We start from the raw sequence: 1,052,116 nt of genomic DNA on the forward strand, positions 1-1,052,116 counted from the left end.
TGCCTGTTTCAGGTGACAGGTGCCTTTTAATAGGGAATTTGGGGTCTGACAACATAAATACAGATTGAATCACCGTTGAATCAGGTATTGTCTGTTGACGGACTCAATTGGATATTATGAACAAAATGAAGCGGAACTTCCTCTACTGGCATAATAATGTAAATGTCGCCACAGTCCCAGAGGACCATAGGCTGTTCTGCCCTTTGAGAGTTGACTGGAGGTGAATTAATCTGAGGATCAGCATATCTCAGATGAGGGGCAAGGTTGAGAGGGCATGGCCTTCTTGAATAACCTCAGCCAGTATGAGAATTGAACCTGTGCTGTTGACGTCGCCCCGCATTACGGACCAGCCATCCAGACAACACTGGTACTTCAAATAATGAGTGTTTCAATCAGTTATAATATGTGTTAACTCCTGACACCCTCCCATTTCTTTTTTATCACACTTTGCTGTAATTAATGTATTTCATGGATTCTTTTCTAAGTTTTTAAAAAGTCTTTCTGTTTATTCTCCTTCCTCTTTGGCCTGGATTTTCACAGAGTCGTGGAGACTCCAGAGGCCGTCCCAAACGGTGGATCTGTAAGTCACAGCGTCATATCTTGAAAGAACCAATTGTGCCGGGGGCAGGGAGAGGGAACAAGGGTGGAACATGATTCCCACATACAGAAAACCCAAAAGTAGCAGTGTTTAGTTCAAACTTATGTCAGTTTTGCTGGAGAAGAGTCTTACCCACAGTGTGGGAGTTATGAATCTTTAGAGGAGGAATACTTTCAAGGGTGAATATGACCTGTAGAACTGCCTCGCAGTCAAGTAATTTAAATAGCCAGCCCTTTAAACATTGAAAAAATGCCTGCCTGTGTCTGTGAGAGTTGAAAAAACTCATGTTGGCAAGTTATTTAAATGGTCAGCTCTTTAAAACAGAAAAAAATACATGTTTGTATGCATGAACGGTGATAAAATCTGTTATAAAAGAATCAATGGCTGTTTGTTGACATATGGCATTAATAATGGATGCGGGGAAGAGGCTGCGATAGGGGAGAGGCTGCGATAGGGAAGGGAAACTGTGATGCGGAGAGGCTGTGGGGACAGAGACTGCAAGAGGGGGAGGCTGAGGGGGTGGCTCTGCAATGGCAGAGATTCTGTGATGAGAAGAGAGGCTTTGATGGGATAGAGGTTCTGGTAGAGGAGAGAGGAGCTGCATTTGGGACAGAGGCTGTGGTGAGGGAGAGAAGTCGAGAAGAGTTGGGAGAGAAAGGTGTGAGAGGGAGAGACGTTGTGGGATGAGAGGTTGTGGGGTCAGAGAGACTGCAGTGGGTGGGAGAGAGAGAGAGAGGTTGCAGGAGGGGAGAGAACTTATGAGAGGAGAGAGGCTGTGTGGAGGGGAGAGAAGCTCTAGGGGGAGGGAGAGTGGCTGGGAAGATGGGAGTGGAGAGCCTGGGGGAATGTGGTCTGGTGAGGCAGTGTGGTTTGGGGGAGCTGCGGGGGGCGGACTGTGAGAGGCTGTCCATCTTACTTGTTAGCTCTGGGCTGACCGAGCAGCCAGTAACAACATTGTCCGGTTCGATGAGTGTGCGGAGTGAATCTCCCTCCTGCCCACGTGATGAGCAGAGGGACTCAGACAACAGAGGCTCAGGGGTCTATCAGCCTGTGACCATTTCTCCTGGCTTCGGTACCTCATGCTCAAAAGTGAGAAAGAGGAGAGGAGAAGCTGAGGAGAGGATGTAGGGGTGGGTGTTGTTTGGGAGGAGAGGTTGTAGCGGGGGGACCGTGAAGTGAGAGGAAAGAGAGCACAGTTTTAATCCTGTCAGCAAAGAAATGCTCAACTAACTGGGAACCAAGACAACATGAAGTCACTGAGCTCATCAATTCCTTGCAAATTAATGTGGAGTCTTTAGTTTAAGGCTGCATAAGTTGAGGAGCTACAGTATGCAATGGATGATATTGTAATGATCACTGTATCATTTGGATAATTTAATACTGAATGTTTTTATTTCAGAAGGTTTGTCTTCATGTGTCATTGCATCACAAAGCATTTCACATATTGTGAATTTGAGTTGCAGTTACTATGTAAGAGACAAACATGCAACCATTTTACAAGATCCTAGTTAGTGAGAATGGAAAAAAAAACTCTGAAAAACCAAAAGGTAGCTCTCAAAAATCTCAAGATGAGCATCCCAAAAGAATATTTTGAGCCGTGGGTGAACGGAAAAAAGGGTGGTGGATACTGCTCATCAGTTGGCACGAAGTTGGCACAGAGGCTACAATGGGACATGGGGATGGGTGTGGGGCATGGGTTGGCATGGAAGGTATGAGCGGCCTTTGTCTCTGTTTCATTACACGCAGGCATTTTTTTGACAGATTGGACAGTCATAGAATTTACAGTGCAGAAGGAGGCCATTCGGCCCATCGAGTCTGCACCGGCTCCTGGAAAGAGCACCCTACCCAAGGTCAACACTTCCACCCTATCCCCATAACCCAGTAACCCCACCCAACACTAAGGGCAATTTTGGACACTATGGGCAATTTATCATGGCCAATCCACCTAACCTGCACATCTTTGGACTGTGGAAGGAACACCCGGAGGAAACCCACGCACACACGGGGAGGATGTGCAGACTCCGTACAGACAGTGACCCAAGCCGGAATCGAACCTGGGACCCTGAAGCTGTGAAGCAATTGTGGCTATCCACAATGCTACCATGCTGCCCACAGTCCCTTCACAGCTCCTAGAAGCACATGCCAAGGATCTTTCAGAACATTCCTGCTCCTTTCATTTTCTGACCTTTTGAAACATCTATTCATGTGGGTTACTGGAAACATATACAAACAGAAGATTCTATTCAATTCACAGTCGTGATGGCAATGAATTTATAGCTTTAGTGGTAATTGCCAAAAGTCTGGATTTCAACGTGAGATGCTTAACCTTGTTCTTTGATGAATTCTTCAGAAAATTGTCTTTTTTAATTGTTTTGGGTGTAGTCAGCTTTCTACAGAAGGTCAGGGTCAGAAATACAACGCTTCATTTTCTTCAATACATCTTAAAGTGGGGTGTCACCTGATGCAACCCAACAACACATTTCAACTCCAACCTGAGAACAAAATCCTCCCCAGAGAGGGGTGTAAAAGTTTTATTCCTGACACTATTGATGCTTGCAGTCTCCCTGAATGACACTGCAAAGTTAAAGCTCTTTTCTTGGCATGGATTATTGACCAATAGAAAAAAGGTTATGACTGCACAAATGCCTTTCCATTGTCAGAGACATAACCAATTTTTCAGGACCAAAGTCAGATCCAGATTATAAAAGGTAAACGTCATGAATGATTTCTCTCAACCGTCTTTCTAGTTTTGGAATTAATTAGGCAGAGCTACAAACACATCAGTCCTGTGCATGATGGATTCCGGGTGATGGGTAAACCTGTCAATTTCAGTACAATGTGATAACAATTAAACTGTTTCCATTGAGGACATGTTGAAAAGGTACAGGGACTCCTCACACAATTAGTGGAGGAAGTCATTAGCAGGTGTAAGAAATGAGCCTGTTCAGCAGCTGTAATGGCTGTCTAGTGTAATTCAACAGCTGAAGCTTCTGTCTCTCTATCTCTCTATGCCATGGGCTGGATTCTCCGCACCCTCGTGCCAAACTCACAGGCGGCGCGGGGGCGGACAATCGATGTTCCCGCAAGAAATCGGGACCGGCACGGGATCAGCAGTTCTGCGGGCCCCAAAAAGTGGCGTAACTGGGGAGTACGCCATGCCGCCTGAGGTTATTGCCAGAGGCCCGCTCCGACATCCTCCGCCCCTGACCAGCCGAAGCCCTGACGGCATGGACCTAATGTGCTCCAGCTGGTCAGGATACTCGTGAACCCAGTCCGTGGCCGCCCTGGTCGGTGGCGGGCAGATTGGAGGCTTGGGGCGTCCTTATAGGCGGCCGGCGAATGTCCGTGTGGGGGTTGAGGGTCGGGGGCACGGCCGATCGGGGGTTCTCCTTTGTGGGTCTACCTCCAGGATCCGAGTCCACCATGGAGCATGGCGCTGCCGCTGGAGGCCACCGCTGTGCGCATGCGCGGCCTCTGACCCGGAGGTGCGAGGGCCTGTATCTGAGCAAAAGCTGTGAGATTTACTCCGGGTCCTTGCTAGCCCCCTGCAGGGCTAGGAATTTCATGTCCCTTTAATCCAGGATTTTCAGGAGTAAATCTATACCATTTTGACACCGGCGTGGGGGACATAGTCCTAATATCTTTGTCTTACTCCTGCTCTAATGATGCAGGAGACTTTGGTTGAGTTATACTGCAGTAGACCCCTTGACCTGTTTGGCTTCTGAACCACCTCTTTAACAGATTTCTGCTATATTCGATGATGACTCTAGTCGATGCTCGTACCCTTATAATACATGATTTGGAAATGCTGCCGTTGGACTGGGTTGGGCACAGTAAGAAGTCTTAGAACACCAGGTTAAAATCCAACAGGTTTGTTTGGAATCACTAGCTTTCAGAGTGGGTCAAAGTGGAGAGGATCTGCAAGAAGATTGCACATATGGACACTGACTCACCTGAGGAAGGAGCTGTGCTCCGAAAGCTAGTGATTCCAAACAAAACTGTTGCACTATAACCTGGTGTTGTAAGACTTCTTACTGTCCTTATAATACATTAATTGGTGTTAACAGTGTGACGAGCCTGGATTGGGGAGGGTTACTCTGGTCTCCTAGAAACTGACATTGACCGAAATTCTCCAACTGTTGGGATTCTCTGTTCCCGCCAGTCGCAGACCCCAATCCGTGGGTTTCCCGATGGTGTAGAGTGGCTTCAATAGGAAAACTATTGACAAGTAGCGAGAAGAGAGAATCCCGCTGCCAGTGAATGGCCCACCGCCAAGAAACACACGGCTGGGGGGACGGGGAATCCAGCCCATTGCCTTTTCCTTTCTGGGTCAAATAATGGGGAGGAATAGCTGCTGGCCTTAAAACAGAGCCATTGGAGTAGAATTTACATAGGGGTCTGGATCCTCTCATCCCCCAGACGTGTGTTTCTCTGTTGCGTGCCGTTCACTGGCGCCTGTCAGTGGGATTTCCCATTGATGCCACCCCACGCCGCTGGGAAACCAGTGGGAGGGAAAAGAGAATCTGAACGGCTGGAGGATTCCAACCAGCATTTCTCCTGATCTCCCATGGTAATTTAATGAAAATCCTCGATAATGGCATAAAGGTTGATTCAGTTTTCCCCATGCTTTCTCCTGATCTTTAGCTATAATAATAGTAAGAGCGCTGCAGGATCCTACCCCAATGAATGCTGCCTGGGAAATTACTATTCAGCTGCAAAGCCAGTTTACAGGAGCACAGTCCAGCTTCACCTGATCGGCTGATAGTCCTTTGGGTTCATCTCAGAGTTATTCATCTCCAATTTCCATAGGGATTCTTTAACTCTCCCATCAGCGTTCCGGAGGATGATCCGAAGAATGGAAAATCTACCTCATTGTTTTCTGCTGAGGCTACAGGGGTGCATTAATATGGTTCTGGACTTGGAGAACCTTATAATTTGAAAATTGCATTGCCTTGCAACATTGTTATCAGATGGCATGAAGTAACTAGCTGTACCAACAATACATCAGTCTCCCACTTAAATGGTCAGAATCTACCATTTAGGAGTCTAAGTTCAGTGGTGGACATGCAAGTGAGATTTATTTCTGCTGGTGTGGGGCGGGGGGGGTGGGGGGGGGGGGGGGGGGGGGGGTTGCAGGGGGTGGTGGTGGGTGTTGAAGGGCTGACTACGCACGATCTTGCACTGTCAGCCCATTACATATGTGTCCGCAAGGAGTTCACTGATTCTTGTGACGGGGGCAGACAGGAAGGTGCTGTCCCCACCCTGACCTCATGGGGTTGAAAGTCCGGGCGCCATATTTAAAGTACAGCTTGCACTATCCCTTACATCTCTGCCTGCCGCTTTTCCCCGCTAACCCTTGCTCACTTCCTTGGTCATTGTCCATCCAACCACCCAGTTCAAGCGATGGCTGGCATTTACAGACACTCCCCAAAGAGGACAGTGCGGTCACAACTCACCATTGAGCAAGGAGGAAGTCTACACCTAGGTGTAGTTATGAATGTGAACATTCTAAATTCTAGCTGGCGGGGAACTTAATTCTGGTGAGGTGGCTGTTCAATGAGCATGCATGGCATGCTAATGCTTGCAAAAAGGCTTCCCGACATTGTTCGGCGGGAACCTAGGCTCGCAAATCCTGAGAGCGTTCATCCCACCACCAGGAAACTGGTTTTGACCTTCTGCTGCCCACTAAACCTACGGCTGCTGGTGGACCCAGAAGATTCCACCCAAATATGCCTGTCTACTCCAGATTGACAAATGCTGCTGATGCTTCCTGTGACTGTCTGAAATGAACATGAGGCATTGAAGTTTGGGGTGAGAATGGCATTAACAGCCATTGGCAATGCCAATGATATCCAATTATTTTTAAAAATAAATTTAAAGTACCCAGTTCTTTCTTTTCAATTAAGGGTCAATTTAGCGTGGCCAATCCACCTACCCTGCACATCTTTGGGTTGTGGGGGTGAAACCTACGCAGACGCAGGGAGAATGTGCAAATTCCACATGGACAGGGACACAGGGCAAGGTCAAACCCGGGTCCTCAGCGCTGTGAGGCAGCAGTGCTAACCACTGCGACATCATGACGCCTGGCTTGCCAATTAGAGTAGAATTCCAGTTGTTAAGATGGCAATATAATAAATACCCGTGCATCAACATGCAATTAATTCAGAGATGTAGATGCAACATTAGATCAGAGAATTCTTCTGGGTTGAACAAATGTAATGATGTGGAGATGCCGGCGTTGGACTGGGGTGAGCACAGTAAGAAGCCTTACAACACCAGGTTGAAGTCCAACAGGTTTGTTTCAAACACTAGCTTTCGGAGCACTGCTCCTTCCTCAGGTGAATCCAAATGTAAGGATGTGAGACAAGGGACACATCCAGGCGTAGGAAGAATTGCACCCTGCTGCATAATTGTACGGTTTGAAGCTATCTTAAGATAATGTGAAGACCTTGTGATTGTATGACAACAACCTTGTGAGGTTATTAAACTTCTTCCAGCATTGTTTCCAAATGCACTGTATGGTGAAGGTCCTTCAGGACATTTTTAATGGGCTTTGCATCTACATCCTGAATTCTTTACATTGAACAGTAGGTTTGCCACCTTGCGAATCTTCAATTGACACACCTCACTCGGGGTAGAGGGGTGGTGCCCTGTGTGTGTCGGGGGAACCTCCCAAAATATTATCACCCCCGCACTGCCTGCCTTACATTCTCACTGCCTGTTCTCCAAAGCCCGGCCCACCAGCCCCCGCTTCCCCCTCCCTGGGCTCTCTGATCCCTCCCAGCCATCAAAGCCTTGCACTTACCTTTCTATGGCAGTCATTGCTCTTCTTCATGCTCCGTCCTGCAATCCCAGCAGTACCCACTACTGATTTCTGGCATTGCTGGGACTCATAGAGCTGCCAGCCAATCAGGTTAGCTGACAGCTTCCAAGGATGGGACTTCCTCCTACTGAAGGATGACATCCCTGCTCTCAGCTTGTTTAGCCCACCCTCAGTGTGCTATTGGTGTGAGGCAGTCTTCTTTATGGCATCATCTGGGGTTGCCAATGCATTTCCCCCAACCCCATCCATGTAAAATGCAGCCCTTTCTTTCTGAAGCATTCCTCACTTGTTGTACATATTCCAGTGATTCCCTGAAACAAAACACAAGTCTTTTTCTCCATAAAAGTTCTCTCAGCACTGGAATTCCCATTCACCATGTTGCTGGTCCTATACTGGCACTGCAGAAAATGGGGAACCCCATGTCTATTCCACTCCAGGAGTCCAATGTGACTCTGACTCCAAATCTCCTCTTTGCCCTTGAAGCTTCTATTCCCTCACCGGCCATTCACAACCCATCAGCCACTCCCAGTTCTCATCTTCAATTTTGGTCAAACAGACATTTTTCCTCTCCTACATTTTTATAATTAATGAACAAAAGTGTAGAATGGACATTGTAATTAACTTGCTAAATCCCAGTTTGTTTCGTGTTTCTCGTTTAATGCATGTCCTACTGGCTGGTTATAAAATCACAGACCTTTGGTTTTGAAATAACTGCCCCACTGCAAACTGCTATATGGACTGATCCGGCAGATCCCTTGGATTCCGTATGCTCTGTGGAATAGCCAGGGATGTCATGCTGATGGACTTGGCAAGCAGCCAATCATCTCGCTTGAAATCCGGGCCATAGACTGATTCTCGTTCCGGATTGGTGGAGTTTCTCAGAAAATTCTGGAACAGGAGAAGAAAGCCTAATTTTGTCAGTTCTGTTCATTTTCTCTCTGACCCAGGTGATTTAAGAGGATCCCAGCCAGACCTGTGGAAGTGACCCCCATTTAAGAGACTGCAGATGTGAGCCAGACCTGTGAAGGGAACACCTGGTTTGAAAAGCTGTGATCAGGTTCGCTCACCAGGTCTGTAACAGGAAAATCCCAGACTGAGAACTCGTTATATAGTGCAGCCAGAATCTCTACACAGAGATCAGGCAAGCAGTTGAAAGACAGAGTGGATATAAAATCTTCTGTAAACTCACAAGTAGAAAACTATAGTAATATCTTTAGGGTGACTGAGAGTCCATTTGGTAGTTGCATGATAGAATTGAGCAGACCTGAATCTCCAATGTGAAGGCGATTCCCCAGAGGAAAACCTATGGTCTGGGAGTTCCAATGGATGGAAATCTTTAAAAGATCTAAACTCACTGATGGTTTGCAACACCTTGCACACTGAAGAGATCGCTGCCTACAAGGACCTCAACCCCAGCAGTGAAATTCCTCAAATCTCACATATCTCTTAATCCCTGTTATTTTTGAACCTTTCCTATCCCCTTCACCATCTGTCTGTCTTGTGTGTGTGTGGGTGGTGTTGCTCGTTATGCTCTCTCCTCAATTGGCTCTGTTGATGGTGGTTAATATGGTCACCTTCCTTAATTCTAATTGTGCTTCCTCAAGAGTCGCAAGGTATCCTTCCGATACCACCTCAAGGTTCAAAACCGAATACTGATCAAAGACTTGATACACTAGTTAGTAAGTTCAAAATCAATACTCATTTATTTACACACAGTCAATTATACTCATGCACAAACTCTACCAACTAAACTATCATTACTACTAAAAGCCTATACTTAACTTCGGGTGCCCACTCAGTCAGAGGAACAATGGCTGTTGTCCGGTTCTGAGGCTGTTGGCAGCGAACTTGTATAGAATAGTAGCTAGGAGCACCTATCTCGTAGCAGAGTTGACTTTGGACTTACTTGTCTGGTGCAGCTGCTAGGCAGGCCACTCTTTGCTGAGAGCCAAGGCCAAGAAGAACGATTCTCTCTTGGGGGCTTCCTCTTATACCCCAAAGGGGCTTTGCGCGCGTTTGGGCAGTCCTTGAACTTGCTCCCAATTAATTGGACCATATCCTGATCATTGGTATCGATTTCCTCCAATAAAGGGGTGGCTGCCCTGATTGCTGGGCGGGCCCTAGGTGGCTGTTGGCCTGCTTTGTTTTAGTCTCCACTGGTGCCGGGGTGTCTGCTTTGGTATCGTTTGCTTAAATAATTCTCTTTTGTCCCCGGAGATGGCTCATTAGTATGCTAATAGTTTTGCAGTATCGGTCTTGTCTGGGAGCTGCAAACTCCAATCAACAGACAAACCTTGCACCTGCTTGCTTTCTCAGCATTGTCCATTTTTCCCTTCATTCTCTGCAAGTGTCCATTTTGTAATCGGAACGTGGCCACCCCAGGTGGCTACAGTGGTGGGTGAGACCGGGTTTTGGGAATAGGTAGACTAGTAGACCATTGTTTCATTATTTCCATTATATGTTCATCTTTTACTCTTGTGAAAAATAATGTTTTATTTATAAATCTGGTACCTGTAACAATTTGGACTAGTCAAGGGTTAAAGATTTCAGGAAAATACACAAATTATTGGTTAATTCACTTATATTGGGACTCTGGGGTCTGTGGGGCTGGAACTAACTGTGCACACACACCCAGGGTGCTGTAACAACATGGAGACATCACTTCTTGTAGAGGTTGTATGATTATTTTTCCTCCCAAATTACTTACAGCAGTGTATAAATTAAAGTTTTAACCATGACGACGCCAGGACAATCCGGGAAGTTTGAAATCCTAGACGGAGACCAATCAGCTGTACGACTAATGCCCCCTCCCCCAGCGCCGCTTAGAACAGGAAGACTGCTAAACTTTGCAGGTGAAGAATGAATGATTTTAGGCACCAAAGAGTATCCAACACCCTTGTAACTATGCTACAGCCTAACTCAACACTTGAAGGCAGCAGGAGACAAATAATTCGATTGTGTGGCATACATTTTCAAACCGTTTTGGTTAGTTGATCTTCATTGTTTTCTAATGTTGACATATTCCGCCCTTCTTCCTCCATGACACTGGCGACTCACTGGACAGGATTTATCCAAATGGGAACAAAGTCCCACAGCGAGCGCGTATAGCCACTTGTTTCCCAGCACTCAGGAGTCCCAAAGAGATACCAAAGCACTATGGGAGGACGCCCCTTCCCCACTCACCCCCGCACCCCCCATGCAAGCATTCTGACTCGATCGCAGCTGCGTGTAAATTGCCAGCTTGGCAGTGCCAATGTGGCACACTGGCAGTGACTCTGACAACTGGAGGTGCCACCTGGGCATCTTGGCACTTCCAGGGTGCCAGACTGGCATTGCCAGGGTTCCCAGGTGGCACCAGCAGTGCCAGGGTACCACCTTGCCCAAAGAACATGCACCTGGGGCCTCTGGGATCCCCTGGGAGACCCCTGTTGTGTTTGTTTTTTGAAAACTTGCAAAGGAATCCACCAAACACCTTGACTTGTCCAAACCAGGATCTTTATTGAATCACACGTGGTAAGACAGCGATCTGTTACAGAGCAAGTTATCATGGAGTTTATTTGTACTCCTCTGGAATTACACCTAGCACGACTATTCATCTGTATGTTTCACTACCATCTCCTACAACAATTGGTTGATGGCCAGATGTGTCTCCACTTATATGGAAGTCTCTGTTCACATGACTATGGTGTGTCTGCACCGCCACCTGCTGGTTGCAGGTCACATACTATCCATCAATGATATTGCTTCAAGACATATCACCACAACCCCTATGAGTGCTGATCTAGCTGGTCCCCGTTTGTCGAGACCAACAATAAACAGCACTCGCACAAGGTCTCTAAGGTGAAGGGGATAGATCCCAATGCCTCGGGTACCTAGGGAAACTGCACATGAAATTGAGACTAGCTGTCTCGCTCTAAGACGCAGATTTGTCTAAAAGCCATCTCACGAAGCATTGCGAGCTGGGTAGTTCCCGAGAGCAGGGTCTCCCGGCTTCTATCGGCCATGCTGCGCCACGGCGAACTGCTTTTCAGGTGCAGCTTGGCCTTTCAATTGAACCCACGATTTGACCCCAGCATTCGTCCTTGCAGCTGTGAGTTATTTCCTTCCCTCTTCTTCATCTGATTGACAATCGTGATCATGTGCTTAACATAGATTGGAAATGGAACCGCAGTACAGATGTGTGGAGCCGCCATTTTCTGATTTCAATAGACAAGTGGTATACTTGAGCTGAATGTGTTAGGGTTGCCGCTGGTGATATATGGAAGGGAGGGAATTCAGGGAGTAGGGGCGGGTGAATGTAGAAGCAATTTCCCCAATTAGCCTGGGGAACGCGGGACAGCCACTCTCAAAATGTTGCATGAGCACAAATGTCAGGGCTCAAAATGTCCAGCGGGATGTGGCGAGAGGGGGGAGAACACAAACTGGGGAATCTCCAGTTAGTGACCAGCAGCTGCCACCTCTCTCTCCTTGACTAGCTGTATCCTGGGCTCAGCAACAACTATCACCATCATCAGAACAATATTCAGGAGGGGAAAAATAGAGTCCAATGTGGAGCCAGTGGCTCCGGTTTGCTCAGTTTGTTCCCATCTTGAATCAATTTTGTAATTTTCTTTTCAAATGTATATATTTTAAATCATGGATGTTCCTTATGCGGGACATCTCTGACCGGCTTGAAAGGATATTGGAGCGGGAGGGGGAGGATCCAGTTGTTGTGGTCCACGTTGGGACTAACAACATAGGTAAAGCTAGGGTGGAGGACCTGTTCGGGGACAAGCACTAGGAAGAAAATTGAATACAGGTCCTCAAGGGTCATAATCTCCGGATTACTGCCCGAGCCACGTGCCAATTGGCATAGGGACAAGAAAATTAGGGAAGTAAACACGTGGCTAAGGGATTGGTGTGGGAAAGAGGGATTCCACTTCATGGGACATTGGCATCAGTTTTGGAACCGGGGGGATCTGTACCGTTGGGACGGTCTCCACCTGAACCGATCTGGAACCAGTGTTCTAGCGAAGAGGATAAATAGGGTGGTCAGTAGGACTTTAAACTTCTGAGTTGGGGGGAAGGGAAAGTGAAAGCGACAGGGAGCATGGAGTTAAATGGCAAGATACGCAGGAGGATAACATGTAGGCAGGTGGATTTAAGCTTGAGGCAGACTAGGAATTCAACAAAAAGGAAGGATAACTTTGGACATCTTAGGACTTCCAATATCTGTAATGATAAGAAAGTTAGCATTAAGGCACTTTACCTGAATGCTCGTAGCATTTGTAACAAAGTAGACGAACTAATGGCACAGATCATCGTGAATGATTATGAAGTGGTAGGCATCACAGAGACATGGCTGCAGGGGGTTCAGGACTGGCAGTTAAACATCCAAGGATATACAACCTATCGAAAAGACAGGGAGGTAGGCCGAGGGGGTGGGGTTGCCTTGTTAGTTAAGAACAAAATTAAATCTATGGCACTAAACGACATAGGGTCGGATGATGTGGAGTCTGTGTGGGTAGAATTGAGGAACCACAAAGGCAAAAAAAACCATAATGGGAGTTATGTACAGACCTCCTAACAGTGGTCAGGACCAGGGGTGCAACATGTACCGGGAAATAGAAAAGGCATGTCAGAAAGGCAAGGTCACGGTGATCATGGGGGACTTCAATATGCAGGTGGATTGAGTAAATAACGTAGCCAGTGGATCCAAAGAAAAGGAATTCATGGAATGCTTACAAGATGGCTTTTTGGAACAGCTTGTCATGGAGCCCACAAGGGAGCAGGCTATTCTGGACCTAGTGCTATGTAATGAACCAGACTTTATAAAAGATCTTAAAGTAAGGGAACACTTAGGAAGCAGCGATCATAATATGGTTGAGTTCAGTCTGCAGTTTGAAAGAGAGAAGGCAAAATCGGATGTAATGGTGTTACAGTTAAATAAAGGTAATTACGAGGGCATGAGAGAGGAACTGGCGAAAATCGACTGGAAGCAGACCCTAGTGGGGAAGACAGCAGAGCAAAAATGGCAGGAGTTTGTATGCATAATTGAGGACACTGTACAGAGGTTCATCCCCAAGAAAAGAAAGATTATCCGGGGAGGGATTAGACAGCCATGGCTGACAAAGGAGGTCAGGAAATGTATCAAAGAAAAAGAGAGATCCTATAAAGTGGCCAAAAGCACTGGGAAATCAGAAGATTGGGAAGGCTACAAAAACAAACAGAGGTTAACAAAGAGACAAATAAGGAAGGAGAGGATCAAATATGAAGGCAGGCTAGCCAGTAATATAAGAAATGATAGTAAAAGTTTCTTTCAATACATAAGAAACAAACGACAGGCCAAAGTAGACATTGGGCCAATTCAAACTGATTCCGGAAGGCTAGTGATGGGAGACGAGGAAATGGCTGGAGAACTTAATAAGTACTTTGCGTCTGTCTTCACAGTGGAAGACATGAGTAATATCCCAAAAATTATAGAGGGTCAGGGGGCTGAGTTGAGTATGGTTGCCATTACAAAAGAGATGGTGCTAAAAAAGCTAAAAGGTCTTAAAATTGACAAATCTCCTGGCCCCGATGGGCTACACCCTAGAGTTCTGAGGGAGGTGGTTGAAGAAATAGCGGAAGCGTTGGTTGAGATCTTTCAAAAATCATTGGAGTCAGGGAAAGTCCCGAACGATTGGAAGATCGCTGTTGTAACCCCCTTATTCAAGAAAGGATCAAGACAAAAGATGGAAAATTATAGGCCAATTAGCCTATCCTCGGTTGTTGGTAAAATTCTAGAATCGATCGTTAAGGATGAGATTTCTAAATTCTTGGAAGAGCAGGGTCGGATTAGAACAAGTCAACATGGATTTAGTAAGGGGAGGTCGTGCCTGACGAACCTGTTAGAATTCTTTGAGGAGGTGACAAGTAGGTTAGACCAGGGAAACCCAGTGGATGTGGTCTATCTGGATTTCCAAAAGGCCTTTGATAAGGTGCCACACAGGAGGCTGCTGAGTAAGGTGAGGGCCCATGGTGTTCGAGGTGAGCTACTGGCATGGGTTGAGGATTGGCTGTCTGACAGAAGGCAGAGAGTTTGGATAAAAGGTTCTTTTTCGGAATGGCAGCCGGTGACCAGCGGTGTCCCACAGGGTTCAGTGTTGGGGCCGCAGCTGTTCACCATATATATTAATGATCTGGATGAAGGGACTGGGGGCATTCTAGCGAAGTTTGCCGATGATACAAAGTTAGGTGGTCAGGCAGGTAGTGCTGAGGAAGTGGGGAGGCTGCAGAAGGATCTAGAGAGTTTGGGAGAGTGGTGCAGGAAATGGCTGATGCAATTCAACGTGAGAAAATGTGAGGTCTTGCACTTTGGAAAAAAGAATCCAAGCATAGACTACTTTCTAAACGGTGAGAAAATTCATAATGCCAAAGTACAAAGGGATCTGGGAGTGCTAGTCGAGGATTCCCTAAAGGTAAACATGCAGGTTGAATCTGTGATTAAGAAAGCGAACGCAATGTTGTCATTTATCTCAAGAGGGTTGGAATATAAAAGCAGCGATGTGCTACTGAGCCTTTATAAGGCTCTGGTTAGGCCCCATTTGGAGTACTGTGTCCAGTTTTGGGCCCCACATCTCAGGAAGGACATACTGGCACTGGAGCGTGTCCAGCGGAGATTCACACGGATGATCCCTGGAATGGCGGGTCTAACATATGATGAACAGCTGAGGATCCTGGGATTGTATTCATTGGAGTTTAGAAGGTTAAGGGGAGATCTAATAGAAACTTACAAGATAATACATGGCTTAGAAAGGGTGGACGCAAAGAAACTGTTTCCGTTAGGCGAGGAGACGAGGACCCGTGGGCACAGCCTTAGAATTAGAGGGGGTAAATTCAAAACAGAAATGCGGAGACATTTCTTCAGCCAGAGAGTGGTGGGCCTGTGGAATTCATTGCCGCGGAGTGCAGTGGAGGCCGGGACGCTAAATGGCTTCAAGGCAGAGATAGATAAATTCTTGATGTCGCGAGGAATTAAGGGCTACGGGGAGAATGTTGGTAGGTGGAGTTGAAATGCCCATCAGCCATGATTGAATGGCAGAGTGGACTCGATGGGCCGAATGGCCTTACTTCCACTCCTATGTCTTATGGTCTTATGGTCTAACCCCTTGATATTCCCTCGCAGATCCCTAGGGGGCTTGGACCCCTGGTTGAGGACCGAGAGGTTACCTCAAAGGGGAAAGCAGCCTATGGTCATCTGGGACTATGCTGACTTTACCTTTTACCTTTAGTGCACTTAATGGCCAAGCACGTTATGGGCTGGACAAAAAGGTTTAGCCAAACATTTCTTGCAATTTTATGGTAAGTCCAACTTCAAACTTCAAACAGGTATGTATATGTATAAAAGCAAAATACTGCAGAAGCTGGAGATCTGAAATAAAAATAGAAAGTGCTGGAAAAACTCAGCGGGTCTGGCAGCACCTGTGGAGGGAGAATCAGAGTTAACGTTTTGAGTCCAATATGACACTTCTTCAGAGCGCAGTGTATTTATTTTTATTCACTTTAGTCTGGTTAACTTAGTGTTTCCAGAATCATGGCACCACATTGAATGCAAGGAGTCAGCTAATTAGATTTTAAGGCCTGAATTTTCTCTTTGGTGTTGCCCAAAATCGGATGAGATAAAGGTGAAGGAATTCAGGAACTGTGGGTGAATAAAACCAATTGCTGCCTCAGTGCTCCAGCTTGGATTTCCCTATTCCTGACTGTGGCATCCAAAAGATGGTCCATGAGGAAGCCTGGGTAACTTGCAAATTTCCCACAATTCTCTGCATTTACCATCACTACTTGGGGCTGGCTTGGGGAAAATGGCTTTTGGTTGGGGAAGAGCTAGGTTCTCACAATGATAGAAAGAGTCTTATAGACGGTTCCATTTTGGTGATAACCTACCTGTGATGTTGTTTGTGATTTTGTTATCAGGATGGGTGTTGCAGTGTTCACAAAGACCACAGAAGCTAAATTCATTAACAAAGCTAACTTTTATTTACACTACTTATTAAAGCTCGACCACTTACTCCTATAGTAAACAATAATCTGGTAATCTACAATCTACTAACACTAGTCTCCACACTCTATGTATAACTGTACTCTACACCCTCTCATTGCCTTCTCCCCGAAACCTGTGAGTCAGTGCTTTATGTAGTTCTGCATCTAGTTCCATCTAGTGGTTCATTATGATATGACATTAACCCTTTGTATTCTGAACATTTCACATACTGTCACTCTGCCTTGCTTTGTAAGCCTCTGCTCAAGCCTACAAAACTTTAAGATCTTTTCCTTTTCAGGTCATTACTGTTCCTTTAGTCATCCAGCTGTCTCTTGTGGTGCTGCAGCTGTCATCCTACTGCCGCACTTCATGACTTCAATTCACAGGGTGTGGCATCACTGGCAAAACCAGCATTTTTTGCCCATCCCTCAATGGTATTCAGAATGTGATGGTGATGAGTCACCTTCTTGAATACAAATGAGTGACTTTTCTGGGCCATTTCACAGGACAATTTTGCTTTCATTTGAGTGAATCGTAAGGGCCTTTCTGACAATCTTTTTTTGAAATAAATTTAGAGTATCCAATTCATTTTTTCCAATTAAGGGGCAATTAGCATGTTCAATCCACTTACCTTGCATATCTTTGGGTTGAGGGGGTGAAACCCACGCAAACACGGGGAGAATGTGCAAACTCCACACGGACAGTGACTTAGAGCCGGGATCGAACCTGGGACCTCGGCGCCGTGAGAATGCAGTGCTACTACTGCGCCACCATGCTGCCCTCTTTCTGACAATCTGATAGCTACATTATTGACACCGGATTTTTACTCCAGCTTTTAAAAATTTATTGAGTTTAAATTCCCCGACTGCATGTCTTCAAATAATTAGTCCAGGTCTCTGATTACTAGTAACATATTCACTCTGCTGCTGTACTCTGACTATCGTGGGGCCTCTCTTGGTGGAGGGAATTCTGTCAAACGTCTGCCACAAATATGGGACAAATCCCTGGTACACAAATTGGATAGGGGTTCTGCAGTGTCAGAAGGGCAGATGGCAAAAGCACAATTAGCACTGCTGGGAAGTTAATCCTAGTTTTCATCTCCGCCGCAGGTGACACCATTTCTGCTTCACACAATGTGGTGCGAGGTGAGAAATGGCAATATACTTTATCACGGAGCATCAAAAGCTACAGGCAGAGCAATAAATGGATAATAAGCTGTGGCTTTCTCCAAAGCTGAAGACAATGAAGATAGACAAACTAAATTATGCAGATTGTTATAGGTTATGTTATTTGAATCTCACACATTATTAAAGTTTCTAAAATTAGAATGGATATTGGTCTCTTTAAACAATCTTGAACTGACCAAAAGCACATTTAATTAAATATCATATCCTTCTTTTGGATGCTACTCAGTCAGCCCTATTCAATACCATGAACGAATATGACTTGCTGTTAACCAGCAGAAAAATCAGGCATTTGTAGCTAAATCAGCTAAGCAGTTTTGGCTAGTGAAAGAATCACTATTCTTGTCTACATAACATTTCAGGTAACCAGATGTTAGAGTTTCTATGTATTAAGTGTCAATTTAGCCACAGCTTGCATTTATTTGACAGAAAGCATGTTCGGAATTCTCCGGTTGTCGGGTTTCACTTTTCCCTCTGGCAGCCCGCCCTCACCAGCGAGCTTTGCGACAGGGTGGGGTGGTTTCAATGGGAAATCCCTGCCAGCGAGCTCCGCACAGCCAAGAAACACGCGGCTAGGAGACCTGAGAATCCTGCCCCATGTCTCAATATACTCCGTAGAAAGACTTTAGGAAAGCAGATGCTTCGCCAAGGCAAAGGATATTAAGAGGTTGCCAAAGTTTTATTGAAGAGATGGGTTTTGAGGAAGATTTTAAATTTTAAAAAAGAACTTGCATTTATAATGTGCCTTTCATGTCTCCATGGCAGCAAATTGCTCCATAGCCAAGAAATTGCTTTTGAAGTATTGTTAATGTGCGTAACCCACTTCCACACAGCCAGGACCTACGATACAGCAGAGAGTTATATGTCCAGATAGTCGGGTCTGAGAGTACCTACTTGACCTCGTTCTTACTATCTCTTTGTTGTAGATGCATCTGTAAAAGGGATAAAGTCCCATCTTCATACTGAGGATATTACTGACAGTGCTAAATGGGGTAGATGTAGGACAGATCTAACAGTTCAAACTGGATAATTCATAAGGTGCTCTGGGCTATCAACAGCAGCAGTCGTATTTCACCACAAGCTTCACCATCATCTTATGGCTTGCCATACCCACATGCTACCATTACCATCTAGCCAGGGATCAAGCATGGTTCCATGAGGAACATAGGAGAGCATGTTAGCCACAGCACCCGACATACCTGAAAATAAGGTGCAAGTGTGGTGACGTTACAGCACAGGACAACACACATTTTAAACATGGATGCAGCATGAAACAGACAGAGCTAAGGGATCCCACAATTAATGAATCAGATCTAAGGTCTGCATCCTGCCATTTCCAGTTGTGAATAGTGGTGCACAATTAACAACAAGAGGAGGAAGAAGAGGATCCAAGAATATGACAATCCTCTGATTGGTAGCGGCGTTGCCATGGAAAGTGTACCAGTTGACGGTGATTGTCAATTAAGAGCAATAATGAGTAATGTTGTATTTGAATTTCAGTGCCCAAATAAATCAGCAGCTGTCTCTATTCGTGCCTAATTTTGGTGACCTAAGTGTGTGAAGCATGATGAGTAAGTTTGATCTGGCGGGAGCAAGTCGGAACACTGTGGAGTCCTTTAGAGAAGTAGGGTACACTTCTGGAGAGGTAGGATTCTCCTTTGGATATGGTCCTGGATACGTTTGGGGGAAATCAATTACTTTGAGAAGTAAGGGGCTGGATTCTCCGGTCACCGACGCTGGCGGGTGGTGTCAGGTTGTTGGGGGGGGGGGGGGGGGGGGAGGTGGAGTTGATGGAGTGGATGGTGGGGTTGGTGTGCAGGGGTGGTGGGGTGGAGAGTGGGGTGCGGCGGTGGGAGTGGAGTGCGGGGGTGGTGGGGTGGAGTCCTGGAGTTGGAAGGGTTGGGGCACCCATACGGCCGGGTGTCACTCTGTGCAACCACGGGCCACGAAGGGTGTTCAGTGGGATGCGCAACAAGATGGCTGCCTTGCAGGCCACAACAATGGTGGTACATGCCTGGACGGCTCGGTCCCGTGGAAGGTCACTCTGACCCCACAGTCCATCCCTTGTCCCCACCCGTCACCCCCCCGCTGCCTCTCCTGGACCTGAGAGACACAACCCCACATCCACCCCCCGCCCCCCCCCCCCCCCCCCCCCCAGCCCTGCCAGCAGCAGGACTGGCAACCCATAATCGCACCTCTGCATGTCCCACCTCCTCTCGTTCCCTCATCAGCCACACGCCTGTTTCCCGATGATCTAAACTGCAAGTGAAATTCGGCGTTGGTGGAGCATCGCGGAGGCCCCGGAGAATACCGGGTCAGGCTACTAATGATAGGCCAACAGCATTTATTGTACGTGCGTAGTAGAATGCATTAACGCCACTGTAGATGCAGCGGAGCATGGCATTCCATCGCCTGCCGCTTTGACAATTTTCACCCCACGCGCGGTGCTCGGCCCAATCTCTTTTCCCGATTCCGGCCTCGGCCAATGGAGTATCCCCCCCATGTCATCAATCTTCTTAATGCTGAATTAGATTAAATGATGAGTCTTAACTTCCATATCAAGAGGGCCTGATTAAATAAAACAAATGTGAAGTCACATATTCCCACCTTTTGCTCAGGATGATCTGCAACATCTAATTGAATTGATAAATGGGTCAAGCTGTATTTGTTGATCTGATACTTAACTGGTTCATTGAAATCAGCTGGAATCAAGCAAGGACTAGCTTCTTAGATCTGAAGGTTTTGATGAATTAGAATTAACCCTTTCAAACCTGGCCCATTCCAAATGTGCAATGTTTTCAATGGCATTGTTGAAATGTCAATTGCTGAAAGGTTAAATCACTATCCAACTGTAAATCATTTTAATGTGAAAGAAACCAACTGAAGACATTTATATTGATTTGAAATAGAAAGCTACCAGGTTACCAGACCCACACTTCAACAGCTTACATACAGAGTGAATAAAGTTCATAGCAGATGGAGTAATTTGTTTTCATTAGGTTCTAAAGGGCAGGAGAACTTAAGTTATAATGGTGTCTGAGCTGAAGGGCGCGGAATCATTATGGTCCATTTTCATTTGTGGCCTGGTGAGTGATGCTAGTGGTTTCATCTCAGCCCAAGCAATATAGCTGTAAACACGATAGGCCCATATTTCTTGAAATTATGAAGCGAAGCTAGGACAAGTGATTTTTGCTGTAACACAACAATAATGTTTTTTTATGACTTTTCAATCATATGTTGCTGAACAAAATGTTTACACAGAGGCTTCTTAAAGAAGTCCTTTTTCACATGACCTATGATGAATGTAGTGGTTTTGCAAGCTTCATTTAAAAGGCCTAATTTTGCTATCTGTGGCTTCTCCAATGTCGCTTTGATCAACAGCAACAACAACCAAAGAAAAACCTATTTATCGTTCGCTACACTTGGTTCTGTAATTTGGGCCGGGCTGTTTTACAGTGAGAATGATATTCCCTTTAATTCAGAAGCCAAGGCCTATCTCAGGACACTACCCAAGGTGGAAAAAAAAATAAAAGATGAACTAAGTCAAGAACTAGTGGCTAGGAGATATCAAATTTAGTCATCAAAACCTTAAATATTGCAGGGACACAGAAAGACTGATGAAAGTAAGAAATTTAGATCCTGTGAAACATTAAATGAGAGTAGGACAGGTGATGGCCTGAATCTCCCTGCCTGCATTGTTTTGCAATGTAATCTGAATATACAGGATGGGAGTGCCAGACCCGGGAGGTCAGGGGACATGGTGTAAGAATTGGGAGGGAAGCTGCTAGATGGAGAGCACGTTGCCTTCCCGATGCCATGCAATTCCTTCAGCCTCAGGGAAGGACAGGGATGGCCTTCATTCACAGAGGCCAATTGAGGCCCTTAAGTGGCATTCTACCAGCAGTGGGTAGGCCCTCCACCACAGGGGGAGACCGCCCAATATTTTATGTTGAAGCGGAGACTTAAATGAAACACACCATGCCGAGGCACAGGGTCGCGGCCAATTGGAGGAGGGGGGGGGGGGGGGATCTGCTTCGGCCAGTGCGCTGGCATCCAATCAGTTGCTAATTACTCTGCATTTGCTGATAGGCTAGTTTCCATTTGTTGAGCCTATCAGCAGGAACTGTAAGACGTTTTACAACACCAGGTTAAAGTCCAACAGGTTTGTTTGGAATCACTAGCTTGCGGATCACTGCTCCTTCCTCAGGTGAGCGAAGAGGTGGGTTTCATACCCACGTGTATAGACAAAGTCAATGATGCACGATGATACTTTGAATGCGAGTCTTTGCAGGAATTGAGTTTTTACAGGTCCAGATGGAGCGACTGGAGAGAGGGGTAACCCCAGGTTAAAGAGGTGTGAATTGTCTCAGCCAGGACAGTTGGTAGAATGTCGCAAGCCCTGGCCAGATGGTAGGGGGGGGGGGGGGGGGGGGGGGGGGGGGGGGGGGTGAATGTTATGCAACATGAATCCCAGGTCCCCGTTGAGGCCGTACTCATGCGTGCGGAACTTGGCTATAAGTTTCTACTCGGCGATGGTCTGTTTGAGGTTGCACGGTTGTTCGAATATGTATATGTGATGCGGAACCCACCTCTTGACTCACCTGATGAAGGAGCTGCGCTCTGAAAAGAGTACTTGCCTTCAAACAACCGTGCAACCACAGACCAATGTTTGCAGCAAACTACCCAACCTTCAGGAGAACAGCGACCAGGTCACCACAAAACCGTGCCATGGCAACCTCTGTAATACTCGTCAGATCACCATTACACGTGAGAACACCACCCACCAGGTACACGGTACATACACGTGTGACTCGGCCAACATTGTCTACCTCATACGCTGCAGGAAAGGATGTCCCGAGGCGTGGTACATTGGTGAGACCATGCAGACGCTGTGGCAACGGATGAACGGACATCGCACAACAATCACCAGGCAGGAACGTTCACTTCCAGTCGGGGAACACTTCAGCAGTCAAGGGCATTCAGCCTCTGATCTTCGGGTAAGCATTCTCCAAGTGAGTCTTCAGGATACGCGACAATGCCGAATCGCCGAGCAGAAACTGAAAGCCAAGTTCCGCACACATGAATACGGTGAGTACGGCCTCAACCGGGACCGTGGATTCATGTTGCATTACATTCACCCCCCACCATCTATTCGGAGGGCAGCAGAGCGGAGCTGCTGATTGGCTGTTGCAGGGAAAATTTGCATCAGTGCATTGCAGTCACTGTATCCAGAACGTGTACCTGAGCAAGACACCCTCTGTGTTCAAGTGAAGGCAAGCAACCAGCAGAGGGCAGCAGACCGGAGCTGCTGATTGGCTGTTGTGTGGAAAATTCGCATCAGTGCATTGCGGTCACTGTATCTAAAAGGTGGTTTGTGGAGGAGCTGGTGTCAAGTGGTAAAGATTTTAATTGTTTGCGCGGGCCCATAACAGCTGATCGCTGTTTTCGTGCGGGGCGTAGTGGTTGCTGGTTAAGTGTTTTATTTTTACCTGTATTTAAGTTGGGCGGTACCTAAACCCTAGACAATACACTTGTAGTGTCCCCCACCCTTCCACCTCCTCTAACTTAAGGGGTAGAATGAATAACAGGTAAGCTCTTTCTTTCTTTTTCTTGTTTTATCTAGAGGGGATGGCAGGGAAGGCAGTGCAATGTTCCTCCTGCAGAATGTTTGAGGTGAGGGATGCTGTCGGAGTCCCTGCTGATTTCACTGTGGGAAGTGCACCAATCTCCAGCTCCTCAGAAACCGTGTTAGGGAACTGGAGCTGGAGCTGGATGAACTTCAGGTCATTCGGGAGGCAGAGGTGGTAATAGATAGTAGCTTCAGGGATGTAGTTACTCCAGGAATCAAGATAGATGGGGGACGGTGAGAGGGGCTGGGAGGAAGCAGTTAGTGCAGGGATCCTCTGTGGTTGTTCCCCTCAGTAACAAGTATACCGCTTTGGATACTGTTGAGGAGGACGACCTACCAGGGGTAAGCCGCGGTGAATGGATCTCCAGCACTGAGTCCGTCCCTGTGGCTCAGAAGGGAAGGAGGGAGAGCAGGAGAGCAATGGTTATTGGGGACTCGATAGTTAGAGGGACAGATAGACGGTTCTGTGGCAACGAAAGAGACTCATGGATGGTATGTTGCCTCCCGGGTGCCAGGGTCCGTGACATCTCGGACCGTGTTTTCAGAATCTTTAAGGAGGAGGGGGAGCAGTCACAAGTCGTGGTACACATCGGTACCAATGACATAGGTAAGAGAAGGGACGGGGATTTAAAACAGGAATTTAGGGAGCTAGGGTGGAAGCTGAGAGCCAGGACAAACCATGTTGTCATCTCTGGTTTGTTGCCGGTGCCACGTGCTAGCAAGGTGAGGAACAGGGAGAGAGTGCAGATAAACACGTGGCTGCAGGGATGGTGTAGGAGGGAGGGTTTCAGTTATGTGGATAATTCTGGGGAAGGTGGGACCGATACAGACAGGACGGTTTGCACCTGAACCAGAGGGGCACCAATATCCTGGGAAGGAAACTTGCTACGGCTCTTTGGGGGGGGTTAAACTAATTTGTCTGGGGGATGGGAAAATGAGCTGTAGCCCAGAAGCCAGTGTTGAGAGTAGTGATGTACTGAGGAGGGTATCAAGGTCGCAGGTGTGTACTGGCAGACAGAAAGGTGGGTTGAAGAGTGTCTACTTCAATGCAAGGAGCATCCGGAATAAGGTAGGTGAACTTGGAGTGTGGATTGGTACTTGGGACTACAGTACACAGTACTTGGTACTGGGAATACCTGATAGGTATGTCCCTGTCAGGCAGGGAGGAAATGGCCGTGTGAGGGAACCATGGTTCACAAAAGAGGTTGAATGTCTTGTCAAGAGGAAAAAGGAAGCATATGTAAGGATGAGAAAACAAGGTTCAGTTGGGTCGCTTGAGGGTTACAAGGTAGCAAGAAATGAGCTAAAAAAAAGGGTTTAGGAGAGCTAGGAAGGGGCATGAAAAATCCGTGGCAGGACGGATCAAGGAAAACCCCAAGGCATTTTACTCTTGTGTGAGAAATAAAAGAATGACCAGGGTGAGGTTAGGGCCGGTCAAGGATAGTAGTGCATGGAGTCAGAAGAAATAGGAGAGGTGCTGAATGAATACTTTTCTTCAGTGTTCACCAAGGAGAGGGGCCATGTTTTTGAGGATGAGAGTGTGATACAGGCGGGTAGGCTGGAGGAGGTAGATGTTCTGAGGAAGGATGTATTAGCAATTTTTAAAAACCTTAGGGTCGACAAGTCCCCTGGGCCAGATGGGATATATCCAAGGATTCTTTGGGAGGCAAGGGATGAGATTGCAGAGCCTTTGGCTTTGATCTTTGAGTCCTCACTGTCCACGGGGATAGTGCCAGAGGACTAGAGAGTGGCGAATGTTGTTCCTCTGTTCAAGAAAGTGAATAGGAATGACCCTGGTAATTATAGGCCGGTTAGTCTTACTTCGGTGGTCGGTAAGTTAATGGAAAAAATCCTGAAGGATAGGATTTATGACCATTTGGAAATATGCAGCTTAATCCGGGATTCGTGAAGGGTAAGTCTGGCCTCACAAATTTGATTGAATTCTTTGAGGAGGTGACCAAGTGTGTAGATGAAGGTAGAGCAGTTGATGTCGTATACATGGATTTTATTAAGGTGTTTGATAAGGTTCCCCATGGTCGGTTTATGAAGAAAGTAAGGAGGTGTGGGGTAGAGGGAAATTTGGCCAATTGGATAAGTAATTGGCTATCGCATAGACGACAGAGGTGGATGGAAAATTTTCAGACTGGAGACCAGTTACCAGCAATGTATCACAGGGATCAGTGCTGGGTCCTCTGCTATTTGTGATTTTTTTATCAATGACTTGGAGCAGGGGGCTGAAGGGTGGGTCAGTAAATTTGCTGATGACACCAAGATTAGTGTAGTGGATCAGGTGAATGGCTGTTGTAGGCTGCAAAGAGACATTGATAGGATGCAGAGCTGGGCCGAAAAATGGCAGATGGAGTTTAACCCTGACAAGTGCGAGGTGATTCATTTTGGTAGAAAAAATTTTGAATGCGGATTACAGGGTCAACGGCAGGCTTCTGAGGAATAAGGATGAACAGAGAGACCTTGGGGTTCATGTCCACAGATCTCTGAAGGTTGCCACTCAAGTGGATAGAGCCGTGAATAAGGTCTATAGTGTGTTAGCGTTTATTAACAGGAGCCTTGGGCGCGATTCTCTGCAAACACAATGGGTGGGAGAATAGCGGGAGGTCCGCTCCTGCACCTCCCGCTATTCTCCCACCCCCCCCAAAATGGCGTGTCCGGTTTTGCAACATGCCAGTCAGAGAAACGTGGGCCGCCGTTTTTCACGGTGGCCCGCGAAGCTCCGGCCCAGATGGGCCGAGCGGCCTGCCGTTCCCGACCTGTTCACGATGGCGGCAACCACACCTGGTCGCTGCCGTCGTGAACATGGCGCGCCAGGTAAGTGTGGGGCCTGTGGGGGGGCTGATCGGGGAGCGGGCACCACGACCATGCTCGGGAGGGTAAGGGCCCGCGATCGGTGCCCACCGATCGTCGGGCCGGCGTCTCAAGGGGACGCACTCTTTCCCCTCCGCCGCCCCGCAAGATCAAGACGTGGCGGTTGAGGGGAAAGACGGCAACCATGCATGCGCGGGTTTGAGCTGTCCAACCCGCGCATGCGCGGCTGACGTCATTAGGCGCCGCCGCCGCGTCATTCTTGGCGCGCCGGGCCTTGAAGCCAGGGACAAGGTCCGGCCGCCGAGTTTCCCGGTACGGCCCTCCTATCCCCCCGGGGAGGGGATAATAGGGGGCCGGGAGAGGCTTCCGACCCTGTCGTGAACCTCACCGGCTTTCACCACAGTGTCGGGCCTTGCGGAGAATTCCGCCCCTTGTGTTTGAGGGCCGCGGCTTTATGCTACAAATGTACATGACCCTGGTGGACATTTGGACATTTGGAGTATTGTGTGCAGTTCTGGTCACCTCACTATAGGAAGCATGTGGAAGCATTGGAAACGGTGCGAAGGAGATTTACCAGGATGCTGCCTGGTTTGTAGGATAGGTCTTATGAGGAAAGGTTGAGGGAGCTAGGGCTTTTCTCTTTGGAGCGGAGGAGGATGAGAGGTGACTCAATAGAGGTTTATAAGATGATGAGGGGGATAGATAGAGTGGACGTTCAGAGACTATTTCCTCGGGTGGATGTAGTTGTTACAAGGGGGCATAACTATAAGGTTCAGGGTGGGAGATATAGGAGGGATGTCCGAGGTAGGTTCTTTACTCAGAGAGTGGTTAGGGTGTGGAATGGACTGCCTGCTGTGATAGTGGAGTCGGACACTTTAGGAACTTTCAAGCGGTTATTGGATAGGCACATGGAGCACACCAGAATGACAGGCTTGATCTTGGTTTCGGACAATGCTCGGCACAACATCGAGGGCCGAACGGCCTGTTCTGTGCTATACTGTTCTATGTTCTATGTTCTATCTATTCTGGGCGTGCGAAATCCTACCAACTCTCCTGGCTGAGACAATTCACACCTCTTTAACCTGGGGTTACCCTCTCTCCAGTCGCACTGTCCGGACCTGTAAAGACTTAATTACTTGCAAAGACTCTAATTCAAAGTATCATTTGCATCATTGGCTTTGTCTATATATGTGGTTGTGGAACCCACCTCTTCACTCACGTGATGAAGGAGCTGCGCTCCAAAATCTCGTGATTCGAAAAACAAACCTGCTGGACTTTAACCTGGTGTTGGAAGACTTCTTACTGTGCCCACCCCAGTCCAACGCCGGCATCTCCACATCACTAGCAGGAAATGCAGAGCAAAATCAGATTCTGATTGGTGAATCGAGTCAGGGCTGAGGGCAGGCCAGCCACTGCGAGGCACAAGGCGCCAAAACCAAGCCACCACAAGATGAGGTCAGCCACAGAGCGGAGCTGCCGAGATGATCAGATTTGAAGCGCAGGCTCGTGACAGCAAAGTACGAGGTGCAACACCCCCAATCAAGCCCTTAGCCACGAGGAGAGGACAGGTGAGGCAGGAGGCAGCCTTGAAGAGAGGTGAGCAAAATTGTGAGAATGGGAGAGTGTGCAGTGGGTGGGTGGGGTCAGGAGGTGCGTGAGGTTGGTGGGGGGGGGGGGCAGGAATGATGGTGAGCTGTAAATCCATGAACTGTAAATCCACCTCTGTGTTTAAGGTGTAAGGTAAAAGTCTTGTTGGCATTGATGTTAAATTGTGTTCCCATTCCCTAAGTCTAGGGTTTAAAGCGGTGCCTTTCATTAACCTTTACCATACTGATTACTAAATTTTAAGCTTCTCGGGAGCCACCTTTTAAGTCACTTGCTTTCAAAGCTGAAAAGTGATTTCTCCAACCTTTTCTTCAAACTCAATATTTGGATGTTGAAAATCAATTATGCCTCTTCTGCAAACTGACCACTGGATAAATGTTTGCTCTGTGCGTTATAAATCAGTTCTCAGCTGAACTCCCTGATGGAGGGGAGTGACTGCATAAAACATACCTTCGGCACCTTTGAGAAATGGGAGGTGTGATTTACCGTGCAAAAACAGAGTCCCATTTTGGTCGAGTATAGCAGCACTGATGGCGACCTTGCTATCTGACTGGACACTGATGTATTTGGCCTCGGTCAGGAACGCCCCGCCGAGGTCACACTTATTTCACCTCCTGCATTGATGAACTCAGCTTGCCAGATCAGGAAGTGAACGGGGCGCCATTTTTAAATGCCGCCCCGAACTTTCAACTCCTCTCGGAATCACCACCATGCTTCCGGACCCCCCACTGTCCTAACTTTCCTCTTCGGGGGTTCTTGAGCACCCATTCACCCCGCCTCTTAAGAGCAGGGCACCCCTGGGCCCGACCCTTGAAATGGACAACCTGACACTTGGGCACTGCTAGCCTGGTCCCCTGCCAGGAGTGCCACCTGGGCATCTAGGCAGTGTCACAGTGACAGAGTGATATTGCCAGGGTGCCCAGCTGGCAGTGCCAAGGTGTCTGGGCACTCTCAAGAGGCCTTTTTTTTCTTTTCTGTAAAAGCTGCTCCATGCATTAATTAGTTTGCCTGGATAATAAATTTCTTGTTTTCTTATTATTCTTTTGTTTCTTTTTTGGATTGTACTATCCTTCATTTGCACTTAATTGCTGTTGCTATTTATACATCATCATAAAGCGACGGTGGGCATTAATTTGAGTGTTACGATGGTACTGTAAGATTCAGTAAGAACAATGAGTCAATAAAATGGCAACAAATGTGAGTGAACAACATCTGAGGCTTTTTTCCGCACCCTATCCTGGGATTCTAAACGATAGAATCCACCAATCGGACATGGTAGAGGATGCCATGTTGCTGCGGCGACTTTGCAAGAACGGCTGACAAAGAATTACAACATCTGAAAGAAGAAGGCTCGTCCCATCAGAGGGAAGGTTATCGGAATGTTAAGCTTTCACGTTAGCAGACCTTTCCAATTCATCACAAGGAACCTCTGACACAGCAGGCAGCCTTGTGGTGTACACGTATCAATCAAGTGATGAACCTATGTTTAGTTTGGACTAAATAGTCATCATTTTTACAGTAGAATTTGCAGAGCTTTCACTTGCTTCAAAGTCCCCCAGAATTGTATCCATTGCAGGTGGACCCAGCTAGGCGTTGAAACTGTTTAAACTACTCAGTAGTCCAAAGAAACAAAATGATCAGCATTCCATCAATGATCAGGAGGTATCCAGTGGCAGGTATGCTACTTATATGCTACCTGTGGTTATTCTACAAGAAGCTCAATACCTTGGGAGAGCTTCTCCGTTTGGGAGATTATGGGCAGATTCTCCGTTGGCCAACGCTGGAATCGTGGAATGCAATTGGGTGGCGAATTGGTCATGAAGCTGAAACTGTGGGGGTGTCAGTGGCCGCACAGCAGAATGAGGCTCCGGTGCCTCAACAGTGACGTCAATGCGTTCTACTCCGCACATACAGTAAATGCCATTTGCATATCATTAGCGGGCCTGACCTAATATTCCCTGGGGCCTTTGCGATGCTCTGCCTCGGCCAGGGGGAATTACTGACAGCGGGTTTCACTTGTGATTTTAAAAATCAGGACACAGGCGCCTTGGCCGATTAGGAAGAAGGAGGAGGTAGGACTGGCAGAGGAACAACTGGGCTGCCGGACCTGCCACTCACAGTGCTGGCTGGGGTGGGGATGTCTGCAAGGCCCAGGGGAGGTCAGCGAGGGGTGACAGGGGCTGACCACGGGATGGGCCGTGGGGTTGGGGTGACCTCGCCACGGGACTGGGACATCCAGGCACAGACTGACATTACCGCAGCCTGCAAGGCAGACATCTTGCTGGGAACCCTAGCGACTGCCTGCCCCGGCCTGTGGTTGTGCAGAGTACACCGGCCGTCTAGGTGCCCTGCGCCCCACCCTCCATTCCATAACTGTGCACCCATCCCCCCCCCCCCCACCCTACACCCCACCAACACCCCCCCCGCCAACAGGTCGGCATGTGCTGATGGGGCAGCTGCAGCCCACCCAAGGACAATAACCACAGTAGCTCCTGCAGGAGGGTGCTGGACAGGGGTCGCGGAGCATACCACTGGCATGGGTTAGGGTGGGGGGGAGGGTGAGGAGTGGGGGCAGTGTCCGCAGTGCAGACCGGACCCACTGTCTAGCCTGGTGGACCTGGTTGGACACGGGGTTGCGCACCATGCTAACATGTCTGACTTTCACCCCCTGCAGACAATGGACTTCGGAATTCAACCAGGAATGGTGGCCTTCACCCTGGTTGCCACAGTCCTGGAGGATGCACTGAGGTTGTACGAGCTGGAGCTTAACTGCCTTTCTGGCCTTAGGGGCCCTAATGCTACACCTAGGTGGATACCCAGGCGGTTCACCAGGAGTGGAGTTGGCATGCTGCAATATCTGCCCTGTAACCGGGTCTCGATGGGCCCGGCTGCTGCTTGGGAGTCCCAGGTGGCGTGGTGCTGCCCTGTTCTGCCCGCTGTCCATCAGATGTGCCAAGGGCAGGAGGGGGTGGGGGTGGGGGGGGGGGGGGGGGGTGGGAGTCCGAGGCGCTATGGTGTTCTGGCATCTCTTCTGCAGGAGTCTCCCTATTAAAGGGCCCCTTTTAACAGGCACCCCCCCCCACTCAGGGAACTCCTTAATAGAGAGACCCCCCCCACCCACTGGGGATCCCTTTAATAGGGAAACCCTCGGGACCCTCTAACTGAAGGAACCCTTGAACAAGAGGGACCCCCACAGAGACCCCAGAACTAAAGGAAACCCCTTCAGGGATCCCCTGACTAAAGGGACCTCCCCCACAGACACCCCACCCCACGCTCCAGAAAATAGACCCCTGTGTGGAAGCTAGTGAGCAGTCCAGACAGGGGCAGTGAAAAGAATTAAGCTGTAACAATTAGCTGGAAGCTCCACATGTCCATTCCTGGAAGGAGAACAGCAGTGACCTGTGTTTACCCCCACAGATCCATTAGCTGCAAGCCATTCATTCATTTATAGTAGTGGGCGATGATTGACAGCTTCCACAAAACAGTTGCAGCCTTGGTTCATTCATTTCCCTTCATGCATGAGTGACTCTAAGTGCTGAAACCCCAATTTTTATAAACATCAACCGCATCAAAGAGAGATAAGTGCATTCCAACCTCTAAGTGCATTCCAATCATTCAAGCATGGGATTGCAATGTGCTTACTGCTCTTTGCGGAATTCTTATTTATGATTAATATACCCAATAAGAAACCTTGGTAAAAATCATAATTAAAATTACGTTTATCTTGCTCCTGAAATCAGCAATTCTGCCTAATATCACTGCCTGTTTTCATTGGTATGTGACTTTCAAACCTAAATAGAGTCTTAGAAGTCTGTAACAAGAAAACAAATGGCTCATTGTGTCTCTGTTGGTTCTTGGCTAGAGAAATTCAAAATTACCAGGCTCCCTCTCCAATATATATGTTGTCAGCCAAGACTCAGCCTTCAAGTCTATAGGTTGTGGATTCACAAGTCAACTTCAAGTTCTTGGTGAAGTTGTGGGAAAAGCACATGCCTGGCCATCTGTTTTAAATGCTTCTACTGATACAGTTGTCAGATGGCCTCATCATGAATGCTTGGCTAAGCATGAAGAATGGATAATGCACTTGGCTCTCAGCAGACAATTTTTACAGAGCTGTAGAGGGGAGTGCAAGCTTTGTTTCACTGACATATTTATTCCTTTGTAATAACCTGATCCTTGCTTGATGTCTTTTTTCATTGCCTGTGTGTTTACTTGCACAAGATTAAGATGTGTGAAGTAGAAGGTAACTTTTTGATGTTAGCTTTATGAGAAGGCAAGATGGCAATGTACTTCATAGAGAATGTTAAATGGCTGTTTTATTTTTATTTCCTGACACAAATCTAGGGATTGTCCTTTGTTTCTGAATCCTCTGAGAGGCTCTGATCTATATCTTCTAAATGAACAGACATAGTTCTATCAAAATTTGCTGGGGTGGGCTGGGGCGGTGTGATTTGAAATGCCTATGCTTACAATAGAGCCAGCAAAGGTAGGTGTGCTACTTGTGGGCCGAAGTGGGTGAAAATTGCCAGTAATCGGAGTGGAGGTGGGAATCCCTGAAACAGGTCCCACCTGACAATTCTAAAGGCCTTCTGACTCAACCTGCATCCAGACATCAACTGGTGACTCAGAGATGCCACCACTGAGCAGTGAGAGGATCTCCTGACAGAGATGTGAGACTGCTGGCATCACTTGGGAAGTAGAGGTTGGCAGAGATACTGGATGATGCTAATTCCCCCGAGTGGTGATTTCCTCATCAGCCTTTTTGATGGCCTCAGTCCTTTCATGGAGTCCTTCTATAATGGATAAGGCTACTGGCTGGGTGACATTTGGTATCAACTCCAGGTATTTTTGTGCAGTCAGTGACAATGAACTATTGATGCTATTGGAGAGTCTCACTTGCACATAAACATGTTGCTCCTGTATCCACTCAGAGGGATGTTGCATATGATCCTCCAAAAATGTGGCCAGCTCAATGGAGGAGCTCATGTGTTCAAAAGCCTGAGTTATCACAGAGCACAGTTATTTATTTACTAAGCAAATACAAAGTCCCTGAGCCAAGCAGTTTCTTCCGGTCCTGCTGGGTTCAGTGTGGATCGATCTCCATTGAGTCTATGCATTGAACATTCTTCTATGATGTGGTACATAGTTTGCTCTCTCCTATAGGCTCTTAGGGAGCTAGCACTAATTCCCCATCTGTGGTGGTTGGCCAACCAGAGGCCAACTCTTTCCTTGGAGAGTTGAAACCAGGCAGCTGTTGGGTTGAGTTTGAGATCTGGTATTTGAATGCCATTTCTAAAGATTCCAGGTAGAATTTGCATTGAGATCCTGTGTGAGAGGGTTTTCCCTGATCGGCTTTCTTGATGAAAGTTGTACCTTGGGTGGGCAGAATAGATGAGCATGAAGTGGCAGGTGGGCGACATTGCAAACTTTTGCCAACGCATGGCCCCAACCACATCCCCTTTCCTTACACCCTCCATGTTAACTTACCCAATATCCACAAGGACAGTCCTCAGGATCCATGATGAGAGGAAAAAAATGAAGTTCTAATTATTTGTTGATGAATTCACTATTTAAAAAAACACATTGAAAAAAATCTATACACTACATTTAAATTCCTTCAACTACTTAATCCCTGATAACACTTATTTATATTCACACCCTTGCGTCCAAGGCTTTGTAAGCACATAGAGCTGTGAATTAAACTGCAAATGTACAGGCACCTGTACCATAAGGGTCTGGCACATATAGGACTAATGTGGGACTGAGTATAATACCGCATACATAGTGATGTAAGAAAATACATGACCCGCACCAAGGGGTAAATGTGGTTTCAGACAAAGCCACATGCAGATATAAGCATGGAGGCAGTGCCTAGCTTGTACCCTTTTCTGTGTATTTGTAAATAAGTTTAAGTCAATACAGACTTATACTTAACCTGCTAAGGACTACAAAGCCTTTATCAAACCTACCAAGGTGTAACTAACACCCTACAACAGTTCCTACCATGATAGTGATAGGTTGTGAAATCAGTCATGTGGCACAAGGGTGGCACAGTGGTTAGCACTGCTGCCTCACAATGCCAGGGACCAGGGTTCAATTCCAGCCTTGGGTGACTGTGTGGAGTTTGTGCATTCTCCCCATGTTTACATGGGTTTACTTCAGGTGCTCCGATTTCTTCCCAAGTCCAAAGATGTGCAGGCTAGGTGAATTAACCATGTTAAAATTGACCCATAGGTTAGAGGAGGTTACAGGGATACTGCAGGGAGTGAGTTAAGGTTAGGGTGTTCTTTCAGAGGGTCGGTGCAGACTTAATGGGCCAAATGGGTTCCTTCTGCTCTGTAGGAATTCTATGTTTCTATGAAATCCTATAATGATAACCATCAGGTTTAAGTCAAGAAAGAGAGTGAAATAGCAAGCACTGAATTTTGAACCTGCAGACTGCTTTTTTAAAAGTCAAAGACTGGGACTTTAAATCTCTTGACAGCTCAATAGTTCCAATGCGATTTAACTGTTTTGTTGACAGCTTGACAGCACCCTTGACAATTCCTTGACTGCTTCCCTTGACTGCTAGCTTGACAGTTCCAATGAACTTAACAGTTCCACTGAATGTATCCACTGTTTAAGTACATTCTTGTCTATTTTTAACAACTCCAAAGGGCAATTGACCTTTCCCAAAGGACATCTCACCTCTCCCAAATGTGTCCCTGGACATAACCAAAAGAGCTCCGCTAACTTCAGATTTTCTTCTGATAGGTCTGAAGTGCGCAAGTCATGTTTCGGACAGCACACAAGTAAAAATTGGATCTGGTGAAGGAAGCTGCACTTTAACATGTACAGCTGCTCCTGCAAATCATTGATATGCAAGTACAACTCACCCCCATTCCACCACCTGTGAAAATAATGGGAGCAGATTCCAGAAGCAGAACTTCTGGATTACGGACTCCTACAGTGTAGCAGTTTTAACTCCTCCAATTCAAGTTTGACAAAAGTGTATTTTAATTTGTCTAGTTTCCTCTTAGTGGCTGTCCATCTGCACTCTGTTACAGTGCTTAAGAGCCCAGGAATTATGCTCCTCTTAGGAAAATAATTTGAATATAGTGATGGCAGAGATGGCACCAGAAATTAGAATGTAAACTCTCGCCATTGAGCGTCTGCCCTATTTGATGCTGCATCAACAAATTCTAATGGGGAGAAGGTGCTTATTTTGTCAGTTATCCTCCACCTTGATTAAATTTTATTAACATCTTTCTGAGCTTTCTCAAGCATCCCTGGAAATTAGATATATCCACTGAAGACACAATGTTACCTAAGTTTCTAAGCAGGATCAATGCCATTTGGAGTGAAATTGGGCCCCGCAATGCTGAAGCCAGATGGAAATCAATCTGAGCGAGGGAGCAACTGCTCAGGTTTTTGAAAGGACTGAGGAGGGAAACCAAGTTACTTTTGGACAACCACAAAAGAAGGCACAGTGGTTAGCACTGCTGCTTCACGACACCAGGGACCGGGTTCAATTCCGGCCTTGGGTAATTGTCTGTGTGGAGTTTGCACGCTCTCCCCGTGTCTGCGTGGGTTTCCTCCGTGAGCTCCGGTTTCCTCCCACAGTCCAAAGATGTGCAGGTCAGGTGGATCGGCCATGTTAAAATTGCCCCTAAGTGTCCGTAGGGCTGTACAGGTTAGATGGGGTTACAGAGCGGCGAAAAGGCCTAGGTGGGGCACTTTTTCAGAGGGTAGGTGCAGACTTAAAGGGCCGAATGGCCTCCTGCTGCACTTGAGGATTCTATGATTCTAAGGGTTTAATTAGCATTGGGCTCAGGCCTTATTTAGTTGAACTATCCCCGTATCTACCTGACAGGTGACAGTTACTGCTTCCTGAGGGTGATGCAATGTAAGTTTGAAATAAAAACTTTGATAATTATTGTTGTTCCTTTATTTCCTTGATGATGGAGAAATTATTCCAAATAATTGACAAAAATATTTTTTTAATTGGCATTATTTCTATATGCTTGGACAACTCTTAACCACTTACATTGATCACTTGTTTAAAAATGCTATTCCTACTCAAATGGCTCAAGAAGCACAATAGCAATATCAGGAAGAGTAATTAAAATGAATGATCTATGATTTCACTCCCATTCTAATGTGTGTTCTTTAACATGCACATTGCTCTAAGCTTTGAAGCATGATTGTATTCCCATTTGGTTCATATGGTGCTTCTATAGTAATTTGTCTGATATTGGAGGATGATCAAGTGACAGCCTCAGGCAATTTTGCTATATATGAAAAAGTTTATGACTGGGTTGATGTAATTGATAGGGCCGCAATAAGATGCGAGTCTGTTGTACTCACTACGTAGATCCTGGGGGAAAAATAGCATTGAATATATAAGCATGCAACGTATGACTAAAGAATGATTTGTGGCTTGTGCAACAAAAATTACTTGACAAGACTTTCCCTCAAAATAACAGCAAAGATTATTGGGTAGATGCTCATATTTACAAGATTTATGTGACAATATAAAATACTTCAAGTTCAGATCTTAAATCTTCTTAATGTGCTAACAGTTTGTTGTGTTATGATCGTAAGTGAAAACATTTTTATGATATATATACCTTCTTGATCTCGTTTCTTTTTACAACTATTACTGTAAAATGCTTATGCCTGATAATGCTGCTGTTTTGATATTTCTACTTATAAGACGCCACTTCCTGCAAACTCTGCATTTGAATTCATGATTGCTGCTGTTTTTCTCCCCGTGATGCATTATTTTAAATAACTTGACAGGCGTGTCATCAATCTCAAAATGGGTGAGTTTAGGAATCCCTTTCCATCCTATTTGATGTTTATCCCATGATAGTTGAGAATTTCCATTTGGAAAGAAGTATTGCATTTATTAATCTGTTTTTAAAATGTAGGTAGCTACAACATACAACATACAGCAAAATGATTGTATAGCTCATTGCAAGTTCAATTCAGATCTGATATATGCACAACTGGCCATGTGCCATATTGGGAAAATGTAGCTATCTACAGCAAGAATGTTTATTTTCCATTGTTTCCGCATAATCTTTAATCCTGTGCGGTCACCCCAGCATATATATGCCAGTGAAAATATATTTTGTACCATGTATTGGAGGATAAAGTGTTCAAATGTGTACAATCTGTAAAATTTATTCTTTGAACTGAGTCAACATTAGTCAACGCCTGAAGATGGCGAACTACAGCAGATGCACCAATATCTGTGAATGGAAAGAAAAGCCGGCTAATATCTTCAATGTCGACCCAGTGAGGGAATTTTCAATTCTCATGAAAGGTTGAAGGGGTTAAAAGAAATTTGAACAGCAAACAGGACAGAGAAATGCGAGGGATTAACCACAGGTCGTCACGTGCTGCAATGTATGTGTGCCTTAAGTAGTGATTGGACAATGTAATATTAACAGTGATTGGATAATATAATCACATGTACTCACTTGGAATGTAATGAAACAACCTGGTAATGAGAGATAATTGGGCTGAGATACCAGAATAACAGTGTGTAGGGTGGTGTGTGGTGCAGTGGTTAGCACTGGGACTGCGGCGCAGAGGACCCGGGTTCGAATCCTGGCCCCGGGTCACTGTCCGTGTGGAGTTTGCACATTCTCCCCGTGTCTGCGTGGGTTTCACTCCCACAACCGAAAGATGTGCAGGTTAGGTGGATTGGCCACGCTAAATTGCCCCTTAATTGGAAAAAAAAATAATTGGCTACTGTAAATTAAAGAAAAAAAGAATAACAGTGTGTAATTTGATGATTGGTGAAAATTAAAATATCACTTTCTGTGTATTAGTATGAAACAGTGGTTTTGTAGATTTTCAGGGAACCTGTGTTCCATTGTGGATGGGTATGAGTTCCCTCGCATACACCTGTATGAATAAACCAGACAAATAAAGAAACGCTAAGTCTTGTTTGGTCCTTGTGGAATCGTAGTAGATCTTTATCTCCCTCTCAAAGGTCTCCATTTGAAATGTTAACCAGGAATAAAAAGTCCACAGGCTATCAATCCTGATGAATGAGCTGAGCTGCTGGACTCCAAAGTTTGCAACATGAGGGGGGCATTCAGCTTCCCTCCAGTAGTGCCAGACTTCTCCCTGAAATGATCCAAGCATTGCACCATTGGCTCTAAAATTTAGAAACAAATCGTTGTGGAGGGTCTAAGCCATGCTCCAGATCTCTGCCCCGGGTGAGGTCCACTCGCAGGTCAGCAGGATGCTTTTCCTACTGTCGCTCGGGTTACACCGCTGGAAATGTCCTGCCGAATTGGGATACACTTCCTACTAAGGCCATGTAGAAATTGGTGGAGAGACCAGATCGTAGTGTAACCATAACCCAGACTAATTCCTGACTATTCCACCACACTCCTGCCAAACAAGTGCTTGAAGAGCTGTGGGGATTTTGTGCCACTCGCCCCACCCACTATTTTTTATCTTCACAGACATTGCTGGACTAATTGCTGCATTAATAGCATCTTCTATTTGTATTTAACATTTTCAGCATTTGCAATCATATTTCAAAGCCACTTAAGCTCTCAAGTTAAACATAAGAGACACAGAGTGGTGCAGAATTCTTTAAATCCTCAGAATGAATAAATCATCTATTTAATAACTTCAGTTTTCATGTTACTCTGCAAAATGTTGTTGTCTTACTTGGGCAAAATAAACAGATTACTGATCACGTCAAATTTAGGTGATTTTGCAAAGCAACAAACAAACATTTAGCCAAGCATAATTTTAATCTGATTTGTGAAAATCATTTTGTGTTGTTTCTAAGGATGTATTTAAATTTGGGGAACTGTATAATTGCTCCTCTATCAATTTTATCCACCCTATTAACATAATATAATAAAATTAAATGTTTTATTCCAGGAATCTAAATAAAGGCTGATTTAATGATATTCACATATGGGAACCATAAAGTGAACTACCTCATCTGATCAAAGAAATGCTGGTCATTTCCTTATTGCTCCCGAATTTTCAGAATTGGTCTGGGAATGGGTTTGGGCAGTTTTGCTGAAAAGTTCAGCTGGAATTATAAGCTTTTCTCCCCCTCCGCTATAATTTCCCATCAGTTATTGCACAAAAATAGAAGATATCATATTAAAACCATGACATTGCATCTCTGAGGTAAATTAAACCAAAGGTAAAGAGTTAGAATTTTGGGTAAAATTAATATAACTGCTAGTACGAAACTATTAAAACTAGAAAGTGCACATTATTGTATTTGAGTCAAAGCGTTGATTTTAGTAATAAACGTTAATAAAAATATATTTCTCTGCTGCATAGTGCCCAGCTAAGAGGCAAATGAGAAACCATTCTCATTTTAATACCCCTGTAGTTCACCATGGGAAGCCAATAATTCATCCTCTAATTAGTATCCCTTCTGTTGCTGTTGGCTAAAGGACAGAAAAAGAGGTATCCACTTCATTACAATCCTGCCTCAGTAATCTTTAAATGTCTTTTTCTCTGCAGGGTGAAAGCACTAAACAGGGATAGATAGAACGAGCAATTAAAGGTCTGCTGGCATTGCGAATGTGGCTGTACTTTTGTAGCCTAATGAGAAGGCCACAAATCAGGAGACTGGAAGATGGAACAGCTGCGACTCTGCAGGAATTTCTTCAATGTTTTCATCTTTTTCCATTTCTCGGGCCCTGCATCATCAATAGAGAAGGAAGGAAAAAAAAGAGTAAGTGCTCCCATTGCCACATGAAAACTGTCTTTTAATTAACAACCTATTATGGCTTACATCTCCTTTTCAGCATGAAAAATGTAATTAAATAATTTCAAGGTTACGCCACTGCTTCTTTAATCATATATTTGAAAGGCAGCACCTACAGTCAAATCTCCCTTTACAAAAAAGGTGATGGCATTATAAAGGGATTGTTAGAAAATCCATTGTGTTTACACTTCTCCTTGGCTTATTCCAATGTAAAAAAAAGAGAGAACATCTTGTACATCAGTACTGTTCCCTCTTTGAAATCTTGGACAAAACCATACATGTTCCAGCTAAATAAAAACAATTTATGTTATAAACTAGAATTCTATCCATATATATATGACAAGAAATGCTAGCATGCACCTCCTGATGCACTACTTCATTATTGCTATGCTCCTGTCACAGGTTTTGTGTCAATATTTTATCATTATGGATCCTAATGTCTGCATTCGACATGCCAAGGTAAATATGACGCATTGTAAGTTCCTCTTCAGTGACTTGCTGAGCGGTCTTTGCCAGCATGGCTGCCACCGCCGTGTGTTTATTTTTCTTTTAGGTACAATTGCTGTTGATTATTAAATTTTCAAAATTCAGATATATTTTTAAAGTTTTTATGTTTTGCCTCTCCAGGTTTGAATTTATCTCCTCCCCTTCCTTTTCACCCCACCCCCCCCCCCGCCACCATCTTTTCATCCATCACTTCCTCCTCTTTTCTCCTTTCCCTTTCCCCTACACATCATTTATGCCTCTCCCCTTTCCCCATCAACCTCATTCCTCCCCTTCTCCTCCTTCCACTTTCTTAGAATCGTATCATAGAATTTACAGTGCAAAAGGAGGCCATTCGGCCCATCGAATCTGCACCGGCCCTTGGAAGGAACACCCTACTCAAGCCCACACCTCCACCCTATCCCAGTAACCCCACCCAACTTTTTTGGACACCAAGGGCAATTTAGCATAACGTCCACATCTTTGGAATGTGGGAGCACCTGGAGGAAACCCACGCAGACATGGGGAGAATGTGCAGACATTGCCCAGACAGTGACCCAAGCCAGAAATCGAACCTGGGACCCTGGAGCTGTGAAGCAACAATGCTAACCACTGTACCACCATGCCACACTTTCCCCAACCTATCATCTCAGTCCCTCTCTTCCATCTTCCTCTTCCTTCTTCTTGCCTCCCATTCATAGAATCATAGAATTTACAGTGCAGAAGGAGGCCATTCAGCCCATCAAGTCTGCACCGGACCTTGGAAAGAACGCCCTAATTTAGCCAACACCTCCACCCTATCCCATAACCCAGTAACCCCACCTAACCTTAGGCCAATTTAGCATGGCCAATCCACCTAACCTGCACATCTTTGAACAGTTTTAGGAAACCGGAGCATTTGGAGAAAACTGACACAGCCACAGGGAGAACGTGCAGACTCAGCACAGACAGTGACCCAAGCCGGGAACCGAACCTGGGACCCTGGAGCTGTGAAGCAACTGTGCTAACCACTGTGCGACCATGACATCCTTCTCACATTGCTCCTTACTCCAGGCCTGTTCTCTCATCTGCTCTTCTACATCAGTTTCCCCACCTTGTTTCATTCTTCTAGTCCTCTCTGCCCTGCTGTCAATCCATCCCCTTCCATCCTGCCTTGACAAAATAATTTTCACGTTAATGTAGAAAAAAGTTCCAAAGTGCTTAATGGAGGCTTAATCAAAATATGGATGTTGAGCTATTTTATGAGAAATATAAAAATGTCTAATCAAAAAGATATGTCTTAAGTTAACTTTGTTCCTGTGCTGTATTGTTCTTTGTTCTTTCTTTGCATCGTGACAAACACATGAATTTGATGGGTATAGAGGGATACAGCACAAGGAAGTACTGAGGGTTTTGGCTAAGGATGGTATCATGACCGGTACAGGATTGGAGGGCCGAAGGGCCTGTTCCTGTGCTGTATTGTTCTTTGAAACATGAGAGATGGCAAGGTTGAAAAGAAAATTATAGTGTAAGCAGACCCACAGGGGTCCGGTATAATTGCTTAAACTTTTTACAGGTCCTCTTTAGTTCTAATACCAGCCTTTGGACTTCTTGGCTGGAATTCTCCAGCCGCTGGGATTCTGTTTTCCCACTTGCAGTGCACCCCCATCCGCAAGTTTCCAGGTGGCAAGAGATGGCTTCAATGGGAAATCCCATTGGCAAGCGGCGGGAATAGAGAATGTTACCACGAGCGAACAACATGCCACCGTGAAACACAAGGTTGGGGACTGAAGAATTGCGCCTATGGACCCCCCCTAAAGACGTTAGGAATACTCAATACATGGGGCCCACAGTCATCCCTGTTGTTAAAGCTGTAAATTGGGAAAATATATCCAATGATGTATTTGGCTTATTTCCTTTCATTATCTGCTCAATTGCAGAGTCAAATGTTTTGGGTTCAACTCCTACTTCAAGATTTGGGCACAAAAACCGAGGCTTATACTTCAGTGCAGTACCGAGGTAATCATGCACTACTAAAGGTGCCATATTTTGCATGACGTGGTGAGCCAAAGCGCTCTTTGCTCTCACTAATGGGTGTAAGAGATTTGAGGGTGGATTCTCTGGTCTGCCAGCCGCGTGTTTCTCGGTCGCACGCCATTCGCTGGCAGTGGGGTTCTATCTTCCCGCCACTTATCAGTGGGATATTCCACTGTAACTGCATCACGCCGCCGGGAAACCCATGGGCAAGGTTACGCTGCCAGCAGGAAAAGCGAATGGCAACAACTGGAGAATTCCGACCTCTGGCTCAGAGTATCAAAAAAGAAGAGGGGAGTTATCCCTGGTGTCTTAATCAGTATTCATCCTTCAGCAAATATCAGGAAAAAACAGATTGCCTGCTGATTATCATGATGCTGTCCCAGGAAGTTTGCTGTGTGCAGATTGGTTGCCATATTTCCGACATTACCACAGTAACTACATTTCAGAAGTACTTCATTGGCTGTAAAATGCTTTGAGACATCTGTGGATGTGAAAATCGCTCAATTCCTTTTCTTTTCTTCCAAATCTGGCATTTCCTTCAAATAATGCAAGCACAGAGGGTTGCTGAAGAATGAAGGCATTATAATTGCTGTCCAGGAAATGGGCATTCACCTGCAGATTTTTATATTTGTGATCAATAGCAATGAGAATATTGAATGCGGTGGTGTGTGTAAAAGCACTGATGGTCACATGAGCACCATCAATAATGTCCTGCTCTTTAGAAAGAATTGCAATGCTCTGCCTCGACTGCTGGTTTTCTATGGGGAACGTGATAAAGGATTAAGGTAAACAATGTATCAGCAACTATTTGATACATTAGTGTCTTTGGGATTGATTTGTGATTCATCTTGGAAGGAGCCTGAGATGTGACAGTCAGCTCCACAGACATTTTAATGTCCAGCTCCTCAAACTGTCTGCAGATCAAGTTCCTGCAGATGGCAAAAGAACGTTACTGGTCGCAATTCACCTTAAAGGGAACAAAGTCCCCTTGTGAGCGCGTTTAGCCGTGTGATTCCTGATGTTCGCAGTGCCGACAAACACATGGCAATTCAACGCGATTCGCGTAGTATAAGGGTCCTGAACGGGGAATGTGCGGCCGAGGCTGCGCATAGTGGTGAGATCCACTCGCTGGAACTCCCCAGTGTAGCGAGAGATCGGGGCGGCATATTAAAATTGTGTCCCGATCTCTGAGGCCCCCCAAAACGATTCCCGACCTTTCCCTAAGCACGATCACTACTATGGGAGAGTCCCTAGCACCCCCCCCCCCCCCCCCCAACACCACGTTAGGCACCCCGGCCCAACACGCCCACATGTACAAAATGCCAGCTTGGCCCATTGACAGTGCCAACCTGGCACTCTGGCAGTTCCTATGCCAGCTTCCACCCAGCTGGCACTGACAAGTTGCCAGGCAGATACTGCCAGGGTGCCCAGGCGGCACCGCCAGGGTGCCCAGATGGCACTGTCACCGTCCTGCCCAATGGGCATGCAGCTGAAGGTCTCTGGTCCCCTGGCAGTATCACCTGGGCACCCTGGCAGTGCCCATGTCAGCTGGCAGTGCCACTCGGGCACCTTGGCAACATCAGGTTGGCACCCAGGTGGCACTGACAAGGTGCTAGGAGTGTGGTCTCTCGGCTTTCATTGGCCACACTGCACCACGACGAGCTGCTTTTCCAGCGCAGCATGGCCGTTGGATCGCACCCACTGTTTCCATGGTGAAATTTGCAAAGACAACCACCCTCATTAGCTCCCAGTTACATGTACTTAGATTATATGCAACAGCGGTGAGGTGATGGTCAGGGAAGGCCTTTCCATTTCGAATGTAAGTGAACTTGCCTCACATCCTGCCTTTCTTCTCCTCTCCCATCTCTAAAGTAAGGAAAAAGACAAGCTGAATCCAATATTCTTAAATTATTTTACAACAACAAAAATGTCCAGTAATGCAGCTTCATGCATTGAGAGGCCAGAACATGCTTGTCATTTATTGAAATAAAAACAGAAATGCTGGATAAACTTGGGTCAGAAAGCATCTGTGGAGAGAAACAGAGTTAACGTTTTGGGCCTGAATGGCCCTTTTACAGCACAGCTTTGTTTTTATTTGCTGAACTTTTATTGCGTATGTTCTGTGGGTAAAGCCAGCAACCCAACCCATTCTTGATGAGGACAAGTGAGAACAAACCCCTTCAGATAATTGCCATACATTTGGAAAGAATTTCTGCTTGTGTAAGAATGATTAAGCTAGACCAAATAAGTCAGCCAGCATACTCTCACTCTCCTCGCCTCAGGTAAATATATATACGAGGAGGCGATGGCGTTGTGGTATTGTCGCTGGATTAGTAATCCAGAGATCCAGGGTAGTGCTCTGGGGTCCTGGGTTTGAAACCGACCATAGCAGATGGTGAAATTTGAATTCAATAAAAATCTGGACCATGAAACCATTGCTGATTGTCGTAAAAACCCATCTGGTTTCAGGCAAGGAAATCTGCTATCCTTACCCGGTCTGGCCTACATGTATCTCCAGACCCCACACAGAGATGCGGTTAACTCTTAACTGCTCTCGCTGAAATGGTGAAGATGTAAATTTTTCCCCATACGTTCAGAAGCTGATAATGAATGGCAGACCAGGCTCGAAGGGCCAAATTACTTACTGTTGCCCCTATTTTCTATATTCCTACGGTACAAAAGCCCAGAAACATTCTCAGAGCTGCTCCCATTCTTCCTTTCTAATCTCATCAAAAAATGCGACACAAAACCTGTTTATGTGTGTGAATGGTTCTGCTCCGAGGAAATTCCTGCCCTGAATAGTTTATAAGACTGGGCAAATGATGGATTTATTTTAAAATGATTGCTTCTTCTTCTTTGCCTGAATTGCTTGTGAAGGTTTGCCTTGAAATGCTTTGTGTGAATCACTTGACATCTCACACCTCCAAAAGCTTTTTCTAAAACATATATTGATGTAACAATGTGCAGGTAAGTGTAAATAAAGCAGATGGCCTTGAGTATAAAATAAATACCCATTACCCATTGCAGTCTGCGTGTCCCTTCATTGTTTGGATTGGTTTGACTATAATCAGCTCACTCCACTATGTTTTACAAACAGGAAGGTGCCATGAATTGTTTCTACTGCTACTGCACCTTTACCACATTTTCAGAATATTTCTTTTCAGTATTCTGCACCACATTGGAAAGCTAATTCTGACACTAAAACACATTGAATTTAATCCAAACCAGAGATGCCTTTTTCAGCTTTTAAAATACTAATTGGGCATGATTCTCCGGAAAAGTTTCTAAGTGTGGTAGCGAACAGGAAAACTCCAAATCAGGCTCCACACCGGGCGGGAAACCCGAGTCATCAACCCACGATGGCCACACATTCTGGATCACGGCCAGCACTGATCCAGCATTTGGCTCATTTAAATTTCCGGATGCCATATTCACACGGCACCCGGGATTCAACTGTTGTGCCTGCAATGGGGCGCCATTTAGCACAGGTTTCCACAATCGTGGACCAGACATTATGGGGGAGGGGGTGGTTGGCTCGCAGGCCATTAGAAACCCCAGAGTGGTCAGGGAGAGGGCAGGGTAGTACCCTGGCACTCCCCCTGGCATCGCCAATCTGGCACTTCCAGAGGTTGAGGCCTGGGGGGGTCATGTCCATGAAAAGGGGGGGGGGGATTTGGGGGGGGATTGAGGGGATCATAGAAAGATTGGGGGTGTGAAGGGGGAATCGCTGAAAGTGGGGGGGGGGTCCTGAAAGGGGGGGGGGGGGTGGGTGGTGTAGAGATCGGGGCAGCCGCTCAATTTGCTGCCCTGATCTGTGAGGAGGCAGTCCTGATGGTGAGCTCAGCTCCCCAGTGCAGGAAATCTTTCTAAGTCTGGTCGCGACCGGGAGGACCACAAAATGGCTTTGTGCCATTTAATAGCGGTGTCAATGTCGGCACTGCAGCCGCCAAGAAACACCTGGTCAAACGTGCCTGAAACCGTTTTGGAAATGTTTCAGGTGTATCGCGCCCATGGATTTGTAAACCAAACACAGCATGTGTACCAGTGGTAGCATTAGCCATTAAACTGCTGAATAGCTTAAATTCAGTTTCCTGAACAAAACATTTCAAGCCACCCTTTGAAATAATTCTGTCAATGTTATTTTAATAATTTTAAATCATGTTTTGATTTCCAATTTTAAAAACCTTCATTATTCACCCCAATTGTACTAGCCTAGTTAAAAAGCATCCAACACTGCCCATGTAGAGAGAGAGAGAGAGAGAGAGAGAGAATGAGTTTGACCTTGCACAGATGTTGGGCAGATGTCACTCTCCTGATGTCCTCAGTAAGGGGCCTGAGCCAATTTGATGGCTGAGCATCATTTGCATAACATCTGTGAGCACCAAACCGACACTCACAGATAGCTTGCTGGATGGAGTGGAGGGGTTCAATGCAAAGCTGGAGGAACGTTCTCACAGGCCGCCAGCAGGCCGGAAGGTTTTTCATGCTCATCTGGCCCTGCAAAAATCTGTTATTTGGTTTTGTTGTCGCTTGCAGCATTACCTTTAAAGACAGCTGTTAGACCAACCTACATCTAATATCAATGAGTGAAGTGTTCAACATCCATGTTCTACTCTTTGGTGCTTCAACACCGCACTGGGGTCTTACGTAATCATTGGACCTCAATTTGCATATGACAAATGGACTACCATCTTCCCAATAGGAAGGACCCAACAAAAATGGTGGAAATGTTAAAGAATAAGGACAATACAATCGATGCAATAATAACCAGAGGGTGACAGAAAGGGACAGAGCATGCACCAGAAAATGTGATCAGAGGATGGAAAAATGATAAAAAGGACAGAATAAGAGACTCTTTATCTGACACATACAGTAAACGCCGCTGGCATATCATTAATGGACACGCCCGGTATTCTCTGGGGATCCCGGGATGCACCCCCTCCACCAGGAAGAGTTACCGATGGTGAGTTTCACTTGTGATGTTAGAAATTGTGAAACAGGGGCTGTGGCTGCTGAGGCAGAGAGAGGAGGTCGGACAAGTTCCCAGGGGCGAGGCCGTGGACTGCAGGTTCAGCGCTGGCATGGCTGGATGGGTCTGCCAGGGCTGCGGGGGTGTAGCGGGGATGACCAGGGGATGGGTCTTGGATTTGGGTGATCCCCGGCATCGGGGGGGGGGTGTCCAGGCACGGATCGACATTGTGGCCTGCAAGGCAGCCATCTTGCAGCGCACCTCACTGACCATCCACCGTGACCCTTGACTGCGCAGAGTTACACCGGCCATACTGGTGCACCTCCACCTCCAACTCCTCCCTTCACCCCACCTCCACCCCACCAATACCCCCGACCCCCCCCACAACCGGATACCACCACGGGTGGGGCATCACATGGATCACACAAGGGCAACGGCCACGGTAACCCCTAAAGGAGGGCCCTCGATGGAGGCCGCAGAGCGTACTGCTGGCCAGGCACCGACGGGTGCGGTGCGAGGGCAGAGTGTCAGAGGGAATAGCCTGGTGGGGGGTGGTCCGGGGCTGGCAAGCCTGGCCAAAGGGGATCACTATTTTGCAGGCTGGCTCCGTGCGCGGCTGGCGCGGCCACGGACTCGGCAATTCTCCGGCTGTATCCGCAGCTAGAACCGGATGCTTTACACTGCATGCCTGCTAGCCCCCCCACCAGACAAGGGATCGGTGGCCGTTTTGCGCTGTTTTTTCGGTCGTAAAAGGTCATCGTTCCCACGCCGGTGTCAGCACTTCGTCTCAGAATCGGAGAATCCAGCCCATTGTTTCTGAAACAGAGAATCCCAAAACTTATTTCAACAAACATAAAAAAGGATAAGAGTAGCTTTGACCCCTTAGGATGGGACCAGGAAATTGGTATTACAGACAATTTGAACAAATATGTGGTATCTGTCTTCACAGTGAAAGACACAAAAAACAATTAAGGTGCAAAAGGGAGAATCTGAAAACCATCAAAATTACTCGAAAAATTCACTAGAAATTTACTATAAGCCCCCTGACTTGATGCACTGCATACGAGGGTGTTTAAAGAAATGACCGCAGGGCAGCACGGTGGCACAGTGGTTAGCACTGCTGGCTCACAGAGCTGAGGGCTCGGTTTGATCCCGGCCTTGGGTCACTGTCCATGTAGATTTTGCACATTCGCCCCGTGTCTGCATGAGTCTCACCCTCACATCGTGCCAAATCAAAATTCTCCGTCGCCTCAACAGTGGCTTCAATGCATTCCAGAATGCACGTACAGTTAACACCATTTGATAACTTTAGTGGGCTTGACCCAGTATTCTCCATGGTCTCCGTGCTTCTCCGCCTCCGATGGGCTGAATTCCTGACGGCAAGGTTCACTTGCGCTTTTAAAAATTGTGAAACCGGCTGATGAGGGAGAGAGAGGGAGTATGGAAAGTGTCCAACATCGCCATACTTCTTTGCTGCCACTGGCCAGGGAGCTTCTGCTAGGGCTGGAGGGAGTAGTGGGGGGGTGGCCAGGAGGTGAGCTGTGGGGTTGGGGTGGTCATGCATGGAGCACCGATGCCGATGCAAGGCAGGCCATGCAGCTGCGCAAGCCGCTGACTGCCCACTGTGAACTTCGGGCCACAGGTCGTAAAGATGTCTCCCCAGGGTACTCCCTAGGTAACCTCTGGCCCCAGCCGACTCATCAGGGGAATGGGCATGCTCTAGTGCAACCAACGCCATCTTGTTTGCTGGGATGAGTGTGTGTGGGGATTGTAATGTGTCCATGCGACTGCAGCTTGTCAGTCTCCCGAGTGTCAATCACAGATCCGGCGAATCCTGTATCATTTCTCATTGGAATCGATTGTGTTCCACGTGGCTCTAGTGCCTGTTCATCCACAGTCGCTGAATTGGTCCAGGTTCAGCGCCATTTTTGCTGTAATGGAAGTGCACGGGCGGCAGAGTATCCACGCTGTCGTAAATGGCGTCACATTTTACGACGGCGTGAACAGGCCGCTCCCATGTCTAATTCTGGCCCCTACAGAGGGCCAGCATGGTGCTGGAGTGGTTTGCGCCACTTCAGCTGCAGACCCCGGCGTGAACTGGGCGCCGCGGGATCTGCACATGCGCAGTGGCGCCGGCGTCAACGAGGACATGTGCAGTGGCTTCCTTCAATGCGCCGGCCCCGACGCAACACGGCGCAGGGCTACAGGGGCCGGCGCGTAGGAAAGGAGGCTCCCAGCCACAGAGGCAGGTCCGCCGATCGGTGGGTCCCGATCACTGGCTACGGCACATTGGAGGCCCCCCCCCAGGGTCGGACACCCCCTCCACACCCCCCCCCCCCCCCCCCCCCCCCCCACAGGCTGCCACCCAAACCTTACACGCCGGTCCAGAGCAGGTTAGAACGGCGCCGTCGAGACTCTGCTCATTTCCTACGGTCGCTCGGCCCATCCAGGCCGGAGAATCAGCGGGCAGGCCGCATAGAGCGGCCGCGACCGGCACCGTGCCAACCACACCGGCATGAATCGTGTGCCGGTGTTGGGGTGACGTGGCCCGTCCGCGGGGATTCTCCGGCCCGGCGCGGGGCAGTGTCAACACTTAGTCGCAGGAAGGGAGAATCCCATCCCTTTTCTTTTGTTGGGGAATGGAGAACCAAGGGTACAGTTTCAGAATATGGGTCTCCCAATTAGACAGAGATAAAGAGACATTGCTTCTCTCTATGGGTTGTTGGTCTTTGTAATTGTCTTACACTGTGTCTGGTTCATTGAATATATTCATGATGGTGCTGGACAGAGGGAGTCGAGGGTTATGGGAGGCAGGCAGGAAAGTGAAGTTAGGGCAACAATCACATCAGCCATGATGTTATTAAATGGGAGATCAGCCCACTGTTGATTCTATTTCTTATAATCTTATGACTCTTAGATGCAAAGTGATGCCTTCAAGAGAATTAAATTATACATGTTAGAACATCTTTTTCAAGAATGGTGTGTTGACAGCCCCCATGAGGCAATGGGATGGAATTCACTTGGCTGGAAGTACTTTTGGCTGTCTGAAATATGTCCCATCCAATATTTGGGATCACTGGAAATGATCTTTGGGTGGGTCACATAACAGACAGGAAATACAATCCTGCTTGCTTTACTGCTACTTTCCAAGATAAATTTCTGCTCCAACATGTCTGAGGACTGCAAGATTTGAATCCACCAAAGAATCAAGTAGTACCAGAGACAATAGATTGCCATCCAAATCCTTTTCTGGAATGACTATTTTGAGACTCATGGTCAAGTCTGTTTGACAAACCATGTAATTTGACAAGTATGAATCACTGCCCTAATTGGCTGCTGTGATTTGTGTGCATCTTGATGGTTGACTTCAGTGGAAGTGACAAATGGCCTGTGTTGTTTGTCTGATATAAGTGAGCGCCCATGACAATGGTGTAAATGGTGGAGCTCTATCTATCTAACACAGTGGAGATATGTGTTAATTTACTGTCACACAAGGAGAGCAGTCTCAGCATTTGAGCGCCAAATGATGAGCTGTTTTAAACTTGAAATATTTCAAAAATTCATTTTTGTTTGCAGGGTGTCGCCAGGTAATGGAAAGGAATAGACCAAAATGAAGGAGAGCCCAGAGATGTCAAGGTTCAACTTTCTCTGAAGCGGCAACACTAATATCATTGTAACACATCTTCCTGTTCTGCTTTTCCAGGCTTTGAAGAACAGGCTGCTCGCACAGCAAGTGAGCTGAAACATACCAGCCGCCTGCGTCATTCACACTGCTAAGTACCAGTGCAGCTACATTAACAGAAGATATATAGCAGTAAACATTAGGAGATGGCATCAAGTATATGTCACTGTACATGGGTAAGGAGGAGTGCGCCATGGTGCCAGAGGACAGACAGGATCTGAATGGCCACCGAGCCTCCCAGAGCTGCGCCCTTGCAAATCAGTACTCATTCTTACTGAATGTCCAGCTGTAGGGAGAAGGCACGGATTAGGCTGGTGTCTGTCGAAGTGTTGTAACTTTTAGTTCTAGATATTTTTCCTGATCCCAGTATCTCTGAACATTCCTTAAGGTGGGTGCTCTTTCTCCCACTGGAACTTCACCTGTTCAATTTAACTGAATAAACAGAATCTTTGAACTGATTTTCTGCTGGGGTTACCCTGGGCTCTTTAATCTAATTCCAGTGGACAGGGTGAGGAAATTAGCTGGAGAGATGTTCCATCAGCACCCAGCACAATAAGAGAATCTTCCCTGCGATGAGTGAGCATATTTAAATTAGGCACAAATGACAGGAATATATCACACCCTGGACAAAATTCTCCGTTTGGGAGACTGAGTGTTGACATCGGTACTGATTTGCGTGAAAGGCACATTCTTGTTTGGTGCACGATTCGGTAAGCGAGTCAGGACGTGCGAAAGGGTCAGCACTTTATTCTGAGCAATTACCAGCCCAGCGGGCATTCTAACAGCTGGGGCTGGAGTTAGCACCAAAGAGCCTGGCACACACTGCAGCCACCAAGCGGGCTCAGAGAAGACCTACCCCCAGATGTCAGGAGTCCGAGGTGGACCCACAGCTCCATACCAGTGAGGAGTGGAGGGACAACCTCTTCCCCAGTGTGGGCGGCAGATTCAAGCCTGCCCTCCTTAACACTGCCAGGGAGGTGGTAGAAGAGATAACAATGCTCCCAGTCTTACCAGGAGGAGGCAGCTGGTGATCCGGAGGGATGGTGAGTCCTCTGCCCTGAGAGGGGCAAAGAACCAGGGAGGTTTGCAAAGGCTGCGCGTCAGGTGTCCTCTGGTTGGGGTGAGCTCTGCTGATCCTCTGCTTCCTTTGCACTGGGGCAGGGCTTCTGAAGAACGCCAACACCTGGTGGGCCCCTGATTGAGCTTGGCCCTTGATGAAACAGCTGGGGTGTGAGGGTGTCCAAAGGGGTGGCCTGGGTGGCTCCCAGATAACCAGAAGCCTTCTGAGTATTTAAAGGACACAGGCAACACTCAGCAGTGTGAGCAACCATGGGCCTGTAAGTAGCACCAAAGGGCTGCATTTAAAATACAGACTCCAGCAATGGCGGTCTGAGCCAGGCCACCCCAATCTCAGGGAGGACACTCCAAGTCCATGGGATTGGCACCAAGTCACGACGGCTACTGCCCCTACCTGGGCATCCACACCCCCCAGCAAGCCCGACAGTTTTCAATGGATTTACAGTGTTTATTCAGCCTCCCGCTCACCATCCACAGCCATGGCATCCAGTCCACATTTCTAAATAATTGTAGTAATTCATGTCCACGAGACTTCCATCTGAGAGGAACGGAGCATCATGGAAGGCTATGTCCAACCCACTAATCACATTTAAATGCATGTCCCCGCCGTTATGGGGCACAGACCTAATTTTCGCTGCCAGGGAGGGACTGGAGCATGGCGCCTGAATTGCACCGGGCACAGACCTGGATTTAGGCCGTACGCCTGATTCTCCGCCCGATCGCGATTTGCGTTTCCCGCATTGCGAGGTGGAGAATTCCAGCCTACATCTCTTTCAGTGCCATTTGAGCTTTTCCCAACCAGATATAATATTGCACAGTTAAGCATTTTGAGCAGATTGTGCAGCTCCACAAGGTATGATAGCCCCTTCCAACAGTCGCATATTCAAAATCAGATTTTTATCCTTTCCAATGTGAGAAAATATTGCATTTATATAGTGTCTCAGGAAGGCTCAAGGATTGTGAAAGATGCCAATAAATGCAAGTTCTTTATTTTGTGGTGTTGGCAGTGGCAGTTATACAGGGCCTTGTGAGGCCCTTGAGTATTGTGTATAGTTTTGATCTCCTAGTTTGAGGAAGGACACTCTTGCTATTGAGGGTGTCCAGCAAAGGTTCACCAGACTAATTCCCATAAGACCATCAGACAAAGAAGCAGAATTAGGCCACTCGGCCCATCGAGTCTTCTCCGCCATTCAATCCTGCCTTCTTCCCATAGTCCCATATTCCCTTATTAATCAAGAACCTAGCTATCTCCGTCTTAAAGGCACTCAGTGATTTGGCCTCCAAAGCCTTCTGCGGCAAAGAGTTCCACAGATTCACCAACCTCTGGCTGAAGAAATTCCTCCTCATCTCTGTTTTAAAGGATTGTCCGTTTAGTCTTACTACTTTTTCCTACAAGTGGAAACATCCTCTCCACATCAACTCTATCCAGGCCTTGCAGTATCCTGCAAGTTTCAATAAGATCCGCCCCTCATCCTCCTAAACTCCAAAGAGTACAGACCCAGAGTCCTCAACCATTCCTCACACGACAAGCTGTTCAGTCCAAGGATCATTCTTGTGAACCTCCTCTGGACCCTTTCCAAGGCCAGCACATCTTTCCTTAGATACAGGGCCCAAACTGCTCACATTACTCCAAATGGGGTCTGACCAGAGCCTTACACAGCCTCAGAAGCACCTCCCTGGTCTTGTATCCTAGCCCTCTTGACATGAATGCTAACATTGTCGGAATGGCAGGACTAACATATGAAGAAAGACTAGATCGACTGGGCCTGTACTCACTAGAGTTTAGAAGAATGAGAAGGGATCTCATCGAAACATATAAAATCCTGATGGGACTGGGCAGGCTAATTGCGGGAAGAACGTTCCCAATGTTGGGGATGTCCAGAACTAGGGGGGTCACAGCCTAAGAATAAGAGGTAAGCCATTCAGGACTGAGATGAGGAAGAACCTCTACTCTCAGACAGTTGTGAACTTATGGAATTCTCTACCACAGAAAGTTGTTGGGGCCAGTTTGTTGGATATATTCAAGATGGAGCTGGACGTGGCCCTTGCGGTTAAAGGGATCAACTGGTATGGAGGGAAAGCTGGAGTGAGATACTGAATTTGCATGATCAGCCATGATTATATTGAATGGTGGTGCAGGCTCGAAGGGCCGAATGGCCGATTCCTGCACCTATTTTCTATGACTGCATGTTTCTATGACTGGATAGGCTTGTGGATGGAGTGTGGAGGATGGCAAAAAAGTAAATTGCATCTGTTTTTGAACAATTGTTTTAAGCACTCCAAGTAGCTACAAAAACAACATGCTTGTCTGGGACCACGCATATCAAACCCTGGTTTCAAGAGTTAGTTTCTGTTAATTCTCTGCTTAAGGTTAAATGCTCAGATTTAGCTGGTAAAGTGTTTACATTTACAAAGCTATTAATTTCAAGCTCCAGGTCAAGGTTTCTTTTCATTCTTTGCAATAAAGAGGTTTATCCTGAAGTAGATCTGATTACAAGCCTAGATGAACCAACAATGTGACAGCAGCAATCAGCAAGATGTACGACAGCCAAACAACCTCACCAGTGGCAGGTTTAAATTTCATGAAATAGCAAATTTACCACATTAAAAAACACCCTGCTGAATAATGTGAATTGGCTAATTACAAGACTCGCCTTTGTCACTATCTAAATATTTCAAGTTTATTGTGACTGATAGAAAGTAAAAAAAAAACACAAGGAGGGTTAACTGTACTCGTTGAGAGCTGATTGAGGAAATCACAAGAAAAACTGATGGAACAGCACAAAACTATGAATCTGGAAGGGGACCAGTGATAGACAGTGCTTAACCAAAGACAATTCAAGCACAATAGAGTTATGGAGCAAGAGCTTCATTAGTCATGGTGAAAGGAGCTTGAAACAAATGCTCACAGCCAGCTTTGGTTTCATTAGCAGCTATTCCATAAAGACTCATTAAGAGCTTGTTTATCTGTCAACTTTAGGATTTAGCTCTTAATCTTAAAACAGGTTTATTGAGCTGCTGTCGAAACGAATGTCCGCACAGAACATATACTGAATAATCCAATCTTGAGGTGCAACACTACAGATAATGCTAAATTAAAACGTTTAGTTGACACACAAACATGCATTGATGAACTAGGCTTTTGGGTCATACTACTTTATAATGCATGAATTAATCTTGAAAATTGCCTTTGTTACCGTAAAACGTCAATAAGGTAATATTCAAACTAAATTCCCAGGTAAGTAGCAAATATAAAAAGAACAAGGCCACTGGGTTTTAAGTGTGAAGCATTAATCATGAGCGTAGGTGGTAAATTCTGGATGCATAGCACCAGTGGATTTGGCATTTGAGCTGATTCTAGGCAATGTAATGTTTGGAGTGCACTCTCACCCACTTCTGGCACAGCCCCACACCATTCGCTGTGTTGAGAAAGAGTTAGTATGGATATCTTGTGCGTCTGCCGAATGTATGCAGGGTTGTCAGTCAGTGTCGAACATTGATTTGGCACCTGACGTGCCATTTGGTACCTTGTTGCTCCTGTTAGTGTTAACAAAGAAGAAAAGAACCACGTTCACTGTGATAGCTACTGCAGCGCTACTCTTTTTCTCTCGTCCTCTCGTAAACATCCAGAGCTGCAAGATGGCCCCCCCTCACGAGTGTTAGTGAAAGGCATTACCATTAAACTTACATATGAGATGCTTTTGACCATTTAATTATTGAGTTAATGGACATAGAGCTGTTGGAGGGTTTGCGAGGCGTTGTTTTAGTCAGGCGGGAGTTGTGCCAGACATTGAGAATGAGTTGTGTGCTCCTACAGCACTTGTTCCTGGACATGGAGGCTACAGTTACAATTCCCCTTCATCTGCAGCATTAGAGACTGAGCAAAGGCAGTAGACAGGGCAAACGCCTTGCAGAGGCAAATGAAGGTCTCTCAGCAGATGATCTTACCCCAGCTGGGTCTTCAGAGAACATGTCCACTTGCACCTAAGACAGGAGCAGTGTGTCTGGCTGCTGTGCTTCATCAAAGAATTGATCATAGAACTGTGTGATTGGACCTGCACCCACAGAACATGGTCAGAGTAGCACTGCAGTAGCTATCAAGGTGAACGTGGTTCTCAATTCTTCCCAACAGACCTTTCCAGGCTGGAACAGTTGACATCACCAACATGTCACAGTTCATCATTCATCTGGGTGATCAGAGAGGCTATGTATGGCAGAAGAGGGGACCTCTCGGTCAACAGAGAAGCAGTAGGAGTGGGCATGTCCATGGTGCAGAGACATATTCTGCTTGTACATAACATTGGGGGCATTGCATTTCAATGCAGAAATGTACCAAAATTGAAACTCATTCAAGTGTGATTGTTGTGCAACTATGCACAGTCTATAAAGTTGGTGAATGCCTGCTTATCCTGGCAGCAGTCACGATGCACCATCCTGCACTGAGACAGCAATTGCAGCCATCTTCGACCCATGGCAATAAACCAGAGGGCAGCTGCTGGTTACAACTACCCATTGACACGTGGTTAATGACACCCCTCTCTTCTGCAGTGAGAGCCATGTTGCCATGAGGACCGTCTTGGAGAAAATGACTGACATCCTGAAACAATGGATCCACTGCCTCGACCACTTGAAACAGGAAGTGAGGGAAAGGAATTTCTCTAGTACTCAGAATGTTTCTTCTGATTCATGGTGACCTGATATATCATCTACAACCTGGCTACCACGAGGAAGCAGGTCTTGACACCAGAGCTTCAGCAACCACCTCCAGAGAAGGAAGGGGAAGAGAACAAAGAAGAGAGAAGTCAGTCAGCATGTTTGTGGGCTGTCCGTGAGTGTTCATCAATTTCTGGTTTGCTGGAATGAATCCTCAGGTCCCTCTTGTTTAACATTTCACATCTTATCATTCTTTTACAACAGACTATTACTGAGTCCTCTTGGACAAAATCCTGAAACAAAAGACACTAAAGAAAACCATCCCATACAAACTTTATCCAACAACACATTCAATACAAACTCAACCCATTACCCTTCAATGCCTGTCTTGCAGTTGTCTTTGCCTGCCTTAGTGCTCCTATGCATTGCTACCCCAGTAACTGCAACATGACTGATGGAAGGTTGTTGCCTTTCAATGGGGATGACATTGCAGAGCACCCTCAGGCAGCTCTAGACTTTGACCTCGAAACAGAAAATGCTGGAAACACTATTCAGGTTTGGTCGCGTCTGTGGAAAGAAGCAGACTTTCAGGTGGCTGAGGACCCCTGAAATGTTTGGTAGTATCTTCCAGTCCCACTTGCCAGTGGAATTTACCATTGCTGAGTCAATGGGCCTTTGGTTGGCTTGCTGCATCCGCTACTGTGGGGCCATTCACTCTGCTTGGTTTGCTGCTTGAGCTACTGAATGTTTCCAGCAATTTCTGTTTTCATTTCAGATTTTAGCATCTGCAGTACTTTGTGCTTGTGTTTTGGGTGTGGGATTTGAGGGCCCAGCTTCGGACTGCACCTAGGTGTCAGTGACAGTAGTTGGGGCTAGCAGCCTGATGGGCAACAACAAGGACATGGCCAGTGCGGCAAGGGTAGGGTGCAAAGGTGGTCATCTGGAGAGGTGTCAGATTCATGCATACAGAGTCACGGCTACTCCCCTGGGCTGCTGCCTCAGTAATCCTAGCAAACTGTCAGATCAGATTGTTGGGACTGCTACGGGAATCTACAAGTCCCTTTGAACAGTGGTATCTGAAGCCATGGTATCGGGTGTCTGAGCCTGTATCAAGCCCTCAATCTGAGCTTCCTGCAGTTAGAGCTAGGTGCCTCCATGCTCCTTGTCAGTGAGGTTCTTTAGCAGGCCTGTCAGTGCTCCAAACATCTGGATACATGCCCATCAACCTTCTTGTGTACACCATGCAGTGAAGTCCTTATTCGAATCCTCTGCAGAGAGACTTACTTGTGGCATCACCCTCTAGCAAGCTGGCACATATTATGCTTTCTCCCTAGTCTGGCTAAGCCCATTCGTGATGGAAGCTTCATTACCTGCTGATCCCAGCTTCATACACGTCTAAGGTACACACATGGCTAGTATCTCAGTTATTGACTGTGAGTGTCAGACCAAGAAATATGCTGGGATTTATCAAAAACTGAAGTAATCCTGCCGCTCGGACTGAAAGCGGGAGCAGAGCCTGAATGGGCAGCTTGCAGGACTCCAGGTGGCACTTTATTGGCAAAGGTCAATTAGTAATAGGCTGATGTTGGGACTGCATCTCAAATCAGTGGTCTGGCAGCTTGGTAGCATACATCAGCAGAGGAAGAAGAGGGTTTATCCATGCTGAGGGGTCTCTCAAAAGCAATTTATCCATGCTGAGGGGTCTCTCAAAGGCAATTTTCTTTTCAACCAAACCAAATCCTGCCGGGGCGTTTGAGAGTGGGAGGGTGGAGGGTGTGGGGTGGTGGTTTGCACAATCCTGTGGCAAGCCTCAGCCACTGGGGGTCCATTTTATGGGGCATGGAGTGGCCATAAATGAGAAAATGCCCTGAAGCCAGCTGAGAGGACACCCAGGTTTACTTGGCAGTCTCCACATAAATAATAATAATCTTTATTGTCACAAGTAGGCTTACATTGCAATGAATTTCCAAATGACCTCACAGCATGTCTTTTGGGACTTGTGGGGGGAAACTGGAGCACCCGGAAGAAACCCACGCAAGCACAGGGAGAACTTGCAAACTCCGCACAGACAGTGACCCGGCTGGGATTCGAACCTGGGACCCTGGCATTGTGAAGCCACAGTGCTAACCACTGTGCTACTGTGCTGTCTTGCATCTGGTGATGACCCCTCTTGACGATGGTTAAATGCAAGTAGGGGCAGGAAGTAGCCAATAGCTAGCCTTTAAATTTGTTGAATTAGTTGTCCACCTCTAGTTGTCTGTCAACTATATCCCTGAGCTTCCTTCTGATGGTAATGTCTTATGGCAGCAGGAAGGCTTCAGCCTCCCAGACCATCTCCAGAGGACTGGTAAAACTCACCTCACAGCGTTTCTTCCCCAGAGCCTGATCCTTAGGCAATATTGGCTGGTTAGGCAGTAGGTTTGGATATCTCACAGCATGAGCCCACAAAGGAAGGAGTGAGGTGAGGAAATGGGGTGGTGGAAAGTAAGATGTGCTTGGTCACACCTTCTCCTGCTGGTATATTACACCAGATTGCTGGATGAGGGTGAAGTGGGATTTCAAAAGTGCAATAAGGCAGGAACATCCCACCACCCTGGTTGGTCTCAGCCATCCCACTTGCTATAACCTCAATGATGGTAGTTCCATGTCTTGCCTTAGCTTTGTCTCCCATGAGGATCAGTATATGCATCTGTGCTGATTTGCTGCTGCTGCCAACTATGGGTAGTCAGAAGTCAAGGAAATGTACTGGGTGATGTATCCATGCTAGCTGGAAGTCTCGTTTGTATGTAAAGGTTTGGAAGTATGAATATGATGGTTGCACCAGTGGTAAGTGTGTGAGGTTGATGTCCAGCATGGGTGTATGCTGAAGGTGTTCTGCAGTGAGCAGAGTGTAAGGCTAATGGTACAATTACTGGGATGGAGTCACTGACAATGACCATTCATGTAAGGTCATTGAGCTTCTTCCAATGCTGCGTACAAGTCCTTGGGGCTAGACAACTGGCAATGATCTCCATGGCTAGCTGATTTCATTGTCTGTCTGGACAGCCTCCTAATCTCCTGGAGACAGACTATGTCACTGTTCATTTCAACCTTCTGCATTCAGGAACGTAGCAGTCAGAGCAGCACGGTGGCCTAGTGGTTAGCACAGCTGCCTCACGGGTCCCAGGTCCCAGGTTCGATCCCGGCTTTGGGTCACTGTTGTGTGGAGTTTGCACATTCTTCCCATGTCTGCATGGGTTTCGCCCTCACAACCCAAAAATGTGCAGAGTAGGTGGATTGGCCACACTAAATTGCCCCTTGATTGGAAAAAATAATTGGGTAATCTAAATTTTAAAAAAAAGAACCTCATTTCTCAGATTTCTTCCTGCTCCTAACTAGTTTATCAGCCAGTTGAACCGAGCTGGCTGGGTCCAAAAGTACACAGCTACTAGCCTGGGACTGCAGCAGGTGATGGGTGAACCAACAAGAGGGAAAGACATACTTGACCTCCTCTTCAGCAGTCTGCCTGTTGCAGATCCATCTGTCCACGATAGTAACGGCACAAGTGACCGCCGCGCAGTCCTTGTGGAGACAAACTCCCATATTCACAATCGTGTTGTGTGGCACTACCACCATGCTATATGGGATAGACTTCGAACAGATCTAGCAACTCAAGATCCATGAAGCGCAGCAGCCGAATAGTATTCACCCAGAATCTGCAACCTCATGGCCCGGCATGACCCTCACTCTACCATCACCACCAAGCCAGGGGATCAATCTTGATTCAATGAAGAATGCAAAAGAGCGTGCCAGTAGCAACATCAGGCATATCGAAAAATGAGGTGTCTACCTGGTGAAGCTACAACACAGGACTACTTGTGGGCCAAACAGGATAAGCAGCAAGTAATAGACAGGGCTAAGCGATTCCACAACAAAGGCATCAGATTTAAGCTCTGCAGTCAGGCCACATCAAGCCATAAATGGTGGTGGACTATTAAACAACTCACTAGAGAGGAGGCTCCACAAATATCCCCATCCTCAGTGATGGATGAGCCCAGCACATTGGTGCAAAAGATACGGCTGAAGCATCCACAACAATTGTCAGCCAGAAGTGCCGAGTGGATGATCCATCTCGGTCTCCTCCAGAGGTCCGCAGCATTACGGATGTCAGTCTTCAGGCAATACGATTCACTCCACATGATGTCAAGAAATGGCTGACGGCAGTGGATACTGCAAAGGCTATGGACCCTGACAATATTCTGGCAATAGTGAAGACTTGTGCCCCAGGACTTGCCGCATCCCTAGCCAAGCTGTTCCAGTACAGCTACATCACTGGCATTTACCCAGCAATGTGGAGAATTGCCCAGGTGTGTCCTGTACACAAGAAACAGGACAAATGCAACCCAACCAATTATCAGCCTCTCAGTCTACTCTCCATCATCAGCAAAGTGATGGAAGGAGTCATCAACAGTGCTATCAGGTGGCACTTCCTTGGCAATAACCTGCTCACGGTCGCTCAGTTTGGGTTCCACCAGGGTCACTCAGCTCCTGACCTCATTACAGCCTTGGTTCAAACATGGACAAAAGAGGGAATGCCAGAGGTGAGGTGAGAGTGACTGCCCTTGACATCAAGACAGCATTTAACCGAGTATGGCATCAAGAAGCGCTAGCTTGGAGTCAATGGGAATCAGGGGGAAAACTCTCCGCTGGTTGGAGTCATACTTGGCACAAAGGAAGATAGTTGTGGTAGTTGGAGGTCAATCATTTTAGTTCCAGGACATCACTGCAGGACTTCCTCAGGATACTGTCCTAGGCTCAACCACCTTCAGCTGCTTCATCAATGACCGTCCTTCCATCATAAGGTCAGAAGTGGGGATGTTTGCGAATGACTGCACAATGTTCAGCACCATTCACAACTCCTCAGATAATGAAGCAGTCTATGTCCAAATGCAACGAGGCCTGGACAATATCCAGGCTTGGGCTGACAACTGGCAAGTTACATTCGTGCCACACAAGTGCCAGGCAATGACCATCTCCTAGAAGAGAGGAGCTAACCATCGTCCCTTAACATTCAATGGCATTACCATCACTGAATCCCCTACAATCAAGATCCTGTGGGTTACCATTGATCAGAAACTGAAATGGACTAGCCATATTAATACTGTGGCTTACAGGGCAGGTCAAAGGCTAGGAATCCTACAGTGAGTAACTCACCTCCTGACCCCCCCACCATCTACAAGGCACAAGACAGGAGTTTAATGGAATATTCACCACTTGCCTGGATGAGTGCAGCTTCAACAACACTAAAGCTCAACACCATCCAGGACAAAGCAGCCCGTTTCATTGCTACTCCTTCCACAAACATTCAAGTTCTCCATCACCAACGAACAGTGGCAGTGGCAACCATGTGTACCATCTAAAGATGCACTGCAATAACTCACCAAGGTTCCTTAGGCAGGACCTTCCAAACCATTACCACTACCATCTAAAAGGACACGAGCAGCAGGTACCTGGGAACCCCATCACCTGGAGGTTCCCCTCCAAATTACTCACCATTCTGACTTGGAAATATATCGTCGTTCCTTCACTGTCATTGGGGCAACATCCAGGAGCCCCCTCCCTAACAGCACAGTGGGTGTACCTACACCTCTAGGACTGCAGCGGTTCAAGAATGCAACTCACCATCATCTTCTGAAGGGCAACTAGGGATAGGCAATAAATGCTGGCCTAACCAGCAACTCCCACATCCCATAAAATAATAGAAAAAAGAATGAGCTGCGGCAGCCCAAATGCACCTTCTCTTTAAGAAATGCAGGTTCGCTTTGAATAGTGCAAGCCCGCACAAACCTGGGAACCTGCTAAACATGCAGTGATTCAGCAGCACATTTAGTACTGGGCTACATGTCACTATCATGGCAATGGGCAGGCAAATCAAAATTTGCTTTACTTTCCATGGGCGTATGTTAATCGTGCATCAAAACCCCCCATTGTTATAGGGCCTGATTGCATTTTTAGCCCTTAAGTCTGGTTTAGTAAGAATATTGATCAGCTACAAAGTTAACTAACCAGGGGCGAAATTCTCCGACCCCACGCAGGGGCGGGAATCGCGGCACGTCTAGCGGCGAGCCCCCTGCGGTGATTCTCTTGCCCGTGATGGGCCGAAGTCCCGCCACTGGGAGGCCTCTCCCGCCGCCGAGGTTTGAACTACAAGGGCGCCCCTACGGTGGCCAGGTCCGCGATCGGGGCCCACCGATCGGCGGGTGGGCCAGTGCCGTGGGGGCACTCTTTCTCTTCCGCCGCCGCCACGGCCTACACCATGGCGGAGGCGGAAGAGAATCCCCCAGCGCGCATGCGCCGGTGGTGACGTCAGCGGCAGCTGTACCACCGGCGCATGCGTGAACCGGCGAAGGCCTTTCGGCCAGCCCCGGTGCCGGGCGGCGGCCGTTGGTGCCGGTTTTGGCGCCAGTCGGCGTGATGCCAACTGCTCCGGCGCGGGCCTAGCTCCCAAAGGTGCAGAGAATTCCACACCTTTGGGGAGGCCCGATGCCGGAGCGGTTGGCGCCACTCCACTATGCCGGGACCCCCCGCTCCGCCGGGTAGGGGAGAATCCCGCCCCTGATGTTTGTCCATCTGGTATAAGTTGACAAATAACAGGGGGAAAATAAAGAGGTTGTTCATGTTGCTTATGTTAGACTAGATCAAGCATGTGAATGTGACAATGTAAAAGGTTTAGCTGCTTCATCTTGTTGAAGAACATACACTCCAACTAGCCTATATGACCTGATATAAATTATCCCTCATATCTCAGGGATAATTCTAATTAGGAATTCTCACAGTTGTAAAGTACAGAAACTTCTTTCATTATCACTTTTAGTACAAGGTCACAAGATAAATGGAGAAAGATTGGGCTCTTCTTAACTTCTTCATTTGAAAATATCAGGAAGTCCCCCCAGCACAGCATCCATTATTTCTTCAATGATTCCAAGGTTTTCATTTTCGCTCCCTGATCTAAAGTTCATTCCTGTGTAGATAGGCCTTTGCATAGAGAGGAATTTCCTGTGTGTTAAAAACCTCATGAGAGCTACTTGGAGGGACCAATTTTCCTCCCTGTATGCCTTGTGGAATACGAGCTACCCGGCTGAGGGGGGAGGGCGGGGAGGGTAATTGACTATGTATATAAAAGCCGGCCCAGAGAGGATCCTGGGAGGAGAAGTCCTGGCTGGGACCTGGATTGTGCAGGTTGGTTTGTGCCAATGTGGTGCGAGTTTATGTGACATTGGATTACATTCCTTGCCATGAACCCACAATTGCATAAGCGTGGTCCATTTAGAAACATGAAAATGTTCCTTTCATGCCTGCCGTTGCCAAGGGAATGTTTTTATGCATCTCCGAGGTTTTCCATTCCAACTCATATTTAACTACCATAAGAGGACCAGGAAATGGTACTGTCAGTCCTCTTCCCGGAGGCAAGCTGAGTCCAAACCTTTGGATCCTACTTTTTCAGCAAATGAGTACCTAAAATACTCAGATGATCCTGAGGCTGGATATGAAATAGAACAGAGGGACTGGGGCAGAGTACACATTGCTAGTGAAACAACAGTATATCTGCTCCTTATTTAAATGGTATCCCACATTGATATTCCTCACATGAATTTCTGAATTTTTAACGGGGATTTAGAAATACATGGATTCCTTTCAGAAGGTCGGTTTCAGTTACTTCTCCTGAGCCTCTCTGATTAGTGGCACTGTTAAGTACTTTGTTAAGGTTCTTTTAGCCCAGTGAAATTGTTGGCCCAATGTCAGGACTATTTTGTGGTAGAAAATGTGGTCAACATGTCGCACATTGAAATTAAACTCAACAAATATTAGTAAATAAATGCTTAATGTGCTCATATAAAATTCCTTGGGCAGCTATTAAAATGGAGGCATTAAACAGTTTCAGGTAAGCGGATTAAACTAGTGGACAAAGGGATTTTAGATGGCTGCTATTAAATGTTTGTACACCAATATTCATGGTCTAATTATGTGCCCATTGAGGCAATTGCTGCAAAAATTGCACACAGAGAGAACTAAGCAATGTTTAAGATGATCTATTGCTTCCATTAAGTAACAATGCATGGGCTGACCTTAATGAAGATGCAGGAGTTGTGCTATTATGCAGTGACTGCCACCAAATGATTTGGGCTCAGTGCTGCATAGACTAACATTACTGATTCACTGAGGGTAGCTGATGTACGCTGCATTCATTTTAATGAGATGCTCCAGAAAATCCAGCTTATTCCACAATTAACATTAAGCTTCAGATAAGGGTGCCCTATGCAGCCTACTGTGGCATTGAGTGTAATACTTGCTGAAAGCATTCGCGTGAAAGGGAAATACAAATGTCCTTACGTTTTCTTAGACATCAGCGGTCTACTATTTTATTTATTTGTTTGAATAATTCATTTTGGTTTAATTCTGTGATGTATTGTAAACAGTGATAGAAACAACATGGATCCAAAACCACAGTATAGCATTTTACTATTCAATGTGACATTTTATATAAACTATGTGCTTATTAAGCACATAAACCAGCAAACCATTGTCCTAAATGTCCTTATAGTACCTGTTGTGCTATTATCAGGGAAAATAAAAATGTAGTTTCGTATGGAATGCGAAAAGGCCACTCAAGCTTCGGCAGACAAAAAAGTTACATTTATATTACACTTCTGACATCCCAAGGTGCTTTCAGTCGGAGAAATAAAAAGCATCATTGCCTAGTCATGGGGTGAGTTGGAAGAAGTAAGCAAATGCCTGCTGAAAGGTTGCATTTTTAAAAGTTATTTTAAAGGTGAAGAGCGAAGTTAAGGGAAACACTTCTAATATGTCTTCCTTATTCCTCAACCCAGAATTCCCCCCCAAATGGTTGACAACCGGGTGCGCACCACTTCCTGCACTTCTGCTTTCGCCCCTTCTTCCTCACAGAACAATGAGCGGGCACCCCTTGTTCTCACCTTCCAACACAGCAGCCTCCGTATTCAATGGATCATCCTCTGTTATTTCTGCCTCTGCGATGTCACTGCCAGTCACATATGCCACTCCCCTTCCAGTATTCCAAATGGATTATCCCCTCTGTGACACCTTAGTTAATTGGTTAATCAGCCCAAACATCCCCTTCACTTCCCATGACACCTTTCCATGCAGGTGCAGGAAATGTGCCCCTGCCCTTTGAAATAAGTCCTGTGTCGAGCACGTTTAGCCGGGTGTTTCCCGGCGCTGGCAGCGCCGAGAACAAGCCTGCTATTAAACTGGACTCTGCCTTACTTCTGCCACCTGGCAGTGCCCAGCTGGCATCAGGGTGCCAGGGTACCACCATGCCCAGAGCCCGACCAATCAGAAGATCCCGATTACCTGGGAGACCCCCCTCCCCCAAGTGCTGGTATGCCAAGTGCCGGTACTCCTGGTCCAGGTTTGTGGGAACCAGTGCTGAACGGCGCCCGCTCGGGGTCTCCGAAGCAAAGCTGTTAGATCCTGGGCACTAGATAGAACCAGTATAGACATATTCATGCGAGACTAACTGCTCACTTGAAAATTCATATTCGGGTCCCGAAAGTAATGGCAGAGGCCTCTTGCGAGGTTTACCAGCTTCAACGCGTCTCGAGTCAGGCGTAGGAAGGTCGATAGATCGCGCCCAACACTTCCTGTCCAATATGACTCTTGTTTGACCTCCTCTATCCTCACTGTCCGAGGCCCCACATACTGCTTCCACATAGAACAAGAATTTACATGTCTGCCTTTCGGTTTAGTATTATGTATTCGCTGACCACAATGCAGTCTGCTCTACACTGAGGAGACCAAACACAAATTTGTTGCCGACTTTACAGGACATCTTCATTCAATCTATAAGTGTGACGCTGAGCATCCGGTGACCTGTCACTTTAATTGTCAACCTTGCTCTCGCACTGACCTCTCTGTCCTCAGCCTCCTTCAGCTTTGCAATGGCACTCACTGTAAGCCTGAGGAACAGCACTTCATCTTTCAATTAGGCATTTTGTCAGCCTGCCAGACTCAAGATTAAGTTCAACAATTTCTAACGCTAACCTTTGCCCCCATTTTGTTCCCTGTTACTTTGCATGTTTTGATTTTAACACATTTATCTTATTTGGCTTGTGGATGGCAGTTGTTCATCATACTGCCATTTAAAAAAAAACTTGCCCCATTACCATTTCCTTTGACCTTATATCATTAACCCTTTTGTCATTTAATTTCTCTTCCCTTCACCCTATCATGGATCTTCATTATTGCCCTTTTTCCCCACCCTCCCTTTCATTTGCTTAAAACCGATTACATTTCTAACATTTCCCAGTTTTGATGGAGGGTAATTGACCTGAAATGTCAACCCTGATGGTGCCTGACCTGCTGAGTATGTCCAGTACGTTCTGTTTTTATTTCAGATTTTCATGTTATTGTGCTGTGATTCAGCTCAACACACAGAGGCACAGCAGGCAGGAAGATATTGAGAGACTTTATTGGCATGTGATCCTGTCCTCCCAATGCTCCTTCATGGACTATGCTCAGGCAATTCTCTACGCTGAAGTTCAATGGAACCCTAACCACTAAGCTGGTCATAGCAATTTTCTGCATGCATCGACTGACGAGGATTTTTGAGACAGCAATTGCAAAAGCTTTCAATGATGTTAACATTCTTGTCGAGTCTGTTCACACATAGATTAATGAGTATACTAAGACTGAGCCTTATTGAAGGGGTAGGCAAGGGATGGGCATGGATGATGGATGCGAGTCTATGGATGGAAATTAAAGTCCATTGAATGACACGTTTAGCGGGTGTTTCTCAGCGCTGCAGTGTCAAGAAACATTCTGCTGTCTCTGGTGATATACCTGTGAATAATATTGTATACACTCAGCAATGTGGCCTCCCACCAGCAGGTGGTGTCAGACATCAGTCATTTGACATCCGGCTCTTGCCAGAAGGTTGTAAGGTGTACACTGGGATAGTGGGACATAAGGGTAGTTTCAGGAGAGACTATGGGCGGAATTCTCCGACTCCCTGCAGGGTCGGAGAATCGCCTGGGGCCGGCATAAATCCCGCCCCCGCCGTGGCCGGAATTCTCCGCCACCCAGGAATCGACGGGAGCGGGAATCACGCCCCGCCGATCGGTGTGCCACCCCGCGGCGATTCTCCGGCCCGCTATGGGCCGAAGTCCCGCCGCTGTCAGGCCTCTCCCGCCGACGTGGTTCAAACCACCTCTGTGCCGGCGGGATTGGCGGCACGAGTGGGCCCCCGGGGTCCTGGGGGGGGGATCAGAGCCCGGGGGGTGCCCCCACGGTAGCCTCGCCCGCGATCGAACTCACCGATCGGCGGGCGGGCCAGTGCCGTGTGGGCAATCTTTTTCTTCCGCCGCCACCACGGCCTCCACCATGGCGGAGGTGGAAGAGATCCCCATCTCCGGCATAGGTATATGCCTCTGGCATAGGCCTTTTGGCCAACCCCAACGCCAGGCGGCTTGGCGCCAAAGGCCGTTGGACGAGTTTTGGCACCAGTTGGCGGAGCGGGAGCCACTCCGGCGCAGGCCTAGCCCCTAAAGGTGCGGAGAAGACTCCGGAGTGGTTGGCGCCACTCTGCTACGCCGGGACCCCCCGCCCCGCCGGGTAGGGGAGAATTTCGTCCTGTGTAACTCAATCAGTAAATTAGTCTGTATAGTATTCTAATTGTTACCTTACCACATGTACATCAATAAACATCATTCTAGTTAAGTCACCAGCAGTTCTGTATAAATCGTTGCAAAGACAAGGGGCGAAATTCTCCCCTACCCGGCGGGGCGGGGGAGTCCCGGCATAGCTGAGTGGCGCCAACCACTCCGGCGTCGGGCCTCCCCAAAAGGTGCGGAATTCTCCGCAACTTTTGGGGCTAAGCCCGCGCCGGATTGGCTCCCGCTCCGCCGACTGGTTCCAAAACTGGCGCTACGCCGATCGGCATCAGGGCTTGCCGAAAGACCTTCGCCGGTCGGCTTGAGTCCGCGCATGCGCTGGAGCGTCAGCGGCCGCTGACGTCACCACAGGCGCATGCGCGGTGGAGGGGGTCTCTTCCGCCTCTGCCATGGTGGAGGCCGTGGCGGCGGCGGAAGAAAACGAGTGCCCCCACGGCTCTGGCCCATCCATCGATCGGTGGGCCCCGATCGCGGGCCAGGCCACTTTGGGGACACCCCTCGGGGTCCGTTCGCCCCGCGACTCTCCAAGTCCCCGGGGGCCCACTCGCTCCGCCAATCCCGCCGGCATAGAGCTGGTTTACACCACATTGGCGGGAGAGGTCTGACAATGGCGGGACTTCAGTCCATCGCGGGCTGGAGAATCGCCGCGGGGGTCACGCCGATTCCCGCTCCCGCCGATTCCCGGGTGGTGGAGAATTCCGGCTACGCCGGGGGCGGGATTTACGCCCGCCCTGGGCGATTCCCCGACCCTCCGGGGAATTCCGCCCAAGGTTACAGAACACAACACTATCCAATGGCACTTTGACATTCCGTTTGGCCTCAGGGAGTTTCTTCTTGCTGAAGCTGCACTTCGAGCTGAGGCTCGCCAGCAGGAAAGGCTCCTCGCAGATCGGGCTCCACGCAGGGCGCAACGTGGTCGCTGAATTGCGCCCGATACCACTGTCTCTGGATGACAATGGCCAGGGTTTCCTGGCCCTGCTGTAGCAGGACCCGCCATGGGGGATGCAGAGGCCCAGCCAAGTCCATTGGGTGGGGTGGAAAACTCCACTCAGCGTATCTGCATCCTTCCATCATAAAACTGCACACATAGAACATAGAACATAGAACATAGAACAGTACAGCACAGAACAGGCCCTTCGGCCCTCGATGTTGTGCCGAGCAATGATCACCCTACTTAAACCCACGTAACCCATATCCCAACAATCCCCCCATTAACCTTACACTACGGGCAATTTAGAATGGCCAATCCACCTAACCCGCACATCTTTGGACTGTGGGAGGAAACCGGAGCACCCGGAGGAAACCCACGCACACACAGGGAGGACATGCAGACTCCACACAGACAGTGACATGTCTGAAAACACATGGGTGAGATCACTACTCAGGGTTCTCCTTGTAGGGGTACAAAAACTACCAGCACCTCAAAGCCCTCTGACAAGACCATTCAGTTCCCCATCCGATATATTTAAATAAAATTCATTTTTTTGGGAAGTGATAAGAATTTATTCTGACTCCGTGACTTCAGATACAAACAGCATGGCCGGGATTCTCCGAAATCCCGGCCAAGTGTTGACGCCGGCGTCAAGACTGGCACGAGCAACGCCGGCATCAACGGGCCTCCAGGCCCAGTCATTTACCCCTTCCTTGGAGGCTCGAATGGTGCCGGAGTGCTGTGCGCTACATGCGGGTCCACAGCCGGCGCAGGTCCATGCATGCGCACCACAGCCGTCTCCGCGCCGGCCCCCGGGCAATATGGTAGTACCCTACAGGGGCCCGGCGCGGAGGAACATAGGCCCCCAGAATGAGCGTGCTCGCTGATCGGTAGCCTCGTGGGGCTGGCCGCCATGGAGGCCCCCCCGGAGTCAGCTCCCACCACCCCCCCCCCCCCCCACCACCAGGACGGCCCCCGCAGCCAGAATGGCGAGGTCCCGCCAGGTAGGACCATACGCGAATGACGCCGGCGGGACTCGCCGGGCATTCAGCCCGTCGAGCGCAGAGAATCGCCACGGGGGCCACTTTCAATGGCCCCCGACCAGCGCCGCGTTGTCCAGAGAATCGGCAGCTCGGCATCAGAGCGGCGCGGCGGGATTCGCGCGCTCCCCGGCGATTCTCCCACCCGGCGCAGGCTCGGAGAATCCCGCCCCATACGTTTGCTGCTCGCTTAAATTTACACTTTAAGTTCAGCAACCATATCAATACGACACTGATGGATTAGAAAGTGCTAATGACTATAAAACTGCCAAAGTACCGGGGTGATGCTAAAACAGTGAAACCATGTAGAAGATAGTTACAGAAGAAATGTGAAGTTAACCTTTGAGCAGGAGAACCCTCATCTTTAAGACTTTTTGCTATTAATCCCCTGGCTGTAACTGGTAAGATATTTTTCAGGACATCAAATAGATCCTGCATTGTTTACATGTTTACTTTTGCAACAACTGACAACAATTATTTTTAGAGTTTAGTCAGCCAACGTGTTGAACTTGATCGAACTCCAGGCAGTATTGGATTTTTTTCTCAGTGGGGCATATTTGAAGATCTGACCCAGCAGTTCTCCCGAGTATTTATGTGCATCAATATAACATCTTTAACCATGGACAAAGCCTGTTAGTAGATGGTGAATTGTACTTACGATTTTCAATTATTTGCGGAGTATTCCAGAACTGCGTTCCCCTTGTTCGTGCAGCATTATGAGGATACATTCACTCCTGATAGGATTTACTGCAGATATAGAAACATAAAACATAGGAGCAGGAGGAGGCCATTCGGCCCTTCGAGCCTGCTCCGCCATTCATTATGATCATGGCTGATTATCCAACTCAATAGCCTGATCCTGCCTTCCCCCCGAATACTTTGATCCCCTTCGCCCTCAGTGCTATAACTAACTGCTTTTTTGAAAACATACAATGTTTTGGTCTCAACTACTTCCTGTGGTAACGAATGCCACAGGCCGACAACTCTCTCGGTGAAGACATTTCTCCTCATTTCTGTCCTAAATGGTCCACCCTGTGTCCTCAGACTGTGACTCCTGGTTCTGGACACACCAACCATTGGGCACATTCTTCCTGCATCTACCTTGTCTGGTCCTGTTAGAATTTTAGAGGTTTCTATCAGATCCCCCTCATTCTTCTGAACTCCAGCAAATTCAATCTGAACCGACTCACTCTCTCCTCATATGTCCGTCCTGCCATCCCAGGAATCAGTCTGGTAAACCTTCGCTACACTTCCTTTAGAGCAAGAACATCCTCCCACAGATAAAGAGACCAAGACATCTCTGCTCCTGTACTCGAATCCTCTTGCTATGAAGGGCCTTCTTTACTGCCTGTTGTACCTGCATGCTTACCTTCAGTGATTGGAGTACGAGGACACCCAGGCCTCATTGCACATTCCCCTCTCCTAATTTATGGCCATTTAGATAATAGGCTGCCTTGCCGTTTTTGCTACCAATGTGGGTAACCTCACATTTATCCAAATTCTACTGCATCTGTCATTCATTTGCCCACATACTCAATCACACTGAAGGATCTCTGTATCCTCCTACCCAACTTTGTGTCATCTGCAAATTTGGAGATATTGGGCATGATTTACTCGCTGCGCCCTGCCGGAGTCGGGATGAGTTGTGGCCAGTAGATCCCGGGAGAAGATTCTTCCAGGTTTCCAACACTCGTTATGCCCCATGAGATCGAACGTGATCTCGCGAGCCCTCAGCAAACATCTCGATAGGCTTGAACAGAGGTGGGAAACACTCTATCCACGACTGGTCAGAGGTCCATCCAGCAAAGTGACTAGTCTGGGAAGCTGTGGCTGAGATTATGAGTGCCAGCTCACTCCAAAAGAGGATGGAGCTGCAGTGTCGTAAGAAGATGCATGACCTTCTTCGTGCAGCCAGGGCAGGTCTGCCTCCTCATGTCTCCTCTTAACACACCAAACTCACCTCCTTGGTGATCTCACTTCCACCCACTTTGTGGGGCCACAGCATTATTCAGAGCCAACCCCTTCCGCCCATAATCACCAAGTTGGCTCTGGTGCCCCTCAAATGCCCACTCCCACTCATCCCTCACACATGCCACACTTCATCAGCATTTGACGCTGCACCACTCCCGCCTACACTCTTCCCATCCGTCGCATTGCAGGACAAAGGCGAGAGTGGGCGCAGCCAGTAAATGTGATGCCAGAGCTCAGGACCTTGACCCCATTCGAGGAACAAGCCATTGATCTGACCATCGAGGAGCAGGACCGATCCTTTTCAGAGGGCGATGTCGGGTCTAAAGACACAAGTGAGAACCCTCAACACTTCCAGCCATGCGCTTGCCTCACGTGAGTGCCCTTTCTCCCATCAGTGTTCCCCTGACCCACACCAATGCCCTCTCCCTCCTATTGCAGGTCAATCAGCATTCCAGCCCAGATCATCCTCGTGGCCCCTGGAGCAGCTCCGAGGCAGACATCTTGGAGACGAACACCGAAGAGGCATTACAGCTATCACCCTTGCCCTCCACCAGCACGGATACGAGCACCTCAGTGGGATTAAGTAGTAGGAAGGCTTCTGGATCACTCACTAGTGAGTACCTCAAACCAGATGATCCAGCCATGGGCAGAGTCACAGGGATCCGGCATTCATAACTCTACCAGACCCAGGACTCTCCTGAGCCTCTGGCCAAAGATGTACCCCAGTCCAATCACCCCTGGGCTGCTGGAGTTGCAAAGGCAGAGTCACAAGCATCAGGAAGGGATGACTGCATCTCTCCTTGGTCCACAAGCCGACTGGAGGAGTCCCATTCCCTTCTGTCCGAGGAAATGGTGCCGCCAGTCTGATGCAAAAAGGCCAGCACTGCAAGGGTGTGGCATCTGCACTGGAGACCTTGCTGTAGGATGTGCACTCCATGGCGGGCGATGTCTGCTCCATGGTTCAGCTCATGACTGCCATGGCTGAGGGCATGAGCTCCATGGTGCAGGGCTTCGACTGCATGGTGCAGGCATTCATGGAAATCCATGAGTTTCAGCGTCAGAGGATGGAAAGTCCTCAATCTCAATCCAGCTGTATCTCTATCCCACAGATGTCAGTTTCATCCTTCAAGGGCACCCTCAGCTCTGAAGAGTTGTGGATTCAACATGTCTTTCATCTTGAACAGCCATACGCTAATCCCTGACAGCCTGGCCTTCATAACCAGTGGCCTTGAACTTCCACATAGCTCATGCACTCTGGCTTCATAGTGCTGCCTGGGGTGGTTCATTTTCAATGTAATCGTCCTCCCCCCTCTGTTTGAGGTCTTCAGGCCTCATTAGGCTGGAAAACACCACTTGTTAGAGAGCTGCACTCTGCCCATGCAGTCTGGCATTTCACGGAACCTGTGCCAAGATCTTTGCAGTTGCCCCCAGTGCTGACCCTATGGATTCACCTACTTCCACCCACTTTCCAGTTGCCATTACGGAAGGGCAATCTCTCAGCAATTATATCACCACAAGCCCAGCAAGCAGGACATGGGAGTAATGCCTGTATAGCAGCCGCAAGGCCCCGTTAAACCTAGAGGCTCACGGACATGAAGGGCCGCAAAGGTCTGTGGGTGACCCCACCCCCCTGAGGTACCGATACTAAACTCCCCCACCCCCAAGTTGATCTTATCTGGGTCCCGCAGATTCTCTCCATTCTGTGACTGGCACCCTGGGGGATGATGGCGACCTGAACCCTCACCTCTGATATCCCTTTCAGGGCTGAAGTTGCCAGGTTCTCCTTTTGTTATAGCTGTTGTCAATCGTGCCAGCGTGCAATCATGCCGACGACCGATGGATATTCAGTGAGTGGGGAAGTCCTGGCGGCCGGGATCGCAAATGGTATTAGAATGTATTTAAATGGGGTTCCCGACCTCCTCAGTATGCCTCCAGCATGGAGCCTGGAAAATCGGAAAATGCAATCGTGCTGGTGAGAATCACGTTTCTCAATTCTCCTCCTGCTTTCTGCCCACGTCACCATTCTCGCTGATGGCCAACATGGGCTCAAAATTCCACCCACTGTATCCAATCAAATTTGAACAGAACAGCAAAGAGTAGATTTGATGATGCAGCACATTTTTCATTCCACAACATTCATTTTTTTTAGGAACAGCACTAATATTTATTTCATTTATCCGTTGACTTTTCCCAAGATTAGGGAATTTGTGCAATTGCCCTCCTCCCCATCCCAACGTTCCGAGTCGCCGTTCCTGAACTTCTCTGTCTGCTCACTCTTTGGTAACTCTGTGGTAATACATTTCTCACTTCCTGAAGTCAACTTGCACTTTCATACCCAATGGACGACACTTTAAATTTCTTTCCACTTCGTAAACCAGCTTCTACCTTTGATTCAGATTGGGCTGGCAGCAATCTTCCATACTTGCTATAAAATTTCACACCACATAATAGTTTGGCCTGTGCCTTCATGATGTAGTGGAACTGACATGACTTATGCAGCAGTGACTTTGGTCATGTGATTTAATGAGTCAACAGGGATCAAGTTCACACATGTGTCCCGGAATGAATGCGAATAAAGTGAGTGGAATCCATAGTCATTCAGCACTCTGCTCTTAGTACTGTAAAATAATTTTCACTATTTTGTACAATTAAATGCATTAACTTGCTGCAAAAAGTATCATAGTTGATCAGTCAGCAGCTTCTAAACTAGAAATTGCTGCTTATGAGATCAGCCGACAAACATTTAAAAAGCATTTGCATTGTATCTCTCTGTCTGCTATTTTAAACAAAGCATTGCCAATTTATTTTAACCATCCTTTGGATCAGATGTTACACCAAAACCCACGTCATATAAAGTAAAGTAAAGCCCCCGCGGTCCAGATGACCACAGGCTGATTTCCCCTTTGAGGGGGAGAGCTGACTGGTGGTGGTTTAACCTGAAGTGAGGGAAGAAACCTACCCTGAAGACATTGACATATGGCCAAACTCCGTCCGATTGGGTATGATTGAATATTTCGTAATAAATAGACCAGAGAACATAGGTAATACGGAAAATTTGAAAAAAGCATTTGAGGTTCAAGGCTGAAAGCAAGTTTGAAGTTTTCATGAGTCCCATTTTCTGAGGCTGAAGATGAGAAAATGGAGAAAGGAGAAATTGTTTTTTTTCTTTCGGAAACCTCGAAAGCAGTCTACTGTTATGTTTGCAAACTATTCCCTCACCTTAGTAAAGGGAAACAATCATTTCTGGGGCAGCAGGGTAGCATGGTGGTTAGCATAAATGCTTCACAGCTCCAGGGTCCCAGGTTCGATTCCTGGCTGGGGCACTGTCTGTGTGGAGTTTGCACGTCCTCCCCCTGTGTGCGTGGGTTTCCTCCGGGTGCTCCGGTTTCCTCCCACAGTCCAAAGATGTGCGGGTTAGGTGGATTGGCCATGCTAAATTGCCCGTAGTGTCCTAATAAAAAAAGTAAGGTTAAGGGGGGGGTTGTTGGGTTACGGGTATAGGGTGGATACGTGGGTTTGAGTAGGGTGATCATGGCTCGGCACAACATTGAGGGCCGAAGGGCCTGTTCTGTGCTGTACTGTTCTATGTTCTATGTTCTATGTTCTATTTGTTCATTCATCAACGGGTATTCTAACTGGAGAAATGTTGGAAGACATATTGCTGATCACAAAACTTCCAAAAGTCATATTAAGGCAACGCGTGCATTCGTTCAAAGATGTAAATTCTCTGCAAGAATTGATTTTGAGCTATTAGCTCTGTTTGAAAAGGAGTATTCGTACTGGAGGAAAGTGCTGAGACGTCTTGGTGCCGCAGTTAAACTGCTGTCTTCTTTGGGACAATCTCTAAGAGGACATGACAAGTCACCAGTGTCAAGTTGAAGAGATAATATTTTAGCCTGCCTTGAATATCTCTGAATTTGATGAGCTTCTCAAACAACGTTTGGAATGTTATCAATATTGTGGCTCAGGGGAGGCCGACTTTTTAACGCACGGAACTTACGATGACTTCATCACTATAATGGCAGAGTGGCTCAGAAGCCAATTCACTAATGAAGTCAAAGATGGCAGAAACTATTCCATAATAATTGATTCAACACCAGATGTGTGTCCTATGGATTCATTTTAAGGTATGTGACCAGCAATGGTTAAGTTGCTGAGCGATTTCTCTGTTTTAGCCAGCTACAAACCCATACTTCTGAGTGCCTGGAGACAGCTGTTTCGGAAATCATTGCAAATTTCGGTTTGCACATAGAAAATTGTCATGGGCAGAACTTTGTAATGCAGCAAATATGGCAGGAAAATATTCAGGTCTACAAGCAAGACTGAACAATGCAAGCCCTGTGCATTTTTCATTCCATGTTCCAGTCACTCCTTGATGTGACAGCTGAATTGTGTGAGGCAGCTGTACCTGTTTTTGTTCAATACTTGTGTGCCTTCTTTTTGGTTTCCACACATTGGTGGAAGGTGCTGCAATAATGCTTGCAGTAGGCACATGGAAAACATTTGACAGTCAAAAGAAGTTGTGACACCAGGGAGTAGACTTGTGCAGATGCTGTTCTGGCTTAAAATAAAGGAATGCCTATCAGACAGAGCCACATCAAAGTCAGAGAAACCACCTGTGAAAGCTGAAGCAATATCCTTAACAGATGATTTTGAGAAGTATGAAATTGCAGATTTTACTGTTTTGTGGAACTGTGTACGCCAAAGAATTAATTTTGTCAGCAAATCACTGCAAAATGTTGATATAACTTCATTGACTGCTTCACAATTGTTAGTTTCAGTCAGAGGTTTTGCATTGGAATTTCAAAATGACTACACCTCGGTGGAAGCAGAGACACTAATATTAACAAAGAATATATGCCCCTCTGATGATGAGAATACATACTTTTATTGAAATAAAAGAAGGTTTATCAGATTATAGCTACATCAAGACACAGGAAGTTATTTTTTGATGAAACTAGAGACAATGAAATTATTTTAAAATGGAAAGAGAAGATCATTATTGAGACTGTCAATGTTATTTGTGAAACAATTTTGGTGAAATTGCAGAGTAGAAGTGAACCTCTGAAGAAGACTGTTAAATAATTTTGTGTGCTTTTTGACAAAAGTTTGGATGAGAATGCTAAGAGTCGCTGCATTAAGAGATTCATTGAATTCTACCAGAGGACATGAAGATGAAGTGAAACAATACATGCATCTCATCTTCAAAAATGGTGAGCGCTGTGCTTCGAGATCACCAGCTGATTTGTACGGACTTGTACGTGATGGTTTGTAGGCAATCTTTCCAAATGTGGAAACCATTCTGAAGGTATTTTTAACCATACCTGTCACAAATACTTCTGGTGAACATTCTTTCTCTGGATTGAAAACAGTGAAACATTATCTGTGACATACGATGAGTCAGGAACATTTGACAAGTTCAGCAATATTGACAATTGAAAATGTGTCCTTACAAATTTTTACCTACGATGATGTGATTGCTGATTTTGTGAAGAAAACATGCATAAGAAAAGCCACCTAAGTGGCTATGGATTACAAACAGCTAAAGACTCTATCCCTCTACCATGATCTCCAGGCTAAATCCTGTTATTCAAAAGAGAACACATGCTGCTGTGATATAATGGCTGGTGGTCACATACAGACAGTTATAACCAGTGAGAAACTGCCATCTCCCTTTGTTCTTTACTAAAAGAATGTTTATCCTTATTCTTCTGGACAAAGAACAGAATCCTTCCACACAATTGTCAGCAAGGTCCCTGATATTAGAATTGGACTGGGCACTCCACTTCACCAGAGCATTCAGTCCTGCACTGGACTTTTTCTGGCTCATTCTGTCCTGCACTGTCCTGCTGTGCTGCAGTCATATCATCAGCTGATATCTCCATCCAGTTGCTCATCAGCCAGTTCATGTTTTCTTGCCTCAAGACACAGTGATCGCAATACTGTCATGCTGACAACAGGTAGGCTTGGATTTCGGTGATTTGGGGTTTCTGTGCCTTGCATATTGTGCCTTTCAAATAATTTAGCAACAGTACAGGGTTGTTTGTCATTCGTTACAGCAGTCTGCCAAGCAGTGATTTGAGGTTTCTGTGCCTTGCATTGTGTGAGCTGAGGGTGAGTGGGGTCAGGAGGGCATTGATGTCATTCCAGATGGGGCTTGACGTCATTGTGGGCGGGGTTCGACGTCATTGGGATGGGCCACGCCACCAGGGGTGGTGTGTGACGTGGGGCCCCTACAAAGAGGGAGAGTGTGGGACCCTTAAAAGTGTAAGTCCGCCTCTGCATTGCCGCCTCTGCATGGCACTGTTTGTAGCAGAGTACAAAGTTTTCCAGCTGCCCTCATCACCAAAACTAGATTAACTGGCAATTAATTCCACTCCAGTTTGTGAAAAATTGCAAAGTGCAAACTAGCTGCCACAATTTGTTACAAAAAAATATTGACAGCAGTTATAAGCTGCTGGACTTTTACATGTCCTGAGATATATGATATAAATATAGGCGGCTGGATTCTCTGTTCCTGAGACTATGTGTTGATGCTGGGGCAGGATTCCTAGATTTCCATGACAGCAAAACTGCCACCGCACCTGGACCGATTCATTGACTGTCAAGCACCACGTGGAACACAATCGATTCCAATGAGAAATGGTGCCGGATTCGCCTTTCGCGATTGACACTCAGAAGGCTGACAAGCTGCAGCTGCCTATGCACATTGGACTCCCCACAAACACCATCCCAGCCAACAAGATGGCAGCAAGGCATAACGCCAAGGTTCACAGACGCTGAGCTCATGACCCTCCTGGATGCAGTGGAGGAGAAGCAGGTCACCCTCTACCCCAGCCCGGGAAGGAGGCTGCCAGCCGCCGCCCTTCGCCATGCCTGGCGCAGGTGGCAGAGGCGGTCAGTGCCACCAGCAACACCATACGAACCGGCCTGCAGTGCAGGAAGAAACTGCACGACCACCTGAGGGTGGCCAGGGTAAGTAGGCAGCACTGTGCCCCGGCACCAACCTCTGTCCTACACATCCATAACACCCCTGCACCCAGAGGGCGGTGGAACCCCCACCCTGTACCACATGTCGGCACCCATACCAGCCACTAAGCCGGGTACCCTGGTCACTGAGCCCACCAGCTACCCACCCCCTGGGCTGCATGCTACGGACTGTGTAACACTGCATTTTCTGTTCCTCTACCCCTGCCCCACCACCAGGAGAAGGCAGCCCATAACCGCCGGGAGCAGGAGAAAGCTGGAGGGGGACCGCTGGACCTGCGGCCCCTCACCGTGTCTGAGCAAAGGGCCCTGGACTTTGGGGCAGATCGGTAGTCCAGAGGAAAGGACGGTCACCGGGGTGGATGTCGGCTGTGGGCGAGGAAGTAAGACACCGCTGAATTGCAGTTCCCATGCCACATGTGTCAACCCCCCCTCCAACTCCACCCCCACACAATCCTCACTCCCACACCATCATCATCCCACACCATCTTCACGCCCCTACCAGACTCATCTTCACCGCCACCCACACCCCCACACCACCCTCACCCCCACCTTCCCCACTCCCTCTGGCCCATGGTCTAATCATGCATTTGTCTTGTGTCTTGCAGGACATGCTGGTTATGGGGCTGGTCCATCTGGTGTCCGCTTCCCCCCAGCCAGTGCCACAGCCTGAGCTCCCCATGTGCCGACCAACTACGAGGACAGCAGCATGGACGGGTGCCTTTGATTCAAGACCCAGGACATCCTGGAGCTCGAGTCTGGGGATGACACAGATTTCTTATCACAGCTGCCTCCATCACCCTCCACAATCCCAGACATTCACCTTAGTTCAGGGCAACCGTCACATTAACGGCCACTGGGAGTGGGTGTCCTCCCCCATTCTCCCACGTTACCAGGTGCACCAAGGCAGATACCATGACAGCTCAGCCCGAGTATTCTACGGCATGTCCGGTCCGGGCATGTCCTCAAATGACAGGTGCTACCGGTTCCAGCGAGGCCTCGTGCAGCACCTCCTTTACACCTCCTCCTCAGTCGGTTGGGCGGCTGGCTCTCCATCCTCCTGGGGCAAGCTTCACTGCTGCAGCTTCCTCCTTCTCCTTGAGCAGCTCCAGCTAGTACAGCCTCAGGGCATCTCCCAGGTCTGCGGCGACCATTGCAGGTTGAATTCCAAAATCCATTGTCTGCAGGCTGTTAGAGAAAAAAGCTTAAAATAAAGCAGTTGTATTCAAGTAATTGGTTTACTTTAAAACTAATTCTCTGAAAATTGTTTGGGCCACCTAGTGAAGCGATTGAACTGGTACAGAAGAGGCACCACTGATTTTTGCATAAATGAGGGATTACTCTGAGGGAAGTGTGTCATATGATCCAGCCTCAGTTTCATTGAAGCCTGAAGCAGAACACAGGCACACAGCTCAACAGCTCTAATATTGCCAAGCTTTCTATCCACGTATATCTGTTCACCTCTGCCTATAATTAATAAATAAATCAACAAAGTGTTTGTACAATCCCTTATGCATGATTGGTGAGCTAAAGGACCCCCAAATGATATGGACTGCACTTGAAGTTCGTTTCAGAATCAGGTTAAATTTCCGTATTCTTCAATTAGAGTTCAAGTAATTTCAACAGCAGCCTACAGAATCCATAGACCACTGGTCAGCAGATACAGAGAAAAATGTACATACATTTCGAACGCAGCGCTTTCCATCAATTCTGCAATGCATGTGGCTGAAAAGGTCTTTGACAGTGGCAGTGCACTAGAGCAAAGGCTGATGCAGCTACAGAGCCATGCATTGATCCAAAAAGACTGTGCACAATGGGTACCTGGGCAGCACGGGTTAGCACGGTGGTTAGCACAGTTGCTTCACAGCTCCAGGGCCCCAGCTTCGATTCCCGGCTTGGGTCACTGTCTGTGCGGAGTCTGCACGTTCTTCCCGTGTTTGCGTGGGTTTCCTCCGGGTGCTCCTGTTTCCTCCCACAGTCCAAAGATGTGCGGGTTAGGTAGATTGGCAATGCTAAAATCGCCCTTTGTGTCCAAAAAGGTTAAGTGGGGTTACTGGGTTATAGGGATAGGGTGGAGACATGGGCTTGAGTAGGGTGCTCTTTCCAGGGGTGCAGACTCGATGGGCTGAATGGCCTCCTTCTGTACTGTAAATTCTATGGTTCCATGATTCTATAATGCGAACGACCACCCGGTAACCCATCAAAAATATGTACATGAAATGAGTGCCAAACCAGGAAGTAATGATGATGTACACAACAAGCCGAAGAGCGGTGAGCGCATGTTTCAAACCATAAACCTCGTGGGAAACATAGATGCCATCACACCATCCAAAGTCTTTGCCAAGATTTAAATTATTTGCCCTATGAAAATTGGTAACTATTTATCATTGGCCAAGATTGACACAGGAGCAAGTGCTAACATACTACCCCTACAAATTCTAAGAGTCATGTATCCACAGACAGAAAGGTCACAACAAAACCTACTACTGTGAAACTCTCAATGTACAATTGTTCACTTGTTCTGTTTGCAGATTCCATAGTTCAATTCTCCTGGGTGCCACTAATGTTCTACATTGTGGAGACTAAAGGTCCAACAATCGCAGGTCTGCCAACATGCTATAACCTCGCACTAGTGACAAACCACAGAATTATTCTGACCTTACAAGGCAGATCCACCTCAGGGATGACTCCTACCCCTTTGGATCGTGTCATAATATTGATAGAGCCAGAAGGTTTTATCAAAACTGGCAGTTTCAAGGGAATTGCAATATTTCACTTGCAGGCGAAGACAGGTCTGTGCATTGATCCAGCATGTGCGTGTAGCATCCACTTACAAGACTAATAATTGAACGTACAAACATACAAAACAGGAGAATAAGAGGGCCATTCAGCCCATCGATCCTGCTCCACCATTCAATAAGATCATGCCTGATCTGTTTGTGTTTGAAGTTCCACATTACCAACTACTGCTGATAAGCTTTGATTCCCGCACCTAACAAGAATCTATCTCCCTCTGCCTTAAAAATATTCAATGACCCGCTTCCACCACGTTCTGCGGCAAAGAGTTCCAAAGCCTCACAATCCCCTGAGAGAAGACTTTTCTCCTTATTTCTGTCTTGTAAGTGCAACCCCTAATTTTAAAAAACGGTGCCCCCTAGTTCTGGACTCACCTGAAAGAGGAAATAGAGTTTCTATGTCCAGCTTGCCGAGACTATTCAGCATCAATTCATCCCTCAGTGGAATCAAGTCCAGTATGTCCAATCTTTCCCTATAAGGCAACCCACGCATTTCAGTTATCAATCTAGGAAACCTCCTCTGAATCGCCTCCATTGCATTTACATCCTTCCGTAAATCAAGAGACCAAAACTGCACAGTGGTCTCACCAACACCCTGTATAACTGAAGCATAAGATTCTTACTTTTATTTTCAATTTGTCTTGCAAAAAAGGATAACATTCCATGAGCCTTCTCAGTTACATGCTGTACCGAAATCCTATTTTTTTGTGACTCATGCACTGGAACACCCAGATCCCTCTATATCTCAGAATTCTGCAATCATTCTCTGTTTAAGTAATACTCTGCTTTTTTATTCACCCTGCCAAAGTGAACAACTGCACATTTTCAAACATTATACTCTAGCTGCCTAATGTTGCCCACTCACTCTATAGCTGTCTGAAAAAGCCTTATGTCTTCTTCACAACATAGTTTTCTATCTATCTTTGTGTTGTTTGCGGATTTAGCTACCATGCCTTTGCTCCCCTAATCTTAGCCATTGGCGGAAATTGTAAAACCCCAGCACAGGCCCCTGCAGGATTCCACTCGCCACACCCTGCCAATCAGACAAAGCCTCATTTATGCAGAATCTGTTTTTTTGCCAGCCAGCCAATCTTCTACCCATGCTAATATGTTACCCCCTACACCGTAAGCTTTTATTTTCTGCAATAACCTTTAAAGGTTGAATTAGACAAAATGGAAAAAGACAGAATCAATAGAAGAGTGCAAGAGCTGGTGCAGCTGGTACAGACTGGTGCAGCTCAATTGCGTGTGTCATAAAGAAAGATGGATCATTGAGAGTATGCCTCAATCCACAAAATTTCGTACCCTATTCGGACAGTACTGTTTTCAATGACTTCCTTTCAGGCTGTTAGCCAAGAATTCTTTAAGCTGAAATGGACTGCATTACATGCACTGTGCCAAGATGCATCTGTATCACCAATTATAATACTGCCGTTGTGGGAATAACAAAGCAGGCACAGGACCATAATTTGGATTTATTGATGCAGCCACATAAAATGAAGGATTAGTGTTCAACAGTCTGAAGTGTGCCATCAATGTGCAACAGATCAGTTTCTTTGGTTCTACTTATTCCAGTGTGGGCATACATCCCAATTCAAGTAAAATTGAAGATATTAAAGACATATCAACTCCTCAAGATAAGGATCATCTTCAAAGATGTCTAGGCCTTTCAAATTTCCTGTCTTATACATTCCCAATTTCACTCGTTAAGGAAATTGCTGAGATAGGGCGTGCCCTTCCATTAAGACCAAAAATACCATTTTGAGGCAGTGAAAGAGTCAATATTGGAAGCATCAACATTGAAATCCTAGGGAGACAACTGCCCTATAGATAGATGTCTCACAGAAAGATCTGGGAGCATACACAGGATACAAAGGCAAACCAATTTCATTTGCTCCAAATTTCTGGGTGCAATCTACCCAAATGGGAACAAAGTCCCATAGCGTGATTAGCCGGATGTTTCCCGGTGCTTGGAGCACCACGAAACACCACACTATCGAACTGCCATTTAGGTAGATCAGGGGCCTCAGCAGGGAAGGAGCGGCCGAGGCCACACATAGTCCCGTTTTCTGCACTGAGAAGCTCCGCATCCCAATCTCGTAACCCCTCTCACCACTCCAAGCCTCACCTCACCTAAAAGGGGGTCCGTGGGTCCTTGACCCCCCCCTCACCCCCCTGCCCAGGGTTCCCATGGGCCCAATCCACATCATGTGAAGAATGCAAGCTTGGCACCCTGGCAATGCCAGCCTGTCACCCTGGCAGTGCCCTTTCCCAGTGGCAATGCCACCAGGGCACCTTGACAGTGCCAGGCTGACACACAGGTGGCACTGCCAGGGTACCAGGCTGGCAGTGCCAGAGTGCCCAGGTTGCACCATCAGTGCCAGGGTGTCACCATACCCAGAGGGTAAGCACCTGGGGGCCTCCGATCCCCAAGTAGATCCCCACGAGGGCTGGTCAATCTGTTCCCACTTTGTGGAGGCCAGCACTGATTGGTGCTCGCCCAAGGTCTCCAGGCAGGGGGGAATCGATCACACGCCTTGGTTAGATCTCGGGAATGCATATTAGAGTGGGACTAGCTGTCTCGTTCTAATACGCAGATTTGCCAGAAAGTGATCCCGTGAGCAGGATTCACAGCGCGATGTCTCGCAAAATCGTGTTAGATCTCGCCCTCTGTCTCTAACGCAATTCAACTACTCCCATACTAGGGGAAAAGGTTAACTTAAATAGCAGTCACACTAATTCTTCTCCTCATTAGCCAGAAGGGTGATCTACCAGTCATGCCGTGTTGCTTTTCAGGAGCAACATGGCTGATAGATCTCGCCCTCTGTCTCTAACGCAATCCGGCTATTCCAGTACAAGTGGGAAAGGTTAACTTAAATATTTGGAATCATGCATTTTCATACACATCCATTTGGCAAAAGGTTTGTTGCTGAGACTGACCACAAGCCACTGCAGATGATTTGGCGAAAACGATTGACCAGTGCACTGGCAAGATTGCAATGTCTCTTGATAAAGATTAAAGGTTATAACTGAGAGATTGGGTACAAGTCAGGTAAATTGATGGCCACATCAGATACACTTAGTATATTTTCTAACGAAGCGAAAACAGAATATGTATCATTGGATTGACAAGTTAATTTAATTGACATCAAACTTGAAGATGTTCTCCAAATTGATCTGGTAAATTTTACACAATTCAAATACCAGCAGCTACATGAATAAACGTTGAAAGATTCCACACTACAGCAACTGTGGAAAATCATTACTAAAGAATGGTTTGATTCAATTCAGCATGTCCACGCACACATGAGACCATTTTGGCCTTAACAGGACAAGATCGGCATGTCCCAGGAAGTTATATTTAAAGGCAGGCAGGTCATTGTACTAGAAACTTTGTGACCTGATACTCTTCAACAACTTTATCACTCACCTCTGGGCACAAGTTGGATGAGAAGAGAGACAGTCTATTGGCCAAGTATGAACAATGACATTGAAGTCATTGTCAGGAAGTGAAAGGTATGCCAAGAGTATATGTCATGTCGACACAAAACACCATTGATTTCACATAAAGTTCCTCGCCATCATTGGCCCAAAATTACATTCGACCTATTTCACGTCCATGGTACTGACCTCATCATCATTGTCGCCTAATTTACCATTGCTTGACAATTGAATAGTATGTCAAAAGCAACTGTCGCACACATTCGAAGTGCTATTTTCTGTTTATTTGGTATGCCTAGAGAAATCATTACGGATATTGGTCCACAGTTTATTGGTAAGAGACTTCAGGATATGACACTCCAGGAGAAATGTAATATCAATCACACTAATCCTTCTCCTCATTACCCTATATCTCATAGCCTAGTGAATGAATGATTTACAAGGTGAAGTTCCTAATTCTCAAATGAAGACAGACCAAATAAGATCTACACATTGCAATATCTGAAAGTAACACTTTTAAGTGCAACTATTCCATTACTAACACAGCTCATGTTTGGCAGATCAATGTGCACCTATCTGTCTACCCTTACCCATTCTACTCTTTCAGAAGCTAGAGAGCAACTTTGAAAACTGCAAGAGAAGACACCCAACATGCACAATAAAAATGCAGGTACTCAATTGCCAAGTATGCAGTTGGGACAACAAGTTTGCATCCAAAATCTTATGGTGGCGTGATGGTGCGGTGGTTAGCGCTGCTGCCTCACAATGGCGAGGACCCGGGTTCGATTCCAGCCCCAGGTCACTGTCCGGGTGGAGTTTGCACATTCTCCCCGAGTTTGCGTGGGTCTCACCCCCACAACCCAAAGATGTGAAGGGTAGGTAGATTGGCCATGCTAAATTGCCCCTTAATTAGATAAAAAATAATTGGGTACTTTAAATTTATTATAAAAAATATTTACATCCAAAATCTCACAGAAGGTACATGGCAACCAGCCAAGGTTACAAGGATTTGTTCTGAACCAAGGTCCTATGAAGTTATTATACACACGGCACAATGGTGAGGCATACCCATGGATCAATCAAATCCATTCCAGCTCATCAACCACCATACAGCCCTATTGCATCGAGAACAAAATCCCCATGTAACCAGAAACAAAATCCAAGAATGGACAATCTCACAGATCACAGTGAGCTCCAGCCAATGTTGCCATTACAAGGTCTGGGTGTACCAGCCTTTACCTTTATGCTTTAGAGACCAATAGATTCACCAGTCCTAAATACTTATGTAATGGTAACTAACGAACATGTATTGCAAGTAGTTCTACAGCATTGGAAAGGGGGAAATCATATATATATTTTTAAAGGGGGATATTGTAATCTGCCTTTTAGGATTAGCAGCATACCATCACTTTACGGTAAGTGTGTCATGTGATCCAATCTCAGTTTCACTTCATCCTGGAGATGAACACGGCATACAGCTCTGTTGCAGATGTCTTCAAGCTTTCTATCCACATTTTCACATGTGCCTAGAATTAATCAATTAACCGACAACACGTTTACACAATTCCTTATGAGGGATTTGGTACCTCTATATCATTATAATATCGTGCATGTTTTGGGTGCACCTTTAAAGGTGCTTCCTATGTATTCTCATTTTGAGGTTTTTTTTTAACCTCGTAAATAAGGAAGTACATTTTTTAATGGAAGCTACAATCGCCCAACGTCTTTGAATTTATGAAAAACATTGACTAGAATTCAGCGGAACAGCACCAGCAGAATAAAGATTGGTCCTGAAATGCAAAAATACGAATGAATGGCAAGCTGAGGACTGGCTTTTGAGTTAGCAGGGCATCGAATGGCACCTGCCCCTGCAACATACATCCCAAAACATTTTTGCCAACAAAACTATAGACAATATGGACTGATAATGTTGCAGTGAAGAAAGCAATCTGGGACCTGAAATAAGCAAAATACTGTGGATGCTGGATTCTAAAACAAGAACAGGGGACACTGGAAAAAGTCATCAAATCTACCAGCATCTATCAGGAGAGAAACAGAGTTAACCTTTCGAATCATAGACCGAGAAAGACTCCATTGGCTTGAAACATTAATTCTGTTTCTCTCCTGATAGATCTTGGCAGGCCTGCTACGTTTTCCCAGCATTCTTTGTTCTTGTTTCGTCTGAGATCTAAATGAACAGGAATGCTACAGAGTTTCTCCTTAAGCATTACATTTAAGGAAATAAATGCAGTGTCAGTGTTCTGCCTGTTTCTTCCCTTATTTCCCCTTTCTTTTGTTTTGCAGTTATCATCTTTGATCCATGGACGATTAATGGACATGTATCTTTAAGTCAAGCAGCAGAGAGAATGATGAATTCAGAAATCACCAGAGAGAATATTTTGCTAGTTTTTGCTAGTGTAACAGGAGCGTCAGACTTGTCAACACGAGAGAGAGAGATGGGTTGGGACTCGGTTTGAGTGATTGGCTGGGGAGAGGGGGGCAATGAATTAGCCCAAAAGACCTGCCCGGTAACAGGCGGTGGTTGGAGCCCATCCCAGTGGAATGGTTTTCAGAGTCCCAAGGAGGTTCAATTTGACTCCTGGATGCAGAAAGGCAAGGACCTGCTTTTTCTCTCTTCAGAAAGACTGAGTGCTGTATTCCTGAAACTACGGCGGCCTGAATTAATCCACAGTAAAAACCTCAAACTGAAAGCTAGGGCGCGATTCTCCGCCCCCCACGACGGGTCGGAGAATAGTGGGAGGGCCTTCACGACATTTTTCCCGACCTCCCGCTATTCTCCCCCCCCCCCCCCCCCACGGCTGGCCCACGACACGAATCGCTGCTCGCCGTTTTTTACGGTGAGCAGCGATTCTCCCCTAGCCGATGGGCCGATTTCCCAGGCCTTTACGGCCATTTTCACGAACTCCAACACATCTGCTATCACAGTTCGTGAAAAAGGCTGCAAAGTGCCGTTCTGGAGAACCATGCCAACGATTGGCATGGCCGCACCACGGCCGTGCCAAGGGTGGCATGGGCCCGCCATCGGTGGGCACCGATTGTGAGCAGCGGGTCCAAACCCCGCGCACTCTTTGTTCCTCCGCTGCCCCGCTGGATCAGTCCATGGGGCGGCTGAGGGGCATAACGGCCCGCGCATGCGCGGGTTTCACGCATGTGCGTGATGACGTCATCCGCGCATGCGCAGATTGGAGCTGTCCAATCCGCGCATGCGCGGCTGACGTCATCGTTTGCTAAGCCTGCGATGCCGAGGTTCACAGGGCCCCGCTGCTAGCCCCGACCGGGGAGCATAATCGGGTCCCGGGAGGGGGCGCGGAGGCTGCCGTGAAACACGGCCAGTTTCAAGGCAGCCTTCATGACTCTCCGCATTTGCGGAGAATCACGCCCCTAATCTTTAACAGGAGTAAGTTGCTGGAAATGTCCATCTGAAATAAAGACTCTTTTTATCCTTTATCTATGTTTATTTTCAAATCACGCCGGCTGTGTTGTGTTTATCTGTCTTATGTGTATGTGTGTGTGTGTGTGTGTGTGTGTGTGTGTGTGTGGCGGGATGAGGGGGAAATTAAAGTGGGGGATTAGGAATCAGATAACAATTAACCAGCTGTATTTGCTGCATGTTTCATTATGGTTCTTGTTATGAATAAACAGTAATTGTATTTAAATGTACATACCTGCTGACTGTAATTATTGGGCAGCCAAGGGCCAAGACTATGGGTATCATTCTAAGAATTATTGGTTAATTCACTTGTGTTGTGATTCTGGATAAAATGGGGCTGGAATTGACCGCGCCCTAGCCCAGGGTATTGTAGCAACAGGAAGTATTTTTAAAGAGTGGAAAGTTAACAAAAACAAAAGAGAGCGAAAGAAGAAAGAAAATCACGTTTTTAAAACTGAATTTTAAATTTCCCCCTCATGAATTAAAACCTTTAGGAATGAGATTCTACACTTGTAAAAGTTAGTTATTTGTGTCAGAGAGGTTGATCAGCAGTAACTAATGTTTAGTACACATTTAAAAGTATACTTAGGCTTTTAAAGACAAGGCTTTATTTTCTATGATGGGTTTAATGGGTAATTATTGGGCAAATACACCAGGCTCCAGAAAAACAGACGTCACCGATTAGATGCCATTTTTGCAAAGCTAATGGCAATGCAGTGCAACTCAGACATCACGTTTTGGATATTCCCATTTAACTGCACACCCGCATCTCTTCTAGAACATAGGAAATAGGAACACAGTAGACCACATGGCCCCATCGTGCCTGCTCCGCTATTCAATATAATCATGGCTGATTTTGGGCTTAAACTTCATTTCTGCTTCACTTCTCATATCCCTTATTTCCCTGAGAGACCAACAGTCAGTCTATCTCAGCCTTAAACGTGTTCAACAATGGAACATCCTTAATCCTCTGGGGTAGAGAATTCCAAAGACCCACAACTCTCCAAGTGAAGTAATTTCTCCTCATCTTAGTCCTATGTGATCAGACCCTTATCCTGAGAACGTGCTCCTTGTTTTACCATTCCCTCCTGATGGACCAATCGCTCAGCCTCCACCCTATCAAGCCCCTCATAATTCTGTAGGTTGTACTGAGATTGCCTTTCATTCTTCCAAACCCCAGAGAATATAAATCCAATTTAATCATTGTCTTATCATAGGGCAACCTCCTCTCCCAGGGACCAATTTAGTGAACCTTCACTGTACCACATCCAATACATGTATACGCTTTCTTAAATTCCGAGACCTAAACTGCACAGAATACTCAATTTAACCTTTCTATATCCCTTTGCAACCTCTTTGTGTCATCTCCACAGCTTACCTTCCCACCTAGCTTGGTATAATCAGCAAACGTTGATACACTACTCTGCCTCTTCATCTAAGTCATTAATATAGATTTTGAAAAGCTGTGGCCCCAGTATTGATCCTTGCAGCACCCCACTATTCACTGCCTATGAACTTGAAAAATCCCCATTTATGCTCACTCTCTGTTTTCTATCTCTTATCTAATCCTCTATCCTTGCTAATATATTACATCCAATTCCACAAGCCCTTGTTTTCCCTATTAACCCTTTATGCTGCACGTTATTGAATGCCTTTTGGAAATTCAAATATACTGGCCGGGATTCGCCAATCCCGCAGCCAAGTTCTGATGCCTGCGTGAAAAGCGGCGTGAACCACTCCAGTGTCAACGGTCCCCAATTGTCCGGTATGCTCCTCTTCCTCGGGGGCTAGATCGGCACCGGAGTGGTACCCGCAGCTCCAGCCAACACGGCACGTCTGGCACGTGTTCGCGCATGTGCGCCACGGCCGGCGTGATTCCGCGCATGTGCGTGGGTTCCCGTTTCCGCGCCGGCCCCCTGGCAATATGGCAGAGCCCTACAGGGGCCCGGCGCGGAGGAACATAGGCCCCCACGGAACCAGCCCGCCCGCCAATCGGTAGATCCCGATCTCGGGCCAGGCCACCGTGGAGGCCCCCCTCGGGGTCGGATCAACCCCCCCCCTCACCCCCTCCAGGATGGCCCCTGCAGAAACACCTTCCAGGTCCTGCCGTGTGGGACCTGAGTAACCCACGCCAGCGGGACTCGGCCAAACTCGGCGGTCACTCGGCCAGTCGAGGCCTGGAGAATCGCCGTGGGGAGCCACTTTCAGCGGCCCCCAACCAGCGCAGCGGCGATCCCTCTGGTGCCCAAAAACCGGTGCCAGAGAATCGGCCAGTCGGCGTCGGGCTGGCGTGGCATGATTCTCGCGACCCCTCGGGGATTCTCCGACTCGGCACGGGGTCGGAGAATCCCGGCCCCTACATCTACTGATTCCCCTTTATCTACCCTATGACTTACATCTTCAAAATTCTCAAATAAATTTGTGAAGCATGGTTCGCCTTCAGCAAAACCATATTGAGTTGTTCGAATCAAACTATGCTTTTTCTGTGTGCATTATTAAACCTTCCTTAATAATAGGTGCCAGCATTTCCCAACAACTGATGCTAGGCTAACTGACCTGTGGTTCACTGTTTCTCTCTCCCTCCTTTTTTGAAAGGCAGTGTACCATTTGCCAACTTCCTAAGGTTCCTAAATGTAAGGAATTTTGGAAAATCAGAGGTACCACACCCACTATCTCTGCAGAAGGGTAAAGGCCTTCAGGTTCTGGGGATTTGCAGGATTTTAGTCCCGTAAATTCTTCCAGAGCTTTATCTCTGATTATATTAATTTCCCGTAATTTTCTCACTCTTTTTAGCCCCTAGGCTATTGTCTATTTCTGATATAGGATAATGTATTTTTGTGAAGTTGTTATTCCATTTATTCATAAATGACAGCAAGAACATTTGCTCTTGTCATTATTTTAGCAGTAAATTCTGGCCCTTTGTAATTAGTTCAATCATGATTAAAATCACAGCAAAGTTCACATACTTTATGATATGTGAGTCGGCACTTTAACCTTTTACAATTTTACATAGATCCTTTCATGATCTTAAAAAATCCCAAAGTGATTCACAACCAATGAGGTGCTTTGGAAATAGTCCACTATTATAACTTAGGGGAGCATGGCAGCCAATTTGTATGCATCAAACAAGGATAAAGTGAATAAGTGATCTTTCACGATTTGCAATTGAAATGTATTTGTTTGGATATGTTTTTTAAATCATCAATTGCAGAACAATTGAATATGTTGTTAATCTTGTTAACTATATTGCTACTAGTGCAAATGCCTATTGAATTTGTGGTATTTGCCTTATTGTGATTATGCTGAAGTTAATGCCAGGCATTATCCACAAATTGGCTAAAATAAGCATCAGGAACAGTGATGCATTGCGACAATATACAGATAAATTGCAGGTGACAAATAGCATTACTTTTTTCTGCTTTGAAAATGTTTTTATTTGCCATAAATTACGTGCTAGCTGCTTCTACATCCTACCAATGTCACTTTTGGCACAGCTACGTGGAGGAGCAGAAAGCAGGCAAGGGACGCAAGCTGTCTAATTTTCCCTCCCTGTGGAGAGGTTGCCTTGTAAGGAAAGTTGGCAAGATTAAGTTTAAATGCGCCATTTTAAACCACTTATCTTCACAGCTGAAATTAGTCTTGTTTGAAAAATACACTTGAGTAATTTGTCGTATTGAAAATTCCAGCAGAAGGTTAAAATGATCTAAATTACTTGAAATGGATAATGTAGAAATACTCTTGCAATTAAACATGCAGGTTTGCAGGACTCATAACATGCGAGTGACATTCTGTACTGTACTAGTCATGCTTTTCGTTCTAACATCTCAAACAACAATGATTTTAAATGAGATGGCTCCATTATTGTACCTACACCACTCTGTTATATTTGATGGAATAATTGGTGCCTGACAACAAAACATGACTGCTGTCACCTAATACAATCATTGAGCTGCAGGCTGACTGACTGACAAACCCATTTCTGCCCCACTTTTTCCATTTAACATAATATAATTCTGAGCAGCAATAAACACGAATCGTTGAGTTCATACACTAATGACTTTTAAAGCTCCATTCGCAAAAGATAAATGCAATGTCAGCACAAGAAAGAGCAAAGTGAACCTGATACGTTTTTGAAGTAACAATCAAAAAGTGCTAGTTAATATTATAATAACTCTTGCCTGTTTTGAAACTGAAACCCAGAAATGTAATAAGAAGGTTTCTAATAACAAGGCTAACGCATAACATAAACCTGACTTTGGTTACCCAATGGAACCATCTTACTTATGTTTCATCTGTCCTTGCAATACCTGTATTGTGCAATAACTTATCATTACTGGATGCAGCCAAGGGGGGAAAAGCTTGATCATTTTTTTTTTAAGATTGGCAATGCCTTCAAGCCATGTAACAAAAATATTGTTTTATTTTGTACTGTAACACTCACAGGGGAAATTTTTGTTTATTGGTTATATGTCACTATAAATCAAGAGAATTTCCTCTATTCTGGGTGTGATGTTTACCATCTATTGAAAGGACACCTGATTCAGACATTCTGGGCTCATTGCAGCTGCTGGTGACTCTTCTCCCAGAGTTGACAGATGCTCCACCGTCTTCTCATCTTCCTCAACACTCCCGAGACTCTCTCCGTCAGATTGTTGGATTTTTCCTGCAAAAATTGAGATGTGTGCACATGACAATCAATTTTCATGAAGACTGATCACACACTGCAAGGTCAAATCTCTTTTAAGTCCATGATTTTGGCAGGAAAATCAGTCATAAAGCAATGACTGACCATCAGTCCAGAATCTCACAGCTCTCTGGTCTGTCAGATTCTTTAAGAATAATTATACTCTGGACCTTTTGAAACATTGATTCAAATTGATCTGCATGATATCAATATCGTGTTTCTTGACATTTTCTAGACATGCATGAGTCTCATTAATGATAAGAGGCAAACTGAATGCAGTAAAAACAATTACAAATGCCATATATTCAGAAAACCAGATAATGGGGCCGCATGGTGGCGCGGTGGTTAGCATTGATGCCTCATAGCACCGAGGACCCAGGTTCGATCCCGGCCTCGGGTCACTGTCCGTGTGGAGTTTTCACATTCTCCCCGTGTCTGCGTGGGTTTCACCCCACAACCCAAAGATGTGCAGGGTAGGTGGATTGGCCACATTCAATTACCCCATAATTGAAAAAAAAGAATTGGGCACTTTAAATTTAAACAAAATTAATTTAAAAAAAGAAAACCAGATAATGCTTTTATAAAAAAATTCAATATTTGTGAATAGTATTATGAGCTTAAACTAGTGTTAAACCGAGTAGTTTTAATCTGCATTTCCCCAGTCAAAATTGCATTTATCACTACATTATAAAGATCATGCTATACAAAATGGCTGACAGATTCTGTCAATGATCATAAAAATACATTAGATTTTCCTCTTGATTAAGCACTGGGCGTTATATTTAATTATTGCACGCAGATTATTTCTCAATAATAGAATGTCACACATGAATGCTATCTTGCATCCAGGGCAATGGACGCACAGACAGTCAGCATTTCTAATGCTAGGCATTCTGAGTATAAAACATGAAATGAATGACTTTCCATATAAAACTGCAACAGTTTAAATTCCAAATAGGAGCAGATGCAAGGGAGTGATTTCAAAGTCATAAGCTATAATCTTTATGTTCGCAGAGATTTATACATTACTCTTGCCTTGTTTGCACAACACATAATATTATCTAACACCCTTGGTCAAATATGCATGATGTGCTTTACTTTGCTTTATACCAACAGTAAGAAATGATATGCTCGCCAAACATACTAAGGGTCTCATCAATACAGCCCTGGAATTACCATCAATCCATATGGGTGAAAGGATTTAACATTAAAAAGGTCACATTACATAACATTGACAAGTTGATTGTAGATGTGAATAAGATCTGCTGAAGGGTACAAACAATGAATGCTGTTCCACAACTGATGCATCAAACACTGAGCAAATAAATGTACCAGTAGTAGCCCACATGCAGTAATGATCTGTCAGAAAACACCCTCATCTGGATCATAAAGAAGTGTTGTGCTCCACAGGGAATTGCTATACTGTCAGTTGGAAAATAATCATTGAAGCCGGATATGGCAAGTGTTAAACTTAATCATTACATTCTTTTATTTTAAAGCTAGGAACAACCGTTTTGGGATTTGCCTTGGGACAACACATTATTACTTTTGTCAGAAGAGGGAGGGCTGTAATTTTCAGGGACCCCTATTTCTGATGAGATGCTAAACTGAGGTCCTGCTGCCTGTATCAACGTTTCAGGTGGATGGTAAAGGTCGAAGGGCAACGTTTGAAAAAGAAAAGGTAGTTTTATTGCTGCACTGACCTAACCTCTTCTCTTAGTCAATGCCTCGAAAGTCAGATTAACTGATCATTCCCTTTGTCGCAATACTTTTGTTTGACATCTTCTTGATGCAGAATGGCGGACATATTTCCTCACATGACAACAGCCACTGGTTTCATATAAAGTAATTAATTGTGCGCAGCACTTTGCAAATTTCCATGTGATAACGTTTTCTATCAATGCAAGTATTCTATTTTAACTGGTTGTTTGGTATTACGGAACATCAGTACTGCTGAAAAAGAGACATTTTGTAGACGTTTTTCATCTTGCACCCATCAGGACAGTCGCAAGAATACCAATTGAAGGAAAATGACACATGTATGCTGTATGAGAAGAGAGTGCAGATTGGTTGGCAAGTGGAATCTGATTGGTTGAGGCTTTGCCATGGAGATTGCACTTTTTAACTGTCAAGCATTATTTCAAATTTAAACCAGGCAGCTTGACTCTGATTGGCCAAAGCAGTACCTTAAAGAATGAACCAAATGGCTGTCACTTATTTTGTTTAGCTGAAACAGGCGCATGGTGTGTACGTCTTATTTCTTTTGAAAAGAACAGGGTCCTCTGTATTAATAAATGTATCTTTCCGTCCACATAAATGTGCGACACTGTGAGCCTGACTAACAATCTTAAACTGGCTGTCAGCGTAATTCTGAGCATACTGAAGATTATTTAACAAATGTTGTCCAATCACAGAATCACATCTATTGTTGGGTACTGTGCTTTTAGTTTTGCAAACGCTGACTGGTTGGGTACAGTATGTACCTTGCCTGTTGCAAGCAGCGGAATGGACACATCTCTGCCAATCAGAGTCCACTTGCCAATCAGTTAACACTCTCTTCTCACTCTCTTCTAAATATCTGTTCCCCCTGACATTGCTATTCTTACAATTAAAATGAAAATCGCTTATTGTCACGAGTAGGTTTCAATGAAGTTACTGTGAAAAGTCCCTAGTCGCCACATTCCGGCTCCTGTCCGGGGAGGCTGGTACGGGAATTAGCCTGATGGGTGCAAGATGAAAAGGTTTCACAAAATGTCTCTTTTTTCAGCAATAATCATACAGATAAAAAGCACATAGCATTCACAACAAAGTAAATTATGTGATCTAATAACTGTTATATAGATGTGGTTGCAGGATAACATGATTGGGTCCTGAATATTGTGGCGTGTATGACATTCAAGAAGAATAGGAAACTTGGTAAAGGTAGAGGGCTAGCATTGTTAATCAAGGATGACATTGGTGCAATAGGTAGATATGCCCCACATATTGAATAATGTATGCAGCTTTTGCCTCCTTGTCTAAACAAGGATGTAAATGCCACTGGAGGTGGTTGAGAGGAGGTTTAACTAGATTGATACCCGGAATGAGCAGATTGTCTTATGAGGAAAGTTTAGACAGACTGGGCTTTTTTTTTCATAGAATTTACAGTGCAGAAGGAGGCCATTTGGCCCATCGAGTCTGCACCGGCTCCTGGAAAGAGCACCCTACCCAAGATTAACACCTCCACCCTATCCCCATAGTCCCATAACCCAGCAACCCCACCCAACACTAAGGGCAATTTTGGACACTAAGGGCAATTTCTCATGGCCAATCCACCTAACCTGCACATCTTTGGACTGTGGGAGGAAACCGGAGCACCCGGAGAAAACCCACGCACACACGGGGAGGATGTGCAGACTCCGCACAGACAGTGACTCAAGCCGGAATTGAACCTGGGACGCTGGAGCTGTGAAGCGATTGTGCTATCCACAATGCTACTGTGCTGCCCCTATCTGTTTCTATCAGAGTTTAGAAGAGAGAAGGGTGATTTGATTAAAGTATATAAAATCCTGAATGCTCTTGACAAGGTGAACGTGGAACAAATGTTTCCTCTTTTGGGTGAGTCCAGAACTAGAAGGCATTGTTTTAAAATTAGTGGTTGTTCCTTTAGGACAGAGATCAGGAGAAATGTTTCGTTCAGAGGGTTTTGCGACTTTGCAACTCTACCTCAGAAGGTGGTGGAGACGGTGTCATTCTTGTTAGGCAAGGGAAGCAAAGGCTATCAGGGGTAGATGAGAATGTAGAACTTGAAACAGAAAGAAATCAGCCACAGAAACATAGAACACTGAAGCAGGAGGAGGCTATTTGGCCCTTCGAGCCTGCTCTGCCATTCATTATGATGATGGCTGATCATCAAATTCAATACCCTGATCCCTCCTTCCCCCCATATCCCTTGATTCCATTAGCCCCAAGAGCTATATCTAAATCCTTCTTGAAATTATTCAACATTTTGGCCTCAATTGAAAGATTAAGCTCTCTCCGGGTGAAGAAATTTCTCCTCAACTCAGTCCTAAAAGGTTTATCAGGCCAAGTTAGAGTCACAGACTAAAGTCATGGACTCTCGTCGGTTGTGACAAGGCTTAAACAACATAATGGGCTACAAAGCAAGGCCGAGTAGAATCTCCAGCAGAAGCTCATCCCTGCCCGATGAACTCGATACATTCTTTGCTAGGTTCGAACAGGAAACCAATAAACCACTGTCAACTGCCCCAGCAGCCTCGTACACACCCATACCTACTGTCACAGTTTCCGAAGTCACATCGGCCTTCTTGAAAGTGAACCCTCGGAAAGTGACGGTTCCTGACGGGGTCCCTGGCCATACACTCAGATCCTGCCAGAACCCACTGGTGGATGTGTTCGCGGACATCTTCAACCTTTCCCTACTCCGTTCCGAGGTTCCCACCTGCTTCAAGAAGATGACCATCATGCCCGTGCCAAAGAACAACCAGGTAACGTGTCTCAATGACTACTGTCCAGTGGCCTTGACATCGACCGTTATGAAGTGCTTCGAAAGGTTGGTCATGAGCCACATCAACTTCAAACTCCCAGAATGCCTTGATCCACTGCAATTCGCATACTGCCAAAACTGGTCCACAGCAGATGCCATCTCCCTGGCCCTACACTCATCCCTGTAGCATCTCAACAACAAAGACTCCTACAACAGACTCCTATTCATTGACTACTACTTTGCCTTCAACACGATAATCCCAGCCAAGCTCATATCAAATCTCCAAAACCTAGGACTTTGCTCCTCCCACTGCAACTGGATCCTCAATTTCCTGATCCATAGACCATCAGTAAGGATAAACAACACCTCCTTCACTATGGTCCTCAATACTGGGGCCCCATAGGCTGCGTATTCAGCCCCCTACTGTACTATACACACACGCCTGCATAGCAAAATATGGCTCCAACTGCATCTACAAGTTTGTTGATGACATGATTGTAGTGGGTTGGATCTCGAATAACGATTTGTCAGAGTACAGGAGGGAGATAGGAAATCTAGTGGAGTGGTGTAACGACAACAACCTCTCTCTCAAAGTCAGCTAAGCTAAAGAACTGGTCATTGACTTCAGGAAGCAAAGTATTGTACACACCCCTGTCTGCATCAATGGTGCCGAGCTGGGGCCGGTTGACAGCTTCAAATTCCTAGGTGTGCACATCACCAACAATCTGTCCTGGTCCACCTATGTCGACACTACGGCCAAGAAAGCACAACCGTGCCTACACTTCCTTCGGAAACTAATGAAATTCGGCATGACCACATTGACTCTTACCAATTTTTACAGATGCGCCACAGAAAGCATCCTATCTGGCTGCATCACAGCCTGGCATGGCAACTGCTCGGTCCAAGCCCATCAGAAAATACAAAGCGCCGTGAACACAGCCCAGTCCACCATGTGAACCCACCTCCTATCCATCGAGTCCGTCTATACCTCCTGTTGTCTTCGGACAATGGGCAGCATAATCAAAGATTCCTCCCACCGGGTTATTCTTGCTTCCAACCACTTCCATTGGGCAGGAGATACAAAAGTCTGAGAACACGCACTAACAGGTTCAAAAGTTAGTTTTGGTGGCCAGGATTAGATGCTCAAATATAAGAGACAGTGGGGCAATGTCAGTCCTGTACACCACTGTAATCACTACATCCATGGGAATGGCCAATGCAGCTATGGCAGAGAATACACATAGACTACACTGGTCCAGTTGAGGTACACATGTTGCAAGTACTTGTAGACGCACATTCTAAATGGAAGTAGTGATTATGAAATCCATGACGACAGAACAAATTATTGAGACGTTGGATGAAATTTTCACAAGATTTGGTAGACTAGAGCAGGCCGTGAGTGACAATGGAACTCAGTTCACTTCCAAGGAGTTCGAAGACAACTTAAAAGGACAGCACATCAAGTCGGCTCCACACCATCCTTCCACAAATGGATTGTCCGAGCAATTCACAGTCACTTAAACACTCAATCAAGGCATCAAATGAAGAAGGTACATTGTTAAGATGAGTGAATAACTTATTGATATCATACCAAAACACCGCACACGCAACAATAAAGTTCGCCAGCAATGCTGCGTTTAAAACAAAAGCTAAGAACAAAATTTGATCTTTTGATGCCACCTGATACTTTAGAGATTGTCAAACGCCAACCACAAGCACAGATTTGTAGGAGGGAACAAAACTCTAAAAGAGAGTATTTACTTGAGGAGAGCGAGTACTAGCAAGAAGCTACACTACACATGAGAAATGGGTATCTGCAGTTATTCTGGCAAAATAAGGTCCAATATCATACACCGTACAGATGGATGATGAGAGAATTTGGTGATTTCATACTGACCAACTACTAGCTTCACAAAGTGAAATCACTGAAACTTCCCGGGAAGTATTTCCATTGGAAATTCTCAGCAATGATACTTCTGAGCAGAGACCAAACATAGAGAGAAATTCAGATTCTGCTTCTGAGGAACCTTCAACACCATTGGAGACAGACACTGAAGTAACATCACAGGAAGCACGACCAACAGAAGAAAAAGTAGTCATTTCAAAGGTCTCAAGTAATCAGATTCCAGAATGTTGAATACAACATAAAAAAAACTAGACGTCCACCTTCTTAAGTTGTACATATGTAAAAAGATGATAGTGGAAAGGAATGTATCTAATGTTAAATTGTGTCTGATGTTTAAGCGTTAAGAAAATTTGTTGTTTGTATTAAAGAAGTAAAGGGGCAGAGGTGTTATGTATTTAAATAATACATCCCTTCACGTGATCGTTAGTAATGTCAGCAAAATGTTTGCCTGGGCTTTGGTTCTCCATCATGGTATTGTATCAGCAACATCTCCTGATTAACCTTGCATCGTGTTTGGAAGAAACCCAAGTGTGTGGCAGATACATACATTTTCTCTTTGTGGCACATTGAGAATATAACAAATATTCTCCACTTGCCTGGATGAGTGCAGCGCCAACAACAATCAAGAAGCTTGAGTGCTTCCCCTTTCACAAACATTCATTCCTTCCACCACGGACGCACAGTAGCAGTTGTGTGTACCGTCTACAAGATGCTCTGCAGCAAATTACCAAGGTTCCTTAGGCAGCACCTTCCAAACCCACGATCACTAACAACTGGAAGTACAACAACAGCAGATATTTGGGCACATCACCACCTGGAGGTCCCCCTCTAAGTCACTCACCATCCTGACTTGCCAATATCATAGAGTCCCTACATTGCAGAAGGAGGCTATGTGGGCTCATTGGATCTGCTTCGACCCTGACCTAGGATGAATCACCCACCCCTCTCCCCATAACTCCACCTAACATTTGGGCTATATTAGCATGGCCAATCCACCTAACTTGCACATCTTTGGACTGTGGGAGGAAACCGGAGCACCGGGAGGAAACCCATGCAGACAGGGGGAGAACGTGAAAACTCTACACAGACAGTCACCCGAGGTCAGAATCGAACCTGGGTCCCTGGCACTGTGAGGCAGCAGTGCTAACCACCGTTAAGCAGTGTTCCTTCACTGTCGTTGGGTCAAAACCCTGGAATTCACTACCTAACTGCACTATGGATATACCTGCGCCTCAGGGACTGGAGCGGTTCAAGAAGGCAGCTCTCCGCAATCTCCTGTAGGACATCTAGGGATGGGCAACAATTGCTGGCCTAGCCAGCGATGCCCAATCCCATAAATGAATTTAGAAAAATGTAATCATGCAGGTTCGGCAGATTAACCAATTTTCTAATGGGAAACGAGCTATGGCCTTTCGTAGCAAGTCAGATATCCACTGGGCATTTCCTCCAGGATCTCCCATTTGACTGCCATGACTTCAATGCAGATCAGTGGAAATTTCAATCAATCAATCTATCAATCTCCTGTGGAAGTTACACAAGTGATTGGGAAACCGCCCCGTGGAAATTTGACAATCATCTTCAGTGAAGGCACCGGAAACGAAATGAGGTGCATTTGAATGTATGAGATTGGTATTTATAGACATTAGTTAGCAATTCCAGGAACAAAATTAAAATCTCTGGGTCAAGATTTTCTGCGAAGGGACCATCGGAACCTGCACCTAAATAGTGTGGAATGGATGGGAAGCGAGAAGATGGATTTAATAAAGATTTGATAAGAATGGAAAAAGCTGGAGCTGTGCCACCACAAAAAGATTGTGTGAATGGCAGAAAGAAAAGTTACCACCGTGATCTATTTGTGCCTTATGGGTCACTTTCCTAATGGCTGGGTTCAGAGAAACCCATTTCACTCAATGAGTGCATTGCCTGCAAGGTATTAGAATATTAGAAACAGGCACAACGTTATGACATGCTAGTTGGGTGGCACGGTGGCACAGTGGTTAGCACTGCTGCCTACGGCACTGAGGTCCCAGGTTCGATTGTGGCCCTGGGTCACTGTCTGTGTGGAGTTTGCACATTCTCCCTGTGTCTGTGTGGGTTCCACCCCCACAACCCAAAGATGTGCAGGTTAGGTGGCTTGGCCACCCTACCTTTCCCCTTAATTGGGAAAAAATAAATTTGGGTACTCCACATTTACAAAAAAACATGGTAAGCTAGTTGTGTGACAGCGATTCAGATGCTGATTTGATTTGATTTATTATTGTCACATGTATTAGTATACAGTGAAAAGTATTGTTTCTTGCATGCTGTACAAACAATTCATACCGTGTATAAGGAAGGAAGAAGAGACTGCAGAATATAATGTTACAGTTATACAGTTGCTGTATTGGTAATATCAATAGCAGGGGTGGGGGGAGGGAACAGGCTGTGACACCAGATGTTATAACGTGTGAATGGTGCAGATTTGGGGTTGACCGTGTAAGGGGGTGAAATTGGAATTCATTGGGCCCATTTACCAGGTAGGAAAATATGAAAACAAAAGATGAATACGAGTTATGTTCACAGGTCTATCTGGAATAGCTTAATACAATGTTGCAACACAGAACTCCGAATAGTCCCCCAACTGGACCAACTTGTCATTTAATTTCCCATATCTGATCATCGTTTGATCAACATCTTCTAGTGTCAAATCAAGGTCAGTTCTGTGCTGCAGATTCAGAAGATCTGAGTTAAGACTATCCAACCATGTTTCACTGAGGACCTCCGTGTGGAGTTTGCACATTCTCCCCGTGTCTGCGTGGGTTTCACCCCCACAACCCAAAGATGTGCAGGATAGGTAGATTGGCCACTCTAAATTGCCCCTTAATTGGAAAAAATGAATTGGGTACTCTAAATTTATTTTAAAATTTTTTTTTAAAATGTTTCTCTGAGGACCTATGGCATTTTTTCTTTCATTTGCCCAAGCCATATTCAAATTCAGATGTCAGTAATATAAGGACTGTGCTCGAACACTTCAGCTCCACCAACACAGGTGACTACTGACAGTGACTACTTTTGTAAGATTACATTGCTACAGAACTGGAAGATGCAGAACCAAGCAACACTGGAATGACATTACAACTTCTATTCATGCAAATGCAGCTCAGAAAGCAAATCTTGAAACAGTCAATCACTATAATATTTGCCCTTCACACAGATCTGTTGTGTTATGCTGCTTCGGATAACACAGGCTGCTACTTGATGCAGTCTTAACTAAAGGATGCTCCAGACTCTGAAATGAGTTCAACGTGTTTATTGAACTATTAACACAGTTCTCAAATGAGTTCACCTCTCTTTTAACTGTAGTAACTCAGTCCAACTGTACCAGCTTGCTCTAAGCCACATGCTGGGGTGTGCTGCTGCTGATCAACCCTGTCTAACTCTCTAGATGTCTAGAGGCAGGGTGTGAGTGCCTCATCCCTTTTATAGTGTTTATGTCATGCCCCCTTATGGTGATGCCACCGCTGAGTGTCCTGACTGCCCATTGGTTGTGTCCTATTCTCGGTGTTCATTGGTTGCCTGTTTGCATATCATGGCAAGATCTAATAGAATTGAATACTGCAACTTCCAATGACTTTCCTGTGATTTTATCTTTCCCTTGATAACAGGAGAAATGACTTTGCAATTTTGAAAACTGTAAATTAATTTCAGTACTCAAGAGGGCAATGTTGTAAACAAGATTTTATTCAGCTTGTGTATCCGCCGAAGGTTTGCATTCCTTGCCGGCGTAGGCAGGTTTCATGCATATTCAAGTGTGTGAACTGATAGGGATGGGAAAAAAGGAAAATCCATATTGTAATGCAGAGAAATTTCACCTTTGGTGTGAAAGGTTTCCAGAAACCTTCAATTCAAACTGATACTGCCTGAGCTCCTACAATGAATTTTGTTTAAACACTGCTTTGAGCTGACCTTGTACAACCTCTTGACTTTCTTCCATATTTTCAGTCATAAAAACCGGGGTGACACAAGGACAACATTTATTGTTCGGGTTGTCTTGCATCTCAGGATCGACAACTTGGGCCTCAAAGCTGCTGATCGACTCATTTTCCTCAGTCTCCTCATACACCCAGCCTTTGCGGCCTTCTTGAGCAGTGGCAGCCTTAATGAGAAAGATTGGGTGCAATTACTCAATCAGTTAGGCCAATACAATCATTTCTGGGAAAAAAAAGAGATGTTTTTGTTGAAGCTTTTCAACTTGCACTCATCTGGACAGTTCACAAAAATATCTACATTTGTGCAAGACTAAAAGCTTTGACAAAGATGTCTCTTTTTTCCGCCACAGTCAAGTTCTATACTACCAAACGACCATTTGAATATTATCATTCTGAAGGAAAAAGGCTACAGTGACTGGTCAGTAAATTAATAAATATATTTGCATCAATTATGAAACGATATGCTTTGGTTTTTACATCCAACTGTGTTGTAAATGCATTTCTCAAGACTACATAGCAATGAGAGCAATTCCTCCCACTAAAATGTTAAAATTCCACAAGATTTCCATTTACAGTTTGATGTCCAGTTAGAAACGGAAAAACTACTGGCACATTTTTCATCAAATTACTATTTACTCAGCTTCATTGCAATTTATTACCCTTGCTTGCTTGTCTAAGTTGCAAGCGGTTATTTGCACATAAAATGTTTTGCAGTTTGCAATAAAATTAATAACAATATCAATAGACACCATTATTATCAAGCAGTAAATCTTTGAGCACTTCTGAAGCCCACACGTATGCATAGTCAAATTTTAAAATTAGCAAGTTAAGTTTGATTTGTCCTCACGAATGTCAGTGCACAAGTAGTTCACCAATCCTTAACCACTCAAGTTAGGGCTTGTGCAGTCAGGTACAAGTGTATTTTTAATAGTGTGATAAGGCATAAGCATAGTCACACAATCTCTCTGGCACTGAAAATTACATTTTATGAATGTGGGGTATCATTCCTTCAGATTGTAATTATTGTTTTAGAAAATAGTTTTCACCTTTACTTTATGTCCCTTTAAATCTCTCTTTTAAAATCTCTCCACCTATCTTTTCCTCACTGTATTTCATAGAATCCCTACAATACAGAAGGAGGCCATTCAGCCCATCGAGTCTGCACCGACCGTTGAAAGAGTACTTCACCCAAGCTCACTCCCCCACCCTATCCCATTAACCCCTTAATCTAACCTACTCATCTTTTTGGACACTATGGGGCAATTGAGCAATGCTAATCCACCTAACCTGCACATCTTTGGACTGTGGGAGGAAACTGGAGCACCCGGAGGAAACCCACACCGACACGGGGAGAAAGTGTAAACTCCACACAGATAATGACCCAACGTCGAAATTTAACCCGGGTTCCTGCCGCTGTGAGGTAGCAGTGCTAACCACTGTGCCATCGTGCCGCCCCTTTCACTTTCTGTACAAGATTTTATATTAAAATAATGATCATAATTCGTACTTCCTGCTTTAGATTTTCAATGCCTCAATGAGGATCCTTCAATCTGATTGGTGGAAGAGACACACTGTTAATTGCCCTGCTCACACACAGCACAGATCTCTTGTAGAGGGAACTTACTGAAAAAAATCTCTGGAAATTGTAAGTTCTGCCCAAAAGCCCACGTAAAACTTGTGGGCAGTTCTAAGCGTAATAAATTGCAAGCTCTGCTCCTTCGCCATTGACTGCATAATCTGAACCATTATATCTGGGTTTCTCCTGTCTGTTTTTTGCATACGTGTTGCTATTGTGTGTGCGATTTTTAATAACATGTGAAGGAAGACCTTTTCCTAGTGTGTCAGCAGTATGAAAATTTAAACAACAAATCTGTGTTTGTTTGTTTGATTACACGTTGAATCTGGGATTGAAATTTTTGTAGCATATATGAGTTAGCTAAAACGGTAAGAATGTCGAACTCAGAACCATAAGGAGTGATTGAAGTGAACAACATGGATAATTTGAGGGGAAGCTAGATAAGAAAATGAGCGAGAAGGGAACAGAGAAAGAAAGGAAGGGTGAGGAAGAAAGGAAGGAAGTTCAAGTGGAGCATAAAAACCAGCATGGGCTTGTTGGGCCAAATGGCCTGTTTTTGTGCTGTATATTTTACGTAATTCTATGAAAAAAATTAGATATTATGAATAATGTCTTGGGGACATAATTCGAATTTTCAGCAATTGAAATCAAATTTCCGTTACTCTAGCATTAACATAATAAATCTGGAAAAATGAATTAAATAAGGAAGATTAAACTACCGAACCCTCCCCCCTCACATGCGCAGGTGCTGGAACATATTGATTTCCTGTTTATTCAGGGGATAGCAAAACTGAAAACCCAGCAAATATGTAATTTAAACTCAAATCCAATTTTGAAGAACCCTGACAGAGATGTCAGAGGGTAGGATTAGGTGAGAGAAAATAAAGACAGATAGAGATGAGTCTGTCATACCTCCTGGCTGGATCTCTTCATCTGCAGCCTGCAAGAGGGATAAAAACAGAGTTTTAGGGAAAAAATTCTAGGTGACAAAACAAGAGTGAAGCAAACAAAGAGATTCATTTACTGAAGTGCTACCGAACTCTGCAGTTAAAATTTAGTACAAATATTACCGAGGATTTTAAGTTAAATGTTTAAATATTTATGACTGTGGAAGTATCCTTACAGTTCACTATTCTGTTTTGCAAGGAACTGGAATTCTAAACAAGAAGGCAGCCTTGTCCTCAGGCATCAGGGCTAATGGATTAGCTGTCAACAAGTTCCTTTGTTATGAATATTGTGAATATATGAATGCAAAATTGCTGATTTTGTACTGCTCCAATTGTTGTGAATCCCCAACATCTTTACATCAACCTGGATCAAAATATTTGCTATTGCACATAGGAAAGGGGCAAGGCCTAGAGTGAGGAGGATTGGGCTCTGAGTCCTTTACCTATAAGGCATGGTTACAATCTGATGGAATAAGAAGCAGGAAGAAATGAAAGCAACTATATGGAATGATGTGCAAATCGGTGAACTCCAGAGAACTAAAAATGGCAGAGCCAGACTGCATGTGTTCCTAACCGGCTTTACAAAATGCATTTGAAAAAGACAAATAAAGCCGGGGTTCTGCCCTCACAGAAACACAGAATTATTGTAGCACAGAAGGAAGCCATTTGACCCATCCTCTGTGCACCCGCTCTCTAAGTGAGCAATTCACTTAGTGCCATTCTCCCACCTTCTTCCCATAACCCTGCACATTCTTCCTTTTCAGATAAATTTAATTCCCTTTTGAACACTGTGATTGAGCCTGCCTCCACCACACTCTCGGGCAGTGTATTCAGACCTTAACCATTCACTGTGTGACAAACACATTTTGCGATATCCCTTTTGCTTCTTTTACAAATAACTTTAAATTTGTGCCCTCTGATTCTCGATCCTTTCACAATTGGGAACAGTTTCTTCCTGGCGACTCTGTCCAGACACTTCATGATTTTAAATACATTGAACACATCTCCTTTGAGCTTTTCTTTTGCCAAGAAAAAGTCTTAACTTTTCCAATCTGCCATCAGAATTGAATTCGTCATCTGCAGAATCGTTCTTGTGAATCTTTGGTGCATACTCTCCATTGTCTTCACATCCTGGTGCAGCGCTTAGAACTGGGCTTTGGGGGCAGCACGGTGGCACAGTGGTTAGCATTGCTGCCTACGGCGCTGAGGACCCGGGTTTTAATCCCGGCCCTGGGTCACAGTCCGTGTGAAATTTGCACATTCTCCCCGTGTCTGCGTGGGTTTCACCCCCACAACCCAAAGATATACAGGTTAGGCGGATTGGCCATGCTAAATTGCCCCATTAACTGGAAAAAATAATTGGGTATTCTAAATTTTTAAAAAAAAGAACTGGGAGTTGTGCTCCAATTGAGAGAGTAAGTGTTGCTGCCGGGACTGAATGGGGGATGTTCCATGGTCACGATGTGGGTATGACTGCCGGAGCCATTCAGGACATGCTAATGCGCCAGCACTCCCGCCATGTGGAACTAGTGCAGTTCCAATTCATGCCGGTGTCGGATTCACTGCGGTTGGGTTTGACACTGGGGAGCCTGACAAGCTGCAGTGGCATATAAGCACTCCACTCGCCACACACTCTCATTCCAGCCAAGAAGATGGCACCACGGAAAGCGGTCCCGAAGTTCGCGAACGCAGAGCTCGAGATATTGCTGGATGCCGTGGAGGAGAGGCGGGACACCCTGTTCGCCAGGGTGGGAAGGAGGCTGCCACCTACCAATGTCAATCAGGCTTGGCAGAAGTGGCAGAGCCGCAATCCCGCGATTCACCTGGTTAATGAGGCGGGGCCATACGGGGTCCCTCACCACCAGCCACAACCCCACAACACCCTGGCGCACCAGTCCAGGGACGACACTGATTTCTCAACACTGCTCGCACTTGCACACTCCCCCATCCTAGAGACACTCACCTCAGTCTGGCACTTTAGTGAAGAGCCTTCTGGGGCACTATCTGGTGCACACGACACACATGCAGTGGAGGTAGGAACCTTCGAAGAGGTGGACAGTCCTGGGTGGCCCGACCCCAGGGACTGGCTGCCATTCCGATGGGTCCAAAGCTTCTGGAAAGGGTGGTCCATCAATGTTGGAGATGCAGTCGCAGAGCTGGGGACTACATGTGGGGTTGTCGGCGAGCATCTGAGCCATGCCTGCGATGGCAGCGAATCCAGCTGCCCGGGCAACCTGGTGAGCAATTAATATATTGTGCAGCCCGGTCATATGGGGCATCCATGATGGTGCAGATGCAACTGTTTACGGCCTGTGATATCCCAGACTGATCCCCACTTGGCACATGAAAGGACCCTGTGGCGTAAACATTCAGAATGACCGTAACCTTGACGGTCACCGGGAGAGTCCTCCCATACCACCGCAGTTCCAGGTACGCCATCATCTGGCACAGATGTCGCACAGTCTCCCTGCCCAGCTGCAGTCATCGGCGACATGCTCGAACCAGTAGGTCCTCAAAGGACAAGCGCTGCCGATATGAACGAGGCCTGATGCGTGCCACCTTCCCGCTTCCTCTTCAGCCTGTTGAACAGCCGGTTCTCCATCCTCACCGGCTGGACCCTGCTCCTCTGGGGAAGACTCCTATTCTGCAGCCTCAGTGCATCTGCAAGGGCAACCGTGGTCTGGAAGATGCCAACCATTCCTGGTAGTCTTCAAAACCCATTGTCTGCCGCGGGTAAAGGGCAGACATGTTGACATGGTAAGTACTCCCGTGCCCATCCAGGTCCAATGGGCTACAGGGTAGCCCTGGACTGCACTGCAGCCCCTGCACCTGCATGTACTCCCTCCTCCCTCCCAATCCCAGCCCCACCCCCAGCCGTTTCCCCCGACACTCTGCCTTCAGCATCACACCCCTGGCCCCATCGGTGCCTGGCACCAGGCGACCTCTAACCCAACCACCTGTCCCCAGCAGGGATACCAGTGGCTGGTGCTACCCATGCCAACAATATGCTTGCGGACTTTGTCCTTTTGGGGTCCATCGTGGGCATTCTCCTTGGATGAGCTATCTGATATCCCGACAACAGGGTGGCACGTGATTGTGGGGAGGGGAGCTACCATCTGCCACTGACCGGCGCCATGCCTAGTGGCATGTATGCAGCCAGGTCCCACAGATTGGGCTGGCGAGAGCGGTGGGCACTGGTTGGGACCGTAGCTGTAGTGTGCCTTGGGTCCTGTGTTCAATGCATGGGTTGTGCCTACCTGTCTGTGTGCAAGGTGGATGGGAGCAGGGATGCTGTGGGAAGGCGGGGCTTGGTGACAGCCGGTGGTGGTATAGCTGATAGTGCCACTTTTGGGGCATCCGCCCTGAGAGGGACAGTATGCCAAGGTGGGTGCCAAAGGCCACAGTGCATGTGTCTGCTGTACGGGGTGCGCTGTGCTCTCCCCTGCTCCCCCTGCAGTGGGCAATGCCTCAGATGGGTGTACTGTGTGCCTGCACCTGGTGGGCCATAGGCTGCGCTCGACCCACCCATCCCATTAATGGGTCAGCTGAGGTCTGAGAGGTTGGCTGGTGACATTCTGCATATTTACCCATCAAAGTGGGCAGTCAGAGGTGTGTGCAGGCAGATGGCTGCCTTGCAGGCCACAGCAATGGTGCTCCATACTCGGACACCCTGGTCCCGGTGGGGACACCCCGACACACGGCCCATCATCTGGTTGCCCGCCGCTACTCTCCCGGCCCTGGCAGCCGTCCAGAGCAGTGACACAACTGTCAGCCCACTATTACACCTTTGGAAACTATTCTTACCTCCTCTCTCTCCCTCAGCAGCCACGGTGCCCAGTCCCCATTTTTATATACCACAAGTGAACCGCACCATCGTCACTTCCGCCTGGCTGAGGCGGAGCATCGCGAGAGGCCGATGACTACCAGGTCAGACCTGTTAATGATATGTTAACGAATGCTACTGTACGTTTTGCGGAATGCATTCACACCATCATCAACGCGCCGGAGCATGGCGTTCAGTTGAGTGCCTGGCACCGACCTCCATTTTCTGCTGACGCTCAATTCTCCACCTGATCGTGATTTCAGCATTGCCGGATGGAGAATGCCACTCATTGTTTCTCTATGTTCTTCATACCAAACTTAATCACTTCACATTTCTCCACATTCAACTTTGCCTGTCACCTGTCTGCCCATTCCACCAAATTGTCTCTGTCCTTTTGAAGTTCTATATGATCCTCCTCGCAGCTCACAATGTCTCTAAGTCATGTTTCATCTGCAAATTTTGAAATTTTGCCCTGTACACCAATATTCAGGTCATTAATATATATCAGGAAAAGCAAGGGTCCCAACACCCACCCCTGGGGAACTCCATTACAAACCTTCCTCCAGCCGGAAAACATCCATTAACCACTCCTCTCTGTTTCTTGTCACTCAGCAAATTCTGTATCCATGTTGCTGCTATTCTTTTTATTGCACAAAAAATAATTTTGCTTCTAGGTTTGTTGTGTGGCACTGTATACAATGCATTTTGGAAGTCCATATGCAACACATCAATAGCATTGCCCTCATTGACCTTCTCTGTGACCTTTTCAAAAATCTCCAGCAAGTTAGTTAAACATGAATTTGGCTTGGGAAATCCATGTTGGATTTTCTTCATTAACCCACATTTGTCGGAGTGACTATTGTGTGCTGATTTATTGTGTCTAGTAGCTCCCCCCACCCCATCCCCTAAAGTTAAACTGATTGATCTGTAGTTGCTGGGCTTATCCGAACACCTTTCTTTGAACAAGGGTGTAACATTTGCAATTCTCCAGTCCTCTGGCACCTCTCCTGAGTTTTTATGGGTAATGCCTCCACAATTTTCACTCCCACCTTCCTCAGTATCATTGGGTGTATCCCGCCTAGTCCTTGTGTCTAATCAAGTTTAAGTAGAGACAGGCTTTTGAATATCTCCTCCTAACCAATTTAAAACTCTTCTAGTTTCTGAATTATCTCCTCTGTCAAAATAGCTTGGGTAACATCTTGTTCCTTGTTTAGGGGCAGCAGGGTAGCATGGTGGTTAGCATAAATGCTTCACAGCTCCAGGGTCCCAGGTTCGATTCCCGGCTGGGTCACTGTCTGTGTGGAGTCTGCACGTCCTCCCCCTGTGTGCGTGGGTTTCCTCCGGGTGCTCCGGTTTCCTCCCACAGTCCAAAGATGTGCGGGTTAGGTGGATTGGCCATGCTAAATTGCCCGTAGTCTCCTAATAAAAGTAAGGTTAAGGTTGTTGGGTTACGGGTATAGGGTGGATCCGTGGGTTTGAGTAGGGTGATCATGGCTCGGCACAACATTGAGGGCCGAAGGGCCTGTTCTCTGCTGTACTGTTCTATGTTCTAAAGACAGATTCAAAGGGCATGATGAAATGAAAATTGCTTATTGTCACGAGTAGGCTTCAATGAAGTTACTGTGAAAAGCCCCTAGCCGCCACATTCTGGCACCTGTCTGGGGAGGCTGGTACGTGATTTAATGCAAAAAAAAAACGCAGCCTCATTTTGGGAGCGTTTATCAGGATGCCTCCCAGCACTTGCAGCACCGAAAAACCACCCCACTATTTATCGAAACACGGCTTCATTTTCGGGCCTTGTCGAGGAATGTTCCATCAAGGCCGCAATTAGACCCATTTCCTGCACAAACGAGCTTAGCTCGCCAATGTGGAAAGAGATCGGGCCGCTATTCAACCCTCCACCACTGCCTCCAGATCCCCCAACGCCCCAACTTATCAATCAAGTGATCTCCGAGTCTCCTGCCCCCACTTAAGGGCAGGGCACTCCAGGGTCCAATCCCTGGCATAGGCAGGATGCCACCCAGGCACCTTGGCACTGTCAGGGTGCCCAGGCAGCACTGCCAGGGTGCCCAGGTGATACTTCCAGGATGCCCGGCTGGCACTGCCAGGATGCCTGGGTGGCATCAGGGATGCCAGGGTACCATTCTTACCAGAGCCCGACCACCCAGTACCCCCGATCACCTGGGAGGCCCTCCCAAGTGCCGTCACATCTGGCCCACATCTGTGGAGATCAGTGCTAATTGGTGCATGGTTTAGGTCTGCGAGGCGAGGCCGTTCGATCCCACACCTTGGGTAAATTTGGCGCAGACACCTTCAAATGAGCCTAACTGCACACTTGAATACACAAATCTGGTTCATGCCCAGTGAGGGTGAGATCCAGATCACGATGCCTTGCGAGATCTCGGTAGATCTTCCGAGTTGTAATGAGCGGCGTTAATCTCGCGAGTGGACTCTCGCGCAATTTCCCAGTCTCATCATGCCCGAGTTGGATGCGACGAGGCTATTAGATCACGCCCAAAGTATTCATTTAATACCTCAGCTCTGTCCTCTGTTTCCATGTGAAATTCCCCTTTTTATTCACTCATCATTCATACTCCTCCGTTGAGCAACCTGTTACTGTTTACCTGCCGACAAAGTCATTTGGATTCCCTTTTATGTCAGCTTCTAGTCTATTTTCATTTACCGTCTTTCCTTCTTGTATTTGCTTTCGCACCTCCCCTCTGAACCTTTTATATTCAGCCTGGTTCGCAATTGTATTTTTTACCCGACATCTCTGGTAAACACATTTTTCCTCCTTTACCTTGATTTCTAACTTGTTTGTCATCCAGGTTTCCCAGGACAGGAGAAGAGTCCTGGAGTTCCCACATAGCACAGGATGCGCACTCTCGAGGTCAGAGCAGCCCCGCCATTTCTCCTTTTGTTAGTTAACCCTGTTACTGCTGAAGAAAACTTACAAACACTAAACACCTCACCAATATTAATAAACATTATTAATAATGATAAACCCAACAAATACTTAACATCCCTAACTACTAGTAAAAAAACTTATATAAAAATAAAAGATATGTCTCAACGGTTATTCACTTGCTGTATTTTTATAATTTTTAAGATGCCAGTTATTTTAAACTCCACCCCTAAGTAGCAATACTCACCAGCCTATCAACTTCTGACTTTCCTGTGATGGCACACCTTGATCTTGCTTCCGAATGCAGCTTTGAACGCACAGGTTGTGTAATAGAAATATCCACATTCATTGGCTCAGAATTCACAAGTGCTGTCACTGCTATTTACCCCCATGCAGCTTCCCAGAATTCCCGCTTGCTTTCGTTGCTCTTTAGCCACACTCAGCTCCTCGGAATTCCCGCTTGCTCTCGTTGCTCTTTACCCCCACGCAGCTTCCCAGAATTCCCGCTTGCTCACGTTGCTCTTTAGCCACACTCAGCTCCTCGGAATTCCCACTTGCTCTCATTGCTCTTTACCCCCACGCAGCTTCCCAGAATTCCCGCTTGCTCACGTTGCTCTTTAGCCACACTCAGCTCCTCGGAATTCCCGCTTGCTCTCGTTGCTCTTTACCCCCAAGCATCTTCCCAGAATTCCCGCTTGCTCACGTTGCTCTTTAGCCACACTCAGCTCCTCGGAATTCCCACTTGCTCTCGCTGCTACTTAGCCACTCTCAGCTCCTCGGTTGCTCTTACAGTTCATACTTGAACTAAACCCAGGGAACAGGGATTAATTGGAAACATTATCAAAGGGGTATGACGGGGAATTGGCCATTTGCTGCACTGCATCACTTTACGATTCTTTTGCACTCAGTGGTTTACTAACTGTGATTAGACATGATGGCCTAGAAACTTGCTTGTTCCAAAATCCAGGCCGAATGATAAGGATATTACTGGTGAGCAGTGGGCTTCATTCACACCCCAAGAGACAGCTTGCTAATCACAGCAAGATTGTTCAGTTCAGATGTTTTATTGCATGCGATGGCACTATGTTTCAGTACTTACAAAACTGTATATCATCAGATTTACCTTCATCCATTCTTGCATCCCTCTGAACAAGTATCACTACATCATTCTACCTTGATTGGCAAGCTTTCACCTGTGCTAAAATATTGACCGGAAAACAAGAAGCTCAACAAGATGCTGGTCAGCCAGTATTACATTTGATCACCACAAGGATATTTAGGTGTTTAATACAGCAACAAATAGCATTTACCCCCATGAATACATAATGCTGAAATTAAATTTGACATGACTACAGGAAAAAGATGAAAGGCAATGGCAAGTACATGACAAGAAGTCCTCTAATGACAACAGTCATTTTGTCAGAAATTCCAAGAAGGGAAATACCTAAATGAATTATTAAAAGAGTATAAATCAAAGCTCGACATTTCATTTCATATATTCACATGGAAAAGACAAGAATAAGAAGCAGCCTTATTTTTAAAGGGCCAAATCGTCCAGTCTCCAGATTGCCAGAGAACGGACATAGCAGTTGTGTGTCCTCTCTTCCCCAGAATTTATGCTGCCTGATGGAGTTCCCCAAGGGACTCTGTACTGTGCATTTCTGTGAAAGCTGGGATCGGAAGACCCTGGAAGAAATGCCCAGCAGCGTCGAGCCGGAGGAATTTTCGAGCACAGTGGCAATCCTCTCATGAACGTCGCTGCGCAGAAGATTTAAATTAAAAGGCAAAATTTATTTAAAATGTCTAGAAGTAAGAAATTATCAGCTTCAAGATTGACTGCAGAGAAGGAACTTGAAGTAGTCAATAAGCTTCAGTCACTCTGCCAATACACCCAGTTTTCATCCAGAACAGCAGCATTTTCCCCAGCAGGTTATGAATAAAAAATCCAAGGTTGCATGAGGATGGGCAACCACCCAGGCCAGCGAAGACACCACCTGTGTCCCTGGAACCTCCCCTGTCCACACCCCCCACCCCTTACCCCCTCCGACCCCCATGCAGCCCCCACCAGGCGGTTGGCTAGGCAGTGCTATGTGAGGATGGGCTACCCCCCCAGCCCAGCCAGGGTGAGACACCACCTCTGTGCCCCTGGCACCACCCCATCCCGCACACTGCCCGCACTCCCGACCCGCTCCCTGGAGGGTGATCGAACTCTAAATCCTGGCAGTACCCTCGCACCCGACCCTGCATCACACACCAACATCTGTACTGCCTGCCACAGCTGGGTGCCCTGCACACAGAGACCACCAACTGCAGACCCCCTGTGCAGCCCATGTCTGAGTGTCTCACACTGTGAATTATTTGTCCGCACATGAGAAGGTGACCCACAACCACCAGAAACAGGAAAGAAAACGGAGGGGGCCCGCTGGACATTTGGGCCTTGACTGTTGCAGAGACAAGGCAATGGAGCTGGTCGGTGGCATGAGGGAGCAGGCAGTCGCTCAGGCATTGGTTCACATGGAACAACCAAGTGAGACCCCAATGAATTGTGACATCCCTGGGGCACGTGAGTCAGCCCTCACTTGGATACAAGGGTCACGGTCATGTGTCAGGATGTCGAAGGCCTGGGCATACTGTGCGGGTGGGGCTGAGGCACAGGACAGAGCAGTCGTGTCACAGGCTGCCACGTACCATGGCCCCATGGACAATGCTGCGACTCTTCAGAGCGTGGCCCAGTCTCACTGGGTCATGGTTGCGGCTGCCGAGAGCATTGACAGAGCGCTGGCTGACCTGAGCCAGTCACAGAGGGATGTGGCCCAGGCCCAGAGGGATGTGGCCCAGGCCCAGAGCGATGTGGCCCAGGCCCAGAGGGATGTGGCCCAGGCCCAGAGGGACGTGGCCTAGGCCCAGAGAGACGTGGCCCAGTCCCAGAGGGATGTGGCCCAGTCCCAGAAGGATGTGGCCTAGACCCAGGGGGTTGTGGCCCAGGCTCAGAAGGATGTGGCCCAGTCCCAGAGGGACGTGGCCTAGTTCCAGAAGGATGTGGCCCAGGCACAGAGGGATGTGGCCCAGTCCCAGAAGGATGTGGCCCAGGCCCAGAGGGATGTGGCCCAGTCCCAGAAGGATGTGGCCCAGGCCCAGAGGGATGTGGCCCAGTCCCAGAGGGATTTGGCCCAGTCCCAGAGGGATGTGGCCCAGTCCCAGAGGGATGTGGCCCAGGGAGATGTGGCCCAGTCCCTGTGCTCCATAGCCGCTCGCACTGCGCCCCTGGTTGAGAAAAGAGCAGGCCTCCAGAATTGGCAGCAGCAGGTGATGGTGGAGTCCCCAGAGCTTACTCCCATCCCAAGAAATAGCCCGGGGGCCATCAGCACCCTGAGAGTGAGGGGGTGGTGGGGCCCATGCCAGCACCTCCAGTCGTGGACATGCATGAACACCTGGAGGTCGATCGGGCCTAAACAAGCCCGGCCGCTCCAGAGGACGGCGAGCAAAGGGCATAAGGTGGGATATGCAGCAGACTGAGTCCACATCTGATGTACCACCTGGGGACCCACCTGGAAAGAGTATTGGATCATGTGCGATTAGAAAGTTAGACACCAATTAAGCTGGCACAAGTGCAGCACACAGGTTAGCGTTAGGGCACAATTTTTTTTTTTTTAATTTTTTAAAAATTCGCCTCCTTTTACTAATTTTCTCCCAAATTTACACCCAACAATAAACAATAATCAGTAACAAATATAATGTCAATCCCCATGTCAATAACAACAATCCCATCCTCCCACCAAACCCCAGACATTGGCCCGCATCTTAACATAAACAAATGACAAAAAGGAATCAAGAATCACCCATAGTCACCATTAACACACACAGTCCTTCTCCCCCAACCCTCCCAGCCCCCCCAAATGTTCGATGTGATCCAATTCTCGAAAGTGCACAATGAATAACGCCCATGAATTGTAGAACCCCTCCATCCTTCCCCTCAGTTCAAATTTGATCTTTTCAAGCATTAAGAATTTGTTCAAATTTGATCTTTTCAAGCATTAAGAATTCCAGCAGGTCCCCCCGCCACGCCAGGGCACAGGGTGGAGAGGTTAATCTCCACCCTAACAAGATCCGCCTTTGGGCGATCAACGAGGCAAAGGCTACAACATCTGCCTCCCCGCCCGTTTCCAACCGCGGCTGGTCCGACACCCCAAATATGGTCTCGCGAGGCCCCGGGTCCAGTTCCACATGCACCACTTTAGAGATTACCCTAAACACCTCCTTCCAGTAATCCTCCAGCTTTGGACAGGACCAAAACATATGAACGTGGTTTGCGGGACCTCCCCCGCAATATTCACACACATCTCCTACCCCCTCAAAGAGCCGGCTCATCCTCACCCTTGTAAGGTGCATTCTGTACACCACCTTCAGCTGTATCAGCCCCAACCTCGCACACGAGGTGGAGGCGTTCACCCTTCGCAGCACCTTGATGCTGTCAATTACGACGAGACGAGAGTAGAGAGTAATCGAGGCTTTATTAAACAGAGATGTGTTGCCTCCTGTAGCTGCTACCAGAAATGGGAGCAGCTCGGTGTGCACACACATTTATACTCTGCCTACTGGGCGGAGCCAGCAGGCAAGGATCTAGCCCCGTCGGGGTCGGGTGCATACGATTATACATTACGAGAGGCTACCGCTAGTGAGGTCGCGAGTTGCTTGGTCGCCGCGAGGTTAAGTGTACCCACTTCTAAAAGGCGCTGGCGGATGTACGCCAACCCCATGCCCATAACGAAAGCATCCCTGATTAAGAGTTCAGTATGTTCAACGGCCTAAACTGCCTGGCAATCACAGTTCCTCGCCAGAATGTGCAGGGCATGCCCAAAATTGTCCAATGACTCACCAGGGAGTTGTTGCCGCGTGGACAGGAGGTGCCTGGCACAGAGTTTTGTTGATCGGCCGGATGTAGTTCCCTTTCAGGAGCGCCATTGCCTCAGTGTAGTTGGGCGCATCCGCATAAGGGGAAAAATATCGGAGCTCACCCGTGAGTACAGGATCTGGAGTTTCTGTCCTTCTGAGGGTTGTTCTGGCGCTGATCCGATGTAGGCTTCAAAGCAAGCTACCCAATGGTCGAAGGCCGACGTGGCATTATCTGCTTGAGGGTGCAGCTGTAGGCGATCTGGCTTGATGTGTAGTTCCATCGCTGTAATATCACTGCTTAATAAATTGATGCACTATCAATTACGAGTAGAGAGTAATCGAGGCTTTATTAAGCAGAGATGTGTTGCCTCCTGCAGCTGCTGCCAGAAATAGGAACAGCTTTGTGTGCACACACATTTATACTCTGCCTACTGGGCGGAGCCAGCAGGCAGGGATCTACCCCCGTACCTGTAGTACAGGAGCCTTACCGTATTACCTCTAATACATGTATTATACAAACAGTGGTGACTACCACACACCTCACACCAAAACCCCTCCTCCATACCCTCTCCCAACTCTTCCTCCCACTTTGCCTTGATCCCTTCCAGTGGCACCTTCTCCTCCTCCAAAATACCCCCTTAAATGTGTACCCGACCTGTTCATGTCCAGGGCACAATTCTTGTAGGCAGCACAATAAACTCCTGTTCACCGATGTTTCAAACTGTCTCGGGCTGGGTGCAGAGGATCTGCCGTGGAGGGGGGGTCCATATGACTGGTGGTGCTCTGCACATTTACAGGACACAGTGGGCAGTCAGCAAATGGCTGCCACGGCAATGGCGGTCCGAGCCATGCCACCCCAATCCCGGGGGGTACACCCCGAACCCACGACTTGTCTCCGAGTCAGTCCCTGCTACTCCCCCCTGCCCACGCAGGTGACCCCCAGCCAGCGGGCTACTAATAATATTTTTTTCTTTCATTTAAAAAAATAAATTTAGAGTACCCAATTCATTTTTTCCAATTAAGGGGCAATTTAGCGTGGCCAATCCACCTACCCTGCACATCTTTTGGGTTGTGGGGGCGAAACCCACGCAAACACGGGGAGAATGTTCAAACTCCACATGGACAGTGACCCAGAGCCGGGACCAAAGCTGGGACCTCGGCGCCGTGCGGCAGCAATGCTAACCACTGTACCACCATGCTGCCCAGCTCACTAATAATAATCTTTATTAGTGTCACAAGTAGGCTTACCTCAACACTGCAATAAAGTTACTGTGAAAATCCCCTAGTCGCCATACTCTGGCACCTGTTCGAGAGGGAGAATTCAGAATGTCCAATTCACCTAACAAGCACGTCTTTCGGGACTCATGGGAGGAAACTGGAGCACCCGGAGGAAACCCACACAGACACGGGGAGAACGTGCGGACTCCGCACAGACAGTGACCCAAACCGGAAATCGAACCCAGTTCCCTGGCACTGTGAAGCAACAGGGCTAACCACTGTGCTACGGTGCTGCCCATATTGTGAGTTTGGAACTTTTATTATCTCCTCTCTCTCACTCAGCAGCCACGGTGCCCGGTCCCCATTTTTAAATACCGAAAGTGAACCGAGCCTACGTCACTTCCACCTGGTGGTGACGGAGCAGCGCAGAGGCCCAGAGAATACTGGGCCAAACCGGAAATGACATGCTATTGTAAATGATGGTTTTGCATGCCGACGGAGCGCGTTGGCCCAATCGCCGTTTGCGACTCCGACATCTCGAAGCAGACAATCCAGCCAATTATGTTTGCCAGTTATTTCACAAGTTCCTTAAAAAAAATCAAAACTCAACAAATGTCATATTTTTTAACAAAACTAAAGTGTTGGATATTTTCCTGTCAATTTTAATAACACAAATAATGATAGCTTCAAATGAATCAGGAGGCACACACATGGTAAATACATCACTGAAAAAGCTACATGATGTGCAATATCACTGATTGAAATACTTTCAATCGTTAATTTAGTATCTTCTTTTCTGAGTCCTTGTTACCCAGTATGGTAAATTCTTCCCAGATCCCTTCCATTGTTGCTCTTAAACTGGGGTCTGGATTCAGCAGAGGAGCCTTAACTTTTGATATTCTTCATTTCCCACTGATCAGATTGCTTCTACTCTATGTTTCCCTTTATGATTGCTCGGCCAAGATTGGGAAATGTACAGCTTTTGCAGCAGGCAAAAACCTCACCACCACCAATCATAGAATTTACAGTGCAGAAGGAGGCCATTCGGCCCATCGAGTCTGCACCGGCTCTTGGAAAGAGCACCCTACCCAAGGTCAACACCTCCACCCTATCCCCATAACCCAATAACCCCACCCAACACTAAGGGCAATTTACCATGGCCAATCCACCTAACCCGCACATCTTTGGACTGTGGGAGGAAACCGGAGCACCTGGAGGAAACCCACGCACACATGGGGAGGATGTGTAGACTCCGCACAGACAGTGACCCAAGCCGGAATCGAACAACTAATGAGCAACTTAATGTTCTGATTCTGCACTCCTTTCCACTGTGGCATTTTTTATCAGAACATTAATGTTGATCCTTTAAAATAGTATCAAATTCAGTTAGGTATTCAGGTTTCAATGCTGTCAGCTTTTCACTTCAAACTGTTGCCGTTCCTGAAGTTGTGATTTTTCAAATAGCGTTTGACACACAGGCATTTGTTTCTTTGCTCCAGATAATGAATATATATATATATATATATATATACATAGAAAATATAGCTGGTTTCTTCATTCATATCTTAAAATGTAACATGGCTGTGTAGACTAGCTTCAAATGTTTTCATACCTGTATGTCTTCACACTATGATGCAATATAAAGTAGAAATATGCCATGTTTATGAACAAAGTTATGGCCATTGGACGCCTTTCTTATTCACTGACTGTGTAGCAGGAACTCCAAGACATGGGGCACGATTTAGCAGCCTCGTCACACCTGACTTGATGTTGGAACAAGATCGTTGAATCTCGCAAGGCCTCTCACAAGATTTGCAATGCTCGAAACACCTCGCAAGATTTAACAGAATCTCGTGAGACGTCGCAATCTGGATCTCGCCCTCACTGGGCCCATTAGGCACTTTTAAATATGCGTTCAGGGGGTTTTCCCGGCACCTGGGACCTAACAGCCACGCCTGGGTGACCTTGCCAGAGCGTCATTTAGTACTGGTTTCCACAAATATGGACCAGTCGTAATGGCATCTGAGGAGTCTGCAAGCCATTAGAGAGACCCCTGGGTGGTGGGGGCCAGGGCAGGGTGACAGCCTGACAGTTCACCTGACACGTGGGCAGTGCCACCTTGGCAGTGTCACTCTGGCACTGCCACTGTGCCAGGTTGGCACTGCCACGCTGCCATAGGTACTGCCAGGATGCCATCTGCAGTAGCAGGGTGCTCAGGTGCCAGGTTCGGCTCAGCAGGCATCCCCGAGGTTGGGGACGTGAAGGGTGGAAAAGGTAGGGGGGTGCTGAAAAGTGGGGAAAGATCGGGGCAGCCAGACAAAATGGCGCCCTGATCAGCCAGGAGCATTTCCTGCTGGGCTTTGACTCACGTGCAGCCTCGGCGGAGAGAAACCCCTGAGGCCACACCAAAGCAGCAAAGTGATTATAGATTATAGAACAGTACAGCACAGAACAGGCCCTTCGGCCCTCGATGTTGTGCCGAGCAATGATCACCCTACTTAAACCCACGTAACCCGTATACCCGTAACCCAACAATCCCCCCATTAACCTTACACTACGGGCAATTTAGCATGGCCAATCCACCTAACCCGCACATCTTTGGACTGTGGGAGGAAACCGGAGCACCCGGAGGAAACCCACGCACACACGGGGAGGACGTGCAGACTCCACACAGACAGTGACCCAGCCGGGAATCGAACCTGGGACCCTGGAGCTGTGAAGCATTGATGCTAACCACCATGCTACCGTGAGGCCCCCTTTTTTTTTTTTAGCGGGTTGTTTCTCAGCAGTGCAGCCCAAAGCAGATGTAGATTTTTTTTCATTGAATCGCACCCATGGGGCTGGATTCTCTGAGCCTCCGCACCGAAATTGCGATCGGCGCAGGGGTGGAGAATGGGCGTCAATGACGAAATTCGGTCCGACGCAGCTCCCGTGATTCTTCGGTCAGGCCAGGGGCCATTGACAGAGGCCCCCCACCCCCGTGATTCACTGAGGGTAACTGGCCGAGTTCCTGATGGCGTGGTTCTAACCACGTTTTGCCTGTCGGGAACGGCTGGTGGCGGCTGCGGACTCAATCCGCGGCCATCCTGGTGGGAGGCGGGTGGATCCTTCACCGGGGAGCCTTATGGATGGCCAGTGGGGCAATCGGGCAGCACCGATCTGCAGACGTGCGCGATCTTGGGGGGGGGGGGGCCTACATTTTTGAGGTCGTAGTCCGCCATCGTGCACGGCGCGGCCGCCGCAGGCCGCCTCCGTGCACATGCGCGGACTCCCGACCAGAAGTGTAGGGCCCCATATCCACAGCCAGAGCTGCGAGAAGCACTCCGGGGCCCTGCTAGCCCCCTGCAGGTTGGAGAATCACTCTGGACTTTCTTAAGGAAAGTCCAGAGTGAAACGCTCGCGTTTTTACGCTGGCATGGGGACATAGCCTCATTATTGGAGAATCCCAGCCATGATTTCCGAGTGAATTCAGAAATGTATATGGCAGCTGTGCAACTTGAAAAAAAGTGATTATACACAGTGTAAATAATGCATACATGTGTACGCAAAAAGATGTAAAGTAGATTAGATGGAAAGACATAAATAAAAATGATAAAGCTCTCAAATCAACCTCTAAAGATGCTATATCATATCCAAACACAACTATTTAGCCCAAATTTCCTTTCCTAAAAGATCTGACGTGCACCTTAATTGGGATATCATGGAAACAGATCATTGAGACATTTACAACAGAAACTATCAACTTTCGTGGGAGGAAAATCGATCAAGTGAGGAAAATTGGACAGGGTGTATCAAAGGCGACAATGATCTTGTCTGCTTAATTCCCTTTGGCCTCAGCAACCACCTCTCCCTCCCCTCCCCCAAACCCGCCTACTTCCCCAATGTTGACATTCGTGACATGGAGATGTTTGTAAGTTCGCAGCATGAAGTGGGGCACACAAACCTCATTTCACCTCACTGGGTGGACAATGGTGGATTTAGCTTTTGAAAAACGTTAATTGTAACAGTGTGTGTCAATTCTTTATTACACAAAAAAAAAGTTTTAAAGTGCTCCTACACATTATTGAGCACTATTTGATAGAGTGAGACAAAACAAACTACTGTAAAATGATGAGTGTCACTGGAGGCAAGATAAAGAACTTGAGAGTTCTTCAAGTGAGCTGCAAGGTGACAAAATTTGCACTGATGAATGCTGACATACTGAATAAAATCACTACATGTCTGCACGTAGGTCAAGATACAACATTGTTTTGCTGAACCACACTGACAGCCAGGTGACAAAGATTAATAGCTTTGTATTGACTGTGCAACTTCCAGTTCCTTATCTTTGTCAAGTCAAGGCTTTGTCCAAGAGCTGAAAGTGTTATTAGACTTATAATTGCAGAGACATTTTTAAGGGTTGCCTCTTTAGGGACTGCAAAATCCAATAAACCTTTCATAAAACCTCAAGCATTCAAGTCCAAAACCATTGTCACCGAGACAGGCACGCTCTCAGCTATAACATACAGAAACAGTGAAGTCGGCGGCACTGAATAATGAGTGACTTATTAAGTCAACTTTGAATTTGGGTCAGCTGTTTATTAAAATTGTGAAGAAATGTTTTCGGTATGAGTGAGTGGCGGTTGTCCTTTCTATGATTAAACACCTCAGCTGAAAACCTTTCCTTTTTCATTCGGCTTTCTGCCCCAGTGTAAAAATGTGCTTTAAAAAGTATTCACTGTTTAGAAATTTCATTCAGCCCATGTCCCCCCCTCCCCCCCCCCCCCCCCCCACCACCCCCATCGGCTTAAACATATTAATTCTTGCAATGGGTAAAAATTCTAATTTACTTACTTGAAGAATTGATACAAAACACATGTTCCAGAAGCAAATTATTGGTGCTATTTTGATTGTCCAATTCCTTTTCAGAAATAACCATAAAGCGCCAGTTTGAAACAGTAGATCCCATTATTTTATGAAATTTAACCACAGCTCTTTGAGATACTGTGTCACACACGAGACCTAAATTACAATGAGAGATTTTTCAAAACACAGCACCTGTCATATCTCATCTTCCCTTTTTACCTTCAGAGATATGAAAGTCATAAAACGGGGGTGAGGTAGGGTCATGTGTCACTGATTTATTTGATGGATGCTTTGTCACTGATTAGCTTATTTCCTTTCACAGAATATTCTGGACAGAATTTGAATAAATATGAGCAATAACCCCTCCATGTTCTTCCCTTGATTTGGACGATGGGAGGTTGAAAGCGGGAACTTCGTTATAGCCGTCAGGATTTAATTTTATTTCCCTGAGCTGGTAACCCCACTGCGGCCCCAGATGAAATTTGGGTGCTGCTGTTTTAATGCAGTCAGGCCAAGCAGCATTAATATACAATACTGCTTTAAAATTATACTGAATGTGCATCAGGTTTTTGAAGTTATGAGTATTACAGTTTAACATGAGGCTCTAGCACAAGAATTGTATTGAGAAATTAAAATGTTAATTCCCATTCACTTTATCCAAGTTGGAAGCTTTGGGAATATGGAAACAGGAGTAGGCTATTCAGACACTCGAGCTTGCTTTCCCATTCAATTAGACAACAGCTAATATGTACTTTAACTCAATTTAGCCAGCTTAGCTCCATATCCTTTGATAACCTTACAGAATAAAAATCTATTGCTCCCGGTCTGGAAAGCTGTAACTGGTCCAGCGTGCAGATTTTGAACAGAATTTCAGATTTTCATTACCATTTGGGTAGAAAGGTGCTTCCTGGTTTTGCCTAGATCTAGTGAAGTCATCTGGGATGGCCACTTGCAACCAGGAACAGGGAAGGTCGCAAAGCATAGCGGGAACAATGGACAATGCGAGATTCAGACAGGCTCAGAGTCTGGGAATGTATTGCGAGTGAGGAATCCAGACGGTATCGAAACCTCAATCGATTAGCATTTGATGGACCGATTAGCATTTGATGGCCCATCTCCGCCAGACAAAGGACTGGTACTTGAGCGACTGGTACAGTCCCAGACATTTTGGCGCCACTTCCTGTACTAGGAAAGCGTAAACAATAGGGTCAATGACCGCTTGCGACACGCCCATTTATTGGTTTGAATCGAACATAGTGATCAGGGATCACCCAATTAGTGGGGTCCAAACTGAAGGACCGCCCAAAAGAGCGCGGAGCCCCTATGTATAAGAAGAGAGTCCACCATGTGCTCGGCCTCTCTTGAACCTGCCGCTCCGGCAACGACCACTTCCAATCGCAGCACCACCAGAAGCAAGTTCAACGCCCGCTACCAGACGGATGAGCCTGGCTGAGCAGCAGTTACTCCTACAGACCCGATAGATCCAGAATCGAACAACGGCCACTGTTCCTCTGACCTAAGCCGGGTGCCTGAAGTTAAGTACAGGTTGTCATAGTCGATAGGTGTAGTGTAACTAATAGTGTTATGTTGCATGATTAATTGTGTGTAAATAAAGTACCCTTGACCTTGAACTAACAAACTGGTGCTTGGCTCTTTGATCGATACCCGATTGAACCTTGTGGTGGTATCATTTGATACCTGGCGACTCTGAGCATATAGATATCCAACAAAAGGAGGGCAACCTCACTGACTGCCATATTTACAGCAGATCCAAAAAGGCAACACTAGGCCGGCTGACACCTCCGCCTACGGGTTTCCCAGCAGCAGAGGGTGGTTTCAATAGGAAATCTCATTGACAAACAGCGGGAATAGAGAATCCTGCCACCAGCGAACGGCATGACCTTTGGAATTACTTTAACAGGTCAGCTTTTGGAGGACTGGGGAAATCACTGACAGTAACTTCTGGATTTCCACATTTAACTGCATATGTGCGGATGCCAGAGGTTGCTGTCAGTTTCATAGTTGTAATGACAGTGAACACTAACAATTTCAGCCTCATTACAACTGCAAAATCTGGGCCATCATGTAGTCCCCCCCATTTCAGAATCCACTGCCAACAACAACAACAAGAGTAACAACTTGTGTTAATACATAAAGGACTTTCAACACAGGAAAACATCGCAAGGTGCTTCACAGTAGAGTTGTCAAAGTCAGTTTGATACCGGGTCACTTAAGCAAACGGGCACATTTTAAGGAGAATCATAAAAGATGGAAAATGGGCAGAGAGGGGGAGAGATATAAGTAGGGAATTCCAGAGCTCAGGAACTCTGCAGCTGAAGGCATTGTCTCCAAGGTGGTGCAATTAAAATCAGGGGTGCACAATAAACCAGAATTGGGGGATGCAAATTTCTCAGAGGGTTGTGGGGCTGGAGTAGGTTACAATAATAATAATCGCTATTGTCACAAGTAGGTTTCAATGAAGTTACTGTGAAAAGCCCCTAGTCACCACATTCCGGTACCTGTTCGGGGAGGCCGGTACGGGAATTGAACCCGCGCTCCTGGCATTGTTCTGCATTACAAGCCAGCTGTTCAGCCCACTGTGCTAAACCAGCCTCATGGAGACATGGGAGGGGTATGGTGATGGAGGAATTTGAAAAAGAGAATGAGAATTTTAGAATGCAGGCGTTGCTTAACTGGGAGCCATCATTTATAAGTTAGGGAGCACAGCTAAGCTGGATTTGTTGTCAGCTACGAAACCGGCTGCAGGGTTTTGGATGCCATCAAGTTTACATACAGTCGCAATTGGGAGGCTGACCAGGTGTGCATTGGAATAGCTAAGTCCAGCAATAACAGGCAACAATGAAGGTTTCAGCAGTAGGTGATCTGAGACAGGCATTGGAGGAGGATTGTGTGATCGACAATGTCAAAGGCTGCAGGCAGGTCAAAGAGGGGGTAGTTTACCTTGGTCATAGTCACTTAGTTGTCATGTGTAACCTTGGTAAGAGCTATTTCAGTAATGTGGCAGAAGTGAAACCTGATTGGAGGGATTCAGACATGGGGCACGATCTAATGGCCTCATCGCACCCAAGGTTATTAAATCTCGCAAGAGACCTCTCACAAGATTTTGCAAGATATCACGTTCTGGATCTGACCCTCGCTGGGCGAGATCTAGATTAACATATTTAATTGAGCCATTAGGCTTATTGAAACGTGTCTGCACCCAATTCTCCCGAGGCCCGAGAACTAACAGCCTCACGGGAGGTCTTGCATTGGTCCAAACAAATGTGGACCAGGCATAATGGCACCTGGGGGTCGCCTAGGCAATCTGGGCAGAGCGGTAACCTGGTACTCCTGCTGGCACCCAGGCATCTTGGCACTGCCAGCCTGGCACATTGGCATGCCACCTGGGCACACTTGCAGTGCCACCCTGGAACCATCAGGGCGCCCTGGTGACACTGTCAGACTGACATGGCACTGCCAGGTTACCAGGCTGTTAGTGCCAGTGGCCAGGTGCCAGGTTGCCCATGTCAGGGGTCAGGCTCAGTGGTGCCCTGCCCTTATCAGGTGGGGTGAGGGGGTTGTAGTGATCTTTACATGGGCATGTACAGAAGGGGTTGATGGGAAATGGAAAGATCACTAGGGGGCAGCACTGGGAGGCGGGGTGTAAAAGGAGAAGCAAGCAGCCCTCCAGGCTCTTTGGCTGATTAGACTGTGAGGAGAGCAGAAGCAGAGATTTAGCTCAGGGCTGCTAGCGTGGTCAGGCCTAGTTGTTGTATGTAAAAGTTATAACCATTCTACTAGTATAGTTCTTAAAGTAAGAACTCACGCAGTTGTTAAGTTCTGTTACTCAATAAACCTTACATAAACTTCGAGCCTTCTTCCAGAAGCCTCTGCTGTAACTGGATTGAGTAGCACATGTTACCTACCACACAGGTAACAAAACATGGTACCAGGTTGGCTTTAATCGAACAGTAGTAGATAGATTAGGTCAGAGACAAGAAAGGAAACAAAAAGTAAAGGGCCGACCGCTCAACTGTGGAAGACTTTGCAGCATTTGGATCCCAGACAACCAGCCGATGCGATCGAACATACGCCACTTCCACGGCCGCTGAAAACTACTGGTAATTTAAATAGTAACTGGAAAATGTTTAAACAGCAGCTTCAAATATACATGGCAGCCAATGACTTAAACACAGCCTCTGACGGGAGACAGATTGGGCTGTTACTAGCATCGGCAGGCCAGCAAGCTGTAGACATTTATAACTCTTTCACTTACGGTGACAATGAAGACAAAAGTACCTTTCAAGTGATAATTGCAAAATTTGATGAACACTGTAAAACACAGTCCACTGAAATCATGGAAAGATTTAACCTACGTAACAGCTTCCAAGAAAACGGCGAGACAATCTCTAATTTTGTCACAGATCTCCAATTACTAGCACAAGGCTGTAACTATGCTGATGTAACAGGTTCCATCATCAGAGACCAATTAATCTATGACCTCTCTGATGAAAAGTTAAGGGAATCACTAATGCAGCAAAATGATCTAACTCTAAAAACCACAATAGCAAATTGCACACAGCAAGAACAAAAGAAACAGCAGTGTCTAGAGTTTCTAGAGAGAACAAACATGGAGAAAAAACAAGGTGGAGGAGTTAAAATGGTGGCCTCTCCTCACAGGCATCCTCTTCCGGCTGCCATTCAAACATGTACACGCATGCGCATGGTCAAGAGTGACATGACCCGGCGAGATCCCGGTATGCGCATGTGCAAGAAGCTGCGCATGCGCAGTATGCAAAGTACCGAACACAGCCAGAGGAGCGATTCGCGCATGCGCGATCGCTGCCTACGCTTGACATGCTACCACTGTGGCAACGCCCACTTAAAAGGGAAATGTTCTGCACAAGAGAAAAGATGTTTAAAGTGCTCCAAAATGAATAATTTCACCTCCCAGTATCAGTCAACAGAAAAATATCACTCTCCAACACAAAGACATGGAAACTTCAAGGTTCGCACAGTGAATGCAATGGACAACCAAACGGCGAAAAAAAATATTTCCGACCACGAAGATTTCCACTCCTGGGAGGACACATACGGTGTTGGAATAATACATATGGCGGAGGAACCGCACGAGCCGACCGCGACTACTCAATACGTGAATGCCATTGAATCCGCAATGGAATGGAGCGCCACGGTGCAAGCGAACAGCTCCCCAATTACGTTCAAGCTTGACACGGGAGCGTCCGCAAACTTGATGACAAGCAAAGATCTCGCATCCGTCCCAGGGACACACGAGATGATACCGGCTTCATGCAAGTGAAAAGACTACAATGGCAACCAGATCACCTCAAGGGGATCATGTCACCTACAAGTAGTCAATAAGAAGGTCACGAAAGGACTACGCTTTGAGATCATGGACGGCGAGAAAACGTCGCTGTTAGATGCTCAAGCCTGTAAGGATTTGCAGTTGGTCCAGAGAATATTCATGCACACGAGTAACTCATCCCGACTGGATGATGCCATCAAGCTGCTTCTCAGCGAGTTTCCTGACATCTTTTGTGGCATGGGTACATTGCCCTACACATACAAAATACTGCTCAAAGAAGATGCAAAACCTCTCATTCACCCACCAAGGAGGGTACCAGCTCCCTTGCGGGACAGGCTAAAATCAGAACTCATACGCCTACAATTTCAAGGTATCATATCAAAGGTCACACAGCCGACTGACTGGATCAGCTCGTTTGTGTGTGACAAGAAGTCATCAGGTGACGTCAGAAACTGTTTAGATCCCAAAGATCTGAACAAAAACATTCGCAGGGAAAACTACCCCATCCCCAATCGAGAGCAGCTAACAAGTGAAATGGCAAAACGCTCGCAGCTTCATCAAACTTGATGCCTCACAAGGCTTCTGGCAGATGCAGCTCGATGCTTCCAGCCGACTGTTGTGTACATTCAACACACCATTTGGATGATACTGCTATAATCGCAGTTCCCCTCCGGTATCCATTAACGATGTAGAAGCTCACGCACAGTTGTGCAGAGAGACACTCCTGGCATCAGACGAGAGGCTGCAGCAAATTTGTCTGGCAACACGAGAAGATGTGACCCTGCTCCAGGTCATGCACAACCTTCAGCATGGTTGGCCAAGAGGGCAGTGCCAAAACGTCAAAATTGAACTGTCAGCGGTGGATGGCATAATACTGCGAAATGACAGAATCGTCATTCCACTGGCGCTCCGATCAGACATACTCCGCAGGATTCATGAGGGACATCTTGGAATCGAGAAGTACAAAAGTGCACGTGGCAATCCGTGTACTGGCCTGGGATAAATGAGGACATAACAAACATGGTACTCACATGTGACACGTGTCAAAAAAATCAACCGGCACAAGACAAGGAGCTATTCCAGCAGTATGAGATGGCTACGTCACCATGGAACAAAGTTGGCATAGACTTGTTTCACTCCATTGGTCGAAGCTATGTTGTTATCATTGATTATTACTCCAACTTTCCGGAAGTAATGAAACTCCCGGATCTCATATCTGCAACAGTTATCAAAGCCTGCCAGGAAACCTTCTCAAGGCATGGCATCCCATAAACAGTCATGTCCGACAATGGTCCTTGCTTTGCAAGCTGGGAGTGGACGGAATTCTCCAAGAATACAACTTTAAGCACGTGACATCGAGTCAACACTTTCCCCGATCCAACGGCAGGGTAGAGAAAGGTGTACACATTATTAAGCAACTCATAAACAAGGCTACTTACTCGAATTCTGACACACAGGCTCTATTATCGTATCGGTCATCACCATTGAGCTCAGGGCTATCACTGGCTCAAATGCTCTTCAATCGAGATGTGAGGACAATGCTACCAACGTTACGCTTCAGCAATCCCGATCACTCGCAAGTGCTGGACAAGATGCGCCACCAACGTCACACACAAAAGCAGCACTATGACCGACATGCAAAATTGCTGCATCCGTTAATGATCAATGACATGGTTTGCCTGTGACATCCTGGTGGAGGATGGTCCAACACGGCAATGGTGCTGCGACGAGTCTCGCCACGATCATACATTGTAAAGTCCGACGAGGGTGTGCTGTTCAGACGCAACCGATGAGACCTGCTGAAGGTTCCACCTCATCAACCTGTCTTTCCGACATTAAATCTGCAGGACTCTATCATTCGACATCCCATGGCACCATCAGCCAGTGACCAGATGGACATTAAAACCTCAGGGTCTCCATGCCCACTTAGGCGATCGACCCGAATCAGACAAGCGCCCAACCGTCTGAACTTGTGAACATTGAACTGATGCAATCATTGATTTCTGTAATGTATTTGTGCATGACACCAACTGTATTTGTTCCATTTAGTTACAACACTGCAACTATGTAAATAAAAGAGAAAAAGGTGGGTGAAGTAATCTTTACATGGGTATGTACAAAAGGGGTTGATGGGAAATGGAAAGATCACTAGGGGGCAGCACTGGGGGGTATAAAAGGAGAAGCAAGCAGCCCTCCGGTCTCTTTGGCTGATTAGACTGTGAGGAGAGCAGAAGCAGAGATTTAGCTCAGGGTGGTGAGGCCTAGATGTTGTATGTAAAAGTTGTAACCTTTCTACTAGTATAGTTCTTAAAGTAAGAACTCACGCCGTCATGCCCAAAACGGGACTTTTACGTGTTAAATCACACGCGTGTAATTTAAATAGAATTGAAGAAATGGTTTCATCTATTGCATCAAATCTTTTCAGCATGGGAACAAAGAAAACTCATGTCTTCACATTTAGAGATACAAATGATGCATCCTCATTTTCTGCTGGCTCCCTTCAGCAATAGTGGAGCACCACTCACAACAGGAAAAATGAACAGTGTTCCAACAAAAAACTCCAATGCAAGCTTCAGGCCATTGAGAATGAATTGAAAACAGAGTGCACTGAAACGCCATCACTAACATTGAGTGTTAGTCCTTTATGTTTAAAACACTCTGCTAGGAATAAAACTGGAAAACTGTGGCAATACTTTCAGAGTAAAAGAAAATCAGCGTGAATAGAGAAGAATCTCAAGCTGTCAAATTAAGTGAATGATGCCAGGTAAACAAATTGAGCAAAAGAACGTTGCTTATCGTTCAACATGATGACTGATTGACTTTCCAACCATCAAAACAAAGCCAAATTATGGAAAGGTAATTCCCTCAGTGTCAGCAGTCTTTACAGGCATTAACCGCATATAAACTGATGTTCAATAAAATATAAATGCACTTTGCTATTTTACTGAAGGACAACTTGCGTACATTCAGCTGAAAAGTTTATTTAGCTTAAATTGGGTGAGCATTTCTTTTGATGAATGTAGCTCATTCTTTAACTACGTTGAATATTATAATAGATCTTCAAAGTTTGCAGGTAGAAGTTAATAAACAAAGCTCAGTTTCACCAGAACCAACAGTAGGTTGGCTTTTAAAAGACATCATTAAAAATGATGCTTCACAGTCATTTATCTGGAACTTATGGAATAATCCAATTTGAAAAGAATGTCCACTATTTCTACTTGGAGAAAGGCGGTTGAGGTTTTTGGCTCATGGACCCATCTCCGCAAGGGTGGTGGAGAAAGTCTCATCGTGATTTGCAACATCTCATGCATAAGAGTGTTGCCGTGCCCTGAAAGGAATCATTAGTCTTAACCAAATGATTAAAATTGCAGAGTGAAACAGGGCTCTGCAGAGCTCCTTTTCTGCATCACATTACCTTCTAATGGTCAGCAGGCCAACAAAAAGTGCATTGGATGCCATCTTAGTAAAGGGGATATCTGTGTGCACCTATCAATCGCCCCCTTCAGCCTTCTCTCCCATTAAATCCCATCATGGCTGGTGTACTTCAACTCAATTTACCCAACTTAATTCGCTCTCGAATGCCTTGATTGGTGCTATCCTAAAAACACTCTTAGGCAGTGCATTCCAGATCCTGACCACTTACTGCATGTAAAAGCTTTTCCAAATATAGTCACTGCTCCTTTTGCAATTACCCTCAATCTCTGACCACTGGTTTTCAATCCTTCCACCAGCAGTTTTTCCCTACCTTCTCTGTCCAGAACTCTTTTCCAGCCCCAACTTCTCCAATCTTTGTATGTAACTAAAGTTCCTCTTCCCTGGAATCATTCTTCTGAATCCTTTCTGTATCCTCTCTAACACCTTCACATCCTTTGCGCGGCACGGTAGCACAAGTGGATAGCACAGTGGCTTCACAGCACCAGGGTCCCGGGTTCGATTCCCCGCTGGGTCACGGTCTGGGCGGAGTCTGCACGTTCTCCTCGTGTCTGCGTGGGTTTCCTTCCGGTTTCCTCCCACAGTCCAAAGACGTGCAGGTTAGGTGGATTGGCCATGCTAAATTGCCCTTAGTGACCAAAAAGGTTAGGAAGGGTTATTGGGTTACATGGATAGGGTGGATGTGAGGGCTTAAGTGGGTCGGTGCAGACTTGATGGGCCGAATGGCCTCCTTCTGCACTGTATGTTCTATGTTCCTAAAGTGTGGTGCCCAGAACTGCACACGATACTCCAGTTGAAAACAAACCAGTGTTTTACACAGGCTTAACATAACTTAATTGCTTTTGTAATCGATACCCCTATTGATAGAGTTCAAGATGCTGTGCTTTATGAACCACTCTCTCAACCTATCCTGCCACCCTCATTGATCTCTGCATATATACAATTCATTCAACGCTGAATTAGATAGACTTTTGATAGACAAGGGAGTTAAGGATTATGGGAAGCAGATAAGAAAGTGGAGTTGAGACCACAACCTAATCAGTCATGACCTTATCAAATGGTGGTGCAGGCTCACAGGGTTGAATGGCCGGCTCCAGCTCTTATGTTCTACGTTCCTACACCCAGGACCCTCTGCTACTGCACCCTTGATGCACCATCAATTGGACTCGAGTCGTGAAGAAGTTCCAAATAACAGGCTTTAATGAACTAGTTGTGTGCCCGGCAGTCGACTTACAGAGAAAGGCCGACTGCCGGCTGCTACGGGTTCTTACACCCCGCCTTGTAGGAGGGGCTACCGGCCTCTCGGCCAATTGACGAGCAGTCACATGACTAGCCTCAGCCAATTGGCAGAGAGACACATGACCTGCCTGAGCTAATGGGCAGCGAGTCCTCCTAGTAAATCTCCTAGTCATACCACCACATTCACCCCTTGTGGGTAAAGAAGCCGGGGGGCGGGGGGGGGGGGGAGAGAAGAGAGGAGGAAAAAGGGGGGGGAGGGGCGTCGAACTGGTAGTATGACTAGAGAGAATGAGGTGTACCGAGATATCTGGCGGCTGCCCACTGGCCTGCGACGAATGTGCAAAAGAACAACAATACCGCACACATTGCATTTATGAACAACGAGGAACAAAGCAAAACCAAAAAAACTGAAAAGGAACAAGCAACATTGTACAAGGGAACACTGGACAACACGAAGAGTCCGATAAGATCCAGTAGAACATCAAATTGACTCGATCAGTCTGACGGGCGCCTTCGATGTCCTGCTGGACCGTCGCAGCGGTGCCGGTGACGTCGGATCAGTGGTTGTCCGTGACTCCGGGAGCGGCGGTCGGGGTCCTGTGTCCGTACCCCTGGTCGGTGCTAACGGAGCTCTGGCCGGGGGAGGTGGGTCCTGTGCGCTGGGTTGCGGGGGCGCCGGGGGTGGTTGGGACAGGACGGGGGATGTTGGTGCGGGGGGTTGTGGCCGCACGCCGGCGGGTGCCAGGTCCCGAAGGGAGACCGTGTCCTGTCGTCCGTCGGGTTACTCCACGTACGCATACTGCGGGTTCGCGTGGAGTAACTGGACTTGTTCAACCAACGGGTTGGACTTGTGCACCCGCACATGCTTCCGGAGCAAGATGGGCCCGGGGGTGGCCAGCCAGGTCGGGAGGGGGGATCCTGAGGACGACTTCCGGGGGAAAACAAGAAGACGTTCATGAGGTGTTTGGTTTGTGGCAGTGCAGAGGAGAGACCAAATCGAGTGGAGGGCATCTGGGAGGACCTCTTGCCAGTGGGAGACTGGGAGATTTCTGGACCGTAGGGCCAGCTGGACGGTCTTCCAGACCGTACCGTTCTCCCGCTCGACCTGCCCGTTACCCCGGGGGTTATAACTGGTGATCCTGCTAGAGGTGATGCCCCTGCTAAGCAGGAATTGATGCAGCTCGTCACTCATGAAGGAGGACCCCCGGTCGCTGTGGATGTATGCGGGGTAACCGAACAGGGAGAAAATGGAGAGGAGGGCCTTGATGACGGTTGTCGTGGTCATGTCGGGGGATGGCAAAAGGGAAGCGGGAGTAGTCGTCAATCACACTTAGAAAGTATATGTTGCAGTTGTTGGAGGGGAGGGGACCTTTGAAGTCCATGCTGAGACGTTCAAAGGGGCGGGACACCTTTACCAGATGCGCTTGCTCGGGGCGGTAGAAGTGCGGCTTGCACTCTGCGCCAATGTGGCAGTCCCTGGTCACGGTTCCGACCTCCTCGATGGAGTAGGGCAGGTTGCGGGTCTTAATGAAATGGTAGAAGCGGGTTACCCCGGATGGCAGAGGTCCGCGTGGAGGGTGCGGAGGCGGTCAATCTGCGCGTTGGCGCAGGTACCGCGGGACAGGGCATCAGGAGGCTCGTTGAGCTTCCCAGGACGATACAAGATATCGTAGTTGTACGTGGACAACTCGATCCGCCACCGCAAGATCTTGTCGTTCTTGATCTTGCCCCTCTGTGCATTATCAAACATAAAGGCCACTGACCATTGGTCTGTGAGGAGGGTGAACCTCCTGCCGGCCAGATAGTGCCTCCAGTATCGCACAGCTTCAACTATGGTCTGTGCTTCCTTCTCGACCGAGGAATGGCGGAGTTCGGAAGCGGGGAGTGTCCGGGAGAAGAAGGCCAAGGATCTGCCCGCTTGGTTCAGGGTGGCCGCCAGAGCTACATCGGACGCGTCGCTCTCGACCTGGAATGGGAGGAACTCATCGATAGCGCGAATCATGGCCTTTGCGATATCCGCTTTGATGTGGCTAAAGGCCTGGCGGGACTCCATAGACAGGGGGAACGTGGTGGATTGGATGAGGGGGCGTGCTTTGTCGGAGTAGTTCGGGACCCATTGGGCATAATAAGAAAAGAAGCCCAAACAGCGTTTGAGGGCTTTGAGGGAGTTGGGGAGAGGGAGTTTCATTAGGGGGCGCATGCGTTCGGGATCGGGGCCTATCACTCCATTACGCACTATGTAGCCGAGGACGGCTAGACGGTCGGTGCTGAACACGCACTTATCCTTATTGTATGTGAGGTTAAGGAGTTTTGCGATACGGAGGAATTTTCGGAGGTTGATGTCATGGTCCTGCTGGTCGTGGCCGCAGATGGTGACATTGTCGAGATAAGGGAAGGTTGCCCGTATTGGTCAACCATTCAGTCCATCTCCTGTTGGAAGACCGAGACCCCATTTGTGACACCGAATGGAACCCTTAGAAAGTGGTAGAGGCGCCCATCCGCCTCAAACGCAGTGTACTTTCGGTCACTCGTGTGGATGGGCAGCTGGTGATAGGCGGACTTAAGGTCCACCGTGGAGAAGACTTTGTACTTCGTGATCCTGTTAACCAGGTCGGAGATACGGGGGAGAGGATACGCGTCCAGCTGCGTAAACCTGTTGATGGTCTGACTGTAGTCAATGACCATCCTGTTTTTTCTCCCCAGTCCTAACCACCAGCACTTGGGCTCGCCAGGGACTGTTGCTGGCCTCAATGACTCCTTCCTTCAGCAGCCTTTGGACCTCGGACCTGATGAAGGTCCGGTCCTGGGCTCTGTATCGTCTGCTCCTAGTGGCGACGGGTTTGCAATCTGGGGTGAGGTTTGCAAACAAGGAAGGGGGTTCCACTTTGAGGGACGCAAGGCTGCAGACAGTAAGGGGGGGAATAGGGCCGCCGAGTTTGAAGGTTAAGCTCTGCAGGTTGCACTGGAAGTCCAGTCCTAGAAGTGCCGGTGCGCAGAGACGGGGGAGGACGAGGAGTTTGTAATTTCTAAAAACCCTCCCCTGGACCGTGAGGTCCGCTACGCAGCACCCGGTGATTTGGACGGAGTGCGAACATGAAGCCAGAGCGATTTTGTGCTTAACCGGGTGAACAGCGAGCGCGCAACGTCTTACCGTGTCAGGGTGGACAAAACACCCTGTGCTCCCGGAGTCTAGTAGGCAGCTCGTCTCGTGTCCATCGAGGAGGATTTGCATAGTCGCCGTGAAGAGCGTGCGGGGCCGCGACTGGTCCAGTGTCACAGCAGCGAGTCGTGGCAGGAGCTCAGAGTTGTCTTCGTCCCTGGAGTATTCACCGGTGGGGTCCTCCGTGCCGACCCAAGATGGCGGCGCCCGTCGGCCGCACTTGGAGTCAGGGTCCCAAAATGGCGGCGCCCGGGGCTCGCACGTGGAGTCGGGGCCCCAAGATGGCGGCGCCCGTGGGTCACTCGTGGTGGCTGGGAGCGGGGGCAGGGAGGTCCGCGGGCCGCACAGGGCCCTGGGGGAGCGCGGGGGGGTCGATCCGCGGTCGCTGCGCGGAACGGCAGTGACCGACTTTGACTGACAGACCACGGAGTAGTGGCCCTTTTTGCCGCAGCTCTTGCAGGCTGCGGAGCGGGCCAGACAGCGCGGGCGGGGGTGCTTGGCCTGGCCTCAGAAATAACAGTGGGGCCCTGTGGGCTTATCGGGGCGTCCCGCAGCGCAGGCCTGGGGGGGGGGTCGGAATCGGCGGGGGTGAGGGGGGTTGCTTGCCAAGTTGCCCAAGGGGCTGCCGCACGGCCGGGGGCATATGCGCGAGCGTTTCGGTCGGCAACCTCCAGGGAGGATGCGAGGGTCCGTGCCTCAGCGAGGCTCAAAGTGTCCTTTTCTAGGAGCCGTTGGCGTATCTGAGAGGATTGCATGCCCGCGACGAAGGCATCCCTGGTTAGCAGTTCAGTGTGCTCCGCCGCGGTAACTTGTGGGCAGGCGCAATTTCTCCCCAGGACAATGAGGGCCCAATAGAATTCGCCAAGGGACTCACCGGGGAACTGTTGCCTTGTTGCCAGGAGGTGCCGCGCGTAGACTTGGTTTACTGGCCTGAGAAAATTTCCTTTCAGGAGATCCATTGCTGCGTCATAGTCCTGTTCGCCGTCTATCATCGAATAAACGGCGGTGCCCACGCACGAGTGGAGGATGTGAAGTTTCTGCTTCTTTGTGGGTTGATTGTCTGTAGTAGTGAGGTAGCTGTTGAAGCACGCCAGCCAATGTTTAAAAGTTGCTGACGCGTTTGTAGCATGTGGGCTGATGCGGAGACAGTCTGGCTTGATCGGTAGCTCCATTTCAAAATTCTAGTTCATTAAATTGATGCACCATCAATTGGACTCGAGTCGTGAAGAAGTTCCAAATAACAGGCTTTAATGAACTAGTTGTGTGCCCGGCAGTCGACTTACAGAGAAAGGCCGACTGCCGGCTGCTACGGGTTCTTATACCCCGCCTCGTAGGAGGAGCTACCGGCCTCTCGGCCAATCGGTGAGCAGTCACATGACTAGCTTCAGCCAATTGGCAGAGAGAGACACATGACCTGCCTGAGCCAATGGGCAGCGAGTTACTCTGCACCAATGGCAGCACTACTCTGAGGTACCGTAAACCTCCTAGTCATACCACCACAACCCTCTTTGGAATTGTATTACCCCTTGCCCTTTCTTTCAGTGCCTCTTTTCCATGTATTGTTTCCTCTTCTGGTGCTCCGAAAAGGCTCTTCCCCATTGACAGCAGCATGTTTTTTTTAATCTGTTGCCTGCTCTTATGTGTCACCTTTTTCTGCTGGGAAAAGCGAAGTCCTGCAAGGTGTTTGGACTGTGGCTCTGGGATACGCTTGCAACAGTGCTAAGTATATGAGAGTGAAGTAAAGCATATGATTTGAAGGGTTAACTATTGATTGATAGGTATTGTTGGTATATGGGCAATGGGGGTGTAGTAAATTTAACATTGGATGAGGCTAGTGCTGCATTTGGTAGGATATGCTATTGCAAAGATGAACTCACTCACCTTTCACAACCCGTGTGAAATTGCGAAACCATTTCCTGCACTACATTAATATTCTTGAGGCCACACTTGTGACATTTGACTGTCACTGCTTTTGGCTCACTGGATTGTGAGCCTCTGTGTTGAGAACCTCCTGCCTTCCCCTGGGTATAGCGGAGATCTCTCGTCCTTTCCACTAATTCCACCAAGACCGCTAGCACGGAGTCTGAAAACCCGAATCTTCACTACGTTCAACCATTCCTCAAATAGATTTAGTTTTCAATCGACTTGCATCCCCATTGGAGCTGCAGAGGAGCCGTTCAGTATATCAGACTCCTAGCTGACACGTGTAGCCAATAAATAGTGTTATGATGTAAAGCAGCAGGTACCACTGATTTAACCCACTGTCTACAATGTAAAGAATGAGGGTGGGTTCAGTTTGGAGCGCGATCCCACACCTGTTTCCAGGAGTTCGCTCATTTCTCCCTCGTAACGATCACCCACCTGTCCGCCTTCCCACATGCCACCCCCATCCGAACAACCCCCGCCTCCCCACATGCCACCCCCATCCGAACAACCCCCCCTTCCCTCCGCCCCCGGCGCCCCACCCCACCGCCTTCCTGTAGTTATTGGGATTGCTATTCTTTCTGGTAATTGATCTCTCCCTTTTGGGATGAAGGGGAGTCCTGTGGCACTATTGACCAAGGTGGTTCAATTCCTCATTAGTTCAGCGTCATTCCTCCTGTCGCTTCCCTCCTGCACTCCATACCAACTGGCTGTGCCCGGATGTTGGACGGGCACGGTATTCCTCCTCTGGACACATTGTGGTGGATTTTGGCTCATTATGATCCAATTCTATCTTTGACCAGCCTCTTGCAGCTCGGGTCGTGTGCTGGAAAGCAGGGGAGGCGATTGATGCTCAGCCGCAGGTAAGGCTGCTTGAGATTTCTGGCTGCTGCTGGGGAATTGAGTCAAACCGGTGACTGGAAATTATATGAATGGAAAACTCGGGAAACCCAGAGGACAGCTTGATGCTAATTTACAGCCTGCAATGGCAAACTAAGATCCACCAAAAATAGGTGCAATTTTAGCATTGAAAAACTCAATTTAATGGCAGAAGCAGTATTTATATTTTCTCCTTTTCATTTTCAGCTCTATATTCTATCAGTCTTGACTCAGCACCTGCCAACAACAATATTTTATTTTAAGATTCAGAAAAAGACCGTAGTTCTTGGGAAGCCCAATGCTTTTTCCCTGGTAACGTAAAATACGACGATCCCGCAACTAAGTTGATGGATCTCGGCCAGTGTAAAGGTAATTGCCTATTTCCATCACTGCTTGAATATTGTGTGTATTGTCAAGAAAGCTACAAACTGCCTAAAATATTCCATTTCAGCCACAAAACAATTTTGATGGTAATAAAAGGCTGGCACCATTGTTAAAGATTTGGGGCTGTAGTCTCGGTTCCTGAGACTAAGGGCAGGATTCTCTGCTTGCCGATGCCAAAATCGCGAAATGCGAATGGGCAGAGAATAGCTTCTGATGCCGAAATCAGAGCGGGGGCCGTTTTGATGCCAAATTGGAATGCTCCGGCACCCCAAAAATGGCATAGATGCATCGCTTGCCGCGCCGGGTTAAAGTACAGTAGGCATATCATTAGCGGGCCTTATACCCTATTTTCTCCGGGGCCTCCGGGATTCACCGCCTCCGATGGGCCAAGTTCCCGATGCCGTGGTTCACATGTGAACTCAAAAATCGTGAACCTGGCGTGGCTGTTGAGTGAGAGAGAGGAGGTACAAAATGGCGTGGATGACTGCAGACTGCCGGTCCACATACTGGTCTTGCTGGCTGGGGTGGAGGGCACCCTGCCAGGGTCAGGGGATGGGAGGGGAGGTGGGGGGACAGGCTGAGCAGCTGGAGTGCATTACGGTGGCCATCTTGCTGCGCACCCACAGAGGGCCGGGCCTGCAGAGGACAGGGCTGCAGAGGGCTGGGCTGCAGAGGGCCGGGCTGCAGAGGACGGGGCTGCAGACGACAGGGCTGTGGAAGAACGGGCTGCAGAGGAACGGGCTGCAGAGGAATGAGCTGCAGAGGAACGGGCTGCAGAGGAACGGGCTGCAGCGGAACCTGCTGCAGAGGAACGGGCTGCAGAGGAACGGGCTGCAGAGGAATGGGCTGCAGAGGAACGGGCTGCAGCGGAACCTGCTGCAGAGGAACGGGCTGCAGAGGACCGGGGTGCGGATGAACGAGCTGCAGAGGAACGGGCTGCGGAGGATGGGGCTGCAGAGGAACGGGCTGCAGAGGAGCGGGCTGCGGAGGATGGGGCTGCAGAGGAACGGGCTGCAGAGGAATGGGCTGCGGAGGACCGGGCTGCGGAGGACAGGGCTGCGGACGAACGGGCTGCAGAGGAACAGGCTGCAGAGGAACGGGCGGCGGAGGAACGGGATGCAGAGGGCTGGGCTGCAGAGGACCAGGCTGCAGAGGACAGGGCTGCAGAGGAACGGGCTGCGGAGGATGGGGCTGCAGAGGAACGGGCTGCAGAGGAACGGGCTGCAGAGGACAGGGCTGCAGAGGACCGGGCTGCAGAGGAACGGGCTGCAGAGGAACGGGCTGCAGAGGAACGGGCTGCAGAGGACCGGGCTGCAGAGGAACGGGCTGCAGAGGAACGGGCTGCAGAGGAACGGGCTGCAGAGGAACGGGCTGCAGAGGAACGGGCTGCGGAGGATAGTGTCACAGGAACCTCTTCACTAATGTGCCCAACTGAGGTGAGTGTCTCTGGGATGGTGAAGGGTGTTGGAGACAGCTGTGACGGAAAGTCAGTGCCATCCTCTGACCCATGCTCCAGGGTGGCCTGAGTCTCGGGCGGAGGGCTGGTGTTCGGGCTGCTCGGTTGCCAGGTCCGTGATTGACACTCGGGAGGCTGACAAGCTGCAGCCACATATACACATTACACTCCCCACACACACTCATCCCAACAAGAGGTCACAGGTTGTGCTGGAGCTCGCCATGCAGCTGATGGGTCAGCTGTGGCCAGAGGGCACCTAGGGGGGTGGCCTGAGGGGACATCTACAGGACCTGTGGCCCTAGGTTCACAGTGGGCAGTCAGCGGCGTGCGCAGCTGCATGGCTGCCTTTCTGGCTGTGGCAATGGTGTTCTGTGCCCGTCCACCCTGACCCCACAGCCCATTTCCTGGCCATCCCCGCTACTCCCACCAGCCCTGGCTGAAGCACTCGGGCCAGTGGCACAACTGTCACCAAACAATGGTGATGCTGGACACTGTCTGTGCCCCCTCTCTCTCCCTCACCAGCCATGATGCCGATTTCACGATTTTTAAAAGCACAAGTGAACTACGTCATGGGAACTCGGCCCATCAGAGGCGGAGCGTCGCGGAGGACCCAGAGAATACCGGGTCAGGCCCGCTATTGATAAGCAAATTGTACATCCGTTCCGGACTGCATTGATGCCACTGTCGAGGTGACGAAGAATTGTTATTTGGCGTCAAATCGGTGGCCGCCGCGATTTTGGAGTCGGAACCTATTCTCCGCCCAATCGCATTTCCCGATTTCAGCGTCAGCCAGCGGAGGATCCCGCCCTTGATTTTGTTTGAACTTCAGGTTCACATTTGACTTCAACATCTTAAAACCTGGGCAGATAAAATTTGATTTAAATGGAATATTCACAGCCATTTTAAGTTGCACTTCAAGTCAAGTCTGACCCCCAAATTGTCTAAACCACATATACACATCTCAGAATGTTATTTCAAGCACTTTGTGTTTGTGTTATTGTATTAACCTTCAATTTTTGTAATTATTACCACCACGTTGGAAGTGGCAGCAGTGATGTTATACTGTCATAATTAATAAATTATCAACATTTAAATAAACTGACATCTGCTGATGTGCGAGGGATTTCTCAAGGACTTAGCAGTATTTTATCAAGATATCCTTTTTCTGCATTCCCATAATGTTCGAGGACATATTCCTTAGTTTGCGCTAGACACTTAGATTTCTGATGAGCTACAAATGTATTCAAATTAGATTGTGAATATTAATGTGTTCCTAATAATTTGTGTGCAGTTCATCAAAATCAAATCAAATCATTGCAGATTTGAGATGAACAATCTCTCAATTATCTGATATTGTACTGGTAAAATAGAAATAGAGCAATGTTGTACCAACAGTTTACCTCTGTGGGCTAGCAAAATTGATTTAAATGCATTTCTACTCAAAAAGCTACATTTTTCTTTAAAAATTGATTGATTGTAGGAAGCAATGATTTAACATGAATACTTGCTGCAAATTATAATAACATGTATTCATTTGATATAGATTGTAACTATAAAGAATTTTTAAAAAGGGAAAGAACCTTAACCCTCTGCACGATTAGTTGATCAAAGTGGTCGTTGTTAGTATTGTCACACATTGAATGCAAATAGACTTGGTTGGTGAAACCCTAGCATGTGACAGCCAATTGAAGCAGCTCCCACTCCCCGCTAACCCACCTGAACACAGAATGGAACATGGTTTAAAACCTGATTCCCCTGATTCTTATTCAGTTAGCTGCACTGGAAGAGTAGGTCAGAAGCAATGTTAATCTGTACTATCACACATCTTTGAACTGCTTGTATTTATAAGTGAATAGTAATCAAATGATGTCTTGTGATCAAATGTTTAATGATGATTGACTAATTAACATTTGCAGACTTTTGTTTTCCCTCATTTGATTGATGATCGAGCGGTGCCTTAGTAACAGGAGAGCATCGGAATAGGCAAGCAGGCAAGTGGTAAAGTTAGTTATAGTCATCGATGGCTGAGAAAGGATCAAGGGTCAGCAATATAATGGAGAGGGATGCAGGCGTTCTTTGTGATGAAGAGGATATGGGAACAGAGGTAGGATGGTAAGATTGCAAAGTGTCCGGCTCAACTATTGGATATCGGCCGGTGAGAAAGATGGAACATGGTGACAAGGCCAAAGATAGTGTGACAACACAGATCATGAGGGCTCAAGATGGGGGAGATGGAGAAATAGAACGGAGTGCTCTCAGCCAAATGACCGACTGCCACATTCTGCATAGTTATCACTAATTCTCAGGGCTGCTATGTTGTATTCACCCAGGAGTCGAGTTCTTGCCTCCAATCCACTCCTGGGATTGCAGAAGATAATTAATCCCCTGCTTCCCCCTCTTTTCTTGTTCAGAAATTAGGGACATGTTTGTAAAAGAAAAATTCAGGTTGCACATGATAACATTTTTATTGTGGTTGGATTGAAAAAAAAGACCTGGCAAAGGATAGTAGATGATGGCAAATGGTCATAATATTTTCCCAGGAATAGTAACTAATGAAACGCTCCATGAGTATTCGGTTTACATGATTCACATGTGATTCAAACACTTCTAAATATTGTGAAATTTTCCCATGATTCTAAGCACTGTGGCTGTGACCAGAATTGGAAAGACACATTTGAAAGGTCCTGGACAAATTAAATACATGGACTAACAAAGGACAATGTCAAGAAAATAAGGCCAGTTATATTGGTTAAGCAATGCAAATGAACACAATAAGCAGTGTCTACTGACAATGGTTGGAAAAAAAAGAATTGGATGTGATTTATCAACGCTTCACTGAAAATGATCAATCAATTTGAGACCTTTGCCAATAAGGCTAATTAAATCCTGTGTTGCATCTTAAGCAGCTTTGGTTACAAACTATTTTTGTCCCTATTTAGCCATTTATAATGGATTACTTAGCAATGTTTTAATCATGTTTATGGTTTCATTAACCCGAGAATTATAGGGTTTTTGCTATTTGATTATCTGTATTTATCTTTTATCTCCGAACCTTCAATTTTAAGAAAAATTTATTAACGAGAGAAGGAAGTAAAACAGGAATGTTATTTTTCATGATTTAGAAAAGCGATTCTGCACTGTAAATTATCGTGCTTTCCTGCACCAGACATAGGTCTCCATGCAATTCTTCATTACTTCATTACAAAAATCCCTAAACATTTAGTCTAGGTAGTTAACAATACAGATGTGACCAATGCTATTGGTAAGGGGTTGTATTCATTTGTGTTGAAAGGGGCCTATGGCTGAAAGTAGCATACCTTGCGTATGCTGTTTTTTGTAGCAGTGCTCACTTCTCAAGTGATACGTCTCTTTTGAGAGTTTAGTTTGCAGTTATTGATTTCAATTGGCTGTTACTAGTTAGTAGCAATGTTTTCAGATGAATTTAAATCCCTTGGCACTCATTTGTAATTATATTAGAATTACACAGGCTAATATTTTCCATCAGAAATCCTTGCATTTAAGTGCTTCACATTTAAGTGCACCTTTTGCCACCAAATTTCTTTGTCAGCATATAGAGAAGGCTCAGTGTTCAAAATACAGCAGCTAATATATTTCATGCCTAAAAGAACTGCAATTTCTAAATAGAGCAACCATGTTTTAAAATAGCCTTCGGGATCTAGTATTCAGGTGCAACCACGAAGCTAGATAATGGAACAAGGGTTAACAGTAACAAGCAAGGGTGAACTATTAACGATGTAGAGTCACTAAACAGGTTTTCACTCTGGCTCCATGACCGATTGAGGCCAATGGTCAATTCATAAATAGATGCATAGACAAGGGATGTGACTGCGGCTTTATGATGACAGAGCTAGCCAACTGAAGAATCAACCTCATGATAGCATCTCCTTTAACAAAAAAGCATTCCAAAAAGACCTCTTGGACCCACACAAAGGTTACACTGTGGAATCACTACTACAAAATGGATGCAAGCACCAAGCTATACTACTGGGTAGACAGAGTCCACAGGCCGTGCATAATTCCTCCACCATTGGCATAACGCCAATATAGGCAACCCGAGTAAGTAATGCATACTCACACACGCACCCAGAAAAAACCCAGTTTGTAACACTATATGTGAGACATGTGGCACCAGAGGGCACTGGAAGTAAGCAAAAGGCCAAAACAAGTGGTTTGATGTCACGAGAAGCTGAGACCAAAAGCCCAGACAGGAATAACGTCCCAAACATCCAAGAGCTCATATCATACACCGTCTAGTCAAGATCCACAAAATGTCCAGCTATACTGTATGGCCAGATGATGAGGATGACCAGTCATTCACGACACAACATTAGCTGACATTCAATATAGTGAGTATCAAATAATGTATTGGCCTAATAGTACTAAAAGAAGCTTTTGTCACCATCCAGATTATATGCCCACAGATGAAGGGATAGGATAGCACTGGATACCAGTGCAGGTGTAAAATCCTATCACTTCGGACACTGAAACATATGGACCCACAGAAGTGGCAAGCGATGATTCAAACACCCACTGTCAATCTCACCACACACAATGGCTAGGTGAGTCCACTCCTGGGATCCATTACACTTATGTATTGCTACAAAAATTGACCCTCATCACCCCAGATATTTAGGGCTGGTAACGTTGTCCCACGGGCTTCATAGAAGAAATGGTTTTCCTGCCAGCTGATTGGCCTGCATCGTGCCTGGCAGCTCCCCACTAACCAGGGGGAGCAGCTCTTAAACCTTTCCCTCTGGGAAAACCCCAGACAGCACGCAGCCAAGCCACCCCGCAGACCAGCCCCAGATTTAGAGATGCTAACCTGGCCCGGCTGTTGGCCCCGGTGGAATTGCGACGGGACACCCTGTTACCCCGAGCGGGTCAGATGATCAGCCAAAGAAGGTCAGTGCCGGGTGGGAGGCAGTGGCCATCAGCGCGAGGAGGACTGTCACCCAGTGCCATAAGAAGCTCAATGACCTCACCTGGCCGCATGGGTGAGTTGGCATTGGCCCCCAGTACTGGTCCCACCTGCCTCTCACAGACAACATGTCCATTCTCCCACCGGATCTCCATCTCATGGCACCGGACCATCTGTGGCCCCCCCCAACATTCAAGAGAACACCTCAGAATAGAGCTCCGAGCATGCCACCATCAATGCGTCCTATAAATGGACAAAAAGATGGGCAGATGGAGTAGATGTGAAGTTACCACCTTTGGCAGAAAGAATAAAAAAGCAGAATATTAAAACATAGAACATACAGTGCAGAAGGAGGCCATTTGGCCCATCGAGTCTGCACCGACTCACTTAAGCCCTCACTTCCACCCTATCCCCGTAACCCAATAACCCCTTCTAACCTTTTTGGACATAAAGGGCAATTTAGCATGGCCAATTCACCTAACCTGCCAATCTTTAGACTGTGGGAGGAAACCGGAGCATCCGGAGGAAACCCACGCACGCACGGGGAGAACCTGCAGACTCCGCACAGACAGTGATCCAAGCCGGGAATCGAACCTGGGACCCTGGTGCTGTGAAGCCACAGTGCTATCCATGTGTGCTACTGTGCTGCCCTGAATATATAGAGACTGCAGAATTCTGCAGCACAGAGGTACCAGGGTTTGCACCACGAGGGAATTTCTCCTTCATCCCCCATAATTCTAAAGCCCACCCAACATGGCAGCCAGCCCCACCCTCCTGATGGGAGAAAGAACAACTCCCAGTCACCGTCAGTACTCTAATCCCCTCCCCCACCCCAGAAATCCCCAGCTCCTTCCTCTCGAACCAACACCTCTTTCCTCCATCGCCCTCCCCCCACCATTTACATCTTCTGGTATAATGGATCATGTGTGCAGTGGTGTGATTCCCCACACAGTTGATTCCTAATCCCAGCAGTGCTAGGGTGGAAATAGGTTCACTCTCTTCTTTAAAGAGAGGGTGAAAAATTGGAGAAGGTGTCACACTGACTGTCTTGTGGGTCACAGAGCTGCACAAAGGACTCACTGCTTCACTGCTTCATCGCTCCAGCGTTGAGCATCGTGCTGAGTGTGGGAGATGCAGAGGGAAGGAACAATCTAATACATTTAACAACAATGATGCAAACATGCTTCATCATTTTTAACTAAAAAGACATTATTGGGTCAGGAAAATCTGGAAATTCTCAAATTAAATTTGGATTGTAATATCAAATAAATTAGTTAAATGATGATAATCATGTAGCATCAAGAGGTTAGGAGCGATATTAAAATGTCACCAACATATTTTATGTCTGGCAATTTGATTTAAATAAAAATTGATTTATCCATTTAAGGAAAGGCTCTTATAAATTGACTCAACAAAATGATAAAATGGTTAAGACTTGGGGAGACAGTTTCCACTGATTTAACTCACCTCAGCAAGATTGTATAGGGGCAATATTACTAGTCTGAATTCATAAAAAGAGAATGTCACCTTCAACATATGTAAATTAACAGAAGTCCAAACCCTATGCACTCCTCCTGTAATAAAACTCTGGAGTACAGGCACTGGTATACAAAATCCTATCCAATTACAATGGGCAGTGTTTCCCCAAAATTTGGCTAAGTCTCACTTTTGGCCATGTCCTAATGTCATGTACTTTTACCTGCAGGAATATCACCCAATCAGCCTGGCCCACCTACCAGCAGGGTCCCACCACCCATCCTCAACACTGCCCCAGAGGAGATATCTGAGGTGGACAGCAAAGAAGCGTCAAGGCTATCACTCCCACCATCCACCTGGGCAGAGACACACGTCTCAGTGGATGATCATAGCAGGCAGGCTTCTGGGTCACTACTTGGTGAGCATCAAAGTACATCAGGTGAAGGTAGGAACGTCTCAGGGATCGGATAGTCGGAGGTCCGCTGGATCCCAGGACTCAGCTGTGCCCCAGCCAGGTACTGTGCCTTGGGACATGTTTGTCCCTCAGCTCCTTCAGATGCAAAGACAGAGCCAGAATTACCAGGAGGTGGTGTCAGTGAGGCTCCTGTAACTGCAAGGCTGAATGGAGAAGTCCCAAAGCCTTCTGTGGCAGAAAATGGTGCCGGCAATGCTTGGCACCTAGACCAACACTGCAAGGGTGGCACCCACAGTGGAAAGTCATGGGCTCGAAGTCAGATCCATGGCGGAAAATGTTCGAAGCTCAGTCCCTCAGGACCATGGATGTGGGCTTCATGGTGCAGTCAATGGTGGACCTCCAGGACTGGCAGTGCCAGATGACAGTGAGGCGTCTGGAGCTCACTCCACCTTTCCTCAATCCCATGGAGTAACTCAAGGACCCACAGGCACCCGGAAGGAAGAGATGTCACTGGAGCACAGTCAGCAGACACTGGGAGATCCCAGCCAATCTAAATCTCCCCTTTCTGAGACCAGCATAACTCAGGCACAGTGGGCAGAGAAGGGTGATGCAGCAACACCAGTGCCACCTGAAAGTAGGCTGGGGCTCTCTACGTCTCAGCCCTCAAGAGGATGCCTACCAAAGGCATCTCAGGCAACAGGGCGTGGAATTAAGCAGGCCACCCCCACCCCTAATTTGCATCTTGGGAATATGCTGGGACATAGTGGGAGAGTACGGAATGCTGAGGAATTGCAGGGGTACAGCGTGGGCAGCATGGTTTCATTCGCAGTGATAGGACTCAGGCATGATTCAGTGAACCCTAGACCCTCGCCCCTAATCCCCCTAAAGAGAAAAAGGACAGAGGAATGTAGGGCTGAACCTCTAACAGACATGAGTCGGAGAGTCAGTGTGCTGGCAGCAGACAGACAGGAGTCATAGATAAGCAACAGCTGAGGAGCATCACAGACCATTCCTCACTGAGAGTTATCATCACTCTCCTGCATTGACTGGTCAGCAGGCACTCAAGACCTCTCCAGCCTGAACGCCTTAGTGATTGGAAACTCGGCCACTTTCATCCCCTGGTCACGGAGGGGTCACAAAGTCCTGGGGCGGTCACGCTGGAGGCCGGTGAGCTAGTCTTCACCCATGAAGTGAGAGGTGATGAGGATGTTTCTAACCCTCCTGCCCAAGTACAACCTTGCCCCACCTGTGTCCATAATAAGGCTCTTCAGTGGGCTCTTCCTCGGTGTCCTCGGCCATGTCCTCCTCATCCTGAGGACACATGCTGCATCTCAAGGCCGTCCGCAGGAAGCTCCTCATCCATAGCAGGGCCAAGTTGTGGAAGGCACAGCAACCACAACAATGCAGGAGACCGTCTGGGTCTGTATTGAAGGGCCCCGCTGGACCTGACAAGTCAGTGGACCTGCACCCTGACTGGCACGCATTGGGGACCCAGCAGAGAAGCCATCTTCATGCCTCTTGATCCCGTGCCACCAAGCTTAGAGGCTGAAAACTGAGGATAGATGTCATTCCTTGACTTGGGGACTGCGGGAGCTGATGCTGCTAAGGATTCAGTCTTGATGGCCAATTCGTGTCATGAGCATGAGTCTCAGGAATGCACCAGGGCACAATTGTTATTTCCTTCAGGGTGAGGCAGAGCTAATTGGCACCCTACTTAGTCAGGCTCATTGCTGTCATCCCTCCATACTTCAGGCTCCTGGACAGCTGGTGCAAAGGTTGATGTTCCACCCCAACCTGTTCGCCACATAGGCACCGAGCTTCTTTACCTTTCGGGGTTTCATCTACTCCACCCATCTGGCCGGGCTCCATGGCTCTCATCACATCCTAACCCTCGCTCCATGTGCCCCGCAGACACCCCGGTGCCAGACACTACTTCCCCAGATTCCCATGCCACCGACTGCTACCTCCCATGCTACAAACTGCATACTTACACAGCACTTAAAGCAGAGCATTGAACACAGAGTTACACAGCACAGACAGCAGACTTCAAGACCACTGACACCAACCCTGACCCGCTCACACGAGTAAAGTCTTCTATCCCCGACAGCTGACCTCCTCTTTCTCTCATCACCCACCAAGCCCCCCCACCCCCACCCCCCCACCACCCCACCCCCAGGTCCTGCAAGGGAAAACTGCATGATCAGGAAATATCTCACCAGTTAGTCAGTTAAAATTGTAAAGGTCATGAGATTGGTAAAAGGAAATTAAGAATCAGCTACTAAACTTCAGTCATTTGTTCAAAACATGAAGGCCTGTAATTTTCCTCCAAATTCTGCCTGTTTTTGGGATGCGTGGGGAACCCTATTTGTTGAACACCCACCCATACAATCACTGCACAAATGTTGTTCTTTCCCTGCCAAATGTAAAATGATTATGGAAAGTTAAACTTTATACTGCAGCTTACTGTTCACAGGTTTGCTTGCATAAAAAAGTAGTTCAAATTAATTTGGTAGTGGAAGCCATGTAACCAACATGACGAGGTCCGTGTTTTGGAACAGAAGAACTTCTGAGCAAGTACAGAGCCAGGGAAAGGACCTGTTCATCTTGAACACCTCCCAGTTTTGATGAAAGGTTATCGACCAGAACCTTAGCTCTGTTTCTCTCTCCTATAGATGTTGCTTGACTTGCTTAGTATGTTCTGGGTTTTTATTTTAGGTGTCCAACATCCACTGGACTTTTCTTTTGTTTGTGGCCAAAAGAGACTGTCACCATTCCTCCAACAATTGTCCAGCAGCCTCTTCTCCAGCGGTTTTTACATTGCTCCAACACCGGTTTAGTTTCCTTCAATTGTGCATGATGCATGTCACCTCGGGACCTGCAACACCGTGGCCTCAATTTAGATCGTTTGGCGACTGCATGTGATGTTGTTGCGTGGGGCAAAGATTATCATGGTTGAATCTGGATTACCTCAGTTTATATGAGTTCACAATCTGACTACCTGTTACAGCGAATAACCGTGACTTTTATTCACGGGGAACTATCTCAGGTTGTAATGATGTCGCAATTAAAGTCAAATCCACATTAATAAAACCCTGATGAGACCATCAATTCACGCGACACGTGGTTAGAAGTGAACAGTGGTTTTAATCGTCTTACAACAGAGCCTGCCTGTGACGAGATGAACTCAAGATGAACTGGCAGCAGGCTCACAGCACTGATCTTTATACGTCCAGTTGGGGGAGGAGCCATGGACGGAGCCATGGGCGTAGCCAAGGGTGGAGCCCAGTACAAACTCCTCATCTCCCCCAATGGGCAGGACTGCGCGATTAAACACAATCCAGTACAGAGTACAGGCTCAATACATATGGTACAATACATTGTGAATTACTGAGGTTTTAAATTCACCACATTCACCCCCTGTGAAAAAAATCAAGTCCTGCGGGGGTGATGGGTCTACAAATTGAGTCTGTCCGGTGGCTGGGTTGTCCTTTCTGATCGGCGGAGCACCGGAGTTGCAGCCTCTTCTGGTGGCTGGACGATCACGGTTGGTTGGGGTACGATGGCGGACTCCGGGGGTGATTCTGTCTGAGCTTCGTACCCGACTGGTTCGACTGGTGACGGGGACGCTGGAAGCTTGCGGGCGCAGGTGCGCGGAACATGGGTAGCGAACCGGTAGGTGAGGGGGCGTGGGGCGCGGCGAGTTGGGTGGGGTGTAGTGTGAGGGGTACCTCGGCGGTGGTAGTGGTGGGATTAGATCCTGAAGGCGCCAGGTCCCGGAGGGATACAGTGTCCTGACGGCCGTCAGGGTACTCTATGAAGGCGTGTTGGGGGTTTGAGTGGAGTAGGAGCACTCTTTCTACGAGTGGGTCAGTTTTGTGTGCCCTGACGTGCTTCCGGAGGAGTACTGGGCCCGGTGTCTTCAACCATGCTGGGAGCAAAGCCCCCGTGGTAGTGCACCTGGAAAAAACAAAGAGCCGCTCGTGAGGGGTCTGGTTGGTGGCCGTACATAAGAGGGACCTAATAGCATGGAGTGCGTCGGGGAGGACCTCCTGCCAATGGGAGGTCGGGAGCTTCCTGGACCGGAGGATCAGTAGGACGGTCTTCCAGACCGTGGCATTCTCCCTCTCCACCTGCCCGTTTCCCCTGGGGTTGTAGCTGGTAGTCCTGCTCAAGGCGATGCCCTTGCCGAGCAGGTACTGACGCAGCTCGTCGCTCCTGAAGGACAAACCCCTGTCGCTGTGTACGTAGCTGTGGTAACCAAACAGGGTGAAGATGCTATGCAGGGCCCTAATGACTGTGTGGGAGGTCATATCGGGGCACGGGATAGCAAAGGGGAAGCGGGAGAACTCGTTGATGACATTCAGGAAGTACACATTCCGATTAGTCGAAGGGAGTGGCCCTTTGAAATCGATAGCAAGGCGTTCAAAGGGCCGAGAAGCCTTGACCAGGTGGGCCCTGTCTGGTCTATAGAAGTGTGGTTTGCACTCCGCACAGATTGGGCAATTCCTGGCAGCGCCGGCCCTAGGGTTGCTGGCGCCCCGGGCAAGCTGAACTTCGGCGCCCTTGGGGGGGGGGGGGGGGCGAGGGGGGCGGGGCCGAGGGGCCGAGGAGGGGCGGGGCTGAGGGGGGGGGGGGGCGGGGGGGGCGGGGCGGACCCGAGGGCGGGACCCGAGGGGGGCGGGGGGGGGGGACCCGAGGGGGGGGCGGACCCGAGGGGGGGGCGGACCCGAGAGGGGGGGCGGACCCGAAGGGGGGGCTGGGGGGGGGGGCGGACCCGAGGCCGGGGCGGGGGGGGGGCGGACCCGAGGGGGGGGGGGGGGGCGGGGGGGCGGACCCGAGTAGAGGGCGGGGGGCGAGGAGGGGGCGGGGGGAGCGGACCGAGCGGGGGGGCGGGGCCGCCCTGGGGGAGGGCGGCCACCGCGCATGCGCTGGTTGGCACCGGCCCAACTGCGCATGCGCGGGACCCGAGTCTGGCGCCCCCTAGCACATGGCGCCCCGGGCGACTGCCCGAGTTGCCAGTGCCTTGAGCCGGCCCTGATCCCTGGTGATGGCTTTTACCTCCTCAGTGGAGAAAGGCAGATTTCGGGTTTTGACGTAGTGGGCGAGCCGGGTGACCCCCGGGTGGCAGAGGTCATTGTGGATGGCTATCAGGCGGTCGTTTTGTGCGCTGGCGCACGTATCGCGGGACAGGGCATCTGGGGGCTCGTTGAGCTTCCCCGGTTGATACATAATATCGTATTTGTAGGTGGAGAGTTCGATCCTCCACCTCAGGATTTTATCATTTTTAATTTTTCCCCTTTGAGTGTTGTCAAACATGAAGGCAACCGATCTTTGGTCGGTGATGAGGGTGAACCTTCTAACGGCGAGGTAGTGCCTCCAGTGTCGTATAGCCTCCACAGTGGCTTGTGCGTCCTTTTCGACCGAGGAGTGTCGAAGTTCCGAAGCGGAGAGGGTTCGGGAGAAAAAGGCGACTGGTCTCCCTGCCTGATTTAGTGTGGCTGCGAGAGCGACCTCTGAGGCGTCGCTCTCTACCTGGAAAGGGATGGATTCATCCACCGCCCGCATGGCCGCTTTGGCGATGTCCTCCTTGATCCGAGTGAAGGCCTGAAGAGCCTCATCCGATAGAGGGAAGAGTGTGGCCTTAAATAGTGGGCGGGCTTTGTACGCATATTGAGGGACCCACTGGGCATAATACAAGGAGAATCCCAGGCACCTTTTGAGGGCCCTGGGACAATGTGGGAGAGGGAGGTCTAAGAGGGGCGGATTGGGCGCATACGGTCCGGGTCGGGGCCCAGGACTCCGTTTTTCACGACATAGCCGAGGATGGCTAGTCTGGTCGTGCGGAAAACGCATTTCTCCATGTTGTAACCGTGTTGAGGTTGAGTTTCTAGGCCGTATGGAGAAATCGATGGAGGTTGGCATCGTGGTCCTGCTGGTCATAGCCGCAGATGGTGACGTTATCCAAGTACGGAAACGTGGCCCGCAGCCCGTACTGGTCTACCATTCGGTCCATTGCTCGTTGGAACACCGAAACCCCGTTAGTGACGCCGAAGGGAACCCGGAGGAAATGGAAGAGGCAGCCATCGGCCTCGAATGCCGTATAGTGGCGGTCCTTTGGGCGGATTGGGAGCTGGTGGTATGCAGACTTCAGATCCACTGTGGAGAAAAGACGATACTGGGCGATCTGATTCACCATGTCTGCAATCCTGGGGAGGGGGTACGCATTGAGGAGCGTGAACCGATTAATGGTCTGACTATAGTCCACTACCATTCGGAATTTTTCCCCGGTCTTGACGACCACCACCTGAGCTCTCCAGGGGCTGGTACTGGCCTCTATGATCCCCTCACGTAGGAGCCTCCGGACCTCTGTTCTGATAAACACCCTGTCCTGCAGGCTGTATCGCCTGCTGCGAGTGGCTATGGGTTTACAGTCCGGAATGAGATTGGCAAAGAGTGGAGGGGGGGAGATTCTTAGCGTTGCTAGAATGCAAATAGTGAGTGGGGGTAGGGGTCCACCGAAGCTGAGTGTGAGACTTTTGAGATTACACTGGAAATCGAGTCCCAGTAATAGTGGGGCGCAGAGTTCGGGCAGGACGTATTGCTGAAAATTCGAGTAGCTAGCGCCTTGGATCGTTAGAATCGTTAGAATTGGAGGTGAACAGAGTGGGAGCCCGAAGCGAGGGAGATAGTTTGCCATGCAGGAAAAACAGGGAGTGAACAGCGTCTTACCAGATCTGGGTGTACGAAGCTCTCGGTGCTCGCAGAGTCGAAGAGGCACGGTGTACTGTATCCGTTGATTTTAACGGTCATCATCGAGTTGCGGAGGTGTTTCGGACGCGACTGGTCCAACGTGACCGCGCTGAATTGCGGGTAGTCGGCGGCTCAATCAGCTGTGCTGGAGTGGCCCCGTGATGAATGCCCACTGAGGTCGCAGTCTTCAATTTGAGTTTCTGAGTTTGGAGAGGATAGAGCCCAAGATGGCCGCTCCCATGGATCGCACGTGGCGGGCGGCGAGGAAGATGGCATCCAAGATGGTGGTGGGGGTTGCCAAGGTGCCGGCCCCCATGGGTCGCACGTGGCGGTTGGGGGCGGAGTCGGAGTACAGGCCGCAGCGTTGCGGGCCTGTGAGCTCAGGGAGCGAGTGCTCTGGGCTGCGAGAGAATTCGGGGCAGGAGTTTTCTTCGCCAGGCATACCCGGGCATAGTGTCCTTTGCAACCGCAGCTGCTACAGGCCACGTTGCGGGCCGGGCAGTGCTGCCGCAGGTGCTGGGGCTGTCCACAAAAGTGGCACGTTGGTGCAGTATAGTGGCTGCATGGCCGCGCGGCGCAGGCCTGGGGCAGTCGCTGGTCGGGGGCCCATGACGGGGTCGCCGGGTCCGCAGGGAACGAGGTCAGGCTGCGGAACGAGACCTCCATAGTAGTGGCGAGTTCTACAGTGTCTTCTAAGTTTTGGGCCCCCTTCTCAAGCAACCGCTGGCGCACGTAGTTGGACCTGAGGCCTGCAACGAATACATCTCGGACAGCGAGATCCCTGTGTTCGGCAGCAGTTACAGCTTGATAATTACAGTCCCGGGATAAGGCTTTTAAATCGCGCAGGAATTCTTCTAGCGATTCTGTGGGGCGCTGGCGGCGGGTCGTAAAAACGTGGCGTGCGTAGACCTCATTGACAGGCCTCACGTACATTCTGTCTTGAAACATCTGAGCCAGTGTGAAAAGATTTATTTCGCCTCTGCAGCCTGTGGGTCGAGTTCCAGTCGATCAGGTTTGAGAGCTGATTCCATAGTCGTTTCTTACTGTTTCTTAAGATGATTAAATTGATGAGACCATCAATTCACGCGACACGTGGTTAGAAGTGAACAGTGGTTTTAATCGTCTTACAACAGAGCCTGCCTGTGACGGGATGAACTCGAGATGAACTGGCAGCAGGCTCACAGCACTGATATTTATACGTCCAGTTGGGGGAGGAGCCATGGGCGGAGACATGGGCTGAGCCAAGGGTGGAGCCCAGTACAAACTTCTCATCTCCCCCTATGGGCAGGGCCGCGCAATTACACACAATCCGGTACAGAGTACAGGCTCAATACATGTGGTACAATACATTGTGAATTACTGAGGTTTATAATTCACCACAAACCCTTAATTGATTTACTAGCCATTGAGGTTTAGGGACTATTTGGTAAACTATGAGGAGTATGCACATGCTATTACATGCCCATGGTCCATAACTGTGCATTGTTCCAAATAATGGGCAGCACGGTAGCACAACTGTGGCTTTACAGCGCTAGGATCCCAGGTTCGATTTCCTGCTGGGTCGCTGTCTGTGCAGAGTCTACACGTTCTCCCCGTGTCTACGTGGGCTTCCTCCGGGTGCTCCGGTTTCCTCCCACAGTCAAAAGACGTGCAGGTTGGTGGATTGGCCATGATAAATTGTCCTTAGTGACCAAAAAAGGTTAGGAGGGGTTATTGGGTTATGGGGATAGGGCTTACGAGGGTCGGTGCAGACTCGATGGGCTGAATGGCCTCCTTCTGCACTGTATGTTCTATGTTCACAATAAAAACTGCACTTGAGAACAATGGATGGGATTCTCCCCAACCCGGTCGTGGCGTGAATCACTCTGGCGTCGGGCCGCCCGGAAGGTGCGGAATCCTCTGCACCTTCAGGGGCTAGGCCGGTGCCGGCGGGGTTGGCGTCGTGCCAACCGGCGCGGAAGGGGCTTGGCGCCACACCGACCGGCGCGGAAGGGCCTCCACCAGCCGGAGCGAGTTGGCGCATGCGCAGGAGTGTGAGCGTGCTGGCATCATCCCAGCACATGCGCAGGGGGGGTTTGTCTGCGCACCAGCCATGGCGGAGGTTGACAGCAGCAGGTGCGGAGGGAAAGGGTGCCCCCACGGCACAGGCCCGCCCGCGGATCGGTGGGCCCCGATCGCGGGCCAGACCACCATGGGGGCGCCCCCTGAGGCCAGATCCCCCTGAGGACTCCGCAGGCCACCCACAGAACCAGGTTCCGCCGGTAAGTACCAGGTCTAATTTACGCCGGCGGGACCGGCCCTAAAACGGGCGGCCGCTTGGCCCATTGCGGGCTGGAGAATCATCGGGGGGGGGGGGGGGGGGGGGGGGGGGGGGCTGACAGCGGCCGTTGACCGGCGCGGCGCAATTCCAGCCCCCGGCAAAACCCCGGTGCCGGAGAATTCGGCAGCCGGTGGGGGCGGGATTCACGCCGTCCCCCAGCGATTCTCCGGCCCGACCAGTTGTTCCTCATTTAACAAGTGTATCTACAGTCAGATCTGAAGTCATAGCTTTTTTTTGCGTAGTGCTGAGTGATAATGACCATGGAAAGCGGAGGCCCATGGTACCAAATAAAACATGTATAATACAGTTTTCTCAAATAAGCATGGAATAAGCACCAAACAGATGACTAAATCTGCACATTGCTAATATACGGTCATACATCGCAAAATACATGTGCTGCCATGACTGCCTTCTGAACATCAAACGATTTTCGCAGCGGGTGATGCTTGTACTGAAATATGTACTGGAAGCAAAGTCTCAGTGTGCAAACTACATAATAATTGCATTTTAGCACATAATTAGATTAATCATTCTGTTTATTCCAGCAACGTCTGACAAAGTTGTCCATCCAGCTGTATTTTTTTTAAAATCAGATGTAGTTGTCTATAAATAAAGTGCACAAATCAGTATAATTACATCGGAAGTCATCCAGTCATCAAGTTCCAAACAACACACAACTCAGCTACCCTTCACCTTGAAAATCCCCAAAGTGTAAACAAATATATGAGGGTTTGGCAGCCCTGAGTGCATGGTATAGTAACCCTGTCAGGAAATTGTATTGAAGAAAGTTAAATAAATTTCAATGCAGTATATTAATTAAGCAAGGTTATGCTGAGTTCAAAAATTCATTTAATAATGCATTCTCTTTTGGACATGTGACACACTAAAGACCTTTGCCATAATGGGCTGAAGTGCTTGATGTTTATTTTTAACAAAGGAAAATTATTTCCTATATCTCCCAAATTTAAAAAATCTATTAGGTACCATTCATCCACTGTTTATATTGGGCACTATATTCTTTAATAATGTACAAATTTCAATTATTTGCCATCTTGGAAGTCATTCTTGATGAAGTAAAAGGCTTTGTGTGCTGTAACAATCGATTTAAAAAAATTTTTTTTCAGTCATCTCTCCCAACAGGTCAGGAATTTTAGCCAGAGAGTGACTGAGCCATAAGTACGAAGAAGGGTCACGACTGATTGTCACTCTGTGTGGAATAAGATGATCTCACCTGGAGTAGTGGTGTCCCGTGATCCAATAGCCTCAGAAACACTGAATTAGTAAAGAAGAGGTTTCTTAATACTGTTTCTTCAGTAACCCCTGTTATAAGTCTTTATTTCTGGATTGGACCATTCCGACCTGTGATGACTCCTCACTCCTCCTGACTAGCATAATACAGGCCAGGGGAATGAGGTGCAGCCCAAATGGAATGGGGTCTTACCCATTCACTTGCACCCTGCTTCGGCCAACTTACATACGTCATTTTAAATTGTATGTGGAAAGGTCAACTTCCCCAAGCCACTATGATCTACTTTAAATACACAGATCGGGCTTTAATGATTGGGGCCTGGCCTTCCATTTTCACCTGAGGCCTGAAATGGTAGCAAGGCAAAAACATCAGACAGGCCCAGGGAGGTTTTAAGTTTTCATCTGGGGCCAAAAGGAGCAGGACTGTCCTCTAGGGTCTGTCAGGAAACCTCTGGTTTCATTCTCTGGAAAGGCCTTTGCTACCCTGGCCTCCCATATCATCTCGCAACTACTCAAGCAAAGTTTTGAGATGGTAATGAACGTTGCATTATCCATCATCAACTTATTTGTGAACAATCCATTTTGACAAAACTGTCTCTGAAATAAAAACAGAAACTGATCTGGTCAAAAATACACACCTAAAACGTATCCTATATTTTCTTTTACAATGTTGACCGACATGCGGTCATAGACTCATAGAATCCCTACAGTACAAAAGGACTCCATTCAGCCCATCGAGTCTACACTGATGTATCTAAAGAGCACCCTACCTAGGCCCACATATCATCCCTATCCCTGTAACTCCACCTAATGTTTTGGACACTAAGGGGAAATTGATCATGGCCATTCCACCTATAACCTGCACATCATTGGACTGTGGGAGGAAACCGGAGCAGCTGGAGGAAACTCACACAGACACGGGGAGAAAGTGCAAACTCCATACAGTCGCATGAGTTCGGAATCAAACCCGGGTCCCTGGTGCTGTGAGGCAGCAGTGCTAACCCCTGTGCCACCCACTGCAGCATGTGCAGTTGTTCTTTCTTTTATATGACATCAAAATATTTATATGGTAACATTTTCATGATTTAACAGCATCATCCCTTGCTTTGTAACCTCTTTTCGAAAGCCTTTCGCAAAGGTTAGGATCCCCCCCCCCACTCCCCACCTGCCCTGGCGGGTTTTCATGTGGCGGAGATGGCTCGCCATTAGCTGCTGACTGCGCCATGGGGGAATACACTGCAGGGTATCGGCCTTGGTGGGACCGGAAGATCTCGTGGGTGGGAAGGGCTGGAAAATCCCCGTCAAAGTCTTGGTACCTTTTCAATGCAGTCATGTCCACTTCATACTTGGGTCGAATTGGTATGTGGCTCCCACAGATGTAGTACAATCGATCCACTCTGTGCGGCACAATCTTTCAAAGAATTAGATGATTAGTGATTCCCCCATAACAATTATAATTCCTGGCTGCATCTGAGTAAATACAGAACTGTCAGAATTTTATTCACGTCAATAAGAGAGATTTTATCAAGCTCTTAAGAATTACTCAGCCAGAACTATTTTGCCTATCACCAGTCAGTTATTAGCTTGTCGTTTCTTTGATTCTCATTACACCACACTGCACAATTTCCTCCATTCCCATAGCATTTGAACAGGTAGATTTAAACATCTGCTAATAGTGCACTCATAGAAAGCCAACTGCTGGTGCTTTTATCTGAGTGTCTGCAACTTCTGCAGCAATGGGGACAATATGAAATGCAGTCAGTCAGACTCTCTAATAAATACAAAATACGATATTAGCAGCAGAATCCATTAAACTTATTCATTCGCCGATTTTACTACGGAAGTCATGTTTTCACTGGAATCTCCAGTGGCTACCAGATGAAGCAACCAGGAAGTGTTCATTCCCTAGTCACATTTGCTAATGCATTTAGTATTTCTCATTCCTTTAGATTAATTTGAAGGGCTTCTTAATCTTACAGTTACCATAGCTTTAATGATATTTTAATCTTTTTATTATTTTATAATTACGTTTATGCATTGTACATTCAATACATTCCTAATATAATTATATATGTAAATGAGGTCTCCATGTTTCCAATGGAGTGATCTCAGTGGAACAGAAGCAGTTCTCAGGAAATTCCTGTGAAGTTGATGGATAAGCACGGCAGGTTTTGGGAACCATGGATCATGCAGGATATTGTAAGACTGGTCAAAAAGAAAAAGGAAGCATTCATAAGGCCTAGAAGGTTGAGAACAGACAAAGCCCTTGAAGAATATAAATAAAGTAGGAAGGAACTTAAGCAAAGAGTTAGGAGTGTTAAAAGCGATCATGAAAAGTCCTTGGCAAATAGGATTAAGGAGAATTCCAAGGCATTTTACACGTATATAAAGAGCAAGAGGGTAGCCGGAGAAATGGATGGCCCACTGAAAGACAAAGGAGGAAACCAATGCTTGGAGCCAGAGGAAATAGTTGAGATACTAAATGAGTACTTTGCTTCAATATTCACCAAAGAGAAGGACGTGGCAAATCATAAGTCTAGGGAAGGGTGTGTAGATATTCTGCGTCATGTCGATGTCAAAAAGGAGGAGGTTTTGGGCATCTTAAAAAGGTAGATAAGTCCACAGGACCTGATGGGATCTACCCCAGAATACTGAGAGAGGCAAGGGATGAAATTGCTGGGGCCTTGACAGAAGTCTCTGTATCCTCATTAGCTACAGGTGAGGTCCCAGAGGACTGGAGGATAGCCAATGTTGTCCCTTTGTTTAAGAAGGGTAGCAGGGTAATCCAGGAAATTATAGGCTAGTGAGCCTTACATCAGCAGTAGGAAAATTATTGTATGCCTTAGGCACAGGTTTCACTCATATTTGGAAACAAATGGACTTAGCAATAGGCAACATGGTTTTGTGAACGGGAGGTCGTGTCTCACTAATTTAATCAAGTTTTTTTGAGGAAGTGATAAAGATGATTGAAGAAGGAAGGGCAGTGGATGTTGTCTTCATGGACTTCAGCAAAGCCTTTGACAAGGTGCCTCATGGCAGTGTGAAAAGATGAAGTCACACGGAATCAGGGGTGAGCTGGCTCGATGGATACAGAACTGTCTCAGTCACAGAAGGGAGACGGTAGTGATGGAAGGGTGCTTTTCTGAATGGAAGGCTGTGACTAGTGGTGTTCCGTAGGGACTAGTGCTGGGAGCTTTGTTGTTCATAGCATATATAAATGATTTGGAGGAAAATATAGCTGGTCTGATTGGTAAGTTTGTGGACAACACAAAGATTGGTGGAATTGGGGACAGTGAAGAGGATTGTCAGAGGATACAGCAGGATATAGATTGGTTGGAGACTTGGGAGGAGAAATGGCAGATGGAGTTTAATCCAAACAAATGTGAGGTAATGTAATTTGGAAGGTCTAATACAGGTGGGAATTATACAGTTAATGGCAGAACCCTTTGGAGTATTGACAGGCAGAGAGGTTTGGGCATATAGGTCCACAGATCGCTGAAAGTGTCAACGCAGATGGATAAGGTCAAGAAGGCGTACAGCATGCTTGCCTTCATCGGTCTAGGCATTGAGTATAAAAATTGGCAAGTTATGCTGCAGCTGTACAGCACCTTAGTTAGGCCACATTTGGAATATTGTGTACATTTCTGCTCACCACACTACCAGAAGATGTGGATGCTTTGGAAATTGCACAGAAGAGGTTTACCAGGATGTTACCTGGTCTGGAGAGTGTTAGCTATGAGGAGAGGTTGGATGAACTCAAATTGTTTTCACTAGAACGATGGAGGTTGAGGGGCAATCTGATAGAGGTTTACAAAATTATGACTAGCGTGGACAAAGTGGATAGTCAGACTCTTTTTCCCAGGGTGGAAAAGTCAATTACTAGGGGACATAGATTTAAGGTGTGAAAGGGAAAGTTTAGAGGAGATGTGCGAGGTAATTTTACACAGAGCCTGGTGAGTGCCTGGAACACACTGCCGGGGAGGTGATGGGAGCAGATATAATAACGACGCCTAAGAGGCATCTTGACGAATACATGAAAAGGATGGGAATAGAGAGATACGGACCCCAGAAGTGCAGAAGGTTTCAGTTTAGACGGCATCATGATTGGTGCAGGGTTGAAAGGCCGAAGGCCTGTTCCTGTGGTGTGCTGTTCTTTGTTGTTCCTTGAGTATCACTAAGTTTTCTTATTGTGTCAACATGATGTATTATATTGAAGTTTGCAAAGCTCAATTATTTTCGTTCCACAGTGAATCTTCTTGAGTTTAAATGCATAATCCATTTTGACATTTACTGTATATGACTTTGAGCAGTTACACAAAATATCTTTTAAAACAACTACAAGAATAATTTGAACAGTCATGGTATATTTTACGTTTAGTAGCATTTTGGTTGCAAGTGTAAATTTCACAGGTGTTTTAACATATTGGCTGCGCTTTATTGTGGATGACCAAGGTCTTACCTACAAGTTGAAGAACAGATAGAAGCCGCTTGTCACTTTTCTCTCGAAGGGCCAACAGTTTTCTGAGGTAATCAGGCACTTAGTAGGGCAACGCGGGCCATCCATCAGATTAAGCCCCCAGTAGAGTAGAAACCCTACCCCTAAGAAGTGCCAGTCAATCTGAGGTTGGCAGTTCTCCAGTACCAGCAGAGTCATTGAGTGGCACTATAGTGGGACCCACCACGAAGATCGCCAAAGAAGCCCCATAAAGAGAAAAGCATTGAAGGGATGGGGGTTATAGGGTATGGTTTGTTGGGGAGGTGGGTTTGGAAGCAAGGGCCGGAGGATGGCTTCCTGCCGGGCCTTCCCCTTCCAAATATCGGGTGGGTCCCTCAATCGGGAACCCCTAACTCCGCTCCCCAGTTTACTGGCAACCTTTCCAGTTGGCGGGTCCCCTGCCTATCACTGGTTGACTATCAATGGCAGGAGAATGAGGCCCATAAGTGGTCTTCTATCATTTCTGCCCCATAATTAATTGGAGGGAGGCCAGAGGGTGGCAAGATCTCTATTCCCACTGTTCCACCTGATCACAAGTCAGCCCCCCCTCCCAAACTCACCTCGGGGGAACGGGGGGGGGGGGGGGGGGGGTGGCATTCAATTCTGTCCATTGAGTTTATGTAAATTAGTTTAACAATATTAAACCTTTCCATCTATTTATATAAAAATGGTAATTGATCAAGTGATAAATTAGAAACCATAAGAAACGGTGCTACATACTCAGAGCATTTATAAGGAATTGTTCAAAGAGAAGTGCTTATATCAAACCCAATAAAGTGCTGCTACTCATCACAATTTGTGAACTAATTCTTCCCCTTTCTACTTCTGTTAGCTTCCCAATTCAATTCTTCCCAAGTTCTCTGGGCGAAATTCTCCGCCCCCCACGACGGGTGGGAGAATAGCGGGAGGGCCTTCCCGACTTTTTTGACGCCCTCCCGCTATTCTCCCACCCCCCCGCCGAAATCCCGACACGAATCGCTGCCGCCGTTTTTTTACGGCCGGCAGCGATTCACAGCTGTTAGAAGGGCCGAAGTCCCAGCCCTTTACGACCTTTTTACGAACGGCAAACACACCTGGTCCTGCCGTTCGTAAAAACGTCGTGACCACCTGGAAAAAAATAACCATGGCACCGATTGGCACGGCAGTACCACGGCCGTGCCAAGGGTGCCATGGGCCCGCGATCGGTGCCCACCGATCGCGGGCAGCGGGCCCGATGCCCGCGCGCTATTTGTCCTTCCGCCGCCCCGCAGTATCAATACGCGGGGCGGCTGAGGGGCAACCCGGACCGCGCATGCGCGGGTTTCGCGCAAAAACGCGATGACGTCACCCGCGCATGCGCGGGTGGCGTCTTCCCACCTGCGCATGCGCGGCTGACGTCATATGACGCGTCAGCCGGCGCTAAGTCCGACAAGCGTGTTTAACGATTTTCGTTAAGCCCGACTTGTCGGAGCCTCCGACGTCGGGCTGCTAGCCCCGACGGGGGACCAGAATCGGTCCCCCGTCGGGAAGGGGCGCGATGCCGTAAAACCCGCCCGGGTTTTACGGCGGTTTGACGATTTTTCCCGTTTTGGGAGAATTTCGCCCTCTGTCTTTCCAACTTTAAGCTTTTACCCATTCATGCTGTGCAACACCTGCCCCCTTCCTGCTATCCCCAATCGGAGTCTATATTTTCACCTTGCTAGACATACGAACATAGGACTTAGCAGTAGGGGTAGACCATTCGGCCCCGCAAGCCTGCTCCACTAGCCAATGTGATCATGGCTGATTGTGGCGGTGCCATGCTCTGGATTCCTAAACCCCTCTGCCTTTTCCACTTTAGAGCCCACTTTCAATCCGTCCCTTTGATCATATATTTTGTCAGTCCCTCCTCATGTTTCCTTCGCTGATTCAGCACCCATTATGCCTGGGTGAAGTGTTTACTCCATTAATGTCGCAATGTGAAATTATCAGCTGCAGTTCTGCAGTGTTTACGAAGTGCAGTTCAGGAAGTCCTCAAATCTTCAAACTTCATTTTTGGTTGTATGTATTTTTGTTTCGATCACTGTTATCAGTTGTTTCCAGTCTCCTTGGTGTATAGCGCAAGGTGGCTGCTTTGAGGATAAGGATGGTGAATGCTCGGTTTGTATTAAAGTTAATCTGATTACAGTGAGTAGAGGTACAAGGCAACAGGTCCAAATATCTCATCAGGTTTTGAATCCACAAGGTTTTTACAGCACAGAAACAAACTATTTGGCCCAACAAGTCTTGCCAATGTCTGTGCTCCACACAAGCATCCTCTCACCTTGGTTCATCCAATTCTATCAACAGAGTGAAGGTTGAAAGCTTGTTATCACCACAAAAACAGAAAAATACAAGGTTAAAATATTGCCAAACCTCTAGTTCCCTTCAAATCAGCCCAACACTTTCGCAAATGTAAACAGTGTAGAGAAAAAAGAAATGTCGATTTAACAATATATTTCACAAGGTTTCAAAACACAAATATAATCAGGAATTGGAGGTGAATGTTCGCACTACACCGAATGTACTAACACTTTCAAATACCTCAAAGGGACAATTCTTTGAGAATTCAGTGGGTAAATGCAAATAAGTTGAATCCCACTGCGATGTATTGAGAGAAATGAAGCAAATTATTTACCCGTGCTATTTCTTTGAGGGTCTTACACTGGTCAATGGCCTTCCGGTTTTCTTGTAAATGATTCACTTGTTGGTTGAAAGCATATTGCTGGTCTGATGTAGCCCCACTCCTTTGGCTCCTTGGTCCCTGATTGGAGGCCTGCAAAAGATCAGGACCCAATGAAAATGCACAACTATTCCACTTGATTTATTCATTATTCTAATATTCATTACAAACCCACCGACTCCCACAACTACCTTGACCACAGCTCCTCACACCCCACATCCGGGAAGGAATCCATCCCATTCTCCCAGTTTCTCCGCCTCCATCAAATATGGTCCGATGATGCCACCAATGAAAATGGTGCTTCTGACAGTCTGTATTTTTCCTTAACCGAAGCCCCCCTGTGATTGACAAGGCACTCAACTGGGTTCAACCCACTTCCCGCACCTCCGTTCTCACCTCTTCTCCTCCCTCCCAGAATTGTGATAGGGTCCCCCTTGCCCTCATTTTCCATCCCAGCAACCTCCGCATTCAAATAATCGACCTCCACCATTACCACCAACTACAGCACAGCATGATGCTACCAAGGCGCATGTCTCCCCTTTACCCACTCCCATCGTATTCTTCATTCTGTGGCACCCCTAACTCCTCATTCCCTCCCCACGGCACCTTCCCTTGCAAACACAGAAGGTGCAACACCAGCCCTCCCTCCTCACCATTCAGGGCTCCAAATGCTCCTTACAGGATAAGTAGAATTGAAATTGCACCATCTTCAATTTAGTTTATTGTACTCACTGCTCCCATTGCGATCTCCTCTATATTAGGGAAATTAAACGCAGACTGGATGACTGCTTTGCAGAACACCTCTGCTTCATAGAATCATAGAATTTACAGTGCAGAAGGAGGCCATTCGGCTCACCGAGTCTGCACATGCCCTTACAAAGAGCACCCTACTCAAGCCCACTTCTTTACCCTATCCCAGTAACCCCACTTAACGTTTTTGGACACTAAGGGAAATTTAGCATGACCAATCCACCTAACCCGCACATGTTTGGACTGTGGGAGGAAACTGGAGCACTCGGGTGAAACCCATGCAGACACAGGGAGAATGTGCAGACTCCGCACAGACGGTGACCCAAGCCGGGAATCGAACCTGGGACCCTGGAGCTGTGAATCAACTGTGCTAACCACTATGCTACCATGCTGCTTCATCTGAAAGCATGACGCCAATCTTCCTGTGACTTGTCATTTCAACTCAGCATCTTGCTGTCATGCCCACATATCTACCCTTGGCTTGTTGCAGTGCTCCAGCGAAGCCCAATGCAAACTGGAGGAGAAGTACCTCATCTTCCGGTTAAGCATGTTATAGCCTTGAGAATTCAACAACTTTAGACTGTGACGTTTCTCCTTCATTTGACCCTTCCTTTTTACATCCAATTGCAAACCCCCCTCCCCCAGCGGGCCATCTGTCACTTGCTATTTTGTTTTGCTTTGAGCACTGACCTTTGTTCTCCCATTAACACATTCTGATATCTTACCTTTATGCAACTACGAGCACCTTCTCCTGCCATTATCACTCCCTCTGTCTCATGGCCCACACATCTTTGTTGCAATCTCTCCTAGCTCCCACCAATCACTGACCTTCTACTCTGCTCCACCCCTCTTATACCGTACATAATCCATCACGTTTCTCCCTCTCTTCAGCTCTGAAGAAGAGTCATGTGGACACGATTTTCTCTCTCCACAGATGCTGCCAGACCTACTGGGTTTTTCCAGCATTTTCTGTTTTGTTTCACATTCCAGCATCCGCAGTATTTTGCTTTTATTTTGCCACTTGATTTAAAGTTCTGAACAATGCTGATTGATAACACGTGGCAAGTATGTAAGAAAGCTGGAGCAGAAGAGGAGGAAGAGGACACTGGGTGTGACCAAGAGCTACACCGAACACAATGTGCAACATGATGCACAAGAGCCTTAACAATGCACCCGACATTTTCAGATATTCACATTCTTCCAGCAAATGTCAGAAAGAGAAATTCCAAACATTCACATAAAAGGGTAGAAGTTTAAAACTCGATTCCATAAATGACAATTGAAATTGGATTCATTGTTAATTATAAATAGAATTTTGCTGACCTAAGGTATAATGGGAATGTGGCAAATGCAGATATGTACAGATTCGATAGCATAAATAAATTGAACACACCCAAAGAAGAAAAATCTCATCCTTACTTTAGAGTGGCAGATCCCATGTGGAATTGCCCATTGGCAGATACATTGCCTTAAAGCAGTTCAGCAAAGACCCCCTCATACACCTCAGATCCAGTGTCAAATCAAGCTCAAGATGAGGTGCAATGCCCTTTCTTGTCAGCTTGATAATAATAGTAATCGTTATTGTCACAAGATACATTAACACTGCAATGAGGCTACTGTGAAAATCCCCTAGTCGCTACACTCGGGCGCTTGTTCGGGTACACTGAGGGAGAATTCAGAATGTCCAGTTCACCTAGCAACAGTCTTTCAGGACTTGTGGGAGGAAACCGGAGCGTCCGGAGGAAACCCACGCAGACACAGAGAGAAATGCCGGAATTGAACCCAGGTCTCTGCTAACCACTGTGCCACCATGCCGCCCAAGGTGTAATACCTGCTCTTGTCTTGTCTGTGTGGATTTAGTATGTCTCTTTTATTGGGACAATTAATTGGATTCAATTTGAATTTGAATTGGCTTTTTGAGCAAGCAAGGAGAAGGTCTCATTGTCCACAGCCCATCTTGGAGCGTATGTCGGTCTCCTGCTATTCAGAAACGAGAAGATCTGAGCCCATATTTCTTCTAACTTACCTTTTTGTGCTTCTATTACTAATCTGAAATGTAGTGCTTCTTTTACCAATTTTCCACATTGAAGGAGTTATGTCAACAGGCAGGGTGAGGGGAGGTGTGGTTGGAGAGTACTGAGGAGGGTATCAATGTTGGGACCCTAACTGTTTCTAGGTTTTCCATTAACAAAGTAAACCAAAATGCTTGATGCAAAGTATTCAACTCCACAATAGAATCCGAGGAGTTAGTTTATTACTGAGGTTAAGTATGATCATTTACACAGGCTTTTGAAACCAACCATTTATAATTTGTGTATGTAATAATGAAGAATATGTCTTAGTAAGTGTCGAAAACATAATTGACAATGTGGCAGTCATGGCTTCTTTCTATAATTGACAATGTGGCAGACATGGCTCCTTTCTATGCCATACCATCTACCCAAATGTAAAAAAGAAAAAGACAGAAGAAAAACAAAAGCTAAGAAAAGAAACATAAGGTTGAATAATATGGAGGTGATGGACAGCTTATCATTTCCTCCCCCCCCCACTCAAAATGATGTCAATGCGAGCCAACATGCTCCACGTTGATGTGCCCCACTGTGGGCTGAGGACCGCTAAATAAAGGCCAAGTGGAATTTCCACCCTCACTGGGGTGAAATGTTCATCATTGGAGAGCTGAATTCACCAGCTATATCAGCGCCTCAGAGATCAGGTCACCATTTTGAAGGGCGCACCGCTCTCTAAGAGCACTTGTATGTCCCCCACAACCCCCAGTCATGGGCAATGGCACCCCCATACACATGGGTATTACCCCACCCCTCCCAAAGTGATGACACCCTGCTGTGGGGTTGCTGAGTGCCTCCCTTTTGCAAGCCTTCCCATGTCCCTTTAGGGCCCCCCCGTCCAAGACACCCACTTTTCACCCTCCCTGACTTTCCAGAAGCCCCTTTATACCAGCCATGCACCACCCCACCCTTCATACCCCCTCCACCTACTATTCATAGGCATGGCTCAGCCAGGACCTGACCCTTGGCAGTGCCACCCTAGCACCCAGGTACCCTGGCACCCTGGAAGTGCTCCTACCGACCTTGCAGTGCTACTGGGCCAGGGTGGCAGTGCCAAGGTGCCAATCTGGCAGTACCAAGGTACTTGCGTCCCTGGGGAAGGACTAGGGGGCCACCCTGCCCTGCCTTTCCCTGACCACCCAGGAGCCTTTGATGGCGCAGGAGACCCCCCCCCCCCCCCCCCGAGTGCCCTTCCGCCTGGTCCATGTTTGTGTGGACCAGTCCTGAATGGTGCCCAGCTGTGGTCTCCCTGGGGCAGCCGTTAGATGCCGGGAAATCGGTAAAACAAGGGTGAGCACGCCAAAGTGGGTTTAAAACCGACTGAGGCGCGTGCGGCTTGGTCATGCCCATTGTGAGCGGGATCCTGATCGCGACACCTCGCCTCGGGAGGCCTGGATAGATCTCATGAGGGGTACTGGCTGCCGGGAAGCCTGCAGGAGACTTCTGGCCGTATCATGCTCCCTCCGGATGCGACGCGGCTGGAGATCGCATTCCTAGTCTAATTCTTGGGTAAACTGATAACCCCACACCCCAACCCCCCTTTCCGACCCGATCTGACTAGTCCCTATCACCCAACAACTCACCGGCCCTTCCTCGCTATCCGATTCCGTCCCCAACCATCCCCCAACTCAGCCTGATAAGCCCTCACCACGAGACTCCCCTCCCCAGCCCAACCTGGCTAGCCCCATACCCACTCACCCAGATGCTAACCTATCCACCTGCCACCCTACCAGCCAACCCACCTACCCAACCCCCTTACCCACTTACCTCACCCACCCGATCTTTTTTAAAAAATTTATTTGTAGGATGTGGCCATCACTGGCAAGATCAGCATATATTGCCTATCCCTAATTGTCCCTGATAAGGTTATGATGAGCTACCTTCTTGAACTGCTGCAGTCCCTCCATAGCAGTCAGAGTAGTTAACTGCGAAGGGGAATTGCACGTGGAGATGGGCTGAGTGGCTACTCTCCTTTTCTGAATTTTCTACGATGCCAACTGCAGTTTTTTGAAATCAACAATCTGTTAGTCCATAATACTTCCACAGGCGGGATTTTCCGACCCCCCCACCGGACCGGAGAATCACCGGGGGGGCGGGAATCCTGCCCAGCCCACCCCGACGTCAGCTGCCGGAATCTCCAGTGCCGGTTTTTCAGCGGGGGCGGGAATCGCGCCACGCCGTCGGGGGCTGTTGGCAGCGCACCCCCCCCCCCACCCCCCGGCGATTCTCCGGCCCGCGATGGGCCGAGTGGCCAACGGTTTTCAGTGGGTCCCTCCGGCATAAAATACACCAGGTCCATACCAGCGGGACCTGTCTCTGCGGGCGGTCTGCGGAGTCCTCGGGGGGAAGCGGGGGCATCTGGCCCTGGGGAGGGGGTGGGCCCACGGTGGCCTGGCCCGCGATCAGGGCCCACCAATCCGCGGGCAGGCCTGTGCTGTGGAGGCACTCTTTCCCTCTGCGCCAGCCGCTGTAACAGTCCGCCTTGGCCGGTGTGGAGAAGAACCCCCCCGTGCAAGCGTTGGGATGATGCCAGCACATGCTGGCGCTTCCGCGCATGCGTCAATTCGCGCCGGCTAGTGGAGGCCCTTCGGCCTCCGCACCTTCCAGACGGCCCGATGCCAGAGTGATTCACGTCACTCCTCGGCGCCGTTATGGCTGCTCCTGCCAGGAAGGGGAGAATCCCGCCCCACATTCTTTAATCTATTGACCCAACAGGCGGGATTCACCTTTGGCTGAAATTGCGGAACGCGAATGGGTGGAGAATAGCCTCCGATGCCAAAATCGTGGTCGGCTCCAGTGTGACGCCAAATTGGGATCTTCCGGCACCCGGAAAATGGCGTAAATGCGTTGCCCGCCGCGCATCATTTAAGTACCATTGGCATTTCATTAGTGGGCTTGACCCTCTATTCTCCGGGGCCTCCGCGATTCACCGCCACCGATAGGCCGAATTCACTTGTGGTCTCCGGTCGGGAACCTGGCATGGCAGCTGTGGACTGTGTTGAGCGCCGCCACAGTTGGCTGGAGGCAGTGCTGCTAGCTGGGGTTGGGGGTGGGTGCTTCCATGAGGGCTGGGGGGACTGGTGGGGGGTTGGTCAGAGGGTTGTCAGGGGGGCAGTGTTTAGCAGGTCTGGTCCGCACACGGCCGGCGCCATGTTTTATGGCGTGACTGCTGCAGGTCATAGGCGTGCACATACATGGCCACAGACCTGGCCATTCTCCAAGTATTTATATCGTGGGAGTGGGAGTCGGCACGGCTGCTAGCCCCTCACCAATCGCAGGATTGGTGAGGTATAAGTGCCGATTTTTCCTTCGTACAATGCCACAGTTCCCACACCGGCATATGCACTTAGCCTCCAAAACGGTGAATCCAGTCCAACAACTGCCATTAACGCAAATAAGCTTTTCCAGGATAAAAGTCCTAAAATGTAGTTCTATTTGTCCACACTTTTATAGATTAGCACATGACACCAATGGAAAGAATTAATTCAGCTTTCTATAGAGTCAGCCACTTCACAGTGCATGTCTGGCTTATTAATTAGAAATAAGTTTAATTTTGACATGATGGCTATAAACTACTTACATAACAAAGGAAAACCAAAAGAAAATCCCTGGACAGCTGTAATTTGGGAGCATTAGTTTTAAATCCCTGCACCAAACTCTATCTCCATTGTGATTCTATTTCTGCAAGAGTCATAGGAAAATAGCATCATAAAATTCAATTAAAATGTTGGCAGACAGCATGTTTTGCTACACTGGTACACCGAGTAATTTAATTTCCAATTCATTTCTGCTGATATGTGCATAAAGCTAGACAAGTGGCTATTTTTCTAAATTAACCTTTCCTTGTACTCACCTGAGGGATCTCACAATGTGTGATTTACTGGCATATGATTCTGTTACTGAAGAAGAGTGCAGAATAAGTTATAGGAGACTTGACGCTTTAATCTTCCTCAACCCCAGATGTTGTTCTTTCATCTTCAAGAAGGAAGAGGGTAAATGCCATGCACTGATTCCAGAAAATGCAATATATATTAAATTCTATGATTTACAGCCTTGGGAGTGATTTGAGGCTTCCTGCCCAATAGGTGAGATGTGGTGGTGCTCCACGTCTGGTGGGAAATGATTTAACACTCCATTGTTGTCAATGAGGCGGTCATTCCTATCTTGTCCAGGGCTTGCCACTGGGAAACGGCAGGGAAATGTGCGGGTGAGTGTTTGAGTGTATATGGGGACCTGAGAGCAATAACAATCCATATCCCAATAAAAATTAGGATAACCAGCCTCCACAATGGTGCTGTGTCAACGTGCCAAATAACATGAATTGCACCATGGCAACAGGTTATTTGCTGGATTGGCCCCGATTGTGGCAGGTTTAGGCAGATGGAACCTGTCACTTTTACCGCCATAAGAACATATAAATAGGAGCAGGACAATCGACAATCGTTGCACAGTCGTCATTGGACTTTTAATTCCAGACTTTTGTTGAATTAAAATTTCACTATTTGCCAAGGTGAGATTCAAGCCTGGATCCCCAGAGCATTATCCTGAGTTACTAGTCCCGTGACAATATCATTACACCTTAACCTTGCCCCGGCCTTGATTGCACTTTCCTGACTACCCCCATATACTTTGACACCCTTGATTATGAATCTGTCAAACAGGCCCTGGGCATGGAGCCAGGCCATATGCCACATGGTGCCACAAGCAACATTTATACCCACATTTCCCAACCAGTCCTGGTGCACAACCTGTTACCCAGCAAACTCCTGCAGGGGATGAGAGCATCCAAAGACATAATCCTGGCATAAGCATTGTGACCTGTAATGTTGGGCAGAATTATCTGTTTTTGAAATGAAATGAAAATCGATTATTGTCACAACTAGGGTTCAAATGAAGTTACTGTGAAAAGCCCCTAGTCGCCACATTCCGGTGCCTGTTCGGGAAGGCTGGCATGGGAATTGAACCCGCGCTGCTTGGTCTGCTTTAAAAGCCAGCTATTTAGCCCTGTGCTAAACCAGCCCCTGCCCACATTTGAGACTAAGTGTGGTGATGGGTGGCTCCAGTGGTGTATTTACAGCTGGTCAGAATGATGGGATCCTGTGCCAGTTTCTGTGCTTGAAACCCCAGTAATGATGCACAGACAGATTCCTGCCAAATCACCTGGCCGGCTGAAAGCTGATTCGTCTGCCCAGCCTCAACTAATGGATTTAAGAGTCCTGGCACCATATTTAAAGACCAGTCCAGCACACTATGTCATTCGCTCTAGCTTGCCTGTCTTCACCAGACCATACAGTATGACCGCCAGTGGAAAAGGCTAGCAGCCTCAAGAAGAAGTCTGTTCCTTGGTTCACCAGAGCCCTGAGCCCATGACCTTCAAGGTACCCATGCCCCATTTGGACTTCTACCCACTGCATTTGGCATCTTCCTCCATCCCCTGCCAATAAACGATGTGGCATCATTTTGACCCCCTTGTTGGTGAGCTTTCCATGTAGCTTTGTCGGGGCCCATGTTCCCTCCCCTCAGTCTTTCCTCTGCCTACCATTGTACGTCTTCTCCATCCACCTCCTTTCACCCCTGTCTGCCATTGTGAGCCCTCACCCTCCCCACCCTTCCTTGCACAGCCCTCCTTCCACACTGCACCCTTGCTCCATTGTCTTTGTCAGGTTTAAGCTATCACATCCCCCGCCCCTCCACCCCACATGCCCCACCTTACACTCCACCCCCCAGTTTAACGTTGGACCTTTGTTACATTGGCTGCATGTGTCCCACAGCACAGTGCTGCACAGATAGACACTGGTGTGTGGCAAGGCCCACGCTGCAATGATCCAAATTGATGATACAGGAGAGCCCATGGGCCTAGCAGCAGGGTGCTGTTCATGCAGAGTAGCTCAGAATGGAGATGGAGGGCGGGTACCAGTCTACCCTGGCAGAGGAGTGTACAGCACATCAGGAGCAGTTCTATTTGCAGAAAGGCTTTGTTCCACTAAGCTTGAAGTCTCTGGTGTCTTGGGCATGCCAATCTTTACCAATCGGGTTTTAGACCAATGTAAATTCCCGCTGGCATGTCCAGATTGGAAAGCCTGATGGGATAGCGGCAGCCAGCTGTTTCAACCAGCGTTCATGAGATTCAAATGAATGTAAATGCCATTCATGCCACCAGCCAGCGGAGAAAGAGGCCCATTATTAATCTGCCATTGGGAGAATTGCAACAGCATTTTATGTTAGTGGTTTCTGACATTTTCATAGAATCAGAGAATCCCTAAAGTGCAGAAGGAGGCCATTCTGCCCATCGAGTCTTCACCAACCCTTGGAAAGAGCACTCCACCTAGGCCCACGCCCCCACCCTTGCCCGTAACCCGTTAACCCCACCTGATGGGCAGCACGGTAGCACAGTAGTTAGCACAGTTGTTTCACAGCTCCAGGATCCCAGGTTCGATTCCTGGCGGGGTCACTGTCTGTGCGGAGTCTGCACGTACTCCCCGTGTGTGCATGGGTTTCCTCCGGGTGCTCCGGTTTCCTCCCACAGTCCAAAGGTATGCAGGTTAGGTGGATTGGCCATGCTAAATTGCCCTTAGTGTCCAAAATAGATTAGGTGGGGTTACTGGGTTACAGGGATAGGGCGCAGGCATGGGCTTAAGTAGAGTGCTCGTTCCAAGGGCCGGTGCAGACTTGATGGGCCAAATAGCCTCCTTCTGCACTGTAAATTCTATGAACCTTTGGATACTAAAGGCCAATTTAGCATGGCCAATCCACCTGACCCTCATATCCTTGGACGGTGGGAGGAAACTGGAGCACCCAGAGGAAACCCATGCAGACAAGGGGAGAACATGCAGACTCCACATAGGCAGTCGCCGGAATTGTACCGGTAGCAGTGCTAACCACTGTGCCACCGCGCCGCCAGAATCTGGCTCTGGCTCCTGCCAGATTTTCCACTCCCACCCAGCACCAAACCCATTGCATGCGGGATGGGAGAATTCCTTCCTTTGTGTTCAGTACCCTTCAGTATTAGTAAGGTTAATTGAAAATTTCAGAACTAAGAATGATAGGTTTATGTTTGATAAATATATTAAGGGATATAGAGCCTAGCCAGGTAAACAGTGTTAAAATGCAGATCCGCCATGATCTAATTAAATGGTTTGTACAGGCTCAAGCGGGTGAATCACCTGCTACATTTCCTGTGTCTAGGAGATGTTGTATTGTACATTACTGTGATAAGATTATTTCTGTATATTAGCAGTGATGTAGCAATCCGTGAGGCTTAGTAGTTTTTAGGCTATTGCTGCTGCATGAAAATGGCAGAAGTCACATTCCAGGTTCTGGACCATCTGTGAACAATACCACAAGAAATCTACTAGTTTCTATTCAATATATAAAAACTTGCCTTTCTAAAGAAATTAAAAATTAAAACCAAAAATATAAAGAAGTTTCAGATTTTGCCGGTCAAATGTTAGTCCAGCTGATTCAATTCTCATGTGGGTTTTGTTGATTTAATATTTGGCTTTTTTTACTCCAGCAGATCTTTAGAAGCAATAATGCCAGAAAAGGTTGATGGTCTGAATGATCTTGAATCAAGTCACACATTGAGCTCTACGGCACATTTGAGACCTCTCCGACAAAAGGACATTTATCACAACTGTCAACAAAAGCATTTTTGTCATATGGTTCAAATAAACTATCAGTGTGTTATTGGTATCCATTGATACTCTTGTCAATTTTCAGGACATCTTCACAATACAGTTGCCAGAGTGGGAGTTCACTGCGACAATTAGGCAGTCATAAATGATGGATGTATTCTTATTATGGAGTGCAACTGCAGACAAGCGCTAAGCCACACTCTGAGGCCCAAATTCTAAGTTTGCGATATGCTGCAAGCCAGTGGGACAAAGTGGTGTCCTGAATGCATGTGAGAAACCCAAAAACTAAGTGCAGAGCATCTGTCAGTGGCTTACTAACAGAGCCACCTTATTTTACTTTCTCATCCAATTAACAGCAAGGGGCATGACATGCACCCACATGACACAATCTCAACTCCAGTATTTAAAGGGAAACTCCAAACATACAATTTGAAGGAGTCGGCTTTCTGAAAACTGGAACTATCAGAACGGAGTCCGATTGGGGAAAAGGCTCTATTCAGCTTCAGCAACACCGCCCTGGATATGATCCCGGGGGCTGTAAGGAGTGGGAGAAACATACTCTTTTCGACTGACGACAGGAGGAAGCCTGCTGCTGAGAGAAAGAAGATGTTGGAGAGGTTGTGGACGAAGTTGGCAGCAGGAGGAACGTGGTCCTACATTTCTGGGCCTTGCTCTTGAGGCGGGTGCTCAGTGTTGGGAAATCTCCTAGCTCACTGCGCACACCTCAGGAAAAAGTGCCCAAATGATGGGGTCTCCATTCCAAGAAGTGGGTGCGGAATGCAGTCAGGTCCGTCACCCCTCTGCACACAGTGGAAGCGGATACTGGCACTGCTGAGCACTGATGCAGGCTGTTTTAAGTGCTAATCGTTATGATAGTGGGTGTGTTGTAGGTTCACAGTCTGACTGAGAATTCAGATTAAATTATTAGATGTCCATGATGTGGAGTTATGAATACAAATATTTTCTTTTGCAAGGGATTAGGTATGTGAGGGATTTTAAATGTTTTCGATGGGCTTTCATGGATGGGACATTTTGGGCGCGATCCAATGGTCACGCAACACCAGAAAAGCAGCTCAATGTGCCGCAGCATGGCCGATGAAAGCCAGGAGACCTCATTCCCGGGATCTACCCAGCTTGCCATGCCTTGTGAGACATTGCGCTGTAAATCCTGCCCATTGTGGGCTGGATCACTCTTTGACAAATATACATATTGGAGTGGGGCAGTTAGCCTCACTCTAATGTGTAGATTCCTCAGGTATCTGAGGCTTTGGGATTCATCCCCTTCACCTCAGAGACCTTGGGGGAGCACCGGTCAGCACTGCTCTCCACAAATGGGACAGCACTTGTGGGAGTCTCCAAGGGGACCGAAGGCCTCCAGCTGCATGCCTTTTCGGTAGGTGATGCCCTGGCACTGCTAGCGCCATCTGGGAACCTTGGCAGTGCATTGCCAAGGTAGCACTGACTGGCTGCCAGGATGGCACTGCCAAGATGCCAAGCTGGCATTTGTTTGCACTCATCAGCGGGCCGGTGGTGCCTGGGGTGCGCGGCGGAGGGGAATGGGGACTCTCCCATAATGCATTTGGGCTGGAGAAAGGTCAGGGATCATTTTTAAAAATGGCATCCCAATCTCTCGCTACACTGGGGAGTTCCGCTACTATACAAAACGGGGCTATGATACACATTGGATCCCCATTCAAACCCCTTATACATGGAATAGCCATGCATTTTGCGGCACTACGAATGCCACGAAACACTCGGCTAAACACGCTCGCTCGGGGACTTTGTTCCCTTTTGGGACAATTGCACGCTTTATATAGTAAAACCTGTTATAGAGATTTAGAACTTTATTTCATCTTGGTATGGTTGCTGAGCTTTGCCTCACTGGTGAGTTGGCATGAAAGGTGCAGAGGCTAAAGGTGGTGGGTGGGGTCATGTGTTGACAGAAGGGCCATATGAGACCATGTGAGTGAGTGCCGGTATGATTTGACAAGGAGTATAACAGGTCATTAGGGCTGGGTGGAGGGCATGGGCTGACTTGGAGGGCCTAAGGGGCCACGTAGGTGGGTGTGGGCATGTATTGGCATTGAGGGTAAGGGGACCATTTGGGGTGGATGGCATGTGTTGACATATTTGGCATGTATGCGTTGACATATGTGGCACGAGGAGTGGTCAGGATTGAGGGGGTGTGAGGGACGAGGGCTAGTGGGCCGAATGTATAAGGAAACATCTGGGGTAAAGTTCCAGAGAACACAGACTGGCGTTTTGAACAACTGCCTCGGCAATCGGCAGCCCTAGTAGCTGCCTCTGATCTGTTTCTGGGCTCCATCCTGCACCCCCATAATGAGAACCACACCATTTGGAGAAATGTTTTCTGAGGCAGGTGCACCAAGCCTGGAAATTTCCCAAATCAAGCTACTTCCCTCAGGTGCCAGAATCTGGCCTTTTGTGTCAGTGACATTGGGCGCAATTCTCTCCCCCCAGCGAGCGGCGATTCTCCAGCCCGGATGGGCCGAGCGGCCTGCCCAATACGACGTGTTCCCACCGGCGGCGTCCACACCTGGTCGCTGCCGGTGTGAACAGCGCGCGAACGCTGCGGGGGCGGCCTGTGGGGGGGAGGAGGTAGGATCGAGCACCTGGGGAGCGCTCAAAAGGGGTCTGGCCCGCGATCGGTGCCCACCGATCGGCGGGCCGGCGTCTCTGAAGGACGCACTCCTTTCCTCCGCTGCCCCGCAAGATCACTCCTCCATTTCTTGCGGGGCGCCCGCGGGGAGGACGGCAACCGCGCATGCGTGGGTTGGCGCCGGCCAACCTGCGCATGCATGGGTGACGTCATTTACACGGCGCCGGCCGCGTAATTTACGCGGAGCCGCTTTTACGCGGCGCCAAGGCCCGGCACGCGTAAATGACGTGGTGCCGCTCCTCGCCCCCCCGGGGGGGGGGGGGGGGGGGGGGGGGGGTGGAGAGTAGGGGGCGAGGAGCAGCCTCCGACGCCAGAGTGAAACACTCCGGTTTTCACTCCGGCGTCGGCACTTAGTCTCACGTTGGGAGAATCCCGCCCATTGAACGACAAGGGGGAATGTGTTGCCATTGAATTTTCTGATGTCATAGGACCCTGGCAAGAACCCAAGTGAACCATGCATGAATTACTGGCAGTAATGTGAGGTCACCTCCGGATCATCCAAGGAAAATCAGATCTCTTTGCCTGCTCCAGGTCCAAGCCTTGCTGTTGTGCAATATAATGCAGAGTGCAATAAATCATTGCCATTCTGATGACCCTGGTTGCTGCTTACTAAAGGATGCCTTTAGATCTATCAAGGCATCTTTTAATCGCATCTGCAACAAGCCAATCACACATCTGTTAGTTGTGTGGCATTCACTACAGTCCTGTTGCACCTGAGTGGATGGGTTGCTGAGAGGTGTCATGGAACAAGTTTGCTATGCATATCCCTTGTCACTTGATAGTCACCCTTCAAGTCTGTTTCCAAGTCTAAAAAGATGATCCTGCTAGCACACCTGCATAAACAATTTTTTGTGGCATACACATGAAGGGGTGGTCATTGTGGTTCCCAAATACACCTGATTGTTGTGGGCTGTCCGCATTTCCAAATGTGTGCTGTCCTTTAACACCCTGTATTATCCCCCTCCACCCAAGCCACTCCAACAGATGCCTCTCTCCCCCAGACAGTGATCACTGGCAGTTCCAGGGTATTGCCTTGGCATGAGCCTCATCCATGGGGGGTACTTACCTGTGTGCCCAGTGGGGACTGTTCGCCAGGTCCACTTTTGTCCAGACCTGTTGTAAAGTCCGTCGATGCGATGTCACACCAGAGGGGAAAATTCCTTACGTGGGGGGCTAATACAGCGGGGGAAGGCCCACTAATGATACTGTAATGAAATGTATAATAATGGGGTTCCCGACCTTTCATGGCCGGAACCCCATTACGTTGTGGGGGGGAGGGGGGGGAACAATGGCAATGGGAAACCCCGCTGCCATGAAAGCCGTTTGGGGATTCCCGTTGGATTCTCTGTCCCATTGGCTTTATTGCCTGCCAAAAATAGGAAGGGAAGGCGGGGGTTAAATCCGCTCCAATGTTTTTTTCTCCCAACGGACTGCTTAACTATTCAAAATCTAATGAATGTAACCCTAATAGAACATTATGCAAATAGGACACTTCACTGAAGTTTTTACACTTGCAACTTGGCAAGAAATCAGTAAAGTCCAATTTTTCTTGTATTATGGGAATATATTTGTACTGCATTTCACAATATATGTAGACAAAATAATGTGAAGCAAATAATAGGAGCCTTCCCATATTTGTCATGCATTTCTTGCTCAGTGCATTACAATGGATGGGATAGAATGTACATCAATAAGGTATCCAGGTAACACTAAATAAATTATTTTGCATCTGTAACAACAATCAAACTGCATAATTCTCCATAGAGCATTGTTGCATAAATGTTAATCAAAAAGTACGAATTTTTAAAACATCAATTTATCACGCTGTATGCTATTGATAAAGAAAATGGCCTCAATGTTTGTTCTATTCCACCGCATGTCCGTGCATTCTTCACATCTATCTAGAATAGTGTTGTAAACTTGGTAGCATTTACCTGTTGTTACAAAACAGCACTTTACACATCAAATTCAGTGTGTCTTTCAGAGCCCCTGTCAAGGCAATTCAACTTTAATAGCATTATGGATATGCATTTATGTTTTGCACACGTTTATGTAAGAGATACTAATCAAGTGAGCGGCAACAGTTATTGTAACTCTTACCTAATACAAAGAATAACATTGGATGACAAAAAGAATATCATTAGATGTGCAAATGCTTTCGCTATTGTTTTAACCCACAGACCTACCTAGTGGCACACAGAACAGCATGGAAGAGAGAAAGCTCCCCACTGCATTTCTTCCCACCTTGCCAAATAACCCAAAGTATTAACTCAGTTATTCGAGACAGGTTAAAGAAATTACAGTACTATACATAAAATTAGGTATTTAAACTCATTAATCAGGTAACTGATTGGAATGATGTGTCATGTGAGCAATAAACCACTTGCAGAGTGGTTTATGCCAAGTGGCTTTCTTGTGTTTTATGAGGCAGTTTGTTAGGGCTGGGCCCTGAATTTCATCTTCACAGTTCAGAGTTCTGTAACTGCTAGTCTTATTCCTCCTTAGCTTTTTAACTAGACCAAACATTGGGATTGCGGTCTCTGTGAGGAATACCTCCACTGATGGGGAGGAGAGTGAGAGGAATAAGGGACATCAGGAGGTCCAGGATGCATGTGGGTGACAGGGCTGCACCAGACACAGAAGGACACGATGCCATTATGAATCCTCAACGAATACACAGAGGTCATCTGCAACCCCTCAAATACACAGTCAGAGAGTGAGCTATCTTCAGACATCCGAGACACAATGCATGAGGAAGCTTGGGCTTTCAAGAGCCACAGTCACGTCACTTTGATGTGACACATCACTAACTGTGTTGGTGATCGCCCAATCTCTCTAGCTGCCGAGAGTACTGTTCCGGTCAACTTCTTTGCAATAGGGTTCTTTCTGGCAGAATGTAGCGGTATCTGTGACATAGTGCAACCACCTGCACACCGCTGTATCATTGATGTTATGTTCCATAGGGCAGGAAATTACATCTCTTTCAGAATAGACAACCAGAGTCAACTGTATAGAACCAGAGGGTTTGTGGTGATTGCTGGTTTACCCGGGGTCCAGGAAGACCTTGGCTACACACACGACGCCATGAAGGTTCACGCTGGACAGCTAAGCACTATAATCAACAGAAGGACTTCCTGCTGAATATGCCTGGCGTAGAGCGTGTTAGTCCGCTGTGCGTAGTTTTCTTTCAGTAGTGCCATTCTGGAACCGTCATTCTGGCGGGTGAAAGTCATGCCTTAGAGGTTTGGGAGTACCTGGGGCACATCCCATGGAAGAAGGTAAAGAGTCACATGGGAGTGGAGTGTACTGTTTAGGGGGCATGGGGGGGGGGGGGGGGGTTCCATGGAGGGGTAATCAGGGAGTGGGGGAATCCCGAGCGGGCGGAGAATCCACGTGGGGGGAGTGGTCGGGGGATGGGAGGAGTCCCATAGAGTGGGGGAGGGGAGTGGAAGTGTCCAATTGGGGTAGTAGGCAGGGGATTTCGGGAGTCCTCTGAGGTTTCAGAGGAATCCTGTATTATTTGCTTCAGGAAATCTGAGCAGTTTTGCAGTTGGAATTGATGTCACAGATGAAACGCTTTTGCAAAGTATGTTTCACCTCTTCTCTCACTATAATTTATTCTGAGTGTCTCGCATTACGTTTACATGCTGAATATGGCACATTAAGATTACTCTCCCCACACACTGTTCTTTTAGCGCCTGTCCTCTTTAGCTTCCTTGTGCGTCATGCACCATTTTTCAGGTGGGAGCAGGGAGGAGGGGAGCTGCGTGCCATGCCTCCTATTTCAAGTGTTAAGATTATCAAATAATTCATTATAATGCATGCACGTTTGTAATTTCATATAGTATTTCATCGCTTTTACTGACACATTCAGAAAGATCTGACTGCCGTTTAACCAGCTTGACTCCTTCTAGGAGAGAATCTGTTTGTCTGTCTCTGGTTCTTTATCTTTTCATCAACCATTCCCATTTTAAAATGCAGTAAATTACAAAAGCTCCTTTTTGTAACCAATTTTGCAGAGCTCTCTCATCTCCAAAGTTCATATTTTACAGCCAAACATTTTACAGCTTGAAAATCTATCTTCAGTGAGCTGTAAAATAAATATCCAGCAGTAGTAAACCAAGAACTGTGACTGTTAATAGCGGAAGAGAGCCACCTACACATTAATGAATTACAATTTATAACATCGAGCTGATGGCCTGTGAGGAATTTATATATAATAGATATAAATGTCCTTGCCACGTTTTCTGACAAACTATACTTACCATCTCAGTTACAAACAGAAAGAAGGAAAGTGAAAGAAAGAGAGAAAGAAAAAGAAGAAAACAATTGTATTAAAAAGGCAGCTTTTATGCTCGAGGCCACCTTGAGGAACTTTGCAGCTAAACAAAGACTTCTGAAATGTTGCCATTATCATAACATAAGCAAAAGCAGCCGTCAATTTGCAAGCAGTAAGAGTCCACAAACAGTAATTAAATAAATAACCAGATACTTTTTTTTTTGCAATGTTGGATGAGGAATAAATGTTGGTCTGGATATCTGGAGAACTTGTTCTTCAAATATTTTATCGTCACCTAAAAGATCAGCTCAGTTTAACAGCTCACCTGAAAGGTGGCACCTCTGGTAGTCCATGCCACCCTCAAGCAAATTAAATAAAGATCCTGTCCTTGTGGTAGGGGATAAGCCAACAGCCTTAGACTTAGCATACTCTCATAGATCTAAGGCTGCTGTGAGGAGGGAAGTGATAGAGAGATGCGAGAGTGTGAAGAAGGGAGGCTGAGAAGGATAGGGACAGGAGAGAAGAGGGACGGAATAGAGAAAGGCGAGTTGCAGAAGTGGTGGGGAGGAAAAGGACAGAAGAGAGTGAATGAAGAGGAGGATAGAAGGAGAAAGCTGATTGGAGGATGGAGGGCATGTTTGGGTGATTTGTGATATGTGTTTGATAACATCTTCCCAGGAACACGTTACGTTTGTGTGCTGGGATGTTCTTCCCCCGTTTGCATTGGGTTGGTTCGGCGACGGGATCGGAAAATATCGCGAGAAGTACAGCGTCGCGTTTGTGTTGGTGTGAAGGCATGTCGTGATTGTGCCCTCCGCCTGTCAGTGACGGAACATGTTTCCAAATGTTCAATGTCAGGAACATCATTTTAATAAGTTTACATCTCATTATCAGCTCTGTACACCAGATACATCGCATCCTCCCACCCCACCCCACGCCCACCTCCCCCCCCCCCCCGCCCCCGTCACAAAATCCATCCACAGCAGTTTGATTTGCAGAACGATGTGAAGAACAACTGGTCTCACAAGACATCACCTCCTAGGGGAGTTCAAATGTGGGGAGAGGCTCATGCCCAGGTCGTGCCGGGGATACGTGCTTGCTTGATGCCTGGGAAATGCCAGGGGGCGCCAGGTAAACTGATTTGCTCACTATGCTCTGGGGTGACCTTTAAAAATAGCATCCTGTTTCCTCAATTGGCTACGTTGATGGTGGGACGAGCGAATCAGAGGCCGCTCGGCCAGTGATACATTGTGGGATCAATCACGTGAGGTTTTTTTAGAAGTCCTAGATTATATCGTGGAGAAAGCCACCACATGCCACTTTTGCTGTTGATATCCAGGAAAATCCCGGCCTTAGTATTCAATTCTAACTCCTAACTAGCTCAGTTATGGTAAATAGTGTGGGATTTTCTGGCTCTTCCCAGGGGTGTGTTTCCGGTGATGGAGGTGGCTCTGGCGGGATTTCCAGTACCGCCAATGTCTACGGCGTTTTGCATGCCTCACCTGTCCTGCCACCGGGGAACCCGCCGCGGAGGGAGAAGATCCCACTGTTGGGAAGGGCCAGAAGATCCTGTCCATACTAATTCAAATGATGCAACATCATCTGTTTGATTTAAACTGCACTTACACTTCACACTTTCTCACTCAGATCCCTGCCTGTAATAAGAAAAATCTCAGCCGCTGCTTGTGAGAGACTGAGTTATTTGGGTTTTGTTTTTGTCAACTTGTACTTGTCAGTTGCTTCATTAGTCGAAAGGATGGTGATCAATTCAATTGTTCCAAAGAATTAGCATCTTTTCTTTCTTACAGATGGAAAGACAAATAAACAATGGGGACAGGATAGCTTATTACTGATTTGTAAGGAAAATCTACTTGCAATTGGAAACATCCAGGAACAAAGCAATATCTAATGCTGGTAAAAAAAAATGTGCCAGTAGTAATGAAATTAATCGTTAACTGTTCTCTACATTATGGCCATCATTTGGCAAATGACTACAAGCTAATAAGACCGACATAGCGAAGACATTATGCAATGCTGGCCTGCATGGTTTGTACTAACTATTGACTGACACAGTGAGGTTTTCTACAAAACGATTTGCTAGAAATCAATGCATTCAACAAAAGGGAGGGTGTGCAGAGGGAAATTAGCAGGAGAAAAATGCCTAATCAGTCAGCTTAAGTGGTTTTAATCACAAAAGTGGCTTTTCTGCTTGTTTAGATGAGTTAGATGCATTAGCACAAATTTTGGTGAGCAGAAAAGTCTAGTAGAAATACTTGTCTGATTTAGCATTTAATCACAAAATTTACCACGAGCAGTGTACACTTGAAAAAGAAGATTATTAACAGCTAACGACCTTGAAAACAAGATGACATGAAGTCATGCCATTCACAGCATCAAGCGGAATCTGTGAATGTCCTTGATACATATACCTGCAAAATAGGAATTTGTCAAGAAATTCATTTTCAGTTGCCAACTAATGCAACCATTTGCGTTGAGCAAAGTTTTGATTTTTGCAATTAGGTATAAAATGAACCTTGTATTATTGTACTGCCCGTGTGGATATGAAGTCAGGGAACTATTCACTAAACGGCATGTATCTACAAATCAGTACTTTGAAATATTTTACTTGAGTTCAACAAACCACAGAAATATAATAGATTAGATGAATCATCCCATTAAGGCACTTGCACAGTGTTAATAATTGTAGTCATCAGATTTTGCTTCAGTTAAAGCGGCTGCTATTAAATTGATCAAAGAAGCTTACAAAAGTAATTGGATAAAGACTAAAGTTTACAAGGACATTGGTTACACTTTACATTTGTGAAGATAATGCAGTGGTATAGTTTGCAGCAGGTTGACAGTTGTCATTTTTCTGTAACAATTCCACCTCACCCTCTGGACAAATTTGATAAAGCAGAGCATATTGAATCTATGCCTGCAGTAAATCCTCAGTTAAAGATCAATTATTTTCACATTTACTGCGTTCAGCTCTTAGCACACTACATGTGGTCTGACCTGGATAATTAACTGATCCTTTTCTAATTTGCAGTCTTTTCAGGCCTGCATTTAAAATATAACACCCAGCTTAATGCTTCTGTATTTTTATTGTAACATTTAACCAATTATTATGGCCTTTTAGAAATTACTCCCCTAATTATTCTCCCACAAGACCCATTGTTTCTATACATCCTGCTTTAGCTATAAACCTGGGACTATGAATACCACAGTGGACGAACAATCACACAAAAATAAAAACAATTAATGTCTTCGGCCAATGGAATGGACAGATGTAGCAGGGGAAGGGAAGCATGACAAATGAGACTCCTAAATTTAAGTGGCAAATACCTTGAGGTCGAGGGACACGAGCTCAAGATCGGCCAGAAAATGAAATGCATCCAAACTTTAGTTCTGCCAAACTGAAACAGATAATCATAGTTCTTCGAACAAAAGATATGTTATTAGAATTCGAAGAAGATAATAGCTTTACCACCTTTAGGTATAAATGGATCAATCAACTTTATGTTGAAGTCAAATTGCCTTTACATGACTGGTTGTATTGACCATAGTGATTCAATGCTGCTTGCAGAGCACTGTCACCACTGGATATATATTACCCTATCAATGTAACAAGGTAATTAAACACAGTAAAGAAGTATTGTTGAGGAAAATGCAATGATGTATCAATATATATTGAGACCACTATTGAACCTCACCTGGAATGGAGTCATCCATCTTGTAGCTCAGGCATAAAGGGGAACTCTCAGTATTCCTCCACATTTAAATAATTTTGAGATGTCTCCAGCAGAGATTGGATTGTGGGTTAGATACAGGGTGGACAGGATACCCCTGTAGCAACCCACAGGCCAGCCGACTCTACTTACGGGAGAATGGTTGTTGATGCATGGTGTGTGAGGTGAGGGCCAGTTTGTGCTGGCCATAGTTTTGACATTTCAGTTCATTGAGAACATCATACAGGAATTTTGTATTGTGGAGAGTTGGGGTAGGGGACCAGTGGGGGATTGGGGGGCTGCAGGGAGAGGAGGCAGTGGTGGGCCAGTGGAGGATGGTGGGGTGGGGTTAATAGCTTAACTGAAATGGTTCACCACATTATGTTGGATTTGTATTCCAGTGCAGCTAGTAACTCTTTAGTTTTGGTATCATCTCTAATCCATCTCTTGCACCTTCTGCACCTGACTCCCCCATTAGATGGTATACAGCACATTCATTTTGGAGACAACTGGATACCCCAGATCTATATTTGTTTCGGCATGCTGAAAGTTGAAAGCCATGGTAATTGGGATTGATTTAATTGACTTCTCAAATCAAGTGATACCACGTGTGAGCCTTTCCGTCTGTTCCTCCTAACTTTACACGTGTGTGTTCCGACAACAATCAATTGATGTTTTAGGCGTGTTCTGTCCAGAGTAATGTGTCTTTTGGGAACCTGTACACATTTTGAACTATGAATTCTCGAAATGGAACAAATTCTTTATTAATGTTTCTTAAATTATTTGAAAAAGAACTTTGAAGATGTGGAAATAGGCATGTTTAATTCTGCGGAAAGCTGTCTTCTTTGGCAACTATGCATGTTGTGACCGATTGTTTTCAAATGATAGTTATGTCAGCAGAAGGTACCTTTAATGACTGAAAGTACATTTAAATATGATTTGATCATGTCTGTATTCAGATATGGCTTTGCCTATCAAGTACTTTTTTTGTTTTGCTGAAATTGGACTTAAATGTATTTCAAACATTACTCTAAAGGATTTCCTATTAATTTGAACTCCCTTGCTATCACTTAACTTCCTAGCTACAAAGAGTAACCCATTAGTTTACCAGCGTTGTATTAAAATGTTAGGCTATGAGGGTTGGCTGGAGAAAATGTCCAGCTTGCTCATTCATCTGACAAATCCTAATTGTACGCCATTATGGTGATTTTTATTGAAACCTGAAGATCGGCATATAATTACAGTATTAAAATACATCACATTAGAAAACCATCATAATTAAAATAAATTCCAAAATCAATTATAATCTCTGTACAAACAGTCATGTACCATGATTATCTATGACAGCTTCAAAAATATAGAATATCAGTCCTTCTGGTGACAGGCACTTTAAAACCCATTTTCTTGATAATTATCCAATAAAATGCCAACAGCATTTACAGCAAAATGATTGTCTGAAATTAGTTAATAATGCCTGATAGATTGCCTGAGTATCAACAATTGTACTGCAAATTGTGAAAGTAATTATTAAGTATGTTTAGAATAAGATAAAATGTCAGGTGTCGTGTTACAGATGACAGGTAAAGGTGGGTGGACGTTGAAGTTCTTTTCCATGATTAAAAGAACACGGGCTATGTGACAGAACTGGAATCTATATTTTAGTCATAGAAACATACATAGCAACAGGAGGAGGTCATTTGGCCCTTCGTGTCTGCTGCACCAATCATTATGATAATGGCTGATCATCAAGTTCAATACCCTGATCCTGTCTTCCCCCCATATCCCTTGATTCCTTTAGCCCCAAGAGCTACATCTAGGGCGGGATTCTCCAAAATGGAGGGAGAGTGACCGCGCCGTCGTGAACGGCGTCGTGTTTCACTACCGGGCACTACCGATTCTGGCCCCCTCAGGAGGCCAGCATGGCGCTGGAGTGGTTCACGGTGCCTCTCTTCCCGGTGCCAACTGGGCGCCGTGCCAACCCGCACATGCACAGGGGACTTTCTCAACGCGCCGGCCCTGACGCAACATGGCGTGAGGGTTCAGGGGCCGGCCGTGTAACAAAATAGGGCTGGGGCTGGAGAGGCTGGCCCGCCGATTGGTGCCCCCCCCCCCCAACAAGGCACCCCCGACCCTGCGCACAGAGTTCCCGCCGGCTGCGAGCAGGTGTGGACGGCACCGGCGGGACTCTGTCGTTTCCACGCGACTGCTTGGCCCATCAAGGCCGGAGAATCGACGGCCCGTCCGCGGACAACGGCCCGCGACTGGCGCCCTGCCAAACGCTCCTCGGAGTATCGCCTACCAGCATCAGGGTGGTGTGGCGTAGTTGCGCCGATTCTCCAGCCTGGCGCGGGACTGGGAGAATCCCGCCTTCTTGAACTTACACAATGTTTTGGCCTCAATTACTTTCTGTGGTAGTGAATTCCACAGATTCACCACTCTCTGGGTGAAGAAATTTCTCCTCACCTCAGTCCGAAAAGGTTTACCCCTTATCCTCAAACTATGACCCCCAGTTGTGGACTCCCCCACTGTAGTAATCCACGGGAGGCAGGAGTTCCGTCACCACACCAATATTTATTTACAATAACGATATTACAGGAGCAGCTACAAACAGTGCTGCTAGCAGTCCAGTCAACTTAAGACTGGCTCACAAAGCCTACACAGGTGATTATATGGGCCCCCTCAATGAGCTATCATTGAGGGAGCTCATACTCCAATTGGCCAACCAATAAAACCAATTGGAGTTCATTACACCCACCATCGGGAAAATTATTTCTGTATCTACCCTGTCTAATCATCATTTTTAGGTGCCTTAACAACACGATTTGAGGATTATGGTGACACACAAGTTTATTTTTTGAAGGCTGGTGTATAAATACATTTTACTACTCAGCCTTCAGTCAATGTTTTGTACTGGTAACTATCCACACAGAACAATTTATTACCCTGTTTAGACTGCCAGGAGAGGCAAAGAGTGAAAGCCAATCGAAGGGAAAATTGTTCGCAACATCCCTATTGGCAAGTTACAGAGTACCGTAAGACAAAGACCTCAAAGCAAATTGGCCTCTTGACTAGAGATGAGTAAAAACGCTTACATAATGCTCGAGACAACTACCTGGTGGTCACTAACATCTGTGCTGTAAGTGCAGTTAGTGGCAATTGGATGTGAACTCAACTTGTTCACCAAAATACAACATCTTCCAAAATGACTACCAATATGTATTCTACCCTGTTCCGGAGCACTTGCAGTAGGGAATTATCATGCTGGGGGGTGGGGGGTGGGGGTGATTGGGCTACCTATTAGCTACTATTGAATTGCAAAGAGGCCATTATTTGTATTGCTAGCTACCTGGGGAAGGTTCGCCCACTGGAGGAGTGTTGCCTTTTTCTAAATATATGAAGATTGAATTAGGAAACCACACAGGAAAGCTTTGTGTCTTGGATTCTATTTTTGATGGATAGCTTTAATTAATTCTGGAGGTACATTTTATCATCTTCTGTTCCAGCCTGGATCAAAGGGGAGAGATATATATAGCTCGACCTCAACAGCTTGCTTGCAGTTTCCCCCTTTGCTTAAAAGGCTGCAACATGTTTCCCATGTGAAGCTTTTTAATTATGCGTGCTAAAGAGCAATGTTAAAATACTTTTACAACCTTTATAGTTTTGAAGTTGTTTCGGCGATAAATCAGAGTGAGGAATTTCTACAGGGTTCTTCCAACCTCCAGCTGTAACTTCAGCAGAAACAACAGATGAATGGTTACACTGTAACCCACATATGAGATCTACCCATCGCCCCACCCCAGTATCTTTTTACAGTATTCATTCTGCAAATTAATCAATATTTCGTCTGTGTTGTTTTGGTCTATTAATAGAAACTAATGAGTGGTTATTCACCTGACTGACCTGGTCCATTCAAATGTCTAATTTTCACTGATTTCAGAGAGTTCAGGAGACTAACGAGAGCGATCTACACCCTTTCCAGTGTACATATTAATGGCTGTTTGCCCTGGACACAACATATCTTAGAAAATGTGCATAATTTCACTTTTCAGATCAAAAGGGGATAGAGTTTGTCAGTAGAAACAAATTATTGCAGTCAGCATGCATTAAAAAAATCTGCACAAAAATGCAAAAGATGAAAAAGATGCGTCACACCTCGAAAGCGCTCATCCACAACCAGTGAAAATCAATTCCGCTGGAGAAATTAGTACGGAGTGATATTGGTAATTGCCGGGGAGCCCAGTAGGGAACTTTGATTTAGTCTGCTGAAGGATCGAGCACACTTGAGAGAACTGATAGATTGCAAAACAATTAGATTAAAATGCATTGAAACTATTTGAAAGTTAGCAGCACTGAAAACATCCTAAAATTCTCTTGACATCATTTTCAGCTTGAGGGGCAATTGGAGTTTTTTTTTGAAAGGGGAGAATATTTGTGCTTTCTGCACCATTTTGTGAGCCAACATCTGGTTCTTCATCTTCCATCTTCCGCTATCCATAAACAATTGCCAGAAAATGGCATAGGCTGAAATGACAAGATTCTATTTAAGGGAATGCAATGGAACAGGATGGAAAGGACAAAATTATGAGAAGAGATAGAGTGGACAGGATGAAATTGTTTCTCTTGGCGGAGAATTCTAGAACCAAGGGACATAGATTCAAGATAAGTGGCAGAAGGTGTAGAGGGGACATGAGTGAGAACTTTTTTATGCAGTGGGTAGTGGGAGTCTGGAATTCACTGCCCGAGTTGGTGGTGGAGGCAGAGACCCTTAACTCGTTTAAGAAGTAGTTCTACGGGATGGGAATGAAAAAAACATACAAAGGGCAAGATTTTCCCAGAAAACGGCTGGTTTAGCTCACTCAGCTAAATCGCTGGCTTTTAAAGCAGACCAAGCAGGCCAGCAGCACGGTTCAATTCCCGTACCAGCCTCCCCGAACAGGCGCCGGAATGTGGCGACGAGGGGCTTTTCACAGTAACTTCATTGAAGCCTACTCGTGACAATAAGCGATTTTCATTTCATTTTCATTTTAAAGGCCAATAACGGGCAGGAAAAGCAGCGTTGAAGGACGCCGGCAGAAATGGCCGCTTTCTCCGCCGTGTCATTCAGGACCTAGGCAGGAAAACATAAATGGCAGCATCCCACAGCATATCTCTGGAGTCCACCTCGCCAAACAATTAGTCCCTCGAAGGTTGGGGTGCCATTTTTGAAGGCCACCCCAGTGCACAATATTTCACCAAGAACCTCCTCCCCACTTGGCACTGCCCAGGCACCTCCCCATGCCACTGCCGAGACATTGGGGCACAATGCCCAGGCAGTGCAAAGGGGCAATGCCCGGTCATAACCCTCTTCACCTGAGCGATGCACTCATCTGAGCTCCCTTGGGATGTTTGCTCACCATGTACATGCCATGGGAGACCAGATGGGTTTCACACCATTTCATCCTCACACTGATGTGAATGGACCTTCTTAGAGGTGGTGCGGGTTGATTCAGGTGTAGAGGCCTGAAAATGATATGAAAATGTGTGGAAATCATGTTCCCAATATTCAGCATCAGGAAACGCACTACTACACAATTCGGAGGAGGGGACAATCGTATTTACATCGGTGTGAAATGCAATTTGAACTTCTTGTAAGATTTTCTGCTCCCGTTCCTGAATCTGCCCAACGGAAATGGGCGTGGAAAATCCCGGCCAAAGAGAAATGGAAGGAAGGTAGGAAGGCAGGCCTCACATAAATGATTGGACCAATCAACAAAGTAAACCAAACTGTTAAATTGACGGGTAGTAGGCGTTGGCTTTAAATACCACTAATGCTTCAAAGAGCTTTGTAGGGTGTTATTTACAGATTGCTATATGCAATCCTCAAATGCCAGCACCTCATAATACGAGGAGCTGAGTCCAATGTATGTCAATGTTACAGGAAGAAAGCATTGCAACTTCAGGTTGTTTGCTTTGAAATGTTATTTGGTCTGATTATAGAATCATGGAATTTACAGTGCAGGAGGCCATTCAGCCCATCGACTCTGCACCAGCCCTTTGAAAGAGCACCCTACTTAAGCCCACATCTCCACCCTATTCCCGTAACCCAGTAACCCCACCTAAACATTTTGGGTACTAAGGGAAAGCTGGCATGGCCAATCCACCTAACCTGCACATTTTTGGACTGTGGGAGGAAACCAGAGCACCCGGAGAAATTCCACGCAGACATGGTTGGAAAGTGCAGACTCCGCACAGACAGTAACCTAAACCGGGAATCAAACCCAGGTCCCGATGAAGCAACAGTGCTAACCACCGTGCTACCGTGCCACCCATGGTTGTACATGGCTAAAAGTAAATTCAAAATGTGTGAACTAACCCCAGGAAAAGAAAGATGCAGGATAGAGATGCCAGCTATCATATTTTCGCAGTGTTGAAACCCAGGTTTGCATTTATCAAATGTGAATTTGATAATGATGTATATCAGCCAGATCATTAAAGTAGGTAACCAGAAGAGTTCAGCTAGTTTATTATTCTGAAAGGCCATTACTATCAGTACATCAGCATATAAATCCAATGTTCTTCTGGAATACTAAACAAAAAACAAAAATCAATAAAAGAATCCAATTCTTTTTTCTAAAATACCTGCAACATATGAATTCACGATGAGCCACATAAATATTTTATACAAAATTAAAATCAGCAGAGTTAATGCACAATATGTATTTAGTGTTGTTGTAGTTGCAACATTGATCCAGGAAACATGTCATCTGTTTTGTTGCTGCTCCACAATGAATAGTAACTGTGACATTCTCAGATCAGTTTGATGTTGGGAGTCCTGATGAACTACAGACATTTCAAATTCTATTAGAATTTTACAGAAGTGTTCCTCGATGGAGGCCAGTATATGGTGCTGGATTCTCCGATTTTCAGGCTATGTCCTTGCACCGTCGTGGGAATGGTGGTGCTTTACGACCGAACAATTGGCGCGAAACGGCCACCGATCCTCTGTTTGGTGGGGGTCTAGCAGGCACGCAGCGTAGTATCCGGCTCTAGCTGCTGATATGGCCGGGTCCATGGTCGCTCATGCGCATGGCGGCGGCCTGCAGCTGCCGTGCCGTGCAACATGGCACCATCCACGCGCAAACCCGGCCTGCCAAATAGTGCCCTCCTTTGGCCAGTGCGCTACCCCTGGACCACTCCCAGCAGTGCCCCCTGCCCCTGCCAAAGTCCCCCCTGCCATTGGGTCAGCTCTCCCCTGACTGTGGCAGGACTAGGCTGAGTCTGCAGCCGCCACGTCGCGTTCCCGTCAAGAAAATAGCATGAGAGACCCACGCCGTCGGGAACTCGGCAGGTCGGGGGCAGAGCATTTGGGGGGGGGAGGAGGGCCTCAGGTAATGTCCTGAGGCCGTCAATACGGCATGTGACGTACTCCTAGAGTACGCTGCTTTGGAGGGGGTGGCGCTTTGCAAAAGCGGTGCCGCCCCCGATTTTGGCGCAAGCGGGGATTCTTCGGCCGACTGGCGAACGCGATTTCAGCGTCGGTGACTGGAAAATCCTGCTCATGGATTCCTTGATATTTCCCACCTAAGTTTTTGACCAATCTGAGGAAGGAAAACTGCAAAATTGATGAAGGTTGCAGAATAGCAGAGAAAGAATTGGTGTTATTTTGCATTGGAATGATGGTGATGACAAGGAACATCAAATACGGGCAAACAGTCAAATTTTATTTAAATTATCAGACCATGTTATAACTGTAATGTCTGGTCTGCACAACATTTGGAACACTGGTATCCAATATGATTTGCTCTAACTTTTCTGCTTATATTCAGGCCCAAGCTGAGCTTCTGACCTTGTATTTCCTTCATCAATGTTATGGAGAAAGGAGGGCGGCAAAACTGAACTCCTTTATTTTCATGCCACTTGACCGCAACCTGAGGTGTTTTACTTTTATTTAAAATATAAATTTAGAGTGCCCAATTATTTTTTTTTCCAATTAAGGGTCAGTTTATCGTCGCCAATCGACCTAACCTGCACATCTTTGGTTTGTGGGGGTGAAACCCACGCAGACATGGGGAGAACGTGCAAACTCCACACAGACAGTGATCCAGGGTCGGGATTCGAACCCGGGTCCTCAGCACCACAGTCCCAGTGCTATCCACTGCGCCACGAGGTGTTATAATTTATGAAATAAGTGGTGGACTACTCCCCCAAAACTTCTGTTTGTGAAGTCCAATTTTAAAATGATTCACAGCAAACTCTCATTAGGGTTAAAGCTTATCCACACATACAAACACAGGGAATGGTTGCAACTTCATTCTCACACACACAAACCCACAATAAGAAGATAAGAAAGAGGCCTTTTTGCACCTATCCATAACTACGGATATGGATATCAGTTCATGTGACTGCCAGAGTCCACAAACTCTAATGGAGGAGCTTCAATTTAGATAGGGGCAGCAAGCTGAAGCTGGCATTTGTAGAAAAGTAGAAAGGGAACTGTGGCCAAACCATGGTTTACAAGGGAAATATGGGATAGTATTACATTCAGAGAAGAAGCATACAAATTAGCATGAAAAAGCAATAGACCTGAAGATGTGAACAGTTTAGAATTCAGTAACACAAGTTTTAGTAAGGAGCTGAAGGAAATTAGTATTAGCAGAGAAATAGTTTGGGGGAAATTAATGGGATTTAAGGTGGATCAATCTTCAGGGCCTGATAATCTTCATTCCAGATTACTTAAGGAAGATGCCCTAGAAATCCATTGGTGATCATTTTCCAAACTTCTTTGGACTCTGGAATGGTTCCTACAGATTGGAAGGTAGAGAATGTAACCCTGCTATTCAAAAAGGGAGACAGAGAGAAAACAGGGAACTATAGACCAGTGAGTCTAACATCGGTAGTAGGGAAGTTGCTGGAGTCCATTATCAAAGATTTCTTAGCACAGCATTTGGAAAGCAGTGGTGTAATCAGACAAAGTCAGCATGGGTTTACAAAAGGAAAATCAAGGTCTCATATAGCAGATTACTATCAAAAGCTAAAGTCACTGTCTGTGTGGAGTCTGCACGTCCTCCCCGTGTGTGCGTGGGTTTCCTCCGGGTGCTCCCATTTCTTCCCACAGTCCAAAGATGTGCGGGTTAGGTGGATTGGCCATGCTAAATTGCCCGTAGTGTCCTAAAAAGTAAGGTTGGGGGGGGGGGGGGGGGTTGGGGGGTTACGGGTATAGGGTGGATACGTGGGTTTGAGTAGGGTGATCATTGCTCGGCACAACATCGAGGGCCGAAGGGCCTGTTCTGTGCTGTACTGTTCTATGTTCTATGATGCAGAGATGCTTCAGCGGGATTTGGACAGGCTGAATGAGTATGCATATTCAGGCCAGATGCAATATAATATGGATAAATGTGAAGTTATCCATTTCAGTAGCAAAAATAGGAAGGCAGATTATTGTTTGAATTGGTGTAAATTGAGAGGGGTGGATACACAGCGAGACCTTGGTGTCCTTGTGCATCAGTCGCTAAAAGTAAGCATGAAGATACAGCAGGCAGTAAAGAAGGCCTTCATAGTGAGAGGATTTGAGTATAGGAATAGAGATATTTTACTGCAATTGTATAGGCCATTGGTGAGGCCACATCTGGAGTATTGTGTGCAGTATTGGTGTCCTTATCTGAGGAAGGATGTTCTTACTTTGGAGGGAGTGCAGCGAAGGTTTAGCAGGCTGATTCCTGGGATGGTGGGACTGTCATATGAGGAGACAGTAAATTGGTTAGGATTATATTCATTGGAGTTTAGAAGAGTGAGAGGGGATCGCATAGAGACTTAGAAAATTCTAACAGGATTAGACAGGGTAGATTCAGAAAGAATTTTCCTGATGGCGAGGGAGTCCAGAACAAGGGGTCATAGTTTGAGGATAAGGAGTGAATCTTTTAGGACTGAATGGAGTAGGGCAGCACGGTGGCACAAGTGGTTAGCATGGTTGCCTCATGGCGCCGAGGTCCCAGGTTCGATTCCGGCACTGGGTCACTGTCTGTGGAGTTTGCATATATTCACGACCAAAAAAAGTAGGTGAGAGTAATTTCAAGAAAGAGTCAGATATAGCTCTTGGGGTTAAAGGTATATACCACTGTGAACCACGTGTGTGGCTAACCATGCCCACTCTGTATCTCCTTAGGAAAAGCTCTCCTATAATCATAGGGAGAGGGCCCAGATTGGGTAGGTTGCTGGACATAAGCTCCTTCGAGATGCATGCCCTGGAGGTGACTGGGGTGACCGAGGACAGATCGGTCATCCACGAGGAGGCTAGTGGCCACAGAGGTGAGGAAACACCTGGCCCCACCCAGTGGACCTGTCAAATGTGAGTTGTTATTGCTTTACTGATTATCCCATCCCTCCCACTGACCACATGCCCATTCTCCCACAGGTCCTCCAGCTGACGGCAACGGCCCATCCTGGGTGGCTCCCCCTCCAGCCTCCCAGGAGAACACCTCGGAGGAGAGCTCCGAGGATGCAACCATTATAGTCGGGGCACAGCTATCATCCCCACCCACCACCAGCGCAGATACACACACCTCATGTTAGTGGACATTATGTCTGGGACATAATTTGGTGAGCACCACACTGCTGATCATGCACTACAGATGGAGGCAGGAACCCCCAGGTGAGACAGTAGTTGGAGGGCTGCTAGATCTCAGGACCCAGCTGGGTCCCAGCTTGATGCTAAGCCTGTGGTACAGAGGTACCCGTAGCTGATTGATACGATAGGGAGCAGCTGGGATATCCAGAGGGGGAGGTCAGCATCACTCCAGCAGATCCACTGCTGATTGGAGGAGTCCCAGAGGCTACAGGTGCAGGAGATATTACCGGCAATGAGTGGCACCGAGGCCAACACTGCTGGGTTGGCGCCCGCATTGGAAAGCCTGGTGCACGACGTTGGTACCATTAGTGAAGGTGCCCAAGGTGTTGCGCAGTCGGTGATGGCCATGGCTGAGGGTCTCGGTAAAATGTCCGGCTCACTGGGGGATGTCAGCCAGTACCTTGGTGAGGTACTGCGGGACATGTCCTGCTCTCAGGTTGGCATGGCCAAGGCACTGTGGAGCCTGTCCCAGTCACAGGTGGACATTACCGAGGCATTTCAGAGCATGTCCCAGTCACTGAGGAGCATCGCTGAGGGCATCGACATGATGGTGCAGACCATGGGGAACCACCAGTGCTGGCAGAGCCAGATGATGCAGGGGCAGCCGGGGCTCGAACCAGCTGACCCTCCATTCCAAGGACCCCTATGGGCACCGAATGGGAGGAGGGGGCACAGGTGCCAACCTGGACCAGTCCCATGGAGTGGCATCAGTGGCCACCAACTCCCTTGGCGAGGGGAGGGGGTGGCACCATCGGGAAAGTGGGGAATTGCGCATAATTGATATGAAGGCAGATGGTAACTGGCGGGCTGACTAAATCCCAAGGGGAGACTTGAAAAAGCTATTACAACGATTTACAATTTATATTTTATTATGAGAAGGTATTGGTACTGCAATAACAATTTTGGGAGATTTTAAATATTAAATTAAAACATTTACGAACAAAAGAAAAGAAAATGTGAACACTCAAGATTACATTTACACAGTTAAAAGTATTCTTACAAATATTTCCCCCAATGATTTCTACTTAGTAAGACTCACAAGTAAATTGCCTTTTCGACAACAGTCCCTATAGATACTTGGAAATTGCAATAACATAACCGCAACACACCGACCCACTGTTGATGCAGGGGAGGCATTTCACAGGGCTTATTTTTCACTTTCAGTCAGCAATGATAATCCATGGCTTTAAACAAAACCCAGCTTTCTGAAACAAACAGACACTTCTCTGGTATTTCTGGAGACAGCTCACGTTGTGTCTTTCATAGCTGTCTCTCAGCAGAACACACTGCAGGTTCTTAGATGGCCACCCCTCTAGCAGAGATTTCATTCTTTCCTTCATTTTTCTCTCTTTCATTTTTAAATCCATTGTCCTTAACCTTCTTTGGAAGTTACCTTTCCCAGAATATAAAAACGTTTCACGTTTTCCTAATGGCCACTACGTTTGGGTAAAATAAACTGAATAACTTCGCTTTATTCATTAATACTCTTTACTAGTTGTAAGTCTCCTTTTAGTTCTCTCTGCAATTCAACAGCTAAAAGTCCAGATCCTCATTTATCTCCTAACGCAAATTTCGGTTCATGTTATGTTTACTTGTAACCCATCTTAACTGGGCACCTCCACTTCAAATGCCTGATTTGGCATGTAGCCCTTTTGAGAAACGTGCGTGCACACACACACATACACACACACACACATACACATCCAAACACACATATATTCTTTATACCTGCGACACTTACAGGTGGAAAAGCTGTTTGTTGCTCCTGCTCGTTTGGATGGATGGCTCCTGGGTGACAAAAGCAGTCCCCTGAAAAGACTGCTCATGACCCAACTCTGGCACCCAAGAACAGAGGCGGAAGAAAGGCACAAAAGCTTTTAGGATGGTGTTCTCTCCCTTCATCTATTCAAAATACAATCTTAGATCTTACCGCAGCAAATTAGAAAAACAGATTTTAAAATCCTACTCTTCTCTCTTGTGGCAAGAGAGGAATTGAAAATGATTGCCAACACCCATGTTATTTCCTCCCTTGTCTCACTAACAGCCTGGCATACATTTCCTCCAGCCCTGCAGCCCTATCTACTTTTAAGCCTGCCTGACCACTCAGAACTTGCTCTCTGTCGATGTTAATTCCTTTAATTTTATCACAGTCCTTCATCCTGATTTCTATATCCACATCGCCCTTCGTCCCACTCACTGATGAACACTGACACAAAGCATTAATTTCGAACCCTGCCGACATCCTCCTGCTCCGCACACAAAATGCCACTGTGGTCCTTAATGAACCCTACTCTTCCCCTTTTTCTTGATTGGAACATGTTGGTCCTGCACTCTCACTATTTCCTTCTTGAATGCATCCCACAGTCTGTCACAGATTTACCTAAAAATATCTGCTCCCAGTCCACTCTGGCCAAATCACATCTGATCTTATTAAAATTGGCCTTCCCCCGTTTAGAACTTTGATTTCAGGCCCATTCTTGTTCTTTTCCCCAACAATCTTGAATCTAATGGAGTCATGATCGCTGTCTGCAAAATGTTCTCCACTGATACTTCGGCCAATTGCCCAGCTTCATTATCTAAATTCCAACAAGAGAGAATCTAACCATTGCCTCTTGATATGCAATGACATTATTATCACTGAATCTCCCACTATCAACATTCTGGGGGTTACCATTTACCAGAAACTTAATTGGATCAGTCATATAAAAATTGTGACTACAAGAGCAGGTCAGAAGCTAAGAATCATGTGCTGAATAACTTGCCTCCTTACTCCCCTGAGCCTGTCCACAATCTACAAGGCACGAGGCAGGAGTGTGATGGAATGCTCTCCAGTTTTTTGGATGAGTGCAGCTCCAACAACACTCAAGAAGCTGGATACCATCTCGGTCAAAGCAGTCTGCTTCATTGGCACCCCATCCATACACTCTCCATGGGCTACCATTGATGGCTGTGGCATCAGACACAGACCACATGCACAGGAATCCACTTCTCCACCTCAACATCCCCCTTTACAAGCCAGATCCAATTATTTTGATAATTATTAAATATTAAGTCTCTCAATCATTAACTCCAAATAATTGATACTACTTGAATTTAAACTCTACCATAAGTAGTTAAAACGTGATAATTGGAGGGATTGCTGGGTGAAAATGATTTTCCTCATTAATTCATCTTGAAAACTCAAAGACCTTTTCAGCTTTCTGAGCAGACATTTCGACTGCTGCATAACCTCTGTAAAAGTAAAGTGGTGTCAATGTTACAAAGCAGAACAAGAGAAATGTAGAGGCCCATAGAATACCAGTTAATTCCGAAGATACTTAGACTGAGCCAAGACTCAAATGGTAATTGTTTCAATTTTCCTTTCACCAAAGTTTTATGAAAACATTAAACAACTTCCATGGATTGTGATTTAAATCCATTGGGAATTTACTGCTGCATATTATAATAGTCCTCTTAAAGAATTGTGGTCACTAATATGAATCAGTTGTATTACCTGCCTCTACCAGCACGTTGCAAATGAAATAATATCACAGTGTCAGATCAGTAACAACAAACACTTGAGGAAGCTGTGAAATTACAGCAGGATCTGTCCTCATATATGGCTGGAAATGCACATTATTTGAAATATTAAAATAATCTCCACAGGAGATAGCTGAGACTGATTGCCTTATCATTATTATGTGGGCATTAGGGATTATTTCATTACTTAGTGATGTGATAACTCCAAGCAGAAATTAAAAACAAAATTTCACTGCAGCGATTTGTTCCTTCCCAGCATTCACTCCACAATGCTTGACCCCAAATTCAGAGAATTAAAATACACGCCAATTACAATCCAAAACATCCAGAACTTTGCTGCCTCATTCACCCACCAGATTATAATCATGGACTGCAAATACATAAAGCTGCCATTAGCTGGCTGACAGACATCTTCCTTGCCTGGGACTTGCTCAATATGGTGGCGTCAGTTGATATTTTAAGTGGAAGAAACGTTTTGCACATCAACCCCGGCCTCGAGATCCAAAGCCATGTTTAACTCAAACCGTCCTTCAAATCTCTAATGCGAAACCCTAAAGTCTAATTCTCAAACACAGTTAAACACAAGCAGAAAAACTCCCTGCCTTGCACATCAACCTAGTTCCCACAACACTTAGTACACCATTTGTACTTCATTCTGTATACTCTAACGGTCCACATAAAGGGTATTTATTTCAAATGGTAACATTTGTGAAATAGTCACACTCATCAAATATAGCTATAAGAATGAGGATGCAGAAACATGTCTCAGTTAGAGTATAATTGTTCATTGGTATATTGTTGGCGTAGTATAACTTGGATCTCACGAGGCCAGAGGCAGCACAAAGCCCATAGACAGTGGTAGAAAGCAGGCACACAGTGAGTGAACTGGAAGTAAACAATTGGAATGGAGCAACCATCACGCACAGCCTCAATTTAACATGTCAGTCTTATTGAAAAGGACTTTTGGTTTTGGGAGAGGATCCACTGACTGTGCTCTCCTTGTCCACAAAAAGGCAGAAAAAAATAAATCTTACTCTAATAAGCCGCTCTGGATAAAGTTTATTTTTGATCACTTAATAATCTTATGTCGCATATTTCACCATGCTTTGGTTGCTTTTAGGGACAGTTAACTAGTTTTAAATGTTCCTGGCAATAAATATTCTGGCCTGGAGAATTTCCTGGGTGTTGTCTAAATCTGCTTTACTGGGGTTTTCATCCTATTATAGTGGCAGCAGCTCAGTGGAAAAAGAAAGATGATTTTTCGAGGAGCCAACAAATACGAAGATCCTTGAGGCACTTTGGCCAAATCAGTCATGAATTCTTTTCTTTTAATAAATTTAGATTACCCAATTCATTTTTTCCAATTAAGGGGCAATTTAGCGTGGCCAATCCACCTACTCTGCACATCTTTGGGTTGTGGGGGCGAAACCCACGCAGACACGGGGAGAATGTGCAAACTCCACACGGACAGTGACCCAGGGCTGGGATCGAATCTGGGACCTCAGAGCCTTGAGACTGCAGTGCTGCTCTTTCAGTCATTAATTCTTGTCCTTAATTTATATAACACACGCTTCCATTGGTGGATGCAAATGGAGAGAATGCACCGGGAGACGCTCTGACTCAAACCTATTCGATATAACGGCGAAACGGCAGTGCTAACCACAATTTTGTTCTGAAATCGTCGGTAGACAGTACAACAAGGAATAATGCCTAAAAACAACCAAATTCACCTGAAGGAGGAGCTGCGCTCCAAAAGCTAGTGATTCGAAACAAACCTGTTGGACTTTAACCTGGTGTTGTAAGACTTCTTACTAAAAACAACAAGGATAGGAAAGTTTGGAGCTGAGTGTGCTCCTCAGATTCAGAGCTTCCCTGGAATCGGCAGGGGACAAAATGGCAGTGGCAAGCGTCCTCTCTGCCCAGCTGACCGCCTGGCCATTCGGACGAGTGGATTCTTTCAATATGTGAAGAACAAGTTTGACCGATGTTCACTTACACCGGCTAACCACACGCATGCGTTTTGGTCTTGTTCTAAGCTTGCTGGTTACTGCGTTTCCATTTTCGATGCAATATTCAAGATTTTTCAGATACCCTAGAACCTTGCCTGCTGCAATATCTGGGGTTTTGGGCCCCCATCTTTCTACTCGGAAGTGAAGGCTGATGTTCTTGCCTTCGCTTCCTTAATAGCCAGGGGGTGAAAATTACTCAACTGGAAACCACCCTCACCACCCAAGGCATCTGCATGGGTGGAAGATATTGGCCGGGATTCTCCGCCCCGCCACGCCACATTTATGCCCCGACCCGCCGCCAGGATTCTCCGTTACGCCAGCTGGTCAATGGGGTTTCCCATTGTGGTGCAGCCCCACGCCATCGGGAAACCTCTGGAGTCCGCATAACGGAGAATCCCGCCGGCGGAGAATCCCAGCCATGATATCTGTCTTGCACCTGGATAAGGTCAAGTAAACCATCAGAGGCTCAGTGGGGAGGTTCTACCAGACGTGGTGACCGTTCATTTCTTTCTTCAAGAACCTGGACGCATTAGAGGTTTCGGGCGGTTGAGTTAGTGGGGGTTAGTTCAGTAATAGGTTTTCCTTATTCCATTACACTCATTAATTGCCTTCCTACTTTTAATTGGCTGTTTCTTGCGTTAATGAAATTTATATTATGTATATATCTTTGTCTATATGTATAATACTCTTTGCATTTGATAATTCAATAAAATGTATATTAAAAAATATATATAACCCCCTTAGTTAGCTCATAATGTTGAGGTGGTGTGCTCGGTTCTGTCTAAAGATGCAATGCAACACTATGCCCTTCTCAATTATTCATTCATCACTGGAATAAATGGTTTGATATCCCTAGCTTCCTTTAGTGCAATAATGTGCTGGTTTCCCTCGTCTCTTAATTGAATCATGGCTCCACATAGAAAGTTTAGTATTTTAACCATTCTATTCTCACTAGTTTCATAACTGTGACAATATTAGATACAAGGCTTTCTGCCCTGTGGCCCCATTCCAGATTCACCAAACTCAAATCTCTAAATAGCCAGTAATGAGCAGATGTTTTTGTGACGGTGGATGGTGTGGGTGACAGCTGTGACATCTCATCTGTTTCCTGCTCCGACGTGGTGTTGAGGGTGGGTGGTGGAACACTGCTGGTAGACAGGTCAGGCTCTTCAGCTCATATTCCTGCAAGGCAAGGCACATGGTTTTAGTCCATGGCTTGGTCAAGGGTTTGGACTGCAAAGAATAAACTTGAGACTGGCCATCTGGATGAAGGTGCAGTGGCTCCTCACTTTTCTCTTTCAGGCCCACCTCGCTCTCAGCTCATGGCTGCTCCAGCTCCTCCATTATGAGCTCAATGGCCCTCTCCTTGTACAGAGTCAGGATCCTTAGCTTGGGCATCCCACCTCTTCGTGGTTGTGGCGGTCTTTTCCTGCAGGAACTCAAATAGGCATGTGAGCGGGATGCCTGGCGGGCCAGAGGTCAATAACAACTGGCATGTGCGGGCACTGTGCCCAAGCAGGGGGAATATCTAATGAAGCATGCTGGGGGGTTGGGGGGGGGGGGTGGTTTGAGGATGCTGCTGGGAGGTCGGGTGCTGGAGATCTGCGAGGTGGCAGGTTTCAGGTAACATTCCGGGGAGGTGTTAGAAGGGTTGAGTGCCAAGAGGAGATTGAAAGCGCTTACCCTTGCTGATCATAGTAGGTCATTCATCTTTTTCCTACATTTGTAAGGAGCCTCTTTCAAATCCTTGTCTGATCCTGGTTTCCTTTTTAATTCCTATGTTGCTGGCTCCTTTTAAACTGCGGGATTCTCAGTTTCTGAGACTGAGTGTAGACGTCAAAGCAGAACTTGTAGATTTTCAAGACAGCAAAATTGGCACTGAACCTAGATCAATTCAGCAACTGTGGGACGACGAGCACCGGCACCACGTGGAACACAATCGATTCCAATTAAAAACGGAGTGTGATTTACCGGGTCTGTGATTGACACTCAGGACGCTGACAAGCTGCAGCCATATATTACAATCCCCACATATACTCAATCCGGCCAACAAGATGGCACCACTTGTGCTGGAGCGAGCCCCATCCAGCTGATGGGTCGGCTGGAGCCAGAGGGCACCGGGGGGGGGGGGGGGGGGGGGTGGCCTGGGGTGACACCTATTTGACCCATGTTCACAGCTGTATGGCTGCCTTGCCAGCTGCGGCAATGGCGTTCTGTGGCCATCCACCCCGACCCCACGGCCCACACCCTGACCACCTCCCGTTATTCCCCCCGGCCCTGGCAGATGCCCCCGGCCAGTGGCACAATTGTCAGCAAACTATGGCGATGTTGCCACTTTTAGTACCCCCTCTCTCTCCCTCTGCAGCCATGATGCTGGATTCACGATTTTTAAAAGCACAAGGTGAACCATGCCACAGGTACTCTGCCCATTGGAGGTAGAGCATTGCGGAGGCTCTGGAGAATACCGGGTTAGACCGCTAATTACATGCAATCGGTATTTACTGTCCATGCGTTCCGGACTGCATTGAAGCCGCCGTGGAGGTGACAGAGAATAGCAGTTTAGTCAAATCGGCGGCCATCGCGATTTTAGCGTTGGAACCTATTCTCCGCCCAATTGCGTTTCGCAATTTCAGCATCAGCCAACAGAGAATCCCACCCCCAATTTTTGAACCCGCCCCTATAAGCTGCAATATGAACTGGCATATGCACACCCCTCGATCCAGTGTGCTAGGTGGCAGGGTCCCGTGATGTCATTTTGATGGACTTGGCTAGCAGTCTATCAGCTCCATTGAAATACGGTTCTTTGCCAGGCTCTCAATTCTGATTGGGGGCCTGGTTCAGGAATGTTCTGAAAACACAGGCAGGGTCTATTTGGTAAAGCTAAATTTCCGTTCTGTTTAGATATCGAGAGGAACCAGAAGCAGGTTTAAAATACTCTCACTATCTAGACAGGCCTGTGAAGTGTAACCTCTGCTCGAAAGGCTGCATGCAGTCTCCAGCCAGGTCTGTGAAAGCCTAACCTTTGTTTGGAAGGATGGGGAAAGCTCAGGGCTGATAGCTCACCCTTGAGATCTCTATAGGCCTGGAAGAAAGAGCCTTTTACTTTCACTTCACTACAGTTAATCTTGATCTGCAGAAAGAGCAGAAAAACATTCCAGAGGCATAGTGGATGGAAAACTCTCATGAAAATTCTCATGGTGAGAACTTCAGTTTGACGAGTGAGACTGAGAGTCAATCTGATGGAGACCTGCACAGGTGAAGGTGACTCTCCAGAGTAATTCCCGCAGCCTGTTGGGTCAAATTGGAGGCAGATACGAGGAGATTGAAACCAACCAATGGTTTGCGATACCTCGCGTTCGAAGATCATCGCCTACAAAGACCACAAACTCAGCAGCGAAGATACGCATCTCTCATCCCCAGTTTAATCCCTGTTATTGTGAACCTTACCTACCCCCACCCACCCCCCCTCACCGTGTGTCTGTTTTGTGTGAGTCTGTGTGGCGGGTGGGACAGTGTTAGCGAAATTAGATTAGCACCGTTGTTCTATTAAATACCTTCACATGTTTATCTCTTCTCTTGTTGTAAATCAATAGTTTTAATGTTTTACTTACAAATCTGGTGCCTGTAAGTCATCGGAGCAGTCGGGGGTCAAAGACCTCAAGAAAAACACAAACTATTAGTAAATTCGCTTACGTTGGGACTCAGGGCTGAGGGGCTGGAATGGAATTGACTGCGCACTAGACGAGGACATCGGAACACATTGCACACCCGCCCTCTTGGTCAGGCTGCTGGCACAATCAGTGCTGCCACCGTCACCCAGATGGGATTTGTGGCCTTGCTGGAGGGTCCCCTGCTGGCCCAAGGGCATATTACAGCCCGCATCTCCTCCACGGCATCCAGCAAATGGTCGAGGGCTCCCTCCGTAGACATATCTGTAAATCTAAGAGCTGGTCTCCTTGCTGCCATCTCCCTGGCTTGAATTGAATCTAGTACTGTGGAATACTAGTACTGGAGTACTTGCATTTAAATGCAAGAGCTCTTTCGTTGAAGTGCTCCGATGACCCCTGGGGTGGGTGAATCAGACACTTAATGCTTCAGGTGGGGAGTTTTTAACGTGGAGAAAAATAAACTTTCAAAGTGCCTGAATATCTGGATCGCACTGCCAGGTCCGGAGGTAATCGCACCGATTTTCTCACTGAAAATGACACTTTGGGGCATTTTCCACACCCTCTGTGGTATGTTTCTCTGCAGCAAGAGCTGGCCGACCGTGTGATCCTCTGGTCCCGTTGCTGTAAATGGGATTTCCCATTGAATCAAGCCCCCGCTACTGGGAAACCCGTGTAACAGGGATTTATTTCTTAGAATAGATCAATCATGGAATTGCTACAGTGCAGAAGGAAGCCTTCGGCCCATCGAGTCTGCACCGACTATCTGAAAGAGCATCCTACTTAGTCCCACTCTCCCGGCCTAACCCTGTAACCACACTAACTTCACATCCCTGGATATTAAGGAACAATTTAGCATAGCCAATCCACCTAACCTGCACATCCGTACCATTCCCGTACCAGCCTCCCCGAACAGGCGCCGGAATGTGGCAACTGAAGGCTTTTCACAGTAACTTCATTTGAAGCCTACTTGCGATTTTCATTTCATCTTTGGGCTGTGGGAGGAAACTGAAGCACCCGGAGGAACCCCATGCAGACACGGGGAGAAGGTGCAAACTCCACACAGGCAGTGACCCAAGACCAGAATTGAACTTGGGTCTCTGGCTCTGTGAAGCAGATGTGCTAACCACTGTGCCGCAGTGCTCTGTGTATCTGCAGTTCTCAATCACTATGTCTAAACTTCTTTTCTTGTACCTGATATTCTATATCACCTCAAATGGGCTTTTCACAGTAACTTCATTGCAGTGTTAATGTAAGCCTACTTGCGACAATTATAAATATTTTATATATATGTTTGAGTTTTTCTCGGTGAGGCTGAGCTTACTGCTCTTTTCCCATTTCAAATAGCTCTCACTTATATATCTGAACATTCCTCTCCCCAGCAATGCATCTGAAATAATTCCAGGAAGAGCACAAATTTGTACTTTAGATTTGCAAACTTTAATAATCTGCAAAATGTGCACTTGGCACAGCAACTGATCATCAGATAAAGTAAAGTCACCATAGTCCCACATGACCATAGGCTGCTTTCCCTTTTGAGGGGGAGAGCTGACTGGTGGTGATTTAACCTGAGGATCACCACACCTCAGATGAGGGGTAAAGCTGATAAGGTGGACATAGAACATAGAAAATACAGCACAGAACAGACCCTTCGGCCCACGATGTTGTGCCGAACTTTTGTCCTAGATAATGAAGAAATTAATCTACACCCCATCATTCTACCGTAATCCATGTACCTATCCAATAGCCGCTTGAAGGTCCTTTGTGAATAGCCTCAGTAGGTACGGGATATGAATCCTCACTGTTGGCCTCGCTCTTCATCATGAACTAGCTGTCCGGCCAACTGAGCTAAACCTGCCCCCTTGATCATCAGCTATTATATGTCACATTATAAGTGAAACTGTTTGTTACTGTACTCACATCCCATCTAGCAGAGGAAACCACCACAGCCCTCATTCCCTTGGCAACTGGGCTGCTCGGAACTTTGTGTAGTGCTTTCTGGTACAATTGTGGTATTGGAACTTCTTTTATCTGGATGCGTGTCCCAAACGCTTTTCCTTTTACTGACTTTCTGATATTATGCTCATCCAGGGTATAGAGGTCCTTTAAAATATGAGTAATTTAAGTTCAATATTACAGTAAGTATTATACCCTCATAAAAAGCATTTTTATGTAATCAGGTACAATATTCTTTTAAGTAATTTAGGCACATTCGAAAAAAACAACGTGATTTTTCTATTTCGAGTTTTTTGGTCTCATGTAGTGATACGGGAAAAATTGCTGATTGAGCCAGAATTTAGCATTACCAAAATAGTTACTTCAATTAAATCCTGAAAAGATTCATTAAAAAGCTGCCATTATTTGACAGGCATTATTCTGTACATTAAACAGGCCTATATAATGAGACACTGATGAGACTTGAAAAGTAGGAGTTTTAAAAGGTGGTCTTAAATATGTATATAATATATTAAACTACATGGGAAATAGCAGAGCTAAATTTATTTTTAATGCCATTAAGGAGCTGCATTGCAATAATGCCAAGTAAAGGGGCCTCACGGTAGCATGGTGGTTAGCATCAATGCTTCACAGCTCCAGGGTCCCAGGTTCGATTCCCGGCTGGGTCACTGTCTGTGTGGAGTCTGCACGTCCTCCCCGTGTGTGCGTGGGTTTCCCCCGGGTGCTCCGGTTTCCTCCCACAGTCCAAAGATGTGCGGGTTAGGTGGATTGGCCATGCTAAATTGCCCGTAGTGTAAGGTTAATGGGGGGATTGTTGGGTTACGGGTATAGGGGTTCCGTGGGTTTAAGTAGGGTGATCATTGCTCGGCACAACATCGAGGGCCGAAGGGCCTGTTCTGTGCTGTACTGTTCTATGTTCTGTGTTAAAGGACTCAACGCAACTCAGGACTATAGTAGAAAACTATTGTCCTTAGTTCACCAAGTCTGTGTTATCATCTTCCAAGTTCAAAACTGGAGTATTATTTTAATTATTCTTGTGACCAGTTAACTTTTCAACTGATACATTATGCTATAGTTTGATTATTACTTTAATTGGAATTTCTAATTGGTTTAGGAAACATTTGTGCTTTTGAGAGATTCCTAGGCGATCACAATGATTACTCATCTTTCAACTTAGCTGATTAAAGTCTCTTGCCCAATGGTACTAATCACTAGACAGCTGTTTATGTTTAGTGTGCTCATCTCAAACATTATAATATGATAAATTATCAATTCCGTTTCTTTTAAAAAAAGCAGTGCAGCAAAAATACCTTAACCATCAATGCTAATTGTGCAACATCACTCAATTGGCGTCAACTAGATTCCACCCTAACAAGAACTGTAAATGCTTTTAGTATTGTCACATCACTTTCCCCTTCCCACTGACTGAAGTATTTGTGCAATGGGATGTTTAAAATACTCCCTGGTTATTCGTGAAACAATTCTATAGGCTCTTTGCTAATATGAAAACATTAACTGACTTTGCTTTGATTTTAATGACCAGAGAACAGTGTAGAGACGGTAATATAACTTGGGCCTGTTTGTTTCGCATTGCCTAATCAAGTAATCATCTCAAACTGTTACCCATAGCACGATTGCTGTGCCTTTAATTATTCTGTAGAGACTGATTTATAAAACTTGCCAGTTATAATCAGACTTATTAGAATACTGACTTAAGTCTCAATTACACATTGGCAACTCTGCGAAGAAGGTTATTTGATCCATAGTTGCTTTCATCCAAAATGTGTTTTATATTAAAAGATCACTGATCAGACATGGTATGTGACTCCATCAGTGATTTTGGTTCTTTGATCAAAGCCCACTGTAACATAAAATTGATCCTGCTCATTAAGAAGTGTTTTTGTACTTCATCACAATGACTCATTATAATATGTAACGCCAGGATAACAGAGTGTGAATGACTTGCTTAATGAGATTTATTAGCTGCATACTACGGGACTCTTCACCAGTGTCAATTTATGAAAATACCGTCCGCCAGTCAGTAGATTTGAGGGATTTACCTGCCGAAGAGATGTGGGAGAAGGTTTCACTGGTAAGACCTGTCAGCTATTGTATGCTGATCTGCACAAACACAGCCACCGTGTCAGTGGCACTGTCAATCTCCCAGAGACTACAACTGAAAAACTAATTGCACTCACCGAGTAGATGACACTTTGCTCCAGATCGATGCTACGAGGCATGTTCTGTCGGCTCGGTATGGGAGGTGGGCTCTGCCAAGGCACACAAGCTGTTGTTGGGTCCATCCTTTGAGAAAATGTTCCAGCTAAAATAATAAAAGAAAGAACCGTCATTAAATATTGCGTGAGACATGGTCAAAGGGGAGAGTTAATCAATTATATGTCCTGATATTAATTTAGACTTGAAAAGAAAAACAAAAATGGGGAGATTTTATTCTTCTCGAAAATCTTTATTTCCCCCATGACTATCCATTTAAAATATATATATTTGCCGCGATGATGTTTAGCTGCAATTTTGGCCTGTCTTCATCCACCCAATGTTCAAGTATGGGCAGCACGGTAGCACAGTAGTTAGCACTATGGTTTCACAGTGCCAGCGTCACAGGTTCAATTCCCGGCTTGGTCACCGTCTGCGTGGAGTCTGCACGTACTCCCCGTGTCTGCGTGGGTTTCCTCCGGGTGCTCCGGTTTCCTCCCACAAGTCCCGAAAGACGAGCTGTTAGGTAATTTGGACATTCTGAATTCTCCCTCTGTGTATCCGATCAGGCGCTGGAATGTGGCGACTAGGGGCTTTTCACAGTAACTTCATTGCAGTGTTAATCCAAGCCGACTTGTGACAATACAGATTATTATTATTATTATGTACTCCAAATGGTTTAAATAGTCACATCCTGAAGTCAAATATATGCTCATGAAAATAGTTATCAGCCATAAGTCCTCTGTGTTGGATCTTAAACCTTTGCTTGGTTCCTCTTTTTGGAATGTCCTGCTGATCTGAAATTCAGATGCGAAATCTGCCAGTAATGCCTGCCTTTTTTCTCATAATTGGTATTCCATACAAATTGTCCTGGGCACACTCGATGTAAGGAATTGATACCTTGGCAACGCCGCTCGCCTCAGATTAGATCTGGACTCACAAAAGTCACCAATTCATTCCTTTGGGAAATTCAAACAACGCAGCCGACACATACACATCTTTTACAAGTGAGAGCAAAGTTGACAAAGTTGCAAAAAAAGTAGGATTTGGGGGCTCAGTTTTTATAGATAGGGATTGGAGTATAAAAGCAAAGAGGTAATGGCAAGTCAATTGTGACGATTGGAAGATTTTAGGAATATTGACTTCTAAATATTGGGACATGTTAAGAGTGAAAAGCTTGGGGTCAGTGTGTGTTTGATTGCAGTTGTCATGTTTTTTGAAAAAAGAATTCTGTTTGCAGAGCCTGGGTGGTTTTAGCAGCCAGCAAGTGATATTGACACAGGAATGTGTACAGTGGATTGACTGGGGAGGTCCCTGGGGAGTTAATGTGCTTTTGCAGTCTGTAGAGACATAGGGCAGGATTCTCCGCTTTCCGACGCCAAAATCGTGAAACGCGATTGGAGAATAGATTCCAATAGCAAAATTGCGTTAGGTGCCGGTTTGATGTCAAATCGGGATGCTCCGACACACTGAAAATGGCATAAATGCATCGCTTGCCACGCGTGGTAAAAGTACGGTAGGCGGGATTTATCGCCTCCAATGGGCTTAGTTCCCGACAGCATGGTTCACTTGTGCTCTCAAAAGTCGTGAACCTGGCATTGTGGCTGCTGAGCAAGAGAGAGGAGGTAGAAAATGGTGTGGAGTGACTGCGGGCTGCCGGCTCCGACATCGGCCGTGCTGGCTGTGGCGGGGGGGGGGGGGGGGGGGTGGGGGGGGGCTGCCATGGCGATGGGAGGGGGAGGACAAGCCAAGGAGCCGAGGTGTCCCCCCACAGGACTGGGGGGTGCCCGGGCATGGACTGCCATTAAGACGGCCATTTGCTATGCACGCACTGACCACCCACATCGGCCCTTGGTTCTACACAGTGACACCGGCCACATGGGTGTGCCGACTCCCAAATCCCACCCCCCCTGCCACAACGCGCCCCCCGACCCAAAATTCCCCGCCCAACCGGCTGCCAACCACCGGGTGATCACCCAGGGCAACACCCACGGCAGTCTCCAGTGAGGGCAGTGCCATCCAACGGTACCTCTGGTAGCTGGGACGGGTGCCAGGACCAGGAGTCCCCACGGTGCCAGATACTGATGGGGCAAGGGTGCGGGGGTGGGCGAGGGACACGCATAGGCGGAGCCCGCACTGCCAACCGGGGCCATCATATAGCCCATGGAACCTGACTAGGCACGGACGTATGCACCGTGCTAAAATGTTGGCCTCTCTCCCCTGCAGAAAATGGCGTTTGGCATTCAACCAGCAATGCTGCCTGCCGTGGCGATGATCGCAGCTCTGCGAGATGCCCTGCAGCTGCAAGAGCGGGAGCTGCTCGGAGAGGGCAGCTGCAGTGGCGGAGCGGGCAGCAGCGCAGGGAACAGCAGAGGACCGGGCTGCAGGGGGGCAGGTGGCAGCTGCACAGGCTGGAGGGCCAGCTGCCCAAGAGGAGGAGGAGGAGGTGCCAAGGAGGCGCCTGTGTGGCCTGGTGTGTACCGGCACTGCCTGATATTCGAAGACCTGCAGGAACGGACATACTGTCGGAGACGTCGCCTGAGCAGAGAGGCAGTGAGACACATCTGGCACTGCAGGGGCATGGGGGAGGATACCCGCTCCCGGTGACCATCAAGGTGACAGTGCCCTGAACGTCTATGCGACAGGATCCTTCCAGTCGCTGAGTGGGGGCATGTGTGGGATCTCACAGACCTCAGCACACAGGTGCATCAGCATCATCACGGACATCCTATGTGTCCAGGTTCCTCAGTACATCCAGTTCCATGTGGACTGAACCCATCAGGATGCCCGGGTAGCGGCGTTCGCTGCCATCGCAGGGATGCCCCAGATAGAGGGGGCAATAGATGGGTGCATGTCGCCTTCCGGGGACCTGCAGATAACAGGCCGCTGTACACTAACCAAAAGGGGTACCACTCGATGAACATCCAGCTGGTCTGTGACCATCAGCTGTGCATCATTCACCTCTGTGCCCGGTGGATGCACCAGGGACAGGAGGGGGGTGTGGGGGGTCGGGGGGAGTCCGAAGTGCTGCCCCTGTGGGAGTCACCGGCACGGGCCCCATCACGTCCTCCTGCTTCGGGGTGCCCGATGACCCCCGGGCTACTCCATTGGACGGGGATGCAGGGGGAGCCATCTCTTGCCTCCCCGCCACCTGACGCTGCCAGTCCTGGAGGCCCACTCTGGACTCGACGACAGGGTCTGCACCCTTGCGGCCATGGAGCGCGGGGAGTGGACCATCTCTTTCTGGGACTGCACCATATCACACTGTGACTGTGCCCCCATCAGTCAGTTACTGGGCCACCTCTTTCTGGGTGTGGGCCACCTACCTCTGCGACTGAGCCACCCCACCCAGTGGGCGGAATTCTCCGCTCCCGCGAAAAATCGGGAAGGCCGTCGTGAACTCGGCCGAGTTTCACGACGGCCTCGGAGGCAGCTCCTCTCACCTTATTCACCCCCACACGGGGGGCTAGGAGTGGCCCTCTGTTATTCTCGGCCGCCGGGCCTTGACGCTAGCGTCAAGGCGGCGCGCCGAGAATGACGCGACGGCGGCGCCTATGTGACGTCAGCCCACATGCTCAGGTTGGCCGGTTCCAACCCGCGCATGCGCGGCTGACGTCACGACGGCTGACGGCTCAAACCCGCGCATGCGCGGTTGCTGTCTTCCCCTCCGCTGCCCCGCAAGTCGTGGCGGCTTGATCTTGCGGGGCGATGGAGGGGAAAGAGTGCGTTGCTTTGAGATGCCGGTCCGATGATCGGTGGGCACCGATTGCGGGCCAGTCCCCTCCCGAGTACGGCCGTGGTGCTCACTCCCCTCGCCACCCCCAACAAGCTTCAAACGGCACTTTGGCGCCAATGTTCACGACGGCAACGACCAGGTGTGGTTGCCGCCGTCGTGAACCGGTCGCAAACGGCAGGCCGCTCGGCCCATCCGGGTCGGAGAATCGCCGGTCGCCGTGAAAAACCCTGAGCGGCGATTCGTCCGAGCGGGGGGTGGGAGAATCACGGGGGGAGCCAGGGGGGCATGTTGTGAGTCGCCCGGCCCTCCTGCGATTCTCCCACCCGGCGTGGGGAGCGGAGAATCACGCCCAGTGTCTGCGCCAAGCTGGCCAGTGCCTGGGCAATGCCACCGACGTTGCCAGGCATGGGCTTCTGTGACTGGGCCATGTTGAGGAGCATCACTGCAATGTCCAGGTGGCTCTGGCACATGGCTGCCTGTGAGAGGGCAGCCGTATCTTGGGCCCCGCCTGTACAGAATGCCCCAAGCCTTGGACACTCTGATCCATAGCCGAAACCGTTGCCCCCAATGCATCCACCGCAGGCGCCACCCGTGCTGTGGTGGCCTGGGTGGCAGCATGACTGACACCACTCCTGCTCCTGAATATCGATGGACTCCGCCTGCATTTGCAGGAGCTGGATGCCTGCCGTCATCCCTTCTTGTAGTTCCTGGCTCTCTGCCCGCACCTGCACTGTGGCTGGGGCTGGATGTTCCAGGAGCCCGTCTGGAAGGCAGCTGGTTTCTGGGGCTGGCCTGCCCTCCAGCCTTCCGGCCCCTTAGTTTCCCATTGTGGGCCACCCCACGGCATCGGGAAACGCACAAGCCTGGGAGTGCTGCCGTGGAACAGGGGATCCCACTGACAGAGAATCCTGCAGCATGTGTGTTATATACAGGGAAGTACTGGCCAATGAAAGTTTAAAACCTTCTGAACTTCAAAGGCATTTGAAAACTAAATATGATGAGTTTGAGGACAAATTTCTTGATATTTTTCAAAGAATTTAGCGAGAATTTAAAGCATCTGCAAGTCCTTACCAGATATTTACACTGAATGACAAAGCAATGAGATTGTGAGGACCAAGCAGGCTCACCTGTTGCATTAAAGGTAAGCGAAAATGGTGTGTCACAAAGTTCGGGAGGCGTGGGCCACGAAAGTCCGCTGCCGTTGGTCGCGAAAGTCGCCTGGCAAAGTTTGGCCGATCAGTAAAAGTGGTTCCAGGGAAAAAAAGTTTGAAAAACACTGCCTTAAGTAAGAGAAAGTAGCAGCTTCTCAAAAAGCTCTAAAAGCAGCTGTGGCCAAGGCTCAGGATAGGAGTGTTGGGACCAAGACGGCAGAGGCTCAGCATACTGGAATAATTGTAATTCAGGATGGAGAAACAAATGGATGAAGTGCTTACAGAAGATGCATATGAATACATTGATAAAAATAAAGGTCAAAAGTATACTGAAAAATTTGGCCATGATATCTGGAATACATATATGTGCTCATTTTGTAAATTCCGAACCATCGAGGAGCATCTTACCAAAAGGAAAATCTAAAGTTCATTGGAAAGAGCATTCAGTTCAGGGAAAGAGCTGTCAACAAGAATTAAAAGATTGTTGATCGTAAACAATGGCAAAAGGAGCCAGCACAGAAACTGTTTGGATTGGAGTTGCTCCAGATGACTAAATGAAGAGTTAGATCTGTTCAGAGTGCAGTCTGCAACACCAATATTCCTTTCCTGTTTCACGCTCTACAACAGCATCTGAAGTCTAATGAACATACCAACAGGAAAAAGAATGACTGTAACCTGACTTTGCTTAACAAACCGACTCGAAAGGCTAAATCTGATATGTTCTTAAAGGTCAAGAACCCTTTTGGAAATCCTCAGGAGCAACAGCTTAAACCAGGGAAGTTAGAAGATGCATTCCAGAAACAAGACCTAAAACGTGAGGGTGAATGCAGCGAGGATGAAACCTCGAGGGGAGAGATGCAGGTTCACAATCTGGTGAAGGCACCGGCCGCAGAGGCTGTGCCATGAGATTCAGCTAAAGGAGGCCTTGGTAGGCAGGCTGGAGGGGCAGTGGTGGGCAATAAAAAAAACCTGATCGATAGACTGTGGCAAGGCTGAAAATGGAGCTTGAGCAAAGTCAGAGAACTCCAACACCCGCAGAACGCCAGCTCCATCTTTCTCCTGCTAAGGTATTCCTCACATGTACCACGTTCAGTAGTGAGAATGAAGGTTCGAAGCCTCTGAAGTGAAAACCCTGAAAAAACAGCATTCACGGATTTCCCAACGGCATGGGGGTGGCCACAATGGAAAACCCCATTGGCCGCCTGCCAGGAAGGAGGATCCCACAGCCAGGGAGGGTGTGCCATGGCAGAAAACGGGTCTGCCGGGAAGGAGGATCCCGCAGCCTGGGAGGGTGTGCCATGGCAGAAAACGGGTCTGGCGGGAAGAAGGATCCGGCCCCATGTTTTTCATAAAGGTCAAAAAGTATTGGCAAGGAACTACAGCACCAGTGGGAAATGGGTACCTGCCATCGTCTTGGCACAGACTCAACTGATCTCCTACACCGTTCAAACTCAGGACAACGTTGTGTGGAGAAGATACCCTCACCAACTTTAAGCAGCTAGAACAAGTTGGCCAGAGACAGAGTTAACCAGATCTGCCAGAAATTATGGCAAGTGAAGACCTAGACGTACCTGAGAACCTGAAAATACCAGAAACAACTGTGGAAGATAGTACCTTGGTTGAGGACATTTCAACATCGAGTCACGCTCCAAATCCTATATTGATTCTGGTTGAGACAACTATAGACAATGTCCAGACTCAACCAAAAACACCAGAGATCGCAGTCAACACGAAAAAGCAGATGGCCAAGGTTTGTCAACAACCATAGAGGAATCAATGTCCTCCGAAACATCTAACTTATCGATTTTGATAATGTTATACTGCGTTTCATTGCAGGAACCTCTGATGTCGGTCTGACCAGACTACCTGGGAATTTAAGATATCTATAAGACATATAGAAGGCACGTAGGGGCCAGGGCAGATTGGTGGGCTGCTCTAGGGCAATCATGTGGCTGCTGGTCTCTGTACAGTTTTTATTAATAAATATCTTTCGTGATTTCTAAAAAAAAGTCTGAATGGGATTGGTTACATTTGGTGGGAAGGGGTGTGTTAGCAGGAAGGTGACAGGCATTTTATCAGCATGGGAAAGGTGGCAGATGGTCCTTCCACTCAGGAGCCATTTAAGGCCCTTAAGTGATGAATTAAGGACTAGTTAAGGGCCTCTTTCCCCTGTTGTAGGCATTTTAGACAATTTTTCGATCAAGGGAGGGACTTTCCATTGACAATAACCACTTCCGCAGCAACACCCACCCTCCTCACCCCTGATCTCCTCTGGGGCTTGCCTGACTGTCGCCAGAGACCATGACCCCAATTAAATGTGTCTGAGGGCAATGTCCATGCTCCTTCTTTGGAATGGGCGCAGTTCCAATGGTCAGCACTCCAGGTGACGCTGCTGAAACTGAAGAGCTGCTCACCCTCTGATTGGCCGGTAGGTGGAATTGCATTCCTTAAAAAGGACAGGATCGCCGTCAGCATTCCATTAACTGCCTGATGCACATCAGGTCTGGTAGAGGCTCCTAGAAACAGTTGAGAAAGGTTTCGCCCAAATTCTGGATTGGTTCACCACTGTCCTATAAAATTCCAGTTTATAATTCTATTCTGTATGATTCAACCTCCCCGAATAATGTTTGGTCCTATGCAATGACACAACTGTGACCAAAAATGGCCTGCATATTCATGCATTGAAGAGGAGGATAATTTACAGTACAATAAATATCAGCACAAGCAATATTTTTTTAAATCTTTGATCTGAAACTTGGAATCACATGGGGGAACAAAATTAGAGTGCGAATCTGGAGCCTGGAAGTACTTTGAGAAATGGCAACACGGGGGAGGATGACATTTGGATTTTCTTTCCGGTCCTGGCTGGGTGGAAGCCCGGGAAAGCAAATGGAAGAAAGAAAATGCCGGGTGGGATGGAGGAAGCAGGGAATGAACAGCAGGGAATTTTACAACCCGACTTCCGTCCCTTCTTCGGAAGTGAAGAAATAAATTGTGTTGCTGTATTTATTTCAGCAGAGGTAAATCAAATATTGGGGTTTCCCAACTTTAATAGGCTGCAGCCTCAGGACAAGAACTTGAGGTTTCACAGAGGTGAATTGATATGACATCAGAAGGAAAGGCCAGGAAATGCTGTAAGCTCCAGAAATGAAGCAGAACCCAAGCCCCAGAGAAAGAGTTAGTTTGGGTGGAGAAAAATTGTCATTATCTCTAAAACAAAATAATGATGTTTACGGACAAGTTTAGTGATATTTTTAGAAAACGTTTAAATGTTTGTAATATAACCCAGATTTAATCTTTGTGGGAATATATTCATCAGTGACTTGAAAACCAATATGGACACCCAAGAATGTTGGCAAAACACTTTGAATAATTTGCCTGCAGTTTTGTGATAGTTTCTCATTGCTCGGAATCTCATCGGAACCAAATCCTGGCATCCACATATTCCACTGGTGCTCAAGGTGCAGTTGAACATCCTTGACTTCCAGCATGTTTGCCCCACGGTGACGTGCTAGTTACATGTAGTGCTCACCGCATCAACAACAAAACCACACACAATCTGTGAAAGCATTTCTTCAATTACTGATCTGATTACTCATTTGGATCAATGTCATGCATGAGTTCCTGCTGCGTCTTCTTGTTTCAATCCGGATTGCCTTCTGGACACATACATCCCCTTGATCCTGGTGTTCTCGGACCCAGGTATCTTAGAAAAAATTGTCTTTCTTTCCGGCTACAGAAAAGGAAGGAAACAGCAACAGCAGCCTCCAGGCATCTGCAGCCACCAGCAGGAACAAGCAGCAAACACAACCTGCAACTGTGAGGTGCTGTCACAACTAATAAGGCCAATTCATTATTTGCAAGAGCAGCTGTGAAGCTAGAGGCTGCTCTCAGTCAAAGGGAGTTAAAGTGACCTTCACCATCCCAAAAATGGAAATGGCTACTCACCTCCTCAGTTCCCCTAAGGAGTACTAAACAACGCCCGTGCAATTTATCGCTGGGGAGCCGGTTAATTCCCGGGAGACCGTTACACTCGATGACAATCTTGCTAATGAGATTAAAATGAATGCAATTTGGTGTTAATGATATGCTCACCATATCTGGGTGACACCGAAACTCGCCATTGGGAGCAGGCCTGTTAGATGGCAAACTAAATCCCGCCCGGAGCAAATCTTGATTTTGCCCTTTCCTGCTACTTAACCGATGCACTCAGATCCACGTTGGACACAATCCAGTGGTTAAATCGTGCCCTAGATTTCTCATTCAACTTATTAGGCATTAAGTAACCATTAAGCAATTTTTTACAACACAGAAGTGTAGAAATGCAGATACTGGGCTGGATTCTTCGCAGCCCCGCGGCAAAATCATGTTTGATGCTGGGACGGAGAATCCAATTTCACGACGAAATCGGGCACCGTGCCGGTCCGGCAATTTTCCGACCCCCGAAAACCGGCGTGTTCATGTAGAATTCCACGTGGCTGGGGAGGGGGGTGGAGCAATGCCTGAGACCCACCCAGCGATCCTGCGCTTCCGACTAGCCGAGTTCCTGAAGGCACGGAATTAACATACTATGGCTGGTCAGGGCTCTCGCATGGCGGCAGCAGGCTCAGTCCGCGGCCGCCTTGGTGAGGGTGCGGGGGGATTGGGCATCGGGGGAGGGCCTTATGGGCGGCCAGGGAAGAGATCGGGTCGGACGGATCCTTGGGCACACAGCCGAGCGGGAGGGCCTACATCTTCCAGATGCCTCCACAGTCCAAGTCCGCCTTGGAGCTCGGCGCAGCCACTGGAGGCCGCTGGCGTGCGCATGCGCGGACTCGAAACTGGAAATGCGGGGGCCTGTATCCGCAGCCAAAGCTGCATGAAGCACTCTGGGTCCCTGCTAGCACCCTGCAGTTACCTGTATCAGCTTATATTATTTTGATAAAACTCGGGAGTGCAACACCAGCGTTTTTACGCCGGCGTGGGGACATAGCCCCATTTTGGGAGAATCCAGCACACTGTTTTTAAACTTACATTGGAGAATTCCAGTCAAGAAAGCTTTCTGCTTTCAGTTGATCATTCTGTGTAACCACACAACAATGTTGCTAACTGATGTTTGCTAGTAGATGCATATGAACTATGAAAAGATAGCGGTCCAAATATTAGTGCTCTAAAGCTGAAGTTAGATCTTCTTACTCCTGGGCCAAAGTGCATAATAGATTTGCACCTGCATATGTGGAGATCATATTTTATTTTTCTCCACCATATTGTCAATAAGAATTAACTCTACAATGAATTAGGAAGGTGTACCAATTTGTATCAGGCAGGAATCAGTCATGTTTTCTTGTACAAGTACATTTCAAGAGTTGAAGACATATTCAGTCTGGTATGCCACAGGCCACCTTTGGAAAAGAAAGGCATTTTCCAGGAGGAAAGAGTGTCCTTGAAGGAAGAAGGGACCAAAAGCAATCGATATGAAGCTCAGAACAGTGACATTCAAAGAAATATCTCTTACAGACTCCAGGAACATTTACACAATCCTCTCTGATGAATCCTTTAAGAGATGAATTAATGTGATTTAGCTGTACATTGTAGATTTTTTTTGCATCGTGGCATTATACTGGTATGCACATGCTCAAAGGTAATGATAATGCTGTATTCTTATTGAAGGATTTGATCAGGGTAAAAAATGCACCCATTTTTAAACAGATGTTAAACCAAGATTGGTGTCTTTTTGGTAGACTGCACAATTATTATATAATTTTAAAAGTATCTATATGGTGATCTGCTGCCTTCTCACAAAATAAATGAACAATTTAAGGAAATGTAAACATTTATTCAAGTAAAGGTCCTGAGTCTGGTCTGTACCCTCAGAGCGTCACCTCTTAAAAATCCCAATCTAGGCTTTTCTCTAGGGTAAACAATACATAATACAATGCTGGATGAGTGTAACATGTGAATTTTTAAACAAGTTAGTGCCATTCATTATGTTAGAGGGCAGTATTTATTGATAATAATAATAATTAATAATCTTTACTAGTGTCACACGTAGGCTTACATTAACACTGCAATGAAGTTACTGTGAAAAGCCCCTAGTCGCCACATTCCGGTGCCTGTTCGGTTACACGGAGGGAGAATTCAGAATGTCCAAATTACCTAACAGCACGTCTTTCGGGACTTGTGGGAGGAAACTGGAGCACCCGGAGAAAATCCATGCAGACACGGGGAGAACGTGCAGACAGTGACCCAAGCCAGGAATCGAACCTGGGACCCTGGAGCTGTGAAGCAACAGTGCTACACACTGTGCTACTGTGCCGCCCATGTTCCAACTATTCTTCAAAATCAACTATTCTTCAAAATTTTCCCAAACCCAAGACATTCACAGTTTTATGAAGCATTCAACTCATGTATTATCACTCCGGCCTACACTCAAACGAGTATAGTATAATCACGGTCAATGGATTTGGATTCAAACATGCTCTAGTTCACAGCTCTATCCTAAACTCATTATAGTCTGCCATTTCTCGCCATTCATTTCTGAACAATATTAATTTCATTATAACATTTTCCATGTCTGGAAAGCCACGCAGATATGATTGTGTCTTGTTCATATTCATAGCATACAAAACATTGTTAAATAGCAGAGCAGCAACTAATGGGAAATTTACAACACTTCCATCAAGCAATATGGGTGAATGTGTCACTACCTTCCTTTGCACTTCCTCAGGAGTACAGGTCCATGTATAGAAAGTCAAATTTGACCCATGCCTCATCAATATCTACGATTAATAAACTGATGTCCTTACTAATGCCAGTTTGGCTACCAAGATCACTTTAATTCCCTTCTTGTTATCACACTGCAATGTCACAAGGGACTGTGGATTGTGATAGACAGGGTGGAATTCATTCCGTTCAATAGCTCACACCAGTTGTCCAAATACCAAAAACTGAACAGTTGTTTGAAGGTCTTCACATACTCAGCAAAAAAGAAAAGAAAGGAAATAAACACCTAAGGTGTGATCTAATGGGAGAAGCACTAAGTGCAGTAGTGGGCGCATGTTCCCGGATGCTTCCCGATGACTGACCTGGTGAGATCGCAGCTGGTATCTAACATATAGTCCCCCCCATGGGCTTCATGGCGGAAATGGCCGTCCCACTAACTGATTCGCCTGGACCGCGCCAGGCAGTTCCATGCTAACAAGGGAGCAGCCCATAAACTACGCTCTCCGAACACACTCCAGGCAGCACACAGCCATGGCACCACGGAGACCTGCTCCACGCACCAAGGATGCCAACCTGGCCAGGCTGCTGGACGCCTTGGACGCAAGACAGGACACCCTGTACGCCTGAGGGAGTGGGAGGGCCAGACACAGGGCCACAATGCTGCTTGGGAGGCAGTGACAGCCGCCCTCAGTGCGGGCAGCGTGACTAAGAGTGTTAAGTAATGGGTTAAGAGACATTCCAATTAGTTGTCTCATTTATGTGAAGTATCCAATAATTGACACTGATATTTAAAGGGGCTTCAGGTGGCCTTTATGTCGGATTATGTGATGTTAGAGTTTGTGCAGAGTCTGTTGAAGTAAATTAAAGGTGTTTGTGGAAAAGGAACAGAACCTTTGACTCTTTATACAACAGCAGCTAAACGTCTAACAAATGGTAACAGATGGATTTGCACGGAAAAAGTTCTTCCAGGTGGAATTTATAAGGCAAAGGCCAGGCTTTTGGAGAGGGGATTTGAAGAAAACCTAGAAGGGTAGATTCACCTATGGCAGGAAAGGTTATTTTAAAGATCTTCTAGGTTCCATTAGCCACAAAGACATGGGAACGCAAATCTATAGATATAAAAGTTGCCTTCTGGCAGGGGCATCAGCTCCAGAGAGACATTTTTCTCCGTCCTCCTAAAGAGGCAGCTAATACAGAAGGGGTACTCTGGAAGTGGAACAAATGTGTATATGGATTAAATGATGCGTCTGGAGTCTGGTACTTTTCAGTGAGGTCAGTCTTCTTAAAGTTAGGCTGTTGCTAGTTAACTATGGACAGTTAGGGTTCACAAGTTCACAATTAAAATTCTATACCGGATGCACTTGGAACCTCTGTCACGTTATTCCACACAGCGGGTAAGCCTGCACCCCCACCCCTTTTGCCCTCTGCTCCCCCCACCCCCTGACCCGGCACAGTGGTTCTAGATCAGGAGCCTCTGAAGCATACCACGTGCAGGTGATGGGTGTGAGTGCGCTGTCAGCAGAAAGACAGGAGTCAAATTCTGGCATAGATTGAGGAGCACCAGTACTTACCTCACAGCTGACAGTGCCGACATCACCTGGGAGTGTTGTTACACAGACCCTGGGAGGGTGAAACAGGGTAATCGTGGCGAGGGGTGCTGTTGTTGAGGTGCTGATCAAAGCCTCGGCTTCTGACGTCCCGCTGGGGAACTGGTTAGATCTCGGGAGGCCATCAGATAATACGTCCAAATGGAGATTGCCCTGAATTGGTATTAATTTGTACCTCACCACATCTGGGCAGAATTCGGAATTGACGGGATTGGGCCAGTTAGATCAGAAACCGGCCAGCTCCCAGAGTGGATCCCAATGTCAGCCTCCACTGCAATATAACTAGCTCACATGGATCCATGCAGGGCGCAACGCGACTGTTAGATCCCACCCCTACCTCTTCTTTGGGCCTAACTTTACACACGGTATTTCCTTAATTGAACCTGGACGGCTAATCCATTTCCCAGGGGAAACTCAACACAGTAAAAAACAGCGATAGTCAGGTCATCAGTACAGGTTCTCATACAGGTCAGAGTTCAATCCAAATCAGAGTTTTCATAGGGTCCAAGATCAAGGACAAACACATAGGACTGGATTCTCCCACCCACCGCAAGAACGCCATGGGCAAGAGGCGGACAATGGAGAACTCCATTGATCTCAGGGGGGATTCTCTGGTCGCCGGGCGAATGCGGACAGAAAATCCCGCCCATTGTATACCCACAGCAAATTCTTCACAGCACCTCCCTTGCATTCACAAGTTGAGCAGGGCTCAGTGTTCTGCTTATATGGTCTAGCAAGGCTTCACAGCTGATCCTCGTTGTACTGATTCCTGATAGGGATTTTCCATCACTCTGCCATGTGACCTCTGGGTTGACTTCCTGCAGCTATCTTGGTTGGGGAATCTTTTTCAAGAAACTGAAGAATCTTGTGAGAAAAATACCATGCTTACAGCACACAACCTCTGGTGACATCACAACATAAATTTCTCTCTTATTACATATAATTAGTAGTATCATTTGGTGAAAGAGCAAAAATGAATCTGTCTTTGTCTCTGTGTAATTCAACACCAGCTCTACCAATCCATATTCTCTAGAAAACTTAATTTAAAAATCAAATTTACCCAGATCTTTTAATTTTTCAGGACAATCTATTATTAATAGTGATCATAATCTGTCAGTATGTAATAATAACTTTCTAATTAAATTCCCTCATTAAGCAAGTGGTTTGTACACTAAAACCACGCGGTGTTTTAGGGTCAGTCTCAGTTCAAATGTTGAGTGGGCACTAATTTAAAATTGAATCAAATCTCCCTAAATAACAAACAAAGGTTAAAGGTGAGCATTAATACAATGCAAGGATATTAAAATCAATTGATTCGCACACTTCAAGTCAGTCTGACCAACTTCTTCTTTGCAAGGTGTACCACATGTTTCCTATTAGTGAGAAAAGCAGCCTGAGAAAGAGGGAAAAAATTGGACACAAATACAACTATGTCAAGACATCAAGAAGAGAAAATATGTAAGACATCCAGAAGAGAGAAAGAGAGAGAAAAAAATAAATCTCGGAAAACAGTTGAAGAAAAGTAGAAAGACTGAGGATTAGGAAGTGCAAAACAAGAAAAGCATAATATGATAAGAACATAAGAACTAGGAGCAGGAGTAGGCCATATGGCCCCTCGAGCCTGCTCCACCATTCAGTGAGATCATGGCTGATCTTTTGTGGACTCAGCTCCACTTTCCGGCCCGAACACCATAACCCTTAATACCTTTATTCTTCAAAAAACTATCTATCTTTATCTTAAAAACATTTAATGAAGGAGCCTCAACAGCTTCAATGGGCAAGGAATTTCATAGATTCACAACCCTTTGGGTGAAGAAGTTCCTCCTAAACTCAGTCCTAAATCTAATTCCCCTTATTTTGAGGCTATGCCCCCTTGTTCTGCTTTCACCCACCAGTGGAAACAACCTGCCCGCATCTGCCCGCATTATGTGAGGCCCCTTGAGAATGAGTGATCATGATATGATAGAATTTTTCATCAAGATTGAGAGTGAAGTAGTTGATTCTGAAACTAGGGTCCTGAATCTTAATAAAGGAAACTAAGATGATATGAGGTGTGAGTTGGCTTTGATCAATTGGGGAACGTTACTTAAAGGGATGACAGAGGATAGATAATGGCAAACATTCAAAGAGTGCAGGGGGGAACTACAACAATTACTTATTCCTGTCTGGCACAAAAGTAAAATAGGAAAGGAGGACAATCCATGGCTTCGAAGGGAAATTAGAGATAGTATTCGATCCAGGCAAGAAACATACAAATTAGCCAAGAAAAACAACAGGCGTCTGAGGATTGGGAGCAGTTTAGAATTCAGCAAAGAAGGACCATGGGATTGATTAAGAAGGGAAAAATAGAGTACAAGAGTAAGCTTGCAGGAACATAAAAACTGACTGTAAAAGATTCTATAGGTAAGGGAAGAGAAAATGATTGATGAAGACAAATGTAGGTCCCTTACAGTCAGAAACAGGGGAATGTATAATGGGGACAAAGAAATGGCTGAGAAGCTAGATGCATACTTTGGTTCTGTCTTCACAAATGAGGACACAAATCAGATATCAGAAATGTTGGGGAGCGCAGGGTTCAGTGAGAGGAAGGAACTAAAGGAGATCAATATTAGTAGAGAAATGGTATTGGGGAAATTGATGGGGTTGAAGGCTGATAAATCCCTAGAACCTGATAATCTACATCCCAGAGTACTTAAGGAAGTGGCTCTAGAAATAATGGATGCAATAATGGTCATCTTCCAGGATTCTATACGTTCTGGAACAATTCCTGCAGATGGGAGGGTAGCTAGTGTAACAATTTAAAAATGGGGTAGAGAGAAAACAGAATTATACACCAGTAAGCCTGACGTCGGTAGTGGGGAAAATTCTAGAATCCATTAGCAAAGATTTTATAGCTGAGCACTTAGAAAACAATGGCAGGATCGGACAGAGTCAGCATGGATTTATGAAGGGGAAATCATGCTTGTAAAATCTACTGGAATTCTTTGAGGATGTAACTGGTAGAGTTGACAAGGGGAAGCCGGTGGATGTGGTATATTTGGATTTTCAGAAAGCTTTTGACAAAGTCTCGCAAAAGTGATTAGCATGTAAAATTAAAGCACATGGGATTAGGGGTAGTGCATTGAGATGGTTAGAAAACTGGTTGGCAGACAGGAAAGGAAGAGTAAGAATTAATGGGTCGTCAAATTGGCAGGCAGTGACTAGTGGGGTAGCGCAGGGATCGATGCCCGGCCTCCAGCTATTCACAATATATATATTGATCATAGAATCCCTACAGCGCAGAAGGAGGCCATTCAACCCATCGAGTCTGCACCGACCCTTCAAATGAGCACTCTGCCCATTTACAAGTGTCCACCCCTACCTATCCCTGTACTAATTCTTCTCCCCCCATCAGTGTTGATAGAGAGAGTGAGTGGTTACTTTACACACAACATTGAGACACACCTTGGAGAAGTAACAACACCCACAATGATGGATAGGCGGACATGAGAGCAGGCCGGCGATTTGAAATGGAAAGCGACAGTTTTCTGTTTGCGGACAGACCGGAGGTATTCTGCAAAGCGGTCACTCAGACTGCATTTAGTCTCTCCAATGTAAGTAGACCGCATTGGGAGCATCATATGCAATAGACCAGATTGAAGGAGGTGCACAAGAAGCACTGCCTTATCTGAAAAGAGTGTTTAGGCCTGATGCACAATGCACAAAGATGAGAGTTGGATGCAATCGAGACTTTAATACACTAAGATGTGTGGCTTCCCACGGCAGCTGGTGAAGTGGCTGCTGAACAGGGAGCACACATATTTATACTCTGCCTACTGGGCGGAGCCAGCAGGCAGCAAACTACCCCCGTACCTGTAGTACAGGGGCCTTACCACAAATCATCTAATATATACATCAATGGTGACTACCACATTCACCCCCTGTTAAAATTGAGTCCAGCGGGGGTGGTGGAGAACTAGATACAAGTGCATGTTTTAAAATACAGAGAGAAAAAAAAATTGAGTCCAGCGGGGTGGAGAAGAATTATACAGAAGGATTATGTTTCAAGAGTCCCGATAAAATTACAGGTTCAGTCGATCCGGAGCCTTGATCTGCCGCTGGGTGCGCGCAGTGGTGGTGGCGATTCCGGTGTCGGCCTGGTCCTCGGTGACTCCAGGAGCATGCTGAAATCCTCTTCATCCTCGGGCGTGGGCAGGGGAGGACGGATTGTCCTGGGGCGGGAGTTGCGGCTGGGTGCGCCGTGGAAGGGGAGGGTGGCACTGGACCGGAGGGGTGTGTGTGTGGGGAACCTGTTGGCACCAGGTCCCTGAGGGAGACAGTATCTTGGCGGCCATCGGGGTACACTGCATAGGCGTACTGTGGGTTAATGTGGAGTAGCTGTACCCTTTCAACCAATGGGTCCGCCTTGTGGAGTCCTACATACGTACAGAGGAGTACGGGTCCTGGAGCTGCGAGCCAAGTCGGGAGCAACACCCCGGAGATGGACTTCCTGGGGAATGCAAAGACGTTCATGGGGTGTGACATTAGTCGCAGTGCATAGGAGCGACCGAATGGAGTGCAGTGCATCGGGGAGGACTTCCTGCCAGTGGGAAGCCGGGAGACTTCTGGACCATAGGGCCAGCTGGATGGCCCTCCAGACCATCCCATTCTCCCTCTCCACCTGCCCGTTTCCCCGGGGGTTATAGCTGGTTGTCCTGCTCAAAGCAACACTCTTGTTGAGCAGGAACTGACACAGCTCATTGCTCATGAATGAGGATCCCCTCTCGCTGTGGACGTAGGCGGGGAAGCCGAACAGAGCGAAGATGGTGTTGAGGGCTTTGATGACAGTGGCAGACGTCATATCGGGGCATGGGATGGCGAAGGGAAATCTGGAGTACTCATCGACCACACTGAGGAAGTACGTGTTACAGTCGGTGGAGGGGAGGATCCCTTTGAAGTCCACGCTGAGGCGTTCAAAGGGGCGGGAGGCCTTCACCAGGCGCGCATGGTCTGGCTGGTAGAAGTCCGGTTTGCACTCCGCAGAGACCTGGCAGTCTCTGGTGATTGCCCTGACTTCCTCGACGGAGTGGGGCAGATTGTGGGCCTTGATGAATGTGTGACCCCCGGGTGACAAAGATTGTCATGCAGAGTCCGGAGTTGGTCCACCTGTGCGCTGGCACATGTACCTCGGGATAGGGCATCGGGGGGCTCGTTGAGCTTACCGGTGCGATGCAAAATCTCATAGTTGTAGGGGGAGAGCTCGATCCTCCACCTCAAGATTTTGATCTTGCCCCACTGTGTGTTGTTAAACATGAAAGCTACTGACCGTTGGTCAGTGAGGAGGGTGAATCTCTTGCTGGCCAGGTAATGCCTCCAATGCCGCACAGCTTCAACGATGGCTTGGGCCTCTTTTTCGACGGAGGAGTGCTGAATTTCGGAGGCATCAAGGGTTCATGAAAAGAATGCCACGGGCCTGCCTGCCTGGTTGAGGGTGGCGGCTAGTGCGACGTGTGATGCGTCGCTCTCGACTTGAAAGGGTAACGTCTAGTCGACTGCATGCATTGCGGCCTTGGCGATGTCGGCGTTAATACGGTTGAAGGCCTGGTGAGCCTCGGCCGTTAGGGGAAAGAGAGTGGATTGGATGAGTGGGCGGGCCTTGTCCGCATAATTTGGGAACCACTGGGCGTCGTAAGAAAAGAACCCCAGACAACGTTTGAGGGCCTTGGGGCAGTGGGGGAGGGGAAGGTCCATGAGGGGGCGCATGCGGTCGGGATCAGGCCCCAAAACTCCGTTCTGGACCACATAGCCGAGGATGGCGAAGCGGTTCGTGCTGAATACACACTTCTCCTTGTTTTAAGTTAGGTTGAGGAGAGTGGCGGTGTGGAGAAATCTGGCAAGGTTGGCGTCATGGTCCTGCTGATCATGGCCACAGATGGTGACATTGTCACGGTACGGGAAGGTGGCCCGCAGCCCGTACTGGTTGACCATTCGGTCCATTTCCCGTTGGAAAACCGAGACCCCGTTGGTGACGCGGAAGGGAACTCTGAGAAAGTGGTAGAGGCGGCCATCTGCCTCAAAGGCAGTGTATGGGCGGCCCACCTTACAGATGGGGAGCTGGTGGTAGGTGGATTTTAGGTCTACAGTTGAGAAGACCCGGTACTGTGCAATCTGATTGACCATATCAGATATGCGTGGGAGGGGGTACGTGTCGAGCTGCGTGTACCTATTGATGATCTGGTTGTGATCCACAACCATTCTCTGTTTCTCCCCAGTTTTCACCACTACTACTTAGGCTCTGCAGGGCCTGTTGCTGGCCTCGATGATGCCTTCCCGGAGCAGTCGCTGGACTTCGGACCTGATAAAGGCCCTGTCCTGGGCGCTGTACTGTCTGCTCCTGGTGGCGACGGGTTTGCAATCTGGGGTTAAGTTTGCAAATAGGGAAGGTGGCCGCACATAGTAAGGGGTGGCAGGGGCCCGCCGAATTTCAGTGTTAGGCTCTGCAGTACTCCCGGATCGCCACAGAGTGTGACCCGGAGGCCAGGGAGATTCTCTGATTGGCGGGGTGTACCGCGAGGGAGCAGCGCCTTACCGTATTGGGATGAATGCAGCTCTTGTTGCTCCCGGAATCCAGCAGGCAGGAGATCTCGTGCCCATCGTTTTCATGTTTGTAGAGGCAGTTGCTAGGTTGTGTGGGCGAGACTGGTCAATTGTGACCGAGGCGAGACGCGGCTGGTCGCCGATGGTGGCAGACGATAAGGTGCCCGGGGGGCATGGGTCCTGGTATGATGACGGCGCCCACGGGCCGCACGTGTTGTGCGGAAGACAAGAAGGCGGCGCTTGATGCTCCTGGGGAGGACAAGGTGGCGGCGCCCACGGGCTGCATGTAGTGGGGGTTGAACAAGATGGCGGCACCCGTGGGCCGCACGTGGTCCGAGGAGGGGAAGATGGTGGCGCCCACTGGCCGTGCATGGTCTGAGGAGGGGAAAATGGCGGCGCTCACTGGCCGTACGAGGGAGGATTCGGAACGATAGCGGTGACTGAGTGGGCCCAGCACACCGCAGCGAAGTGCCCCTTCTTGCCGCAGGCCTTACAAAGGGCGCTGCGGGCCGGGCAGGGTTGTCAGGGGTGGTTTGGCTGCCCACAGAAGCAACCTCTGGGGCCCCCAGGGTTGGTCGGCGGGGAAGCAGTCCAGGTGTGGGGTTGGCTGAGTGGGGTCCCCGATGGGGCGGCTGTCTGTGGAGTCCACGATGTGTAGGAGGGGGCCACTCGGCCGGGGGTGTAGGCCTGGATGTTGCACGAGGCGATCATCAGTGAGAGCGCAAGCTTTTTGATTGCTGCGAGGTCGAGCGTGGCCCCTTCTAAGAGGCGCTGTCAGATGTAATCTGACCTTATCCCCGTAACAAAAGCGTCCCTCATAAGCAAGTTCGAGTATTCCATAGCCGTGACGGCCTGACAGTCACAGTCTCTGACTAAGGGGATTGGAGCACGCCAGAAATCTTCTACTGACTCACCAGCGAGTTGACTACGAGTGGAGAGGATGTGTCTGGCGTAAAGCATGTTAGTCCGCTGAGCGTAGTTTTCTTTCAGTAGCGCCATGGCGTCATCGTAGGTCGGCGTGTCCTGGATAAGCGGAAAGACGTTGGAGCTCAACTGTGTGTAGAGGATCTGAATCTTCTGAGCTTCCGGGATAGGGTCTGGTGCAGACCTGATGTAAGCTTCGAAACAGACTAGCCAATGTACAAAGTCCTTTTGGCGTTGCCTGATTGCGGATCCAGCTGCAGGCGATACAGCTTGATGCGGAGGTCCATCATCTGAAAACTTTAGTGTATTAAATTGATGCACGATCAATTGCACAAAGACGAGAGTTGGACGCAATCGAGGCTTTATTACACTAAGATGTGTGGCCTCCTACAGCAGCTGCCGAAATGGCAGCTGTACAGGGAGCACACATATTTATACTCCGCCTAATGGGCGGAGCCAGCAGGCAGGTAACTACCCCCATACCTGTAGTACAGGGCCTTACCACAAATCACCTAATATATACATCAGTGGTGACTACCACAAGGCCCTTGGATCGTGAGCAGGGAGGAGGTAAAGGGACAGGTGTTGCATCTTCTGCAATTGCATGGGAAGGTGCCGTGGGAAGAGGATGAGGGGTTGGGGTGGTGGAGGAGTGGACCAGGTTATCCATTCGGGGAAGGTGTGACCAGAGGCGCAGGATTAAGACAAGCATCTGAGATTCAACTGTTGGAGATCACTTGGAAATGAGCACATGACCAACAAACTCCTTTTGAATATTAAAAGAATCATTTTGCAGAGAGTTGATGCTGAGATACTGATAAATTGAGGACAGGCAGCTGAAACTATTGATCCTTGCTCTCTCCGCCCTTCCTAGCATGCTTCGAATATTGCTGATTGAGACCTACCAGAGGCATGCCTAATCGAATCAAGACCTTAAAACAGAACTTCGACTCAACACCACATTCTCTAGAGGAATGATTAACCGTTCAGAAATATAAATCGAGAAGTGTTTGGGTGCGGTGTGTTGTGCATGCGGGTGTGTGTGCGTCCATGCAGGTGTGCGTGTGAGTCCCCTGAATTTGTGTCCCCTGAGAGTGTGTATTCAACTGAAAGTTGGTGTGTATTGTATTATTTTATCCAGGTCGGTATAAGTCTATGGACTAGCAATCCAGAGACCCAGGTTAATGTTCTGGGGACATGGGTTCAAATTTCACCATGGCATCTGGTAGAATTTAAATTCAGTTAATAAATCTGGAATATAAAGCTAGTTCAGTAATGGTGACCATGAAACTATTGTTGATTGCTGTAAAAACCATCTGGTTCGCCAATGCCCTGTTGGGAAGAAAATCCTTACCTGGCCTGGCCTACCTAGCGGTTCACTATTAACTGCCCTCTGAAATGGCCTAGCAAGCCGCTCAATTCAAGGGCAATTAGGGATGGATAACAAATGCTGGCCTTGCCAGTTATGCTACATCCCATGAAAGAACAAAAGAAAAGAAAATTACAATATTAAACCTCTTTCTTTCTTCAACTCAAAAAAACCTGTCCAATTGATATTTTACGATCGCAAGACGTGAAGAGTTAAATACTTATAGCATTAGCAAGTACATCCGTTTAAATATAAAAATCCTGTCGCAATCAAATGAGGAGCGACAAAAGTGTGGAGTCATTGATCACTGCTCATCTGGTTGTGACATGAGGTAATCCATTTTATTTTTAAATGGTCCCTAACCGGATCATAACAACCCCTATTTATTGAAATCTTCAGTAAGAGTTTGTGTGATTGGGTACAATAAGTAACAGCGCAAGATGGCAATTCCTGTGAGTCGCAGCTTGACACAGATTCCAGGTTTAACAAAGCAAGCCCCCCCTTCCGCTTTCCTCTGCAGTCAGCTCTGCGTATGTGTGGTCGTGACTGACTGGACAGCACACACATAACAACTGTTATAAAGTCTGTGTTTTCAGCGCCCTCCTGCGAGGTCATGAGTAAGACTGATTGTGACTGAGAAATCACAAATCCTGCAAACAATTCCCAAGAGTTGGCATGTCCGTCAACTGTCTTGTGCACCCTTCCAATTTGGAGGAGATGATGGTTTGTCTTCCAGCTCCTAACTTCCAATATTCCTTTATCTTATTACACTCTGGGACTCAAAATTAAATTTTAAATTCTCAGCAAAGAACAAATATTGACAAGGACAAAAACTGTGAAGACAGCAGGACCTGCACATCCCAGCTTCTCAATAATCAATGGCAGGGTTGCGTTGCAAAATTAAAGTATGCTACATCCATTCCATAGAGGCCCAAATTCACTGCGGTCAATAACGTGCATAGGGAAATCTTTCCGCCAAATTTCTCATCAATTGTAGTCCACGATTTGTTCCATGAGTGGCTAGTGATTTCTATCCTATAGCTCCCACTGGTATCACATAATTAAGCATTATTGCACACTGACATCAAAATGAACAAAATGTGAAAACTATTTTCCTTACATATGGCAACTCTAACCGTTAGCATTTATTCTAAGCTTTATAGTAAAAATGATACATTTCATTGTAGTGCAATGGCCTGTTTTTTGTGTTGCAACCTACTCTCAGGCATTTCTGCAGCCTTCAAGTCAGTAGTTTATCATCGCTGAGTCCAGCTGCTGTCAATGTTCACATCACGCACGTTGTGTGTTTTCTATTTATGTTTTTAGGTTGTCAATCTGCTTTATTTCATGAGCAAGAATTGCAATACAGAGCAGTTATTGAGGTACGATAAAACATTGGCACTTACAATGGAAAATGCAAACTGCAGTGTGGAATAAAAATTCTGTTAACATGATTGAGAAACATGAATAAGTGCCACACTGCAGGACTGGCTGAAAAGAGAGAGGACAAGGTAAATAAAGAAACAATTTCATAAGTTTTAAAATGCTCAAGTAGTGGAGAGGAAAGGAAATTTCATGCAGAGTATCTGTTATCTATATGATGATTTATCTGCTCATGTGATAACATTTATTTATAAAAGCAGATGGCTTTCAGTTAAATAGATATTTCTTTATTGCAATAAAGCTTTTGAATTCTGTTCACTGACTCCACTGAATGGAAGTTAACATTTTCAAAACTACTTCATATGATTTACTTTTCTAGTTTTTAAATCACCCATCAAAGTGATATGAATGTGAGCAGACATTTACTCAAATGATCATGTGTTCCATTGCACATGCTGGAAATAATACACATGATGCTGTTTGTCGCTGTTAGAAATGCAGGCCTCTTTGAGAAGTAAACAAGGCTGAGTTTCACAGTGAATTCAGAGCAGGTGATGTTCACTGAAGCTTGTATTTAAGACTTGGATTTTCTGCCAGTGGGAGCGTTGATGCTGGACAGGGAGAGGAACCAGAAGAGTAGAGTGAAAAACAGTGTGTGCGTGCTGAACTAAAGTATCACAATAAGACTGTTGTGAATCATCACAGTGCCTTCTGCTACTTCATTCAGTAAATGGATATTCATCTATTCAACACTGTTCACCATTTAGTTCATGAACATTTTGTTTCCTGTAACAATGATATTGCACTGTTAGGGTAAACTTCAATGTGTTATTTTTAACCACTTGCATGTAATTGGAACTGAATGATTTCACTGTCTAAATAAATGAGATAATTATATACTCAAACAAATTAAACAGGACTGGTTTTAAGTCTTGCATACTTCAATGGCTTTTATTCTTTCATTGCACAACTTTGGCTAAAGTATTTAAAATTTGATTGGCCTACTTTTCTGTATATACATTTTCATATAGGTAAGAGAATCCCAGATCAAATCAGGTTCAATATTAAGGTATGTTACCTATATATCATTTTTAAATAGCGAATAAGTCCAATATTTCATAACTTAAGAGGTGGATCATCCTTTCCTTAGTATATCCGGATATTAATATGAAACCGCTCTGAAGTATTCCATGCGCGGGATTTTCCAGCCCTTCCCATCGGCGGAGCTTCTGCTCCCGCCAAAGGGTACCCCGTAGGAGTGGGTTCTCTGGTGTGGGATGGGCAAGCCACACATAACGGCAGAGACATCAGCGGGACTGAAGGACTCCACCAGTGTTAAATGGTGAACATCCTCCGCCACGGGAAAACACGCCAGAGAGGGGCCAGAAAATCCTGCCCCATATTTTCAACATTCTGTAAGAATTAACATAATCTTTTTAGGATGCCAGTAGTGTCCCTATATTTTAAAAAAAGACTGAGGGTTGAAAATTTGTTCTGACCCATTTTGGGGCACAGGGACACAATTTGCAATCTACCCACACCCATTGCCATTGAGGGAGGCAGCACATAGGCTTGGTGCTGCCTCCTCATTGACTGGATTTTGGGGCCTGCATTGCAGGTTGTCTGAGTATTCAGCAGGAGACCAAGCAGCATGCACTGACCTCATCCAGCCCGCTCCTCTTAAAGGGAAGCTGCGCTTAGTAGAAGGTTACTGCTACTGAGTGTACCGACACTGGATGCGTGTAGGATCCGCACAAATTGAGTCAATTAAGAGAAGAAAGAGGACTCTTAGCCTTCCGGATGTGGCATTGGAGGCCTTAGTCAGGGAGGTACACAGGAGGAGAGAGCTCTTGGGCTGAACTCTCCAATCCTACGGCTATGACTGCTGGATCCGTCTGGTCTTACGACCAGAAAGTCGGTGCCGGCCCCACACCGATCCTCCGTCCAGTGGGAGGCTACCAGCTGCGCAGCGTAAAGCCCCTGGCTTTACCTGCGGATACAGTCGGAGAATGGCCAGGTCCATAGCCGTGCATGCACACAGCGGCGGCCTGCGACAGCTGCGTAGTGCAACATGACGCTGGCCATGATTCGACCCGGCCTGCCAAACAATAATCTCCTGTGACCCCCCTCACTACCCCCGTACCATCCCCCCCACCAGTGCCCCCAGCACCTGTCAAAGCCCCCTCCCCCCGCCCGCGGAACAGCTCCCCCCGACTGTGGCGGTGCTGGACTCAGTCTGTAGCCGCCATGCGAGGTCCCCGAACGGTGTGAGCACACGCGAGCGACGTCGTCGGAGACTCAGCCCTCGGGAGCAGAGCACCTGGGGATGGCCTCAGGTAATGACCTGATTCTGCCCTAAACGGGGATTCTCCGGCCAATTGCCGAATGCGATTTCGGCGTTGCCGTATGGAGAATCCAGCCCCTTGTTTTTGGTGAGTGCCAGAGACCACCAAAGACCATGCTCCATAGAAAATGGTGGGGAGGAAAGTCAATGCAAGGAGTCAGGCTCCAAGGGCTTATCGACAGTGTTGTAAAAAGGTTAATTAGCTCATGCAAGTTGTTAAGGTCAGTGACTGCATCTTTTCATGACACCTTCAATCTACTGCACTGCCAGCCTCTGCTCAATGGACCAGATACTTATCAACCATCCCTGCGACTCAGCACACATGCCTAAAATTCAGACATTCCACTCGTCCTCACACACATTCCAATGATGCTCACCTTGCACCCAGCTCAATTGTGCCAGGCTCATCACACACTGACATACTGCACTGTCTCTTGCAGGGAAAGGACACCTATATCATATTATGCACTTAATATGGTTTCTTGATGTTGCCTACTCATTGATGAGATCTTGTGGTTTGTATGTTTAAGCATAGACATCTTTATTGGTTTAACTATTTACAGTTCCGAGTATGATCTTGCATGGTGTAGCTTTCACCCATGCAGGCTCGCTGCTTATAGTGTTCTTTCCGTACTGTTCTCTGACTATGTGACTTACACACATCACACTATGGGCCGTGCCACTCTCCAGTCCAAGTCTATCATTGCTCCGCTGAGCAGCTTACATTATAATGCATACAGGCACAGATCATCACAGCGGAGCAGAAGTAGTAGAGGTCAAGGAACACTCACATCTCCTGAGCCTTACAGAGGAGGCGGCTCTCAACATCAAAGGGCTGACTGCAACAGAGCCTTTGGCATCTGACATTGCTGAGAATATTGACACGGATGATAAGTTCCTGTTTTATGCTCCTTCTCAACCTCAAGCTCACTCTTGTTCTGCTCTCTTGCTGTGATGAGAAAGTTGCTGATGGTGTGACCAGGGATCTCTTGCTTTTTGCTCCAACCCCCGTCACTAACAGCAACCTTTTCCTTTCTTTTTTTTTGCTTTCAGCCACTGAATCCTCAGAGGGCAGGGAGAGAGCAACAACATGACACTGGTGAAGAGGCCTCACCACTAAATCTGACTCTCATAACGACCAGAGAATATATTGGCACTACACATAGCTTAGAAGCTAGTACTGAGTTTGGATCTGCATGTGGTGAGTCACCAGGCATTAATGGACTATAGACCGGCCTGGGGGATTGGATAATTTGTGTGCCAAACCAGCAAAGGGCAAGAGATCGTACAAATTCTGTTGCAGTAAGATCAGTTGAGGATGTTGACAGTGCAGCATGCAGACAAGGCTGACGGACATGGACACGGGGCTTGGATGGTCAATGATTGTTCTGCCGGACAGATCCTGCCACTCTCAAGGAGCATGGAAGACTCCAGCTCTAACCTGGCAGAGGGGATCACACACATCTTTCTGCTACACATCCTCTGCTCCATCTCCTTGTCACGGTGCTGATCCAGAGGCACAGCAACTGCAGCTCCCCCTGCTTGAGGCAGCCTTTGTGAGGACAGGTGACCAAATCCTTTGCCATCCCTGTGATGATGCTACAATACTCCCCGTTAAATCTAAGAATTCACCACTTAAACGCCGACACAAACACCTCACCATGCTTCCAGTGTACAAAGGAAGGAGCCAACATAAATGTTCATGCTGGAACAGGGAACCTCGAGCTAATTAAACTATGGATACTATTGACTATCACTTCACATTTTGAGTGATTAAAAATTTTTCATTCCAACATAATACCACAGATATCACATTCCAATCTCCCAAAATGGTTGAGCTGTCAATTCTTTGAGAGAATGCATGGCGTCTTTTATTTTAACTAAATTACGTTCTGAAACTACAAGGCTTGGAACTCATTTTGCCCGTCAATCAGTCAATAGGAATTACAGCACTTGAAGAAACTGTTGCAAGCCATCCGGTCCATTCCAAGCAGAGAAAAATGGCTTGCACTATTATTATTTTAGTCAGAAATAATCTTTCACAGGGCTCCAGTTATGATCCTATTTAGGATTGTTATCACTGAAAGAAAGAAATCTGAACACCCAGAAATTAACTGCCACAGAATTTCACGACTTTAGACAAAAACAAACTTTATTTTGCATCAAAAAGAATACAGACATACAAACAATGAGCAGGAGTATGCCATTCAGCCCCTTGAGCCGGTTCCTCTATTTAACACCATCATGGCTGATCTGTTAGTCACCTCAAATCTGCATCCCACCTACCCTTGAAAACCTATCATCCCCTTGCTTACCAAGAATCAATCCACCTCTGCCTTAAATATACTCAAAGACTATGGGCGGGATTCTGCAATCCGCCAGCTGCGTGTTTCTTGGCTGGAGGGGGTGCACTGCCGGGGAGAAAATTGAGTCGAAATGACCGGAGAATTCCAGCCTCTGTTTACACTTCCTTTTCAGGGAGAGAATTCCAAAGTCTCGTGATCCCTGAGTGAAAACATTTTGCCTCATCTCCACTTTAAATGGGTGACCCATTATTTTTAAACAGTGACCCCTAGTTCTAGGGGTGGTATTCTCCCCTCCCGGGACTAAGTGCCTGCGCCGTCGTGAACGCTGTTGCGAACAGGGCCCGGGCACAACCTATTCTGGCCCCCATAGGGGGCCAGCATGGCGCTGGAGCAGTTCACACCGCTCTAGCCTCCTTAAGCCGTGTTAACCCGTGCATGCGCAGTTGGGGCAGCTCATTCCTGCGCATGTGCAGTTGGGCCGCGCCATCCTGCGCATGCGTGGGGAACTTTGTACGTGCGCGGCCCCTCACCAACATCGCGCCGGTGTTCTCGGGCCGGCCGCGGAAGGAGGTAGGCCCGGTGGGGGAGTGGCCGGCCCGCCGATCGGTGGGCCCCGATCGCGGGCCAGACCCCATCGGAGGCCCCCATGGTGAAGAAGCCCCCCTCACCACCCCACAGGCCACCCCCCCAGCATACCCGCACAGTTCCCGCTGGCAGCGACCAGGGGTGGATGGCGCCAGCGGGAACCTGTCGTGTCGGACTGGCCGCTCAGCCCATCCGGGCCGGAGAATCGGCGCTCGCTGTTTGTGGCGTTTCTCCAAGCAGCCCGGCGCGATTGTCGCAGCGCTGGTTTCGGGGGGGATGGGAGAATCGCGTGCGGGTGTCGAGGGGCGTGGCGCGACTCGTTCGGCGCCCCGGCATTTCTTCCACCCAGCGGAGGGGGGGGGAGAATACCGCCCTAGATTCTCCCACAAGATGAAACACCCCCTCCACATCCACCCTGTCAAGTTCACTCAGGGTCTTAGAACTTTCAATCAAATCTCCTCCCACTCTTCTAAACTCTAGTGGATACAAGCCTAGCCTGTCCTAACTTTCCCTCCAAGACAACCACCCATTCCAGATATTAGTCTCGTAAACCTTCTCTGAACTGCTTCCAATACATTTCTAAATAAGGTGATCAATACTGTGCACAGCACACCAAATGTGGTCTCACTAGTGCCCTGTGCAACTGAAGCATAACCTTCCTACTTCTGTATTCAATTCCCCTCACAATAAATGATAACATTCTATTGTCGTTCCAAAGTACTTGCTGTACCTTCATACAGCCTTTTGTGACTCATGCACTAGGGCACGCCAATGCCTCTGCATCTCAGAGCTCTGTAATCTCTCAGCATTTAAATAATATGGGCGGGATTCTCTGACCCCGGGCCGGGGTGGAGCATCGCTGGGGGGGGGGGGAGATGCGATTCACGCGATGCCGGTCCGCCGATTCTCTGGTCACCGGAGAAGCCGCGTCCGTCGGGGGCCGTGCGATTCTCCGCGCACATTGGGCCGGGTGGCTGCCGAGATTGGCCGAAGCTCCGCCGGCGCCGTTCACCTGTGGTCCTACCTGGCGGGACCTTGGTGTTCATCCTACGGGGGAACAGCCTGGTGGGGGGGAGGGGTGATCCGACCCCGTGGAGTTGGGGGGGGGGGGTGTTGGGGGAGGCCTCCACCGTGGCCTGGCCCGGGAATCGGGCCTAGAGATCGGCTGGCCGGCTTCTCCTGGTGGGGGCCTATTTAACTCCGCAGTAGGACCCTGTAGCTCTCCGCCATGTTGCACCGGGGCCGGCACGGAGAAGGCAACTAGCGCGCATTGCGAGTTCGCGCCGGCCGTAACGCACATGTGTGAGTTCGCGCCGGCCGCAGCACGCATGCGCAGACCCGCGGCGCCTGTTTTACGCCGGTATCGGCAGCTGGAGCTGCATGAAGCGCTCCAGTGCCGTGCTGGCCATCTGTGAGGCGCAGGTTGGCTGATCCTGGGGGCCTGTTGATGCCGTCGTAAAACACACTGCGTCAACACTGAGACTCAGGATCAGAGAATCCCGCCCTATGCTTCTTTTTTATTCTTCCTGCCAAAATGGACTATTTCACATTTTCCCAAATTCCTCCATTTATCAAGAGCCCGATCGAACGGCCTTGTCGCACCCAACTCGGGCGAGGCTTCTCTTGAGATTTGCGAAGCTTGAGACACCTCACAAGATATAATATGATCTTGAAAGAAGCCGCGATCTGGATCTCGCCCGCACTGGCCTGGATTCAGATTTGCATACTTGAGTAAGCAGATAGGCTCACTTAAATATGTCTACGCCAGATTCTTTCAAGGCCTGGGATCGAACGCCCATGCGTGAGAAATCTCACCATGGCATCATTTAGCACTGGGACACACAAAGGTGGACCAGGTGTAATGGCATCTGGGGCGGTCTCCTCTGCCACAGGAGGTCCCCGGGTGGTCAAGCTCTGAGCAGGGTGGTACCATGCCCCTTCCACTGCCCCGGGAACCTTGGAACTGCCAACCTGACACCCTGGCATTGCCATGGTGTCCTAGTGTCATGACCAAGCTGGCAGGGGCACTGCCAACGTGTCAGGCTAGAAATGCCAAGGTGCCTGGTTGGCACAGCAATGGATCGGGCACAGGGTATGAAGACCCCCTAACAGGTAGGTTGGGGCATCGGGTGGTCCGGAGGCCGCAGCGGGTGGTCCAGAGATCAAGACTGCATTTAAAAATTAAGGTAAGTGCGTTTGGGCATTCCTCTCCGAGGCAGAGAGAGGAGTCATTCTCAGCGCTGCAGGCACCAGGAAAACCAAACCAAATGTGCCCAAAACGGGTCTCTGTTTTTTCTCATTAAATCGCGCCCCAGATCTTTGCCCACTCACTTAACCTATCTATAACTTTTCGTAACCTCCTTCTGTCCTCTTCACAACTTACCTATCTTTGTGTCATCAGACAATTTGGCAACCAACCCTTCAATCCTTTCACCCAAGTCATTTATATCAATTGTAAACAACTGAGATCCCCAGCACGGATCCATGTGACCACTCATTACATATTGCTTACTGAACAAGATCCATTTGTACCTACTCTCTGCTTCCTGTTAATCTTCGATCCATATCAAAATGTTATCCCCCATAACATGAGCATTTATTTTCTTTAGCCTTTGATGTTGCACTTTATCAAATGCCTTGTGGAAGTCTAAGTACAGTAAATCCACCAGTTCCCCTTTATCCACAGTACAAGTTACTTCCTCAAAGAACTTCAATAAGTTAGTTAAACGTGATTTCTCTTTCAAAAAAACCGTGCTGAATTTGTGCGATTGCTTTGATCCTATCCAAGTGTCCTCTTTAATAATAGCTTCTAACATTTTCCCAATGACAGATGTTAAGCTCACTGGCCTGTAGCTTCCCGCTTTCTGTCTCCCTCCCTTTTTGAATAATGGAGCTCCCTTTACCTACTTCCAAACTAATGGGACCGTCTCAAATTAAAACCAATGCATCAAATATCTCACTGGACACTTCTTTTAAAACTCAAGGATGAAGTCCATCAGGACCAGAGCTCTTGTCAGCTTGTAGCTCCAACAATGTTCACTTCTCTGGTGACTTCACTTTCCTGAGTTCCTCCCTCCCTTCCTTTTATTTCCTGGTTTATAGCTGCCTCTGGGACATTTTTGAATCCTCTATAGTGAAGGCTGATTCAAAATACCTGTTCAACAAATTAAACAAAGTACATTCTGAGCATAACACTGTGGTTTACAACTAAATGTATTTTGGGCGCGATCGAACAGCCTTGACGCACCTGACTTTGTGACACGTTGAGGCTGCTAAATCTTGCGAGAGGCCTGTCGTGATACTTCCGACACTTGGATCGCCTTGCGAGATCTAGCGAGACGCTACAATCTGGATCTCGCCCTCACCGGGCGTGATACAGATTTACATATTTAAGTGAGCAGTTAGGCTCACTTCAATATGTCGGCACAGGATTATCCCAAGGCACGGGATCGAACACCCATGCCTGGGAGACCTTATCATGGTGCCCTTTAGCACTGGTCCACACAAACGAGGACCAGGCGTAACGACACCTGAATGGGGAGGGGTCTCAGGTGGTCAGGCTCTGGATGTGGTATCCCGACACTCCCACTGCTAGCCTAGTACCTTGGCATTGCCAGCCTGGCACCTTGGTACTGCCAGGCAGATACCCTGACAGTGTCACCTGGGCATCCTGGTAGTGCCATCCTTGCATTTCCAGGGTATCTGGGTGGCACTGCCAAGCTGGCAGGGGAATTTCCAGGGTGCCAGGCTGCAGTGCCACAATGCCAGCTTTCCTGTGCCATGGATCAGGCCCTGGGGTGACCTGCCCTTTTGAAGTGGAGTGAGAGGGGGCCTTGAGGACCCCTGAACAGGTAGGTTACGGCATGGGGGGGTCCAGCGGCCATGATGGGGGAGTCGTTGGCAGGCTGGGAACTCAGTGTAGTTCCAGCTGGGCAGTGAGGTGGGTGAATACATGTGATCCCCGCTTGTCAGTTCACTGATTATACAGCCGCGAGGAGCTCCACAAATTTTCTGTTGGGGTGGGCAGGAAGTTGGCTGGCCCACTTTTACCTCATGGAGTGGAAGGTACTGGCACCTCATTCACTCGTTATAGACCAGGAGCTCTTCACTCTACCTCTCCAGGGTGCTTGCGGCCGCAGCTCATACCGGAGAAGCTGGTAGATGTGAGCAACCAGATTCCAGCACATAAGAGGGCACCTCCAGCATTGTCTGTCGCTCATCTATAGATAAGGAAACTGCCGGCAGTATATCCATGGTCTGGTCAATACTCACTGTTGCAGTGGTCCATGATCGCCAGCCCCTTAACCTTTTAGAGGCCTCACTGCCTCTTGCTGCTCAGACCCTTGCTCCTCACGGCCCTGTGGCAACCAGTGGCAGGCCCTCCACCTCCTCATCTGGGTGACTGAATTGAAGTGGTACATTGTGGGCATGTCCTTTTCACGTTTCCCTCCAACAGTCACCAGCAGGCCTCTGTCTAGACATGGCATCTCACCTCTTACAAGTAAGACCATGTTGTAGGACTAGAGATGGGTGTTCGTGCTGTTCTTGAATACGCATGGAGACATTGCTCTTTGATCAGGGTGATTAGAGTCATTTAGAAACCTCACATGGACACTTCTCTGCTCATCTCCACTACCATCGAGACTCCATAGAGACCATTGCCTCAGGAGTAGAGAGCCATAACCATTCACCCAGGAGGATGCAGGTTTGGAATCATAAGTTGATTGCTTTCTACCAGCCATGCCCCTGGGAGCCATTCCACCTCCTTCCCTCTCCTCCTGCCTCTGACTGTAGCCAATGCAATGGCTCAGAATGAAAGGCAACTCCACAACGTGCTGAGATCTCGATGTTGCCAGGAGCCAATGAGCCAGGAACAAACTTGCTGCCATGTGGGCTTCACCATAGAGAGGAACACACAAGTGAGAATCTTTGACACCCACATAATTATTGTGTCTCTTTAGTCAGCCACTTACGTTAACCTTGAACTCCGTTTACCCAAATTACTCTCCTCACTTTGAAAATTCAGATGTCCAGAACAACTGTCTTGCCCAGAACAGCCTCAGGAAAATGGTGCGCAGAACCTTTCAGACAAGCTCCACCATCTCTTCCCTCCCCATGCCACCCACCAACACCCCCATCACCATAGACAGACAGCATATCACTATTCTTCTCCCCTGTCATCCTTGAACCTCCCTCCCACCCATGCGCCCATCCATCATTGTTATCCTAGCCTCTATCACCAACCACCTCCACAAGCCTTCCCACTCCTCAGAGTTGATGCGCCATGAGGCCCACCCTGCCCGTGCCCGCTATCCAATCCACCTGTCTCCATGACCCACCTAATGTGACCTTTGCCTACCAGACTCTCACCCTGGACATCCCAATCTTCTGCCTACCATTTCCCCCTCTGACTGTGACTGTTCTACCATCAGGACCCTGAGTTCTCCCACCATGACCACCCCTCCTATCAACACGACCGGCCCCACCCTCTGAGCGACTCCCCAATTCCCTTTCCTGGACAAACCCTCTCACTCCCCGACACCCCCCACCCATTGACGATGACGGGACTCAATCCTGCTCCCAGCCAATAGCAGGCCGTCTCTGCCACTATAAAACATGCAGCGGGTTGCATGGAAAGTCCAGCCTGGGCTTTTTCCATTACGCCAAATTTATGCCTCCACCCACAACAGTTTTACGTGAGCATGAAAGCATTTTTTAAAGAGCAGAGAAGTTCTCCCTGGCGTGCTAGCCAACATTTACCCCTCAATCAAAAGTCACTAAAAAATATTTATTGTTTTTTAATTTCACTCTTGATTGGGGCCATTACAACAATGACTGCACTTCTGAAGTACTTTATGGGCTATGAAGTATTTTTTGAGATGTTCCGTGATTGTGAAAGATGCTTTATATGCAGGTTTATCCCTTTTCTTCAGTCATGTTTTGAGAAGACAAATGGGCAAAATATTTATCTAGACACTCAATTCTCAAACATCAGGAGTTACAACAGTGAACTATTTATCTTTTTGCAGCATAAACGTTTCTTACAACCAACAATGAATTTCCCCACCCTGCAATGTTTTCACTGTGCTTGATCCTAAGAACAAACACGGCAGCACGTGGCTAGTATTGTGACTTCACAGCGCCAGGGCCTCAGGTTCGATTCCCGGCTTGGGTCACTGTCTGTGCTGAGTCTGCACGTTCTCCCCGTGTCTGCGTGGGTTTCCTCCGGGTGCTCCGGTTTCCTCCCACAGTCCAAAGACGTGCAGGTTAGGTGGATTGGCCATGATAAATTGCCCTTAGTGTCCAAAAAAGGTTAGATGGGGTTACTGGGTTATGGGGATAGGGTGGAATTGAGGGCTTAAGTGGGTCGGTGCAGACTCAATGGGCCAAATGGCCTCCTTCTGCACTGCATGTTCTATGTATCTATGTATGTAACTCAAAGAAGAAAAGACACAGAGGTGGGGAAAAGGGTCATGCCAACAAAGGTTGACTGCAAGTCCAAGCAACCAAAATGTATTGAATAATAACACAGCTGTCAATATAACAGAGCACAGGCTAACTCTAAATATAGCACTTCTCAGGAAGCTAAAACCCCAGGAAGGCATGAGAGAAGCTATTGTTTGGATCGACACCTTATTTGTGACAGCTATTACTGCACTGAATTTTCCTTTTACATCACGTTTGCCAAAACAAAAATGTAATGCTCAGTTTACCATGAGTAATTGCTGGCAATCAGCATCAAAAATACCATAAATCATGGTGTATAAGACAGCCCCATTTTTCCAGCCCCAAAAGCCAGTTTTGTGCAGAAACTCAGCATATGATTCAATCGCTCCGTTTCAGCCACGGCACTCTGTACTTCAATTAATAGTCAGCTTCAATATTTCACCCCACAAAGTGCATGATTTCCTTAGCCTTACTTTACAACTGTCCAGAACAGATCAAGCAGACGATATGGGCTGTGTTGTGAAGATGCGCAGCATGAAAGACATGCCCACTCTGTAGGTGGGATTCTCCTATTTTGGGAGTAAGTCCTGTGGTGGGGGCGGGGGGGGGGGGGGGGGGGGGCAGGGACATGGAATGTTTCTCGCTGTGGAGGCTGGCAGGAAAACACGCTAGATCTTCCCGCGCTGACTTAATTAATGATGCACTTAGGTAGGTGTTTTTGCACCATGTTCCATGGTCGGGCAGGCCTTCGTATCCAGGTGCCATATTGTAAAGGTGCCCAACATCACTGACCCATTATTGAAGAAAGAAGATGGATCATCTGAAAGAGGAGATGGATGTCCAGGAGCATGCTGAGGCTGGAAGATGGATCCCCGCCAGGACACCAAATCTATAAGGTGCGTCTGTAGATTCACCTCTGATCCACTGTTGTGGTGTTTCAGGGTTGTGAGCGGCCTCCACAGACTGCCCCAGGCATTGTTCCAAACATGTTTCACACCAGTGTGTTAGTCTCTGGCATCATGGAGAATCCAGCATGGCCTCCATCTGCATCCCATTAATGGGAAGCAAATTAGTTTCATGCCAGCCTCGTCGGTTTTCCAACCTGCCATGGTGGGCAGCAGCGGAAAATCCCATTGTAAATTCATGTCAGTATGAAACCGATTATTTCTGGGCCTCGCACCATATTGTTCCCCTCGTGCTCACCATTGAACGCAGCTGCGAGGCCTTGGGAGAATTCCATCCTGTGTCAGATGCAGGTGACATTCCAAAAGATGACCACCCACACTGGCCGTTCACTTTTATACTCAGCATATATATCAACCGTTGTTTTGGGGGTGATTCTGTGAGGCTTCAAGGATTCAAGGGCAGCACGGTAGGATTGTGGTTAGCACAATTGCTTTACAGCTCCAGGGTCCCAGGTTCGATTCCCGGCTTGGATCACTGTCTGTGCAGAGTCTGCACATTCTCCCCGTGTCTGCGTGTGTTTCCTCCGGGTTTCCTCCCACAGTCCAAAGATGTGCAGGTTTGGTGGATCGGCCATGCTAAATTCCCCTTAGTGTCCAAAATTGCCCTTAGTGTTGGGTGGGGTTACTGGGTTATGGGGATTGGGTGGAGGTGTGGGCTTGGGTAGAGTGCTCCTTCCAAGGGCCAGTGCAGACTCGATGGGCTGAATGGCCTCCTTCTGCACTGTAAATTCTATGAAATTGAATTATATGCTGACATCTAAGCTAACTTTCCAACCTGTGTTTGATATACAAGCAATGCAAGCGGCTCACTCACAATGAACTTTATGGCCCCGTCATTGGGCGGTGGGGGCTGGAAAGTGCGGAAGACATTCAAAAGTCCATTAACTTCAATGGGAGCAGGAAATCCCACCAGCGGAAAATTCCACCCTTTGGGACGAATTTCCCCAACATTTGTCAGACTATCAATCTCTGACGGAACACCGCCATGTATCGCTCCAGAAACACAGCCGGGCTTTCCGACCAGATTTCCTGGCACTCGATGCACAAAATATCTGGGGCACGGTTTGCGCCATCACTCCAGCTCCACAGAGATCGCGGCACCATCTTTAAATAGTACCATGCTCTGTGCTTGAAATATAAATTGATGGGAAATCACATCTGACTAATCAATTAGAGTTTTTTGAGGAGGTCTCAAAAAGAGTGGATACAGGGGAACCAGTAGGTGTGTTGTATTTGGACTTCCAGAAGGTACTTCACAAAAGGTTAAGTTCTTTTTGCGGTTGACAAACTGTAACCAATGGGGTTCCACAGGGTTCAGTGCTGGGACCTCAACTGTTTGCAATTTATATTAATGACTTGGAGAAAGGAACCAAATTAAAGGAAAGCCTTTGCAGGTGATTCTCTGGCAATGATTCAATTGATAAGAATGGAATGAGATAAAAGTATTTCCACCCAGCCAGGTGATAAGAGGAGAGCTATTGGATGGTACAGTGTCCCTCACCGTGGGATTGTCACCTTGACATTGTGGAGAGACTCTGTTAATCTCGAGAGTGGTGCTGTCGGAGTTTTAACTCCAGGCAAGGTCACCCATGATGGTAAGGTCAGAGGGGAGGAACAAAATAAAGCGTAATCCAAAACAAATCCTCAATGGCGGATAAGGCGGAAGATACTCATGTGATATCAATGGCTGCAGTGGTGTATGAAGGCGGCAGCAGTTGCAAGATCCTCAGTCATCGAGGTTCCCTTGTCACTGAAACTGGATTTACCTTTCTCAAGTATCTTGTGTCCACTGATGTGCAACAGCGTTCCCATGTTAAAAGAAGTCCTGCACAAGACGTCTATGTAGGGGGAAACCAACAACAATACCCCCGCCTCCCACCGCCCCACAAATAAGTCCTGCGATGATTGGTGAGAGGTGACGGGGACTAGACCATGAAGTCTCTAGTTTCAGACTGGCACATAAGCAGCAGAATTGATTCAGTCATTTTGCTCTTGGAATAAGAACAGGATAATGAGGAAGGTGCTAGAAAAGATGCCCTAAAAATGGCATGTTCCATCTCCAACCTGGCTGGAAAGCTGCATCCCGTGGGTTTCCTGCAGTCAGACAAACAAAGTTAAAGTCAATCTCGGAACCTGGAATGTACTAACCTTCATAACATTCATAGGTAACGTGCAGAACAATTGAGCGGAATGGAGAACTTCTCTTGTCACCCGTGAACTCAGTTACTTTAACCTTGACGTTACTGCCCTGCAGGAAACCTGGAGAGCAGGCAAAGGTCAGCTGGTGGAAGAAGGCAGTGATTACATCTTCTTCTGGAGAGGAAAATCTGATGTTCAGCCCAGGACGCATGGAATTGGACTCGCCATTAAGAACAAACCCGTCAACTGACTTTCGGAGCTCCCTGTCGGCTGCAGCAAACACCTCAGGACTCTCCATCTACATCCTGTCAGTAACTGGCAGGCAACATTCATGGGTGCCGAGGCCCTAACCCTTGATGCTTATGACAAAGAACAAAGAAGTCCAAAGAAGGCTCCAATGTGCGGTTGAAAATGTGGCTCTAGGATCGGGCTGATCAGCCTTGCAAGGACCCACTGAACCCACAACCAGTGATGTGGAGTTTCTTAGGTGGATAATCATACTCGTTAATGAGTGATCGCTAAAGAGTAGTCAACTGTGTTGAAGACTACAGATAGGTTGGAAAAATCAAGAGGGATATTTTATCATGGTCATAGTCACATTTGATGCAGATGCTTCAGTGGAATTTGGACAGGCTGAGTGAGTGGGCATATATATGGCAGATGCAGTATAGCATGTGAGGTTATCCACTCTGGTAGCAAAAATAGGAAGGCAGATTATTATTTGACTGGGTGTAAATTGAGAGAGGTGGATACTCAGCGAGTCCTCGTGCATGAGTTGCTGAAACTAAGAGCACAGGTACAACAGGTAGTAAAGAAGCCAAATGGTATGTTGGCCTTAATATAGGAATAGGAATGTTTTACTACAATTGTATAGGGCATTGGTGAGGCCACACCTGGAATATTGTGCGCAGTTTTGGTCTCCTTATCTGATGAAGGATGTTCTTGCTATGGAGCGAGTGCAGCGAAGATTTTACCAGGCTGATTCCTGGGATGGCGAGACTGTAAAATAAGGAGTGACTAATTCGGTTTGGATTATATTCATTGGAGTTTAGGACTGAGGTGAGGAGAAATTTCTTCACCCAGAGAGTGATGAGCCTGTGGAATTTGCTACCACAAAAAGTAGTTGAGGCGAAAACAATGTGTAATTTCAAGAAGGAATTCGATATAGCTCTTAGGGTAAAAGTGATCAAGGATATGGGGGGAAGTCAGGATCAGGGTATTGAAATTGATGATCAGCTATGATCATAATGAATGAAGGGCTGAATGGCCTCCTCCTGCTTCTATTTCTATGTATGTTTCTATGCATTTTATTTGTGACTTTAATAAAACCTGCTGTACTATTCCAGAAGGGTCAGAAACCTAATTGGGATGATTTCCTGAATGGGAAAATGTTTGAGAAGTCTTGATATATTCAAGATCTTTGGAGGGAAAATGGAGGTTAGAGATGGGGGCAAGATAGTTTGCAAGGACAGTGGAGTCAAAGGGGAGTTTTTCACAGGGGGTGATAATAATACATTTGAAGGCAAAGGAGCCAGCACCTGCAAAGAGTGAAATTTTAAAAGCATTAGCTGCCATGGAGTCCAGGAAGGGAAGTTGTGTGGTCAACAGTTTGATGGAAATTGTATCGAGGGAGCAGGACATGGGTCTTCTGGACGATATGAGCTCAGAGTAGATATAGCAGGAGATAGGACTGAAATCGGAGAAAATGAGAGTTCAAGGTTAGGGGAATGCGGAATGTGAGAGAAAGTTTGGTCCAGCGGGATAGGGGAAGTGGAGCAAGCAGAGAGGCAGCTGAACAGCTGGTCTTGACCTTTGTGACCACAACATTCATGAGCTCCTTGTGCTTATTATTGAAGGAGGCACAGGATGGTAATTTAAGCGAAACCAAAGAATTTAATTGCATCCCAGAATGATCCCTGAATAACGAATAGTTTTAGAATTGTAAAGCAGAAACCCCTATTGCTTTACACAATCCAATTATATCTGGCAATGGATGGTTAAACCAGAATTTTGTTGTAGGTGACCCCCCTGCTGGGGGTCGGAGAATTTCGCCCATTAGCTCAGCAGGGATTTTTATTTTGACAAATGGAATAAATTGTAAACTTTGCTTGAATTACATCTTTCATTGGTTAATAATAGTATTTATTAGTGTCACAAGTAGGCTCACATTAACACTGCAATGAGGTTACTGTGAAAATCCCAAATCAAAATATTGCAGTTGCCAACTATTTACTCCTGAGTAGTATACTTGGGCTGGTGCTGGAGTTGGTGTGATACCATGACAGAGTTGGTGGAAGGACATTTGGATTTGGCAGTTATTGGATTGGCTGGCTTCTTCCTCCTCAATAATCTGAAGAGCTTGTTTGGCAGTCCACACAGAAACATTTTCCCTGAATGAAATAACAATTGGGTTCAATGCATCACAATGCTTTGAAAAAACATATGAAGTTGCACATCTGGAAGAAGAGCTTTCCTTGACAGATTTTCTACCTAAATGGTATCCCATGCATTGGCATATCAAGCACCATGAGAATGCTTTGAAGCTGCATATATCGGGCAATGTTACCTACCATCTGGTGGAACCCATTGTGTGTAACCTCCACACAACTTGTACCTAGTTGGCTGTGAGGAGTGGGATAAAAATGATCTCCACATCCCTAATTAGTCTATCATCTAATTAACTATTCTATTCTAGGCCTGCTAATGTGCAATTAGACAGGGTTAACTAATGACCTCATCGTAAATGTAGCCGTTGGTAGCAGTGATCATAGCATGATTGAACTTTGCATACAGTTTGAGGGAGAGAGCCGTCTGTATAACTCGTGTTTTAAAGTGAAATAAAGACAATTATAAAGGTATGGCAGCTAAGCTGGCTAAAGAGAATTGGAAAATTAGATCAAGGGGTAGGTCAGTAGAGATTCGGTGGCAGAAAATTAAGGAGATATTTTGTCACACTTAGCAAAGATCAATTCCAGTAACAATTAAAGGTTCTGGAGGAAGGATGCACCTTCCATGGCTAAGTAAGGAAGTTAACGATAATATGAAACTAAAAGAAAAAGTGTACAAATCCAGTAAGATAGTGGCAAGTCAGAAGATTGGGTAGAATATAAGAAACAGAAAAGAATTATACAAAAATAATGAGGCCGAAATGAACATATGAGACAGGGCCAGATAGAAATATAAGAGCAGATTCCACAGGTATTAAAAAGGAAAAGAGTAATTAAAATGAGTGTCGGTCCCCTAATGCAGGATTCTCCGACCCCCCCACCAGGTCGGAGAATCCCCGGGGGGGGGGGGGGGGGGGGGGGGGGGGGGGGGGGCATGAATCCCACCAGGGAAAAGGTACTGAGAAAATAATTACAACTAATGGCTGACAAGTCCCCAGGCCCTGATGATCCTAGGGTCTTAAAAAAAAGTGGCTGCTGAGATAGTAGATGTATTGGTTTTAATTGCCCAAAATTCCCTTTACTTTTGAAGCATCCCATTAGATTGAAAATTTGTGAATATAACTCTTCTATTCAATAAAGGATTGAGACAGAAAGCCAGTAATTACAGACCAATTAGCCTACAATCCATTATGGAGAAAATGATGGAATCTATTACAAAGGAGGCTAAAACAGGGCACATGGAAACTCTTAATGCAATCAGGCAGAGTTAACATGGTTTTCTGAAAGAGAAATCATGTTTGGCAATTCTATTCAAGATCTTTGAGATTGTAACAAACAACGTGGATAAAGGAAAACCTTCAGATGTGGTGTACTCGGATTTCCAAAAGGTATTTCACAAAGTGCCACATCAAATCTTACCAATAAAAGCGCCTGATGTAGGGGGGTAACATTAACATGGATAGATGATTGGTTCATTAACAGGAAAAAGAATGTAGGCATACTTGGGTTATATCCGGGTTGACAAGACGTAATAAGTAGAGTTCCACAGGGATCAGTTTTGGGATCAATGAACTAGATGAGAGATCAAATGCAGAGTTGTTAAATGTGAGGATGACTCAAAGATAGGCAGGGGAATAAGTTCTGAAAAGAAAGCAAGGGGTCGAATTCTCCCAAAAGATTTTGAAGTGTAGTCTCCGGCAGAATATGAGGTACAATTCTCGTCAAGTGAATCAGCACAATCCAGGTCACAATCCACTCACACTTAGAATTTCTTTTGAAGCCAGTGTGATTCGCGCCTTGGGACCCGAAGAAGCTGGCAAGGTTGGATCTTCAGAGATTGGGGTGCCATTTTTAAAGTGCACTCTGACCTCAGAATAACACTCCAGCCTCCCCAGCCCCAATTGCCAGCAAGGGCCCCCAGACCCCAAATCACAGGCAAGGTCCCCCCCCACTCCCATTGCTGTAAAGACCCCCCCACCACCGCCATTGCTGGCAAGACCCCCAATCATTGGGAAGTGTCTCCCAAGCGAGCGACACCCTGCTATGGATTCATCAATCCTTCATCCTTCAGACCCCTCCCCCTTTAGGCACCCCCTCAATCGCCTCTTCATGTTGGCACTACTAGGATGCCAGGGGGCCAGCACTCTGACAGAGCACCTGGACTTGCTGGGAAGTAATTCAGAACAAAGAAAAAGTCTCTATGAAAAAAACTGGGGTTAGAAACAAAATCTGCTCAAAAGAGGAAAAACATCAGAGTTAATGGACCAAGAAGAGCTGTCAAACAAACAGAGCTAAACCATCCTTTAAAATATTCTGCACCTGTCAATCAAATGGCTTGGAAAAGGTAATGGAACGGGAAATTGAATGTAAACAATGCAGTTCAAATTTTTAGGCTTCTCAGCAAGCCGAGAGCCTTGCAAAGGCTAAAGGAGAATAAAATTGTATGTGAAAAAGAACTTCAAAGGTTTCCCACACATCAAAGGGAAGGCTTTTACCTTCATCTGACAGATCATTGAAATTGACATGTCGGGAAAGAGTTTAAAGGTTTTCAAGGCCACATAGGGAACACTTGCCACACATTCCCCCATCCCGGGAAAGACCCCAACCTGAGGCCATTGAGCCCAAGCCCCCGACCCCCACCTCTCTTGAAGGACCCCTCATCTGCCCTGGAGGAATGTGTAGAGAGGGTACTGGCCTCCAGAATAATAATAATAATCTTTATTATTGTCACAAGTAGGCTTACATTAACACCGGTGTCCCTGCCACCTGTTCCCCTCTTTTTGGGACGAGTAGTGATTCGGACCGACGGGACTGCCAGCTGTGGTGTCGGTAGTATCCCAGGAAGCCACAGCATCCCACTTCAATCTCGCTAATAATATGGAAGTTAATAAGTTTGGATCAGGTTCTTGCTGTTTCTGGATACTGAAGAAACTTGACAGGATGGATGCTAAAAGGATGTGTCCCCTATGGGACAGCCTATTACGAGGGGATACAATTAATAATAAGGGATCTCCCATTTAAGACGGAGATGAGGAGGATTTATTTTCCTTTCGGAGGATCATTAGTCTCTGGAATTCTCTTCTCCAGAGAAGTAGAGGATGGGTCCTTGAATATTTTTAATGCTGAGCTTGATAGATTCTTGATTGACAAGGGAGTCAAAGGGTATAAGGACGGACAGAAAGATTAGGGTTAAGGGCACAATCTGATCAGTCATGATCTTACGAAATGGCAGAGCTGCCTGAAGGGACCAAATGATCTACTCCTGCTCCTAATTTGTACATTCCTTCATATATTTGTAACTTAGGTATATTAAATGTTTTGAACTTTGCTCATTGGAATTTGTTCCCTTCAGTATCCTTCAACCGGAAAGATGACTTGAGTGTGTAGCGGGATTGTAGAAGAGAAATCTTAGTGGGGCATCAATCGAGAATCTGCTCCATCCTCCAGTTGAAACCAGTCATCACTGTGACGGCTCTGCTATGCTACAATTAGCAGGTGAACTCAGTCCATCTCCTGTAACATTAGAGGTCACTGAGGTTAATGATGTGCACCTATCCAAGATCTCAAATGCACATTTCCCGCTGGCTGCCTGTTCCCCCTCTGCAAAAGGGAAAAAGAAGCCATGGGTACAGTGAAGATTCTAGGGAGCCAAAATGCTTCTCAGATCCAAAAGTAACCAAAAAGGAAAAGTTACACGGTCCATTAAAACAATCCTGTCCACATGTGCCATTCAGTCTTTATTGTAGATTATCCCCCCATCCATTTAAAGTTCTGAGGCAAAATTAACAATCCCTATCCCCAAAGGCAATCAAGCCAAACCTTAAAATAGTTATCCATTGCCGAATATAAAACCCTACCATTCATCTCCAGCCTTCTGACCTTTATAGAAAACCCAATAACCAAGAATAATGAGAAATGCGAAGGTGAGATTTGATTTTAATTTCGCTGCCCACCTTTGACTAATCTTTTTAAACTCAGCACCAATTAATTGATTACAATTTGAAACCAACATAAAGTTGAATAATTAATCAGCTTGTCACTGAGTCAGCAAGTGCTGTTGAAATACTTGAAATATTCAAACCATTCACAGAAGATTGATGACACTGCCCTGACAACAACGCAAAAACTGAAAGGTAGCTTGATCTTCAGTTTAACAGCAAAACAATTGACATATCCCAGCTGAAAAGTATCAGCTGAGCAATCTGAGTTTAATTCATTGTGATATTAATGTATTACTCAGCCCTGCTTTGGCAGTGTGCATTCTGTTAGAAATGAATCATTTGCTTTAGGGTTGCAAGAGAGTGGAAAGGAAGACCATTAAAGCTATCAAAACAGTTAATAGCAACCAAGTGAAGATTTTATTGCTATCAGGCAAGTTATGCTGAAATAAGTGTGTCGAGATGTGTGAATGTTCAGTAAGATCTTAAATCTAACCAAGACCCAGGTTGGGAGGATGAATTTCAACGTAGGAACATGACCCTCTTAGATCATCTTAGAGCCAAAATCCAAATTAGGTTCACAAATGCAACCAAAACAAGCAGGAATGGCATGGACATGTGGTGCAGTGATTATCCTTGCTGCCTCACGGCACCGAGGACGAAGGTTCCACCCCGGGTCACCGTCCATGTGGAGTTCGCACATTCTCCCCGTGTCTGTGTTGGTCTCAGCCCCACAATGGGCAGGATAAGTGGATTGGCCACGCAGAATTGCCCCTCAATTGGAAAAATTTAATAAAAAGGAATGGCATGGACAATGATCATATCAATATTTCCCTCGAGATGAGCAAGACTAAAGACAATTCCACAATCTATAGATTTCATAGACAGCGTACTTCTCCATCCAGGTTGTCCGGTTGTTGTATGTAAAAGAATATTCAGGCGTCATTCGAAACTGATCAAACCACGTGGGAAAGCTGTGAGTAGTTCCAACATCTGCCCCACAAATGGAAATCTACATTGAGAATCTACTGTTGTATACAACAAATTACATTCAATGGATAATGCACAGTCCAGCAATGGAGAAAAGCCAAATTTTTCTTCAGAGTTTGACACACAAAATAATCCTTTCTCCCAGTTACTCTTCTAGTGTTTAAATCTTATTGTGGTGGGATCTCTGCTGACTGTTTCAGAATGCAGACATTGCATGTGGGCCATTTGATAGAACTGGGATATGCAGGTGGGAAGAACAACATTGCTTCAGCACAGGTTTCTCATATGACAGAAGCATTAATTCAGGTTGCATTGACTGATTCTGGTGTTCGGATATAGCAACATAGAAAGTAAATTATGTCAGAAACCAGGAGCATAGCTTTTGTTATCACCAGGTCAATATAATGAATTAGGTATAACGAATGCTACCTGCCCTGTTCATTGGCTGCATACCCATGTGGGGAATGAAGTGAACAGCGGGGAATTCAGACTTCACTAATGCCACATATAGGCAGCATCTGCAAGAAGGACATAAGAGGCCTGGTCCAGATGGAGTACAGGAGGAGGGAGATTTTGTTGTCCCTGGAGGAAACCCTAAAGTCTCCACATTTGTTGCTGGCAGAAAGAGGTTGCACATAAGGCTAGCTCCCAGGACATGACTGCAATATAGAAAATGCTTTCATGCAAAAAAAATTCAATACCCTTACCAAAATTAGCAAGGTACGACTCCTAACTCTTAGTTCGCTTACTCTGTTTACATATCCACCACCTAACGTTTCACCACTCACAATAATCTCTTCGCTGATTCCCTTCAATCATTTACAATCAATGCATCACACTCCATCACCTCTTAAACTCACATTCTTCACATCCGCCTCTCATCACAATGGCAACGCTCATTCCCAGACATCTCGGGCTCCATTCTCTGTACCCCGACGCTGAAATCACAATTGGCGACAGGGCGGAGAATCTGCTTTTTGCGAACAAAATCGGGACCGGTTTCACAATTGCGCCGGTTTCACAATGCTCCGCCCCCCCCCCCCGAAAATTGGCATACTTGTGGAGTACACCACGCCGAGTATCCAGCGCCTCAGGCCGTTGCCTCAGGCCCGCCCCGCGATGCTCCATCCCCGACTGGCCGAATTCCCGATGGCATGGTTCTAACATGGTCCCACCACCCGTGATCCTCGCGTGGCGGCTGCGGACTGAGTCGGGGGCTGCCACAATTGGGAGAGGGCCGATCGGAGGGCTGGGGGCAATATGTGTGGGCGGTCCGGGGCACGTGAGCGTCCGATGCGGGGCACTATTTTGGTGGTCCAGATCTGCGGGCTGAGTCTGCCATGTAGCATGGCGTGGCCTCTGGGGGCCGCCGCGGTATGTATGCTCGGCCTCTGACCTTGAAGAGCGGGGGCTGTATCGGCAGCTAAAGCTGTGAGCTCTGCAACAACTGCCTGCTATTCCCCAGCAAAATGGGGAATCTGTGGCCCTTTAACGCCAGCTTTCCTGGTGTAAAAGACCACAGTTTTCCTCACAGTGTGGAGGCATTGTCCAAAAAACAGAGAATCCAGCCCCTCATATCTTACACAAAACAGACAAATGGTTCTGCTTTGAAAGGCACATTCTCAAAATGATATTGGTAACATACTTGTTTCTCTTAAGTGAAAGCTATGTACAACATGAACTGAAGACCATGACTGGATCATAAGTGGCAGCTCACTGGAGGACAAGATCACAAACTAGCTTGACTGCTGAAGACTCAAAAATAGACCTCAAGGATTCAGTCTACTGAAGATGAATGATGGGCATACCCCTAGAAATACTATGCATACTGGGAAGCCTGCCAGTGAGCTTGAGTGCATTGACTGCGAGCATGGAGAAGTCCAGCTCCAGCTGGTGTTGTAACTTCTTGCTCTGTGAACTCGATAGATGTGAACGGATGATCCCAGGAATGGTAGGCCTAACATACGATGAACGTCTGAGGATCGTGGGATTATATTCATGGGAGTTTAGGAGGTTGAGGGGAGATCTAATAGAAACGTACAAGATAATGAATGGCTTGGATAGGATGGACGTAGGGAAGTTGTTTCCATTAGCAGGGGAGACTAGGACGCGGGGGCACAGCCTTAGAATAAAAGGGAGTCACTTTAGAACAGAGATGAGGAGAAATTTCTTCAGCCAGAGAGTGGTAGGTCTGTGGAATTCATTGCCACAGAGGGCGGTGGAGGCCGGGACATTGAGTGTCTTTAAGACAGAAATTGATAAATTCTTGATTTCTCGAGGAATTAAGGGCTATGGTGAGAGAGCGGGTAAATGGAGTTGAAATCAACCATGATTGAATGGTGGAGTGGACTCGATGGGCCGAATGGCCTTACTTCCACTCCTATGTCTTATGGTCTTATGGTCTTATGATAGCAGGGTGCTGCATCATGTAACCGCTGTTTATAGCTCTGATAGTTTCTGTTGCTACCAAGGAATCTCAGAGAGTTGCCATCTTGGTTCTGAGGACCACCGCTGATGCAGCTGTATTGCAAATCTCCTCCTGAGCAATTTAGACAGTGACATTATTGGTTTAGCACCCTGACTGGCTCCTCAATGATGTTTCTGGTGGTGGCAATGGCTCTGTATGCCAGTTCTGCCATGCCTGCGTTCCTGACAGCAATCATGAGCCATGTCTGAAGGAGGCACCATTAGTTTCACAGTAACCAGAATAATTAACTGATGACCTGCTTGGAATAAAGAAAGCAAAGGGGTCTGGTGCAGGATGAATGAATCTTATCTGTTGCTGGGATGTCAGGGATAGACGTACATTATGCGCTGCCTGTGCTCACATAGTTTTTGCTATGGTGATTCTGGGTTGACCTCATCAGCTGCAGCTCCTCAGGCCAAGGGAGTGCACTTGCCCACAGCAGAAGACCCAAAGCTGGCAGGGGCCCTCCACTGGATGCCCTCCAAGATCATTTGAGTAGAGGAATAGGGATGTTTAACTGCAATTGTATACGGCATTGGTGAGGCCACATCTGGAGTATTGTGTGCAGTTTTAGTCCCCTTATCTGAAGAAGGATGTTCTTACCATTGAGAGAGCACAGCAAAGGTTTTTCCAGGCTGATTCCGAGGATGGCAGGGCCGTCACATGAGGAGAGACTAAATCAGTTAGGATTATATTCATTGGAGTTCAGAAGAGTGAGGGGGATCTTAAAGAAATTTACAAAATTCTAAAAGGATTAGACAGGGTAGATTCAGAATGTTCCCGATGGTGGGGGAGTCCAGAACTAGGGGTCATAGTATGAGGATACGGGATAAACCTTTTAGGACTGAGGTGAGGAGAAATTTCTTCACCCAGAGAGTGGTAAATCTGTGGAATTCACTACCACAGAAAGTACTTGAGGCCAAAACATTGTTTGATTTCACGAAGGAATTAGATATAGCTCTTGGGGCCAAAGAGATCAAGGGATATGGGAGGGGGGGGGGGGGGGGGGAGGCGGGATCAGGGTATTGAACTTTATGATCAGCCATAAACAAGCTTGATGTTGAGGGAGCGGAATCGCATTTTATCAAACAAAACACTGGGTGGTTGTGGAAACACATGAGAATGTTTGTGCAGTCTATGGTGCCTTGTGCGCTGGGAAGATCTGTAATGTTGGTAAAGCCTAATACTCCCTCGTCCTGCTTAGCTCTGTGCACTATGAAAGTAATGAATGTCTTCCTCGTGGCACAGAGAGTCTGTCACCTTCCTGACACAATGTGAATGGCAAACTGATATATGTCACAAGTGTCACCTACTGCTGCCTGGACAAAAGCAAGGCAGAAAAGATAAAGGCCACAATGACCTTGACAAGCACAAGTAACGCTGCCAGATTTTGAGTTGTAGTTGTGACAGATGATGTATCTTGGTGATAGCTTGTTTGCTTAAGGCAGCACTGTAGCACAAGTGGATAGCACTGTGGCTTCACAGCTCCAGGGTCCCAGGTTCAATTCTCCGCTGGGTCACTGTCTGTGCGGAGTCTGCACGTTCTACCCGTGTCTGCATGGGTTTCATCCGGGTGCTCTGGTTTCCTCCCACAGTCCAAAGACGTGCAGGTTAGGTGGATTGGCCATGATAAATTGCCTTTTGTGACCAAAAAAAGGTTAGGAGGGGTTATTGGGTTACGGGGTAGAGTGGAAGTGAGGGCTTAAGTGGGTCGGTGCAGACTCAATGGGCCGAATAGCCTCCTTCTGCACTATATGTTCTATGAAACAGAGGTGCCTGAAGAAGTAGAATGGTCTGGTCTACATTGCACTGTCCTCCCCCTACCTCTTCGCCCTGCTGCTCCTATCTTCTATGTTGCTCCTTTTGATCCTTCAGTTGCAAAGGGAGACCTACCAGACCACCCAGGATGGTTTCGAAGACAGACCAAAGAACTTCACCACCAGCAAGTGGTAGTTAGATGTCGGAAATCAATTAAAGAAGGTTAAAAAAAAAAAGGCGGAAACTGTCCAAGTTCGACAGCAGCTTAAAATGGCAAATCAGCATCTAACCTTCATGAAGTGAATGAGTCCTTTAAATAGCCTTGCTGAAGACTTTTCCCTGCCTGTTAGTGCCACAGGTCGTTGTGCACATTTATCATGTGGCAAGTCAGATGGTGGAGCAGATCATTCTCATATGAGGTCCAACAATAAGAACCCTTGATTTCAATTTATAAGGAGCAGTTTTAATAATTCTACATGCACTCTGGACGCCTATGGAGGAGCTAATACAATTATGGCAGGCAGTGAATTGTCAATGTGGATGGAGCACATCCACATTGCCCACTATATATGTCTGTAAAACAGGCCGACATGGCGTTATTTTCCCTTTTTTTTAAGAGTGTCAGTTTTGGTCAGAAAATCGGGGAGAGTCCTGTCAGAGGCCATAGTGGAAAAACTCACTGTATATTTGGCCTCTTTAACAATTTATTTTTCCACATGATTCACGGCACGTTCTGGGAGGCTTGCCTCTGATACACTCGCCCCAGCAATCTCTGTAATCAGTGTGGCGCTCCTTTTAAACGCCCCCCTTGCCACGACGACAGCGCCATGTTTTACAGAGGGAGACCTCAGCAAACCTCTCAATGGGGTTGAGCAGAGGTAGGAAACCACCTACTGAAGCTCGGGCAGACGTCGGGCCAGCAAAGTCACCAAACCCTGCCTGGGAGGCTGTGGCCGCAACTGTGAGCGGAGGTTCACTCCAAAAGGGACGGGTTTGCAGTCGTAGGAAGATGAATGACCTTCTTCGTACAGCCAGGGTACGTATGCCTCCTCATCTCTCCGTCAGAGCCCCTTAACACACCCATCACACCTTCATGGTGATCGCACACCTAGTAGTAGGCAGGCTTTTGGGTGACTCATTGGGGAGCACCACACAGCTGATGATCCACAGTAGGAAGTCTTACAACACCAGGTTAAAGTCCAACAGGTTTGTTTCGAATCACTGGCTTTAGGAACACTGCTCCTTCCTCAGGTGAATGAAGAGGTGGGTTCCAGAAACATATATATAGACAAAGTCAAAGATGCAATACGATACTTTGAATGCGAGTCTTTGCAGGTAATTAAGTCCACAGGTCCAGATGGACCAACTGGAGTGAGGGGTAATCATAGATTAAAGAGGTGTGAATTGTCTCAAGCCAGGACAGTTGGTAGGATTTTGCAAGCCCAGGCCAGATGATGGGGGATGAATGTAATGCGACATGAATCCAAGGTCCCGGTTGAGGCCGTACTCATGTGTGCGGAACTTGGCTATAAGTTTCTGCTCGGCGATTCTGCGTTGTCGCGCGTCCTGAAGGCCGCCTTGGAGAACGCTGACCCGGAGATCAGAGGCTGAATGCCCTTGACTAATGAAGTGTTCCCCGACTGGAAGGGAACATTCCTGCCTGGTGATTGTCGCGCGATGTCCGTTCAACCGTTGTCGCAGTGTCTGCATGGTCTCGCCAATGTACCACGCTCCGGGACATCCTGATGATCCACAGCAGGCGGAGGAAGGAACGTCCCAGGGATCCGGCACTCGGAGGTATGCCAGAGCCCAGGACTTTGCTGAGCTCCAGGCCTATGGTATACACCTGAGTCCAATCATCCCAGAGCTGCTGGAGCTACAAGACAAAATCCCGAGCATCAGGAAGGGATGAGGCGTGGGGCTGAAGTGCAAACAAAACTGTAACATAAGGTTTTTTAAATCAATGATATGACTGTGTAGTCTACAATAACCTATATGGAGGTGGTCTGCGGACTCCACAAGGCCACAAAAAGAGTACGTACCTTCGGAGTCTGTGAACCAACGCATCCTATGGTTTTATGGTACTGCTGCATGTAACACATTCCACCCCAGTTTCCCGATGTTAAGGGGGAGGACTCCTTTGTAGAGGGACCTCCACTGTCCACCACCAGACAGTAACAAGGCTCACCAAGGCTAGTCCGGGTGACAGGCGAGAGCAAGGAAGTGAATGGTGTGCAGCAGCAGCCCATATAGGTAACCCCTCTGTGCTGTGCAAAAGGTCAGGGAGGGCATTTCTGCGAGCTGGCTCAGGCAGTGGGGCTTCAGATCCCAACGGGGGATCGGGCTTGGAGCCAATGTGAAGTTCCGTCCGACAAGGTTATGCTCAGATGGGAATCCACCGCACACCTGTGCCGCCTCAAGACCATGAGTGCCGTTGGGTCCAAGTACAATTATTTTGAGATCATGAATGACATTGGTCATGAGCAGGAAACTCACCGCATCATGTTGCCCCAATTCGTGGGGTGTCATTCAGCCCATCCCTCTATCACCCAGCATACCCCCGATCCTGGTCAAAAATTGGGCACCAACCAGTGGCATACTCATGCATTGCAATGCTGACTAACTTGGCACAATTCACTCATCAAGGAATGGTGAGTGACCTGAGTAGGCAACTAACTTCCCCTTGTGGCAAGTGATGCTTACCTGGAGCGGGATTCTCCATTGGCTGACACCTGAAATCGGGAAACCCGCTTTGATGCCAAATCACAATTCTCTGTCATCTCGAAAGCGGCATCAATGCTGTCCAGAATGTAAGTGCAGTAAACACCGCTTGCAAATCATCAGCAGGCCTGACCCGGTATTCTCCGGTGCCTCCCCCTCCACCTCCGATGGGCCAAGTTCTCAACGGCGCGATTCACTTGTGCTTTTAAAAATTGTGAAAGCGCGTTGTGGCTACTGAGGGAGAGAGAGGGGGTACAGCAAGTGTCCAACATCATCCTAGGGTGCTGACAGTTGTGCCGCTAGCCGTTGGGCTTCTACCAAGGCTAGAGGGTGGGGAATAGCGGGGGGGGGGGGGGGGGGGGGGGGGGGGGTTGACCAGGAGGTCGGCTGTGGGGTTGGCGTGGATGTGCACAGAGTACCATTGCCACAGCCAAAAGGCAGCCATGCAGCCTCCTGAGTATTGTTCACGGACCTGCCGAATCCCGCATCATTAATCATTGGAATCGGTCGCGTTCCACGTGGCGCCGGTGCTAGCCCCTCATGGTAGCTGAATCGGCCCAGGTTCGGCACCAGTTTAATATTGTGAAAGTCCACAAATCCTGCCGCGATGTCAACACTTAGTCTCAGGAATGAAGAATCCACCCCCTGATAATAATAATCTTTATTGTCACAAGTAGGCAATGACGTTACTGTGAAAAGCGCCTAGTCACCACATTCCGGCTCATGCTCGAGGACACAGAGGGAGAACTCAGAATGTTCAAATTACCTAACAGCACGTCTTTCGGGACATGTGGGAGGAAACCAGAGCACGCGGAGGAAACCCACGCAGACACAGGGAGAAGGTGCAGACTTTGTACAGACAGTGACCGAATCCGGGAATCGAACCTGGAAACCTGGTGTTGTGAAGCAACAGTGCAAACCACTGATGCCTGTGAAGACTGCATTTAGCATGTCAACTTCATCCTTAGCGGGCACCCTCATTCTCCCAGCGCTCAAGGACTGCAAATTAATTCAGTCTTCCAACTTGAATAGCCAGCCACCCATACTCTAATCCCTCACAGTCTTGTCTCCATAACCAGCAGCCTTGAACTTACGGCAGCTCATGCCTTCTGACTTCACATTGCTGTCTGAGTGTGGGGGTTAATTTTCACTGCAGTTATCCTCCCCCTGTGTGAGGATCATCAGGCCACAGGAGGTGGAAAACACACCTTATCAGAGTTCTCTACTCTGCCCATGCAGCCTGGCATCAAATAGGACCCCACCCAGAGACTTCACAGTCATCCCCCTGCTCTGGAAGGGAAATCGCTCAGCAGTTATATCAGCATCAGTCAGCGTGGAGGACAGGGGAAGTGCTGCCTACATACCAGCCGCCAAACCCCTTTAAAGCTAAAGGGTCACAGACATGAAGAGCCGCTAATGCCTGCGAGCGATCCCACCCCCTGAGATGGTGGGACTAAAGCCCTGGTCCCAGGTTGCACTTATGTGGGTCCCCCGGGTCCTGCCTGGTGCCTTCTCTGCAACTGGTACCCTGGAGAGTGATGGCAACCTGAGCTTTCACGTATCAAAACCCCTTTGGAGGTGAGGTCGACAGGTTCCCGTTTTTATACGTTGTTGGCATCACCTGATGAAGATTCAGCGAGGGGGAGCCCAGGTGGAATGTTCGCTAGTGATACGCTAATGCATTTAAATGAGATTCCTGACCTTCTGTGGCATATTTCCCGCTGTGCCACCAGCAAGGGGGCCTGGAAAATCAGGAAACGCAATCTCACCGGAAAGAATTGCGTTTCCTGATTCTCGCCGTATTTCCCACCCGCATCGCCATTCTCGCTGACGGCCAATGCGGGCTGCAAATTGCACCCACAGTAACAACATGAAACATCCAGGCATGTAAGGCCATTGTGAAAATTCTATAAAGATTCATGGTTATGTATGCATTCAGTAAAAAGCCCAAAAATGCATGAATATCACAAAATTAAACCCAGCTTGTCTATAAACTATTTTCCAGATGGGACATATGTCAATTCCTCAATTATCCAATTAAAAAGCAAGCTACATTTCCATTTGGGTTTTGTTATCAGAGAATGCCATCAGTCTTCTGCGAATGGATTGAATGTTCAGATGTATGACAGCACTTGCTGACAGAATGGCAAGCCTATTAATTATTTCAATTCACATTGTTTTCAAATTTTTAATCAATTAATCGCCAGAGAGTGAACACATCATCAAAAACGGGCACCAGAATTAAAAATAAATCCAGGATCAAGATAGTTTTTATTATTCGCTGTTAATGCTTTCAGCATAGATAAAGGAAGAAATGTTTATGAAGTACGGTCTATGCAGGCTTATGCCCTAATTGAAGCAAGGATGCAGAAAATCTGACCACTAGGCCATGTGAAAAAGCACAAACAGTGGAGGAAATGAAAAGCACCAGGAGCAGCAGATGATGCAGGTGGGTAGCTTTCTCCACTCTCCAGGCAGGGAAGGAAAACTTAAACATTAGCTACTGAACCATGTGCATATTAACACCAATAGCTCTTCACCATCTGTTCAGTAAGGCGACCCTATGGACTCCACAAACTAAAATGACGTCAATTCAAACATGACTAATCAATCTCTGGTTGACTTACGTTTAAGATTGAACAAACGGAAACACTAATTCCTCCAGGTTCCTCTGAATTGTTCGCATTATTATGAAGCTAAAAGATTCACCAAGTTGAATCAATGATCCAACAACATGGCTGCCATCTTTCAGCAGCTTGCAAAAAAAAAAGTAATAAATATATGGAGTCTGCAATATAGGACTGAATTTCATTTTAAGAAATGTTTGTGCATTTGTGGAACTGTAAAGCCTGATGGATTATACTGCCAAATATTTGGTGTCTTACGTTAACCATATACGACCTTAAAAGTCACTGTAAACTGGAACACTAACAGCTGCAGCTGCCTCTCCTGTTATGATTTCAGGATGAAGGAAATAAATATAGACAGGACAAATCATTGTGTCACATTTAGTCATGAGCGCGAATGGATACTGAGCATTTTTACTGGGACCGACAAACGTAAGTACATGTACCTCGCATTAAATAGAATCTGGAGTGTGTCAACATTGTCTAATACAAATTTCTGGATCACACCTAATGTCAGAGGCAGGTGATCTGCAGTTTCTAAATTAACTTCCACATGAACAAAACCATGGGTGTAATCTGCAGCTTAATATATGTTCCAGGAATATGAAGCAATTAGACCATGTAGGTGTAACTAGATCAACACCTATACTTTAAGAAAATGCAATATCCTTTACATTGCTGATTCCCAGGGGATGGACTCACCATTTTGTGTTAAGTGGAACTTTGTGATAGTTGAAGATGCCCAGTTCCCACATGAATGCATTTCTATATAACCCAATATGCCTACAAATGCGAACTATGTCAAAAGCAACAGATTCAAATGCGAAATGAAAACACAGTTGAGCTATAAATGTGCAAAAAATCCTTTATTTAATTTGTTCACACCTTACAATGGCCTGATCTCATAAAAGGCCAGAACTTTGGATCGGAAAATTTGGGGAGTTAGCTCTGGAAAATCTTTTTCTGTTTAGCATGCTATCTCCGGATGTGCAGAATGCAGTTCACCTTGTCGTCAATACAGTCAAACATGTTTTCTCCTGCTGCAGTGTGAAATTGTCAAGCATCTCTGTGGCCTTTATGGCATCGACTAAGGAGATGGATGGGCGAGCGGATGGGTATCCATCAGGGGCTGGTTTAGCTCACTGGGCTAAATCGCTGGCTTTTAAAGCAGGCCAGCAGCACGGTTCGATTCCCGTACCAGCCTCCCCGGACAGGCGCCGGAATGTGGCGACTAGGGGCTTTTCACAGTAACTTCATTGAAGCCTACTCGTGATAATAAGCGATTTTTATTTCATTTCATTTCATCAGAGTTTTCAGGGTCATCGGCCTTCTTGCGCTCCGTGATTTTGGCTATTGTGTGGTCCAACTCTGTCCTGTTTGGTTGGCGAGGTCACGTGAAAAGATCAAACAATTTTGGCTAATCCGGAGTTTCGGCTTATCACAGGCTTCGTCTAGGGGATTTGCCATTCTGCTGGTGGGAATGGTTGACGATATTGACATAATCTGAATTTCGTGTCAGCTGAGTTTGGGTTCATCACGATTTAACTGTATTACACTCAACAGGTAACTTATCAGAAAACTTAGTACATTGCATTTGTTTTTCCTTCCACCACAGTCATGAAACAGGCTAAGTTGCCTGCTGAGTGCCAGACCCTGACATTGCTGAATACCAGACCCTGCCATAGCTGTATCCTCAAAATTCCATGTGCTGTGCCTTGTCTAACTCCTTCAAATACCCTAGAACCACACTTAATAATCCGCAAAAGATAAACAAAGCCACATATTGACAGAACCTGAAACTCTGAATGAGCTTTTGAACCTGCAAAATTGCCTGATCAAACAATAAATGCACTGTTATAATTTACCTGCTTACCACTGGCTGGGGACTAATGACAATCCCACAATCCTTAGGGAGTATGAGCTTCCCCAATGAGTGGGGCAAAGAAATCATTAGCAGATTGCCTGCATAAATAGAGCTGACCAGTTTGGAACCAGCTAGAGAGGAGTGAGCAGCAAGGGACTTGCTGCTGCTGCTTATATATATTTTTATTATATATATGTTATTATAAATAAAGGTTATTTGTTTCTATCCTTCAACTCGTGCTGGATTCTTCATGGCCCTCGCAAAACTGGCGATGAGGGTTAAAGTGGATAGCTGTCTATGCTGCTGAAGCCACCTCCCTGGATTTTTGTTGAATACAGATTGGAAGTTTTTTTTCTCTTACACTATGCCTGTATGGACGTTTGGATGTCTTCGATTCTGCGCTGGAAAGTTGGAACCAGTACGCACAACGGATGCATTACTATTTCCGGGCAAACAACATCACCGAAAATGAGTGGCAAGTGGTCATTTTGCTCACCACCTGCGGCCTGCCTATGTTTGTGGTGATTAGGAGCCTTACGTACCCAGCTGCGCCGGACACCAAGACGTTTGATGAACTTGTGAACTTAGTGGGGCAACATTTTAACCCAACCCCATCCACGATAGTCCAGCGTTACCGGTTTAATACTGCTGAGAGGACCCCAGGAGAATCCCTTGCAGAGTTTCTATCCAGGCTACGCAGGATTGCGGAGGAGAGTGACTATGGTGAGATCTTGTCAGAAATGTTATGCAACTGACCGTTTGGTTTGCGGTATTAACAATGCGGCCACCGAGAGGAAGTTGTTAGCTGAGAAGACATTGACTTTACAACGGGTCATTCAAATAGTATTGTCCCGAGAAAGCGCAGAACGGGGAGTGCAGGAGCTACAGGGAATGGAGGTGCACGCCTTGGGGCACAACCCCTTCCGTCCAAAAGCGTCTTCCCCGCACCCCTGCGGTACCTTGGGCAGGGCGGCGTCCGGATCGACGCCAGTAGCCGCCGGACGTTCCTCCCCGAAGGGAGCCTTCCCCAGAGCCAATGGATGAGGAGCCATGTCAGTGTTGGACTTGTGGGCGTCGACCCCGTCACGGACGCCGGTCCTGGGGGCACCAGAGGCGCCGTCGTTCTGACCGAAACTGAGGCCAACCCAGGGGCCGTACCTTCCATTTGGATGAACCTGCGGCGACTACTCCCGAGGACGTGGAGACGGAGGATGACTTCCTCCAGCTGCATTGTGTGGCAGCTCCCCATGTGACCCCATTTAGGTGACAGTATGGATCAATGGTCATCCGCTTGAGATGGAATTGGACACTGGCGTAGCGGTCTCCGTGATCGCCCAGAGGACATTCAACCGCATCAAGCAGGGTATACAGACCTTTACATTAACCGACACACAGGCCAGGTTGGCCACCTACACGGGGGAACCATTGGACATTGCAGGAACTACGATGACCCCTGTTGTTTATGGATGCCAGGAGGGGTGTTTCCCACTTATCGTGGTGCACGGCCACGGGCCCAGCCTGTTGGGTTGGGACTGGTTGCGCGCCATTTGCGGCTGAAGTGGCAGTACATCCTCCAACAGGTTCTGGAGAGTTGACAGAGGTACTAGGATGGTACCCAGATGAACCAGGAGCCACGCCGTGCTATTTCCGGGCGCGCCCGGTGCCTTATGCCTTGCTCGAGAAGGTAGAAGGGGAGTTCACTCATTTGGACTCCTTGAGTATTATCAGGCCCGTCCGTTTCACTGACTGGGCAGCACCAATTGTACCTGTAATGAAGCCAGATGCCACAGTTCGCTTGTGTGGCGACTATAAACTTGCAGTGAATAAGGGAGCAGAAACATTTGCAAAATTTGGAGGCTGTCCTTCGACACTTTTCAGAGGCTGGAATCCGTTTATGTCATACAAAGTGCGCCTTTCAAGCGAAGGAAGGTAGTTGAAGTAGTCAACCTGTGTTATCAGGTGGACCGCAAAGGTTTGCACCCGTCGCAGAGAAGGTGCGTGCAATTCAATAGGCCCCCGCCCCAATTGACACTTCACATCTTCGTTCTTTCTCGGCCCTCGTAACCTATTACGGGAAGTTTCCTCCCAATCTGGCACCTACACTGGCCCTGTTGCACCTTCTGCTAAAGAAGAATCACATCAAGGTTTGGGGTCAGCCGCAAGAAACCGATTTCCGGCGGGTAAAACAACAATTGTCGTTGTCAGGGTTACTAACCCACTATGATCCTGGAAAGCCTTTTATCATCACGTGTGATGCATCCCCATATGGTATTGGGGCCGTCCTGCCCGCAAGGCGGAGAACGGGGCTGAGCGGCCGATAGCTTTCGCCTCCCGCTCATTGACTGCAGCGGAAAAGAAGTATGCGCAGATAGAGAAGGAGGGCCTGGCGGTGGTCTTTGCGGTGAAACGCTTCCACCAGTATGTGTTTGGCCGCCACTTCACTATCGTGACATTTTTTCCGAGAGGATAAGCCAATACCGCACATTGCTTCTGCACTGATCCAGCGCTGGGCTTTGTTGCTCACTGCCTATGAGTATTCTCTGGAGCACAAACCAGGAACGCAGATAGCGAATGCTAATGCACTGAGCCGATTGCCTTTATCAACCGGCCCCATGTCGACCCCCACGACCAGTGAGGTGGTTGCAACCCTAAATTTTATGGGTTCCTTGCCTGTACGGCATCACAGATCGTTGAGGTGACCCAGATGAAGCCAGTCCTGTCAAAGGTTCGACACATAGTCCGCTGTATGGTGGGCGAGTTTTGCGGGCATTTCCTCCGAGCTGTCAGAATTTTAGTGTGGAAGACTGTATCCTCTTGTGGGGACATGTTGATTGTCCCAGGAAAAAGATAGGAGCTGATACGTAGGGACTTGCACAATGGGCATCCGGTATGACCAAAATGAAAATGTTGGCCCGGAGTTATGTCTGGTGGCCAGGCCTCGACACCGACATTGAGAACGTGGCCCAAAACTGCTCCATTTGCCAGAAGCACTAGAAGCTTCCACTGGCTGCACCCCTACATCACTGGGAATGGCCAGGGCAGCCTTGGGCGTGCTTGCATCCGGATTTCACCGGCCCTTTTCAGGGATCCATGTTCCTTCTATTCATCGATGCGCAGTCTAAATGGTTAAAGGTGCATAAGATGGTAGGCACAACATCCTGCGCAACAATTGAGTAGATGCATTTGTCTTTCAGTACACATGGCCTCCCCGAGGTGCAGGTCACGGACAACGGCACTCCGTTCACAAGTGAGGAGTTTGCGAGATTCATGAAGGTGAATGGCATACACTATATCTACACCGCTCCATACCACCCGGCTTCCAATGGGTTGGCGGAGTGCGCAGTGCAGACATTCAAACGGGGCTAAAGAAGCATTCTTCCGGGTCTATGAACACGCGACTGGCTTGTTTTTTGTTTTCATACAGGACCACTCCACATGCGGTGACTGGGGTAGCTCCCACCGAGCTCCTAATGGGCCGGAGACTTCGCACCCGCCTTAGCATGGTTTTCCCGGTCATTGGCGCAAAAGTACATTGCACTCAATATGGGCAGAGGCATGACTTTTCTCGGCATCGGCTGATTCGGCAGTTTGCGCCCGGTGACCCAGTGTTCGTTCGAAATTTTGCTGGTGGTGCCCAGTGGGTCCCTGGCGTTACCTTTCGCTGAACGGGCCCTATCGCTTACCAGGTGCAAGCACAGGGTCATCTCCAGCGCACACATGTAGACCATGTTCAGTTCAGAAGACCATTTCTTGGAAAGATTCCCCGCCCCCGGAGCTCATTTCTACAGACACAGAGACCAGACACAGTGGAGAGTATTCCACACAATCTTCCTCTGGTGCCGCACTCAAAGCCTGCGCTGGTCATTGCAAAACTGCGTGGAGATAGAGACGCTGGATGACAGAGGCAACGGACTCCGACTCCAAGATGGAGACACAGGACGCCTCAGAGGGGTAGTCCTCGGGCCCACGGGTCGTGGATGTACAACCATTACGCCGTTCATCACGGAAGCGCTGTTCTCCGTCTCCACCGCCCGATCCAGCGCCTCGTGCAAATGGTGTCCGGCCAGCAGCAAAACAAGTCTGATGCCCTCCTTCGCCAGGGTCTTAGGTGGATTCCTTGGACTTTCGGGGGGGGGGAGGGATGTTATAACCTGCCTGCTTACCACTGGCTGGGGACTAATGACAATCCCACAATCCTTAGGGAGTATGAGATTCCCCAATGAGGGGGCGGAGAAATCATTAGCAGATTCCCTGCATAAATAAAGCTGGCCAGTATGGAACCAGGTAGAGAGGAGTGAGCAGCAAGGGAGTTACTGCTGCTGTTGTGTGTATATATACATATATATGTTATTGTAAATAAATGCTATTTCTTTCTATCCTTCAACTTATGCTGGATTCTTCGTGGCCCTCACAAAATTCACTCTCATTGATCTTAGCCTGTGCTTGCTCAGCAACAAGATGTTGTTTTCTGAAAAGGGGTACAATTCCATTTTAGTGGCAGAACAATACATTATGAATTACTTTGTGGTGGCATTGTCCCTTTGCGCAGGGGGGGGGGGGGGGGTTGGCGCGGGGGGAGGTGGCGGGTAGTTGTTGGGGGTCACACGACCCATCAGGTCAATCGCAGGAAGGCGCGTGCACCGAGAGCAGCTGTTGACGAATGTAGTCCGGGAGCCGTTGAGTTTAGAAGCCTCCTTATCGCTGTCCTGTATATAATTGTTTTTCCCCAAAACAAACCCCTGTTCATTTGCCTGCCTTGTTGGTCATCAGTTCCTCGCAGCCATTACATTTGTGGATGAGGTAAAGCAAAACCTTTTCTGTCATCTGCTGGAAGTCGGGGAAGCAGTCTGTGAACTGTAACCCTTTTGGGCAACACTACTCAACAACTTGTGAGTGCCAAACTGCGCAGCGTGCCGCTGGGCGAGATCAACCAACTTCATCAGGAAACCTCGGGGAGTCAAGGTGCCAGGGATGAGGGTGCTGAAAGCCGTGAGTCGAAAAGCAGTGAACAAGACAGGGTACAGAGATACAGAAAGTCCAGCCTGCAGACCAAGAACTTAGAAGACTGCTAGTGGTGTGGGGGAGTGCACCCAATGGAGAATTGTAAATTTAAATATGCAACGTGTTTTGCCTGTAACAGAAGGGGGCATATTAGAATTAAATACAGAGCCAAAAAAAACCTACCACGTGTCAACAAAACGCCTACGACTCTGGTGCATAGTTTAGAAAATCATCCTGAAGAGGAATTGGGATTTTACAAAGGAAACAATATTAAAATGAGCAAGTCAGCCCCAGTTGCAATTGCGTTAGTGGTAATCGGTCAACCACTAAGAATAGAGGTGGATACAGGAGCCTCTGCCAACGTCCTAGGATAGCAGACATACCGGTATCTACAAGGTGGGGTCCAAACCCTTACATTAATAATAATAATCTTTATTGTCACAAATAGGCTTACATTAACACTGCAATGAAGTTACTGTGAAAGCCCCAAGTCGCCACATTCCGGCACCTGTTCGGTACACAGAGAGAGATTTCAGAATATCAAATTCACTTAACAGCAATTCTTTCGGGATTTAAGGGAGGAAACCGGAGCACCCGGAGGAACCTCACGTAGACATGGGGAGAACATGCAGACTCCGTACAGACAGTGACCCAAGCCGGGAATCTAACCTGGAGCTGTGAAACAACAATGCTACCCACTGTGCTACTGGGCCACCTCAGGCTGGCCATGTACACTGGAGAAGCCTTGGAGATACTTGGTACCAGCAGCACCAGTAACCTGCCAACATCAATCAGTCCAGTTACCGATCATTGTGCTCAAGGGCCAGGGACCAAGACTCATGGACCAAGATTGGCTTGGTCCTTGGCCCTTGAGCACAATGATCGGTAACTGGGCTGATTAGACTCGATTAAACTGGCTGGGGATTTTCAGCATTAATGAAGCAGGGAGCATGGACTGTTGATAGATGGAGTCCGGGAGGTCTTTGTGTCGCTGTCCTGTATATGATTGTTTTTGCCAAAATAAATCCCTGTTCATTTACCTGCCTTGTTGTTCATCAGTTCCTCACAGCCATTACACACTTGGTGCAGCACTCCTGACCTTGAAGGGCAGTGTACAACCTGGCTTGCCAGAAACGGATGTCACTGGAGTTCCAGTGGTATTTGGTGAGAAACACGAAAAGAGGTGAAGATAAAAGACTGAGAATGGGATGGGAAATATAGAAAGCAACAACAGATCAGGGAGTAAGTAATTTACAAACATAATTTGAGGAAAAGCGAGAGAAAAGACACATTATTGATGTTATCCCATGATCAGCAATGACAATGTCATTTCCTAAAAGTAGCTGCATCAATTCCTGAGTTATTAGCTGGTTTATGATTTACCATAACCCAGCATCTTGCTCTCATGCCCACCTGTCCGTCGCCGGCCTGCTGAAATGGCCCAGTGAAGCCTGGCGTAAGCTGGAGTAGCAGAATCTTGTCTTCCATTGGGTACTTTGCAGCTCTCGGGACTCACCATTGAGTGTGGCAATTTTAGACTTTGGTCTTTCTCCTCCATCTTAAATGTCCCTTTTAAAAAATATTCCAGATGTGTATGGCCTCAATGCAAAACACCCCACCGTACCTCACACCCTTTTGTTCTTAAAGTTGTGACTTTTTGTTGCAGTTTCTACAGCTCTAACACATTCTCCCTCTCTTCAGTTCTGACAAAGATTTGAAACGTTAACTCTGCTTCTCTGCTAATACATGCTGGCAGACCTGCTGAGTTTTTACAGCGTCCCCTGTTCTTGTTTATTATTTACCATGTTGTTTACAGGATGGTAATGCACAACATGCAGGAATTCACTCAAATATGTACGTACAGCATCAGCATTTCACAAATTATTTGGGCCAAACTGAAGGTACCTGTGATGGATCCCTTTAATTTAAAATTGAAAGCATAGAATAGTCTGTTTTTGTGCCCACTCTCTCAGTTGTAGCCCAGCGGAGTTGGTTTCTGTGAAAACATATGTTTCAGCCTCCTGCTGAACGCTTGTCATTTTTCAAGCAACTTACTGAGTTGCCAGATTAATATGTAGACTAACATGAACTGACATTGTCTGCATTCTGCATAACACCTGACTGTACATACAGTATTGTATTGAATATTTTACTGCAAAATTGCATGGTTTAGAGATACAGTATTTGGCATCACAATGTACCCAGTAAAATGCTAAATAGTTTGAAGCTGAGGAAAGAGAACTGTAAAATCCAAAAAGTGGCAAAGGAAGGACATTAGAATATTCTTACACTGTGTCTGAAAAAGAAGGATTTTCTGGATTTTCTTTGGAACGATAAAGGATCTTTACTTCCCAGCCATTGTAACATTTTTCATAAGGACAATTTCTTGCCCAAGAGAAATTTAATGCACACACCAAACCATGTACCTGAACGACCACAAAAGCAGCTGGTAACATTCAGGTAGCCGTGAAAGGAAATCTCAACAGTAAGATCAGAAATAACTGAAGTAAATAGAAAGCTAGGAATGAAATAAAACCAGAAGAAAATGGAAACGGAGGTCAGACGGATTTTACATCCAAAGCAGTAAAAATAAGCAAAGGTTTCTGGCATAATTCTTCACTCCAGTTCAAATCCTGAGAGGTTCCCAGCCAAGATGTGGAGATACTTTTTCTACAAATGCTGATTAACCTACAATGCAGTTCCAGCACTTTCTGATTTTTCTTCAGGAGGGGGTGGCAGTTTACAAAGCAGCTTCTGAGAAGATATCATGCAGCAGCGATCAGAACACTAAACGTTTGTTCTGGCTCAAGTTTTGACGTTTCTCTTGCCTGCAGTTCATTAAGAACTGCAATCTGTAGAATACTACAGAAATGAAATTCAGCTTTAGTATCAATGCAGAACAGGCAGTTGCAAATCGATCGCCCATCATTTTATTATCTTCGTAGTAAAATGGACAATTGGGGTGTACAATAGGCATAGAATCCATAGAATCCCTACAGTTCACAAGGAGGCCACTTGGCCCATCGGTTCTGCACCTGCGCTTGGAAAGAACGCCCTACTTAAGCCCATGCCTCCATCCTCTCTCTGTAACCCAGTAACTCTACCTACCCTTTTGGTCACTAAGGGCAATTCATCATGACCAATCTGCCTAACCCGCACATCTTTGGACTGTTGGAGGAAACCGGAGCACACGGAGGAAACCCACGCACACACGGGGAGAAAATGCAAACTCCACACAGACAGTCACCCGAGGCCATAATTGAACTCAGGTCCCTGGAGCTGCGAGGCAGCAGTGCTAACCACTCTGCCACCGTCCCGCCCCTGGTAGATTGGACAACCAATCTACCATCTTCAACTCCATCAAAGTTGAATTTTTACCTATTTCTAAGGAGAAAGGGAAAAACATTTGGGCTGAACATCAAATGGAGAAAGCATTGACTGTAAGATCAAAGTGCCCATCGAAAGCAACAGTCAGGCAGCCAAAACCATTCTCAAAGAGACATTTTCGCGCCGGGCTACAGGTGCCAGGAGATCTATTAAGCATGCATTTGAAATGTAACACCTGTAATAACAATAAGCAGCAGTACGAGCATCTTCTCACCAGGGAACGCAAAGAATAAGGGCATGCTAGTACCATCAAATAGCTGGTCAAATTGATTTAGAATTAACTGGTTCAGAATTGCAACACTTCATTCCTGAAGGCACTGAGGAGACTCTTGTGGCATAAATATTAACAATTCTCTATTCTTTTAGTAGCTGGATTTCGTTGAGTTGCATCTTATGGTGCTGAAGGATGGAGTGGACATGTTCAAGTTGGTTGTCAGTCTCTGGACTGGCATTCTGGGTGCGCAATGTCATTGCTCTCTGCTTGGGACTGGTTCAGCCTCCTGTGGGGTGTGAAAATAAACAGCAGCTGCACTGTGGCTGAGCAGCGTCAGTCAGCTTTGAGCTGTCAGCCCAGCAGAGCAGAGTAAGCTTGAAAACACCGAACTGCCTCCTTTTTTTTATCATCGACACTCTTTATTCAACAATTTCGAAGTGGTTCATATTGCTCTCTTCACGCTAATACATTATGTATCAGATACGCAGCAGGACTCAAAAAATTACACAAAAAAATTAAATCACAAAGCGGCAACAGACACATAATTCCTCAGACCAAAGAGTGAGTTATGCAAATCTGATTCACTGGTAATTTATTTTCCCTGAATCACAAATCACCTTTAGCTTCTACAACAGCTTGAAGGGATTTCTGAAGCTCTTTGTCCACTTATAATGGGGCTAAGGGAGTCCTCCCAAGAATCTCACCAGGTAGCCCTCCAGCAAAACTGTACCAGAAAAATGGACGGCCTTTAAAGAGGAGATAGTTCAGGATACAGTAGAGGCCTTTCCCACAGCGGGAAGCATAGGACAAACAAATCCAGTGTTCCCTAGATAGTAGCAGTGGTAGAAAGTAAGATTAAACAGCAGAAAGGGTTTATATGACAGATGTCAGGTGGAAAATACAACTGGGAACCAGGCTGAATGTGCAATGTTCAGAGGGGAAGTGAAAATTGAACTTAGAGAAGCAAAGAGAGAATATGAGAAAAGACTGGCAGCTAGGCATATAAATGATGAAAAGGTGGTAAAAGGAGAAATGGGAATCAAAAGGGAATTTATGCCTGGGGTACATGAGGCACTATGTATTATGAGATACTATTTTTTTTATTTGCAGGCTGTGCCAGCATCCCTAATTGCTCTTGAAGGGGGCACTTAAGAGTCAACCACATTGCTGTGTGTCCGGAGTCAGGTGGAGGCCAGACCAGGAAAGGACAGCAGATTTCCTTCCCTAAAGGACATGAGTGAACCAGATAGGTTTTTATGACAATTGTTTCATGGTCATCATCAGAATCCCAAATCTGTGGTGGGATTTGAACATGGGATTTGAACAATGCCACCATGCCACCACCTCCCCTTGCATCTGTCTTTACCAATCAGGAAGATACTGTCCAAGTCATAGTGAAAATTGAGACTAATAAAGAAGAGGCAATAATGTACTAATAAAGAAGAGGCATTAAGTAAGCTGGTTGTATTAAATGTTGATAAATAACCAGAGCCAGATGAGGTACATCCAAGGATGCATCAAATTGTGGACATTACAAAGGTGCTGCCCATAAATGTATGATCCTCCTTTTGAGGTTATGCCAGTGGACTGGAGAATTTCTAATGCAACATTCTTGTTAAAAAAACAGAGGCCAGTCAGTTTAGTCTTGGTGATGAGAATTATTGTAGAAATTATAATCAAGGACAAACTTGAGAGTTACTTGAACAAATCTGGATTAGTTAAGGAAAGCTCGCCTGGATTTATTTAGGGTAAACCGTGTTTAACTTACTTAAGATTGTTGATGCGTTAACAGAGAAGGTTGATGTGATGTATGTGGGCGTCCAAAAGGCATTTGATAAAGTGCCACATAACAGCCTTATCAGCAAAGCTGAAGCCCATGCAATAAAAGGGACAGTGATAGCATGGGTACAAAGTTGATTGGTTGCATTAAACAGAGCATAATGTTGAATGTTTTTTTCCAGACTGAAGTAAGTTATTCAGTGGGGTTTCCAGGTAACAGTGTTAATACCACTGCTTTTCTTAATATATATTAATGACCTAGACTTCGGTGGACAGGGCATAATTTTAAAATATGCAGATGATGCAAAATGTGGAGTATCATGAACCTCAAGGAAGAGGGGTGATAAACTTCGAAAGGACTTAAGACAAGCTAGAGAAATGAACAAATAAGTGGCAGATGAATGTTAATGCAGAGAAGTGTGAAATGATTCAGTTTTGTAGGAAGAATTACAAGAGACAATATAAGATAAAGGGTACAATTGTAAAGGGAATGCAAGCCGACGACCTGCGGATTTATGTGCACAAATCATTGAAAGTGGCAGGGCAGGTTGAGAAAGTAATTAATAAAGCAAACAGGATTCTCTGACACCCCACCAGGCCGGAGAATCGGCAGGGGAGGCAGCGTGAATCCGGTCCCGCTGCCCCGACGCCGGTTGCCGGATTCTCCGGCGCTGGTTTTTCGGCAGGGGCGGGAATCGCGTTGCGCCAGTCGGGGGCCGTTGGCAGTGTCCCCACCGGTGATTCTCTGCCCCGCGATGGGCCGAGAGGCCGCCCGTCTTCGGCCAGTCCCGCCGGCGTAAATCAAGCAAGGTCCTTACCTGGCTCTGCGGGCGGCCTGCGGAGTCCTCGGGGGGGGGCACGTGGGGAGATCTGGCCTCGGGGGGGGGGGGACCCACGGTGGCCTGGCCCACGATCGGGACCCACCGACCCGTGGGCAGGCTTGTGCCGTGGGGGCACTCGGTCCGCCATGGCTGGCACGGAGAAGAACCCCCTGCGCATGCGCGATTCTCCGGCCTGGATGGGCCGAGCGGCCTGCCGTTCCCGACCGGTTCACGACGGCGGCAACCACACCTGGTCGCTGCCGTCGTGAACATGGGCGCCAAATGCTGGTTTGAAGCTTGTGGGGGGCGGAGAGGGGAGTGAGCACCACGGCCATGCTCGGGAGGGGACTGGCCCGCAATCGGTGTCCACCGATCATCGGGCCGGCGTCTCAAAGTGACGCACTCTTTCCCCTCCGCCGCCCCGCAAGATCAAGCCACTACGTCTTGCGGGGCAGCGGAGGGGAAGATAGCAACCGCGCATGTGCGGGTTGGAGGAGCCGTCAGCCGTCGTGACGTCAGCCGCGCATGTGCGGGTTGGAGCCGGCCAACCTGCGCATGCGCGGATGACGTCACTTAGGCGCCGCCGTCGCGTCATTCTCAGCGCGCCGCCTTGACGCAAGCGTCAAGGCCCGGCGGCCGAGAGTTACGGAGCACCACTCCTAGCCCCCCGGGTGGGAGTGAATAAGGTGCGAGGAGCGGCCTCCGAGGCCGTCGTGAAACCCGGCCGAGTTCACGACGGCCTTCCCGATTAATCGCGGGAGAGGAGGATTCCGCCCACTGTTCCTGTTGACGTAAAGAGGGTGAACATGAGGTCACCAATGTACGGTGATTGTCAAAAGAGGCATCGATGACATGAGGAAAAACTTTTCTTGTGCAGCACATGGTTAGGATCTGGTATTCATTGCCCGACAGCACAGTGGAAGCAGATTCAATCCAGGCCTTCAAAAGGGAACTGGATAATGATTTTAAATGAAAGAATTTGCTGGGTTACTGGCAAAAGGCAGGGAGTGGGACTGTTTGAATTATTTTTATTCATTCTTTCATGGGCTGTGGGCATTGCTGGTGAAGCCAGCATTTGTTGCCCATCCCTAATTGCCTTTGAATCAATTTGCTGAGACATTTCAGAGAGCCAGCTAAGAGTCAACCTTATTGCTATGGATCTGTACTCATATCTAGGCCAGACTGGGTAAAGATGACACATTTTCTTCCCGAAAGGACATTAGCCAGCTAGCTGGGTGTTTACAACAATCAATGATGACTGTCATGGTCGCCACTACTGAGACTAACATTCTACATTTTTAAAAATTAACTGAGCTGAAGTCCACCAGCTACCTTGCTGGGATTTGAATACCTTTGCCTGTGAATTACCTGTCCGGTGATATTACCACTTTGTCACAATCGCCCCCAAGCTCCCTTCTTTCAGAGAGCTGGCCCAGACAGGATGGGGTTCGAATGCCCTCCTTCTGTGCTGTCACCGTTCTATCATTTTCCATATGTGACGCAAGACATTGAGGAATTGATGAAGTGTCGTGTGGGAAACTAGCCTAGTGAGCTGTCTGAGGCCGCTTGTGCCTTGTAGGTGGTGCACAGGCTTTGGGAAATCAGGAGGTGAGTTACTCTCCACTCTCTGACCTGCCTTTTAACCACAGTATTTATATAGTTGGTCCAGTTACTTTCTGGTTAATAGTAATTCTCAGGATGTTTATGGCCGGGATTCAGCAATGGCAATGCCATTGAATGTTGGGATGGGGGTGTCTTGTTGGAGGTGACCATTGCCTGGAACCTGTGTGGCATCAATGCGACATAGCACTTATCAGCCAAAGTCTAAATGTTGCTCAGCTCCTGCTGCCTGCAGGCACCGACCACTTTATTATCAGAGGAGTCGGGAATTGTGCTGAACATTATGCAATCGACAGTGAACATCCCCACTTCTGATTTATGGTGGAGGAAAGGTCATTCAGAAACAGCTGAAGATGGTTGGGCCTGGGTCATTACATTGAGGAGCTCCTGTAATAAAATGCTGGAACTAAAATGATTGGCCTCCAACAACCACAACCATCTTCCTTTGTGCTCGGTATGATTGTGAGCAGTGGAGAGTTTTCCCCCTGATTCCCATTCACTTACGTTTTGCAAGGATTTCCTGATGCCATACACAATCAAATTCTGCTTTGATGTCAAGGGCAATCACTTGGGCCTCCCAGGAAAGAAAAAGGAAAAGGACGGAGATCTTGAAGTTTCAATCTGCGAGGTACAATTTACTGCCTGCAACTGAGAGACTCCACAGATACAACTGCTCCCATTTTAGATACCTGTGGGTATCATTGTAGAACACTGGCTCGGATTTTGCAGTCAGTAGTGAAGCAAGGGAGCTCACTGCTGTGCTTGAAGAAAAGTGCACGAGATATTTAGCAATCTCTGTGGCGAGAAGATTCACTGTAGAGGATCCCGGCGCTAACGAACGGGATACCGCCAAGAAATACGTGACTGGGGGAATGGAGAGTCCCCCTCCTATATTTTTCAGGCGGTGATGATTGTCGCTCTAAGGGCAACACAACAGAGTAAGGTCCGCATGGTCTGTGTGACCAATTGGAACTGAGTATGGATTCACCCCATGGTGAAAGAGGCTCCTAGGCAGAGACATTTTGGGAGCTAGCTACAGCCATAAATTTGCTGTACAATTCTTCTTAAGAAATACCTTTTGTGTTCAGTAATAAAGTCTGTGAAAGTGTATCTTTACATCTGGCGACAAGGATAAATTCTCCTGACACTGCCTCTGACCCTACACCAGTGAGTAAGTGTCCTGTTATAATCGAAGTCTGAAAAAATACCTCTCTATGGGAAAATAGAGCCATTTGACTCCTCCACGGAGGATTGGACACAATATGTCGAGCCTTGGGTATTATTTCCAAGCAAACAAAATAGGAGGAGGCAAAATGAAAAGCAATTCTCCTCAATGTTTGCGGAACTCAGACCTATAATCTTATTTGCAGTCTTCCTGCCCCAAATCATTTAGTGAGATTGTGGATTTAGTGAAGGCTCGATTGCATCCTCAACCAACATTCCTGAGATTCAAATTGAATTTGAGGGTGAGAGCTCCAGGTGAATCGATCATGACTGACATTGTTAAACTAAAGCAATTATTGGAGTATTGTGATTTTGGAGTCACCCTAAATGTCATGTTATGGGATAGATTAGTCTGTGGCACGAACAGCCATGATAGTCAATGCAGATTGCTTACAGAGGTCGGCAAATTTAGAATGAGCAATGGAGATAGTGGTGGTCATGGAAAATGCTGAAAAAGGTGCACAAGAGCTGCAGAGCACACCAGTTAGGGTAGGAACCTGTAGCCAGTCGTGGCCCCAAAACCATCAAAGCAGCCGTGAAGCAGGAAACTATTTCAGCCACCAATAAAACAAAATAGTACAGAATAGACAATCAGTTAGCAGGGCTCAAAATGGAATGTTACCGATGTGGAGGTAACCACATTCCTGATTCATATCAGTTTCAGGAGGCTGAGTATTTTTACCGTCACAAAGAGAATATTTGACAAAGCAGTGCAGAGAATAAGTCAAGATCGCCGAGTAATCAATAAACTAAAATGTTAGAAGTATAAAATATGGAACAGCCGAACACCCGTCATTCTGGGATTCACTTTGTTTCATTTAAAAACAGGCAAGATATTACTGTAATGCTCCAGGTAAATGGGAAACCTCTTAAGATGAAAGTGGATACAGGGCTATCAGCCACTGTGATGGGTGACATGGATTTCAATACCTAAGACAGGGAGTCCAACCTGAGGAGCACTTTTGCCAAGTTGAAGACTTATACTGGAGAAGCAATAAAACTAAAAGGCATTACAAAGATACCTATAAGCTATAGGTAATTATCTACCCATCTCCCCAATACAAAAGTGACGGATGAAGAACCAAGCCTTCTCGGTCATGATTGGCTTCAAGAAATTAAGTTGAATTGGGCCTAGATTTTTCAAGTGCGGGGAGGGAGACTGTCCGAACTGATAAGAAATTCCAAGAGCGTCTTCTGTGATGAATTGGGAAAAATCAAAGGGCTACAAGCTAAGATTTATGTGGATCCAGAAGCAATGTCCTGATTCTTTAGGGCAAGTGTTAGGAATGGGTTAACAGACTTTCCAATTAAATACTAATTTGATGTCAATTATCTAATAGACACATAAAGGGGTTACAGGTGGCACTACTTGTTGGTGGAGGTTTGTGTGTGAAGTTGGATCAAAGAAATAAAGAAATAAAGAAATAAAGCAGAACTCATGTCTCCTTTACTCTACTGCAACCCAGAATCTTAAACACAAGCCTGGTACCATGGTCGGGATTCTCGGATCCTGAGGCTAAGTGTTGACGCCGTCGTAAACGGCGTCGCGTTTCCCGTCTGCATCAACATGGCCTCAGGATCAGCAAATCTGGCCCCTATAGGGCGCCAGCACAGCACTGGAGCCACCCACGCTGATCCCGGAGTGACCAGCTGCTGATCCCGGCGTCAACTGGGTGCCACGGGGTCCGCGCATGCGCAGCGGCACCGGCGCCAATGCGCACGTGAGCAGTGACTCCCTTTTCGCGCCAGCCCCGACACAACATGCCGTAGGGCTACAGGGGCTGGCGCGGAAGAAAGGAGGCCCACAGCCTGAGAGGCCGGCCCACCAATTGGCGGGCTACGATCGTGGGCCAGGCCACAGCGGAGGCCCCCCCCCACCCCCCACACACACAGGCCGCTCCCCGGACCCTTCCACGCCGAGGTTCCGCCGGCTAAGAGCAGGTTAGAACGGCGCTGGCGGGGCTTGGGTTTTGTGGTACGGCCACTCGACCCCTCCCGGGTTTAGAATCGCCGGGGTGGGGCCCCGTAGAGCGGATCCCGGCCAGCGCCGTGCCGACTGCGTCAATGGCGGCGATTCTCTGCTCTGCGTCTCAGCGTCAGGGCGGCATGGCGCGATTTGCGTCAGTAGCGGTGATTCTCCGGCCCGGCCTGGCCCCTGGCTGAAAGAATCCCACCCCCTGTGCTTTATAAGAGGAAATCGATACAGGTTAGAATAATTGGCATTACCCAGGCAGTTCAGTTTTCAAAATTGGCAACACCTGTAGCCCCTGTATTGAAACCGGACAAGACCATCCACATTTCTTGCGATTATAACTAATAGTTAATCAGGCTACCAAGCTGGATGGATATTCAATCACGAGAATTGAAGACCTGTGTGTAAAGCTGGCAAGCAGTCAATCTTACACAAAGCTGGATATGAGTCACCCATGCCAGCAACTTGAATTAGATGACGCTTTCCAAGGGTATGTCATGATAAAAACACACAAAGGCCTGTTCAAGTACACGCACCTGCATTTTGGCATGTCTTCGGCATTGTGCAATATTTCAGAGGATAATGGAGAGTCTGCTACATGGGCTACCGTGGGTTATAGTGTACCTTGATGACGTCCTTATGATGGATGGACAGAAGCCGAGCATCTAGCTAACTTAGAGGAGGTATTAAAGAGATGTCCGGAGGCTGTAGTTCGGCTCAAGACAGAGAAGTGCACCTTTCAAACCACTGAGGTGACCTACCTGAAGCACCAAGTAGATGCACCAGGATTACACCCTGTGGAAACAAGGCCTAGGTGATAAAGGAGGGACCTGTCCCCTGATACACAACTCAACTCAAATCATTTTGGGGGATGGTAAATTATTATGGACATTTTGTACCAAACGTAACTGTAGAATTGGCCCCCTGGCATATTCTGCTAAAGAAACAACAGTGTTGGTCTTGGAAAGGTCCCCAGGAGGAAACTTTCAACAGAATAAAGCAATTGTTGCATTTCTCAAAACTGCCAGTACTTTTTGATCCATCTAAAGATCTGATATTGACCTGCGTTACAACCCTAATTGATGTTTATAACGGGATGGGAAGATCCTGGAATGGAACCCAGGCCCTAAAGACCGGATTCTCCATCCCAAAAGACGGGATTGAATGGGCTGGATTCTCCGATTTGAAGACTATGTCCCCCTGCCGGCGTGGGAATGGTGGGAAAACTGCCGCAAAATGGCCACCAATTCCCCATTTTGCTGGGGGCTAGCAGGGAGGCAGCGTAGAGCACCCGGCTTTAGCTGCCGATACGGCCTGGAGAATTGGCTGGTCCGTGGCCGTGCATGCTAATGGCGGCGGCGTGCAGCGGCTGCGCCATGATTCATGGCGGATGCCGCTCGTGGCCCCGGCCCGCAAAATAGTCACCCCTTTGACCGGCTCGCGGGCCCCGGACTGCCCCATCACAGTGCCCCCAGCCCCGAATATGTACCCCCCTGCCAGCGGATTGGCCATCCCCCGACTGTGGCAGCGCTGAACTGAGAGACCCACACCATCGGGAACTCGGTCGGTCACGGAGCATCGCGGGGCGGGCCTCAGCCATCGTATGGAGGCCGTGGATATGTCGTGTAGCGGACTCTGCGAGTTTGCAGTTTTTCAGTGGCCGGAGCATGGCCCCCGATTTCGGCGTCGTCGGGAATTCTCTGCCCCATCGCCGAACGCGATTTTGGGGTCAGGGATCAGAGAATGCAGCCCCTGTTTTCTGACACAGCGCGCCCCCACTGGCAGCGGGATCCTATGTCCCGGCAACCGACCAATGGAGTTTCCCGTTGTGGCCACCCCTACGCCAAGAGGAAATCACGGGCGTGAGTGTGATGCCGGCGAAGCGGAGAATCAGGCCAACAGAGAATCCCGCCCAGCAACTTCTACTTTTTTAAATAAAATGTGGCGGAACAGAGTTACAGGACTGCTAGTTAGCTTTAACAACAAATACAAACATTTATTGAATGTAAAAATTTGGATTATAACAAAATACTCCTCTACGCCCCTTAATTTAACAAAAACATACAGATTTAAAGATTAACATGGATTCAAAGTACATCTTAAGGTACAATGGTCTCCAACACAAAAAGTTGCTTTTAAACACACAAGATGACTGTGGTCAAATGTATACTCTGCTCTGAACCCAGTTAAGTGTCTGTGGTTTTCTCCTCAGAATCCTCCCAGATGATTGTCATCTGAGAGTTTCCAAACTCCACTCCCAAAAACAGGCTTTAAATTCTGAGAAACATGGAAACGTAGAAAATAGGTGCAGGCGTAGGCCATTCGGCCCTTCGAGCCTTCAACACAATCCAATATGATCATGGCTGATCATGCAAATTCAGTATCCCATTCCCGCTTTCTCTCCATACCCCTTGATTCCTTTAGCCACCAGGGCCATGTCCAGCTCCCTCTTGAATACATCCAACAAACTGGCCCCAACAGATTTCTGTGGGGGAGAATTCCACAGGTTCGCAACTCTCTGAGATAAGAAATGCTTCCTCATCTCAGTTCTGAATGTCTTACTCCTTATTCTTAGTGACCCCTAGTTCTGGACATCCCCAACGTTGGAAATATTTTTCCTCCAGCTAGCCTGTCCAGTCCCATCAGGATTTTATATGTTTCTATGAGATCCCCTCTCATTCTTCCAGTGAGTACAAACCCATGAGATCCAGTCTTTCTTCATATGTCAGTCCTGCCATCCCGGGAATTAGTCTGGTGAACCTTCGCTGGACACCCTCAATAGCAAGAATGTCCTTCCTCAAACTAGGAGATCAAAACTGCACTTAATACTCAAGGTGTGACCTCACCAAGGCCCCGTGTAACTGCAGCAAGACATTCCTACTCCTGTACTCAAATCCTTTCGCTATGAAGGCCACCATTCCATTTGCTTTCCCCGCCACCTGCTGTATCTGCATGCCAACCTTCAGCAACTGTCCACCATGACAGCCAGGTCTCGTTGCACTTCTTTTCCTAAACTGCCACTATTCAGATAATAATCTCCCTTCCTGTTTTTGCCACCAAAGTCGATAATATCATATTTACCCACATTATATTGCATTTACCAAGTATTTGCCACTTAGCCAGCCTGTCCAAGTCACCCTGCAGCCTCTTTGCAACCTCCTCACAGCACACACTGCCACCCGCAGTGTGTGCTGTTTTTGGGAGTGGAGTTTGGAAACTCTCACATGCCAATAATCTGGGAAGATTCTGATAGTGTTGTCCGCAAATTTGGAGATATTGCATGCAATTCCTTTGTCCAAATCATTCATGTATACTGTGAACAGCTGGGGTCCCAGCACTGAACCCTGCGGTCTCCCACTAATCACTGTCTGCCACTCTGAAAAGGATCTATTTATTCCCACTCTCGGCTTCCTGTCCGCCAACCAGTTCTCTATCCACATCAATACGTTACCCCCAATGCAATGAGCTTGAATTTTGCTCACTAATCTATTGTGTGGAACCATATTAAAGGCTTTTTGAAAGTCCAGATACACAACACCCTTGTCCACTCTACTGGTCACATCCTCAAAAAATTCCAGAAGATTTGTCAAGCATGATTTCCCTTTAGTGAATCTTCCAGAGTCTATAGAATGCTGGAAAATGATCACTAATGTATCCACTATTTCTAGGGCCACTTTCTTATGTACTCTGGGAATTATCAGGTTTTAATCCCATTAATTTCCCAATACAATTTCCCGGCTAATAAGGATTTCCTTCTGTTCTTCCTTCATGCTAGACCCTCTGTTTCCTAGGATTTCTGGAAGGTTATTTGTGTTCTCCTTAGTGAAGACAGATCCAAAGTATTTGTTCAACTGGTCTGCCATCTCTTTGTGCCGATTATGAATTCACCTGAGTTTAAGTGTAAGGGACCTACATTTGGCTTCACCAGCCTTTTTCTCTTCACATATCTATAGAAGTTTTTGTAGTCAGTTTTTATGTTTTCTGCAAGCTTACTCTCGTTTCTATTTTCCCCTTCCAAATTAAACCCTTTGTCATCCTCTGCTGAATTTTAAATTTCTCCCTCTTCAGGCTTTCTGCTTTTTCTGGTCAATTTATATGCCTCCTCTTTGGCTTTAACACTATCCCTGATTTCCCTTGCAAGCCATGGTGAGCCACTTTCCCCATCTTGCTCTTGTGCCAGACAGAGATGGACAATTGTCGACATTCATCCATGTGTTCTTTAAATGCCGTCCATTGCCCATCCATCATCAACCCCTTAAGTATCCTTTGCCAGCTTATCCTAGCCAATGCACATCTCATACCATCAAAGTTAGCTTATTTTAAGTTCAGGATCCCAGTCTGAGACTTAACTGTATCACTCTCTTTGACCATATTAAGGTCACTCTTCCCTAAAGGATCTCGCACCACAACATTGCTAATTAATCCTTTCTCATTGCACAATACCCAGTCTAGGAGTCCCGCTCTCTTGTTGGTTCCTCAACATATTGGTTGAGAAAACCATCCCTTATACATTCCAGGAAATCCTCCGCCATCGCATTGCTACCAGTTTGATTAACTCAATCAATATACAGATTGAAGCACCCATAATAACTGTTGCACCCTTACTGCACGCATCTCTAATTTCTTATTTGATGCCATCCCCAACCTAACAACTATTGTTTGGTGGTCTGTACACAACTCCCACAAATGTTTTTTGCCCTTTGGTGTTGCGCAGCTCTACCCAAAACAGATTCCACATTGTCCAGGCTAATGTCCTTCCTTACTATTGCATTAATCTTCTCTTTAACCAGTAACGCTACCCCACCTCCCTTTCCTTTCCTTCTATCATTCCTGAATATTGAATTCTTCTCTCATAATAATTTTTTTCCCCTTGGATGTTTGCGTTCCAAAATCCAGGTCAGGTTTTACAAATTACCCTTTCAAACAGCTTCCACTCCAGTTTTAACAGCGAATCCAGTCAAGGATTTCACACCAATCCCTTTATGATTCCATCATCTTGACTGCTGAGCAAAATGTTCACAATTGCTTCAACTTTCGATTCCCAGGTGGCATTAAAATGACATCAAACGTGTTTCCAAATTTGCCAGGGAGGGTAGAAACCAGCTAAAGTAATCAGAAAGCAAGCCATGATTCACATTGTACAGCACAATCATTTATGGTAAATGGTGAGAAACCTCAGTAGTGGATCATGTTGGATCCTGAAAATGATTGTCTCTAAGACTGGATTCCTTTACTACCATGTGAACGAGCAGGGAGAGCTCGTTTGAAAACATGTTGACCACTTGAGGAGTAGAGATATGATCCAGCAGTCAGTGTTGCCATCAAGAAATGTTTTCGAATCTGTAAGCACCGAAGTACCTGACAGACCTGTTCTAGACATAACTGATACCTCTGTGGAAGCAAATTGAGATGAATTTCCTGTGCCAGAAGAGGTAGTCATTATTGCAGTTCCTGTTAACGTAGATCATTTGGAAGCATCTCAGACTACAAAATTACACCACTCTACAAGAAACAGAATCATAGGGTGGGACTCCTGGTATCCGGCGGGCCGTACCGGCGCCAAAGAGTGGCGTGAACCACTCCGGTGTCGGGCCGCCCAGAAGGTGCGGAACCCTCCACACCTCTGGGGGCTAGGCCGGCGCTGGAGTGGTTTGTGCCACGCCAACCGGTGCCGAAGGGCCTCTGCCGGCCAGCACGAGTTGGCGCATGCGCAGGAGCGCCAGCGTGTTCCCATAACCGCTGCCGTGATTCCTGCATCTGCGCAGTGGGTTTCTTCTCTACGCCGGCCATGGCGGAGCTTTACAGTGACTTGTGCGAAGGGAAAGAGTGCCCCCAAGGCACAGGCCCGCCCGCAGATCGGTGGGCCACGATCGTGGGCCAGGCCACTGTGGGGGCCCCCCTTGGTGCCAGATCCTCCCACGCACACCCACACCCCCCCCCGAGGACTCCACAGGTCGCCTGCAGAGCCAGGTCCCACCGGTACAAACCCTGTGTAATTTACGCCGGCGGGACTGGCCGTAAACGGGCGGCAGCTCAGGCCATCGTGAAGTGGAGAATCGCCAGGGCCGCTGCCAACCAGCGTGGCGCGATTCCCGCCAAAAACTGGCACCACAGAATTCGGCAGCCGGTATCGAGGTGGCAGGGATGGATTCACACCGCCCCCCGGCGATTCTCTGGCCCGGCGGAGGGTCGGAGAATCCCGCCCATAGAATTTACAGTGGAGAAGGAGGCCATTCGACCCATTGAGTCTGCACAGGTCCTTGGAAAGGACAGCCTACTTAAGCGCACACCTCCACCTTGTCCCCGTAACCCAGTAACCCTACCTAACCTTTTTTCGACACTAATGGCAATTTAGCATAGTCAGTCTACCTAACCGTACATCTTTGGAATGTGGGAGGGAACCGGAGCACCTGGATGTGATTTGATTTAACTTATTATTGTCACATGTATTAGTATATAGTGAAAAGTATTATTTCTTGCATGCTGTACAAACAATGCATACTGTACATAGGGAAGGAAGGAGAGACTGCAGAATATAATGTTACAGTTATAGCAAGGTGTCGAGAAAAGATCAATTTAATACGAGGTAGGTCCATTCAAAAGTCTGATGGCAGTCAGGAAGAAGCTGTTCTTGGGTCGGTTGGTACGTGACGTCAAACTTTGGTATCTTTTTACTGACGGAAGGGGGTGGAAGAGAGTATGTCCGGGGTGCGTGGCGTCCTTAATTCTGCTGGCTGCCTTTCCGAGGCAGCGGGAATTGTAGACAGAGTCAATGGATGGGAGGCTGGTTTGCGTGATGGATTGGGCTACATTCACAACCTTTGGAGTTTCCTGCAGTCTTAGGCAGAGCAGGATCCAGACCAAGCTATGATGCAAGCAGAAAGAATGCTTTCTATGGTGCATTTGTAGAAGTTGGTGGGAGTCGTAGGTGACATGCCAAATGTCCTTAGTCTTCTGAGAAAGTAGAGTAGTTGGTGGGCTTTCTTAACTATAGTGTCAGCATTGGGGGGACCAGGACAGGCTGTTAGTGATCTGGACACCTAAAAACCTGGAGCTCTCGACCTTTTCTCCTTCATTCCCATTCATTTCGACAAGGGCATGTACTCCACTACGCTTCCTGAAGTCGATGACAATCTCCTTCGTTTTGTTGACATTGAGGGAGAGATTATTGTCGTCGCACCAGTTCACCAGATTCTCTATCTCATTCCTGTACTCTGTCTCGTCATTGTTTGAAATCCGACCCACTACGGTGGGGTCATCAGCAAATTTGAAAATCGAGTTGGAGGGGAGTTTGGAGGGAACCCACGGAGACACTGGGAGAATGTGCAGACTCAGCACAGACAGTGACCCAAGCCAGGAATCAAATCTGGGACTCTGGAGCTGTGAAGCAACAGTGCTAACCACTGTGTTACCGTGCCGGCCCACAATTGTCCAACTCATGTACAGAATATTAAGTTTAGTATTTGGGACGGAGTGAATTAGTTATTGAAGATTTTATAAAGAACTTAAAGGAAAAGGGGTGTGGTGATTGTCCTTTTAAGGACAACACAGCAGAGTAAGGGACACCTGGCTTGTGTGGCCAATCGGGACTCAGAGTGTGGAATCACCCCTTGGTGGGAGAGTGTCCGAGGCAAAGAGACATTTTGGGAACTGGCTGCAGGTTGTTGTACAATTCTTATTAATGAATACTGAAGTATATGAAAGTATATCTTTGCATAGGCCCTGAACAGTATTCAGCAGCAGTTTTGAAATTGAAATTTAAATCTGAGCTAGATAGATTTTTGTTCAGCAAAGATATTAAGGGATATGGGCCAAAGGCAGAAAGATGGACCAAGGTCACAGATAGACCATGATCTTATTAAATGTTGGGACAGGCTCAAGGGGCTGAATGGCCTACTCCTGTTCCTATGTAGTATTCAGCAGTAGTTATTTCTCAAATACACCAGGTTGCACTGTATTGTGTCATATGAGAGTACCTTTAAGAAATGGGTGTTTATAAATGTGTGTGTATATAAACATCTGTAGTGAGAGTACTTTTAAGAAATGGGTGTTTATTACTGTAGTGATGTCAGAGAGTGGGTGAAGCTGGGCTGTCTGTCAGCCTTTTCCTTTCGTTTTAGGCTGTTTGCTGCAGGGTGTGTTTTAGTTTTGTTTTCAGAGCTGGATAGCTGCAGTCACAGCCAGAAGGTGTATGAATCTCTCTCAGTATTCTAAAGACTGTAAATCGATCCTTTGGTGATTTAAAACTAATAACTGCTCTTAGTAGTGACTTTAACCTGATGTGCTTCTGTTTAAAGGTTTTTTTAAGTCTTCTGGATGTTAAAAGGACAGCTTAAGTATTACGTAATGTTGTATTCTTTGGAGATTGCATTTGAATTAATGGTTGCTGAGATGTTCATTGTATGTTTTAAAAAGGTTAACTTGAGTTCATAGAATAAACATTGTTTTGCTTTAAAAAATACTTATCCATTTCTGCTGTACCACATCTGCAGGGTGGGCCGTGTGCTCCCCATACCACAATCTATTAAAAGTTGTGGGTCAGGTGAACTCCATGATACACTTTGGGGTTTTCTAAATCCTGGCCCATAACAATTGAATAAAGTGTCATTTTTCTAATGAGATTTTAAAAAGCTGTGAGAGAGTGGAAAAGGTGGCACTTTCATCATATCAACTGATTCAAGAACAATGAAAATGTAACAAATACAAGCAGGGAGTGCATTCAGTTAGATCATGTTGAATCTTATTGTGAACTAACACCACTTTACTGTCTGTCTCCCCCCCCCCCCCCCCCCCCCAATGACCTGTGACTCCCTTATCAATCAAAAATCTCTCCATTTGGCCCCTTGGGCCTGATAGTAATGATAGCAACAAGGGACAGCTCACCAACAAACACCCTGCAATCCCCAGACGATTTATTCTCAATATTAAAAGGGTTCTTATGTTGTTAAATACCAGTCCTAACTTCCTGTGGCAGATTTAATTCATTCTTCTGGCGTCCTTCATAATACTAACAGGGTGGTTGACAGTGAGATGCAGATTTTTTAAGGTTAACAGCAGAACACCAACAATTTGCGGTGATTTACAATGCATGGCTCATTTCCTTCTCACCCCAAATTGCTGGGTTATTTATGCACAAATGTTTATGCATTAGGCTCGCTGTTATTTTCCAGCATGGTGCTGTTTGTTCTGTGAACCTTCAACTGGGCAGCAGTGCATGCATCCTTTGTGATAGCTCTCGTGTTCTGCAAAGTGGTCACAGGTCAGCTGGTCAACTCAGTGTGAAGGTTAAACTGAAATTATGGTGAATTAAAAATAATGAAGGATTATTTTCAAAATAAATTTCCAGAACAGTATGCTGCAAGAAAAGGACATCTTGGTAGGTATTAAATAATAGTAACTGACAGACAATACCAGAATGAAGGTGAATAGTTTGCATAACTGCGGTCATTGGGTCTTCGCAGACATGCATCACATTTTGCTTCACCCAATTAGAGCAATTAAAGTGGCCAGTTCAGAAATAATCTGCTGAAAGTAAACTAGTGATATTCAATCCAGCAGCAACACTTTGTCACTGTAAATTGGTACCCTTTCTCTAGCTGGGTGATGTTAATATGAATCAGTAATGCACTCACAGTGCAAGAGTGAATATAGTATGCTTCCAATAATCGAAATGACTCTGGGGACAAATTAGAAGATCAGACCAATGAGGGATCCAGTAAATGTCTGCAATCCTTCCCTTGCCAATTAGTGCTGAATTATGTACTGTTTTTATACTGAAGACTTTCATCTCGTAGGAAGTGAGCTGCGATGGTGTAAAATAATTTCATATGGGACCATATGCAGCAGTTAAGAGTGAAGGGATTCATCTATCAGTCTGAGCTGACATCAAACCCAGATGTCTCTTTCCCTCCCCCACCCCCGCAAAAGTTAATTAAAGATCTATGTTGGAATTTTTTGGTTTTAAAAACACAGCTGTTTGAATTTTCATGTGAGGTTTCTTCCATGTTCTGGTTAAAATGCTACGAAAAAAATTGCAGAACATGTTTTTCTTTCTGAAATTGCAATAGCGACATTGTTAGAATTGTTATACAACACACAAATTAATCTTTTTGTTCAAATAAGAGGCAACATGTAAGCATGATGGGGCAAATACAGTGAAGCAGTTTGAAAAAGCCTATAGCATGAGGATACACAGCAATTTTTTTTGTGCGGAACTCTTCCTATGCTTCTGTGCCTCTGCATAGATTGATGCCAATTCAAATCTCTCTGAAGACTGAACTAAAATTCTTTGAGATTTAATTTTATAAGACTACTTCCTATATTATCAGCATTCCCTCAGGAGAACCCTATCTTGCTCACATTTTGAAAACAGCATTGACGAATATGTTCATCTTAGCAGAGAGGTTCCACGTTTGGTGTAGATTAAATGATGTTTAATAGGTTTTCAACCATGTACTGGCTACTCTTCGGAATAATTCTTCAATTTAGTTAATGGCTGTAAAAGTTTGAGAATTCTGTTCTAATCATCAGAATTATTCATTGAATATAACACCTTTAACTAGTCAGATGTCAACCAAAGTTGTGGGGCAGAATTCTCCATTTGGGAGATATGGGGCCGGATTCTCTGTCTCCGGGAACCTCCGGTTTCGCCGGCAGTGCACTCAATGTCTGATGGCGTGGGGATGCCCACAATGGGAAACCCCATTGGCTGGCTACTGGGACGGAGAACAACGCTGCCGGCGGGTGTGAGCCGCACTGGAAAACTGGTGTGGTCAGACAAAGAATCCACACCCCCCCCCCCCCCCCCCCCCCCCACCCCGGCAAGATCTCCCACCAGAGGGGAATTGCAACCGGTTTATGTTCCCCCTGGGAGCACAAACCGACAAGAAATTCTGTATTCCTTGTCATGCAAATTTCTGCATGGCGTGGAATGCAAGGGATTCATTTTGAGCAGGCGACCTGTTAGTGAGGTCCTGCTGCCATTCACCCTGCCCCGCATCACAAATCAGCCCCAACCCCCCCCCACCGTGGCACAAAACAGTCATCCACCGCTGGAGTGCCAAGTATGGGGGCGACCTGCCTGGCCTCCACCAGGGACCCCTACAATAGGGAGACTTTCCCAAGGACCCCTGCAATTGGGATACCCCCCACAGGGACCCTGTAGTAGGGATACCCCCCCCACAGGGACCCCTGTAGTAGGGAGACCCCCACACAGGGACCCCTGTAGTAGGGAGACCCCCCCCCCCCACAGGGACCCCTGTAGTAGGGAGACCCCCCCACAGGGACCCCTGTAGTAGGGAGACCCCCCACAGGGACCCCTGTAGTAGGGATACCCCCCCACAGGGACCCCTGTAGTAGGGAGACCCCCACACAGGGACCCCTGTAGTAGGGAGAACCCCCCCCCACAGGGACCCCTGTAGTAGGGAGACCCCCCCACAGGGACCCCTGTAGTAGGGAGACCCCCCCCACAGGGACCCCTGTAGTAGGGAGACCCCCCCACAGGGACCCCTGTAGTAGGGAGACCCCCCACACAGGGACCCCTGTAGTAGGGAGACCCCCCCCACAGGGGCCTCTGTAGTAGGGAGACCCCCCACAGGGACCCCTGTAGTAGGAAGAACCCCCAAAGGGACCTCTGTCACAGGGAGAACCCCTCATAATAGGGGACCGTCCCCCCAGGGATCTCCTGACCAAAATGTCCCATGTCCCCCCCACAGGAACCCCAGTAAAAGGGGGACACCCTCCCCTCTGACAAAAGTGTAATAGTGGGACTCCCACAGGGATCCCTGTCTAAAGGGACCCCCACAGACCACCCCCAACCAAGGAAACAGATCCCTATCTGGAAGCTAGAGAGCAGTCCAGAAAGGGGAAGTGAGAAGAATTGCAGCAATAATACTTACTTTTCAGTTCCACTTGTCCATTCCTGCGAGGAGAACAGCTGTGAGCTGCGCCTGCTTCTCACAGATCCATTAGCCCCAAGTAGTGGTCGGTGATTGACAGCTCCTTCAAACCATCTGCAGCTTTGATTGATTCATTCACCTACCTTCACAATCAGTGGCGTAAGTGGTAAAACCCCAATGTTTACAAAGAAAGGTAAGTACATTCCAAGCACTAAGTGCATTCCAATCACTCAAACGTGTGATTGCACGACACTTTCCTCTCTTTAAAGTGGTCAATGTTTGTAAAAATTGGTGTTTCACCAGTTAGGCCACTGAACCCTGAAGGGAGGTGAATGAATCAAAGCTGGTTTGTTTAAGCTGTCAATCACAGACCACCAGGAGAAAACTGTGAATGGCTTGCAGCTAATGGATCTGTGGGAAAGCAGGCCACAGCTGCTCTCTTTCCAGGAATGGACGAGTGGAACTTCAAGGTAAGCATTACAGCTGTAATTCTTCACACTGTCCCTGTCTGGAAGCTAGAGAGCAGTCCAGGCACAGACAGGTCCCTTTTCTGGTGGGAGTCCCTGTGGGGGGGGTCACTTTGGTCAAGGGATTCCTGGAGGGATCTCCCATTACAGGGGTCCCTGTGGGGGCCCGATATTACAGGGGTCCCTAGGGGGGGTCTCCCTATTACAGGGGTCCCTAAGGGGGGGGGTCGTGGGGTGGGGTCTGATCGAATGGGGTGGGAGGGCAGTGGATTGTAGGGGTGGTGGCCCTCGTTTGGGCTCAAATGGTCTCTCCCAGTGTGGCCTGGTATGGTGGGCCTCGCGGTGGGCCAAGGGGGTGACTCCTCGGGGGTGTTGCCGCCCCCCCCCCCCACGACCCACCGTGAGGTCCACCACGCCAGGGCTGCGCTGGTAGAGACCGCAAGTGTTTCGCACCCAGGTGATCCCCAGCTGCAGAGACCAGAGAATCACGGAGGGCCGGAGCATGGGGAACTGAACCCTCTAAATCAGGGGTGGGCAAACGGCCCGCCAAAGGTCTTTATGCGGCCCACCAAGGTCAAGTCATAAAAAAATTTAAAATTTTTTTTTTTTCGTGGGCCAAAGGGCCTGTTCTATGCTGTACTGTTCTATGTTCTATATGAGGCGCCCAGAATCATAACCGGGTGAAGCGCCATTTTTGAAAAGTAGAGAAAAAGAGGGCTAAAGGCAGGATGCCGGCGGGGGAAGCGCTGAGGTATATGCCGCACGCTATTTGGTTACAACCGGGACTATTTACTATGCGGCCCTTTAAAATTGTGAATTTCTGAATGTGGCCCTTGCACGGAAAAGTTTGCCCACCCCTGCTCTAAATGATGCAAATGGGTCATTAAGACCCACTGGCATTTATTTACATCCCCATGCCAGCACATGGTCGTGGGCCTCGTTCCTGCTACCACCGGGGTCTTGGAGCACGTGATTGGGTTGGCGCCCAGCATCAATCCCGATTTTGCCCCGACGTCCAATGCCCCGCCCCATTGGGAAATTCAGTCCAGGTGTCCCGGGACAGAGAATCCCAACCCGTGATTCATCCATTATTATTGTATTTTCTTCATATTGCTAACAGCAAAATAATTCGCAATCTGTCATTATGGGATAATGTTCTCCTTAAAAGCGTATGAAGAATTACCTGAACTTAATGGCCCACATATTTAAGTAGAAACTTCCCACCATTCAGTCAAGAGAGGAACATCTTAGAATTTAACCTCTTTCCATTTGTTTGATGTTGTCTAGAAGCTTTCAATAAAACTTAAGTTCATCTTACTGAAACAGTTCGAGAAACTTTCTATTAATCATGTTTTGCGATGGGTCTCATTGGCTAAGGTTAAGTACCCTGATCTAAATTATTTGAAATCAGGGACAAAAGGTACATCTCAGCTGATATCAGCTAGTTAATCAGATGGCGTGGATCAAACCTGATAGTTGCCATGTCTGTACAATTGAGCTGCTCACTGAGTCACCAGAATTATTTTCCAAGTATGAAGATAATAAAATGGTCGTGATTTTCCAAGAAATCAGCAAAGGCTGATGAAAGGTGGGAAAAATGGTGTTGAAGCCATCGACAGCTTTCTCCACCATATATGCATCACTTTCATAGAATCCCTCATAGAATCCCGACAGTGCAGCAGGAGGCCATTCAGCCCATTCTGCACCAGACCTTGGACAGAGCATCCTACTTAAGCCCACACCTCCACACCATCCCTGAAACACAACCTAACCTTTTGGTCACTAAGAGGCAATTTAGCATGGCCAATCCACCTAACCTGCACATCTTTGGACTGTGGGAGGAAACCGGGACACCCAGAGGAAACCCACGCAGACACGGGGAGAAAGTACAAACTCCACACACACAGTCACCTGAGGCTGGAATTGAACCTAGGACCCTGGAGCTGTGAGGCAGCAGTACTAACCACTGCGCCACCGTGTTGCCCACAATCCTTGAGAAAAAAACTTCAAGGTTTGATGCACCATCGATTGCACGCGAGGCGAGTGATTTACCAAAGTCAGGCTTTAATTAACTAGAACACAGCCTGGCGATCGTCTACAGTGGAAAGGAACGATCGTCAGGTTTCTGAGCATTTATACCTCGTTGATAGAGGCGTGGTTAACTCAGCCTCTCGGCCAATCGGTCGAGAGGCACATGACCGACCAGGGCCAATGGTAAGCCGACGTTCTGGCCCAATGGCAGACGAGTATGCAGATCATATCATCACATTCACCCCTTACGGAGAAGGAAGGCGGGGGGGGGGGGTGTGAACGAGACCCGGGGGGGGGGGGGGGGGAAGAACTGATGATATGAGTAGCCGTCGGGAGAATAATTTTCTCTCCGTACCCTTGTCGAATTTGGGGGCTTGCCACTGGCCCAGACATAACAATATTTACAAAAGGAAGTCCATGGGACAGTAGAACTCTAGATGGATTCGATCAGTCGTTTGGTGGTCCTTGATGTCCTGGCCGAGCGCCGTAGTGGAGGAGGTGTCGTCGGATCGGCTGATGGTCCTGCTGATGTCCTGGAGTCCGGGAGCGATAGACCTCGAGTAGTCTCCGTCACCTGAGCTGGCCGCGGAGACGCCATGGATGAGGGATGGGGAAGCTGAGTGGGGTGCTGGGGTGAAAAAGGGGAGGGGGGGTCTGTGGTGGGGGGGGGGCTGCACGCCGGCGGGTGCCAGGTCCCGGAGGGAGACCGTGTCCTGCCGACCGTCGGGGTACTCCACATACGCATACTGAGGGTTAGCGTGGAGTAACTGGACATGCTCCACCAACGGGTCGGACTTGTGCACCCGCACATGCTTCCGGAGCAAGATGGGTCCGGGGGTGGCCAGCCACGTCGGGAGAGGGGATCCGGAGGATGACTTCCTGGGGAAAACAAGAAGACGCTCATGAGGTGTCTGATTAGTTGCAGTACAGAGCAGTGAGCGGATAGAATGTAGGGCATCGGGGAGCACCTCTTGCCATCGGGAAATAGGGAGATTTCTAGACCGGAGGGCTAGTAGTATGGTCTTCCAGATGGTACCATTCTCCCGCTCGACCTGTCCGTTACCCCGGGGGTTATAGCTGGTCGTCCTGCTAGAGGCGATGCCCCTGTCAAGCAGGAATTGACGCAGCTCGTCGCTCATAAATGAGGACCCCCGATCGCTGTGAATGTACGCGGGGTAGCCAAACAGTGAGAAGATGGAGAGTAGGGCCTTAATGACGGTCGATGTGGTCATGTCGGGACAGGGAATGGCGAAGGGGAAGCGGGAGTGTTCGTCAATAACCGCCAGGAAGTAAATGTTGCGGTTGTTAGAGGGAAGGGGCCCCTTGAAGTCAATGCTGAGACGTTCAAAGGGGCGGGATGCTTTGATCAGGTGTGCGCGCTCGGGGCGGTAGAAGTGCGGTTTGCACTCGGCGCAGATGTGGCAGTCACGGGTTACTGTCCTGACTTCCTCGATAGAGTAGGGCAGGTTGCGGGCCTTAATGAAGTGGTGTAGGCGGGTCACCCCTGGATGGCAGAGGTCTGCGTGGAGGGAGCGGAGGCGGTCTATCTGCGCGCTGGCGCAGGTACCGCGGGACAGGGCATCAGGAGGCTCATTGAGCTTCCCAGGACGATACAAGATATCATAGTTGTACGTGGACAACTCGATCCGCCACCGTAAAATCTTGTCATTTTTGATCTTGCCCCTTTTTGCATTATCAAACATGAAGGCTACTGACCGTTGGTCTGTGAGGAGGGTAAACCTCCTGCCGGCCAAATAGTGCCTCCAATGTCACACGGCTTCGACTATGGCCTGGGCTTCCTTTTCCACAGATGGGTGGCGGAGTTCGGAAGCCTGGAGAGTTCTGGAGAAGAAGGCCACGGGTCTGCCCGCTTGGTTCAGGGTGGCCACCAGAGCTACTTCTGAAGCGTTGCTCTCGACCTGGAAGGGGAGGGCCTCGTCGATGGCGCGCATCGTGGCCTTTGCGATGTCCGCTTTGATGCGGCTAAAGGCCTGGCAGGCCTCCGTCGACGGCGGGAAGGTCGTGGTTTGCATGAGGGGACGGGCCTTGTCCGCGTAGTTGGGAACCCATTGGGCGTAGTATGCGAAAAACCCTAGGCAGCGTTTGAGGGATTTGGGGGTATTGGGGAGAGGGAGTTCCATCAGGGGGCGCATGCATTCGGGGTCGGGGCCTATCACTCCGTTACGCACTACGTAGCCGAGGATGGCTAGGCGGTCGTTGCTAAACACGCATTTATCCTTATTGTACGTGAGGTTAAGGAGTTTTGCGGTTTGGAGGAATTTCTGGAGGTTGGCGTCATCTGCTGGTCGTGGCCGCAGATGGTGACATTATCAAGGTACGGGAAGGTGGCCTGTAATCCGTACTTGTCGACCATTCGGTCCATCTCCCTTTGGAAGACCGAGACCCCATTCGTGACGCCAAACGGAACCCTAAGGAAGTGGTAGAGGCGCCCGTCAGCCTCGAACGCGGTGTACAGTCGGTCACTCGCGCGGATGGGGAGCTGGTGGTAAGCGGACTTAAGGTCCACAGTTGAGAAGACCTTGTATCTCGCGATCTCGTTTACCATGGTAGAGATACGGGGGAGAGGATACGCGTCCAGTTGCGGAAACCGATTGATGGTTTGGCTATAATCGATGACCATCCGGTTTTTCTCCCCCGTCCGGACCACCAGCACTTGGGCTCGCCAGGGACTGTTGCTGGCCTCGATGACCCCTTCCGTCAGCAACCTCTGGACCTCGGACCTGATGAAGGATCGGTCCTGGGCGCTGTACCGTCTGCTCCGTGTGGCGACGGGTTTGCAATCGGGGGTGAGGTTAGCAAACAGGGAGGGAGGGTCTACTTTGAGGGACGCGAGGCTGCAGACAGTGAGGGGGGTATAGGGCCGCCGAATTGAAAAGTCAAGCTCTGCAGGTTGCACTGGAAGTCCAGTCCTAGGAGTGCCGGTGCGCAAAGGTCAGGGAGGACAAGGAATTTATAATTTTTAAAAACCTTCCCTTGGACCGTGAGGTCCGCGATGCAGCACCCGGTGATGTGGACGGAGTGCGAACCTGAGGCTAAACCGATTTTGCGTGTTACGGGATGGACAGGGAGCGCGCAGCGTCTTACCGTGTCAGGGTGAACGAAGCTTTCCGTGCTCCCGGAGTCCAGCAGGCAGTCCGTCTTGTGGCCGTTGAGGTGGATCAGCGTAGTCGTTTTGGCGAGCGTGCGTGGATGAGACTGGTCGAGTTGAACGGCCGCGAGCCGTGGAGAAAATCCGTCGTCGCTGTCCGATTCCATGCTGGAGGGACCTTGCGTGGCAGATGTGGAAGTCGGTGGCCAGGATCCACATGTGGGGTGAACGGCCGCGAGCCGTGGAGAAAATCCGTCGTCGCTGTCCGATTCCATGCTGGAGGGACCTTGCGTGGCAGATGTGGAAGCCGGTGGCCAGGATCCCCAGGTGAGGTCTGTTCCCCAAGATGGCGGCGCCCAGGACCCGCACGTGGGGTAGGGGCCCCAAGATGGCGGCGCCCAGGACCCGCACGTGGGGTCGGCACCCCAAGATGGCGGCGCCCAGGAAGCCCTCGTGGCCGCTGGAGGCGGAGCTAGCGTTCCCGGTGCTGTGAGCGGAGAGGCGCGCAGGCCGGCTCCAAGAGGTGAGTGACCGGCATCAGCTGTGGGGATGCGGAAGCCGGCTCCAGGACGCCGGCTAGGTGCATCAGCTGTGGGGATGCGGAAGCCGGCTCCAGGACGCCGGCTAGGTGCATCAGCTGTGGGGATGCGGAAGCCGGCTCCAGGACGCCGGCTAGGTGCATCAGCTGTGGGGATGCGGAAGCCGGCTCCAGGACGCCGGCTAGGTGCATCAGCTGTGGGGATGCGGAAGCCGGCTCCAGGACTCCGGCTAGGTGCATCAGCTGTGGGGATGCGGAAGCCGGCTCCAGGACGCCGGCTAGGTGCATCAGCTGTGGGCGGAGGTAAGGCGCGCGGGCCGGGTGCGGGGGGCCGGGGGCGGGGGGGAGCCGAGTCGCGCTGCGGGCAGGCAGGGACCGGGGGGCCCGGAGAGGCGAGCCGGTCGGGCGCCGGGGCCCGGGGGTGGGGGTGGGGGGAGCCGGGGTCCGGGAGCGAGGGAAGCAGGGCCGCTGCGGGCAGGCAGGGACCAGGGGGGCCCGGAGAGGCGAGCCGGTCGGGCGCCGGGGCCCGGGGGCGGGGGGGAGAAACGTGCGCGGCGGGCAGGCAGAGGCCTGGAGGGGCCGGGGAGGTGCGCATGTCGGCCGGCGGGGCGCGAGTCGGGAGCAGCTGGGGCGGCCCTGGGGGAGAGAGGGAGGCACACAGGCCGTTTGCAGAGGCCTGGGGGAGGGGGGGGAGAGTGCTGTGCAGCTTCCAGAAGCGCTGCAGCCAGCGATTTGGCCTGGCAGACCGTGGAGTAGTGGCCCTTCTTCCCGCAGCTCTTACAGAGGGCGGAGCGGGCTGGGCAGCGCGAGCGAGGGTGCTTAGCGTACCCACAAAAGTAGCAGCGGGGCCCCGCGGATTTATCGGGGCGCCCCGCGGCACAAGCCTGAGGGAGGCCGGGAGCGGTGGGTAGCTGGTGGGAAGCGTGCCAGGAGGCGGCCTGGCCAGGGTCATAGGTGCGAGCGCTTTGATCTGCGACCTCCAGGGAGGCGGAGAGAGTCAGTGTCTCCGTTAAACTGAGTTCGTCTCTTTCCAGCATCCGTTGGCGGATCACGGGGGACAGCATCCCAGCCACGTAAGCGTCTCTGACGAGTAGCTCCATGTGCTCTGTAGCGGACACCGCTTCACAGGCGCAACCTCTCCCCAGGGCACAGAGGGCCCGGGCGTATTGGTCTAGAGACTCACCGGGGACCTGCTTTCTGGTGGCCAGCAGATGTCGAGCGAATACCCTGTTGATCGGTTTGAGGAATTGTCCTTTTAGCTTCCGTATAGCGTCATCATAATCTGTTTCGTCTTCGATTATTGAGTAAGCGGCAATACCCACGCTGGAGTGGAGGACGTGCAGCTTCTGTGCCCCGGTGGGGGGGGGGGTGGTTGTAGATGCCAGGAACCCTTCGAGGCAAGTCAGCCAGAGTTTGAAAAGTTCTGTAGAGTTCGGAGTTTGCGGGCTGATGCGGAGGCATTCGGGCTTGATGCGGAACTCCATCTTCAAAGTTGTAGTTAATTAAATTGATGCACCATCGATTGCACGCGAGGCGAGTGATTTACCAAAGTCAGGCTTTAATTAACTAGAACACAGCCTGGCGATCGTCTACAGTGGAAAGGAACGATCGTCAGGTTTCTGAGCATTTATACCTCGTTGATAGAGGCGTGGTTAACTCAGCCTCTCGGCCAATCGGTCGAGAGGCACATGACCGACCAGGGCCAATGGTAAGCCGACGTTCTGGCCCAATGGCAGACAAGTATGCAGATCATATCATCACAAGGTTTGTGTTGTAACCCCCACGAGGACCATTGTTGATCTCCCCGTAGGACTCATGCAGATGCCACCCAGCTGGAGCTCATTACAAATGAACACAAAAGCAGGCCCAAAGCAGGGCCTGCTGTGGTTAGTTCCCCCAGCAAGGACTGTACTGGGAGTGAGTTGCTGCCTTGAGCAAAATATTGCACATAGTTAACAAAACCTCTGCTCTCTTCCCACTGGCTTCCTCAAGTTACTAAACTGCCGACAAGGGTAAAAACAAAACTCCGGACTCGCTTGTGGAATTACCTAGCCGCCCTGTAATTTGCTATCCCGGAACGAAGGGATGTAACAGTTCAGGATGCCACTATTCAGGAAATTGGAAGCCTTTGATCCAGGCCTGGAAGATTGGTACCAGTATGCAGAGTGCATGAGGTATTTCTCCCAGGCGAACGGGATTTTGTGGGAAGACCATCAGCAAGTCACCCACCTGATCACCTGCGGGACCCAGACTTTTGCGATCATAAAAAGTCTAACTTACCCAGCTGCACCAGAGTCCAAGTCATTCGATGAGCTGTTTGCTTTAGTTTCTGAACGCTATGACCCCAACCTTTTGTAATTATGCGGCAGTATCATTTTAATATGGTGATGGTCGCCAGGTGAATTGGTCACTGATGTTTTGATGTAAGATGTGACTTAAGATGTACCACTTGTCCCTTACGCGTTGCTTGAAAGTTTGGACCATTCTTTCTGAAATGAGTGCGGCATAAACAACATAGCCACTGAGAGAAAGCTGTTAGCAGAGTCCATCTGGGATTTAAAACGGGCCATCGAGCTTTTGCTGTCCCGTGAACAAGCGGAGAAAGGAATGCAGGAGCTGCAGGGATCCATGAACAATGACATCCAGACTTTGGTCTGCCCTTCGTTTCAAACTCCCACTACATCACGGGTGCCTATCTGACCAGACCTCCTCCGAAAGGGCAACCCAGAGGCAATTCCGCAGCCGGGTCAGGCTCTCGGGGGCGACTGCTGACTGGTGGGATACGTCCATCGAGGATAAAGGGGAGAGCTGGCCACATTGCCAAATGTGTGGTCGGAGGACATGTGATGGTCAGAGTTTCCAATTGTGGTGCAGAGAACGCCGTCCGCGGCTGCTGCTGAGATCACTGTGACCCAGGGTCTTACACATGGAACCCCCCTCGGATGAGGAGGTCTGTTTAATGTAACTGAACTGCGTCACGGCCCCAAAAGTACCACTGATCCGGGTCACGTTATAGGTCAATGGTCACACAGTGATAATGGAAATGGACACTCGAGCTGCTGTCTCCATTGTGGACCATCGCACATTTCGGCTACTCGGTACAGGAATCATACCCCTTACATTGTGCGATATCAAAGTGGGGTTGGCGACCTGCACCAGCGAGCCTTTAAATATTGTGGGGGCCACCATGACTCCGGTAACACACGGACAGCAATCGGTCCCTCTTCCTTTGGTTGTAGTGCAGGGATCAGGGTCAAATTTGTTGGAACGAGACTGGTTGCAAGGCCTCCATGGCAATAGGTTTTTTGGGTGGTCACTGGGAATCTGTATGCCATACTGGACAAATACCCTGAGTTTTTCCAGGATGGTCTGGGTAGGATAAAGGGGGCTGTAGCCATCTTAGATGGCCACCTGCAAAGGACCATGGGAATTATGGCCAACCCAGGACTCAGACAGACTCAGAGCTTATGTGTTTATTTGCAACCCAGATAGCTAGACATGATCGATACCCCCGCTCGTTTGCATTCTAATGGCCCATTTCCCCAGAACAAAAGAACTGTACTCAAGAAACAGACACAGATATAGACTAATCGGCGCCACTCCCTTTACACAGGGAGCCCAAACAGCCAAGGTCAATGACCGCTAAGAACACGCCCAGCCATCAAGGCACCCGCCCCTTTATTGGCCAAAATCTAAGGCAGTGATCGAAGACTGTCGAATTATTGGGTCCAAGTTAAGGACCGCCCCAAAGGGCGCGAAATCCCTGAGGGATAAGAAGAGACACAGACATGTGCTTGGTTTCTTTTGGATCCGGCCTATGCCAACCCAAATGCAACATAACGACCAGACAGACAAGTTCGAAACCAACGATTGCTACCAGATGGATGAGCCCAGCAGAAACAGAGCCACTTCTTCCACCCAGCCACGCAGGATCCGGACAAAGGCCTTATTCATCTGCATAGAGCCGGTTGCCCTGAAGTTAAGTATAGGTTATTGTAGTTGTTAGGCGTAGTTTAGCTTGGAGTGTTTTGTGTTGCATGTCGAAATAATCCTTGTGTGTAAATAAACAAACTTTGAACTTGAATTGACAAACTGGTTGTGTGATCCTTTGATCGATATCTGGTAAAGCCTTGTGGTGGTATCATTTGATAACTGGCGACTCTAAAGGGCATCATTATTAATAAGAGCAACATTATGGCGACTCCGCCAGGACTCGTTAGAAGTGATTTCATCACTCTGAGAGAACGCACAAAATTTTGAAATCCAATTGCGAGAAAAAAGTGAAAGAACCACAAGTGTAAGGCCCATTTCGATCAAATCACCAAGTTCGGAAGTGTGTATTAACTTTCATGCACACTAACAGGGATATAAATTAAACTCGTTAGGTTTTGCGTAAAACTATCGGGAGTATTGTGAACCGGAAAATATCCTAGGCCATACCCGTTGTTCGCATCTCCGCCATATTCACCGTGTCCCATGTTAACGGTAGGAAAAATGGAGATTAACAGTAGGAAAACACAGATTAACGGTAGGAAAACAGAGATTTTCGGTAGGAAAAACAAGATAATAGTAGCAATGGCCACAAAAGCGATAGAACGTTTGATGAACCCACAGGAACTCGAGGTCGCAGCGACCAACAGATCAGAGCATTGCCCCATATGGGAAGAGGAATTGAGGAAGTATTTGAAGGGGAAAGGATGGCCGCTTTGGTCCGAGTTTTGTTCAAATGATGAGTCAGGTCCAGGAAGTATAGGACAGACCTGGTGGGACAACCGAACTGAGGTACATAAGAAAAACGCAGTGAAAGTTCGCAAGCCGATGGCAATAGTGTCCTGTTTGGCACAGTTGCGAAGCACAGAGGCGGTCATCAGGACACTCCACAGACAGCTAGTTGAGAAAGAGGAGAAGAATGAGGGAAACTACAGTGAAAGTGAAAAGATTAATGAGCAACTCTGGGAACAGTTGGCAGCTAAAGATAAAGAGATGGCTGATGTCAAACGGGCGCACCAATCTTGTTTAGTTCACCTTAGCAGCTTTCAGACCCAGTACGATAAAGCCGACCAAGATATACAGCGTGCAATTTTGGTACGAGAAGAGACACAACAGCAGGTAGCACATTTAACAAGACAATGCACGGATTTAAAGGCAGCTTTACGAGCGCTCCATAGCTCCACCACAGAACAAAGACAGAGCACAATAGACCACGCAAAACGTAGACAACAAATAGAGGGGCAGCAGGGTAGCATGGTGGTTAGCATAAATGCTTCACAGCTCCAGGGTCCCAGGTTCGATTCCCGGCTGGGTCACTGTCTGTGTGGAGTCTGCATGTCCTCCCCCTGTGTGCGTGGGTTTCCTCCGGGTGCTCCGGTTTCCTCCCACAGTCCAAAGATGTGCGGGTTAGGTGGATTGGCCATGCTAAATTACCCGTAGTGTCCTAATAAAAAGTAAGGTTAAGGGGGTTGTTGGGTTACGGGTATAGGGTGGATACGTGGGTTTGAGTAGGGTGATCATGGCTCGGCACAACATTGAGGGCCGAAGGGCCTGTTCTGTGCTGTACTGTTCTATGTTCTATGTTCTAAGTTGCAGTCACTGCTTTCAGTACAGCCCCACTCTCAGAGATACCTTCGGACAAAATTTAGATGAGGAAGGTGCCCCCAATTGGCAAGAACTAAATGAAACCAGAGATATGTGGAGGACACAGAAAATAACAATAGAGCCCCCCAGGCCCCGAAAAGGAAAGCACTGGCACCATAGACTGCACAGGCAGCACACACCCCCATGAATCCGGTCACAACACAGCGCAAGTCATGGGATCGGGAGGCGCCCAATTACATTTACACCACCTCCTTATCCATCACACAATTGAGAGATGCCTGCGCTAAAATTGATCCATTTGAACACACCGCAGACCCGCATAATTTCTTTGAGAGAGTACGCCAGCAAAAGGTTATGTACGGTCTAGACGAGAGAGAGTAAGTTAAACTTATAGTAATGAGTTCAGCTTTACTGGAGCTCCAGACTGTAGGAGGAGGAACCCAACAGGAGATGAAAACGGTCATTTTAGATGCGATCGGGTACAACAAGGGAGACCCCGTAGAAGGTTTGAACCGTTGTAGGCAAAAGAAGGGAGAGCATCCGACTGCATTTGCAGGTCGCCTTTGGATCCATTTTAAAGCAGTATTTGGGGATTTGAACCATGCACACTTAGATAACGACGACACAACTAAATGGGCCCGCACTTTAGTCTCCCACGCCACAGAAGCAGGTCAAAAGGCTTGTGTGAATTACGACCCCGCAGATGCCACACACAATGAAGTTTGGGTTTTAAAGCGACTCTCCAGGTCTTGGGAACAATCCCTACACAGGAAGGCAGATCAGGAACAGAGAGAAGCAAATATGCACCCAGTTAGAACTAACCAGGACCCAGCATGGATAACTGAGGCTAGACATGAAGTAGAGTACAGGCACCACAAGGTTGCTATAATTGTGGACCATTGGACATTATGCCCGCGAATGCCGACAAAACCCCCCGAACCAGCAATGCCACCAACAACCGGGCCCCCCACTTAGGAACAATGTTAGGCCCATACATAGTGTTAGCGCCCGTTCAAATAAATCAGCAATCAACACCACAGATTGACGGTGTTCAGACTCCCCAACTTGGGTCTGCGACACACTTTGGGACAAATCAGGCAGGCCAATAGTCACAGGCACAGTCCGGGGATATCCAGTAGAATTTCTTTGGGACACAGGAGGGTCCCGCACCATTTTAAACTGCTCCACAATGTTCCAGCGTGACAAATGGCCCACCACAGACACCATCATCCTTAGTGGATTTACCGGACACGTACATCACAGCCCCTGTAGATATTCAGATAGGAACCATAAGCAGCAGACACCCCGTTGTTTTAGTCGACTTGCCCCAAAAAGCCGAGCACATTCTAGGAATCAATGCTATGAGCTCCCACAGCCTTTCCTCTGATTCCGTGAATAGATGTGTATGGAAAATGGCCAAAGAAGCTAGAGCCCCCTCTATGCTCAATGTAGGGAACTATGAACATAGGATTTGCTCAGTAGGAGACTATTGTTTGATCCGCAAACAATTAGTACAGACCAGACAATTAGAGAGATCCTCAGAAAACATAAAGCTTCCTTCGCCCAACACAAACACAATTGTGGGAAGATCCCAGGAATGGTCACAATTTCAGGTCCCAATCCCAAGAAGAAGCAATACGGTTTCCCACAGCAAGCCGAGGATGAGATTTCAAAAGTCATCAATAGCTTATTAGATCAAGGAGTAATTCAGCTGGTAGCCTCAACAAGTAATGCCCCAATTTGGCCCATGAAAAAACCCGATGGTTCTTGGCGACTGACAATCGACTTCCGAGAACTTAACAAGGTCACCCCTTTAGCAGCCCCCACTGTTGCCACGGGTCACGAGACCATGCTCAAGCAGGGAGTACAGGCAAACTACTTCACATGGCTTTTGGTCCATCCCGCTAGACAAGACCTGTCAATATAAGTTTGAGTTCACATTTCAAGGGCAGCGGTACACGTGGACATGCCTCCCGCAAGGATTCCACAACTCCCCCTCCATTTTCCACCAACAATTGGCCAACGGACTTTTCAAATTTTGCCGCCCCGAATGCCTTATACAGTATATGGACGACTTGCTCCTACAGATGGACTCAAAGGAAGAGCATGTAAAGCTTCCTTCAGAATTACTAGGTCTTTTGCAATCCATTGGATGCAAGGTCAACTGCAAAAAAGCCTAGATCTTAAAAGAAAAGGTCCTTTATTTAGGCACCATTATCACCCACGGGAAGAGAGAGATCGAACAGAAGTAAATTGAGTCAATAGTTAAATTGCCCCAGCCCCACAACGTCACTGCACTCCGGTCATTCTTAGGATTAGTTGGATATTGTAGGAACCATATTGATGGTTTTACCACAAAAGCAGCCCCACTCTCAGAGCTCCTTAAAAAGAATGCCCCATGAGAATAGCTTCCTCAGCACACAGACTCCATCGATTAATTAAAATGTGCCCTAGGCACACCCTCCCCCCCCTCCAAGTTCCAGACCCACACTTGCCCTATGCCATAGAAGTAGCAACCACTGACCGAACCCTATCAGAAATACTCCTACAGGAAAGACATGACCGCTTAGGACCCGTGGCCTATGCCTCACGAATTTTGGATCCCGTAGAGCAAAGATTTACAGCCTGCGAGCGGCACTTGCTTGCAGTCTTTTGGGCAGTACAGTATTTTGCATACATCACAGGCCTTAACCCAGTAATGATTTTAACCGAGCACAACCCAACGCAGCTATTGTTAGATGGTAGGTCAAAGGACGGTTCAGTCAGCCAGATCAAAGCAGCTCGCTGGACACTGTTGTTACAAGGAAGGAACATTACAGCCAAATGTACAAAGACCCACACATTTCTAGCAGATAACCTTCAGTAGGCAGGGACACCACATGAGTGCCAGATCATAGCAGCTGAATCCACACCATAGACAACGCTTTAAAGATTTATGTAGCCAGTTCCTCCACAATAGAAAATGGAAAGAGAATAACTGGTTGTGAAATTTATGAAGGAGATGCACAGGGACGCACTTTGGAAGAAATCTCTCTGAAATTGCCAGGCCCCCGGGGATTGCAAGCAGCCGAATTAGCAGCTATAGCATATGTAGTGCAGCACCCAGATTCTTTCCCGACCCCCATGGACATACATTCGGACAGTTTATATGTGTGTAATAGTTTGACAGAATTCCTGCCCCTGTGGGAATCTCGAGGATTCGTATCCGCTGACGCTAAACCCCTACCCTCAGGCCCATTGTTGAAGCATATTCTGAGGACAGCTAAAGACCGCACGTACGGTATTATTAAAGTGAGAAGCTATCATCGTTCCTCCCCACCCGGTAATGTAAAGGCAGATACCTTAGCTAAGTCAGGATCACGCCACGGTCACTTTTGGCAACCCCCAAAAGTGAACCGATGCACACAGTCCAGGTTTCTCAGACCAATATCGAGGATCTATCCCAGGCCCAGAAGTTTTAGATGGTAACTTCCCAGCCCCCTACGACAAATGCAAGGACTCACTGACGGTACAGGACGGTATCGTTTTGAAAAATTGAATTTATGTGGTCCCCACCCAGGACAGAAACCAGATAATTTACCAGTTTCATGACGGACACGGACATCAGGGGATAGACAATACCATTGTCCATTTAAAACCTTTCTACTGGTGGCCCGATTTAAAAGCAGATGTCACGCATTATGTTGAGAATTGTTTAATCTGTGCACAGAACAATCCTCAAAGGTACTCCAAGAAGGGACAATTGAGACACACCCGACCCGTGAATAGTCCTTGGACAAATTTGCAACTCGACTACATTGGCTCCCTCCCCCCTTGCAGAAATGGTTTCAAATACGTATCAGTGGTAATCGACACCTTTACAAAATGGGTAGAAGCATTTCCCTCACAGACAAACACTGCAAAGGCCACAGCTAAGATTTTGACCCAACAGATATTTACACGCTGGGGACTACCCCGCAGCATTGAGTCAGACCAACATTCCCATTTCACCGGCAGAGTCATGCAAAATGTCCTAACGATTTTCGGAATCAAACAAAAGTTCCACATAGCATATCACCCCCAATCCATTGGCATTGTTGAGAGAATGAACCGCACTTTAAAAGCATCCATCAGAAAAATTGTGCAACGAAATGACTCCACATGGGACACAGTTCTCCCATTCGCCCTTATGATTATTCGCAACACAGTATCCAGTTCCACAGGTTTCACTCCCTCCCACACTCTCATGGCCGGACGGCTCATGAAGGGAATTGAATATTTATTAGGCCTCGATTTGGCAAGCCCCAAAGTCACCACCCTCACCCATGAAAAAGCGATCCAACAAGTCACAGACAATATTAAAGCAGCCCAGCTTGCTGCAGCTGTCCAACTAGACGCTATGCGAAAGCAGAGTAAGGCCTGCTTCGATGAAACAGTTCACCCCGTAGAGTATACAGTCGGTCAGCAAGTAATGGCTTCCCTTAACCAAAGATAATAACAGATATTATGCTTGCACCCCCAGGAATATATGGAAAACGGAAGACAGAAGACAAGATGAAGAGAGGACTGATGACCTACATTTTGATCATCGTTGGACTCCTACAAGCCTCTGTACCACACACCACATCAGCCCTGAACACCACCACACAACATGACACCCCTAGCCCGGACACCATACATAGAGATAGACACTGAAACCCCCACTTGGTGCGAAAACATTGCCAAATGGTAGCCCCTTTTCATACACAGTAGAGGCCCTTCTGGTAATTGCAATGATCTGCAGTGTCATCCAGATATTTAGACTCTGAAAATGGCGAAAAAGGGCCTCCAGCTCTCCGATATGTACACTCCGAGCCCCCTTCTTTGGAATTCACCCAGCTCAACAAACACCGTAATCGTTGATAACAATAAAGACCGTATACCTCTGTAACTTGGATAGATTAAGTAAAAATGTGATGCTGCTGTTTTGAAATTTATTATTGTAGTATTGTTCATTTTGATATTTGCCAGCAGCATGAGAGTAGCTTATATAGTGATAGTTAGATGTCCCCTTGTGCGATTAAGTTAAATGTGTAATCGTTAAATATTTTACAGTGACCCTTTAGAAATTATGAATGCATGATGTGTTAATAAAAATGTTAGGTAAATGCTCCAAAAACAGGACAGAGTAGTGTAGAACCTGTCCTTGAACAAGGGTAACCGGCACACCAGGGATGGATAAGGGATCTACCATGCTTCGCGTTCAGGATCAAGAGGGCAGGATGTAGCCATCTCAGTTGGCCACCTGCAAAGGACCATGGGAATTTTGACCAACCCAGGACTCAGACAGACTCAGAGCTTATGTGTGTATTTGCAACCCAGATAGCTAGACATGATCGATACCCCCCGCTCGTTTGCATTCTAATGGCCCATTTCCCCAGAACAAAAGAACTGTACTCAGGTAATCAATACTGATATAGACTAATTGGCACCACTCCCTTTACTCAGGGAGCCCAAACAGCCAAGGTCAATGACCGCTAAGGACACGCCCAGCCATCAAGGCACCCGCCCCTTTATTGGCCAAAATCTAAGGCAGTGATCGAAGACTGTCGAATTATTGGGTCCAAGTTAAGGACTGCCCTAAAGAGTGCAAAATCCCAGAGGTATAAGAAGAGACACAGGCACATGCTCGGTCTCTCTTGGATCCAGCCTATGCCAATCCAAGTGCAGCATAACGACCAGACAGACAAGTTCAAGACCAACGATCGCTACCAGACGGATGAGCCCAGCAGAAACAGAGCCACTTCTTCCACCCAGTCACGCAAGATCCGGACAAAGGCCTTATCCATCTGCATAGAGCCAGTGGTCCTGAAGTTATTTATAGGTTATTGTAGTTGTTAGGTGTAGTTTAACTTGTAGTGTTTCGGTAAAGCCTTGTGATGGTATAATTTGATACCTGGTGATTCTAAAGCGCATCATTATCAAAAAGAGCAACAGGGCCAAGGCCCATATCTATGTAGATCCTGATACTCAGGGCGAGGCCTGTCCCTTATGCGTTGCTTGTTTGGATTGTGCTTTTTGTTTGTTTTCATTAGACTTGTACAGAGGCATACCCACATACTGAAAGTTATACAGGAAAACTGCCCACCTGTCAGATTGTGTTGAATGAACTGTTAGCTTGCCAGATGACAAACAAGCGGCTGCTTTAATAAGTGGAAGTAAACAGAATTGAAACTGGTGAGATTCCTTTTTAAGTGTGCTTGATTAGAAAAGTTGCATCATTTGCGATTCAGTGGCAAGGAGGAGGTTTTAGATATGAAGGCACAGTGAGAAATCGGTATATTAGGCATGCATATTAATGAAGATTAGCAACATTTTATAACACACAACATGAACTTCGCGGTGCAGCGCTGCTCCCAAGTTTAAGAGAATGATATTATGCGATTCAATTAAAGAAATTCAGAAATAAGAGTGAAGGGAAGATAGAGATCAACAAAGCTGATCTATTGAGGCCTTACCGACGTCTGTGACTAACTCACCTTGGGAGCTTACTTCATGATTTTCCTTTTCCTTAAATTATTCTTCTGACTGAAATATTTTCAAAAGTTTTTGGTGGTGAAAGGTAAATAAATTAGTCATAAATTTAATGGGCTCTGATTTTAGCGATCATATTTCATGATGTTCTGATTGCTCAATTCTTCCTCGTTTATGAGTAACATAATGGCAACTTGATGGCCTCATCCTTATTCATTAATAATAATGATGCCACCTAACTACAAGAGGAAAAAAGTCACATTGCAATGAAAAGAACATCATTCAGAATAGCTTTGAAGCACTAATGATCCATGTTAATGAGTTGAATAGATTAATTATAGTGAAGTAACAATTGCAGATGTTTTTCAGAATCACAGCCTACAATTGTGTTTGATTAACTGATAATTATGTTATAATTTTGCTTTAAAAAAAGTATTCCATCACACTTGTTTCACATGGAACCTTTTTAAATAATCATGAACAGGTATGATGTGGCAATACAGAAAAACTACAAGTGTGCCTATCTTTTTTCTTCATACCACACAAATGGAAGAATTACTTCAACCTTGCAAGACTGATCACAGTTTCTTTGTGAACCACGTGTCACTCAATTCAACAATGTAATGCTAAGTGTTAGTACTGAATATAACTATTTCCCCACATTGAGAAGATTTAACTATAGATGTGAAACAACTTCTAATTGCCATCTTGCTGATAATTCTCATTGTCCATGATACTCATCGGGAAGAAAACATTCACAATGACTGCTTTTCAGTCTGTAGAGCTACACATTTTATTCTGAGCTTCTTTCCGAGTCTCGCTGGCTTTGATCTGTTGAACTCCCAATATTAAACACAGTAATAGGGCGCGATTCTCCGCTTCCCACGCCGGGTGGGAGAATCGCGGGAGGGCTGGGCGACTCATGACACGCCCCCCTGGCGACCGGCAATTCTCCGGCCCGGATGGGCCGAGCGGCCTGCCGTTCCCGACCAGTTCACGATGGCGGCAACCACACCTGGTCGCTGCCATCGTGAACATGGGCGCCAAATGCTCGTTTGAAGCTTGTGGGGGGGGGGGGGGGGGGGGGGGGGGGGAGAGGGGAGTGAGTACCACGGCCGTGCTCGGGAGGGGGGAGGGGACTGGCCCGCGATCGGTGCCCACCGATCGTTGGGCTGGCGTCTCTTAGAGATGCACTCTTTCCCCTCCACCGCCCCGCAAGATAAAGCCACCACGTCTTGCGGGGCAGTGGAGGGGAAGACGGCAACTGCGCATGTGCGGGTTGGAGCCAGAAAACCTGCGCATGGGCGGCTGACGTCACTTAGGTGCTGCCGTCGCGTCATTCTCGGCGTGCCACCTTGACGCAAGCGTCAAGGCCCGGCGGCTGAGAGTTACGGAGCGCCGCTCCTAGCCCCCCAGGTGGGGGTAAATAAGGCGAGAGGAGCGGCCTCACTCGGCCGAGTTCACGATGGCCTTCCCGATTTTTCGCGGGAGCGGAGAATTCCGCCCACAGTTTAAATATTCCCTTTGTCTCCCAACAGGTTTACCCACAGAGGCAAAGAACCTCTGTTCCTCACAATATTAATGTCACATCATATAGAAAGGAAAGAACTGGCTTTAACATTGTTGTGTTCTGTGATCTTGTCCAGCAATGAATCTCCAGAACTGCTGGTGACTTAGCCAGAACTAGGATTTATTAATGTAAAGATGACGATCAGATATAGACCAAGTTATCATAGAGTTACATTGGACTCTCGTGGAACTACCCTCATGCACAACTGTCCGCATGTAGGCCTTACAACCTGATGGTAGCCGGAAGTCACCTGACGTATATCTGGCGTCACCTGTTGGTGGGAGGTCGCACTGCTGAGTACATGTAATATATCTACAGGCATATCACCACACATAACACCTTTCACAGCCTCAGGATCTTCCAAAGTGCTGTACAGCCAAAAAGTACTTTTTACGTGAAGCCAATGTTGCAATGCAAAGAATTGAAACATCTAATTGCACATAGCAAGGCCCAACATTCATGAATGCAATGATTGCACAATCTGTTTTAGTGATGTTTGTTGAGGAAAAAATGATCAGGCCACTGGGGAGAACTCCCCTATTTTTCTGAAAAACTGCCAAAACTTCTATGTTCATCTAAGAATTCATCTAAGAGAGAGTGGGAAGACATGTTACCAGAAAAATGGAAGGCATGAAAGGAACACCTTATGAAGAGTGTTTAAAACTTCTTGGGGGGGGGGGGGGGGGAGAGGGAGTAGTGGGGGGGGGGTGGGGAGAGGGAGATGTGGGAGGGGGGAGTGGGAGAAGTGGGGGGGGGGGGAGAGAGGGAGGATGGGGAGGAGAGCCAGAAGTGGGGGGGCGGGAGAGGGAGAGGTGGGAGGGGGAGAGGGAGAAGTGGGAGGGGGAGAGGGAGAAGTGGGAGGGGGGAGAGGGAGAAGTGGGAGGGGGAGAGGGAGACGAGGGGGGAGAGCGAGTAGTGGGAGGGAGGAGAGGGAGAAGTGGGAGGAGGGGGGAGAGGGAGTGAGTGGAGTGGGTCGTCCACCCCTGGCCGTAACATGTCAGCCGCCCTGCCATGGCAGGACGGTGATGAGGACACGGCCGCTGGTTGCCCTGTGGCTTACGGACACAGGCCACTGACGCACCGGTGAGGAGGACGTTCTTAACTGACCGTTGGACGCAGAAAGTGACCAGGGGTTAGGCTGGCCACGTGTCAGCAGCGCGACCAGGCCACCGGGACACACAGGTATCCCGTGGCAGGCGGCTGCCGAGGTGTCGAATAACCTCCATTTAACATGTCGTTTCTCTGCCCCCCACCACCCTTCTGTAGGTGACCATTGTGGTGAATGTGATTCACACTATATATAGTTGCCAATATCACTCCATGTACATATGTTCATTATCTACCCATTGTAGGTGCAGTTGCATTATCCGACCACCAGGGGGAGTCGCTCTGGGAGTACGCGAGAGTTTGTACTGGGCTCCTCCCTTGGCTCCGCCCAGGACTCCTCCCCCTGGAACCGATGTATAAAGATCAGTGCCTTAGAGCCAGCCTGCCAGTTCAACTGAAGTTCAACGACGAATAGGCTGGCTCTATTTTAAGTGTATTAAAGCCTCTGTTCAGATCCAACTACACGTGTTCGCTGAATTGATGGTTCCATCAACCATAATGTATTCGAACAGAACAGCTATGTTCAGCGCAGTGGTTGGGGCTGCTTCACTGCAGTTGGACATCCAGCAGCGTCCACAGCGACATCCCACAGTGGATGCAGGGGCAGCTGCAGCAGCAGAGGGAATGACCGCGGAGTGGCCCGTCGTCGAGCAGCATGGGTGGGGGGTTGGAGGAAGAGGAGGAGGAGTAGGAAGAGACATTGATGGCGGAGCCAGGGCACCAATCGAGGCCTAGGGTGTTCCGTGCCCGGATCTCTTTCGAGACACTGCTGGACATCACCTGCAGGAGGAGACTCCGGTTGAGCAGAGAGACGGTCGCACATATCTGCCAACTCGTGTCGCACCTCGCCCCACATGGAACGGGAGGAGGACACGCGATCCCGGTTGCCATCAAGGTGACGGTGGCACTTAACTTTTATGCTGCCGGTTCCTTCCAGTCTTCGAGTGGGGACCTATCTGGGATATCAAAGGCATCCGGGATGTGACCGACGCCCGGTTTGCCATCGCCGACCGCTACATCACCTTTCCCGAGGACCGAGCAAATCAAGAAGCACGAGCCCGTGGATTTGCCAATGTGGCCAGGATACCGACGGTCCAGGGAGTGATTGATTATGTTCACGTCCCCATGCGCCCGCCTGCCGGCAACAGGGAAGTGTTCACAAACAGGAGGGGGACATACTCCATGAACATCCAGGTGGTATGCGATCCCCACATGAAGATCATGCACGTCTGCGCAAGGTTCCCTGGGAGTGTGCATGATGCGTACATTCTTGCGCAGTCATTCATCCCTGCTATGTTTGAGGGACGGCCCCCCCGGCTGAGGGCCTGGTTGATGGGCGACAGGGGTTATCCACTGAAGTCTTGGCTGATGACGCCCATACGGAGGCCTCAGACCAACGCGGAGACCCTTTACAATGAGGCCCATGCAGCAACCAGGGATGTGGTGAAACGCTGCTTTGGTCTGCTGAAAATGCGATTCAGGTGCCTGGACCGCTCCGGAGGGGCCCTGCAGTACCAGCCTGAGAGGGTCACTCGCATTGTTGTGGTCTGCTGTGCGCTGCACAACATCGCGATGCAGAGGGGAGATGACCTGCTGGAGGAGTCGGAGGGAGAAGCCACTGGCATTGGTGCCAACACGGAGACGGAGGAGGAGGAGGTGGAGGAGGTTGGTGGAGTGTCGGGCGCAGCACACAGACATGGCCCGGGTGCTGGTAATGTCCAGGAGGCTGCATGACGGCACCGACGAGGACAGCGGGCACGCGACACCTTGGTGGCAGCAAGATTCACGCGTTGCGTGTGACGGCACCGCTGAACACTACCACTTCAATCTGCATCGCCAGTCGTCCAGACGGTCAGCACACAACTCCCACCACCCCCCCCCCCCCCCCCCCCCCCCCAGCACCGCCCGCTCCGTGTACACTGCTGCACTTCGCGATCACCCATACCACTGCGGCACAACGGTATGGCACGACATTGATGGCTGTGTCAGCGGGTGTGATCAGTGCCATGTGGAATGATGACAGCCCGCTCTGCGATGAGCTGTGAGCTCAGAATCGTTAGACAAAGTCTGACTCATGGCAATAGCTGAACCATCCATCTCGGCGGTCGCTGAGTTTGTCAGGAACACTCCATCACGTGCCCACGTGGGGTAGCTGTGGGAGGGGGTGGGGGGGGAAGGGACTGCTCACCCGGCACCGATGTTTCACCACTCGTCAACCCCAGCGACACTCGGTCACCATCACGATCCCCGTGGCCACGGAAAAATCACACAGTCTTACAAGTTAGGTGCAACAGTGAGTTTAATGGTGAATATTAAGTACAGATGCCCTAGCCCCTACGACTAAACTGTACCCTTCACCCGTGCCAACTTACTATGTGTCCCTCTTCATTGCCTTACGGGCCCTGCCACTACTGCTGAGAATCACGCCCCGCAACATGTCTCCCCGTCGGCACTCATTTCCTGGGGCGACCCGGCCTTGATGGGCCAGGCTGCTCCGCGGGCGTTTCGGATGACGTGGTGCCACCCTGCTCTGCCCGCTGCCCACCCGATGCACCAGGGATGGGACGGGGGGAGGCCGAGCGTTCAGGGACGTCCCGTGATGGAGTTAATGGGACAGGCCCCAGAGCCTGCTCCTCCCTCTGGGAGCCCGGTGGCCCCCAGGCCTCACTGTGGGATGGAGGTGCGAGCAGGGAGGTGCCCCGTCACCCCACCGACACCTGGTGCTGCCAGTCCTGGAGGCCTGCAACGGTATCGACCAGGGTCCGAAGGTTCGCTGAGACAGAGTCCAGGGAGTGAGACATTCTCGCCAGGGACTGTGCGACCTTACCCTATGAGTGCGCGACGCCATCCAGCACGTGCTTCAGGTGGTCGATGATCTCCACAACTGACTGCTGAGACTGTGCCATGGCCTGCTGGGACTGGGCCATGGTGTGCTGGGACTGTGCCATGGTGTGCTGGGACTGGGCCATGACCTGGTGAGACTCGGCCAGGGCCCGTAGCGCGCTGGCAATGTCATGTTGGCTCTGGCGCATTGCTGCCTGTGAGAGGGCAACCCTCTCCAGGGCCATGGATGACGCGTGCACATTAAGCCCAACGCCTTGCAGAACTTGACCCATGGCCGATACCGTTTCACCCATTGCCTCGAACGCGGAGGCCACCCGTGCGGTGTCGGCCTGGGTGGCTGCCATGAGCGGCACCACTCCCTGCTCCTGGACGCGGTTTGACTCCTCTAACTGCGTCTGCAGCTGCTGGATGACAGCCCTCATCCTGTCATTGTGTCCCTGGGTTTCAAAATGCATCGGCTGTCCGGGTGGGTCGCGTATATCCAGGAACCCGGGAAACGTCTGGGAGCCAGCTGAATGCTGGGCCTCGGCTGCCCTCCGACCGTCCAACCCCTCGGCTGCTCCGACCTCCACCTGCTGTACCGGCTCAGCTGTGTGGTGCACACCAGACTGTGACCCAGGAGCCTCATCACTTAATTGCCCAACCGAGGTGAGTGTATCTGGGATGGTGGATGGTGTGGGAGAAAGCAGGGCGCACGCGGACCATGTACGGTTCTGCGTCAGGTGAGTCCGTTGACTGCGTCGACGTCCTCTGTGCATCCTGCTCGAGAGTCCCGGATTTGGAGGATGGCACTCCTGGCTGACCTCCGGCCACCCTCTGGCGTGCGGCCCTGGGTGCAGTGGTCCTCGCGGATGGTCACCTATGTGTGGCACCAGAGGGCCCTGGACGTTCGTCAGCTGGCCCTAGGGAACAGAATAATACGGGGTTAGTTAGACACGCTCGGCCGGGAGGAGGATGGTCCAGTGGGCAGAGTGTGAGGGGACAGAGGATGGGGGGTCCAGTGGGCAGTGTGTGAGGGGACAGAGGATTGGGGGTCCAGTGGGCAGTGTGTGAGGGGACAGAGGATGGGGGGTCCAGTGGGCAGTGTGTGAGGGGACAGAGGATGGGGGGTCCAGTGGGCAGTGTGTGAGGGGACAGAGGATGGGGGGTCCAGTGGGCAGTGTGTGAGGGGACAGAGGATGGGCTGGGGGTGGTTGTCACTTGGTTCTGCACCTCATACCTCGCATTGCGCGACCTCCCGGGTGGCAGATCCCCCAGCAAGGTCCAGTGCCCTCTGTTTGAACACGGTCAGGGGGTGCAGAATGGGTGAACCCCCTCCGGTCCTGTTGCGCTCCCGGTTGTTGTGAGCAGCCTTGTCCTGTTTGGGGGGGGGATGGGGGCATAGATAGAGCATCACAATTCAGCGGGTATCATCAGGGCATTCAGATATTGGCACAGGTTGGGGGGAAAGTTGCAGCTACACCATGGCATCTCTCCAGGGGGTCGCAGAGCTCATGTGGGTCTGTGACAACTTTATTAACCACCCTCCACTCACTCTTGCCCCCCCTCCCCCTCGTGCCTGGGGGGAGGTGGGTGATGAGGGACATGGGGGGGGGGGATGTTTGTGACCCGGGAGCACCCTCGTGGCACTTACCCTGGCAGCCCTGGTGAGGTCGTGGAGCTTCTTGTGGCACTGCTCCCCAGACCGAGGGGTCTACCCCACAGCACTGACTGCCGTGCCCACCTTACGCCAGGCCCGTCACACAACGCTGGAAGGGTGGCGATGCCCTCGTCTTGGGCGGGTGATGCCCCTGCGCTGTTCCACCTCATCGAGGAGGGTCTCGAGGTCCGTTTCACCGAACCTCGGGACGGCCCTCCGTGGCTCCGACATTTTCACCCCCTCCCTTGTTGTCGTCGCTCGCGCACTTTTACGACGTGGAGCGGCGTCATTCGGGCGTCAGTCGGGCGTCGCGGGCTTCAGAGGTCACCCCCACCGTGTTTCCCACGGCCCCGCTCCTAGCCCATTTCCGGGGCCAGAATCGATCGAGATCGCGGCCGAGTTCACGACGGCTTTCCCGATGCGGCGCGGCATCGCAGAATCGCGCCCAAGATTTTTGATTTAGTTGAATTTTATAAATTGGTACCTGGCCTTACTACCTCTAAGCCTGAAATATTTTGGGTGATCATCAGTATAAACTACAGTAATTCGGTTCATGTCTTGATACTCGTAATTGAAAAAATAATTCACGCAGAATTGCTGGTAATTGGGATTCTTTGTCTGATGTTGTTGTGAATGCTGAAAATGCAATGACTTTTAGAAGACTTGTTAGAAACACAGTGTGATTTTCATATATGTATTGTCTGGTATTGTTGTTGATGTTCTTGTTTTTAATGTTGTGCCTATGTGCTTCACTCTGTGTGGCAAAGATGATAAATAAATAAATACAAACAGGGCTTCAGGTTAACATTTAATCTGAACATGATGAGTTTCTGAGGTACCTTGTACCAGAGATTAGATAGCCTCACATTGGTTGCTGCTCCTGAGATATTAGGTACACGCACATATTTTCACTGAGAAGCTTCCCAGGAATTGAAAACATGGGCAGTGGTTTCTTGTCTGTCAAGCTCAAATGAAAGTATGGCAGTAAGATGTGAAATATTAATTAATCCCATTTAGAAGATACTTTAAGACCAAATCCAGATATTGTTATGATTTAAAAAAATTTTTTTTAGAGTACCCAATTCATTTTTTCCAATTAAGGTGCAATTTAGCGTGTCCAATCCACCTTCACTGCACATCTTTGTATTGTGGGGGCGAAACCCACGCACACACAGGGAGAATGTGCAAACTCCACACGGACAGTGACCCAGTGTGTTTCTGAACTTTCTTGGAGTTTCACATTAAATATATTAAAAGTATAATAAACACAGTTATTATTCTCTAAACTAAACTTATTGACTCAAATTTCCTTCGACGCCCATTTGACTTAATGCACCTCCAAAACCTCAAGTCAAATATTCATCAGAAATTGGAAAATTTGATCTGAATCCTGTTTCAAAGATTCTTACAAGGGTTGAGATATTTTGAGCTTTCCTCTTACTTCCGACAACAATGTTTCATCAAATCTCTTTCAATCATTCCATCGTTACATACTCCCAGTTCAACACAGGGGTCACTGGTGTCTTAACTGTAGCCATCTTGGGTTAGAACTCTCCTGGTTCTAATGTTCCATATTTCTGGAATCTCATATCTAAGGGGCGGGATTTAATGGAAACGTTTCTAACTGTCATTTCAGGTGGGTTTGGCTGGGAGTTTCCCCTCAGGCTCTGTTGGTGAGTTGCCCACCACTATCTAACCACACTTAGTAATTTGTTTGGGCCCTGGGGAGTTTCTTTTCAGGCTAGCCCACACTTAGAAATGTTTTCATCACTAGGGAGTTGAACTCACTGGACAGTCCGGCTCCTCAGATATTGGGCCGCCATTTTGAAAGGTTTCCTGATCTCCAAATGAGTTTGAGGGTCCCCCCCACACTCACTATCCATGGAAAATGTCACCCCCATACACATGGGCATTATCCACACATCCCCAGGTAAGGACCCCCATTATGGGGTCACTGCAGGCCCCCCTATTTGCGCCCCCTGCTTTCTGGACCCCCATTCTTCACCCCCCAACCTTACGGAGGCCCCTTCATACCCGCACTTGAAAATGAAAATGAAAATCGCTTATTGTCACGAGTAGGCTTCAATGAAGTTACTGTGAAAAGCCCCTAGTCGCCACATTCCGGCGCCTGTCCGGGGAGACTGGTACGGGAATCGAACCGTGCTGCTGGCCTGCTTGGTCTGTCTTTATAAGCCAGCGATTTTAGCCTTGTGAGCTAAACCAGCCCCTTCACTCCTCCCACCCTTGATACCCCCGTCATCCCTTTGTTCAATGGACATGATTCCCCCGCAGACCATTGGCAGTGGCACCCTGGTGCTAGGACACCTTGGCACTGCCACTTGGTACACTGTCAGTACCCCTTCCAGCTTGGCAGTGCCAGGGTGGCAGTGCCAAGGTACCAGGCTAGCAGAGTGATGGTGCTCGTGTGCCTGGGGAAGAGCCAGGGTGTTGCCCTGCCCTGTCCCTGACCACCCAGAGGCCCCCAGTGTCCTGGAAGGCCCCCCTAGGTGCCATTCCACATTTATGTGGACCAGTACTATTCGGCACCCAGCTGGGGTCTCCTTGGGGAGGCTGACAGATGCTGTGAGTTGGTTAGATCTGACGTAAGCACAATTAAATGCCTTCTTAAACCCACTTAACTGTGCGAGACTGGTTGGGTCCTGCCCATTGTGGGTGGGACCCAGATCGCAACATCTCGCAAGATTTGGTAAAATATCGCAAGGCGTAACAGCTGTTGAAATCCCGGGGGAGGCCTCTTCCAGTATTACCAGCCACATCCCACTCCGATTCCAGTGGGACGCGACTGGGAGATTTCTCTCTCTTCTCAACATGGCTATCCCATAGGTCCAACTCACTATTAGTAGAGTCCTTCAGTTAGCATGAGTTTGAAACCCTTTCATCCAGCATAAAGAGCTTCAGCTGAATTCTGTTTGAAAGAAATATTTCCTGCAAACTGAAATTGCTTGAAAGAGAACCCCACACAATCCACTGTCATTAACATCTTGTTAACTCTTTTGGTTGTATCCCAAACAGCTTGGTTAAATTATTATTTACTGGAAGCAAGTTTCTTTTTACAAAAAAATATCTTCCAGGGAAACCAAGTTCATAAAAGGACCATCGTGAAATATAATTTGTTTTCTCCAAACGTACATGAGCCATCACAATATTCATCAAAGCATTAACAGATTGGAAGAACATAAGAATCCTAGTTAACTTGGCTCGCACTTGTTACCAAATTAATACGATCGAAAGTAGATTACCAAGAACTTCATCTTATGGTTGTTTGTAGGATCTAGCTGTGCATAAATTGGTAGTAGAATTTCCAGACAAAACAAGTACCTAAGCTTCAAGTGTGATTGATTGGCTGGAAAGTACTTTGAGAAACCCTGAGGATTTTGAAGGCTCCTTCTATCAGCACGTTCCAAAACCTTGACCTCTGCCATCTAGAGGAATATGGGCAGTAGATGCACAGGAGTAAGGGCACCTACAATTCCACCTGCAAGTCACACATCACCCTGACTGGGTACTTTATTGCCATTCCTTCACTGCCATTCGATCAAAATCCTAAAACACCCTCCCTAATGGCACCACATGGACTGCAGAAGTTCAAGATGCTGGTTCACCCTCTCAAGAATGGTTAGAGATGGGCAGCACAGTGGCACAGTGGTTAGCATTGCTGCATACGGTGCTGAGGACCCGGGTTTGAATCCCGGCCCTGGGTCACTGTCCGTGTGGAGTTTGCACATTCTCCCCGTGTCTGCGTGGGTTTCACCCCCACAACCCAAAGATGTGCAGGATAGGTAGATTGGCCACTCTAAATTGCCCCTTCATTGGAAAAAATAATTGGGTACTCTAAATTTTTAAAAAAGAATGTTTAGAGATGGACAATAAATGTGTTGGCTTTACCAGCAGCATCTACATTCCACAGACAAATTAACAAACAGCGCAGGTTTTTCCCTTCTTTTTAGTTTTAGTAATAAACCATGTTTGGAATTTGTACTATGCTCACAATAGCAAAAATTGACGTTCCCCATGTTACAAAGTTTTGTTCTTGTGTTGAGTTAATACTCTGGAGGTTCCATTAGGTTGTGCTGCATTTGCAGTATAACTTGGCCACACCAGTACACAAGACCGAGGAGTTTCAAGCACAAAGTATGTTCAGCGTTAATCAACTTTCCATGATCTTTTGCACCAATTTAAAATACATTGAGCTGGCAGCTGATCCCACCCACAAATCTTTCCATTAATTTTGCCTCCTTGTGGGACTATGAGGTACAACAGTACTAATGGGAACCTTTTAAAAGCTTTTCTAAATAATTAATACAAAATTGACTACTGTACTTATGGAACAATAAATGGTTCTTTATAATCTTTTTTAGAGTCATTTTCAGTGATCAAAATCAGTTTACACACAATTAGTGTATCCAAATAAGTGTTTATTTTTTGTGACAAAGCCGTTTTCAATTATATTAAAACTACACCAGATTGCCATTCTTAAATATATCAAGGTAGTTTTTGTTCTTGCATTTTTCAAATTTGTTTGTAAGTTAGAAGGCTAGTAGATGTCAGAGCAGAAGTAGATCATTCGACCCATTGAGTCTGCTCTGCCATTCAATGAGATCATGACTGATCTAATGTGGTAATCCTCAACTGCTCTTTCCCACCTTATTCCCATAACCCTTGATTCCCTTACTGATTAAAAATCCAGCTATCTCAGCCTTGAACATACTTAATGACCCAGCCTCTATAACCTTCTGTGACAAATTCCGGATTCATTAACCTCTGGGAGAAGAAAGTCCACTGCATTTCTGTCTTAAATGGGTGCCCCCGTTACTCTGAGATTATGCCCTCCGGTCTTCGACCCTCCAACAAGGGTAAACCACCTTTCAGCATCTACCCTGTCAAGCCCCCTGAGAATCCTATATATCTCAATAAGGTCACCTCACATTCTTCTAAAGTCCAATGAGTACAGTCCCTACCTACTCAACCTCTCCTCATCAGAAAATCCTTCCATATCCATGATCAACCAAGTTAACCTTCTTTGGACTGCCTCCAATGCCAGTATAAATTTCCTCAGATAAGGAGGCCAAAACTGTTGGCATTGGGAAGCAGTGGTGTAGTGGTACTGTCACTGGATTAATAATCCAGAGACCCAGGGTAATGTTCTGGGTACCTGGGTTTGAATCCTGCCACAGCAGATGGTGGAATTAAAGTTTTTTTTTTAAAATTGTAATTAAAAGTCTAATGGTGACATGAAACCATAGCCAATTGTAGTTCAATAGTGTCCTTTAGGGAAGGAATCTGTCATCCTTGCCTACATTGGCTTACATGTGACTCCAGATCCACAGTAATGTGGTTGACTCTTAATTCCCTCAGGGATGGGCCATCCAGCGATGCCCACTACGCATAAAACGAATAAAGCAAAAAAAATGTATTCCAGGTGTGGTCGAACTAGTGCCTTGTACAGATTTAGCAAGACTTTCCTATTTTTATATTTAATTCCCTTTGAAATAAAGGCCGACATTCCATTTGCCTTCCCTATTACTTGCTGAACTTGCATGCCAGTTTTTTTTGTAACTTATGCATGAGAACCCCCACATCCCCTGTCCTGAAGTTTTCTGCAGTCTTTCTCCATTTAAATAATATTCAGCTCCTTTATTCTTCCTACCAAAGGGCATAACTTTACATTCTCCGACATTACATTCCGTCAGCCATGTTCTAAAATGCTACTTTATTATGCTGGTTGATGGAATATTTTACATTTGGTGTTAAGTAAATAGGTTTGAATGGAAATTGGAGCAAGCGAAACACTTCTAAAAACTAACGCCATTTTGAGGACAATTTTCACCCAGATCATGAAAAATGCTTGCCTAATATTCATTATTCTTTGATTATTCTGTAATAAAATAATAGGGACCATACTCACCCTTAAATTTAAAAAAAAAAATTCTTTGGTCTCCCATGGATTCAGATTGATTTCAAAATGTTAGATAGTCATCAAATGCCAATCAGCAACATGTCAAGATATATTTTATTAAACATAGCAGTAGAAAGTAATTGTTCAACAAACATGCTGAGTGACAAGTGCTGAGCAGAGAGTTCAAATGTATTATAAGATTAAGTATCACAGTTTGTAATTTTGAAACACAATTACAATGTATTTATTTCTACATTTCTTCAGCTTCCCCTCCCCCAAGAAAATTAGATTTAGAAATTGAATTATTTTCCTAATGTCATGGTGAAGGTCAGACAAACAATTTATGCTTTGAGGAAACAACAATTTGACAACACTATACTAGTGCTTTCACATCATTACACAGGTTACCTTGCCACGAAAGAGCAGAAAATGACCTTGCGATGATGATGTGGGCTAACAGGTCTGAACATTTAATGTATTCATCTGAATTCCTTTCTCTTCTATCTTATCAGAGGAGTAAACCCATTTATTTTAAAGAGGTTTATTTCAATAACCAATTCTTGTCAGACCTCACTGCAATGTTTTCTACATCAGCCTTTTTTTTACTGACCATTAGTTTCCATCCAATCTTCAATTTCTACCTCAGTTCCAAACATCTCCTGTTGAATTGTGTTTGAAGATTGCTACTCTCTTCTTCCTTTCAAATAACTGCACCATAACTACAGATATTTGTACCAACTCACTCCAGTGAGGCTAAATCCTGAGCCCATATCATCCAGGTCGAAATAGAGTTGCAAGTGCGAGTTCTAATCTTCCTCGTTAACCTTTGACATGCAAAATGTGTTACTTTTTTCAGTCTGCTGACCCAACATCTTACTTTTAGATTGTTTAGTTGTCTAGCTCTTTAAGCACCAACTACTGGTCATGGCCAACAAGTACCATTTGCTATCCCAGCCTGACTCTCTCATTCTCTGAATGATATGCTGCTGGTCCAAATCATTCCTAACTACTCATAAGCAGCTTTCAAGTAATCCAGATTGTTTTGTCAGGTCAAAGTACTTTTTTTAGGTGAGGATCAGAAGAGGGACATGAGGTTCCAGAGCAGAGTAAGGAGACAAGATATAATGGAATCTAATGTTATTGACTTATGTGCTACCTACCAGAGAGGGGGTCAGTTAGCTCAGTTGGCTGGGTGTTTGGTTTGTGATGCTGAGAGATGCCAACAACATGGGTTCAATTTCTGTACCAGCTGAGGTTATCTGTGAAGGCCCGCCTTTTCAACCTTGCCCCTCACCTGAGATGTGATGACCCGAGGCTAAATCACCACAAGTCAGCTCTCTCTCAGAGGGAAAAGCTGCCTGTGGCCCTCTGGGACTATGGTGACTTTCAAAGATGGTTTAAAGTTTCAGAGAATGGCTACACATATACATTCATAGAAGGGTAACAACTATCACCACATTTGGACTTTTGAACCATAATATGCATCATCAGCAACAAAGACAGAATACCACAGGTAGCAAAAACAGAATCAATATGAAACATGGTATGCTTAGATGCCACCCATGATTTTTTTCCAAATTGATTGACTGGTCTGTTGCTGCTAAAAATCTTCAATCAATAACAACAATGTCAAAATGCATCTACTGCTATTATGAAAGATATGATGATTTTTGACATGCGCACACATGCAAAAGTGAACCTAGATAACAATGTTTGACATCTCAATCAATACTTTAATATCGAACCTTTTCATTAAGTATCAGTGCCCTTTCATTTGAACTGCAATCGTTTTTATTACTCTGCGTTAGGCACAGCAGAAATAACTAACTGTCTTTATTTTTGATTATTTATTTTTAAAATCGAAATTTGTGCTTGTATATTAGAATGCTTTATATTGGAATAAAGTTTGCTGAACTGCACAAAATTCTAAAAGTAAGACATTTATCAGCTGGGTACATTTACTGAGGGAGCCTTTGATATTTCACAATAGTCCTGGAAGTGACTGGACTGCCAAGTGGGACAATGCAGCTGTACACTTGCATTTGGCACCAAGTGATTTTTTTCATTGACAGGTACAGTATTTGAATGATTCCCAGCACCTTCAGCCAATTCCCCTATTATGGACAGTTTAGATTTAAATGATTTATATCGAGCGTGAATGGACTGCTAAGAGAGTGAGAAAATTCAAGATAGAGCTGGATAAATCCCTGATGAAAAGTTTCATACTGACGTATGAAACATACTGTTGGTATACAATAGCTCCTGGATGTCAGGACTGGCCAGATGGACCACAGTCCTCTACACTCCAAAGTTCATTGATTTAGTGAGTGCCAAGATCATCCAGACCATCCAGGGATGAAAGGAAAGCTGGAGGGATCCTCAATATGGCTTGCTCGTATGTAGTTTCTGCTGAGTGGTTCAGAGTGGAATTGGCAAGAGTTCTGAGTACCAGAATAACGTCTAGCTTCTCAATCGTGTATGCTATCAAATGAGAGCAGGGAAAAAGAGGAGACAACCAATAAAGGGAAAATATAATTATAATATATTGTCACAAATTAGTAACAGCCTAATTTCATTCCATTTGTGAGCCATTAGAAAGTTTCATTTGTAATGCTTACCTGATATGTGGTAGGACAGTAATTTTATACACATACAATTATGTATAAATCAACATGTTTGAAAATGTCCCTGTCAACAGTTTATATCAGAAATTTAAATGTCCTCATTTATAATACAAACTTTTATGACCATTTCCCTCTATTGCAGGTATCACATTGACACTGAATCAGATCACAAGCCAGAGGTTACAATTACAGAGCAATAGCTTTCGATGGGCAGCTTCCCTTTTGTGGACATAGGAATTTATAATTGAGATGTTTAAATCTAGGTAAGAATGTAAAATGTGGACAGAATTATGTGCACGTAAACAGAAGAAGGCAATTGGTCTCGACTCCCTGGGGGCATTTTGACTGTGTGATAAAGTCAAATGATGACAGTGAACTGACAGCTCATTCAATGGGAATAGAAACCAGGTGGGATGTAAAAGGAGCCGTTGGGTAGCTTTCAGCCAATTCACACAATGGTACAAAGTAAAGATCCACTCCTCAATGTCAACACTAAAGATGATTGAGGTAAAATACAATATTGAATGACTATTGGAAAAGATTATAGGCAGAAACTATGAGTTTTAATTATTCCAACTTGTAACTATCCTTGATCCGAAGGTAACTCTCAGATATCAATCTTGGCTCAATGCTCTCTCACTTGCAAAGCAGATGGCAGGAAGTTAAAATTGCAATCCTGAAACTTGACCAATTCAGTGCAGTGTGAAGGGAGTGTGACATTGTCATCAGGGCTGTCTTTTGGATGCGATGTTAAAACAAAGCCTTCTTAGTTGGACATAAAAGATCCTCGGTGAGAAATTGCAAGTGCCCTAAAAGCTTGAAAATGTTTTTTGTGGCCCGTGTACACTTATGGAGTAATACCTGCCAGATGCCATATTGCTGTACATTTCCTGTGAACACCTGTCAGGCGTTAACAGAACAGAAAGATCAAGATGTCAGTCATTGTGCAATGTTGATTTGAGGCCAACAGTGAAGATCAATGCTTCAGTGTACATTAGCTCTTAACCCTCGCATAACTGTATATCTTCTCAAGGAATAGTGTGTGCTATCAAATGGGAGCAGGAACAGAGGAAGCAGGAAAAAAAAAGAAACAACATTCAGCAGTATCAAGGATCTTGGCCAGTGCTATTTAAGATCATCAACTACATACAAGTGATTTCTTCTGGCTGGTACGATAATTTTACAAGTGCTCGCTATAGTTGTTTCAAGTTACAAAAGTCTCCAGGGAGTGCTGTGGTAAGTGCTGATGAACTCTTTGCATTAATCCATTGCTCTCAGTCATGGAATAGAGCACGACTTGGAGAATGAAGAGAGGGAACGTAGAGGAGAACAAGTTACTATAAGAGAGAGGAGGAGTGGGAAGAGAATCAGCAAGAGGCCCCGTCTGCCCCAGGTGTTCAGGAAGCAATGTTTCAACTTCACTAAGGACAGACTGAAATCTGTTACCTGCTACAACTCAATCTCAGAACAGGACAAGGTAGCATTATTGATGGTGACTATGGCAATTAAACCTTTGTGTTATGTCTCCTTCCAGGGTGCAGGAGGCGATACATTGCTTCCCATTATTGTGTAAGGGAGAGAGATAATTATATTTAATTCTCTCTTGCCAGAGACAAGCAGACAAAATGAACACACACGGCTTCTCTAGGACAGCACATTTCCTCATGGTTCAGGGTGCCACTGACTAGGGGCATAGCACTATGTAAACGCTGCTTGCCAACTCTGGAATGAAAATGTAATCTACTCACTCTACACCCAACTGAGATATGATCTTAAGCAGCAAATCATGCAGGTCAGTGCCCAGTAACCTGGCAGCAGTCATGATGTCTTTATTCTGTGCCAGTGTACTGTACCATCAATATTCGAGCGCCCCAGTAAATCTGAAGGTAGCTACTGAGCGACGAGGTTTATCTGCTGCCCCACTGGCTGGTGGATCCGCTGCGCAAATCACACATGCATTTCAGTATGAATACAATGAAGCCCCACACAAGTGCACTGAGCAGACCACCATGGTGCTTCAGCAATGCTTTTGCTTCCTGTACTGAAAGTACCTTGCAATACTTTCCAGAGCATGTCTCAATATTAGTCATCTTCTGCTGCATCGTGACCACCTTAGTATCTTGGAGGCCACAGCCTGCCATCAGGTGTACTACAAGCAGAGGAGGATACTTTCCCACCTGATTTGTAATTAACAGGAAGAGATTAACTGCACAATGTAATCCCCATGCCTGCTTTTGGGGCCTATTCAATTCCCCCCCCCCACAAACCCCGTCACCCCCCCCCCCCCCCCCCCCCCCCCCCACTCCACATAGTAACTTAAGCACATTTAAACACACTTCATGCTTAAATTTGTCCACCAACTTGTCTGTGTGTCTTATAGTACCTTTAATACAGTTCTACTTGACGGTCTCAATCTTTCCAAAAGTTTACGCTTGCACCTGATGTTTCAGCCACATCTGTGACTGAGTAGAATTGTGCAGTACATGCATGTACGGAGTAACTACTTTTCCAAGATGCATCAGTACTGTTCAGTCAGCTGCCTTCATGGAATGCCCTTTTTTTTTAGCTCCTTTTATTTTCTACTTGAAGGTTTTCAACATTAGAAAAAAGAAGTTAGAGGACAAATTTCAAGTCTTGTTCACGTAAAATCTATATTGAGTGCCTCACACAAATGCACAACATTTCACAAGACACAGAGGTTTCCTCACTACCATTCCTCTAATGGGATAAGTTGGCTCCCAATAACCCAGAGAGGAAACAAACCAGGTGAGTGTTAGCACTCAACCACGTGAAGAAGCAACCTTAGTGATACTTGAGGATTGCACTGGGAAAGTTGGAAACTAGATTTAAACTTGCCATTTTTTCTTTCCTTGCCTAAAGACAGCAGGCAAGTAGCTGTACATAGCGCTGCCAATTATCTGCTCCTATGAAAGCTTTCCATGCAATGCTGACCCCCTTTGTCTCCGACTATGACTCCAACGCTGAAGAAATCACTCAAATGGGGAAAATAATCCTGAAGCAACATCAGTGTTCTATTCTACCATCTTTGCGTTGGGAAGAGGACTTTTGATCTGTATGGTTTTCTCGGAGTAAGAAAAATCCCAGAATGACATTTAATAAAAATTAATTTGACTCCTGGAGGGAGGTCTGGAGGTCACCGGGCCTTAAGGGGAGAGTGCTCCCCAGTCAGAAAGGAGCTTCTGCGAGAGGTGCCCCCCCCCCCCCCCCCAGCCCCGCCACCTTCTCGCCCAAGATATAACTCCCTTCATTTCTTGCCTCCCACCACCTCCCCTCCCCAGCCCTGTAAGATATCATCCGCCAGCCAGTCTCAAAATTGAATGGCCACTCAAGGGTCTTAATTGGGACAAGGGCGGGCTTCCTGTCCAAGGCCCTCCCTGCCCCAGCATCAAATCGCTCCAAGGTCTGGGTGGCCAGGAATCCAGAGGAAATACCATTTGTGCAACTTCACTCCGCTTTCCCCCTGCCTCAGAACCTGTCGCGGGGGAGGGGGTGATATAAACTCTGATCAGTGGATCCTTTTCAGATTTTGTAACAAGCATGTTTGCTATCAACAATAAGTGCACCAAACACACAGTATTATATGAGACGGGATGAGCTGGAAAGAACTCTCTGACATAACCAGCCTTTTTTGCTACCTTGGTGCCTTTGATAAAAAGTTTCAGACAAGCTTCTAAAAATGAACTTGACTGGCATTATTAACAGAGACCTGGTACCTCTAATTAATTGGGTGGCATAATGGTGATGACGCCTAACACAGTGATTGCAAAGCTTTCCATCTTCACGCTTCAACAGCTGATTGTCAACGTGATGTTGCTGCATGAGGCAGAAAATCTTCAAGCTCATTGCCTATAAATAGAAATCATCACCATGGTGCCAGTAAATAAATGGCAGTCCCAGGAACCTGAATGCATTGCTAATAAAATGTTCCCAGACACATATTTATGATTATCTTAAAGCCAGCAAGGCTCAAATGATGAAGCTTCATTGGAGTTCTGCTGCTACCCTGGGAGATCTTGTGGCACGATGGTAGCCTCCCTGCTTCTGAGATAGACGGCGCGATTCAGACATTTTGCAATCCATCCGGCCCACTCCCGATGGCAAATTCCAGATCTCGAGCAAAAATGGCGAGAATATCATGAACCCTAATTTGCAGTCATTTCAATCTCATTAACTAGATTAAAGTCAAATGCAGTGGCCTTCTGGGGATTGCCTGACTCCCCAGCAGGAGGTCACGTGGGGGTCGTTTGGTACTCCTTTTCAAAACGTGAAGTTGGCGCAATGGTTTCTGAGGGGAACTGGGGAGGTGAGTAACCATTTCCATTTTCCGGCATGCAGTTCAGGGGCACTGGAACTGATGACCCAGTGCTGTGGTGGGGAGGGGGACCCTTCAAGGGGGATGGGCTTGGTTGGGGGGGCTGAAGCGTTCTAGGTCGGGGGTCGGCCCTGGGCCAGGGGGTTGAGGGGCTTTGCAGCTGTGAGGCTTTCAAGCCATCTTTAAATATTGTGGAGGCCATTAACAGGGGCAATGACAGCTGTAGCCTGTCTGTCCCACCAAACTCCCTGGAGAGCCCCTGCTGCAGCTTCTCTCCTGAAAGTCAAGTTCACTCCCTTTGACTGTGAGCAGTTTCTGGCTTCACAGCTGAAGTGATAGCACTTCACGCTCCCAACTCTCAAGTGCCTCCTCAAGTGCACACGAGTCATTCCTCAGGATGATTAGCGCACTTCATGTCCAACAAACGCTGATACCTGAACAATTTGCCTGAACTCTAGGGGTGTCAGCACCATAGAGACAGCTGGCAACAATCAGTAAAGAGCTGGTTCCTCTCGCGGCCAAAGGGTAAGTGTGTGGATGAATGGAGGGTGGCTGAGCAGAGGTCTGGGGTATAGGGGCTGCTGTTGTGAGAGGGCTGAGTGCGCAAAGCAAGGTTTGCCAGCACAACTGGCTGACTAGATACCACTTTGAGGGAAGATGGGGCAGTCATGGTAAGGGTGGGGAGGCTTGAGGGATTTGAGGATCGCGGGATGGAAGCTCTAACTGTTTGTCAGTCTTTCTCCTTCTCCAAATCCTTCAAATAAAATAATGTTGGCTGGTATGGATCCCGCAGAGGCTGGCCTCACTGTGCTTGTGGCGGCTGTGGTGGGCAGACTCTGTAGCAACGTCAACAACACAAGCTGGAGGCAGCACCCCATGTTTAGGTGTCCGCCACAGACTATGAAGAACTGGCCACCCATTAGGCTGAGGAGGGCCCCAGAAGGAGAGGCCACGACGGCCCAAGGTGTACAGGACAGCATGTGCCACAGAGGACTGTGTCTCAGCAGAGAGACAGTGCGGCACCTGTGCCATGTCCTCACACCCTTTGGAGGAGGGGAACGCCCGCTCCTTGAATGAATCAATGGCCACGAAGTTCACTGCAGCCCTCATCTTCTATGCCATTGGGTCATTCTAGGGCTGAAGTGGGGATTGTGTGGCATCTCACAGTCATCAGCATACAGGGGCATCCGGGAGGTGGCAGATGCTCTGTATGCCCGGGCATCAGACAATATCACATTCATCCTACAAGAACTGAGGCATCAAGGAGTGCCCTATATTAACAGGAAGGGGTTCCACTCCCTGAATGTTCACATTGTGTGCGACCACCACCTCAGAAACATGCATGTGTTTGCCCGCTACCCTGGGAACGTGCATGACAGCTACATCCTGGGGCACTCGAGATCCCGGGTGTCTTCCAGGACCACCCCAGGATGACGTGTTGAGTTGTTGGGATTAAGAAATATCCACTGAGGTCATGGCTGATGATGCCGGTGTGAAGACCTCAGACCGAGGCGGTGACCCTATACAATGAGGACCATGCCGCCACCCGTGCTGTCGTTTAGCGGTGCATCAGGCTGCTCAAGATGTGATTCCAGTGCCTTGGCTGCTCTGGCGATGCCTTACAGTACATTTCCTAGAGTATCGCCCAACTAGTGGTCTTCTGAGCCCTACACAATCTGGCATAGCAGTGGTGTGACATGTTGAAGGAGGAGAAGCAGGAGGAGGCACAGGGGCATGCGGCCTTGTCTGTGGAGAAAGGTGAAGAGGTTGACCAGGAGGGGCTGGAGGCAGAGCTCGAGGAGGAGGTGGAGAAAGGAGGATAGGTGACGACATGACAGGTAGACCAGGGAGGCCCTCACCATCTTCAAATTCTCCTGAGAGGGAACAACTCACTTGAGACAGATTATCTACATGAAGGGGCAGTGGATCCTCACCTCTCTGGCGCAAGCCAACCTTGCTGTCAGTAAATTTCCACTCCTCGGGCAACCCTGTGATTTCCACGGCCCATGCCTCATAGGTGGTGAGGTCTCGAATCTCTGGGATTCTTCCCCCCATCTTTGCCCTTTCCTGTTTATTATGGGCTACCTTCTCCTGCAGGACAAAGAGGGGGCATTGTGAGCTGCACACTTGAGTCGACAGTGGGAGGGCTATAGCAGGTGGCATTGTGAGCAACCCATCTGGACACGAAGGGGTTGTGCTGGTGGATGCCAAGGGGTGCTGAGGAACAAGCATGAAGAACGGATGTGGGAAGGATGCGAGGTGTCAGCCAGTCGATTGGGGGGGGTGTTGGGAATCTGATCGGTGGCAGGCAGAACTGATGCCAAGAGAGAGGTGGTAACTTATCATTGCAGCTCGGCAGACATCGTTGGTCTTCTTCCGGCGTTGGACGGCAGTCCTCCTTGTCATGCTTCCCTCACTGGCAGCAGCTGCCACTGCTTCCCAAGCGGCATTGCCCACCCTGCCTCTGGTCCTCTCACCACCTGGGGAAACAGGGTGTCCTGCCTCTCATGCAGAGTGTTGAGAAGCCTGGCCAGGGCAGCTGTGAGTTGACTGGGGATGAGTGGTGAGGGAGCGTTTAAAAGCGTTTAACTCTTGTTAGTGGTGAGCAGCTGAGGCGCGCGTCAGGCGAATCAGACGGTAAGGGAGCCAGTAATGTTGAGAATCTTGCGGGGGCTCATTTTTGGAACCAAGTGCCATTGAATACAGGCTGCGACCTCGCCAATGCAGCAGTCACGAAACTCCCCGCCACATGTGCCCAAAACTTTGGTCTGCTGAATCGCACCCAAGAAGCTCTGGGTTCAAGTCCCACTTCAAGACTTGATGGATACGGAAAGTAACTTCATAACACACCCATGATTGATTATCAACCTGTAAATCCTTCTGATAGGCACGTGGTAACTGTGGGAGGATCTCCTGGTCATCAAGCATGTGGAGTGGAGCCCCTCGAGCTATGGCAAAAGGCTAGTACCCGCTTCCAGGAGAAAAAGATAAACCTCTAAGTCTAAAACTGATATCCCCATCTCAATGTGAAGCTCTGACAATCTGCTGAGCACTTTGTGTAGCTGTATTTTGAAAGCAGTTATTATTGTCTGAGTTGGAAGATTCCACCTGGAATTAATGGAAATGATTAGAAATGAGAAATAAGTATATGGTCTCAAAGCCAGCCCAACAGCTGCCTGGTTTTAACCTTCCAAGGAAAGAGAGGTCCACCATTAACAGGTTCAAGACCGACCATGGCCCCTGCTTCGTCAACCTCAGCAGATAATAATAAGAAGAATCTTTATTCTTGTCAGAAGTAGGCTTACATTAATACAGCAAAGAAGTTACTGTGATAAGCCCCTCGTCGCCACACTCTGGTTTTGGATGATCATGGCCTCAATACTGGTTCTCTTACTCCGTCAAGGACACAAATGTTAGCACGCCTGTCCTCCCAGTGATTCAGAGCTGAAGTACATTTGGATTTTGCAATGTCCTTGGTCCAACCATCTTCAGCTGCTTCATCAATGACCTTCCTTCCATCATAAGGTCAGAAGTGGGGATGTTTGCGAATAACCGCACAATATTTAGCACAATTCGTGACTCCTCAGATAATGAAGCAGTCCATGTCCAAATGCAGCAAGACCTGGACAATATCCGAGCTTGGGGATGACAAATGGCAAGTTACGTTTGCGCCACACAAGTGCTAGGCAATGACGATCTCCTACAAGAGAGTATCGAACCATCGCCCCTTGACATTCAATAGCATTACCATCGTTGAATCCCCCACTATCAACATACTGGGCGCTACCACTGATCAGAAACTGAACTGGACTAGTCATAGTAATACTGTGGCTACCAGGGCAGGTCAAAGGCTACGAAACCTACAGCGAATAACTCACCTCCTGACCCCCCAAAGCCTGTCCACCATCTACAAGGCACAATTCAGGAGTGTAATAGAATACTCTCCACTTGCGTGGATGAGTGCAGCTCCACCAACACTCAAGAAGCTCGACACCATCCAGGACAAAGTTGCCCATCTGATTGTTCCTCCTTCCACAACATTCAAACCCTCCACCACCGATGAACAGTGCCAGCTGTGTGTACCATCTACAAGGTGCACTGCAGTAACTCACCTTCCAAACCCATGACCACTATCATCTAGAAGGACGTGAGCAACAGATACCTGGGAGCCCACCACCTGGAGGCTCTCCTCCAAGTAACTCACCACCCTGACTTCCCTTATCGCCATTCCTTCACTATCATTGGGGCAACATCATGGAAGCCCCTCCCGAACAGCACAATGGATGTACCTACACCTCCATGACTGCAGCAGTTCAAGAAGGCAACTCACCAGCACCTTCTGAAGGACAACTAGGGATGGGCAATAAATGCTGGCCTAAACAGCGATGCCCACATCTTGTAAATTAATTTTAAAATGCATTTTAAGCTGAGTTGTTTACAAGTCTCCCTAATGTAATGTTTATCCTCAGAAACCTCAGTGATTAAGTCAAATGGTTCAACAAAGTTTAATGCCTTACTTAACATACGTAAGCCTCCAGTAAGTTCATGTGAACTTTCTGTCTGACAGGTATTGCAGCGAATCCATCACCCACCTTAAGAGAGTACTGCCAAGGGGAATCTCAAAATGATGTCAGAGGAGATGTGTGCCAGAACACTACGTTTCAGCAGCTGCTACTTTCAGACATTGAGCAGGATTACCATTATGGTTGGGAACACTTTTTAGTAAAGCTGCATATTAGCTAGTCTCACTTTAATGTGTAGATACCTGAGTTAACCCAGGCATGGGATCTATCTCCCTTGCCTCAGAGACCTTGGGTGAGTGCCATTCAGCACTGATCTTGACAAAAGGGGACCAGACAGGGACGGCACTCATGGGTGTCTCCCAGGAGATCAGAGGCCCCCAGGTACATGCCCTTTAGGCAGGGTGGTACCCTGGTACTGCTGGTGCCACCCTAGCACTGCCATCCTGGCACCCTGGCCGTACGAGCCTGGCTGTGCTAGCCTGGCACCATGGCAGCACCACCTGGGTGCCAGCCTAGCGTGGCTAAGGTGTCACTGCCTGTGTGCCAAGCTGGCATTTTGTGTGTGCTGGCAATCAGGCTGGAGGTGTCCTGTGCAGGTGTTGGCTGTACGGCATGGGTGGGGGGGTCGTGAACCCTCCCATAGGGGCTTGGGGGTGTCGGGGTTAGCGGGGGAGTCCTCTGAGACTTGTGCGCTATTTAGAAATGACGTCCCGATCTCTCGCTGCACTGAGAAGTTCTGACGGGCAGAGCTCCTCAGTGCTATCTGCAGCCTCAGCTGTGCATTCGCTGCTGAGGTCCCCTATTTAATGTGGGTGGCGTTATATAACCATGTGTTTCTCGGTGCTGCAAGCGCCGGGAACACGTGGCTAAACTCGTTCGCTATGGAACTTTATTTTGTTAAATCATGCCCCATGTGCTTACGTGAGAAAATATATTTTACTGCAAGAAATTTGTAAAAGTTGAGGTTGTTTTATAGAACATATAGAACATAGAACAGTACAGCACAGAACAGGCCCTTCGGCCCTCGATGTTGTGCCGAGCAATGATCACCCTACTCAAACCCACGTATCCACCCTATACCCATAACCCAACAACTCCCCCCCCTTAACCTTACTTTCTAGGACACTACGGGCAATTTAGCATGGCCAATCCACCTAACCCGCACATCTTTGGACTGTGGGAGGAAACCGGAGCACCCGGAGGAAACCCACGCACACACGGGGAGGACGTGCAGACTCCGCACAGACAGTGACCCAGCCGGGAATCGAACCTGGGACCCTGGAGCTGTGAAGCATTTATGCTAACCACCATACTACCGTGCTGCCCAATATGTCATTGTTCAGCTGACAAAGTTAAACGTTAAGTTAAATGTTAACTGGTTTCAACGTTTGTATTTATTGAATTATTTTTGTCAATATTGGTTCACATTAAACTTTACAAGCTTCTACAAATGTCTTACTGAAACACCAAAACACAAAATTTAATTGACATAATTATAAATGAATAAAATAGTTGAAGTAAACGAGGTAGAAACATATTTAACATGGTAACAAGGTGGCACGGCACACTGGTTAGCACTGCTGCCTCACAACACCAGGGACCCCTGTTCAATTCGGACCTTGGGTGACTGTGTGGCATTTGTACATTCTCCCCGTGTCTGCATGGGTTTCCTAGAATCATAGAATAGAGCTATAGAATTCCTACAGTACAGAAGAAGGCCATTCAACCCATCAAGCCTGCACTGACCCTCTCTCGGGAACCTGCCCTTTACATCCCTGGACACTAAGGGGCAATTTAGCATGGCCAATCCACCTAACCTGCGCATCTTTGGACTGTGGGAGGAAACCAGAGCTCCCAAAGGAAACCCATGCAGACATGGTGAGAACGAACAAAGTCCACACATAATCACCCAAGACCTGAATTGAACCCAGGTCCCTGGCGCTGTGAGGCAGCAGTCCTAAAGACTGTGCCGGTTTCCTCCGGATGCTTTGGTTTCCTCCCCACTTCCTAAGGGGCGGGGCTGCGCTCAACCTGCGCTGCGCTGAAGCCTGCGCAGACCAGGGCGCTGGAGGCCCGAGGTTGCTGCAGAGGAAGGAAGGTTCATCGCATCATTGGAGCGTAGGTAATTGCACATAATTCTCTTTTAAAATCAGCACCCCGTGGCTACTCGCCATTAGCAGGAAGTTCCGAGACATTGTGGTTATCAAGCCCAGTTCATTCATTCTGCAAAGGTAACAGCCTCTTTTGTTGGACTGTGCATGTCATGATAATGATAGATTGTAGTACTGGACTCCAGAATTCAATACAATATGGTACACTCTGAAATACATGGAGGTCAAAGGTCAGAAAACACATGTTAGAGTAGTTTGTAACCAGGCTGCAGATGCCTTGCAGTTGTGTGTTGATGTTTTTTAAATGTCTTAGCAATAAAGTTAGTTCACAATAGTCGTGATGATCATCCTGCATCATAAAGACAAAATAATGCATTGAAAGATACCTTGCCCGAAAGGCTCTGACTTATTTGAACAAAACTTTTCTGTTTCTCTCAAAGCAGTGCAAAAGGTCACAGTTAAAAGTCAGTGATTTAAGTAAGCCTGCCCCCTTCATATTTCTTTGTATAATTGGTGGGGTGCCCATATTAATAGAACACAAAAGAAGTTGGCCTTAGGCCCTGTACAGCCAGGCTGTCTCTGATCCTCTATTCCGATCAGAGGGTGCAAACATACAGATAATCATTTTATTTTACTGACGTGATCACTGGATTGGCTATTGCACCTGGAGGACTTCTGGCCAACATTATTGCAGAGGCCTGACTATGGTCAACACTTCTGTAAGTTTTAGGTAGTCCCGGAAAAAGAGTTTGTGCAGCGGGAATAACTGGCATTTCTAAATAATCAGTGCTTGGAAATTCCGATGGTTTCCAGTCTGGCCAGATGAGGTTCGAGAAGGTGGGTGCAGCTCGGCAGCACTGAGGTACATTGGATGCTCGGGAACCAACCCTTTCAGCTTTTAGATAGCACTTAACCATTAAGCACATATATTAATGGTATTGTTTGATATCGGTTTTTATTCTGTTGCTGAAGAGAGCTGCTGGTGTTCGTGCCAGAGCTGGAGGGGGATGTTTACAACATGTGATGATTCTTGCTGTGTGCATTGTGACCAGTCTGTCACTCAGGACCAGGAGCCAAGAAATCTGAAAACAAAACAGCAGAACATATGTCCAGGGTGCGGACTGTTCACGCTCTTTGCCAAATCACCTACTTGTTATCAGCAAATGTTGAGGTTGTGTTTCCTCAACCCAAGTAACCAGATCCACAATAGGCAGCAATTGGTGGATGGGTACAGTGAATATGGAAGAATAGGGCAGCAGGTAGACTGGTCCCAGCTCAAAGATTGGATCCTACTTTTTGCTTTATCGTCCTTTCCATTGAATTGCTCAGTGGAACCAAAGCAGACATGGAAATTCGTTGTCATGGATCACGCAGAATGGAACATGTGTTCCATGTTATTATTTAGGCAGCATCATAACGCTTATTGCTTTAATCTTTCTCTTTATTTATCACACCAAACAGAGTTGGCTTCCAGGGAAATATCTTTGCAGACACCAATTATTCAGAAGCAGCTTGGGAGCATCTCAGCTGCCTGCTGTTTGTCAGTGATTTTTGTGGAAAGTTCACAGAGTGATTCACAGAGCAGGTAGCGGTGGCTTAACAGGAAAATAAACCAACTGCCCAGAAACTGGGCACACATCCATTTTCTGCTGAGATTGGGGCAAACTTCAGGGTCCCTGTTTTTATAAAAAGCTGCTTTCTAAGCAGAAAATGTTACGACAGTCGCAACGGAGTATACTGAGCAGTTTCAAGCACATGGCTGACAGTATAGAGGATTCCACAACCTGCACAGCTCTGGGGTTTTGAGTGCATGTGACATAAACTCCACGGTCCACCATGAAACAATTGACAACCCCTGGAGTCCTTCAGCGGCATTCTCCATCAGCAGGATCCTCTGCCCCACCAACAGCGCACCCACGCCCGCGTGTCTCCCGGCGGAGTGGGGTGGCCTGCAGTGGGAAACCCCGGGCGCGATTCTCCGCACTCACGACGGTGCGGAGAATAGCTTGGCTCGTAAAATTTTACGGCCACGCTGTTCCGACGCCCTCCCGCTATTCTCCCCCCCCCCCCCCCCCCACGCCCGACTCCCGATACGAATCGCTGCCGTCGTTTTTTATACAGCCGGCAGCGATTCTCAGCTGTTCGATGGGCCGAGTTCCCAGCCCTTTACGGCTGTTTTTACAAACGGCAAACACACCTGGTCTGGCCGTTCGTAAAAACGGCCGTAAACTCTCGATCTTTAAAACCATGGCACCGATTGGCATGGCAGTACCACGGCCGTGCCAAGGGTGCCATGGGCCCGCGATCGGTGGGCACCGATCGCGGGCAGCGGGCCCGATGCCCGCGCACTCTTTGTCCCTCCGCCGCCCCGCAGTATCAATACGCGGGGCGGCTGAGGGGCATCCCGGCCCGCGCATGCGTGGGTTTCGCGCAAATGCGCGATGACGTCATCCGCGTATGCGCGGGTTGGAGTCTTTCAATCCGCGCATGCGCGGCTGACGTCATATGACGCGTCAGCCGGCGCTAACTCTGGCAAGCGGGCTTAACGAAATTCGTTAAGCCCGCGATGCCGGAGTTTACGGCGTCGGCATGCTAGCCCCGACTGGGGACCAGAATCGGTTCCCGGTCGGGAAGGGGGGGGGGCTGGCGTCAAACCCGCTCGGATTTCTCCCCATATGGGAGAATCGTGCCCCCCATTTGCCTGCCGGCTGAGGGAATGGAGAATCCCGCTGCTGGCGGGAGCACACTTTGCCGGAAAATGAGGTTGACAGTTCGGAGAAACCTGCCCCTTATTTCCGAAGCCTAGAAAGACCTTGTAGTGTCTTTTATCAATGCTGGTCCTGAGCTTTACTGTGTTTTCTTCCATGAGCAGGAAATAGTGTTAATACCACCACCTATCAAGTCATCATAGATCCCCACTCTCATGAGATTGAGGCTCACCAAGATCTCAAGAATCTTTGATATAACAACAGCCAACCACCTCCAAAGCTTACTACCCTATCCCAGTGAAGCAGCAAATAGATTCACTAGTTTAAGAAGTAGAGTGTGTCAGTCAGGCACCAGATAGGAAACAGTAGTAAGATATGGCAATCGATTCCAATGAAAAACCGGCGGGATTTGCCATATCCTTGACTAACACTCGGGAGGCTGACAAGCTGCAGTCACATATAAACATACAATCCTCACACACACTTATCTCAGTCAACAAGATGGCACTGGTTGTGCTGGAGCGCGCCCATACAGCTGATAGGTCGGCCTAGGCCAGAGGGCACCTTGGGGGGTGGCCTGGGGGGGGGGGGGGGGGGGGGGGGGGGGGGGGGGGGGGGTGGACACCTCTACGACCTGTGTTCACAGTGGGCTGTCAGCAGCATGTGCAGCTGCATGGCTGCCTTCCCGGCTGCGACAATGGTGTTCCGTGCCCCTCCACCCCAACCCCACAGCCCACCTCCTGGCCACCCCCCGCTACTCCCACCAGCCCTGGCAAAACCCCCGGCCAGCGGTGCAACTGGCAGCAAACTATGGCAATGCTGGAAACTTTCTGTATCCCCTCTCCCTCAGTAGCCATGATGCCGGTTTCACGATTTTTAAAAGCACAAGCGAACCGCGCCGTCAGGAACACGGCCCATTGGAGGCGGAAGAATCGCGGAGGCCCCGGAGAATATCGGGTCAGGCCCACTAATGATATGCAAACAGTGTTTACTATACGTGCGTTCGGACCGCATTGACGCCGCTTTCAAGATGACAGAGATTTACGATTTGGCGTCATACCTGCGCCTGCTGTGATTTTGCCGATGGAGCCTATTATCCACCCAATCCCGTTTCCCGATTTCACCGTCAGCCAATGGAGAATTCCACCCTTAGTCTCTGAAATGGAGAATCCAGCCCAGGAACTATCACACTGTAGACTTTCTCAGCCGAGGCAGAAAGAATGATATTAAGTAAACGTTATTCAAGGAAATGCTACCTAGTATTGAGCTGCTATCTGTTCAATAGTCCTCAGTTGGCAGAAGCTGAGGCTGAAAGTTGGTCGACAAATCTTTGATAATTTTCATCTTTTCCTAAATTTTTCTATTAAGAGAATAGAAAACTGTGAAAATCTAATTATCCATTCTCAACGGGTGGATACCCGGCCCTGAAGATACAATCAAAACTCCACAACACAGTGACCAATACAGCACTGGCTAAGAGATTGCCTGATATTTTGAACGGATGTTATGAAGTGTGTGGTTGGTGCATTTAGCTCAGTGGGCTAGACAGCTGGTTTGTGATGCAGAACAAGGCCAGCAGCGTGGGTTAAATTCCCGTACCAGCTTACCCAAATAGGCGCCGGAATGTGGTGACTAGGGGCTTTTCACAGTAACTTCATACTTGTGACAATACAAGATTATTATTGTGTGGTAGCAACTTGACAAATTATATGGAGATTGCTGTCTGTCTGACTTCAGGGTCAGCAGGCAGGACAAATGCAAACATCATCCTGATTGGCACCAGCAGTTCATTGTTCTTGGGACTATAAATGTTGTTCATTTCTTTTTTGTATGGCACATAGATTAAACATTTCTTTTAATTTTAAACCCCCATAAACCTAAGACCTAACCAATCCATAAATCCTCACTAGCCCCTAAAAATCTCATAAATGATTCACTTTCTGCAACAGTAACACAACAGTACCATCAATACCTGTCAATTTGTTTTTTGATTGAAAAGAGTAGCCAATTATATCAGGGCAGTTCCTCACACCATTCCTGAACAGCATGGAACTGAAATTTGTACAATAAAACACTGGCCCACAGCTTCCAATCTCACACCAGAGGTATCCCACAAAGTGTTCTGCTGGGACCTCTCAGAAGTCTCCATGCACTGACTACATGGGAATGGCGCAGGATGTTTGAACGCAAGACCCCTGCACCCCTCCGAAAAGGTCTTCTGACTGTGAGCTAGAGAGTTTTGGAGAATTCCAACTTCTTTACTTCGATGGTTACCCAGGAAATGTTGGACAGAAATAAAACAGTTCTAACTCCTGCGTAACTGTACATAACCACTCAGATTGAAGACCCCTGCCACCCACTGACTCTCCCCCTCCCCCCAACCCTCAAACCACCCCCTAATCCCCGGCAGCCCCGACCCCCACCTTGACTACCCTCCTGACCTTCTGACTCCCTAACTTCCCCCCTGACCTTTTAGTTCACCCAAATCTTCCAACGTGCCACTGCCAACCGAACCTGACCTCACCACCCTACCTGTCTTTCCACCCTACTGAGTGTAATGTTCTCTGTATGCACGGATGGCGAGGTCTTTATAGTTTAAGTGATCAGAGAACATATGGCTTTGTAAATGAACAAAGCTGTTTATTGATTAACTAAATCACTAAAGGGTTTCTATGATGCAAGATCACAATTGGATATTACGGCTAAATACAAACAACTATGGTTAACTCTTATTAATAACTGTTGACTCAGGGGCTGCTCGATATGTGACTGTACTCTGTGCTTGTTGTCCAGATTCTGTCTCTCTGTACTGTCCAGGAGATTACCTCCTAACTCCATGAGGCCTGTCTTCCAGTGAATTACTCCTGTCACCACGCCACCTGTGGTCAGATGCTAGAATCTCAGTCTATGCAAACGGCACCTATCTTTGCTTACAGTTTGGTTATTAAATTATACACAAATGATATTCTACATATCATTACACTGAGCTGGCCTCTTACCACCCTGCCATCTAGCCCACTCGGCTACTCTACCCACCTTGCCACCCACCCACCCTGATACTTAATCCAGCTGGCATCCTACCTACCCTCACATTCATTCAATAAAACTGTGAAAAACTATTTCAATGCCCCAAAGCTTTTCATTGTGTTAATGAATAAAGACTTACCAAAATATGACAGCTGATACTGTAAAAAGGGGTCGTGGCTTGGTCTCTTCACGATGGTGCTACCCTACGAGGAAGAATTCCCGGAAGTGGTATGCCTAGTATTCTTGAAGGAGTCTGGTTTGGATGTTTAGGCCAGAAATGCAGAGCTCAGGTGCAAAAGGAGTGAATTGGGAGTGAATGCCACTCCTAGGAAATTTTGGCATTTACATTAATAATTTACATGACCAGATAAAGCACCTGTTTACTAAGCACACGTAGTGCATCACAAAACGAGCTGTGCAATACATTGACTGTTAGAAAACAGGTGTCCATACAGATCCATAGTTACAAACTATTTAATCCCTGTTATGAAAACTACAACTAGGTCACTGTGAAAATTTGTGCTTGGATCAGGAAATAAACTACTTTAAAAAAAAAACAAATTTTCAAACCTTATTGTTACAGCCTGTTAAATCACTCCACAATAAATTCTAAATCACACCAGAAAACACGGAACTAACATAAAAGTGATTGAACTTTACAACTACGCTGCTGCTGGGGCTGGTTTAGCACAGGGCTAAATTGCTGGCTTTGAAAGCAGACCAAGGCAGGCCAGCAGCATGGTTCAATTCCCGTACCAGCCTCCCCGAACAGGCGCCGGAATGTGGCGACTAGGGGGCTTTTCACAGTAACTTCATTTGAAGCCTATTGTGACAATAAGCAATTTAGTAGTTTAGTTTCCAGGTGCAGACTGGAAGTCAATGGACTAAAGCAGTAGATTCAGCATTGAAGAGCTTGAAGCTTTTCCTTCTTCAGTGATCATTTGATAACGAGTATGATTGTTCACCTAAGAAACTCTGTGTCACTAGCGATGGTTTCTGTGGGTCCTTGTGTGGCAGATAAGCCCGCAGCTTCGAACCGCACCTCCGACTGTATACCTGGCAGGTGTTTCCGGGAGGTGGGATTGTTCCTTGCACTCAAGGTCGCTGGTATTCCTTTCTCAGGCTCCTTTCCTGGCCTGTTGTGTATTCATGATATTTCTCGTGTTTCCTCACTAGCAGCCTTGTAGTGGAACGAGGGAAATGTCCGAAACCAATCACGTAACGTCATCTCTGCCCATTTGCCTGGGTAAACAGGCAATGTAACGGTAGTTCTGAAAAATCTCTTTGTCTGTTTGAACTTCTGAGGCCTGCAGGTTTAATTTTAAAACTGCCACATAAAAACTGGTGATGAGGTAGACAGATCGAACAGTGTTGACAGGCGCCCAGAAAGAAAAATTAAATTAAAGGGCAGCACGGTAGCACAAGCGAACAGCGCCAGGGTCCCTGGTTCGATTCCCCGCTCGGTCGCTGTCTGTGGGGAGTCTGCATGTTCCCCCCGTGTCTGTGTGGGTTTCCTCCCTGTGCTCCGGTTTCCTCCCACAGTCCAGAGACGTGCAGGTTAGGTGGATTGGCCATGCTAAATTGCACTTTGTGTCCAAAAAAGTTAGGGGGGGTTATTGGGTTACGGGATAGGGTGGAAGTGAGGGCTTAATGTGGGTTGGTGCAGACCCAATGGGCCGAATGGCCTCCTTCTGCACTGTATGTTTTATGTTCTACGTATGTTCTATGTTAAATGATTCAAAGCATTGCTATATGAAAGCTGGAAACGGGGGGAGGCAAACAACAGTTTCAGCCACTGGAAAAACCGAAAAATTGTCGAGGAATACGAAGAAAACAACTTTGGAAAGACAACTTTGCTCTGCACAAAACAATCTGTAACAGTACCTGGAGCACCGTGATTAGAAAGTGCCCTGCAACAACAGATTTAGAGCTGGGAGTGTTGTAAAACACAAAAGGGAAACAGGCTGAGCTCAGGTTTGCCTTGTTTTGGGGAGAAAGGACAGTAAGAAGTCTTACAACACCAGGTTAAAGTCCAACAGGTTTGTTTCAAACCCGAGCTTTCGGTGCGCAGCTCCTTCCTCAGGTGAATGGCGAGGTATGTTCCAGAAACATTTATATAGACAAAGTCAGAGATGCTGGACAATGCTTGGAATGCGAGCATTTGCAGGTAATCAAATCATTACAGATCCAGGGAGAGGGATAATCACAGGTTAAAGAGGTGTGAATTGTCTCAAGCCAGAACAGTTGCTAGGATTTTGCAAGTCCAGGCCAGATGGTGGGGGGTGGATGTAATGCGACATGAATCCAAGATCCCTGTTGAGGCCGCACTCATGCGTGCGGAACTTAGCTGTAAGCTTTTGCTCGGCAATTCTGCATTGTCGCGTGTCCTGAAGACCGCCTTGGAGAACGCTTACCTTCTTAGGAGTCTGGTACAGCCAGAAAAACCAGGCACAAAATCCTATGATGAAATAGTGGAAATATTGCAGGGCCACTATTCACCGAAACCTTTAATCATCGCAGAAAGGTTTGGGTTTCATAAGCACAAACAAGAAGAAGGTGAATCAATTGCACAGTTTCCAGCTACCCTGAAAAGACTGGCTGAACGCAAATTCAGGGATGTGTTAAACGATACCATCAGAGATGAATTAGTCTGTGGTTTAAGGAGCAAAGCTATTCAAAAACGGTTGTTAACTGAAAACAACCTGAAGAAAGCTTCAGAAGTTGCCGTATCGATGGAATTAGCAGCCAAAGAAACTCAACAGGTGAGTACAAGCACAAGAATTCACAAGATATCGGCTGAAACTCGGACACAAATACAGATTCATACATGTAGAAGAAGCTTTCTGAGCCCAACATGCTTTGGCAATGTGGCTCTTCTTGCCACAGTTCTTGCATGCATTTGATTTACTCCAGAATTCCCCGCTGAGTGTTCAACCTGTGTACAAGGTGACATGGCTGTACCTTTGCAGCCCTGTTCCTTGAGGTATCAGCTTTGTGGATCTTCGCTCCAGCTCCTGTCTGCAAAGTTTCTCTCGTCACGAGCTCTATAGATGTGGCAACTTCCGCAGCAGCTTTTAGAGTCCAATCACTTGCAGTAAGCAGGATGATCTGAATAAATTCATTGCATAACCCGTAAACCAGCCTGTCTCGAAGAGTGTCATCAAGTGCCGGGTCCACTAAATGGATGCTAATAGATCATTAATTTGCATTAATTTACATCCTCTCACTGGCATGTGGTCATGGACCTCGATTCCGGCACCAGCAGGGGGATCAGAGCAAGGCATTCGGATCAGCGCCCGCCTCCCCCCAGTGCTCTTCCCGATCTTGCGGCTTTACGCTGCTTCATGGACCATGATATCGGCCTCGGCCGACGGAAAATCCAGCCTGAAGTGTTTCTATTTTTCTCAACGAACTGAATGAATTTGTTTGCCTTGTGATACACCAATCCATTTACAGTTATGTGAAAATGGAAAAACTGCAAGGCAGGTCATGATGTTTTGACAAGGGGGATAATTTTCTCTGAACAAAAACGTCTGCTGTAAACCATGAACGATACTCATGGAAGTTGTTCGAGGTAAATTACTTAAGATGTAGAACAGAATGCTATATAAAGATTTTCAAGGCGAAAACAAGAAGAGGACAATTTACTCTTTAGAAATATCTCTGCACAAACCATGAATAATAGTCGCTGAAAATGTGTCATTTTTTTCGTACATAATGTACAAACAATAATTGTATAATATGTAATTTCTGTGACAGTAAATTGGAAATACTGGAGCTACAGTTTATTTCACTGTAAATGCCTTGTCGGGTAAAATGCCTAATTTTAAACAAACGAGCAGATGTTTAGAACCTTTTGAAAAAATAAACTGAACTGTTAAGTTGTGGTTCCTGAAGTCTGAAATGATTACACTTTAAAGAAGTATTGGAGCTAACATGGAATGTATTTCTCAGATCTCACCACTTGTTGCAGATTGATACATTGTTCACTTGGTACATTGACTGTGGTGCAGGACTGGGTAATGTGGACACTCACTTAAAAATTTCTTAAAAATAGAATCTCTACAGAAGGGGGCATTTCGGCCCATTGAGTCTTTATCGACCTTCCAAAAGAGCACTCTACCTAGGCCCACTCCTCCGACCTTAACACGTAACACCACACATTGATCATGGCCAAACCACCTAATCTGAACATCATGAGACACTAAGGGTCAATTTAGCATGGCCAATCCACCTAACCTCTACATCTTTGGACTGTGGGAGGAAACCTGGGAACTCAGAGGAAACCCATGCAGGCACTGGGAGAACGTGCAAACTCCACGCAGACAGTCACCCAAGGCTGGAATCGAACCCAGTATGTACATACACATAATAATATAACTCCTAGTATAACACCATACGCTTATTTATAACAATATTTCTAACCTCTATTATATCCGACCGCCTTGCATGACCGTTTAATGTTCACAAGTAATTCTCTCTATTTCATTTAATATTACCCAGATGAACATTGCCGATCGACGCAACCTTTAACTCTATTCTCCCTGATGTTTTAATCTAGCTTCCCTTGAAATGCATCCATGCTAGTGACCTCAACCATTCTATATCGCGGTGATTGCCACCTTCTCAGAACTCACCCTCAGAACATCTCATCTAAAAGTCAACACCTCCATCAGGAGTTTCTCCTGATATCTGCTTTCATCTAATTCTGGCCTCTGGGCATTCCTGATTTGAATTGTTTGACTGCATTTGTGGCTATTTCCTTCCGTTGCCTCAGCCCTGAGCACTGGAATTCTCCCCCTACACCTCTCCACCCTTCAATCTCGCTTTTCTCCTTGAAAACTCTTCTTAAAACTTACTGCTTTGACTGCGCTTTGGGTCATCAGGCCTAACACATCCTTGTTTGGCTCGATGCCATAAATTCTTTTACAAGGCTCCACTGCGCCTTGGGATGTTGCATTATATAAAAGGCACTTTTCCTCCTACCAAAATGCAGCGCCCTACAGTTTAATCTGTGTTAAATACATTTCTGCCTTCAATTATCTTATTCATTTTTAATTATCTCATAATTAATTGTTGTGTTCTGATGTTTCAGTAAGACATTTGCAGAAGCTTGTAAAGTTTAATGTAAAATATTCATTAACAAAACTAATTTTATAAATTCAAAACTTTGAAACCAGTTAACATTTAACTTTATCAGGTGAACAATGACATAAAACTACCTCAACTTTTACAAATTTCTTGCAATAAAATATATTCCTCACTTAAACAGAACGGTCAATAAAATATATTTTCCCATATAAACACAACGGTTCCGTTTATTTGTAAAGAGAAAGGACGGAAGAGGGGAATGAGGGAAGGAAAAGGGGAAGGGAAGTGAGGGAAGAGGGGGAAGGGGAGGAGGGTAAGAGGGGTGAAGAGGAGAATTTTGACAATTGTTAATTGACAAGCTCAACATCTGAAAGCAGCAGCTGCTGAAGCGCAGTATCCTGGCACACATCTCCTCTGACATCATTTTGGGATGTCCTTCGGCAGTACATTCCTTGGGGTGGGTGATTAATTCGCTGCCTGTCAGAGAGATAGTTTACATTAGCTTACAGGAAGCTTGCATATATCAACTAAGGCATTAAACTTTGTTAAATCATTTGAAGTAATCAGTGAGGCTCCTAATGATGAACATTACATCAATGAGATTGTAAACAACTCAGTTTAACATACATTGCAAAATTCAAATGTACTTTAGCTTTGAATCAGCTGGGAGGACAGGCATGCTAATATTCGTGTCCTTGAAGGAGTAATAGCATCAATATCAAGACCACGATCATCCAAAACCAACTTCGCTGGGCAGTCACGTATCCTTAGGATGTCAGAGTCCCCACTGCCAAAGCAAATCTTCTTCACCCAACTCAAAGAAGGATCCCGAACAAGAGGAAGCTCTTCAAAGACACCTTAAAAGTTGAGGTAGTTTTATGTCATTGCTCACCTGATAAAGTTAAATGTTAACTGGTTTCAAAGACACCTTAAAGGCTTACCTCAAGAAATGGAACACAAACTTCAATGTCTGCAAGACGTTTGCTCAGAAGAGACCTACTTGGAGGAACCTCCTGATTGAAGGTACACAATTCTTTTTAAACACTCGACAGCAAGAGGAGGCCTGGAAAAGGTGCCTGAGAAAGGAATACCCATTACCTAGTGTCCAAGGACCGATCCCACCCTTTGGAAACTCCTGCCAAGTGAGTGATTGAAGATTTGGCTCCAGGATCGGGCTCATCAGCCATGCAAGGACCCACAGAATCCGTGACTAGTAACCCGGAGTACTTTCGGTAGACAATCATACCCGTTAGCGAGTGATCACCGCTTTCTATCCATTATAGTTCCTTTAATGGAATTAATATCCTCATTCCTTTTCCTTCTGTGACTTCAAATTCACTTTATAAGTACCCGTTTAATGGAATTAACCAAAGTTAAAACAAATATATTTATCTTCCTTTCATCTCATTTGCATTTTAAACATATTTATAAACGCTAAACACTAATAATATGAAACATTAACCTACCATAAAAACATGTCCCGCCATTTGCCACTGCTTGACCGAAAAATAAACGTGCAGATAAAAAGGTGTAAAAACTCACCTAAATTGTGGGTAAGTGTCCCAAGTTAACACTGTAGCTGGATTTTTCAATCAGTAGCTCCAGCACAGCACAGGGCTTCAAGCTGTCAAAAATAAACTGGCCTGGAGTTTGAACGCCGCGCGCTTCCAGTGCACATGCCTGTACGCCCACACTTCCGGGTCGTCACACTGCGCATGTGCGGCAGACTCACAACATAAGCCGCTGGCCAGAGAGGAAGTTACAAGCCATTATTAACATTCATGGTTAAGATTTACAAAAGGAATGACTTATTAAGTGCTGATGAGGCCTGGTTAGATTTTGACAAATTTAGAAAGTTGAAGAGTATAGAATGAAATTTAGCAGACTGTACACAAGGCAAAAAAATTCCATCTAGAAATCCCTCAGTCAGTGCTGGCATTAAAATTATTGGACTATGCTACTGTTAGAAATATGGATAGGCTTCGTGTTTTGACAGGAGTGAGATTTGAAGAAAGACATCCTGCCAGAGCAAATGTCAAAGGTTCTTAAAAAAACATTCCTGGGCAAATATTCCTTCCCGGCAGCCTTCATAACACATGGGCTGATGAGCAATAAGACAGACTATGGAAGACGCAACATTAACAGGATGGCAAGGTGGTCTAGAAATCGGCTGCATCCATCAATACGACAAGATTTATAACTAAAAATAGAAACGCCCTTAACAATCACAGCAGGAGGAATAAATTGGGAAATTTCAACAAAAAAATGAACCTCAGAAATGCCCAGGGTGGCCAGTTGGTGGTTAGGTGTGATTGAAAATTCCATTCTGCAATAAACTGTGTTTAGCGATATAATAGGGGGCTGCATTCTCCATTCTGGGGACTATGTCCCCACGCCGGCGTGAAATCGGTGGCGTTTCACGACGGGAAAATCGTTGTGAAATAGCCATCGATTCCCTGTTTTGCTGGGGGCTAGCAGCCAGGTAGCGTAGAGCACCGGGTTCTAGCTGCCGATACGGCCTGGAGAATTGCCGGGTCCGTGGCCGCACATGCGCACGGCAGCAGCCTGCAGCGGCTGCACCGTGCTTTATGGCTCGCAGATCCGGCCAGCGAAATAGTCCTGCCCTTCGGCTGGCTCTCGCACCCCGGATTGCCCCGCTACCGTGCCCACAGCCACGAGTAAGTCGCTTTACAGGGGGCGGAGCATGGCAAAAGCGGCGCCGCGTCTAATTTCGACATCATCGAGGATTCTCCGCCCCAGCGCTTGGCATAGGGGATCGGAGAATCCAGCCCAGGGTGCTTGAAACCAAATATCAGACAAAAGACTCAGTAGAAGAGGAATATATTGGCCAAATAGAAAGCATTGTTTTAGTAATAAGAGTTTCAGGCTGGTTGCAGATTATTTCAATAGGTCTGTCTTAGACAGCGGATGTACATCCTCAGTCTGTGGAATAGACAAATTGAGGTATTATCTGGACTCTTTAAATAACAAATATCAGAATAAAGTTAAGGGGCGCGATTCTCCGCACTCACGACGGGGCGGAGAATAGTGGGCGGCGCAAATTTTTACGGCGACGCTGGTCCGACGCCCTCCCGCTATTCTCCCCCCCCCCCCCCCCACGCCCGCCCCCGACACGAATCGCTGCTCGCCGTTTTTTTACAGCAAGCAGCGATTCTCCCCTGGCCGATGGGCCGATTTCCAAGGCCTTTACGGCCGTTTTCACGATTTTTAATACACCTGCTATACCAGTTCGTGAAAACGGCCGCAAAGTGCCGTTCTGCACAACCATGCCACCGAAGGCATGGGCCCACGATCGGTGGGCACCGATCGCGGGCAGCGGGTCCGATTCCCGCGCACTCTTTCTCCCTCCGCCGCCCCGCAGGATAAGTCCGCGGGGCGGCTGAGGGGCATTACGGACCACGCATGCGCGGGTCTGACGCATATGCGCGGATGACGTCATCCGCGCATGCGCGGGTTGGAGTCGTCCAGTCCGCGCATGCCGGCTGACGTCATCATATGCGTCAGCCGTCGCTAACTTTGGCGCGCGGGCTTAGCAAAATTCGTTAAGCCCGCGATGCCGGAGTTCACGGTGCCGCGATGCTAGCCCCGACCGGGGAGCAGAATCGGGTCCCGGGAGGGGGCGCGGAGGCTGCCGTGAAACACGGCCGGTTTCGTGGCAGCCTTCACGACTCTCCGCCTTTGCGGAGAATCGCGCCCAAGGAATTTGGATGAGTTTCAGATTTGAGGATAATAATACCCTTAAGTCACTGAAGACAGCAGTGATTCCTTGTAAAATCACCGGAAGGAATCATTTTATTAGTACGAATGTCTTATCCAGCTGAATACCTTTATTACTAAGCCGAACATCTACGAAGAAACCTGACATGGAAAATGACATGGCCATTGTATTTGTAAATCTGTGGATTTATAATTTACACAGTCCGAACACTATTTTATTCTGTTAATGTATCATCATTTTTCTTGTAAAGCAATTAAGGAAGTACTGTTGGCTGGTTTAGCTCACTGGGCTAAATCGCTGGCTTTTAAAGCAGACCAAGCAGGCCAGCAGCACGGTTCGATTCCCGTACCAGCCTCCCCGGACAGGTGCCGGAATGTAGCGACTAGGGGCTTCTCACAGTAACTTCATTGAAGCCTACTCGTGAAAATAAGCAATTTTTCATTTTTTTTCATTTTCATCGGAGAACAGGAGACTAGAAAAGGAAAAGTTGATTGTGTTAAAGTTGCATCGACAATTTGCCCATTTGTCTTACAAAGAACAAAGAAACGTACAGCACAGGAACAGGCCCTTCGGCCCTCCAAGCCTGTGCCGACCATACTGCCCGTCTAAACTAAAATCATCTACACTTCCGGATTCCGTATCCCTCTGTTCCCAACCTATTTATGTATTTGTCAAGATGCCTCTTAAACGTCACTATCGTCCCTGCTTCCACCACCTCCTCCGGCAGCGAGTTCCAGGCACCCACTACCCTCTGTGTAAAAAACTTGCCTCGCACATCTCCTCTAAACCTTGCCCCTCGCACCTTAAACCTCTGCTCCCTAGTAATTGACCCCTCTACCCTGGGAAAAAGTCTCTGACTATCCACTCTATCTATGCCCCTCATAATTTTGTAGACCTCTATCAGGTCGCCTCTCAACCTTCTTCGTTCCAGTGAGAACAAACCAAGTTTATTCAACCTCTCCTCATAGCTAATGCCCTCCATACCAGGCAACATCCTGGTAAATCTCTTCTGCACCCTCTCTAAAGCCTCCACATCCTTCTGATAATGTGGTGACCAGAATTGAACACTGTACTCCAAGTGTGGCCTAACTAAGGTTCTATACAGCTACAACATGACTTACCAATTTTTATATTCAATGCCCTGGCCAATGAAGGCAAGCATGCCATATGCCTTCTTGACTACCTTCTCCACCTGTGTTGCCCCTTTCAGTGACCTGTAGACCTGTACACCAAGATCTCTCTGACTGTCAATACTCTTGAGGGTTCTACCATACATTGTATATTCCCTACCTGTATTGGACCTTCCAAAATGCATCAGCTCACATTTGTCCGAATTAAACTCCATCTGCCATCTCGCCGCCCAAGTCTCCAAACGATCTAAATCCTACTGTATCCTCTGACTGTCCTTATCGCTATCCGCAATTCCACCAACCTTTATGTCGTCCGCAAACTTACTAATTAGACCAGTTACATTTTCCTCCAAATTATTTATATATACTACAAACAGCAAAGGTCCCAGCACTAGTGGTGACCTGCGGAACACCACTAGTCACAGCCCTCCAATCAGAAAAGCACCCTTCCATTGCTACTTTCTGCCTTCTATGACTTGGCCAGTTCTGTATCCACCTTGCCAGCTCACCCCTGATCCATATGACTTCATCTTTTGTACCAGTCTGCCTTGAGGGACCTTGTCAAAAGCCTTACTGAAGTACATTTAGACAACATCCACTGCCCTACCTGCATCAATCATCTTTGTGACTTCCTTGAAAAACTCTATCAAGTTAGTGAGACACAACCTCCCCTTCACAAAGCCGTGCTGCTTCTCACTAATACGATCCCTTGCTTCCAAATGGGAGTAGATCCTGTCTCGAAGAATTCTCGCCAGTAATTTCCCTACCACTGACGTAAGGCTCACCAGCCTGTAGTTCCCAGAATTATCCTTGCTACCCTTCTTAAACAAAGGAACAACATTGGCTATTCTCCAGTCCTCTGGGACATCACCTGGAGACAGTGAGGATGCAAAGATTTCTGTCAAGGCCTCAGCAATTTCCTCTCTTGCCTCCTTCAGTATTCTTCCCAAAGACTAAAAATTTTGAAGAATACACCAAATTTCTAGAACCAATAGCGATAGGTGTGATATAGGTGAGAAATCTAGAAGAACACCATCAGTATGCCCTTGGCAACAGATTTTAATGATGCTGTGGCTATTAATCTTAAGGTGTGGGATAAAGAAAAGAGAATTTTCATTTTACACTTTCTAGGCTTGGCAACTAGGTTTAGTCAGTTGACAATTATATGTAGTAAAGAATAGAAAATAATTGTGGATCAGATGATGGAACAATGGAAAGGGACCGGACTGAGGCAACCTGCAAAGTTCCTCACTGATAATGGGGGGAAATTTGCTATCAATGAATTTCGGCATATGTTTGAGAACATGAGCACATTTGTTATCAACACAGCTGCAGAAAATGCATTTATTAATGGAATGTGTGAGAGAAATCATGCTGCGATAAATTAAATTTTTGTAAAATTTAAGGAGATAGGCTAGATTGTAAATTAACTTTGGCTTTAGCATGGGCCGTCATGTAGATACTTCACAATAATTGGTAAGGGCCATCGACAGCCCATATCCATTGATTTTTGGTACAAAATCCAAAGTTCCTTCAGTTACGAATGATCATCCCCCAGCTTGGGAGGGGACTATGATTAGCTCTACCTATTTGGAATGAATGCACTGCAAGTGGACCAAAGAGCATTCCTTAAAGCAGAAATTTCAAAGAATTAGGAAAGCTTTGAGGCACAATGTGCAGCCACCGGAAACTATTAGCAAACAGGGAGACAAGGCATGCTAAAAAAGGGATAGATTTAATAAGTGAAAAGGTCCAGGAAAGGTTATAGCAGCAAATGATGAAACAATCAATACAGCATGGAAACCAGACAGTTTGTGTCCATTTGTCACAATTAGTGGGCACATATTACAAGCTGCAGATTCAAAAGGGGTTATTGAATGTGCTAAGGAACCAGGTATTTCTCATACACATATGCTATAGAATTATGAGGACCAGATCATGGAAATTGACCGGATATTTGAAGTGGGATGTAATAATTCTGACAAACCGGATGAGACTATTTATCCAAAAAAAACAGCTGCTAAAAGTTTGCACTAAAGTAACATACTTGCCAGAAGGGGACAATCTCAACTGTTGTTCATACAACAGCTAAGGACACCTGAAAATATCAAGTCTAGTTGAATGTACAAGATAAAGGGAAAGAGGTCAGACTCGTGGATTGGGAATATGAAATACAAAAATGGAGAGCACAGAAATGTTGGACGCGATTCTTCGCTCCGGGAGGGCCCGAGAGGGCCCCCCGACAAATTTCACGCACCCCTGGCGCCCCCCGCGATTCTCCCCCCCCCCCCCCCCCCCCCCCCACCCCGGACAAATTGCCGCTCGCTGTTTTTCACGGCGAACGGCGATTCTCCGACCCGGATGGGCCGAGCAGCCTGCCGTCCGCGGCCGTTTCACGATGGTGGCAAACACACCTGGTCGCTGCCATCGTGAAACGGGAGTGAGAAGCCCGTTTGGGGTTTGTAGGTGGCCTAGCAAGGAAAGAGCACCACGACTGTGCTTGGGAGGGGTGAGGCCCGCGATCGGTGCCCACCGATCGTCGGGCCGGTGTCTCAATCGGACACACTATTTCCCCTCCGCCGCCCCGCAAGATCAAGCCGCCACGTCATACGGGGCGACTGAGGGGAAAGATGGCCACCGCGCATGCGCGGTTTCGTGCCTTCAGCGTTATGACGTCAGCCGCGCATGCGCGGGTTGGAGCCGGCCAACATGCGCATGCACGGCTGATGTCATTAGGCACGCCGGCCACGTCATTCTTGGCGCGATGCCCCCGCGGCCGAGAGTTACGGAGCACCGCTCCTAGCCCCGCTGGAAGGGGAGAATAGGGGGCGAGGGGCGGCCTCCGAGGCCATCGTGAAACTCGTCCGAGTTCACGACGGCCCTCCTGATTTTTCCCGGGAGCGGAGAATTCCGCCCGTAGTGTCAGTTCGGACAATAGGTCAGGCAACGAACATGTCCTTGGGAAGAGATCAAGGACTGTTGAAAGGACACCTCATATTAGAATCATAGAATTTACAGTGCAGAAGGAGGCCATTCGGCCCATTGAGTCTACACCAGCCCTTGAAAAGAGCACCCCACTTTTGCCCACCCCATCCCTGTAACCCAGTAACCCCACTGAAACCTTTTGGACACGAAGGACAATTTATCATGGCCAATTCACCTAACCTACACATCTTTGGACTGTGGGAGAAAACTTGAGCACCCAGAGGAAACCCACGCAAACACGGGGAGAACGTGCATTCTCTGCACAGACAGTGACCCAAGGCGGGAATCGAATCTGGGACCCTGAAACTGTGAAGCAACTATGCTAACCACTGTGCTACCGTGCTGCCCTAGAAAGGGAAGGTCACGCAGTAGAAGTCAGTAATGAGTTATAAGGCAGGATAGAGGATGCAGCTTAACAAGGTAAAGAAATATGATGCAGACGAGGAATGCTCCAAGAAGCAGAAGCCCATTTTATTGAAAGGTCGTAGTGACTCCCAATAAGTTAATTGATAAATTAATAAAAGATGCAAAACAGCAAGGACTGCAAAGTTGGAAAGAATTTGGGGTATACATGGAAGTCCCATATGGGGGATAACAAGTTTTAACTCATGATGGATATGCACGGAAAAGGTGGTTCCTAATGGAACTTATAAAGCCAAAGCCAGGCTGGAGGCATGAGATTCTGAAGAAAACTTGGGTGACCAAGATGCAACAGCAGATCCACCCATGGCAGGAAAAGCTATCTTGAAGATCCTCTTGGCTCAACGTTAACCACTAATGATTGGAACTGCAAGTCGATATATATATTACATTTTGCAGAGACATCAGCTTCAAAGATAAATTTCTCTTTGTCCACCGAAGGAGATGCCAAACACAGAAATGGTACTCTGGAAGTCAAATAAATATGTATACGAGTTGAATGACGCTTCCAGAGTTTGGCATTTCACAGTGAGGGCGCGTTTGCTAAAGTTGGGCTGCCTTCAGCTGAAAGCAGACCCTGCGATGTTTTATTGGCCCCATGGAAGAAACAGTCAGGCATCATGATGCATGTAGATGATTTATTTTGTGGGGTGGTCATAGTAAATTTGAAAATAATGTTTTTCACGGGCTTAGAACGGTGTACAAGGTAAGTCAGGCCTCTGGAGCATTCAAATACATTGGTTAGAATCCGGCATAGTGGTTCACATGTCACCCTACATCAGCAGCCTTACTTGGAGAATGTTAACCCCATAGCAATTGATGAACCATCAATCGAACGCGAGACGAGTTGCTGTACAAAAGTTAGGCTTTAATAAGCTAGAAGTTAGCCCTGCGGTCGACTACAGTAAATGGACGACCGCCGGGCGTTCTGACTATTTATACCTTGGTATGGAGGCGTGGTTAACTCAGCCTCTCGACCAATCGGAGAGCCGTCACATGACTGGTCTCACCCAATCGGTCGAGAGGCACATGACCGACCAGGGCCAATGGTAAGCCGGTGTTCTGCACCAATGGCAGACAGCTATGCAAATCATACCACCACATTCACCCCTTGCGGAGAAAGAAGCTGGGGGGGGTATCAATGAGAGTCGGGGGGGGGGGGGTGGGGGGAAGAGAACTGGTGGTATGAGTAGCAGCCAGAGAAGGGAGAGAGAACAAAAATGTCTCTTCTTTTCTTTTATTACATTTTTTTCTTTGGCTTCCCACTGGCCCAGACAATTAACAATAGTATACAAAGTCCCAACAAAGTCCATGGTGTTGTTGTAATTTAAATCGATTCGATCAGTCTTTTTGTGGCCCGTGACATTCTGGCAGACCGCTGCAGTGGAGTAGGTGACGTCGGTTCAGCCGATGGTGGTGGTTCCGCTGACGTCCTGGAGTCCGGGAGCGTCCTTGAACAGTCTTCGTCACCCGAGCTGGCTGTGGAGACGCCATGAATGGGGAAGGGGTGGCCTGGGTGGGGCGCTGGGGGAAAAAAAACAGGGGGGCAGCCTGTGGTGAAGGGGGGGAAGGCCGCACGTCGGCAGGTGCCATGTCCCGGAGGGAGACCGTGTCCTGCTGACCGTCGGGGTACTCCACATACGCATACTGCGGGTTAGCGTGGAGTAACTGGACTTGTTCCACCAACGGGTCGGACTTGTGCACCCGCACATGCTTCCGGAGCAAGATGGGTCCGGGGGCGGCCAGCCACGTCGGGAGAGGGGATCCGGAGGGAGACTTCCTGGGGAAAACAAGAAGACGTTCATGAGGTGTCTGATTAGTTGCGGTACAGAGGAGTGAGCGGATAGAATGTAGGGAATCGGTTTCCATCAGGGGGCGCATGCATTCGAGGTCGGGGCCTATCACTCCTTTACGCACTACGTAGCTGAGGATGGCTAGACGGTCGGTGCTAAACACACACTTATCCTTATTGTACGTGAAGTTAAGGAGTTTTGCGGTTTGGAGGAATTTCTGGAGGTTGGCGTCATGGTCCTGCTGATCGTGACCGCAGATGGTGACATTATCAAGATACGGGAAGGTAGCCCGTAATCCGTACTTGTCGACCATTCGGTCCATCTCCCGTTGGAAGACTGAGACCCCATTTGTGACACCAAATGGAACCCTGAGGAAGTGGTAGAGGTGCCCATCTGCCTCAAACGCGGTGTATTTGCGGTCACTCGCGCGGAGGGGGAGCTGGTGGTAAGCGGACTTAAGGTCCACAGTGGAGAAGACTTTGTATTTAGCGATATCGTTTACCATGGCAGAAATACGGGGGAGAGGATACGCGTCCAGTTGCGTAAACTGGTTGATGGTCTGGCTATAGACGATGACCATCCGGTTTTTCTCCCCAGTCCAGACCACCAGCACTTGGGCTCGCCAGGGACTGTTGCTGCCCTCGATGACCACTTCCTTCAGCAACCTCTGAACCTTGGACCTGGTGAAGGACCGGTCCTGGGCGCTGTACCGTCTGCTCCATGTCGCGACGGGTTTGCAATCAGGGGTGAGATTAGCAAACAAGGAGGGGGGGTCCGCTTTGAGGGTCGCGAGGCTGCAGACAGTGAGGGGTATAGGGCCGCCGAATTGGAAGGTCAAGCTCTGCAGGTTACACTGGAAGTCCAGTCCTAGGATTGCCGGTGCGCAAAGGTCAGGGAGGACAAGGTGTTTATAATTTTTGAAAACCTTCCCTTGGACCGTGAGGTCCGCGATGCAGCAGCCGGTGATGCGGACGGAGTGCGAACCTGAGGCTAACCCGATTTTGTGTTTTACAGGATGGACAGGGAGCGCGCAGCGTCTTACCGTGGTAGGGTGAACGAAGCTTTCCGTGCTCCCGGAGTCCAGCAGGCAGCCCATCTCGTGGCCGTTGAGATGGATCAGCGTTGTTGTTTTGGGGAGCGTGCGTGGACATGACTGGTCGAGCTGAATGGCCGCGAGCCGTGGAGAAGATCCATAGTCGTCGTCGTCGGCCGAGTAGGTGCTGGAAGAACCTTGTGTGCGAGTCCCGGAAGGTGGTGCCCAGGATCTGAACGTTGACTCGGGATCCCAAGATGGCGGCGCCCAGGACCCGCACATGGAGTCGGGGCCCCAAGATGGCGGCGCCCAGGACCCGCACGTGGAGTCGGGACCCCAAGATGGCGGCGCCCAGGACTCGCACGTGGAGTCGGCGCCCCAAGATGGCGGCGCCCAGGACCCGCACGTGGAGTCGGCGCCCCAAGATGGCGGCGCCCGCGGGGTCCTCGTGGTTGAGGGGGGCGCAGTTAGCGGTGCCGGCGAGCCGACTGGAGTGGCTGGGAGCGGGGGCAGAGAGGCGCGCAGGCCGGGCACAGGGGCCCGGGGGCGGGGTGGAGAGATTGGCGCAGCGTACTGGAGGGGCCAGCAAGGGCCCGGAGGGGGGGATCCCCGGTCTCTGCGTGGTACAGCAGCGACCGATTTGGCCTGGCAGATGGTGGAGAAGTGGCCCTTCTTCCCGCAGCCCTTACAGAGGGCGGAGCGGGCTGGGCAGCGCAGGCGAGGGTGTTTCGCGAACCCACAAAAATAGCAGCGGGGCCCCGTGGACTTGTCGGGGCGTCCTGCGGCGCAGGCCTGAGGGAGGTCGGGAGCGGCGGATGGCGGTGGGGAAGCGTGCCAGGAGGCCCAGGGCGCTGCAGCGCGGCTGAGGACATAGGCGCGGGCGTTTAAATCGGCGACCTCCAGGGAGGTGGAGAGAGTCCGTGCCTCAGTTAAGCTGAGGTCGTCTTTCTCCAGCATCCGCTGGCGGATAGCGGGGGACTGCATCCCAGCCACGTAAGCGTCTCTGATCAGCAGTTCCATGTGCTCCGTGGCTGAAACTTGGAGGCAGGAGCAATTCCTCCCCAGGACAGCGAGGGCCTGGTAAAATTGGTCTAATGACTCACCGGGGAGCTGTTGTCTGGTGGCCAGCAGATGTCGGGCGAATACTCTGTTGACTGGTTTAAGAAACTGTCCATTCAGCTTAAGCATGGCTGCATCGTAATCTTTCTTTTCCTTGATCATCGCGTAGGCTGCTGTACCCACGCTGGAGTGGAGGATGTGAAGCCTCTGTGCCATGGTGGGGGGCTGTTTGCAGACGCCAGGTATCCTTCGAGACATGCCAGCCAATGTTGAAAAATGTCTGAAGCGTTCTGAGTTTGCGGGCTGATGCAGAGGCATTCGGGCTTGATCCGGAACTCCATCTTCAAAAATCTAGCTTATTAAATTGATGAACCATCAATCGAACGCGAGACGAGTTGCTGTACAAAAGTTAGGCTTTAATAAGCTAGAAGTTAGCCCTGCGGTCGACTACAGTAAATGGACGACCGCCGGGCGTTCTGACTATTTATACCTCGGCATGGAGGCGTGGTTAACTCAGCCTCTCGACCAATCGGAGAGCCGTCACATGACTGGTCTCAACCAATCGGTCGAGAGGCACATGACCGATCAGGGCCAATGGTAAGCCGGTGTTCTGCACCAATGGCAGACAGCTATGCAAATCATACCACCACAGCAATTACTCCAGGTTGGGCCTCACAAAAGGATACAGCGACTTTTGAAATGGAAAAAGAGTAACTCCGAAGTTTAATTGGGCAGCTGAATTGGCTAGCTAGTTAGTAAACAAGACTGGGCGCCAGTTTTGATGTTTCAGAACCAAATACTAAAATGAATGATCTCAAAGTTGAAGAAATTGTCCAAGGAAACATTTGCAAAATTTAAATTGGAGAGTTGTGTTTTGAAATTCCCATCTTTAGGTGATATTAGACAACTGAAACTGATTGTTTACAGTGGTGCATCTTACGCTCATCTCTTTGATAGCTTTTGAATGTGGGAGGATTTATGTTTCTCCCGGGAGCGGGGGAGGTAAATGTTTTCCTTCTGCATGGGAAACTAGAAAGATACAAAGAGTGGTGAAAAGCACATTGACAGTGGAGGCACTTTCCCTAATGGAGGCAGTAGATATGACATTTTTTATATCCAGAATCCTGACAGAAATGTTAAATGGAACAGGGTCTTCGGGAACAGTACCTATAGAGTGTCACATTGATGGTAAGTCCCTTTGGGAGAATATAATCATAGAATTTACAGTGCAGAAGGAGGCCATTCGGCCCATCAAGTCTGCACCGGCTCTTGAAAAGAGCACCCCACTTACGCCCACACCTCCAGCCTATCCCCATAAACCAGTAACCACACCTAACCTAAGGGCAATTGATCATGGCCAATCCAACAAACACTGTACATCTTTGGACTGCGGGAGGAAACCGGAGCACCGGTTGATGCCGCCGTAAACACCGTCGCGTCTCTCGACGGCATCAACATGGCCTCAGGATCAGAGAATCCCGCCCGTTCATGCTTGCTGATTGTCGCGCATTGTCCATTCATCCGTTGTCGCAGTGCATACTCTGCAACTCGGCCAATGTTATCTACCTTATACGCTGCAGAAAAGGATGTCCCGAGGTGTGGTACATTGGTGAGACCATGCAGTGGGTGTAAAATCCAGATTAGTAACCCCTTTGAGTGAGGAAATTTCTCCTCATTTCAAAGTGTTGTGAATCGTTGGAATTATCTGGTCCAGAAGGCTGTGGATGCACTGCAGTTAAGCATATTTATGGCTGAGTTAGACAAACTTTTGGTCTTTTGGGGAATCAAGAGAATATGAGGAGTGGGCGGGAAAATGCAGTTGAGGCATAAGATCTGTCATTACTATATCATATGGCAGTGCAGGCTCGATGGGCCATATGGTCTACTCCTGCTCCTATTTCTTGTTTTCCTAGCGTTGTACATGCCCTATAAGGAAACAAAATCAGTCGATTCCCTTTCCTGTAGAAACCCACATTCTCCCAAGCACCCACTCCAATTTCTTTTCAAGTTCATCATGTTACAGATGGACAGATTTAGTTTACAGATGGCAATGTAGTTTCCATTTAAAATTAATATTTTCCATTTAACTTTTTAATTGCGAAAAACTGAGTTGTTATAAACAGAGAACACAAGACGGAGGCATAGAATGTGATGTATATTCCCCTTGCTTTGCTGATCATAACTCATTCCCAATTATCAGATTAGATTGCTTATCAGTTACAAATCGCAGCCCACAGTTTCTCATTATGTATACTCAAGATAATCCACCCAAAGAAATACATAGATTCTAAATGAATTCTGGAATGAATTCAGGAGTTATTATTCATTAACTGTAGACTCCAACATGAAATTTCAAATTTAATTACCCAGGACCTACTAATAACTTACAGTAAATAACAAAATCTTCCATGTATTTAGTTACATCTATTGAACCTGCAATTTTTAAAGACTGAAACTTATATATCATGGCCATAGTGTGCACCACCAGTATTTCCTCTTCATTTGAATTAACCTTACTAGAATGGCCGACAGATAATCTACCCAAGTTCGCTAATTGTGCTTCACTTTGTAATCTAGGTGGGTGATTCATAGCATTTATCCCAGTTTTCCTAGGGGACCTTCACATCTCAGAAATAAATTTCCCCATAACATTTTTCGGTCTTTTTTGTTTTTTTGTGTATCCCCTCTTAGTTAGTTTTGCCCTAATCCTTGAGTTAGTTTTGCCCTCTCCACCAAAATTTAAGTGTTTATCGGTTAATACATCTAGGGGAGACGGTGGCGTAGTCATTGTCACTGGACTTTTAATCCAGAGACCCAGGTTAAGCTCTGAGGTCACAGGATCGAATCCCACCATGGCAGATAGTGAAATTTGAATTCAATAGAAAAATCTGGTATTAGGTCTATTGGTGACCATGAAAGCATTGCCGATTGTCGTAAAAACCCATCTGGTTCACTAATGTCCTTCAGGGAAGGAAATCTGCTGTCCTCAGCTGGTCTGGCCTCCATGTGACTCCAGACCCACACAGCAATGTAGTTGACTCTTAACTGCCCAACATTGAAATGGCCCAACAAGCCACTTAGTTCAAGGGAAATTAGGGATAGGCAACAAATGTTGGCCCAGCCAGCGAAGTCTACATTCCAAGAACGAATAAAAAAAAAACTTGGGCTGAAAGAACATGGTCTAGAATGCAGTTCGTGGCAGAGCAAAGTCAAGGGCACTTGCAGCTGACCTCGAATCCTCAAATAATGCCTCGATCAGAGATATAGCGATCTCCGTAGTGAGAGCCTGAACTCTCTCACCATGAAATTGATTGTAGCATTGGATTGTGGGGATTCCCAGCATGGCGGTAGAGTGATGTCATCAAGCTGTCCAAGTAGCCAATCACATTGAAGAATTACCACAGGCTGTGTGCTAAGAAATTGAAAATTCTAAAATCAAATCATTTAAAAAAAATGTTTTACCTAAAGCAAAATAAAGTTTGGGGCATACAAGTGAGGTGAAGATAGAAACTGAAAGATACTGAAAAATCTTTTTTTTACATTTTTTAACTCTTGTAATTAATCATAATGAAGATAAAAGTTGAACGTCCCTTTTTGAAAAATTCCGAAATCTGCATTTTTTTTCGAGTGCTGACATGATGTGAAGGAAATCCCACAAGGCACTGGGAAGGATCCCAGACGATGCGCAGGTCCCAACATGCCACAAATGCGCAGTTCCCAATGCTCCGCACATGCGCAGTTCCCAACGTTGCGCAAATGAGCAGTTCCCAACTTGCCTCATATGTGCAGTTCCCAAGGCATGCCATAAATGTACAGTTCCCAACACGCGCCGTACATGCGCAATTCCCAATGTGCCGCAGATGCACATTATATTCTGAAATCCAAAAATCCAAGCATTTTGGATAAGGGATGCTCAAATTGTATTTAATAACACTTCACAAATATATTATTACATTTTCAGGGTCTTATTGGTGTTGGGTTGCTGGGACAACCCACAACTGACAACCTGTCTTTAAAAATCCCTGCAAAATCCAAACCTTGAAGATTATAATGGGCAAAGAAACAATATACTGCATTAGTTTATTCCAAGGATAAGGGAATACCTAAGGAATATAGGCTGCATCATAATTAATCTTCATTTAAAACTTGAGAAGGAGAAGAAACAATTCAGGATAAAAGTCAAGTTGAAAAAGACTGACGAAATAAATAGGAAATAAACATTGGCAGATCTAACAGTGGACTAACAATGGAAATCATTCAAAAAGTATAAGTTCAGGGTACAAACATATCCCGAAAAGAAAGGGGTGCTGGAAATAATAATATAGATTACAATTAGGCCTGTGTTGCCTGTGTCATATGCTCCTGAAGATGGAAATTTTACGTTCAAAATGCAACATGGAATATGGACAATTTACCTCAACGAGATAGACTCCGGGGATCAAGTGACCTTCTTTTACATTTTGTGTACTGTCACGGAATTACTTCTGTCTGACCATGCCTCTGGGAAATCATTAAAATATAAGGAACTTGTCTGGCATTCCATTCAGAGACAACAGAATGCAAACAACATATCACTTATGGAGTTAACATACAGAAATTGAAATTAAATAGTCGTTCACAAAGATGTGTGTGAGGAAAACTGTTCCATCACAAAAAGGCTCAAATCACTGACATTTGTTCCACATTGTATGACAATTGTTCATATGACATGAAAAGAATTGCATGGAGAATAGGAACATCAATACCGTGATGACGTGTCAGAAACTGGCTTGTGATAGGAAACATCTTCATCATTAATAAGTACAGACCAGGTCAGTCAGTTGGGGAGACAACGACCACAGGGGAAAGACATCTCACCCAGAAATGAAGAATCCTGTCTAGAGATTCACCACAGCCAGAGAAGTGGGGCTTCTCTTTTACTTGTACATATCTTCCCTACAGAGATTCAACTAAAACTTCAACTTCAGCCAAGTCAGGAACAGATTGTTGTAAGTAGTAAGCCGCTGTGAGTTCATTGCCAGAGGTTTCCAAACTTCATTGTCTCCAGTGGATCAAATAAGGTCCTTAGGCTTGCAACGTTTCCAGCTACCATCTCGGATAATAAAAGCAAGATTGACTAATTGCACTCTTTTGGACTCTGTAGGAAACCTTAATTGCATGCTATATATATATTTTCCAATATGTCTGTGCCTTGTGTGAATGAGGATGTGGGTGTTGTTGCGTTACATTTCGGGTCCTCAGAAAATACATGATTATTCTTTCTCTTATTTTAAGCCTACAAAAAGATCTATCTTGTGTCTTCTTGAAAATCACAGCACTTAAGGGGTTAAAATACTTATTTAACAACACATCTTGTGGTCATTCAAGAGGTAGAACATGGAGGGGAAGAGGGTCGCAGGGCACAAGCCTATTTGCCATCTCTCCCCTCTCTGTAATGGGGCATAATTAAAAGATCAGGTTTAAATTCTGCACCTGCGCTCCAGATATATGCATGTGGTGCATATTTCAAAACCGCACATTAAAAACCCACAATTTTAGAGCAGGTATTGTTCATGGCAGAATATGCACAGTAATGATCTGTGTTGGGTCTTCAATTATTCACCATATTTATCACAACTTAGACGTTAGGGCAGAAAGTTACATGTCCAGATTTGGTTATGAAACAAAGATAGCAGTATAGATTGTAACATGAAATTTAAAAGAGCTATTGATAGATTAGTGAATCTATGGCAAAATGATATTTCAATATAGGCAAATGTGAATCATCCACTTTGAACCTAAAAAGGATGGAACAGAACACTGTCTAAATGGTGAAAATCTAGGAATAATGCAAGTTTAATAGACTTGGGGTTCCAGGTACATAAATTATTATAGGTACAGAAAACAACAAAAGGCTAATGAAATACTGGTCTTTTATCTAGAAAACTAGAAACCAATGGAGTAAAAGTCATGGTTGAAGGGAGTACAGAGTAGTTTTACCAAAATGGTACATAGACTACAAGGATTCAATTACAAGGGGAGATTACATGAGTCAGGGTTGTAGTCCCTGAAATTTAGAACATTAAGAGTGGCACGGTGGCACAGTGGTTAGCACTGCTGCCTTACAGCGCCAGGGACGCAGTTCCATTCTGACCTTGGGTGACTGTGGAGTTTGCACATTCTCCCCTGTCTATGTGGATTTTCTCCAGGTGCTGCAGTTTCAAAGATATGCAGTTTAGCTGGCCACCCTAAATTCCCCCTTCGCATCCAAAGGTTAGATGGGCTTACCGTGATAGGGCGGGAGAGTGGGCCTAGGTTGGGCACGCTTTTGGGGGGTGGGTGCAGACTCATGGGTCGAAAGACCTCCTTTTGCACTTCAGGGATGCTATGATTTCACCAATTTTTGCAAGATATTAAGATGAACACATAGTGTAGGTAAATATATTGTTGATATTTCCTCCATTTTGAGAAGTCAAGAATTAAGAGCAGTCGTCTAAACATTATTGAGCCAGATTTTTCAAGGGTAAAATTAGGAAATACTGCTACATACAAAGGGTGATAGAAGTTTGAAACATTCTTCTCCAAATAGCATTTGAGGATAGTTAAATTGTTAATTTTAAAACAGAGATAGATAGATTCATTCCCAGATGGAAAACACAGTAAAAACCAGAAAATAGTGACACTGGTCCAAACTGGTATTGTATACCTTAAAATGGCATGCCAGTTCAGACCAGTACTCCCAGTTTTTACTGTTTTTTTTCCACAGCCAAAGCTATTACACAATAAGGGGTAAAGGCAAGAATAGAGCATTGAGTCATCGATCAGTCAAAATGCAAAAAGCTCGAGGGGCTAAATGGCCTTTTCCTGTTCCTACCTCCCTATGGTTTTTGGTCCATTAGTTTCAATGGATGACAGTCACAAGCTGAAAGGGCATGGTTTCATGATTCTATGCATGTGCGCCTGCTGAAAATGAAAAAACAACTTTTCTACTCAAAAGTGTCCATTTTGTCCTCTTTTAGGAAAGTTGATAACACCATGGAGAAATTCAACAAAGGTTCACATCAGATATTTCCAGGTCGAAAGGGTCCAATATAAGAGACTCGAGAAGCTTCAACTCTCTATATTCAGGAGAACATGAATGGTTGAAAATGAATGCATTCGAGATGCTCAAAATCATAAAAGGGTACAAAATCCGTCTCAGTATTGGACTGGCTGCCTGTTATACTGGATGTCAATCCCTACTATTGTCATGTATAAAGCCAGTTAGTGGAGGGGCACAGCATGTAACAGATGGTGGAACATCAGATATTAAGGTATTCATTCCAAATAAGTAATTTACGATTCATTTGTTCATGAGAGAAGGCTTAAGAAGCCATTGGCATTGGATTGGACATGCCGGTGTTGGACTGGGGTGAGCACAGTAAGAATTCTTACAACACCAGGTTAAAAAATTTTATATAGACAAATTCAAACCCCCCCCCCCAACCATCACTGCCTCTAATTGAAGCAGACACAGGCACAAATACACAGTAGAGAAAGTAGATATTAATGGCATTGAGGAAACATAGGGTGAGTCACTGTGCCAGAAAGAAGGTGATGGTAGTCACTGATTGCCAGAGTGTGAAGGCACAGCAGCTTCAATATTGCAACTAAGCTCCAACCTTAGTGGATCAACTGCAAATTGCCAAGACTCAGATCCATGTTTTTCATGTCCATTGCAACATAATATTCTCTGTACTACTGTTTGTCATTGAACAGGTGGCAACACCTTTGTGTGCGGCAGCTGTGATCACTTTAATGCAATGTACAGACAGTAGGGCCATCTCTCATGTGAAATGCAGTCATGATCAGCTTTCACGCAGGAATTTTAAAACTCCATAATTAACTCCTGCCCTTTGCTCGGACACATCAGAGGGCATCAAGAAGATAAGTGTGGGGGGCAAATTGGTTGACAATCGCATCACAGGAGACACTGCTCAGTCGATAGAATAGGCCTCTGGTAGTACAATGCAGATGACAGGGGTTCTTCATGGATTAAATTGGAAACCTCGGTCCCAAGGATCTTGAACCTTTTCAAGCACAGCTCCTCCACCATGCCCAGATAGACAACACTTGTTACTGTACACCCACTGTCTGAGATGGTACTTTTAATTATACACATAATAAGCAAGGTTGTCTCTAACCTGTGAGGGTGCAGAGTTGCACAACAATCACAAATGTGCTATGTATCGCCACCATAAAGGGTTCATACAGGGTTCATACAGTGCAAAATATTTGCACTCGTATGTTTTTTGTGCATGTCCATGGTGACCAACTGTTGAGAAAGAAAAATAAGGGACACAGACCATACATGCATGAGATTGGGGAGGGCAGGGGAAATGTGGGAGCAGGGGGGGGGGGGGGGTGATGTTGGAGTATGGGGAATATGGGAGTGAGAAGGGTATCGGAGCAGGAGAGGGGAGATGTGGGGGCCGAGGCTGAGGGGGTTTGTGGGAATGGGAAAAGGGAATTGTGGAAGCAGGGTGATAATACCTCAGGCAGTCATATCATCCGCATGGATCTGCTGCATGGCAACAAGGGCCTTCCCCCATATGTTTCAGCGCCACTTATCTGCCATTGCTTACAGTCCCATACCATGCATTCCTTCTCCCCCTGGTGTCTAACAATGGCAGCCCAGTGCACACGTTAAAAAAAAACCCAAAGGAAGACCCCTTAGAAATCTCCCACGTTCAGTCCTGGAAATAAGGGACTAAAGGAAGGGAGAGGCTGTACCAGACCCAGGACAAACAGTAAAAATGTGGGATAATCCCGTAAAATACAGGACAGTTTTTCAACCGGCCTGGCCCCGGACATCCTCCACTCCTGTTTCTCTGTGATATAATCCGCAATGGCTCCTCCGTATAATCATTGTTACGGAGACGGGACTTCATTATCCCTCCCTTCATTAAGCCAATATGATAGCTGAGTTGAAGTAAAATGGCTCCTTTTCAATACCATGATCCAGCTCCAGAATGCTGTACAACTGGATTAGCAGTGAGTGTTAACAAGATAAATTGCCATTTATTTTCTCTGCCCACTGACTTGTTCCAAAGCTGTGCTCAAAGTGACAATTCATCCTCTGGTGCATTGAACATTTCGGGCGCGATTCTCCGGAAAGGTTTCGAACTGTGGTAGCGAGTGGGAATTGCCGTGGGCTCCCCGGTGCTCAGCCCAGCAAGGCTGACAACGTTATTCACCATTAATTGGTCCACTTAACGAGGCCCCACGGGCTTCCCACCACAAATGAAGGCTCGCCAGCTGATTCACTGGCATCGCGCTCACCAACCCCCCGCTAACAAGGCCGAACAGCACTTGCTCAGCCACCCACCAGTCAGCTCACAACAATGGCACCAAGATGACCGGCCCCAAGATTCAGACCGGGCCAGGCTCCTAGACCCAACGGAGGCCAGAAGAGATGTTCTGTTCCCCCGAGGGTGCCGAAATGTGAGCCACAAGGCAGCCAGTGCTGCCAGGGATGAGGTGGCGGTGGCTGTACCAGGAGGACTGGCCTCCAGTGCCATACAAAGGTCAGTGACCTACAACGGGCAACATGGGTGAGGAGACATCAATACCCCCCCCCCAAGACCTTTCCGCCCCCACGTGAACATCCACCCCCTAAATTCTCCATGCAGCCCCCAACCCTCCCCTCACACCCCTCTCCCTTCAGCCACCTCAACCCTTCTATCACATCCCCCTGCCCAGTACTGTGAACCACGCGTGTGGCTAACGATGCCCTCTGTGTCTCCTCAGGAGAAGTTCTCACACAACCGCCGGGAGAGGGCCCAAATTGGCGGCAGGGTGCCGGACTTAATAATCCTCACCACCTTTGAGGAACAGGCCCTGGAAGTGGCTGGGGTGGACAAGGACAGGGTGGTCTCCAACGTGGAGGTTGGCAGAAGCCGCAGAGGTGAGGAACCAACGGGCCTCACGCAGAGGAATTGTCAAACGTGAGTACTGATCGCCTTACTGACTGACCCATCCCTCCCCCTGACCACATGTCCATTTTCCCGCAGGTCCTCTAGCCGATGGCGCCGGCCCATCTCGAATGGCCCCATCTCCAGCCTCCCAGGAGACCACCTCGGAGGAGATCTCTGAGGGCACCACGATCGATGCAGCACAGCTGTCATCCCCACTTTCCACCAGCGCAGATACAAACACCTCGGTGGGAAATGTTCATGGTCAGGCTTCAGGGGTACAATCTGGTGAGCTACTGATATACATCAGGTGGAGGCAGGAACCCCCAGGTGAGACAGCATTTGTGGGTCTGCTGGATCCCTTGGTCCGAGCCTGATGCTGAGCCTCTGGTACAGGGTTATCTGGAGCTGATGGAGACGATAGGGTATGGCGGGCCATTCAGAGGCAGATGTCAGCATCACTTCAGCAGATCAGTAACCGCTTGGAGAAGTCCCAGATACTATGGGCGCAGGAGATGTCGCTTGCAATGTGTGGCACCGAGGCCAACACTGCTGGGGTGATGACTGCAATGACGAGCCTGGTGCATGACGTCAGCACCACGAGTGAGGGTGTCCAAAGCATCGCGCAGTTAGTGACAGCCATGGCTGAGGGTCTCGGCAGAATGGCCGACTCGCTGGGGGATGTGACCCAATACCATTCTGACCTTGATTAGGTGCTATGGAATGTGCCCCTCTCAGATAGGAATGGCCGAGGCGCTGTGGTGCTTGTCCCAGTCACAGGTGGTGAGCATTATTAAGTCCGGCACCTCGTCGCCAACCTGGGCCCTCACCTGGTGGTTGTGTGAGAACTTCTCCTGAGGAGACACAGAGGGCATCGTTAGCCACACGCGTGGTTCACAGCACCTTCCGGCGACCCTTGGGGGAACAGATCACCCCTTCTGGTCTCCGCTGAGTCGAAGAGCATGGCCCGGTGTGCATTACTGCATCTTGGGACCAGTCTTCTTTGTGCCATTGTTGCGAGCTGACTGTGGACATTCATTTATATATTGTAAATTACATTTAATTGGATGTTTCTCCCAACTTTTATTCTCCTATCTCCTTAGATAATTCCACAAATCCCTCTTATTTTCCAAGGTCCTAAACAACTTCTTGGGAGCAATCTTCCTAAAAGGGAACAAAGTCCCCGAGCAAGCGCGTTTAGCCACATGTTTCCCGGCACTCACAGTGCCAAGAAACATGTGGCTATTCAACGCTACTCATGTTGAAATGGGAAACACACGGCTGAGGCCATATTTTTTACAATGGGATCTTTGCATGCCAGAGTTCCACGTTGTAGCGAGAGACGCCATTTTTAAATGGCATATCGATCTCCAAGGTCCTCCCCAAAATACCCGACCTCCTCCTAGCTCGAACACAACATGAGAGGGTCCCATGCTCACACACCCCAACACCCACGGTGGACAACCCCAGCCCAATCGCGCATGAGCAAAAAATGCCATCTTGGCGGTGTCAACCTGGCAGTGTCACTGTCTACTGGCAGTGCCACCTGGACACCATGGCAGTGCCAGGATGGCACCCAGATGGCACTGCTAGGGTGCCTGACTGGCACTGCTAAGATACCCAGTGTGGGAATGGAGGTGGGGGTGGGAGTGATCATTTTCAAGTAAATGCTGTTGGGAAAGAGCTCAGAAATTCATGGCTGCGAAGAGGCCAGAGATCTGCATTTTTTTGCATCCAATTTATTGCCTGATAGTCATGATCCTTTCTTAGAACCATGCAAACACCTAAATGTTTCCACGTCCCATCAGTATCATGGTCTGTTCTACGGCATTATTAATTTTGTAAACTGGTTAACAAGAAGACTTTCATCAGGAATAATCTATTGAGACTCTTCAGTAATAGAGCAGGGAACACCTCCAGCATTTTGCAGTCCACCGTCAACTTTGTGTGTTGGAGGTGACCGGTGCATTGTAGGCAAAATGACGGGACGACCCTTAGTTCTGTTTTTGTTCCAGAGGGTAGCACATGGCGTCATATTGGAATGTGCTGTTGACCTCACACACGGTCCTTTGCGGGTGTTTCATGTAAGTTCTGAGTTCTACCACAACTTCAAAAGGTTCCACTTCCTAAACATCCAGCTTGTGTGGCCATTCTGAGTGCAACATGCAAGTCAATGCCTATCACCCTGGCACCAGTCACAATGATTATATTCCGTGCCAGTCTGCTGCACCATCAGCATTTGAGCCACCATAGCAAATCAGATGATAGCTAGTGGCACAATCCCGGGCATCCTGCTGACGCATGCAGTCACTCAACAATTCCTGTACCAATGGGTTGCACACTACTCTTATTTTGCTATCAGGCAGCATGAAGCTTGTGTGAAGCCAGCATCTCAAGAAACAGGAGTGGGTTAATCCTGGATCTCAATTCCCGTTCCTGCTTTCAGGGCTGTCAAATTTTGCTCTCTCGATCTATTTAACACTTCTCTTGCCCTAAATAATTCTGCATCATCACTATTTTAATCCATTATTTATTTCTATGTTTATTTTAGTTTCTCCTTTAACAATCTCCCAAAACCTCTGCCCACTCTGTGATTAATGATTCCTCATCTGTGTTTCATAAACTTCAACCATCATGCCTAAAAATGGTTTTATTTATTTTATATTTTATAGCATTTCTGGAGTTCTGCTCTATCTTATGTTATTTTCCCCCAACAGTATAAATGCTTTTAATGCATATAAAAAGACAGTTTTACCTTTGAATTATTCCTTTTAGATGCACAATTGTGCAGTTTAATGCCAATATTCACACTTGCTACTATTTCTCCATTAAAAATTATACTTACAGCCCTGGGTGGACTAATGCAACAGTAACAATTTCCAGAGGAAAGCAAAATCCAGATATGAGCCAATTTATGTTAATTTAGAGAAGTAACACAAATCATTTCTTTCCCCAAAGGCATGCTCCAGGACATCGCCTTTTACCAATATTCGCTGAGCTTTCTTACAGCGTCTGAATATTTCAGTTATTCTTCACAAGTTAAACTGGCCAGTCGATTGTTCAATATATATAATAATTGGTAAATTAGGGAAATATTACATTGAAACATTGCAATATTACATTGCTCCTTTTGTACAAATTCCACAGTACATAGTACATCCTCAACATGCTTCACCTTCCTAGCTCTACCGCTACGTCTAGATGTGAGTCCCCAGGATGCACAACTGAGGTGGAAACAGCCAGCTGCTTACCTCATCCCATGGCCTTCGATGCCCCGGCGGGTGTCCTCTGGGGGCTCTGGCCCCGGTGCGCTTGTCAGCAGCACATAGGCAGCCGTGCCGCCCTGTTCTATGTGCTGACCTCTAGAAGTGGCCTCATCAGAGATGTGGAACTCGGGGGAGCTGGTGCCCACCATCCTCACTCCATGGGACAGGTTCAGATTGGCATCCAGCGCCCTCCTCCGCCCGCTCAGTGCCCATAGAGCCCGCGGTTCACCTTGAGATGGAGGGGCAGCGGGTTCGAGCTCAGGCTGCCCCTGCATCACCTGGCTCTGCCAGCCCTGGCGACTCCCCAATGTCTGCATCATTGAACTGGATATGAGAAAGTTTGGACCGTTATCTTTAGACTGGACATAATGGGCGCGAACAATAAGCACAACAAATAACTAAGAATTGATGCAAAATGGGTACAGGCAGAACAAAGCTTATTGCCAACAGAAATACAAACAAAACATGACAGAATACATTTGAGACAGCTCAGTTGTGGAAACAGAGCCCCGAGCTTAATCCAACGACGAGATACCACAGTGAGTGGGGAAAACAGGGAAAGATCGTATTAATATAGAAGGATAACAATATAGGTCACACACCCCAAAGTATTGAGACCAAAGAGAAAATGCTGGAAAATCACAGCAGGTCTGGCAGCATCTGTAGGAAGAGAAAAGAGCTAACGTTTTGAGTCAGGGAATATGGCAGGATCAAACCTGTGTCCAAGACTAAGTGTAATATGAGTATAGTGTAGTATTTTGAACTGGAGTTTAAAACATCATAAAACTTACTAATCAATTGTTTACGCTTCACAGAATTCAGAATTCTTTGCACGCAGGGAAGTCTTATTAAGGATAAAGTCTCTAAGTTGTAAATACTTTAAAAAGGATTGAGATGCCAAATTGCTGAGATAGCTGCTCACAGGATGACAAAGAGATATCTCTGAACGTGTCTCCCAGCCTACAAATGCCTCTATCCCTCCAGGTATTGAATCCATAGCTGATTAGACCAAGTGGAAAGTCTGGACTGCCCGGGATAGGAGAGAGAGTGGAAGTCAGTCTCGATCTCCCTTGTAGTCGGTGAATCAACCTGTATGTTCTAAGAGTATTAATAATAATGGGATTATCACACTTAACAGAGCCCACTTTAATATCACCATTAAAAAACAACAAGACCTGTAGAGGAAAAATTGACTGCTCTGTTTCAATGTTGAGTCAAATGTAGGCCGAATCCACCTTAACCCAATCTCTGTGAATGAATCTTAAATGAGAGGCCAACTGATATAGCCGAATATTCAAGAGATCCAAACCCCCAGTTCCAGGTACCTTGGGCTTAGCCAACAAAGGAGAAGTTTATTTTTGTTCCAAATAAATGTACTGATCATTCCATTAATTTGTTTAAAACTTCAGCCGACAACAGAATAGTCAGCATTTGTAAAGGATATAACAATCTGGGCAATGCGTTCATTTTAATCAGGGTGACCCTCCCAAACCATGAATTCAGAAGTGCCAAAAACTGAGTGAGGTCCCATCTGATAGCTGCAATCAATTGGAGGAAGTTGGCCCCATATAGCTGCCGAAAGAAAGAGGTAATGGAAACCCCAAAATACTTAAATCCCATGGGGGGTGGAGGGTCATCTAAAGGGGCAGTGGTTTACCCCTCAACCCCCTCTGACTTTGTAAAGTTAATCTTGAAACCAGAAAATGCACTAAAACTGTCCACCAGTCCAATAATTGCTGGGACCGAAATGTCAGATTCAACATGAACAGCAGCACATGATCCGTATAAAGCGTAATCTTATGCTACTTCATTCAAATGTCATTCGACATTCCAACCCCACAATCAAGAATCAAGGAGTCCGACCTAACGGCTTCCGCCAGTGGCCTAATGGCCAACGCAAACAACAAGGGCAACAGGGGGCAATCCTACCTAGTCCCTCTCTGGAGCCCAAAGTTTGACAACTTATTTATTAGCACTGCTGCCACAGGTCCATGATATAATATTTGATCCACTTAATATAACTCTTTCTTAACCCAAAGCCTCACAATGTATAAATCAGATAATTCCACTCAACTTGGTCAAACGCTTTATCTGTACCTACAGAAATAACCAGCCCATCTAGTGCATGCTTCTGAAAAGCCTGCATTACACTTCGAAGCCTTCTGGTGTTATCACTCAAACGTATTCTCCTAATAAACCCTGTCTGATAACGGCGGGGAAGAAGCGGTTTTTAGAACATAGAACATAGAACATAGAACAGTACAGCACAGAACAGGCCCTTCGGCCCTCAATGTTGTGCCGAGCCATGATCACCCTACTCAAACCCACGTATCCACCCTATACCCGTAACCCAACAAGCCCCCCCCTTAACCTTACTTTTATTAGGACACTACGGGCAATTTAGCATGGCCAATCCACCTAACCCGCACATCTTTGGGCTGTGGGAGGAAACCGGAGCACCCGGAGGAAACCCACGCACACAGGGGGAGGACGTGCAGACTCCACACAGACAGTGACCCAGCCGGGAATCGAACCTGGGACCCTGGAGCTGTGAAGCATTTATGCTAACCATCATGCTACCCTGCTGCCCCCTATTTTGAATCTGTTTTCTCAGACTTTGTATCTTCTGCCCGATGAAAGAGGTTGGAAGAGAGAATAACCCGGGTGGGAGGGGACATTGATGATCTGCCCGCATTCCCAAGGCAGCGGGAGGTGTAGACAGAGTCAATGGATGGGAGGTAGGTTCGCGTGATGGACTGGGCTGGGTTTGAGACTCTCTGTAGTTTCTTACGGTCTTGATCCGAGCAGCCATGCCAGACTATGATGCAGCCAGATAAGATGCTATCCATGGTGTATTTGTAAAAAGTGGTAAGAGTCAATGTGGATATGTCGACTTTCCTTAGCTTCTTGTGGAAGTATAGGCGCCATGTGCTTTCTTGGTCCTAGCATCGACATTGGTGGACCAGGACAAATTGTTGGTGATGTGCACACCTAGGAATTTGAAGCTGTCAACCATCTCCACCTCAGCACCATTGATGCAGACAGGGGTGTGTACAGTAATTTGCTTCCTGAAGTCAACGACCAGCTCCTTAGTTTTGCTGATATTGAGGGAGAGATTGTTGTCGTTACACCATGCCACTAGGTTCTCTATCTCCTTCATGTACTCTGACTCATCGTTGTTTGAGATCTGACCCACTGCGGACATGTCATCAGCAAACGTGTAGATGAGTTGGAGCCAAATTTTGCCACACAGTCGTGTGTGTATAGGGAGTATAGTAGGGGGCTACGCATGCAGCCTTGCGGGGCCCGGTATTGAGGAATATCGTGGAGGAGGTGTTGTTGTTTATCCTTACTGATTGTGGTCTGTGGATCTGGAAATTGAGGATCCAGTTGAAGAGGGAGGAGACAAGTCCTCGGTTTTGGAGTTTTGATATGAGCTTGGCTGGGATTATGGTGTTGAAGGTGGAGTTGTAGTCATGAATAGGAGTCTGACGTAGGAGTCCTTGTTGTCAAGATGCTCCAGGGATGAGTGTAGGGCCAGGGCAATAGCTTCTGGTGTGGACCTGTTGTGGCGGTGTGCAAATCGCAGTGGATTAAGGCATCCTAGGAATATGGAGTTGATGTGTCTCATGATCAGTCTCTTAAAGCACTTTATAATAATCGATTTCAAAACCACCGGACAGTAATCATTGAAGCATGTTGCCTGGTTCTTATTTGGCACTAGTGTCATGGTGGTCTTTTTGAAGCAGGTGGGAACCTTGGAACGGAGTAGGGAAATGTTGACGATGTCCGCAATCACACCCGCCAGTTGGTCCACGCAGAATCTGAGTGCATGACTAGGGACTCGGTCAGGACATGTTGCTTTCCAAGGGTTCACTTTCAAGAAGGCCCATCTGACTTCAGAGGCTGTGACGGGAGATATGGGTATGGCTGAGGATGTTGGGGCAGTTGACAATGGTTTGTTGGTTTCGTGCTGGAAATGAGCATATAATGCATTGAGTTCATCAGGGAGGGGTCCTCTGTTGCCAGAGATTCTACTCGGCTTTGCTTTGTAGCCGTTATATTGTTTAAGACTTGCAACAACCAAGGAGAATCCATGTCATTAGTCTGTGACTCTAGCTTAGTCCGGTATTGCCTCTTGGACTCCCTGATGGCTTTGCGGAGGTCGTACCTGGATTTCTTGTCTTGGTTAGGGTCACCTGTCTTGAATGGCTCAGACCTTCAGTAGGGAGTGAATCTTCCATTAAACCATGGTTTCTAGTAGGGGGGGGGGGGGGGGTTGCTATTACCTACTTTGACACACAATCTTCTGCACACTTACTGATAATGTCTGTGATGGTGGAGGCATACACGTTTAGGGTGGCTACTGAGTCTTGAATATCGACCAATCCACTGACTCTCGGCAGTCGTGAAGGAGCTCGCCCATTGACTCGGACCGACATTGCACGACCTTCAGAATTTGCAAACACTTTGTGAAAAAATGCAAGGGGCCGTGCTGGAGAGCAGTACCAGGGACAAGGGCCAGAGGCCTTGTGGAAGGCTGGGCCATGGGCAGTGCCCAGGCATTGCCAGGGTGCTGCCCGGTGATGACCCGTTCCCCTCTGGGGACTGTACTCACCTGTGTACTTCCATTCTATTCGCCCAGGTGTGGTGTCTCTTAATTCATGCCGGCGTGCGTGGACAATGTAACAGATTCCCGTTACATCATTGGCAGAGTCAGGGATCATCGAGAAAGGAAATCCCGCTGGCGTAAAAGCGTTTTGGGTCTGCTGCTCGATTCTCTGCCCCCTCCGCAGTTCCTGCTCCCCAAAAACAGAGGCAAAAAATCTCCCCAAAGTCTAATCACTCTCTGAGAGAAGAAATGGCTGCTCATTTCCATCTTAAATGGGAGACCCTTTATTTCTAAACTATGCCCTCAAGTTCTAGATTTCCGCACTGGGGAAAACATCCTCCCAGCATCCACCCTGCAAAGTCTCCTCAGAATCTTATGTGTTTCAATAAGATCACCTCTCATTCTTCCAAACTCCAATGAATATCAGCTTAACCTGTTCAACCTTTCCTCATAAGATAAATTCTCCATCCCAGGGAGCAGCTGAGAGGACCTTCTCTTGTATCCTTCCTAAATAAGGAGGTTAAAACTGTGCACAGTACTTCAGATGCAGTCTTACTGAGGCCTTGTACTGCAGTCGCAAGACTTTACTACTTTTATACTCCATCCCTCTTACAATAAACATTTGCCTTCCCAATAGCTTGCTCTACCTGCACGCTATCATTTGTGGTTCACGTACCAGGAACCCCAGATCCCTCTACCACAGCTTTCTAAGTCCATTTGGCATGAATTACATATCTCCACCAGCTCATGCATTGCTTTAAGGTTTGTGGCTATTGATGGCTGCGTTGGTCAGAACATTACTCCCATTTTTTTTGTTTGTACATCAATTCGGCAGTCGGATCGTCTACCCTGAATCTGCTAAAATCATGAGGCCCCGTTGCTAAAATAGAGCTTAGCCTATCTGAATATGCCAATCAGGGGCCTGTATGTTTGCGGAAGGGTCCCTTTTCAAAATCAATCAGTGGTTTGCAGGATGGGTCATGTAACTATTCATTCCCAAATGATAGATAGGGCTTTGGTTTAATGTCTCATTCAAATATAAATTCAGCAACAAAGCACTCACTGGTGATCCCAGTGGTCACTTATCACTGCAATCAAAGGGAGAAATACAAGTGGTAGCATGCATCCGTGACATTTCTCACATTAATTAATGATTATAGGTGGTGTAGCAGTGCTAGAAATCAATGGACTAAATGAAAAATCCTCCAATAGAAAGCTGAGTCATATATTTTTCCCACTGGGCCTGGCCAGTAGTATTAGTTTAAATAAATTCTTTTGTGTGACAATTGATTTGTCATAGAAACATTAACACAAGTTCCTGGCGCTCATTAACAATGGATCTGTGTCAGCAAAAGGTAATAACCATGAAGAAAAATCAATATTTAATCCTGCAAAGGAAAATAAAATTGCAAACAATAAACACTTTTGTCGTAGCAACGCAACACTGAATGCGCTCCAACAACACATTGTACAAGGCAGATTATTCTATCTGCTTATTAGTTAACAACAATGAATCAAGTTTAAACTGAGAATTCACTTGCAGAAACAGAGGAGCAGATTCCTGTAATTTTACTCAAGGGACAATAACTGCAGCATAAGTAGAGAGCAGTAACATTGTAAGAATGCTTAGGCATCTTCACATTTGCTAAAGGTCACGCAGAGAGGAAATTTTGCTTATGTTACACATCCAAGTTGCTGCATATGAGCTCGCAGTAGAAGTATATTATCGTCACCATCAGCAACTCTGTTATATTTGTTGGTAACATTTTCAGTGATGCTTTCATTCCTGTAAATTTGCTGTTCATGTAATTCAATATATTCCTAGATGTTCTTTTAGAATGTCTCATTGAGTTAAAGGACAGCTAATTAGGTATTGTGAGGCATGCACTATTAACAATTTTACACAGCTTTTAAAAACTCCTGACAGCAAACAGTAGGTTCACACAGTTGCACAAAACACTTCTGGAGGTGTCCAGCACGTAAATACCTGTAAACCTGTAGGGTACCAACAAAGGAGCCTCACAGCAGAAACATGAAAGCTGCCATTGGTCTTCAAGTAATTTGCAATATTACAATAACATAATCGCACCCAGAGGAAAAAGGAAGGCTCATTCGTTTTTTTTTACTTTTCATTGATAATGTGACAGTTATGATTATGACTAAAGTGATTATTTCTTGTTACTTACTTGGAAAGCACCCATCGTTTTTGAAAATATTTACTGTTCTATTTAGCTAGTCATGGAAATACTTCCGTTCTTTATGCATAATTATAGTAAAAACCCAAGCATGGATACTTGTCTACTAAAATCAAGTTCTCGTTAATTTAGTAGCATGATCCCTTAACATTAATTTCTATCCAATTTTACTTCAGCTGGTTAGGCTGATCTGTGATTCTTGATAGAATTTTTTACAGTGCAGAAGGAGACCATTCAGCCCATCATACCAAACCAGCCCCTGAAAGAGCACCCTACCTAAGCCCATATCTCCACCTTATCACCATAACCCAGCAACCCCACCTAACATTTGGACACTACGGGGCAATTTACCGTGGCCAATCCACTAACCAGCACATTTTTGGCCTGTGGGAGGAACCGCAGCACCCGGAGGAAGCCCACGTGGACGCGGGGAGAACATTCAGACTCCACACAGACAGTGACCCAAGCCAGGGAATTGAACCCTAGTCCCTGGCGCTGGGAAGCACTGTGCAACCAAGCCTCCCATTAGCTTTAAACAGTAGTTATAAGTTACTTTTCAATAATTCAATGATACAATTGAGAAAAAGGACACAAGATATTAGAACTGATGCTAATACTTTCAGGGACATGGTATTTAAATTCAGGATCTAAGCAGTAACTATATTACCGGTCATTTGCTTAGATTTGCTTAACTGTACTGTTCATTGAAGGTGTAAATTTAAAATCAACATACTTTCCTCAACAAATACACCATAATTTAAGCTTCATATGCACATTATCCAAATATCTCTGCTTCATTCTTTACTGGGTGACAATCTTAGATGTCTTTCAACTCAACCAAGAGACTAAGGAGGGAGGAGACTAAGGAGGGATATGTTTTCTCTTCAACGTTGATAAAGGTCTGGGTGGACTGTTTCTCAAGACAGCTCCCAGTGAAGAACAGTATGCGACACAAGTTTATCCATAATGTGACAGCAATTGTCAAATTGGATGATCTCAGTAAGAAAGGCTGAGTGTAAGGTGAGAAAGTGCAGGAAACAGAAATGTCACAGGTGATGAGCGTGATTTGCTTTATAAAGCCAAGTTGGAGAAGCTCTGAATTGCACCTTTCTTTGCTAAGCTGGTATTGGGAGTACGTAATGGTTTATGGGATGCGCAAAATGCTGCCTTTCCTCATAACTGCTGGCCTCAAACTAAAGAAACAAATATCCACAAAAATAAGGATAAGTTAATGCTAAAAATCTACCAGTAAAAGCTTGTATAAGGGCTCTATCTTTCTTCTGTTAGGAATACAAATTCTATTGCGCATCATTACAATAACAGCACCTTGGAATCACTCGGACCTGCAAGTTTTCTGCTCTGTCTGATGAAATATGATATAAAATTGACACAACATTGGCAATTCAAGGGAATAAAGGTCACAACTATATCTGCGGGTAGGGGTGGGTGAATATGTTTGTATTACAGAAACCCTGGCCTTTTAAATGCCACAAGCTGATGAATCTGGTGCAGAAACATGCCTTTCAGTTTGATGAGATGTCAGTTTTGCTCAGAGCTGATCAAATGAGATGAATGAAACCAAAACAAAATAAAAAAAAATCATTTCTGTCAGCAATACTTTGGACATTACAGAAAGCGGAATACTGGGTCAGAACAGTGGGTCAGGGAGATTTATTTTAAGCAAACAGCAATCACTGCAGAATGATGCCCACCAGCCCACTTGGCTGTAGGCAAACCAATTGGATTTCTTGCTTTAAAAGGGCTTACAATACTGACCAAATAAAAGAGAAGACCAAAGCAAACATGGGTTTGTCTCATATTTTGCTGCTTGTTCAAAATGTACTAATAACTACAGATCTAAATTAAATTTTATATAGCTCTTATCTAGCAAGTTCAATGAAAATTATTGGTTCCCATTAAATGGCATTGCTCTCAATATAGCTGCGGGATTATATACAGTCAGATCAATTCTGCAGAGATCACCATATAAGGATGGAGAGGGTATTTACAAATATCTAATGTTATCAAAAAGCACTATTAGCTGTCATGAAAGCATTGAGGGATTTAATGTATTCTAAAAGTTTGAAGCAGGGAATGTGATAAACGGATGTTATGAGAGGTAAATTTTGCATTTGCGTTAAAGTACATGAACATCCACATGTACTCCAAAAGTGATTCCCAAGGTTAAGATAGCATAGCACACAATAGTAGATATCCATTGTTAACGCTGCTTATAATGTTAGCTGTCTCTTGCATAAGTAAAGGGGAAGGGCCATATTTCTATTTCAACTGAAAGAAATGAAGGTATAAATCTGCACAAATGTATCAAATGCATGAAATATTCACTGTTTTTAACTAATGACTAAATGATAATATGTCATAATAGAGGTGAAGCCAAAGACAAATTTCCATTTTTGCATGATGTTATAACCTACCCGGATCCTATTGGCTGGGGAAAATTGGTTACCCCACATTCCTTGGGGAATATGAGCTCCCGCAATGAGGGGGGTGGGGGGGGGGGGGGGGGGGGGAGCAATCATTAGCAGTGCAGCTGTATAAATGGAGCTGGCCACTCAGGCCAGAGAGGGAGCCAGTGGTGAACTACTGGTACTGTGTCCATATTGTTGTAAATAAAGTTACTTTCTGTTTGATTCTACAATCTTGCGCTGGATTCTTCGTGGCCCTCACAAGACTGGCAACGAGGATGGGAAACGGAAGATGGCTCTGAGGGGGATCCCTCAGTTCCCCAGCTAAAGACTTGCAGCTGATATGGCGGTCATCTCGGAAGCGCGTTCGCTGCCCGATCTGGCTACTAGTGCGCATGACACCCAGCCTAATGTCAAAAGAATGCAATGCCCTCCTTTTCCAGGATGTTCGGCAGGTTCCTCGGACTCTGGTGGGGAAGGATGTTATAACCTGTTTGACTCTACAAACTCATGCTGCAGTCGTTTTGGCCCTCACAGAACGTGAACAATAAAATTCTATTCATTCTAAAGGCAGTGATCCCCAGACTTTACACTGAGAGCTCTGAACTCATCCTCAGAGGAACAACAGAGGGGAAAGAGTGGCCGAAAGGGAAAGAAAATATTAATAACAATAAAAGGATCAAGATCTTTGATGCACTGGGATGACTTCTAGTTAGTGTCTATCTGAAGTTCAGCTTTTGTTTTGACATTTCTTCCTTCTAGGCTTAAGATGGCTTTCTCTGGCAAGGTTGTCTACCTTCTCTGCATCATTCCAAGTTCGCAGCAAAGGAGGTGCCGGGCACTCATTTCTTTCAGAACAATAAAGCAGTTCTTTTGCTTCAGCAGGCAGGAGAGAGAAAGAGTTCCTTTCACTTCCAAGGTCTAAATGCTTCTGCCCATTACTCCCATTTCTCCCAGTGTTCTCTTCAACCCACTTCAAACTTGGGATTGGCCAAAGCAACCTTGGCAAAGAGTACATATTGATTTTGCGGGACCGAATGAAGGATATTTGTTTCTTACCCTCGTGGATGCACAGTCCAAATGGCCTGAAGAATGATGGTGAAGTTGATGACCACTGAAAAGACAATCAAGCGATTGGATGAAGTATTTGCATGGTTTAGCAAACTGGAAGGACCATTAGTTGAGAGAGTAAACAAGCTTCTAATTTCCTATAGCAACATGGCACATGCAACAGCCCAAAATCTGCTGGCAATATTGATTTTAAAACGGAGTTGAGAACCATTACTGCCTGACCGTCTCCCATTGTAGAACAACAACACCAAAACCAAGTTACTCACCGTGAACAGACTTTGAAACCAAGATGTTTTAAGCAAGGAGAAAGAGAGTTAACAAGAAACTTTTCTTCAAGTGAAAAGTGGGTACCTGCCTTTCAATTCGCCCACAATGTTTCTTTTACGATGCAAACCGATTGAGCAAAGGTTTGGAGGAGACACAAAGATCAACTCCTCACTTCAAAAAGAGAATTTGCAATGTCAGTATCTGAAAGGCCAACATCTGACAGTCAAGGTTGGAAATCCCTATGATCACAACTGAGTCGAATTCTGATTCTACAATAGTTGGACCAACAGCATTTGTAGAATCTGAAGGAAAACCAACTTTATTAGATGATCTACCTGAACCAAATGTGGAGCAGACGGCCAGGAGTGTGAAAACAAAGATTCCTGAACGATAGATTCGCCAAAGCAGAACATATGTCCGCCTAAAAGACTCTCTTACTGATGTACATATATATATATATAATTGTATATTAATAATACTTGGTTAAATCATCACCGTTAACTATGAGTAAACGTTTAAGTTAATATTTGTTAATATTTCTTGTCACACTACAAGAGCAAAGGGGGAGGGGTGTTATGCATTTTAACAAATGCCCTCTGTACAGTCTGTCACAAGATTACGTAGTGACATTATCAGAGGCACAGGAGATATTTCCTCTCTTCCATCTTCGACTGTGAGCAAGCAATACCTTTAAAAAACACTGACAACTGGCTCAGTAGCCTACCATGTGGAAATAGACATAGACATAGAATTTACAGTGCAGAAGGAGACCATTTGGCCCATCGATGCCTGCACCGGCCCTTGGAAAGAGCACCCCATTTAAGCCCACCACAACACCACATACCCATAACCCAGCAACCCCACCCAACCCAACCCCTTTGGACATGAAGTGCAATTTAGCATGGCCAATCCATCTAACCTGCAAGTCTTTGAAATATGGGAGGAAACCGGAGATCCCAGAGGAAACCCACGTAGACACAAGGAGAACGTGCAGATTCCACACAGACAGTGACCCAAGCCGCGAATCAAACCTGGGACCCTGGAGTTGTGAAGCGACAATGCTAACCACTGTGTTACCGTGCCGCCCTAAATCTGGTTAACCTTTGTATACACTGTGAAGTAAACGCAAAACCCCTTAACACATTACGGGGAATGCCCTGGTCTGAATGGGGGGGAGAAAACGTCTAGGTCTCAATGATGTGGGGGGGGGGGGGGGGGAATGTACAGATCTGAGCCGGGATTCTCCCCTACCTGGCGGGGCGGGGCCTCCCGGCATGTTGGAATGGCGTGAACCATTCCGGCGTCGGGCCGCCCCAAAGGTGCGGAATTCTCCGCACCTTTAGGAGCCAAGCCCTCACATTGAGCGGCTAGGCCCGCACCAGAGTGGTTCCCACTCCGCCGGCTGGCGTGGACGGCCTTTGGCGCCATGCCGGCCGGGGCCAAAAGGACTTCACCGGCCGGCGTAAGTCTGCGCATGCGTCGGAGCGTCAGCGGCTGCTGACGTCATACCAGCGCATGCGCAGGGGAGGGGGGTCTCTTCCGCCTCCACCATGGTGACAGCCATAGAACATAGAACATAGAACGATACAGCGCAGTACAGGCCCTTCGGCCCTCGATGTTGCACCGACATGGAAAAAAACTAAAGGCTATCTAACCTACACTATACCCTTATCATCCATATGCTTATCCAATAAACTTTTAAATGCCCTCAATGTTGGCGAGTTCACTACTGTTGCAGGTAGGGCATTCCACGGCCTCACCACTCATTGCGTAAAAAACCCACCTCTGACCTCTGTCCTATATCTATTACCCCTCAATTTAAGGCTATGTCCCCTCGCGCTAGCCACCTCCATCCGCGGGAGAAGGCTCTCGCTGTCCACCCTATCTAACCCTCTGATCATTTTGTATGCCTCTATTAAGTCACCTCTTAACCTTCTTCTCTCTAACGAAAACAACCTCAAGTCCATCAGCCTGTCCTCATAAGATTTTCCCTCCATACCAGGCAACATCCTGGTAAATCTCCTCTGCACCCGTTCCAAGGCTTCCACGTCCTTCCTATAATGAGGCGACCAGAACTGTACGCAATACTCCAAATGCGGCCGTACTAGAGTTTTGTACAACTGCAACATGACCTCATGGCTCCGGAACTCAATCCCTCTACCAATAAAGGCCAACACACCATAGGCCTTCTTCACAACCCTATCAACCTGGGTGGCAACTTTCAGGGATCTATGTACATGGACACCGAGATCCCTCTGCTCATCCACACTACCAAGAATTTTACCATTAGCCAAATATTCCGCATTCCTGTTATTCTTTCCAAAGTGAATCACCTCACACTTCTCCACATTAAACTCCATTTGCCACCTCTCAGCCCAGCTCTGCAGCTTATCTATGTCACTCTGTAACCTGCAACATCCTTCCGCACTGTCTACAACTCCACCGACTTTAGTGTCGTCTGCAAATTTACTCACCCATCCTTCTGCGCCCTCCTCTAGGTCATTTATAAAAATGACAAACAGCAACGGCCCCAGAACAGATCCTTGTGGTACGCCACTCGTAACTGAACTCCATTCTGAACATTTCCCATCAACTACCACTCTCTGTCTTCTTTCAACTAGCCAATTTCTGATCCACATCTCTAAATCACCCTCAATCCCCAGCCTCCGTATTTTCTGCAATAGCCGACCGTGGGGAACCTTATCAAACGCTTTACTGAAATCCATATACACCACATCAACTGCTCTACCCTCGTCTACCTGTTCAGTCACCTTCTCAAAGAACTCGATAAGGTTTGTGAGGCATGACCTACCCTTCACAAAACCATGCTGACTATCCCTAATCATATTATTCCTATCTAGATGATTATAAATCGTATCTTTTATAATCCTCTCCAAGACCTTACCCACCACAGACGTTAGGCTCACCGGCCTATAGTTACCGGGGTTATCTCTACTCCCCTTCTTGAACAAAGGGACCACATTTGCTATCCTCCAGTCCTCTGGCACTATTCCTGTAGCCAATGATGACCTAAAAATCAAAGCCAAAGGCTCAGCAATCTCTTCCCTGGCTTCCCAGAGAATCCTAGGATAAATCCCATCCGGCCCCGGGGACTTATCTATTTTCACCTTGTCCAGAATTGCCAACACTTCTTCCCTACGCACCTCAATGCCATCTATTCTAATAGCCTGGGTCTCAGCATTCTCCTCCACAATATTATCTTTTTCTTGAGTGAATACTGACGAAAAGTATTCATTTAGTATCTCGCTTATCTCCTCAGCCTCCACACACAACTTCCCACCACTGTCCTTAACTGGCCCTACTCTTACCCTAGTCATTCTTTTATTCCTGACATACCTATAGAAAGCTTTTGGGTTTTCCTTGATCCTACCTGCCAAAGACTTCTCATGTCCCCTCCTTGCTCGTCTCAGCTCTCTCTTTAGATCCTTCCTCGCTTCCTTGTAACTATCAGACGCCCCAACTGAAACTTCATGCCTCATCTTCACATAGGCCTCCTTCTTCCTCTTAACAAGAGATTCCACTTCTTTGGTAAACCACGGTTCCCTCGCTCGACCCCTTCCTCCCTGCCTGACTGGTACGTACTTATCAAGAACATGCAATAGCTGTTCCTTGAACAAGCTCCACATATCCAGTGTGCCCAACCCTTGCAGCCTACTTCTCCAACCAACACATCCTAAGTCATGTCTAATGGCATCATAATTGCCCTTCCCCCAGCTATAACTCTTGCCCTGCGGGGTATACTTATCCCTTTCCATCACTAACGTAAAGGTCACCGAATTGTGGTCACTGTTTCCAAAGTGCTCACCTACCTCCAGATCTAACACCTGGCCTGGTTCATTACCCAAAACCAAATCCAATGTGGCCTCGCCTCTTGTTGGCCTGTCAACATATTGTGTCAGGAAACCCTCCTGCACACATTGTACAAAGAATGACCCATCTAATGTACTCGAACTATATCTTTTCCAGTCAATATTTGGAAAGTTAAAGTCTCCCATAACAACTACCCTGTTACTTTCGCTCTTTTCCAGAATCATCTTCGCCATCCTTTCCTCTACATCCCTAGAACTATTAGGTGGCCTATAGAAAACCATGGCGGAGGTGGAAGAAAAAGAGTGCCCCCATGGCACTTGATACTTGACTCCTGAGGAGTGAACTAAGACTGCGAGTTATATGAGGGTACCATCAAGGTTACAGGAGCAGAGGGAGCCAGTAGAGGGGAAAGATGAGGGTTTGACTGTATTGGTTGAAGGGCTGGTGAGGGTAGTTAGTGGAGTTACAGAGGTACACAGGGACCTGTTTGGACAGGTGGTGGTTGGAGAGGTCAATGTGGATGGGGGCAGGATGTTTGGGAAAGAAGGGAACATATAGGTTCACCTGCACAATCTTGAAGGAAACGTATTCGGGTTGGGATGTGACAGTGGGGAGGCCAAAGGTGATACCGGGTGTCAGTGGTGATGGCAGAAAGGACATAGGTTACTGGAGGAGAAGTGTTGGGGGTGCTGATGTAGAAAATGGGCAGAGCCTCATTGTGGATGGGCACAAGTGCTGCATAAGAGCTGAGTCAGTGGGTTGGTGGAGAAATAGGGATGTGCAGCAGGCAGTAGGGGCCATTGAGATGAGTTTGATGGATGGAGGCTCAGCAATGCAGGAGAGTGCTTGCACGAGGCTCTGAAATGTCCCGCCATACACCCCTCTCCCTGCAGATTGACTTGTGGTTGGCTGCATGTAGGCGAAATTGACTTCTGCCTTGGCGAGTCGAGGCCTGTAAGACCTGAGCTTCCTTTGGCTTTGCTATGGGTCAGTTGCTCCCTCTGCAGTGACAGAGGACTAGGTTATAATAATACAATAATATGATCCCTATAATGCAGAAAGAGGCCATTCGGCCCATTGAGTCTGCACCAACCCTCTGAACGACAACACTACCTCGGCCCAATCCCCCATCCTATTCCTGCAACCCTACCCTAAGGGGCAATTTAGCATTGCAAATCCACCTAACCTGCTCATCTTTGGACTGTGGGAGGAAACTGGAGCACACGGAGGAAACCCACGCAGACACTGAGAGAATGTGAATATTCCACTCAGACAGGCATCTGAGGTCGGAATCAAACCCGAGTCCTGCCTCTGTGAGGCAGAGTGCTAACTACTGTGTCACCGTGCTGTCACGGTTGAAGGGGTCATAGACAAATGGGGTTGGGAGGGAATAGATGACCACTAAGATTCCTGAGTGGATGACCCAGGGATATCCAGCTACTCCCCTCCTCCCTTTGGCGAGGCCTGACTCCTGGAGGGACAGGAGAGGGAGATCATGGTGCCAGTCACCCTCACGTGTTGCGACTGCAGGCACTCATCCATGGCTGCCAACGTGGAGTGAGGCCTGCAGGCATCTCAAAATCTTTACAGTGCAAAAGAAGGCCATTTGGCCCATTGAATCCAGGCGCTTTTTACAAACAGTGCCTGGAGATGAATGTGGAACTCATACCATGCAGCCCATCCTACCACGGAATACTTCGCAAAATCTCGTTGACATAATTGATGAAGCCAGGGATGCAAGATACTGCGGGATTTCCTGTCAGCTTCTGCCGCGGGAAATACTCCTCGTCCCTGGCCCCGCCATGGGACTTTGTTCCAGATGGAAAAATTCAGCCTTACATCTTCCTGTGCACAAATGCAGACCTTGTCAGGAAAAGCAAAGTCAACCCATTTGCTACATATCTTGATCCTCTGGGTGTATTTCTCATAAGGTGCCCATGATGAGCTGTTAGCTTCCTGCTATGCACCCAGTGTGACAGGAGGAGTGTGAGGTGGGGAGAATGGACAATGAGGCATCATCATGTAAACTGGAATGCGTGTAACCTCAGACCTCCATATGGAAAGGATACTCAGCAAATTCTTCACATGATGATTAACAAATAAAGGACCCAGACATTCAGAAAAAGCCAACCATTAAAATATACTCATCACAGGGGGGATGATGGTATAATGGTATTGTCGCTGAATAGCCAGAGGCTCATGCTAATGCTCGGGCAATCCAAATATGGCAGTCGGCGGAATTTAAATTAAATTAATTAATTTGCAAAACCTGGAACTGAAAGCTTGTCTGAGTAATGGTGACCAGGACACCATCATTGATTGTTGTAAATACCCATCTGGTTCACTAATGGTCTTTAGGAAAGGAAATTTGCCCTGCTTACCGGGTCTGACCTATATGTGACTCCGGGTCCACAGCAATGTGGTTGCCCTCTGAAATGGCGTAGTAACCCATTCAGTTCAAGGGCAAGTAGAGATGGGCAACAAATGCTGACCATGCGAGTAATGGCCACATCCCAGCAAAGAATTTGGGCGGGATTCTCCGAGCCTCCGCACCGAAATCGCGCTCGCGCGGGGGCGGAGACTAGGGCGGCGGACCCGATCTGCGGACCGGAAAATCACCGCCAGTCGTGCGCGCGATCTGGGAGGGCCTATATTGTGGGGGCCTTCTTGCTGTGTAGGTCCGCCATGTTGTGTAGGACCACCACAGGCGGCCGCCGTGCGCATGTGCAGACCCGCGGAGGGAAGTGAAGGGCCCCGTATTGGCAGCCAGAGCTGCGTGGAGCACTCCGGGGCCCTGCAAGCCCTCTTCAAAATGGAGAATCAGTCTGGACTTTCTCCAAGAAAGTCCAGAGTGATTTGTGCCGTTTTCCCATGGGCGTGGGGACATAGCCCCATTTTCAGAGAATTCCGCCCTATATTTGGCAAATCAGCACATATCTTCATACATAGATACAAAATACAATACATATAATTGCATTTGAAGTTGCATTCTTGCATAGGTCATGGCTGAAATTCTGTTATCTAATGTAATATTACTTTTTTCTCCTGAGATCGATTACAGATATACTTAGTGAAACAGGGCAGTCACGGCAGTGCGTGTGACCCTGAATTTTAACAGGTGTATATTTTTAGGTTATTGAGATGGCTATAGATTTATAAATTGTTAGCTCCTTCGTGGCCACAAACTTATGACTTCATCAATCATTGGGAACAAATATGGGGATTGTAATTCTGCCACTCTCATCTTCCCTGTCACATAAAAAAGTAAGTTGTCCCTCTTCAAAACGCAAGCATCTATTTTGTAAGACACTGTATTGTATACCAGTTAAAAAAAACTTGCAAATCATAAATCAGAAAAGGATTTCTTGTGAAATAATTATTAGAACAGCACCAGAAATCCACCATCAAATCAATAAGATAAAAGAGCAACGAGTTGTTTACTTGAATATTCCCCCACCGCCAGCTATAACCAGAGTCACCTTCACTGCCAAACAGCTAAATAACAATATAATATAAAATATAAATACGTAAGATGTGTTCTGAATGTCAGCATAAAAAGGAGAATAAAGAATACAACAAAATGAGTTGAATAAATTACTGCCTGCAAAGGCTGCTTCAGGATAAAGGCTTACTATCAAGGGGAATCATGAATGATTGCTGAGGGGTCAGGAGACAGGAAGTGCACCACTGTGTACTGTAAATTAAACTAATTTATAAAAAAAAGCTGGCAAACATAAACAAAAAGCAATGCTTACTCATCAAATGCCCAGATTTTGGGAGCTTACTGCTTCTCTCTACGTTAAAACTTGATGCATCGAGGCAAAGAAATGCATAGATTTTTCACCTTTTGGAATTCTTTGTCTCAATCAAGCAACAAAATCTTAAATATTTTAGAAAAACTTTGGTGGAACACCCGGCAAATACCAATATGGTGAGGAATGTTCCGGCGGCATTGTAATATTTAACAGTGATGAAGCTGAACAGAAAGATGCCTATGGAAATATACGGACATTACAAACCAGAAAAGGGCCATTCGACCCAACCCGCAATGCCACTGGTTACCCTCCATGTAACGAAGTATAGAAAATTACATTTACCTATTCTGCCACAGTCTAAGAATCCATCAGAGCCAAAGGCTGCATAGAACCATAGAATCATAGAATTTACAGTGCAGAAGGAGGCCATTCGGCCCATCGAGTCTGCACTGGCCCTTGGAAAGAGCACCCTACCTAAGCCCACACCTCCACTCTATCCCCGTAACCCAGTAACCCCAACTAACCAGTTTTTATGGACACTAAGGGCAATTTAGCATGGCCAATCCACCTAATCTGCACATCTTTGGACTGTGAGAGGAAACCGGAGCACCCGGAGGAAACCCACGCAGACACGGGAAGAACGTGCAGACTCCCCACAGCCAGTGACCCAAGCCGGCAATCGAACCTGGGACCCTGGAGCTATGAAGCAACTGTGCTAACCACTGTGCTACCGTGCTGCCCTTACCATGCCATTGCTCCATTGCTTGGAGTCACAGGTAGGAAAGAAAGCAGGTGTTGTCCCAACTAGCCACCCAAAGGGGTTACCCCTTCGATTTGAGGAGCCGGCCCACTTGGTCCCTCCGGGTTTTTCATTTTAAAGTTACTCCTCCATGTGTGCCTCCATGTTGAGGTGCCGTCTTGATCTCCATTGCATCCTTCGCGGCACTCACCTCTTTCAGTGGACTTGCCAAGGCTTCAGGACGGCTGACCCTTTGATTGGGTCAGCAGCAGCAGAAGCCTGCTCACCATTCTTAATAGGACGGTGATCTTACAACCAGCCAAATAGAAGGCCAACTCCAGTTCTATACCTGTGTTGGTCTCACTATCTGCAACAGCAGGCTCGGGATCCTCATTTGTTTCTGGCATCCGGATGCTGGGATTCACAAAGACAATGGGAACATTCAGCCCATGGCTTCTGTCTCAACCACTAATCCTGAAAAAATTCCATATCTGTGCTCTATTCCAGCTGCCCTCTTTTCCAATTCTCTTGCGTTTATTCTTGTATCTAAGGCTCGACTTCATGGCCCCCTCAACTCGTGAAAACAACTTTGCACCTATCACATGCCATCTTTCAACACAACAATTATAGAATCTATACTCTGCATTATTCACAGGAAATAAGGCCCAGATTTTCGCTTCTGAGATCGTTTTGCAAATTTCATGACTTGCCCCGAATAATGGGATCTTCATTCTGGGAGGCAGGTGCATGTTGGGTTCAAGCCGACCGGCCCTGGAAATAAGTCAGAGGCGGCACAGGAACTGCTGCAATGGCCTGGTTCAGCGGCCCACCTCGATGGCCTGGGGCTTCGTCCCACTGGTGTGGGTAGGCCCTCAAACTGTTGTAAGATTCTTTGGTGTCTCACTAATAGATCTGGAGGATTCTGTGGTTGATTAGTAGGTGTTTATTAACAACTCATAACTATACACCTCTCCAAGGTACAGCACTGTATTCTGTCTCCATTTTGGATTCTGTTAAACTCAACTGTACTCAGTATATCAGGTGACTCTCTACATCATATCATGGGTGGTGCTGAAGTCCAGTCCTACATTAACACTTCCTCTGCCTGAACAAGCTTATACTACATTAGCCATCACCCCTCACATCCCCACCCACTCGCCATGTGCCACCTATGCCAACCCATGCCTATCCATGCCCCCACCTGCCTTGTCATGAGCCCTCATACCTTCCAATATCACCCTATGTCCCCACCCATCCTCATGGACCCCTATAGCTTCTATGTCAACTTAGTGCCATCTCATGCCAACACATTACATGCCCACTCATAGCAATGGCCCCTTATCACCCTTATGCCAATTAAGTACCAAGTGATGCCAACATACAACTCCTCACTGATCCCCATGGCTCGCTATAGACCTTATGCCAACTCATGCCAGTCCATTCTCCCACCCATCAACCTTACACTCCCCATGCCAAATCACCCAGTATCCATTGTGAGCAGAGCTCTGCAGCCATGTTCATGTTGAGATGAAATAAAGTATCAATTATGGGCTTTACTATTTCCAAAATAAATCTCATTGATAAAAGCCCATTCAATACTTAATAATAATAATAACAATAATCTTTATTGTCACAAGTAGGCTTACATTAACACTGCAATGGAGCTACTGTGAAAAGCCCCTGGTCACCACATTGCGGCGCCTGCTTGGGTACACTGAGGGAGAATTCAGAATGTCCAAATTACCTAACAGTACATCTTACGAGCCTTGTGGGAGGAAACTGGAGCACCCAGAGCAAACCCACGCAGACGCAGGGAGAACATGCAGACTCCACACATACAGTGACCCAAGCCAGGGATTGAACCTAGGACCCTGGCACTGTGAAGCAACAGAGAGGATTCAGTGTCACTGAATCCTCTCAAGTATTTAATCACTTATAAAAACAAACATCTGTATTCCTGGCCGCGTTTCAAAGACTACTGATTCATTAATGACCTTTTTGAGCTGTCAATCAAACTGTGAATTTACAGCCTCACATTGTGGGGATAATGATAAGTTGTGGAAGTAGCCATGCAGTAATAAAACGAGAATAAAAAGACTTAGAGTTATGTCAACAAACAGCCACTGCAACTGCAAGCACAATTTTTACAGTGGGCTGCTTTCTCCCCCCAAATGTAAAGGACAGGAGTTTAGATATCTTGACAGGCTTATAGATCCTATCCACCTTTAACAGTTACTGAACTGTCTAGTCCATACACTTTGATTAAAAAATATAAGAAAGGATAGAATGAATAATTTTACTCTTAAAAATTGTAAGTCAGTGACACACTGTAAGGAAACCAGCCCCACTCCAGTGAAAATAGGGCCTGTTTGAACTCAGCACTGAGTTTAAATGGTCCTGCTGGTTCAGGTTTCCCCCATGTTTGACTCATATCCTGCTTCCTTTCACCTATTGGTAACAATAGGATCTGCTGGAAATCGAGTGTGACTTCCAGATCCGGGGTTCCAGCTCCATTTTGGATAAGGATAATGTCTACAAAATTGTGAGAGGTATGGACAGGGTGGATAGCAACAAGCCTTTTCCAAGAGTGGGGATGTCAATTACAAGGAGTCATAATTTCAAGGTGAGAGGGAAAGTTTAAGGGAGATGTGCGTGGAAAGTTTTTTACGCAGAGGGTGGTGGGTGCCTGGAATGCTTTGCCAGCTGAGGTGGTAGAGGTGGGCACGATAGCATCATTTAAGATGCATCTAGCCAGGTATATGAATGGGCGGGAACAGAGGGAAGTTGATCCTTGGAAAATAGGCGACAGGTTTAGATAAAGGATCTGGATCGGCGCAGGCTGGGAGGGCCGAAGGGCCTGTTCCTGTGCTGTAATTTTCTTTGTTCTTTTGTCTTAAAAGTTCCATAAAAATCTGGGCCTTAAATTCCATCTTTTTCAAATCTTTCTTTATGTTTTTATTTTTTTGTAGCTTTGGAAATCCGAATAAATCTGTAATCCACCGTCTCTGAAGACCCAATATTCTGCCTATGGTGTGAAGTATAATACTCTAACCGAAGTTTTAAGGTTTCATATAGACACATCATTATCTCTTGGGGCTCATATTCCACATACAGCTTGTGATAAAATCTGGAATTTCTTTATCTATTGTTTTATCAACCAGAGGTGCTGTTTCGGCCCTGTGGATCTCTTTCATCAAATCCCTCTGCTCTTCCAAAGCCGAATCTCCTCCCATACAAAGGGATTACTGAATTTCACAAGATCAGCCATTATTTATTCTATCCTTCCTTCTATTTTAAGTCAAAGTGCATAGACTGGAGGATTCAGTAACTGCAGGGTTAAATTCTATCACCAGGCGCTATACCCATTTATGAGGAAGGGTATCTACATCTGTTTTATACTCAAATAGAACGTGCTGAAGGAAACAATGGTCAAAGCATTCAATGAGACACTTGCTCTCCAGGGAATAAAACTCATAAAATCTCAGCTTTGTGGCATCATGGAATTGCACACCTTGTGCAGCTCGCAGAGCTCTGATACAATAGAGGAGAATATACCATTCTCCCTCCGTGGTAGCCTCTGGAACAGACAGGTGAATGATGTAATGCCGGATTTTCGGGATCAGATAGCTGCGATTAGACTTGCTATCATGTGCGTCAGGATCTCGGGCTCATTAGAACTGGTGAAGGCTCGACTTCACTTACCCTATACCGCCTTCACTTAGGACAAGCAGTATGTTATAGACCTCTGGCCTTCTCCAGCAAGGCAACCCACCAGTGTGGTCCATCATGGGTGGCTACATTTGGATACCCAGAAGCAACTCCAAATTCACCAGCATTATATTTTGAGCTTACTCAAGCTAACTTGGGATGTGTTCCATGCCCCATTTGTACAACATGGCAAATGAACCATCACCCACACGTCTGGCACTCAGGCCACAATTAGAAGAACCACAAGAATGGATCAAAAGAATGGATCGACATGACCATGCCTCGTGGACAGCACCAACTGTTATTTTGGTAACGAGCAGAAGTCAGGAAAAAGTGGGGCGGTTACAAGAACTATTTCCTTCAGGATTTGATGCAAGCCTTCGAGTACCTGTGTGGAGGGCATTTGAGAAATCAAGTGTAGGGTAACAAAACATGAATAAGGGCTTTGATGGTGGAAAGGGGTGAAGTAATGACAAATGAATAGGATTTAAAGGTTAGGCACCAAGGTTGTGCATTAGAATTGAACAAGAATGAGCAAAGGAGGGGGTCTGGGCAAGGGTGTGGACGTTTTGGTGGGATGTGAATACGATGATTTAGTCTGATGTTCAATGGAGAAAATTCTGTTTAATGCATAAATTGGTGTCAGACAGGCAGCCTCAGGAAACAGATGATCATGGAATTGTGAGCAGCGGTGAAGAGGTACAGTGGGCGTCATTAACTTGCACGTGCAAAATGATTCCATGTCTGCAGATAATAATAACTCCCGTGGAAGAACAAAACGCAGTAAAATATGGAGGCCAATTGTTGAATCTTAAGCTATGCCAGAGTTGACAATCCATAGGAAAATTCATTGTTGAAAATGTGATGGTTTCATTTGGACAAGTAGGAGTGAAGCCAGGCACCCTGACGTGGATTGCGGAGCATAGTTGGGGGTAGTAGATAGAATGGTTTACAATGTCAGAAACATCAGAGGGCTCAGGGAGGCTGACAAGAGATAACAGCCACAGTAGCAGAGGATATAATCAATGATTTATACTAAGGCAGTCTTAGTGTGTGGGCCAAAATCAGTCCTATAATTTTGCAACCGATGCAATTGCACAGCCCAATCAATAGAAATAGTTTCTCTTAGGTGCTTTGGTTGACCATTTTTATATTACCCATAGCAAACATACCTTTTCGCAATTACACATGTGCAAAATTGACACCAGATTAAATTGGTAGAATATACTCCCATTACCGAGTGCCCCAACTGAACAATTGCATGGGTCGACCCACAAAGCAAACTCCGCACCTGTTCTGGGCAGTACAGAAATTAAAATGCAGAAATTACTCAGGAGCGCATATACTCAATGGCATTGTATTTTTCATAATAATATGTTGTACTTGATGAACATAACAATTTGCATCATAAAATTTTCAGAGTCCAGCCAGTTCCTCGCTCTTAGCAACGTACAAATTTTAAATAACCACAAATATTTCAGAGAAAATATCAGGATCTTGGGCCCGATTCTCCCAAAAGGAAACAAAGTCCCCTGGGTGGCACATTTAGTTGCATGTTTCCCGGCGCTCCCAGTGTCGAGAAACACAAGACTATTGAACAAGTAATGCATGGCCGAGGCCGCATAATAACCCTGCTTTTGTACAGCGAGGAGCTCTGCTCGCTGGAATTCCCCATTATAGTGAGAGATCGGGACACCATTTTTAAATCTCCGAGCCCCCCCGAAACGATCCCCGACCTCCCCACCAGCCCGAACGCACTATGCGAGAGTCTCCACACACCTCCAACACGCACAATGTGCAACCCCAGCCCAAGCGCGCGCGTGCACAAAATACCAACCTGGCACTCTGGCAGTGCCCATGACAGCTGGCAGTGCCAGCTGGGCACCTTGGCAATGCCAGGATGGCATGCAGATGGCACTGCCAAGGTTCCAGGTTGGCACTGCTGTCATAATATACACCAGTATATCATGCTGCAGACACACACTGATGGACACACACAGGGACCAATCAACATGTACAAACACCGCAGCCAATCACCAGTTAGAATACACACACTATAAAGGCAGAGGGCACCACGGTTCCCGCTCAATCTGGGTGCTGCCTCTGAGTGTAACAGGAACTCATCCAGCCCAGCACAGACTCACACCACGTGCTGAGAGAATCAATTGGTTCGGACAAGGCTTAGGTCTCTAGTTTAAGTTAGCATCATCTAGATCCACAGTCATCGTGTGTTAGTTAGTTAGAAGTAGTTAATAAAATTGAGTTGAACCTTCATCAGTGTTGGAAGTGTCTGTTCATCTCTCAAGTCTACACTAGCCAACACTTCAACTGCCAGGGTACCCAAGTGGCACCAGCAGCTCTAGAGCACCACCCTGCCCAAAGGGTTTGCAGCTGGTGGCCTCCAATCCCCTGGGAGACCCCCACAAGTGCCATTCCATCTGGCCTCCATTTGTGGGCCCAGTGCTGGACAGCGCTGCCCGAGATCTCTGAGGCGAAGGGGTTGAATCCCAAAGTCTCTGCGGAGAACCTCAGGAATCTGCACATTAGAATGAGCTTTTTTGTCTCACTGTAATATGCCAAAATGTGATCCCGCCCATTGTGGGTTGGATTCACATTGCAAGATCGCGATGAATCTTGCGAGGCACTACGAGCCAGGTAGGTCTCAGGAATGGGGTCTCCCAGCTTTCAACGGCCACGCTGCGCAGCAGTAAGCTGCTTTGCGGGCGCAGCATGGCCGTTAGATCGCGCTTCTTGTTTTTGAGTATATTGTGTACGTTAAATACGAACCCATATAATCACTAAATCCCTGAACACACTACTTTTACTTAACAGAGATCCTTAACATTTTCTCTGTTTTTTCTGTCCAGGGTAAGTAAAATCCAGAGTAGATCTGCATATATTTACATAGATAAGCTGCAGAGCTGGGCTGAGAGGTGGCAAATGGAGTTCAATGTAGAGAAGTGTGAGGTGATTCACTTTGGAAAGAATAACAGAAATGCGGAATATTTGGTTAATGGTAAAATTCTTGGCAGTGTGGATGAGCAGGGGGATCTCGGTGTCCATGTACATAGGTCCCTGAAAGTTGCCACCCAGGTTGATATGGTTGTGAAGAAGGCCTATGGTGTGTTGGCCTTTATTGGTAGAGGGATTGAGTTCCGGAGCCATGAGGTCATGTTGCAGCTGTACAAAACTCTGGTACGGCCGCATTTGGAGTATTGCGTACAGTTCTGGTCGCCTCATTATAGGAAGGACTTGGAAGCTTTGGAACGGGTGCAGAGGAGATTTACCAGGATGTTGCCTGGTATGGAGGGAAAATCTTATGAGGAAAGGCTGATGGACTTGAGGTTGTTTTCGTTAGAGAGAAGAAGGTTAAGAGGTGACTTAATAGAGGCATACAAAATGATCAGAGGGTTAGATAGGGTGGACAGTGAGAGCCTTCTCCCGCGGATGGAGGTGGCTAGCACGAGGGGACATAGCCTTAAATTGAGGGGTAATAGATATAGGACAGACGTCAGAGGTAGGTTTTTTTACGCAAAGAGTGGTGAGGCCGTGGAATGCCCTACCTGCAACAGTAGTGAACTCGCCAACATTGAGGGTATTTAAAAGTTTATTGGATAAGCATATGGATGATAATGGCATAGTGTAGGTTAGATGGCCTTTAGTTTTTGACTTCCCATGTCGGTGCAACATCGTGGGCCGAAGGGCCTGTACTGCGCTGTATCGTTATATGTTCTATGTTCTATATCAGTCTAACCAAAATCTGTCCCTCTGAAATTCAACCACAACTCTAAGTCTTTCATAAGGCACAATTTAATATATTGCTGAGCTCTTGAAGATTCAATTACAGCCTTCCAACAGACAGCAAAAATACTGGACACCATTTAGCCAGATTTGCAGCAAAACAAAACTGTATCATACATTGCTTTGGTTGCTTTTTTGCTGGATTTAAGGTTTTCTTTTCACTGGCTATGAAGAGCCTGAAGAAATGCAAAGGCATTCATTTAAAATGAAAGAAAGTAACAATCAAACATCAACCCAAATGCATATGGTGTATTAAGAACATTACACAGTTACCAGCTATTTTCTTCATGATGTGTCTCGGTTATTAAGCAGAATACCTAATTTCACAAGCACAGCAAGCCTACAGGGTAGAAATCTTGGCCGGTGTGGTAAACCACTGTTGCACCTCTATTAGAGGATGTATGGTAGAACCTGTACTACAGGTACGTTGGTAGTCCCTGCCTGCTGGCTCCACCCAGTAAGCGGAGTATAAATATGTGTGTCCTCCATGCGGCAGCCATTTCGCCAGCTGCTGTGGGAGGCCACACATCTTAGAGCAAGAAAGCCTCAGTTGTATCCAACTCAAGACTTTGTGCAATTGATCGTGCATTAGCCAGGACTCTCCAAAATCCTGGCTAAGTGTTGACGCCGACGTAAACACCGGCGTGTTTAACGCCGGCATTAACGAGCCTCTTCGTCCAGCGATTCAGTGGCCCACAGGGGGCCAGCATGGTGCCAAAGTGCTGCACGCATCTCCGGCGGCGATACGTGGCCCTGCACTTCTGGTGTGGGTCCGCGTATGCGTGCGACGCCCGTTTCTGCGCCGGCGCATGCGGTGGCAGCCATTTCCGGCCGGTGCATGCGCGTGGTGGCCATTTCATGCGCGTAAACAGCCACCACGCACATCCGCCGGTGTGGAAACGGCCATTGCGCGCATACGCGGACCCGCACCAACAGTGCAGGGCCAGGAATCGGCGCCGGAACTGTGTGCAACACTCCGGCACCACGCTGGCCCCCTGTGGGCCACTGAATCGCTGGGCCAAGAGGCCCGTTGACGCTGGCGTGAAACACTCCGGTGTTTAGGAGGTGTCAACATTTAGCCGGGATTTTGGAGAACCCGGCCAATATTTTTACTGCGACAATTCATATTTGTGCTATTAAATCCTGCTTAAAACCGTCATTCCTGAGCACAGTATAAGCTCTATGTGCTGTGATGGAAAATATCAAGTTCTCTTTAAAGGGCATCAACATAGAATGATTAATTTCATGGAACAGTCAGCACCAAAAGGCTTGTGTATCTAAGATGTGAATGGGTGCGCTTCTGCAAGTCCATTAGCTTCGGGCTCAAATCCCGTAATGACCGCAAAGTATGATGAGAGGCCAAAAACGTGATTTGCGCCGATAGAATTTTGAAACATGATGGGCGCGATTCTCCGCACTCACGACAGGTGGAGAATAGCGGGCGGCGCAAATTTTTACGGCGACGCTGATCCAACGCCCTCCCGCTATTCTCCCCCCCCCCACGCCCGCCCCCCGCTGCTTGCCGTAAAAAAATGGCGAGCAGCGATTCTCCCCTGGCCGATGGGCCGATTTACAAGGCCTTTACGGCCGTTTTCACGAATTTGAATACACCTGCTATACAAGTTCGTGAAAACGGCGCCAAAGTATCGTCTGCACAACCATGCCACTGATTGGCATGGCCGCACCACGGGCGTGCCAAGGGTGGCATGGGCACGCAATCGGTGGGCACCGATCGCGGGCAACGGGTACTTACCCCGCGCACTCTTTGTTACTCCGCCGCCCCGCTGGATCAGTCCGCGGGGCGGCTGAGGGGCATTACGGACCGCGCATGCGCGGGTCTGACGCATATGCGCGGATCACGTCATCCGCACATGCTCGGGTCGGAGTCGTCCAATCTGCGCATGCGCGGCTGACGTCATCGCATGCATCAGCCGTCGCTAACTTTGGTGCGCGGGCTTAGCGAAATTCATTAAGCCCGCGATGCCGTAGTTCACGGGGCCGCGATGCTAGCCCCGACAGGGGAGCTGAATCGGGTCCCGGGCAGGGGCGCAGAGGCTGCCGTGAAACACGGCCGTTTTCATGGCAGCCTTCACGACTCTCCGCCTTTGCGGAGAATCGCGCCCGATGTTCCCTGGCCCTCTCCAATGATGTGATCAGGTTCAGACCTTAAAGGACAAGAACCTGATTTGAATGAATCTGATTGCATTTCAAAATCATTAGCGAAGTTATAGTGGAATCTTCAGACCTCTTTGTACCTCACTGCCCATCAGCGTGATATCATGCAGGCGTGAATCACTACTCTGTTTTAAAAACGGAAATCCCTGTCTTCATTGTACCAGAGTGCAGAAGGGGACAGAATCTGCTGGGCAGTTGGTTCAAGGGTGCCGGGCGGGGGGGTTGAGGATGACGGGGGGGGGGGGGGTTAAAAGGACGGGGGTTGCAGTTGGTGTGCATTATCCTAAAGCCTTCAGCCTGTCTGTTTTGGAAAGTGTTCACAGCCCTGAATGAGACTTCTGCCTGTGCGGTCAGGAGGTGAAAATAAGCACTAAGTTTATGGCTGTTGTTACCCATGGGGTTAGAGGGTCTCTGTGGGTGTGGGGTCCATGAGGTGGGGGGGGGAAGATATGTGATGAGACTGAAGGAGGCCAGCCTGAGAGGCTGGATGGATGCGACCACAAGAGAGAAAAATGTGCTGTAACCAGCCTCGGAGGAAAGATTTAGAGATTATGCAGTGGTTACCCAGAACTCTCAAGTGCAAAGACATGACAGCAAGGAGATCTCGGCATGACACAACATGATTATGAACAGTGCCTATTAGTGTTGCCTTTCTCAGCTAGAGAGAGTAATTGTGCCCTCTAACATTGCTGAGAGTCATCCTCGTCAAGCTAATTGGCCATCATGTGTTGAGCCTTAACAATGTCAACTGCCCACATTCTCAAAGTCAATGAGAGGAACCCATAGAATTTACCATAGAATTTACAGTGCAGAAGGAGGCTATTCGGCCCATCGAGTCTGCACCGGCTCTTGGAAAGAGAACCCTACCCAAGGTCAACACCTCCACCCTAGCCCCGTAACCCAATAACCACACCCAACACTAAGGGCAATTTTGGACACTAAGGGCAATTTTGGACACTAAGGGCAATTTATCATGGCCAATTCACCTAACCTGCACATCTTTGGACTGTGGGAGGAAACCGGAGCACCCGGAGGAAACCCACGCACACACGGGGAGGATGTGCAGACTCCGCACAGACAGTGACCCAAGCCGGAATCGAACCTAGGACCCTGGAGCTGTGAAGCAATTATGCTATCCACAATGCTACCGTGCTGCCTGAAAGAGTTCAAAGTCAAGGGGCTGGATTCTCCATTATTGAGACTTTTTACCTCACACCGGCATCAAAGTGGTGGAGTTTTATTCCTGAATTCCTGAAACTAATTCATAGCCCTGCAGGGGGGGAGCGGGGACTCGGAGTGAATCTCGCTACGTTTGCTGCAGATACGGGCCCCCGTGCTTCTGGGTCAGAGGCCAAGTATGTGCATGGTGGCGGCCTCTAGCGGCCGCGCCGTGCTCCATGGCGGACTGCGACCGGGGAGCCAGACCCACAAAGGAGACCCCCGATCGGCTGCGCACCCAACCCTCAAACCCCACACATTAATCTCTTGGCCGCCTATAAGACTCCCCCTGGTCTCCGATCCGCTCGCTCCCGACCAGGGCGGCCGAGGACTGAGTCCTCAGCCACCACGCGAGCATCGCGACCGGCAATAACAGGTTAGTTCCACACTGTTGGGAACTCGGCCGTTCAGGGACGGAGGATTCCTGAGCGGGCCTCTGGCAATGGATCCCCTTCGGCACAGCTTACTCCCCGGTAATGGCGATTTCGGTACTCGGAGAATCGCCAAACTGGCGCAGGACCCGATTACGGCGTCAAAGTGGAGTCTCCACCCCAGTGCCGGCATCGTGGTGCGGAGAATCCAGTTCAAGGAGATGCAAAATGAGTTCAAAGTCAAGGAGAGGGGTGAAAACTAATGTATCAAAGATTAAAGGGTGTGTGCAAGGGATCGAGAGAAAATGTGTGTATAATAGCCGGAACCCAGCTCCTGTCACAGAGCAAACAATAGCCCTCAATGTATACATAGCTGTATACAAGTTGACCCTACCCATGAGGGATAGACCACCATTGAAACAGGCTGGCAGAACCCCCTGTGATGTAAATATTAAGGGAGAAAACAACTACACGGGAGGCCACAAACAACTCGGAAGGTGCGAGCGCATTAACCGGGGCTGATCAAGCGAGGAAGTTGGAAGGGCAACAGACATGAAAGTGAGTGCTGGCAGCCAGAGAAGGTGAAGGAATGGCACGGAGGACAAGTGTCTTTGGGAGGGTCTGAAGTCAACTGGCTGGAACACCAACACTGACTGTCTCTGTCTCTCATCCCTCTCAGAATCCCAGGAGGTCTCTGGATGGAGCTGGCAATTCTACTAATAACTCTACCGACAAGCATAGACTCCAGCAGCACCCAGGGAGATCCATGCACCATGAGGCCAGGTGGGTGCACAGCAGGCTCAAGGACCAGCCACAGTTCCAACCGAAATGGGACATGAAGGCAAAAATGAAGGAGACCAAAGAAATACAGCACTAGAGTGTCCATCATGGAGCGGTTGGACAACACGTGCCGCCGGAGACTCTGCCTCACAAGGGAGAATGGTGTGGCACCTGTGTGACATTCCTTAAAACCTGGTGCTACATGGAGGAGGGGGGCACCCGCTCCATGTGGCCATGCAGGTCAAGGCAGCCCTCAACCTTTACTAGAGGGAGAAGCTGAAGAGGAGCTGAAGAATGGAGGCTAGGCGGGGTTGGAAGTTCGCATGGGCAGGAGGACTAGGGATTCCCTCATCACTTCCTGATTCACATACTAGGGCATCATGCTGTCTGACAGCTCTACAACAACCCCTCCACGACCAAGGGAGGAGGTCCACAACAGAAATATCTCGTCAGGCTGCTGGGCCGGGGAGCCCTTGTGCATGCTTAGCCTGTCAATGCAGAATGACTCGCAGTGGGGAAAGCTCTGATATTCCTCACCTTTTGCTTCAGTCTGACTCCTGTCTGCCTGTTGCCAGCACACTGACTATCTGGCTCACCAGCGAGTGAGAGCTAGGGGCCACCTCCCTTTGTCCCAGATTCCCAGAGGGGGCCCTCACTCGATTACTGGATGCCGCAGAGGCAAGGTGGGCCACAATAGAGGGGTGTCCAAATTTTAGGGAAGAAGGGGGCAAAGGCAATTAGTGCAGCCTCTGTCAACCCCCCAAATATGCTAAATAATGCAAGATGCTTAGTGACTTCATGATGTTGGCTCAAATAAGTAATGATAACATTTCCAAGACACATCCTTGTCGGAAAGGTACAGCATGGCACACATTATATTTTGTGTCCCCGTTGTCTCATTGTTTGGGTGATAGGAAAACTGGGATCCTCTGAAAATAATGATGCACCATATTAACTGAAACTATTGTAAGGGTTTCTACTGCCCACCATCATGGCTTTTACCAGTCTTTACTGAGAGGTATTTAAATTGAGCTTGCATCTGTCAGTCTGACATACTTGCAGGCAAATTAGTTCTGTGAAAGTGACACTTGTTGAACTCTGCATTCTCACACTGCAAGGAAACAGTGGCACTGAATCAGCACCAAAGAATTGCAACTGGACAATAAACAACCAGTAATCTAGAAAGATCTTCTGGTTCTGTAGACCTAAGGGAGGAGTTATAATAATAATCTTTATCTTTATTATTGTCACAAGTAGGCTTACATTAACACTGCAATGAAGTTGCTGTGAAAATCCCCCAGTCGTCACACTCCGGTGCCTGTTCGGGTGCGCAGGGAGAATTCAGAATATCCAATCCAGCTAGCAAGCATCTTTTGGGGCTTGTGAGAGGAAACCGTTGCACCCGGGGGAAACCCACGCAGACACGGGGAGAACGTGCAGACTCCACACAGACAGTGACCCAAGCTGGGAATCGAACCCGGGTCCCTGGTGCTGTGAAGCAGCTGTGCATAGACAACGCATTTCTTAGGTGATGCTTCAAAGAGTCTCCAATTTAGCCATTTCTACGCCTGCATCTTTGATTTCTCCATTCAACAGGAACATTAGAGCTTTCCTATTCTAGATCATTATTTATCTCGTAATCATAAAATTTGAGCCAACCAAAAATCGCTCCTTCAGTTAGGAAATCTGTGGCCTCTTTGGAGAGGTATTCTAAACTATAATTTACCTTTCAAATCAATCAGGTTCATAAACATTGAGATGTCATATGTTTATTAAGCATACAGTACACACTCAAACACATTCTTACAAGGTAGTCATTACAATCATCCCGAATTATGGTCATGGATTCAAACTTGTTACACTTCTGAGCTCAATATCCTAGGCCTTTATGGGTCCAAATATTCACTGCAAATTGCCAGTTTTTATACATTTTACTTGCTCTGCTTGTGTGACAATCGACACAGTTCTGCATTCCAACAGCCACTTAAGTTTATCTGACAAAATAAAACATCAAGGTGCTTTACAGGACCATTACGATCTGACAAAGAGCCATTGTTGTGTTTCTTGTTGCAATGGTAAAGATAATCAGAGGTGTCACACATCAAGTTTGTATAACATAGTTTATTTAACAAGATGCTGCTCAAACAGGGTACAATGGTGAACTCCACAAAAGCCCTCAAAATGCTTCGATGACATTATTCAGTAACATGTGACATAACACCAACCAATGGTGTTACTCTGATACATTAAAACCCTCCCTTTTTACTCCTTTCGTGTCCCTGGCATTTTTACTGAATCAAACACTTTACACAGATCCAACTCATTATGCCATAACTAACATAGTTATGTTTGAATACATATGTATATTAGTAAGCCAGTCTCTTGGGTGACATCTGTCTTGTTTTGGTAGGCACCATCTGCAGAAACTTAGCTCTTGGGGGCACTAGGAGTGTCTTACTGTACACAGGTCAGTATTACATCTGACGGAACCAACTCAGGAACTGTCACTGGTTGTGTGGATGGTTCTGTTGTAACAGATTCAGTAATTGTGATAGTTGTAGTCCTCAGGTCTGACATGTCACTGTCTATGCTCTCTGTAGCGCAAACATCTGGTACAGATTCTGTACTCGCATTACATACAGAAAATAATTGGTCATGCCAAATTGGTTCATGGTCAGATTGTACAGTCCATGATATTGGACCCGTTTTGGCTAGTACAAGTGTTGGACTCCATTTTTCACCTGAGATGTAGTTTCTCGCAAGAACAGGTTCCCCACGGTCAAAGCCTCTGTTTTTGGAATGTTGTTCCTTTCTAGCCACATGTGTCTGATGCTGCTGTCTGACTATCTCTGAAATTGAAGGGGGAGTAAATAGGTTAAGCTGTGCGTGTAGTTTCCTTTTTAACATCAGTATAGCCGGTGAGCTTTGTCTTGTTGAATGTGCAGTGTTTCTGTACATCATTAGAAAGCTATTGACACACTTAGGTAGTGAGCCTTTATCCCCAAAACCTTCACAACATGCTTCGCAATTGTGCGAAACATTTAATTAACTCATTGGCAGCTGGATGGTAGCAGGCAGACCTGATATGGCTAATGCCACACCCCTTCAGATAGTCCTCGAATTCAGCTGATGTGAGCTGAATACTGTTATCACCCAAGAGTTGTTCAGATCTCCTAACTCTTGCAAGTACCTCGTCAAGTGGCATGCTAGCACAGTGGTTAGCACAGTTGCTTCACAGCTCCAGAGTCACAGGTTGGATTCACGGCTTGGGTTACTGTCTGTGCGGAGTCTGCACGTTCTCCTCGTGTCTGCATGGGTTTCCTCTGGGTACTCTCGGTTTCCTCCCACAGTCCAAAGATGTGCAGGTTAGGTGGATTGGCCATGATAAATTGCCCTTACGTTAGGTGGGGGTTGCTGAGTTACGGGATAGGGCGGCGGTGTGGGCTTAAATAGGGTGCTCTTTCAAAGAGTAAGTGCAGACTCGATTGGCCGGATGGCCTCCTTCTGCACTGTCATTTCTATGATTTTATGATTCTATAAGCCTATCCATGGTCTGTTCCGTAGTTGTCCATTTCATGATAGCAATCTCCGGCCACTTCGAATGTGTGTCAACCATGACCAAAAATATATGTCCTTCGACTGTCCTGCATAAGTGACATGGATCTCTGTCATGGCCTGGTAGGCCATTCCCATGGATACAAGGGTTACAGTGGAGGTACATTTCTCAATGTAACGCAGGATTATCAAAACCCACCTTCTGCTGTTTGGGCATCAAATCCGGCCACCAGAAGTAGCTTCTCGCCATCTACATTCTTCATTCCAGCTACACCATGATGGCCCTTAGGCTGCTGTTCTACTTCATAGACATGGCAGAATGATTACTCTAATATTCCATTTTGTACTGTTGGCTCAAGGTGCCTGGTTAGATAGAGTTTAAGGTCTGGATTATTTCTGTGTTCTTGTGTTAGAGTGCCTTTTTAAATCATGTCCAGCACCTAGCCCATCACTAGATCTGTTTGGCTAAATTTTTACACCTGAGAAGACGTTACTGGAACATTTTCCATATGAGACAGATAGAATATGTCGTTGAAGTGTTCACCGAATTCATGATTACATTTTTGACATTGTTGATTTTTCCCCGGCAGATTGGACAAAGCGTCTATGTCCACGTGCTGCTCGGACCTACAATATTCGAGGACATGATCATGTGCCGTCAAGATTAATGCTCAATATTGTAATCGACTCGCAACGAGTGAAGGGATCCCCTTATACAGCCCAAGAATTGTTGTTGAGGGACTATGGTCATCAATAAGGTAAATTTAAATAAATAATGGTGGAACCTTCAAATACCATAAATAATGCTGAGATCTTCTTTCGCAACTTGAGCATAGTTGGACTCAGTGCTAGTCAATGTCCTGGCAGCAAATGTTATTGGTTGCTCTTTGCCTGAAGGCATTATATGCGAGACAACTGTTCCAACCCCATAGGGTGAAACATCGCAAACAAGCTGCAGCTTCAGTTTTGGGTTACAATGGACCAATTCCAATTCCTGTAAAGATTTTGATATTCCCGTAAGCATCCTCACAATCCTTTGTCCAGAGCCAAGCTTGTTTGTCACAAAGCAATGTGGGTAAATGCTCAGCCTTGTTGCTAAATGCAGTGCAAACTTTCCATAGCAATTCAATAATCACAGCAACAACCTTGGACGAAATTCTCCGACCCCCAGCAGGGTCGGAGAATCGCCTGGGGGCGCCTAAAATCCCGCCCCCGCCGTGGCAGAGATTCTCCGCCACCCGGGAAGTGGCGGGGGCAGGAATCTCGCCCCGCCGATCGGAGAGGCCCCTGCGGCGATTCTCCGGCCCGGATGGGCCGAAGTCCCGCCACTGGGAGGCCTCTCCCGCCGCCGAGGTTTAAACCACCTCTGGAACGGCGGGCTCAGCGGCGCGAACAGGCCCCCGGGGTCCTGGGGGGGGGGGGGGGGCGATCAAACCCCGGGGGGTGCCCCCATGGTGGCCTGGCCCGTGATCGGGGCCCCCCGCTCAGACTGCGGGCCAGTACCCTGGCTGCACTCTTTCTCCTTCCGCGCCGCCATGGCCTCCGCCATGGTGGAAGCGGAAGAGAACCCCGCATTGCGCATGCGCCGGCAGTGACGTCAGCGGCCAGCTGCCGCTGACGTCACTGCCGGCGCATGCGCGGACCGGCGAAAGCCTTTCGGCCAGCCCCGCACCGAGGGCGCCGGTTTTTTGCGCCGGTCTCCTGGTGCCAACCGCTCCGGCGCGGGGCTGGCCCCCAAAGGTGGGGAGAATTCCCCAGCTTTGGGGAGGCGCGACCCCTGAGTGGTTGGCGCCACTCCCCTACTCCGGCACCCTCCGTCACGCCGGGTAGGGGAGAATGCCGCCCCTTAACTGAGCTACATTTGTGGTTGTGGAGCATCCAGGATCTCCGAAATCTTCTTAAATTCTTTGTGAAGACCATTTTGGTCGATGATGTTTCAAAGTTAGTGAATAGAGGATTTAAAAACTTTGCTCTTCTCCTTCTTGACTCTGAGATTATGGAGTTGCAGCCTTGCAAGAGTAGTTTCTAAGTTCCTTACACGCTCTACATCGTTCGAACCTGTAATCAAAGTATCGACCAGGTAGTATTGCACACCCACTCAAGTTGATCCTTAGGTCGTTGAAAGCGAGCAGGTGCTGACGTTATCCTGAATGGAAGTCTACGAGACTGAAACAGATCATTGTGTGTTACTATCGTCAGTGCAGATTGGCTTGGGAGAGATCAATTTTGCTAAATTATTAGCCTCCTGAGATTCCTGCTAAAAGATCTTTGATCAGTGGTAGAGGAGACTGATCAGCAGATAATACAGCGTTGATAGTTGTTTTGAAATCCCTGCATATTCGTACAGAACCATCCTTCTTTAAGACTGGGCCGATTGGGGTTGCCTAATCGCTGATGGTAACAGGCTCAATAACTCCTGCCTGCACAAGCTCTTCTTCTACTTTAGGTCAAATAGCACAGTACACGCTTTCAAACACTTTGGCACACTGTCTGCCTCTATCTTGAGTTTCCTTTGATTCCAGTCTTGGATCCAGGTGACTCCTTGAATACCTTTGCATACTTTCTCAGAAGTGATTGAAGATTTTTGTAGAATCAACAAGTTGGTTCTCACTGGCCCAGTTTAGTTTAGTCTTCCTCAACCAAGATCACCCAAACACCGCTGGAAAGTTTCCTTGAACAATGTGAATAAAGGTTAACATTATTAAATGTAGAAGGAAATAGATAGTAGTATAACTCCTGGGATGGCAGGGTTTCCACATGAGGAGAGATTGGATCGACTAGGCCTATATTCACTGGAATTCAGAAGGATGAGAGGGAATCTCATTGAAGGTATAATATTTTGACAGGGCTGGGCAGACTGGATGCAGGGATGCTGTTTCCTCTGGCTGGGGAATCTCGAACAAGAGTTCACAGCCTCAGGATATAGTGGAGGCCATTTAGGACTGAGGAGAAATTTCTTCATCCAGAGGGTGGTGAACCTGTGGAATTCTCTATCACAGAAAGCTGCGGAAGCTAAATAGCCGAATATATTTAATAAGGATATAGATAACTTTCTAGGCTCTCTTAGTGTCAAGGAGTATGGGGAGAGTGGTGTAGAATTGTGTCGAGATAGAGAATTAGCCATGACCATGTTGAATAGCGGAGCAGGCTTGAAGGGCTAAATGGCCTACTCCTGCTCCTAGTTTCTATGCTTCTATCATCAGTAGAACTCAAGCCCATTCCCCTTCCATGGAGCATCCTCAACAATACAAGCACGTTGCTCCGAATGCCATCTCTATATTGCTGGTATTCTCAGTGTTAAGGTTTTGGGAAGACATTGGGCAAATGTTACAGTTCTGAGCTCATTTGTATTTCCATGCAGCCAGCTGGATCTCAGCAGGTGGGTATGATTGATCAGGACAATTGTCATGCAATTTTTGGCAGCTCTATTGCAGTGTGTTGTACCTATCCAATTTTGCTGGTTTTATTACTGAAGAATCATTCAAAATGGGTGTTAAAATTAAGAAAGTCCAACATGGAGTTTAAAAGACAAAATTTGGGCCGTGATCCAATGGTCATGCTGCGCCGGAAAAGCAGCTTGCCACGCAAAGCGTGGCTGATAAAAGCTGAGGGACTCCACTCCCAGGATCTACCTAGCTTGCAACGACTTGCAAGATTCAACGCAATCTCAACAGACGGTGAGATGTAAATCACACCTTTTGCAGACGAGATTACTTTTTGGCAAATCTGCTTATTAGAGCAAGACAGGTAGTCTCATTCTAATGTGCAGATTCCCGAGGTACCTGAGCTTTTGGAATCATCCCCTTCGCCTCAAAGACCTTGGGCGAGCACCATTCACTACTGGTCCCCAGAAACGGAGACCAGATGGAACGGCACTCATGAGGGTCTCCCAGGGAAGTGGAAGCCCCCAGCTGCACGCCTTTTGGGAAGAGTGGTGCCCAGGCACTGCTGGTGCCACCTGAGCATCTTGGCTGTGCTGCCTTGCAGTACCAGCCTGGTGCTGCCAAAGTGCCCAGGTGGCAGTGCTAGGTTGGTATTTTTGCATACCCACGATCGGGCTGGGGTGCCCTGCCTGGGTTTTGGGGGCAGTGGGCCATGGACCCTCTCATAGTGCATTCGGGCTGGGGGGAGGTCTTGGACTGTTTCGGGGGCCTCAGAGATCAGGACGCCACTTTTAAACGGAGTTCTGGGGAGTTCTGGCGAGCGGAGCTCCCCACTGTATAAAACGGGTCTATGTGCAGCCTTGGCCATGAGTCATGTTGAATAGCCATTGTTTCTCAGCACTGCGAGCGTTGGGAAGCACATGGCTAAACACGCTAACTAGGGGACTTTGTTCCCTTTGGGAGAATCGCCCTCGTGAAGTTACTGTAATTTAAATTGAAAGTAACTGTAATTTAAATTGGAAGTAACACTTCAATAGCACATAGAACTTGATCTGTGATTTTTATTTTAAAAAAAGGTCATATCACCTGTGAGAGCCAGACTTGACGTCGCAAAACCAAGTTGGTTATTCTTTTATGGAATCTGTGTGTTGCACACAAGGCCAGCATGTGTTGGCCATCCCCATCAGCCCTTGAATTGAGTGGCTTGAAGGTCCACTTCAGAGGGTTGTTAAGAGTCAACCACATTGCTGTCGGTCTGGAGTGACATGTAGGTCAGACCAGGTGAGATGGGCATACTTCCTTCTCCAAAGGGCAGGGGTGAACTAGTTGAGTGTTTATGACAATTGATGAAACTAGTCCCTGAATTATTAACTGACTTTAAATTATACCAGTTGCTCAGGGATTTGAACCCATACCAATAAGAACATTAGTGTGGGCCTCTGGATTACTAGTACAGTGACATTACCACTACTCCAGCAGCTCCCCCAAATGGGATGACAGTTTCCACTATTTCTCATTGAGCAGAGATTTTCCCACATGGAGATGATCTTATTGCTGCCACAGCTCCCTGGATACCTACAATCATGCCTTTTTACTCAGTATGTACCCTGTCTAGCCCTGAGAAGAATAGAAGAACAAATGAATGGGAAGACATTAGCAGTGAAAAATAAAGCATTGGCCGCGTATCCAGATGGAGTCTGACCATTATTTTGAGAGATTACTTCATAGCATAGGGAGTCACTGACAGTTTTATTGCATGAGTTTTGTTATTTAATCATAATAAGAATTTCCCTGCTTATTCTGACACAAATCACCAAGTTATTCAAAGGTCAGTTTTCATTAATCATTTCAGAAAAAATGTACCCTTCAAGCATCTTTCACCTGGTATTTCTCATCTCGTATATTACTTCTTAGCTAACTTGAAAACTTAACACCGTATTGCATTATTCAACATCTCATTCTTTCTCTAAGGTATCATCCTTTCTGTAACTTTATTTCCTGTGTTTGGACAGGATTCTAGATAATGCTGCACTTTTTCAAACTTTTTCTAAGTGCAAGATATGATAGAAGCAATTATGAGTCTGCATTAATTATTCTTTGTGAGTCTGAGACAGGTGCAAATTTAAAACAAAGTGGAAGCAAGCTATTGCAAAAACAGAATCTTATGTCAAAGTAACTAAGAAACTGGGCTGTTCTTCTCATTCAAATTTATCTTATTTAGTTCAAAAAAGGACAATCGTGGGGTGAAGGGGTGGCCATTTTACTTTTCGTGGCTGACAATGGAAAGGAAATCAGACAAGCTGTGAAACGACCTGCCAAGTCACATCAGATCATTTACATCCAATTATCAAATTAATGGTTAAACTATGTTAGTAGAAAGACTGGATAATATTAAATGGTTCTTCTTTTCTCAGGCAGCAGTGAGCTTCTGCAATACATTTGTCAACTAGTGTGGTGCGTGTTGACTCTCTGCATGCCATCAAAGGGAGTTGGCCTGGTCCCTGACTGAGGCAGGGAATGCACCATAACCAATGGCCAATGTGATCTGCTGGACTGGTTTCAATAACCTGTGGTGTGTCATGATATTATAATGATATCTTGGCTTATTTATTTTCCAAGATACAAGGCACCAATCACTCACAAGGGATAGGTAAACATGTTGTGGACTCATTTATTAAGACTAGGCATATGAGAGCTGTTAAACATAGCTAGAAAGCTTGAACGCATCAGAGCTGTGTATGTGCTCTTCTCAAAGCAAAAGTGAAACTGAGACCGGATCATATGACACATTTTCCGTCTAGTGACGCCATGGTTATATCTCTTAAAGGCATATTACAGCATCCCCCTTTCTTTTTAAGATAGCCCTCCCGCTCCAAAGAAGTATAACTATTGCATGTTGATGTTTAACTACCATTGCACAGGTACATAGAACTCATTAATCTCAGAGTCTCTAAAGCTTAACAATAATCTGCTGGTATGCCCAGATCTTGTGATCTTGTGCATCCTGTCCAGAGGTTTCCCTAATTGTTCACGGTGATCTGTGGGATTATCATTCTTGGATGTTGTTCCTGGTTGCGTCTGGGATCTTGTTCTAGATGCAGTAAGATTTTACAGTGATTGAGGAGCAGGAATGGATCTGATTTGCCCCATTACACCTCACATTGCACTGTTGTGCGCAGTGACTTCATAGAACATTGGTTCCAAATAAATCCTTATCATCTCGGCTGTGGAATCCTGGATGTGAACTTGTTGCCCCAAATGTAAATGTGACAATTTCATATCTGCATTTTTATCATGTACATTAATCATCTCCTCTTGTGGTTTTAAAAGTTGCTCTCTAGTTTCTGAGAGTAAAGAATGGGTAAGAGTAAGTAAATTGGTACGTTTTGTTCTGCCAAAAATGAGCTCTGCCGGTGATGAAATAGTTGCATTTACAAATGTCACTGTCAGATGTAACATTACAATGTGTAAATCTTGCTTGGTCTATCTACATTTGCGCATCAGGGATTTCACCATGCAAATCATTCATTCATTCAGCTAGGCCATAAGATCTAGGGTAATCAAGAGAAGAAGCAGTGTGATCGATTTTCCATTTCTAATTGGGAATGGTTTACTAATAGGTGTGGGCCATCACTCCTAATGATCTCTCTGGACACACCAAATAAACTGAACATTGACTTCAGAGTGTGTGTGACAGTTGTGCTTGACATTGTATAATCGTGAAATAATGGGGTTCTTGGTAAAGTAGTCAAGAATGACAAAGAAGGCAGGACATGAAAGAGGTTGATTTTGCGATTTCATAAAATGTGATTTTGGTAGGAACTTTATGTGGAATCAACGGGGGTCGTGCTGACACTAGGCATAGGCTCTTGGCATGCTTCACAATTCTTGACAACGACTGCAATGCTATTGTTCATGCCCGGCTAATCGACTGTCTTTCCTGCAAGCCTTTTTGTCCATTCTATGTCCATGTGAATGAAGATGTTGAAGAATATAAGGTTGTGAAGATTCATGATGGCCCGCCTGCCTTTAAAAGTGACTCCCTGCGAGATGCGGACCTTCTCCCAATAAAGCCAAAATGGTCTTGTGCTCATGGACATGCTGGATTGAATCAGGCTACACTTCAATAATAGTTTCCTCAGTTTTTGTAGTATAGAAACTTTTGCCATTTTTTCTTGTAGCTAATGGAATTTTCATTGCGTAAAATGTACTAGATCAGTTTGGAAAACATTTTCAAGTTCAATGTCAATTAAGTCAAGTTGTAGATCCAAGGATATGTATTCTATTCTCGCTGGGTTAGAAAATCTAATATGTGCCCTTGGACTTAATCTTGTTGAATCTTCAACAAGAGACATTGCAATCTTGTGCCAGTTCACCGGTCAATGGTTTTCACCAAATCATCTCCGGTGGCTTGTGGTCAGTCTCTACCATAAATCTTTTGCCAAATACATAGGTATTAAAAGATGATTCCAAACACTGAAGCTATTGTTTCTTGCTTGATGTTTGAATAGTTCAATTGTGTTACGGACAGAGATTTTAAAGCAAATGCAATCAGTTTGCCCTTTTGCCCTATGCATGCACCTAGACATTTCTGTGAGGCATCTATCTCCAGGGTAGTTGTCTCCCTAGGATCATAAAATTGCAATGCTGATGCTTCTGATAATGACTGTTTCGGTGCTTTGAAGAGGTGGCCTTCATGCCACAGGAAAAGTGAAATCCTTTTAAGGAGGCCAGAGAGAAATTTTCCAGAGTATTTCTTGCATTATTGGCTCTGGGTTTTTTCGCGGCCAATTATTGCCTCGCCTTGGAGATATCAAGCCTGCGGGGATGAAGGGAAAGGGGAGGTGGGAAGAAATATTTTGTCATGAAGCTCAAGCCATCAAGATGTAGGGCAGACTTGATAGACCAGCTAGTATTTTTCTGCCCATGAAGTTTGTATATTCGAATTATCCCCATTCTCACTGCTTTTGGCAGTGCCATCTTGGAGCAGGGCAATCCCATAAGAGTTCCTTTGGTGTGATATTTCTTACAGTTTATTCACTCAAGCAAACATGTATCAAAGAATGGAAAAAGGATGTTTCTCCAAATCTTATTCAACAGGTAGCAATAGCTGAACTCAATAGTTGTGCCACTCCCCACCACCCACCTCTTACCCCCTTGTCTCATCTAATCATGCTGTGAATATATAACTATTACTGCCTGGGAAACACTGCAGCTTACATGGTGATTAATTCAGCTATCATCAGCACGGTGGTGGGCATAAAGTCAGTCCCTGTGGTAAATGGGGGATTAGCATCAATTATTCAAGTTTCAATGTAGCTGCCCCTCCACGTCATTTGAACTCAATTAAGTGCAATATTCCAAACATTTCCAAAAGGAGAGTTTATAGAAGTTAATTTAAAAAGCAGGTGAAGCCAACCTCCAGTTACATTTACACCAATCGTTGACAGACACATGATGATTAAAATGTTCTGCAGACTTGCACAACATTTCCCCCACCTCCCATTGGAAGTAGGTCCGTCACACTAGAACTGGAGAGCTGAAAGCTGGTTGTAGCTATGATTCAGGTAACGACTCAACTAATTGCAGCCTCCTGTACTGCTTACAATGAAATCATACAACATATGTTATAACTGCAGGGGGTTCAATGAAAATCTTATTTAAAAAGATTTAGCCTTGCAGCTTTTTTTCAAGTTTTGTTATGTGGGGCGGGATTCTCTGGTTCCGACTACGGCGGTACCGATGGCGAGCGGGAATGGAAAATTTGGCGTTCCAGCCAGAACTCCATTCACTTTCATTGGAACCGGAAAATCCCAGTTACAAAAGAGGATGGAAGATTTCGGCAATGTTGGCTGAAATGGAGTGGTAAAATAGGTTAGAACGTAAAATGCTGGATAAGCAGTGGCAGATATTTAGGAAGATATTTCACAACTCATAACAAAGATATATTCTATTGAGAAGGAAAGACTCTAAAAGGAGAATGAACTAACTAAGTTAGTGGCTAACTAAGGAGTTAAGAAATATGTTGCATTGAAAGAAAAAGCACACCATGCTGTGAGGTGGCACAGTGGTTAGCACTGCTGCCTCACAGTGCAAGGGACCTGGGTTCAATTCCAGCCTTGGGTGACTGTGAAGTTTCTCCCCGTGCCTGAGTGGGTTTCCTCCGGCTGCTCCAATTTCCTCCCACAGTCCAAAGCTGTGCAGATTAGGTGGTTTGGCCCTGCTGTATAGCCACTTAGTGTGCAAAAAAGGTTAGGTGGTGGTGTAGGCCTGGGTAGCGTACTCCGTCGGAAGGTTGGTGCGGACAGGATTGGCCAAATTGACTCCTTCTGCACTGGAGGGATTCTGTAATCAGTGATAGGCCAGGAAATGGAAAGTTTTAGAAACCAGCAAAGGATGATTAAAGGTGATGGCAAAATTAGAAAGAGGAAATGTAAAAACAGACAGCGGGAGCTGTAAAAGGAAGAGAGTGGCTCAAATGAATACTGGTCCCTTCGAAGATGGGATTGGAGAATTAATATTGGAGAGTTAGGAAATGACAGAGTCTTTGAACAAATATTTTACTTCCGTAAAATTCAAAAATACGAAAAGCATCTGAAAAATAGCAGAAAATCAAGGGGGCAAATGAAGGGAGAAGCTTCAAACAATCACAATCACAATCATTAGAGAGAAATAACTAGGAAAGTAATGCGTCTTTAGGCTGATCGGTCCCCTGGATTGAACAGACTGAGTTCGAGAGGCTTGAAGAAGGAGCTGCAGAGGTAGTGGGCTCCTTTGTTGGAATCTTCTAAAATCCTAGGTTCTGGAAATATCCTAACAGGTTGGAAAACTGCAAATAAACCACCACTATTCAAGATAAAAGAAAGGCAGAGAACAGGAATTCACGGCCAGTTAGCCTACTATCCGTCATTGGGAAAACGTTGGGGTCCATTATTAAGGAAGTAGCGGCAGGACATTTCGAAAGTCACCATACAATCAAGCAGACTCAACAAAGTTTCATAAAAGGGAAATGGTGTTTTACAAAATTATTATAATTTTAGTGTTGACAAAGGGGAACCTATTGATGTAATGTATTTGTATTTCTGAAAGGCATTTGATAATGATGTCACATGAAGTTTAAATACGAGATAAGAGCATATGGTATTGGAGATTAGCTAACGAACAGGAAATAGAGTGTTATGATAAATGGATCATTTTAAGATTGCAAAAATGTGACTAGTCGAATGCCACAGGGATCAGTACTGTGGCATCAAATATTAATCACTTGGATAAAGGGAAAGAATGTGTTACTGTCAAATTTTCTGATGATGTAAAGATAGCAGGAAAGCTAATTCTGAGAAAGACTACAATGTGTCTGCAAAGGAATATTGTTATAATCAGTGAGAAGGTGGTGAACTGGCTTCCCTCTAGTTTACTTCCTCAGTTGGTCACAATAAAGATTTAAACATTTTTTTCAAGAGCATATCCCTTTTCCGAATCCTTACTTAGGCTGTGAGCAATATGAAGCCAATCAAACAAGGTTTTCTTGTTGCAAAGAGAGCAAATTTTTGAACCACTAAACCTGATAGACATAATAAAAATGTGGACATCAAGCATTCAGCCCTCATAGAGTCATCCTGGCTCACACACACACAGGTGTCAGAGATAAGGGAAGTTAGAGTTCAATAAAATGTTCAAATAATATACAGTTAAGTGTCCGTTGATTGTCGTTGAAATGTAGGTTTTTAAATGTTTGGCTGATTTGGATTAGCTGATTTTATAGATGTGGTCAGACGTAGAAGATGTTGCAATTATTACAAGATCTTGGTTTGCTGGTTGTTTGACTTGCAAACCAAGTAATACACTTGTCCCAAAGAGAGACAGGTTTTCAGCCTGTTTCCCCTGCTGAAACATTTATTGTAAACTCTCTACAGTGACTGCAGCCTGGCCTGAAATACTTCACCCATTTCATATTTCCAAGGGGTTTGTTCCATTTGTTGCAGCCATTTTTTCAATATCCAACACTTAACATTTTCCTCTCTTCTTTAAATAGTGACTGGTTTCGATGAGTCTCTGCATCCCAGGAATTGTCTCATTCTTCACACTCCCTGGAGGGTGATTTGCTTGCTCTTGGAAGATGGCCTTGCATTTTTAATTAGTTTGTTCTGTCACTACAGATTGCAAAATTACCAGTCGGTTGAAAAATATTTTCAAAAATAAAGGGACATAAGCTCAAGGCAATAGAGATACATTAAGTGAGTGGGCACAAATTTGGCAGATCAAGAATAATTTGGGAAAGGAGGCCATTCGGCCCATCGAGTCTGCACCGGCCCTTTGCAAGAGCACCCTACTTAAGCCCACGCCTCCACCCTATCCCCCGTACCCCAGCAACCTCACCTAACCTTTTTGGACACTGGGCAAAATTCTCCGACCCCCAGCAGGGTCGGAGAATCGCCTGGGGCCGCCGAAAATCCCGCCCCTGCCGTGGCAGAGATTATCCGTCACCTGGGAAGTGGCGGCGGCGGGAATCACGCCACTCCGATCGGCGAGGCCCCTGCGGCGATTCTCCGGCCCGCGATGGGCTGAAGTCCCGCTGGGAGGCCTCTCCCACTGCCGAGGTTTGAACCACCTCTGGTGGCGGCGGGATCGACGGCGCGAGCGGGCCCCCGTGGTCCTGGGGGGGGGCGGGGGGCGATCGGACCCCAGGGGGTGCCCCCACAGTGGCCAGGCCCGCGATCGGGGACCCCCGCTCAGACTCCGGGCCAGTGCCCTGGCTGCACTCTTTCTCTTCCGCGGCCGCCATGGCCTCCGCCATGGTGGAAGCGGAAGAGAAACCCACATCGTGCATGCGCCGGTGGTGATGTCAGCGGCGAAAACCTTTTGGCCCGCCCCGCTGCCGGGGGCGCCGGTTTTTTGCACCAGTCTTCTGGTACCAACCGCTCCGGCGCGGGGCTAGCCCCCAAAAGTGCGGAGAATTCCCCACCTTTGGGAGGCCCGACCCCGGAGTGGTTGGCGCCACTCCCCTATGCCGGGACCCCCCGTCACACCGGGTAGGGGAGAATCCCACCCACTAAGGGCAATTTAGCGTGGCCAATCCACCTAACCTCACATCTTTGGATTGTGGGAGGAAACCGGAGCACCCGGAGGAAACCCACGCAGACACGGGGAGAACGTGCAGACTCCGCACAGACAGGAAAGAATGGGAAGATAAAATATTATTTAAATGGAAAGAGATTACAGAATACTGCAGTGCAGATTGATCTGGGTGTCTTCACAAAATAAGGAAAAGTATAGTTGCCACTGTCCATAGGCTGCTTTCCCCTTTTGAGGGGGAGAGCTGACTGGTGGTGATTTAACCTGAGGATCACCACACCTCAGGCGAGGGGCAAGGCCATGAATAACCTCAGCTGGTAATGTTAGCGTGCAGGTACAGCAAGTAATTGGGGAAGCAAATGGAATTTGTTTTTTATTGCAGAGTGAATGGAATATAAAAGTAGGGAATTCTCGCTACAACTGTAAAGGGCATTAGCGAGACCACACCTAAAGTACTGCGTACAGTTTTGGTCACCTACAGGAAGAATGTAATTGCATTGGAAGTAATTCAGTGAGGTTCACTGATTCTTGGAATGGGAGGTTTGTCTTATGAAGAAAGATTTGTGCAGTTTGGGCTAATATTCACTGGTATTTAGAAGAATGAGAGTGATATTGTTGAAACATATAAGATTCTGAGAAGTCTCAACAGGATAGATATTGCGAGGATGTTTCCCCTCCTAGGAAAATTTCAAACTAAGAGGAGCATTTTCATAACAAGGATCAGAAGCTTTCTGCCCTGTCACCAGTGAAGTCAGCGGGGTGTGAGCGCACCCTCGCTGATGTTGGCTGCTCTGCAGTTACTTAATTCTCGTAGGATCTTTAACTAGCTGTAGACGGGCCTGCCATCCCTCCCAAAGGTAGAAGTACCTCTTAGTGAGCTGTCGGCCAATCTGTTTGACTGGAAGCTCTGGGCAGCACGGTATCATAGTGTTTAGCACAATTGCTTCACAGCTCCAGGGTCCCTGGTCCCAGGTTCAATTCCCGGCTGGGTCACTGTCTGTGCAGAGTCTGCACGTCCTCCCCGTGTGTGCGTGGGTTTCCTCCGGGAGCTTCAGTTTCCTCCCACAGTCCAAAGATGTGCAGGTTAGGTGGATTGGCCATGATAAATTGCCCTTAGTGTCCAAAAAGGCTAAGTGGGGGTTGCTGGGTTGCGGGGATAGGGTAGATACGTGGGCTTGAGTGGGTTGCTCTTTGTAAGGGCCAGATTCGATGGGTCGAATGGCCTCCTTCTGCACTGTAAATTCTATAATACCAGCAGTGCTTTCAGGAGCAGCGGCAACCTTTGGGAATACAAGCAGTCCCCAGAGTCAAAGTGCTGGAGCCCCAGGACAGAGGGATGTCTGAGCTCTCACGGCAAGTACTGGTCCTGAGAAATGAAAAGAAATGAAATGAAAGGAAATGAAAATCGCTTATTGTCACGAGTAGGCTTCAAATGAAGTTACTGTGAAAAGCCCCTAGTCGCCACATTCCGGCGCCTGGTCGGGGAGGCTGGTACGGGAATTGAACCGTGCTGCTGGCCTGCCTTGGTCTGCTTTCAAAGCCAGCGATTTAGCCCAGTGTGCTAAACCAGCCCCTGGTGGTTCTGATTTGAAGAGCAGTAATGAAAAAGCCAAATACTGCAACGTCTGAAATAGGAAACCTGAAATAAAGAAACAATCGGTGCAATTCTCCTCCAAAAATGACTAAGTGTCATCGTTGGTGCGTTTCCTGCTCGGTGAGTTGGTGTGATTCTGAACACAATCCACCCCCACTTAGTCATTTTTTCGGAGGGAGGCCTGTTTCGCATCAGCATTGTAAGAGGTGGGCCTAAAGATACCAGCAGGCCAACCCCTCAGAGATCGGGGCGCCCATCTCAAAGTTAAATGACAGGCTGTCTGCCCCCAACACTTGACCGCAGGAGGGGGGGGGGTAACATCTCCCCTAACATTAAATATTTTGGTCACCCACCGCCCCCCCTCAACACCATGCAGGCATCAGGATGACACATCGCCCCCCAACCACCCCCCACCCCATTCTTGCCAGCATCAGGTTTCAACCCCTATCTCTCACAAACACCAGCATCAGGCCGCCCTCAAGTGAGCAACACTTTACTTTGGACTTGCCAGGGTGCCAGGGGGTAGTGCTCGGGCACTGTCCATCCATATCCCTGACCAGCCGGGCGCTATAAAGGCTCTGAGCCCCCTGGTTTGATAATCGCATCTATCCAGAGAATTCTACAGTGGCTGCGAGAAGGTCTTCATTGAGGAGTCCTTGGACTGTAATGTCTGAGTTGTGCCAGCTGCTTCTATAGCAGGAAGCTACCACCAGTACTGGCATGCTGTTCAGGCATTAGAAGTTGAAACAGATAAACTGATAAAAATGGAGTCAGAAAGAGCACCTACTCTTTATAGGAAGCACTGCAGACTTGAATAAAATCCTCCATGAAACAAATGCAGCCAGACAGAATGCCTGCTCAAAAAAAGAAGCCCCTTGAGAGCTAATTGACCATGACATTCCATAAACACAATCAAAGCGAATCCCTCCTTTGAAAGAGCCTTCAGCAATCAATCAAGAAGCATGTAAAAGTCATTTGGATTCTCCGCTGGCGGATGCTCCATTTTGCCGGCAGCCTGGGGGCTTCCAGACAGATTGGGCCGGTCCCATTTTGGGAAACCCCATTGACCAGCCGGCGTAACAAAGCACCCAGCTGGTGTGCCGCACCAGAAATGTGGCGCGGCGGGGCAGAGAATCCATCTCAGGATGTGAAAGGAACAGAAACAAGCATCTATAAAGGGATAAAAGCAGGCATACTGCAACCATGATACAGCAGAGACTATTGAAAGTCAAAGGTCTGTGAATGGAACAGAAATAAACAAGTATAAAGGGATAAAAGCAGGCATACTGCAACAGTGAAACCACAGAACCTAATGAAACTTCAAGGGGGGGGTGAAACGCTTCTCCAAGAAACAAACTGCAAAATGGCTCTGTCTGTGAGCTGATTTTAGGACAGGCAGGCTGCAGAATGGCTCTGTCCTGTGAGCAGATTTTAAGACAGGCAGGCTGCAGATTGGCTCTGTCCTGTGAGCGGATTTTAGGACAGGCAGGCTGTAGCTGTGCTTTGCCCTGTTATGGGGTGTTAAACATGAAGAAGGCAGGCTTCTAGGCTTCACAGACCCAAAGTGACTCCCTTCCTGGAGAGATCCTGACCTACCACTCTCCAGCCCAACCCAAGTCTCCCAAAACTTCACCTCCCTTGAAGGACCCCGCTGTAAAATGTCTGCTTTGCCCAAGGGCACCCTGGAGGTAAGTGTGGAGATAACACTCTCCTCCTTGCTCCCCTTCAGAGCCCATGGCATCTGTTCCCTGCTTTTAAGGATCTGTAATGATATGCACCTGGGTGACTTTCCGCTGGGAGTATACAGAGAAGCCACTGCATTCGATTTTAATCTAACTATTGAGATTAAAAGCAAATGAGCTTTGATCAGGTTCTCGCCATTTCTGGGTGAGATCTTGACCACGCCAGCTGGAGCAGTCTTGGACCATCAAAACTGTTCAACGCCAGGCGCAAATCCGATTTTGGGCTTCTTCCGGAACTCTCCCGACAAAGCGGGATTTGTGCCGCCGCAATACAGCTGGAGAACTGTCCCCAATGAAAATTGCTGGAAAAACATCGAAAGTCAGGCAGCATCTGTGAACAGAAACAGAGTTAACATTTCAGGTGGAGTATTCTGACGAAAGGTCATTCAACCGGAAAGGTTAATTTTTCTTTCTCTCCACAAATGCTGGCTGACTGGCTGCGTTTTTCCACCATGTTCTTCAGTTTCTTTCTGAATGCATGGCAGGGAGAGAGCACCTGGGAGCCCCAAACATTGAGGGGGGGGGGGGGGGGGGGGGGGGGGGGGGTCCAGGGCACCTGATCTCGAAAAGGGATCGGTAAGACTAGTAATGAAGGCACCACCTCCCCCGCAGCCCCCACCACCTCCCACCTGAGGCCCGAGCTGGGGAAGCTGCAAGGCTTTTCTGCCATCTCTAAAGACCCTCCCATGGGCTCAGTGAGGGGTTATTGCATTGCATAATGGAATAGGCTCGAGTAGAATGGCCTACTCCTGCTACAAGTCCTTTGTTCTTATGTTATTTTTCACTCTGGCTAATGGCAATCACCCAAGTAAAGCCCTGCTACACCGATACACAGTAAAACCAATTAAATGTTAATGCAATGCACACCTCTATTTATCTCCAAACTATTATGAATCTATTAAAAAGAACAACTTTGGGCAGTTGCATGAGAAAATTCCTTCTGAAAGACCAGCACCTTGCTCCTAACATTTTTTATTCTTCCAATATTGAAAATCATATTTTGATCAGACATAAAGTTCTCAATTCTCAAATTTGAATTTCAGCAAGCTGCTGATTGTAGATTAACATTGCCCATTTTCCGCAGATGGAATAACTTCATTAATTTGTATGCAGATGAAGAATGTACAGTAAACTGCACAGGCCACACTGAGCTGAATGTCTCAATTCCCATGTGGGAGTGCTAATTCATAAAATTGAGTGTTTTAATTAGGGACATTCTTCATTAGTGAATGCATATTATAAATCTTGTCATAGTCCCAGACTTCTGTATGTGGTCTGCCTCATTAAACTGGGCATTGACTAGTCATGTTTCAAGGATCTCCAACAACCTGCCCTGTGCCCCGTGTCCAAGTCGATCTATTGACATTACTGACCCATAACCTATCATTGCGAATTGAGGCACATAGTGTGAAATTTCGAGAAACTAAGTCGTTCCACGACAGTGTTACTGATAGGATGGCCTTGCAGCTTAAGCGTTGAATATTTGTCATTTTAAGGCCTAGGGATTACTGCGTCATGTAATTAAGTTTCATCATGTCTCGATTAACTATTATGAAAATTCATTTCAATTTATTTTCCCAATATTAGGTTTGTATTTCGCTGCTGGGCCAGACCTCCCACCCATTTCTTCCAGCAGGTGTGTTTATGTTTGTGACGTAAGTAAGTATGACCAGTAGGAGCTTTTGGGAGAAAAATCCCACCAAAATTCAACTTTGTATTAGGCCCCCCCCAGTGCCAATCCACAGAAAAATCTTTCACACATGCAATTATTTATGAGGAGCAAGCCTAAATTTGCACGGTAGAAATAAGTCTGAACAGTCCATAATTTGGTTTATAGTGCATAAAATTGCGATCATTTGAGATCTTGGTGGTTGGTCATCCCGGCCCTTTTGGGAGTCGCCCCAGGCCCAGGTAAGGCTCAGGCGGAACCAGAGAATTTTTGTGAATGATGACGGAGAATCTAAGACCCTTGTGGGACCACAGCTGATTACAGGCTGAGGATTCTTCTGGAAGGGCATGTCTTTCCTTTGAACACACATGAGGAAACCTAGTCACACGGCACATTGAAATTGAAAAGGGGAGGCTCTTACGAGCAATTATAGAGAAAAGTACAAGGCATAGAGAAATAAGCAGAAATGCTGCCATTATGCAAAGCCACCGCTACATAAATATGTCAACTTGACCCAGAAAGGTCAACTTAAAAAATGTCGAGTTCAGATCCATAAAATTTTATCGAAGAGCAAAATTTAATTCATCCTGTTTTATGCAAGCAAGTGTCGCCTTCCACTCTAAAGATACAAAGCAGCACAGATCCCAACTTGCTTAAATTAATGCACTTTTATTTGCTACTTCTCAGGGCATTTTGATGGTGGCACCGTTGCCCAGTGGCTAGCACTGTTGTCTCACAGCACCAGGGTTCCAGGTTCGATTCCCGGCTTGGGTCACTATCTGTGCGGAGTCTGCACGTTCTCCCTATGTCTGCGTGAGTTTGCTCCGGGTGCTCCGGTTTCCTCCCACAAGTCCCGAAAGACGTGCTGTTAGGTAATTTGGACATTCTGAAACCTCCCTCTGTGTCCCCGAGCAGGTGGCCAGAATGTGATGACGAGGGGCTTTTCACAGTAACTTCATTGCAGTGTTAATGTAAGCCTACTCGTGACAATAAAGATTATTATTATGAGTAAGGTATTGATGTGGCCCTTGATTTATGCTTCCTCATAGAAAGCGTCCAAGGATTTGTATAGAGTGAGAGATAAGACAATTCCACCAGATTTGGCTTCCTTCTTCAGCACCCAAGGCAGAGCAGGTGTTAAGAAGGTCATTTCTGAAAAAAAACAAAACTCCTATTGTGAATCAATTGTATGCAGTGTATTCTGTTTTAAAACACCATTCTGCCAAGGCCACAGGAAGCTGGCTTTGGCTCCAAATTGATGCTGGGAGAAACTGAACAGGAAAGTCTGAAAGCGGGGACTCGATTGTGGCACAATTCTACAATCTAATAATTAACCATTGCTATGTCTGATAAGCGTGTGGCAGATGAAGGAATAATACCAGAACCTGGCCAGGGGATAGTTGGATTCAGGTTTGGTGTAAATGTAACATTTTAGTGACAGGTTGAGATTGTATGACAGTATTGAGTTACCTGCGCACTGTCAGCTATGAAAGAGGCTTGATTCCAGGTGAGTAATCGATTAAAATTGTATCCCTGCTCTTCCAATCTATTACACACCTCCCTCCAATGCAACCCCATTCTATTACTTTCCCCATCCAGAAAGCCGCCAGAAAGCCGCCACATTAAAGTCTACAAGTGGAGCAAATATAGTCAATTTTTCTTTGATTGGCGTAGAGATGCATAGCTGTTCTGTGTCAGTGTTAGTATTTGTGCTACTGGCTCAATATATTCTTGTTAGGACGCCAAATAACCCAGTATCGAATCAAGGGGGGAAACAATCTAATTTGCTATGGTTGAAAACAGCCTTACACAGAGCAATATTCAACAACTCACTGGCAGCGTGCAAGGTCCATTTTCGAGACTGACTGCAGTGTATTGCCTGCATGGATATGAAAGGCCAAATAACCTCCTTCAGTGCCTCAAATGTTTCCATGTTTTATGGGCAGGATTTTCTTGTGGGCTTCAGGACACAGTGAATGTCCAAAACCCACATGCGGTGGTCATGAGGCCTGCTCAGAAATTTTCCGAATTGACCACCTCTCTGTTCCCCTTCCTATTAGGGACAGCAGGCGAATTCCTGATGCTGCAAGCTTTATCACGGAGCCTTGCAATATTTATTCATCTTCGGACTGGCTCCATCGCCACAAGAAGAGGCTACTCCACTAACACAAAGTAGGCCGGGTGGGGGCCTTCAGAATCAGTGGCTCCACGCTCCAACAACAGGCCACAGGCAGTAAAGGTTGCATCTCTCGTTCCTCCAGACGGGATCGTTCCACTCCAAGTGACCGACTGTCTTTGAGCCTCAGAATTGTTCAATTAGATTCATGCCTCAAATGTGGGGGTATTGTCATGCTCCCCAATCTGCCTCAGGCATGCCCACCTCTCATGGGACTGGTGAGTGGGAAGGAAAATGGAGTTGAAGCCCAATGATAGCCATAATCATACTGAATGGTGGAGCAGACTCAGTGGGCTGTAGGGTCTTCTCCCTCTCCTGTTTCTTATGCTCTTATATTTCTTATGTCAGTTTGAAGTTGCTTGTGTGATATTAACAGAGGTGGAATTAGACAATATTTGATGGGAGTATATGGAAATGGAAAGTCAACTCGAAGTTGAATTGGTTATTGCAGTTGTGAGCAATATTACCCAGCCTGGGACAATGGCTGTGAAGGGGATAGGGGCCGGGATTCTCTGATCCCACGGCGGGTTGGAGAATCGCCGATGGGGGCGGGGTGCGAGAATAGCGCCGCTCTGACGGCAGGTCAGTTGGTGGGCGTTGAAAGAGGCCCCCTGCCGATTCTCCGCACCTCTACAGGCCAAGTGCCCGCCGAGTTCAGCCAAGTCCCGCCGGCGTGGGTTGCGTATGGTCCTACCTGGCAGGACCTCAGAGTTCTGTCTGCGGTGGCCGTCCTGGTGGGGGGGGGACGGGGATCTGACTCCGGGGGGAGGCCTCTACGGTGGCCAGGCCCGCGATCATGGCCAACCGATCGGCGGGTGGGCTAATTCTGGGGGGAGCCTATGTTCCTCTGTGCCGAGCCCCTGTAGGGCTCCACCATATTGCTCGGGTGCCAGTGCGGAAAGGGCAACCCACGCGCATGTGTGGACCCCCGCCGGCCGTGACTCACCAGCTTTTGAGCAGCGGACAGCACTCTGTCGGCGTACTAGCCCCCTAGGAAGGAGTGACTGCCTGGGCCTAGAGGCCGGTTGCGCCAGAGTCGCTCGCTCCGCTTTTGACACCAGCATCAGAACTTGGCCGCGGGATAGGAGAATCCCGGATTGGGTCTGTGGCAAGGCTCGGGAGCTTGTGGGAGGAGAATGGAATTCTCCATTTCAGAATCTAAATGCTGATGCTGGGACTGAATCATGTGAGTTCTAAGGCCCTGAAAGCGGCGCGGGTCCGAGAGCAATTTAGGTCATCCTAATGGATAGCACCACATGGAGCTCATGCAATTCCAACAATCGCTGGCATGATTCGCCGGGGTCAGAATTGGCACTGGAGAGGCTGACAAGCAGGAGCTGGAGCTGCATGTCGGCACTTCATTCCCCATACACCCCCATCCCAGCGAAGAAGCTGGCATTGGTTGCATTGGAACATTCCCTTCGAGTTGATAGGTCAGCTGGGGCCAGAGGATACCTATGGGGGTGCCTGTGGCGGCACCATACAACCCTCTACACTATGCTCACAGTGGGCAGCCAACGGCTTGCGCAACTGCATGGCTGTCTTGCAGGCTATGGAAATGGTGGTCCATGCCCATCCACCCCGACCCCATGGCCCACTTCCTGTCCACCTTCGCACTACTGCCCCCAGCCCTGGCAGAAGCCCCCTGGCCAGCGGTACAACTGTCAGCACACAATAGCGATGTTGGTCACTTTTTGTACCCCCTATCACTCCCTCAACAGCCATGGCACCTGTTTCCTGATTTTAAATACCTCAAGTGAACCTCATCATCAGTAATTCCTCCTGGCGGAGGTGGAGCATCGCGATGGGGGCTCGTAAAATGCCAGGTCACACCAGTTAATGATATGGCAACAGCGTTTACTGTACAATTTGCATGCCCATGCTGGCGTGCAGTGTGGAATGCCTTCATGCCACTGTAGAGGCACCGGAGCATGGTCCGTTGGGCCTCGACTTTCGGCTGCCGCGCGATACTCCACCCATTCCACTGTCCCAGGACGGAGAAACAGTCCACTAACTTTGGCTTTTCCACATTTTGCTGGAAGCAGTCATATTGCAATCAAACTGATGGCAGGGTGAGAGTGAAGAAATGAAGATGGTGGTGAGATAACACACACCTCTCACAGCTGAACTCACTCACACTCGTGGATGATATAGGGCTGGATTCTCCGATTTTGAGGCTATGTCCGGAGGAAGTGTCCAGTTTCGCGATGAAAAGGTCGGCGTCGCCCGTGCACCAATGCCCCGCCCTGTGGGGGGGCGAGCAGCCGCGGAACGTAAAATTCCCAGCGTTCTCGACATAAACAGCCAGAGAATTGTTGGGTCCGTGGCCACGCATGTGTATGCGATGGCCTGGAGCGACCGCGCCGTACAACATGGCGCTGACCGCGCGCAGACCAGGCCTACCAGGTAGTGCCCCTTGTAAACCCCCCCTGCAACCCCCCGGACCACCCCCCCACCAGTCTCGCCAGCTCCCGTCGAAGCCCCTCCGCCAAGAGGGATGGCCCCGCCCCCCACCCCCGACTGTGGTGGCGCAAGACACAGTCTGCAGCCGCCACACGAGGTCGACGAAACCTCAGAGCACGCGTGCCCCGCGCCGTCAGGAAGTCGGCCCATCAGGGCGGAGCATCGGGGGAGGGCCTTCAGGTGACGGCCTGAGGCCATCCCAACGACATGCATTGTACTCCCCGATGATGCCATCTTGGAGGGGGTGGAGCATCTGAAAACAGGCGCCGCCCCCGATTTCGGCATCCAAAGGGATTCTCCACCCGATCGCCGATTACGATATCGGCGTCGGGAAACGGAGAATCCTGCCCATAATCTCTGGATGACACATAAATATGGAAGAGAATGGAGCTAAAAATGGTGTGGGATTCAGGAGGTCAGAATGTGGGCTAAGAATAGTGGACAATTCTAGATAAGCTTTGTGGCCAAGATCGGATACATAAAAGTGGAACAGCATGGGGGCAGTCCCATGGAGCTCGGGCAATGAAATACAGGTGTTGGAGCAGGATGGTATGGTTGGCTATAATGAGGGTTGCACAGCAGCTGAGCAGAGAGAGTATAGTTCATGGCTCAGTGATGACTGTTTTGTTGCTCAGGAAGAACTGAAGCTAAATAGGAAGGGAGTTGTGTGAGCTGATAACTTCCTGGGGTACTGGAAGAAGAAAAAGTAATCAAAGGAGTGATTGCAGATAACAAGGATCAAAGATGGATATTTGGAAAGGGAATGGGGTGGTGGGGAGGGAGTGTGGGGATAGGTGGTGGTCAGTACCTGAGGAGTAGGAAGCATTTCCAAAATTGGAAAACATAACATGGGGACAACAAGGGAGGTTACTCTTAATGCAGATGAAGGTGGGCGACATAGGTTTCATGGATGAGGTGTATTTGGAGATGGTACAGAGATAGGGAACAGAGAGTGGTTAACCATATTGACCCTATAGGATTATGGATAACATCTTCTGCCCTGCAGGAAGAGGAGAAGGACGTGGGCGGGTTTGATAATTTGCCAGCTTGTTATTAGGACCGATACCCAGGGCATGATTTAAAGTGCAAAAAACAGAGTCCGGTTTTGGGCGCATATAGAGGGGTGTTTTTCTGCCTACAGCGCCGAGAATGACCTCGCTATCTAACATGACTCTTCATGCCTTCGTCCTTGCCTAACCGAGGCTGCACTTACCTCATTTTCAGCACTGACTCAGCTCATCAGTGCAGGAAGATGACTCGAGGATTGAAGTGCCATTTTTAAATACCATCTTAATCATTCGACACCCTTCTGCTACTCCACCATAGCCTCTGGACCCCCCCACGGCCCCAACTGATCTCTTAGGGGGTTTTCGAGCCTCTCTCACCCCACCTTATAAGGACAGGGCACCCTCAGGCCCAGTCCCTGGCACAAGCAACCTGACACCTGGATATCTTGGCACTGCCAGCCTGGCACTATGGTGGTGCCCCTGCTAGCCTCGCAGTGCCACCCAGACATGCTGGCACTTCCAGAGTGGCACTCAGGGTGCCGGTGTGGCAGTACCAAGGTGGTAGGCTGGCAGTGCCAAGGTGCCTGGGTGCCAGTGGAAGTGCCAGGGTACCATCCTGCCCAGAGCTCAACCGCCCAGGGGCCTCCAATGGCCTGAGGGACCCACCCAGGTGCCATTACGCTTGGTCCACATTTCTTTGGACCAATGCTAAACAACACCAGGTCTCCCAGGCGAGGTTGTTAGTTCCCGGGCCTTTGGAGAATCTGGCATAGACATAATTAAATGAGCCTAATGGCTCACTTAAATATGTTCTTCTGGATCTCGCCCGGTGGAGGCAAAATCCAGATCATGATCTAACGAGATGTTGTGAGGCGTTCCGAGTGTCCCAAGTCTCTCGTGAGATTTAACACCCTCGTTGGGTCACTAAGTCGGGCTTGGCGAGGCCATTCGATCACACCCCAAAGTTATCCTGCCTCTATTGCAAATCAGCAAGGCCCATGGTTGACCTTCCTGACCCCACCTCTACTTGAGTCCCTCAGTTGGCTGATTAGTAACCATTTGAGGGCCTCTTCTCATCTCCGCTGCAATTTTTCAGGCTCCAGATGGGCCTGTCCAAGTGTGGTGGTTTGCCCTCGATCTGCATCAATATAAGCATGATCAAGAGGGCAGGGAGGGTGGCTGCCGAGAGCCACCGGATGCCCTTGCTGCTGACCCCCATAGACACCTTCACACCACAATCCCACATCACATGACCGCAGCTCAGCCCCCTTTTCCCTGGCTAGCTCCGCATTCCTGGGACTCTGGGGGGGGGGGGGTGTTCCAGCAGCCACCATGGCCTCCTCTGTGGCACTGATGAGTGCACGAGCAGCCAGCCTCTGATTGGCCAGCAGAAAGTAATTTCCAGGGTCGCAGTCTGGTGGAAGGCCCACCACTGCCCAGCTAACTGCCTGATGGGCAGAAGGTACCGCGGGCCTTCCGCCTCGAGGCAGCAAGAGTGTCTCACCACTTTTTTAGTCAACGGGTGAGGCAACCGCTGGGAAGGAAGGTTTTGCCCTCGAGAAGAGCATACCAGTGCTTAATGTTTTTGTACACAGTTTATTTTCCGATATCATTGGCCTGTATTGTAATTAAAGAGGCTAATGGGTTTTGAACAATCATAATAGTAATCAGTTTGCAACTTAATTCTTTGTAGCAATGATTATTGGAATCTGGAATGCTTATAAAACATTGCTCGAGAATTTATCACTGCACTTTAGTGATCATCACTATCAGGTATCAGTAACTAAAAGATAACTCAAAAAATCCAGCTTAAATAATATTACTAAGGTCTACAAACCAGCAGGGAGTTTGTTCAAGGCTTTAATCTAAACATGTCAGATGACATTTATGAACTGTTTGAGCTTCATTCCACAATTTATGCGTTATCTGAATATCTTGATTAGATTACAACCTTATGACTCCCAGCTACCTCTATCCCACATGTTACAGAATCTAACTGGTGGTAAATTGATTGTTTTCTGCAGCAGTTTATTATTGGGATCAAACAATATCACTCCCCCCTCCCCACACACACAGACACACACGCGCACCTTCAATATTATGGAGATGATGAATGGCAGGACTTTTCAGTACAGAATATCGTTTCTTCCTCAAAACACCCCGACTTCAATTAATGTTTACTTATGAAAAAGGAGGGAATGTGATTACTGTATCTGGCAAAGCTTGCCTTTCTGTGAATCTAATTTTGGACCACTGTCCTATCTGCGTAGCAAATAGGTTCCACAGGCAGCCTAAAGAGCGGTGCACAACAACTGGACCATATTAATCCGTTCAAGAATGCCACCAGCTGATGCCGTTGTTAGCAATGGCTTAAAGGGGCTTTCATCCTATTTTTGCCCTCAAACAGGCCTTGTGCACCAGTCAAGCATGATGGATGAAGACTGCCAGCGTGACCCTGAATCAGAGCCACTGTTCATCTGACAGGAAGGCTGACATATGCTGGTTTGTACTTTCTTTTCTGTTGTGACATTTTAGAAGCCTGTGATATAACAGATTAACTCCAACGGGCTGAGACAGCTTGTGCAATCAAAGTTTGTTGCTTTGATGAAACTCTGGCATTTGGTCTATAGATCAATGACACTGCAAGTGAAACAAAACGCTGAAACTACATTGCAATATTTTGTTAAAGTAAGATAGATACTCCTATTCTCATCTGAAATTGAAGGAAAGCAAGTGGCTGAATCCACTGCAGTCACATGCAGAGACTGCAGTCTTTACTTCCAAATTCTGTCTTCTCCAAGTAAGTATGAAACAGCATTCAAAATATATCTAAGTGCTTCTTGAAAAACAGAAACTTGAAGTTAGCAAGCTTAAATTTCATCTATTGTAAATGTAAAATTTGTAAAGCATCCTCTCAGGAGTGTTGTGAAGATATTGAAACTCTTATTCAGTGAGCTAATTACTGGCAGAATAAAGATTTTTGTAAAAAATATAGTGATGGCAGAGGGTGGGATATACTAGGTTACAAATCTTTGCTGGAATGATTCTGATGTTTGCCAACAGCCCAGAGCATCTTGTTGATGCCTCGGTTTGAGCTGCTGGACCTGTTCTAAAGCCAATTAGTACAGTGGTCATGCCTAGGACTCGGGGGAGTAAGTTGTACAATGTGCAAAACACCAGAGCCCATGCCTTAGGTTGGCCCGGGTTCAAGAAAATATTTTCTGTACCATATGATTCTGAGGTTCACTTTGGTGACTCCAGCTCATTGGACAACTACCCCAGTCAGTTGCTATGATACTGGGTGGGCGGAACCCGCTGAGGTTCGTCTACTGCATCAGATGGGTTGCGATGTTTGGTTCGGGGGCAAACCTGGGCCTCGGCTTGTGTTGGGGAAATGCAGGGACTGAGTGTCTAAAGTAAACAGGCAGAGATACCATCTTGCGTGTGGCATCTCATAGAGGGCAAACCATGAAGCGATAACCAAGAGAGTCTCAAATATAGGGATATTTGGAGGCAGTGAGGGGGTCTTGATTTGGGGTTACGGGAGGTTATTGACGTGCGGCATGCTCACCTGAAACTGGAGCATGTGTAAAATGCTGCGATCCGGGGGGTCACATGATATGAGTATGGGAGTGGGTGCATTTTCACAAACTATTTTGTAATCCTTTATCTTCATGTACATTTCATTTTGGTCTTTTCATGGGATATATGTCTTGCGCTATGTCCCTGGAGGATCCTGACTGGTGTTTTGCGAAGAGGAGCCCAGATAAATTGTTTGCCCTTGTCAGTCAGAGTGGGCTGGATTCGGGGTCCAGCTTGCATTGTTACTGGTGAACGGGCCTTCGCTTCGGTGGTGTTATGAGCATCTGGATGAAGGCCACCATTGAGAATGTTGTTGTGGATGAAGATTTCAACTCGGTGGTGCAGCTCTTTAGAACTCACTTTGAAGATTGGCGAAGTATCCTTGGAAGAATGGTAGAAGCATATGAGAGAGTCCTTGCATTCGGAAGAGCACTTTCCCTGGTAAGGGCCTGCCTTCGAGACGTTGAAATACTGCAACATGGCATGCCATTTATCCTGTTGGGTTCAAGAAGTAGGAATTTGGCACTGTGTCTTCATGAGCCCATTCCCTGGTGAGAAGTGGGAGGTGAGTTCCCGATTGAGTCTGAGGATTGGCGGCCAAACTTTATTAATCTTAAATTGGAGGCTGGATGCATCAGGTTCAATGGAGCACAGAGTATCCGATCTTCAAGGCCTGTGGTCGGCTGGGCCCCCTGACCACTGGCACTTGTAATCAATGTAGGACATTTTACATTTTGTTGTAGTAATTTTATTAAAAACCCTGGGCGGGATTCTCTGACCCCGGGTCGGGTTGGAAAATTGAGCTGCGTGAGTCACTCCAGTGCCATGCTGGCCCCCTGTTGGGCTCAGGATCGCTGCTCCTGGGGGCCTCTGGCGCCAACTTAAAACATGACGGAGTTTACGACAGCGTCAACACTTAGCCTCAGGATCAGAGAATCCCATCCAGTATGTCTACTAATGTTGTGATTAAGGGGTCAGAAAAATGGGGGAATCATTGATTTTAATCATTTACTAGTTTACATATGGATGGCTAATGGAATATTGTTTACGTTGAGGAATCTCCCTGGGGTATAGATAATTTATGAAGGATTGTGTTTAGTCCTAGCTAAGCAGGTCATGGGACATCTTCGTGGCAGGAGCTAGGTCTATCTGTAGTTTTGCAGTCTGCTATAAGATTTTAAGTTGAACAACAGTTTGCCATAGGGTTTGAGTCTAACTATGAGAATTTTCAGGTTGTTCCTGAAAGGGTCTGTCTCCAAAGGCCTGAACAGATTAGCAAGTAGCCCAGATTGTTAACTTTCTTTATAAGTAGCATTTGAACTGTAATGGTTTGCTTAATTGGGATATGTAGTGATAGGTTTGGATAGTGAGTTAAAGTTTTTTCCCCTTTTATTTATGAACTGTTTCAACTGTTAATTGGAAAGCTATTACTGTGTTGCTAATGTGATTCTATGTTTAAATTAAATTAAAGTTTGTTTTCAGATAAAAGATACTTATTGGTCAGTGTTACCACTCCTGTGATTTAATAGTCTTCCCTCACAGTTACACAAATTACAAATTGTTGGGATTCTCGTATGGGAGTCCTAACTCTCTAATGCTCTATGCTTGAGATGGCTGAGCAGGTCGAGTCAGCTCCCTCAGCCGGGGCCTAGGCTGTGGGTTGCTTGGGTGCCGTATCTGTGGCATGATGGAAGTGAAGTGCTTCATTTTTTGGAATCTTTGAGAAATCCTGAGGTGTGTTTGTCGATCCTGTCTTGGCATCGGTCTTCCCGAGCAACATAGATGGAGCCATTATCCTGCAATTCTTCCATAATCCTTGACGTTACTCCCTTGTGATTATGTTGTTGATTGTTTATTCTTGTCTTTTCCCCAGAAAGGATATACAAGGTGTTAGCTTGATTATCCTATTCTAGCAAATATCATATTGAGTCGACTATGTGAAATGTGGTCTGTACAGTTTAACTCCTGTTTGTCATCATATATTATAATGCTTGCGATTATGGGAGAGGAGTGTTTCCTTAACACCCCTTATCTCATTCATAATGAGGATGAGTGGCACCTGGGCGGGGCGATGGGTTGATGGGGAGGGTGGAGTTTGATGAAAGCTTGATGAGACAGAGTATAGCCTGTGCGCCACGGCCGTGCCAAGGGTGGCATGGGCCTGCGATCGGTGGGCACCGATCGCGGGCAGCGGGTCCGATACCCACGCACTATTTGTTCTTCCGCCGCCCCGCAGGATCAGTCCGCGGGGCGGCTGAGGGGCATGACAGCCCGCGCATGCGCGGGTTTGACGCGTCTGCGTGATGACGTCATCCGTGTATGCGCGGATTGGAGCCGTCCAACCCGCGCATGCGCGGCTGACGTCATCGTGCGCGTCAGCCGCCGTGACGCTTGGCACGCAGACTTAGCGACGGTCGCTAAGCCCGCAATGCCGTGCTTCACGGGGCCGTGCTGCTAGCCCCGTCCGGGGGGGAGAATCGGGTCCTGGGAGGGGGCGCGGAGGCTGCCGTGAAACATGGCTAGTTTCACGGCAGCCTTTACGACTCGCCGCATTTGCGGAGAATCCCGCCCCTTGCCTTTCTCATTCGATGGCCCAGGCAGATTATGTATGCTGGAGAGGATTGTGTTCCTTCTGACTCTTTCTCAAGGATGGAGTTTTTCCTCCGGATCCTTATTTTTGGAGCTATTAGAATGGGAGGATATACGAGAGGCGGTGCACATTGAGGTAGGTTTGGTTCATCCTTGGCTGGTCTGTTAAAGAGAGAGATTGTTCTTAGTTTCCTTTCCGTGATAGTGGACAGTGCTGCATGATGGTTGATATTTTTATATCAGTCTGGATATTCGTCCCTTCGGGTTTTTTTCTTTCTCCTCTCCTTTCTTCTTCATGCGGGCGAGCAGGGTGTTGTTACTGTTCCTGGTTGAGTCTGGTGGGTTCAAGGGAGGGTCCCCTGGTTTTACTGAGGAGGAAAGAATAGCACCCCCCCCCCCACTCAGTGCGCTCAATTGTTGGGTGCCTCAATGATTCTTCTTCTCTTTGGTGATGGAGTCCTCCCGATTGGGACTGGGGTAATTATCCTTTTTTCTTTTCAGTATAAATGGGGGTGGGGCACTGCTCTGGATGTGGTTGGATGGGTGCAGGTCTGGCTTGGGTTGGGTGACGGGGTTCACCCCCTCCTGCCGTGGGGTGGCATGCTTTCTTCGTTGAATGAGCATCTTTTTCTCTTCCTCATTGATAGATGATTGGCGGTGCCAGGGAAATATAGAACCAGATGTACCGGAGCAGCTGTGTGGTACACGTGAGAGGGTGTCCCAGGAGCCTCTTCACTAAAGTGTCCAACCGAGGTGAGCACATCTGGGATGGTGGAGGGTTTTGGAGACAGCTGTGACTGGAAACCTGTGTCATCATCGGAATCGAGCTCCGAGGTGTCCTGGGTTTCAGGCAGAGGAATCAACTCCGTGTTGGTATCATAATCGCCGCTTGGCACACGGGGGTTCTGATTGTGGCACTGGCTGTGGCTAGGGGCGGGGGGCACCAGATGGACCCGCCCCCATGACCAGCAGCTCCTGCAAGACACAAGACAAGACACATGCTCAGGCCGTGGGTTGAGGGTGGTGTGAGGGTGGGAGTGAGGGCGGTGTGGGGGTGAGGGTGGTGTGGTGTTGGGTTGACATACATCTCACATAATCTCAGGAACCGAGAATCCTGCCGTATATATTTAGGGCTTTCCAGCCAGTAATTTCAAAAAGCACTTTTGCTATCATAGAACATAGAACAGTACAGCACAGAACAGGCCCTTCGGCCCTCGATGTTGTGCCGAGCAATGATCACCCTACTCAAGCCTAACGTACCCACCCTATACCAGTAACCCCCCCCCCCATTAACCTTACTTTAACATTAAGGGCAATTGAGCATGGCCAATCCACCTAACCCGCACATCTTTGGACTGTGGGAGGAAACCGGAGCACCCGGAGGAAATCCACGCACACACGGGGAGGACGTGCAGACTCCGCACAGACAGTGACCCAGCCGGGAATTGAACCTGGGACCCTGGAGCTGTGAAGCATTTATGCTAACCACCATGCTACCGTGCTGCCCCAAAGCATGATCAAGCATGACTTTACAACACTCCCATCAGCAAGCAATATAGAGAAGTGCTGCATGTGGAATTATCGTGTTCTTCATTGTGCCAGCCAACATGTTGGGCAGCTTCCTTCATGTGAAAGACAGGATTCCATCTCCACAAGGACTGTGCTGATCATTCCTACCAAAACTGTCATGATAGACTCATCGATACAGGTAATATGGTGAGGACATGGTTAACTTGATGGGCAATGATGCTGCTAAAGCACACTTGGTGATGGACCCGTAATTCCTCCACCCTGCCTGAATTTTGCATCTGTTCCCTCTGGCGGGATATTCCAGTCCCATCGATGGTGAATTTCCACCATGGGTATCCGGTGGAGGGGGTACAGATAATGAGAAATCCCATTGACAGTGATCCTGCTGCAGGCCAATGGCAGGCTGCGTTTGCTGCCGTGAAACATATCGCAGGGGGTCACAGAAAATCCTGCCCCCAGAGTCCATTTTGTATTCTTGCTATCCTCATTGTTTTTCCAAGTGTTCTTAAACATGGAGGAGTGTTATTTCATCAACTGAGTGAGGATGATAGGAGACAATCAGTGGGAGTTCTGGTGATTTAAAAAAGATCACAAATGCCAAAATAAAAAAGAATGCAGGAAATATATAGCAGATCTGTTATTTGCGAAGCAAAAAGTTGGAACATTTTAGGGTGCAAACTCATCATTCCCACTGGTAATTCAAGAAGAATGTCCTTTTTGTCTTTTCTGAAAGTTCCAACTTCCACATCTGATTTATTGCCTTCATTGTGCAATGGTGTTTTACAATGCTTCGCTCTCATTTTATGAGAATTCAACTAACATGTGCAATGAAAATATCTTTGAATTCCCAATATCTGAAAGCTTAAAAGGTTGGCTGTGTGACCTTGTAGAGACCTTATAAAACAGTACTGTGCGGCTGAAAAAGGTGTAAGAAAACGTGCCAAACCATCCAAGATAATAGAAAATAAAACTTCATCAGTGGCAATTCTATGGTTATGAATCAATAATAGACCTTTGTATGTAAAACAGTAGGCCAAAGACAAAGCAAATGCATCCTACAACCATTTGATTAGGTCAAAGCTCTGCTTCATCTAACCTTGAAAGTTGATGGACAATTTAGGAACTAATGGGAGCTGCCGGCTTCAATGATGGCAGAACCTTGTCAACAGACAATATTGCTCTGTGAGTTATGTTTACCAGGAACTGGGCTGAGACTACACATTCTCATCCCACAAAATCCACATTGTGGTGGCAAGCAGGGACTACCATTCTGGACAAAATTCTAAATCATGCTCAGACATAAGGGGACAAACATCAGCCCATCATGCCTAAGCTAGCTATCCAATTAGTCTCTTAGCTTCATTCTTTCTCCACAACACTTAATCAAATTTTGTAACTGATGACCTGGAAGTAACTTTCCACCAGAGCAAAGCTGAGTGGATGCTGGAAATCTAAAATACAATCAGAAGATGCTAGAAAGACTTAACAGGTCAGATAGCATTTGTGGAGACAGAGACAGAGTTAAGATTACACATTGATAGTCCGCGAGCGTAAACGGCGACGTGGGCACAAAGTCTCATGAGAGACATTGCTGTCGTGTTTCCATCCCTCCTTCCTCCTCAGACCAAAAAAAAGGGGAGTGAGACACTACTTAAGGAGAGCACCAGACGTGTGAGAGACACCCTTCTGAGAGTGGATTTAAGAAGGCAGCTGACTGGTGTGTATGTCCTTGTGAGTGTTTTTATTTTAATAAAAGTAATTTAATGTTGAACAGAGGTTTAGTCATGACAGTTGATGGGGCTTGGTGTTCTACCTGCGACATGTGGTCAATCATGAACGCTGACAATATCCCTGACAATTACATCTGCGGGACGTGTATCCTGCTGCACATCCTGACTGAATGAATGGATTGGTTTGAGCAGCAGCTGGAGGTACTAAGAAGCAACGAAATGGCAGAAAGCATCATAGGTAGAATTTAAAGAGATGTGCTCACACCCAAGGTGCAGGAAGAAAAATGGGTGACCGCTAGATGGAGCAGGCTGTCAGTGCAGGAATCCCCTCCTCTAACCAGTATGCCCTTTTGGATACTGATGAGGGGGATGGTCCATCAGGTGGCAGCAAAAGCAGTTGCCAAGTGGTGGCATCATGGATGGCCCTACTGTACAGAGGAGGGGGGCAAAGCATAACAGATCAATACTAATCGGGGATTCGTAGTCAGGGGCACAGATAGGCACTTCTGTGATCGCAAAAGAAACTCCAGAATGGTGTGTTGCCTCCCTGGTGCCAGGACCATTGATGTCTCTGAGCAGATACAGGACATCCTGAAACGGGAAGGCAAACAGACAGATTTAATTCTCCACATTGGTACCAATGACATCGACAAGAAGAGCAGCAAGGTCCTGCAAAGACATTACAGGATCTCCAGAGTAGTTATTTCAGGATTACTCCCCATGCCACATGCTAGTGAGGCTACAAACAGAGACATACTACAAATGAACACATGGTTACAGGGCTGGTGTAGGGAGGAGGGTTTCAGATATGTGGATGATTGGGATGTCTTCCAGGGAAGGTGAGACCGATAGTCCCCGGGAGAGAGACACATGCCTGGGCAATGCTCTGGCCCTTGGCATTGCCAACCTGGCAGTGCAAACCTGACAGTGACAACCTGTGCCAGACACTGCCAGGGGCAGACCCTCTGGGGAACCCCAGTGGGAAGGCGTTCTCATTATGTGTGGTGGGGAGAGGGGAAAGTGCTGATGCCATTGAAGGGGGGGGAATTTCTAGTGAGGGGGAGCGTATCCACGATATTGTTGAGGGGAGGCAGAGATCAAGCGATACCTTGTGCAGAGGTAGGGGAGAGCCGCTGATATCTTCGTGGTGGGGAGGTCCTCTATGTCCATGGGAGGAGGGGGTGGAGAGAGTTAAAGTTCAGTGCTGATCATGGGGTGCCCTTTAAAGCTAGTGCCCTGATGTCTTTGGAACCGGCCTTGTCGACTCTTTCAGGCCCCGCCCCACCAGACTGATGGTGACAACCAAGCCCCCTAATTTTTCTTTGCCTGAAGACCTGGTGTGAAAACTCAGTTGTGCATCTGGAGAGCTACACACCAGTTTTCAGTCAGGCCCCGACACTCTGACATATTATGGGAAAATTCTGCCCATCATCTTTCATTAGAACTAGTTTTTTTTCCTTTTCCTACTGGTTCCAGATGGATTATTATTTAATGCTATTTGTTGAATCAGCATAAACCCCGTGGGAAAATTCTAATATAGGTATCATGTCCCACTAACATATGCAATTCATTTCAAATTCAAATCAAGAAACTAGAAAATTTTAATGTTCTCAAAAATGTGATCAGTAATTTCGATACAATAATGAACCAATGCAGTATTGAATTTAATATAATCTGTTTAAAATACTGTGAAGTGTGACTATTACAAGCAGTTTTTAATAAGTAATAATTTGTGATATTTCAGCATAATGCAAACTAGGTTAATTAATGATTGGGAGTAGAAAGCTAAAGTAATGCGTGTCAAATAGGAAGCAGAGCAAGGGTTTCATAAGAGTTCCTGAAAGCAATAAAGTATAATTATATTGAGGTACCCAGGACTTCACACTTGTAATCTGCAATTTTCATACAAAAGTGGGTTGGCGCCTGCAGGAAACCTGGCTTCACATATTAAGATTGCATAACAACTGAACAATGATAGGCACCTTTTTACTTAGGAAGCTGATGGAGCATAATTAAGGTCTTCAAACAAAAATACAATCCTCAACATTAAAGGACCTTTATACTTTATAAAAGCAGATACCCAAAGTGCAACCATAGCAACTGCCGGGGAGTTTGGTACCATCACGTTGAACTATCCGAATGTAAAACAGCATTTATCACAAAGAATTCCAAATGCACACGTGTGTGTATGTGCGTGGCTCACGCTTAGCCTTTTCATCTTTCTTGGCCAGACCTGAAAGAAATCCCACAATGTTTCTGTTCACCTATTAGTGGGAAAAGATTGAATGACAGTCTGAGAGGTGGAGAGCAAGTGCACACAATTACCTGCAGGAGAAAGCACACAAATGTGGAGAAAGGTGATCAATTTACAATTTTTCTCTATTCGGTCCATATTGCTGTTTTTGGCAGTCTCCGCATTTGCGGCCCTCTGTTGGCGGTTGCAGAGGGCTGATTGCAAGGGCTTTATCTTCTTGACCAGATAACAGGTACTACTTTCTTATGCAATGCAAGTTGTATTTATCAGGTTTAAGGAAACTTTGTTTTAGTGAACTCTATACTTGAACAACTAAATTCATGCCATGTTGCAAAGTTGACCTCCTTTGTGAAGGAAAAGCAGTTTGTACGATTTTCCATTCAGGCGGGTTCTGGGGCCAGAAGCTTTGTTCTGAATGCTGCCAAAATGACCAAAATATATCAATGCAATTTGACATCAACCATATTCTTACACAAGCTATGAACAGTAGTTGGCCTTGTCTTCAAATTATTTTATTTGGCTGGAGTAAATGATCTGTTAATAATCAGTGGAAGTCTGTATATGAAGATTTTCTTGAGGAATTCAATGTTGAAAGTAGCCTATCCCTTTGCACTACAGTGATCCACTGCAAATTTGGGTTCCTTGGTGGAAAAGGAGGTTGAGAACAGAGCTAAAAAGGGATGCTACTTGAGGCACAGGGAATGGAAGGAGGAATACTCATACTCATTCTTGCCCTTTCAATTGAGTGCCTGGGCTGTGTCAAATATTCCTGCACTTAACTCCATAGCAATTCATTTAGAGGCTACACTCTCCGGAGAGTCAGAAGGTTGTCCTTCCTGATCAGGCACAGCGCTGTATAGATCACTACAGCCCTGATCCTAGGTCTTTGGTACAGGGAATAATCAGTGACATTATTCACTCAGTAGTCCATACAAGTGACAAACTGGTGGCCAAAAGCTTGTTTGCAAAACCCAGCTCCATTTGTTTTTCGATGAACCACTTGGAAACAGGAGGGAGCTATGTGTGCTGTAAAGGTTGCAATATTTTCCATTGTGCAAAGTTTAATTGACTGCACTTACATAGCTGGCCCAGCTAACAATGCATAAGGGGCCAAATGACCTCCTCCTGCTTCTATTTCTTACATTTATAAATGGCAGTAGGTTCCATTTTGTCAATATGCAACTAGTCAGGAACTTCTGGCATCTGATAAGTAGTTTTCCATGTTTCCAACGAGTGTTGGTTTATCGAACAGCTGTTAAAAAGTCCTTACTAATTTAACACTGCACAAGTATAAAGTTGAGTTTGTGGAAACCGATGCCAGCTCCTGAAGACCTGGTTTATTGCAGCTTTGTTATATCCACATTCACCTGGAGTGCAATTCAACGCGACAAAAACGGAGTCCCGTTTTGGACACGATTAATGGGGTGTTTCTCAGTGCCAGCAGTGCCAAGAAAACCCTGCTATGCAACGGCACTTTGCTGTTTTTTTGGCTTGGCGGGGAACTTGCATAATTTCCTGACCTGACGGGTTCAGCTCACCAGTGCAGGAAGAGGACTCGTGGTTCAGGCATCATTTTAATGGCCACCCTGATCTTTGATCCCGTTCAGCACCCCGCGGACTCCGGGCCCCACACTACACCCAAATTACCCCGTACGAGGTCCTTCAGCACCCAGCACACCACACCTCTTTTGGGCGAGGCACCCCGGGCCCGGTCCCTGGCAAGGAAGACATGGCACCCAAGCACCTTGGCACCGCCAGGCTGGCCGAGGTGCCAACAGGATTTCCAAGGTTCGACCTGCCCAGTCCCAGGGGTCTGTACTGCCCATGGAGACCCCTCTCAGGTGCTGTTATGCCTGATCCATATGTGGACCAATGCTAAACAGTACCCTGGTGAGGTGTCCCATGGATGGCCGTTAAGTCCCTGGTGCCAGGAGAATCCTGGGTTATTCAAATTATGCTAATGAATCAATTAAGTATGCTAATATGGACCTCATTCAGTGAGGGCGAGATCCAGATCGCGATGCCTTTCACAAGATTTAATGGCCTCATTGCGGTCACCAGGTTTGGCATGGTGAGACCGGTAAATCTCTCTTCTGGGGCTGGATTCTCCCCTATCCGGCGGGGCGGGGGGTCCCGGCGGGATGGAGTGGCGTCAACCACTCCGGCGATGGGCCACCCCAAAGGTGCGGATTTCTCCGCACCTTTAGGGGCCAAGACCTAACCTTGAGGGGCTAGGCCTTGAGTGGTTGGCGCCCCGCCGGCCGGCGGGAAAGGCCTTTGGCGCCACGCCAGCCGGGGCCGGGGACTTCGCCAGCTGGCTGAAGTCCGCGCATGCGCCAGAGCATCAGTGGCTGCTGACGCGATCCCCACGCATGCGCAGGGGAGGGGGTCACTTCCGCGTCTGCCATCGTGAAGGCTATGGCCAATGCGGAAGGAAAAGAGTGCCCCCATGGCACAGGCCCGCCCGCTGATCGTTGGGTCCCGATCGCGGGCCAGGCCACCGTGGGGGCACCCCCAGTGCCAGATGGCCCCCCCCCCACCCCCCCAGGACCCTGGAGCCCGCCCACGCCGCCAGTCCCGCCAGTAGGGGAGGTGTTTTGATTCACACCGGCGGGACCGGCACTACAGCAGCGGGACTTCGGCCAATCGCCGGCTGGGGGGCCCGCTGACAGGCGTGACGCGATTCCCGCCCCCACCGAATCTCTCATGCCGGAGACTTTGGGAGATGGCGGGGGGCGGGATTCACGCCGCCCCCCGGCAATTCTCCAACCCGGCGGGGGGGTCGGAGAATCCAGCTCCTGATTTCAGAGATACAATGGAATCCATTCTCCTGTAATAATTCCAATGCCTCCACAGGTTTAAGGGCTTCCTGCAGTGCAAGTCAGACAAATGCTACCTGTGGTTTGCTAGGCACAGAATCGCACAATTGTTACGGCGCAGAAGGAGGCCATTCAGCCCATTGTGGCTGCACCACCTCTCTGAATGAGCATTATGGCTTTCTGCCATCCTCTTGCCTTTTCCCCATACCCCTGCAACTCTGTTTCTATTCACCATCTAATGGCCTCTTGAATGTCTCAAATGACCCTTTCTCCACCGCACTTGCAGGCTCTGCATTTCAGAGCCCAACCGCTCGCTGCATGAAGAAGCTTTGTTTTTCTCACATCTTGCAATCTTGCTGTACAATGTGTACATAGAATTGTCATCGAGTAGGGCCGTGAGAATTATGAGGGAAAAGATGTAAACAGCCTCAAGGATGCTGAGGAGGCTCCTGGGAAGCAAAAGCTGCCAACGAATCAGCAATCTGACAAAATCTAATTAATGAGTCGTTCTATTGATGATTTGCTTGTTCCTTGGCATTAAAAGAACTCCCACACAAGGAAGCCAAGAACGCTCCAAAATACTGATGAGCAACTTTCAAAATAGTTTGATAACTCAAAGAGCAACTACCGAATCAAAGACAAGACTGAATAGAGGCTGACGATCAGGATTGCTGCTTTATGAATAATTTCACTGTATGGGATTTCAGGATTTTCATGTGTGTTGGGATCATATTCCCCTATTTGGTCCCTTTTCCTGTAAAAACTGAATCCTAAAGGATTTGGTTTTTGTAATACAACAGGAGCTTAATTTGCAGGTAAATCCATCATATCGACCACTTTCAATGCAGCTAAGAGAATACACAAAGAACCATTTCTGTCATTGTCAAATAAAAATTTGTGTTTGGGGCATTGGAGGATTTAAGATGAAGGGTTAATTTATCTTTTGAAACATTTGTGGATATGCTGCCCCATGAAACTTAGATTTCTCAAGCCACTTTTGTGCATTTCCTAGCATTTTGGACTGCACTAAACTTTAGTCCTTGAAGCCAAAAGCAATTTATTTTGCAATTTATTCAGGAAATTAAAGTAGTTGCTCCTAATATTTTTTGATTGCAACCCAAGTCTGATTTGGTTCCTCAGTAGGGGGAGAAGGTGCTTGTTTTTTAATGAATTGCAGAGGTAAGAGACTTAACAACACCGAAGACCAAAGAATTTTACCCTCCTTACCAGTCTGTTGCCAAGTCTCAGCCACACTCGAGTCAGCAAAGGGCTGCCTATAGTTTTTCAAGGCTAACTTTGTCTACAGGTGCCAATCTCTATCTTCCACACAGGGACCCAAATAAAGCAGTGTGTCAACTTAAATTATTACAGGAACCCACCAAAACTGGAAAACACTTTGTGCAGAAGCATAGAGTGGTGACATACTGGATTTTCAGAAACGATTTTCAATTTAAACATTTTAATCATGGGTCCAAAATCCACTCTTCCAGATCAATTTGGACTTATCCAAGGCCCAGACCAATCACAAAATTGGGACTTTGAGAAAGAGATTCCTTAGATACATGATTGTTCCAGATCTGGATATAAAGACAGAAGCTGAACAAGTTGACACACTGCTTTATTTGGTAGGCCTGATAGCTGATGATGTAATAGCTCGACAAAGAATGCATGAATCATCTTCAAAACTTGATGAAGGTTTAAAATCATTTGGCACCTATTTTGACCTGAGACGTAACAAAATCCTTGAAAGGGCTAAATTAAATTAACATGTCCAGTGGCTGGGAGAACCCGTCAATTCCTTTGTTAACGAACAACGCAAAATGGTTGAAGGTTGTGATTACAGTGACTGGAAATTTGAGCTCATCCGGGATAGAATAGCTACAGGAGTAGTCAATGACGCATTCTCTGACACGATTCAAACAAGGGAAGATCTAACTCTTGAGAAAGCCATGCATATTACCAGGGAATCTGAAATGCAGCACGGATCCATATTAAGGGGAGAAAGCAAAGCAAGGTACAAAGTAAACCCCGCTGCCCAATTAGTGTAACAGCAAAGAAATAGGAACAAGCAATATCAAAGGAAGCAATACCCTCACTAACCGGAAGACTCACCGTGCCAGTTCTGGTGGAGCAAAGCGCCACAACAGGAATGATTCTGTCCGGAAATTCAGCCCAAGGTTTCAATGTAACTGAATAAGACACTTGGGTAAGGTGTGCAAAGCCAAAACATCAGAATGCACAGAAATTCCCAAGAGGATTCACGAGGTCAAGACAGGTCAAGTAGATTTGGTGATGTAAGTGGTAATGTCAGCAGACTAGGAATCCAGAGACCCAGCATTAGCCCTGGGAACATGAGTTTCAATCCCACCATGGTGCTGGTTCAATTGGATAAATCGGAGTTAAAAGGCTGGTCTCAGTAGTAGTGACCATGAAACTATTGCTGATTGTCGTGACGACCTACCTGGTTCAAACACTCAGTTGTATCAAAACCAATATAAACTCTACAAAAAGGAACGAAACTAGACAGACCACGCAGCATCGGCTGAAGCAGTGGAAATGACAACGACAAACGCAGCCCTTTTGACCCTGCAAAGTCCTCCTTACTAACATCTGGGGGCTTGTGCCAAAATTGGGTCAGCTTTCCCACAGACTAGTCAAGCAATGGCCTTCTCACGGAATCCTGCCTTATGCATCAGACATCACCATCTCTGGGTATGTCCTGTCCCACTGACAGGGTAGGTCCATTAGAGATGGCGGTATAGTGGTATACAGTCGGGAGGAAGTTACCCGTTGCCCTGTGAGTTTTCAATATCGACTCTGGATGCTATGAAGGCTCATGGAATCAGGTCAAACAAGGACAACAAACCCTCCTGCTGATTACCACACATCGTTCCCCCCCCTCCCCCCTCCCCTCTCAGCTGACGAATCAGTACTATTCCCTGAGCTGATGAATCAGTACTATTCCCTGTCTAACACTACTTGGAGGAAACACTGAGGATGGCGTCTGCACAGGACATAATCTGGGTGGGGAACTTCAATGTCTATCACCAAGAGTGGCTCAGTAGCACCACTACTGACTAGGTGGCCATGTTCTAAAGGACGTAGCTGCTTGACTGGGCCGGTGGCAAGTGGTGAAGGAACCAACAAGAGGGAAGAACCGATTTGACCCCATCCTGATCAATCTACTGTCACAGATGCATCTGTCTCTGACAGTATTAGTAGGAGTGACCACCACACAGTTCTTGAGGAGATGAAGTCCCGTCTTCACGTTGAGGATACCCTTCATTGCGCTGTGTGGCACGACCACCGAGCTCAATGTGATAGATTTCAAACAGATCTAGTATCTCAAGACTGGGCATGCGGTCATCAGCAGCAGTAGAATTGTACTCAACCACAATCAGTAAAATTATGGTCCAGCATATCCCCCACTCCACCATGGCCAGCAAGTCGGGGCATTAACACTGGCCCAATGAAGCGTGCAGGAGGGCATGTGAGGAGCTGCACCAGGCATACCTGAAAATGAGGTGCCAACCCGGTGAAGCTACAATTCATTTCATGCCAAACAGCAAAAGTAAAATGCAATAAACACAGCTAAGCAATTCCATAACCAGTGAATCAGATCTAAACTCTGAAGTCCTGCCACACCCAACCATGAATGGGGTGGACAATTATACAACTAACTGGAGAAGGAACCTCCCCATCCTCAATGTTGGGGGAGCTTAGAACATCAACGCCAAAAACAACATGCAGCCAAAAGTGCCAAGTAGGTGATCAATCTCAACCTCTTTGTGATGTCCCCAGCATTACAAATGCCAGTCTTCGGCAATTTGATTCACTCCATGTGATATTAAGAAATGGTTGAAGGCACCGGATACTGCAAAGACTATTGGCCCTTACAACATTACAACAATAGTACTGAAAACAGCACCTTCCAAACTCAGTCCAAAGATGTGAAGGTCAGGGGATTTGTCATGCTAAATTGTCACTTGGTATCCAGGAATGTGCAGGTTAGGTTACAAGGTTACATAGTTATGGGGATAAAGTAGGATGGGCAGGGGAATGGACGTGGGTAGAGTGCCTTTTCAGTGGGTCGGTGCAAATCCGATGGGCTGAATGGCCTATTCATCCACCATAGTAATTTTATGAAACCCATGACCTCTTACCACCTAGAAAGACAAGGGCAGCAAATGAATGGAAATGCCACCACCTACAATTTCCCAAGCCACGTACCATCCTGACTTGGAACTAGATGGCCATTCCTTCACTGTCGCTGGGTCAAAGTCCTGGAACTTCCTCCCAAACAGCACTGTGGGTGCACCTACATCCCTTGCTGAGGTTCAAGAAAGCAGCTCAGCACCATCTTCTCTGGGGCAATTAAGGCTGGGCAATAAAAATGCTTGTCCAGCCAGTGATGCCCATATCCCATCATTTATTTTTAAAAATATGGATACATAACCATACTTTTTGGATGAGGCCAAACATTCTGGGCTTTCATTCTGGAATGTTTTGCTTAATGGCCACCACACAAACGTTAAATTGGACGTAGAAGCCAGTGTTATGGTTCTATCAGACAAAGAACTAAGGCTGAGTGACCTCTGGCTTTGAACAATGGACACACCACGTTATGGGCCTTTAGGAATCTGGCTTCTGATCATGGACATGATTCTGGGACTATTAAGTTATGGTGGCAATCAAATCGTTGAGCTGATATATGTCATCCATAAACAGTCCTTCTCTCTCTTCCACAGAGGTGCCTTTGTAGCTCTGAATCTCCTCAAAATGGCAGAACTACTATTGTAATTATACAGAGCTGCAAGATCCTGAGAGTGGATTCTCTCAGCCAGGACTTTAACTCTGAATTGTGATTTTTCTTTGCAGAGCCCGATTTTGTCCACATTTGTTACAGGTACCAGAAGCCAACCAACCACTCAGATGGTTACCATGACACCTTAAGTAGATGATAATCAAGAAAGGAACCAGCAACACGAAGAGCTGCAATCTCTGGCTCTGACACCAGTTTGAGAGATAAACCCTGGACCACAGAGCAGACACTGCAATCCTCATCCAGCATGACTGTGCCACAAGTGATGCTGGAATTGACTAACAAACATCCATTGATGACCACACAGCCAAACACAAAGGTGAGTTTATTACCCTCACAACAGGAAGTGCCACCTTCAATCTCAGCGTGAGTTCTGGTGATCTGCACAAGAGAAAAAGAAACACCATAGAGATGAGCCCAGGGTTTGTCTGTCCCATAAAGAGTGGGATAAACCAACCACCATCTATCGCTAAAGTTTGTGAATCAACAAAGAACGATTCTATGCCAAAGGAGGGAGAAAGAGGATGAAAAGACACCCAGATTCCAGAACTACCTCCAATTCAACAAAGTTTAATTGCAGTGACAGAGACTACCAATCCTCCAACAGTAGTGAGAATAAGATATGGAAGGGGTATACAACCTCCAGACTGCTTGAACTTGAGGGAGTGGGGGATGGGGGATGATGTGGTAGACATAGAATTTACAGTGCAGAAGGAGACCATTCGGCCCATCGGGTCTGCACCGGCTCCTGGTAAGAGCACCCTACCCAAGGTTAACACCTCGACCCTATCCCCATAACCCAGTAACCCCACCCAACACTAAGGGCAACTTTGGACACTAAGGGCAATTTATCATGGCCAATCCACCTAACCTGCACATCTTTGGACTGTGGGAGGAAACCGGAGCACCTGGAGGAAACCCACGCACACATGGGGAGGATGTGCAGACTCCGCACAGACAGTGACCCAAGCCGGAATCAAACCTGGGACCCTGGAGCTGTGAAGCGATTGTGCTATCCACAATGCTACCATGCTGCCTCCGTGTGGTGGAAAGATGGGGTAGTAGTAATGATGTAAATATATGATGACACAAGTTGGGATAACTACATTGAATACAAACGTAGGGGTATGTATAGTTTATGAATCTGGCACACATAAATGGCTAACATGGGATGGAGGACAATACCACCCACGCAGTGATGTAAGAGAACATATGACCCACACCTAGGGGTTTGTGTAGTGTTGGACAGAACCACGTGCAGAAGCAAACATGGAGACAGCGCCAATTGGAACTTTACTGTAGTAGTTAATAAATATTTACTGTTGGATATTTAAGGCTAGAAATACGTTAATAAGACATAACAGCCTGCAGCCTACACATTACAACATGCACAAGCAAACCTCAGCAACAGTTTCATCTAGCTTTCTGATAACTGAAAATATTACACGGAATTGGATAAAGGTTGAATGGTAAAGGTTGGAGGTGTAAGCAAGCAGCAGAGGCAAATTTTGAGAAGGCAAAAGCATCCATTTTCTTACTTGTTATTGGAGACACTCTAAATGTTTCCAGTAACTTCAACTTTGAGAAAGGTAAGAATCTGTAGTGTGTAATAATGAATAACTCAGCTGAAACATGGCATGCGAAAGGAGCAGGTTTCTCCTGCAAAGTATGTGAAAAAGAATTGATGAGTATGTCATAGAATTTGGAATTTTCTGTATCACATTAATGTGAGAAACTCAAACAAGAAGAGAATGTATTCCTGGAGTACCACCTCATTCTCTGAGGAGGACTTCTGAGGGAATGAGATTTGATAAGAGATCTTGCAATACCAATTGATAGGGCAAGTGTAACAATAAAAGTGCAAGAATTATAGTGAGGGTAACCGGACCTTTTATGTGGTCCTGATAAGAAAAATGGAAAATAAACTACATAAAAGGCTGATACAAGCTCCACCAAAGCTTTTGGAGAAAGTAAACACAGCTTTGACCCCAAAGCTGAGCCCATGGTAAAACATGCAATGTGGCAAAACTAACTATTATGTAAAGCATTTCAACTGACAGAACAGAGTGCAAATTATGAGAGAAAAATACGAAGAACATTTACCTGGAAGAATGGGGTCATTTTTTGTTCGAGAATATAAAATTCAGTGGAGGTGGACACAGCAGGATTAGCAATCATGCAGCTGCACAGGAGCTGCTGAATCTTTAGGTCAGACATATTAGCATATTGGACAAGGCTACAGTTACAAAACATATTCAGAATAGGCAGTTCTCCGATGAGAGAGAGATGTGCAGATGCTTGTCCTAACCACCTGCAACAACTTAAAAAACAAATGCACATTTTATCTCCCCAGGAGAATGAATGCATCTTAGTAGATACAGGGCCCTGGAAATATTATTGGACCACCTTATTGGAACACTTTCAGAATAAGAGGAACATCCTGTACGTTTTGCAGTGTTACAGTAGCTTGTGGAAAGTTAGCAAAGACGGTTTGCAAGAGATGGCCAAACAAATCAATGCAAACTTCATGGACTACAGCAGCTGGTTGCAGAGGAGAATGAAATACAATGACCTCTTCAAGTGTAGAGGTTGGAAATCCCATTCATATCCTCACCTATCCCCATCTGTCAATTCCCTGGCAGCTTTCCATTGGTGTTCAATAAACAGAAGAAAAATTTCACTATATTTCCCCTCTGTAATTTGGAAAAGCTATTTCCCTTGAAAACTCGTCCCATCTATTTCAACAATATCATATGTATTGATCTCCTGATACTTCCTATGCACAGCAGGTTAAAACATGCTAACATTGGCAGACTTTTTGTCACGTTAATCAGTTTACAACTGTCCACTCTTATACCGGAGATGGCTACTGTGGTGAAATGCACACACACATTAATGTGTATAGTCAACTATTAATGTATATAGTCAATTATATAACCTCCGACTAGCAGGTGGCGATAGAGATCCACCATGTGGCTCCACAGATCCGGCAGTTGGTAGTAAGTCATACTCGAGCATTAGAAGTAGTTCCAGGAGAATTTAATTATTCGTTACCATTTATACTATAGTTCGCCAATTATCTTTCCAGTGTTCATTTTGTAAAGAAACTATCTTACTAGTCAAAGAATTAGATGTTCTGGGTGCATCATTACCACGGCCACAACACAGAACATAACAGCTACCAAGATTGATAAATAAGGAAAAAGGGTTGTTAACATAATTAACTTCTTGAGCCTAGCACTAGAACATACCTGAGGCTGATACTTTTTGCTCTCTACAGACTGAACCCAGAAGACCATTTGTAAATGCTTATTTTTTTCTGGATCTTATCAAAGTGTAATCAACAAGGTGACAGGCTAATTGTGGATGAAGTAAATACAATGTTTAACAGTGTAGTAGTTGTTTTAAAGAAGTATCACCTGAACTGGTGACATTTCAAAAGCTTAAAAGTAAGACAAATTGGTATTCCCAGTGCTAGAATTGACAATTACCCTTCCTAACATAGGACCCAGCCTCCAGACCACAAAGATTTCAGCTTCCAACCTTTATCTGCACCAAGTTAACTGGCCTGAGCCAGGCCTGAGCCTGAGCAGTTGCATCATTTTTATTTGGCTTCCACATTCTTGGGTAAGAAAGGAAGATGGTGTGGCTCCTGAAAGCAACTGTGTACATGGATAATGGGTGAGAACCAGTTCAGGCTCAAAACGATACCTCTGCAAAGTTCTTGGGAAGAAACAGTAAGATTTGATAAGAATCAGAACCACTGCAGATGTTATTAAAATATTGATTCCTTATTCTCCTTCTAGACTCCTTCTGCTGGTACGTAGGCATGGTATCCATAAATGGAAAAAATGGGCAATGCAATTTTCAATATACTACAACCCTCCCCTTCTTAGTAAATAAGAGGCATTTGCTTCCAGATGTTTAAGCAATCAACTTAAACATAACTTAAACATTCAACTTCACCAAAATCACAATTTATATTTGAACTTTTGTATTAATTTAGCAAGGCACTCAGTTATATGCAATGAGATGAATGATTTGTTTGCCAACATAATATAGCTCACTTTGTAACATAATAACTTAAATAAGTATGGTGGACGTTTTCTCTCAGGAGTAGGATATTGTCTCATATCAGTTATGGTCTCACTTAACTCATGTTCTTCATCTGAGATATTGATGTTGGGATTGAATTTGATGATACTGAATGGCATTTTCAGTGATTTGAAGATTGACAAGTTTTGTGTGATGATTTGTGAACGTGCTGAGTAATGTCATTAATCCTTTCAAAGTCCACATATATATCTCTCATTTGTCTTCAGCTCTTGGCCAACAGGGTGTGATATTTCGATGTGTGAAGCCCAGATAGTTCACAAATTTACTGAACTAATTGCTGTTGAATTAGTTCAATTCTAATTGCTGTTGAATGACTAATGAAATTAGTCATTTCATGCTGTTTAAATGATTCTCAACAAAGCAAAGGTCTAGTTGAGCTTTAGGATGACTGCGTTCATTGAAGTTGATGTAACTATTTCCATGACTGGGATTGTTCTGTAGTCATCAGTGACAACAAGCATATGTTGGCCAGTGTGCAAACCTAAGAAATCAATGCTAACTTCTATCCATAGTTCTTGAGGTAGTCATCTCAAGAGGATCATAAAGACTTGATATTGTGGGTGCTTGACATGGTAAATGTGGATTAATTTTATGCTCTACCTAGCAGTTAACTATACCTTTTCCTTTAGGGGTTGTTTGGTTTTGACAAATGTGGTGCCGGGGACAGGCTGAAGAAAAGAAAAAGATACGTAGGCTGAAAACAGGAATTATCAAGTAAGGCCCTGACTGTAATCGATATTGGCCATCTGCCAGACCACTCTAGTCAGCACAGCAACTCATTATCCTTAAATGGAATATTTATCACATTAACACAAAAGGAATAAAAGACAATGCGATGAATTTGAAACTAACTGAGACAGTAGAGATCAACTTTGCAACAGGAAGATCAAGAAATAAAGACGTCATCAGACTCCATAATTGGTGAATAGCTGGTCAGACATGAATGTTTCAGAGGACAATTGGTCTTGATTAAATCATCCTGGTTTTTCACAGCAACTTCATTGTAGAGTTAATGTAAGCCTATTTGTAACACCAATAAACATGAATATCCTGTTTATGTCTATTAATGAGTTGAAGTCTTGATGAGACGATAGAACACAGGCCTGGTGTGCATGTATATCATGTCTCTGCTCTAGCAGAACCTGGATAAAAGAAGGGAAATCGGAACACAGAGTCAGTGAGAACCTGGGAACCCCAGGTGCAACCGTTGCAGAGGAGGCCTGAGCTCAGAGCTCAGAGAAGAAGATATCCACACAGAAGGATCGTAGTCTGGTCAGCCTTCTTCATTAGTGCAGGTAATAGCTAGATCTCAGTCGTGAGTCTGGGTCATCTCTGTACTATATTCTCAGAAATCACGATTAAGCTAGCTGTTCTGAATGAAGTAAAGTTATACTAAGTTCAAGTGTCATTATTGTGTCTGTCTACGCTGATCAAGCAGTGTCTTGGTCAACACAACTCTCTGATGACCTTCGTGTACTATATTGACAATGCTCTCTCAAGAAATAACTACAGTTAAAACATAAGATCAGATGTGGTTGTAATGGTTGTAATTTCAACCACTGTGATGACCTTGTAATGTGTGAGCGAGTTTGTTTATAACCACTCTCACAATCATGACTTTCCAGTTTTGTAATGCCATAGTGAACATACATGGTAACAATGCCACTTGAACGTCAGCTAGACTTTACCAACTTGAGCACCATATTTTAGCAATGTGGTTAGGATGTTGTCTGTCAACCTTTTCTGTGCTCGGTTTTTACTTCAAATTCAACAAGTAGAGACAAAAGTGTAAGATACCCCACATGATTGAGGGCACCTCTCTCTCCGCGAATAATGTTCCTCTATGGGTGTTAATGATCTGCTTGACAACACAATGTTTGATGGGGTACTTGTGTACTTATCTTTATGCACGAGAACTGCACATAAACCAAAGCTGGCTGATGACTACGAGTAGCTAGGTACTTTTCTGATAGTTGAAATAAGAATCTTTGCAACTTTCTGCCCTGATGTACAGTCTATTTGTGTTATATAGTCCACTCCTATGTAGTGGTCTCTTTGTTAGATCACATAGGTCAAGAATGAAGTGACCATAGTATATGTATATTAAAGAAGATTCCGGACTTCCTGCACATTTAGAGAATTTGCAGCATTTTCAATGGTTTCAGCTTTTGGTGGATCGGGTGACATTCCTTCACTGCTGAGCACATAAATGAAGAGTAAATGTTTTTCTTTCATGAACAAACACTTATCTTTATTCATGGTGGGATTATATTCACTAAGTTGTTGTAAATATGTATTAAAGGCGTGTTTCGAGTTCACTTTCAGTGTGACAGTAGGTGAGAATGTCATCGCAGATGTTCAGCGTGGCTTCATGTCCTTAAACCGCAGGCTGAATCATGTACTTGATATACCTCAACAGCTGAGCTAACTCCAAAGTTGAATCTCTTGTATCCAAGTAGTCTTATGCGAGTGGAGAACCATGTGCGATACCTTGATTTTTCTGCAAGTTCAACGTGATTGTAGCCTGTGTTGAGATCAGATTTAGCAAAGTATTCAGCACTTTCTCAGTGATATCATTGATTGTCGTTATTACGTGTCCTTGTTGTAAGGCCAAGTGTGGTGACTGCATATCAATACACAGATTCCAATCTGCTTCTTGCTCTTGGATTTGTAAGCATGAGACCCAATGGGTAGTCTTATCCCCAACTTTCTAAATCACATCAAGGTAAAATAGGCACCATCTGCTTTCCGATATCAAATGGCATTTTTCACTGTTGCTCAACTTGGGGCCCATTGGCCCAGATCATCTGCTCAGCAACAATGCTGGGCCACTGTCACAGTCCACAAAGTTTTGAACCTTGACAATTTGAGCATTAGATCTCGGCAACAATAGAAATGGACGAGTGCAAATTTTTTAGGGCAAGACCTGCGAGTGTAGAAGATGATGGATGATGATGATGCCTCAATGCTTAAATTTCCAACTTCCGAAAGCTGTCTGCAGAAAATAGAAAAACACCTTCCAAAAGTAAGACCTGAAAGCAATATTTCCAATTTTTCATGCTCTTCATCACCATTGTGAAGTTCTTGGGAAGAAACAGTGAGATTCAGTAAGAAGCAGAACTGTTGAATTCCTTCATTCTCCTTCCAGACCCCCTTGTCGGCAGTCTTTAGTGGAAATAAGATATACAATGTACTTAGAACATACAGTGCAGAAGGAGGCCATTCGGCCCATCAAGTCTGCACCGACCCATTTAAGCCCTCATTTCCACCCTATCCCCGTAACCCAATAACCCCGCCTCACCTTTTTGGTCACTAAAGGCAATTTAACATGGCCAATCCATCTAACCGTCTTTGGACTGTGGGAGGAAACTGGAGCACCCGGAGGAAACCCACACAGACACAGGGAGAACATGCAGACTCCACACAGACAGTGACCCAGCAGGGAATCAAACTTGGGACCCTGGTGCTGTGAAGCCACAATGCTATCCACTTGTGCTACCATGCTGCCCACGCAATTTTCAATGCGCTACAACCTCAATAGTTTAATCATCACCATCATTTGCAACCAAACCTGAAGATCAAACACATGAAGATCATCACTTGATCATCCTATTGATTGAATAGGAGCTAATGCGTATGTAATCCACACTCAAGCACAAATTTTTGTCCTCCGCTCAATAGGTCAAATTATTGGAGAGGGAAATTGTACAAAAATTTGTGAACAAATAGATGAAACTTGCTGTGAACCATTTATGTATTTTAGGAAATATAGAAATGCTGAATGTATGGTTAATATACTGATGGATGGCCTGAATATTGTCGAATGAAAACATGCTAAATACCTACCAAGTCATTGGATTTCATTACTGAATACAAAGCCGAATTCACTGTTTCCTCAGAAGGAATCTTTGAGAAGAATTTATGATGCCCAAATTTCATGTGAACCAGGACAAGTCTGTGATATGGGGCCATGCAGATGTGTCACATCCCATTAGTCTTCATAAAACCCCTGAACTCTTTGCTTACAAATTACGTGCCATTGTCAGTAACTAATACTTCCAGGATACCGTGTGTGCTAAATGAGAGTCGCAGTTTCTCTATCATCGCCTTTAAAGTCGTGGATAACATCCTGTGGACCTCCAGCCATTTTGAATGCACATCAATTATGATCAGAAACATGGAGTCTTGAAAAGAGTCAGCAAAAATCGACATGAAGCCATAGCCAAGGCCGTCCCAACCACCCCCAGGAATGAAGAGGTGCAGCTGGTGGGAGCCTCTGCAGTTCCTGGCACACGCTACATTGTTGGGTCAGTCGCTCTTTCTCCTTGTCCAGGCCCGGCCACCAGACATAGCTGAGGGCGGGCCTCTTCATTTTGGACACGTCCAGGTCCACTACATGAGTCCCCCAGAGGAGGATGCAGTCTTCTACACTGAACTCTGCTATTTTGGTGGTGAAAGCCTTTAACTCGCTGAGCAGTTCCCCATGTTGACTCCAGTATAGTACTATATGGTAAACCTTGGACAATAAGGATTTTTTTGTGTCCATTCACAAATTTGGGCCGCATTAACTGGCAACATATCCATGAAGCGCAATGTGGCTATCCCTTCATCGGTTTTGGGGCGCGTCACCAGTTATAGTGTTGGCCCTGAAGAAGTAGCACCTACGTTCTGCGTCTGCGTATTGCGCCCAATCTACTCTGCTTGCATCAAACATGTCCAATATGCTGAAGAGTTGCATTTTGAAAGTAGTGCAAACCTTTCCCCGGTGGTATAAGTAGAGATGGCCTGGCTTCCAACGATCAGCGGCGCAGACTGCAGCTCCACTTTATCCTTGTCGCCAAAATTATGCCCACAGAAGAGTTCACATGAGAGGCGTAAAGAAACTTGTTATTTATTATTGAAATAATTATTTACATGAAGTACAGTGGTCCCAGTCATATATAATTTACAGTGCAGAAGGATGCCATCTGGCCCATCAAGTCTGCACCGGCCCTTGGAAAGAGTACCCCACTTAATCCCATGCATTCCTATCCCCGTAAACCAGTAACCCCACCTAACCTTTTTGGACACTAAGGGCAATTTATCACGGCCAATCCACCTAACCTGCATATCTTTGGACTGTGGGAGGAAACCGGAGCACCCGGAGGAAATCCACGCAGACACGGGGAGAACGTGCAGACTCCGCACAGACAGTGACCCAAGCAGGAATAGAACCTGGGGCTCTGGAGCTGTGAAGCAACTGTGAAGCCACTATGCTGTCCTTCAGGATACTACTGCTTGGCTCCCACTCAGGCCGAGCTTTTATACATAGTGGTCATTGCTCTACTGATGGGGGCTCCCACGCGACTCACGGGGAGATAAAATGATCCGAACCCTTAGGTTTTGTATGGGTTGCAACAGTTCTGAAATATTTTCAGAAGTGGTGATGTTTTCCAGCTCTGCAGCAACTTGGGCAATTCTGTTTAGCAGAGCAATATATAAACTTCAATATCAATTCGGACAATCGAAAGGCACATTTAACATTTAACAGTTTTCTCCCTGAATTCAAAAATTTAATTATTCAGAACCTTTTCAAAACTGTGCATGACCTAAACAAAGCAAATGAAGTTTATTTAGCTGCTGCTTAAATTATTCATGAATCACAGAATTAGTGCCAGCACAACTTATTAACCTAGAATTCACCATCTAATAATGCTTTATTTTCGCACACTCTGGGTCAGCAGCATGCTACACTAATGAGAATTTATGTTTGGGTAAATAATTTTTCCAGTATGCCCTGGCAAATCACAGCTTTATACCAATTATTAATGCTCTTTTGTGTGTTCTTCACTGTAAAAAGAAAGTTGTCTCTACAGTGGCAACCAGTATAAGTATTTATTTCAGTATTCTCGTTCAACTTTTGATATTGAATAAACTAATGGAGTTTAAAAAAGATTGTTTAAAAGGTGGAATATATCAACTTATTCATAATAATCAGCAGTAAAACCTCCACTATAATATAGATCAATGAAACCCAACAGTTTCAGGAAAATATAATGCAACAGCATGCCCCAAGGATACAGCTGTATATAATGTGGGTCTCTAAGTGAGTTCTTTTGATGCACTCTCAATTCTATTTGTTGAATGACTTATTTCCTTTTCAGGACCTTATTTGTTCCCTCAAAGAAAGGGACATAAAAAGATGTCAGGTATAGACAAAATGATAACAGGACAAAATTCATCACAGTACCAGATAAAAATGGATTAAGGGTTTGTTTCTAAAAGCAGGAAGTATTGAGTTGTTACTATCCACGATCCATCACAATTGAAACAGGTATCACAGTGAGAAGTGATGGGGAATGAAGGGAGAGCCAATGTCACTTCCTTCACCTCCCCCAATTGGGTGGATGTGTTTGTTAACAGAGCATGTAAAGTCCAGCATCGCCTTCTCGGTCTTACTAAATTATTTTTTGAAAATCATTTTTATTCAAGTTTTTAAACAACAAATTTTCTCCCCACAGTTAAAGTAGATAAGGTGTGGTTCTACACCGAAACAAGAAAAGAACTCCCCCACCCCCCCAAAACAGAATAATAAATAATAACAAACAACAATACAAGAAAGAAGAAAATAACAAGCCCACCGTCGCAAAAACAAACCCCCTTAACCAGCCCCGAACCCACCCACCCCCCCCCCCCCCCCCCCCCCCCCCCCCCCAGGTTACTGCTGAGACTGACCACCCTCTACCCCTTCGCCAGGAAATCAAGAAAGGGCTGCCACCGCCGAAAGAACCCCTGTACCGACCCCCTCAGGGCAAACTTAACCTTCTCCAGCTTAATAAACCCTGTTGTTGATCCAGGCCTCCGAACTCGGGGGCCGCGTGTCCCTCCATTGTAACAGAATCCTACGCCAGGCTACTAAAGACGCAAAGGCCAGAATGCCGGCCTGTCTCGCCTCCTGCACTCCCGGCTCCGAAGCTACCCCAAAAACCGCGAGCCCCCAGCCCAGCCTGACCCTAGACCCCACCACTTCAGACAAAGTCCCCGCCGCCCCCTTCCAAAACCCCTCCAAGGCCAGACATGCCCAAAACATATGGGTGTGGTTCGCTGGGCCTTCCGAACACCTCCCGCACCTCTCGTCCCCTCCAAAGAACCGGCTCATCCTGTCATGTGCGCCCCATGCAGTACCTTCAGCTGAATTAAGCTGAGCCGTGCGCAAGAAGAGGACGAGATCGCCCTCTCCAGGGCGTCCGACTACGTCCCATCCTCAATCTCTTCCCCTAGCTCTTCTTCCCACTTCGCTTTGAGATCCTCTACTGAGGCCTCCTCCTCCTCCTGCATCATCTGATAAATTGCCGAGATCTTCCCCTCACCTACCCACGACCCCGAGTGCACCCTATCCTGCACCCCCCTTGGCGGCAGCCGCGGGAACTCCGCCACCTGCCGCTTAACAAATGCCCTGATCTGCATATACCTGAAAGCGTTCCCAGGGGGGAGGTTCCACTTCCCCTCCAGCTCCTCCAAAGTCGCGAACTTCCCATCAAGGAAGAGGTCCCCAATCCGCCTGATGCCTGACCTGTGCCAACTCCCAAATCCACCATCCATTCTCCCCGGTGCAAAACGGTGATTGCCCCATATCGGGGCCCAGACTGAGGCCTTCACTTCCCCCCTATGCCACCTCCACTGGGACGCCACCACTACTGGACTCGTGGAGTACTTTGCCGGGGGGAGTGGAAGTGGGGCCGTCACCAAAGCCTCCAGACTCGTACCCGCACAGGACGCCACCTCCAATCTCTTCCATGCGTCACCCTCCTCCTCCATCACCCACCTGCGAATCATTGCCACATTCGCCACCCAGTAATACCCACACAGGTTGGGCAACGCCAAACCTCCTACCTCCCTTCTTCGCTCCAAGAATACCCTCCTTACTCTCAGGGCCTTCCGCGCCCACACGAACCCGAGAATAGACTTATTCAACTTTTTGAAAAAAGCCTTTGAGATCAATATGGGGAGGCCCTAGAAAAGAAACAAAAACCTCGGGAGCACCGTCATCTCAATCGACTGGACCCTGCCCGCCAACGAGAGCGGCAGCGCGTCCCACCTCCTGAACTCTTCCTCCATCTGCTCCACCAGCCTCGAAAAGTTAAGCCTGTGCATGGACCCCCAGGTCCTAGCTATCTGGACCCCAAGATATCTAAAGCTCCTCTCAGCCCTCTTCAACGGGAGCTCACCTATCTCCCTCTCCTGATCCCCCAGGTGCAGGACAAACAGCTCACTTTTCCCCACATTGAGCTTGTAACCCGAAAAGTCCCCAAACTCCTCAAGTATCTTCAATGCCTCTGGCACCCCCTCAGCCGGATCCGCGATGTACAACAGTAGATCATCTGCGTACAACGACAGCCGGTGTTCCTTCCCCCCCCCCCCCCCCCCCCCCCCCCCTCACCCCGCACAATCCCCCTCCAACTCTTTGAATCCCTCAGCGCCATGGCTAGGGGCTCAATTGCTAACGTGAAGAGCAGGGGAGACAAGGGGCACCCCTGCCTCGTCCCCCTGGAAAGCCGAAAGTCCTCCGACCTCCTCCTGTTCGTCACCACACTCGCCACCGGGGAGCTGTACAGCAACCTCACCCAGCTGATGAACCCCTCACCAAACCCAAACCTCCTCAACACCTCCCACAGGTAACTCCACTCCACCCTATCCACCCTCCAATGTGCTGCACAGGAATTGGAGGCTCAAAGAATTGAAATAATTGGTTTTGTTGAGGTGCAACTGAAGGTTTGTTTATTTAGTGCATAGGCTTAAATAAATTGCTAAAATATAGTTTTTAATTTATTTCTTGTTTACTGTTGAAAATTTCTGAAATAGTCAGCAGTTATGCAAAATGTTATTCTCTTTATGTCGAGTTACAGCTATTTTTTAAGATAAAGAAGATATTTGTTGGCGTAAATGCATGACCCAGTTTTATTTGAGCATTTTAGTCACCGCGCTAACAAAATTACCTGGATTCGAAAATAGTGTAAAAATATCTAATTTTAAGATTCGTACGTTTTAAAAGTATAACTTTCATTTTTGGGAATTTAATTTTTAAACATAATGGCCGATATTCTCGCATGCCTGTCTGCTCTGCTACCCTGCTAACAAGGCTGGAGGATTTGGCATGCCATTTGCTGGCACCGGGATTCACTACTCCCGCCACTTTTCAATGGGATTCCCACCCCCTGTCGCCGGGTACCCATGGGCGAGGCTACTGTGCTGGCGGGACCAGAGAATCCCGTTACCAGCGAACAGCCAGAAAATTCCAGCCAATATAAATGGAACACGCCTGGCTTTGAGAAATTGGTAAACACCCCTGAGAAAATTTCAATTCAAAGATGGTCTGTATTTACGTAAAGGGGTTCGAGTTTGAGGTGTGAAAACAATTTTAAAAATAACTGGTCCTCTATTAACTTCATAATTGAACCTATGAGACTTGTCAAATTGCAGTTGCCGTCATTCGAGATACAAATTATTCATGTGGGTCCCGGAATAAAAGGGAAATTTTAAAGCTAAAGTTAATTCAGTAAATATCGATCTGCAACATCTCAGGTGTGTCAGGTTGACCTGAGAATGGATTGGTATGAAATTTTCTTTTGGGGGGAGGTTTGTTTTTGTATCTGAGATTTCTCACAGATACTGTCAACTTGGGAATAGCTTTGAGGCAGACAAAGAGATAATCTGCTTAACTGTAGACCAGGAACAGAGGGCTATCAGGAACCAAGGATTTTTTAATACAGTGAGGACAATGCTCAGGCTGGGAAGTCCACAATCGTGAGGTGTTGAAGGAGTGTTCGTAAGTTTTCCTAGCTGGATACTTGTGGGAAGATCCCAAGAAATCTCATACATTGGACAATAGAGAGGAGAATTAAAGTGAATTCCTGAAAGTTGTGGCACACCTTGATTTGTTCCCAGGAGAAATGAAGGAACCCTCCTGTGGATTTAGGGGAACCCTTGGATTGAAACAGAAGTGGCAGTGTGAGTGATGTGTTGAGAGTTTCAGGTTTAAACTATCTGTTTACAAAATATAATGTTAAGTCAGGCGTACTTGCTGAATAGGCTCCAGTCCACTATGATGATGTTTTCGGAAAACATTTATGATAAATTGGAAAAGTAAGTTTGTTGCTGCTTTCAAATGACTGTTGTTGCCGTTTGCTTTATTTCACTTTTGCAAAGTAAAAGATTTTTGTTTAAAGCAAGAAATCTTATGAATTTGTTCAGTTAATAACTGGATGTTCAAATTGCTTTTTTTAAATTTACTGGTCTCTACCAAATCGCAATAGGAATGGGTCTGTAACAGTGATTTGTTTCACTTAATTTCCTCTTTTCAAAATCACAGAGCTTTACACTCAATTGCTGCAGGCTCCAAAATTCAGGAAACGTCGTCAATTCAGGCATTAAAAAGGATACCACCCACCAGCACCCTCTCACCCTCTTATAAAATAAATGTTACGCTTTAAATTTTCACATCCTTCTTTAATCACTTCTAAATGCAGTGCAGCTTTGCAGGTTAAAATGAACACCTCCCACACTTCCTGCTTCTTGCTGCTGTTCCAAAGAATTAAACATTACTGCACTATGTAAGTGGGAATGCCACGTGGCTGGCTTCCTACAGAACGTAGCAATAGGAGCTTGGAGTGGTGCTGAAAAGGTGAGAGGATTAGAAGCTGCCCGTGTCCTGCAGGTGCAAGCGGCAGCTGTGTTTGCAGGAGTAATGTTCCGGTGTGAACTGGAGGTGGACGGGAAAGAAAAATTAAAATTGAACTTGGTGGGGCAAGAGGCAGGGGTAGTGAAGAACTCCCGATTCTTCAGCAGGAGGGAGAAGAAGAATGTTAGCTTTGCAAGGGTAGGTTGGAAGATGGTGGGGGGGAGGGGGGGGGGGGGAGGGGAGGGGGGAGAGTGCCAAAGGGATGGGATAAAGCATCAGTTTGAATTATGGGTAGAGTGGGAGGAGTACCACTTTGAATTGGGGAGGGAAAAAGGAGACGTTTGGCAGCAAGAACGGAAGGAGAGATGAAGAAATGTCTATTGTCAATGATGGGGAAGAGAATGAAGAATTTCAATATCAGTTGGGAAGTGAGGAGCAACACTCTGTCCAAGAGAAAGTGAGGAGAAGAGTACCTACAATCATTGTGACAGCCAGATAAAGAATTGGAAAAGAATTTATCAGATTTAACAATTAGTAGTAGTAAATATTCATTATAGCTGTAATTTCCTTGCAAGGAGTGAGGGACAATCCTTGCAATCTTTGCTATAGTTGCAAATGATAACATGTTGCGCACAGCAGTAGTTAACATTATGATGAACCAATGCCTCTTGCATTTACCCATCGACCTATACTCAGGCTGTTTTGTAGCCATCAGCTTAATATTCAAACCCGTTAGTCAGCATCTGTTAATTTTACAGGTTGACCTTCATATTTTTATTTAATTTTACAAAGCTCTTTATTCATCTACAGACATCATTGCCCTTTCCTTGTCAAGCTGCTGAAACTTTCCAAACTCTCTGTAATAAATGACCAAAACCTTCTGCCAGCGGCAACAACAGTCATTTGAAAACAGCAGCAAACTTACTTTTACGATTTATCATAAATGTTTTCCTAAGGAAAACATCATAGCGGACTGGAGCTTATTCCGAGCGCAGCACAGTTACGATCACTTACTTGACTTGCAGTAACAGGAATTTCCTGGAGCTATAGTTAATGTCCCATGAGATGAAATCACTTACTAGTTTATTTTATATTGATCTTTTTGAGGTGTTAGTGAGAGATGTGGTGAAGTGCTATACAATGCAAGCCATTATATTTTACACATAATTTTTAAAACTTGTCTGAAATTTTGTTTAAAAGGTTGTAACAACAGTCATGGGTACTTATGAGCATATATACGATTCAAGTGTCATATCAGTGGTTCATTAAGTCATTTGTCAGCAATATTACAAGCATATTCTCTGCTCTTACCTGTTAAAATACAGAGTTAACAATTTTCTACTGGAATCAAGAGAGCAGAATTGTTTGAAACATCTGTCCCATTAATCACTGATTTGAAATTTTTTGGAATTTTTTCCTGTCCATCCATTCTCATCAGGGTATCTAACAATGATTTGGAAAATGCCTTGAAATTTGGAAAATAACCGCATTCAATCACATGACATGATTTACAGTGCTCACTGTTTTGTTATGCTCTTGACGTAGCATAAGCTGCTTCCTTGATGTGCACTCTGACAAAGGAAGGTTCAGACTTGGAGATAGCTTTAACACATTTATTAAACTGTTGACGATTCTCCTACTTGGATTCGACTCTCCTGTTAATCCTGCTGCAGCTACTCAGACTGACGAACCAGTCTGCTACAATCCAGGTGGTGGGTGTGATGTGTTTCAATTAACCCTGTGTACTCACTAAGAGTCTCCACTGGAAAGAGGAAGAGCATGTATGCTGTATCCTTTTATATAGGTTGGTGTAATGCCCACCTGTGGTAGTGTCACCTCTGTGTGTGTCGTGACTGCCCATTGGTCGTGTCCTATCTTACTGACCTATTGGTTGAGTGTTTGTGTGATGTCTCTGGTGCTCCCTCTAGTGTCTATCTAGTCTACATGTATTTACATTAACCCCTTGTGTATTTACAGTGATGCATATCACCACACTCACCACTTTAAATTTGATCACATGACATTTAATAATCTTTATTGTTACAAATAGGCTTACATTAACACTGCAATGAAGTTACTGTGAAAAGCCACTAGTTGCCACATTCTGGCTGCTGTTCGTGTACACAGATGCAGAATTCAGAATTCTCAGCTGCTCCGGGAATTGAACCCACGCTGCTGGCCTTGTTTTGCATCACAAACTAGCTGTCTAGCCCTCTGAGCTAAACCATCCATTGGTTGGCTCTTTGCTAATGTTATTGCTTACCTTGGTCAAATTTCTCATTATCACCAAGCCCCAAATAGGGGGAGGGATTCTCCATTGCCCGACGTGGGTATCGTAATCGGCAATTGGACCAGGGCCGGCGCGGTTTGACACCAGTAAGCCATGCTTCGCCCCCTCCGAAATGACATCACCACTCCAACGGCATTGGCGCATCATTAGCAGGGCCACCCATGATGCTCTGCCACTGATGGGCCGAGTTCCCAACTGCGCGGGACACATGTGGTATCAGCGGTTGGGAACACGGTGTGGCAGCTGAGGACTGTGTCCAGCGCCGCCACACTCGGCTGGGTTGCGTGCCGTTGGCTGGGAGGGTGGCTTCCACGAGAGCTGAGGGGATTGATGGAGGCTGGCCAGGGGTGTGGGTTTCGCGGATGGCGGGTCGACTCCGTGCACGGCCGGTGCAGCAGGTCGGCGGTGTGCGCATGCGCGGCCAGGGACCTGACCATTCTTCGCCTATTTTCGGTGCGGGAGCCAGGAGTTTCACCCGGCACCGCCGCTCGCCCCTCATCGGTCCTGGAATCGTTGTGGGTTCGGCGCTGGTTTTGTGTCATAAAATGGCCACGAATTCTCCGTTTGAGCTTGCACTTGGCTGCTGAAACAGAGAATCCAGCCCAGATATTTGGCATTTTGGGTGGAATTCTCCCATTTTGAGACTAAGTATGGCGGTAGGCATGTCCAATGGTGCCTGTCCTGGATTCTGCACTTGGAATCTCATTAATTATGCACAGGTGAGTTCCCCTCCGACTCTTCTGGCAGGTCAGCTGCTGATTCAGCTGCCTGCCCTCGTCTGACAGGTTCGAAGGTCACGGCGTCAGCTTTAAACACCAGTCCAGCACGCTCACATCACTCTCTCCAACCCACCTGTCTTCACCATACTGTGCAGGATGTCAACAACACAGAAGCATCAAGAACAAGTCTGTTCCTTGTTTCACCCACCCTCCCCTTCGAACACATGACCTGCGAGGCACAGCTTGGAATCATAGAATTTCTACAGTGCAGAAGGAGATCATTCAGCCCATTGAGTCTGCACCAACCCTCTAAAAGAGCATCCTACCTAGACCCACTCCGGCATCCTATCTCTGTATAACCTCACCTAACCTGCACATCTTTGGACACGAAGGGGCAATTTTAGCATGGCCAGTCCACCTAACCTGTACATCCACCTAACCCACACATCCTGGCAACTGGTGAACAATGCATCTGGAGCAATGCAGCACCATGGCAGCGTTGCACTCACCTTGAAATCTCGGTCAAACTGACGGCCGCCTTGTGCACGCCACTCTTTCATAATCTGATTTTAAACCAATGTAATTTCACGTTGACGTGCAGTAAGATTGGAAAATGTGATTGGAAGCTGTTTTAATGAGCATTCTTGGGATGAAAATGAATGTAATTGGCATTCACGCCACCAGCCAGTGGAAAAATTGACCCACCATTAGCAGAATTTCAACGTAATTTCATACTGGTGGGTTTCTGACATTTTGGCTCCCGCCACGAATCCCCACCGTGGCCGGGATGTGGAATTCCATCCTGTGAACATAGAACATACAGTACAGAAGGAGGCCATTCGGCCCATCGAGTCTGCACCGGCCCACTTAAGCCCTCACTTCCACCCTATCCCCGTAACCCAATTACCCCTCCTAAACTTTTTGGTCACTAAGGGCAATTATCATGGCCAATCCACCTAACCTGCACATCTTTGGACTGTGGGAGGAAACCGGAGCACCCGGAGGAAACCCACGCAGACAGGGGGAGAACGTGCAGACTCAGCACAGACAGTGACCCAGCGGGGATTCGAACTTGAGACCTTGGCGCTGTGAAGCCTCAGTGCTATCCACCTGTGTGACCATGCTGCCCATTATATGTTTTATAATGAGGTGAAGAACAGAATTTATTAGCAAAGAACAAAAAAAAACAAAAATTTTAATAAAGTCCACTTCAATGTTGTTTTTACGGAACACGATTCAGCGGACTTAAGTTAAAGTCCACGGAACGACATATTTAGCAGGGTTTTTCCCAGCGCTGTTTTCTCTGGCCTCAGGGAGTGATTTTCTGCTGACAAGCTTAAAGGCTCTCACAGATCGTTTAATTGGGCAGCCGCGATCTCCCCCCTCTCCGACTTCAAGCCGCCCCCCCCCCCCCACATTTTTGTGACCCCCTGACCTGGCGATCCCGACTGCTGACAGGGCCATCCTGACACTTGGGCACCATGGCATTGCCAACCTGGTACCTTGGCTGTGCCCCTGGAAATTCCCCTTGCAGTGCTACCTGGGCAGCCTGGCAGTCCTGGCGGCACTGCTACAATGCTCAGTGACATTGCCAGGTGCCAGTCTGGCAGCGCCAAGGTGCCCACATGGCAAGAGGAGTGCCAGGATGCCAACCTTCCCTGTCCACAACCACTTGGTCCTCTCCAATGGCTTGGGGGATCATCCCTGATGCTGTTACATCTGGTCCACGTTTGTGTGGGTCAGTGCTAAACGGTGCCTGGTGGGTTCTTCCAGATGCAGCCAAATGGCTCATTTAAATAAGCTGATCTGGATCACGCCCAATGAGGGCGAGATCCAGATCACATGCCTTGCAAGATTCAACGCAATCTCACAAGATGTCTCAAACGTCGCAGACATTTCTGGAGATTGCGTTTCTGAGATAGGTAAAGCTGTCTGCTGCATTCAGGGTTGTGTGTCACTGATAGTTAGAGTGGCTGAAGGACAGTCAGAATTCAGCGGTGGTTGATAGAGCATCTCTGTCTTCCTTAGGCTAACGATCAGTCCATAGTCGTCAGCCTCTTTTGAAAACAGTCCATGATCTGTTGAAAGCCATGTTCAGGTTGTGACATGACGGCCCAGTCATCGAACCACAGCAATTCTCAAACTGTCATCTCTGATAACTTAGTTGAGGATTTCAGTCATTTCAGGCTGAAGATTGCCATGTGTTCTGAATTGGATGCATATTCCATCAACATTTCCACTCAATCTCATATAGATGGAGTGTGGCCGCTGCCCTACACAGGCAGCTATGTGGAGTCACAGACGAGAGCAAGGTGAGAGTCAAGAAGCAGGTGCAGTTATCCGTCCAACTAAGACGTAGGATGTGGTGGACTCTTGCAGACACACCCATATTGTCATACAATGTAGAAGATACATAGCATCACCAGTGGCCCTACAAATAAATTACGAATAACAGAGATGCATCCTTATTCTACATTATATTTCAAGTGTATTATTTAATAGAATTTAATTCTTATCATATTATGCTACCAAAATAAAAATCAACACGCACAGTCCCTGTCTGCAAAGTTTCAAAGTGACTGTTCCTCACACCAGCACAGTGACTAAAATGGTCTCAACTGTGCTATTTTAGAACACTTGCAAATGAGATCACAAATGGTGCAGCACAAGAACAGGAAAATAAAATATCTGACAAGGTTTATCAGCAATTGAATGGAGGGTACTCTAAACATAAAAAGGAAAAAAAGGCTGGATTTTAGTTCCGTATTAAACTTTATGAAGAATGAGTTTTACGATTCAAGTATTGATGTTCTCATTGCAGCAGGACTAGTATTTTCTACATCTCAAAAACTTTTGATAGAGAGACGTTTTAGACTATTAAGCAGGCACATTGCAAACGTCCAATGTTGGCACAGAAAAGCAAAGTTCTGGAGAGTTAGCGGATGGTTGTTCAGTTCATTACTAAACCCTCTTTGCTGACAGGTTTAATAGCAAGACTCTGTTCTAAATAGACAATCTGGCTATTATTCACTAACAACATAAAAACCAATTATATGGAAAAACTATGCACATGACACATTTATGCTCGTTAACAGACAGAGAAAGACAGGTATTAATGCTCTTTTTATGATGTTAAATCAGATAGTTATTGAAGCAAACCTAATTAGTTAAAATTAACTCATTGACTGGTCGCATGTGCTGTGAATCCTCGCTTACCAATGGAATATAAGGATTGCATTGCCATTTATCAGTGAATTACCTCAGATCATCAACTTTATTCGGAGGGAGGCAGTAGGGTGTGAAGAATGAACAGTGTGCAGCACATTTACTGATGCAACACATATTATTCAATCTAACTAACTGCAGAAGAAATACTGCAAATTATTTATTCAGAACATAACAGTCATCACAAAATCGTACTTTTTTTTGCTCCTTTTTGTTTTTCTCAATAACATCGCATTGATAGTCTTCATTGACCGTTAACTGAATGTTTAATTTCTTTGTGGCAGCATCCTATCTGATTCAACATCCAATCACATTTCTTCACTGGTATCTATAATTGCCAAGTCAATTGCACTTTGTTCAATAGTGCCTGCATTAGGGATGAGTGGCTCCCTGGTCAAAGCAAATCAAACTGACATTCAGTGCACTACAGATGCCTAAAGGGTTCAAATCTCTATCTCCGTTGATTTTTTTTTTGTCAGGATGCAAGCAAACTGAAACCAAGCAAAACCAATCTGGTGTAAAATCATGGTGTGGGCGCCCGCAGACACATGTATTCCCCAGATTCTGCGGACAGGGAAAATCTCCAGGAACCCGCAAATACATACTCGCAAAAACAAGATGCACATGCCTGGATTTTACACCCAACCTGCTTGCTTTGAACCACATCTAATTTCCAGCATGCAGCTTCATTGACGTCTGAGCTGCACCAAGCAGAAGGGATAGATGAACTCAGTTTGACAGATGTCAGACATCTATGAGAAAATATTTTTATCCTTAAAGCTAGATCATTTTCTGAAGTAAACTAAGAAAGTTGTCGGCACTGGCTACAATAGTATCGACAGATATTCTTCCCTATATGGCCTCCCACTGCGACCAACCACCTCCGTGTTTCCTGTCTGAAAAGTTCCCTCCTTCAAGTCTTTCCCCAATTAACAAAGACAAAAATCAGGAATTCATTGTGTTGGGAGTAGCAATAATAATAATTATTATAATAATAGGGTAATATAGTAATAGGATAGAATCTTCCTTTAACCTTTTAATTTAACACTGTGTCAAAAGCACCAATATATTGTATCACAATAACCTCATTTTAACCATGTTTTGAAAGTAAGGGGGCGCGATTCTCCGCAAATGCGGAGAGTCGTGAAGGCTGCCGTGAAACTGGCCGTCTTTCACGGCAGCCTCCGCGCCCCCTCCCGGGACCCGATCCTGCTCCCCGGTCGGGGCTAGCAGCAGGGCCCTGTGAGCCTCGGCATCGCAGGCTTAGCGAATTTCGCTAAGCCCACGCGCCAAGGTTAACGGCGGCTGACGCAAACGATGACGTCAGCCGCGCATGCGCGGATTGGACGGCTCCAATCGTGGGACGGCCGTGGGGGGGGGGGGGGGGGGAGAATAGCGGGAGGTCGGGAAAAATGTCGGGAAGGCCCTCCCGCTATTCTCCGACCCGTCCTGGGGGGCGGAGAATCGCGCCCAGGTAATTTGGACATTCTGAATTCTCCCTCAGTGTACCCGAACAGGCGCCGGAATGTGGTGACTAGAGTATTTTCACAGTAACTTCATTGCAGTTTAATGTGAGCCTACTTGTGACAATAATAAAGATTATTATTTTTTTTTTTTATTGCAATGCAGTGCACAAATGCACCCTCAGAAAAATATGGCTGGATTCTCCACTCCCCGACGCCGAAATCGTGTTCAGTGACGGGGCAGAGAATTCGCTTTGGTGCCAAAATCGGGACTGCCGCCAGTTTTATCAATTCTCCACCCCCTGAAAACCGGCGTACTCGTACGGCGCGCTGTGTATCCACTGCCTCAGGCCATTGACTGAGGCCCGCCCCGCGATGCTCCATTGCCGACCAGCCGAATTTCCGACAGTGTGGGTTATGTGTGCTCACACCGTCCGGGATCCTTGCGTGGCAGCTGCAGACTCATTCTGGGGCTGCCACAGTTGGGGAAGGGCCGATCGGCGGGCGGGGGACGGGGGCTTCATTCGGGGCTGGGGAAAATGTGGGCGGGCGGTCCTGGGCATGCAGACGGCCGATGCGGGGCACTACTCGTTGGCGGTCCAGGTCCGCAGGCTGAGTCCACCATGAAGCACGGCGCGGCCGCTGCAGGCCGGCGCCGTGCGCATGCGTGTCCTCTGATGCAGAAGTGCTGGGGGCCGTATCGGCAGCTAAAGCTGCGAGCTCTATGCCGGCTCCCTGCTAGCCCCCAGAAAAACGGGGAACTGGTGGCCTTTTGACGCTAATTTTCCTGGCGTAAAAGACCAGAGTTTTCACGAAGGAGTGGGGACTCAGTCTCCAAAACACAGAATCCAGCCCCAGAACTCGAGCATAGCATAGTTACATGATAAACCTCCAAACATTCAACGCAAAATGCCACAGTTGATTTTTTTTTCAATTCTTACATGGGATGTGGACGCCACCGGCTGAACCAGCATTTATTGCCCATCCCTAATTGCCCTTGAACTGAGTGGCTTATTTGGCCATGTCAGGGGGTATTTAAAGTCAACCACATTTCTGTGGTCTGGAGTCACGTGTAGACCAGACCATGTAAGGACAGTGGATTTCCTTTCCCGAAGGACATTAGTGAACCAGATGGGATTTTACAAACATCACAGAATCATAGAATCATAGAATTTACAGTGCAGAAGGAGGCCATTCAGCCCTTCAAGTCTTGAAAAGAGCACCCCAACTAAGCCCACACCTCCACCCTCTCCATGTAACCCAGTAACCCCACCTAACTTTTTTTGGACACAAAAGGCAATTTAGCATGACCAATCCACCTAACCTGCACATCTTTGGACTGTGGGTGACGGGTAGAACGTGCAAACTCCGTACAGTCAGTGACCCAAGTTGGGAATCGAATCTGGGACCCAGGAGCTGTGAAGCAACAGTGCTGACCATTGTGCTACCGTGCTGCCCCATCAACAATGGTTTCATGGTCATCATTAGAATTTTCATTCATTATAATAATAATAATAATCTTAATTGTCACAAATAGACTTACATTAACACTGCAATAAAGTTACTATGAAAAGCCCCTAGTCGCCACATTCCGGCGCCTGTTCGGGTACACAGAGGGAGAATTCAGAATGTCCAAATTATCGAACAACACGTCTTTTGAGACTTGTGGGAGGAAACTGGAGCACCCGGAGGAAATCCATTCAGACAAGGGGAGAATGTGCAGACTCCCCACAGCAGTGATCCAAGGCAGGCTAACCATATGAATATGCAATGCTTTTAGTAGTTACAGATTTCTACTGATAATCTATGTTTAAAAGAACACGTTAATTTTTGTTATTGGATACCTCGAATGAGTCATAGAATCCCTACAGTGCAGAAGGAGGCCATTTGGCCCATCGAGGCTGTACTGAACCTCATGAAGAGCATCTTACCCAGGCCCACTTCATCTCCATAATTCCCACCTGACACTGGAAAGCTCAAGGGCAATTTAGAATGCCAACCCACCTAACGTGCATATTTGTAGACTGTGGGAGGAAACCGGAGCACCCTGAGGAAACCAACACAGACATTGTGAGAATGTGGGAATTGAACCTGTGAGGCAGCAGTGCTAACCACTGTGCCACCATGCCGCACTTAAAGTCACATTCACTTAGGGAGTCATATCTTTAAGTGAATAAAAAGTAAGCTCTATTGATTTACACGGAATTGTCACTCCAATTGGAAAAAAATGAATCTGCGCTTAGCAGCCGCAATTATAGCGGAGAAATAAATGACTTGTGTAATTTTTGGTACGAAAATCGGTGTGATTCCCCCCAGCCCCGGCAAAGCCATGTGTAAATTTTTATTTTTCACAAATCTAAAATGGTCGCTGCTTAACGGGCACTGCCTCAAACAAAAACAAAGAGCAACAGAAACTTAAAAACACCGAATTAAAAGGTGATTAAAGGGGTCTACAAAGCATTCCAGATCTTGTGGTGCCCACTGGGCACGGAAGGCCTCGATTGTGCTATGGACACTGCATGCTCCCTCTCCAGGGACACATGGCCACAAATGAAGCCATGGAAGAGAGCAGACAGTCGGGCTGGACAACCCTCTCGATCACCCGCTGCCTAGACTGGTTAATGGCAAATTTTGCCAGGATAAGGGCAGATTCATGAGGAGGTTCTCCTCCTTCACCGCCCCTCTCTGATCCGGTGTCTCCTTGATTTTGAGACTTTGGGGAGCTGACATTGCTGAGGGTTAACCAATTCATGTGATGACCATGAGTCTCAGAAATGCATTCTCCTTCAGGGAGAGGCAGGGCAAATAGATACTTTTCTTCCTCAGGTTGCATAATTCTGAGATCTCATTGCTGTCATGACTCAACGCTTAAGCCTTCTGGACTGCTACACCAGAGGTTGAGAACCCCCCCCCCCCCCCCCACCCAGATGAGCACCATGTTGTCTTCTCTTTCAGGGTCTCATTCACACAGCCCATTAGGCCCGGTCTCCTTGAATTTCATCACATCCCACGCACCACCCCATGTGCCCTGCTGTCACCCCGCCCCATTCTCCTATATCTCAGACACTTAAACAACACAGGCAACCAACTCCAGGACCACCCACGCGACCACTGACCCCACCCCACTGTGCAGCCAATGACCCCGACAGCTAACGTTCTCTTTCTCTCACATCCTGATCCACAAACCCCTCAAGGACACCCCCGAACCTTCCCTCCTTTCCAGAGCTGGCCTGCTGGCTCTGCCTTGTTGGACTCCCTAATGCTAGATGGAGACAATGGTGCACACACCTTTCCTCCCTCTCAGAGGTCATGGCACCTGGTTCCCATTTTTAAAATGCCGTAGTAATTTGTGCTGGCGTGACCTCATGCCTGGTGGGTGGTATGGTTCGGTGAGGGCAGAAGATGCAACGTTAACCACACTAAGTTTTCAAATTGGTGCAAATGAGGTTTGTGCCCTTCCTGGGCACAGAACCTTATCGCTTCATCAGGAGGGCCGGGGAAGATTGCTGCTAAGTCCTGTCCACTGTATCTGTTTAGATATAACAACACAGATTTTGTCAGTTCTATTTTTAATTAACAGAAAACAATGTCAAGTTCTTTCCAGTCAGTTCTGCTCTATTTTATATTTTCCTGTTTTATGAATGCAATAGTAAAAGGAATGGTTTTGTGTTCAATTGTTCAGTGCTTGATTTTGGCTGGAATGTTCCGGCTGCACAATGGTGACAGGATTCTCTGGTCCTGTCGGCAGTGCATCCTGGTGGTATTTTTAAAGTTTTATTCACGGGATGTGGGTGTCGCTGGTTAGGCCAGCATTTATTGCCCATCCCTTGTTGCCCTTCAGAAGGTGGTGCTGAGTTGCCTTCTTGAACTGGTGCCGTCATGGAGGTGTCGGTACACCCACTGTGCTGTTAGGGAGCGGTTCCAGGATGTGTCCCAGCGACAGTGAAGGAGCGGCGATATATTTCCAAGTTCGGGTGGTGAGTGACTTAGAGGGGAACCTCCAGGTGGTGGGGTTCCCAGTATCTGCTGCTTTTGTCCTTCTAGATTGTATGGCCATTGGTTTGGAAGGTGCTGCTTAAGGAACCTTGGTGACTAACTGCAGTGCATCTTGCAGTTGGCACACACGGCTGGCACTGTCCCTCGGTGGTGGACCATTTGTGGGAGGGATAGCAATCAAGCAGGCTGTTTGTCCTGGATGGTGTTGAGCTTCTTGAGTGTTGTTGGAGCTGCACTCATCCAGGCAAGTGGAGAGTATTTGATTACACTCTTGACTTGTGCTTTGTAGATGGTGAACAGGCTTTAGGGGGTCAGGAGGATATGGGTAGCATAAATGAGAATTACCATCAGCAGCGGGGGGAAAGGAGAATCCTGCACCAGCGATTGGCATGCTGCCTCCCGTTGCTGAGAAACATGCAGCTGGGGGTGGGGCCGGAGAGTCTCACCCTATTAGTGACTGGCATCTGTCCTCGGAGTATAACTGGTTAAGCCAGAGTTTGGTTACTGAAAATAATAAACTAAGGACGGGGTCAGAAATTCTTGGCTAAAGCGTAGGCAAGTCACTGAAGCATGAGAGAGCAGAAATTTTAAGCATTGAATAAAACTCCTGTTCAAGACATTGAACCTGGGACGGAATTCTCCGACCCCCCGCAGGGTCGGGGAATCGCCCTGGGCCGGCATAAATCCCGCCCCCGCCGTGGCCGGAATTCTCCGCCACCCGGGAATCGGCGGGAGCGGGAATCACGCCCCGCCGATCGGCGTGCCCCCGTGCCGATTGGCGTACCACCCGCGGCCATTCTCCGGCCCGCGATGGGCTGAAGTCCAGCCGCTGACAGGCCAATCCCACCGACGTGGTTTAAACCACCTCTGTGCTGGCAGGATTGGCGGCGAAAGCAGGCCCCTGGGGTCCTGGGGGGGGGGGGGGGGCGCAGGGCGATCAGAACCCGGGGGGTGCCCCCACGGTGGCCTGGCCCACGATCGGGGCCCACCGATCGGCGGGCGGGCCAGTGCCGTGGAGGCACTCTTTTTCTTCCGCCGCCACCACGGCTTCCACCATGGCGGAGGCGGAAGAGACCCCCTCCACCGCGCATGCGCCGGGGCATCAGCGGACTCACGCCGACCGGCGAAGGCCTTTTAGCCAGCCCTGACACCGGCCGGTGGGCGCCAAAGGCCGTTGCCGCCGGTTTTGCCGCCAGTCGGCGTAGCGGGAGCCACTCTGGTGCGGGCCTAGCCCCTAAAGGTGCGGAGAATTCTGCACCTTTGGGGACGCCCGACGCCGGAGTGGTTGGCGCCACTCCGCTACGCCGGGAACCCCCGCCCCGCGGTGTAGGGGAGAATTTCGCCCTGGAGTGCATCATCTCTGCATATCCCCGAGGTATAAACGCAGCCATAGTTTGCCATATGACCCCGTTGAGCCAGTTCAGCATTCAGTAAGATCCTGGGTGATCTTAACTTTCCTGTCCTGCTCCCTGTCCTTGATTCCTTTAGTGTTCAAAGATTTATTGATCTCGACCCTAAATATACTTACCGACCGGGCATTCACATCCATCTGCGGTACAGGATTCCAAAGATTCACAACCTTTGAGTGAAGACATTTCTCCTCATAGTCCTAAATGGTGGACCTCCTAACATGAGACAATTGCCCCTCTCATCATCTACCCTGATAAACCCTCCAAAAATATTCCATGTTTTAGTGATAGGTCCTTTCATTCTTCCAAACTCTGGAGAAGTGGAAGCAATTTTTCCTCTCTTAGTAGAGATAATTATGATTGTGATGGAACCATCAATTCACCAGACATGTGTTTCCGATATGAATCTAGGCTTTAATCGACTTACTACAGAGCCAGCCTGTTACCCGTTGATGAACTCTCAGTGAACTGCAGACTGACTCTGGATAAGGGTATTTATACAGCAGCACTAGGGGGAGGAGTCGTGGGCGGAGCCAAGGTGGAGCCCTGTACAAGCTCCTGAGCATTCCCAGAGCTACTCCCCCTAGTGGTCGGATAACGCTACTGTGCTTACAAAGACATAGTGTGAATTATCATATTACATTCACCACAGATTGTACTCACACTAAATTCTTGGAAGGAGCGATCACAATATGGTGGAATTTAAAATACAGATGGAGGGTGAGAAGGTGAAATCAAACACTAGTGTTTTGTGCTTAAACAAAGGAAATTACAATGGGATGAGAGAAGAACTAGCTAAGGTAGAGTGGGAGCAAAGACTTTTGGTGGAACGGTTGAGGAACAGTGGAGAACCTTCCAAGTGATTTTTCACAGTGCTCAGCAAAGGTTTATACCAACAAAAAGGAAGGACAGTAGAAAGAGGGAAAATCGACCGTGGATATCTAAGGAAATAAAGAGATGATCAAATTGAAGTAAATTGAGGGAAAAAGCATACAAAGTGGCAAAAATTAGTGGGAGACTACAGGACTGGGAAATCTTTAGGGGGCAACAGAAAGCTATTAAAAAAGCGATAAAGAAGAGTAAGATAGATTGTGAGAATAAACTTGCTCAGAATATAAAAACAGATAGTAAAAGTTTCTACAAATATATAAAACAAAAAAGAGTGGCGAAGGTTAATATTAGTCCTTTAGAGGATGAGAAGGGAGATTTAATATTGGGAGATGAGGAAATGGCTGAGGAACTGAACAGGTTTTTTGGGTCGGTCTTCACAGTGGAAGACACAAATAACATGCCAATGACTGATAGAAATGAGGCTATGACAGGTGAGGACCTTGAGATAAGTGTTATCACTAAGGAAGTAGTAATGGCCAAGCTAATGTACAAGTCTCCTGGCCCTGATGGAATACATCCCAGAGTGCTAAAAGAAATGGCTAGAGAAATTGCAAATGCACTAGTGATAATTTACCAAAATTCACTAGACTCTGGGGTGGTCCCGGTGGATTGAAAATTAGCAAATGTGACACCACTGTTTAAAAAAGGAGGTAGGCCGAAAGCGGGTAATTATAGGCCAGTGAGCTTAACTTCGGTAGTAGGGAAGATGCTGAAATCTATCATTAAGGAAGAAATCGAGGCATCTGGATGGAAATTGTCCCATTGGGCAGATGCAGCATGGGTTCATAAAGGGCAGGTCATGCCTAACTAATTTAGTGGAATTTTTTGAGGACATTACCAGTGCGGTAGATAATGGGGAGCCAATGGATGTGGTATATCTGGATTTCCAGAAAGTCTTTCACAAGGTGCCACATAAAATGTTGCTGCATAAGATAAAGATACATGGCATTAAAGGTAAAGTAGTACCATGGATAGAGGATTGGTTAATTAGTCGAAAGCAAAGATTGGGGATTAATGGGTGTTTCTCTGGTTGGCAATCAGTAGCTAGTGGTGTCCCTCAGGGATCAGTGTTGGGCCCACAATTGTTTACCATTTACATAGATGATTTGGAGTTGGGGACCAAGGGCAATGTGTCCAAGTTAGCAGACGACACTAAGATGAGTGGTAAAGCAAAAAGTACAGAGGATACTGGAAGTCTGCAGAGGGATTTGGATAGGTTAAGTGAATGAGCTAGGGTCTGGCAGATGGAATATAATGTTGACAAATGTGAGGTTATCCATTTTGGTAGGAATAACAGCAAAAGGGATTATTATTTAAATGATAAAATATTAAAACATGCTGCTGTGCAGAGAGACCTGGGTGTGCTTGTGCTTGAGTCGTAAAAAGTTGGTTTACAGGTGCAACAGGTGATTAAGAAGGCAAATGGAATTTTGTCCTTCATTACTAGAGGGATGGAGTTTAAGACTAGGGAGGTTATGCTGCAATTGTATAAGGTGTTAGTGAGGCCACACCTGGAGTATTGTGTTCAGTTTTGGTCTCCTTACCTGAGAAAGGACGTACTGGCGCTGGAGGGTGTGCAGAGGAGATTGACTCAGTTAAACCCAGAGCTGAAGGGGTTGGATTACGAGGAGAGGTTGAGTAGACTGGGACTGTGCTCATTGGAATTTAGAAGGATGAGGGGGGATCTTATAGAAACATATAAAATTATGAAGGGGAAAGATAGGATAGATGCGGGCAGGTTGTTTCCACTGGCGGGTGAAAGCAGAACTAGGGGGCATAGCCTCAAAATAAGTGGAAGTAGATTTAGGACTGAGTTTAGGAGGAACTTCTTCACCCAGAGGGTTGTGAATCAATGGAATTCCTTGCCCAGTGAAGCAGTTGAGGCTCCTTCATTAAATGTTTTTAAGATAAAGATAGTTTTTTGAAGAATAAAGGAATTAAGGGTTATGGTGTTCAGGCCGGAAAGTGGAGCTGAGTCCACAAAAGATCAGCCATGATCTCATTAAATCGCGGAATAGGCTCGAGGGGCCAGATGGCCTACTCCTGATCCTAATTCTTATGTTCATACAAAAACCTCTTCCGACCAGTCTCATTCCAATCAGTCTTCATTGATTTCAGCCAGCTTGCTGCAACTAATATTTCTATTTAATTCAAATTGTTCTATTCAATTCAGCAGTTTCACAGAAATTAACAAGAATCAATATAGTTGGCAAATATTGTACCCATCCGGTTTCTACATAACAAACAGTGCTCTGATCATGTAGCCATTCGGTTAACCATTTCTTATGGAACAGAAGTCCACTCAATTAAATTTCTCTTTAAAGCGCTATACCCTCCTTATAGGACCACCCTTTCATCCTGGGAATTAACAAATCTAGTGCATTTTTGTTGCATACTCTCGAAGGAAAGTAAACCCGTACGTGGCAATCCTACCTTCCAATCCACAGGGAGCATTTCTTGCATTTTGCAAGATCGAAATCAATGCATCTATAACCTCTCAGCCACCTCTTAAAAACCCACAAATCAGTGAATTTATGGATTTCATTCCCGTTGTTTGCTTTCTTTTCTAATCCTACTTAAAGTTCCTTGATCTCTTTGGATCCTTGGTTCCCCACAGCTTTGGTATATTCTCTGTGGTTTCTACTGTGAAGATGGTTATGAAACATTCGTTTAACATTTCTGCCATTTCCTTATCCCTATTATAATCTCTCTTGTTTGTCTCTGAGGCAGTGCTTCCTAAACCTTTTCCCCACTGTCACCCAATTTTAACACCTGAAAATTTGTGGGACCCAGAGAGGAAGAGAGAAAGTGCAGCGGGGGGTGGGGCTGTTGGATAGGGGAAAGAGAGTTCTCAATGGGTTTGAATTATTGATGGGGGAAAGTTGTTGAGTGGGAGGGAAGAGTTGCTGAACTGGGGTGGTGAAGAATTAGTGGGTGAGTGATGTTAAGCAGGGGCCAATAGTTTTGCTTTTGAAGACTGTTCAAGTTGCAGACACTTGCAGCAGGTTTGGTTGCTTTGGATCACAGTGCTCTCTGTAAACTTTCACATACTGTACATGAGACATACAGCTGCATCGCCATCTCTACTGAGCCTTGTTTTACATAGTTAATTAATTGGTGTTTTATATAAATAATTTCAATTTTAATTTCAATCCCTTTCAAGAAACATCAATGAACTAGTTTAAATGATTAATTTTATAAAATATTTGCTGGAAGTTACAAGGCTCTGGTTTAGAAATTTAATAGAGGTACACAAAACCACAAGGGACAGAGTAGCTGATGAAAAATTGTTCCCATTGATGGAAGGATCAAAAACAAGAGGGCACAGATTGGTGGCGATTGGCAAAATCAGAGATAGCAACCAGGAGGGAAAACCTTTTACACTATGTGAGTGGTTAGGATATGGAATGCATTTTCTGAGAGTGAGGTGGAGGCAGGTTCGTTTGAGGCATTCAAATGGGATTTGGACTATTATCTGTAGAGGAAGAATGTGCAGAGCTAGAGGGAGAAGGTTGAATAATGACACCGAGTGGAATTGCCCTTCAGAGAGCCTGACTTCCCTCCTGTGCTGTAACCATTCTGGTGATTCTGTGAAGCATTGCTCCCCTAACTCTGAGAGCGAAAGAAAAAAATCATATAATTCACCAAACCATCACAACCTGCTCTTATGTGACATCATCGAGTCGAGGAGTTGTTTATTCTACCATATGGTCTCGACTGGAAAACCTGACACTTTTAAACCCTGTTCAATTGTTCTAGTTCATTTTCTTCGGTCATTACCTCACCATAGATTATAGTCATTTCTGAGTAGTTACTGCTTAGTTTGTTCTAAGGTTTTTAAAAATGCATTGACTTGCTCTAAGTGCTAAGATATAGAATAACCTTAGATAAGCCTCAAACTTATGCACAAAGTACTGTGCGTTAAAGGCAACAAAAGGCTCTTCCTTTCCCTTTTGAAATGCAACCAATCTCTCACCAAATTCTCTCTCTATTTAAATAGTGAACAATAATATAGGGTGCGATTCAGCGGCCTTGGCACGCCCAACTTGGTGTCTGGATGAGGCCGTTGAATCTCAAAAGAAGCCTCTCACAAGATTTGAGATGCTCTAAACATCTTGCGGGGTTCAATGGAACTTTACGAGATGTCACGATCTAGACCTCGCCCTCACTGGGCGTGAGCCAGATCAGCATATTTAAATGAGCAAGTGAGCTTTAAGGATGGCTAGCAACCCTCTGAGAGCTGCTGGCAACAGATAACCTGCCCTTTAATATTGTTACTCTCGCAGCTTGTCACCAAGACTGCCACAATAATACATTCAGTTCCATAGTATAGATTTCTTTGTGTGATGTCAGCTGCGATAATCAATCTATAACTTTGTAATGCTTCTCTACTTAGTGGAGGATAACATTCAGAGCAAACACTAATCATTATCACAGCAGAGAAGTATTTGAAAGTCATGCATCAGCAGGAAAAATATTTGGACTTTGGTATAAATATCTTATTGTCAAAGAGATTCTACGTTATATTTGATTTCTAAATATTTATGTTTGTATTCAATAACTAACTGTGTGAGATATATCAATCAATTCCACCATTCCTACTTTATCCAAGTTACGTGTTTTGAGGGTGGATTCGAGAATACTTGATCAGGGCCGGAATTCACCGGGCGTGACAATTCACTTTTCCCGTAGGAAGTGCACCCCTGCCAGTGTCATCAATGGGAAATCCCATTGACAAGTGATGGAATTCTATAATCCGGCTGCCAAGGAACGTCGCACCGCCCAGAAACATGCTGCCGGGGAGCGGGAGAATCCAGCCCCAGATATCCGTTATTAAGCTGTTTTGTTTATAGACAAATGGATGACTACAGGTGAAGTGGATTAAATTTGCTTCACTGAATTTCACTTCTCCCCTCTAAAAATGGGAATAAAATAATATATGACGGGCGAAATACTCCCCAAAGATGACTAGGGGTAGGATTCAATGGCTACGCTGTTCCGAAAAAGCAGCTTGTCAAAGCGCAGCATGATGGATAAAAGCTGGGAGACCCTGCTCCTGTCATCTACCCGGCTTGCAATATCCAACGGCATCTCGCAACAGGTTGTAATTTGCGGGCGGGATCAGTTTTTGACAAATCTGCATATTATAGCGAGGCAGCTAGTCTCACTCTCATGTGCAGATTCCAGAGGTATCTGAGGCTTTGGGATTCATCCCTTTGCCTTGGAGATGTCGGGCAAGCACCATTCAAACAGGGACCCCCAGATGGAATGTCACATGTGGGGATCTCTCAGGGGATCGGAGGCCCACAGTTGCATGCCCTTTGGGCAGGATGGTGCCCTGGTACTTCTGGTGCCACCTAAGCACCCCTGTAGTGCCACCTGCCCTGATCCCTGGGATTTTTCCACCCCCACGTGAGCATCCACCCCCCAACTCTCTGCGACTCCCAACCCTCCCTCCGTCTCCCTTCAACTCTCCAACCCTCCCTTCACAACCACCTCTCCCATCACTGTGAACCATGCACGTGGCTAATGATGCTCTATGTCTCCACAGAAGAAGCTCGCCCGAAATCGCCAGGAGAGGGCCCAGACTGGCAGTGGTGTGCTGGGCAAATGAATCCCCACCACCTTCAAGTAGCCCTTAATGTGACTAGTATGGCCGAGGACAGAGCGGTCACCAACATGGAGGCTGGCGGACGACCGCAGAGGCGCAAGCAATGGGCCCCAGCCAAAGGACCTGTCAAACGTGAGTAGTTATTGCCTTACTGACTGACCCATCCCTCCCACTGACCACATGTCCATTTTACCGCAGGGCCACCAGCTGACACCACCCTCTCCAGTCTCCCAGGAAAACACCTCAGAGGACAGCTCTGAGGATTCCATCATAATAGCCACATCACACCTGTCATCCACGGCAAACCGGTAGCACAGTGGTTAGCACTGTTGCTTCACAGCTCCAGGGTCCCTGTTTCAATTCCCGGCTGGGTCACTGGCTGTGCGGAGTCTGCACATTCTCCCCGTGTTTGTGTTGGTTTTCTCCGAGTGCTCCGATTTCTTCCCACAATCCAAAGATGTGCAGGTTAGTTGGACTGGCCATGCTAAATTGTCCTTACTGTCCAAAAAGGTTAGGTAGGGTTACTGGGTTGCGGGGATAGGGTAGAGGTATAGGCTTAATTAGGGTACATTTTCCAAGGGCCGGTGCAGACTCGATGGGCTGAATGGCCTCCTTCTGCACTGTATATTCTATGAATCCACCAGCGCAGGTGGAAAATGTTAATGGTCAGGCTTCTGGAACACAATCTGGTGAGCACCACACTGCTGTTAATGTACATCAGATGGGGGCAGGAACCCCCAGGCGAGACAGCAGTCGGAGGTCTGCTGGATCCCTGGACCCAGCTGGGTCTCAGCCTGATGCTAAGCCTGTGGAAGAGGTCATCCCAGAGCTGATGGAGACGTTAGGGAGTGGACGGGACTGTCAGAGGGAGAGATCAGCGGCAGTCCAACAGGTCCGTAGCCACTTGGAGGAGTCACATAAGGTATGGGCACAGGAGACGGCGCCGACAATGTGTGGCACTGAGGCCAACACTGCTCAGGTGCACGATGTTGGCACCATTAGTTAGGTGCCCACGGCGTCGCGCAGTCAGTGACAGCCATGTCTGAAGGTCTCGACAGAATGTCCGACTCGCTGGGGGATGTGACCCGGTACCAGGGTGACCTTGATGATGTCCTGCTCTCGGATGGTAATGGCCGAGGTGCTGTGGGGCTTGTCAAAGTCGCAGTGGGCATTGCTGAGGGGCTGCAGGACGGGCGGCACGCTAGCATAGTGCTGAGCACTGTTGCTTCACAGCGCCAGGTTCCATTGCTGCTTTGGTCACTATCTGTGGCGTCTGCATGTTCTTCCCGTGGGTTTCCTCCGGGTGCTCCAGTTTCCTCCCACAAGTTCAGAAAGACGTGCTGTTAGGTGAATTGGACATCCTGAATTCTCCCTCAGTGTACCTGAACAGGCACCGGAATGTGGTGACTAGGGGCATTTCAAGTAACTTCATTGCAGTGCTAATGTAAGCCTGCTTGTGGTAATGATAAAGATTATTAGTATTATTATGTCCCAGTCACTGAGGAGCATTGGCAAGGGCGATGGTGAGGGCCATGGGGAATGACCAGGGCAGAAGGAGCCAGATGATGCAGGAGCAGCCGGGGCTCAAACCAGCTGCCCCTCTGTCCCAAGGTGAACCCCAGAGCCCTATGGGTACTGAACGGGAAGAGGGGGCGCTGGTGGCTTCACAGACCTGTCCCATGGAGTGGGGTCGATGGCCACAAGCCCCCGTGAGCACCACCCCTCTGATGAGGCTGCAGCTCACAGCCAGCGCATGGGACAGGGCGGCACAGTTGTGCATGTGCCACTGACAAGTGAGCCGGGGCCCCCGGCCCCAAAACCCCCAGAGGACGCGAGCCAGGGGCATTGAACATCACGGGACGTGGTAAGCAGCTGGCTGCCTCCACTCAGATGTGCATCCTGGGGACATGCCTAGACGCAGCGGTAGAGCTACGAGGACCAAGCACATCGAGGATCACTGAGGGCACCGGGGGAGGGGGAGGGGTTGTAGGTAGGCAGTGAGGGAGAGTGAGTGGAGGGGGATGGCGGCACCATAGGGAGATTGGGGAATTGTTACCCACAATAAACACCGTTGTGCTCCAATGGTATGATGCCTCTGTCACTTCCTTCCACAATCCGGGACACTTCCGAACCCTTGGCTCATCTCTCCAGGCATCTCCCCCTCCCCCTACCTACCCACCTTCCGGCTTTGGTCATGTCCCCGGAGCTGTGTCCCATCGCCTGCGTATTCAGATGTTAGCTGCTGCGTGTGAGCTGTTGCCTCCAGCAGTGTTCAGGCATCAAGGTGTGATTGGGATGCTAGGCAATGATTCCTACATGCTACATGGCCCGTCCACAGGAATCCATTTACGTTCTGTGAAGTGCTCACTTAACTATGATTGCCAATTCCCTATTAGCAATAGCCTTCAGCTGCTCGGCCAGAGGCCTCGGCAGACGGTGAGGGTTATGGATGGTCATTGAGGCAGACGGGCAGGGACAAGGGATTCCCCCAGAATGGGTACACACAATCCAGGGTTTGGAATGGTGGTGTCACACACGGTTGCTCCTCGAGGGCCGCACCCCCACCCTTCCATGGCATCCCACCCCTGCGGAGAGTCTCCCAGCCGAGGGTCCCCCATCTCCCACCGAGCACTAGGGCGGAAACTCATGCACCCCCGGGCTCTTTGCCTGTGAACAAAGATGGCTACTCCCCTCCTCGGCTCCCCACAGAAGCCATCCCGCCAGGTTCATGCTTTTCAAAACGAGTACTAATCGGCGCCAGCATGACCACTTGCTGGGGAGGCCGCTGAATGACGGGACGCAATTTGTTAATTGGATAGAAATAGGGCTTAAGTGGTTATAATTGGTTTCTCGTCATGCCATGCGCGGCGCCAACCCCTCCGGTGCCAGTCTAGCCCCCGGAGGTGCGGAGGATTCCGCAACTTCTGGGTGGCCCGATGCCGGATTAGTTTGCACCGTTCTTGGCGCCAGCGTCGGGCCATCGCACCAAGTGCGGGAGAATCCCGCCGCATTTCACACTCCTTGGGTTTCACAGCTGACTATTTCAGTGCCGTGTGAAGGCAGGTTCATGAACTGTTCACGTCATCCTCCTGGGCACTTCATAAACTTACTGAGTCTTCAAGAAAGAATGTCTTGGGAAATGGGAGCTCAGTCCAAAAAATCCCGAAATATTAAAATTTAACCAGAGACGAAATGAGTATCCAGGAGCAGAACACGCTTCTGATAAGCACTTTGCAAATCACAGTCCTCACTACATAGCACAGATGTGACTATACTTGTCACTCTACAGCTACCACCAGAAGCAAAATATAACAAAAGCAAAAAATTCTCAATGATCCTTCAAGCAATGGTGTGTTTACGGTACAATAAACATGATTAGGAATGTCCTTTTCATCTTGATCTCTATTATTGCATTTCAAAAACAAGCCAAAGTCAAATGGCCTAGCCCCAAATAGTTCTGTCAGGTTGGTCTGTGCATGACCCTGTACATTTTTAGATCAATTTATTGCAAAACGTTGTCAGAGCAGACATTTTCTTTTGAAGCACCTTCTGCCTCAGCTACACTTTATCTCAAACCTCTTAGACATGGTTAGCATCCAAGATGAATGAAAAATCTATCAGTTTGAGTAGCGTTAAATCTAATTGAAAATTAATGGCCTATCTAGCATCATTCAACACCCTCACATATTTTGTCCGCCAAAAATTTAAAAAACACCGAATGGATGGGATTCAATTGGTCCCCAAATTGCAGTCAGCTGAACAGTGGGAGAATGCCATCTCACAACCAACAGAAGCTATACTGCCACCTGCATTTTGTGCAAATCATACTGAGGTTATTCACAAAGGAACTCTATGTACTTGTATTCGGATCTATGCATACCACCATTGGTGATGGTTCATTCAACCACGAAACTCCTGCCCTCTAGTGTTCTCGATTCAATTCTCTCATGCCTCATTTTCAATACATTCTCATAACCATTTTTAAAAATGTCACTGCACCCTGAAATCAATGGGAGAAAAAGGCTCATTAAAAGATTCATTTTAATGGAGGACGCCCAAATGGCAACGGTCAAAACGGTCCTCTTGCCTCAATGTCCGAGAGTGGAGAATTAATACCTGGAGGACACAGATCCAGAAACCCCTAATGGAGCCTCACGTGGGTTTCCAACGAGCTATCAAAATATAGCGAGCTGATAATTTCACCAGAATTGATGGTATAGCAGCATATTTTCTGGCCAAAGGTGAAAACCTCTAAAAGAATGTACGTGAACTTGTTTTACCAGGTACCTACTATTGATCAAAGTGGGAAGATGGAAAGGGTGAAGTGGTGAGGAGGGGTTGCTACACTGCCCCATGCATACACCACTCCCGAGAACAAATCACACAAGTAGAGGCACCAGTAGAGGGGACAGAAGAATGTGCAAAACTGAAATTTAACCCAGTGACTCAGTTATAGATCACACTGGGTGGCCTATAAGAGTTGACATCTCCAATTCTATATCGCAGTCATCTTTCATAACCACATGGCAACAAACTAAAGTGCTCAAAATCATACTTGGAAGATCAAAAAACAATTTATCAATGGTTGTTAAGCATCTTGTTTTTAACCATTACAATAACGCATTAAAAGCTGAAGAAACCTTAAAATGAGATCTTCTCGAGTCAATTTATTTGTTTCTGTTATTATGAATCACAGCAAACAGTTTTTTTTTGTTTTGAATTATGGCAATTGTCTGCATTAGGATAAAAATACGGAAAATGCAGGCTTGCCAGTTTATGCAAAACCCGATGCTATCTGCATAATGCAGATGCCATTAGTCTTTTGAATTCAGAACATCAGAGAACTCTGTGGTTCCCACAGGTGCTTTTAGAACATCCTGTAATGTATTCTCTCTTGTCATGCTCAACTATGTACCAACTATACATTTCCAAAAAGGACAAGTACATAGGGAGCAATTATTTCACTTGCACACAAACAGCACTGGAGTTGTTTTGACACAGCATTGATTTAACAAGTCGAGGATATCACAGCTTTCACCTACATCTTTCTACTAATTCAGCAAACCAAAGCGCATCTACAGCTTTGCTAATGGGCGACTAATTAGAGCTCCAGTGAATATAAGAACTGAAAACAAATTTCATCAAAATTCCTGCTCAGGAATATGGTGATGAAGCCAGCAATGAAAGCCTGCAGGTAATGTCTCGATCTGTTAATTTGTTTTAAATTACTGTTTACCCTAATTTTAGACCATCTTTTATCCACATTGAAAGGGGTAAAAGGTGATGCTTGGTAAATCATTCAGCCCTTGGGGAAACTTCCATCTTCTCAAATCTTACTGAAGAATGAAACTGATCCTCGTTTGAATCCAAAAGAAACACGGGCAGGTGACTTATTGTACATCTTCCTTTTGCATCATCTGCAGCATCAAATTGCACATCAGATTAAAGGGAGCCTTTTAGACAGAGCGCTGCACTACATTCAATCCCTGAAAGGGTCTTCAAATGATACATTCTGCATTTCAATTATTATGGCTGTAAACAAGGGAATCAGTAATGAACTTCTATGTTCCAGCTGTCTTCTTCAGAAATTCATCTTAATCTCTTCGCCCTGTGTACACCAGCTAGTCACTGCATTTTTACTGCTTTGACCTATATTTATTGCAACTTGAAGTTACCAATGCGTTACTTCCTTGTGATTATCTTCCTTGACAAAGCTGACTGTTTGTGTCTGCATTCAGAAAGCCATGCAATAGGAAATATTCTTTTTTTTCCCCCCAAGTCTGTAAAATCTAAAACTATGAATAAATGCAAGGGGTATAAGTATTCAAAGCAAACAACATTTTACATTGTTGGCTTCTTTGCAACATTTTTTTGTTTTGCTCAAAACAAGTTGGGAAAATTAGAGAATGGTCGAATGGAGATGGTGCTCCCTTTTGAAAATGGAAACTTTCAGCAGAGGCCATGATACATACCCCACAGCTAGACCTCAAGCCATCTGCTTTTTAATGTGCTGACATCCTAAAGTGTATATTTGCTGTTTTCATTTTAACCACTCTCGCAAGCTCAACTAAAGAGTAATAGTTCTTCTAGAAAAAATGCTCTCTGGTAAATTTAAGTCAAATACCTGTAACAGATTGAACTACCAATAGATTAATAATTAAACTTATAGAATAATGACAGTCTTGGTTTGGGACGGTTAATATATTTTTAAAAATCTAAACACCTTGGGTGGGATTCTCCCTTCTGACGGCAGAGTGTTGACGCTGTCGTAAAAACCGGAGAGTTTAACGACAGCAACATCGGACCGCCGAGTGTAGCGATCCTCTGCCCGACAGGAGGTCTGCACGGCACTGGAACGACTCACGCCACTCCAGCTGCCAATACCAGCGTCAAATGAGTGCCGCGGGTCTGCGTATGTGCACTGCGACCAGCGCGAATGCACGCATGCACGCTGCGACCGGCACAAACTCGCGCATGCGCGGTAGCTTCCTTCTCCGCGCCATCCCCGAGGCAACATGGCGGCATCGCTCGAATCGCGCCTGGCCCAGCGATCCTCCAAACCGGCACGGGCTGAGAGAATCCCGCCCTTGGTTTTAACCAATAGAACTGTACCACAAGATTTGAAACAAACACAGACTTTATTGTATATAAAAGGCTTAGACAAAACAAGCATGATTAATTTACCAATCTGATTTATAACTAAGTCAAGAGTTTTAGAGCACAAAACAAGGCCCTTCGACCCGTCGCCCCCGTGCTGACCATCAAGGACCTAACTGTTCTGATCCCATTTTGCAGCATTTGGTCCATGTCCTTATATGCAATGGCATTTCAAGTACTCATTTAAATACTTTTAAAATGTTGTGAGGGTTCCCGCCTCTACGGCCCTATCAGGCAGTGAGTTCCAGCATTCCAACCACCCTCTGGCAAATCTTCTCTGACCATAGGAGAGGTGCCAGAGGATTAGATGTCCGCCAATCCTCTGGCTCCTCTCTTATGGTCAGAGAAGATTTGAAATTTTTTGGCAGAGCCACTGCAATTTCCTCTCGAACCTCCCACAGCAACCTGGGATACATCTCATCTGGCCCCAAAGATTTAACCATTTTTAGGCCTGTTAAAACTGTTAATCCCTCCTCCCTCTCAATGTTACATCATTCAAGTAAATTACAAAGCACATCCCTTGTTGCTATAACGACAACTATGTATGTTATGCACCCAGATTTACTTCACCGTTCCCCCAAGAATCCTCTTGCACTTTATCTTAAGTAGCAGTTCTTTACTTCTATCGGGTCTACCTGAAGGAATACCAAGGGTGGGATTCTCCGATCCTGGGCTAAGTATTGACCCCATCGTAAATTCCGGAGCATTTTACGATGGCGTGAACAGGCCCCTAGGATCAGCGATCCTGCGCCACACAGGGGGCCAGCATGGCACTGGAGTGACTCACGCAGCTCCAGCTGCCGATACGGGTGTCAGGACCGGCGCCATGGGTCCGCTTAAGCGTGCCACGGCCGGCGTAACTTCACACATGCGCACCACAGCCAGCGCAACTTCGCGCATGCGCATGGTTTGCCTTCTCCGCGCCAGCCCCGATGCAAAATGGCTGACAGCTACAGGGGCTCGGCGCAGAGGAACATAGGCCGCCACTGGGATAAGCCCGCCCACCAATCGGTAGGCCTCAATCGCGGGCCAGGCCACCGTGAAGGCCCACCCCAGGGTCGGATCCCCCCTCCCTCCAACCAGGCCGCTCCCCACAACATGAACGACGCCGGCGGGACTCGGCCGAACTCGGTGGGCACTCGGCCCATCGCCCGGGGAGAATCGCCGGCATCAATGGCGCTGGTTCTCCAGTCGCTGAAGAATTGGCGGACCGGCGTCAGAGCGGCATCATATGATTAACCTTCCGCCTGGCGAATCTCTGACTGGAGCGGGGTGGGAGAATTCCGCCCCACATTCCTCTTGGAACTACTTTAATTCTCCTCAGTTCCAATCATTCTCAGAGGTAAGGGGCGGGATGCTCCAAGTCTCCGTGCCAAAATCGCGATCAGCGCGGGGGCAGAGAATGCCCGTGATCGGGTCCGACGCAAAGACGCAATTCTCCGGCGACCGGGAGAATCGGCGGCAGTTGCGCCCGCGCAGTCGACGGGGTGCCAGTCGGAGGCCTTGGAAAGAGGCCCCCGCAGCGATTCTCCACGGTCGACTGGCCGAGTTCCCGCTGAGTTCCGCCGAGTCCTGCTGGCGTGGTTCCTGTATGGTTTCACCCAGCCGGAGCTCGGTGTCGCGGCTGCCGTCCTGGTGGGGGATGGGGGGATCAATTATGGCCAGACCCGCGATTGGAGGGCAACTGATCGGCGGGCGCATGCATTCCGGGGTTGCCCCGCAGCTGGAAGTGCTGCGGCCCGTATCGGCAGCCGGAGCTGCGTGAGGCACTCCAGCGCCATGCTGGCCCCCTGTGGGTTGCAGAATCGCTGAGCCAAGAGGCCCGTTGACACCGGCGTGAAACACTCCGGTGTTTACGCCGGCGGCAACACTTTGCCACGATTGTGGAGAATCCCGGCCAAGATTTACTGCTTCTTGGGAGCAATTCAACCGGAAAAAAATCTATGTCCGATTTTTGACGAGTTTAGCGGGGTGTTTACTGGTGGCTGCAGCGCCAGGATATATCCTGCTATCCCACAGTATTTTCCGTTATTTTGTGGTCTCAGGAGGTTTCTCTGCACCGAGGTCGTACTTGGTCACACGTGAGCTGAGGCTCACCAACAGGAAATGCTCCTCACAGATGGGGGCGACTTTTTGGAAGGTTTCTCTGATCTTCCACACACCCTCCCATTTTCAGGCCCCCCTCCATTCCCGACCACCCCTCCCCCCCAACCTTGGGGAGGCCCCTGTACACCCCCTCACCGCCTCCCCTACACCCGGTATCGGCACCCGAGGCCCAATTCTTGGCTGTTCCAACCAGGCACCCAGGCACCCTGGCACTGCTAGCCTGTCACCCCGGCAGTGCCAAGGTACCCGGGTGTCTGTCCCAACCAGGCACCCTGGCACCCTGGCACTGCTAGCCTGTCACCCCGGCAGTGCCAAGGTACCCGGGTGTCAGAGGGCGTACCAAGGTGCCACCATACCCTGTCCCCGACCACCAGGGTCTTTCACAGCTTGGGTGACCACCCTAGGTGCCATTACCACTAGTCCACGTTTGTATGGACCAGTATTAAACGGCACCCTGGCGAGGTGTCCCAGGCACAGCCTTAAGCCCCGGGCGCCGGGGGATTCCAGCAAAAGCATATTTAAATTAACCGAATGAATCATTTAAATCTCACGAGACGTTTTGAGTGCCGCAAATCTCGAGATTCAACGGCCTCGGCCCGACACCAAGTCAGGCACGACAAGGCCACTGAATCGCATCCCTTGTCTGTGGACATCTCAGTCCCAGGTTCTGGTTGCCTTCTCAATACGTCCAAACTAATTCTGCTGATTGCTTTCCTTTGCCACAAAACTCTTGAGGACCATTACAGATCCATCCACTGGGTTCACACGAGACAATCGTTTAGATTCTTTCCATGAAATTTAAACTGAGATTATCCACTTGTATTCCACACAATGAATGAAGACGTTAACTATCTCTCTGCTCACTGTCCATGTGGAGTTTGCACATTCTCCCCGTGTTTGCGTGTGTTTCACCCCCACAACCCAAAGATGTGCAGGGTCGGTGGACTGGCCACGTTAGATTGCCCCTTAATTGGAAAAAATTAATTGGGTACGCTAAAATTTTTTAAAACTATCTCTGTGCTTACAATGCAGGCCTACTAACTGTTATTCGGGGGCGCGATTCTCCGCAAATGCTGAGAGTCGTAAAGGCTGCCGTGAAACTGGCCGTGTTTCACGGTAGCCTCCGCGCCCCCTCCCGGGACCCGATTCTCCCCCCCCAGGCGGGGCTAGCAGCGCGGCCCCGCGAAGCACGGCATCGCGGGCTTAGCGACCGTCGCTAAGCCCGCGCGCCAAGCGTCACGGCGGCTGGGGCGCATGATAACGTCAGCTGCACATGCGCGGATTGGACGGCTCCAACCCGCGCATGCGCGGATGACGTCATCACACATATGCGTCAAACCCACGCATGCGCGGGCCGTCATGCCCCTCAGCCGCCCCGCGGACTGATCCTGCGGGACGGCGGAGGAACAAAGAGTGCGCGGGTATCGGACCCGCTGCCTGCGATCGGTGCCCACCGATCGCAGGCCCATGCCACCCTTGGCTCGACCGTGGTGCGGCCGTGCCAATCAGTGCCATGGTTGTCCGGAATGGCACTTTGTGGCCGTTTTCACGAACGGTGAGAGCAGGTGTGTTTGCGTTCGTGAAAACGGCCGTAAAGGCCTGGGAACTCAGCCCATCGGCCAGGGGAGAATCGCTGCTCGCCGTAAAAAACGGCGAGCAGCGATTCGTGTCGTGGGGCGGCCGTAGTGGGGGGGGGGGGGGGGGGAAGAATAGCGGGAGTTCGGGAAAAATTGCGGGAAGGCCCTCCCGCTATTCTCCGACCAGTCGTGGGCAGCGGAGAATCGCGCCCCAATTGACTTTTCTCACTCTCCAAAAGTGAGTGAGTATGCCATTATGAAAATTGCTATGGTGTGCATTAAGAATTAAATTCACAGAGCCACCTTATCCCATAATGTGGTATAATACCACACTAACTCGTAGAGCAAGAATATGTTGGCATAAACACCCATGAGTTTTATTCAGAATTCACAGTCAATGCTGCACACAGTTAAGGTGCTTAGCTGACATCAATGGAATAAAGTTAATAACAGTGCATTTATATCTACGCTGTAACATGGCTTCATTTTTTAAAGAGCACTGCTATATTTCTGAAATGTCAACTTCATTGTACAACAGTAAAATTGATTTCAATTTGATTGTCACGCACAGCATTTATGTGTTTTATTATTGTCTATGGTCCAAGTATTTTAATGTGTATGGTTAGTATATATTTCTTTCCCTGCAGAATGTCTCTCCCAATTTAAACAATTTCCAGCAGCAAGCTTTTGTGAATTTTGAAAAGTAACGATGATTATTTATTGTCACAAGCTTGCCCTGGTGGTTTAAATGCAGCATCACATATGCTCGCACATAACACGCGCATGCACAGAAAGACACACAAACAAACAAAGATGAGATAAAGAAGAAAACAACACAATTGCAAGGTGGAATTGTTTCAGTATATTTCGTAGTATGGTTACAGTTTCTCAGTTAATTGACATTCTAGATAGAGTGCAGGTGTTGAAAAGCAGAGGAAACTCAGTAAATTGTGATGCTTCTTATAGTTGAATTTACAGAGGACTGATTCTCAGATGAATGTGAAGTTGGATGAGGTACGGGGAGATTCCTTCTCCCTCTTTAAAGGCACAGTTGTTTTACTGTGGCTGCATTGCCTTGCAGCTTGTTCAGTGACTTTTCAGATGATGTTTCTGATCTGAACAACTTCTGCTGCTACTTTCTTTTAAAACAGGCAACAAACATGCCTGCTTTAAATCAAATGACCAATGATCTATCAAGCAAAACAGCTGTGTTCTCAGTAATCATAAGCATGAATGTTCTTTTCATCTTGACCTCTATTCATTATTGCACTTCAGAAATAAGCTGAAGACAAATGGCCTATCTCCCAACGGTCCTGTTAGGTCAACCTATGAGTCCAAAGTCCTACTTCCAAAAAAGGGTAGGCGGTTGTTTTTCTGCCCACTCCATGTTTTGGCCTTCCACATATTGAGAGCTTTTGAGACAGCCAAGTGTTGCAATATGCCATGACGGGATTGAAGCACACCATCACTTTAAGGGACGTATGTCACGTAATCCAGCTTCAATTTTAATTGAGCTTGGAGCAGAACACAGCAGACACGCAGCTTTGCAGTTTTGACGTCTTCAAGCTTTCTGCCCATGAATATCTCTTTACATGTGCCGAGAATTAATAAATGAACACCCAAGGGGCTGAATTTTATGGTTGTGTCATGGAGGGGGTGGGACTGGAAAATGTAGCGAACCATTCAAAAGCCCATTGACTTGGATGGAATGGAAAATCTCGCCGGTGGAAAATTCTACCTAAGGTGTTTGCATAATCCTTTGAGTAATTGGTGCCCTTATATCACTATAACCTACTTGACACATTGTGCAGCAATGGCTACAAACATGTAACTTAGGAACAGGAGTAGGCCATTTGGCCCCAAGAGCCTGCTCTGCTATCCAATAAGATCATGGCTGATCTGATTGTAAACTCAACGCACATCCTTACCCACCCTCGATAACCTCTCATCCCCTTGCCTTTCAAGAATCTATCGACCTCTGTCTTAAAAATATTCATGATGTGGAGATGCTGACATTAGACTGGGGTTAGCGCAGTAAGAAGTCTTACAACACCAGGTTAAAGTCCAACAGGTTTGTTTCGAATCACTAGCTTTCAGAGCACTGCTCCTTCCTCAGGTGAATGAAGAGGTGGGTTCCAGAAACATATATAGTCAAAGTCAAAGATGCAACACGATACCTTGAATGCGAGTCTTTGCAGGTAATTAGGTTCCCAGGTCCAGACGGAGCAACTGGACAGAGGTATAATCACAAGTTAAAGAGGTGTGAATTGTCTCAAGCCAGGACAGTTGATAGGATTTTGCAAGCCCAGGCCAGATGGTGGGGGGGTGAATGTTATGCAACATGAATCCAAGGTCCGGGTTGAGGCCATACTCATGTGTGCGGAACTGGGCTATAAGTTTCTGCTCGGCGATTTTGCTTTGTCGCGGACGAGTGACAATGCAGAATCGCCGAGCAGAAACTTACAGCCAAGTTCATGTGCAATATTCTTATTTTACATTCTTAATTGCCCAGACTAACTTTCTAGAGGACCAACACTCACTTTGTTAACTCTTTTATTTTTTAAATATCTACAGAAACTCTTAACATCCATCTTTATATTTCTAGTTAGTTTTCCCTTGTACTATGTTTCTCTCCTTGTCAATCTTCTCGTGATTCATTCCTGTTTTTTATATTTTGTCCGATCTTCTGACCTGCCACCCATCCTTGTCTAATTACATACCTTTTTTTAAAGTTTGATACTATCTTTAACTTTTCATTATCCACGGATGGTGGGTCTTCCCCTTAGTATTTTTCTTTCTCGTTGGAATGCATTTATTCTGTGTGTTCTGAAATATCCAATTAAATGCCTGCCACTGTATTTCTACTGACCTGTCTCTTAAGCTAATTTGTCAGTTCACTTTAGCTGGCTCTACTTTCATGCCCTCATAATTGTAGTTATTTAAGTTTAAAATACTAGTCTTAGATCCATTCTTCTCTCCTTCAAACAATTGCAAAATTCGATTATATTATGATCACTGCTACCTTGGGTTGCCTTGCAGTTATCAATTAATACTATCTAATTGCACAATATCATGCTGCATGGTGGCGATTCTCCAAGCCCTGCGCCGGGCCGGAAAATCACCTCAACCGCGCCACGACATCCCAACGCCAACGTGTGATTCTCCGAGGTGCGTAGAATCGGCGGCATTTGCGCCGGCGCATTTGGCGTGGCGCCAGCTGCCGATTCTCCAGCCCGGATGGGCTGAGTGGCCGCGCAAATCCAACAGAGTCCCGCCGGCGCCATTCACCGCTGGTCACTGCCGGCGGGAACTCTGCACAATCGGTCGGGGGGCGGCCTGTGGGGGGAGGAGGGGGGCTCCTTCACTGGGGTGGCCTCCGATGGGGTCTGGCCCACGATCGGGGCCCACCAATCAGCGGGCCGGCCTCCCCCACCCCCCCCCCCCCCCCCCCCCCCCGGGCCTACATTCTGGCGTGGCCAGCCCCTGAACACTGACTCCATGTTAAGTCGGGGCCGGCGCGCTAAAGAAGTCCAACCGCGCATGTGCGGGTTGGCGCAACGCCCATTTGGTGCCACGAAAGGAGGCTGCAGCAGCGTGAACCCCTCCAGTGCCGTGGGGTCAGAATCAGTCGTACCCGGGCCCGGTTTGCACCATCGTGAAACGCGACGGCGTTCACGACGGCGCAAACACTTGGGCTCCATAATTGGAGAATCGCCCCCCCCCATAAACCTTGGTCACTGGTTTGTTCCAGAATATGCTATTTTAACGTGCTATCATAAAAATATTTTATGAACTCCTCAACTAAGCACAATCCCAATTATTGAAGGACTCAGAAGACACCTAAAACTAGCAAACCATATGAAAAATATGGCCTTCTGCAGTCACTAAGAAAATGCTCATCAATTCTGCAAGGCATGTGGCAGAAAGGGTCATTGGCAGTGGCAGTACTATAGCAAAAAGTCGGAAACAGCTACATGTACTGATCCAAACAGACCATACACAAAGGGTAAATTCAAATAATAAGAATTACCATCCAGTATCCCATCATAAACATGAGGTGACTGATGAACAAGAAAATGGCATTGATATGCACGATGAGGCAAGTGGTGAACACAGGTTTTAAACTGTAAGTCTTACAGAAGACATTGATGGTCACTCTACCTGTAGTGTTCGCAAAGATTAAAGTGATCTGCTGTAAGAAAGTTGGTAGGTACTTGTTGTTGGCTAGGATTGACACAGGGACAAGTGGCAACTGTGACGAAAGCTAAATTTGAGATAAATTGGATTATAAACGTTTGTCAATTTAAAGGTTAAAAGCTTGGGTTAGAGTGTGTTTCACTGCAGTAGTCATGTTTTTAAAAGAACCTTGTTTTGCATGACCGGAAAGTTTCAGGAGCCAGAGGTGAATTTAACCTGAGTAAAAAGCCTGGGCTCATGCCCTGTTGTTTGACAAGGGAGAGTTAATTTAATTTCGGCCTGGGGAGATGATGTCATTGCTGGGTGGAGCTAAGTCATTCAGACATTTTGTGGAAGCGTTGAGTGGAGTTCTAATCTGGCTACCCTTTGGACCACAAGTAAGGTATATTGTTCTCACAATAGGATGGTTAAAACAACAGTATTGGAATTTAAAGAAGAGTGGACATGTCTGAGGAGGAGGGGGAAGCTGAAACAAACCAGTTCAAACAGCTTTCTGAAGACATCTAGCAAGAGTCTGCAGTGGTTCTAACAGGAGCCAAATCTGTTCTGGAAAGCAAGTATTACTCTTTGCCATTTGGGATGTGGGATGGAGTGGTATGTTTTTTTCTTGTTGTTTAATTGGGAATAGAGATAGTAATTAAGGGTATTGCATTTACTGTATTTAGTACTGTTTAAGGGGTAATTATAAGCTTTTTCGGATGTGATGCTAAGAGGGGCTGGTTTAGCACAGGGCTAAAGAGCTGGCTTTTAAAGCAGAGCAAGGCAGGCCAGCAGCACGATTCAATACCCATACCAGACTCCCAGAACAGGCGCCGGAATGTGGCAACTAGGGACTTTTCACCAAAACTTCATTTGAAGCCTATTTGTGACAATAAGTGATTTTCATTTCATTTCAGTTTAATATTGTGTTACTAATAAAGTTTTGTTTTAAAATACCAAATCCAGTATCTTAGCCACAGTTGAGGTCTGGTCTGGGATCATAATTAAACATACTACCTCTACAAATTCTAAAAGATATGTATCCACAGACATGTAATGCCATGGCTAAACGTACTGTTGTGAAACTTTCAGTGTACGACAATTCATTAATGTTATGTGCAGGATCGATAGTCCTGGATTGCAAGTACAATCAATCCTCCTGGGTGCAACTGATCATAGAATCATAATATCATAGAATTTACAGTGTTGAAGGAGGCCATTCGGCCTATCGAGTCTGCATGGCCCTTGGAAAGAGCACCCTACCTAAGCCCACACCTCCACCCTATCCCTGTAATCCCACCTAACCTTTTTTGGATACTAAGGGCAATTTAGCATAGCCAATCCACCTAATCGTCACACCTTTGGACTGTGGGAGGAAACCGGAGCACCCAGAGGAAACCCACCTAGACACAGGGAGAACGTGCACCCAAGCCGGGAATCGAACCTGGGACCCTGGAGCTGTGAAGCAACTGTGCTAACCACTGTGCTACCATGCTGCCCTGTTTTACATTGTGGAGACTAAAGGTCCAGCAATCACAGATCTACCAGCACGCTATGACCTCACCCTGGTGTGAACATTTTGGCCTTACCAAGATAAGTTGTGCATCACCCGGTGAGTAATTTTTAAAGGCTGGCAGGCAATCAAAACACAATTTTTGTGACCTGACTTTTTTCAATAAAATCATTATGCACACATGAGCATAGATCAGAAAGAAAGACTCACAAGAGAGGCAGTCTATTGGCTGGGTATCAACAATGCCATTGAAGTCATCATCAAAATGTGCGAGGCACATCAGGAGCATAAGCTGGGTCTGAACAAAGAATTCTTGATTCGGTATGATGCCCCTACCCATCCTTAGTCCAAAATTGCATCTCACCATGTCCATGGCACTAACTTCATCTTCATCATCAACTACTTTATCAAGTACTCCATTTTTCAATGATTGCATAATACATCAACGATTGCATAACACATAGCATTTAGAGCATGCACAAAAGTTATTTTCAGTTTATTTTTTGTGTCTAGAGAGCACATTACAGATAATGGGCTGCAATTTATTATTAAACCATTTCAAGAAATGTCTGAAAACTGGAATATCGATCGCACTACTTCTTCTCCTCATTACCTTAGATCTAAAAGCCTAGCTGAATGAATGATTCACAGGGTGAAATCGCTAATTCTCAAATGTAGACAGATCAAGCAAAATCTACACATTGCAATGTTACATCTGGGAGTAACACCGGTAAGGGGAACTATTCCGTCACCAACAGAGCTCATATTTGGCAGAAATGTGCTTGCCAATCTACCCATTCTTACCCATGCCTCACGGTAGCATGGTGGTTAGCATCAATGCTTCACAGCTCCAGGGTCCCAGGTTCGATTCCCGGCTGGGTCACTGTCTGTGTGGAGTCTGCACGTCCTCCCTGTGTGTGCGTGGGTTTCCTCCGGATGCTCCGGTTTCCTCCCACAGTCCAAAGATGTGCGGGTTAGGTGGATTGGCCATGCTAAATTGCCCGTAGTGTAAGGTTAATGGGGGGATTGTTGGGTTACGGGTATACGGGTTACATGGGTTTAAAGTAGGGTGATCATTGTTCGGCACAACATTGAGGGCCGAAGGGCCTGTTCTGTGCTGTACTGTTCTATGTTCTATGTACTGTTTCAGAAAATTAGAGCAACTTAAACTGCAAGAGAAGTCATCTAACTAGCACAATAAAAATACAGTTAAAGAACTGCCACATTTACAGTTGGGACAACAATTTGCATCCAGAATCCCACAGAAGGTATATGACAACAAGCCAAGGTGACAAATACTTGTTCAGAACCATATTTCTATTAAGTGAGCAATGGTGAAGCATAACTGAGGACAAATAAGATCTATTCCAGCTTCTCAACCATTATGCAGTCCTACTCCATCAAGGACAAGATCCCAAATGCAACAACATCCAAGATTGACAATCCCACAGATCACTGTGAGCAATTAAAGACACCTCTGGTTACCATGGGAGGATCTGGGCACTGTAATAATATGCCTCTAAGGGGAAACAGCATGTCATCACTTTAAGGGAAGGTTGTCATGTGATCCAGGTTCTAAAAAGGCATTTTACAACACCAAGTTAATTTTAATTGAGTGACCCACACAAATCAAATTACCCTTTGAATAACTTTCATGAAATGGACAATGCATTTTGAAGGCTCTATGACCTCAGACAGCTAGTCAGCTAATAAGTGATATCGTATAATAATAATCTTTATTGTCACAAGCAAGCTTACATTAACACTGGAATGAAGTTACTGTGAAAAGCACCTAGTCGCCACACTCCAGTGCCTGGGTCGGGTACACAGAGGGAGAATTTAGAATGTCCAATTCACCTAACAAGCACGTCTTTCAGGACTGTGGGAAGAAACCAGAGCACCCCGAGGAAACCCACGCAGACACAGGGAGAACGTGCAGACTCCGCACAGACAATGACCCAAGCTGGGAATTGAAACTGGGATCCTGGCGCTGTGAAGCAACAGTGCTAACCACCGTGCTACCATGCACAGAACTTGGGCGTGATTCAGCATAAAAAGTTAAAGTCTGCATGTGGGCGTATCTGGTACGGTGTTTCTTAACAGATGCAACGCTGAGATTCACCCTGCGATTCACCAGTATTTAGCCAGTTTGTGGAAACAAATGCTAAACGGCGCCCTTTCGAGGTGTCACAAGCATGGCCGTTGAGTCCTAGATGCCGCGTGTATATGGTGTCTGGGTATTTACATTAGCCTAATGGTTCATTTAAGCATGCTGATCTGGATCACACCCAGCGAGAGTGAGATCTAGATCTAGCCGGTGGAGAAAGCTGGGTTATTCGCGATGATCCCAGTGCAGAACACGATTTGGGGCTCTTGTGCGATTCACCAATGGCGCCCAGGTCTGCACCGGACACAACGCTGAATCACGCCCATAGTTTTTAAAATGTGCAATATATTTGTGTAGACATGGTTCTGAGACTTGAATTTGTTTTATTCATGGCGAATAACCCAGCTTTCTCCGCCTGGCATGATCTCGATGGTTTTCAAAGTGTCAGATAATTGCTGTCTTCAAAAAGAGAGACTCTAAACACCTCTCCTTAGTAATCAATGGCATTACCATAATTCAATCACCATCATGGGGGTCACCATTGAGCAGTCACTTAACTGTGCGAACCACATAAATGCCGTCTTTATTGGAGCAGGTTAGAGGCTAGATATTCTGCAATTAGTAACACCTTTTGACTCCTTTTCAAGAGCTTTTTCATCATTTCCAAGGTATAAGTCAGGAAACTGATGGAATATTCTCCACTTGCCTGAATGAGTCCAGCTCCAACAACCCTGGAAGCTCGGCACTACTCAGGAAAAAGCTGCCAATTTGACTAGCACACATTGCACCATTATAAACATTCACTTTCTCCATCACTAGGACACAGTAGCAGCTGTGTGCACCATTTACAAGATACGCTGCCAAGACTCCTTTGAAAGCATCTTCCAAACTTGCAAACTCAACCTCCTAGGATAGAGGCAACAGACACAAGGAATAGTACCACCTGCAAGATCCCCTCCAAGCCACACGCCATTTTGACTTGGAACTATATCACCATTCATGTTTCTGAACCAAAGTCCTAGATCTCCTTCCCTACCAGCACTATACCACCTGCCGCCGAGAAGGCAGCTCATCAACAGCTTCTCAAGAGAAATTTGGGATGGGCAATAAATTCTGGCTTTGCCGAAAATGCCCACATCCATGAACAAATTAAAAAAAATAAATCACAATCCTATTTAAGTTTGCAGTTAGTAAAATGACAACCATGTTGTCAAACAAGATCCTAATACCAAACAATGTTAGATATGATGGGCGGGATTCTCCCATACCCGGCGGGGCAGGGGGTTCCCGGCAGGACGGAGTGGCATGAACCACTCCGGTGACAGCCCGCCCCAAAGGTGCGGAATCCTCCGCACCTTCGGGGCCAGGCCGGCGCCGGGTGGTTTGCACCCCGCCGGCTGGCGTGGAAGGCCTGTGGCGCCACGCCAGCCGGGGTCGAAGGGACTCTGCCGGCCGGCGCGAATCCGCGCATGCGCGGGAGCGTCAGCTGCTGCTGACAACATCCCCGCGCATGCTCTGGGGGGGTTCACCTACGCGTCGGCCATTGCGGAGGCTGACACGGCCGAAGCATAGGAAAAGAGTGCCCCCACGGCACAGGCCCGCCCGCGGATCGGTGGGCCTCAATTGAGGGCTAGGCTACTATGGGGGCACGTCCCCGGGGCCAGATCACCCCACACCCCCCTCCCCCCAGGAGCCCTCCGGTAATGGACCTAGTCTAATCTACGCCGGCATAGAACCAGCGGGACTTCGGCCCATCGTGGGCCGGAGAATCGCCGGGGGGGCCGCTCTGAGCGGCCGCTGACCGGCGCGGCGCAATACCCGTCCCAGCCGAATCTCCGGTGCCGGACAATTCGCCGGCCGGCGGCAGCGGGATTCACGCCACCTCCCGGCAATTCTCCGACCCGGTGGGGGGTCGGAGAATCCCATCCGACAGTTCTAATCCAAACTTAGTCAGATTGTGCTTATGGAAAATATAGATTGCTTTCTGGTCCCTTGCAGACAGTATTCCTTCCTCAAAGTATGGCTTTCCTAATCTCACCTGCAATGATTCATCTTATTCCCTCACTTTAAGGGTAGCATTTTCCCACATTTTTCCAGACTGCCAGACTCTGACTGAAAACGGTATAGCTGTCCAGCTGAACAGCTTTTGGACCAGATTTTCTGCCTCTCTGAAAAAAAATGAGTGGGCGGGGCTTTCACCATCAGTCTGGCAGACTGGGACCTGATTGAGTCGGCAAGGCTGGCTCCACAGACATTGGGGCACCAACTTTAAAGAGCACCCCGATCGGCATAGAAAACAAACGCCACCACCCCCAACAGCTGATCCATGGATACAGAGGATCCCTCACAAGCATTACGCCCCCACTTCACAGGCATCAGGGCTCTCCCCCACCTTTGCAGACATCAGGGTGACCCCCCCTTTTTTCCGCAGTCTCAGGGGCACTCTCTCCACCCCCCACCCCCCACCATGCTCTTGGAGGAACTCTCCTCCTCACAGACATTAACCCACCCCAACACAAATAAGGGGGACCAGTCCCATGGGGCACCCCAGAGGGCCAACCACTGGGACGGACCCCTGGCACAGATTGGGACTGCCAGACTGGCAGTGCCAATCTGTCTCAGGGCAGTGCCAACCTGCACCAGAGGGCAGTGCCCATCTGTGCTCACCTGGTGCTGCCAATCTGTGCCATGAGACAGTGCAAATATGTGTTAACCTGACAATACATGCCCCCTCCCTCCCCGGGGCTATACTTAACTTGGCACCCCTGGTGGGATCACCTCGGCTGTTCCCCATTTTCATAAACCTGTTGTAAATCTCGCCGACATGCCGTCACTTTTTCGAGATATAAATATTAAGCGGGGAAAATCATGTGGTGGAGGGCTCTTTAATTATTTAAAATGTATTCAAGTGAGGTTCTCACCCTTTGTGGACAAGAACCTCATTACGTCATCGGCGAGGGGCATGGATAATCGGGAAATGTGATCTCGGCAACGGAAATTGTGTTTCCTGACTTTAACAATATTTTGCATCTGCATCACCATTCCCAAAGACGGCTAGCATGGGCCCAAAATTGTCCCTTCAGAGTGCACTCCCAGTTCCTGTTCAGGAGAGAGATTTGCTTCAGACAACGCTGTGTGATTCCGCAAGTTTCTCTCTAAACCGGAGTCTGTCTGCTTTAAATGTGGGTAAATTGCACTAGCAACCATTGTCTCTCTTCACCTGCAACATCTTCTCAGTCCAATATAGGCAGCCCCGTTTCACTGCCATCCAGTTCCATGCCGAGTAGCAGCTTCGCCCAATCCATACAGAGAGAGAACAAAATACTTTCATTTTGGTTTTCTCTCCAAAGGGCCAGATGCTCAGTGAAGGCACTGATTTGTTAGATTGTGAACATATCACGAATCTCATTGGTACCACTTCACTCACCACAGGAAATCACTGCAGTGCAAATCAGAGGAGAAAATGAAAATCTTTATAAATAAATATTAAAAAACAGAGGCACTTACTTTATGGACAGAAAATCGAACGGGAAAATTGGGCATTTTTGACAGTAAAGCTCCGTAACTTATTATTGGATAAAAATTACATTAGGTAGGGATTTTCAGACCTTAAACAAAGACAAGTTGCGGGCGGTCATGATTAGATCCATAATGTTTGGCATGTGCATGCTTTAAAGTGTTCTTACTAGCACCAATATCAATATCCACAAGCAATAACAGCTCCAAGTAAGTGTAATTATCAGATTAGGCATCAATATTAATTATTATGTAAACAAGGTTACTTCATTTAAGGCAGCCATAATAAAAACCAACTGGTATTATCATTTTGGCAATCTTTGTTATGAAAGGAAACAATACTGGATGTTTTTATTTGGCCCCTAGAGACAGCTTGAAGTGCTAACAAGCTTCTCATTGACTTGTGTCAGAATAAGTTCAGCTTCTAGGAATGTCTTGATGCTGAATCACAACTGCAGGGATTTTCTTTTGCTTTAACCAAACGCTGAAACAAAAAGAAGTGTTGTGTGACTTAACTCTGCACACAAAAAACAATTTTTAAACATAAAACCATAAAATATTTATCAATGAGCAGATGGAATTGGGCTGTTATTTGGTGTCATGCTGACTGTACGCTGAGGCCTTGCATTTTTAGGAATACAGCTATCTAGCAGAAACGCTCAAATGTTGGGTGCAATTCTCCCCCCCCCTCCCCCCACGCTAGGTGGGAGAATCGCTGGGGTGCCGGGCGAGTCCCGCCACGCCGCCCCGGTACCCGCACGGGATTCTCCCACCCCCCCCCAAACTGGCGCGGTGAGATTTACGGCTGGTCGCTCGGAGAATTGCCGCTCGCCATTTGTAACGGGCGAGCGGCGATTCTCCGGCCCAGATGGGCCGAGCGGCCTGCCCTATATGACAGGTTCCCGCCGGCGCCGTCCACACCTGGTCGCTGCCGACGGGAACAGCGCGGGAACACTGGGGGGCGGCCTGTGGGGAGGGGGGGGGGGGGATCCAACACGGGGGCGGTGCTCAAAAGGGGTCTGGCCCGCGATCGGTGCCCACCAAAGTTGGACCCTCCATATACGACCTCCCACAGAGAGAGTCCTTCTCCCTCTTCCAGCAGCTTCCCCTGTGTTGTGTGACTTCTCTTCAGACTCCCGTTATGTACAATTCCAAGGAGAATTTTCAGTTCACACTTGTCTGGAAACAAATTGTTTCAGCATGAACTTTGAAACGAAAAAAAAACAAGTAATTCAGCACTGGGTCATAAGGTGTACTCTTCCTAATCAATCCGATTCTGAGGATATCACACTGCTCTTTTAACTATTGTTCTCATGCCTTTTTTGTTTCTTTGAACACACTATTCAAGCATGTATATTTCAGCTTAACTTCATTATTGATAATCTGCCATTTTCTCCTTTCTTCCACCTTTTGCAATATTGCAAAATAAAACACCCCTAGTTTCTTGATCCTTTTTCCTTGTAAAAACCCTATGCTGTTTGTTCTTCCTTTAGAAATTCTTTAACCTGTTTCCATTGCTTATACATATTGATGATACCCTTAGTTTGCTGTACTATTTTCTACAAATTCCATCTTGGACCTTCTTCAGCCAGAGTACAGTTTTCATTTTCACAAGATTATGATCTGATTCTGCGTTGGCTTCCAGCTGAACTGTTGAGGTTTTAGCACTATTCCTCTTTCTTTGTCTCAACATCACATGGTTCAGTTGAAATCTTTCTCGACCTCCAAACATGTACCTTGCATAATGTCTTCTGCTGTGATGCCTAAACCATGGGTGGGATAGTGTTGACGCCAACGCAGAATTTGGGGACTTTCATGACAGAAAACTGACGTCACAACTGGATTGATTCCGCAACTATTGGGGGGGGGGGGGGGGGGGGGGGGGTTGCTAGCCCTGGTACTGTATGGAACACAATCGATTCCAATGAAAAATGGTGCGAGATTCGCCGGGTCGGTGATTGACACTCGGGAGGCTGACAAGCTGCAGCTGCACATACACATTACAATCCCCACACACACTCATCCCAGCCAACAAGATGGCACTGGTTGTGCTGGAGTGCGCCCATACAGCTGATGGGTCGGCTGGGACCAGAGGGCACTTAGGGGGGTGCCCTGGAGGGACACCTATACCCATGGCAGTAAGTTCACAGTGGGCTGTTAGCAGTGTGCGCAGCTGCATAGCTGCCTTGCCCGCGGTGGCAATGATGTTCTGTGCTCATCTACCCCGACCCCACCTCCTGGCCATCCCCCACTACTCCTCCTGGCACTGACAGAAGCCCCCTGGCAAGTGGCACAAATGTCAGCAAACTAAGGCGTTGTTGGACACTTTCCGTACCCGGCCTCTCTCTCCCTCTGCAGCCGCCAGGCCGGTTACACGATTTTTAAAAGCACAAGTGAACCACGCCGTTGAGAACTCGGTCCATCAGAGGCGGAGAATAGCAGTGGCCCCTCAGAGAATACCGGGTCGGGTCCATTAATGACACGCAAACATTGTTCACTGTGCGTGCGTTCCAGAAACGCATTGACGCCGCTGTCGAGGTGATGGAGAATCGCAGTTTGGTGTCAAATCGGCACCTGCCACAGTTTTGGTGTCGGAACTTATTCTCTGCCCAATCACCTTTGCCGATTTCGGTATCGGCCAACGGAGAATCCCGTCCCATGTATTTGTGATCAAGAGTCTTGTTTTTCTGCAAAAATCTACCAGTTTTTAGAATGATAGAATCACTACAGTGCAGAAAGAGGCCATTCGGCCCATTTAGTCTGCACCAGACCCCTAAAGAGCACCTCACCCTCACCCTCTCCCCATAACCCCAGCTAACCTTTGGACATTTAGGGGCAATTTTAGCCTGGTCAATCCACCTCACTGCACGTCTTTGGGCTCTGGGAGGAAACCGGGGCCCCCCAGAGGAAACCCACGCAGACTTGGGGAGAATGTGCAAACGCCACACAGACAGCCATGAAGTTGCTTTCTCCTAATCCACTGTACTTCACATAATCCTAGGATGCTTAATTTCTCCCTTTCTTGCTTTAGGTTTCCTAACTTTCCTTTCCTGTTCATTGTTTGTACATTCTTTTGATACTGACAAGCTTGCGTACATAAGTATTCTACCTGGGAAGCCTTACTCCTTCCTTTGCTGAGCGCAACATCGCCTGTCCTTTGACAGGAGCTCCCATCAATATTGTTTGTGTTTATTTGTGTGGATGGCATCCTGAGTCATTTTGATGTCTATTTTCAATGGCGGTTCGCCATTGGCTTCCACTGTCTTGCTGGTTTCGTTGCCAACAAGTCGCTCATCGTGAATGGTAATACTGGGCTACAATCACAGAAACCTTACAATACCTCACACGTCTGACCTGACTTTTTGTTTACCCTTCCCAGAGTAAACAATCATGGCCCTTTTAGTGTGGTTCAGCAAATGATCTCCAAGGGCCCGTCTCCAGGCAGAGAACTCAAGAAAAACAATAACAATAATCTTTAGACTTCCAAGTGTGGTTTTATCATAAATGTAAGAACTGCAAGGGTTAATGAAATGTCTAAGAACAACCACTCAAGGGAGCTACAGTGACAAGCATATAAGACATTGATGCTAAGCCTTGTGGGAGAGAGTAGTGAAGGAGTTAGCTAGAGACAGACTGAAGTAAAGATAGTATGAGTAAGAGCAGATCATAGTTTATAACAGTACAGAGATTAGTTATAGATGATGTAGTTTATATGTTAATAATCAACTGTATATTTCTTCGGCGTACATGTCGGATCAAAATTAGTCGTGTGAATAAATTTATAGCTTTGTTCAAGTTCAAGCTATTTTGTGGTCTTTGTGAACACTACGCCTGAATTAAGCAACACAAAGAACATCACAACAAGTAGGTTTACATTAACACTGCAATGAAGTTACTGTGAAAATTCCCTAGGAGGAAGAACCAGTTGGGCGAACTGAATCCACCCCTAGCATCATAAAACTTCAGGAAACTTTGATAACGCTGCCAATCTGGGACGAACAAAGCACTCTTTTGCATACATTGTACACAGAATTGCATGGAAGTGATGTATCTTTATAACACTGGCTTTTATCTGCAGTTCCTGGTTCAATTTCTGAAATTAAACACGTTTCTGCCTGACCTTTAGGTGAGTACGTACTGAATTGAGTGGTAATATAACATTTTCAGGGCATTTTCTGTTTCAAATACAGAAGCAGCCTTTTGTCTTAAAAAAAAATCTGTGTAAAAGGTATGTTAAGGTTAAAGAAATATTTAAGGGAAAAATAACAATGCTGTTGGAAAATCTTCTTGTTTCATCTGCAGATCATGTAGAAAACAAGAAATACAAGTTTTTCAAAGACACAGGGCGCGATTCTCCGTTGCCCAGGCCGGGTGGGAGAATCGCGGGAGGGCCGCTCTGGCACGCCCCGCGATTCTCCCACCCCCCCCAAAATGGCGTGTCGCGTTTTGCGATTCTCCAGCCAGAATGGGCCGAGCGGCCTGCCGTTCCCGACCTGTTCACACCGGCGGCAACCACACCTGGTCGCTGCCGGTGTGAACATAGCGCAAAAGGTGAGTTTGGGGCCTGTGGGGGGCGAAGAGGGGATTGAGCACCACGGCCGTGCTCGGAAGGGGACTGGCCCGCGATCGGTGCCCACCGATCGGGGCCGGCGTCTCCAAGAGATGCACTCTTCCCCTCCGTCGCCCCACAAGATCAAGCCGCCACGTCTTGCGGGGCAGCGGACGGGAAGACGGCAACCGCGCATGCGCGGTTGACGTCACTAAGACGCCGCTGGCCGCGTCATTATCGGCACGCCGCCTTGATGCCAGAGGCCGAGTTGCACAAAACGCCACTCCTAGTCCCCCGGGGGGAAGAATAGGGGGCGAGGAGCGGCCTCCGACGCCATCGTGAAACACTCCGGGTTTCACAACGGGGTCGGCCGTTGCGGAGAATTCCGCCCACATTCTCAGCCATCTTACTGGGATTTATTTATTTTTCTGTCTTATATATAAACTGAGTTAGGGCTGAGAGAACGAAGGCTTTTTATTCGCTCTGTTCCGAATGTCTTCTTCATTCTGAATCAGGTTCGTTTCAATCGCATGACATACAGAATAAACCAGGTTCTGTACAAACTTTAACTTTCTCATTTGTGTGTTTGGTTACTAGTGAGACAGACCGACAGACAGACAAAAACTGGGTATCTCATCTGTTCCTTTCATCCGACCTGTATCAGGGATTGAGTGTCCTTTGCAGATACTTAAGTCTTACTGATTAAAAGTAATTGTTTTATTTATTTATCTTTTAAAAAAACATTTTTAGTCTCCTCCTTCGTCACATTTTCTCCCAAACTGACACCCACTAACAATAAACAATAATCAGTAACAAATGCAATGTCAATCCCCATGTCAACAACAACGATCCCATCCTCCCGCCAAACTCCTAAACAGCAGCCCGCATGTTAACATAAACAAACAACAAAAAGGAATCAGGAATCACTCATAGTCACCATTAACACATACAGTCCCACCTCACCCCAACCCTCCCAGCCCACCGAACCCCCCCCCCAATGTTCAATGTAATCCAATTCTCGAAAGTGCACAATGAATAGCGCCCATGAATTGTAGAGCCCCTCCATCCCTCCCCTCATTTCAAATTTGACCATCTCAAGAGTCAAGAATTCCAGCAGGTCCCCCCGCCCGGCAGGGCACAGGGTGGAGAGGCTGCTCTCCATCCCAACAGGATCCGCCTTTAGGCGATCAACGAGGCAAACACTACAACATCTGCCTCCGCGCCCATTTCCAACCCCGGCTGGTCCGACAACCCGAATATGGGGCGGGATTCTCTAATCCCACGGCAGAGTGTCCATGGCGTCATAAACGCCATCGCGTTTTACGACGACGTGAACGGGCCGACCCCATGACTAATTCTGGCCCTTACAGGGGGCCAGCAGGTCACTGGAACGGTTAACGCCACTCCAGCTGCTGATCCCGGCGTGAACTCGGTGCCATGGGATCTGCGCATGTGGAGTGGCTCCGGCGCCAACGCGTGCATTCGCAATGACTTCCTTCAACCCGCCAGCCCCGACGCATGCTTATCAGCGAACCAGCCGCGTAGAGCAGCCCGCGACCAGCACCGCGCCAACCACGCCGGTGCCAATGGCGCCAATTCTTCGCTCTGCGGAGAATCGCATGCTGCTGTCGGTGCCGGTGGTACGATTTGCGCCGATTGCGGGGATTCTCCGGCCCGGCCCCGGGCTGAGAGAATCCAGCCCATGGCCTCCCAAGGGCCCGGGGCCAGTTTCGCATGGACCACTTTAGAGATTACCCTAAAAGCCTTCCTCCAGTAATCCTCCAGCTTTCCAAAATATATGAACGTAATCCAAAACATATGAACGTGGTTTGCGCTCCCCCCCGCAACGTTCACACACACCTTCTACCCCTCAAAGAGCTGGCTCATCCTTGCCCTTGTGAGGTGTGCTCTATGTACCACCTTCAGCTGTATCAGCTCCAACCTCGCGAACAAGGTGGAGGTGTTCCCCTCCGGAGTACCTCACACCAGAACCCCTCCTCTATACTCTCTCCCAACTCTTCCTCCCACTTTGTTTTGATCCCATCCAGCAGTGCCTTCTCCTCTTCCAAAATAACCCCGTAAACTGCTGACACTACCCCCTTGTCCAGTCCCCCTGGCGTCAGCACATCCTACAGCCATGTGAAGGCCTGCTCTAACGGGAAGCTCTGTACCTCCTTTCTGGCAAAGTCCCGAACCTGCATGTATCTAATCATTTCCCCCTGCTCCAGCCCATACTTCGCTTCCAGCTCCTTCAATGTAATTGCTTTATTAACCAAGTGATTCTGTCGCTATCGTTCCGAAAAGATAGGGCATCCAACCTTGCAAAACCCTTAATAAAATGTATAGAAATAAAAACAGAAAATGCTGGAAACACTTAACAGGTCTGGCAGCATCTGTGGAGAGAGCAAAGTTAACATTTCAAATCCATGACCTTTCATCAAATCTGGGAGATTTCTTTAAAGAGTTGGATAGTTTGTAAGCAAGTATAAAGCGAGAGGGAAAAGTGATGGTGTTGGGGGGGGGGGGGGGGGTGTAGCGGATGGTGGTTGAAGGAAAGGAATTTTAATAACTGTTCACTTCTAACATCTGAAGGATCATCAGCCCAAAATATTAATTGTCATTATCTCACCACAGATTCTGCCCTACCTGCAGAGTGTTAACAGCGTTTCTATTTGAGCATTGCAACATCTGTAGAATATTCACTTTTTTTCTGGAACCGTAGAGGCGCATCACACAAGGTTAGTCATGAAGCAGGATAAAAATCAGGGGGGGGGGATTCTCCCGTTCCCCAATGCCCATGTTTCTCGGTGGCGCACCATTGGATGGCAGCACGATTCCATCTTCCCGCCACTTGTCAATAAGATTTCCCATTGTAACCACTGCCGGGAAGCCCAGGTGTGCTGCCAGCGGGAAACGTGAATCCCAATGGGCGGAGAATTCTGACCCAGGTTGATTCAGCAAACAAATTGGAAGAATTTGAAATCATGGCTAGGCTTGTTGAGTTTACATTCTGCAGCACTGACAGAGTTTCTAATGCAAGGATGAAGATTTCGAACCACAAGCTTCATAATAGCAGTCCAACAACATTTAATTAATGCTATACTTACCACTGGATGACTTCATCAACTGTCCAATTAAATAACTTCTGGCTTGAATTTCTAAAAAAAAATACAAAGCGCATTTGAAAGAGTTTGCTTCTGAGGAAATTCAAAAATACCAAACACCGAAACAGGTGGTACTAGTTTAATTATTTACACCCAGTCGTCTGTCCAGGAGTGATCTATAGCTTGATGATTTACCCTGGGAACATTCATTCAGAAAGTTTAGGCAATGCATGTTTCAACCCACTGATCTTTGTAAACTATTTGCAATAAATGAGAAAACTGCATATATTGCAATTCTGAGTTTTTTTTCTAAACAAAATGCTGCAAATACACAGCTGGTGAATCAGCAGCTGGAAAGAGAAAACACAGATGAACGGGTGAACATTTTAAATGCAAGTGCAGACTCAGCATTCAGTACTGTATCAACAAACATTAATTTTCACAGTATTAATAAATCAATAGAAGAGTCCATGACTGATACTAAACCATATGTAGGACAGTACAAGTGCTGAACCACAAAAACTTGCAGAGAGCCTTTTGTGAGCCTAAAGATTATAAGAAATTAGTAATGATTTGTTTTAGGTTTATAGGTTTACAAACAATATTTCTGCAGAGCTTCCCCAAAGCATAAATTTATAAACATAACGGTATCCCACTAGTTATGTCAGCACAAAGGGGCAGAATCAGCTGAAATAGCGCCAAAGATGAGGGAATTTTAAATTGTCTGAGTTACATCCAATATCACTTGTGCTGGTATTTTCTGCAATCTTTCCCACTGGTTCAAGATTCGAGAATCGGACCTCACCCACAAAACATGGGTCATATTTGCTGGACTCCTGGTTAGCGAAGGCTCTTTAAATGTACCGATTGTTTTGGGTGTACAGATACCAGCCAACACCTTTCAGAATATTTTTCAGATTAAAAACGAGTAAGAAACTGATTGGCAGCCACCAATGAAACTATTAAATAGTTTCTTGTGCCATTTTCAGTGATTTAAAATCAGCTTCTTCCCAGCTCTTATTAATAAGGCTTATTTTGGTGATAAATCAATTTTCAGTTGTGTGAAGGAAACACCAGGTTACCAATTTTAATTACATCTAGTAATACTTCTCGCTATAAAGAAAAAAATAAAATAAAATCTACTGTAATGGCCAATTGTTCTGGTTCATTGAAGATTTGAGACTCACCTGATGAAGAAGCTGCGCTCCAAAAGCTAGTGATTCGAAACAAACCTGTTGGACTTTAACCTGCTGTTGTAAGACTTCTTACTGTTTCAGCATGGTTAGTGTAGTGTTCATAAATACCACAAATTAGACTGAACTTAAACAAAGCTATAAATTTATTAACACTACTAATTTGGATTCGACATGTACTCCTAAAGAATACACAATTGATTGTTAACATTTAAACTACACTCATCTACAGCTAATCTTAATACTGATATAAACTATGAGCTGCTCTCACTTACACTATCTGTACTTCTGACTCTCTCTAGCTACCTCCTGCACACACTCTCCCACAAGGCTTAGCATCAATGCCTTATATAGCTGTAACTGTAGCTCCGTCTGGTGGCTACTCTAGACACTTCATTAACACTTGCAGTTCTTACAGTTATGATAATACCACAAAGAATACTCTCTAAAATAATGAATGTCCAACCCAAACTAATTTTCATGCAGCATGTAATTGTCAATCACCAAAAGTTTGCTGTTTTAGGGTGGAAGGTCCGTCACATTTTTTGAAACATCTTATGGTGCATCTTTTTTGAAGTGATTTGGTGAAGAAACTGTTTATAGGTGCCACAGCTACCTAACAAGTAGGTACAAGCTCCATTATCCAAAGTTGATAATGGCAAATTAGGAAGACATTTGTGGATCTAAAGAAAATCAACCAAAAGGGTAAACCAATAGTATAAGGGCAAGTTTATGGTTTAAATATTTATCTCATAAAAATCTGGCTCCTCAAACCTTGCCTCAGGCAAAGCAGTCAGACTAGCTATAGCCCTTTGAATGCTAGCAATGTTGACCCTTCCTGTAGCACAGTAAAATTCCCAGCTGCAGTTTATCATTGAAAGAACACACAGACATTTTGAACAAACATCAAACAATATATAATCATAAAAGATCATAAGAAATAGGAGCAGGAATAGGCCTTTTGTGCCAGTTCCGCCATTCAATGAGATCAAGGCAGATCTGACTGTGGCCTTAACTCCAATTTTCTGTCTGCTTCTCATAACCCTTGACTTCCTTGTAGATCAAAAATCTGTCAAGCTCCACTGTGAGTAAATTCAATGACCCAGCCTCCACTGCTCTCCGTGGAAGAGAATTCAAAAGACTAATGAACCTCAGAGAAAAAAAGAACTTCTTCGTCTCTATCTTAAATAGAATACCCCTTATTTTAAGCTGTACTCCCCAGTTCTAGATTCCCCCATGAGGAGAACCATCCTCTCAGCATCTATCCTGACAAGCCCCCTCAGGATCAAGATGACCTCTCATTCTTCTGAATTCAATTAGTTTAGGCCCAATCTTTCTGTCATATCCTGGGCCTGACTGAAGTTAGCGATCTAGTTTTCCCAGAAGCCCTCGGAGTATACGTGTGCCCCTGCTGAAGGGGCGGAGCGTCCGAGGACTTGAAAACGAAATGAAAAACGCTTATTGTCACAAGGAGGCTTCAAATGAAGTTACTGTGAAAAGCCCCTAGTCGCCACATTCCAGCGCCTGTTCGTGTAGGCTAATACAGGAATTGAACCATGCAGCTGGCCTGCCTTGGTCTGCTTTCAAAGCCAGCGATTTAGCCCTGTGTTAAACAGCCCGCTCAGAACTGGCCGGCACTCACTCGGAGGAGTAGCTTTGACTAAAGGCTCTGGAAGAAATCGTCAATAAACCTTCTGTTCATCCTGCAGGGTGTTGGGGGGGGGGGGTGTTACAATACTTTCCTTGTAAGACAACCCCTTCCTCGGAACTCTTTCCAATGCGAGTATATGAGAAATGTGAAGTATTAATATATAATTTCACCAGCAGATCATAAGAGAGAGAGAGCTTTTTAAAGAAAAAAACATACTTTTGCGAAACAGAAGGGCACAGACTAGAAGTAGCTGCTAATTTATACTTGTGAAGTTCCATTCCGCTTCATGGAAACATAAAGTCTGTCGAGTTCACAACAGAGATAATTGTTCACCATGAAAGTGTGAACTGCTCCTTCCTGTCTCGCCAAGATGGAGGATGGATCATTCAGGAGTCAATGGCTAGAACATTAAAATAATGAATCACTCAAGTTATGAAACAATGGCTGAAGGGAAGCAGTGCGAGTTATGAGCTGGTCTAATTAGCCAACTGATATGAAGCAAGGTTGTGAGACCACCTGGGTGGGATTTTCAGCCCACATTAGCCGACAGCGAGAACGGCGACATGGGGCACAACACCCTGCGAGAGTCGGGAAACGTGATTCTCACCAGCGAGATGGCGTTTCCCGATTTTCCATGCCCCTCGTTGATGATGTAGCAAGGTTCCCACTCAGCGAGGTGGGGAACCCAATTTAAATGTCATTAGCGCACCCTCCTGTCGGGACTTTCCCTCCCCCCCCCCCCATTAATGAATGTTAGAATCTTTATTGTCACAAGTAGGCTTACATTAAAACTGCTTTGACGTCACTGTGAAAATCCCCTAATCGCTACACTACGGCGCTTGTTCGGGTACACTGGGGGAGGATTCAGAATGTCCAATTCACCTAACAAGCAGATCTTTCGGGACTTGTGGGAGGAAACCCGGAGGAAACTCACGCAGATACGGGGAGAACATGCAGACTCCGCACAGACGGTGACCCAAGCCGGGAATCAATCCTGGGATCATGGAGTTGTGAGGCAACAGTGCTAACCACTGTGCCACCATCATGTCGGCACGATTTACAGCAGCTTATATAAAATCAAGAAGCTGGCACCCTCAGCTGGGAAGGGAATATGTTAGTGCTCCAGGGTGCTCCAGTTTCCTCCCACATTCCAATGATGTGCAGGTTAGGTAGATTGGCCATGATAAATTGCCCTTAGTGATGAAAAAAAAGGTTAAGAGGGGTTACTGGGTTAAGGGGATAGGGTGGAAGGCCTAAGTGGATCGGTGCAAACTCGATGGGCCGAATGGCCTCCTTCTGCACTGTATGTTCTATGTTCTATGACAAGGGAGAAGAAGTTGAGCAGCTACATGAGGACAGAAGACCTCACACAACGGGGTGAACGAGTGCAGTCAGAACAAGACCCCATATCTCAGGCTGCTAAAGTGTATCCGCAGGGCATTGTCTGGAAGGGGAAAACCACTGGTTATGGAGGCCAGGCCATAAGGGAATAAAGTCCTGGTGGCTGGCTCTTCAAGGTGGGAGGCATGTTTAATCCACAGCCCATACGAGCTGTGGGAATATTGAAGGATGAAGGTGCCTGCAAACTGCTGTCTCAACATGAATCAGGTGTGCCTCATCTGCCGCATGGGAAAGCCAATTGCCTGATCTAATCTCTGACCCTTGACCCTTCCTTGATGAATCATTTGTGTGAATTTAATCAATCCTGCAATGCTTGAGTGTGCCACTGATTGGCGCCCAATAGTTAACCCTTTGGGAGCTGAGCCACCAAGCATTGGACACCAAGGTTCACAACCATCTCTCTATGATAGAGGAGTGTCACACATAGCACCCCTAATGCATGTCAGGAGGGTGGAGGTGTTCATCAGTAACCTGTTCTGGACATGACAGGTGGCAGCGTCTCGCTTACCCTTGAGGTTGGAATGCAGGTTAATTGAACACAGTCAACTGCCCTTAGTCCTCCCTCGGGTTGGGTGGTAGTGGGGGGTGTTTTGGAATGTGGCCCACTGAGACTATGAAGGGTTGAGGTGCCTTGGTCAGATGATATTGAGAGGGGCAACTGGGCGATTAGCGACTGTGTGCGAGGGGAGGGTGTGAGGCTCATTGGAAAGGTGCTCACATATGGCGTTGTGCAGGACTGGATGTCCCAAATTATAGATCATAGATCATAGAATTTACAGTGCAGAAGGAGGCCATTTGGCCCATCGGGTCTGCACCGGCGCTTGGAAAGAGCACCCTACTTAAGCCCACACCTCCACCCTATCCCTGTAAACCAGTAGCCCCACCTAACCTAAGGGCAATTTATCGTGGACAATCCACCTAACCCGCACATCTTTGGACTGTGGGAGGAAACCGGAGCACCCAGAGGAAACCCACGCAGACACGGGGAGAACATGCAGACTCCGCACAGACGGTGACCCAAGCCGGGAATCGAACCTGGCAACCTGTGAAGCAACAGTGCTAACCACTGTGCTGCTGTGCCACCATCACGTCGGCACGATTATACAGCAGCATATATAAAAACAAGAAGCTGGCACCCTCAGCTGGGAATATCTTAGACGGGTGCTCAGGTCGCCATTACCCTCCACGGTGTAAATTAGAGAGGAGGGGACCAGAGAGGATGCAGTGGGCCCACATAAGTCAAATCCAGAGCCAGCAGAGGTGAGGATTGTGCCTCTGCATTTTTATTAGGGTGGGGGGGGGGGGGGGGGGGATTGTTCTTTGGAAGGAAACCGGAGCACCCGGAAGAAACCCACGCAGACACGGGGAGAACATGCAGACTCCGTACAGACAGTGACCCAGCCAGGAATCAAACCTGGGACCCTGGAGCTGTGAAGCAACTGGGCTAACCACTGTGCTACCGTGCTGCCCTGAGAGGGCTGTGGGTCAGGGAACTGTCTGGACTCCTTGCCACTCACTTTGCTGTTTTATTCCTTTCAGTTATTCATTTAAAGAGAATGATGGAGCCAGTTGAGCTCACAGTTTTATTGATAACTGTGCAGGAGCAGCAGCAATGACATCGATGTGCCCGTGAACGTGGCCAGGATTAGCATCCTGCAGAGGGTGATGGTGGTGGAGGCGGGGGTGGAGGCAGGGGTGTGGGGCAGGGGGCATGGCCCATTGATCAACCAGGAGGAGAGCCACAAATGGTGGACACAATACTGGCCACGGTACCGCTGGAGAACTTCCTACCTCTACCTCTTAGTTACCTCAGTCCAAAGGTTAGGTGCATTGACCAGACTAAAATTGCCGGAGGGTCCAAAGATGTGCAGGTAAAATGGAGTTGCGGGATTACGGGGATAGGGATGGGGAGTGGGCCTCGGTGGGGTCCTCTATCGGAAGCTCGGTACAGATTTGATGGGCCAAATGGCCTCCTCCGCACAGTACGGATTCTGTTCTATGTAGATGTCAGAGTACCAGTGCCGGAGAAGGCTGCATCTTTCCCAGGGGACCACTTGTGCCACGTGCTGCAAGAGTTAGCACCACATGGACTGGAAGGTCACCCTTTGCCCGTGGCCCTGAAAGTAACTGCCACTCTGAACATTTGTGCCAGCGGCTTGTTTCAGGGCCGCAAGGGTAGCCTGTGTGACATCTCCCAGTTCTACCACACACAAGTGTATGGGGGAGGTCCCCATGGAAGCAAGGGGTGCCATTTGTGAACTGCAAGGGATTTTGCAGCCCCTGTTGTGCTCGAGTTTGTCCTGCAATGAGACAGATGGGGAGAGTGCAGGCGAGAGTCGTACCACGCCACATGGGAATGAAATGTGGCATGCAAGGGTGTTAAGTGGGAGTGGCTATGTGAGGGGCACAGGAGCTACTGGGGGATGGGGTGGTGCATGACAGGTGCTGTGGCACTGTGAGGTGGGTGGGAGTCAGATCACTGTGGGGGTGTGAGGTCTGTGTTAAGGGGTGCTGAAGGAGCCATGAGGAAGTGGACTTACCCATGCCACACGAAGAAGGTCATTCATCTGGCAGTGCAAGACCATCCTCTGATGGAGTGAGCTGGTGCTCTCAAACGCGGCCACAGCCTCCCTAGTCAGGCTGGTCACTTCGCTGGCTGGAAGCCTGACCGATTGTGGGTAGAGAGTTTCCTACCTCTATTGAACTTGGAACAGGGTGTGGGGAGGCGTTTAAATGGTGCGCCGCACAGATTGCTGCAATTAGGTTGTGGCAAGTCGGGCAAACCAGACACAGGCCTCCATGGGCGGCGTGAGAGTCGCGGAAGCATTTTTTTCCTTCAAGAGGCTGAATATGCGACGAGTTGGTTTTCTTTTTGAAGCGCCAGTGGGTTTCTCTCCAGTTTTTCCGCTGGGACTGACGCTTAGTAAAAGTATCAGAACGTTCTGCACTTTATTTTGTGTGCTGGAATATTGATCTAAACAGAGAACGCACAGGCTAATACAGCGAGCAGGGTTCTCATCTCAATCACACAATTCAATTCCAATTCCACTTTATTATCCATACGGAGTTCATTCAGAAATTCATTTCCCATGGGTTAAAAAAACATATAAATGAATCATAACAATAAAAAGAAAGACAATTACCCCCATGACTCTTTCTATGACATTTCATCCAAGTCTGGATTCCGTTCTGTTGAGAAAAGGGTAATATGGATGGAGGATTGGCTAACAGACAGGAAGAAGAGAGCAGGGATAAAGGCAATTAAGACAGTTGTCAGGATGTGACCAGTAGACTGCTGCAAGCAAGGATTAGTGCTGGGGCCTCAGCGTTTTACAATCTATATTAATGATTTAGAGACAGTGATCAAAACACCAAAGTTAGCAACAATACAAAAAAGTGGGGATGTGAGCTGTAAGGAGGCCACAAAGAGACTGCATACAGGTATGAACAGGTTACCTAAGTGGGCAGCAAGTGGAAGATGGAATATAGGGGGCAATCCATTGGGCCAGCTGACACCAGACGGGAATTGTGATGGCTCGTTGAATTGGGCATGAGGGCTGAAATGGGATTCTCACTGGGTGTCGAGCCCTTGCAAGTCTCTAGGCCCACTCCACCCGCCCCAATCAGATTCCCACCGACCTCAATCATGTTCTCACTCAGAATGGGCGAGAACATGCTAATTCCTTATTTACATTCATTTTAATGTAATTATCGAGCAGAAAGCCTGATTCACCGGCCTCCTGAGATGCTGCCATTCCTCTAGCCAGGAGTCCCACCAGCGTGAATTAGTGCAGGTCCTGACGAGTGGTGACCTGGCGCTGTGGACTTCGAGGGGGGGGGGCAAGAGAGTGAGTACCCTCTCTGCACGTACCTCCAGGGTGCCGAGAGGGTTCCTTCAGGGAAGTTGGGGTTTGGGAGGTCAAGCTGGGCTGGAGGGATGCAGGTCAGTGGAGGTCTTTCCTAGTATGTGGTCATGTGGTAGGTTTCATCCTAAAACTTTGAAAATCATTAAACACTTTTTCAGCATGTCAAGTTGTAGTGAAAGGTCTTCCTCCTGATGTGTTGGAACACTTTGATGTCCCTCCCAGCATGTCAATATCAAATATTTGTCAGATGAAGTAAAAATGTTCCCTTTGAAATGTTTGAAATCTTCAAAGTGCTTTTTTTCAGTCAATTACATTTCCTTTTAACTTTTTCTAGCCTCTAGGTATGCTTTGAAACCTAAAAGCTTTGAACTGCATTGCTTACATTCAATTTCATGGTTGATTACCTGTTTCAAGTCTCTTGATTGACACTTCCAGGCTATTTCAAAGGAGGGGTAAGCTCTGTTCAGAACAAAGAAAAAGCCTCAAAAAACTGCAATTAGAAAAGACACCTGCTCAACAGAGGAGTTAGTGTACTGTGAAGAGCTATAAATATAAAGCTAATCCATCTTCTGAAATAGTCTGGACAGATCTTTGATCTCATTGGGAATCATGCGATGTGGAGTGTGGGAGGGAATACGGAGTTAAAGCCGATCATCAGGGCTGATCAAATGTTTGAGGGGCCATATGGTCCATTCCTACTTCTATTTCTTATGTTCTAATGAACTTTTATTGGAACAACAGGAAGAGGTTTTGCATAGCAACATTCCACAAATTGCCATGAAATGAATGACCAGTTTGGGTTAGTGCAGAAAGGATCTTGCGGGCCTTGGAAGATGACGTGGAAAAAGGTAAAGCAAGGAATGGTTGCTGAGGCGAGCAAGTGGCAATGTTCGCGGCAAGATTTACGGCTGGCCGCTCGGAGAATCGCCACTCGACGTTTGTAACGGGCGAGTGGCGATTCTCTGACCCGGATGGGCCAAACGGCCTGCCCAATACGACGTGTTCCCGCCGGCGCCGTCCACACCTGGTCGTTGCCGGCGGGAACAGCGCGGGAACGCTGGGGGGGGTGGCCTGTGGTGGGGGATCCAGCATCGGGGGGGCTCAAAAGGGGTCTGGCCTACGATCGGTACCCACCGATCGGCGGGCCGGCCTCTATGAAGGAGAACCTCCTTTCCTCCGCCGCCCCGCAAGATCATTCCGACATTTCTTGCGGGGCACCCGTGGGGAGGACGGCAACCGCGCATGCGCGCGTTGGCGCCGGCCAACCTGCGCATACGCGGGTGACGTCTTTTATGCGGCGCTAAGGCCCGGAGCACGTAAATGACGCGGCAGCGCTCCTCGCCCCCAGGGAATGGGAGAATAGGGGGCGAGGAGCGCCTCCGACGCCAGGGTGAAACATTCCGGTTTTCACTCCGGCGTCGGGACTTAGTCTCCCGATGGGAGAATCTCGCCCAGCATTTTTTCAGAAACTGATTCAACCACAAGAGATATATTACGGCTGAGTTCAACTTCTTTCTTACTTAACATCCATTCGAGGACTCTTTCAATAGGGATTATTTATCTTGATATTGCAGCAGGAAATTGCAACATTCTAGCGATGGGTATGAGGGAGGAAAGTAGAAAAAAGAATATATAAATTACTTCAGCAAAAGCCACAGAAAATGAGGGAGAAACTAACAAAGTCAAAGTCATTACCCAAATTAGATCAGTGGCATTAACTGTCCCTCCATTAGATTAACCTCCCTTCTCATCTGGTCAAACTAAGATGATTGAAATAGTGAAAATAATGTATCGATGAAATGTATTGCTGCATCTTTGTTACTCTAATACAGAAGTTGAAGCAGTGTTGTTTGTCACCTACATATTGCTTCATACTAATGAGAGTCACCAGGTGCTCCGTTCTTAATCTCCTTTGAGTTGCAGTTCACTGGGGTCGGCCTTGACTTCATGTGGTCATGTAAAACCAATGATAACACATCGACAGTCTGCTTCACATCTCTCCCAATTTTTATTTTCATTGACCAAGTAGAAATTAAAAACTAGCAGAGATGTTAAACAGGCGGCTGCTCATTATTTCCTGGTTTATACTATCGCACAAAGTAAAGATCTACCCCATGGTGCATGTAGTACTGAAGGAGGTATTTAAAAACATTCTGTTCTATTGGAAATAAGCTGGCTTTCCATGGATTGAACCTGTGAATATTGCAACCTTTTATTCCACAATTAGATTTCCAACATTTTATTTCTTAAACTTTATTTATACATACTGCTTGATTATGAAAACTGAGCACTGTTAAAACATTTTGACCTTCATTTTCAGTCTCATTACTGTCATCAAATCAGGTTGACCCCAACAAATGTGCCTCTAACACCTGTTATAAATCCACATGGGTGAACAGCAGAGTATCCAAATGTTTTCTATGTCTGATTTAAAAGGATCTGGTTCAGTGTTAGCTTTAACAATATTTTCGAAAGCTCTGGAAAGAACATTTTATGACAAGAATCTAAATGCAGACAATTAGCATTATATCATGCCACTCTCCAGCATCTCCATTATTAGAATTTAGATTCAATATTTCAATCCCTTGACAAAGATAAATCTTTACTAGAGGAGTCTTCACAATCTGAAAGCAAAACATTTCACAGTGATTTTTTACAGTCTTCTGTAACTGTCCTTAGAAATGATATAATATAGATATAGAGATATAGAGAAATACAGCACAGAACAGGCCCTTCGGCCCACGATGTTGTGCTGAACTTTTGTCCTAGGTTAATCATAGAATTTTGGACACTAAGGGCAATTTATCATGGCCAATCCACTCAACCTGCACATCTTTGGACTGTGGGAGGAAACCGGAGTACCCGGAGGAAACCCACACACACACGGGGAGGATGTGCAGACTCCACACAGACAGTGACCCAAGTCGAAATCGAACTTGGGACCCTGGAGCTGTGAAGCAATTGTGCTATCCACAATACTACCGTGCTGCCCTTAAGAAGAAATTAATCTACACTCCATTATTCTACCCTATCCATGTACCTATCCAATAGCCGCTTGAAGGTCCCTAACGTTTCCGACTCAACTACTTCCACAGGCAGTGCATTCCATGCCCCCACTACTCTCTGGGTAAAGAACCTACCTCTGACATCCCCCCTATATCTTCCACCATTTACCTTAAACTTATGTCCCCTTGTAATGATTTGTTCCACCCGGGGAAAAAGCCTCTGACTGTCTACTCTATCCATTCCCCTGATCATCTTATAAACCTATATCAAGTCGCCCCTCATCCTTCTCCGTTCTAATGAGAAAAGGCCTAGCACCCTCAACCTTTCCTCGTAAGACCTACTCTCCATTCCAGGCAACATCCTGGTAAATCTCCTTTGCACCTTTTCCAAAGCTTCCACATCCTTCCTAAAATGAGGTGACCAGAACTGTACACAGTACTCCAAATGTGGCCTGACCAAGGTTTTGTACAGCTGCATCATCACCTCACGGCTCTTAAATTCAATCCCTCTGCTAATGAACGCTAGCACACCATAGGCCTTCTTCACAGCTCTATCCACTTGAGTGGCAACTTTCAAAGATCTATGAACAGAGACCCCAAGATCTCTCTGCTCCTCTACATTGCCAAGAACCCTACCGTTAACCCTGTATTCCGCATTCATATTTGTCCTTCCAAAATGGACAACCTCACACTTGTCAGGGTTAAACTCCATCTGCCACTTCTCAGCCCAGCTCTGCATAATGTGCGGTGGTAAAGTAATGCGCATCATACGTAAATAACTAGAATCTAGAGAGATTGCCATTGATATTATTTTAATTAACTCTCATTTAGTTGTAGATTCTCACGTGCATCCCAATGACTTTTTTCTTTATCCCTAACGATCTTTCAGTTGCTCGTACAGCATTTCTTAGTGATGAGATGATCCGCACTGCAAGCTTGGTATTTGCAAAGCAGTATATGTCGCTTTAAACATGTCTGATTTTAGAAAAGTAGATACACAATCACAAAGGGTTCTGTGCCAAAAGAAACGCAAACATAACTATCGAGAGAAGTTGAACACGCTGAGGCTTCTTTTTCATCAGAAAACAGAAGACTGAATGTGAGATGATCACAAGGCTTTTGCTTGTAAAATTTTGGATGAGTTGGCCAGGGTAGAGGTGGAGAGAATGTCTCCCCCAATCGGCCAGTTTAATGGTGGGCAGGGGGTGGTGAGGGATTTCAACAGGGGTCGAAAGATCAGTTTTACGCCAGCATGAATTTCCTGTGCGTTCTTACTCTGGTGCCCGCCATGGTAGATCGGGAAACCTGCTGGTGGCTGGCATGAAACTGGTTTGCATCAGACTAATGGGATGCAGATGGAGGCCTGATCGGAATCTATCTGCATGCCTGAATCTCTGTGACGTCTGCAGGAAAACACATCGGTCTGCCGTGTGCGCAGAAGTCAGGACTTACCTAAAGAATGCCTGGGGCTGCCTCTGGACTTCGGGAGGGAGGCTTCCAGCACCCTGCACCACAGAACACTACAGCAGTGGTTGGGAGGAGCATCTAGCAAGTGAACCGATCAGCTTCAGTGTCATCAAGGGACTCATCTTCTGGTCTCAAAGTTCTCCTGGTGATCCATCTTTATGTTAAGGAGGTCCATCATCTTTCTTCAATGCTGGGTCAGTGATGTTAGGTGCCTTTTCAATATGTACCCAGATATGGTAACGTGGCATGTGCAATCAAGTCTACTCTGCCACGGAATATGCTCTAAACCCCCAGATGCATACTTAATGAGGTTAGGGCCAGTTGATATGGTGTGGTTGCCTGCCAGCCTCCGCAGAGGGAGAGACTCCCCTTTCCCACATTTGTCTCCGGGCTTAGTCCCAGACAGGAGAATTCTGCCCAGTGAGTGCAATCAGGAATCTGAGAGAAAATTATTTACTCAGCGAGTGGTCAGAATGTGGAACTTAGTACCACTGGAAATGATTGAGGCAAACAGTTGAAGTGCTTTCTAAAGGAAACTAGACAGGCTTAGACATGGAAGAAAGAGTGTATAAAAAAACGCTTAAAAGTTGAGATGATGTAGATGGAATGGGAGGAAGCTCATGTGGAGAATAAACATCAGCTCAGACTAGTTGGGCGAAATGGTTTCTTTCTCTGCTGTAATTCTGTGTAATATCTTGCTAATTTGGTTATATATTTTGTATATGACCATTCTAATTTTCATATATTTGGAAAAACAATTGTCTTCATTGTCTTTTTGGCAAGGTGCACTAAAACCTCCAAAACCTGGGCAGCACGGTGGCACAGTGGTTAGCACTGAGGCCTTACGGCGCCGAGGACCCAGGTTCGATCCCGGACCTGGGTCACTGTCCGTGTGGAGTTTGCACATTCCCCCCGTGTTTGCCTGGGTTTTGCCCCCACAACCCAAAAGATGTGCAGGGTAGGTGGATTGGCCATGCTAAATTGCCCCTTAATTGGAAAAGAAAATCATTGGATATTCTAAATTTATTTTTTTTTAAACCTCCAAAACCCTGCAATGCAATACTACAGTAGAGCTTAGGAAAATCAGGCAAAACTGCTCTAAATTATCATTGCATTTTGTCCAGGTAAGTTCCTGAAGCTTGAAAATGGCTGAATGTTTCCATTTGCAAATAAAAGGATCTCAGTTACCAGGGCAGAAAAGAATTGGCTCAATTGAACAGGCACATTCGGATCCTGCTTCCCAGCATGGGAACATACCCATAGGGGAGACTGCACCTTGGATTGTCAGACTATACAAGAGGAGAAGGAATGTGTGTGTGTGCGTGAGCGCGTGTATATGGCACTGACATGAGAGAAAAATGGAGCGGATCCATGAATGAATTTGAAATGGGTCAAAGGGCAACAAATAAAGCATTGTGGGATAAATCAAACTCCACAGAGGGACAATTTGTCTTTAAATTTCACCGTTGTCAAAATAAAAAACTTCTTGCTTTGCAAATTCTGGAGCCTTTTTGAAAAGTAATTTAACAGAAAAAAAAACAATTTTCCCCCCAACTGTATATCTAGCTGTTAAATTCTGCAATAAATCTCACATTTTCATGATGCCGTAATTGGGTTATCAAAGTATTGGGCATGCAAAGCATCAGATTAACAATCTAAAGATTACTGAGGCATTTCTGCATCTTGTTCACAAAAAGACAATAATCAACAAAAGATTTATGTGCTTTTATATTTCCCCATCTTTTTTTATAATACCTGTCATGATCATTTTACAAAGTAGTTTTTTAAAGTTTGTCACATAATAGAAACCGTTCTGTGTAACAAGAGAACAAATCTGCTAGTTGCATTTAGCATTTAAACATGCAAAGTTTTTAAAATATTGTCACTGACATAGGAAGATTCGCACAATGTGAGAATTGACTAACATAATGACTAACATAAACTGTCAGATTTCAAGATGGTTATCAACAGAGGTCAGATGATTTTTTTTTAAGGGGAAAATTGTTTCTGATTATATTTAACACCGCTTCCGACTCTTGGATGAACTTATTTACGAAAGGTGGAATGTGGGATGTTGTGCAAAAGAGAACTGAAAGTTGAGTCCAGCCAAAGCAAAGGCATGGATAAGGTTTTTCAAAAGACCAAGACAGACAACTTTATGAAGGTCTTGGTAATGAACAGTAAGTGTGGTCAGGAGCTCAGTTCAGGGTTGAATCTCAATCAGCAGTCCGCTCTATATTCACAAGACAAAATTGCTCACATTGCACCTGCTCTAGTCCCTTGTCTCCAGTAGCCTAGAGACAGCAGAAGAGCTGGGCACAATGCTTTCTTTATTTCTTGCCCTTTAGCACACTTCAGATTCAATCATGTATCTGCGATATTGTTCTCTCATGTCGGTGCCTTATACACACACACACACACACAAAATCCTTCTTCTCTAGTCCAACGTGGTTTGAAGCTAATTTATTAATTGATTTAATAAACAGATATCTGTTTTTGTGGAGGCCAAAGAAATATCACTGTACAAAATCACAGTTTGATGAGATCCCTACTGAAATGAGCCACGTCCTGAAATTCATCACCATTTGCAGGTAGATTTGCAGAATGTGAGAACATAGAGAGGCAATTTGGGGGACCTATAGTACGGAGCTGCCTCCGCGGTCCGAGTCCGCCATGGCGCTCGGCACGGTCGCTTGAAATGTGACAGTTACACTGGTATCCAACCCTTTGGTTGTCCGGTGCCACATTCTGTGGATTGAAGTGAAAGAGGCGGGGTAATGTTTTCTGTCCATAATCCCACCAGTCATGACTTCGCTGCTATATCATTTTTGCCAGCCCATGATCCTGGTGGAGGGAGAATACGCTTGAAAACTCTGTGAAACAATCGATTCCAGAGTTATTATCAACAACAAAGCTGTGGTTAGGCCACAGCTCAAGTGCTGTGTCCAGTCCTGGTCGCCACAATTTAGGTCCTTGAGAGGGGTACAGAGGCGATTCACCAGAATGGTTTCAGGGATGAGTGAATTCAGCCACAGAGTTAGGTTGGAGAAACTGGGATTGTTCTCCTTGGAGAAAAGGAGATTGAGGGGGTGATTTGATAGGGGAGTACAAGATTATGACAGGTTTAGACAAGGTAGGATGGGAAATCTGTTCTCACGACACAGACTTAAAGTTTTGTGGGGGATGTGAGGAAGAATTTTTTTTATACAGCAAGCGACAATGACCTGGAACATTCTGCCTTTGAAGCGGCTGGAAGAGGGGACAATCCGTGATTTGAAAAGGAAATAAAGTTACAGGGATAGAACAGGGGAATGAGACTGTCTAGATTAGTCTACAGAGATCTGGCATAGACGTGATGTGCTGAAAGATCTTTATCTGTGTCAGAATGACTCTGTGGGTGAGGTTATGGCTGCCGAAGTGGGGAGCTCAAGTCAGGAAATGTCCCTACTCTCTGGATCCACCTCAGTAAACAGCACCCCGAAATGCCCAATTTTCACTCTGGTGGGGCAAGTTGAGTTGGGTCAGCTGACCCTGGAGGCAGAGTGTAGGCAGCCATGGGGAATGCTGGTTGGAAGGTTTGCTTTGCTTGTCTCGGACTTCATCCCAGCTCTTTTAGAAGTTGCTAGGACTTTTAGCTCTCACTCCTCACCAGCCTACCCATGCTCCATGGCCTCTCATATTCCCCATGCCAACTCATGGCCCTCCACTCACCCTCATGGCTACTCAAACCCTGTATGCACCTGCATAGTCTCTCGCATAGCATCCAAAATAGGCAGATGTCAGGAGCCATGTAGAGATGAAATAAAATCTTCCAAAAATCTAAGACAGTTCTTACCCCAACACCATGCTACCATTTATTATTTCAAACCTATGCCTGCCAATCAACACAATCTAGCAGTGATTTTTCTTTAACTCAGTGACAGCTTCAGACTGTTTTCTTGTTGGCTCTTTAAACATACATTATCCACCATTCAAGGGGGTTGATGTCTAATCCATTGATTTGTGACCTTCAGACTGCCAGTTAAGACTCTTGCAACAGCCAAATCTGGGTCCTGCTTGCCATTTTTAAAGCTCCACAGAGTCTTCCCAATTCCTCAAATGGCTGTCTGTTGTTTTATTGGAGGTTTTAGACCATTCAAAGTAAACGATGTAAAGACTCCTAAGAACCACAAAGCAATGTCAGAAATTCATTAGACTTTCATCTGTTGATGTCAACAACAGCAATTTCTAGTCCGCATTGTTCTTCTGACCACATGAAAAGGGTTTTAACAAGAACAGAAGCCATTACCAGCTAACAAAAATAAACTGAGGCGCATGCAAAATGTGATTTGCAGGAACAGACAGAAGCAGCTGATTTGTATGTTCTTGAGTGGAGTGACTGTGCCTCCAATCTTGAGTTTTCCATTCTATAGAATCCCTACAGTGCAGAAGGAATCCATTTGGCCCATCGGATCTGCACCGACCCTCTGAAAGAGCACCTCACCTAGGCCGAATCCACCACGCTGTTCCCATAACCCCATCCAGGGGCAATTTAGAAAGGCCAATCCACCTAACCTGCATATCTTTGGACTGTAATAGGAAACCGGAGTACCCGGAGGAAACCCACGTAGACACTGGAAGAATGTTCAAATTGCATACGGTCACCCGAGGCCGGAATCAAACCCGGGTCTCTGGCGCTGTGAGGCAGCAGTAGTAACTACTGTGCCTCTCCTATTTATAACAGTATTATTGATTATCAATAATCACTCCTCATTTTTCCCATTCCCACTGCCTCCTCCAAATCAGATAGTGTGGATTCTGTCCCCGATTACCACACAGAAACAAAAGGGCTTCCGCTGCAAGAACAGAACTGGAAAAAGCTTTCTAAGTTACAGAATATCAGTCACTATAACTTACCCACAATAGACTAATCACACATCGTTAACACATGATCGTAAAATCATAATTAGGAGAATCTCTGTGTAACTTTTCCTTTTAAGGAAAATTCCCACCTTACTTCCCTGCTTTTTTTTCAAATCCTGGCAATGCAGTGAAAGAAAGAAGGATGGATTCTCCATAGCCCCACACCAAAATCGCGTTTGGCACGGGGGAGGAAAAGCAACTTTCCCGACAGAATCGGGCCAGGCACCACTCCGGCGATTCTCCGAGCTCCGAATAGCCACAAGTCCACAAATTATGCCGCGCTGCTGGACATTGCCAGAGGCCCTCCCAGCGATCCTCCGCTCCCAACTGGCAGAGTTCCCGATGCTGTCGAACTAACATGGCCTGGCAGATCAGGACTCTTGCGCGGCGGCTGGGGACTCAGTGCGCGGCCATCCTGGTGGGGGGGAAAGGGGGGCGGGGAGATTGGGCACCGGGGGGGTGGGGGGAGACTTATGGACGGCAGGGGCACACGGCCAATTGGGGGGACCTATAGTACGGAGCTGCCTCTGCGGTCCGAGTCCGCCATGGCGCTCGGCGCGGTTGCTGGAGGCCGCCGCCGTGCGCATGCATGGACCAGAACTAGAAGTGCGGGGGCCCATATCCGCAGCCAAAGCTGTGTGAAGCACCCCGGGTCCCTGCTAGCCCCCTGCAGGTAAGTGAATCGACTTTTATTTTTCTCAGGAAACTGGGGAGTGCAAGGCCAGCGTTTTTATGTCAGTGTGGGGACATAGCCCCATTTTGGGAGAATCCAGCCCAGAGTTCATGAATTCATGCCTAGAAATAATTTTCCCACTTTAGATGACAGCAAAACTAATTTTCACCTCAGACAACAAACAAATGTCCTTTTGAGGAAAGTTTCAGTTTGGTACCTGTTTCTTTTGTGAAACTCTTGAGCACCTGTAATTGTGAACCTGGGGAATCTTCAGCACATTCTAGTTTATCACCCAAAATCTATCCTTAACCAAAAACAGAAGGATGTAACTAACTGAATAATTCTAGCATGTGCCAGTCTTGCCCTCCAAATCGAGGGGGCTCCAGCACCTGCTTCAAGCTCCAACAGATCGAATTGATTGAAAAGGACAATTTCCAATCCAACTGTGGAAAAAAACAGATTTTTCTTGTGATACTTGAATGCCCTGACGCACGGGACAAAATGCCAATCTCTGCACATAATATAATAGAGCAACCAGATGCATTCAAGAATAATGAGGGCTAGGTGGAATTTTCAAGGCATTGACCAGAATCGTCCTGTCACCCTTCGATACAGGGATGGGGCCAGATAATAGAGATTTAAAAATGTGGCACTATTGTTCAAAAAGGATGAAAGAATAAACCCAGAAACCACAGGTCAGTCAGCTTAACTGCAGTGGTGACAAAGCTTTCAGAAACGATCATTCAGGAGAAAATTAATAGTCACTTGGACAATTGTGGATCAATTAAGGAAATCTAACACTGATTTATTAAGAGTGTATCATGCTTTATTGACCTGCTTGATGCGAGTAATGTGGTCAATATGGTGAGCACGGACTTGCAGAGGCATTTAATAAAGTACCACATGAAAGGTTTGTCGGAAAAGTTGGAGTCCATGGAATAAAAAGGAACATAGCAGTATTGAAACAAACTGGCTGAGTGACAGGGAACAGAGTAGTCAGTAACATTTTTTTGGACGGGTGGAATGTATACAGTGGAGTTCAGTATTATGAGTGCTGCTTTTTTTGATCTATATTAATGGCCTAGATTTGGGTGTACAAGGCACAATAACAAAACCTGAGGATGACATAAAACTTGGAAGTATTGTGAGCTTGAGGAGTGATGAAGTTCAAGAGGACATTGGCAGGCTGGTGGAATTGCTGGACAAGTGACGAATTAAATTTCACACAGAGGTAGGAAGAACGAGGAGAGGCAATATAAAATATAGAATACAATTCTGAAGATGGCGCAGGAGCAGAGGGTCCTGGGGGGGTATGTGACAAATCATTGAAGCTGGCAGGGCAGTTTGAGAGAACAATTTGAAAAGCATAAGCATCAGAGAGGATGCAGAAAAGATTCACGAGAATGTTTTCCGGGATGAGAAACTTCAGCCATGTGGATAGATTGGCGAAACTGGGGTTGTTCTTCTTCGAGAAGAGAAGATAAAGAGGGCATCTGATAGTCTATTCAAAAGCATGTGAGGTCAGTCTGGACAAAGCAGACTGGGGCAAGTGTTCCTGTTGACTGAAGGACTGAGAAAAAGAGGGCAGAGGTTTAAGGTGATTGGCAAAAGAAGGAATAGTGACACATGGAAAAACTTGTTAATGCAGCAAGTGGTTACAATTTGGAATGCAATGCCTGTGAACATAGTGGAGGCTGATTCAATTACCTTCAAACGAGAATTGGATATTTATCTGGAAATAAAACATTTACAGGGTTACAGGGAAAAGGCAGGGGAGTGGGACCAGGGTGAGTTGCTTTTGCAGAGAGCCAGCATAGATGGATTTAATGTCATAACCACTTTCCCCTACTGGAAAAAAATGGGATCTATTGGAAATGGAGTCGGGACTTCTGGATCTAGGATCTGTCAGCCATTTTGGAATTTCTGCAAAGTCCCCACGACTCTGCGAACACCCGAGCCAACATTACAGTTTCAGACTTTGCTGTTGCACATATTTCAATATGCATGTAGCCTCTTACTCTGAGGCCCCTGGAGAAGCCAGTTTTAATCCGAAAATCCATCCATCTGTGCTTTCTGTTGCTGCTCCTTTGTATTGGGAAAACATAGAAGGCAATCTGTCATTGAAAGAAAAAAAAACTCTGACCTAGCTTGCACAATGCAATACAGCGGCCTGGATAAGAACATCACCATCACTTACATCTCAGGCCCCTGTATCAGAAAGATAGAAGGTGAGAACAACTGTCACAGGATAAGCAGCTGGGCTCTGCTAATGACGCAACCTAATTTTTAAGTCAGTTCGCAGCTCCTGACTTGAGGTCATAAACAGTTTCCTTTGACAATCCAAACCTCTGTGCATATTGCCTATTTGTCACACCAAGGATAAATAATTGGAGCCAATGCATTCACACAGCAAGTTAGCTTATGTTCTCTCATCGTCTTTTTGAGCTCTGACATTCAATCACTTCCAAAACAGATAATTACTGCAGTTTTTTTTTACTGTGGTGTAGATCTTGGTTTAGCTATTATACCTACAAAGGTCTGGTTCATTCATATGGATTTAGGGTTGGTAAATTTCACATGGCAATGCAATTTTCTGACTATACCTCTAATTATTGAATTTGTTGGGTGCAAACATAGCTAAATTTTAACAGCTGTGCAAAACCAAATCAATGCTTAAGCAAATAGCAAAGTATAGCTGCTCATGTACAATTTTCCTGTTCTTAAGAAATGAGAAAAGAGCTTATAATGCAGTTGGATGATACCAAAGCATGTCAGTGATTCCTAAATTTAAAAAATCCCTTCTTCTTTGGTGTGCTTATAGGCCAGATCAGCTGGGACAACTGCTTCCTCATTCCTTCGAGGAAACAAATATGATCAAAAATCAATGTGTTTTCCTACCTAATTCCAGATGTCTCCCATCATTATCCCAGTGCAGTTCTGTGACAGTTAATGAGGATATATTCCTCTGGGCACACAGGTGGCCACGGATACAATTCAACCCCAACTCCAAAATGAACAGAAAGCTCAGCCTCTCAAACTTCAAATATCCAAACACTTAATGGCCTGAGTTTATCAGTTGCCAATTACTCCATGTCACAAAATTAGAAAGCTAGCAACTTGTTGTCAGAAATGCCAAATTCATTTCTGAATCATGGTGGGGGGAGAATTTCACAAAGATGAAAATAATTCCCCATTAGAGTCAGCTGTACTTGTTAAGTAAATATTTTAAAATGGCTAAGAATTTTGTATGTATTTCCATAAATTATGTAAATTATTATAATCCTGTCTTAAGACCAATGTTATTGTCATTATAGGGGATTTAAATTGTTCCTACTTGTTAATGCATGTCCAATTTTAATATTCAAAAACATCTGGTACTAACTCTAAAGGATGGCAGGACGACATATGGACATTTGGTCACTTAACTCTAAAATAAATCCAATGTCAGTTAAATTCACATGGTTATATAAATATTATGGTTATGATGTTAAGTATTCACCAAGAGCTGCACAGTGATACCCACAAAAATAACTTTACTCTTCACTTTGTAAGGGTTAAACATGTGGATTGTGCAGCAACAGGCATTGGCAGGTCACAGAATCAAATCACTACTCATTAAGTGCTAATAGGTAACTCAGTTATTTATTATCACATCTGGTGTGCAAAGCTGAAGGCAGACATTGTTGGAGTGGGGGAGGGGGAAGATGGAGAGGGGGGATTGGGAGATGCAGGGAGTACATTAGGGTCACCTGAAAAATCTGTCATTTGGGTTATGTGGCAACTGGATACAAGCGGAAGAGAATAAAATATGGTCCAAAATACAAAAACAAGTGGATGAAACATTAAATAAAGTAACAATATATGTGTGCATGACGAATACTCTGTGGTGTATTTTGGATCCAATTTCTATAAAGTCCTGACTGAGTTATGGTCCGTGCCACTTGTGGGATATAAATGATACCTCATGAATCTTTGTAATGTATTATATTCATATTAAAACTTAATTAAGTAAAGAAGAAAGCGAAAGATGCTTTTAATGTTGCACTGCATTCCTTTGTGATTTGTCTCCTTTGCAGCTGGAGGCAATGTGAGTACTAATTAGACCATGGTTGTGTAATGTGCATTTCAAACATTTATAAATTTGAACATGTTTTCAAGTAAATTTTTGAGGAGAAACAACATCCCACTAATTCACATATGCAGCAATGTTATCGATGAAATAGGAAAAATAGTTCCTGAAATGATACAAGCGTGTATGGAATTATACTTTTGATAAGAAGTGGTGTGAATTGTTATGAATGTATATACATTAAACAAAAGACAATCCTTCCCCAAACCAATAGCAATGGTCCAGATAGAAGTATCCTAAATAGATAGAAGAGACACCTAACATGCTTAAATTTACAAATACAATTAACAAAAGAGGAACACTGAGCGAGAAAAGGCTGCTCAGCCCATCTAGTCATTCTCTCCAACAGGTCACACATTTTAAGGCTCAAAGATCATCTCTAAAATATAAGTGCTTCAGTATGTTTGTCTAAAATTCCTTTGTGAGCTATTTAATTGTAGTCTATTTTATTTAATGTTAAATGGCTTAATCACTGTGTTACAAGAGAGCCCAAAGGAATGTTATGTGAAAGCATTAGGCAATGAACATCAGAAGTAATTTAATCCTTATTCTCCATATGGAGCTACATAACATTGTCTTGGATTTTGTGGTCAGTGACAAAGTGGCAGTGCTTGGCGCTGAAGCTTCCCACAAGATCTAGCAATCCCTCTAGTTTGAATTTCACCTCCCCAAATGTTAATTTAATTCTGGTGCCAGCGATCCGGGATCCCTGGCATCCAGCAGTGATGTTGCCAAACAGGCTAAGCAGCCAATCAGATTGAAAAATTCTCACAGACTGCAAACCAGAACACAATAAGCAGGTTTTATTATAATCTAAAAGAAAGCAATCTATGGCAAATACTTTTTCTAGATATCTATGGATGTTTTATCATGGAATGGAGAAATTTGAAATTCTGGCAATAAGAAGTTTGTTTTTCAGGGCCAGAGAGGTTGGGCTGGATTCTCCAAAAATGGGGCTACGTCCCCAGGCCAGCGTAAAGCACTGGAGTTTTACTCTGGAGGTTCCTTAAAAATATTAGCAGCTATTCACCTACCCTGTAGGGTGCTGGCAGGGCCCTGGAGTGCTTCTCGCAGCTTCAGCTGCAGATAGGGGCCCCCGCACTTCCGGTTCCGAGTCCGTGGATGCGCATGGCGGCGGCCTTAAGCAGCCGCGTCAAACCCGATGGTAGACTCAGCCGGCTGACCTGGATGAGGAAAGAAGGTCCCAACGATCGGCCCAGCGACGCTACATATAACACACCCAATCGCCACCCCGACCACCCATAAGGCCCCCCACGGTACTTGATCCACCCGCCCCCCCCACCAGGGCGGCTGCGGACCCAAGGTTCCCGAACGGCTAGACAAGGTTAGAACCACACCGTCGGGACAGTTTTATCTGGAGAATTGCAGGGGGGGGGGGGTGGCCTTTGTCAATGGGCCCCTAGTCGCGCCGCGTAATCCACGCGGGAGCGGTGCTGGGCGCGATTCCCACGTGAATATCGATTCTCCACCTCCGCACCAAACGAGATTTCGGTGCGGGGCTGCGGAGAATTTTCAGGCTTAATTATACGTAGTATACTATTAAAATCCCAATCAAGCCTCATTCAACAAGGTTTAACTATGGCTGGAATAGAGCATAAAAAAGCGAAACGTTCACATAAATTCAGTAAGTTTTAATTAATTTCCCTCTGAGCAGACTTCAACAGGGCACTTATGGAAGGGTAGACAATTACTGACAGTGACTTCTGGAGTTCTGCGTTTAACTATACGTGTGCAGATGCCAGAGGTTGCTGTCAGTTTTGTGAAGTTTAATGACAGTGAGCACTGACAGTTTTGTCATAACTGAAATGAAATGAAATGAAAATCGCTTATTGTCACAAGTAGGCTTCAAATGAAGTTACTGTGAAAAGCCCCTCATCGCCACATTCCGGCACCTGTTCAGGGAGGCTGGTACGGGAATTGAACTGTGCTGCTGGTCTGCCTTGGTCTGCCTTCAAAGCCAGCGATTTAGCCCTGTGCTAAACCAGCCCCCGTTGCGGCCTGGTGGAGGCTGGCATAATAAAATACTTTTGTGAAGGCAAAGAGGGGGTTCCCTAATTTGCATATCAAGGCATCTTCAGAGGACAGCAGTGCAACATTCCTGGCAGGAGGAGGTGGTGGTCCGAGTCAATGTAGTGGGTGTATGTATGATGTGGGAACAGCTGAAGATGAAGCAGAGTGCTTCCATGATGAGCTACCTCAAAACACTACTTTTCAGGTCATTGAACCAATTATCCATGCCACAAAACACTACTCGGCACTGGGATGGCTGGCTGATAATCACATAACTCATTCATTTCTCATCATGCATACACATATTCCGACTTGCATGTCTTACTATATTCACATCTTCATAAATCTGCACTGCAAATTACCTGCATGATTCACGCTCACTTTCTGGCAGGATAGCTGCATGGCTGGAAAATGTGATCCCTCCATGAAGAACAGTGGGTTTCATTATATTTGTCTCTTTTTTTAATTGTTCATAATGCATGGCTGGTCAGTTCAATAGGTCCTACTTAAATTGTAAGCTTGGTTGAGTATCAAGCATCAGCCAGAAACCCAAACCAGCTGTGATGAAAAGAAATGCTGTTAGTATGTTAATGTATTATTGGGTTACGGGTATAGGGTGGATACGTGGGTTTGAGTAGGGTGATCATGGCTCGGCACAACATCGAGGGCCGAAGGGCCTGTTCTGTGCTGTACTGTTCTATGTTCTATGTTCTATGTATTAATTGCAACCACAGGCACGATCGGAAGACCACGTCGCGCCGGACCCGGTGAAGCGAAGAGGCCATTAAATCACGATGCTTGGGACACCTTGCGATCTGGATCTCACCTTCATTGGATAGGATCCGGATTTGCATATTTAAATAAGCAGTTAGGTTCACTTAAATATGTCTATGCCAGAGTCTCCCAAGCCATGGGATCGACTGTCTGTGCCTGGGAGACCTCACTGTTGCACTGTTTGGTACTGGTTTCCACAAATGTCAACCATGTGTAACAGCTCTTGGAGGTGCCTCCCAGGTGATCAGAGGCCCTCAGGTGGTCAGCCTCTGGGCTGGATGGTACCTTAATGCCACATGGGCACCCTGGCACTACCATCTGGGCACTCTGGCATGGACAATTCCATGATGCCAGGCTGGCTGTACCAAGGTGCACAGTCGCCTGTGCTGCAGACTGGGCCTGGAGGTGCCCTGTCTTTATGAGGTGGGGTGAGGGGATGCTTGGGAACCCCCTAATTGGGGTGTTGGGGGGGGATCTGGAGGCTGCAGTAGCAGGGGTTGTGAGATGACGTGGCATTTAAAAATGGCGCCCTGATCTCTTCCTACATTGGCAAGCTGAGTTTGCCAATTCAGCAAGTGAGGTAAGTGTGATTTTGGCTGGGCTTTCCCCACGGCAGCCCCCCAAAAAACAAAATCCCATTTGATAGGAGGGGTCATTCTCGGTGCTGCAGGCGCCGAGAAACACCCCACTATTCATGCCCAAAACAGGACTCTACTTTTTTTTTATGTTAAATTACACCCCACATCATGTTCTGTTCAGTGAATGATCAATTGAATCAGAGGAAGTCTAAAAGAATTTAATTTGCTAATAAATTTTAATTACCAAACTATCCACATTGATCAAAGCCTTTCTTGATAGCCTTATGCTCAGGTATTTAGAAACCTTTTCTTTAACAATGCTTATATCTGTCACACCTCCTCTGGTCTTGTGAGATAAATGTGTTTTCATCTGATGGAGGCTCCTTTGCTGAAATAAACCTCACTGATGTAGAATGTGAATTACCAAAGCTAACTTTCATTTATTTATATTATTTTATCTACATTATTATGAGTGGATTATTTTATCTTTGCTATTTGAACACGTTATTTTGCACTGACGATTTCTGTCTCATGTAACAACTAAGATTGCAGCTACCATTTTGCCAGCAGCAACCAAAGTTACAGGATGACATCTCCTTTGGGAATGCATCTGTATTTTGGGGAGGAAGAGCAGTTCCTGAGGGGATGATAAATTTCATGTATTGTGCACCTTTGTGCCGAATGTTTCTACAACTATCACAATCATTCCAAAGACATTCCTTTGGTACCTTTGCCTCATAAAGGGAAGTTTAGTGGTAGTTATGCTGTCACTTGGATGCAACTACATGAATTCAAGCTTGATTTTTCAGTCCCACGGCATCTGTTCTATTCCCGCGCCACAGCCTTAGGTACAGGAACATTTCTTCTCATAAACCATGAAAGCAAAGTTTGAGTTGTTTCTTGCAATCACATCTCGGAGAGATTATCATTTACTTTAAGGTGACAGGACAGCGTGATAAGTCTGTTAAAATGGCATACTGCTCCAGGGCTTTACAGATAGAGGCATAAAAAATAAAAACAAAGAAGCCGCGACAAACATTTATAAATCACTGGTTAGGCTTCAGCTGGAGCATTGGGTCCACTTCAGGACACAACACTTAAAGAAGCATGTCAAAACTGAGAAAATTTACTGGAACGATATCAGAGATGAGAGACATATTGGAGCAACTGGAAAAAACTGGGATTGTTCCGGTTGTAGTTGTTGGTTAGCATTCAGTGGGTCTCAATTAAGCCTTCGTAGTCTTAAGTAGGTGAACCGTATTTACTTTATTTACAACAGGATCTATGTACTAATATACAATAAAGGATTCAAGCTAGGAGCTGTCTCACTTGTGCACACAGCTCTGTCCTACACGTGACTAACTCCTATGTGTGTGGTCATGTGTTCTCTTACATTCCCAGTCCCTAGGGCAGCATGGTGATGTAGTGGTTAGCACTGCTGCCTTACGATGCCAAGGACCCAGGTCCGATCCTGGCCCCAGGTCACTGTCCGTGTGGAGTTTGCACATACTCCCCGTGTCTGTGTGGGTCTCACCCCGCAACCCAAAGATGTGCAGGGTAGGTGGATTGGCCACGCTAAATTGCTCCTTAATTAGAAAAAAAAGAATTGACTACTCTAAATTTCGAAAACAAAATGTGTTCTCTTACATCACTGCATGACGGTATTGCACTCTTGTCTCACATTACTCCTGTATTTGCCAGGCCCTTTTATTACACCTATCCCAAGTTTTTGTCTAATATATTTCAAGTTATTCAAGTTTACTCCTCATATTAACACCATTATTTATACCCCATCTCTCTCTTTAAATCTCTGAATTCATAGGTTGGGTAGGTCTAGAGGCCTTATAAACCCTCCATATATCATTCACCCTGCTGTCAAAGGAGTTGTATGCTCTGTCATTGCAGGTAAACTCTGTTAATCTGGAGATTGTTCTGACATCTGGGTGTCTCCTCATCCTCTTTTTCCATTCTATAGTATTGAACTATTATTTGCCAATTCAGCAGTTGTGGTGATAGGTGTTTGATCTTTCAAGCTGTTTCTTGTGGGGTAGGCATATGTTGTGCTCGTCTCCATGTTGCTTTTCCTCTTCTTCCTTTGGCGCACAGATTGTTGTGATGTCCTCTGTGACGGAGATTCCTCTTATGAGGATGTGTTTGTTTTGGTTAACTCACCTTTGCATTTGACTGTGTGGTATGCTGTCAGCAATGGACGGTTCCAGAATCATCTGTGGCATTGTCATGCTGGCCAAAGCTGCAGCATTTGCTCTGTGCCAGCAGTGTTGACCTCATCAACAGGCATTGGAACTGGAGATTGAGGTGCTTCTGGTTGGTTGCTCTTGTCCATCTCCCGCTGGAGCGTTGTGGTAACCATCTGAGTGTTGGCTGGTCTGCCCAATGAGAACTTTCCACCATCTGTAACGAAAATGGATAAATTTCTTCTGCGAAGCCAGTTCGGAGCTACAGTCCCAGTCAGGATACACTTTCTTGTTTGAGCTTTCGGGAACTTGTGGTTCTGTATAATTTACGACAGTGGTTGTCTTGACATCATTTGAGGCGATTCAAGGTCACAAAGGCATTTCTGCTCAAGAGACAGAAAAAGCCTGGTTACTGATGACATACATCAGCTGGAAGATTTGGTTGCCGCCATACCTTAGAGGTTCCAGAATTATGCCTATGTATGGAAATCGGACTCCTCCGTGCCCATACGGTGGTGTGCCTGTTGTTCGAAGCTCATTCACAGTTCTTTGTCCAATAGGGCTGTAATGTTGGCTCCCATATCCAGTTTGAAGTTTGTGAATTTGAAGTTTGTGAGATGGCTGTTAACTACAATGTCAGCATTCCAATACAAAAATCCTGGATCTTGACATCACCCAAGAAGCCTGGCTGTGTGTTTCCTCTTGGTTGACCTCGTGAATCATCTTTGGATCTTCTGTGCAGTTCAATGTTTTGAACTTGCACAGTTTGTTGAAATAATGAATTCTGTTACACTGAAAGCATTGGACTGAAATTACAGAACGTTGCTCTTGCCTGTGGGAGTGCATTGCGCCACAGTTCTGGCAAAGTCACTCTACTGGTCAGGTGGGATATTGCTTCCCTTGGCTTGGAGTGTTCCTGTTCCTGTGCTGTTTCATTAACTGGACTGTGGAATTTCCTTTGTACCATAGTTTATTTTCTCCTCAAAAAATTGACCCATGTTGCATACTGAGTTCAGATTACTTGACAATCTGGATAGCTTTCTCGAGGATTCGAACTTCCTTTGCTTGCAGCAGGTCTGGGAATGTGTCGCCGCTACTCCTAAAACTATTCTACCCCTGATAAGTTCAGATTTTAGATCTTCATATTCACAACTTTCAGCCATCCTGTACAGATCATTAATGAATGAGTCAACATGTTCTCTTAGTCTCGCTTATTAAATTTAGCCCTTTTGAGGATTCTGTTTCTTCTCAGGTTAAAATAAATATTGAATGGTTTTAGTACTTCTTCAAATTTAATATATGATTCATTGATCCCTTATCTAGCAATAATGTCATCCGCTATTGGACTCATTGAGTAAAGCAGTGTGTTAACTTGTTCAGCTTCTGTTTTTTTATCCAAAACTGAAGCAATCCTGCATATAAAGAATATTTTTCTCCAAAGTCATATGATTGATCTGGGCCTTAAATAAGTCAAAATTGATCTGGGGGAGTAGATTTCTGATCCATTGTTAAAAAAATTCAAAGTGTAGATTCAGCTTTAAGAAGCTACTGAAATTCAAGATGGCGCCACCATTCATTACAGCACAAAACGTTTTCCCGCTCTTGCCAGTTTTGGTGGACTCCCACTGCAATCATGCTCAGCTTTGAAAACATTTTACATATAGAATTTACAGTGCAGAAGGAGGCCATTTGGCCCATCGAGTCGGCAACGGCCCTTGGAAAGGGCACCCTACTTAAGCCCACACCTCCACCCTATCCCCATAACCCAATAACCCCGCCCAGCATTTTTTTGACACAAAGGGCAAGTTAGCATGGCCAATCCACCTAACCTGCACATCTTTGGACTGTGGGAGGAAACCGGAGAACCGGGAGGAAACCCACGCACAGACGGGAGAACGTGCAGATTCCGCACAGACAGTGACCCAGCCGGGAATCAAACCTGGGGACCCTGGAGCTTTGAAGCAACAATGCTACGCACTGTGCTACCATGTCGCCCATTTTAAACAATGGCTGCTTGGATCAACTAGCTGCAGACTTGTCCATTTCAGCAACTATGCGGACAAAGCGCGCCCACTAATCAAGGCCTCCATCTTCCCACTGGCGGCTGAGGCCTCCGAGGCAGATATTGCCAAAGCCGCGACGCACACGGTGGACTAGCTCACGCTAGTCTTTAAAGCTTATTCTTCGTCACAATTCTTCTAAATTAATAATATTTTTCCTTTTTGGATGCCACGTGTTCATGCACCAACTCTGTTGTTCTGATGGAATTTTTAAACGGCAATTTCTGACCATTGAGCTATTTCACAGTTTCTCAGGACTTGCTTCATCCTGGAATTTAAAAGCTTTAACTCACCCATACTAGGTCTGCTGACTCTGCTTTCTGGGAATTGAAACTGGACTGCCAAGGGATCCTAAATAATCTTCTGCTGGAGTGAGGAATTTAACATTTCTGCCTTCAGTTTCCAAGGCTTTCTTTGGAAATTTGCTCTGGCAATTTACCACTGCACATCTGCTTCTTGACCTTTTCTTCACATCAGAATGGTGCTTCGAATTTTTCTTTAGTCTTGCAGGATTTTACATTTCCTCTGCATTTTTCGCGAGTTTTTTGTTTTTTCTGCCACGATGTTGCAGGGTGTTGGATACCGTTCGGTAGTTCTTAATGAATCTTTCATAGTCCCAGGTAAATTAACTGTATGTATCAATTAACTACAGGAACCATGTACGTAAAGGATTAAATGTCAGAACTGACTCCATGCTTGCTTGTGCACTCAGCTCGGTCCAACATTGGACTAGTGCGGGCCATGTGTTCTCTTACATCATTGTGTGGGCAGATCTGTTCTCAGTTTCACAATGTGCCGGACTCTTTTACGACAGTTCCCTTCAGCGTAGAGATAGTTATAGGAAAGTTGCGTGGCCAGCAGTTTGGTGGGAGTAGGGTCAAATGAACAGGGAGTGCTTCTCAAAGATGAGGTGAACCTGGAGAGTATATGGGGCGCGATTCACCCGAGTCACGAAGACTCGGGAAGCTGGCGTCAAAAACGGGCGGGTTTGACGCCAGCCTCCGCCCCCCCGACCGGGAACCGATTCTGCTCCCCGGTCGGGGCTAGCATCGCGCAGCCGTGACCTCCGGCATAGTGGGCTTAATGAATTTCGTTAAGCCTGCTAGCCAGAGTTAGCGACGGCTGATGCGTCAGATGACGTCAGCCGCGCATACGCGGATTGGACGACTCCAACCCGCGTATGCGCGGATGACGTCATCACGCATATGCGTGAAACCCGCGCATGCGCAGGCCGGTATGCTCCTCAGCCGCCCCGCGAATGGATACAGCGGGCGGCGGAGGGAGAAAGAGTGCGCGGGGTAAGTACCCGCTGCCCGCGATCAGTGCCCACCGATCGCGGGCCCATGGCACCCTTGGCACGGCCGTGGTACTGCCGTGCCAATCGGTGCCATGGTTCCCCAGATCGGGATTTTACGGCCGTTTTTACGAACGGTCAGACCAGGTGTGTTTCACGTTCATAAAAACGGTCGTAAAGGCCTTGGAAATCGGCCCATCGGCCAGGGGTGAATCGCTGCTCGCCGTAAAAAAACGGCGGGCAGCGATTCGTGTCGGGAGGCGGGCGTGGGGGGGGGGGGAGAATAGCGGGAGGGCGTCGGACCAGCGTGGCCGTAAAAATTTACGCCGCCCGCTATTCTCCGTCCCGTCGTGAGTGCGGAGAATTCCGCCCATAATGTTAGGACAGAAACTAAATTCGTGCAAGTTCAAGGCTAAGACAGATTATAGAGAGTTTTATGGAGCTTATACTTGCAATCCTTCCCGACAGATCCTGTCACCATTACATGCATCTGAATTTGAACCGAGAGCAGATTATGTAAATGTAGAGACTGGAGAAAGTTGTCAGTCACATGCAGATTTTAAAGAATCATTTAAATTCATTCTCAGGATGTAGACATCGTTTGCAAATCCAGCATTTTTTTGCCCATTGCTCCCTGCATTTGATCGATGCAACTTCAGAGGGCGGTTAAAAATGAATCACATTGATGTGGAATGTCAGGGAGAAAGTTCCAGAATGTTGACCCAGCAACAGTGAGGGAAAGGTGATAGATGTTCAAGTCTGAATGGTGCATGACTCAGAGAAGAACGTAGATGTGGCTCTTGTATGTATGGTGGCGGACATAGCAGGTTTCTGAGTGCTGGATTATTTGAGAGCACCTCAAAAATCAGTGATATTCGCCACCTAGAAGTGCAAGTGCAGCAGGTGCAGGGAAAACCATTCCCTCCAGATTCCCGTATGGAAGACTGAGCAAGTTTCTGCAGTGCAGCCTTGAGTTCACACACAATGTAGCTAGGGAGAGCCAGCAGTGGATGGAATAGATGTTTGAGAAGGTGGGTTGGCTGCTGACCTAGCAGGTTCCTTTGTTCTGGATGGTCCTGAGCTTCTGCAGTGTTGTTGCAGCTGCACCTGTCCAGGCAAGTGAAAATTATTCCATCACACTCCTGACTTGTGCCTTGTGGAAGTGGTAAATCTTTGGGGAGTCACTTGTTGTGTAATAGCAATCTTTGGAGTCACCCTTGAAGCCACAACATTTATGCAGCTGTTCAAGTCAATGTACACCCAGGATGTTGATGGTGGGATATTTGCAAAAGGTGAAGCTACTGAATATCATTGGGAGGTTGGTTGGCCTCTCTCTTGTTTGGTAAAGATCATTGTCATACACTGGTAATGTGTGAATGCTGCTTATCACATCTCAGCCCAGTGTTATCCAGGTTTTACTGGACTGCTTCACTATGTAAGGATATATAGGGGGAACTGAACATCAAGATTTAGAAGGATGTTAAAGCATTGGTAATTAAATTAGTACTGACTTGCATCCATTGACAAAATTCAGCCCCCAAGGATCCAGCAAATACTGTGGGGGCGATTCTCCCAAATGGAGCCCAAGTGTTCGCGCCGTCATGAACGCTGTTGCGTTTCACGACAGCGTGAACCGGGCCCGGTTACGACCGATTCTGTCGCCCACAGGGGGACAGCACAATGCTGGAGCGATTCACGCCGCCCCAGCCTCCCTTCCCGGCGCCAAAAGGGCGCCGTGCCAACCCGCGCATGTGTAGTTGGGTTGCGCCAACCTGCGCATGCACGGGGGACTTCTTCTCCGCACCGGCCCCGACTCAACATGGCATCAGTGTACAGGGGCTGGCCGCGCCAGAAAGTAGGCCCGGGGGGGAGAGGACGGCCCGCCGATCGGTGGGTCCCGATCGCGGGCCAGACCCCATTGGAGACCCCCCCCCCCCCCCCCCGGTGAAGGATCACTTTTACCCGCTCCCTTCGCGCAGAGTTCCCGCCGGCAGCGACCAGGGGCAAACGGTGCTGGCGGGACTCTGTTGTATCGGTGCGGCCGCTCGGCCCATCCAGGCCAGAGAATCAGCGGCCCTGCCGATTCAAGTAGCCCGCGGCAGGCGCTGCGCCAACCGCGCCGGCGCAAATGGCACCGATTCTCCGCACCTCAGAGAATCACGCACCGGCGTCGGGGCGTCATGGCGCGGTTGCGCCGATTCTCCGGTCCGGCGCGGGCCTCGGAGAATCGCCCCCTGTATCTTTTTTCAATATATATTTTTATTAGAGTTTTGTAAATTTTACAGATAATGTAACAAACTTTCAAAGGAAAACGGGTATAGCACAGAACAATTTCTTCTGCAAACATAGGAACAGAGAAAGAGAGGATAAACACAGAACCACGGTCTTTAAGAACAGGTGCCTCCATTTATGCAACAGACCAATCATAAAATGGAGGGAAGAGGATGAGGCCACACAAACATGATAGGATTACATATTAAGGTGCAGATCTTTATGTATAATGAAATCAAGACTTGCAAAATGGCTCACGGAAAACCTCTCAGTAGCAGATCAGGCAAAGCGAAGCCTATACATTTGAGGTTGGAAGTCCCACACTTCACAGAATCCATCACACTTAGAATGGAGCACAGACATTCATAGAATCATAGAATTTACAGTGCAGAAGGAGGCCATTCGGCCCATCGAGTCTGAACCGGCCCTTACAAAGAGCACCCTACTGAAGCCCACGTATCTACCCTATCCCTGTAACCCAGTAACCCCCACTTAACATTTTCTGGACACTAAGGGCAATTTAGCATGGTCAATCCACCTAACCTGCACAACTTTGGACTGTGGGAGGAAACCGGAGCACCCGGAGGAAACCCACGCACACACGGGGAGAACGTGCAAACTCCGCACAGAAAGTGACCCAAGCCAGGAATCGAATCTGGGACCCTGGAGCTGTGAATCAACCACTATGCTACCGTGCTGTCCATAACTATTTTAATGCCCATGTTGAATCGAAGGGTACTTGTCACAGAGATGAGGAGAAGAGGATACTGTTCCGAGCTGCAAATGTTCGGCTGGTATAAAGCCTATCTTCATTGGCATCAATAGTTCACTATCTGGATTACCAGAATTCGGAACAAAGGATTAAGTTCTAGAGCTCTGCCAAATATTCTCTCCAGCTAAATTGCCCCTAAGTGTCCAGCGGTTAGGTGGGGTTATGGGGTTACGGGGATAGGGTGAGGGATTGGACCTTGGTAGGGTGCTCTTTCAGGGGATCGTTGCAGACACAATGCGCCAAATTGTCTCTTTCTGTACTTTAAGGATTCTACCATTTAGACAACAATTTCCAATCAACATTCAGAAGTGAGATTGGCCTGTAGGAAGCACACTCCATTGGGATCTGCCTTCAAAATCAGGGATATATTCTCTTCCCGGAGCATCGGTGGCAACAGACCTGCCTCAAATAAATGACAGCACATCCCAGGAAAGATCTATCAGCATGTCCTTAAATTACCCATAAAACACACACCCAAAACCATCTGGCCCAAAGTCCTTGCCTTAGCCACCCCTCCTTTAGAGATAGGAGTATTCAAATCAAACCTTTCATATGCGTCAGTACATCTCCACACTGATCCAACTTATAGTTCAGCATTAAAATCCCTAAATGCTCTATTAAATTTCCTGGTTTTGATTAGTCTACTACCCCTAGAATCATGTACAAAGGGAATAGTCCTAGAATTAGCCCCCTTCTTTGTAAAAAAATGTCAATATTTACTTGGCTTGTTCCCTAACTCATACAATTTCTGCTTCGCAAACTTTAGACTCCAATCAGACCACTGAGTCAGCAAGAAATCAAGAGCCACCCGAGCTGTATTAACTTCTCTTAGCAACTGCAGGTTTCAATTCCTCCTATAATCATCGTTCACTTCGGCCAATCTAGCCTCCGAACAGTGCAGGCTTTCCAGAATTGGATACCTTTTGTTGACTATATGGTACATAACTAACCCCCTAGCATAAGCCACGCAGGTCTCCCAGAGGATCACCTCAGAAATGGACTGAGGCAAAAAATCTCCAACTCCTTCTTAAAATACAGAGTGAAGGATAAACCTCTAAGCAGAGATGCGTCAAAATGCCATGACCTAGATCGGGAGGGGTAAGCCCTTGAATAAAAACTCAAGAAAAACAGGAGCATGTTCAGAAATCACAATGTTACTCATAAAACAGGAGTATATATGTGGGATTGTTCTGGGCTTGAAGAAGTAGTCAATTCTAATATGATATTGATGTGGAGCCATAAAAATGTAAACACTTTATTTCAAGGATGTAAGATTCTCCACACGTCTTGGTATCCCACCTCTTCACATACTGATACTAAGGTTTTGCCTGTAGGATGGGGGGGGGGGGGGGGGGGGGATTTCTGATTACTGGGGGCTTATCCATCAACCCATTCAAATGACAATTAAAGTCCCCGCCCACAAAAGAATTAGCCGAAGCCAAGCTCTGGAAAGTCCGTCAAGACTTTAGTAACAAACTCCAGGGAATGATTTAGAAAGCCCTACTCATTCATTCCTGAAACAGAGTCTCCATATACAAGCCCCTTAATAATCAGATATTCTTTACACAATTCTCCACCCTGAAGGGGACATCTTTATTGACCAAAATTGCTACTCCCCGACTGCTAGTTGAGAATGAGGCCAAGAAAACCTGCCCATTCTATAGTGCTCAAATGTTAATACCTCCCAATAAACAGGATATGTGACAATATAAAATCAGACAAAAAACGTTACAACAGGAAGAAAGTCCAAATTTCAAGAAGCTGCCGACAGTCAGTCCAAATCCTCACCTCTATGGACTTTACGAAGGCCAAAGCAACAGCCAAGTTATTGGAAGACATAACGGAGTCATCAGAAATCAGCCTGAGGGTCACAGGATAAAGCTGAGTATAATTCACTCCAGCTGGCTTGAGCTGTTTTCTGACTTGATCGAAACTTCCACACTTCAGCTGTGTCACCGCCAAGACGTCCTGGAAAAAGGAAATCATTGCCCCCTCATGGAGCCAGGCCCTGCTACGCCTCACTGCTTCCAGAACGCTCCGCTGACCTTTGAAGTTATGAAAGCGAATGATTATTGGCGTTGATTGTCCCTAGGCCTCAAAGGCAGGACATGGTCTGCCCTTTCCAGTTTAAGGCCGAGCCTTCACAACCAGCTTAAGAAAATGTGGTAGCCAGCTCTCAAAAAGCTAACAGAGGTCTTACCCTCCAGCCTTTCTGGCAGACCAATGACCCGGACATTCTTCCTCCAGGATTTCTGACATACCGTGTAGCTGGTTTTCCAAGGATTGAATTCAGGTTTCAGCTGAGAAAGCAACATTTTCGACATTCAGGATTCTCTCCCCCATTTCATTGAGCCTTTTATTAGTATTCTGCAGCTCGGTATCATGAGTACTTAGATTCTGCGTCAACAAGCCGAGTTTGTCATCAATTATTCTGATATCGTTGATAATATTTGCAGTCATTATTTGCAGCGCCTTTGAAAGTGCCGGGCCAACAGCCTGCTTTAGGATCAGGTCGCCATATTGAGAAGGCAGCTCCACTCCCATTGAAACAGACTGTTCCCTTTTATCGCCAGCTTTCTAAGAATTCCTTGGCATTTTTTTCTCCAAGACTCATCCGAGACTTTTCTCAGAACATACCAGGGAGTATTAACTCCCAGATTAGACAAGCATGTACTGCAAAAACAGGATAAAAAAAGGATTAAAAAATGAACAGCACCAGTGACCGTGGAAAGGCTGCAGTTCCCGCGTCCACATCACGTGATGCCCCACATATCCGCCGGGATTCTCCTCTACCCGGCGGGGTGGGCCGTACTGGCACCGAGGAGTGGCGTGAACCACTCACCGGAATCCTCCACACCTTCAGGGGCTAGGCCGGCGCCGGCGAGGTTGGCGCCACGTGTGCCGGCGCGCCAACCAGCGCGAAGGGCCTCCGCTGGCCAGCGTGAGTTGGTGCATGCGCGGAAACGCCAGCGTGTGCTGGCGTCATCCCAGCACATGCGCAGAGGGGTTCTTCTCCGCATCGGCTATGGCGGAGGTTGACAGCAGCCGGCGCGGAGGGAAAGAGTGCCCCCACGGCACAGGCCTGCCCAACAGATCGGTGGGCCCCGATCGCGGGCCAGGCCACCTTGGGGCACCCCCCCTGGGGCCAGTTCACCCGCGCCTCCCCAAGGACTTTGCAGGCTGCCCATAGAGCCATGTCCTGCCGGTAAGGACCTGGCTTGATTTACACCAGCGGGACAGGCCGAAAACAGGCAGCCGTTTGGCCCATCGCGGGGGGGGGGGGGGGGGGGGGGGGGGGGGGGGGGCGCTGCTAAATTCCATTAGCACAATTATGTGAGACCTCAGTAATAGTATTTGAAGTGAAATGGCACATTCACATGGCATACAAGATATTACAGCTATAAGAAACAAAATTCTGCCAAAATTTTTGAACAAACTGGCTTTCAAACCAATGGCCTCTGTGGGAAAGGATTATAAGGTGCGGCATGGTGGCACAGTGGTTGGCGCTGCTGCCTCAGAGCGCCAGGGACTTGTGTTCAATCCTGGCCTTGGGTGGCTGTGCGGATTTTGTACCTTCTCCCCGTGGGTTTCCAGTTTCCTCCCACAATCCAATGATGTGCAGGTTAGGTGGACTGGCCATGCTAAATTGCCCCTTAGTGTTCAGGGATGTGCAGGTAGGTTACAGGATAGGGCAGAGTGGATCGGTGCAGTCTTAATGGGCAGAATGGCCTCCTTCTGCACTGTCGGGATTCAATGATTCTATGATAAGTGGCTACAGTCGCAGGAGAACACCGAAGCTTGTAGGTTCCTTCTTCGTCACACACCCTCCTGATTTGGAAAAATATCACCATTTCCTCAATCCTAAGGGAAAGAACATTTTAAGTACTCAGATTCCATTATGACTGCGGACAACTGAAATTCTCACATTATAGCAAGAACTGCATGGGCCCTAAACACTGCTGGAAAACTTCACATATTAATGTCCTGTAAAATACTCGCATCCTCAGATTCACTCCCGCACGTAACAACGGGCTGCTCTTCAATACGGATTGCAAATGATTCGAAACCTTTTGACACAACTTATATTGAAAGCTGCCAAACATCTCCTGCAGCAGGTATGTGCTTTTGCCAGTGTAGCCACAAGGTTTAAATGACTGGAAGGTCTTGTCAACAGTTCGAAAGTAACACTGATAATGGCTGGGTCATATTCTTGAGCTTGTTTTAGAAGGCACAGTTGTGGGCACACAATGCCAAGACAACTGCAAACTCTCCAGGGCAGTAGTTTTATGCTTGGCTACATGACATCAAAAGGAAAACCGAGATGGTGTCTCGACATCTATAGTCAATAAAGATAAATAGCTAAGAGAGTGAGCAAGCGAGAACAACACTTCATCAAGTAATAAATAATTGAGTGAATTCAAAATGCAACATCAAATAAACTACAAAGTCATCCACACCCTAATGTTAGATTGCATCCTTTAAAATGTTATCTCTGAGAAAACCCATGCTAAACATAATTCATCTAAGATGCAAAAATCCACTATGAGATGATCACTAAAGAATATCCATTTCAGTAGAATATTAAAATATTGACTTGTATTTATATAGAATCATTTGGTTTTGGGTAATGAACCAGGCCGGGTGTTAGATCTGGAGGTAGGTGAGCACTTTGGAAACAGTGACCACAATTCGGTGACCTTTACGTTAGTGATGGAAAGGGATAAGTATACCCCGCAGGGCAAGAGTTATAGCTGGGGGAAGGGCAATTATGATGCCATTGGACATGACTTAGGATGTGTAGGTTGGAGAAGTAGGCTGCAAGGGTTGGGCACACTGGATATGTGGAGCTTGTTCAAGGAACAGCTATTGCGTGTTCTTGATAAGTACGTACCAGTCAGGCAGGGAGGAAGGGGTAGAGCGAGGGAACCGTGGTTTACCAAAGAAGTGGAATCTCTTGTTAAGAGGAAGAAGGAGGCCTATGTGAAGATGAGGCGTGAAGTTTCAGTTGGGGCGCTTGATAGTTACAAGGAAGCGAGGAAGGATCTAAAGAGAGAGCTAAGACGAGCAATGAGGGGACATGAGAAGTCTTTGGCAGGTAGGACCAAGGAAAACCCAAAAGCTTTCTATAGGTATGTCAGGAATAAAAGAATGACTAGGGTAAGAGTAGGGCCAGTCAAGGACAGTGGTGGGAAGTTGTTTGTGGAGGCTGAGGAGATAAGCGAGATACTAAATGAATACTTTTCGTCAGTATTCACTCAGGAAAAAGATAATGTTGTGGAGGAGAATGCTGAGACCCAGGCTATTAGAATAGATGGCATTGAGGTGCGTAGGGAAGAAGTGTTGGCAATTCTGGACAAGGTGAAAATAGATAAGTCCCCGGGGCCTGATGGGATTTATCCTAGGATTCTCTGGGAAGCCAGGGAAGAGATTGCTGAGCCTTTGGCTTTGATTTTTATGTCATCATTGGCTACAGGAATAGTGCCAGAGGACTGGAGGGTAGCAAATGTGGTCCCTTTGTTCAAGAATGGGAGTAGAGATAATCCCGGTAACTATAGGCCGGTGAGCCTCACGTCTGTTGTGGGTAAAGTCTTGGAGAGGATTATAAGAGATACGATTTATAATCATCTAGATAGGAATAATATGATTAGGGATAGTCAACATGGTTTTGTGAAGGGTAGGTCATGCCTCACAAACCTTATCGAGTTCTTTGAGAAGGTGACTGAACAGGTAGACGAGGGTAGAGCAGTTGATGTGGTGTATATGGATTTCAGTAAAGCGTTTGATAAGGTTCCCCACGGTCGGCTATTGCAGAAAATACGGAGGCTGGGGATTGATGGTGATTTAGAGATGTGGATCAGAAATTGGCTAGTTGAAAGAAGACAGAGGGTGGTGGTTGATGGCAAATGTTCAGAATGGAGTTCAGTTACGAGTGGCGTACCACAAGGATCTGTTCTAGGGCCATTGCTGTTTGTCATTTTTATAAATGACCTAGAGGAGGGCACAGAAGGTTGGGTGAGTAAATTTGCAGACGACACTAAAGTCGGTGGAGTTGTAGACAGTGTGGAAGGATGTTGCAGGTTACAGAGGGACATAGATAAGTTGCAGAGCTGGGCTGAGAGGTGGCAAATGGAGTTCAATGTAGAGAAGTGTGAGGTGATTCACTTTGGAAAGAAAAACAGGAATGCGGAATATTTGGCTAATGGTAAAATTCTTGGCAGTGTGGATGAGCAGAGGGATCTCGGTGTCCATGTACATAGATCCCTGAAAGTTGCCACCCAGGTTGATAGGGTTGTGAAGAAGGCCTATGGTGTGTTGGCCTTTATTGGTAGAGGGATTGAGTTCCGGAGCCATGAGGTCATGTTGCAGCTGTACAAAACTCTGGTACGGCCGCATTTGGAGTATTGCGTACAGTTCTGGTCGCCTCATTATAGGAAGGACGTGGAAGCTTTGGAACGGGTGCAGAGGAGATTTACCAGGATGTTGCCTGGTATGGAGGGAAAATCTTATGAGGAAAGGCTGATGGACTTGAGGTTGTTTTCGTTAGAGAGAAGAAGGTTAAGAGGTGACCTAATAGAGGCATACAAAATGATCAGAGGGTTAGATAGGGTGGACAGTGAGAGCCTTCTCCCGCGGATGGAGGTGGCTAGCACGAGGGGACATAGCCTTAAATTGAGGGGTAATAGATATAGGACAGACGTCAGAGGTAGGTTTTTTACGCAAAGAGTGGTGAGGCCGTGGAATGCCCTACCTGAAAAAGTCGTGCACTCGCCAACATTGAGGGCATTTAAAAGTTTATTGGATAAGCATCTGGATGATAATGGCATAGTGTAGGTTAGATGGCCTTTAGTTTTTGACTTCCCATGTCGGTGCAACATCGTGGGCCGAAGGGCCTGTACTGCGCTGTATCGTTCTATGTTCTAAGTTCTATCATAGAATCGTAGAATTTTACAGCACAGAAAGAGGCCATGGCCCATCATTACTGCACTGGCTCCCAAAAGAGTAGCTGGCTAGTCCCATTCCCCTGCCATATCTCTCTAAATTCAAAACTTTCAAATGTGTATCCGGCTCTCTTTTGAAACCTTCCATGGAATCCGCCTCCACCATTTTCCCAGGCAGTGCATTCCAAATCCCAACAACTCTCTGAGGAAAGAAATGTCTTCTCATCTCACTCCTAGCCGACCAAGCCCCTCTGCGGGTTAAGTGCAATGGCAGGTGGGACCGTGGGAAAAGCGGCGTTTCGCCTGCCAGATGCAATGGCGCATTTTCAGACACAACTTTTTGTTTGGCACCTCATTAAATATGCATCGACAGGAAACAAGTCATACTGCGGGCGGGCAGGTGGGCGCCCTCTGATTCACCCGCCTGCAGTGGTCTCAGAGGATCATCGCTCTGGGCACCATATTTAAACTGCACTTATACGCAGTTTTCTCAATGTCTCTAACCCTGGACTGCCCAACACAAGCGCTGGCCCCCAAATGAAAGACATCTGTAGCACCCAAGTTTAGTGATGCCTTGCTGGGCCACCTTCTGGCTGCCATCGAGGATCACCAGGTGGTGCTCTATCCCTATGGTTGTAGGAGGTCCACAAACCTCACACCTGCCACTTGGAAGAAGGTGGTCACTGTGCTGTGCACCAGCTCCAAACAGGGAAGATCCGTCATCCAGTGCAGGAAGAGGATGAATGATCTCCTCCATTCCAGCAGAGTAAGTCAACTATCTCATCATTCACAACTCACTCTCACAAGACACATTCGCAGGATGACAATCCACATGGATCTCACACACTGCCAACTCAAAGATATCACTATCTCACTCGCAACTTCACATCTCCATCTGAGCTCATATCCTGTGTACCTTACGTTCTCTCATGCATGGATCCACTCAACACCCACTTAAGGCAGCCAGCCTTATCATTTGCCTTGGCATGCATCCTGCTCACACTCTCTCCATCTGTCTTTATGCAGGACAAACTCATCCACAATAAAAGGAAGAATTCCGAGACTGATGGTGGATGCCTGAGCTCAAGTCCCGCCGCTGTCATGCCTCTCCCACCGGCATGGATCAAACCACCTACCTTACCGGTGGGACCAGGCGGTACGGGCGGGCTCCGGGGTCCGGGGCGATCTGGCCCCGGAGGGGTGCCCCCACGGTGGCCTGGCCCGCGGTCGGGGCCCACCGATCGGCAGGCGGGCCTGTGCTGTGGGGGCACTTTTTTCCTTCCGCCTTTGCCATAGTCTTCACCATGGCAGAGGCGGAAGTGACCCCTCCCCTGCACATGCGCGGGGATGATGTCAGCAGCCGCTGACGCTCCGGTGCATGCGTGGACTTCCTTTGTGGTGCCAAAGGCCATCCCCACTGGCAGGCGGGGCGCCAACCACTCCGGCCCGGGCCTCGCCCCTCAATGTTAGGGCTTGGCCCCTAAAGGTGCAGAGACTTCCGCACCTTTGGGGCGGCCCGACACCGGAGTGGTTCACGCCACTCCATCCCGCCGGGAACCCCCGCCCCGCTGGGAAGGGGAGAATCCCGCCCATGTTGTTGAACCAGCTGGAGAGGACCAGGACAGTGCCTGTGGCACTGATGAGGTTGGCGGAGCGTACTCAATGGACCCTGCACCAGCTAATCCTTCAGGTAACTGCAATGTGAGTGCATTGTCATGTTTTTGAGACTACTGCCATGCACTACTTATCTCTACTTTCTTTCATAGGCACGTCTGCCAAGCTAACCAGGGACACAAGGAGTCAGCCCCTCCTCTCCAGTTCCCTTGACACCTCAGATGAGGACCCCAATTACAGCACCATTGAAGAATTTTCACAGTGCTCACCCACACTCTCCACCAGGGCAGTGACACAACCTCAGTGAGACCTAGATCTAGAGCAGGCTCGGTGTCGCAATCTGATGAGTACAGCACAGCAAGCGGAGGCAGGGACATCCAATGTCATTGACACTCGGATGATTGCTTGAAGCTAGGGTTCTGCTGAGTCCCAATCAGATGCTAAGCCTGTGGACTCAGTCCTAATTCAAATTATGGAGCTATAGCAACAGAGAAGGGAATATCAGACAGGGATGTAAGGTGCTTTCCACACATTGCAAAATACGATAGAGGAGTCCATCAGTCCTCTAGGCGTTCAGTCTGAGGTAACCGCTCACATGTCAGCACACTGAGGTAAACACTGGTATGATGGCAGCTTCCATGGAGACCTTGGTCCAAGACATAAGTTTTGCACTGTGCCAGGAGTTGCACTCCATCACTGTCAGCATTGGTAGCATCTATCAGTGACTACATGAAAGGGGGCCAGAGCAGCTCGATCTGACTTCATAGAATCATTACGGTGAAGAACAAGTTCATTCGGCACGTCAAATCTCCACCAACACTCTGAAAGGACATCCTACCTATGCCTTAGCCCCATAACCCCAGCTAACCTTTGGACACTAAGGGGCAATTTAGCATGGCCAATTAAACTAACCTGCAGATCTTTGAACTTTGGGAGGAAACCAGAGCACCCGGAGGAAACCGACGCAGACATGGGTAGAATGTGCAAACTCCAAACAGTCACCCAAGGTCGGAATTGATCCTGGCTCCCTGGCACTGTGAGGCAGCAGTGCTAACCCTGTGCCACCGTGCAGCTGTCCCTTCTCCTCATGGAGTCAGCCAGAGGTTCTCTACCGGACCATCCACCCAAATGACTCCCAATCTCCTATTCCTGTGATCCCATTTCCTCCAGCTACACAGATTGAAGAGGGTGAACCTGCCCCACAACAGGAGTGCCAAAGCAGGCTGGGGCTTTCCAAGTCTCTGCTCTCCAGAGGTCGCTCAGCAAAGTCGAAACAGACAACAGGGAATAGCATAAGGAGACTACCTCCATCTACATTACGGATATCAGGATATACCAAGACATAGGGGTAGGGTTAGGAAAGTAGAGAAATTCTCGGAGGACAATGTCAGCACAGGTGTTAACCACTATACTTTCCACCAATGTTATTAAAACAACGCATGAGTTGGCTATGATGGACTGGGAAACATTACTGAAAGGAAGGACAATGAACAGGCAATGGCAGGAATTTAGGGAACAAAGAGGTGAACTCCAAAAGTTGTTTATTTTTAGCGCAAAAATGGAGAGGCAACTGGGAGTAGTTTAAAATTCAGCAAAGGCAGAACACGGGATTGATTAAGATGGGGTAAATAGAACATGAAAATAAGCTAGCAGGGATCATAAAAACTGACCGTAAAAGTTTCTGTCGGTATGTAAAGAGAAAAAGATTGACAAAAACGAATGTAGGCCCGATACAGTCTGAAACGGGGGAAATGGCCGAGGAAATAAAATTGTACTTAGCCTCTGTCTTCACAAAGGAAGAAAGGAATAATGTACAGGACGTTCAGAGAAACACTGAAGGAGGAAATCAGTATTAGTAGAGGGATAGTTTTAGGAATGGAATTGAAGGTGGATAAATCTCCAGAGCTTGATAATCATCATCTCAGAGTACTTAAGGAAGTGGTCCTAAAAATAGTAGATCCTTGGTGGTCATTTTACAAAATCTTTTGGACTCTGAAATAGTTCCAATAGATTGGAGAGTAGTTAATGTAAGCCTGCTATTCAAAAAGAGAGGTAGAGCGAAATCAGGGAACTAGAGACCAGTGAGCCTAATGTCAGTAGTAGGAAAGTTGCACAAGCCCATTATCAAGGATTTCATAGCACACCATTTGGAAAGCAGTGGTATAATCAGACAAAGTCAACATGGATTTATGAAAGGGAAATCATGCTTGGCAAATCTACTGGAATATTTTGAAGATGTGACAAGTGAAGTTGACCAGGGAGAACCGGTGGATGTGGTTTATTTAGACTTTCAGAAGTCTTTCAACAAGGTCTCACATAGCAGGTTACTATGTAAAGTTAAAGTGCATGTGATTGCAGGTAGTGTAAAGGTGGATAGAAAGCTGGTTAGCAGACAGGAAGTAAAGAGTTGGAATAAATGGGTCTTCTTCCGATTGACAGATCAAAGTGACCAATGGATCTGTGCTGGAACCCCAACAGTTCACATTATATATTAATAATTTGAACGAGGGAACTAAATATATTATCTCCAAACTTGTAGATGATACAAAGTTGGGTGGGAGGGTGAGCTGTGAGGAGGAGGCAGACATGCTTCAGTGGGATTTGGACAGGCTGAGTGAGTGGGCATATGCATGACAGATGCAGTATAATGTAGATAAATGTCAGGTTATCCACTTCGGTAGCAAAAAAAGGAAGGCAGATTATTACTTGAATGGGTGTAAATTGAGAGAGGTGGATACTCAACGAGACCTTGGTGTCCTCATGCATCAGCCACTGAAAATAAGCACCCAGGTACAGCAGGTACATTGGTTAGAATTATATTCAGTGGAGTTTAGAAGAGCGAGAGGGGATCTCATAGAAACGTATAAAATTCTAACAGGATTAGACAGGGTAGATTCAGAAAGAATGGTTCCAAGGGTGGGAGAGTCTAGAATGTGGGTTTATAGTTTGAGGATACTGGATAAACCTTTTAGGATTGAGATGAGGAGAAATTTCTTCACCCATAGAATGGTGAATCTGTGGAATTCACTACCACAAAAAGAAGTTGAGGTCAAAATGTTGTGAGATTTCAAGGGGCTAAAGGGACCGAGGTATATGACGGTGGGGGGGGGGGGGGGGGGGGGGGGGGGGGAGGTGGGGGTGCGGGAAGGCAAGATCAGGGTATTGAATTTGTTGATAATAAATGGCAGAGCAGGCTCAAAGGGCCGAATGGCCTGCTCCTGCTTCTATTTTTCTGTATGTTTCTATGTATGACACCCATTCCACATCTCCTCTTTGATGCCTCCTCGCTATGCTGACTTGTGCTGTGCTTGATCAAATGTCACACCATGTTCCCTCTTCCCACTTCTCGTTGATTTTTGTATCACGTGACTGGGGTCAATGTTGTGTGCAGCCATCTCATCACTGCGTCCCTTCTCAATTCATTACTGACGTCAGTGATGGCTCACCCTCAATGTGCTTGTTCCACACATCACACAACATGCTTTGCAGGTTCCATTGATGTTCATTCTTGGCTGTGACAGATGGTAGCTGCTGTAGTTCCGCAATTCATCTGCATTCTGGAAAGGTGAAGGTGTTGTGTGGAAGGAGAGATGTAGATGCGTATGGAGAAGGATAACCGTTCCTTGAACTCCATGTACTCTCTGTCATCTGTGATGATTTGCAATCTATAAGCCCAAACTCTGATGTGTGCGTGTGCGTTCCTGCCAGCCTTGCTCGTTGTCGCCCCTTTGAGTATACATCTGACAAGCTGACTAATAAGTGTGTGCACCTTCCCACCTCAATTTACTGCTGCTCTGTCCCTCATGGGCACAATTTGGTCTGGCACTCAAAGCTACAACTTCAGCCATTTTCCATTGTGGAATTGTCTACTAAGCGCCTACGAGACAATTGTCAAAAAGGGATGCAGCGCTGGCCCATTCATTCTACTTCGCCTCCCCTCTCCTCAACACTTACTAAGCTCAACGATGCTACATATGGGCCTGCTGTTGATGCCGTAATATTAGTTTGATGGAAAGACAATGCTCAGGGCAGAAATCAGCTAACAGCTCAGATGTAACGCAGCTGCTGTGTGCTCTTTATTATCAATGAAGCAGAAGTTTCAGGGCCCCTTGGTGAGTCTGCATTTTCGGGGGTTGCAAGGGACAGGGCTGACTGTTATGGGAACTGATGATGTCGGGAAGGAAGCTTTATCGGTCTGTCCGGCAAATGTGTGTGAAGATGGTCATTGTGAGGTGATCTCTGTTCTTTGAAAAGTCAGGCAAACGGGAGCCTCACATCACTAGCTGAGAGTGCAGGGTCTCATTGTGCTGGGGAAGGTCTGTTTGACTGGGAGGTTAATTTACCTGCCACCTTTATTTCTCACATAAGCAGAATCAAATATCGAGCAGAACAATCAGCAGTGGGGGGGGGGGGGGGGGGGGGGGCGGCGGCATGCGGCCCGAGAGCCACATGCGAACCATCCAGGTTTTGAGTGCGGCCTAGGAAACATTTTGTTCACTGTTGCCCAAGTGCAGGATTACAAAATTCCACTGATTCCATCTAGGTAGCATTTTTTCCTGCCAGTATGACTGAAGTGACATGCACGTAAAGCAAAGGCAAGTGAAGTGAGGTGGGTGCTGTTTACACTCAACATTGACCGTGAGAGCCATGCGCTCCCACTGCATCCAAAGTGCAAATATTTATTTTGTTTTATCATTTGACGTTGATGACAGTTCTCGTAATATGTAAGTGATTAAGCATTTTCTCAAGCTAATGTATGAACTACGTGCATTAAATGCCCTTAATCTTATTCACAGGGTCAGGGGTAGTGAAGACGCCGGATTTCAAATGTGCAGCCCACTGAGATGAAGGAGGACCACTCATGCAGCTTGCTCACTAGCCTAGGTTGCCCATCACTGACCTACACTAACACAAGGAAGAGAAAATGAAATGATTGCATCACACAATTTTAGGTTAGTGAATCCTCAGCATATCTCGAAGCCTACAATTCCAGTAAAATAATTACATACAGTACAAAACAATTGAATTAACATGTGTAAGAGTCTGGGCTTTTTGCAAGAAGCTATACATTTTGATGATGTGTTCTTAAACAAGTTTAGTTTTTATTTCCCGAAGGAAGTTACATGAGGCGAACATACCTCTGGTGAAATGCAAAGCTCAGTTGACAGCAGGCATTATAAGATGAAATGTTACCTGCCTTTGGCACACTCCAGGCTGCTCTCTGGACTGCACACTACACTCCCAAATAATCAGTCAATCGAAATAAAAGGTTTCCGGCAGCTGCAGTGATGGTTTGGACAAGTCGGGCATGACTTGGCATCTTAACAGTACTAACAACGCTCAAATACAAACAGTTGTCGACTTGCCCTGTAAGTCTTATACTCAGCGACTGTGTACTCTCTTTAAAACTGATGATTGGCTGAATCCCATTCATACACTCTATATCCATGATGGAAATTTGATCTAACACTGTCAATTCTTTGCAGATTCAACTTGTAACTTACTGTTGTGAGCCAGGATATAATACATTTAGCTTTCCATAATTTAAACACCTTAATATTTCCTAAGAAAATAAAGGGCGTGATTCTCCGCACCCCACGCTGGATGGGAGAATCGCGGGAGGGCCGGGCAAATCACACCACGCTGCCCTGGCACTCCCCGTGATTCTCCCACCCCCCCCAAAATGGCGTGTCGCGTTTTGCGACAGGCCGCTCGGAGAATCGGCGCTCACCGTTTCTCACGGTGACCGGCGATTCACCGCCCCGGATGGGCCGAGCGGCCTGCCGAACCCGACCGGTTCACACCGAGCCGCTGCCGGCATGAACAGCATGCAACCGGTGAGTGTGGGGCCTGTTGGGGTGGAGGGAGGATCGAGCACCACGGGTGTGCTCAGCAGATGTGTGGCCCGCGATCGGTGCCCACCGATCATCGGACCGGCGTCTCTAAAAGACGCACTCTTTTCCCTCTGCCGCCCCGCAGGATCAAGCTGCCATGTCTTGCGGGGCTGCGGAGGGGAAGACGGCAACCGCAGATGCATGGGTTGGCGCCGGCCAACCCGGGCATGCGCGGCTGATGTCACTTCGGCGCCGCCGGCCACGTCATTCCCGGCGCGCCACTTTGACGCAAGCGTCAAGGCCCGGCTCACGGAATTCACATTCACGTGCCGCCGCTCCTAGCCCCCCCCGGGGGGGGGGGGGGGGGGGGGGCGGGGGGGGGGGGGAATAGGGGGCAAGGAGTGGCCTCCGACGCCGGAGTGAAACACTCTGGGTTTCACTCCGGCGTCGGCTGTTTGTCTCCCCCGATGGGGGAATTCCGCCCGAAGAGTCTCTAAATTCAAGATTTTGGGCCAAAATCTTTCATATATCGGAGATTTCTAGCCATTGTTGCCAGTGTCACTAGAGAATGCTTCATCTCTGATACTGGCTGTCCCCGAGTCATTTAATTGGCTCAAATTCAGCCCTTCACTCGGGAGGAAGTCCTGCCTCATTGAGAGTTCTTGCTCAATCTAATCGAGTCCCAACAGCACCACATGTTGCAGTGGGCAGGTCTGGGACTACAAGCAGTTTCCAATCTGAATCCCGAAGTCCAGAACCAGATAAGTGTGGGGGTCTCAGGATGGGAAGGGGAGGTTGGAGCAGGAACAGAGGGGGGTGGGGATGTTGGTGCATGGAGAGGCCAGTGAGAGAGGGAGCACCTGCCGGGGAAGACCTTGGATGCGATTCTCTGCAACGGCCGACGCCGGAGTGAAACCCGGAGTGTTTCACTCCAGCGTCGGAGGCCACTCCGCGCCCCCTATTCCCCCCCCCCCCCCCCCCCCCCCCCGGGGGCTAGAAGCGATGTTGCGAGAAACTTAGCCGCCGGGCCTTGACGCTTGCGTCAAAGTGGCGCGCCGAGAATGACGTGGCCGACGGCGCCTAAGTGACGTCAGCCACGCATGCGCAGGTTGGCCAGCTCCAAACCGCGCATGCGCGGTTGCCGTCTTCCCCTCCACTGCCCCGCAAGACATGGCGGCTTGATCTTGCGCGGCGGCGAAGGGAAAAGAGTGCATCTCTTAGAGACGCCTGCCCGATGATCGGTGGGCACCGATCACGGGCCAGACATCTGACGAGCATGCCCATGGTGCTCAATCCTCTCTGCACCCCCCACAGGCCCTACACCTGCCTGTCGCGCGCTGTTCACGCCGGCAGTGACCAGGTGTGGTTGACGCCGGCGTGAACAGGTCGGGGTCGTCAGGCCGCTCGGCCCATCTGGGCCGGAGAATCGCCGGTCGCCGTGAAAAACGGCGAGTGGCAATTCTCCGAGCTGCGTGTCACAAATCGCAACACGTCATTTTGAGGAGGGTGGGAGAAGCGCGGGGAGTGCCAGAGCGGCCCTCCCGCAATTCTCCCACCCGGCGTGGGGAGCGGAGAATCGCGCCCTTTGTGTGGGAGGGTACTGATGATCAAAGGAGGCTGTTGATGGAGGTGCCAAACCCATATAACCTACCCAAGGCCTGAGCATTGTAGCTTTCTGGGCTTTCCCCCGCTGCTGAACTCTTCTCATCAGACTGAATATTGAGGCTGGGTGGGAAACGGACCCTAAAGTGATTGGCCACTTAAGGTTGTCAATTGGAGCAAGGGCAGCCAGGCAAGCCGAGGGCTTATCCGTCCCAATGTAAGATTGTGGAGAAACCAAAGCAGGCTGTAGAAAGGCCATAGAATACCTACAGTGTAGAAAGAGGCCATTCAGTCCATCAAGTCTGCATCAGCTCTGCGAAAGAGCACTCTACCTAGACCCATTCCCCTGCCCTATCCCCGTAACTCCGCGCATTGATCTTGGCCAATCCATCTAACTTGCACATCTTTGGCTATTTAAGAAATTTTACAAGCTCAACTCTCCGCCTGCAAACCTGCCATCAGGGAACATACAATTTGTGCTTAAATTATCTTAAACGGTGAATGATAAATTATGTTTAAAACATGAGAGAGTAACTGCTAATGAAGATCAAATTTGCAACAAAAGATGTGTTACAGAGACTAAAGGAATCTTTAGTCATGAGTCACCCGATTTACCACTATGCCACTAATAAGTGCAGTAGCTGTAAGTTTTCACCTGCACAATTGGCACAACACTGGCTCTAAAGCCTGGGCCTAGCTTTATTTCAATGTTGCTGGATGGTGTCCAGCCAACAACTTGGCCCCTGAGACCTGGAAAAATGTTGTGTGCATAGTTTTTACAGCAGGTGAATGATGCAACCACAACATTACTTTATGAGCAACTAAACTGATCCAACCAGAGAAAAATAATTGCTTCAAAATAAATTCAGACATTATTGAAAGAGTTGAATGTGTGTCCGCGATGATTTTAGTTCAATATTTTCAACAAATTGTTTAAGTGTTTCAATTGTCAGGTTAAATAAGATAGAATGACTGATGTCAGGGATATATAACGCAAGGATTTCAGCTCTTAGAATGGAGTGTCATGCTGAAGAAATCCTTCCTTGTGACTCTAATGGACTATGGAGTGTGGTTATGTTGTATTTTAGATTCTATCATGGCTAAAAATCTAATCAAGATATCATGCAATGGATTTAGTCATAACTCTGTATAATTTGACAGAATTTACTTTGGTTGTACATAGCTCAATACATCTCAACAAATCATTGAAAATGGCAGGAAAAATTGAGAAGGCTGTTAAAAATCATACAGGATTTTGGCTGCATAAACAGAGGCACAGGATGCACGGTAGCCCAGTGTTTAGCACTGTTGCTTCACAGCTCCAGGGTCCCAGTTTCGATTTGCTGCTTGGGCCACTGTCTGTGCGGAGTCTGTACATTCTCCCTGTGTCTGCATAGGTTTCCTCCGGATGCTCCAGTTTCCTCCCACAAGACCCAAAAGACGTGCTGTTAGGTGATTTGGATACAATGAATTCTCCCTCTGTTTATCCGAACAAGCGGCGAAATGTGGCGACTAGGGGCTTTTCACAGTAACTTCATAGCAGTGTTAATGTGTGCTTACTTGTGACAATAAAGATTATTAGGATATAATTTGAATTTAGAAACAATCTGGCGTGTTTCGGTCAGGTGGAAAGTTAAAATATTAGAAATCTGAAACAGGAATCTAACACACCTCAAACCTGTGCAGGATGAGGGGTATGTGACCAACCTGCCCTCAGGAGACAGATTGGTTGTTGAAATATTTTAAGGAGAATGCATGCCTTCTTTCTAAACTGAGTTTCTATACACCTTATCCCCGCAGTCACCAAGTCTCCCTAACTCCCATTCCTCCCTCCAATCATTCTCCAACTACCCCCCCACCTCTCTTCTAATCTCTCCCCGACCACCCCATCTATGCCTCTGTTCAGTCTTCTGCACCCCTGTGATCAACCTCCGTCCCTCTAAACCACACTGTATTCACCCACCCTTGCAACCTCTGCTCCAAGCAGCCCAAAGTTTACCTGCTCCTGAGCTGTCACCTCTTTTACAAAGGTCCCTGGTTAATGGTGAGCTAGATTTAGATTTAGATTTATTGTCACGTGTACCGGGGTAGTGAAAAGTATTGCTCTGCGTACAGTCCAGGCAGATCATTCCATACATGAAAACATAGGACAGATAATAAATACACAATGTAAACACATAGATATAGATATCGGGTGGAGAATATGGAGTATAGTGCTACAACAATAGAGAAGATGGGTAGAGTGATCAGTTCAGTCCATAAGAGGGTCATTCAGGAGTCTGATAACAGCTGGGAAGAAGCTATTTTTGAATCTATTAGTACTTTTGTATCTCAGACTTTTATATCTTCTGTCCGATGGGAGAGGTTGGAAGAGAGAATAACCCGGTTGGGAGGGGTCTTTGATTATGCTGCCCGCTTTCCCAAGGCAGCAGGAGGTGTAGACAGAGTCGATGGATAGGAGGCGGGTTTGCATGATGGGCTGGGCTGTGTTCACGACTCTCTGAAGTTTCTTACAGTCCTGGGCCGAGCAGTTGCCATGCCAGGCTGTGGTGCAGCCAGATAGGATGCTTTCTATGGTGCATCTGTAAAAATTGATAAGAGTCAATGTGGACATGCTGAATTTCAATCGTTTCCTGAGGAGGTATAGGCGCTGTTATGCTTTCTTGGTCGTAACGTCGACGTGGGTGGACCAGGTTGTTGGTGATGTGCACACCTCGGAATTTGAAGCTGTCAACCATCTCCACCTTGGCACCATTGATGCAGGCAGGGGTGTGTATGATACTTTGCTTCCTGAAGTCATTGACCAGCTCCTTAGTTTTGCTGACATTAAAGGGAGTGATTGTTGTCGGTGGGGGTTATTACAAAAAGCATGTAGTGTGATTGGATGCAGAGACTCAAGGTTCTCTATCCCAGTGTTCTTCAAACTTCCGGGGACCCATTTTTACCAACCGGCCAACCTTTGGGACCCAACCCAACCGACCTTCGCGACCGACGCCGGCCGACCTTCGCGACCCACTCCAGCCGACCTGCGCGACCCACCATTTTCTCTTCCCTTCATTTGCTGCTGCTAAAATTGGAGGAAATGGTTTTGGGTCACTTTGGCCCTCGTACACATTCGTCCAATGGAAGCGGTTGGATGAAGGTGAAGCCTTCCTGTGTCAGAAGGATGGAGTCTCCATCTGTCCAAAGTTCTGAATGTTTTTCCTGTAAAGTTTTATCAAATAAACCCCCGCCCGAACTTGTAAAAAAAAAGTAAAATGAGTAAAATAAATGAAAAAAATGAATAACCCCCCCCTCCGAACTTGTAAAAAAAATAAAATGAATAAAATTTTTTTTTAAATCAAATGAATAAAATAAATGAATAAAAACCACTACAGAACTTGTGAAACAAAAAGCTGCAACCGTTAAATAGCGGCCACACTGCGCATGCATGCCCGATTATCGACATGCATGTGCAATGCGGTCAAATGTTTTTTACATGTTCGCGGAATGCGCATGCGTGCCGATCATCATACGCGCATCCGCGATGGGGCCTAATTTTTTTTTTAACATGGTCGCGGCCGCTTGCAGCCTGCATAATGAAAAGCCGGCTGCTGCACGGGGATTTGCGCGAACGGGAGCGCTGCGGACAACTGCTCCGCGACCCTCCCGACACCCGCCCGCGACCCACCCGCGGGTCGCACCCTCCGACTTTGAAGAAAACTGCTCTATCCCCTTCTGTACTTTGACTCATTGTTGTTTGAGATCCGACCCACTACGGTATCAACAGCAAGCTTGTAGACCCATCAATTAGGCTGACTCCCAGTTAAGGACCAATTAAAAGAGTGAATGTTATACAGGCTGCACAGACCTACAATAAAAATGGTAGCTGTTACCATATTTGGACTTCTCAGACACCCCTCCCTCATGCTTCATGCCAAAGACAGCTCCTGTAAGGGTATCATCACCCTCTTCAAACTAAGGTGGAATTTATCCATACAAAACCAGGCGGTCCAAGGATTATTGTAATGAGTGCACAGAATTGCCAAGAGCCTCATCTCTTGCTTTTTTAAGATCTGATTTTCTTCTCTCTCACACCCATGTGAAACAACATGCACAGTCCCTGATTTTCCTGCCCAGTAAAATCAATGGGCAAAACACCATAGGCTGCCTGCTCACAATTTCTCGGCGTGATTTCCCTGTGAGCGCCACTCCCAGTGGATGCACAGGATCATGTTTTGTGTGAGAGAGTGTAATTGAAACTTTTCCACTTATTGTGTATCTTTCCATTTGCACTTCCCAGCTGGCAATTTGAATACCTATAAGCCATCAAAGCCAGCGCCACTGTTAAATTTCAGAATCAGATTAGATTTATTGAGTCACAACTGTATCAGATCATGTTCGATTCCCGGCTTGGGTCACTGTCTGTGCGACGTCTGCACATTCTCCTCGTGTCTGCAGGGTTTCCTCCGGGTGCTCCGGCTTCCTCCCACAGTCCAAAGATGTGCAGGTTAGGTGGATTGGCCATGATAAATTGCCCTTAGTGTGCAAAGGGGATGGGTGGGGTTGCTGGGTTACGGGTATGGGGTGGAGTAGTGGGCTGAAGTGAGGTGCTCTTTCCAAGGGCTGGTGCAGATTCGATGGGCTGAATGGCCTCCTCCTGCACTGTAAATTCTATGTCTATGACTCTGTTTTTACACTTGTTGTGTACTAGTTGAAAATAGAGCAGTCAGCACAACTTTGGACCGTTATTGCTTCGCCGTTCTCTATCCCTCGTCTTGTGTAGAGTTTCTAATCACTCTACATGCTTTTGTAATAACTCCCACGAGGCCCACGGGGATACCCAGTTCAATCATCTCGTGGGAATCGTGGAATAGGAGCTTCCCACCAGCTGGGCTCATAATTGTCATAATACACACCAGTATATCATGGTGCAAGCACACACTGATGGACACACACAGGGACCAATCAACATGTACAAACACCGCAGCCAATCACCAGTTAGAATACACACACTATAAAGGCAGAGGGCACCACGGTTCCTGCTCATTCTGGGTGCTGCCTCTGAGTGTAACAGGAACTCATTCAGCCCAGCACAGACTCACGCCACGTGCTGAGAGAATCAACTGGTTCGGACAAGGCTTAGGTCTCTAGTTTAAGTTAGCATCATATAGACCCACAGACATCGTGTGTTAGTTAGTTAGAAGTAGTTAATAAAATTGAGTTGAACCTTCATCAGTGTTGGAAGTGTCTGTTCATCTCTCAAGCCTACACAAGCCAACACTTCAATAATAATCTAGTATAAAGGCCGGCCCGGACAGGGACCAGCATGTTGGTTGTCCCAATGGACTGATAGTGTGTGTATGTACTGCCTCATGGCAGATGCTTATGACCATGAATAATATAGCGTAAACCCTACCGTTTGGCTCCCTGGGTCTTTATATCCTCCCTTTGCTGCTCCTGCGGGAATACTACCATTTCCTTTTGTTGCTTTTCTAATTCGATACTGAACAGCGTATGAATATAGTTTTCAACATCAGCCAGGGGTTCAATTAGCACATGTCAATGCCCTCAGCCATGTCCCGCTGCCTTAAAGTCCTTGCCCCCCCCTCCTTACACCAGTGGTGGATAAAGTCACAGATACTCTGCCTGTAACAGCAGAGTCACACAGGGACAGTGAGAGACCCCACATTGGTCAAGCTTTGCCACATGTTACTGTATGGCTGATTACAGAGGACACCCCGGCAGTCCCACTTTCTGAAATAGCAGGAGCTGAGCATAGAAGACAGCATCCGCCTATGGGAGCTCATGTGGTCACCCTGCAGCTAAACCAGGAATTAATCCTGCAGGACCTACATAATGGTCACCCAGGGCAGCACGGTAGCATGATGGTTAGCACAATTGCTTCACAGCTTCAGGTTCCCAGGTACGAGTCCCAGGTTGATTCACTGTCTGTGCGGGGCCTGCACGTTCTCACCGTGTGTGCGTGGGTTTCCTCCGGGTGCTCCGGTTTCCTCCCACAGTCCAAAGATGTGCAGGTTATGTGGATTGGCCGTGATAAATTGCCCTTAGTGTCCTAAACTGCCCTTAGTGTTGGGTCGGGTTATTGGGTTATGGGGATAGGGTGGGGGTGTGGGCTTGGCTAGGGTGCTCTTTCAAAGAGCTGGTGCAGACTCGATGGGCTGAATGGCCTCCTTCTGCACTGTAAATTCTATGATTCTATGATTCAGGAGCTTCACAAATGAAGATGTTGACTTCCAGTGGTGTCCATGGGGTGAACGGTCGCACATTTAGCAGCTCTCGCCTCTAGTGGTCTTTTAATGGCTTTTAAGCTGGATTTTCGTGGGAATTTCTCAACATAAGTTGATAAAAGTGAGAGGAGAAGGAGGCGACCGCGCCCAAAAAATAGTCTGAAAAGAAGAAATCAAAAGATGGATGGAAACAAAACTCAGAAGGCAGCGGGTTCAATGGCAACGAGGCAAAGTTCGGCCGTGTCTGCCCAATGGACGATAGACCAGTTGGTCGAATACTTGGATGGGAAGTTCGCCCAGCATCACAAGGAGTGTGCTGAGGACCTGATTCAGGCAGTGGCCTCGATTAAGGGGGTGGTCGACCGGGTGGAGGAGAAAGTGAAAACTCAGGGACAGGAGATTCAAAAGCTGCAGGAGCAGGCGATGGAACGTGAGGAGGAGTCCACAGCGATGGCAATAGAAATTGGTATTCTCCAAGAGCGGCAGAAGTGGCTGTTGGAGAAGGTGGAAGACGTGGAGAATCGTTCTTGCAGGTAGAATATCCGGATCGTCAGTCTGCCAGAGGGAAAGGAGAGATCATATGTAGGGAAGATTCTGGAAAAGCTGATGAGGGAAGGTTCGCTCCCCAAACCGTTGGAGGTGGACCCATTGGGCTCTTATGCGTAAGCCCCACGGTCGTTGTGGTGAACCACTGTGTGCACCTGTATTAGGGGATGTAAGGTAGGACCTGCACTACAGGTTTACCGCTAGGCCCTGCCGGCTAGTTCCACCCACAAGGAGCCGTATAAATATGCGTGTCCTCCTCTGATCAGCCATTTTGTCAGCTGCAGTAGGAGGCCACGCATCTGACTGCAATAAAGCCACAGTTGTACCAATTGTCCACATTAACCATTACCAACTTTTACAGGTGCACTATAGAAAGCATCCTATCGGGCTGCATCACAGCCTGGTATGGCAACTGCTCGGCTCAGGACCGCAAGGAACTTCAGAGAGTCGTGAATACCGCCCAGTAAGGCGGCCCTGTATGCAAAAGATTGCTCTACCCGGCCCATCTCTGGGTGACCTACGAGAGGTGGAGGTCTTTATGAAGGACAAGAACTTGATGAATGCATAAGGACTTTAAAATCTAAGAAATCTAAGAAAGGGGGGAAAAATGTTTCGTGCGGTTCTTTTTTTCTGTCTAGAAAAATCTCAACCTTTCAATTCTGTAATTTAAGTTGCGACTTTCGGGAGGAGAAGGGTTTTTTTCTGCGTTATTTGATTTTGATTTGTTGTTGTATGTGCTGCATTGCAGTGAAAAGGGTTTTGAGTTGCGATGTTTTTTCTCTTCTGTTGGAAAAAAGATGGTTGAGTTTTTGCATGCATAATTTCTTCCTACCCTGTTTGATTTTTCTTCTATTGTTTCTGTTCTGTTTGAAGGTGATGGGATAGATAAGATTCTGTTAAGGGAGGGAGGGTGGGCCTCTGCGGCTGGGCCTTGGGGGATTGTTCGTTTGCTTTCTGTGTTTAATGTTATTGTGTTGAGAACCTACGTTAAGGGGAGGGGAGGTGATCCGGTAGGTGGTAGAATGCTAGGCGCCGGGGGCGAGAGCTGCTAGGCTAGCTGGATAGCTACTTAATGGGAGCAAATTGGGGGGAGAGCTGAGGAGAGATGGAGTAGTGGGGGAGGGGGAGAGGAGGGGGATGGGGGGGGCAGGGAACTGCTGTCGAATACGGGACTTTCGGGGGATTGGAGATGGAGAGCAGAGGGCGGTAGCTGCCGAGGGGCGGACCAAGTGAGTTGCGGGAATGGGCTAAGGGCTGGCCGAGGAAAGGTCATGGCTAATCGACAGGGGAGGGGGGCGAGAGCCTCCCCCGATGAGACTGGCTACGTGGAATGTTCGTGGACAGAATGGGCTGATCCAAAGGGCCCATGTGTTTTCACGCCTAAGACTGTTAAAAGCAGATGTGGCCATGCTACAGGAGACACACAAAGCTGAGTGACCATTCAGATTGAAGTAGGGATGTCACAGACAGGTGTTTCATTCGGGACTGGACATTAAAACAAGAGAGGTGGCCATCCTGATTAACAAGAGGGTGGCAGTTGAGGTGGGGAGGATAGAGGCAGACCCGGGGGGTAGATTTATTATGGCCAATGGGAAGCTGGAGGGAATGGCAGTGGGGCTTGTAAATATATACGCCCCGAACTGGGATGATGTCGCATTTGTTAGGAAGGTGCTGGGAAAGATCCCTGACCTGGACTTGCACTGGCTGGTTATGGGGGCTGATTTGATGGTCCTGGATCCGAGACTGGACCGGTCGAGTTCTAGGTCAGGGTAAGTATCTTCGATGGAGAAGAAATTGCGGGGTTCATGGAGCGCGTGGGAGGGGTAGATCCATGGAGATTTGGGAGGCCAAGGAGAAAGGAATACTCATTTTACTCCCATGTGCACAACGTATACACCAGGATAGATTTTTTTGTGCTGGATAAAACACTGTTAGCGAGGGTGGAGGACACTAAGTACTCAGCAATTATGGTGTCAGACACATTGGGTAGACCTACGGGCAAGCACGGGAAAGTCTCAGCGGCCACAGTGGAGATTAGACACCGGGCTGCTAGCGGACGATAAGATTTGAGAGCGAGTGAGGGAGGCCATCCGGGAGTACATAAAAACAATGATACGGGAGAGACTGTGGCTGGAGTGATTTGGGAGGCATTGAAGGAAGTTCTTAGAGGGGAATTTATTTCAATTCGAACTCATCGGGAAAAAACTGAACAGGCGGAGCTGGACAGATTGGTAGGAGAAATCTTACAGGTGGACAGGAGATATGCGGAGTCTCTGAATGAGGAGCTCCTGAGGGAGCGTCAAAGACTCCAAATGGAATTTGGGCTCCTTTCCACAGGTAAGGCGGAGGGTAAAAGGGGCAATATGTGAATATAGGGAGAAAGCTAGCAGGATGATGGCATATCAGCTGAGGAAGCAGGAGGCAGCGAGAGAAATAGGGAAAATAAAAGATATGGGAGGGAAGGTAGTGATAGACCCGGGGGCGGTTAATGATTTGTTCCGTGAATTTTAGAGTCGGTTATATGAGTTGGAACCCCCAGCCGGGGAGGTGGGTATGAATCAATTCCTAGAGAGGCTAGAATTCCCGAAGGTAGATGAGGAGCTGGTGGAAGACCTGGGGGGCCCAATTTGGCTCGGGGAGATGATAGCTGGATTGGGGACAATGCAATCGTGTAAGGCCCCAGGACCTGACGGATTCCCAGTGGAATTTTATAAAAAGTTCTCTGAGTTACTGGGATTGCTCCTGGTTAAGGCTTTTAATGAGTCTCTGGGGCTGGGAATACTCCCCCCAACGCTATCTCAGGCATCAATTTCCCTCAGTTTGAAGCGCGATAAGGGCGCGGAGAACTGCGGATCGTACAGGCCAATTTCTCTGTTGAACTTTGATGCTAAATTGCTGGCAAAGATCTTGGCTCCTCGAATAGAGGATTGTGGTCCAGCGGTAATCGGGGAAGATCAGGCGTGATTTGTGTTGGGCAGGCACCTGACGTCCAATATTAGATGGCTTCTTAATGTTATAATGATGCCGGGGAGGGGCGCGATGTTGAGGTGGTAGTCGCCATTCGACCGAGTGGAGTGGAAGTACCTATGGGACATTTTGGGTAGGTTTGGGTTCAGACAGGGATTTGTGGATTGGGTCCGGCTGTTATATCAGGCTCTGGTGGCAAATGTAAGAACCAGCCGAGTCCGGTTAGAGTATTTTAATCTCTGTAGGGTGACAAGGCAGGGATGTCCACGCTCTCCATTACTGTTTGCCCTGGCCATTGAGCCCTTGGCAATGGCTCTTAAATCATCAAATGCCTGGCGGGGGATGGTGAGGGGTCGTGGTGGAGCACAGAGTATGTATGCAGACGATTTGTTGCTCTATGTCACAGACCCGGTGGGGGGGGGATGTCCGAAAACATGGAGATACTAGGAAAATTTGGGCGAATTTCAGGTTACAAGTTAAATATGTGAAAGAGCGAGATATTCGTGATCCAGGCACGGGGGCAGGAAAGGAGACTGAGGGAGTTGCCGTTCAGAGTGGTTGAGAGGAGTTTTAGATATCAAGTAGCTAAGGATTGGAGGTAGCTTCATAAGTTAAATCTGGGCAAAGCGGTGGATCAAATAAAAAGGGAGTTTCGCAGATGGGACGTGCTCCCGCTAACTCTAGCAGGGAGGGTCCAGACGGTAAAGTTGACGGTCCTTCTGAGACTGCTCTTCTTTTTTCCAATTTTTATCCCAAAGGCTTTTTTCAGGAAAATGAACGTGGCGATTTCGGGTTTTGTGTGGGCGGGTAAAACCCCGAGAGTAAAGAAGGCACTCCTGGAACGGGGTCGTGGAAAGAAGGGGCTTGGCCCTCCCGAGCTTTATTAACTATTATTGTGTGGCCAACATATCGATGGTCAGGAAGTGGGTAATGGGGGAGGGGTTGGTGGGGAGCGAGTGGAAGCGGCATCCTGTAAGGGTACGAGTTTCGAGGCTTTACTGACGGCGCCCCTGCCGTTTTCGCCAGCTTGGTACTCTACGAGCCCTGTGGTGGTGGAAGCCCTTAGGGTGTGGGGGCAATGGAGGCAACACATGAGATTGGAGGGGGCGTCAGTGTGGTCATCGATTTGTAACAATCATCGATTCACCCCAGGGAGGCTGGATGGGGGCTATAAGGGATGGCGGCGGGCAAGTATTGAGAAATTTGGGGACCTATTCATTCAGGAGCGTTTCCCGACCTTGGAGGCATTAGAGGAGGTGTTTGGGTTGCTGGGCAGGAGCGGGTTTTGGCACCTCAAGGTACGGAATTTTGTCCGGAGGCAGGTTCCTGGCTTTCCTCGCCTCCACCTGAGGGGGTTACAAGATAAGGTGATGTCAAAAACAGAGGTTGGAGAGGGGAGGGTCTCGGACATATCCAAGGAGCTGATAGGATAGGAAGGAGCCCCCATTAGGGAGGTGAAGAGGAAGTGGGAAGAGGAGCTGGGTGGAGAGATAGAATTTGAGCTGTGGGAAAAAGTCCTGAAGCGAGTCAATTCATCCTCGTCATGTGCCAGACTTAGCTTGATCCAGTTCAAGGTGGTCCACAGGGGCCACATGACGGTAGCCCAGATGAGCAGGTTCTTTGAGGAGGTGGAGGCCTGATGTGGGTGGTGTGGGGGTAGCCCGGCCAATCATGCACATATGTTTTGGGCATGTCCGAAATTAAGGGGAACCTGGCAGGGATTTGCGGACGTGTCTCAGAGGTCCTGGAAGGAAGGCTTCGACTCCGACTCCAAAATTGGCAATATTTGGGGTATCGGAAGATGCAGAGGCCAAGGGGGGGAGGGAGGCCGATGTTCTGGCCTTCTCCGCCCTGGTGGCCCGGAGACGGATTTTGCTGGGATGGAGGGACTCGGAGCCCCCGAAGGCAGGAGTGTGGGTCAGCGATATGGCAGGGTTTCTGTCTGGAGAAAATTAAATTTGCTTTGAGAAGAATATTTCAAGGGTTCGCGCAGAGACAGCAGCAGTTCATGGACTACTTCAAGGAAAATCGAACGTCAGCAGTAAGGGGTGTGAGAAAAAGGAGGGGGGAGGAAAACAGGAGGCATGGCAATGTTACAACGGGACAGAGAATATAGTTTATGGGCAGCTAGGGAATAGAGCAGGGGGTGTTGTTCTGTAGGTTGTTTTTTTCTTTCTTTGTGTGTGTTGGCCTGCACGGTTGTTTAAGAGATGTTAATGTATTAAACTGTGAACATTACAAATGCTTCAATGAAATATTTTCTTTAAAAAAATGAAGATGTTGACGAGAAGTTAAGTCTGGTAGCCAGGGATCGATGGTGACATCGAACGGGTTGTGCAAGGATGTCTGGCCTGTCAAGAGCATCAGAAACTCCCTCCTTTGGCCTCTCTTCACCCCTGGGAATGTCCAGGGCACTCCTGGGTGAGGTTCTTGATCCTTGTGTACACCCATTTGAAGTGGGTAGATGTACACAAGATGAACACCTCCACCTCGAGCACCACTAGTGAAAAATTAAGGTGCTCGTTTAGTACACACCAGACACCAGAGGTGCTAGTTACAGATCACGGGATCCCTTTCATGAGCAAGGAGTTCTCCACATGGATCGTGTTGGAGAAAGCAGGGCCCATACCTTACAAGGTCAAGACCCAAGGAAAGACCTCCCATAACTATATTGACCACCTCAAAAGACGAGAGCCCGCCTCAGGGGACGTTTGGCCAGGAACCTCGACCACCTATTGGACCACTCCACAGGCAAGGAAGGCAGCTGTGGTCAAGGCCCGGACCAACAAGATGATGACGACTGAGGCTGGGAGATGGACACAGCATCCGCACTCACAGACAATGTCCTGTCTGGAGCCAAACCCTGGGCAAGATCTCTCTGAAGGTCATCTCGAAAAAGGTGATTGACAAATTGCTGTACGCCACCTGATCCAGACTCGCTGCTGGCAGAAGCACCACTGTGTGCAAAGTGGCGAAGAAGGCCTTCTCAGATGGTTTCAGAGGGGGAACTTTCAGGCTTGGTGGGGGGGGGGGGAGTGGGGAGGGGTTTCCCGATGGGATTTATACTGTGTGTGTGTTTATTCTTATGAACGAGAATAAACCATCGCTCACCCTACTTGTTCAGATTTAATTCATGAAACTGGGTGTTTTGGTTGTATTTTACTGCTACCCAATATCCCTCATGTTCTATATTGAAAACATTCTGGCGGAAATAAAAAGATTGAACAAATGTTTATTAAACCATTGACGGTTTACTAACTCCATTCAGACCCTAAAATCAAACCTATTTGTATGTGTTAATGAACCATTCCCCTTAAATTGATTGCCATGGGCTGGATTCTCCACTGCCAGATGCCGGCAGAGAAATCCATTAACGGGTGGAGAATCCAATGTCGTCAAAAAAATGGGATTGGCGCCAATGCTTCGATTCCCTGCTGACGGCGGTACCAAGGTTTGTCAGTGAGAGGATGCAAATATGTTTAATTGATCCATTTGCATCATATTAATGGGCTGGTAGGGCGGCACGGTAGCACAGTGGTTAGCACTGTTGCTTCACAGCGCCAGCGTCCCAGATTCGATTCCCGGCTCGGGCCACTGTCTGTGCAGAGTCTGCACGTTCACTCCGTGTCTGCGTGAGGTTCCTCCGGGTGCTCCGGTTTCCTCCCACAAGTCCTGAAAGACGTGCTTGTTAGGTGAATTGGACATTCTGAATTCTCCCTCAGTGTATCCGAACAGGCACCAGAATGTGGCGACGAGGGGCTTTTCACAGTAACTTCATTACAGTGTCAATGTAAGCTTACTTGTGACACTAATAAAGATTATTATTATTATTATTGGATACTGGATTCTCCACATCTCCATGACTCTCTGGTCCTCGGGGCCAGGATTCACACGGGAATGGACTGGTACAGGGGTACGTCTTTAAGGTGGGTGATCTCAGACCATGGGAGAGCGCCCCTTCCTCTCGCACAATGCAAATCCTGCCCGTTCCACCATACCCTCCCACCAGACCTCCCCATCAGAGATTCACCAATAACAGAGGCTCAACTAGAGACCCCCATAAAAAAACCCTCACCAGAGACCCCTTATAACAGAGCCCCCCATTAGAGACTCAGCCCATAATAGAGCCCCCCAAAACAGATCCCCCAAGAGACCCCCACCAAAAACTACCCCATAACAGAGATACCCCATTAGAGACCCCCATAACAGAGGACATCCTATAACAAAGAACCCCACAACAGAGACTCTAAATGCCAGAAAGCAGTCCAATCAGAGACAGGGAAGAAAATCCCTGCTTTAAAACACCCCTGTGCCCTACACCTGCTGCCTCAGGCAGAGAAAGTACACTCTTCGAAAGCGAAAACCACAGGCGTGATTCTCTGATCCTGAGGCTAAGTGTTGACGCCGTCGTAAACACCGTTGTGTTTCTCGACGACGACAACATGGCCTCAGGGGCAGAAATTCTGACCCTCACAGGGGTCAGCACGACACTGGAGCAACCCACGCCGCTCCAGCTGCTGATCTCGGCACCAGATGGGCAGCGCGTGGTCCGCGCATGCGCAGTGGCACAGCACCAACGCATACATGCACAGTGGAACTGGCGCGATTGCCGCGCATGCGCAGTGGCTCCCTTCTTCATCGACCGCGCCGGCGCCTCTCCCGCTCCGGAGAATAGACGGACCGGTGTCAGGGCGGCGTGGCGCGATTCATGCCGGTCCCGGTGATTCTCCAGCCGGGCCCTGGGATGAGAGAATCCCGGCCCACATCTCCAGGGTTTAAACCCCCTCAAATCGTTGATCTGCAACACATGCATTCACATGAGAAACTGTGTGTATTGGGCTGTGATTGACAGTTTCCACACAGACAGCTATCTGGGTTGTTTAATTTCATTTCTGTTTGCATTTCAATGGACATCAAACACTCTGCTGTGAAAACAACTACAATGTTTATAAATGTCGAGATATGATTGCAAGCTCTTGACCACATCAAAAACAGTAGGTGCTTCCTGCTGAGAAAGAGAGGAAATGAAAGCGCAAAATGAAAATAAACAATCCCGACACCTAGCCGTCTGGAAGCCACTGCCCTTTCTGTTGCAGCCTGCTAAAATCTGTGGCCTCCAGGTACATCCACACCTCTTTAAAAGTGAATAGAAGCCTCACAAATCGAAGGATCCGAGGAAATTCAAAGCCTGGTGATATGTTTTGACTTTCTATGAAGTAACAGTTGCTGCTTTCAACACATCTGCCTGAGGCAGTAGGTGTAAGGGGCAGGTGAGTGAAAAAGCAGTGATTTTTCATTTTTTTCTGCCTGGACTGCTCTTTAACTTTAACCGGCCAGTGGCGCGGTTCCCCGCCCCTGAACCTGCCACGCCAGGTTCATGTAAACTGAGAGCACAAGTGTTCCGCGCAGTCTTGAACTCGACCCATAGGTAGTGGAGCATCGGGGGAGGGCCTTTAGGTGACGTCCTGAGGCCGTCCCAACGGCGTGCGGCATACTCCTCGATTATGCCATTTTGGATGGGACGAAGCATCCGAAAACAGTCTCCCCCCCCCCCCCCTCCGATTCGGTCATTAAAAGGGATTCTCTGCCCGATCGCCGATTACGATATCGACGTCGAGCAACGGAGAATCCGTTCCTTTGTCAGAAATAAAAATCAGTGGCCGCGTTTAGTGCCATCATTCTGGCGGGGCGGGGCCAGGTCGAGCCAGCAAGCCCAGCTGATCGTGGCGCCAGGTTCAAAGGGCACCCTGATCAGCAAGAACAGTAAACACCCTCCCAGTCGGCCGATCCTTTTGGCGCCGGCTGGAGTGGCGCCGACCACTCCGGCGTCAACCTAGCCCCCGAGAAATTGGAGAATTCCTCACTGTCGTGGGCTGTTGACACCAGAGTGGTTGCCGACTGTTTTCCCGCTGGCTTGGGACTTAGTCCCGCAAAAGGAGAACCCCGACCACAACTCTGGTATCCCTACTTTTCCATTATGGTACCTTTAGATGTCTCAATGATCAGATCATGATACTTGTCTGTTTTAACATGCACCATTCATTGTTAATCTTTAACTATTTACTATTTATTTGCTTTGCTTTTCCCCCTCTTGTTTTCTTTTGCACACCTGATTGGTCCCTGTTGCTGGAGCTGTCACATAAGCAGGGAGTGAAGGGTAAGATGGAAAAGGTGAGGTGTATAGATCCAGCTGAGCAGAATTCTTGTGAACAGAACTGGGGGAGCCTGACTTTAAACAGAGCCAGTGAATCGGCAGTTGAAGTAAAGCTGGCAAGCTGGTTTGTGCTAAATGTTGCTCACGCTTATTCCAACTGTTCTGAGTATAAACATATCTCAGTTTTAAGATTTGAAATGTGACAGGCCTCCCAAGGCCGACAAAGGTGTTATGATTGGAGACCTGCAGGATTGTATCAAGGGTGGTAAGCAAAGACGTATTAAATGTTTACTCGAGCAGTAAAACAGGGGACGTAATTTAACGGCTGCATTAGCCGTGGGCGCAATTCCCGGAATGGCAACAAAATCTCCCGAGTTGCAAAAACGCGAATCTCGACAGCGAGATTTCAGTTTGCGATCTTCCTAGCCCCCCTCGCCCGATGACGGGATCAGGTTCACAGCCAAGGAAGGAAGCGAGCCTGATTTGCATGCATCACTATCTCAGTATCAGGCATCATGCTGCATCGTCTGCCCTAACTGGATCTTCCTACCCAGTCAGCATGATGTCATGCTGACGTGAATCACAACTTCTCTTGAAAAACGGGAACCTGACAATGTGGCCTCCAAGAGGAAGGTTGGAGGTGATCACGCATGTCACCACGTGATGCACAATCAATGGACACGAAACGTAGATGAAATCCGAACGATAGGCTTTAATGCACAAGAAGTGTGCCCGGCAGCAGACGTACAGAAGAAAGGCCGACTGCCGGGAAGCACGGGTTTTTATATCCCGCCTCGTAGGCGGAGCTACCTACCTCTCAGCCAATCGGCTGAGAGGCACATGACTTACCCGGGCCAATGGGCAGCGAGTCCTCTGCACAAATAGCAGCTCACTTCCAGGTACCGTAATACCCTTAGTTATACTACCACATTCACCCCTTGTTGAAAAAGAACCGGGGGGGGGATGGTACGGGAAACGTGGACATGAGGGGGGGGTCATGTCCCGTGAGTACGTGAGAGACTGGTAGTATGACTAGAGATGTATAGGTCGTACCATTGCATTGATGGCTGCCCATTGGCTGCCCACTGGCCCCTGTGCAAAATGCAACAACTATGTACAGTGTATAAAATTGGGGGGGGGGAAACAAAAAAATGGAGAACAGGCAAGGAAAACAAGAGTCCATTCGCAGGCAAGAGTCCACCAGTAGGTCACATCGATTCAATTAGTCGATTGGGCGCCTTTGATGTCCTGCTTGACCTGCGTAGCTGTGCCGGCGACGTCGGAGCGGTGGTCGTCCGTGACTCCGGGAGCGATGATCCTGTTCCGGTGTCCGTACCTCTGGTCGGAGCTAGCGTGGGCCAGACCGGGGGAGGGGCGTCCTGTCTGCTGGGCCGTGGGGGTGTCGGTCGGGCCGGGGGGGGGGGGGGAGTTGCTGGGGGCAGTTGGGGGGGGGGGGAGTGCTGGTGCTGGGGGGTGTGGCCAAGATCCGGCGGGTGCCAGGTCCCGAAGGGAGACCGTGTCCTGTCGGCCGTCGAGATACTCCACATACGCGTATTGCGGATTTGCGTGGAGTAGCTGGACTCTTTCGACCAACGGGTCCGACTTACGCACCCGCACATGCTTCCGGAGCAGGATGGGCCCGGGGGTAGCCAGCCAGGTCAGGAGCGGGGTCCCTGAGGAAGACTTCCTGTGAAAAACAAGAAGGTGTTCGTGAAGCGTCTGGTTAGTGGAGGTACAGAGACGTGACCGGATAGAATGGAGGGCGTCTGGGAGGATCTCTCGCCAGTGGGAGACTGGGAGATTTCTGGACCGCAGGGCCAGCAGGACGGTCTTCCAGACCGTACTGTTCTCCCTCTCGACCTGTCCGTTACCCCGGGGGTTGTAACTGGTCGTCCTGCTGGAGGCGATGCCGCTGCTGAGCAGGAATTGATGCAGCTCGTCACTCATAAATGAGGACCCCCGATCGCTATGGATGTAAGCGGGGTAACCGAACAGGGAGAAGATGGTGTGCAGGGCTTTGATAATGGTGGCCGTGGTCATGTCGGGGCAGGGGATGGCAAAAGGGAAGCGGGAGTACTCGTCAATCACGTTGAGGAAGTACGTGTTGCGGTTGTTGGAGGGGAGGGGACCTTTGAAGTCCATGCTGAGACGTTCAAAGGGGCGGGAAGCCTTTATCAGATGCGCTTGTTCAGGGTGGGAGAAGTGCGGCTTGCACTCCGCGCAGATGTGGCAGTCCCTGGTCACTGTCCTGACCTCCTCGATGGAGTAGGGCAGGTTGCGTGTTTTTATGAAGTGGAAAAAGCGGGTGACCCCCGGGTGACAGAGGTCCGCGTGGAGGGTTCGGAGGTGGTCCACTTGTGCGTTGGCACAGGTGCCGCAAGACAGGGCATCGGGGGGCTCGTTTAGCTTCCCAGGACGATACAAAATGTCGTAGTCGTATGTGGACAACTCGATCCTCTACCGCAAGATCTTATCTTTCTTTATCTTGCCCCTCTGTGCATTATCGAACATGAAAGCCACTGACCGTTGGTCTGTGAGGAGGGTAAACCTCCTGCCGGCCAGATAGTGCCTCCAATGTCGCACAGCTTCGACTATGGCCTGTGCTTCCTTCTCGACCGAGGAATGGCGGATTTCGGAAGCGTGGAAGGTACGGGAGAAGAAGGCCACAGGTCTGCCCGCTTGATTGAAGGTGGCCGCCAGAGCTACATCAGACGCGTTGCTCTCGACTTGGAAGGGAAGGGACTCGTCGATAGCGCGCATCGTGGCCTTTGCAATGTCTGCTTTGATGCGGCTAAAGACCTGGCGGGCCTCCATCGACAGGGGAAAAGTGGTGGACTGGATGAGTGGGCGGGCTTTGCCGGCGTAATTGGGGACCCACTGGGCGTAATATGAAAAGAAGCCCAAAAAGCTTGAGGGCTTTGAGGGAGTGGGGGAGGGGAAGCTCCATCAGGGGGCGCATGCGTTCGGGGTCGGGGCCCATCACTCCGTTATGCACTACATAGCCGAGGATGGCTAGGCGGTCAGTGCTAAACACGCATTTATCCTTGTTGTAGGTCAGATTAAGGAGTTGTGCGGTACGGAGGAATTTTCGGAGGTTGGTGTCGTGGTCCTGCTGGTTGTGGCCGCAGATGGTGACATTATCGAGATACGGGAAGGTTGCCCATAAACCGTATTGGTCGACCATTCGGTCCATCTCCCTTTGGAAGACCGAGACCCCGTTTGTGACACCGAAAGGAACCCTTAAAAAGTGGTAGAGTCGTCCATCCGCTTCGAACGCAGTGTACTTTTGGTCACTAGCGTGGATGGGGAGCTGATGGGAAGCGGACTTGAGGTCCACCGTGGAAAAGACCTTGTACTGCGCGATCCTGTTGACCAGGTCGGAGATACGTGGGAGAGGATACGCGTCCAGCTGCGTAAACCTGTTGATGGTCTGACTGTAGTCTATGACCATCCGATTTTTCTCCCCGGTCTTAACCACCAGCACTTGTGCTCGCCAGGGGCTGTTGCTAGCCTCGATAACCCCTTCCTTCAGAAGCCTTTAGACTTCGGACCTGATGAAGGTCCGGTCCTGGGCACTGTACCGTCTGCTCCTGGTGGCGACGGGTTTGCAATCCGGGGTGAGGTTTGCAAACAAGGATGGGGGATCGACCTTGAGGGACGCGAGGCTGCAGACAGTAAGGGGGGCATAGGGGCGCCAAATTTAAACGTTAAACTCTGGAGGTTGCACTGGAAATCTAACCCCAGGAGAGCTGCCACGCAGAGGTGGGGAAGGACGAAGAGCTTGTAATTTTTAAACTCCCTCCCCTGGACCGTGAGGTCCGCTATGCAGCACCCTGTGATCTGGACCGAGTGCGGAGGCCAGAGCGATTTTTTGTTTTACCGGGTAAAAGGAAAGTGCGCAGCATCTTACCGTAGCGGGGTGGACGAAACTCTCTGTGCTCCCGGAGTCCAGCCGGCAGCTTGTCTCGTGGCCATTGAGGAGGATCTTCGTGGTTGCCGTGGACAGCGTGCGGGGCCGCGACTGGTCCAATGTTACTGAGGCGAGTTGTGGCAGGAACTCCGAGTCATCATCTGGCAGAGAGCAGTCACCTGCGAGGTCCTTGGTGCTGATCCAAGATGGCGGCGCCCGTTGGCCGCACGTGGTGGGGGGTGAACAAAATAGCGGCGCCAGGGGATCACACGTGGAGTCGGGGGCCCAAACTGGCGGCGCCCGGGGGTCGCACGTGTTGTCGGATGCCCAAAATGGCGGCGCCCAGGGATCACTCATGGCGATGGGGGGTGGGGGCAGCGAGGTCCGCGGGCAGCACGGGGCCCCTGAGGAGAACGGGGGGGTGGACCCGCGGTCACTGCTCGGGACCGCAGCGACCGCTTTGGACTGACAGACGGCCGCAAAGTGGCCCCTCTTGCCGCAGCCTTTACAGGTTGCGGTGCGGGCCAGGCAGCGCTGGCAGGGGTGCTTTGCCTGGCCGCAAAAGTAGCAGCGGGGCACCGTGGGTTTATCGGGGCGCACTGTGGCGCAGGCCTGGGGGGATCCGAGTCTGCTGAGGTGAAGGGGGTCGCATTCCATGCAGCCCAGGGGGCCGCCGTGCGGTCGGGAGCGTATGCGCGGGTGTTATGATTGGCGACATCTAGGGCGGAGGCGAGGGCCCGTGCCTCGGTGAGGCTTAAAGCTTCTTTCTCTAAGAGTCTCTGGCGGATCTGGGAAGATTGCATACCCGCAATGAAAGCGTCTCTGATTAAACGTTCGGTGTGCTTGGCCGCAGAAACTTGTGGACAGCCGTAGTTCCTCCCCAGAACAAGGAGGGCCCGGTAGAATTTGTCTAAAGACTCACCAGGGAATTGCTGCCTCGTGGCCAGTAAGTGCCGAGCGTAGACTTTGTTCACCGACCGGATGAAATGTCCATTAAGCAAGTCCATGGCCGTGTCGTAGTCTGTTGTGTCCTCTATGAGCGTATACACGGCAGTGCCAACGCACGAGTGGAGGATGTGCAATTTCTGTTCCCTTGTCGCGACGTTTTCGGCTGTGCTCAAGTAGCTATTGAAACAAGCCAGCCAGTGATTAAATGCTGCTGTTGCATTCGCTGCGTGCGGGCTGAGTCGAAGGCATTCCAGCTTGATACGAAGCTCCATCCTTTAAAACCTTGTGCATTAAATTGATGCACAATCAATGGACACGAAACGTAGATGAAATCCGAATGATCGGCTTTAATGCACAAGAAGTGTGCCCGGCAGCAGATGTACAGAAGAAAGGCCGACTGCCGGGCAGCACGGGTTCTTATATCCTGCCTCATAGGCGGAGCTACCTACCTCTCAGCCAATCGGCTGAGAGGCATATGCCTTACCCGGGCCAATGGGCAGCGAGTCCTCTGCACCAATAGCAGCTCACTTCCAGGTACCGTAATACCCCTTGTCATACTACCACACCACGATCCATCATTGGAGGAGAGGGGGACCCTGAACAGCTCCGTGGGGGGTGGGTGGGGGAGAGTGCGGTGTGAAACCAAGAAGAGGGCAGCTTTTAGGGGTCTGTGACTGAGCACACAGAGGTTGGTTAGTCTGTTCACGAGGGTCTAACACATCGGGAGGGGGTGGCTGCTGGGGGTCAGTCGGCAGTTTGGAAGTCTGTTTGCAGAGGTCTGTGAGGTTGGGTAGGCTGTGGGTCTGGAGGTCAGTGGGGCGGCTGTGAGATGGGGGAGGCGCCGGTGAGGTTGAGGAGTGTCTTGTTTTGTGCCATGTAGCCTGTCCATCTGGGGGATGGGGCGTGGACTGGCTCAGCTGAGGACTTACTGTGCAGTGGATTTTATTTATGCATGGAACACAGCAATGAGATCCCTGATGGGGCTGCTGCTTGAGTTACCAGGATGCCTATTCACACAGCCTAGCACTGAGGGAGGAAACAATTATGCCCAGTTAATGAGCTGGGATTTATGCTTGTGACACTGATTATTCCTCGGGAGCTAACCCATTTGCACCATCAGTTCCCCACAGCGCTACATCCAAGGCTGAATGTCAGCATTCGGTCAGAGGGCTGGCAGACCTGGTGCCTCGGAAATAAAGGTCAAGTGATTCAAATTTTCCCAGAGTCCCTAGCTCCTGCATTAGTGATCTCATTGGTTCCCCCTTTTTCGCAATGCCCACCTCACCATTCCAATGTGAGCATCCAGGGCAAACAGGAAACCCAAGTCCCTCCTGAAAGAGCCTTCATTGGTCGCATGCGCATGGGCCGGAAGGCTAGAGATGCCATTATTGCAACACGTTCCTGGATTACCGGGGGTGGGGGGGGGGCATTTGAGTGACCCTCTGGACATGGCTATGTGCCCCGGGTGGGCTTGCATGGGCTTACAACTCAGGCAGCTGGTGATGGGTAGTCTCAAATGCTAACTTGGTGATCCTCAGAGACACCGCAAATATCTGACTCCTGTTTGGCTGATCACAGCTTGTAGACTTCCTGTGCCTTGGCTCATTTCACATCTATGATGCGCAGATTCTGTACTCTCTCCTGATGCTGCCTGGAAGGGCTGGGGCTCGGTCACAAGATTCCCCATATCATTGCTGAGTCCTGTCACAGGGAGTGAAAAACATGCACTGAGATGACATGACTGCATAGAGGGGATTGAGGTGGGGCTGTATGTCCGAATGCACCCCTAATGTTAGATGTGCCATCAATGTGTCACCAATCAGCGGAGATCAGGCAGCCTTAAAATGTTTAACTGAGTTTAAATACATAGTGAGGTCAGATATATACAAATGTCAGTGTTCTACATCCCGAAATGCCTAATGTCACCTGTGCCCATTTGCCCGTGTTGTGCGACTACATCGCGACATCTAGGTATCTGCTCAGAATCCACATCTGAGGTTGAGGCAGAGGCAGCCTGCTGTTTGTCAAGCCCTACTCCCTGAGCTGACCTTGGCAGGCATCCTCTGGAGGGCCGGGATCTGGAGGCCCCCGGCCTACTTGCAGGTGGCACAGGTGTTGCGGTGCCACCCTGTTCAGCCTGCTGAATCGGAGGTGCCTTGGACTCTGCAAGGTGTGGGTCAGATGAACTGGGCACTCCCAGGGTCTCCTGCCTGCCTATGGGTAAATGGTTGCCCGCCTCTCCTCCACAGCAGCCAACATCCGTGTCAGAGCACCCTCTGTGAACCATGGAGCTGCTTTCTCGTTGCCATCCTGATGGCTGGACTGTGAGCAGGTGCAGCGCAGCCGCTTAAATACAGTGGCCGCTCGATTGAACAGCTCAGCTGCCCCCATGGTGGCTGTTCTAACACATCGCACCATGGGCGCCACGTTATTCCCAATAAAAAAAAATCCAAGTGTGGAACAATTCCAGTCTAGACCGTGCTGACAGGACCGATGGGATTCACTCCAGTTTCTGCGCCAAAAGTCACACTTTGGGAAGTTTCTGCCAATGCAAGTTAATTTTTTTTAAAAGGGAAATGTATTTCTGTATCAAGGAAGAGAAAACATCATTCTGGTCACATATGCTTTACCCCTCCTTTGGCACACTGCACCCCATAGTTCTGGTGGGTCCCTGAGTGTGCTGGGGCACAGTGCTTGGGATGGGGTGAGGGGAGGGGGGGAGGGGGAGGGGGGGGCAGTATAGGGTCATTGTGGGGATGGGGTGGCCAGGTGTTGTAGGCGGGGCCGGTGGCAGGGGGCCTCTACCAACTCACCCATGCAGCCCAGTGGAGTTCATTGAGCTTCTTGAGGCACTCAGCAGCGGTCCTTCTGGTGACACTCCCCATGCCGATAGTTATTGCCACTGCAATATCCACCTTTGTGGCTGGTGTGGCTGGTCCTTCAACCCCCTCCTTGGGGAACAGAGCATCCAGTCTGGACTCCACCATGACCAACAGTCTGGCCAAATCAGTATCTCTGCATCGTGGAGCGGGTCTGCGTGGTGGCATGGCTACGTGCTATCTGGGGTTTGCACTGCAGGATCAGTTTAAGAGCTGCTCTCTCTCGCTAATGGAGAGTGGGTGAGGTCAAGGCGAATCAGCTGGCTGGACAGTCATTTCCGATGTGAAGCCCCTGGGGAAACATTACCGCCCTAATTGCCGTTAGATATCGGCGGCGGTCAGGAAGCATCCGGCAATTCCCGCTTACTACCATACTTAGAAACCTTTCCAGTCTATTGTGTCTGTAGCCTAACATGGAATACGTAACGTGACCCCTTACATAAAACTCCAAGCTCTTTGCCTTGATCCTTACAAGAATTTAGTGTTTATAATTACCTTATTCTGCCAACATTGTCATAAAGGGATTTTTCCTTCCTTTGACAAATTGTTGAGCAATAGACAACATTTGCAACAATGGAAGTTCAGTTCAACCTTGGATTAGCATTAACCTTTCAAGATTTTATTCATGGGAGTTACACAAAGACATCATTCAGCACCTTGAGATGTGGTTTTTACACTTCCAAACCGCCCTAAAATGAAACATTATAAAGAGACATTTTCAGAAGACCTTGAAGCTCAGTAACATACAGTAGCAGCTTGGCTGAACAACATTAATAGTGCATGGCTCTTTATTATCCTGGACACATCAGGAGCAGGGCAAAAGGTTGCATTGCTTAAGAAGAAGCATAGCTTTAATACCCAACTTTCCTGCAATGTCATTTATAATAAATATCTATTGCTCCAACATTATTTCACAAAGAAATTGTTCCTTGCTGTCAAACAAGGCTATTATAATGACATATATCACTGCAGTTGCTAAGTTTATCATGTCCTAATGGTCATGCTAAAACTATCATTTAAAGTATATCAACGAAAAGATTCAAAAATGGTTGCGACACATGTCGATCCTCTTTCATTCTCATGCATTATCTTATATTCCAATATAAAATATTAAACGTATCAGCCATCTTTTAATATTTATTGCTACTTCAGGGAGTAATTGTGTTGCGAATAAAGGGGAGCAAAATCTGCAGAAATAAGATTCCAGAATTGACCGTTGTAATTTTATATGTGCAATAACATGGCAAAGAAAGACACCTTATGGATATATGCAAGACGTGTTTCTAATATGGCAAAATAATATATCTAACATTAAACAACCTGAAGAGTTGTGATTTTGCTATTTTATATGCAAATTTATATGGCTTAGCTTCCATGAAAAAGTATGCAAATTTGATATTGCATTCAGACTAACTTCAAACTATGTTAGTTACTGACTTCGGTTCAAAGGTTACACAGTTTAAATGAGGACCACTATTAGATGTTCATGTATTTGTATTAATTGTTCTCATATTTATTCTTATTCAGTTTATCTATTATTTCCCAATCTGCATGGAATACATTAAACATGGAATACTATAAATGCCCAAGAAGGCCAAAAGCTACATTTAGTCTTCAAATTATTAATTTTGACAAGGTTGACATTTCCAGTTAAGTCAAGCACCATGAATAAAAAATGTGCTGCGCATTCTAATGAGTGAGATTTAACTTTATTACCAGCACAATATTGCAAATTTATAAATATCCATTTGACAAACAACTTTCACATCAAACGTATGGTTCCTTTTCTAAAAGGAACTTAGATGAAGATTCACCAAAGAGCAAATGCCTAAAAAGAATAATCACACTGTTTTATCGGACTGAGGCAATAGGTCTTCATTTACTTATAGCCTCATGATACAAATTCTTGAGGCTTCCCACAATAAACTGTGTCTTATCTGCTGCCTGGTCCCTAAAGATGCAAAACATTTTTCTATCCTCTAAGTGAGCTGAATGATTGAGGTATAACATCATTGGATGTGATCCCTAAATGTGTTTCAAAAAGGTTACACTGGCTGCGTTTACAACAGAACTTGAGTTAAATTATTTATCATTTTAATCACTTTCTGGGTATTCGGATTTAATTGTACATTGCAATGGATTTTTAAAAATATGTATAGGTGCTTGCCTAGTGACCAAAACCAAAATACCAGTTGTAACTATCAACATACAGTTGAACGATGAGATATCAGAAATATTTTGCTCTTAAATATTTCTCTGCATTAGTGTCAGAAAACACAGAAATATCTCAATAACAAATTATTTTATCAAATTCTTTCAGCCCGACATATTGGGCTAAAATAATGCTGACGTTAGAGAAAAATATATTTGAACAGCAGCTTACGAGGCAGTTACACTGGAATAACTGAAGTGTGCTAATACGTTGCCATAATTTCTGTTTTTAAAAAATATACTTCATCACCAGAATCCGTCACAAATGCTTTCCAGACGGTGTCTTCTGTTTCATTTACACATTACTGCATGTTAATAGGGCGGATAGCAATTCAGAACCAAAATTGTGAAACCATCAATCAGGTCAAGGAGACGTTAGCCACAGTTTTACCCCACATTCTCATGCCAGTGACAACAGTATATGCAAGGTGTTCAAATCGGACAGTGCGGCAGATATATTGTCCCTAGCTTACTATCCCTCTGTGCCATTTTAACAGACGTGTTTTGGCCAATATGCAGGAATGTGGAAGTATCATTAAAACGGTAAAAGTCACTGCCTGATGAAGTCCTCCACACTGCGATTTAGTTTTAACCCTTCTGCCACTGACTACAGTCTACTGCCACTCCCGTCTACATCCCACCTACCAGACTTGCGTCATTGATGTTGGGCTCAGGCAGGGGTTTGACCTGATCTACATTAATGAGGCCTGGAAATTGAAGTGGCTCATGTCTCACCTCAGCCTTACACTGAGTCTACCATCATTGGTTGCAATCAGAGTTTACAATGTTGCTTTCAACAAATTAATTCCATAAAGGAAATTACAGAAATTTACAAGATATAGCGTATGTCCGCAGCTGATTTTACAGCAAAGTTATTTTAGTATGGTTTCTAAACATTCAGCTCTCTTCGGCAAGCTTTCCTACAAAGAAAGTATATATTGTTCAGCTTGTTAAGGAGGTAAGTAACTTATCTCAAACAGGATGATGGTAAGGGGTTTTCAATTGACCCTCATTAATTGATCATGGGTTAAGGGAGAGGAACAATGGTCACTGCCACCAATCCCCATTGCTTTCTGGTCATGCATGGATGATCACGTTTAACTCAGCTACAATAAGCTATTGATATGGCCTGTGCTTACAAAGTTCTGGAGGCTGACCATCCCTGTGAAACTGTATTCCTGCGAGGAGTCAACGTCTTCAAGATAAAGAAGGAAAGGGAGAAAAGAATTCAGGAAAAAAACATTTTAAACTGAGAAACACAGGACATGTAAATTGCAAATCTGCGGCCACCAATTGTTTGTCAAATTGAAAAGGGCAAGCTCCTTGACAAAGTTTACCAGCTATCTACTTACATGAGATTTCTCTCATACTGAAGTTTGAATGCCCAAAGTTCACTGCCTAAGCCCAAGGGCAATTTGAGTTTCACTCTATTAAACAGATGTGCATTGTAACTTGAGAAAAGAAATGTCCAAACGGATCCCTGTCATGATAAGAAAGTTTACACACTCACCTATCACCATGATGCTTCTGGCCTAAGCTAATGTATAAAATCAATGCCCACTAGGAAGCTTTTAGTCTATTAACTATTTCAGGCTCTCAATTGCCTCAACTCCATGACCAGCATCGTCCCGCCACTGCAGATGGTGAAAAACCCATCATGCTCACTAATATCCTTGAGGGAAGGAAATCTGCCATCCTTATCTGGTCTGGCCTCCATGTGGCTCCGGACCCACAGCAGGGTGGTTGACTCTTAACTGCCCCCTCAAGGACAATTAGTGATGGGCAATAAAAGCTGTCCCAGCCGGCGATGCCACGTCCCATGAACAAATAAAAGAAAAGTGGAGGTTGGTATAGTGTCTAGCTATGACGATCTCTGCTGGTGTTATAACTGGACGGGGAAATCCCAGAATGGAACCTTGGTTCAAAAGATACTTTTACTTTTTTTTAATGAAATGTAGAGAAACCGAGTTATAGGACAACTAATTAGTTTTGACAATTATTTTTTTTATCAAACATGAAAAATTAGATTATGGTACAATACTCCTTTACTCTTAGCTTAACAATTACATACAGGTTTTAAGATTAATATGGATTACAATGCACATCTTAAGCTGCAATGGTGTCTTTAACACATAAGGTCCCTTTTAAGCACACAAGATGACCATGGGAACCACACTCCTCTCTCAACACAAGTCAGTGTCTGTGGATTTCTCCTTAAAGTCCCCCCAGATGACCCCTATTCCTTGAGCCACCTTGTTTCACTGAACGCTAACTTCCACACAAATGATTTCAAATTCTGCTTTCAAAGGTCACACATTTGAATCTTTTTTTTAAATTATACTTTCCTTTCGCTGTTTTCATCCAAGTTTTACACCCCCCTTTTGTTTTAAATGCTATTACACCAGACACCGATTTCCACAATGACTTCAAATAATGTTTCCCAAACTGTTGTAATTCCTCACAAAACCTTTCTTTTTTTTAATAAATTTAGTGTTCCCAATTAATTTTTTTCCCAATCAAGGGGCAATTTATCGTGTTCAATCCACCTAACCTGCACATCTTTGGGTTGTGGGGGCGAAACCCACGCAAACACGGGGAGAATGTGCAAACTCCACACGAACGGTGACCCAGAGCCGGGATCAAACCTGGGACCTCAGCGCCGTGAGGCAGCAGGGCTAACCCACTGCGCCACCGTGCTGCCCATTCCTCACAAAACTAAGCACTAGTGCAGATATATTTCTGGCCTCTCACAATCCAACGCTTTTTCAACTCTGTGACGTTACTGAACGGTAATCTGTTCTGGTTCCCAGAATCCTCTGTTCCCTTAACTCCAGGCTTCTTGGAAACTTCTCATTTCTCTAGTTGCCTTAACTAACTAGACTTTAGATTTCCAGCATCTGTTTTCATAACCATTACTGCATAGTAAGGCTTTTCTTGCAGCAGGGTGGAGAGAGATGTTCCATCTTTAGCCTTCTAAAACCAACTGCTTCGAGCAGAGCTGTGAAAGCTGCCTTCTCTCTCATTACCGATCTCCAACTACAATCAAATTAACTAATGACAACTATATTACCCAAACATGTTGTACAAAACTCACTGACAAATTTCCATCTATCTTGCAGGGAAAGGTGGTGTATGACTGTAGGCAGCAACACGTAAATGAAAAGGGTGAACATAATTGTATCTCCTTACCTTGATGGAGGAGACAGTGTTTGCCACCATTGAAAAAAAAAAGAAAACAAAAATGAAAATCGCTTATTGTCACGAGTAGGCGTCAATGAAGTTACTGTAAAATGCCCCTAGTCACCACGTTCTGGCGCCTATTCGGGGAGGCTGGGGTAGCCATGACTGAAGCTATAGCCACTGGTGAGAATGAAGCCATTGCCACTGCAGACCAGGGGCTGGTTTAGCTCACTGGGCTACATCACTGGCTTTTAAAGCAGACCAAGCAGGCCAGCAGCCACAGTTCGATTCCCGTACCAGCCTCCCCGGACAGGCGCCGGAATGTGGCGACTAGGGGCATTTCACAGTAACTTCATTGAAGCCTACTCGTGACAATAAGCGATTTTCATTTTCATTTCATTTTCATGAGAGTATCCTTATACCTAATGCGTCTTCTCATATCCCACTGTCTAGTTATCCCACTATATTTTCTGATTTAGAGGCTGCACCTCTAGCTTTCACTTACCATGCAATCCATCCACTCCCCTCATCAGAACTTTACCCTTTTGTCTTTTTCCTTTCAAATACCAAAGAACTTCAACCTGACCAGCAGTAGTGCAGGGACAGGAAGTGGAACTAGAAACCAAAGATCGAGCAATGCCGTCACTTGATCTAGTCTGGCAGCTATCTGCTCACATGTTGACACTATAGTTTAGAAGTGGGATCTACTTGTGGTGAAATACTACGAATGAGATGTCTGCAGCCAGGTTTAGAGAGAGGGTGGCGAAGCTGCCAGCATCCTGGATGGCAAGGTTGCAAATGAGTTCTAATGCAGAAGACTCAGGCGAGGACTTTAATGAGACAGCAGATTTATTAAAAAGGAGGATGCAGTGAAGAACCAGCAGAGAGTCTGTTGTCACTGTTAAGGAGCGTAGAGATGGGATATTTCAGTGAGCACCCATACCTGGTGAAGCAGTGATGCCTCACACACTATTTCTCACTGATGTTGGAATCGGGATAAAGCTCTCTGAACGCCTTGGGTTGACATGGTGCCCAGCAGAGAGCTCTTTTTCCCCTCCTCCTCCTTCTCCCTTTTGAAGCGGATTGTCTTCCTCTGCACCTTCTCCCTGTTGTGTTATGGGCCAAGGGAGTTAGAATATACAGTACTCATGACTTGGAGCAAGTGGTCAAGCAGAATTCCTAAAATTAGAACCACATTCCACGCCACTCCCTGCAGACTTCACCAACTTTAAATGGCAAAATAAAGCATCAAACAATGAAAGAATTGTAACACTCAATAAAAATTAATCAGCAACAAATCTGAAAGTAGTTGATTATCCCCTTAAGTAGCGTTAGTGGGATAGGGGATGTTCTTCCAAGTCATTGAGTCTGCTTCTGTCAGTTACTTTACAACAGTATATGGCAGGTAATGGTATTTGAAAGGTTGAGTGTAAATGTGTATGATAATATACTTTGGATATGGTTCGTGTTGCTGCGACTTTTCTCCAAAGAAATGGCAGTGGATTGGATTTGTTTATTGCTACGTGTACCGAGGTACAGTGAAAAGTATTGTTCTGCATAGAGCTCAGATAGATTATTCCATACATGAACAGAAAATACATAGGGCAAACATAAAATACACAATGTAAATACATAGACACAGGCATCGGGTGAAGCATGCAGGAGTGTAGTACTACTCAGTAGACAAGATGTGTGACGAGATCAGATCAGTTGTATAGTTGGCATAATTGCAGCAATTCTTAGAAGGCATCCAGAACTAGTACCCCATCCCAGCAACCAGTACTTTCACATTGGTAGTTTTACTATTTGCTCTATTACAGCATTGCCATTTTGATCATTGAGATGAATTCTGTGTCCTCCAGGACAAAGTTCTTGAGCATGTAACTTGGCAATTATTCTTAAGTCCAAGGTCCTGCATTATAAAGCTGTTCCTGGATGGTCCAGACATGCAAAGCCTATGCATTATTCTGTTTTGATGGTTGCATGTTATACTTATGTCAAAATATTTAAAATATCCTTTTCAGTTCAAATACAACATGAGATTGTGCAAACTGGATGGATGACAATATCGCCTTGAGCGATGACCGAATTCGCCTCACGATTCCATCTCAACAAGCCAGACTCCAGGAATGGCTTCAGATGCATAGAATTGTGTTGGACATTCATGCAGCTGTTGACCGGTAGTGTAACTAAGACAATCATTGGCTTTGATCAATAAAGCAGCTGTGATAGTCTTGATATGTTTATGGACAACAAACAAGAAAACACGGTCAATCGCGAAGGAAACCTATGCCTATTAAGCATCCCATTCAAATTATCTGCTACCCTAAGGATCCCACAAATTCCAGCAAGGAGAGTACGGTTCTGTTTTGCCTTATAAGGGTCAGAAACATTACCCAACCCTCACATGGAAAATGTCATCCAGTCACAAAGACTCTCAACACATTGCCTACCTCAATGATTGTGGAGCAACGGGTTATCAGAAGCTCAGGATGCTGATATAATGATGACAGAACATCACGCGAGTGGCTAACTGAGATCTGGAGGGAGGAAAAGTTCCAAGCGCATGCAGAAGTCCCAGTATGTATAATAGCTGATAATCGGTAAAGGTAAAGATGCCATAGTCCCAGATGACCACAGGCTGCTTTCCCCTTTGATGGTGAGAGCTGACTGGTGGTGATTTAACCTGAGGATCACCACACCTCAGGCAGGTTGAGAAGGTGGGCCTTCATGAATAACCTCATAGCTGTTAATACAGACTAATGGTAGGAACAAACTACCATCTCAAGCAGCTTACTTTGGGAGAATAGATAAGCTGCAAAGGGCTCTATCTGTACCTGACCTCCACAGAAATAAACAATTTTTTAAAATATCACTTGATTCCTAAATTAGTGGACTAAGAAGCCATGGACCAGACCAGGGGTGGGAACAGTCTGCGTCGCTGCCTTCTTTCTCTATGAAAACATCCTGCCGTATTGGGACACCGGAGATGCAATTGTAACGGTGCTTGTTGCTGCCTTCCCCATGCTAAGTATTCTTCAGTAAGTCCAGCACTGTCAGCATTGGAAAACACCATTCGACATCACCACAGTATAATCACTTGGACTGTGTTCAAAGGAATTTCAGAGCCTGTGTAGCAGAAAGGAAGAGTTTGACAGTCTGCCTTGCATGCCACCTAGCAAGCCTTTTTGCTTTTGCTAGTCCTCTTGTCAAATTTAGAGTTATTAGAGCATTGATAGCAATCTCTATAGTGTGTAATTATTGGAAGTTTCTAGTAAAATATACAGCTATTAATCATTAACAAAGGTGCTCCAGATCATAGCCTGCAGAAACACCAGTTCTATATAGGGTTAGCAATGTCTTAATGACAAATTACCTTGGTTCGAATATAGAATCATAGCATATGTCTCAAGTTAACATGATTATTTTTGTCTGTCGGATGATCACAAATTACTTTAATAGATGTTCAATGCACTATAATTCAGAGTTAAATCAGTCATCAAAAATGTCCTACAATGTAAAGAATGGGATCTGAGTGCATGTTTGCCAGCACTCCCAGTGTTTGCGGCTCCCCACATTATTATTGCCGGCATGGGGCAGCCACGGTGGCCTAGTGGTTAGCACAGCTGCCTCACGGCATCGAGGTCCCAGATTCGATCCCGGCTCTGGGTCACTGTCCGTGTGGAGTTTGCACATTCTCCCCGTGTCTGCGTGGGTTTCGCCCCCACAACCCAAAAATGTGCAGAGTAGGTGGATTGGAAAAAATAATTGGGTAATCTAAATTTATTTATAAAAAATTATTGCTGGCACTGGGCTTAATTCCCAGACTAATTTTCAATTGGCAATAAGCAGTGCGGTTGTTTGCATTCCGTCAAATGCTACGTTTTGAAGAGAATATGCAGGGGAAAGGGTAAGGTGAGCAATGAAAATCATCCTGCACATTCCATTAATGTTCGTGTCTGGAAAATGCCCCACAAGACTGTGCACAATTCAAGACTGCAGGTGACGGCAAAAAGGCTGTATCCCCACCAACAGCGGCACTTGAAAATATCAACTAATCGACTTTAAACGTCAACACAGATGCTTTTATGGCTTTGTGAACTAGATTTGTGCATCTTGATAACAATAATATGTGATATAAGGGACATCAAAGCTGTCAAATGAAAATGATCCAGTGGAACCCTGGAAAATGATTGCAGTGCACACCAAGAACATCTTAAAAGACTTGCATGAATATATTGTGTTCAATAACCTCAGGAAATCCCAAAGCCAAAGAAATGCTTTAATGCTGCAGTCCCAGTTTTGTAGGTGCACATGACAGCCAATTTACACTCAGCAAGACCTAACAAACAGAAAAATCCATGGTATGTATCATTCTCTAGTTAAAATCTCTGTCCACTAGTTCTGCTCCTACAATTTAGGTTAAAGTAAAGCTGTGGAATCACATTTTTAGATCCTTAATCATGAAGACAATTTGGCAGTCACCTTTACAAGCTGAAAAGCCCTAATTTCTCCAGGTCTTTCCTTATCATCACAGCTTGACACTCGATCAACCTTACAGCGCATCTCACCGCTGCCTGCAGCATTTTAATGTTTCTCATTGTTTTGGTGACTAGAACCGGACGCAGTATTTAAGGCGTTATCGGAGTACATCATCATGACGTTTAACCGATTGATGTGATGTACCAGCCGCATTACACCCGATCAGGAGCGGCGTCTTGGAAGGGGGGAGGGGGGTGCCCCGAAAAGGGTGCGTGGGAAGACCTGAAAAGGTGGGGGGGGGGCACTCAGTTACCCCATAGCGGGGTGTCCTCATTGTATGGGAGGGGAGGGGGGGGGTGAGGCATTGACCATGCGTATGAGGGGTGACACTACCCACGAGTGGGGGCACCCACAAGCTCAAAATGGTGGCCCAACCTCTGAGGAGCCGGTCTGGCCAGTGAGGTCAGCTCCCCAGTGATGAATATAATGTGGTCTCAACCTCTGAGAAACTCCCCAGGACCCAGAAAAGTGTTGAGGGGGGGGGGGGGATTTTCGGCGTCGCCGGCCGCTTGTTTTTCGGCGGCGGAGGCAGCCCACCAGCGGGATCTTCTGGTCCCGCCATTGGCAACGGGATTTCCCGTTGAATGCACCCCTCATCAACAGGAAAACCAAGATGTGGGTGTGTTGTTGGGACCGGATCATCTTGCCGACGTGAACAGCCGGACGATTACACCCCAAGTGTTGTTAGATAGCAATGGGTAACTCGCTGACAGAGCCGGCGGGAAACTCCCAGCAAAACCCGTCACAAATGGCACTTCGAGGGCACGATCTACCAGGCACGGCATGTCCAACCAGGAGAACGGCATGGCATGTACATGCCAGGTGTAACCTACCTTGGGGGCTTCCCGGCAGCCACTAAGCCTCACGGGATCTACCCAAGTCCCATGAGATGGTGTGACCAGAATCTCATCCACAATGGGGGGGGGGGGGGGCAGGCTCACTCGCTTATGTAGGCCTCAAACCTACTAATGCCTACTGACCGAGGATCTACCAGCCTCACGGCGTGTAGCAACCTCCCGAGGGAGTCCTCAGCCAGACAGCGTTCAGCACTGGTCCACACAAACATGGACCAGATGGAAAAGCACCTGGGGTCTTCCAGGTCATTGAAGGCCCTTGGATGGTCATGGATAGTGCAGGTTGGCCTTCCCCCTGGAAAGTAGGCATGTTGGCACTGCCCAGCTGGTACCTTGGCACTGTCCAGCTGGCACAAAGGTGCCCAGATGGCACTGCCAATCTGGCAGGAACACTATTAAGATAGCAGTGCAAGGGTGCCCAGGTGCCAGGATGGCATTGCCAAGGTGCAGGGCCCGAGGGAGACCACGCCCATGAAAGGAGGGTGGAGGGGGTTATGAAGCTGTGAGGATGTGGAAGGCAGGTAAGAATGGGTCTCTGGGAGGTGGGGGGGGGTGACAGGTGGGGTTCTGGAAGGGGAAACATGTAGAGGGAGGCCCTCAGGGATCCCATAGCGGAAAGGCTTCACTTGGGGGAGAGGGGCTGCTAATGCCCATGTGTGTGTGTGGAGGGTGACATTGCCCATGGGTGGGATATGCGGGGGATCCACAAGCTCACTTAGAGATCAGGGCAGCCTTTCAAAATGGCAACCCAACCCCTGAATTCAGCTCCGTGTTAAACTGGTGAGAAGCTCCTCAGGGCCCAAAAAGGTGACTAAGGGCTGGATTACGCTCTGCCCCCCGCAAGGTTGCCATGGGCGGGACGCGGACCATAGCAAAGTCCGTTGACCTCGGGCGAGATTCTGCAGTCTCCGGGCGGGCGTGCCCCAAGAATCCCACCCTAAGTGTCAATAGACAGCAGTTGGGAACCTGCCGGTGGAGCCAGCGGGAAACGGCCAACAAAACCCGCCACAAATGACACTTAGAAAGCTTTCCGTTAGATCGCACCCATTTACTCCTGCACTCAAATCCCCTTGCAATGAAGGCCAATATACCATTTGCCTGCCTAATTGCTTGCTGCACTTGCATGCGAGCCTGAAGTGACTCATGAATAAGGACACCCAGGTCCCTTTGGGCATCAACACTTTCCAATCTCTCACCATTTAAGATACACTCTGCCTTTCTTTTTTTTCTACCAAAGTGGATAACCTCACACAAACTCACATCATATTCCATTTGCCATGTTCTTGCTCTTACCCATTCACTTAATCTGTCCAAATCCCCTTGAAGCCTCCTTGCATCGTCCTCAAAATTACATTCCGACTGAGTCTTATGTCATCAGCATATTTAGAAATATTACATATGGTCCCCACATCCAAATCATTGATATAGATTGCGAACTGGGTAGTGCTAACACTGACCCTGGCGGTACTCGACTAGTCGCAGCCTGCCATCCTGAGAATGAGCCATTTACTCCTATTCTCTATTTTCTGTCCGTTAACCAATTCGCAATCCATACCAGTATATTAACCCCAATCCCATGTTGTCTAGTTCTGTTTACTAACCTCCTGTGTGGGACCTTAACCAAAGACTTCTGAGACTCCAAATACAACGGGCGGGATTCTCCAACCACCCGCCGGGCCGGAGAATCGGCAGGGGGGCGGCGTGAACCCTGCCCCCGCTGGCTGCCGAATTCTCCTGTACCGGAGTTTTGGCAGTGGTGGGAATCGTGCCGCACCGGTCGTGGCCGCAAGCAGCGGCCACCCCGGCGATTCTCCGGCCCGCGATGGCCCGAGTTGTCGCCCGTTTTCGGCCGGTCCCGCCAGTGTAAATTAGACCTGGTACATACCGGCGAGACCTGGCTCTGCGGGCGGCCTCAGGGGTCCTGGGGGGGGGGGGGGGGGGGGTGCGGGGGGATCTGGCCCTGGGGGGTGCCTCCACGGTGGCCTGGCCCGCGATCGGGGCCAACGATCTGTGAGCGGGCCTGTGCCGTAGGGGCACTCTTTCCCTCCGCACCGGCTGCTGTGGATATCCGCCATGGCCGGTGCGGAGACGAACCCCCCTGCGCCTGTGCTGGGATGACGCTGGCGTCATACGCTGACGCTCCCGCGCATGCGCCAACTTGCCCTTTGTCATCGGTTGGCACGGCGCCAAGCCCCTTCCGCGCCAGTTGCCGTGGCACCAACCCCGCCGGTGCTGGCCTAGCCTCTGAAGGTGCGGAGGATTCTGCACCTTCCGGCCGGCCCGACGCCGGAGGGTTCAAGCCACTCCTTGGCGCCGGGATCGCCCGTCCTGCCGGGCAGGGGAGAATCCCGCTCAACATGTTCACTGGTTTTCCATTAGCTATGCTACAAGCAACATTGTCAAAAAACTCCCAAAAAGGTTTGTCAAGGATGTCCTTTCATTATTCCATGTTGACTTGGCCAATCATTTCATTATTTTCCCAAGTGTCTAGTTATCACATCCTTTATAATAAGTTCTAACATTTTCTGTATTATTGTTGGCTAACGAACAGATCTGTAGTTCGCAGGTTTCTTTCTCCCTTCCTTCTTATATAATGGGATTACATTTGCTGCTTTTCAGTCAATAACATTTAGAAAGATAGCCACCAATGCATCCATTATCTCTCTAGTTGCCTCCTTCAAAACTCTGGGATGTAGCTCATTAGGTCCAGAGGATTTAACAACTTTCAATCCAATTAATTTTTTTGAGCACTACCAGTATTCATGCTAATTTCTTTCTGGTCCCTCATTTTCACAAGTCCCGTGGTTCCCTCGTATTTATGGAAGATTTTCTGTGCCTCTCTCCGTGAAGACGGACACAAATAATTTTTTCGTTTCTCCCCCATTTCCCTATTCTCCATTATAAATTCTCCTGTCTCTGCCTGTAGTGGACCCACACTTGCCCTTGTGAATCTTTTCCTTTTCACAAAGCTAAAGAAACTTTTAAAGTCTGCCACAATGGGGGCGATTTTGAGCCCACACTCTCCGTCCGTGAGAAACACAGCCAGGGCTCAAAATCCTGAGAGTTTTGAAAAACGTCATTCTCTCAGGCATGATTAGGATTTACAATTTTCACTGGTGGAGTAGTGCAAACGATGCCGCAGGAGTCTGTGAGCCTCATTTTAATGCACTAGCATGTCATTAGTGAACACTCACTCCAGATCTTCCCCCTCATGGAATATTCATCGGGCGTTGGTGTAAAATCACACCATCCAGCATAATCTACAGAGGCTCTACATAAACGTGAACCTGGTGACCTCATCTCCAAGGGGAATATCGTAAGTGAGCGTTCGAGCAGCCATGAATCTCCATGGTGCACCAGAGAGGAATCGGGGGAGGACACTGATACATTTATCTCGTGGCGCGGGGTCACTAGCTGGTCCGACCTTCCATTAACTTCAGGGCACGCTTGTTTTCAGGGGTTCTGGGTGCAGGTGGCAGGCTGTCCTTAGTGGGAGCTGGGCAGTAGGTGGGAAGAGGTGAATACAAAGGGTCAGCACTAGGGCAACTGTGAGGTTCCTGGGTGTAGTCCAATGAGAGGCCAGACTGCAAGGGCAGACTGGGTGACTCAGGAATGGGTTGTATTCCAGCCTCTTAAGGATTGAAGACCCTCTCACTTCAGAAAGCACAACTGAATAGAATCCCACACTCAGGCAGCACTCTGAGAACCAAGGGATTTAGCTCTGTGGAATTTCATTTTCACTTCTGTGGGACGTTTGTCTGTGAGTAGTTTGTATGTAGGGCTGTGAAATGGGAGAATGAGGGTGGCCTCCAGATCTGTACTTGTCATTCTAATTGCAGGCTTCACTCTAATCAGCTGTGCCTCGCATGTCACAAGAGGCAGTCGCTTGTGTGATATGCTACCTCACCCTTCATTGACTAGTCAATTGTGCCTATGAAATCAAAAGTGCTAAAGTTAACTGCCTCAAGCATTGAACTCCAATGCTTATACTAGTGTTCACATCACACAGGATACACTGATCTGAACCCCAATGCAAGGCTTCATGATAAAGTCTCTCATCACTCACCCCATGACAGGAGCGCCACGTGAAAATGGTTCCCAATCAACTGCATTGTCACCTAACACAGGGATTTGGGGCGAGGGAGGGGGGTAAAAGATGGTCTTGTGACAGTTGGCAATCCGTGAGTTGGCTGGGTAAGCGATCACCTTGGAGGTGCAAGGGGTGTGTGAAGGATTGTAGTGAGAGACTGGAGGTGGCAGACTTACCCTGGCCACGCAAAGAAGGTCATTGAACTTCTTCCAGCACTGATGCCCCATCCTCTTCTGGAGCAAGCTGACACTCACTAATGCAGCTATAGCCTCCCAGGCAGGGTTGGTCACCTTGCTGGTCGACTGCTTCCTGCTACACAGGTACAGGACATCCCGCCTCTACTGTACTCAATCCAAAAGTATGGTCAAGGCTCCCTCTGAGAATCTTGCTGCAGGCTTCTTGTCTGCCATCCATCCAATGTACCTGCAGTGAATGCTGGTTAGGTGTTTATATGGAGCGTCGCAGTGATTGCAGTGATTATGTTTCCCCAGGGTGAATGAATCAATTCGAGGCTGCCAAGAGCACAGAGTGATTCAGGTGGAGAAAAAAACTGTTCTTTAAGTGACATAAAATTACGCGGGATTCATGCCACGTTTCTCACCAGACCTGACACTTTGCTATTTTTTAATCGGATTCCGCCTTATTCTTTTCACGATCTTGCATTCACATTTCCTTTTCTCTTTGTTTATAAGTTTCTTGGTCCTCGTCTGTTGGATTCGAAATTGCTCCCAATCCTCGTGCCAACCGCTTTTTCTGGCAACCTTGCATGCCATTTCCTTCGATCTAATACAATCATTAACTTCTTTTGTTAGCCATGGTTGATTCACTTATTCCATTGGGTTTTTGTCTCTTCGAGGAATGTATATTTGTTGTAGACCATGTAATACCTCTTTAAGTACTAGTCAGTGCCGGTCTACCGTCAAATGTTTTTGTATATTTCCCCAATCCACCACAGCCAACTTGCCCGTCATGTATTCATAGTTTGCTTTGTTCGAATTTAAGACACTAGTTTCATAATTAACAAATTACTTTCAAACCTAACATAAAAATCCATAATATTGTGATCACTATTTCCTAAATGTTCCTTCACAGAAAAGTTATTAATTCTCCCTTTCTGATTATATAATAAATCTAAAATAGCCTAATCCTTTGTCGGTTCTCCAATGTACTGCTCCTGAACCCCGGGCGGGATTCTCTCAGCCTGGGGCTGGACCGGAGAATCTCCGAGACCGGCGCGAATTGCGCCATGTCGCCCCAATGCTGGCACGCAATTCTCCGCAGAGTGGAGAATCAGTGCCATTGGCACCGACGTGGTTGGCGTGGTGCCGGTTGCAGGCCACTCTAGGCGGCTGGCCCACCGATTCTCAGGCCCAGATGGGCCGAGCGGCCGTCGTGGAAATGCTGAGTCCTGCCGGCGCCGTCCACACTTGTTCTCAGCATTGAAGGGTCGGGTGGCGGCCTGTGGGGGGGAGGGGGTTCCGACCCCGGGAAGGGGCCTCCGATGTGGCCTGGCCCGCGATCGGGGCCCACCTATCGGCGGGTCGTCCTCTCTGTCTCCTGGCCTCCTTTCTTCCGCACCGGTCCCTGTACTCCTGCACCATGTTGCGTCGGGGCTGGCGCGGACAAGGGAGACACCGTGCATGCGCGGACGTATCGACGGTGGGACTGCGCATGCGCGGGTTCGCGTCGGACCCACTGCGCATGTGCGCATCATCTGGCGCCCATTCCACGGCCGGATAAGCAGCTGGAGCAGCGTGAACCGTTCCAGCGCCGTGCTGGCCCCCTGTAGGGGCCAGAATTGTTGATCCTGGGGCCGTCGAGAAACGCTGTGTCAACACTTAGCTTCAGGATCAGAGAATCACGCCCCCATCTCATACACACTACAGGAATTCATCCTCCACAGCATCAGTGCTAATTAGGTTTACTCAGTCTGTCAGGAAATTGAAGTCACCCATGATTACTGTATTATCCATGTTACGAGCAGTTCCAATTTCCTGATGTATACTGTACCCAATGTTAACATTACAGCTTGGTGGCCTATAAACTACTGCCACCCATATTTACATTCTGATCCTTCAATCTAAAGATCCTCTCTCTTTAGTGTACTGATCTCATCCCGAACGCCTGAACGCCTGAAACCCACCTCTTTTCCCCTTTTTGCATATCTTTCTGAATGATGAATATCTTTGAAAATTCAGATCCCAATTTTGGTCACCACATCTCCATAATGGCAACCAAGTCATATTCAATTTTCTCCATTTGTCACTTCAAATCATCTATTATGTTAAGAATCCTGCGTGCATTCAAATCGAGCGCTCTTAACTTTGTCTTTTTAACATTATTGCACATCTGATCCAAGTTGTTGCTTGTCTTCACTATTTTCTCGTTACCAGTTTTTCTTTTCTCCAATCTGAGCTGCTTTCTGGTTCCCTTCTCCCTGACAATGCATTTTAAACACTCTACAACAGCACCAGAAAATCTCCCTGCGATGATGTTAGTCTCCGTCTTGCTATGGTGCAACCCATCCAGCTTGTACATGTCCCATCTTCCCCAAAAATGAATGGCGAGCTCCAAAAATCTGACGCCCTCCCTCCTACATCAATTCTCCAACTACATGTTCAACCGCTCAATCCTCCTATTCCTATGCTCACTAACACGTGGCACTGGAGATAATTTGAGATGGCTGCTTTTGAGTTCCTGCTGTTTCATTTCTTTCCTAACTCCCTAAAATCTGCTTTCAGGACCTCATCCCTCTTCCTACCTATGTTGTTGGTATCAATGTGGATCACGACCCTTGGCTATTCACCCTCCCCCAAAAGCATGTCCAGCAGCCGTTATGTGATATCCTTGACCTTGCACCTGGGAGGCAACATACTATCCTTGAGTCACGTCTGTGGCCATAGTGTTCCTTAGGCAGTACCTTCCAAACCCACAACCACTACCAACTAGAAGGATAAGGGATGGAGCTACCTGGGAACACCATCAAGTGCAGGTTTCCCTCCAAGTCATTCATCATCTTGTCTTGGAAGTAGACGACCGTTCCTTCACTGCCACTGGATCAAGATCTTGGGAGTCCCTCCCGAACAGCATTATGGGTCTACTACACCTCAGGAACTGCGCCAGTTCAAAAAGAGAGCTCACCACCACCTTCTCAAGGGCAACTAGTGATGGGCAACAAATCCTGGCCTAGTCAGCGATGCTCCCACACCCCAGAAACAAATTAAAAAGAAACCCGTGCCTGTTCCCCTAACAAATGCCCTGTCACGATTGCTCTTCCACTCTCCTTTCGTCCCTCTTGTGCAGCTGAGCCATTGGTGATACCATGGACTTGGCTGTTGCTGCACAAGCTCTCTGAGGAACCATCGCCCTAAACAATATCCACAATGGAAACCCAATGAGTGAGCAGGATTGACTCAGGGAGCTCCAGCTCTACCTGACTGGTTCTCTTAGACTGCCTGGTGGTGACTCATTCCTTCCCTGTCTGCATGTTCCTAACCTGTGGTTTGACCACCTCCCTAAGCATGCTATATATAGTTCTCTGCCTGGCGGATGCAGCAAATTGACACCAGTCGTTATTTGAGTTCTGAAACTCGGAGCTAAGGCTTCTGCAACCAGTACCACTAGTTGAAGATGTGCTCCTCTCGGACACAAGGTACATCCATAATTTCCTACATTCCACTGGATGCACATTCCACTCAACCAAGACATACTTTAACATTTACAAGCTAACTCATCAGTTACTCACCAATCAGCTTCTTCCTCTGTACTGAAGAACGTACCAAATATTAGAGGTTGAAAAATGTGGAAACCAAAAACAGCACCTTCTTGCCTCCTTCACTGAACTCCCTCACTCACCACAATCCCCGTTGCTCACTGTGAAGTCACACTTAGTACTAGTCGCACTGAGAGCCCTGTACTGTATCACACTAGCTGAGATTCAGATGAGTCAGCTCTACTAGAAACCTGATTAAGCTGGCTACCTCATTAACTAAACATAGCCACCCTCGAGTAAAGAGTTTGTTTATCCCTGCTTAAGATTGGAAGAAATGCAAACTTAAACTTAAATAGTAATTTTTAGTTAAATATTAGCTGCAAACAAAACTATAATAAGATCTCCAACTCCCAGCTGCTCAATGTATAAAGTCTCACTCATACTATTGTGGCTATGTATATTTATTACTAGTCTTCCTTGGTTAGATATATTTAATGTTGAGTCTAGGTCGATGCCCAGGAGCTGTATTCTCCTGCCCACTGTCATGGACGAGACACCAACAATGGAAAAAACCCATTGACCTCGGGCAGGATTCCTGGGCGCCGGGTGAACATGGCCAGAGAATCCCGCCCTAGGTCTCTGAATATTATCATTAACTGTTCACCATCTTTCGTGGAATGTCTTCCAAGGTGTTTTACATTTGTCTGCATTAAACTTCATTTGCTATTATTATGCCCACTTGCATATCTTGTGCAACTCATTAACATTTTAAAGGTGTCAAAGGATATGGGGAGAGCGCTGGAGTGTGGTGTTGAGATGGAGGATCTGCCATGATCATGTTGAAAGGAGGAACAGACATTGTTGTGTTACACTGCTTCGGATTACACAGGCTGCTACTTGATGCAGTCTTAACTAAAGGATGCTCCAGACTCTGAAATGAGCTCAACGTGTTTATTGAACTATTAACACAGTTCTCAAATGAGTTCGACTCTCTGCTAATCTAACTGTAGTAACTCAGTCTAACTGTTCCAGCTTGCTCTAAGCCACATGCGTGTGATGCTGCTGATCAACCCTGTCTAACTCTCTAGATGTCTGTCTGTGGAAAGAGGCAGGGTCTGAGTGCCTCATCCCTTTTATAGTGTTTATGTCATGCCTCCTTGTGGTGATGCCACCTCTGAGTGTCCTGACTACCCATTCGTTGTGTCCTATTCTGAGTGTTCATTGGTTGCATGTTTGCATATCATGACAGACGTGAAGGGCTGAATGGCCTACATTTGCTCCTATTCTCAATGCTTCTCTGTTTCTATTATCAAAAATTCCATACAGTTTAAAAAGTCGGAATCTTGCAACATCTCATTTTGGCTGCTGCAAGCGGTAATGTCATGGTATTAGGGAAATAATGTTTCTCTGGATGTCAGCAGCCAGTGGATTTAAGTATTTGTTTTATATGTTTTACTTGAGTGCAATCAAGGAATGTTGTTAGAGTAATTATCTTCCGTAATCACAATAACTGAATGCAAGAACTTGCACTTAGATCATATAGTTCACATTCTCAAGACATCCTGAAGCGCTTAGCAACCAATTAATTATTTTTGAAGTATTGTCTCTGCTGTTTTATAGGTATACATGTCAGCCAATTTACACACAGGATTGGATAAACAAAAACAAGATGTGTGACTAGTCAATTTGTTTTTTGGCGATGTCAGCTGAGGGATAAATGCTGACCGAAACTCCAAAAAACATTTAGCTTTTCTCTAAGTAGCACCATGGGATCTTTTATATCCACCTGCGAAAGCAGAAACAGTTTTAGGTTAATCTCCCATCCAATAAACTGCAATTCTGACAATGCAGCACTTTGTGTACTGCAATGCCAGCCGAGATTATATTCTCACATTCCTGGAGTGCGACATGGCCTTGTGGCTCAGAACAGGAAGGTTACCACTGAGGCAAACTGATGCAAGTTTAATTGTTTCCTGTTTGGATTTTGCTTGCATGGAATGCAATGACTTTGAATGGAATTCAGCTTTTACAATCATCGTTGGCACCCTTCCATCTACATAAGCTGGTGGACAGGCGGCAAACCTGTTGCGGATGGGATCCCTTCAGATGGTTGTACATTTGTTGTTGGCTGATGAGACCAATCCATGAGAGGCAGGTTCTGCCGCAAATGGGACAATTACCAGATGTGTGGGTTGATGTTTTTGCTATTGGTGCCTGTTCGCACACCCCCTGTAACCATTGATTGTCACAGTGATGCATCCAACCCACAGTCCATTCCCATCTTGTGTTGACTCATGTCACCCATGTACAGAAATCAATGTACACAGCCTTCCAACTACACATGCAAGTGCTTGAAGAGGAGATTTGCTATCCTACTGCTTTAGCTCCGATTATCTCGCCACACAGAAAATCCTTGGGAATGCATCCATCTTCCAACCAGTGAACGTGCCAAAGCTGGTGAAGTCACCACAGATCGATGAGTGTAAACACACCTGGAGATTTACCTTTGACAGGACTGTCGTATTTGTGACTTTGTCCTTTATGAAATCCCAAGAACGTGCTGCAAACAAAGATTTATAAATTCCTAACTTGATGGCTGCTTCTCAGCTATACAACAAGGTGCACCCTTGTTCCAATAGTCAGCTTCATGTTTTTCCATGTAGGCTTTGAGAGTCAACCAAATGTGGTATCTGCTGTTGCTTGTTCTGGGTGAGTGTGCTTAACACTCAATTTGGCTCTGTTTCTTTACTTAGCTCTGGAGTCGCCAGGTATCGTTAAGATACCGCCACAAGTTTCAAGGTTAAGTTCAAAGCAATAAAACCATACACCAATTAGTAAGTTGAAACAACTGAGTTTATTATAATACAATTATAATAACTACCCATGCACACGCTAAAAGGATTAAACTATTCCTACCGCTAAATAAACTAATACTTATCTCGAAGGAACTGCTGGGTCAGGGAACAAGGCCTCTTGCTCTGCTCTGGTCTGCAGACTTCAGGTTGGTATATGTTAAAAGGGGTCAGGAGTGTCTATCTCTGGTAGCGATCGTTGTGAGACACTTACTTGCTGGTGGCTGCTGTCCCAAACCTCTCTCTCTCCTTCAAGGTCTTCTTGGCAAAACTGGTCGAGGTGCTGGTCCACAGGGGAGGGCTGGTCAAGGAGAGAGGAGGGCTGGACAAGAAGAATGAACCATGTGTGGGACCTCTCTTTTATAGGTCCCAGGGATCCGCGCCCCTTTGGGCGGACTCCCTTACCTGCTCAGAATCGATTGGGTCTCTTCCCAATCGATATGTTTGAATCCCCCCAATACTGAGGCTGTTCCTTAGCTACTGGGCGGGCTTTCAGGCTCTTTGTTTTCGAACCCTGCTGGTGCCTAGGTGTCTGGTATCCTTTACAATGTTGCAGTTACTTCCCCATTTGTGTCCATTGTCTCTGGAATCGTTCCATTAACATGCTAACTATCTCGGAGAATGCCTCATTAGTATGCGGAATGTTCGTTTCGGTGCTGTCTGCTCTCTTAGCAGACAGAATCCACACCTGCTTGGTGCAGCCTACAAACATTGTCCATTTTATCCTATATGCTTTGCGTTCCTCCATTTTGTATTCAGGGAATGGCCAACTTCGGTGGCTACACTGCTTTCTCTATTTCCTATACATAAGAGACAAATGGTCTGTCACTGTGGACCCAAGGAAGCAGAATTTGCTGAGCATTTCCACTGGGGAGTGTTGTTTAGTGTGATCAACAGTGGAGATGTGACACCCTATCCCATAACCATGGTTTTCTTGACAGTTATAGTCGGGAGAATAAGTTTTCAGCATGGGAGAGACAATCCATCAGTCTTTACAGCAGAGTGACCAGCAGGGTTTCATCAGCACAAAGGCATTCTCTGATCAAGACATACTGCATTTTTGTCTTTGCTTCAAGTCTGGACAATTATAGCCTTTATAATAGAGTAGTTATTTTGGCATGAATATTTACTGAGGCAAAATTATCACGCTATCATATACTGTGCTTTTAATTGATCACTGAATGCATGAATATGCAAATAATGAAATATTTAGTGCAAAAACGTTCAGTTCCAGATTTGTTGCAATTATTCTGCTGCATATTTAATATTAAAGTACTGTCATTTGTAATACTTTTAACATTATTAACTATGCTGCCCTCAAAGGTCTCAGATTTGAAAACACTGTTATTGGGAGCAGTTAATTTAATTAAATGGCAAATCACAAATATTTCGATAAAGTAATATTTTATCAGAATGAATCACTAATGCATCCATTAGTAAAAATCAAGTCTCCTCCAGATTTCTAAATTATGGAAGTCAGCAGATAAATGAGTGATATATTTGTCAGCAAGCACGTTTAGATCAAAAGATACCGTGCAATAATGACTCTCACCCTTTTTTTTTAAGTTTGTATGCTTCTGCATTGCCTGGCACTGAGATGACTTGATTCAGGGGTAATGAAAAATTGTTCTTTAATAATGGACTGAAAGAAGCTGAACCTCAGGAGCTGCACTGATTGACAACTCTGCTAATGGAGAAGCGGCAGTGTACTTCAGATAATTCAATGTGTTACATACAGTACAGTTTGAGTTAAGTGTCTAAAAGGCAGGTATTTTACAATGAGAGAGTGGGTAGGTTACAATAAGAGAGAGGGGGAGGAGAAAGAAAGAGAACTATGGAGAGATTGCAGTTAGTGTTATAAATCCAGTAGCCTTGAGATGGTTCCAGTTTATGCTAGAAATTCAGTAGCTTTGAGTATTTCAAACCCAACTAGGTGAACCTTTAAATGGCATCCAATTAATTGATTCTTCTGTGCTTTCATTTGACATGTTTTTGCCAGATTTTCAGTCCCCAGCCATCCAAAATCAGTACATTTTGTAAAATAGTTAAATTGCACACTCTAAGAAAAGGCATTTGCCGCTCTTTAAAGTGTCAAGTTATTAAATGAGGAGGAATTTCTTCTCTCAGAGTGTTGTTATTGTTTGGAATTCTGTCCCCAGTGAGCAGTGGAGGCTGAGTTTGACAGACAAGGGAGTCAAGGGTTATGGGAGATGGGAGAAAAGCGGAGTTGAGGCCACATCAGGTCAGCCATGATCTCGCTATTTTTTATTCTTCCACAGAATGTGGGGCCGCGCGCTCGGCCAACATTTATTGCCCATCGAGAAGGTGATGGCGAGCCATCTCCTTGAACCATTTCAGTCCATGTGGTGTCAGTACATCCACAATGCAAGTTTGAATTTTGAAATGCAATCATTACCGACCGTCCTATATGGCTTGCCATAGCCGTGTGACATCTACCATGAAGGGATATCTGGGGAATTCTTGATATATTCAGCTCAATAAAGACACTACGCTAAATGCTCATTAGTCTGCAAACTCATAACATGGTGTAAGAAGTGGAGCTGAGGTTGAGTTTTGAAAAATCATAGGAACATAGAAAATTGGAGCTGGTGTAGGCCACTTAGCCCTTCGAACCTGCTCTGCCACTTATTATGATTGTGGTTAATCCTCCAACTCAGTAACCTGTTCCCTTTAGCGCCAAGTGCTAATTCCCTCTTGAAAACAGACAGGGCGGGATTTATCCCACCAGCCCACCACCGCATGTTTTTTTTGTGGTGAAGGCGGCCTGCCTGTAGGATCTACCGATCCCGCCGTTGGGATTTCCCGTTGACAGCACCCCTTGTCGCCAGGAAACCCGAGCACCGGCATGGGACCGGAATTTCCCGTCGGCATGAAATCCTACTCACAATGTTTTGGCCTTAACTACTTTCCGTGGTAGATAATTCCACAGATTCATCACTATATGGATGAAGAAATTTCTCCTTATCTCAGTCCGAAATGGTCTACCTCAGTCTGTGACCCTGGTTCTTGACTTCCCCACCATCAGGAGCATCCTTCCTCCTTTACTCTGTCTAGCCCTGTTAGAATTTTCTAATTTTCTGTGAGATCCCTCCTCATTCTTCTAAACTCCCGTGAATATATCCTAACCAACACAATCTCTTCTCTGTTCAGGTCCAGGGTTTAGCGAACTCCAAAGTGTATCATGGAGTTCACCTGACCCTTAACGTTGAAGTTTCTATGGTTATGGGGAACACACGAGCCTGCCTTTCAAGTGTTATTCAACAGAGAGTTACAGTACATTTACATTAAAACAATGTTTATTTATGAAACCAGTTAACACAGTAAACATCTTAACAACTATCAACACCAATAAATCCTCAAAGAATACAGTACTCTATAGATAACCCTTAATAAATTCCCAAAAAACATCCAGAAGGCAAAAGACCCTTTTCAACACAGAGACCAGGTTTAGATTCTCTAATGAGAGCAGTCATCCCTTTGAAATCACCCAAATGAACACTCTTTAGCTTGTAGAGAGATCCATGCACATCTGCTGGCTTTCACTGCAGCTCTTCTCTCTGAAAATGAAACTAAAAACTCACTCTGTAGAAGCCTGCTCAAAAACGAAAGTAAAGCGACAGACAGCCCAGCTTCACCCACACTCTGACATCACTGATAAACACCCATTTCTTAAAGACCAATTTCTTAAAGGTACTCTCACATGACACCTCATACCACAGTCCCATCACCCCAGGATCAGCCTGATAAACCTTTGCTGCACTCCCTCGATAGCAAGAACATCCTTCCTCAAATAAGCTGGAAGATAAGTCACAGCTCCTGAAAGAGGAACACTGAAACTTCCAACCTGCTAAAAGTTGCTGAAAAGAAAACACAGACAAAGAAAAGCTAAGACAAGATAAAGGCTGCAAGTAAAGAACTGGGTGAGGCAAAAATGGCTGTAAATTTTTCATTTCCCAGCTCCTATTGAAACAAAAGGTGATATGCAGAAGAACTGGCAATTCTACCACTTGCAATAGCAAAATTAGGAGATTGCAACAGATTTAATTAACATGCTGGAGCTGACACAATAAACAACACTTTTAACACTGCTGGAGAGGGACTGCTACAAATTGTATTCCACCCTAAATCCATCTGAAGAACATTAAAAACTGCAAGGTTTTTGAAAGCTTTGAAGACACGCTTTGAGCCACAAGTGAATGTAGCTTATGAATGCTATGTGTTCAAACCGAGGGCTCAAGGTGAGAGACTCCATTTATCAGTCTGCGATGATAGTAACACATCTTGCAGAATCATGTATATCTGGGAAACAAAAAGATTATATCATGAAGGGCAGCACAGTGGCACAGTGGGTTAGCCCTGCTGCCTCATGGCGCCGAGGTCCCTGGTTCGATCCCGACTCGGGGTCACTGTCCTTGTGGAGTTTGCGCACTCTCCCCATGTTTGTGTGGGTTTTGCCCCCACAACCTAAAAATGTGCAAGCTAGGTGGATTGGGCATGCTAAATTGCCCCTTAATTGGAATAAATGAATTGGGTACTCTAAATTTATTTTTAAAAAAAGATTATCTCATGAAATATAGAATTGCCTTAGGCATAAGAGGTCTGACAGTGAGAATATATATACTGAGTGAGGCGAAACTTACAAGAAAGTGATAGGCATACGCAGAAATGTAGAGGTTGTAAAATATCAACTAGAGCACATGTATGGCAGAATAGACCAGGAGATACATTATACTGAGACACATTCCAGGTCGAAAGGGCAGAACAAGCGCAGATGAAGTATAGGATGCAAATACTGCAAGCGACATAGGCTTATTTTACTTCTTTCTAGCAAACAGTTTTGTGCAAAACGATTCAGCTTCTTGCAGTTAAAACATTGCTTTCCTCGTGCTGGTCAAGCCTTATTTGCCAAAAAGAAAATAAGGCTTGACCAGCACGAGGAAAGCAATGTTTTAACTGCAAGAAGCTGAATCATTTTGCACACAACTGTTTGCTAGAAAGAAGTAAATTAAGCCTATTCAGATAGCCACTGGAGAAATATCAGACAGAGTTTGAAGTACTGTCCATCATACAATCCGTTGGTTCCATCAAGTCAAGGGATGAGAAATGGTTTGTGACTGTTCGAATGATAGCCGCAGAAGGAGAGCATGAAGTGAAGGGAAAGAATCAGATAGACACTGGTTCATCGTTCAACATCATGATCTTTACAACTCTGTGCAACGTGGTGATCCAAAAATGAAAGCATCAAAAGTAAGGTTGAGACTATAAGATGGCACGATACTCATATGGAGTGGACAAATTAGTCTGAGAGCCCAACACAATGGCAAGAATGAAGATTTAGAGTTCCAGATCATTGATGGGAAGCAATGGGGGCTGGAGCAGGTCTAAAGTTTGGACTGGTAACCCTGGACGTGCCAACAGAGATTTACAATGTGTCGCCGCACACAAAACCATTGATTGCTGAACAGATCCTTGAGGAGTTCAAAGGTGTGTTTACAGGGTTGGGACATGTAGCAGGAGAATATCAGCTGGAAGTAGATGAGAGAGTAAGTCTATTTCAGCATCTGCTGAGTTTCAGCTGCCCTCAAGTCGAGCCAAAAAACAAGATAGAAGAGCTGGAATAGAAGGGAGTAATCAAGTGACAACTCCTACAGACTGGAATAGCAGCATGGTAGCACTGAAACAATCTGGAAAGCTGTGAGTGTGCTTCGACCCAATGGGTATAAATAAAGTATTAAAGAGATCACCCTACCCCATGCCAACCATTGAAGGAATTTTGCCACAACTTACAAAGGCAAATATCTTTATTACCCTCAATGTGAAGGATGGTTACTAGCCAGCAAAGGTGAATGAGAACAGCAGCTTTCTAACTACATTCTGGACACTGCGGGATATGGATGGTTGCACATGCCATTTGACATTTCCATGGCTCCAGAAGAGTATCAACGGAGACAGCATGAGATAGTCAATGATCTTCCTGAAATGGAAGTATAGTGGATAGTCTACTAGATTATGGATGAGACAATACAACAGAAGAAGCCATAGCTGACCATGATCAGAATTTAATATGACTGCTAAAGAGAGAGAGCCTGATGGACCTGAAGCTGACCAAGAGAAAATTACAACTGAAGATGCCTGAAGTCAAGCACATGGGTCATTCACTGTTAGAAAAAGGTCTTTGCCTGATCCTGACGAGGTGAAATCTGTAGTAGTGATGTACGACCAACAGATGTGAAACAGTTGCAACGATTTGTTGGATTCATTAACTATTAAGCAAACTTTTGCCTAATTTGTCATTGGAGTGTGAACCATTATCCAAGCTCACTGCCAAAGAGTTGCTGTGGATAATGGGGCACAGAACAAGAAGCAGCATTCACTGAAATCAAACAATTAATGACGACAATGCCAGTGCTGAACTACAATGGCATCAATGATGAGGTCACCTTGCAGTGTGACAGTTCTTAGAGCAATCCTAATGTAGCAAGCCAACCAGTCACATTTGTATCCATGGCATTAATGCAAACTAAACAATGCTATGTTCAGATTGAGAAAGAGTGCATGGCTGTTGTTTTTGCGACTGAACATTTTCATCAATACCTGCTTGGGAGAGACAAAGGCCAAAATATTCCAGCCCTTCTCTCCGGCACGATCTTCGGCCGTATCGATGGAGATGCCTGCAGTGTGTTTACCTGGCGATGGAGGGTGCAGGACAAACCAAACCAGGTAGATATCTGCGGGACCAGAAGATCCCACCACCAGTTAATGGCAAGTTGCCTCTGCCACCGGGGGTGGGGGAGGCGGGGAGGCCGGGGGTGGGGGGTGGAATCCCATGCATAGTAATATTTGAGTCCGACCACAAGTCACTTAAAAGCATTTGTCATAAACCACTACTCTCTGCTCCAAAGCCTCTGCAAAGAACGTTACTTTGTTTACAGAGATAGCGTCTGGATGTGACAATCAAGCCAGGGAAACAGGTGTCGAGAGCAACTCCCTCCATGAAGAAAGCTGAGGATAATGCAGCAGAAAGTGAAATCTTTCAGATTCAACGTGAAGCAGCTAGGCATGATCTGGAAGTCATCAACCCAACAGAGACAGAATCTGACAGACCAGCGCCCTGCTTAAATCAAGCAAACTACCCAACATGATGCAACTCTCCAAGTGCTGCAAGGAGTATGGCAAAAAGATGGCCTAAGAGCATCAAGGACAGCCCTGTAGTCACAAGAGCATATTGGGCATATTATGATGAATTGACAACCAGTGATGGACCTTGCACAAAGGAAATACAGTCGTCATCCCTAAGGAGATGAGAGGAGAGATGCTGAAGTGCATCCATGCAAGCCATCAACTAACTGACTAGAATCTGAGAAAGGCAGGATAGGTGCTTGACTTGCCAATGAGCAATGAAATTAAAGACCATATTGGCCAGTGTATTGTTTGTACTGAGTACTCAGCCAAAAAAGCTGAAGAGTAGATGATGACATATGACATCCGAGACAGATCATGGATGAAGCTGGAAGTAAAGCTCTTCACTAAAGCAGGAACTGATTATCTTGTCACTGTAGACTATTATTCTGATTCCTGTGAATTAGCCTTCAACAATGACAGGAGAGATAGTTGACTGCTTTATTGAACATTTCATTCATTATGGCAGTTCAAGCATTGTGCTGAGTGACAATGGCCCACGAGTGATGAATTCAGCCGATTCAGCCAAAGGATTGGGAATTTCAACACCAGGCATTACCTCCACACTATTCCCAGTTGAAAGGCCGAAGTGGCAGTAAATATCGCCAAAGGGAACATCAAGAAATTGAACAAATCCAGCCAGAGGTATACAAGGCAATGACCATCACTCCCAGAGGTCCACCAGTCCCCAACAATGGAAACGGAACAATAACCACAGTTACTGATGTGAATGACAAATGCCATGGGAACGGCACACCCTGGGGAGGGAACATCATCCAGATGAACAGCCAAAGACAATGTGCCCATGTACCATTGAGAGAGCTACAGTATTTAATAACAATGTGTGCAATGCATGTGCAGCAACTGGCTAGAACAATGAACAGTTCTGGTATAATGGGTGACTTCGGTAACTCATAGTTACACATGGTAATGTATGAAAACTTGCCTATTCCTGTTTCTCTTCCATAAATTCTTATGTAACCTGCTGGAAAATAAAGTTGAATTTTGTTCCTCCTGTTACTAATGATTAGATAATAGATAGAGAATATGTGACAAGTAATTTACATGGTAAAAAATGAGTGGGTAGACCAGTCACATTATCATTAAAAAGATTGGGAAGAGAATACACATTTTTATGGAGGAATGGGTAGAATACACTTAATTGTATTCTAACTTGAGATGGTTTGGGAGACATTAAAGTATTTGTACTTTCCCCGCCATGTGACCTTGTACTGGATTTCCTGATGGTGAAGGGCAGCTACAAAATAAAGTAATAGCTTTTCCTTCCTCTTCCAAACTTATTGGATGCTCTCATAATTGACTATACCCTTCCACAAATGACTTGAGAGGATGCCTGTGAGAGAAGAGTTGAAGTTTTCTTACCTCAGACATACATGTGTTTGTCTAATCAAACACGCCTCATATTCAGCATTCACCTTTCCCCTCACTGTGCCGAAACATGTAATCAGCAGGTTTTTTAATCAGCTGAATGGTTCTTGGCTTCATCCTGTCACAGAAATTATTCCTTTTTGAAAACGATTCAAATTTTGCTTCTCACAGGTTAACCTGTCCAGTTGATATTCTTTAGCAGTTCTACATAATTTCCAACTGCATGCAAGGTCTTCAATTCTGCAGCAGGTGTATCAAATCGGCTGCTTTATTTTTGTTCACCGACTGGTAAAGAAAGTTGTTTCCAGATTGAGTGAGATCTTGACCAGCATCACAATTGTGCCCTCCAGTAATTTGAACTTTGGTGGAGGCCGTGGCGGCAGCGGAAGAAAAAGAGTGCCCCCCACGGCACAGGCCCGCCCGCCGATCGGTGGGCCCCAATCGCGGGCCAGGCCACCACGGGGACACCCCCTGGGGTCAGATCGCCCCGGGCCCCCCCAGGACTCCAGAGCCCGCTCGCGCCGCCTGCTTGCGCCAGCACCAGAGGTGGTTTAAACCATGTTGGCAGGAGAGGCCTGACAGCGGCGGGACTTCAGCCCATCGCAGGCTGGAGAATCGCCGCGAGGGGCCCGCCGACCGGCGCGGTGTGATTCCCGCCCCCGCCAATTCCCGGGTGGCGGAGAATTCCGGCCACGGCGAGGGCGGGATTTACGCCTGCCCCGGGCGATTCTCTGACCATGCGGGCAGTCGGAGAATTCTGCCCATGGTTTCTCCTTTCTAGGAACTGCATGAGGAGTACCCCGAAGCAGATTGGTATAAATCGATCAAGTTTTTTTTAAAAACACGAGAGAATCTGTGGTGTGTCACAAAGCAATTCAAGATGAGTGACAGAAGAATACGGTTGTTTCCAGATTCAATGGACCATTATTACCATCCCACACCCACACCCCACCTTTCCATTTGAACTGCCCAAGTCCTCAATTTCCAGCTCTGGGCCTATTCTAAGAAAACTTAAGCGTAGTTGCAAAGTCTTCTTCCAGTAGTTATCATTACTGGAGGAAGCAACGATTAAGATCTTCTCGCAAGCTGACTATGATTCACTTGTTAAAATTGCATCGGGTACCAAATACGACATTCAGTTCGTTTTTTGAAAGATAAAGTTTGCAGTTTGGCAGCCGCTGGCAAATTCTCGCTTCAGCTTTGAAAGAAACCAACAGAAAAAGACTTCCGATATTTTTCATTAAAAAAAAATATTTTTGCTTCCATAAAGCTTAATTTCTAACGTGTGAGAGAGGCAAAACGTGTGCGTATACTGATTAGTTAATCGTGCAAAGCATTACAAACGCAGTATCAAATGTAATCTGGTCAACACCTCCACCCTCTCCCCATAACCCAGTAACCCCACCCAACACTAAGGGCAATTTTGGACACTAAGGGCAATTTATCATGGCCAATCCACCTAACCTGCACATCTTTGGACTGTGGGAGGAAACAGGAGCACCCGGAGGAAACCCACGCACACACGGGGAGGATGTGCAGACTCCGCACAGAGTCCTCCCTGTCTGCGCGTGGGTTTCCTCTGAGTCCTCCGGTTTCCTCCCACAGTCCAAAGATGTGCGGGTTAGGTGGATTGGCCATGCTAAATTGCCCGTAGTGTCCTAAAAAAAAAAGTAAGGTTAAGGAGGGAGGGGGGGGTTGTTGGGTTACGGGTATAGGGTGGATACGTGGGTTTGAGTAGGGTGATCATGGCTCGGCACAACATCGAGGGCCGAAGGGGCTGTTCTGTGCTGTACTGTTCTATGTTCTATGTTCCTTTGCCCTTTCGGATAAAGGTACCTGCCAGTAACCTTAAAGTAAAACCAGTTTGGAAATAAAAACTGATTGTCCCACTTTCTCAATGCAATCCTCCAAACATGGGATAGGATTAGAGTCCGTTCTTAACTTGTCTATAGTCCACACACAACCATTGGGTACCATCTGGTTTTGGTACCATCACTATGGGTGAGCTCCATTGGCTGCAACCCACTTCAATTGTGCCATTTTTAAGCATTCTCTCAATGTCTTTGATAATCTGTGCCAATTTTAAAGGGTTAAGTCTGTATGGATGATGTTTGATTGGAACAGTATTTCCCACATCTACATCATTTATAGCCATTTTAGTACTTCCCAATTTATCTCCACAAATATGCCCATGTGATATCAATAACTCTTTCAGGTCAGTCCGTTTTTCCTCTGGAAGGTAACTCAACAATCTATCCCAATTTTTAAGAACATCCTCGTTTTCCAATTTAATTTGAGGGATGTCAAATTCACAGTCATCTGGATTTGGTTCGTCACTTTGAGTTAGAGTCATTAGAACCTCCTCCTTTTTCTCTCTTTCCCTTTCAAAGTAGCTTTTAAGCATATTCACATGACACACTCGGTGAGTTTTCCTTCTATCTGGTGGTTTTACCACATAATTCAACTCACTTAATTTCCTTTCAATCTGATAAAATCCACAAAACCTCGCTTTTAAAGGTTCACCTATCACTGGTAACAACACTAAAACTTTATCTCCTCTGGCAAAACTACAAACTTTGGATTTCTTGTCCGCCACCCGTTTCATCAGATTTTGTGCAACTTTTAAATGTTGTCTAGCCAATTCACCTGCTCTATTTAATGAAATTTGACACATAATCCAATAATGTAATTTCCGATCTCTCACTCACCAATTTTTCCTTAATTAATTTAAGTGGTTGTCTTACCTCAAAAGGACTAAATTTGGTTGATTCATGTCGTGCATCCCTAATTGCAAACAGTAAGAATGGAATTCCTTTATCCGAATCCTCTGGATAATCTTGAGAATAACCCCTCAACAGCGTCTTTAATGTCTGATGCCACCTTTCTAACGCTTCCTATGATTCTGGATGGCATGAAGTTGATTTAAATAGTTTTATTCTTAAGCTATCCATAACTTTGAATAACCTGGAGGTAGTCCATATCTCGTAAAGAATTTAAGTAATTCCTCCACAATCTTTTTAGCTGTAACATTATGTACTGGAATGGCCTCTATAACCTAGTATACACATCCGTTATAGTCAAAAGATATTGATTCCCACTTTTTGTTTGAGGAAGTGGTCCTACACAATCAATTAGGACTCTTGTAAAATGTTTCTCAAATGCTGGAATGGGTATTAAGGGCACTGGTTTTATCCCTGCTTGAGGTTTCCCTATCACTTGTGTGACATGATTGACAAAGTTTAACTACATCTTTATGTAGTCCAGGCCAATAAAAATGTTTCTGGATTTTAGCTTGAGCTTTCCTTATTCCCAAATAACCTCCCACTGGTACCTCATGTGCAAATTGCAACACCTGCTTTCTGTACCCTACCGGCAATACTACTTGATGAACTTCTGCCCACTTTTCATCCGCCTGCATATGTAAACGTCTCCATTTCCTCATCAAGACATCACTTTTATGGTAATAACACTCTGGTATACACTCAGATTCCTCTTCCATATATACTTTCTGATACATCCGTTTTATTTCTATATCTTTTTGATGTAACTCCGCCAATTTTACTGAACTAAAAATATCCGCCTCATCCTCCACCTGTTCTTGTTCTTTTTAAACTATCTGATCAAAAATCGTTTCTGACAATTGAACTTCAATGTCATCTTCACTCTTTGATTTCTCCTCTTGTCTTAACCTGTGACTTTGCAACCTTGTTACTACACAATCCGGAAAAATCCCAAGATATTCATCCTTCAACATTTCAGTTGTCTGATTTTCCACTGGCTTATCAACCACAGTAGGCATCACTCCCACCTGTGATCCAGCTATATCATTACCCAAGATAAACTGTATTCCTGGACAAGATAGTTTCTCTATTACTCCTACTACCACTTCACCACTCTTCATTCTACTTTCCAACCTTACCTTATATAATGGAACACTACTCCTCCCACCCTGAATTACACATATTACCACCTTTTCTGGCAACGTTCTTCCCACACTACAAAACCCCCCATCTCTTACCATTAAAGATTGACTAGCTCCCATATCTCTTAAAATTGTGACTTTTTTACCTGCTCCTCCTGATACACATGAGTAAACTTTACCCACACAAGTAAATTCTTTAAAGAGATCTGGCACCTTCTTATCAATCACCTCTTGATCAGGCTGTACAGTCCTTTGCACCTCCTTCACTTCACTTGGGCTTTCCTTTGCCACTTTAACAAACCCCACTATCTTATCCTGTTTTACCACATCAGCCTCCCCAGTGCTTTTCTTCAACCACCAACACTGTGACTTTACATGGCCTAGTTTATTACAGTGAAAATATTTGAAACTTTTCATGTCTCTTCCACCCTCCTGGATTTTTTAAAAATCTGAGGTACACTCTCCTTATTATCTCGCATCAGATCACCTTTACCTTTACCACTTGAGAATTTCTCATGTCCTCGGTTTCTATCCCTCACAGGCTGAAACTGATATCGGAAACCAAGCTTTGATTTATAAACTAATTTGTAATCATCTGCCATTCCTGCTGCTAACCTTGCAGTTTTAACCCTCTGCTCTTCCACATGAGTTCTCACTACATCAGGAATTGAATTTTTAAACTCCTCCAAAAGTATAATTTCTCTGAGAGCTTCATATGTTTGGCCTATTTTCAAAGACCTTATCCACCCATCAAAATTACTCTGTTTGATCCTTTCAAACTCCATGTACGTTTGAACAAATTCTTTCGTTAAATTTCTAAACCTTTGTCTGTAGGCTTCAGGCACTAGTTCATGTGCACGTAGGATGGATTTTTCACCTCCTCATATGACTCAGATACCTCCTCCAGTAGTGATGCAAACACTTCACTCGCCCTAACTACCAGCTTTGTTTGAATCAGTAATACCCACATGTCCTGTGGCCATTTCATTTGTTTAGCTACATTCTCAAATGAACTAAAAAAGGCGTCTACCTCCTTCTCATCAAACCTTGGCAATGCTTGGACATATTTAAATAGATTCCCACCAAGCCTTCGACTATGACGCTCTTTCTCACTATCCTCATCACTATACACCAACTGTACATTTCCCTTTACGTCTGCCAATTTTAACTGACTGTCATGTTTCATGGCCATTTTCTGAAGTTCAAACTCTCTCTCTTTATCTTTTTCCCTGATCTGTATCTCCATTTCTCTTTCTTTTTGTTCTGCTAGGGCTATTTTTTCTGTTTTCCATTCTTCTCTCTCTTTTTCGTCTCTCTTTCTCTTTATTTTCCCTCACTCTCTCTTTCATATTCAAGCTGCTTTAATTAGAATAGATTAGAATAGAATAGAACAGTACAGCACAGAACAGGCCCTTCGGCCCTCAATGTTGTGCCGAGCAATGATCACCCCACTTAAACCCACGTAACCCGTAACCCAACAATCCCCCCATTAACCTTACACTACGGGCAATTTAGCATGGCCAATCCACCTAACCCGCACATCTTTGGACTGTGGGAGGAAACCGGAGCACCCGGAGGAAACCCACGCACACACGGGGAGGACGTGCAGACTCCACACAGACAGTGACCCAGCCGGGAATCGAACCTGGGACCACTGGAGCTGTGAAGCATTGATGCTAACCACCATGCTACCGTGAGGCCCCAATGGTTTCATGGTCATCATTCGTCTTTTAATTCCAGATTTACATTGAATTCAAATTTAACCTTCTGCCCTGGTGGGATTCGAACCGGGTCCCCAGATCTTGCCCTCGGTTTCTAGATTACTTGTCCAGTGACAATACCACTGTGCCACCACCTTCCCCTAATTCTTTCTCATGTTCCATTTGTTTAATTTGTAGCTGAATTTTTGCTATTTCCAATGAGTCAAACTGTATCTCAGGCAACTTTAAATGCTTAGCCACCACCATAATTACCTCATCTTTTCGCATTTTGTCAGGTCATGTTAACTGCAATGATTTTGCCAAATCTAACAGTCTGCTTTTAGTCTCTGTCCATAAGGTACTGCATGTGACCGTCTCCACCACCAAAAACTTCTGAGCCTCTGAAAGAGCATTTGTCCACAACACACTCCCTACTTTAACTAAAACACCACACCTGAAAAGCACCCACAATATGTTTACCCTTCACTGTCTTTAAGTTCACGAAGCCAATCCAATAGATAGACATTTATCCCGCTCGAGCCCCAAATTTGTTATGGGCCAGGGTTTAGAGAACCTCAAAGTGTATCATGGAGTTCACCTGACCCACAACTTTTATGAGATTATGGTATGGGGAGCACACGGCCCATTCTACAGGTGTGGTAGAGCAGAAATTGAAACATATTTTTTAAAGCAAAACAATATTTATTCTATGAACTCAAGTTAACCTTTTTAAAACATACAGTGAACATCTTAGCAACCATTAATTAAAATACAACCCCCAAAGAATACAACACTAAGTAATCCTTTAAGCTTTCCTTTTAACATCCATAAGACTTCAAACAACTTTTACCAGAAGTACTTCAGGTGAAAGTCACTATTGTTGTATGTTTTAAATCACCAGGATTGATTCTGGCTGTGACTGCAGCTATCCAGCTCTGAAAACGAAACTAAAACACACCCTGCAGCAAACAGCCTAAAACAAAAGTAAAACGCTGACAGACAGCCCAGCTCCACCCACTCTCTGACATCACTGCAGTAATAAACACCCATTTCTTAAAGGTACTCTCACGACAGATATTTATATACATACCCATTTATAAACACCCATTTCTTAAAGGTACTCTCACATGACACTTCTGCTGATATGATAACTTACTTCTTTCTTTGAGTCTATAACAGACAGAGTTTACAAATCAAAACATGTGGCTTGCTCTGTGTATATCTACTCTTGTCAAATTCAAAAATAATATCAAGTGAGTCTTCATTGCTGATGCAGTAACGCAGGCAAAAATGCAGTGAAGATGATTTCTGATTTTAAAAAAGTGTACTGTTCAGTAATAGGGTCTGGATCATAGGTTCAGGATCATACAAGGTTTATGTAGGACAGATAAGTCCCGCCCACATAGTGATGCAAGAAGACTCATGACCCAGAGCCAGGGTCAGCCTAGAGATGGATGAAGACCTTGACTGGAGTCAGCTCCATACCTGTACCCCTATTGTAAATATGTACATAGTTATGAGTTATCAAAGACTTACTGTCAACATACTCCAGACTACAAAGTCTACTTCATGGTGTCCAAAGCAGGATTATTCACACTGTAAAATAACTTGAGAAGGAATAGAATCAGTTTGAATAGTATAACCAACTGCTCGTGAACCATGCAAATAGGTATACAATATAAATGTAGAAGTTTTAACATTTAAGGAATTGTCAACTTGAACACTATGAGTAGTTTCCACTTTAGACTAAGATATTAAAAATCTGAATGCTCTTGCTTGTCAGCTTTTTTCTTGATAATAATTATAATTACACCTCCACTCCTCTGGTGATCTAGGACCTTACCTTTTCACTGCCCCAACTCCTCAGCTTGTACTGCAGAGGAAGTATTATGCTCCGATCAATTCAACCTTTCTGCTTTCCAAACTTCCAATCAGTTTTCTATTCAGTTCTAAATACCAATTTAGTATGAATTTAAAATGGAAACTAAACTATATCTGTATAGCATAGTTCACTTCATGGTGCCCTCTAACACTCCTTTACTTGAAGATTACATTTGGTTTTGACTTCACATGTGCAAAAGATGTACCCACGCGCACACACACACATTTTGCCTCCCTCACAGTTCAGAAATTAAGCTTCAAGTGTCAAAAATATTATTTTAAATGAAAAATGTTGGAAGTTATTTCCTGCTGGTTACTTCATACCTGAAGCGAGAAAGTTCCAGCAGCTGTCAAATTGCAAACTTGCCTCAGGAATATCAATTAACCTTATGATGTACCTATTTACAGCAATTTAACTGTGACTTTAAAATCTGATTAAACATCACTGCAGTTTAGCATTGTATATCAACATAATTTATAGATATTTACAAAATAATAGCATATCATGAGCATAGTTAAGACCTTCTAGTGTATGACGCATTTCCAAAATCCACACTATTTTGTAAATACGCACACAGAATGTTTGAACAGTTTACTTTTTGTCACCAAAATTCGAAGCACAAGAAAGTAACAAAATAAAAGTGAGTCTGAATATATTGCAATATTCAATTTTGTGGGTGGAATGATCCTGCAAAGAAAAATCACATTTTGAAGAAAAAAAATACCAATAATCTTTAAATATATGCACATACCATACCATAAGGTGCATCAGTTGCCAGGCAACTCAAGGCTACATCCAAATGTCTAAGCCAGTCGTACAATACCCCTATTCAGATGTGGAAACACATTGACATAAACTGCAAGCTGACTTTGTCAATAATACAATAGACAGTAGCCTTGCATCTATACAGCTTGTCAAATGACCTCTGCACTCTGCAAACGAAGCTAATGCATTATACTGACAATGCAGCAAAGCACATAAGACAAGCGAGACTCCCCGTGAGTCATTTATGCATGGTTTCTGTCATTCCTCATTTCAGTACAAATATGTTTCTTACGGTCCAGGAATGCTGTGCTTAAACATAAGTTAGGTAGTAATGAAACTTGGGATTATTGAGATTACAGTACATTGTATTGCTAAAAACTACACTTGCCTTAGTTTGTACCAGCAATTCTGCTCATTAATTATTGTTCACAGTCTTTGGCAACATTTATTAGCCCCAAAGCATTCGTAAAGGAAGTAAGTGGCTTTTAAACCTTGATGCCATGACCCTGTGCAGTCCTTGTCGATAGAAGTTACTGTGGCAGTAACCATAAATTAGCTCGACTCTGGAAAGACTGTTTAGGTGCCACTGAGAATTAAATTTTTAAGTCTCACCCAGGAAATATTCTGCCTTGCAATACTGTAGCAACAAGTTTTACTACCTCAGCCCACACAGGGCCACTTAATTTCAGCGAAACAATTAGCCACAGCCTGATAAAGGACGTCAAAAGTAGTAATCCTCAAGGAAATCTCTTGTTATTTTCTTTCCATAGTGTGGTAAGAAGCTTGTGGCATACTTAATTGTGATGATATGTTCCAGCATTAATTAAAAGGCTGGGGAAATGCAGGCAATAACAAAGGCAACAATTACATTTTCCATCAACAAAATCAGACTTTTTTCTTCAAAACAGAGCTCCTGCTTGCTCGAGATACGCAGTGATTTAGGAGCAGTAAAAATGCAATTTTACTGACCAAATGGCCGTTCACCAATAAGGGTGGAGCAGATTTTTTTGGCTGCCCTTGAAGTGAACCAGAAAAAAAAAAACAAAGCTGCAAATTATTCAAATCACATCACAGCTGAAGCAAGAAGAGTCAACTTTGTTGACATGAGTCACAAATTCTCTCCATGACACTGACATCGACCCTACTGTGGTTATAACCATAATCTTTACAAAAATGACAGTCAAAATTGCATCAATAATTTAGGCACACTGGTACTACCCTGAAAGATCGGAGTTAGCACAGCAGTGCACATGAATGTCAGCGCGTAGACTTGTAATGTTACATTATTTTCAATAACGCTCAGTAGGTGCTCACAAAACTAAACTAACCCAATTTCCACCCATGTTGGTATTAATAAATGCAGCTCTATTCCTCCCAATTGGTTTGAACTCTAACTTTTATAGTGGCCGCATCTTGACAATTATCGTTCTGTAACTTTCCTTACTCCTCCTGTCCTGAGTGCTTCTGTTGAGGTGTAGCTCCAAACACTGATCCTTCCCTCCAGTAACCAGCTCAAGAAATCATTCTTCTTCAAGACATTATTAACAAGCAATTTAATTATGGAGAAATAACAACTAAACCGAATGCTATCCTTAGTTGGTGTCCATGGGCTGGATTCTCCGCACCCCCACCAAAATCGCGGCCGGCGCTGGGGCGGAGAATCCATTTCCGTGTATGGAATTGGGACCGGCGCTGGTTACTCGATTCTCCGGGCCCCGAAAAGCGCTCCGCATGTCGCCTACCTGCAGCCATTGCTGGAGGCCCAGCCCACCATTCTCCGCCCCCAACCAGCCGAAGTTCCGATGGCGTGGGTCTAACATGGCCCTGCCAGTTGGGATACTAGTGTGGTGGCTACGGACTTGGTCCGCCGCCCTGGTCGGGGGTGGGATGATTGGAGGGCAGGGGGAGCTTATACGGACCGGGCAATTTTTGGGTGGGCAGTCCGGGTCGGGCAGTATGTTTAAGATCCAGCTCCGTGGTCTGAGTCCGCCATGGCGCATGGCGCGGCTGCTGGAGGCCCCAACCATGCGCATGCACGGCCTCTGACCCAGAAGTGCGGGGGCCCGAATCTGCAGCAAAAGCTGCTAGTTTTACGGTGGTTCACTGCTAGCCCCTTGCAGCATTATGAATATGTGGCCCTTTCACGCCAGTGTTTCTGGCGTGAAAGTCCACAGTTTTTATGGCAAGGTGGGGACATAGTACCAAAAACAGAGAATACAGCCCCTAATTTCCCATTTTTGCTTGATTTACAAGAAACACCATTCATATGAGGAAATAATTCTCCATTCAGATGTTGACTGGCTTTCATACCTACTTCAAAAACCTTTCTAAGTTTAAACCTACAACAAGTCCTCAATGAAATATTTTCACCTCCATCGCAGCACAACTTTTCAACAACATTTTTGTCACCTTGATTTTTTAAAGCTAATCTAACGTAAATAAGGGGCTGGATTCTCCGGCCCGCTGCACCACATTTCTGCCTCAACCCGCCGGCGGGATTCTCCGTCACGCCGGCCGCTCAATGGGGTTTCCCATGGTGGGGCTGCCCCACGGTGTCGGGAAACCACCCGGGCACCGGCAAAACGGAGAATCCTGCCGGCGTAGAATCCCGCCCTAGGTTTCTATGTCTTTTAAGTGTTTACACATGGGGGCTGGGCACCATGGATGCTAAGGGGAAGCAAGAGGCTGAAAAACACCCACAAAACCATAGCGTTGCTGGGAGGTGGTTGCCCAGACCAGCGGGGATGTAGCCGGCAGTGACTCGGTCCCAAGTCCATAGACTTGGGCAGTCCCCCTGGGCATCAAGGTGGCCTGGCTCAGACCACGATTGCTGCAGTCTGTCTTTTAAATGCACCCCTTTAGTGCCACTTGTAGGATATGGCTGCTCACTGCTGAATGCTGCCTGTGTCCTTTGAATGCTCAGAAGACTTTGAGTCATCTGAGAGCTCACCCAGACCACTCCTCTGGCCATCCAGGGATGGGCGTGGCCAGACTCAATCAGGGGCCCACCAGGTGTTGGCACTCCTCAGAAACACTGCCCCACTGCAAAGGAATAAGGGGAGTTCACCCCAACCAGACGGCAGCTCACCGTGGCCTTTGAAGTCCTCCCTGATTCTCTGCCCCTCTCAGTGAAGAGGCCTCAACAGTGGCCCCACTTCTCCAGATTACCAGCTGTGTCCTCCTGGTGAGGCCAGAAATGCTGACTGCCTCTGCCACCATCTCCCAGGCGGTGTTCAGGAGGGCAGGCTTGAGTCTGCGGAATGTCCGCTGGGCCAGGAATTTCTCTGAATTCGTGTTGGCAGAGTGCTGGTCTATTTACATGTCCTGACGCGCTTACCAAATAGCCACCGCAATGGGAACACAAACTGTATGCAATTCAATCCCAGTGGCAACACTTAGGGCATGATTCACTGGCACCATTCATTGCGCCTGGCGCGGATCCGGGCACAACGGGTAAACTCCATATGAGCCGCAAATCGGGCTCTGTGCCGGGTGCCAGTCCGGTCGTGAGTCACCCGAAACGCTCTACCTGGTGGGATCTGGATCTTGCCCTCGCAGGGTGAGATTCAGATCTGAATATTTAATTGAGTCTAACAGTTGATTTAAATACCCCGACACCAGATTCACGCGGCGCCCGAATGGTCGTGCCCGGGAGACCTCGCCAGAACGCCATTTAGTACTGGTCCACACAAATGGACCAGGGGGTGGGGGGGTTCTCCTAGGCTATTGGAGACCCCGAGTGGTCGGAGATATTGTAGGATGGCACCCTGGCACACCCCTGACATCTGGGCACCACCCCCCTGGCATCCTAGTAGTGCCAGTCTGGCAGTGCCAGGGTATCCAGGTGCCATGTTGGCACTGCCAGGGGTCAGGCCTAGGGATGGCCTTGTCACTTGGAGAAGGTGTGAGGGGGCATTCATGAAGTCCTCCCCAAGGTTGGATGGTTGATGGGGGGTCAAAAGAGTAAGGGGGGGTCCTGAAAAGGGGGATATGGAGGGAAATATTGGGGCTGCTGGACAAAATGGCACCCTGATCTGCGACAAGGCTTTCCTGCTGGCGAAATCCCTCCAAGTGTGGCCTCAGCGGAGAGAATTATTCCCGAGGACAAGAAAACAACCAAGTGCCATTGGATAGTGGGATGTTTATTCGCGCATCAGCTGCCGAGATCACCCCACTAAACACGCTCGTCAGCAAACTTTCTCATCTGTCTGCTGAATCGGGCCCATAATCTCCCAAATGGAGAAGCCTGCCCTTAATTTCAAAAATGGAGTAGATTTAATGTTTAGAGGCTGAAAGTGAATGCTTCATGGATATTTTTGTGTATCTGTCTGTATATTTATACGTATGTGTTCATGCATACAAAATCTTGACATTTTAATATTACACTCAATACAGTATTACTTTGTTCAACATTGTTCAAATGATTTTATGACCAAAGGATTTAACCATAACAGACCTCTTGTCTCACTGTTCAGCGTAAATGTTTTAGCTCTTATCACTATGAATATAAAACACATTTTTTCTCACCCAAGTACATCAGTAATTGTGAAAATATATCACAAAATGTTGCATGTTTTGCACCCAGGTATTTTGTGATCCATATTTTCTAACCATGCAGAAAGACAGATGTTGCCACGGCAAGTCAAATTGCTACCAATCAGCAGCGGTGTGTCTGTTTGTCAAAGTATAGTTCAAACATTAGACATGTCAGTTGAGCAATTACAGCATGCCAATTAAACTCACTCTGCCAACATCAAATTAAGATGCATGTCATCTAAGAGGCCCAAGAAGGAAAACCAATATTGAGTTATTAAGAAACTGTTTCTTTGTGATCAGCAGTGGGAGACTTTGGCTTCTCCACCTTGGGGCTTCGTGCTTCTCCACCCCCCTTTACCATGGTCACACCATGGCCGATATTTTCCAGCCCTTCCTACTGGAGGGATCTTCTGGTCCTGCTGATGGCGAGTGCCCCCCCTTCCCCCTCCCCCCTCTCCACCCTCCCTCTTTACCCCCATCCTTCGTGGTGTGTTCCCCAGCGGCGGAGGATATGGGGCATGCAAAGCCCATAGACAATGGCTGGACTGGAAGATCTCGTGGGCCACCTCTGCAACCCGAAAATGCACCCTGGGTGGTGTTATATCCCTTGATTTCTCCTCCAAGATAGCCAGATATGTAGTATTGACAAAGTTTGAATCAAAATAAATTTATTTTACGCTACTAAACTAAATGAAATTCGCACACTCTACTGAGTTACAGATAATAAACTAATGATATTGATTCTGTAGTACAGCAATCAACATTATATCTAATTATTAAACTACACTATGACTTGACCTCGTGCTATATTTCTACATTCATTTCTCACTCTGCTCTCATCATGTTCTCTTCAGCTTCTCCCAGAATTCCGAGAGATGCTGTCTTATATACAGTGAATTAACAACGCCACCTAGTGTTTAATTTACACATAGTTTCAGATGTTAACCCTTTACTAGATCGGCACTATACCATATCATTACAGGTAGGAGTGGAAAACCCTGCCTCATCAGGTTACACACATTTGGAGAAGTGGGCCAGTAGGGTGCAAACCAAGAAGGCTTTGGTTGCCTGCACAGGGCCTAAATGCAGCTGGGAAGCTTAGCCTCAGGTTGCACATGTGGGATGATGTTGACAACTCACACACATGTACAGATAAAACAATATCCTATGTGTGGCAATGACCCTCCACACAAACGAACTTTGAGGTCGACCAAACGGACAACCCAAGGAATGTCTGGAAGTTGTAAAGAGTGAGAAGACCATGAGAGAAGTTTAAGACCATGAGATGGGAAGGCTTCCATTGCCCTCCAACCTATTGCAGAAATGGGCTGGATCTGTGGGCAACCATTAGAGAATGGGACACATGTTTCTTTGCTTTTGAGTCACAAAGAATTTTGATTGATCACAACGGTCAGAACCTTCTGACTTTAGTACCTGCCAGAACTGCGGGACATATTTGCAGGGTGGGAAACCGTGTGGCAAAAGAGTGGTATTTTCAGAGTCGTGGCATGACCACCCCATCTCAGTTTCCTGAACACTCGAGGAGGGCAGGTGACATGGTGAGTTTATTCTGTAAATGCAATGGTTTCTAATCAAAGGGACTGCCCCATGGGTTATAATGGCTCACCAAATTGGGATTCAAGGCTGCAGAAATCACTGGATCTCTGGAATAATGGGGGGGGGGGGCGCGGTGAGGAGGCTGGTTTGCAGGTCCCTCACGCTCACCTAGAGGTCTAACTGAAAGGAGAGCTCACCTCATTGCAGCCCAAGGATAGGGGGAAGACTACAGCCTCTTAACCAAGCAGAAATGGATGGAAGTGGTCGAGGAACTTAGCAGCAGAAGTGAAGTTCTTCTAACCTAGAGACAGCGGCCAAGAGGATCCAGGGCCTCAAGAGGGTGGGAAACTTGAGTTAACAGTTTTGGGTGTCAACATTGACAGTCACCATCCCAGAAATCCCCTTGGACAGCAAGAGCACCAGACATTCCCATCTCCGCAGGCACCTCACACTGTACAGCCAGCACTCCTACATATCCATCACATCCTATTGCCCTCTTGCTGACAAGCCTCACAATCACCCTCCCCCCCTCCATCCAGGCAAACTATTACAAACATATTCTTCTCTCCACTTGCTCCCTTTACAGGAAAGGGGACACAACATGACAAGAGACAGACCAGCCAGTGGAGGGGCGGGTGTGGGTTTGGAGGGGTTTGCTGGGTAGCTCTCTAGTGACAGGCCACCTTGATGGCTACCGGCAATGCTCCCCGAGGAAAGCCATCTTGTTACAGGGAGCTGCAGATACCAGCAACGAGTGCCCAAGTCTCCTGAGGCACTGGTGTTCAGTCACGGCGAGAGAGCTCATCCTTTGCCCGTAGACACTGTGTTGGGATTCTCAACTCGTTCCAGCTGGACCTCTGTGCCCAGTGGTGGGGTATGTGGCTGAGGAAAACGCAGCTGGTGCTGCTGATGGTGTTGCACCCACTGCTGCTAATGGAGTTAGCGATGGTGCTGCTCCTGCTCTTGTCCCTCATCAGCATTGGAAGGTGCAGCTACTTAAGCTGCTCCCAAGCCGTGGTGAAGGTAAACAACAGGGAAGTGTAGCTGAGGGTGAGTGAATGCAAAACAAGTGAAGTACCTTCCCAGAAATTGGCAATCACCTGTAAAACTGCGACAGCACTTCCTGAGAGAAAAAACACTTTGAACAGCTTGTCGGTCACATTGAAGATCCCCTCCCTGTGTACGCTCTCGCCTCGCTCACCCTGGGGAGTTGCTGACAGCCTGGGAAACAGGTGCCCTGGCTGTGAAATCCAAAATTCAGGAAGTTGATTTACCTATGTTTCTGAACATATCCTAGAAGGATTCCCGGCTTGTCTTCAATCCCTCTACACTGAAATCCAGAAGTGGGTGGGATCCTGAGCCAACATCAATTTCAGGGGATTTAATTGCCTGCATGCACATAAACCTATCCCCCCATGCCTGGGAATATTCCCCCCCAATGCCAAACTCCCTGGAGTCATTAATCCAAGTAATTTCCAACTCCTCAACTTTTTTCAGTCTCACTGGACGCGATTCTCTGACCTCGATATGCTCGCGCTCAAGCGTAACGAGGCCGGTGAATAGCGGGAGAGGCCAAAAACGGGAACCGTGCCAGGTGCCGAACAGTTTGTGATGCAACCTGCTCAATCCCACAGGCGAAATCAGAATCTGGCTGTAGCGTGGTGAGAAACCAATTATAACCACTTAAGCCCCATTTCCATACAATTAACGGGAGTCACTCCATATCCAACAGCCTCCTGTCATTCAGCGGCCACCCCAGCAAGTGGTCACGCTGGTGCCGATTAGTACTCCTTTTGAAAAACCTGAACCTGGCGGAAGGGCTTCTGTGGGGAGGTGAGTAGCCATCTTTGTTCACAGGCAAAGAGCCCGGGTGTGCTGGGCTTTCCAGCCCAGTGCTCAGTGGGGGGGCGGGGGACCCTCCGCAGGGGTGGGTTACCATGCGGGGGAGCGCTGGGGGAGAGAATTGCTTGTGGCTACACCATGCCAACCACTTAATTGTTTACCCGTTCCAGAGGCAACCCTTGTCCCTGCCCGGCTAACCCAATGACCACCCATAAGCGCAACCGACTGCTGAGGCCTCTGGTTGCACGGCTGAAGGCTATTGCTAATAGGGAATTGCCAATTGTGGTTAAGTGAGCATTTCACAGATGCCAAGTGGATTCCCGTGGGTGGGTGGGCCATGTAGCATGTGGGAGTCATTGCCTAGCATCCCAATCACACCTTGATGCCTGGGCACTGTGCTTGAACAATGTGGGAGGCAACACCAGAAACGCAACTCCCAAACACCCAGGGGATGGGACACAGCTCTGTGGACATGTCCATGGCTGAAGGGTGGGTGAGCACCACAGGGAGGGTGGGAGGGGGGTAATTCCCAGAGAGATGAGCAAAGGGGGTCAGCACGAATTGCGGAAGAAAGTGACAGAGGCATCATAGTGGTTTTCGAAAGGGTGTTTAATGTGTTGTGTAAGCCCCACTGCCGATGGTGTCACACCCCCTAAACCCTTCATCAGAGGGGTGGAACTCAGGAGAGCTGGTGCCCACCGTCACCACTCCATAGGATGGGTCCGGCTTGGCTCCCAGAGCCCCCTCCTCCCAGTTGGTGTCCTTAGGGCCCTGGGGTTCACCTTGGGATGGAGGGGCAGCTGGTTCGAGCCACTGCTGCCCCTGCATCATCTGGCTCTGCCAGCTCTGGCATCTCCCCATGGTCTGTACCATAGTGTCAACGCCCTCAGCGATGCTCCTCAATGACTGGGCCATGCTCTGCAGCAGCTCAGCCATGCCCATCTGAGAGTGGACTTGTCCCGCAGAACCTCTATGTTGGCCTGGTTATGGTTGACATCCCCCAGCGAGTCGGACATTCTGCCGAGACCCTCAGCCATGGCCGTCACCAACTGCTCAATGCCTTGGACACCTTCACTCATGGTGCTGACATCGTGCACCAGGCTCTCCACTGTAGTCACCACCCTCGCAGTGTTGACCTTGGTGCCACGCATTGCCCTGAGCTCCTAGGCTCTGGGACTCCTCCATGTGGCTATGAATCTGCTGGAGTGATGCTGACATCTCCCTCTGATTGCCCAAGTTGGTCCCTAACATCTCCATCAGCTCCTGGTAACTCAGTTCCACAGGCTCAGCATCAGGCTGCGACGCAGCTGGGTCCTGGGATCCAGCAGGCCTCCGACTGCTGTGTTGCCTGGGTAGGAATCAGAAATGTGGTGCTCACCAGTTTCTGCCCCAGAAACCTGTCCACTAGCATGTCCCACCGTAGGTGTATGTATCTGCGCTGGTGGGGGTGGGTGGGGATGACAGCTGTGCCGCGTCGCAGTTGCATCCTTGAGGCTCTCTTCCGAGGTATTCTCCTCGGAGTCAGGAGAGGGGGCCAGCGGGGTGGGCCGATGCAGTCGGCTGGAGGAGCAGCAGGAAAATGGACATGTGGTCAGTGGGAGGGATGGGTCAGCCAATTAGGCAATAACAACTCCCGTTTGACTGGTCCTCCAGGTGGAGCCCGGCGGTTCCTCATCTCTGCAGCGTCCGCCAGCCTCCGCGTGGGTGACCGATCTGTCCTCGGCCACACCAGTCACCTCCAAGGCTCGCTCCTCGAAGGAGGTGAGGATTCTTATGTCCGGCACCCCTCCACCAGTCTGGGCCCTCTCCCGACGGTTATGGGAGAGCATTTCCTGAGGAGAAACAGAGAGGGCATTGTTAGCCACACACGTGGTTCATAGTAGTAGGAGAGGAGGTGTGAGGGAGGTTTGAGGGATAATAGAGGGAGGGCTGAGGGGTGCATGGGGAGTTGGGAGTGGATGCTCCCTTGGCAGCGGGAGGTAGGTGGGGGTGGGGGTGGGGGGGGGGGGGGGGGGGGGGGGGGGGAGGGTGGGGGAGGGGGGTTTGGTGTCTACTCACTCGTGCTGCCCGGTGTAGGTGGTTGACTTTTTCGGCACTGAAGGCCAGTCTTCCTGGTCACACTCCTTGAGCTGACAGCTGCCGCCACCTCAGCCCAGGCAGCACTGGCTACTTTGTGGCTCACCCTTCAGGACCCTCAGGGGAACAGGACATCCCTCCTGACCTCAGCTGCATCTCGGAGCCTCACCAGTCCAACACCTTCGAATCTTGGGGCTGGTCTCCTGGGTGCCTGTGTTGTAAACTGGCTGGGGTTGACTGAGCAAGTGCAGCTTAAGTGCTGCTTGATCTTGTTAGCGGGGGACTGGCGAATCAGCTGGCGAGCCATCATTTGCAGCGAGAAGCCTGTGAGGCCTCAATAAGTGGGCCAATTACTGTTGAATTACGCTACCGGCCTCGGTGAGCTGAGCGCCGGGGAACTCGCGGCAACTCCCGCTTGCTACCACATTTAGAAATTTCTCCGGAGAGTTGTGCACACTGTCTCTCCTTCTTTTTCACCTCCCTACTTGCTGACTACTTTTCTTTATTTTGCTTTTTTTAAATATCATTCCCCCCCCCCCCCCCCCCCCCCCCCCACACCCCGCCGGGCCAGAGAATCGGCGAGGGACGGCGTGAAACCCGCCCCCGCCGGCTGCCGAATTCTCCTGCGGCGGGGTTTTGGCGGGGGCGGGAATCGCGCCGCGCCGTTCGGCGGCCGCTCACAGCCCCCCCCCCCCCCCCCGATGATTCTCCGGCCGGTGATGGGCCGAGCGGCCACCCGTTTTAGGCCAGTCCCACCGGCGAAAATTAGACCTAGTACTTACCGGCAGGACCTGGCTCTGCGGGCGGCCTCTAGGGTCTTTGGGGGGGGCGCGGGGGGATCTGGCCCCGGGAGGTGCCCCCACGGTGGCCTGGCCCGCGATCGGGCACTCGTTCCCTTCGCATCGGCTGCTGTGGGCCTCCGCCACGGCTGGCGCGGAGACGAACCCTTCTGCGAATGCTGCAAATGCACTGGCGCTCCCACACATGCGCCAACTAGCGCCAGCCGGCAGAGGCCTTTTGGCGCCGGTTGGGGCGGCACCAACGCCGTCAGCGCTGGCCTAGCCCCTGAAGGTGCGGAGGATTCCTCACATTCCGGGCGGCCCAACACCGGAGTGCTTCACGCCACTCCTCGGCGCCGGAACCATCCACCCCGCCGGGTAGGGGAGAATTCTACCCCAGAAATCTGGGGCAGGATTCTCCGACCCCCGGCTAGGTCGGAGAATCCCCAGGGGGCGGCGCGAATCCCGCCCAGACGCCAGCTGCCATATTCTCCAGCGCCGTTTTCTGGTCAGGGTCAGAATTCACGCCACGCCGGTCGGGGCCGATTGCAACGGCCCCCCAGCAATTCTCTGGCACTGATGGGCCGGGCGGCCATCCGTTTTTGGCTACTCCCGCCAGCGTGGGTTACATATGGTCCCACACGGCGGGACTGGCAGGTAAGTTGGCAGGGGCGGTCCTCAGGGGGGGGGGGGCCGCGGGAGCATCCAACCCGGGCGGGGGGTGGGGGGGTGGGGTGCGGGAGCATCCAACCCGGGCGGGGGGTGGGGGGGTGGGCCACGGTGGCCTGGCCCATGTTCGGGGCTCACCGACCTGCGGAAGGGCCTGTTCCATGGGGGTATTTCTTCCTTCCGCACCAGCCATGGCGGAGCCCCACACATGCGCCAAAATACGCCGGCCATTCAGACCCACGCCGGCGGTTCTGCACATGCGCGAGATCTTGCCGGCCCTTCGGCGTATGCGCAAACTTGCGCCGTCCCTTTGCCGCCGGCTGGAGCGGCGCCAACCCTTCCGCCATCAGACTAGCCCCCGAGACAGGTGAGAATTCCTCATCTTAGGGGCCCGTTGACGGCGGAGTTGTTGGCGCCGGTTTTCCCACCGGTGTGGGACTTAGTCCCTGGAAGGAGAATCCGGCTGCCGGTGTGGCGGGACGGAGAAACCCACCCATCGTTTTACAAAAAATGATATGAATTTACACCTCCTCATCCAATGTCCACATGTTTACTGTTCAGTGGTGCAGCTGGAATAATGATCCTTCTGCATCTTACTTTATTGACTTCCATCCAGCATCTTACCAATTTCATTCCAAGACCATTATTGGCTTCGAAAGCAGGGACGAATGCCTCATACTGTTTCATTCTCAATCCATTTCTTCGATTGATTCATTTCCTGGAAGATATTTTTGTACCAATACTGTATATTGATTAAAGGGTATTGCTGCTACTGCTACCAGGCTTAGCACATTAAGGCCAATTGTCAACTCTGTGACAACTCTGTGCATACCTTTGCAACTCCTGGCAGCTGAAAGCAAACATTTACAGAGTTCTCTCTCAGCCGACCAGATACTTACGGGTAAAATGGGATAGATAATTGTACACAGCCCAAACATCCATTCATCCTTTACTCTCACAAGACAATATGGACATCATGGCTTTCAATCTCTCAGAATGAAAGCATCGTCCAGGAAACATATGCTGATCTGGGTTATTATTTGGCGGATGCTGTTGGTCATTTGTGCATTGAGACTGTATCATTAAAGCGATGATGACACATGTGCTTGCAAAAGTTAGAGATTTAATGGGAGCACTGATTTTTAAATGACTATCCATGGCAATTTCACCTCAAAAGTGCAGAAGTGACATTCTTTGAGGCAATGACCCAAATGCATCTTTTTGGCACATTCATGTCATGGTTAGAGAAACTGTGCTCCATAGCCACATTGGATGATAGTCATTGCCTCAAGGGGCTTCACCTCCATTTTGGAGGAGGTAAGAGCCCCTTCCATTGGCTATACCAGAAATTATTGATTACACATACAAATTCTGAAGTACCAAAGTTAGTGAAATCTTAGTGAAACTTAGCACTTTAGAAAAGCTTTACCTGCAGCTACTGGTGGTAGCTACAGTGCCAGTAAGTAGGTATGTGCTGAATCAGGGCTTTAGTTAGTTCTTTACTGGAGCCGTGTAATGTGACAAGCGATGCTGAATTTTGAATGTACAATTACGGAAAGTTGGGACAGTAAACCATTCTGGAACTATATGAAGTCCAAGCAATAAGTGAAAAACCTTACTGTAGTGATATACATTAAGTGTATGTGTAAATATGTATAGGCTCCGATCAGTTGGTGCCAGGTAAATTGTAGCCTGGGACATTGTAGCCTGGGAGAGTCTTGCGGAGAAACCATCGTGGTCAGTGGGTTTGTATTAGTTCCAGTTTTATAGCACTAGTTTCCTACCCACAGTTTATTGTACGATAATAAAATTAACTAGTCTTGAACTAGATGTTCTTTAGTACGCCGACTCAGTAATTGTCTCTTTACAAGAACATAGCACTTACTAGTTGACTATTTAATCCAGTAACTGGGAGAGTCACTGATAATCACCAACAATTTTACCCTTGGATAAAATCATTTTTGTTGGACTGTGTGGAAGTGGCCACTGTTAATAGGCAATGATCAAATCCAACACATATGGGGCTGGATTCTCCGCTGTCGGGATTCTCGCTGCGCCGGCAGCCCAGGGATTTCCCGATGGCGTGGGGATGACCACAATGGGAAACCCCATTGGCTGGCTGGTGAGACAGAGAATCCAGGAGGTGTGCCGCATCAGAAATCTGGTGCAGCGGGACGTAGAATCCCACCCATGATTTCTGGAGTCCCTCAAGGTGGTGTCTAAGGGCTCCTTTATTGTTTGCTTATAATAATGACATTGATGGCTAGGGTCAGTATAGCAGAGTTTTGAAATATGCGGATGACATCAAAATTTATTTGAAAGTTAGGAAAAATAATCCAGGGCTCTCAAACGCACTTCTCCAGGGTGGACTCTCTACTATGGTGCAGTGGTCCAATGAGTGGCAACTTACCTTTAATGTGGCAAGTTTTCAATTTTCCATTTTGGCCACAATAATCCAAATTCACCGTATCATATTGGCCTTTAACACATTCAAAAATTGAAAAGGATTTGGGTGTGATTGTTACAAGTAATTACGAATCATATGGCTCATGCAGTATAGAGGGAAGAAAATGTTCTACGAGCGCTAAACGCATTATTTTTGATTAACGATGTTCGACTTCGTCTCAAACTCTATAAGCAGCTGGTACGCCCACATCTGGAGTAGGAATCCATAGTTAGCAAGCCACTTTCAGAGAGATACACAGCTTACAGGGAGAGTGCAAAGAAGTGTCAACAGGAAAATGGAAGGCATGAAGGGAATATCTTATGAGGAGTATTTAAGAATTCTTGGATTACAATCCTTAGAGAAGATAAGTTTGATGTTTGACTTTGTTGATGTTTATAAATCGATGTATGACCTTACCACCTCTATGCCCGAAAAGTTCTTTACCCGCATTTACAATATTTTGCGTGGTCATCAGCATAAATAACAGACATTTTGTTTACGCCTTGATATAAGTAAAAAAAACAATTTCCACATAGAGTTGTTGATATTTAGAATGCTTTTGCCTGATTTTGTTGTGAATGCTGAAAATGTAGTGACTTTTAGAAACAGTGCGATTTTAATGTAATTTTTATTGTCTGATGTTCTTGTTTTTAATATTGTGCCTATGTACTTCACACTGGATGGATGGATGGATGGATAGATTTTTAAAAAGGTGACTCGAGATATCCATCCAGGAGCATTTTGTGGCATAGCAGTCAAGCGGTGGTGACCTTCGTGGTGAATAATAGTGTGGAGCAAATGATTGACTCTCTCCACAGGTCTTAATGGACCAGTTTACACGTCAGCCACGAGACTCTTGGTTGACCCTGAACGACGTCATACACCATTTCTCCATCACCTTCAGAAAAATAGCTTTCTTTGTGTTTGATCTGCCATCAATAATAGCTTATTTAGTTAATCTGCCACTGTTACTGTTAATAGTTTGTTTAGTTATGTGCTATAGTGCCCACTGATTTCCTTAGGTTTCATCCCTTCTGCATTAAAAGGAAACAGGAAAGGACCTTGATATGCATGCTGTGGGTTGAAAGCTCCTCTGTATTATTCACTTTTCTCAGTTCTATTTGAACAGTTTGCTGTTCGACAGACAAGGTCAGTTCTCTTCAGAAAACAAATTGTATACCAATGGAGAATTTTTGTACATTCTTAATAATCAACATGGAAATTCATCTTGCATATAGATTTCTCGCTGGTTGGTTTGGAGACTCATAACAGGATGGTGGATTACTAACTGGTCGAGAACACCTTCAATGATGATGCACCAAAATGTTAACCTTCATTCAACTGGTTAAAACCAGGTTTAACTATTTATTTTCCCCTCCCCCACCCATTCTCATTTGTGCAATTCTGCAAAGGTCACTCTCTGTTTGATAAAATCTAAAAGACCAAGAAGCAGTCTTATTTTTTTAATTTTATAGATGCAATCGATTTCCTCCAAGTCTAATTTTAGACAGGAATAATGCTTAAAGCAGTGCTAAACACAACTGAAAATATCATTATCACTTCCCATCAGCATTGCATATGTTTCAATTACATGTTATTTTATTGTTACATTTGATCAGAGGAAATGGGAGCAGTATTAGACCTTATAGCCCCTTGAGCCTGCTCCACCATTCAATGTGATTATGGTTGGTCTTCTACCTCAACTACACTTTCCCACACGCTTGCCAAATTCCAGCATTTTCCCAGAAGACTGATGTCCGGTTAATTGGTCTGTAGTTCCACGTTTTATCGCTCCTTCCTTTTCTGAACAGTGGAGCTCAATTTGATAACTTTCAATACGTCGAAGCAAGGGAATTTGGGAAAATCAAATCCAGCACATCCATTATTTCTGCAGCTACCAGGTCCAGAACCCTAGGGTATAAGTAATCAGGTCTTGGGAATTTGTCATATTTTAGTCCCTTGAGTTTCTCCAATAATTCTTCTCTGCTATGTCCTCACTTGTATTATTCCCTTGGTTTCCTTTTATTTCTGGTAAGTAATTTGTATCTCCTACTGTGAAGACAAACACAAAATATTTGCTCATCTTCTCTGCCATTTCTTCATTCCCCATAATAATTTTTCCTATCTCTGTTGTCAGGAATCTCTCTTGTCCCTGCTGTCAGAAAGCAAAGATACTTTGCGGTCTATGTTTGTATTGTTGGATGTGCTATGACACCCTGGGTTAGTGCACAATCAATTCCAGCCCCACATGCCCCTGAATCACCCAAGTAAATTAACCAATAACTGCTATTAAAATACACAAAAGGCGGAATTCTCCATTTCTACGGCTAAATGCCAATGCTGGCATGGGACTTATGATGTTCCATGACCGGAAAATCGGTGCGAACCCCTCACCGGTTCTGGTACCGGTGAAGGACTAGCACAGACGCCGCGTGAAATGTCGCGGATCATGCCACAAACGGCCAGAAAATGGCTGGGTCCTGGGCCATGCAAGAACACGGCTGATGACCTGCACTGGTTGCGCCATAAAACATGGCGCCGGCTATGCACGTAACCTAACCCGCAAACCGCAACCACAGACTGGCCACCCCCCACCACTCTCCCCAGCCCTAGCAGACGTCCTCCCGGCCGGTGCCATAGATCCTGGCTGAGTGTGGCGGCGCTGGACACAGTCTGCAGCCGGCACGCCGATTCAGACCACACGTGTCCCGCGCCGTCGGGAACTCGGCCCATCATGGGTGGAGCATTACGGGTGGGCCAGCCAATGAGGCACCAACATCCTTGTGACTGCGCATGGCGCCGTCCACCCGATCGCCGATCACGATTTCAGTGTTGGGCAATGGAGAATCCCACCATGGTCTTTGGTCCTTGGCTGCCCAATATTTGCAGTCACCAGGTTTGTAAGCTTAAACAGAATTACTGTTTATTTATAACAAAGACTATCATGCAAAATGTATTAAATATAACTGGTTAACAACAAGCTAATACCTACTGCTCATTTTAACTGTCCCACCTCCTACCCACACACACAACAGACAGAGAGGGAGGAAAAGGGTGAAAAATAATAAAAAGGATAATTTCAAAAGGTGTCTTTGCTTCAGATGTTGGTTCTTTAGCACACTTTCTTCACAGAAAGCTTGCTGATTATAGTTTCTGGTTTACAGCCAGCAATGATCTTCTGTGTAGAGTCATTCTTTCAGGGTTTCATCAAATTGGGTCTTCAGCTCTCTGTTCACATTCAGGCCTCCATCGTTCTGGAGAAACACTTCATTTCACATCAAACCGTGCTTCCAGCTCGCAGTTTGACTTCAGGGGCCGGATTCTGCGGTAATCAGCGGGGTGGGCAACTCCGGCGGGAAGGAATGGCATTAACCACTCCGGCGTCCGGCCGCCCCAAAGGTGCGGAATCCTCTGCACCTTCAGGGGCTCGGCCGGCTCCGGAGTAGTTTGCGCCGTGCCAGCCGGTGGGGAAGGTGATTTGCGCCACGCCAATCGGCGCCGAATGGCCTCCGCCGGCCGGTGCGAGTTGGTGCATGCACGGGAGCGCCAGCGTGTGCTGGGACCATCCCAGCGCATGTGCAGAGGGCATCATCTCCGCACGAGCCATAGCGGACCGCTACAGCCGCCGGTGCGGAAGAATAGAGCGCCCCCACGGCACAGGCCCGCCTGCGGATCAGTGGGCCCTGATCGCGGGCCAGGCCACTGTGGGGGCACCTCCCGAGGCCAGATTCCCCCGCGCCCCCCAGAGAACCCCGGAGGCCGCCCGTGTCGCCAGGTCCCGCTGGTAAGGACCTACTCCAATTTACGCTGGCGGGACCAGCAAAAAACGGGCAGCCACTCCGCCCATTGCGGGCCGGAGAATCACCGGGGAGGGGGGGGGGCGCTTCCAGTGGCCGCCCACCGGCGCGGCGCGATTCCCATCCCCGCCAAATCCCCACTGCCAGAGAATTCGGCAGCCGGCGGGGGCAGGATTCATGCCCCCCCCCCCCACCCCCTCACCCCCCCACCCCGGCATTTCTCTGACCCGGCGGGGGGTCGGTGAATCCTGCCCCAGGTCTGTGCAGTCCTGAGAGAATGGCACCCACAGACATGCTGGAGAGAGAGTCGGCCCTCAAAGTGGCCTTCTGGAGAGAATTAGCTGGATTTCCTTTGGGAGAGAGTTAGTTAGATCTCTTCATCAGGCTGCCAGAATCAAAACTGAAACCAAACTCAAGCCTCGGGCTCTGAAAAACTTATCAGTAGGATTGGGTCCAATCACCACCTGTTACTGGGCAGGGCACAACCTTTTGTGCCAATTGTCCCCCAACCAACCTATCAAACTGTGTCCTCATCAATACCGGCCAGTCAGCAATTACCAGTTTAAATCAGCACAGCCTTCCGGTTACTTCTGTTTGAATTAAAGGTACAGGCTTCTTGTCTTAACGTGACATGTCCAGTAATCATCTATAGATCAAAAATGCAGCATAAAAATAAAAGGGGAAATAAGGGAATAAACAGGAAGGCCCATAACAGATATCAGAAATAAGGTATAGATTGGAGTGAGTTTAATTTACTGTCTGGATAAGATCCATGTTGAACAAAGGTACTTGCATGTATCGGGGTTTTGGTTTTATTTTAATCTGCACCTGCATTGTGCTTAGAGAGTTTAGAGTGGGAAAGGTAAACAAGAGCTTGAAGAAAGAATGAGCTGTTGCTTAACAACCAGGGACACCTTCAGGGTAGGAAGGCTTTTTGAGTTTAGCTTTAGCTGATGCTGTAGCAGAAAGAGCTCAGCAGCTATAAAAAGAACAACTCTCTCAGCTCTGCCAGAAATTGAACAATGGAGTAATGGGCAAGACAGAAAGTCTCATAAACTAAAGGACAGTTGGTTCTCGAAACAAGAGAATAAAGAGTAGTTCCCGGGAAGATAGAAGTAAAAAGGGAAAAAAAGGAACTGGAATTTGAGCAGGGTACTATCCATGGGCTTGCGGTAAAGCAAAGTGCTGTTCTCCAAGGCGACCCTCAGGACGCGCAACAACGCAGAATCGCCAAGCAGAAATTTATAGCCAAGTTCCTGAGTACGGCCTCAACCGGGACCTTGAATTTGAATTCATGTTGCATTACATTCACAGCCCCCCCCCCCCCCCCCCCCCCCTTCTGGCCTGGGCTTGTGAAATCCTAACAACTGTCCTAGCGTGAGACAATTAACATATCTTTCACCTGTGATTATTCCTCTCTCCAGTTGCTGTGTCTTGACCTGTAGACTTACCTGCAAAGACTCGCATTCAAAGTATCGTATTGCATATTTGACTTTGTCTATATATATGTTTCTGGAACCCACCTCTTCATTCACCTGAGGAAGGAGCAGTACTCCGAAAGCTAATGATTGGAAACAAATCTGTTGGACTTTAACCTGGTGTTGTAAGATTTCTTACTTTGGAAATGATGTAATTGGAGCCGTGTAGGGTATTTGGGAGTACAGAGGCTTCTGCAATCAAGCAAGACAACGCGAGGGGAAGAATGTGATGAATGGGGTGAACAGGATGAAATGACTAGCTGCCTTTTGTACTGATTAAGCTGTCTGAATGCATTCAGTTATATTACCATTCACAAATATCAAATATTCTACCATGTGTTTGTCCGTTTTAAAGCTGATTCTTCCTTTCGATGTGTTGGTACTGTAATCGGTAAATGCATGTTCATCAGCAAAAGTTCCCTCCCCCCTTTTCTTTCGCTTTCTTAGTGTTTATTAAGTTGAGAATTCTTGTCACAAGACCCAAACAGCAAAAAACAAAATCTTAAGATCTACATTCTAAACTGATGCCAAACACAAGGGGTGCATGCTGCTTAATGGGAACTGCTGCCTGGGTCGTGGGACATGAATCTGGAATTCAACAACAAAAACAAAATTAGTAACAATGGGTGGTAAAGGGAAAGAAAAAGCAGGAGGATACCCTGGTGGACAATATATCATCACATTAGCAATGCAAGATAGAGCAAAGCACCTCTCTGAGCTTTATGCTTTCGTACATCGAACAAAATCTCATCAATCTTCTGTTTATTAATGGATCTTATTCCACATGCTGATAGCTGCTGTTTGGAGTTGGACTGCTTTGTAAACAGGTAGTATAAAGGCAACAAAATAATAATAATCATCAAACAAACAGCATGTTGTGTCCTTATTAACACACTGGTAAACCAAAAAGATTGGGATTCCATTCTGTTATTCATACCCACATTACCAGTGCAGGCCTAAAAGTAGCAAAATTAACCATTGCATTAAAACACAATGAAACATCTCCAGCGGTCCAGGAATCTTAGATCCCAATAGAGTGACCACACAGAAGCGATGGTAAAAGTTAACAAAAGTTTCAATCACACGAAACTCCAATATACAACTCCACTCCCCGAAGGATCTCCCGCCCCGACCCACATCCAGATTGGGGTTTTTATGTCCGGTTGGCTTCCCTTGTTAAGGAAAGATCTGCCCCTTTACCAGGGCAGTTCATATTCTTCCAAGGTAACGGTGGAACCTGACAGTCCACATCCAGAAATACTCATGAGGGTTACAAAAAGGTAAATTCTCACTTACTATAGGAATACCATTTTGTTTAAGAAATGTCGGATTAAATGCATGGAGTCGGAGGTAACTCAGATAGAGGAGCTAAAGTCCAAATGGGAAGATGAACTAGGGTGGGTATAGAGGCGGGTTTGTGGGTGGATGCTTTGAGCAGACTCAACAGGTCCTCATCATGTGCCAGGCTCAGCCCGATACAATTCAAAGTGGTACACCGGGCACACATGATGGTGGCTCGGATGAGAACGTTTTTTGGGATAGTGGACAGGTGGGCAAGGTGTGTCTGGTCAGGGTCCCTCTAAGAACTGTGGCGCAGGTTTCCTGGCTGCCATCCCCTTGATTGGACATATGTTTTGGACATGTCCGAAGCTTAGGGAATTCTGGGAGGGATTTGCAGAGGTCATGAAAAATGAAAAATGAAAATCGCTTATTGTCACAAGTAGGCTTCAATGAAGTTACTGTGAAAAGCCCCTAGTCGCCACATTCCGGCGCCTGTCCGGGGAGGCTGGTACGGGAATCGAACTGTGCTGCTGGCCTGCTTGGTCTGCTTTAAAAGCCAGTGATTTAGCCCAGTGAGCTAAACCATGTCTACGGTGCTAAAAACAAGGGTGGTGCCGAGTCTAGAGGTGCCGATTTTTGGAGTGTCGGAAGATCCGGTAATCCAGAGGGCGAGAGAAGCGACGTCTTTACCTTTGCCTCCTTGGTCGCCTGGAGACGGATATTGCTGGCGTGGAGGGACTCAAAGCCCCCAAAATCAGAGATCTGGGTGAGCGACATGGCTGGGTTTCTCAGACTGGAAAAAACTAAGTTCGCCTGAAGAGGGTCAATGCTAGGGTTCGTCCAGAGGTGGCAGCCGTTTGTCGACTTTTTTGGGGAAAACTAACTGTCAGCAGAGGCAAGAAGAAAAAGGGGGGAATGGTGGAGTTAAAGTCTTTTCTGTTTAGGGTAGGTGGGATTTGTTAGGGATAGAGATGGTTCATGCACTATGTTTATATTTATGTTTGTACTGTTTACTGTTATTATTATAACATTATAAATACCTTAATAAAATATTTTACAAAAAAAAAAGAAATGTCGGATTATACACACTCCTGATCACAAGTAAAACATCATCCCTACCTTTCCGAAAGTGATCTCCAGGGTGAGTGAGGAGTAGAATGGAAAAATAAAGTTTGCACTCAAGGTATTCACGGGAATTGATAGCTACAGTCTATTTACCATGAGCGGGATCTTACCTGAAAATGACAAAGTGCCAGATCAGGTGACAAACACTGCAAATCCCACTGGCATCGTTGGCGGGAAAGCTCACGGAACATCGAACCTCTTAAACAAAAGTTATTTTAACCACATGAATCATGCCACACTTGTGCGGACTCCTGCTGATTCGCTCGCCTGAGTCACCTTAATGTCTGCAATCAATGGGAGCTCCATATAAAAGCCCTTCCTCAGCACTTGTTCCAGTCCAATCAACGGGATGGCAGCCACGAAACCTGCGCCACAGTTCTTAGAGGGAGCCTGACCAGACTCCTGGATAGAATACTGCAGAGGTGGGACCTCCTATACCAGCTTTCCCACCAGCGTCCATCCAGGAAGATGACCACTTCCGCCTGGGAAGCAGTTCCAGCTCCCTGCAGAAGAGGACAGGGCAGTAGCACTGCAAGAAGATGAATGACTGTCTTTGCATGGCCAGAGTAGGTCTGTCACCTCCAGTCTCTGGCTGCACCCCTTCACATATCCCTCTCAGCTCCACGGTGATCGCTCACGCAGCCACCTTATGGGTTGCCAAGACCTGTCACAAGGCCCTCTTTCCACCCTGCCATCCCTATGGTCTCCCTCAGTAGATACTGTGCTCCCATTCAACTTCCATGTATGCTGCTCCTCAACCATCCATACTGGCAAGATCCCTGCGTACATTCTCCCCATCTGTCTCTCCGCAGGAAAAACCTGAACATAACAGATATGAGCGGGCACACGTGATGCACAAGCTCTCATGCCTCACCCGATTTGAGGAAGGAGCCCTTGAGCTGGTCAGGGTGGAGCAAGACTGTGTGGAGGGCGAATTGCGGGCTGCAAACAAAAGTGATAACTCTCAGGACACTCAGTCATTCCTCAAGCCTCATGTGAGTAAACATTTCACATCAATTATCCCTATTGATGTACTAATGTCATCTCCCTTCTCTTGCGGAGCAATCAGACGAGTAGGCCAGACAATCCTCACGGCCCTTTAGAAACCACAAACCCGAGCAGCTCCAAGAGATATTTTGCAGATACCAGCATGATGAGATGTCACACTTGTCACCCTCACCCTCCACCAGCGCAGATACACACACCTCAGTGGGGATAATTAGTAGACAGGCTTCTGGGATCACTCAGTGGTTAGTACCTCGCAGCAGGTGGAGGCAGGGACGTCCCAGGGATCCAACACTAGAGCCAGGGACACTGCTGAGTCCCAGGCTGGTGGAGTGCCCCTGGACTCGATCATCCCACAAAGCTGATGAAACTGAAAAGGCAGAGTGACAAGCATCAGCAAGACATGACAGCATCCATCCTTGGGCTGAAAGATCGATTGGAGAAGCCCCATCGCCTTCTGTCCGAGGAGATGGTGCAATCACTACAATGCAACGAGGCCAACGCTGCGATCGTGGTTGCTGCAGTGGAGACCTTGATGTAGGAGGTGCATTCCATGGTGTGGGATATCCGGCTCCATGGCTCAGTTCATGATTTCCATGGCTGAGAGCATAAACTCCATGGCTGAGGGCTTCAACTGCATGGTTCAGGTGCTGCTGGGAATTCACGATGTTGAGTTCACTAGAGGATGGTGGGGCTTCCGGAACTCACTCCAGCATCCCCTCTATCCTATGGAGAAGTGCAGGAGCGCCCGGGCACCCGAAGGGAAGAGGATCGTCAGGAGCTCAGCCCAGGGTGCTCCATGCAGATAATCCTGGAGGTATCCAGCTCATCTGGCACTGCCCTCCCTGGACACACTTCCAATCCAGCACTCTGAGGAAGGTAGCACTGCAACACCATGCCTCCCGAAAGTAGGCCCGGACTCTCAAAGTCCCGGTCCCCCAATGGAACGGCTGCTGGGGTCATCTCAAGCAACAGCGCATGGAAGTCAGCAGGCCACCTCAACATCAGCTTGGATACTGGGGATACATCTCTACGTAGCAGGAGGGTAAGGAGGTGTATGAATCTGTAGGCACCTATTGGACACGGGAGACCATAGGCATTAGTTGAGATAGGTTACCACTGAAATCCAAACATCACCTTGTTCACCTGCATATCCTCCACACTGCTATTTCATGGCACCATGCTTTGTAAACCCCCACGTACACTGAGCGTTTCATCCCTCTGCAGTGTGAGAATGGCAGCTCCATGTCTTTGCCGTTGTACACACTGATGATCAGTAAAGACATACTGCAGGTGGCACAGGCCCTGTCCCCAGCATCAACTGATGCTATTAGGCTCTCATTTCTGACCCTCTTCTCTAGTGATGGGGAGGCCATGGGCTGACACAGTGTAGAGAGGCTGAACCGCTCTCGTATGTTATTGGAGGAAAATACTAGGACCCCTCACCTCGTAGAGGCTGTAGTAGATGAGAGGTCATCAAGTATCGCTGAACCCCATGATAAGCCTGTTCATTGGCAGGATGCGCTCATCTCTCTATCAGACAGGATTCAGACATTTCGCCGATGAGCATCACTCAGTCCTCAATGCGAGTCATCATCATTCTCCCTGAAAGTCTAGTCAATGGCTTTAATGCCCTGCTCATGAGCTCGGGCACCATTACGAGAATTTACCACTGGCACCACAGTCATGATGGGATATCACACCCCGCAGTAGGAGAGCTTCTCGCTCGCCAGTCCCAAAAATGAGAGGCTATGAGAGCGTTCCTTGACCTTTGGCCCTGGTCATGGCCAGAGGTTCTTCCTTCTCCTCCGTGGGTTCCCGTCACCACCTTCCTCGACCTGCTCCTCATCCAAGCAGATGTGATGCTCCCCCATCACCACCTGGTCCAGGGTCTCCCCTGTGCAGTGCCAGGTCGTGGAGAGCGCAGCAGACACCCTCCTGGGGCTGTATTGTGGGGCACCACCACCCTCCCCTGACTGGCCCAGGCAATGGAACTGCATCTTGTGCAGTCCTATCGCCTGCTCGAACAGCGTGCGCGCTGAAACATGAGTCTGTTTCATGGTCTCCGCATGTGTTTGTGGCCTCCGCACTGGTATCATCAGCCACCTCCTGAGTGGGTACCTCCTGTCCCCAAGGAGCCATTCCTCCCGCTGCTGCTCTCCCTCAAAAACATCAGGAATCAGTCCCAAGATATAACTGTCATGGACGCTCCCTGGGAGACAGCCACACGGCTGCATTATGTGCATCATGTGGGAGGGAGTGAAATCCCTTGCGGTTCTGAATGGTGCTGCATGATTCTATGGAAACTGTAGGGTTACTTGGGTGCAGTCTATCAAGCCCTGCACCTAGAGCATGCCAGCTAAACGAGGGAAGCCCATGGCGCTGGAGTCTTGGCCCTCCTGGTCCCAGTTCAATTTGATATAAATGTGGGCCCTCGCATAAAGGGTATCTATAACCTTCTTAATGCACTTGTTTGTGGCTGGCTGGGAGATGCCACACATATCATTGGTGCTGCCCTAAAACGAGCCGCTCACATAGAGGTTCAGAGCGGCAGTAACGACCATGAACAGTGGGTGTCCTCCCATTCCATGTGGTGCCAGCTCTTGCAGGATCTGACAAAGGTGATCCACCATCCCCCGGGACAGATGCAATCTTCTCCTGCACTGAGGCTCCGACATCTGCCGGTAGGGTCTCCAACGGGGCTTCACCCTCTGATGTGCTGCTTCCGGAACAGCTACTGGCCCAGCCTTCCCCTCCTCGCCAGGGTGCTGGTCCTGGCTACATGCGGTGGCACATCAATGTCACTATGAGCAGAAAGACCAACTTGACTGACTCCAGATTTTCCAGAATCAGACACTGAAAAGAAGAGAACATCAATGTGAGGTATCCCGACAGAGCCCTTACCCTCAGCCTTCCACACCTCTTGAGACTTCCACCCATATGCTTCCCCCTTACTAAATCCCTCTCCACTGAGCCTCACATCACCCCTCTCACACTATAGCCACTTCCCCACAGTTGTACCTCTCAACCCCACCAGGATGAGGCACTTGGACCCTCAAGAGTCTCAGTAGCACCTTACCTCCAAACATTATCGACTCTCTCACCCCAACCCTGGCGTTAGGTGAAAGAGCAGCTGAGTGGATGCTTAGGACTAGCGTTTGAGTCTTCTTGGGGGACCTTGAACAGGGTGAGTGATGATAGGCATCACCGTCATGCCTTACATTGGGGTACACATCAATGTTAACGATTGTATGAGCATTGGCATGCAATACTTGGAACCAACGCTTCCAAAGGGTTAAGAACTTGGCTCCAATCAGTAGCACTAATTTTTAGCTCTGCAGATTTCAATGACACAATTGACTATATCAGGAAAACTTCCCTGACAAGTGGATTTTAACTTCCATATATCTTAACCCCTTAGTCCTGCCTGAGTGTGGTTTTCTACTCACACTGCAGTCGCCCTCCCCTAAGTGAGAAGGTCTTCAAATGTCATGAGGCAGGAATACAACCCATTCCAGAGTCCTCCACTCTGCTATTGCAGCCGAGCCTCTCATGAAACCCCAATCAAGAACCTTACAGTCGCCCAGTGATCTGTAACATCCTCTTCCCATCCATTTAGGAAGGGCAACCCCCCCCCAATGGCAATTTGGGCACAGGACCAACAAGGAGAACACAGGAAGAGATACCTGTACACCGGCCTTCAGCCCCCCCCCCCCCCCCCCCCCCCCCCCCCAATGGCAATTCGGGCATAGGACCAACAAGGAGAACACAGGAAGAGATACCTGTACACCGGCCTTCAGGGACCCTTAAAGCAAGGGGTGCCCTGACATGAATGGAAGGTAAGGCCTGCGAACGACCGCTCACTCCTACAAGATGCACTGCAGCCACTCTCGAAAGGCTCCTTTGACAGCAACTTCCAAACCTGCAAGTTCTACTACCTGACGGCCAAGGGCAGCAGACACTTGGGAACACCACTATCCTAACTTGGAACTATATCAGCGTTCCTTCACTGTCACTGGGTCACAATCCTGGAACACCCTCTCTAACAGCATTGTACTTGTACCTACATCACATGGAATGCAGTGGTTCAACTAGGTGGCCTGTCACCAGCTTTTCAAAGGCAATTAGGGATGGGTAATAAAAGTGCGGGCCGATAGCCAATGACACCCACATCCCGGAAAAGAATAAAGGAAGTTTGGAATTTTCTTCTGCAAACATAAGTTGATGTCAGATCAATTGTAAATTAGATACACATCAGAAAAGGATGAACAGGCTCGGCCTCTTTTCTCTTGAAAAAGGTTGGTCAAGGGGATGATCCAAGAGTGATGAGAATATGGAACCTGCTACCACAGGGAGTGGTTGAAGTGAATAAATAGCATTTAAGCCGAAGTTAGACAATCATATGAGGGAGAAAAAATCATGGGTTCGGAGGCTTGAATGGAATAGCAACGCTGGCTTGTATGCAGTGAATTGGTTCAACCAGTCACAATTAATCAGCATCTTCATTGTCTTGGAAGCCAATGGAGAGGCCAGTTAATTATTCAGGACCAGATGAGTAAGAAGCAGTAATAATTTTTAAGGCACTGACACCTCTGGCCATTCACATCCAAGAGAGGTACTAAGAATAGCAACTCAAGTAGCTGTTCACTGCCGAATGCAAGGTCAGCTGAATATGTCTGAGGCTTAAATGACAGTTCTTCAGGAAAGTTGGTAAAACAAAATTACTGAAAGGAGGCAAATTTCCTCTCTCAAGAAGATTTGGTGGGGTTGAAGGTGGGGATGGGTTTTAAGATGAAATAACTACTTTTCTTCTTAAAAATAAATAAATTCTAAATACTTGGAAGAGCACTAATGGTGACATTCATTCTATCCGGAGAAGCATCATTTCCGTCTTTGAAACTAAATTTTACCAGAAACTAAACAAGGTTTTAGGGATTGGAAATCCCTTCACCACCATCCCACCCAATTCATTTCCTTCACCTCTGATTATTCAAAAAGCAGGCCAGATCTTAGATAGAGTTAAAGTCCTAAATGGATAAGACCACAATCAGATCAGGTATGGCCTTATTGAATTGCTGAGCATGCTTGATGGGCTGAATTGCCTACTTCCGCTCCTACTTCTATAAAGTTGATCCTTTATTCTGATACTGTGACTCTTCGGCTAGAGGAAACATGCTCCCAATATATACCATGTCAAACTCCTTAAAATTTAAAAAATATATTTCAATGTTTTTTTATTATTTTAAATGCCTAGTCTCCTTGACCTCTACTCGTCAAATCTCCAAATCAGTCCAGTGAACATTTCTTGCATTTCCTCCAAGAAAAGTATTTCCTTCCTTGAGACAAAAGCTGTACAGAGAACTCAGGTGTAGTCTCACCAAGGCCCATATGATTGCGTTAAGACTTATACTTCTTGTACGTCAATCCCTTTGTAATAAAGGCTAACATACAATTCATGTTCTTAATTGATACATGCTTCCATGATAACTTTTGTGATTTGTGTACAAGGATGTCTAGGTTCCTCTGAATTCAACATTTTCCAGTCTCACACCATTTAGAAATTATTCTGCTTCTTTATTTTTCCTACTGAAGTGGACAACTTCACACTTGTCTACATTATACTATCAGCCATGTCATTGCCACTCACTTAACATGACTACAGCCTCAACGTATCCTCTTTATAGCTTACTTCCCACCAACAGACTTTCAGACACTACACTCAATCCCCTCATTTATGTCACTGATGTAGCTTGTAAGTAGCTGAGGCCCAAGCTCTAGTCCTTGTAGCACTCCACTCCTTAGACTGCCAAGCCACAAACGTCCTATTTATTCCTAGGTTCTGTTTCTCCTTTGTTAGCCAACCCTCAATCTATACTATTACTTCCAATCCCTTATTTCCCTAATTTTGAACAATAGCCTCATGTCACACCTGATCAAATGCTTTTTTGAAAACTCAAATACAGTACATCCACTGGTTCTGTCTTAGTTACCCTGCTAGTCAAGTGCAATTTCCCTGTTGTAAATCCATGTCCAACCTGCCTAATCATGTTGCAAACTTCTTACCAGCGTGTTACTACTTGTGGGGATTTTCACGCACTGACACTGGTGGACAACATTGTCGGCGGGACAGGAAAATCTGGAGAGCCGTTGACTTTTAACTGCTTTCCACGTTTTCCTGTCCTGCCTGCCACGATGCCCATCAGTGCCCATCCAAAATGGCGCCCAATCCCAGAGGAATGAGTCTGGCTGGTGAGTTTCATTCCCCACTGCTGGCTAGACCGGTGAGAAACTCCCCAAACCATCCCAAAAATTATGAAGTGTGAGTAAATACAGGGTGGACCTCATTCAACAAGCCGGCAGGAAACACCCCACAAAACCCGTCCAAATTACAGAGTTATTTTCTGGGAGAATCGTGCCCGCTACCTCACACAGCGCTCATTTTGCCAGGGAGTTCTTGCAGTGCCCAATAGCTGAATGCCAACTACCTGGAAGGTACTTCACCTCGTAGCGGGAGTTTCAAGAACGGCTTTTATTCAGAGGTATGAAGGATAACATTTGTATTTAGTGGAAAAGTCAGAGTGTGGGGTTCGACACTTGTCTGTGTTTCTCCATTCACCTGTCATGACTTTCTCAGGTCCTACATCCTCATGGTCCCCATGCTAGAGGTGATACACTTCTGCTGCTTCCTTCCTCAACCACTTCCATCCGTGCCTCCCTGCCCTTAGAAGAGCTCACCACACCACAGCCCTCCAGCTACATCTCCAGGGGAGAGTGGAAAACCTGGGAGCTAGCTTTTATAGGTCTCCTCATCCTTCCTGTGGTTGCTGCGGCCTGGAAAATCAAGATGCTGGTCAGCTTCTCTCAAACATACCATGGCACCTTTAATTAGACACCTTTCCACTGACAAAATGGCTGTGTCGTCCCACCCGTCTAATTGGTCGAGGAAACTGGAGAGGAGCTCTTAATCAGCCTGTCCTGGGGAAGAGAAACCAGGAGACTTGCTGCGGTCCCAATAAAGTTCCTGACATGATAACTGTCCCAGTTCAAAGATAGCTAAGATGGGATAATTTAGCAAAAGGTGTCTCTGCTATTTCCTTAATCATCGTGATAATTTCTCCTTACCTTGCTGGTGAGGAACCACATTAACTTTCATAGAATCATAGGATAGAATCATAGAATCCCGACAGTGCAGAAGAAGGCCATTTGGCCCATCGAGTCTGCACCAACTCTTTGAAACACCACCCTATCTAGATCCAATCCACCGCCGTATTCGTCCAACCCCACCCTAAGGGGCAATTTAGCTTGGCCAATCCACCTAACCTTCACGTTTTTGGACTGTGAGACGAAACGGAAGCACCCAGAGGAAAGCCATGTGAGCAAGGGGAGAATGTGCAAACTCCACTCACCCGAGTTCGGAATAGAACCCGGGTCCCTGGTGCTGTGAGGCAGCAGTGCTAACCACTATGCCACCATGCCGCCCTAAGCAATTCTGTTTTGTTTGCCTGTGGAAGTTTTGCAATCTGTATTTTTGCCGCTTCAAGTTTAGTCTCCTGTATCAATTTCTTGAGTATCCTCTGTTGAGTTCTCACAATCTTTGACTAACTCTTTTATAGCAATCTAATATTATCTTTCGTTTCTCTTGATAGCCAAAATTGGATAAAGTTTCCTGTTGGGCTTTAATTTCTTAAAAAGAAATGTATAGTCATGGGAATTAGTTCTTTACATTTTTGTCATATTATCTCATTTAATCTATTTTCCAAATCTACCTCAGTTAACTTTTGCCTTGAGCCTACATACTGTGCTTTGCTCAATTCAAGATCCTGATTTTGTACTTAAGGTCCTCTCAAACTCAATATTAATTTAATATTATTATAAGGAAGAAATATCCAAGTCCCAAATAATACAGCAACCCCATAACTTTTGGGGTCCCTTGTTGTCAAAGGTGTTGGTGGGCTACCTCCATGCATAGTGCTTGATTGATCAACTGAGCAAACCTATGATTAGCTAAGCTGGATCAAACAACTTCAAAGTTAACCATGTCATGGGTGGAATTTTACCTCACCCTCACCACCAGTAATGAGCTGATGGGGGTGGTACCTGAAATCAGGCCCCCTGGTGGCAGATTTGAGCAACTCGTGTACACTAGTGTCTGCCCTGCTCAACAGAATTCAGCCCTTCCATGTCACTCGCCATGGCCTGCCAGACTGGTTCCAGCAAAACTCTAGACTTCTGCCCCCCAAATGGGAGGCAGAAGTCTCAGCCTGAGCCTAAACGGGGGTTAAATTGCTGTAGGGTGACCTGCCCAAGCAGGGGTGGGCTCACTTCCAGCTTTTAACAAGGAGCTGGGCCATGGTCCCTACATAAGCTGCACCCCTCTGGTGTGTACTAGAGTCACATGTTGAGTTAGACAGAACTGGGATTACAATGTCTCTTTGGTGCAGGAAAATAGTTAACTAATTGGATTTTCATAGCAGAACAGCAACTTTCATCGTCAATTTCTCTGTTGCTAACCCAGATAATTAGTGGTTTGATTGTGTTTAGTCTCACTCATTGCAATGGTGGAATTTGGACTTCCAAAAAGAATTGAGTTTCTATGTCAGTACGATAATCATTATCATACTAAACCTTCCAACTATGAAAGAAGACCAGAATTGTACAAAGAAAAATGTCCTTGGTATCTTTTAGCTGCTTTTATATGCATTTTGTTAGACTGATTTGTCAATATACAAACATACAACCGTCATTTGGATTCAATGTTCAACCTGTCATGCGAGTGTCCCTTTAAGAAATGTTTTGGTCTTATCACAAGGCTTTAGTGATGTCATTGTGTGGGTGGAGCTGGGCTGTGGCTCCGTGAGTCTGTAAGTTTTTACTTTCACTTAGAGTTTGTAGCTGGCTGTGGCTCTGAGTTTTACTTTCGCTTTTGAGTTTGGACTGGTTTTTACTGCACAGGTTGAAAGAAGGGTTTCTCTATCTTCATTTTAAAAGCTGTTTCCAGACAGCTTGATAACTTAAAAGAGATAATTGCTTTCTTGAAGGAATTCAAACCTACTGTTTGGAAAGAAAACAAGAATATCAATACCAAGTCGTATACCAGTAAGAGTGGTGTGTGCTGGGCCAGACCTTTGAAAAGGGGGTTCTGGTTTTTATTTGGATCTTTTTATTAAATTGGAACAGTAAATGGGGGGATTCATTCAGGGTTATACATAGATTACTATAGCTGTGTGGGGGATTTATGTTTGTAGTTGATAAAAACTCTTGCATGTGTGTGTTTATACAAATGTTAACTAAATTATTAGAATAAAGTTTGTTTTTTTGATTTAAAGTGCCTAAGAGCTCTGTTGAATAACAACTGAAAGGCAGGCTCTGGTGCTCATCCCAGTCACATTCAATAAACAGTTGTAGGTCAGGTGGACTCCATAATATACTTTGGAGTTTTCTAAACACAAGCCCATAACAAACCGAACCGAGTTAATGTGGGTCTGTCTGAACAAATTACTAACAATCCGATTGTACATAGATGATCTGGAGTTGGGGACAAAGGGCAATGTGTCCAAGTTTGCAGACGACACTAAGATGAGTGGTAAAGCAAAAAGTGCAGAGGATACCGGAAGTCTGCAGAGGGATTTGGATAGGTTAAGTGAATGGCTAGGGTCTGGCAGATGGAATACAATGTTGACAAATGTGAGGTTATCCATTTTGGTAGGAATAAGAGCAAAAGGGATTATTATTTAAATGATAAACCATTAAAACATGCTGCTGTGCAGAGAGACCTAGGTGTGCTCGTGCATGAACATAGAACATAGAACAGTACAGCACAGAACAGGCCCTTCGGCCCTCAATGTTGTGCCGAGCCATGATCACCCTACTCAAACCCACGTATCCACCCTATACCCGTAACCCAACAACCCCCCCTTAACCTTACTTTTATTAGGACACTACGGGCAATTTAGCATGGCCAATCCACCTAACCCGCACATCTTTGGACTGTGGGAGGAAACCGGAGCACCCGGAGGAAACCCACGCACACAGGGGGAGGACGTGCAGACTCCACACAGACAGTGACCCAGCCGGGAATCGAACCTGGGACCCTGGAGCTGTGAAGCATTTATGCTAACCACCATGCTACCCTGCTGCCCCCCAAATGAGTCGCAAAAAGTTGGTTTACAGGTGCAACAGGTGATTAAGAAGGTAAATGGAATTTTGTCCTTCATTGCTAGAGGGATGGAGTTTAAGACGAGGGAGGTTATGCTGCAACTGTATAAGGTGTTAGTGAGGCTACATCTGGAGTATTGTGTTCAGTTTTGGTCTCCTTACCTGAGAAAGGACGTACTGGCACTGGATGGTGTGCAGAGGAGATTCACGAGGTTAATCCCAGAGCTGAAGGGGTTGGACTACGAGGAGAGGTTGAGTAGACTGGGACTGTACTCGTTGGAATTTAGAAGGATGGGGGGGGGGGGGGGGGGGGGGGGGGGGGGATCTTATAGAAACATATCAAATTATGAAGGGAATAGATAGGATAGATGCGGGCAGGTTGTTTCCACTGGCGGGTGACAGCAGAACTAGGGGGCATAGCCTCAAAATAAGGGGAAGTAGATTTAGGACTGAGTTTAGGAGGAACTTCTTCACCCAAAGGGTTGTGACTCGATGGAATTCCTTGCCCAATGAAGCAGTTAAGCCTCCTTTATTAAATGTTTTTAAGATAAAGATAGGTAATTTTTTGAAGAATAAAGGGATTAAGGATTATGGTGTGCAGGCCGGAAAGTGGAGCTGAGTCCACAAAAGATCAGCCATTTTCTCATTGAATGGCGGAGCAGGCTTGAGGGGGCCAGATGGCCTACTCCTGCGCCTAGTTCTTATGTTCTTATGATTGGTCACAATTGACATAATAAATGAAGGCTAAGTTGTTCCTTCCTCATGAAGGTTGGACAAATGCAGAACTATCTAATTGTGCACCACTAAATGATACCAGAGGAATCTTTATTTAAAATTCACTTTCACCAAAGTCAAACAGAATCCTCACTATTATACAATGTCTGTTGAAGACGCAGTCTTAGGTTTCACACTGCAGGCACGTATATCGTGCAAAGAAAAACATTCCATTATTCCAAATGAACATTTAAATGATAGCTATGCAACAAATAGTTTATTAATAAATCATTTGCAAGCTAGAATCGGAGATGTAGAATCCTCCACTGAAGAGCAATTTATTTCAAATAGCAAGTCACCCTGTGGAGTTTTATTATGCAATTACAGCTTGCCCAAGACATAAGGGATTTCAGAGTACCAGGATAAACAATTACAATAGGTCAATTTGTTTATCAGAACTAATGGTTAACATGTGTTATTAAATCCAAATTGATGCTATAGGATAAACTGAAAACAAAATCCATAAAATATTTCTCCCTCTCCAAATATTGTTCATGGTTTGGAACTTTTTGCTACATTCCAAAATTTGTTAAAATGCTCAAAAGCACTATTAACACTTAGGTTCATAGCGATTTTTCCCATTCTATACCAGAGAAAATAGCTGGGTGCAGTAAACAGGAGACACCAAACATATATAATGGAACTATATTTTTTAGTATGAGTTACACTTTTGTATTTGAAGCTATAAATGAATTTCTACAGCCAGTGTAATGTCATAAAAGATGTGGCAGGATAATGACACTCTGACGAGAAGTATTGTGCAAAAGATTGTAGATGAAAGGGTAGATTATTTAAAAGGTTTTGGATGATACTTCCATTGATGTAAACTAAACCAGTCATAGGTAAAAACAGATTACATTAAACACATTTTTATTTATATGATTTTCTATTATCTTGCAAAGTGCATCCCAAATAATAGTCTTACAGAACTTTTTTTCCAAGTAAATGATGAATCTTCACACATTATGCTCCCTTGTTAAATCTTCCAGAAGGTTTCCTGTTATCTGTTGTAGAGAATATTTGCTTTTGGGTTAAACGCAAGGCAAATTAACAGTTTATCAATAGTTCAGACTGGGATAATTTATATTCAGATATGGCTCTTCATCCTTTTTAATGAGTTCTTTGAGAGAAATAAAGGACTTTTCATGTATTTTGAAAGACAACAAGACATTGGTCATTTTGTTTTTATTTGTTTACATGATGTGGGCATCGCCAGCTGTACCACCATTTATTGCCCATCCCTAATTTCCCTTGAGGGGGCAGTTAAGAGTCAACCACAATGCTGTGGCTCTGGAGTCAGATGTAGGCCAGACCAGGTAAGGACAGCAGATTTCCTTCCCTATAAGATATTAGCGTACCAGATGTGTTTATACAACAATCGACAGTGGCTTCATGGTTATCATTAGACTTTTAATTCAAGATTTTTTCATTGAATTCAAATTTCACCAGCTACAGTGGTGGGATTTGAGCCTGCATCCCTGGAGCATTACTCTGGGTTTCTGGTTTACTAGTCTAGTGGCAATACCACTACGCCACTGCCTCCGCATAACATTTTTGCCAGATAGGTGTCAGGCAATGACATCCCAATGAGAAAATCAAACCATCCCCCCTTGACATTTAATGGTATTATGATCACTGAATCCCCCAGAAGTAATATTCCAGGGATTGCGATTGGTCAAAACCTTAACTGGGCTAGCCATTTGAGTACTGTGGCTGAAATATTGGGCGAGATTCTCCGCAAATGCGGAGAATCGTAAAGGCTGCCGTGGGACAGGCCGTGACCCACGGCAGCCTTCACGCCCACTTCCGGGGCCGATTCTCCCCCCCCCCCGGGCGGGGCTAGGAGCGCGGCCCCATGCGGCACGACGGCGCGGCCTTGACAACAGTTGTCAAGGCCGCACGTCAAGCGTCACGCCGGCTGACGCGGCCGATGACGTCAGTTGGCGTCTTTTCCCTCAGCAGCCCCGCAAGACATGGCGGCTTGATCTTGCGGGTCGGCGGAGGAAAAAGAGTGCGTCCGTTACAGACGCACGGCCCGCAATCTATGCTCACCTTGGAACGGCCATGGTACTGCTGTGCCAACCGGGCCTCCAGATGCCCCAAACGGGCATCTGGCAACCGTTTCATGACGGCAGCGAGCAGGTGTGTTTGCTGCCGTGTTGAAACGGGTGTGAAGGCCTGGCCGCTCGGCCCATCAGCCTCGGAGAATCGCCGCTCGCCGTAAAAAATGGCGAGCGGCAATTCGTGGCGTGGGTCGGGCGTGGTGGGGGGAGAATAGCGGGAGTGCGTGAAAAAATGTCGGGAGGCCCTCCCGCTATTCTCCAACCTGGCGTGGGGGGCGGAGAATCGCGCCCATTATGTCAGCAGCAGGGAATTCTGCAGTGCGTAACTCACTTCCTAACTCCCCAAACCCTGTGCACCATCTACAAGGCTCCAGAATACTGCCAGATACTTTGCAATAAGCAAAGTTTTCAAAAATTATCTTGATCTTGAACGATGAGGTACCCTGCGACAACGGAACTTGGCCCCATGTATTTTTGAATATTGGCGTTACAATTGCATTAATGATTAATATAGAGGAAGTACAAGGATAATTCTGTTAACTTTGATACTCCTCCTACATTTCAATTAGAGAACTGTAGACTGCACCAAGGATTTCTGTGCAATAAAAACAACCTTATTAAATGAATTAAGTTAGCGAAAATAGCAGATCTAATGTTCCATCCTACAATGATTAATGGTTTCTGTTTCAACAATATTATTTAATTTGGCCTCTTAAATGCTTTTGAATTGATTAACTCAAATTACAAGGACAATTATTGAATTATGATGACATTTTCCCTAAGGCAATTGGATTCCTTTCATCAGGAGAGTCACTCGAGTCAAAAGCGCAGGACTTCAAATTAACCGATACATCTTTATTGACCAAGGTGAAAAAGAACGAGAGTCAAACCATTTTAACCACTCTAATCTAATGATTGTATTTGATGTGATAAACTATTTGGCAACAACGGGATTTCACTGGAATTTTAAAATAATACACTATTTGTTCCATAAAAGAGAACAGATCCTACAAAGGTCTGTATCAAAATGATTAACTGTGGTATTTATCCTCGCAAAACGCAAGTTTATATATTAAGATTCACACTTCAGTCAGTCAAGAACGGTGTTTATCTGGTAATAAAAGTATTATTTTGTTTTCAGTACCAATAGCACATAGAAAATGTTCATTTAACTGCATATTACACATGAAAGTCAGCATAAATGTAATTTATATATAGACACATGTGCTTGTATTGCCATTATTACAAGCTAAAGTCTATTATCCATAAATCACAGATGTATAATGTTATATGGTGCAGTGATGACAGATTTTAAGCATCTCAGCAATGCACAAAGCATATATCGAACAACGTGGTTATTAAAGACATCTGCGAATGGATTCCACTTTTGGGCTCTGCAGTTCGAACAATTCCACATGTTTCACTTAGCAGCACATGATGAACTCCAAATATATACAGCTAACAAAATCACACAAACGCTGCAGCTTCAAGTAACATTTGCGGAGCAGGATCTAAGTCCACTGCACACTACCAGAAAACCTTATTCAACTTTTACACTAACTTGGATGTGTATAGAATATAAATGTGCAAATAACACCTTTTCCCATTGGTAAAGCATATTGGCACAAGAGGCTCCTGCCTCTGAACATGTGCCCAGAAGGTATTGGCTTTGCAAGTGTAATGAACTCCAATTGGCTTTATTGGTTGGCCAATTGAAGTATGAGCTCCCTCAATTATAGCTCATTGAGGGGGCCCATATAATCACCTGTGTAGGCTTTGTGAGCAGTCTTAAGTTGACTGGACTGCTAGCAGCACTGTTTGTAGCTGCTCCTGTAATATCGTTATTGTAAATAAATATTGGTGTGGTGACGGAACTCCTGCCTCCCGTGGATTACTACAGTGGCGACAAGATAAACTACGAATTTTGCGGAGACCAGCTGCCGCACTCGGAGGGTAAGCCTTGCCATTTTAAAAATGCCATTTTTTGGGAGGTTAGAGGCATTCGACCCGGCTATTGGGGACTGGTCCCAGTATGTGGAGAGAATGTGTTACTTCTTCCGGGCAAATGATATACTGACGGACGAAAGGAGACAGCTTATCCTGCTTTCGGCGTGCGGACCCTCCACTTTCGCCATTATACGTAGTCTGACTTATCCCGATGCGTCGGACACGAAAACTTTCCAAGAAGTAACGGAATTGGTGAAAGAGCACTATGACCCAAAACCACCCCTCATTTTGCGTAGGTACAGATTCTACACAGCGAAGCGGGAAGACAGGGAGGTCGTCTAGGAAAAGACGGGCACCTATAAGGTACACCCCGCCCACTTCGGAGAACGACCCGGTGGACGACACAGAGGTGACAGACCCAGACATGAGGAGCAGGGAGAAGCTCAGAGGAATGCCAGCTGGCAGGAATTCCTCGTACCTTGGGGGGGAGGGATGTAATGAACTCCAATTGGCTTTATTGGTTGGCCAATTGGAGTATGAGCTCCCTCAATGATAGCTCATTGAGGGGGCCCATATAATCACCTGTGTAGGCTTTGTGAGCAGTCTTAAGTTGACTGGACTGCTAGCAGCACTGTTTGTAGCTGCTCCTGTAATATCGTTATTGTAAATAAATATTGGTGTGGTGACGGAACTCCTGCCTCCCGTGGATTACTACAGCAAGTATATAATTGGAGCAAACAATTACATAGAAGGTATCAAGTGGAAACAGGCCATTCAGTCCATCCTGTCCACATTGGTGTTTAACTCCACACAAAAGTTATCCTAACGCCATATGACTGCCTTTTTTCATATCTCTTAAAGCCCCTTTCATCAATCGCTCCTCTAACCTATTCTTAAACATCAATGTGGTCTCTGCTTCAATCATTAACTCCCGTAATACGTTATATAGCTTCACAAATCCTCAAATGAAAAAACATTTATCCTACCTATCAGTATGTAAATAGTTCAACTCGGGAAGGGGCCATACTGGACCTGGTATTGGGGAATGATCCCGGCCAGGTGGTGATTACTTTGAGAATAGCGATCACAATTCCGTAAGTTTTAGAATACTCATGGACAAAGACGAGAGTGGTCCTAAAGGAAGAGTGCTAATTTGGGGAAAGGCCAAGTATAACAAAATTTGGCAGGAGCTAGGGAATGTGGATTGGGAGCAGCTGTTTAAGGGTAAATCCATATTTGAAATGTGGGAGTCTTTTAAGGAAAAGTTGATTAGAGTGCAGGACAGACATGTCCCTGTGAAAATGAGGGATAGAAATGGCAAGATTAGGGAACCATGGATGATGGGTGGAATTGTGAGACTAGCTAAGATGTAAAAGGAAGCATACATAAGATCTAGGCGACTTAAAACTGATGAAGCTTTGGAGAAATATCAGGAAAGTAGGACAAATCTCAAACGCGCAATAAAGAGGGTGAAAAGGGGTCATGAAATATCTTTGGCTAACAGGGTTAAGGAAAATACCAAAGCCTTTTATTCATATATAAGGAGCAAGAGGGTAACTAGAGAAAGGATTGGCCCACTCAAAGACAAAGGAGGGAATTTATGCATGGAGTCAGAGGAAATGGGTGAGATTCTTAATGAGTACTTTGCATCGGTATTCACCAAGGAGAGGGACATGACGGATGTTGAGGTTAGGGATGGATGTTTAAATACTCTAGGTCAAGTCGGCATAAGGAAGGGGGAAGTTTTAGGTATTCTAAAAGGCATTAAGGTGGACAAGTCACCAGGTCCGGATGGGATCTATCCCAGGTTACTGAGGGAAGCGAGGGACAAAATAGTTGGGGCCTTAACAGATACCTTTGCAGCATCCTTGAGCACGGGTGAGGTCCCGGAGGGCTGGAGAATTGCTAATGTTGTCCCTTTGTTTAAGAAGGATAGCAGGGATAATCCAGGGAATTATAGACCTGTGAGCTTGACGTCAGTGGTAGGAAAACTGTTGGAGAAGATACTGAGGGATAGGATCTATTCACATCTGGAAGAAAATAGACTTATCTGTGATAGGCAGCATGGTTTTGTGCAGGGAAGGTCATGATTTACAAACCTAATAGAATTCTTTGAGGAAGTGACAAAATTAATTGATGAGGGAAGGGTGTAAATACATGGACTTTAGTAAGGCGTTTGATAAAGTTTCCCATAGCAGGTTGATGGAAAAAGTGAAGTCGCATGGGGTTCAGGGTGTACTAGCTAGATGGATAATGAACTGGCTGGGCAACAGGAGGCAGAGAGTAGTGGTGGAAGGGAGTGTCTCAAAATGGAGAAAGGTGACTAGTGGTGTTCCACAGGGATCCGTGCTCAGATCACTGTTGTTTGTGATATCCATAAATGGTCTGGGCGAAGGTATAGGTGGTCTGATTAGCAAGTTTTCAGATGATACTAAGATTGGTGGAGTTGCAGATAGCGAGGAGGACTGTCAGAGAATACAACAAAATATAGATAGATTGGAGAGTTGGGCAGAGAAATGGCAGATGGAGTTCAATCCAGGCAAATGCGAGGTGATGCATTTTGGAAGATCCAATTCAAGAGCGGACTCTATGGTCAATGGAAGAGTCCTGGGGAAAATTGATGTACAGAGAGATCTGGGAGTTCAGGTCCATTGTACCCTGAAGGTGTTAACGTGGGTCGATAGAGTGGTCAAGAAGGCATACAGCATGCTTCATCGGACGGGGTATTGAGTACAAGAGTCGGCAGGTCATATTACAGTTGTATAGGACTTTGGTTAGGCCACATTTGGAATATTCCGTGCAGCTCTGGTCTTTAGAGAGGGTGCAGAGGAGGTTGCCTGGTATGGAGGGTGCTAGCTATGAAGAAAAGTTGAGTAGATTAGGATTGTTTTCGTTGGAAAGACGGAGATTGAGGGGGGATCTGATTGAGGACTACAAAATTATGAGAGGTATGGACAGGGTAGATAGCAACAAGCTTTTCCCAAGATTGGGAGTGTCAATTACAAGGGGTCACGATATCAAGGTGAGAGGGGGAAAGTTTAAGGGAGAAGTGCGTGGAACGTTTTTACGCAGAGGGTGGTCTGTGCCTGGAACGCTTTGCCAGCGGAGGTGGTAGAGGCGGGTACGATAGCATCATTTAAGATGCATCTAGACAGATATATGAACTGGGGGGGGGGGGGGGGGGGGGGAACAGAGGAAAGTAGATCCTTGGAAAATAGGCGACAGGTTTAGATAAAGGATCTGGATCGGCACAGACTGGGAGAGCCAAAGGGCCTATTCCTGTGCTGTACTTTTCTTTGTTCTTTACTCTTTGTTCTACCTAAATCTATTTCAATTAATCTTATTTTGATGTGCTTAGTCCTAAACTCCCAAAATCAACGGAAATGGAGTCCATTTCTATATGTACTGCAACAGCACTTCATCGTTTTAAAACCTCATCAAATCATTGCCTTATCTCATTTTTTCTGAGGAAAACAGTCCCAATTTTCTATTTCTTTCTTCATATTTGTATTTCTTCATACCAGGCAGCATCCTAATAAATCTGCTTTTAATCTTTCCAACACCCCTCTCAATATCCTCCTCATGACAAAACTGAAATATAGTAAGTTCACAGATCTTGTAACATTACAGCGCTTTATGAATTTACCATTGTTTCTTAACTTGTTTTTTAAACAGTGATACACTCAATATTGCATTCATTCTTTTTTCATGACCATTTTCATTTGATGAAATGAAAATGAAAATTGCTTATTGCCACGAGTAGGCTTCAATGAAGTTACTGTGAAAAGCCCCTAGTCGCCACATTCCAGCGCCTGTTCGGGGAGGCTGTTACGGGAATCAAACCGTGCTGCTGGCCTGTCTTGGTCTGCTTTCAAAGCCAGCGATTTAGCCCTGTGCTAAATCAGCCCCTATCTGCTGTTGATTGAACCAGAACCCCCAAATGCTTGTGCTCTTCTACATCAGCCTTTCGCCAGAGTATAATTTTCAGTTTTGTAAAATCCAATCCTTTTACAGACAAAGAATTCCAGATACCACTGTTTTGAATCAATGAACTTGCATCTTTCTTCGGTGAACAGGATTATTTATTATATGCCTATTTTAGAATTGTCTGAGCATTTGGACTCCAGTCACTCCAGCACTATTGGAAACGTTGAACAGGCATGGGGTACCCTTCTCAAGGTGGGATCTTTCAGTCTTGCCCAAAACTGCTATCATAGCTGGGTAAATAAAATTACTTTCTTCTCCGGTGTGTTTGATTATCTTTGAGAGAATGCGCCAAGGCCAGAGACACTATATGGGTGGTAGAAGCTTTCTCAACTATGTTCATAAATTGCCATCAGTCACATTGTACCTGAACAATAACAAATTGCATTTATATAGCACCTTTAATGTCGTGAAAGGCCCTAAGGCAGGAAGGGAAATAAAATTCAATACTTAGCCACATCAGGGTGGTGGGCGTTAAAGAGCTTCTTCGGCATTTTAAAGGAGAGAGAGAGAGAGAGAGAGAGAGAGAGAGGCAGGAAGGTTTGGGAGGTCGGGGGTCATTGCAATCCAGACCGATCCAACAGAACCAGTTAGAGAAAAAGATCAACCTTTCATGATCTCTGTTGTAGAGAGTTGGGCTCCCTAACTGTATTGAACCATATTAGTGAACTCCAAATAAACATGAAGAGTTAGCTTTAGAGTTCTAGGTAAATTGGTCTCCATAAGAAATAAATAATAAAAGGTTAGAGGATGTAAGCAATGGCTAGCTGAAATTAGTGCCATCATAAAGGTTGATCTTATAAGAAATATAATTGTATTAACTTGGAAATTGATTAAGTTTAGTAGTCGCAGGAGAGTCCGGAAAGAAGAGTCAAAGACGGGTCTGCTCTGCAGCTTGGCTCCTCCCTGGGCCGGCTTTTATGGTTATAAATTAACCAGCCCACGAAGGGGAGCACCTGCCCCTCAATGGGGGAGCTCATATTCCACGAGGCTCACGGGAGATTAATCGGGACGTCCCCGTGGGTTACAACAGAAGTTAATAATAGTCACAATGCTGGTGGATTTGAGCATTCTGACAACATGGCATTACTTTATTTTATATAGATTTTTGCATATATTGGCTCAATTAAATTACTCTGCTCCAGGTCTGTGAGACTGTTTGCTGATAGTTTAATTGGCATCTTATAAATGTTAAACTCAGAGTAGATATCCAAACCAGCTTTTAATTGAACTTTACAGAAGGAGGCCATTCAGCCCAATGTGTCTGTTCTAACCAAAAAAGAACCATCCAGCCTCATCCCATTTTCCAGCTCTTGGTCCATAGCCTTGAAGGTTACAGCACTTCAAGTGCATGTCAAGTACTTTACGAAGGGGGTTTCTGCCTCAGCCACCCTTTCATGCAGTTAGTTCCAGCTCCCCGCTCCACAAAGAGTGAAATTAAAAATTCTGAACTCCCCTCTTAACCTCCTATCAATTACATCGGGCTGCATTTAATGGGGACTTCAAGAGTACAATAGGAGACGGATGAGCCGGGCAGTGTGTCCATTTCACCCCACCCATTCTGCCAGTGACGGGGAAAGTGGAGGGGAGCACTGTCCCCACGGCCGGAGGCCATGTGCCATTTAAATAGCCAATCAATGGCCTCTTCCCACAGTTGCTGGCACTTGACCAGCAGCAGGTGGCCCTCCACCATGTGGTCGGACTGCCATGTTGGACCTGGCAACCTCTCTGCTGGTTCAGGGCAACCTCCTGTTCGGGCATTCTGTAGTCCCCACTCAAGGGACCCGGTGGCCACCCACAGCATCAACCTCCCTGCTCTCACCAATCCCACCTCAACAAAATCCAGCCCATTACACCTATTGTCCCCTGGTTATTGACCTTTTTGCTAAGGAAAATAAGTGTTTCTTATCCATTTCATGTGGATCCTTCAATTTTATGTACTCAAGTGCAATGTCGGCCCGCTGTTACCTCAGAGGGCCGATGATCCAGGTACCATATCTAATCAACAACCGGACAGACATTCACTCACAGCAGGCCAGGTGTGGTGTAAGCTTCTGTGTTACCATGGCGACCAAGTGAAATAAATCTTTGGATCCACGGTCAGGGAGACTAACTAGGGATTCTCCTCAAGTTGTCCAGAAAAGGCAGGTGGTCCTCGTTCCTTGGGATTCCTCTGAACATCTCCCCGCTGCACCACCCCCCCCCCCCCCCCCCCCCAACACGGAGTGATGCACTCACCTGAACTCCTCCAGCATGTTCTGCTCAACGGTTACATGTATGCCCTGGGAGACCGGCCATCATTCACATAAGGTTGGGAAATCCAGCCAGCATACAGTGTATTTGGACTCTCACCCCTGCTGCCCATTGCGATCCCTGAAAATGGGGGCAGAAATCGCCACCAGTATCTTAATCTTTATCAGGGTGGACTCATCAGCAGGACACAGCAGGCATCCTTGCTTCTGAAATGCCCTTTCATCCTCTTTCTTGGACAGTCCCTCAGCATTGTGGATAACTTGCTTTCCGTAGCTGAATGGTCCAATCCTGCATCCGCACACTCTGCCACAGGTTTGGCAGGTGGTGTTTGATGAGGTGGGTGGGTGGGTGGGTGGATTCTGCGCTCTCCTTCTGCTGTTTACACTTGGCGTCCACATGCTCCACCCTGTGACGCTCAAGGTGATTGGTGTCTTCATAGAACATAGAACATAGAACATAGAACATAGAACATAGAACAGTACAGCACAGAACAGGCCCTTCGGCCCTCGATGTTGTGCCGAGCAATGATCACCCTACTTAAACCCACGTAACCCGTATACCCGTAACCCAACAATCCCCCCATTAACCTTACACTACGGGCAATTTAGCATGGCCAATCCACCTAACCCGCACATCTTTGGACTGTGGGAGGAAACCGGAGCACCCGGAGGAAACCCACGCACACACGGGGAGGACGTGCAGACTCCACACAGACAGTGACCCAGCCGGGAATCGAACCTGGGACCCTGGAGCTGTGAAGCATTGATGCTAAACACCATGCTACCGTGATGCTTTGTCTCCAGTTTGCACATTCTAAGGCAAGCAATTCCCACGTATCGGTGGGGATGATGCATTTATTTGGGGAGACTTTCAGAGTGTTCTTGCAGCATTTCCTCTGCCTTCCTAGTGATCGCTTGTCGTTGAGGAGCCTGGAGTAGAGCACTTGTTTCTGGAGTCTTGTGTCGGGCAATGTGGCCTGCCCATTACAGCTGGCCGACAATCAGCAATGACTCGATACTGGGGATGTTGGCCTGGGAGAGGGCGCTCACATTGGCACACCTATCCTGCCACAGGATTTGCAGGATTTTGTGGAAGCAACATTGGTGATATCTCTCCAGGGATTTGAGATGTCTGCTGTACAGTGTCCATTTTTCTGATGCGCACAAGACAGCAGGGACTATGGCTGCTCTGTAAACCATGAGCTTGGTTCTGGGTTTGAGGTCTCAATCTTTGAATCTGTCCATCAAGCGTCCAAAGACTGCACTGGTGTATTGGGGTCGATGTTGGATTTCATCGTCAATGTCTGCTCGCACCGAGAAGACGCTCCCAAGGTATGGGAAATGAACCGCATTGTTCAAGGGCTCACCATGGATCTTGATGGTTGGGGACAGTTTTGTGTCGCAGGAGCGGGCTTGTAGAGAGCTTTTGTTTTCCTCATGTTTAGTCTGAGGCCCATTCTCTCATATGCCTCAGTGAATGCATCTACGATGGTTTGTAGCCCGGCCTCAGCCATTGTCCCCTTGACGAGGATTGGGGTGGCTTTGGTTTTGGCCTGGAGGCTTCGGAGTTTGAACAGTTTCCTGCTTATCCGGTAGGTCAGCTCATCCACTGTGCTCACAGAATATCCATCTGTCTTTATACAGGACATGGTCGCCAAAACAAAAGGGACACAGCGAAAACTGGAGGAGGCCCCTGAGCTGAGGACACTCTCCTCCCACAAGGAGCTACTTGATGAGGGTTTATCCAGTGAACATCAACAACATGTGGACAATGACTGTGAGTGTCCTATAATGTCGGAGCCTGCCTCGTCAATCACTAATGCTCTCTTCTCTCAATTCCACCTACCAGCAAGAAAAGGCAGAGGAACACCATCAGCAAACATTTCATCCACAGCCCCAGAGCACCTCCGTTGAGGTGGCGGGGAGACATCCAATGAAGACCCATCACTGTGTTCACCTGCACCCGCGGCCAGCACAGATACATCCGCACCCGTGGGTCCTAGGTCAAGACTTCGGTCTTGGTTTACAACCTGGTGATCACCTCACAAACACGTGTCCACAACAGGTGGAGGCAGTGACCGTCCCTGACATTTGGGGGATTGCTGGAGAGCAGGCCCCTGCAAAGCCAGAGTCCAGTGATGAACCTCTGCAATCAGCCATGAGAGAAATGGTGGAAATGCAAAGACAGGCAGGGGAATATCATGCAGAGTTGTCAGAGGCCATCACCAGACTGGAACAAAGGATGGAGGATTATTCCACATACAGTCCAATGTCACAGCTCTGCTATCCCCATTGCCCAACCTGGTGTGACTGATGCCCCCCCATGCCCCCAAACCACCTGGGCAGCACGTTAGCATAGTGGTTAGCACTATGGCTTCACAGTGCTAGAGCCCCAGGTTCTGTGTCTGTGCAGAGTATGCACATTCTCCTCGTGTCTCATGTATTTGCTTTGTTTGGCCCTTTTTCCGCACTGTAACCAATCACTGTTTGCCAATGTACCATTTGTCAATGTACCAATTGACAAATGGTACATTGGACTGTATGTGGAATAATCCTCCATCCTTAGTTCCAGTCTGGTGATGGCCTCTGACAACTCTGCATGATATTCCCCTGCCTGTCTTTGCATTTCCATCATTTCTCTCAGGGCTGATTGCAGAGGTTCATCACTGGACTCTGGCTTTGCAGGGGCCTGCTCTCCAGCAATCTCCCAAATGTCAGGGACCGTCACTGCCTCCACCTGTTGTGGACACGTGTTTGTGAGGTGATCACCAGGTTGTATTCACCAGGTCGATTATTCTTTTTTGTCTACTATGTACGTACTGTGTACGGTCCCTTGGCTGCAGAAAAATACTTTTCACTGTACTTCAGTACATGTGACAATAAATCAAATCATCATCATCATTTGTGTGGTTTCCTCAGGGTGCTCCGGTTTCCTCCCACAAGTCCCAAAAAACATGCTATTAAGTAATTTGGACATTCTGAATTCTCCCTCCTGTGTACTCGAACAGGTGCCGGAATGTGGCGACTAGGAGCTTTTCACAGTAACTTCATTGCAGTGTTAATGTAAGCCGACTTGTGACAATAAAGATTATTATTATTAATCGACTTGACTATCCCCAGACTCACATCATCAACCTACTAAAATTCACATTGATCTTTTAAACCTGCCTTACAGCAGCCATTAAAAGGGGGTATGTGTAGTCTTACCCCTTGACTCTGCAGCACGAAGATGCTCCATATTTTTGATAAAGCCAGGCTCGGAATTAACTTCAACAAATATGGAACAGCACCCAGGCAGGGGAAAAGGTTGAGCGGAACGGCAATGAAATTATGATTTCTTCTTCTTGGAAGATCCAGGTCATTGCAATGCCCTGACTACTAAGAACCATATTCACCTCTCCTGCTACATTCGCGGATCAGTGGACATCCACCTCATTCATCTGTTCATCTACACTTCTCCATATCCTACCATGTATTGTATGTTCCTCTGCCATGTTTCCGTTCCCTCACACTTTTCCAAGTTAAATTTCATTTGCCATTTTTCTGTCCACCTGACCAGTCCGTTGACACCAAATTGTCATCACAAACAGTCCCAGGATGTGCTAAACATTGGTTGTTCGAAAGAAGGCCTCCAGGTACCTATAAACATTTGTTCACTATTTACAGGAATAGATAAGTATGAGACTCTTGCCAGAACCATCTCTCTCTGGGCTCTGGTCATATGTGATGTGACATCACTGCATGATGTATATTAGCTATTAGCATCATAGTTATTATACTACAGATATCTTCCTACAGTCTACAGCTTTCTTCTTCACGATCAACGACACCACCATTTTTTGCATCATCCAACTTCTTTATCCCATGCTTCTTATATGTGAAATCGAAATGTTATCTATGCCACAAATAACATGGGACCAATGAAGAAGATGAAAGGACAAAAATAACTGATATAATTAAATTGAATATTAGCTGAGGCTATGCTGAGGAGGGGGTTGAGGGATAAACCATTGCCCCTTGCTAATTTCCACTTCAGATGATCCCCCATGGATTTAAATATCGTGGGGTTTCCACCACCCATGGATTTAGTAAGGGGAGGTCGTGCCTGACGAACCTGTTAGAATTCTTTGAGGAGGTGACAAGTAGGTTAGACCAGGGAAACCCAGTGGATGTGGTCTATCTGGATTTCCAAAAGGCCTTTGATAAGGTGCCACACAGGAGGCTGCTGAGTAAGGTGAGGGCCCATGGTGTTCGAGGTGAGCTACTGGCATGGGTTGAGGATTGGCTGTCTGACAGAAGGCAGAGAGTTGGGATAAAAGGTTCTTTTTCGGAATGGCAGCCGGTGACCAGCGGTGTCCCACAGGGTTCAGTGTTGGGGCCGCAGCTGTTCACCATATATATTAATGATCTGGATGAAGGGACTGGGGGCATTCTAGCGAAGTTTGCCGATGATACGAAGTTAGGTGGTCAGGCAGGTAGTGCTAAGGAAGTGGGGAGGCTGCAGAAGGATCTAGACAGTTTGGGAGAGTGGTGCAGGAAATGGCTGATGCAATTCAACGTGAGAAAATGTGAGGTCTTGCACTTTGGAAAAAAGAATCCAAGCATAGACTACTTTCTAAACGGTGAGAAAATTCATAATGCCAAAGTACAAAGGGATCTGGGAGTGCTAGTCGAGGATTCCCTAAAGGTAAACATGCAGGTTGAATTTGTGATTAAGAAAGCGAATGCAATGTTGTCATTTATCTCAAGAGGGTTGGAATATAAAAGCAGCGATGTGCTACTGAGCCTTTATAAGGCTCTGGTTAGGCCCCATTTGGAGTACTGTGTCCAGTTTTGGGCCCCACATCTCAGGAAGGACATTCTGGCACTGGAGCGTGTCCAGCGGAGATTCACACGGATGATCCCTGGAATGGCGGGTCTAACATATGATGAACGGCTGAGGATCCTGGGATTGTATTCATTGGAGTTTAGAAGGTTAAGGGGAGATCTAATGGAAACTTACAAGATAATACATGGCTTAGAAAGGGTGGACGCAAAGAAACTGTTTCCATTAGGCGAGGAGACGAGGACCCGTGGGCACAGCCTTAGAATTAGAGGGGGTAAATTCAGAACAGAAATGCGGAGACATTTCTTCAGCCAGAGAGTGGTTGGTCTGTGGAATTCATTGCCGCGGAGTGCAGTGGAGGCCGGGGCGCTAAATGGCTTCAAGGCAGAGATAGATAAATTTTTGATGTCGCGAGGAATTAAGGGCTACAGGGAGAATGCTGGTAGATGGAGTTGAAATGCCCATCAGCCATGATTGAATGGCGGAGTGGACTCGATGGGCCGAATGGCCTTATTTCCACTCCTATGTCTTATGGTCTTATGGTCTTATGGTCTTATTGCCACAGCTATATGGGGGCAACTTCCTCCAATTGACTGCAGCTATTAGATGGGACCTCACTCAGTGTTCAGCACTCCTGATTCCATGGCTTAGGAGGGTCACCCTTGTTATATTACTGAATTGTAACATAAATATTACTCATTTGTCTTGCCGAGTTGTATTGAATTCTGATAATAAATAGTTGGAGTCTTCCAAATGACAAATTATTTATTGAGTAATAAAATAATATACTTGTGAGTTCTTTCACTTTACTACGTTGACTAGTAAAACAAATAACTAAGATTGGATTAAACTAACAATTATGACAATACACTACACTCTGATTTGGTCAAGTCTTCACTCTAGCTGTCCTACACACGCACCAAAGAAAGAGCGGGAAACTCCTGATATAGCTCCTGTTAGTGTTGTCATCTAGTGATCATTTGTTTGTACTGACTTCACATTAACTAAACATGTATTAACACATACAGAGATCACTTCATCCCCCTTTTTTGTGTTACATTATACATTATAAAGAAAATTGTACATAAGAAATGCAGTATTCTGTTATGCATTGTACAGTAAATATGAATGAATCAGTCAAACGTTCATAAATTCTGACAATTCGGTTGTCTTCTACGTCTGGTAGATCTTCTCAGTTTGAGTGGAGAGGTAGAAACTTTGATGTTCTGCTGTTCTGTTTCAACAGATTGTTTGATTGGTACATTTCAAGTTAAAGATTGGTTTAAGTTCAGATCTGGAAAGATTGTTTGAGGAACTTGAACTTTTGAGATATCACGTCTGTTTCTTCTAATCAATCCACCTTCCGAAGTTTTGATTAAATAGGATCTTGGTGAGATTTTCCCAATAACTATAGCAGTATCAGACCATCCTCCATCAGGTCATCTGATTCTTACAACATCAACTGCTATGAGAGGTTTTAGCGGTTTTGCATGTCTGTCATAGTAACTTCGTTGTCTTTCACGTTGCTGGTGAATTCTCTTCAAAACATCGAGTTGATCTGGATCATCAACATGAATTTTCGGTAATGTTGTTCTAATTTCATGATTATACAACATTTGTGCTGGAGATAAGCCTGAATTCAATGGAGAGGCTCTATAGGATAATAAAGCCAAGTAGAAATCCGATAGAGAATCTCTTGCTTTACTCAACTATTGCTTCACAATATGTACACCTTTTTCCACTCTTCCAATTGATTGAGGAAAATGAGGACTTGAAGTATTGTGATTGAAGTTATATGTTCTCGAAAATTCTGTTCACTCCCTGCTTGCAAAGCACGGACCATTATTTGACATAATAGTTTGTGGAATGCCATGTCTCGCAAAATATTCTTTACAGGCTTTGATCACAGCTCTGAAAGTGGGATCAGGTAATCTCATTACTTCCTTAAAATTGGAGTAATAATCAATTACAAGAGCATGGGGCGCGATTCTCCACTCCCCACACCGGGTGGGAGAATCGCGGGAGGGTCGGGCGAATCACGCCACCCTGGCACCCCCTGCGATTCTCCCACCCCCCCCCCCCCCCCAAAAACTGGCGTGTCGTGTTTTTCGACACGCCGCTCGGAGAATCGCCACTCGCTGTTTTTCACGGCGACCAGCGATTCTCCGGCCCGGATGGGCCGAGCGGCCTGACGAACCCGACCGGTTCACGCCGGCGGCAACCACACCTGGTCGCTGCCGTCATGAACAGCACGTGACAGATAAGTGTGGGGCCTGTGGGGGGCGGAGGGACGATCGAGCACCACGGGCGTGCTCATGAGGTGACTGGCCCGTGATCGGTGCCCACCGATCGTCAGGCCGGCATCTCTAAGAGACACACTCTTTTCCCTCCGCCGCCCCGCAAGATCAAGCCGCCATTTCTTGCGGGGGCAGCGGAGGGGAAGGCGGCAACCGCACATGCGCGGGTTGGAGCCGGCCAACCTGCGCATGCACGGCTGACGTCACCTCGGCGCCGCCGGCCGCGTCATTCCCGGCGCGCCGCTTTGACGCAGTGTCAAGGCCGGGCGTTCGGGATTCACGAACCGCCGCTCCTAGCCCCCTTGGGGGGGGGGGGGGTAGAATAGGGTGCGAGGAGCAGCCTCCGACGCTGGAGTGAAACACTCCGGGTTTCACTCCGGCGTCGGCACTCAGTCTCCCGTTGGGCGAATTTCGCCCATAGTCTTTTCCATTTGAATGAAATAAGTCTACACCTACCTATAATAATGTAGTAATGTCATGTTGTAATGTTTCTTTGCATTGAGATGGTTGATGAAATGTTGAACGCAACATAATCATTTCTGCAATGTTGTTGTTTAGACCCAGCCAGTACACAGCTTGCCTAGCTCTTCATTTGCACTTCTCGAAGCTGAGATGTTCTTCATGAAGTTTGCTCAGCATTTCTGACCTGAGATTTTCTGGAATGACAATTCTATAATTTCCCAATAGTATGCCGTCTAATACAGTAAGTTCAGCTTGAATACTGAGGACAGTGTCCTTTGGCCACCCATGCTGTAGATGATCGATCACTCTATGCAAGGTTACATCCTTCTGTGTTTCTTCACGTATCTGCTTCAGCTTTTGATCTGATACAGGAAGTGTTTCTCTACATAACTGCAAGTGATCTTCGAAATCATTGATTGATTCCAACGGTAGATTTTCAGTGTTGACAGATCTCGAAAGTGTATCTGCAATTACTAGATCTTTACCAGGAGTATAGATTAAAGTGGAGTCATATCTCCTTAACTTCATCGTCATTCTCTGTAATCTTGGAGTCACATCATTGAGATTTTTATCAATGATATTTACCAGAGGTTGATGATCAGTTTCAACTGCAAATTTAGGTAGACCATACATACAATCATGAAACTTAGAGATGCCAGTTATGAGTCTTAAGCATTCTTTTTCTGTTTACGCATATCTTCACTCTGTGACTGTCATGGCGCTCAATGCGTATGCAATGGGTATCCAATTGGTCTGGTCGTCTTGCTGAAGTAAGACTGCACCTATGCCATCTTGACTTGCATCTGTCGAGATTTTTGTGGGCTTAGTTGGATCGAAAGAATTTAAGCTTGGAGCTTGTATTGATTGTTGTTTGAGGTCTAGTCATTCTGCATTATGACGTGGAGTCCACTCAAAATCAGTGTTTTCTTAATCAAGTTTCGTAGCGCAACAGTTCTTGAGGATAAGTTGGAGATGAACTTCCCGAGGAAATTTACAAAACCAAGAAACCTGAGTACAACTTTCTTATCTCTTGGTTGCTGCATTTTCCTTATTGCTTCTATCTTTTCTTCATCCAGTCTGATACCTTTGGCTGAGATGATATCACCTAGAAACTTTAACGACGAGGGAGCAAATGGGCATTTAGACTGGTTTAATTTTAAGCCATACTGATGGACGCATTTAAATACTTTCCTTAGCCTGGCAATATGCTCTTCCTCAGTGGTAGATCATATAATGATGTCATCCACATAGAATCGAACACCATCTATGTTTTCAGTCATTTGCTTCATAATTCGGTAAAAGATCTCTGAGGCAGAGATGATCCGGAAGGGCATTCTATTAAAGCAGTACCTTCCAAAAGGTGTGTTGAATGTACAGACGACCTTGCTGGAGTCGTCAAGCTGCATCTGCCAAAAACCTTGTGATGCATCCAATTTTGTGAAAATTTGAGCATTCGACATTTCAGAAATAATTTCTTCTCTTTTGGGAATAGGATAATGTTCCATACATATGTTTTTATTACGATCTTTGGGATCCATGCAAATTCTGATATCTCCTGATGGTTTTTTTTACACAAACCAAAGAATTGACCCAATCAGTCGGTTACGTGATCTTGGATATGATACCTTGAGATTGTAATCTCAGTAGTTCAGCTTTCAATCTATCTCTTAGAGGTCTGGGACTTTTCTGGGCGCATGGATGACAGGCCTCGCATCCTTTCTTAGCAGAATTTTATACTGATATGGCAATGTGCCCATAACATGAAATGCATCAGGGTATTCACTGAGTAACTGTTGAATGCCACCTGCTATTCTTGATGTCTCATTTGTGTGCATGAAGATTCTTTGAATTAACTGCAACTCCTTGCATGCCTGAGCACCTAATGAAGAAAATCTGTGATCATCCACAATCTCAAAACACAGTGTCTTCTGTACTTCTCGGTTGACAACTTTTATATTGCCCGAGCCATGTGACACAATCTGATTACCATTATAATCTTTTAATCTGCATGCCGCAGGTAATCTCCTTGGATAGATGATAAATCCTGGCAGTCCAGCAAATTGGCGGAAGCACCAGTGTCAAGCTTGAATAATATTGTGCTTTTATTCACATGTACTGTCGTCCATTCATTGTCGTTACTAATGATGTTTATTTGATGAGGAACCTTCTTTGTTGCATGGAGACCTTTTGTTGTTGCTTGAAGATCTGTTGTTGTTTCAATGATTCAACAAATAATGGGCGAAATTCTCCGCACCCGCGGAAAGTCGGCAAACGGTCGTAAAAATCGGGACCGTTTTACGACGGTCGCGAAGGCTTCATTTCCCGACCGATTCACTTCCTGGAAATGGGCTAGCAGCGCGGCCGCGTCAATTACGTGCGTGATGACGACGGAACGCGACGACGACACGAACCCGCCCATGTGATGCCGCCCGACGCCGTAAAAAGGCGCGGGCGACCACAGAATCTGTCGGGCAGGATGTCGGAGCCTAGGCGAGCTGCTCCTTGCTTTATTGATGCAGACGTCGAGGCGCTGCTCGATGCCGTGGAGCAGAGGAGGGGCATCATCCGCCCGCGGAGAGGGCATCGCCAACCTGCCAGCACGGTATGCCAGGCCTGGCGTGACGTGGCTGCTGCCGTCAGTGCTGTGGGGCAGACCCCTCGCTCAGCAGAGCAGTGCCGAAAGAAGCTACACGACCTCACCAGGTCTGCCAGGGTAAGTGCCATGAGGGTGCCCCCTAGTCACAACCATCCCTCCCCCTTAACTGCCCGGGGGGGGGGGGGGGGGGGGGGGGGGGGGGGGGGGGGGGGAGAGGGATTGGGGCAGAGTTATTTGAGGGTGGTTCACAAAGTTGTCACAGACCCTGCGCTCTGGCCCCGAGGAGAGATGCAATCATCTGATGACAACTTGCCCCCCCCCAAACTGTGCCAGTATCAGAACGGACTTCTGATACCTACCGTTTTGTAATGATCTACCTATGTTCCCTCCCCCAACAGGCCAAGGCCGGTCATAACCACCGTGAGCGGCACAAGACTGGAGGGGGTTCGCCCAACATGCACCCCCTCAGCACCTTTGAACAGAGGGCACTGGACCTTGTTGGGGGGTCTGCCACCCGCGATATCGCGCAATGCGAGGTTGGCGGAACTGCAGCAAGTGAGACAACCCTCCCTGACAAACACCCCCCCCCCCCCCCATCCTCTGTCCCTTCACACACCCTGCCCACTGGGACACCTCCCCATCCTCTGTCCCTTCACACACCCTGCCCACTGGGACACCTCCCCATCCTCTGTCCCTTCACACACCCTGCCCACTGGGACACCTCCCCATCCTCTGTCCCTTCACACACCCTGCCCACTGGGACACCTCCCCATCCTCTGTCCCTTCACACACCCTGCCCACTGGGACACCTCCCCATCCTCTGTCCCTTCACACACCCTGCCCACTGGGACCGTCCAGCGGCCTGCCGAGCAAATCGAAATAACCCGTCTCATTCTCTTCCCTAGGACGTGATGCCGAACGACCAGGGCCGTCTGGCTGCAGACGGAGACAGGAATCTGCCGCCACCTCACCCGGGGCCTCACAACAGAGGGTGCCCGATCAGCGGGCAGCCCTATCCGCCCCAACCCAATCTGCGGACCAGGACACACAGAGGGTTCGAAGTCCACCACCACCACCAGAAATGGCCAGGGACAACCCTCCTGTCGCTGAGCAGCCCCACACCCTGGACGAGGACCTAACCATTGAGAGCGTCGGGCTTGCGGCACTGCTTTCTCCCACCACATCCATCATCCCAGAGATACACACCCCGGCGGGCCTATTTAGTGATGAGTCTCCTGGGGCACAGTCTGGTTGGCACATCACAGATGAGCAGGTACAGCAGGTGGAGGTCGGAGCAACAGAGGGCCCGGACTCGCGGAGGCCAGACCAGGCCCAGGATGCAGCTGGCTCCCAGACGTTTTCGGAGTTCCTGGAGTTTCTCAACCCACCCGCACAGCCGATGCCTCAGGAAACCCAGGGAAACAATGACGGGATGAGGGCTTCCTTCCAGACTCTGCAGACGCTGTTAGAGGAGTCGAACCGCGTCCAAGAGCAGGGAGTGGTGCCGCTCATGGCAGAGACCCAGTCCGACACCGCACGGGTGGCATCCGCGGTGGAGGCAATGGGTCAGGTTATGCAAGACGTTGGGGTTAATGTGCACGCGTCATCCTCGGCCCTGGACAGGGTTGCCCTCTCACAGGCAGCAATGTGCCAGAGCCAAACCGACATTGCCGGCGCCCTGCGGGCCATGGCCGAGTCTCAGCAGGTCATTGGCCAGTCGCAGCTGTCAGTCACCGAGAGCATCAACCGCCTGACACATGTGCTGGATGGCGTCGTGCACACTCAGGTTGAGATCGCACAGTCCCTGGCGGGAATGTCTAACTCCCTGGACTCCGTCTCTGCAAACCTTCGGATCCTGGTGGATACCGTTGCAGGCCTCCAGGACTGGCAGCGCCAGGTGTCGGTGGTGCGACGGGGAACCTCCCGCTCGCACCTCTGTCCCAAAGTGAGGCCCGGGGGCCACCGGGCTCCCCGAGGGAGGAGGAGGTTTCGGGGCCCGTCCCATTAACTCCATCACGGGACGTCCCGGAATTCTCGGCCTCCCCCCGTCCCATCCCAGGTGCATCGGGTGGGCAGCAGGCAGAGCAGGGTGGCACAATGTCACCCGAGACGCCCGCAGAGCAGCCTCGCCCATCAAGGCCGGGTCGCCCCAGGAAACGCTTGGCCAAGGAGAAACGAGTCGAGGGGGGCGATTCGCAGCAATCCTCCTCCACTCCTGCTGTATCATCTGGGGATTCACTTAGACGTAGTGGTAGGGCCCGTAAGGCAACTAAGATAGACACTGAGTAAGTTGGCACGGGTGAAGGGCACAGTTTAGTTGTAGGGGCTAGGGCACCTGTAAATAATTGTTAATATTAAACGCACTGTTCCACCTTACTTGTAATACCGTGTGATTGTTCCACAGCCACAGGAATCGTGATGGTGACCGAGTGTCGCTGGGGGTGACGGGTGGTGAAACCTCGGTGCCGGGTGTGCAGTCCCTGCCCCTACCCCCCTCCCACAGCTAGCCCACGTGGGCACGTGATGGAGTGTCAGTGACGAACTCAGCGGCCACAAGGTGGATGGTTCAGCTATTGCCATGGGTCAGACTCTCTCTAACGATTCTGAGCTCACAGCTCTTCGCAGAGCGGGCTGTCATCATTCCACATGGCACTGATCACACCCGCTGACACAGCCATCAATGTTGTGCCATTCGGTCTGGACCCAGTGATAAGCGTAATGTCGAAGTGGAGCAGTGTACACTGAGGGGGGGGGGGGGGGGTTGTGGTGGTGGCAGTTGTGTGGTGACCCTCTGCATGACTAGCGATGCAGGTGGTGGTTTGGTGTTCATCGGGGACGTCACATGCGATGCGTGAACCGTGCTGCCACCATGGCGTCGCGTGCCCGCCGTCCTTGCCGGGTCCGTCGTGCCGCCTCCTGGACATCACCAGCACCTGGGTCGTGTCTGCGTGCTGCGCCCGCCACTCCGCCAGCGTCCTCCTCCTCCTCCTCCTCCTCCTCCTCCTCCTCCTCCTCCTCTGTGCTGGCACCACTGCCACTGGCTTCTCCCTCCGCCTCCTGCAACAGGTCATCTCCCCTCTGCATCGCGATGTTGTGCAGCGCACAGCAGACCACTACAATGCGAGCGACCCTGTCGGCCTGGTACTGCAGGGCCCCTCCGGAGCGGTCCAGGCACCTGAATATCATCTTCAGGAGGCCAAGGCAGCGCTCCACCACACCCCTGGTTGCTGCATGGGCCTCGTTGTATCGTGTTTCCGCATTGGTCTGAGGCCTCCGTATAGGCGTCATCAGCCAAGACCTCAGCGGATAACCCCTGTCACCTAGCAACCAGCCCCTCAGCCGGGGGGGACGTCCCTCAAACATCGCAGGGATGAACGACTGCGCTAGTATGTAGGAGTCATGCACACTCCCTGGGAACCTTGCACAGACGTTCATGAACCTCATGTGGGGGTCGCATACCACCTGGACATTAATGGAGTATGTCCCCCTCCTGTTTGTGAACACGTCCCTGTCCACAGCAGGCGGGCGCATGGGGACGTGAACACAGTCGATTGACCCCTGAACCCTCGGTATCCCGGCCACACTGGCAAATCCACGGACTCGTGAGTCTTGACTTGCTCGGTCCTCGGGAAAGGTGATGTAGCAATCGGCGATGGCATAGAGGGCGTCGGTCACATCCCGGATGCACCTGTGCACCGATGACTGGGAGATCCCAGAGACGTCCCCGCTCGGAGACTGGAAGGAGCCGGTAGCATAGAAGTTCAGAGCGACCGTCACCTTGATGGCTACCGGGATCGCGTGTCCTCCCCCCGTTCCACGTGGGGCGAGGTGCGACAGGAGTTCGCAGATATGTATCACCGTCTGCCTACTCAGCCGGAGTCTTCTCCTGCAGGTGATGTCCGGCATTGTTAGGAAAGAGACCCGGACACGGTACACCCTCGGCTTTGGTCGTCGCCTCTGACGCCGTGGCTGCACCCTCACTCTCTCCTCTTCCTCTTCCTCCTCCTCCTCCTCCTCCTCCTCCTCCTCCCCCCCCCCCCCCCCCATGCTGCTCGACGACTGGCAACTCCTCGGCCCTTCCCTCTGCTGCTGCAGCTGGCCCTGCAGCCACTGCGGGTTGTGGGTGTGGATGCTGCTGCATCTCCAAATCCAGTAGAGCGGCCCCAACCACTGCGCAGAACATAGCCGTTCTGTTCCCATGCATCGTGCTAACCTACAGAAGGGTGGTAGGAGGCAGAGAAACGGGACATGTTAGACGGACGTTAGTCGACACCTCGGCAGCCGCCAGCCATGGGATACCAGTGTGTCCCGGTGGCCTGGTCGCGCTGCTGACACGCGGTCAGCCTAACCCCTGGTCACTTTCTGCATCCAACGGCCAGTAAACTATGGCCTCCTCACGGGTGCGTCAGTGGCCTGTGGCCGGAAGCCACAGGGGAACCAGCGGCCGTGTCCTCGTCACCTGCACACCATGGCATGGTGGCAGACATTTTGTTACGGGGTTGGACGGCTCACTCTCTACCTAACCCCCCCCCCCCTCCGTCGCCCCCCCACTGCCCCTCCGTCTCCCCCACTGCCTCCCCCGTCTCCCCCACTGCCCCCTCCGTCTCCCCCACTGCCTCCCCCGTCTCCCCCCACTGCCCCCCTCCGTCTCCCCCACTGCCTCCCCCGTCTCCCCCACTGCCTCCCCCCGTCTCCCCCACTGCCCCCTCCGTCTCCCCCCACTGCCTCCCCCGTCTCCCCCACTGCCCCCTCCGTCTCCCCCACTGCCTCCCCCGTCTCCCCCCCACTGCCCCCGTTCTGGACCCCCTCCCGTTCCCAGGGATGCCTTCCCCGTTGTGGCCAGACTCGAGCGGTGCGCTAAACGGTGCGCTGAGCGGTGCGCAGAGTGGTGCCCTGACCTCCTCCAAGCAGTCGTCAGCCAGGCCGACTGGTTGACGAATTTAAAAAGCAGGTGTGTTTCACGACGTCCAAACAGGGCGCCATGACGTCGGGACTTCGGCCCATCCGGGCCGGTGAATAGCGGGGGGGCTCTCAGTGGCGATTCTGGTCGTGTCAGGGGCGGGAAGGAGGCGTTTGTCGGGAAACGCGACTCCGACAATTTGCGGGGTTCGGAGAATAGCGGGAGGGCGTCGGAACAGCGTCGCCGTAAAAATTTCCGACGCCCGCTATTCTCCGACCCGTCGTGAGTCCGGAGAATCTCGCCCAATGTGTTTTCCAGAGAGAAAAATGTCATCTTCGTCTGAAAAATTATTTTGTGAATTTTTATTTTCAGTTTTTTCGATGGTTCGAACATTGAAATGCTTTTTCTGTCTAGTAGTGAGACAAATTGCTGTTGATTTACATTGAGAAGTGAAGTGGTTTAATTTTGAGCACTTTAAGCAACGTTTTCCCTGAGCAGGACAATTCCCTTTAAGTCGGCATTACCACATCTGAAGCACGTCATGATGTTGTCTCTCTGATTCATGAGTGATGTTCGCGCATGTGCAGATTTCTTCTGTTGAGTCTCGCATTTCTGAACGAACTGCGCATGTCCGGAGTTGGAATGTGCATGCACAAGATAGCTGCCGTCCCGAAGGTGCTTCTTTGCTGCCTGCGACACAATTTTAATATTCTCCACTTACGCACCTTTTTCTTGTGGATAAAATTCCAAGTACTGGTTTTTAGTCTGCTCATGTGAAATGAACTTTTCTATAGCAATCTTTAGTGTTAAATAATTTTGTCGTAATAGAGCTTCTCTTAGATTTTTGTGCTTTATTCCATAACGATCTGATCTCTAATTAAAGAGTTGCGTAAATCAGCAAAATTACAAGTCTAGGCTAGGGTTTAAGATCAGTGACAAAGCTAGTGATGGATTCTCCCTTTCTCTGTAAACGCTTGTGAAACCTGAATTGCTCCAGAATTTCATTGGTTTGCATTTTGCGATGACCATCACATTTTGCGACAATCACTCCTAATTTACTTTTATCTTCGCCTTTGGCATATATGAACGAATTATAAATTTTGATAGCTTGCTGACCTGCCTGGGCAGTAGCAAGGCTATGCACCTAGCTTCAGAGGCTGTATTTAAGTCATGAGCTTCTAAATAGAGCTGGAATTGCTGTTTAAATAACTTCAAATTAAGAGTTAAGTTACTGGTAGTCTTCAGATGTCTTGGAGCCTGCACTTGGTCCATCTAATTGTTTTGCTGTTCAGGATCCGTTGCTGCAATGACTTCCACAGCCAAACAGTCCATATCGGAACTTTTTCTTTTCTTTCCTAATCTTATTACTAGTTGTTCTTAAAGCTTGTTTTACCTGGTACCATGTTATATTACTGAATTGTAATATAAATATTACTCATGTGTCTTGCCGAGTTGTATTGAATTCTGATGATAAATAGTCAAAGTCTTCCAGATGACAAATTATTTATTGAGTAATAAAATAATATACTTGTGAGTTCTTTCACTTTAATACTTTGACTAGTAAAACAAATAAGTAAGATTAGATTAAACTAATAATTATGATAATACACTACGCTCTGATCTGGTCACATCTTCATTCTAGCTGTCCTACACACACACTCACTAAAGAAAGAGCGGGAAACTTCTGATATAGCTCTTGTTAGTGTTGCCATCTAGTGGTCATCTGTCTGTACTGACTTCACATTAACTAAATGTGTATTAACACATATAGAGATCACTACAACCCTAAGTAAAATGAATGTATCGTCCAGATTGTTATATTCTTTACAAATGCTGACTATTCTGTTGTTGGCTAGAGTCATTAAAGAAATTAATGGAATGATCAGTACATTTATTTGGCACAAAAATAAACCTCTCCGTTGTTGGCTAAGCCCAAGGTACCTGGAGCTGGGGGTTTGGATCTCTTGAATATTAGGCTGTATCAGTTGGCCTCTCATTTAAGATTCATTCACAGAGATTGAGTTAGGATGGATCACGCATATATTTGGCTCAACATTGAAACAGATCATTCAATTTTTCCTCTACAGGTTTTGTAGTTTTTTAATGGTGATATTAAGGTGGGCTCTGCTAAAAGTGATAATCCCATTATTATTAATACTCTTAGAGCATACAGGTTGATCGACCAACTAGAAGGGAGATCGAAACTGGCTTCCACTCTCTCCCCTATGGACTTTCCACTTAGTCTAATCAGCTATGGATTCGATACCTGGAGAGATAGAGGCATTTGTAGGCTGGGAGACACGTTCAGAGATCTCCCTTATCATTATTTGTGCAGCTATATCAGCAATTTGGCATCCCAAGACTATATTCTTTTTTAAGTATTTACAGCTCAGAAATGTTTTGACAAGGGGCTGGATTCTCCGACCCCCCGCCAGGTCGGAGAATCGCCGTCTCCCGAAGTATCCGGCACCAGAGATTCAGCGGGGGCGGGAATCGCGCTGCGCCTGTTGACGGGCCCCGGCCTCCCCCCCGGCGATTCTCCGGCCCGCGATGGGCTGAAGTCCCGCTGCTGTAGTGCCGGTCCCGCCGGCTCCAATCAAAACACCTCCCTTACCGGTGGGACTAGCGGCGCGGGCGGGCTCCGGGGTCCTGGGGGGGGAGGGGGCGATTAGTAAGGCAGTGACCCCCTCCCCTGCGCATGCGTGGGGATGACATCAGCAGCCGCTGACGCTCCAGCACATGCATGGAGTTCCGCCGGCGGGCGAAGTCCCTTCGGCCCCGGCTGGCGAGGCGCCAAAGACCTTTCCCGCCGGCCGGCGGGGTGCCAACCATTCCAGCGCGGGCCTAGCCCCTCAAGGTTAGGGCTTGGCCTCTAAAGGTGCGGAGAAATCCGCACCTTTGGGGCGGCCCGACGCCAGAGTGGTTCACGCCACTCCATCCTGCCGGGACCCCCGCCCCGCCTGGTAGGGGAGAATCCAGCCCAAGATTTCTTTGCATCTTGACTTCTCAATTTCCCCAGTGGCAGGAATTCTGAGTTCTGTGGTGCCTAAACAATTGATTAGTAAGTTCTATGATGATTTGAACTCCAGGGCCTGCATTACCAAGCTGAGTGCCATGCAGGCATGAGAAAAGGACTTAGCTATCAAGATTGATGAGGAAACATGGGGTAACATATGAGACAATGCCGGTAAAATTTCAGTTTGCAATGAGATGATTACGCCTAGTCTGAGACACTAGTTTGATCCTGCCTTATCTCTGATGTGATTAAAATCCCAGATCGATGAGGGTGACTATATACCTGTCTATGGCCTGTGTCAAGATTCAATCCTATTGGTCAGGGAACTGGAGACGATTTGAGAGAGAGCCTTTGAGTCTAATCCTGTTTATCTGATTCTGGGTCTTCCAGACAGAAGCATCATGGATTCTAATGAAAAAAGGCTATTTAACATTCTGACCTTTGCCATTCGTAAGAATATCTATGCTCCTGGATGAGGGACAAAAATGCTTCTCTCCAAAACTGGCATAGGCTGATCATGGAATGCCATCCCCATGGAATTTTTGACATCTGGGACGGGATTCTCCGAGCCCCCGCTGGGTCGGAGAATCGGCGGGCGATGGCATGAATCCCACCCCGCCGCTCCGACACCAGCTGCCGAATTCTCCGGCGTCGGTTTTTGGGCAGGGGCGGGTATCACGCTACGCCCTAATGGGCCGAGCGTCCGCCCGTTTATGGCCAGTCCCGCTGGCGTCGATTAAACAAGGTCCACACCGGCGGGACCTGGCTTGGAGGGTGGCTTGCAGAGTCCTCGGGGGGAGGGGACGTGGGGGGATCCGGCCCTGGGGGGTGCCCCCACAGTGGCTTGGCCCGCAATCGGGGCCCACCGATCTGCAGGCGGGCCTGTGCCATGGGGGCACTCTTTCCCTCCGCGCCGGCCTCTGTAAGGCTCCGCAACAGCCGTCGCAGAGAAGAAACACCCCGCGCATGCACAGGAACCACGCCAGCGGTTCTGCTCATGCGCCAACTCACGCCGGCCGGCGGAGGCCCTTTGGCGCCAGTTGGCACGGTGCCAACCCCTCCAGCGCCGGCCTAGCCCGCAGAAGTGCGGAGGATTCCGTACCTTCCAGGCGGCCCGACGCCGGTGTGGTTCACGCCACTCTTTGGCGCCGGTACGGCCCGCCCCACTGGTTGCAGGAGAATCCCGGCCCTATTCTCTGTTCTAATCTAGCTTCAATTTATAGGCTCAATCTTGGCTGACTTGTTCTGCTGAGCTTTCCATGAGCAAATTCATCTTATTTCAACTCAACTTAATTCATCAAGTTGTTAGTCTGAATCACATCACAATACTTTGGAGTGTGCAACCTGTATTGTTATCTTTCTATATTATTGTGATCTTGCTCTCTTTTTCCCGTGCACTGTGATATCTCATTGTTGGATTGGTCTGGCATATTATCTTGGGCTCTGGTTCCTCAACTGACCTGTTCAGAATTCTATACCATTTTTTTTGTATTTATGCTGGCAATAACTCTTCTTCGGTCTGAACCTGTTGCATTTATTGTTTAAAAAAACGGGAAAACACCTAATATAAACTATATATTTTTTTAATTGAATATTGGAAGCTCCCTCTGTATAATTCAGCATTCAGAGGATGTAGTCTAGCATCCAAAATAGTTATCATCGGAAGGATATCATCAAATTATTAGATTTTTTGGCATGTAAAATAAAAGCTCGCCATAAGAAATTAATCTGAAGCAATAGATATTCAGTCAGCTCTGGTGTTAATGTTGAAAATCCTGTGGCCTGATAGAAATGTAACCACTGGAGCCTTAATCCTGTTCTCCAGTCCCTATCCACTATGGTATGTTACCACCTTCTTTTAGAATAAACTAAATGTCTTTTAAATTTTGTCTTTTTTATGGAAGCGACATTGCAAGTTATTTAATGTAGTGTGAAGAACCAGAAAAGGCTGCTCAACATCTAGTTTTTGAAGGAAGTCTGTAATCTAGAGCTTTCTACTATGTTCCCCTATTTCTGTATAACCGCGGGCGCGATTCTCCGAAATGGAGACAAAGTCCCGACACCGGAGTGAAAACTGGAAGGCGCGATTCTCCACTCCCCACGCTGGGTGGGAGAATCGCGGGAGGCGCCCCCCAACTAATTTCACGATCCCCTGGCACCCCCCGCGATTCTCCCACCCCCTGCTCGGAAGAATCGGCGGTCGCCGTTTTTGACGGCGACTGGCGATTCTCCGACCCGGATGGGCCGAGCGGCCTGCCGTTCGTGACCGTTTCACGTCGGCGGCAACCACATCTGGTCGCTGCTGTCGTGAAATCGCCATGAGATGCCCGTTTTGGGGCTTGTAGGGGGCCTGGTGGGGAATGAGCACCACGACTGTGCTCAGGAGGGGACAGACCCGCGATCGGTGCCCACCGATTATCGGGCCAGCGTCTCAATCAGACGCACTATTTCCCCTCCGCCCCACCGCAAGATCAAGCCGCCACATCTTGCGGCGCGGCTGAGGGAAAAGACGGCCACTGCGCATGCGCGGGTTCGAGCTCTCAGCCGTCGTGACGTCAGCCGCGCATGCGCGGGTTGGAGCTGGCCAACCTGCGCATGCGCGGCTGATGTCACATAGGTGCCGCCGTCGTGTCACTCTCGGCGCGCCGCCCGGTGGCCGAGAGTTACGGGGCACCGCTCCTAGCCCCGCCGGGAGGGGAGAATAGGTGGCAAGGAGCTGCCTCCGAGGCCGTCGTACTGTGCGGGAACTGTACGGGAACGCTGGGGGGGCGGCCGGTGGGGGGCCGAGAATTCCGCCCGGAGTGTTTCACTCCGGCATCGGAGCCCGCTCCCAGCCCCCTGTTCTCCCACCCCCGGGGGGCTAGGAGCGGCGTCATGTATTTTACGTGCGGGGCAGCGGAGGAAAGGAGATCCTCCTTTCGAGAGGTCCGCCCGCCGATCGGTGGGCCCTGATCGCGGGCCAGACCCCATCGGAGGCCAACCCCGGTGAAGGAAAACCCCCCACCGGCCGCCCCCCCAGCGTTCCCGCACAGTTCCCGCCGGCAGCGACCAGGTATGGACGGCACTGGCGGGAACCTGTTGGGTCAGAGCGGCCACTTGACCCATCCGGGCCGGAGAATGGCGGGGGTACCGGAGAATCGCCGTTGTGAGTGTCTCGGGCAATTCTCCGGCTGGCGCGGCGCAGGACTCGACTGGGCCGTTCTCGCCGGTTGGGAGAATCGCGGGACGGCATCGGATCGGCGTCGCACGATAAAATGGCGTGGCCAGTGATTCTCCCAACTGGCGCGGCCTCGGAGAATCGCGCCCCATATGTCTTAATAAATCCGGATTTGAGTCTGTAGCCAAGGTAGATCATGGGCGCGATTCTCCCAAAGGGAAACAAAGTGCCGACACCGGAGTGAAAACCGGAGTGTTTCACTCCGGCGTCGAAGGCCGCTCCTCGCCCCTATTCTCCCACCCCCAAGGGGCCAGGTAGACACCGATCGCGTAGACACCGATCGCGGGCCAGACCCCTCCTGAGCGCCCCACTAGTGCTTGATCCTCCCTCCGCCCCCCACAGGCCCCACACACAGCGGTCGCGCGCTGTTCACGCCGGCAGCGACCAGGTGTGGTTGGCGCCGGCATGAACCGGTCGGATTAGGCAGGCCGCTCGGCTCATTCGGGCCGGAGAATCGCCGCTCGACCGGAGCGGCGATTTGCAGAGCGGCCTGTCACAAAATGCAACACGCCATTTTGGGGGGGCGTGGGAGAATCGCATGCGGGTGCCAGGGCGGTGTGGCATGAATCACCTGGCACTCCCGCAATTCTCCCACCCGGCGTGGGGGTCGGAGAATCGCGCCCCATGTGTTCATTTGTATTCCACCATCAGTGAGAGAAATCAGGAAATTATGGAGGGTGATCAATTTCATTTCCAGTATGTTTCTCAGTAGTAAAGAATTCACAGAGGAAAAAATAAAAACTTTTCCAAAGAAAGCAGTAACTAGGGAAAAGCAGTCAATTCATTAGCTTACCTCAACACTGAAAAATAATTCTGATCCATTGGGATGGAGTCAGAAGCTGAGCAAGGGTGGAATGACAGGCCTTCCCTTCTGGTTGCAATCAAAGTGTGATAAAAACAGAGAAATCAAATCATGTTTTGGATAGAGATGGTCACAAGGGCAAGCTTTCATCAGGCTCCGTAGGAGAGTAGCCAGGTGTTACTTTTCAGGCAAAAAAGACGTTCCATTAAAGGCAGGAGGTGGTTGTGGCATTGGGGGGGGGGGGGGGGGGGGGGGGGTTGTTTGCTGGTGCTGCAAAGATTTATGTATTATTATTGCATTGCCATATGAAGACACATGGTGCTGATTTAACAAACTGAGTCTGGTAACTGTTGTTCTGTGTATTCACGTACTGTGAAATAAAGGAGCTTAATAATTTCCATCTGGCCTTGTCTTATCAAGCATTTACCCAGTCTAAGTTTATAGAGATTGAAGATGTGCAAATCAAAGGAAGCTTTGAACGTCAGTTAGCAAAGCCAGCAGACAAAAAGAGGTAATAGAAGAAATACTTTTGAAGTTTTTTTTTTATCTCGCTTTCCCAAATGGCAAAATGTTTACATTGCTCTTTATGATCTGTAGTATGGGCCTAAAACCACCAGGTGTCAGATTTGGGCAGTTTACTCTGGAGATCCATTTGATCCCTACTGATTACAGCAAGTGTGACTAGGGTTGTCAATTCTCCAGGGTTGTCCTCGAGGCTCCCTGACATTGCTGAATGTAAATCAGACAGAAAGTTAATAGGGGCATTTATAAAGGAAGATAGTTTTATTATATTGTTGGACGTGGGTAACATTGGCTAGGTCAGTATTTATTGCCCATCCCTAATTGCCCTTGTAAAGACAGGAGTGAACTGCCTTCTTGAACCTCCATGTGGTGTGGGCTGTCCAGGACTTTGACCCAGTTACAGTGAAGGAAAGGCAAAACATTTCCAAGTCAGGATGGTGAGTGGCTTCCGGGGAAACTTGATGGCTTCCCCCTGTATCTGCTGCGCTTTTCCCTCTAGATGGCAATGGGCATGGGTTTGGAAGGTGCTGTCGAAGAAGCCTTGAAGAGTTGCTGCTGTGCAGTTTGTCGATGGTGCACTCTGCTGTCACTTTACTTTGGAAGTGGAGGGAGTGGATATTGGAGGTGGCGTAGGGGCGCCCCTATAATCTTCCTTTGTGCTGTGCATAACTCAACAGTAGAAACCCTCCCCCCCCCCCCCCACCCACGATTTCCATAGACTTTTGGTAGGCCACCTTGGTGCCATACTTGCCCAAATGCTGCTTTGATGTCAGTGGTAGGCTCTCTCACCTCACCTCGAGCTCATGTTTGTACAACGGCTTTAATGAGATCAGGAGCTGAATGGCCCTGGAGGAACCCAAACTGAGCATCAGTGAGCAGATTATTGCTAAGTACTGCTTGATAGCACTGTCAACAATCTCTTTCATCATTTATCATTTATAAAATTACTGAAGATGAAGAAAAAGTTGTTTGACAGAAGGCATTTGGACAAAATAATTGGCATTTACATACCGCTTTTCACAGCTACAGGACATCTCAAAGTAATTTACAGTCAATTAAGTGTAGTCACTGTACCAATGTAGGAAAAATGGTCATCACTTTGTACACTAAGCTCCCGCAAACAGCAGTGTGACAATAACCAGACAGTTGAGAGATAATTATTGCATTGGCACATCCTTGCTCAGCTTCAAATAGTTCCATGGGATGTTTTACAATCATCTGAAAACATAGATCGAACCTCAATGTGATATCTCATCGAAAATACTGCACTTTCAGCAGTCCAGCACTCCGTCATTCCAGCACTGTGCTCAAGTCCTGGACTGGGACTCAAACCCACAACATTCTCACTCAAAGCACAAGCTCTGCCAAGTAAGTCACAGCAGGGACATTCAAGAAGGGAGGAGATTATTTTTATGGAACCTCCAAGAACAGGTTCAGAGTTGGCATTCCTAACCGTGATAGTCATTTTGGAGCAAAGCTAAAAACAATGGAAGAGTGCACCAAAAAAACGCCCAACATTATGGCCATTGCAGAAAAGGAAACTTCGATCCCATTGGTTTGGGCTGGATGAGAATCAAAGTCCCAAAGTGAAAGTATTCTCACTCCGAATAAAACACAGTCACCACCGTTTGTCGATTGAATTATGTGCAAGCTTTTCTTCTTGAGCATTCAACATCCCATAACCCCCCCCCCCCCCCCCCCCCCCCCCCCGTTAATTTTAATGGACAGGACAATCATGGATTGGTAAGAGCTGGAGCTAAAACCCCGGCCAAGAAATCTAAATTGCTCAATATTTTAAAAGACCAGAATGAAGCTTTTCTGCTTTCAACAAAGATTAACATCATCAGATCGGAGTACTCAAAAATAATGTTGGATGCTGCATTAATAAATTTTGGAATGATAGTACTATTAATAAGTTATAGGGCATAATTTCTGAACTACTTTAAAGCGGTAACACCTCCAAAGGCCATCAGTCACAACAGACTCAAATCACTCGCCCAGAGTGCTGCTTTTCTTTGAATGCATTCAATTATTGTATGATAGATGTCTCATCTTTATGCAAAAAGTAGTTCTTATGAGTTTCAAATCCAGGTAATCAATTTCATGTTGCAAAATTATTTTTGGGCAACAACCCATTTGTAATGGTATTAAATGTCTTGAAACGTAGAATTAACTGCCTTACTAGTCTCAGCACAATTAAAACATTACTATGTGTGATGGAAAGTAATCCCTGCGGAATAATAATGTTATGGTGCCATCTGTGATATTCTACAGTTACACCAGTAATCACGTATTTTTTTTTTTATAAATCATTTAACTCAAAATAAACAAAATGATTCCCAAGCACATTTGGCCAACCTTGCTGAGACAGACTCTTAGAAAAACATGAATTTAATTCAAGATTTTTTTTAAAAAGGGATCAATAAAGACAGCGCCTAACAGTTAAAAGAAAAGAAAATGGATTCTTTAGATTAGATAATCAGTAGAAAGTGCATTTCAGATATCTCAGCATTCTTCTTGTTCTGCTAAGCTGCACCATCAGGACATTTTAGTTTGTTTTAAAAAAGATCCTTGAAGCACACAAAGTACCAAAAGCTGGAGGAGTGATGAATAATGTATGATGCTACAAAATATCTCTGACAACCTGTCAGTGGTCCTTCTGTGAAGAGTCATCTGTCAGCCATGACCGAAAGAACGACGTCCACCCTTCCTTTTCACTTTCAGAACATCCACCGTGCAAACATCCATTTAAGCCGCAAACATATTAAACTTTATTTTAGCTCATTCAAGCATGGCTGTTGAAGTGGCCATTAACATGCTGTCCTCCAAATCCAAAAGCAATTTTTAGCCTTAGTGCATTAAACACATCTAATGCGGTAAGGATTTTACAGCAACAACTTTGATTTTTGTTTTAATTTTACGGGCTCAACTGTTCATAGGATTTAGATACCACACTTGTCACATGCTAAAATAATAATTGACGTTATAACACTCTACAGCCAGGAACTGCACCGTGTGCTTATGAAGTAATTCGGAGAGATAATGTAATGTGATAGATTTTCAACTTTCTGCATGGGTGTTAAACTAATCTTGCTGATCAGCCATTCGCATAGAAACCACCCCATTTTATCTATTGAAAAAATAAATCAATAGAAGTGCAGACTGGACACTGCCTGTAATGGCCTTTTTTTTTACACCCAGGCAACATGTTGAAAATCCATTTCCTTCACAAAAAGGTACCACGTTGACACCTGCATGTCAAATTCCCTCCATAAAAAAAATAACTTGTATTAAGTTGCACCTTAAACTTAAAACTGTCAGTATTTTTTTTAAAATCCTATTTGTAAGTTAATATGATTGTTCCAATTTGAATTTCTTGCTAATGCTCACACTCAATACCAAAGTCAGTTTCTGTACATGGACCTGCAATTCATATGAACTAAAAAGTACCATGAATTGCAATATATAAATAACCCCCTTTTCTCCCATGACATGCTGTACTCTCATTAGTAGCCAGCCTCAATTTACCAGTCCCTCATATCTGGACATAAAGGATCAAACAGGTTGAGCCATGAAGGTGCGCAGGAATTTAAGACATGTCCAATGTTTGAGTCAGAAGCAGGTGACATTTCAAAATGGCGGCCACCCACACCGACATTTCACTTTTATACTTGCCGCCTATGTCGACTCCCATTTTTGGAGACATTGTGAGGCTCCAAATGTTCAAATTATACAACAGCTTTATGCACAATGTATAGGAGACAGCCTACCACAGGGGAAGCAATTTACCCTTTTGTCATAGAATTCTAGAATGTAACCAAACAAAAGAAAAGGTTCAGCTCTTCTGACCTGTGTCAGGTCTTTTGTGGCGTTGTGCAAATGCCACTGGAATAGTAAATTGGCTGCAGGTGAGATTTCAGAGGACTGGAGAATGGCTAATGTGGTACCGCTGTTTGAGAAAGATAGCAGGGATTATCCAAGAAACTATAGGCTGGTGAGCCTCACATCGGTAGTAGGTAAATTATTGGAGAGAATTCTCAGGGACAGGATTGATACCCATTTGGAAACAAATTGACTCATCAGCAATAGGCAGCATGGTTTTGTGAAGGGGAGGTCGGCCTCACTAACTTGTTCAAGTTTTTTGAGGAGTTGACAAAGACGATTGATGGGGCGGGGGGGGGGGGGCAGTAGATGTTGTTTACATGGATTTCAGGAAAGCTTTTGACAAGGTGCCTCATGGCAGACTAGTGAAGTCACACAGGATCAGAGCCGAGGTGGCAAGATGGATACAGACCTGGCTCGGTCACAGAAAGCAGAGGGTAGCAGTAGAAGGTTTTTTCTGACTGGAAGGTTATCGCTAAGGTGTTCCACAGGGATCGGTGCTGGGGCCTCTGTTGTTTGTAGTATACATAAACGATTTGAAGGAAAATGTAGTTGGTTTGATTAGTAAGTTCGCGGATGACACCAAGGTTGTTGAAGTGGCAGATAGTGTTGAGGATTGTCAGAGAATATAGCAGGTCATAGGTTGGAGACTTGGACAGAGAAATGGCTAATGAAGTTTAATCTGGACAAATGTGAGGTAATGTATTTTGGTAGGTCTAACACAGAGGCAAAATATACAGTAAATGGCAAATCTCTTATGAATGTAGAAAGTCAGAGCGATCCAGGCGTACATTTCCACAGATCTTTGAAAGTAGCAACACACGTGGACAGGGTAGTCAAGAAAGTATATGGAATGCTTGCCTTTATTGGACAGGGCATCAAGTTTAAAAACTGGGAAGTCATGCTACAATTGTATAAAACTTTGGTATGGCTGCACTTGGAATATTGCGCACAATTCTGGTCACCACACTACCAGAAGAATGTGGAGGCTTTGGAGAGGGAGCAGAGGAGGCTTACCAGGATGTTGCCTGGTCTGGAGGGTGTTAGCTATGCGGAGAGGCTGAATAGACTTGGACTGTTTTCATTAGAACGATGGAGGTTGAAGGGTGACCTGATAGAGATCAACAAGATTATGAGAGGTATGGATAGAGTGGATGGGCAGGCACTCTTTCTGAGGTAGAGGGGTCAGTCACTAGGGGGCATAGGTTTGAAGCCCGTGGGGCAAGGTTTAGAGAAGATGTGCGAGGCAGGTATTTTTTACACAAGAAGGTGGTGAGTGCCTGGAACTCATTGCCAGGGAGGTTTGTGGAAGCAGATACATTAACGGTGTTCAAAAAGCATTTTGACAAATACATGAATAGGATTGGTAGAGAGGGATACAGCACTAGGAAGTGCTGAGCATTTTGGCCAAGGATGGGATCATGACCAGTACAAGCTTGGAGGGCCAAAGGGCCTGTTCCTGTGCTGTTTTATTCTTTGTCATGTGATCATCCATTGCATGAGCCAATGCCCTCCAGAGGGTTATCAGTACTTTCCATTCAGTTCACAACACTTTTGTTTTCAGTCACCATCAAATTTTGAAATTGTGCCCTGAACACCCGTCTGGGTCACCAATACATATGAAGTGAAGCAATGGTCATGGCACCAACTTCTGGCAAACCCCACTGTGCCACTGCTGCCTGTCTGATAAGTAACTGTTCACCATTACCCTCTGTTTCTTATCACTCAACCAACTTTGTATCTATGCAGCCTTTTACCCTTCTATTCCCTAAGATGTATTTGTCGAGACATTGAAATATATTAATGGCAAAAGATTAGTTAAGGAAAAAGGTAAACCTATCAGAGACGAATAAGGGAACTTGTGTGTAGCTGAAGGGTTCTAAATGAATATTTTGTCTCCGTGTTTATTAAAGGAAATCGAGCATCCAGACATAGGTGTCCAGGAGTAAAACTGAGACATTGGACAAGATAATCATAAAGAGAGAGGAAATACTCTACAGGTTGAGAAACCATGAAAATTGATATGTCACCAGGGCCAGATGGATTGTTTCCGAGGCTACTGAAGGACATCAGGGAGGAGATAGCAGATGCTCAAACAATGATTTTTTAATTCTCACTAGAGAAAAGGGAGGTACCGGAGGACTGGAGAAATGCAAAAAATGGTTCCATTGTTTAAAAAGGGATCAAAGGAAATGCCAAATAATTCTAGCAGTTAGTTTTACGTCGGTGGTGGGCAAATTAGTAGAATCAATCCTGAGAGATAAGATTAACTATCATGTATAAAGTCAGTGATGGTCAGCAGGGATTTGTTAAAGGAAGGTCTTGCCTTACAAATTTGATTGAATTCTTTGAGGAAATGACAAGAAGCGGTGTTCAGTGGATGTTGTGTACATGGATTTTAGCAAGATGTTTGGTAAGGTCCCACATGGCAGATTGGTTGAAAAAAGAAGTAAGATACCATGGGATACAGGGCAATGTGGCAAACTAGATAAAACGTTTAGCTTAGTAACAGGAAACAAATGGGTAATGGACGATCACGGCCCTTGCAAATGGAAAGTTGTTTCAAGTGATGTTCCACAGGGCTCAGTGTTAAGGCCCTGACAGTTTGTGTTATGTATTAATGATTTGAATGTGAACATGGGGGGCACGAGTGGGAAATTTGCAAATGACACAAAGATTGGCTGAGTGGTGGATAGTGTAGAGGATAGGAATAATCTCTAAAATGATATAGATGGGTTCTTGGAGTGGCCGATAAAGTGGTAAATGGATTTTAACACAGGGGTGCAAGGTCATGCATTTAGGTAGGTCAAGCAGCTATAGGGAGTACACAATAAATGGGAATATAGTAAGAGGGGTAGATGAAGGAAGAGATCTTGGTGTACAAGTACACAGGTGCCTAAAGGCAGCAGTTTAAGTAGACAAGGTTGTAAAGGAAGGATATGGGGCGGAATTCTCTGACCCCCCCGCAGGGTCGGAGAATCGCCCGGGGCCGGCGTAAATCCTGCCCCCGCCGTGGCTGGAATTCTCCGCCACCCGGGAATTGGCGGGGGCGGGAATCATGACGCGCCGATCGGCGTGCCCCCGCAGCGATTCTCCGGCCCACGATGGGCCGAAGTCCTGCCGCTGACAGGCCTCTCCCGCCGACGTGGTTTCAACCACCTCTGGTGGCGGTGGGATTGGCGGCGCGAGCGGGCTCCCGGGGTCCTGGAGGGGTGCAGGGCGATCGGCCTGGCCCACGATCGGGGTGCACCGATCGGCAGGCGGGCCAGTGCCATGGCGGCACTCTTTTTCTTCCACCGCCGCCATGGCCTCCACCATGGTGGAGGTGGAAGAGAACCCCCCTACCGCGCATGCGCCGCTGGTGACGTCAGCGGCCGCTGACGCACCAGCGCACACGCGAACCTGCGAAGGCCTTTTGGCCAGCCCCGATGCCAGGGGGCGGGTGTCAAAGGCCATTGCCGCCAGTTTTGGTGCCAGTCGGCATGGCGCCAACCACTCCGGCGCGGGCCTAGCCCCTAAAGGTGCGGAGAATTCCGCACCTTTGGGGAGGCCCAACGCCAGAGTGGTTGGCACCACTCCGCTACACCAGGATCCCCCGCCGGGTAGGGGAGAATCGCGGCCATGAAATGCTCTCCTTCGTTGGTGGAGGTGTAGAATATAAAAGTAAGGATATAATTGTGGAAACACTGGTGAGGCCACAAGTATTGTGTGCAATTCTGATCACCACATTACTGGAAGGGAAGTAATTGTTCTGGAGAGAGTGCAGAAGAGGTTTACAAGAATGTTGCCAGGGCAAGAAAAGTGTAGCTATGAGGAGAGATTGGATAGGTCGGGGTTATATTCCTTGGAACAAAGAAGGCTGAGGAGTGACTTAATTGAGCTGTACAAAATTATGAGGGGAGGTGATAGAGTGGACAGAATAAAATTGTTTCCCTTGGTGGAGAATTCTAGAACCAGGGGACATAGATTCAAGATAAAGTGGCAAAAGGTGTGGAGGGGACATGAGGAAGGGCTTTTTAATGCAGTGGGTGGTGGGTGTCTGGAATTCACAATCTGAGTTGGTGGTGAAGGCAGAGACCCCAAACTCTTAAGAGCTGTAAGCTACAGTTCTATGGGCTGGGTGCAGGAAGGCGGAATTAGAAAAGGCACCTGGGTGTCATCGAGCTGGCATAGACAAGATGGGCTGAATGGCCTACTTCTGTGCTGTAACTTTTCTATGGTTTTATGGTGTGCATGTACAGCTGTCTTTTAAGGTAGCAGAACAGGTGGATAAAGTGGTTAAGGCAGCAAATGGTATACTTGCCTTTATTAGCTGAGGCATAGAGTTGAAGAGCAGGGAGGTTATGCTGGAACTGTATAAAACATTGGTTAGGCCACAGTATTGTGTGCAGTTCTGGAATCCACATGATAGGAAGGATGTTACAGCACTGGAGAGGGTGCAGAGAAGATTTACCAGGATTTTGCCTGGTCTGGAGAGTTTTAGTTATGAAGAGAGATTGGATAGACTTGGGTTGTTTTCCTTGGAGCAGAGGAGACTGTGGGGAGACATGATTGAGATGTATAAAATTAGGAGGGGCATAGATAGACAGAAAGAAACATTTCCTCTTGGTGGAGGGATCACTGACCAGGGGGCATAGATTTAGATAAGGGGCAGGAGGTTTAGAGGGGATGTGAGGAAAGGCTTTTTCACTAAGACGGTGTTGGGAGTCTGGAACTCACTGCCTGAAAGAGTGGTGGAGGCAGAGATCCTCATGACGGTTAGGTAGTATTTATATGTGCACTTGCAATTCCAAGGCATACAAGACTATGGGCCAAGTGCTGGAAATAGGATTAGAATACATAAGTGGTTGTTTTGACCGGCGTAGATGTGATGGGCTGAAGGGCCTTTTCTGTGCTGTAGACCTTTATGACGCTCCCTCAGATTGCTTCCCTCGTCTTTAAATTTACTCTTGTGCATCTATTTACCAGAGGATGACATACCCAGGAAGGCTGATGGACAAGTCTGTAATAGCAGCTGATAAGTATTACTCTGCATTTTTTTTATTTATTCATTCATGGGATGTGGTGTGGCTAGGTCACTATATTGGATTGTATTTGTTTATTGTCATGTGTACCAAGGTACAGTGAAAAGTATTGTTCTCGTACAGTCCAGACAAATTATTCCATACATAAAAAAGCATAGAGCATACATAGATACACAATGTAAATACATAGACACAGGCATTGAGTGAAGCATACAGGAGAACAGTACTACTCAGTGGAGAAGATGTGTGAAGAGATCAGTTCAGTCCATAAGAGGGTCATTCAGCAGTCTGGCAACAGCGGGGAAGAAGCTGTTTTTGATCTGTTAGTGCATGTTCTCAGATTTTTGTATCTCCTGCCCGATGGAACAGGTTGGAAGAGAGAATAACCCAGGTGGGAGGGGTCTTTGAATGTGCTGTCCACTTTCCCAAGGCAGTGGGAGGTGCAGACAGAGTCAATGGATGGGAGGCGGGTTCGTGTGATGGACTAGGCAGTGTTCACGACTGTCTGTGGTTTCTTACAGTCTTGGGCCGAGCAGTTGCCATACCAGGCTGTGATGCAGCCAGATAGGATACATTCTATGGTGCATCTGTAAAAATTGGTAAGAGTCAATGTGGACATGCTGAATTCCCTTAGTTTCCTGAGAAAGTATAGGCGCCGTTATGCTTTCTTGGTCATAGCATCAACGTGGGTGGACCAGGATAGTTTGTTGGTGATGTGCATAATTAGGAAGTTGAAGCTGTCAACCATCTCCACCTCAGCACCATTAATGCTGACAGGGGTGTGTATGATACCTTGCTTCGTGAAGTCAATGACCAGCTCTTTAGTTTTGCCGACATTGAGGGAGAGATTGCTGTCATTACACCACTCCACTAGTGTCTCTATCTCCTTCTTGTACTCTGACTCATCATTCTTTGAGATACTACGGTCATGTCATCAGCAAACCTGTGGATGGATTTGGAGCCAAATTTTGCCACGCAGTCATATGCGTATAGGGAGTATAGCAGGGGGCTAAGTGCACAGCCTTGTGGGGCCACAGTATTGAGGACTATTATGGATGAGGTGAGGTTGTTTATCCTCACTGATTATGGTCTGTAGATCAGGAAGTCAAGGATCCAGTGCAGAGGGAGGAGTCAAGTCTAAGGTTTTGGAGCTCTGATATGATCTTGGCTCGGATTATGGTGTTGAAGATGGAGCTGTAGTCAATGAAAGGTGTCTGACATAGGAGTCCTTGTTCAGATGCTTTAGAAATGAATGTAGGGCCAGGGAGGTAGCACCTGCTGTGGGCCGGTTGTGGTGTATGTGAATTGCAGTGGACGCTGTCCATACTACCGGATGGCTGATTGCTGGTTAAAGGCAGATTACTTGAAGGTAGGTCTATCAAACTCTAACATCACGTACTGGTACCATGATGTGTTGGGTACTCTGGATCTGTGAAGAGTGCGTTTACCCGAGCAGTAACATAGACAGTCTACCAACACTTGCAGAAGTACAACTCTATTTTATTTAACTATGAGCTGTTAAACATACTTGCACTGTGGGTCGACACTATGTTAGATTGATTGAAGACCTATGCCTAGCCTGACCAGCCTATACTGCTAGCACATGGTGGATGTTTGTGCTACTGACTGCGGGCTCTGTCTGTCTCAGAGGCTGCATCCCGAATGAGCGGGAAAACTAGTGCCCTCTGGCTTCATAGTGACCGTGCCCTAACTGGTGATTGTCTGCTGTGTTGTGTGTGTTGATTGGTCTTGCAGTGTGTCAGTCAGTGTGTGTCTCTGCACCATCATATACGTATGGGTATATTACGACAGATCTGAGTGCACGACCAGGGACCCCGTCAGGACCCATCACTTTCCGAAGTTTAATTTTCAAGAAAGCCTATTTGACTTTGGAAGCTGTGACGGTGGGTATGGGTATATCCGAGGCTGCTGGGGCAGTTGACAACAATTTGATGGTTTCCTGCTCGAACCGAGCATAGAATGCTTTGAGTTCATTGGGGAGGGATGCGCTGCTGCCGGAAATTCTACTCGGCTTTGCTTTGTGGCCCGTTATGTTGTTTAAGCCTTGCCACAATGGACGAGAGTCCATGATGTTAATCTCTGTCTCTAACTTAGTCTGATATTAGCTCTTGGTATCCCTGGTGACTTTGCGGATTTCTTGTATAGGTCAAGGTCGCCTGTCTTGAACGCCTCAGACCTGGCCTTCAATGGGGAGTCAATCTCCCGATTAAACCGTGGTTTCCGTTCGGGGACGAACGCACTACCTTCTTTGGCACGCAATCTTCTACACACATGCTGATGAAGTCTGTGACGGTGGTGACATACTCGCTTCGGTTGGTCACTGAATTCTTAAATATGGACCAGTTCATTAACTCAAAGCAGTCACGTAGGAGCTCTTCTGTTGCCTCAAGCCAGCACTGCACAACCTTCTTAACTGAATTCTACCGCTAAAGGTTCTGCTTTTATGCCAGGAAAAGGAGCACCGATTTTCTGCAGTGCGGTCGGGGGATGGTTCGGTAGGCACCCTTGATTTTTGTGAAGCAGTAGTTGAGAGTGTTGGCATCCCTGGTGGGACAGGAGGTTAATTGTGAATTTTGGCAGTACACTCTTGAGATTGGCCTTGTTGAAGACCCCGGTCATGATGAACAAGACCTCCGGGTGTTCTGGTGTTCTGTTTCATTGTTATTTATAGCGGTGTACAATTCATCCACTTCTGCCTGGGGTGGGATGTAGACAGCTGTGATAATGGTAGAAGTGAACTCACGTGGAGGGTAGTACGGTCAGGTATTCGAGATCCGGGGAGCAGTAGGTCACCAGGGTCGCCATGTCCGAGCACCAGGAGGAGTTGATGAGGAGGCAAACCTCTCCACCATTTGCATTGCCCAATGGTGCCGTGCGGTCTACCCGGTGTATTGAAAAGCCTTCAGGTTGTATGGTACAGTATGGTGAGGCAGGGGTGAGCCATGTCTCCATGGAACAGAGCACACCGCAGTCTTTTACTTCCTTCTGAAAGGCAAGTCTAACGTAAGCTCGTCCAGCTTGTTTTCGATTGCTTCGACGTTTGCCAGGGGGTTGCTGGGAACAGGAGACTTGAATTTGCGTTGTTTTAGTCTCACCTGCAGGCTGCGTTTCCTTCACTTCCTTGGTCAGCAGCTGCTTCTGGATGGTCCCGGGATCCAATGGGAGATGTCTGACCTTGTGGAAGGTAAGTGGTTGTGTCTGGTGGGGGCTGGGGCGCTGGTTTTGATTTCAGGGTCCGGTCTGGCAGGGTTCCGGGCATTGGTTTCGATTTTGGGGTTGCCGGGGGGGGGGCTTGTTTGCAATCCGGTTGGGCCCCGGGGATCCGCGAGTACAGGTCTACCTTTCGGCGCATCCGGGTCCTTGCATGGGGTCTGCATTGTTTTGCCCATCCATAATCGCTCCTTGAGACAGTGCGGGTGAGCTATCTTCTTGAGCTGCTGCAGTCCATGTGTTATAGGTGCTGTTAAGGAGAGAGTACCAGGATTTTGACCTAGTGACAGTGAAGGAATGGCTATATATTTCCAAGTCAGGTTGGTGTGTGTCTTGGAGGAGAACGTGCAGGTGGTGGTTTTCCCATGTATCCGCTGCCCTTGTCCTTCCAGGTGGTAGAGATTGCGGGCTTGGAAGGTGTTGTCAAAATAGCCTTGGTAAGATGCTACAGTGAATCTTGTAGATCATAACATTACTGCTACTGTGCGCAGTGGTGGAGGGAGTGAATGTTTAAGATAGTGGTTAGGGTGTCGATCAAATGGGTTGCTTTGTTCTGGATGGTGTCAAGCTTCTTGTGTGTTGTTGGAGCTGCACTCAGAATCACAGAATCCTTACAATGCAGAAGGAAGCCATTCGGCCCATCGAGTCTGTACCGACCCTTCGAATGAGCATTCTGCCCATTTTCAAGTGTTCACCCGTACCTATCACTGTAATCCCATAACCTAACCTGCACATCCCTGGAACTAAGGGTAATTTAGCATGGCCAATCCACCCAACCCACACATCTTTGGATTGTGGGAAGAAACCAGAGCACACGGAGGAAACCCATGCAGACACAGGGAGAATGTACAAACTGTAGCCACCGAAGTTGGCCATTCCCTGAATACAAAATGGAGGAACGCAAAGCATATAGGATAAAATGGACAATGTTTGCAGCGCCAGCAGGCTGCACCTAGCAGGTGTGGATTCTGTCTGCTAAGAAAGCAGACAGAACCGAAACGAACATTCCGCATACTAATGAGGCAATCTCCGGGATAGTTTACATGTTAATGAAACAATTCCAGAGACAATGGACACAAATGGGGAAGCAACTGCAACATTGTAAAGGATACCAGACACCCAGGCACCAGCAAGGTTTGAAAACAAAGAGCCTGAAGGCCCGCCCAGTAGCTAAGGAACAGCCTCAGTATTGGGGGGATTCAAACATATCGATTGGGAAGAGACCCAATCGATTCCAAGCAGGTAAGGGAGTCCGCCCAAAGGGGCGCGGATCCCTGGGACCTATAAAAGAGAGGTCCCACACATGGTTCATTCTTCTTGTCCAGCCCTCCTCTCTCCTTGACCAGCACTCCTCCGTGGACCAGCACCTCGATCAGCTTTTGCCAAGAAGACCTTGAACGAGAGAGAGGAGAGGGTTCGGACAGCAGCCGCCAGCAAGTAAGTGTCTCACAACGATCGCTACCAGAGATAGACACTCCTGACCCCTTTTAACTTATACTAACCTGAAGTCTGCAGACCATAGCAGAGCAAGAGGCCTTGTTCCCTGACCTGGCAGTTCCTTTGAGATAAGTATTAGTTTATTTAGCGGTAGGAATAGCTTAATTCTTTTAGCGTGTGCATTATTATAATTGTAGTATAATAAACTCAGTTGTTTGAACTTACTAATTGGTGTATGGTTTTATTGCTTTGAACTTCACCTTGAACTTGTGGTGGTATCTTAACGATACCTGGCGACTCCAGAGCTAAGTAAAGAAACAGAGCCAAATTGAGTGTTAAGCACACTCACCCAGAACGACCAACAACACTCCACACAGACAGTAACCCGAGGCCGATGGGAGTATTCCATTGTTCTCCTGACTTGTACCTTGTAGATAATAGACAGCTTTTGGGGAGTCAGGAGATGAGACACTCGTTAAAGAATACCAAGCCTCTGATTACCTTTTCTAGCCATAATATTTATATGGCTGGTCTAGTTCAGTCAGGATAATGCCAGGATGTTGATAGTAGAGGGTAGTAGACGTAATACAATTGAATCTCAAGGGAAGTTGGTTAGATTATCTCTTGTTGGAGATGATCATTGCCTGGCACTTCTGTGGCACGACCGTTACTTGCAATTTATCAGCCCAAGCCTGAGTGTTGTCCAGATCCTGCTGTATATAGACACAGACTGCTTCAGTTTCTGAGGAGTACAACTGTGTCAGGCTCTTTCTGATTAGTCTGTGGGGCATATTTCCCAACTTGGACACTGGAGCCCAAATTCCGGTGAGGGTGACTTAGCAAGATTGACCAGATCGAGATCGCCCAAGTTTTAACCCAAGCATCGTTGTCATGGTTGTCATCTGTCCCTCAATTCGAGAGTAACACCTACACGAGGTCACCAGTTTCTGCCATGGATCTTGATGTGCCTGCAAAAGCTGATTCGCGACTTGCAGAGCTTTGGTCACATGGGGAAGGATGTCCCACTGGATAGTGGGATCCAAAAGACAGGATGTGCTTTATTTTCTTTCCATCTCTGCTGCACTCTGCCTCATTATTAAGACATTGTGACCGCAAGCATAATGCAGCTAGATGGACAAATTATCACCATTCTGAACGATTGGTAGCAAGCTCCTCCCAGTCATTGTCAATTCTGCTGCACTTCATGGAAAGCTTCAGCGTTGTCCTCATCCTTCCCTGGAACAGTGGCAATTTGAGTTGAGAAAACAGGACCTGGCTGGGGAGATGGTTTTCGGTCATTCGGTCACAGTGTCTAGCCGAACCAAGTTGATTTTGCAGGAATTTTGTCTGAATGCATGTGGAGATGGCTTCAAGAATGACACTGTGGTGCTCCCATTAAATTTGGAGGATGCAGCAGAGGCATTGCTGATGGAATTTCTCCAGCCCTCTTACGTTTCTTTGATTGACAATCCAGGTCTCACTGCAGTACAGGAGCTTGGAAATGACAAGTGCTTGGAGCAAGGACCTTTGTTGACTTGTGGAGGTCTTTGTTGTCAAACCCTCTCTGCCCTAGTTTATGCTGTGGCTCATAGGGCCATCCATTTTTTTAAAAATGCTTGGTAGAAATTGTTCACAAATGACTGACTCTGTGAGGAACTTAGTGGGTATTAGGAGAAAAATACATAACATGACACTGGGGTCATATACAGACCAAATTAGATGGAGTAGCAAGCTTCCTTCCCTTAGGGACAGCAATGAACTAGTGACTACTATTTAACCCTTAACATACAGTGCACATTGATTAAATTCTTATCTCATACACACAACAATCACTGGTTTGCCACGTTTACTGAGGCCTCCACCTTAGTAATAAAAGACACAAATCCAAGTCTCAATTTCTGGTATATAATGAGTTCAAATCTCAGCCATGAACTGTTATGAAATTTCAAAATACATTGGAGCAAACAAAATATCAAAAGGGTGTCACCCTCTCGGCTATTCTCAAAACAACAGATAATTCAAACAATAATGTATTAGCGGAGGCCTACTGGAAGGCCGTGCACCCTAGCTGGACATAATGAACACGCCAAAGAGTAAATCAGTGAAAAGGCAAAGAAATGCTTGTTTTTTGAATTTCAGCAACTCAACCTAGTGTTCAAAATATCAACTTAAAACTAATTAACTACAATGTCCAGACTTGCATGTCATGACACAAAAACAGAATTAACTTGGGCAGTATATTGAGACACTCAGGAGGCACAACAGAAGTCACTGACTACTGTCCAATATCTACCCTTCTCATAACTTCTATAGTCCAAAGGAAATTTTCAATTGGCCCAATGGATACATTCTTTCAAAACTAAAGGACTGTTCATTGATCTCACACTATCTTTCTGCCTTCTGTAAAACCACACAAATGAAATTGCAATGGTGTGGTGTATATAGTGTGAGCACAAATCGATAAGCATATTAGTCATTATTTCAAACTTGGTCAAACCCACTTAACCATGTTTCGGTTTCTAATAAATTCCTTAGTAATAATATTTCACTAAATATTAATTGACATCTTCCATACTTTATGGGACAGTGCCAAATAATTGTTGGATCGAAAATCCCTCCCATGAAGGTTAGGAGTTCCTCAGGGATTCATTATTGGTCACTTTGTTCTTCCAACAGGAAATGATTTACGGCAGTGCCCTTGTACATCTAAATCATAATGTATGTCGCTAACATTGTGCTCCATTTACTTCGCCCAGTTTACAGAATTGCTTTCTGAAGTTTTACTGCATAATGCATTACGTGTTGCTAATTTTTTGGAAAATTCTTTCTCTGGTCAAAAATCACAGGTATGATTCCCATTTGATTGATAAAGTATATAAAAATAAATATGTACCAATCTGAAATGTATTTTGCAGATTAATGTGTTATTTGCATTTTAAAATAATCGATCCCCAAGATTTGGTGATTCAGTAATGAACATTGGTAAGTTATTTTTCAATTCATAATAACTTCCCTTTCAAACTGTCCCAATCATGTGAACATTTTCGAAATCTACTTCCATATTTGTTGAGTGCTTTTTAATTTGAAGAGAATAGTGTTAAAAAGGAAATTTTTACATTGATGGACAGAAAATAAGGTTCAGAAAAAAATAACCTTTTTTCAAATATTTCTAGGTTCATTTGTGCAATAATTCTGAAGATATCTAACCAGCAGGCAAGTAACATTTCCCCTAGAATTAGGGAAATCATTTACCTTTAATTACAATTAAATGTATTGCAGCTGCCAGCCACCAATTCCATCCAGTTTGCTGCACTTTTATTGAAATCAATGTCTATCTCTAGGTTAAGTAATAATTAATTGTGCAAGGATTAATAAAATGCCCAACCTACTTTAAATCGAAACATTGAATCGCCAACACATTGCTGTGATTTTCAAAAACTCTTGTCGTAGGATCAGGAAGAAATTAACATTTTTGATTGTTAAGCATAGTTTGAAATACTTCTGAATTAATATGCACAATCACCATTATTGTGTCATAACAGCGATGAGATACTTTGCTAAAGTAAATTATGACTATATGAGCCACAGCATCAGAAAATATAGAGGTCAGATTGGTGTTAGGTACAGAGAAAAGCATAAAGTCTGGTTTAGATTAGCCATGGAGATGTCAATTAGAAACAACCTTTTCCATTTTCTTTCATAGATATTAAAATTAAATGGATCCAGGCTAGAGTGAATAGAAGGGAGGTTTTGTTTTTAATTTCCTGCTTAAATGAAACCCCAATTTGCTGCTCTTTTTGTAAATCTAACAAAAAATATATACACTGACTTCATAAATTTATGTCTGCAGCACAAAACATGGAACAAATATTTTAAGTACAATCTTCTCCAGGTAAGTATTCAGCATTAGAGAGGATGCCATTACAGTGAAATTCAAACACAAAATACTCAGCAAGTTTGGCAACATCAGTGGAGAGAGAAACGGAATTAACATTTCAGGTTGATGACATTTTTTCCAGAACTGACATAATTTATCAACTTTAAACATTAACTTCTGTTTCTCTCCCCATGATACGCCTGACCTGCTGAGTATATCTAGCATTTTCTGTTTGAAGTTCATACTTCCAGCATCTTTGAGTATTTTGTTTTTGTTATTTGTAACAAATATCCTACGGAGCCACTCAGTAGTCATCATGACATTGGCCAAGTTTGTCCCAATGGAACGGACAATATCGATTGTTGGAACACTTCAATTAGAAGGAGGAAGTTTAGTGTAAATGTAAAATTTAGCTTACTGCCCATTTTGCTGTACTTTCATACATTTGCCAATACGGTGCTGTTAAACCAGATAGTCATGACATTAATTGCTATACATGAGGGACCCCGCGGTGCCCAGAAATAAGGCTGCAAATCCAACCTGTAGTCTGATGTTCACCCACATTCCTGTTCTCTAGCAGTGGACAGAGATCCACTTCTGGTTTTGTTTTAATTTGCATGTTTCAAAAGTATAATTTTCAGAAGCATTATTTATTTATTGGAACAGAGTTTCTATGCCAACCTCGTTTCAGAGCTGGGATTTTTTGGTAAAATTAAGATAAGATGCTAACTTGTTTGTGTTGTAAGGCACAGTCGTACAAATTATAGAAAGATATTTTTTCAATCAAGCCATTATGCAAATGTAAATTAAGAATAGTAGATGACAATATACTCTCTATTATACATTTCACAGAGATTTTATTCATTGCAGATTGGGTGACTGTGTGGAATTTGCATGTTCTCCCCGTGTCTGTATGGGTTTCAGCTGGGTGCTCCGGTTTCATCCCACAGTCCAAAGATGTGCAGGTTAGGTGGATTGGACATGCTAAATTGCCCCTTATGGTGAGATTACAGGGTGGGAGATAGGGCCTAGGTAGGGTGGCCTTTCAAAGGGTCAGGCAGACTTTGATGGGCTCTTTATGTACTTTAGGGATTCTATGATTCATCTCAGTACCAGCATTAACAAGAGTATGCTAAATTGCCCGTAGTGTCCTAAAAAGTAAGGTTAAGGGGGGTTTGTTGGGTTACGGGTATAAGGTGGATACGTGGATTTGAGTAGGGTGATCATTGCTCGGCACAACATCGAGGGCCGAAGGGCCTGTTCTGTGCTGTACTGTTCTATGTTCTATGCTCTATGTATTTTATTCAGTGATGTGTGACATAAGTTCTGAATGATTATCTCATTCTTAAAAAAATTTTTGATATGCTTCAATAATTGTGACACTACTCCCCTGATATTCATATATTACCAATCCTAAAAGGTCACATGAAGACACAGCATTTTGCCTTCCAATACAATGGATTCTGGTTTGCAGTTCGCTATATAACTACTTCCTGATTTCAATCATCATTAGGAACATTCTACAACATTTACTAGTGGCTGGTTCAAGAGCCAAAGTGGCAGCAAGAGGAGAGAATAACGTTTTAGGCAAGAATAGATAATAATAATAATTGCTTATTGTCACAAGTAGGCTTCAATGAAGTTACTGTGAAAAGCCCATAGTCACCACATTCCGGCGCCTGTTCAGGGATCCATGGCATATTGGGATAGAAGAACTTATAAAATAGGAGAATGAAAACAAAGACGGAATTCATCAGCCTTCTCTGAGGTTGTAACGAAGCATAATTACTCACTTACCAAAAATAGTCCCGGACACTTGTTTGTAGTTACTGACCACTTGCATTGCTCCTCCATAATAGGGTAGTCAACCTTTGGCTCCAAGAACTATGATGCAATGTGTTCTTGTACTCTATTTGGAATGGGTTATTTTCAGGACTGGTGACTCGTTTGTGAATAAAGCGTCAATCAAAACTCCATGATCTTTTTGGCAACAGCTGCTTTCGGTACATACAAAGGATTGGAACATGGAAGTAAATTTGTTTTGCATCCCTGTGGCTTTGCGCTATGTATCTAAACAAAGGCTTGGATTCTTCTACTTACAGAACAAGACTCAGACGAACTCTACAATAATACCACTACTGATATTTATTAATCAGTTTGATGTCTGTACCAACTCACAGCTAGATTTTTCTTGCTTTATTCCATTCATATGCTACTGTTATTTCAGGCTTAGAGCCCGGATCAATCATATAAAAATGTGAAAAATCTCCCTGTTACAATCCCCCTTGGAAATGTAGTGTGTTCTGAGAATAAGATGGGATTTGATGTCCATCTGTGCAAATGATCCAGATTTATCACCTCATCTGTGCTAACTTTGAGGCGGTATTACACAAAATGTTGCCTACATCCATGAATCGGGTTCCGTTCCTCAATATATCTTTCTCATAGACCCAAAAAGTGCATAGCATTGCAAACAAAATCAGGTTACATATTGAGAGAAATACAGGTACAAAATGAGCTGAATTTTAAACAAAGTTTGGTATTATTTTCCAAAAGTGAGTGGACAATCAGGGATTAACAAAATTCATAAAACTGACATTTTGAGTCGGATAAATCAGTATGTTAATTACGAACATACTTCTTGGTAATTTGAATGCATAAAATGTATGGACACCACAAAGCCATGTATAAATCATGGAATTTACAGTGCTGAAGGAGGCCATTCAGCACATCGAGTCTGCAGCGGCACTTGGAAAGAGCACCCCATTTAAGCCCACACTTTCAACCTATCCCCTTAACCCAGTAACCCCACCTAACCTTCTTAAACACTAATAGCAATTTAGCATGGCCAATCCACCTAACTTGCACATCTTTGGACTGTGGAAGGAAACCGGAGCACCCGGAGGAAACCCTTGCAGACACGAGGAGAACATGCAGACTCCATACAGACAGTGACACAAGCCGGGAATCGAACCCGGGACCCTGGAGCTGTGAAGCAACTGTGCTAACCACAGTGCTACCGTGCTGCCCCTCAATGTGCCTCAATTTAATCTATACACCCAAATGTCATAGTACCACAGAATTTATCCCTCCACCAGCAATACAAAAGATAGCAATTAAGTGTTTCAGCCTCACACGTATAACTGGTATCTTTCAAACTCTTGATGACACTATTACTTTATAATCACTCAAGACACCATTCAACAGTGCCTGCGTGTGAAAATGGACCCCAGCCACAGTTCTGGATCTGCTGAAATTTTTAAGAGTGAATGCAAAAAAAAGACCAGAAGGGCTTTGACTATTGGAAAAATGGAGATGAAGGCACTTAGTTTCAGCAGTGGGAGTGGGGAGATAAAACTACACATGAACAGTGGCTGGAGAGGAAATCTCAATAACGGACTAAATCCAGGGTTACAAGCTTGGCACTGGGACAACTGGAATACTGAGGTTGAACGCCACACGGTTCAGCCTGAACAGGCGGTCAGTCACATTAATAAGTCAGATCCAGAGGCATATCAGAACTGGCAATGATCAAAACAGGTACAACATTTCTAGTTTGGTGGGGAGAGTGAAAGCTGATCTGGCAAGGTAGGATGGTCTCCCTATGTCACTGGAGGGTTGGGTACAGGTGGTTAAAATTAACATGTTGCCGCGATTTCTGTTTATTTTCAAATGTCTGCCGATTTTCCTGACAAAGGCATTTTTTAGAAAGATTGAAGGAATGAGTACCTCGCGCATATGGGGAGGGAAGGTGGCCAGAGTTAGAAAGGTGCTGCTACAGAGGGGAAGGCAGGCAGGGGGTTTGGGTCTTCTGAACCTGATGTATTACTGCTGGGCAGCGAATATGGAGAAGGTGCGGAGCTGGGACAGAGGGGTTGATTCCCAGTGGGTCAGAATGGAGGAGAGTTTGTGTAGGGGGGGTCGGGATTGAAGGCGCTAGCAACAGCGCCACTCCAGATAGCCCCGGGGAAGTACTCAGGGAGTCCGGTAATAGTAGCTGCATTGAGAATTTGGAGGCAGTTTCGCCAATATTGAGTTCTTTACCCATCTGTCTGGCCTCAATAAAACTCAAGAGGGATTTGTAGGTATAGTATTATTTATTTTTAAACAACTTGCAAGGCTGACCCGCTCCACAGAGATTCAAAACACAGGCAGTCTTCTGAAGCCCCAGAACCGAGTGAGATCGGAGACAAAGAAATCTCTGCAAATATCATTCAAATGGCATCAAGTTTCACATACAAGATTCCCATAGGTCATCCTATACACCTCCTGACCTGGCCATATATCCTGATTGGCTCACTTCGCATTCCTCAACCCTGGGCTTCTTGTTACCCAGCATCCTTTTCACCACCCTGCACGAGGCTCCCCTCCCCCCTTCCTGGCCATGCTTTCTGAATCCCTTTGTCCTTTGTCTGTGAGCTCACTACCATCAGACTGGCTCACATCTACATTATTCTAACTAATAATCCTATTTTATATCACATTCATTTGTTCAATTCCTCAAAGGGGGAACCGTAGGCTTCAACCAGGGAAATAGGACGGAAAGTTTCGGAAATGGGAGGAGAAGGGGATTAAGACGCTAAAAGATTTGTTTCTTAGGGGTCGGTTTGCAGGATTGAAGGAGCTGGAAGCGAAATATGGGCTGGAGCAGGGGGAAATGTTTAGATACATGCAGATTCAATATTTTGCCAGAAACGAGATACAGAGCTTCCCGGTGGAGCCGGCCTCTATATTGCTGGAGAAGGTGCTGACAACAGGGGGGATGAAGAAGGGGGTAGTGTTGACAGTTTACGAGGCTATTTTGGAAGAGGAGAAGGCGCAAAGAAGGTGAAAAGGGATCAAAGCAAAGTGGGCGGAAGAGTTGGGAGAGGATATGGAGGAGGGGTTCTGGTGTGAGGTGCTCCGGAGAGTAAATGCCTCCAACTTGTGCGCGAGGTTGGGGCTGATACAGCTGAAGGTGTGAAGGTGGTATACAGAGAACACCTCACGCGGGCGAGGATGAGCCGATTCTTTGAAGGAGTAGAAGATGTGTGTGAGCGTTGCGGGGAGGGGGGGGGGGGGGCGCAAATCACATTCATATGTTTTGGTCCTGTCCAAAGCTGTAGGATTACTGGAAGGAGGTGTTTAGGGTAATCTCTAAAGTGGTGCACGTGAAACTGGATCCGGGCCCCCGGGAGGCCATATTCGGGGTGTCAGACCAGCCAGGGTTGGAAACGGGTGCAGAGGCAGATGTTGTAGCCTTTGCCTCGTTGATCGCCCGAAGACGGATCCTGTTGGGATGGAGAGCAACCTCTCCACCCTGTGCCCTGGCGGGGGGGACCTGCTGGAATTCTTGACTTTTGAGAAGGTTAAGTTTGAACTGAGGGGAAGTGATGCAACCATCGGGAGTAGAAGTAAACTGTGGCTTTAATCAACTTAGAACAGTGCCTGTCTGTGACTGTTCCAATACTGAGAACTGCCTACAGGTCAACTGCTCTTTATACATCCCTTCAAGGGGAGGAACCATGGGCGAAGCCCATACATGCCCCGACATGTTCCCCTATGGATAATGCCATACAATGGCCTATAGGAGGAGCCCACAAGGGCAACAGCATAGCACAGATACAAATACAAGGGCAACAGCACAGATACAAATACAATGGTGGATTATTGGCATAATATATTCATCACATTCACCTCCTGTTAAAAAAATGAAGTCCGGCAGGGGTGACGGGTTCATAAGTTCAGCCGGTCCGGGGCACGAATTGTGCCCTGTGATCGCCGAAGCTCTGGCGTTGTTGCTGGCCCGGGTGTCAAACTCATCCGTGCTGGCATCGGTAGTGAGGGCGCCGGTGTGGGTACAGACGTGGACTCCGGGAGCGTCTCTTCTGGAGCATCATTCCTGTGGATTGGTGAAGGGGGGATGGCGGGCGGGAGCGAGTGCGGGAGCCATATAGGGGTGGGGGCGCTGGTCATGGTAGGTTGGGCGGGATATGGTGGAGGGGCGGTGGTGGTGGTAGAACCGGCGGGCGCCAGGTCTTGGAGGGAGACCGTATCCTGTCGGCCATCGGGTGTTCGATATAAGCGTACTGGAGGTTGGAGTGTTGGAGCTGGTCCCTGTCTACCAGAGGATCGGACTTGTGGCTCCTGATGTGCTTTCTGAGTAGGACTGGCCCTGGTGTCTTCAGCCAGGACGGAAGCAAGGCCCCTGAGGTGGATCTTCTAGGGAAAACAAATAGGCGGTCACGAGGAGTCTGGTTTGTGGCCGTGCAAAGTAGGGACCTAATAGAGTGGAGCGCATCGGGGAGGACCTCCTGCCAGTGAGAAACTGGGAGACCGTCGCATCCAAACCGTTGCGTTCTCCCTCTCCACCTGCCCGTTTCCCCTGGGGTTATAATTGGTAGTCCTGCTCGAGATGATGCTCTACCTGAGCAGGTACTGACGCAATTCGTCGCTCATGAACGACGAGCCCCGGTCACTGTGGACATAATTGGGGAAACCAAACAGGGTGAAGACACTATGTAGGGCTTTAATGACGCTGGACGTGGTCATGTCGGGGCAAGGGATTGCAAAGAGGAAGCGGGAGAACTGATCAGTAATATTGAGAAAATATATATTGCAGTTATTGGAGGGGAGGGGCCAGTTGAAATCGATACTGAGGCGCTCAAAGGGCCGGGATACCTTTACCAGGTGGGCCTTATCTGGTCGATAGAAGTGCGGTTTACACTCCGCACAGATCTGGCAGTCCCTGGTCATGGCTCTGACCTCTTCGGTGGAGTAGGGCAGGTTGCGGGCCTTGATATAGTGGATAAGCCGGGTGGCAGAGGTCATCGTGGATAGCCCGTAGTCAGTCATCTTGCGCCCTGGCGCATGTGCCGCGGGACAGGGCATCTGGGGGCTCGTTGAGCTTCTCAGGATGATATACTATATCGTAATTATAAGTGGAGAGTTCGATCCTCCAGCTCAAGATTTTATCGTTCTTGATTTTGCCCCGCTGCGTATTGTCGAACATGAAGGCTACCGATCGTTGGTCGGTGACGAGGGTAAACCTCCTACCAGCGAGGTGGTGCCTCCAGTGCCGTACGGCTTCCACGATGGCTTGGGCCTCCTTCTCGACTGAGGAGTGCCGAATTTCAGAGGTGGTGAGGGTGCGCGAAAAAAACGCTACCGGTCTGCCTGCTTGATTGAGGATAGCGGCGAGAGCGACCTCTGATGCGTCGCTCTCCACCTGGAAGGGGACGGACTCATCCACCGCACGCATTGCAGCTTTGGCTATGTCTGCCTTGATGCAGCTGAAGGCCTGGCTGGCCTCAGTTGCCAGTGGGAAGATGATGGCCTTGATTAGTTGGCGGGCTTTGTCCGCATAGTTGGGGACCCACTGGGTATAATATGAAAAGAACCCGAGGCACCTCTTCAGGGCCTTGGGGCAGTGGGGCAGGGGAAGTTGCAGGAGGGGGCGCATACGGTCAATGTCGGGTCCTCGAACCCCGTTTTCCATGACGTAGCCGAGGATGGCTAGTCTGGTTGTGTGGAAAACGCATTTCTCCTTGTTGTACGTGAGGTTTAGAGTCTGGGCGGTTTGGAGAAATCTGTGGAGGTTGGCGTCGTGGTTCTGCTGATCATGGCCACTGATGGTGACATTGTCCAAGTACAGAAATGTGGCCTGCAGCCCGTACTGTTCCACCATTCGGTCCATTGCTCTTTGGAACACCGAAACCCCGTTCATGACGCCAAAGGGGACCCGGAGGAAGTGGAAAAGGCGGCCGTCTGCCTCAAAAGCCGTGTAGTGGCGGTCCTCCGGGCGGATTGGGAGCTGGTGGTATGCAGACTTCAGATCCACCGTGGAGAACACCCGGTAGTGTGCGGTCTGGTTTACCATGTCTGCAATCCGGGGAAGGGGGTACGCATCGTGTTGCGTATACCGGTTTATGGTTTGGCTGTAATCAACAACCATCCGGTTCTTTTACCCGGTCTTGACGACCACCACCTGAGCTCTCCAGGGCCTATTGCTGGCCTCGATGACTCCCTCCCACAAGAGTCGCTGGACCTCGGACCTGATAAAAGTCCTGTCCTGTCTGCTGTACCGCCTGCTTCTGGGAGCGACTGATTTGCAGTGAGGTTTGCGAAGAGTGGGGGAGGGTCGACTTTTAGGGTCACAAGGCTGCATATGGTGAGTGGGGGTAGGGGCCCCCCGAACTTCAAGGTTAAGCTCCTGAGGTTGCATTGGTAATCTAGTCCCAATAGGTGAGGAGCGCAGAGGTCTGGGAGCACATATAATTTAAAATTGGCGTACTCGGCGCCCTGTATTGCTAAGGTTGTGATAATGCACCCTTGGATTTTCACCGAGTGCGACCCAGAGGCGAGGGAGATGGTTTGGTGCGCCGGGAAAATTGTGAGCACGCAGCGTCTTACCATGTCCGGGTGAATGAAGCTCTCTGTGCTCCCAGAGTCGGAAAGGCAAGGCGTCTCGTGCCCGTTTACCCGGACAGTCATCATAGAGCTCCGGAGGTGCTTGGGTCGCGACTGGTCCAGGGTGACCGGACTGAGTTGTGGGTAGCCGGCGTGGTCGGAGGTGCTGGGGCGGCTCCACGATGGCTGCCCTTGTTGATCAAATGCGTCGAGCGGCGTAGCAGATGGGAGCCAAGATGCCGGCCCCCGTTGGTCAAGCGTGGCGGGCGGTGAGGAAGATGGCACCCAAGATGGTGGCCCCATGGATCTCACGTGGCCGGCCGCGTGGGGGAGAATGGCCAAGATGGTGGCCCTCGTGAGTCGCACGTGCTGTGAGGGCTGGAAGATGGCTGCCCCCACGGATAGCACGAGGCTGATGACGTGTCTGCAGGGGGCGGAGTCGACAGACACGCTGCCACACTGCGGGGTCTGCGGGCTTGTGAGTCTGAGGATCGGGCCTGTGAGTTATAGTTCTTGGACCTGGCCAGGCAAACTTTGGCGAAATGTCCTTTTCTCCCACAGCTGCTGCAGTTCACGTTACGGGCCGGGCAGTGCTGCCGGGGGGTGTTGGGACTGGCCACAGAAATAGCAGGGTAGCCCCCCATGATGGGCGGGCGGCTGCGTGGCACAGGCCTGGGGTAGTCTTTGGTTGGGGGTCCACGAGGAAGTCGCATTAAGGCTCTGGAATGCTACTTCCAGAGAGGAGGCTAGCTTTACCGTCTGATCCAGGTCCAGGGCCCCCTTTTCAAGTAGGCGCTGTCTCACATAGTTGAACCAGACTCCCGCCACGTAGACGTCTCAGAAGGCCAGTTCCATATGTTGCCTGGCCGTAACGGCCTGGTAGTTGCAGCTGCGTGCGAGGACTTTGAGGTCGCGTAGGTAGTCTTCTAGCAATTCCCCGGGACGCTGCTGGCGAGTGGTGAGGATGTGTTGTGCGCAGACCTCGTTCATGGGCCGTACATCGAGGCGTTCGAGTATCACGAGGGCGTCTGCGTAGTAGGAGGCCTCGTCGAGTTGAACAGAGATTCGATGGCTCACCCGTGCGTGGAGGAAGCTCAGCTTCTGTTCGTCGGTGACTGAAGGCGTGGAGAAGGCTGTGAGATAGGCCTTGAAGCAGCGGAGCCAGTGGAATAAAAATGTTTTCACCTCCGCGGCCTGCGGGTCGAGTTCCAGTCAGTCAGGTTTGAGGGCCGATTCCATAGTTGCGTTTAAGTTGATTAAATTAATGCGACCATCAATTCTCCCGAGACGGGAGTAGAAGTAAACTGTGGCTTTAATCAACTTAGAACAGTGCCTACCTGCGACTGATCCAATACTGAGAACCGCCTACAGGTCAACTGCTCTTTATTCCTCCCTACAAGGGGAGGAGCCATGGGTGGAGCCCATACATGCCCCAACATGTTCCCCTATGGATAATGCCATACAATGGCCTATAAGAGGAGCCCACAAGGGCAACAGCATAGCACAGATACAAATACAAGGGCAACAGCACAGATTCAAATACAATGGTGGTTTATTGGCATAATACATTCACCACAGGAAGTATGAAGGGGTTCTGCAATTCATGGGCATTATTCATTATGCACTTTCTTTTTTTATATAAATTTAGTGTACCCAATTATTTTTTTCCAATTAAGGGGCAATTTAGCATGGCCAATCCACCTACCCTGCACATTTTTGGATTGTGGGGGCGAAACCCCGAAAACACAGGGAGAATGTGCAAACTCCACACGGTCAGTGACCTAGAGCGGGATCGAACCTGGGACCTCGGCGCCATGAGGCTGCAGGGCTAACCCACTGCGCCACTGTGCTGCCCCATTATGCACTTACAAGAATTGGATAACATCAAACATTAGTGGTGGAGTTGGTGGGAGGGGGACTGTGTGTGTTAATGGTGACTATGGGTGATTACTGATTCCTTTTTGTTATTTGTTTACGTTAACATGTGGACAGTTGTTTGGGGGTTGGTGGGAGGATAGGATTGTTGTTGTTGATATGAGGATTGACATTATATTCATTACTGATTATTGTTTATTGTTGGTGTGTGCAAATTTGGGAGAAAACGTGAAAAAGGTGGAGAATAAAAATATATATTTTTTTAAAGTAATACTTGCAACTACACCTAATTATGGTTGGTTATGAATTCAAACATGTTACAATTCTGAGCTCAGTATCCTGGTCCTTTGTGATACCAAATACTCATTACAAACCACCAGTTTTTATACATTACCCTTACTCTGTGATAATCCTACATTACATAAATTATAAAAAAACTTAACACAACTCCATAAAAGTGAAACTTAAATGACAATGTATGTTAATAACTTTAACTTTCCTTAATTAGTTTTTTTTACTGTGAGCTTAAATTATACTTCTGAATAGTTTTGGTCTTGTTCCTTGGCTATCAAGTGAAACCTTTAATTATTCTTTCTGTGTCATTTGTAACAATTAAAAAGATGGTGTATGGCCAGATATGTTATATTCCAATCAATTGCTGTCCGCACTGTTAACAAATGATTCAAGTTGTCTGAAACTTATGAATCAGCATGCTACGGCATATCTTGTGACTTCATTCTGAAACTGACTATTGCTCCAAAATGCTATTTGAAATTGACTTGCACTTTCCTGTTTAAACAGGCAAAAGGCTCACAGTTAACATCACAATAATATACAGATGAATCAATAGCAATATAACATTAATAGATTTTATAAACACTCCTTTCTCCAAAATATTCCTTTTTTGTAATAAAGTTAGACTACCTAATTATTTTTTTCAAATTAAGAGACAATTTAGTGTTGCCAATCCACCTAACCTCCATATCTTTGGGTTGTGGTGTTGAGACCTACGCAAACACGGTGAGAATGTGCAAACTTCACACAAACAGTGACCCGGGGCTGGGATCGAACTCGGATCCTCAGTGCCGTGAGACAGCAGTGCTAACTACTGTGCCACCATGCCACCCTCCTTTCTCCAAAATATGCTGAGCAAAATCCTATGAAAAAATGTTAAACTAATGTGTTGACTTATGTGTACTACAGTATCTGTAAGCTGCACTGCAGCAACTAGCAATGACTCCTTCAACAGCACCTTCCAAATCTGGCACCTCTACAACCTAGAACAATGGTAACATGTGCATGGGAACACTATCACCTCCAAGCTCCCTTCCAAATTGTGCACCATCAGGAAATATCATCATTCCTTCATCGTCACCCAAAATCTTGGAACCCTCTACTGAACAGTACTGAGGGTATATCTTTACCAAACTGCAGCAGTTCCAGAAGGACAATAATGGATGGCAGTAAATGCTTGTTTGTAATGCTCACATCCATGAAGAAATTAATTAATTAAAAATGCTTAACAAACAACAAAGGATGAAAGCATTATTATTTCACTTGTGAATTTGGCCGTGCATCCATTTGCAACCTGGCTTCGTTTCAGTTATATGACCAGTTAAAACCTTTGTAGCTCATCTCTGTGCCAGAAGTAAATAGAAAGAAAAGTCTTAACTGCAGCCATCAAAAAGGGGTGATTGAGTTTTTGAAGTAAGGCAATAAACTAAACAAGAATTACATAGAGAACAGTAAGAGGGTAATGTTACAGACAGGCAAAGTTTTAATTTAACTTGATTTCTCCTCTCAGCACCCTTCTACAAACAGAAAGATGTTTTGATCATGATTTCCCTTTTATAAGGGATAACATATTTTTCCCAGCTCTTCAGTTTTGGTGTGATCTAATTCTCTATTAATAACCCACAGCAAACTTGGGTTAGGATGAAATTAGTGAGTTTGTCTATTTGCACACACTCAAACATGAAAGGAGAGTAGCAATATGGATTTCTTTTCATTCATATGATAAAGGTGGGATAGAGAAAATAAAGAGGTACAGGGAAAAGACCACAGACAAAGTACGTTTCACGTGAGTCCAGAGTGAAAGTCCAATGGCGTATTCCTTCACAGAATCAAAAGGCTGAAGACTAATGCCGAATAATTCACTCTTCCAGAAGAGATGACTTACATGATGGGACAGGTACATAGACGTGAATTATTCTTGTAGGTGCTGGTGCAGAAGTTCCACTAGAAATATTATAGATGGGGAACCAGGTCATTAAACCTGGGCAGAGCCTGTTTTCTAAGCTGCAGCTTGTTAGATGTAAAATGGCAGTCTGAGCTTTGGAGTTCCACAAGGTAATCTTCTTACAGGTTCCAGTAGCTTGTGTGCACGTGTGTGTGTGCACATGAGGTTGGCGGGTAGGGGCGGGGGGGTGTGGGGGGGAATCATGTGACTCCTGCCTCTTCCTTTGGTTTTGATAAGGGATCTATATTCCTTCGGAGTCTATATCCTTTAATTTTAATTCTTGAGATTGGTATTATTTCAAACATGAATAATTTTTTAAGAGTTTTGCTATAACCCCCACCCGATAGATCTCCCCGTTGGGCTCACAGAGTATGAGCTCCCACGCTGAGGGGAAGGGGCCCAGTAACGGGCTTGTTAATTCCCAGAGATAAAAGCCCGCCAGGGAAGGAACCAGCAGCTCAGAGTGGTCCCAGCTGGGACTTGGACTGTTACTTTGTTATTGTATTTCCAAGCAGAGTAGGAACTAAACTAATTTTTGACTCTCCTTTTCATGATTGCTCATTGACTACAATAGGTTTCAGGGTAATTTGTCCTATCAGACTGGTCATCTCCATTGGCTGAGTCTGGCATTTACGTGTAGGCCTTTGTACGATCCCCTTGTGCAAGGGTCCTTCCTGTTTATTCTCTGTTTATTCCCCTTTTATTTTTGCCGTTGCATTTTTGATCCATGGATGATTTGTGGACCTGTGCCTTTAAGGCAGCCTGTGCCTTTAATTCAAACAGAAGGATCTAGAAGGCTGAGCTGTTTTGATGATTACATGGTTTGATCGATTTGGCTTGGTGGCCAATTAATGGGCCTGAAATGCTGTGCTCTGCCTGGTAATGGGTGGTGATTGGATCTTATTCCATTGAAATGGTTCAGAGGCTTAAGGAGTTTTAAGTTTCATTTTGGGAAGTAGGGAGGTAAGAGTTCCAGCCAAATCCTCTCCAGAAAGCTGTTGCTAACTCTCTTCCAAAAGATCCAGCTAAACTCTTTTCAGAAGGCCACTATGAGGGCTGACCATCTCTCCGCTTATGTCTGTGTGCCATTCTTTTGAAATTGCAAAGGCTTTAAGTCAAAGAATGAGCTGAAAGGTTTGATGTGCAATAAAGTGTCTATCCAGAAAGATATAAGCCTGAATGTGAGCCTGGAGCTGAAGGCCCAGTTTGTTAAAAACTAAAGTGATTCCCTAGAATGCCTGCAGCCTGTGAGTCCTGATTTTACTGGCCTGCGGGGAGTCTGAATGAATGACTTTGCAGAAAGGATTATTACCAGCTCTAAACTAGAAACTTTAATCAGTAAGTGTTCTACAGAGTCACCATTTGAAGCAAACACTCTTATCTTTTGACTTTCACCCTTATTGGTTTTACCCATTTCCACTCTTCTGTGTTTGTACGTCTTATCTGTGGGTAGAGGGTGGGGCAGTTAAAAGGGGGTAGTAGATTAGTTTGTTGTTATCCAGTTATATTTACTAAATATTTCATCATTATTCTTGTTAGAAGTAAATGGTAATTGTGTTTCTACTTACAAACCTGGTGACTGTGATTATTGGGCTGCTAAGGGCCAAAGTCTTTGGGAATGTTTAGAAGAATTATTGGTTAATTCACTTGCATTGTGACTCCAGGGCACATAGATCTGGAATTGACCGCAGACTTACCCAGGGTGGCTTCGATTTGATCTCTGCAGGCATGGGGTCATTAGTGTCTCTTTAAAGATAATGAGATGTCAGCTTCTCTGAATGCCAGAACATTCCTTTTGTTTGAGTCATTGCTTCAGTCATTTTAAAGCCTTTGTCCTTTTTTTTATTTATTTATAATTTAGCAATGATGCTATATATTAAAAGTAAGATTGTGGTTTTAGTCCCCTGACAATAACTATAAATACAAAATGTCTACCTGGTGGAACCATCTACAATCTATCATTTAAAAATCTCAATTAATCTGAAATCAGATTATAGCCATTCCAATCAGTCCTAAACACTTAATCGGCTCTGACAGTGGTATTCCTAATCAAAGCATAATTGTAACCTGGTATGAAGTACTTATATCACTGAAGTAAGCACCATGGACAACATTTGATTCAGTTCTGCAATGAGATCGTCCAAATAGATCTTGAATCATAATAATTGCTCAGTGATTAGTCAAATTTAATTGTCAATATTTAGTTTCAAAATTCACTTACTGTAGGTGTTGTATGAAGATATGTGCTATTATCCCTTGGATTTAAAAAAAAATGCAGATGGATCCAGATTAAATTGTAAGAGAATGGGGTGGGGTGAGGGGGGTGAGAATGAGTTCACGTTTGGTGGATGTTTCTGAATATAGGCAGCGGCAACTTCAATAGTGTACAGAACAATCAAGATTGCATGTTCAAGGGCAATGGATAAGAGAAGGGCCATAGTGAATGAGTTACTAAAATGTTTGTTACCAGCATGTTGGGGCCAGTTAGCTTAGTTGGCTAGATGACTAGCATGTGGTTTTGAATTGTATGGGTTTGTTACCCGATCTGCCTGAGGTATCCTTGAGATTTGCCTGCTTGACTGTCCCTTTGTCAAAGCTAAAAGGCAGAGAAAGTGGGAGCTACTTAGACTGTAGCGTGGGGAATGAAAAATGAGTCATAGCCACAGAAACCAATGGAAAAGAGTGCTAATAGCCACAGAAGCCAACGGAACAGAGTGCTAAAGGCAGTCTCCAGAGAGAACAAAAGGTGTGAAAGGCCAGACATGAGAGAATCTAAGATCAGAGGGTAAACTGCGACAGATTTAGATGTGGGGGAGGGGGGACATGGGTGGGAGAGAAGGGAAAGGGATAGCAAAAGGGGGATAAGATGGGGGATATATATATGAAGAAAGACAAAATAGAAATAAATGGCTAAAGTGAAGTGGAATGAAAACAAAGGGGTCGAGGTGGGGTAGAGCTAATCATCTGAAGTTGTTGAATTCGATGTTGAGAGGGGAAGGCTGCAGCATGCCTAACCGGAAGATGAGATGTTGTTCCTCCAGTTTGCATTGAGCTTCACTGTAACATTGTAGCAGGCCAAGGACAGACATGTGGGAATGGGAGCAGGGTATTGTGTTAGAATGGCAAGCAACGGGATGGTCAGGGTCCTGAATGCATACAGACCAAAGGTGCTCAACAAAGCAATCACCCAGTCTGCGTTTGGTCTTTCCGATCTTTTGGAGACCACATTGGGAGCATTGAATGGGAGCAGTTTTTGCCTGTCCTTTCTCACCTTTACTTTCCCCTTCCCCCTCCCGCCACATCTACATCTGTCACAGCTTAACCTCTGATATTAGTTTCTCTGCTGTCTGGCCTTTCACACCTTTTGTTCTCTCTGAGGACTGCCATTAGCACTCTTTTCCCTTGGTTTCTGTGGCTATGACCCATACTTCATTCCCCCATGCTACAGTATAAATATCTCCCACTTTCTGTGTCTTTTAGCTTTGCAAAGGGTCATCTGGACTCGAACTGTTAGCTCTTTTCTCTCCCTACAAATGCTACCAGACCTGCTGAGATTTTCCAGCATTTTCTATTTTGGTTTCAGATTCCAGCATCCGCAGTAATTTGCTTTTATCAAGTGCTATCCTTTATTGTGCAAAGAATTGGGCAGGCCACATCTGGAATAGTGTCCAGTTTTGATCGCTTCAAATATTGAAATTATATCATGCCAGATTCAAATGAAGCAGTTGGTCTTCTATGGGAGGAAAGCAGGAACAGGTACTGAGTTGGATGGTCAGTCATGAGCATAATGAATGGAGGAGCAGGTCCGAATGGGCCAAATTGCCTACGCCTGCTCCTATTTTCTATGTCACTATGTCTCGCTTGACCCTCCTTGCCATACATCAGATTAGCCAATTAATTCAGTTTTGACCTATTTTTTAATTTCAGTTTGTTTCCCTTCCTATCCTCTAGTATTGACTCATGACGGGTATTGTTTCATGGATCTAAACCACCCTGCTAATATACATATCCTGATGTTCATTGTAACCAATTGTTAAGGACAAATCACCTTTTAGCTACCTTGTTGCAGTTTTTTGATGGAGTGACAGAGAGGGTAAATGAGGTTAATTAATATGGCATATATGGACTTCCAAAAGGTATTTGATAAAGTGTCTCACTACCTACGTGAGCAAGGTTAAAGCTCAGGGAATAAAAATGATCATAGTAACATGGATATAAAATTGGTCAAGTGACAGGAAACAGTGAATAGTGGTGAATGGTTGTTTTTTAGACTGGAAGAAAGCTTATAGTGAGTTCCACAGGGGTCAGTGTTAAGACCACTGTTCTTAATGACTTAGGGCAAAGAGCAGGAGATGGCTATTCAACCCTTTGCACTGGTACCACCAGTCAATAAGATCATGGTTTATCTGGTTGTGTATCAATTTCACTTTATCTCCCCATAACCCCTGACTCACTTGTCTATGGAAAATCTGTCCATCTCTGCCTTGAATCAATTTAATTATCCAGACTCCACTGCTTTCTGGGGAAGAGATTTCCACATACAAATTAATTCTACATACTGCTTGAGTAAAAGAAAATTCCACTCATCTCCATCTTAAACAGGAGATCTCTTATTTTTAAACTATGTCTGCTTGCTCTAGACTCACCCACAAGAGCAGCCATCTCCCTGTATCCACCCAATCCTGCTCCTATGTTTCAATAAGATCACCTCTCATTCTTCTAAACTCCAATGGGTAAAGGCCCAAGCTGTCCAATCTTGAGAAAAGCAAATTACTGTGGATGCTGGAATCTGGATGCTCATCTTTCATTCTCACTCCACAGTATAAATATTTCCCACTTTCTCTGTCTGTTAGCTTTGACAAAGAGTCATCGGACTTGAAACGTTAGCTCTTTTCTCTCCCTACAGATGCTGCCAGACTTGCTGAGATTTTCCAGCATTTTCCCTTTCGAAGCTGTCCAATCTTTCTCCACATGAGAAGTCCCTCACCTCAGGAATGAGTCAATTGAACCTCCTCTGAACTGCTTCTAAGCTGTTATATATATTTTTCAAATAAGGAGATGAAAACTGTCTATAATATTCCAGATGTGGTCTCACAAATGCCCTGTACAGCTGCAGTAAAACTCTCCTACTTTTATATTCCATTCCCCTTGCAATAAATGCTTACATTCCATTTGTCTTCCTAATCACTTGCTGTACCTGCATATTGACCATTGACCTTTTGTATTTCATGTACCAGACCCCTCTGTACCACAAGGTTCTGCAATCTCTCTCCATTTATGCCCTATACGTAATTTCAAAATTTGCAGATGACACAAAAACTTGGACATATTGTGATACATGAGGAAGATAGTGTTAAGTTTAAAAAAGGAATTAGTTTGGTGGAATGGGTGGATAAGTGGCAGATGAAATTTAATTCGGGGGATCGTAAGGTGATTCATTTTAGTAGGAGAAACAGGGAGAGACAAAATAGAGGGTGCAATTCTAAGGGGGGGGGGGGGGTGCGGGGGTTGCAGATGCAGAGGGACCTGAGAGAATATATGTGCACAAATTATTTTTTTTTTTTTAAATAATTTTTATTGAAAGAGTTTTTCCATACAAACATTTACCCCTACTAATTTTTTAAATTATTTACAACACAATCCCTCTAGGCAAATGTCCCTCCCTCGCCCGCCCTCTCGCGCGCACCAGTCCTTCCCCCCCCCCCCCCCAGGCAACTTTAACAAACAAGGCAGCCTACAGTTTCAGACATGAGCAGCGAGCAGACTTGCCCGCGTTACAGTCATGCATGTCCCCCCACGACCCTTGCTGCCCCCCCCTCCCCCCCTCCCTCCCCCCCCCTCCCCTCCCCCCCCCTCCCTCCCCCCCCCCCCCTCTCCCGGGTTGCTGCTGCCACGACCCCGAACGTCTATCTCTGATCTAAAAAGTCAAGGAAAGGTTGCCACCGCCTGGAGAATCCCTGTACCGACCCTCTCAGGGCAAATTTGATCCTTTCTAGCTGAATATAGCTAGCCATATCGTTAATCCAAGTTTCAACGCTTGGAGGCCTCGCGTCCTTCCATTGAATTAATATCCTTCGTCGAGCCACTAGGGACGCAAAGGCCAGTATTCCGGCCTCCCTAGCCTCCTGTACCCCCGGTTCTACCCCGACCCCAAAGATCGCAAGCCCCCATCCTGGTTTGACCCTGGACCCCACCACCTTCGACACCGTCCTTGCCACCCCCTTCCACAACCCTTCCAGCACCGGACATGCCCAGAACATATGCACATGGTTCGCTGGGCTTCCCCGACATCTGACACACCTGTCCTCACCCCCAAAGAACCGGCTCATCCTTGTCCCCGTCATGTGAGCTCTATGCAGCACCTTAAATTGAATGAGGCTCAGCCTCGCACACGAGGAGGAAGAATTGACCTTCTCCAGTGCATCCGCCCACGTCCCGTCTTCTATCTGCTCTCCCAGCTCCCCTTCCCACTTGGCTTTCAGCTCCTCCCCTGATGCTTCTTCCGCCTCCTGCATTATCTTGTAGATGTCTGATATCTTCCCCCCTCCGACCCAGACCCCCGAGAGCACCCTATCACTCGCCCCCTTACTGGGGAGCAGGGGAAACCCCTCCACCTGCCGCCTAGCAAATGCCTTCACTTGTAAATATCTGAACATGTTTCCCGGGGGGAGCTCAAACTTCTCCTCCAGCCCTCCCAGGCTCGCAAACCTCCCCTCTATAAACAGGTCCTTCAGCTGCCGTATGCCCACCCTGTACCAGCTCTGAAATCCCCCGTCGATGTTCCCCGGGATGAATCTATGGTTCCCTCTTATTGGCGCCGCCAACAGACCTCCCATTTCCCCCCTATGTCGCCTCCACTGCCCCCATATCTTGAGGGTGGCCGCCACCACCGGGCTCGTGGTGTACCTCGTGGGGGGGAGCGGCCATGGTGCCGTTACTAGGGCCCCCAGGCTTGTGTTGCCACAGGACGCCCTCTCCATTCGTTTCCAAGCTGCCCCCTCCCCTTCCATCATCCACTTGCGCACCATTGACACATTTGCCGCCCAGTAGTACCCCGAAAGATTGGGTAGTGCCAGCCCTCCACTGTCCCTACTCCGCTCCAAAAAGACCCTCCTCACCCTTGGGGTGCCATGCGCCCACACGTAGCTCATGATGCTACTCGTCACCTTTTTGAAGAAGGCCCTAGGGAGGAAGATGGGCAAGCACTGAAATAAAAACAAGAACCTTGGGAGGACCGTCATTTTGATTGACTGCACCCTCCCCGCCAGCGACAACGGTACCATGTCCCACCTCTTAAATTCCTCCTCCATCTGTTCCACCAGCCTGGAAAAGTTCAACTTGTGGAGGGTCCCCCAGTTCCTTGCCACCTGCACCCCTAAGTACCTAAAGCTCTTTCCTGCTCGCTTGAAGGGAAGTCTCCCAATACCCTCTCCCTGGTCCCCCGGGTGTATCACAAAAACCTCGCTTTTGCCCAAATTTAGTTTGTACCCCGAAAAGTCCCCAAACTCTGCTAATAGTTCCATTATCTCCGGCATTCCCCCTTCTGGGTCTGCCACGTACAGCAGCAGATCATCCGCATACAGCGATACTCGATGTTCCTCCCCTCCCCTAGTCAGTCCTCTCCACCCCCCTGAACCCCTCAGTGCCATCGCCAACGGTTCAATCGCCAGTGCGAAAAGTAGGGGGGATAGAGGACATCCCTGCCTGGTCCCTCGGTGGAGCCCGAAATACTCCGACCTCCTCCCGTTTGTCACTACACTCGCCGTCGGGGCCGAGTAGAGCAACTTCACCCACTTAATAAACCCTTCCCCAAACCCAAACCGTTCCAACGTCTCCCACAGGTACTCCCACTCCACCCTATCGAATGCCTTCTCCGCGTCCAGCGCTACCACTATCTCAGCCTCCCCCTCCACTGCCGGCATCATAATTACATTCAGCAATCTCCGCACATTCGTGTTGAGCTGCCGCCCCTTCACGAACCCCGTCTGGTCCTCATGGATTACCCCTGGCACACAATCCTCTATTCTAGCTGCCAGGATCTTTGCCAGCAACTTGGCATCCACGTTCAGAAGCGAGATAGGCCTGTAGGACCCGCACTGCACGGGGTCTTTATCCCGCTTCAATATCAGGGAGATCAGTGCCTGCGACATTGTCGGGGGCAGAACCCCCCCCTCTCGCGCCTCATTAAAGGCTCGTACCAGTACCGGTCCCACCAAGTCCACATTTTTCTTATAGAATTCCACCGGGAACCCATCTGGCCCCGGCGCCTTCCCCGCTTGCATCTGACCTATTCCCTTGACTAGCTCCTCTAGCCCTATTGGCGCCCCCAGCCCTTCTACCAGCCCCTCCTGGACCCTTGGGAACCTCAATTTGTTTAGGAAGTCCTCCATTCCCCCTCTCCTCGTCGGCGGCTCAGACCGATACAACTCCTTGTAAAAATCCCTGAAGACCCCGTTCACTTCTTGCCCCTTCTGCACTACCTTCCCGCCCCTCTCCTTCACTCCCCCAATCTCCCTAGCCGCATCTCGTTTGCGAAGCTGGTGTGCCAGCATCCTGCTCGCCTTTTCCCCATACTCATAGACCGCGCCCTGTGCCCTTCTCCACTGCGTCTCTGCCTTCCTGGTGGTCAGCAGGTCGAACTTGACCTGCAGGCTGCGCCGTTCTCCCAGCAGCCCCTCCTCTGGTGCCTCCGCATATCTCCTATCCACTTCCAATAGCTCCCCCACCAGCCTCTCCCTCTCCTGCCTCTCCTTTCTTTCTCTGTGCGCCCTTATGGAGATCAGCTCTCCCCTGATCACTGCCTTCAGGGCCTCCCAGACCATCCCCACCTGCACCTCACCCGTGTCATTCAAGTCCAGATAGCTCTCGATGCTCTTCCGGACCCTTTTACACACCTCGTCGTCCGCTAACAGCCCCACATCCAGCCGCCACAGCGGGCGCTGGTCCCGCGCCTCCCCCATTTCCACATCCACCCAATGTGGTGCATGATCAGAGATCGCAATGGCCGAGTACTCAGCTTCCCGTACCCTCGGGATCAGCCCCCTGCTCAACACGAAGAAATCGATTCTGGAGTACACTCTATGGACGTGGGAGAAAAAGGAATACTCCCTCGCCCTCGGCCTACCAAACCTCCATGGGTCTACTCCTCCCATCTGCTCCATGTACCCCCTCAGCACTTCTGCCGCTGCCGGCCTCCTATTGGTCCTTGAACTCGATCTGTCTAGCCCGGGGTCCAGCACTGTGTTAAAGTCCCCCCCCATGATCAAGCCCCCTGCCTCCAGTCCCGGAATGAGGCCCAATAGGCGCCTCATAAAACCCGCGTCATCCCAGTTCGGGGCATATACGTTGACCATCACCACTTTCTCCCCCTGCAGCTTACCCTTCACCATCACATACCTACCCTCCTTATCCGCCACCACCTCCTCCGCCACGAACGACACCCTCTTTCCCACCAGAATCGCCACCCCCCCGGTTCTTTGCGTCCAATCCAGAGTGGAACACCTGTCCCACCCACCCCCTTCTCAGGCGAACCTGGTCCACTACCTTCAAATGGGTCTCCTGTAACATTGCTACATCAGCCTTCAGTCCCTTCAGGTGTGAGAATACCCTTGATCTCTTGACCGGCCCATTCAACCCCCTCACGTTCCAAGTGATCAGCCGGGTCGCGGGACGACCCGCCCCCCTCCCCTGCCGATTAGCCATGTCCTGTTCCCTGCTCGCCCCGGGTCGACCCTCCCCTTCTGACCCGCTCCCCATGGCGATGTCTCCCTCCCCCCACCTCTCCAGTCCTCCACTTCCCGTTTCTGGTCTTTTCAGCAGCAACCCGGTGTCCCTCCCTAACCCCCCCCCCCCCTCCCCCCCCCCAGGCTAGGACCCCTCCTAGCCGCGATGTACCCTCCATCGTACTCCCGTAAGTCAGCTGGTTCACGCTGACCCGGCTGCTCCTGCCACACTCCGACTCCTCCCGACTCGGGGGGGGGGGCCTCCCCCCCCTTGTCACTCCTCCCTGGCCCCGCTCCAGCGCGGGAAAGGTCGCCATTGCTAGCCACGCCCCGCACTCCTCCCCTCCCCCCTCCTCTGCCCCGCGCGCGGGAAAACAGAGGAAAGCCCGCGCTTTCGCCCTGCCACACCCCACCCCGCCATCTTCAGTTCCACCCCCGTCCCCGTCCATGCCTGTAAAGAACCCCCCCTAGGAGCCCATATCCCCGATCTGCTCTCCCCCCCGTCCCGCCTCCCCAACTTAACATTATAAATAACAGATAAATAACAAATAACATTGTACTTAACAGTCGCCCTCTACCAAACAGCATAAATAACCATAAATAACCATGAATAACCACAATAACAATAACTAAGGGAAGTTGGCAGAGGGGGAAAAAACATCAGAAGAAAAACCACAGCAAGAGTTCAAAATCCAAACAAAGAATTCAGCTGAAAGTACCCGAGCGGCTACGGCCGCCAAGTATCCCCTGGGTCTAATTTGAGTCCAGTTTCTCTTCCTGTACAAAGGCCCACGCCTCCTCTGGGGACTCAAAATAGTGGTGTTGGTTCTTGTAGGTGACCCACAAGCGCGCTGGCTGCAGCATTCCGAACCTGATCCGTTTTGCATATAGCACCGCCTTCGTCCGGTTGTACCGGGCCCGCCGCTTTGCCACCTCCGCACTCCAGTCCTGGTAGACCCTCACCGTCGAATTCTCCCACTTGCTGCTCCTTTCCCTCTTGGCCCACTCCAGCACTCTCTCACGGTCGCTGAGTCGCTGGAACCGCACCAGCACCGCCCTCGGGGGCTCATTTTCTCTTGGCCTCCTAGCCATGACCCTGTAGGCCTCTTCCAGCTCCAGGGGCGAAGGGACGGCCCCTGCCCCCATCAGGGAGCTCAGCATTTCTGCTACATATCCCGGGAGGTCTGACCCCTCCAGGCCTTCTGCCAGGCCCAAGATCCTCAGGTTTTTCCGCCTCATTCGGGTATCCAGCTCCTCAAAACGGCTCTGCCATTTCAGGTGGAGTGCCTCGTGCACCTCTACCTTTCCCACGAGGACCGTGGCCTCCTCCTCCCTCACAGTCATCTCCTGCTGCAGCTCCCGAATCGACGCCTCTTGGGTCGCCTGGGCTCCCATCAGCCTGGTGGTCGTCGCATTCATTGACTCCAAGAGCTCCATTTTCAGCTCCGTAAAGAAGCGCAGGAGAGCGGCCTGCTGCTCCTCCGCCCATTTCCTCCATTCCTCGGGTGCACCACCGGCCGCCATTTTGGTCTTCTTCCCCCGCTTTTTTTTGGGAGCTGCTGTTGCTTTCTTTACCACCCCACTCCGGGTACCGACCATAAAGTTGGTCTGGTTCTCTTCAGGGAGCCTTCCCCCACCGGGATTTGTCCTTACAGCGCCGTTGGGGCCCTCCAATCGGCCCGAAAACACCTTTGTAGCAGGAGCAGCCAAACGTGCGACTTAGCTGGTCATAGCCGCAACCGGAAGTCGGAGAAGAGTATCTTTTGAGCTTTCTGAAGAAATCATGCACATTCATACAACATATTTTGCTGACATCAAAAAAGTACGTCACAGATAATACTTCATGACATCTATTCCTAATTCCTTTGAAAACATTCTATTCACGTAAACAGTTGTAATGATTTACTCCAAAGCTGCTTTTTCAACCAAGACTTCTGACCTGATGCCAACCATTGAACAACCTTCATCTTTCCATGCTATAACTCATGTGCACAAATTATTGAAGGTTGCCGGGTAGGCGGGAAGTGTGGTTAAGAAACATATGGGATCCTTAGCTTTATAAAAAGGGGTACAGAGTACAAGGATGTTCTGATAAATTTGCAGATTTGACCTGAAATATGGCATTGCATTCAGTTCTAGACAACATTCTTTAGAAAGGATGTGAGGGCATTAGAGAGAGTGCAGATTCATGAGAATGGCTCCAGGGTGAGGAACTTCTGTTATGTAGAAAGATTGGAAACATTAGGGCTGTTCTCCTTGGATCAGGCCAAGCTGAGATTTGGCTGAGGTATTCAAAATCACAGGGAGTCTGGACAGAGCAGCTAGACAAAACATGTTCCCATTGGTGGAAGGATCGAGAACCAGAGCACACAGATGTAAGGTACTTGCCTAAAGAAGCAATGGCAACATGAGGAAAACCTACTTGTGACAATAAATATTACTATTATTATTTTTGCAGGGAGTGATTAGGATCCGGCACCAATTCAGAAGACACCAATGCAGAGCTGGTGTAGTATAAAGGTATGGCACATAAAGGGTCACTGTGAGACTAAGCTCAGTATTGCCTACACAGTGATGTAAGAGAACACATGACCCACAGCTAGGGGGTCAGTGTAATAGACATAGAACATAAAACAGTACAGCACAGCACAGGCCCTTCAGCCCACGATGTTGTGCCGACCATTTATCCTAATCTAAGTTCAACCTAACCTACACCCCTTCAATTTACTGCTATCCATGTGCCTGACTAAGAGTCGCTTAAATGTCCCTAATGACTCTGACTCCACCACCTCTTCTGGCAGTGCATTCCACACACCCACCACCCTCTGTGTAAAGAACCTACCTCTGACATCTCACCTATACCTTCCTCCAATCAACTTAAAATTATGTCCCCTCATGACAGCCATTTCCACCCAGGGGAAAAGTCTCTGGCTGTCCACTTTATCCCTGCCTCTCATCACCTTGTGCACCTCTATCAAGTCACCTCTCTATCTTCTTCGCTCCAGTGAGAAAAGCCCTAGCTCCCTCAATCTTTCTTCATAAGACATGCCCTCCAGTCCAGGCAGCATCCTGGTAAATCTCCTCTGTACCCTCTCCAAAGCAACGATATCCTTCCTATAATGAGGCGACCAGAACTGGACACAATATTCCAAGTGTGGTCTAACTAGAGTTTTATAAAGCTGCAGCAAAACCTCGCAGCTCTTAAATTCACTCCCCCTCTTAATGAAAGCCAACACACCATACGCCTTCTTAACAACCCTATGACACCCTATGCCAAAGCAAACGTGGAGACCTACCAGCTTGGACATTCAATGTATCAATGTATATAGTTTCTAGTTGTTATTGTATACTTATTGCTGAACGACCCAAGACCACGAATACCTGACCTTAATAAGATGTACAAAACTACGCCCAACACCGTACAACATCGAGGGGAAAGGGTAGGAATAGATAAGTTGCTCTTAATGAGCAGACACCCAGATGATGACTCGAATTGCTACCTTCCGTGCTTTAACGATTCCACGATAGTGTCCTCATCCATTAGCAACACACTTTGCCAAGCTCAGGCACGTTGCCTCCTGCCAATGACTGTGCTTGATGCAGCTGAGGTCCACATGCTCATTTACGCCTTTAACGAATAGGCAATGATGCAAACTTAGGTGCCCCACTCTTAAAAATATCATTTAGCTCCCAGTACTGAAAGTGGCGAGATACATTACACGGCCTTTTCCCTTTCTATATACGTCACCGAATCCCGTTTACAGAAAGTAGAATTTGTAAAGTCCAGACATTTTACATGGGGATAAAAATCCCATGAAACATCAGTTGGTTGAACGATCAGAGCAGATGTCTCTCCTTGAATCCCAACATTACATGTTTCACTGCTTTGACCAACGTTTAGAACTAATTTAAATTCTACTTTATTGCTGGTCAATATTAAAATACCTTTCCTGGGATAAGTTGCTTTAGATTTTGTGAGAGGCAAATAAAATATCTGGGAGGGTTTTTACATTTGTCAGTGTATCTATCTTCTGTTGTCGAAATGGTCGATCGTGGATTGAGTCCAGTGCATGTTTCATTCAAATAGTGAGATACAGCAACTCCAAGCCGAGAACATCATAGAGCGCGCAGTCTGGAAACTTCAAAAGCCTTCAAAAAGAGCGATGTAAACATTGTCCAAATCACAACAGAAAACACACACACATACACACAACAGGCGCCGTAACCAAGCGCCGCTCTGCCAAAAGTGGCGGAATTCAAGTCCCTAAAACTGGTTCGAAACATGAAACATGATTGAGGTTAGATTTAACAAGGAGCTAAATTGAAGACAGAAAGCACCAGCAGTAACAATAAACCAATAACTTCATCACTGAAATGACCCGGAGATTCAACTTCATCATTGAAATTGACCCAAGGCACTCGGTTCAAGGGCAATTAGGGATGGGCAACAAACGCTGAGCCAGCTAGTGCCGCCCACACCACAGGACTGAACGACAACAACAATAACAAAGCCGGACAGATCGAGTCAGCCTGGTGGAGATGAGAGAGAGAGAGAGAGAGAGAGAGTGGTGACTCCCGGAACTGACACACGGTGAAAGCCGCGAAGGGCAGGAAAACGTGTCAGCCACCCGAGTCCAGCAAGGTCGACAGAGCAAACTTTACTCACCCCTCCCGGGTGGGCACATTCACTAAAGTTGCAGCTCCCGGAGGACGGATGTCACTGTCTCCTGCTGCTATTCTATTGTCGTTCTGCGCTGATCTCCACGCCGGAGAATAATTCAGTCTAATTCAAAGCCCGTAATTTTCTATCTGAGGGCCTGCGATGGGAACTTGGCGCTTGCGTGTGCCTCCGCCCGCCGGCTGTTGTCAGGGACGCTGCGGTCGCCATGGTGTCAATCTCCAGGTCAATTTCAATTCAGTGTCAGCCTCCTGTTACATAATTCAACCTTGTGTGTTCGAATGTGCATTAAACTGCTATTCTTGGGGGGTGGATGATGAAGTTATTGGTTTGTTGTTACTGCTGGTGTTTTCTGTCTTCAATTTAGCTCCTTGTTAAATCTAACCTCAATAACCTATCTCAATAACACACCACCCAAATATCCCAGGTATTTGTATTGGCCCCTAATATACTCTGTGTGTTGTGAGGACACCGTGGCTACGTCAGACATGTTCCCTCCAGGTATCTATATGCAGACTACATGGAAGTCCATAAAAGTTATAATACTACCTGACCATATGGTTAAAACCAAATTAATGCGGATGCTAGGACCAGTCCATATAGCGTACCCTCCTCTACACGAGTACCTGATCACTTTACCTTTCCAGTTCTCATGCGGGAGTCTATGCAGACTGGGTTTTGAGTGTCTTGCTAACATCATAATTTAGCCGGGAAGTTTGGTTTTGCTTTTGTTGGGACTCTATTGTCGTTTGCGTTCAGCTTTAGGTTTGAATGGACACATTTCGTTTTGATATTGGCGGCGTGTTGAACGGAGCTGATTATAATTTAGTGGGAAAAGCCGTGGGATTGGCTAAACCAGTCAAATCATGAACGTTGGCACATTCCTCCTTGCCACATTCACTAAGTCTAGAAAGTCCTGGATCTGTTTCCCTTGTGTTCTCTCGTCCCTCAATAGCTGGAGACAGCATTTAGAGAGTGTTGCTCCAAACTATCATAACGAGCTTGACGTGTGTATTTGAAGTGAGAAGTGTTATATCATTTAGATATTTTGTGAAACTGTTTCAAATTGCAAGATTTGGCATCCAACTTCTGAATATAGTCGCGACTTTTCCATCGAGAGGCAGCGAAATCACACTATCCTACGATAAACTCCTAAAGTGAAGTTCCGAAGAATGTGAAGATTGTGAGTTTGGTAACTGGTGACGAACCGATTATTTCACAACTACCAATAACTGTATTTCGGGGACCTGCTAACTCCCATTTAGAGTAATTAACAAAGTGATATGCCACTCGCCAGTTTCTGAAAGGCTTGTTCCATGCTTTCTGGCTTTTGGGAATCACACTTGTTGCACACCCATCGCCCATTTTGCCAGCATCTATATTATTCTTCAGTGATCCAGAACCAACCTCATTATTTGTCCCATTGAACAGCACCGTATTATCAAACTGAATGAATCAGGTGGTGACATAAGGTTGCGCTGGCAACTAGTAACTGCTTGCCACGATGTGAAAACTGGTTGGTAAATAGATTTCCATTCAATGTTTGTATTTGTGCGCTCACGAAACACGCAGCAGTGTTGAAGGCAAAGACATGTTTTACATTGCACAATGCAGGATTGAAAAAACATCGCCGCATTGCAGAACCCAATGTGTATTTGCTCGTGATTCACTGAAATAATTGTTAAGATCCCCAAAATGTCTCTAATGTGCGCTGTTCAATCAGTAGATGGTTTCTGTCTAGGAAAACCAATAAAAAAACAATAATTACTGAAGTAATTTCAATGCCCGGATCTCAAGAGCACCGGAGGAGGCAGTTTATACTCGGGTAATGTAATTAGTTGTTACAACAGCTTTGTTTGGGATAAACATTCCAAAATAACTTGCCCAGGAACATAGAGCCAAACTCCCGCTTACTTTATTTAATGATACAGAATAATTATGTTTGACCTTTGAATATTTGTAATGTCCCGTAGGTGTGTTGGGTTTGTGGAGATAATGATATTCGTAAACAAACATTCCGCCCAGTCCAGTCTGCATTCGAAATGGAATTAAATCCGTTGACATAGTGAGAGTAAATTAATTCAGTTGCACAGAGTCCCTCAAACTTTTACCTTCAAAGCCCTGGATACTGGCATGAACCAGTACAGCGTCTAATTAAAGTCGGGAAGGTTGACCAAACTCTGTAATTCTGGTTGAAGTGACTGCTGGACATAAATCGATTTGTGTTGTATCTTTGAAATTGCATATTATTCATTCTCAATGTAACATAAAAGTTCTTTCGTCACATATTTCCGGTAAAAGCAATATTTAGATGATTAATGGCGTGGGCCTTCTTCAGTGAGTTTGAAAAATCTGTTTGTGATTACGTTGTACATTTGATCTAAATGAACGCAATGTTTACCCGTTTGAGGTAAAAGTCCAATGCCAAGTCCAGAGTCAGCCGGGATTGCCAGCTGCTCGGAAGTGAACACAGAAATGTGATAACCTCTATTAGCGAAAGTCCGTTGTTAAACAGCGCAGTAAAAAAACAACTGGAATGTGCCTGGATAAAATCCGGCCAATTAAATTTCAGAAAAAAGGCTGAATCTGCTGTAACTAAAATAAAGTGTGGCCCCCCTTTTCAAACACTGAACCGGTACTCGAGGACTTCTGAAGACAGCCACATGTGATTTTGTTTTGAGTGAAATGGTTTCCTTGCATTGCATGTTAACATTCGGCGCAACTGCCTGTTGTTCACTGGAGTCACAGCGCACAGTTTCTCTGGATGCTGTGAAATGAAAGCCGGTGCTTTAAACTAAATAGAGTCAGGGTCTGTGTCAAATTCCTAACTTCAGGACAAGGTGCGCTGATAGAACGGTATTCACCTGCTGCTGTTGATGGTTTAAAATAAAGTAAGTGCGGAATATTTGGAGCAGCTAATCCAGCCCAGGTACAAGGCAATGTGAAGGATAAACAGAACCTGGCTCTCGCAGTCTTGCAGAAGCTTGCATTGGATTGTTAGACGGGTCCAATTGCAGCGTATTATTCTCAGGAGGATGTTAGACCATACGACATAGGAGCAGAATTAGGCCACTCGGCCCATCGAGTCTGCTCCGCCATTCAATCATGGCTGATATTTTTCTCATCCTCATTCTCCTGCCTTCTCCCCATAACCCTTGATCCTCTTGTTAAACAAGAACCTATCTATCTCAGTCTTAAAGACACTCAAGTGATTTGGCCTCCACAGCCTTCTGCGGCAAAGATTTCCACAGATTCGCCACCCTCTGGCTGAAATAATTCCTCCTCATCTCTGTTTTAAAGGATCGTCCCTTTAGTCTGAGATTGTGTCCTCTGGTTCTAATTTCTCAGACAAGTGGAAACATCCTCTCCACGTCCAGTCTATCCAGGCCTGGCAGTATCCTGTAAGTTTCAATAAGATACCCCCTCAATCTTCTAAACTCCAACGAGTACAGACCCAGAGTCCTCAACCGTTCCTCATCCCACAAGCTGTTCATTCCAGGGATCATTCTTGTGAACCTCCTCTGGACCCTTTCCAAGGCCATGTAACTGAGTTGAAACGGACACGGACACCGTTGTATCGGCCAGTCATGGCTTGAGGAGGGTCTGACAAACAGTACCACCCTCGCAGAGTACAGATGGAGGAATGTACAAAGTGGAGACCCACACAATGCTCTCTTGCTCGTGACACTAGACTAATTAGTTGGTATTGTGGACAAATACAAATAACTCTCAAATCCAGTGAATCAAAACTTTACAGGGAAAAGGTCACTCATTTTTTTGAACCGAATAATGTAATCCATCAAAGCACAATCCTGTTCATCTGAAATAAATTAACTGTGCATCTAATGGATGATTATGCGGAGACCAGGCCATTTTCTACAATACAGCTGCAAATAGTGCATCTTTGATTATGTAAGTGTTAATTTTCCCCACGGGAACTAATTAAACCGTTCTCTGCAGACTAAATTGGGACTTACTTAGATTAACAGCAAATTGGGCCTGATGCTCCCAGCCCCATCTCTGTGTATTCTTTGAGTATTATAATGTAATTATAAAGAACATTTAAAAAAACAGCCTTGTTTCGTTGATGCATGAACACACCCTGCGTCTTGTGGCAATGTTCCATTGTGCCTGCTTATTTTATTTGGCATTCTGGGATGTTTTTTGTACGCGAATAATACAAGATCTCAGCGCAGAAAATAAACAATCTAAATTATTGCTGAATCAAAACGCGTGGTTAAATTTATGTCCTCTTTGAAATAAAATCAAGTTGGAACTAAATAAAATCAAGTTGGAACTGAATAGACTCGGGAGCAAAGGGCGGGCTATATTCTGTAAATTGAAATCAGTTCCACATACCTCTACACAGTCGAGTGCAGGGCAGTCACTGTCCTTGTAAAATTAAAAAACGTTAATAAAGATAAAGACTGGAGTCGTCGAATGAGGCACAAATGAGCTGAAGGGGGTGAGGGCTCTTTAAAAAATATCTCACGACTCAAGAGTGGAACCAAAAACTAAATTAAGAGACAGTTTAAACCACACAGGCGTTCATTCCACCAGATTCGAACAAAATAGCAAATTTAAACAGCAACCATTGTACCTAACTGTTCCTATTCACCAGAGGAACAGGCCACATCCCTCTCCCAACCATGCCATACAAAATCTTATTGCTCTGAGATATTCCAATCACTACGCCGAACAGAATTGTGTTGGTGATTAGCGAGCACACTGAACAGTCATTCTCTAACCACTTTCCTGGTGCATACACAGTGCCAGTGACTTGAATTATGCAGTCACTCAACAAACATATTAATTACTGAATAGTAGGACACGAATATTGATGTAGATGCAACTTTGCAACAAACCCTCAACTGCAGCCTTTGTAGGACTAATTTGGCTCGGCTAATATCTGCTTCGTCCCACCCGTCATTCTAAACCGATTTTGTTGTTGTTGTAATGGCCAACTCTTCACCTGCTAGTTTAGAAACAACCTGTTAGCGACCCCACCGCCCTCTGTGGCTTATTTCAGTGTGAACTGTCAGCCATATAGGGATAAGAAAATATACATACCAACCATGATTTCTGGTTAACAAAAATAAAAGTTACATTTAAAATTTATTGAAATAAAGCAAAATTCAATTTTATAAATATTCACACATATATTACAGTGATAAACTTTTCATAATATTTCTGCCGTTCAATATGGCCACATTATACTGGAACAAAAACGACAGATATGCATCAGAACGTTTAGCAGCCTTACAGAATAAACCCAGAATACACTGAAATACTGAAACACAACTAACCGTTCTCATTTGGCTAGGTCAAAATTTACCATAATTCCGGTTTTTTTTTAAATGAAGGCTTATGCTTGGCTATATAGACCGTTAACCTTCTGTCATGGAATTAACAATACTGTATCTATAGGGTATAGAAATACAAAGGCGAATAAAATAAAGGTAATATGTGCTGCATTTGAGCTGCAGTCATCTCTAAAATTCCGCATAGCAGACATAGACAGGCATAGGGAAGCATGTTTCCTGCGTTCTTACATTGTTGAAGAGACAGTATCGTTTTGGCAACCAGACCCGACAGAACTGTCCCTAACAAACAGCTTCGGGCAATATTGCCGGTTTGGCAGCCGATCCGAACAGTAATTTCAAAGCAGCAAAAAGTAACATTTACAGAACTTCATTTTTATTCCGTTTTAAAAATGAAAGCAGCCAATTTAACGTAGCAGAGATATTTTTTCACATGTTGAATTAAAAACAGAAGTGGCGGTCGATCCAGTTCTTATACTAAATCTATGAGAGATCACGAATGAGTGTCAAGGTTGAAGTTACACTTAATTAGTGCTCACAAATGCAGGCTACCAAATAGGATACTGTCCCTTTTAATATAAGTTTTCTGTCTAGCTCCGGGACGCACTTGCGCTTGTTGGGGGGGGGGAAACAAAAAGTTATCAACCCTCTTTGTGACAGTATAGGGTTCAGGGAGAAAAAAAAACAACAACGTGGTTTTCACTTAAAGGGGAAACACCAGGAATCCGGAGAAAGTTGAGTATTTCCATCCTCCCATTAGGTTCCCACGTTCCAGTTTCAGGTAGGCCCGGTCTCCCTTCTCCATCTGAGTCAGCACTCCATTGCTGGCAGCCTCTCTTGTCACATCCTGATCTCCTGCAAAGGCTGAGATCAATGGCCAGCCATTCAGCATCAGACTCACCTACAGCCAAATAGTAATGTTTAAAGTCATGCCATAATTTTCTGTCATCAGTATCTATATAGATCATGGCAACATCAAACTGAGCTCTAAAAGCGACACGAAGGTACAGGTAATAAGTAATATACTGGAAAGTAATAAGAAACCTCTAAATAAAGTGTGCGAGATGGTTTGCTCATGTAACCAGTTTACGGGTAATAATGGTTTAATATATATATAGGGAAAGATCAGTGCCGGAAACCTGAAATGAAACAGAAAAAAGAGGAACCCCATAAGCAGGTCCCCGTTCGTCGGAAAGAGCATCAGAGCTGAACTATTCCGGTGTCTCCTTTCTCAGATCGGAAAAACCACCGCGAACGGTTCGCCTCTTGGAGATGTGGCTAGACCTCCTGTGTATCGCCAGCACGTCCCGTGTCTATTTCACTTTGCCAGTTCTTCTCTCTATCATTACTCAAAATAAACTTGCTCCATTGAATAAACTATCCAGCAGAGTATTGTAATTGCGATGTTCTTTAAAAAAAAACTTGTTCGAAGTACCAATGACATTCTCCTAGGTTCCATACTATTTGTTTAAAATGAACCAAGGCAAATTGAAGTCCTTACTTGTCATGGACTGGTTCCCTTGTACATTTTATTTTACTCCAACAGCGTATGGCAAGTTATGGTTTACTGACACAACTCTGCATTTTAAGCTAAATAATGAACATGAAAATATACCTTAATACGGAGCGAATAAGTGCAGCCTCTAGCTCTCTAATTTTCCAGTGCATTATTTATCAAATACGGTGACCACATCTCCCAATTACCGATCATAGGGGTGTTCCACACCTATTTACCTGAAAGCTAGTGTCAATTACACATAATTTAAAAGGAGATCTGGCTTCACCTGTTTGTAAAATCACTCGAATGTTTTGCATGCAGCATTGGTGTATTTGTGCACTGTCTTTGAATGAGAAAAGAAAACGGTGTTTCCAGCGTATGCTTTCGATGCTGCCGGCTGCTCTGCAATGCTGTGAGCGATGCTTCATGTAAAGATGGGATTGTACAGCCGATGTTGAGCCACCAATATCCTGTGGTGAGCGATGGGGCCGTGCAGCAGGACACTCCAATACGTTACCGCCCAGCTCCAATGTTTAGACATAAAGTAACATTTGGATCTGATGGAATTTGTGTGTGCAATGTTCTTATTAACGCTTTAATTATTGTAGCATTGGCCTTGTTTCGCTGTGTTAGTGTGAGGGTGGCTTTGCCAATGGCTCATGCAGAGTGTAATGCTGTAAATGATTGATAAAAACATATGGAATAGTGAGGGTGAACAGGAGGCGGAGCCCTGTCTTCTGGAGTTGTGGAGGGTAAACCCCCCCCCCCCCCCCCCCCCCCACTACCCATACCGCCCAGTATCATCCAGACTTAGACACTCAGGGTTGTTCACTGATTTTTGTTTTTTCGCTCTACCCTCAGAATAACATACCTCCCACTAATTAATAAATAAATAATCACTTGGGCAGCCTCTGGTTGTCAGCTATTATTTGATGCTCGTCCTTTATATCGCTAACAACTGTCTATGACCTTTAATTAACCTTTCGCTCACCAGCATTTTCTATGGTGGTTGCAAGTCATGTGAAGTCGGTTTATCTTTTGGGTCTCAGTGTTGAAAAACATTGAACGCCAGAATTTCCTATGTATCAACTGCAAATTCCTGAAACCCGTGAATCCCCAGGCCTTCTGTGGCGATCAGGTTAGGTGAATTAGCCATGCTAAATTGCCCCTTGGTTCCCAAGGATATGCAGGTTAGGTGGGGTTACAGGGTTAGGGCAGGGGAGTGGGTCTAGGTAGGGTGCTCTTTCGGAGGGTCGGTCGGTGCAGACACGATGGGCCGAATGGCCTCTTTCTGTATGAATTCAGTGGTTCTGTGGATTATAAGGCTTCAGTTAATTTCCTGATTTTGTTTAGTTGGGCCGTTAGGCCAGTTACGGAAAGGGACTGAGCGCCTGAAGGATTTCATTACGAGATGGGGAAGGGAAGTGCTCTGTAATTTTAAACGCAAACCCCGCATTCTTCCGAGTAAAAGACCGAAAGCGCAAAGCATTTTTTCATTTCATTTCATTTCATTCATTCGATGAAAAAAAATCCACTAACCTGGATGGTTTGCCGGTTATACACTTTTACAACGTGAAAGTTAAAACTGTAAATCCCTTTCCTGGGCGCTATGAAGGTGCTTCTCTCCGAGTCAAAATTCGAGCCGACATTCACTAGTATCTGAAAGCAGACAGAGCCAATGTCATCAACCTGGGGTCATTTAGAGAGGCGAAGGCGAGAGGAACGGGAAGACGGAGAGAATAGAGCAGGTGACAGACATCTGAGTTGCCAGAATCCTAAATGAACAGAATCTTCGATTCCCTAAGACATCGGTTAGTTAATTCCATCTACGTGACCAACTTTATATTTACAAAAGCATTTAACATTTCTACCGCCCCCCCCCCCTTCCCCCCCCCCCCTTCCCCATCTTCTCTCCATTGCCCTTCTGTCGCTCTGTGTATCCGCTCCAGCCACTGGCCCTTAACCCGCTTCATCTTCCACTATTTGGCCGGCTCTGCAAGACCATTTCTTAAATTATTATTTTTTCTGACTAGTCATTTCGCTCGCACCCCCCTTCCTCTTGACACAGTCCCCTGCCCCCCAATGAAAACGTGTTCCGTAACTTTCCTCCAACTCTGAGTTCTCACTCCCCCACTTTATTCCCCTCACCTGGGCGCCCGCTACATCGCACCTGGCGTGAACCATGCTGGGCTCCTACACTGGACGGGGAACAGTCATGTAAACATGATCTAATAACTCACCCTGGGGATACTGCTGCAGTTTGCGCTGGACATTGTCAAACATGTCCTCTTCTTTTCCACCCTGCCCCCCCGTAAATGGAAACATCAGAAAGTCCTTCAAATGGCAGCAGCCCCCACCCCACTCTCCTTCCCCCTGCACTTACATTGTCAAAATATATGATCATGGTCCTGTTGCTCATCTCTGACGGCTCGTGGTTCGTGCTCCTGATCACTGAGAAAGCCACTTTGGCGCTGCCAGATCGCACAGAAATCCCGAGCGCAGTCCCCGTAGGATCCGAGGTGGGATTCGAGTCACACACCACCAGGCACTTGCCCTCCAGTATGATGGGCTCTGTCTCATTCTGGCCGCACACGAGTCCCGCAAACCAAAGCAGAGCGAACAGCAACTCTAACATGACGAGCGACCGCCGACTTCCACGCTGTCTGAGGTGCTGCTTTGCTCCTTATCTCCTGATCGAATCCAGTTTTTCACTTTTTTCCTTGGGAGTTTTTTTTGGTTAAATTATCGTAATCCTTTTTGTCTGACTTTTTTAAAAAAACGTTGTTTATTATTATTTTTCTCTCTGAAAGCTCACCTTCTTCCCCCGGCTCTGTGCGGGCGTCTCCCGCTCGCTTTCTTCGTTTATAGCAAGAATTAAATGACCCCTGAAGTGTAAGAAGGGCCCCTGACAAGAAGACGCACAAATGAATACATAGCGCTGCGCCCAGTGCCTGTGTAAATTATTGAGAGCGGGGAGATTACAGGCGAGTGCAGCCCAGCCCGGCCGCTGCCGCCCTCCTCACTGGCTCCAGCACCTCTCCCTCCTGTCAATCAACTCGCTCTGCACCAATCAGCGGTGGCCTCTCCTCACTCCCGGGGAGGTGGCAACAGCATGCACTCGCCTGCTGTAGTCAACCAGCCAGAGCCCACTCACACCCCCCACCCCCCCCCCCCCCCACGCCTTCATCAACTACAGCAACCCGCTCCCAACCACCACCCTCCCCCCCCCCCTTGTCTCAACTCCAACCACCCCCCCTTGTCTCCTCCCCGGTCTCCCCCCCTAGTCACCCCCCCCCCCAAGTCTCCAGTCCCCCTTGTCTCCACCCCCCCTAGTCTCCACCCCCCCAAGTCTCCAGTCCCCCTTGTCTACACCCCCTCCCCCGTGTCTCCAACCCCCTGTCTCCACCCCCCTAGTCTCCACCACCCCTTGTCTCCACCCTCCCCCCCCCCGCCCCCCGTGTCTCCACCACCCCGTTGTCTCCACCCCCCCTAGTCTCCAGCCCCCCGTGTCTTCACCCATTGTCTCCACCCCCCCCCCCGTGTCTCCAGCCCCCCTTGTCTCCACCCCCTTGTCTCCACCCCCCGTCTCACCCCACTCGTCTCAATCCCCTTGTCTCACCCCCTAGTCTCCAGCCCCTAGTCTCCAGCCCCCCTTGCCTCAACCCCCTTGTCCCCACCCCGTAGTCTCCAGCCCCTCTTGTCTCCACCACCCCTGTGTCTCCAACCCCCCTTGTCTCCACCCCCCCCGTGTCTCCAGCCCCCCTTGTCTCCACCCCCCCCCCCCCGTCTCCAACCCCCCTTGTCTCCACCCCCCAGTCTCCACTCTCCCTGTCTCCACACCCCCAGTCTCCACTCCCCCTGTCTCCACTCCCCCTGTCTCCACCCCCGCCCAGTCTCCACTCCCCCTGTCTCCACTCCCCCTGTCTCCACCTCCCCAGTCTCCACTCTCCCTGTCTCCACCCTCCCAGTCTCCACTCCCCCTGTCTCCACCACCCCTGTGTCTCCAACCCCCCTTGTCTCCACCCCCCCCGTGTCTCCAGCCCCCCTTGTCTCCACCCCCCCCCCCCGTCTCCAACCCCCCTTGTCTCCACCCCCCAGTCTCCACTCTCCCTGTCTCCACACCCCCAGTCTCCACTCCCCCTGTCTCCACTCCCCTGTCTCCACCCCCGCCCAGTCTCCACTCCCCCTGTCTCCACTCCCCCTGTCTCCACCTCCCCAGTCTCCACTCTCCCTGTCTCCACCCTCCCAGTCTCCACTCCCCCTGTCTCCACTCCCCGTGTTTCCAACCCCCCTTGTCTCCACCCCCCCCCCAGTCTCCACCCCCTGTCTCCACACCCCTTGTCTCCAAACCACCTTGTCTCACCCCCCTTTACGCACCCCCCTTTGTGTCTTCTACCCCCCTTGTCTCACCCCCCCCTTGTCTCACTCCCCCTGTGTCTTTCACCCCCCTTGTCTCACCCCCCTTGTCTCCACCCCCCTGTTTCACCCCACATGTTTAAGCCCCCCTTGTCTCAATCACCCTTGGCTCCCCTCCCCTAGTCTCAGCCTGCCCTTGTCTCACCCCTCCCCCCGCTCACCCCCCCCCCCCCCCGGCTCACCCCCCTCGGCTCAACCCCACTTGTCTCAACCCCCACCTTGTCTCACCCCCCTTGTCTCCATCCCCCTTGTCTCCATCCCCCTTGTCTCTATCACCCTTGTCTTCACCCCCCCTTGTCTCCATCCCCCTTGTCTCCATCCCCCTTGTCTTCACCCCCCTTGTCTTCTCCCCCACTTGTCTCCATCCCCCTTGTCTCCACCCCCCTTGTCTCCACCCCCTTGTTTCCATCCCCCTTGTTTCCATCCCCCCTTGTCTCCATCCCCCTTGTCTCCATCCCCCTTGTCTCCATCCCCCCTTGTCTCCATCCCCCTTGTCTCCATCCCCCTTGTCTCCATCCCCCTTGTCTCCATCCCCCTTGTCTCCATCCCCCTTGTTTCCCCTCCACCCTTCTCTCCCCCCCCCATGTCTCACCCCTCGCCCCTTGTCTCCATCCCCCTTGTCTCCACCCCCTTGTCTCCACACCCCTTGTCTCCAAACCCCCTTGTCTCTATCCCCCTTGTCTCACCCCCTTGTCTCACCCCCCCTTGTCTCCAACCCCCCTTGTCTCCACCCCCCCTTGTCTCCAACCCCCCTTGTCTCTATCCCCCTTGTCTCACACCCCTTGTCTCCACCCCCGTGTCTCTATCCCCGTTGTCTCACCCCCACTTTTTTCAACCCCCTTGTATCGCCCCCTTGTCTCACCCCCCTTGTCTCCACCCCCCCTTTGTTTCCACCCCCCTTGTCTCCAACCCCCGTGTCTCTATCCCCCTTGTCTCCACCCCCCTGTGTCTCTATCCCCGTTGTCCCACCCCCACTTTTTTCAACCCCCTTGTCTCACCCCCTTGTCTCCAACTCCCATTGTCTCACCCCCTTGTCTCACCCCCCTTTAAGCAACCCCCTTTGTGTCTTCCACCCACATTGTCTCACCCTCCCTTGTCTCACCCCCCCTTTGTGTCTTCCACCCCCCATTGTCTCACCCCCCTTGTCTCCACCCCCTGTCTCACCCCACTTGTTTCAGCCTCCCCTTGTCTCAATCCCCCTTGGCTCACCTCCCGTCGTCTCAGCCTCCCCTTGTCTCACCCCCTGGCTCATCCCCCTCGGCTCACCCCCACCTGTCTCAACCCCCACCTTGTCTCACCCCCCCCTGTCTCCATCCCCTTGTCTTCACCCCCCTTGTCCCCATCCCCCTTGTCTCCATCCCCCTTGTCTTCACCCCCCCTTGTCTCCATCCCCCTTGTCTCACCCCCCTTGTCTCCATCCCCCCCCCGTGTTTCTATCCCCCTTGTCTGCACACCCTTGTCTCCACCCCACCCCCCGTGTTTCTATCCCCGTTGATTCACCCCCACTTTTTTCAACCCCCTTGTCTCACCCCCTTGTCTCACCCTCCTTGTCTCCAACCCCCCTGTCTCCAACTCCCCTTGTCTCACCCCCCTTTATGCACCGCCCCTTTGTGTCTTCTATCCCCCTTGTCTCACCCCCTTTGTGTCTTCCACCCCCCATTGTCTCACCCCCTTTGTGTCTTCCACCCCCATTGTCTCACCCCCTTTGTGTCTTCCACCCCCTTTGTTTCTTCCACCCCCCATTGTTTCACCCCCTTTGTGTCTTCCACCCCCATTGTCTCGCCCTCTCTTGTCTCACCCCCTTAGTGTCTTTCACCCCCCATTGTCTCACCCCCTTTGTGTCTTCCACCCCCCATTGTCTCACCCCTCTTGTCTCCACCCCCTGTCTGACCCCACTTGTTTCAGCCTCCCCTTGTCTCACCCCCCCCCCCCCCCCGGCTCACCCCCACTTGTCTCAACCCCCAACGTGTCTCCCCGCTTGTCTCTATCCACCTTGTCTTCACCCCCCCTTGTCTCCATCCCCCTTGTCTCTATCTCCCTTGTCTCCATCCCCATTGTCTCCATCCCCCTTGTCTCCATCCCCCTTGTCTCCATCCCCCTTGTCTCCATCCCCCTTGTCTCCATCCCCCTTGTCTCCATCCTCCTTGTCTTCACCCCCCTTGTCTCCATCCCCCTTGTCTTCACCCCCCTTGTCTCCATCCCCCTTGTCTTCACCCCCCTTGTCTCCATCCCCTTGTCTCTATCCCCCTTGTCTTCATCCCCCCCTTGTCTTCACCCCTCTTGTCTCCACCCCCTTGTCTTCACCCCCCCTTGTCTCACCCCCTTGTCTCCATCCCCCTTGTCTCCATCCCCCTTGTCTTCACCCCCTTTTCTCCAGCCCCCTTGTTTCCCCTCCACCCTTCCCCCCCTTGTCTCACCCCTCGCCCCTTGTCTCCACCCCCCTTCTCACCTCTCCCCCTTGTCTCACACCTTGTCTAATCCCCCTTGTCTCCATCCCCCTTGTGTCCATCCCCCTTGTGTCCATCCCCCTTGTCTCCATCCCCCTTGTCTCTATCCCCCTTGCCTCACCCCCCTTGTCTCCACCCCCCGTGTCTCTATGCCTGTTGTCTCACCCCCATTTTTTTCAACCCCCTTGTCTCACCCCCCTTGTCGCCAACCCCCCTTGTCTCCACCCCCCCTTGTCTCCAACACCCGTATCTCTATCCCCCTTGTCTCCAACTCCCCTTGTACGCACCACCCCCTTTGTGTCTTCTATCCCCTTGTCTCACCCCTTTGTGTCTTCCACCCCCCATTGTCTCACCCCCTTTGTGTCTTCCACCCCCCATTGTCTCACCCCCTTTGTGTCTTCCACCCCCATTGTCTCACCCCCTTTGTGTCTTCCACCCCCCATTGTCTACACCCCCTTTGTGTCTTCCACCCCCGTTGTCTCACCCACTTTGTGTCTTCCACCCCCATTGGCTCACCCCCTTTGTGTCTTCCACCCCCATTGTCTCACCCCCTTTGTGTCTTCCACCCCCATTGTCTCACCCCTTTGTGTCTTCCACCCCCATTGTCCCACCCACTTTGTGTCTTCCACCCCCATTGTCTCACCCCGTTTGTGTCTTCCACCCCCATTGTCTCACCCCCTTTGTGTCTTCCACCCCCATTGTCTCACCCACTTTGTGTCTTCCACCCCCATTGTCTCACCCCTTTGTGTCTTCCACCCCCATTGTCTCACCCCTTTGTGTCTTCCACCCTCCATTGTCTCACCCCCTTTGTGTCTTCCAACCCCATTGTCTCACCCACTTTGTGTCTTCCACCCCCATTGTCTCAACCACTTTGTGTCTTCCACCCCATTGTCTCACCCACTTTGTGTCTTCCACCCCCATTGTCTCACCCCTTTGTGTCTTCCACCCTCCATTGTCTCACCCCCTTTGTGTCTTCCACCCCCCATTGTCTCACCCACTTTGTGTCTTCCACCCCCATTGTCTCACCCACTTTGTGTCTTCCACCCCCATTGTCTCACCCCTTTTGTTTTCCACCCCCCATTGTCTCACCCCATTTGTGTCTTCCACCCCCCATTGTCTCACCCCCCATTTGTGTCTTCCACCCCCCTTGTCTCACTCCCCCCTTTGTCCACCTCTTGTCTCCACCCCACCTTTGTCTCTCTCCCCCGCCCCTTGTCTGAACTATCGCAGCTCCCGCCCTCCCCCTGCAGCACATCCCTCCCGCAGCACATCCCTCCCCCGCAGCACATACCCGCTCACAACCGCATCACATCCCCTCATCCCCCCCGCAGCACAACCCCCTCACCCCGGCAGCAAATCACCCCCCCACCCCGGCAGCACAGCCCCGCTCACAACCGCATCATATCCCCCCGGAGCACACCCCCCCCCCCCCTCCGCAGCACATCCCCCTCCCCCCCCCCCCCCCCATGTCTCTCTCCCCGCCCCTTCTCTCCCCTACCCCTTCTCTCCCCTACCCCTTCTCTCTCTCTCTCTCCCCCCCCCCCCCCCCGCAGCACAGCCCTCCCGCCTCCCGGCCGAGTTGAACTCCTTTCTCTGCTCTTGGAGCCCGTGCCACTTCCATTGGGCTCTGAGCGCGGCAGCTGCAGCCTCTCCCGGCCGCTCGCACACTTCAGTTTCTGTTTGTTTTGTGAACTCGGCAAACCTGCGACAAACACAACAAAGGGCGCATTGTTTATTTGTTTATTTATTTGTGGCCCTGTTTAGTGCCAGTCCAGCAATGCCCTTGCGGGTAAAAATCAACAAGTTTTCATGTTTGAAAGACGACCCCCCCCCCCCCCCCCCCCAACCTCCGCCCATAGTTGGAACATGTTTGCAAACAAAACCGACACTGCAGCACCAGGATTGCTAACTTAATATGTTAGCAGTTTTAACACTTAATGCGGGGGATGGGCTTCAATTTTACTCCAATAAAAACTGAGGTGTCATGTGAGAGTACCTTTAAGAAATGCTTAAGAAATGTACCTTTAAGAAATGAGTGTTTATCAGTGATGTCAGAGTGTGGGTGGAGCTGGGCTGTCTGTCAGCTTTTTACTTTTGTTTTAGGCTGTTTGCTGCAGGGTGTGTTTTAGTTTTGTTTTCAGTGTTGGCGCTGAAGCCAGACAAAGCAGGCGTACTACTGTTCTCTCTGCCATGAAAAGACTATCTCTTGATCACTTGGTGAATTCAGAATTATAAATGTTTTCAGTAGTGAATGTAAACCTGATGTGCTTCTGTTAAAAGGTGTTTCTTTTGTCTTCTGGATGTTGTTTGGGAAGTTATTAAGGATTACTTAGTGTTGTATTCTTTGGGGGTTGTATTTGAATTAATGGTTGCTAAGATGTTCACTGTATGTTTTAAAAAGGTTAACTTGAGTTCATAGAATAAACATTGTTTTGCTTTAAAAAATATGTTTCCATTTCTGCTGTACCACACCTGTAGAGTGGGCCATGTGCTGCCCATACCACAATCTATTAAAAGTTGTGGGTCAGGTGAACTCCATGATACATTTTGGGGTTCTCTAAACCCTGGCCCATAACAGAGGCAGCTTTCATACTCACCCAGTCAGCAGACAGGATGGGGCAGGGGGCAGCTTTAACCAAAGTTGAAGATTGGAGCAGTGCTGATGTGTTTGGAAGTCGGATGTGAGGTGTTGCATCTTGGCACTGACCAGCGACCTTAGAGATCCAAACTGGTGGGATGTGTGCACATCTCAGGTGTGAGTGGTGCTAGCCACTATCTTTTTTATTACTTTATCTGAGTTACAAAGCCAGAGCTCAGAGTGTGGAGAGGGGCAAACCCCTAATCTAGGTCCTTGCCTGCTCCAAAAACCAATTCAAATTGAATCCAATTCATTGCCCCGCAAGAGAGACATACCAGATCCAGGCATTACACCTGACCTCATGTTCATCTTAGCTAAAAGGCTGATCTTGGTGAGGGTGTTAGCACCCACGGTGAGCAGTCCTTTTTTTTTAAAATTTAGATTACCCAATTATTTTTTCTATTAAGGGGCAATTTAGCATGGCCAATCCACCTACTCTGCACATTTTTGGGTTGTGGGGGCGAAACCCATGCAGACACGGGGAGAATGTGCAAACTCCACACGGACAGTGACCCAGAGCCGGGATCGAACGTGGGACCTCAGCGCCGTGAGGCGGTTGTGCTAACCACTAGGCCACCATGCTGCCCTGAGCAGTCCTTTTAAGGTGAATCAACTAACTATATAAAAAGAAACAAACTCAGGGACAAATTAAAAAAGGCTGCTCCTGGTAGGGGCACTGCCCAAACAAAACAAAGAGCAATGAAAACTTGCCAAACATCAAATTAAAATGTGATTAAGACGGTCTATAAAGCAATCCAACCCCCTGCCGATGCCCACCGGGCATGGAAAGCCTCGATGGGGCCCATGGACACCACATGCTCCCTCTCCAGGGACACCCGGCTGTGAACATAGCCACGGAAGAGGGACAGAGAGATCGGCCGGATGACCATGTCAGTCGCCCACTGGCTAGACGTGTTGATGGCGAGTTTCGCTTGGCCCAGGAGCAGGTTCGTGAGGAGGTCCTCTGACCCATGGCGAGCATCAGCCAGAATAGGCAGATCCTGTATCAATCAACAATCACACTGATTTGTCACATCAGTGTTATTTAGGAACCAACTCTCCAGCTAACACTGCTTCTTAATCATGCACATTACATTCAGAAGCACCACCCGTCATCACTATGTAAAGCGTTGATCAACTACTTTCAATATAGTTGATTGATTTCTGCTGGCTGTCACTACAATTATGCAAGGCGTTGGTGCTTTCAAAGAGTTTTTTTTAAAGTTGCTAAAGTCTGCAGGGAGTAATATGGATGGAGGACTTGGTCCACTCTTCAAGGCTTCTGCACAACCAGTTGCTCCCTCCCAGACAAGCTTAGATTATATTTTGAGTATGGTAATATTATCCTTCGAGTAAATCAAAAGAAGGAGATTGTGAGTAGAAAGAGCGCAAGAAGATGCTCCACAGGAGAATACATCCAGCCAAGATTCTAATGGAGCAGTTCCCCCATCTGAACCTCCACACACAGCTGAATGTGAGATGCGCGTGCTTCATTAAGGATGTCCAGGAGTTTGGGTCCTCTGCAGCAGAACACAGGACTCACAGGCAGGTCAGATAAAGAGAATGCAGCACAGGAACTGCATTGGGTCAACACTGCAATGATGCAGATTAAATGGGTATGTACGTGAAAACTGTATGGCCTCCACCTCGATCTACATTGGTGCAGGTAAGTCATAAATGGAAACAAAAGCAAAAACATATTTGTAGCCCAATTTGCTGGAACAAAATTGAAAACAATTGATTAGTTTGAAAATGCTGAAAGGGAGAAAAATCATCTCCAATTTCCAAAAAAGTGTAGATTAATTAGGCTCCAATGTTGAGAAAAAATTGAAAATAAAGAATTGTTTCAACAAATGTTACTCATTATTTAACTTAGTTCTTAAAGTGGATGGCTTTTTTATTACATTGTAATTATATTAATATGTGATACGGCTGTAAAGTTCTCAGAGTTGACACCTCTGTAAATAGTATTAAAAAAGTACTGGGAAAGGAGGTGTCTTGAGATGAGGAAACATAGAAATACATGAGCAGGATACTGCACAAACCACAGGAGGGGCAGAAAGATCAGCTACATACTTCTCAAAGCTGTTCAGTGTTACAGTTCAGGTAGAATAGTTTACAAGTCACCAGTGACTTGAACGGAGTCAGGCCACAGAAATTGTTCGGGCTCGCTTTTCAAAAACAATTTTTAACGGAATGTGGGCTTCGCTTGTTAGGCCAGCATTTGCTGCCCATTTCTAATTGCACTTGAGAAATTGCCTTCTTGAAAACCCACAGAGCTGTTAGCAGCGCCGGCCCTAGGGTTGCTGGCGCCCCAGGCAAGCTGAACTTCGGCGCCCTTTGGGGGGGGCGGGGCCGAGGGGGGGCGGGGCCGAGGGCGGGGCGGGGTCGAGGGGGGGCGCGGGGCCGAGGGGGGGGGCGGGGCCGAGGGGGGGCGGACCCGAGGGGGGGGCGGACCCGAGGGCGGGGGGCGGACCTGAGGGGGGGGGTAGACCCGAGCGGGGGGCGGGGGGGGACCGAGGGGGGGGCGGGGGGAGCGGACCGAGCGGGGGGGCGGACCCGAGGGGGGGGCGGGGGGGGCGGACCCGAGGGGGGGGCGGACCCAAGGGTGGGGCGGACCCGAGGGGGGGGCGGACCCGAGGGGGGGCGGACCCGAGGGGGGGGGGCGGACCCGAGGGGGGGGCGGACCCAAGGGGGGGGGGCGGACCCGAGGGGGGGGCGCAGGGGGGCCGGACCCGAGCGGGGGGCGGGGGGAGCGGACCGAGTGGGAGGGGGCGGACCGAGCCGGGGGGCCGCCCCGGGGGAGGGCGGCCACCGCGCATGCGCTGGTTGGCACCGGCCCAACTGCGCATGCGCGGGACCCGAGTCTCTGGCGCCCCCTAGCACATGGCCCCCGGGCGACTGCCCGAGTTGCCGGTGCCTTGAGCCGGCCCTGGCTGTTAGGGAGGGAATTCTAGGAATTTGACCCAGTGACTGTGAAGGAATAGCGATGTATTTCTAAGTCAAGCTGGGGAGTGATTTGGATGGGAACTTTAAGGTGGTGGTGTTCCCATGTATCTTCTGCCCTTATTCAGCGTTTTTCAACCCTTTTAGCCTGGGACCAATTTTTACCAACCGGCCATCCTTCGGAACCCACACAGGCTGACCTTCATAACCCATGCCGGCCGACCTTCACGACCCACCATTTTCACTGCATCTGTTGAAAAAAATCAAGACGTTTCTCCTCGAACTCGCCATGCTTCGTCTTCAAATGCCTTTGAAGTTTTGAGGGTTTTAAACTTTCATTTGACAGTGCTTCCTTGCATATGACATACATGAACTTTAAATCCTGATTTGCAGTGGCACAATTAATAAACCCATACCTCAAGTAAGCATCTTTATGCTGCTTTGTTCCTGTTTTCAAATTCTCCTTCATGGGTTGTTCACCAGAGGCCCAGGAGGTCATATCAGCACTGCTGGAAGCTTTGAAATGGAGGAATTTCTCTAGCACCCAGAACACGTGACGTCAGCGTATGATGTGCGTGACCCGCTCTCTGCTGCCGCTCTAGGCAGGAAGACTCCAACAATTTAGAAAAAAAAAATCTGCTCCTGGATCAGCGCACTGAGGTCAGCAGGAGGCGTTCTGCCCCGCTGGTCACCAGGTCTGCGCACTGCTAAGGGAGCATGCCTGCATGGAACAGCCGGCATTCTGAAAGCTCGTTGTGCCATTGGGCACTACTTGGGCAATTGGGAACACCACTACGCATAGCTCCATGGCCCCCTGACACCCGCCCCCGGCCCACCCACGGGTCACGATCCTGGGTTTGAAAATGGCTGATCTAGCTGGTATGGTTGTGGGTTTCGAAGATGCTGCCGAAGAAGCCTTGGTGAGTTTCTGAAGTTCATCTTGTAGATAGTGCACACTGCTGCTACTATGCATTGGTGATCGAGAGAATGAATGTTTGTGGAAGGGGTGCCAAATCAAGCGGGTTGCTTTGTCCTGGATGGTGTTGAGCTTCTTGAGTGTTGCTGGAGCTGCACTTATCCAGGCAAGTGGAGAGTATTCCATTACACTCCTGATTTGTAGGTGATCGACAAGCTTTGGGGAGTGAGGAGGTGAGTTATTCACTGCAGGATTCTGTTTTGTTATGCTCTTGACGTAGCATAAGCTGCTTCCCTGATGTGCACTCTGACAAAGGAAGGTTCAGACTTGGAAATAGCTTTAACACATTTATTAAACTGTTAACAATTATCCTACTTGAATTCGATTCTCCTGTTAATCCTGCTATAGCTACTCAGACTATCTAACCAGTCTGCTACAATCCACGTGGTGGTGTGATGTGTTTCAATCAACCCTGTGTACTCACCAAATGTCTCCACTGGAAAGAGGAAGATCATGTGTGCTGTGTCCTTATATAAGGGTTGGTGTAATGCCCTCCTGTGGTAGTGTCACCTCTGTGTGTGTCTTGAATGCCCATTGGTTGTGTCCTATCTTACTGACCTATTGGTTTACTGTCTGTGTGTCATGATGTCTCTGGTGCTCCCTCTAGTGTCTAGCTAGGTGTAGTGTGTTCACATTAACCCCTTGTGTATTTACAATGTCCTAGTGTATCTACATTAACCCCTTGTGTATTTACAGTGATGCATGTCACCACATCCCCCTTTTTTTCGTGTTACATATTTTCTGTACAGTGTTGAAGAAAATTGAACAAACTAGGTAGATAGGTGATGCTATGTACAAGTTATGATGACTGATGACTATACAATAGTATACAAGACCAAATAATAGTTGCGATAACTTTGAGGATAAGAAAATACAAAATAAAAGTTATGAGTCCAATAGTTCATGAATTTATATGGTCTGGTATAGAAGTGTCAATGGCGGTGTTGTCATTCCCTTGTGAACGGCATCAGCGTCCTGGAGTAAAAGTCATCAGGAGGTGTCCAAATCATTTTGTCGTCTGAGTTGGACTCTTTTTTTTTTCTTTGCTTATGGTAGCAATTCTCGATGGCATCTGTCCTGAAAGCCGGGTTGCCTGTTGGTAATGCAACAAACATGAATTGGTAAGATGCATCGTCCTGCCATGGTATGTCATTGTACTGATCCAAGCAGTAACAGTGTCCCTCATTTGCAGAGTTGTACCATGTTGTACCAGCCGTAGTCCGATTTTTGTTGTTTTTGTCGTGCTTGTTGTCGATGTTGTTGCCTCTGGTGCGCTTCTGAATGTTGTCTTTGATGTTGTTGTTCTGTTGGTTGGTTTTGTTGTCATGTTTGCTCAGCTCAAGGACCACACTATGTGGATAATATGAGTCCTTCACACAGTTACTCGTGTCAGCGTCTTTTGTGGTATCTGCTGTTTCCTTGAGAGTGCCGTGGCTGAGTTTGCAGCGCTCCCCGTCTGGGTCATGTCCAGCTTACTTGAGTCAGCTTTGGCTTGTCGATGCTCCCCATCTAGAGTCATGTCAGATTCACTTGCATCTTCACTTGAGGTTTCTTGATGCTCCACGTCCGGAGTCAAAACGTTCAGGAATTCATTTGCTTGTAGAGAGGCTCGAGCGGATGAGGATTGAATTAACGTGGTGCCATGGGAGTCACCAGTAGTCTCACTGTGATTGTCAAGTGCCTCTATCCACACTAGCTGAGGTCTGTCACGTTGCACATCTGGTATGGGAAGTGGGATGCCGTCTTCACTTGTCTCACATACAGTGGGCAGAGCCTCAGTGTCTTCTTGTCGTTCACGTGAGCTGGGTAGACTGTCAGAGTCTTCTTCTGGTGGCTCAAACAATCTGGGTGGGCTGTCATAGTCGCTTTGTTGTTCACTGGAGTGTGGTAGATTGTCATAGTCTTCTTGCTGTGCACTGGAGTGTGGTAGACTGTCATAGTCTTCTTGCTGTGCACTGGAGTGTGGTAGACTGTTTTGGGACATTTCACCTTTAAGTGGGCGTGGTCCGGGGCCTCTGATGTCACGAAGCTTGTGATTTAGAGCGTAGGAAGCGATTGCGCATGCGCAGATCGCTGTTCCTTTACTTGGGGCCTTTTTCACAATTGCGCATGTGCGGTTTCTCGCGCATGCGCAAACGGACCTTCTGTGCACTCTTCGCGCAACTGCGCGTGTGCAGCTCCATTTCCAAGGTGGCTGCAAATCAAAACTGCCATTTTCTGCAATGGAAAGCCTACCTTCGCCAGTACTGGTGCCTCTTTTACTGTTTTTTCTTGTATGTTCCTCGCAGAATTCCTGGAATTTGTCCAGGACTGCCTGGAAGTCGCTCTTGTTTTGCCCCTTTGAGTATTTCAAGGTCTCGAAGATTTCTGCTGCTTTTTTACCCGCGATTGTAAGTAGAAGTTTTATTTTCTCTGCATCCGCCACGCCATCTAAGTCAGACGCTACCAGGTAGATCTCGAGTCTCTTCCCAAACGCACGCCAGTTTTCACTGAGATTGCCTTGGTACCTGAGCTGCTGTGGAACCGGAATCTTGAACATCATCTTGCCTGGGTGCCGTTGCTGGTTGTCACTGTTTGCTGAGTTGTAACTATATGGATTTATCAGTCACTCACTGGTACCATGTTTTGTTGTGCTCTAGCTAGGTGTAGTGTGTTCACATTCATCCCTTGTATATTTACAGTGTCCTCGTGTATCTACATTAACCCCTTGTGTATTTACAGTGATGCATATCACCACAGATTCCTTGCCTCTCACCTGCTCATTGTAGCCATAGTATTTATACGGCTAGTCCAGTTTAGTTTCTGGTCAACAGTATCCCCAGGATGTAGAAAGTAGAGGATTCAATGTTAGTGATGCATTTGAATGCCAAGGGTTGATGGTTTGATTCTCTCTTATTGGCGATGGTCATTGCCTGGCACCAGGTCTTGCTGCATTTAAATGTGAACTGCTTCAGTGTCTGAGGAGTTACGAATGGTGCTGAACATTAGCGAATACACCCACATCTGACTTTATGTTGGAAGGAAGGTCATTGGTGAAGCAGCTGAAAATGGTTGAGCCTAGGATACTACCATGAGGATCTCTTGCAGTGATGTCCCAGGACTGAGATGACCGACCTCCAACAACCACAACAATTTTCCTTTGTGCCAGGTATAACTCCAACCAGTGGAGAGTTCTCCCGCTGATTCCTATTGACTCCAGTTTAGCTGAGGCTCCTTGATGCCATACTCGATCAAGTGCTGCGCTAATGTCAAGGGCCGTCTCTCTCACCTCACTTTGGAATTCAGCTCTTTTGTCCATGTTTGAATCAAGGCTGTAATGAGGTCAGAAGCTGAGTGATCCTGGTAGAGTGCAAACTGAGTGTCAGTGAGTAGCTTATTGCTAAGTAAGTGTTACATGATCCCTTCTATTACTTTACTGATGATTGAGAGTAAACTGTGGGGCAGTAATTGGCTGGATTGGATTTGTCCTGCATTTTGTGTACAGGACATGCATGGACCATTTTCCACATTGCCGGGTAAATGCTAATCTTGTAGCTTTACTGGAACAGCTTGGCTAGGGGCGTGGAAAATTCTGGAGCACAAGCCTGCAGTACTATTGCCGGAATATTTTCATGACGCACAGCCTCCAGCCGTTTCTTGATATCATGTGGAGTGAACCATATTGGTTTAGCACAGTGGGCTAAACAGCTAGCTTGTAAAGCAGAACAAGGCTAGCAGCGCGGGTTCAATTCCCGTACCAGCCTCCCCGAACAGGCAACGGAACGTGGCGACTAGGGGCTTTTCACAATAACATCATTGAACCCTACTTGTGACAATAAGCGATTTTCATTTCATTTCATATTGGCTGAACACTGACATCTGTGATGTTTGAGACCTCCGGAGGAGACCAAGATGGATCATCCACTCTGCATTTATGGCTGGAGATTATTGCGAATGCTTCAGCCTTGTCTTTTGCCCAGATGAGCTGTGCCCCTCCATCATTGAGGATGGGAATATTTGTAGAGCCTCCTCATACAGTGAATTGTTTAGTTGTCCGCCACCATTCACAACTTTATGCGGCTGCACTGCAGAGCTTAGATTTTATCCATTGGTTGTGTGATCGCTTAGCTCTGTCTATCGCTTGCTGCTTATGTTGCCTGTCATGCAAGTAGTCCTGTGTTGTAGCTTCACCAGGTTGACACCTCATTTTTCGATATGCCCGGTGCTGCTCCTGGCATGTACTCCTGTACTCTTCACTGAATCTGGATTTATCCCCAAGGCTTGGTGGTAATAGTAGAGTGGGGGATATGCCGGACAATGAGGTAACAGATTGTGGCTGAGTATAATTCTGCTGCCGCTGATGGCTCACAGCATCTCATGGAGTTGCTATATCTGCTCTGAATCTAACCCCACGGTGGTTGGGCCACACAACACGATGGACGGTATCCTCAATGTGAAGACGGGACTTTGTCTCCACCAGGACTATGCAACGGTGACTCTGGCCGACACTGTCATGAACAGATGCATTTGGAGTAGGCAAATTGGTGAGGATGTTTTTACCTCTTGCTGGTCCCCTCACCACCTGTTGCAGACCCAGTCAAGCAGTTACGTCCTTTAGGACTCAGCCAGCTCAGTCAGTAATGGTGCTAACGAGCCACTCTTGGTGATAGACATTAAAGTCTTCTACCCAGAGTATATTCTGTGCCCTTGCCACCCTTAGTGCTTCTTCCAAGTGCTGTTCAACAGGGAGGAGTGCTGATTCATTAGCTGATGGTGGAGGGTATGTGGTAATCAGCAGGAGGCTTATCCACATTTGACCTGGAGCCATGAGACTTCAGGAGGTGCAGAGTCAATGGTGAGGATTCCCAGGGCAACTTCCTCCCAACTGTATGCCACTGTGCTGCCACATCTGCTGGGTCTGTCCTGCCAGAGAGATAGGACATACCCAGAGATGGTGATTGATGTTGTCTAAAAGGTATGATTCTGTGAGTATGATGATGTCAGGCTGTTGCTCAACTTCTCTGTGAGATTGCTCTCCCAATTTTGGCACAAGCCCGCAGATGTTAGTAAGGACGGCTTTGCATGGTCAGCAGGGCTGGGTTTACCGTTGTAAGAGCCAGTGCCTAGGCCGGTGCGGATGGCCTGTACGGTTTCTTTCCTTTTCAACTTTGTTACGCTTTTGATACAATTGAGTGGCTTGCTGGGCCATTTCAGAGAGCATTTCAGAGTCAACTACATTGCTGTGGATCTGGAGTCACATGTAGGTGAACTAACATGATTGCATGGTGCATCCAGCACCATACATGCTAATGACTGATTTCAAACCTCACCTTCAAAGTTGCCAGAGGCCAGCACCAGTTAAAGCCAGCCTGTATTACTTAAAGCAGGGGGGATGCATTGTGGCTGCAGCAGGCGTTGCAAGTAATTCCCCAACTGACAGCCTGAAGATGGCATATTGCCTGTATCGGAAGCAATAGAAGTTGGTTAATCCAGCTTCGTCATCTCCATGTTCATTTTGGTGGTGGGGGTGGGGTGAGGTGTTTCGTGGTGCTGTCACATTTAGCTTGCTGCATTTCACAGACAATCTAAGTCCCAATTGCTGATTACTGTAATTTCAATTTGCCTAGAGGTGCTAAATTGGAACTCTGTAGGTTTATCACTTGGGTTGATTAGATGCAAGTTTTGTGAAGTATTATATCATTGCACTCATGTCCACTGAAGGCATAGAGTGTTCTGGTTAACACACTGTAGCATGTTACAGGATGACTCCAGGACGAAAGCAAAGGACACTCAAGTTCTTGGATGCAACAATGGAGGGAGGTTCTGGCATAGAAGAGCCAGAGGAGAAGCGATATCCTACACCTCACCTTTCTGTCTCTCTTTCATACGGTAATTGATGCTGCTCTGCCTGGTCTCATGTCTTCCCCTCATTTCTCATCCAGACCAAGGGGAGCCAGCAAGATTGCCAGGGCCAACCACTCTCCTCAGAGAATTGGCAGAATAAATGTTGGAGCATTGGTGAAGTCTTGACAAAATGTCCCAGAAAATCTTCTGATGATGTTCAGGCGATGTCTTAACAACTCCAGTTGAGTATCAGTTTACGTAGCACATAAACTTGATGCCAATGCCATGTTTATTCTCAAACAAGAGGTCATTGTTAGGAGAGGGGTAAAGTGCTTTCATCTAAGTGCCCGGCAGCCTCTTTAATAAATGCGAGCAGGTATTTTAAGTGAAAATCGGCTTGATAACAAGTCGCCAGGGTGGTCGTTCATAGCTCTGACTTCAACAACTTGACCAAGATAGCACCCTGCACTAAGCATGGGTTAAGCCAGCATTTCATCTGGAGACCCATCTTGGCCACCTCAGGGGCTGTTTCGCAACTGAAGCATTCTGTGAAAATCATCACCTACTTTCTACTTGTCTTTTCAACAACAATTACACACACTGAATTGTGGGTTTTCATGGCCCTCATGTAGATAACGTCAGTTTTAAGTTATTTTTACCAGGGGCATTTAATATTTTAGTTAGACACTAGAAGGGCATATAAAATGAGTTTAAATTATATTTTGAATCATATAACATAGAATTAAAATGTCTAATAAATAAAAGGCTAGCTATTTAATATTCAATGTTGCAGAAACATTAATATGAGAGAGATTTAGAAAGTGTGTAATTACAGCACAATAATAAAATAATCAAAGTACAGTAAGTGCATACAGTTAACAAGTATAAAAGTAATACACCGGTAACATTGATTAGAAATTAAAAATGAAAAGTTGGTATGTAGATTTTGGTCTGGCCTAATAAACAGAGTTTATTATAGAAATTATCTTCTGTAAACCTCTTGTTAGTGGGAGTGACGGGAATACATATTCCACTGAGTCTGGCCATTAGTTTTGCTCCCATCATAAAGTTTCCTATTGCTCATAAACTGAGATGACAAATAGAGAAAAGACAATTGCATCAAGCCCTGGTACAAATGCCATACCCCAATTAATGTTCATAATCACACATAATGTGATTATGCATACACTATAAATATGGTACGTATTAATTTAAAAATGACTTTCCAATGAAAATAATAAATTAGCTGTTTTCCAATTTGGCTTTCCTTCTGCGCAAGATGTATTATGTAAATCCATTGTTGCCAAGTCAAATGCTCCAAAAGTATGTAAGATTAGCTGAATGATATCATTAATGTGTATTTTATAGTAATGTAAAATTCAAACAGTAATACAATTAATAATATTTGCACAGTTGCTGCCATTTACACCCACTTCAGAAGATGAAAGGAAGGAAACAAGAGGATCAGATGAATTTAATTCGCTTTATGAGGAAGAATTATTTTTTCAAAAAGGCAACAGTGGAATATTTAACTTTGTGTTTGCACTGTCAAAACTAAATTTGAGATTTTCTACATTTTTGTCAACAATTATCCAAGTAAAATCGTCACACATTTATTCTCCTTTCTGTGGGATATTACCAAGTTGCTATTATTGCCCGTTGGTTAGCACAGTGGTTAGCACTGTTGCTCCACAGCTCCAGGGTCCCAGGTTCTATTCCTGCTTGGGTCACTGTCTGTGTGGAGTCTGCACGTTCTCCCCGTATCTGCTTGGGTTTCCTCCGGGTGCTCCCGGAAGATGGGCTTGATAAGTGATTTGGACATTCTGAATTTTCCCTCTGTGTACACGAACAGGCACCGGAGTGTGGCAACTAGGGGCTTTTCACAGTAACTTCATTGCAATGTTAATGTAAGCCTACTTGTGACAGTAATAAAGATTATTATTATTATTAAACTCACTTGTTATTGAACAGAAGTTCAAAAACATTTAGACAGCATTTGCCATTTATAAGCTGAGTTGTTGGAACACACTTATGTTTGAGAGATTTTCATTTGGTTCTTGGAATGAGAGTCTGGATGCTTCAATGTGTCTTACAATCTCATGCCTGTGCCTGCGGAGCTAGGTAACAATAATTTCCTTTGCATTTAACCTGTAGGATTTCTACTCTGATCGGGAATATTTTGTATCTTTGTACTCGTTTTTTTGCACACTATTCATTTTATGGATTCTGCCCATTTCAGTCTTGCCACTTGCCCTCTTCTTGTCAAGGAATATTATTCATCTTATTATTTCAGGTTATCAGCTTGCAAAGTTCTTCTTTGCTGCTCACTTTAAGACTGGGTTTTATGTTAGTTTTCTGAATCTTAGTAGACTGTAATACAAATGCTGAATCCCGATGAGGAGAATAGCAGTTACTGAACCAATTTACCCCTTGTCAGGAGTTACAAAATTTCACAAAGTATTTACCACAGAGAAAGATGCATTCAGCCCAATAGATCCATGCCAATGTTTATCTCCTTCCAACACTGTTGCTCCACAGCGCCAGGATCCCAGGTTCGATTTCCGGCTAGGGTTATTATCTGTGCCGAGCCTGCACGTTCTCCCTGCGTCTGCATGGGTTTCCTCCGGGTGCTTCGGTTTCCTCCCACAAGTCCCAAAAGACGTGCTGTTTGGTAATTTTGACATTCTGAATTCTCCCTCTGTGTACCGAACATTCGTCGGAACCTGGCGTCTAGGGGGTTTTCACAGTAACTTCATTGCAGTGTTAATGTAAGCCTACTTGTGCCAATTATGAAGATTATTATTCGATTATTATAAAACTCTTCAACAGCAACTTGTCTTTACATAGCACCTTTAAAGTACAAGACCGGGATTCTCCCCCAACCGGCGGGTGGGCCGTACCAGCGCCAAAGAGTGGTATGAACCACTCCAGCGTCGGGCCGCCTGGAAGTTGCGGAATCCTACGCACTTCCGGGGGCTAGGCCAGCGCTGGAGTGGTTGGCGCCGCGTCAACTGCCGCTAAAGGGCCTCTGTCAGCCAGCGCGAGTTGGCGCATGAATGGGAGCACCATCGTTTTCTGGCGCATGCGCAGAACCGCTGGCGTGATCCCCGTGCATGCTCAGGGGGTTTCTTCTCTGTGCCAGCCATGGCGGAGCTTTACAGAGGCCGGCGTGGAGGGAAACAGTGCCCCCACGGCACAGGCCCGCCTGCAGATTGGTGGGCCCTAATCGAGGGCCAGGCCACCGTGCCCCCCCCCCCCGGGCCGGATCCCCCCGTGCCCCCCTGAGGACTCCGCAGGCTACCCTCAGAGCCCGGTATGGACCTTGCCTTGTGTATTTCATGCCGGGAGGACCGGCCGAAAACAGGCAGCCACTCGGCCCATCAGGGCCCGGAGTATTGCCGGGGGTGCGCTGCCAACGGCCCCCGACTGGCGTGACGTGATCCCCGCCGCTGCCAAAAAACCGGCGCAGGAGAATTCGGCAGCCGGCGTCGGAGTAGCGGGGCCCATGCCGCCCCTCCCCCGGCGATTCTCCGAGCCGGCGGGGGGTCGGAGAATCCCGCCCCAAATATCTCAAACTACTTTGTAGGAGCATTATCAAACAAAATTTGACATCAAACCACGTAAGGAGATATCATGGCAGGAGCGCACTGAAGGAGGAAATGGAGGGAGAGTGGTTGAAGGTTTTAAGGAGTGGAATTTTGGAGATTAAAGCCTTATCAGCTGTGGGCACAGATACCAATTGCGAAGTGGTTAAAATCAGATGTGTCGGAGACCAGTATTAGAGGAGCGCTAATTACTCGACAAGTTGCAGGGCTGGAGGAGATATCAGCAAATCCTGCCATTCCTTTCTCCATCGTCTTTATCTAGCTTCCTCTTAAATACATCTGTGCCTCAACTACACCTTGTGGTAATGAGTTTCACGTTTGAATCACACACTGGGTAAAGAGGTTTCTTTTGAATTCCACTTCATATTTATTGGTGACTGTCTTCTATTTTTAGCTCTTAGTTTTTACCTCCCTCACCAATCATCTCAATGCCTACCCGACAAATCATCTCAATGCCTACCCGACCAATCATCTCAATGCCTACCCGACAAATCATCTCAATGCCTACCCAATCAAACAAATTTGTAATTTTAAAATTCCTCCACGGGTGTCACTCCTCTTTTCCAGAGAAAAGAAATCCAGCCTGTGCACTCTTTCCTGATGGATATAATCTCTCAGTTCTGTTATCCTCCAAGTAAATCATTTTTGCACCTTCTCTAGTATCTCTATAATAACCTTTTTACAATACGGAGACCAGAACTATTCACAGCACTCTGTGTGAGCCAACAACGGTTCCAAATAAGTTTACATAACTTCTCTGACTTTCAATTCTAGAAATAAACCCAAATGCTTTGTTTACTTTCCTATGGTCTAACTGATGTGCTTTGTTGCTTTTAGTTTAAAAACAAATGTTTATGTGACGTGGGCCTCTCTGGTTAGGCCAGTGTTTATTGCCCATGCTTATCTTCCCTTGAAAAGGTGGTGGTGAGCCACTTTCTTGAATCATGTGGTGTATGTACACCCACAGTACTGTTAAGGGGGTTCCAGGATTTTGACCCTGCAACTGTGAGGGAACGATGATAAGCTCCAAGTCAGGGTGGGTGTGTGACTTGAAGGGGAACTTGTGGGGATTCCTAAGTATCAGCTGCTCTTGCCCTTCTAGGTGGCCAAGGTCACAGGTTTGAAAGGTGCTGTTGAAGGAGCCATAGTGAGTTTCTGCAATGCATCATGTGGATTGTATGTTTATTGTGGTGGATGGGGTGCCAATCAAGTGGGCTGCTTTGTCCTGCATGGTGTCCAGCTCTTGAGTATGGCTGGAGCCGCACTCATCCAGGCAAGTGGGGACTATTCCATCACTCTCCTGACTTGTGCCTTGTAGATAGTGGACAGGTTTTGGTGAATCAGCAGGTGAGTTGCTCTCTGCAGAATTCCCAACCTTTGACCTGCCCTTGTAATCACAGCATTTGTATAGCGGGTCCAGTTCAGTTTCTGCTCCATGGCAACCTCCAGAATTTTGTTAGTGAGGGATTGAGTGATGGTAATGTAATTGAATCTCATGGAGCAATGGTTAGATTCTCTTTTATAGCAGATGGCCATTGCCTGGCCATTGTGTGGCGTTATTTTCTACTTATCAGCCCAACCCTGAATAATATACAGGTGTTGTTAGACACAGACTGCTTCAGCACCTGAGGAGTTGTGAATGGTGGTGAACATTGTGAAATCATCAGCAAACACCCCCATTCTGATCTTATGATGGAGCAAAGGTCGTTGATGAAGCAACTGAATATAGTTGGAACACCTGTAGTGACGTCTCAGGACTCAATCCTGCAGTGCTGTCTCAATCAGATAGTGACCATCAATGGCAGCATGGTGGCACAGTGGCTAGCACTGCTGCCTCACAGCCCCAGGGACCAAGGTTCAATTCTAGCTTGGGTGACTGTGTGGAGTTTGCATGTTCTCCCTGTGTCTACATGGATTTCATCCGGGTGCTCCGGTTTCCTCCCACAGACCAAAAATGTGTAGGTTATGTGGGATAAAGGAATGGAATGGGCCTAGGTACATAGAACATAGAACAGTACAGCACAGAACAGGCCCTTCGGCCCTCAATGTTGTGCCGAGCCATGATCACCCTACTCAAACCCACGTATCCACCCTATACCCGTAACCCAACAACATCCCCCTTAACCTTACTTTTATTAGGACACTACGGGCAATTTAGCATGGCCAATCCACCTAACCCGCACATCTTTGGACTGTGGGAGGAAACCGGAGCACCCGGAGGAAACCCACGCACACAGGGGGAGGATGTGCAGACTCCACACAGACAGTGACCCAGCCGGGAATCGAACCTGGGACCCTGGAGCTGTGAAGCATTTATGCTAACCACCATGCTACCCTGCTGCCCCTAGGTAGGGCGCTCTTTGAGAGAGCCTGTGCAGACTCAATGGGCTGAATGGCATTTTTCTGCATGGTAGGATTCTATGGTTCTAATCACCACAGCCATCTTCCTTTGTGCCAGGTAGGACTCCAGCAGTGGGGAATTTTCCCCCTATTCCCATTGACTTCAGTTTTTCTAGGGATCCTTAATGCCATACTTGATCAAATGCTGCCTTGATGTCAAGGGCAGTCACTCTCATGTCACCTCTAGAGTTCAGCTCTTTTGTCCATGATTGCCAAAAGGCTGTAATGAGGTCAGGACCTGTGTAGTCCTGGTGGAACCCACAGGACAATCAGTGAGCAGGTTGTTGCTGGGTAAGTGCTGCTTGATAGCACTTTGGTGACAAGTTCATCACTTTCCTGATGACTGAGAGTTGACTGATGGGGCAGCAATTGGCGGGTTGGATTTGTTCTGCTTTTTGTGGACAGGACATACCTGGGATATTTTCCAAATGCTGGGTAGATGCCAGTGTTGCAGCTGTACTGGAAGAACTTGGCTGGGGGTGCAGCTGGTTCTGGAGCATAAATCTCCACCTTGTTTGCCAGAATGTTGTCAGGGCCCATAACCTTTGCAGCATCCAGTGCCTTGAGCCATTTCTTGATATCATGTGGAATGAATCGAATTGGCTGAAAGCTGCCATCTATAATGCTGAGGAACTCAGCAAGAGGTCCAGATGGAACTGCCTCTTGTTCATGTCTTGATATTCATTAAAAAAAAGATTCACACAGAATTGTTGATACTTGGAATGCTTTGCCTGATTTTGCTGTGAATGCTGAAAATGTAGTGACTTTTAGAAGATGTGTTAGAAACATGTCAAAGACGTGTTAGAAACATGTCAAAGACGTGTTAGAAACATGTCAAAGACGTGTTAGAAACATAGGCCAAAATTTCTGGCTGCTGCGATTCTCTTTTCCCGCTGGCAGTGCATCCCACCCGTGGGTTTCCTGGCGGAGTGGGGTGTCTTCAATGGGAAATCCCATTGACAAACGGCGGGAATAGAGAATCCCGCCACCAGCGAATGACCCGTCGCCGAGAAACATGTGGCTGGGGGATGGGAGAATCCCGCCTATGATGTGATTTTTATCTATGCATTGTCTAATGTTGTTGATGCTCTTGTTTTTATTACTGTGCCCTATGTGCTTTGCACTGTATGGCAATAAAGATAATAAATCCTCTTGGTTCTTCTGGCTGAAGATGGTTGTAAATGCTTTAGCCTTGTCTTTTGCACTGACATGCATAGTGTCTATAGGGCTTGGGTCTATTGGGGAGGGTCTTGGGGGGCAACCAAGGAGGGAGGACATGATTTGAGTTGTTGGGGGTCTTCTAATAGACTTTGGGGGGGCACCTCCATCATGTACTGACCCCCTTGACCCAACACTGGGTCCACCGTGTCTGGACCACATTAACAATACTTGAACCAATTCACGGCCACATGAATCCCAGCTGAGAGGGTTGGAGCATCAAGGGGAGCTAGAGAGTCGGGTTTACAGCCCATCTATCGGATGTAAATAGGTGCAAAGCAATGATTTGCATGCTGCTGCCAGCAAGGGGCCTGGAGTTCACAACCGCCGCTGGCAGGGTATCGGGACATCAGAACCATCCATCCCGTTTTCCAGCTGATACTCCATTCTTTCCAGATCAGGAAACCCGCTATCAGCATCGGGCAGTGGATAATCCATCCCTAATCTCCAGGATTATCCTTTGGTTCTGAATCTTATGGGCTTTGATCCCTGAAAACCTAGTGCCTGCTTTTACATGAGGTATATGAAAAATTACAGATTTTCAGGCCAAAAATCACGGGGTCAATTTTTACCTGAGATTGCCTTTACATGAGTATATACGGTAAATGGTGAAGAAAAGATGTCCAAGCACTGATCTTTATGGAACATCACTTTCTACTTTTTGTCAGTCTGAGGAACTGTCCTTAACCTCGAGCCACTTCCCTCATTCGCAGCCAGCTTGTTACTCATTCTTCTTGCCCCATGACTCCGTATGCTCTGACCTTAGTCATGAATCTGTTTAGATGTCCAAATGTATTACGTGTTACCTTGTCTACACTTTCCATTATATCTTCAAATAATTCAGTAAGATTGGTGAAGCATTGCCCTCCCGTTTGAAATTCATGATCACTGTTCGCTGTTGGATTTTCACTTGCTAGTTGTTTTCCTATAATATCTTTGAATAAGTATTCCATTATTTTTCTCACTACCAACGTTAAGCTAATTGGCCTACAGTTCCCAGGACTTATTCCATCTTCCTTTGTAAACACAGAAATCCTATTAACTATCTGCCAGTTCTCTGACACTTAACCTTTGCGAATGAGTTTTTCTAGATGTCTTCCTTAACTTCTTTTAATATATATAGATGTGTTTCACTGACCACAGCATTAAACATATCATACCTTTTCCTTCCTAGTCCTATCCCTATCCTGATTTTTCTTTGTTATTATGTGACTGTAGAACATTTCACCATTTTCTTAAATATTCCATGACAATTTAGTTCTGTAGTTTCTTCTTGCCTTACTAATTGTTTCTTGTATACTTCTTTATTAATCTTTTCATATTTTCCTTCCTTTGTTATCTATGAACATTGTGTATGCCTTCTTCTTTAATTTCAATTTTGTCCTTATTTCTTTATTCATCCATAGTGTGTCATTAGTAGTTAGTTGTTCTTGCTGGTTAATGGAATGCATATTTCCTGCTGATATTTATGTTAAAATATTTTCACTGCTGTTTTTTCTTTGCTTGCCAGTAATGTTTTTTTGTTTAACTGCCCTACTTCCATTCTTATCCCTTAAAATCAGTCTCCCCTCCAGCCCCCCCTTCACCCCCACCCCCCACCCCACAATTTCTTATTTTGGCTTTTATCTTACTTCAGTCCTCAATCTTTAACTTAAACCTTATTATAGCATGATCACTATTACCTCAGTGTTCCCTACACTGACATCACCTATTCTGTCTTATTTCCCATTACTACTTGCAGCTGTGTTCTCTCTTGTTAGTCTTTTTGCACACTGCATAAGGAAGTTGCCCTGCACACAATGTAAAATCCCATTCTGTACCTCTTTTACTATCTCTTCCAAAGAAAGCTCTGTTCTGGGTGGGATCAGCGCCGGGAACGACCCTGCTATTGAAAAGCTATTGAGGCAATACCTTAGTGTAATTTCAGAGGCCAGAGGCCGACCAGCCAGGGGCCTCCACAAGTGCATTTTGGCCTGGCCTCCGTTTGTGGGGACCAGTGCTAAACGGCGCCTGGCTGTGCTGTCCTCGGCAGAGCCGATAGATGTTGGGTGCTGGTTAGATCAGGTAGCAGCCTAGCTAAGTGAGCTTTTAGGCTTTTTTAACTATGCCAGTCTGAGTCTTGCCAATTGTGGGCAGGATTCAGATCGTGACATCTCTTGCGATCTAATGAGACGTAACGACCATTGGGAATCCTGGGAGAGGCCTCTACTGGAATCTACCAGCCGTGCTCCATCCCGATTCTGGCAGGACCCGACTGGTAAATCGTGACTATAGGAACTAAGAAGATGTAGGCATTTTAGCCCTTTGAGCTTGTTCTGCCATTGAGTATGATCATGGCTGATCCTCTATCGCAATGCCATGAGCTCTCCCCCCACATCTACCCCTTGATTCCATTAAAATCTAAAGAAAACCATCGCTTTCTTGAATACAGTCAGTGACTTGGCCTCCACAGCCTTCCTTCTGAATGGTAGAGAATTCGACAGGTTCACTATCATTTGAGTGACGAAATCTTTCCTCATCTCATTCCTAAATGGTTTACCCCATATCCTGAGACTATGTGCCCCCACCAGGGAGAGCATCCTCCCTGCATCTAGTTGTACAACCCTGTTAGAATTTCATATGTTTCAATTTGCTTGTCTATTTCTTCCTCCAACTCCTGGGCGGCATGGTGGCACAGTGGTTAGCACTGCTGCCTCACAGCACGAGGGACCCGGGTTCAATTCCAGCCTCGGGTGACAGTCTGTGTGGAATTACCACATTCTCCCTGTGTCTCAGTGTGTTTCCTCCGAGTGCTCTGATTTCCTCCAACAGTCCAAAGATGTACAGGTTAGGTGGAGTGGCAACGCTAAATTGCCTTTTGTGTCCAAAAGGTTGTGTAGGTTAGATTAAGGGGTTAATGGCGTAGGGTTGGGGAGTGAGCTTGGGTGAAGTGCTATTTCAGAGGATTGGTGCAGACTCGATGGGCCGAATGGCCTTTTTCTGCACTGTAGGGATTCAATGGTTCCTTTCTGCTGTTAGCTGGCCTTGGGTTATGGGGGCTGATTTAGCTCAGTTGGCTGGCCAGCTGGTTCGTGATGCAGAACGGGGCAAGCAGCATAGGTTCAATTCCTGTACTGGCTGAGGTTATTTGTAAAGGCCCTGTCTTCTCACATTGTCCCTCGCCTGAGGTGTGGTGATCCTCACGTTAAATCAAAGGGGAAAGCAACCCATGGTCATTGCCTCCAGTTCCCCTATTTTCTCATGGATGCCGTGTACATTGCTGGCCAGTCTGTTTCATCATCTTTGTTCATCATACGGTTTATTTTAACAGTTCTTTTCTACTCCTATTTTATAACTGTAGTGTTTCCCTGATCTTTTAATGTTACTCTTGATCTGACCTTTACTCTCATCAAGGCATGGATGTTCAGCTGTTTTTGTTAGTTAATACTTCTGATTGTCTCAAATCTTTTGTTCTTTTTCTGTTTTAGTAGCCCCATCATGAGCTAATGTTCAATGCTTCCTCAGAATCTTTGCAGTGTTAAATGCTTGGATGGAAGGAAATCAGCTGATAAAATGTAATGTTTCACATCATAATATGATCTACTTGGCTAGAGGCGATATTTATTTGTCTACTGGTTCAAAACATTGATCATCAATTACAGTTAATAGGTCAGAATATTATTTTTACTGTTCATCTGTGACTCCTTGTGAATAGTTAAATTGAGCACAATTAACAGTCAGATACATAGAGGACATCTGCTGGCTGTTTCAAGAATACAGGTTTAAGCACACAAGTGAGGGATATTTTCTGAATGATTGGAGTAATGAAAAAAATCTATGAAGAAACAGTAGATATGTTTCACTTAACCAAAAATAGCCACGTTTCTTCATTTATACATGTGCCCTTTTTTCCCAAAGACTCTTAAACGTGAGATTTCAGTGACTGTAATGCCCCTAAAACACAGAAATTTGTCATTCAGAAGCCCATTCTTTTGCCTCCAGCATAGAACATAGAACATTAGCCTCCATTGTTGCTTTAAGAACTTTGTTCAGGTCACATCGGTCATCAGTCGAAAAATCCTGATAGTGGGTGAAATTTGAGGCAAAAAAATGGAAGGGACGGTTCCCTCTTTGTCATTCTGGCCAGCCCGCCCCAGAAACAATTTCAGTTTTTGAAAGATCGGGGCTCCGTTTTTATTTCAGAAATAAACAGGAACACCCATCGGCCTCTGGAACTCCTTTCCCACACCCCTTAACACGGCCCCCCCCCCCAGCACCACACCTTGGCACTACCCCGGGAAAGTGTCCAGGGAATGCTAGGGTGCTGCCGAGCATGGCCCTCTCTTCTCTGTGGACAATGCTCACCTATGCATCTTTAGGGGGTTCTGTTCACCAGTGCACTTCTTCAGGGACCTGTCGCGATTTATGTACATTTGTCCTCATGCTGAATTAAATGGACAATCTAATGTGGAGGGCAATCAGGCGTAATACCTGATATACATTGTTAATTATATGTACCCCAAGTTGGGGTCCCTGTTATGTCATTGATGGGGGCAGGGACAATGGGGGGGGGGGGGGGAATCCTGCCAGTGTGAAAGCCTTTTTGGGTCTCCCGCTCAATTCATGGCCCCGCCGCCATTCCTGCAGAAAATCCCCCGTCTTTTTCTTCAGTCTGTTTGTGGTGAATGTATAAGCACTAGTAATTCACCAGTATACTGTGTTGTATTATGCCATGCCATTAACCCTGTGGGCTCCATCTATGGGCCACTGTGTGGCTTCACCCACAGGAGGAGATGTGGAGCATGTATGGGCTCAGCCCCTTATAGGAAGTATAAGAGCAGCTGACCTGCGGGATCGCCTTCAGTAATGTATCAGTCGCAGGCAGGCAAAGTTGTAAGCTGATTAAAACCACTGTTTACTTTGACTCGAGTCTCCGAGTGAATTGATGGTCGCATCAATTTAATCAGCTTAGTGAACTACTATGGAGTCAGCTCTCAAACCTGACAGACTGGAACTCGATCCACAGGCCGCGGAGGCGAAAGAAATTTTTTCACATTGGCTTCGGTGTTTCAAGGCCTACCTGGCCGCGTCGTCGACATCATCCGTCACGGATGAACAGAGATTGAGTCTTCTCCACTCCTGGATGAGCCATCGCATTTCTGCCCAACTCGACAAAGCCACCTCCTATACTGAGGCCCTTGCGACACTCGAATGCATGGGGCCCGTGAATGAAGTCTATGCGTGACATATCTTCACTACTCGCCGCCAAAGCCCCGGGGAGCCGCTAGATGACTATCTGTGCGACCCTCAAAGCCCTCGCCCACGACTGTCACTATCAGGCCGTTACAGCCACTCAGCACATGAAACTCTCCGTCCGAGACGTTTAAGTTGCGAGGGTCCGATCGAACTATGTGAGGCAGCACCTGCTCGAAAAAGGGACCCAGGACCTGGAGGACACGGTAAAACTGGTGACCTCGCTGGTGGTCGCTTTTCAGAGTCTCATTGCGTTCCCAGCTGATCAAGCGACCCCCTCGTGGGCCCCCGACCAGAGACTACCCCAGGCCTGCACCGCGCGGCCACCCGCCCACCACGGGGGCTATCCTGCCATTTATGTGGCCAGCCCCAACACCCCCGGCAACAATGCCCGGCCCGCAATGCGAACTGCAGCAGCTGCGGGCGAAAAGGACACTTCGCAAAGGTCTGCCTGGCCAAGCCTAAACACTCGAACTCGAACGCACAAACTCGATTCAACGACTCTCAGGCCCGCAGACCCCGTAATGTGGCAGCGTGTCTGCCGACCCCGACTCCGCACAACACGTGCGACTCACGGGGGCCGCCATCTTGGCAATCCTCCCCCACGTGCGATCCATGGGGTTTGCTATCTTGGGCACCATCTTCCTCGCCGCCCGCCACGTGCGATCAACGGGGGCTGCCATCTTGGTCATCACCCGCTACGCCGCTTGACGCATACGATCTGCACGGACAGTCATCGCGAGGCACCCCCAGCACCTCCGACCATGCCGCCGACTATCCCCAACTCAGTGCAGTCACCTTGGACCAGTCAAGACCCAAGCACCTCAAGAGTTCCATGATGGCCACCTGGGTTAACGGATACGAGACACCTTGCCTGTTCGGCTCCAGGAGCACCGAGAGCTTTGTCCACCCGGATCTGGTAAGACGCTGTTCGCTCCCAATATTCCTGACGCAACAAACAATCTCTCTCGCCTCTGGGTCGCACTCAGTACAAATCCAAGGGCGCACTACTGCAACTTTAACGATACAGGGTGCCGAGTATACCAATTTTCAATTGTACGTGCTCGCAGACCTCTGCGCCTCTCTCCTCTTAGGACTCAATTTTCAGTGCAATCTCAGGAGCCTAACTCTTAATTTTGGCGGACCCCTGCCCCCGCTCACTATATGCAGCCTTGTAACCCTAAAAATCGACCCCCCCTCCCCTCTTCGCTAACCTCACCGTGGACTGCAAGCCAGTAGCCACTCGAAGCATGAGGTATAGTCTGCAGGACAGGGCATTTATTAGGTCCGAGGTCCGGCGTCTCTTGCGGGAAGGAGTCATAGAAGCCAGCAATAGCCCCTGGAGAGCTCAGGGGTGGTCGTCAAGACCGGGGACAAGTTCCGGATGGTGGTTGATTACAGCCAGACCATTAACCAGTTTACGCACCTTGATGCGTACCCCCTTCCCCGGATTGCAGACATGATGAATCAGATCACGCACTACCGCGTGTTCTTCACGGTAGATCTGAAGTTTACATACCACCAGCTCCCAATCCACCGGAGGACCGCCACTACACGGCGTTTGAGGCAGACGACCGACTCTTCCATTTCCTCCGGGTCCCCTTTGGTGTCACGAACGGGGTTTCAATGTTTCAACGAGCGATGGACCGAATGGTGGACCAGTACGGGCTGCGGGCCACGTTTCCGTACTTGGACAACATCACCATCTGCGGCCATGATCAGCAGGATCATGATGCCAACCTCCATCGATTTCTCCAAACCGCCCAAAAACTTAACCTCACTTACAACAAGGAGAAATGCGTTTTCCGCACTACCAGGCTAGTCATCCTCAGCTATGTCGTGGAAAACGGGGTCCTGGGGCCCGACCCTGACCGTATGCGCCCCCTCCCTCACTGTCCCAAGGCCCTCAAGAGGTGCCTTGGATTTTTTTCCTATTACGCCCAGTGGGTCCCCCAGTATGCGGACAAAGCCCGCCCACTATTTAAAGCCACCCTTTTCCCACTGTCAGCCGAGGCTCGCCAGGCCTTCAATTGCATCAAGGCGGACATCGCCAAAGCCACCATGAGTGCTGTGGACGAGTCTGTCCCCTTCCAGGTGGAGAGCGACGCTTCCGAGGTCGCTCTCGCCGCCACACTGAACCAAGCAGGCAGGCGGTAGCGTTTTTTTCACGCACCCTCTCCACGTCTGAACTTTGACACTCCTCGATCGAAAAGGAAGCTCAAGCCATCGTGGAAGCCGTGCGGCACTGGAGACACCACCTCGCTGGTAGGAGGTTTACCCTCATCACCGACCAGAGATCGGTTGCCTTCATGTTTGATCATTCGCAGCGGGGCAAGATCAAAAATGATAAGATCTTGAGGTGGAGGATCGAACTCTCCACCTATAATTACGATATAGTATATCATCCTGGGAATCTCAACGAGCCCCCAGATGCCCTGTCCCGCGGCACATGCGCCGGCGCGCAAGACGACCGACGACAGGCTATCCACGACGACCTCTGCCACCCGGGGGTCACCTGGCTCGCCTATTACATCAAGGCCCACAACCTGCCATTCTCCACCGAGGAGGTCAAAACTGTAACCAGGAATTACCAAATCTGTGCGGAGTATAAACCGCACATCTATCGACCAGATAAGGCCCACCTGGTAAAGGCTTCCCGGCCCTTTGAATGCCTCAGTATTGATTTCAAAGGGCCCCTCCCCTCAAATAATTGCAATATCTATTTCCTTAACATTATAGACGAGTTCTCCTGTTTACCGTTTGCCATCCCATGCCCCGACATGACCACCCCCATCATCATCAGAGACCTGCGCAGCGTCTTCACACTGATTGGTTTCCCCAATTATGTCCACAGTGACAGGGGCTAATCCTTCATGAGCGACGAACTGCGTCAGTACCTGCTCAGTAAGGGCATCGCCTCGAGCAGGACTACCAGTTACAGCCCCAGGGGAAACGGGCAGGTGGAGAGGGAGACCGCGACGGTCTGGAAGACCGTCCTACTGACCCTACGGTCCAGGAATCTCCCGGTTTCCCACTGGCAGGAGGTCTTCCCCGATGCGCTCCACGCTATTAGGTCTCTCCTTTGCACGGCCACAAACCAGACTCCTCATGACCGCTTGTTTATCTTCTCTAGGGGAACTACCACAGGAGCCTCGATTCCACCCTGGCTGAGGACACCAGGCCCTGTCCTCCTTTGGAAACAAGTTCGGACCCATAAGACCGACCCCCTGGTAGAGAGGGTCCAGCTCCTGCACTCGAACCAACATTATGCATACGTAGAACACCCCGACGGCCGGCAGGATACCGTCTCCGAGACCTGGCGCCCGCAGGCTCCTCCACCACTATCACTAATGTACCCACCACACTATACCCCGCCCAACACCCCGTGTCCTGCGCCCCCGCACCTATTTGGTTTCCACGCTCCCTTCCACCTGGCACACCAGTCCGCAGGAACAAAGCTCCGGAAGAACCGCCCCCAGAGTCCAACCCCGGGCCCGCACCGAACACACTGCCACAGCCACCCGATACGGCTGTGACACCAGTGCTTTGTCGGTCATAACGTATGATCCGGGCGCCGGACCGACTGAATTTGTGAACCCGTCACCCCCGCCAGACCTAATTTTTTTACGGGGGGTGAATGTGGTGAATGTATAAGCACTATTAATTCACCAGTATACTGTGTTGCATTATGCCATGCCATTAACCGTGTGGGCTCCATCTATGGGCCACTGTGTGGCTTCACCCACAGGGGGAGATGTGGAGCATGTACGGGCTCCACCCCTTATAGGAAGTATAAGAGCAGCTGACCTGCGGGACCCCCTTCAGTAATGTACCAGTCGCAGGCAGGCAAAGTTGTAAGCTGATTAAAACCACTGTTTATTTCGACTCGAGTCTCCGAGTGAATTGATGGTCACATCACTGTTCACAAATTCTTTTAAATTCCTTTTGCTTTTGTTTTCCCACTCAGCACAAACTTTCTCCAATTCTTCTCTCACTAGACCTACAGGTTAATCACTCAGAATGGTTTAATTCATGCTCCAGAACACAAATCCTTCCTCAATCTCTGTGGTATCAGTATTCGTTGCAGCAGAGTCATTTGGTATTAAGGCACTGCCTTATTTTTCTCCCCCTTCCGTTTTGAGAGTTGCTGTTATCTGCTTTGACACTTCTTACCCAGGGTCCACCTGCAGGTCTAATTCAAACAGCTTTAATTACTTTCCAGCCGCTATTAACTCGTTGTTGTCATTCTAATGTTCCAGTGCCTCTTTAACCTCAGAATTTTGAGCTTTTGTCTATTTGGACACATCTTTAGTTGAAGCAGTGATTTCCACAGCAGTGGTTACAGATAGTCACTGACTTCTGTGCATAATTTGATTACTTTTTTTTGTTTTCCATTTCACTTTTCTGCAGATATTTTCCAACATGAAATCTACACTGTGAATAGGCAACTTTGCAACGATTCCCGCAACAACAATACCGGAAATTAAACCACATTTTAAATTGACTTCAGGCACGAGTGGTTAAACAGCTAATAATAATAATCTTTATTAGTGTCAGGCTTACATTAACACTGCAATGAAGTTACTGTGAAAATCCCCTAGTCGCCACATTCCTTTGCCTGTTCAGGTACACAGAGGGAGAATTCAGAATGCCTTTCGGGACTTGGGAGAGGAAACCGGAGCACCTGGAGGAAACCCACGCAGACACGGGGAGAATGTGAAGACTCCGCACAGACAGTGATCCAAGCCAGGAATCGAACCTGGGACCCTGGCACTGTGAAGCAACAGTGCTAACCACTGTGCTACATTAATACTCTTAATCAATACTTTCTGAAATAGTGTACCTATCAGAGGGAGTTTCCTTTCACCTGCCACCATCAGCAGTTAAGCTGAGCCCATATCTCTATGAATGTTAGTTTATTTGTCTGCTTTACCAGACAAAAATGTAGAGACCACCCCTTGAACACAAAACTCTCACAATCCTCAACACACTGATCTTCAGCGATAGTAAATATATTCAAAGGTATTCATTTGTCATAGCCACTTACAGGCACATTTGCTGCAGTTACGTTATGCAGGCACACAAATGCTACAGTTCTGACTTCTAATTTCAAACCTAGCCTTAAGATGCCCTCTCCAGTGATAAAATTACACATTGGTCCCCTTGAATCATACTTATCCTTCATAATACCCTTTCTCTTAACTACAGAAGAGCATCTGTCTTTTCATTCCTGTTATCCTCTGCACTGCGATCAACATTCTATTCTATGGTTCTATATTCTATTCATTATCTGATCTCTTGGCCGGGATTCTCCAAAATCCCGGCTAAGTGTTGACACCGGCGTAAACACCGGGCTTCTTGGCCCAGCCATTCAGTGGCCCACAGGGGGCCAGCACGGCACTCCGGCGCCGATACATGGCCCTGCACGTGGTGGCCGTCTCCGTGCCGGACCTGCACAACATGCTGGAGCCACAAAACGGACCCGCGCGGAGGAAGGTAGGCCCCCCCCCCCCCGATCACGCGCGCCCGCCGATTGGTAGCCCCTGATCGCAGGCCTGGCTGTCGCGGAGGCTCCCCTGAGTCTGATCCCCCCCCCCCCCCCCCCCCCCCCCCCCAGGACGGCCACTGCAGCCATGGGTCCAAGCTCCCGCCGGGTGGTACCATATGTGAACCGCGCAGGCAGGGCTCGGCAGGAACTCGGCTGGTCGACCACACACGCGCGACTGCCGTCGATTTTTCCGGTTGCCGGAGAATCCCGTCCCGGCGTCAGAGTGGCGGGGTGGGAATTTTCGGAGTCAATGGTGATTCTCCAACCCAGCGTGGGTTCAGAGAATCCCGGTCCTTATCTCTCCAGTTTCTGTGTGGGGTGACAAACAATGGTCTGCTTTACTCAGGTGTTTGTCAAACAACTCATAATCATCAACTATTTTTGAAGCATCCCTTTAGCTTAAAAATGTTATGGTCTTCTAGGTGGGACCTTACTCCTAAAGACAAGCTAGCATCATTGCTCTGAGGTTTTCAAAATCGGACCCAAACTTCATATTCCTATACCACGTATCAAATATAATTTCCTCTCCCAAGCAAATTCCACAAAAGTCTGTTTTCAGGGAGCAGGTGGGCGAATGGAAATGGTTGTATTGTTCAGAGAGCTAGTAATGACATGATGGGCTGAATGGCCTCTTATTATGCTGTACCAGTTTTGGGATTTTGGGATTCTGACATTTCCTTAAGTGTCTGAACGTTTACCTACAAACTTCCAGCATTATCTGATATGCATTGAGAACAGCATTCTTCACTGTATCAGAATCACCAGATAGCATGTCTGAGGTTGGGTGTGGGGGCTTGCACTTCTAATGCTTTTCCCATTCTTTATTCTTTCATAGTATTTAGGCATTGCCCATCACTAATTACTCTTAAACTTGCTCAGCTATTTCAGAAGGCAATTACAAGTCAACCACGTTACTGTGGTTCTGGAATCAGATACAGGCCAGGCCAGGGAAGGATAGCAGGTTTCCTTCCCCAAGGGTATTGGTGAACCAGATGGGTTTTTACAATAATTGAAGATAATTGTTGAAGTCGCTGTTATTTAGACCGACTTTATATTCCAGATTTATTAACTGAACTTAAGTTCTGCCATTTTAGGACATAGATCATAGAATTTACAGTGCACAAGGAGGCCATTCAGCCCATCGAGTCTGCACCAGCTCTTGGAAAGAGCCATGGTGGGATACGGCCACAATCCTAATTCAATTACATTAATACCACCGTGGCACCTTCTCTGCGGCCTTTGTAACTTTGTAGCAATTTTCCCGAACAACATAAAATATATTTCAACTTCTTCCTCCTGAATTTTAATACCAGTTGAATATCCTTGGCCCAACTCAAAACCAGGAGTTAAATCTGATTTACCATCAAGTTTCCCTGCTACTCCATGTTCATGGAATCTAAGCTTTGCTTTGTTGAGATAAAATTTCCTTGCTTCCACTTCTCTCTCGAATACAAGATTTTCCCTTTCTAATTTTTATTTTTTTCTTTCTCTTACATTTGAAACTCACATTCAAGTTTTCACATTTCTCTTTTTTCTTCAGGTTTCTGCCACTCTGACTCCAATTCCAGTTGTTTCATTTGCAATTGAATTCTAGAGGACCCAACCGCATGCTATCCAAATAACTTTAAGAAATGGGTGTTTATCAGATAGTTGCAGTGATGTCAGTGTGTGGGTCGAGCTGGGCTGTTTTTCTGTCTTTTTACTTTTGTTTTGAGCTGAAAAGCTGCTTTGTGGCTTTGTGTTTGGTTTTGTTTTCAGTTGGAGAGCTGCATTCAAACAAGAAACTGTATCTCTCTCTCTCTAATGAATGTCTCCAGATCAATTGATGATTTCAAAGTAATACCTGTTTCTGCAGAGAATTTAAACCTGCTGTCTTTGTAAAAAGGGTTAATTTATGGATGTTGCCAGGAAAGTTATTAAGGGTTACCTATTGAGTATTGTATCTGTGGGGTTACATGTGTAGGTAGTTGATGAGATGCTTACTGTGTGTTTATAGAATGTTAACTGTGTTCATAGAATAAACATTGTTTTGTTTTAAAATACTTAAGGTCTCTATTGCATAACACCTGGAGAGTGGACCCTTATGCTCCCCATAACCAAAATCTATTAAAAGTTGTGGGTCAGGTGAACTCCATGATATACTTTGGAGTTTTCTAAACCCTGTTCCATAACACACCATCTTGTCAATGGTGCCTTTTTTAAAAATATCTGCAAGTTTGGACCAGTCCCTCTCACCCATATCAATAATCATAGATCATAGATGCAGAACAAGAACATAAATACATGGATCATAGCTATCTTTAACTTCCACTTTCTATTTCCTTCCCTATGAATAATTTAAAATCTAATTTGCTATTTACCTCAAATTCCATTCCCTTTAATCTACTTCAATTGTCTTCTGTGTGGTACCTAGTCAGAGACTTTGTGAAGGTCCACAAACGCATCCATGGCACTCATGCCATCCACCATAACTGTCACCCACCCCGAGAGGGTTGGATTGTTTTCCAATTGATGGGCAGCATATTACAGTGTGGCATCCTCTTCCGGAAGCCAGCCTGCTCCATGCCAGCCATTATTAGGTGCTGCCAGGACTGTGAGCAGACACAGGATGAAGGCCCATGGATCCTAGGGAAATGGTAGAGGCGAGTGTTATTCATAGTTTTATTCATATAGGGGCTAGTTGAATGAATATAGCTAAAGAGTGCTAAATATTAAAAGTCTCTTGACTCTGGGAACTCAGTTAGTGTCTCATATAATGAATTATCCATTGTATGCCAGTGTATTCAGAACTGAGAACATATTGTTCTCTGTCTAATCAACTAATCAATTCTTGAGGTCTCCACCAAGCTGAAACACATCGCACAATGTGGGAAAACATATGCAGTCCTTCTCCTACGACTGCGCATGGAGACGCTAAGCTAGATTTGATAGGCACCAGTCAATCTTAAGTAATGTCCAATGTTTGATTAACAAATCATCCTCTGAGTAACAGACATTCGTTTGAACAAACCAGGAGGTGTCAGCTGAGAATTATAAGCCAATGAAAGTAAATGAGAGGTTAAAAGAGAGATAAGAATTCCCTTAAACTAGGACCTTGTGGTTGAGGTCTTTGTTCCTGAATTATTGAATCATCGATCTGTTTATTTGTGTTTAAAGTGATTTATTTTTGTACTTAATGCTTTTGCCACGTGCTTGACTTTTTAATGTATTGTTTGATATTTTGTTTCTAAGTTTTCATTCAGTTCTTATTCAACTGTATACCAGTGAGTAATTGACAATAATAAGTCGTATTTTTGACACCTCCCACCAACCAGACTACCGATTCTTATGAGAAGATGAAATAAGAGTCCTTCCAGGCAAGGTAAGTCTTGTGCAGGGAGGGTTTGGAAAGTGAAAAAGTCCAATCTGAAACTAGGGTGTGAAATCTAAACAAAGAAAACTATGAAGATATGAGGCGAGAAATGGCTAAGCTAGATTGGGGAACTTCAAAGGCATGATGGTGGATAGGCAATAATAAATATTTAAGGAAAAAATGTATGCATTGCAACAGTTATACATTCCTTTCTGCAGCAAAAACAAAACAGAAAAAGCAGACCAACCATGGCTTACAAAATAACTTAAGTTTCATATTAGATCCATTGAATCCAAAAGAGGAGTCATTTAAAGTAGCAAGACTGAGGATTAAGGGAAGTTCAGTTATATAGATAAAAATGCATGTTACAAAGGCTATAAACCATCCAGAAGGAATATATTTCCAGCTAGGCTGCTGGGTGGCTTGGAGGGGAACTTCCAGGTGGTGATGTTCCCATGTATTTGCTGCCCTTGTGCTTCTAGATCAGGGATGGGCAAACTTTTCCGTGCAAGGGCCACATTCAGAAATTCACAATTTTAAAGGGCCGCATAGTATATTAAGTAAAATAATTACTTCACCCGGTTATGATTCTGGGCGCCTCATATAGAACATAGAACATAGAACAGTACAGCACAGAACAGGCCCTTCGGCCCTCAATGTTGTGCCGAGCAATGATCACCCTACTCAAGTCAACATATCCACCCTATACCAGTAACCCAACAGCCCCCCACATTAACCTTATAAAAAAAAAAGTTTTAAAAAAAAATTAAAAAAAAATTTTTTTTTTTTATGACTTGATCTTGGTGGGCCGCATAAAGACCTTTGGCGGGCTGCATGCAGCCCGCGGGCCGTAGTTTGCCCACCCCTGTTCTAGATGGTAGTGATCATGGCATTGGAAGGTGCAGTCTAAGGAACCATGGTGAATTTCTGCAGTGCATCTTGTAGATGGTACACACTGCTGCTGCTGTGAACTTGTGGTGGAGGGAGTGAATGTTTGCAAATGAGAGTGCCAATCAAGTGGGCTGCGTTGTCCTGGATGGTTCAAAGCTTCTTGAGTGTTGGACCTGCACTCATCCAGGCAAGGGTCGAGTATTCCACCACACTCCTGACTTGTGTTTGTAGATGGTGGGCAGTCTTTGGGTAATTAGTTACTCACTGCAGGATTCCTAGCCTCTGATAGGCTCTTGTAGCCACAGTATTTATACGGCTAGTCCAATGGAGTTTCTAATCCCCAGAATGTGGATAGTGGAGGATTCAGCATTGGTAACGCCATTGAATGTCAAGGGCAATGATTAGATTCTCTTTTGTTGGAGATGGTCATTGCTTGGCACTTGTGTGACATGAATATATGTAAAATATGTAAAATTGAACATAGTGTTCTGGCATATGGACACCATTGATAATGTGGAAAATAATGCAAAAAGTATTGCTACATATGGCAATAATTTTAACAAATAGATTTTCCTATTCTTTATTTAGATGGTTTAAACAACTCTAGTTGCATTTCTTTTTCTGATTAAGCAAAAATGAGGAATTAATCTGTTTCCATTTCTACTGATGTTCTGTAAGAAGGGGATGTTAATTATTGATATGCTTGAATGATGGACAATGCAGTGCCAGAGCACTTACTTTCACCAGAGTCTCCTGCCCATTTGCAGAATGAAATGCAGAGTATGTCTACCTGTTGAAGCCTCCTCTATCATTCACCATCATTAATGGACAGCCAAGTGCTTTGTTTTGGCTTATTTTGACAGGAAATGAACTGTGGCATCTGTACACCAAAACCACTTTTTAAAAAAAATAGAGGCATGGAGAAATGCATGTCTGTATCATGGAAAAAACCTCAAGCATTTATATTTGCACCACATTGGAAATAATTGAGTCCTAATTTGTATTCTGAAGTGTGTCCGAGCTCATGGGTAACTTGTGGTATTGTAATCTGAATGTTTGTTTTGCATTAATTTTATTTCTTAACCAGTACAATATTTGCTTGATGGTCTCTCATTTCCACTGTAAACAACTAGAAATTGTAATGGATTAAGTCATGAATTATTTCAATCTAGATATTTCAATAACCCTCAACCACATTTTCCAAAACTGCAATCGGATACTTCCGTTGAAGGCTTACTTTTAACTGGCTGATGATAGAGTGCAAATCCATAATGAGGGAAACATTTCTCTGCATTTCTATGGAAAGGCATGTATGATTTTACTGTATATGATGTGCAGGACATAGCTTCACTCAGGCTCAGCAAACGGGTGAAATGTCAGACATGGGGCATCAATACAAGTTAACATTTTTGTCCGTATACCCTCAGAGAAACACAACTTTACTCAGTGTACTTTGTGGAACCCAAGAAACACTTAATTTACCCTAAACGTAATGTGCAACATTGTGGTGAATCAGAAGCAACTGCAAGTTGACTGTTATAAATAAGATATAAAAGCAAATTACTGCAGATGCTGAAATCTGAAACAAAAACAGAAAATACTGGACAATCTCCACAGGTCTGACAGCGTCAGTGGAGCGAGAAGGGAGCGAACAATTTGAGTCTGGATGACTCTTTGTCAAAGCAATATAAATAAAAAATTGTGTGTCCATCTAGCTGTGGTGTGTGTATAATTCATGGAAAGAAAGTTCAAGATTTACAAATCAAAATCTGTAGATTTTAGTAGACAGGATAAAGGTCAGCAGAGTGCTCTCTATGAAATGAAAGTGCAAGAAATTGATTGCTGGAGGTGAGGTAGACATGAGGGAACCACTATCAGAGAGGCCCTCCGCACCATACTCATAGTACTGCAAAACTTTGTGTCATCTGTAAATGTTGAAATTGTACTCTGTACACTTGAGCCTAGGTCATTAACATTGGATAAGAAAAGCAATGGTCCTTGCACTGGCCCTTGTGGAGTAACGCCGTCCCTCCATTCTGAAAAACAACTGTTCACCACTAACCTCTGTCTCCTGTCGCTGCCAAGTTTGTATACATGCAGCCACTGTTCCTGTTCTTCCATGGGCTTCAGGTTTGCTGGCAAGCCTTTTTCTGTAGTAATTTATCAAGTGCCTTTTGGAAGTCCAGGTACACCGCATCAGCTGCATTCCCCTAATCAGAAAACCCAAGCAAGTAAGTTGAACACAACGTGCCTTCAACAAATTATGCTGACCTTCCTGAATGAATCCATACATATCCAAGTGATTGTGAATTGTGTTTCTAAAGTCATTGTTGTTTCTAAAAGCTTTCTCACCATGTAGGTTAAATTCACTGGCCTTCCGTTGTTGGGTTTATCTGTGTGCCTTTTTTTTAAATGTAGCACAATGGTGAGCACTGTTGCTTCACAGTGCCAGGGACCCGGGTTCGATTCCCGGCTTGGGTCACTGTCTGTACAGAGTCTGCATGTTAACCCCGTGTCAGCATTGGTTTCCTCCGGGCGCTCCGCTTTCCTCCAACAAATCCCAAAAGTTGTGCTCGTCAAGTGAATTGGTCATTCTGAATTCTCCCTCTGTGTACCCGAACAGGCGCCGGAGTGTGGTGACTAGGGGATTTTCCCAGTAACTTCATTGCAGTGTTAATGTAAGCCGACTTGTTACACTAATAAAGATGATGATATTTGCAATTTTCCTACCCACTGGCATCATTCCTGTCGGAGGATTGGACGATTATGTCCAGTGCCCCTGTAATTTCCACCTTTATTTTCCCAGGATGCACCCAATCCAGTTCTGGTGCATTCTGAGCTTTAAGTAGAGACAGTCTTTTCAGTGTTCCTTGTATCTATTTTTAGCTTATCCAGTATCTCCTGGCTCCGCAGCCTGGGGTTGTGTTGGTCTTCCAACCTCTGGTTCCATGTGGTCTTGTTTCTGTTGTCAGTCGAAGGGGGTTGGGGATCGCCTGAGGCTGCCAGCCGTCCCCCCCCCCCCCCCCCCCCCCCTCCCCCCACTAGAACCTAGGCAGTTGACCGCTTGGACTCGATTGAGTCGGCATGTAAAAAACAATTAGGTTCATGCTCCGATTGCTGGAACCCTTGGAAGATCCTAAAGAACGCTCCCTGTCTCAGATCGTGCTTCATCCTGAATGTCTAGTTCCTTTGTGTGCCAGTGGAGTGGTCTTTGTCCTAATGACTGTCTCGCTCCTCAGTTATCCTGGACTTTAGCCCCTGATAACCTTGCTGTGGTCTGTCAATGTTGTTCGTTTAGCTGTTTGCAGGGAAGTAAATGTTTTGGGTGTGATATCCTGCACCTTTGGTTATCCTGATTTGATAAGGTTTTTATCATGTTGGTTATCCTGATTTGAGAAGGTTTATCATGTTAAGCTGAATATTGATTTTGGGATTTGTGCAATTTCTTTATCCTAATTTATCCTGGGGGGGGGGGGGGGGATTGTGCAGAGCCGGAGTGGGGAGAGGGGTTGAGGGCTTTGGTGGTAAAGTTAGTTTTGTCCTCGTGACATTCAAACAAGGTTCAAACATAGTCAGAGTCATTTTTTAAAATAATGTTATTATCTATTTTTTGGCTGTGCTTTTTCCTTCTTCAGGCCCAGGCAGACTACACTATCCTGTTGAGAACTGGGGTTTTTCCTGATGTGGGTCTCCCTCTTTGATTGTTCTAACTGCTGTCAGAGCTCTTGTGAGTGAGGCCGATCTGAATATGCTCTTTTTTTGGTGGTTGGTAGTGTGTCTGATGGGCTGGTCCCTCCGAAGAGGGTTTCTTTCTTCTCTTCTGTTGGATCATAGGCTGTTGGCCCTGTTGTTGGCTTGTGTATTCGATAGTTTGGGGAAGGGAGGAGAGGTGTTGTGTCCTGTACGACACCAAACCGTCTTAGCTTCGGAGGTGCGCATGGTCTGGGGCATCACAGGAGTCACCGGAACCAGTTCTCCGACCATTTTTCTTTGTGGTGGTTATGGGCTAGGCCAGGCTTGGCATCGCGGTCAGTATCCTGTTGTTCCTTGGAGGTGTTGTGGGAGAGTCCGATGTGGGTAGGTCCAGAGGTGAAGATTGGGGATGGGTCCAAACATGGAATCCTAAACAAGAGAAGCAGGAGGAGGCTATTTGGTCATCCAAGCATGCTCCTCCATTCATTATGATCATGGATGATCATCCAGTTCAGTAGCCTGATCCTGCCTTCCCCCCCCCCCCCCCCACATATCCTTTCATCCCCTTTGTCCCAAGTGCTATATCTAACTGCTTCTTGAAAACATACAATATTTTGACCTCAACTACTTTCTGTGGTAGCGAATTCCACAGGCGGACCACTCTTGGGGTGAAGAAATTTCTCCTCATCTCTGTCCTAAACCATCAACTTCATATCCCCAGACTGTGACCCCTGGTTCTGGACACACCCATCATTGGGAACAACCTTCCTGCATCTACCCTCTCTAATCCTGTTAGAATTTTATAGGTTTCTATGAGATTCCCCTCATTCCTCTGAACTCCAGCGAATACAATCCTAACCGACTCAATCTCTCTTCATATGTCAGTCCGGCCATCCCAGGAGTCATTCTGGTAAACCTTCTATGCACGCCCTCTAGAACAAGAGCACCTTCAGATAAGGAGACCAAAACTGCACACTGTATTACAGTTGTAGTCTTACCAAGGCCTTGTATAACATACCATTCGCCTTCCTTACTGCCTGCTGTACCTGCATGCTTACCTTCACTGGTGTACGAGAACACTCAGGTCTTGTTGCACATTCCCCTAATTTATGGCCATTCAGAAAATAAGCTGCCTTTTTGTTTATTCTGCAGAAGTGGATAACCTCACATTTATCCAAATTATAGTGCATCTGCCATTCATTTGCCCACTCACCCAACTTGTCTAAATCACACTGAAGCATCTCTGCATCCTCCTCACAGCTCACCCTTCCACCCAGCCTTGGGTCATCTTCAAATTTGGAGATATTACATTTTGGTCCCTCATCTAAATCATTAATATATATTTTGAATAGCTGGGGTCCCCGCACTGATACTTGTGGTACCCTACTAGTTTCTGCTTGCCACTTGGAACAAGACCTGGGCCAGGATTCTCTCCTACCCGGTGGGGTGGGGGGTCCCGGCGTGTTGGAGTGGCGTGAACCACTCCGGCGTCGGGCCGCCCCCAATGTGTGGAATTCTCCGCACGTTTAGGGGCCAAGCCCTCACATTGAGGGGCTAGGCCCACGCCGGAGTGGTTCCCACTCCGCCGGCTGGCATGAATGGCCTTTGGCGCCTCGCCAGCCGGGGCCGAAAAGACTTCACCGGCCGGCGTAAGTCCACGCATCCGCCTGTGCGTCAAGGGCTGCTGACGTCATACCGGCGCATTGCGCAGGGGCGAGCGTGTCTTCCGCCTCTGCCATGGTGAAGGCCATGGCGGAGGCAGAAGAAAAAGAGTTCCCCCACGGCACAGGCCCGCCCGCCGATCGGTGGGCCCCGATCGCGGGCCAGGCCACCGTGGGGGCACCCCCCGGAGTCAGATCACCCCGCGCCCCCCCAGGACCCCGGAGCCCGCCCGGCTGCCAATCTGCCAGTCAGGTAGGTGGTTTAATCCACGCCAGCGGGAGAGGCCTGTCAGCGGCGGGACCTCGGCCCATCGCGGGCCGGAGAATCGCCGCAGGGGGCCCGCCCACCGGCGGGGGGCGGAGAATTTGGGACAAGGCGGGGGCAGGATTGACGCCGGCCCCGGGCGATTCTCCGACACCCGAGATTCGGCGGGGGCGGGAGTCCAAGGGGTTAGTTATTTTTCTTCTTCACTCTTTTTCTGACTTTCAGAGGTTTTTGAGATGTTGCTTCTACTTCTCTCTTAGTATTAGTGCCTGCGAGGACTGGTTGTGGAAGTGTTGGATGGTGAGCCTTGATGTCAGGGACACTCCAATACGGATCTACATTGGCTTTTGCATGGCCTAAACCTTTTCTCGAGTGGTCCTGGTTGTTGGGGGTGGTGGGCAGCCCCTGGTGGTGGGGGTTCCAGGTAGCTGGTGGGGATGGGGGCATGTCTGCCCTCCCTCCCAGGGCATCCCCCTGTCTGGTGGTCACCCTGACAGTCCAGCCGTGGTGGAGTGGGTTTGCCCTGTTTGATGGACCATTTTGGTTCTTTGCCCCACCATGTCTTGTTTTCCGGTGATCTATTTTGTCCTTTGATCTGGGTCTGCGAGATGGCTTATGGAAGTCTGGATTCTTGCTCTTGCTCTATTCTTGCTCTCTCTTTACTACTTTTATAGTAGAGCCTAGGCTGAGTATTAAGATTTGGTTGAGCTCGGTCCTCTCTCTGTCTTTGTTTTTGTCATTTTGCCATCTCAAAGGTGTAGGATGTCTGCCTGTTCCAGTCTGGATCTGGAGGAGGGTTTAATTTTGCAATTCTACTTGCCGATCTTTATTCCAATTTACCTGGCACAAATCCCACTGGAGCTGAATCGCCTCTGGTTTGCGCTGGCGCTGGCAGAGGTGATGCAGTGTCGCTTGCCATGTGAATTTATATATGGTGGGGATTGGGATGGATTCCGTTGCGATTCCCGTTATCGGGCTGCCCCCTCAAAATGGCTCAAGTACCCTGCTGTGAATCTAACTGCAATGTTTATAAACATCTAGTTATGATTGGCAGCTCATGCCCTTATCAAAAACAGTTCAGTGCTTTCTGCTGAGAAAAAGAAGAAGTGAAAGCACTTAACTTCGAGATGTTTCTAAACATTGCAGTCAGGTTCCAAGCCAGGTACTTTAGATCCATTCAAGCACGAAGGGAAATGAAATTAAACAATCCAGACCACTAGCTGCCTGGTAGCTATCAATTACTGCCTCTTTCCCTTTAAAGTGCATAGAAGCCTTGCATATCAAAGGATCTGCTGTGGTTTAAACCCTGGTGATGTGGTGTTTGCAGTCTGTGAAGTTACAGCTGCTGCTTTCTCTGCTGTCCAGAACACATTCGTTTTAAAGCAGTGATTTTTTTTCCCCACTGTTTCTCTCTGGACTGCTCTTTAGCTTCCAGGCAGAGGTGACAGATTGGGGGGGGGGGGGTAGTCTCTGATATGGGAGGGCCTTAGTGGGAGGGTCTCTGGGTCTGCTTTCTGAGGGGGAGGGGGGCCCTCCGATGGTCTTGGGAGACACTTACCTTAAATACCTACCCTCTTGGCCCACTGTGAGGTCCATCACATCAAGGCCATGCTGGGAAATACTTGTACCAATCCATGCCTGTGTGAATCCCGGCCAAGAGTGCCAGGGCATTATGGAAACGTGGAGAATCCGGTGTCCAGCCTGTTACATAGATACATAGAAGATAGGAGCAGGAGGCGGCCTTTTGGCTCTTCGAGCCTGCTCCGCCATTCATCACGATCATGGCTGATCATCCAACTCAATAGCCTAATCCTGCTTTCTCCCCATAGCCTTTGATCCCATTCTCCCCAAGTGCTATATCCAGCTGCCTCTTGAATATATTCAAAGTTTTAGCATCAACTACTTCCTGTGGTAATGAATTCCACAGGCTCATGGTTCACCACTCTCACTAGGGGCTGGTTTAGCACACTGGGCTAAATAGCTGGCTTTTAAAGCAGACCAAGGCAGGCCAGCAGCACGGTTCAATTCCCGTACCAGCCTCCCCGAACAGGCGCCGGAATGTGGCGACTGGGGGCTTTTCACAGTAACTTTATTTGAAGCCTACTTGTGGCAATAAGCGATTTTCATTTCATTTCTTTGTGTGAAGGAATGTCTCCTTATCTCTGTCCGAAATGGTTTACCCTGAATCCACAGGCTGTGACCCCTGGTCTGGGCACACCCATCATTGGTAACACCTTCCCTGCATCTAGTCCTGTTAGAATTTTATAAGTCTCTATGCGATCTCCCCCCCTCATTCTTCTGAACTCCAGCGAGAACAATCCCAACCTAGTCAATCTCTCCTCATATGACAGTCCCGCTATCCCTGGAATCAGTCTGTTAATAGGATGCATGTGAATCAATTTGACCCATTTGCATCCTCCCGCTGATACAGGGCACAAACCTCGATGCCGCCACCAGCGGGGGAATGGAACATCAGAAATGAGCGCCGATCCGTTTTTTCCCCGACGCTGAATTCTCCGCCACATCAGGACCTCTGTTATTGGTGATAGGCGGTGGAGAATCCAGCCCAATATATCCTCTCATGTTCTGTGAGTATTGCTGCGGGAAATTTATTATATTTCAAAGATAGCGACTAATCATTAATTTAAAATAATTTAGCCCTGAAGATTTCTTTTCATTTTGAAATGTTGCATGTAATTATTTTTGCAGATCTTGTTAAAAATAATTGTTTAGCTCACACACAAATTTATTTCTAAAAATAAACTAACACCTGCAATTAATACCGTTGCCCATAAGATGCATTAATTACCATGCCACTGCATAAAAAAACTGTGATTTCAGTGATGACAAATAAAATCAAACATCTGTCTTCTCTTTCCTTTAGAAGGCAAAACGCTACATTAGAAGACTCTGCAAAGTTTGCCATATGTGGCCAACAAGTATGATCCAGATTAGAAGGGGTTTTATAAACTTGTTTTCAGGACGCAGACAACCGTAGAGCATAAGAACATAGAAAACTAGAACTGGGGAGGCATAGCCTGAAAATAAAGGGGAGCAGATTTGGGACTGAGCTGAGGAGGAACTTCTTCACTCAAAGGGTTGTAAGTCTGTGGAATTCCCTGCCCAGTAAAGCAGTTGAGACTACCTTCTTTGGATGTTTTTAAGGCAAAGGTAGATAGGTTTTTGAACAGTAAAGGATTTAAGGGTTACGGTGAGTGGGTGGGTAAGTGGAGCTGAGTCCACAAAAAGATCAGCCATGATCTTATTGAATGATGGAGCAGGTTCAAGGGGTCAGATGGCCTACTCCTGCTCCTAGTTCTTATGTTATGTTCTTTATTGGTGCATGATCAGATCACCTACATCTTTTTGCGACTAGGAAATAATCAGTTGGGTCATATTCTTTGAAGGTGAGTGGCACATGTTAAGAAGGTCATGCAATGCTGGCCCGAGGCAACAGAAGAGCTCCTATGCGACTGCTTGGAGTCAGTGGACTGGTCCATATTCAAGAACTCAGCGGCAAAACTAAACCAGTGACCACCATCACAGACTTCATCAGCAAGTGTGTAGAAGATTGCATGCCAAAGAAGGTAGTACGTATTTCCCCCAACCGGAAACCATGGTTTAATTGGGAGATTCACTCCCTACTGACAGGCAGGTCATAGAATCATAGACTTTACAGTGCAGAAGGAGGCCATTTGGCTCATCGAGTCTGCACCGGCCCTTGGAAAGAGATTCCTACTCAAGCCCATACCTCCAGCCTATCCCCGTAACCCAGTAACCCCACCTAACCTTTTTGGACACTAAGGACATGGACAATCCATCTGCCCTGCACATCTTTGGACTGTGGGAGGAAACCGGAACACCAAAAGGATGCCATGCAGCCATGGGGGAACGCTCAGACTCCGCACAGACAGTGACCCAAGCCGGGAATCGAACCTGGGACCTTGGAGCTGTGAAGTCACAGTGCTAACCACTGTGCTACTGTGCAGCCCACCTGAGGTCTGAGGCGTTCAAGACAGACAACCCTGACCTATACAAGAAATCTAGATACGACCTCCACAAAGCCATCATGGATGCCAAGAGACAATACCAGACTAAACTAGAGTCACAGACTAATGACAAGTAATCTTGTCAGTTGTAAGTTTTAAACAATACAATGGGCCACAAAGCAAAGTCGAACAAAGAACAATACAGCACAGGAACAGGCCATTGGGCCCTCCAGGCCTGTGCCGATCATGGTACCTGCCTAAAGAAGAACCGTATGCACTTACAGAATCCGTATCCTTCCATTCCCACCCTATTCATATATTTGTCTAGATGCCCCCTTAAATGCCAATATCGTACCTGCTCCCACCTCCTCCCCAGGCAACGTGTTCCATATATTTACCACCCTCTGTGTAAAACACCTGCCTCGCAAATCAGTTCTAAATTTTTCCCCTCGTACTTTAAACCTATGTCCCCTAGTACTTGAATCTCCTACCCCAGGAAAGAACATCTGACTATCCACTCATGCCATGCCACTCATAATCTTGTAGACCTCTATGAGGTCGCATCGCAACCGTTTGGGCAGCACGGTAGCACAAGTGGATAGCACTGTGGCTTCACAGCACCAGGGTTCCAGGTTCGATTCCCCGCTGGGTCACTGTCTGTGCGGAGTCTGCACATTCTCCCCGTGTGTGCGTGGGTTTCCTCCGGGTGCTCCGGTTTCTTCCCATAGTCCAAAGATGTGCAGGTTGGGTGGATTGGCCATGATAAATTGCCCTTAGTGACCAAAAAGGTTAGGAGGGGTTATTGGGTTATGGTGATAGGGTGGAAGTGAGGGCTTAAGTGGGTCTGTACAGACTTGATAGGCCGAATGGCCTCCTTCTGCACTGTATGTTCTATGTTCAATCTCCATCGTTCCAGTGAGAACAGACCGAGTTTATCCATCCTCTCCCTTAATGCCCTCTATCCCAGGCAATATCTTAGTAACCCACTTCTGAACCCTCTCCAAAGCATCCACATCCTTCTGGTCGTGTGGTGACCAGAAATGTACACAAAATTCCAAATGAGGCCGAACCAAGAATTTTCGGCAGCAATGCACCTCTCCATGATGAACCCAATGCATTCTATACTCGTTTCGAGCAGGAAACCATCAAACCGTTGTCAACTGCCCCAACAGCTTCAGACACACCTATACCTACCATCACAGTTTCCAAAGTCAGTTCAGCCTTCTTGAAAATGAACTCTCGGAAAGCAACGGGTCCTGAAGGAGTCCCTGGCCATGCACTCAGATCCTGCGTGGGCCAACTGGCGAATGTATTCGTGGGCATCTTCAACCTCTTCCTACTCCATTCCCAGGTTCCCACCTGCTCAAGAAGACCACTATAATACTGGTGCCAAAGAAGAACCAGGCAAAGTACCTCAATGACTATCGTTTGGTGACTTTGACATCGATCATTATGAAGTGCTTCGAGAGGTTGATCATAGAACAGTACAGCACAGAACAGGCCCTTCGGCCCTCAATGTTGTGCCGAGCCATGATCACCCTACTCAAACCTACGTATCCACCCTATACCCGTAACCCAACAACCCCCCCCCCCCCCTTAACCTTACTTTTATTAGGACACTACGGGCAATTTAGCATGGCCAATCCACCTAACCCGCACATCTTTGGACTGTGGGAGGAAACCGGAGCACCCGGAGGAAACCCACGCACACAGGGGGAGGACGTGCAGACTCCACACAGACAGTGACCCAGCCGGGAATCGAACCTGGGACCCTGGAGCTGTGAAGCATTTATGCTAACCACTATGCTACCCTGCTGCCCCAATGGGATACATCAACTCCATACTCCCAGGATGCCTTGGTCCACTGCAATTTGCATACCGCGACAGCCTGTCCACAGCAGATGCTGTTTCCCTGACCCTACACTCAACGCTAGAGCATCTCGACAACAAGAACTCCTACATCAGACTCCTATTCATTGACTACAGCTCTGACTTCAGCATCATAATCCCAGCCAAACTCATATCAAAATTCCAAAACCTAGAACTTGGCTCTTCCCTCTGCAACTGGATCCTCAACTTCCTGACCAAGAAAGCACAACAGCAGGCAGGAGATACAGAAGTCTAAGAACATACACAACAGGTTCAAAAACAGTTTCTTCTTCACTGTTACCAGACTCCTAAATGACCGTCTTATGGACTGAACTGATCTCTTCACACATCTTCTCTACTGAGTAGTACTACACTCCGTATACTTCACCCGATGCCTGTGTCTATGTATTTACATTATGTATTTATGTATGTCCTATGATTTTTGCATGTATGGAACGATCTGTCTGGACTGTATACAGAACAATGCTTTTCACTGTACATTGGTACACGTGACAAACAAATCCAAATCATAGAATTTACAGTGCAGAAGGAGGCCATTCTGTATAGTTAATGTGTACAATTGTCAGATTTGCACCCAGGAGCACAGATAACAGTTGGCCATTGCAGTGAAAACCAGATTTATAGATATTCCGCACAGTGCAGGTAGTGCAGGGTTTTTGTAAACCACAAACGAGTCTGGCCCGAATAGGTTTTAGAAAACCTGGTTCATTAATACACACAAATATGTACAACATACTCCAGATCCGAACCAGGTCTGAACTGTTGGTAGCATACCCGGCCGACCTTCGACAAACTTTAACTATGGATGATTTAGGGTTCCCCACCCCTTTTGCGGGGGAACATGTATTCGGCGAGACTCACTGGGAGGTTGATTGCTCCAACCCCGTAGGCCTCGTGTGGGTTATAACAAGAGTCGTGACTGTAATTGGGAATCAGAAAGCTTGCCTGCAGCATATTTGGCTGGGTGTAAAATCCAGTGAAGCTGCTGCTCTCCAAAGGCAGTAGTTTGTTATTAAAGACAAAGTGCTGGCAGTTTGTAAATGAGCAACATAACTCCATGAATGCTAAGTTATTGGTAGTCTTGCTGCAGGAGACACAAAGGGGACACACCCTGTAGGTAAAGATACAACATGGGGGCCAACTGAACTAAGCTAGGCCACTGACTAAGACAATACATTCAGCAAAGTTCCTCATGAAGGTGAGGGTTGCTAATATCAGGAGAATCGTGAACGTACGGTTGCTTCTCACTGTTACACCAATTTTTTGTGAAGTCCATCAGGCAAGGTACTAAGATAAATTGGAAACTCTTGTACCACAGCTGTCCAACCAAAATACAGGAAAGCCAAATTCTGAGCATATCAAAATATTGTCAGCCATTTACATTCTTAATGTTTCAGATTTTCTCAGCCCATTTAAATTCTTCACATTTTATTCAGTCAGTGTGAAGTTTTGCATGAGTCTCAATATAAACATTGAGATATTTGAAATTGGTATGTTAGGATTATTCCCGTTTACTCCCATTAGAGTGTTGACATTTTCAGTAAAATAATTTGACATTGTTAAGTTTGTTCAAATACTGCACCATATGTTCACAGGAATGTGTTGCTGTTTCTCACGTGTTATGTTATTGAGTCTGTCAAAGCACAGTCCAAATCTATTTGTTGCTCCATCTACATCTGATTTTAAAACAACTGAAGGAGAAGAAGTCTTATTTAATAACATCACAAGGAACAATTTACAGATTATTCCTGGTATTTCACATCTGTTTATGCAGCATATAAATTCCTGTGGATAAAGTGGTAATTTGATGATATGACCGCTTTCTGCATTAGTATCTTGGATTCCCCTGTGACATCCACCTGCTGCGAAGGCAACAGGTAAACTAGTCACAACCCAACCCTGTTTTGAAGTGATGCACAGTAACCTGCCAACAGATGCCCGAAACGCAAAGCACGATTGGGTGGAGAATCGCAGGCAATCAAGAAGTAAGCTTTATGCCCGGCACTGATTCCAATGCCATGGTGGCGTCCTTCGCTGGCGGCAATATCGATGTTTGTGCCCCGCACTGGCAAATCATGTAAAACCGTAATTTGCATGGATTTCAATATCATCAGCGGCTTGGACACAGTATGCACAACACTTCCACGATGCTCCATCCATCTTAGCCAGAAGCCTCACAGGCACGGGTTAGTGACAAGTGGGACCTCGGCTGTGGAGCGGGAGCGAGAGGCTAAAAAAACACTGAAAGCCCCTGAAAAATTGTCGGGGTTGTTGGGGGGTGCCTGCCCAGGCAGGGGGCAGTAGCGGGGCGCAAAATGGTGCCAGGTTGGTGTCCTCAGGGAGTCTTCCTCGGGATTGGGGTGGCCTGGCTCAGACCGCCATTGCTGTAGTCTGTCTTTTAAACTCAACCCTTTGGTGTGACTTACAGGCCCCTGGCTGCTCAGACTGCGGAGTGCTGCCTGAGTCCTTTAAATGCCCAGAAGGCCTCACGTAATCTGGGAGCCCACCCAGACCACCCCTCTGGACACCATCATACCCCAGCTGTATCATCAAGGGCCAAACTCAATCAGAAGCCCACCAGGTGTTAACACTCCTTACCTGTCCAGGTCATCCCGGTTCCAATTTATCTGCCAATTCAGTTAACTGGCTTTTGGTTTCTATTTGTAAACCAGTCAGAGTTACTTCTTCAATTTTTAGGAATGTCTTCGCGATTGCAGGAGTCATGTTACAGTCACCTTCAAATTACGCCCCACCTCACTTGGTTCCACACTTTCCTCACTCGCGTTACCTTTAAAAGTCACAAATTACCCTACACCTAAGTAATTATGCTTTTCAAAACCCCGCCAAAAGGACCCCAATTTTATTAAGAACCCCACTGATGTTAAATGCAGGCTGTGCTAAAACCCAGAAGGGCAACGTGGAGCACAGGTTCTTAGTGATGCAAGTTTTCAATTTAGTATCTTGTGGGATTGTTCCAGGGAGCAACAATCAAGCCGTTTGTGCTCAATTAATGAAGAATATTTATCAACTTAAAAGAAAAACATACAATAAGAAGGACTATAATACACTACAACTGTACACTTTACTAGAACTGCACTGATGGCTGTCATAATATCCACTCATGTATATCATGAGATGCCGACAGGCACTGATTGGCACACAGGATAACCAATGAACACACACGACACAGAACAACCAATCACCAGACAGGACACCACCACTATAAAGCCCACAGGGCATTAAGGCTCTCCCTCTCTCACACAGGACACGGCCAGGGATATAGTCACAGTGCACAGGCCAACGAACATCATCACCATGTGATAGAGAGCTAGTCTGGTCAAGCCAGTAGGAAGTTATCCATTAGGTTAATAGAGTGTCAACCCACAGCAGATTATGTACAGCAATCAACAGGTTCAATAAAACAGTGTTGAACCATCTCCTGTGTCGGAAGCCTGTTTCTCGTTTTACTGCATCCAGTTGCAGTCGATATTAGACCAACATAGATAATACATCAATGGCCACACACACACACACACACTGAAGTTACCCTTTTGTTCCCAGCTACCTATCTTTCCTGAACTCTGAGATTCCCTTTGCTCCCATACAACATCCAATATACCATAACTCTATAGGCTAAATCCAGCAGATAATTACCATGCACAGGTTATTTGTCCACATGTGGGAAAACCGTCTTCAGTTTCAGCAAAGGCATACTTTTTTGGCTTGAGTTTTGGATTTTAACCAGCTGGCAATAACTCTTTTAGCAATAACTTGTTTTCAGGGGAGACTGTTTTCTGCAGCTGGGCGTGGCTGTGATGGTAGCTGCTATTACTGTGCTATGGATGTACCTTCTTTCCCTTTGATGTTACCCACTCTGTGGACCCCGCTTTTAACATATACGTGCCAATTCCCTCATCTCTCCACTTTGAAACTTTGAAGCCATCTCTTCCACATCCCGTTGTTCTCCCCTCGTCACATAGGTAAACACTTGATTTACTCACTGGAGTGCTAATTCACATATCAAACCCCCCTTCAGACAGCTGCCCTCATCAATTCCCCTTTACAACAACAAATATTTTATTTTATCACAATTTAATTTTTTTAATCTTCATTTTATCCAATTTTTAATAATGAACTTTAGGATGCGAGCCCTTTGCGGTGGTGTTTTCATTCTTGCATGGCATGGGAAATGTCCAGCCTCCACTCACATTGCTGTTCTTCCTTGCTGGATTTTAAATTGACAGAGCGAACACATTACACAGTCACTGCTGACCGCAGCTAAGATCTGACCTTAGTGAGTCGTGAGCTCTTAAGACCCAACTGTGAATGCAGGACCTGTCCTTTCAGCGATGTTAAGTTGCCCCTCAGCATTCCCCTTGGCTCCATGCACCTCCTCATCTTCCAAGAAGTACTCCTCCTGCTCCGGTTCACTCTCTGGCACAGCCCCACCTCTCTGCATGCCAGATTGGAAAGGGAACAGCAAACTGCAATGATGCAACAAACACTCTCCGGTGCATATTTTAGAGAGTCACCTGCGTGGTCCAGACAGCTGAATCGCATTTTCAGCTGTCCAATAGGTTGCTCTGTGAGGGAGCATATGCTAACGTGAGCAGAGTTGTACCTTTCCTCGGCTCAGATCTGAGGGAGATGCACTGGATTCATCAGCCTGCGTTTAAGAGGGTATCCCTTATCCTCCAGCAATCATGCCTGCAGACATTCTGGTCTCTCGAAGATCCCAGGCATCTGGGAGCATCTGAGGATTATAGGAGTCATGGTAGACCCCAGGGAATCGTACATAAACGTGCAGAATGTGCTTTCGATGCTCGCAAACCGACTACACGTCGACATAATGGAAGCCCTTCCAGTTGATGGACCTCAAGGGTTGCTGCCAGAGAGCCCATATAGGCACATGGGTACAGTCTATTGCTCCCTGCACCCTAGAGAACCCAGAGATGGTTGCAAAACCCTGAATCTCAGCCGTGCTATCCTCATCTACAGAAATGTTCACATAATGATGGGCCCTCCTGTTGCTGAGTGAATTAGAACATAGAACATAGAACGATACAGCGCAGTACAGGCCCTTCGGCCCTCGATGTTGCACCGACATGGAAAAAAACTAAAGGCCATCTAACCTACACTATGCCCTTATCATCCATATGCTTATCCAATAAACTTTTAAATGCCCTCAATGTTGGCGAGTTCACTACTGTTGCAGGTAGGGCATTCCACGGCCTCACCACTCTTTGCGTAAAAAACCCACCTCTGACCTCTGTCCTATATCTATTACCCCTCAATTTAAGGCTATGTCCCCTCGTGCTAGCCACCTCCATCCGCGGGAGAAGGCTCTCACTGTCCACCCTATCTAACCCTCTGATCATTTTGTATGCCTCTATTAAGTCACCTCTTAACCTTCTTCTCTCTAACGAAAACAACCTCAAGTCCATCAGCCTTTCCTCATAAGAGTTTCCCTCCATACCAGGCAACATCCTGGTAAATCTCCTCTGCACCCGTTCCAAGGCTTCCACGTCCTTCCTATAATGAGGCGACCAGAACTGTACGCAATACTCCAAATGCGGCCATACTAGAGTTTTGTACAACTGCAACATGACCTCATGGCTCCGGAACTCAATCCCTCTACCAATAAAGGCCAACACACCATAGGCCTTCTTCACAACCCTATCAACCTGGGTGGCAACTTTCAGGGATCTATGTACATGGACACCGAGATCCCTCTGCTCATCCACACTACCAAGAATTTTACCATTAGCCAAATATTCCGCATTCCTGTTATTCTTTCCAAAGTGAATCACCTCACACTTCTCCACATTAAACTCCATTTGCCACCTCTCAGACCAGCTCTGCAGCTTATCTATGTCACTCTGTAACCTGCAACATCCTTCCGCACTGTCTACAACTCCACCGACTTTAGTGTCGTCGGCAAACTTACTCACCCATCCTTCTGCGCCCTCCTCTAGGTCATTTATAAAAATGACAAACAGCAACGGCCCCAGAACAGATCCTTGTGGTACGCCACTCGTAACTGAACTCCATTCTGAACATTTCCCATCAACTACCACTCTCTGTCTTCTTTCAACTAGCCAATTTCTGATCCACATCTCTAAATCACCCTCAATCCCCAGCCTCCGTATTTTCTGCAATAGCCGACCGTGGGGAACCTTATCAAATGCTTTACTGAAATCCATATACACCACATCAACTGCTCTACCCTCGTCTACCTGTTCAGTCACCTTCTCAAAGAACTCGATAAGGTTTGTGAGGCATGACCTACCCTTCACAAAACCATGCTGACTATCCCTAATCATATTATTCCTATCTAGATGATTATAAATCGTATCTTTTATAATCCTCTCCAAGACCTTACCCACCACAGACGTTAGGCTCACCGGCCTATAGTTACCGGGGTTATCTCTACTCCCCTTCTTGAACAAAGGGACCACATTTGCTATCCTCCAGTCCTCTGGCACTATTCCTGTAGCCAATGATGACCTAAAAATCAAAGCCAAAGGCTCAGCAATCTCTTCCCTGGCTTCCCAGAGAATCCTAGGATAAATCCCATCCGGCCCCGGGGACTTATCTATTTTCAGCTTGTCCAGAATTGCCAACACTTCTTCCCTACGCACCTCAATTGCCCACAGGTCCCCAATTGCTCCACTGATAGGCTCAGCAGCAAAGAAATTGAGAGCTGCTGTCACGTTCAGAGTCACTGGCATGGGGAAGACTCTGAACCCAATGGTGTCAGGTCTTCTCAGAGCAAGTGGCCATCTGGAGAGATGGACCAGATCTCTGGACAATGACAGCTTTGCCCTGCACCGCCTCTCACTAATTTGGAGAAAGAAAACTCTGGACAACAGACCCTTGGTGTTGTCAATCATCTCCATCTCCACAGCCTGAGTCTCTGCTCCTCAGCTTCCTGTTAATCCTCATGCTCCCCCTGGCCTCGTTCCACATACAGTGCCTCCTACTGTGCTGTGCCCACAGACGCCTTTCCCTCCTTTGCCTCCTGCCTTGAATGAGGATTTGTAAAAAAGCTCCCTGGATCTCTGGATCCATTCTCACTTTTGCCTTCTCTCTGAAAAGAGATATTGAAGATAGACTAGGGAAAGGTACGAAGTACGAGGTGTGAATGAGAGAGCTATGGGAGAAGTTGGGCATCTAAGCTTTAGCACTTAGATCGCATTATTCTTCATGCTACCTTACCCTGGAACACTAGCAGCATTCCATTCCAAAGGTGTTACATCTGGAGCACTGTGGGGAGTGAGCACCTTGGGAATTACCTAATAGAATCAATGTGGCTCTGACCTCCATTCATTGACTTTGTATAACTATGAGCATTTGTTCGAATGAATGGGATCCATATGGCCACTGATGAATGGAATCAATTGTCAGCCGTGATTCCCCTTCACTGATGAGATGGCAGAATTGATGCAGCCATGCTGCCTTGGCTTTAGCCTTCACTCCCCAAGGCTCCATTACTTGTCTGCCATGATGTGGTTTTTCAAAATTTGAAATGAGCCTTTGAGTTGTGTCGATCCCTTTCAAAGAATTAGAAATATGGCTTGCTCTCTCTTCCTGGAAAGGAGGAGCCCCAGAGGCCAGTTTAACAGCCTTTCCACACTTCACCATATCCCTCCACACAGACCCAATTTTATTTTTCATTTTGGAACACTCCACTTACTTGAGTGTCGAGATGCTGGTGCTGTACCTTTATTACAGGATGGAGTTCAACCCTCCCTCCCTCATTATCCGCATGTCTCCAATTTACCTGGAGCCTCAATGTTTGCAGGTAGAGATGTCACATGTTATTCTCTAGCCTCCCGCACTAATACTGTATGCTGTCATTGTGGTGGTGGACACTGACCCCCTCCCCCGCCCCTCCCCCCACCGAGACCATCACCTGCGAGGCGCACATGCCTCACGTGGACCTGTACCTACCCCATTTGGAGGTTGTGTGCATTGTCACTTGCAGAGTCTCACTCCACTCTCCCCACCACCCCCCCGAGAGTTTCACATATCCCTCCCGTATTGTGTTCCCTATCTACAAACTGCAGATGTCTCCTATGACCATGATCATTGCCTATGCAGCCCAATTCAAGGACCACAACACCAAGGAACATCAACTGTCGGACAGCCCAAAAACCAAGTTCTGCATTTTCCCTTTGAAGCAGACAGCCCTTGCCCCTTCCTGCAGCCGGGGTACACTGTGCTTCCAATGATTGCTCCTGTTGCATGGTCGCTGCTCCTCTGCACTGTCTCCTTTCTCTGACTTCACGCTGAGGTCCATAGAGCCCCTGGACTGCCTACAACTCATTTTCATTTCTCAGCAGGAATGTCTGCACACTGTGTCTCCTGTCTGCCATCGGCAGAACTTAAACGGTGACCTTGACATAGTTCCCATTTCCAAAGAGGACTACGGGCAACAGTGACTTTCACAAATCACTGCAGCCCCGACCTGTTTAGTGTCCACACCATCAGCAGACAATAGAAGAGTCCATGTAGCACAGCTACTTTGTAATGTTACAGGATTTTGAGTGTATGAGCTCTTCCGTTGAGAGAGTGACCACCCTCTGAGTGACAGCAGAAACTGCACACTGAAGTGCACAGAAAGAGTGAGACTCTCTCTAATATTGGCTGCTCAGTGAGCAAGTGCCATCTGCTGCCACTGGCGATGACACTTCCACCACTTAGCTGATGATTGAGAATAAACTGTGTGGTAATTGGCTGGATTGGATTTGTCCTGCTGGTATGTGTTGTTATGACAGGGACAGTGCTGTACAGGGTGACTTCACTGGTATTAAGCTTTCATGAATGTACAGTAAGTCACTCATACTTTATCTTCAAGTCATTCGATATAAAGGATTACATTTTAAATATTGTAACGTTTTATTTATGTTTCATAATCTCCAATATTGAAATGGTAATTTATTATGATAGAGATGTAATAGTTTCCCTGGACTAAAAATTGCATTCTTCTGGCAAGAAATGCTTATTCTGAGGTTTAAAACATTTGGAATGATTTCCTAAATTGAAGAATAAAGGTGTAAAAATGTTATTTTAAAAGGTGTCTGGAGGCATGAGGAAATGCCGGAAATTTTTGTAAGGTGCGATAAGATGTTTCTCAGTGCAAATTGAATGTTAAAAATATAAATACTTGGATAAGGGAAGATGGGGTTATTAGAATGTCTGATATTTAGTGTAAACAATAATAAGAAAGTCTCATTTATATAACAACTTTTATGTCTTCAATTTGTTCCAAAATATAGCCGATGGATATCTTGGAAAAGTTTTAATTGTGAATATTAAGGAGACAAATGTCAAATCTGGCATAATATCCTCTCATGTATATCATGAGATGCCGACAGGCACTGATTGGCACACAGGATAACCAATGAACACACACGACACAGAACAACCAATCACCAGACAGGACACCACCACTATAAAGCCCACAGGGCATTAAGGCTCTCCCTCTCTCACACAGGACACGGCCAGGGATATAGTCACAGTGCACAGGCCAACGAACATCATCACCATGTGGTAGAGAGCTAGTCTGGTCAAGCCAGTAGGAAGTTATCCATTAGGTTAATAGAGTGTCAAGCCACAGCAGATTATGTACAGCAATCAACAGATTCAATAAAACAGTGTTGGACCATCTCCTGTGTCGGAAGCCTGTTTCTCGTTTTACTGCATCCAGTTGCAGTCGATGTTAGACCAACACAGAAAACACATCATGGTACCAGAGAGCTATTAACTCTGACGAACCTACCTCGAGTGAATCTGCAAAAACCAGCACGCAGCCATCCAGCGGCATGGAAAAGATCCAACCTCCTCTGCAACTCCGGATCTCCGGCAACCTCGGCGCCAACTGGAAAGTCTTCAAACAGAAGTTCCACCTGCATATCGAGGCCTCCGACCTCGAGGCAGCACCGGATGCCTGAAAGATCGCGCTGTTCCTGTCGGCTGCGGGGGACCACGCCATCACAGAAAACACATCAGGATCAGGAACAGGAGTAGACCATTTGGCCGGTTCCACCATTCAATGGAATCATGGCCTATCCAACATTCCTCATGAATGCTTTCCTGCCCTTTCCCCATAATCCTTGATTCCCTTACTGACCAAGAATCTATCTATCTCAACCTGAAATACTGCTCTCTGTGGCAAGGAGTTCCAAAGAATCATAACCCTCTGAGAGAAGAAATTCCTCATCATCTCAGTCTTAAATTGCCACCCCTTTATTCTGACTCTAAGCCCCCCTGGTGTAAGGCTCTCCCATTAAGAAACATCCTCTCAACATCTACCCTGTCAAGCACCTTAAGAATCCTTTCTGTTTCAATGAGATCACCTCTCATTCTTGTAATTTCCAATGAGTAGAGTCCCAACCTGTTTAACCTTTGCTCATAAGACAATCCCTCCATGCCAAGGGTCATCTTAGTGAACCTTCTCTGAACTGCCTCCAATGGAATAATATCATTCTGTTACAACCCACATGAGACCTACGGGGTTCATAGAATCATAGAATCATACAGCACAGAAAAGGCCCTTCAGCCCATCACATCTGCGCCGGTCGAAAACAACCACCTACTAACCATTCTGATCCCATGTTCCAGCACTTAACTCATAGCCTTGTATGCACTGGGATCGCAAGTGCACATCTAAATACTTCTTAAATGTCATGAGGGTCTCCGCCTCCACAATCTTTTCAGGCAATGAATTCCAAACTCCCACCACCCTCTGGGTAAAAACTTTTTCCTCACAAAACCGCCTCTAAACCTCTTGCCCCTTACCTAGAGCAATCAGATTCCCCGTGAGTCAAACTAATTTGTGGCCTACAAAACTTTCCTTAAATAAGGGGACCAAACTCTTCACAGGACTCCAGATGTGGTGTCACCAATACATGTACTCCAGCCCCTTTGAAGTAAGGGCCAAGATTCCGTTAGCCTTCTTCATTACCTGTTGCACCTGTGTGCTAGATTTCGGTGTTTTGAGCAACTGTGCCCCCAAATCCCTTTGTATTGCAGCTTTCTGTTTTCACTGTTTAAATCATGCTCTGTTCTTTTGTTTTCCCTTCCAAAATAAACAACTTCACATTTTCTCACATTATACTCCAATTGCCAACTGTTTGCCCACTTACTTAATCTATCAAGATTTCTTTGAAAACTGTTTGTATCCCTCTCGCAAATTGACTTTCCACCTATTTTTGTGTCTTGCAAATTTGGCTACGGTGCATTCTTGAAGCAGTAGAAAATGTAAATAACACCATCTCCTTACAGACCTGCAGAAGGGGTCACAAGGTACTGTTACAAAATGGTTCTGACAGGTCATAACATTTAAAAAGTGTCCCCCATGGATTTTGCTTTAAGCTGTCACTGTCCTTGTAACATATAATTTTTTTTTAAATTTATGTTCATCTTGTTTTATTTCTGCCTTGTTTACTTGAATTAACTTATTCATATCTAATTATCTCAGAATTAAATGTTGAGTTTTGATGTTTCAATAAGACTTTTGTAGAAGTTTGTAAAGTTTAATGGAAAACAATTGTTACCAAAAATTATGTTATAAATACAAAACTTTGATTCCATGTTAATACTGGATTTAACATTAAACATTAGCAGCTGCTGTGTGACATTTCATTTAATAACGACCTCAACTTTTCCAAATTCTTTGCAATAATATGAATCTTTTCACTTTAACACAATGAGCAATAATATTTTACTTGAACACAGCAATTCTGTTATATTTCTATAAATAGGGGAGGAAGGGGAGGGGGGGAAAGATGGAAGGGTTCAATGTCCAAATGTAGCAGCTGCCAGGTGAACTCAAACTGCTGTAGGATTCTGAAATCCAATTTAACTTTAATCGTAAGACTCAGGGTCTGACCAAGTACGAGACCACTCCGGGTGAAAGTGTGTTCAAACAAGATTCACCAACTTATTGAGTTATCAAAATGACAGCAGAAATTACACTTAACCAAATAGTGGATGCAGCTGCTTCACAGTGGAATATAGATTCTCAGTCATCTGAGGTGCTCTCTCCAAAATTCTTCTAAATTCTATCTTCTTTCTGCTTCCGGTTTCACTGACAATCAGGCCTTATTAACCCTTTTCAAATCACAGCCATATCTGACCAGTGGTATTTCTGAACTATGGTTAGTCCCTGCAGCAACACACAACCTCTCCTCTCAGCATCCAGGAGATTTCTCTTGAGCTCTCTAAAAACACCCACCTAGCAGGAGTCAACCATTGTCTGCACTCCCAGGGGGACTGTAAATCAGTTGCAATTCTCTTCCAGGAAGATAAATTGGGGTCGATTGACCAGCCTCGTTGCGCTCTCGCTCGAGCCAAACGAAGTCGGTGAATAGCGGGAGAGACTGAAAACGAGAACCACGCTAGGCGCCAAACAGTCTGCGATGCAACTGGCCTGCTCCCGAAGGCGAAATCGGGATCTCGCCGTAGCATGCCGAGAAACCTATTATTACCACTTAAGCCCTATGTCCATACAATTAATGAGAGCCACCTCTTGGTAGCACAGTGGTTAGCATTGTGGCTTCACAGCGCCAGGGTCCCAGGTTCGATTCCACCTTGGGTCACTGTGCGGAGTCTGCATGTTCTCCCTGTGTCTGCGTAAGTTTTCTCCGGGTGCTCCGGTTTCCTCTCACAAGTCCCGAAAGATGTGCTGTTAGGTGAATTGGACATTCTGAATTCCCGCTCTGTGTCCCCGAACAGGCAGCGGAATGTGGTGTCTAGACAGGTGCCAGAATGTGGCGACTAAGGGCTTTTCACAGTAGCTTCATTGCAGTGTTAATGTAAGCCTACTTGTGGCAATAAAGACTGTTATTATTATCATTATTAGTACTAGGTTGGCTAGGAGAGGCATGGACATCTCACAGAACATATAGTGCAGAAGGAGGCCATTTGGCCCATCGGGTCTGCACTGACCCACTTAAGCCTTCACTTCCACCCTGTCCCCTTAACCCAATAACCCCTCCTAACCTTTTTGGTCACTAAGGGCAATTTATCATGACCAATCCACCTAACCTGCACGTCTTTGGACGGTGGGAGGAAACCCACGCACACACGGGGAGAATGTGCAGACTGCGCACAGACAGTGACCCAGCGAGGAATTGAACCTGGGACCCTGGCGCTGTGGAGCCACAGTGCTAGCCACTTGTGCTACCGTGCTGTCATCTCCTGATGACAATTCTTCCTGGATGGGAAGCATGATTAGCTAATTTTCTCAGACTTTGTGTATTTAGCGTGAATCCTTAATTTAATCAGACATTGGTGTCAGTAAGTGTTGTTGCTTAAATCGGTTTTTAAATGTCTGTCTGCTTTCTGGACGGTCTCTTGTTGGGTGATGTATTTTACTGTGGTTGTTGTGTTTAAAGTGGCTATTTTATTTTTGGGACAGATTGCAAAACTATTTACAATTTTAAACAAAGCAATATCAACCTAATTCAGAGGATTAAACCGTGGGTAACATTTAACAATCTATACGAAATGCGTGTGACGTAAGTCGATTACAATCATAAAGATTTAAAAGGTGGGCTGGGTAAAATATTCTTGCACGTTCATTTTTGGTTGGTCCAGTCACAGTGATTAAAGTTAAAAGGTTTGGATAGTTCCAAAACTAATCATCCACGAACAGAAGCGAAACCTCATAGAGCAGTAAATGTAGATCCTTTGATTCTGTATTATAACTAAGCCACACTGCTAACTTCTGCACTGCCCTTGCATTACCTGGAGCCTGGGTTTGCAAAATTGCACCAGGAGGAATGTGTGCATTAGGCTCCATGTTGCCCTCCTCCAGCTTTACCACTTCTGGTATCACGTCATCTTCCAGGTGAATGCTCAGATCATGTTGAAGGGCAAAGTTATGTACTGCACAACACACTACAACTGTCTTGAGTTTCATCCTCTCTGTTAAGGAAGTGTGGCAGGTGACGTTCGGCTGCAGGTTTTTCCTTCAGCATTTCACAAAGGCATGCCATTGCTTCCTTGCTGAAGTAAAAGTCTCCGGTACACATCTCCCCTGACATAAAAAGGGTAGAAACAAGACTGACCACCCAGCATCGATCTAGGTACCAGGAACATCAATGGCAAACCAAGCCCTGTTAACAATGCAAAGTTCTCCTTCTAACATCTGGATGCTTGTGCCAAAATAGGGAGAGCTGTCTCACAGACTAGTCAAGCAACAGCCTGACATAGTTATACTGACAGAATTGTACCTTACAGATAAGATCCCAGTCATCACTATCAACATTCCTGGGTATGACCTGACCGACCGGAAGTCTCAATGTACAACACATTAAACACCTTTTTGCACAATCATTATGATGCCTCTGTCACTTAATTTCGCAATGTGGGCTGACCTCCAGAACCTTTTCCCATTTCTCTAGGCATCCCCCCCCCCCCCCCGGGATCTCACCCACCCTCCAGCTACAGACATGTCCCCAGAGGTGTGTCCCATCCCCTGGGTGTCCGGATGTTGCATGTGTGGTGTTGCCTCCCGCAGTGTTCAAGCACAGTGTCCAGGCATCAAGGATCAAGGTGTGATCGGGATGCTAGGCAATGACTCCCACATGTAACATGGCCCGTCCACCCACGGGAATCCACTTGGGATCTGTGAAGAGCTCACTTAACCGTGATTTCCAATTCCTTATTCGCAATAGCCTTGAAGGGCGCACATGTAATAGCCTTCAGCCGCGCAGCCAGAGGCCTCAGCCGTCGCTGGGGGTCACGAGTGGTCGTTGGGGCAGACGGGCAGGGACAGGAGTTGCCCCCAGAACAGGTACACATGATCCAGGAATTGGCATGGTGATGCTGCGAGCGGTTGCCTCCCGGTTGCCCTTCCAGTGCATCCCCCATGGCAGGCCACACCTGCGGAGGGCCTCCATCCCCAGCTGAGGGTCCCCAACCCCCCACCAAGCACTGGTGTGGCAAACTCAGCACCCTCGGGCTGGTTGCCTGTGAGCAAAGATGGCTACTCACCTCCTCGGCTCCCCACAGAAGCACTTCCACCTTGTTCACATTATTCAAAAGGAATACTAATTGGCCCCAGCAGGAGTGCCTGCTGGATGATGGGAGGCCGTTGGATATGGGATGGCTTTCATTAATTGTATGGAAATGGGGTTGAAGTGGTGATAATTGTTTTCTTGCCATGCTACCACGAGATACCCATTTCACCTCTGGGAGAGGGCGAGTTGTATTCCAAACTCTTTGGCGCCCAGCACGGATCTCGTTTTTGGCCTCTTCTGCTATTCACCAGCTTCGGTACGCTTGAGCGAGAGCGTGACGAGGCCGGAGAATCGTGGCCATAGAGTCATAGCACAGAAAAGGCCCTTCAGCCCATCCTATCTGCGACTTCAAGAACAACCTTCAAAGTATTCTAATCCCATTTTCCTGCACACTTGACCCATAACCTTGTGACAAACATGGCAAAACAATTTTTTTTTTAATCTGTATTTTTCTGTGACTCCAAACACATTAAAGCACTTTTTAGTGGAACCAACAGCCTCATGACAAAGAAGCTTAAAACAAAATAAAAATATATCTTTCTTTCACTTTATTTGCATTTTAAGATTATGTATAAACACGAAACACTAATATTATAAAACATTAACCCACCAAACAAGAAATGTCTTCTGCTTCTGCTTGATGATGCTGGACAGAAAAGAAAAGTGCAAATAAAAAAGTGTAAAAACTTCCCTAACATTGGGGTAAGCTGACCAAATTAGCACTGCCCTTTTAATTGTCATTCAGCTGGTAGAGCGCAGCGTTTGAAGATTAACAGTTTCAAAACTGTTTAAGCGTGGTGCGCTTTCAGCGCGCGTGTCCGTGCGTCAGACTTCCGCATCGTCCCGATGTGCATGTGCGGCGAAGAATCTCCGTAAACCCAAAAAAGGAACGGAAGTTATGTGCCTATGTAGTTTCCATATAGCTATGAGGTCATATCCATTTATCTCAATTTGTGACGTTAGTGCATTTACTTTATTCCGAATGCTTTGTGCATTAAGATACAAAATCTTTTGACTTGCATTTTTGCTATTTTTAATCATCCTAACTTTTCTTTGCACTGTGGCCCTATTTGCCTCTTGTCCTTGATTACCCTGCCTATTGTTTCTGTATTTTACTGTTCTTTCTTTCATTACATCCTTATTTCTCTTTCCCTTGTCTCCCTGCTTAGGCTCCCATCCCCCTCCCAACCTCACTAGCAAATACACATCCTGGAACATCAGTCCTGTCCTGCCCAGGTGTAACCCGCCCAGTTTGTACTGGTCCCAGCTCCCCCAGACTGGTCCCAATGTCCCAGGAATCAGAAACCTTCCCCCTTGCACCATCTTTCCAGCCATGTATTCATCCAATATACCCTGCTCTTTCTACTCTGACTAGCATGTGGAACTGATAGTAATCCTGAGATTACGACCTTTGAGGTCCTACTTTTCAACTAATTTTCTAACTCCCTATATTCAGCTTTGAGGACCTCATCATCTTTTTCCCTCTATGTCATTGGTAGCAATGTGTTCCACGACCGCTGGCTTTTCACCCTCCCCCTCCAAAATGTCCTGTAGCCGCTCTGAGGCACCTTTGACCTGAGCACCAAGGAAGCAACATACCATCCTGGAGTCTCATATGCCGCCACAGAAACGACACAATCGAATCCCCTACTATTATTTCATTACTACACTTTTTACTCCTCCCCTGTGTAGCAGGGTAACCATAGTGCAACAAAACTGGCTGTGGCTTCTTTCCCCTGACAGAAACAATTACTCACAATAAATGAGACAAATGGCCAGTGACACTGCTTTGGGTGGTTCTTCCTTGACTAGTGCTTTGGAATCATTCACTTGGCCATGAACAGGCAAAAAGGGCATCCAGATTTAACATACCTTCTGAAAGGTGGCACCTTAAACATTGCCAGGTGGATGCCACTGTGGTCACGGTATTGAAACAGCTTGGCTCGGAAGGTGGCTAGTTCTGGAGTACAAGTCTTCAGTACTAATGGTGAAATATTGCCAGGGCCCATAAACCTTGCAGTATTCAGTGGCTTCAGCCATTTCTTGATATCATGTGAATTGAATCCAATTGGATGAAGATTGGCATCTGTGATGCTGGGGCCTTAAGGGCAGGTAAAGATGGACCATGCACTGTCTCCACACTTCTGGTTGAAGATGGCATAATCTTGGTGCAGGAGGAGTAGATATGAGTAGACTGGCCTCTCTCACCTATTCCAACACAACATTGACATGAGATGCAATTGTGCCCCATGTGAGTGTTGCTGACACCTCAGTGATGCAACCGGTCACTTGATCTGTTAAGGAGAACAATTTGCACTCAATCCACTCAGCTCATGTGTAAGCGGCTGTATACAGGGTTAGAGACCTGTCGCTCAGGTGTCTCTTTCCACTCACCATCCCAGACCCCAGATCATTAAAGCACTTTCTGCACTCCATCCATGTCATCTGAATGACTTCCTGGTTGCTGGCCTCCATGGCCATCTCTATCCATCCATCCCCTCTTGGTCCGACTGGGAGGACTTCTTTTTCAAGAAGGAGAGAAAGGCAGAGTTCTCTTTTACAAGACAGCATCCATCAGTGCCTCAAGGGAAGGATCAGAGCAATATAAGGCAACATGTTGACACGTGCCCAGCACTGGCCTTCTGAACATCCTGCTGCTCCAATCCTCCAGACAATGGCAGACTGATTCATGGCTGCTGTATGATTAAAATTGCCCTTGAACCAAGGTTCTGCCTTCAGACCACTTCTGGCTTCCCTAAATTGACACTGAACTTGTCTTCTGGCCAATTAGGCCCTTTACGTTCAAAAATCATGATGTGTCACCGGTGCTGGCACTGGATGGGGTTGCAACCTGGAAATGATCCAGGTTGCAATCCAGCTGTCAGGTTCCTAATCCTGGATCAAAAATCCTGGATCAAAAATCCAGCCCATACGTCTCCAAGTCCTGGAGTATCACACAAACACATCCAACTTAGAGGTAGGCCTGCTACCACCTGAGCCTACCTTTCAGATTTAATTCCACTTTGTGAAACCGTGAACAGTTTTGATCGAGCAAATAAGGAGAAACTGTTTCCAATGCCAGAAGGGTTGGTAAACAGAGGACGCTGGAGATTTGCAAACGCACCAGAGGTGACGTAGGAAAAACAAAATTGGCACAGCAAGTTATAATCTGAAGCAAGTAACTTCAACAGTAACTGTGAAGAGGGAATTGAATAAATGAAGGGAGAAAACTATAGGGTTATGGAGAAAAGCAGAGATGTGGGACTAATTGGATAGCTCTTTGCAAGACCAAGTCTGGGCTAAATGGCTTTCTTCTATGCTGTATCGTTCTATGATTCTACAATGCATCATTAAAAATAGAACTTGCCCTGTTCTTTTTTTTAGCAATTCTGCCCATGGTACAGACAGACTGGAGTAGTAAATTTTGAACATTTCTCACCTAATTGGCCAAAATCGATACTTAAATTTTCTATTGAAGTTGGTGCCATTGAGACTACTGCCAAGGACGTAGTTTATACAGGTGACCAGTGAACATTCAAAATGGAGGAAATCTTGGTGCAGACTTGCTGATGTAACTTAAGAGTTTTTTCAAAATGTATTAACGATGGAACTCCTGTTTCATATTGCTACGACTCAACCCCGATGTATTGCACTACTGGCAGTATATATGTAGAACAGAGTGGAGGCCAGACACAAAACACGTTTTCCTTTCCTTCCTCATTGTTACATCCCAGAAATCTGTGCACATTGAATTTAATATTGACAAAAATTGACCCATGAAGTTGTTAGGAATGTACTTTTATTTTAATGTGTCGTGCAACTTCATCATTTTCTCCATGTCTCAATATTGAATTTGAAGCAATTGGAGGTGTATTTATGAGTTAAACAAATCAGCATTTTTATAGCGAAACTGGGATTACATTAAATGCTGCCATAGAAAACAGCATGGTACAGGCACTTGAGCTCGACTTTCTCCTTCTGACTTCTTCTCACCCATGTCTATGCTCATTTATACTGTTCCTAGCTGTACTAATCCGAAGGCTTCTGCATCCATGATCGTCCAAACATATCCCACGGTACTAACTTTTCACTATCAAGGTGCTGTGAACCAGTTAAATAAATGTCTCTATTCTAAAATCTTGGTCCAGAAATTGCTCAGAAAATTTCACTGTTCAAGGATGTAAAAGGAGAACTGTGATAACTGCGTCTTCAGTTTGGAGTGATAAATTGAATCTAAATGGAACCAGAAACCAGCTGGCATCAAAGAAGACGGTAGTTAACCTTTGCACAGACATATTCTGACAGAAAAAAAATCAAAGTTTTTAGCTTTGGGACGAATGTAAAACGGAAGCAATGTGAGTGATTCTTTCATGTAAAATGAATTCTCTTACTTCTTCCTTCATCTTAATCTCCAACAAAGTCCTCATTGATAGCTTATTGTTTCCTCACTGCACGTTTTAACTTGATCTTCCTGTTTCTTCAATCAGTAAGATGCACTGACAGTTACAATTGACCAATTAATATTTTGATACTCCTGTTACATCACCTTTAACGCAGGCCACCGCCAACCTGCTGTAACAGCTTTTCAATATTTCATGGTGTAAAATAGAGTGTATGCCTAATGAATATGAATGACAAGCTAATTAGATGCAGTGCAATGTGCACCACTGTGTATTCAAAAGAGTAAAGAGTGTAGAAAATATGATAATTTTGTGGAACATACAGGATAGCATTGCAAAATATGAATTCAATTCAATATTAATATAGGCTCATTACAAAGTCTTACTGGAATACTACAGCTATATCCTCTGCCTTGCCTTGTTGCTTTGTGCAAAGTTAGTACCAATTTGTGTTTCCCACAATATAACTTTAAAACAAAGAATTAAAACTGCTCAGGACAAACACATTATAGAGCATCAGACTGTTGATACTTTTTCTTTGTGGAACGAGAAAGTGAGTACATTGTTAAGAATTTCTATAGCAGTAGTTCAGCCAAACAGATGATATAATGACTTGTGCTACAAAATGCATTTGTGTATAGTTCACAAAAACTTAAAGTAATCTACATGTAAGGAATCAATTTGATTGAAAAGGTATGCCTATAATCTGAATGTTGCATTTTCTTTTGTACTTTAAAAGCAGTTGCCAGTGAACAAAATTGGATACCTTCCGCTTATTTTGTTGTTATGTTTTGAATAAGATCATGTCCACCATGGGTTGACCTGTGGATCCTTGCTGAGATTAAATAAAATAAAGTTTCAAATGTCTCTTGCAGACTTTAGTTTTTTTTTAAAAGCCAATTCTTAAAAACCTAGTTGCTACATTTGCATTCATTCAACTACATTATCCCTTATGACAACATTCAATTAAATTTAATAATTCCTTATATAAACAAGCATCATAATTCATAGCTCCATATCAAAGAGCCCACAACCATTTGGAGCTGTCAATCGAACTATGAACTGGCACGCACTCAACTGTGATAATGGATAGTTGTGAAATCAGTCAGGCAGCATTAATTCAGTAATGGTAGCCCTAAATTATATTGTTACAAAATCAATACTTTCTGTGTCTCTGTGCTATGTAATCTTGCTGTCTGTGTACATTGGAACATTTAAAGAATGTTTTAATGTGTTACATTTATTCCTGCTGAGTAACAAAGGCACCTTTTGAAATGTTTTGATAGGCCACCTGATCAATCCAAGGATCAGTCTGAGTTATTCAGTCAGATTTAATCAGAAGATAATTGTTCTGAAGAGAGAGGAACAGGAGAGGAAGCAGGTATAGGTCCCAAAAGGAAATTCCTGGTAAGGGACAAGAACAAGTCCCAGTTAAATTAAGAAAAAGAGAGGAGCAGAAAAGCATGTCCTAATTAGAAAAAGGGCTGTGGGTTGCAGGCTTTAGGTGAAATGGGCTTGAGAGAAGCCCTGATAGTTGAATAGGGCTCCGGAGAATCCCTGAAGCGCCAAGAAGACAGCTAAAGGATGGGCACCCTGTGCTATGGGCTATCGGGTAAACATAACCATGTGGAGCAGTGGTGTTCTGCTTGACATGGCCAAAGAACTGAAATTGTTCTTGTAAGTTGATACTTGAGTGTACTCGGGAACCCAGGGTAACGGAATCTCGGAGGACTGGATCAAAACCTTGGGAAGTGGACCATTGTTAAAGCTGTCCAAAGTGGATTGACTTTGAGAGAATTCCAAGGTGAGATATTCAAAGGGTGGCACAGTGGTTAGCACTTTTGTCTTACAGCACCAGGGATCCATATTCAATTCCAGCCTTGGGTGACTGCCTGTATGAAGTTCGCACTTTCTCCCCATGTCTGCGTGGGATTCCTCTGGGTGCTCCGGTTTCCTCCTACAGTCCAAAGCTGTGCAGGTTAGGTGGATTGGCCATGTTAAAATTTCCCCTCATTGCCCAACGGTGAGCAAGTCATGTAGAGTTATGGGGTTATGGGGATAGGGCAGGGTCATGGATATGGTGATCTCTCAGAGGGTCGGTGCAGAGTGGATGCATCGAATGGCTTCCTTCTGCACTGTAGGAATTCTAAGATTGGAACCTATCATGAGAGAGACAATGTTTGGGTGAGATTGGTTGACTCAGTGTTATTGACATCATGGTGAGTTATTGCGAAATCCATGGAATCTGCTTTGGTCATATTTGTCATATATTGTGTAGTGTGGTGCGTTCAACCACAGTTGGCTTGTTAGTTCACATGCACCCCTATTTACTCTGAATATTAGAGTATAAGATAGGTATTTTAAATTGTTTTATCCTTCTAATCTTGCGCAGTGAAGTTTATTTTTGTTTGTTCAAAACCTATGCATTCTTGCTCCTTTTTAAAAATTTAGTCAGTCTTTTGCATCTCAATCTTTGTTTACTTTAACCAAAAGATCATGGCCGCGATTATCAAAAAAACCCAAAAGTGTTGCCATTAGTGGGAAGAACAATGTATTTCTCACTGGCAGGTCTATTCAACGGCATTTGGAAACTTTTTTGAGAGGGGCAGATTTTGAACTGGCTTTGAGAGGGGCATGGCCTTAAGCCGCTGATAGGCTCTGCTCCTCCGATTTCTTTTTAAAGGGTGCCCCAATCACAAAACAACACTGCAGCCTCTTCAGCGTGCCCCCCATTGCCCTTTCAGGCCCCACACATTGGGTGGAGGCAGCTACTGGTTTCTATGATCAGTTGGCTCCATGTTTAAAGTGCGACCTGACCCCATTCCTGCCAATCATGAAAATGTAGGTGCCGTGTTCGGGGGGGGGTCAGACTTTTGGCCACTTCTGCCATTTTTGCAAAGACAAAGATGCGCTCCATCATTGCGAAAATTCAGCCCACAATCTTCAAAGCTGAAACTTCAGAACTTGTAACAATTAACAAATACATTTTTTAAAAATATTTTTTTATTCTCCTCCTTTTTCACATTTTCTCCCATAACAAATACATTTTAAAAGTGACAAGCAACAAGTGAAAAGTGGAGTTCTTTTGAGAAATTATTCTACTACTTTGTTAGACGAATTGATAAAGTTAAATAAGGTACAGATGTACTTCTAAAAATGTTGCTTCTGAATCCTCAGGAGGTTACTGAGGCCTTGTAAGCTGCCCGTATACGTCACAGTGAAGATCAACATTGCAGGGAATAGCTTTTCACACATGTTGAGTTACCTTGTAACTTAATAAGACTGACACATCCTTCCTTGAACTGAGATAAATTCAGAAGGAGGTAACTGCCTATTACTCAACAATGTATAGTGAGTAGAGAAGGTCTTTGGCATTGATGAATTTCCCATTGAATTGTGTTAGTAGAATATTCCTGCAGGAGCACTTTATCTTAGTTATAAATGCATCTAATGCAGCATATACTTCAGACTTAAAGGACTTCATACCGTTCCAGCTCCATGGTAAATTGCAATTTCAAAATGTAAGCAAGATTGTTAGTGACGTGGTTCAATTATATTTAAACCCCATCAAACTGGAATTAATAAACATAAGGTTATTTAATAATTCACACGGGATTATCAACGAATAGTCTTTGCCTTAATGAAGAAAAAAATCTCTTGCTGCAAGATGTTGAGATGTCCGTCGTTATTTTTCTGCTTCCTTTAATTCACCCTGGTCTTTCGTGTCCAATGACCTTAGCTCCTCCAAATGCACTCCTCACTGTCGGGGTAGGTTGTGCAGTGTGCAGCTACCTCTATGAGTCTTTTTATGGCACATGTTATAGAGAGTGCCTGGACCTGTTGAGACATCAAATAAGCGGGTCAGTGTTCCGCTTGGGTAAAAATATTGGCTGAAAACAGAGCTTCATAGAAAAGTTTAGTTTTCAGAAGGGAGAACGGTGGACAGTAGATTCAGTGCAAGGACACTACTTTTTTTGATCTATTTAAATGACTTGGACATTGAAATAAAAGCAGGATATTTTGAGCAGCAAGATTTCTTGCCCCACCATCCAAAGAATCAATTGCCCACTGTTAATTGGCAACCCGCATGCTATTGGCCTCGCCCTGCATCATGAACCAGCTGTCCAGCCAACTGATCTAAATCGGCCCAGTGAATGGTAATAATAATAATACTACTGTAATCGCTTATTGTCACAAGTAGGCTTCAATGAAGTTACTGTGAAAAGCCCCGAGCCGCCACATTCCGGCACCTGTTGGGGGAGGCCGGTACGGGACTTGAACTCGCGCTGTTGGCAATGTTCTGCATTACAAGCCTGCTGTTTAGCCCACTGTGCTAAACCAGCCCCACGTAATGATAATAACCTGAAATGTGCTGCCCTCGAGGGTGGAGGAAGCAGAGATGATCGATGATTTCTAAATGGCACTTGCAGGGCTGTGGGGGAAAGGCACTGACTGAATTATTCTACGAAGAGCTGGTACGAACTTGATGGGCCGAATGGCCGCATTCACGGCTGTCATGATTCTATGCCTCTATGACTTAAGCCTGTACTTCAGTACCCCTCTGATGTGCTCGATAGTGATGTTGGTGGTCCACTAGCTTTAATTATATCTGTGTTTCTCAGGCGTGGTTGCTTTTGGAATGTTGTTATGGGTCACATCTGTAGGAGTTACCCCCCCCCCCCCCCCCCCTGTAGTCACTCTGTCACATTCCTGGGAGAGTTGAGTATTTGGGTGGATGGCGGACTGTCACAGGAAGAATGAATTGTGACAGCTGCTTGAGTGCCTGTTTCTGTGACTGGAGTCGAACTGGATGAGATTTGAACAATCACCCTCCCTATTCACAAAGGCTGCTGGCTAGTGTCCCACTCCCCTGTGGCAACCTGTCAATATCTCCCTAACTGCAAGGGAAACTGGTCACTGTTGTAAATCCTTCATGCTGTCTCCTGTTGACTAGTGAAGTGAATGGACAGTTGATGCACTGGTCAACCCCAAAAAATGGAAGCAACTTGCTTCCTGCTGTGCAGACTGATAGATATGAAAGATTCTACTTTAGCAGCCTGGAGGAAGTTGGCAGGCACGACGACTGGGGTTGCCTACGTGCAGTAATCTGTCCATTTGCTACTGATAGTAGGACAAGGACCCAGACTCAGTCTGTTAGGCTATAACTGGCAGCAGAGGCTCCACCTGGATTGGCAACAATCTTTCAAGACGGGCACTGAAGGATTGTACGAGGCCCTAGGGAAATATCTGGAGGTTTTCCAGGATGGCCTGGGAAAAATAAAGGGAGCCGTGACCAAAATATATGTAGGCCCCAAAACCCAACCAAAGTATTTGGAGCCCAGCCAGTTCCTCACACCCTGTTGTCGAAGGTGAATGACGAGCTCAGCCGGCTGGAAAGTCTGGGAATTATTTGTATTGTGCAGTTCGCGGAGTGGGCAGTGCCTGTAGTCCCAGAACTGAAGCCGGATAAAACCATCCGCCAATAGCCTATGTATCAAGGACTTTGGCCAATTCAGAGCAAAGATATGCACAGATCCAAAAACAGACCACAAACCATTGCTCGCCTGTTCCAGGAGGACAAGGCAATTCCATTGATAGCATCAGCCCGGATACAGCATTGGGTGCTATAATTTGTGGCATAATTGGTGTGCATTCGAGTACCGCCCGGGCACGCAAATCACACAGCTGAATGTCCCTTTGTCAACACACTGCGCCCCCCATCCCCCCTTCTGCCGATGGCAGACAAAGTTGCATTGCTAGTAAATTTTATGGACACCTTGCTGGTCAAAGCCTCACAGGTTCCTGAGTGGACACAAAAGATTGCCGTGCAGGGGGGCCAGCAGTGAAGACTGCCCGAGGAGCTGTGGATTTTCATAAATAAGCAACAAGAGTGGAGGATGGCATTCTCCTGTGGAGAGCCAAGGCAGGGAAGCCAGATTGCAAGACCTGCACAATGGACGCCCGGGAGTATCTCAGGTGAAGATGTTTGCCAGGAGCTACATATAGTGGCCAGGACCTGCTTGCGACCTCAGGAGGTTGGTTCAGCAATGCACCACATGTCAGGAGCATCAGAATCTCCCGCAAGGGACAGCACAGTGGCGCAGCGGGTTAGCCCTGTTGCCTCACTGCGCCGAGGTCTCAGGTTCGATCCCGGCCCTGGGTCACTGTCCGTGTGGAGTTTGCACATTCTCCCCGTGTTTGCTTGGGTTTTGCCCCCACAACCCAAAGATGTGCAGTCTAGGTGGATTGGCCATGCTAAATTGCCCCCTAATTGGAAAAAATTAATTGGATACCCCAATTTTTTTGAAAAAGAATCTCCCGCCAGCAGCACCTCTGCACCCCTGAGAGTCGCCAGGCTGACCCTGGGTACAGTTGCAGCCGACTTTGCCGGATTTTTTTCAAGGGCCAATGTTCCTGCTCATCATTGACACCCACTCAAAATGGTTGGATGTCTCCCGGATGCTGTCCATCACCGTCTAGCACTTCAACCACTGGGGTCGCGCCAGTGAAGTGGCTGATGGGCCAAAGACTGAGGACCTGCCTTCGCCTGACATTCCCTAATATTGGCAGGAGAGTGGAGAGAAGACAGGGTCTCAAGAACCAATACCATAGCAGATGGACACAGGGCAGTGGTTTCTGGCCGGGGACACGGTATATGTCCGTAACTTCGGAGACGGTGCCCGGTGGGTGCAGGAGACCATAGGGGAGAGGACTGGACCAGTATCGTATGCAGTGAAAACCAAGGAGCGAACGGTGAAAAAGCACATGGACCAACTCAAAGTCAGGGAGCCCGTAACAGACTGGCCCTGCCAGATGAGTCAGCTCTCTAGTCCTTCTGCCCATCAACTAGGAGCCAAGGGGAAACACTCACCAAGGGCCAGGAAGTAGAAATGCACGAGGTGGAAGATTCAGGTCAGACATGGAGGCAGAAGCATCCACAGTCTCGGAGGACAGTTTGACCAGGGTTCGATCGCCGACGGCACCTCCAGATGAGCAACGCTGAAGCAACACTCCCCAAGGTGTTACACCCCCCCCCCCCCCCCCCCCCCCCCCCGACACAGCCCCACAATCGCTGGAAGCACAACCGCAGGCAAAGTGAGGAAGGAGGCCTCTATGACAGAGGGGCATGCAGACTTTGGAGGGTGGGGGTTGCGGGACGGGATGTAATACCCCCTATGAAACCCACTGGTACAACCTGACTGATCGCCCCATGGGGCTCGCGGAGGGGCTCGCGGAATACAAGATCCCCCCCGCTGAGGGGTGGAGTCCCACCATCGGAGCTCATTAAATCAGACCGATAATAACTGGTCAGGCATCTTCGGAAGGTCCCACCACTTTGCCGCCTTGGATATATTTACTATATAAACCATTGAGTTTAAATCCTTCTTGGGGCTCCTGTGATTATAATATTATGAGAGAAATCCTTCAAGGGTCTGCAGCTTGGGCACTGGAGTGGGATTTTACAATTTGCAGGTGAATGGCGTTGTGCCCTAATTGTGTCATAGATCCTAATTAACATGCAAGGTGTATGGTTAGGTTGTGACAGTAAGGAATCTGTTGGGAACATAGTGGTATTATCCCGCTAATTCAACCACTCATCCGCCCCAAGGACAGGGTGAAAGACTGTGACAACTATCCATGTACACAGTTACGTGACAGTTCATGGCTGGAGTTCAATTCCGAGCACTGCCATTTCTCCCTTGTGTGAACACAGGAATAACCTCACCTGTATGAAACTAACCCCATCAGTTCCAGTACTTTGAGAGTGCATTTTCTCCGATGTTAGTTATAAGCACCACAGTAATGTTCCAGCTCCAAAGTAAGCCAGGGACTGATTCATCAAAGGAATGTATAGAATTTCTGATGTGATCACATTTTAAAATGATTCTTATTTACTGAAAGAGTTCACAAAGGCTCAACTTTCTAATCCATCTTGAAACCTGACATTTCAATATTACAATACCAAAAAAAAACACCTCCCTGCCAAACTATTTCCTGCCCCCTTGGAATTTTCTTTCGAAATAAAATATCCACAGAAAAAAGTAATCCCCACTCTGTTGAGTTTATCTCATTGAGCAACGCAGGATAATTTCATTTCACGGTTTCTCGGAAGAAAACCCTGAGATGACACATCATTGAGGAGTCTTGGGAACTGAGACAAGAATCAACCGCTCCATCTGCATTTATAAGATAAGGGAAACACAAAGTAAATTGATATGTCATTATTACTCTTTTCAACTGGATGTTTCTCCAGTGATGTCGACTATGTATGTACCAATGTGGAACATACAAGGTTGCACATTGCGACACATTCTCCAAGTTAATCCCATATAAGGTACTTACTAGTTCAAATGGGTTAGATTTCAACAATGCTCTTAAAATACAAAGGAATTTTTTTAGTGTTTTACAGAGCAATATATAATGAATAGGCACTGATCAGGAGGAAGTGGAGCCAGGAAAGAATGAAGGCACAGTCAAAGAGAAGTGTATGAGGTTGCACAGCAGGTGCTCTGAGGATAGAGGAAAAGAGCAGCCGCTGGAGTGGAGCGCGGCAAACACATTGGTCAAATTTGTAGGAGCAGAGGGTGTGGGCTACTAACGTACAATTGGAGGACATTGATGCAGCAATTAGGAAAGCATTTTCTGGTGATTTTTAACCCACACAAAACAGCCTCCCCTGTGACCTGCCATTTTGAAATGAAATGAAATGAAAAGTAGGCTTCAAATTAAGTTACTGTGAAAAGCCCCTAGTCACTACATTCCGGCGCCTATTCGGGGAGGCTGGTACGGGAATTGAATCGTGCTGCTGGCCTGCCTTAAAAGCCAGCGATTTAGCCACTAGAACATTGCTGTTGAGGTTTGGTTTGCGCTTCAGCCCCACGCTCCTGATCTACGGGCATGCGGTGCAGAGAGGGGCGGGGAAGACGGAGGACCTCCTCATGAAACTGCTCCTGGGCCTAGCCAAACCTGCCATTAATAGGTCCAGACAGCGGGCGATCGAGGGGGACATCCGACTTGTCTGCCCCTCTCCCGCAGCCTCATTTGCAGCCGGGTGTCCCTCGAGTGGGGCATGTGGTGTCCATGGGGACACTCGAGGTCTTCCGTGCTCGATGGGCACTGCATGGGTTGGACTGTATTTCAGACAATGATTTTCACATTTTGGTTTGATGGGATTTAAGTTTCCGTTTCCTCTTTATTCCTATTGGGCTGTGCTTCGATTGTTCTTTGGAAGCAGCCCCCTTTAATTTGTCCATTAGTTAATTTTCGTTCTTCTATTTAGTTGTTGGGCCTTATAAAACCAACCCACACAAAACAAAGGAATCAATAAGGCAAAGGAATCAGTAAGGCAGCCTCAATGTCTAAATGGACTTCAGGAGCTGACAATTAGCATAATTAACAAGTTCCCAGAGTTCATTGCATGATGCAGTAGATGTGTGTTGAAGTTGCGGTGGGGGTTGAGATGTTTTTGTGGGTGTCTGGTGGTTGGAATGGTCTTCTGGGGATGAGGTAAAAGATGCTGGCTTCAATGAATGTCATCTCTTCCAGACCCAGCAGTTAAAGAAACAGGAAGATAAGCATAGAACATAGAACATAGAACGATACAGCGCAGTACAGGCCCTTCGGCCCTCGATGTTGCACCGACATGGAAAAAATCTAAAGGCCATCTAACCTACACTATGCCCTTATCATCCATATGCTTGTCCAATAAATTTTTAAATGCCCTCAATATTGGCGTGTTCACTGGCAAAGTCAGGACCAGTCAAAACAAGACTTTTATGTATTGCTTCCTGAGTTCCAAGCCTGCTGATGGATTTTGAACAAATTAACATAAGAAATAAAAGCTAGAGCAAGTCATTTTTTCCTTCAAGCTTACTCTATAATCAATGGCCAATCTTCTAGCACAGCTACACTTTCCTTTTTTTTAAAATATTTTTATTGGCATTTTTCAGTTTTTACAGAGTAACAACTCAATCTATGGTGCACCTGGTATTTACATATAAATTCATTTCTGTTATATTTTAAATAATGACTTATCTAATATGTATATATTACTCTTGAATCCACCAGGATGATAAATTGACCAATAGTCTTCTTGTTGAAAGATGAACTATTTAATGAGTTATAAAATAATAAACTGAGTCAGTTTACTCAATACTAAACTAACAGTAAAGAATTAAAGTACAATACAGATAACTATATAACTATACACTATTATAACAAACTAGTTCTAACTTCTCTCACTCTAGCTATTCTATGTCTTGCTTGTTCACTGTTCTGAATCACATCATCAAGTCATCTGACTTAGAAAAGGCGGGAAACCAGGACTTATCGTATTGGACTGTGAGCCATCTAGTGTTGAAATGACTGTACTACATTTACATACATTGGTCATGTATATTGATATCTGAATATCACTACCATTTCTCATTTACAGAGATTTAAAAAAAAAATTTAGAGTACCCAATTCATTTTTTCCAATTAAGGGGCAATTTAGCATAGCCAATCCACCTACCCTGCACATCTTTGGGTTGTGGGGGGCGAAGCCCACACAGACACGGAGAGAATGTGCAAACTCCACACGGACAGTGACCCAGAGCTGGGATCGAACCTGGGACCTCGGCGCCATGAGGCTGCAGGGCTAACCCACTGCACCACCGTACTGCCCTACTTCACAAGTGTCCCCTCCTTCTGCCCTCCCCCTCCCTTCCCTCGTATTGACTTCTGCCCTGGGTCTCACTGTTGAGGTTAATTTCCCTTTGAATTTTCAGCCACAATTCGCCTAAATGCTCCGATTTTGTCCTGGTCTGGAGGAGAGCCACCTGATGTGCATCCGTTCACCGCATTCCCATCACCACAACTACACTTTCCTGAACCGTCTCCATATTATTTAATTGTCTTTGTTCCCATAAATAATTTGACCTCTGTTTGAATATACTTAAATGAGTTGGCATCAGGTGGCGGAATGTGGCGACTAGGGGCTTTTCACAGTAACTTCATTGCAGTGTTAATGTAAGCCTACTTGTGACGATAAAGATTATTATTATAATTGTGTGTTTCGAGGCAGGCAGTGACTTTAATTGCGCAGGAGGGTGGAGGATGAATACTCTCCCACCTTCCCGCCTCCATCCTGTTTAAATACAGGTGGGAATTAAAGTCCTTAAATTGTTAATTAATTGCAACTTGAGAGTCTGTTCCTGCCACTTCTGGTATTAACCCAGCTGCTGGCAGGCCTGTCACCATATGGCATCCATGTCACGTAAACCTGTGTCGGCTGCTTGTCATCCCTGTAGCTGGGTGAACTGGGAGGTGGGTGGGGGTGGCTTTCTTCTCCTTTAAAAGGCACTCGGTTCCAGATCGAGGGGCCTCTGCCTCTGGGGTCCTGGTTTGTGAGAAAGGCGCACCACTGGCCTCTTCATTGCCTGGTTGGTGGGCAATCCCCAAAGGAAGCAGCGCAGGTGTCTCACCCACCCTCCAACTGGCAGGTGAGAAGCCTGTCACGTCCACAAAGTTTATTTCAATTTTTTAGCTTTGTTTTTCTTTGTATCTCTAAGCAGAGCTAGTTTTAAAACCAGAAGCTTTTAATTTTAAGAAATAAATCGAAAACAGGCAAATAAATGTCTGCTCTTAAAAAAAACGTGAGATGTCTGAGTTAAATAAATGTTGGGCAGATGTGAAGCACAGTATGAAAGAAGAAATGTTCCGTGTGAAAGGAATAACATCAGAGACAGGCGAAAAAATGCCACCCACCAAGGCTGTTAGAACTCAAGGTGAAAGTCAAGAAGAGCTCAAAAAGTTGAGAGTGTTGTCACAGTGCTTCTTTTCCGGGTAACCTTTGAGGCAGAAGTTAAAATTATTCTCTGTTTGCATACAGATGAAACTCAAATAAAATACGTCAAAGTAATCTTGCAATTATACAACACAGACCAACTATGTCAAATTGAATGGGCAGTCTTCAGTATAGGTGTAATTAGCAGAGCATCAGCCACAATAGCTTCCCCTCACACCCCTGCACCATTGCCTCTGGTGCCCCCCAAGGGTCTATCCTTGACCCCTTCCTATTTGTCAGCTACATGACATGGGGGGGGGGTTAGCACTGCTGCCTCACAGTGCCGAGGACTCGGGTTCAATTCCCGGCTCGGGTCACTGTCTGTGCAGAGTCAGCACGTTCTCCCCGTGTCTGCGTGGGTTTCCTTTGGGTGCTCCGGTTTCCTCCCACAGTCCAAAGATGTGCAGGTTAGGTGGATTGGCCATGCAAAATTGCCCTTAGTGTCCAAAAAAGGATGGTGGGGTTACGGGGATAGGGTGGGTGTGTGGGGCTTAAGTGGGGTGCTCTTTCCAAGGGCCGGTGCAGACTCGATGGACCGAATGGTCTCCTTCTGCACTGTAAATTCTATATCCTGGTCCCAGTTCACTATCCGCATGAAGGTCGCACATTCTCCCCGTGTCTGCGTGGGCTCACCCCCACAACCTAAAGATGTGCAGGTTAGGTAGGTGAATTGGCCACACTAATTTGTCCCATAATTGGCGAAAAAAATAATTGGTACTCTAAATTTATAAAGGCAGCACGGTAGCACAAGTAGCTGGCACTGCAGCTTCACAGCACCAGGGTACCAGGTTCGATTCCCCACTGGGTCACTGTCTGTGTGGAATCTGTGCATTCTCCCTGTGTCTGCGTGGGTTTCCTCCGGGTGCTCCAGTTTCCTCCCACAGTCCAAAGACGTGCAGGTCAGGTGGATTGACCATGCTAAATTACCCTTAGTGTCCAAAAAGGTGAGGAGGGGTTATTGGGTTACGGGGATAGGGTGGAAGTGAGGGCTGAAGTGGGTCGGTGCAGACTTGATGGACTAAATGGCCTCCTTCTGCACTCTATGTGCTACGTTCTACGTTTTACGTAACCCGGCCCGGGAATAAGGCTGCCAGCTGCCGCCACTCGCCATACCTGGGCGCAGGTGACAGAGGCCGTGAGCACTGTGGGCAACAGCACCCGGACCGCCCAGCAGTGCCGAAGAAAACTGCACAATCTCTTCAGGGTAGCCAGGGTGAGTCACCACCCCCATCCAACACATCAGTAACCCGACCCCCCCCCCCCCCCCCCCGCCACCCGGAGGGCGGCCGAACCCCGACCCTGCACCAAATGCCGGCAACCATATCGGCCACCATGGCCAGGTGTGCTGGCTAATGAGGTCACCAGCTACCCACCCCCTGTGCTGCATGCAACGGACTGTCTAACACTGCCCCTCTCCCCAGGAGAAGGATGCCACCCGGAGGAAAGGGAGATCGCCTGGGTGGAACCTGGAGACGATCCAAGCGTCCCATGCTCCTGTGCCCCATGTTCTGCCCATCCCCCCCCCCCCCCCCCCCCCCCCCTCCCCGCATCATCATCATTAGACGAGACCTGGCATTCCTCCTCCTCCAGTATGTTGTCCCTCTGCTGCGCGATGTTGTGGAGGGTACAGCAGGCCAGCACGATGCGGGCGAACCTCTCAGCGTCATACTGGAGGGCTCTGCCTGAGTGGTCCAGGCACCTGAACCGCATCTTCAAAAAGCCGAAGGACTGCTCGATCACACTCCTCGTTGCTGCATGGGCGTCGTTGTAGCGGGTCTCGGCGTCAGCCTTTGGTGTTCAGATAGGTGTCATCAGTCACAGCTGCAGTGGATAACACGTGTCACCCAGGAGCCAGCCCCCCCAGCCAGGATGCATGCATCAAGCACACTGCCCGGGTATCCGGCACAGATGTGCATGATGCCCAGCTGATGATCCCATATCAGCTGCACGTTCATCGAGTGGAACCCCTTTCGGTTTGTGTAGAGTGTCCTGTCATTTGCAGATCGCCATAGGGAGACGTGCATCCCATCGATCACCCCCTGGACCCAGGGGCATCCTGTCGATGGTGGCGAACCCTGCAGCCCGGGCATCCTGGTGGGCTCGGTCCATATTTAAGAGGATGTACTGAGCCGCCTGGGCATATAGGGCCTCCGTGACTGCGTGGATGCACCTGTGCAGTGACGTCTGTGAGATCACGGACAGGTTCCCACTCGGCACCTACTCGTGGCGGAGAGGTTCAGGGCGACCGTCACCTTCACAGTCACCGGAGCAGGTGTCCTCCCCCATACCCTCGCGTTGTCAGGTGTGCCATCATCTGGTAGATAATCGCACAGTCTCTCTGCTCAGCCGGATTCTTCGACGGCATATCCGGTCTGGCAGGTGCTCCAATGAGAGGCGCTGCCGGTACATACGAGGCGTCATGCGGCACCGCTTTGGCACCTCATCCTCCTCGGCCTGTTGGGCGGCCTGCTCTCCAACCTGGGCAGCTGCCACCTGCCCCTCTGCAGCACGCTACGCTGCTGCACACTACGCTGCTGCAGATTCCTCCTCCTCTTGTATAGCCGCAGGACATGCCCCAGGCCTGTGGCAATGAGCAGGAAGGCCACCATTGATGGTTGAATTCCAATATCCATTGTCTGCAGGGGGTGAAAGGCCAACATGTTTGCATTGTGTGTACCCCAGTGCCCAGCCAGGTTCACAGGGCTACATGGTGGCACCGGTTGGCACTACGGTCTCCACCACTGGCCCCATTCATGCCTCGCACCGCTGAGGCCTCTGGCACTGGCATCCATCCCTGATGCTCAGCGTACCATCGGCTGGCGCTGCCCCTACCCAGCTTTCCCATAGGCACTTCAGTGGGCGTTACCCTTGGGTGGGCCACCTGATACCCGCCGGCGGGTGTCGGCTGGGTGGGGGGTATGTTGGAGGGCGGGGGTACCCATATGGTTGTTGCCACTCTGCAGAACCAGGGGCCAAGGTGAGTGGTCCGTCAGCGGGATGTCTGCCTTGCAGGCCACGGTAATTGCGGTCCGCGCCTGGGCACTGCCCCAGTCCCGTGGGGGGGTTACCCTGGCCGCTCGGCCCATTCCCCCATCACCCCCCCTCCACCGACCCTGGCAAGGCCCCCTCCCACCCCAACCAGCCCGGCCAGTGTCCAGCCCGGCAGCCCACAGTCGTACCTCCCCGTGTCCTACCTCCTCTCTCTCCCAGGTGGGACATCCGTCCGAGGGAGGGGAATTCTGCCATCTGAAATATCCTGACCCTTGTTATCCACTCACATAACCCATCTACATCTTTATGCAGCCTTTATGTCCTCCTCACAGCTTGCATTCCCACCTAGCTTTGTATTATCAGCTAAGTTGGATGCATCACTCTTAGTCTCTTTAGGTAAGTCAAATAGTTATGTCTGATTACCCAAAACTCTGGCCCGGTATTGGCTCTGATGCCTTTCATAAAGAGTAAGAAATTACCAACTAATCCCTCACTTCCAGATGTTTATATTATAATAACTGATAATTTGATTCAGATTAACAATTATAAGTGACCAGTTATATGGGTAAGGTGTCCCTAGGGATATGTGCTGTTACCGGTAAACATATGGATGGAAATGGAAGGATACGGACTCCGTAAGTGCAGACGGTTTTAGTTTAGGCAGGTACCATGGTCGGCGCAGGCTTGGAGGGCCGAAGGGTCTGTTCCTGTGCTGTATTATTCTTTGTTTTTTGCTCCACTTTCGCTTTCAGTTTCTTCGCTCTTTAATCAATACTATGTGAAGTGTTGCAAACACGAAACTCAGCCCTAAGACTTTTAACCTGAGATCTCAGTGCTTCAGAATGGACACATTGAACAGAGTTTCCCTTTCAACTTATGCCAGCTTCATAGTGCATCTCTGCAAAATACGATGGAAAAATTTTCAAGAGCTACCCTCTATCCTCTGCACTTCTGCAATTTTAGTATCTCCCCAAAAATGGCTGTGTGTATTGTAATGGAATGGAAATACATCACACAGCATGTTTGGAACATCACATGTAGCACATGTCTTACTTCTGATGTGCATTATATGATACAATTCACTACCTGATATGTAACTTTAGATGGCATGAAGGCGAGCCTGGTTTGTGCTGATGTTTGCTGTGTTCCCTTGGTTAGGTGGTTCTGGGGATGAGAGGGGTGGAAAAGACAGTAATTGATATCTCCTGACCAGCAAAATGTTTATTGATTCACGGCTCCTTAGCCTCAAGTTGATTGTTCTGCCAGGCTGTGTGTATTGGGTATACAAACACTTCAACATCAATATAATCCTCGTCCAGATTCACCTGCAGCTTTTTATTATTTTTTTCATATGACAGTAAATTGCAACTGTTGGTGATTGCTTTTTCAAAGATTTAGACAGGGGGCTGAATTTTTGTCTACAAATGGAGGTTTGCATTGGGTTGCGAAACATTGAAAAGCAATTTCCATCTGCCTTCCAGGCCCATTCTTGTGTGGCCTTTTGGCAGGTCAGGTGACCTTGGGTGCAAAACACACTAGTACCTCTTCCTCTGTGTGGGCCACAGGCAAATTGCATTTCTTTCCTTACACTACTTTTGTCTGCTGATGCGGAGTACCAGAAAACAAAAAATTAGAAACTCCTTGGGGAGTTCATTACCACTGGGAGAAGCCTAAAGGAGTCAGAAACATTCTGAAATGCCAGTAGAACATGTTTTGACACCTTCAAATAGCACTGTTAAGTGCTGTACTGTAACATAGATGTGTTTTTAATGCAGTGATTCATCATAGGGATCTGTCCTACAAAAGCAAGTTGACTCTTACATTAACCACCGTCACATAAATGTGGTCATATATTACTGTACTTTCTCAATTGCCATAATGCCATGATAATACAGGAATTAGGAGCAGAAGTAGGGAATTCAGCCCTCTGAACCTGCTGTGCCATTCAATCAAATCAGGCTGATCTCTTCCTGGTCTCAAATCCACCTCCCATTTGTTCCCCATATCCCTTTAACCCCTTTTTTTAGCAGAAATATATCCATCTGTAAATGGATGTCATGTTAATCTCTGCTGTCATGTTTTGTTCTGTAGTTTAAATTGACTGACAGCTCTGGCTGTTAAAAAACACACTGCTTCTGAAAGTTTAAAAAAAGCCTTTACATCTGCTCCCTTCCATTGATTGACAGGCACCCTGCCTTGAAATGGAAATGTAACACCATTCTATTCTGTCAGTTTCAGGCAATGTAGCTGGAAGCTTTCATTATGACAGTGGTCACCGGAGAATCGGCGGACCGGCGACGGAATGGTGTCGCGTGAATCACGCCCCTGCCACCCCCCCCCCACCCCACCCCCGGCGATTCTTTGACCCGGCCCGGGGTCAGATAATCCCGCCAAATATTCATTTAAATGATTGCATTTTTTGCACTGCAGTAATTATTTTTAGTATCAATGATGGTGAGTTTGAATTCAGCTTTTTATTACATTGTTAGAGGTTTAATATTACCCCCAATGAGGTGGCATCAGAAAGCCCACCACTAGTAGGCCAATTGAAGCTCTTAAGTGGCAATTATTTTAGCATATGGGCATTACCCTGCTGTTTCAGGGATTTAACTGGCAGCAGAAAGGCCCATGCCACGTGGCCAGCCTGGCATGTTTCCCCGTTCAGGCTGGTGGTGGGAAGAGGAAGAGAGGAAGGGTCCATCCTTAATAGGCCCCTTGGTCCAGTTGGAGCGCCCCTCCAAAGTTTTATCGCGCCCCCCCCCCCCCCCCCCCAACCACCACCTCCATCACCAGATTGCCCTTCCCCCCATTGGCTTCTCTAACCCAGCCACCTCACTGTGGCCTACAAGCTTGGCTCCTATAACTCCAAGAGGCGAAACCTCACATACTTACCCAAATCCTGATAAAGTGCCTCCCACCTCTGTCCCAAAGTGCTGGAGACTGTCGGCCTCTGATTGTCCTGCAGCTCTCTGAGGGAGGACATCCTGTTCCTAAGGAATGGAAATCCCATCTCCAATCCATTAAATGATATTCCCCTCAGTGGACTCTCCTCCAAATGTTTAACCTCCTCGATGCGCATTCTGAACATATTTTTGGAATTCTATACGACCACTAGAAGCAGGAATAAAAACTAAGCAATAATCAATTGTTGATCTCCATTGGCCCAAGTATTATTTGAAAATGGTTTGCACACAAGGAGGACCTGATCTGCACTTAATTAAAATAAACTTATGGTTTCCGTTTGACTGAAGTCTCGTGCATTTATCCAAGTCACTGCTGATTGTATTTGAACATTTATTTTATCTGCAGGTGTAAATCTTTTTTTTAAACAGTAATCCTATTCACTAGAACCACATTCTTAAAACTACTCTTTTAACCTAGTGTTGATGTGACAATTTTATAAAATGTAAAATACCTGTGAACAATTTTTGATTAAATCCAGCTTATAGTTGAGGAATTACAATATCAATAAAGCTATCATTATAAAACTACAAATGTTTTAGGATCTTTAAACTGGGGATTTATGCAATTTAATTTAACCTTACTTTCCATTTCTGATTTAATTCAGGTTGTTCTTCAAATATTTGCTCTGCATTTTCCCAATATGTGAAGGTAGAGCTAAGGCAGTGTTATGAGAAATTACTTATCACTTGTACCATAGGAGAGAAAATTACCTTCATCCGTGGAGTAGAGAAGTGAAAAGTAGATTAAATACACAATGGCACAGTTCTCCCAGAACATGACTCGGGGCACGATTCTGAGGACCAAAGTATTTGGGGCGCATTCGTCGGGGAGTTCGCGATGGCTGCGTTGGCGAGATTGCGGCCCTGTATTCAACGGCACTTAGTGCCACAAATGAGCCTCCATGAGCTTCTTGACATTTTTGGCTCCTTCGCCATCTCATTCACCTGACTTGTGCCTCAGCTGTTCACCACTAACAAAGGGAGCTGCTTTTCAACGCTCCCTCACCACTGATCTGCATCCTGGGGACACACCTGGGCGTAGCACTAGACAACGGAAGATAAAGAAGAGTGAGGAGCACTGAGTGGGCACTGGGGCGGGAGTCACTATCTGTAGCTCGGAGAATGGAAATGGAAATCTATCACAGTAAAATGTTCCCAATTAAAACATGTCACCCTCATACATGTGAAGTCACATTAATCCTCACAGCGAAGCTGAGTGCACCCCCACCCCTGTTGTCTTCCGCTCCCCCACACCCCAGGCACAACAGTCCAAGATCAAAAGCTCCCAATGCAGAACCAGATCCTCAGGCAGCACCTTCCAAACCCACGACCACTACCACCTAAAAGGACAAGAGCACAGATTTCTGGAACTCCGCCACCTGGAGATATCCCTCAAAGTCACTCACCACCCTGACCTGGAAATATATCGCCGTTCCTTCACTGTCGCTGGGCAACATCCTGGAACTCCTTCCCTAACAACACAGTGGGTGTACCTACACCTCAAGGACTGCAGCGGTTCAAGAAGGCAACTCACCAGCACTTCTGAAGGGCAACTAGGGATGGGCAATAATGCTGCCCTAACCAGTGATGCCCACATCCTGTAAATGAATTTTTTTTAAAAGTGAACCGTGACAGTGTCACTTCCGCATGGCGGAGGTGGAGCATCGTGGAAGGCTGGAGAATACTGGGTCCAGCCCATTAATGATATGTAAACACATGCTATTGTACGTTTTGCATGCCCACGCCGACATGAGGCATGGAACGCATTCACATCACCAGCAAGGCACTGGAGCATGGTTGTTCACTGGGCGTCTGGAGTCAATCTCGATTTACACATTTACAACTGTCGCTCTATTCTCCGCCCAATTGCAATTTATGATTCCGGCATAACTGAATGGAGAATCCACCCCTTAGTCATTATTTTGGGCCTTGGGAATTTCTCCCCGGTCTAGCCCTAGCCCACACTAAGAAATGTTTTCATTAGTGGGAAGCTGAACGCACCGGCGAAACCGGCTCCTCAGAGATCGGGGCAGCTTTTAAAAGGGTGCCCCATCCTTTAAGTGAGCTTGTGGGTCCCCTCACACACCCCCACCCATGGACAATGCCAATCCCAGAAACATGAGCCTCCACTCCAAGTGAGCACAACCCACTATAGGGTGATGAGGGGACTCCTCTTTCAGAACCCGCCCTGCACCCCACTAACTTGTAAGAAGCCCCTATATACCTCTTTCAACCCCCACCATACTACCCCTTCATCCCCCCCTTTCATGGGCATTACCCCACTCAGAACCCTTGACGGTGCCAACCTGGTACCTGGGTGCCCCAGCACTGCCAGCCTGGCACCTGGGCTGTGCCCCTGGCAGCCTGGCAGTGCCAAACAAGCATCCTGGTGCCATGTTGGTGTTGCCAGGGTTCCAGGTTGGCACTATCAATGTGCCTGGGGAGTGCCAGGTTACTTCCCTGTCCCCGATCACCCAGGAGGCTCTAATGACCTCTGAGATTCCTGGAGTGGCCATCAACTCTTGTCCGCTTTGGGAGAACAGTACTAATCAATGCTTGGTTGAGGCCTCGCAGTGCAGCAGGTGACTCCTGGGCACTGGGAGAATGCGGCCACAAATAGGCCGTGCATATTAAATTAGTCTAATGGCTCATCGGGTATCTAATGGTCGGCACAGTGGTTAGCACTGCTGCCTCACAGCTCCAGGGTTCCGGGTTCAATTCCGGTCTCGGGCGACTGTCTATGTGGAGGTTGCACGTTAATAAAAATTAATTAATGATTTGGAGGAAAATGTAGCTGGTCTGATTCGTACGTTCGCAGATGACACCAAGGTTGGTGGCGTGGCAGATAGTGTCGCAGATTTTCAGAGGATACAGCAGGACATAGATACGTTGAAGACTTGGGCAGAGAAATGAGGGCCGAAGGGCCTGTTCTGTGCTGTACTGTTCTATGTTCTATGCTCTATGACAAATGGAGTTTAGTGAGGTAATGCATTTTGGTAGGTCTAACATAGAGGGAAATTATACAATAAATGACAAAACTCTTAGGAATATAGAAAGTTAGAGAGAACTGGGCATACAGATCCACAGATCTTTGAAAGTAGCAACACAAGTAAACAAGGTAGTCAAGAAAGGATACGGAATGCTTGCCTTCATTGGACGGGGCATCGAGTATAAAAACTGGCAATTCATGCTACAGTTGCATAGAACCTTGGTAAGGCCACACTTGGAATATTGCGCACAATTCTGGTCGCCACACTACCAGAAGGATGTGGAGGCTTTGGAGAGGGTGCAGAGGAGGTTGAGCAGGATGTTGCCTGGTCTGGAGGGTGTTAGCTATGTGGAGAGGCTGAATAGACTCGTACTATTTTCATTAGAACGTCGGAGTTTGAGGGGTGACTTGATAGAGGTCTGCAAGATTATGAAGGGCATGGATAGAGTGGGTGGGCAAGCACTCTTTCCCAGGGTAGAGGGGTCAGTCACTAGGGAGTATAGGTCGAAGGCCCGTGGGGCAAAGTTTAGAGGAGATTTGCGAGGCAGGTTTTTTACACAGAGGGTGGTGAGTGCCTGGAAGGTGCTGCAAGGGGAAGTTGTGGAAACAGATACATTAACAGCATGCAAAAGGCATCTCGGCAAATACATGGATAGGATGGGTATAGAGGGATACAACACTAGGAAGTGCTGAGGGTTTTGGCCAAGGGTGGTACCATGAGTGGTATAAGCTGTGAGGGCCGAACGGCCTGTTCCTGTGCTGTATTGGTCTTTGTTCCTTGAAAAAGTGATTTTAATTTGTCTTTATTGAGATGTGGAGCTCAAATTTAGTTTTTTGGCACTGGTTAAATTTCTATCTGGCTGTGATCCTTATTCTTAGATATTTTAGGGAATTTATAACATAGACATAAAGAAGAGATGACTATCAATCATTTCTAATAAGATCAAATCCCATAAACTAATGTGAAACATTTTACAAAACTTCTGAGGCTTTAATAGTTCTTGTTAAATTGATTTTTAAAAACGAGATGAATATTAAAATAATAGAAAATGCTAATGGAGGGAATGCATCATAATTCAAAATCCTACTTCAGAAACATCAGCAGATGTTTTCTGTTTAAGAATGAAATATGAAAAAAACCCATCACCACATCAATATCCTACCATTCCTTCTGATGTAATTTAGTGTTCCTTGTGCATAATGTTTTCAGTTTCACGCATTTCGTAGAATTAATTTAAGCACAGGTTTTGAATGAGAGCTGTAACCAAGATTGCAGAATAGAATTTCTCCAACAGCCAAGATGCACAGGCAGAATTACGATTACAATCTGGTTTATCCGTCTCTGTTATATTGTGCAGGGCGGTGACAGATTCTTTAGTTTTTACAAAATATATCCCTGGACATGGTGGAGGAAATCCATTCAGATAGAAATGTGCTATCTTGGCTCCATTACAGTGAACCACCAGGGAGCTCTTTGATTTTTATTATTATGTTTGGAGTGAGGAACTAATTTCCGTGGTATCAGTGGGGACTCATGACAGATTCCTTTTGCCTAGTTTTTCTTGGAGATGTCCAGCGAACTGATTACTGTCCTCTATAACAATGTCCAAATTTGGATTCTGGAGATAAAGCTGAAAGGCGTCGCAGCTTCTGACAGGTTAGTTATTAGGAGCAAGAAAAGAAATCCCATAAACATTGACAGCTGTGACATTGATGGCTCAGCCATTGCCCTCTGGTCTCTGAGTCAGAAGGATTACATGACAGTGCATCAATGAGAGAAAGCCTCACTGTCAGGGGCCTTGGGTAAGATGTTAAACCCAGGTCCCATCTGTCGTGTTATTCACCCTGGGGTAACACGGACTGCAACTGGATGCAGTTGTTTTGGAAAGCAGACACCAAACTTAGACGTTGGTTCAATACGGTTTATTGAACTTCTGTAACAGTGTACACAGCTGGCTGTGGGTTGACACTCTACTACTCTAAGTGTACTAACTATAACTAACTAGACCAGACTAGCTCTGAGCCACGTGTAGAAGGTGCTAACTGATATATACATCCTGACTGTCTCTACAGTTGTCACCAGTGGAAAGAGGAGTGCTGATGCCTCGTGTGTCTTATAGTGGGAAACCCCCCTCTAGTGTTCTGTCTGGTGATTGGTTGTGTTCTGTCCTGTGTGTTGATTGGCTGTACTGGGTGTCTGTCACTACCTGTCTGTATCTCATTATGTGCATGAGTGCATATCATGAAAAAATGTTGTCGGTTGCTTCGAGCATATACGACAGTATATACAGATATGATTATTTACGGTGAATGGCGGGTATATGGAAGGTGTCTAGCATGCAGATATGGAACAATATATACAATATAATTGTCTATAAGTGCAATCTTCGGGGCTGGCGTCGGATCCTTGTCGACCGCCTGGGAGGTGGAGGTGGGGACGACAGCGCCTTGACAGGCGGGATTGCTGCCAGATTGGTGGCCTCGTGGAGCGAGGTGTCCGGAGGAGGCAAAACAACAGCTGGAAAGGTGAAATTCGGTGGTGGGCAGGCAAGATTGCGTAGTGCCCTTCTGTTGCGCCTGACAAATGAGCCATCAGCCATACAAACCACAAACGACCTGGGAGCAGACTGCCGAACGACAACATCTGGGGCTGACCAGCCGCTATCTTGATGCGAACAGCATCTTCCAGAGAGAGCACAGGCAAATCAGTAGCATGACCATCGTATGTTAGCTTCTGCTGGTTCCTGAGTTGCTGCACCTTTTGCAGCACTGGGAGGTGATCCAGGTCCAGTTAGTGAATGGCCGGAACAGTCGTTTGCAGGTCCCTATTCATAAGGAGTTGAGGCGGAGACATACTGGTGGACAGAGGGTTGCCCTGTCTGCCAGCGGCGCAAGGTTGAAGTGAGAAGCTGAGTCCGCAACCTTGCAGAGCAGTTGCTTCACGATATGGACCCCTTTCTCAACCTTCCCGTTGGATTGCGGGTAGTGCGGGCTTGAGGTAATGTGTTTGAATTGGTACAACTTGGCGAAATTGGACCACTCTTGGCTGTGGAAGCAGGGACCACTGTCACTCATGACAGTGAGTGGAATACTATGCCTGGCAAAAGACTCCTTGCAGGCCTTGATGACGTCCTTGATGTGAGGTCTGACAGCTTCACAACTTCCGGGTAATTTGAGAAGTAATCTATGATGAGCACATGGTCACGCCCATTGGCATGAAAAAGGTTGATTCCCACCTTAGACCACAGAGTGGTCACGATCTCGTGTTGCTGGAGTATTTCTTTGGCCTGAGCAGGCAGGAAACGCTAGCAGGTCGCACAATTGAGGACCATGTTGGATATGTACTGGTTGATTCCAGGCCAATAGACAGCCTGCCGGGCCCTGCGCCTACATTTCTCAACGCCGAGGTGTCCCTCGTGGATTTGTTTGAACACTAAGCTCTGGAGGCTGCGAGGAATAACAATACGATCTAGCTTGAGGTAGATCCCCTCGACGACTGTCAGGTCGTCCTTGACATTAAAGAACTGAGGGCATTGCCCTTTCTGCCAACCATTTGCAAGGTGATGCATTACCCGCTGCAGAAGTGGGTCCTTGGCTATCTCTTCTCGAATGTTGACCACTCTTTCATCTGAGGCCGGGAGGTTGCTGAGACACAGTTGCACGTGTGCCTCAATTTGGAGGATGAAGTCTACCAGTTCACAGAGCGAGGTGATGGAGCGCGACTGGGCATCCGCAATTATTAGCTCCTTGCCTGGTGTGTATACTAACTCAATATCATACCTGTGGAGTCAAAGAAGAATGCACTGAAGCCTGGGCGTCATGTCATTCAAGTCCTTATGAATGATATGGACCAAATGTCTGTGGTCAGTCTCTACTGTGAAGGTTGGTAGACCATAGACGTAGTCATGGAACTTAATAATGCCAGTTAGGAGGCCCAGGCACTCTTTTTCTATCTGAGCATACCTCTGTTCAGTAGGAGTCATAGCCCTTGACGCATAGGCCACTGGAGCCCAGGACAAGGAGTCATCCTTCTGGAGGAGCACCACACTGATGCCGTCCTGGCTGGCGTCCGTGGAGATTTTTGTCTCCCTCTCCGGGTCAAAGAACGCTAGTACCGGAGCAGTGGTAAGGTTTGCCTTTAACTCAAGCTACTCTGCTTGATGTGTGGGTAGCCACTGGAATGCAGGGGACTTCTTCACCAGGTGCCTGAGAGCCGTGGTGTGTGATGCGAGGTTGGGAATGAACTTTCCCAAGAAGTTAACTATACCGAGGAAGCGTAGTACCGCCTTTTTATCTTCCGGGGTCTTCATGGTGTTGATGACCTTGACTTTGTCCAAATCTGGTTGCACACCTTGATGGGATATTTGATCACTCAAAAACTTGATGAATGACATGCCAAAGGAGCACTTGGCCTTGTTCAACTTGAGGCCGTTTGCATGGATGCGTTGAAAGACTTGTTTGAGACGAGATATGTGTTCGTCGGGGGTCGTGGACCATATAATTACATCATCTACGTAGACACGCACCACCTCAATGCCCTCCATCATCTGTTCCATGATCCTGTGAAAGATTTCAGATGCTGCAACAATGCTGAACGGCATGCGGTTGTAACAGTACCTTCCGAAAGGTGCATTAAACGTGCAGAGCGTCCTGCTGGACTCGTCCAGTTGTATCTTCCAGAAACCACGCGATGCATCTAACTTTGTGAAGTATTTGGTGTGTGCCATCTCACTGGTTAGTTCCTCCCGCTTCGGGATCAAGTAGTGTTCCCGCGTGATGTTCCGGTTAAGATTTTAGAACAGTACAGCACAGAACAGGCCCTTCGGCCCTCGATGTTGTGCCGAGCAATGATCACCCTACTCAAACTCACGTATCCACCCTATACCCGTAACCCAACAACTCCCACTTAACCTTACTTTTTAGAACACTACGGGCAATTTAGCATGGCCAATCCACCTAACCCGCACATCTTTGGACTGTGGGAGGAAACCGGAGCACCCGGAGGAAACCCACGCACACACGGGGAGGACGTGCAGACTCCGCACAGACAGTGACCCAGCCGGGAATCGAACCTGGGACCCTGGAGCTGTGAAGCATTGATGCTAACCACTATGCTACCGTGCTGCCCCTAAGATCTTTGGGATCTATACATATGCGCAATTCTCCTGAGTGCTTCTTCACACAGACCATCGAGCTGACCCAGTCAGTCGGTTCCGTCACTTTAGAGATTATACCCTGGTCTTGGAGCTCCTGCAGCTGCGCCTTTAAACGTTACTTGACAGCAGCCGGCACCCGGCGTGGTGCATGGATCACAGGCGTGGCATCAGGCCTGAGTAAGATTTTGTAACAGTACGGCAGCGTACCCATTCCACTAAACACATCCGGGTATTGTGTCAGGATTTCATCAATGTCAACCTGAAGATCCACATTGGCAGAGGACATGGCATGGACTCGCTGCACGAGATTGAGTAGTTGGCATGCATGGGCACCAAGCAGGGAAGCCTTGTCAGGTTTGACAATTTTAAATTGCAGTGTGGCATTGATGGTCTTGTTGAAGACATGTAGATGACAAGACCCTCATGCAGTTATGGCATTGCCATTATAATCAAGAAGCTGGCAAGCCGGCGGGAGGATTTTTGGTTGCCTTTTGATGTGGTCAAGATCTGCCTGAGATATGAGATTGGCTGAAGCACCAGTGTCCAGCTTGAACTGGATGCTGCTTTGGTTAACGTGTTCGTCCGCAGAATCCACGTTGAGGATAGATAGGCGTCTTGCTGAATTTGAAGAGGCATGTTCACATGTGGTGATGATGACCACACGATATGGGGACTCCAGGCAGTCGTCTTCTGGATCTGTAGTGCTACCAAAATCAGAATCCAGTAGCCCTTGCTGCACATATCGAACGTGCTTGCATTGGAACTGGGATCGCTGGTCCACGAACGGTGGTGCAGACCTGCACAAGGCTTCATAATGTCCAGGCTTCCCACAATTTAAACATTGCCTGCCTCTTGCAGGCCATTGCCGCAGTTCAGGCATGTCATGACATTGACGTAGTTACGCTCCTTGCATCGTCACACATGCGCAGTGCGGCCAGCCGTCGTTCGCACCTGCACAGTTTGGTCTTCGGCCGCTTTGTTCTCACGTTCATGGTGCGCATACGTGGGACCCCGGGAAAAGTGCGCAAAATGGCCGCCTTCATCGATACTGAGGCGCCACATCCGGGCAATGGCCTGTACACTCTCTGCCTCATGGGAGGCAAATCGGTCCTGTTCTGCCGATTTAAGACACGAGTACCGACTACTCGCCTGTTCATGCACTTTACATATCTCGATTGCGATTGGCAGGGTCATGTTTTTAATTTTAAGGAGCTGCTCTGGCAAGGCATCGGAGTGGTCCCCAAACACGATCTGATGCATGATGATGGAATCAGAGGTGTCACCATAATTGCAGGACTGTGCTAATATACGGAGAAGAGTTATAAAGGATTGGAAAGGTTCATCCTTACCCTGAAGGCGTTGCTGGAAGACATAGCGCTCAAAGCTCTCGATTGTTTCGACATCACAGTGACTGTTGAATTTGGCTAAAACGGTCTTGAATTTGGACTTGTCCTTGCCGTCGGCAAAAGTGAGCGAGTTGAAAATTTGGATGGCTTGGTCGGATACCGCAGTCGGTAGGAGAAGCACAATGTTTCTGGCATTGGACGTATCCTTGAGGCCTGAGGCCTCAAGGTAGAGACTGAACTTCTGCTTGAAGACCCACCAGTTGCCGCCGAGATTGCCGGTGATCCGTAACTGTGGAGGGGCCTGGATCTTCTCCATGCCGCTGGAAGGCACTTGCTGGTTGTCACTGAATCACGCAAGGTATACTACTTAGGTGAAGTAGACTACTGGGACCATGTCATGTTATTCACCCTGGGGTAACACGGACTGCAACTGGATGCAGTTGTATTGGAAAGCAGACACCAAACTTAGACATTGGTTCAATACGGTTTATTGAACTTCTGTAACAGTGCACACAGCTGGCTGTGGGTTGACACTCTACTACTCTAAGTGTACTAACTATAACTAACTAGACCAGACTAGCTCTGAGCCACATGTAGAAGGTGCTGACTGATATATACACCCTGACTGTCACTACAGTTGTCACCAGTGGAAAGAGGCGGAGTGCTGATGCCTTGTGAGTCTTATAGTGGGAAACCCCCCTCTAGTGTTCAGTCTGGTTATTGGTTGTGTTCTGTCCTGTGTGTGATTGGCTGTACTGGGTGTCTGTCACTACCAGTCTGTATCTCATTGTGTGCATGAATGAATAGCATGGCACCATCGTCCTCTTCGCTGACCGTAAAAGATACTGTGGCACTATTCAAAGAAGAGAAGGCAAGGATCTTCCAGTGTCCTGGCCGATATTTGTTCTTCAACCACCACCAGGGAAACAGATCGTCATGGTGGCACAGTGGCTAGCACCAAGGACCCGGGTTCGATTCCAGCCCTGCGTCTGTGTGGAGTTTGCACGTTCTCCCCGTGTCTGCGTAGGTTTCCTCCGGGAGCTCCAATTTCCTCCCACGGATGTGCAAGTTAGGTGGATTGGCCATTATAAATTTCCCCATGGTGTCCAAAGAGGTGCAGTTTAGGTGGGGTTATGGGGATAGGGGTCCATGCAAAACTATAATTTGCATGGATTTTAAACCGGGGGCCGGTTTAGTTTAGTTGCCAAACGGCTGGTTCGTGATGCAGAGCGAGGCCAACAGCGTGGATTCAATTCCCGTAGCGGCTGAGATTATTCATGAAAGCCCCACCTTCCCAACCTTGCCCCTCGGCTGAGGTGTGGTGCTCTTCAGGTGAAATCACCACCAGTCAGCTCTCCCCCTCAAAGGGGAAAGTAGCCTGTGGTCATTGGGACTATGGAACTTTTTAATATCATGAGCAGGTTGGACACGGTATGCTTCATCCTTCCGCAATGCTCCATCCCTCTTAAGCAGAAGTCACAGAGGCGTGAATTGCTGCAAGTATTTACAAGAAGGTCCTGGCTCATGGCTGTTGAGGCTGGGCGGGAAGGTAAGAAAACATTTAAAGACCATCCAAAATTTTCGGGATTGCTGGGGCTGGCTGCCTGGGTTGGGGGCAGTAGCTGAGAGCTACTTAGTATCAAGTCCGTGGACTCGGGATGTCCCCCTCAGGATCAGGTGGCCTGGCCCAGACCACAATTGCTGCAGTCTGTGTTTTAAATGCACCCCTTTGGTGCTTCTTAGAGACTCCTGGCTGCTCACAGTGCTGAGTGCTGCCTGTATCCTGTGAATGTTCAGTGAGCCCCTGGTAACTTGGCAGCCCATCCAGGCCATCCCTCTGGACACCCTCAGACCCCAGCTGACCCATCATTGGGATGGGCGTGGTCAATCTCAATCACCAGCTGCTGCCACTCCTCAGTGCACTCATCAGAAGCACAGCCCCACTGCAGGGGAAGCAGGGGAATAGCAGAGCTTAACCCAAACTGAGGACACATGCACCGTGGCCTTTGGCATCCTCCCTGCCACACTACCCCTCTCAAGGCAGAGGCCTCACAGTCACACTATCAGCTCGCCCATCCCTCAGGACCACCAGCTGTCTCCAAGCCGTGGCTGCCCACCGCGTCCCTGCTCCCATCCATCCTGCCCCCGGTCAGGTTGTCACAACCTGTGTGTCACACCCAGGACCCACTTCACACTGCAGCTCCCTCCCAGCAGACCCACAATTCCTTCGCTCACTCCCATCTGTAGGGCCTGCCCACACACAAACCTCTAAACATGGAGTTGATCGGTGACCTTCTCCACCACACAACCAGTTCCACCCTGCTGGTGGGGTAACGCATGGTCCACCCTGTGAGGAAACCTACAGTCAACCCCACTGGTCAGAGCCCACAGTGCATATCGTTGATGTGGTTAAGACGAACAGCGCCAATCCCGTTGACAGAGATGGGTGGTGAGGATAGAGGCTCCCCACATCAAACACCTGGTGCCACTCATAGGGCCAGCTCAGAGAGGACCCTGCACAAGAGGACCCTTCCCCAGAAGAGCAGGAGCCAGCCAGCCGTTCAATAAGCTGAGGAGATACAAAGCATCAGGGCACGTGTATACTGTCAGTGCCTGTCCGTCGAGGAGCTTCCAGATCGCCTGTTCCACCGAAGACTTCAACTAACCAGGGAGACTGTGTGCCACCTATGCCAGATTGGGACGCACCTGGCACCGCGGGGGTTTGGAGGAGGACAACCACTCCTGGTGGTTATCAAGGTGATGGATGCCCTGAACTTTTATGTCTGGATCTTTCCAGGGGTCAAGCAGGGACCTGTGTGGGATCTCACAACCACCCACACAATGGTGCATCTGCGCTGTGATGGATGCCCTATGTGTCTGGGTTATATAACCTTCAGTCTGGACTAGGCACACCAGGATGCCTAGGCAGCAGGATTTACCGCTTTTGCTGGCCTGCTCCAGGTCCAGGGGGTGATCGATGACCTCATACGAGCACCGAGTCATCAGGGGGTGCCCTTCATCAATAGGAAGGGCTTGTTGAATGTACAGTTGGTGTGCGGCCACCAGCTGCACATCATACACGTCTGTGCCCGATATCCAGGCAGCTTGCACAACGCACTCTGAGGTTCCAAGCACCTTTGAGATGTCCACACAGATGAGGGGTTGGCATTTAGACGACAAGAGTTACCTGCTGAGGTCATGGCTAATGACACCTTTCCTGAGGCCCCAGACTGATGTGGAAATCATCGGCCATACAGCAACCAGGAGCATCATTGAACAATGCATCGGTTAATTGAAGATGAGCTTCCGAAGCCTGGACTGTTCTGCTGGAGTTCTCCAATACACCCCCAAGAGGGTTTCACGCATTGTGCTGGCCTACTGTGACATGCACAACACTGCGCAGCAGAGGGGCAACATGCTGGAGGCAGAGGAGGAGGAAGAACACCAGGCCTCATCAGATGAGGAGGGTGTCCAACAAGAACTGGGCGTGGACAAAAGGTGGAGGCAGGACGGGGGGACACTGACAGTCAGGGACCTATACACGGACGACAGGATCGCAACACTGGACGAACTGACAGAGAAATTTCAGCTAGCTGGGGGGAACGAGCTACGGTACCTGCAGCTCAAAAACTTCCTACGAAAGGAGACAAGGACGTACCCACAACCGCCACGACAGACACTATTGGAAGACCTACTGGACGCAAGTATCCTAGAGAAAGGGAACTGAAGTGACATGTATGACCGACTGGTAGATAGGGACGACACCGTACTGGACGCAACAAGAAGGAAATGGGAGGACGACCTGGGGATGGAGATAGGGTGGGGACTCTGGAGCGAAGCACTGCATAGGGTCAACTCCACCTCCACGTGCGCAAGGCTCAGCCTGACGCAACTAAAAGTGGTACATAGAGCCCACTTAACGAGAAACCGTATGAGTAGGTTCTTCCCGGAGGTGGAGGACAAATGTGAGCGGTGCCAGAGAGGCCCGGCCAACCACGCCCACATGTTCTGGTCTTGCCCCAGACTTGTGGAGTACTGGACAGCCTTCTTCGAGGCTATGTCCAAAGTGGTGGGGGTGAGGGTGGAGCCATGCCCGATAGTGGCGGTCTTTGGGGTTTCAGACCAGCCAGATCTATTCCTGGGGAGGAGGGCGGACGCCCTTGCCTTTGCCTCCCTGATCGCCCGCCGTAGAATCCTGTTTGGCTGGCGGTCAGCAGCACCGCCCAGAGCTGCAGACTGGCTGTCCGACCTCTCGGAATCTCTCCAAATGGAGAAAATCAAATTCGCCATCCGAGGGTCGGACGACGGCTTCCACAGAACGTGGGAGCCATTCATGCAACTGTTCCGGCACCTGTTTGTGGCCAACGTACATGAGGAAGAATAGTCGGGTGGCCAAGAACCAGGGGAAAATGGACGGGAATCGGGGGAAGGTAGCCGGGGGGAGGGGGGGGGGGGGGGGGGGGGGGGGATACGGGCTCGGTATGGGGGTTTGATGGCAAGCCAAGGCCCAAAACCAAACTATAAATAAATGCCTATAAACATGTGCCTCGGCCATATTGGGGAATGTAAAATATGTATGCTGGCTAAAGGGGGCGGCCACAATTATTGTTATGAAGATGCTTACCTGTAAATATTCATGTTAAATTTTTGTGTTTTCCTTTTTTTTCCTTTTTTTTTTCTCTCTCTCTAATAACTTGTAATTTGTCATATATAAAATATGAAAACTCAATAAAAAAACATTTATAAAAAAAAGAACTGGGCGTGGAGCCCGGACTGGCAGGACAGGCAGCTCAACGTGCACTCCAGGGCCGCCGTGTATGGAACATCCTCAACACCTTCCAAATTGCTAACTAATGCACCTTCTAGGTGTGACCCCAGACACCACATCAGACGTAGAGGCGGCCTGCTCCGTGTTTCGCCTCTGACCTGAGATCCTTTGACCGTCGTCCTGTAGAGGATTTGGACCTGTGATTGGTCAGGCCAACGTTCAAGTGTTTTGCCTCTGACGAAGTGCCCCCCAGATGTTGTAGTGTCGGGGGAGGGGGGATTAGGAAGTGCTCAGGTGCTCTAGTAATTTCGCTGTGGGAGGCACCAGGATGGGGCCCTTCATTTGCTCCTCCCTCAGGGCACTCGATGGCCTCCGGCTACTCCATGGGACAGAGGTGAGTACGAAGTGAGCTCTGAAGGCTCCACCATAACATGGCACTGCCAGTCCTGGAGACCGGCTCTTGTATGAGCCATGGTCTCAATGCCCTCAACTATGGAGCACTGAGACTGGGACATGTCCCAGAGTGAGTGAAACATGTCCCTCACTGCCTCATTCATCTCCCTCTGGCACTGGACCTTGTCCCTCTGGCACTGGGCCTTGTCCCTCTGGCACTGGACCTTGTCCCTCTGGCACTGGACCTTGTCCCTCTGGCACTGGGACTTGTCCCTCTGGCACTGGGCCTTGTCCCTCTGGCACTGGGCCTTGACTCTCTGGCACTGGACCTTGTCCCTCTGGCACTGGACCTTGTCCCTCTGGCACTGGGACTTGTCCCTCTGGCACTGGGCCTTGTCCCTCTGGCACTGGGCCTTGTCCCTCTGGCACTGGGCCTAGACCCTCTGGCACTGGGCCTTGTCCCTCTGACACTGGGCCTTGTCCCTCTGGCACTGTGCCTTGACCCTCTGGCACTGGGCCTTGTCCCTCTGGCACTGGGCCTTGACCCTCTGGCACTGGGCCTTGTCCCTCTGGCACTGGGTCTTGTCCCTCTGGCACTGGGCCTTGTCCCTCTGGCACTGGGCCTTGTCCCTCTGGCACTGGGTCTTGTCCCTCTGGCACTGAGCCATGCCTCTCTGTGGATATGACATGTCCCTCTGTGACTGCCATGGTCTGTCAGTGCCCGGCCAATGCTCTCGAAGCCCTCAGCCATAGCCCTTTGTGACTGGGCCAAGCTCTGGAGAGCCGCAGAAATGTCCCTATGGGTCTGGTACATGTCTGCCTGTGACGAAGCTCCCCTATCCAGAGCCTCAGCCATTGGCCGCACATGACTCTGACTTCTTGCCCCAAACCATCCACTGAGGATACCACCATTCAGTGTTAGCCTGCTTACCACATATTGCCAGTAACATCTCCTGTGCGTGAAGGTGGTTGGCATCCTCCAGCTATACCTGCAGGTGCGAGAAAGTTACTGACACCCCCTCCTGTAAATCCTGGCTCTGTGTCTATCTCTGCCAGTGATGGGATTATACCTTCCAAAAGCACGACACCTGTCTGGCCAATAGCTGATTCAAGGGATCAGGCAGCCCTCTGACCACCGATTCCCTCAGGACTCCCGACCTCCACCTGGCGTGCTGCAGTATGTGTGAAGTGCGCACCAGAAGTTGACCCAGGAGGCTCTTCACTAACATGCCCCACCAAGATGATAGTCTCTACGATGGTGGAGGGTGCAAGTGACAGCAGCGACGTGAGGTTGATGTCAGCCCCAGACTGGTACTCTGGGGTGTGCTGGGGATGTGGCTGGTGGGCAGAGACCCCGGATAGCCCGGCCTCGTCTGATGGTGGTCCTGCGAGACAAGAGACATGGTGAGATCTTGGGAAGGAGTGGTCTGTGGGAGAGGGGTGACTCACTTGCTATAGGGACATCATTTTGTATTAGGGTTTTCACTTGGTTGCTTCCGATACGGCCCTTTCCTCAGCCTTGGTTGCTAGCCCCATCACCCTCTGCTATGCAGGGATCTGGACACATAGGTCAGGAATGCCGCATCCAATTTTCTGGTGCTCTCGCCTATTATGGGTTGCCTTGTCCTAGTGGACGCATAAAGGACATGGTGAGACACATGGAAGTGAGTTCTACAAGGGGTCTGTAGCTGGTGGCATTTGTTTGCAAGGCTCCTGAGGTACAAACATCCTTGGGTAATTGCCCTGCCAACCATCTTAAATTGCAATTTAAACCACAAACCTCGGACTGTTCCGACTGGGTTACATCAATAGTTACCCCCCAAAAGTTAGAAGAATTAAAACCACTTCTAACTTTGAGTTAGCTATTGCACAGACCCGCACCGAACTCTTCCATCCTCCCATGGGACTCCGCCACCCCCACGCAACCCAAGGGGACTCCTGACCCTACTCCTCTGAGCCTTGAGGCCCAACCACTCCCACCCCACACCCCACCCCCGTGTCCCACAAGTCCTGACGCCCTGCACCCAACCCAGGCCTGATCCCCCTCAAGGTCCAATCCTTTCCCCAAGGCCTAAAAACCCAACCCCAAGACCTGACTCCACCCTCTCCTTGTGGCCCGACCTGACCCGACACCTCCCGCTTCCCCCAAATCCCCACTTACCTCATACACTTATCTTCTCCCTGGCCTGTCAACCACATTTAAACTCGGCTGGACCTTTTCAAACTTACCTGGTTTATGGCAGGGAGTGCTGCCCTTCAGCAGAGCCTTCCCTACAATCCTGGCTCCTGGGGATGCACTACACTGCCCAGATCTTACCCAGCTTGAGTCGGAAGGTCAGGTGAGACAGGATGGGAAAATATTTCAGGTAATAACTGGGAGTGGAGTGGCAATCTGACTTTGACAGAGTAAAATGTCCTAAAATGTTTATGCCACATTTTAATTTCAATTTTAAGAAATTGGAGAGAGGGTGCCTCCATTTTAAAATGTCCTCTCCTTTACTTTCATTGCTGCCTGCTTCTTCAGTCCAGCCTTTTCACTCCTGGCTTCATAATCAAACACAGGCTGTAATCCTGCCCTGACCCCCTGTTCCCAAGACTATGTATAGTGTAAGGAATGTAGTTAACAAGATGATGTTCCTGTATCTCAACACTAGATGGCACCATAGAGTAGTCATATATATGTGCCTCCCAGAGTTCTGAGAGAGAGAATGAAATGAAATGAAATGAAAATCACTTATTGTCACGAGTAGGCTGCAATGAAGTTACTGTGAAAAGCCCCTTGTCACCACATTCCGGCACCTGTTCAGGGAGGCTGGTACAGGAATTGAACCGTGCTGCTGGCCTGCCTTGGTCTGCTTTAAAAGCCAGCGATTTAGCCCAGTGTGCTAAACCAGCCCCAATGAGAGAGACGGTGAGAGGAGGTTGAGGTAGAGTATTAGTTGTATTAGAGAGTTACCATAGAATTCTGCAGCACACATTTAATACTGCTGTTTTCTTAGCTATTACTTAGTAAGGTGTGCAAATCAATTAAAATAGTGTAAATAAACTAGCTTTGCCTGGTGTTCTTTGTCAGCATTATGACTTTAAGTGATCTTGAAGGACTTCACAAGGAGCATCACAAAGACTATCCCAGAAATATAAAAAAATATATCAAATATCTCTGCATTATATTTATTATAACCAGAATGTTCTATTACGTAAACATTTCCATTCAGGAATTTTATTCAGAACCTCTCTGTTAATGTCAAAAATGCTCTTGTTATGATTAACTTATCAGAATTTATCCTTTACAGTAATCATTACTCACTGATTATTTTTGAGTATAAATGTGTATAAAATAAATTCAATTGATGGAAGCACTTCTACGCTACAAAATATAAAACCAGTTTCCAAATTACTCTCTCCTTTCTACATGTCAGCTCTGACCGTGTTTATTCCTCTACTTTAACTGTAATTTTAATTACTGCTATCACTGACTCTGCAGTTGTTCATCAATGACTAGCAGCTAGTTTTAACAAAGACCCAATTCTCCACTGAACTCTGTGCTGCAATTACTGAGCGGGATTGATCAATTCCCCTTCTGCCTGTCATAATCAACTCACAACATATACTCTGATAACCACCATTATCCATTTCTAACAAACGGCTAAAACTACAATGTTGTGAGTAATTCAATGTAACAGTCTCCTCTTCAGTATATTCCTGCATCACCATACTAATCCTCAAAAAATTTAATGTAGGCTATTTTAAATAAACATGAAACTTTTTGAAGAATACAGGACGGGATTCTCAGTTTCAGAGATTAATTGCTGATTCCAGGAGTGAATCGGTGGACTTCCACGGCAACAAAATTGGTGTTGGTCCGGACAAATTCATCAACCATTAATGGGCTAGCACTGGTGCCATGTGGAACATGATAGATTCCAATGGAAAATGGTGTCAGATTCGATGGGGTCGGAATTGGCACTCGAGTGGCTGACAAGCTGCAGCCGCATATTAGCACTCCATTCCCCACACACACTCATCCCAGCAAACAATAATCTTTATTAGTGTCACCAGTAGGCTTACATCAACACTGCAATGAAGTTACTGTGAAAATCCCCTGGTCGTCACACTCTGGTGCCTGTTCGGATACACTGAGGGAGAATTCAGAATGTCCAATTCACCTAACAAGCATGTCTTTCGGGATTTGTGGGAGGAAACTGGAGCACCCGGAGCAAACCCACGCAGACATGGGGAGAATGTGCAGACTCCGCACAGACAGTGACCCAAGCCGGGAATCAAACCCGGGTCCCTGGCACTGTGAAGCAACAGTGCGAACCACTGTGCCACTGTGCTACCCATAAGATGGCACTGGTTGCCGCTGGAGCACACCTATCCCATTGATGGGTCGGCTGGGGCCAGAGGACTAGGAGGGTTGCCTAAGGGGACACCCATATGACCCATAGAACTACGTTCACAGTGAGCAGTTGGCGATGTGCGCAGGCGTATGGCTGCCTTGCAGGCTGCGCCAATGGAGTTCTGTGCCTCCCCCCCCAACCCGACGGCCCACCTCCTGACCGTGCCCCCCACCCAGCCAGCGGCACAACTGTCAACACACAATAGTGATGTTAGACACTTTCCTTACGCCTCTCCCTCAGCAGCCATGGCGCCTATTTCCCGATTTTTAAAACCACAAGTTAAACTTGCAGGCGGTAACTCTGGAGAATACCAGGTCAGTCCCGTTAATGATATGCCAACAGTGTTTGCTGTATGTGTGGAGTAGAATGCGTTGATGCCGCTATCGAGACACCAGAGCGTGGCATTCTGTCAGGCGCCCAATGCCGGCCACAATTTTCACTTCACACGCGATTCTCCACCCAATCGCCTTTTGCAATTCTGGCATCGCAGAATGGAGAATTCTACCCACTATACCTGCTCACTCAGACAATGCAAGGGAACAGCTTGCTGATGTATTAGTACGGTGCTCAGTTACTTGTAGGAAGCAGTTCTATTTGGGATTACCACAGCAAGTGCCTGATCTCTCCGAAGAAACAGCAGAACATTTTTTTGTTTGCAGCTAGTGAAATGTTCTGAAGAAGACATTTTGTGCAGCCCAGCGACCTCAAAGGAAATGCAACCAATGCTCTGCAGCCAGTTCTCTGCAGCACGCATGGCAAATCAGAATACTTTGAGACTTTAGGATTTAGCAACTAGGCTGCATAGGCTTTTAGGCCCCAACGTGGTGGTCACAAAGAACGAGGTTACTTTTGGGTCAGTCTCCCACTGTAATATATTGGGCGACACTAGCAGAGAAAATGGTCACCAAGCAAGCAGCCATTTTAAAGATGTGTTTACTATGTCACCATGCCATTATGTCATTAGCATAATACATGAATACATTTCACCGCTTCCCCTTCATGCCCATGTTTTGTGTTACCACTTACTGGGATCATGTGATCTCCATGGACATTTCTTGATCTTTTGGTTCCACACACCTCTGCAACATTAAACCCACATTCTACTTGCGGCTCAAAACACCAACACCCTTATCTTTCTCGTAGCTACGTTCTTTGATTCGGTCATAATTGCATTTCAGATTGAACTGCTAAAGTTTTACGTTTAACAGCCAACTTTGGTCGGATGAGATTCAAACTGTAGTGCTGTAGTGCAGGGTTGGTCTATACTTCATGGGAAATTAGTTAGCCGCTGTTTCAGATTACGTTTTGAAACACCCATGTGGCATTTGTTTCTTGAGTGCTTCTTTGACTATCTTAGCTGATATTTCCGCTGCTCCATTTGATATTGGATGATAGGGAGGAGTGAGGGAATGTTTGATACTGTTTTATTTCATGAGAATTTGGAATGGAACAGAACGAAATTGAGAATTGTTACTTACGGCATGTTCCTCCAATAATCCATGATGAGTAAAAATAAATTGTAACTTGTCTATTTTCTGTTCAGTCTCAGTGTTTTGATCCATGTGCTTTACATTTCCAGCAACTATTCATAAGTATCAAGAAATTGTCAGTTTCCTTCTCAGAACTGTCGAGACAAAGTTTGTGAAATGGTTGAGTGGGCCAGGAACATGGCTATAAAGGAGTTTCAGCTGCTTACTTCTAGAATTTTGGAAGATAATAATATATTTGCTCACCATCATTCTAGGTCACTGTCTAGACCAGGCTAATAAACAAAACCTCTGACTCATATTGGCCGATCCTGTGTGTTCAATGTAGAGTTCTGCCAGGATCTGATCTCTTACATTATACTGTGACCCCCCACAGCCCTGCTCACATGCCAACTCATTACAACAATTGTGGAATGGTTTCAGTTCTTGTCTGTACACTGGTCAAATTCAGTCTGTCCATTCAATGTCTGTCCATCGCAGCATCCTTGAGCACGGGTGAGGTCCCGGAGGACTGGAGAATTGCTAATGTTGTCTCTTTGTTTAAGAAGGGTAGCAGGGATAATCCAGGGAATTATAGACCTGTGAGCTTGACGTCAGTGGTAGGCAAACTGTTGGAGAAGATACTGAGGGATAGGATCTATTCACATCTGAAAGAAAATAGACTTATCAGTGATAGGCAGCATGGTTTTGTGCAGGGAAGATCATGTCTTACAAACCTAATAGAATTCTTTGAGGAAGTGACAAAGTTAATTGATGAGGGAAGGGCTGTAGATGTCGTATACATGGACTTTAGTAAGGCATTTGATAAGGTTTCCCATGGCAGGTTGATGGAAAAAGTGAAGTCGTATGGGATTCAGGGTGTACTAGCTAGATGGATAAAGAACTGGCTGGGCAACAGGAGACAGAGAATAGTGGTGGAAGGGAGTGTCTCAAAATGGAGATGGGTGACTAGTGGTGTTCCACAGGGATCCGTGCTCGGACCACTGTTGTTTGTGATCTACATAAATGACCTGGAGGAAGGTATAGGTGGTCTGATTAGCAAGTTTGCAGATGATACTAAGATTGGTGGAGTTGCAGATAGCGAGGAGGACTGTCAGAGAATACAACAAAATATAGGTAGATTGGAGAGTTGGGCAGATGGAGTTCAATCCAGGCAAATGTGAGGTGATGCATTTTGGAAGATCAAATTCAAGAGCGGACTATATGGTCAATGGAAGGGTCTTGGGGAAAATTGATGTGCAGAGAGATCTGGGAGTTCAGGTCCATTGTACCCTGAAGGTGGCAACGCAGGTTGATAGAGTGGTCAAGAAGGCATACAGCATGCTTGCCTTCATCGGACGGAGCATTGAGTACAAGAGTTGGCAGGTCATGTTACAGTTGTATCGGACTTTGGTTAGGCCACATTTGGAATACTGCGTGCAGTTCTGGTCGCCACATTACCAGAAGGATGTGGATGCCTTGGAGAGGGTGCAGAGGAGGTTCACCAGGATGTTGCCTGGTATGGAGGGTGCTAGCTATGAAGAAAGGTTGAGTAGATTAGGATTGTTTTCGTTGGAAAGACAGAGGTTGAGGGGGGACCTGATTGAGGTCTACAAAATTATGAGAGGTATGGACAGGGTGGACAGCAACAAGCTTTTCCCAAGAGTGGGGGTGTCAGTTACAAGGGGTCACTATTTCAAGGTGAGAGGGGGAAAGTTTAAGGGAGATGTGCATGGAAAGTTTTTTACGCAGAGGGTGGTGGGTGCCTGGAACGCTTTACCAGCGGAGGTGGTAGAAGCGGGCACGATAGCATCATTTAAGAAGCATCTAGACAGGTATATGAATGGGCAGGAACAGAGGGAAGTAGACCCTGGAAAATAGGAGACAGGTTTAGATAAAGGATCTGGATCAGCACAGGCTGGGAGGGCCGAAGGGCCTGTTCCTGTGCAGTAATTTTCTTTGTTCTTTGTTCTTTATGTACCCGTTTCAACACTGTGGCCGGAAAACTTTTGCATCCCAGATCAGATGGGAACGATGGTGGGATGCCAAACAAAATGGCTGCCGAAGGGCACAGCTTGAAACCCCGCCTGCATTTTCAACCTCTGCTATATTCCCAAGGGTAGGGAGGAAACTGGCCCTGAACAGGCCCACTCCCATTAATGAGCTAATTTACGTCATTGTGAGCTCATTAAGAGCCTGTCTTAGGTAACACAGAAACACAGAAAATAAGAGCAGGAGCTGGCCTTTCGACCCTTCAAGCTTGATCATGGCTGATCATCAACTTAGTAACCTGTTCCTCTTTGCCCCCCCCCCCCCCCCCGTATCCTTTGATCCTTGTAGCCCCAAGAGCTATATCTAACTCCTTCTTGAAAACATCCAGGACATGACTTAACCACCACATTGCGCCTGGCACGAATCTGGGCGTGCCAGTTAAATGGCGGGATGGCCCAAATCGTGATTCGTGCTGGGTGAAAATCAGTTTGCTATCTATCTGGCCCGTGCCCAATGGTGAGTTCCGGATCATTTCCAAATATAATTGAACCTGATTTGCATTCATTTCCATCTCATTAATGATTTTGAACTTAAACGTAAAGGCCTCCCGGGAATTAACCTACTCCACAGCGAGAACTTACGCCGGCGTCATCTAGTGCTCCTTTTTAAAAATGTGAAGCTGGTGCAATGGCTGCTGAGGGGAACTGAGGAGGCGAGTAGCCATTTCCATTTGCCGGCATGCAGCTCAAGGGCACCGGAGCTTGCTGCTCCAGGGTTCGGGGGGTGGGGGGGGGGGGGGGGGGGGTGGGGGGGTAGGTGCGTGCAGTAGGGACCACTCAGGATGGGCTTGATAGGAGGGCTGAAGCATTCCAGGTCGGGAGTCACCCTGGGCTGGGGGGTGTTAAGCACACTCACCAGAACGAGCAACATCACAATGTTAACCTTTACTGAATGACAGAATCATTGGGACCACATTTCCTTTTCCCCTCCAACCTTGCTTGCATGCTAGTCTGCCTGCACACACTCAATGAACAATCCTGCCCCAGGCAATATGACCCAGCCTAAACTTCCAGGTTCAGGTGACTAACCTGAGACTTGCACCCACCCAGAACAGACAGGAGATTCAGACCCTCTGGCGGGGTTTTAACCCTAAAATCCAGGGTGGAAATCCAACTGTTGCAGTGGCCGTGCCTTGTAGCCATGATAATGGTTGCTGATGGCAGTGCCTTCCTCTCCTTTGTATCAGAGAAGTGAGCATTCTCTGGATACAACAGAAATTGGCTCTAATTTGTCTCAAGCAAATTCATACCTAAAACTGAAATGCAAAGTTGGTATTTATTGCTCTCACTTTGCTATAAGCCTTAACAGGAAATGGAGTGCTGGAAATTATTTCTCTGTTAAAACAACTTACTGGTATCAGAGGAGCCTTTAGTTTTTCTGATCTAATATATTAACTTGCAGGCTTGCACATTAGGAACTTGTTTCTTAACACGTGGCTAGGTGCTGGTGACAGCTCTTGTTTGCAGTGTTTAATTAGCAGAATTGTAAAAGTGGAAATACGAAGCTTAAGAAAATCGCTGAAAAATATCACCAGTTTCGGGAAGATAAACCATGTTATTGAAATGAGAGCCATGCTTATTACTTTTTACACATAAAGTCCAAAATGGCATTAAGAATTCCACAATCTTGGAAGAGCAAGCAAGATAATGGACTGGATTTTCCGATTTTGAGGCCAACGCCGGAATGGGAACTGTGGCGTTTTACGACGCCAAATTTGGCGCCAAACCCTCACCGATCCTGGGACTGGTGAACCTTCCCATATTGCGATCGCGCTGGGGGAAATGTTGGGGATTGTTTCAGGGGCCTCGGAGATCGGGACGCCATTTTTAAATGCCGGCCCGATCTCTCACTACAGTGGGGAGTTCCGGCGAGGCCCCTTATTCAACTGTGAGTGCTGGGAAACAGACAGCTAAACGCACTCACTGGGGATTTTGTTCCTTTTTTAGAGAATCATGCTCAGAATATACTTCTTTATCCTGTCAAAACTGTTCATAATTTTGCACCTCAGTAAGGTCACCTCCTAATCGTGTCTGCCCGAAGAAGAACAAGCCCAATTTCTGCAATCTTCCCTTGTTTCAAAAATTCCTCATTCTTCGTATCATTCTCGTAAATCTCCTCTGCACTCTCTCTAGGGCTATCCTTCCTTTTTAAAATAAGGTGCCCAGAACTGAACACAATATTCCAAATGTAGATTGACCAATGATTTGTAGAGCTGTTGCATCACTTCCTTGCTTTTACAGTCTGCGCCTTTATTTATAACTCTCATGATCCTATCAGCCTTCTTAACAACTGTTTTAACTTGCCTGGCCACCTTCAGAGCATTATGCACTTGAACCCTGAGGTCCCTCTGCTCCTGTACTCCCCTCAAAGTTGTACCAGTGAACTGCATCTCCCCATGTTTCTTTTCCCAAAATGCATTGTCTCACATTTCTCTGCATTGAAGTTCATTTGCCAGGTGTCTATCCATTTGGCCAACATGTCAATGTCCCTCTGAGGTCGCTCAGGGTCATCCTCACAATTCACTATTTTTCCTAGCTTGGTATCATCTGCAAATTTAGAAATTTTGCCTTTAACACCCACCTCTAAATCATTTATATAATTCAGAAAGAACAAGGGTCCCAACACTGAGCCATGGAGACCACCATTTACAACTTGGCTCCAGCCTGAGAAATGCCCATCTATGCCTACCCCATTTCCTATCTCTTAGCTAACTTCTGATCAATGCTGCCATGGACCCATCAATCCCAAAATGTTTTAATTTGCTAACCAACCTGCCATGAGGCACTGTATCAAATGCTTTCTGAAAGTCCAAAAATACAACATCCACAGCACTACCTTCATCACGTCGTCACCTCATCAAAGACCTCAATATAATTTGTCAGACATGACCTGCCCTTGACACGTTGACTGTCAAGTATTACCTTAGAAAAATGCGTATATTTATCTCATCTTGTATTATAGCTTCCATCAATTTTCCCATTATTGATGTCAAGCTGGCAGGTCTATAGGTTCCTGTGTTAACCTCTGCCTCTTTCTTAAGCATGATGTGGGGACGCCGTTGTTGGACTGGGGTGGGCACAGTAAGAAGTCTTCCAACACCAAGTTAAAGTCCAACATGTTTGTTTGGAATCACTAGCTTCATCAGGTGAGTGAGAAGGTGAGTTCCGCAAACACATATATAGACAAAGTCAATAATGCAAGATAATACTTTGAATGTGATTCTTTGCAGGTAATTAAGTCTTTACAGGTCCAGATTGTGCGACTGGAGAGAGGGGTAATTCCAGGTTAAAGAGGTGTGAATTGTCTCAAGCCAGGTCAGTTGGTAGGATTCCACAAGACGAGACCAGATGGTGGGGGGTAAATGTAATGATACATGAATCCAACGTTCCAGTTGAGGCTGTACTCATGTGTGTGTAACTTGGCTTTCAGTTTCTGCTCGGCGATTCTGCGTTGTCGCGTATCCTAAAGGCCGCCTTGGAGAACGCTTACCTGAAGATTGCGGCTGAATGCCCTTGACTGCTGAAATGTTCTCTGACTGGAAGTGAACTTTCCTGCCTGGTGATTGTCACGCGATGTCTGTTCATCCGTTGTCGCAGCGTCTGCATGGTCTCGCCTATGTACCATGCTTCGGGCCATCCTTTCCTGCAGCGTATGAGGTAGACAACGTTGCCGAGTCACACGAGTATGTACCGTGTACCTGGTGGGTGGTGTTCTCATGTGTAATGGTGGTATCCAAGTCGATGACCTGGGAAGTCATGCAGAGGTTGCCATGGCAGGGTTGTGCAGAGTCGTGGTCGCTGTTCTCCTGAAGGCTGGGTAGTTTGCTGCAAACAATGGTCTGTTTGAGGTTGCGCGGTTGTTTGAAGGCATGTAGTGGGGGTGTGGGGTGGCCTTGGCAAGATGTTTGTCTTCATCGCTGATGTGTTGAAGGCTGCGAAGAAGATGTCATAGTTTCTCTGCTCCAGGGAAGTACCGGACGACGAGAAACCTTCGCAGCCTATTATTCCGGCATGCATCATGTGCCTCTTTTTTCTTCCTTGCACCCTATTCATCACTCCTTTGAAAGTCTCCCATTTTTTTATCTACTGTTTTATTCACCAAAATGCATTTCCAATCAACCTGCTCCAGTTCAACTTTTAGACCCCCAAAATTTTCCAGTCTGTGGTACTACTCCATGACTGATTTTTTATCCTTTTCCAACTTAATATTGAATTGTATTATATTATGATCACTATTTCCCAAATGCTCCCCCTCTCTGTCATTCTCTACCTGCCCTACTTCATTTCCTAGGACGAGATCCAGCTCAGCTTGCTCCCTAGTAGGGCTGGAAATGTACTTTTCCAGAAAGTTCTCCTGCACACACTGTAGGAACGTCTGCCCTTCCGTGCCCCACACGATACCTTCTCTCAGTCTATTTTAGGGTAATTGAAATCCCCAACTATCAGAACCATACTTGCCCTGCAATTTCCACAATCTGCCTACAAATACTCCCTTCTACCTCCTCCCCACTATTTGGAGGTCTATAATAAATACCAAACAAGGTATTTTGTTTCTCACCTACAACGATTTATATTCTAATTCAGGAACTGCATCAAGGACTATGATTCTATCTTTGACCAAGAATGCTACACTTCTGTTTCCACTTCCCCAATTTTGTTCACTATACTCCGTGCATTTACATACATACAATGTAACCTTGCCCTTACCTTTTTCTTGCCATTTGGGAGATGACCATTTCTTTGTTCAACATCAACAATTACTTCCTTTTCCCTGTTCCCCATCTTCTCTCTTTTGCCCTTACTGGTACGTCTAAAACAAGGCCCATTAGTCAACCCACCCCGGAGCTCAACCTGCTTCTTAAAGTTGCAATCAGCCAGTTCGGCTGAAGGGAGGTAAAAATGAACCCCATGTATTTACATCCTTTGATCCATATTTCTCTATTAATTACCAATAAGGGTATATTTCCATTCTCTAGCAGTGTGTGGCTTCATTTTTATCTGCATTGAACTTTGCAAACACAAATTCAAGTTCAACATTTAACGTACAATTAACCCGTAAATTACCCACAAAATATTTCTCGAGGTACCCAAGATCAGTTTATACTACCCGCAAAGATGGCTTAGTAGGGCCGTGGATCTGATTACTGCGTTCCTCTGGTTTGTCGTCACAAAAGTGGTTCTCACTGGCAGTATCTTCCTTCCTGCCTTCTTCCTTCGCTGGTCTAGTCTGGTCGAGGTCACCTCCTACATCAAATCTTTGCTGCTGATGTGCCTTGGGTGCCTGTTTCTATTTCCCCGCCCCCACCTCTTTTGTGCCCTTTTGCCATTTCCTCTGGCTTTCTGCCAATGATGCCTCGGGAGGGGGTCCCAGCACCGAATGGTCCAGTTGATGACCGTTTGACAGGACAATTGGGCCCGCCCCATGTGTCCCAACTCTGGTGCTGTGGGCTGCGCATGACCTGCTCCCACATAGGTAACAGCATAAACTCTGGGTGAGAGAACGCTGGGCTACTGACAATAGGCCTGTGCATATCAATAGGATGCAATGATCTCCTGTTGGTTGACTGACGGGACAGGCCCAGACATGTTCTAGCAGCTTGTCTGTTGGTTGTGGATTTGACTTTGTTCAAGTCTGAATTACAACAGCCTGCCTGAGGTTTGACTGTCGTATGATTTTAAAATGCCCAATTCTTTAATTTAGGATATCCAATTTAATCGGCCTTAAAGCTAGGCCCTGGTTGGTCATCACACTAGGCCCTCCTGCAGCTTCTCACATTCCATTGCGCTGTTTGCCATGTCCACTCATTCGGCATCAATGACAAATTTTAAGACGATTTCCTCAAATCAGTTATAGTAATCGCTTATTGTCACAAATAGGCTTCAATAAAGTTACTGCGAAAAACCCCTAGTCACCACATTCCAGCGCTGTTTGGGGAGGCCAGTACAGAAATGGAACCCGCGCTGCTGGCCTTGTTCTGCATTACAAGCCTGCTGTTTAGCCCACTGTGCTAAACCAGCCTCGGTTATGTGTATGGAAAAGAGATGTCCCAACACGGATCTTTGAAACACACCACTATTTCTATCTCAGGAAACAGAGAAACATCCATTTACTTCTACAGACTGCTTTCTGGTGTTCACTTATCCCTCAAACCCTGCTGCCACTTTACTCACACAAGGCAGTGTAAACACATGAATTACAAAATGCCACAAATGCAAGAATCAATATTACATCCAGTAACTCAGTATCTATTGCTACTGTACTGTTATTGCCAGTTGAGCACAAACTCTATTTATGTTGCAGTACGTGGAAGGAATGGTGAGCAATAATGGCTGCAAGCCTAAATAAACAATTCTGCGTAGTGCTGACGGATGTACAATGCTTCAAACAGAAAAATACACAATACCACCTGTCCAAAGCAGCCAGCTTCAGAATGTGCATTGAGGTTGGGTGCGGAGGGGATGCAATGTTTTATATGCACATCTGAGGCTAACTTGGTAAAAGCACCAGGCTGGAATGTACAATGTGGTTGAGAGTAATGCTACATACATTAAACACAGGTAATATTATAAACTTTGTCACATTTATTCAGATTTGGATGTTATCTAGTCTGAGGGTTTGAGGGAAATAGTTTGTCTGCCTGGTAGAATTTCCCAGTAAAGCCACCAACAAGGACAAAAGAAAATGCAAGTAGATAGTGGTTTATTCATTGGCTGGATTGTACAAAACACTTGAAATAAACTATGATTCGATAAGCGATAGGTACAAAAGCTGAACTGAATTCTGCAGCAAAGCTGGGAGCCCTGCTTTGCATCCACAGGTATATTAAGATACACACCCAATACGAATAAAGGACACAATAAACAAGTAAATAATATGTCAAAATCCATCTGTTATAGTGATGGAGCAGTAGCTATTTAACAAAGCTCTCCAGGGGCGAAACTCTGAATGGGCATTCTGCTGTGCAAAATGTAGCAGCCGTCTCAAAAGGTCCAATGTGCCAAACAGTATGTCACTTTGTGGATGTTGTATACAATATTATTGCAGTCCAGTATTCTCAACATTAACAGATACTAAAACAATAACTTCTGCAAGTACAATTTAACAGCTAGTTCATCTATAAATTATGCCAGCATCAGTGTGCACTGGCAACGCTTTGTACAGGTGCTGGTATTAAACCAGTCATTCGGCTTGGTCTCCTGTAGGTCAAAGCTAATCCCCAATTTTTTTATTTAATTTTTTTAACAAACATTTTATTAAGACATTTAGAATTTTATAACAACACAAAAATACAAATACAAATTTAAACATAATTCAGTACATAACACCCGCTGATCCCACCTAAACTAATCTAAACTAACTCCCCCTACCCCGCCCCCCTTATTGTATCTGCTATCAGTTTAGTTTTTCCCGAAGATAAACGGCTGCCACCTCCGGACGAACCCTAGCATTGATCCTCTCAGGTCAAACTTAATTTTCTCAAGCCTGAGAAACCCCGCCATGTCACTAACCCAAACCCCCGATTTCGGGGGCTCCGAGTCCCTCCACGATAATTAGATCCGTCTCCGGGCTACCAAGGAGTCAAAGGCCAAAACGTCAGCCTCTCTCTCCCCTGGACTGCCTGGTCTTCCGACACCTCTGGACTCAGCAGCACCCTCGTTTTTAGCACCGTGGACATGACATCGGCAAAACCCTGCCATAATCCCTTAAGCTTCGGACATGCCCAATGTTGCCAATTTTGATGAGTGGAATACTATCCCACTAGCGTCACTCATAACTGTTGTCAGTTCTGCACCGGAGACGCCAATAATGTTGCCCTTCTTGATATTGAGTAATATTGCTTTTCAGAGTCGCCAGGTATCAGATGATACCACCACAAGGTTCAACCGGATATCGATCAAAGACCCAACAACCAGTCAGTTAGTTCAAGTTCAATAATGGTTTATTTACACACAAGATTAACTCACACATGCAACATAAAGACACTACAAGCTAAACTACACCTGACACTACAACAACCTGTACTTAACTTTCAGGCACCTGTCTTTGGCAGAGGAACAAGGCCTTTGTTCGGATCTGGAGTGGCTGGGTCTGGAGAAGTAACTTCAGTTGTGCTTGGCTCATCAGTCTGGTAGCGATCATTGATCTTGAACTTGCTTATGGTCGTGGTGCTGCAGTTGGCTTCAGGTATAGGCCAGGCCGAAGAGTGCCGGTGTGCCAGGGCCAAAAGAGATCGAACACATGGCAGTGTCTCTCTTATCCTTTGGGGGTTTCACGCTCTTTTGGACGGTCCTTAACTTTGGACCCAATAATTCGGCAGGCTTCGATCACTGCCTTCGATTTGAGCCAATAAAAGGGCAGGTGCCTTGGTGGTTTGGCAAGTTCTGAGCAGTCATTGACCTTGGCTTTTTGGGCTTCCCGGGTGAAGGGAGTGGCGCCGATGTGTCTGGAATTGTATCTGATACCTGAGTACCAGTCCTTTGCGCTGGGGAAATGGGTCATTAGAATGCAAATCGGCTAGGGGTCTCAATACTGTCTGGTTCTCTGTTAGCAAATATACATTTAGACTCTGGGTTTGCCTGAATCCTGTATTGGCCATATTTCCCTTGAGTCTTTGAATCTATCCATGTTTACTTTGTAAGTGGCCATCCCAGATGGCTACACCAAAACATGTGGACATGATTTGCGGGCCCTCCTGCACACAACACACACCTGTCCTCCACCCCAAAAACCTGCGGATCAGTGCCACCATCATGTGTGCCCGGTCAACCACCTTGAATTGTATCAGGCTGTATTGTATCATAGTCCTCCTCCCAATCCTTCAAACAAGGAAAGCTCCCATCGATAAAAAGATACCCCAGCCTCTCAATCCCTGCTCTTTGCTACCTCCGAATCTCCCCATCCAGCCGCCACGGCACAAACCAATTATTGCCACAAATTGGAGCCCACACCATCACTGCCGACACTCCCATATGCTTCCGCCACCATCCCCACACCCTCAGAACTGCCACCACTACCGGACTTGTGGAGTACCGAGCCGGCGAGAACGGCAGAGGTGCCATTTATCAGTGTCCCTAAGCTAGTGCCCCGATATGACGCCTCCTCCACCCGCTCCCACACCGACCCCTCCCCCACTACCCACTTCCTGATCATGGCTACATTTGCCGCCCAATAGTAATTCCTAAAGTCTGATAGGGCCAACGCCCCACCCCCTTGACTCCGCTCCAACAGCACCTACCATTCCCGTGGGGTTTTGCCCGTCCATACAAGCCCAGAGATCACCACATTAACACGCTTGAAAAAGGCCTTTGGTATAAAAATTGGGAGACACTGGAAAACAAACAAAAATCTCGGGAGAACCGTCATCTTTACGGTCTGTACCCTCCCTGCCAGTGACAGCGGGAGCATGTATCACCTTTGAAGTCCTCCTTCATTTGCTTAACTAACCGGGCCAGATTTAATTTATGTAACTGCTCCCATCCCCTGCCACCTGAGTATCCAAGTACCGAAAACCCCCTCCCGCCACTTTAAACAGCAACTCGCCCAGCCTCCACTCCTGCCCATTCGCCTGGATCACAAAAACCTCGGGTGGGAGTCTCCCAACGGGAGTCTAAGTGCCGACGCCGGAGTAAAAACCGGAGTGTTTTAATCCAGGATCGGCGCCCATTCCCAAGACCCCTTATTCTCTCCCCTCTGTGGGGCTAGTAGGGTCGTCGGGCGGTTAACGGGGGCGGAGCCTCGGCATGGCATCAGAGATCCAACGCCGCGTAAAAGATGCGGCTCCTTGGTTCACACGCATGCGCAGTTGGACCAGCGGCAACTAGCGCATGCACGGTTATCTTGTGGAGTGCTTCGGCCCCTCACCAACATGGCGCTGGGGTTCTGGGGCCGGCCGCGGAAGGACGTAGGCCCGGGGGGGAGAGGCAGGCCTGCCGATCGGTGAGCCCCGATCGCGGGCCACACCCCATCGGAGGCCCCCCGGGGAACGGAGCCCCCCTCCCCCTGCCACCCACAGGCTGCTCCCCAAGCCTTCGCGACGAGTACCCGCCGACAGTGACCAGGTGTGGATGGCGCCGCCGGGACTCGGCCGTTTACGCACGGCCGCTCAGCCCATCCGGGCTGGAGAATCGCCACAAATTCTCCCGGTGCGATTTGCGCGCCGCTGGTTTCGGGGTGTGGGAGAATCACGTGCGGGTGTCAGGGTGGCGTGGCGCGATTTGCGCGGCGCCCCGGTGATTCTCCCACCCGGGGGGTGGGGGGGGGGGGGGGGGGGGGGAGAATACCGCCCCATACTCTTACCCATGTGCCCGAGAACCAGCCAAATTCTCCTAAGATCCGCCCATCCCCCCCAAAGGGTCAGGAATATACAGGAGTAGGTTATCCGCATACAATGAGATCCTGTGCTCCACCCTCCGGACTTGCCCCTTCCAGCCCTTTGACGCTCTCAGCGCCATCGCCAATGGCTCAATAGCCAAGGCTATCAGTTTCTCTCATCCTGAAGTGAGACAAGGATCCGGAGAGCTGTAGATCGTACAGGCCAATTTCCCTCTTGAATGTAGATGCCAAATTATTGGCAAAGATCCTGGCCACTCATATAGAGGATTGTGTCCCAGAGATAATTGGGGAGGATCAGACGGGATTTGTAAAGGGCAGGCACCTGACATCCAACATTAGGCAGCTTCTTAATGTAATTATGATGCCAGTGGAGGGGGTGCAAGGCTGAGGGGGTAGTTGTCATGGACGCGGAGAAGGCTTTCGACCAAGTGGAGTGAAAGTATCTATGGGATATTTTAGGCAGGTTTGGATTTGGGTAGGGATTTGTGGAGTGGGTCCGGCTATTCTACTAGGCTCCGGTGGCAAATGTAAGAACTGACCGAGTTCGATCATAATATTTTAGTCTTTGTCGGGGGACAAGCGGGGCTGCCCGCTCGCCCTATTACTGTTTGCCATGGCCATAGAACCCTTAGCAATAGCCGTGAGAGCAGCGAATACCTGGAGGGGTATAGTGAGGGGGAGGGGGTTCAACACAGGGTCTCTCTCTATACGGACGATTTGCTGCTTTATATCGTGGACCTGGTGGGCGGGATGACCAAAATCACGGCGGTATTCGGAGAATTTGGGTGATTTTCAAGCTATAAGTTAAATATGGAAAAAATCGAGATGTTCATGATTCAGGCATTGGGCAGGAAAGGAGGCTGAAGGAGCAACCTTTTAAAGTGGTTGGGAAGAGTTTTAGATATCTGGGGATTCAAGTGGCCAAAGATTGGGGGCAGCTTCACAAGTTAAATTTGGGCAAAGCAGTGGATCAAGTGAGAAGGGATTTCCGTAGGTGAGACATGCTCCCACTAACGCTGGTGGGGAGGGTTCAGACGGTGAAGATGACCGTCCTTCCGAGACTGCTTTTCTTTTTTCAGTGTCTCCCGATTTTTGTCCCAAAGGCTTTTTTCAGAAGTGTGAATGTGGCGATATCGAGGTTTATATGGGCGGGTAAAACCCCGACAGTAAAGAGGGCACTCCTGGAATGGGCCTGCGGGGAAGGGGGATTGGCTCTCCCGAGCTTTATTAACTATTACTGGGCTGCCAATATATCGATGGTCAGGAAGTGGGTAGTGGGGGAGGGGGCATTCTGGGAGCTGATGGAGGCAGCATCCTGCAAAGGTACGAGTCTGGAGGCTTTACTGACGGCGCCCCTGCTGTTCTCGCCGGCTCGGTATTCCACAAGTCCTGTCGTGGTGGCAGCCTTGAGGGTGTGGGGGCAATGGAGGCAGCATATGAGACTGGAGGGGGCGTCAGTGTGGTCACCGATCTGTGACAATCACCGGTTTGTCCCAGGGGGGCTGGATGGGGAATTAAGAAATGGCAGCGGGCAGGGATTGAGAGGTTTGGGGATCTATTCATCCAGGAGGGCTTTCCAACCTTGGATACCTTAGAGGAGGAGTTTGATTTGCCGGGTGGGAACTGGTTTCGGTATCTTCAAGTGCGGGTTTTGTACAGAGACAAGTCACAAGCTTTCCTCGACTCCCCCTGAGGGGACTACAGGATAAAGTGCTGTCAAAAACAGGGGTTGGAGGTGGGAAGGTTTCGGATATATACAGGGAATTGTTAGAGTGAGAAGGGGCCCCTATCGAAGAGGTGAAGAGGAACTGGGAAGAGGAGCTAGGAGGGGAGCTGGAAACTGAACTGTAGGAAAATGCATCCTCGTCCTGTGCTAGACTTAGCTTGATTCAGTTCAAGGTAGTCCACAGGGCCCACATAACGATAGCCCGGATGAGTAGGTTCTTCGAGGAGGTGGAGGACAGATGCGGACGGTGTGGGGGTAGCCCGGCCAACCATGTTCGTATGTTTTGGGCATGTCCGAAACTGAGGGAATTCTGGCATGGATTTGCAGATGTTATGTCAGAAATCCTGGAAGCTAGGGTAACTCCGAGTCCAGAATTAGCAATATTTGGGGTGTCGGAAGATCCGGGGGCAAGGGGGGGGGGCCGATATCCTGACCTTCTCCTCCCTGGTGGCCCGGAGACGGATCTTGCTGAGATGGCAGGGTTTCTCAGTCTAGAAAAAATCAAGTTCGCTCTGAGAGGATCAATAAAGGGATTCGCCCGGAGTTGGCAGCCGTTCATCAATTTCTTTAACAAAAACTGAAAGTCAGCAGTAAGCGGGGACAGATGGTGGGGGGGAGGAAAATTGGAGGCAGGGTAATATTAAATAAGGACAGGGAGCTTAGTATACGGGTTATTGGGGATAGGGCGGGAGAAGTGGGGGACGTGGTTTATTGTTTGTTTTTGTTTTAGGGGATATTTTGTGCATAGACCAGTGCGGTTGTTTTAGAAATGTCAATATGTTAAATTGTGAAAATTACAAATGCTTCAATAAAATATTTTCCGGAAAAAAAAAGTTTGCTGCTGTACTCTGAACCCATGGCCATAAATATCTCATACAACGGGTATGACCATGGGAATCCCCGCACAGGCAGAGGCATGAAAATCCAATGCCTTGGGTCTACATAGTCCTCCATGAGGCTGTGTTCCTGTTATGTATAACTAATGAAGAAACAAGTGGGATTCTCCGTTCCGGGGACTAATTCCCCACGCCGATGGGAAAACTGGTGCCAGCGACTACGGTGTCAATGGGCCCCCAAGGTGAGGAATTCTCACCTATCTTGGGGGCAAGGTGGACGTCGGAGGGGTTGGCACCGCTCTAGCTGGCACTGAAGGGATTCAGGTTCGCATATGCGCCAAAGGGCGGGCGTGATGTCGCACATTCGTTGAACCGCTGGTGTGGTTCCGCGCATGCGCAGAGCGGCCGGTGTACTTTGGCGCATGCACGAGGCTGTCTTCTCGGCGCCGGCCATGGTGGAGCCCCACAGGGGCCAGCGCGGAAGGAAGAAGTGCCCCCATGGAACAGGCCCTCCCGCAGATCGGTGGGACCTGATCGTGGGCCAGGCCACCGTGGGGGCCCTCCCGGGGTTGGATCCCCCCCCTCCGAGGACCGCCCCCGCCGACTTATCTGCCAGGTCCCACCGTGTGGGACCATAAGTAACCCACGCCGGCGGGACTGACCAAAAGCGGACGGCCGCTTGGCCCATCGGGGACTGGAGAATTGTCACGGGAGCTGCTACCAAAGGCCCCCGACCAGTGTGGCCTGATTCTCCGCCCGAAAAACGGCGCTAGAGACTACGGCAGCCGGCGTCAGGGCGGTGGGGTTGGATTCGCGGCATCCTCCGGGGATTCTCCAACCCGGCGGGGGGTCGGAGAATCCCGCCCAACATGTTTTAATTAGAAGGATTAGAAATTAGAATTTTTCTTGATTAAAGAGTGAACAATTTGCAATGGACTGTACCTCAGCCCACTTAGTTTATTTAAAATGAGATCATTTTATTATATCACATATTTTGGTTTCAAACAGGTTGTTACCTTAAGGGAAAGAGAAGAACTGGACAAGTGATCGATCTTTGTCTGAGGGCCATGTCCCCGTTAAGATTTAAAATCCAAATTTTGGGTCTGAGCATCAATTAAAGTTAGGGTAAGTAATTGGAAAATCTCAGTGTCATTGGTTCACACAACTAAAGTCACACATCTGCCAACATTCACCTTTCTCAATCAATTTATTTTGTATCAAGCTGCGGAACATTAACAATCCATGTCTTATGGGCCAGGGTTGACAGAACACCAAAGTATATCAGTTTGGTTCAGGGGTGCACAAGGACCCACTTTGCAGGTGTGATCCAGTTAACATTTTATAAACACAGAGTAAATATCTTATCAATTACAAACACTGATACCTTCCCAAATACAATATTCTATAGGTAACCCTTAGTAACTTCCCAAACAAGATCCAGAAGTTAAATCCTTTTTAAAATAAAGACAGCAGGTTTAAATGCTCTACTGAATCAGGTATTACTTTGAAATCATCAATGATCTGGAGACATTCCTTAGCTTGTAGAGAGAGAGAGATCATTATACAGCTGCTTGCTTTGCCGGCAGCTCTCCACCTCTGAAAACGAAACCAAAAACAAACTGCAACTGCCAGCTCAAAACAAAAGTGAAAGGCAGAGAGCTCCACCAACACACTGACATCACTGCAGCTATTTGACAAACACCCATTTCTTAAAGGTGCATCCACATCTCATATGTAATAATTCAGAAAATATTCCACTGAAATTTGAAATAAAGTGCAGCATTAGTTGCAAACCATTTGACAAAAGATCAAGGAGTGAGCATCCACACAAAGCTTTTTCTTGTATATTGCTTTATTTTCTTGACTCCACACAAAAAAATAACATGAATATCAAAGTCATCATCACAATAACACATGGAAAGCAATCCTTATCCCATTTATATTCCCTGTTCCCATATCCCTTTACATCCCTTTGCTTCAACCATCTATCTAACTGCACAGTTCTGATGAAAGGTCAATGAACTGAAATGCTAAATTTGCTTCCCTCTCCACAGATGCTGCCAGATTACTGAGGATTTCCATCATCTTATGTTTTTAACTTTAAACATACTTCATTGGCAGAAAAGCACTTTGGGAAGTCCTGGGCTCCTGAAAGTTGCTAGAGATATGCCTTTATTTCATGAAGGGGGGTGGGGGGGGGGGGGGGGGGGGCAGCAACGTAGTGATATAATAATAATAATCTTTATTAGTGTCACAAGTAGGTTTACATTAACACTGCAATGGAGTTACTGTGAAAATCTGCTAGTCGCCACACTCCGGCACCTGTTCGGCTACACTAAGGGAGAATTCAGAATGTCCGTCCAAAAGCTAAAATGCTGGAAAATTTCAGCAGGTCTGGCAGCATCTGGAAGGAAATGAATGAATGAATGAATGAATATCGCTTATTGTCACGAGTAGGCTTCAATGAAGTTACTGTGAAAAGCCCCTAGTCGCCACATTCCGGCGCCTGTCCGGGGAGGCTGGTACGGGAATCGAACCGTGCTGCTGGCCTGCTTGGTCTGCTTTAAAAGCCAACGATTTAGCCGAGTGAGCTAAACCAGCCCCAACCAGAACTGGGGAGACCAGAAACCAGGAGAGAAAAGAGCTAACATGTTGACCTTTTGGGTCATCTGGACTCGAAGCGTTAGCTCTTTTCTCTCCTCACAGATGCTACCAGACCTGCTGACATTTTCCAGCATTTTCTCTTTTGGTTTTAGATTCCAGCATCCGCAGTAATTTGTTTTTACTCAAAATGTCCAATTCACCTCACAATCACGTCTTTCGGAATTTGTGGGAGGAAACCAGAGTGCCCGGAGGAAACTCACGCAGACACTGGGAGAACATGCAGACTCCGCACAGTGACCCAAGGCTGGAATCGAACCGGGGTCCCTGGCGCTGTGAAGCAACAGTGCTAACATCTGTGCTACCGCACCAGCCATTGTTACTGGGCTAGTAATCCAGAGCTAGGGCATTGCTCCTGGGACCCGCGTTCAAATCCCACCATGGCAGATGGTGAAATTTGAATGCAATAAAAAGTCTAATAATGACCATGAAATGACTATTATAAAAACCCATCACTTAGACCAAGGAAATCTGCCACCCTTTCCTCATCTGGCCTACATGTAACTCCAGAACCACAGCAATGTGATTGACTCCTAAATATCCTCTGAAATGGCCCAGCAAGCAATTAGGAAAGAGCAATAAAATGCAAGCCCAGCCATTGGCCACATCCCATGGGTGAATTAAAAAAGTAATGCTCCTGCTGCTCAGCTGCTTTCAACCATGATTTTCTTGGTAACAGCAATAAGTTTAATCCTCCCATTAGAAAAGGCTGGTTGTTCCTCCTGACTCCAGCCAGCTGTAATTCCAGAGACGCATCATTAAATCCGAGGGCTGCCCTTATTCTATTTGCAGTACCCATCATGAAAACTTCCAGTTTCCATTTATGCTTTTTCCCTTTATATAGATTTAAAATTAGGTCATGCCAGTGTGCATCACACTCGCTTTGCAGTTTGGAGACACAAAACCTGGAAGTCAAAATTTATTGCTTCAATTCAGTTGAAAGACTCCAACCTGCTCAGCTGACTTGCTCAGCTCAGATCTACCCTTCAGATTAATATCAGGGCTATTGAAGGCAACATTTGAAAGCCCATGAAAATAGGCATGAGGATCACGATGTGCAATCAACCCATGGCTGCTCCTTCCACCACAGGCAACATGCGCGGGGTTCAAACTAAAACACTCAAAGTGTGGGAGCAAGTAGTCTAGATTTCAAGACCAAGTCCTTCAGCAGATGCCACCCCATTGCCTGTAGAATGCAGCAAGTGCAAATAGCAGCACAAACCACCAAATATACTCAACAAATTTAGCAGCAGCCAGTAGAAATCAATCAGCAACTAACCTGAATGTTGTTGATGGTCCCTCTAAATAGCCCTGGCGGGGAGTGCTTCCTGCTGCCGAGTGCATGGTCAATTGTGCAAGACTGAGGGGGAAAGCATTAGCTGGAACTTTGAATTTGAAAGTGCTATTATCATAACTATCAACATTGCAAGGGTTAATGTAGAGTCAAGAGTAACCATTAGAGGGAGCTGCAGATTCAACTATATAAGGCAGTAATGCTAGACCTTAGAGAAGGAGTGTATGCAGGAGATAGCTAGTGAAGGTCATAAGACAGATCGTCTAAGTACGGTTAGATTATAGTTTATACCAGTGGTGAGATTAGCAGTAGATGAGTGTAGTTAGATGTTCTTGATCAGTTGTGTATTCGTAAGGACAAAGTGTTGAATCCCAGTTTAGTAGTGTAAATAAAATCATAGCTTTGTTTAAGTTAAAAGCTATTTTGTGGTCTTTATGTACACTACACCAACCATCCTGAAATAAGCAACACAAAGAACACCACAGGCATGAAATCTGCATTATACATTGAATGACGTCATGGTCTGCCTACTCTGCATACGTCCATGTACTCATCAAAATGGCGCCCAAGAAAACCAGCAACAGAAGTGTATGCACTGCACAGGGGATGAAATGGCAACTATAGGATAGGAAATATGGGCAACGCACAACCAAATTTTGCAATGAGTATATTTCTATACATTCTATCCTATGTCTTCATAACTTTAAACAACTCTTTAATCTCATCTGTTCTAATGGGCAGCACGGTAGCATTGTGGATAGCACAATCGCTTCACAGCTCCAGGGTCCCAGGTTCAATTCCGGCTTGGGTCACTGTCTGTGTGGAGTCTGCACATCCTTCCCGTGTGTGCGTGGGTTTCCTCCGGGTGCTCTGGTTTCCTCCCACTGTCCAAAGATGTGCAGGTTAGGTAGATTGGCCATGATAAATTGCCCTTAGAGTCCAAAATTGCCCTTAGTGTTGGGTGGGGTTACTGAGTTATGGGGATAGGGTGGAGTTGTTGACCTTGGGTAGGGTGCTCTTTCCAAGAGCCGGTGCAGACTCGATGGGCTGAATGGCCTCCTTCTGCACTGTAAATTCTATGAAATTCTCTGATTCTATGAAAACAGCCCGAATCTTTCATGTCTTTCTTTATATTTCTAAGTACTTATACCTGGCAGCATCTCAGTGAATCAGCACTGTACTTTCTCCATTTCAGTTCAAAGTCACAGGATAACCACTCATTAATTAGATAATTAGAGAAATAGGTAATGTCTTCAACAGCAGCTGAGTGTTTTGCTACATAGAACATAGAACAGTACAGCATAGAACAGGCCCTTCGGCCCTCAATGTTGTGCCGAGCCATGATCACCCTACTCAAACCCACATATCCACCCTATACCCGTAACCCAACACCCCCCCCCTTAACCTTACATTTATTAGGACACTACGGGCAATTTAGCATGGCCAATCCACCTAACCCGCACATCTTTGGACTGTGGGAGGAAACCGGAGCACCCGGAGGAAACCCACGCACACAGGGGGAGGACGTGCAGACTCCACACAGACAGTGACCCAGCCGGGAATCGAACCTGGGACCCTGGAGCTGTGAAGCATTTATGCTAACCACCATGCTACCCTGCTGCCACCTCCCAGAAACCTTGACAGGACGCTCAAAAGAGCAGATGAAGATAATTCTGGAAATGCTGGTCGAGCTGCATGTCATCAACATCAGATATGATTGGATGGAAGTCTTGAAAAGGGAGTTGAGGGAGATAAATATTAAAAAGCAAAACCTCGAAAGAAGGAATGTCAGGATTATTCCCAGAGACACAGTGGCCAGTTCAGCAAATACAAATTAATTACGTCAAAAAGAGCTTGACAATAATCCAAAACAATCAAATTTACGATAAATAAGGCACTTGGGATGAGTTCTAGAGCGGGGAGAAGCACTTTGGATAAAATACACCTAAACCGAACCAATACTAACATTCTTAACCAGAAGGTAAAAACGCTAAAAACTGGGAGGTAAAAATACTGGTCTGAACTTTTTTTCAATTGGGAGGGTAAATAGAGTAATGAACGAGCACCTAAATTTTTAAAATAGAGGGCAAACTTTACAGCACGGGGAGCAGATAAGAATCTATTGAAGGGTCAAACAGGTCCAAGATAGTGAGCTGAATGGGGTATAGGGAGACATCACACACACAACATTCGAACACCAGGGGATGAGACACAGATCTGTGGACATGTCCACGGCCGGAGGGTGGGTGAATGCCACTGGGAGGAGGGGGTTGCCTGGCGAGATGGGCAAAAGGTTAGGGGATCAGGCCACATTGCAGAAGAAAGTGACAGAGGCAAAGGGAGCTTGATGTGCTGTACGCTATCCCACTCCCATTAGCGTCGGCCCCCAACCCCTCCAGCCCCCAACCACTCCTCCCTCTCCACCCCCTACCTACCCTACGGGGTCGGCACAATGGCACATAGGTTAGCACTGCAGCTTCACAGCTCCAGGTCCCGGGTTCAATTCGTGCCTTGGGTCACTGTCTTTGTGGAGTTTTCACTTTCTTTCCGTGTCTGCATGAGTTTCCTCCGGGTGCTCCGGTTTCCTCCCACAGTCCAAATATGTGCAGGTTAGGTGGATTGGCCATGTTAAATTGTCCCTTATAGTCCAAAAGGTTAGGTGGGGTTCCTGGGTTAGGGGGATAGGGTGGAGGCGTGGGCTTAAGTGGGATGCTCTTTCCAAGGGCCGCTGCAGACTCGATGGGCTGTCTGGCCTCCTTCGGCACTGTAATATTACCCCCCCCCCCCCCCCCCCCCCCACACACACACAACCCCCTCCCGTGGTGCCTTCAGTGATCCTCAACGTGTCTGGCCCTGCTAGCTCTACCATGACTTCTTGTTGTTTCCCCAGGATGCACATCTGAGGTGGGGGCAGCCAGCTGCCTACCTTGTCCCATGGCCCTCGATGCCCCGGGCAGGCGTCCTCTGGGAGCTCTGGGGCCGGAGTGCTCCGGCTCACTTGTCAGCGGCAGATGCACAGCTGTGCCACCCTGTCCCATGTGCTGACCTCGAGACACGGCCTCAGAGGAGCTGGTGCCCACCATCGGCACTCCATGGCACTCATAGGGCCCTGGGGTTCACCTGGGGACGGAGGTGCAGCTGGACTGAGCCCTGGCTGTCTCTGCATTATCTGACTGTCAGCCCTGGCAGTTCCCCATGGTCCGCACCATCGTGTCGGTTCCCTAAGCAATGCTCCTCAGTGCCTGGAACATGTTCTGCAGTTCCCCAGCCATGTCCATGTGCGATTGGGACAAGCTCCGTAGCGCCTCGGCCATGTCCCTCAGAGTGCAGGACATGTCCCACAGAATCTGATCAAGGTCGGCCTTTTACTGGGTCACGTCCCCCAGCGAGTCGGACATTCTGTCAAGACCCTCAGCTATGGCTGTCACTGACTGCGCGACACCTTCACTCATGGTGCCGACGTAGTGCACCAGGCTCTCCACTGCGGTTGGCACTCTAGCAGTATTGGCCTCAGTGCCACTCATTGCCAGCGCTATCTCCTGCACCCGTAGCCTCTGGGACTCCTCCAAGTGGCTATGTATCTGCTGGTGTGATGCTGTTATCTCCCTCTGAACATCCCGGCCACTCCCTATCGTCTCCATCAGCTCTGGGTAATCCACTTCCAGACGCTCAGCATCAGGCTAGGACCCAACTTGGTCCTGGGACCCAGCAGCCCTCTGACTCCTGTCTCGTCTAGGAGATCCTGCCTCCACCAGATATGCATCATCATTGGTGTGTTGTCACCAGATTGTGTCCCAGATGCCTGAGCACTAGTATTTCCCACCGAGGTGTGTGTATCTGTGCTGATGGAGGGTGGGGGTGACAGCTGTGCCGTGACTATAACAATTGCATATTCAGAGTCAGGAGAGAGGGTTATCTGGGATGGACCGGCTACATTGGCTGGAGGACCTGCGGGAGAATGGACATGGGGTCAGTGGGAGAGGTGGGTCTGTCAGTAAGGCAATCAGTACTCACGTTTGACAGATCCTCTGGTTGGAGTCAGGTGGTTCCTCACCTCTGCGGCATCCGCCAATCTCCGCATTGGTGATCGCCCTGTCCTTAGCCACACCAGTCACCTCCAGGACCTGCTCCTCAAAGGATGTGAGGATTCTGATGTCCGGCACCCCATCGCCTGTCTGGGTCCTCTTCTGCTGATTGTGGGAGAGCATTTCCTGAGGAGACGTAGAGCGGGCATCATTAGCCACACGCGTGGTTCACAGTGGTGGGAAGGGGGGGTGCAAAGGTGGGGTTGCGGGAGGTTGAGGGGAGAGTGGGGAGGGATGGCTGGGGGTGGCCTGGGGGCTTGTGGGGCTGGATGCTCCCTTGGGGGCAGGGGGAGGGCGTTGGTGTCTACTCACTCGTGCTGACCGTTGATCCTTTTCGGCATTGAAGGCCAGTCCTCCTGGTCACACTCCCCGAGCTCACAGCTGCTGCCAACCTCTTCCCAGGCAGCACTGGCTTTCTTGTGGCTCACCCTTGGGGGAACAGGACATCCTCCTGGTTTCCACCCAGGAGCTTCCCTAGGTCAGTGACCCCGAATCTTGGGGATGGTCTGCTGGATGCCGTTGTCGCGAGCTGGCTGGGATTGGCTGAGCAATTGCAGTTTAAGTGCTGCTCATCCATGTTAGCGAGGGGGCTGGTGAGCACAGTCCTGGTGAATCGGCAGGTGAGCCGTCAATTGCAGTGAGAAGCCTCGTTAAGTGGACCAATTAACGTTGAATTGCATTGCTGGCCTCGCTGGGCCGAATGCCGGGAAGCTCATGGCAATTCCTGCTCACTAACACACTTAGACATTTTCAGCAGAATCGCAGCCAATGAGTCATAAAATCATTTTGATTTTCTTCTGTATGGACCTGCTGTGTGCAGGCATGTCTCACCCCTGCCTCACTGTGCCATTTAATCTGACAGCTTCTCACTACACCGGATGGACCACACGGCGGCATGGGGCAAAGCGAAGGGTGGAGAGGTTTGCCTCCTCATCAACTCTGCCTGGTGTCGAACGTGGTGACCCTGGCAAACAACTGCTCCACGAATCTGGAATACGTGGCCGTGAAGTGCCGCCAATACTACCTTCCACTGCCTTATCACAGCGGTCTACATCCCACACCAGGCGGAAGTGAAGAAAACGCTTGATGAATTGTACACCACTATAAATAACAATGAAACAGAACACCCGGAGGCCTTGTTCATCATGGCAGGGGACTTCAACCAGGCCAACCTCAAGTGTGATGTGGAGATGCCGGCGTTGCACTGGGGTGAGCACAGTAAGAAGTCTTACAACACCAGCTCTAAGTCCAACAGGTTTGTTTCAAATCACTAACTTTCGTAGCACTGGGGCAGAATCCCGCCCCCGCCGTGTCCCGAATTCTCCGTACCCCGAGATTCGGCGGGGGCGGGAACTGCGCCGCACCGGTCGGCGGACCCCCCCGCGGCGATTCTCCGGCCCGCGATAGGCCAAAGTCACGCCGCTGACAGGCCTCCCCCGCTGGCATGGTTTAAACCACCTCTGGTACCGGCGGGATTGGCAGCGCGGGCGGGCTCCGGGGTCCTGGGGGGGGCGCGGGGCAATCTGACCCTGGGAGGTGCCCCCATGGTGGCCTGGCCCGCGATCTGGGCCCACCGATCGGCGGGCGGGCCTGCGCTGTGGGGGCACTCTTTTTCTTCCGCACGACCATGGCCTTCACCATGGCGGGGCAGAAGAGACCCGCTCCCCTGCGCATGCGCCGGTATGACGTCAGCAGTCGCTGACGCACTGGCGCACATGCGGACTTCCGCCAGCCGGCGAAGGCCTTTCAGCCCCAGCTGGCGGGGTGCCAAAGGCCGTTCTCGCCGGCCGGCGGAGCGTGAGCCACTCCAGCGCAGACCTAGCCCCTCAATGTGAGGTCTTGGCCCCTAAAGGTGTGGAGGAGAATTCCGCACTTTTGGGAAGGCCCGACGCCGGAGTGGTTCACGCCACTCCGTCCCGCCGGGACCCCCCCCGCCTCGCCGGGTAGGGGAGAATCCCGACCCTGCTTCCTCACCTGAGGAAGGAGCAGTGCTCCGAAAGCTAGTGATTTGAAACAAACCTGTTGACTTTAACCTGGTGTTGTAAAACCTCAAGAGTGTACTGCCAAAATTCAACCAACAAATCTCCTGTCCCAGCAAGGGTGCCAACACTCTTGACTACTGCTGCACAAACATCAAGAGCACCTACCAATCCATCCCCTGACTGAACTTTGGAAAATCTGGCCATAAGACCGTACTCCTTCTCCTGGCAAACAAGCAGAAATTTAAGTGGGAGATCCGGTTAAGAAGGTTAAGCTGGTCTGAGGCAACAGAAGAGCTCCTTCCTACGTGACTGCTTGGAGCCAATGGACTGGTCCATTTTCAAAAACTCACTGACCAACCTAAATGAGTATGCCAGCACCGTCACAGACTTGATCAGCCAGTGTGTAGAAGACCGCGTGCCAAAGAAGGTAGTATGTACTTTCCCCAACCGGTAATCATGGGTTAATCGAGAGATTCACTTCCTACTGAAGGCCAGGTCTGAGGCTTTCAAGACATGCAACCCTGACCTATACAAGAAATCCGCAAAGTCATCAAGGATGCCAAGAGACAATACCAGACTAAGCTGGAGTCATAGACTAACGTAGCAAAGTCTCATTCTGTTGTGGCAAGGCTTAAACAACGTAATGGGCTACAAAGCAAAGCCGAGTAGAATCTCCAGCAGCAGCGCACCCCTCCCCAATAAACTCAATGCATTCTATGCTTGATTTGAGCAAGAAACCATCAAACCATTGTCAACTGCCCCAGGAGCCTTGGACACACCCATACCTACCTTCAGGTGATGGCCCGGAGGACTGGAGAATAGCCAATGTTGTTCCTTTGTTTAAGAAGGGTAGCAAGGATAATCCAGGGAACTACAGGCCGGTGAGCCTTACGTCAGTGGTAGTTTTTCGAGGAGGTCACAAAGATGATTGATGCAGGTAGGGCAGTGGATGTTGTCTATATGGACTTCAGTTAGGCCTTTGACAAGGTCCCTCATGGTAGACTGGTACAAAAGGTGAAGTCACACAGGGTCAGAGGTGAGCTGGCAAGATGGATACAGAACTGGCTAGGTCATAGAAGGCAGAGAGTAGCAATGGAACGGTGCTTTTCTGATTGGAGGGCTGTGACTGGTGGTGCTCCGCAGGGATCAGTGCTGGGACCTTTGCTGTTCGTAGTATATATAAATTATTTGGAGGAAAATGTAACTGGTCTGATTAGTAAGTTTGCAGACGACACAGAGGTTGGTGGAATTGCAGATAGCGATGAGGACTGTCAGAGGATACAGCAGGATTTAAATCGTTTGGAGATTTGGACGGAGAGATGCCAGATGGAATTTAATCCGGACAAATGTGAGGTAATGCATTTTGGAAGGTCTAATGCAGGTAGGGAATATACAGTGAATGGTAGAACCCTCAAGAGTATTGAAAGTCAGAGAGATCTGGGTGTACAGGTCCACAGGTCACTGAAAGGGGCAACACAGGTGGAGAATGTAGTCAAGAAGTCATGCTTGCCTTCATTGGCCAGGGCATTGAGCATAAAAATTGGCAAGTCCTGTTGCAGCTGTATAGAACCTTAGTTAGGCCACACTTGGAGTATAGTGTTCAATTCTGGTTGCCACACTACCAGAGGGTGTGGAGGCTTTAGGGAGGATGCAGAAGAGATTTACCAAGATGTTGCCTGGTATGGAGGGCATTAGCTATGAGGAGAGGTTGAATAAACTCGGTTTGTTCTCACTGGAACAACGGAGGTTGAGGGGTGACCTGATAGAGGTCTACAACATTATGAGGGGCATAGATAGAGTGGGTAGTCAGAGACTTTTTCCCAGGGTACAGGGGTCAATTACTAGGGGGCATAGGTTTAAGGTGCGAGGGGAAAGATTTAGAGACGTACGAGGCAAGTTTTTTACACAGAAGGTAGTGGGTGCCTGGAACTCACTGCCAGAGGAGGTGGTGGAAGCAGGGTCGATAGTGACGTTTAAGTGGCATCTTGACAAATACATGAATAGGACGGGAATGGAGGGATACGGACCCCGGAAGTGTAGAAGATTTTAGTTTAGACGTGCAGCATGGTCGGCACAGGCGTGGAGGGCCGAAGGGCATGTTCCTGTGCTGTACGTTTCTTTGTTCTTTGTTCTTTGTTCTACCGTCAGAGCTCCCGAAGTCGAATAGGCCTTCTTGAAAGTGAACCCTCGGAAAGCGATGGGTCCTGATGGGGGTCCCTGGTCGTGAACTCAGATCCTGCGTGGACCAACTGGCAGATGTGTTTGTGGACATCTTCAACCTCTCCCTACTCCGTTCTGAGATTCCCACCTGCTTCAAGAAGACCGCCCTCATACCGGTGCCAAAGAAGAACCAAGCAACATACCTCAACGACTACCATCTGGTGGCCTTGACATCAACCGTTATGAAGTCCTTCGAGAGGTTGATTATGAGACACATCAGCTCCATACTCCCAAAATGCCTTGATCCACTGCCATTCGCGTCCCGCCACAACCGGTCCACAGCAGACGCCATCTCCCTGGCCCTGACCCTACACTCATCCCTGGGGCATCTCGACAGCAAGGACTCCTTCATCAGACTCCTATTCATTGACTACATCTCCACATTCAACATGGGCATAGTGGTTAGCACTATGGCTTCACAGCACCAGGGTCCCAGGTTCGATTCCTGGCTTGGGTCACTGTCTGTGCGGAGTCTGCATGTTCTCCCTGTGTCTGCGTGGGTTTCCTCCGAGTGCTCCGGTTTCCTCCCACAAGTCCCGAAAGACGTACTCATTAGGTGAATTGGACATTCTGAGTTCTCCCTCAGTGTACCCGAACAGGTGCCGGAATGTGACACTAGGAACTTTTCACAGTAACGTCATTGCGATGTTAATGTAAGCCTACTTGTGACAATAAAGATTATGATTATTATTACTATCATAATCCCTGCCAAGCTCATATCAAGGCTCCAAAACCTAGGACTTGGCTCCTTCCTCTGCAACTGGATCCTCGACTTCCTAACCCAGAGACCACAATCAGTAAGGGCAAACAACACCTCCTCCATGATAGTCCTCAGTACTGGGACCTCGCAAGGCTGCGTACTTCGCCCAGTACTATACTCCCTATACACACAAAAGCGTGGCAAAATTTGGCTCCAACTCCATCTACCGGTTTGCTGATGACATGACCATAGTGGGTCAGATCTTAAACAATGATGAGTCATTGTACAGGAAGGAGATAGAGAACCTTGTGAAGTGGTGTAATGACAACAATCTCTCCCTCAATGTCAGCAAAGCTAAAGAGCTGGTCATTGACTTCAGGAAGCAAAGTATCGTACACACCCCTGTCAGCATCAACGGGGCCGAGGTGAGGATGGTTGACAGCTTCAAATTCCTAGGTGTGCACATCACCAATACTCCGTCCTGGTCCACCCAGGTTGACACTACGACCAAGAAAGCACAACAGCGCCTATACTTCCTCAGGAAACTAAGGAAATTCGGCATGTCTACATTAACTCTTAATAATTTTTACAGATGCACCATAGAAAGCATCCTATCTGGTTGGATCACAGCCTGGTATGGCAACTGCTCGGCCCAAGACCGCAAGAAACTTCAGAGAGTTGTGAACACCACTCAGTCGATCACGCGAACCCGCCTCCCATCTACTGACTGTCTACATCACCCTCTGCCTTGGGAAAGAGTAATCAAAGACCCCTCCCACCCGGCTTACTCACTCTTCCAACTTCTTCCATCGGGCAGTAGATACAAAAGTCTGAGAACACACACTAACAGGTTCAAAAACAGCGGGCTGGATCCACTGTTTTGGAAGCTAAGTGCCGACACCGGGGTGAGAACAGTGGCGTTTTATGACAGAAAAATTGGCACTGAACCCTCACCAATCCTGCGACCAGTGAGGGGCCAGCAGCCACGCCGAATAAAACTCCCGGCTTCCACGATATAAACGCCTGGAGAATGGCTGGCTCCGTGGCCGCGCATATGCACGGCGAAGACCTGCAGCAGTCGTGTCGTAAAACTGCCGTCGGCCATGTGTGAACCCGACCTGCAAATACTGCCCCCCCTGGCCACCCCTCACTAGCCCCCCCCCCCCCCCCCTTGATTGTGGCGTCAGCTGACAGTGAATCCCGCCCAGCTTCTTCCCCGCTGTTCCCAGACTCCTAAACAACCCTCTTATGAACTGAACTGATCTCTTCACACATCTTCTCTACTGCACTCCGTATGTTGCACCCGTGCCTGTGCCTATGTATTTACTTTGTGTATTTATGTATGTCCAATGTTTTTTTTTCATGTATGGAATGATCTGTCTGGACTGTACGAGAACAATACCTTCCACTATACCTGGGTGTATGTGACAATAAAACAAATCTGATCCAATCCACACCTAGAGGCCGATGTCATCCAGTTGCAGAATAAAGAAGAATGTGATGCCCCGAGGTTTGAGTCACAGTTTAAGTACTTCTGTCTTAGAGTTCTGACACCAATATAAAAGTGTCTTCAATTGTAATGAAATCTAATAACCTGTAGTAATTTGTCTATCACTCCTCCCTAACCTTTCTCACCAAGTTACAAGTGATCATAGTGAATGGCTGCACCCACTCAACATTGCAAACATCGAACAGGTAAAGCAAATCTCATCATTTGGTCACTTTTTAAAAGATAGAAACATTGCAGCTGTTGTGAGTAGAAAAACTCTTCTCCACACAAAACCAGTGCGGCCTAAGGCATCACAATTTATTTGGCAAGTGGGAGCTGTTTGCTGGTTTATAACCGTGGCTACTCCTACATATATTATTTAAATATTCATGTGCTTAAAATAATCCTATTGTTCTGAAGTACAAAACCAGACAACTTATTGGAGGAGATAAATCCTTGCTGGTGTTCCTCGGCTTCTGTAGTTCATAATTCATGAAGTAAGATTTCAAACCAGATGAAGCAAGATGCTTTAGTTCAAAGAACGGTAAATGTAAATAACATCTCCTATAAATATTAAAATAATCACCTGCCTGGTATTTGCTAGATTTGGATATCCTGCATTTACAATGAGAAATATGGTCATACCTTGAATTAAACAGGCACCTTAACTAATAGACACTGAAGGGAAAATCTAACAGGAGGCAAAACTCAATCCATTCTCCAAACTGGCAGGGGCCATAAATTAATTTGGGCCAAATTTTCATCAGTCTTATCCGCTCCGTGTTTATTTGGGTAGAAACAATTTTTGATCACCTGTCACAGAGAGAAATTGGATGTATTTAGGGGAAGTTTATAAAGCCAAATGGGGAAAGAAATCTTCAAATTGTGTTACATTTTAAATGATGCATTGCAAACCTTCTCCACATTCCAAATACTTCCAAACTGGTGGATAGATGTCAATGTACTGCAACAGCTTTCCATGGGGAAATGGTTAGTCCTGTCACACTTGTCGCACTAATAACTTTAACTGTGTGTCGTTCACTGAGTTGCTTCTTAGGGCTGATTTTGACCCACTGAAATTTGCGGGGGGGGGGGGGGAGTCTCCAAAAGGTGAGGGGAGTCCAGAAAATATAATTCCCTCATAGCATGCATATGACATCACTGATTAGTTCCCTGGCCAATTGGCCAGGGTGGGTGATCTCAGAGGGATTTAATAGGGAGAGGGAGGGAGGCCGATTAAGGGTTAGGGTGTGCTAGGGAATCCGATCCTCTGGTACGACATGGGAGAGTGAGTCAATTGGATGGGTTGCAGATAATAGGTCCCAGGATGAGGGGATATTGAAGCCCTCAGAAGGTGACCGGAGCTTTCAGTGGGGTGATCTGGGGCCTGGGTGACAATAGATAGCAGGTTGGAGAGACTTTGGAGGCCGGGGAGTAGTCAGCGGGTGAGAGGGCTGATGAAAGCCATAGGCGGGGAGGGGGATAGGTGGCCTTGAAGGGAGGAAATCAGAGGCCTGGAGGGGAGACATTGGAGACTCGAAAGGCGGGGAGTTGCTGCTAGAGAGATCTGGCAAGGAGATTACAGACTGGCGGTCGGGGAGGTTGGGACTTGAAGTGGATTTGAGGGCCTTGAGTGAAGATCAGAGGCAGGGGTGCATTGGCGTGAATTACACCTGGGGGATGTGGAGTCTGAGTGGCATGGATCAGAGGCCAAGGAAGTAGGTGCTTAGGACTGGAGTCCTCATGTGGAAGTTCAAAGGGAGAGTACCTGATCACATGGGGTTCCTCAAACAGGCACCTGGAACCAGGAGGTAGATGTAAAGGCACTCATATTGTGGATCCATCATGAAGGGTCCCTGGTAGTCTTGATAAATATACGCACCCCAAACTGGAACAATACAGAATTTGTTTTAAAAAACAATGGCTGACATCCCAGACCTCAACACCCACCAACGTATAATGGGGGGGGGGGGGGGGGGGACTTTAACTGTGTACAGGACCCAACAATGGGCAGATCCAACCGCAGGACAGGACGCGTGTCAGGTACGGCACGAGAATTGAACGCCTTTGTGGAGCAGATGGCGGGGTGGACCCGTGGAGGGTCAATCACCTGAGAGGAAAAGAATTCTCCTTCTCCCATGTGCACAGGGCCTGTTCGCGTCTAGACTTTTTTGCCATAGGGAAAAGGTGTTTCCAGGGGTAACAAAGGTGGAATACTCCGCGATTGTAATCTCCAACCATGCGCCACATTACATGGATGTGAGGTTGGAGAAGGGCCGGGCCCAACGCTCCCAATGCAGGCTGGATGCAGCTTTCCTCACCGATAAGGAATTCTGTACAAAGATATCCCAAACCACAACAGCTATGTATCCTGCAACCAGAACAAGGGGGTCTCGCCCTCCAGGTTCTGGGAGGCACTTAAGGCAGTGATCAGGGGCCAAATCATAGCTGATAGGGTCCTGAAGGGCAGGAAAGAAAGGACAGCCAAGCAGCGGCTGATCGACTCCATCCTTTAATGGAATTAGCAGCCTCATGACAAACCTAAGTTTTGTTTAACATCTCCCTTTCATCTTGTTTGCATTTTAAACAGATTTCTAAATGCTAAACATGAATAATATAAAACATTAATCTACCAAGAAAATGTTTCCCGATGTCTCCTGCCTCTGCTAGACGTCAAAATAAAAGTGCAAATGAAAAGGTGTAAAACCTCATCTAACTTCGGGCTAAGTGGTCCAAGTTAGTGCTGTCCCTGCATTTTTCATTCAGCAGCTCCAGCACTGCGCATGGCGGGAGTTTAAATGCGGTGCTTCCAGCACACACACCCATACACCTTCACTTCCGGGTCGTACCGCCGTGCTTGTGCAGCGCACCAGCCACTTAAGTCGCTGAGTGGAGAGGAAGTTATGGGCCGACATTGCCGAGAGTGGACTACTCTTCAACATTGTGCCAGTGGATTTTCGGCCTTTCCATACAGCTCTGACAGGTGGGACCAGAAAATCCCGCTGAAATCGATGGGCTTTTGGCTGGCTTGCCGCATTTTCCTGTCACTGAGGCAAGGCTGAAAAATTCCAATCTATAGATGTCTGAGTGATGACAATCTGGTACAATAAGTACGGTGATTGGTCGAGTCTAAAAGACAGAGCATCATGTTGACCAGAGATATGATGCACTGTGACACCCAGGCCCCATGAAGTATCAAAACCTTTTGCAATGCAATATTCGTCCAATGCATAATGGTTGGACTCACATTGCCTAGTGTCTTCAAATACCCTGGCGTACACTATGGATCTGTGAGCGAAGGTGGAAAAGAAAATATGTCTGTGAGTTCCACAAGAGGTTACATGCTGCAGTTTATCCATTCACTCTGGATTCTTTTTCCCACATAGTCTGGAAAATTCCTCAGGCAGGAACAAGTACAGCTTCAAGGACAGTTCTGACCATTGTGCTATGGACAGGGATGGTAGAGAACTGAAACCCCAATTCCCTTCCCTTACTCACTGTAGTTGGTGTATCTTTTGAGGGGAATGAGGGGTGGGTCAGGGGATCATTTGTAATAAAGAGGATTATTTATTCATACATTTACCCCAAACGTCTAACACCACTTCACTCACACAAACATACATTCGGGGAAAAAACAGTTAGAGAGGATAGCGCACTTTTTCCAATTACAAACAAAGAAACAGTTCTTAGTTCAAATCTTGGTCCCATGTTAGGAAAGGAGCAGATGTAACAGGCCCAGTAAAGAAGGAGTTTTCACTCCTGGAGGATAGTCTCTGTGGATCCAAATAACCAGAGTCATATATCACGATTATCGCAGGATTCCCTCAATACACAAATCAGTGAAAGTAGGAACACAGCTTACTAAGGCCATGGGAAAAGAAATCCAGGCACAAGATTTCATTTCCAGGAGGATCAAATTGAAAAGTAGAGAACTTACTTGGATCAAACGTTGGAGCACATTCTTATTGGCAAATTATAAAAGGCATATAGACATTGGAAAGATGCAAAAAAGGTTAACAGAGGTGATATCAGAATGTGAGGCTATACCGATCAGGAAAGGATGAACAAGTTAAATCATTTTCTATTGCAGGAGGACCTGTTAGAGGTTTATAAATTATGAAAGATTTGAAGGAATAGAAATAGTGATATTATTTCCACTTAGGATCCCCACAGTGCATAAGGAGATCATTCAGCCCATCGAATATGAACAACCTTCCACAAAGCTCTCCCCCAGGCCCATTGCCCCGCCCTATGCCTGTAACCTCAAAGAGCAATTTGACATGGCAAATCCATCTAACCTGCACTTCTTTGTACCATGGGAGGAAACTGGAGCACCCGGATGAAACCCATGCAGACATGGGGAGAACGTGCAAACTCCACACAGACAGTTACCGAAGGCCAAAATTGAACCCAGTTCCTGGTGCTGTGAGGCAACGCTGCTAACCATTATGTTACCATGCTGCCTTGTGGGGAAGATCAAGCTTAACAGCTGTAGTCACTAAGAAATCAAATAGGGAATTCAGAACCTTCCTCAGAGACAGCAGAGCTCACTACCACAGGGAATGGCTGAGGTGAGTCGTGTTACAATCCAGATTGATGTCCCAGAATGGAACCCTGGCTCAAGCCACTTTTACTTGTTTTTATAAAATGCGTAGGATTACCAACAGCCTCCCCGGACAGGCGCCGGAATGTGGCGACTAGGGGCTTTTCACAGTAACTTCATTGAAGCCTACTCGTGACAATAAGCGATTTTCATTTTCATTTCATTTCAACAAGGAAAAAAAACATTTAGTAAAGATGAAAAGTTGGATTATTATCCAATATTCCTTTACTCCCCCTTTAGCTTCTAAATACATACAGAGTTTAAGATTAACACAGATGGCAAAGTACATCTTAAACTACAATGGTATCATTAATACATAGTCCCTTTTACACTGGCTGTGGTCAAATACACACTCCACCCTGATCTCAAGTTAGTGTCGGTGGATTTCTCCTCAGAATCCCCCCAGACAATTCCTATCCCGTGAGCCACCTTGTCTTATTGAACTCTGGCTTCTACACAAGTGATTTCAAATGCCACATTCAAAAAGCACACCTTCAAATCTTCCTTTAAATCATGCTTTCCCCCCCCTCTGCTTCCATCAAGGTTCTGCTTTCAAATTTAACACCTCCCCCTGCAAGTTCCCTTTATCTTAAAGGTTTTTACACAAACTCTGAGGTGCAGCCACCAATTTCCACAACTATTTCAATTAATGTCTCCCGAACTATAGTAATTTCTCCCAAACTTGAACATTATTGCAGATATCTTTCTGGCCTCTCACGATCCAATGCCTTTTTAATTCTGCGATTTTACTGAAGAGTAATCTGTTCTGCCTCCCAGTTTCCTCTGTTCTGTTGACTCCCCTCTTCATTTCTGTTGAAACTTCTCTTCATTTCTCTAGTTTCCTTAACTAGCAGGACTTTAGTTTTTGGCATCTATTTCTGAACCATTACTCCAAAAATGGCTTTTCCTCTAGCAAGGCTGAGATAGATGTTCTCCCTTTAACCTTTCCAAACCCATTGCCTATAGCAGAGCTGTGAGAGCTGCCTTCTCTCTCACTGCCTATCTCCAACTCCAATCAACTTAGTGTTACGATTCCAGTAGATGTTACAACTGGATGGGGAGATCCCAGAATAGAACCCTGGCTCAGAAAACTGTACCTTTTACCTTTTTTTATAAGACATAGAGAAACAGAGTCACACGACTGCTAATTAGTTTTGACAGCAAGACAGAGCATTTATTAAACATGAAAAAATTGGATTCTGATGCAATATGCCTTTACTCCCTCTTACCTTAACAATTAGAAATAGGTTTGAGGATTACGGATTACAGAGTACACCTTAATCTACAATGGTCTCATTAAAACAGAGTCCCTTTTAAGCTCACAAACTGACTGTGGCCAAATACACTCTTCACCCTGAACCCCAAATGAATGGTTGTAGATGTTTCCTCAGAATCCCTCAGATGATTGTGTTAGGACCCCGGACAAAAACCCAAATATTTGCAATTCGTAAAACTGTGAGGAAATGTTACTGCACCACAGGAGCCATAACACAGACACATAGATATATTTTACCGTATATACTCGCGCATCCTTCGATCTCGCGTATCATGCGACCCCTAAATTTTCGTCCCCAAAACATGATTTTATGGTATACCTCATGTATCATGCGAGTGACTTTTTTGGAAATTAATTTTGGAAACTAAAACTTCCAGGTTCGTCCCAGGTTCGATTCCCGGCTGGGTCACTGTCTGTGTGGAGTCTGCACGTCCTCCCCGTGTGTGCGTGGGTTTTCTCCGGGTGCTCCGGTTTCCTCCCACAGTCCAAAGATGTGCAGGTTAGGTGGATTGACCATGCTAAATTGCCCGTAGTGTAAGGTTAATGGGGGGATTGTTGGGTTACGGGTATACGGGTTACGTGGGTTTGAGTAGGGTGATCATTGCTCGGCGCAACATCGAGGGCCGAAGGGCCTGTTCTGTGCTGTACTGTTCTATGTTCTAAATGGTATCATTGTGTGTGGTTTCTGCAGAGTTGATTCTGCTGTGAAAGCTGTTCGCGATTCGAACAGCTTTCTAGCTGGCTTTACTCGTGTTGTTCAGCCACTTGCCATTTCCATTCATAAAAACATGAATGGAAACGTCAAGTGGCTGAACATCCTCCCATCAGAATGCTGTGGTCAAAATCTGAAGAGTAGTATTCTGATGGGAAGATGTTCAGCCACTTGACGTTTCCATTCATGTTTTTATGAATGGAAACGGCAAGTGGCTGAACGACGCTAGTAAAGCCAGCTGGATGCTATGTGACTTATCTTGGCCAGCATTTCACACCCGCGATTTTTGTACCCCTTTATCATGCGTATCCCGTATCATGCGACCCCCGAAATTTAGGCTTCAAATTAGGTGCTCAAAAGTCGCATGTTACGTGAGTATATACGGTATATTAAAACAAACTTTAATTTAATCACAGAATTAATCACATTTACAACAAAGAAATAACTTTATGGTTAACAAATACAACAGTTCTTAAGTAAAAGAGAAAACCTTAACTTACTTCCTAACATTTCTGCAAAAAATAACAAATATAAAATATGGTAAATTCTTACATTCATCACACCTTAAAAAAAGAACCAGAAATATGAAAAGATAGCTTCATTTTTCAAAGGCTTTTCAACTTTAAATACTACTCATTACTAAGCACTACTATTACACTATAAATACATATTTTGTCATATTCGTGCATACAAATTTAAATATCAGTATAGCCCTTTCAGTCTTTCTTCCCCAACTTTAAATGTTCTATTCTTCTCACATCCCAAAGTCTTGATAAATCAGCTACAATTATGTTTCCTCTTCCTGCTACATGTATAATTTTCAAGTTAAATGGTTGTAAAAATAAACTCCATCTAAGCAATCTTGCATTACAATCCTTAAACTTCTCCAGAAACTTCAGTGGATTATCGTCTGTATAAACAATTGCCTCTGATATATTGTTAGTAACATAAATGTCAAAATGTTGCACCCGACGAACAAACTCAACTTTACCTTTTCGATGGTCGAATACTTATTTTTCCGGAAAAATAACCAACAGGTCTTTTTATTCCTTTGTCACCTTCCTGTAATAATACTGCACACATCACTCCCATCAATGGCCACCTTAAATTTCTTGCCAGATTTTGGTGGCGCCAAAACTGGTGCTGTAGTAAACACAATTTTCAGATTATCAAATGGTTTCTGACATTCTGCGTCCTCTGAAATTTCCTGTTCTTTTTCAAAAGTTCAGTCAGTGGAGTAACCACAAATTTTCAGTAGAAACCACTCATGCCCAGAAATTTCAAAATTTCTCTTCTCATTGACGGTATGGGGAACTCCCCAGTAGCTTTCGTTTTCACATTCCAAGGGGCCATCTGACCATAGAACAAAGAAAATTACAGCACAGGAACAGGCCCTTCGGCCCTCCCAGCCTGCGCCGATCCAGATCCTTCATCTAAACCTGTCTCCTATTTTCCAAGGTCTACTTCCCTCTGTTCCCGCCCATTCATACACCTGTCTAGATGCCTCTTAAATGATGCTATCGTGCCCGCCTCTACCACCTCCGCTGGTAAAGCGTTCCAGGCACCCACCACCCTCTGCGTAAAAAACTTTCCACGCACATCTCCCTTAAACTTTCCCCCTCTCACCTTGAAATCGTGACCCCTTGTAACTGACACCCCCACTCTTGGGAAAAGCTTGTTGCTGTCCACCCTGTCCATACCTCTCATAATTTTGTAGACCTCAATCAGGTCCCCCCTCAACCTCCGTCTTTCCAACGAAAACAATCCTAATCTACTCAACCTTTCTTCATAGCTAGCACCCTCCATACCAGGCAACATCCTGGTGAACCTCCTCTGCACCCTCGCCAAGGCATCCACATCCTTCTGGTAATGTGGCGACCAGAACTGCATGCAGTATTCCAAATGTGGCCTAACCAAAGTCCTATACAACTGTAACATGACCTGCCAACTCTTGTACTCAATACCCCGTCCGATGAAGGCAAGCATGCTGTATGCCTTCTTAACCACTCTATCAACCTGCGTTGCCACCTTCAGGGTACAATGGACCTGAACTCCCCGATCTCTCTGCACATCAATTTTCTCCAAGACCCTTCCATTGACCATATAGTCCGCTCTTGAATTTGATCTTCCAAAATGCATCACCTCGCATTTGCCTGGATTGAACTCCATCTGCCATTTCTCTGCCCAACTCTCCAATCTATCTATATTTTGTTGTATTCTCTGACAATCCTTCTCGTTATCTGCAACTCCACCAATCTTAGTATCATCTGCAAACTTGCTAACCAGACCACCTATACCTTCCTCCAGGTCATTTATGTAGATCACAAACAACAGTGGTCCAAGCACGGATCCCTGTGGAACACCACTAGTCACCCTTCTCCATTTTGAGACACTCCCTTCCACCACTACTCTCTGTCTCCTGTTGCCCAGCCAGCTCTTTATCCATCTAGCTAGTACACCCCGAACCCCATACGACTTCACTTTTTCCATCAACCTGCCATGGGAAACCTTATCAAACGCCTTACTAAAGTCCATGTATATGACATCTACAGCCCTTCCCTCATCAATTAACTTTGTCACTTCCTCAAAGAATTCTATTAGGTTTGTAAGACATGACCTTCCCTGCACAAAACCATGCTGCCTATCACTGATAAGTCTATTTTCTTCCAGTCCATGTCCAACAATATGGCCTAACAATGTGACTTGGGCTTTCGCAAACTTACTTTTAGTCAAGTTTACCACCAAACCAGCCTCATGTAATCAGGTATTCTAAATGCTCCTTCCACATTTGACTGAAGACCACCAGATCGTCTATGCACACTGCACAATTCTTTAGTCCCGAAATGTCCTTATTGCTTCGTCTTTGGAATGTTGCTGGTGCATTCTTCATTCCAAACGGCATAACTGATACAGACCATTTGGCGTTACAAAAGCCAAATCTCCCTTCACCCTATCTGATAAAGGTGCTTTTCAGTATCCTTTTAATCAGTCCCTTTTGGTGATTAAATTTGTTGTCCCACCTTTTCAGTACAGTCTTCCAAGCAAAGAATAGGAGACAAATCTGTCTTTGTTGCTGTATTGACATTCCCACAATCCACACATAATTGTTGCGTTCCATCTGGTTTTGGTACCATCCCAATAGGTGAACTCACTTCAATACTTGCAATCTCCTTTTGAACCTGTGCCAACATTAGTGTATTCGGCCTATATAGATGTTGCTTAATTGAAACAGAACTTCCTACATCAACATCACCTTTGTGCTTCCTAGATTCCCCCTCTCTCCCCCCCCCCCCCCCCCCCCCCCCACCTCCACATATAGCTCTGTGTGACTGCACTAACTTTTCAGATGACTCTTGTTATGGGCCAGGGTTTAGAGAACCCTAAAGTGTATCATGGAATTCACCTGACCCACAACTTTTAATAGATTGTGATATGGGGGCACACAGCCCATTCTACAGGTGTGGTACAGCAGAAATGGAAAAGTATTTTTAAAGCAAAACAATGTTTATTCTATGAGCTCAAGTTAACCTTTTTTAAAACATACAGTGAACATCCTAGCAACCATCAATTCAAAAACAACCCCCAAAGAATACAACACTTGAGCTTTCCTTTTACCATCCATAAGATTTAAAAAGACTTAACAGAAAGATATCAGGCTTAACTTCACTACTGAGAATAGTTACCATGTTGAAATCAGCAAATGGGCATTCATAAACTTGCAGAGATTCACACACATCCTGCTGTGATTGCAGCTTCTCCAAAACTAAAATGTGACCAAACCCACCCTGCAGCAAGAAGCCTAAAGCAAAAGTAAAAAGCTGACAGACAGCCCAGCTCCACCCACTCTCTGACATCATTGCAGTAATAAACACTCATTTCTTAAACGTACTCTCACTACAGATATTTATGTACACACCCATTTATAAACACCCATTTCTTAAAGGTACTCTCACATGACACTGATTTTCCTCTGGAAGGTAATTCATCCCAGTTTCTTATCACTTCCTCATTGTCCAATCAAATTTGAGGAATTTTGAATTCATAATTATCTGAATTTATCTCTTTTCCCTGAGTTATAACTACAAACACACCCTTCTGCTTTCCTTCCCAATCAAAATATCTTTTGAGTTTCTATCTGGCATTTTTATCAAATAATTCACCTCACTCAACTTCCATTCAATTTGAAAAAACCCGCAAAATCTTACTTTTAATGGTTCACTTACCACTGGTTATAACACTAATACTTTCTCCCTACAAACAAAACTATTAATTTTTGATTTCTTAAATCCGCCTCTTTTTTCATCACATGCTGTGACAATTTTAAATGTTTCTATCCAACTCACCAGCCCTATTTCATCTCTCTCTTAAGTTAGACACCTAGCCCAAATGTGTAGTCTCAGAACTCTGACTCACCAATTTCCGCTTAATCAATTTAAGTTGTCCTCTTACTACTTGGCCAAAAATCAATTTGAGCAGTCTGAATTTAGTGGATTCATCAGGTGCATCCCTAATTGGAAATAGTACAAATCTCTTTCCCTCAATCCTCTGGATAATCCTGACCATAGACCCTCAACACGGCCATTAAAGTTTGTTGCCACCTTTCAAAGCTCCCTGCGATTCTGGATGATTCAGTTGATTTAAATTGCTTTACCCCCAAGTTACCCACAACTTCCCTGAAAAACCTCAACATTAAATTTGATCCGTGATCTGATTGTATTTCTTTTGGTAGCCCATATCTGGTAAAAAATGGAATTAACTCCTCGACAATTGAATGGCCTCTAGAAATCTGGTAGACACATCCTTAAGAGTAAACAAGTACTGATTCCCATTTTTCATTTTAGGAAGGGGTCCCCCGCAATCTATTAAGGCCCGATTAAAAGATTCCTCAAATGCCAGCATAGGTTTTATGGGTGCTGGTTTGATTACCGCTTGAGGTTTTCCTATCATCTGACATGTGTGGCATGTAGCACAAAATTCAACCACATCGTTATGCAATCCAGGCTAAAAAAAATGTTTCTGTATTTTCGCTTGAGTTTTCCTTACTCCTATGTGCCCCCCGACTGGAACCTCATGCTCTGCCCGCAAACCCACTGGTAATATAACTTTGTAAAGATAAATTTAGAGTACCCAATTCTTGTTTTTACCCAATCAAGGGGCAATTTGTGTGGTCAATTAACATGCCCTGCACATCTTTTTGGGTTGTGGGGGTGAGACCCATGCAAACACGGGGAGAATGTGCAAACTCCACATGGTCAGTGACCCGGAACCGTGATCTAACCCAGGTCCTCGGCACCATGAACCTGCAGTGATAACCATTGTGCCACTATGCTGCCCTCCATTGGTAATATAACTTGATGAATGTCTGCCCATTTGACATGTGTCTGAGTATGTAAAGATCTCCAGATCTCCACTTACTCACTCACATTATTCCGGGCAGGTATCCACTCAGTGCCTGGAAGCACCCCTTGGCGTAAAGGTTCAGGGCGACCGTCACCTTGATGGCCACCAGGAGCAGGTGTCATCCCCCATACCCCTGCTGTGTCAGGCATGCCATCATATGGCAGCTGTGTTGCACTGTCTCCCTGCTCAGCCGGAGTCTTCGACGGCATGCCCGGTCCGGCAGGTCCTCATATGACAGGTGGTGCCGGTACACACAAGGCCTCACGCGGTGCATCCTTGGCACCACCTCCTCCTTGGCCTGTTGGGTGGCTCACCCTCCATTCTGGGTGGCTGCCTCCTGTCCCTCTGCAGCACACTCTGCTGCTGCAGATTTCTCCTCCTTCTCAAGCAGCGCCAGCTCGTGCAGCCGCAGGGCAACTCCCAGGGCTGTGGCATAAGTAGGAAGGCCACCTTTGCTGGTTGAATTCCAATTTCCATTGTCTACAGAGGGTGAAAGGCTGACAGGTTCGCATGGTGCATACCCCAGCATGCCCACCCATCCCTGTGTTGCTCGATATGCTCTCTCCTTAATTTGCTCTGTTTTAATTATGCTAGCTCAAGAGACGCCAGGTATCCCTTCAATACCGCCACAAGGTTCAAAGCCGAATACTGATCAAAGACTCAATAGACCAGTTGGTAAGTTTGAAATCAATGCACATTTATTTACACGCACAGTCAATTATACTCATGCACAAACTCTACCCACTAAACTATCACTACTACTAAAAGCTTATACTTAGCTTCGGGTGCCCACTCAGTCAGAGGAACAATGGCCGTTGTCTGGTTCTCAGGCATCAAACCTGTATAGAATAGTAGCTATGAGCGCCTATCTCGTAGCGTGCGTTGACTTTAGACTTACTTGTCTGGTGCTTGGCGGGCCTCTCGTCGCTGAGAGCCAAGGCCAAGATGAAGAAGAAGAGGAGGCCGTTCTGCCTTGGGGGCTCCTCTTTATACCCCAAAGGGGCTTTGCGTGCTTTTGGGAGGGCCTTGAACTTGGCCCCAATTACTTGGACCATGCCCTAATCATCTGTATTGATTTTCTCCAATAAACGGGTGGCTGCCTGATCGCATGGGGGTGGGGGGATCCATATGGCCAGTCTCACATGGCAGTCCCAGGGGCCAGGGTGGGTGGTCAGTCGGTGCGCAGCAATATGTCGCTAGGTGACCATTGGCCTGCTTTGTTTCAGTCTCCACTGGCGCCGGGGAGTCTGTTCTGGTATCGTTTGCTTAAATGTTTCTCTTTTGTCCCCGGAGATAGCTCATTAGTATGCTAATGGCTTGTAGTATCGGTCTTGCCTGGGAGCTGCAAACTCCAATCCACAGACAAGCCTTGCACCTGCTTGTTTTCTTAGCATTGTCCAATTTTCTCTTCATTCTCTGCAAGTGTCCATTTTGTAATCAGGACATGGCCACCCCAGGTGGCTACACCTGCTCCCCGGACCCCATTGGTGGCCAGCACCATGGGGTCCCCAGGCCCTGATACCTGACCCTGATGCTATGGGTACCATTGGCTGGCACTGTCCTCACCAGGGGTATGCACCTTGGCCCCTGTAGGGTCTATTGTGGCCGTTTCCCTGGGTGGGTCATCGATGGGTGCTGGTCAGATGGGGGAGGGGGGCATGTGGGGGTGGGGGGGATCCATATGGCCAGTGTCACTTGGCAGTCCCAGGGGCCAGGGTGGTTGGTCAGTCGGTGCGCAGCAATAAGGCTGCCTTGCAGGCTGCAATAATGGCGGCCCGGAACTGGACACCGCCCCAGTCTATGGGGGAGTCACCCCAGCCACTAAGCCTCTTCCTCCATCACCTCCCTCCTCCCCTCCCTCCCCCACTCCCAGGACTGGCAGGCCCCCTCCCAGAACCCCTCCCGCCAACCCCAGCCACCTCAGCCAGTGTCCCCAGCCTGGCAGCCCACTGTCGCTCCTCTCCATGTCCAACCTCCTCTCTCTTCCTCATCAGCCATGATTCCACAATTTTTAAAAGCACAAGTGAACCACGCTGTCAGGAACTTGGCGAATCGGAATTGGAGAATCATAGATCATTGAATTTACAGTGCAGAAGGAGGCCATTCAGCCCATCGAGTCTGCACTGGCTCTTTGAAATAGCACCCTACCCAAGCCCACATCTCCACCCTATCCCCATAGCCCAGTAACCCCACCCAACACTAAGGGCAATTTAGCATGGCCAATCCACCTAACCTGCACATATTTGGACTGTGGGAGGAAACCGGAGCACCCGGAGGAAATCCACGCACACACGGGGAGAACGTGCAGACTCCGCACAGAAAGTGAACCAAGCCGGGAATCGAACCTGGGACCCTGGAGCTGTGAAGCAATTCTGCGAACCACTGTGCTACCGTGCTACCCAGAATCGCGGAAGCACCGGAGAATACCAGGTTGGGCCCCCTAATGATATGGAAATGGTGTTTACTCTACGTGCGTACCGGTACGCATTGACGCCACTGTCGAGGTGATGGAGAATTGTGATTCGGCGTAAATTGGATCCCACCGCAATTGGGCGTCAGAACCTATTCTCCGCCCAATCGCGTTTTGCAATTTTGCCGACAGTCAACAGAGAATTCCGCCCCAGGAATGGGCGGGTTGTCTTATGAGGAATGGTTAGCTAGGCCTGGCTTGTATCCCCTGGAGTTTGGAAGGGTAAGAGGTAACTGTCATGATGTGCACTCATTTTAAAAAAATTTAGATTACCCAATTATTTTTTACAATTAAGGGGAAATTTAGTGTGGCCAATCCACCTACTCTGCACATTTTTGGGTTGTGGGGGCGAAACCCACGCAGACACGGGGAGAATGTGCAAACTCCACACGGACAGTGACCCAGGGCCGGGATCGAACCTGGGACCTCAGCGCCGTGAGGCAGCTGTGCTAACCACTAGGCCACCGTGTGATGTGCACTCATGCACATAATGAGATACAGACAGGCAGCAACAGACACCCAGTACAACCAATCAAGACACAGGACAGAACACAATCAATCATCAGGCAGAACACTAGAAGGTGGTTTCCCACTATAAAACACACGAGGCATCGACACTCTGCCTCTTTCCACTGGTGACAACTGTAGTGACAGTCAGGGTGTATATATCAGTTAGCACCTTCCACACGTGGCTCAGAGCTAGTCTGCTCTAGTTAGTTATAGTAAACATGCTTAGATTAGTAGAGTGTCAAACCCACAGCGAACTGTGTGCACTGCTTAGAAAGTTCAATAAAGCGTATTGAATGAACATCACAGTTTGGAGTCTATGTTCCAGTACAACTGCATCCAGTTGCAGTCCGTGTTACCCCAGGGTGATTAACACGACAGTAACTTGATCGAAACATGTAAGGTCCTGAGGGACTTGACAGGGTGGATAATAATAATAATCTTTATTGTCACAAGTAGGCTTACATTAACACCGCAATGGAGTTACTATGAAAAGCCCCTAGTCGCCACATTCTGGCGCCTGTTCAGGTACACAGACGGGGAATTGAGAATTTCCAAATTACCTAACAGAACGTCTTTCGGTACTTGCCATGAAGACACGGGGAGAACGTGCAGACTCCGCACAGACAGTGACCCAAGCCGGGAATCGAACCTGGGACCCTGGCGCTGTGAAGCCATAGTGCTAACCACTGTGCTACCATGATGATGGCGAGGATGTTTCCTTTTGTGGGAGAATCTACAACTAGGGGCCACTGTTTAAAAATAATGGCCGGGATTCTCCCTTCCGGGGACTAAGTCCCCACGCTGGCGGGAAAACCGGCGCCAACGACTCCGGCGTCAATGGGCCCCTAAGGTGAGGAATTCTCACATGTCTCGGGGGCGAGGTGGACGGCGGATGGGTTGGCACCGTTCCAGCCAATGCCGAAGGGAAGGCACGTGTTCACGCATGCGCCAAAGGGCCGCATGATATCGTGCATGCGCGGAACCGCCGTCATGGTTCCGAACATGCGCAGACCGGACGGCGTATTTTGGCGCATGCGTGGAGGGTTCTCTTCTCCGCGCCAGCCATGGTGGAGCCCTACAGGGGCTGGCACAGAAGGAAGGAGTGCCCCCACAGCACAGGCCCGCCCGCAGATTGATGGGCCCCAATCGCGGGCCAGGCCACCGTGGGGGCCATCCCCGGGATCGGATCCCCCGAAGACCGCCCCAGCCGACTTACCTGCCAAATCCCGCCGGTACGTGAGCTGAATGATTCACGCCGGCAGGACTGGCCAAAAACGGACGGCCGCTCAGCCCATCGGGGCCCAGAGAATTGCCAGGGAGTCCGCTGCCAACGGCCCCCGCCCCCACCCGAAAAACGGAGCCTCAGAATACGGCAGCCGCCATCGGGGCAGGATTCGTGCTGCCCCCCAGGGATTTTCTGACCCGGCAAGGGGTCGGAGAATCTCGCCCATAAGGTCGCCCATTTAAAACGGAAATGAAAAGAATTTGTTTCTCACAGAGGGTCATGACTCTTTGGAACTCTCTTCCCAAAAGGCAGTGGAGGAAGAATCTGTGAATATTTTTAAGGTAGTGGTAGATAGTGTCTTAATAAGCAAGGGTCTCTGAAAGTTTACAGGGGCTAGGCAGGAATGTGGAGTTGAGGTTAAAATCAGATGAGCCATTATAGAAAGGAGGAGCAGGCCTGAAGGGTCGAGTGGCCTACTCCTCCTAATTCATGTGAGTGTATGTTTAAATCTGACTTGACAGGTCTTACTTAACTCTGGTGTATATAATGTTAATCTGATGTAAATTCTCCGGCCTCCCAACCATGTGTGTCTTATGAACTGCTAATTTTGTCCAGGTGCTTTAAAGGCCATAGTGCTGCTATATTGTAACTCATTCCGCATAATCATGATAATTAGTCATGTAAACTTGCTTTAAGGTTGATGGGACTAAATTTAGACGTCCAAAGGTGAATATTTTTTCATGGACTGGCCAACAGGCAAACGTGCAACGGTTCCTTTGTTACTGACTTCTCAGCAATCTACAGGAAAACACAGTTGAAAGTATAACTCTTATCAACCTACCATTAAGCACTGCATAACATGGTTCTCAGTGTGAAACAGACGGTTGTTGTATAATTAATTGTTTAGATCCTACTCTTAATGATGAGTGTCTAAAGAAGATTTTCTCATAATCTTGGGCCTTTAAACTACTAACACGCATTCTTTCATGTACTTTTGCATGAGATTCCCACTCTGGCCACTTTCCAATTAACCTCGCCCTTCAAGTTGGGAGCTAGAACCATCGGGTTTGTGGGAGTAAGGGCCAATCTCACCAACTGGTATTGATGCCTTTCTATAATCAGCTTCCACTACAGTTCTGGAACTGAAATCACCAACTCCAGCAGGATTCTATCATTGTAAAGGCCTCCATCTAGTGGCCTGTCCAAGAGCTAGTGGGAGTTATCAACGAGGAAGACTGGGGAGAAACGTTTTCTTCAATCAGCGAATTTCCAGGCAATGGGGGAGAACTTAAAGACCTGAAAAGTGACCTGTAAATGTACCAGTAGCCTGGGAGTTTCTAGCATTCTCTGTCAGGAGGCACAGGGCCAACACTGATGTTCTTATAGGACAGCAATTCCAGCTTGTCCCTTATTCCTCTTTGGATCGATTGATGAGTGAGTGGATCATCATACCTGGCAATATGCCAACCGCCCTCCCTAAAGGGTTGCCAGAGCGAAGGCAGGAAGGTAAATATCCCTTCCAAATTTTATAATTCTGCCCATCCCTCCTCTTCCCCCCCCCCCCCCCCCCCCCCAACCGCCCACCACACCCATTCCGCATCCATTCCCTGCCAATGGCTGTTTCAATACATGTAGAAGGTCCCAATCTCTGGGCCTCTCCCGGTCAGTGAAGCTTAAATTTCAACCCATTTTCAGGTATAAGGGAGAGCCAAGGGCAGGGCCTTACAAGTGGGCAAGGAAAGGAAAACAACCTTCTCCATCATAGCCACAAAAAAGCCTTTGGCCATCTAAATTTAGTCCATCAATCTTCCAGCAAGCATGTTTGCATGGTTAATTATCATGATTATGGGGACTGAGTTACAATATAGCAGCACTATGGCCTTTAAAGCATCTGGACAAAATTAGCAGTTCAACCAAAATAAGTAGGAAGGTAATTTTCACAGATAAATGAACGTGGGGCCATATCAACCACTGTTTGCCAGTTTCAGTGGGAAAAAAACATGTCACAATGATTGCAATTAGTAAAAAAGTTTGAAAAAGGAATATTCTACCAAGTTTAGCTCTGCTTTCATATCCCTGTCCCATCAAAGATGGAGTAACAGAGATAAATGACAAATGCAGAGAAATCCCATTTATATTAAGTTAATAATCAGGAATTCATACAGCATTGTGCACCACAGCGTCAAATAAAAGCATAGTTGATTCATTTTCAGGGGCACATTTAAATTAAACATTAAAACAATGTTTCATCTTTCTTTTCCAGTGGATGTGAACGATACCATGGCACACTTTAAGGAAAAGTATTTCTCAGCAGTATTCCGGGCAACAGGTGGAATCGTACCAGAATTTGGCAACGTTTCAGGCTCAGACTGAAAAATGGAGTGTAATTCTCCAGTTGCACAGACAAAGCACTTTTTCTCTCCAGATCTTGAGCCTCTTTAAAGAAATAAAATGAGTTTACGCTTGGCTTACATTGTCACTCTGGTGGGGTGGGACATGATAGAGCTGGCAACCGGATCCACAGAGAACGCGCGCCCCCCCAATGGATGTTTTGGGTGCTCTCCCTCACCTCCCCCCCCCCCCCCCCCCCACGACAATTATTGCTGGCATTCCCCTCCTCCTGACAATCATTGCTGACATTCCCACCCCACCCACCACCACCACCACCATGGAAGTATAGCCGGAAATCCCCTCCCCCTCAGTACCCGCTCTCTCCTCCCACCACACATAAATGAACCCACCCCCCCCCCAGGAAACTCACTAAGGTCCGCCCCTGTACTGCCCCCAGCACAGGTTGGCACTGCCAGGTTGGCATTATTTGGTTGGCACCACCAGGGGACAGAGCCAGGACACTGCCCAGGCATGTCCCTCTCGCCGCCCGAGGCTATACTTACCCTGGAGGGAGACCCTCGACTGATTCTCATTTGGCCAAACCTGTTGTGAATCTACCCAACATTATGTCGCTTCGGCGAGGTATGAATATTTAGCGAGGGAGGGATGATATGGCAGAACGGCCCGTAAATAATATTTAAATTCATTAAAATCTATTCAAATCAGTCTCATGACCTTTGTGGGCGTGAACCTCATGACATCGCTGGCGGCGGGCGAGGAAAATCGGGAAACTCAATCTCTCTGGAGAGAATCACGTTTTCCGATTCTCTCCGGATTTTCTGCCCATTTCGTCGACCCCGTACACGGCTAGTGCGGGCTGAAAGCCATCCCAGTGCTCTATCCCTCAACCAATATGACATGGATCTTATTGCTGTTCGCAAGATCTCACTGGGTGCCAACTTTCTGCTGTGGTATCCTACATTACAACAGTGGGCTGGATTCTCCCTACCTTGGACTTGCACTTGGAAAAAACTTAATTGAATGTGAAAAACTTGTGAATATCCGAGAGTCATGACTGGTAAATTTCAGCTTTCTTTATCGTATTAATTATATCAAAGAACAAAGAAAATTACAACAGAGGAACAGGCCCTTGGGCCCTCCAAGCCTGCCCCGACGATGCTACCCGTCTGAACTAAAACCCCTACCCTTCCAGGGACCTTATCCTTCTATTCCCATCCTATTCATGTATATTCATGTATATGCTCGCAATGTTTCATACCGATGTACTACTTCCAAAAAACCTGGTCAATGAATAAGGTTTTCCTTGATCGTCACTGAACAGTTGTTCAATCCACAGTTGGATTAACTGGACATGGTTATTTGTTAGGAGCACCAGGGTTTTATGAAATGCTTTCGTGATTACCCATCCTTAGAAACTGTCCCCCTTCAAACCTGTGATTTGATTAGCCACAAAATCCAATTAGAAACTGCCATTTCTTTACCTCCCCCCCCCCCCAACATAATTTTAGATGTGCAGCAACATACTTACTGCTACATTAATTTACTCTGAAACGGAATGGGGCGAACATCTGTATATGAAGGGGTTTAAGGTGCTCGCTGTATAGGGCAATCTTTGCGGTTGAATGATATCTTGATGTCAATCAGTTTTTTTTACAATGCGTGCTTTCCAGATCAGGCAGAATGTCCAAGATTTCATCCTTTTTTCTTCCTGAGTGAGTGGGTGAGTCTTTGAGGGCTCCAAGACAGTAGAAACAATATGGCCACTGGGAAGTGACATCCACAACATATTAGATGGCCTTTTGTCATTTCACATGTTTGTTTTCCTTGTTCGTTCCTGTCATTTGGGAGAAGATACAGCTCAAACATCAGTGCCGGTTAGTCTCTGAAGTCTCTGAAGCAAACTACTTACAAAGTTAAATTCACAGAACCGAATGGCACAGTAGCACAGTGGTTAGCTCTGTTGCTTCACAGCTCCAGGTTCCCTTCCCGGCTTGGGTCACTGTCTGGGCGGAGTCTGCACGTTCTCCCCGTGTCTGCGTGGGTTTCCTCCAGGTGTTCCGGTTTCCTCCCACAAATCCCGAAAGACGTGCTTGTTAGGTGAATTGGACATTCTGAATTCTCCCTCTGTGTACCCGAACAGGCGCCGGAGTGTGGCGACTAGGAGCTTTTCACAGTAACTTCAGTGCAGTGTTAATGTAAGCCTATTTGTGACAATAAAGACTAATAAAAATTCTTAAATTCTTGAAGTGACAAAATATTTCAACATTCACATCAAAAGATTGGTCTGCATCGCTACTGCCCTCTCCTTTACCTGAATCAGTTTGAGTATATATACTTTTTAATTCTCTCTATAAACAGGAAGGTAGTTAACAGACTTATTATCCCTTAGATGAAAACCAGTATTTACCTCAAACATAGTTTTCAGAAGCTGTCATTATTTCAAAACATAACCATTGTCAAAATCCTATATTTACGAGTAAATTTCTTTGTCTCTATGGCAATATGACGTGCAGGCCACAATTCATGATGGAGGATTTGCCATAAATAGGATTACACTGTAAGATTCAGCATGGTAAGTCAAAAGGTATAAAAGGCTGGAAGTCTCTGATGTGCCATAGAATCATAGAATTTACAGTGCAGAAGGAGGCTATTCAGCCTATCGAGTCTGCACTGGCCTTTGGAAAGAGCACCCTACAAGCCCCACGCCTCCACCCTATCCCCTTGATCCCCGTAACTCAGTAACCCCACCTAACCTTTTCGGACACTAAGGGCAATTTAGGATGGCCAATCCACCAAACTTGCACATCTTTGGACTGTGGGAGGAAACCGGAGAACCCGGAGGAAACCCACGCAGACACGGGGAGAGCGTGCAGACTCCACACAGACACTGACCCAAGCTGGGAGTCGAACCTGGGACCCTGGAGCTGTGAAGCAACTGTGCTAACCATTATGCTACCGTGCTGCCCTGTCAACCTGTTTTTCAAAGAACACGTATTCCAGTTTTGTTTCTTAATTTCTTTTCCTTCCTCTAGAAATATCTCCAACAGGAACAAGCAAAGGGATAGCAGGAAACGTCTCAGAGAGTGACATCGATATTCTTCTGGTCACAATTAGGCTCAGGCGTTCTGAAATTGTGACTTATGGCTGCCAACATAACCCTCAAGGCCTTCAGTTTTCAGACAATCGTACCCTGAGGAGATTCGAACTAGAATAGGAGGCGAGAAGAGTGGGAATCTCATTTCAATTGGATTGTTTTCTCCAAAGCAATAGAAAAAAGAGCCAGTGGCATGTGGATAATGGAAGGGTCTTGATCAGCAATAACCATCAGATATTCTCTGACCCCCACAATCCCATTCCCCACCATGGTCATTCACCTTCACACTCCCAACCAGAGTCACTGGGGAATGTAGTGAGTATTTATAGGGGAGGCAGTGGCATAGTGGTGTAGTCACTAGACTAGTAATCCAGAAACCCAGGCGAATGATCTGGGGACGCAGGTTCAAATCCCAGCATGGCAGGTGATGGAATTTGAACTCAATAAAAACATCTGAAATTAAAAGTCTAATGATGACCATGAAACCATTATCGATTGTTGGAAAAGCCCATCTGGGTTCACTAATGTCGTTTAGGGAAGGAAATCTGCCATCCTTAGATGGTCTGGCCTTCACGTGTCTCCAGACCCAAAGAAATGTGGTTGACTCTTAACTGTCCCCTCAAGGGCAATTAGGAGTGGGGAATAAATGCCCATGTCCCATGAATTTAAAAAAAGATGCCGCTGAATATGGGGTGTTGCTTGAACCAAAGAGAAGCATCACAAAGGGCTCAGGAAGTGAGAAGGACACTTCTGTGTGGGCCTCACCACTCAACCTCTGTACTGCTCTGCCTCCTCTCCCATCCAACATGCAGATCATAAAGAGGAGACTCCAATTAAGCAGCTCATGCTGAGATTTAACAAGAAAATGTCCCCAACAATTACTCCCGAATGTAGCCTGATAAATAAAATGCAAAAATAATTTTGACAAACAATTAATCCAAAACAAATTTCAGAGTTCCATCATGAACAATTTATCTTTACGTTTCCTCAGGTGCTGCTCTAAGATACGCTTCTTTTATTATACCTAACGTTTGATGGTCAGGTGCTGAAGTGAAAATAGTCGAATTTCGTTTGATGAGAAACTGTGCAAATCAAATCTTACCTTCTGTTTATTTAGAAATGGACTTTGCTGAACTAAAAATATGGGGCGCGATTCAACGAGAAGAATTCAGAGGTTCCGGTTTTGGGCTCGTTGAGCAGGGTGTTTCTCAGCGCCTGCAGCCCGAGAAAGACCCCCGCTATACAACAACACTTTGTTGTTTTTGTGACCTTGGCGAGGAACGGCCCATCAAGGCTGCACTTTCATTATTTCCTGTACTGATGTGCTTAGCTCACCATTGCCATTTTTAAAGGCAGCCCGGTCTTTCAACTCCTCTCAGTGACCCATTACGGCTTCTGGGTCCCCCCACTTCACCCAACCTACCTCTTCCAGGGGCCTCGAGCCACCCCTCACCTTATGGGTAAGGCACGAGCTCTTGTGGGTAAGGGTGGCACTACCAGGGTGCCATTGCCATGGTGCCAGGCTGGCAGTGCCACAGTGCCGGGTGCCAGCTGGAGTGCCAATGTACCACCCTACCCTGTCCCCGATCACCCAGGGGCCTCTGATGGCCTGGGAGACCTGCCCAAGTGCCGTTACGCCTGGTGGAAACCTGTGCAAAACAGCATCTTGGCGGGGTCTCCCATGCAGGCATGCCCATTATGTCTCGGGCACCATGGGGGTCCAGTGAACGCATATTTAACTGAGCAAAATACAGGTAGGAATCTATTAATTAGGAATCTACAGGTTAGGGATTGCGCGAAAGGTCTGGAGGGGGTTCCCTCGATCGCCGGGATACACCCTGCTGGAGCGACCGCTGCTTCCGGATGTGGAAGGGCAGGGAAAAATTGGGGACATATACAAGTGGCTGGGTGGGGGGGGGGGGGGGGGGGGGGGGGGGCGCGGGGGGGGGGGGGGGGGGGCAGGGAGGCCAGTGGGTGGTGTGAAGATCAAGGAGAAAGGGAAGCAGAGTTGGGAATATAAGAACATAAGAACATAAGAACTAGGAGCAGGAGTAGGCCACCTGGCCCCTCGAGCCTGCTCCGCCATTCAATGAGACCATGGCTGATCTTTTGTGGGCTCAGCTCCACTTTCCGGCCCGAACACCATAACCCTTAATCCCTTTATTCTTCAAAAAACTATCTATCTTTACCTTAAAAACATGTAATGAAGGAGCCTCAACTGCTTCACTGGGCAAGGAATTCCATAGATTCACAACCCTTTGGGTGAAGAAGTTCCTCCTAAACTCAGTCCTAAATCTACTTCCCCTTATTTTGAGGCTATGTCCCCTAGTTCTGCTGTCACCCGCCAGTGGAAACAACCTGCCCGCATCTATCCTATCTATTCCCTTCATAATTTTAAATGTTTCTATAAGATCCCCCCTCATCCTTCTAAATTCCAACGAGTACAGTCCCAGTCTACTCAACCTCTCCTCATAATCCAACCCCTTCAGCTCTGGGATTAACCTAGTGAATCTCCTCTGCACACCCTCCAGCGCGGAGGGTCCAGAATGGAGATCAATTGGGGAGTATGGAGTGAGGCACTGGGTAGGGTAAACGGGACCTCCTCTTGTGCAAGGATTAACCTGATGTAGTTTCAGGTGATGCACAGGATGCATATGACTGGGCGAGAATGAGTGGGTTCTTTCAGGGGGTAGCAGATGAGTGTGAGAGATGTGGGTGTGGGCCAGCAATCATGTGCACATGTTTTGGGGTTGTGAAAAATTGGGAAGATTCTGGGCGGGAGTGTTTGCGGTCTTAGCCAGGGTAGTGGAGGAGGGAGTGGACCCGGACCCTTTGGCAGCGATATTTGGGGTTTCAGAGAAGCCGGAGCTCATGGAGAGGAGGAAGGCCGATGTCTTGGCCTTCGCCTCTCTGATTGCATGCGACGAATTTTGCTGGAATGGCGGTCGGCATCGCCGCCGGGGGTAGCAGTTGGGTGACCTGCATGACTTCCTGCGGTTAGAGAAGATAAAGTTTGAGTTAAGGGGCTCAGCAGGGGAGTTTGAGGAAAGGTGGGGGATGTTTGTGGCCGTGTTTGAGGGGCTGTTCATCGTGGGGGGTGAAAAAGGGGCAAAATCTGTGCAGACTGTATAATTCATTGTTGGGAAGTATGTTTCCCGGGCTGTTTATTCGCTGTAACCTGATTTGATATATGTTTGTAATAAAATGCATTTTTAAAAAAATAATCTAATAATTTTTATTATTATCACAAGTAAGTTTACATTAACACTGCAGTGAAGTCACTGAGAAAATCCCCTTGTCGTCACATCTGGCGCCAATTCACGTACAGAGAGGGAGAACTCATGTCCAATCCACCTAACAAGCACGTTTTTTGAGACTTGTGGGAGGAAACCGGAGTGCCCGGAGGAAACCCACGCAGATACGAGGAGAACGAGCAGACTCCGCACAGTGACCCAAGTGGGAATCGAACCCGGAAACTCACAATCATTCATTGTGAGGGGAATTGATTACGAAAGTAGGGAGGTTATACTACGGTTGTACAGGGCATTGGTGTGACCACATCTAGAGTATTGTGTACATCATTGATCTCCTTATTGAAGGAAAGATGTAAATATGTCGATGCATTGAAAGCAGTTCAGAGAAGGTTTACTAAACTAACACCTGGAATGGCTGTCTTACCAGGAATGGTTGGAGAGATTAGGTTTATATCACGAGCATTTAGAAGAGTCAGGAGCGACTTGATCAAAACTGCTATGAACCTGAGGGGCATTGACAAGGTGGATGTGGTGAGAATGTTACTTCTTGTCAAAGAATCTAGAACTCGGGGCACTGTTTAAAAATAAGGGGCAGCTGCTTTAGGACAGAAATTAGGAGAATTATGTATCACAGAAGGTCGCGAGTCTCTGCAAGTCTCTTCCTTAAAAGCAGTGAGTGGAAGCAGAGGCCGGGACTCTCCGACCCCGACCCGCCGATTTTCCGGCACCGATTCTCGGGCGCCCGCGGGATCCCCGTCGCGCCAGCCCCCAGCAATTCTCCAGGCCTCGACGGGCCGAGTGCCCGCTGAGTTCGGCCGAGTCCCGCCAGTGTGGGTCATGTATGGTCCCACATGGCAGGATATCGGAGTTCTGTCTGCGGGGGCCGTCCTGGTAGGGGGGGGGCAGGGGGATTTGACCCGGGGGGGGTGGCCTCCCCAGTGGCCTGGCCCACGATTGGGGCCTACCGATCGGCGGCTGGGCTATTTCTGTGTGGGGCCTATGTTCCTCCGCGCCTGGCCCCTGTAGAGCTCCACCATATTGCCTGGGGCCGCGCAGAGACGGAAACCGACGCACATGCGCGAACTCGCGCCGGACGTAGCGCGCCGGCTGGAGCAGCGGAGACCACTCCAGCACTGACCTAACCCTCTGGGAAGGGGTGAATACCTGACGCCGGAGTGGTTCACGCCGCTTTTCACGCTGGCGTCAGAACTTGGCCACTGGCTTGGAGAATCCCGGCCAGAGTCTCTGAATATTTTTTAAGGTGAAGATAGATAGGTACTTCTTTAACAAGTGGGTGAAAGGGGGAAGGCAGGAATGTGGGGTTGAAATTACAAACAGATCAGCCATAATCTTATTGAATGGAAGTGCAGGCTCGAGGGCCCAAGTGGTCTATTCCTAATTTGTATGTTCGTATCGTCATTGAAATTTTAGGGCTGTGAATTTGTGAGAACTGTGCCTCATCCAACAATTCCTGTACTAATAGCACCATCTAGTGACACTAAACAGGTATATCACATGGCGGCAGGAAGCTGAGCAATATTTATTGAAGCAGGTTAACTGGATAACTACCTCCAATTGTATTTTGTGTCTTCCCACTTTATTTCATGAATCATTGTCTTTCCTTCGGTGATAAATATTTATATAAAACAAATTATTTAAGTTGAACCTGGGTCAATAACGTCTTCGGATGAGATTCTCTTTTCCTGCCGGAAGCGCACCCCCGCCCATGGGTTTCCCGGCGGCATGGGGGTGGTTTCAATGGGAAATCCCATTGGCGAGTGGCGGGAGTAGAGGATCCCACTGCCAGCGAATGGCTCTGCGGAGAAACACACGGCTGGAGGACCGGCCCCTCATCTGCCTTTTTCAGATAAACTCTGAAGATCTCATGATGCAATTTGTAGCGCATTTAATGCAGCAAAATGGCTCAAGGCATTTAACAAATGTGTTATCAATTACAACAGTTGTGACAGCAAGCCACAGTAGACGATATCAGATGAATAAAAGCTTGGCAAAGGAGATAGTAAGGAGTGTCTTTAAAGGGGAGGGGTAGAGAGAGGCAAAGAGGTAGAGGGAGAGGATCCCAGAGCTTCGAGCGTCAATAATTGATGGTATGGCCAAAAATGGTGGAGTGAATAGAATTGGGATGTACAGGAGAACGGAATTGGAGAAGCGCAGAGATCTCAAAGCCTCTTTTAGCTAGAGGTGGTTATAGAGGTAGGAAGGTCATGGAGGAAATTGAAAACAAGGGACGAGGATTTTGAAACAGAGGCATTTCAAAAAGAAGAAAGAGGCAGTCACCGGAGAGCAGAGTTGCGAGGGGTGAAAGCGATCTTGTGGGTAGCTGTGTTTTGGTTAAGTACCAGAGCCAAGGTGCCAGTGAGAATGCCGGGGTACCACCCCGCCCACAGCCCAACCACCCAGGGGCCCTGCGATGGCCTGGGAGACCCCCACCCAGGTGTCGTTACACCTGGTCCACGTTTGTATGGACCAGTACTAAAACGCGACCATGGCGAGGTTTCACAGCTCCAGGCTTCACAGCTCCAGGGTCCCAGGTTCGATTCCCGGCTGGGTCACTGTCTGTGTGGAGTCTGCACGTCCTCTCCCTGTGTGCGTGGGTTTCCTCCGGGTGCTCCGGTTTCCTCCCACAGTCCAAAGATGTGCGGGTTAGGTGGATTGGCCATGCTAAATTGCCCGTAGTGTCCTAATAAAAGTAAGGTTAAGGGGGGGTTGTTGGGTTACGGGTATAGGGTGGATACGTGGGTTTGAGTGGGGTGATCATGGCTCGGCACAACATTGAGGGCCGAAGGGCCTGTTCTGTGCTGTACTGTTCTATGTTCTATGTTCTATGTTTCACAGGCTCGGACATATTCGTTCCGGGGCCTCGGGAAAATCGGGGGCTGACATATTTAAATGAGCATAATGGCTTATTTAAATCTGTTGATCTGCATCTCGCTCTCGTGATGTGGCCTCTCGTGAGATTTAACAGCCTCATCGCCTCACCAAATCGGGCAATGTCTTTTTCTTGTCCTTAAGTGTTTTGCAGACTCTTACTGTCTTTATGCATGGTAGCTGTGCCATATGCTAGTTATCCGCCATATTTTCTTATTACCCATATGTTGATCCTGGAAGAATTGAGTTGCACCATTGTTAAGGGTGGGTGGTGGATACAGGTCTTCATTGGTGGGCTTAAATGCAGGAAGGGCAGTTGACTCCCATTCGCTTGTTGGCTTTGTTCTTCTCCTTGTTGTTGAGGAGGTTGTATCTGTTCTTCTCCTTGTTGTTGATGTAGCCATGCTGGCCACGCAAAATGGACACTGAGCCAAACTAAAATGGAAGACTGCTGGGAAACAGACAGTTTAGCCAGAACAGCAGTCTGCAAAGAGCAGTTTGCATTCTGCAGCAGCAGAAACCAGTTTGGGCTCAGGTGAAAAGACCTTAGCTAGGTGCAAATGGCAAAACGCTTTGCATGCTAATGAGGCCATCAGACTTGAACACCCACACAATAGATACATTTGGTTCTGAATGGACACATTCTAATCAAGACCCAGACATCGAGGCACCAGAAACCTCCAAACAAAAGGACATAAGAAACGCCCCCTCCATCACGGAGACCCCCTCGCATTGGGGAATTAATCCAGTATCGATAAGAAATTGATCCAATAGGTAGAGCCCGCCCGAGAAGAGGGAAGGACAATGGAACCCCTATAAAAGATAGGGACCTCGTGTTGTCCGGTCTGTTAAACCCGTGCTCCGGCTCCGACTGACATCGCGCATCCTGACTCCAGCCGTTGAGCACCAGCCGCCGAAACCGTAAGTTCAACGCTCGCTACGCGATCCAAGCCCACTAGACTCCCAAGTACCAGAACGCTTGCTGAAGGCTGCAGACAAAACCAGGACGAAGGCCTCGTTCTCTGACCTTGCCTGTTCCTGTTAGATAAGTATTCTGTTTGTTTAAGTTTAGTTATAGCTTAGTCTCTTAGTGTGTGCATGAGTATTTATTATAACTGTATAATAAATATTGATCGTTTGAACTTTACTAATCGGTGTATCGTCTTTATTACTTTGAACTTGACCTTGGAATACTTGTGACGTTGCCTATACGGCAACTGGCGACTCCAGAGCTAAATAATTACATAGAACAGAGCCTAGCAGTGTTAAGCACACGTCGAACTCGGAGGCGTGTTAATACACTCCAATAAACGCGTTTTACGCCCATAGTAAAACGTGCAACATTTAGTGGCGACATCCGCCGGGACCCTGTTGTAAGTGGAAACACCACAGTGTCCAGGACCCTGAAATTTGAATTAGAACTCCAAATTGCAGAGAAAGAAAGAGATCACAAGTATTCAAGGTGTTCAAAATAATAAGCGAAATTCGGAAGTGTGTTTAGTGCATGCGTACTAACAGGGCTGTAAGGTAAAACTGAAAGCTTTTTGTTGCGACAAACTTTCGGTAGTTTTGTGATCGGAAAATAGCGTAAGCCGTACCCTTTTCTCAAAACACCACCCCAGCAACCCCCTGTTCCAAATTATAAAAAGAGAGTCAGAGGAAATGGCCATGCAGGCAATGGAACGTCTGATGGATCCAGCAAAGTTTGTGGTCGCAGCGACCAGCAGCAGTAGCAGAGTAGGCCAGTGTCCCACGTGGGAGCTGGAACTCCGCAAATATTTACAAGGAAAGGGATGGCCCCTTTGGAAAGAGTTTTGTGCAAATGAGGAGACAGGTCCCGGAAGTATAGGTCATACTTGGTGGGAGAACCTCTCTCAGATACACAAAAAGAGTTTAGGTAAAGCACGCAAGCCGATGGCGATTGTGTCCTGCTTGGCACAGTTGCGAGGCGCAGAGGAGGTCATCAGGACGCTCCGGACAGATTTAGAGGAAAGGAACCGAATGAGTAAGGTCGATGTCAGGGACATCGAGAAAGAAAACCTGGAATTAAAAGGGAAGTTGGCAGAGAAGGGTAGAGAGGTGGATGATGCCAAGAGGGCTCACCAGTCTTGTCTAGCTCATCTGAACAGTTCCCAGACCCAGTATGAGAAAGCCTATCAGGACGTGCAACGTGCCGTTCTGATAAGACAGGAATCGGAAAAGCAGGTGGAGGCACTGCAGAGGCAATGTTCCGATCTCAAAGCAGCTTTGAGAGCACTCCATGCTGCAACGACCGAACAAAGACAAAGCACAGTTGACCACGCGAAATGCAGGAAACAGATTGCGGAACTGCAATCTCTGCTTTCGGTGCAGAATGGCTTCCAAAGCACCTTTGGAGCTCAGTTAGATGGGGAAAATGCCCCAGATTGGCAGGAATTAAGCGAGACAGCGCAGCGTTATGTTCAGGGAACATGTGCGCCAGCAGCTCAGCAGAAACGACAGGCACCCCAACCCCCCACAGCTCAGATCATAACCGCACCCATGAATCCCGTAACCACACAGAGGAAAGCCGAATCAGAAGGCGCCCCAGACATAACTTACACCACCCCTTTAACAGTAACCCAGCTAAGGGACGCTTGTGAAAAGATCACTCCGTTCCTCCCCACCGCAGACCCCCACCAGTTTTTCGCTAAAGTAAAACAGCAGGCTACCATGTACGGCCTGGATGAGAGAGAGCAGGTTAAGCTCACCGTGCTGAGCTTAGACCAGAGTGTAGTGGCAGCCCTCCCCGACCCACAAAACGTGGCAGGAGGCAGCCTAGAGGAGATGCACACCGCCATTTTAGATGCCATCGGGTACAATAGAGGTGACCCCGTAGAAGGATTGAATAAGTGCAGGCAGAAGAGATCCGAACACCCCACAGCATTCGCAGGAAGGCTGTGGATTCATTTCAGCGCAGTTTTCGGACAGCTAGATAGAGCGCATTTAACCCGTGAAAACATGGTTAAGTGGACGCGCACAATTATCTCACACGCAACAGAAGCAGGACAGAGCGCTTGCAATAGTTACGACCCCTCAGAAGAGGCCCATAACGAAAAATGGGTCCTGAAAAGATTGTCCCGCGCTTGGGAGCAATCGCTTCAGGCAAAAGGAAAAGTTAGATCCCCAGAAGAGGCTCAGGCTGCTGCAGATATCCAAGCAGTCAGAGAGCACCAGAAGCCCGCATGGGTAAATGAAGGCAAGAGCAGCCCTCAACAGAAAGGACAGGAATGCTATAACTGTGGACAGTTAGGGCATTGGGCAAAAGAGTGTAATGCACCCCAGCGATCTCAGAGAGGCCAGCAGACAGGTACTCTGAACCGCAACAAGGCAAAACCAATCCACAATGTAGCAGTACAGTCAGGACCCACCAATGTGGACGAGACGAACTGACAGTGTTCGGGCTCCCCCACTTGGGTCTGTGACACACTATGGGACTCATCAGGGAGGCCCGTAGTCACGGCGAAAGTCAAAGGGAAGCCCATAGAGTTACTGTGGGACACAGGAGGATCCCGCACCACCATTAACTCCACAACCACGGCACACGCAGACACGTGGCCGACCACCTCCACCATCACACTTAGCGGGTTCACCGGACACTCGCAGCAGGGACATATCACAGCACCCGTAGCGATCCAGCTAGGGAACATTAGCACAAGGCACCCCGTAGTTTTAGTAAATCTTCCCCGGACAGCAGAGCACATCCTGGGGATAGATTTTATGAACGCTCACAGCTTGTCGTTCGACCCAGTGAACCAGTGTGTCTGGCGAATGGCGAGATCAGACAGAGCCCCAGCCACCCTCACAGTAGGAGACTACGCTAATCGGATTAGCGCAGTGGGAGAGTACTCATTCGACCTGACTACACTCCACACCGACCGACAAATTAAGGCCCTACTAAACAAACACAGGACAGCATTTGCAAGTCACCGTCATGACTGTGGTAGAATGACTGGACAAGTTCATGTTACCGGACAGGACCCCCGACCGCAAAAGCAGTATAGATTTCCCCTCGAGGCAGAGGTGGAAATAGAAAAAGTTATAGGCAGCTTGTTGGAACAAGGTGTACTGAGAACGGTAGCCTCCACCAACAATGCCCCTATTTGGCCAGTGAGGAAGCCCGATGGATCATGGCGTCTGACCATCGATTATCGGGAACTCAATAAAGTAACCCCCGCAGTAGCCCCAACGGTAGCTACTAGTCCCGAGACCATGCTCAAGCAGGGTCTCAACGCCAAGTACTTCACGGTATTGGACATCAGTAATGGATTCTGGTCAATACCATTGGCAAAAGCGTGCCAATACAAATTCGCATTCACTTTTAAAACACAGCAGTACACGTGGACATGCCTCCCACAAGGATTCCACAATTCACCCTCCATTTTCCACCGACAGCTGGCAAGTGGATTAGAAAAATTTTCCCGACCCGAATGTCTGGTACAGTATGTAGACGACCTACTACTGCAGACAGACACAAAGGCAGAGCACATTTCGCTTCTGGCCGAACTCCTGGAACTCTTAACTGAAATTGGCTGTAAAGTTAACCCGAAAAAGGCCCAAATATTGGAAAGTAAAGTGATGTATTTGGGATCAGTCATCACGCACGGCAAACGCGAGATCGAATTCAAAAGAATAGATTCGATTGTCAAATTGCCCCTTCCCCAGAATGTATCAGCCCTCCGGTCGTTTTTAGGACTGGTTGGCTATTGTCGGAACCACATAGACGGATTCGCGACAAAAGCCGCCCCACTTTCAGACCTCCTTAAGAAAGGAGCCCCCTGGGAATGGCTTCCGCAGCATACAGGCGCTGTGGAAGAGTTGAAACGAGCCCTTAGTGCAGCACCCGCGCTGCTAGTCCCCGACCAACTTTCACCGTACGCAATAGAGGTAGCGAGCACCGATCTGACCCTCTCGGCCGTGTTGCTTCAGGAACGGCACGAGCAGCTAAGACCAGTGGCTTATGCCTCCCGACTGTTAGACCCAGTAGAACAAGGATTTTCGGCCTGTGAGAGGCACCTCCTTGCTGTCTTCTGGGCAGTGCAGTATTTCTCATACATTACCGGACTAAACCCCATCACCATTCTAACCGAACATACACCCACACAGCTACTACTAGACGGTCGACTGAAGGACGGTTCAGTTAGCCAGATTAGGGCAGCTAGGTGGACCCTACTTTTACAAGGACGGGACATTACAGTGAAACGGACACGCACACACACATATTTAGCCGACAACCTCCAATACCCCGGACAGCCCCATGACTGTGAAATTGTAGCTCCCCTGCATAACACAGGACCCTTTTTAGCAAAAACACCCCCCAGGAAGATAGGGAACCCGAAACAAAGCCCCCAGCCCACAGACACGTGTGGACCCTTGAGGATTTATGTAGACGGTTCCTCCACAGTTTTAAATGGTGAGCGTATCACAGGATGCGGCATCTATGTAGAGGACGCGCAGGGGCGCGCTCTCGAAGAGATAGCTCTTAAGTTACCAGGTCACTTAGGCGCGCAGGCAGCAGAGCTAGCAGCCATAGCGTACATAGTGGACCACCCCGATTCTTTCCCCAGCCCAGCAGACATATATTCAGACAGCTTATATGTCTGCAATAGCCTGACAGATTTTCTGCCCCTGTGGAGGACACGAGGTTTTGTCTCCGCAGACGGAAAACCCCTTCCATCAGCCCCCTTACTCCAGCATATCCTAGAGAAAGCGAAGGACAGGACCTTCGGCATAATAAAAGTAAGAAGCCACCATAGGTCATCACCCCCTGGGAATGTAAAGGCCGACGCGTTGGCTAAGGCAGGTTCCAGGAGAGGACACTTATGGACCCCCCCAGCTAGCGCACCAGCTAGCGCCCCTGTGAGCGCAGTACAAGTCTCACAGACTGATATTAAAGACCTCGTGGCAGCACAGAAACAGGACGGAGACCTCAGGGAGGTTTTCAAGGGAAATTTTGTGCCTGCTTACGAGCACTTTAAACACGCACTGACCACACATGAGGGTGTGATCATTAAGGACCAACTTTATGTGGTCCCACAGCAGGACAGGAATCAGATGATTGCCTTGTTCCATGACGGACACGGGCATCAGGGAATTGATGCAACAACGAGGCACCTCAGGCAACTCTGTTGGTGGCCTAATCTCAGGACTGATGTAACGCACTACAATGAGAATTGCCTGATTTGTGCTCAGAATAACCCGGAGCGGTATTCTAAGAAAGCACAACTTCGGCATACTCGCCCAGTTAACGGCCCTTGGACAAACCTCCAGATCGACTTTATAGGTCCATTGCCCCCTTGCAGGAATGGCTATAAATACGTTCTGGTGGTGATAGATACCTTTACCAAGTGGGTAGAGGCATTTCCCTCACGAACAAATACAGCAAAGACAGCTGCAAAGATCCTGACCCACCACATCTTCACGAGATGGGGTTTACCCCGAAGTATCGATTCGGACCAGGGATCTCACTTTACAGGACGGGTCATGAGGAACGTCCTGACAATATTCGGTATCAAACAAAACTTCCATATTGCGTATCATCCACAGTCCAGCGGGATTGTGGAGCGCATGAATCGGACCCTAAAACTACCCTTAGGAAAATGGTTCAAGAGAATAATTCCACATGGGATTCAGTGCTCCCATTTGCACTTATGTTCATAAGGAACACTGTCTCCACATCGACAGGATACACACCACACACACTCATGACCGGACGCCCTATGAAAGGTACAGAATTCCTTTTAGGACTGGACATGACAAGCCCCGAAGTGACGGCCCTCACACATGAAAAGGCAGTTAAAGATCTAGTTGAGACTGTGAGGTCTGCACAGCTCGCAGCCGCAGTCCAGCTAGGGAAACGCCGACAGCAACGTACTGCCTGTTTCAATAAGACCGTACACACCACAGAATTCCAGGTTGGGCAACAGGTAATGTTATCTGTTTATAACCCCAGCAGTTTTTTGGCTCCAAAATATTCCGGTCCCTACTCAATTTCGGACAAAATTAGCCCCTCCGTTTACAGAATAAAGTATCCTAATGGAAAGACCGCGTGGTTCCATATAAACCAGTTAAAGGCTTATGGAACACAGGCCAACCATGCTCACCATGTCCTGCTGGATGCAGCAGAACACTTCACCCCGCCCACCAGAGACACTTTTCCACCATCCCCCTCACAGACCAGTTCATCAACGGACTCGCCCACGACTCCGCCCACAGACCACTACAGACCACGCCCCGACACGCCCACAAGCTGCCACAGCAGAGACAGTAGGACTGACACTGACTCTGAAGACAGCGACACCACACAGCCATACAGCCCACACTGCACCAACTACGACCCCGACTCCAGTGACCCCATGGAAGTCACTTACCTCAAAAACCCAGAACCACCACCCGACCCCGACTACCCCGACAACACACTCGACACTACACAATGGCACAGGGACAATTTCTACAGACTTGTCCGCAATGACGAGAGTGACCCCCGGTCACACAACTCCAAAATAGCATGCCTGATCCACACAAGGGTGTGGGATCCGGGAGAGCAGGACGACACGGTGTCTGACTCCCGACACGGCAACCCCTTTGTGACCCTGTTCACAGAGGCAGAATCAGTGAGGTGTCCAGATGATGTAAGATAGGAATCGTTTGAGGGAAACGATGTCCTTTCTGATGGAACCTGCACGTATGTTTGTCTTCGTTTTATGTTTGTTTGTTTTCAGGAATGTAAATGTTTCAGTTGGAGGATGGACATCTTCTTTTCAGCTGAAAAGATTGTGACCACCTCACATACACGTTAGCTTGTCTGCCGAAACTTTTGAGAACTTCGGTTTGATTGGAGATCTTTTCCAAAGTTGTAACACTTGTGACAGCCTGGTGAGCAGCTCACCGTATCGTCTAAAATATCTGAAGACCAGCTCATGTCCTCAGTTGGAGCATCTTGGCTCCCTTGGTTTTTTAGGTGCCCCTCTATTCGGCGAAATAGAGGCTGCAAGTCATGGTAAACACATTCGTACCCGTTTCTTTCCAGGTTACTCAGGCAGTGGACAAACGGCACTGAGGACCCGCCCTGTCTGAGAACCAACCCTTGGTCAGCCAAGCTCGGGTATGGCACAGCACGCCCTACCCGGGGATTCCATCCAACTCGTACCCGTAGCGGCCCATACGCAACTCATTCGGATGTTTGTTTCCAAGTTTGTTTTCATTTTACGTTAGGTAGCCCTTCGGCCGCCATCCCACATGCTATTTACATCCGGAAACATTCGGATGATAAATCAGCAAAGCCTGCGAGACGGCTCGCAGAAGGAAGGATTGTTAGGTGTATGCTGGTCTTTAAATTCGCTTTTTGAAAAAAAATGAGGGGAGTCACAGGGTGTGACTTAGCCAGTCATTTTAAAGGGTCAATTGGGATTTGAAAGACAGATGCACTAACAAGTAAAGGTCTTAAACTGTGTATTGACAGATACTGTGCTTGATCCCAAAGGTTTCAAAGGACGAGACAGAGGTCGAAGCCAGGATTGTCAATACCGGAGGAAGAAGGAAGAGAAAGAAGAAGAACAGCAAAATGATGGAAGCCCACTTATTACTGTTTAATGTCATATGTATATGTGTGGAAACAAGACACGTTTCCCCCACAACCCCCACCGTAAATGTTTCCATTACAGCAAACCCCCAGTGCTCAGCTCTGATCAGCGAGGTTCAGACCTGGTGTACTAAATTCATGACGTGGTACTCCATGTCCTACATAATCGAATCACTGTTGGTGATCGCGATCCTCATCATCCTAGTGCAGACCCTCAGGTTGAGGAAATGGAAGAGGAGAGCCTCTCGTTCCAGCACCTCACCCATCTATAGAGTGCAATCCCCCATCTTCGGATTCCACCAAACCCCTCAACCCCTCACTGATTACAACACTCTGTAAATAAAATTCAGCCATGTATTATATTGTTCCATACTCGACTGCCGAGTTGGGAAGTGTGATGTTGTGGTGTGAATGGTTAAGATTTTAGAGTGATTAAATGTTTAAGTTAAGGTTAAGGTTAATAGTGATAGGTAGAGGTTCCCAATTGTAGTAATGCATGTCCCTTTTGACATAGGGCCAAGTAGAAATGTTAGTTAAAAAAAAATTTTCTCTTCTTCCCATAGTTTAGAACAGAGTAGAACAGGAACTGGCAAGAGGTCAGAACACAAGGAAGGCAAAGTACATAGGTGATCCTTCACAATAGTATGATTGTGAGGATCACAAGGAGGGAATGTAGCCATGCTGGCCACGCAAAATGGACACTGAGCCAAACTAAAATGGAAGACTGCTGGGAAACAGACAGTTTAGCCAGAACAGCAGTCTGCAAAGAGCAGTTTGCATTCTGCAGCAGCAGAAACCAGTTTGGGCTCAGGTGAAAAGACCTTAGCTAGGTGCAAATGGCAAAACGCTTTGCATGCTAATGAGGCCATCAGACTTGAACACCCACACAATAGATACATTTGGTTCTGAATGGACACATTCTAATCAAGACCCAGACATCGAGGCACCAGAAACCTCCAAACAAAAGGACATAAGAAACGCCCCCTCCATCACGGAGACCCCCTCGCATTGGGGAATTAATCCAGTATCGATAAGAAATTGATCCAATAGGTAGAGCCCGCCCGAGAAGAGGGAAGGACAATGGAACCCCTATAAAAGATAGGGACCTCGTGTTGTCCGGTCTGTTAAACCCGTGCTCCGGCTCCGACTGACATCGCGCATCCTGACTCCAGCCGTTGAGCACCAGCCACCGAAACCGTAAGTTCAACGCTCGCTACGCGATCCAAGCCCACTAGACTCCCAAGTACCAGAACGCTTGCTGAAGGCTGCAGACAAAACCAGGACGAAGGCCTCGTTCTCTGACCTTGCCTGTTCCTGTTAGATAAGTATTCTGTTTGTTTAAGTTTCGTTATAGCTTAGTCTCTTAGTGTGTGCATGAGTATTTATTATAACTGTATAATAAATATTGATCGTTTGAACTTTACTAATCGGTGTATCGTCTTTATTACTTTGAACTTGACCTTGGAATACTTGTGACGTTGCCTATACGGCAACTGGCGACTCCAGAGCTAAATAATTACATAGAACAGAGCCTAGCAGTGTTAAGCACACGTCGAACTCGGAGGCGTGTTAATACACTCCAATAAACGCGTTTTACGCCCATAGTAAAACGTGCAACATTGAGGAGGTTGTATCTGTTAGTAATGACAGTATGGCCGTAAGGTTAGTCCTATGGATGTCCCATTAGAACTTTTGTGGTCACTATTTTTTGTACTGTTATTATATTGGTGTCTCAATGTTGTTGACTGAATCCTACAGCCAGGTCTTATTCACATGAATGCATCATGTTGGGGATTTTTTGGTGCCTCTGGTATAAACTGAGATGGGTGAGGGATATTTTGGCGCATGTCCAAATGTGGTATGGAAATCCTATCCTACTTTTCCTCAAGTGGTCTATGCAATGGCAGTAAATAATTTTAAATATAGCTCATAGAATGTAAGTGTAAAGTCGCCATAGTCCCAGATGCAAACTTGTAACAAAGAGCAACTTGTAACTCACTCCCAGTGAGTTTTCCCAGTGAGCCAGAGAAGACACAGCCAGAGTGAGTCACAGCAAAGAGTGAGTTTGGGAATTTGAAGCTGGGTGGGAATTCGAAGCTGGGTGGGGAGGAGGTGCTTTTTTAACCCTGGTAAGTGACTGGTAAGTAGTTTTTCTGTTTTCTTTTTCTTTTCATTGGTATATTTATTTATCTTTTCTTCGTTTTCTTTTGGAATTGTAGTTGTATAAGTTAACCGAAGGTTTAAGACATGGCAGGAGATCCCAGACCCGTGTCATGCTCCTCGTGTGCGATGTGGGAGCTCAGAGACACGTCCACTGTCCCTGGCTCCTTCATGTGCAAGAAGTGTGTCCAGTTGCAGCTCCTGTTAGACCGCTTGATGGCTCTGGAGCTGCGGATGGACTCACTATGGAGGATCCGCGATGCTGAGGACATTGTGGATAGCACGTTTAGCGAGTTGGTCACACCGCAGGTGAAAGTTACTGAGGGAGATAGAAAATGGGTGACCAAAAGACAGAGCAAGAATAGGAAGGCAGTGCAGGTGTCCACTGCGGTCATCTCCCTACAAAACAGATATACCGCTTTGGATACTGTTGAGGGAGATGGCTCACCAGGGGAAGGCAGCAGCAGCCAGCTTCATGGCACCGTGGCTGGCTCTGCTGCACAGCAGAGCAGAAAGAAAAATGGCAGGGCTATAGTGATAGGGGACTCAATCGTAAGGGGAATAGACAGGCGGTTCTGCGGATGCAATCGAGACTCCAGGATGGTATGTTGCCTCCCTGGAGCAAGAGTCAAGGAGTCTCGGAGCGGCTGCAGGACATTCTGGGGGGGGGGGGGGGGGGGGTGAACAGCCAGCTGTCGTGGTGCACATAGACACCAACGATATAGGTAAAAAACGGGCCAAGGTCCTACAAGCTGAATTCAGGGAGTTAGGAGTTAAACTAAAAAGTAGGACCTCAAAGGTAGTAATCTCAGGATTGCTACCTGTGCCACGAGCTAGTCAGAGTAGGAATGTCAGGATAGATAGGATGAATGCGTGGCTCGAGAGATGCTGGAAGAGGGAGGGATTCAAATTCCTGGGGCATTGGAACCGGTTCTGAGGGAGGTGGGACCAGTACAAACTGGACGGTCTGCACCTGGGCAGGACTGGAACCGATGTCCTAGGGCAGCTAGAGCTGTTGGGGAGGGTTTAAACTAATGTGGCAGGGGGATGGGAACCAATGCAGGAAGTCGGAAGGTAGTAAAACAGGGACAGAAATAAAAGGCAGTAAGGGGGAAAGTGTAAGGCAGAGAAGCCATAGTCAAAAATCAAAAAGGGTGACAGTACAAGGTACAGTGGCTGAGGGGAGCTCAGTGAATAGGTCCAGTAATAGCAAAAGGAATAAAACGGGAAGTAAAAACATAAATTGTAAGCGACGCGGCAGGTTGTTACATGAAGATATGGGTTCAACGACAAGGAAAATTAGGAGAAAAGTTAAGAGGAAATATAACTTAGGAGAGATTACTGATCGAGGTGTTAAGATTCAAAACAGAGGTATAAAAGCCAACATGAGTGTACTTTACCTGAATGCTCGTAGTATTCAGAATAAGGTAAAGGAGTTGATGGTGCAAATCATCGTGAATGACTATCATTTAGTGGCCATTACTGAAACATGGTTAAAGGATGGTCAAGACTGGGAGTTAAATATCCAAAGGTATCAAACTATTCGGAAGGACAGAGTGGATGGTAAGGGAGGTAGTGTAGCTCTGTTATTCAAGGGTGACATCCGGGCAATAGTAAGGGACAACATCGATGCTATGGAGGATAAGGTTGAATCCATTTGGGTGGAAATCAGGAATAGTAAGGCGAAAAAGTAACTGATAGGAGTAGTCTATCGGCCACCAAATAGTAACATTATGGTGGGGCAGGCAATAAACAATGAAATACCTGATGCATGTAGAAATGGTACAGCAGCTATCATGGGGGATTTTAATCTACATGTCAATTGGTTTAACCAGGTCGGTCAAGGTAGCCTTGAGGAGGAGTTTTTAGAATGTATCCGCGATAGTTTCCTAGAACAGTATGTAATGGAACCTACGAGGGAAGAAGCGGTCCGAGATCTGGTCCTGTGTAATGAGACAGGATTGATTAATGATCTCATAGTTAGGGATCCTCTCGGAAGGAGCGATCACAATATGGTGAAATTTAAAATACAGATGGAGGGTGAGAAGGTAAAATCAAACACTAGTGTTTTGTGCTTAAACAAAGGAGATTACAATGGGATGAGAAAAGAGCTAGCTGAGTTAGACTGGGAGCAAAGACTTTATGGTGAAACAGTTGAGGAACAGTGGAGAACCTTCCAAGCCATTTTTGACAGTGCTCAGCAAAGGTTTATACCAACAAAAAGGAAGGACGGTAGAAAGAGGGAAAATCGACCGTGGATATCTGAGGAAATAAGGGAGAGTATCAAATTGAAGGAAAAAGCATACAAAGTGGCAAAGATTAGTGGGAGACTAGAGGACTGGGAAATCTTTAGGGGGCAACAGAAAGCTACTAAAATAGCTATAAAGAAGAGTAAGATAAATAACGAGAGTAAACTTGTTCAGAATATAAAAACGGATAGTAAAAGTTTCTACAAATATATAAAACAAAAAAGAGTGGCTAAGGTAAATATTTGTCCTTTAGAGGATGAGAAGGGAGATTTAATAATGGGAGATGAAGAAATGGCTGAGGAGCTGAACAGGTTTTTTGGGTCGGTCTTCATAGTGGAAGACACAAATAACATGCCAGTGACTGATAGAAATGGGGCTATGACCGGTGAGGACCTTGAGATGATTGTTATCACTAAGGAGGTAGTGATGGGCAAGCTAATGGGGCTAAAGGTAGACAAGTCTCCTGGCCCTGATGGAATGCATCCCAGAGTGCTAAAAGAGATGGCTAGGGAAATTGCAAATGCACTAGTGATAATTTACCAAAATTCACTAGACTCTGGGGTGATCCTGGCGGATTGGAAATTAGCAAACGTGACACCACTGTTTAAAAAAGGAGGTAGGCAGAAAGCGGGTAATTATAGGCCAGTGAGCTTAACTTTGGTAGTAGGGAAGGTGCTGAAATCTATCATCAAGGAAAAAATAGTGAGGCATCTGGATGGAAATTGTCCCATTGGGCAGACGCAGCATGGGGTCATAAAGGGCAGGTCGAGCCTAACTAATTTAGTGGAATTTTTTGAGGACATTACCAGTGCGGTAGATAACGGGGAGCCAATGGATGTGGTATATCTGGATTTCCAGAAGGCCTTTGACAAGGTGCCACACAAAAGGTTGTTGCATAAAATAAAGATGCATGGCATTAAGGGTAAAGTAGTAGCATGGATAGGGGATTGGTTAATTAATTGAAAACAAAGAGTGGGGATTAATGGGTGTTTCTCTGGTTGACAATCAGTAGCTAGTGGTGTCCCTCAGGGATCAGTGTTGGGCCCACAATTGTTCACAATTTACATAGATGATTTGGAGTTGGGAACCAAGGGCAATGTGTCCAAGTCTGTAGACAACACTAAGATGAGTGGTAAAGCAAAAAGTGCAGACGATACCGGAAATCTGCAGAGGGATTTGAATAGGTTAAGTGAATGGGCTAGGGTCTGGCAGATGGAATACAATGTTGACAAATGTGAGGTTATCCATTTTGGTAGGAATAACAGCAAAAGGGATTATTATTTAAATGGCAAAATATTAAAACATGCTGCTGTGCAGAGAGACCTGGGTGTGCTAGTGCATGAGTCGCAAAAAGTTGATTTACAGGTGCAACAGGTGATTAAGAAGGCAAATGGAATTTTGTCCTTCATTGCTAGAGGGATGGAGTTTAAGACTAGGGAGGTTATGTTGCAATTGTATAAGGTGTTAGTGAGGCCACACCTGGAGTATTGTGTTCAGTTTTGGTCTCCTTACTTGAGAAAGGACGTACTGGCACTGGAGGGTGTGCAGAGGAGATTCACTAGGTTAATCCCAGAGCTGAAGGGGTTGGATTACGGGGGAGAGGTTGATAGACTGGGACTGTACTCGTTGGAATTTAGAAGGATGAGGGGAATCTTATAGAAACATATAAAATTATGAAAGGAATAGATAGGATAGATGCGGGCAGGTTGTTTCCACTGGCGGGTGAAAGCAGAACTAGGGGATACAGCCTCAAAATAAGGGGAAGTAGATTTAGGACTGAGTTTAGGAGGAACTTCTTCACCCAAAGGGTTGTGAATCTATGGAATTCCTTGCCCAGTGAAGCAGTTGAGGCTCCTTCATTAAATGTTTTTAAGATAAAGATACATAGTTCTTTGAAGAATAAAGGGATTAAGGGTTATGGTGTTCGGGCCGGAAAGTGGAGCTGAGTCCACAAAAGATCAGCCATGATCTAATTGAATGGCGGAGAAGCTCGAGGGGCCAGATGGCCTACTCCTGCTCCTAGTTCTTATGTTCTTATGTTCTTGTTTCTTAAGAACGAGAAAGTGAGCATAGCCTTGTTGCAGGAGACTCATTTGTATGACGGGGGCATTTAAAATTGCGGCGGGAATGGGTGGGACAATCCCAATCATAAAGAATGTCTCCTTGAAGGTAGAAAACTGCGTTAAGGATAAGTGTGATGTGGAGATTACATAGAATTTACAGTGCAGAAGGAGGCCATTCGGCCCATCGAGCCTGCACCGGCTCTTGGAAAGAGCACCCTACCCAAGGTCAACACCTCCACCCTATCCCCATAACTCAGTAACCCCACCCAACACTAAGGGCAATATTGGACACTAAGGGCAATTTATCATGGCCAATCCACCTAACATGCACATCTTTGGACAGTGGGAGGAAACCGGAGCACCCGGAGGAAACCCGCGCACACACGGGGAGGATGTGCAGATTCCGCACAGACAGTGACCCAAGCCGGAATCGAACCTGGGACCCTGGAGCTTTGAAGCGATTGTGCTATCCACAATGCTACCGTGCTGCCCAGAGATGCCGCCGTTGGACTGGGGTGGGCACAGTAAGAAGTCTTACAACACCAGGTTAAACACCAGATGAAGGATCTACACTCCAAAAGCTGGTGATTCCAAATAAACCTGTTGGACTTTAACCTGGTGTTGTAAGGATAAAGGTGGCAGGGATGAGATTGTTAAGGGGATGGTGCACGGGGCAGCTGTCTCAATAATGAATGTGTATGGCCCATAACTCTCCGGAGATTATCACCAAGGCTTTTCTGGACCATGGCCTCAGCTAATTCGTTTGTGAGTGATGACTTCAATTGTCATCTGAACCCCCTGATGGACAAGCTCCCGGTTATTAGTCATCACCTCCACCCTAAAGACTAGAGCACTCGCCTCAGTGGGTGCGGGGGGGGGGCGTTATTTGGATGAGTGGAGAGCTTGGCATCCTTGGGATATTTAATTTTTTTCTCAGCCCCCCCATTAGTGTCACATTAGATTTGACTATTGTTTTGTGCCTTGGACGATCCTACATTTAGGGCACAATCTTATGAAAATATTTCTAATTGCGATAGCGAGCGGGCAGTGCCAGGTGTTTCCCGATGACCGACCTGGCGAGGGCATCACTGGTATCTAACGTTAATTAGGCCACTGAATGATGCCCCATGTGCTTCACGCCGGAAGTGGCCGTCCCGCCAGCTGATTCACCTGGACCGTGGCTGGCAGCTCCCCGCTAGCGAGGGAAGCTGCTCCTAAACGGATCCCGCAGAGCAAACCGCAGACAGCACGCAGCCATGCCACCGAGCAGACCAGCCCCACGATTCGGTGATATCAACCTGGAATGACTGTTGGACATGGTGGACGTCTAACATTAGACAGGATACCCTGTTCCCCCGAGGGAGACGGATGATCAACCACAGGGCAGCCAATGCCATGTGGGAGGCAGTGGGAGTAGCTGTCCGCGCAGGGGGTATCACCTGGAGGACTGACACCCAGTGCTGCAAGAAGCTCAACAACCTCCACCGGGCCTCACGGATGAGTTGCCATTCGCGCCCCCCCCTGGCATTTGTCCCACATGCCACCTCAGCCACCGCACCCCCCCCCCCCCCCCACACACAACCACCCCTCCCCCCTGATGGTCCTGCGGCTTGCACCCTCCACCCTTCCCCACCCGAGCACAATACACGCCTGTGCCCCAGCACACCCTGGCACCCGCCTGCACACGGACCGGGAGGGGCAGTTGGGGGGGGGGGGGAACAATGGCGGGAAGGGGAGTGGGGGTGAGATGACTGATGAAGCCGCGTCCTATGAGAAATAGGCGAGGATGAGGGTACCTCTGGCCCTGTGGGCTTGCCGGACCCTCACCGCCACCTGTCCTCCATTTGCCGGTGCCTGACACGGTTGCCGATTTCGGACTCGCACAAGGTCTAACCGGCTCGCTCGGATTAGCGTCAGGTCTGACACGGCCGTTAGATTGCGCACAGCATGTTCCAGTAATACAATTTGCTGCATTGTTCCTTTAACTGCATGCACATTGAAATGGACAAGGAAACTTGTTTGAAAGGGAATGTGTGCACATATTCTCTTTTTTTCCTCTGAGTTTTCATGATGTTAGAATTGTCACCACCTTGGGGGCGATTCTCTTGCCTGATTGCGCTCAAGTGAGAACACAACTCGACCAGAGAATCACGGTAGAGGCCTCCAACAGGCCTCCTGACATCCTCCATACCTCACGGAATTCACCCAAGTCCCGTGAGACGTCAGAGTCGGAAATCCGCTCAAAGGGGCCGGACAAATGACGCTCGCGGAAGTAGGTCTTAAACCTACTTACTGCCCGGGATCCACTGGCCTGCCTCGATTATCCAGCCTCCCCAGGGAGGCTACAGCTGGACGACGATCAGTGCTGGTCCACACAAACATGGACCAGGCAGAATGGCACCCAGGAAGTCTTTGTCTTGGTGTTTCCCCCAGGATGCACATCTGAGGTGGGGGCTGCCAGCTGCTTATCTCATCCCGTGGGCTTCCAAGCCTCTGGCGAGGGTCCTCTGGGGGCTCTGAGACAGGAGGGCCCCGGCTCACTTGTTGACAGCACATGCACAGCCATGCCGCCCTGTCCTGTGTGCTGACCCAGAGACACGGCCTCATTAGAGGGATGGATCTCGGGAGTGCTGGTGGCCACCATCGCCACCCCATGAGACTGGTCAGGGTTGGCACTCAGCGGCCACTCCTCCCGGTCGGTGCCCATAGGGCTCTGGGCTCACCTTGGGACGGAGGGGAAGCTGGTTCGGGCACGTTTGCCCCTGTATCATCTTGTCCTGCCAGCCCTGGTGATACCCCATGGTCCACACCTTCATGTCAACGCCCTCAGCGATGCTCCTCAGTTACTGGAACATATTCCCCCAGTGACCTGGCAATGCTCTGCAGTGCCTCAGCCATGCCCATCTGCCTGGAACAGGCTCTGCTGCGCCTCGGCCATTGCCATCTGAGAGCGGGACATGTCCTCCAGAACCCATCAAGGTCGGCTTTGTACTGGGTGATATCACCCAGTGAGGCAGAGACATACTGCCGAGACCCTCAGCCATGGCCGTCACTGACTGCGCGACTCCCTGGACACCTTCGCTCACGGTGCCGACGTTCTGCACCAGTCTCTCCACTGCGGTCGCCACCCCAGCAGTGTTGAGCTCGATGCCACTCATTGCTGGTGCCATCTCCTGCACCCGTACCCTCTGGGACTCCTCCAACTGGCTATGGATCTGCTGGAGTGACGCTCACATCTTCCTCTTAACATCCCGGCCACTCCCTATGGTCGGCGCAGCATCAGGCTGTGACCCAGCTGGGCCCAGGGATCCAGCAGACCTCTGACTGCTGTCTCGCCTGGGAGTTCCTGTCTCCACCTGATCTACATCATCACCTGATTGTGCCCCAGAAGCCTGACAATTAACATGTCTCACCGAAGTGTGCGTATCTGTCCTGGTGGAGAGTAGGGATGACAGCTTTGCCGCGACTATAACAGTTGTATCCTCGGAGCTCCTCCTTCAAGGTGTTCTCCTCGGAGTCAGGAGAGGGGGCCGCCCGGGATGGGCCAGCACCATCGGCTGGAGGACCTGCGGTAGAATGGACATGTGGTCAGTGGGAGGGATGGGCCAGTCAGTAAGGCAATCAGTACTCATGTTTCACAGGTCATTTGCTGGGGCCCAGTGGTTCCTTACCTCTGCGGAGTCTGCCAGCCTCCACGTGGGTGACCGCCCTGTCCTCCATAGCCCACCCCACGAAGGAGGTGAAGATTCTCAAGTCCAGCACCCCACCACCAGTCTGAGCCCTCTCCCGCCAATTATGGGACAGCTTTTCCTGAGGGGACACAGAGAGGGTATCATCAGCCACATGCCTGGTTCACAGTTGTGGGTTTGGGTGGGGGTGGGGGGGGGGGAGGGGGTGAAGGGAGGGTTGGGTTGGAGGGAGGGTTAAAGGGGTGGGTGGAAGGAGTGCTGAAGGGGGAGGGTGGAGGGAGGGTTGGAGCCCACCTGGGGTATGATCCCTTGGGGGAGTGGGATGTTGGTGTCTACTCACTCTGGCTGCTCGGGGTATGCTGTTGACCTTCTTATGACGTTGGAGGCTAGTCCTCCTGGTCACACTGCCCGACCTGTTCCACCTCGTCCCAGGCAGCACTAGCTACCTTGTGGCTCACCCTCCGGGACCCCCGGTGTAACAGGACATCCCTCTTGGCCTCCACGGGTCGGCATCCCCGAATCTTGAGGCTGGTCTCCTCGGCGCCATTGTTACAAGCTGGCTGGAGTTGGCTGAGCAAGTGCAGCCTAAGTGCTGCTCAACATTTTTAGCAGGGGTTAGCGAGCGCGGTCCCAGCAAATCAGCTGGTGAGCCAGCATTCGGGGTGGGAAGCCCGTGAGGCCTCGTTAAGTGGATCAATTAACGTTGACTAGTGTTGCCGGCCTTGCCGGGCGGAGTGCCAGGAAACACATGGCAATTCCCGCTCGCTACAACACTTGGACATTTTTCTGGAGATTCACACCCATGGGGTAGCATTATGTCAGTAAAATTTGGGTTTGAAATAAAATGAAGGAGATTCAATTTAGGATACTGCACCATTTACATATCACACCTAGTCTGAGACACAGGTTTGATCCTTCCATATCCCCATTGTGCCTAAAATGCCTAGTAGTCGAGGGTGATTATATTTACTGCATATGGGCCTGTGATTCAATCCTATCGGTCTGGTGTAGTTAGAGCTGGAGAAGATTTTTGACAGAGCCTCAGAACTTAATCCTATGTTCCAAATTCCAGGCTTCCAGATCGGAGAATTACTGACACTCAATCAAAAATGCTGTGCAATATCCTGACTTTTGCAGCTCCTAAGAACATCCTATGCACCTGGATTAGTGATGGACATCCTTCAATTTATAAATGAGTTATGGAATGTATTGCTTTGGAATTACTGACATCCATGATCCGTTCTAAATCTAATGCATTCTGTGGAGGATGGGACCCCTACCTAAAATTCATACGTTCTACCTTGTCTGACATGTTCCTGTTAGCTGAGCCATATTGTATGTCATGATCTCATAATGCATGAGGGGCTGGATTCTCCGGTCGCCGAAGCAGAAATTTCATTTGGCGATCAACCGGAGAATCACAGTCCCTGACCAAATCGGGCCGCTTTTGAGATTCTCCGCCCCTTCCAAAGCGAGCGCCGGAGCCATGTAACGGCGCGGCTGTTGCAGGCCGCCACCCTGTGCACGCGCAGTGGACCCAGCAATTCTCCAAGCTGGATTGGCAGCTAGAGCTGGGTGCTCTATGCTCTCCTTGCTGCTAGCCCCCAGCCAAACGGAGGATCGGTAGCCGTTTTATGCCATTATATCTGTCGTAAAAAGCCACCGTTCCCACGCTGGCGTGGGGACATAGATTCAAAATCGGAAAATCCAGCCCGAGGTGTGTCCTGAACTATTATCCCTTCGTGCTTATGTCTCCTTATCCCCCGTTCCCCCTTATTCTGTTATTTGTTATTGAGTTGATCTGGTATCAAAACTGGAGGCATTAGTTCCTTAAGTATGCTGTTCCAGATTGATCCTGTCTTGTGTGTTCCTATAGTTTCTATAATTCTTATTCAGCACTGTACCTGTATTGCATTGTTAATTACTTTCTTTTCATTCTTTGATGCGCTATTTGTAAAAAATTGAAAAATGTAATTAAAATATATACAGAGAATAATAAAGAGGTGGTGAGACAGCTTTGCGTATCGTGAGGGGAAGCGTAGTCCTGAATTGGTCTGTCAAGCCCTTCTGCTGCTCTTGATCCAATGAGGAAAGTCGAAAATAGAAAGCAACAAACCTACCTTTAGTCACCTCTTCTGGCCCTGACCCTGTGACGTGAACCCGGTAGCAGCTACCACATGCAGCTCAATTAAAACAGCAATTGGGCCCCGGTGCCTAATCTGTGTATTTAATGACGGTTCCTGCCTGCTTCTGGCAGGTTAAAATGGGTAACAGTTGTGGGTGAGTCCCACAAGCGGTTTCCATCAGGCAGGCAAATTCTAAATTGACATTTTATTTTGCGCCTTTGGCACTTACGTCCCACTCAGGAATTTCTAAGCTTTCCACTGCACTGGGCTCACATATTTATGGTCAAGAGCATGCGAGTGTTTCCCAGAAGCTTTCAGCCTTAACCTGTATTTCTGCTTTTTCCTAAATCTCAGGGAAAACAATCGGCACAGATTCTGGTGAATCAGTGCAGCAGAACAATTCCATTTGGGTTTTCCAGGTTCCAGCGGTATCATCTTTAAATTAATTTTTAACTCAGTAATTTGGCTTTTCCTTCTTGATTTTTTTCAACCTTTTGTTTTTTTGTCCAATTTTCATTATTTGCTGCTCTACTGTTTGTCTCGGGTGGGTTTTTTTTCTCCTAATCTTATGCTGTTTGTCTTGATAGCTTTTTATCTTTGATGGATTCTCCTTCCCCATCACCAACCCCCCCTCGTGCTACACTTACATTCTTGCTGATTGACTTTCCAATATTGCACATTTTTCATGCTGTATTTTTTAAAATCCTTTTTTGAAACTTTCATCTTTCATCATTACATATTTTTTCCTCCGGTTTGTCATAGGGGAGAAATCGGCAGCGACAGGGAAAACGATGAGAGCGATGAGAAGTCAGGGGATGGGGGGTAGAGGCAAAGATAAAACAAGCATGCCGCACTGGAAAGGGGCTAGACAAAATGGAAGTTCAAAGAAAACACTGAAGGCCAAGTAATAAATGCTGCTGACAAAGGGGAAGGTGGAACAAACACACTCACAAACACATAAACATCTTTTCCATTTTACTCAACTGCAAGTTGGTGCTTTAGTCATTACAATAGCAGGATTCAACCCTGACTAGAAATACAGGCACAGTTTGCACCATTCTTGCTTCAGAGGCCATCCTTTACATGCTGCACACAAGCTAGGTTCGACATTAGCCTGTGTCCAGTGAGGTCTGCAGGGGTCAGTGTTGGGGCCCTTGCTGTTTGTGATTTAGATAAATAATTTTGACTTGAATGTCGGAGGTTTGGTCAATAAGTTCGGGGATGGTATGAAAATTAGTGGGTGTGGTGATATCATGGTTGTGTTGTAATTCACTGACTGACCACTAGGAGTCTCATAAGTGAATCTTGGAGTCAGGTGACCCCTCTGACTGGCTGGAGGGAACTGGAGAGAGAGGTTGCTTGTGCATGATTATATTGTTATTCATCTGTTGTTTTGTACATAGTTTACCCACAGGTAATGTTAATAAATCGATTATAGCTTTAGCTGCAAGTGTTCTTGTAATATAAATCAGGCCATCGACAAGAACATTACAGTGGGCTGATAAACAGTGAGGAGGATAGCCTTTGATTCCAGGAGGATATAGACGGGCTGGTCAGATGGGCTGATTAGTGACAAATGGAACTCTGTCCGGATAAGTGTCAGGTGATGCACTTGGGAAGAGCAAACAAGCCACGGGAATACCTGATGAATGGCAGGACCCTGGGAAGCACTGAGGATCAGAGTGGCCTTGGTGTGCATGTACACTGTCCTTTAAGGTAGCAGGACAGGTGGATAAAGTGGTTAAGGCGGTATATTTGCCTTTATTAGCCGAGACACAGAGTTTAAGAGCAGGGAAGTTATACTGGAACTGTATAAAACGTTGGCTAGGCCACAGCTAGAATACTGTAAGCAATTTTGGAATCAACTGCCATTGCCAGCGGTACATCCACGTCGCTGTCCGGCACCCCCCCCCCCAAAAGGGTTACTGTGAGCAGTGCTCTTGGGTGGGCCGACTGCTGCCCCTTTGGCGGGTGATGGGTGGTTGGGGGGGTATGGCGGAGGGTGAGGTACGGAGGATGGTGGGGTGATGTGGTGGGCACCCATACAGCCGGTGTCACTCTGCAGAACATCGGGCCACGGCAGGTCATCAGTGAGGTTCACAGTAAGTTTGCTGCCTTGCAGGCTGCGGCAATGGCGGCCCATGCCTGCACATTCCGGTCCTGTGGAGGGGTCACCCCTGCCCCACGGCCCATCCCTTGGTCATCCCCCATCACCCAGCCAGGCCCCCCCCCCCAACCAGTGTCAGGACCGGCAGCCCACAGTCACGCCTCTCCATGTCCTATCTCCTCTCTCTCCCTCATCAGCCACGGTGCCTGTTTCCCGATTTCTGAAAGTACAAGTGAACCTCCCCATCAGGAATTGCTGCTGGTGAAGGCGGGTACTCAAGAACTGCAACCTGTGCATGCAATGGTGCAAGACAAAGGAAAAGCAACAAGACAACGAAGATGAGGAAACACTTTCATTAACTCTCATGCCAGCCCAAGACATTGCATTTACTTTCAGAGGCTAGCTTACAGGCAGGATCTGCACATGCTGAGAAACCAGGAGCAAGTGACCTGCCAGAGAGAACAGAGCGCAGGTGCCAGCTTGACAGAGGGGAAGAGTACACACAAAGGAATCAGGTGAAGACTTCATTGGAGTGCGCTACAGAAGACGTTTGGTAGGTACGCGCATGGAAATACTCAGTGTATTGGTGAGCCTGTCAGAAAGTGTGGGGATTGTCCCTTTAAGGAATCACTGGAGGCAGGAAGGGTCCCAGAGGATTGGAAAGTGGCTAACGTAACACCACTGTTTAAGAAGGGAGGGAGGCAGAAGACGGGGAATTGTAGGCCGGTTAGCCTGACTTCAGTCATTGGTAATATTTTAGAGTCTGTTATTAAATATGAGATCGCGGAGTACTTGGAAGTGCATTGGTAAAATAGAACTGAGTCAGCACGGTTTCGTCAAAGGGAGGTCGTGTCTGACACATCTGTTACAGTTCTTTGAGGTGCTAACAAGGAACTTAGAGAAAGGAGAACCAGTGGACATGATTTATTTAGGTTTTCAGAACGCATTTGACAAGGTGCCGCATTGGAGACTGTTAAATAAGTTAAAAGTCCATGGTGTTAAGGGTAAAATCCTGGCATGGATAGAGGATTGGCTGACTGGCAGAAGGCAGAGAGTGAGGATAAAGGGGGCTTTTTCAGGATGGCAGCCGGTGACTAGTGATGTGCCTCAGGGGTCTGTGCTGGGACCACAACTTTTCACAATATATATTAACGATCTGGAAGAAGGTACTGAAGGCACTGTTGCTAAGTTTGCAGATGATACAAATGTCTGTAGAGGGACAGGTAGTATTGAGGAAGCAAGGAGGCTGCAGAAGGACTTGGACAAGTTCGAAGAGTGGGCAATGAAGTCGCAAATGAAATACAATGTGGAAAAGTGTGAGGTTATGCACTTTGGAAGGAGGAATTTTGGCATAGACTATTTTCTAAATGGGGAAATGCTAAGGAAATCAGAAGCACAAAGGGACTTGGGAGTCCTTGTTCATGATTCTCTTAAGGTTAATATGCAGGTTCAGTCGGTAGTTAAGAAGGCAAATTCAATGTTAGCATTCATGTCAAGGGGCCTAGAATGCAAGACCATGGATGTACTTCTGAGGCTGTATAAGGCTCTGGTTAGACCCCATTTGGAGTATTGTGAGCAGTTTAGGGCCCTGTATCTAAGGAAGGATGTGCTGGCCTTGGAAAGGGTCCAGAGGAGATTCACAAGAATGATCCCTGGAATGAAGAACTTGTCATGTGAGGAACGTTTGAGGACTCTGGTCTGTACTCATTGGAGTTTAGAAGGAGGGGGGGAGGGATCTTATTGAAACTTACAGGATACTGTGAGGCCTGGATAGAGTGGACGTGGAGAGGATGTTTCCACGTAGGAAAAACTAGAACCAGAGGGCACCATCTCAGATTAAAGGGACGATGTTTTAAAACAGAGATGAGGAGGAATTTCTTCAGCCAGAGGGTGGTGAATCTGTGGAACTCTTTGCCGTAGAAGGCTGTGGAAGCCAAATCACTGAGTGTCTTTAAGGCAGAGATAAATAGGTCCTTGATTAATAATTTAGCATGGCCAATAAGGGGCAATTTAGCATGGCCAATCAACCTACCCTGCATATCTTTGGGTTGTGGGGGCGAAACCCACGCAGACAGGGGGCAATGTGCAAGTTCCACACAGACAGTGATCCAGAGCCGGGATCGAACCTGGGACCTTGGCTCCGTGAGGCAGCCGTGCTCTCCACTGCACCACCGTGCTGCCCACCCTCTTTAACAATAAGCATCACCTTCAATCTAAGCAGGACAACCCATAACACCATAACTGGCCCACACTGCACATTCACGAAAGGCAGCAATAAGCAGATGAATCCCCAAGGGGGATAGTAAAGCATGAGGGTGTAAAGATGATAGGGATGAGAAAAGGGGACATACACTTCAAACCGTGGTTACATGCTTCCTGGCATCTTGATAGAACGGCAGAGATCTGGAAGAAAGCTGGCTGGCTGAGGCGAAAAAAGGAACAGAAAATGCAATTAAAACATTTCCTAATATTTTGCATTGAGAAAGACAGCGTTAAACATTGTAAAAGCTACATCAAAGAGCCAGCATTTGATTGTTTCAATCACAAAGTGTCCAGTCAGAAAAGATCATCATTCAGTAGAGAACGTAACAAAAACAAAATCAGACTTTCATTTTACAGAGACAAAGCTTTCCGAGCCAGCAGTTTGAACAATCAGATGTGCAATGTATAGACAAGCTGATGGTGTGATAAGTAATCCTTTCCTCGGCAATTCATTCTCCATTCACACTGTATTCCGACAAATCATATTGCTGCACGACTGCACGAGGTATCACAGATATGCACACATTACGTGGCCATTTCAATCCCCATCCGCTGAAGTTCTCTGATAATCCCCTGGGTTTTATGACTATTTGTTCAGAAAGCTTCACCTCCTGCTGCTGTCCATATTGTTAGTTTCCTGTTGATTCATAGTCAACTATTTTTATCCCTGAGGAATCTGAACTTGACTCTTCAATTTAGGGCGATCTACATCCTTGCTGCCATGGATACCGGCCACCTGCTTCCTCCTGAAGAGCAAGACTTCTGCCTGCCCCACTGGGAACAGCTACAAACAGATAAATACTGATGAGTGCTCTTCGCACAATCCAATTACTGCCAGCTACAGGTAAATTGTAAATTTTCCTCGGAAGTATTATTAGCTTTTTTTTACCAAACCTAAAGCTTTGAATTGTCAATACCAATGTCGACATCAAATTCTGTTGATGTTCCTGGAATTGTGGTTTATCTATTGCAAACATATGAAGACTAAATTGAATGTAAAACAGAGATGTGTAGAAAGAAATGTATTAAAGTGGATAAATTACGGTAGCAAAGTCGGGTAGGGAGTGTGTGAAACATAGATGCAGTTCCCAATATCAACCGAAGTCGATCTTTCTAACGCTGAAACTGAAACAGTGGCAATTCAGTGCAGAGGGGGAAAGATGTGCTATCTAATTCACAGCAAGGGCAACAGTCTGCAGCCGTCACGCGAGGTCCCCGAAAACTGTGAGCACACGCGACCGACGCCGTCTGGAAGTTGACCCATCAGGGGTGGAGCATCGGGGGAGGGCCTCCGGTGACGTCCTGAGGCCGTCCCAACGGCCTGCGGTGGACTCAGCAAATATGTGAAAAACGGCGCCGCCCCCCCCGATTTCGGTGTAAGAACAGATTTTCCAGCCAATTGCTGAACACGATTTTGGCGTCTGCCACTCGGAGAATCCCACCCTAAGTGTTGGCCCCGGGACAGGATTAGTGGAGTTCTACGGCAGTAAAACTGCCGCCGCACCTGGGCGAATTCACCAACCATTGAGAGACCAGCACCACGTGGAACTCGATCGATTCCAATGGAAATCGAAATCAGCAGCCACGACGCCTGTTTCCTGATTGTTGGAAGCACAAGTGAACCTCGCTGTCGGGAATTCCCCCCCGATGGAAGCGGAGAATCGCGCAGGCCCCGGAGAATACCAGGTCAGGCCAATGGTTTTTACTGTACATGCGGAATGGAATGCATTGACGCCACTGCCGAGTGTCCAGAGAATTGCGATTTAGCGTGAACTTGGCATCCGCCATGATTTTGGTGTCAAAACCCATTCTCCAATCGCCTTTCTCGATTCCAGTGTCGGCTGATGGAGAATCCCACCCTGGATCTATTTGGTCAGAGGTAAAAGATCAGAAAAGGAGTTGTTACATTGCTGCGCCAAATATTGAGATGGAGATTGAGGAGGGAGAGGAAGGCGAAGAAAAGTTAGGGATGTAGTGGGCTTGGTGGAACCTAGGTACCAGTAGAGGTATGTCACTATTGTAACAAGCTTCTATTAATAGTCACATTGATCACCTATCAAGTGCCCCCCTGCTCTCATATCTTTGCGCCAACCCACGTGTAAAATCAGCTCTTCCTCCCTCACAGCACAATGGTCCTCCCAACTCCCACACTGGCGACTCAGCAATGCCACACTGAACCTGTCATAGGCCCTCCAGCATCCCCTACCTACCCACTGAGGAAGGATCGTACCCCCCCCCCCCCATCCCCCACGAACACCCCTCCTCCCAGAGCAACGCTCAGGCCTCCCATGTCCACCAGTATTCTTTATTCATGAGGATGTCAAAGGCTGAAAGCTTGTGAGAGTCTGTCCACCCCATCAGTATGTAGAGAAACACACCGGACCCCTGACCTCGGAGGAGGCAGGAGTAGCTGAGATGCGTCATTCAGCCTCTCGGCACTCCTGATCCCCCTGTTCAATGGCTGGACCCGCTCAGCTCGCTTGAGTCAGTCGCTCAGACGATAAGAGGAGCATCACTCTGTCCTCACTGTAATTCATCATCATTCTCCTGCTGCATCCGTTAAAATTGCCTTTGCATCCTTCCCATGAACGTTGTGACCATCATGATGACCTCCCGCTGGTAAGACACAAGTGAGAAGATGTCAGGCCCCATTGCCACCCTAGTCTTGGTCATCCCCAAATCAAGAGGTAACGAGGGTGTCCCTAGCCCTGCACCCCACACAGATCTTGCCCTAGGTCCTTCCTCTGCCTCCCCTGCAGGTTGCCCCTTGCCAACCTCATTGACCACCCCCTCATCTGAGGAGATGTGGCGCCCTTCCACCTCCTCCGCATCCAGCTGCTCGCCCCACACAGAGCACGGCACACCACTATGATGTAGAACGCTCTCTGGGGGCTGCAGTAGAGGGCTCCTCCTGACCAGGCCAGGCGCCGGAACCGCATCTTTAGCAGGTCTACCGCATGCACGACCGACGCACGCATAGATACATGAGCTTCATTGTGCCAATTTTAGTGGGTGTTTGTGGCCTCCGCACTGGCGTCTTCAGCCATTAACAAAGTGGGTGTCCCGAGGAGTAATCCTTCCAGCAGCTGCTCTCCCTCAACAAAGGCTGAGATCCATGAGTGTCCTGGGACGTAACTGTCAATAACACTCCCCAGGAAATGGGCACTCACCTGCATTATGCACTTGGCCTGGACATTGAGGGAGTGGAATCCTTTGCGGTTTATAAACAGCACCCCATGTCGCCATGGGGAATGCAGGGCCACGTGTGTGTAGTCTATGACACCCTACACGTGTGGCAGGCCAGCTATGTGGGCAAAGACCATGGCCTCGGAGTGCTGGCTCTCCGGCTCCCGGTCAAAATTGGGCCCTCGCAGATAGAGCATCTGTGACCTCCCTCATGCACTTGTGTGTGGCTAGCTGGGAGATGCCACACAGATCACCTGTGCAGCCCTGAAACAAGCCACTGGTGTAAACGTTCAGAGAGGCAGTGACTTTCAGGGCCACAGGCAATGGGGGGCCTCCCAGTCTATGTGATACCAAATCCTGCATCGTCCAGCACAAGTGGTCCACTGTCCCTCGAGATAGACGCAGTGTTCTCCGGCTCTGGAACTCTGATATCTAGAGGTACAATGTTCTCCTCGGGTAGACTCATGGCCGGTATTGTCTCACTGAGCTTCCTCCATCTGTGGCCCTACACCCAGTAGATCAGTGGCCCTGCCTTGCCCACCTCTTCATGGTGTTGACCCTGGCCATGTACAGCTGTGCATTGATGTTGCTCCTGCTGCCACACAGATATCAGTAGAACTGCCAACTCCACTGGCTCCATTATTCTCTTAAATCAAAAACCGAAAAGAAGAGAACATCAAAGTCAGCAAAAGGAGTCCGGACAATGCCCTGACCTACAGCCCTCTCAGCATCTGGGACATGTGCATCCCCCTATGTCAGTGCCTTTCCAAGGAACCTCACTCCCTCCTCTTTCATACAATGGCCAATTCCCCACTGTTCCCTCTCTCAACTCCACCTGAATGAAGCACCTTAATCCTTCAGAATTGCAGCGGTCCGTGTGACACCCCCAAGGGTGAGGACTGAGCACAGTTGAATGAATTCAATCGACCTACGCTCTAACCTCATGGGGTAACGAGATGCTGCTACCTGTCACATCCTTCACAGGATGACTAATAATCACATTCACCATAATGTCTAGCATTGGGGGAATCATCTGTGTCACCTCTCTGTTGTGGACAGGTGAGGATAAGCCTTCGCGTTCAATGCTTGGGAGCTAAGCTTCCAATCAGTTTTACACTAATACATTGCCATACTGACAAAATTGGCACAATTGTCTCTTCAAGGAAGGGTCAGGGAGCTGATTAGGAACTGGCTTCTCCTTGTGGCAGGCGAGGCTAATCTGCTTCATGTTAAGACTGAAATTTTCAGTTAGTTTCAGACTTAGATGGCACCTCCATTCCTCCAGCTCGCATGGGCTGCGGATTAAACGAGCTTCCCAACTTGAACAGCCAGACACCCAGACACTAATCACTAACAGCCTGGCCTCCATAACTAGTGGTTTTTCACATCCAGACAGCTTATGCTCTGAGGCTGCACTATGCAGCCTGAGGGATCGGGTTCATTCTGGGACTCGTGCCTCGTGCCCCCCCCCCCCCCCCCTTATGAGAGGGTTTTCTGCCCTCTTGTAGTTAGTAACTGCCCCATGTCAGGGTCTCCCACTCTACCCATACATTCTGCCATTTCATGGAACTGCACCCAGGAAACCCACTGTCGCCCGCTGTGTTGACCCTGTGATTTCACCCACTCCCACCCACTTCCAGCTGCCACTCCAGAAGGCCAAATCATCAGTGGGACTATCAACACAAGCCCAGAAACGGGGACCTGAGAAGTGCTCCCAGCTCACCAATCACCAGGCACGAGACTTAGAGACCTACAGCAATGATGGGCTGCTGAGGCCTGTAAGCCAACATGCCCACTCCCCCACCCCGAGTTGCACCTAACTGGACCCCCATATCTGCTCCAGTGCTCTCTCTGCAATTGGCATCCTGGAGGGTGATGGTGACCTGAGCATTCATCTCCGATATCCCCTTCGGAAATGAGATCGCAAGATTTTCATTTTTATACAGCCATATAGCCATACAAACATGAGATGACATCACGCTGCCAGCCTTCCTCGGTGGGATCCTCGTTATGTCACTGGCAAGGGGCGTGGAACATCACAAAACGCCATTTCGCCAGCGAAAATAACGTTTCCCGATTCTCGCCAGATCTTATGCCCGTGTCGCAGCTCTCACTGACGGCGAACGCAAACTCAAAATTCCACCCATAGTCTTCAATCATGCTGAAGACGTATGTTCCGGAACTCACCATGTCCTAGTCAAACTGTTCCAGTATAACTCCAATACTGATGCTTACCCAGCAATGTGGAAAATTGCCCAGGTATGTCCTGTCCACAAAAATCAGGACAAATTCAACCCGGTCAATTATTGCCCCATGAATCTAAGTCAATCATCAGCAAGTGATTGAAGGAGGCATCGGCAGTGTTATCAAGTGGCACTCACACAGCAATTACTTGCTCAGCTTGCGTTCTGCCAGGGTCACTCAGCTCCTGACCTCATTACAATTAAGTGAATTATAACTGCTAGCCCCAATGGGATCTACCATAGATCAGGAACACTCCCTCAACAATCACCCTCACTTCAGTCAAAAGCAGCCACATCACACAGACACTTATTTGGGGTCTAAGAAAATGAACTACTTCTTCCAAAAGGGAGGTGACAATTAAGAGATATTGGGCAGGATTCTCCGTTTCTGAGTTGACGACAATGCAGACTCCGTGGACTTATACAACAGAAAAACCGGTGCTGCACCTGGACCGACTCTGCTACTATTAAGGGGCTAGCACCGGTCGATTCCAATGAGAAACGGTTCAGGATTCGCCCGGTCGGTGATCGACACTCGGGAGGCTGACAAGCTGCAACCGCATGTACACATTACACTCCCCACGCACACTCAACCCGGGCAACATGATGGCACTGGTTACACCGGATCATGTCCATCCAGCTGATGGATCGGCTGGGACCAGAGGGCGTCCAGGGGAGTGCCCTGGGAGGGGCACCTATACGACCCGGGGCACTAGGTTCACAGTGGGCTGTTAGTGGTGTACGCAGCTGCATGGTTACCTTGTCAGCTGCGGCAATGGTGTTCCCTGCCCGCCCACTCCGACCCCACAGCCCATGAAGACTTTATTAACAAACTCCAGGGAATAATTAGGAAGGCCATATACGTTCATTACTGAAACAGATTCTCCGCATACAAACCCCTTAATAATCACATATCTTCCCCCCCTTATCCTTCACACAATTTTCCACCTTGAAGGAACATTTTTGTCAACCAAAATTGTGACTCCCTTGCTGCAGGTCGAAGACAAGGCGAAGAAGAACTACGCCAACCATTCCCACTTTAACTTTAAGGGCTCCTTGACATCTAAATGAGACTCCTGTAACAAGGCTATGTCCACTTTCTCCTTCTTGGGGGCCGGGATTCTCCGTTGCGAGTCTGCCCCACTATTGCTGCGAGCGAGACCGGAGAATTTGCCACTCAGCCAAATCTCCCATTCACTACAGCAACCGGAGAATCCCGCTGCCGAGAACGGACGGAGAATCTCACCCTTCTTTTTCCTTTTGAAAGGATGATGAATTCCCCATACATTCCAGAAACTGAGGACGCGATTCTCCCACACAGGGAGAAATCGTAAGGCTGGCGTCAAATCCGGACGGGTTTGACGCCAGCCCCCCCCCTCCCCGACCGGGAACCGATTCTGGTCCCCGGTCGGGGCTAGTACGCCGCCGCCGTAAACTCCGGCATCGCGGGCTTAACGAATTTCGTTAAGCCCGCTTGCCAGTGTTTGCGCCGGCTGACGCGTCATATGACGTCAGCCGCGCATGCGCGGATTGGAAGACTCCAACCCGCGCATGCGCGGATGACGTCATCGCGCATTTGCGCGAAACCCGGGCATGCACGGGCCGGGATGCCCCTCAGCCGCCCCGCGAAGTGATACAGCGGGGCGGCGGAAGGACAAAGAGTGTGCGGGTATCGGACCCGCTGCCCGCGATCGGTGGGCACCGATCGCAGGCCCATGGCACCCTTGGCACGGCCGTGGTACTGCCGTGCCAATTGGTGCCATGGTTTTAAAAATCGGCACTTTACGGCCGTTTTTACGAACGGCCAGACCAGGTGTGTTTGCCGTTCGTAAAAACAGCTGTAAAGGGCTTGGAACTCGGCCCATCGGCCAGCTGAGAATCGCTGCTGGCCGTAAAAAAATGGCGGCAGCGATTCGTATCGGGAGTCGGGCGTGGGGGGGGGAGAATAGCGGGAGGGCGTCGGACTAGCGTGGCTGTCAAATTTTACGACCCCCGCTATTCTCCGCACCGTCGTGAGTGCGGAGAATTGCACCCTAAGTTTCAGGTTAGCTACTGCCATTGCACAGACCACCAGAAGGATTTTCGCATCAGATTTTGGGATGCACCAAAATGCCCCTCCCCCATCTCAAGTTACACCAGAGGCAATGGAACATCCTTATTGCATTCTTTACTCGGATAAGAGACCTTCTGACCAATTGCACCATTCAGTCAACATCTGACAAAACCCCACACAACAAAAATACAAAAAAAATCACAACCACAATAGTTCTAAAGGTACATTGCTCAACACAAGTAAGGACCTATGGTCATTTTATCATTACCATCAGGAGACATACTCCTCAACAGTGAGGAGAAGAAAAAAACAACAAGGAAATGGGAGCCAACTGTCTCTCCCGCATTTTGAACCCACACGTGAAGATTTAAACCTTTCACCAACCTCCCAGCCTCTCTGATCGATCATGATTAAAGAGAGGATACCAAACAACCAGACACCATCATAAAGATACGGTGAAGAAAACGATGGATAACTGGCATGTGGCCCAGTTATCCCAAATAAAGGTCCTGAGATTCTTAAGGATAAAGCATTCAGTATAATGCTCAAATGTTAACATCTAATAAACAGGCGGCTGGATTCTCCCAAATTGGGACTATGTTCTCACATCGGCATAGAAACGCTGGAGTTTTACTCTAGAGATTCCTGCGTAAAAGGTGGGCTGATTCACTGCCCTGCCGGGGGCTAGCAGGGACCCAGAGTAATTCACGCAGCTTTAGCTGCGGATATGGGCCCCCGCACTTCCGGTTTTGAGTCCACGCACGCTCACGGCGGCCATGCCAAACGCCATGGCGGACTCGGACCGCAGAGCCACAAATTAAAACTAGATCCCCCGATCAGCCGCTGATCTGTCCCCCGGCTGCCTAGAAGGCCCCCCCCCCCCCCCGGTGTCTGATCCCCCCACCAGGGCAGCTGCAAACTGAGTCCGCAGCCACCAGGCCACCATGCCGACCGGAAACAGCAGGTTAGTTCCACGCCATCGGGAACTCAGCCAGTCGGGAGCGAAGGATCGCTGGGCATGCCTCTGGCAATAGGCCCCCAGCCACAAGGAGTACTCCGCGATCACGCCGATTCTCAGGTCCCGGACAATCGCTGGACCGGCGCTGGGCCCAATTTCATCATGAAATTGGATTCTCCGTCCCCCGCGCCGAACGCGGCGCTGAGGAGAATCCAGCGCAGGGTGTATGACAAAACAAAATCAGACAATAAAAGCAGGGAGAAAGTTCGAATTTCAACAAGCTGCAGATTTTCAATCCAAGTCTTCACCTTCTATGGACTTCACAAAAGCCAAGGCACTAGCCAGATTATCAAAAGACTGAATGGAGTCATCGGATATCGCCCTCGGGGTCACAGGATAAAGCAGGATATAATTCACTCCAGCTGCCTTGAGCTGTTTTGCAACTTAATCAAACCTCTATGCTTCAGCTGTGTTGTTGTGGAGAAGTCCTGGAAAAAGGAGATGCTCACCCCCTCTCATGGAACCAAATCCTACCACACCTCACTGCTTCCAGAACTTTCCAGCGATCTTTCAAGTTTTGGAAGCAAACTATTATGAGCTTCGGGTGTTGATTGTCCCTGGGTCGCAAAGACAGATGTGGTGTGGCCTTTCCAACTTGAAATGTCCAGCCTTCACATCCAGCTTAAGGAAACGTGGTAGCCAGCTCTCAAAAACTTAACAGGAGTCTTGACCTCCACTCCTTCAGGCAGACTGATGACCTGGACATTCTTCTTCTGGCCTCAGTTCTCCAAATCCTCCAGAATTTCTGACAGACCCCATAGCTGGTCTTCCAAGGATTCAATGCAAACTTCAGCCAAGGAAGCAACATTTTTGATGCTCAGGATTTTTTCCTCCATTTCATCAAGCATTTTGATAGTATTCTGCAGCTTGGTTTCATGAGCACTTAGATTCTGTGTTCAAGTACTCTGATATTGGCGATAATGTTTGCGGTCATCATTTGCAGCACCTTAGGAAGTGCTGGGTCAAGAGCCTGCTCAATGATCAGGTCGCCATTTTGAGAAGACGGCTCCGTGCCGATGCATTTGACTGCTCCCTATTATGTCCAGATTTCTTGGAATTCCTCAACATCTTTCCTCCAATGTGCATCCAAAAACCTTCTAGGAACAGACAATGGGATATTAACACCTGGATTTAAAAACAATTGTTGATGTGACGTGGACTTCGGCGGCTGTGCCAGCATTTATTGCCCATCCCTAATTTCCCATAAGGGGGCAGTAAAGAGGCAACCACATTGCTGTGGGTCTGGAGTCACATGTAGGCCAGACCAGTTAAGGATGGCCGATTTCTGTCCCTAAAGGACATTTAGTGAACCAGATGGTTTTTACGACAATTGACAATAGTTTCATGGTATAAAAGCAAATTACTGCGGATGCTGGACTCTGAAATGAAACAAACGAGAAAATGCTGGAAAATCTCAGCAGGTCTGGCAGCATCTGTAGGGAGAGAAAGGAGCTAACGTTTCAAGTCCAATGACTCTTTGTCAAAGCTAACAGACAAAGTGGGAAATATTTATACTGTAGAGTGAGAATGAAAGATGAGTCATAGCCACAGAAACCCAGGGAAACCGGGTGCTAATGGCCACAGAAACCAAGGGGAAAGAGTGTTAATGGCAGTCCCCGGAGAGGACAAAAGATGTGAAAGGTCAAACAGCAGGGAAACTAACATCAGAGGGTGAACTGTAGATGTGGGGGGAGGGGAAGGGAAGAGGAGGAAGGTTAAGGAAAGGTGCATAAGATTGGTGGGGGGTTAAATATATATTAAGAAAGAAAGAAATGGTAAAAGACAGTTAAAATGAAATGGGATGAAAACAAATGGGTCGAGGTGGGGGTAGAGCTGATCATCTGAAGTTGTTGAATTTGATGTTGAGACCAGAAGGCTGTAGCGTGCCTAACCGGAAAGATGAGATGTTGTTCCTCTAGTTTCATGGTCATTATTGGACTTTTAATTCCAGATTTTTTAATTGGGCCAGCATGTGCCACACAAACAGGATAAAAGGAGGATTGCAAAAAGCGTAGTGCCAGAGCCCGCGGATAAACTGCTATTCCCACACCCGCGTCACGTGGACGGATCCCACATTTTTAATTGTTCAATTTCTTGGTGAGGGCACCCCACCGCAACCAGCATGGCCGGAGTCCGGGCGGGCAGCCAGCAGTCATCCACGCCATTTCCTACCTCCTCTCTCTCGCTCAGCAGCAAAGACGCAAGGTTCACGATGTTTGAGGCCACAAGTGAACCACGCCATCGGGAACTCGGCCCATCGGAGGCGGTGAATCTCAGAGGCCCCGGAGAATAGAGTGTCAGGTCCACTAATGATATGCCTGCTGTACTTTAACCCCGCACGATGAGTGAAACATTTCCGCCATTTTTGGGGTGCGTTTCACGATTTTGGCGTCAGCAAGCGGAGAACCCCGCCCTAAGTGTTGACGCCGGGACTGAGTCAGTGGACTTCTACAACAACTACCTTGCCGCCAATCCCAGAACAATTCATGTAGCACCGGCGCCACATGGAATTTGATCGATTCCAATGAGAAACGGTGTCCGATTCGATGGGGTCGGGATTGCCGTTTGAGAGGCTGACAAGCTGCAGCTGCATATTAGCACCCACTCCCCAAACACACACTCATCCCAGCCAATAAGATTGCAGCATGAAGAGGAGCAACGCGGTTTGCGACCGTGCTGAATGCTGTGGAGGAGAGGCAGGCCACCCTGTTCCACGCGCTGGGAAGGGCTGACACCTGCCGCCGTACACCAGGCCTGGGTGCAGGTGGCAGAGGTCATGAGCGCCGTGGGTCCCACGCCAGGACTGGACAGCAGTGCCAGAAGAAACTGCATGATCTCCTCAGGGTGGTCAAGGGGACCATCATGCCACTAGCACTAAACACCCTCCCACGCACCCCTATCCCCCTCAATCCAGAGGGTGACTGAACTCCACCTGCCAGCAGTCCACTCACACCTCACCCTGCACTACATGCCAGCACTCATACCCCCGCCATGGTCAGGTGCCCTGACCACAAAGGCAACCATCTGCCCATTCCTTGTGCTTCACACCTTCGACTTCCTATCACTGTGCGCTGAATCCGCCCCCCCGCCCCGCTGCCCCAGGAGAAGGTGGCGCACAATCCCAGAGAGTGAAGATCAGAGGGGGACCGCTGGACTTGTGGCCCCTCACCATCGTGGGGCAATAGGCACTGGAGCTGGGCGGCAGGCCCAGAGAGAGGGCAGTCACCAAGGCGGGGTTTGGCATCGGGCAACCAAGTGAAAAAAAAATGAAAATTGCTTATTGTCACGAGTAGGCTTCAATGAAGATACTGCGAAAAGCCCCTAGTCGCCACATTCCGGCGCCTGTCCGGGGAGGCTGGTACGGGAATCGAACCGTGCTGCTGGCCTGCCATGGTCTGCTTTAAAAGCCAGTGATTTAGCCCAGTGAGCTAAACCAGCCCCCACTAAGTTGCGATGTCCCTATGGTATGGCTCCCACCCCATCACCCCCACACCACACCCACACCACCCTAACACCACCCTATCACCCACCACTCCAACCCCTGATTCAATCATGCGTCATGTCTGGTGTCTTGCAGGATCACCTGGCGATGAGGTGATCCACCAAGCTGGCAATGAATAGTGAGGGAGCCCCCAAACGTCAGCCCGAGACACCCCAGAGCACCAGTCTGGGATGACTCCAACTTTCCATCACAGCTGTCTCCAACACCCTCCACCATCCCAGAAACACTCACCTCAGTTTGGCGTGTTAGAGAAGAGGCTCCAGGGGCACTATCTGGAGCACACCACATACATGCTGTGGTACATCAGGTGGAGGTACGAACCCCTCGGGTGCGGATGGTTGGAGGGCAGCCCGACCCCAGGGACTAGCCACCATCAAGACGGGCCTTGGGCTTCTGGAAAGGGTGGCCCCATCAATAATGGAGATGCAGACATAGAGTAAGAGACTACACGAGGGCTCGTCAGCAACCATCCAGCGCCTGCAGGTGTAGTTGGAGGAGTCCAATCCCCTGCGGGGGCAGGAGTGGTGCCAACCATGCAGCCCCCCAGGCCAGCAGCTCACGGGTGGGATCCACGGTGGAGGCATTGGGGGTGAAGGATGTCCAAGGCCGGGGGCACTCTGTGCCGGTGGTGGCCTAGACACAGGACAAGGTTGCTCTGTCACAGGCAGCTATGTCCCACAGCCACATGGACATTGCAGCGGCGCTCCAGAGCTTGACTTGCTATCGATGAGGGCATCAATGGCATTGCCCGGGCGCTGACTGACCTGAGCCAGTCCCAGAGGGAGGTGGCACAGTCACTGCGTGATGTGGCAATGTCCCAGAGGGAGGTGGCACAGTCACTGCGTGATGTGGCAATGTCCCAGAGGGAGATGGCACAGTCACTGCGTGATGTGGCAATGTCCCAGAGGGAGGTGGCACAGTCACTGCGTGATGTGGCAATGTCCCAGAGGGAGGTGGCACAGTCACTGCGTGATGTGGCAATGTCCCAGAGGGAGATGGCACAGTCACTGCGTGATGTGGCAATGTCCCAGAGGGAGGTGGCACAGTCACTGCGTGATGTGGCAATGTCCCAGAGGCAGGTGGCACAGTCACTGCGTGATGTGGCAATGTCCCAGAGGCAGGTGGCACAGTCACTGCGTGATGTGGCAATGTCCCAGAGGGAGGTGGCACAGTCACTGCGTGATGTGGCAATGTCCCAGAGGGAGGTGGCACAGTCACTGCGTGATGTGACAATGTCCCAGAGGGAGGTGGCACAGTCACTGCATGATGTGGCAATGTCCCAGAGGGAGATGGCACAGTCACTGCGTGATGTGGCAATGTCCCAGAGGGAGATGGCACAGTCACTGCGTGATGTGGCAATGTCCCAGAGGGAGATGGCACAGTCACTGCGTGATGTGGCAATGTCCCAGAGGGAGGTGGCACAGTCACTGCGTGATGTGGCAATGTCCCAGAGGGAGGTGTCCTGGTCCCTGTGCTCCATGGCCGCGAGCATGGGAACCCTGATCGAGACGAGAGTGGGGCCTCCAGGTTTGGCAGCGCCAGGTGGTGGAGGAGTCCCAGGAATTTGCTCCGGTCACAGCCTCGTCCCACAGAGAAGCGCAGGGGCCACTGGGCACCCCAAGGGTGGAGGAGGTAATGGGAGCGGTGACCCATGCAGGGGAGGTGCTGGAACACTGCAGCGCCTCAGACTCTCACCCCGCCCCCTGTCCCTGGCGCATCCGATGGGCAGCACGCAGAATAGTGTGGCACCACGCCACCTGGTTCACCTCGACAACTGCCGGGCCCATTCAGGCCCGTTCGCTCCAGAGGACGGCCGCCAAAGGAGACCCACATCACAGACTGGGAATTGCAGCAAGCGGCCTCCACCCCTGCTGTACCGCCTGGGGATCCACCTAGACGTAGCATTAAGGCCAGAAAGGTAGACACAAGTTAAGTCGGAGCGGGTGAAACACACAAGGTAGCGTTAAGGGATAGGGCACACACCGTTGTTGAGATGTTCACCTGTTATTTCAAAATAAAGACCTGTGCTACTGAGCAGCGCTCCCAGCGAAGCCTTTCACTATCATTCGGCGTGCAAATTAATGCATGAGTAACTCTGAAGTGCTGTAACCACAATGTTAACAAACATCAACCACTTCAAACAGAGTTAAGTGAATTCTAATAACCTGCTCAGGTTTGAGTGGTTTTGTAGTACTCCGCTGGAAATTGACAGCAACATGTTCTGGCAAGCTGTCAATCACAGCTCACGAAGGGAAATGAATGAAATGAAAAATGAAATGAAAATCGCTTATTGTCACGAGTAGGCTTCAAATGAAGATACTGTGAAAATCCCCTAGTCGCCACATTCCAGCGCCTGTTCGGGGAGGCTGTTATGGGAATCGAACCGTGCTGTTGACCTGCTTGGTCTGTTTTCAAAGCCAGCAATTTAGCCCTGTGCTAAACAGCCCAGGTTGCAGCTCAAGGGTCTGAGGGGTTTAAACACAGGTCGCAGGTTTACTCGTTCCAGGAATTGGCACATGGTGCTTCCTCTGTCTGAGCCAGCAGCTGTGAGCCAGGTGAGTGTTACAACAGCACAAGTGGTATTTTCACTTGCCCCAGACTGCACTTCTCCCTAGCCTCCAGGCAGTGGTCTCTTTTCTGGGAGGTCCATTTAATTTGGGGGTCTCTGGAGGGTCCCTTTTTCTAGGGAGTCTCCCTGTTTAGGGGGTCTCGAAAGAGGGGAGCTCTGGTGGGGTTGGTGTGAGAAAGGCTTGCATTACGGGGGTGGAGGGTGGCCCTCAGGTGGACCTTTGGGGCAACTCCCTTAAGAGGTTACCCCCTTGGCTTACCTCGGGGCCCACCATGTTAGAAGCATGCTGGTAAATATCAGTAGTGATTCTGGCCTACGTGATTCCTGGCTCAGAGATCGGAGAATCAGGTGGGCCCGGAGAGTCTGGTGCCCCGCCCGCTAAGACGATGCAAATGAATCATTTTCATCCATTTGCATCCTCCTGCTGGTGTGAGGGTGCGAGCCCCAATCCCGCCTCCTGCGGAAGCAATCCCGTTTTTACCCCGGAAGCCCAATTCTCCGCTGCATCGGGAACAGCGCAGAATCCAGACCATGGTATAAAGCCTCCCCGTATGTATGGATGTAGGGTTCAAGCCCTTCACTGGAGCACACACATTGGAACATTTGCCCTCATTTCAATTAGACTGACACGGTGCAGACCAGGATGCTTGTTGGTGAAGTGGATGTAAACTTCAGACTGCTGCGCTGCTCACTCAGTGAGGTTTAAACCCCTCAGTGAGGTCTTTAGAGAGGGAAGATGCAATCGAGAGGATGGGGTGCAATTTGAAGTGTTGGCTAGGGTAGACTTGAGAGATGAACAGACACTTCCAACACTGATGAAGGTTCAACTCAATTTTATTAACTAATTCTAACTGACTGACACACGATGACTGTGGGTCTAAATGATGCTAACTTAAACTAGTGACCTAAGCCTTGTCTGAACCAGTTGATTTTCTCAGCACGTGGTGTGAGTCTGTGCTGGGCTGGATGAGTTCTTGTTACACTGAGAGGCAGCACCCAGAATGAGCAGGAACCGTGGTGCCCTCTGCCTTTATAGTGTGTGTATTCTAACTGGTAATTGGCTGCGGTGTTTGTACATGTTGATTGGTCCCTGTGTGTGTCCATCAGTGTGTGTCTGCACCATGATATACTGGTGTGTATTATGACACAATTAAGCCGGAGTGGATGATCAGGGTATCGTAGGGGTCGAGGCAACCAGGGAACAGGGTCGAGCAAGAACTAGTGCTGCTGCGGAAGTGGAATGCTTCACAGTCAGGTCAGCATTTCTTTTTTAAATGTATTTTTTTAGTGCAAGCAGTTTCACAAGAAGCGTTGGTTGGGGGACATGAAGACTTGGTTATCCTGGCCACAGGAGTCCCTCAGCCAGTGGGATTTAACAGCACATCTTTTCAGCAGTCACCCTGTCGCATCTGCTGAGGATCTTATAAGCTTCAATAAGATCACCTCTCAATCTTCGAAACTTCAATGGATACAGGCCCAGCCTCTCCAGCCTTTTCTCATAAGATAGCTGCCTCCCCATCCCGGGTATCGGTCGAGTGAACCTGCTCTGGGCTGCTTCTAACGCGCTTATATCCCTTCTTAAATAAGGAGACAGAACAGCTTTGGAAAGGAATTCTGAAACAGGCTTAGGGCCAATTGCAAAGTCACACGTATTTCCTCACTGCATCAAGAAGCAGTAAATACCATTGATGCCAATTGTTATTTATTAACCCTAACTTTTTCTGGATAGCTCAGCAATTCCTGTTTGTTTTGAGTTTAAAAATATATATCGAATGCGAGACTCAACTGCGCTCTTAATATTACAGAGAAATTTCACGGCCAAAAAGGCAGCCGGCCAGATTCTCCGTTTCTTGTTTTTTTAAACGCATTTTATTCAAACTTGTATCAAAGTAGGTTACAGCAAATAAACACCCCGGGAAATATTCTTCCCAACAATTAACTATAGAATTTGTCACAAACATCCCCCACCTTTTCTCAAACACACCTGCTGAGCCCCTTCATTCATACTTTATCTTCTCCCCTTCCCTCCCCTTCCACATCCAGTAGCAGCAGTCACTCCAACAGGAAATCTAAGGAACCCCTTCCAGACCTTTCATGCAAAGTCCCTAACCTGTAAATACCTGAACTCACTACCCCTCGGCAGCTCTACCCTCTCCCTTAGCTCCTCTAGACTGGCGAACCCTTCCTCCAAATACAGATCCCTCACCTTGACCAGCCCCACTTCCCTCCACCTCCTGTATATACTATCCATTCCCCCCCCCCCCCCCCACCCCACCCCCACACCCCCACCCCACCCCGGGCTCAAACCCATGATTTTCACACAGCGGCGTTAGCACCAACATCCCTTCCACGCTAAAATGCCTCTTCAGCTGATTCCATATCTTCACCGTGGACTGCACCACTGGGCTCCCTGAATAGCTACTCGGAGCCATTAGCAATGCTGCCGTCACCATAGCCCTCAAACTAGACCCCTTACAAGATTCCTCCACCATCCTCACCCACTCTACCCCTTCTCCTTCCCACCACCACCGCATCTTGTCCACATTTGCCGCCCAATAATAATGAAGCAAGTTTGGCAATGCCAACCCCCGCTGCTGCCTCTTCCTCTGTAGCAGGGTCCTCCCCACCCTCGGCACCTTCCCCGCCCATACAATGTCAGAGATGATTGTGTCCACTTTCCAAGAAAAGGCCTTTGGTATAAAGATCGGGAGAGCCTGAAAGATAAACAAGAACCTCGGCAGAATATTCATTTTCACCACTTGGACCCTCCCCGCCAACATTAAGTGCAGTGTATCCCACCTCTTAAGATCCTCCCTGACCTCCTCCACCAGCTTCGTGAAATTCCACTTATGGAGCCCCGTCCATTCCCTCGTTACCTGAATCCCCAAATACCTAATCCTATCCCTCGCTACCGTAAATAGCATCCCCCCTAAATTAGCCCGCTATGCCAGCTCATTCACCGGGAATACCTCGCTTTTTCCTACATTCAGCTTGTATCCCGAGAACCCTCCAAACCTCCCCAACAGGCCCATAATCCTTCCCATATTCTCCAACGGATCCAAAACATACAGCAAGAGATCATCGACATAGAGCGACACCCGATGCTCCCTCTGTCCCCTCATTATCCCCTGCCATTCTGCCGACCCCCTGAGAGCCATCGCCAATGGCTCTATGGCCAGCGCAAACAGCAACGGTGACAGTGGGCACCGCTGCCTCGTACCCCTGTGTAAGTCAAAGCTTTGTGAGCTCATATCATTCGTCCTCACCCTCACTCTTGGTGCCACATACAGCAACCGCACCCATGCCACAAATCCCGACCCAAACCCAAATCTTCCCAAAACTTCAAACAAGTACCGCCACTCTACCCGATCAAATGCTTTCTCCGCGTCCATGGACACCACCACCTCCGGTACCAGAGCCCCCGACGGATTCATCACCACATTCAACAGCTGTCTTATATAACCCGCGAGCTGCTTGCCCTTCACAGAGCCTGTTTGATCTTCTGCAACCATCCCCGGGACACAATCCTCCATCCTCCCCGCCAACAACTTAGCCAATACTTTCACATCCGTGTTCAATAGTGATATGGGTCTATACAACCCACATTCCACTGGATCCTTCCCTTTTTTTGGGATTAGTGTGATTACTGCCTGCTTCATCATCTCCGGCAACTCCCCCCTTCTCCAGTGCTTCATTAAACGCCGTCAACCCATCCGGCCCAGGGGTCTTCCCCGACTTCATACCCCTGATACTATCCAGCGCCTCCTTCAGCCCCAGGGGCTCCTCCAACACCTGCCTCTTTGCTTCCTCCACCTGGGGAAATTCCAGCTCGTCCAGAAACCACCCCATGTCCCCTGCCTCTCCTCCTGGTCTGCCTCATAAAGTCCCTGGTAATACTCTCTAAATGCCTCATTTATCTTCCCTGGCTCTGACACCACATCCCCAGCCCCAGTCCGGATCTTCAATATTTCCCTGGACACAGCCTGCCTCCGCAGCTGGTGCGCCAGCATGCAGCTCGCCTTCTCTCCATACTCGTATTTCACCCCTCTTGCCCTACGCAGTTGCCCTACTGCCCTCCATGTTGTCAGCCTGTCAAACTGCCTCTGCAACTTTTTCCTCCTCGCCAATCCCTCCACGGTGGGCACCCTCGAATATTCCCTGTTCAGCTCTACTATCTCGCTCACTAGATGGTCATGTTCCGCCCTCCTTTCCTTATTCGCACAAACCGTAAATTAGATAATTTCTCCCCGGACCTCTGCCTTCAGTGCTTCCCAAAAAAGGCCCTCCGACACCTCCCCATTCTGATTGAACTCCACATAATCCCTAATCGCCAACCGCACCTTATCACAAAAACCTCCATCCGCCAACAACCCCGAGTTAAACCTCCACCCCGGCCTCTGCTCTCGTCCGTACTGATGTTGATCTTTATGATATGATGTTATGTCCCAACAGCATCACCAATACTGTGGGTATTTCTATTTATCTCGGTGAACCACAAGTCTTTCCCTTATATCGGTCAAATGACCACACAACCAGTTAGTCAGTTCAAAAGATGGTTTATTTACACACACAAAGATTACTTTGACATGCAAACACAATATCTACTACGAGTTAAACTACATCTATCAGCTACAATAACCTATACTTAACTTCAGGGCAACCGGCACTGTGCAGATGGATAAGGCCTTTATCTTGATCTTACGTGGCTGGTTTGAAGAAGTGGCTCTGTCTCTGCTGGGCTCATCCGTAAGGTAGCAATCGTTGGTCTTGAACTTGGCTATCTGGTCGTTATGCTGCAGTTGGTGTGGGCACAGGCCGATCCCAAAAGAGACTGGCACAGGCCGGGGCTAAAAGAGGCAGAACATATGGCTGTGTCCCCTTTTATCCCTCTGGGATTTCACGCTCTTTGGGGCGGTCCTTAACCTTGGACCCAATAGTTCGACAGGGCTCTGATCACTGCCTTCGATTTCGGCCAGTAAAGGGGCGGATGCTTTGGTGGTTGGGCGGGTCCTTAGCGGTCACTGACCTTGGCAGTTGGGCTCTCTGAGTAAAGGGAGTGGCGCCGATCAGTCTGTGGCTGTACTGGTTTCTTGATTGGAGTCCTATTGTTCTGGGGAACGGCCATTAAAATGCAAACGAGCGGGAGTTTCGATTAGGTCTAGCTACCTGCATTACAAATACACAGAAACTATGTATCTGTCTGAGTCCTGGGTTGGCCATAATTCCCATGGGCCTTTATAGGTGGCCATCTCAGATGGCTACACTGAGCCAAATATCCAGCCAGTGAGGTGCATGGTCCGAGATAACTATCCTCACATACTCTGCACCCTCCACCCCAACCAAAATTTCCCGACTCACTACAAAGAATTCAATCCTCGAATACACCTTATAGGCGTGTGAAAAGAAGGAATACTCCCTTCTCCCTGGGTACTGAAAGCGCCATGGATCCACCATACCCATCCTCTCCATAAAACCCCCCAGCTCCCTTGCCATTCGTACCCTACCCATCGACCTGGGGCTCGAACTATCCACCCTCAGCTCCAGGACACAGTTAAAATCTCCTTCCATGATCAACTGGTACGTGGCCAAATCCGGGATTGCTGCCAGCAACCCCCTCAGAAAACCCACATCATCCCAATTTGAGGCATACACATTTACCAACACTACCGGTGCCCCTTCCAATACCCCACTCACAATCACAAATCTCCCACCTGGATCCCTCACCTCCTTCGCACTCATGAATCCCATGTTTTTGCTCATTAAAATCGCCACACCCCTCGATTTCAAATCAAACCCTGAGTGAAAAACCTGCCCGACCCACCCTTCCCTTAACCTAACCTGGTCCTTCACACAAAGGTGTGTCTCCTGCAAAAAGACAACCCCCGCTTTCAAGCTCCTGAGGTGCGCGAACAGCCATGACCTTTTAACCGGCCCATTCAGTCCCCGGACGTTCCACATCACCAACCTTATCGGAGGCTTGCACTCCAATCCCCTCTACCGTCTGTCATCTTCCCCACTTAACTCCTGTCCCTTTAATTCCACTCTGTACCTAGCCGCCATCTCTCACCCCCTGCCGCGTTGCAGAAACCCTCCACCCCGCTTTTCCTCTTCCCCTTCTTCCCCTCCACTTCCCCTTTCCCCCCTCCCCCCGGACTCCCCTCTTGGCCTTCTCCCCCACCACCTCACTTCCGTTCACCAGCATAACCTGCTAGCCAGGCTGCCCCTTCCCAAAGGCACATCCTAATGACCTCACCCCCCCCCCCCCCCCCCCCCCCCACCACCCCCCACCCCCCACTCCTCAGCTCAAAGAAGGAGGCCTCCTGCTGGCCTTACCCACCCCCACCCAAACAAGGACTTCTCCTGAACTCCAGGTAGCCTTCTCCAAAAGCAAACAAACATATGTCAAACAGTCCCATAAAACAGGAGGGGGGATGGGAACATCCATCCCCACATAAACTTTTCACCCCTACAACTCCTTACAATCTCAACATTGAACAGAAATCCCCTGCCCCACTAAAAAAGGCGACAATCCCCCAATCCCTACACCCACTTCAAACATGCTCCCGACTGTCTTGTTATGCTCTTAACGTAGCATAAGCGGCTCCTTTAATGTGCACTTGACAAAGGAAGGTTCAGACGTAGAGATAAGTTCAACACGTTTATTGAACTATTTACAATTCTCCTACTCGGGTTCGCCACTACTGTTAATCCTTCTATAGCTACTCAAACTGATGAACCAGTCTGCTACAATCCACGTGGTGGGTGTGATATTGAATCAACCCTGTGTCTCTACTCACTGACTGTCTCCACTGGAAAGAGGAAGATCATGCGTGTTGTGTCCTTTATATATGGGTTGGTGTAATGCCCTCCTGTGGTGGTGTCATCTCAGTGTGTATCGTGAATGCCCATTGGTCGTGTCCTATCTAACTGATCTATTGGTTGAGTGTCTGTGTGTCATGTCTCTGGTGCTCCCTCTAGTGTCTAGCTAGTCTACATGTATTTACATTATCCCCTCGTATATTTACAGTGATGCATATCACCACACCGACCATTACATAGTGCCAGCAACCCGGTTGCCAAGCATTGTCCACTCAGTTCTCCTCCATTTTATGCTCCTTAATGAAGTCCTTGGCCGCTTCTGGTGTCTCAAAATAATACTCCCGGCCTCCAAACGTCACCCATAATTTCGCCGGGCCCCAAACCTGATCTGCCGCTGGTACAGCACCGCCTTGTTGAAACCTGCCCGCCATTTTGCCAACTCGGTTCCGATGTCCTGATAAATCCAGACATTATTTCCCTCCCAGTCACAGCTACGCTTCTCCCTGGCCCACCGTAGAATTTTTCCTTTTTCCACAAAGGTGTGCTTTTGCCTCAGAGACCTATGCGCTCAGTCCACTTCAGGTGCCTTATCTAGAACCCCTTCTGCCACCAGCTCCGCCAGCATCTTCGACATGTACCTCGTGGCACTCACACCTTCCACTCCTTCAGGCAGGCCCACTATTCGCAGGTTCTGTCTTCTCAAGGTATTCTCCTGCTCCTCAACCTTTGCCCTCAGCATTTACAAAGGTCTCCTAGGAGCCCCACCTCCACCTCCAGAGCCACCACACGATCGCTGTGGTCCGAGATAACTCCTTCAATCTCCCAAATCCGTGACCCCTGCACCTCTCCATCCGCTCGAAAGTACTCTTCAGGGGTGCCGCGGCTTCTGCAATGGCCTTTGCATGATCCTCATGCATTTCTTTCCTCTGTTTATGGAATTCCTCGTTGATAAAAGTCATCAGTTCCTGTATCTGGGGCATTACAGCTTGCCCCTCCCCCGCCTGCATGCTGGAAGAGACTGCCTGTGAAGCACAAGACTGTTTCAACTTTCCAGCCAAACCTCTCACTGTTTTCTGCTGGGTCCGGTGATCAGAAGACATACCATTCCAGGGGTAAACTACTCCTCTAACATTCACCTACGCCTTTTCATCAAAATTCCACCCGGACCCGGGTAAAAAGAGCCCTTTTCTGTGACTTCGAACAGGAACAGCCCTTTATGTGACCTATCACTCCATGGTCACAAGCGGAAGTCCAGATTCTCCGTTTCTGAGACTATGGGAGGGATTCTCCGTTGCCCGACGCCGATATCGTAATCAGTGATCAGGCGGAGAACCCTTTTCACGACCGAATCGAGGTTGGCACCTGTTTTCGGACGCTCCGCCCCCTCCAAAATAGCGTCATCGGTGAGTATGCTACACGCCATCGGGACGGCCTCAGGACGTCACCTGAAGTCCCTCCCCTGATGCTCCGCCCCCGATGGACCGAGTTCACGACGGCGCGGTTCACTTGCGCTCTCAGTTTTCATTAACCTCATGTGGCAGCTGCAGACTGTGTCCAGCACCGCCACAATCGGGGGGTGGGGGGGGGGGGGTGGGGGGGAGCTGTGCAACTGGCCGGGGGGGGGGTCTTCGGCGAGAGCTGGGAGGACTGGTGGGGAGTGACGCGGGGGGGGGGGGGGGGGGGGTCAGGTCTGCGTGCAGGCGCCGCCATGTTGTATGGTGCGACTGCTGCAGATTGTAGCCGTGCACATGCGCGGCCATGGACCCGGCCATTCTCTGGTTGTTTTTGCCATGGGAGCCGGGGGTTTTACACAGCATCGCTAGGTTGCTCGCACCTCACTAGTCCCAGAATTGGTAAGGGTTCTGTGTCAATTTTGGCGGCGTAAACCGCCATGGTTCTAATGTTGGCATCGACACTGAGCCTCAAAATCGGAGAATCCAGCCCTAAGTGGTGACTTGCAGGATTCATGGAGTTCTACGACGGCAAAACTGGCGCCGCACCTGGACCAATTTACCAAACGAGGGACTAGCCTGGCACCACGTGGAACACAATCGATTCCAATGGAAAACGGCCCATCCTGTTGATGTGTTGGCTGGGGCCAGAGGGTACCTGGGAGGGGTGGCCTGGTGGGGAGGGAGCACCCATAAGACCCATGGCACTAGGTTCACAGTGGGTTGTGTAGCCATGCTGGCCACGCAAAATGGACACTGAGCCAAACTAAAATGGAAGACTGCTGGGAAACAGACAGTTTAGCCAGAACAGCAGTCTGCAAAGAGCAGTTTGCATTCTGCAGCAGCAGAAACCAGTTTGGGCTCAGGTGAAAAGACCTTAGCTAGGTGCAAATGGCAAAACGCTTTGCATGCTAATGAGGCCATCAGACTTGAACACCCACACAATAGATACATTTGGTTCTGAATGGACACATTCTAATCAAGACCCAGACATCGAGGCACCAGAAACCTCCAAACAAAAGGACATAAGAAACGCCCCCCTCCATCACGGAGACCCCCTCGCATTGGGGAATTAATCCAGTATCGATAAGGAATTGATCCAATAGGTAGAGCCCGCCCGAGAAGAGGGAAAGACAATGGAACCCCTATAAAAGATAGGGACCTCGTGTTGTCCGGTCTGTTAAACCCGTGCTCCGGCTCCGACTGACATCGCGCATCCTGACTCCAGCCGTTGAGCACCAGCCGCCGAAACCGTAAGTTCAACGCTCGCTACGCGATCCAAGCCCACTAGACTCCCAAGTACCAGAACGCTTGCTGAAGGCTGCAGACAAAACCAGGACGAAGGCCTCGTTCTCTGACCTTGCCTGTTCCTGTTAGATAAGTATTCTGTTTGCTTAAGTTTAGTTATAGCTTAGTCTCTTAGTGTGTGCATGAGTATTTATTATAACTGTATAATAAATATTGATCATTTGAACTTTACTAATCGGTGTATCGTCTTTATTACTTTGAACTTGACCTTGGAATACTTGTGACGTTGCCTATACGGCAACTGGCGACTCCAGAGCTAAATAATTACATAGAACAGAGCCTAGCAGTGTTAAGCACACGTCGAACTCGGAGGCGTGTTAATACACTCCAATAAACGCGTTTTACGCCCATAGTAAAACGTGCAACATTTAGTGGCGACATCCGCCGGGACCCTGTTGTAAGTGGAAACACCACAGTGTCCAGGACCCTGAAATTTGAATTAGAACTCCAAATTGCAGAGAAAGAAAGAGATCACAAGTATTCAAGGTGTTCAAAATAATAAGCGAAATTCGGAAGTGTGTTTAGTGCATGCGTACTAACAGGGCTGTAAGGTAAAACTGAAAGCTTTTTGTTGCGACAAACTTTCGGTAGTTTTGTGATCGGAAAATAGCGTAAGCCGTACCCTTTTTTCGAAACACCACCCCAGCAACCCCCTGTTCCAAATTATAAAAAGAGAGTCAGAGGAAATGGCCATGCAGGCAATGGAACGTCTGATGGATCCAGCAAAGTTTGTGGTCGCAGCGACCAGCAGCAGTAGCAGGGTAGGCCAGTGTCCCACGTGGGAGCTGGAACTCCGCAAATATCTGCAGGGAAAGGGATGGCCCCTTTGGAAAGAGTTTTGTGCAAATGAGGAGACAGGTCCCGGAAGTATAGGTCATACTTGGTGGGAGAACCTCTCTCAAATACACAAAAAGAGTTTAGGTAAAGCACGCAAGCCGATGGCGATTGTGTCCTGTTTGGCACAGTTGCGAGGCGCAGAGGAGGTCATCAGGACGCTCCGGGCAGATTTAGAGGAAAGGAACCGAATGAGTAAGGTCGATGTCAGGGACATCGAGAAAGAAAACCTGGAATTAAAAGGGAAGTTGGCAGAGAAGGGTAGAGAGGTGGATGATGCCAAGAGGGCTCACCAGTCTTGTCTAGCTCATCTGAACAGTTCCCAGACCCAGTATGAGAAAGCCTATCAGGACGTGCAACGTGCCGTTCTGATAAGACAGGAATCGGAAAAGCAGGTGGAGGCATTGCAGAGGCAATGTTCCGATCTCAAAGCAGCTTTGAGAGCACTCCATGCTGCAACGACCGAACAAAGACAAAGCACAGTTGACCACGCGAAATGCAGGAAACAGATTGCGGAACTGCAATCTCTGCTTTCGGTGCAGAATGGCTTCCAAAGCACCTTTGGAGCACAGTTAGATGGAGAAAACGCCCCAGATTGGCAGGAATTAAGCGAGACAGCGCAGCGTTATGTTCAGGGAACATGTGCGCCAGCAGCTCAGCAGAAACGACAGGCACCCCAACCCCCCACAGCTCAGATCATAACCGCACCCATGAATCCCGTAACCACACAGAGGAAAGCCGAATCAGAAGGCGCCCCAGACATAACTTACACCACCCCTTTAACAGTAACCCAGCTAAGGGACGCTTGTGAAAAGATCACTCCGTTCCTCCCCACCGCAGACCCCCACCAGTTTTTCGCCAAAGTAAAGCAGCAGGCTACCATGTACGGCCTGGATGAGAGAGAGCAGGTTAAGCTCACCGTGCTGAGCTTAGACCAGAGTGTAGTGGCAGCCCTCCCCGACCCACAGAACGTGGCAGGAGGCAGCCTAGAGGAGATGCACACTGCCATTTTAGATGCCATCGGGTACAATAGAGGTGACCCCGTAGAAGGATTGAATAAGTGCAGGCAGAAGAGATCCGAACACCCCACAGCATTCGCAGGAAGGCTGTGGATTCATTTCAGCGCAGTTTTCGGACAGCTAGATAGAGCGCATTTAACCCGCGAAAACATGGTTAAGTGGACGCGCACAATTATCTCACACGCAACAGAAGCAGGACAGAGCGCTTGCAATAGTTACGACCCCTCAGAAGAGGCCCATAACGAAAAATGGGTCCTGAAAAGATTGTCCCGCGCTTGGGAGCAATCGCTTCAGGCAAAAGGAAAAGTTAGATCCCCAGAAGAGGCTCAGGCTGCTGCAGATATCCAAGCAGTCAGAGAGCACCAGAAGCCCGCATGGGTAAATGAAGGCAAGAGCAGCCCTCAACAGAAAGGACAGGAATGCTATAACTGTGGACAGTTAGGGCATTGGGCAAAAGAGTGCCAAGCACCCCAGCGATCTCAGAGAGGCCAGCAGACAGGCACTCTGAACCGCAACAAGGCAAAACCCATCCACAATGTAGCAGTACAGTCAGGACCCACCAATGTGGACGAGACGAACTGACGGTGTTCGGGCTCCCCCACTTGGGTCTGTGACACACTATGGGACTCATCAGGGAGGCCCGTAGTCACGGCGAAAGTCAAAGGGAAGCCCATAGAGTTACTGTGGGACACAGGAGGATCCCGCACCACCATTAACTCCACAACCACGGCACACTCAGACACGTGGCCGACCACCTCCACCATCACACTTAGCGGGTTCACCGGACACTCGCAGCAGGGACACATTACAGCACCCGTAGCGATCCAGCTAGGGAACATTAGCACAAGGCACCCCGTAGTTCTAGTAAATCTTCCCCGGACAGCAGAGCACATCCTGGGGATAGATTTTATGAATGCTCACAGCTTGTCGTTCGACCCAGTGAACCAGTGTGTCTGGCGAATGGCGAGATCAGACAGAGCCCCAGCCACCCTCACAGTAGGAGACTACGCTAATCGGATTAGCGCAGTGGGAGAGTACTCATTCGACCTGACTACACTCCACACCGACAGACAAATTAAGGCCCTACTAAACAAACACAGGACAGCATTTGCAAGTCACCGTCATGACTGTGGCAGAATGACTGGACAAGTTCATGTTACCGGACAGGACCCCCGACCGCAAAAGCAATATAGATTTCCCCTCGAGGCAGAGGTGGAAATAGAAAAGGTGATAGGTAGCTTGTTGGACCAAGGTGTACTGAGAGCGGTAGCCTCCACCAACAATGCCCCTATTTGGCCAGTGAGGAAGCCCGATGGATCATGGCGCCTGACCATCGATTATCGGGAACTCAATAAAGTAACCCCCGCAGTAGCCCCAACGGTAGCTACTAGTCCCGAGACCATGCTCAAGCAGGGTCTCAACGCCAAGTACTTCACGGTATTGGACATCAGTAATGGATTCTGGTCAATACCATTGGCAAAAGCGTGCCAATACAAATTCGCATTCACTTTTAAAACACAGCAGTACACGTGGACATGCCTCCCACAAGGATTCCACAATTCACCCTCCATTTTCCACCGACAGCTGGCAAGTGGATTAGAAAAATTTTCCCGACCCAAATGTCTGGTACAGTATGTAGACGACCTACTACTGCAGACAGACACAAAGGCAGAGCACATTTCGCTTCTGGCCGAACTCCTGGAACTCTTAACTGAAATTGGCTGTAAAGTTAACCCGAAAAGGCCCAAATATTGGAAAGTAAAGTGATGTATTTGGGATCAGTCATCACGCACGGCAAACGCGAGATCGAATTCAAAAGAATTGATTCGATTGTCAAATTGCCCCTTCCCCAGAATGTTTCAGCCCTCCGGTCGTTTTTAGGACTGGTTGGCTATTGTCGGAACCACATCGACGGATTCGCGACAAAAGCCGCCCCACTTTCAGACCTCCTTAAGAAAGGAGCCCCCTGGGAATGGCTTCCGCAGCATACAGGCGCTGTGGAAGAGTTGAAACGAGCCCTTAGTGCAGCACCCGCGCTGCTAGTCCCCGACCAACTTTCCCCGTACGCAATCGAGGTAGCTAGCACAGATCTGACCCTCTCGGCCGTGTTGCTTCAGGAACGGCACGAGCAGCTAAGACCAGTGGCTTATGCCTCCCGACTGTTAGACCCGGTGGAACAAGGATTTTCAGCCTGTGAGAGGCACCTCCTTGCTGTCTTCTGGGCAGTGCAGTATTTCTCATACATCACCGGACTCAACCCCATCACCATTCTAACCGAACATACACCCACACAGCTACTACTAGACGGTCGACTGAAGGACGGTTCAGTTAGCCAGATTAGGGCAGCTAGGTGGACCCTACTTTTACAAGGACGGGACATTACTGTAAAACGGACACGCACACACACATACTTAGCAGACAACCTCCAATACCCCGGACAGCCCCATGACTGTGAAATTGTAGCTCCCCTGCATAACACAGGACCCTTTTTAGCCAAAACACCCCCCAGGAAGATAGGGAACCCAAAACAAAGCCCCCAGCCCACAGACACGTGTGGACCCTTGAGGATTTATGTAGACGGTTCCTCCACAGTTTTAAATGGTGAGCGTATCACAGGATGCGGCATCTATGTAGAGGACGCGCAGGGGCGCGCTCTCGAAGAGATAGCTCTTAAGTTACCAGGTCACTTAGGCGCGCAGGCAGCAGAGCTAGCAGCCATAGCGTATATAGTGGACCACCCCGATTCTTTCCCCAGCCCAGCAGACATATATTCAGACAGCTTATATGTCTGCAATAGCCTAACAGATTTTCTGCCCCTGTGGAGGACACGAGGTTTTGTCTCCGCAGACGGAAAACCCCTTCCATCAGCCCCCTTACTCCAGCATATCCTAGAGAAAGCGAAGGACAGGACCTTCGGCATAATAAAAGTAAGAAGCCACCATAGGTCATCACCCCCTGGGAATGTAAAGGCCGACGCATTGGCTAAGGCAGGTTCCAGGAGAGGACACTTATGGACCCCCCCAGCTAGCGCACCAGCTAGCGCCCCTGTGAGCGCAGTCCAAGTCTCACAGACTGATATTAAAGACCTCGTGGCAGCACAGAAACAGGACGGAGACCTCAGGGAGGTTTTCAAGGGAAACTTTGTGCCTGCTTACGAGCACTTTAAACACGCACTGACCACACATGAGGGTGTGATCATTAAGGACCAACTTTATGTGGTCCCACAGCAGGACAGGAATCAGATGATTGCCTTGTTCCATGACGGACACGGGCATCAGGGAATTGATGCAACAACGAGGCACCTCAGGCAACTCTGTTGGTGGCCTAATCTCAGGAATGATGTAACGCACTACATAGAGAATTGCCTGATTTGTGCTCAGAATAACCCGGAGAGGTATTCTAAGAAGGCACAACTTCGGCATACTCGCCCAGTTAACGGCCCTTGGACAAACCTCCAGATCGACTTTATAGGTCCATTGCCCCCTTGTCGGAATGGCTATAAATACGTTCTGGTGGTGATAGATACCTTTACCAAATGGGTAGAGGCATTTCCCTCACGAACAAACACAGCTAAGACAGCTGCAAAGATCCTGACCCACCACATCTTCACGAGATGGGGTTTACCCCGAAGTATCGATTCGGACCAGGGATCTCACTTTACAGGACGGGTCATGAGGAACGTCCTGACAATATTCGGAATCAAACAGAACTTCCATATTGCGTATCATCCACAGTCCAGCGGGATTGTGGAGCGCATGAATCGGACCCTAAAAACTACCCTTAGGAAAATGGTTCAAGAGAACAATTCCACATGGGATTCAGTGCTCCCATTTGCACTTATGTTCATAAGGAACACTGTCTCCACATCGACAGGATACACACCACATACACTCATGACCGGACGCCCTATGAAAGGTACAGAATTCCTTTTAGGACTGGACATGACAAGCCCCGAAGTGACGGCCCTCACACATGAAAAGGCAGTTAAAGATCTAGTTGAGACTGTGAGGTCTGCACAGCTCGCAGCCGCAGTCCAGCTAGGGAAACGCCGACAGCAACGTACTGCCTGTTTCAATAAGACCGTACACACCACAGAATTCCAGGTTGGGCAACAGGTAATGTTATCTGTTTATAACCCCAGCAGTTTTTTGGCTCCAAATATTCCGGTCCCTACTCAATTTCGGACAAAATTAGCCCCTCCGTTTACAGGATCAAATATCCTAATGGGAAGACCGCGTGGTTCCATATAAACCAGTTAAAGGCATATGGAACACAGGCCAACCATGCTCACCATGTCCTGCTGGATGCAGCAGAACACTTCACCCCGCCCACCAGAGACACTTTTCCACCATCCCCCTCACAGACCAGTTCATCAACGGACTCGCCCACGACTCCGCCCACAGACCACTACAGACCACGCCCCGACACGCCCACAAGCTGCCACAGCAGAGACAGCAGGACTGACACTGACTCTGAAGACAGCGACACCACACAGCCATACAGCCCACACTGCACCAACTACGACCCCGACTCCAGTGACCCCATGGAAGTCACTTACCTCAAATATCCAGAACCACCACCCGACCCCGACTACCCCGACAACACACTCGACGCCACACAATGGCACAGGGACAATTCCTACAGACTTGTCCGCAATGATGAAAGTGACCCCCGGTCACACAACTCCAAAATAGCATGCCTGATCCACACAAGGGTGTGGGATCCGGGAGAGCAGGACGACACGGTGTCTGACTCCCGACACGGCAACCCCTTTGTGACCCTGTTCACAGAGGCAGAATCAAAGTGAGGTGTCCAGATGATGTAAGATAGGAATCGTTTGAGGGAAACGATGTCCTTTCTGATGGAACCTGCACGTATGTTTGTCTTCGTTTTATGTTTGTTTGTTTTCAGGAATGTAAATGTTTCAGCTGGAGGATGGACATCTTCTTTTCAGCTGAAAAGATTGTGACCACCTCACATACACGTTAGCTTGTCCGCAGATACCTTTGAGAACTTCGGTTTGATTGGAGATCTTTTCCAAAGTTGTAAGGCCACACGCCAAATAGCTTGTCCGCAGATATCTCTGAGAACTTCAGTGATGTCCTCAGTTGGAGCATCTTGGCTCCCTTGGTTTTTTAGGTGCCCCTCTATTCGGCGAAATAGAGGCTGCAAGTCATGGTCAACACATTCGTACCCGTTTCTTTCCAGGTTACTCAGGCAGTGGACAAACGGCACTGAGGACCCGCCCTGTCTGAGAACCAACCCTTGGTCAGCCAAGCTCGGGTATGGCACAGCACGCCCTACCCGGGGATCCCATCCAACTCATACCCGTCGCGGCCCATACGCAACTCATTCGGATGTTTGTTTCCAAGTTTGTTTTCATTTTACGTTAGGTAGCCCTTCGGCCGCCATCCCACATGCTATTTACATCCGAGAACATTCGGATGGTAAATCAGCAAAGCCTGCGAGACGGCTCGCAGAAGGAAGGATTGTTAGGTGTATGCTGGTCTTTAAATTCGCTTTTTGAAAAAAAAAAAATGAGGGGAGTCACAGGGTGTGACTTAGCCAGTCATTTTAAAGGGTCAATTGGGTTTTGAAAGACAGATGCACTAACAAGTAAAGGTCTTAAACTGTGTATTGACAGATACTGTGCTTGATCCCAAAGGTTTCAAAGGACGAGACAGAGGTCGAAGCCAGGATTGTCAATACCGGAGGAAGAAGGAAGAGAAAGAAGAAGAACAACAAAATATGATGGAAGCCCACTTATTACTGTTTAATGTCATATGTATATGTGTGGAAACAAGACACGTTTCCCCCAGAACCCCCACCGTAAATGTTTCAATTACAGCAAACCCCCAGTGCTCAGCTCTGATCAGCGAGGTTCAGACCTGGTGTACTAAATTCATGACGTGGTACTCCATGTCCTACATAATCGAATCACTGTTGGTGATCGCGATCCTCATCATCCTAGTGCAGACCCTCAGGTTGAGGAAATGGAAGAGGAGAGCCTCTCGTTCCAGCACCTCACCCATCTATAGAGTGCAATCCCCCATCTTCGGATTCCACCAAACCCCTCAACCCCTCACTGATTACAACACTCTGTAAATAAAATTCAGCCATGTATTATATTGTTCCATACTCGACTGCCGAGTTGGGAAGTGTGATGTTGTGGTGTGAATGGTTAAGATTTTAGAGTGATTAAATGTTTAAGTTAAGGTTAAGGTTAATAGTGATAGGTAGAGGTTCCCAATTGTAGTAATGCATGTCCCTTTTGACATAGGGCCAAGTAGAGATGTTAGTTAAAAAATTTTTTCTCTTCTTCCCATAGTTTAGAACAGAGTAGAACAGGAACTGGCAAGAGGTCAGAACACAAGGAGGCAAAGTACATAGGTGATCCTTCACAATAGTATGATTGTGAGGATCACAAGGAGGGAATGTAGCCATGCTGGCCACGCAAAATGGACACTGAGCCAAACTAAAATGGAAGACTGCTGGGAAACAGACAGTTTAGCCAGAACAGCAGTCTGCAAAGAGCAGTTTGCATTCTGCAGCAGCAGAAACCAGTTTGGGCTCAGGTGAAAAGACCTTAGCTAGGTGCAAATGGCAAAACGCTTTGCATGCTAATGAGGCCATCAGACTTGAACACCCACACAATAGATACATTTGGTTCTGAATGGACACATTCTAATCAAGACCCAGACATCGAGGCACCAGAAACCTCCAAACAAAAGGACATAAGAAACGCCCCCTCCATCACGGAGACCCCCTCGCATTGGGGAATTAATCCAGTATCGATAAGGAATTGATCCAATAGGTAGAGCCCGCCCGAGAAGAGGGAAGGACAATGGAACCCCTATAAAAGATAGGGACCTCGTGTTGTCCGGTCTGTTAAACCCGTGCTCCGGCTCCGACTGACATCGCGCATCCTGACTCCAGCCGTTGAGCACCAGCCGCCGAAACCGTAAGTTCAACGCTCGCTACGCGATCCAAGCCCACTAGACTCCCAAGTACCAGAACGCTTGCTGAAGGCTGCAGACAAAACCAGGACGAAGGCCTCGTTCTCTGACCTTGCCTGTTCCTGTTAGATAAGTATTCTGTTTGCTTAAGTTTAGTTATAGCTTAGTCTCTTAGTGTGTGCATGAGTATTTATTATAACTGTATAATAAATATTGATCGTTTGAACTTTACTAATCGGTGTATCGTCTTTATTACTTTGAACTTGACCTTGGAATACTTGTGACGTTGCCTATACGGCAACTGGCGACTCCAGAGCTTAATAATTACATAGAACAGAGCCTAGCAGTGTTAAGCACACGTCGAACTCGGAGGCGTGTTAATACACTCCAATAAACGCGTTTTACGCCCATAGTAAAACGTGCAACAGTTGTCAGTGGCATGCGCAGCTGGCTGGCCCATCCACCCTGACCTCACAACCCACCTCCAGGCCATCCCCCGCTACTGCCCTTGGTCTTGGCAGAAGCCACCAGCCAGCGGCACAACTGTCAGCACACTATGGCGATGTTGGACACTCACTTTCCGTACCCCTCTCTCTCTCTCCCTCAACAGCCATGCAGCCTGTTTCACTATTTTTGAAAGCACAAGTGAACCTCACTTTCGGGAATTCCCTCCAATGGAGGCGGAGGATCACGGAGGCCCCAGGAGATACCGGGTCAGGCCCGCTAATGATCTGCCAAGGGCGTTTACTGTATGTGCGGTGTGGAGCGCATTCTTAACGCTGTCAAGGCACCAGAGAATTGCGATTTGGCGTGAACCCGGCGCCAGCCTGATTTTGGCGTCAAAATCATTTCTCCGCCCAATCACGTTTCATGATTCCGGAGTCGGCCGACAGAGAATCCCGCCCACCCACCATCTTTTTAAAAATAACTTGTACAGCCCCTACTACTCTAACTTGGACCATTCAGGCTTCCATCCAATGCAGGGATTCTCATCAGTCTTGCACTTTCAAGGTATCTGTCACAGCCAGCCAGAGAATGTGTAAAGTGCAGGCCATGGCAATCTGCCACTCCCTCTTTCTTTGTGTCTGAAGAATTTTTAAATCCCAGGTGAAGTGTCGCAATCATTGAACTCAGCCAATGGCCAGTAATTGAGCACTGCAGAATCTTTACACCATCTTGTTATCAATTGACGCTCTTTGCTTCAAACGTTGACCTGCAGGATTGAGGTAAATAACCGTCTTTCTTCCATCAAATCTGCTAATGCCCCAGTGGTAGCACCTTACGCAGTGTGATATCAGGCAACATGTTAATACACTCCTCACCCGAACCTCCATCTGGTGATAGCACCAGAAACAGGTTTCATAGTAAGAAAAATAATAATAAATATACATATTTAATTCTGTAACTAATTTCAAGCAGAAAAAAAGTTGGTGTCACGCAACGGGGGGCTGGTGGGGGCAGGGTGGAGTTCTGAGGAATTGATATAATACAGAGGTGGAGTGGGGGGGGGGACATTAGAAGCCAATAGGTTGAGAGTCCCTGTTGTGAGGTATTCTATTTAAAGTGAAAATCCTTACATAATATGTACAAATAAAACAAAATGCATAATCCAACTCTGGGAAGAGATTCACCGATTTGAAGGAAACAAATTGTTTTCTGAAAAAGGATTTGCGAATCTTGTGACAACTTAGGTGCGTCATTGGGAGCAGTAGCATGGTGACTTTACCTGGTGTCACAATGTATAAGATTCTGCCACTGGCATATTAGCAGATTTGATGGAAGAAAGACAATTATGTACCTTAATCCTGCAGGTCAACATTTGAAGCAGTGCGTCAGTCGATAACAAGATGGTGTAAAGATTCTACAGCCCCAGATATATTCCACCGGGAAGTGGAAGCACAGGGGATTTGTGCCATATGGAGTCCAGGTGGTGGGAATGAGGTTCTTTTTCAGATACACGCAGATTCTGTCCTGGCTATTAATGGAGTTCATCAAACCTTGCCCAAGGTAATCACGCAAAAACAATGGTCATCCACTCAGTGTGGGGATGCCCCACAGCTGCTTACTTTGGCAAGCTTCTGCTCAGCATGTCCCACCCACTCTTCATCTGCACATTAACTCTTTCAAACCCGGAGACTGAGTGATATGGGCTGGAGCCTTTTCACCCGAAGAATAATTTCAGTGCAGATCAAAATATGAAAACTGAATGTTTGTTTGCCATGTCTCCCTGTGTAAACAGAAATCTTAATTGTCTAAATTTCAGGGTTTTTTTGTTTTGATGCAAAGCGAGTCCACAGTAAGAGAAAGAAAGATGATGAGTGGAAGGCGGTGTCTAAAAAAATCTTTTAAACTGAATGCATTCATAAAATACAGCTTTATAAAAAGAGGTTCATACTGATTGAAAATTACCTGAAAATAATTTGCTAAAGGTCATATCTACTGTCCTTGGCAGCAAGCACCAGATGTGAGGCCACCTGTTCTTCGGGAATCACTGTCCTGCTTTCAGCTGTCTTCGGGAATCACTTACCTGCTTTCACGTAGCTGGAATAAATCAAGGTGAGATGAAACTTCGTTCTAATTAGCATCAGATAGAAGTCTGGGAAGGGAAGGGAAAAATGACTGCATATCAATAACAACGTAAACCTATCCTGTCAAAGAGGCTTCCGTTGAAACAAAGCAAGAGGAAAGGTAATGTTTAAGGCCGCATTGTTTTTAAAGGAGCACACCTGACGTAAAGGCCATGGAATTAGATTAACAGGATGTACAGCATCCTATGCAGGCCATTCAGCCCAATCACTCAATGCTCCATTCAAGCCTCCATTCATCTTTCCTCATCTGAATCTACCATCATAACCATACATTTCCTCTATTATCTCATTACTCATCTCACCGTTTAATGCTACATCTCTTCTATTTCTAGCGAAGCAAAATAATTCTTTAATATTTGTGTCTCCCTCTGACGTTACCTGTGGTATTCTCCTGTATGTCACTTCGTGGTCCTATTATCAAAGCCTTCCTTTTTATTGTTGTGCCTGTAAAATATTTTACTATTTTATTTTCTTCATAGTTCGACTTTGCCTTTCTAATTGTTTTTTTTGTACTTCTCTCCTAATCTTCTGCTCTCACATCCGGCATGCCTTTGCTGTCCACATACTTAATATTTGCCTCTTTCCTGACCCTCAATTAAGAGTAAGCAAAGGATAGGGCCAATCAGAAATATACAAGGTAACCTATGCGAATGCAGAAGGTGACACGGATGATGACTGGATTCTCCGCCCCGCTGCGCCACATTTCTGTCTCACCCTGCCGGTGGGATGTTCCATTACGCTGGCCGGTCAATGGCAGCCCCCACGCTGTCGGGAAACCCATGGGCTGCCGGCAAAATGGAGCATCCCGCCAGTGGGACTTGATGCACCATCGATTGCACGCGAGGCGAGTGATTTACCAATGTCAGGCTTTAATTAACTAGAACACAGCCTGGCGATCGTCTACAGTGGAAAGGAACGATCGTCAGGCTTCTGAGCATTTATACCTCGTTGATAGAGGCGTGGTTAACTCAGCCTCTCGGCCAATCGGTCGAGAGGCACATTACCGACCAGGGCCAATGGTAAGCCGACGTTCTGGCCCAATGGCAGACGAGTATGCAGATCATATCATCACAGGACTATCTTTAATTTTTTTGTTAACTGCGGGTCCTCCCCTTCGGATTTTCTTTCTTGTTGGAATTCTATCCTGTTCATTCTGAAATATCCCCTTAAATGTCTGCCATTGCATCTCTATTGGCCTACACTTTAACCAAATTTGCCAAGTCACATTAGCCAGCTCTGCTTTCATGTCCTGATAATTACCTTTATTTAAGTTTAAAATACGAGTCTTGGAATCACTCGTCCCTTCATCAAACTGAATGTAAAATTCAACCTTATTATGATCACTGCTATCTAGGGGCACCTTCATATGAGGCCATTAATTAATTCTATCTCATTTAACAATACAAGGTCTAGTATCGCATGCTCTTTGGTTGATACCAGAACGTGGGGCGGGATTCTCCGATCCCCCGGCGGGCCGGAGAATCACCAGGGGGCGGCGTGAATCCCACCCCGCCGCCCCACGCCGGCTGCCGTACCGGCGGGACCTGGCTCTTTGGACGGCCTGTGGAGTCCTCGGGGCGCGGGGGGATCTGGCCCCAGGGGGGGCCCCCACGGTGGCCTGGCCCGCGATCGGGGCCCACCGATCCGCGGCCGGGTCTGTGTCGTGGGGGCACTCTTTCCCTCCACGCCGGCCGGTGTAACAGTCCGCCATGGCCGGCGCGGAGAAGAATCCTCCTGCGCATGCACCGGGATGACAACATCACACGCTGGCACTCCTGCACATGTGCCAACTCGCGCCGGCTGGCGGAGGCCCTTCAGCACCTGCTAGCTCAGCACCAACCTCGCCGGTGCCGGTCTAGCCCCTGAAGGTGCGGAGGATTCCGCACCTTCCTGGCAGCCCACGCCGGAGTGGTTCACGCCACTCCTCGGCGCCGGTACGGCCCATCCCGCCAGGTAAGGGAGAATCCCGCCCCTGCAGTTCTAAGAAACTATATCGAAAACATTCTATGAATTCCTCATCAAGGCTACGTTTGCTCAACTGACTTTTCCAGTCTGCATGTAAATTAAAACCCCCATGATGATCGCTGTACATTTTAAAAATAATTATGATAATAATAATCTTTATTGTCACAAGTAGGCTTACATTAACACTGCAATGAAGTTACTGTGGAAAGCCCCTAGTCGTCACATTCCAGCGCCTGTTCGGGGACACAGGGGGAGAATTCAGAATGTCCAAATTACCGAATAGCAAGTCTTTCGGGACTTGTGGGAGGAAATCGGTGCACCCGGAGGAAACCCACGCAGACACGGGGAGAATGTACAGTCTCTGCACAGACAGTGACCCAAGCAGGGAATCGAATGTGGAACTCTGGAGCTCTCAAGCAACAGTGCTAACCACTGTGCTACCGTGCCACCCATTTCTGACAAGCTGCCATTGTTTCTTCCTTTATATCCCACCCTACCTTATGGGTACGGTTAGGAGGCCCGGACTGTACTCCCACAAGTGACTTCTTGCCTTTATCATTTCTCATCTCGACCCAAACCGCTTCTATATCCTGCTTTCCTGAATTTAGGACCATCATTAATTAACAGAGCCAACCCTTCACCTTTTCCTAGTTTCCTACTCTTTCTAAATATCATGTACTCTTCAATATTCAGGTTCCAATCTGTCATCCTATAGCCATATCTATCTAATGGCTATCAAATCATACTTAGTTATTGTTATTTGTGCTGTCAATTCATCTGTTTTATTTTGAATGCTATGTGCATTCAGATGTAGAGTCTTTAGTTTTGCTGTTGTATTACTTTTGTAACCTTTGGTCTTATCTGCTGATTTAATCTCAGATTTGTACTACCTGTGGTCTGTCCCTTCCTGACATGGTTGCTTTATCATTTCCCACATTAATACCTTTTTCTCTTGCCTTATCTCTGATCCTTGATTTACCACGGGCTGGATTCTCCGCAGCCGAAATCAGGTCTGGCGCAGGGGCGGAGAATCAAAGTTCCCGACGGAATCCGGCCCGGCGCCGCTCCAGCGATTCTCTGGGCCCCGAATAACCGCGAGTCTGCGGATTACACCGCACAGCTGGGGGGCCATTGCCAGGGGCCCGCCCAGCGATACTCCACTCCCGACCGGTCGAGTTCCCAACAGCGTCGAACTAATGTGGTATTGTTGGTCGGGATGCTCAGGAAGCGGCTGCGGAGTCAGTCCACGGAAATCCTGGTGGGGGGTGGGATGATCGAGCATCGGGGAGCCCTTATGGGCGGCCGGCGCAGCGATCGGACCGGAAGGACCCTCGGGCGCGTGGCCGATCCGGGGGGGGGGGGGGGCCTAGTTTGTTGGTGTTGGTCCGCGGTCAAAGGCCGCATGGCGCTCGGCTTGGCAGATCAAAGGAGTGCCACCGCCGTGCGCATGTGCGGACTCGGAACTGGAAGTTCGGGGGCCCATATCCTCAGCCGGAGCTGCCTGAAACATTCCGGGTCCCTGTTAGCCCCCTGAGGGTAAGTGAATCAGGTTGTTTTTTTCTAGGAAACCCGGGAGTGCAACGCCTGCGTTTTTACGCGGCATGGGGACATAGCCCCATTTTTGGAGAATTCAGCGCCTGATCTTTCCAAATTTGAACTCTTATCCCCGTTATTTAGTTTAAAACCCTCGCTACTTCCCTAGTTACGTGGTTCACTAGAACACCAGCCCCATCATGGTTCAGGTGTAGACTATTGCCATTGTATAGATCCCACGTCTGCAGTATTGGTGCCAGGGCCCCACAAACTGGATCCCTCATCTCCCATACCAGTCTTTGAACCATACATTCATCTCTCTAATTTTATGTCCCTATTTGTACGTGGCTCAGGTCATAATGCTGAGATTATTAGCTTTGACGCTCTGGTTTTTAATTTAATGCCTCTTCAGTCCTGAACAGATGTCCTGAACCCTGGTACACTGTACACACCTGTTCGAAGACCAAGACATCAAACCCAGCACCAAGCTCATGGTCTACAGAGCTGCCATGGTCCCTGCCCTCCTGTATGCATCAGAACAATGGACAATGTACAGCAGACACCTCAAATCGCTGGAGAGCTATCACCAACGTTGTCTCCGCAAAATCCTGCAAATCCACTGACAGGATAGGCGTACCAACCATCAGCGTCCTCTCCCAGGCCAATATCCTCAATATCGATGCAGGGGTCTCGCTCGACCAGCTGTGATGGGCAGACCACATTGCCCACATGCCTGACACAAGACTATTGAAACAAGTGCTCTACTCTGAGCTCTACAATGACAAGCGCTCATTAGGAGGGAAGAGGAAATGCGACAAGGACACTCTGAAAGTCTCCCTAAATAAATGCAACATTCCAATCGACACGTGGGAATGACTTGCCTTAGAACACACAAACTGGAGAAAAAGCCTCTGTGAAGGTGCCAATCATCTCGAGGGTCGTAGAGTGGAGCATGCGGAAGCTAAGCTTAAACAATGGAAAGAGAGCGCAGAGTCCAGAGCATCCCACCCACTTCATCAAACACCACCTGCCAAACCTGTGGCAGGGTCTGTGGATCCAGGATTGGACTGTTCAACCACATCAGAACCCACCTCCCCGGAGTGGAAGCAAGTCATCCTCGCTGAGGGACTGCCCAAGCAGAACTTTCCACTCGTACCACTGCATTCCTTTCTGTTCCCCCCACTTGAATGGTTTCTTGTACCGCAGTGCCACAGGCTGTCAGCTCACCCACCCTGCAGCCCGTCTTCTCATCCAAACAAGCTGAGAGAAACTTAACCTACTGGACGATTGCCAAGGCTGAGGCTACCGCACTCCTGCCCTTTGGGACCCCTTACCAGTCTCACTTGCAGTCATGTCCTCCTGTTCCTGACCACTGACCAAATCAGAAGACTCTACCCTATGACTGCCTCCTGGTGCAACACATCCAGGTAACATTCCCCCTCCCTGATGTGTCGCAGTATCTCAGTCTCCAGGAGCTCCCACACGCTGTAGTCCTGGTGCATCTTCTGTCCTGCCATCCTCAGTGCAGTTTAATGAATTACACAATTATATTATTCCATTATTTATTTTCCTGTTTTATATATTTTATTAACCTTGCCACCAGTTTGTATTCTATTTTAAACCTAAGGACATAAATAGACCTCAACCACTTTCCAGATACTCACCAAACAGCTGGCTTCTTTCCCTGTCATAGAGGTGAAGAAGTTAGAAAAAAAAAGGCGGGTGGAGGCGGCTTCGTGCAGGGGCTCCAGCTTGGCAGCCCTGGTCACGGCTCCTCTACCGCTGCTGCCGGCCAAGTACACCACCAGCCCGGTAGTGGTGGCGACCCTGCGGATATGGGGTCAGTGGAGGAGGCATGTAGGGGAGATGGGGGCGTCTGTCTGGGCGCCAATCTGCGACAACCATCGGTTTGCCCCCCGGGAGTATGGATGGGGGGTTCCGAGTATGGCGGCGGGCGGGAAGGGTGGGTGATATGTTCCTGGAAGGGAGCTTTGCGAGTTTGAGGAGCTTGGAGGAGAAATTTGGGTTGGGGGAAATGACTTTAGATACCTACAGTTGCGGGACTTTGTTCGTAGACAGGTCCCATCTTTCCCACGCCTCCCGCCAATGGGGATCCTAGACAGAATAGTCTCTAGGAGGGAAGAAGGGGAGGGTAGAGTCTCGGGTATTTATAAGGTGCTCATGAGGGAGGAAGGGTCCCAGACAGAGGAACTGAAACTTAAATGAGAGGAGGAGCTAGGCGGGGAACTGGAGGATGGGCTGTGGGCAGAGGCCCTGAGTAGGGTAAATTCGACCACGACATGTGCTAGGCTCGGGCTGATTCAATTTAAGGTCGTTCACCGGGCCCATATGACAGTGGCTCGGATGAACAAATTCTTCGGGATAGAGGACAAATGCGCGAGGTGCGCGGGAGGACCAGCGAACCACGTTCACATGTTTTGGGCATGCCCTAAGCTGAGGGGGTACTGGGAGGGTTTTGCGGGGGTCATGTCCCGGGTGCTAAAAACAAGGGTGGTGATGAGTCCAGGGGTGGCAATTTTTGGGGTTTCGGAAGACCCGGGCGTCCAGGGGGAGAAAGAGGCCGATGTTTTGGCCTTTGCTTCCCTGATAGCCTGGCGACGAATACTATTGGCGTGGAGGGACTCAAAGCCCCCGAAGACTGAGTGGTGGCTTGCGGACATGTCGAGTTTCCTGGGTATGGAAAAAATTAAGTTCGCCTTGAGGGGATCTGTGCAGGGGTTCGCCCGGAGATGGCAACCATTTATTGACTTCTTTGCGGGAGAGTGAGCGTCAGCAGAGGGTGGGGGGGAGGGGGGGTAGAGTAGAGTAGGAGGGAAAATATGGCGGGTAGTACCGGTGGGAGGGGAGCGGGCTTGTGCAATATGTTACGATGGAAGTATTGAAAGTACGTGGATGTTTGCACATTTTTGCCTTTTTTTGCTTTGTTTCTGATGATGTCTGTAACTGTTTATAAAGCCAAAAACTACCTCAATAAAATTGTTTATTAAAAAAAAGAAAAAGAAAAAGGAAAGGAACACCTCCTCAGCTAGCTCCCCCACACACCAAACTCCCAGGTAAGCACTCAATTCCAAAGACACACTCATTTGCCCCAAAGCTGCACTAATTTTCCTCATGTCTTTATTTTACCTTGGAGTCCCACTAGTGCCTTGTTTGTTCATTTTTTTTTAATAGAATTTTTCCTGCATTCAATTGAAATGTTTCCCATTGTTATTCTACATTATTGTTTAGCAGTATTGTTGCCCATTTTAACTTTGCAAGTTGTGTTCTCAACCCCTCAACATAAGCTTTTCTCCAATTTATTACCTTGTTTTCAGCCAGGGGTAGGGGGGTGGGGGGGGGGGGGGGGGGGGGGGGGGGGGACCTCCAAACACCTCACAACCGACATCCGAAACAGGACAACACAAGACCAGTGGTCAGAAGGCCACCCCAACCCTGGTCATGAAGCAGGATTGGATGTGCTCCATCAAATTTCTCAAATGCAAGATCCTTCTCGTGCACTTCCATTGCTTCCATAAAAACATCTCACAACTCCTGGAATTGGACCTTGACAACCTGTACTTCTGAGCCAAGATATTCAGCCAGAACAGCACCTTCGTTGGCAGCCATCATCCGCCGGTGCACATAACACTGTCAGAGCAGGAGCCCGCACAAAAGCAACTGCGCCACTAAAGGCCGGGTCCCACCCCAACTCCTTCCAGCTGACACAAACAAGCGAGTATTTAAACATTCTAACTCGGCTCTATCAGGCAGAAACATCGGCTAACAATTCCTGGGACATAGTGTAATCCAAGAAAAGACAAAAAAGAAATGCGTACAAGGATAAAAAGGTGACTTAAAAGATGAGGAGTGTCAAAGGTCGCATAAACGTATCCACTCCCACGTTCACATCACGTGACCCCTCACCTTTTGTAATTTTTAATGTGAGGGGTGATTATGGAAAGTTGATTGTCATGTCAGACACACACAGCTCCCTCCCTCCCTCTCTCACACACACGCACACACACCTCTCTCCCTCACACACCCACACACCTCTCAGCATCCTATGGTGCAAGAGGCCTTGCTCTGATTGGCCAATTTAATTTCTCTCATTATTTTAAAATTTTCCGAATCAAACCTGCGTTTGCCAGTCACTTGGTAGCCGCCAGCTTCATGTTATCCCTACTTTACTCTTTCCTCAGCTCTCCTGCCCTATTTTGTTCACATTTAGGCTGCTTACATTTCTTGCCTTGAAAAGAAAGGCCTCTTCCCCACGGGCCCTTTAGCCACGGGTGAATTCTCCTGATATATCTAATCTTGCACCTATTTGTATGTGGCTCAGACAAAAACCCAGAGATTATTACCCTTGAAGTCCTACTTTTTAATTCAGAGCCCAATTCCTGATAAACTTTTATCAGGATCTTCTCCCTGTTCCTATCTGTGTCGTTTGTTCTGACATGGACCATAACAACCAGATTTACCCCCTACATTTCTAGGGCAGCATGGTAGCACAGTAGTTAGCACTGTTGCTTCACAGCGCCAGAGTCCCAGGTTCGATTCCCACCTTGGGTCACGTCTGTGTGGAGTCTACAAGTTCTCCCTATGTCTGCGTGGGTTTCCTCCGGGTGCTCCGGTTTCACCCCACAAGTCCCGAAAGTCGTGCTGTTAGGTAATTTGGACATTCTGAATTCTCCCTCCGTGTACATGAATTGGCACCGGAATGTGGCGACTAGGGGCTTTTCACAGTAACTTCATTGCAGTGTTCATGTAATCCTACTTGTGACAATAAAGATTATTATTATTGGAAGTTAAAGAGCAGAGAGACAGGGGCGAGACTTCATTAAAGAGTGGAGAGATAGGGGCGAGATTTCATTAAAGAGCGCGGAGAGACAGGGGCGAGACTTCATTAAAGAGCGGAGAGACAGGGACGAGACTTCATTAAAGAGCGGAGAGACAGGGGCGAGACTTCATTAAAGTGCGGAGAGATAGGGGCGAGGCTTAATTAAAGAGCGGAGAGACAGGGGCGAGACTTCATTAAAGTGCGGAGAGATAGGGGCGAGGCTTAATTAAAGAGCGGAGAGACAGGGGCGAGACTTCATTAAAGAGCGGAGAGACAGGGGCGGACTTCATTAAAGAGCGGAGAGACAGGGGCGAGACTTCATTAAAGTGCGGAGAGACAGGGGCGAGACTTCATTAAAGAGCAGAGAGACAGGCGCGGGACTTCATTAAAGAGCACGGAGAGTTTTTCAGCGGTAGCAGCGAGAGCAGTAACCAGGGGGCTGTTGGGAAGGTAAGTTTCCCATTTTAAAACTTACCTTACAGGAGCAGTGAGAGGAAGGAGCTGAGTGGGAGCGGTCAAATTGCGCTCTGGGAAGGTGAGTGAACTGATATATTTGGGCAGCGGCTGTTGAGGCTATGGATGGATGGTTAAATACTCTAGGTCAAGTCGGCATAAGGAAGGGGGAAGTTTTGGTATTCTAAAAGGCATTAAGGTGGACAAGTCCCCAGGACCGGATGGGATCTATCCCATGTTACTGAGGGAAGCGAGGGACAAAATAGCTGGGACCTTAACAGATATCTTTGCAGCATCCTTGAGCACGGGTGAGGTCCCGGAGGACTGGAGAATTGCTAATGTTGTCCCTTTGTTTAAGAAGGGTAGCAGGGATAATCCAGGGAATTATAGACCTGTGAGCTTGACGTCAGTGGTAGGCAAACTGTTGGTGAAGATACTGAGGGATAGGATCTATTCACATTTGGAAGAAAATAGACTTATCAGTGATAGGCAGCATGGTTTTGTGCAGGGAAGGTCATGTCTTACAAACCTAATAGAATTGTTTGAGGAAGTGACAAAGTTAATTGATGAGGGAATGGCTGTAGATGTCATATACATGGACTTCAGTAAGGTGTTTGATAAAGTTTCCCATGGCAGGTTGATGGAAAAAGTGAAGTCGTATGGGGTTCAGGGTGTACTAGCTAGATGGATAAAGAACTGGCTGGGCAACAGGAGACAGAGAGTAGTGGAAGGGAGTGTCTCAAAATGGAGAAAGGTGACTAGTGGTGTTCCACAGGGATGCGTGCTCAGGTCACTGTTGTTTGTGATACACATAAATGATCTGGACGAAGGTATAGGTGGTCTGATTAGCAAGTTTGCAGATGATACTAAGATTGGTGGAGTTGCAGATAGCGAGGAGGACTGTCAGAGAATACAGCAAAATATAGATAGATTGGAGAGTTGGGCAGAGAAATGGCAGATGGAGTTCAATCCAGGCAAATGCGAGGTGATGCATTTTGGAAGATCTAATTCAAGAGCGGACTGTATGGTCAATGGAAGAGTGCTGGGGAAAATTGATGTACAGAGAGATCTGGGCGTTCAGGTCCATTGTACCCTGAAGGTGGCAACGCAGGTCGATAGAGTGGTCACAAAGGCACACAGCATGCTTGCCTTCATCGGACGGGGTATTGAGTACAAGAGTCAGCAGGTCATGTTACAGTTGTATAGGACTTTAGTTAGGCCACATTTGGAATACTGCGTGCAGTTCTGGTTGCCACATTACCAGAAGGATGTGGATGCTTTAGAGAGGGTGCAGAGGAGGTTCACCAGGATGTTGGCTGGTATGGAGGGTGCTAGTTATGAAGAAAGGTTGAGAAGATTAGGTTTGTTTTCGTTGGAAAGACGGAGGTTGAGGGGGGACCTGATTGAGGTCTACAAAATTATGAGAGGTATGGACAGGGTGGATAGCAACAAGCTTTTTCCAAGAGTGGGGGTGTCTATTACAAGGGGTCACGATTTCAAGGTGAGAGGGGGAAAGTTTAAGGGGGATGTGCATGGAAAGTTTTTTACGCAGAGGGTGGTGGGTGCCTGGAACGCTTTACCAGCGGAGGTGGTAGAGGCGGGCACGATAGCATCATTTCAGATGCATCTGGACAGATAGATGAACGGGCGGGGAACAGAGGGAAGTAGATCCTTGGAAAATAGGCGACAGGTTTAGATAAAGGATCTGGATCGGCGCAGGCTGGGAGGGCCGAAGGGCCTGTTCCTGTGCTGTAATTTTCTTTGTTCTTTGTTCCCTCCAGATATCATGAGGAATCCTTTACCCTGGCATTGGATAGACAACACCCCCTTCCAGATTCGCGTTCTTGGCCGCAGAAGTGCTATTATACTACTATTACTAACACATTCTATTCTGCTCTTCTGTCCAAATCCCCCCACCCTGGTCATTTCCTGGACTGCAATGCCTTAGTCTGGATTGTGACTGACCTCCCTGCCGTCCTTCTCCTAGTCCACATTGGTAGCAAGTACATCCTGTTGTAACATGGTGCTGTTCGCTGCCACCATATGCTGTATTTATGGGTTCTTTAGATGTCTCAATGAGGAGACTTTGAGTCTTGTATATTTAAACATGAACCATTTATTGATTGTCTTTAACTATTCACGGTATGGTCATGCATGGTGCTGCTCCAGGCAGGTAGGCTGCTTTCTCACAGAGTTTTGTTTTAGAGTGTTCTCTCTCCAGAGTCTCTGAACATATGAATCTATACATAGCACCGTGGGCGGTGCTGTTCTTCATTCCCACATTAACTCTTGCTCTGCCGAGCAGTCTTACATGACAACGGCATTCAGGCGCAAAACACCCTACCTGTTGGACAGGACCTGTGGGACCTCCTTCTTACTCTCTCAGAAATCCCTGCTGCCCCCCTCTCTTCACAACCTTCTCCCTTCCTGAATCTGTGTTTTCCTCTGAGGTATGTCTATGTTCTGGGTAAAGTGGCCCAGAAGCTTTATGTGTCTGAATCTCTCCGACTTGCACTCCAGCTCAATGACTCTCAGCCAGAGAAATTTGCTGAGGCAATCTCTCCATCCACAAACTTCTACATTCTGCAGTATGGACATACAACCTGCTCTGCAATATCTTAAACAAGCCTTCTTTTATTTATTTAATGAATTAAAATCTTTATTCAATGATTTTTTTTGTAGTCATATTAAGTCGCTTGATTGGTTAGGCTATGAATTTATTACAGTGCACATACATGGGCGGCATTGTAGCACAGTGGTTAGCACTGTTGCTTCACAGAGCTAGGGTCCCAGGATCGATTCCCGGCTTGGGTCACTGTCTGTGCAGAGTCTGCACGTTCTCCCTGTGTCTGCGTGGGTTTCATCCCACAAGTCCCGAAAGACGTGCTGTTAGTTAATTTGGACATTCTGAATTCTCCCTCAGGTTATAACTGAACAGCTGCCAGAATGGGGCAACTAGCGGATTTTCGCAGTAACTTCATTGCAGTGTTAATGTAAGTCTACTTGTAACAATAATAAAGATGATTATTATTACTTCCTCGGTCCTTGTTTAAACCACTGCCCAAGTTTAGAGAAAAAAAATACTCACCAACTAGTCACCTGCCTGCTTACCTTTGGCCTTCAGCTCTCAGATCTCAATGTTTCCCATACCGTGTCTCAGATCACTTCTTGTTCTGTAAAAGAGCAGAATAGCACCTCTTCCCTCCCTTTACTGAATTACCTCACTCACCTAGAACCCCAAACTCAGTGAGTTATCTGTTTAGCTATCCTCCCATCGAGCTGGACTGACTACTACTTAAAAATATAACAAATCCTATTACACAAAAATGAGAATTTTGAGCTCTTTACTCCAGTTGCAGTTATTGAAAAGGAAGGGGCTGATTGAAGTTGAAGGGCATGGAATTGATTTTTTAATATTTTAAAAATATTTTTAATAAATTTAGATTAGCCAATTTTTTTTTTTCCAATTAAGGGGCAATTTAGCGTGGCCAATCCACCTACTCTGCACATTTTTGGGTTGTGGGGGTGAAACCCACGCAGACACGGGGAGAACGTGCAAACTCCACACGGACAGTGACCCAGAGCCGGGATCGAACCTGGGACCTCAGCGCCGTGAAGCGGTTGTGCTAACCACTAGGCCACCGTGCTGCCCCGAAATGATTTTTTAATGATGGACAATATTAATGCAGTAACTTACTAAATGGAACAGTGTAGTTATGGCCTCAACACTGCTGTCCCTTTTCACATCTGCACTATTCTTAGAAGGTGCAAAGGGAGGGTAGATTCCTCTCCACAAAGAGAGGAAAGGGAAATTGAAGAAAGAGCCATCATCAAGCAATCTTGCGCATCTCTTGTCATCAGGGCAGGTTGATTGTGCTGCAAATCTGGCGGTAGGTCGCACATATTCACCTTCTAAACTCAGGAAAACAGTTGGATTGTGCATCCTTTCTTTAAGAAAAGCATATAAATTTTTTTCAAAATGAGATCGTCAGTCGGAGGAACTTCCTAACGTTTTGATGTGTAATTGCTTGGAAGCACACTCACAAAGCATCACAATTTTCAACCTGCTGTTCCAAACATCTGGGCCTGGCAAGCTTAGGGTTTTGAAAGATTCTGACAATTATGAATATGGGTAAAACCCATCGAGCAGAATGTTTCTTTAGTCTCTCCTTAATTTAAATCTTGAATTTGACTAGGTTTACACTGCAGATCGTGCGTTTGTATTTCAGCAAGTAGAGATGACTCTTGTGATTGAAGTGACGGCGAAATCAACTTAACGCGATCATTGATCCTGCCAGCCCGTTTCTCATTAAGTGGCAGGATAGATCAGGCTATTAACAGCAAACACGACAGAGCTTTCATTCTTCACAAGGGAAAAGCACAGATTGAAATGCTGTGGGGTGGCTAATTTAGTAAACAAAAGTCCTCAACAGAAGTATCAAAAAGAAGGTTTATCCTTTTAATGGTGCACATCAAACTGAAACAGTTCATTCCCTGTATGCCTACTATAATATTCAGTAAGAAAAGGTTGATTTGCAATTGTACTTGCTTGATATTTATTACATGACCCAAATTATATCAACAATAACTGGTGCTTGAATCCTTCCAACGTAATTAAAGTGCATTCCTTATAAATATGGATCTGACAGCGCACCCTTCACTCAGAATTTCTTTAATTACAGTCTCCTCTTGAAATACAATGTGCAAACAACTTGTCTCCTCCATCTGATAAGCTGGAAGTTAAAAGGAAATGATATCCAGCATGAGATGCAGTGACTGCAGGAGTTACATCCTTGGAGAAATCAACTACATCCCATGGTAATCAAATCCATTTTATTACACATCAGTCTTCAAAATTCAACTGGACCCTCCTGCAGGCAGTCTGTAATGATAAAGTACTGTTGACCAGCAGGCTAGTTAGTACATTTCTGCAATCTTGGTCACAAACCATGATCTTCTCCCCCCCAGCAGCAACCCCCTGCCGGCCCATCCTACTCACCCCCCCCCCCCCCCCCCCCCCCCCCCCCCCAACCACACACACAACCCCATTATACAATGCAACACAAGAACCTGACAAAATAAAATTCAAATTCTCCTTTTTACTTCCTTCATTTGAAATGTTACTAAAAATAAATTCTGCCCACCAAGTCCATGCCAGGGTAAGAAAGGATAAACAAACTATCCTGGTGAGCAAATGCGGCGAGTCGTAAAGGCTGCCGTGAAACTGGCCGTGTTTCACGGCAGCCTCCGCGCCCCCTCCCGGGACCCGATTCTCCCCCCCGGGACCGTCGCTAAGCCCGCGCGCCAAGCGTCACGACGGCTGACGCGCACGATGATGTCACCCGCGCATGCGCGGGTTGGACGGCTCCAACCCGCGCATGTGTGGATGACGTCATCGCGCATATGCGTCAAACCCGCGCATGCGCGGGCCGTCATGCCCCTCAGCCGCCCCGCGGACTGATCCTGAGGGGCGGCGGAGGAACAAATAGTGCGCGGGTATCGGACCCGCTGCCCGCGATCGGTGCCCACCGATCGCGGGCCCATGCCACCCTTGGCCGTGGTGCGGCCGTGCCAATCGGTGCCATGGTTGTCCGGGACGGCACTTTGCGGCCGTTTTCACGAACGGTGAGAGCAGGTGTGTTTGCGTTCGTGAAAACGGCCGTAAAGGCCTGGGAACTCGGCCCATCGGCCAGGGGAGAATCGCTGTTCCCCGTAAAAAACGGCAAGCAGCGATTCGTGTCGTGGGGCGGCCGTGGGGGGGGGGGGGGGGGTGGAGAATAGCGGGAGGTTGGGAAAATTGTCGGGAAGGCCCTCCCGCTATTCTCCGACCCGTCGTGGGCAGCGGAGAATCGCGCCCTTGGTGTGTGAATTGGACATTCTATATTCTCCCTCCATGTACCCAAACAGGCGTCGGAGTGTTGCGACTAGGGGATTTTCTCAGTAACTTCATTGCAGTGTTAATGTAAGCCTACTTGTGACAATAATAAAGATTATTAAAGCACAGGCATGGGTCAGACAGATATTTAGTAATCAGTCAATTCGTTCAAGCATAGCACATGAAACACAACTTCAGTTCCCTTCAGCAGAGTGCGCACCTATCAAACACATCACAAAACATAGGTTAATGGGAATGAAAATGGAAAATGCTGCAAATACTCAGCAGCTCTGGCAGCATCTGTGGAGAGAGAAACAGTGCATGTTTCAGACTTGTGACCTTCCATCAGAACGGGGAAAAGATACAAGGGTGTTGAGGAAGTGAATGGGCCCGGGTTTCTCAGACTTGAGAAAATGAAGTTCGCCCTGAGAGGATCAATGTTAGGGTTCATCTGTTGGGGGGGGGGAGAGTTAGTTTAGTTCAATTTCGGCGGGAACAGCGGGAGCAGCGGGTGGGGTTAGGGAATGAGAGGGGTAGGGGGAGCTAGTTTAGTTCAATTCTGGCGGGAACAGCGGGAGCAGGTGGAGGGACTTGGGAATTGTGTGTATGAGTTATGTTGGCCGGGTATGGTTGTTAGTTGGAGGGGTGTTACGTACTGTATCTTTTGTTGTTATAAAACAATAAATTCCTGAATAAAATGTTTGTTTAAAAAAATGGACAATTTTTCACGGGACTGCACTGCCTTGCTATGAGTAAGGGAACTAGCTCATAGGAAGGAAGGGGCGAGTGCACAGAGCACAGGGGAGGGTGAGCAGGAGACAGAGAGGACACCAATGGAAAGAGCGTAGGAGGGGTCAGAGCAACCCGGGATGGGGGCCACAAACATTCAGAACATTCAGAACATGGCAATTTACTCTATCAGCCAGGGTTCATGGTCCTTTAATAAATCCAGGATCCGTATCCACATCTTTACCAAAAACTAATCAGTTCACCCTTGGGCCATAGTCTATCCATGTACCGGGTTTTGTTGAAATTAGTTTTTGTGACATAGGGCGCATTCTAATGGCCGTGTTGCGCCTGGCGCAGATCCGAGCGCCGGTTAGACAGCGAGATCCACACCAGGCTCTGATCCGTTTCCAATCGAACCGGCCCACTCCCATTGGCCACATTCGGATCCTGTGGCGAGAAACCAATGAACACCAATTAAGGCCAATCTCCATAGCATTAATGGGACAGACCCTCGGTCTCTGCCTCCTCTGATTTAACCCACTCCCCAGTGAGCGGTCACGCGGGCGCCCTTCAGCGCACTATTTTAAAATGTTAAGCTAGCTGCTGGGTGGATCGGAGGAGGTGAGTAGCCATCTTGGAAACCGAGCATTCAGCCCGGGGGAACTGGGGCAGCTGCCCCAGGCTTGGCGGGTGGGGAGCTCCCAGGCCGGAGGGGGGGGGGGGGGGGGGGGGGGGGTCGGGCACAGTCAGAGGGGTCGGTCGCCATCAGTGGGTGGTCGCCCCTGGGCTTGGGCGTGATGGACCTCCACAGGTCCAACATGCCCCCCGGGTAGTGTATACTTATACCAGGAGCAACTTCAGCTGCTGCCTGTCCATCCCACCAAACACCCCCAGGATTTAGCCCCGTCTCTGGGAATATGGTGCAGGCCACTTTAATGCCCATTGACCGTGGCAGCCTCTGGCAGCACAGGAATTGGCAATGTTAATTATGTGAACACTCCACAACTCCCAAGTGGATTCCCATGGGCAGACGTGCCACGTCACAGGCGAGTGATTCTACCTCGTCTCCCAGACTGTGAGGCCTGGTCACATTGCCTGAACACTGCAGGCGTCAACACCACAGAGGCAGCAGCCAACAATCAAACACCCTAGAGCTGGGCTCCAGGCCTGGGGACATCCCCGTGACCAGAAGGTGGATGTGAGGATTGGCTAGGGAACCTGCGCCTGGTCCAAGTAATGTTCCCGGCGGGTGTCTGGGTTCTGGTGCCCAGGAGCCCCTGCTGTGGCCGGAGGTCTGGGTGCTGGGCGGGGTCCCTTAGCACAACCAGCGCACTGGATGACACCATGGGAAAGGTGAGGAATGTAAGGATGTGGGAGACTTAGGGTCCCGGGGTGGAGGCTCGAACTGATTGTCGGTCTCTCCAATTTTTTACAGATATCATATGATGGATGATATTGTGGACCCCAGAGTAGCTACCTTCACGGTGCTGGTGGCAGAGGCCCATGTGCAGGGGCCCACCCCACACCCTGAGGACAGCGACTGCCCAAGGTGTACAGGCATCGCTGATCATTCAAGGAGATGCCAGCCAACATGTGCCACAGGAGGCTCTGCCTCAACAAGAAGACTGTACGACACCTGTGCCACGTCTTTACGCTTCAGGTTCAATCCAGAGCTCGATTGGGGACTTGCGTGGCATATCCCAATCAACAGCCTACAAGTGCATCCATGAAGTCATGGATGCCCTGTTTGCCTGGTCATCAGACTATATAAACTTTGACCTGGGCCAGGCCCATTAAGATGCCTGGACAGCAGGATTCTCTGCCAGTACGGGGGTGCCCCAGGTCCAGGGGGTAATAAATGGCACGCATGTCGCCTAGCACGCACAGGGGATCCAGAAGGGGCTCCACTCCCTGAAAGTTCAACCTGTGTGCGACAACCACCTCAAGATCCTGCATGTGTGCCCACTTCCCCAGAACTATGCACAACAGTTACATCCTGGGGCAGTTGGAGATTCCTGGCATCTTCCAGGGACACCCCAGGATGACCGGTTGGCTCTTGGGGGAATAAGGGGTCCTGGCTAATGACACCAGACGGAGGCAGGAGGCCAATGCAGAGACCTGATTTAACGAGGCCAATGTGGTCATCCGGGCTGTCATTGAGCGGTGCATCGGACTGTTTAAAATGTAGTTCCGATGCCTCGACCGCTCTGGTGATGCTCTGCACTACACCCTCTGGTGGGTCGCCCTCTTCGTGGGGATCTGCTGTGCCCTTCACAATCTGGCACAGCAGCGGGGCGACATGCCAGAGGTAGAGGAGGTGGAACATGCGGCCTCGCCTGAGGAGGAGCCGGGGCAAGAAAGGCTGGAGGACGACCGGGAAATTCCACAGGAGCAGCCGGAAGATGGAGGACAGGCGGCGGAGCACCAGGAAAGCCCCCATCCTCGCCCATTTCTCATAGGATGTGGCTTTGTCTGTCATGTCAACCCACCCCCTTCGGCCCCAGGAGAGGTGGTGACCATCGTCGTCACCCTTTAGGGTGGCTCCGGGTTGGCCTCCAATCCTCCCAGTCGGTGTCTGAGAGTCACCTTGGGAAGGAGGAGTGGTTGGAGTGAGCTTCACAGGCCCCTCCGTCACCTGGCGCTGTCAGCCCTGGTGGCTCCCCATGATGTCAACACCCTCAGGAATGTCCGTCTGTGACCGGGTCATGCTCTGCAGTACCTCGCCAATCATAGAATGTACAGAAGGAGGCCATTCGGCCCATCGAGTCTGCACACGCATTTCGAAAGAGCACCCTACTTAAGCCACACCTCCATCCCACCTCGTGGGCGCGATTCTCCGCCCCCCACGCCGGTTGGGAGAATAGCGGGAGGGCCTCCCGTTTTTTTGTGTCCTCCCGTTATTCTCCCTCCCCCTCGCCCGACCCACGACACGAATCGCTGCTCGCCGTTTTTTACGGCGAGCGGTGATTCTCCGTGATTCTCCGCGGCCGATGGGACCGAGCGGCCAGGCCTTTACGCCCGTTTTTTCACGGCAGCAAACACACCTTCTTGCTGCTGTCGTAAAAACGGGCGCTGGATGCCCGTTTGGGGCATCCAGAGGCCCGTTTGGGGCGGGAGCACCACCGTTGTGCTCGGGAGGGGACAGGCCCGCGATCGGTGCCCACCGATCGTCGGGCCTGCGTCCAAAAGGAATACACTATTTCCCCTCTGCCGCCCGACAAGATCAAGCCGCCATATCTTGTCGGGCGGCGGTGGAGAAAGGCGGAACCAATGGCGTGATGACGTCACCCGCGCATGCGCAGGTTGGAGCCGGCCGCGCGTCATCTTGGCGCGCGGCCTTAACGACGGTCATTAAGGCCGCGACGCCGTGATTCCTGGGGTCCCGCTCCTAGCCCCGATGGGGGGGGGGAGAATCGGGTCCCGGGAACGGGCGTGAAGGCTGCCGTGAAACACGGCCAGTTTCACAGCAGCCTTTACGACTCTCCGCATTTGCGGAGAATCTCGCCCAATGTTTTTTTTTGGACCCTAAGGGCAATTTAGCATGGCCAATCCACCTAACTGCATATCTTTGGACTGTGGGAGGAAACCAGAGCACCCGGAGGACACCCACGCAGACACAGGGAGAACGTGCAGACTCCACACAGACAGTGACCCAAGCATAAAGAGTGACAACGACGGTCGCCATCTTTCCCGAGTTCCCTCCCTCCTGACAATGGCGCGACTCAGAGTCAGTAGATGAACAGGATGGCATGGCAAGGCATGTGCCACCGGCAAAGCGACCGGGAATCGAAGCTAGGACCCTGGAGCTGTGAAGCAACAATACTAACCACTGGGCTACCGTGTCCACCTGCCTCTGGGAAACGTTCCTCAGCGACTGGGTCATGCCCACCAGAGACTGGGACTTGCTCTGCAGTGCCTCAGCAAGGTCCACCTGTGTCAGGTACACACCACCCAACAACTGGGATATGTTGTTGAGGCCTTCACTGACTGAGCAACCACTCGCACGCCACCACTCATGGTGCCGGCGTCGTACTCCAGGCTCTCTACTGTGGTCGCCACCCTAGCAGAGATGGCCTCAGTGCCACACATTGCCGGTGCCATTTGCTGTGCTCATAGCCTTTAGGCCTCCTCCAGTCAGCTATAGACCCACTGATGTGTTGCTCACAATCCACTCTGAATCTCACGGCCGCACCCTAGCGTCGGCATCAGTTCCGGGATAACCTTTTCCAGAGTCTCGGCATCGGTCTGGGACCCAGCTGGGTTCTGGGATCCAGCAAACCTCTGACTGATGACCCCCCCCCCCTGGACGTTCCTGCCTCCACCTAATGCGCATCAGCAACTGTGTGCTGCTCAACAGACTGCTGCGCCCCAGAGGTCTGTCCACTACTTTCGCCCATCGAGGTGCGTCTCACTGCACTGGTGGAGGGTGCGGCAACAGCTGTCATGCCTCAATCGTGACATCCTCGGAGCTCTCCTCCGAGGTGTTCTCTTGGAAGGCAGCAGGGAGGGGGGGGACACCCCTGATTGGCCGACCCCTGATTGCCCGACCCCTGATAGGCCGACCCCTGATAGGCCGACCCCTGATGGGCCGGCACCGTAAGGTGGAGATCCTGCAGGAGAATGGACATGTGGCCAGTGAAGTGGAAGGATAATTCGTATGACACGTCATCAGGGTGGGAGCCGGTGGATATTCACCTCTGCCATGCAGGCCAAGCTCGTCATTGGTGACCACTCTGTCCTCAGCCACCCCCGCAACCTCCAGAGCCCATTCCTCACAGGGGGTGAAGACTCTGATGTCCGGCAGCCCGCTGCCCATTTGACCCCTTTTCCGTCTGAGGGCATTGTGAGACGCACGCTTCATGCATCACAGTGGGTGTGGGGGACTATGGAGGGGGACAGACATGAGTATCGCTGCTGGGAATGGGTGGGGTGTGCTGGTCGGTGATAGGGTGTTTTGGGGCAAAGGTGTGGTATTATGCTGGGAGGGAAGTGGGCAGGGGACGGGCAGGGTGGAAAATGCGACCAGTGCCAGGGGGCCGATGCCAACTCGCCCATGTGGCCCGGTGCAGGTCATGGAGCCTCTTGGGGCACTGGGTGGGGATCCTCCTGATGAGCCTACCCGAGCTGACGGCTGCTGTTTCTCCCTCCCAGGCAGCACTGACTGACCTGTGGCTGACCCTCCACCCCTCAGGAGAACAGGGTATCCCGTCTGGACTCCGCTGCGTCCAACAGCCTGGCCAGGTCGGCATCTCCGAATCATGGAGCAGTGCTGCATGCTGTCTGGGGTTTGATCTGCGGGATCAGTTTAAGAGCTGCTCCCCCTCATTAGCGGGGAGCTGCCGCGCACGGCCCAGGCAAATCAGCTGGCGGGACATTTCCGACGTGCAGCCAGTGGGGCATCATTACTGCCTCTAATTGGTGTTCGATACCAATGGCGGTCTCGCCAGGTCGGAGATTGGGAAGCACCCGGCAATTCTCGCTCGCTACCACACTTAAAACCCTTTCCTTTAGATCGCGCTCCTATTGTTTACAGATGAACAGAAGCAAAAAAATGACCCTATCCACTTTCAATTGCAGTAGTAATTACAAGTCTCTCTGGGACATTTGAATTTCAATAGAAGCCAAAGCTTCTCATAGCCTGTAGATGAGTCTCGTGCCTTCATATCCTAAAGTAATAAAGGAGAATTCTGTTATACGCCTGGATCTTTGCATCTTAATCGCTTCCATTGTACATTTCTATTAATAAATTTGTACGGATTGAATATCTCCCATTTGCTGTGACAAAATTATAAAGTGCAGCAATCAAATATTAATTACTCCGTGCCCTACTAAAGTGATGCAGGCAGCACACAAATCTAACAGCTTGTACAATCCGCCAGCTATTCAAGTGTGGCAGACCCATCTCCTAGGTACACTGCATTCACTAATACACTTCCCTTCTCCTTGCAGGTCAAGGTGGTCAAAAACAGATGGTAGCAGGAGCAAACCAGCAGGTGGCAAGCTGCCTACATGTGCTGACCTCTGTGGAGCAGATGATGCTGGCATTAATTGAGTTGGCGGTTACAAAGGCCCTAGCCAGCAGCATCACTGAGGCCATCGAGGATGAGGAGATTTTCCTGCCGAATGCACCTCCTCAAATCCCAGTGCCCGAATCCTGCAGAATGTCACCGTGCACAAGCCGCAGATGGTGTAACCCATGCCCTATCCACCTGGCATATCATTATGTCTCTGCAGTCAGTGGTGTCAAATGCTGAAGGCCTAGATAGAAAACAGACGAATGAGGAAAAACCGCAATCTGACACTCACAGCTTAGACGTTGGTCGGAGACAAGTTCTGCCGCAGAGGATCCACTTCAGGACTTTTATGGGTCGGCGTATAGAGAACAGGTAAGAAGCATGCACACAGAAATTCTTGCATTAACAGCCTTCAAGAAGCAGAAGGGTCTGGCTCTAACTTGGTACAGGAATTCTCAAAGAGCTTGGAGCTTAACCTTTCCAGTGTGGGCATGATGGCCAATTCCAGGAGGACCCAACCATCATGCAGCATCTGGTGATCCACGTCTCAGCTTCCAAGGCAGCACAAGTAGAAGCCACACAGTATCCAGGTTCTGCTGTGGAATCTCCGACTGAGGTTATGGAATCTCAGCTTCTTGTCGTGAAGCCCAGCATGATTGCTGATACCAATGTTCAAAGTGGCTTTCAGTGTCTCACTGTGCTCCAGCGACCTGTGCTCTAACAGACTACTGGGATTGCTGAGGCACTGCCCAGGGCTGTTGTGGGGGTGCTCTCAGGACGTAGGTGGTATTATCACTGGGCTAGTAATCCAGAGACGGGGTTAATGCTCTGGGGACACTGGTCATAGAATCCCGACAGTGCAGAAGGAGGCCATTTGGTCCATCGAGTCTGCTCCGGCCCTTGGAAAGAGCACCCCACCTAGGGCCACACCCCACCCTATGCCCGTAACCCTGTAAATCCACCTAACATTTTGAACACTAAGGGCAGTTTATCGTGGACAATCCACCTAATCTGCACATCTTTGGACTGTGGGAGGAGACCGGAGCACCCGAAGGAGAGCCACGCAGACACAGGGAGAAAGTGCAAACTCCTCACAGTCACCCGAGGCCGGAATTGAACCCTTGTCCCTGGCGTTGTGAGGCAGAAGTGCTAACCACCGTGCCACCGTACCACCGCCGCAAATTCCTTGGCAGCGGGTGGAATTTTAATTCAATTGATAAATCTGGAATATAAAGCTGGTCTCAGTAATGATGACCGGGAAACTATCATTGATTATTGTCAAGACCCATCTGATTCACTAATGGAAATCTGGCATCCTTACCCGTCTGCAATGGCTTCAGAACTGCGGCACTGTGGTGGATTCTCACCTGCCCTCTGAAATACCATAATAAACCACTGGCAGTTAGGAATCAACAACAGATTCTGGCCTTTCAGTGATGCGCATATCCCATAAATGAATGAATAAAGTATCTCAAGGGCATCCTGTAAGGTCATTTGCCATCTCTCCACCAACCATGTTACAGTCACTGGGGTCGCACCAAGCCAGGCAAAGGCACCTACCTACAAGGCAGGTATTAATGGAACACACACGTCTGATTAGTTGAGGATTGTATTGAGTGTTAGACATCATGTTGGATAATCTGGGTATGAGACAGTTGCTTTGTGCTGATTTGTATTTCACTTTGTGGTCAAGGGGATACTGTGATGGTCTATCATGGGTGTAATGGTTAGGTGTGGAACACTTGAGCAATGGGGACAGGGGTTTTCATTCTGGGAAATGGAAGTTTAATGATTTGCTCACAGACAGCCTGACCAGAAGATGGTCACATACTTACACATCTTTGGACTGTGGAAGGAAACCGGAGCACCCAAGCTGCATGTGAATAAAGATTCCTCTTTTATTTTGAGCATTGCTAATTTTGAATCATATTTTGAATTTGAATCATATCCGTGGCTGGGAAATCTGCCACTCCACCAGCATGATGTGCTAGACATGGTGCCACATTAACTGTACCTTCAAGCAGCAGAAGCCTTGACTGTTTCAGCACATCTCATCACTGAGATGCAGTGTTCACAAAGCCACGTTTGTGCTGTCAATGCCCCCTCGCAGTATTGGAAACACTGCTATTCCAGGAAAGCTGCATCCATGCCTCTCCTGCTTCTTTCTATTTAGAGAGAAGATTAAAAAAAAAACAAATTTGCAGGATGTGGAATTCGCTGGCTAGACCTGCATTCATTGCCTATACTTTAATTCCCTTGAAAAGGTGTTGGTGAGCTGCGTTCGTGAAGCACTGCAGTCCTGGAGATGTAGGTACACCCACTGTGCCGTTAGGGAGGGAGTTCCAGGATTTTGACCCAGCAACAGTGAAGGAACGGCGGTATATTTCCAAGTCACGGTGGTGAGTGACTTGGAGGAGAACTTCCAAGTGGTGACGTCCCCATGTGTCTGCTGACCTTTTCTTCTCTATAGTAGCGATAGTAGGTTTGGAAGGTGCTGCCTAAGGAGCCCTGCTGAGTTCCTGCAGCGCATCTTGTGAATGTTACACGCTGCTGGTAATGTGCATCAGTGGTGGAGCGTTTGAATGTTTGTGGAAGGGAGAGCAATCAAGCGAGCTGCTTTTTACTGAATGGTGTTGAGCTTCGAGTGTTGTTGGAGCTGTACTCATCCAGGCAAGTGGAGAGTATTCCATCGCACTCCTGACTTGTAGATGGTGGACAGGCTTTCGGGGGTGTCAGGAGGTGATTTACTCACCACAGGTTTCCTGGCCTCTGACCTGCTCTTGTAGCCATTGTATTTATGAGGCTAGTCCAGTTCAGTTTCTGGCCAATGGTAACTCCCAGGATGTTGATGGTGCTGGATTCAGCGATGGTAATGCCATTGAATGTCAAGGGGTGATGGCTTGATTCTCTCTTATTGGAGATGGGAGTTACCATTGATCAGAAACTGAACTGGACTAGCCTGATAAATACTATGGCTACAAGAGCAGGTCAGAGGCCAGGAAACCTGTGGTGAGTAACTCAATGTCTGGCACTTGTATGATGGGAATGTAACTTGTCTCTTGTCAGTCCAAGCCTGGATATTGTCCAGGTCTTGCTGCATTTGGTCATGGACTGCGTCTGTGTCTGAGGGGTAACAAATGGTGCTGAACATCGCCATTTCTGACTTATGGTGCAAGGAAGAAGGTCAGTGATGAAGCAACTGAAGATGGTTGGGCATAGGACAGTACCCTGAGAAACTGCAATTATGTCCTGGAACTGAGATGATGGACATCCAACCACCACAACCATTTCCCTTTGTGCTACGTATGACTCCAACCAATGGAGAGTTTTCACCCTGCTTCCCATTGACCCAGTTTTGCTTGGGCTCTTTGATGCCACACTCGGTCAAATGATGGCTTGAGTCTCTCTCACCTCACCTCTGATGTTCAGCTCTTTTGCCCATGTTTGAACCAAGGCTGTAATGAGGTCAGGAGCTGAGTGACCCTGGTTGAACCCAAACTGAGCATCAGTGAACCAGTTATTACTGAGTAAGGTAAAGGTAAAGTCGCCATAGTCCCAGATGACCATAGACTTCTTTCCCCTTTGAGGAGGAGAGCTGACTGGTTGCGATATAACCTGAGGATCACCACACCTCAGGCGAGGAGCAAGGTTAAGAAGGTGGGGCTTCACGAATAACCTTGCTGAGTAAGTGCAACTTGATAGAACTGTTCATGTCCCCTAACCCTAACCACTTCCATCACTTTACTAATAAGGTCTCTTCTCCCGGCATGCAGAGACTAATGCACAGTGAACTGCACAATGTTTGCTACATCGTCTGGAAGTATCTTTTCCCAAAAAAACTCAGTCACGGTCACATTTACAACCACCATCAGTGTTGTCCTCGCCCTGCTCAGAGGCTGCAGCTCTGGTTCCAAGAGGCGAAGCCTCAGCCATTCACACTGTTGTCTTAGGTCTAAGTAGGAGTGGTGTTCTCTGAAAACCCAATATGAGTAAGATCTTCTGGTTGCAAGTAATAAGTAATGGGTTCAGAGCTTTTGCTTCAGCCACCAACTCCTTCCCAACATGCTGCGGGACTGTCTCGTCCAAATGCCCAGCACTTCCACAAATTGAAACAAAGCCAAAGAAAATAATAAGCATCTAACCGGCAGGATAAATGTGAATGCATTTAAATGACACTGTCTGGCCGGGAAGAGAAGTTGCCCTCTTGCTGTTGAACACATGCTGAACTGTGCGTGTTTAGGAAAGGACATTCACTTCGAGCAGTGAGGTCAAAAATGACAAATCAGTCATTAAATCTGTACTGGATGCGGAACGGCTTCACGATTTGCCTACTCCGCACACGTATATATCACCTGCACTAACACCCTTGATAACACGGTATTTGTAACTGGCCACACCAAAGGTGGTGACGCAGGTGCCATTTTTCACCTAATCAGACATAATGATAATAATCTTTATTATTGTCACAAGTAGGCTTACATTAACACTGCAATGAAGTTACTGTGAAAATCCCCTAGTCGCTACACTCCGGCACCTGTTCGGGTACACAGAGGTAGAATTCAGAATGTCCAATTCACCCAACAAGCACGTCTTTCGGGACTTGTGGGAGGAAACCAGAGCACCTGGAGGAAACCCACACAGACACACGGAGAACGTGCAGACTCCACACAGACAGTGACCCAAGCCGGGAATCGAACCTAGGACCCTGGTGCTGTGAAGAAACAGTGATAACCACTGTGTTACCGTGCCACCCATACAGCGGTAGGTCCCGCACTGTAGCGACAAATTTTGCAGCCAATCAGATCGCTCAAATCAACATTGATCCCAGCCAAAATAAATTTGATGGCAAAAAAAAGTGAAATTGCCAAATATCAGAAAACAATTCAATTGATCAGTTAAGAGTTTAGGCTTCCATATTGTGACACCAACAAAGAGCACTGCTTGCCCTCAAACAGTTCAAAACATGTTCACATCCAGCCCCACTGCCCCCCCCCCCCCCCCCCCCCCCACCACCACCACTACCACCACCCACAACAGTAGAAATCTCATCCTACTTCCAGTTCTCTCCAACAGCTTTGCCAAAGCCCAGGTTCAAAACATTAGCTCCCTTCTCTGTCCACAGCTGCTGTCGGACCTGCTGAGATTGTCCGCCATTGCTGTTTTTGTTTCATATGTACAGTTTGGGTGAAATTGATCGTTTAATCTTACCCATCCCTATGACTCGAATATCTCAACACTTGTCTATGTGCTTCAATTGGGTATTAAACAGGTCAAAATATGAATGTGAGCTACGGTATGCAACTGCTTTACAACAAGCAACAGTTAAAAATATGGCAAAACTTCTAATCCCCAGACAGGACCGACAAAAAGAAAGAGCGAAAGAAGTCTCAAAATAATACAGCAGGGCATTTACCAGGCAACTCCAGGCTGCATATTCACATTCCAGCCTGATGCTTCATGGAAACCTGATTCTTTTCATCATCTTTCACAAGTTCTCATGTGCGACTCTGGATAGCAGTAAAAATAAAGTGGAGAAAAACAGGCAGGATCACCCTCGTTCATAGCTCATTTTTTGTCAGATGATTATCGAAACAACGACAAAAGCAATCTGATCTGTAAGCTCAGGCCATCCTACTGAGGAAGACAGAGTGACAGCAGCACACACTGTTATAGGAGAAGGCATAAAGAGACATGCAATTGTTTACACATAAAAGGAAAAACACTTTCTTTGCCTCTAACAGCTGACAGGTAACAGCATGTCTTCTATGTGAGGTTTGGTATCTTGTTCAAGGCGCCATCGATTAACTAATTATCGGGACTACAGGGAATGGCATAAACATTTACAAAAAGGTGCCCAATTTTGTTACACTCGGCGATCAAGCCTTAGGTCAATCTGGTCACCAAATAGAAGTCTGTAAGTAAAGTTCAATGCTTCAAATCACTCTTAACAAAAGTAATAAACCAATTTCCTGTGTGTATTGAACATTTCCTCCTATGTGGTCGGAGACTAAAGATGGAGTTAATATCCTTTGTGGAGGTGCAATGAATAGGTGAGGAAAGAACTAGGTCAATATGTACTTTACTGTTTAATCAAATAAATGATGCTTTCTTTCCAGAATTTGAAGGGTATAATTGGTAGAGATGTCATTATGCAAATCATATGCAAATTAGGTAATTAGACAATACACTTTCCCCTAGAACTCACAAAATATTAAGGCCTATTTTTAAGAAGCTTGGATGAGTTATGCTAATTTGACCTAATTTACAAACATAAATTAGGTTAATTGCAAAATAGACTTTCCCTGTAGCTCAAAACTTTTAACACCCAGCTTCATGAAGTCCAGCGGGTATGCGTAGCAAAAGCCCTTTGAACTTTCAGATGACAACCTCTGTTGGAAAGAGAATAGTTCCTGAAGAGCATGCTGATGACTACTGAGACTTAAACAAGAGAAGCAATCTCTCCCGCATGTTTTTCAGACAGTCAGTCTGAGGTGACAGGCTGCTGCTGGTTACATTATGCGGTTGCTGTTTCACCTTCAAAAGATCCATGTGCTGCTGCAGGAACCAGCTGAACACCACCATAGATAGCTGCTCACTAGCTTACATGATCAGCCAAGAGATATTCCCTGCTGTCACCTTTGATATTACATTGCTTGAGGTTATGCTGGAATGTATCCTTGAATTTCTTTCGCTGTCTATCTGCTTCTACTTGCCTTGTTAGAGCTCACTGTGCAGAACACTGTTCAACATTTGGGATCTTCCATATGGAGAGCACGTACCAGTGTGGCCTGGTTCTCATCAGCATAACCACACCACAGTGGTCTTGGCACGTTCACGGATCTTGCAGTTGTTCTGTGCTTTCGTAACTTCACTGGCTTACTATTGGTTTGATCTCGATGGACTGTGTCTGCATTGATTAAACTAAATGATTATCTGATGTCCGTGATGGGCCTCAGGTGTCAGTGATGGAACTTGTCGAACTGCCAGATGTGATAGTGGGAACAGACCCAGGGCTCTCCTGTATAGAAAGGAGCCCAACACACCATCAGCTCCGTTATGAGTTTGATCCCATGCAGCTTCCAGACATACTTTTTCAGTCTTCTGAATGCAGAATTGTTTTTCCGAAGAAAAGAGAATGCTTCCTATCCATTAGCACATCATGAGAGTATGGGTCTTGTTGAAAATTATGCAGAATGCTTCAACAGATTATAAAATAACTAGTTCTGCTGAAATTACAATTCATTATAATCTACATATTTACAAATATGGAACGCATGCCACCTTCATGTGGGTTACAATAACTATGCCTTAACTGATAAACCACAGTTCCAGATTGGTAAAGATGTTGCTTACTGAAAAAACTTCATGATTAAGGAGTTTCACTTTTCTTTTTCCCTCTCTTTCGAAGGGTCACTGGTCCTCCTTTACTCACTTCCTCTGGTCATCTCTTCTGATCACACAACTGTGAAACATGATAGCGGTGGTCTTGCTTGACTCATCGGGACTGAACAGAACACACGGTTTAAATAATTTCCTAATTCTGTGCAACCTTTCAAATCATTGCAACATGGTGGACTGCACGGCAGAATAAACAGGTCATTGCCAATTCAAGTTTTAAATGGTCACCAATCACTTATACATTTATGAAGTGGAACCCCTTCCTGTTCATGAAAAGGTGAGAGTTCTCATTGAACTCTGATGGCCACATGGCTTCAATCAACGGTGCCATGCACTTTTGGAAGCTCACTGGCTGGGAAAAGTTTGAAATCCTCTTAAACGACAGGGTCCTTTCCACTTGGAAAATTGCAAAGGTGCTACCCCTGGAAATGGAGCATCTATCACTTACTTTATACGGTGAACTACAGTGGCCTGGGATAATCCTACAGCATAAAACCTATGAGCATTGTCACCCTCTCATCTACAGTGCTGCTGTATTCTCGGAGTTCATCTTACATCATTCTGCAGCTTCAGACGCGTTTCTGTCACTATTTCTGTCAGAATTTGGGATTCTGGTGGGAGTATCCATAGTCCTTGAGGTGCCTTTCAAAAAAATCATAGAATGATTTGGACATAGATGGAGGCCACTGGTCCATTCCCGTACCAGCCTCCCCGGACAGGCGCCGGAATGTGGCGACTAGGGGCTTTTCACAGTAACTTCATTGAAGCCTACTCGTGACAATAAGCGATTTTCATTTCATTTCATTATACGTATTCTGGCTCTTTGAAGCAGTTAGCCAATTAAACCCACTTGCATGTCCTTTGGTCCTTTTGACAATTATCTTAAACCTGTGCTTTCTACTTACCAATCTTTCTGCCACTGCAAACACTTTCTCCATATTTACTTTATCACAAACCATCAAGATTTTTGAACACCTCCACTGAACCCACCCTTAAACTTCTCTACTCCAAAGAGAATAAGATCACCTCCTCTAAACTCTCAACACACCTGAAGTTGCACATTGCCTCTACCTGTGGTAAAGGAAGGATTGGCGACCACCTGTCAGTAAGTATAATGAATTATAATGGTTTATTTACAAACTGTATTTACAGTCTTTCACAATGTTATCACCACTTGCTGTAGGATCTACTCTGGCTGCAAAAGCCCACGCTCTGCACCAAGATCCCACGCTCAATTCCCATTGGGTGATGAGGTCACATGAGCCTCCCAATGTATGCCCCTTAAAGGAGCCCTCCCCCTGTAAGTTCCTTATTATAAAGTACAGGAAGTGAGTTATACCATTAACAAAACACCAGTACTGAGAAACATTTCTTGTATGCAGTCCATTAAAAACTCAGTCTATCTGGGGATTGTCTCTTCCTCTGGGAGCAACATGAAGCTGTTCAACTGGTGAGGTAGATTCTGCTGTAAATACCTCACTCTGACACTCCTCTGGAATCTTCAGTTTCACTGAGGTACGATTTGACCTGTCATTGGCTGATCAGCCACTTCATCTCTTGAGCAAAACATCCACTACTTTCAGGCACAACTGGATTAGACAGCAGCACTGGCTCTCAGGATGGCTCCCACCTTTTCAAATGGTCCACGTGCTTCTTCTTACCGCTGCATCAGTCTACTCTTGATCATCAGCACAGTTTTGCAATAACCTGCTCACTGCTGGTCAGTTTGGGTTCCAACAGGAACACGCATCCCCTGTGTTCAACACAGCCTTGGTTCAAACGTGGAAAAAATAGCTGAACTCAAGAGGTGAGGAAAAAGTGACTGCCCTTGATATCAAAACAACATTTGACCGAGTATGACATCAAAACTGGAGTCAATGGAAATCAGGGGGCAAGCTCTCTGCTGGATGGATTAATACCTAGCACAAAGGAAGATTGGTGTGCTTGCTGGAGGTCAATCATCTCATTGCCAGGATATTACTGCAAGAGTTCCTCAGGGTAGTGTCCTGGGCCCAACCATCTTCAGGTGCATTATTAATGTGGGAATGTTCGCTGATGACTACTTAATATTCAGTATTATTTGCAACTCTGAAGCAGACCATGTCCCTATGCAGCAAGACCTGAACAATATCCAGGCTTAGGCTCATATGTGGCAAGTAACATCCACACTATACAACTGTCAGGTCATGACCACCTCCAACAAGAGAGAATCTAATCATCTCCCCATACCATATAAATACTATAGTTATAAGAGCAGGTCAGAGGCTGGGAATTTTGCACAGGATAACTCACCCCCTGACTCCCCAACCTAGTCCATCTACCAGGCCTATGTCAGGAGTGTGATGGAACACTCTCCACTTGCCTGGATGAGTGTAGCTCTCAAACACTGAAGCAGCTCCAACACCATCCAAGACAAAGCAGACCATTTAATTTGCAGCCCATCCACCACACTCAACATCCACTTCCTCCAGCACCAATACACAGTATGTACCATCAACAAGATGCACTGCAACAATTCACCAAGGCTCCTTAGATAGCACCTTCCAAACCCACGCCGGTCACCACCTAGAAGGACAAGGGCAGCAGACACATGAGAACACCATCACTTTCCAGTTCCCCTCCAAGGCGTACAGTATCTTGACTTGGGACTGTTACCGCCCTTCCTTCACTGTCACTGGGTCAAAATCCTGGAACTCCCTCCCTGGCAGCACAGTGTGTGTACCTCCTACAGTGGACAGTAGCCATTCAAGAAGGCAACACACCTCTACCTTCTCAAGGGCAACTAGCAGTGCAAGCCTAACTAGCCAGTGACACCCACATCCCAAGAAAGAGCAAAAAGTACATTCCCGTAGTTTACTCTAAAATGTTATTTCCCCCGAACACATTGCAGGCTGTGTTAATTTGTACAAGATAAATTATGTTGCGTCTCTTACCAGTGTCTGTGTTTGCTTTTCCGCTCTTGTAATTTTGCCCATGGTACCTGACTGAACCTGTTCTATTTTGTTGGTAAATCTAAAGCAGTCATCGCCTCAGGGTCTAACTCACGGGGCTCGTGGCGGGGGGGGGGGGGGGGGGGTGTCATGTTCTAGAACAGTGAATTAGGGGTTGGAATTGTGCACCTTCCCACATTGAGGTAACACTGACACTGAGCTACAAGAGCACAGGGGAACGTCACAATGGAGGAAAGCGATAGCGTTTCAGGAGAGAAGGCGAGTGGCCAATGTGACCTGGAAATGGGAGGCCCTTGTCCAGACTGGATCGACGGCAGGAACGCGCGAGTTCTGAAAGTCAGCAATGAGAGGGAAAAGTGCCGGGTACGTGTGACACTGGGAGGAGATGCATTCGCACAGTTTACAGAAACATCATAGACCTACCCCTGCTGTTACTGCGAGGACACCTCTCTGGGGCAAATAACAATGTATTTATCACCCAGGGGGCTTTGTTGGGAGAATATATTATCCGATGGTCAGTGCTGGGAATAGTCAGGAGCAGCATCAGTAAACAGAGATATCCAGGGTCCAGCGTCAGTCCAAAAAATACATATTGGACTCAAAATGTTAACTCGGTGTCTCTGCCCACAGACGCTGTCGGATCAGCTGAGTATTTAAAGCACCTCCTGTCTTTATTTCACATTTCCAGCATTTGCAGTATTTTGATTTTCTTTTAAAATAGCATCACCTAGGATAGACAAAGCCAGCTGAAAAAGGATGAACAGCCAACTGCCTCTGTTGGATCTGTCCTTTATTACATCACAGTAAGTTTGGCAACAAATAAACATTCCTCTTCCCTTACCGAATCATAGAATAGTTACAGTGCAAAAGGGGGCCGACCATTCAGCCCTTCATGTCTCTGCCAGCCCACTGCCTCTGCAAAATCTTCTCCCTTTGGACACTTACTCAATTTCCTTTTGAAAGCCACACTCCCAGGTCGTCCATTCCAGGTTCTAACTTTATGTCCCAACAAATGTTTCATATCACCTCTGGTTCCTTTTCCAGTCACTTTGTGGGTTTTGACCCTTCTGGAAATCAATCTAAATTTTCGCACCGTTTTTTCTTACCTCCCATATAGTCAAAAGGTTTTAATCTGCTATAATAAAAATACCTTTCAAATAATTACAGTAATATTGGTAATCATGCAGGCAGATGTCTAGATATCCAAATGGTGTCTGCTTTGTTTTAGGTAGGTATTTTTAGTTCAGAAAGACTACATTTAAAAATTCCCCGCTTCCAGCTGAGACATAATTACATATTATTTTACTATGCAGACATGATTTCGTTTTGCACGATCAACACAATCTAATTTTACAAATCCTCTCTTCATCACTTCTTATGATCTTTGCAGAGACTATTAACATTTAATTTGTGGTGCCGCCCTGGGCAAGTGCGTGGTCAATTCCAGCCCCATGTGCCCCAGAGTCACAGCACAAGTAAATTAACCAATAATTCTTATAAGAATACCAAAAGTCTTTGGCCCTTAGCTGGCCAATAAATACAGTCACCAGGTGTGTAGGTTGAAACACAGTTACTGTTTATTTATTTTTATTCGAAAATATTTTATTGAGGCATTTATACTTTTTTAAAATAAATTTAGAGTACCCAATTCTTTTCCCATGTGATGACTGATTACTGCACCTTTGATGTAATGATCCCTTTAAGACCGGGTTTGGAACCCTGGGGGACTCCGCCTCTGCCCCCTCCCCCCCCCCCCCCCCCCCCCCCCCGCTCCCAGGGAGCAATATATAAGGTATTGTTCAGTGGGCCATGTGCAGTGAGCACACTTCTCGGTAGCTGTCTGGTTCTCTGCTAATTAAAGCCTTTGTATTACTAATCATCTCTCTCGAGTTGTAATTGAGGGCATCTCAATTTAATTAGCAGATTACTTCCAGATGGACAGCGGTCTAAAACCGGAGAAGCTCAATTTGGACGCTTGGTCGCCGGAGGCCGCAGAAATGTTTAAATACTGGCTTCGGTGTTTTGAGGCCTACCTGAACGCCGCAGAAACTCCAGTCGACGGACCTCGCAAGCTGAGCTTAGTACACGCCCGGGTGGGCCACAGACTCTCCTCGCGATCAAAAAGGCCAGACAAAGAGAACCAGACAGCTACCATTTCATTCATTTCAATCAAGCGGGTTGCTTGGTCCTGGATAGTGTTGAGCTTCTTAGGTGTTGCAGCTGCACTCATCCAGGCAAGTGGAGAGTATTCCATTACACTCCTGACTTGTGCCTTGTAGATGGTTGACAGGCTTTGGGGGGTCAGGAGGTGAGTTATTCACCATAGGATTCCCAGCCTTTGACCTGCCCTGGTAGTCACAGTATTAATATGGCTAGTCCAGTTCAGTTTCTGATCAATGGTAACCCCCCCAGGATGTTGATTGTGGGCGATTCAGCGATGGTAATACCATTGAATGTTAAGGGACAGTGGTTAGATCCTCTCCTATAGGAGATGGTTATTGTTTGGTACTTGTGTGGCACAAGTGTAACTTGCCACTTGTCAGCTCAAGCCTGGATGTTGTCCCGGTTTTGCTGCAGTTGGACATGGACTGCTTCATTATCCGAGGAGTCGCGAATGGTGCTGAACATTGTGCAGTCATCCACAAACATCCCTACTTCTGACCGTATGATGGAAGACGGTCATTGATGAAGCAGCTGAAGATGGTTGGGCCTAGGACACTGCCCCAAAGAAGTCCTGCAGTGTGTCCTGGAGTTGAGATGATTGACCTCCAACCACCACAATTATCTTCCTTTGTGCCAGGTATGACTCCAACTAGTGGTGAGTTTCCCCCCTGATTCCCATTGACTCCAGTTTAGCTAGAGCTCCTTAATCCCATACTCGATCAAATGCTATCTTGATGTCAAGGGCAGTCACTCTCACCTCACCTCTGGCAATCAGCTCTTTTATCCATGTTTGAACCAAGGCTATAATGAGGTCAGGAGCTGAATGACCCTGGCGGAACGCAAACTGAGCATTAGTGAGCAGGTTATTGCTGAGTAAGTGCCGCTTGATAGCACTGTTGATGACTCCTTCCATCACTTTTCTGATGATGGAGAGTAGACTGATGGGGCTGTAATTGGCTGGGGTGGATTTGTCATGTTTCTTCAGTACAATGGGCAATTTTCCACGTTGCTGGGTAGATGCCAGTGTTGTAGCTGTACTGGAACAGCTTGGCTAGGGGTGCGGCAAGTTCTGGAGCACAATTCTTCAGTACTATTGTCGGAATATTATCAGGACCCAAAGCCTTTGCAGTATCCAGTGCCTTCAGCCGTTTCCTGATATCACATAGAGTGAATCGGGTTGGCTGAACACAGACATCTGTGATGCTGGGGACCTCTGGAGGAGAACGAGATGGATCATCCACTCGGCACTTCTGGCTGAAGATTGTTATGAATGCCTCAGCTTTGTCTTTTGCACATATATGCTGGGCTCCTCTATCATTGAGGATGGGGATATTTATGGAGCCTCCTCTCTGGTGAGTTGTTTAATTGTCCACCACCATTCACGGCTAGATGTGGCAGGACTACAGAGCTAGGATCTGATGCGTTGGTTGTGGAATCACTTACCTCTGTTTATTACTTGCTGCTTATGCTGTTTGGCACACAAGTAGTCCTGTGTTGTAGCTTCACCAGGTCGACACCTTACTTTTCGGTTTGCCTGGTGCTGCTCCTGGCATGCCCTCCTGCTCTTCATTGAACCAGGATTGATCCCCTGGCTTGGTGGTAATGGCAGAGTGGGGGATATGCCTTGAGGTTGCAGATTGTGGTTCTGGTAATGGATGGTTAATACATATTGAGTTGGAATTGAATGGGTGGAAATGGGGTTCAGAGAGGGGGAATAACCAGGTTTGCAAGGCAGTAAATATTTGCTCGGTATGGAGTTGAGAAACTGATTGAAGAAATGAACATCTGGAGAACTGGCATGGGGATAGTCTAAAGATAGTTGTTCTTCCTCCTCATGTCTGGTCCACATTGCTGGATGAATCTTCAGGGAGGTTAAAAACGAGTGAGAGTACCCCTTTGGGAGACAAATAAGGCTGTAGATGTTTCTGACTCGCTGCTGCTTATAGGGCAGCATGGTAGCATAGTGGTTAGCACTGTGGCTTCACAGCGCCAGGGTCCCAGGTTCAATTCCCTGCTGGGTCACTGTCTGTGGGGAGTCTTCACGTTCTCCCCATTTCTGCATAGGTTTCCTCCGGGTGCTCCGGCAAGATTAAGGGATGATAATCTTCATCCCAGAGTACTTAAAGGAAGTGGCCCTAGAAACAGTAGATCCATTGGTGGTAATTTTCCCAAAATTCGTTGGACTCTGGAATGGTTCCTGCAGACTGGAGGGTAGCTAACATAACACCACTATTCAAAAGGGGAGGTAGAGAGAAAACAGAACTATAGACCAGTTAGCCTAACGTCGGTAGTAGGGAAGTTGTTAAAGTCCATTATCAAGCAATTGGAAAGCAGTGGCATAATCAGACAAAGTCAGCATGGATTTACGAAAGGAAAATCATGCTTGACAAATCTATTAAACTTCTTCAAAGATGTAACTCGTAGAGTTGACCATGAAGAACCGGTGGATGTGGTTTATTTGGTCTTTAAGAAGGCTTTCGACAAAGTCTCACACAGATGAGATTTAGGGCAGCACGGTAGCATAGTGGTTAGCACAATTGCTTCACAGCTCCAGGGTCGCAGGTTAGATTCCCGGCTTGGGTCACTGTCTGTGTGGAGTCTGCTCGTTCTCCTCGTGTGTGCGTGGGTTTCCTCCGGGTGCTCCGGTTTCCTCCCACAGTCCAAAGATGTGCAGGTTAGGTGGATTGGCCATGCTAAATTGCCCTTAGTGTCCAAAATTACCCTTAGTGTTGGGTGGGGTTACTGGGTTATGGGGATAGGGTGAAGGTGTGCGGTTGGGTAGGGTGCTCTTTCCAAGAGCCAGTGCAGACTTGATGGGCCGAATGGCCTCCTTCTGAACTGTAAATTCTATAAATTCTATGATTGACATGTAAAGTTAAAACACATGGGATTATGGGGGGTGACTTGAGATGGATAGAAAGCTGGTTCGGAGACAGGAAGCAAAACGTTGGAATAAATGGGTCTTTTCTTGATTGGCAGGCAATGACTAGTGTGGTATGGCAGGGATCTGTGCTAGGACCCAACTGTTCACATTATAGATTAATGATTTGGATGAGGGAACTTAATGTTTTGGGCGGGATTCTCCCGCAATTGGTGGGCCTACCGTACCGGTGCCAAGAGCAGCGTGAACTACTCCGGCATCAGGCCGCCCGGAAGTTGCGGAATCCTCCGCACCTCCGGGGGCTAGGCCAGCGCTGGAGGCGTTGGCGCCATGTCAACCAGCGGTGAACGGCCGTCACCGGCCGGCGTGAGTTGGCGCATACGCAGGACTGCCAGTGTGTTCTGCCGCATGCGCAGAACTGCCTGCGTATTTTCTGCGCATGTGCAGGGGGTTTCTTCTCCGTGCCGGCCATGGCGGAACCTTACAGAGGCCGGCGCGGAGGGAAAGAGTGCCCCCACGGCACAGACCCGCCCGCAGATCGGTGGGCCCCGATCGCAGGCCAGGCCATCGTGGGAGCCCCCTACACGGCCGGATCCCTGGCACCCTCTCCCCGAGGACCCCACGAGACGGCCGACAATCCAGGTCCCGCCGGGATGGAGCATGTCCATTTCACGCCGGCGGGATTGGCCGAAAACGGGCGGCCGCTCGGCCCATCGGGGCCCGGAGTATTTCCGGGGTGCCGCTGCCAATGGCGTCCGACTGGCGCGATCCCCGCCTGAAAGCCAGTGCCTGAGAATTCGGCAGCCGGCGTTGGAGCGGCGGGGCGGGATTCACGCTGCCGCCCGGCGATTCTCCGACCCGGCAGGGGGCTGGAGAATCCCGCCCATTATCTCCAAATTTGCAGATGATACAAAGTTGGGTGGGAGGGTGAGCTGTGAGGAGGATGCAGAGATGCTTCAGCATATTTGGACAGGCTGAGTGAGTGGGCACATGCACGGCAGATGCAGTATAATGTGGATAAATGTGAGGTTATCCACTTCGGTAACAAAAACAGGGAGGCAGATTATTGTTTGAATCGGTGTAAATTGAGAGAGGTGGATACTCGTGCATCAGTCGCTGAAAGTAAGTGGGCAGGTACAGCAGGCAGTAAAGAAGGCAAATGGTATGTTGGCTTTCATAGTGAGAGGATTTGAGTGTAGGAATAAAGATGTTTATTTTTTATATCTTTTTATTGGCATTTTCCACATTTATCAACAGTTATATACAGTTGCCACATTAGTTTATTGTATTATACAGAAAGGTTTATCTTGTCCTTCCCTTAATTTACTTTATGTACATTTTGCCACCCTCTGGCTTGGCCTGTGGTCCCATCTGCAACCCCCCCCCCCCCCCCCAGCCCCTCCCTGCACTCCCCCCCCCCTTGTGTCCTCCCCATTCCCCTCCCCTCCCCCCTTTTATTCCCCCCCCCCATCGACTTCAGCTGTGTTTGCCTTGTGATCGGGAGGGGGGTGTTGCCCCCCCCCCCCCCCCCCCCCCCACGTTAGTCCCTTTTTGTGACTTTCCAGCCTTTCCTCTTTCTCCTCCTCCCCTTCTCCCTCCCCCCGGGTTGCGCATTCCTGTGGTTCCCCCTCTGTCTTTGTTGTCCCCTTGTCCTTCCTTTTTTCGTCTTATCTCTCCCGTTTTCCTATCTTACTCTTCGTTACTGGCCTCAAACAGGTTTTGGAACAGGCCGACGAACTACCCCCATGCATCTAGAAAGCCTTTTCCGACCCTCGGATGACATAACTGAACTTCATCCAGGTGGAAAAATTCCGAGGTCAGCGAGCCAGTCTGCAGCTGTGGGTGGTGCTGCCGATCGCCAGCCGAGCAGGATTCTCCGGAGTGCGATTAGGGAAGCGAAAGCTAGGGCGTCAACCCTCTTACCCATCTGTAACTCTGGCTGCTCCGATACCCCGAAGGTTGCCACAATTGGGAATGGCTTCACCCTCACCCCCAAAACCTTGGACATTGCCTTGGTGAAGGCTGCCCATTATCCAGCAAGTTTGGGACAAGCCCAGAATATGTGGGTATGGTTGGTCGGGCCCCTCTGGCACCGCTCACATTTGACCTCCACCTCCGGGAAGAACCTGCTCATTCAGGTTCTGGTCAGGTGCGCTCTGTGCCCCACTTTGAGCTGCATTAGGCCGAGTCTTGCGCAGGGGGAGGTGGAGTTAGCCCTGCTCAGTGCTTCACTCCAGAGTCCCCACCCCACCTCTATCCCCAGTTTGTCCTCCCATTTTTGTCTGGTCTCATTCAGTGGTGTTCGAGCTCTGTCCAGTAACTGTCCGTACATTTTCCCACATAGTACCCCTTCTTTGATACTTGTGCCCATCAGGTCCTCTAATAGTGTGGTATCTGGGGCCCCAGGATACCCTACTGTCTCTTTGCAGAGGAAGTATTTTATTTGCAGGTGCCTCATTTCCTGTCCTTTCGGTAGTTTCCACTTCTCCGTCCGTTCGTCCAATGTTGCCAGTCTGTGCCCTACGTAAAAGTCCCTAACTGTCAGTGTGCCCCGTCTCTTCTCCATCTTTTGAGCGTGGTGTCCAGCATGGCTGGGGTGAATTTGTGATTGCCGTAGAAGGGTGCCATGAGGGACATCTTAGCTCAAAGTGATGTCTCAGTTGGGCCCACGTTCTCGGTGTGGCCGCCACCACTGGGTTTGTTGTGTATTTTGACAAGGGGGATGGGAGTGCTGCTGTAGCCAGGGCCCAGAGGGTTGTTCCTTTACAGGAGGTCTCCTCCATCTGTACCCACTCTGAGTCGGGTTCGTGTACCCATCCCCTCACTCTTTCTGCCGTTGCTGCCCAGTGGTAGTATTGTAGGTTAGGTAAAGCCAAGCCATGTTTAATTTTCCTTATTTGCAGTGTTGGTTTGGGAATTCGCGGGTTCTTAATCCCCCCCCCCCCCCCCCCCACACCGGACACACAATAGATTCCCCGCCAGGAATCTGTCCTGGGCCATTTTAAAAGCGAGCCTCTCCAGCTCTGTCCCTTCCCAAATTGGGTTCAGTGGGAATGTCTCACTTTTGCCCAAGTTAAGTTTGTAGCCCAAAAAGGCTCCAAACTCTTTCAGGATCTGCCTTTTGTCCCTCCTGTGGCTTCAAGACATAAAGGAGCAGGTCACTGGAATGAATTCTATGCTCCTTATCTCCTCTCTGGATGCCCTTCCAACTTTTCGCGTCCCACAGGGCTATCGCCAGGGGTTTGATCGCTAGCACGAACAAGAGCGGGGACAACGGGCAGCTGAGGTGATTATTACATTCAGCAGACACCTGATGTTTGTAGTGAGTTGCCTACCCTTGACAAAGCCCATTCGGTCCTCTGCATCCACCTCCGGTAGGCAGCCTTCCAGCCTTTTGGCCAGGACCTTTGCAAGTATTTTCGCATCAATATTCAGCAGCGAAATGGGTCTATATGATCCGCATTCCGTTGGGTCCCTATCCTTTTTGGGTATAAGTGAGATTGTGGCCTGCGCCAGCTAGGTGGCAGAGTGCCCCTTGCCAGCGAGTCCACGGAAATGTCTCTTAGGTGTGGGTGGGGCCAGGGCTGCCGCACATTTTTCATAGAAGTCCACCAGGAACCGGTCGGGTCCCGGTGCTTTCCCCGCCTGCATGGAGCTGATGCTCTCCACGATTTCTCCCAGATCTATTGGTACTTCCAGCTCCCCCCCGTCTGTCTTCCCCCACATATGGTAGTTCCACTACGTCGAGGAACTGTTTCATCCTCGCATCCCCGTCGGAGGTGTACAATCCCCGGTAAAAGGTCTCAAATGCCTGATTGACCTCCTTTGGTTCTGTTACCAGTCTGCCTCTGCTATTCTTTACCTGGCTATTTCCCTCGTGGCTGCTTGCTTTCTCAGCTGGTGAGCGAATAGATGGCCAGCCTTGTCTCCGTGTTCGTAGAAGATCCTTGGTGGATAGCAGGTTAAAGTCCATTTGCAGCTTTTTCCTCTCCGCCAGCATCTCTACAGTCAGGGCCTCAGAGTATTTTCTGTCACTTCCAGAATGGAGTCCACTAGCTGCTGCCTGGCTAACCTCTCTTCCCTATCTCTGCTTGCCATGTCAGCTATGATTTCTCCTCTAATCACGGACTACAGTGCCTCCCAAAACGTGGAGGGTGACACCTCCCCGTTTTGGTTGTTACTAATTTAATCGTCTATGGCCCGCTGTAGCCACCAAAGTTGGCCATCCCCTAAATACAAAATGGAGGAACGCAAACCATATAGGATAAAATGGACAATGTTTGCAGCACCAGCAGGCTGCACCAAGCAGGTGTGGATTCTGTCTGCTAAGAGAGCAGACAGCACCGAAACGAACATTCCGCATACTAATGAGGCAATCTCCGGGATAGTTAACATGTTAATGGAACGATTCCAGAGACAATGGACACAAATGGGGAAGTAACTGCAACATTGTAAAGAATACCAGACACCCCGGCACCAGCGGGGTTCGAAAACAAAGAGCCTGAAAGCCCGCCCAGTAGCTAAGGAACAGCCTCAGTCTTGGGGGGATTCAAACATATCGATTGGGAAGAGACCCAATCGATTCTGAGCAGGTAAAAGGGTCCGCCCAAAGGGGCGCGGATCCCTGGGACCTATAAAAGACAGGTCCCACACATAGTTCGTTCTTCTTGTCCAGCCCTCCTCTCTCCTTGACCAGCCCTCCCTTGTGGACCAGCACCTCGACCAGCTTTTGCCAAGAAGACCTTGAAGGAGAGGAGACAGAGAGTTTTGGGACAGCAGCCGCCAGCAAGTAAGTGTCTCACAACGATCGCTACCAGAGATAGACACTCCTGACCCATTTTAACCTATACCAACCTGAAGTCTGCAGACCAGAGCAGAGCAAGAGGCCTTGTTCCCTGATCCGGCAGTTCCTTCGAGTTTATTTAGCGGTAGGAATAGTTTAATCCTTTTAGCGTGTGCATGGGTAGTTATTATAATTGTATTATAATAAACTCAGTTGTTTGAACTTACTAATTGGTGTATGGTTTATTGCTTTGAACTTCACCTTGAAACTTGTGGCGGTATCTTAACGATACCTGGCGACTCCAGAGCTAAGTAAGAAACAGAGCCAAATTGAGTGTTAAGCACACTCACCCAGAACGAGCAACACCGCAGTGTTGTTGGCAGATGGCATTGTCGGCTAGGAGATCTGTCTCTAGCCTCCATGTGGGGCGCAGGGCACGGCCTGTCTCCAACCTCACATCCATGTAATGTGCAGCATGTTCGGACATAACAATGTTTCCTATTGCCAACTCCACGGGAACTTCAAGACCCTGAATATTGGTTCTACTGGTTCACACAAAGGCAGCAGTGTAGGCAGCTGGGTAAGCTTGTGTGCCCTTGACCTGTGAAGTTGGGCAGTCAATTAACATTTAGTTAGACTCCATGGGCAGTATTCCCCATCTCGCCAGGCGACCAATTGGGTTTCCCATTGTAGGCAACCCCACGCCATCAGGAAATCTCTGGGTGTGGGTGCGCTGCTGGTGTACCGGAGAATCCAGACAGCGGATAGGCCAGCCCCATATCTACGGAAATTCTCAGTCAGATTTCTTGTGTTGTTGGCAACAACTAGGGAAGATCTGAACGTGCAGGACAAAGAGCAGAGCGATTCCCTGATTTTCAAACAGATTCTCAACTGCGTTGAGAGGATCGGTGCCGTCAAAAGATAAAGGAAAGTCACCATAGTCCCAGATGATCAGAGGTAGCTTTCCCGTTTGATTGGTGGTGATTTAACCCGAAGGTCACCACACCTCAGGCGAGGGGCAAGGTTGAGAAGGCAGGGCCTTCATGAATAACTTTAGCCGGTACCGGGATTGAACCCACGCTGTAGGCCTCGCTCTGCATCACGAACTAGCTGTCCAGCCAACTGAGCTAAACCGACGGCTCTTCCCCTCAAAGGGAAAACAGTCTTATATAGTTGTTTACCACATCAACGGCAAAATCTGGCAAACCATAGGCCAGGATTTTACGGCCTCTCCCGCCCAGTGGTATATTCCTGTCCGCAGAACTGAATGGAGATTTAAATGGCTTGCCCCATCTGCTGGGGCAGATTGACTGGGGCAGGGCTGTAAAACCATGGCCAGAATGTTGGCTATGCTGCAGTCAGAAAATTGAACAGTTGAGCTTCTTTTGTCTGTGAATGAAATAAGTTCCATTACTGACCTTTTTCTTTACTTTAAGACTACTTTCACACTAGCATCTTGCACCTGCTTGGATTTGTGACAAACTTGCAACATCAGCAGCAGTCAATCCCCCTCTTAAAGGCCTATGAAAGCCTTAAATACTGTGATCATAGGTGGATCAGCTGTCAGTTGTTGCTGCAGCATTACTGTTTACCTGACAGCCAGAGATTCCTTTCAACTGCGAGTAAAGTTAAAGGCAGCGAATCATGGCAAAAAATGACGGCACAGTTTCCTACTGTCAATTGGAAAGCAGCGGACCTGCTATCAGAATTTCAGCTTTTCAAGAAAGGAGTCTAGTTCTCTTCTGCTGCCAAGCAGTCGCAGAACTGGAGAAGCAGACGGTAAAGGTACCTATTGCCATTGGCCATGAAGGCTTACATCCCCTCAACACGTCTGGTCCCAGAGAAAAAGATCAGAAGAATCCTGAAAAACTCAGGTCCAAGGGCGGCACAGCAGTGCAGTGGTTAGCATTGCTGCCTCACGGCACCGAGGTCCCAGGTTCGATCCTGGCCCCGGGTCACTGTCTGTGTGGAGTTTGCACATTCTCCCCGTGTCTGCGTGGGTCTCATCCCCATGACCAAAAAGATGTGCAGGGTAGGTGGATTGGCCACACTAAATTGCCCCTAAATTGGATTTTTTTTTTAAAACTCTGGTCCTTATTAGAGGATTAACTTCAAGTCAAGCTCAGTCTTCGTGTCCATTGGCTCGAATATCTGTCCTTTCAACAGCAGTCGACTGTTTCTATGGACCAGTTTGTCGGTCGATGTTGGTCTAAGGGTGTGACATCACAGGGGCTGAGCGGGCAGACCAAATCACCAAGCTAGTGAGTAATTGGATACACAACAGTAGAGACATACACAAAGGATTATACAGAGAAGCCAAAGGGGGATATATCGTAGACGCCCTGCTCAAAGAAGGTTGTAAATTTGAGGCTATCATTGTGGGCCAACAGAATTTACAATTTCTATGTGCTTTGCATACCATGGATACATTGAGTAAGGCTTCTGGGTCCAGGATACAGTGGGCTTCCCCCAATGCTTCAGAGCTGCCCAGCATCAAACATCATCTTAAGAGCATGCAGTGTCGGGTCACTGGAAACATGAGTGTCAGAAAGTCAAGCAAAGCCTCTACTGGTAAGAGTCATGACAATTGTTAGGCAGATTGTAAGCAGACATCATTGCCCGACAAGCTTAGCAATCATACTCCATATCATTATGGATGCATCCCCAAGGTTGCAAATGAAGCCAACGTCAATGATCATGATGGTGAGAATGCAGCCCTGAGCAGGCAAGAGGGACAGTCATTTTGTGTTGTCAGTTTCACTGCACAAATTGATTTGATTACTCCACTGGAGTCTATTCGTATTCAATGTTTGAAGAAGGAAGGTATGCAGGTGTTCTGGGAAAAGGTGGAATCTCTCCAAATGGAGAAAGTCAAATTCGCCATCCGAGGGTCAGACGACGGCTTCCACAGAACATGGGAGCCATTCACCCAATTGTTCCAGGACCTGTTGTAGCCAACGAACAAGCAGAAGAATAGCCAGGTAGCCAAGAATCAGTGGAAAATAGCCGAGGCGGGGGAGGGAGGGATAGACCGGGGGGGAGATAGCAGCTAAACCTAAGGGAAAAGAAAGGCAAACCACAAGAGAAGGGGAGGGGGGGGGGAGGGGGAGGATGTGGAAGAGGGAGGAGACAGGGAACAATAGAGGGGAACCAGTGAGATGTGGGGGAGACAAGGAAATGACAGCCGGAAGGAGGGCACAGGAAACAATAACAAACTTGGCATCTACAGGAGCAGAGAACAAGGAAAATCTGGGCGAAAGACAGTATTTCAAACGGCTGAAGCGGAGGTGATCGCGAGACGACAATGGCAGCGAAAACCATACGGTAGAAGCAAGCGACAACACCAACACCAGATCCAATCGCGTATTGCCCTCTGTAATTGTTCTGTATTTGTTTCCCCAGTGCCCAAATGTATATGCACCTCCCAGTTCCCCCCCCCCACCACAAACAGATGCCTACTTATGTGCTAAAAACAATACTGCCAATTGTACAGAGCTGTTGTTGAGCTAGCACATAATACCCAACCAGTTATTTTATTCTAACTTTTTTTGCTGTTGTTTGTTTTGTTTTTTGTGCGTGTTCCCTTCTCTTCTATATATATATGTAGAATATATATGTATCCTATTTTGTGTACATAACGGTAAATATACTTTATTCAAAAACCCAATAAAAAACATTTATTAAAAAAAAATTGGACATGGGTGCCAATGGAAACATGTTTCCTCTCTGCATTCTACAGGCTATGTATCCAAGTAACATGTTAACGTTGACAAACACCCAATTGACCACACACAATGGTTCATTGATTCCGTGTTTACGGCCCATCAAGATTAATTGCAAATATAACCAATCATAATAGAAAGCCCAAGCCTTTTGCATCATTCAGATGGCTGGATCTGCTTTCACAGAACTACAGTATTGCACGGATTCGAACCCGGTAATGATTCATGATATTGGTCACCACCACGGAGTGAGCCAAGAAGCAAGGAACAGCAGGAGATCAACTACCTCAAGGCAGACAAGGAGAAGTACAAGAAGAGAGTAGGAAATTAAATTCAACTAAGAAAGGAGTCTGAGGAAAACTATGAAGAATTAATGTAGAAAAGTGATGAAATCAACATTGCAGCAGGTAAACTTCAAAGGAAGGCTAAATTTATAAAAAATACAACTCTCACAACTGTAAGATATACATGCTTGAAAGTGCATTTACTGGCAGAAAGCGAACCACATACAGAATCCTGTAACTGGTACATGGAGTGCGATACAAGTCTCCAGGGTTTGACTAGGGCCAAGCTCCAATGAGGTTACTACTTTTACTGGTGCTATGTTGCTTCGGAATAGATGTCGGATCAGAATAGTCCATGATCCCAGACTGATGGAAGACTCTATCACAAACCGGACGAGGCTGAAGTCCAAGTCCCAGGCAGAGTCTACACATTCTACTGGCACAGAGAACATAGACATAGAACATAGAACAGTACAGCACAGAACAGGCCCTTCGGCCCTCAATGTTGTGCCGAGCCATGATCACCCTACTCAAACCCACGTATCCACCCTATACCCGTAACCCAACAACCCCCCCTTAACCTTACTTTTTTATTAGGACACTACGGGCAATTTAGCATGGCCAATCCACCTACCCTGCACATCTTTGGACTGTGGGAGGAAACCGGAGCACCCGGAGGAAACCCACGCACACACGGGGAGGACGTGCAGACTCCACACAGACAGTGACCCAGCCAGGAATCGAACCTAGGACCCTGGAGCTGTGAAGCATTTATGCTAACCACCATGCTACCCTGCTGCCCCTTGCAAGAAGAGTCCTTGCAAATCTATTCTGGAATCTAGAAATGTTATTCTGTTTCCTGATCAGACCGTTTGATTGGGCCTCTTCTATGTTATAACTGATGAGTCTACATGTTCCTGTTACTGTTTTATACCATGTATACTGATCTCCGATAACTGTTGTTGAATTGTAAATAGTTAACTTTTATCTATTTAAGGGAGATTGTTTTTATTTGGAAAAAGGGGGATGTTGTGCTGTATCCTGTTGTAACATGTTAGTTACAGTTCAGTCGGCCTGAAGAAGTCTTGGTGGGCATATGTAGGTTAGCATTGACGCTTGGAACCTTTCACAAATATACAGTAAGAGTACATACGAGGAGCTGTCTCCGTGCTTGCTGATATACACACAGCACTGTCCAACACCAGACTGAACTTGGGTGTGGGTCATATGCTCTCTTACATCACTATGTAAGCAGTACTGCACTTCGTCCCAAATTAACCCTCTCTGTACCAGACCTTTATAACACACCTCCCCCAAGTCATTATTCAATGTATTTTATGTGATGGCTTACATTGTTATTACTATCATACACTTACATTGTCATTACTACATTATCACTACCCCATTTCTCTCCTTCAAGTCCTTGAATTCAAAGATTCGAGGCAGCCCAGAGGCCTTATAACCCTTCGATATTTTGTTTGCACTACTGTGAGAGGAGTAGGCTCTATTGTTCCTGGTTGTCCCTCTGGAGCAGGGGTGGGCAAACTTTTCCGTGCAAGGGCCACATTCAGAAATTCACAATTTTAAAGGGCCGCATAGTATATTAAGTAAAATAATTACTTCACCCGGTTATGATTCTGGGCGCCTCATATAGAACACAGAACATAGAACAGTACAGCACAGAACAGGCCCTTCGGCCCTCGATGTTGTGCCGAGCAATGATCACCCTACTCAAGTCAATGTATCCACCCTATACCAGTAAGTAACCCAACAGCCCCCCCCCCTCATTAACCTTAAAAGAAAAAAAATTTAAAAAAAAAAAAAATCTTTTTTTTTAATGACTTGGTGGGCCGCATAAAGACCTTTGGCGGGCCGCATGCGGCCCACGGGCCGTAGTTTGCCCACCCCTGCTCTGGAGGCTATTCTCGTATCTGTGCATGTTTTCTTCCATTCCTCGTGCTGAACTACACTTGGTCAGTTCGCCCATTGTGCTTATTAGTGGTTGGTACCCTAACTCGTCTCTTGCGGGTGAAGGAACATTGGTCTCTTCTCCTTGTTGTTCCTTTCACTTCTTCCATCATCAGGTGGGTCATCACAACATATATGGATGTTTACATTTCAAAAATGGAACCCTAATTCCCACTTATTCCACAGTTTTACCCAAATGTTTGCATACTTTCTTCTTTCCATGTTGTTTTTTGAGCTTATAAACCATTTCGTTCAGCTCAGGCAAGTTGAGATGTCTTTGTTTCGGAGTTATCTTTCATATAAGTTTGACAACTTCACCTCGACATTCAGACCTGTTCAGAATCTTCCTTCCAAGGCCGCTGACTGCTCCTTGAACTCTTGCAATTCACTTGTTAAATCATCAGGCTGCTTCGTAGAATTTCTATGGTCTGTTTTCATAGTCTCTATTTGCCCTCCGCTTTTGCGCATCTCAACCTTCATGTTGTTTAGATTGCAACAGACTTCAAACAGTTCATCAGTTTTGGTTGTTAATTTTGCTTTCGAACAACTGTTCTGATGCATCAGCAATTCTTTCCCCTGTTCCAGACATTTTACATTCTTCTGATGTTTGAAGTTCATCAAGTTTTAATTGAAGATTTATCCTTGTTGAATGTGCTTCTACAAGTTGGGTCATTTATATGTTTCAAGTTCTCTTTCAAGTGCCCTACTTCCTGTGAGCGACATTTCAGTGCTCTCATTAGTTCTTGTTTTTCCTTTGAAAACTCATCTTTCATATGTGAAGTTGGTTCTCTCGGTTGATCCATTTTGTCTCACAGAGCATAATTCCTTTGCGTTATCCAGCAAACTCAGATCCTGTAATTATACTTCGACCATTGTTTCTGAGACTCTTAACAGTCTTTTGTGAGAAGTTCCACTTCCTCATGCTATTTTAGGTTCTTAATTTTCTTCTCTTCATGTGCATCTTTGGAAATGCAATGTTTTCCCAAGTGTTTTTCTCCAAATGTCCAACCATTTTCTCCAGCTCTGTCATCTCTGTAATGTAGATCATTCCTAAATACTCTCTGCAAACTGGTTCTTCAGTTCTCTCAAAGCCGCAACTTCTTTGAGTGGATTTTCTGCCTGTTGCTGTGCCTGACTCTATTTCTGGTTGAATTTTCACAACTCCAGCTTTGATTTGCCGGGAGAAGAAGTCAGAGTTGTTATTTCCTCCTGGTACCTTTGAGATGCCTCAGAAATGTTGTTTGTTCAAATCTCAAACAGTCTGGTTCATCAAAGACTTTAATTTATTGGGCATTTCAAAGGTGTATACTCAGCTTAAATTTTGTGTTTCAAATCTCCTAATTCAGCTTTGATGCAAATATTTTCAAAGCTTATTTCATTTGCTTTTTGCAGGGTTTGTATATTTTGCATTTCATCAGATAACCTTCCTTCATTCAATCAGGAGCGCACTCTGCACTGCTGATAATGTGTCGGGGTGATAGAATCATAGAGAAGTAACAGCACAGAAGGAGGCCATTCGACCCATCTTGTCCATGCCCTAGGTCACCCAGGTGCCCTTTCTAATTCCACCTTCCTGCTCACGGTCCATAGCCCTGTAGTTTACAATACTTAAGGTGCAGATCCAGGTACCTTTTAAAAGAGTTTAGGGTCTCTGTCTCCACCACCAACTCGGGCAGCGAATTCCAGCCGCCCACTACCCCCTGCATAAAAACGTTTTTCCTCATGCCTCCTTCTACACCGTCTGCCACTTATCTTGAATCTGTGTGCTCTGGTTCTAGAATTCTCCAACTTTATTCTGTCCACACTATCTCGTCCCCTCATAATTTTGTACACCTCAATTAAGTCATCTCTCAGCCTTCTTTGTTCCAAAGAAAATAATCCCAACCTATCCAATCCCACCTCGTAGCCACACTTTTGTAGCCGTGGCAACATTCTTGAAAACCTCCTCTGCTCATTCTTCAGAGCAATAACATTCTTCCTGTAATTTGGCGATATTCCATTTGTGGTCTCACCAGTGTTTTATACAATGCCAACACTATATTCTTTTATATTCTACACCTCTGCCAATGAAGGAGAGCATTCCATATGCTTCCTTAACAACCTTGTCTACTTGAACTGCTGCCTTTAGGGACTTGTGTACCTGTATGCCAAGATCTCTCACTTCATTTACCCCTCTTAGTATATTCCTATTTATTGTGTACTCCCTACAACTGCGCCCCCCCCCCCCAAATGCATGACCTCACACTCCTCTATTATATTCCGTCTGCCACATTATCGCCCACCCCATCAATCCATCTATATCATTTTGAAGGTTATAGCTATCCTCTACACTGTCCACCACTTGGCTAATCTTTGTGTCATCTGCAAATTTCCTAATCAATCTCCCTGTGTTCACATCCAAATCATTAATACATAACACAAACAGTAAGGATCCCAACACTGAGCCCTGTGGAACATCACTTGAAACAACTTTTCAATTGCAAGGGCAGCCATCTTTGTTTCCGGTTACTAAGCCAACTTTCTATCCTGTTTGCCACATTGCCCTGTATCCCATGGGCTTTCACTTTCTTGATCAATCTGCCATGTGAGACTTTGTTAAATGCCTTGCTAACATCCATGTACACCACATCCACTACACTACCTTCATCAACCCTTCTTGTCACTTCCTCAAAGAATTTGATCAAATTTATGAAGCAAGTCCATCCTTTAACAAATCCATGCTGACTATCCCTGGCTAGACCATGCCTTTCTGTGTGACAGTCAATCCTATCACTCGGGTTTGATTCTACTAATTTTCCCACCACTGATGTAAGACTAACTGGCCTATAATTGTTTGGCATGTCCTTCAATCCCTTTTTAAACAAGGGAACCACAAGGGCATTTCTCCAGTGCTCTGGTACCTCCCCTGTGTCTAGTGAGGATTGGAAAATCATCCTCTGAGCATCTACTATCTCCCCCCCCCTGACCTCCTTCAGCAGCCTCTGAAACAATCCATCTGGCCCTGGTGCCTGACTGACTCAAATATTTCAATTCTTTGAGTGCCTCCTCTTTCTTTCTGATTATCACATCCAGTATCTCACAGTGTTCCTCCTGGACTACTATATCTGCATCATCCATTTCCTTTGTAAATACAGAGGCAAAATATTCATTTAACACAGTTCCCACAGCATCTGCATCGACACACAAGTTCCCCTCTTCATCTGTGATAGGTCCCACATTTTCCTTAACTAACCTTTTACCATTAATATATTGGTAAAACATCTTTAGGTTTTCTTTAACTTTACTTGCTAATCTTTTTTCATGGCCTCTCTTTGATTTCCTTATTTCCTTTTTGACTTTGTCCCTGAACTTTCTATACTTATCTAGACTATCCGCAGTGCTTAGTTCTATGTGTTTATCGTAGTTTCTTTTTCTGTTTGATCTTCCCCTGCATTCCTCTAAATAACCCGGGGGGGGGGGGGGGGGGGGGGGGGGGGGGTCTAGATTTGGCAGTGCCACTCTTATTTTGGAGGGGACATGTCTACTTTTTTACATTTAGGATCTTGCGTTTTAGTGCTTCCCACTAGTTTTCCACTGATTTATCCTCTAGTAATATGGCCAGTCCACCTCAGTCAAGTCCCTTCTCATTTCTACAAAATCTGCCTTCCCCCAGTTCAAAATTTTTACTTCTGCTTTATCTTTGTCCTTTTCCACGGTAATACTGAATCTAACTGAAATGTGGTCACTATCCTCGATTTGGTCGCCAACTGTCACTTCACCCACTTGCCCTTCTTCATTCCCGACAACTAGATCTAGAATTGCATCTCCTCTCATTGGGTATGTCACTAATGGGTTGAAAACATTTTTCTGGACACACTGCATGACTTTTTCTCCCTTAGTTCCCCTTATATTGTTTGATTCCCATTTGATATTGGGATAGTTAAAATCTCCTACTATTATTGCCCTCTTGTTCTTACAGGCAGAGATTTGCCTACATATTTGCTCTTCTGTCTCCCTTTCACTATTTGGGGGACTATAGTATACTCCCAGTAGTTTGACTGCCCCTTTTTAATCCGAAGTTCAACCCATAAAGCCTTGTTTGTTGTCCTGCTTAATATATCATCCCTTCTCACAACTGGAATGGATTCCTTAGCCATTAGTGCTACTCCCCCTCCTGTCTTATCTGCCCCTCGGTCCTGCCTGAAAACTCTATATCCATGGATATTGAGCTGCAAATGTTGCTCTTCCTTTAGCCAGCTTTCCATTATAGCAATGACATCCTGCTGTCATGTGTCTACTTGTGCTCTTAACTCGTCTATATTGTTTGTAATACTCCTTGCATTGAAGTACAAATTTTCACTTTTAACACTTTGCTTCTCCTGTAATTCCAAGTCTATCATTACCTCTTCTACATCACTAACTAACAATATACATTTTTGGGACTTGCGGAAGGTTCTTTGCCTCTATGGCACCCCTATGAGTTTTGCTCAAGTAATGCGTTTCACCTTTTCGTAGATTCACTGGGTTTTATTTTAGCCTCTTTTTAAGCTCCTGCCCTCTAAAATTAGAAGAATATAAGAACATAAGAGCTAGGTGCAGGGGTAGGCCATCAGGCCCCTCGAGCCTACTCCGCCATTCAATGAGATCATGGCTGATCTTTTGTGGACTCAGCTCCACTTTCCGGCCCAAACACCATAACCCTTAATCCCTTTATTGTTCAAAAAGCTATCTATAGTTTTCTATCTATAGATGATTAAAGTATACACCAAAGGCCTTTAATATTTCACCAAAGCTGGTTGAGGATTTATCAGTGTATTGAATTAGGATTACTTCATCCACAAGTTCACCAAACCAGTGTAAAAAGGTATCAATCTGGACTTTTCTGACTTTCTACTGAAACCTATAAGTTTAAAAGTTCTCTTCTCCAGGGCGCTGAGTTTTCCATTAGGCTTGGTCCTTGGATAAGTTCAAATTGTTCTGGATCAGTGGAGTTCTGATCCATGGTTGAAAAGTTGTTAAAGTGTAGCTTCTGCTTTAAAAGCTTTCTGAATTTCAAGATGGCATCGTTGTTCACTTGGTGACAAAATGATTTCCAATGTTTGCCAGTGTTGGTAGGCTCCGCTACAACGGCGATCGTGCTCAGCTTGAATAAAACATCCACCTGCCTGGATCGACTGCCTGCAGAGTTCCCTTGCTCAACGTTTTACTTTAAAATCACAAATTTGTCGAATCCTACCTTTTACTTTCTCCCAGCTGAGTTTTGAAGTCGCGATTCTCCCGGATTATTTAATTAATTATATTTCTGATTTGGAGAAAACTCGGGGATCGGATTTTAGTGGCTGTGTTTTTTCTTCAATCAGTACCTCTGACTCTGAATTATTGAAAAATTTCTCAGGACTTAATGCAGCATAGAGTTATTAAAGATGACTCTCTGCACGCTGGGATTAGAAGCTGGACTTCCAAAGGAGGTTCAATGCAGCTTTCTACTGCAGTAGTGAATTTTAAATCTCTGCCCTCAGATTCCAAGCCTTTCATTGGAGCTTTTCACTGGCAATGTCTGTTCTGTGTGTCTGCTTCTGAAGCTTCTTTTCAGGTTGGGCTGCTTTGTTGAATGTTTCTGTCTTCCAGAATTTTAGTTATTCTCTGCAAGGTCTTGGGTTTTTCCACAAGCTGCCACCATGTTGTAGGGTGTTGGTTATAGTTACATAGGTCTGAAGAAGTCTTCATAGTTATCCATAGGTTATCTAAGATAGGCATTTCCCAGCCCATCCAGCTGGCGGGATCTTTCAGTCTTGCCGAAAACAACGTCCCCCCTCCCCCAACCCAGCCCCCCAACCATGGAGGGTTCCACTGAGGCATTGCCGGTGACCAATATAAATAGTCATTGACTTTGGTACCCGCCATCAGAAAACCTACCCGGGGAGACCGTAAAATCCCAGCCTAAGTCTCTATTGATTCTCAGAACTATTTACAAATATATTGTGAAGCTTGGAGTTGTCTTCAGGTTTGCTTCTACATATGGTTCTATCCAACCCTAGACTAACCCTGGATGAGGCTTATGTGCTCTCTTACTTTACTGTGTGGCCAGTACTGTACTCAGTCCCATATTAACCCTATAGGTGCCAGACCCTTATACTACACACCTTTAAGAGATGTGGTTATGTTTCTCATGTACAGCAGGGTAAGGAATGTGATGTAATGCACCATGTGACTTCTGGACATTAGCAGTCTGAAGAAGATATCTGTAGAGTGAAGACCTGTGTGTACATGCCGAACTATCCTTGAAGAAAGAATCTATGATATTGTATTACTGACCCTGTCTTTAGTGGTCAGTGCCTTGTGCACAGTGGTAGCTACTACAAAGGTCAAGATAACACAACAGAATCCTATACCTCTGAACACATGTCACTGTACCTGCCAACTAATCTTCTCCTTTTATCCGTACTTTTATCTATAAATGACTGCTCCATTGTAGAGGTCTATAAAATAATGAGGAGCATAGATAAGGTAGATAGCTTACATCTTTTCCCAAAGGTAGAGGAGTCTAGAACGAGAGGGCATAGGTTTAAGGTGAGAGGGGAGAGATACAAAAGAGACCATAAGGGAAATTTCTTCACACAGAGGGTGGTGAGCATCTGGAATGAGCTGCCAGAGGCAGTGATAGAGGTGGGTACAATTTTGTCCTTTAAAAATTAGTTAGACAGTTGCATGGGCAGGGTGGGTATGGAGGGATGTGAGCCAAATGCGAACAGGTGGGACTAGCTTAGTGATAGAAACTGGGCGGCATGGACAAGCTGGGCTGAAGGGCCTGTTTCCATGCTGTGAACATCTATGACTCTGTGCTGTTATCCATGGACGATTCCACAGGAGATCTACCAATGGGGATAACATATTATAAATGCACTTCCTGCTTTCCCTTCATCCCAACTCTAGCTATTGAAAACGACACGAGCCTTAGAGCACTTGAATACCCGGAATGAACAGTCAAGGAGAATGGAAAAATATAAAATTGAAAAAAATCTGGAAAAATTAAAGACCATTTCAACTCAGAAGATCTTGACTAACCTACGAAAGGTGGGCAAAATCATTTTAGTTTGCAGTAAATACATTGTTTCATAATGTAAATGTTTGTACCAAAACGTAGAAGGGATTTGTAATGTTCATGGAGCAATCATTAGATGTTAGACTGAAGAACCAAAATGTGCTTTAAATATTTGAATTTGATAAGTAACAGGGATAATATTATAAGTCAGTTGAATGACATGAGTCAATCTCCCATTGTAATAAATGGGAGAATATGGTTACATTCTTTCCTGTCTCAATGTCTGGGATTTCCCAGCCCTGTCATGGGAGGTTCAAAGCCCAGCCGAAAGACCACTGACTCTCAGTGGGACTGGATAAGCCTGGCAGCGGGTGGGGCCGGAAAATCCAGCCCATTATCTTTGTGTTGCCATTTCTCTCTGCCTCTCTTCTGCTCCTGTCCCTCCTTTTTCTTCTACTTATCTCCCTTTAACTCTTTCTACTTCTCGATCTGTGCTCCTCTGATTATCTCTCTGATCTGTAACTTCCTCAGTGCTGCCCCTTTAAGAAAATCACTGGTGACCAGCAGGAATTCAATGCAAGTTTCCTGGGTAGACTCACTGGTATATAACGGGAGTAAGCAGCAGAAGCTCCAGCTACTTTCGTACCATCTTTTAAAAAAACAACGCCCGTCTTGCAACCTGTTGGAGAAGCAGATCAAATAGAAAAAACAACCCGTCCTTTCATTTCTCTTTTAACAGTCAAAAAATGTGCAGGTTCGGTGGATTGGCCATGCTAAATTGCCCCTTAGTGTCCAACTGTCTAGGTGGGCTTAAGTATGGTGCTCTTTACAAGGGTCGATGCAGACTCAATGAGCTGAACGGCCTCCTTCTGCACTGTAGGGATTCTATGATTCTAAATCATTTCTTTGCACTTCCTATTCACAATTTGATTACATTTGGGCAGAATATTGATCACACAAATGCCATTGATACCCAGAGGTCAACAGTATAGGACATCCACAAGAAGAATATCAAACTTGCATTGAACTATACCGAATGCACAGAGTAGGAAAGGCTATTTGCCCCAATTATCTATGTCAGTGTTTATGCTGTATCCACGCCTCTTGCCAATCTTCATCTAACACTATAGATTCTATTCTTTTCTCCTGTATGGGTATTAAGTGCTTTTCACCTCAACAAGTCCTTGTGGTCATGAGTTCTACTTTCTAATCACAATGATACTTAGTTCAGCAGTATTGATATCCGTGTTGTATTGAAGGAGATTGAAGTCAGGAGGTACAAACTAGACTCCTGGGTATATGAACCATCAAACCTGCCAGAACTGTCACCTTTGCTTCTTGAATGGAGGAAGGTGACATGAGAACTGACTGCCAACTCCCACACTCCCAGGACTGTGCAGCTATGCTTCTAGAAGTCAAAACAACCTGAGCAATGCTGGCAAGTTAATACACAATGTTCTTCCTTTCTTCCTTTCTCTCCCTTGACCCCAGTACACTCTTCAACCTCTTAAAACAATACTTATACACCTAACCTTTCAGCACTGCTAATGGAGTTAAATCAGTGAGGAAATTCACCCCTCCTCTTCCTGGCGGGTGGGATGGTGTGATGTAGTAGGGAAAGCTCTCATTAATGATTACTGGGTTGATTTGTGGTGGGGACTCAAAGAGAAAATGTGGATCTCAACGCTTCCCTTTCTATACCTTCCCCCGATAAGTCGGGTTTTCCTGCAACTCTTCAAATTCATTAATTCCCAAGACTATTCTTATGGCATCTTGAAGTCTCTACTACACTTTCCCCTTTGAACTACCAACACAACCTGCATATCCACTCCTTACCCTTGCTCCATTATCCTTGACCTCACTTATAATCCTCATTCCACTCTCCCAGCTCCTGTTCACTTCCCAAGTGCAATGCCAAGAATGCAGAAGCCCCTTTTATCCTCAGCCCTTCTCCATTCTCCCCTCCCATTCCTCCCATCTCTAATGCGTCCCTCAAAGTTCATCTCATTTTTAAAAAACAATTCAGAACTGCCTTTGTGCCTTTATATTAGAAATATCTCTATCTCACAAGGTATATACAATGAGCAATGTTTTTTTATGTCAATAAAAAAGAGCTGAGGTAATTATCTGGCATCAGTATTCAGCTGGTGTTTCTTTCTTTTGGGGAATTGAGGTAACGTAAAATGAACAAGGACACATTCTGGCCCCACAATTCTCCAGAGTCTGAACCTGCGCACGATTCATGCAGCGTGAACTCAACACACACCAATCGGAGCAACCCAGGACCCCTCTCACTCGGCCCTCTGACCTCATCGTCCTGCTTACAGTAAGCTGCAGATGCCAGTCAGGTGACATGATGCAGCTGTCCGCTCAGAGCCTGACCAATTGTGTGGTCATTAGAGTAATGAGGAGACTTACTTGCAGGTTCCTTCTGTGGCTTGCAATGATCCATTTAGAGCAGTGGTAGGCAACCTGTAGCTCAGGGGCCACATGCGGCTCAAGTGAATTCTGAGTGCGGCCCACAAGACATTTTGCTGCCTGTTCCTCATGTGTAGGGTTGCCCACATTCTGCTCATCTCAGTCTGTGTAGTTCTTTTCCTACCGGTATGACTGAAGTGATTGCACGTACATCAAGAGTAAATGAAGTGAGGTGCATGCCGATTACACACAACATTGACTGCGAGAGGCGTGCGCTCCCTCAGCCTCCAAAGTATAAGTATTTATTTTGATTTTACCATGATAGTGCTTTAATTTATTAATTTATAAATGCCGGTTTAGCTCAGTGGGCTTGACGGCTGGTTTGTAATGCAGAACAAGGCCAGCAGTGTGGGTTCAATTCCCATACTAGCTTACCTGAACAGGCGCCGGAATGTGACGACTAGGGGCTTTTCACAGTAACTTCATACTTGTGACAATAAAAGATTATTATTATTATATGATTGAGCATTTTCCGTAACTCGTTATGAAATATTTGACATGTATTTGATCTTATTCATGGGGGTCATGGTTAGTGAAGAAGCCTGATTTCAATCCTGCGGCCCACTGAGATGAAGGAGGGCCACACATGCGGCCCACTCACCAGCCTAGTTTGCCCATCACTGTCTTAGAAACTGCCAGCTATGCTGCTGCGTAACCTGTGAAGATAGTCAGAGCCCTCACAGCAAAGTTTAAACAGACCTTGCGAACTAATTAGGAAATAGTACGAGCAGCTTCATTTTAGTATTGAGTTGAGGCCTCTGAATCAGGCAGTCACCATGGCAATCAAAGAAAAGTCATGCTAAGTTTAGCAGTAGCCCCGGCGCAAACTCAAACTGGGCACAGCTCTTCCCACTGCTCGATTTGTTATTGTTGCACTAGTTTTATTATAAAAAATGCAACAATATTGACTCACCCCCAACCTCCCTCAGGATTTTGGTCATCAAGAGGCTATAATTATTATAAAATCGAGTAAAAATACAGTAAAGTTTTATTTTCAAAGTTGCCAGACAAAGTTTCTAAGCTACTCCCATCAGAAGATCGACGGCAAGTATCGGTAAAACCATCTTCGGATACCTTAAGAAGTCAGTTTGGAGATCACCTGCCGAAGTTTGCGAGCTATCTTCAGAGCTCCCCAAAAAGGACCGGTAGGAATAACGGAAATAAATTATCTTTTCATTTGCATTGCTACATCATATAAATATTGTACACATATTTATATTAGTTGATAATTTCAGATGTGCAGTTTCTAAAGCAATTAAATATTCCATTATAGCTGAAAAGCACCCTGATGGCCCATTGAGTAAATTCAGCAGGGCTGTGCTCAGTCATGTAGACCAGGAGAGTCGCATTTTGGCCGCCATACCGGGCAGCAACTGGGGCGTTGGCTGTGGTAATACATTTGGCCTAATTGGATTAGTAGAGGAAGTGTCAACAAGAATATACATTACTAATCGCACGCGATGACCCGTACTAAAACCGCGCATCTGTGGTTGTCCCATGAGGACAGGATTGAGCTATACTGAAATGTCCCTGGTAATCTGCCAATGCTCACTCTCTTGGGTGACACGGTAGCACAGTGGTTAGCACTGTTGTTTCACAGCTCCAGGGTCCCAGGTTCGATTCCCGGCTTGGGTCACTGTCTGTGTGGAGTCTGCACGTTCTCCCCGTGTGTCCGTGGGTTTCCTCTGGGTGGTCCGGTTTCCTCCCACATGTCCCGAAAGACGTGCTTGTTAGGTGAATTGAACATTCTGAATTCTCCCTCTGTGTACTCAAACAGGCGTGTGGCGACTAGGGGATTTTCACAGTAACTTGATTGCACAAAGATTATTATTCGGCTAGCCAAGGATGAATGACCATTTGGGTGAGGGATGAGAAAGTTGCTGATAGAACTATATGCCAGAAGGCTCACAGTCTTCAAGAAAAAAGTTAGAGGGGTGGGAACAATTGATTAAGGGATAGGAAAATTTAAAAATGGCTAACAAAATAATGGAAAATTATTAATAGATCTTGAAGATTTCCTGTTGGTTTGAGTATTGTATTACAGCCAATATGATCTTTGAATTGCAAGATTACACAAAATACTTACGGATGGGAAGGGCATTTGACCCATCTTCATGCATCTAAAAGAACCCAATGACTACGTTCTCATTCTTCCTTAAATGATTGCTGAGTTTTCGAACCCAGAAGTCCATTTTGCATGTTGTTGCGTAAAGAACCTTTGATATAGTCCCAAACATACCTTCGTGAATTTGAACCTGCTTTCTTTCTTTATTCTTCCTTTGGCAAAAAGTTTCCAACATTTTCTAAATTTATCTCACCAATATACCTACCAATCATTACTTCCTCTGATTTGTATTTTATGGTCTCTATGCGAACCTCTCAACATTCTGGGGTAAATGCCATCAATCCCTGGAGAATTATTTATGTCAAGTATCAGCCGGTCTCGCACCTAATTGTCATGTATATTGAAGTCCTGAAATATCCCTTGGTATTCTTTCCAGGGAGAACATATTTTCCCATCCTTCCTTCTGAACTTTTGAAGGATGTCATCATTCAGAATATTCACCATTTTGAGTTCACCCTCACCTTCTAGTTCATTTGCAACTCCAGATACTTTCAACATCTTCCTGCCACTGTTGGAATTTTGGGAAAAGTCTTCACTGTTTTGCTCTGCCGCTGCAGCTCTCCTTCTTTTTGTCAGTGTCTTTCTGGTCATCCTTTTAACTTGAAATGCAAAATGTAAATGTTCGTGAAATTGTTTACAGTTCATTTGCAAATACAAAATTTTGCGCAAATGGGTAATATTTTCAGTTTGGATTAGCCTTCAGGAGAAAAGTGGCAGCGAATACACATGTAGGCAAAACATTATCAATGTCTTTCTCTCCTGTCTACTCCACCATTTGTATTTCATGCTTATTCAATCAATGAGGAGAAACTGCTGCCTATAGCTGGGACATTAGCAACAAAGGGGATCCCTGCTTTACATGTTATTCCTTAGTCTGGTAAGAAAGAACATTGTATTTGTGGCAAAGGCCTAGTCAGGGACAATCAGTTTTCTAATTTTCTGAATTCATTTTGCCTCAAGGCCCATTGCCGGACGAAGAGATTTGCTGGGTCAGGGAATGAGTTGATATGAATTTAATCCCTTACATTGGGCATGTGAATGTATATCGACCTTCTCTGGCTGCGTAGCCGGAGAAGAGGGGGAACGGAGGGGATCCATCTTGGCAACTCGGCAATCTAGGGACAGGCACACTTTGCCAATATGAAATATCAGATTCAGAGTTCCGAATTTGTGAATTTGAGTGCGGAATCTTAAAGGCAACGTGAACTGCATTATTATGTTGTGTGTCTTTATTCCTTTCTTTTCATTGGATTAGTTTTGCAGGGTGCAGAATCAAAGCAGCAGTATTGTAGCCCCTATTAGCAGCCCTCCATTGTCAATATTTAACACAAACATTGAACTTGACTCAACACTAGCACTACTGCAGTAGTCAGCTGGCCGTGGATTCGAGCCCCACTCCAAAGGCTTGAGCATGTAATCAAGGCTGGCACTTCAGTGCAGTAGTAAGGGGGGTTCTGTACTGTCGGGTGGATGCTCCCTTTCAGATGAGATGTTATACAAGACGCTCCCTGGCCGATTAGTTGAATGCAAAATAACTGGTTGCAGTATTTGAAGAAGAGTTGAAGAACTGGCCAATATTTATCCCTCGACCAATATTACCAAATAAAATACAGATTATCTGGTTTTATTTAGTAGGTTTCTGTTCAGGGGAGCTTGGTTTGCACACGTTTCCTGCCTTGTTTCTGAACATGTCAACAATATATACACACACACGTTCTTTCCTTATTATTAAACGTTTATCATGCCAAAGGAATCTGTACAATAATTTAATATTCATCTGATTTGACATAATATTGCTTCATAATATAGAAACTCAGCACCATGCATCAGGTGGGGCTCAGGTTCAATCCATGAGCTATTCTGTGTTTGTTACCTCAGAAGGATAATGGTTAGCAAAGAAGGGTGAAAGTTGGCCCACGTTTCTACTCCTGATTTCTACCTAGCCTTGCCTACCACGTGAGCATGAGAGGGTGTTAGCTGAGGATATTGTTGCAGTCTGCCAGTTTTGATGTTTGCTTTAACATTGCACACCAGTGCAAAGTACCACAGCACTACTGGTATACCTAAGACAAGTCAGTGGAGAAAGACGATAAAGAAAACAAAACAGAAAGAAAATAATATTGTTTACTTTCTACTTACGGTCAAACTTTAGAGGTGACCAAGGTTTACTTTCCTGAAACAGCATTTGTTGAATTTTGGGCCCAGTATAATTTTATGGTGTGTCTACAGTTTTTTTTAATGCTATTGTAAATGAAGACATGTATTTTCAATAGAATATTGCCACTTACAGAATGTGGCGTTCAAGTTAAAGGAATAGTTAATGATACAGTCTTTTTGTCCTTGCAGTGCAATCAACTTTAAAATCATCACTGCCATTTAGTAGATTAAGTTTGCCAATTAACATGCCAGCCTCGAGGAACATGGACAGCCCGAATAAGAATACAATCAGCATGCCAGGAAGTGTCAATCTGAATAAATTGAGTAAATATAACACTTCTTATTCACGCTCCAGCCAGATCCCAAGCGGTATTGGCAGTCGTGGGACAGTCACACGGATGCCTTCTTTGTCAAAGGTTCTTTCTTCAGCTGGAAGCAAGCCTCTTACTGAGTCTCGCGAAACCATATACGGATTTCTTTCCTTTGATAAAAAGCTAAATGAGATGCTTGCAAAAGTCACGAATGAGGATGTTAAAGGTCAATCAACAAGTACCGAAACACTCAAACCCGCAGAGGTTCTGAGGTGCAGGTAATGAAATTGACGACAGCAACCAATATAAAATTTAAAACGAAGCAAGCAAATAAGACGATTTTGGTGCATCAGCGTTCATCCCATAACATAAGCAGCTTCATCCTCAGGTCCGAATTGTCAAAACAATTGTATTTTCATTCAAACATCTTTTCTTCGTTGCCTTAAAAATATTTGCAAACTCCAGTTTTCTTCCCAATTCCCTCAGTCACTTGAAAGAACTGCAATGACTGCTCCTTAGTATCCGAGTTATCGGGTATGAAATATTAACAGTTTTTTGCCTTGGTGTTTATGTTTGCAATGGGCACCAACACTTTTTATCAGAGCAAACATTGTTTATGTTGTTCCCCTGGGGGGCATTGCTCTGGTGCTCACCACAAAAGATCAAATTTATTGAAATAAGTTTCACAACTTGCCATGTTGCGATTTGCATTAACAACCTCTGACGTATTAGTCCAATAGATCAGCCGCACTACTACAATCATCAAATGTTAAGATAATATAGAGTATTTTATTTGACCAAAAACATATAAAATACATATTGTTACTTTCGCAACATGCATTTGTCTTTGCACTGTTGCATTGTTCAGTTCTACTAAGTGTGCATGTGCATATCTTATTCAGATATGTGATATAATAAAACAGTGAAACAATATATGAATGATACAAGACACAAGTGTAAATATATCGTTGTACTCCTTTTCAGCCAGTATATACAGGGTCAGAAGTTTGCACTCTAGCCCATAACTGAACTCTTGTATACAATTGCAATTCACCCTTCAACTATCCAACACTTTGCTTTTCCTTGTTTTTCTTCATATTTGTGGCTGATTATATCAGTGTTATTTTACCTTGGGGGGGGGGAGGGGTGGTGATTATTGCTAATTTGTGACAATCATGCATCAAAGGTATATCAGCACAATGGATGTCCAATGTTAAATGTGTACTATTAAATCTGCACACTCTTACACCTGAAGTTACTAATTGTAAGGGCAGCAGTTTCAGGAAGCATGTGGTGATTAAACTGCATACAGATATTACATTCACGTTATGAGAATAACTTAGTTCTTGAATCAGTCTTGAGCAATTAACTCAAGGTTTAGAAGATGGAATAGTTGCCATTAACAAAGACCAGGCGGTGGGTTTTGCAGGAGCAACAGATCGCCCACTCCCACAGCTACCTCACTCCCACAGCTACCTCACCCCCACCACCCACCCCCAGCTTAAATTTAGACAGCTGCCTTGCAATGATAATAAGCTGGGAGGGGCTTTAATAGGTTGAGAATGGGACTGCCAGCCCTCAGCCGTAGGATGTCCTGCCCCTGGGAGCAATCAGCCATTCTGATTGGGCCAACAGCGCCAAACGACAGCAGTGACTATTGACTGGGACTACAAGCAGACTCCAGTAAGGAAGGACATGAAGCTAAGTCCAAGAATTTTAGTCAGGCAGTGATTGAGGATCCCAGCAAGGGGCTGTTTGGGAGTGGGGGCCAGAGTCGGCTTTTAGAAACCCGGGGTCACAATAAAGAGGACTCCATGTTGGGGGGGAAGGTGCCTGTGATGGACACACATGGAATCCCCAAAGAAGGCAACACCCTCCTTCCCTCTTGACAGCAGCCCACGCTGTCATAGCTGTTGGGATAACCGCTTTCCTCCACAGGCTGGAAGATTGCAGCAGTGGCAAAATGAGGCCCCGGTTAATTGTTCAGTATGGCCCCCGAGAGGCCCACGGGCAGGTGGGCTGCCGATGCCGTACCTGCAACCTGTAACACGGGACGCGGGTCAGGGATGGGCAAAAAGGCGTGGGAGTGGCTATCCGCTGTGTTTTACCTCCCCCTACACCCCCTCCCCCCCCAACCCCAGCCCTGCCTTCAAATATACCAACAGAGACCTGGATAATTTAGGTCCAGGAGTTTGATTTGTTGAACAGATTATCTTCCAGCATCTATCAATACACACTGTTAACAATATTTTTCCCCTCCCAGATATCTGCGACTGTCTCAAAACAACATTTCAACTTTGTTGAAACAATGCGAAGAATCTGGGTTACAAGTCGATATCCATCCTCATATGCAAGAGTCGGAAGTCAATGTTGATGGGGTATTTTCACGCTCCTACAGTTCAGATATACTGTAATGCAAAAGAGTCATCATTCTTAATCATCCGTACGTATTGTCATTTATCAGTGCCGTAAACCTCCATCCTTGGCATTTGAGGCATACTTGCTGCCCCCAGGAATTAACTGGGATAAGATGCCACTGTCCAATTTGAGATAATTTCTATTTTATTGCTCTTCTTCAGCTAATATTCGTACAATTCCTCAGTTGCTGTGTAACTTGCATGTAAGAAACAAATGTGTAGGTAGAAACTCTGCTGATTAACTATGACTCAAATAAAAAAATTCTAGAATTGGGCTTTAGGTTAATCAGTTTCTTGCTAAAAACACTGAGCAACTGTTATTCAAAAACAGATAATGGGACATTTTTTGCCTGTCTATTGGGTAAATATTTAGGATGTGACAGCTAATGATTCATTCATATTTTGATCCATTTATTAAGTAATTTTTCAAAACTTAGGGAATGGGAATTATTAAATTTATTTACTCCGTATGTTTGCTGTCATTGTCCTTTTTTAAATTAACAGTAGCTCATGTTGCCATGAGACGTAAGTGAATTGTCATCACCTGCCCTTAGATTGAAGGATGACATCTGCTCAGGGTCCCGGGTCTCTGCCAAAGATGGTCATGTGACTGAACAGGCCGATTCCCCACCCACAGAGCATGGGACAGGATGCCCCATGAGGTAGCAGGATACAGAATAAGCAAATAGGAAACTTGGACAGCTATGTCTAGAATACTATCATTTTTAAAGGCACCGTTTTTCTGAGTTGATGCTACGTTAGTGGTGACGGAAAAAGATCCGTAACAATTTTGTTGTAACATTTGAGGCAAGGAAAGGTGGGCACCTGGCTCGCTATTAAAATAAAGATCTGAGTAATTAGCATTCCGAGCTGGTGTTTAAAACGTGCCACACCAGAATTCTCTTGTTTTACAGCAATCTCAATCTGAGGAGATTGATGGGCCTCATAAAACAAAACATAAAATAACAAATGCCGGGTATCTCAAACAATAAATGAAACCCTACAAACTGGGCAGCACAAACAGACGAGTTAGCATTTTGGGCCGTTCATCATAACTTGAGAAGTTAACCACGTTACTCATACAATTTGATGATGGAGAACTGCAGGCCTGTGCAACACTGCTAATGTCACTACAGATTATGTGATGCTTAGCCAGCAGGGATGTATTCTCTGATTCATGGGAAATAGGCTTCCATGGCCCATGTTTGCCACAGGCATTTGGGCCTTTACATATTCCAAAAAGGTGTTTCATGCCTGTTTGAGGACCCTCTGCAACTTAGGACCAGTTGCATTCAAGAAAACCAGGTCCATATGCAACCCAACAGGCAATCTTGAAAAGGAACGCTGCCAGCCACAGCCACTCAGGTAAATATTGGAAATATATTAACCTGAATGTGCCGCTGTGAGGAGCAGAGGGCTCGCTCGGACTCCACATTAAAAATATGGAAAATGCAAGAAATTCTCAGCAGGTGAGTCATATTCTAAGAGGGAAAATTTAACGGGCGGGAATCGCCCTTGACTGACGCTGGAATCGGGAAAGGTGTTTGGGTGGGGGATTAGTCGTGAGGCCAAAGTTGTGGCTGGCGCCGGGCAGAATGCCATGCTCCGGTGCCCCGACAGCGGCATCAATGCGTTCTACTCCACACGTGCAGTAAATGCCATTTGCATATCATTAGCGGGCCTGACCGAGTATTCTCTGGGGCTTCCGCAATGCTCCACCAGAAGGAATTACCTACGGCGAAACTCACTTGTGGTTGTAAAGATTGGGAAACAGGCGCCATGGCCAATAAGGGAGAGCGAGAGGAGGTAGGACATGCAGAGACACGGCCTTGGGCTGCCAGTCCTGCCCACTGGTTGGGCGAGAGGGAAGGTCTGCCAGACCCAGGAGGGGCAGAGGATGTGAAAGAGGGTGACCATGGGATGGGCTGTGGGATCGGGGGTGTGTTCCCCACCCCCATCCCCGGACTGGGGTGTCGAGGCACGGACCACCATTGCCAGGGCCTGCAAGGCTGCCATCCTATTGCGCATCCCACTCGCCGCCCTCCGTGACTCATAGTTTTGCAGAGTGACACCGACCATATGGGTGCTGCCACCCCCCAAACCCATCCACTCCCATGTTTCCACCCCACCAACTCCACCACCCCCCCCCCCCCCCCCCCCCCCCCCCCCCCCGCCCCAACCGGCCTGCACCTAAGGGCAACGTCCACAGTAGCCCCTACAGGAGGGTGCAGACGGTATCCTTCACACTGGCCGTTGCAGCCCTGGGGTTTTTGCACTGGGGGGTGTGGAGTAGGGAACGTAACAACATAAGAACTAGGAGCAGGAGTAGGCCACCTGGCCCCTCGAGCCTGCTCCGCCATTCAATTAGATCATGGCTGATCTTTTGTGGACTCAGCTCTTTCCGGCCCAAACACTGAAACCCTTAATCTCTTTATTCTTCAAAAAACTATCTATCCATATCTGAAAAACATTGAATGAAGGAGCCTCACTGGCCAAGGAATTCCATAGATTCACAACCCTCTGGGTGAAGAAGTTCCTCGTAAGCTCAGTCCTGAATCTACTTTCCCTTATTTTGAGGCTATGCCCCCTAGTTCTGCTTTCACCCGCCAGTGGAAACAACCTGCCCGCATCTATCCTGTCTATTCCCTTCATAATTTTATATGTTTCTATAAGATACCCCTCATCCTTCTAAATTCCAATGAGTAAAGTCCCAGTCTACTCAACCTCTCCTCGTAATCTAACCCCTTCAGCTCTGGGATTAACCTTGTGAATCTCCTCCACACACCCTCCAGCGCCAGTACGTCCTTTCTCAGGTAGGGAGACCAAGGGCGGCATTCTCCCCGCCCCTCCCCCCCACCACGCCGGGTGGGAGAATCGCCGGGGTGCCGCGTGAATGGCGCCACGCCGCCCCGAGCCCCGCACGCGATTCTCTCACCTCCCCCCCCCCCGAATCCAGCGGCCTATCCAACACGACAGGTTCCCGCCGGCGCCATCCACCCCAGGTCGCTGCTGGCGGGAACTGTGCAGGAATGCTGGGGGGGGTGACCTGTGAGGGGAGGAGGTGGGCTCCTTCACCATGGGGGGGGGGGGGTGCTCCAATGGGGTCTGGACTGCCATCGGGGCCCACCGATCGGCGGGCCGTCCTCTCCCCCACCGGGCCTACCTCCTTCCGCGGCCGGCCCCAGAACACCGGCATTATGTAGGTGAGGGGCCGGCGCGTGTAAGAAGTTCCCCGCGCATGCACAGGATGGCGTGGCCCAACTGCGCATGCGCAGGATTGAGTTGCCCCAACTGCACATGCGTGGGTTGGCCTGGCACCCATTTGGCGCCACGCAGGGACGCTGGAGTGGCGTGAACCACTCCAGCACCGTGCTGGCCCCCTATGGGGGCCAGACTAGGTTGTGCCCGGGATCTGTTCGCGCCATTGTGAAACGCGGCGGCGTTCTCGATGGCGCGGGCACTTAGTCTCGGGAGCGGACTATACCGCCCCAAAACTGAACACAATACTCCAGGTGTGGCCGCACTAACACCTTATACAATTGCAGCGTAACCTCCCTAGTCTTAAACTCCATCCCTCTAGCAATGAAGGACAAAATTCCATTCGCCTTCTTAATCACCTGTTGCACCTGTAAATCAACTTTTTGCGACCCATGCATTAGCACACCCAGGTCTCTCTGCACAGCAGCATGTTTTCATATTTTATCATTTAAATGATAATCCCTTTTGCTGTTATTCCTATCAAAATGGATAACCTCACATTTGTCAACATTGTATTCCATCTGCCAGACCCTAGTCCATTCACTTAACCTATCCAAATCCCTCTGCAGATTTCCGGTATCCTCTGTACTTTTTGCTTTACCATTCATTTTAGTGTCGTCTGCAAACTTGGACACATTGCCCTTGGTCCCCAACTCCAAATCATCTATGTACATAGTGAACAATTGTGGGCCCAACACTGATCCCCGAGAGACACCACTAGCTACTGATTGCCAACCAGAGAAACACCCATTAATCCCCACTCTTTGCTTTCTATTAATTAACCAATCCTCTATCCATGCTACTACTTTACCCTTAATGCCATGCATCTTTCTTTTATGCAGCAACCTTTTGTGTGGGACCTTGTCAAAGGTGTTCTGGAAATCCAGATATACCACATCCATTGGCTCCCCGTTATCTACCGCACTGGTAATGTCCTTAAAAAATTCCACTAAATTAGTGAGGCACGACCTACCCTTTATGAACCCATGCTGCGTCTGCCCAATGGGACAATTTCTATCCAGATGCCTCGCTATTTCTTCCTTGATGTTAGATTCTAGCATCTTCCCTACTTCCAAAGTTAAGCCAACTGGCCTATAATTACCCGCTTTCTGCCTACCTACTTTTTTAAACAGTGGTGTCATGTTTGCTAGTTTCTAATCCGCTGGGACCACCCCAGAGTCTAGTGAATTTTGGTAAATTATCACTAGTGCATTTGCAATTTCCCTAGCCATCTCTTTTAGCACTCTGGGATGCATTCCATCAGGGCCAGGAGACCTGTCTACCTTTAGCCCCATTAACTTTCCCATCACTACCTCCTTAGTGATAACAATCCTCTCAAGGTCGTCACCTCATTTCTATCAGTCACTGGCATGTCATTTGTGTCTTCCATTGTGAAGGCGGAAAAAAAACTGTTCAGTTCCTCAGCCATTTCCTCATCTCTCATTATTAAATCTCCCTTCTCATCCTCAAAAGGACCAATATTTACCTTAGCCACTCTTTTTTTGTTTTATATATTTTTAGAAACTTTTACTATCTATTTTTATATTATGAGCAAGTTTACTCTCATAATCTATCTTTCTCTTCTTTATAGCATTTTTAGTAGCTTTCTGTTACCCCCTAAAGATTTCCCAATCCTCTAGTCTCCCACTAATCTTTGCCACTTTGTATGCTTTTTCCTTCAATTTGATACTCTCCCTTATTTCCTTAGATATCCACAGTCAATTTCCTTTTGAAGTATAAATATTGGCCAGTATACTGGGGATAACTCCCCAGCTTTTCTTATGAAATGGTGCCACTCATTTTAGGTACTTGGGGGTGCAGGTAGCGCGAGACTGGCCTCCACTCCGTCAGCTAAATTTCACGAGCCAGGGCAGGGAAGGTGAAGGAGGATTTAGGAAGGTGGGATAGTCTCCCAGTTGGGTGGAGGCAGTCAAAATTAATATTTTGCCATCGGTTTCTGTTTTTGTTCCAGTGTCTACCGGTCTTTTAAAGGCATTTTTTTGATGGGTGGGTAGGCTGGTGTCGCCGTTTGTGTGGGCAAGGAAAGTTGTGAGGATAAGGAAGGCAGTGCTCCAAAGAGGGCAACAGTCAGGGGGATTGACTCTTCCGAATCTGTTGCACTATTACTGGACAGTGAATGCAGAGAAAGTGCAGGGCTGGAGGAAGGAGTCAGAGGCTGTGTGGGTGTGCATGGAGGCAGGGTCCTGTAAGGGTGTGAGGCTGTGGGCACTGGCAACGGCGCTGCTGCCGCTAGCCCCAGGGAAGTATTCCAGGAATCCGGTAGTGGTTCTCATGCTGAGAATCTGGGGGCAATTCCGGCAGCACTTCCAGTTGAGGACAGGGTCAAGGGTGATGCTGATAAGTGTGGTGATATGCATCACTGTAAATACACAAGGAGTTAATGTAAATACAAGTAGACTAGCTAGACACTAGAGGGAGCACCAGAGACGTCATGACACACAGACATTCAACCAATAGGTCAGTAAGATAGGACACGACCAATGGGCATTCACGATACACACAGAGGTGACACTACCACAGGAGGGTATTACACCAACCCATATAAAAGGACACAGCACACATGCTCTTCCTCTTTCCAGTGGAGACTCTCAGTGAGAATACAGGGTTGATTTGAAACACATCATACTCACCATCTGGATTGTAGCAGACTGGTTCATCAGTCTGAGTAGCTATAGCAGGATTAACAGGACAGTTGAATCCAAGTAGGAGAATTGTTAACAGTTTAATAAACGTGTTAAAGCTATCTCCAAGTCTGAACCTTCCTTTGTCAGAGTGCACATCAAGGAAGCAGCTTATGCTATGTCAAGAGCATAACAAAACAATAAGAAGGAACCATGGGTTTGAGCCAAAGAGGATGGATGCAAGGTTCCGGGGATGGGAGGAGAAAGGTGTAAAAGAGATGAAGGATCTGTATCTGGATGGGAGATTTGCAAGTTTGGAGGAGGTCGGGGTGAAGTTTGGGCTCCAGCCAGACGAGTGCTTCAAGTATATGCAGATGCAGCATTCCGCAAGAAAGGCATTCCCAAGTTTCCTGCTGACACGTTCTTCCTCATTGCTAGAGGAGATTCTGTCGGTGGAGGGGTTGGAGAGTGGGGTCGTCTCAGCGATTTATGGTAAGGTTGGACAAGTGAGGAGAACAAGTGGGAGGAAGAGCTGGGGATGGGGTTGGAAGAAGGATTATGATGTGAAGTGCTGCAAAGGGTCAATGCCTCAACCTTATGTGCGAGGCTGGGCTTGATTCAACCAAAAGAGGTGCACAGGGTGCACTTAATGAAGGCGAGGATGAGCCGGCTGTTTGAAAGGCTGGAGGATCCTTGTGAGCGATGTGGGAGGGACCCAGCCAATCATGCCCATATGTTCTTGCCCCGAACTTGGGAGAAATGTTGAGGGTTGGTTTGTAGCACCATGTCCAAGATTCTACATATGGAATTGAAGCCTGGTCCTCCCGATGGCATATTCAGGGTGCCAGATCTGCCAGAGTTGAAGACGGGTGTGGGGGCAGATGTGTTAGCCTTTGCCTTGTTGATTGCTCACAGGCAGGTCCAGTTGGGGTGGAGATCAGCTTCTCCCTCCTGTGCCTCGGCATGACTGGGGGACCTGTTGGAGTTTTTGTCCTTGGAAAAAGTGAAATTAGCCCTGAGAGGGGCAGATAAGGGGTTCCACCAGGGATGGGGGTTGTTCATTTCACATTCTGGATGCCTAGTTGTGCCAAAGGGTTGGGGGGGGGTGCGAGATGGTGGGAGCCGGGACAGTGAGGGGTGTCGGGTACTGTTGGTGTAAAAGTGTTAAAATGTTGAAAATCTTGAATAAAAATATTTTTCAAAGAGAAGCAGATTATTTACTGACGCAGTCACCCCAAGTCTAAACGGCATGTCAATTACCCACCACTCACTCACACACACAGAAATGAGCAAAAATACAGTTAAAGAGAATAAAGCACTGTGTGTTACATTTGTAAACAAAAGAATAGTTTATAGTTCATCTGTTCAGCTCATTGTAGGAAAACAATCTGTGCGGGTCTGGTGAAAATGGAAGATCTTTCCGCTCCTAAATTGTACTTTAAATGAGTTGCTAGATCAGGTTGCTAGAGATAGATTATTCCCTTGAAGAGTTGAATGCCGCAGGTCATGAGGTGAGGCACTTGAGGCTTTTGTATCAGTAAGTCCAATTTCTTTTCAGTAGATTTGGATTTAGGATTCAGGCTAGACATTTTATGAGTTTACAACTCCAGGTTCTTAAAATTCAAAGACAGTACAGATTTTTGCCGCAGTTATTGTCTTTTTTGTGTTTTCGGCAGATGGTCCAGATTTGTTTCTGTATCTTTACATCAAAACCGATTATCTCTAGCCAGTTTCAGTCACTTGATCAATACTGGTATGGTCTAATGAGAATGTGTGAAATTCAATTATATCATTACATAATAGAATATAGATTATGTTCTTTTACATTTAACTCGTGAATACAGCTCTCATTGGATGTCTTTTGTAAAATTGAAACCTGGGAGACATGGAGCTCACATGTCCACTGATACAATAGAACATAGAACATAGAACAGTACAGCACAGAACAGGCCCTTCGGCCCTCAATGTTGTGCCGAGCAATGATCACCCTACTCAAACCCACGTATCCACCCTATACCCGTAACCCAACAACACCCCCCTTAACCTTACTTATTAGGACACTACGGGCAATTTAGCATGGCCAATCCACCTAACCTGCACATCTTTGGACTGTGGGAGGAAACCGGAGCACCCGGAGGAAACCCACGCACACACAGGGAGGACGTGCAGACTCCGCACAGACAGTGACCCAGCCGGGAACCGAACTTGGGACCCTGGAGCTGTGAAGCATTGATGCTAACCACCATGCTACCGTGCTGTTTGGAGTAAACTTGGAACAATGGCAGGTGTGAATGCTGTCTCGGCATTTCCACACAAGCGGACATCCCCCACCCAGGATGACTCAATTAGGACCTTTCTGAAAGCTTGAGATAGTCTTGAAGTCGCAACGGTCACCTTACGGTCACCTTGTGTGTCCATTTTTGAAAATAAAAGACAGTTCCAGAGGTGTCCAGAGGAACACAGTCCATGTTTGAAGTTATTAATAGAACACATCTTCACTCGGCATAACAGTCAGAAGGTTGTGGGTTCAAGTCCCACTCCAGCACTTGAGCCCACAAATCAAGTATTGAATCCTTCGAAGGTGCTGACTTTCAGATGATACACCAACTGAACCCTGTCTGCCCTCTCACGCTAACGTACAAGATTCTGTGGCACCATTTCATAAGAAAAGCTGGAGAGTTATCCCCAGTATACTGGCCAATATTTATACTTCAATAAACATCACAAAAAAAGAACTATCTAACCATTACTCCACTTCTGTTTATAGAACATAGAACATAGAACATTACAGCGCAGTACAGGCCCTTCGGCCCTCGATGTTGCGTCGACCTGTGAAACCCCTCTAAAGTCCCTCTACACTATTCCCTTATCGTCCATATGCCTATCCAATGACCATTTGAATGCGTTTAGTGTTGGCGAATCCACTACTGTTGCAGGCAGGGCATTCCATACCCTTACTACTCTCTGAGTAAAGAACCTACCTCTGACATCTGTCCTATATCTATCTCCCCTCAATTTAAAGCTATGTCCCCTTGTGCTGGACATCACCATCCGAGGAAAAAGGCTCTCAATGTCCACCCTTCTTCTCTCTAACGAAAACAGCCTCAAGTCCTTCAGCCTTTCCTCATATGATCTTTCCTCCATACCAGGCAACATCCTTGTAAATCTCCTCTGTACCCTTTCCAATGCTTCCACATCCTTCCTATAATGTGGTGACCAGAACTGCACGCAATACTCCAAATGCGGCCGCACCAGAGTTTAGTACAACTGCAACATGACCTCATGGCTCCGAAACTCAATTCCTCTACCAATAAAAGCTAACACACCATACGCCTTCTTAACAACCCTCTCAACCTGGGTGGAAACTTTCAGGGATCTATGGACATGGATACCGAGATCTCTCTGCTCGTCCACACGACCAAGAATCTTACCATTAACCCAGTACTCTGACTTCCTGTTATTCCTTCCAAAATGCATCACCTCACACTTTTCTGCATTAAACTCCATTTGCCACCTGTCAGCCCAGCTCTGCAGCTTATCTATGTCCCTCTGTAACTTGTAACATCCTTCTGCACTGTCCACAACTCCACCGACTTTAGTGTCATCTGCAAATTTACTCACCCATCCTTCTACGCCCTCCTCCAGGTCATTTATAAAAATGACAAACAGCAGTGGCCCCAAAACAGATCCTTGTGGTACACCAATAGTAATTGGACGCCAGTCAGAACATTTCCCATCAACCACCACTCTTTGTCTTCTATCAGCTAGCCAATTTCTGATCCAAACTGCTAAATCACCCTGAATCCCATGCCTCTGTATTTTCTGCAATAGCCTACCATGGGGAACCTTATCAAACGCTTTACTGAAATCCAGATACACCACATCAACTGCTTTACCCTCATCCACCTGTTTGGTCACCTTCTCGAAGAACTCAATGAGGTTTGTGAGGCATGACCTACCCTTCACAAAACCATGTTGACCATATCTCTAATCAAATTATTCCTTTCCAGATGATTATACATCCTATCTCTTATAAACCTTTCCAAGACTTTTCCCACAACAGAAGTAAGGCTCACTGGTCTATAGTTACCGGGGTTATCTCTACACCCTTTCTTGAACAAGGGGACAACATTTGATTGTGGGAGCTTGCTGTGTGTAATTTGTGCTGCATTTCTTACAACAGTGATTACACTTTTCAGAGTATTTATTTGACTATAAAATGCTTTGTGACACCCTGTGGTTGTGAAAAATGTCACTTCAATGCAAGTCTTTGCTTTTTTCCTTACAAGACTGGGAGACAAATAAAAATATTTTGTAATTGCAGGACAGAACGATGAAGTCAAGAGCGAAAACGTGCACCACTTAGTGCTTTCGAAAAAAATCCCAAGGTGCTTCCAAGGACCCGAATCAGACGTTGCTTTAATCAAATGCTTTGTTTCAGAAAACTAGCCTTTTGTATCAACACATTGCCAAGGCTTTAGCACCAGCTAGTGGAGGAAAATTTTAGTTCAAAAGATTGTGGGGATGCAATTTGCCTTAAAACCATTTATCCACAATTGCAAAGTGCAGCGTACAATGTTTGAAGTGAACCCCTTTCCCATTCATTTACTTACAGCAGCAGATGTCAGAAAAACACTGCAGGCCAACATAAACCTAACTTTAGGTTTGTACAGTTATCCTTGCTTTCTTGCATTTTGTTTTCAGTCGGATTTTGCAGTCACAGCTTTACCACTCTCCCACCAAAGGGCAAACATCTTCCTCTCAGGATTGAAAACATGGTAGATGCAAACACTCAGATGCTGCTCTGCATGAGAGGAACATTGTGGAAATGCAGATTGTAATGGGAGTTACGTACAAAACACAATGCAGGGACAAACTGAAATCACTACATCTCTTGCAGTGATTTCAATTTGTGCCATCGCTTGCAAAATAATAAAATGGCACAAATTGTCAATAGAATTCCTACAGTGCAAAAGGAGGCCATTCGGCCCATCGAGTCTGCACCAACCCTCTGAAAGAGCACCCTATCTAGGCCGACTCCACTGCTCTCTCCCCGTAACGCCACCTAACCTGTGCATCTTTGGACACTAAGGGGCAATTCTTAATATATTGCAGTGGGAGGTATTGAACACACCTCTAACTTTGCACTTTTTAGTGCATCATAAAGCAAGACCACCCACTTGACTTTTCTAAATGAAGTCCTCCCTGTAATAATTGTCTTAGTCAGTGATTCATCAGCAAGAGGTATTCTTTTAAAGCTAAGTGCAATGTTGGGCCAGAACGTTCGATCTCAGGATGATCATACCCCACAAGCTTCACTGACGCACTCCTTGGAAGTACGTGTACACTGACTGCACAAGAATTGCCTGACTCCCCACTGGACTACCCCTCTTTCCCCTTCCGACAACTTGATAAGCCCCTCAACTTCCCTCCAACCCGACTACACCCCAACACCACAAACATCTGAACACTTCCCCCAACCTAATCACCCCCGGCCCTCCTATCCCTCGCCTACCCTCAGCTCTCCTACCCCTCGCCTTTGCTATCCCTCGTCTACCCCGACCCAACTACACCTGCAACCCCCAACCCACCCTACTACCTCACCCACCCAGCTGCCTTGCCACACCTTACCCAACCACCGGCCATGTGATACCTGTCAGTAAAGCCCTCAGCCACTTACCTGTCAGCCTACCTGCCCCCCCCCCCCCCCCCCCCCAACCTTACACGCTTAGCATCCCACTGTAGCTTCTGAGAGTGATTTTAGGACATTTAAACCTACCGGAATGGAGCAGCTGATGCCATAGAAATATTTGCTTGCCCATCCCCTTCCCCATAATGCTCCACTGCAAGGGAGGACTCTGAGAATTGGTAGATTGCGCATTCCTGGAGGGATCAGGTTCGGAAGTCCAGACGAGAAATGTGGGGCTCCAGTGCTTAACTATTTATCTGCTCAAGCCAAAGAAACTAGTTTGGCAGACGTTCTTAAGTTTAAAATGAAAAGCGGTTAGTTTTTATTGAGTGAAAAACCAACCCAGATAA

At 47.2% G+C, this 1,052,116-nt stretch overlaps 3 protein-coding genes and 1 long non-coding RNA gene across 7 annotated transcripts; 2 read left to right on the forward strand and 2 right to left on the reverse strand.

Annotated features, from left to right (window-relative positions):
* Nucleotides 1-35,653: 35,653 nt before the first annotated feature.
* Nucleotides 35,654-727,927, reverse strand: LOC119971301. The gene is made up of 10 exons (XM_038806664.1): nucleotides 727,907-727,927; nucleotides 517,674-517,724; nucleotides 211,053-211,177; nucleotides 208,819-209,001; nucleotides 165,921-166,058; nucleotides 160,107-160,201; nucleotides 106,125-106,152; nucleotides 103,614-103,803; nucleotides 93,128-93,255; nucleotides 35,654-39,341 (listed from the first exon to the last, which is right to left on the reverse strand). Exons 2-10 carry the CDS (start codon nucleotides 517,687-517,689, stop codon nucleotides 39,318-39,320), a joined length of 927 nt encoding a protein of 308 aa, XP_038662592.1. The 5' UTR covers nucleotides 517,690-517,724; nucleotides 727,907-727,927; the 3' UTR covers nucleotides 35,654-39,317.
* LOC119971302 lies at nucleotides 437,177-459,167 on the forward strand. 2 transcript variants are annotated; one of them, XR_005461799.1, is made up of 4 exons: nucleotides 437,177-437,462; nucleotides 441,481-441,586; nucleotides 454,045-454,307; nucleotides 458,734-459,167. It is a non-coding gene; the product is annotated as an uncharacterized LOC119971302 (long non-coding RNA). The 2 variants fall into 2 exon arrangements; XR_005461800.1 differs by lacking the exon at nucleotides 441,481-441,586.
* Nucleotides 727,928-745,707: 17,780 nt separating the features above from the next.
* LOC119971303 (cerebellin-1) lies at nucleotides 745,708-750,454 on the reverse strand. The gene is made up of 3 exons (XM_038806665.1): nucleotides 749,812-750,454; nucleotides 748,968-749,087; nucleotides 745,708-746,831 (listed from the first exon to the last, which is right to left on the reverse strand). The coding sequence occupies exons 1-3, from the start codon at nucleotides 750,061-750,063 to the stop codon at nucleotides 746,634-746,636; spliced, it is 570 nt and encodes a 189-aa protein (XP_038662593.1). The 5' UTR covers nucleotides 750,064-750,454; the 3' UTR covers nucleotides 745,708-746,633.
* Nucleotides 750,455-1,008,061: 257,607 nt separating this feature from the next.
* Nucleotides 1,008,062-1,050,642, forward strand: LOC119971304. 3 transcript variants are annotated; one of them, XM_038806667.1, is made up of 6 exons: nucleotides 1,008,062-1,008,230; nucleotides 1,030,581-1,030,721; nucleotides 1,034,168-1,034,312; nucleotides 1,037,639-1,038,038; nucleotides 1,040,024-1,040,203; nucleotides 1,050,402-1,050,642. In XM_038806667.1, the coding sequence occupies exons 1-5, from the start codon at nucleotides 1,008,093-1,008,095 to the stop codon at nucleotides 1,040,172-1,040,174; spliced, it is 975 nt and encodes a 324-aa protein (XP_038662595.1). In that variant the 5' UTR covers nucleotides 1,008,062-1,008,092; the 3' UTR covers nucleotides 1,040,175-1,040,203; nucleotides 1,050,402-1,050,642. The 3 variants fall into 3 exon arrangements, with proteins under 3 accessions (XP_038662595.1, XP_038662594.1, XP_038662596.1); XM_038806666.1 differs by lacking the exon at nucleotides 1,050,402-1,050,642 and having other exon boundaries at nucleotides 1,040,024-1,040,452; XM_038806668.1 differs by lacking the exon at nucleotides 1,050,402-1,050,642 and having other exon boundaries at nucleotides 1,037,639-1,037,773; nucleotides 1,040,024-1,040,103.
* Nucleotides 1,050,643-1,052,116: the final 1,474 nt, after the last annotated feature.

The sequence above is a fragment of the Scyliorhinus canicula genome, chromosome 9, assembly GCF_902713615.1.
Source record: "Scyliorhinus canicula chromosome 9, sScyCan1.1, whole genome shotgun sequence".
Classification (NCBI taxonomy): domain Eukaryota; kingdom Metazoa; phylum Chordata; class Chondrichthyes; order Carcharhiniformes; family Scyliorhinidae; genus Scyliorhinus; species Scyliorhinus canicula.

Excerpts from the sequence above, each read along its gene's own strand:
- LOC119971301 (XM_038806664.1), bottom strand. Across the intron at positions 209,002-211,052 it reads AGCAAAGTGTCATCTACTCG|GACCTCTATACCCTGGATGA; the intron begins GTGAGTGCAATT and ends CATATTTTAAAG. Across the intron at positions 160,202-165,920 it reads CCCTCAAAGAAATAGCACGG|ATTGTGCCGCACAGAGTGGA; the intron begins GTAAATAATTTG and ends ATTCTTTGAAAG.
- LOC119971303 (XM_038806665.1), bottom strand. The coding sequence starts at position 750,063 with ATGTTAGAGTTGCTGTTCGCTCTGCTTTGGTTTGCGGGACTCGTGTGC. Across the intron at positions 749,088-749,811 it reads TGATCATATATTTTGACAAT|ATACTAGTGAATGTCGGCTC; the intron begins GTAAGTGCAGGG and ends GTCTGCTTTCAG. Across the intron at positions 746,832-748,967 it reads ATAACCGGCAAACCATCCAG|GTGAGTCTGATGCTGAATGG; the intron begins GTTAGTGGATTT and ends ATTTGGCTGTAG.
- LOC119971304 (XM_038806667.1), top strand. The coding sequence starts at position 1,008,093 with ATGGAGGAAAGCGATAGCGTTTCAGGAGAGAAGGCGAGTGGCCAATGT. Across the intron at positions 1,008,231-1,030,580 it reads ATGAGAGGGAAAAGTGCCGG|CTATTGAAAACGACACGAGC; the intron begins GTACGTGTGACA and ends TCCCAACTCTAG. Across the intron at positions 1,030,722-1,034,167 it reads TCTTGACTAACCTACGAAAG|TTGCCAGACAAAGTTTCTAA; the intron begins GTGGGCAAAATC and ends TTATTTTCAAAG.